An 828,078-nucleotide genomic window follows, 5' to 3' on the forward strand; every position below is an offset into this window, starting at 1 on the left:
TATTTGTCACATTATCAAAAATGTAATATGCAAGATTTGTCAAGCAAGACACTACTATGGTGGGTCAATTAAATCATCAACCTTGTCTGTAACAGGAGTTTCTTTCTACTGAGTCTTATCATACAAAGTCAAAGAAGTAGGCAACCATGTACATTAGAACAGTGTAAAGGGCAATTCTCCAAAAGCCTTATCTGGAAAGGACGGCTGTTAGTATATGTATAGCTGTCAAGCTATCTTTACCTCCTCATATACGAGTCTTAAAGCATTACATCTGAAAGAAACATAATGTAATATTTCCCCACTGCTGACTATTATTCTATTCATTTTTCTCAGGACATCTCTAAAACAGAAGACATTACATTCACAGGGGTTTTAGAGACTTTATTTATGTATAAACAATTTAAACACTTTGCCATAAATTATCTTTGCCTGTCTCTATTCTTTGCTTAGCAGCAAATTAAAATTAATATAAAAACTCAATGAACAATTCATACATGTATATTACAAAAAAGTTCTGTACCAAAGTTCTTATTAGACTTGTTTTTATATATTTTTTAATTTCTCCCCCCCGCCCTCGGTGACCATAATGTGATTGTCTCAGTTTCTCGACCAAACAAACACACTAATAATTTTTTCTTTTTTTAAAATCTGAAACAGTGATTGTGCCTTCTGGCTGATGTATGTACAGGGTGATCTGAATTGGTGCCCATTTGCAATAGTGTTAACACAATGCCCACAGCTCTACTAGAACTGATACCAACAAACTACTGAATCTAAACAGACTACACCCTGTAACTGTGTTATACTGTCCACAATGGAATCTTCAAAGACATACAGAGTATGAAATTTATCAGTAGTGATTTATAGCCACCATTTTGAATTGAACTTTACACTCTGCCCTCTTTGAATAAATTAACTTTAGGCCAGACAAAAGCAGGGTTGGAGTGCAAGTGCAGGTTTATATTCCTTAATATACTTCTTTTGCTATTTCCAGTGCTCTGTTGCTCCTGTTCTCATTTCTTCCAGTTGCTACACACAAATCACCCCAGAAGTCATGTATTAAATGCACCTGTATTTTGCTTTTAAATGAAAAAACCTCTTGAATGTTTATCAAACAAGCAGCCTGAAGAATCTTTCCCCATCAGCTGGTCTAGTGGAGGTGGGTGGCCCTCTTGAATATCTTGAAAGTTTGCTCACGTGTGAATGGAGTGAGGTAATATAAGATGAGGCCTTCTCTTTAAATATTTTTTTTCTGTTTTGATTTATGTTTTCTTTAGACCCAGAACAAGTGGGTAATATTTATGGGGTACTTTTGAATCTGCACGGTTTAAAGTTTTCAGTCTGGCTTTAGTCCACTTCAGGATGTGGTTTTTAATCACTTGGATAGCAGCATTGAACTCAAAAAATGTGAGCTTTCTTGCCACTTACTATCCCAAAGTAGCTCAGCCAAGTGCCCCCCATTGGTCTTCATCTCCTTAGGAGAGGAGATAACAGTTGTAACTACTGGTTCATCCAGACAAGGATGACAGCAGGTTAATTTGTTACCTCTTTCCCATTTCATTCTGTCTTAAGAACTGGATGTTGCTGCTACTGTCTGCCAGCTCTGGGTACTGCTCCACTGGGAGCACATAGTATCCTTCATAACCTTGAACCCTCCCTGTGCTCAAAAGCTGCTGCTTCTCTCCTTCAGTCCACAGGCGGCTACCCTCTTTGCCATCCCGTGCCTTCTGCTGTTCTTTGGCCCAGGCTGACCCCAAGGCTCGCTGCCGAGCTTGGTCCAGCACTCTTGCCTTCTCTTCATCCAGTGTGTCAGGGGTCAGGCCATAGCGTATGTTAAGGAGCAAGGTGGAGTACTGGAATTCAATATTTGTAAACCTTCGAGTCCTTCCATTGATTAGGAGGGTTGGCTGGGATACCGTAACGTTTACTCCGCTGTCCAGCACCTTACGCCCACTGGTCATTGCCAGGGTAACAAGGTCGCCGTCAGATGAGCCAATCTTGACAAAATAATGGGTGTCCTTCCCCTCAATGCTATAGTGCATCTTTTCCAAGTAGTAAGCATTGTTAAGCACTGAGGCGATCTTTCGGCTGTCTTCCGTTGTGACACTTGAAACCCCTGTGGTTACTCTGCCTTCCTTCACGGCAAACATGATCCCCTTGCCAATAATAGGAGTGGTGGTTGCAAACCAGTGACCTGCTTTCTCTCTTATATTGGCATGTAATCTTTTAGATATGACTTGTCCCTCAAGGGCCATGAAAGCTTGGTTGTGCCTCTCTGTCGTCTGCTGGACTCCAGTAATTAACTAGAAAAAAAAAGGAGGGGGAAAAGTTACATTATTGTTGAAGCACAAACAGTAAGGGATTATTTAATTCAGGGATAGTGAATCTGTGGATTCCAGATGCAGCTGGACTACATCGCCTATTGCCCATGCTGTTCAGAACTGATGGGAGTTGAGGTCCAATAGCATCTAGGAAGCCACCTGTGCTATAATTCTCATTGAAAGCCTAATTCACATGAATAATTTCTGTTGCAGATCATTTTACTATGATACTAATCAAATTATACCTAAACCTCACGATTTATGCAAGTGCACAGAGAGCCTGTGCAATACTATTGTAATATGTTCTTGTCAGGGAACTGCCATCAGTGTCCGAGGGAGAGAGCAAGCTCCGAAGGGATCCCAGAGAGCGTCCCGGGAGTGGGAGGGGCAGCCCATCTTCTGGGGGAGAGAATCAGCGTAGCTCCAGTGGAGAAGGGGGGGAGATGGGGGAAATCGGCGAGGCGATCCCATGACTCCTTGCCCGGGTCCAGCGGGGAGAAAAGGGGTCCTCCGCTGCCCACGCCCTCCTTGCACAGAAGGCTTTCGCACAGGGAAAGTAGGCGGAGACTGGGTGTCAAAGAACTTCTTTGCTGGAAGAAGTTTAAGAAACGCCCACTGACGGATTCTGCCGGTGATTGAGACGGTCACAGGCGAGTGGCTGCCCGGACAGGAAAGGTTCACTCAGGCAATCCAGCCAGACGTTGGGACAAGCTTACGCACGAGCAACCCCTAGAACCATTACAGTTCTGCATGGGGCAGACTTTAAATATTATTTTGAAACTTTACCTGGCACAGAAAACAACTGCTCTAACACTTGTAGGGAGCCAGGCATTAAGAACATATAACATCACTACTGCATTTACTTCCTGTTCAGTTCCGGGCTCAATTTAAAGTGCTGGTGTTTAAAGCCCCAAGCAGTTTGGAGCCACACTATTTTAAGGTCTCACTGAACCCATGCAAACATGCCAAAGCCCTAAGATTGAGATACTGCTCAGTCAAGATCTATAAGGGAATTGAGGGAAATTAAAAGTATTACTAGGTCTAGCTGGCTACAGATGCCCAGACTGCCAGGCCAGAAAAAAAGTTAAAGGGAGCCCAGAGTAGGCAGTGGGCCCTGGCAGCTGTCGAAGGTTGCCAGGTGTTGACATCAACCCTGCAGAGACTTACCTGGTGGTAGCACATAGCCACCATGGCTGGAAGCCATTGGTAGCCTTATCCTTTATAAATTTGTCAAACCCATTTTTAAAAGTTATCAAATGAGATTCAAGCTAGTAGTACCCATGCAAAATCTTATGCATTTGTGAACATATTTTACAATGTGGTATCTGAAGTATCTTGTAGAGGAGAGATACCACATCCAATTTTGACATTAACGAAGGCAAAAAAAATAAAATGTTTTTGACTATATTCATGAGAATTATTCAAACTTTTAAAATCCAAAACATAATTTTACTATTTTAATCCAAAATAAAAAGTGCATCTGAGATTATTTTTGGATTTGTATCAATAAATAGTTCAACTAATGTTTGCAGCTAAATTTTAGCAAATAATATGAGGTAATTTTTGAGAGATGATCCCTCTTACATTATGTTTAAGTAAACTGAGAAGCAAAAATTGCAAGTTGCCCACAAATCCAAAACTCTACCAAATAAAATACTAAGGATTTTGGCATTATTTTGATTCAAGCATGCATCTTGACTTTATGCATGACACTTAACCATATATCACAATTTTTAGTGCTTATATAAAAGGTGAGCAGAAAGGGTGTATGATATTACAAAATGAACATATGATAAATTATTGTGGGAGTTTTTTATCCATGTTAATCAAGCAGCATTTCAAAGGTAAATCCAGAAAGGTCTGCATGCTGCATTGATGGTAATAATCTGTGTTGACAGCAAACAAATGTGCAGAGTGTGAAATCCAGCTGATTCAGTTTTCTTCAATTTCATCAGTTTTACTTTACTTTCTCAAGTATGCTTGCTATTGTTAATTTGCAAAATAATGCTAAATGCAACATGAACCAAGGTAAATTTACCATGTGGCGAGAAAGAGCTTTTGCTTACCTGTCCCTTTTCACATGCCTGAGACACTGACAGCTCATACGGAGGTGGAACAAAGTACATTTTTGCTCTTGGGAAGCCAGGTATAATGTTGCTGAGCTGAAAGCCAAACATCACTAACCAGCTTTTCACATCTGAGAATTAAAAGTAAATATATGTGAGACTTGAAGGTGTGCAGTAAACATCTGTAGCAATGAACCTGAACTCCTAATTATAAGGCAGGACAAGAGTTTCAAGATTTCTACCCTACTTCTTTCTTTCTTTTTTACTTTGACATTTGGATAACGAAAATTCCCCAGCAAGTGTAAAGGACAGGTGTTGTGACATTTGCACTAAAAACAGATTACTGAAAGGGAAGCCCTCTTCTAAATTATATTTAACCCACAGGAATCCTAAGAGCCAGTGTGCTGTAGTGATTAGAGTGCTGGACTAAGACCTGGGAGACCATGGTCCACTTAGCTATCAAGTTAAGCCATCTTGTGCCAGTCACTATTTCTCAGCCTAACATACTTTACAGGGCTTTGTGAAGATAAAATGGGGTGAGGTGGGAAACTATATATACCGCCTTGAGCTCTCTATGAGAAAAGGTAGCACATAAATGCTCTCAGTTCTACTACTACTACCAATAAATTTTTAAAGAACTTCTGAGCATACCAAATACTTTATAATATCTAATTTTGAGGTTACACATTGAAATGATTATTCCACAAAATGTTCTCAAGTACCGTGACAAATATTTTACCTCAGCTAGTTTCACGATGATGGGAGGATAATGTCAAAATACAACAGTGTCTATCCACCATCAGATAAACAGATTCCCCTCCACACCTGCAGCCCCTCCATGTTATCCCCCAAAAGAGGGTTGGGGAAACCTCTGGAGCAGATGTTGGGGGCATGAGGGCTGCAAAGTACAGAGGAGTCCTGGTATATGAGTGGAAGTCTACCAGGGTATTGTTGGATGTCATCCACTGCCTGTTTCTCAAAGTCCATGTTTTTAGCAAATCATTTAATCCTAGAAGAAATTATGGCCTCAGCTAAAGTATGTCTGCACTTATCTTTGACTACTAACAACTGTAGAGCAGTTGTTTATGGAAAGCTGAAGGGACTGTCAAAGCAGTGTTGAGCAGCTACTTCACCAGGGGTTCAATAAATGTACAATACGACAGGATAACCTATTCCTTCTCTGTATGTGTGAATAATTATTGTTGCAGCTTCAAGCAAATATTGATAGTTCAACTAGTCTGAAAATGAGCCAAGTTCATAGAAGCCCTAACAGATGTTACATGGCAATAGGCCCATGGTTTCTTAAAAATAAAATAAAAAGCAGCCTCAGAAGCCTCTAACTTTAAACATAGAACAGCGAATAGTAACAGTCCTTAACTCTTCCCCTTCCAACCATTTTTACACTCCACATGCCCCCTTTTCCACTGTTGCTACACTTAGAGCTGGGATTTAACATAACACTTTTAGACCACTAATCAGTCCTCTCCCTTCCCCCCTTTTTGCAGCCTTTATTAAGAGTATATCACAATGTAGAGTTACCCCAAACACCAAGGGGACTTTTAAGAAACAATACATGTCCAATGAAATCCTGAATAACCTAATCATATATACTTCCATTTTCTTGAAATATAATTTACTGTTCCTTGAAGTTTTAACCTCCCCTGAAATTATAGTAGCTGCATTTATGTGGAGGGGGTTCTTAGTCATAAAAAAGGCTGTGACTTTAATTATGGCATACTCCATGTTCTATTCTGAAAGATTTTCTCTTGAATAGCTCTTAATTGCCTTTCTTTTAAGAAATAGTTAGCATCTAGTTCAGCACTGTGTGATTCTACTAAGAGGCAAATTAGTACCAGTGGAGTAGAAGTTACAACTTCCACCCAAGCTCAAGGCATGCAGTTTATATTTACTATCTCCAAATGTTTCTTAATAGTTCTCAGGAGGAAGAATTATTTTAAATTGTAAGGTTTATGCCTGCCCCCCACCCAGCTGGGCTTTAAACTGTAACTCCTACTGGGCTTGATCCTCAATCTTTTTAGGATGATGGCATCATTTTCACTACCAGGACATTATGAGCCAGATACTATAGTTGTTGTTAGGAATGTGGCTTTACTTCTCAGTTCTAGCACTAGTTTATTTAATGGACCTTTGCATGCAACTTTTCTCAAGGCAATGGCTAAAAACTCACTGAATTAAATGGCTGCATGACTGCAGTGTTCCCATCTGTACAATGAAGAAAGCAGTGGCATTGCATCTGTAAATCAAGGTGAGGTCTGCTTGCAAACTGTCATTAGCACAGTGTCTTACAAAGAGATGAACATGAAGCTCTTGTACGGCATTCAGCATTTTAAATTGGCAAGCTTTCTTCATATGCATGACTTCAGTAGTTCTGTTTGTTCTCCCAGTCAGCTTAGAAACTTTGGGAATCAAGGTCACAGCACTTAACTAAAAATATGCTGATTTGTTATCATGTGGGGTGATATCAGCTAATTTCAGAGTACCTTAAGGCCACAGAACTGGATGAAGGACTGCATCCCAATTTGAAAAACATGAAGCCATGAGACCCTTTCTCTGTACTGCTGAGTCCCAAAGTTTTAAACAGAAAATAAACTTCCAATTTTTTCCAAGCAGAAGGATTCTGAAGTCTTATTTGATACTAAATTATTTACCCAAATACAAAATCTATCCTATACACGTTCCACAAATCTAACTTCCACAGATTCCTAAACCACAAATTATTTCTCACCTGTCACATAGTTCTTTAAATCCAGTTCATTGCTGAGAGGGTTGTTGCTCTTGAACATATACAAGTTGAATGGGGCAGGTTCCTTACCAATATTTTTCCACATTGTATAGTCGGGAGAGGTCCAACGTCCAGCCAAAACATCATAATCCCTCTGAGTAAAATGGACCAGTTTTGTTAAGGGATCATACAATCCTCCATGAAATCCAATTACTATCTGGAAGTCAGGATTAGAATCATAGTAGATTTCCCCATATGCCGTGTACTGTAGTTGCTTGATCATGAGGCCATTGATACTGAACACTGCCAGAGGTGTACCTGTGTTATCTGAGGCAACATAGTATTCTTCTCCACTGCTGCTTTCCATTGCAAACAGATGACCTTGCAGATCATAGTAGAGAGAGGTAATTTCTGAATTTGAATGATTATACACATGTGTTATTCTGGTTGGGTTGTGAAGATCAGCATAAAAGTACTGAAGGTGGTGTCCCAAGTTAGTCTTGTAAGAAGCCCGTCTTCCTACTCCATCATAACGGTACTGAATACTCCATCCATTAGCCTTATTGTAAGCTCTTGTTAAGAGCCCTTTGGAATTGTACTCAAATATGTCAGAGCCTCTTTGACACAGAAAGCCATCATCATCGATTTTATACTGCATATCACCTAGGCGTGTAATCCTATCTCTTAGATCATAGCGCAGTGGCATCAATCGTACACTGTTTCCGGGATTCAACAGATGCAAGTTGCCATTTAGATCATAACTATAACGCCAGTTTGGTCTGTCATTGACTGCCACGCTTTGGAGTTGCCCATCTCCATCATAATCATAGGTGTATTTAGTTGTGTTGGCATAAGGCCCAAGCTTCAATTCTCTCTTAGTTACCCTCCCCATGCTGTCATATTGCACTGTCATCCAATACATGAGTGATCGGAACATTTCATACTGAACTTCTTTAATGCGTCCATGTGTATCAAAGTGTTTGCTCAGTGTCATTACAGCTGTAGTGATTATTTGATTTATATCATAATAGATTACCCCAAATTTGCCGAAGTGTTCTACTTTGCCTGAGATTTCATCGTAACGATAAAGGTCAACTGGAAGAGGTATCTCACTTATTATAGGCTTGATGCTAGCAATTCGAAAACTATTATCATGATAGGTATAATCAAACCTCGCATTGACCATACCTTCCTCAGAGAATCTGTAAATCTGTTTGTCAACCAGAGGGCCAATTTTACGATAGCGGATTGTACAAGAAAAGCCTCCACTCTGTAGGTTTACCATCTTGAGAACTCCAGTTGTTTCGTCATATCCAAAAGTCACTGCTGTACTGTCATAAACTATTTCTGACAACTTGGATAATTTCCCATATTTGTAGAAAACCTGCCGACCAGTTCCTAAAAAAGATGTTTTCAAAATCCTCCCATCATCGCTGTAATCAAAAATTACGGAGGCATTACTCTCTGGAGGGTTATAAATATTGCGAATATAGCCGATAGATGTGTGAGTGGACATACTGTGACGAGCAATGCTTGGCATAGTGACAGCATGCAGTCGGTCTGAAGAATCATATTCAAAGATGTACTGCCGCTGACTCTGAAGTAGTAGTACCATAGACTATAAAAAAACATAAAGAATATTAATTATATGTTGTAGGGTCAAGAACGTACCAAATAAGGTTTTAGAATTCCAATCCTGAAACATTAATAAATTTAAAGAAACACTGAAAATTACTTCTATGAATGTGACAGTTCCACCCACAGCCATTAATATATTTTTTAATACATATGCCAAGTAGCTAGTAAAAAAAAGCAATTGTCAGATATAAACTAAAATTGATAACCTAAACTGCATTTAGTCATATTCTGTTCATTTCATGCACTATATTTAAACAGGGGGAAATGCAATTTTTAAAAAAAGTTGCCTCCTTTCTGGATCTTGACATTGTTACTGAAGATATAACAAGGGTGGGATTCAACTAATGAGTCCCATCTGTGGAAGTCCTACACAAGGGTTTCTGCAATGGGGCTTTGCTCCCTCCTCCAAACCAAAATTGGCTCAGGTGGGTGTGCCCCAGGTAAATCCTGAAACAGCACACAGAGGAAGGAGGGCAGATTGTTCTGTCTGGCAAGCTGAAATGCTTGCCTTGATGGAACAATTGCCTTAGCGTGATGTTGAATTCCTCCCCAATTAATTAACAAATGGTGGTGGTTTTATTCAGTCTCTAGACCCACTGAAATCCATGGACCAAATTTAGTTATGTCCATTAATTTCAAGGCGTATGTTCTGTCTAAAACTTACTTGAATACCACCCAATAGTTTTAGTTTCTTTTAAAATTAATGCGTAATTTTAAAAAGCTCACCTAGAAAGGTAAACATGGCATAAACAACTAATCTTCCTAGAGGAGGTTAAGAGATAAACTATGTCTTGCTATTCCACCTGGTTTAGTCAGTGATATTAAGCTTACTGTTTTCTTACCAGAAACTGACATTTAGAAGACCTTTCATAACAAAGGTGCATGTATATGTAGTAGTCTTTCCTGCTTTATGGCAGCACCAAAATGCCAAAAGGTTATCAAAGAATTTCTACTAATTAATATATGTTACAATCCTAAACACACTTACCAAGGAGTAAGCCCCAATGGAGATAAGGAGGAATATTTCTGAGTAAATGCTTATGACTCTGCTGTTAGAAACTCTTTGGCACACACTTTTAACTATTTGTACATCAATGTTTGCAATATATTAGGTGCATGTCTATGTTTAGATATTTCCCACAATAGATGGTATTCCATGTCTGTAATGCTGTTGCTCATGGCAAAAGTTACCTACTTTTTCCAGGTATGTGTAACTCCATACTTTTCCATCAGCAAACATGCGGGAAATAATCCTGCCTTGTTTATCAATATCTGTCCTTTCACTCATGGCACCACGCTGAAGTCCAGCCAGCCGCCCATTGGAGAAATAGGATACATTCACAGCAGCAAGCCCACTGCTGGGTAGCCAGAGAAAAGGGCGTCCCAATTGATCATAAATAATACGCAGTGTAAACTTTCTGTGATCATCATATATTTTCTCTGTACGAATGTTTCTATCGTAATCAATGGAAAGCAAGTTCCTTCCATGGACCTGTTTAAACAAAAGATAATGTTGTTTACTTCAGTAAATAATTTGTCATTTAGAAATTCAGTATAAGAACCATGTAGGAGGAGCATTCAGTAAGTTCACTAGCAAATTTCCAAACAGTTTTACTTAGAACTTTTAGCTCTAAATGTTTTACATGACAATAAAATAATTGCATCTTTTTGTGATTGGATGTTGCTCTTCTTCTCAAACTAGTTACTTTACTTGCAGCAGTTCAATACAGTGGTCTGGAATATTGGACACCCCCTCCGTTGACCCTATAACCAAACAGGTTATCTTACGGTTTTTGTGTGAATCTTTGATTTTGGAGACTCAGGCAGAAGTTGAACAAATAAGAAAGATTTATAATACAGAACTAAGTTGGTAGAACAAAAGGTGTCAGGAAATAAAGTTCTTTCAGGAAACAGTTAACTTATTAATAATTCTACTAAATCTAGTGGATGTTAAGGCTTCTAAACAAGGTAGTTAACACACAGTGTTTTTAAACTCCAGTTGCTTGTTTTGAATTATTACTCTCTAGTTAAATGTTACAGGTTTCTAGACTAGATGATAAATTAGCTTATTTCACTTCATTAACTAAGTTGTTGCAGTGTTACAGCTTAATACTTTGGTTTTTAAACAATGTGTACATTCTGTCAATGTCCCAACCCAACAGTCATACTTCTGAGGTACTTCTAGTAGTATAACAGACCCAGGGATCACTACAGCCTGGTTAACTTGCTTGGGATTCTTTTCTATTTAGAAGATCACTCCCCTCCTGAATGAAGACCCAAGTAGACTGCATCCTCACAACTCTACTTCTGCTCACTCAAACTCTGTCCTCTAGTTAACCCCTGTCTGAATACTCTCACAAGACACTATTCAGTAATATCAGAAATATTAAAAAATGATGCCCAGAGGCATCAGGGGTAAGTGAGCAGGAAAAAGACTACATACTGTATATTTCTTATCCAGCAATGATTTCTCTCCCACCCACCCTTACCTGGCTAGAAAAAGCAGCCCCAAAATTTAACCAGAACTGAACTTCAGAGGATGAACCTTTTGCAAGGCTATAGGATAGCCAGCATCATAGCAGGAACATATGTTCAGGTAAGCAGATCTGAAAATATTAGCATGAGCCCTAAGTGTTATAACAATTTTTACATTTAAGAGTGCTATCTATATAGGTCACAGACTAGTAATTACAGTATTGTGATGTTCATAAATGATATGAGATTCTAGATAGTATAGGATAGGGGTGATCAGAAGGGAAGACTGGATGATTTGCAGTAAATCTACACTCAGCTGTTTCACAACAGCAACAATGACAACAGCAACAACAAAAGGCTTTCCCCACCAAATTTCGATTGCTAAAGTGAAGAAAACCAACCAGAAGTGGACTGAGCTTAGTTTGGGTTCTGGTACCGAAAACAAATTCATAGGGGCAGAATGTGCTCAGAGGCACCCTGTGCTTTAATTCTCTATCTTCTGCACCTGGTCCTGACTAATAGATATTGGGGGTTCTAGAAGAAAAAGTAGATTTGCCATGCCTGCAATCTGGTATATGAGTATGAAAAGATGGTCAGGGAAAATGTGTTTGGGATTGAATATGAGACATACTATAGGATGACACATCTAATAGTAGCATTTCCCCCTTTCACCTCTCAAATTCTAACCGCTTTCCCCAATGACATCTGTTACTTTACATTTATCATGCTTTTAATATAGGCCCCAGTCAGTCAGATGGAGAGCTTCTAAGAGAGATTCTCATTGCCTTGCTCAGCAAGGTGCTCTGTAGCACAAGTATTGGCTAAGCTATAAATTACATTTGACTGCTGCTCCAGGAAAGACAGTAACAGATTGGAAAAAGAGTGGACTATCGCATCTGCACAAGTGTAGTATAAGGCCATGGGCATTCCTGTCCCTGCTGAACATGCATGCTGATGAGCTGACTCACAGCCAGAAAGATGCTGCTGTGTTGCTTAATGACAAGCTAGGGAACCTGAAATCAGCCTGCAACACAGTCAACATTCATTAGCCTGAGCTAGTGCTTCTCACACTAATGTGGGTAAGATTCTATACACAGACAGAAAACAAAACATCAGTGTGGAATCTGAAATGCTTCTGCTGACATTCCTGCAGGGAGCTGTGTGTGTGTAAATGCAGATGCAAATAGGGCAATGAGTGGAACTAGTGTGGACTAGCATAATGGCCTGTCTCCCTTAAATTTACTCACTGCCTTAAACTACTCACTTACAAAACTCTTCTTTATCATGCAGAATTCCCCTTTCAGCTATCCTCTCCCAGCTATCTATGTATATAGATTTCTCCTGTCAATCACAAGCTCCTCCCCTCAGGTTAATGTGTCAAGGAAATTTGAAGATTTTAAACTTCCAGCAGCTATGGAGTTTACATTATCTTGATATTTGAGCCTCTGAGTATTTGCTAGGTTTCTGCATTAACCATACACTCCCCAAACAAGAGAGATATGTAACAGACAGGAAAGATATGTGTGCCCCTCTGATAAGCAACGGTCCATACAAGTAGCAAAGGACATCAAAGACCAATTCCTTCATACACTTAAATTTTGAAATCACAGATGAAGTAAACACATCTATATCATCTTAAGAAATTCCTGACAGCCAGGTCACTCCATATCCATGCACCCTGGTGAGAGAACAGACATCGGTAAGAATTCAGAATGTTGGGATCAATTGACATGTTGTACTTGCTAGAGGGTGAAAGAGGGGAGCGCAAAATATGGTCTGAAGCTCAACATTAAAAAAACGAAGATCATGGCCACTGGTCCCATCAACTACTGGCAAATAGAAGGGGACGAAATGGAGGGAGATTTTAGTTTCTTGGACTCCATGATTACTGCAGATGGTGACAGCAGTCACAAAATTAAAAGATGCCTACTTCTTGGGAGAAAATCCCCCAAAACCTAGACAGCATCTTATAAAGCAGAGACATTACCTTGCCAACAAAGGCCCGTATAGTTAAAGCTATGGTTTTCCCAGTAGTGATGTATGGAACTGAGAGCTGAACCATAAAGAAGGCTGATCACAGAAGAATTGATGCTTTTGAATTATGGTGCTGGAGGAGACTCTTGAGAGTCCCATGGGCTGCAAGAAGATCAAACCTATCCATTCTGAAGGAAATCAGCCCTGAGTGCTCACTGGAAGGACAGATCCTGAAGCTTAGGCTCCAATACTTTGGCCACCTCATGAGAAGAGAAGACTACTTGGAAAAAACCCTAATGTTGGGAAAGATTGAGGGCACAAGGAGAAGGGACGAGATGGTTGGACAGTGTTCCTGAAGCTACCAACATGAGTTTGACCAAACTGCAGGAGGCAGTGGAAGACAGGAGTGGCTGGCGTGCTCTGGTCCATGGGGTGACAAAGAGTCGGACATGACTAAACGACTAAACAACAACAACTTGCCACAGGAATGCTGCTGAAAACAACTTTCTACTTTAAGGAGAAATGTGAGTTTTCAAATAAAAGATAATAACATTTTAGACTGAACGGCAGCAGGCCTGAATTTTAAAGCTTGACAAGGGGATGGACTAGATGATATTTGGGATCACTTCCAACTCTATGATTCTATTGATTTCCTTCAAAACCTTTTCTCACCATACAGTGAGAACTTTCAAGTGCAGTGCTTACCTTTCCTCCTTTTGGAGGAAAGATCACTGGAGACTTCTGGCATTTCAGTAATGTTTGATTAATTTCCAAGTGGAGCACAGGTGGGACAAACAGGATAATGCTTCCCTACCAGGCAGCTAATCCACTGTATGCATCAATTCCCTGGAGAAAGTTATCTGCAACCCAATATGCTTCCACAGCAAACTGATAGCCTTCAGCTTGCTGACTCTTGCTTCTGTCTCTATCTCATTCGGTGTTTCTTTGTTCCAAAACCACACACAAAAGCGGGTAACATCTTCCCCATTTAGAATATTCCAGAGAAATCTCCAACTATTTACCTGCCATTGGCTCCCAATAAATACTGTAATCTGTTTAACAAAAGACTTGGCCCCAGCCCTCTTTCAAGATAAATCTTTTTGTTTTCTGAGAAGCAACCTGGATTAATAAGAACAATGTAAAACATTCTCTTATTTGTTTTTCACAGTCCACAGTTAGGCAACACTTTGTTAGGACCAACCAAAATATTTATTCTGTGGATTTTGTATGCTTCAAGAAATTTAAGGTAGTCAGCTGACCTGGCACCAAATGTTATGGGCCTCAGGTAAGCCAGTTATTCCCATGTGTTTGAATCCTAAGCAGCAAATTGTGAGATCCAATACCTAATCCAATACACACCTTTATGTTACCTCTTTCATGATAACATGTCACAAATCAGGGCCAACCTTTCTGAGATCTCCAGAGCTCTTCATTAGGCAAGATGGTGGACAAAGCAAGGTGGAATGGGATGGGCGGTTATGGTAAGAAAAGTACAATAATTACGGTGGATGTAGCAGCTATAACGCCAGTGTTTAGACTTGCTTCCAAGATGGAGATTGCAGACTGAATAACCTGCCATTTTCCCCTGGAAAACTGCCTTCTGCCCTAGTCATATATTCACCATTCTCATTCCACTGCAAAGCACCCTTTGAATCTTTCTTTTTTTCCTTTCAGTGCATGCTAGCACGAAGAAGCTTTAAGCCCTTGTTTGCTGATATTCCTCCAAGACTTCCCACAGTGCATATAAATGGATGTCCACATGAGGGTAATATACTTGCAATGTACAATAATTACTTGCTCTGATAAAAATCGTTTGATGGAGACTAGACTCATGTCATCTTTATTCTGTTCTCAAATAGTTCACTAATTCCTTATAAAAGGAGGTAACATATAGATCAACTCTCAACTCTACCTGTTTACACCCAAACAAGTAATTCCTTCCCCAGCCTTACAGCAGAACTTTTAAATTGCACAAGTGCTGGAACATGGTGGGAGACGCCATGTCCTGGTCATATGGTTGGCAGAAGCACATGAACCCTCTAGATGTGACTGGAACGATCCTTAAGGTAAGCAGCTTTCAGATTGGCCCTCCAAGCAGAGCCCACAACACAGCAAAGCATTTACAGCAGCTTTCCATGTTGCAGCTGTAATCTTTGCATTGGGTCTTAGTCAATGGTAACTATGCCAAATAGATGCCATATTCCTCTTTTATAGGCAGCTGTCACTTTCTTCAGATTCATATTTTTGAAGGTCACACAATAAACACACAATATGTAAGAAGTTGGTGGTTTAGGGTCTTTCAAAAGTGAGAACAAGGAATTGTAGTAACCTTAAATGTGTCATGTGCAAACAGTGAATGCTGTAATACGAAAGATAAATAACTGCATTCACTGGAGACGGACCAAAGAATCCAGGCCAACCCTGTAATCTAATAAAGCTTCTTAAGCAATTTAATTGTGAATGCACCATTAATAAAGTAGAAGTCTTTAAATTAGATATCTTTTGACAGCAGTGACTACTTAAGAAGTATTCATCGGTTCCTGAGAATCTGTTCTTCAGCTTATATTTTACAGTAGCTTTGATTAAGCAACATTTTCTCTTATCCAAATTTAAACAGCACATCAAACAATATGGAAATAGACCCCCAGCCTTTCTTGAGGACATGAAAGTTATTCTGAATTATTTTCACAGCAAGGGTGAGCTCAATTCCCACCCCAACCCACTCTGTAGGAATTCTGTTACAGAGAAAGCAATTTGAAAATTAATACAACTCTATATTTGTAAGGAAATAATTTTTAATTATCATTCATTTTCTGCATTCTGATTTTTTCCGCTTAATGAAGTAGATCTCTCTTTACCATGGTTTTCATTTCCTCAGTGGATAAGTCGTAAAAATCACTATACACGCAGGATTTTCCAGAAAAGGTTTTGATACTGCCAAGTAGGCTGTTTCCAAAGAAATGAGTAGCTTTTTTACTTTTAAATGAATCTTCGTTTAAGCAACAACAAGAAGTCCTAATTCTTTCAGCGGTCCCCATAAAGAAACCAAATTTGCCTACATTGTGTGTGTGTGTGTGTGTGTGTGTGTGTAATCTTAGGTGGAGACAGAGGGTGCCTACTAATAGTCATCTTCAAAAGAGCACTCTCCCAACTTGTGATTTCTAGCAACTAGTACTCAGAGGCATACTGAGGCAGAACAGAGCCTCCGTGGCTAGTAGCCATTAGTAGTTTTATTCTCCAAGAATACTGTATTTCCCCGTGTATAGGTTTTCCCCCCATAAAAAATAATGTCAAAAATTTGGGGGCATCTTATACACGGATATATCTCTCCCCATTTTCTTAAATAGGAGTTCTCAAAAATAGGGGGTGTCTTATACATGAGGGCGTCTTATAGACAGAAAAATACGGTATGTCTTAAGTTCCTTTAACGCCATCCAAGTTGGTGGCTATCACTCTGTCATGTGGGAGTGATTTCCATAGTTTAACTATGTGTTGCATGAGGAATACTTTAGTCCTCAGTCTTTCAACATCTATTGGATGAGCCCAAGTTTTATAATATGAGAGAGAGAAACTTCTCCCAGTCTGTTCTTTTTTCTCATCATGTCCAGTTTTACACACCTTTATAATGTTGCCCCTTACTTGCCTTTTCTCTGAGCTAAAGAGGTTCAGATGTGACCTTTCTTTCTACAGGAATTGCGCCAGGCCCTTGATAATTTTGGTTGCCATTTTCTGAACCTTTCCCATCTCTACTGTATCCTTTTTGAGGTGCCACAATCAGGCTCTGGCTTTTTTGTGCATTCTCTGAAGCAGAGAGAGTACCTGGCTGGAGACATGGTGAACGTAATACATTTCACACTTTTACTGCCTGCTTGCTTTTATAATCTCACCCTCATCCTACAACCAGACCCTGGGAAGTAGGTGTGACGGAACTGAGTTTATTATATGCCATCATTCCGAAACAGAGTGTTTTGTTACAGTACTAGCTTCCAAAAGGAAGTGCTCAAATGAATGGCTTAATGTTGCCCAGTATTTTGAATCCAGGTGGTCTGGATCACAAAGTTCTACTTAGCTATACCCTGGGACATCGTGGTTAGGCAACCACTACTTCAGTTCACCATCTGGAAGTGTGGAGGGAAACTACAGTACATGATTATTATGAGAATGACTAATCTCTGATGCACCATTCTAATAACGGAATATGTATGGATGTGTCTATGTGCAAGCAAACAAGCTTCATAAACATTACTCAGGAACATAGAGCACCTGCTCCAAAACATCATTTTCTACTGGCAGAGTAAGAAGCACCACAGAGTATAATTGCTGTGTCATATTAATTATATGGAAACCCAAACAAAATGACTAATTCCCACATTCCCACTCTCTCTGGGAACAAGAATAACATTATTATCAGTGGCATGACTTTAAATTATCTAGTAAACTATTTTGCCTTTCTTCTGCCACCTACCCACACACCTGTTCTTCCATGCTTGTGTAAGTCACAAGAGGCAATTCCTACGAGTGCTTACTGACTCTTCCAGAAAACATTTCTCACTTGAAATTAAGTTGTATGCAAAAGAGATCAGTCTTCATGAGGACTCACATAAAACAGACTAGCATTCAATTTCTGGCTGATAACTTATTTTGTCAGTAGGTGCTAATACTTGTCTACACAACAAAATTATAGCACACCTCTCGTTCTGCAAGCTTAATCATGGTTTTCACCTGATTGATTAAAAGTAGAACTTTATGCAGCACAGGCAGAAAGGGGCAGAAACAACTTCTCTAGCCATTTCAAAGAGCATGCTTAGCAGAGGTCTTTTATATAGGTGTGCTAATGGTTCAGCATGATTTCCAGCCCCAGCCCCCTAGTTTTAGACTTGGAAAGCCATTGAATGTTTCATTTCCCCAGGAGTCTTCCTTGTGGCACTATCATAGCCAGTGCCTTTTCACATGGTTGGCAGTCATGGGCAAAAAGAAATAAATAAAAGTTGCATCAGACCAGGATCCACGTTGTCCATTTTTCTATTTCCAACAGGAGTTCAGTCCTCCTCTGTAGCATGGGTGGGGAAATGTACAGACTGAGGGCCAAACCACGTTGGTGGAAACTTATTGAGTGCCACATTCCAGCGGATTTCTGCAAACTTAACTCTATGCATTCTGAGTAAATGCATGCAAGAACCCTAACTGGATGTGATGCTAAAAAATCTGTTAAGACCCCACTTTCAAAAATCAAAAATATATTTGGGAACTGAAACCAATTAACAAGTTTCTGTCCAGGTGCTACAATTACCTGACTTTCTCAAGTTCACCTCCAATCTCCTTAGTAATGCTCTGGGCACTCTTCCAAACTGTCAACAGCAAAGGAAAGGGGGGAAACAACCCCTCTTTAAACACAGAACACAATCAAATGTGTTCACTTGCTTCTGTGTAAAGTATTCTCCATTCCTGATGCTTGAGAAAACAAGACCAAAATATTGATCATCTCATAGTTCCCCTGAGCTTATACACAGAGCTTTCCTTCTTAGTTGTACAATTCAAATACAGGTGGTGACCATTTTAGGTGCGTCCAATTGAAGCGTGATCACTCATGAGGGGGGCCTTTTGGAGCCAGAAGAGTGTGTAATGGGGCATAACAAGGGGAGCATACTTACACTCTGTTGACACTTGCAGGGGCCAGGAACAGAACCTCTGCATGAAATGATTGTCTCCTGTACTGTCCATTTCCACAAAACAATTATTTGATCCCCCCCCCCCATTGGGCATATCAGTCCATTAAGTAGCTGGCAGAAATTGTAAAAACCTTAGAAGTAAGTCCCACTAGGCTCCATTAAAAGGTGTTTAGCACTGTAGCCCAAGACTCTAATCCTATGCACACTTACCTTGGAGTAAGCTCTACTGATACAAGGCTTACTTGTCAGTAGACATGCATAGGGTTGTGCTGTTACTGCTGGCTCAAAATCTGCTATTTTCAGCCAAATCACAGTTGCAAATCACAGACATATTGAGGCATCGCCATTAATCACAAGCCTTCACCATTTGTCTCCATCTGGAGGCCAGCACTTCACCAAGGTGTCGTCTGTGACTGACCTGAGTGTTGTATTTTATGCCTCCTGTCTGCTCCTTTGCTATTTTCTAGTGCAGCTTTTTAATTTCATTCACTATGCAGTTTGAAAAAATGCTGAATTAAAATAAATGAGATGCAAATACATTCAACGCTTTCCCTCTTGTTTTCAAATTGCACTTTCAGTCCACTCAACCTGTTATAATCTCATAGTGATTTTCATTTAAAAGAGCTAAATGGATATGTGATTACTGTTACAGGAACTAACACAAGACAATTAAATGCTGAGGTGTTGATAGATAAAGCTATGTTTTGATTTGCATATACATGGTGCAAAAAAAATAAAAATCTAACTCTGGCAAGAATTCAGCTCCAATACTTGTACATCTAACTTCTGCTAATTACTGCAAGTATTTCTATTAAGGCTTTATTACTCAGAGCCAGGACTATATCCATTTATTTTAGGGTCTTATTATTTGAGAGCCTCCTCAAACTGCAGAGTTGATTTCATGCAAAGAGTATAACACAACCTCTGCAAATATTTGAAGTTGTGTTGTGGTGTGTGGGTGTGGAACATTCATTGTCTTCCCTCCCTGATCAAAGAACTGTACCATGAAAATAAATGAAAACATTATGTATGTGTATGTATATATATATATATATATATATATATATATATATATATATAATCCACAATGGTAAATATGGAATGATGTGACTACAAAACGTTTCAAAAGATAACTGCCGAATGTGACTGTGTTCTGCAGGATTTCAGACTCTGAGCTTTGCAAATGAAATAGCCCAGAATTCCTCAACCTTTTTGTGCCCCCCACCCTGAAATGTTTGGTGGAAAGGATACACAGCATACACAGCCGAAGTAGCATATATGGTTCTCTATCTTGCCAAAAATACAGCAGATCATACCAACAGCCCAGGCACAATAGGATAGGGAATAACATTGCCTAGGGCCCTTTTCTGTTGTAGTGCCCTGTTTTTCAAACTTACTGCCTTGCCTGACACTATCTGTGTTATCTTTTTAGTGTCAGGAATGCTTATTTATTCAGGTAGGCTTTTATGAATGTTTAGTTTATCTGGCTTTTTAAATGCTCTTCTACTGTGATCTTCTTTTGTTGTAAAATGTAAAGGTAAAGGTAACCCTGACCATTAGGTGCAGTTGTGACCGACTCTGGGGTTACGGCGCTCATCTCGCTTTATTGGCCGAGGGAGCCGGCGTACAGCTTCCGGGTCATGTGGCCAGCATGACTAAGCCGCTTCTGGCAAACCAGAGCAGCGCACGGAAACGCCGTTTACCTTCCCACCGGAGCAGTACCTACTTATCTACTTGCACTTTGACATGCTTTCAAACTGCTAGGTTGGCAGGAGCAGGGACCGAGCAACGGGAGTCACCCCGTCACGGGGATTCAAACTGCCAACCTTCTGATCGGCAAGTCCTAGGCTCTGTGGTTTAACCCACAGCGCCACCCGCGTCCCATCCGCCACCCGCGTCTTTTGTTGTACTGGATTATTATTCAATGAGGACCCATCTGCGCTATACATTAAAATCAGTATCATACCGCTTAAAATAGTCATGCCCTTCCCCCGCAAGAATAATAGGAAGTGTTGTTTGCAAAGGGTGCTGAGAGTTGTAAAAAACCCCTATTCCCCTCATAGGGCTACAATTCCCAGAGTTCTCTGGAAAGAGGGGAATAGGGATCTCCTAACAACTTTCAGCACCTTTAGCGAACTACAGTACCCAGGAACCTTTGGGTGAAGCCTTGACTGTTTGAAACTAGTATCATGCCACTTTAATCTATAGTGCAGATAGTGCCTAGGGCTGTATCATTTCAAATTGTTGTAAAGAGATATGGAATGGTGTACACCTGAAAAACAATGCTTGACTGGTTTTCTTTAGAGTGCATTTTACCACACTGAGGAGCAAACCATATGACAACTGCAGGCACCATTCATCAAAGCCAGGTGTGCCCCAGTTAACATTATGGTCAGGAGCTACAATTTAAATTGTCCCTTCTTCCCCTCTTTAGTCCCTTCTTTCTGGGGCTTTATCCCTGCCAGGCTCACTTCTAATACTGTAGCTCAGATTGGGGTGGGGTTGATTTTGGTGAATGGATTGTGGGAAAGATTTGGAAACAGAGGTTGAAGCTTATGTGTACATATAGTTAATTTAGTTCAAATAACCCAGGGATATATCACTTTCACATTTTATATGAAATAAATGATACAGCATATAGGAATTGATAATAGTCCCCATTTCTGAAACAACTTGTTTTATTGTAGGACTGGGTTGAACTTACCCTGAGCTTTCTTCCAAACACAGTAACTTTTCCTTTAATCTGTTCCTTTCTGAGGCGCCACTCTATGGAATTTAAGCCATTCTCCATCGGCAAGGAAATATTGCATCGTCCTATGGTTGGGGTCACAGTCCCGGCTAGCACATGTGGTTCGCTGTGGAAGCTAATACTCATTCCATTGGCATACATCACCCTTAAGGTGCCATTATTGCAGAGCTGGTAGCTGTTCCTCACTTGATCTGAAGCAATAACAGGGGTGGGGGAAAACTTAGCAGCATTAGTCATAAAGAAAACATATTACCTAATTTTCTAGGCTTTCATGGTGCATCTGCAAATCTAAAATGATGTTTCCCAGCAACTGTTGTGTGGTGGGGAAGTGGGAACAGTATTTGAGATGTTAGTTGTTTATGTGAAGAACATCATTATTAAAAATTTGAAGCCAGCAGAGGTGTTTCAGTTAGGATTAGGATTTGTTTCCCACTTGCTTCTTAATTGTAAATCAAAATGTCTATTGATATTTTTTATAGCAAATATCATTTATATTTGTGGCTACATGTATAATCTGAGGAAAAATTATTTTAATTGAAGTGTTGGGTCAGCAAGAAATCAACTCACAAAAAAGAGATGGCTGGAGACTTTTCTTAGAAATAAGCAGGTTTTCCTTTTAAACTGGTTTAAGAGCTCCATTAGTGTATGTATGTGTATATATATATATATATATATATATATATATATATGGCACAATGTTATAGATTAGGTATTGGTCCTTAAGGCATGATGCTCACTCAGAATGAGCTGCCAGACATAATCTTTTGTGAGAATGTCACTCTTCATTCTGTCTTGAATAAATAGTACTAGCCAAACAGACACCTGGCTTTTTACTGACTGACAGAAGTTACAGAAATAAAACCAGGTTTATGACTTAGTTATACTCTCGAGTGGCTGTTGCAACCAGACCTATTCTTTAGAATAATAAAAAAAGAGTTTCTCCAGCAAAGCAATGCTGTGACCAGCTGCTATCGAAGAACCTCTATCCTTCTGTCAGAAAGAAAAGATCTACATAATTAATCATCACAGCACAGAAATAAAGGCATTGCAACACAGGCAAATAGTTCATAAATGTTGGCATTTATATGTCAGAAGGCTATTGTTGTGTGACAATGTTTGTTTTCAGTGACATTATTTCTCAATTTTAAAAAATCAACAAAATTCATTTCACTGCAGTTTTGGTAACAGTGTCATAGCATATGAAATATGGAATTGCTTTTGTAAGGCTCCCATTAACTCCCTTACAAATCCCTGCTGGAGTGGCTATGCTGTAAATTTGTCTTCTGAAGCTGAGGAAATCTAAGCCTTCCTTAACAGAATAAACAAGACTGTTAGTTCTCTTGGCAACTCTCTCCTGACCTCAGACTAGAGGTAAATTGGTCACAGGAAAATAGGTGAGTGAATAAAAATGCTTTAAACTGACCCACGGGAGAGATACCATGGGGAGAGACACCAGCTTGCTTATCTTTACTTGATTTTTTAAAAAAATATTTATAATTTTCACTTATATACATTACAATCATTTAACCATAACTTTAACATTTTCAATTTCGACTCTCTTCTCCCTCTTTCTTCGGTTCTTTACGTTTATTTTCGTCCTTTCCTGCATACTCCAAATTGCCTTAACTTATTCTTTTATTCGTCTATTCTCTCATGTTTACAGTTTGCTTGTTAATACTCAATGAACCCCTTCTAAAGGTAAAGGTACCCCTGCCCGTACGGGCCAGTCTTGACAGACTCTAGGGTTGTGCGCCCATCTCACTCAAAGAGGCCAAGGGCCAGCGCTGTCCGAAGACACTTCCGGGTCACGTGGCCAGCGTGACATCGCTGCTCTGGCGAGCCAGAGCCGCACACGGAAACGCCGTTTACCTTCCCGCTAGTAAGCGGTCCCTATTTATCTACTTGCACCCGCGAGTGCTTTCGAACTGCTAGGTTGGCAGGCGCTGGGACCGAACAGCGGGAGCGCACCCCGCCGCGGGGATTCGAACTGCCGACCTTTCGATCGGCAAGCCCTAGGCACTGAGGCTTTAACCCACAGCGCCACCCGCGTCCCCCAGAACCCCTTCTATTGCTTTCTAAAAAGTTTGTTGTTCTTGATTTCTTAATTCTTCCAGTAAGTATTGCCATTTCTGCATACTCTATTTGTTTCTATATCCAATCTTCTTTCATTGGGACCTCTTCATCATTCTACTTTTGGGCTGTACTTGATTTTTGTGTGCATGGTAATGCACTCACACATCTGTTCGCTGCATCTGTGCAGAGCATGCCCTAGAAACTTTCAAGAGTAGAAGTTCATGATAAGACACACATGCCTCAAGGTAGAATGATTTAATTGCTGCACATGCCTCAAGGAGGAAAATAATGTCCTTTGCCTCATGACTGAGACATAAAAAATGTCCCAGTTGAGAATGAGGCATCTTTAGCGGGAAAGGGTATGTGAGTTGTGATCATCTAAGGTAACATCAATTAGTGACTGGTATTCAGGGAAAAAAACAGCAGCACCCTGTTTAGAAAGCTCTAATGAATTATATATCAGGCCTTGCTGATACACCCAAGGTGTAAAGCTTTATGAACATCATTACATTGGGTCACGCAGGTAAACATGGCTTGTTTGGAACAAAGGTAAATTCTATCAAGGTGGCAGGACAAAGCCCTCTAAACATGTGGCAATTGAAAGGTGCTTTCCATGTCAGGAAAACATGCAGAAGAACCAAATCTTGACTGAGATGAATATAAATTTAGGCAAAAAAAATAGCATTATCAAGGTATAAAAGCACTTTATCTTGATGGTTGCAAAGATATGGTGAGTCACAGAATAAGTCACATGCTAGCTGAAGTAACAGCTGCCAAAAGGGCAGTTTTAAATTATAACAAATAAGTGTCATGTGCCCATGGGGGAGCCAACAACCCAAGTACAAGGGAGGTGGAAGCAAGTGAATTCAAAGGCCATAATATCAGATGTCCGCAAAATTCACTTCCAGAGAAAAGCACAGAAATATGATGACCAATCAGTTCCTGCAACCTTGTTTAGCAAATTCCTTCCCCTGAGGGCAGGATTTATTTCCTAAACAGATGAGGCAGCCATCACAGCTGTTGGAGATCTGTATCTTAGTTCCATCACTGTGAATACTTGGGAAACAAGACCCACTGCCCCATAGGTGCACAGGGCAAAGGAAGAAGCAACTTGATTAAAATAAACAACCACAAACCATGAAAAAAACATCTAATTAATGTAATCCGAGTAAGTAAAAGTTTCCTAACAAACCACAAAAAGACAGGGACTTAATAAAGCTCATTGAAGAGAATCTCCACTAGGAAGGTTTCTTCAATGTGACTGTTGTATCAGTCAAAAGAAAACTGAAGGAAAGAGTTTTCCTCCTCCTTGAGGCATGTACAATAGGTAAGATATTTTTGCTTGAAGGGAGGGACCATGTGCACTAGTTCACAGGTTTCAGCTTTAGAAAGCTCCTGAGATAAGCTCTACACGGGTACCTAACACACATGTACGTCTGCACAGGGAGCATGCAGAAGAATAAATGGCTTTCAAAATAAAAGCATGGTTGTCACCTGGATCCCCAGCATGGATAATCAATGGAAGATACATATTGCATTGAGTGAGAAGTTGCAGATCTGGGTTAGTTGGTCGATCATGATCTTCTGGACCACCGCCTCGCAGACGTGGGGATACAGGGCATAGCCCGTAACTGGTTGTGCTCTTTTATCTCTGGTCGGGGACAGAGGGTGGCACTAGGGAGGGAAATGTCATCGTGCCACTCCTTGGTGTGTGGAGTGCCGCAGGGCGCAATTCTCTCCCCAATGCTTTTTAACATCTTTATGCGCCCCCTTGCCCAGATTATCCGGAGCTTTGGGCTGGGCTGTCACCAATATGCTGATGACACTCAGCTCTATCTGCTGATGGATGGCCACACCAACTCGGCCCCGAACACACTGACCAGATGTTTGGAAGCTGTAGCTGGATGGTTTCGTGGGAGCCGATTGAAACTAAACCCTTCAAAGACAGAGGTCCTATGGCTAGGTCGGGATGGCATGGGGATGAGGGACCAACTCCCTTCTCTTGCGGGGGCCCAATTAGTGCCATTACCTTCCGTTAAGAGTTTGGGTGTAATCCTTGACGCCTCCCTTTCCATGGAGGCGCAAGTTACAGCAACAGCCAAGGCGTCATTTTTCCACCTTCGCCGCATCAAGCAGTTGGTCCCTTACCTTTCCCGCCCCAACCTGGCCACAGTGATCCATACGACGGTCATCTCCAGGCTTGACTACTGTAATTCGCTCTACGCAGGGCTGCCCTTGAAGCTGTCCCAGAAACTCCAGCGGGTACAGAATGCTGCAGCGAGGCTCCTCACGGGGTCTCTGCCATGGGAGCATATTCACCCAGTGCTTTTCAAGCTGCACTGGCTCCCGGTGGAGTACAGGGTCAGATTTAAGGTGCTGCTTTTGACCTTTAAAGCCCTTCGCGGCCTAGGACCCTCGTACCTACGGGACCGCCTCTCCTGGTATGCCCCACGGAGAGTCTCAAGGTCCATAAATAACAACACCCTAGTGGTCCCGGGCCCTAAGGAAGTTAGACTGGCTTCAACCAGAGCCAGGGCCTTTTCAGCTCTGGCTCCGGTCTGGTGGAACGCTCTGCCTCATGAGACCAGGGCCCTGCAGGATCTGATTTCTTTCCGCAGGGCCTGTAAGACAGAGTTGTTCCGCCTGGCCTTTGGCTTGGAGCCAATTTGATTCCCTCCCTCCCTCTCTTTCTTTTTTCTTTTCCTTCTCCTCCTACAATGAGGCTACATTTTAATATTTTAATGTTCCATTATTTTAATGCTGTATTTTACTTTTGTTTTTAAGTTGTAATCATTCATCTTGCTTTTATTATTGCTTGTGAGCCGCTCTGAGCCCGGCTTTGGCTGGGGAGGGCGGGGTATAAATAAAAAATTATTATTATTATTATTATTAGTCCTGTGTCTCCTGGCCTAAGAAGCACAAATGTGTTGAGGTCTGGAAGGAGCTCGTCTTGGAAGGCTCTTCTATCACTCTTGAGGAACGTTTTTAATGTATGGATATAGCTCCTTCTCAAACTTGTCATTAGATCTTATATGGGAAGTATTAAAAAAATGCTGAACAATCTGATTTCCTTTTTTGAACTGGAATGATCCACAGGACATGAAATTATTTTTCTGTGAACAAATGCATTTGCTCAGCGACTGCTTCCTTCCAGTCCTAAGGAAAGGGTGGTAGTGATGTGGACATTCGTTAACTAAGAAGTGATTATTGTTATTGGATAATGATTCTTTTGAGAAGCATTTCTATACCTTGAACAACTGTATAGGACGCCTCCACAGAGGAGAGATTGGTAATTACAGTGACATCATCGTCCCGGTTGGAGTTTTCAATATCAATAGTAATTGACTTTTCCATTTCACGATGAAGGCTGGTTACTACACCAGTAGGGCGAGTCACATTGGTTAGGCGTCCTTCGTGGTCATAACTAAAAGATGCAAGAAAGAAGTCCCACATATTTAACTTTTCAAAAATGAATGGAGCCAATATATACATGTACTTTCTGAAGTTAAAAAATATGAAACAGATGTGAAAGTCTAGAGAATGGAAATAAAAATATCACAGGAGCAAATTATTACAGCAAAGATGAATGGTGTACAATATTTTTTCAGTATCAAAACCAAAGATGCACCAGCATTTTAGAGAAACAATTAACTGTTAGATTCATGTGCCAGGCAAATAGAACCCTAGGACCAGAAAGGAGTATGCTGCATCTAGCAAACCTTTGGGGATGCCTTTTTCCCTATGAATCTTCCTGGAGAATGGTTATTTGGATACTCAGTTTTAATTCCTGATATATTTACAGAGTGCAAGAACATCTTCTCTTTGCCTCTGCTTACTGAGCAACCATTATTTCCATTTTCCCCTCATAAGATAAACTAAAAAAAAATATTGCAGAGAATTTCATTCTTCAAAGTGTGTAGTGACATTATCTGCCTGGAAATGTCTGTGAGAGGGACAGCAGAAATTTCAGATGGGAGAAGGAAGAATAAGCAAAGTCCAAATGTCACTCTTGGAAACGTTAAAATCTAAATTGCAAAAAAGCAATAAAATTTAAAAGCTTTAAATGTAAATAATTTAACATACAAAAATAGTAACATTTTTACCTACATTTCAGAAGAGTCAGCACACAGGTGCATATCAGGGCATTGTATCTCAGGCAAACCACTTCTGTTCATGTGCTTCCTTCTCCTGATATGCACTTGTGCAAGAACTCATCTAAGCTATATCATAGTTTGCCATTGCATCTGAACCAGCAAATTATGTTAGTATCTCACAAAGAACAATTTGCAGTTTTGGTTTGGACAGCAAATACAACCTATAGTTAGTGGTTACATCCACTACATTCCAAATCGTGTCTTGCTATGAAATGCAATAACCAGAGTGTGCTATGTAAGGTGTGAGGTCTGAATTTTATCATGTTTTTCTCACTGTGACTTGGTATTATGTGTGAAATGAGCCAGTGAATAGGACCAATAAGTTGACCACAGATAAAAGTGATCTTTAGGGAAAACTGTGTGTCCTGATTTCCTTGTTTCTGTCGTTATTTTGGTTGGTGTGGAAGTTGCTGACTCCCACCCAGGCCCGTAGCTGGGGTGTGTGTGAGGTGGGCCTCTGCCAGGGTGCAAGCGATGGGGTCGCAAAAAATCGGCTAAAAATATGTCCATAAATATCAATATCCATTATTGCCTCATAAGAAATGGTTTTAAAAAGAGGGTGAATTGAACAGGTGGAAATGGGGGGTTGGGGGATGGAGGAGAGGTGGAAAGAAGAGCTAATTTGTCCGTGGCTAGGGGGCACAATCTGGGCAGTTCTGCCAGGGGCGGAAGATCACCTAGCTACGGTTCTGCTCCCACTGTGGGGGAGCAGCCTCTGGACATTTTCGGGATCTGCTGTGACCAAATGCTGTACATTTTGAAGATCAAGGTACTCTACTGTGGAGGAATCTTTACTCTGCAGTTATTGCAGCTCCAATTGAAATACATAATGCTACACTCAGTGATAAGGTTAGGCAGATCTTTGGCAGTGATAAGGTTAGGCAGATCTTTGGCAACCTCAGAGGCATTTGCTATACTGATGTCAGAGGCTGTGAGGTCGCTAGGTTCAAAAGGAGGGCATGCCAGGGAGAGGAGCAGGGGAAGGCATGGATCCAAAGAATGCATAGCCTCCCCAGTCCCAACACTGCCCCCCTCCCAACTAGCAAGCAAATTACACCAGGAGCTGATGTAATCCAATCTTGCTTATTTCCTCCCCTTTGTGGCAGGACACTGGATAAGGCAGAAAAATCACCTTCAGCCTCTGTCCCCACAGTCCCCTAAGCTTCAGAATTGCAGCCTGTGTGTGTGTGTGTGTGTGTGTGTTTCTTTCGTCTACCTAGCCTTCACAATCCTTGATGGCAGGGATTGTCTTTGTTCCTCCTTTTTTCTGCTCTGTGAGACTTTTTTGGCTGCAGAACAGAATTAAAAATAATAATCTCGAGATGAATTAATAAACAAATATGCAAGCAGAAGGGGTTCAGAAATAAGTAATACCATTTTATCAGGAGGAGAACCTCACAAAAAGAACTACTGAGAAAAAGTGGGTGGTATCTACTCCTGAAGCAATAGAAAACACCAATCATTGTTCGGGGAATAGAGCTATTAATGCCTTCTCTCATGGCATAACTGGATTTAATAAAGCAATTTAAAATTAAGTATATGATAAAAATTACTTCATTTGGCAGAAGAAAAAAGTCATTTGGTGCAAATTGCTTTGATCATTTTTTTAAAAAAACCTCTGGATCAGCAATTTTTGGGGAGGAGCAGAAAATTAATGTTATCTGTTTCTCAAGAGACGGGGGGGGGGGGAGCAAGGGGGAATAGTGATGTGTTAATGAGGCACTAATAACTGAAACTGGCAAATTGTCCCATTGTGTAACTCTTTCTATACTTGTCCAGGAGGAAAGGTAAGCAGCAGACTGAATAGCATATGGGGAATGGCAGCTGCTGTCCTGCTTGTCATCATCTGGAAACGAGTCCTCCTGACTGGGTTGCGTTAGGTGCTCAATAATGTGACTTAATTATTGCACGGACCCAGGCAGTAGGCAGCTATAAATACATTTATTAAGCAATAACTATGATGGAGCAGGACATTTCCTGGGAACTGATGAGCGGCTGGGAGGAGTTAGTATCTCAGAAATGCTGGAGAGTCATTAATCTGAAGAAAATGCCCTGATCTAGGAACATTAGTTAGAGGAAACTGAGGATGGGGAGGAGAATGGGATCACTTTATGGCCTTTCAGCATGTGGTGTTTATTTCTAAATGATGTAATGTATTACTACAAATTAGCCCTATAGTTAAAATAATTGCCAGGCATTCCCATGTCAGATTCTACACCATGTTCATTAATTTAGGAGAAACCGGTTTACATTGGTTTACATGAATGAGACTCTTAATCTCAGGGTTGTGGGTTCGAGGCTCACGTTGGACAAAAGATTCCTGCATTCCAGGGGGTTGTACTAGTTGACCTTCAGGGTCCCTCCCAACTCTAAAATTCTAGGATTCCATGAATCCTGCTACTATTTTTCCTAACGTATTTCAGGTTGCTCAAATTGCTCCTAGTATCTTGGATTGTTTTGGGTGTCCCTTATGCATGGTTATGCCTGACTGCTATTTTTGTTGTTGTAAATCTTACATTTGCCTGTGACAATTCATTCCCTAGTGGGCTTAGCCAGCAACTTGGCATTTAAAATATACAAGGCTCAGCAGAATGTACATGGAGCATTTTAGCCAATATACCCATTAGACTGTTTTCACATCATCCACAGTCACAAAATTCTGAACAATTAGAGTCAATCCTATTCAGTGTTTTCAAAATAGGTGAGTTATTCTATAGGATACAGAAGCACCTGACTCTGCCATTATCTAATGGGAGCTCTCTAAAGTGTGACCCCTCCAAAGTTACACTGCCCAAATCTGCTGTTAGTTATTACCTTAATCATAAATTTTTATTATTCACCAAATGAGCATTTCTTTCTTTTTGTAACCACGGTTAGCTTTAAAAGGTTTATATTTGTATGCCAGCACTAGTGAGCCTAACCCCCCGCAACAAACTGTGCAGTACCAAATCATAGAATCGTACTGTTGGAAGGGATACCAGGGGTTCATCTAGTCCAACCCCCTGCAATGTAGGAATCTCAATACATGACAGATGGCCATCCAAGCTCTGCTTAAAAACCTCCAGTAGTTGACTGTTCATGAAACTGCTTCATGCTATTCTAGATGAAACCTGTTTCAATATCATTGTAAACTGTCTTTCAGACAAGGAATGACAAGGTGGTCACACATCTCCTGGTTCAAAAAATAATAACGTAACTCCATCAGCAAGATCCATGAAACATACATTTACAAGTGGCTATTCTACAAAATGATCAGCAGGTGGCAGTGCTCTCCTACTCCATTGAAAAACTCCATCAAAACCTAAAAAAGAGATAGCTTTAGAAATGGTAGTTAGTTTCCAACTATATCAGCTATGTGACTTTTTATGTCCTTGAATATAGTTGTCTGGTGTACACATTATGGGGATATATACTTTGAAGAGGCCACGTAACGATTAATAATTACCAACAAGTAGCCCTGAATCTTTTAAAAAGTAAGGTTTATTTTTTAGGGTGTGGAGGAGACATGAAACATACTGTATTTTTTGCTCTATAAGACTCACTTTTTCCCTCCTAAAAGGTAAGGGGAAATGTGTGTGCGTCTTATGGAGCGAATGCAGGCTGCGCAGCTATCCCAGAAGCCAGAACAGGAAGAGGGATCGCTGCTTTCACTGCGCAGCGATCCCTCTTGCTGTTCTGGCTTCTGAGATTCAGAATATTTTTTTTCTTGTTTTCCTCCTCCAAAAACTAGGTGCGTCTTGTGGTCTGGTGCGTCTTATAGAGCGAAAAATATGGTACATAGGGTGTCTTTGCATCAGTTTTTTCCCTCTGAAATAGTTGAAATAGTTATATTCATTTTCTGGAGGAGGCACTGATAAAATGAAGAGGAATGTACTTCACCACAGTGTTTGTTTGATATCTGTAGACACATTAGTCCAGTGCATATGTAAAAACCTCTACACACATCACTCCTCTGTTACAGCCACAAGGAGATTCGAAGAATCCACTACCTAGCTGAAACTAACTGTAGTCTGTCATTATGTCTGAACCAGTGAATTTTGGTTTGTTAAAACTAAGGAAGCTTGAAGAATTTGGCTTTTAATTCCAGTGCAAACAGACCTGATCCACAACTCCTGTACTAACTGAAACATAATTATCACACTTCTCTGAATTCTGTAATACAGTTCTTGGCTCTCAAAGCATACCAAAATGCATTATAATGTGCATTTTAGTAAAAGAAAAAAAGTGTAGAAATGCATTTTCATTCTGTGGCAGAACAGCATTTAAACACATATTTAAATACAAATTTTCATGCAGATTTTTTAAATAAAAAAATGCAGACTAATGCAGAAATGAGATAGAATGTATGCAAAATTGATATGGATCATAAACAGTTTAAACTAGCATTTATTGAAACAACCCAGGATAATAAGTCTGGGTTTGACCTTGTCCTATTTCAGTAAGCCACAGTATAAACTAAAGACAGCTTGACCCAGTCTGAAGGTAACAAGAAACGACAATTAGTTTAAACCAGGAAATGGATGCTTCCAATTTATTTGTGGCTGCATCAGAGGAGAAACAAACAGCCAAATATGCAAGCCTGAGGCTCGCCCAGCCTCACTCACGTATTTCTAAACAATAGCTTAGCATTATTATCGCTGAACTGAGCTGCTGTGAGGAACACTGGGCTGACCATACTTAAGTGAAGCAGAAGGCTAGGGTGCTTCCTTGCGCATAGATCTGCTGCTTGTCTAGACTTCCCCTTAAGATGGAAGCTTTCCCCAGCAAGCAGATCTCTTGCAAAAAGAAAAAAAGTTTTGTTTGCTTTTTTATACCAAACGTCCATACAAACATATATAAGCATGAAAAAAGTAGGGGTGGGATTGAATACTAGAGAAAGGTCACTGACGTTAATAAACATGGAGCCACAATTTAAGAAGGATATTGACAAGCTGGAAAATGTGCAGTGGCCACCACAATACTCAAGGCAAGGGTCTGGAAACCAAACCTTATGAGAAATGGCTGAGGGAGTTGAGGATGTTTAGCTTGGGGGGAAAAGGAGACCCGAGAGGAGAGATGATAGCCATCTTTAAGTATCTTAAGGGCTGTCACATGGAAGATGGAGCAAGCTTGTTTTCTCCTGCTCCGGAGGGTAGGACTTGAACCAATGGCTTCAAGTGACAAGAAAGGAGATTCTGACTAAACATCAGGAAGAACTTTCTGACAGTAAGAGCTGTTTGACAGTGGAACAGATTCTCTTGGCAGGTTGGGGACTCTCCTTCCTTGGAGGTTTTTAAGCAGAGGCTGGATGGCCACCTGTCATGGATGCTTTAGTTGAGATTTCTGCATTGCAGGGGGTTGGACTTGATGACTCTCAGGTTCCCTTCCAACTTTACAATTCTACGATTCATTTATGGCATGACTTAGGTTAATTAATTTCAATTGGTAGACTGAGTAGGGTTTGGTTTAACACAACCCAAGAGCCCAGATTCAAGTAACCTGGCACTAGTGGAAGCCAGTGTGAGGGCTCCTTGCTAGCACAATGGCACTTTCTCCCCTCTCCTCCCTCCAAATCTGGTCTGGAGGTTCAGGAGGACCTCAAGAACAGCATGCAGGGGGATTGTCTGGCAAAAAGGAACGCCTGTGCTGATGGAACGATGAGAAGAGTGTGACACTGAATTCTTACCAAGGTAAATATGTTGATACAATAAATAATACAATAAATAATACAATTGTAATTAATCACCAGTGGGAAGCACATTAATCATAGTAATCCTTACATATTGTACCTACAAAATGGAAAAGAAAAACAAATCAGAGTAATGTTAAGGGTGTATGTAAGCTAATAGTAAACATTTAGATCATTCTTTTAAACTCTCAAAATTAAATAAAATTTATTTTAGGGTGCAGTAGAAAAAAAAGGGGGGGGGGGAGAAAACCAAAAACCAGCTTACTAATCATATTGTTCCTAACACAGCATGTGGCTGAAGTGCTTCCTGTACCTTGCCATTCTTGTAGTGAATAATCAAGCTCCATTTATGTATAAACAAATCATTTTGTTGCTTCCTCTCTCTTAATCTTATCACATTGGTTAGTTTGACCATGTAGCCTAATCCCATATACCATTTCTTAATAGATGGTGGATTAATCTTTTTCCATTTACAACTGACAGATAACTGGGTGGCTGTCAATAAGCGCTATCAAAAGCAATCTTATCTTGGAAAATATTTGATTTCCAACAGTGGGGATGGATACTTCCCTGACAAGGACTCTACTTATGAATACTAACCACCCCAGCCTACTGTGTCACATGGCAAGTTGATATGCTTTCTTAGAAGGGTGTGAACTCCATATAAAGGACAAGAGATGCCACATAACTATCAGTAGGCAGCTAAACATTTTACCCTTAATCACCTACATCTGCATATTCATATTTTTCATAATCAGTATTTGCAGAATGTCACTTACTTGAAGAAATTATACAACACTGGCAAAATATATAGCTGAGGATGTTCTTTGGAAGAACATTGGTTAATGACACTGGTTTTCTTGTGCAGACACGCATACACACGCACACGCACCCTATTATCTTATCTGTCATCTGTTTCAGTTAAAGAGGAAATTTTGTCTTTCTCATCTACTAGTTCCTGAAACGAGTGTAATTTTGAGCTCTCTAGAAATTATATAAGTCACACTGAATTTCTTTCAGATACCTTAGGATCCAATTTCCTCAACAATCTGAGGAATGAGCAATCAGCAAAGTCAATCAATGCTTTATCTGCCCAGATAGAGGACGGTCCCAATATCCTGCCCATTTGAACAGCAAGACTTGTCATCTGAGTTCCAAAAGAAACTGCAGTATTGAAATCCCTGGAGAAAGAAAGCTTAGTAGGGTGTAGCCATCATTTATTAGGTTATGAGTTGGGCAGAGCAAGTATGGGAAAAATTATCTGTCGTGGCATGCAGGATCATGAAAGCTGGGTCCTATCCTGGCAGCTGCTATGCATATGCATGCATCCTAAACATCCATAAATTGTAGTTGCATTTTAGGCTGCTGGGTACTGTAGTACAACTGCTTCACCAAAGGACATTCAAAACATTAGCAGTTATCCAAATTCACTTGAATGTCATTACCGTATTCTCTGAGCTGCACTGAAAAGATGTGCACATTTGTAAATAAACAAATAAAATTTAAAGGCAGATATTCTGGGGAAGGGCCAGAGCTCAGTATTAGACTATCTGTCTTGCATGCATAAGGTTTGAAGCTCAATCCAGGTAGGGATGGGAATGTCCTAGCTGCTGCCTGTGAGTATAGGCAATGCTAAGCTAGATGAACTGCTGATCTGACTCTGTATAAGGCAGTTTTATATGTTCCTATGCTTTTCTCTAAAAGAAAGACCACCAGTTAATTCACAGGATGGTTATTCTGCATATAATTCTCTACCCATCTATCCGTACCTGAAAATTATTTCACCCATCTCAAGCCTCCTCCTTTGACCTTGCCAAATTTGGACATTGAAAAGCAGTTTTCAATTACGCAGAAAGGAATTTAGAGAAGATTATGCCAAATAAGAAAATGTGTGCAAAACTAGTGGTCTTTTGAGGCACAGAATACGCTGCCTTGTCCTTGAACCATCACGAAGTCCTACTTGTTTATCACCTAGACACAAAATGAATGTGCAACATTATTTTGAAAAGAGCCTTACTCATAAAAGGTCGTCCATGCTGTCTCATCACTTTTTGTTGCCAAGAGACCACTGCTCCCATGATAAGTCATTAATCCAAGTTCCAAGGTCTGGGTTGACACTACCTTAAGCCCACCATTTGTGCCAACAGCAAGAGTCACTATTTGATTGTCGGGCATTAGAAAATGACGTGGTGCTCCATTGGTATCCCGCCGAATTTTTAGAGAGTTGCCATTGTTATCAATCACCTCCGTCACATCATTATCGGCACTATAGGTGAAATTATATAGATATTCTCCCGTAACAAGGCTGAGGGTATATTGGTGGATACCGTCAATGTTGAAGACATACAGTTCCTGCTCTCCCGGAGATGCAATTTCATATTGGTTGAAAGAGTTAAGAACAGGTTTGTTTTTGCTGACAGCCCTGATACGTATATTTCCAAGATCTGCTATGTAAATAGTGCCATCTGGTGCCACAGCTAAGGAGGATGGGGTATTTAAGATGGCATCAGTGGCATAAGCGTCATCGCCAGCATAGCAATTACAGTTGACATCATTTTTGCAGTCGCAGTCTGAAGCTGCCCCAGCCAAGAGGCAAATCTCGCCATTCGTGGTGACCTGGCGAAGCCGGTTAATTTTTTTCTCATCTGTTTCACTGATGTAAAGAATTCCAGTGTGTGAGATGGCAATGGCACTGGCTGACTCCAGTGCAGAATGAATGGCCAGTTTGCTGAGAGAGTAGTCTATACCAGGAACCTGGCAGTGCATTGGACGGCCAGCAATGATGCTAACCTGATGGTTCTCGGTGATCCGCAAAATGACATTGTTCTCCAGTACATACAGGGAGTTATCCATTGGATTAACAGCAAGGTCAGTTGGCCACTCCAGGCGCACCTACAAGAGGCACAATAAATTAGGACTGGTTTTAGAACAATCTGGACATTTCTTTGAACGCATATAAATTATGTACTGAGATTCCTGCATTCAGGGGGTTGGACTAGATAACCCACAGGGTCCCTTCCAACTCTACAATTCTATTATTCTATGTATGAAATAACAACTAATTGCTCAAATCTTAACTGAGCAACTCAAAGAGCTACGCTGTGTGTAGTTCACTTGGACACATTTCTTTTCTCTATTTAATAAAACTACACACAGTGCCTACACTGAGTAATGATATATGCAGTACATGGGACTAAACGCTTCAAAGATATATAGGAAAAGCAAAGCCAATTAAACACAATATGACCACAGCTCTATTTTTCTATCACTGAGATATGTCATCTGCTGCAGAGAAAACTTGTTTGTTATATCAGTAACTGTATTTCATCATCACAACATTCAAAACCCCTTTTCTCCATCAGATTGGAATACATAGTGTTATCTAGGGAGAACAACTAGGCATTTATCCAAAATAAATAACCATCTGTTTTTATTACAAACAAGAAGTAACACTCTACCTGGGTAACATCCATGCTGGAATCACAGCTTAGTGGCCGAACAGCAGTTAGGTCGTTAGAGCCAAGCAGAGTTGATATGATTCCATTCTGATCAACTTTTCGGATCATTGTAGCATCAACAAAATACATAAGGCCATACTTATCTACTGCAATTCCTACCAGGGTGCAAAGAAAGTAAAAATGAGTTGTCTGACCTCATGGTTTGCTGATAAATTCACCAATTATTGTAGCTGTCCCTCACTTGTAAGTATTTGCTTCTGACTTTTTGAGCTGAAGTACGACGCCATATCAACCATCTCAAAAGCACTGCTCCATTAGAGTGAATGAAATCTTTGGTTCTAAATTCTCAACAAATTAATTTACCAGCTAACATTAACACCACTAGTTTCCTGGTATTATATACAAGTATATAAAGCTGACACTACTTTTCAGTATTTTTTTTGGGCAGAAAATAAACTAATTGAAATAACAGTCCATCTAGTCCGCTTTTTATCTGTACAGTCTTCATCTCTGTTTGTTCTCTATGCTGTAATAAATCTGAGCTTTTGTTGCCCCACCAAAAACTGTACTACTGTAGATATTGTAGCCAATCTCCAGTCATTAGGCAAGGCAACCTCCCCCTGGTGCATTGTGACTCCAGTCACAAGATCTTAGTGAACACATTTTGGCTGGATACCCATGTGCATAGGCATGTGTGTGTATGCCTGAACAAGTACATATGTAAACACTACCTTCTTATCCTTTAAGTGCTTCTTCCTTTCCTTGAGCCACAGAAGCATGTGCACCAAGGCAGTTTTGGTAAGGAAAAATACCACCAGTTATGCCACCTACATCATGTAAGGTAATAGCTTCTGTGTTTGGTGCCACTAAGGTGAATTTAATTAACGCAATGAAAGAAACCTCATGCTGCAGAAAAAGCTAGAGTACTTCATATTGGTTTATTTTAAGAAAAACAATCAAGTTATAAAATTAATGTTTATCATTTTTATATTGAAAAATATCCTAAGTGTTTGAATATCAGATTTTTATGGTTCACTTCAGCTGTGCCTTTCAAATTTATTGAATCAGAATTATTTATTTATATGAGCTACTGAAGCTGGAATTTATACTCTTCCAATAGGTAGACATTTCTTTTATACAGTGTTTGTTTATATTTCTTCTGCTCTACTTTCATTCATTCCCAAAGGGAAGACTAGCTGAAGCGTAGGCACTTAGGCTGCAGTTTTTTTAAGTGCAATATTGACAAGCAAGCAAAGGAAACATTAACCTAAGAACCATTATTCCATACAATCTTTACATTTTTTTTTTTAAAAAAAATCATATTATTAAAATGGAAAATAAAGTCTGGCTTTTGTTTCTTGTGCAGAAACAGAATATAGACCAGACAGTGCCAACCACCTTTGCCCAAAATAACAGACACTTTTGCATCTCCAAAGAGATTTTGCTTCAGACAATCCTGATTGTTTGTACTTCCTTTCCACAATGGAATGTGAAGGTTGTTGTTGTTTTGCAAAGGAACAGGGGCTGCAAGCAAACCCCAAGTAAAGAATTGTCTGTGGGAAACAATTGCCAACCTGCTGTGATTCAACCACAGATTAAAAAATAAGTCAGCAAGCAGTGTTTTAATTACCAGATAATTATATATGATTCAGTCTAGCTTCAGATTATAGTTTGTGCAACCTTTTACATCCCTTACCTCGTGGGCTCATTAAAGTTGCATCCACTGCTTTCCCTCCGTCATCACACCTGGCTTCATCAAAAGGCAGACACTGCTCCCCTGTACCTGCCACTACTTCAGAATTCCCAGCTAGGTCTTTTGCACCAGTAAGGGTTTTGACTTTGTAAATACGGCGGCTGTTGGTGTCTGATACATAGAGCGAGCCCGAAACAGGATCCACAGCTAGGTAGTACTTGTGGGCAGGGTTGTTGCTTTAGAAGAGAAGAAAGAGAAAACACAATGGCTAAACCAGACCCCACAAAGCGTAGTTCTTGTCAGTAATGAACTGGGATATGACAGGGGAAGTCTTGAGCAAGAAATGTAGATAGTATCAGTCCCACCACCCTTCTGTCTGAGGGTGACTCCCACCCTCCACCCCACAACAGTGTAACATTAGGTTTGGCAAAGCCTGCCCTTTTCTCAGTCCCATCCCTTAATTTGGTTATATTAGAGTAGAGTTTGGGTGTGAGAAACTCAGCATCAAATCCCTTCTGTGCCATTTGCTGGCCTGGGGCAAGTCGCTATCTCTGAGCCTGCTCTTACTTCCCAGGTTTGCTGTGAGGACTACATAGGTAATGCCATGGATACCATATTGGAGGAAGGGCTGGATAAAAAAGTGACAAATAAATAAATGAATCTGAACAGGGGCTGCTGGGTAGAAGGTAGCGACATAGCAACTTATGTAATTTAATAAACTCTGGCAAGGTGTCCCATCTCAAATTATGTCTGCAATCCCATGCACACTTTATAGAAAAGAAGTTCTGTTGAATTCAGTGGGATTTACTTCTGAGTAAACTTGCACAGGATTGGGCTAGATGCGTCAGACCCTGGCTCTTAACAGCTACACTCACTAACTGTTAGGAAGTGTCTGCCTTGTATAAGACCAGTTCACCTTGGCTTCTAGTCAATCTTCCTCTGAATATTACATCATTCTATATCTTTTTGACAACTGGAAATTGTTTTATATCTCAATAATTTGGACACTGAAGATATATATGGTTCTCATTAGCTTCCATTTATGGATTGCTTTTTACCACCCATGTGAATCCATCTATTTTACAGAGCATGGCTGTTTCATTTAGGTAGAGAGCTTTGAAAAATAATGTAGCCACAAATGCAAAATATATGGGAAGCCAACGTGAGATGTCTTCTGACAAGAAGCTGTAAATTATTTTTGAAAAAGGTACAGCATCTGTGCCTCCTCGTAAAATCTTTAGCTGTCTTCCCACTGTGCCAAATAATAGAATACACTACAGCCTGCCCTGAAGCTGCATAAAAGACGAATAATCTCATAATTTTTAATTGCAGTCCTTTCCCTTCTCATTCTTCACTCTTCATAGATATGTTTTTTAAAATAAAGAGTTCTGTAACGCTTTATAATAAGATGGTCAGTTTGTGAGGGTTAGAGGTTAACACTACCATTTAGGTATTCCAAAATACTGCCCTCACATTTAAGGTTAGTACTGAAGAAGCAAACAGAAAAGTCTTTCTTATTACTCAGAATAAAAACATTCTAAATCATTCTCCGTCTGGTAAACCATATGCTGTGGACTACTTCCACATTACTTTGAGAAAAGACTGACATACATCCTATCTATCTATCTATCTATCTATCTATCTATCTATCTATCTATCTTCTTGCCTTTTTACTCCACTTTTCTTCTGTCATGGAACCCAAGGTGGTGTACAAGTACCGTATTTTTCGCTCTATAAGATGCACCAGACCACAAGACGCATCTAGTTTTTGGAGGAGGAAAACAAGAAAAAAAATATTCTGAATCTCAGAAGCCAGAACAGCAAGAGGGATCACTGTGCAGTGAAAGCAGCAATCCCTCTTGCTGTTCTGGCTTCTGGGATAGCTGTGCAGTCTGCATTCGCTCCACAAGACGCACACACATTTCCCCTTACTTTTTAGGAGGGAAAAAGTGAGTCTTATAGAGCAAAAAATACGGTAGTTCCCAGATGGTCATCTAGTAATGTACTGACCAGACCAAGGCCTGCTCAGCTGCAGCAAGATGCTGGCCTCATGTGCTTTCAGAACACAACCAGGGCATCCTAAGTATGGTGGAATTGGGTTTTATGCACATTCTCTGCCCTGAAAACAAATGCCTCAAAATGAAGCAAATGCATGTTGACACCATTCCATCACACTTCTGAATGCATGTATGTTTTCACCCTCAATCTGACATAAAATCCTTTGCTGCACTAAGTATGTACTTTGTGACACTGAAACGCTGTCCTGATTTTTTCTTTTCCTTTAAACTCTAAAGACACAGATGGAAAAACAGCTAAGATTCCAAATCTGTGTATTTGTGGCATAAAAACACCAGTATAGTGGCAAAAGTGGTAGCCAGCTTTTAGTTTCTAAACTGTGAACTACTGGATTAACAATGGCTACTCTATAGGAGGGAAGATTTATTTTATGATTTATAAATAAATCATATAGATCTCCCCTCATATAAAATATCCAACAAAATTAGCAGCATATGCTCAGAAGTACATATGAACATGAGAAAACCCCTGCTGGATTAGACCAAAGCCCTGTCTAGTCCTATGGGAAATCTACCAAGACAAATGGAAAGGCAGTAGCTTTCTTTTGCTGTTGTTCCCCATTGATTTGGGGGTACTATATAGCCATCATGACTAGTAGCCATTGATAGCTATACAGTGGTGCCTCGCAAGACGAAAAGAATGCGTTCTGTGAGTCTCTTCGTCTAGCGGTTTTTTTGTCTTGCGAAGCAAGCCCATTAGCGGATTAGCGCTATTAGCGGCTATTAGCGGCTATTAAAGGCTTAAGGGATTAGCGGATTAGCTGCTAAAAGGCTATTAGCAGCTTAGTGCCTTAGAAAAAGGGGGTGGAGAGCGAAAACCCCCCCCCAGGAATCGCAAGATATTTTCGTCTTGCCAAACAAGCCCATAGAGAAATTCGTCCTGCGAAGCACCTCCAAAACGGAAAACCCTTTCGTCTAGCGGGTTTTCCGTCTTGCGAGGCATTCGTCTTGCGGGGCACCACTGTATCATTCCGGAATTTGTCTAATCTTGTTTAAAAGCTATCTGTTGTGGGCTATCATTGCATCTTGTAGAAGTGAATTCCATAGTCAACTATTCACTTTATGAAAAAGTACTTTCCCCTTTTACAATTATTTCACTATTGAGATACCTTGGGGTATTAAAACCCCCAAAATTTTGAGACTGAGCTCTTGGTCATATTGTTATTATAATGGGACTCCTGGAAAAGTCATGAATATATCACGGAGAGGGGGAGGTAAGAGTGTAAAAGTCCTGAACCATGCACTAAAGTGTTGAGTATTTAAAATGCTCCTTTTCTTGTACCTCCTTCACAGGTTATTTGATGGAGAATACAATGGCAACAAAATGGTTCACTGAGGACCACTATGCAACAAACAGAAGTGGAGCGGAAAGATGTTGCTACTGCACTCTAATTTAGAAGCAGGACTTGACTGCAGATTCCTATCTTATAGGTTGCATGCCTTTGTCTTATTTCTGCCCATGTCACTCCGGTGTATCAACAGCCCTCTGGTTATCTCACACCACCCCAACAAGTCTCCAAGAAATCATAGCTAAAGGTTGTAACACACTGCTGCAGAGAAGATGCTGATAATATATCCATCTCTAAGAGGACAACTTATAGGCCTCTGGTCAATTGCTAACATCAACTGATATCGCTAACATCACTATTACTTTCTTTGGTGAGGCACAATTGGATGGTTTTGTTTCCCTTGTCAGAAATAGGATTCAGTGCTAACTGCAGCAGTACAAGCAATAGCTTGTGGCCCCAAGATTAATGTACATCAATAGAATTGGGCTGTAGCAGTCAAGCTTATAATGCCTTAGTTTTGAGGTAAACCTGTTTTTTCTGTGTCTTCATACCATAGAAAGCCCATTATATTATTTGTGCAAGGCTGCAGTGCTAACTGAAACAAGCAACAAGTTCCCCAGATTTGACAGTAAGCTAAGCTAATGTTCTGCTGAAGTTTCCCCCCTATCTTGTGGGGTCAGTGGATGTCTTGAAGTATTACCTTATTTCTAATAAATCTGTTTTGACAGCTGTTCGAGGTGTGGAGCCAGTGAGCCACCTGCAAATTTAGAAATGTCAGCCTCAGCTATTCAAATAGACAACTGGACTAAATGGAGAAGTTCCTGCACAAACATGCCTGGCTAAAAACAGGCAGATGTAATGAGTATTTTAAACAAGATTTCTGCAGATGCCAGCCATGGGTGATATGGGGCAAACTTCTTTAAAAGCCAGTAGAGGCTTTAAAAATCAGCAGGACGAAGACAGAAAGTGAATGATCTCGTTATTTCTCTGCAGTTGGACCTACTGGCCTCTGAAGAGCCACACTCTTGGATTTTTGAGATAAACAAAACCAAACCCCATGAGCAAGGGGTTATGTTGAGACAAGTACAGAAGTAGGCATTCTTGTGGACAGAATAGTTAGGTGGCGTTGCCCAGATTTTTGGAGGATGGCTGTGGATGAAGATATAGATACGACAAAAATCCAATCTTTTGTTAACTGTTTTCAGAGGGAGCACCTGTGACATTGTGAGATTCTTATAGTCCTACCCTATGGTTACCCTGGTAAATAAGTTTTTAGGGCAGGCCACTACAACTGCCATCCTAGCACAATATCATAACATGCAATGTTGCAATAGTATCGCAAGCTGGGCAAGTATGTGTTAATACTGGTCTAAGGACAATAACCATACAGCCAAAGATATTCCTGGCACAGAAGTGGAGCATGTGGGAGAGAGACAGCATAGGGGTCTGGTAGAACTGGGCTCCTAATCTGGATAATCCAGTTTGCCCCTTTGACTGCAAGAGCCCTATTATGAATACTGCTTCTTGGTCATACTGGAATATTGGGAGAATAAAATACTGAGATGCTTCCACTTAGGTACCGGTATTTAGTGCAGCATTGCTATGTTTTGTTAATTCACTTTTTATGGGGTGTGTGCATGATGTTGCCATCCAATCATTGCCATCCTAGTTCTTTTGCCCTTTCTCACAAAACAAAAAGTTTGAAAAATAAGAGAGTGGTACAATCTCCATAGCTGTAAATGACCTTTTTTGCAATTCTATATTTTTAAAATGATGGGGTTCTTATGTGGGTAGGGATGTAGTGGACAGAGGAACCTATTAAGCTTAGCACACACATACTGTACTTTCTGTGTGGGCAGTGCAGCTATTTTATTACCCCCTTTTTAAAAACCAATTTTATAGTCAAAAATTATTTTAATGCTATTAAAAAACACACACATAACAGTGAAATACCACTTAAATGAAAGGGTGTTATAACATTATGATGCTATAAATGCATTTTTTAAAAAAGGAAATGCAAAAACCCTTTTGAGCAGCTGCCATTTTAGCAAGATGGTTAATGGTGTTGATCTTAATCAGTATTATTTTTAAATTATATATTTTGGGTGGGATTCACCTAACAAATACAGTCAGCAGAAGCCCTCTGCAGGGGTTTCCATTTGCGCATTTAGGTTTCTCCCACCTTCTTCCCCACTAAATTTGCTTGGGTTGCTCAGAAAACCTCCCCAAACAGCTTGCAGTGTGAGGGGGCATGGTTCCACCTGACAGGATGATATGTTCACACCGACAAAATGTTCAGCATAGAGTGATGTTGAATTCCATCCTTTGTTAATTATTCTTTTAATGATCAGAACTACACACACCACAAACAGCCACAAATACAACCACAATTTCATCATTCCTCCTTCCCAGTTCAGTATCCTTTAATATAAATATGCTAATATAGGCGGCCCCTCCGGTCTCTTTGGGGCTTCCTCTGCCCTCTATGAAGTCCTCTTTGGGCCCCAAGGAGGGTCTCCTTGTGAGCCGCAAGGATTCTCCAGCTCTCTCTCGCCATTTGCATATACGCATATACGCAGTCTCATGTGAGTCAATCGTGTGTAAGTTGGTGGATATTTCCACCAAATTTGCCACACATCTGCTTTATAGTATTTATACCTCCAGCATTCAGCTTATCATTAGAGTTTTGTAATGCTATAATATAATAAGGTCATTATACTTTAAAGCCACACATTATCAAACTCCTTTCTGGTCACCGCCTTTAATCGTCTTTCTAACCAACTTTGATTTTCATCATTGTGTTGTTACAATACAGCAGCATTTTCATTTAAGTGGTGTTTGACTATTCTTATATATATATCTGATCATTGGCTGAGGCTGATGGGAGTTGTAATATGACAATATCTGGTGGGTACCACATTAGCTACCCCTGACATGCACCAAAAGTATAACTTTTCCATGTTTGGGACAACAGAAGCAAATCTGTGATATTGGTGATGTTAAGCAATGAGCACAGTTGTGTACTTGTGTACTATTGTTATTTGAAACATGTTTCCTTTATTTCCAATACACTATTTTTTTCTTTTATGTCCATTTATTGGGTCAAATGCTTTCCTTTTAACACTTATATTAAGAAGATTCTTTTTTCAAATAGACAGCATTGACTTCACAGGAAACTTAAGAAATATAGCTTCCCCTTATTTTCTACTTTGATATATTAACACACACCTTTTTTTAATGAACAGCTACCACTAAACTTAGTTCTAACCAATACAAATGCATTCCTCTTTGAACACTGGCAAGAACTATGTACTGATTTATTTATTTTTTTACTCTTTAGCATATGGATACCAGTTTTTGTCAGTTACAAGTTGCTACAGCTTGTGTGGCACTCACAACAGCATCTACTCAGACAAAAGAAGGTACTTAAAGAGTAAGCCAGGAAGTGAGGGAAACGACAGGAAGTAACATCATTTTGGCAACAATGTGGATATATTAATAGAGCCCTGGGCTCTCCTAGCATACACATCACACCCTTCAACAACATGAATTCCATCTAATTAATCTAGAAGCTTCATTTTTTCTTTCCGCAGGTTCATGCCACAGTTGGCAACTTGTAATACATATTTTCAGTCATTGTGAAAGAGGAGAGCAATTATATTTATCAAACACAGCAGGAGGCTTACACTATCTCAGACACCAAGTTTGAGTTACAGGGCCAATATATTTATCCTGGTCCAACTGGGTTGATGAGCTAATACCTTGAGTGTTTAGTGTAATGTTTTATTTGTTTTACTTTGCAGTAAATTAACTTTTGAGTACAGGCAGCTCCAAGAATTGCCACTGGTGCCAGCAAGCAGACGCATGAGTGTTTCATGCTTCTACTGTGCTTCTACTGTAATGTCCAAGATGTACATGCACCTAAAGAGTGAGCAGAGAAACTGACCAAGGAATTAACTATTTTGCAAAAGAATTCAAACTCTATTTGAAATAATAACAGATCAACCAACTAATATTGTATTAAAAGGGAGGGAGGAGCTGAATCAAGAAAAAAATTAATGAGTTGGAAATGAGTTTTTGACCCATTTCCAGTTCATTAGTGCCTTCTGAACCCTCTCCAGAATTTACAAAAGCCACTGCTGTAGTTTGCCTCAACCATTTAAGCCAATTACAGACTGCAGGGAGAAGTGCTCATATAAAAGTTAACTTGGGGTTCATTATACTTGCATTCTATTAGACATTCCTAATTGCTGTCAGAACTTATTTGGTTGCTTTTTGACTGCAGTGTATAATTGCTAATGCTTATCATATTCATAACACACAATTAGCATATTAATGTTGCTATATTTGATACATTTAAAACAGAACATTGCAAAAGAAGCACAACAGAAAAAGTAAACACAATGGAACAAACTATAGTAAATAACGATTGTGGTTTTGGTCTTACCTATGTTTAAATTCTTTATTTCTTTATAGGAAGGAAACAGAAAAGAAAGAGGGGGGGAAGGAGAACAGTTAGCTGAAGTAAAGGCTGTAAAGCAAACATAACATTTTATCTTATGCGACAAGAAGACATGGCAAAGGAAACCTCTTTTTAGCTTTAGCCTTAGGTTAATTTAAGGATGAAGCACAACAGTCACAAGATAGTTCCCTGCTGGAATAGCCCCTCAAGGCATTTTTTTTTGTAAGAAACTTTCTGGATCACTGAAAAAACGTCATGTGTAAAAGCGTCCTGTCTTTTATACTGACAGTGAAAAGAGTTGGCAGCTGCCTGTCAGCAGGCTTGATGCAGTGTAGGCCTGACAAAAGTGAAATGTGCTAATATCCTTTCCATTCAAACAATTGAACCACAAGAGTTTTTAAACCCTGAGCCCATCTCTACTTTGCAACTGGCTTTCCTCTTCAGTCCCTAAAATTGTCACTTAAGGCAGGTTTGACTGTCAGTGCAGCTATTCATCTTATGTGCTGTCTAACTGAGCAGAAGTGCTGTTTTATAACAGAGCAAAGCGACACTGAGCTTTGTAAATTCACACAGTATTAATCAGTGTTTATCTCAGCACTATAAGATGAGATTTTATATTAAATTTTAGGGTCAGGATGTATATATATCACACATATATGTGCATACATATACCAATATTAATACCAATACCTATTTATCTTGCAATGTTTGTAAGCCATGCTGTGGGATGCCTGTTTTGCTATATACATGAGAACAAAAGTTGAGCCCTGTCAAATCAATCACTGGGTTAGTGCAGTCCAGAATCCTATTTCTTACAGTAACCAACTAGATACTCCAAAGTAGCCTACAATCAAGACATAACAGCAACAAATTCCAGGAAATGGTATTCAGTGGCATACTGAAACATGACTGTGCTCATTATGTTATCAGGCAGTTATATGTGATCACACTTTCAATCACATTTGCCTCTGCAAAAGTTTCAGCTGCCTTGGTCATACTGCTGCGTTTAAAACAGCTGCACAACCCATAATTTCCTTCTAAAATCCTTTAATTTTTCATGCAACAAATGCTTCATTGTGGGGAGTTTTGCCCTGCTTCTGTTGCACTATAGAGCAAGATTACCTCTCCAGACAGCAGTAATGCAGTAACACCTGGGAAGCACTGCAGAACAACCAACAAAGAGGAACTATATGTGGATGATTCAGTTATAAATCTACCACTAATACACTGTTATTGTGTCAATCACGTGTTGCAGAATACACCTGCCCAAAAACCACCAGTCTGGAGGAACCCTAAATATAACTATCCATCTTGAGTATGGGGGAGGAGCCCATCTGATTCCAGGTGGCCTTAGTAGAAAATGGTGCGGCTAAACTGCTGCTTGAATTCCTGCTGTAATCCTTGGAAGAAGGGATAAGGCAACTTCAAATATACTCTGATCCAGCAGCCTTCCCTAAACTGAGTCATTCATATTTACATACTAAGCTACAGTGGCAGGTAGTGCTGAAAGCAACAATGATATAGGAAAACTAGAAAGAAGGACCAAGTACAAAGGCATTTGTAGCAGTGCAAATAGCAGCAGAATTACCTTAATTCCAAAATGCTAGTGACATTCCTAGAAGGAAAGATGCGCCGAATGTAGTTGAAATCCCCGACAAACAGGCTTCCATCAATTCCTACCGCAAGCGCCACAGGGGCCAGAAGTTTGTTTCCTTCGGCAAGACCATTGCAACTTGGACAGGAAATGCTCCTTCGACGACCGTTTCCCATGATGCTGGAGATTACAGCAGGCTGCTGCGTTAGAAACTGATTCTCCCCACTACCTTTGTGTAGAATACCTAAGAAGAAGAAAAGCCAAATTTATGCTTTATGCATAAATCCACTTTATGCTATGTCCCTTGCTCTCTTGCTTGCAGCTGCCACTAGCAACGGTTTCTTTTCACTTAGCCCTGTTTCAGCTGTTTCACTTTTTGTTCTCCTGTGGCAGGGGTGGGGAACCTATGGATGGTACTGACTACAGCAGACCCACCCATGAGGTAAGGTGAGGCAGCAGACTTCGATGTAGGTCTTTCCTCCCCCTCTTGTTCCTGATGAAGATCTTCACTCACCCCTTCTTCCTTGGCAGGGAGGGCAGCACAATTTTGTGGTTCACTTCAGGGGCCGGTATTTCTTGGGCCAGCCCTGACTACAACTCCCATCATATCTGACCGCTGGCCATGCTAGCTGGGACTGCTAGGAGTTGGAATCAAACACTTTCCATTATTGATATTTAAAGTGTGGTTTATGGTGACCTGCTTCACGTGTTGTGCACAGGGAGGTTTCGCTTGTGTGTGTGAATGAACATTTAAACATGAAACCTGCCACATGTGTCCCAAAGAACTTGATGATCCTTGGGTCCCTTCCAACTCTACAATTTATGAAAGTGATAAAGTGCAAGAAAACCTTTGCTGCTTGAATCCTTGCACAAAGTGACCCCAAGAAGTACTTTTAGGAGAACTATACACCTCACAAATTGTAGGAATAAGAAAATGCATGGTGAGACGTAGAAGGGAAGAGAATATCAATATTATATCCCACTCTTATATGGAGCTTCTGGTGGTCTCCCATTAATGGAGGAATTAGGTTTCCTTTTGCCTTTCACAGTTGCTTAGTTTCATAAATGCTGCAATGGCAAAGACAGTGGATTTGTCTTCTCTTGCCCGCTGGCCACCCAGCAACCTATCTGCTATCACTTCTCATTCCAGGTGTTCTGGGCAAGGTGGTCTTGGATATCAGCTGCATCCAGTGCTGCCTTGCAGCAGCTAATACCGTTCGCAATCTCTAGTGTGGCAGCTGCTGCTTGTGTGGACTTCTAGCCACAAATGTACAGTAATACAAAAAGGCCAAAGGCACTGGCCAAAGGCAGACAGAGAACTCTCAATATATTTCAACTGTTTGCTGCAGTGTGCTATAAAGCAGTCAATGAACACCATATGTAATGCTTATGGTTGGCATACAAATAATCGCTTGTGTGAGTACCACCCATCAGATGTCAGCACAAGCACTCCTTGATATTCTGGAGGCAACATGAGAATAGGGCTTGCACCCAAAGCTTAAACACATATTAAAATTGGTGAACTTACCACTTTTTATATTAAGCACATGATGTTTTTCCAAAGACCAGCCACCTAGATTTGAGGGGTCAAGTTCAAATCCTTGGAGCAGGGCAGTTCTTTTCTCCCATAAAATCAGACTAGGACAGGTCTCATACTCAAATCCCACAGATACTGAAAAATATGTATCAATAATCAGTGATTGTGAATGATTTGTCCTCTACCACAAACTACAGTTCCCAATATATTATCTTTTATTCTGAATTAAATTCAGATAATTGACTGCAGTTGACTGAAAAACTTGATTCACTGATACCCAGGGGAACTATAGATCCTGATAGTTTGGGGGAGGGGTGGGAGCAAATGACTGATTTAATGAGGGAGAAATAGGGGGGAAGTCAGTTATGATGAAAAGGCTAGATTCTATTTTTAATTAACTGGCTGTTCAACACTGACTGTATTCAATATATATGCTCAATGCAGTATGTGATTACGAGAAAAGTGAAAAAGAGTGTTAATACATTAACTGATGCACTAAATATACAGTAGTGAGATTTCTTCATGTGGAGACCTTTAGAAAATATAAATTGCAATTGATCACTCCTACCAAATTGACTTTGCCCTTGCTCCTAATTTAACATGAACCCATTTATTGTTTACTGTAATAGTTATTTATGGAATCTGAAGAAGCCTTCACCCATTATGCGGTATTTGCCACTGCACTTTTACTGAGAAAAAAGCCACAGTCCACACTGGCTTCCTGATATTTCTTGTGGTAAGCACAGTGCATAATATATATTTTTAATGCACACACAAACAGTTTTGTGAGTATATATTAAAACATTGAGTTCCTTACATATACCGGTATATTTTTTACCAGAAAGCTCATGTGTTGTAGTGGATGGAAAGTCAAACTAGGCCTAATAGGAACTGGATGCAATGCATCGTTCAGGAATGAAGCTCAGTTGTGGCCTAATGAAGTTCTCTCTAAACTTCATCTAGCTCACTGTATGAGGAAAACATGTAAACCGTCCTAAGCTCCTCCAAAATACAAATATGATAAATCAATAAATAAGCAAAGTATTATATTCAAACACACAAAGGACACATATGACATCAATTATGCTGTAATGGCTTTTTCCCCCAGATGAAATTTAAGATACTGCTGTTAGCATAACAGCCAATACTTAAAACCTGCAAAATGTGAATCTGATGGCTTACCTACAGCATCTGAGAGCCCATAAACCTTCTGGCCATAAGCATCCGTTTTGTCCCAAATAAAAGTGTAAGCCAAGTTGGGAGATGCTTGAAATGACTTTTGAAAAAGATGTCCTTCCACTGCAACCATCAGATGTACTTTAATTAAGTTCAGAGGCACAAGTGATTGTGTCATGGTGATCTTAAGCAAAGATTTGTATCCAGCAGTACGGGAACTCAGATAGCAGAGTTTTATGTTGGAGCCTGGGACTTCAATTTCTTCATGAAGAACCTGAGTGAGAACGCAAAGCACACTTCAAATATGCACCGGAAGAGGGGTTTTTTAAAAAATTAAAAAGAAAGAAAGATATATCATGTGTTTTATTTCAAGACTGATGACTTTTTGCTGCTGTTTTAATCTGGCTTTCCTGCAATGACCCAAGTTAAAGTAAGATTTCTGGATATCTTTTATAGTTTCTCTTTTTTAAAAAAACACACACTTCTGGTAGATGTGTAAATAGGAAACACATGTTATATTGCTAGTTATATGCAAGAAGGTCACTAGAGACTGTAAGTATTTGAACCTGCAACTTCCTCTGACAATGAGCATTAAACAATATGAATGCCCAAACAGGGGGAAAACACCAACAAAATAATAATAGCAATCAAGGTGATTATAGGGCCCCATATTACTTATGAATCCTTGCTTATCGGAAGAAAAATCAGTTTGTTTTTAGTTAATTATAGCAGTGGGGTCTGCTATAATTATGTCTAGTTTGACTTGTACTTGATCTATAATATCAAGAAAGAAAGCTAAGTGTATTTTTAAAAAGGAGTATACGGGGGGGGGGGATTAACAGATGCAAGCGCAGAATCAGGTACCTATTACTGGAAATGCACATTTGTCAGCAAGGACAGACACAAGTCTGACACATATTTGTTTCATTACTACAATAATTCTATGTACATGAAATACAGTATTTTGCGCACCATAGGACGCACCCGCCCATAGGACGCACCTAGTTTTTTGGGGGGGAAATAAAGAAAAAATATTTTATTTCCCCCCCAGGTGCGGGGCTGGAAGAACCAGGTCTGGGAACAGCGGGAAGGCGTGCTCCGCCTCCCCGCTGTCCCCCGAGCTTGTGGGGCTGGCGATGGGGAGAGGTGCGCTGAGCCAGGGACTGCAGGCAGCTCTGCGCAACCCTTGGAGCCGGTCTCCTGAGGGTTGCGCAGAGCTTCCTGAAGCCTGCATTCGCCCCATAGGACGCACACACATTTTTCCTTCATTTTTGGAGGGGAAAAAGTGCGTCCTATAGGGTGAAAAATATGGTACTCATGCCTGTCTTTATGGATGTGATTAAGACTTTGGCCTCCAGAAGTTTTTACCCAATTTTGTTCAGAAGTGCAATGTCAGAAATGGCCACAAAGAATGTCTAGACAAGTATTTCACTATTTCAAGTCCAAATTAAAGATTTTAATCTGATTTGCACATTATGCAGCAGCAACATTTGCTGCAGTTATATTAGTGTTTGATGAACACCTCATATGCGAAGGGTTGAGCGTCTCCCTATGCCAGTGAGCCCTGGCCAGCCATGCTATACTTGTGCCTGCTATATATTCTGAAGTATTTGGATATGTGTGTCTCCCCCTTCACACTTTCAGCACTATCACCTGCTTGTGGCTGTTTTTACATTCATGCTTGATACCTGAGTCTCTGGAACAATGGGGTTTCGGCCAGGAGCATCACTGAAGAATGTGGAGAGTGGAGATGAAATTATAACTGGATCAGGCCGGATAAAACCACTTAAATCACAGCTAGGAATGGAATTCTCTTCAGTCTTCATTGCAAGTGTATCCATGGCATAGAAGCTGTTCCATGGCAGCCATACTGTCCTCTCTTGGCTCATGAATGGTGCTCGCTCAAAGTGTAGAGTTAGAGATGCTCCACCATTCGCAATCAAGTCAAACCTAGGAAATTTTGAAGTCCACATCAGGAATAATTCTAGAGTGAGACAAGGGAATAGGCTAGCCTTTACCAACTTGGTTCCCCCCCCCCCCCCGGATGCTGGCTGAGATTGGGAGTTGTAGTCCAAAACATCTTGAGGTCACTAGGTTTGGTAAGGCTAGGACAATGAAATGTAGGAGAGTATAGAATAATGAATGATCGAGACCTGCTGGAGGCAATTGCTGTCTTAGGTTATACCCAGATCAACAACAGTTGGCTCACTGGTGGCACATCATATTAACCATCAACCCACACTGCCATATTTATGTGAATCTAATGCACTATTGAATCTAATGCGCACCCTAATTTCCACAACGTAATTTGCCCTAAAAAGGTGCGCATTACATTTGTGTAAATACGGTATATGTACAAGGTGGGGCTGTGGTATAATGCAATATCCTGCAAAAAATGTGTAGTTGCTGGTGTGACTGTAGTGCTGCATATACACTGATTCAAAAAGTTTAGGATGTAGCTGAACCTTTGAACAACAACGGAGTGTGTTAAAAAAAGTAAATTTACATATTTATTTAGAAGTTTTCGTAGCTCATCCTTCCCTTCAAATCACAGCACAGAGTAATTTACAACGCATAAGATCGCAGAGAAGATTAATAGATTCTTGCATCTATCTTCACTTCAAAAGATGTGGGGAAATCCCTGTGCCTGATCTAACATTCTCAGAAGGGGAGTCTGAAGAACACCTGCAAATAGTGGTGATGAGATGAATTCTAAGTCTTTACTGACAAAGTAAAAACTAGCAACTCACTGCCTCCTATGATATTCACCTGAGAACAAGACTTGCTAAAGAAGAATCAGCATGGCTCCTGTAAAAGTAAGTCTTGTCTAACAAAGTTTTCAGAGTGTATTTGAGTGTCAATAAGCATGTGGGTACAGGTGATCCTGTAGACACTGTGCACTTGACCTTTCAACGATCTTTTGATCAAGTTCCTCCCCATAGTCTCTTGACAGTCATATGATAACAGGACAGGTTTTATCCTCTTATGGAACAGTTACTAGCTAAGGGACAAATAGTTCTCATGATGAAGAGATGTAGGAAGTGGGTGCCCCCATGAATCTGTATGGGAACTGGTGCTTTTCAAGTTGTTCATAAATAATGTGAAATTACAGGTGAGCAGTGAGGTGACCGAGTTTGCTGATGACACCAAATTAATCAGGGTGCTAAAAACAGATAGCAATTGTGAGGCTCTTCAAAATTGCATTAAAATGGCAAATGTGGTACAGTGTAAGCAAGTATATATGGTATGACCACACTTGGTATACTGTGTACAATTCTAGTTGCTGCACTGGAAAAAAAGATATTGCAGAGCTGGAAAAGGTGAAAAAGTGCAACCAAAGCTATCAAGGGGCTGGAACAAATCCCCTATAAAGAGAGATCATGTGGACATACTTAATTTAGAAAAAAGGGAGAAAGGGAAAAATTATGTAAAATTATGTATAAATTATGCATGGTGTAGGGAAAGTAGATGAAGATATGGTCTTCCTCTCATAATACTGGAACAAAGGGTCATCCACTGAAGGATTTATTTGAAGCAGCGTTTATATACTGCTAAATCACAAAACATATCAAAGTGGTTTACAACATTAAAAAACCATACAATAAAAGCATTACAAATATTAAAAGCAATTTAAAAACAAATATGCTAAAAACAAGCATCATTGTGAGAGATGTACTCTTAATTTCTTGCATAGGCGTCGCAGAATAAAAAAAAGTTTTCAGCAGGCGTTTGAAAATTGGCATAGAAGGTGCCCGCTGAATGTCTATTGACAGCGTATTCCACAGCACCGAGCCAATGACACTAAAGGCTCAGGCTTTTTATTTTTTACACATTGCATAGTTAAACTTTGGGACTGCAGTGGTGGCTACCAACTTGGATGGCTTTTAAAGAAAGGATCAAACAAATTCTTGGAGGACAAGGGTATCAATTATTAGTAGTAATGAAGGTTATATTATTTTTGTATCAATGGCAGCACACCTCAAAATACCAGCTGCTGGGGATCAAAAATGTGATAGTACTATTGTGTTCATATCCTGCTTGTGGGCTTCCTATGGACATCTGGTTGGTCACTGTGGGAATAGAATGTTGGATTACATCCAGAAAGGTTCTTCTATAGAAGAAATGTGAGACGTGTGTATGTATTTTACTTATTTTCTGTTCACATGTTCTCATGATAGAAGTCATAGATGCAGATATAGCCTAGTAATTACAACAACAACAACATATTTTTGTATACAATACCTTGGTTTACAACCATAATCTGTTCCGGAGGTTTGGTTGTAAACCAAAACAGGTTGTAACCCAAGGCGTGCTTTCGCCAGTGGGGCCTCCCCCCCAAAATTGGTTGTAATAACAAAAGAAAAGGTTTGTAATCCAAAAAAAGGGACACACACTTCAGGGTTTGACGTGGTTGTAATCCAAAATGGTTGTAATCCAAAACGGTTGCAAACCAAGGTACTACTGTACTGCCCTTCATGCAAAGATCAAAGTGGAGTTAATGATACAATATGGATATGTATTGTATGTATAGCCTGAAACAATGTCTGTAATACTAGGACTCCTCTTCCCTTCTGGGAGTTCTAAAAATGACAGTTCAATAAGGTTCTCCACTAAATAATTTTAAGCACCCTCACAAAAATTCCAATGGTTCCATGAGGAAATCATGAAAGTTTTATAATAGTTTAGAAGAGTAGTACAGAGATGGTCTTAAATGAGTATGCAGGATGACATATACAAAATATTATCAGATTCCACGTAAATGTTTTTGTGATTTAATCCTAGCCATCCTTTCATTAGGTTGTGGCAGATGGCAGAGAGCAATGATGGAAATTTGCATGACTGCTCTCTGTGCTGAATCAATTTCAAAATGAAGAAAATGTTTCTCTCCAGAATTTAAAAACACTAAACATTTCCTCTAATGAACCTAGTAAACCTGTGGTTTCCAAAATGAGAGATTGGCTTTCCAAGGGAGGTGAAGACATCTGGTAGAGAAGAGCTAAACCCTCCCAAATACTTGCCATAACTGGAGAGGTCATATTCTCTCCCGTCATTTAATCCAGGAAGCAATACTGTTCTGTACTGCATGCTCTCTCTCGTTTGTATCAGCAAAGCTGAGAAATGGGGAGTGTAAAGCACTAGTTTCAAACAAGATTGGTTCCTTCTTTAACCGCCCCCCCCAAAAAAAAAACCAACAACTGTTAAGGATATGGCTCTGAATTGCTTTTTTAAAATTCTGAGTTCTTTCAGAACAGAGACAAGTAGCTTGCCTAACAGGCTGTTTCTTTTCCCCCATGTATACATAGGAAAGTCCAAATATTCATTTTCTTGATTCAAGGATGCATTCTAATGCAAACTTTGAGAATTTCCACTGTGAACATGGAGCTGCTGTTAACAGCCCTTGAAAAAAAGAATGCACATGGGTTTGTGAAACATGGTAAAGCACTGACTGGGGCGTAACTATCACTATGTTGCTCCTGTGAATAATCCTTGAAAAACAATGCGAATGCATTCATGAGAAACTATAAAACGTTGAATGGCAGGTAGCTTTGAGCAAACCAAATTCTATGAAGCAAAGATACAGATGGAACAATGTAATGTATCAAAGCCCTGAACCACCATGGTTAGTGTGGTATTTGTCCTACATAAAACCTGGAAAGCTTAGTACTGCAGCTGTGCAACAGCAACTTGAAGCCGCCCCCTGACCACAGCTTGGTTTCTGATTAGTTATTCCAATTCAAACTATTTTATATGAGTGCATACTGCTGCAAACAGTCACAATGCCTTTTTCAGAGATGTATTATTTTATTGCCATATCCAATAAATTAGGTAAAGCGTGACATGTTGCATTTTGTTTGTGCTGAAGTTGTGTGAACTTCAAATCAGATGATAAATAGGAAAACAGGACACACTTCTTCACGCAGCAGGAAACTGTCTAAGTATATTCAATTATACTCCTTTGATTGTGTTCTGCCCCCAAGAAACTCTGAAGATAGTGGATTTTCAGAAAGGAAAGGGGAAAATAGGAACTTTTAAGATAACACACTGTTTTATAAAGAACTCCCCACCCCACTCACTGCCCCCCATATGAATGTTATCCTGCCTTGAATTTCAAAATTAAGTATTTCTGGTCTCAGCTGGATATTGCTGTAGCCCACAAATGTTTTCAGAGATACAGTAGAGTTTCTGAGAAAATAAGCTCGACTGCTAACACATTATTTTCAGAAGTCAGCCCTTTCATATTTATTTCAGTTAGTATTCAAATGCCATGTGAAAAATTACTTTATTGTTTTCTTGAAAGCTCTTTAGCCCAGTAGGAATTCCATACATAATACCACATGGTTTCATTAGATAGCACCACCTGTTAATCTGCACAGATACTGCATACTAAACAGGGCAAACACTAAATGAAGCAAGTAGACTTACGTGCCATCCTGGCGAGTAATGGTATAGCCATACTTGGGAAACTTGACAAATGACACATTGACTCCAACGAGTGGAGTTCCATCTGTAGTCACCACTTGACCTCGTATAAGAGATACAAGACTAGGAAAGAAATGCAATTAAATGTCAGTTCTGAAAGATTCTTTGGGAACAAAGAATACTATTCTAGATGTGTTTACTCCTGCACAAATGCACATTCACTCTTGACTCTGATCTCTTCAGTTTCAAGGAACAGACTACAGGAATGTACAGTGGAACCTTGGTTTTTGAACATAATCTGTTCCAGAAGGCTGTTCAACTTCCAAGACGTTTGAAAACTGAAAACTGAAAGCGGAAGCCTCAATTAAATAGGGAAACTCAAAACGGAAGCTGTGTTGGATGTTCGGGTTCTGAAAAATGTTCAAAAACCGGAGCATTTAATTCCAGGTTTTTGGCGTCCAGGAGCCAAAACATTTGAAAATGGTGCCATTCAAAAACTGAACTGACTGTATTTAAATTGAGGCCATGTTGGCTTCAATCACTTAGCTATTCTTTTGGTTCACTTAACATTTCAATGCAGAATAAGAAAGTATTCTGGGTTTATGCCTATATGGAACTAGACACCTCCCTTTCAATGGAGGCGCAGATTGCAGCTACAACAAAGGCGGCATTTTTCCATCTCCGCCAAGCTAAGCAGTTGGCTCCTTACCTCTCTCGCCCTGACCTAGCCACTGTGATCCACGCGACGGTCACCTCCAGACTGGATTATTGTAACTCGCTCTACGTGGGGCTGCCCTTGAGACTGACCCAGAAACTCCAGCGGGTGCAGAATGCTGCAGCGAGACTCCTTACGGGGTCTTCGCTGCGAGATCACATTCACCCGGTGCTATACCAGCTGCACTGGCTCCCGGTGGAGTACAGGATCAGGTTTAAGGTGCTGGTTTTAACCTTTAAAGCCCTATACGGCCTAGGACCCTCGTACCTACGGGACCGCCTCTCCTGGTATGCCCCACAGAGAAACTTACGGTCTTCAAATAAAAACATCTTGAAGGTCCCAGGCCACAGAGAAGTTAGGCTGGCCTCAACTAGAGCCAGGGCTTTTTCGGCCGTGGCTCCGATCTGGTGGAACACTCTGTCACAAGAGACCAGGGCCCTGCGGGACTTAACATCTTTCCGCAGGGCCTGCAAGACAGAACTGTTCCACCAGGCCTTTGGCCAGGGCACAGCCTGACTCCCTCCATTGGCAATCTTCGCAGAGCTCTGGCCCAATGGTTGCCAGTGGCTTGAATTAATTAATTTTATAATGAATGATTTTAAAGTGTTGTTTGTGCTGTTTTACTGTTGTTAGCCGCCCTGAGCCCGGCTTCGGCTGGGGAGGGCGGGATATAAATAAAATTTATTATTATTATTATTATTAGAGTTGAAAGCAACGACAGTGTTAGAAAATCACGAGGAAGCCCCTAGAATGAGATTTTACCTCAAGATGGAAAAGAATATCATTTCTAAAAGCAGCAATCCATGTTAAGCCATTATTAAAACTTGTGTCAGAAGTACTTCCCCGTCTCTATAAAATCATATTTTTGGCCATTACCTGCTGTTGAAGGGATTTTCTCCTGGGATTATATGAGTGCTGTCTTTCCCCACTAAAAGCTTGATTCGATCATAGAATGACTTTACAGTTGGTGAACCAGAGTGACTTTGTTGTATAATGTCTAGAGGGTCACGTGAACCACGGCATAGCAGGCTATTCTGACAAGTCGACTGGAGGCAGCAGTCTGGATCAAGGCAGTCAACGAGGCCATCTGAAAGCAAAAACACACAGGTTGTTGTTGTTGTTGTTGTTGTTGTTCATTCATGGATAGAAGTAGCCCCAATGTTTTTGCTGTCTGCAAGCATTCAGATTGGTTGTAAAAGGTAAAGGTAAAGGTACCCCTGCCCGTTTGGGCCAGTCTTGCCAGACTCTAGGGTTGTGCGCTCATCTCACTCTATAGGCTGGGAGCCAGCGGGTCACGTGGCCAGCGTGACAAGCTGCATCTGGCGAGCCAGCACAGCACACGGAATGCCGTTTACCTTCCCGCTGGTAAGCGGAGGTGCTTTCAAACTGCTAGGTTGGCAGGCGCTGGGACCGAACGACGGGAGCGCACCCCACCGCGGGGATTCGAACCGCTGACCATGCGATCGGCAAGTCCTAGGCGCTGAGGTTTTACCCACAGCACCACCCGCGTCCCCCAGATTGGTTGTAGTGCTCAGTTATTTCCATACAATGAAATTACAAGTATACTGAAAATAATATACGTTGTATATATTAGCTGTACTAACTTATTGCTACCCCCTTGTTTCATATATGGTGTCTGCTGTCTTGGTGTACTAGACAACATTACTGTATTTATGATCAACCAGAAATAGGGAACAGGACAATATGATGTCACCCCCACCCGCTGCCACCCATATATAAAAGGTGATTAGATTGACAGTTGAATCTTAGTCTGATTCTGGCAATGGGACAAAGTCCTCCCCTGCACCTTGGGACAGTAAACCAGCTTAGGGGGCATGGCAGGTAAAGTAGCACACAGAACTTTGTCCACTTTCTACCCCTCAATATTTGATGCATTAGGTGGCTGCCTCATTCTGCCTCTTGATAGGGCGAGCCCTAATCCAAAACTGTTTTGGAAGAACATGTGTGGAGGAAATTCTCAAGGACTGCAAGTAGTGGATGACATGGTGGGTGGCAGCACTTACCTGATCTCAGGTTCGTTGCATTAATGCTGCTTATGGAGAGGTAGAGGAGGAGAAATAAGTGGCTTAGTTTAGACACACTAATGGAGTCAATCTGGTGCTTCAGCTGGTGTGCGTGCACATGCCATTCTCCCCCCTCCCCACCACTGCTTGGTAAGCAGCAGCAACATGACTCACCAGAGGTCAGGTGAATGCTGCTGCCCCAATGCACCATCCACTACTGGCAACCTCATAACTTTGGAAAGTTTTTTCACTCATAAATCTGCTAAAGGCTGAATATTCACACCTTGCAAATGGGATGAGAAATTTATCCAAACTGAATTTTGTTGGCTATCCAGGGAGAGGGCAGAATAATTAATAAACTGTTATCTGTCCCAATACCTTGTGGTGGATTGGGCTATAAGTTCAATAAATAAATAATACTCTGCTTGAGCTTGCGTGGGCTTTATTGTAGACCTTTTCTGTGTTGGTATTATTACCCATGGACAATGCAATCTCTTAGAAAAATTAAAAATGAAACACTTCTTGATTAGTTCTCCTTGTTGTTTGAGCTGTAGATGTTTTTCTTTTAAGGTCAGCAGCCTTTACACGTTAGGATCCCCATTCATCTTGAAGCCTGTTTCTGTCATGGAGCAAGGATGATCCACCCCCATCCTTTGCAGTCCATTTGCCACCCACTTTATATAATCAATGTGAGAAAATAATTGGGTTCCAATAATAATTCAAGACAGTTTTTCCATTAAAGCCTGAACACTTTTTCCTTGATATCCTTCCTAGGCTTGTTGTATTTCTACCACTACAGACTGAAAATTGTCTTCTGCTTTTAGTTTGCTCAGTGCTTTTGTTCAGGCAACTGTGAGAGAAGAGAATCCTATCAATACATTAAAGAATCAAAAAGGCAAGACACAGGATAGAAATTACTCCCTTTCCGCAAATTTATATTTACCTGCTCAAGCTATTGTGTGTGTGTGTGTTTTGCTATGTCTATGGGGGTGAGAATATGTTATGCCTATAATGACCTCATCAAGTTGCATGATTATGGGCTGCAGCGGCTGAACACTTTTGACGACACTATGAACTTTAAATTGGCACACCAATCTCCCAGTGGCCTGTCAGTCATGTGAATAACATCTTCATGCCAGCGAGCCCCCTTGGATATAGTCTGACATTGCAATCTTCAGTAAATTACCCTGTCACTGCCAATCTTACAGTTATCTCGCAAACAATCAAGGAGGCAATCAAACTGTTCTGAAGTACCAGTTCAGGACCTAGGGGGGCTAGAAATGTCTCCATTCAATACCAGTGAGAAACCTGAATATCACTGCTTAGATACTAAATTGAACTATGCACACACCTCTACATAAGAATAATACACTATAGGTTTCATGGTTAGGTCTGTACAAAGAATCCACATAAAAAAAATAAATCTAAAATCTCTGACTGGGCAATACTTTTATTAGGCCAACCAAAAAGTAAAAAAAGAAAAGAAGTAAGCTTTCAAGTTCTTTAGAACTCTATATCAGCCTGGATGTTTTTTTAAAAAAGAGGAGGGCAGGGTGGAGGGAGCTGGTTTAATGTTGAACATAGCACAAGGGTCTTTGCTAGCCCTTTGCTTGGTGCTGAATACAGAGTTTGCAGAGCTGGCAGTGGGGCATTTGGCTGTGCAAAGCACTTTGGAAGCCCTGTGCTCAGCACTCCCCCAGTGCTGAGCATAGGCCTGGCAAAGCTGTTTCTATAGGGATCTGCTGCATGATCAACTGAGAACTCAGTCTTGCAGACAATGCAGCATACTTACTTGAACCCGCTGCCCATCACTTAAATACAGCTTTCTGTAGGGGTTGGCTGCAACTAACCCACACCTGATGTGATGCAAAGTTTGGACAGGTGGGTGTGCTTGGTCTTATAGGCCAGAGTGGGACCCAAGCTGGGTCCAATTTGACCCACAGGCTGGAGTTTCCAAACCTACGACTGCATAGAAATTGGCACTGCTCAACTATGATGCATATTCATGTTTTTGCTTGTTTTATATATGTAGATTAGATGCTTTGGAAACACAAAAGCCCTTTCAATTTCAGCACACTGTCAAATATCTGTTTGAAATTCTGATAATGTAATGTACACGGTGACAGGATACATTACAATAGATGTCCAAAGAAGTTATCAAGTTTACCTGGAGAGAAAACATCCAAAGTGCAAATGCCCATTTCCCATTGACCAATTTCCCATTACTAGGGAAGCACATTCAGGTCTAGCAATAGCAAAAGCAAGTCTTTCTGAAACTCTAATGCTGCAATTCTAAACACACTTACTAGGGGGTTAATCCTATTGAACACAGTGGGATTACAATAGAATAACCAAGCACAAGATTGCTTTGCAAATGGGAGCACAAAGGAAAATGTAATATTGAAGAACTTTAGAAAGTCTACAGTCACACCAATTATTCGAACACTCTCACATTTTTATATATTACACTGTATACATTTGTATTATCACTGTATTGATCCTGGGTAATGAGGCATACAAATGAATATATTTTACTGAAGCAATATTTGCTAGTGAGAGTAGGTAACACTTTTAAGTTTTGCATAATTTTATTTGAAAGGAAAATAAGACTATCTCCAAGCTTAAGAATTATACATTTACTATTCTGCTTAACAGATAAAATACACATTTAGTTTACCTCATTTCCCATTTAAATAAACTTAGGAAACCCTGAAAGCTAACGTTCTAATAAACAAGTTGGAATATTAAAGGGAAGATGTTAAAACCTCAAAACCTAATATGTTATAGATAAAATATAGATCACATAGTCTTACAAACGAAATTCAAATATGATGGTATTCAGCAAACACTGCTATGCCTAACCTTCTATTTTTCTGGGGTTAAAACCTTACCCCAGGCACACATATTATTGTGCAATTTACACATAAGTAGACCTGTAGGGTAGCACTTCTAGGACATTGTTACAAATTGTTACCTGTACAACCACGTCCCGAAAATTTAGCCAGATGTCACTTACCATTTTCCTTCCAGAAACAACACACACACACACACACACACTTTGCCACTGGCGTGCATTTACTACCCCAGCCAATGTTAGAAAGCCCCATCATCCCCCCCCCCATGACAAATGATCAAGGAACGATCAAGAAAGTGTCAACAGGCTGGCAGAAACTGTCTAATGTTGTTTGGGAACCGTTTTTTAATCAATGGCAGTTTCCTTGAAGGTTTTTTAATGGGTTAGAAAAACACCCCCCAAATTCATTAACATTAGTTTATGTTTGTTTTCAGTTGTAATAAAAATAATTCTAGACAGTTTACAATATTTTACAATATTTTCACTTTATATTTTTGTTGTTTGCAACAGAAAATAAAAATCATAGCTAATGAAAAGAACAGAAATGGTGCTGTTTATTCAATATGCAAGAGCAAGCATTCAGCAGAGACAAATTCTGCCTCTTCTGAGTAAGTTTTTTTTTGCCCTAGAGTATTGGGTATTGCCAAGCACACTTCATCCGACACTGGAGACACAAATATTACCTGCAGTTCACACCCTGTCCCCATCCAGCATACATTGGAAATCTCACTGGGGCAGAAAATCACACACAACATTCATGAAGGTTAAGTGCCATTGAAATTATATGATAAATAAATAACTGAAATAATATTAGAAAAAATGATGAAATATAGGCTAACTAATTTTTTCATACAATGTATGCATCTGTATGTGAATGCATGCACACAGTATCTCATGTAACATTCCCTAAACTTTAGGGAAGGCTACATTAATATAAGACTACAATGGAATAAATTAAAAGCAGTAGCTTTCGTTCATCCCCTTTCTAAAAGCTTGTCGTGTCAGGAATTTATATTTTTTATGTCAAAAAGTGGTTTTGTAGGAAGATAATTTGTCAAATTGCAGCAGTAAATAATCCGGAATGGAAGTTGAAATAATGAAGAACCTCTATCTGCTTTATAACACAGCTCAACTCAACTATCCCAAGTGGCTAACTCTACTGAACTCAATGTGAGTGATGATTATACCAGTATATAAATACGGTCCCGTTGTTGCAGCAAATTCATACTTGTCTTTTTATTAAACCAGGGGATTATACAGCATCTCCTCCACCTTGCTTTGCTGCTTCCACAAACTCATGACCTGATCATCAGATTTGTCAATGAAAAGCATTCCTAAGGGAAGCTGGAATGTTCTGGATAAGCAAAAGATACACCAGCTATGACAATTTAATTTACTCTTCCAAAGACTTTAATCAGGAAATAACTAGAGTATTTTTAATCTATTTCCCATCTTAACCACCTGTATTTACAGAGACAATTTGGCAAGTAAGTTGGTTAACAACTGATGATTTTTAGCGCACTGTACTTTAATTGACTAACTAATGGCAGGATGTCTGTATTATCAACCACAGTTTTGTGAGTGGTTGTTAAATTACGTGATTATCACAGTTTTCGGCTGTTATGAGTTTGTGGGTACTGGACACCTATAATCCCTGGATTCAGTGAGTGTTAAACGCTAATTAAGACAGGCTAGCTTCCTCATGAGGTGACTGCCTAGGGGAATGGGTCATTAAGAGGATAAAGGATCAAAGGGACCCAGTGAGAGACAGTAAATCAGTTGGGCCCCTCCATCAACAGATTAAGCCAAAGTGGGTGAAAAAAAGGCAAGGGGTGGGATGCTCGCAGCCTCCAAGCCCCTGCCCCCAACTGGCTAAGTTATCACTGTCCGCCCTTACCCTGATGTGGCTGGAGGTGGACAGTGCCAGCCATAACCTCCCCCAGCCACACTGGAAGATGGTGGCCTCCCTGTACCCACTGCAGCCATGGCAACGGCTGCCCACCCCGAGTCCCCAGTTAGTGGCTATTACCTAGTAAAACATTAAAACTCCTCTTTCGTAGTGTGTTATTAGGCTAATAGCCACATGTCATGAAAAGTATTTTTTTGCTGTTTAAACTTGCTAAATATTTGTGGCTACTGTTCAGCGTATCTAAGAGGACTTTGTATAAATTAGCTGAATGCATACAAACACTTGCATTTCTCTCATTAGTCTCAGTGGCCACTCGAGGAATAATAAATGGATAAGATTACAGATTGTTACAGGATAGCAAGATGGCTGTTGTTTAAGAACATGACCAAGTACAGCGGAGGGGATATTTTGTCCTATAAAGAAGTAAGTATAGCAGGTATTGATGGAGGTACAATACTCATTCAGTCAAAAGAGAACATTGCCTGCTACCTGTAGATGCTCAAGAAACAGAAGCATAGTTGAGGAGGCAACTGACGCCACTGTTTGAGTGACCTGCTTTATGTCTCCTGAATATTGCCACCCTAATAGATGTATTCCCTTTTTCTTTCTTTTTCTTTTCTTTTTGATAACCGGAAGCCTGGAACACAACCCTGGTCCCTGAAAATGATCAGCTGAAACCTCTGGGCCTGCTCAACTGGTTGCAAGTGCCAATTTTTGAAAATGCTAGCACTAGCTCTACTGCACTCATGTCCTCTGTAGCTGCTTTCCCAACTGAGTCATTGCCAGAATCAATAAAGTTAATGTCAGTAACAGTTTTGGGAAGACAAGAAGTGCAAAGGCTTTGTTACAAAGTATAAAAGATATTTTCTTTAAGTTAGAAAAACAAGCAAATGAGGATTTAGTGACTCATGCAAAGAACCATATTTGCTGCAGATGCTGCCTATATTTTATACATTTTTAAAACTGTCAATAACAGATACCAATTGTTTATTATAGTAGCAATTTTAAAGATGCCTTTGAGAACCAGGTCTATTGTATTTGCTCTAGGGAGCCTTTTTATCTCCTGAGGTATTGTGGGTATTTGTATTGAGAACCTTATAAATCTTTTGTCTGACTTGAATTAGAGACCCCTGCTGTGGCAAAGCTTGATGAGGCAAGCTAAATTACATGATTTGCTTTTGTGCTGTGAAATACTTGTATTATCTTAACTATCACAGGCCTGATGAAATATCAAATCACAGGAGTCACTGTTCTATAGAAGCAAAGCTTGTCCAAATAATTATTGCAGAAGGGCAGGATCCACTTTCCCCCTTTCCCTTTCCCATTTCCCCCCTTTCGTTCCAAAATTATTTGTTCTAAGAAACTTAAAAACACACCCTTACATTCCAATATATGAACAGGGCAAACATGTTCAGAAACAGTATTGCTCTAGAAGTGAATTTACCTATGAAGGGAAGAAAACATTAATTTACAGCTACAGGCTTAAGTGAGAAATGGAACCAACCCCTGGTAGATTGTGCAGCATACCATGCAAAAATCCCCTCTAATATTATTTTGTGCAAAAGACACAAATTGGGAAACCTGCTGCTCCAGATTGGGCTTCAGTAGCATATTTTCCTTCATATTGAATAGTATTTTCTATGATGTGCAATATTTTGAAAACCAAAACAAGATTTAATAATAAAAAGGAGGGGTTTCTGTTTGTTTGTTTCAATGGGTATTTATGTGATCAATTATTGATTTTAGATCTTAATCACTGATGGAATGTTTAATTTCATGATATTCCCTCCATTTTTAAAGCTGGTTTGAGACTTTCCAAAAATAGGAGCAAGAGCCTGTAAATTATACATAAATAATGAGATACTCTTTTTAATTTTGTGTGTGTGTGTGTGTGTGTGTGAGCGTGCGCGCATATGCGTAGAGGCAGTAGGAGTGGGAGATAGGCTTAGGGGGGAGAGAGAAAGAGAGAATATGCCATATCCCAAATTCCTGGAGAAAATCCTCTTAGCTATTATACCAGTGTGTTCTGTGATTTTGGGATATCAGGCTGGCAATAGAAGTAAATGGGCAATGCCATATATATAGATGTTTTATGCCTATGGACATTTCACAATGGCATTTTGCATTATACAAAAATTTGTCAAGACTTTCCAAAGTTTAGGTAGATTTTAATAGGTAGAGTTTTCAGTACTGAGAAGGAATATAATTGCAACAAGCTAAAATAGTGATGAGGAATATTTTGAGTTTCTGGCTTAATGCTATATGTACATACTGTTGCACGCCACCCCAATCTCTGAGGGGTCCTAGAATCCGGGAGTTCCTGGTGCTTACCTACAGTTTGTGTTTCCTTTTGGAATGAGGCACAGTGGAGACTGGGGTCTTTAGTTAGACACAATACAAACTGAGCCCATGATGGAGGGGTTCACAGCATTAACACCCCAAAACTCTGTTGCTTCCACCATAACCACAGCCTTGGATTCAAACAGAAATCAACCATTACTCTGACTCTCTCTCCAACCAAAAGCACATGGGATTTTGCAGTTCACAAAACCCCAAGGTTTGCAAGCAATCTAATTGTTGCTATTAACATTGGAAATCCAGAAAAGTCTGTACTTAATAATAACTTTTAGCCTTTTGTTATCTTGTGAATCTTGTTTTGAAATATTTTAATTCTCTGAATTAAGTCATGGTGTTTTAAATGGTTATATGTGCCATTTTGAGAGATTTATAGATTTAATCACAGTACTGTGAGTATTAGATTCGTCATATAATCTTGAATAACTGTTCATAATCCCCACCAAAGATACTTAACAGTTATTTAGACTACTGAGGACTTGATTAGAAGAGGGATTAAATTTTAAAGGATGCTGCATAGAGTAAATTAATGGACTTCAAACATCTTTTTAAAACCAAAAAAGGATTCTGGAATGAAAGCCTTTAACAGGGAGTTGGCCTCAGGAAAACGCTATCTTTTAATTAGACTGCCACCTTTGGAAAATTATTTTATAAAAAGCCTCACCTTTCACATACACACACTTTATATATTAAAAAAAAAATCAATTTAATGAAATCAGAAACAAATATCGTATTTCATAAGACACATATACTGCGCCATTCTTCTCCTGGGCACAGAAATTTATTTTATTTCTATATGAAAAGGTACTTAAATTTTGTTCCACCCCCACAACAGAATACTAGTATGTGACTGAGATTTCACTGGGTCCAGCTGTATTTGTATGATTAATAAGACTAGAAGATATCCATAATTAGGAACACAGAATTCCCCTCCATGGGCAGGACAGCAAAAGCATACCAGAAATAATTATACTTAACTCCTACAGAGATTCCGACCTGAAGATAACCTGCTGAAAGCTTAGAATTCACTCTATAAACATTTAGTAGAATGGCATTTTTTCTTTTAGTTTGACATTTCTACACCTTGGATCTGATTTATGCCACATGTAAGGCTGAACATGACCCTGCCTTTATAAAGACGAGAGACTACTTAAAGGTATGATTCTAACTAATAAACTCTGTATGGCAAACCAAAAGCATCCTTGATTATGTATCTCCTTTGTGAGCAGTTTTTTGCCTTTAAGGCTGTAGCAGCTGGACATAAGAACACAAAGAAGGAAGCACAAAGAGAGAAACCACTGGGCATCCTGCCCCCTCCTGCAAGCCAGCAGACAGAAAATCTAGTAAACAACACTTTAGCTTCTTTAAATGCTTAAAAGTACAACATTATCACTGTTTTCCACTAAAGATAATTGCCAACAGCCATACAATTATGGAGAAATTCTGGTCAAGGGCACCCTGTGGTTTAACCCTATAAAAACATTGAAGGGAGAAGAAGCATGAACATTTGTTAACACAGCAGCAGTGTGGAGTAAGGAAACAGACTACAAGAACAAACGAGTATTGGGTCACAAGTAACTCAAATTCAACAGTTATGGGGATGTCACAGCAGGCAGAGACAAATGGAGAGGTGAAGCTCTATTATGGAAATCGGAAGATATCTGTGAGCTCTCTTATGAAGAACACCCAAAGAATTTAGAAAAAGCAGCTCCAATAGAGATGAAAAATGATATTCGGAGTAGCAGAAAGAATGGCTGGTTTTAACTCTTGGCTCAGTCACAAGTTTCCTCTGTGACATTGGGCAAGTCCTTCAGACATACATTCAAAATACTTTCAGAAGCGGATTATTAAAAGAGCTAGTGGCATGTAGCTGCGGGTATATGTGAAGGTGAGCCTCCAGGATAAATATTTTACATAATCATGAGGCAGCTACTGAGAAGATGCCTGTGTGCTTCTGTTGTAGTAGTTTCTGCAATTTTTCTAGGATTAGAACGTTTCCTCTTCCCATGGCTTCTGAGTACTTGGTCATAATTACTGAAGCTATTTGGCAAACTTACTCAAAGGTGTATCTTGATGTCCTAGAATAGTTTTTCATGTTGGGAATGCTGCATCAGGGTTTTTATTAAAACATTTAGAAATACTTCTTGAGATGATGACAAGACAAGGAGAAATTTATTAGTTGAAAATGCTGAGCAAATATTTAATGTTTAACAGGGCAATTAGTTTTGTTAATTATCAAATGGCACTAGGTACTGTATTGAAGACTTCATGAAAAGTTGATGAATTCTGATCTGATGTCTACTTTTATCAAATTTTTGAAAAGGTTCCTTGGAAAGGAATGTTTCTACAATAACATACGTGGCACTGAGAGATTTAGACATCATTGCATCCACTATTTTTGATCAAATGTCAAGTTAAGTATTCAATATTTCAAATGAAGTAGCAATAAATTATTTCTATTGCAATAAACAATTCAGTTTGTCAGTTTGGGGAAGGGCTAGTTAGAGCTGAAATTATAAATGAAATGATAAATGGATGGAAATGAAATTGACAGGTTCAGGACAGACTATATAGAAAGCCTTTTCTCATGGAAGATATCATTCACACAAAGATTTCATTTTTACATTATCTGGTGATGGCCAAATATTACACAAATCCATGAACAATAGGCATGATAAACCTATTACACATAACGTCTAAGTAAGGCCTCTGTGTCAAGAGGGAACATGGTCCTTGATTATCAGATACTATGAGTAAAGAAAAGGAGATGCCTTTATGACCTGTTTATGACATTTCCAGAGGTAACAAGCTGAATGCCTTAGAACCCAGAGTAATGCAAGAGATGGCATTATGGGCTGAACCACCAAGGCAATTATTCTGTTCTTATTTACATAGCTATTTTGGAGGCAGCCATTCCTGTTTGCAATTCTGGCAAGTACAGTTAGCCCAATAGCTCCGGGGAGATCTATGTCCCCAAGGTTTGTTCCAATACCTTAAAATGTAAGCAAATTATAATGCATTGTATCAGTGCTTTTTGCTTGTCTGGTAGGTTTGAGAAATATATTGACTGATCCTGGGACTGAACCCTCGCCAAAACAACCCTGGGTAAAGGAGCAGGATGAATGCTAACGGGGGGGGGGGGGGGGCTTTGGGAAGGAGGCGGGAAGGCACCCCCCTACCTCCTGTGCACCGTGTGAGGGAACCCGTCATGCTGCCCTAAATCCACTCTGGTGCTAAAATGAAACACTAAATATGGATTAAAATTGTCTGATCAGCAGGACTTTAAAGCACAGCTCAGGGCTCTTGCAAGCCGCCTGCAAAGAGCACTGTGCTGCGCTTTCAGACATCTGATCCGCAGCACTTCAGGAGCCAGGTGTGCAGTGCCTTCAAAACTCCACACACCCCGATCGGCAGGCCTTCAGAAGCCCCTTGTGGGCTTCAGAAGCCTAACCATCTTTTTATCTGCCAACATGTGATGTCCTATATGATTTCAGGTGATTGGCAGCTGGCTTTTCAACTGCATCTCTGAATGCAGAATATAAAGTTTCCTATGTTATCTTTGTCTAAGATTCTGCCTGTCATCTTTGCACTAACAAATATTTACAGTACTATGTAAAGTACCCTACTTAATCAGCTGTGTCTTTGCTTGAATAATGTGTAGTGCAGGCTGCTTTTCTGGACTTAAAGGTCATAAAGGGTGCATACCTGAAGACAGGACCGAGTCCTAAAGTTCTAAACCATACAATTCCCAACTGTAAACTCCGGCAGCAAAAACCTTAGTTTCACCAGAGATGAATGAAGCTCTACATTTTAAAAAGAAGTCTTTAAGGTCACATCATTTCCCCCACAAGAGCTCTTCTTTCTCCATCTCATTTGTTTCGAAGGAAATGTAACAACAACACTTGACAATAGTAGGAGAGGGGGTCTTTCTCTAGTAAAATGACTCATGACGAAGCCGCACATAACCCTCTGTTCTTTAGGGGCTGGGAATTGGAAGACTTTTGCTCACCTCCCTCATTATCCTTGTTATCAGCACAGGAGGTTTCCATAGCAACATTGCATCCAGGCCCTCTCCAGCCGGTCTGGCAGACACACTGCCAGCTGTTCTGACCGAGTGTGCATCTCCCATTGCCATTGCACAAATCAGGGCAGCCATCTGGTTGAAGAAATGAAGAAGATAAGTACAAGAAATACTATTTGCACTAAGATTCTATGCTCAAGGCACATTAAACAATGTTACTGTGCACTCAAAAAGAAAGCTGAAGGCTGTATCAAACATGCTTGCTGGTGTAAGGAACATCTTTTTGCTTAGAGGATAACTATGGGAAGTAGAAGGCAAAAGAGAAATAATGCGTAAAAACACATGTAGTCTTCAGTGTCATAAATGTATCTTTAGGGTTGATTTTAATAGCAAAAAAGAATTAAGCTTCTACTGCAGCTAGATCTTATTCCTATTTTTTTTACTTTTGAATATCTATAATTTTATGACATGTTACTAGCTCTATATAAGCATCCCCCCCAAAGAATCTGAGACTGTGGTTGGATTCCTGCTGCAAGTATTTATAAATTATTAGGGGACAAGTGTAATCTCAATAAAAGGAAATTTAATCCACGTGCATTTTTGCTATATCAGGGTTCTATAACCTAGATTGTGGGCTTGTACAAAACTCTGAAATAGAACCACATTTCAAAATAAATGTGCACTTTATACAAAATATGGTTATGGGTGGGAAAATGAGTGCACTCGTTCTTCTACTTAGTGTCGTATCTTATTACCTGCAAAGCTACCTTAAAATAGCGCAGAGATCATTTAAGGGCTCCAAATTATTGAGGGTGTCTTTCCTTGCTTTCAACTAATTTTAAGTCTTGGATTTCCCTGGATTTTTAATGTACACACTTGGAATTCTGCAGCAGCCAAAGGCTACAACGAAACTACTCAGGAGTAACCATGTCACAGTAAAAATTGCAGCCTCCCTTGTACAAAAACACAAGAAGGTTAAAAACATCTAATAGCTGAAACCCCTTTCACAAATTGGAGGCAAAGTAATTTGTGTTCTGACTGCATAATTTGCTGAGCTGCAACACTAATGGATGTGGAGCGGTGACCCCTGCGGCAATGGAATGTCATGACTTGTGGAGTTGCACTAACGCAGTGAACTGGCCTGGAACTTAGAACCACAGGATCACAGAATGTGCTTGTGATGCAGCAGAAAGTGATTTATGTGCACCAGAACCACCCATCAACAGCTGTGGTCTAGCACAGCCAAGCAAAGCTGTTGCATGAAGAAATTCAGTGGGAAATTAAATCTAAACAATATCTTTAAGCCTTCCTGGGTCACAGCTACAATATATACAAGATTCAGAAATGAGATGATGATTCAGTGCCTACTAAAGAAACATAATCCCATTGAAGCCACAGTTTAACATACTACAAACAAACAGTATTTTGACTCTTTAACCATAAAAATGAATTAAAAATTGAACTAAAGTGAATAGTTACTTGTTCTCTCTTCCATTTCATTGAACACTTTTTAAATGGGTTTGGATATTTATTAATGATCTCGCACTATTTTGACATGTGGAATTACATGGAAGCTAACAATTTCAGTAGGTCCCTATGATCTGTAAAGTGAGTAGTTCTGTTTAAATGTTTCGTTGTTCTGAACATACAAATGTGTACAGACAATTCTGACCACACAGAAAAGCAAAATATTAATGGATAATAGGAAAGCTTTGGCACTCAGTATCCAGAAGGTAAAAAAGTCTCAGAGGAAATAGGACCTGTACTTTTTGATCAATAAAACAAAGACATAGAGAATAGGAATCAGGAACAAGAGTGCTTGAGCAACTTCTTTCAGGAATATATTTTCTCATTCATGCGATGGCATTTGATGCATGAATGTGATACAGATCAAAGGCTCGTAAGCTAACCAAAAGGACATGATCTGATCTATAATGGGAATATCCAAGTCCCTTAATTATTATACAGATCATGCTATTTTATAATCTCTGCCTCAAAAAATAGTCACACTGACATTGGCATAATTACACATAAGTTTTTCAGGAGTGTGACCAAAAATCCAAAAGAATCAGTTTTAATGCCAGAAGCAATAATAAATTTGAATATGGATGGTGCCTCTTGGTTATGACAGCTGCACAATATTGGAGATAACATCACATATCTTGCATCTAAACAATGTGCTTGTTTACTGTGATGAAGTAAAATAAAATAGTTCTTTGATAAAAATCCTTGGGAACGTTCCTAGCAGGAACGTTCAAGCAACAACCCCACACCAAACAAACATCAGGGCATGTTTCGCTATCTTGAAGGGCAGTAAGCACAAGCACTGGTGTTAGAGGACATCCTCTGGGGAATTGCATTTTCTATGCCCTATGCCTGCATAGGGGTGCAAAACAGGGCTGTGGAATAGAAGTCAGAAGTGGCTTTAGAAATGGGACAAAACAAAAAAAATTCCACCCAGTAGTATATTAGTAAAGGTAAAGGGACCCATGACCATTAGGTCCAGTTGCGGATGACTCTGGAGTTGCGGCGCTCATGTCTGCTAGGTTGGCAGGAGCAGGGACGAGCAACGGGAGCTCACCCTGTCGCAGGGATTCGAACTGCTGACCTTCTGATGATAAAGCTATTTTTAGCGATCTCACCCCTTGCTTTTTTCCTGTAAGACCTATTGCAGTTGTTAACAGTTGGCAACAGGTTTACCACACCTATCATCCAATCATCCATTCCCACCACCCTTCTGAGTAATACCCTTCCCCATCCTCTCACTAAATATAAGAGTCTGGTGACTTCTGTTTCAGTGTATCTGAAGAAGTGTGCATGCACACAAAAGCTCATGCAAATAACAAACTTAGTTGCTCTCTAAGGTGCTATTGGAAGGAATTTTTTTATTTTGTTTTGACTATGGCAGACCAACACAGCTACCTACCTGTATTTAGAAATGGGGTTAGAAGATGACAAGAGAAGTTAAGAATTACATTGGGTGGGAAGGGGAAGCTCTTGGGGTGAATGGGGGCAGGCTGGTTGAGTGGAATGAGCACAGGCACAGCCCCTAGTATAAGGTGGGGGAGAGAGACATATTTCTTCCTTCGTACTTCAGCTATGGCATAGTATACCACCTAATTCAAGAGAAGGGTTGAGAGAGCACGAAAAGTTTCATAACAAAGTGCAAGGTGTATACATCTAAACTTGGCTTGCTGAAAAGACAACTACTATGCCCATTTTGGATGTGGGTGGCGCTGTGGATTAAACCACAGAGCCTAGGGCTCGCCAATCAGAAGGTTGGCGGTTCGAATCCCTGCGACAGGGTGAGCTCCCGTTGCTCGGTCCCTGCTCCTGCCAACCTAGCAGTTTGAAAGCACGTCAAAGTGCAAGTAGATAAATAGGTACCGCTCCGGCGGGAAGGTAAATGGCATTTCTGTGTGCTACTCTGGTTCGCCAGAAGCTGCTTAGTCATGCTGGCCACATGACCCAGAAGATGTATGCCAGCTCCCTCAGCCAATAAAGCGAGATGAGCGCTGCAACCCCAGAGTCGTCTGCGACTGGACCTAATGGTCAGGGGTCCCTTTACCTTTACACCCATTTTTACTTTTTCAAAAGAGACAGGGGACAACTTCAAGGTACAATTTGCAACACTCAGCTAGTGCTGACAGGTTCCTCAGAGAAGCAGTACATCAGCCTTAACTATGCCTTCATATAATCTTTTCTATTTGAACAGAAAGTATCTGTACAGTTTTAGGCGGGAGGGAATTGGATACTTCAACTTATTTTAGGTATGGTGTACCTACCGGTACTATTGCTGAACCATTATGTCTAATCTGGACCATTTCTTTTTTGAAGGTAAACTGTTCACTTTCCTTTCACAGCTAGTCCTTGAGCTCTCTGTTGCTACTGCCAACTGTGTGATGTGGGCTTGTTTTTCACAAGCCTGGAGAAGGCAACCTCAATTTATAATGGCCAAGAATCACTACATACTAACAAGCCCTATAAAACTCCTTCTGCTGCTCATAAAGTGTTCTTAGAAAGTACTATTCACCCTGCTCTCAGGCAGAAAAAAAGAAGTGCTTGCATTATACAGGCACAAAAGGAGGCAAGTACTCTGTGCAGTCTAAAATAAATCTTGAAGATGTTTTATTTTACCTCTTCAGCATGTCATGCATGCTGTCTGAACAACCACAATGATACTATATCAAGGGAGGCATCATGCTGCAGGACACCTGATTTGTTTTAAATGTAAAATGAGCATTAATTGTGAATAGATACACTCTGGGTTTTCTTGTTGGAGGGAAATTGGAGAGAGATACACAGATCAGAGTAGCAGAGGGGTTTTCTCCCCCAGTACATCTGAGCAAGATGAAAACATGAACAGTAGGAAGCCAACAAAATCTCTGAAAAAGTTTTCATTGCAGCTGGGAATTAATGGACATGACTTTGCTTTTAGCTTGAAGAAGGAAGGAAGGAAGACTATAACGGACATGGTGTTGCTAGGAAACACTTTACCACCACAGCAAAGTTCATTCCATTTGTGGCCTTCCAAAGACAGATTTTATATTTCATAAACATATAAAAAATCAGAAACAGTTTCCATTAAAATATAATAAATACCTAAAAGCTAGTGCATAGATAGTCCACAATGTGATCTAATTATTTACGTCAACATGGGTTGCTTTGTGCATGTGTCCCTTTTAAAAAGCTGTGTAAATGAAGGATAAATTTAGCTTTCACAAAAAGCTCTAAGTGCAAAGTAGTGGCTACTTAGGATCTTTATAAATGCAAAAAAGCACATTCAAATTATCTCCTCATAAATATTTATTTGGCAGACAACACAAAACTGCTTTGTCAACCATTAGATAGCTAGCTAGCTAGACTGATAGATATATATACATATAGCTTGTCTTAAGAGCCCATTTATACAATACCTAGATGTCTACACAATCATCTATGGAGTAATAATTGTTGTGTGTCCATTATTTTCATGCAATATATTTACATTTCAATCTAAATTACTTGCTCTTAAAAACTTCCTGAATATGCATAAGAGCTGGTGGTGACTGGAGTATCATGAGATGCTTATATTCATCTAACACTTACTAAGGCTCTTTACCAAATTATCTTGAAGAGCAGGAATCAAACTCTGCATGCTAGAATAGTGCTAACATTTTTATAAAACTCCAAATGCTCTCACAAAGAATTCTGTTGCAACACAACAATATGAGTACTATCTATGTAGGTAAATAATGGGCACTCCAATCATTCCTTACAGAAACTCGAGCCAGAGTTTTAAAGTAAACTGGAAACTTAATGCAAGCAGAGTATCCTAAAGATAGGTACACTGCTGTAACCCTATATATATGAAATATGTTAACAAAAGATATTATCAATGGGCCTCTGAAACAGAAGGACATTATACTAGGACAGGTTTCCATTAGCTTCACATAATACACTACTTTAACTATGCTAGCGCAGATGTCTTAGTCTCCAAATTAATATACAGGTATATTTTCATGACAGCTTTTTAGCCTATCAGTTATTTAGAGCAACAGTAGCCCTATCCAGGCCTGTGCAGAGCTTGTCTGAGCCCTGGGGTGGCAGTTTTGTTAGAATAAAGTTAACATTAATGGCATTTCAAAGGTGGAATTGACATCCGGGGGGGATTTCTGAAAGGCGGTACTTTGTCCTGGATCTCTGGCAAGTCAATCGAAAAATAGCAGGTTTTGGCGTTTTTGTAAAAACAAAAAAACTCAACAACTTTTGGGGTGTCCTGGCTTTTACTTTTTGAAATATGGCAACCCTACTATAAACTCAATAAAAAAAGCAGCTGGTTCCTGGCAGGACCTTGGCTGCTTATCCCAGCAAGGTATGTATACCTGGCTCCCCCCACCGTCTGTGGGGGGGCCCTCTCACATGCTCCTTCCATGCAATAGGCAATGTATAAACAGGGGCAGGCTTCTCTAAGTGATGGTTCCCTAAGTGATGACAAAAACCCCTCCCCATATTTCTTATTTTCATGCTGTCGTCCCTCTTGCTTTCCGTTGTGCACTCCCTCAGCTCAGTGCCCTGAACAAGGGAACCGCCCACACCACCCTAAATCCGGTGTTGGTCTCGCTATTCTCAACCTGTGGGTCCCCAGATGTTATTGGACTACAACGCCCATCATCCCTGACCTCTGGCCTTGCTAGCTAAGGGTGATGGGAGTTGTAGTTCAACAACATCTGGGGACCCACAGGTTGAGAAAGGCTGACTAGAGGCAGGCAACAGCTCCCAAAACTGTCCCTTAGATCATATGTTGTGCCGTCCCCACTCCCCAGTGTCCATGCATTGAGCATGGGCATCTGCAAAGGATTGCATCAGCTGCAACTGTCCACACTCAATGCACAGATGTCAGAAGTGGAGTCAGAAGGCGCACCCTGTGCTCCACATATTAATCCTATGTGTGGACAGAATGCATTAATACAAATATTAACTTCATGTGTTGCAGAGATACAACTTGGGAAGCAGCATTCTCTGCATTAAACAGCATAGTTTTCTTCCTTACAATATATAACAGAAAATGTATTTTAAAAAGCTCTCTTTGTTCAACTGCAGTATACACAGTCGAGCAGATAGCTTATCAGAATGGGCAAAGCATAAGTAAATGAGGGCAGAACTCTTGGATGTCTCCAGCAGTGTGCCTCAACATGATCTAGCAAGACCACATATCTGGATAAGAAGTTACCTTTCCTTGACCTTTTGGTTCTCAGCTTGCCTAAATCAATATTAGAGGAGGATTGGGAAAGGCTATTAATTAAGAGAATGAACTTACCTGACTCAGTAAGTTTTGTAAATTTATTGTTTTTGCAATATCAATGCAAAGATAGATGATTAAAGTTCCTTTATATAAGAACAAGAAACAATTAGAAAATCCCCATCCTATACTATATACTATGGATAATGGTATTAAAGTATAAATAAATCACTGTGAACTTGAGAGCATAAAGCAACAAGACCCAAATTAACATGGTTAACATGGTTTCCTAGTATAGGATTCTATGTTCATTTTAAATTTGATTAAACTTCCATATTAAGTCTAGTTTATCAATGGTGGAAATTGTTAAACAGCTTAAGTAAAATGTATGCTAAGCTCTCAAAATGAGTTACCAATTTAACTCACATATTAAACCCTAACTAAACTTTTCAGACTTGGAATATGGAGAATAGAGGGTTATTGGTACATAGGATTTGATGTGGTTTTTGTTTTTGTTTTTAAGTTTACAGTATGTGGTTATTTGTAGTGGGTATTAGAGGTGGACAAATATGTAAGCTTCTGTTTCTTTCCATTTCTCATTTTTCCAATCTTAAATTTGGTTTTTATAGTTCCACATCGGTTTGCAATTTCTTTTTAAAGGCCTCATGAAAATTTCTCAGCATTTAGTACAATTCCTCCCAACAACCACACTTTTGTGAAGCAATTTCCACTGATACAATGCACACACACTTGTATTAATTGAATTAATGACAATATAAGGGGTATAAAAGTGGGCCAACAACATTATAAGTTAAAATGTGGATGATGTCGTTTTGACATTGGAAAACCCACTAGAAAGTGTTCCTGTGGTTTTGGAGGAATTAAAGGAGTTTGGTAACTTAGCAGGTTTTAAACTAAACAAACAAAAGCAACTAGTCAAAATGCTAGTCAAAAATATGGATGCTCAGCTCACGAAAGACTTGGAAAGAATTAGAGGTATGAAGAGTGAAAAGAAAGTAAAATACCTTGGGATGTGGTTAACAGTAAATAACCACAATATCTTTAATGATAATTACTAAAGGGCTTGGAAATAAATTAGAAAAGATTTGCAAATCTGGAGTAGAATATTTTCTGATTTTTTTTTGTCAATTCCTTGAAATCTTTGAAAGGAAAGATTTTTCTTTGTTGTATCGTTTTGGTTCATGATTGTTGATGTGGAATGTTATCAGAAAAGCACGTGCATGTGCAGGCACACACACACGGTTCTTTCTGTGAAAAAAAGAAAAGCATGACTGATTTTTTCCAATAAGGTTGAAAAATCAATAGCTCCTATGGATTGTACCTTGCACATTCCTAATGAACTCAGACCTTGGCATTCTTACAGCTGCATTTCTTCTCTGTAGAATCTATAACAAGTTGAAAAGCAGTCTTTGGTTTTATTTTGAAGGACGGGGAAAATGATCACAAACACAGATTTAAGCAGTACTCGATGAAATTTAGTCCTGCCGGTTGCATTTGTGTCATGTTAAAGGTATTGTTGACAGCTTCATACGAGATTTAGTAAACAGTATTAGTTTTTGAGATCAGATTAAACCACACAGTATTGTTATACAACTATTGTACATGAGTTTACAAAGAAACAGGTTCCCTTTTGAAAAACAAAGATACTATGGGCTCCTGTCAAAAAGTTACTTGGTTCCTTCAGGAGATGAAGTATGATGAATACAGAGTGCCATAAATCTGTCTGCATCTAGGAAGAATTGCACTTCTAGGCCATTGTAACATGAAGTAGACTACTGCAAATACTACATATCACACAGTAAGCAATCTTTAACCGAGAACCCAATGATTTGATAACTTCTGAAAGTTTTAAGGACATGGCAGCATCCTTGTTCTTGATTTCATATGGCAGTGCATTATATCCCAGCACTAATAGCAGCTCAATCCAACAGCTCACATCAATTTAAAGGGCTGGTTCAGACATAATACTAAACCAGGAATGACAAACTTCTCCCTTTTGGCTATGAAGAAGGAATTTAGAAACTAGTAAAAGCATGGCCTCAACTGGGTTCAAAGACTGGTTTAAAACAGAACCATTTCTTTTATGCCTTAATACACTTGTGTATTTGCAGAAACTAAGGCAAGGTATTACCTTTTCCCAAAGTACAAGCTACTTAACAATGCCATTTCAAAATTCCTCCCCCAACCCATTACACACACAGTACCAGAACAAATGTACTGAGATACATGGGTCCTGAGAGACAAATACAACAGCTATCCTAGTCACACAATTCCCAAAGGAGGAATTGTTTGTATATGGGAAAGTGCTCCATTTCCGCCCAGATGGAAAGGCTCTGCTGTAAGACCCCAAAACCAGTCCAGGGGCTATGGCAGATATCTATCAGTTCAGGCAGGGGCATGGTCAAGAGGCAGCAGTTCAGGTAAATCAGTTGTGACTGCCATACAGAGCTAGTAGAAAGATATTGTTCCAACAGTTCCTTCAGCCTGGTACTGAGACTTTCAAACTGGAACTGCTGGAACTACGCCCAGGATGATCCCCAGGCTCCTTGGACTAAGATTCCTAACTCTTCCTGAGCATCGCTAAGGTACGGGGCCTCCAGGTCATCCATTAGTGAGGAATCCTACAGCTAAAGTATGACAGAGAAAGACATAGCCATGCTCCAGGACAGTGAGGGGCAAAACTGTGACAAAAAGTGGTGATGGATCTACATAATTTGAAAAAACGTTGAAATAGAATTTCCAACATTTCTGATATCCTGAAAAATGGTTCCAATACCAGAAGGTCACAGGTAAAATGTATATTGTGAAGCTCATCCTTAGTGTGAACAGTGTGTAAAGCCCTCCTAATCCCTTTCTTTAATCTATACTATATGCAGGGACTACGTGTAGCATGTACTTTCTACTGACTACTACATTTGGGCTCCTTCCTTGTACAAATTCCTTCTATTTGCACACTGACTTGGACTACTTCTATTTGTAAAAACTCATTTTTTTCCACACCACATTAGATGATCAGTAATGTAGTCTTGCTTGTCCAAAGTGCGGCATATCTCCATTAGGGAATGGTTGTTGCGGTACTCATAGCTCATGAACAAAGCAAAGTAGAAAACCTGTTGCCTCCTTCATTCATCATCTTAGTTTCCTTAAGACAACCACAGCCATGGGATAAACTGTCATGCAACCATCTCAGATCAACCTAAAAATACTCCCTTTAAAATAATTAATACATTTTGCTTTATTGGATCCATAGTGAATAACAACTTGCAAAATAAAACATTTGTATCAGGAAGGAGGCCTTGATAGAGTTGACAGAGTTGGGAAGTATATTTGGAGTAATGCCAAACTAACCACCCAAATGAAAGGCGCTTCAGATGTTATGGAATGCAGGCAGACCAGCAAGTAGTATAAGCTAAGGTTATTATTACTTATTTCATTTATTAATCTCTTCCTATGAAGCGGATCAAAGCAATATTATATAACAGTTGCCAAAAAGAGTAATAGTTAAAACAATTACAAACAAAGTATAGATATTGGCTGGGATAAAAATATCCACTTAGAAGGCTTGTTGAACGATGAAAATGTTCAGCAGAGACCAAAAAGACAATAGAAATGATGCCTGCCTGATATATAAAGGGACCCCTGACCGTTAAGTCCAGTTGTGGACGACTCTGGGGTTGTGGCGCTCATCTTACTTTACTGGTCAAGGGAGCTGATGTTTGTCCGCAGACAGTTTTTCTGGGTCATGTGGCCAGCATGACTAAGCCGCTTCTGGCAAACCAGAGCAGCACACAGAAACGCCGTTTACCTTCCCGCTAGAAGAAGGTATGTGCTTTGGACTGCTAGTTTGGCAGGAGCTGGGAACGAGCAACAGGAGCTCACCCCATCGCGTGGATTCAAACCGCCGACCTTCTGATTGGCAAGCCCTAGGCTCTGTGGTTTAGACCACAGCTCCACCCTGATACAGTGGTACCTTGGGTTACAGACGCTTCGGGTTACAGACACTTCAGGTTACAGACTCCACTAACCCAGAAATAGTACCTTGGGTTAAGAACTATGCTTCAGGATGAGAACAGAAATCATGCAGAGGCGGTGCGGCAGCAGTGAGAGGCCCCATTAGCTAAAGTGGTACCTCAGGTTAAGAACAGTTTCAGGATAAGAACTGACCTCCAGAACGAATTAAGTTCTTAGCCCGAGGTACGACTGTATATAGCAAGTCAAAAAGGGTAGTTGTCACCACACTAAAAGCCCCATTCTGAAACTGTGAGGAATGAAGCTCCTGATAAGATGGTATTTGCAGGATGTTCTTTCCTGCAGAACACAGAGACCAATTGGGTATATGAGGGATGAGATTACCTTAATTTATGATTAGGTAAGGTTACATTAATGGTTTTAGTGCCACAGATGAACCCTGAAGAAGGACTTTGCTGGTAGATTGAAGAGTATTGCCATGAGACTGAATTGCATCAGAGCACTGCACTTGCTGCCCATTTACTCCAGGCCCAATTCAAGGTGCTGACTCCAGTGTATAAGACAAGAACTTGAAGTTGTGTCTCTCCCATGATCTGTCAGCCTGTGCCTTAATATTTTTAGGGGAGTTTCTGCTGGTGGTCTTGTCTATAAAAGTTCATTCAGTGGGGATTCAGAGTAGACTTTTCTTTTATATGTTGTGGGGACTTTTTCCTGGTGGCGATACAACTGTCCCTCATACAATTGGTCTTCAGATGTCACATGAAGACATATTTATTCCTCCAAATCTTTGGAGATTACTGAGCTGACTCCCGGTTGTTTCCTGCTGAATTATTTGCTGCTTTTAGTATTCCTTGTGATTTTTGGATATGTATCATAATCTAAATATTGATGGGTGGTTTAACAAACAAACAACATATGGAGGGGCACAGGTTAGCCAACCCTGTTCTAGACTCCTTTGTATAATTTCACCCTGAATTTTACCATGAGGCATTGCAATAGAAAATGGGAAATATAAAGGACATTCATCAGTGGAAAAGAATTTATATAGTATGTATACACATATTTGGATGCACTTTTAACTGGATGCTTAATTAGCAGATTTTCTTAACAGCTTTCTTAAAGCGGTTATGGTCTGTTGTGAAAATCCTTCTTAATCAGGATTTTATGCAACTGTGCAATGACCCAAGAGTCTCTTTCTGGTCAGTGTACAATTCTAGGAATGATATATACTTAACGCATTTAAAGTATTTTTCTCCATATAATTTATAAAGCAGTTTGCTCTTAATCAGAGTTATCTGAAAGCTGTGTTTTCAGCTGCACCATTCCAACCCAATATGCACAAGAGATATCTAATGCTCATATGGAATGTGATCACAAATCATTCTGCTCCCCTCCCCAGTTCTCCCACATAAAAGAGAATGAGACTGTTTCTGGTTGTGTGGAGCACTTTGTGTGCCCAGGCATCTAACTCCTGCAGGTCGTCAACCAGGTATGTTGCTGATGTCCTTTGCACAATAAAGCACACCTACCATCCCTAATAATATTACACTCAGCTCGTATACATTATATACGGTTAGACCCATAGATCAGAGACTACTTTCACTAAGAACAGTATAGTACACAGAACAGAACTGGAAAGAAATGCTGGGGAAATGCAACAGCAAGTATCTGGAGAAAAAAGATCTGGATCCCCCTTCCCTTCACATTTCTGCATTTATTGCATTAAAAATATAATATGTAATAATATGTAAAGAATTAATCTAGGAAACACACAACAACAACAGCAGCCAGATTGCACAAAAATACCTTACACCAGCATGCTGGCATTTGCTACTCGTTTCTCTGAGATTTATAGTGCTTCAGTATATATTACTTCATAATTCTTTTTTTTAAAAAAAACACACCACAGTTACTACTGCCATTTTAGTTAAACTATAGATGCCCTTGATCCAATGCCAACCCACTCTGTATTTTCCCACTGTAATTGATGCATTTCACGCTTTTATTTTATTTTTTCCATCAGTTTCTCAGAGCATGCTCTCTATGGAGCAGGCCATAATCAGAAATGTGGGGATTGGTATTTCAATAAGGAATCAATTAATAATGATTCTAGAGAAACAATAGTAAAATACAATTTAGTTTCTATGATGCCAGTTAAGGAATCAATGGGTCTAACCATTTGCACACTTTGTTTCTTTTCCTTGCTTTTATTATCAATTCCTATCAGAACAAAGAAACCAATGACAAATTTCATTTGTTTTCCCTGTACCTACTAACTTTCTAAAATACAAATATAAACAAGACTGAAGCAAAACAAGAGCTTCAGTCAGAAATCAATGCTGCATCTTGGAAATTCCATTCAGGAAACACAAGACTTGTTACCGTTATGCTACCTGTGAACTGTTACTGTAAGACTTAGAAAACAGATGAGGAGCTGATGAAAAGGTGGAAACAGGCTGGGTTTATGTGCCCAGGAGTGGACTGGAGTGAAGCCCCAGGGCGGAGCCAGTACTGCAGCCTGCCCACAAGTGGCAATTTGAGGGCAAGCTACAATCCCAGCTGGCTGGGATGAAGACCAAACAGGGTTGTGCCAGCCTGGGCCCTCACTGGAGCCAAGGGGATGGGGAGTTCCTGTCCTGCACTGTTGTGTTGCCTGACTACATATGATAAGCAGACCTGTAAGACTTTGAAAATAGATAAGCAGGAAGCACAGCTTATCAAATGCTGTAACCCTAATGCTGTCTCATATTGTGCTTTATTTTTTATTTTAAAAAGGAACAAATAATTATCATGAAATAAACTTTGACGTGGCATGCAAAACCCCCCCAGTAAAAGTGCTATGATACTTTAAAATCAAAGGAATGCAGATTTTTTTTTTAAAAAAAAAAGAAAATTAAACCCTGCTTTCTAACTTTAATGATAAGCAAGCTGCTGCCATAAAGCTTTGTGCTATGATGCTAATTTCTTTATTGGCTCACAGAGGGAATAGGTCTGCAAGAGCAAAAACACACATTCTGCCTTGCTTCATTAAAGGGAAAAGCAAAAGACGTCGGCTTAGTTTATATTCACAATGTGCTGAAAAGTTGATGGCAGCATGCTGAAAGAACCAAGTGCCACTTTCCACCATTCCCAGTGGTAAAAACAAAAGAATGTTCTCTCATCTGTACTGACGTTTCTTTGGTTTTATGAGAATTACAATCATCAATGGCAGTTACTCCTTTTGTATTTGCACAAACTGAATTTGCAAAAATAACATCATTTCTCTCCTTGTGGGAGATTCCAAGCCATTTGAGATCAGTATTTTGATGCTGAACCACTTTTGTGATCAATAAATCACTAGCTTGTAAAGAAAGAGAATTAAGTAAAATGTTATTACTAAACTAGTAAGATACTTATTTTCTCTCCCTCCCCACTTTAATGCAGCTTTCTGGATAAAATATGAGACTATAATTTCTATACTTTTAATTAATTTTATATACAGGCAGCCCCCCGTTTACGAAGGGGTTATGTCCCAAGGCACAGTGCACGTTGGTCGTGTATAACTGAAACCCATTGAAAAAGACTGCAGACACCTGCTCCACCCTGATAGTGACATTTCACTGACATCTTTATGATGTTTCCCAGTCACTTCCGGGTCCACATATTGAACACACTTAAACAGGGGGCTGCCTGTATTCCAATATCCTTCACATATTAAAAAAAATGTATGAATAGCACTTTGGAATGGACCTATCACTATCATGCTAATGGTGTTATCGTTTTCAGTAGGATGGTAAATTGGGACCATGTTCAAGATATTTGGTGGACCTTTTGGAGAAAATTAAAATGTATGCAGCTGAAATTCTAGCTACATATATTATTCACTAACAACTTTGCTATTTAACATATACCTAAAGAAAACATAATCACCTTCTTTGTGGCTTTGACTTAGAACTCATATAAAATTGAACACATATTCTAAAGTTACCAGTGCTTGTATATTTCAAATTTTTGTATTAAGAAATGAATCAATGTTTAATTATATGAAAAAATACCTCTATTAACTCCTGTAATTTGATGAAGAATAACTACCTCAAAATGCCTACATGCTGTCCTTCTTTGCTGTGCATAAATAACATGACTTGTTCTTTGTAAGTTGATTGAGCTACTCTGCACTGGACTGCTAATGCATCAATATAGAATAAAGATATAATGGGATTAGGAGAAAAGCAATAAACCTGCATCTTGAATGGCAGTTTTTCAAAATTATGGTTCCCTGTTACCAATACAGCAAACCTAGTGCCTTTTGATTTACATAGTTTCTTAGAGTACTATGAAAATCTTATAGGATTTAGGATACTATGAGTCTTATAGGATAGGATTGAAACAGGAATGAAAAGAAACAACTTGTTCGTTTGCTTGTTTGAAAACCCAAAGGGGAAAAAATAGTCTTGATGAAAGAAAAACATGTGACATGACAATTGCCATTACAAATTAAACACTGGGATCACATAAAACCTCATCCAAGCTGCTGTGGGGCTGGGGTGGGGAGGACAAGTACAGACGGTCTCTTGCACATCAGCTGCCACTGAGCAGTTCACATCATGAAAAACCAGCTGCATGTCCTGCATCTGGAGCAACCTATTATAGGGAGAATGCTGTAAATCAGTCTGTCTACACATGCAATAGTTGCTTTAATCTGGCAGGGATTTTTGCAACCGCACAATACATTTTTCAGCCACAGTGATTATTGGAATCATTGCTAAATTGCTGGGGACAGCCTAGATCACACATTGTGGCTTTAAATTATAAACAATATGAGATGGGATTCACCTAAAGAATTGCATCAGTGCAATTCTGCCTATCCTCCATACCACAGTCCCAATCCACAACTGCACTCAAGCCCAAATGGCATGGTCAGCGTCACATGTAGTAAGACTCTTACAAGGGCATTATTCATTTTCATCCTACGATTCCTATTAATATATCAGACCACAATGTAAATCTAATTGTAAAATGTCTCTTTTGCTTCTTATCCCACATTAGCAACACTCAGGTATGTACATAAAGAACCTGAGAAGCTCAGTTACATTTTTGGTGTAAAGAGTGATAAGTTATAGGAGAATGTTTTTTCAAATATATTCAGTTAGTAGCAGAAATGATTGAATTATACTGAGATAGGACGCAGGTGGCGCTGTGGGTAAAACCTCAGCGCCTAGGACTTGCCGATCACATGGTCGGTGGTTCGAATCCCCACGGTGGGGTGCGCTCCCGGCGCTCGGTCCCAGCGCCTGCCAACCTAGCAGTTCGAAAGCACCCCCGGGTGCAAGTAGATAAATAGGGACCGCTTACTAGCGGGAAGGTAAACGGTGTTCCGTGTGCTGTGCTGGCTCGCCAGATGCAGCTTGTCACGCTGGCCACATGACCCAGAAGTGTCTGTGGACAGCGCTGGCTCCCGGCCTATAGAGTGAGATGAGCGCACAACCCTAGAGTCTGGCAAGACTGGCCCAAACGGGCAGGGGTACCTTTACCTTTATACTGAGATAGTGACAATACCAGGATCAGCCCTTAACCTTCATGCTAGGTCCTGATGAGGATAAAGTTGATTGAGAATTTGTGTTTACAACTCTACAGCATCTCCATAAAACCATACATGATGCCTGTGGAAATAATGCCACCGTCTAGCCCATCAAATGTCAAATAAATAAACAACTATCTGACGTTTAGAAGACATCTGAAGGCAGCCCTGTTTAGGGAAGTTTTTAATGACTGATGTTTTAATGTATTTTTAATCTTTTGTTGGAAGCAGCCCAGAGTGGGTGGGGAAACCCAGCCAGATGGGTGGGGTATAAATAATAAATTTATAATAATTATTATTATTATTATTATTATTATTATTATTTAACAAAGATTTTTTTGCTGACTTTTATTTTTTAAAATGATAAAGATTCAACTTTGCAAGTTTACTTACAAGTAGTTCTACTGACCTCAGTGAGTGTGCTTCATCTGAGCTCTACAAGAGAATATCACCCAGATCATTTGCAAATTTCTATATACATACAACTTCAATATGCAGCTGGTGTCTGGAAATGCATGATTTCAGTCTCAATAGTTAGCTGAATACTCTGGATTTTTCATTCAAGAATTAAAAGTATGATGCTATATTTTTTTCAATAAAATAATAATGTACAGACCAATTCCGCAAATCATTTTCATGTGTGGCTCTGAGATTTTCTTCTTTTTAAGAAGCTCCCTACTTTTTCTTTGACTTCCAATAGTGAGCGCCCAACTCCCACCAGAGTTTATCTCTACAGTTAAAATATCTCTGTTATTTTGTCTCCAGCAATACCGTGTAATACCTTCACTCACGGAAACTGGTGCTTGACACTACAGGGTATAAAATAACATAGAAAACACATTGTTGGAACATTAACAGTTGGCTAGTGCAGTAAATACACTTCAGGAAAGCAAACTCAGCTCTGTCCTTTTAGCAGTTAGATCAGCAGCTTGATCAATCCTATTTCATTTTTCTTTTCTTTCTGGGGCTTCATAAAAGTTCGAGAATTGATAGAAAAATCAATATAGCCCATGTAGACATAGGAAAGAAATACTCTAAGTCGGGAAGTTATTTACAAATATCTGCAGGATGCAGCTCTTTGAAGTCCTGCATGACACAGCTGAGAGGAACACAGCTGAGAAGTACACTGGTTGCCTTTTAAAGTGGCCCAGAGAAGGAATAAGATTGCATGTTTTGCACATAAATAAATGGAAAGGGAAAAAATGGCAACATTGTGTGGCATTTTCTAGTCATGACTAGAGGCGCGAAGTTAAGTGACAGATTGAAATTGTGTTTTATCTGTTCCTAGATTATACAACAAGCAACTGTTGATTCTCAATAAAGCCTGAATATAATTAATTATGTTTTTACCCTACCAGCAGATAGAAAAAAATTGTCACCCAAGTAGATGCAAGAGACAAAAAATGAAGCACACTTTAAAATTCCACTAAATTATTGATACTTAGGCTGTAATCCTAGACATATTTATTTGAGATTAAGTTCTATTCAACACAATGTGAATTATTTCTGAGTAAACTTGCACAGGAATGTGCTACTAAGACCTATTAGTGCGCAGTTACCAACCAATGGGATCACCACAGCATCAACAGCCTTACTATGCATGGAGGCCAGAGCGGGGGGAGAGGCAGACGATTGCTGCACTAGCGAACAAGAAAATTGTGGTCATTTTGATTCTAAGACACTGTAACGCCATTATTGTTGCTTCCTGCACCCCGGCCCCGGCGACGTCGGACTACCTGGCTGGCAAAGCCACAGTTTCTTTTACTAAACTCAGGTGTGCCTGGAAAGACTGCTTGGCAATTATGGTATTATTTCATTATAATTTTGTTTCAACATAGATTTAGGCAAATGTCATATGTTCTCTCGTACAAAAGAAAATGCAGTATTGATCACATTGGATGAAGACATTTAAATCTCTATTGTAGAAACTTTGTTGATTAAGCAGAAGGTGGCATTTGTATTCTTTATCTAGTCATGTCCTTTTTCTCACTTTCTTATAGATTGGAGTGAAAGGGCTAGAAATAACTACAGAAATATGACACCCTCTCCTCCCCAGCACTTTTTCAGAATTGCTTGCTTTTGTCAGAGGTAGCACATTTCCCCCTTTGTTATCTTCAAATTTTATCCCATCTCTTGCGGAAATTGTTTCTGCTTTCTTAAAGCTATTATTGTAATTACTTTAAGGAAATCAGTAAGAAAAAAAGAAATCTTTGACACAAAGAGTATTCTAATGGGACAAAACTATCCAGCAGTGCTGGAAAGCAACACAATGTTCTACTGGGCATAGATTTGTTGATTACTGACTTAGCTATAACAGTAGATGAAATGCAAGCAATATTCTTGATCGGCTGCAACTCTTTCCCCCTTCCCTAATACTCTCCACCCCTTCTGCTCCCTGGGCCTGGAAAAAGCAGAATGTTTGTATGATGCCTAAAAGGGCAAATGTTTTAAAGTGATCTTATCAAAACAATATCTACTGCTTTACACAGTAAGGTTAGTAGTGAATACCAATAATCACAATCTAATGTACAATATTATTATTTTGTCATTCCAAGGAATAGGGTCCAAAATGAAAGCACTTTTGCCGCAGAAATATCCAGTTGAATAAAATATAATACCAAATATTACATGTATTTGAGTGTGTGCTGTTTTAAAAAATATCATACATGAGAGTAAAGCTCAGTTTAACTCTTCATTGAAAAGTGGAATCAAACACACAGCAGCAGCCCTGAAGAACATTAACAAGACTTCTATGTAAAGTCTTCTACAACTCTGTATTCCAAGAGTCCTCAACCATGGGTGCTTCATAACCCCTTCATTTTTTTAGTGAAAAATCAATGTTTTTAGCCTTATGATTCTTGACGTAATGCACATAAAGCTGCTAAGGGTCACACTGACTCAAACAAATGCTATTTAAAGTAATTAGTTACTTGTCATGTCTACAGATGTTTAGCTCCGAATCTGTACTGTTTATTTCATGTGGGAAAGAAACATAGAAGGTAAAATACCCACCCCACCCTAATATTTTGTATATTTTATAGTAGGCAAATCACCCACTTTCCTTAATATCACCAAAAATGGTATCAGGAGTCAACAGTATCCCACAGGTTTGCAAAACATATTTACAAACCTAACTGGTTTAAATGTGTTCTCTCATTGTTTAAATTTTTATTTGGATCCAGCAAAACTATTTTTTCATCATAGCTATCACATTGCATGAAGCTTATTAATCTGGCTTGGGTTTACTGAGTTCCAAATTTAAGGCGCAATAATTTGCAAGCCAATAGCTCCCACACCTCAGCAAGATACCAGACTTAAGGGCTATTCTTAGTCATGAACCTTTAGGTGGCCCTTTTTCTCTGTTCATAGTAATTTGTTGCTGAGGGATGCCCTCATCACTTCTGGGGCACAATGTCACTTGCCTCCTCGAAAAAATTCAATACCATCATCAGATGTGATGATCAGCTTCAACACTGAAGTACCACTGCGGGACAAATTTGCTGCTCTGTAAGATCTATGGGATATGTTTACCTGCACTCCTGCACAATCATACTTGCCATGTGAAAATAAATGCCATTCACATGAGATGTCCAATGAAGCAGCATATTTATGATTGAAATCTAGGCCCAGTGGAGGTTAACAAAGCAACAATACATTTAATGGGGCTCTGTATATATAAAAATTGGGCAGTGGATGATCTAAGCAAAAACGCAACCTCTGGTTTTCACATGGAAATCATCAAACAAATCACAGAAAATAACAAACAAACCCCAAACTCTCATGGTAAAATTTTAGCATGTAATATGTTCAAGAATTCACTTTGTATTGGCATATTTCTTTTTGTTGTTGCTCAGTTGTAATTTCTGTTCTATGGTTTCATTATAACCTTATCCGATGATTGTAAATCACTTCATAAGTACACCACAGACCTTCATTAACACTGCAGGGAGCTGTTTTTCTCTGTGAGTTAGCAGGTGCAGGAATGGGATAGTGGTTGCAATATGCCATATAGAAAGATCTCTGGGATCTACTTCATTGACATAAGGCCACCACCTACTGTGGCTGTTTAAGTGAAGATCAGTGGCAATGAGCACATTTTTAAAATGGTGCATAAGGTTTTTGCATTACCACTTTTCTAGTTATATTCACTTAACCTCTTAAGATTGAAAACGCATCATTTTCAACATATATATTATTATTACTGCACTGCGTGTTCTTCAGTAGTTCTACAGTACTGTTTTTACCTGTAGTGAGCATCCACGTCTAGAATAGGTGAGAGTTTGTGTCAAAAATTAACTCCTGTATTTCAGAATTCTCCTACCCTTTACACTCGAATTAATCTGGCAGTTGGGGTAATAATACTGGGGATAGTAGGGGCTGGGGCTTTAATTTTGTTGAGAACACTTCTGCAGCTGCATTCTGGACACCAGGACCCCCCCCCCCCCAAGTAAACTACATTCCCTGAGGGAATCTAGGACAGCATTCCTCAAGGTCCTCCTTGCTGTGAAGCCCAGTGTTAGCACCACCACTGTCAAGGAAAGTTTTGGAAACATGGAAGAGGGTGATTTGGGGGGGGGGGGCAGGATATGGAATCACATTTTTTCATCAGCTTGGAAAAATTATGGGGAAGTCTACTTCTATGTACATGAAGCTCCTGGCAGGATTGAAGTAAAAAGAAAAAATGAAGATGCTCAAATTCCTTTGTTGAAAAAAATAGAAAAAATAGAAAAAAATAGAAACCGAAGGATAAAAGTTAATTTTGTAAACATTTTAAGATTCTGTAAGCTCCAATCCTAAAGCATAATAAGGCCACATTATTCTCAGTATATTTTCTATTCACCAATAATAAGGCTACAGTTTTTATACGACTCGTAAGTCCTACAAAGTTTGAGAGGAGTGCTTATGCGTCAATAATAAGGCTACAGTTTTTATACGACTCGTAAGTCCTACAAAGTTTGAGAGGAGTGCTTATGCGTCAATATTTTACACTGGAAAAACAAAGTTCAAATCTGTAGACAATGCTTTGGAAATTATTTGCAGGAAAGACTGTGACAATGTACATTGACAGTACTTCAAAAGTGGCTGTTTTTTCCTCTCACTTGTGATAAACAAGGTAAAATGCTTTCTTCATAGTTTAGCCTTTATAGTTGGAACTATTAACCAGTAGGCATAAAGTGTTATCTAGAACAAATCATATCCGAGCAATCTAAATACATTCATCTTGTTGGGTGCACAGTAACATCAAACTAAGATTGCAGTCCTATACACACTTACCTGAGGGTAAGTCTCACTGAATTAATTCGGACTTACTTCTGAGTAGATATGCATAGGACTGCACTGTAAGACACTTAGGTTACAAAAATACATGAAGACGTTTTTAAGAATAAAGACGTTAACACAAAGTTAGTGGAGTAAGGTAAACCTTTTTGGAACAATTATTAATTAGATACAACATTCATATAAACCGAAATTAGTCTTGAAATTTACCCCATAAATGAAATTTACCCCATAAATGAACCACATTAAAAAGGGATGCTGCTGCTGTTGCTGCTGTAGAAATGCATAACACCAAAACAAAAACAAAAACAGAAAACCAGCCTGCATCTGCTTGGGAATATTGATTCAATGTTTATAAACTGTGTTAGAAGTATGCTATAGCAGTACGCTAGCATCACCTTTAAATATGTGCAGGATATGTATATATATATTTTAAAGGTCATTTCTCTTTCTAATTTAAGTGTGTGTCCCAAAAGGTTTAGCTACCCAAAGAGACTTAAAAAAAAGACACTTAACAAAAATAAAATAAAATTCTGACAAACACATCCAAATAACTTTGGTTTAAAACAAAAACAAGTCACTGGTAATAGGGCTGTCCTTTTAGAGTCTCCAGTTGCCATCATAATTTCAATTATAATTTGTCCTTTTTAAAAATGTTTCATTCACCCACCAAAGAAACGTTAAAAAAAAGAAATATTGAATATCTGCTTGTTTTTAATTCTCCTGGACATTTTGAAAAGAATTCGTTATCCAAATAAATGGCACAGGGGGAAAAAAACAACAGGCACACATTCTTGAGGTTTTTCTTCCAGGTTTACAAATAATGATGTGCTCAGTCTTGTATTACTTTTGTACACAACATAAGTAAATTCTCAGCAGCTATCTGGGTTTTCCATGCACAACATACATCTTGAATGGATAAATTAAGTAACTTAGGTTTAAAATTCAAAATGGTCAAAAACATCTGAAGCGATATATGTTTGTTATTACTTTCCAGGCTGACATATCACAGTGGAGATGCAATTGTGTTAGTCATGGCACTCGGCATGATTCCAAAGCTGTGCTGAGTAGCATGCTGTTTGGAAAGGGTATACCAGCATGCTGTAGCATTGGCTCGGCCCTCCCATGCTGTGTCAGTCTATAGGCAAACACCATGACCACTGTCACAGAACAACGCATGAAAATGCTAGGGAGCTATTTCTGTAACAACGGGAAGCCAGTTCCCCCTCAACTTGACCCCTGCTCTTGATGGGTATTGTGGTGATGTGTTTTGAATGGAATATTTAATAAGCAGGAAGCATCAGGTCAGGAAGTGGAAAAAGAAGGACATTTGTTGAAATACACACACAAACTAAAATTTAGTTGAAAATCTCATCTTGTAGGTAATACCCACATAGAATAAATAGTATATCGTTTAGTGGAAACCTAGTTTACATCAGTACACAATTTAACTTAGTACTGACTTGAAACAGATTTTCCTGCTTGGGGTTTCAGAAATGAAGCTAGTGATGCTTGTTTGTTTATAAAAACTTAAAACCTAAATATTTTTCAATGGAAACTGATGACTGCTACAGTTATAAAACTGCAGTTATAAAATTAATTATTTATAAAATATAAAACAACCCACATCTCAACCAAATCATAAATACAAATGTCAGCATAAAAAACAAAGACCACAATAACACTAAAAATTGGAAGCATAAGAGTCCATAAAGGGACAGCCCTTTGCCATACACAATAGTAACTATGTTTCTACAAGTTATGAAAAGAAAGCAATATGTGCCTGTTTCGGTGGCTGTCGTTTGCCTACCAATGGTGCAGTGCTCCCCATTCCAGCCCTCTCGGCATTCACATTTCCCATCTTTACAAGTTCCATGCTCTGTGCAGCGGGGATGGCAGACACGTTGGTCACAGGCTACCCCCGTCCAGCCCTCTTCACAGCGACATGCTCCGCCAATGCAGACACCATGGGTGCCACAGTCTACAGAGCACACTTCTGGGAGGAGAAAAAAGAGGAATTCGGTTATTGCCAAACATTGTCATGGATACTGGCAGCATCTTGGATTTACGGATTTGCACTATCATCGGCAAGATATACAGACATCTGAGTAAACCAGGCTAGCTTCAAGATTCACCCCAATTAATACCTAAGAAAATGAGTACATTTTTAAATCACCAATTTGTTGGATGTACTCTGAACTGCCACATCTAGATGCCAGGATGCTTCTTCATGACCATGCTACAAAATACAGCCTCCCAAAATGAAATAAATTGGAAGTGTAAGTCTTTTGTATTTTGACCTTATGTATCAGCAATATATGCCAGCTACATTATCATTCAGATACCTTTTGAGGAGTGAGAGTAAGAGTAAGTCAGATAGAATCATGTTAGTTACCAAGGATCATATGGATACGTGAGGAGGGGACAATCAACATTTCCCCTTAAAATATAAAGTGAGAATGGTGGGGCAAGAACTAAATTTCAAAATTACATTGTATTACTCTATTCCTTGAAAAAAATAGAATTAAAAAATATGTGTCATATACTATACCTTCATGTAGCAGACTCATCAGAATCATTAAGAGAGCTTCAATATAGGTGTCTGAACTTACCTTAGAAGTGTAGCAGTCACTGTAACAGTTGAGTTACTGAGCTGAATCACTGAATGAGTAGTCAAGGACCATTGACTATCAAGATTTCAAAAGGCTAAAATAAATTGCACAAATTAAATGTTTTTCTTACCAACGGAGCAGTCTGGTCCCATCCAGTTGGGATCACAGTTACAGAGGCCTGTGTCAGAGAGGTATGTGCCATGCCCACTACACTGGTCTGGGCACTGGGCACGTGGAAGTTCACAATTTAAGCCTCCCCAGCCTGGGCTGCAGAGACACTCTCCATTTACACAGATACCATGGTTGGAGCAGGAAGGATCCAAGCAATCAACTAAACACACACAAAAAAACAAAAACAAAACAAACACTCTGTGAAAAAGGTCAGCGCAAAGAATGTACAGTCTGAATTGACACCATTTGATGGATCTGTGCTCAGCAGGTTCCGCCTTGCTGCAATGAACTAGAGCAAACACGTGCAGTTGTTCTTTAGGCTATCTATTTTGGGAATCTGAAAATATAAAAAGGTCACTCTGCTTGCTCTGGAAGAGATTCCAAAAGCTGAATCTAGCCAGAAAAACAAAGGAAGGGGAGATCATCAAAACAAAGTTGCAGGCAGGGCTAATTTGAAAACACACCATAATATTCCAAACATTGGGATACCTAAGTGGCTTATATTCAGTTCTAATTCTGCAGATGTTCCAACAGCACAAACCTGTACATAGCAATTTCTGTAACTGAGAGTCATTAAGAATCTAATCCTTTGTGTTTTTCTGCAGAATCTCTCAAAATAATTACCCCTCTAATTTACAAAAGCTTTATCCTGTTGAGAAGAGATGGAAAGGCTACAATAGAGATGGAAAGGCTCTCTCTCTTTCTGTTACCTGATTTAAGCTGTCAATCTGAATGCTTAAGTCAGCATAAACCAGGTTGTCAACATCCATATTGATAGACACACATGTTTTTCCCCCAGCTCTGCAAATGACTCCAGTGTACCATACATTCACACCAGCGCTGTTAAGTTCAAGTGGGAGAGGGGCAGATTTGGTGGGAAGAATAGTACTGAACAATCCCACTAAATGTGCTGATCAGGAAAACATCAGATCCCCGATGAACATGCCAAACAAGAGCACAACTTTTGAACAACTTATGACAATTGCCTGTTTCCACACAAGCATCTGTATTTGAAAGTGTGAGCTATTTTATCCCAGCAGCTATTTTACCTGTGATGGGGTTTGGAGTCCCCTTTTCCTTAATTTCTCCTGAGTCCTGCCACTCTGCACTGAGTAGTTCTGCGAGATATAAATGCCACCTTGCCAAGCCCCCATCAGCATTACTGATATGAAAGTTTGCTAAACAGCCAAAACACACATCCTTAAGTTCTGTACTTTGAATCATTCTGTGTGGCTGTTGAACAGTGGTAGTATCGGGGGTGGGTGAGTGGGATGGGATCCAGGAAGGGACACATAAGGGCACAAAATGCATTTCTTGGTGGGGTAAAGCTTTCCCCCCAAAATAAATATTAGCATGGAACTGGAAGGCCTTTCCATCTACACTGCTGAGAGAAGCTGCACCACATTACTCCTTTAACTGCCATTTAACCCCACACATTTCATCATGCTACAGCAGATATGATGGGACTTCAGAGTTTCTTCATTGATTCGTCTGAGGGAACCAATCACTTTTGGCTCCTCTTCTTAAACTTTTTACATTCCAGCTGGATATTACAAGAAATTTGTAATTAAGAACTAGTGCTTGACTTGGCTTCCTTCTACCTTCCAAATTGTTGCATGCACAGAACAGGGCCCGCTCACACAATGGATCCTTTCTCCCTTCTTCCCCAACAAAGCCCTTACTCCCAAAACTGCTCTGCTGGGTTGGGGGGACCACAAGAACAGATTTAGAATGTACAGGGCACTTGCACTACTTTGAATCCCACTCAAAACGTCTAGGAAATTTTAGCATACTTGGGTCTCAAGGATTTCAATACAGTGCCTGCTACTGCTGCTACTGCAGGACATACAAACCCTCTTGGGACTGTGTGACCTGCTGCCACCACCGCCACTGCGGGGCTGTTTGGGTTTTGTCCAGCTCTGGTACCCTCCATCACTCCCACAGGGCCTATCAGGCCATTCTGCACCTCCACTTGCGCCTTTAGCACTCAGAAAATGACAGGTGCCAGTTGCCATGCCAGATCTCTACTCCTCTAGGTCTGCCACGTCCAGCATGAAAGCTAATTAGCATGCCCTTCTGGTCTTGAGTGAGGACTTGACTGCCCTTTAGTTTGATGTTTTTGTCATGTTGCTGCATAATTGGTTCAGTAAGTTGAGACCCAGCTAGGTAGGATTTTAAACAGGTGGTAAGCAGGAGCTCAGAAAATTTTGTATAAAGTCTGGCAACTGATTATGAAAGGGATGAGTTTAGAGGTTGATCAGGTCAAGGTATATATGATTAGTTGTAGAACTGATCAATAGGGGAGGGATAAAGTAAGAATTAATTAAATAGTAAAGGGGAAATCAGCTATGAATTAATTAGCAAGGGAATATAACATATACGGATGCTGAGGGGAAGGTGATGCCTCATAGAAAGATCAGCAACAATGTACAGGGGCAGGGGTAAATCCCAGACAAACAGAGTTCTGAATTAAGAGAGGAAAATGGTAACTTTACCCTAAGTCTCTAATCACACACACATTCCTCACTGCATCCAAATTCTCTGCACTTGAACACATATACAGAACCAGAATTAGAAGGCCACAAGGGAACCATCAAATCAGATCCCTTTCAAGAGAGACAGGAAAAATGAACTGGCTCTCCAAGGGAAGGATAACTCTAAAGATCATTTTGGAGTAACGATGCTTTTCCTGCCTTCGAGTGATTGGAGGATGACAACCCATTTGGTGATGTCCTGTGCCCACACACAAAAACAGAAAACACTGCTACTTCCAAGGAGTATCACGAGTGTACTAACTTATAATTCTGTCAGTTTCTAATCTCTAGCTACATCTTCCCCAAATAATTATCATATTGTTTCTTTAAGCAGGGCCTCAAGAGCCACCTCTGTTTCGCCATGGGCCATGGTGTTTGAAGCATGGTTGATGATGGTGAGAAGGAAAAAAAAATGTGAGAAGGGTGCCAGGGCAGAAACAGACATACTAGCATGCAGAAAGTATCCCAGCCCAGGAGGAAGATACTTTTGCCATGGTGGCTAAAAACAATTCCTTTTAGAATGATTAAGGTTTTAAGCTCTCTTTGTCTTTCATAGAACATGCAAATGCTGAATATTTTCAGTTTAGAGCTACATCCATTCTAAGATAGTAGGAAGGAGGACATTTTCTCAACTGGAACTCACTGGAACTGAGTTCCGGCACCTCTCAGGTGAGCGCCATTGCCATTGTAAGAGAACAAGGAAGGCGTTCATAGTGAGTTCTGGCACCCCTTTTCCAATAAAATAAAATAAAATAAAAATAGCACTGGTCTGAAGTGATCATTTTTCTTTCAATTGTACATCATCCTCTAGATTGCATGAAAGAGCATACTGTACAACTGCATACAAAGAATTAATGAAATGAAATCAAGAGTTTAGACTATATACTATCCACCCAATATAGCAGCTGTCCCATGAAAGAGAGAGAGAAAGAAAGAAAGAAAGAAAGAAAGAAAGAAAGAAAGACTAGAGGCCACAATCGATAAACTGTTGAAGCTAACGGGACTTCATCAGTATAGAACTGCAAGTAATGTGGCTTAAAGGGCTCATGGATCTTCATCATAGATTTATTTAGTATGACTAGTTTAACAATCCATTTTGGCCACTAACAACCATCCCATTTCCTTCCATCTGCTCACAAGCTGGTTTTCATCTTTTCATCATTTATTTTACCTTTTTCAGAAATAAGACAAACTGATCTATAATTCCCGACCCTTGCATTTCTCTCTAGCTTTCCTTCACCTGACTTCCAGGAGCCCTCAAAGATAATTGCTAATAGCTTTGCAATTTCTTCAGCTAATTCCCTCAGCACCCAAACGTATACTTCATCAGACCATGTTGATTTAAATTTATTAAAATATGATCTATTCATTTCCTGCCCCGACCTGTATTTCTTCACTTTCTTGGTTATCTTCATCTGATTAATTTGTCTCTTTCAGTGAAAACTGAAGCAGAGTAGGCACTGGAAAATTATGGTTTTTGTATGTGTCACTAGCTTGCCTTTTACACAGAGATGGCAACCCATGGTTTCTTTTCTTACTTTTAATGTACACAGCCGGGCTCACCAACTATGTCAATAGCCCTTGTTAATTTTAATTTGTTATGTGCCTTTACCACTATGGATTCACACTTGTGCCAGTCTTTAAATCTAAAAACAACAACACACCTTTAGTAGCACCTAAGTTTTGCTAAGAATAAAATACACAAATTCCAACCCTCATTTTCATCATCATCTGGCATTTTGCTTTATGAAAGAAAAAACTTGAGTTCTATGCACACCATACTTTTAAAGCACTTTCCCCACCTGCCCAAAGAAGCATGGGAACAATAGTTTACAGAGCACCTTTAACAAACTACAGTTCCCAGGATTCTTGGGGAGGGGGATGAATGGACATGCTTTAAATGTGTGGTATGTATTCAGCCTTGGTTGTTTAAAACAAAATTCTAAAGGTATTAATTTAGCATAAGGTGAGCCTATGCATGTTTACTCATAAGTAAGACTCACTGCCACTGGGACTTAATTACAGCAGTCATATAAATGTCTTCTCCAAAGATCTATGGGACTCAGTCCTAAATGTGTGTAGGATCGCATCCTTAATCCCACTGAGGTTATCAGGGACATAGTGCCAAAAGGTACCATATCAGGAGGTTCTCTAGCATTGTCAAAGTGCAAGAATACCAGCCAGAGGTTTGCCCCTTTAAGATTAATTTGTTTTATAGATTCCAAAGATGTACACATTTGCTGTGTAGGTAAGAAAATAAAACCATTTGAAAAAATACAATCTAAATAATCAATTACAGGCAGCATCTAGAGCAAATAAACAAGTAGCAGATGAACAAACACAAATGTAAGCAGCAGACCGACCAAGGATTTGCTGAAAAAGAGGTGTTTTCTTCATTGAACAACAGACCACTTGTGAAGACGCAAACAAATCATTTGGGGAAGGGTTGTCTCCTTTGAGTGTCACAACAGAAAAAGGCCCTCTAGGAGCGACTGTGCCTCAGAAGGTGGTGTGATGCACAGAAGGGCATCACCAGTTGATCACAGATTCATATGGAAAAGTGGGGGAGATGGTCCTTTAAATATCATGGTCCAAAGCTGATTTGTATAAGGCTTTAAACATATACCTCCTACTCTGAGTTGTACCTGGAAATAGACTACTAAGTAGTACTATTGATATAGCTGTAAAGTAATACTCGCCAAGAAACCAGCACCAGCCAGAACTCTTGCAGCAGCATTTACAACCAGCTGAGGTTAGACTGTGTTATCATAATCCAGTGTAGATGGAGCTAATTCAAATGTGTAACTATGAGCTGGTTGCTATACTAGCCTAAACTAAGCTAAAGCACTCCCAGACACAGCTGCCTCCTGGAATGCAAAAGGAGAGCTGTTCCCTTTAAATGTGAACAAACTTTGAAAGCAATGGAGAAGGAATTAAAAGCATTCACCTTTCAATTACCTTGAATGAGATGCAAGTAAGTCAGAGAGAAAGTATCAAAGTTGGTTAATGGATACAAGATCCCTTCCAGGTGACCTCTTTATTGATTGTTTGTCCTGATTTGTTCACAGGGAGGCTAGATGATGTTGGGTATTTAGCGAGCATTCATTCGGATTTGTTTGTGAGGAAGTCAGATGATGTTGCATCAAAGCAATTGTTATCCCACACTTTCATTGCATTTCCCCAGTCACTTTCCTTACTGCAAGAAGCCTGATCTTTGGGGGAAGTGGGTTTGCTGCGCAAGACCTGTGAATGAACTAGAATTGCACATCCTGAACACGGTGGTATGTTATTGAATCCCACCTGAAAATAGTGATGGTCTGGAAGCACCCCCCCCCCCCGTCTGCGTCACTTGAACAGAAAAGGCTCACTCCTACTAATCTGCACAGAATTAATTAAGCTAATCACTTTTCCCCATTGTATTAGGCCAGAAGTAGAGAACTTGTAGTCCTCCATATGTTGTTGGACTCTGGTACTCATCAACCCCAGCCAGCATGGCCAATGGTTATGGATGGTGGTTGTTGTAGTCCAGCAACATGTGGGGGGTTACAGGCTCACTGTTCCTGTACTAGGCAAATGTGTGTTACATATTCCTGGCTCCATAGCTAGTTCACATAAAATAGATACAAGGAATGTCTAGCAATAGTGATGTTACTGCTGCTTACTGGGACAGTGTAGGGGTGGGCAGAGCAGTGGTGCAGTTATGACTACAAAGGTACATCAATAGGAAACCTGGATTGGATTCACCAGTGCACCCAACCCGTCCTGAGACATCAACCTCCCCACCCAGTAAACTTCAGTTCATCACATAGCATTATCATGTGCATGACAGTCTAGCTGCAGAGTGATGTCAGCACTAGTTGCTACAGGCTCAGGGGGTGAGAAAGGGCCCTGAGTCACAGCCCATTTCTTTTTTAGAAGGATGTCCAATATTATTCAGAAAGGATTTGTGAATGGAGCCTATCATACTTAGACAGTGCATCTCAAAAGTTGTCTTAACAATATGAGACTTAGAATCTGCAACCCCTTAGAGCTCAGATCATTAGAACTCATTTAGTGATGAAGCCTCCATGGATTGACAAAAGGGGAGAGTGAATGTAATTTATTCCCACAAGGACAAAAAAGAAGGTCAAGGAGTTTCCCCGACAATGTGTTCTGTAAGCTCCTCTAGGGCCAAGAATTACACTTACAAAGTTAAATGCCATTGAAAAATGACTCAACCATGAAAGTGACAAGAAAAACACTGTTAACCTAACCTAATTTGTTAATTTCACTCACTTTCTACCCCAAATTGCATTGAATGAAGCCTGACAAGTTAGCTATTTTCATTTTTGTGTGCAGACTTAATAGAGCAACAGTGTTTATGCAGCAAAATTTGTAGATCACAAATATTGATTTTGGTGCCATGGCCATTTCAGGTAAATTGTTTGAACGATATGACTATGATGAATATCTGAAATAAAAAGCTAGCGGGGGGAAAATGCTGACCTACAGTATCCAATTCCATTTCCTAGCTGGAAAGTAGCATATGAATCAACCTTGATCATTCTTTCCAAAAGCACAAATCAATAGAGAAGATTTTTACCCTTTAATAAAAATTCAGGTATGTTTATGTGTTTTGTTACTGTGTTAATTCCTGAAATGCAACGCAACAAGATTTTAAAACTGTTGAGGAACTGCCTAACTATTCATTATCTACACTACTATAGGGGTGGGGAAGCTGTGTCCCCCCCAGATGTTGTTGGACTCCACCTCCCATCAGTCCTGGCCAGCAAGGTCAATAGTCAGGGGTTATGGGAGTTGTAGTCCAGCAACATCTCAAGGGCCAGAGGTTAATCCTGTACTATTGTATTCAGAAACCTTTGAAGAACTGTGCATAATGTTTGTAAAACGAAAGTGTTTAAAAGAACATGTGCCAATACTATGGAAATCTGTTTTTTCAAATGAGGCGTGCAAAAGGTTATTTTAACCTTTCTCGTCATGTTATTTCACCTTCTATGCTTGTAGTTAAAACACATTGCTTTCTAAAATCGATTTATCTTTCAAATTTCTTATCCTTCCATGCTTTTGATGAAATTATTTGCACCCTTTTTCCTAACACAAAGGAAGGTCAGACTCTAGCAGTTACAAAGAGTTTTTAAAAAGAACAGGATTTCATTAATGTTCAAGTGTTTATGGGAAATGTAAAGGAACTGCAGTACAAAGGTGATCTGCCTGTAGCTGATAGTATTCCTTTCCCGTACTCTGATAACTTGAAGATGAAAACTAGTTTGAGGGAAAGGCAACACAGGTTCTGACTACTATGACTTGTAAAGGACAGTTGAAATGGAATAACAACATGTCACGAGTATGTACATGTATAGACATTAACAGTAATAATTGACTATGGACTATAAACATTAATGTGTTATACAGCATAAACATTTCCTAGGTTTAATTTTGAAAATCTATTATAGCATTTCTTTCAAAGGAAAATGTGCTCATCTTGTAAGTAGTTCTTAAGTAGATGAATGAGCCCTTGTAATTATGTCGGATACAAAAAGCTGCAGTGTACATTCTGAAAGCCAGCATTACTATATGCATGCATGGCTACTGTACATATAATGCCAGGTATTTGTAAGCACTTTATGCAATAATGTAGTGATCATCAATCACTGCCCCTGCCTCTGTCGCTCTCTCTCTCCTCTCTCTCTCTCTCTCTCTCTCTCTCTCTCTCTCACACACACACACACACACACACAGAGAGAGAGAGAGAGAGAGAGAGAGAGAGACATAGAAATAATACACTTTTATTAAAGGCTTAGGTAATATTAATAGCTTTCACTTCAGTAAGCTTTAGATCAGATAGTAGGGGAATTCACACTGCTCACAAGATTTGGTCCAGCCCCCACTTCTGTGCTTTGAACAAGAGCAAAATTCAATCCAAAGTGCTTTGGAAGCTGTCCAATTCAGCTTGGAGTTTGAATCTTGACTTGGAAAATGAAACTCATGCCTTCTGCATCATGAAAAAATTCTTTTGACAGAAATGGATGAAATGTGCAAGCAAAGTAGCCCCCCCCCCACTTCTGAGTGGATAATGCCTGCCAAACTACAGATAAAAATGTTTACAGATTTTTGTGCTGAGCATCTTTAATTCCTCCCACCCCCCCAAAAAAGGATTATATTATTGGCAGAACTGGATGGAAATGGCTTGCATGGTAGCACCTTTGGAAAGATGAACACACATGTTTTGGGCAATGAAAGAGTTAAGCAAGAAACTACAATCAAAAGGTCCAGAGATATTAGTGTTGTGCACCTTTAAAGTGGATTTTAAAGTGGGGGGGGGGGTGAGATAACTAAAAGGCATATGCTTCAATTCTTGTAGTTTTATGGACAGCAATGTTATTATTAAAACGTCATACATTGTAAAGGAAATGTCAGAACAGTGGAGCCAGAGACATATGATTAAAAAAATAACTTGAGCCTTGTGTTCTGCTCAGTTCACACCAAAACTCACAGAAACAAAGTGTAACACTGATTTGACAGGAGAGGATGTGTGGAAACATGACACAGAGACCATGTCCAGCAGTTTTCAATCAAGCACAACCAGCAGAACTAGCAAAGAGCACAGACAAGAGAACAAGGTGATACACATTGTTTCAACATCTCTTCCCCAAAGCGCAGTGCGTAGAGAGCTCTGGTAAAAGCATGCCATCTAATTAGAAGCTTAGATCTATCAGTTATGGGTATCCCCCTCTAACCATGGCATTTTATTTATATGGCAAATCTAACGAGAAATGTTTGAATTTTTGCAAATCCACTATTTGCAACATTTTAAAAACATCTGAACCTCTGAAGCACCACAAAAAGGTCCCCGCTTCACTTTGGAGATATTCTACCAGGACAATTAAGCCCCAAGCCCCAAATCTGTCTGTAGTAATTCCACTTTCATTTTTGATACAAGATTTGTCAGACCCTATTGCACGTCCCTATCAAACAGTTCCTCGGTACATTATCCATGGGGAAACACAATGTGATAAAACTGATGGAGACTAAATGGCCATTAAGGCATTAGCAGCATACATCTGAAGCCCACAACAAAATGTGGAAGCATATTCCATAAGAAGAGTGCTTCTGTGTACACCTCCAACCTACAACAGAGCCTTGTAATTCTGTTCAGGTTATTTATTTATTTTTATGAAACAAAATTTATATACTTCAAGAATAGTAAAATCTCTAAGCAGTTTACAATAAATATTAAAATTATCAATACGTGCACTTAAAAAATAAAAACAGAAAATTAAAATTAATACCAAAAACAAACACGTCAACAGTCATGTTTGGATACATTTGCTCAAACAAACATGCTGAAAAAAGCACAGCAAAGGCACCTGTCTGATATCAGTAGGCAGGGAGCTCCAAAATACAGGTACTGCTACACTGAAAGATTGATATTTTACAACCGCAAAACAAGTAATATGAGACAGATCAAAGTGGTCAAGTGGGCATATTTGGGGCAAGGTTGAGTTTCAGGAGTGGAGGGGATAAGGGATAAGGAACAGGCCTCACACACAAAAATCTTCTCCTACTATGAAATATAGTATTAGAGGGCTGGTAATCCAAACCTTATTATTTTACAGCTATACAGCAAGGGTGGGGCAGAATGCATTTATGGAGATGCAAAATGTATCCATCAACCATAATCCCCAGTTATCAGAGGCTTCAGAAACAGGGCTGGCTTTTCTGTGCAGCAGGGTAAAGCAACTTGGAAAGGAATTGGTGTATGAATTTTGCAGCAAGACTTTTCAATGTGTGTGGCTCTAGCCGTACAAGGGGTGCATGCCATTTGGGCTCTAGATGAGGCAGCAAAATGCCTCGAGCAAGCACTGTTCAGCACGTACATCCCTGTGTTCTTCTGCTCTCAGTTTTCTTTTCAATGGGTTATTTTCACCTGACACATGACAATCTTGTGTCTTAAACTGCTCTCAGCTACAGATTTACTCGATAGCCTTATTCACACATTATTCCAAACTGTGTGGAGTTAATGCATGGAGATGACGCCAGGGCTGCACACAGTGCTCCCACCTGCTGCATCATCTTCCCAAATGGAAAGATCTCAAAGCAGAGTCTAAGTGTATCCTCCTGCACTTAGAAGCCTCCCTGTGATCCGGAACCTACATGTGGCACACATACTGCCACAGCAGGACTCACTTTACCTTAGCAATTAAGGAAGTGCACTAAACAAGGAAGCTGCCTTTGCAAATGACTTTAGAAGAGGTTGAAGCAAATCAGCATGCTTCTACTATTCCTGCAATATGTGCTAATATAAAAGGAAGCTGGAGGTGTTTCAAATTACTTCTTACTTTCCCTTGAAAGGAGTGCTTCCTTTGCCTACAAGTATGTCCTGACACTGAATTCTAAATATGTAGGTAAAAATTTGACATACTCATCCCCCGAGGACAGGTATGCTCAAGAACAGAGAATGGTCCATACTGTCACATGCATTCCTTACATGATAATTTAGTAGGAACATAGCATTGGATGCTGATAGCATATATCTTCTACTGTACATGGAACCAGCTACTTTGCATGCTTCGACTGTAGCACCTTATTTTCTGGCAAAGAGGAGTATGCTTCTGAAAGCAGCAGTATTAAATGAAATCTCTCCATTTATGGCATGCAACACCTTACAAAAATTAACCATATACAAAAATCATTAAAAAGCTTCATTGTTGGCTATATATGGTCATGTTCGATTCCACTTCTCTTCTCTGCCCCCAACTCCTTCTGCAGAAAACTGCAGCTACTTAAATGTTCAATACAAAGTGCTTTTTAGAATTCATTAAATTGCCGTCCTTTCTGTGTACCATCTACTTTCCTTTAATTCAACGTGATTGCATGTAACAATAATAATTTACTCTACATGGGGTCACTAAGTGACATGGATACCTGTAGTCTTTCAAATCTGGTTCCTCTTTTTCTGAATTAATTATGACTGAAGTGTTTGCTTTTATGGGTTTCCAATTATGCCATTTTATATACCGTCTTTTTTATTTGTTTTGTTCTGCATTTTGCACTTTAAAAACGTTCAATAAATATAATCCATATTTCAAAAGAAAGAAAAGATGGATCTGGACTCTTCAACAAAAGAATCACTCAGATTTACCTATGGTATATACTATTCTGCAATTGGTAGAATGATTAGGACTCTAAGTACATGGAAGAAAAGAAGTATAAATAAAAGTTCTACCAGCCAATAACACAGGAGGTACTGAATTCCTGAGATTCTTGTCCAGTACTATTATTCTTATTGTAACCACAGCATTATGGCACATTTCTTTTTGTCCTCTCACCCCCTTTACTCAACAAAAGCTGCAAAAATATAGTTTGTATTGTAGCATTTACCTTCCTCACAGTTTTCGCCTTTGTAGCCAACAGAGCAGACGCAGTTCCCTTCAATGCAAGAACCGTGGCCCCCGCATGAAGGATCAATACATTGGCTTATTGGTACATCACACTCTGGCCCTTTCCAGCCACTGTAGCACAAACAGGCTCCTTTGGTGTATTGTCCATTGCCACTGCACAGAACTGGGCACGCAGCTGGAAAATTGAATTAGAGAAAAAAAGGTAACAGCATGTCATGCATATATATCCACATACTGACTGTGTACAAGGCTATGGGTAAGACTATACACATAAGCAACACACTTCTAATTGTGATTTAATGGAAAATGCAAGTCATGCTGCTCTGATTGATCTTTGAGGACCTATAGATCTATGAGAGATGCAAATAACTTTTACTGAATAACCTTTACTTGATGAAAAGAGACCCCAACTTTGGGGTCTGAATTGCATTTTATTTCAACAGTGGATATAATTTCAATAAATAGGTTCACTTTCTCATTTTGCACAATTTATAATCTGAAATCTATTAATAAATCTCTATATCAAGCAGCATACAACTGTGGATACTGAATATTATAGCACTATCTTTGCATATGAAAGAAAAATAATTTCCATGCATTTTATAGTTACAACTATAAAAGCAATTGCCAAATAAGGTATACAGCATTAAATACAATAGGGCATTAAAACATCCTTAATTAAAAAACACAATAAAATAAACAAGTTTAAAAACCAAGAATAGAGATAGTATTATTAAGGATGAACATTGTTTGACACGGTAGTAACATCTAAACGAAGGGACCTTTCGGACTAGTTGGGCTCTAAGTCAAAATAATAACATGAAAGATACATTATAATAATGTATTATTATAATGAGAGATCCAGGGAGGATGCTGTGGCAATGGCTTTACATGCTGTCCTGACTCATTTGGCGAAGGGAACTATGCGAGACTGTTATTTGTAGACTTTAGTTCTGCATTTAATACTATTCTTCCGCATAGACTGGTGCCCAAACTATTAGACCTGGGACTTCCACCATGTTTGTGCAGGTGGATATTAGATTTTCTATCAAACCATTCCCAACGGGTCAGGAAGGGTTCCCACATTTCTGCGGATCTCATCATGAATACGAGGATGCCGCAGGGGTGCGTGTTGAGCCCGCTTTTATATACACTCTATACAGCTGACTGTGCCCCCTAATACCCCAGTAATAAGATCATTAAGCTTGCAGATGATACAACGGTGGTTGGTTTAATCACGGCTGGAGAGGGGGAGGCGGCCTATAGGAAGGAAGTTGAGCAGTTGGGGGAGTGGTGCAGGAAAAACAACTTACTCCTTAATTTAAAGAAAACAAAAGAAATTATTGTGGACTTTAGGAAATGTAAATTGAATATTCAGCCACTTATTATTGAGGGGAAGTGCGTGGAACAGGTCTTGGAGTTTTGATTTCTGGGAATGGAGTTGAGAGATGACCTAACCTGGGGAGAAAACAGCAAAGACCTGGTGAAGAGAGCACAGCAGAGGTTATATTTTCTGAGAATCCTCCGGAAAAACAATCGCTCAAAGGACCTGTTGATGACACTTTACCATTGTACTGAGGAGAGTATATTAACTTATGGTCTGTGTGTGGTTTGGGAGCTGCACGGTCAGGGAAAAAACAATGCTGTCCAGGGTTGTAAAGACTGCGGAGAGAATAATTGGGTGCACTCTTCCCACCTTGGATCAAATCTATGCTTCCAGGTGTCATAAGAAAGCTGCAGAGATAGTGCAGGATAGTGCGCACCCCGGAAATGATCTCTTTCAGCTTCTGCCTTCTGGAAGAAGGTACAGGGTTATAAAGACTAGGACTAGCCACCTGAGAAACAGTTTCTACCCAAATGCAATTTTGGTTTTAAATGCAGTGTAACAAGTCTCTATGGGAGGATATTGTATTTAAAAATGGGATATCAGAGTTATTAGGGGGCTAACCAGGTTGGGATAGCTGGGATAGCAGGCTTGTTGGGTTTTGAATGTTTTATGTAGATTTTTCAATTTCGTTGTTCTGTATGGGACAATGACAATAAAGATTATCGTATCGTATCATAAATGTCCTTAACACAAATAACTGAAATGTTATAGAAAACTGTTATTACTCCTTTACTTTTTACCCGTTCAAAAGCATGAAGATCTGAGTTTGTGCATATTAACATGAAGGTATACTTATGTTATGGGACGTGGGTGGTGCTGTGGTCTAAACCACAGAGCCTAGGGCTTGCCGATCAGAAGGTTGGCGGGTCGAATCCCTGCGATGGGGTAAGCTCCCGTTGCTCGGTCCCAGCTCCTGCCAACCTAGCAGTTTGAAAGCATGTCAAAGTGCAAGTAGATAAATAGGTACCGCTCCAGCGGGAAGGTAAACGGCGTTTCCGTGCACTGCTCTGGTTCGCCAGAAGCGGCTTAGGCATGCTGGCCACATGACCAGCTGTACGCCGGCTCCCTCGGCCAATAAAGCGAGATGAGCGCCACAACCCAGTCATCCGCCACTGGACGTAACGGTCAGGGGTCCCTTTACCTTTTTATATTTATGTTATATAGTTATGTATATGTTTATAGAAAGGTCATTTTAAAAAAATCAAATAATGACTGTTAGATATTATTATTTTAGGTATTAGCTATTTCTATTAATGTCAAGATGCGTTTTTAAGTGCTGTGTGAGGCTGCTCCAAGAATGCATCTCTCATATCCTGTCTAACCCTCCTCTTTCAGCTCAATCAACAAATGCATGCATAGACATCCTGTCCCATTCTTTGTAACCACCTGGTGTGCTTGATGGGGATCCATCCATGCATAGGAATTATGCTCACAGAAGGAGCGGACTGAACTCATTTGTTTTCAAGGGATTCTAAGAAGAAGATTATTGATAGCCAATTAATTAGCTTACATCATATTTATTTTGAAATGAATGGAATGTAAAATAGATATATGTAAGATTTGTGGCTGATGATGTATATAATGTAATGTGTGTTGTTGTGTATCGGTAAGTAAGTTTATGTTGATTGTTGGATAAAGTTCTTTTTAAAAAAGGAAATACCATGCTGATGTTACACAACACAATACATACAAAACAGTACATACATACATACATACATGTACACAAAGAAAAACTGTAGAGGCTTCACAGTAGAAAGCATTTACTGGCTTCTGATTCATAGTTATGTCACAAACCACATGAATTTTCGTTTCTGACAGTGCCCAATATGTTTTTTTAAAAAAAATATCTATTTAATTAGACCAAAGCAATAAATTGCAGCTTATTTCTCATTATGACGACGTAGAAAATGGTGGAATCCCTGCCCACGTCATGGTCATTATGTTTCCTGAATAACACTCAGGAAAGCTCAGGTTTGTGCTTCGGCAGCTTACTCCCTGTCAGTGCAGTCCATCTGTTATTCATGGCTCAACTATCTGTTCATTTCACTCTCTGTTATGAAAGCAATGGAAAATGTATGTATGTGGGGAAAGTTCCACAAGAACATTCTAACACTTAACATGTGGATCCTCCTTCTTATCACTTGGAACTTTCTCCACTCTAGCACGGTCACTATGAGGAAGGCTCTCCTCATTCATTCATTCAACACTTCTTCCTGTAGGAGCCCAAGGCAATGAAGACCATAACAATATAATCTACACCAGGCGTCAGCAAACTTTTTCAGCAGGGGGCCCGTCCACTGTCCCTCAGACCTTGTGGGGAGGCCGGACTATATTTTGAAGGGGGAAAAAATGAATGAATTCCTATGCCCCACAAATAACCCAGAGATGCATTTTAAATAAAAGCACACATTCTACTCATGTAAAAACACCAGGCATGTAAAACTCATGTAAAAACACTAAGGCCCTCGGGCCTTAGTTTGCCTACCCATGATCTGCACTATAAAACTTTTTTAAAAAAAAACCCTAAAACAAAGCAGTAACAGCTGCTAAAATTTCAGTGGACATCCCTATCTCAAAGGCATTCTGTGTGGCAGCTGCTGTCATGTTTTCAAAAGCTGTCACGTGAAGACTCATCACTGCGGCTTAAACACAGAGCTGTAATATGTAATTCTGAGCTGTGCTGCAGCAAAGAAGGGGGAGCTAATCCTGTGTAGAAAAGGCAAGTCCCAGTGCAGGGCCCTGCAGTCTGCTCCCTCAGCACAAGCACTCACAGGAGCAGGGTGAAGCTTTAAGGACTGGGCTGTATTAGACAGTATGGTGGAAATCCTGTCTTTTATTATTTCAGAAGTAAATGACAATTTAAGACAGAAGTTCATTATTCCACAGACCACTGGGAAGTATGCTGTAGACAGATGTGCAATCAATTTATTACCAGTGCTCTTCAAGCTGACCCTGTGAGAATCCTTCCTCAAGAGGATAATTAATTCTGCATCTGTAATAACTCAAGCCAAAATGTTCTTTTTAGCAGAAATTAAACTGCTGCTGTGATATTGTATATGTTTTCCCCAATGAGAAAGATGGATGGTGGTTCACTAGGGTCTAAGCAGAAAACTACAAACTTACTCCATATCTAATTTTACTCTAACCTGGAAAAAAACTCCAGTTGTTAACAAAATGCTTCACAAACAGGCAATCTATTTTACTTTCCAAGGAATGAGCAGGAAGTGAAGATGTTGGGTTTTCTTATCTGTCAGAATTATATAATCTTATTTAACCCTCCAATCTTGAAACCAGCACAGTCTTCAGAATGTATGTTTTAAAAGAGGGGAATTTCAATATTTTTCCAAACCCATTCCCATCCTCATTCAGGACATTTCCAACAGAAAAAACTGTTTCCAACTCTTTTTTTCTATTTCTGTTCTCACATGAACAGCCTCCCATACTGACAGTTCCTGTCTCCTTAGTTTTACTCAATATGAATTTCAGACAGTGTTTCCTAATCCCAGTTTTCTCTCTTTCACCACCAAATTCTCAGGCTAACTTCCCTTAAGATCTGCATACCTGCTATCTAGGAAAGATAAGACTAACTAAATTGCATGTTTTGTTTGGCACCAGAAAGTATAGATTCCCTGCTGACACTAAGCTTTCAAGGACAAAAATACTCCTTTAGCTCCAAGCAGAGCTGCAGCCAATATGGCTGGTTGTTCAAAGCATTCATGTTGACAATGCATAGCTGAATGTTCAGTTTAGAAGCAGAGAAGTTTCTTGAGTGGGTGGCTGTCCAATTGTTTGAGACCAGGAGACACTGTCTGTTTTCTTGAATCATGCTCGTCTAGCTTCCATCCAAATGAAGCTTAGGTTCAAAATTTGTCATCAAGATCTGGTTGCTGCTACAAAAGCTTTTTCTTCTGAGGGTGGGTTCCATTTACATAATGTTTGGAAATATCAGCTATATAGGTTTGTTATTTTCTGAATTTTGAAATATGATGAAAAAATAGTTTACATTGCTTTTCAATTTTTAAGTAAAAATTGAAAAGACAAATATAAAAATGTATTGTTTTTGTGTGAAGTCACTGTGTGGTAGTACTTCTCTAGTAGTAATTGCATTTTTAACAGACTTCAGACAGGGATAGAGGTTGTTATCCTGTTTTATTGTTAAATGGCCTTTGAAATGTGGTCACATTGGTATTGTAGGTGCACAATACCAATTTTACCACATAAACTGACCTTCTCAGGAGTCGTTGATCACCATAAATAAGGCTGACACCATCTAGCAAAAAAGGATTCCCCATTATGGATGATACTCACTCAGGCATACTTTGGGAAGTTCTCAAACAGAAATGCAACCTTTAATGATATATTTTTATCCTATCTTACAACTTACTTCTTCTTTCATTGTAAATAAAACTATGGGCCACCGATTTGCCATTTGTGGTATAGATAACAGAATACCAGGTAAGGCTTACAAAGCTTTATATTACTTTACATTCAATACTCTTGGTTTTAAAAACTGCAAGAGGAACAGATACAGAGACACAAATGTATGACCATTCTCCTAATGAGAACTGTGGTAATAAATTTAAATTTCTTATTCCAGTGCTATCAAACTACACATTAGCAGGCAAAAAAGGAGAATCATAGAAGGACAAAAAAATCATCAGGTGTGTCAAATTCCTGACATTCAGAAGCCATGTGGGGAAAGCAGCACACGCTGACTTAAGCACTAAAGTATAGATGCTTTAATTAATCCGGGGTGAATTTAATTGCTTTAGTTAAGTGGAAATCGGGTTAAAAATGATGCAGAGCATGCTGGGGTGTGTTAAAAACATGACATATGAGTTGGATGAATCGATAAATTAAAAGTGCACAGATGTTTTAATTAAACCCAGAGAAGTTAACCAAGATCACTAGAGACTTTTAAGCCCATGATTAATTCAATTCATTTTAAATACCTGTAGAGATATGAGGCTGCCTCCATTTTGAGAGTTATAAAAGTTCTCAATCAATAAGCACTTAAGCTGCTTGGGTAAAAAAAGCCTTTAAGAATAACAGAAGGCAGATCACTGGGTTCAAGACTTGCTAGTACTAGCAGCTATGAACAACTGGAAAGGATGAAAAAGAGGAGCGAAGACATAATAATGTAAGATAATGTAATAATGTAAGAGCCTGGTGGATCAGACCAATGGCCCATTCAATCTGGTATCATGTTCTTACAGTGGCCAACCAGATGCCTGTGGGAAACCCACAAGCAGGATCCGAGCACAAGAGCACTCTTCCCTCCTTTGGTTTCCAGCAACTGGTATTCAGAAGCATTACTGCCTCCAACCATGGAGGTGGAACACAGCCAGCAGTACTCACTGATAGCCTTACTCACCAAGATTTTGTCTATTCCTCTTTGAAAATTATTCAAGCTAGTGGCCATCACTGCCTCCTATGGGACTGAGTTCCATAGTTTAACTATGAGCTGCAAGAAGAAGCACTCCCCCCCATCCTGAATCTTCAGTGGATATCCACAAGTTGTAGTGCTATGAAAGAGGAAGGAAAACATTTCTCTGTCCTATTTCTCCATGACATGTATAATTTTATACATGTCTTCTATCATGTCTCCTTTAAACTGACAAATCCCAAATTCTGTAACCTTTTCATATACAGAAAATCTCCCAACCCCTTGATCAATTTGGTTGTCCTTTTCTAACTCTTAAATAACCTTTCTGAGGTGAGGCAACCAGAACTGTACACAAAATCCAAATGCAGTCACAAATTTAGAGAAGTGTGGAACAATTAGATTTGGATACTGACTCAGGAAGGAAACATTTGAGGACTCCTGTACAGTGGGCAGGAGCTCAGAGGGGAAGGATCTGGAAGCGTAGTTGTAACAAAATGGCAAGACACCATTATGGGATTGAAATGGCTACAACTTTATTGATTACAGAGGCAATTTGGTTTTGGCATAGGCACTGGGTATGTATTCTGAATCAGCCAACCCGATTGCTGGCTGATAGCTCAGTCAGGATTGATCCAGGGGTTAAGGATCCCCCTATGATCAGATTGAATTGGGCGATCCCACCAGGTTGTAATTTGGGGTGTTCTATGGCCCATCAGTCCCTGTCTGGAATTTCTAACAGAACCCTACCCCTGGACCCCTTTACCTGCATGCCCTGAATTTTGATCCAAGATCCAGAGGTGGGGCACCCAGCCATCCCCTAGCTTTTGACTAAAAGATCCAATAAAATTCTTCTTTCAACCAAAGTTGTGACAGTTGCTATGAGGAAGGCAGAACCCCAAGACAGGCCCAATTTGTCTGCAGGCAAATTCTGCCCTGGCCCTGAATATGGCAACAGAGTAATTTCATAACAAGGCCATACACATGTTCTGCCTACTTTCCTCCAGACAGAGCCAGAACATACTGGGTAGTTGGGCGGCATGACCAATTCTGGTCTGTGCTGTCTGACCACAGCGCAGCTGACTTTTATGCCTTTGTGATGGACCTGACAGAAGACTGGCTCTGTGAGGTCTGCGACCAAAGCACCGTGCCCCGCCTCCCCCGAGCATGATTGGTCAATTTGGATTTGAAGTTTTTGGCAGCCAATCCTGCCAACCTCCATGGGTGAAACTGACTGTGACGTCAGGAGGCCATGCAAGACTCTCCCCCTCCAGCCGCGCAGGGCTGCACCTGCCACCACCGCGTGGATATGATTAGCAGTGGACAGAAGCGGACAGGGCAGTGGACAGAAAGTCTTGAATGACTTGTGACACAACTATCTGTTGGAGCTCCTCTACCCAAACCAACCTTTCCAAACCTTACAGTCAGTAGAGGAGCCCTTCTTGTTGTCCCACCAACAATGGTTGTGTTATGTGGAGACTCAATGGAAGGCCTTTTCAGCAGTCACATACTGTTGTGGAATTCCCTTCCCCTGGAGACATAGATGACCACATTAATAATGAGCTTCTACGCATAATCAAAATGTACCTTCACACCTAGGCTTATTGTGAAATCGAGATCATGGAATAGTATTATACCGTAGTACTTGAATTGCAGTATTTTTGTTACATTGATTTTATGATACTATTATTTGCTTTACTGTGAAAATGTTATATTATTTTAACCGATGAATTTTACTTGGAATCAAATAAAGCTCCTGGAGAATATATGATTCCATCTGAGTTCTATAAGGAATACATAGAATGGTGGGTGCTTCTCCTGGTTGGCTCATTTAATCATATAACGCATATTGACTGTCTTAAGTTATCTCTGTGCATGTAGGGAACTTTCCTGCTTTCTAGTTGCTGGACATCTTGTATGGACTAGAAGCCTACAGATGGGTGGAGGGTCCATCACATAAGTGTATTGGGCTCAGAAAATCCCATTAGTACTGTGAAGAAATCACATTTTAAAATGTATTTACAGGGACAAGCCGCTTAGCAATCTATGATCCGGCTTTTCAACCCAGCTTTCTTTCTTCTCCTCACCACCAACCCACTCTTTAGGGTCAAGGGAACACCAGAACAGTGTGTCAGGATTGTTCCATCTAGCAAACTTGCACTGACAGAATGATCAAAAGAGTGCAACATTGAACTCCTTCCCATAGCTACCCCACTGTTATTAATTAAATGGGTCCATGCACTGAATATACATACCAAATTTACAAACCCCTATATTGCTAACCATGGGCCTAGCAAAGGGGAGGCGGGGGGGGCAGCTGCCCCCATAAATAAAATAAATTTACGTATTAAGTAAATAAAAAAAAATACTTAACTGGGGTTCTGCCCCCCAACATGAAGCCTGTCCTCCCCAACATAAATCCTGACTATGCCCATGTTGCTAACAATGGTTTAATGCCTCTGTTGATTACATTACTTCTCCTTCTGACCCAGACTTTGTAAATGCTGTGAATGCTCTATGGATAATGAGTAAAAGGAACCTAACGAGATGGTAGATTTGTAGATATTGAGCCTTTCTCGTTTTTTTTTAAAAAAACTGCATTAGAAGTGATCAACAACGATTAAAATTTCATTAGTCTTATTTAAGAAAGGGAAATGTATGCCTGCTACCATTATGACAACTCCTGGATTACTCTCAAGGTAATAGTTTCACAGGAAAGTTCCAAACAGCATGACTGCAATGCACATTTTTGTTATTTGCATATGTGAGAGCCCCTGCTTTGCCTACAAGCTGCTGAGCAACTAAATATTTGGAGAATGCCAACATACTTTCACCAATGTCTAATTAAAGACAATGTCTGTGTTTTCTAATAGTAACATTGTTCGGCCTTCAGTGACAGATGTGGACCAGCAGGAGTTGTCATTTCCAGTAGTTAGTATCTACTTACTTACCCACTAATTTGAAATTTACCTTGTCAAGTTCCTATACAGGAGGTCACAAGAATTCATGTAACATAGGGAGTGGATATGGCGTGAGTACTCAGCTTGTCAGAGGTGGTAATCAAACGGTAAGCATTTAAACATGAAAATGGATGCACTGTGTTTAATGGGCTTAATTATTTTAAACAAAACAAAATGGAAGGCTATTAATGAAATTTACAAAAACAACGACTACAACAACCTACCCTTATATTGATACTTATTGAAATAGGACCATCCTTTGCCAGCAGTCAAAAATAAACGAAGTGAAAGCAGTAAAATGATGAAGCCACATTGGGGGGGTGGGGAATGCTGACAAAAAACTGAGCTTAAGAAAGCAAAACACTTTTATGGACAGAAAGAGGAAGTAATTGTAGCAGGGTGGTGGTAGTACAAAGTAGTTATCTAAAGGTAACAAAAATTCAATTAAAATTATTAAGGTAAACAAATGGTTTTTATGTTTATTCGCTTAAGCTTATCTGCTTAAATGATAGTGTAATTGCCACTAACTGAATATTGCTAGCTGTGTCTCACAGCATAGTCTTAAGCACATGTAGTGGGGTGTAAGTCCCATTGGGTCTTACTTCTGAATAAACATAGGTCTGCATTGTTAATTTATCTGAATGCTATGAATCACATATCTCTGAATCAAATACTGCCCTTTAAGTTAGCTACAATAGCCACAGACCTATTTATATTAATCATTTACGAAAGTAATGCAAGCCTTTAGTTTTCAAGACACGTGCTATGCAATCCTATGCATTTTTACTCAGAAGTAATAGCCGCTGTGTCCAATGGGGCTTACTCCCTAGTAAGTGTGTTTGGAATTCCTGTGGACCCCATAGAGAAAGTGTAACTTATTGAAAATGAGTCCAGGGTTGTTGTTGTTTTGTTTTTTGTTTTTCCTTAAGAGTGATGCAGAAACAAACATGACAACCAACTATGGAAGATACAATTTCTATCTCAGCAGCAGGTGAATATCATGTAACAATATAACTCATGGAAACCCTTTCACAAGACATATGTTTCCTTGATTTTTCCTTGCTGTGGTTACTTCTCCAATCACATATAAAAATTGCTTCTTTACAGCATTTAAACTGGCTAAGTAATTTAAGAGCTGGCTAAAAAGCCTTTAAAAAAATGAAATAAATTTTGCCTTTAGAGACACACAAAGAACACACCTTAAAACATAAATAAATTTCTGAACATAACTTTAAACATAAATAAAATTCAGTTCCAGAGATTAACAGGCATAGCAAATATTCTTTGCAATGTACAGCATGAAGATAACAAGTGTCACTATTATTCCTACTGTTACTACAGCATAAATAAACAACTATGAGTTTTACAAAGTAGCATACTGAGACGATTAATCACTGGGATTACAACATTAGTTTTCTTTTTCACATACTGTATATGACAAAAATCATACCATTCTGAGTTAAAACTCTCTCCCTCTCTCCAGTCACTCTAGTCAACTTAAATAGTCACCTTTTCAACCTAAGCTGTATCCCCAAAATGGGCAGTCATTAGATTTCTTCTGTTAAAAGATGACTTATCAACACTTTACTTCTCAAACTGTTATTGTTGTTTGAAAAAAAAGTTGTCTTACTATTTCCTAACAAGTTTACTTTCTTCTTTACACTGCTTGACGGATGGTGCGAACATTGTCAGGCATATATCCAACAGATTGTAACAAAAGAGGGATTACAAGAAAACTGGGCTCATGTAGCCAGAAGACGTCATCACAATACTAGCCTTCATGCATGACTAACACGTGGAGCGCAAGCACAGTGAAAGGGTTGTGGGGCCACACGTTCAGCACTGCACCCAAATATGTGCTGCTGCTCCTGTCCCTGGGCAATCAGGTTACTAAATCACATGGGAAGACTCCCCACATAGAGAAGGATCATGCCATATATAATGGCATGATCCTAAAAATGTGTAGAACAGAAATCTCATGGTTAGCCTACAATATAAACATTAATAGTATTAATATTAATAGATGCTACTGTATATGCATTAGCAATAATAATAGTAACAACAACAACAACAACTTACCTTTCTTTGTGTGTTATATGCTACATATGTGGACAGCCGAACTCTAGTGTTTGTGCCATTGGAATTAACTGGCAGGAAACATCTTTAGGAACTTCTTAAATATACTTAGTCAGTATAATAGCCCTATGCTTTTAAGTCCTAAATGTTGCAGTAACATAAAAAAGCCTTACACTTGAAAAAGCATCCTACAAAATACTTTCTGCAAAATCATAGGATTAAATGCAACAGGCTTTACACCAGTGTGAGAATAAAAGAGATGCCAGTGCCAATGATCTAAACAAACCCAGACTTTATCAATTGTACAATTTAATGTTAATATTTTCTGGGCGTGAGGTGGAGATGGGAAGATGCATTTGTAGGATTGGGCTGCTACTTACTCTACATTTGATTCTTTTTTTTCTTGTATAGCGTAGCACAGAAATTAAGTCTCGCTTTCAAAAGTCCTACAGGAAAACAGAACTCCAATATGTCTTAGGTAAAATGTTACACAAATCATTTTCACTACAATGACAAATGATTCCTATAGCACAGGATAAAACACATAATGAGGAATATTTGAAGACAAATATAACACTACCTTTAGCACAATCTGCTCCATGGTAGCCAGGAAAACAGTGACAAATTCCAGACACACATTCGCCATTCCCATGACAATTACGTGGACAGTCCTGCACAGAATCTGAAAGACAGGTGCAATTAATGTGTTAGCCCTTTTTAGTCTATGGTGATGTTATTTTTTAATGGTCGCACACAATGTAAGTTCAACAACTGAACTCCATAATCAGAAGTTACCTGAAGAAAGACAAAAATGTTAACACGTCTAAGAAGTATATCTCTTAAGGATTCTTGAATCACAAAGACTGTGTTTAACAGGTTGTTTCTGTAAACTTTTTCCATTTTCTTTTTCTTTGGCAAAGCTGGTGTTTCCGCTACATGGAAAAAACCTATTATATTGCACTTGTAGGCATTAAACAGACCTATTTTCCATATGAGGAAAAGAAGAAGCAGAGAGGTCCCTTCTGTCATATAATGAGTCCAAATTACACAGTCACAGCCAGGGGTCTCTTGCGCTAATGATTAGAACGAGTCATTGTAACTTTGGTAACCGACTGCAATCGTATATTATGAGTCAGAAGGGAGGTTCCTATATAAGATGTGGTTTTTGTTACTGTATGTAGCTTTTGTGTGTGATAATTGCTATATCTTGACAATAGTTTTGCATGCACAAAGCATGCTAATATGGCAATTTTTCAACCTGTTTTCCACAGCTTAACGTATTATACTTATGTTTGAGATACTGGAAGCACAAGCATAATACTGCATCAATCTCAATATAGAAAGTATGTTATTATTGCTGTATTTCATGTGAAAATGTTCTTCATTTGCATAAATGTAGGAAAGCATATGTAAAAGACCTCCATGTTTGAAAGCTTGATTTTACAGCTACTTTTGTTTTTATCCTCCCTATTAATCAATTACTTTCAAAGTTATAACACAATAACCATAATTCTGTCACATGTAAATTATTAGTGCATAAATTTAACAGCGAAAATCTGCAATTTAAAAAGTTATACATTTAGAAAACGCTGAAAGTACAACCCTTCTTTTAACAATGGAATCTTATCATGTCTATTCAGAAAAAAGTCTGAAGGAATTCAATGGGAATTGCAGCTACATACTACATAAGAGTTATTGCTGAGAGTATTTTGTATCTCATCTTAATATGAGGTCATATTTTAGATTACTGCCTCTGGCAATACATTTCACTTTTCCAAAAGCTATTCATTTCAGCCTTTGTGCCATTCCTTGTATTTCTCATATTTAGACTGTGAATGCTGCTGTTTATGCAGCCAAAATAGCAGGGACAAGATTTGCAGAAGTACTGAAAATATTTAGGGGAAAAACCCATAAGGAGGTACTGTTGGGAGACTCCACAGAAACTCCAGAATTTGCTTCCTAGTATTCTGATAGAAAATGTCTGGCCAAAAAAATAGCAATGGAATACAAAATCAGCTACTATATTATCAGTTCAATATTTTGCTGCTGACATAGTATTGTCAGATTTTAAAATTGTATCATAATTTAAATATATGTTATCAGGGTTCCAAATCTGTACAGCAGGCTTCCCAGCTATAAGTACTTTCCTAATTTGAGGCTGGTGTGGGGAGCAGGGTCTGCATCAGAGCAAAAGTATTGAGTCTCCCTGTCCACATGGTTACAACTGTGTGGATCATAACTGAATAGGGCTGAATAAAAGTGCAATGTACTTTATGAACTTATGCTTGTGTGTACAAACACAAATAATTTACATACTTCTGTAAAATATAAAGAGCAAAAAAAGGTACTACTGCTGTTGTTCAGTCTTCTGAAATTATATACCAATTGAAATGACAAAAAGCAAACCATGCAGTAAACCAAAAACCATGTAGTAAGACAAAAAATAAACCATGTAGTAAAAAGGGCATTGCCAATAATAATCATCGGCATTTTTGAACATTATTTACAGTAGTTGATAGGAATTATATAAACTGGCTGTAAACATTTTCTAGTTCTCTCATGCATTGAATAATATTCCTATATATTCAGATCGTCTGTGTATTTAGTATGAGAATATCTGGTTGACATTGGCATTTTTTCTTCTATTTCATCTGGGTTGACATTTCAGACCTCTCAATCTATCTCGATGCTGAAAGTTCTCATAATAGATATGTGTCAAAGAACCTCTGAACTGAATAAAAGACTGTTCTTTTCTTCACATTTCAGGCCAATTACTATCATTGCACCATCAAGACGTCTACCTAACTATTACACCTATTACCTTCGACTTTCTCATAAACTGTACTTCATTTCTAGCAACACTTTCAGACCAAGCTATATAGACGAAAATGTTGCAAGCTACCGAACATGCATTACTAGGATATCTTTGGCATGTTGGGCATCTGTGTCTATTGTGGCAAGGTGTATACTGTATATATCTCAATTATGTGTTTGCATGGGGTGTATGGGGTATTAGCGGAGCAGTAGCACCTTTGGTGTTGGACAAATCATGCTCCCTCTAGGGTAGTTTGTCTATCTTTACTCCCCATCCTGCATTCAGCTCTCACCTGTGGTTTCTAGAAGCTGTCAGCATGTGACAGCGGACCCACCCCAGGACTGGCTTTGACTGGATGGCTAAACCAGGTGAGGGTAGCCAATGGGTCTTAAACCCTCCATGAGTTTGGGACTTTCCCTGCATGCAAATACAAGCTTCAGTGGATTGAGTGGATGAGACCAACAGTGAGTCCAACTGTCAAGAAGCCAGTCACTACATGTGCTGTAGAGGGAAATGAGGGCCAGATGGGGCTCATCAAACTAGGAAGGCAGCCCATCTAAGAGAAGCAAAACCTCAGTTGCAATGCAGCCATACTTATTTGTGAGAAAGTATTCAGGAGGAAACTTAGAGGAAAAATCTGTACCCACTGCCTTGCAGGACATCTTCGGGAGAAGAAAGGGCTAAGGAGTAAACCCTACACAAACTGGAGTGAGGTATCCATGACAGTAGGGTGGTGTCTTATTTGGCTCCTTCTGGAAACTCCTGCAGTGAAGACAAATGCATTGCTCTGCTTTCCTTTGAACCACATCAGCAAGGCTGAGAGGCAGGGTCCTGTTAGCTGGGCAGCCCAGGACCTCTATATGCACTGCCCAGCCTTGCGTCCCAGGGAGGTTATTATGATGCTTACTAAGGCAGTAAAAACAGTGTGGAAGGCAGCAGTTACGAGTTACCAATGCCTGCAGCCACAGCAGTATGCAGCAACTTGGCTTCATCCCCAGAGCTACACTCCATTGTCTCTTGAGACAGACGGATGCCAAGAGAACAAAATGTGTTTGCAGGTACACATATGCATATTCTGTTATCACAGCCTACTTCTTGGCTATTTTCTGTTTCTGGGAAAATTTGAAGTTATACTGTCAGGAAAGCCCAAACAATCTTTCTTGATAGCAATATTTATACAGAGAATTTCCATCTAATTTTGTTGGTTTTTAAAGACTATCCTTAGTGCAAACAGACTGAAGGTCAGATGTTTTCCCTCTGGTCTGCTCCAAAACCACATGCCCCCCAACTTGTATGTGATTGGTTGAAAAGCCCACAAGCCCTGTGGTCAGTAGGGCTGACTGAAAAGGAAGTGACTCCCACTGTCATGCTGGAACCAGAGGAGGAGCCCTGCCTGGCTGCATTAGGCCCCACCCACAGCTTCCTGCCAAACAGCAGGTAAGACGGGCCTTAGTGAAATATATTATTATTATTATTATTATTATTATTATTATTATTATTATTTAAATTTGTATACTGTACTATACCCACAGGTCTCAGGGCAGTTCACAGGATAAAATCACAATATAAATACACAAAATACATGTTCAACATAAAACAAGAACAACCCAATAACCCTCCCACACCCACCATCACACCCCTCAAAAAAGGAAGTTCTATAATTTTTTCTTATCAGACACTGTAAACTATAACACAAAGAAAAAGCATTAATCATTTATTTGGTCATTGTCACATTGTATAATATCTGAGGCAGGTCTGTCTTTCCCCCCTTAGATTCAAGCGTGATTGCTAAATTTGTATTTATTAAAATTATGCAGTCCCTGACTATACTGAGTTCAATAAAGTAAATTTGTTTAAAATTGCACCCTGAGCATCTTTTCCACATCTTACAGCCAACCAAACACAGAGTCCACAGCCAAGGCATACATACCCAAAATAACAGTATTGAAAGATACGACTTCTTTATCCTTTCCATCATTGTAAAAGGCAAGGTGCCAGGACCCCACATCCAAGTACTGAACAAATACAGCTTCATTCTGGACGAGAGTCTGGATGCTCCGGCGCTCTCGTGGAGATTCCACCACACTCCATTTCTCTTTCCCATCCAAACGTTCCATGAAATCATACTATTGGATAGAAGATCAGGGAAAGGCATTTCATTATAAATTTAAATTGGTGGTATTCTTATTCTTATTTCTTGTATCCCACCCATCTGTCTGGGTTGCCCCAGCCATTCTGGGTGGCTTCCAACAGAATGCAGTGGTGCCTCTGGTTGCGGACGGAATCCATTCCAGAGGTCCGGTCAGATCCTGAGGTTTCCGCAACCTGAGGACCGCTTCTGCGCATGCGTGTGGGGCAAAACCCGGTAAAATACTTCTGGGTTTGCCGTGCACACATCCCGAAGTTTACGTAACCAGAGATTCGACTGTATACAAAAACACAATAGAATATCACACATTAAAAACCTCCTGACACAGAGCTGCTTTCAGATGTCTATGGAAAATCATATAATTATTTATTACTTTGACACCTGATAGATGGCATTCCACAGTGCGGATGCCACTACCGAGAAGGCCCTCTGCCTGGTTCCCTGGAACTTCTCTCAATGAGGGAACCACTAGAAGTCCCTCGAAGCTGGACCTCTGTGTCCAAGCTGAAAGATGGGGGTGGAAATGCGCATTCAGATATGTAGGGCCGTATCAGTTAAGAGCTTTAAAGATCCACACTAGCATTTTTAATTGTGCTCAGAAAAGTACTAATACTGTTCAGTATTTCATGCCTTTATTTTCACTGTAATAATGATTAATCTTGGCACCTACTTCTAATGCTATCAGGAATAAATGCATACACAATAAGGAGAAATAGGCAGCTTTATATGGTTATATATTTTTTAAATATCCCAATAACTTTTACAGGCCAGTTTTTTTACAATATAAACTACATACTTTCACTTTTATATTATCATGGATACTCTACTACTATAATTCACTCCCAGAATGCAGAGTAATGTGGAAATGAAGTTATTGGGTGGTATTACTCAGAGCTGATCTATTGAAATTAGTGGGTCTAACAATTCTTTTCATTACAGGTGCACTCTGAGTAATTCTAAGTTGAATTTGTCTAATCCTCTTTTAAACCATCCAAGTTGGTGGGCATTACGAAATCTTGCAGGAGTGAATTCCATAGTTTAACTATGTGCTGTGTGAAGAAGTACTTTATTTTGACTTCCAACATTCAGCTTTCTCGAATGTCTCCCAAGTATTATGGGAGGGAAAGAAAAACCTTTCCTCATCAACTTCCTCCACATCAGCTACAATTATCTACATCAGCTACATCCCCTTCCATCACAGGGGAGTTACTCCATACACCTTGAACATTTTGGTTGCTATTCTCTGAACCTTCTCTAGCTCTACAATATCCTTTTTGAAATGCAGTGACCAGAACTGTATGCAGTATTCCAAGTGCGCTCACAACATAGATTTGCATAACAGCATTATTATATTGGCAGTTTTATTTTTTAACCCTTTCCTAATGGTTAATATTCCTGCATCATCGCTGAGCCATTTCTGTGCTGGTGTGGTGGTATCAACTAGCTTATCCTGCATGGTATCCTGATAAGCTGGGTAGCTGAGAAATAGCATTGCCTCAGGTCAAATTTAGCACTGGACACTAGCCCTCAGCCATTTAGCTCACAAGAGTATTGTAATAAATTAAAAAAATGTCCGGTAGCACCTTCCAGAACAAACTTAGTTGGTCTCTAAGGTGCTACTGGGCAATTTTTAAATTTATTTTGACTGCTACCTACCTGAATCAAGAGTACTGTAAAGCAGCTATATAACCCATTGCAACCCAGTTGGGCACATCAACAGGAATTCTAATGGAGACCAATTGCTTAGGATCTCATTTGAAACACGTCTGTACCAATAGTCCACATCAAATAAAGGTACGTTCATTTGAATAAACTATTAATATGAAACTAATAAAACTAGAAGCAAGCAGAAAGATCTGGTCACCAATAATTGTAGGCTGATGATAACATCCGACCCAAATTGTTTGAGGAATGGAGTATGTCCTAATGAGATGTATAATGCTCTGAACTTAATTGAACAAAACCTGTTCCCTCATCTTGGACATAATTCCACATAGATTGGTACAGACTTCTTTATCATCAATGTGTGAGAACTTTAGAGTATATGGCAGCCTGATAGCCTTTAAAGCCCTTTTATGGATACAGTCTTACGATTAATAATAATAATAATAATAATTTTTATTTATACCTCGCCCTCCCCAGCCAAGGCCGGGCTCAGAGCAGCTTACAACCAATAATAAAAACAAGTTGAATGATTACAACTTAAAAACAAAATTAAAATACAACATTAAAATATTGAAACATTAAAATATTAAAAAGTAGCCTCATCGCAGGAGAAGGAAAAGAAAAAAGAAAGAGAGGGAGGGAGGGAATCAAATTGGCTCCAAGCCAAAGGCCAGGCGGAACAACTCTGTCTTACAGGCCCTGCGGAAAGAAATCAGATCCTGCAGGGCCCTGGTCTCATGAGGCAGAGCGTTCCACCAGGCCGGAGCCAGAGTTGAAAAGGCACTGGCTCTGGTTGAAGCCAATCTAACTTCCTTAGGGCCCGGGACCACTAGGGTGTTGCTATTTATGGACCTTGAGGCTCTCCGTGGGGCATACCGGGAGAGGCGGTCCCGTAGGTACGAGGGTCCTAGGCCGTGAAGGGCAACCAGAGCCGTCTTGGTCCCAAAACCAGGACGGAAACCGGACTGAAATGGATCTAAAGCCGATGTTTCCTCCAGAAACCTACCAAGCTGTTCAGCAACCGCTCTCTCAATTACCTTACCCAGGTATGGAAGATTTGAAATTGGGCGGTAATTGGATAGGTCTAAGGGATCTAATATGTTATACACAAACATATCAAATATTGTAATAGTTCCCAATGAAAATGTGTCTTGTTTCAGGAACATTTATCTCTCTAGCTGCTGATAGAGATAGATGGATGTTTCTGAAAGAAAGATGTATGCACTCAATATTAAGTTACCATAACTATGTGTCCCTTAACACTGGCATGCACAAACCAAATAGATTTCTTATAAAAGGATAAGTCATTTGGAAGATGCTTGCCTTGAATCTTTAATATGCCTCCATTATGAAAACTAACCATTGTATTGCAAAGTGAATTTTGCTAAATGATTCTTAAATCTTTATTTAGAAAAGTATTTGTTTTCCAAAAAAATGAGGGTCACCCTCCTCTAGACTTGTGGAACTGCTTTCAGTAACAAAATGAAAAGGTTCTCAGAGGTTTTCTTCCAGATGCCAAACATGTGCCTGGTGCTTTGCTCATAGAAATAGAGGACCCACTAGTGATCCAAATGTAAATCTGGTAATATTTTTAAGCTTAGTTAGCACTGAAATTATAACTCTAGGTGTATGCTGGACTACTTCAGTCCAGACTGAGTGCTCCTCCACACAAAAATCTATTCACATAAGAAACTGCCTATGCAGAATTTCTGATGGTGGTGATGGTTTATGAAGGAGCATGCAATCATGTGAATTCCCACCTACCGCCTGAAATGAAACAGCGAAATCACAGGTTTATCACTTCAGTTACAACTATGTCTTAGGAGAGCACAGTAGAACTAAAAGGTTGAATCCAACATATACATTGGTATGAAAAATAAAAAGCACAAAGGCTTTTTATCAGCCCCTCAGTCTAGCATCTTTGACAAATGTTATTTAAACCTAGCTGTCAAGAGGAGGTTGGGGAGGAAGGAGAGGTTAAAGACACAGTCATTAGCCTTTTGGAAAATATCCTGATTGGGATAACACCCTTGGAAAAACAAAGTTTATTGCTCTTTGGAAGCTTTGCTCACTGAGGGTCAACACAGAACAGTGTAGCAATAAAAGCTGACATTTCTCACTGGCAACATGCTGCTCTGCTTGGATTGTGTTGGCAGACTCTTCTGCCTCCCCTGCGTCTGATACTGATTCTATCTCAGACAGCAGGCAGGCTCAGCAGTTGGTAGGATCGAAGAGGAACAGCACACTGAGGAGCTAAAATGGTTTGAAGTGGCTGTAGCTGCAGGGACCTGGTCTCATTCCACAACTAGAAGTGCAACACTATTGTTAAACAGATAAGCCATTCGAGCTGACCCACTGAAAATGCCTGTTTAATTTATGTATACAACAGAGCCCTGGGGAAAGGTAACATGCTTGCAGAGTGTCTTGTATATTTTGTTGTCTCTCTTCCATGTTTAGTTGTTCATCAGAGCAGTTTACTCAAACAAAAAGGGAAAACCTCAGCTTTCATGACACTAGTAATAAATTAAATAATACCAGTAATAAATAAAGTTTTGGACCAATCGATACTTGCAAAACTTGACCTGTAATCTTACTTGAGTTACCTCTTAACAACATTACACTGTCATGTGAGCAGTTTGCTGAATACAAAGAAAATTCCTTTAATGTATCCTATGATAACTGGCAATGTTTTGAATTTCTATATGGTTTTTTACAGAGAAGTATTATGAGGATACTACAAAATGGGGGTGGGGAAGAAGGGAAGAGCTGACTTTTTGTCATTTGAGGTGCTGTATGAATTATAGCTAACTAATTAAATCAAAGAATATTTTACTCTTAGAGCAAACCTGCCCCAGACAAAAATCCTAGGTCTGATTCTGCTTTACCACTTGGTCACTTGGCTCATTGCTTTGCATTTTTCAGCTCTATTGATCTGATATAGTGCACTATTATAATGAATTGTTTTTACAAAATGTTCTTGCTGAAAATGTCACATTCTCCCTAAAGCCATGTATAGACAGATAAAAGTGTAAGATGTGGGCCACGTAATGAAAGACAGGGACAGCATTTCTGCTAATCAGGAAGAAACGCTGCAGATTCTACCCACGCAGAATAGAGGTCTTTGAAAATGTTGAGCACTGACCATTCTAGACATCTCAAAAGAACTATATTTCTTAGGAAAGAATGGATCTGTAAACAGAAAGAGCCACCATATAGAAACAAAAATGTTAAGAGTTATTGTAAAGCAGTTATGGAACCTGTGGCCCTTCAGGTGTTCTTGGACTACAGCTCCCGTCATCCTTGAGCATTGCCTATGCTGGCTTAGGCTGATAAGAAGCTAAGTCTAACAATTTAGCCTGGATAGCTCAGTTGGTGCTGATAACCAAAGGCTGCAGTTTCGATCCCCGTATGGGACAGCTGCATATTCCTGCATTGCAGGAGGTTGGACTAGATGATCCTCATGGTCCCCTCAACTCTATGATTCTATCTGATCCCAACATCTGGAGCGCCACAGATCTCCCCACTCCTGTTATAACAAACCCAGCTCCTGTAAACCAATAAAAAGCCCCTTGCTATGCTTTGTGCAGGATTTGTATTTTTTTTAAAAAAAACAACTCTGAATTGTTATAACAATTCAAAGTAAGGCTGGATAGGATGGGTTGACATCCCACTTCTTTTTCAAACTAAAATATAGCCATGCCACTTGCTTTCAGGTGAACATCAGGCTGAACTGTTCTACTTCCTTTTTTCCTCCCACTTCTAAACCATCCAGCTTCCTCACCTCCCACCTCCCCAGCATCAGGCATAGGCTTGTTACAAAGAATTTTTCTCTTCACCAGCCTTTTATTTGCAATCTTGTCTATCCTGCTCCTCACAGAGAAGCTGTTGATATAATAGAAGCAATGCAATCAGATGCAGTGCTTCCTTGGTTTTGAGGTGAAGTTGTCCTTGATGCTCCTATGAAGTGCTGAGTGTTGCATCATGGAATTATTCAGTTTTGCATTTTCCCCACTTCTTGGAATGTATGCCTTCATGCTGCATTTAATGGGTTCTGTTGTTATTTGTGTTTTTGAAGCGCCAAATGCTAATTACAAAAGAATACAGTGAGTGAAGCATATTCAGGCAAGGCAAGTTCCTAAGACGTAGTTTGAACCTTCAAAGAAGAAGCAAAAGAAGTTTCCCCACGGAGATACTGCAAGTCCCATGCAACACCAAAAGTAAAAAAGGAAGAGCATTGTGATCTCTCTTCTTTTGCTGTGTTCTTTGAATCTCTGAAGTGTCTCTAAAGGGTAAGTATTATCTAGAGCTTTCTCTTAGTCAACGGATTCCTTCCCTTTCACTACCTGCCTTTTTCTCCCTTGCTATTTCTACTCCCTGTACTATCATGCAAATGTTCATAGGAAAATTACCTCAGGGCACCTCATACTGTTTCTTCCTATAATGACAAATAAACAATTTTTAACTTTTTAGTGTGGTTACCTTGTAAGAAAGTTTAGCAAAACTTACTATAAAACATCTTTCTCACCAACATATCCTACGGACGTCTCACCAACATATCCCACAGTCTAAAATGCACTGGGAAATGTCAGTTTGGAATTCAGCACAAACTTGCCACCCGGTCCTTAGCAACTCAGCCGCTAATGACACTCAGCTGAATAATATTGTACCTACAGCTTACCACTAAACATTATTATAGGAACTCTCACTCCTCCTGACAGCCCCTTCACATGGGGGGGGGGGAGGCAAAAGGTTTAGCAAATATTTTATAATTTGCCACATGATAGAAACCAAATTGCCTGAGATAGCGCTGCATTCTTTTACGTTAAGCTCACAAGCATTGCAAGCCAGCATTTATGGAATTTTGCTGTCCCTCTGAAACACTACTCCCTATCCACAGAATTGCAAAACATATTCTGAACAAGTATACAGCTCCATCAGTTTGACTGACTAAACTAGGCTCTTGGAATATTTGCTAAACAGTAATACAGAGAAGTTTCAATCTCATTGGAGCTCTCAGACAGGATCTGAGTCTTCATAGTCTCAGGTTAATCATGTACCTAATTTTCTGATTATTGACTTGTTCCCACAAAGGATTCGACTTGCTTTGGCATATCAGCACTCATCAGTGATGAACTGTCAAGTGAAGTTTTATGCTCTTTTCACAGATCACATTTTTAAACTGAAGGAACATGGTGTTTTCAATTTTAACTTTAGGGCAACATCCAATGTCAAATTCAGATTATTTCTATTAATCTAGTGAGATGTAAAGGGGGGGGGGAGCTTTTATTGCTGCTTTCATTTTGATATGGAACAGGCTGACTGTTTGTTTCTAGAATCACATTAAGCAATCGATGGATCCTGCTCAGTTGAGTTACCCTATTGTCAAGCTTTATAGCTGTGCAGAAAGTTAGTGCATAATTTTTGGTTATTGAAATAGGTGAATATTGTTAACTCAAGCCAGGATAAAAGAAGAATTGAAGCTTTTGTCTGGGGAATGCTTGAGCTGTAGGCTCCTGCAGGGAAAAAGCTCACTCAGGAGAAAGCTTAAGCCAAGATTTGTGGATTTAAAAACTTATTCAAGACAACAATAAAGTAAAATCCCAGGATAGAATGTGCCTTATGGATCTGCTGTGTTTGAGCTATGTTAAGGAGATGGAACTGAATTTTCACCTGGTAATTCTCTCTTTAAACTAAGAACATCCAAAATGATGAAAATATAGAAGAGCTGCATCCATACGAATGCTACTACAAATTAACACACAGCAAGGCAACCTAGGACACAGATAATATTCCATATGTTCTGCAGCAGCTCACTCTGACAAGAAATGTTATGGGAAATGCAAAGTTTTTGCAGAAAACAGCAGTTCTGTACGTTCTCTTTCTTCTCCATTCACAGCAAAGTCTAGTAATACAAAACAACTTGGTGGGTTATTGTACTGCTGAATTTCCTCACTCCTACAAGTAGCAGCCAATAAGGTGAAGTGGAGGCAGGGAAACTCACAAAATTCTTTCAGAAACTCTGTATCTCCAGATCTCAGAACATAATCCCACCAAAAAATTAAAATAATCACTAACACTTCCCCCCATGAAACAGCTTCATACAGTACCTGAACATGTGAAGGTGGCAGTCCTCTTCTTATGTATACAGCAAAAAGGGCATCCTTTCCTAACGAGATATTGAATTTCAGGAATTGTGGCTGTGTGATATGGATTTGTGACCGCCAGAATACTCCTTGTGGTACTTCCTGAGTGACCCTCCGTCCGACCTCTGCCTCCCCGCTATCTATGCTGTTGTTTCTAGAGGCCCAAGGTCCTGGAAGACAAGAGCCAATAAAAGCAGATGAAAGTCAGATTCAAATAGCTATATATTTAGCAGTCTCATTTAAGATGAAACTGTGTGGCAATCTTAGACGTCAAAGCAAAACTTAATTGACAAGACTAATTTATCAACCCATTTCTTTAAAAAAAGTAGTGAAAATACACTGCTTTCAATAGAGTTATTTCAGTGTAAGTGTGAGAATCTGCTTCTTAGAAAGCTATAAACTTGCTCCCTGGGGCTTCTGAAATCTTGCATACAGCTTCCTCTCCCATTTTTAATTCCATGATTGCTCTTTACTGATCAAACATAATAAGAGCAGAGAGGCAGCTAAGCACATTAAAAGCTCCTTGCAGCCTTTTCAACATCCTAATGTGAATGGGATATAAAAATAAATCCACATGGGAAAGTAAGGCAGTAATTTCAAAAGGGAAAGGAAGGGGGTAATTTCAATGTAAATTCACTGATTGAGGAATTTTATTCATCATATGTCAAATACCAAGCAAGTTCGTAAACAATCAAACTATTAGAAAAAGAAAAACCCAAGTCCATTAATTTTAGATTTGCTTCTGCTAAATATAAGATTAGAATGAAACCAAATGTATTGTTTTCCAAAGGCTCGTGTTGCTTGAAACTTGACCAGCTGAAAACTAAAATTATCTCCCCAATATAGTTAAAACCCCCTTGCTGATTCTTGACAAACAACTTCTTTCTGGACAAGCTAATTTGGACTGCACATGGGAAAACTGTGAGATTTTGGAAGAAGTTTGGTAGAAAAATATTTTTAAATAAAATAAATAAGAGCATCACCCATTATTTGTCTTTTCAGCAATGCAACATAAGGTAGTTTGGGCTTCATGATTTTGTCTGCATAATTTTGTCGCTTTTAGATTGGATTTTTTTGTTCATTATTGGTGTGTGGTAGTATAACAATGAGGACATAAGAACTGCCTTGCTGGATCATTTCATTTCATGCAGAACCATCTTTGATATGACAACCAGGTGCTCCAAAGCAGCTTACAAACGTGGCACAAAGGCAAGAATAATCCCAATATTTGTCTAATGATTTAAAGAACCTTGACTAAAAGTCACATCTTTCAACAATTAATTCCATAAGTTAGTAGAACAAATATTGTGTATATTGGAGCTTTTGCAATACAATTTAATTCGGTGACTTGGGCAGCTGTATAGCTTGAGGGTACTCTTGCATGCAGTATTGTCAGGTAGTGCCAGTGCCATGGAGCGCTTATTATGATGTTTAGCTAGTTCATCAGCTATGGCATTCCTGGTCACCGCTGGCCACAGATACTCATCTTCTGGTAATCTCCTGTTTGGATTATGAAACTCTGTAACACTTTCAACATGGATTTCCCTTGAATGTGGTTCAAAAGCTACGGTTAGTGCAGAATGTTACTGCCAGATTGTTAAGTAGATCAGCTTATTTTATTTACTTTGATTCTTTGAGATCTGTACTAACTACGTATATGTTACTCGATCCAATTCCAAGTGTTGCTTAAAAAATTGGAGCTCAGGAACACCTCTCCCAATACAGAGTTGCACATGTGTTAAGATTTTCAGAGGCAATGATGAGGGACTGGATAGAAACTTTAACTAAAATAAAATGAAAGTATTTCAAGATTGTGACTCTTATTTTAGTTTCAGCTATCCAGCTGCTTTAAAGTACGTGATAAAATGGAAGCTTTTTTCTACCCTTCTAATGCATATTTATAAGAATATTTATAGTTTATATCACTATATGTTTTTATTTCAGATCGTTAAATCTGATATGTTGACATGATCACAAATATGGTTTAGATAAATTTGCACCCATATAAGAACACACATCTAGGATATAGTTACACCTCTGGAAGTGAATCAGTTTGCCAAAATCTGTCATAATTTTTGCCAAATATTATCTTTGAGAGACAGCACTTTCAACAAGGGCATAACAATGTGGCAGGGAAGTGTGTATAATCCAAGTAAGTACCAAAACATATCCTCTGCATCCATTGTCTTTAAATGTAATTACCACTGCAACAAGTTTTCAATTTTAAATTCCAAATTGCCTGTGCTCTTGAGGCTTACACTTGCATGTAATGAAAAGCCATTTAAACATATTCTGTTGCCAATGTCTTTACATGGTAAGAGAATGCTTTGACTGAACATTGTTAATCTTTGAATAACAGTTTTTAATAAGCTGTGTCTTTTTTGAATTTTCTAGGTTAATGGGTCTTCAACAATATCCGAGGACAAAGAAAAGGCAAAGAGAAACACAAGAGCATGTTGGCTACAAATGGAACAAATGGGATTAATGTAATATCAAGCAACATGCCTATGTGGGTATGCCTGAGCAACTCATCATCCTCAAGAGGTATCAAGTGAAGATTCATAATGGAACAATGATCCTTTCTACAAGCACTGTCTTTCATCTGAGGATCTGTAAGTACCTTGCACACATTGAGGAACCAAGCAACACAACCAGGTATTGGCATCCTCATATTAAAAAGAGAAATACCAACTATCAAGAGCATGACAATGTACTAAGGGTAGCACATCAGTCAGTGGCAGTGATGGATAGAAAGGCTAGAATATAAAAGGTGTAATTTGCATCTATCACTTAAGAACGTAAGAAGTGCCATGTATTTGCAAATTGATGCAGATTTCATCATTCAATTAAGACAACAAAGCTTTTCCTAATATTGTAACTTCCATGCTTGGACTATAGACCCAAGGTTACCCAAGCAATGAGTCAAATAACGAAAACATAACAGCTTTACTATTTGTTCAAAAACAACACAGAATCTTATGTCAATGTAAGAACTAAAAGCTTAAGGCATAATTTAAGGTGCCATACAATTCTGTTGTTTGGAGCGGTATGGGGAGAATATAATCCACTGAGGAAGTTTCCATGGGTTAAAAACATGTCTAGATTTTAACTTTTAAATAAAATAATACCGTTTTGTGGATTGACACACCTCTATTGTGGGTAACAGATCACATTATCTGCTCCTGAACCTGGTAAGAGGACCATGATATATGCACATAATATTCAGCAGTAAGTCAACAAACATCTGTCCTACAGTTTCCCTTTCTCTGCTAAGCTTTGTTGATCTTTGCTTCCAAGATGACAATGGACTCTAGTTGACTTAAGCCAAGGTGATGCTTCCCCACAAAAGCCTAAGTCAACCCTACATGATTGCTTGAAGGGTTGCTGTAAGGTCACAGCCGTGGGCTGGGCTAAGAGAGCAGCAAAACACCACTGCCAAGCCATTGGCAATGCTTTGGAAATTGAGCCCAAGTATGACCCCATGGATACCTTCCGATGGGTAGGACAAGAAGACAGAACTTCTGATTCTTTGTTCTACCAGCTCATTGTGAAACATGAGCTAGCAAAATGAATATTTAACATTGTCTTATAAACCAAACCACTCTACCCTAACTTTTCCCATTTGCAGTGAGGGAGCCCATTGGAGATGCCTGTCGCCACCTTCACCACTCAAGTCACCCACACATGGGTATAGTTTTTGAACAGGGTTTATCCACATGAACCATAGAGTTGGAAGGGACCTTGAGTGTCATCTATTCCAATCCCCTGCAATGCATGAATCCTGCCCACAGATGTCCCTGGGTGGGCTTGAACCACCAACCTGGTTAACAGTCAGATGAACTGACCCATTGCATCACAGAGATTCCAAGTTCTATGCAAGTGAGCCAAACCACATCGCTTGACTGTGCAATTTGATCCCACAAACGTTAAATTGTATATGAATAGGTCCCATTTAAATACTATACCAGTGCAGGGACAGCCTTACACCTATGGACACTGTCACAGTGCAAAGACAGGAAGATGTTTTTAAAAGAACTTGTTTCCTTTTTTTGTCCACTGTATGCCCTTCCATATTATCAATTATTGGCTTGTATGTTTCATTAAGATATGTTTTCTCTTTAATTGAGGCATACTGGCACATTAAAGATGTGATAAGCAAATGGCATTGTAGTAACTGAAAAATGTCCCCTGTACTGAAATGGTGGAGAATACATATATCATGTGCCTTCAGCATACTTGCGTAGTAAGGAGTATTTGCAGAATTAATTAACTTTGTTTTCAATTTCCTTATCTGAATATTTCATAAGCATGAACCAAACTGCAGTGAAGTTAATAAGAAGCTCTCTGAAAAACTTAGCTTTGGGCTCTAGAACAGCTTACTCCTTCTGCAAAAGTAACAGGTGTTTTAAAGTGGAAGGCTACATAGCAGAAGTCGAAGGCTGTGATGGAAAGACCACTGTAGTAGCCTCATACTTGCATATTTCATACTTCTTGTTACTGCAGTGGATAGACTATTTAATACAGATCTTTGAAGATGTACTTTAGGAATAATGGACTAAATTGGTTAGCTACATGAGTTATCCTTTTTTCATGGTGATGTTAAACTAATCAATTTGACATCACATTCAAATGTTATAATTTTATGGAATTGTGCATAATTAGGCAATGTACAACTCAGGAACAAATTTCAAATATTTCAGTCAATTAAAACGAAATACAATTAAAAATAGTAGTGTCTCCTACAAGCATTAGAGGCAAATCAGTTTTGAACAGTTTTGTCTCCTTAGACTTAGTTCAGGGGTCAGCAAGGTTTATCTTGCCTGGGCCGGATTGGCCCTGTGGAGATCCCTCCATGGGCCGGATTGCGCACGTGTGTGAGTGCGCACGCTTGCGATTTCCAGCATCTGTGCATGCGCAAGGGCGATTTTTGGCACCGTGGAAGGAAGTCCCTACGTCGCGCTGTGCCAGTTTAGCACAGCGTGCGAGCGGGCAACTCAGTTTGGGGGTGGCTCGTGGGCCAGTCAAATGACCTCCGCAGGCCGCTTCTGGCCCATGGGCCTTAGGTTGCTGACCCCTGACTTAGTTCATCTAAAACTGAAATGATAAAAAGATGCTGCAAGGTAGGTTATAGAAATGAAGCCCCTACAAGAGTATCTGTAAAATTTAACAAAAGTTACAAAGTACGCCTGCATAAATCTGCTTTAGAAATTATTCTGCACCACATATTTTTATCTGTAGCAAATAAAACTGAATACTGAGTATTTTGTAAGACATCACACTTCATTCCCATTAATTCTATAGGCAGTGCAACTAGCCCAGGGATCATTTGAACTCTTAGAAGGGCTCAGAAGACTTGTATTTCATTGTCTATTAACACAGTTCATGCCATACATGATACAGTTTTGAGCTGTCAATAAATTCTGCTAATAGCACTTGCTTATAGTTCTGCTGAGTCTACATTCTCCTGTAGTAACTACTGATTTACTTCCTAGAACTAAAAAAGTGCCTATCTCTCACCAAAGCTGCAATGTCAACTTACTTGCTCTAAATGAACACTAAACAGTTTTTTAAATGTAGAAGAAAAGAACACATTTCAGATGGTCAAAATACTAAAATAAACATACATGGGGGGAATGTGTGTGTGTGTGTGTGTGTGAGAGAGAGAGAGAGAGAGAGAGAGAGAGAGTTAGAGTTCAGTAGTGTGTGATTAGATAGGCAGAAAGAGTACTAACAGCTCAGACCTAGGCATGAAACAGTAGATGAAACATATGAGGTTTTTTTACGGTGGGGCTAGGCTACATACCGAGACCCTATTAATTCGTGGATCCAGTAAATGTTAAAATCTAAGCAAGGATTCAAATTCCTGGAATAGGGTGTTAATGCTGTGAACCCCTCCATCGTATATATGTGTAAATCTACCATATATCATAAAGGCGCCTGGAACCCCTTGAATTTCACACCACTTGGAGATTGGAATGGTGTATAACACATACATACAACCAGGCTGCAATGTTGCCATTAAATAAACTCATATCCAGTCTGATCTACTTTGTTTCTAAAACTAAAGCACTGCAAATCTTATGTGTGTGTGAGTATATATATATATGCACATACAGAGTAACAAATTTTGCACTAAAGACACTCTTTAAATAACTTGGGTTTTCCAGAGGTCCTAGATAGCTTAAACAAATGTATTTATTTGCAGCATTGATCCATTTTGTTTTCATGGTCTACAGCAGTAGTTTTCAACCAGTGTGCCATGGCACCCTGGAGTGCCTTGAATGATGGTCAGGGTTGCCGCAGGCAACACTGGCCTCTATTTCTCTTTCCTTCCCTCCCTTCCTCTGATGCCTTCTTGTGTCTCTGCCTTCCAAAATCTTGCAGCAGTACTGGCTACAAGCTCCTGAGGTGCCTCTGGGGCTGGCCAGGGGGTGCTGGTTGCCAGGAGCTGAGGCAGCACTGGAATAAGTAAGCAAGTGGGCGAGGGACCCTAGGCCAGCCAGTCCACCAGCCTTTGCTGTTGGGAATGGACAGACAGGTTCCAGGGCCCCGTTGGACAGTGTGAGGAGTCACTTCTCTTTGGGGCGGGGGCGGGGGGGGGAGCTCAGAGGACTCCCAAGGAGAGGGGAGAGGAGAGGAGGTTGAGGAAACACTCCACAAGGGTGTTCGAAAAGGGTGAGAGACTGCCAGCTCGGCAGGTAAGGGGTGACATAACTGGGCTCCTGAGCCCCACAGGGATGCCACAGAAAGAATGCAGTTGTTCAAGGAAGATGTGGACACAAAAAGGTTGAAAAACTCTGGTCTACAGGAATGCTTGCATCCCCCATTTTCACCCACTGTTTGTCAATCTGTTCATTTACTTGTGCATATTTCAGAGGCTAATGCAAACCATTAGTAACATTTTGATATAGCATAAGCTAGAAGAAACCATGGAGAAAATCTAAAAAAAGAAGAAGAGGTGAGCCTTTAGCTAAACTATAATACTCTAGAATAGAATAACAGTCGCAGAATTTAAAAATGCTGCAAGCTGGTGTCTTGGAGTTTGCTTATCTCAGGTCTCATAGCTGCTAAAAATACTTTGCAGTTTTTTCTCTTTTATCACAAGTCTATATGAAAGGAAGTTTTAAATGCTTATTTCTTCTTTTTACCCAGGGAAGTCATTTTGATCTGTAAATCAAATATGTATTTAGCCACCTGTAAATATAAGATTGATCTCCTTTCTCCATTATTTATTTTTAGAGGGGTGTTATTTACCCAGTTCAAATTATTGTTTTGTTATGTGCACTGCAGAGTGGAGCTCAGTACTCCTCAAGCATGCCCGAGTGGGGGAAAAAATCTGAGGCCAAAGGTATCCATTTATATCCCCCCTTCAAAAGGATATTCTGAAAATGACACAGCATGGACAATAGCAGCATAAGCTGCATCTCAGACAGACAAATTGACTCATAACATTATTGAATGTGCCCAGGATAGCACATTTTGTTTCTCAGAACTGAGCTCATATTAACCAATATCAAGGAAGTTTGGAAGATTTAAGACCCAGACACAGTGAAGCTGTGGTGGTGCTGGATTATATTGGGCCACAACTCTACTGAGCATGTATGCATGTGATCAACGAGCCCACCAGCTGATTGACAACCTGTCATTCAACCACTGTTGAGGTCTGCCACAGTGTGAACAGCTTCCAGTGGACCTCATCCAGTCACTAGTAGGGCGTGCTGTGGCCCACCAGCCCTGAAGCTGAGCTTCTGGAAAGCACCACCCTCCAAGGTCCCTTAAGGGGATTCCATGCTGGGTTGGAGTGAGGTGCCCCTCCCATGCTCCTCCCTACTAAGGATCCACTCCAAAGTTGTGAAGATTGCTTTCAGGAAGGAAAAAACCCACAGGACCCAGCCAATCCACCTGTGGTCAAAATCCCCCTCCCCACAAGCCCTGAAGCCAGCGACTAACTGTTGTCCATAGGAAGGCTCTCATCTGCACCACCAAGAACAGCTCTGGCTCTGTCCAGTGTATTTTGACAATCTTTAAGAAACTGTGGCATGTTGAGCAAACACCCCATGGATGAATAAATGTTTGCTCAATATGCCACAGCTTCTTAAAGATTGTCAAAATACACTGGACAGAGTCAGAGCTGTTCTTGGTGGTGCCATGGGTGAGTTCAGCTGCCTTGGTCTTATTTATGCCCACATGTCATTCAGAGAAGATGTGTTGAGCTAAGGTTCATACAATGTTTAGCCAGGCAGACAAGACATCATCCTAAAATGATATATTTCCTTCTCTAGATTTTCCTTCTGTTGACCATCCACAATCAGATGAGCAGGGAGAGTATCTTCTTCCAACCTCCACTTCCATAGACAAACTGGCAGGAAATGGGGTGGAAATGTGCTCCTGACACTGCCTACCCTGTGGGGCAGCTCCTTTTATTGTGCTGCGCTTCTGATGGAACAGTTTCAGGCCCATCCGACTGTTCTTATTTTTGACAGAAACCTATGGGGTAAGCACAGTGCATCTTGACACTGCATGGGAAGGTCACAACCAGAAATCCTTGTCTGGTACCCCACGTAGTTAGTCACCCATGTAGTGACTAAAGGTTTGACAAATCACTATATCATGGGTTCACTTCAACATCATCAGAAAGGTGACAAGTGTGATGTACAGTATCTCAGAGTACAAATGCTAAGGATGAAGGATTATCAAAGCCTTTGGGCTCCTTGACTCCTTCAGGAGGAAGGGTGGGATATAAATTCAATAAAAATATAAACAATAACAATTCACAAACAAGTGATGTAATACCAAATAATTCACATTAATTGTATTTCACATGAGTAATGATAATGGATTTCACATCAATTACAGTGCTTTGAAAGTAGTACACAGAAGTTTATGAAACATCCCAAGTGCTCAGAAATCAAAACCTTTACCAATGTTCAATGCTGCATGAATTCACATTACAGCCTTTTGCTTGTTTGCATCTTAATGTGCCCTAAGGTATAATTTACTTGGTACAGTACTTAATAAGGTTAAGCGTCCCACAACACATTGCGTACCTTGATTAAAACACAGCCTAAGTAAATGACTAAATGCAACAATGCTTTGTGGGATAAACAAGGGTGCTGCAGATATGGAATTTGACATTTTAGCTTTCAATACAAATATCAGAGAAGATGAGGAGGAGCAATACTGTGCAATGTGTTAATTTCTTACTCCACACGTGCTTGCATGTTAGAATGGTCACATGTTCAAAATAATTGGTAAGTTGATTTTTATAATACAGTGGTGCCTCGCAAGACGAAATTAATTCGTTCTGCGAGTTTTTTCATTATGCGAGTTTTTTCGTCTTGCGAAGCACCACTGTGTATTGACGGTTTCCCATAGGAATGCAATGGCGGTTTTAAAAAAAAGGCGCAAGACGTTTCGTTTTGTGAAGCAAGCCCATAGGGAAATCCGTCTTGCGAAGCAACTCAGAAAACGAAAAACTCTTTCGTCTTGCTAGTTTTTCGTCTTCCGAGGCATTCGTCTTGCGGGGCACCACTGTACAGTCTACCATTTGCAATACGAAGCTGTACATAGCAGGTCACACTTCCTAGGTTACTGTGTCTAATAATCTGAGTATATTTAGAAGTCAGGACATCATAGCATAGAAAAATTAGAACTAGAAATAATCCATTTGATTGTTTACCCACTATTCTATCATTTGAATTATTTAGGAGTTATGGATGGAACAACCATGCCTACCTGCACTGTGTGGAAAATCCCCCCTCTCTATCTGGTGCTTATTCTCTTTAGATATTTGTAGATTAGTAGTTTTCAACCATTTTAGACCTGGGACATACATTTAGCTGAAACATGCATTTTGGAAACCACTTCTTAATTTTTAACCACACATCTGAATAGTGATAGTGTTCCAGGTAAAACCCACAGTAGGTCAGGCTGTGACCCTGTAGCATACCCTGATTAATTAGCAGCAGACAAATATTGTGTACTGCTATGTTTATCCTTCCCTCTGTTTCACCACAGTTTTTCTGGCCAAAGCATCCAAGTTTGTAATGACAAATGCCCACTCAACATACTACATTACTTTCAGCTTTTGATCATGCTTTGATCATGCTTTGATAAAATACCAAGTTTATTAGTACAAGAAGAACACCTGGCTGGGGCCACTAGGGGGCGCATTGGAAGATGGCCGACAATACCATCTCTCCGACCCACACGGGGCTGTAAGAGGCTGTAATGGGAGTAGGCAGCCTCCCTTGTTGCCCCAAGGAAATGGGGAACACTGCCCTTGCCTGCTGTGCCCATAAATCACCCCCTAATTCGAAAGAAGGGGGTGAGGGCCCTAGGCAGAATGCCCCTGTGTGGACCTCGGCTCTCCTGGACGCTGTCTCTGATCACGCACTAGCTGCAGCAATTTGGAATAATTAATTACAAAAAAAGCAAATGCACATATTTCAAGTGAAGAAGGGGAGTGAAGTCTGCTAATTTAAGTGACCTCTGCGAAAGAAGATGACGGGTTGGAGAAACAGGAATATTTTACGATGAAGATACATCAAAGGCTGGGTATGTTGACAACGGGACTGAATGGGGGGGACGACCTTTTTTACTTTCCTTCTATGTGATTTACAAGAACCCCTCCTCATTAGAATCGTCGGTTGAACTGACCCAAGCAGGATGATTAAAGTCTGTGTGGAGATAAACTTTAACCAAAAGCATGCTTTATGGAGATCGAGAAGCAATAAGAGCTTTTGGAATGGCGCAGCAATTAATTCGGAGTCGCCATCTTGCCAAAGGATTTATAGCTGAGAGAAGGAACGGACTGGTTTTCAGACTGCATTCCTGGTGAATCTCCTCAGAGGTTTTGAGAAAGGAGGCAGATTGGTGAAGATTAATGAAGCTAAGACTGTTTTGATGTATGGAAGTGATGTTACATGGAAAACGTCTGGATATGGCTACTGGATAAAAAATAATAATATCCACGCAGGATTACAAACTGTCTAACCAGCTTGTGGAGACTATCAGAGGTCACAAAGAGAAAGGAAAAATATATGAAAATAACAACAAGAGATGTGGAAAAACAAGAAGAAATGACTGGATAGTACTGTGAACATCATAAGATTAGATTTGTGGACATTAAAACAGCAGTAAGAAGCAAGAAGTTGATTGGATCCCCTTCAGAACTTGAAATATGGGTACCCCCAACAAAAATTTAAAATTTGGCTGTGTAATTTGGAATTTATGTAATTTGGTTTGATTTGATGTGATTGGTCGGTTAATAAAAAAATATTCTTTTAAAAAAAAAAAGAACACCTGGCCAGTTTTCAACAGCAAAACGTGCACTCACCCCTGCATACAGGGAGACAATGCTTCTTATATAGCCAGCCCTATGCATGTTTACTCAGATGCAAGTCCCACTCTTTTCAGTGAGGTTTTCAGCCTAAGAGGTTCACAATTACTTCCACACTGCAAAAAGGTAGCATAAGACAGAGTTATCTTACTGCTCATATTTCAAGGGCTAACATGTGTCTCTCTCAGTTTGGAAGGCTATCATCTTTTTAAAGTAGTTGCTGGCTTCATCCTGGGCTCTGTCAATTATGAAAGGTCATTCTGCACAACCGAGGAGGCAGGACCTGAAACAGCTGGTGTGTGAAAAGCTTGACAGAGGGCTTCTTAAAAACTGCTGGCCTGGCAATATTAGCCTTAAATTAAGTGAATGAAAAGGAAAAGGCAGACCTTTCAGACTTCTGCTACCATGTCATGTCTTTTTGAAGTTTGTTTTATTATTGCAGAGAATAACATACGGGTTGAAATATAATATTCAAAGGTTTTATTTGGGATGTCACTCAAAAAGATCATTAATTTCTTTATATCTGATGAGATGGCCTCTAGATCACAAAACCTGATGACATAATAAAATTTGTTACTCTTTTTTAAGGTGCCACACAACTCTTTTTGCTGTCCAATTTTTCGCTCTTTTCTAGCTGCTCCTAAATCATCCATTTCTTTCTTTTCTGCTCTAGTCCTGGAGACTGCCAGTACATGATAAATGTGGTAATCTCCCCCCACCCCCGGCAAGATTCCTGTGTCATCAGCATTTGTATTACAGGCAGAAACATTCAACAGGTGAGGACTCTTATGTCTTCATCTCTGTGACAGAAAAGGGTCTGCTTGCTGAGCTTCTGCCTGTTGTGCCACACAAGGGCCTTGACAGAAAGAGCAGCAGCAAGCCCACAGGGGAGTAAATCGGAAACAATCCCCTTCATTGTGATACTGTGTTTGAGGTCTATTCATGCTTAGGATTACCAACTGGCCGTAAGAAGTACTGTATTTTTCGCTCTATAAGACGCACCAGACCACAAGACGCACCTAGTTTTTGGAGGAGGAAAACAAGAAAAAAAATATTCTGAACCTCCGAAGCCAGAACAGCAAGAGGGATAGCTGCGCAGTGAAAGCAGCAATCCCTCTTGCTGTTCTGGCTTCTGTGATAGCTGCGCAGCCTGCATTCGCTCCATAGGACGCACACACATTTCCCCGTACCTTTTAGGAGGGAAAAAGTGAGTATTATAGAGCAAAAAATACGGTATGTCCTACGTAGCTTGGGCTTGTGTTGTTAACAGAAGTTCACTTTTCAGAAATCAGCAAGTTAAAGCTTCTATGGCACTGAGATAAATTTTAGTGCTTGCTAATATCTGCATATCAAGCCACAGCAAAGGGAAAAGAAGGCTGGGGGACGGGAAGGAGTTGACAACTCTATTCATCATGTTAACTACCCTCAGCATAACTGATCAAAAATCTAGAGTTTATATGGTGACCTGAAAGTCCTCAGCATATGTTTTATAAACAAAAATGGTTTGTGCTTTCCTTCAAATATGCAGATTTCTAAAGGAAAATGACCATCCTACCATTTCTCCATATAACCCCTGTTTTTTCTTAGTTTCCCAATGAGGCAAGCATGGAAGCAATCATCTATTTCTTCAGAAGCAATCCCCATGTTGTTTCCCCTCACTCTGGTTATGCCTGGTTTTTGAATCACTTTAAGATTTCTAAGCTATCCACAATATGGGATGTGAAGTTCAGCAGTCCATATTATTGTTGCTCAGAACTGCTAGGGCTATGTATTAAAGCTGACATTGCAGGATAAGGTCCCTTTTAAAACTGTTGCAATTTTGCCAGATATGGCAGTACAAGTGGAATTCATGGAGAAGAACTGCTGTAGTCAAATGATGCAAGTAGCAATACTCCTGGAAGTGGACTATGAATAATGTTTTTAATATACTCAAATGAAATACATTTATTTTAAAGCCTTAACTACAGGTTGTTGTATGTGAAAGACTGGCTGTTCTACAAATAGCAAAAGATGCAGCTGAATCCTCACCTTTACCTCCAGATGGCATTGTTGCTACATCATCAGAGCCTGGCAATCCAGTCCGTATCCCATTGTTAAAGGTGTGTCCATCTGCTGGTTGTAGCTGCCAGTTTAGCCCAAGCATATGCATTGCTGCAAGACACAGAAAGCCGGGAAAAATAAACATACAATGTATACATTACAAAAGTCATGAGGGAAGAGAAAACCATTTTAAAATAAAGCTGCTTCAGGAGGAAAAAAAGCTTTTTTCGGGGCAGGGGTGTAATGCATGGGAGCAATGTATTTTATATTTGTTGAACTGCTTCAGTGTAGTACAATGAAAAATATATAGATAAGACTACATATAATAAAAATAACTGGATAAGAGACAAAAAGTGGTTCATTAACATGCCACTATAAAAAAAGTATAAAGACAAAACATTCCTCAAAATAAAATCATATTATTTTGTTGTGCAAAGACTGCAATAGTGTGCACAATCAGATAGAAGTCAGTTCCACCGAATAAGGGGGACTTACTGCTGAGTAAACATGCCAAGAATACAGTTGAAAGTCTGACAGCTGCCTCTATTTAGAACTGAAATGTGCGTAATACATTTCACAATAAATGCAAAGCCTTTCTTCAGTGTTTTAACATGTGTAGAGTTCATTTTTGGATCTCATTGTGTAGAGGACATTTAAAACTCACTGGGGAAAGCAACTGTTTAATTAACAGTCGCTATTAGCCGTTGATTAATCAGAAAACATTTGCTTTTCTGTCATTGTCTTTACCTTTTTGGAATACACCTAGGAACTGTAAAAAAAAGGGGGGTGGAAAAAGAATAGCCAAGCCTAAAGCTAAACCATAGTTTTTAAAAGGTTGAAAGTAGTATGAGAGAAGCATTGTTTTACAGGTTATACACTCCTTTCTTTTGTGTCTGTGTTGTCTCTGGAGAAACAGACTTCTCAAAAGCACCTATGAACAAAGAGCCAGTTCACATGTTACATTTTATAGGTGCTTAAAGATGTTTACACCTAAAATTGTATAGTATGAAGGCCATGCTACATGTTATGCTAAATGCTTATCATGCTGCTACAGATGTGCTTTTGTCTTTATTCAATTGTAAGTGCAGGGGTGTGTGGGATTGTCATCAAGACTGCAGCACATGGGGGTATCCTTTTACTCTTCCACTGCAATCCAAAAATACCCTCCCACCATGCCTACAAGGGTTAGCACCCAAGGGAGCTCCCCCCCCCCCAACTTCATTTGCAGGGGGGTATCTTTCTGTCTGGATCCCAGCTTGAAAGTGAATAAATAAATGTTTCCTCCTGTATGCTGCAGTACCAAAAGAACCAACCTATATATTTTTTTAAAAACCTCACAGACATGGGCGTGGCAAGGGGAGGGGGTGGGGGAGCAAATCAAGTAAATAAGTAAAAATACTTTACTATCTGACCAATCACATCGTGGGTAGCTCAGTTCCCCCCCCCCAAATGATCCTGGTTACGACCATGCTTAGACATTGCTGCTTGCTACACAAATTGATGTCTAGTTTGGCTCTGAATATGTTCCCCAACACTGCAATTTGTCTGCAGCTCCCTGCCTACTCTCTGTGAAATGGCCCTCAGGTGTGTGTGCCCACCATAAGGAAATAAACATCAACCATATTACCTTAAAATCTCTGAGGAGCAAAACTGTCTCTTTCAAGTGCAATATATTGAAGTCCAATTACAACACATAGTTTGAAAGACACAAGCAGAAGGGGTATTGTTAAGTACTTAGATACTCATAATATTCAGGGGAAAGATCCATGGTACATATTTGCATAAAATTTGCATATGCCAACATGCTCATACCTCCTCAGAAGTACAAGGGGAACAGGACCCTCCAGAAGATCCCAGCTTTTAAAGACCTAGGCACACTGCCATAAGAATAGCTGGTTGAAAGTAATTGATAGGACAGTCATATTTTAAGAGTCCAAAGATTCATACATGGAATATGACTGCTGGCTTGACCGTACTACATCTGCCTGACTTTTGAGCTATCCTTGTGGAATCCTTCCTGAGATTCTAATGCCAGGTTTCGTTTACAAAGGAACAGGTCACAGATTACAGATGCTCCTGCTCCTTATGTCATCAACATGAAGGGTTGCCAGAGAACAGTCTTGCATCTTTCAAGTTCCCACTGCAGAGGGGAGCAAGGCAGCCATGGTATCTCCTGTCCATTCCTTTTCCAGTCCACTCACCTGCCCTTTTCAGCAGGACTCCTGATGTGCCTTACTGCGGGTGAGGGAAGCAGGCAGACAACAGAAGCAGCAAGTGATAGCTGTCTCGTGTCACCAGGCAGTTTAAAAGGATGTATATATTCATGAACCCCCAGCATCCCTAAGGACTATCCATCAACTAACTAACTAACTAACTAACTAACTAACTAACCAACCTTCCTTCCTTCAGGATTTACAGAACTCAGTATTACCCAGGTGCAGCAAATTATGTAGCTTTGTCCCCCATTTCCAACTGCTCAGATCTATCTGAAAAACTTGCCTCATTACAACCAGTGCAATAATTAAATGTGCTTTGAATTATTAATGTGCAAGACCATTTAATGAGTTTGGAGGTATTATTCTTCACAAATATACTTCGTTCCTAGTCTGTATTGAGCACTAAATGGTTTTGCTGAGTTCTGTTCTCTACCTTACAAATGGCCAGTCAGCTGTTGAAGGACTGGAAAGAGGACACAGTGGGTTAATTTTTAAAAACAGTTTCTCTCAGGAGAGTCTGGTTCAAATGTAGCAGGGGTCACAAGTGAAATGAATTTGGTAGGCCTAGTCTCCAATGGTAGTTATGGCTACAGTTCAGAAGGAATGTACAATTCATCACCATTGACAGGACCTACTCAAGAGAGGCCTGGAAATGGAATAGCTGGGTCTTGAGGGTCAGGATAAAGGGCCAACAGAGCAGCTACGTGGTGAAGCAGGCCCAGGCCTGACAACATTATGTTTGAGGCTGCTTAGTGCAATCAGCCATTAAAAATGTATGAGTCTAAAGTGACAAAATCCTCCTGGGTTGATTTCCACGGAAATGTTTGAAGGGGTACATATATTAAGGTAAAAGGTAAAGGACGATGAAGTCCAGTCAAAGGCAACTATGGGGTGAGGCGCTCATATTGCTTCAGGCCGAGGGAGCCGGCGTTTGTCCACAGACAGCTTTAATAATTACCCCACACAAACATCCACATCCATGTGGTGTTTTTCCCTTGGGGGGGGGATACAAAGCAGAATGAGCATAGCTAGATGCAACTCAGATTTTGCTAACAAGCAACACAGTTGTTGAGACATTGAGCAATCACATAGGGAAACAAGAGATCGTATCCTTCACGTACTGAGGTCACAGCAGCTTTGTGGGGCATTGCTAAACTGTTCTCACACAGAAGTGTCTGGTAAAGGATAAAGAACCAATCAATACGTATTAGATGAAATATGTGGAGTGACATCGTCATCTGCTTGTGTAAACACAGTAGCCAGCTACACACTGTGTTTAGAGAGAGGGTTATCAAGAGCTGAAGATTTTTTAAGGATCAGCATTGTCAATATATAGCAGGAGAAGAAAATACCCACTGCTCATCTTAAATGAAAGACAGTTAAGTTTGCAAGGCCAGGTCTTCAATAGATGCTAGGCTCTTTACTTATAATAAAATTTGTTTTATACAACATCATTGGTTCGGACTTTATAACTGTGAATCAGACCCCAGAAGATTAGTACTACAAGTAAATATAAAGAAAGCAAGAAAGGTATGTCACTGTCAAAGGTGTGCAAATGATTTTTTGTTAAACATTGGGACTGGGAAATTAAAACCAAAACCTAAACAATGGGGTCACTTTCTACACATTTTTGCTCTTCACTCGGAGAACTGGCATGTTAACAGGTGATGTCAGCTGATGGGTGAGGTTCAATCCAGTGTGGTGTGGCAGTGCTTTGCAAACACATTCCCTGTGGGTTATATGCTGGTAAAACAGACCCTGCAGAACGCAGGATCAAACCCTTCCCACACATCAGCTGTCAAGCAGAGAGTTTAACTCTGCGGGGTGCTTTTTTGCCAGCATGTTCTCTGAGGGGAATGGGCTGGTGGGCTCCTGTGGGTCAATGGTCACAGGTGGTTGGGATCTCCTACTCATAAGTAACCTGACATAGGGAGGGATTCAATGTAGCACTAAAAAGATTGCTCCCCCAGTGTAAGCAGGCCTGCTTGCCTAATGGAACAATCTGCCCTCTTCTCCCTTTGCTCACAGTTCTAGGTTCTTCTGATCCCTCACAACTGGGGAGGTGAAGGGGTCATGTAAGGGGAGGAGAGGGGGGAAGTTGCCTCGCAGTAGCAGAAGTTCTTGCACAGCCTTCCACTGGCAGGGCTTGTTGGTTGAATCCTGCCCACAAACATGATGTCAGATTATTGACAGGCGAGTGTCCCTGCTGACCTATCAAAGTTCGCCTGTGGAATGAGGGAGATCAAGATCTGACCCATGAGGCCAAAAAGTTTCGCCACCTCTGATTTAACCAGTGAGATCTGTCTTGTAACCGGCCTGTAAATGCAAGTCACATCTGTTCAGATGCTGCTTCTCTAGGCTGCCTTGAAAGCCCAGGTATCTTTAAGCATCAACATGTTCTTTCAGTACATTCAACCTGGACCTCTTGGCTTCTTAACAGCCTTGTGGTGCTTTAACTTATGTTGTGGCATAATATACCTTGCAATGTGAACCCAATTACCAATCATTCCCCAGCACAGATGCCTCAAGTATTGTTTTTAAATCCCAGCAGATCTACAGGATCAAATTACCTAAGGCATTTCCCACAGAAAGCCATTCTGCATGTGCCATTGGCTGTTTTTGCAGGCTTCAGAATGAGTCATAAAAAGGCTGCTTGATGGCCCAGTTCCAAAGCTAAAACCTGGTACCCAATTATTATTTTTTTAAAAAAATTCTAAACATGGTTAACAAATGGCTGAGGACCAGTTTTAGTTATGGGAATGGAAGAGGCACATAATGGTAAGCTTAGGTGTCACAAATGATAGTCTTTACATGTCTTTAGAGGGTATAATTTCATGTAAGTGGCAAAATTAGCTAGGTGTCACTACACAGAGACTCTAGATTAAGCAATCTAATGCCAGGAAGCTGCTAAATCGGTATATCTCAATGATAAAAATGTAGCATTGCAAATGTGTGTTGCTGTATGCTGCAAGCGGCAAAGCATGATTGTTCTCAAATTATATTTTCCAAGATTATGGCTGCAAACCTACACACTCTTGCTTGTAAGTCATTTTTAGCTCAATGGCATCTACTTCTATGTAATAATCATAGTGTGTGCATTTTAGTGTGTGCATTAAATCACACACTGAGTTCATGTCCTGCTGTACATGTTGATGTTTACTATTACTTGCAGTTCTAGAATAAGCCTCTTACTTGCTGCTTGATATACAGGTGGAAGAAGGCAAGAGAATGAGGAATCCTTTTCATTTATCTGTTATCCATCCACAGCTACTTCTGTCAGTAGGTGGGGAAAACAGGGGAACTAATGGCTGTCAGCATGGATATTGATGAAGGATGAATGATAGCAGCCAACAGCCGGGGGTGGGGGTGGGCAGAAAGAAGAGTCCAGGTTCCTTTAAAATGTATGTCTTGCTTCATTTTGGATCCCTGTTTCCAAAAAGGGAATGGGAGTCATCTAATGCTTTTCAGCGTACTTATATGTAGAAGAGGATTTGGGTGAAATAAATACAAAATCGTCTTTCAAAACTGAGTCAGTGATATTTCTTCTCCAGGCCTGCATTGCGTGAATGGAATGGAATGAATTTTCAAAGCAATGCACGACAGATACGCCCACAAATCCCATTAGCTGTAATGGGATTTGTGCGCCTATCGCCCATGCAATGCTTTGAAAATTTACCCCTCCGTGTCCAATTTTAGTCTTTCTGCTTCCAAAATACTTGAAAAGCTTACACACACTTGGAATTACATTACAGTTTTTTTTATAAAATAAAATAAAAATCACAAGATCTGGCTTTAAATTCCCTGAAGCACCACCAGAAAGCATGTTTAAAAAGAACTGGAACAATAGTAACAACCTGTATTATCATTAGTTTTCTATCTTCTATTCTGACAGCAATGAGAACAAACTTCTGTTTTATTCTCTTTTTGTATTTCTTCCCTTCAGTCCTCTTGAAGAAATGTTTTGATTTTGTGCCACTTTGCGAATGCAATTTTTGTCACAAGAATGATAACAGCACTGCATGCTGCATTCAGAATTTGAAATCTTAGGACAAAGGCTGTGCAAGAGAACATATTGCAGCAACACCATTCATCTATTCTCATGACAGACCTTAGATTGTACAGAGAGCAGAAAATTGGCACAAGATTCATCAATTCCTGAAACCAAATATAATGAGCCTGCTTTTGTGGCAACCTTAAGATTCAAAATGCAGTCTCTTTGCCCTATGTCCTCTTTGGCTAGAGGACCTGAATGAAAATAAAGAACAAGAATAATACATTGTATTTTACACCGAAAAGGACACGCATGTCAAAAATAGTCTAAGATCCATTTGCCCATCAGCCCTTTTTACTCTGCATCAATTCCACATGTGTTATCTTCAATATACAACATAATGCCAGTAATTCTAAGATTCTAACACACATTTTTATTTGTATCTCGATGCATCACAGTAAGCCAAAATAAGTAACAACTTATTATTGACAGATCCATTAAAATATGCAAAACACAAAATTTTGGGGAACCAAACAAAAGTGCCTGTAATTACCACTGATCAAGCAAGCATGAATGAATTTGGTCTAAAAAAATAATATTGCAGGTAGACTTAGGACCTTGTTTACATGTATGCAAAACAACTTTGTTGTGTGTGATAAAGCATGTTCTCCTTCATGGAGAGCACGAGTTGCGGTTGGGGATGAGAAGACACCTCACTGTTGCTGGGCAAAAGAGTTTGGCCATCTTTAAGCAGGGGCGGGCTGTTACTGGGGAGATTTATATGTTGCCATTTATTGATTGAAAGCCCTATTTGTTAAATACAATGCACACAGCAACAAACTTCCTCTTTTCGCTGCGTACTTCGGATCACCCACCCTCCCTTCCCTAATTTTAGGCTGTTTGCTTGACCTTGCTATGTCTGTCATGGGGTCATCTGCTTTGGGGCAGGGGCCCGGTAGGAATTTTGTCCATTTGGCTGATTAGTGTGTGCCATTTGGTTTTTGCCTACTGCGTAGCAAATCGTCACAACTTGTAAGGTTGCGGTTAGGCATTGGTCTGGGAATTGGTTGGTGGAGCGATTTGGATTTGGCTGTGCTTGCCCCTCCAAAATGCTGCTGCTGCAAGGGTTTCCGTTAAAGGAACCCCGGGGCTAGGGGCTAGGGCCACGCAAGCCCCTGGGAGCATTCTGGGGAGAGGTGAGGCATGGTTCCCAGTCCCGACTCTTTCCCCAGATGACAACCTTTCTGACTTCGCGGGGGGTGCGAATGTCTGAGCTGTCCCTGTGCGGGGACAGTTAGTGCTACCAATGCCTAAGCAACCACTCACATTGCTGTAATTTGAATAAAGTTGTGGCCAAAATTATGCCAAAAACCTTAAACAAAAATTAAGTGTCAATTGTGTTTTTCTTTGGGGGGTGTCTTGGGGACCTCAACGCACAAATACAGCAGTAAGAATCCAAGAGCCTGGTTGATTCAGACCAAAGATTTATCTAGTCCAGATTTCTGTTCTAACAACGAACAACCAGGTGCCTATGCAAAGCCCACAAGCAGGATATGAATGCAAAAGCACTCTCTAACCCATATTCCCCGCAACTGGCATTCAGAGGCACACTGCCTCTGATACTGGAGGTAATATATATCCATCATGCAAAGAAGCCATTTATAACCAACTACCATTAGGGATGGAAGGATCTGCCAATTTAAGTTCTCTCCACAACTCTGCCGCAATTGGAAATATTTCTTTAATGTGAATTTCTCCCAATAAACACAATTTGCATGCAGTTTTGACTAATGTATACATTTTTGTTAGCAATTTCTCCAAATATAATTCATTTTAAATATATTTTTCACTAATGTAGTCATTTTATGCACATGTTTACCTAATATATGCTTTTTTGGTAAACACTGGTTGGTTGGAAAAGTGAATTTTGTGTGAATTTTTAAGGAGGGCTGTGTTTCATTTCGCATTTGTGTCAGAAAGTGCAAAGTTGATAAATTTGGTTTTAAATGTGAACTGAATCAAATTTCTCCCCTACCATGAATTTGCCTAATTTGTGTCCTGCATTGTTGTGTTTAATTATGTTATTTATGTAACCAACCCTGGGACAGTTTGTATTTTTTAATTAATTTTCTATCCCTCCCTTCACCCAAAGATCATAAGGTGTATAGATCACAGTGTGATGCAGAGTGGGCTACAAGTACAAATAACAAATAAACCACCCCCTTTTACTACATCTTGAGATAGCAAATTTTCTACTTTAACTATGTGCTTTCTACTGGGTCAGTCATAACATTGGGCAAAGTGAGGCAGCTGGTTTTCAGTATCATCAAAGGTTGGTATATTATTTTATTTATTATTTTTACAATTTTATTGTCCTGAAGGGAGAAGAGTTGCTTCCGGGGTTTCCTTCCCCAGGTGCAAAAATAACTTGGCTAGCTTTGAGTACCATGTGCCTAGACTTGAGGGAGCTGGCATTTACGGGGCCTGTTAAGGAACCAAAATATATTGGGCTGGTCCTGGTTATGTGAAGTACTTCCTTTGGTCTATCCTAAATCTCTCTCTATTCAGCTTCACTGGATGCCCCCAGGTTTTAGAATTAGGGGGGGGGGAGAGGAAGAGCGAGAGAGAGAGATGTCTCCCCATCCGCCATAGCTGCTAACTTACAGATTTGAAAATAAGGGACCAGCAGCCTCGAAAATAAGGGATCAGAAGCCAAAATAAGGGATTTTAGACAACCAGCTGAAATGCAAAGTTAAAAGGGACCAGATAATTTGGGAGAGCAGGGAGGAAGGGAGAGGAGCTGCTTCCTTTGAAACCCGGGAAATTTAAGGGACATCATCAATAAGGGACAGCAGCGGGACACGGCGCTGGGATAAGGGAGTTTCCCGCCAAATAAGGGACGGTTGACAGCTTTGCCATCCGCTTTCTCTGCACCATGAAGCAAAAGTCTGTGCCCAGGAGCCTAGCCCCCTCCCCATACCAGCCATCTTGGAAAATAGTGATTCTAGGCCCTTTCCTTCCTTTAGCTAGACAAAATTGTATCTGCAGATAGGGCACGTTTAAAATGCATCTAAAAAGCAGAAGACACAGCTATACTTTTACTTGACAGTTTTCTCTGACTGTTCCCAGCAGGAATGAAATTGGGTAGGAAGCAGGAAAAGTGCAGAATTGTAAAAGAGGTACTTTTTAGGGAAACATTGTAGTAACATTTAAGGCAGTACACCTTTACTAGATGTGCATTTGTGGCCAAGTTGAATTTGGAACCATTGTAGCATATTCAAGATAGGATTAAACATTAGGCTTAAGTATGTGGTAAAACAGGGACCCTGCTGTTGTGTAATTATCTGAGAGTGCCTCTGGGCGAGGAATGAAAACTGTCTGCCATGTGCCAGCTTACTTTAATACAATTCACCGTTCAAAATATGGTGGCTATTGTGTTATTTTAAGAGAGGAGCAGTAGCCAAGTTCCCAGTTGTGGAAAGTTTAAAATAAACGAGAGCTAAAATGATCATGCATGACCTGTCAAAGTTCTTAATTACCAATAAAAGGCAGAGTGCTCATTGCATGCATTAGTTTGGTGCAAGCATATCATTAACTCCTTGCAAACCAAGGTTTGCAAATTAGGAGCCATCACTGGAGCTCTCTCTTTTCTGGGCTGAATGTTATCCTCCATTACCATGCTGGCATGAACCAAGACTGAGAGTCTCAGTAGCATCAATGCAACTGGTTTCTTCATAAATCAGCATTAGAAAGTATTGTGGAAAGTAGGTTTGAAAACAATGGTTACGAAAGAATCTGGCTAGTGTTACCTAAATCATGAATTTTTGAAATGTATTTTTATTGCATTTTCAAAATGTAACAATAAAATATGAACAATAAGCACATATGTTTCTCCACAAAGAACAGCTAATGCAGTCAAAAACAATGCAGACAGATAAGAAAGTACATGAAAAACAGACAAAATCTTTACATCTATCCACAGATTGCAAACAATCTAGGGCAGTTGTCTCATATGGTCCTCACATTGCATATGTGAAATAAATGATTACCAAGTGACATAAAAAGATAATGGGTTCATTTTACCCCGGCTGCTTGGAATTGGCATGCCAGGCTTACTGCCAGAGCAACTGCCCAGACTGAAGCACACTAAAAATCAAGAAACAAACCTATTGCATAACACCAACTTCTAGCTATCTCTAAATTAGCAGCCACCATAAAAAAAAACCTAACATCTCGCTATGACATACTGTAAATGTTGACAAGAATCATTCTAAATCCTCCCACAAGGCCAATAAAGGAGACAATAAAATAGTTGTGCTATATATTAGATCTATTTCTGTAAAAACAGTTGACCAAAAGTTTGGTGTAATATCACAATGCCACCATAAATGCAAGAAGGTTTGTAGCCCCTGTGTTAGAAACTGAGATATGAAAGCTGGGAGCTAAATGGCACCTTAAACCTAGGTTATGAGTGCAACAATGGAATGTCTAGGCGCGCTTTTTTTATAAGAACACAAAGCTGAAAATTAATTATCTGCAGCTAGAATATTATGTTCATTTTTCACTTGGTCTAGTCCTTCCCCTGCCCACCCCCCTAATATTCTTAAGAGGGTCTCTTCTCCAGTCTTCAGAGAATAGCTGGAAGTGGGGTGGCAGAAAAAGGTCCTCCTTTCCTTCCACTCTGCTGTTTTAATCTGAAATCTTAGGCGCAGTACTGCACCCAGAGGTCAGAAACCGCTTGTGCCAATGAAATTCCATGTGGCAAATTCCATGCACCTAGAACAATGGGAGTTTCAAACACTGTGTGGCCCTGCAACCTCTGCAAAATGCAGGGTCAAAGAATTCAAAATATGGGATAGTTTCACTGACCTAAGAAACCACCTGTGCAAGAGCTTTAACAAGTTCTCTCATATTCCCAAAGAGATGGATTATAGTGGTTTCTTAGAGCATATTCAAACACAAGATTACACAATATTTAAAACAGTTTAAAACAGCTCTAGAATCTAAGAGTCTAGGAACACCTTAGAAACATTTGGCCAAACAACATATTATAGAATAGATGAACTAAGGGAAATCAGTTAGCTACTCTGTTTTTTGGGATTCCATTAATCTTGATACCCTTGCAATCTCTCCTTCTTGTAGCCAGTTGCCAGGTTCTTCAAATTATTAATATTTAATATTACAGATCCCATAATATTTTGATGCATAAATCCATGCTAACACTTTCTGGTGTTCTTATGCAACTGTGCATGCTTAGTATTTGATAGGTGGCACAACTGATTTATGAAAGGTCTCCTCAAAATACACCAATACACATTTAGTGATAGACACATATCTGTTTGAAAGCATTATCTTACAAAGAAAAAAACGATGATAGCATGTGCCCAAGATTCAGAATTGTCACATTATGTATTTATCTGTAAATGTATGTCTATCACTAACCTTGGCTTGACAAATTTCTAAGTGATCCAAAATGAAGGTGAATGGAACAAGGATTGCCTAATTGTACAAATACACAGCTCAATGGTTGAAAGACAACTTGCAGACAATCCAGATATACCTTTCTTTTCTGATGCTTATCAACATATCTTCACAGGTGATGCTGATATTACTATACTGATATATTGCTATAGACAGGGGTTGGCAAGGTTTACCTTGCCTGGGCCGGTTCACTCCAGCAGAGATCCCTCCGTGGGCCAGATTGCGCGCGCTCCCATGATTTCCGGCGTTTGCGCAGACGCGGTTTCTGGTGCTGCAGAAGCGAGTCCCTGTGCCTGGCTGCGGCGGTTTAGCGCAGTGCACAGGGACTCGCCAAGCGGGCGGCTCAGTTTGAGGGTGGCTCATGGGCCAGTTAAATGACCCCCATGCGCTGCTTGTGGCCCATGGGCCTTAGGTTGCCTAACCCTGGCTATAGATATAGTTTGCGCATGGAACATGAGTTGGACTGTCAACCACGTATTTAATTAGAAGTAGTTCATACATGCATGGGAAAACTGAACACCATTTAGTTTTCACTACTCTTGCTCACATAGGTAGTGGGGAAAGCTGTATACATGGACCTGAACCAAAATAAGTATCATTGGGACTTTTGGTAGTAGAAAGAAGTAGTATGAGGGCAGCAAAGCTGGTTCCCAAGCTTCTTGAGCACCTCAACAGAAATGAAGATGTTAGACTGAGAATCAAATACAAAAATTAGACTCTGCATACCCACTATTAACTCTGAAGGTTTGATTCCCCCCACCCCATTTTCAAGCATAGAATTACAAACTAGATTCTTGAATAGTTTTAAGAATGAATCACTGCTTCATATTTCAGTACCTGCAAAATCCAGCTACTGAGATTTCAGCTTCTTTCTTTGCAGATTAGCAATACCCTTTAAATGCCTAGACACATTTGTCATAGCCGAAATTTTCCTCCATCTGTTTTAATTCATGAAAAAATGTATTTGATTTTATAGTCTTAACAAAGGAAATCAGTTACTGACTACTATAAGTGGCTGTCCATACTAATCCTGTCACTTATAAGTGAAAATTGCTGCACTGCTACTTTCTTGGAACAAATGGATAGAGAGAAATTGAGGATAGCAGAAGTTCCTCATCTCTGTAAGTATTAGCATCAGGAATACCTTATTCTCAATTTTCCACTGGGTTTTATTACTAATTTTCCACTGTCAATTTTACATTAAAATATTAGTTTAAAATTCTGATTAATTCTTTCTTTTGGGAAGAAAATGGTATTAAAATGGTATTAAATGGTATTTAAATTATTAAAATAGTATTTGTGTAGTAGAAATCCTGTTCCCCCAACAGTTTCCAGAACATTGTTTTCTAAATTTACTCCCATTTAAAAAATAACATTCCATACACACTTTAAGGAGGATGCAGCATGAAGGCTTTTTGCACATAGATTTAATCAAAAACATCTCAATCCTTGTTGTGCATCATGGAACAGAATGCAAAATCACTTAACAGTTGAAGGAGGCAAGGGAGACCACATAGCACAAATGTAACCAGAGCACTCTATCGTCTAGGACAGAGGTCCTCAAACTTTTTAAACAGGGGGCCGGTTCACTGTTCACTGTCCCTCAGTCACTGTCGGGGGCCAGACTATAGTTTGAAAAAAATATGAATGAATTCCTATGCACACTGCACATATTTTATTTGTAGTGCACAAAAATCAGGAAATACAATACAATATTTAAAATGAAGAACAATTTTAATCAACATAAACTTTTAAGTATTTCAATGGGAAATATGGGCCTGCTTTTGGCTAATGAGATGGTCAATATCCGGTTCCATATTTGTCACTGCTAACCAACGCTCAGCAGTAATGCAAATGGTCAGTGCTTATGCCATATTTTCATTCATATGAAGTATATACATACACCCGTACACACACACGCAAACTTATGTATCTGGAGACTGAAAGGAGATGTGATCAGGGATCGACCCCAGCCCTGGGTGGCGGGGTTCCCGGCGGAGGGGGGCTTCTCTCTCCCCCCTCCCCTCCACCTGCCTTCCAACTAACTCCTCTGTCGCTGCTGCTGGCCGAATAGCTCTGCCTGAGGTTGAGAGCTGGCTGCGGTGACAACGCCTCTTCACGCTCGACGAGGGATCCCAGGCTCAGCGCATCAGCGGCGGTTCTACTAATGAAAGGCTCCACGCCGCGATGAGGTAAACACTGATGCGGCCTTTCATTGGTAGAGCCACCGCCGCCGCACTCCCAAGATGCGCTCCCAAGGAGCTTCCTGCAGCCAATCAGAAGCTGTGGAAGCGTTGCCACCTACGCAGGCAATCCCCATGTGGCGAGGCGTCCGCGGCTTCTTTTCAAGGAAATACCTCACCACTTCAAATTTACCTCAGCATGCGGGGACTGACTGAGTGGGTGGCAGGGTTTGTGGGCCGGATTTACGAACCTAGTGGGCCACATCCAGCCTGCAGGCTGTAGTTTGAAGACCCCTGGTCTAGGATTAAGACTGCTTCTCTTTTGAGTTTGCAAAGGTGCAAGAAGGTACATGATAAGGCTATCTGGTTGAAGATTTTCGCATAAAATAAAGAATCACTGTCAGGTTCTTATCCCAAAACACGACAACAGCAGCTCTTCTTTGAGAGTAAGGAAGAAATCTTTATGCCAGCTAATAGCAGTACACGCTCCACAGCAAAGCCCAGAAATCAAGATTTCAAGGTACATAAGCAAGTGAATTTTTTCATAACTTAATGGAAGCTATGAAGATGTCCCAACAGTTAACACCCCTCTCCTACCAAGTTTTCTAAGATGAGGTGGGGCAAACTTACTCACAATACTTTCTTGCCCTACGGATTTGCTGTGTGCACAGACACGTGCACCTCACCCCACCAATGAAGAAAGTGCCTGGTTCTTGGGGGAGGGGGGGAAGATGTCCTGCTCTTCTGTCCCTAGCTCCAGCACCACCTCTTCTGTTCAGCTTTTCCTCTTCCTTTTCCATCTGGAGCTGCCAAACCATGTCAGATCCCAACGGAACCCAAAAGACCCAAGACAATGATTGCATGGTTACAAGCTAACAAGTGAATAATATTACTCACTTGTGATATCATAGACATATTCCTATTGTAGGGTGTGCCAAAGTATCTGTCAGATTTCTCAGATAAACCAAAAAATGTACTTCTGAAATATACTGAGACTCATTTTTGCCCAATAGATCTAGATAGACCCAACACGGTTGCTCACTGCCAAGGAACAGGACTCCTGAAAGATTAAGCTTGTTGTATCACGCCTCCCTATCCCCGTAACTGATCATCCTGGGAGGTTAGAAAGGAAACAAGAGTGTGTGCTGACAGCTTAGCTCAGCTTGAACTCTCATTTTTCACACGGAGCTAATTAAAAACTGAAATTAGTTAAATATGGAAATGACACTTGCAAGCACTTTAGCACAGTATTGGCAAAATCCCTCCAGAGTGATGCAGCATTACCTGCTGCTCTGAAACTCCCCAACTGAATTTCACAGTTAAAAGGCTGAGCAAAGGGAAAGTTATTACTGAGATTTTCAATTCAAAATGTGACTGTAAAATTCTAAATTAAATTTCATGGTTGCCCTTGGAATAAGCTAGGGATGTTCTGTGCAGTCCAATGATATGGTGCTCAAATAATGTCCCTATGTGCATGCTCTGATTATCTCACCTTTAGGCACAGTGCTGGTTTTGCCAAGGTTCTGAAACTCATAATGCTTACACTACTATAGAAATTATGAAAACAGAAAATGTGCCTGGGTGGAAAAGTAGGCTATATAAAGGGTGCATTTTTGAAAGTTAATAGCAAGCACATCTGAAGCTTAGAGCCCAGGAGTTGAAATATATTCTATGCTTCATAATTTTAATATAGGTGTGTGATAATCCATCAACTTCATAACAGATAGGAGAAGGTCTGACAGTGCAATAAATTATGTTGTAGGTAGTATAACAGGGCAGGCAAGGTAACTGAAAGAATGCATCCCTTTCGCCCTGATCAGGAAAAGGCAATCCATGAACAAAAGCAGGCTTCCATATGAATATCAGGAACTGCAAACATTAATCAGACAAACATCCAAATGTGAAAGTCGTCTATCTGTGCTGTATTACTTTCAATGGGATGCACATCCATATCCAAACACAAATGGGAATTTGCATTCTACTGCTCGTCCAAAAACATACCCACTGAAAGTAATAGATGACTTCTGCATAAAGATGCTCATTCAATTTGTAGTTCTTGATATGGATGCAAAATCATGCTCCTGCACATGGATCACCTTTTCTGGATAAGGATACTAGTATTTACATCAATGGTTTAATATGCATAAAATGGACAATGACTGACACCAGCTTTTTGAACACAGTAGCATTCATAATAATTGTGTCTGAGATTATATGACTGGCTTTGATATACAAAAGCAAGGGCAAATTATGATTTCTGCATGCAATTTAAACAAACCTGCCTGCAGAGAAGAAAATTTGGGATGTGAATCAAGAATTTCAGGGTGTCCAGATACTTCCAAAACAACTGAAGTGCTGTGGTTTTATTGTTTTTCCTACATCCTTTCCATTTACCCTTAAGGCAATTCTCTCCCACTGGTCCCCATCACTATTGTGCCAACAAATCCCTATGCTGAAGGACTGGCAAGGGAAGCCACTTCTATGCCACAAATCAATTGGCAGAGAACAGAAAGCACTACAAAAGGTGCCAGAATCACATCTCTGGCACTTATCTGTGTAATCTCTGCATCACACCAGGCTTTGCTAGCCTAGAGTCTCAACATAATATCTGCTTACTTAGCTGGGAAGACAGGAGTGCTGCAGCTGTGGCATCTTATGTTTAATTTTGAATGGGAAAAATTTCAGACTCATGCAAATGAATTTTCCCAACCTTCCAGATCAGGAAAACTCTGGATATCACCTTAGAGGCACCTTCACCTACACTTTGTAATTCAAAAACAGGTGGGAGGCTGGGCACTTCTGTTGTCAGAACTGACATTCAAGGCAGAGGAGGAGGGGGGGGGGAGAAGAGAAGCAGACTACTACATATGGACTGCAAGAAGGACCTAAGTGATAGTGAACCCAGATTCAAGAAGAGCCTTGCTGAGGCAGGAATATTCCACGTTCAAGAGAAGATTTGAGTTATCAAAACTGTGGATATGCTACTTGGATTGCACATTATGACTGCAACTTTAAAGCTTTCAGTAAAGTCTGCCCTATCATTGCATTATCATTTTGTATCTATACATGCAATATTGCAGAGATTTAAAATACTTTACACTGTAGCTAGTAGCAGTGAAACTGTGGTCCTTTGCCGTGAAAGAAAGACATCATGCATGCACATATAAGAGTCTATGCTTATATTTTCCCTGGACTCAGTGGACTAATGCTTTAAATGGTGTGTGATTGCTTAGAGCTTACTTTTTATGAAATATTTTCATGCAGAGATTTTCCACAATATCATCTATAGTTTGAAACAACCTGTCTCATTGCACTAGTTTTCCCAGAGATTCTGCATTGCATGCAAACACATGTGACCTGTCAGCTTTCCCTGTTCATGATACCATCTAATGTGGATGTTATGTGGCAGGTTGTATACCCTTGAAATCATTCCAGGGCATGTATGATTGACAAATACCAACAAAAATGCTGCTGGGGTCTGCAGCTGGCCAGCCATCAAACTGGTGTGGCAGTAAACTTGAGACAAAACAGAACATGTTAACCATAGTTCTTTGCAAAGCTACGGACCTGCCCACTCCAGCTTTTCAGTTCAAATTAGGCAGAGAATCAGGGAGCAAAATTCAAAGCCATTTTGCCCAACTTCTTTGTATATGCAAACCTACCCCTGAGGAGAAATGGTAGATAACACTGTCTTGTCTTTTCAAAAAGAACTATGTTATTTTTCTGGCGTGGCTCTGGTTGTGATTAAAGGGTTGATTTATACCCTTTTTGATAGCTATACCCTCATCTTTGAATGCTGCTAAAGCCTGATCCTGTTGAAATCCCAAGATGGGTGGATTTTCACTTTATTTTTTCTTCTTCATTCTCCCCCAGAAACAGGATCAAACTGAATCACAGAAAATGGAGCGTGCATAAAAAGGATCAAGAAGCTAACGGAAAGTAAGAGGGGTCTGATGAATGGGATTTTGCGTAATATCCGGTCATATACCTTATTTTAGAAATAAAAATAGGCAATTTTCTTTTTAAAAAAAGCCAGCCCTAAGAACAACAAATCGTCATAGGGCAGTATGACACACCTAGACACCTCAAATTTGTACACAATACTTTCAGTTATATTGCTCCTGGGTCAGGAAGTCACCAGCACTCAGCTCATCAGCATTGGTGACCACATGCTTGAGGTGGTAGATGATTTTATCTACCTGGGCTCTGCCATAACCAGCAGCCTCTCAATTGACAATGAGCTGGACAAGTGTATTGGCACACTTGTAGTTTAACACTGAATTATGGGTGTAATGGAGACTTAAAAGATTTGGATTAATAGAGAAGATGCAGGAGGAAAAAGTTAACATAAGGACCCACAAAAGGGAGGAGGGAAGTCCAGGGGAATCTAAGGAATTCTCTTTCTATTTTGGTTGTTTGACATTTGTTTGTAAATTTCAAAATTTGAAAAACTAAATAAATGAGAGAGAGAGAGAGGGAGGGAGGGAGGGAGAGAGAAGCGTATTGGCAAGGCAGCCATGGCAATGGCTCAACTATAAAAAGGGGTATGGGAAAAGGTGATATTAAAGACCAGAACCAAGATGAAGGCCTACCAGGCATGCATGGTGAGCATGCTGCTTTATGACAGTGAGATGTGGGCAACTTATACCCGTCAGGAGCAATGCCTCAATGCCTTCCATAAGCACTGAATCAGGAAGATTTTGGACATCACATGGCAAGACGGTGTCTCAAAGATGTGCCCTCCCAAGCCCACTTTTCTAGCATGTCCACCCTCCTCTCAGGACTGTCTACGCTAGCTTGGTCATGTTCACAGAAAGAAAGATGGCAGGATCCCCAAGGATGTGTTCTACAGGTAGATGATTTCAGGCACCAGGCCCATTAGCAGACCAAATGTGCATTACAAAAATGTCAGCAAATGAGAAATGAAGGCTGGCAACATTAACCCTACCATGTGAGAATCACTTGCCGATGACTGCAGCACCTGGAGACAATGAGTAATGTCATGTATCCACAGCAGTAACCAGAGGAGGAATGTCTGCTGGGAGCACACAGAAAAAGAAACACCATGGTACACCTGCATCATCACAACTAGATATCTTCATATGCCCCAGCTGCAACAAAACATGTCTCTCCTGTATCAGTCTCTACAGCCACAGCAGAAATTGTAACTCTCAAATCATTAGAGTTTGACCTCACCCCTGAAGAGGCACTCTTTTATTGTCTTCCAAGACAGACAGATGTCAACAACAATTTATTGCTCTTGATGACTGCAGGTAAGTCAAATGAGTTATTTCTGTCCAAGGCTCCCCCACCCCATGATTCCACATTGCTAATTACATGATTTTACATAGAATTAAATTATCCCAGAGGCTATTTTCAGAAAACATGATGTTAGTGTGCAACATGGCCAGTGTGGAAAGTTACCATGTGGATATGCCCACAAACACAAATTCTCTACTCTAACACAGCACACATTCTACACTTGCCTTGAAACATACATAACTTCTAAGGAATTTGCTCATTTTCATATTTAATCTCAAAATTGCTACTATTACAGAGTCTTTCTCCAAGTGTTATTTTTACCTATGGCCACACATATGTGAAGCTAGGTAGGATTCATAAGCCATTCCTTTGAAGACCTAAAATCTGCCTTTACAAGACAGATGCCTGTAGGCAAAGATGATTAATACAAGCATGTTATAGATTCCTTTGCGTTTTCATAACTCCTTGTAAGAAATGCAGAATATTTCCTTTAAAAAAGGAAAGTTTAAAGGGAAAATACATCTGCAGTTGAGAAATATCAATTAAAATGGACCAACCAATTTGTGAAAATTGGGTACAAGTTATAGCTAAAAGATCTGCATTTAGACCTAGACTCAAAATGAATATTACAGACATTGATGGATTGGTCTCTGTTAGATGCTAGAGGTTGAAATTTACATCTAAAACAAAGAAGAAATGGCTGGTCCCCATTTTTTGAAATATAAAGTCCAGCTGTTAGGAATCTGCCATCAGCCTGAAATGATAAGTAAGATAGCAGAAGCACACAAGCCAAAATTTGGAAAATATTGCATAAGCCCTCAAAAGCAAAGTCCCTCTTCAGCTGGTAGGGCTGGGCGACATCTGGTTTTCAATATTGTGATATATCAGCAGCTAAATACTGCAATATTCTGATATATCACGATGTCTGGAATTTATCTTGGCTGCTTCTTTCTTCCCCAGGCCATGTATTGCCAGTTCAAATTGTCTGAAACCAGTATCGCAATCTGAGCACTATACTGGTTTCAGACATTTTATCAATATATCACCAAGCACTACTGGATGTAGATCATGCTCTTGAACAGTTAAATTTGTCGTTCTTCCAAGGTACATAAAACACAAGAAAAGCTATGTTGGTCCCCTAAGAAAAATGCCAACAGTTGGGAAATACCTTTATTTGGAGTAACAAAAAGAGTTACTCCACAAAAGTCCACAAGAGTTACTGTCACAAAAGAGTAGGTAAGCACGCTAGGAGTACAGGAGCCATCTCAAGCTGTTTTACTGAGCCCAAGGAATAAGGAGGCACATTGGACAAGTTTTCTAGAAACATGGAAGTTGTTATGAAGTCACCAATTGTATCATCTTCTGGTTCTGTAAAGGTGAGCTGGTTTGGTGTCTTCAGAACAAGACGGACGGACGGACGGAAGGAAGGAAGGAAGGGTGTGTGTGTGTCCAATGGTGAACTGATACCATCAACTGCCAACTGTTCCAACAAAATCATTCAGTGTTACCACCACAAGCAATTTTAACAATGTCAGATAGGGCTGAAACTATTCCTTTACCTTAAGTAAATTCAGGATACTATTAAGTTCTAGAGCTGTAAGGCACAGTCTGAGTGGGACCTAGGAGCAGATGACAGCTGACACATAGAAGCCTGCTGCATCCAGTGAAATATTTACAATTTAAATTGAAAAAGCAAGCCTGAGCCTGCAGCACAGCTATCCTGGGCTTAAAAGGCTAGATATCACAAAATATATTATTTACACAGTTGGAATACAATATATATGCTTCATGAAGTGCAGGTGAAGCTCTACGTGCACAGAGTATACACTGAAACATGAAGACCTCTACCAAGTGCTATTTTTCTAGAAAAAGAGGCTCTGGAACTCAACATGAACAACCTCCCTTGTTCTCTTATAATGGCAATGGCACCTACCTGAGAGGTACCATAACTTAGTTCTAGTGAGTTCTGGTTGAAAAAAAGAGCCCTGTCTCTCTTTTTTTTCATACCAGTGCCAGATTGTTAAATGCCCTCAGTATAAAGAGGACAGACTTTGTTTCTTTAATTTCAAAGTGACTGCCATTTCAGCCATTCTTCTCCTTTACACCAGATATTTTCTCTGCAGCAGGTTGTAAGCGCATTCAGAAACATAGGCGCTAATACTTCAATCTATATGCAGTTTTCTTTCACAAAAATTCCTGACTGATTTCAAAGGGGATGTTGCAGCCAAGAAATGAAGAACCAAGCCTACAGGGTTTGGCTTCACTTTGGGATGAACGGTGCTGGCAATTTTAGGAGGTTGCCAAATAAGCAAACTGCAAGACTGCTACTCCTCTAAGTGACTCCCCAACCTTGTAAATTGTAAGACTGTGAGAAAAAGATATCTTGTGATTGGAGCAAGGGTGACAGCTAGATAACTCATTGGCCTTGGTGATGTTGCCATTGCGTGTGTATGCACTGAGCAATGTGCAAATGTTATCTTGGGTGAGCCAGATTAGCATTGAGTACAGTCATACCTCAGGTTACAGATGCTTCAGGTTGCGTGATTTTGGGTTGTGCACCGCGCCGAACCCAGAAGTACTGGAATAGGTTACTTCTGGGTTTCGGCTCTTGTGCATGTGCAGAAGCGTTGAATCGCAACCCGTGTGTGCACAGACACGGCGCTGCGGGTTGTGAATGCTGTGGGTTGCGAATGTGCTTCCCGCACGGATCACGTTCGCAACCCGAGCGTCCACTCTATTTGATTTTCCTAAGATGTATGATCTTTACACATCTTTTGCTCACACAATGTATAATGGTTCTGAGAATATGCCCAATCATAGGTTCTGTGATTGGTTTCATAGGTTATGTGATTCTGAGGGTCCTGGCACTGGGTAATCAGGACAGACTGGAGATTCTGCTGGTCTGATCTCAGAAGCAGTGTTGAAAACTACCAAACTGCTGATTCTGGGAGACTTAAACATTCATGCTGAGATGGTTGGCTCTGGGGTGGCTCAAGACTTTATGGCTACCATGAGAACCATGGGGCTGTCCCAACATGTCACTGGCCCAATGCATGTCCCAGGTCAGACTATGGGTCTTGTATGGGTGGGATGGGAAGGGACTGGATGGGAAGAGGGTGATCTGAAGGTGGGGGATATAGGACATCTATCCCTTGTCATGGTCAGATCACTTCCCATTGTGCTTTAGATTTTCAGTACTCTGTCCCCCCTGCGGAGGTGGAGGACCTATTGGGATGGTCCGCCCTGAGAGGCTGATGGATCCAATAGGCTTCCAGAAGACTCTGGGGTTTTCTCTGACTGATATGACTTGCCCTCCTATTGAGAGCCTGGTCAATCTGTATCCATATGGCTTGGCCATCAACACAATTGCTCCTGAGTGCCCTCTCCTGCTTTGTGGAACCCAATTGGTTCTGTGGTATACTCCCAAGCCTAGGGCAAAGAAGCAAGCTGGGAGACGGCTTGAACACAAGTGGAGGAAAACTCCAGATGAATACAACCAAACCATGGTGAGTGCACATTTGGAGCTCACTCAGTGACAGTGAACACAACAAAGAAGGCATACTTTAAGCTTCAATTGCATCCTCACTATGCCACCCAGCAGAGCTTTTCCGGGTAGTGCAGAGTGATGCGGAGTGCCTTCTGCCCAGCCATGCCCTATCTGGACAGGGATGGCCTAACTTCTGTGGTATACATTCTGATAACCTCTAAGTTGGATTACTGTAATGTGTTATGTGTAGGGTTGCCTCTGAAGTCGGTTTGGAAACCTCAGCTGGTGCAAAATGCAATAGCCAGGCTGCTCACTAGAGCAAGACAGTTTGAGCATATAACACCAATCCTGGCACAATTGAACTGACTGCTGATTAGTTTCTGGGCCCAATTCAAAGGGCTGCTTTTGGCCTATAAAGTCATATATTGCTCAGGACTTCAGGATCACCTCTCCTCATAAAAACCGACACAGGCCCTGCACTTGTCACATGACTCCTTTCTCTATGGCCCCCATCCCAGAGAGGTTTGGAGGGTGCCAAAAAGAGAACAAGCCTTTTCTGTGATGACTCCGATTGTGGAACGCTCTCCTCAGAGAGGCTTGCCTGGCACCATGCCAGGAAAAAACATTCCTCTTTACCCAGGCTTATGGCTATTAAACAATCTATGTCCTATGAAAGTGTGGGGGAAAGGATTGTTATTATGATGACTATTTTACTAGTAGGCTGTCAGCTGTCAGTATGTTTTTTATTATGATTTTATCATTGATGTTTTGTAATGTGCTTCTAATGCTCTGAGATGGTATATTATTATTATTATTATTATTATTATTATTATTATTATTATTATTATTATTAACAGGTTCTCTGAAACAATACCAAAATATATACATTTTTAAAAGCAAGCCTTGGAATCATAGGGAGTGTGGTTATGGGTGGGTGGAGAGGCATTGTAGAAGCATATATGATAAATACAAGAGAGGGAACAAGAAGGTTGCTGACTGAGTAAATGTAAATAAGAATGCAGCAGGCATGTAACAAAATACTTTAAACACATCCTTTGTAAGGCACCCTTATATATGACGTAGCTGTCACAAACAGTGTCGAATGCTGTAATTGAAAAGATATCTGAACAATTATCAGGCAGACACTGTAACATTACTCTTGGCAGAATGAAAGCACTGATACTGCACATCAAGCTGGTGCAGTGAAAAATAAGATAGGATTACACATAATATTGTCCCAATATTTTTAGTCTTCTTTTTCGCTGAAAGTAATATATTGCAGATGTACTAGCATTAACACATTTGTCTCCATTTCCTGACAATTCTAAAGCTAATGGATTCTGGGATGAAGATGTGACGAAACCAATAAAGAGCACATTTTAAAGACTACATGTGATGTAACACTTTGCTTCTGGGTTTAAAAAACAGTGTGCTTTTTGTCACATGTACAGATATGCTATACTGGAATCCCACACCTATCCCACATAGAAATATCAGTGAAAGGTACAACTCTATGATTCTATGTGAACAATATTGGTTGTCAGCTGGCCGAATGGGAAATTTCAGGCTCACAGAGGTCTATGGCAGACACCCATAATAAGGTTACTGTTATTTCCCTCTCCTACAATTTTTACCCATACACTTGCCATCAGCCTGCCACACTCTAAGTCATGATTCTTTTCACTAGTGTACATGTCATTTACATATAATGCTTCTCCTCCACCCTTCCTATTCCTATTTCTTTTGGGCACGTTGTATCCCTCAATTTCTACATTCCATTCATGAGTTTCATCCCACTAGGTTTCAGTAATACCTATTACATGTTATGTGTCATCCTGTATTAAAAGCCCTGCCCCATAAACTAAGAAGTCCTGAACATTATAACCTCCTATAGGCAAATTGCTGCATCCTCCCACCCTACCTAGATCATTTTGGCTGACCTTTTCTGGATCTTTTGTACCTCTACAATATCCTTTCTGAGGTGGGGGTCACCAGAACTGTACACAGCATTCCATGCAAGTCACACCAAAGGTTTTCACAAAAGCATTAGAATATTGGAAGTTTTCAATCCTTTTCCTAATGATCCCTAACAATGGAATTCACCTTTTTCACAGGTGCTGCACATTGGGTTTGTGTATCACTGAACTATCCACCACAACCACAATATATTTTTTCCTGGTCTGCACCACCAGTATAGACACCAACTGTGCATCTATATGTGAAGTTTATGGCTTTATTTTATTGCCTCAATGTGGATCACTTTATGCTTGCAGCTCTATTGTTCAGTTTTGTAATGTCTCTGGACAAAGAAGTCAAAACTTAATGCTGGTAATCAAAAATGAGTAATATGAAGAGAAAGCAATTGTCTGATCACAGCAAGTCAACTTTAACTTTTGTAATTAATGCATGTTGTACTGTTAATTAAATTGTATCACATCAAATTTAATTCCCTTGCATGAAAATTGGTGCCTCACTATGGACAATTCAGAGAAAATTGTCTTGGCCCACTGCTCAGTATTATCTAAAGCTTTCACTGTGCTTGGCAAGACTTGCGGGGGGGGGGGGGCGTTTTCAGATGTTGTGTTACTTACATGAGCATTATCCTTACAGTGCATTGGAAAATTCTGAATAAAAAACCAAAGCAAAATTCCAGCAATATCTAAGACTTTAGAGACAAAATTCACAAGAAGCAGTTGCAAAGAAGTCTCAGTTCATGCCAGGCAACATATTTACAGAAGATTGGCTTGAAATATATTTGCATTTCTGGCATGGTAAAACATTAATGGTAGGTAATAATTTATTCTGTCTTTCATACCTTCTTAAACTCATAGAAATGGAGAGCAATTAACTGAAGTCAAGCAAGCAGTTGCTCAGAGATGTAGCACAGCATAATGTCTACAGTAGGAGTAAAAGAACCCGTCAAGTTCATCATTTTTCTCATTGTCCCTCTACAACAGTTTAAAATTTACAACCTTGGGCTACTGACGGACACACACACAACTTCTGAATTGGGAACTATGGTGAATGGTTTGTAAATAGGCCAAGATCCAGAAGCCATATTTAAATATGGCATCCAAATCTGGTTTATTTGGAACACATTCACCATAGTTCCCACTGCAGATGTAAAAGGAAGCCATGATTAATTGCATCTTCCTGTTTGTTTTGCAAAAAGTAGCAAAAGATTGGTGTACCCACAGTGTATCCATATCCTGGTTTATTAAGTCAGGATTTGATCATCCAAACGGGCAACTAAATTAACACATCAGTTGTAAAATGACTGCAAATGTGTTTTGTAGAATATGGCTTCAGAAATCACTGCACCATTAAATCAAAACCTTGTCTTGTGTATATCGAAGTGTACCATCCATTTCAGTGACAAATAAGTTCCCCATTAATGTATCCTTTTGATTGCAGGAACACTGTTTAGAGTACCTATCTCTATTATAAAAATCACAGTTTCCTTTTGCCTCCTATTTGCTAGCATTAATCACAAACAGCATGGTTCCATGTTTAATTTCAATCACAGCATCTATTTCTCTCAGGGAAAAAATTAGGTTCTTATTAAAACATTTAACCTCGGTAGTTTGTATTTCTCCTAATAAGGTGAAGGGTTTTTAAGGGGGGGGGGGAGAGAAATAATTATACTAAAAACTTTACAGCACATCACTTGTGAATTTTGCATCATGTTATTTTTAATTAATGCAGCAATGCCTGGAGACTCATGGGCTCTCCAATTTAATAAATGAAAGGAAGTAAATAAAACAAAACAAATAAAGTGTGGTATCAAAATCTCCCTGGCAGAGGTTCTCTGTGCTACTAAGACTTTAAAAGGATAATGTTAAGAGAATATAATTGTCTCTCCACCCGCTCACTTTTGCATTATGACATCAAAGCAATTGTTTTCTCTATATTTGCAACATTTGATTGTAAAATAGGTCTGCAGTGTTTTGAGTTAAATAACAACACAGGGACAGAGGCAAAGGCTGAACACAACCTAATGGTTTAAGAGGTGGTAAAGCTTGGAGAAATCTGGTGAATCAGGCACAGAACCTGAAGGAATCTGGTGAGTGAGGAATACAGCCAAGATGGAATATTTTGCTGCAACTTTTAACAGCAATGGACTACTCCTCCCCTCCAATTTTGTACCAACGGAGTCTTCTACCTCCACTTCCTACCTTCTTTCTTGGTCTAGGAAAGGAGAAGGGAGAAAGTCTTGTGAGTGGGCAGAAGATGGCAGGTCTGACCAGGCAGGAAGACTGCCACCTGTACTCACTAATGCCAGATTCAAGGACTCCCAAAGTGCATAGCCTGGGGCAGTTGTCAATATCTGCCTCCTTCTCTAGGGACAGCCCTGGCTCCAACTAGCTTTTCATTTAAGAGTTAACTAATCAGTTCAAAAATATATCCCACGCTTCCTGTTTTTCCATGTTTCCTAATCTCCATAAACAGATCAAAAAAGAGAAAACAAGCCCAAAGGAAGCAAACTTCAAATGTTGCAATCGGCATTTACACTTAAAAAAATATTTTATGCCAGTTTCTTTGCTGGCCAAAATGAGAATTTATATGATCACCAACAATTATTTTTGACGTTTCCACAGAATGAAGTATATTAAGAATTCAGAGGCCTACATTAAAACTTTAGTGGGCAGCTTTTTCATGCTGTTCATTTCTAAAGTTTTGGCTTTATGTGTAAAATAAGTAAATGGTAACTTTGGTAACTATGGATATATAACAGATAGGTAACGGTAAATAATATTTTTCTTTGAATATGAAACTTATGGAGGGAAGGAAGGCGGTCCGAAGGTTTGAAAAAACCTTTTAGTTTAATATTTTGAAACAGTTAAAGATAAAATGTATGAAATTATGTAAAACCTATAAACATTTTTTTAAAAAAATAAGTAAATGGTAAAACTCTGGAACTGCTGAATTGTGAGGATTTCACAGCGACTCTGGGTTAACACATGGTTAACACCCCTGTGACTATTTAGCTGGGAAAAGACCAGAGGAGGCAGTAAGAATCTTTTATTGGTTAATTGTAAATCCCATTCTTTATATTAGAAGTAATCAATGAAGTATTTTCCATTGATCTGATTTCATCCAAGTTCAATAATGTGTTACTTTTAACACAACATTATTATTATTAAACTAAGAGCACCATTTAAATTTCACTGCAAAACACAGCTAAAATAGAAACAGCAAGAAAATATATCCCAGTATTAATTAACTGTACTCTTCAGTCAATTAACTGCAAATTCAATAATTTGTTTAATGGCATCATATGGCATGTACAGCTCAATTTCTTTTTTCAGTTCAATATCAATCAGCAAAAGATGCTTAAACACACACACACATATTTACATGTCATTATGCTAGTATGGGTTAAGTAGCCTTTCAGGTCACTGCAAATTCAATCAAAAGCTTATTGCTTTCAGTGCATAAGTGGTCTGCAAAGCAATAGATTAATATGAGGCTTGCCCCGAAGAACTTGACTATTTGTGCTTTTGGGTAGATTATTTCCAGGATCCACCCTCTTGTCAACATAGGTATTTTCAAGTGATTTTGACCACCCTTACCCATGTTGATCACAGCAGGGCAAAATATTCCTTCTACAGTTTCTCTAGAGCTATTCAGAGAAATCTCATCACACACTGGGAATGGCATGTAACCTTTCTTGCCACAACAAGGAGAGTAAAACAACATCTAGGGATTAGTAGGAAGTAGGAAATGAGAACTCCTGAATCCTGTGCTGCCTAATGTAAAGAATAACAGTAAAAACTCACAGTCAAGCTGAGAGAACTTCTTGCAAACAGAATTAAAACTCTTGGGGGCTTATAATACTGTAAACGCAACCATAACCACTTTTAGTCCTAGACAAACATGCCAAAGTGACTGTGGCCAAGATCTGCTTGTATTCTTAATAAACCATATTTATGCTATTAAGTGGAATTAATGAGGGAGGCGGGAGGATAATGTTTTAAATAATAATAGAAAGCAAGATGAAACGTTTTCCAGAGACACACTCCAGGTGAGCAGCAGATTTTGTTCTGTGGGTCAGACATGCAACAGAGGGTTACAGAAAATCATGGGACTTTCCTAATACTCTCTCTACACAAGTCAAACTAAATCACAGAAGTAAATTGTAATCTCTGCTGCATGTGTGATTTTTTAAACCAAATTTTATTTTATATATAACAACTCAAGAGAAACACAATAAAAAGGACCAACTGAAGAAGAAAAAAATAAAAACTGCATTTCACTTATTAAAAAAACTTTGTTATTTTACAGGGTCACTGTAAGGACCACTTTCAAAATCTCAACACGCTAAATCCAGATAAGAAGATACATTTCAAGCTAATAATTCCACAAACCAGGTTATGATGCTGGGACTCTATGAAAGGTGGTTTCATTTGCAACATGATCAATAAATACTTGCCATGCAAAATTAAAAGTGTCTTTCTTAAGCTGCCCTTTATCATACCAGGCCTTGAGAGAAACGGCCTACAAGTTTTTTGAATAATTAGTAACCAACATTCAGCCAGCCATAGGGCTAAAAAGGCCTGCACTTGTCATCCTTGATCTGGCCACCCCAGATGTTAAGAAGTGCCAGAATTAGTATGGCTATGGGCTTATGGTCCTTGTCCGTTGTCTTTAATTTCAGTGAAGATTTTGTTCGGAAAAGAAGCTACTGTGGAACAGTCCCATCAAAGAAGGAAATAGGTCCCGTTCTTATTTCTGTACCACCGACAGACAGGGATGCTATTGTAGAGATAGTGGCATAACACTGCGGTAAGACGATCCCACAAACATCTGCTGACTGCTTCAGTTAGTGGAACTGGCACTATTACAAGTGCCACATAATACCCATTCCACATTGGTAAGAACTTAATCTTTTAGTGTGGCACCACAGATACTTTGGAACTCCCTGCCTATTGATATCAAGCAGGTGCCTTCACTGTATTATTTTCTGTACAAGCTAAAAATATTCTTGTTTAGGCAAGCGTATCCAGGTGCTTAGAAATGCTGGTGTCCATTTTAATCTGTTTTAATATTGTAACATTTTGGAGAAAAAGTTCCTAAACCAGTGCAATCCCCTCTCCTGCCCTTATTGAAACTGATTGAGCCTGCTTTATTTTCTTTATTTTATTTTATTTACTGCATTTATAGCCCATCTTTTTCTCCAAGGAGCTAAAGGTAGCATACATGGGTCTCCTTCTCCTCATTTAATCCCGACAACAATCCTGTGAGGTAGGTCAGACTGAGAAGCAGTGACCAGCCAAAGGTCACCCAGAATGCTGGTCTTTGCCCAAACAAGTGTGAGTAGGGATGGGGCAGGGCCAAGGACTTAAGCCTAGCTGTCTGGCTGGATGCAGAGGAGTGGAGTGATGCACCAGCTAGGGAACCCCCAAGAGAACCCCAGGGGAAGAAGGCTCAAGGGTCAGGGGATTGGTGGTGGGACGACAATGCATGGTCAGAGGGAGCAGACTGAGAGGGGGTGGTGTCGGAAGCTGAAGATGTAACAGGATTTTGGTGAGCCAGAAGAGTCTGTGGCAGAGAGCAGTCTAGAATCAGAGACATAAGCGGGGGGGGGGGGAGGCAGAGATCAGTCAGGCTGCTGAAGAAGCTAGTGGGTCTCCTCCTACTGCTGAGACCAGCTCCTTTCCCCCTGGTCTCCCAGGATCAGAAGAGGTATGAAGAGGACAGAGCAGAGACTGACTCATCAACAGAGTCTCAGGTTGCTTGGTAAGGATCTGGGAGTGGAAGAGGCTTAGGCAGCTGTAGGACGCTGGGGATCCTCAGTCCTTGCAGATGCTTCATTGGGGCAAGATCTACTGGGAAGAGTTGCTGTGCTCACTAGGCCTGCTCTCTGGAGCTGTTTGTTTCTTTGAATAAAGAATTAACTTCACTGAAGTTGTGTGAGTTATGACTGACCTGCTTCTAGCACCTGTCCTGACAGTAATGCACATTTCATTTGAATATATTCCATCAACACCCAGGGTGAGATTTGTATCAGGGTAGGTATGGCCCTCTCAGCCACTAGTTCATTGAGACTTACTTTACAAGATGTTCATTACATTGATCAAAAATCACATGATGTTTTTTAAATACCGTATTTTTCGCTCTATAAGACGCACCTGACCACAAGACGCACCTAGTTTTTGGAGGAGGAAAACAAGAAAAAAATATTCTGAATCTCAGAAGCCAGAACAGCAAGAGGGATCACTGCACAGTTAAAGCAGCAATCCCTCTTGCTGTTCTGGCTTCTGTGATAGCTGCGCAGCCTGCATTCACTCCATAAGACGCACACACATTTCCCCATACTTTTTAGGAGGGAAAAAGTGAGTCTTATAGAGCAAAAAATACGGTAGGTGCAGGGCTGTAGAGAGATTATTCTTCTTTAAATAGATTTTATGAGGTAAAATTTTGTTTTTAAAGTAATATTTATAGGAATTCATTTTGTATACATTATATTCACTTGCTGCTAGCGGCTGTAAGAAATATAATGTATATTCAATAGTACTGCAGGTGACTGGAGCAGTTGAACTGTGAGTTAACGTTGCATCAAAACAAGAACTGCTTTGAGAGAAAGGTCCTATATATAGCAGACTGAAATTGTGGGACAATTCATCCTAATATAACAAAATATGCTAAAGTCTAATGCATGGAGAGGTTGAGACCATAGACTAAGTTATCTTGCAAGGTTTAGCTAGGTGACATGCCCTAAGCTTGGGAGAAAGGGTTATATCAAAGCCTTTGTTCTCTCTCTCTTTTCCACCATGTAACCAACCAGTAAGGATGTCAGGATTGGTTGCTCCAAGCATAGACTGTGTGGCTTTATTTGTATTTCTATGCAAATAATTTAGAAACACTTATTAATTTTGAAACTAAGTTGTACTGCCTGTCTTTTCTTGCTACTGTATGGAAAAGCACATTAATCTTATCTTTAGTAAGTTAAAAATAGCTTTTCTTACAAACTCTTCAAATGTGCAGTCTCTTTCTACACTAAGGGGAAGTGGGGAACTCTTGAACTAAGGAGGAGATATTTTAAAGGTCTAACAGCCTCTATTTCCACACTCTACTCTGCCACATGTTTTGTGATTTTAAATCTCACCAAAGAGTTCTTGCCTCAAACCTGGATCTAGGCACCCAGGAAATTACCCTTTTGTTCTTTAGCCAAATTACAAAAAAACTAAAATACCAACAGAAACCTGGTGAGTTTATACCCAGACAGATAATTGGACATTCTGCCTCACCCCACTGGACCAGATTTGTGGCCTGATGCAAGGGGAGATTTCCACTCAAATTTTAAAATATTAGTTGGAAGGAGAACTTGATTGAGCATAAAAGGCTGGTCAAGTTATTCAGCCTTTGGAGACTGTCATTGCGGTCAGGTCATCATGTGAAGCAGCAGCAGAATCTGGAAGTGGGAGCAAAAGGCCAGGGAAAGGAGACTGTGGCTTGCAGAGGCTAGGGAAGCCAGCAAGGAGCCAAGAATTGGAATCACAGGTTGTAGTGGAAAGTCTGTGAAGGAATTAAATTATCACAAGAGTGAGACATCGAGGGAACTTAGCAGCCAAGGGTCAACATCAACTCTGCAGTGACTGAAATAGCAGAGGTTGCTGTGCCCAGATGAAGATTTTAAGGGGTCTGGTTTGAAGACTGAGAGTCTCCAGAGCATGAGGACCAAATAGAAAACTTGGCAGGTGCAGCCCTCAGTGCCAATTGGTTAGGAGTTAACCAGGTTGGGGTGGCTAGGGTACTGAGACTAGTGAAGAACTCTATTCTAACAGCAGCAGAGGAAGGAAAATTATTTCCAGAGGGTGGTGGTTTAAACATCACTGCATACCCAGTTTACAAAAAAAAGACATGATTGGAAGCAACAAAGCTAACATCACGTGTAGATATGATAGTATGGCAACTAAACCAGGAGAAAACCCAGAAAGCCTATAAGGTAAGGAAAAGTAGTCCATTACTAAGAATGTCTCTAATCAGAAATTGTCAGATATAAGTGTGAAAGGTCAAGTGGAATTCAATCTTGCACAGAACAAAGAAAATAGCAAACTATGTATATATGAAGACAAAGGCAGAACAAATCTACAGTAGCGTACAAGGAATGGAAAGGAGATTAAATGGTATATGGCCAAAAAACAACAGCACCCCACAGTCAAGATTTCGCCTCAGTTTTGGAACTCGACAGGCCTGTGTTAGAAAGAAGATGGGGATGGAAGTGTGAGACTATGATTGTTAGCAATTATGATGTTGTGAAGACAGCTCTTCGTGTTTTCAATAAATGGAGTAAGAGTAAACCTGAGAGTCAGCTTAACTTCAGTGGTGACTAAAGCCCCAGAAGCAATTGTAACAAAGGAGTGAGAAAAAACAGAAATGTGTGAAACCATCACCTGCTTTCTGTGAGCCTTTTAAGTGCACACAAGCAGAATGCACATTAATTTACAAATCTGTTGTTTATAAAATGTTAGACACTGGACATACACCATGGTGTAAACAGGGCAATTCAAGCTAAAGAAAAGGAAAGTAACTGTTTCTGTATTTCTGAGAACTAATAGCTGTTTCTTGCACAGCTTCATTGTTTCACTATTATCTGTTAATACAACAGCAGACAAAGTGCAGCTGTGGTCCTCAGCATATTCGGCATTTCTTGTCTGAGCATAATCCCTCAGGTAATGAAAAACCCATTTCTATTTCCACATCCTCACTACTCTTCATAGTGAAGGCCCTTGCAGCCTGTTTCCCATTTATTGAAGCTTATTCCTCATCCAAGCTGTCTGGTTAGTATTAAAGAATTAGCTTTTAAAATGCTGCTTTGCCAATATTTATTTTAGGATTTTTCTGATAAATTCCTGAGATTTAAAACTATCAAGAACCCAAATATTCTAAACCTAAATATCTGATCCACACCAGAGAACTCTAGTGACTTTTAAATACTATTTAGGTTTGTAAAGAAATGGATTACGTATACCATATTTTAAAATCAAGAGTTAACAAGATAAGATTAGGCTCAAAAATTGAAGCTACTATATACTCATGTTAGAGTAAGAATAATCTTCAAGCCTCTGAATATTTACAACAGGCAGGTCCACAAAGGGCTGTCTGCCTTTATAGCTTTCTGAACACTGTTGGAAATGGCTTTATGCTGATTCCTTTAATCATATAATAATGGTTACTACACAAAGAAACTGAGTGCAACAGTACATAATTGTTGCCTTGAACATTCTTAAAGGTTCCGGTTTTATAACTCTTTTAAGATCCTTTTTCTGTTTTCTTCCTCTTTTGTGCACTCACATTACAATTATGCCTTTATATCACTGGTATCTCTTGGCCCTCCAGATGTCGCAGGACTTAAACTTCTATCAACCCCAGCCAGCATGGTCAATCATCAGGAGCGGTCTGAGTTGTAGATCAACAAATCTGGAGAGGTACAGGTTGTCCCTCCCTGCTATGCATGGTAAAATGGATCATTTTCATCTTCTATATTTGATGTTTACTCACCCCACCCCTGCATAGTCCCAAATGTGCACTAGGGCAGTTGAATAGTGACCAATGTAGCATTTGTAAACCTCTTGACAGAATATTTTGTTTTAGCGAATAAATGCCTCCAAAGCAAGAACTTGTACACATAATGCCCACAGGAATTTACACTGAGCTATGGCAACACCCTGATATTGTTTCTTTTCAACCCAATGTTTATCATGTCATTTTGTTGTTTAGTCGTTTAGTTGTGTCCGACTCTTTGTGACCCCATGGACCAGAGCATGCCAGGCACTCCTGTCTTCCACTGCCTCCCGCAGTTTGGTCAAATTCATGCTGGTAGCTTCAAGAACACCATCCAACCATCTTGTCCTCTGTCGTCCCCTTCTCCTTGTGCCCTCCATCTTTCCCAACATCAGGGTCTTTTCCAGGGAGTCTTCTCTTCTCATGAGGTGGCCAAAGTACTGAAGTCTCAGCTTCAGGATCTGTCCTTCCAGTGAGCACTCAGGGCTGATTTCCTTAAGAATGGATAGGTTTGATCTTCTTGCAGTCCATTGGACTCTCAAGAGTTTCCTCCAGCACCATAATTCAAAAGCATCAATTCTTCGGCAATTAGCCTTCTTTATGGTCCAGCTCTTACTTCCATACATCACTCCTGGGAAAACCATAGCTTTAACTATACAGACCTTTGTTGGCAAGGTGATGTCTCTGCTTTTTAAGATTCTCTCTAGGTTTGTCATTGCTTTTCTTAACATGTCATAGAAGTTCCATTTTTAAAGAGGACTTCATACTAATGAACATCATATAATTTGTTATCACCTGGTTACCAATTTTCTTTTCAATTTCCTAGTCTCAAACGCAACATTAACAAAATTATAAACTGGTACTAGTACTTCAGTGACTGTTTCTGTGTTTGCCCTTTATTTCAACATAATCACATTTCCCATAGGGTCTTTATTTACTATGTTTGCGTTGTTTATTGTAATTTATGAAATAAAATAACATTTCTTGTTAGTTCACCAGATGAGAAAGCAAACGATCAATACAATAAAGCACAATTAACTTATTCTTTTTTTCTTGGAGAACTTTGTGGGGGAGGGAATAGAGAAGTATGTTGTGAGAGTGGAGAGAGTTATACTTTATAAATGTATACAAATATGTATGTGAACAATTCGGGGGGAATTAGGTTGAAAGTGATAGAATAGGCTTTAGCCACAACTATGTTAAGTCTAAGAGATGCGGGTGGCGCTGTGGTCTAAACCACTAAGCCTTGGGCTTGCCGATCAAAAGGTCGGTGGTTTCGAACCCCCACAATGGGGTGAGCTCCCATTGCTCGGTCCCAGCTCCTGCCAACCTAGCAGTTCGAAAGCACACCAAAAAAAGTGCAAGTAGGTACCACTCCGGCGGGAAGGTAAACAACGTTTCCGTGTGCTGCTCTGATGTCAGTGCTCCGTTGCACCAGAAGCGGCTTAGTCATGCTGGCCACATGACCCAGAAAATCTGTCTGCGGAGCTGACAAACACTGGCTCCCTCAGCCTGTAAAGTGGGATGGGTGCCACACCCCCAGAGTCGTTCGCAACTGGACTTAACTGTCAGGGGTCCCTTTACCTATGTTAAGTCTGATTGATTTCTGTGGGACTCATTGTGACTAACTTTGGCTGGACTGTGTGGCCTGCAATTTATTCCAAAATTGAGTGTAAAAGTTCTTATTTTTTAAAAAATTATAGCATGGTTTTGAGTGAGGTTAGCTAAAATAATAAAATGAATAAACAAAAAATAATAAACTTTAAATTAGGGGAATCAAAAGAGCACAACTGATTTAGAGAAAGTTAGAACATTAAGAAATGTAGCATTTCATAAAAGATACTGGAGGCTTTTAGTTTCCATAGAAATATCTTGAAGTGCACATACTCAAGACCAAATAGTTTACTTGACATATAACATTTGTGAGGAGCATCTTTTTTTCTTCGCCTCTTGTAGTAAACATAAAGACCAAACATTTCAAAAACCCGCTTTGCTGTAGTTTCCTTCAAGGTTATAAACAATATGTTTCCACTTCAAGTTATATTTAAAGCATAATGTTTTAGCTTATGTCCACGCCAGCGCCTAACTACTTCCTACAACAGAACACATTAGTGCTCAAGTGCAGTACCTATATTAGCAACGGGCCAATTGACCTTTCAGAAAGTCTCTTCTAATCCAAATCAACTTGAGCAAAGCAAATAAATATCAAGTAAATAGAGTATGTGTACCCAGCAGGCAAATGGAAACCTATCTCACCATATTCTGCTTGTGGGGGGGGGGGGATAGTAAGTCAAGAAGTTTCTACTTCCTGTAAGTTTCTTAGAAAAGGCCTACTGGAAAACAGAGATCTTAGCAAAGATGAATTCTCATAGTACAAGAAAACATTCTACCCAGATAAAAGCACTCAAGAAGAAGGAAGAGCAGGGCAAGTGAATTGTGCAGTCTTGAGAAAGTCCCAAGGACCAAACAGAGAGGCATGGTAGGCCACATTTGCCACCCAGGCCTCATGTTCCCCATTAGGCAGAATTAGGTGACTGCCTCAGCTGGCAGAAGCTGCAGTGTTTGTGTGTGTGTGTGTGTGAGAGAGAGAGAGATGACAATTCCTTGACTGCACCCTTCTGTGGAAAAACAAGAGTTGTGTGTGTCATGTAGTCTGTCCTGTACCCTCAAAACTAGCCTGCTGCCTTAAGGTATAGCAGATGACATTATCCTGCTCTAGTTTTGAAATAAAACTGCCAGACTTTTTGCTTCTGTACATGGAACAGTGGGGTATCATCTTACCCACTGCCTCAGACAACACACTGTCTTGGACAGGCCTTTAATAAGCTGTTGGATTCAGCGGAGAACAGGGACCAAAGTCACAATAACTATGGCAGCCAGAGAGGAAAAAAAGACAGGGCACTTACAGAGTCCATAGTTGTGTAGAAGGTGGAATTTCATTGAGTGCAGCTTCTCATGCAATCTATGTTTGCTGGAGCTCCCTCTTAAAGGTGCAGGAGCCTGGGCAAGCTAATGCTCCCTCTCTCTGTGTGAGGGAGGGTCTGGAAGATGAATCCTCATATTACCGTTGTCAAGTTGGGAGTGTCAGGCCCAGAACTATTGTTAGGCAGAGTGAAGCTGCCACATCAGGCAACAGATACTGAGGGGTTGGTTGTATGGTGTTGGGGAGCTGGTGTATTGCATTTAACTTGCCTTCCAACACCTAAGTGAGCCTCCTGCCTTTAGGTGTGGTAAAGGATCTCTGTCCTATACCCAGTTTATAAATATTGAATTGCCATTCTAGTTAGCTTTGGCACGTAGAATTGTAAGGGGCGATCTTGTCCTTTTCTCCAGGCAGCAAAATGTCAGACCCTTTAGTTCCAAGCACTCTACTATAAATGAATATTCCTATCCCAGTAGATTCAATTACATTTAGTAATATTTTCACTTTCCAATATATTTACGTCACCAAAATCAGCTTAGATTCAGCAACAATGCAATAAAATGAATGGGGGGGGGGGACCCTTATAGAAATTAATTCTGAATAATCAGGATGTGAAGTTAATTAGAGCAAACAGGTGTTGTTTTTACTAGCATTATTGTTTAGGCAAAGGCAGAATTTACTGAAGAGATATTTATTCACTTCATCATAGAAAATTGTGCCTAAAATTTGATAGAATTCTATATCTCCTGTCAGTTCCATTCCCACATTCCACCACAAAATGCTACATTGCAGCATTTTTATTACCCTTTCTAATTATTATTTTCACACTCTTTATTTCATACCTACTTTTTACACTTTGTTTGCTTTCTCATCATTTTCTCACTTACTTTCCTGCTCTTTTGTGTATCCTTCCTCAGATTTTGGGGGCATTTATTGTATTACTGAGATGGTATGTTAATTGTTGCTTTAATCCATATGCAGCAAAACAATACTGTAAAACTTAAAGAATGTGATTTATTCTGAAGAAGTTTAATGCCATACATGCTCTGACTTTTAAAATGCAACTTAAAATAGAACACATTCTGCTTAGAAAAATATAGTTAAACCCACAGCTAAAATGGGAAGCACTTTCATTGTTGTTGATAAATTTCTCATTTGCACTTTGTTTATGCTTTGAAGATAAGTATACACTAACCTCTCAGGTAAATTTTAAATGCTATAATATACGGACGGAATAGTTCCACAATGTCTTGACTTTTGTAATTCTAATGTGCCTGAGACACATTATACAAGCCCAGTCTTGAAGGTTCTAAGAAAAAATGTCTTCAGAAGCATAAAGAAGTACTATGGATGCAGAGTGAATTAAGTGGAGAGAGATAAGGCTTAAAATCCTTTGTTACACATAGACACAAACACATGTATACAGAATTCCAGAGGAATATGGGAAAGAATGATGATAATGACAATCCAAAAAAATTTCCTAGACACCTTAACACTGCAAAATAAAAGGTGTGAGTTAACCCTCCCTTAGTGTCAGGTGTGGGGGACAGGGAGTCCAGGTTAGACTGGACAGAGGTGTCCCTCCACCCAGCCTTGCTAGTCTCCATCAGCATCACTCCGCCACCACAGAGATCCCTGTTCTGCCTCCTAAACATGAGAATGGGGTAAAATGCTACTGGCAGGTTTCCCGCAGCCAATGGAAAACTCAAAAATGTAGCTTCCCAAGGGTGGAAGGGGCTAAGCCAATTGAGGAGCCAATACAGCTGGCTCCACCGCCATCACTTGACAATATGAGGCCCAGTTTGTGTTCAATTGCTGTGATCTACCTGCCCCACCTTTCACTCCAGCTTGTGCACCAGTAAGGCTATGGATGGAGTGGTGGCCCTGTTATTCTGTTAAGCTCCTCTGGGCAGCACCTGGGATCTGGATTGTTTTCTTCCTCATTCTTCTTCTGCTAGTGGCAGTGAAATGCAAGTCTTTTGTCAGGAAAAAGGAAATATTTTCCCAACTGAGAATGAGTAACTTGAGATTTCAATCTCCCTGGAATTTCCCTTATTATGCAAAACTGGGTGTTCACAATCAATTTTAACGTGGACCTATTTTAATGTAATGCCACAGTCCTGTGGTGGGATCTCGTAACATGTTTTTACCTCTTCAAAGCAGCTGTGGGTGAGTTTTGATTTTGACAGGAGTAGCGTAAACACATCCATTTTATCTGATTATGAAGCTGCTATTATAGCCACTTGGGGTGGGAGAAAGACACTGGGTAACTAACTCTGCTGTTCCAGACATCAGAAGAGTGAGTGATGTAGATTGGGGAAATACACGTGGGAAGTTTTTTGGGTTGTTTTTTAACTTTCTAAATGCTGCTTTTCAAATAAAATTGGAGACCACAAAACCACTTTAAAGTGTCAGACGATCCAGTTGTGTATGTTCTACATCATATCTGCCTAAGCTCTCAGTTTTAATGTACCAAAATATAACCTGTAATAATGAAAAAGAAAGCCTTAGTCTATTAAAAAATTCAACACACTAAACCAGAGAAAGGACTGCAATTCCCATTTAGGGAGCAAATTGTGAGTTAGTTAAGAGCCCAACAACCCTTCTTTCAGAGAGCAGGAACTTTTAAAAACCTGTGTTTCAGAAGTCTGGGTCTGGGAATGTAGAACTCAAACACAGGGGGCCATGCACAACAAACCAAGTACATTAACAATACTTACACAGTCAAATCACACACAACACTGGATTCATTGCAGCCAATTGCAAATTAATCATCAAGTCAAACACTAGTGTCCTGCAGTATGCTCTATTCTGCAGCCCACTGTGCAACCCCCCTTGGGAAAGAAATGAGAAATTTCGAGGGCTATTGAACACTGACCTTTCAGAGTGAATTGTCACACAAGTTATTTAACACTGAAATTTCTGGTAGGAGTGGACTTCAAGCTCACTCTTCCTGCCGAGTAATGGCCTAGTATCAGTATGCAAGGCTATGATATGATGCAGACAAATCTTATCAAAGGGCCAGGCAATGCAGGCAAAAACATCCTTTGAAGAGATGATCCCTAAAATGGCCCAGGAGGGAGCTAGAAAGAAGCTTACAGTCCTGAAACCAATTGTAAAACTTTTATGCCACCTATAGAGAATTGTATTCCCTGGAAACCAGAGTGTGTCATGTCACTTCAGAACACCAACTGTACTATAATTTAAGTATATTCTTAATTTAAAAAACCCACAAATTATTATTATTAATTGAATGCATTTGTTGCTTTCCACAAAAAAGTCTCAATACAAGATTAAACTAATAATTTAGGGAATCTTGCTCATTCACTAGCTGCATTTGCTATCAGTTCTACCAATTTGGTTCTGCCCTTTTGTGAAGTAGAGATTTGGAGTCTTGGCTAAAGAAGTGTTTGCAAAGGAAGAGCTCCTTCAAATCCTGAATAAATTCCCTAGTGCACTGAAGTAAGATTGAAACCCAACCTACATATATTTTCCACTGTTTTATTAAATCAACTTGCAAAAAAACCCAAAAACAAACAGTACAGAAGGAAAACAGAGGCTTCCCCTGACTGTAGTGAAAGTTTTCATTAACTTTGGCTGTAAAAAGACATCTAGTGTAATCTAAGCAAGAAAAAAGCCACAATTGCATCAGAAGTGTAATCAGAATGAGAGGTATTATGAAGTACTTACTAAGACAATAACCCCCTGTGAATAAAGTTTGCAACAAATTTACAGCTGTGTCCCAAAGTAATGCAGAAGAGGCCACTGGGGAGGAATTCACTCTAATGGATCCGAAGAAGGCATAACAGCAAAATGACGATAGCTAGAAGTAAAGGCTTCCTGTACGCTAAAATTAATATGTGTGGTACAAAGACATTGGGATGAAATTCTGGATAGGCTCTGGGGACTAGTTGCTCAGGGCATTCCTTAAAACTTGCAGGTGCTTTCACAAAGGGCTTTAAAAATACTTCTTTAATATTCCAAGCCCCTTTGGTCACATCATAATGATTTGCAACATTCATGCCCATATGTTAATGTTTTTCACTTGCACAGCCCAATTCTAGGCTTATTCTTTTGGAGGGAAGCGTCCCTCTGACTTCAGTGGAGCTTATCTCCAAGTGAGAATGCATAGGATTGCAGTCTTAATTATGCAATTGCTGTTTTCCAGTACAGAAAAGACCAGGTAGGCCTATAGGAGGAAATCTTAGTTGCAATTTCTGTACAGTATACCAAAGAAGAAGTCACACAACACTGCAACCACTCAAACAAACCAGCTGCTGATTTCCAGATTACAAATCATAGCAACAAAAGTCACAAGTCTTTTAAAAGCCTTTGTTGAAACCAAACACATGTTCTCCCTCAGACATGTGACTGACTTATTTGTTTTTAAAATATATTTCTATGCCGTTCTTCACCAAAACAGTCATAGGACAGCTTGCATCAGAACAAAGTAATACAAAGCATAATACTCAATAAACCAAAACATTAAAACAATTCCAATCAATACATAAATGTCACAATTAGCATCAAAACTTATAAAAAGAACTTAAGCAGCCGCTAAAAGCCTGACAAAATGTGAGTTTTTATATGGATATAAAGCAGGGGCAAAACACTACTCAGTGAGGTCATTCCACAGAAGTGGAGCTACTATCGAAAAAGTTCCCATACAACATAGCTCATTTAACTGAGGGACCACCAGGACAGCCTCCATTACTGATCTTAATGCATGGGTGAGCTAATACAGGATAAAGCGGTTTCTCATGTATTTGTACCCTAGGTCATTAACGGCTTTAGATATCAACATAAGAACCTTGAGATGGACCTGGCAACCAGTGCAGCTGTTTCAGAATAGAGTTGTATGTGACCAGCCCACTGTTCCCACCAACACCCTGGCGACCACATTCTGCACTAGCTGCAATTTCCATATCATATTCAAGGGCAACATCATGTAAAGCACATTTCAGGAGTCAATCCAGGATGTCGGCAGAGCATGGATTATTATGAACTGGAAATTGTAGTTTGTTTGAGTGAAGGAGACTGCGAGTGGAAGCAAATGACAAAACTTGGCTCCAGATCACGGCTTGTTTAGAGATAAACAAAGCACAATTCCTGGTTCAGTTCTCACACAGCTAAGCAAAATATTGTGATTTGGTCTGTCCCCGTCCCCCCCGCTCACTCTAGGAGAGAAGCAAAGCAGGAGCAATCTGCTCATCCATAGCAAACCATTAACCATGGCTTACCATGATGTGTGAACATTTCTGTATCTTAGTAGTGGTGAAAATGGAGAGAAATAGCATATTAAGGATATTGCAAGCCAATTTTAAAAAATATATTTGAGCACTTCAAGTTTCTGATATAAAATTATTGACTTCAGGGAGCAGAAATGTAAAAGATAAAATAGCATAAAATGTTAGGTGGCAAACATATGAAATTAGAAAACTAAAAACCTTAGTGATTGGTGTGTGTGTGTGTGTGTGTGTGTGTGTGAGAGAGAGAGAGAGAGAGAGAGAGAGATGGGATAGGTAAAAAACAATGTGATGAATAAGGTCATCATTTCAGTCTTGCTAGCACTTTCTCTTTGTATCCTAACTGAAAGACAGAGCCAAAAAAATCTTAATTTACTCTTTAATTGGCTCATTCACCTTGACCTTCAACTAAATCCAACTGCAGTCATTGTAGTGCCAGTGCCAAAGGTGGCAGCCAGCCAAAAGTAAGTTCTTTCCAACCATATAGATGTAGTTATCCACTTTTTACAGACTGAGATATTCTTTACTGTTTTAGTGTTTGTATAACCTCTCAAACATTTATAGTTAAACATGTTCCAAGTCATCTCTGGATTGTAATGAATTATAAATCTGAAAGCATTCATATATCAACATATCCAACTAGTATATATCCAATTAATAACTTAATATATCTAATTAATGATACAGGGTTTTGTTTTGGTTTTTTTTATAAATACACATATATCAAAGTTGTTACTCTAAAACTATGTCATTTGCTTTGGGGTTTCTTGCATGTATAATGAAACCTGCAGTTTTCCCCTCAATGCTGTATGACTATTATCTAGCACAAATCGTGTACCAGTACCATGACATCCTTGACATGTGTAGACATATTTTTTTAAAGACATGCTAGAATTTCTGTCTTACTGCTGATGTCACATTAATGTTAGCCTCAATCCTGCAGCAACTGTGTAACTATTGGGCAGTGAAAATATTATGGACAGAAGTAAGGACTATAATGCATAGGAGAGCAGTGCTGGCTAGAGAAATGGCTGATTACGGTACTTCCTAACACCCCTGATTCAGGGGAAAAAATACTCAGGGGATGGAAAGAGTTAAAAGAAATGCATGCAAACACTTTTAAATAACAGGAAGCTATATAAGTGTCTTTACAGAGGAGCAGATAACTAAATATAGGATATATGTAAGTAAAAGCATGAAAACCCTTTGAATACACCCAAATATCATGTAGGCTTGATCAGTAGGAGAGGCAGCAAGCAATTGTGCCTCATACTGATGTCAGCCCAGTCTGCATGTAATGTTTACTAGGATAGTAGTCCTCAAACTTTTCAGACCTGGGACTTATTTTTTCACTCAACCATGATTTGTGTCACATTTATTATTATTTTTACTATATATTTGTTTGATGGTACTGTTGTTGCATCTACCTTAGTCATGGTCCCCATCCCTAGCTGAAGCCCAAAGTGTTAGGCAACATCCTGATACATCTTCCATCACTTTTGGTGATGTGATTTAACTGGCCAACTATGAAACAGCTGAGCCCCACTAGGCATGGAAATATATTACTATGAAAACTTAATAGGTGTTAAAGGTAAAGGTACCCCTGCCCGTATGGGCCAGTCTTGCCAGACTCTAGGGTTGTGCGCTCATCTCACTCTATCGGCCAGGAGCCAGCGCTGTCCGCAGACATTTCCGGGCCACGTGGCCAGCGTGACATGCTGCATCTTGCGAGCCAGCGCAGCACATGGAACGCCGTTTACCTTCCTGCTGGTAAGCGGTCCCTCCGCTGGTAAGCGGAGGTGTTAAGATTGTGCTAATTACGTTCCTGTTAGAATACTGAATATGGTTGACTATGTTGCAAAGCTGGATTGTAGGAAAGTAGCCAAAGACAGCAGTTTCTGTGCCAACTGGGGATGGGGTGTGTGGTCAAATCCCAAGGTACAGTTATGACACCAGTTCTGAAAATCTTATGGTTGATCTTATGAGCTACTATGTTAACGTAACAGATTGTAGGAATTGGAAGTTTTCTTGTTATACTTGCCTTCTTGTGCCAAAATGTAGACCATCATGGGTCAATCTTTTATTTAATCAATTTACAAGAGAGAACTGATGATTTAAGGTCTGAAATAATATAATCTACATTTTCAGTCAAAAGCTGAGAACTAAATGGATTGTATTCTCCCTATTCTGTGCATACAACTAGGGCTGTTATATAAGTGTCTCTTCTTCACCGTCTTTTTCTGTCATTTCCCCTTTATTTCCCCAAGTCCAGGTCTATTTCACATGATGGAAGGCAGCAAAATAGTCCCAGCACTCTAAAATTCATCAGTATGAGTCTCAACATATCAATTTTCAAGTAGAACAACTTTAAATACATTGCAGGCTTTTAGCTTCCCTAGAAAATAATACTTCTATTGTTTCCCAAGGAAACCCTAAGTACCCAAAATTACCACGCTTTTAACATACTGACATGTTGATGGCCTGATGCTTTTCCGAGCTCAGAGTCAGATTGACAGAAGTCAGAGTAGTTTAGAGGAACACTTAAAATATGGCATTTTACATTTGGAAAGAATTACTGCAGCGAAAAAAAATGACAAGGTGACTTTCTAATTCTCAAAGTTTGGCATGGAAGGAGAGAACAAAAATGAATTTAACTGACAAACGCTTTCATCTCTGATCCAGCTACAAAGAGCAAAGATAGGCCAACAATAGGGTTTGTGGTATATGCTTCATATTAACTACTCAGAGCAATGCTGACTGTATTTTTTTCTGGGTTTATCACTTGATCCACTGTTTTAGCGGCACACCTGTTTTAAAAGGACTAAATCCCAATCTCATAGCCTTCACAATGGATTTTGTTATATTTTGGTTTGGGGCTTTCAGAAATATCTGACAAAGTGGTGACAAGTTTTTGACACAATGTGCTGATGCTTAAAGAAACCCAACACAACAACATAATGTACAATATATATGTCACATGATGTTAGAAGGATCACACAGAGAAACCCCTTAAAGGAAACTTACTGCTGAACTGATACACCTGCTTTCTTTCTAATTATGTAAAACTGCCACATCTTAGTCAATTGCATTTGTGCAAAAGTAGGAGGGAGCACAGATGACAAAAATTAATACATGAAAGCTGTTGAAACTGCTCTATAAAAACCAGCTCTTTAAAAATAGTTCTATCTTCAAAACTTTAATACGTTTCCATCTTCTTTTTCCCTGAGATAAAACTTTTTCGTCTTGCTTTTAATTTTATGCTGTTGCTTTTGTTGTCCAGCATTACTGTTTCAGGGAAAAGTGAAAGATGGCACAGAGCTAAATTTCCCAGCCTAAATGCCTCCAGGAAAAAAACCAAAACATTTCTGTTGAACTTCTTTGGGGGTGCATAAACATGCATATGTGTAATAAATATCATATGGAACATAATACATTCCACATACTTTACCATGCACATTATATTTGTACTTTTGTAGTAACTGACTTTACATGTTACCAATATGAGAATAGAAACATGGGTTTTTAATGTAATAATTAAGGGGTGGCCTTTTTTTGTTTGTTTAATCTCTAGCTAGTGTAGTATGATGCCCTGAAATATTCACCTACAATATTCTATTTCCATCTAATATAATAATGACGCCTGTAAATTAAATATCAAATCTTGCTAAGGTCACGGCTTAGAAGCATGTTGCAGACAACTTATTTGAAAAGTTAAACTGTACATTGTATATAAATGAATTTATCTGTATCTATAAAAAGCAGAATTTAAGAAATGCTTAACGGCAATTTAACTCCTGTACTCGTCTTACTGGCAGCCAATTGAAATGTTACTCCACCATATGGAGGCTGATAAATGCTTCCCTATGGTGGCACTTCTTCACAGCTGGGGATAACATTTGCAAGCACTTTTAGCACTTAACCTGTGTGTTCTTCCAATCCTGTGTACAGTTTCTCTGCCAGTATAGTTGCAGCGTGGGATGTTCAGCACTGCCATACAAACTACTTAACTGGTACAGCACATGGTATAAGGCAGGGCTTCCAAACACCCAGCGCTGCCACAGAAGCATTTTAAGTAGTTTCCAGAGGCAGTGTGGCCACAGTTTTAAAGGAATACCTTTTGCAAAGTAACAAACAGCATACATCTTAAATACACAACTGGAAGTAGAATTTTCAAAACAGAACAACACAAATAATGTTAGCCACAATAACACTCAGTAGGATTCAAAATATTTTTCTATTACAGTCATACCTCGGGTTGCGAATGTGATCCGTGCGGGAGGCACATTCGCAACCCGCAGTTTTCGCAGCCTGAAGCGTCTTGTCTGTGCATGACGTCATTCTGTGCTTTTGCACATGCGCGAGCGCTGAAACCCAGAAATAACCCATTCCGGTACTTCCGGGTTCGGCGCAGTTCGCAACCTGAAAACGCGCAACCCGCAGCGTTCGTAACCCGAGGTATGACTGTATACTTCTATACCACTCTTCAGAAAGTCCAGTGCTGTTTCTATGGGTTCCAAAAAGTTTTCCATCTTGACACTTACCAGGCTGACTCCTGACTTTGACTGTTTTAATCCTCGCTCTCCAATGACAATGTTAATAAATGTTCACGGATGTTAAACAATGAATTAGCTTTTGTGCCAGGTACAGAAGATGAGCAATGCAATCCTATACATACTTACTCAGAAGTAAGTTATACTATATGGGATTTTATTAACTAGTAAGTGTATTTAGGATTAGAGTCTAATGTAGAAGAGGGATGGACTGCACAAATACTAGTTTGGTTCCTTTTAAAGGAAATTCACTCTCCACTAACAAATGCCATTATTCATTCATATTTTTCTCCCTTTTATTTGCCACACATGTATCTTGGGCAAAATTAAAGCTTTTTTGCTTGTATTTCTATACATAATCTTCAAACTCCCAGCAAAAAGACCTCTGTCAAAAGCAAAGTGTATAAATATGTGGAGCTTGCAGCATGCACTCTAATTAATGGTTGCATGTTTAATAACTGGGACAGTGGCTTTTATGTAATCAAAGAATGAAGTTTGTAAATGATGTAGGTTTATTTGATTTTTAGCAAACTTATGGCTGTCATTAGAATTATGGTGGAGGTGGAAAAGCCCATTCACTGCCAGATTGTCTTGATACAGTAGACTTAACATCTGAGGACATGTAAAAGATCAATACCAGGACCAGCCAATAGTACACGGAACAAGCTGATTCAGAAACAAAGACAATACGCAATCTAACAATGCAAGAGTATGGAGCAGCTAAATCAGTGCCATAGAGCATGGCACGATGGAATAAGAACAAAAGTTAAAGAGGGGCTTTATGTATGTTGACTTTCAAAGTACCAATTATTGTGCAGAGAACAAAACCTGTAAAAAAGAAATAGTGGCTATACAGTATTCCAATTCACTAGCTATTCTGCCTCCCACCACCACCAGCCTGCCCCATTCAACTCAGGATGTATAAAACTGAGAGAATTAGGTCGTATAAAGAATCCAACACTTATTGTTATCTCAAAACAATACAAACTGGGCATGCTTCAGGGTTTTACAGTGAAGTATTTCGTAGCCCAAACTATTAAAAAAGCTTGGTATATATGCTAACAAATTTAGAAAACAACAGCCCTCATATCTAATTAAAATTAGATTAGATTCTAAAACCTCCAGTGTCTTTAAGCAATGTATTTCTCTCCCCCTACCCCCAAATAATTGAAGAAAGGGATTTTGGATGAGGGGCACGGCAGGGTGGAGTGAAGCAGTTGCACACTTCATGTGAGATTTTTTTGAAATATGGACTTACCTATGAAATAGGCCAGCAGGATGGCGAGCAAGATCGCAGCAGCAATCGCTGATAAAGCAGCACATTTCCAGCTACAGTACTTAGAGGGCTTTTTCAGCTTGAACGCATTTCTGGAAAAAGTATTTCTTGGTAGCAGTCTGGGAGGTGGTGTGTAAACTGTTCCTGAGGTCAAAGGGTATCCAGGGGAAGAACTGCTGAATAGAGGAGTTGTTCCAGAAGATGTCTTGAACAAGAAATGCCTGAAATGCAAACAAATGAAGCACAGTTAACAAATACAGGACAGACGAATAACTCAGCTGTTTTGGAATATGAAGTAAAATAGTGGCACAGCCGTTCAAGTGGGTGGTCATAACTACTCCTTGTGGAGCAAAATCCATAGTTTAACTATGTGCTGAGTGAAGAAGTACTTTCTGTCGACTGTTCTGAACCTTCCAACATTCAGCTTCACTGGATGTAAATGAGTTCTAGTGTTATAAGATAGGGGGGAAAACTAGTCTCTATCCACTTTCTCCATACCATGAACAATTCTATATCCTTCAATCATGTCTTCTCTTATTCACATTTTCTCTAAACTATAAAGCCCCAAATGCTGTAACTTTTTCTCATAGGGGAGAGTCTCCATTCACTAGAACAGCCCAGCTGCTCTTTTCTGAACCATTTCTAGCTGTACAATATCATTTTTGAGGCAAGGCGAAAAGTAGCGTACACCATTGGTTGCAATGAACAGAGTTCTGCTCAGGCCCATTTAAATTAACAAATATGGCTAGTCTAGGCTCATTAATCTGTGCAGAACATAGCTGGATCCAACCCAGGATTCCAGGTGTGGCTGCACCATAGATTTGTATTATGGCATATTAGAATTAGGGGAGAACAGTGAGGTAGCCAGGTTTTCTGGTGGTACCAAATGTTTCAGAGTGGTTAAAACAAAAAGGGATTGCAGAGAGTTCCAAAAAGGATCTCTCCAAACCGGGTGAAATAGCAGCAAAATGCCAAATACAACTCAATGTAAGTAAGTGTAGAGTGATGCACATTGGGATCAAAAGTATTAATTTCACATATATGTTGATGAGGTCTGGATTGGTGGTTACTGCCAGGAATGAAACATTTGAGTTATAGTGGATAACTCAATTAAGATGCCGACCCAAGATCCAGCAGCTGTGAAAAATTCAATGCTAGGAATCATTAGGTAAGGAATTCAAAATAAAACTGCCAATATCATATTGTCATCCAAATATCCAACCACCTCCCGGGCCAGTCTCCTGCTACTAATGTATTTAAAGAATTTTTATTTGTTGGTCTTTATGTTCTTAGCAGTGTGCTTCTCAAATTCTTTTCTAGCATTCCTTATTGTCTATGCTACGGAAATAGCAGTACTCACAGAGAATTAGGTGATAGGAACCTTGGTGATAGGAACCTTTCCAAAAACAAAAACACCAAATAGAAGGCCAACCAGAAAACAGAATATTATTGTGCCATTCAGGAAAAAATCCTAACATTATAACAGAAAAAAATAAAACCACCACCAACAACAATAATAGAAGTAGTTGTGAGATATAAAGAGAGCTTCATGACTGACATATTGTCATTTCACCTTAAGAGACCTAAATAAATTTGCATGTAAAACTGGTAGAATTGATTCTAAATAAGCCTTTGTCAAGGCAACAGTTTCCTGGGCACACTGACTGATTCTAGGAAGAGCCAGAGTTCAGTAATAGACAACGTCCCTAGTTTAATTCCAGTTAAAAGCAGAGGATAGCAGTTATGTGAATAGCCTCTGCCTGAGGCCCCAGTGACCTGTTGCCAGTCACAGGAGACAATACTGAGCAGGGTGGACAATTAGGCTGCCCTGGAATAAGACAGTATCCTAAGTTCCTATGAATGAAGGCCACAGTCACTTCATTCTTTTAAATAACCCCACCCTCATTTTAAAAAGCTGTATATACCGTATTTTTCGCTCCATAAGACACACTTTTTCCTCTTAAAATCTAAGGGGAAATGTCTGTGCGTCTTATGGAGCGAATGTGTGATCCCTGGGTTTGGGGGGGGGGGAACCTGGGCTTCCCCTGCCAGCCCCGACCTGCTCTTTGGGGCTGGCAGAGGGGGAAAGTGCTTCCCCGACCTGCTTTTTGGGTCTGGGGGAAACCCGGGCTTCCCCCGCCAGCCCCAACAAGCTCCTGAGCAGCTCTGGGGTAGCCCGCGAAGCCTCCACAGGGTAGCGGGGAGCCTTCATCCCGCTGCCCTGGGGAGGCTGTGTGCGGCTATCCCTGGCTTTTGCGGGAGGTGGGGAAAGGGACAGAGCGAGGCTCTCTCACTTCCCCCCTCCCGTAAAAGCCCCCAAGAGCCACATATTTTTTTTCTTGAATTCTCCCCCCAAAAAGCCTTATGGTCAGGTGCGCCTTATGGAGCGAAAAATATGGTAGTCCACATAATTGACCTTGCATCACTCTTAAACTTAGCTGACTTTTGCATAATTAATAGCATAATTAATAGAAGACTAAATACAGTAACAGAACAGCTGATTTGGTTGATACAGGTTTAAGAACATGTATTTATTAATTATTGGAATTAAATTAAATACAGTAACATAGCTGTTGATCTAGGTGATACTGATGTGAAAGAAACACTCTTGATATACTAATTAGAACTGGCACTTAAAAGAAAATTGTTTCACACATGATTTTCAAGCATTACCCAGGGGTTGCTGTCAGCATTAGATGCCCGTAAAAGTTGCAGTTATCCTAAAATAGATATTAATAGCCCTGGAGTTTCAACTAGTAACTATTTGATTAAGGTTTGCTTTACTTATTGCTATACTGGGAGGGCAGAGGAAGTGAGAAAACATAATGCTGTAAGATCCATTAGATGATGTGTAGGATCCATAAATGCAATTAGGCTATATACATAATTTCTTCTTCATGTAGATGCCTCAACCCTATTTTAATGACAGCCCTGCTATTAGGTATGGTGACATATCCTGCTTCAGGGACAAAATTTGAAGATACTGTGTTGTCCATTATATCTTGTGTGTATATGTGGATTTCCTAGGTTAAATAAAAACTGTCTCTGCGTTATTTCCACTATTTACCCATCATTCATGGGAACAGGCATACCTGTTGAAGCCACAACAGATGCAAAGCACATGTTTATATTTTCTGACTGTATTCTTAATATGTTTTAACCTGTTCTGGGAGTCATTTTGGTTGATCACATTACATAGTTCAATTGTACTGGAATTTCTAGGGAAATTAGATTTGACTTACAGATACCAAAAGCTCTACTGTTTAACAAATGAATGTGCACTCTCTCTACATGCATGCATGATACTACATAACTTTCATGCAAGGGATACCTTCCACAGAAGGCTATTCACATATAAAACCCCTTAGGAAGAAACAGGAGTCATGCAGAAATGGTGCTTTGCTCCTTAAGACTAGGAGGTGGTTCACACATTCAACTACAGCTCATCAGCTGTACTATAATCAAGTAATGTCCACACATGTGGGAACCAGCTACAGCCTAAAAACATGGAAGGATCTGAATGTACAAGGAGAAAAAGAAAAGAATAGAAAAAAGGCAAATATTTTCACATTGTTTATGAACATTACCAGTCCTTGGAACAACGATATCTGTTCTTTGTTTCCTGAGCATTGAGATTAATCCATTCCTTTTCTTAAAAAAAAGCAGTGTCTGTGGCATATGATACTTAGCACTACAGATAGAAAGGTTGGTTATGGAGGATGTCAGATTAGAAGTCATAATGAAAGACAGGAAAGAAGAGAATCTGTGTAATAGCACACTGGAAAAGAATACTAAGCATGAGTCATGTCTAGAAAGTGAGGAGTGCACACGGGGAGCTAGCAGAACTCTTTGTGCTCCTGACGCTGTAATTTTCTAGGACAGCAGCTTCTTCTTTGTGGAAGGGAGATTGCAGTGATATCTTAAGTATCTCACCAAAAATATAGTTAACAGCTTATTAATCACGCTTCCATCTGTAACAGTCTCTCTAGAAATAAGCAGCAACATACAGCCATTTGCAAGTGGGTTAGAAAATAAATATAAGTTTAGAGGAGAATAGTCATAATCAGAACAAAAGGCTAAAGATCACAACCTTCTTAGGATTACATTGAGGGTTAGGAATGGAAGCAAAGCTACTATTCTTTTTGAATAGTATTGACAGACTCTGATTTCAATAAAGATAAAACCTTTTAAATACACTCCTATTTCTACCATACTGGTATTGCTTTGCTTCCCCTTGCCAGCAGGAGCTTCATAGCACTGAGCTGATGCCTGATACAAAATGCTGACTCCTGGGATAACCATGGTGTGCCATTCATGAACCCACCATCTGAAGTGTGCCTTCCCTCTCTATCTTCCCCAGTCTGTCATCCCCCCCCCCCACCAACTCCCAGGTGGGAGTGGGAAGAAGGCAAATTAGACATCACTTCCAACTTTAGCAGGACTGTCACCTCTCCTACAATGCCCAGTGGGAGAGATCCTGATGACTTTTTTATTGTGATTTTACTCCTGCACTAGGGGTAGCCAACATGGTGCCCTCCATATGTTGTTGGACTATAACTCCCATGATCCTCAGCCAACAAGGCCAATGAACAGAGATGATGGGAGTAATAGTCCAACAACATCTGTAGAGCACCACATTGGTTACCCCTGTCCTACACTGTATTTTAAGAGATTCTCTTAAGAAGATGAAAAGTCAGTAGGGGGTGGACAGATGAGCAAGGTTACCAAGAAGTCCAAAGAAGAAATCTGTAGTCAGAAATCACAAGACCCTCTGATAAAGGAGATGATCAAACTCCCTCAGGTGAGCAGTTCATTATACACAGCGGGATTTCAAAACAACTTTCAAACCTGGATGTCTCTTTTGCCTTTGAAAGATGACCATCTGTCATGGAGAGTTGTGATTCCTGCATGGCAGGGAGTTGGACTAGATGACCCTTGGGGTCCCTTCCAATTCTACAATTCTATGATAAGGGCCTGGTTTTCTCAACACAATAAGCCAAACTATGGCTCACCAGGAATGTGGCAACATGTGGGCTTTTGGAGAGCAGATTGCAAGCATTTTGCTCCTCCTGAGTCCTTTTTTCTTCTATGCCATACTGAGTTGAGCTGAGCATACTGTCCAAAAACTGGGCTTGCGGTTATGCTCTCTCCTTGTGAACCCCAAGAACAAACCTTAACCACAGCTTGGGGTTAGTGAGGAAAGAGCTTAAACCACAAGCTGGGTTTTAGCTCAGTGTGGCAAGGGAGGAAAAAGAACCAGGGGGAACAAAGTGTTTATGAGCATCTCCCCAGAAGCTCATACCAATAAGGTGCTACTGGAAGGATTTTTTTTTATTTTGTTTCGACTATGGCAGACCAACATGGCTACCTACCTGTAACTAGAAGTTTGTGCAGGTCCTGCTAAGTCATAGCATGGATGAGGGTGTCAAGTGAGCCAAGTCAGCAGGGAACAAACTAAACTTCCAAAACAAAAGCACAGTGCCTGGGTAGAAACACTGGTCTGCTTGAAGACATCAATATAAAATCTGAATTAAAAAATGCTACTAATCCTACATCTTTATTGGTCTATGCAATATTCAGATTTAATGGCACAACAGGAGCGGAAGTTAACCTAGAACAAGGGCCTAGAAAATGGGACACACATTCTAAGTCCTTATGACCAACTAAAAAATGTCTATTTAGGGCATTGTCACAGACAGACAGGCACCAAGTGAAACTGATACACTAGCTGCCCATGGATGTAGGCAACAAAAAGTGCACATCTTCATGGGTAAAGATTATACACATGCCTATCTTACACGTGTGTGTGTGTGTGTGTGTGTGTACTGGGAATCCACTACTGGCAATAGATTCCCCAACATATATTTACATTATAAAATATATGATCCTAACTCATAATGCTGTATGCTTTTCCTCCAAGGAAAATGTAAGAAAAATGTCATGTGTGAAGCAGCTTGAATTCAGTAATTAAAGAATGAAACAGAGGATTAGAATTCTATTTCAAGTGTATGTCTCCAGATAGATAAGCATATGCACAGATAAGCTGTAAGTACAAACATATGGAGAGGCATCTCCTTTGTCCACACAAGCATATGCCCATGGTCACAGATAGGCACAACTTGCTGTTTCAGTATGTTTGCTGGCCTACAGCATATAATCAATATTCAAGTAACTGTTCATGGTTTGGTAGCCAAGGAAATTCCATTAGGTAGGGAAACAATGATTTAGAATCAACACATATATATTGTGGCACTTAATACCTACTCGAGCACATTCGGAAGCCTTTCAGGAGCAAACATGTTTCTAGCACAGCTTTATCTAAAACGTGGCACACCAGTCTTCCAACGGTTAATGTTTTTTTTAAAAAATGCTAGTTCCTTAGGCCACAGAGGCAAAGCTTTTTTAAAAAATAAACATAAAAAAATGCAAGTGTTAAGTCAGGCTGTCAAGTGCGGTGCCTTAAGTTCCAGAATAGCTTGTCACTGCCATCTTGGTACTCTTAACACAGACACATTTGGACACGCAGAAACACAGTGCTTGAAAGTTGCCTGACAGGAAAGTAGCATGTTAGACTAAAAGGCAGGTGCCAGTTTTTAGGCAACTCATTCTGTCAAAGCATTAAGCTGAGCCTAAAGGGACATATGTGTGCTGAGAAAATATCTTAAATCAGGTAGAGGAACAATAGAATTGCTGCTGTAGCATCACATGTCTAAATAAGTGGTAACACCTTGCAGGGAACTAGTTCATTTTCTACAGCTGAAATGCTATTTTCCTTGTAACAGGGAAATGCTGACACTTGCACTCCAGTGTCACTTCATAGGTCTATAGGGGAATGGCCTTCACCTAGTCAGAGATCAAAAAGTTTGATTTTGCCTCAAGGAAGGCACATGTACATTGCCACATTGTGGGGTTTGAGAAATCAATGAAGACAGACACTTGCTTTTCCAATTGATAACACAACATAACACATGCTCGTCTTTTTATTATTATATCTATTTATACCTCGCCTTTTCTCTGACATGGATTCAAGACAGCTTACAGATAAAAATAGGAAGAGCTAAAAATAGAATAAATAATTAAGAAACAATTATACATTGATATCTATCTATCATCTATCTATTTATCTATCTATATCAGTGCTTTCCAAACTTTTCATTTTGGTAACACACTTTTTAGACATGCATCATTTCACGTCACAATAATTCAGTTTTACTAGCAAACCGGAGGCGCTCTTCAGTGGTGGAATGTGCCTGTAAGCCACCCGGGGCGGGTGTATGTGTGCCCCCAACCCCCCTGCAGCTGGGGCAACACCAGCCCCAAGCAGCATTGCTCCTCACGCCACCATCCCCGGATCTGAGCTGTGCAAGGCTGCTCGGGCAGAATGGTGTGGGGACGCAACAGCCATGCCCCCAATCGAATTCACATGGTTGCTACATCCCCACACTGGCCTCTCAGAGCAGCCTTGCAAGGCTTGGCTCTGGAGAGGGCAGGGCGAGAAGGGCGGAAGCACTCACCCCTCAACCCCAGCCTGGGATCACACGGCTGCCACATCCCTAGCAGCCTTGAAACTTGGATTGCAGCCTCAGTGTCTGCTTTTGTGCTGATAAAGCACAGTTGTGTGTTTCGTGTTGTTTTACTTGCTGCAAACCTGGAAATAAGTTCTCCTTGTTCTCCTTCTCTTTCTTTCTCTCTCTCTCTATCTGGTGAGGTGCTCCAAGGGTTAAACTAGAGATTGTCCCATTGCCTAGAGAGGCCCAGGACTCCTTGAGAGACTTTTTTTGGGGGGCGGCATTTAAATACTAGACTATTCTGTTCTAGCCACCCTGGAGAGGGGGAAAAAATGGCTTTGGAATCTTCCAGGAGTAGTATTGTTGATGGAGGTTGGTGCATTTGGAGGAGAGGTGAGTAAATAACTGCAAAAAAGGAGGATGATTTGTTGCTGCTTTTCAGAGACTAGGCTAGAGTGGGGGGAATTGGACTTCAAGCGAGGATGCAGATCAGGAATCCCATTTCTTTGCAACCATCAAGTTCAGCCTGGGAGCAAGACATTTGCAAAAAAAAAGCATTAAAAGGGTTCAGAACTGTCAGATCTTTAAATCCATCCCCTGTAGGTGTTTGCTTTTAAATGGCGGTGTTGACCTGCAGGAATCAAGCCCACTGGAGCTGCCATGGTGATCAGCACAGATCACCTGCCTATTTGCTGTGCACAGAAATGTGTGCAGGGCAAGGCTGTGATGCTGAATAAACGGGCTCTCCTGAATAAACAGGCTCTCCGGGCAGGAGCGCCTGTACATCCCTGGCACTGCCCCCTCCTTGTGCGCCAGAACCCACCCAGCACGCACAGACCCCTGACAGGCCACAGCTGAAGGAGGCGCAGCAAGTGGAGCATGTGCTGTGGTGCAGCTGGTGGGGACAGGAAGGCTGGGCAGAAAAGGAGTGTGCTGCCCCGCAACCCAAGAGGCTTCAGTCACTTCAGTGGAGGCAGAATTCTCCTCAGGTAAAAAGACTGGAAATCAGCTGGTCGATCCAGCGTGACACAACACACTTCCACACTGCAGCCGACACACTAATGTGTTCCAACACACAGTTTGGAAATCTCTAATCTATACGATACAGATGGTTACAATAAAAACAGCATGGCACCAGCCCTTCAATAAAAGAAGTCCAAAAGTGTGTTGGAACAAGAAAGTCTTCACCTAATGGTAGAAGGATAATTTCTGTAGAGTTCCTAAGTCTGGGAGCAGCCACCAAGAAGGCCCTCTTCCACTTCCCTAGCAAGTGTGCCTACGAGGGTGACAGGACCAAGAGAAGGGTATTGCTTGGTTTATGTGTGCACTAATATAAATAGGAATATAATGGTCTGAGGACCACAGATGCAGCAACTAACAGTCAACCGTGAGGAAGTACATCACAAAGCTAGCTACTGTTTTATGCTTGCTGTACTACGAATCAAGCTGTCATTTACCTATATACAATTGCCTACTTGACATTTCTAGGGTATATTTAAGATCATGTTAATCTTGTGCCCAGAATTAACCTTTTAGAAAGAACCTAGATGTGATCTTCCTTACAGCACACTTTCTGCTCCTGTAGTGTGATGAAACAGAATGTGGTGAAAGCTCTGGATTGCTGTCAGACATGTACATATGGATGAGTATAATATAAAATGAACTGTCCAGAGAAGTATTTTGGGAGAGAATGCAATGAGCCAGCAGGCATGCATGTGTACCTACACTGAGTAGAAGAACTTTCCCACTGTGTGTTGCAGGCACAAAAATAACATTAAGCTCCAGGCAATTCTCTTTGAGCTTCTACATCTGAAGGAGGAAGATTATTTTTTAAAATGAGCTGTCAGACGCCTTCTGACCTCACAGGGCTTCTTGCCGATAGTTATAATGTCCCAGCATACCACACATTTGTTATTAACAGTATCAATAAAGCTAATATCACGTTGCCCTTCAGTGGAGGGTTGTGGGGTTTGTTTTGTTTGTTTGTTTTGTTTGAATGAGGCGAATATGAAAGCTACTCATGTTAATTAATGAGTTAAGCCTCATAACCTCCCCCGAGAGAAGGGCAAACTCTCAAGCTTGTTTAAATCTCTAGAAGGACATGCCTTTTCCGATTGTCAAAATAATAATAATAATAATAATATCACAATAAATAAGACATTCCACCTCTAAAATATTATTACATTTTAAAGGTTGTCATTAAGGGCCCTCACCAGCCAGTTAATCCAGAAATAATATGATTGCCACCACCTACTCCTCCTCAAAAACAGGGTTCGTAGATAGCCTCAGAATCAGAGTGCAAGCAAAAAAACACATGTATGCAAAATATTTCTATCCTGCTTTCACCAGAAAACAAAGTATTCAGGTATTAAGTCCACTGCTGCAGAAAGTCATTCAAGGGAAAGTGGAGACATACTGGCAAGCCTCATCCCCTCCAGTGTGATAAGAAGAGCTTGCTGGATGAGGCCAAGGGCCCATCTAGTCCCATATCCTGATCTCACAGAGGCAAACCAGATACTTATGGGAAGCCCACAAACAGCATCTGAGCACAACAGCATTCTCTCCAGTGGTTTTCAGGAACTAGTATTTAGAAGTACACCATCTCCAACTGTGGAGGTAGAATGTATCTATCAGGGCCAGTAGCCACGCATAGCCTTATCGTCCATGAATTTGTCTTTTAGAGCTATCTAGCATTGCTTCTTGTGGGAGCGAATTTTACAGTTTAGGTGTTATGTAAAGTACTTTCTTTCATCTGTCCTGAACCTTCCAACATTCACCTTCACTGGATGGCAGTGAGTGCAAGTGTTATAAGACAGGGAGAGAAAATTGTCTCTATCCACTTTCTCCATACCGTGAGTTATTCTATACACTTCTATCATGTCTCCTCTTATTCACATTTTCTTTAAACTAAAAAGTCCCAAATGCTGTAACCTTTCCTCATAGGAGAGTTTATCCATCCCCTTGATCAGTCTGGCTGCCCTTTTCTAAAGCTTTCCCCACTCTGCAATATTATTTTTAAGGTGGAGAGACCAGAACCGTATGCAGCATTCCAAATATGGTTGCACCATATATTTATGAAATCATGATACTTGCCATGTTAATTTTAATTTCTTTCCTAATGATCCCTTGCGTGGAATTTGTCTTTTTCAAAGTGGCTGTACACTGGGTTCCTTAGGGTTCAAAATCATGTGTGAAGGCCCTATGAGTAGAGGAACCTCCTCATTCACAAATTTAGCCTCCAGCCCATGCAGCGCTATAAAAAAAAAGGGCAGGACTTAACAGTGCACTTCCTCCGTTCATTGTGCAATTGTTTTCACATGAGTAAAATGAATAGCCAAATAGGGCTATAGTTGCAATTTTCAAAAACACAAGCCTCCCTCACACCATTGTACACATTGACTAGGGTTATGATTTAAGCATATTTTATTCATTTGTTATCTTGGTAATATTACTCCAAGGAATATTTTCCATCACTATTTTACCCTCACAACAAGCTTGTAATGAAGATTGAGAAAGATGAGAAATATTCACTGGCCCAAATCATTCAGTGAGCTTCATGGCTGAGAGGGAATTAGCCATAGAAGCCATAGAGTCATAGAGCTGGAAGGGACCCAGAGGGCCATATAGTCCAATTCCCTGCAATGCAGGAATCCTGTCTCTGGATGCTCACGAACCACCAACTTTCTGGTTAGCAGCCAGACACACTGACACATTGTGTCATCTTACAATGCAGGCTGCCAGGTTCCGCACCCTCACTGCCCCTTGACTGGACAGAAAGCATAGAGCAACACAGTTTAAACTGGGTCAAATAACGCCACAACTTTACTCACTACAGATGTAAGAGGTTTGACACAAGCGTTGGGCATAACCAATGACTTCTGACCTGCCTGATGGAAGTGAATCAGGGTCAACCCAGCAATGGGGGAGTCCTATGATTTACATCAAATAGGGGGACCCTTGCAGGGATCGTCACCTTGAGCAGTGCTGTGGCCCAAGCCCTCGCCTGGGAGTACGGAAATAGCCACTCCTCCCGGATCCCTTTAACGGGATACCCTATCTTTCCGGGGGGGGGGGGGCAGAGACTACAACTGAGTGCAAGGGGCCAAGGCAAGGAAACTTAAATACCCTGGGAGCGGACCTGAGGGATGCCTATGTGCTCCGTCAGGCCCTCCCTCAAGGAGAACCCTGCCTCCAAGCCTGCCTGTTATTGGTCAATCTGCAGGCAGGCTTGGATCCACTGGTGAGGTCTGCATTAAGCCCCAGCATCCAGAGGCAGAGGCAGATCCACTGCGGGAGGCGGTGCCACTTCAAAGCACTGCTGAACTGGGTAACAGCAAGTGGACTTGTCCAACAGCAACAAAAAGTAGGTTCTTGATAAAAAGTTGTGCTATTATAAGTTCCCTGGAAGTCCAGAAGTATCTGCCTAGTGTCTGAAATTCATTAAATAAAGAAACAAATATTTAAAATTACGCAAAACCCTGGTTACTGACAAAAATGAAAGAAAAATATTCTTGCAGTGCTCAAGAATAGCCCTAATTTCTCTTGCTATTTAAACTTTTTTCTTTCTCTCCAGACTAAAGCATTGCTAATTACAGTAATGCAAACTTAATTCATACCAATATAAATAACACCAGGCAGGCATCAGAACTGGCATTAGGACATCATGCAATCTTTGACAAATATCCTTTCAAAGGAAATCTATAATAGCTTTTGGGCTACCCTAATTTATGAGCCATTATGCCTTTGATTGGCATCTGCAAATGGCCGATGTGTGGTTTCCATAACAAAGGAGCCTAATACATTGAAGGCAATGATGTAAACTTGCACTGTAAAGCATGGAACCATCAACAGAGCTCTCATGAAGAATATTTTAAAGTAATTAAGCCTTTAAACAAAAAACTGTTTCCCTACTCAACATCAAATTATGTTATCTAAGTCTGAATATTTGTTATCAGGCTGCTCATAATTCACCTCAATAAAAATGACTGTTTGAATAGCAATAAATTGACACGACCAGACTAGAAAATGTGGATCTTTTGCAAAAAGGAAGTCAACCAAACAGACAACCAAATAAGAAAACATAAAGTTTCGTACCTAATGGTGAAACAGCAACAGCAACTACTGAAGAAATGAAACACAGCATCTTTGTGACACAGTCACATCACTTTAGTCAAGGATATGACTGCTGTCTTATGATAAGTACCCCACTTGCAAGTAAACACTATCAAAGTTTACAAGAGTTAGCAATTATTTAAGGAACCAAATGCTAAATAGTTATTTTGTGCTACATAGGGAAAACAATGTATTTCATTGCAACACTTAACTCTAAATGTCTGGGGAGAAGTTATACATAAACAATTGCATCATTTCATGCTAAAGGGGGGGGGGGGAGGTGAACAAAACATAATAAGAATAAACTTTCTTTCCTAAGAGGTGTTTAGTATAGATCGCAAAAGTCCCAATATTGAGATTAATAAGCTGCCACATTTCAAGGAAGACCAAGAAAACTGTAAAATTAAAGTGCAGTGCAATGTGAAAAGTCTGTGGCCAACTGGGAGTACAATGTCAATGAAGTAAGCTAAAGTCATAAAGCATGATTTCAGGGGAATGAGTCCCGTTGTTTCTCTGATTTTCCCAATAAAAAATTACAGGTTCTAGTATTTGTAAAAGAAGGAACTAAATTATGGATTAATTTTAAAAGATATAGTTATATTGAGATCAAGTGACAGAACTTAATTTCACAAGAAACTGAGAACACTTAAAAGCTCTGAAAAGGTTAACCATCTCATGATGAACTATAAGAAACTGGGTTATCTGCTTTTACTGTTACTTTAAATATAATTCACTTCTGAGTAAGATTAACTTATGATCATAGCACATCACATGTATGCCTCTACAAATAATCATCCTATGGTTCCAGTATCATGAACAAGAAGAATTCAGCAAATGCCTCCTGGAAAAGGTATATTGTGGATGAAAGAGAGAATATATTTTAAATCTTAGTCCACAGCAGCTCCTACAGGCATATAGACTGTGTCTACAGCCAGTAAGCTAAACCTCAACAATGTTCTGAAATAGCTGGATGCCTCATAACCCTTTGTAATCTAATTTTAGAAATGGTAACACTGAGAAACTTGGAAGGTTCAGTGTGTCAAAATAGGATCAGAATTTTCATCAGTGCAATTCTCAGCAATAAGTGCCAGATCCACTATACTACCCAAGATTAAGCCACAAATTGTAGCTGACTTATTCCCAACAAATTTGGCAGCAAAGAACAAGGCCTGGGCAGCTGGCCAAAACATCCTTATCCCTTACAACCTTCTTGAGTCAAAGAAATATGCTCGGGGGGGTTCTGTAGTTGAGTCTACATTCACTTATTGTGTCTATGGTTGCCGCTGGTTTGTGATAGCTTTCCTTTCACCTTTGGCCTTGATTCTCTACGCCTCACAAACTTTTCATGGACCCTCTGCAATAGGATGACATAAAAATACTAAATTACAGCTATTTAGGAGTTTAGAGTTCTCTTTTCTAAGTCTACTGCAGCAGAGCTAAGTGGGGGGAAATCTTTTACCTTCCAAAAACACAGAGATTGACCATGAAGTCTTAGTTATTTTATTTCACTCCCAATATTAACCTTTTAAAGTATTCAATAGTATTCAATGACATTGCTGTCAGGAGTGAAGGGAATTAACATAAATTCACTGTTAAATCTTACCACAAATATTTTTCAGAACAAGTTTTAGAAGTGTCAAGGCCACCATTAGGGCCTGTCCAGCCACCAGTCTCTAGCCTTTCACTGGCATTCTCTGGGTGAAATCTTGCCAAGGACTCACTACAGTAGTAGACAGGTGCAAAGCCTTACCACCCTAATCTCCCGTCTCATATCTGAATGCCTGATTCATTAGGTCTCATGTCCACCCCTGTAAATATCCCATTTCCTCACTTCAGCTTCTTTTTTGACTCATTTAGACACTATGTGCACATCTACTGAGACAAACGGTGTATGCTGTGTATGCTGTTACCTACTTTGGACCTTTGCAGTAATTGTTGCTGCTTCTGTCATAATGCTTCCTCACTGTTAAGCTTGTTACCCCTGGAACTATGTTACAACACAAAAACGACTTTCACTTATTAAATGAAGGCGTCTATGTTGCATCAGGTACCACATCTCCAACCCCTAACCTATTCAGACCATGATTTCATTCTGCATTGTAACATTTTAATTAGCAAATTCAGGGGGGGGGGGATAGTCATATTGCAAGCACAAGGCTTCACCAGTTCATCCAAATCCATCAGTAGCGATGATGTCTGGGGAGCTAGTGATGTGTACTACTAGGATGGGATGTTAAGAACTAGCAAAAATGTATCTGTGGGGAAGTGGGAACTAAACAGTGCCAAGGAACTTCACCAGAGGAGCAGGTGAGAAAGGGATTGTACAAAGAAAACAATAAATAAAGAGTTATGACTATTCTGGCATTTTGAAGAATCTCAATTTTTCTGCATTCATAAACTGAGGATGAATTTAATAAAGGAAGAAAACATATATAAAATATAATAATAATGGAGGGAATTTACAAACAGTAAATTGTATAATTTTTTCTATGTGTCATCAGTTAACAAGCACAGTACCTTTTAAACATTACTGTCTTCCCCACAGACATCAAACTGACAGTATGTACAAAAGGGATTTAAGTGAGCCTGTACGTTGTATGAAATATAAATTAAAAGTATTGTTCTGTCAGTCTTGAATCTGGGATTGTTTCTCCAGGTCTCCCAAAACACTGTCAGAAGAATAAATCAGTATTCAAATAAAGCAAACAAAGATAAGCTGAGCTGACCAACATTTGTTTTTAAATGAGTTTATATTAGTTTAGAAATTAAATACAGTACTTGGTGAAATTACTTCAGAACACACCTAAACCACTGTCTTTCCATTTAGGCATATTCTTTTGTTTTTGAGTAACACTTTCCTTACTGGCAGTTGTAATTTCTATGGGCACAATTCAGCCAAAGTGAAGCATCTAAGTCCCATTAAGATAGGCACTTACTTGAATGTCTCCCATTGGAATTAATGGGTTCTCAAAATGCTTAATGTCTGACTAGATCATATCTATAATTTTATGAAGCACTTAAGTATAACTTAATAACATTTGATTATAAGTATCCAAATAAAATTGCTGCTTATCAGAAACAATGTATCCAAATATTGGTTAATTATCCCAGAAACCAGACTCATACACTAATCCAGTTCACACATAATGATAAGGCCAAACCATGATTTTGCACTAATGTGAAAACATGCTGCAATCATCCTGAATCCTATGCTGTTATGCTACTCAGGACTAAACCATAATTTGGTAAAGCATTATATCCAAACATGGGGTCATGGTTTGTCTCACTCTTGACAAGCTCTAAGCTGTAACTAAGGTTTGCTCTTGGATTCCTAAATCATGGTTCGTTTGGGGTGACACACCACAAGCCTGGATTCAGACATAATGCTAAGCCATGGTTTAGCCATGGATAGGCTACAGGAGGAGCACAGGGGCCATAATCTTTGCTCCAGAAACATGAGCATTCATGATAAGCCATGGTTTGGCTTAGTGTTATATATGAACTGGATCAATGGCATTCAAAGTCATAATGCCTTCCAGTCAATTTCACCAAATGTCAATCTTTTATTGATAGCCTACCTGGTCTCAAGTGGCACATTGCTATTAAGCACCCAGCTGTCCTGTAACTGAACAGATTCAGGAGTGGTGGCTAGATCATTCGGAGCAGGAGCTGGTGCATGGATCTGGTTCCGTCGATTAGTTAGGGAGTTCCTGTTGAGGGAGTTGGCAGAAGAGTGATGATGGGATAGAGTATGATTGTGAGGTGGTGGAAGAGGTGGTCTCAGAGTTGATTGGCTGTGATGATTTGAAGGGCCTAAAAGGGAAAAAAGAAGTAATAAATAGCTATAAATTTCCCAATATTTTGGGAAACAATCAAACCTAAACGCTTTAACACAAAACTATGTTCACTTACCAAGTAAGTGTTCTTAGAACTACATTCTAAAGGAAACAGATAAACTTAAGCTCTTTTGAAAAGATACCACTTAAGAACAGAAGCAGCTATGTGCATATGAAGAATGTTAAGCAACTGTTTCCTTTTCACATTAGTATCTAATTCTTTCTTTAATCCTGATCCACAAGTCACCAGAAAAGCATGGAAGCCACTTGCCTAACATTTAGTCTCATGCTACTCTAAGTAACAGCTTAAATAGGATATTATGTGAGTCTACCTCACATATTTTACACATTGCCAGAGCTGTTTGGCTCGGACCAGAAGAATATGGCTCCTGTACCACTCTGGCAATGCATTCATCTGACTTTAGATTGCTTCAAACCATTCTGGTCCACAGCATAATTTGAAGGCACACAATATCATAACCTTTCTGAAACTGAGAAGGTTTTCGTCTGTTCAATGCCTTGAAGGAAGGTTGCTAGGGAACACAACATATACCTACTCACCTACAAAATAGAAAAAAAAAGAAAGAGGGGATATAAATGTTCTAAATGAATAAGTAAATAAAATGCTGTACAATATTCCTACTAAAGTAACTGGAGTATTTAAAAGTACATGGTCATCTACATTTTTAAATAATAAAGGCGATTAGATAATTTGTAAAAAAGATACCCTACATTATGTAAGTCTTCAAAATGAATGGAAGACAAAAAAAGCAAATTTAACAGGCAAGTGAAATATTAATAGCATGTTTAATAATTACACTAATTTGTAAATTTCTAGAGAACAATAATTAGTAAAAATAACATTAGCAAAATCGTAATTATACTGATGTATGTTTATTTTGAGAAACGTGAAAATACATTTTGTATTTAATGAATCAAATAATTAAAGAAAATATCAGTGAGGAAAGTGTTGTAGTTAGGAACAAAGGTTTATGGCAATACGTGTTCTAAACAAAAGTTGAGGAATTTAAGTTATCTTTTAAAAATATGAATGCAGCTAACTCACATTTTAAGTGGGAATGGTCGGAATCACTCTCTGCCTGCAGGTTGAGGGCTATTTGTCCTACTTTGGGAAGAAGACAGGGGGCCCTAGGACCCTGCCAGTGCCACAGACCTAGGGCCTCCTTGCCAAGCTGGGAACAGATGCTGACTGAGCGCTGCCTTCCCAAAGCTAGGTAGGGAGTGGTGGTGGGAGTAAATAAATCAAGAGTAGGCTTCCTCTGCTCTCCATTTATTCCTCACCCACCCATGCAAAGTTGTGACCATATATATAAAATAAGCGCAAGTTGCGAGTTACCTGTATATAAACTTTTAAAATATGAACATAACTATAGGCTTCTTCAAAAATGCTGAACAGAAGACCTGTGGTTTAGAAGCACCACAAAACAGATCATATAGTTAACTTTTGGAGTGCACATTCTAGCAATCTATGCGTGGACAAGAGCGAAAAACCGTTCTCACAATCAAACCTAAGAAGTGTTTGCAAAACTGGCTATGGGAGTAGTTAAATTCCTTCTCTCTATGTCAAGAGCCTAAACAAAAATCACCTCTTCAAAGCTATATCCATTTAACCATTTTTCTCCACATCACGATTTCAACAAACATCACCTTTCCAAAACTGCTTTTATCAGTGGGAGCTTCCCTAAAAATGCTACTAGAAGCTTTCAAGAAGTTGTTTTTGTTGGGATTATGGCAAGGAAAGGGTTAAACCTCCCTCCTCAAACCCGCCACAGTCCATGGCTTTTAACATAACACACAGCCTTTGCTGTCACCACCACTTTGTTCCATTCACATATATAATAAGGAGAATGAGCTGCAGAGACAACCATGAGAGAAGCAGGAATGGAAACCTCTATACAAATTATTTACTAAAGGTGCATACCTAAAAAGTGTTAACTGTGAACATGGCAAACAGATTAAAACACATATGTAAGGCAATAATCAGAACCAGGATTGTCTAAAGCTCCTTGCTGAGTGTGGGGAATAGCTCCCTTTCCCCTCTCATCTCTTCTTCAGTCAGTAGAGAGCGTAACTATTTAGTGTGCGCTGCAAAAACAGCTGCTGCAATCTGTTCTGTATTTCACAATATGAGGAACAGTCACCACCAGGGAAGGACCTAGGCTATGCTACAATAAAAGAATTACCGTGGTTCCCTAAATCATTTTCTGGACTTGACCTCTCATTGAGTAAGTAGATGAAGGAGATCAAGGCAAAGAGAGCCAGCGAAATTGGTTTTTATAGTGGGCTTAATCATATAATGTACACAGAAACTTGTCATAGGAAGAGATAATGTATATTTCAAAACTGCAACAATAATGAAAAGTTATATTGTTCCTTAAGATCTCCCCAGTTATCATAGTAAATGGGTATTTCAGTGTTTACTACATGTCCAACCAGAAAAGTCTGTCTTGAAGAATGGAGTTACAAAAATGCTTTCCTAAATATATATATATATAAACCACACACACAGGATAAAAAGGCAAGGGTTGTTGTTTGTTTGTTTTTAAATGGATACATTTTTACTACTCCTACAAATAAGTTGGAAGGAACATAATCAAGTGTCATTTTCCTATATATGTTAATAATTTATTTAAAGTAGGGGAAGCAACCAACACAGACCGTCACTTTTCTAGGAAGATCCCTCAGGTGTATTTGAAGCTCTCTATGCTAGAATAATTCCTCATGTTGGTAGTTCTTCTAGAGCTGGGGTGGGGAACTAGATGAGCAACTAGATCAGTGGGCAACTAGATCCTAGGTTCCCTCACCCTCAGCAGGCCATTTTGACCTGCTATAAAGCAAGGGATGCCTACCTGTTTATCACCTAGCACCACTGTGATGCCAGGTAGCCAATTTTTCCTTTGTAGCGCAGGAAACTGTCCTAGCAAGCAAAATTCAAGCCTAGGCAAGCAAGGCTTGAAGTTACAGCCAATCAGCTCTACTTTCTACAGGTGATCCCAAGCAGCTTGAAGTCTCCAGATTCTATAGACAAATGTTGAATTATCTCCACAGCCCACCAACCACTGGCATTTGGCTTCACAGCCTTACAACAGCAGCTGCCAGTCATTCACACTTGCTCCTCAGGCATGCACAGCTGGCCAACGCCTACCCGGCCTGTGTCCCTGTTGTAAGGCCCCCAAACAGCATTTTGGTCCCCCAGTAGTACAGCAGGTACTAGTCCCTTTCAATTCCCCCTGGATACACTTTATTCAGCAGCAATGGCACTTTCATATAGGAAGTGAGCTTTGGGCATTGCATTTTGGGAGATCCAATATGGCAGCTACCCAGCTTTTTTAAAATCAACCTATCAATCAACAAAAGCTTTCAGTCCCGGCTTTATATCTAGTAAATACATTTGAGTGGGTGAAAGAATGCAAATGCATGCATTGCACATAAATTTAGGAAACTTTTATAACATTTTTCACTTCTAATTAATTCAGCCAATATCCCTGAAATAGCTTCGACACACTGTGCACTAATTATGTATTTTATCCAAACATCCTTACAAAATTGTAGATATAGATCATGGCTCAACAATATAACGACTTGTTTTATATGGGAATAAGATAATGAAATGTGTCTTAGCTTTATTATATTAGAAAGTATAAATGAACAACAGTCATGATCCAGGAAATAACTTTAAACATTTTTGGGGGAGGAAAGACATTAATAACATTTTTAGGGTTTTGTTTGATTGTATTAAAGTAGAAAAATTAGTTACCGATTTGTTTGTACACTACTTCCCAAATATATTCATTACAAGAGCTAGCATTTAATAGTATTCCTCTTTTTATATTCAGTAGGTAGTCTTCCTAGTTTACATTTAAGAAGCTCAAAATTGGCTTAAAATCATTTTTAAAGAACATGGTAGTTACTGAATCAATAAAATGCTAACAAATAATAAGCATTATTATTGTTATGTATTAACAACACAATGCTGTGTTTAACACTGTTTTAATTGTTGTCACCTGCCCTGGGACCTTACGGTGAAAGGCAGGTAAACACCAATGTCACCTTAATAGATCAAATTGATGCCTCCAAGTATGCATTAAATGACACTTTCTACTTATTCTTTAAGTATCTGCCCATGTAATCAGGTTCAAATTGCTGCTGTTACCTTGTTAATTTTTAAGTGGCATTGCTTTTAGTTATGTGTTAGCCACTCTGAGATGCTTTGGCCTTATAAAGCAGGGTGTAGATCTTCAAAACTATAAATAATACGGTTTACATACCACATTATTATGTACCAAAGCAATTATATTTTGGTGTATCTCTAAATAAACTATTCCTGTTTCTTCACACACGCACATTTGCTATAAGACTGCGGTCAATTTCTAATTTAGGTTTTTATTTCAAAACTGGAAATAAAGGTGAAGGGGTAAGAGAAAGCAAATAATCTACCACCACCAGTCACCAGTACTATGTAGAGGCTTCAAATGAAGATTTGAAAATTTACCATCTTACCTAAGGGTAAGCAAGTGGTAACAATTGCATCATCATATGTAACTTTCTTGATCACGGAACTTCAAGGGAGAATTCATTACTCATATAGCCAGGGCTAAGCATGGATTACAACACATATCTTACAATATGTGGTGCTGTGTGGATTCTTCCTGTTGCCTCAGCAGTTGGAAATGTAAAGATGATAAATAACTTGATGGGATAGCAATAATTCTGTTCTCTGAAGAAGTGAGGGAACTGTGTTTTAACAGTGCCGTTATGTGAAGAGATAGATAGATGATAGATAGATAGATAGATAGATAGATAGATAGATAGACAATTAGACAGACAGATACCCCCCCCCCTAAAATTCAGCAGGCACTATGAGATTGGTTTCTTTAAAGAAAAGCATAGATGTGGAATTATGTCTCTTGGTGTGCGTGTGTAAATGAATTTTCCAGTTTCACTCCTTTTAAAATATTTTTTGTAACACAAATGCTTGGAAGCACAAGGAGGAGCAAGTGAGAGCAGGGAACTCATGAGACATCAAATGCTATCTTAATAATGGATAAGAGATCAACTGTACTATGCTATACTGATGTTAGGTGTATTAGTCTTAAAGTAATAGTTTTACAGCAAACAAAAATCAGATGGATAAAACCAGATCTAGTGCTTACAACCCATTTTTAAAAGGCAGCATTTTTGAAAACTGATTTTCTGGCGATGACCCACGTATATATTAATTTTATGTGTGTGAAATAGAACCGAGTATCTGAGTTATATTGAAAACTAGTGGAGCAGGGATGTTGTGTAAAACTGAAGAGAGTAGTATGTCACAAGCCTCCATCCTGAAAGTGGTGCTACACCTCCCCTCTTCACCTTCTTCAAGGATCAGGAAGTTATCTTGAGGCACAGGAAATAGGCAGGGAATTTCAGGGACTCCACAAGTCCTGGTGGAGTGGTCCCCCCCCCACCCCCAGCAGGGATGAGACTAGGATCATCACTCGCAGAATTCTTGCTGAGAAACAAACACTATTCACATCATTTCTGCTAGGGAGAAGGTATTCCAAGGCAACCATACTCTTAACTACTCTGCTATAATGTATGGTTATTTCATTGTTTCAATGAAAGTATATGCGTGGTGTGGGAGAGTCCTAAAAACCAAGGTGGAATTTAGACGCATACAAAAACCACTCTGAAAATGATTTTTTAAAAGTATTTTTAAAAATTCACTGAATTTTCCATGAGGCTCACCATCACCATCTAGTGTCAAATTGTATATTGCCCTTAAAACACACTTAAAATGGTTTATTTGCAGCTGTATAGCTGAGTCCCAAAGGGGGAACTACAACTACCAGCTCACTTTTGATATTTGACTGGATTTAGAATAGGGATTTGCTTTATTTATTTCGTTTAATTATTTAGTTCTAGTTTGGTCTATTCTAAGTGATTAACAATACATAAATACATATATAAAATATCCGGTTAAATAAGAAAAGGCAACTGATTTTAATGCAACACAGCATTATAACTTTAATCTTGGTCACCAAAGCCAACCCAAGTAAAAAACACATTCGTTAAAATCACACTGCTAAGAATTGATGCATCTCTACCACAGAGGGAAGCTTTCCTTCATGTTATTCCAATGTCCCCGATAGTACATGCAAGAGAATCATCTCTACCAGACTGAGAGATTGCAATGGCACTTGGAAGAACTAGTTCAGGTATGTTGGTACAATGCATAAAACTACTGTTCAAGTCAAAAGCCGACACAGTTTTGTTTGAAGATTGCAGGTGGCTTGGTGCTGACCCTGGAAGACTACTTTCAGCAGGTCATCCCAAACAAGAGGTGTGCTATAATTTATTATTTTTGCAAGGGAAACAATAATAAACAGCACCACTATATAGAATGTGTCGTATAGCGGTCCAATCACAAAGTTAGTAAGGCATGATAAATGATTATATAGCCTCTTTCCTAGAATAAGCTGAGGAAAACAGCTGTGGTGTGGAAAGTGGAAGTTATGAACTCCCTAATCTGATGAAGCTGTGTGGAGAACCTGCACAGATCAAATGCCTTCAAACATATAGCGGTGTTAGAGGTTGTCGCCCTCTCTGTTTCCCCATGCATAGGAGGAGTGCAAGGGCCTTTCCTTTCCAAAAAGATGCATAATTTGATCTTCAAGCTTGAAATTGCAAATCAGGAATAGAAGATTAGCTGTGGAGAGTTATTTGAAGTGCATAGGCTGTTTAGAGTCTAGGCATTCACTCTACACCCTGACTAGCAATTCTAGCGCAATGCTTGCAAATGAACACTGGGAATTACAGGTCTACTATCTTATTCCACATGCTGTCCTAGTTATGTTGATAATACTTCATGCCTTTTCAGTTGCCTACAGATCTCTCCTAAAGCCAAACACCATCTCTTGACTATTGTCACTCTTAATTTTCTGCACCATTTTATGCAAGAATACTGACCTACCACTTTCCCGGCATTATCAAATCACTTTGCAAGCTGAGATACTCTGGCATGTGCACTATAGACTCTTGCTAAAACCGCACTACATAGGGATTTCAAAGATAGCCTAGTTAATCTCTCACCTCAAAGCTTCACTTAAAATCCTGCTGAAATCAGGAAAAACATCTGTGAGCACAGTCAAATTGCAGAGCAATCTCTTTTCTGTATCAAAGTTCCATACCAACAGAGCCTCTGAAATGCCACATTGGCTGTAGCTTACTCATACTTACTGACAGAATGTGATGTGAGCTTTAACACCCTTCATTAAATAGCAGCAACTACAATGACCAATACATGGCTCCATTCCTAAAAATAGCTATGGACATAGAGCAAATGTTGAAAAATGAGGCAAAGGTAAGTTACGAAATATGCCGAACGCCAGTATTACTCCCAGCTAATTTGTAATCTTGTTACTTTAAGGCAAAGCATCAAAATTGCTTCAAACGTATACATCCAATTCATCAGTCCAGCTCTGGGAGCTGACAGAACAAAATACCTCGCTCATTCAAAGTAGCTGTGTGTGCCAACAGTATTTAGGCTGCATATGATTTTAGCAATAAAAGTACAATGTAAATTTTCTCTCCGCTATGGTAATTTGAGCAGTTCCAGATACAAAACAGAACTTCTTAAAACATGTAAAGTTTGATCCCAAAAGTAGATGCACTTAAAAACAATAAAAACAGTGATATCCTCCCTTTAACAACCTAAAAATGCTCTTCTACAAAAACCGTTTTGGCTAAAGTTCCAGTCTGTTGACATTTTTCACACAAAAAGATCATTAGCTGAGCACAGCTTGAAAATCTGATTGTTCTCTAGATGGTCCATGAGGGAGCCTGAAAATTGTCACAGTGATGTAAGAATAATTGTGTTAGAAGGTGGCTTCTTTTCCAGCGCATTCTGAAAATGAGCACTGCTGCCAAGCACATGCCATCCAAGATGAAAAATTCTGGAATCAGGTGCACAACTGTTTCCCCCTAGAATGGAACTTGAACTATACATTATGTTTTCATGTAATCAGGCTATCATACAATGGATATAACAGAAACACTATTCTTACGTGGCTTAACAGCGTATCAACTAACTCTGAGGGCCAAACAAGAAAGTTAAATGTGTGAATGCAATAAATATGCTTATATTTTGTAATGTAAATAACAGCCCGGGTAGTGGTGGTGGAGGGGGAACAGTGTTAGGACTGCTCTGTTGCAGTGCAAACGAAAACCACCCCAGCTATTCCATTGATAAAGGGTTTCCTCTTCACATGCATTAAGGTTAAAATGAATGGTTTGCAGTGTTCTGCTGTGTTCCCTCTAGCTTGGCAGCCCTTTCTTTTCAGACATCTCTGAACATATGGCTGATGTGCAGGAGTATCATTTGATGGGACGCTCAGAGTGTGCCCCCTGACAAGGGTATTATGGATTGTGTAGGTCAGTGGCGTAGCGTGGGTTGTCAGCACCCGGGGCAAGGCAAGTAATTTGCGCCCCCTAACCCGTGGATTTTTGCACTCGAGTCTCTTCCACTAGATTAGTTAAAGAAACCCTTACCCCCTAAAAGAATGAGTGAGCCAGGTAGGGGCAGAGAGCTGCGAGTGTGAGCGCGCCCCCCCCAGATGTTGCGCCCGGTGCGGCTGCCCCCCCCTGCACCCCCCACGCTACGCCACTGGTGTAGGTATAATGTGGGAGAAGGCTGACCTATAAACCTGGAATGCAATTGTGTATACTTTTGCTTCTATAAATATATATAATGCTTGGGTAAACAGTAGTCACTCCAGACATAAATCTCTTTTTGGAGGAAGGGCAGGATAGAAATTTAAATAAACAATAAATAATGCTCTGCAGCCCTACCCATCCCATGCACAGCCATGCTTTTTTATTCAGTGAGAATGTGTGCTCATATGCACCTTCACATACTAAAAAATATCAAAATCACTGACTCAGTTTACATGAAAGCTTGTGCACATAGATAATTCAGATTAAAATAATAATTAATGCAAATGGAAGCACACTATGCATGCACCAGCTCCAAAAAATAATAAAATTGTCCATATAGTATTGACTTAATGAAACATGCAGCAGCCAACCCATGGAAAAATAGCAAAATCTGCTCATCCTTACGTTATGTGTCATTTTTATTGTTTTAGCGATTGTAGGGAGTCATCTGGAAGTCATTATTTTATATGGCCTATTAAAGCCATATCTTTTTTCCTCACACAAATTTTCACAAAATGGAATGTTGTACAAGGATTTGAATAAATCAACGCTATCTGAAGTATTTCGCCACCCTCTTGAGAAGAAGAGCCTATTAGTATGAAATAATCTTTTGATTACTCCGAGGATATCTACAATACCATTAAGGTCTACAAAATCCCTGCTGAAAAGTTTGTGAAATTATAAGGTGAATGTTGCTCAATAACATGAAATGGCTCCAATATTTTTCGAGAGGCATTATCATCATCTCCCAGCGCTTGGCTTCATCAAAAATTTAAATTCTTCTTGTTCCAACTTTAGCTATTACACTTGGGGCTTTAGTCATTACAAGCCCTTAGCACAGAGTTTGAACAGGATTTCAGTGCAAGGAAAATATCAATTTATTTATCAGGAGGTCTAAATAATGAATAATAATAATTATTATTTCTTAAATCTGTGTGCCACGCTTCATCCGAAGAGCACAGGGTGGTTCAGAACATAAAATACAAAATAAGAACACAAATAATAATAATAAACAAACAAACCAATAACTCATTTTCCATAAACACATTTAAAATAATCTACAAGCCATTTAGACTTGTCTCTTGTGCAAGGAACCAGCATAGGCAAAGAAATATCTAGCTGCAATTTCAGCTCATCTGAGGAGTTACAGCTCAGTGAAGTCCTATATTCTATAAACTTTACAAGGATCCTGAAGCAAGCTTTTTCTTTTTTGGTCAAAATACGTTGACCAGCCATGTAGTGAAGCATGAAGCTAAAAAGGAAATACTGTCATTGCAAAGCAATCTGATTGCTATCTCTCCCCACCCGGGCAAGTCTTTGGACCTCTTTTGTCAATTTCAAGCAGGCTACTTGGTACACTGAAGTTGTAATGTGAGAAAATATTCAGCACTTTGTAAGTGATGAAACTTACAACCTTTTGAGTGGGGTGGGGGATAGAAATTCAATTTAAAGATACAAGAAACAGAATTCCATGAAGTCCAACCACCTTCTAACACTGAAACTGTCCAAAAACTACTGAGTAAGTTGAAAAGGCAAAATAGCTGCCAACACTGCTGAATCCAAAGGTCAAAGGCAAAATGAATATCATAACTGTGCCAATTTAATGAGATAGAGCACAAGAAATATTGAGATTTTGACACTTAATCCCCCCCAATGCTTCTTAAAAGGAAGACTGTTTGCTGGGATGTAGGGATATTAAACTCTAACAGCAGCAATATTTATGGAAGTTGGAAGCAGCTTATACCTCTAATTATGCATGTATGTAGTTCACTGTAGCACTGGCATGTGGCTGCTCTAGTGGAATAAAGCAATCCATTATAACAATGGGTAGACTACATAATACTACATAAGAGCGTAGGAATAGGAAATGAAGAAGGCAGTCATACTTGATCCAATTACATTCACAAGGGAATGGAGACAGGCAGGCAATAATTACCCAAATTGCAATTTGGCTACAACCTCTGGATTAACATCTGCACTCTTGAAGAAGTGGTAAAAGCCTTTTAATGACCACAAATCTTCAAAATCTTTACATCTCAACTAGAAAAAAGTGTTCTAACGGTTTAAATGTATCAGATAGAGGAAGATAACAATAGTTGATGAGGTTTTTGTGTGTTGGCTGTGCTTTAGTGCTTTGTACTCAAGAGTAAGAAAAGCGGAGTTACATAAGAAATTAAATTTTGTGGTGCTATTATTTAATCATAGCTCAACAGGAAATTACCCACTAAAAAAAGACAAGAATACAAATCATGAGGGACAGAATAATGCGTTATGGTTTCCATTTGGATCTTCCTGAATACACCCTTCCCCAGGGCAGGAATCCCTACCTGAAAAGCACTAGAAACAGTGATTGGGAAAGCTCAGCCAGCAACTCCAACCAGCCAGCAACACTGAGCAGACACACAATGTGATATACAAGGTCAATTGGAGTATGTGCTTTTAAACTAAGGGGCAGGTGAAAATAATCACACCCTCCTGTAGGAAAACATTTTTAGCACCATTCAAGAAGTGACTGTAACCAATACTCCACCTCTAAGATAAATAAAATATGTTATTTTTAATAAATAATACTGATGATACTCATTAAAAACATCAAACTTTGAATAATAATATATAGGCAGAATTGCCAAATCGAGACAGGATTTAATCTAACCAGGGTTCACTAGGGAGCAACCCCAAGACATGTTTTCAGTGCCAGGCTCAGCTCAACAGGTGAAGTAATGATGCCACTTCATGTGAAATTTCAATAGATGATATTATGGGGCACTGGCAGAAGCCTTGTGTCTTCCATAATGTCTAGTTATGCCCAGAATGAAGCCTTGCAAGACAGATGTGTATTGCACAGGTTGGCACACCCAAAAGAGCCTCTGCAGTTGTACAAATTCCACAGGTGCTTATAATCATCACAGATATTCTGACTTGAAGCTGTAGTGCACTGCCAATCACATGAGGCAGTTTTGTACCAAAGATTTGTTTAGTCGTTTAGTCGTGTTCTACTCTTCATGACCCCATGGACCAGAGCACGCCAGTCTTCCACTGCCTCCTGCAGTTTGGTCAGACTCATGTTTGTAGCTTCGAGAACACTGTCCAACCATCTCGTCCTCTGCCGTCCCCTTCTCCTTGTGCCCTCCATCTTCCCAACATCAGGGTCTTTTCCAGGGAGTCTTCTCTTCTCTTGAGGTGGCCAAGTATTGGAGCCTCAGCTTCACGATCTGTCCTTCCAGTGAGCACTCAGGGCTGATTTCCTTCAGAATGGATAGGTTTGATCTTCTTGCAGTCCATGGGACTTTCAAGAGTCTCCTCCAGCACCATAATTCAAAAGCATCAATTATTCGGTGGTCAGCCTTCTTTATGGTCCAAGCTCTCACTTCCATACATCACTACCAGGAAAACCATGGCTTTAACTATACGGACCTTTGTTGGCAAGGTGATGTCTCTGTACCAAAGATACTGGAGGCCTAATGTCCCTACATGCCAATATATATAATTTACCATGAAAACCCATAAGCTGTCTCCTCCCCTGCCCCAGCCATCTCAACTGAAAACATAATTAGAAAAATAAAACAGATTGCTCTCTATAGAGGTTCTCTGTCTGGAGTTGTTGCAGGGTGCAGGTCAAATGGTAAAATGTCAACACACTTGAGGGAAAGTGTGGTGATGTAGATGTATCCGGGAAATCCAATGGTCTGACTAAGGTATAAGGCAGCTTCCTAAGTTGCTCCTGTGTCAGGAAGGAAGAACTAGGTTAATGTCAAAAATCCCCATTTTGAAGGAAAATAATGTTGCTGCCAGCAATTGAGAAAAGGTCATGGGATATAGGATATGAGGGATCTTTGCACAGCAGGGCAAAATACTGATATATACTATTATTAATCTTGAAGGCAAGGGGGGAAAACATATTCCACCATCAAAATCTCTAAACAAGGTAATTCTTAATCTCGTCAGGTACGCAGGTGTGCGAATTTCTGTCTTGAAGCTTTTTTTTAACTAACCTTCCAGTTAAACTACGCTGCAGAGCACAATGAACATTGACATGAATGTTAATTACTACCACTTAGAAACACTGTAGATGTTTGACTAATCTGTGCTATAAAACGAATTGAATATTTACTGCCATACATTTCCCTGAAAAATAAGAGAACAACATGTTGCGGAATGTAACTGCTTTATAAACATCAGAATGTTTTACTCTTTCCACCACACATCCAAAGGATTGTTTTACTTTATATAATATCTCCTCTCATTCATAGTCACCTCTTATCATAAGCAAAGCTAAAAGTAATAATGTTCTACTCTCAGCAGTGCGTTGTTACGAGATAGAAGTTCTCAAAATCATGTTTCACAAGGATTCTGATTACATTATTGTGCAAGTAATTACTATTTATCAGATTTGCCTAAAACATTTAAATGCAATTAAGTGTTTTGAAAACTTAAAATGATTCTTCTGCATTGGTATCGGCAAAGTTATTACAACAGTGGCCACTTGCAGAATGCCAAAGAAAGTGCATAGATAAAAAAGAAGACAAAGGGGGGCACTGGTTTGCTTTAATTTTACATGTTATAATCCATATGTATATATGAAGATTTAGAAATTATTACTGCAATTTAAACAGAAATGCAACATATTTCACCATAGTGGGCAAACCATGACCTGCTCAGGCCCCTGTTCTCCCTTTGTATGGCCCTTTATTTTTCAGCTGGACTTGGAATCAGATAGCACTTCAAATTAATGGCATCTTCAAACAGAGGGCTGTCATCTGTAAATCAGCACACATGGCCATCCTATATGACTGAGGGATCACCCGCACTTTCACCATAAATAGTGAGTAGTGTGTTTCCTCTTCTGAGTGCATATTCCTAAAGAAACAGTCATGCACTCAGAAAAAGATGCTCCCAACAAGTCCCGTTCAGACATTCAAAGCATCTACAGTGAATGTGTATTGGAGAAGGAGAACTAAGATAGCTGCCCAGCTAATGCCCCATGTATTCACTAGACTTTCTGCACACCACATCACCACATATGCAAACTGTGTGCATCTAGGTTGATCTATATGATCAAGTACCTGTTTTTCCACGGCTTCTTACAGCTTTTACAGAACTAGCATGCATATAATTTGTATGCGTGTGGGGATCGTGCAAACAGTCTAATTAATCTATGTGATATGGAGCTGGGGCCTGCCACCATGATCCTGCACTCCATGCACACTGATCATGTGCGTTCTGAACATCAGAAGAGCCATATGACTTTGGTTGGTCATACTGAATTGGTGGATATACTTGACAAGGTTAAATCTTTGGTCCCTGAATGCACCACATACACTGTAGTTGTGGAATTTTTGTTTGTTTGTTTCTGTGTTGTTGGTATCCATCTGTCTTGAGAGACAATGGAATGGGCCTCCAGGGGAGAAGCCAAACTATTGTGTTAGCAGCACCAAAGTGACCTCCATGGGGCACAAGTCTGCCCAATGTGCATGGAGGTCCTGGGCTGCCCAGACAAGATGCCCCTCTTGGCCTTGCTGATGTGGTCCAAAGGAAAGCAGAGCAATATATTTGGTACCAGCTTGACTGCAGGAGTTGCCGCAAGGAGGCGCACAAGGCAGCATTCAACTGCCTTAGGGACTCTGCTCTGGATTTGTGTAAGTTAGCTTTTGTTATCCCAAAGATGTCCTGCAGGGAAGCAGAGGTTTAAGTTCAGAGTTGTCCTACTACATGGGCTACCTCCCAAAATCAATGAGCCCCATCTGCCCCTCATTTCCCTCTGTGGTCAATGCCTTCTTGACCATTGGGCCCACTATTGGTCTCGTCTGCTCAATCTGCTGGAGCCTGTCTTCACATGCAGGGGAAATGCCTAACTCACCATGAGTTTTAACCCATCAGCTACTCTCACCTGGTTTAGCGAGTCAGTTGAAACCATTTCTTGGGGTGTGGCTGCTGTCGCATGCTGACAGCTTCTAGCAGCCACAGGTGAGAACTGAGTGCAGGGTGGGGACCAAAAGTGGACAAACTACCCCAGAAGGAGCATGATGTATCCCCCAATGGAGGTACTACCCCAACCCTAACACCCCATACAAGGCAATTGAAGGTGTGATAAAGATCAATTCTTGAAGTGAGGATGTTCTTCTTTCCCAACTATGTTAGACTGGCCTTACAGAGTACAGAAGACAGGAGTACTACTCTACTTACTCTATTTAAAAATAAATAAAAGATCAACCCTATTCTAATACAGATCCAATTCTAACAAAAGAAAACTAAAAAGAAAAAGACACTTTTCAAATCAAAACATGTGAGCATAAAGAAATGAACAGTTGCTTTCCCTAAGGATCTATCTGAGCATATTGCTGAGTCTTGTATTTCTGTATTAAAACTTTCCCTGAAATTATTAATTGCTTAGACTTTGTGGCTTCAGATCTTTCTTTCAGTGCATCTGAATCAATGGGGAAAATGGCTCTGCCTGAAGGTGCTTCCAGCTCTCATTCAGGAAATAATCATTTTCCTCTAGTTTCTCACAGCTAGAATGGAAAGAGCACTATGGGTGGGGAACTAACAGTCCTAGGCTATGATAAGAGTGACCTTTATACTATTTTTCTGCATGGTTACTTATAACACTTGGAAGCAGCTCTGTGTTACTGCTCTTGAGTCTATACTTTTCCTCAGAGGATATTCCCCAGAGCTATAATGGGAAGATAGCTATGACTCTTCTCCTGCCTTTGGTGTGGGACTCAGAGGCAGAGATGATTTGGAAGAGACAAAGGGACTTTCTAGACATGAAGAAGAATATATCTTGCATTTGTTTGTATATGTGGGCATGCATGCATGCTTCACGCACCTTGAATTCATACTCTTATTTCCCTCACCGCTCCAGAACAGAATAAAAGCAGCACTGGGAGTCCAATTTTTCAAACAAGGCTGTGTTTACTCCGATTACTCTGCAAGTGGTTTACACACGGTGTTAGCCACAATCCATAGCTACAGACAATCCTATATCTATGTTGTTTCTTATTGTGTGTTTCTTCCTAGGGGAAGAACCACTAGGAATTGTGCTTCCTTTCACTCCCCCTGCAAAACATGTTTCCTGGCAAATATCCTCATATTATTCTGTGGAAACTTTCTCAGTGCTGGGCTTTCCACCTTCACCATCAAGCCAATCTGAGGCAGCCTCATTAGAGTGCATACCTCAGAAGCAAAAAACACTGTTCCTTTATCTGAGAACTCATAGTGGGCTAAGAACATGCGTGCACATCTATGCAGGAGTATTTCAGCAATCAATAAGCTTCAGACCATCAATGGATCAACACTTCACGTTACCTTTTTCTGGTATAGACCTTGCTCGTTAGCTTTTGAGCAAAACTGGATGCAGCAAATAGTTGCTGGTGTGTTTACCTTGACAGCCCCCACCCCCATTAAACTAAGGTTTGGACAAGGTGATTGGTGTGAAATGGTGCAGGTAAAGGCCTCTTACACAGCTATTTCTCTGCCCACCCCCCACAGCTATATCTTTTTCCTCCTGTGGAGAAAAGGATTCTGATAGGACTGACAGACAAGGAAGGCAATCAGACCCACTTCCTGTTCCACTCCAGTATTTAGGGTTGTTTTTCATTAAAAAAACCAGACAACCCATCCATCACTGGGGTAAGCAAACAGATTCATGACTCTGTGCTATGTTTGCTTTGGCCATCAGTCTTGCCTGCTGCTCCAACCATGAACTGTCCCAAGCCTTCCTGCCAAACTAACAACAAACCATAGTTATTGAAAGCTATTTCAGTCAATTTCAAACTATGGTTTTAGATTATGGCTTGTTGGCCACAACCAAACATAGTTAATGAACCTCAAAAAGCCAAATAAACAAACCACCATTTAGTGTTCTGTTTGAACCAGGCCTTTGTCTCACCACCCCCAACCCCAACCACTATCCAATATTTCAACATTTTAAAGTCCAGGGTATAGACCCACCCCTTCTCTCCCCCAATAAACACTTATAAATCTGGAAGTGTCACCTCTCAAACATACATGCCACAGTAATATTACTTGTTTAAACATGCTATCCTAAAAGTTACCATTTTGCTTTTGGGGGGGTGCGGGGGGGAATTATATAACCTTCTACAGTGGACTGAGCTGAAAAGATAATGTGATCCTGTAGGACATACAAGGCATTTACTTGAAGAAAAGAATGCTCTGGCTGATGACAGCTTTTCAAAATTGCATATAACGAAGGATAAGTACTAGAAATTGGGTTGAATTACTTTTTAAAATAAAAAAGTCTAATTTGCACATGAGGGAACTGAGATACAGAAGCCAAAACTATTCTTTATAGAACAAGGGAGAAAATCAGCTACAAAGCAAACGAAGCTAAAAAAAATCCACAAAGAATAAAATCCTAGCTCCACATCTGTGTCGGATTCCTAAAGGCATGTGTACAATGGCTTCTATATTTCAATTTGTTTACATGTTTTTATAAAAGCTCTAGGAAACATATCCTCAAAGACTGCCTCACAAAGAAAAGCACAAACATGAATTAGCAAGTGGTGTCTGCGTGCATGTGTGTGTGTGTGTTGGTTATCCACTGAGAGTATGTAAATCCAAAGCTGTACTATTAATTGCAATAAGAATATTAAGCAAGCAAGCAGAGGGTTCGTTTGCAGCTTGCATTTTGTACAAGGAAGCCCATAGTTTCTAGCAGAATTTTTTGTCAAGCTTTGTAGTATATTCTAAAATTAAGTATGGCTTCACACATGTACATGTTCTTTCCTATACACAGAATCAGAATCCCACTGCATATCCCACATATATCTAAGGACTGAATTATGTACATGGACAGCAATTTATAGCTGCATATGGGATTATGCACTTACATAAATAAAACAGTAATGTGGCAACTGGATAGCAAGAGTAATACATGAATATAGTTTGTAGATTCTAGAGAATTGTGATGTTGCTTCTTTTAGTTTTGGAGAGAAAAACCAACCATCACTTTTATAGTGAAGTAGAAGGGAAAAAATAATTAGAAGGTGATTTTTCAAGATTGCTTCACCATCCTACCTGCACTCCTTCATCTGAGACCAAATTTGTTCTATATTCTTGTTTTATTTATTTTAAAAATTATATCCTGCTCTTTGTCAGAAGACCTGAGAGCAGCTTACAACAGCAAAATGTTAGGTCTGCAAGAGTAATGTTCTCCTAAACAAGTTCTGGGACCAGAATAGTACTACATCAATAAGTCTGGCATTACTTTATCTCTGAGAACATACTGCAATGCTATCTTATAATGTGGCTATGGCAAACCACAGCACAGTACCTAAAGTGGAAACATTTATGCATCTAACAGTTCAATCCTATGGATATCTACTCAAAGTCGACTCTAAATGCATTTAGGATTTCAGCCTGAATCATTCACTGTATAACCAGCTACGTTTTTCTTTTTTAAAAAAAACCCTTTTATTTAACCCAATCCTATTCTGATCGGAACTACTATTACTGCAAAACTGGCAGACCACACAAACAATTTTAGAAGTATATGAAAAGAAAGTTCAGTAAGAATCCAGTTATCTGTATCTCTGTTTTGATCCAACAATGAATCAGAGCCTGCCTTTGAAAAATTCAAATCAAAACATAAAAGATAGTGCTCAATTTCAGTTTGAAATACAGGGAGAGGGCAGGCACAATGGGTTCCCTACAGTTATTCCGTTCTACCTCCTATTCCACCAGTGTGCTAACGTATGTGGTGGGTGGTATAAAAAGTCATTCAGAGATTATTCATTTACAATTATTATTCAATGGAAATGTAGAATGTTGAGCCACCAGGGGTGACACCCAATTTAAAAAATCTTAGCCAAGAAATCATGTGTTTTAGTTTATTCATCAATTATTCAAACAATAAAGGTTGCAATTCTATGGACATTTACATGAAAGTAAGCATAACTGTAAGAATATAAGAGCCACCATGCTGGATCAGACCCATAAGCCTGTCTAGTTGCTCATGTCTCCTAGCAACTGGTATCTTTGATACTGAAGATAACATATTGGCATTATGACTAATAGTCATTGATCCTCCATTAATCTGTTTAATCTCTTTTAAAAGTCCTCCAAATTGATAGCGTTCACTACACCTAGTAATAGCAATTTCTATAGTTTTGTTAGGTTTTGTAGACTTATTTCTTTCCAGAATCTTACACCGTTCAATGTCATTGGATGACGCCATGTTTTGACTTGTTGGAATGCTATTGCTCTGGCTCTGCCCATCACGTGAGCCACTCCTGGTTTTAGAACAAGTAACTTGCAGCTCATGAGCATTTAACTTGTGCACATTCAACTTTACATGGTTGGCAAAATAAACAACTAAAATAAAATAAAATGGAGGCAGAAAAAAAGACATTGGCAATCCCACGGACCACTGAACCCAATGTGTTCTGGCTATGCACAATTTTGGCATTATGCACTATCTCTGGAGTATCCCGAGTGTAATTGGAGAGTCGCCTATATTATGAGAGGGAGAAAGCCATATCCCATGCCAGCCATCATTTTATGCACCTCTATCACATCCCCCTTTACTCACTTTCCTCCTAAACTAAAAAGCCCTCAAACATCATAAGCTTTCCTCAAAAAGGAGATGCTCCACCCCATTGATTATATTTGTCTCTTTTTCAGTACGTTTTCTAGTTTGACAAGATTCTTTCTGTATACATGCATTATACAAAATTTTACATTTATAATCCACCATTCACTACTAGGTCCCAGATTGGCTACAAATCAGAATAGCAATCTAAAGCAATATTTAAATATACAACTACAACTGGAATTCCTTTTGAATTCCATTCTGTCACTTGAGGCAAAAAAGGCCTCAGTGGTGCAAGAGAGCTTCAAATATTTATTTATTGTGCTTCAAATAGTTGTTGTTGTTTGAATTTATATACCCCCCCATGCTCAGAGGTCTCAGGGGATATAAATCCACAAAATGCACAATCAAAATAAACAACAACAACCCAATACCCCCCCCAAAAAAACCCCACAATTTATAAGGACATAAGATGTCAATCAAGTCAACAAAGGCCTGGTTAAGAAGGAACGTTTTTGCCTGGTGCCTAAAGGTGTATAATGAAGGTGCAAGGTGAACTTCCACAGACAGGGATCCACTGCAGAAAAGGCCGGTTCTTGTGTTGCCGCCTTCCGAACCTCTTGAAGAGGAGGCACACGAGAAAGGGCCTCAGAAGATGATCTCAGGGTCAGGACTGGTTCATATGGAAAGAGGCAGTCCTTGAGGTATTGCGGTTCTGAGCCATTTAAGGCTTTATATGTCAAAACCAGAGACCAAATTGCAAACATGCGCTGGATTATGGAGAGTTCCAGAAAGACATCTACTTCTGCTTCATTGCCTATGCAAAAGCCTTTGACTGTGTCGACCACAGCAAACTATGGCAAGTTCTTAAAGAAATGGGAGTGCCTGATCTCCCCATCTGTCTCCTGAGAAATCTATATGTGGGACAAGAAGCTACAGTTAGAACTGGATATGGAACAACGGATTGGTTCAAAATTGGGAAAGGAGTACAACAAGGTTGTATATTGTCTCCCTGCTTATTTAACTTATACGCAGAATTCATCATGCGAAAGGCTGGGCTAGATGAATCCCTAGCTGGAATTAAGATCGCCGAAAGAAATATCAACAACCTCAGATATGCAGATGACACAACCTTGATGGTAGAAAGTGAGGAGGAATTAAAGAACCTTTTATTGAGGGTGAAAGAGGAGAGCGCAAAATATGGTCTGAAGCTCAACATCAAAAAACGAAGATCATGGCCACTAGTCCCATCACTTCCTGGCAAATAGAAGGGGAAGAAATAGAGGCAGTGAGAGATTTTACTTTCTTGGGTTCCATGATCACTGCAGATGGTGACAGCAGCCACGAAATTAAAAGACGCCTGCTTCTTGGGAGAAAAGCAATGACAAACCTAGACAGCATCTTAAAAAGTAGAGACATCACCTTGCCGACAAAGGTCCGTATAGTAAAAGCTATGGTTTTCCCAGTAGTGATGTATGGAAGTGAAAGCTGGACCATAAAGAAGGCTGATCGCCAAATAATTGATGCTTTTGAATTATGGTGCTGGAGGAGACTCTTGAGAGTCCCATGGACTGCAAGAAGATCAAACGCATCCATTCTTAAGGAAATTAGCCCTGAGTGCTCACTGGAAGGACAGATCGTGAAGCTGAGGCTCCAGTACTTTGGCCACCTCATGAGAAGAGAAGACTCCCTGGAAAAGACCCTGATGCTGGGAAAGATGGAGGGCAAAGAGGACAAGATGGTTGGACAGTGTTCTCGAAGCTACCAGCATGAGTTTGACCAAACTGCGGGAGGCAGTGGAAGACAGGAGTGCCTGGCGTGCTCTGGTCCATGGGGTCACGAAGAGTCGGACACGACTAAACAACAACAACAACAATGTCAAAACCAGCACTTTGAATTGGGCCCGGAAGCTGGTAGCCAGTGCAGCTGGACCAGGATCAGTGTAATATGTTCAAACCGTCTTGCTCTGGTGAGAAACAATGCAGGAACTTTCACATCATGTCATGTTTCACTCACAGGCATATTTTAAATGATCACATTTAAAATACTGCAGCTCTCTCTGTGTTTTTGAGCAATTTCCATTGTAACTTCTTTACTGCATGTGGCCATTCACAGCTTTTCAGGAAGGGAAGATGAGGGAGATGATTGGATTTGTTTCTGTTTGTTATAACATTTTTTTTCCGGGGGGGGGGGGGGGGAGAGATGTCTTGCTGCCTGAGGTTCTGTGTCATTCACACACAATGATTTTAAGTATTTTGTTTTGTTTCCTGCCCTGAAGAAGTGCAGACTTGTAGTGCTAGTGTAGTTTATTAGAAAGAGGTTCCACAATTGCTGGAGTTTGTATATGGAATTCTGTCTCCATCTGCACCCAATACATCTAAGTCTACCATCACTTCCTTTGGGCTTCTTCTTTCAAAAACACATGATAATCACAGACAGTCAGGAAAATGGTTATAGTGGTACTGGTTCAGGCTTGGCTCCCAAACAAATCGGCTCCCAAACACCGCAAACCTGGAAGTAAGTGTTCCGGTTTGCAAACATTTTTTGGAAGCCGAACGTTCGATGCGGCTTCCAATTGAGTGCAGAAAGCTCCTGCAGCCAATTAGAAGCCACAGCTTGGTTTTCGAACAGTTTTGGGAGTCAAACAGACTCCCAGAACAGATTAAGTTTGAGAACCAAGGTACTACTGTATCTGATAGATAATCAAAAATAGTGGCAACTGTGAATAACACTATTTATTATGTAAACTACAATTGCAATACATCAGGAGAGTAGAAAAGAATAGTGCTATTTTTTCAAACCTTCAGCCTGGGCCAAGATCATACCAACTGAACAAAATGCAACCCGCAAAGGACCGAGTTTGAGTAACAACAACGTGATCTAAAGATGAACAGGTGCAGAACAGCAAATGCCATGCTTACTTCTAGTAAACAATCATAGCTTCAATCTAGCTGAAAAGATTTGTCCAAGAGAAAACAATAGGTATAAAAACTTTGCTTTTAAAGGGCGCACAGCAGGCATCATCTTAGAAAGGTGATTCCCTATTCTCCCTCAACACAGTAGTGAATGCCTCTTTTAAGATATAAAATCTGCAGACGGCAACAACCAAGTACTTATATTTAAAATAATTACTTAAGGGAAACACTTTTTAGCTGACTTTTTAAAATCAGTTAAGCTGGTTAAATATTGCAGACCTATTAGCCAACATTTTAAGTCCATTTTAATTCATTTACATGCCTGAGATGAAAATTTTTAATCCATTCTCCATATTCCAAAAATAATGTGTGTGGTCACCTGCAAGTACGTTTGCATAACATATTAGTTACAGACTTACAAAGAGCCAAGGGGACTTACAAAGAGCCAACTAATGTGTCCCATCAGAACAAGGATTTCCTTTTGTGCAGTGGGACTTCCGCCTCTCTCTCCTCCCTCCCAAGTGCCCTCCACCCTGTCCAAATCTGCTAGAGGATTGGAGGAACACTTAGAACAGAGTCAGGAGGTACATGGGGAAGGAGACGGGTGATGTCCTTTTGCACAAGTGGAAATCCTCAGTACTCCTTTGGATACAACCCAAGTTTCAGGTTTTCTAAAGTGTGGTTCAAGACTCTGCCAGAAATGCAATTCTGAATCTCTAGCATCTGTAGACCTGAATATAGTAGCCTGAAGCAGCCGCAGGCTGTAGTGTTGATGAAAAAAGCAGTGCATGGAGCATAGAAGCGGAGTGGGGATACCAATGATGCTTTTAGATCGAGCAAAGAACACTCCTCTTCTTCATGGTTTTCTTTTTAACAGCCTTGCCATTATGAAAGAGAACAGACATGGCTTCATCTGTCCTTTGTCCCTTGGCCTTAATTCCCTTCCCCCCACCTGCTGCGGCTAGGACTTGTTAATTAGTTTAATAAAAATGATATATAGTACTGCTCAATTGTAAAAAATAAATAAATCTCAAAGTGGTTTACAAAAACCAGGTGAATATGTCCCATAACATGTGGGAGGGCCCGGTGGGCTATCATCAAGGAAGGAAAATGTGGCTGTGTTTTCTTTGGCGACTGCAGAAATAGGTAGGATATTAGATAGGATCTCTAAGATGTGACTCGGCAACCTTAGCACAGAACATCAAATGTAATACCTAAGGAAATTCAAAAGCCATTGTTTTCAGTCTCAAACCACTTCTTTTTTTTTGGGGGGGGGGACTCTGAAAGAAGCAATTAGTATATATTGGTCCCCATGAATTGAGAACAGTTGGAGGAGTGGATTGAGCAAAAAATATCCAGAGAAAGGGTTAAGTAGAACTTCCCCTTACACTTACAAGCTCCTAAGGCTTCTTTTGATTAAACCTAAATGCCACTGGAAAGATACATGCAACTGCATGTCAAATTTAATTTGAGCAACAAGCATAGTACATATTGTTTATATTTTTTATTAATCCCCCCCCCCAAAAAAAAACAACCCTGACATACAATATATGGAAAATAAGTCAGTATGTAGTGTTAAAATAATTATTTCTAAGCTTTAATTAAGATACCATTATAAAAAAGCCAACAACATTCAGCATCAGAAAAAAGAGAGCCTTCAGTAGAAAAACATCCTACTGAATGTTTTCAATACTTTCTAGAAAATAAACACTGCTATCTCCTGAGGGCTCAGTGAGCAGATCTGAGCATGCTTCTTTTTAAAGCAATAACCATCAATATGGCTTCCACTTGTACTAGACATCTGTAATGCTTTGAGCTGCATTTTCTCTGGAGATAACAGTGTTGTCCTGAGAACCAGAGCATGAAGAGGACAGAAAGGCAGAGCTGAAAGGCAGATCTAAGGGGCAGCAGTCTTATCTTTGTACAAAACAGAGCCTTAAGCAATAAAAGGAAAGTTTCATAAATATTTTTTTCTCTACCAATTTTGTCAGTTTCTATGCTTTCCTACTACTGAATTTGATTAGAATCAGTATTTACAAGAATGGCAGGGACCTATAATGACTGAAGAACATTTCTGAGCCCCCCTGAGTTGCCGGATATTCCAGCTGCTAACATTGCTGATAAGAACTAATGATTCCTAATAGTACTAACAACACTGTTTGCACAGTGGGTACTATAATGCTTCTTTTGTTTTGGCATTACTTAAGTAGTCATGTAGATATTTGATAAGTACAAAGATACTATATAAATGAAGCAAGCTTGCAACAACGAATGGCAAATTACCCCACAAGGAGAGACAATGCATTATCCTGCTTCCTTTTCGCAGGACCTAAATTTTACGACACTGCCAAAACTGTAGCCACAATAAAACAATACCGACGTAAACAACTACACAAATGTGTTAAGACAGGAATGAAAATGCATCCATTTGTTTCAGAACATTGCATTTTTTGTGTTTACGGCAGTAGTTAATATTACTAATCTTCACAAGAAATAAAAGAATAAAAGCAAACAATAAGTGTAAAAAAAGAAGAGAAGAAATATACCCTAATTTTGCATGCAACAGTAAAACTGGCACGATACACTGAACACATAAACTAGAATAGCATGTGCCTTGCGGGAGGAGGTGGGAAGGAAAAGGAGATATAACACGCCTTGGAAAGGCTACATCTGTTATTGTTGGGTGGAGCAACAGGGTTTCTGTTTGTGCAACAATGTCAAATGCATGGATTACTAGGCCCTTCAACATTTCCCAGGATGAATTTAATAAGCTAGATATTGGAGAGAAACAAAAAAAGAAGGGAGCACAAGGCAAGCAGTCTGAAGAAGCAATATCCAACCATGTTCTTTTCCAGCATGCTGCTCCCTGGCACTCTTCCGGCCAGGGTAAGGGGCATGTTGTTAAGGAAGAGGAACAGCTAGGTGACACTTGCATGATGTGTGCATGTGAACCATGCCAGCAACACGGGGATCAGTATATGTATGAGCTCAGATGTTACCTCTTCATTCAGCTTTAGTTCCAACACAGCTGCAGTGCCCTTTGCAGTGCTGCAGGGGATGCTGGAAAAGCAACTCTCGGGCTTTCAAACTTCAGGAGGTAGCATAGTTTATGCTGTGGGCATGTTCTACTGGCTTATAAACACTTAGTTTTCTTGTTGATTAGTATACACTAGGATAGCTTCTAGTGTATACTAGAAGCTTATAGTTTTTTATTGCATTTTATGTGGCGCATTTTTATGAAATAAATACAGATTTTAACAATATAAATAAAAACAAACACACACATGTAATCCAGGGCCACTTTTAAACAGAAATTTCACTAAAGCTGGAATATTATAGGGCCAAGAAAGAATTCCCAACCGTGATCCAGACAATCCGAAAAGTTACAAGGGGCATTCCTAAGGATATTTGGGGTCACACCAAACAGCATGGCTTCTTATTTTGGACACAAGGCCAGATAGGATCATATTTCATAACAAATAGTATGTAACAAGAATGGGAACCCCAGAAATGAACTGGAAGCAGAAGCAAAAAACGGAAATTCAGGGAAATACAGAGTATAGTGGTTCAAAATTCAGCTGTACCGTTTCTTCTATTTCTTAAGGAGTTTTAAAGACGTTTTCTGAATTTCTTTACAGAAGGACCAGTAGGACCTGAAACTCATTAGATTAATTCACATCTTTCTCTTGTTATGATTCTGCTGACCTTACAGTGTATGAAATCCACTTCATATGTAAGTTGAACCTAAGGATTTTCATCTATCAACTCAACTGTATGTATTTTGGGCTTTTATTTTATCTTTTTATGTTGTGAACCACCCTGAGAACTGGGGATGAAGAACAGTATACAAATTTTACTACTACTACTATTACTACTAAAGTTACAAATAAAAATATACACAGAGCCTGGATCTGTATGGACTTTGTATTTTCTCAGTATGCTAAACCCAAATGTAACACATGTTAACTGCCTAATATTCTTTTTATGTATCTATTATTATAAAATAATAAATTATTGGTGCAAAATGTCTGCAACCTTTCTGCTTTCCAAATTACAGAAAACACTGTTGCTTGGAGGTGAGCTCTCCAATATTTTAAATATGGGAAGAAATGTGTCATCTCCCACAGCAGGAGATTATTATGCTGATAATTTTTTATTATTATTTCAACAAGCTGGTTGGTTGGTTTTAAAATAGAACCATTTAGCTACTTTGTTTATTTGGACAAGAAATAAATCTAACTATCATAATGGAGGAGGTTAAGGAAAAACTCTCCCCCCCCCCCATGAGAAACTGTTTTATCACTCAATTGTTTTTAAAAAAATAAAGCATAACAGAATGGCTCCTACACAGATCATAAATTATCTACATAGGATTTTCCCATACACACCAATCCTCCCCCCCCCCCATTTCCAGGGCCCATGGAATGCAAGGAGCTTCTCTGCTTAACAGCCAACAATACACACAGAGATTAACTTTAAAAGGCTCAGGTTTCCCCCCCCAAATTGAACTCTCTTCCATTTATTCCACATGAATCCTTCACAGATTAGATTTTTTAAAAAAGTTAAAGCCATTTAGAAAAAAGTAAAAATAACGCCGCTTCAGTGTATTTCCAGCTAAGCAGCATAAACAATAGAAAGTAGTAACAGTAGTATTCAGCTAAGCCAGGACAATGCTTTCCAGGAATAGTGAATAACTCATCTTTAAATTATAATTTTCTGCATTCTATGACTTCCTTCCTATCCATTGCCACAATATTCTTTTATGGAAATAAGATTTATTTATTTGCTGGCAGTAGCATTCCATTACTTTTGTCAAAACTGCTTTCATGTGTTCAGTCATCTCTGCATTCTTATAAACTAACTGGATAAGCAATTAACGTTCACCAGCATTTTAGGCTGGCGTGGGAGGGAAAAAACCCTTCATCCCACTGTTGCTAACATAACCTCTGGAGGCGTACGCTAGTGCAAAATGACTGCATCTCTGTGTCGGGGGAGATAAGAGAAGTGACACAGATTAAAACAAATTGTTGATCCACACCAGAGAGGAGCTCGGCAAACAATAGAAGTAAAAGCATAAATGTCAATTTGGGATGATAAAGGATACAATCTAAATGTAATACGAGAGGCCTCCAGATAAAAGCAAGAAATAGAAATTACACATTACTGAAATAGCACAATGTAATAAGTGCTTGCATGCACAAACATATAGACACACATATGCATGAATATGCACACAGAGAAGTCCACACAACAAGGCTAATTGCTCGGTAACGTAGATTAAAGGCTAGCACAATTATGTCGACAAAACCTTTTAAAAATCTGGTATGTAGATCACAATGCAAAGCCTTGCTTGCACTCTGGGCACATTTGTCATAATTTTCAATGGCTCTCATGTTTCCTGTCCCAATTTTCCACCCCTCTTTCTGCTTCCTCTGCATTAGCATCTCAGAGTAATTGCCCATGGGGGAGATGTCTGCAATACTCATGCATCCTTCCTGACAGAGGAGCATTGCCAAATGCTTGCTATTTCTCCAGTGCAGAAACTCTGAACAACAGCACTTCAACAAGGTCAATCTCGTGTTGTTTTTAATGAATGGGCCTCATCCTGAGTGGGCCTCATCCTTCTTCCTCTATCCCATCCAAAGCACGTCCAGAAATATTAAAGCTGTTTGCCTGACGAGACAATGTTTTAATACTGGTATAAACTCTACTAGGTTTTATGGGGACAAAAAACAAAGAGCAGCCCAATGTGCAGGCTTCAAAATTCTATCTTCTATTATTTAAAAATTACAAAAATAAAGAAAGCAAAGAATTAGAAATGCAAACCATAACACACCACAACACCAAAGTAGAGTTCAGCTCTAAAGGAATAATAAAGTACTGACTCATACAAAAATTCCCTTTATTAATAAAAAATATATGAACTTAACTGAAAGTGCAGAGAGACAGGGCCAATATTCAGTTCCTGGTCCCTCTCCTGTATATGTGAAACAAAGTTAGCACACCCTCCTGGAATAGCTTCATCAGGATCAGCACCCAGCTAGCCATTTCCCCTTCTGTGGAGCTTGTCAGATCTTCCACAAACCAGAGCTAACAAATATAATGCAATCTTTCTAAGGTTTCCTTGGACTCACCTTCTCATATCTCAAAACCAAACCAGCTGTTTGGAGCTCTTCCTTTTTACCAGAGTACACACATTGTTGAATTATAATACTTGCTGTTTGTGAGCTGGTATTATAGATGTTTTAAAAGAGCTTCAAGCAACTGACCTTCCTAACCATTTCCTTCAGTTCTCCCTTAAGATCTGAGCATTTTTAGGAGGATGGATCTTTCTCCATCTCCTAATAACTTGAGATGCACTTTCCCCATTGAATATATGAAACTGAATCCAGAAGGAAGTGACAAATTCACTACTCGTAAAAGCAAGTGTTAAAAGCAAAGTTAGCAATGAGAAAGTCACTTCTGTTGTGTTCATTGAAATATTCAGTGCACTGGGCATATAAGGAGGTACCAGTCCACCAGCTTTCAAGTGACTTTGTAGTGCATTCCTCTGCCATGAAGTAAATTGACTTATTTTGGGTGAAGAGACAAGAAAATTTTAAGTGCTTTGAGGTGACTAAAATGAATGTTAATTAGAGTAGAAGTATACTGGGGGGGGGGGGTTACCTAAACAATTAGCATCAGCAGGAATTGCCCAGCTAATATATATTCTGTTAAAAGGGAAGATGTGAAAACACTTGTAGCATCAGGAAATGAATGTAAGCCTCCAATAAGATTCCACACTCCCTGTTTCACGCTGTAATAAACAACATGGTTATTGCTAACTTAAGCCAAACAAAGGAGTAAGTTACCATCAAATGAATTACTGCGTATCATAAGCACACGCCCCTTGAATGCTGAAGCAGGGAAGCAAAGTACTAGAAATCAGGAAACTGGTGACAGGAACCGTGCTGGATCTGTTCTCAAGGACTGGTGATTTTTGCTGACCCACTGACAAAGCTGTCGTCTGGAACAGTGGGTGTAGGTGACTGACTCATTCATCCAGTCTGAATTTCGTTCAGCATGTCCTTCTGTACCAGCTTGCTGAACAACGTCAAAATAAAGTTTTTAAAAAGTCATCAGTAACTCAAACCAAATCTAAGCACTTCATTTTTACAGATGCACTGTAGATACAACAGGCAAAAGTTCACAACAGAAGAATAAGAACAGACTAGCATGTCCGAAAGCAGATTTGGCAGCAGAGATCCCCACGGAGAGAAGGTCCTGATTGTAGTGTTCATCTGACAAGAGAGCCTCCCTACACTTCTACTCTGTGCTCCAGCAAGAGCTGGCTATGTGGTTTCTTGCACTATGAAAGAATACTGGAAAATTTTGTTGTTGCATATTGTTATAAGCCATGCTTTTGCCAGTGCTTGAAGTATAGTAGTAGAGCTCACTGCTGGAGCACATTCAGTATGCAGTGTTTCAGGGTAGGCTAACTTAAGGTAAAAAGGTAAAGGTACCCCCGCCCGTACGGGCCAGTCTTGACAGACTCTAGGGTTGTGCGCTCATCTCACTCTATAGGCCGAGAGCCAGCGCTGTCCGCAGACACTTCCGGGTCACGTGGCCAGCGTGACAAGCTGCATCTGGCGAGCCAGCGCAGCACACGGAACGCCGTTTACCTTCCCACTGGTAAGCGGTCCCTATTTATCTACTTGCACCCGGAGGTGCTTTCGAACTCCTAGGTTGGCAGGCGCTGGGACTGAACGATGGGAGCGCACCCCGCCGCGGGGATTCGAACCGCCGACCATGCGATCGGCAAGTCCTAGGCGCTGTGGTTTTACCCACAGCGCCACCCGCGTCCCACAGGCTAACTTAGGGTTGCCATATGTCTGGAATTTCCCAGACATACCCAGAATATTGCAGTCGGAAGCAGTGTCCGGGCAGAAATTGGCTAAATGTCCAGGAAAATCTGGATGTACGGCAACCCAGTGTCATTTATTTGCAATTTTTTTTTGTCAGAAAAGTGTCCAGGTTTTCACTGTTTGAAATATGGCAACCCTAGCTAACAATTCTCAAAAGACTCCAGCAGTCCAGCCTAGCCCAGGAAGAGAGAAGCTGCTTCAGAGATATTGGGAAGGCCTGCAAGACTGTTAAGTTTCAGGCCTGCTTTTGACTATTTGCTGAGATCAAAATATTAGGGGACTTTTTTTGAGATAATGGAGAAAAGTAGGGCCAGCCCTATTATTAGAAGGAGCAAGATAGCAGATACCGAGGGGCATGGGGAGAAAGTGATGGTGAAAACAGAATGTGCCATATGTTCTGCCCTGAACTCCCTAGCCTGGTGCCCTTATGTGATATGAAGGAAGTTGCCCATTTGCTGGTTTTTTGTGGGGGTATATTGTTTATGGCATATATATTTTGTAAGTTATCAATAACTATTATAGTCTCAAAAGAGGCTATGTTCACAGATCAGTAGTTCATCAGTGGCAACACCAGGGGGCAAAGGGTAGCACAGAAGGGGGAAAGAATATTTCTAGGTGGCTCAGTAGTGTTCCATATGCTAAGATCTCTGAATGAAAAATAACAGTCTATGTTAATGACAGGAGTCCAACAATGGGAGTGGGAGGGGGGCAAGCTCTTTGTTTGGAGATGCTTGCTGTCCTTGGGTACCACCCGTGTAGTTCATTGCCAGGGTGGGGGTGGGGGTATTTCAATAGGAAACAAGTGAGAAAATGAGTCCCACTACCAGATGATGACAATGATCACCTTTTAAGGAAAGAGGGTGTAGAAATAATTATAAGTGAAATGGAGTGGGGTTGGGGGACACACAGCAGAAATAGAAACTTCTGCCCTACCACACAGTCATAGGAGCAGAAAAGGAGACTCCTGATGAAATCTTTGTATTCTTTAAGGCGACTATGCTGTGAAAGTTGTGGGGAACCCCCACAGCAGGTATTTTTGGGTGCCCAATGGGCTTGGGGAGGGGCGGGAAGAGAAACTGGAAGTCCTGGCCTGCAAGAGGGTGGCCATCACTGAATGTCACCATATATATTTATTATTGGAACACATAATTCTACATTAAATTCCTGGATACCTTAACTGATACTGTCAGGGGTTCAGGAGCAGAGGCACAGGGAAGGGAGGAAATGGAGAGCGAGGGGGAGGAGTCCGAAGGAAATGTCAGCGATGACAGCGGTCCGAGGTCTCTGAGTCTTTCCAGTGAATCGGATGATTCACAGAAAGGGGCTCCCATGATCAGGGCAAGGGGGGTGCCCAGGGGGACACCCCAGGAAGAAGGGGCCAGAGGGGACTCAGAGAGCAGCAGTTGGAAATCCGGACCAGCGTCCACACCAGAGTGCAGTAGGGGGGAGGAGTCCCAGGCATCGGGATCAGGCGGCGCGCTGCCAGCGGGAGAACATGAGGGAGGATTGACCACGCCTCCGTCGGGGAGCGAGGAAACGGTCAAGAGGAAGGTTGAAGGCTGCGCGCGCGCGCGCCAAGTTCAAATGTACAGGATGGCGGCACTGTTGGCAGCCCGGATAGGGAGCCAGGTCCTAAAGCCCGCCGAAGAGAGAGGGAGGAGTCAGGGGGGTCAACGTCTGCGTCGGAAGAGTCCAGGAAGGAAGGAACCCCGGGGGGTAGCAGGACCCAGAGGAGAAAGGAGAGACGGAAGAGGTGGAGTAAGGCTAGAGTCTTAAACTGGTGTACAGGGGGCGGAGATTCAGATGGAGCTTCGCCGGTCTAAACCCTAGACGTAGAGCTGGGGCGCTGAGGCTTGGAAATGGAAACTGTACTTCAATAAAGACTTTTGTACATTACCACTGGCTAGCGTTGGTCCTCTGTGAGCTGGGACCAGGAGCCAGCTCTGACAGATACCTTAACTGTTTTAGTAATTTCTCCAACAGGGAAGACCAGTGTAAATTCTTTACAACAAATCAAAAGGCTAGATAATGTGCATTTTACCCAAGTCTTCTATTTGTCTAATTGGCTAAAACTGCTTTCCTAAATGTCAATCACTGCTTTGTTAAAAAGCAGGAGAATTTCTTATAAAGCAAATGAGAATAGTGTCTGCACATTTTTACTGAGATCTGAGGTTCCATAAAAGTTACTTTTTTGTTTTCTTGAAAGCTGTGGATCTGGGCATTATGATGGGCCAGAGCAGGGACGGGCAATTAACTGCCTCTGTGAGGATGCCCATTAACTGTGTTTTTGCTGGCATAGTCTCTGATTAGTTGTTCTTGGTGTCACCTGTTTTCACACCATTTGGGATTTTCTTTGTTGTGTGTTCCTGGCTTAATATCTATATACGATTGGCCTGTGAGTTAATATAGCATTTTGATAATGCCTTTTATTTCAAGGTTTGTAGATTGCATATTGCAGATTTTAATTTTTTTTTGGTGTGTAATCCTAACACACTATCTATTATGCATACCATTCTTAATTAGTAATCAATAATAAAAAGCACCTCTCAAATGGACAGAGAGAAATTTCTACCTGGGCACTGAAAACTCACCAGATATCTCTGATAACAGAAATGCAAAGAAAGTTATTATTTTATGTAGCACAAATGAGCCACAGTTAACCTATAGAAAGGGGGAAAGGGGTCATCTTATTATCCATTTCAAAAAAGGTGCTATAATGTCCTTTGACAGAGCACAATTCAAAAAACTACCTTCCATTTCTGCACTTTGACATTTTCTGAATTCTAAAAAATGAAGTCATTAATGTTAATGATAGGCTTAAAGCTTTAGTTAAACAAATATTTTTAAAAGGGTAAAACCAGATTGAAAGGAAACTTGCCTGTTTTAGCACTCTGAAGTTTGTAACCTAAATCTCTTATCAGTAATGCATAGTCCATATTTTCAGTATGGAGGACAGAATATTTAAGTTGACAGGGAGGCTGCAGTTTTATACGGAGAAATTGAAAATATTATAAATCAGTGATACTGCTAGAAAATTTTGTAAAAGAATCTTAGAGCTGGAAGGGACCCAAGGGTAATCTAGTCCAACCCCCTGCAATGCAGGAATCTCAACTAAAGCATCCATGACAGATAACCATCCAAACTCTGCTTAAAAACCTCCAAGGAAGGAGAGTCTACAATATCCCAAGGGAGACTGTTCCACACTCAAACAGCTCTTAGTGTCAGAAAGTTTTTACACATGTCTAGTCGGAATCTCCTTTCTTGTAACTTGAAGCCATTGGTTCAAGTCCTACCTTCCAAAGCAGGAGAAAACAAGCATGCTCCCTCCTCCATGTGATAGCCCTTCAGATATTTGAAGATGGCTAATTGCGTGAGAACACAATTTAGACAACCTGGAACCTTAAACCTTTTGATAAAACACTATATGCATATATTGCTGAAAGCACTAAACCGTTATCATCTAAGGGGTAGTTTAATACTGGAACTACAGCTAGATCTGGAACTACTGAATGATTTATACATCATACATACGTTTCTTCTCTGCCTCAGGACAACAGAGAAGAGCAGTGGTAGTTTCTCTAGTAGCAGTAACTATATAGAACTAAAGTACTTTACTGCTGATGTTACCGCTGCAATAAACCACTGATAATAATACATAATGTTTGTGTAGTGCTTTCAAATGTTTGAAGTGCTTCACCAGTATTATCTAGTTGTAATCCTTGAAACAATCCTGTAAGATAAATCAGTATTATCTCCATATAGCAGATGGAGCATCTGAAGCTGAGAGAGTGTGACTTAGAATAATAGGATTGTAGAGTTAGAAGGGACTACAAGGGTCATCTAGTCCAACCCCTGCAATGGAGGAATCTTTTGTCCAATGTGTGGCTCAAACCCACAACCCTGAAATTAATACTGTAGTCTTATGCTCTACCAACTGAGCTATCTCAGGCTACCTAGAAAGCACATGGCAGAGGTGAAACTTCTGGATTTACAGCTCATTCTCATAGACACTGTGCTATACCAACTCTCATACTGCCAGGGCCACCATACAAAGTTTACGTACTACTGTCCGAAAAGGCAGGTAAACCTGTTAGGTAGGTCAGTAAGGAAAGCAGAAGCTGAGAGAAAGTGGGTTGTCTAAAACAATTATGTGAATTCACTGGTCTGAACTGAGAATTTACCAGCTCATTCTCTTAAACATTGTGCTTCACCATTATGAATGGCCAGGTTTGCACAAAATGCTAAAATATTATTTAGCATTACCAGCCTAAACTGAAATAAGCCTGAGTGAAGCCTCAGATTCACCTGGTCTCCCCTGCTTCCCTCTCCTCTCCCTCCTGTGTTCTAGGAGAAGGATTTCACCACCATTTCACAGAATCTCCGTTTGACATTCCATTCCAGTTTAAAACCTACTCTGTCCAATTTTTAAAAATCAAAAATCAAACCATGGCTTATGAATCTGGCTTGTTTAAAAGTACAGAACTTCTTATATGAAGTTCAGTGGTTAGGCAGTAAAACGGTTCAAAACACAGTTCAAGTGTTAAATCACAGGACTGTGGTGTGCAATTGAGTTTTACTTATAAGAATAAGCTTACCCACTGACACCTCTCTGGACATGCTGACAGTTTCTGTGAGAAAGCTTGGGACCTGAATGCATTAGATGTTCACTCCTGCAGCGCTGGCAGGTGTGGGATACGTCAAATAAATTTATTACATTCTGTGTTAATAATGAAAATTATGGAAAAGCTAGATGAAAGTGCTCTACATCCAGCTAATTTGAAGCTACCTTAGGAGACAATAACAAGCTTCTAACAGTTTTTTATTTTTCTAAAAAAAAAATAAAAAATACACTAATTATGCTTAATGTTCCCTGTCGCATTAGCTTTCATGGTAATTATATTTCAAAACTTTTGCAATTAGGGTGCAGTTAATATTGTGGAATATTGCAATTATTTTTCATTGTGACACCTCTATTGAAAACTGGTGGCATAATGATCACATTGTTCAACTAAATCAGAACTGTAGAAATATGGCAAATGAACCAATTACAGATTATTATTTCTAATTACAGATAATGCCATTTTCCATGCCTTTGTCCAAAAGAATTTCTCAAAAAACGCACGTGCCCACAAACGAGCACACACTCTCTCTCTCTCCTGGTCACAATCCAAAGCAGCACATGCACAAGTTCCACATCATACTAATCCCACCCCCCTCTTTAAAAACAGTGACTAAGGGATTTTCCATCAAGTTTGTTTTATGGGAAAGCTGAGTAAAAAAGATGATGTATGTACTAACTGCATGAGAACAAACTGCCTTTTGAACTCAGTAACATTCATTTGCCTTTTTATTTATACTAGTAAGTTAGTATACACTGTTCAGCCTTGCAAGGTAAAATATATAAACCAGTTCAAATAAAAAAATAGAATCACCCATTAATGAACACTAGAAAAGAAGCCTCACTTAAATAGTCATTCGGACCTTTGCGGGGATCTGATAATAAAGTGCCTCCAGACCTTTGCAACCCCATTCTCAAGCTGTGAAAGTGGGGAGGCACTTCAGCACATTTGGGGGTGGACTGAAGAAATCCTTAAGGATTGGGGGACACTTCTGGGAGCAGGGGTTTATATATTTAGCAGTCAAAGATTCCGTAGCAAAAGCTTCCTTTTTGGTTAACCATTTCCCTCTTTATGAAATTATTTTGCCAGTGATGGAAAGGATGAGAGCAACTGTCCTCCATCCTGGGGCCATTTTTGCTCCACAGTGCATTTGAGGAAGTCCCATTTTGTCATAAATCCCATTAAGTAAGATCCGAATATAATTTAGGTCACTCCTTTTATTCAATGACCTCCTGCACTGTATATTCACAAGTCATTTGCTTGCACATGCTTAGTGTAATAGGAGTAACAACCTACCCTTCAACCTGGTTAAACTGGGGTCTGTGCCAATCAGAACATATGCTCCCATGTAACACTGTTCTAATAAATTCCCCAAAATAGCAATGAAACTTGTAGAATAATTGTGTCTTGTCTGCTTTCAAAACTGATGATAAAGCCATCAAATATTTTCCTTACAATGCTGTTTATTTGAAAGACAAATATTCCCCTTTCTCAAGTCACTCACGGCGTCCTTAAATATGATCAGTAGCATTTTAGATATTTAGCTAACTATTTATCTATGTATGCTATTAATATAATTTGACTTTTATAATAACTGTGAAATCATTCAAAAAACCAATCTTAATGAAGCAATTATCAGTTTTAAAATGCAGGTCAAACAGTCTAGGGGGAAAATAAATACCGTGAAGAAACCTAGCCTATATAATATACCAAGACCAAAAAACCCTAAAAACATGCATGTCAAATTAGAGGCCACAAACCCTGGGGACATACTATGCAGCAATACAGAGTAGAAGGAAGGAAGCTCTAAGCCAGGCGTAGGCAACCTAAGGCCCATGGGCCACACGTGGCCCACCGGGGTTGTCTAACCAGCCCACGAGCTGCCCCTGAACCGAGCTGCCCACTCGGCGAGTCCCCGCCGCTGCGCTAAACTGGCGCAGCGCAGCGTGGGGACTTGCTTTTGCGGTGCCACAAATCGTGTCTGTGCAGACTCAGACACCGGAAATCGCAGCCACCCAGACGCCAGAAATCACAGCTGAATGTGCAATCCAGCCCACGGAGGGATCTCCGCTGGAGTGAACCGGCCCAGGCAAGGTAAACCTTGCTGACCCCTGCTCTAAGCAGTGACTTGTGCAGATACCCAATGATGGCAGCTTAATCTTAATCAGGCAATTCTGTTTTGTCTCTGGATTGGGAGTGACTGCATGATCCATTCACATTCAACAGAGGACCTTTCTTATGTTCTGCCGGTCCAGGGAATTTCATTAAGGGGATCCAGGGTGGAGGTGCTTCTGTTTAGATGCCCAGGTGGGGGCTGATGAGCCATCGCCACTCAGGCATAATCTCAGACGCTATAAAATGTAAGAGTGAATGGATTTTTATTTAAACAACGTAGTTTATGAAACACCTCTTATAATTTTAATTATGTTGTCCTCATTCACACTGAATATCTTTAAAAGAAGTTATACTATTTGGATTTAAAACGTATCAGTCTCACAGACAGCTTGTGAAAAATATCTGTTATAGAAAAAACACAATAGGAAAGCTATTCATTTGTAAATTAGTATTTTTACAAACATCTGAATGTTCCATTGCCTTAATTTGCTAACTTAAATATCTACGTATGTGAAAAGGAGAAAAGTGAAACTATGCATTTACTAAGTTTTTGACACTTATTAAAATACAAATATGATGCATCCTCTATGTTCTTTCTTTGATTTCAGAAAGCTCAAAATGCAGCTCTGCTTTTTATTTTTCCAAAGGTTTCATTTAATTCATTGACTCGTTTTTTCCTTCTCTTTCATGTACGTATCTGATGACTTTCTGCAACACTTCTAACAAAGGCATTATCAAATTCTGTTTTCATTCATAAGACATGATGTAGTATTACTGATTTCAAGGAAAGAGACTCAAAGATTCACCTAAGTCTTTGGAAATCAAAGGGTTTCCAAAACAAGAAGGAATTATGGGGTTTCTCCCCCTACTTGGAGCATGGAAGAAAACAATGAGTGCATAACTGGTTGAAATGTCATGCAACATCAGCTATGCAGCTAATGAGATGACTGGTCCTTACCTACTACTATAATATAAATTGTATTATATTATAAAAATAGGCACAGAAGAGACAAGAGGAAGGTGAGGAAATGATGACAGGGATAAATGGGGAAATGATGTATTTTAGTTACATCATTAGATTTAGTCACAAGTAAGGTAACATTTGAGGTGGGATCCAAAGAAAGATGCTTCAAGCCATTCTGTGAGGCAGTAAATGAGAAAGGACATACTGTTTTGAGGATCAAGGAAACCTAGATAAGCAAAGGTCACAGACAGGAAGAGAGATATAACTAAATATATAGCAATGGTGGACTTTTAAAGGAAATGGAAAGAAGCTTGTGATGGATCTGGAAGATGAGAGGAAGCCCGTATAGGAATTTAAGGGGAATATCATGTGGTTAGAGCAACCAGAGGGGAGTAATTCTGGCAGCAAAGGGCTGGGTAGACGAGTGAGTACTAAGGCAAGATAGCAACACCAAGCACAATAAAACTACTAATAGTCAAGGCAAGAGATGACCAGTGTGGGACAGAGTTTTTGCCAAAGTAACAGGTAGGAAAGGGTATGTAATTTTGTGAAGGGAAATGTTACATATTTTTGTGACGGAGTGAAGACTCAAAAAGAAATGAAATCTACACATGAACCTACAGAATCTACATGTGAACGTATATAATAGCCTTGCTGGATCAGACCAAGCTGACCAAATTGGTGACTATTTGCATATAGATTATATCTTTAAAGAACATTTGAAGCTCATATTTCCCCCCTCAAAGAATTCTGGACACTATGGTTTGTTAAGTATTGATGGGAATTGAAACTCTTGTGAGGGGTAAACTGCAATGCCCAGAATTCTTTGAGGGGAGAAATGTGCTTTGAATGTCCTTTAAAGGTATAGTGTGTGCAGAGTCTCACCAATCTTGTGGTACCAAATTCCATAGTTTAACTATGCCTGATCAAAATGAATATGCTTTATTTACTTATCTGAAACATTTATACCCTAACAATAGTTTGAGGCATCTAACAACACTTCTGTTAAAACAATTTAAATCATAAAAATTCAATTAATGGCACTTAAGCAGCATAAAACAGTAAACTATAACAATCTACAAAAAAGGCAGCAGAAAACAAAATACTGAGCACAACTCAGTATAAAACTATCCATAGAGCAAAGCCCCTCCCCACTATTACTATTCAGAATATTTTCTCCATCAAACAGAATTATGCAAAGCATGCACATACTTTGGCTATTAGATTAAACAAAGCTGTAGTTCTAAAGTTGTCTAGCCCTAGCAATGCCATGACACCTCAATTCCAGTATTCCCCTTCCTTTCTTGCCCAGTCACAAGCATCCTCTCCAATATAAAGTACTATGTGATGTTTGCCTCTTGTCTGTCAGGCACCAAAGAGGGGGATCCTTTTGCTTCTCTGGTCCTCATGAAGGGCAAATGCTAAACATCCATTTCCTCTGAAGGGCAGACATTCCACACCTCCCTTTTCTGCCTTTTGATGTGACATTCTTTGTCTTCCCCCAGTTATCATCCTTATCTCACTCTTTCCCTTATGTTAATGCTTATTCCATGCATGTAACTTTAAAGGAGAATTAAAGGTGACCCGCTAATAGTTCTATACCCTTCATGAATCTGAATTTCATGTGTCCATATTTTGGAGAGTTAACACCGTGGTAATTGATTTAAGGAAATGTATCTTAACCTGTTCTCACTCACAAAAATAGTGTGTATGGGTGCCTAGGTGCATGCTTTTAGCTACACAATCTCAACCAGCTATTAAAACCAAATATAGCCAAAGAGCTTTCAAAGTTTCAAGAGGACAGGGGCAAGACAAACTTCTCAGAAGAGAGTTCTGGACCTTTAAAAGAAGATCCCTTCTCTGTTTTCAGATATGGACTTCAGGGATAACTTGAGAACATAAGAGAACCTCACGACGCTGACCTTATTGCATGGAACACAGTCCTTCAGGTATCTTCAGTCTACACGATAAAGGTCTTTAAAGGTAATTACCAATTTGTTGGTATATGATAATTCCTGGAAGCCAAGATACAAGTTTGGGGCCAGTACTCTTTGGTGAGACAACTCCAGTAGAGATTTAAAGTCACAAAATGTGCAGCAAAGTGCGGAAATATAGGTGGCTAGGCCTTTAAAATACATCCTTCCAAATGAGTCCCAAAATTTTCCTCTTCCCCCACCATAGGAAAAGACCACACTTTTGGTAAGTTCAAAATATTGGTTTACTTACCCACTCTTCAAATGTCTTAGTTATGTTCTTTTTCCTCAGAAAAGTTGTACATGCAGTAAACCTTAGCTTGGTTACAAAGTGGTAAAAGCTCCTAGATTATTGGTATAGGAACTCAAGAGTGGCTTGTGAGAGTCATGTAGCTGAGCTGGAACAATTAGCTCAAACGTTTTCACATGCTGAATTTCTCAGGGGGCGGGGGGAAATAGTCTTGATTACTAATTTCCTTCCAAGGGAGGGGAAGTGACATAGCTTACTCTATAGTCTTAACCCTTTAATGCATTAATTAGACATAAGCATGTTGGTTATATGAGTGTGGTTATCCCACACAATTGGACCCAGAAGCAAGTCAGAAGCTACTTTATAGGCAAACAGTTATCTTATAGGCAAATGCACACAGCAACACAAACACTGAACCTCATGGATGTTCCAAAGGTAGATAAGAAATATATTATACAATGGATACCTCCCTCCTTAAAATATGCTTTGGATGCAGCACCTGTGTGTGTGTGTGTGTGTGTTTGAGAATGAGTAACTGATTCAATCATTGCAATATCATGTTATCAAGGTTATTGTACACAACCCAAGGCTGAAATCTGGTTCACATATAATCCAAAACATCCAGTTTACTGGGGGGAAACCCACAGAAATTTAAGCTCCATGTAGAGAATATTCAACCTGGATTTGGGTGTGTGTGGAACACAGTGGAACCACACCCCCAGCTCAGATTTTCTCACCACCAGTTTCACAATATCACCACATGGCTTTGCATATAATGCAGCTGCAGAGGGAAATGTGTATACCAACCCCCAGCTGCCACCTTCCCCTCCTTTTTGCCTCTGTTTAATCCTCATGAAAAATTACCAAAATGTACCCCAATTTTACTGCCTGCAAATGGGATAGTGAAATTGGGGGCCCATTTTGACTTTACCATTCAAAGCATCTTAAAACATATTATTTGTATATCTTTATTTTGAAACAAGAAGTCTTAAAAATTGTAATTTTGCACACAGACAACCCCAGGCATTCAGAATACTTAATAGTCTGAATATCGTTTCCTTGAAATCGAACACATGAAGTGTATTCCAAAATGGGCAATATATTTCCAGACTTGTAGAACTTTAAATCTGGTCCAAGGCACCCTAGTTATTACAGAAATATTAAAACCAAACTTTTGGACATTGAATGGTCAAAATCTGAGATACGAAGTTCACTTCATAATAGAGCCAAGCACAGCTTCACAAGTCACACATGGAACAGAATTCTGTTCCATGGGGCTTCCATTGTATCGTCCCACCCTTGAATTAGGTTCATATTGGGGCAAAATAGACTGCCAGTAGCAGCCAGAAACATATCTATACTTGCTGGACGCAAGCTTTATTAACTTTACGGAAAATGAGCAGGTATTTTTGTTATTGGCTATGCCTTTATACACAAAAGCAGAACATTAGTTCAGAAATAAATTTGAAGGTCCTTTATCACAGCACCTTATTTTCTCCATAGTCCTGAACATTTCTCTCACTTAAGTCTTTGGTGTGTTAATGCAGGTAGGTTGTCTTCCTTCCTGTGATAAATGAACGAATACAACTATCAAACTACTAAAATAAAAACCTAAGACTTTTAACACTTGTTCCAGAGTTGAAACAAAGATGCTTATGGCAAAATGTGACTAAATCCCAAGAGATCATCTCACTGAGGCCTAAAGGGCTTTGAACTCTAAGCGAATCATAGAATCATAGATGTCTGAGCAAGGCACGTCTGATGGAGAAGCAGTGATCATTACAAAAGACGGAAATCTATGGCAACCATCACTTACATTCTAAGAGCAGGGGATTGTTTCTGAACAGTCCTTTAGAATTTCTAAGGATCCGGCTTGAAATTAATATGAAAACCAATCAATTATGCATTAAAATGTGTGAAGAAAACTGAAAGCTAGGTCAGCTTACACTGCAGAATGAAAGAGCCAAGGAAAGAAATAGGTAAACCCATGGAAATAAAATGTGTGCATGTGTATTTCTCTGTGTATGTATTTTTGTGGATCCTTTCTAAGCACTTTGTCTAAGCTAAGTACCATAAATTGCATGCCACAGCATAAATGCAAACAAGTTAGGACTTTAAAGCTCGATTCTGTGAGTCACTGGACTGCTCAGAGAATTGAATGTGAGAATCCCAGGGCTGGTAATAAAAATACCGTACATCAGCTGCCTTAATTAGTTTAACCTAGTCAGAGCCTCAATGGTCACTGTTGCTGTGCAGTGGGGCTTGATGCCATAAATCAGGGATCACCAACATGGCACCTATGGGCACCATATTGTCTGTGAATGACTTCATTGGTCCCTTTGGCAGGGGCCCCAGGTGCTGAGATTTTTCTTATAAGTAGCCCTCCTAGAAAGAAAGTTTTGAAGCAAAATAGGTCAGTAAAATACAGGCAGCAACTGTTTTAGGCGCATTCAATATGTATCATGCCAAACCCGGAAGTGACCTGAAAATGTCACAAAAAGGGGCGGGGCGGAAGCGGAACAGGGTGTTTGCAGACTTTTTCAATAAGCGTTCCGATTATATGCGATTGCATGCAAGTACACAATGACCAGCAATGCAACCCCCACACAAACCTGGAAGTTGCCTGTAAAGGATTTCTAGCAAATGAGCAAGCCTGCCTGCTCCCACCAGTTAGTGTTTACTGGGCAGCACGCAATATAAATACTTGGGGTCCCAAAGTACTAGCTGTTGCCTCACCTCTTTAAAGCACTTTTGCTTCTGTCTTATCTTGCGGGCAGAAATTCAATAAGTTAAACCTATTGGAAATACAATTATGAGAAACGATTCACCATAACTGTCTGCACTGTCTCTAAATTTTTGTTACGCCATGCCCTCCTTGGCAGACATGCTGTGTTATGCTATTTTGTGACCGCACTCTCTCAAAATTCAAAATGTGCCCTCAAGTTCAAAAGGTTACTGACCCCTGCCACAAGCAATGGCATGCACTTATGTTCTCTTGAAAAAGAACCAAATTGTTCTGTTCCCTATGTAAAACATGAACAAAATACTTCCAGACATCAGGCAAGTGCTCTTGAAACTGTCACAAGGTGATGCCAATTTCATGTCATTTCTGTTTTTTAAACACATAGCTAGAATTAGTGGGTAGTGATGAGTTTTCCATGGTATATTTTTAGAGAAGTTAATCACCTGTCTCCTCACTTAATCATTATCTTATAGTAGGCCTATTACATGCATATGTCTTCAAATCAGTACGGCATGAGCATACTGTAGGCTAATTCAAACAACCTGCATTACCAACTCTTTCGTTGACATATCAAATTTGAAATTAACTGTTAAAACAGAAACAGCAAAGAATCTTGCAGCACCTTAATGATATGCCTAAATTTTAATAGATTAGAGTTTATTCCATAATAAACTGGCTAGTTTTTAAGGCGCCACAAAACTTATTTTTGCAGCAGCAGGCTAATACTCCTCATAAAATTTCTAAAACACATAAGGGGGAGAGGCCTTGTCCCTGCTGCCTTAATCGGTACCATAAAGGAAGAAAATGAACTTTGCACTGTCAATCCAATAGTGATTTCAAAGCACTAAATTCAGTTATAATAAGTGTAAGTGCTCAAATGGAACATTTTAATCGTTTTAACAGCACACAACAATTGCATGTGACCCTGTGATTTTTTTCTACATAGCTGGGAGTTAAGCTTTGCCTTGCCAATTAGAAAAAACCCCCCTGATATTCTCTCAAAATAAAGCAGAAATGGAAAGGGCAAGAAAGCACACTGTCATTTTATAATGGACATGGGCTACAAACAATGCAAATCTAACTGACTGACAATGTCATTGGCTCATTTACAATTGAGGATATTGAGATGTGTTTGAAAAGGAACCAGGATCCAGCCCAACTGGAAAAGATTCCCTGCCCTCCTTTACAAAAAGTCTGCAAAGTCAATATGAAGCCATGATGACCATGGCATTTTTGTTGATTCCCACTGCTGAGCCCAGGCATGTGGTGGGTTGACATCTTTTTCAATCTCACTGTCCATCTTGAACCATCATACATCCAAAGGTGTTCATTTGAACAATACCAGGGTGACCAGCAGTCATCCACAACCATCTTGCATTACAGTTTGTCTTCCTTTTGCATCATCTGTGTGGCCTTGTCTTCATGATACATTTCCAAAGGGCAAAAATGGTTTTCCAGTTTGGATGTAAGAGTGGAATATGATTTGCCAAAAACTAGTAACTACTTACTCGGGGAGCACAATGAAAGGGTGGTTTTTATTTAATTAAAAAATCATGACTTGCATGGCTCTGGAAAGTCTATACTGTAACATACAAGTATTCCGCTGACCAAATATAAATCAAAATAATGATTTAAGAAAAACCTGAATCATGCAAGGAAAAAAAAGTAATGTCAGTGGGCTTTTGCACTTCAACCTAATAATGATTTAATTCTACATCTTGGGCATACGTGGCTTTTCTTTTCTTCCTTTGGACAAATTCTTCATGTTGGCAGTACTTCAGGATCTATTGACTTTCCATGAGCCCTGCATCCATCTGGATGGCAGCAGGGGGTCTGTGATGGCAAAGGCCCGGAACTCTTAAGCCAAAATATATTTCCAGGGATTTTATATTTATTTATTTTTTAAAAAAGAATTGACCAGCTCACTCTAGTTTGAAAAGTGCCAGGGGATCTTTAATGCCCTTACAACTGAGCCCACTTTAACACAGAAGAGAAGTTCCTCTAGCGATCTAGCAGCTACAGAAGTCAAGCTGGGATGGATACGCATGCCTAGGTTTCTTATCTACAGCTTAAACCAATGTCCTTCTGGCAAAGAGATGAAGGCGCTACCTACTGAGCTGCCCAAACCCTTTTATTTAGTCTGTTAAAATAACTCAAAGTCAATGTTTTTTTATTGCGCATAAGAAAAGAAAAGCTAAGGATTCAGGATTTTTGTTGTTGCAAATGTATTTGCTACCATGTAAGCTGAAAAATACACAATCCATTTTTCCCCATTTAGTAAGGGGTGATACTCAGCCATCTGCAGGAGACTCCATTCTGTATCTGTGGGATTCCATTTTTAATGATTTGTCATAGGGCTTTAAATTATACTGCTAGAAAATAGAGATACCCATTTCTGTAAACCCAGATTGCAGAAGGTCATAAAACAGAATGTTTTAAGCTCTCTTAGAAGAGTATATGGAAACCACCAAGAGGGATGAAATAAAAACAAAACACAACAAAATAGGGCTCCTTTAGGGCAGTGTTAGTACTGTTAATTTTAAGATTATATAAACTTATACAATGTACTGTTCATAATATACCACTTCGGAAATAATTCAATACTGCTTGCTCCTTCAAAATAATTTGTTTTATTTGTAATTCATTAGAACTTGCATTCATTTCGATACACATAATGGCCACGTTTATAACCATAGTTAATTTTACTGGCATTACCACAGTTACTGTGAATGCAGAGACCACTCCTTCATGCCTCCTACAAGAAATCACTTTGTGCTATAAATGCGGATCATGGTCTACTGCACTCATATAAACTGTGATTGGGGAGCCAAGAACAAACCACAACCCCCAGTTCAAAAGGAAATAAAGCCAGAGATTTTATCTTACTCCTCCTTCACTCTTCCCTTAACATGAAAAGCAGTCTGTGCCTTCAAGGTAAACCATTAACTGTGGTTTACCATGATAGGCAAATGCAGATAGTATTAATGTGAATCAGATGACTGAATATAATTCAAACCAATATAATGTTAATGTGTCAAATGTTTTATTTATTTTTTGTGAATAAAATCATAGGGCTTTAGTGCAAGGCTGGTATTTGCTAAGGTGTGGCATTCAAAATCAAGGTAACAACAAAAGAGAAAGAACTGCTCGACAGTGGAACTGTCTCCGCCCCTCTCTTTCCCTGGAGGTGCTTAAGCAGAAGTTGGATGGCCATCAGCCATGTATGCTTTCATTGAGATTCCTGTATTACAGGGGGTTGGACTAGATGACCCTTGGGTCCCTTCTAACTCTACAATAACTCTATTATTTTTCTCTTTCATCCGTATTATTTGCAACTCAAAGAGAGTCTTTGCTGCAAGTATGAAAAGCATCCTTTTAATTTGTAACTCAACGTATAGAGAGGTATCTCACCCACAAATGGGATTCTAGATTTGAGCATCAGTATCTATTCTTATTTTGTCCAAAACTGCAACTACCAGAATAATGTAATTGCAATAACATGTACAGTTACACCGTTGCATTTATTGCAGTTGGGCTACACAAAAAATTTATGAATGAAATGAAAAAAATGTATTTAAAATCAATGTATTTTAACTGCAAAAAATTGCAATTGAGGACCAAAAATTGCAACTGAGGACCAAACTATTGTTATCTTAACTGCATGATGAGTAATCTAGTCCGGAGATATATATATATATATATATATATATATATATATATATAGGCCACCAGAGCATGTTTCATCAGGACTACACACACCGGGAATAAAATATAACCCATCCCTCCCCTCCCCAGTCAAAAATTCCTATCAAAAATCACTTCATCTGCTATGCTGCAATTAGACTGAAACCAAGGAATAATGAGAAATTCTATATTTTATTAATTTCTACATATTTTTAATTATATTTTTTCTGAAACTTTTTTTTAATAAATACTTGGCATTGTATTTGAAGAAAGTGCATTTTTCTATTTAACTTTAATGCTAGTTTTGAGCAATTAAACATCATTCTGCAGTAAAAAGGTTGAATTCATTTGCTGTATGGTTATGCTAGTTATGATTGATGTCACTTCTGCAAATGATAAACCAATCACCTCAATGATGTAATGTCATTTTAAGAGTGCTAGAATCTAATTTCTCTCAAACTGTAAGCTCTGATGAGTTCTAATAAAGATTTATTGTAGATTAAAGACCTTCATAATATCAACAATGGATTGCTCATTTGATGAGAGATTTGATTATGTATTTTTTTTAAGCATAGGAATTTTCCATGTATATGAAGAATGGTTAGCAGGAAAGGCACAGAGCAGTGTAATCAGATGACTATCTGCTCATCTTTGGAAAGACTCCTAATAAACAGATCTAGGAATTAGTATCTAATTGTGAGGGTTGACATAAACGTAAGTATACATTTAAGTCAAGTAGCATAAATCATTTGTCCAAGTGATACTTTATTAAAGGCAACACAATGAACTTAGTACACTAGTTCAAACTCACACAATTATTTTAAACCTGCACCCAACAGCGCCTCTATTTGTTAAATCAGGACCAAAAAAACAGTAAACATGCTAGATCTCACCTAACATCCTTGAATTTCAAAATGTAAGAATTCTCATCTACAAGAAGTACTAGATACACATTTACCCTGCACCCCTCTTCATAATAATAATGAATCTTGGCTCTAGGATTTTTAAGGGTGGAAATAAAGGGTCCAACATTTTGTTAATTTACAGTAGCATGAACTATTTTGATACTTTGAAAATCAGCCTGCAAACTGCATGCATTCTTACTAATTTATTCAGGCACAATTACTGCATTGCTCTTGTACATCTTGAAAAAAGAAAGACGACCCAATAATACAAATACATTAAATCATCCAAGCTACACCTACAGGTTCCAGGCTGCTACTGAATCAGAAAAGTCACAATCTAACGCCACTGAAAAAAGGAGGTATTTATCTTGCAGTGCTACACATTTCAGGAAAATGTAGCTGAAAAATAACCACTGCATATTTGCATTCAGGACTGATTATTGTTGAATTACCTGATTATCCTACTTTTAAAATGAGAAGCACATAACTAGAGCGTATGACCTATTTCATGCTCCATTCTAAAAAGGAAGGAAGTGTGAAAGTAAAAATGCCAGAAGAAACACAAAGCAGCATGGCGCTTTTAATGATTTTTGAAATACTTTAAAGGTTTGGTTGCAAGACGTGCTATAATACCAGCAGGTGAATGAGCAAAGACCCCCCTTCAGACAGACCCCCCTTCAAACAGACTGGCTTGAACGTTTAGGGCAACGTCAGCCACCTTGAGTCTAATCAAGGAGAAAGGTGGGGTGTAAATAAATGTTTAATAATATTTAAACCTATTTTGCTGTCTATTTGTGTTAGTTAATTTAAGGACTGTGTACTTTCCACTAATTTTGAAGTGGTTTATAATAAAATCAAAATACATAAATATACAAGGAACATGATTTCAGGTGTTTAATTTGAATGCAGTAAATGCTAAATATATAATATCCATATCTATATAACTAAAATTGGAGAAGACAACTACTAGAGAATATTATACAAATTTCTTATCACAACACCTCATAATGGTGAAACTTTAAACTTCCATGTAACCATGCTTAGAATAACAATTTAAGGTGGCAACCTTAATCATGAATGGTGGCTATCTTTTTTCATTAACAAAATATTGACGCTTTTTCATAACACAGCACCATAAAAAACATACTAATCTAAATGAAAACAAAAAGAGAAAAGAGAAAAGAAATGCAAAGTCCTCTCTCAAAGGTAGATCTTAACCCTTCTCTCACACAGAAAGGGGTGGACCTTCCCAGCTCACACTTGCAAGCTTCCCTTTGTTCTCCCACAGATCCCTGCCTCTCACACGGGGGTCCTTCACCAATCATGAATGGCGGACATCTTAAGAGAATTGTGATCTCTTATGCTTCCTTCTCAAGAGAAATGACAGCAGAATCCAACTCAAGTTCATTCCTCCAGTTTTACAGCTCATAAATGCTGAGAATACTGTTCACTGTAATGTATTAAAGCAAAAACTCAAGTAAAAAGTTTTATTTTATTTTATTTTTTATTTTATTTTATTTTATTTATTTTATTATTATTATTTTATTTACTAGTTCTGGATTTACACATCCATTAAGCATTGTGACATATAATAAGCAGACATGTTACACTACTTTAAAATGGTACTATAATAGAAAAATTGGGATAATAAGATTCTTTACTTTTATTTTTAAAAAGGTCAAAGAGTAAAAAAGGTCTAAATTTGAAATGGCAGAGCCTCCAAAGACTTTATACAGAACCTAAAATGATACTGAATATTGGAATGAGTATTGAAACGAAACTAACCTTTAAACGAAGTGAAGAATCACAGTCTACCAGTCTGTTGATTTAGGTTTCCCAAATTTTTGGTGCCTGTGTGTGAAAACCACCTGTACCTGGTTTTTCCAAGTACTCTACAATGCTTTTACAGCATCTGAACTCTGACTTGTGAAAGGATCTTCTGCAAGGACTGAGTTATGCAAATCAGAACCTACTTACTCATGTAAAATGGAACCTACTTTCTCATTTAAAAATACAATCTAAATGTTTTATAAGCCAGAAGTCAATTTCAAAGGGCATCACCATTGCATGAAGACTGGAAAGTTAGGATTAGCTGTTAATACCGATATGAGGATAGTGTGAAACATAACAACAGGGCCAGCTTAACATTTTGCATTTTAAAAGCCAATGTATTATTCTATATAAATGCAAAGCAGTGAAAACCCTATCGGTTATATTTTTCCTACAAACAAGTACAAATCATACATGAAGATTTCCATCAGTTAATAAGGCACATTAATGGTTTCAGTTTCATATAGGTAACTACTAATTCAAAGGAAACACTCCCAAATAAAACTTTGTCAATGAGATATCAAATGAATATTCATCTATCAAGATATAAAACATTAATCTAATAAAGCATTCAAAACCTCCAGTTTTTCGCAGTTACAAATATTTGCCCATTTCTCACAATGTTCATGCTTGAGTCACTGTTTTCATGACAACTAGAAATTGCTCATTTGAGCTAAGAATTTTATAATCAAATGCCACATGTATAGCGTTTCCTTACCACTGCTGGAAGTCTGCTGTGGCCCTGAGCATGCTCTTAGCAGGTATGAATTTGGGGAGAACTCCTCATCAGGGTTGGTATCCATGATTTGATGGGAAGTATTGCTGTCTAGCAAGGGCATCTGGCAGCTAACTGGTGGTGGATTATGGGAACTGGGCAGCTGAGCGGATGGGAGAAGGCTAGACGAGGATGTAGGTGGAATGGGACGACCTGGGAAAGAGGACAGAGGGATCAAAGTTCAGCAATGAATGTAATGAAAGAAACCACAAACAGTAACACTGAAATTGTTTGTTACCACATATGATTACAGCTGGGGCTGAATCAAAATACCCATTGTCAATTGGTATTGACTCTCCCCTTTGCATCATATTCAAGACGGTATGATCAGCTGTGTTGACAAGGCATTCCAAGAAAGGGGATTGGCCTCTCCTGATAATGTCTTCACAGCATCAGCCTGTATCAGGCTATATGAACCGATGCTAGATGAATGAAAATAAAACCTATTTGTAAAACAGCACTGAACACACACACTTAAAACCCCCTCATCACTAATTTTTTTAATATAAGAAAGTTTTAATGCCAATAATTTGTTTTAGAGGGAACAGGCAGTTTTCTATACCCACCAATTGATCTAGCATCAGCATTATGTTTGAGGAGATTCACAGATCCACAATCACAGAATAAAAATCCCACTTGGAAGCATTTTGTAAGCCAGTTATTTTCAGTACCTAAAAGAAAACAGCACTCCTCCCTCTGTTGTTTTCTGCTCTGCTGAACCAGGGTTTCTGAATGTTGTAAAGAAAAATGATATGAACTGGACTCAGAAAACTTGACTGACACATTCAAGTCCGTTTAAAAAACAAAAGCATTATTCGCAAAACAGCTTCACACTGAAGCCTCCATTCACTGAGAGATGGGAGTGAAAGGCAACAGGATTATAAAAATATCCCTCATAAGTACCAGTAATGCACACCTCAGTAAGCCATTGCAGATGTTGCTCCATTTTTGTAAATTCAGGTAATAAATTATTTTGACTCCTGCTGCTGCTGCTGCTACAACTACTACAGCATTACACACAGAATCTACAAAGCATTGCACAATAAAAGAAATACAAAAGCAAAAAAACAAAACCTATTTTAGTTTCATAACATAAATGAGAAATGCATCCTAACTCAGTATCAGCAGCAATGCTAAACTAGCTAACTAGTCCCAGGAAAATCTCTCTTGAATAGCAACCCAAATTCTAACTAGAGTGCTGGTAACATTCTCTCAAGTCACTCAAAGAAAAACTTTGAGGGTTTGTAAAAACCTGCCTGAAACCAGATAACAGCTTTTGAAATTTCACCCTGTATCAGATCAAGCCTGAGCTGGAAAATAATTCCTGGCTTCCCTTCCCACATCTTTGGGAGCTCTCCCTCTTACCATAATCCCCATTCCCAAAAAAACCACTCCCTCTTCCCTTACTTGGCAAGCAGAAGTGGCATGTGTTTTAACATGCAGAGAGGAATGAGTTTTCTCCTACTTCCTTCTGTCCTTCCCTCTTGTTGCCCCCCCCCAGCAGAATAGTAATTGAAGTAACATCTCCCATTAATCCCTTTCAACTACTGCCACTCATCATGCTGTGGGACAAAGAAGGAAGGAATTCTCTTCCTGTGCACCACCATTATGTTTCCTGCCAGCTGTCACTTAATAGGCAAGTAACGGAAATGGGGATGTACTGGATGGGCACTGAAACAAAGGTTATTTGGGAACAGGTATGGCTGGTGGAACACGAGGCATTCCTAGCTCAGAAAAATGATCAGAGTTCTCTCCAATTCACTTGTTGCCAAATTAACCCAATGTGTCTGGAGACAGCTTGCCCATCTCTAGTTTTAATTATCCTGCAAGGTGTACAAGGTGTTGTACAGGTGTTGTGAAGTGGGTTTTGCTGGTTCCAGAAGGGTTTGTGTAACAACCAATAAGAACCTCCTCTGAGTCTGAAAGGGAAGGAAAATGGACGGAAGGCTGCTCTGTTAACCTTAGAAGATTATGTGGAAAGATGGTCTTCAATTATGCAGGGCAGAATCTTTAAAACACTGAACATAATACTACACTGGAATTGGGTCCAGAAATAATTTGATAGCCAATGCAAATGAGCAAAAATAAGTGTAACATGCTCTTTGGAGGGTCTGATCTTTCAGGAGTATTATGGCACCATCAACGAAAGTTAAACTCCCAGGCTTATATATAACAGTCCTAATAAAACTAGCTGTCCTTTTTTGTAGACTCAGGTGGCACCTGTCCCATCTTGGCATGTTTATTTTAAATCTGTGTCAGAGTTTCACACATAAGCACATGAATTTTACTTTGCCAAAGCAAATTGCATTCCAACATAATCATGATTTTGAAATGGATTAATATGTCGTACACACCAGCACATTCCACCCTATACAACCTACCCAGGGCATAGTCTTCATGGTTACATTCCAGAACACAGTGTGTGCCCTCAGTGAAGTGCTTTCATAGCACAATTGCCAAGGCACTTGAGAAAGTCATTCTGTGGGTCTGTTTCCCCTGGAAATTAGTTTAAACACTATCTTACCCACAGGGTATTTATGTAACTTTGTGGCTGTACGTTATTGGCTTTCAAAAATCTGTATATCCACATAATAGAGAATGTATTGAATTGTGGCTGTAAATTGTGCAGAACGAAAATAATGTATATATTGTATTTTGCTGCTGAAAAGATATGGTTGTCAAATTAGAATTAAGTTAAGCCAAAACATTCTTTGGTTTAATCAGAATTGTACATCTACCAGCTCATATTTCTAACTGCTTCTATCTTCCAGATAGAAACCCATCAATGCACAACAGAGAAAAACACCCTTCTATATGCTCCCTTTCCTATATTATTTTTCCAGCTCACCACACCAAGCCACCCATTCAACAGAACTTAGTGCAGGAATACATGTTTTAAGGCCTCAGCATTAAATGCTGACTCAACAGAGTTGCTTGCCTAGGGTCAGGACAATTCTCTGCAATTACAGTTCCTAATGACTGAAATACCTAAATGCCCAAGCTTCTTTCTTGCTTTAGCACTTCAAACATGGAAGGATAGATGGCAGGAGATTCTTTGCATTGCACATATTCATCATCCTTGTCAGGGAAAAAGAAATTAGAGAAGACCTGCTGCTTGACTGATTTTTGGGAGGAGTAAAAATGGTTTGTGTCTGGTGAGATGGAGAAATTGTTCAGGAGTAGCTTAACCATGTGGAAATGTGACCTCTGTATTGCTGCCAAGGTCAGTGAGGCATACAAAGCTCTGCTGCATATATGAATTAGCTACAAATGTTAGAGAAATGGGATTTTACAGTAGTTCTTTTCAACTATGGTTTATACAACTAGTTATAATCATGCAGTAAAATAAAGAAAGGGGGTTATCTGAAATCTAAGGCTTGCAGATATCATCAAAGTTAATGATACTGATTTATCCAATACTAAAGGCTGATTTATATACTGTTGAGAAACGTAAATCTCAAGCAACATGGACATGGGGATTTTGCCCTCCTCCGCTTTCATTCTCAAAACAGACCGTGTGAAATGACAGATTTGAAGAATCACAGATATTTGCATCACTAAAACAATCAACATCAGAGCAGGCTTCTATAGCAGGAATTGTACTTTGGAATACCCCATGGTGCATTATCAGTAGGAGACACTTCCAAGCCACAGCCATAGGGTGGATTGTGCCCCCACCCCGCAGTGCAAGTTGAAACGCAGAAAGAGGCCTGGCTGACAGTGACATTTCTCCGAACTGCTGTGCACCAAAAGTTCTGTAATTTCACAGCAATATGGCCATTCTCATAAAATCATTGTGGCTTCCACTCCCCCCTCCCAAACTTCAGGAGCACTCTTTTTTGGATGTTGGCCCTAACCACAGCTATTGGCTCATAGCAATTAATCAATTGCAACAGCACCTGACTAAATGTATGCCTGCATTTTAGACAATCTAGTAGGTCATGGTGGGTGTGTAAAAACTGTATGTACATTTAAAAAAGCATTACTGCCTTGGGTGAAATGGAAGCAAAAAATTGCAAGCTTCAAAGTTTGCTACAAAAGCAGCCAAACACTTTTTCAGTACCAATAACTCTTTTTCCTAACCTTATCTAAGAGATGTGTTTACTGGTGATAAGAGGACCAAAGTTGATGTCATAAACCCATGACATGTATATCCTTGTGAAATATTACACTGTATGTCAGAGAAAATTAATATACAGATTCAGATTTATTGTGGTTCTCTTTCCAACAAAATGACTCAAGCATCAAGAATTATATTTGACACACCTTGCATGGGAAAAATATCCTGTATATGAGAAATTCTCACACATTCTGACTGTGTTTAAACACCACATGTGAAATATAAGGAAAAACAGGAAGGATTTTAATATTTTGTAATCCACATATGCTCAGCCATATGTGTGTGTTTTCTAGCATGAGCTCAGCTTGACCATATTTAAGAAGAAGTGGTAAAATTCTTTTTTAAAGTGATATGCAGGTCATCATAATTAAATACAATCTTTTTAAATAAATTGTGCAGCCCTAATCATTTGATATATATGAAACATACTGCACATACTGCAAAAGTACAGAACAGATAATACTCATAATACATCTATCCATTCCATCATTTTGAATTTTATCTTTAGCACAATTATTAAAGTATTTATTGTAACCATGATTAGTAAAGATTTCCGTAAAATCACAAAGTCATAAAGTTGTTTCCCAATATTTGTAAATATTTTTCAGTGACGTATTAGTAAATGTTTACAGAACTATGCAAATACCAGAAAGAAACAAAAATAAAACAAAATAAGGTACCATATTTTTTGCTCTATAACTCACTTTTTCCCTCCTAAAAAGTAAGGGGAAATGTGTGAGCGTCTTATGGAGCGAATGCAGGCAGCACAGCCATCCCAGAAGTCAGGACAGCAAGAGGGATTGCTGCTTTCACTGCGTAGCGATCCCTCTTGTTGTTCTGTCTTCTGAGATTCAGAATATTTTTTTCTTGTTTTCCTCCTCCAAAAACTGGGTGCGTCTTATGTCTGGTGCGTCTTATAGAGCGAAAAATACGGTAACTTTTTCACACACACACACAAACCTAGAGCAAAGAAGAGAACAGGCACAGGCCATAAACCAATCCTGTTTTGCTTCAAATTAGTAGCTATTATACTATTGTATAATGTGAGACAAGTTTCATCATCCAAATTGTAGTCAACCTTAGAAATGATATATGATTGCTGCACTGTAAAACGTTGTAGTGAGCTGGCCAAGACTAGAGTTGTGTACCCTATCTCTGAGCTTTTCATGCACACACAAAAAAGGGAGAGTATGAAAAGTTCCCAAACACATTTGTGGAGGAAAAATTAACGCACTTTTCAAGCATTTCATATGAACACTTGAAAAGTCCCATTTAGCAGCCACCACATTCCTCCTTGCCCTGCTTCTTGCTAGTCCCCACCCATAGGAGCCGACTCCTAGGGCCATGGGGGCTTTGGTCCCCGCAAAAATTTTTTTGAGGAGGCCGGCACCTACAAAGTTGATGGGCATTGCCATTCAAAAGGTGTGTGTTCACCGTGTCATGTGATTAGTTATGCCGGGTGGGGCTTACCTGAGCCCCTGCAATATTTAATTCAAGTTGACACCCCAGTCCCCACCCTTCCCAAACAGAAATGCCTTATCTTGAATACAATTTGGGATAAGAAATGGTGAAGAGCACAGCATTATTTCCTCTCAGGATCCATGACAGGGAATGATATGCAATATAAATAAGAAAAAGACAAGAAGAGACGCCATTGGCCTTTTGTGTCAGCTGGAAACCTTTGTTTCCTGTACTATCCCTTTGCCCAAGATAATGAGTGTGGGCACACACATATGAAAATGTGAACTAGCATTTTATATTGTGGAGCACCCTGAGATCTGTGGATGAAGGACAGTATACAATATTATGATTATGCTAAATGCTATCCATTATTCTTTCACAAAGTAAGCCCTTTTTTCTTGGAGAAGGTGTGGTACATTGGCAGCAGGGCTGGCCCAAGACATTTTGCCACCTGAGACAAAAAAAAGCTTGCTGCCACACCTGCTCCTTCTCCATGGGCGTGCATGGCACCATGCTCCCGCTTCCTTCATTTCCACTGAGGGTGTGCCATGCTGCCACCACACACCCCTCTTCCTGCAGGCAAGCCACACAGCTACCATCCCCCCACAGCAGGAGCATGGCTGCAGCGGAGGTGGCAGCTGCAGGGCATGGAGGAGGAGTGACATGGGAGTGTGGCAGGCCCATGACATGGCAGTGAATGACATGCTCCTTGGGCCCAGATCTGCCACCTGAGGTAACCACTTCATCAGCCCCTAGTTCGCAGAAGGAATAAGACAGCGGTAGAAGAAGACTGCCAACTCCAATTTGGCTCAAACCCATCTTGAAAAGGGCTGGACCTCATTTCAATTTGGGCTGCGCTTTACAAGTGGGGGAAGTTTGCATTTCGAATTTCCCCGTTCAATACTTGTCCCATTTCTACAAGCAATTAGAAATATATTGAGAATAGCAAGGGATCAAGCTCACTAATGCATGGAGTGATACTATCATTAAGTACAAGCCCATCTCCTGGCATACCAGTAACTGAAGCTCAAATTACACAATGGTCCCCTATGTTTGACAGCTTTTACTACCTCTGTATCAGTGAGGAGGAAAGAGCCACTAGTAAGAATCAGTCTTGTATCTGCAATCCTGTAGATGGCTTAGCCATTAAGCTTCAAAATGTCTTTGTCACAGAGTGATGACTGTTAAAATTAAGAAATACTTCAGAAGCATGACAATCCATGAACAGTCTTGCTTTGGAGTCTCACAAGGACCATCATGGGAAATCAGTAACCCTGACTTATTGAGAAAAATGAGAGCATAAGAAAAGCCTGGTTATGTGCAGTACACCATGCATACTCTTATTGCTCAGGCATCCAGGAAAGAAAACAACTTCCTCACTCTTGGAGAGCAAATAGAGCAGGATAATATGCAAGTTAGCTTCTGCAGGCCTACATGAGAGTCAATTCCCATGACCACTTCTGATGTGCTAAAATCACCATAAGGTGATGTTTACCCAGTATTTTCACATCACAGGTTTCAAGTGATAGCTCTCTCATGTTATAAAATTAAAGGTTACCATATCTTACAGGTTAATTATGAGTCTTAGAATTTATTTAACCTGTAATTTAATGAAGTTCCAGCTCAGAATTTATCACAGGGGGAAAACAGGGAAAGGCACCTTGTGTAACTGTAACTTGTGTAACTGAGTCATGTATTTGGGGAAGGGGAGCATTTAGATCAGAAAAACAGGGAGAAAGGCTTAAATATCCTCTCCCATTTTGCTGCTGCCCCAATGCAATTAGGGAACAGTTGAAAGTGAGAGTGAAATATCAGGAGATTATATTATAAATGCTTGCGCAACATGTTACTTGACCCTCAGCAATTTGGAGCTAATTGTTTACAAATTTATATCAGCTATTGTATACTTAATATTTACATTACAAAGAGTAGGAGAGAACTCATATTAGAAAAATGTGTATTCTGGCATGAATCCCTCTTCTGCATATTCAGAAGGCAGTTTCAACTGGTGGAAAGAAAAGTAAGAGCCTTCCAACCTTCTTCATCTGAAGCATGTGGACATATTTATGTATACAGTAGTCACAGTCCTTCACTTGCTAGGTAGTTCAGGAGAAGATATGCTTGTGGCAACAATCTGTCCACATATGTGAAAGTCAAGATGGCATCTATATACAGGCTAGTCAAAACAGTATATGCTGTACACTATAGGACAAATAGTAAATGAGTCTAATGAGATTCCCCATTTTGTGCATTTTTTGACCCATTTTGTACAATGAAGATGAAGGCTAATTACTTTCTTCTTCTTCTTCTTTTTTTTTTGCATGTGAAAGGGTTGAAATCCTATTTAAATACATTTGACAAGATATGAAAATTCCTTCCAGCGGAAAAATAGCTGATGTTGTGTCCATATTTTAATAAAGTACATGATCTTAAAACAAAGGTTTCATGCATTTATCCTTATGGTATATGTGACTGGAACAGTCCGTATGTCTAGAAGCATGTGGCCAAATAATTAGGTGATTAATTCAAACTAATATGTAAAATTCAGGTGGTCCTCTGCCCCTCCTTGTCTCTTTAACGTTGTGGAAATGTACTGCAGCAGTTTAAAATAAAAGCCACAAAGGGTGTAATTCTCATGTCAGAAACTCTAGTTGAGTGGCTAGGGGAAAAAATCATTTGCACTTCCTCAAATAACAACATGGGGGATTCATAAAAGTGTGCATCAAATGAAGGCCTCGGCTTACATCCTAACTAAGCTTCTACTTGCAATAGCATTGCGTTACATTTTCCCAATTTTGCCTTTCCCTGATAGTCATTTTCTCCCTCAAATATCTGTTCTGGGACCTTCTGAAGCATCTTGAGAGATGGCAGAAGGGGCTGCAGGTGAAACGGGAGATTGGCAAAAATTAAAAAAATTGCTGTCTGACCCCCATAGTTCAGCAGGCATCTCTGTGAAAGGGGAAAAAACCTGGGTTTGTGGAGAGTCAAGCCAAGACCCAATTTTTCTCCAGCTCAGATCAGAAAGTAAAACATTTTTACAGGCTCTCAGATCTCTCTCAACCTGTTCTTTGTTTGTTTGTTTACAATTTTTAACATACCCATGAAAGACCTTATTAAAATGAATGCAAAATGATATCAATACATGGAACATGCAGCTGTGTGATGGTGGCAGGCTCTGACCACCTCATTTGGACTGTACCTGCAACACAGAGGTCCATAGCCTCTGTCCACATGGTCTGTAGCCTACAAAAATGCTGGATATATATCCTTGAGAGAAAGTCTTCTTACATACAGACTGGCTGCCTTCTCATATAATCCTAAACCAAACCAAGGCTTAGTGTGAACATGCTAGGTTCCAGGAAGGAAGTTTCTGCTGCTTTGCTCCTTCCCAGTAATTTTAGCTCAGCACAGCTTGGCAGCTAAATAAATGTTTGGCTTAGCATGTTGAGGAGAAAGCTTAACTAAAATCTTGGGTTTATATGACATGCTAAGCCAAGCCTTAGAGCTGGACCAGAAAGAAGGCTGATATCTGAAGAATTGATGCTTTTGAATTATGGTGCTGGAGGAGACTCTTGAGAGTCCCATAGACTGCAAGAAGATCAAACCTATCCATTCTGAAGGAAATCAGCCCTGAGTGCTCACTGGAAGGGCAGATCGTGAAGCTGAGGCTCCAATACTTTGGCCACCTCATGACAAGAGAAGACTCCCTGGAAAAGATCCTGATGTTGGGAAAGATGGAGGGCACAAGGAGAAGGGGACGACAGAGGACGAGATGGTGGGACAGTGTTCTTGAAGCTACCAGCATGAGTTTGACCAAACTGCGGAAGGGCAGTGGAAGACAGGAGTGCCTGGCATGCTCTGGTCCATGGGGTCACGAAGAGTTGGACACGACTAAATGACTAAACAATAATGACAACAAGCCAAGCCTTGGTACAAAGAGGATACCAACAACAGGGCATTTTCAGCTGATCTTATAGGAAAAAAGCTGAACTTATAGAAAGATATAAATTCAAGTTACGTATGATGCAAGTCATTTTAACCGCACACTGTGTTCTATCATCAACCAGAGGCAAAGATACAAACTCTCTGACTTCTGAAGTGTGTGCCAAAACCCAAGATCATTTTGCGAGGCAAGCTGCAGTTCTACAGTTCTGTCAGTCATTTGACAGAACTAAAGAATCAATCAGATACCCGCTATTGGACTAATGAGTAGTTTCTCGCGAAATAGTATCAAAAGGCCACAAACTTTTAGTTCTCATTTCTGTGGCACCATATGGAAGTGAGGAAAAATGATTGTGGTGTTCTTTGTTGTGGTGAATTTAAAAATCGCCCACTGAAGATCTCTGACACTACACATTGTGGCACTTCAAGTTAATTGCACCCACTTCGTTGCTAAAATAACATGACGGCTAACCTAGCCACATTTGGATGCATTTTCTTATTTGTACTCATTAGCATAGCAGAAAAATCCTCATTCAGAGCAGTCAGGAAGTATTTATGCATTTCAGAGCAGTCCAATAAATAGAAAAGCCTGAAAGAGGTTGCATCCTGCCTTTCCTAAGAAAATGCAAAGGTAGCAATATAAACAGAAAACCACATTAAAATATTATCTAAGCTCTCATTCTAATGAAAAATGTCAACTTCTCCTTTCACATGAATCAGAAAAAGGGACAAAAAAGCGGGGGGAAGACTCTGGCTCCTATTCAAAGACAGCCTAATTGAAGCATCTATGCTGTCAGCAATATTAATGTAATTTTAAAGAGTGGAAAATATTGTTAAATATGCCAGAATGGTGTAAAATGGATAGTAATGTGGGACACAATAATGCAAATTGAAAGATATATTACAGCACATTCAGTAGGCTCTTTGTCAGGTGGTGGCTGGGAGGCAGGAAGGAGGTTCAGTAACCTCATTGTGAGACAAACTGCTCAGGCAGAGGAGCCAGGCCAGAATCCGGCCACATAAGACTTTATTTCAGGCCACACAGGACTTTCTTTTCTCAAATCGCCAGATTCCAATGGGCAGACGGTTGCACTACAACTGCTGACTATCTTCAAGATGGCACAGCATGACAGATCACAGACATCAGACTGACAGCTAATAGTTTGTTTTGCCTACGCAATGCCCAGAATGAGGCACCTGAACTCTGCGGCTGATTCTGCTACTAAGAAACCACTTTGCAATTAGTCACATTTCAGATAAACACAAAAGTGATTGTCTATTTGGGGACTGCTCAGTATTTGAAAAAAGGAATCAGAATCAGAAAACAGTACATATGTTCAAATTTTATTTTGTACATGTTAAAACAGTACTCCTTCCCTTGTCAGCTTTCCTTAGAAAATCACAATTAAGGGAGCAAAATATTCTGCTCTATAGTTTGCCGTGTCTTCATTTTTATTTTATGACAGAAAGAATTTTCTAATTGTAAATATACTAAATATACTAACACCAAGTTGCCAAGACTGTGGGTGATAGTCAGCTAAGGTTTACTGAAAATGGATCCACTGAAATTAATGAACATGACTAAGTTAAGTCCATTAATTTCAGTACGGCTACTCAAGTTACAGGCTATTGAAAGTAAAACATCGTTAAACACCATCTTATGTTTTACACGGACATTCAGAAGTTGTTTTTAAAATACAGTATATTTTTCTTCATATGATGTCTGCCTGTGTACTCAAGGCCCAGTAAAATTAAACAGCTTGCCTGGGATCCAAAGATTCTGTTGCCTTATTGTACCATGTATAGCAAGGATGGAGAGCCTGGGCTCCAACTCCCATCAGTTCCAGCCAGCATGGCTAACAGTCAGGGATGATGGAAGCTTTAGTACAGCAACATCTGGAGCATTACAAGTTAGATAGTAGCTATTGCATTTTCCTCATCTGAAATCCAAATCTCACAAAAATTATGTTCTGTAAGGGCCAAATTAGCTGCAATGCAGGACATCTGTGAATAGGATCTCCCAGCCACAAGAGTTCCCAATACAAATTACAAATTGTAGTCATTCCAATAAGCTAGGGTTGCCATATTTCACACAGTGAAAATCCGGAAAGAAAAGTTGTTGAGCTTGTTTTGCTTCCCCCCCCCCTTTTTTTTTTGCCCAGAGTTGTTCACAAAAACAAACAACACTGCCGGATTTTCCTGGACATTTATATCAATTTACACCTAGACACTGCTTCCGACTGCAGTGTTCTGGATACGTCAGGAAATATGCCAACCCTACCATAAACTGCCCTAAGCAAAATTAGCAGCTTTGGCTGCTGGTTTCCACCCTGGAGAAAGCATTTGGAAAGAGTTAAACCCCCGCTTCCTGGAGCTACAGTTGTCATCTGAATCTGGGAGTCCATAGCTGTTTTGCTTTTTAAAAATATATATCACAAGGCACCCTATTTACAAAATGTTCATGCCATAGCTAGTTTGCCCCTAAGATAGTTATCATCCCAAAGTGGTTTGTTTTTTTATGGGACAACCATAGGCGCATGTTTGTGAAAACTGAACCTACTGTGTTAGATAAAGTCACATATATCTAACAATAAATATGTATAATTAAATATGAGCTTTCTCACTTGGACTCTCACTTATTTCTTTTAACTTTAACAAATTATTGCTTCTCAGCTATGAAGATATCATTAAGCATATGCCAAGTAATCAGCCTGCAACTGTAATGGTTTCAAGAACGAAAAGAATTTTCTAATCTTATTCAGTGATGTTTTTTCCCAAGACAGCAACAGATTTTGTAAAATGAGGGTTATATCTTCTCATTATAGAATCTAATCTCCCAAAAGACATTCAGCAGCTGCAAAACCTTTACATCTTTTAGTTGTAAATTGTTTATATTATTTATCCTTCTTTAACTAAAAAAGAAAGGGCCATCAGATTTTTTAACAAGATGAGAATATAATGACTTGGGCTTTCAACTTCAGCAAACCCACACTTTAACAAGGTCTATGCTGTTATGATGACTGGAAAACATATCACAGCCATTTATTTCTAGTATTAATCTCTTTTCATCCTAAATGTCAATTATGTAGAATTATTCTCACTCTCATGGCCTTTTTTTAAGACACTATATAGAGCGATCAGTTTGTATAAGGTGAATGAAAATCCGATGTTCAAGATGGCAAGGGTTGATTGAAGATTTTATTTTTTCTCAATAAGAAACAGATGTGTGAACATGCCTTGGCTTCTGCCACCTATCCCTTCACATTTTAAAGTTGCAATCCCATTGAACACAGTGGGATTTACCTTTGAGTAACTATGCACAGAATGGAGTTGTAAATCTCATGAATCTCCCAGCTTCTTTTTTATACATTACTTACATATATATACAGTAAAGTAAAGGTAAAGGTACCCCTGCCCGTACGGGCCAGTCTTGCCAGACTCTAGGGTTGTGCGCTCATCTCACTCTAAAGGCCGGGAGACAGCGCTGTCCGAAGACACTTCCGGGTCACGTGGCCAGCGTGACAAGCTGCATCTGGTGAGCCAGCGCAGCACACGGAACGCCGTTTACCTTCCCGCTGGTAAGCGGTCCCTATTTATCTACTTGCACCCGAGGGTGCTTTCGAACTGCTAGGTTGGCAGGCGCTGGGACCGAATGACGGGAGCGCAACCCGCCGCGGGGATTCAAACCGCTGACCTTTCGATCGGCAAGTCCTAAGTGCTGAGGCTTTAACCCACAGCGCCACCCGCGTCCCTTAAATATATACAGTATCTGCTTTTAAATAATCATTTTTGTTCTCCTGATATTAGTTCACATAATGGAGATTTATGTAGGAAAATCATATCAGATTAAAATAATTTCTGTCAAGGGACATTTTTTGTTGAATGGTAAGTTGCAAAAAGGACATTTGCCCTTTTCAGACAAATTCCAAACACTTTGCCTTGCCAATAATGCCAGTCAAATGTACATTTCATGTGATCAAGTCTGCACTAGTCTGAACTAGTCACAAAGGACACAGCACATATATGCATATTATGTACACATACCCTCATATGGAAGCCGTAAGGAATACTGTAATAATGCATATGCTGGCATGAACTTTACAGAGAAACTACACTACATAGTCTCCAACATTCCTGGAAGTTCTTGCACAGCAGCACCAAGAGCCCTCTGTCCTCACATTTCCTCACCTCAGTAGGTTAGAGAAAATAAGATGGCAGGTGGGCTTTCAGGAGGGTGAAGACTGCAAGGAAGCCTCAAAACCATTACATTCCTTGTGGCATTACCAGGAGCAACATGTTTCCCATAAACATAACATAAAAACAAAAACAACACATGGAGTACATATTATTAGAATGTCAATTACAAAAAGTAACAACAAAGTACATATAGAATAGGCCCGCTGATTAGTCCTCTTCATAGAGATGCATATATTATAGGGGATTGAAATAACTGTGCTGACTTATTGATGTGATCAATAAACAAAGAACACGTGCCTAAAAATCTCTCTCTCTTTGCCTGTCCATTAAAAAGTCTTCTTTGTATTATTGTGATTCACCCTGAAATCATTTTTTCACGAAAGGTGATATATAACTATTTTTTAAAAGATTAGATGTTATTCAAATTAATCCCATTTTTACAGGGACAAGAGAGGGGGTCCACCCATCACTAAAAATAATGTCTTCTCTCTTTTTGTCTTGCTGTGACTGCTGTGATTTACAATAAATAAATAAATTTAAAAAGACCACCGATGATGATGATGATGATGATGAAGAAGAAGAGTTTGGACTTGATATCCCACCTTTCACTCCCTTTAAGGAGTCTCAAAGCGGCTAACAATCTCCTTTCCCTTCCTCCATTACAACAAACACTCTGTGAGGTGAGTGAGGCTGAGAGACTTCAGAGAAGTGTGACTAGCCCAAGGTCACGCAGCAGCTGCATGTGGAGGAGTAGGGAATCGAACCTGGTTCACCAGATTACGAGTCCACCGCTCTTAACCACTACACCACACTGGCTCTCAGTGTGTGCAATGTGCGTGGAATGAGGACACGTGGAGAGGTTATATGGTGGCTGTCTCAGAAAAGCCTTGGCAATCCGACCACCACCCAGCCAACAGTGAAAACTGCAAAATTTGGCACATCCTGAGCTAGTGTTGTAAACTGTCATTTATGAGTGAAACTAGCTGAGTATTGGGGAGCAGGGAATTATGGCATCTGCTATGTTTCAGCTGTTTTAGACTAATTTTAATATAAGTTTAAGCAGATATTTTATATTTGCTATTGATTTATTGCTACTTTAGAATGAACAGCCTACAAATTGAAACATTCTCAAAGCAATCATTTTCCAAGATGAAAGTTTCCATGAAACATACCGTTCTTTCATTATTTTATGCACTGCATGAAGAATCCTTTGAAATCATAGCAATAATTAGTGATTCAAGCAGCTAGAGTTAGGAGTAGGTGGGAAAGATCACACTTTTTGAAAGTAAAATGAGAATATTCAGAGCTGTAACAATTTAGCATTTCTCAAGTTAGACTATGTCAATGTCACAGACAGACTAATTTGAAATCCAACTAAAATACCCAAGACTAGGTGTTAACTCTTTACCATCTTTAAACATCAGCATAAGGCATGCCCTGAATGAAGGTTTTGGGAAATATACTTATTTAAACAATTTCAAAGATATATAACATATACTGAGAGCACCACAGCAGCGCAATTCAGTTCTCTCTCTCTCTCTCTCTCTCTCTCTCTCTCTAGCGTCTTGATCCAGGCTGTTTGCATTCGCCATACGTGACTCCATTTGAATACACACAAAAACAGCTATTATGGAAAGCCTGCACTATTATGTTAAAGAATCTTTTACATATTGGCTTGGATCGTAATTTTCCTTCAATGAAAAGAACAGAGTTCATGGAATACTTTCCCCTTTCTCCTGTAGCTCCCTGAAAATCTGTTCCTGGGAATGTTAGGAAACAATGGGGACTGCAGAGAGGGGAGTGAGTTGGCAGAAAGCAGTGGTATATGTGAGAAGTATGTGGCACTTCTGATTTCTTAATCATGCTTAACATATCAAACTGTGGGTCAGAAATTGGGAACCTATTACCAGTCTGCAGTCTTTTCCTATAAGAGTATTTGTGAATAATGACAGCTGCCACATGTGATATTCCATAAACTGGCTATCATTATTTGTGACTTGCTCCATATACATACGCATTCAGGCGATTTTCTCAATGCCACTTCACACATGGCTTTGGTGTGGTAAGGTGAATAAAGTTGTCTAATGCATGCAGTGAGTACCTGCAGACAGATTATCATGTTTTGACAGGATGCCACCATATGAAGTAGCTTGAAGCTACAGTGCTATATGAACTGGAATTGAGCTCTTAGAAATGCTTAGAGCACAACTGCCTAGAACAGTTTGTTTCGTTTAAAAAGGTTTAAAGTTGAATCATAACAATTAGTATGCTCTTAAAAGCCACTGAAACAAATATTGATTCCACCTCCACCGCTACAAAAATACAAACTATAAGTAGAAGTTTTTAGCTGAGATGCCATACCATCACCTGTTTCTGAATAATAATTACCTCTTTTTAACACCTCATTAATTAGTTAAGTCAATCTAAAATATAAGATTCGTAAATGTAGACTTTAAAAAAATTAAGGACAAAAAATTCTCTCCTCCTTCTCCTCCAGATTCTTGTGAACTTAGCACAAAAGTATTTGTAATTTGTATATAACATATATATCTTTTCATTTTGTTGGTGGACAGCCTTACTAGCTATAAAAGTTGTCATGGGAATATGTAACCAAGGAAAATCTTTGGATTTTGTTTCAGACCTCTCACCATGGCACTGTTTCTGTGAACTTATACAGTTCTGCAAATGGACTCTACAAGTGACAGCAGAGTAATTTACTGTATTTCAGGGGAAGGTAGCTCTTTAAAGTAGCCAGCTTCACACTCCTTGTTCTCTTTTTACACATTTAATCTTAAGCCCCTTTACAACTTTTATAAAAGTGAATTTTTTTTTAATCCACGGTTGAAATATGCTATGTACATATCCAAACTTTGTTTACACAATTAGAAGACACTCAAATGTATATCCCGGTAAATGACAAGGTTCCAGCAGCGAATTAACAAGAACAATTTTCCCATCTCAGGAGCTGTCAAGATGGGACCCGTTGGCCAATTTATCTTACTCTAGCACATCTCTGGTGCTTGTCAATCAATATGTGAAACATTTGGTGCTGATTGCCATTTTTCTATCCACTTCCTTTTGCCTCTCGTACCAGGCAATTTACTGCAAGTCAATCAAGGTTGAAGCAGACCTTGTTTAAATAAAACACTGTTGAGCTCTTTTCACACCAACAATTTCAAAGACAGAATGAGCTGTATCTTTTTACATTTACATTTATACTGCTTTTTCATTTTCTCCCAAAATGCCACGGTCAAACTATAAGCCATAAGGATACCCACACAAAGGCTCAAGCAATAAAAAACAACAACAACAGTCAGTCATTAAAGGTGGATGGAGCACTAGTGTGCACATTTTCACTGTCAAAAATGCAATCAGTCAACAGAGTGGAAGTGCCTAAAAGAGCAGGTTGCGTTTACCTCTATCTTTAACTTCAACTTATTCCGGGACAGAATAAGACAGATGTCATGTCCCATGCTGTCTGACCCAACTAACTCAGGGATCTTATTTCAAGGAGATTTTCCAGAACTAATTCAGTAGGTTCAGTAATATAGTGTACATATTATGCCAGTTTACCAAAATCAATTTCAATTTGATGCCATTTTGTAATTTTTAATAGGCTTCTAAAACTCTTTGTAATAAGTGCTAGTATTGGCTTGCAACCAAAATTTCATCAAATTTGGTTAAAGACTGCAGCCCCAAGAGCCAATGTTATGTTTGTTGCAAGTTGAAATCAGTCATATTGGTTGCCTGATGCTCAAAAGTTAAGGTAAAGTTTCGGATTCAGCGGGTCCCAAAAAGTATTTACTGGCTTTGGGTCTGTTTCTGAGCTCAGTTCAAACCCCCAATATCAAGGGTTTGATATTCAGAACCCTTCACAGCTGGGGCTCAAATTCTGATGGATTGCCTCTCCAACAACTATATACCTGGATGCTGACATCATAATCTGGAGCCCTGCTATGAGGGAAAGTGACTTTTCAGAAGTCATTCCCCTCCCACCTGATTATGGAATACTCTTCCCAGGGAGACCTGGTGTTCCTTTCTTTTTAGCATCAGGCAAACACTATTTTCTCACTATTTAGAATTATGTTGTGGTTTTAACAGTGTTCAGATTTGTGGTGGTTTTTTATGCCTGTGCTCTCTGTTTTAATTAATTTGGCTACATGTTTTTTTTTAATCTGTTCTCTGTTATAAAGTGACCGTTTATATTTTTATTGTGTTTTTATTTGTTGCTTTTTCTGTGTTTTATTATAATGTGATTATTTTTATGTTGTAGGCTACTACTCAGATCTCTTGTACTAAGGCAGCATATAAATAATGCTGAAAGAAGAACATCTCTTCCAAACAGCAAAAAGACAGAAGAGAGAGGCCCAAATGAGTCTTCCAATGTAGAGAGTTCCATGCAGCCACCAAATAGGCCTTCTCCTATGTCCCAGACAGTTGGACTTGTGGTCATAATGAAGCATGGAGGAGAGCTTGCCCATAGATCTGAAATAACTGCAGGTTGGTATAAAAACAAGTTCCTCCCTCAGCTTCCAGCCATGGTACGGCTGGAAAGATAGACATCTCTGCTTCATCCAAAATGATGGCTTGGAGGGTTGCATACTGTATGAAGGGAGAAATGCTTCTGGGCTTGTGCAAATTTCCTTCCATTCTTGGGCATAGCCAGGATTTTGGGGGAGCAGAACCTCAGTTTGCTATGTATTTTTTTTGATGGGGGGGCAGCCGCCCCTCCATGCTCTGTCCCCTGGTTACGCCCATGCTTCCATGCACATTTAAATAACACAATAAACCCCTTTGGGACTCCAGCTTCAAAGTCATGAATATCAGACTACAGTATTTTTAAAATAAAATAATGTTGTGGATATTAAGAGGGGGGAAATGAACTGAAATAATTTTTATTTTAGTAGCTTCATTTACTCTGTTTGATTCAATTTTCACTAACAGACCTGCTAATGTTTTCACCCCATTATTTAAGCTATTTCCCTTTTAACATTGTCTTTTGAAGTCAACAGAAAACAAGTTTAAAAGTGCCTACCTATATGTCTTTATCTCTCTCCTGAATTAAGAGAGAACAGTGCTTCAGATAAAAAGGAAGCCCTCACAGACGCTAGATAATTAATAAGAATAAGAAAATATTATTTTAAAATCAAACAGTTTATGTTATTAGAACTAAGGAGGAGACATGGGGTTTCAAAGAAAAAATAAATATTATTTTTTAATATATCCTGAAGCTCAAAATAGCCATTGTTTGCATTGTTGAAAAATATGTCCGGGAACATTCTTTGTGACTGTTTACTGCTAACCTTGAGGAAATGACTGTAAGTTAAGAGAAGGCAGGCTGCAGAAGGAACGCCTAGAACCACTTCTCCCAGGGGTTCTTCTCTGGAATGGGTGCTTTATTTCTATAGTCACTGGGTATGGGTTTCCTTAAAACCGTATTTTCACTTGTAGTGTGTTCTGGATAGGTTTTAGAGAAATCGTGTTATATGTTTGCTCTAGTTTTTATGTAGTGCAATACTTTGCTTGAACTCTTCTAAGTAAAATAGTTCTTAAGGAAACCTAATGGATGTCTTTATTTCATAAAATGTATGGACTTTACTGTAAAAAACCAACTCAAAAATGGTTTACAAAAAGAATAAAACAATGAAATGATCAGTAAACAAAGTAAGACAACTTAAAACCTTCAAAAATAATTAAAATCAATGATAAGCTAAAAACAACAACAATACAACAGATTAAAACAAATGTCAACATTCTACATGCCTGGATGGGTTTGCCTAAAGAAAAACGTTTTTAGCAGGGGCCAAAATAAGAGTGCTTTGAAGGCACCTGCCAGATATCAATAGGCAGGGCTTTTCAAAGTTTGGGTGCTGCCGCACTGAAAGATAAATTTATTAGAAATGCGGAATGAGCATTATGTGGCTTCTGTGACAGTGTCAGTTCAACCAATTGAAACACTCAAGTGGGTACACGTGGGGTAAGGCGATCTCATAGGTAAACTGGTCCCAAGCTGTTAAGAGCTTTATATAGTAATAGTAACACCTTGAACTTGGCCAGGTAGCAAAACGATAACCTGTGCAGATCTCTGTGCAGAGGTGTTATATGCTGACAGGTTATCACTCTCACCAGCAATCGTGCTGTAGCATTCTTCGCTAGCTGCAGCTTCTGGGTGAAAGACAAGGGAAGCCCCACAGAGTGCATTGCAAAAATGCATTATTGAAATAACTGGTGCATGAACTACTGTGGCTAAGCTTTCCCAGTCCAGGTATGGTTGTAGCTGTTGCATCAGTTGCAGCTGCTACAAGGTGCTTCCAACCACTGAGGCTGCCTAGGCCTCCACTGACAAAGCTGGATCCAGAGGAAATCCCAGACTGTGAGCCTTGTCTCTTGTGTTCTTTTTAAATTTAAAAATTCTGTGCAGTATTTGTTAGACCTACAAATACAGCTTCACGGGAGATTTCACACTGCCTAGTTAACTGAGCAACTTAGGGTTAGCCTAAATAGCAGGGATGTGAAGATTACTCCATAAGAGGCAGATAGCAACATTAACTCCACATTGTGTTGAAACCTTGTGCTGTTGTTAGTCTGTCGAAATAAAAAGCTGTCATGGAGCTAAAGAGATGATGCATGAAATGAATGTAGTTTATCATCTCCTAGAAATATGATGAATTTTTAATTAAGCATATGCAGCTATGAGACAAGAGATAGCCAAAGGAGTAAACAGTGTTTAATACTTGAAAGAAAGAAACACTGGCATGTAAAAATTCTAAATCTGTCACTAGATCTCAGCATTATTTTAAGATCTGATAAAGGTTACTGAACTTCTGTATTTGTAAGCCCAACTGACCATGAATGGGCTAAATACAGGTCATACATTTCAAGCATGATTCAGGCGCTACAATTTGTTAAGCTCCCTTAACAAACTACAGTTCCCAGGATTCCTTGGCAGACATCATGTGTTTTATATGTATGGTATGTCTGCAGTCAGACAGAAAATAATAATAATAATAATAATAATAATAATAATAATACCCCGTCCATCTGGCTGGGTTTCCCCAGCCATTCTGGGCGGCTCCTAGCAGAATATTAAAAACACAATAAAACATCAAACATTAAAAGCTTCCCTGATATAATATTCATAATAAACTAATGTGTGTACATATATCAGATCAGATAAAATATTGTGGAACAATCTAATTATTACATTTTGCTCCTCCTCAAAATCCTGTCCTATTCACTGTTAGCAAAGTTTTAATTACAGTTGCACATATTGGCTGTAGAATATTGTTTCCATTTAGAAATTACTAGGAAGATAAACATATGACAAACAAATAATAAACAAATAAATCATTTGATAGTTGGATAGTAAGCAGTTAATTGGCTTGTGGCAAAAAGTTGGTCTGAAATTTTATTCTCTCTACGGGTTCCCATTGATAGACCAACCTGAGTACATGGGAGTCGACTGAGAATGTTCGGCTAGAAAGAGAGAAAAATATGAGGGGGGGGGCGGATAGAGAGCCGGGGGGGAGCACTTCTCACATACATTTATATCACCTGACAGATGGGTAAAAAGAATACTTAGTTATTACTTTAATTCGCCAAAAGGGAAATAACACAATTCTCTATGAAAAGTCAATCACATATTTTCCCCTGCCCTATAATAAGCCAAAAGGGCCAGCATTCTCCTCTCTCCCTCTCTCTTTCTCTCTCTTTCCTTTGCCAGATTGGTTAAAGCATCAACCTTAATTTTATCCCGAACCTATAATTTTAGACGCTGTTAAGAGAATTGCACTTCCTTGACTCTCCAGAGCCCTAGGGACTAATTGAGAAGATTACCTGGAGGCTCTTGGTTTAAAGGAAAGAAGAGAAACTAGTTTGAAACCATTTGTATACAGAGTGACAGAAATAGGGATGTCTAGGGCATTTGTCTGTCACTGTAGTTCCTTTAAGTTTTAAACGACAGTCAATATACTGTCTTATCATGTGCGAGGGAAAAATAACAGTAATAAGACAGTGGCTTTCAGTCTGAAAGGATAAAATGTCTCTCAGTAAAGATGGCTAACAGATGCCGTTTGTATAATAGATGCCTTGCTTACAGGCACGAAACTGCATTAAGCAGTAACAGCTTTACCATATGAATTAGATAAGAGCAGTAGTACGATTCCCCAATCTAACTTCTGAAAAGTTATGAAGAAGCACAAACCAGTTGAAATTATTTTATATAAACAGTTGACACTACAAAGCCTTTTTTCAGTCTTCTAGTGTGCCTTGCCTATAGCCAAATTTCTAACAAGGTGTCACAACATTAAACAGTGCTTTGATGCTTCATATATTTTGCCAGGGTTCAAGAGGAGGTTCAAGAGGAAAACTGAGTTTTGGAACTGGCATTGCCACCTTGGATCAGAGGAGGAAAGGAAACCCTCCAGCACATCATTAGCAGTGTTTAACTCCCCTAATTTTAGAGACCATTCTAGAGAGATGCTTAACGTAGAGATTAATTGAGCTCTGTCACAGCTATTTTCAGTATTGAGCATCACAAGTTGAGGCAGATGAAGCAAGAAGAGTATGCTTCCAGGAAGGGGTTGAATATGTTCTCTCTCAGACAGTGGCGTAGCGTGGGTTGTCAGCACCTGGGGCAAGGCAAGTAATTTGCGCCCCCTAACCCGTGGATTTTAGCACTCGAGTCTCTTCCGTGCCCCCCCCAGATGTTGCGCCCGGCCCCCCCTGCACCCCCCACGCTACACCACTGCTCTCAGAGAAGCTTCACCTCTGACTTAACTGCAAACAGCTATCACACATATAAGATAACTAGAAATGGTTTCCAAGTTAGCCGGTAGGATTTACGTTTGAGATATTATTATTACCATTACTATTAAAATAATAATAATAAATAGAGCTATATACCTTGTGCAATGCCAATAAATTGAAGGGGGATTTGGATCCTGCAGATCCAGTGCCTCCCACAATCCTTTTCTACATCTGCAGAGCTTTCTGTGGACACGTGGAGCAGGCTTCTCCTCTGCCAGTGGAGCCGTATTTGCACTGCATCCTAAGGCCCCTCAGTCACTCTTTAGTGCTGCAGTCTAAGGCAGATATTAATAAGAAGAAGTACATACAGAAACACTTTCTGCATGCAAAGCATATGCTCTGCCACTGAGCTGTGGCCCTTACCTAAAGCCAAGTTCCAGTGATGTAAATATTCAGAATAACATTCTTAGAGAAGTTAAACTGAAGAGGCCTGTTAACTCTAAAGACAATTATAAACTGCAATTAAAAATTCAAATTACGTTAATAGGCCAAAGAAAAATAACTGTTTGCAGAAATCAGTGGCAATTAGTAGACATAATGTTTTTCAATTACGCTTGAGGGTATTTTTAGCCCTTCATAATTTACTATCATTAAAAAAAACCCCAATAATGAGTTATTAATAAACTTGTGTACAAACACAGAACTGTCTTCTAGGGACCTAATTCATTTAGATTTAAAGTGCTCTCTCTCCTAAACTTAGTCAATGTTTTTATATTAATAAATTGAAGGTAGCTACATGTCTCTCTGTCTCTTTAACACAGATTTCCCTCCTAAGTTTCTTGAAAACGTTTACTCCTTCACTTATGCAGCTTTCATTTCCCGTAGGATTCTAGTCAGCATTCATGCATGCCCTCACAATTCTATTCTTAGACAATGCAGCTTACTGTATAAATTGCACTGCACATGTGATGTGAGCCAGGGGACTTACTTCAACCAACTTAAAATATTTGAGCTTTTGATATTTTTCAGTGGAACAAAATTGATATTAAGCAGGAATGCAGCAACAACAAAAATAGTAATTAAAATGTGTGGAATGTCTAGCAGGTTCTTATTTACCATTCTGAAACTATTCACTTCCACTAATCCTGTAAAATGGGGAAGTCATACATATACATTAATGTGGAACAACACAGCAAGATTAATTCTGTAAACGACTGACATCAAGAGGAATGAGGAGCAGGCAGGTGGGAAATTATTGCAGATGACTACGGAATCTTTCACATGTTACAAAATTGTTAGCTACATTGTGCATAAGCCATATTTACTAAAAGTAGAGAAAGACAGCATCCAAATATTTAGGGTAAGCAAATACAGATGTGTAGTTAAATTGTTCCATAATTACCAAGAGATACTCACAATTTTGGCCTGCACGTACACAACACCCATTTTGCACATACAGTGGTACCTCGGGTTACAAACACCTTGGGTTACAGACTTCACTAACCTGGAAGTAGTACCTTGAGTTAAGAACTTTACCTCAGGATGAGAACAGAAATCGTGTGGCAGCAGCGGCAGCGGAAGGCCACCATTAGCTAAAGTGGTACCTCAGGTTAAGAACGGTTTCAGGTTAAGAACGGACCTCCGGAACGAATTAAGTTCGTAACCAGAGGTACCGCTGTAATGCTCCTAGAATAATCCTCAACAAGACTTGAGCTTGTGCAGTATAGCTCATAGCCCACATAGCCACGAGAAAGAAACTGGAAGAATACATTTTAACTTTTAAACATAAAAAGTGTTCCCTATTAGGAACAAACTTAGGTCTGAGGGACTTGGGTTACTTTAAACTATGGTTTGTTAAGAAGTCAGGATTCAAAAGCCACTGTCTGATCCTGGTTTGCTTGAAAAACCATAGTTAAAATAACCAAGTTTCCTAAGATCACTAGCCAGAGAAGAAGAATGAACCAGAGGCCTGCTTAGACTTCTTTCTGTAGTTCTAAGCCATGGTTTTTAGCATTATGTGCAAAAACGCCCAATGAATCATAATTGATTCTGGGCTTCCATACATCACATTTGTGCCACTAGAGGGTATATCAGGTATACTTTGTGTATCTGTAAATTTTGTAGTTCGTGAAGAATCTCTAACCAAGTATTCTATTCTATGCTGATAAAAACATGTCAGTTCAAAGCAGTCAAATGTATCTACAAGAGCTATATTTGCTGGATTACTGGTATATGTGCTGTTATGTTTTGTTTTGTTTTTAATCGTAATCACCTTAACTGGTGTTGAAGGCTCAGCAGTATTACTAGCCAATATTCCAGATTTCTCTGAAGGTAAACATATAAGACAAAGGAAGAATCAATATAGACATAAACAAAGGCTACAGAGGGATACTAGTGGCTACATGATCTGTTTAACAATGACAGTTCATACAAAGCCAGCTAGCTGTTGTTTGACCTGACTTAAAAAGGCCAAATAATACTTAAATACTTTTCAATATTTACCTGCACAATCTTTATTACCTGCCCCTGTACAGAACCTGTTAGCAAGTCTCCCTCTGCAACGCTATCACAGCAACTACCATAATAATTTATATGCTAAAATGGAGCGGCGTGTTATGATGCATGGCAGATGATTTAATAAAAAAGTGGGGAACTATGGAATAGGCACATAAACATTGTTCTCTAATAGAATTATCCCCTTAAGAGTGCTAGTACATGCCTTATTATTTTGGTTGGGTTTGTTAGGAAATGGGGCGGCATCTCCTATACATGACCACCATGACTAAATGATTTTTTTGTGAATATACCGGCCATATTCTCATGTAGCACCAAATACAGTTTGCTTTATCTGTGCTTTGTTGAACAAGCTAAGATCAGCTTCACAGACCAGCAAAGGAACATAATCTTGTTTTACTAAACAGTGGTTTATTCCAACCCAGCCATGCCAATATGTGGCTGATATCCTGGATGCTTTCATTGTGGTTAGGAAAAAAATGTGTAGGGAGGATATAACATTTCTAGGTGTACAAGTTGTGTCCCACACATTAGTATTTCTAAATGAAAAATAGCCATATATTGCAGGAGTTCAGCCACAGGAGGGAAGAGGGGTGAGTCCCTTGTTTGTGGGGTGCTTGCCTCTCCTGCCTCCTCTCTGGCACTGCCCATAGTTGGGTACTGCTGTCACTCAGGATCTGCAGCAATTTATGCTGGGCTAAAGAGTTCTGAGTGCCAATTCCAGTAGTGAAATTAGCATGATTTATCAATTAAACCAATCTGGGTTGGATAGTAAAGCAGATCCAAAGTTGCTTTACTACACAAATTCACAGCTCAGCCCACATTTACTGAAGTACCATGAAGCTTTAATACTTAAGTATGGTGTGTAGATGGGTAAAACTAAGACAAGCCCCAAATAACTAGTGTAGCCTTTGGTGGCACTGAAATGAGGAAATTTGGTGCCAGATATCAACAACTGTTGATTTGACATTGAATTTTCATATGTTGCTGTGAGCTTGTTTTTATAGCAATCCGACTTGCTTCCACCAACATGATTTAAAAGCTACACCTTGAAGAAGGGCCTGAGAGGAGAGATACTCAAGAGATATTTTCTCCCCCAGGTATAAACCTCTAGCTTAATATACAAACAACAGCTGCAAACCTACAGTATCCACTAAGCACTGCATGAGACAGCCATTCATCATCTAGACTACAGAAACTGCTCAGGCTCTTTATTGCTTTGACCTCATTAAAAGCATGTGAGCCATGCACTGATGTAAATCTGTGTCTCTAAATACTTTCCTCTTTAATTTTTTAATAGTTCGCAGATGAAGGGAAAGGTTAAAGTCAATTAAAAGAGATACAAATACCATTATTATTGCCTGGCAAACCGTTAGTTATTGGATTTGGCTGTGTCACTTCAGAAAGTCATTATTTTTCTTTCTGAATGAATTCATAATTACACTGTTTATTGACTTGCCTCTTCATTTCTTTGGGGTGAGGAAATTAGATATCTTATTTATCTTCTACTCTACTGTTTAGTTTTACTAGAAACCAACCCTTCTTGCAGCAGAGGCTTTTTGCAGTTGAGCAAGGAAAACTGCATTTAAATTCCCTGATACAGCCATTCTTATACAGGTTCAGGATGTTATGATGCACATATGGGGTTCATCACCAAGGGTCCTCCATTAACTAAACTTGAGGAAGAAGATTTTCACACTTTATGTGCAAGGTCCAGTATCATATTTGAAATTATTGGAGAACATGTTCATGCAGTAAATCACTGTGCTTGGGTTGTATGATGGAAGAAAGATCTGATATAGAATGAATAAAATAAAGTAAATGGTAAAAAAATAAAAAATACCCCGCATATAATTGATATGCAACCTCTGTTCATTTCAGAAACTGGTACAAGGAAGGTACAATTAATTAGGATGTGTAGCAGTACTGATTTATGGATTATGTACATACTTAGGGAGTCTGTAGGGGAAACTCCCACAGATCAGGAGTGGCACAATCCTTAATATTGATCTATTAGGATGCAACGCTTCCTTGAAACCATTCTTTATTTTATGCAGGCTGATTCAAATTCTTTGAAAAGGAAAATTCATTTTATATTTTCTACTGAAATAACTGGTAGTTTGTATTTTGAAAGTCTCACCTATCAGATTATTATTTTTAGTTAAATTACTGATATATTCTTAATATGTGTTTGTTCGCGTCTCCGCTCCTCCGCATGCAGCTGCTGGGTGACCTTGGGCCAGTCACACCTCTCTGAAGTCTCTCAGCCTCACTCACCCAGCAGCTGCATGTGGAGGAGCGGAGACGCGAACCCAGTTCCCCAGATTACGAGACTACCGCTCTTAACCACTACACCACACTGGCTCTGATTAACTGCACCTTGTCATGTAATCTCAACCCAAAAAACTGGTTTATCTTAACTGTGCTTTGTTTGGCGTAAACCATGGCTTAAATAAATGTCTGAACAAACTATAGTTAATATTAACCACATCTTAGGGTTCAGATGTAGTGCTAAACTGTGCCTAATCAAGAGCAGAAGAGTCTCAGCATACTGCTGATCCCATGAGGAGTGGAAGAGCGATGGTTTCTCTGTTTTGCTTGTCCTGTTTTCTTTTGTGACTATAGATCAGGGGTAGTCAACCTTTTTCTACCTACCACCCACTAATGCATCTTTCTTGATGGTAAAATTTCCTTACCGCCCTCGATGGAAGGAGGATTCAGCTTGTGCCGTAGAACCCCCTACTGCCCACCTAGAATCCTGAAACACCCACTAGTGGGTGGTAGGGACCAGTTTGACAACCCCTGCTATAGATGTACAAAGTAGTTTTGTAAACAACCAGACAGTGGTATTAGCAAAAGCCACTGGAAAATGCTATCAGATTTAACAAGAAAGTTCATAAACATACTTCTGAAAAAGCAGCACAAAATATCAATTTCATATATAAGGACATATTTCTTTAACAGACTTTCAATAAAGAATCACTATTTTATTCATGCTCATTACATTTACTTTTTTCCTCATTTAGATCTCTATAATAATAAATATAATTACAACCATCTTTAATAACTTTGGTACCTTGAGCTGCAGGTGCTAGTAATGCTGTATCTATTATCATATTTTAAGCCCTCTGAAAAGATTGCATTAATTCCTAAGATAATTTAGAACCCATAATACATTCTGAGTTCTGAATAGATGTTAATCACTGTAGAATGCCTGATTTTCCTGTATACTAATGAAGTCATGCAGTAACTAGTAGCTACTAACTTTCTAAATTCAATATTGCCAGTGAAACAGTTGATTAAAATTTTGCTAGCATAACAATTCCCCAGGAGAAAAGCTGAAAAACTGAAATGAATCACAAACTGTTAGGGTTGTTGCATTCTTTCTAGAGAGATTATTAAGACAATTACAAATGTTTATATTATCCACAACATTGGCTGTCTTGAAAATTAATAGAAGTAATTTCTGCATATTTGTCTTTTGTCATTTCCATCTGGCTAATGTGGGAGCTGTATCAGAGAGAGCAAGTAGCATGTTCCACATTATTAATACAAGGTTGCTTTTTAAAATGTCAAAGGGTACAGGGGGGGGGGGGAATACAGCTCTGATTTATTTTAAGTAACAATTAATCTGGATTCTAGATTAAGGACCAAAATTAAATAAATCCTATGTAGGGAGATGCAAACAAAATTCTTCGGGCATACGAAGAAAACTGCCATGACATGTTTGTGCCAAAACAAAACTGTACAACCACTGTAAAACAGCTGCTCTCAGCACTATTCAGATATTTCTGTAACCCTGAAATCAGGGCTTCTTATGCCCTGTGTATTTTTGCATTCCTCCTAATCTCTTCTGCAACATTTCTTAACTCCCTCAAGATCCTTTGCATGAGAAACTGTCCAAAGCACTTGGCATAGAGTATGGGGAAGTGGTAGAACATAGCTCCCACACAAGGGAGGGAGGTATGGCGCTCATATCCACACAACTGGAATATTACTCTACAGAATAACAACCCTAGATTTGTGCTATCACAGTTGAATGAAAAAATGGCACATCTTATGTTTTTATACGAAAGCTTTGAAATGCAACTGATATTAAATCTCATCTCAGGAATCTTGAAAGGAACAACCAGAATCCAAAGGGAAAATATATAAAATATTGAATATTCCTTATTTAATTATTGATGTCAGTTAACAGTCTGAATCTCATATTCTATCTATTGTGTATAGGTTTACAGTATATTTCGCTCTCACACAGAATGTTATTTGCTAGGCTATAATCTTATGTGCACAAGCCACAATCAACTAGCTGCTCGCTAGCAAGAAGCTAAGCTGCTCTTTGATTTTCAGAAAAGAAACTGCATCTGAAATCTACAGTTTGTCAGCCTACAAGCATCTGGGATCCAGAACCTGCCAAATACCATTCCACAAGTTGTCTTCCTGCAACAGCACTTAATAACTGTGCCCAATCTTTCTATTCCTCAGACATTTATTACTTTTGAAAGCTTAGCTGTATCAGCAGTATAAAGAAGGTGGTGAATAGTCAAACAACTGCTCCTCTCCAAACCACAGAGTTTGGAGATAAGCAAAGTATGTATTCTAATCCTGTTTGGAGAATCTTGGACTCAAAGGTCACTGTCAGCCACTCTAATGCTCATTAAGTGCCAATGCAATCACATTTAGTGGTTTATAACAATCAAAACGATCTGCTACCATGAACAATAATATGTACCTGGAGTGTATTTGAGTTAATGTGTTGCTATTCGATTGCTTTGCCCATCATTTGAAAGGTGAACTGCAAATGAAATGGTGAAAATTCCACCCACTTCAGCAGTATGTGCTGAATGACCCTGTTAGTCATTAGAGGATGAGAAGCTTTCAGGAGATTATACAACCTAGCTATTTACCTTTCTTCCTCCAGAACCCACATCCAACCTTGCTGGCAGCATGCTGTGCATGTCCTGACTGATGAATTCATCTGCAGCACAGAGAGGGACAGTTTGCAAAGTGTACTTAGAATAGTTTCTCAAATTCTGTCTAGGCCCTAAGGGAAGGGGGCAGCTGACAAGTTCTCCTGCTGTTTGAGTTTGCCCTTGACCTCCCTGCAGCTGCAGAACAGAAGGAGGGGAGTGCTGCTGCCTGCATATATTTTCTTTTGTCTGTGGCCAGGTTCTGCAACGGCAGCCAAGCCACAGCTTGTTCCCTTCTTGGCCTCTCTATGGCCCACCCATGGCTGAAGCAGCCACCTCGGGCAGTGGAATCCCATAGGGCGGTGCCTCTGTGGGGGGCTGCACCAGCCCATTCCACCAGGGTTGTGCCACCACTGCCGCACAACCCTGGTAAGTGAGGCTTTGGGAAGGGAGAGCGGCAGTACCTTCCTATTTTGCCCCAGGAAGTGAAACAGGACAGGCTGCCTCTTTCTCTCCACTGTTGTAACTTAATAAAAGCAAACCAAAGGGTTCAATAAGCTCTCACAATATCACCAGTTCATGTGGCAACTCAGATGTCCCATCAGCTGCCACAACCATCCACTCACTCCTCCTTCCTGGCTGCTCTGTTGTGGCAAGGTTTATTGAACCTTACTACTTGGTAAGCTGGTCACTGATATTGGACATAACTACTGTAGTGAAATGGGTTGAATTTCCACAAAGAACCTTTTTCTAGGAAATACTTAGTTTTCTTTTCCCCTGTCTCAAAAGGTAAAAAGGAATTACAAAAGCACACCTTGCTAAAGTTGCACAACCAAGTTTCATTCTGCACAATCCCAGAGTTACTGGATAGTAACTATCTAATACTGATATCAGTCATGAGTGGTAAAAAGGCGAAAGAAACAGTGAACAATTCCTCCTCTACCAAGTGTCACTAGGAAGTGTTACCACAAGGCAGTATCATGACGATGCAGTGGATAGTTGAGAAATTAAAGCATTCCTCACCCCTCACCGAATGATCCTCTCACTGGCATGACAAGGCAACAGAAGTACTGTATATTCAGGCTTCTACTCAGGCTTGATGTTCCTGCACATTTCCTATGCTTATTGGAGCTTCGGACTGCAACAAAAAGTGGATGAACATAGATAGGTCCTATGTTCCCCTACTATTATCTGTCCGCATGCCAGAATTCATAAGGTTTCAGTGAGCACACAATACAGTGCGTGAGTAGAGACTAACGTACAGTGGTACCTCTGGATGCAAGTGGGATCTGTTCTGGAGCTCCAGTCGCATCCTGAGCAGAACACAACCCGTGTCTGTGCGTGTGCGGGTCGCGATTCGCTGCTTCTGCGCATGCACGTGACGTTATTTTGAGTGTCTGCACATGCGCAAGCAGTGAAACCTGGAAGTAGCCCGTTCCGTTACTTCTGGGTCACTACAGAACGCAACCTGAAAACGCTCAACCTGAAGCGACTTTAACCCAAGGTATAACTGTATTCTCTTTAATGACAGGTAATGTTCTTCATTACACAGAGATTCAGGCTATGTACACAGTGTACCTTTAAAGCACATTTGAAACACATTCTATCCCTCAAAGAATTGTGGGCACCATAGTTTACACCTCATAGAACTACAGTTCCCAGCAAACCTTAAGTGCTCAGAAGTCTTTCAGAAGACTGGGTATTTTCACATTTGCATTCCAAAGTTCCTGAACTAAGCCTGCAGTTCTCAGTTTAGGGACTGGTGAACATACCTAGTCTGGGGAAACGTGAGCATTTTAAAAAACTTAATTAATAATTATTATAGAAAGGTTATTTTGTCTTTGGAAGTGGGTTTACAAATACTTGACAATCACAACTCACATTTTGAGCTGATAATTATTCACAAGTGAAAAAAATAGTTCCTTACTGTTTTCAAAACAATTCATGAAGATTCTATACAATTATTTACTAACATAATTCATTATCTTTTGAAGAAGCATTTTCCATATTCCAAAAAAAGGACTGCCAAAAATGTCAAAAGCACACTCAGATGCAGTTGAAATGATTGCTTATTTATCAGCATTTCAAAAATAATAAAGGAATACTTTCTTTTCTACAAAAAAGGCAAAATGCTACCTATCAACACAGCCATATGATCTAATGGCTAAAATAATATGTGGGGATACAGTTAATCTGACAGCAGCTCTGGAAGTTCAGTTAGTATCTGCTCATAATTCAGTTACTTTACTCAAAATTTTTGGAGCCAACTTTGCCTCTTCGGTGTTGTAGTTTTTCCAAACCTTCCGCTAGGTAAGAGTTAAGGAGTGATCTTTTCTTCCCTTGAACAGCATCTGACCTTTTTTTTCAGAGGTACTAGTAGTAAGGAAACAACTGCATTTGTGCTGATGCTAAATGCTAGAAGATTTGCCTAAATGCCTCCTAATAGCACCCCTAAAATTAGCTCGGCTAGTAGTGCATGCCTAATGTGTTGCTTTTGCTATTGTTGTTGCTGAAGTTGTTTTCTGCCCCTCCCCCGCCACACACCAATGACACAGCAAAAAGCACTTGGAATCTATTTTCTATGTATGCACGTCCTTTGCAATATGCAGTGCAGTTCATATTATATAGCACTTGACATGGTGTCATTAAGGTTATAAATCCTAATGTTCTTCTGTTTCATTAAATTAAACATGAAATGTTTAATGTTTTGTTAAATTAAACATGAAGCCGTGACTTTGCCAGGGAAATGCTATGTCCTTCAATCACCTCCCTCTATATGGGCACCTCCTTTGTTCAGAAAACTTAGCTCCATTCAGTCATGTGCCACACTCAGTTGCCATGTTTCAAATTTATAAAGAATGTTCGATGTAGAGTAAAGCTTTGGTATATTATTTTTTCCCATAAGCTACAGCACTTAACACAGTTTATTCGCTTCCTTTGCAGTAACCCAAGGATCCCAAAACACTTTACTGTGTAGGTTTGGGAAATGGTGAACAGCAGTAAATGTTTTAGTTAAATAGAATGGCCTTTTACACCGTGGTCAAAAGTAAAAAATCTGCCTGACTGGGCTTGCAAGAAGCGCCTGAAAGAAACTTCATCAGTTAAAGAACGCTGGCAAAAAGTTATTTGACATTCATTATCTTTTACAGGCAACATATTCCAGCTTTTTAATATGTGGGAACATTTTCCAGCTGTATAGCTGATACAAAGAGACTCAACATGTAATAAATATGCAGATTGTGCTGATTAAAATATCTTGAAATATTATCTCTTCACCATTCCTGATAGGACTTGATAAACACCTTTTACACTGTGACTGCCCTTCAAGTTTGCACTATATTCTCTCTCTCTTTCTACCCGAGGCCCTGTTTATTTTAAGTTTTATAGCCACACACTGAATATTAACTGGTAACGGAAATAATACACAAGCAGTCTGAGGGAGCAATCATAGCCTGATTGCCATTCAGCAAGCCCTAGCTTATAGTTTTCCAGTTTATGTTTGGCAGAAACAATTCTATATGCATTTACAAAAGCAAAATGTCCCCATTGAAGCAAATAGGGTTTCATGAAGCTAAAAATCAAGTCGTTAGATGGTGCTTATTATAATTTAGTTATAAATCACATATAATAACAAAAATGTAGAATTTTAAGATCCTCACTTTCTGGAGTCAAAGGATAGTCTAGGAAAGCTTCTTCAGATAAAGAATAGGTTGATAAAGCACTGAAGAACTATGGTGTCTTTTGTAATCATCATTGTCACCTAAATACTGATTCTAATACAGTGTCTTTGGAGAAGAAACTGGCAAACCATTCCAGTATTTTGCCAAGAAAACTCCATGGACATAAAAGAAAGGAGAAGCTTTGAGAAGAAAGTGAGAGTTTCCAAGGCATGCTCTGGTTCATGCAGTCACGGAGAGTCAAACACGACTAAGACGACTAAACAACAACAAGAACAGGCACCACCCAAGCACAAGAGGAAGTTTGCAGCAGAGTCAACGTAACACAAAGGTTTACAGAAGCACAACATTCAAAAATTATAAATGAATTCCTGCCACATACGGACTAACAGTTAAAAGAAGTGTGATACCTGATGGGGAGGGGAATGGAATGCAGAGGATGGAAAAGCAGATGAAAGAAGAGACACATAAATATAAAAGTGTAGAGAAAACCATCTCATTGTTTGTAAAGGTCATTTCTTTGTTCCTGCGGAGAAACTATTTTTATATATTCCCAGGATTGGAAGTGAGAGCTTCCTGTAGAAATGAATGCAGTAACTCAAAATTTTAATGCCACTAAAATTGGGCACACACAAACACACCACCCAACCCCATGATCCTAAGATAGTCCAGTGGGCATACAAAGTGGGCACTGAATGCAGACTGACTGTTGAAAGATAAATCCAAATGAATTGCCTTGAGATATAGATTATTTTATAGTTTATTTTATTTTAGTTTAGATTTGTTTGTTTTATTTTTATACTACCCGTTCTCCCATGGGATCCCAGGGCAGCAGCTGAGATTGCAATAACTATCCATGACTCAAAGGCCCCCAGAAATAAGTATGGGTGGGATTCATCAGCGGAAACAAGGACTTTGCAAGGACTTCTGCTTGCACATCAGGGCTCCCCTCCCTCCCTCCTTCACCGCCTCTTGAAATTGACTCAGGGCTGTGGGATGGTATCTAGAGTACCCCCATAATAGCATGCAGGGGAGGAGAGTAGGGATCATTCCATCTGGCTAGCTGTAATGTTTATGCTGATAGAACATTTGACATAACTCAATGCTGAATTCCCTGCTATGTCTTTAGTCCACATCTAAACACCCACACAGGGGGTAGAGGCATTAGAGGGAGCAGGTCAGCAATAAGCCACTTGGTGTTAGTGAACTCTTTATTCAAAGAAACCAAAACAGTGCAGGCCTAGGGATCACAGCAACTCTTCCCAGTAGGTCTTGTCCCAACGAAGCAGCCCCAAGGACTGAATGTCCCTGACTTCTGACAGCTCTCTAAGGCTCTTCCCCTGGAAAACCCCTCCCCTAAAATCAACATCAATGCACATTAGAGAAAACTCTTTTAAGTTGTCATCTAACACAGCTATAGAGACAAAGCATCCTCTTCAGGACACTAGACATGTTGCAAGGTAATTGGCACAAATTTCCATATGTGGTGGACATGTGAATTAGTGCAACCATTTGGGGAAAAGATATTTGCAGAAGTAAGCAAAATTACAAACCAGGACGTACAATGCAACCCGTGCCTAGGTATATCAGCACCCAATTTAGGGTGGTGTAGGCGGTTCCTCTGCCCAGGTAACCAAGCCGAGAGGGTGAAAAATAGTGCAGATCTGTAATTGAGAAGATCCATCTGGAAACACCAAATTTTGGTCTCGTACAGGGCACCATATTATGAAAGTTTACCAAAGTCCACCCCAGGGTATACGAACCATTTTAAAAGAAACTCAACTTAAATGATTACACAATGAAGTTCCTTATCACTTTTCTTCTGGTAGTGGCATAATTACTTATAGCAAAAAGCTCTCCGAATCTTTTTCTGTAATTGGGAATTTTACAAACACAACTGCCTGAGACATCACTGCATTGGTACAGCATGTGCCTGCTTACACATACACACACTGTTCAGTTTGCTTCTTTGCCCATCAATGAAGGGTAACACTTTTGGTCCTCTGGCAATTTCAGATGGCCCTTTAAACAAGTTTCTCTGAAAGGGATTCTACTAAACAATAAAACACATTTTGCAGGCATCATTAAGGCAGGAAAATCTATAGCAGCAATGGGTATGCTTTTATCTTCATTATGATGAAGCCACCTAGACATATCTTGTTAGTGACAGCTCTGTACACTTACCCAGACTGTGGAAGATCAGTCCATCTTTGTGGAAGATGCAGAGATGGATAAATTAACCCATTCTCTACCCAGAAACACGGAGTTATATATCCTTCACTTTCATGTACTCACTGATCTATCGAACCAATGCAGATCTAGTATCTGAACTACTCTCCCTGTTTATTTGAATGTGAACACAACTAAAAACACTGTATGGTATCCTGTAAATCAGCAACTGATATTGATGCTTTACAGACTATATAGGTTGTTTCTGCTACATTTACTGTCAACATTCTACTGCAAGCCCACACAAAGTGCCATTTATACCATACTTGATAGCGTATGCTAACAACTGCATTTCTAATGCAAAAATTATCTCTTATGTTTATCTTTGTTTCCCTATCTTTCTTGAATCATCGGAATTCATGCATTTGAGGGCTACTCTAATAATAACAAAATAGGTGCTATTTTGCTGAGGACTGCTGACCTGAAGAATACTCTGGAATCTGTGACTAATTTGTTTGTTCCCAAAGTAGAACCTTCATTCATTTTTGGGGGCACAGCACAGAGCAGATGAAAATAAGGAAAGAAATAGTGAGAAAGAGGAAGTATTGAACAAAAGTACTTAAACCTAATGAAAATAATTTTAAAAATTATTCCGCCACTTGGTGGCTTGTATTTCTATTTTGCTGTTAACTCTTGAAGTAACTGCTACTTCTTTATATGAATATTTATATTAATATCATAGTAGTAGAATTTAAACAACTTACAAGATACTCACTACTTACACAAACTTCTGCCTTGTTGTTTCGTTGCTGCACTCCTATAAGGAAGAGTGTATTTTTGTCTCCCAGTTCCATTTCAAGAAAACAGCTACTGATTGTTCTGAATATAACATTGGTTGGTTTAAACTTTGTGAACTTTCTGACCTTCGTTAGAACTATGAGGCATGGAAGTATCTACTGGTAATATTAAGTCATCATGAGAACGTGCCACTACAAGAAAAACATGTGTAGGAGGTAATCAAAAGATACATATTTCTTTAGATGATTAAGAGTTCCTTGGGTAAATTAAACTCTTGTGGGACTTCACCTTGGTGGGTGGGAGATCTGAAGCAAATTCCAAGATGTTTACTACCAGTGTTAGCAGGAAAATACCACTAATGAATAAATGTGAGCGTAGTTATGTTTGGCAAAGGCTGCATTTTAACTGGAACATCTAACCTCACATACAGTGCTTAATGTTCTCACATATAAAACATGCCTCAACCAGCTTATTTAACAGGCTCACTGGATAAAGATTTGCAGCTGATAAGAAATGAATTCATAGCTTGGAGAGAGGTCAAAAGCAAGGAACTGAGAGCAATGGCACAAACTGAACAATCAGTATAGCTGTGGTCTCTGGGGCTTACTCTCAAGTAAGTGTGGATGGGATTATAGACTAACATGAAGAGCATAAGAAGAATCCTGCCAGATCAGAATATAGGTCAATAAGGTCCAGCATTCTGTTCCTTTAAATGCCAATTGGAAGCCCACAAAAGTAAGACATGAGTGCCATAGCACTCTCCCACTTGTGATTGTTAGTAACTGGTCTCCAGTAGCATACGTTTCTCCAATATTGAAGGTAATATAGCTATCTGGACCAGTAGCAATAGGCAGCCGTATCCTCCAGGAATATGTATAATTCTCTCTTAAAGCCATCCAAGTTGCCAGCTATCATTATCTTGTAGTAGCAAATTCCACAGTTCAACCATACTATTTATTTATTTAGGTACAGTTTTTATCTCTTCTTCATCAAAATATTCCAGGGTAAGTAACAAAACAACTAATAAATCAACACAGTAAAAACAGATAAAATAATAGTAAAACAAAATATATCGACCACAGCAGTGACTATCTACTCATTAATTCCCTGGTGCTGAAAAACTATTTCCACATTTGGAGAAGGCTCTATCACATGTCATTGCTCAAAGTACAGACTAGATAATATACCGAGAAATGTTGATTCAGATTCATTTGGGACATTGTGGGTTAACAGCAGCACCATGAATTCAGACTGTAAGCATAGCAGCAACCAGTGGAGCTCCTTTAAGATTTGTATGATATGTAGCAGTCCCTCTCAATATCTGGAAGCTGCAGTTCAAACCAGTCTAGAATATTTTGAATGACATTCCCACCTAAAGTGCTCTAGAGTAGTCCATATGGAAGGTAAGCACAGCATGGGTCACCACAGCCTGATTAGCACCACAACAGATTTTGCTTCTCTTTGAGGTTTGTAAATAGGGGTTCCAAAGTCAAAGCTTTGGTTCCACACAGAAACCAAACCAAGCCTCGCTTGACTTTTCCCAGCTCAAGGTAAGACAAGACGGGTCCCTGGCTTATTTTTCATGTCTCCAGCCATGTAAGGTGGGAAGGCCTGCCTCCGTCTCCTGGAAGCATCTCAGAGTTGTAGTTTGTAAGGCAACACGCCTGTACTTAGCCAACTGTTTAGTCATGCAAAGGGATACTGAGCAGACCTGGCTTAAAAAGGAGACTGGTTTGATCACTTATACAACCTCTTCCTCTACATCATCCCATTCTACAATTATAAAATCATAGGCTTGGAAGGGATCCAAAGATGACATCCAGACTAACAACCTAATCCTATAACAATGACAAACACTTCAGCCCCCCCCCCCCCCATCCTATAAAATTCAAGAAGTAGCTATATCTCTATGGCACAATTCTACTACAAGGCTCAGAAAACCTATAATTCCCTACTCATTTTATACAATTCTGTACTTACTTTCATAAACTAAAAATACATTTTGATACAGCCATACTGGTTCCTTCCTTATGGAATTATATACTGGAGTATTCCAAATAGGATTATTATGAAAAACAGCACTTTAGCATCAGAGCAATTTAAATTTTAAAAAATCTTCCACATGATAAAATAATGTCAATGTTCCTTGCTTAACCCCCTACCAGCAAAAAAACAACCTATACTGAACCTGATCGTTTTTAACACTTGCCAAATTAAAACATGTGAATTTTGATCAAGTGCAGCTAATCACCCATAATGTCTACGTAACCTTATCGCTTTGCAAATATATCACAATGTAAATACCTGTAATTCACACACATTGCTGTGCTTTTCACTTTTTTCTCTGTGGCATTTTCTACAAATTTCTATAAATTTCAGTGTTCTCATTTCTCAAATAAATGCTTCAGCGCATTTTTATTTTAAATAAATCAATGTCAGCAGCCAAGCACCCAGGAGAAACGATACACTAAGCAACTACTGTACATATCACAGGGTGGGAAATAACAGTGCAAAAATAGCTGTGCAAAATGCGGTCCTTAGAGAAGGATCCAAATTTATATACTGTTCAGGATGTTAAGCTCTGGAAGTTTGGTTTGGGCTAGTATATGGATAATCTGGGTCCCAAATCACCAAAGCTTTAAGACTTGTTTATTTATTTTGCTTCCAAGGCATCAGACTGATCTTTAGTTTTTGTAATGATGGCCAGATTTTTAAAAGATTTTGAGCTTGCACATCTGCTGCTTTTCTCTAATAATGAAATGTCTTGTCCCAGATAATCTCCTTAGGGTCTGATAATCTTTTTGGAAATATCTTTTAGCAGTTTAGCACACCAAACTTTTGCTTCATGACCAGAAACACTCCATTTCCCAATTATATCAGCATCAATTGTCTAATCATTTTGTGCAAAGTTGCAACCCTAAGCACTTTTATCATGGAGTAAATTCCATTGAACTGTGCGGAACTTAATTCTGAAAAAACATGCTTAGGATTGCATGCATTGAAGATAAAGCTTCAAAATGCACTTGGCTCTTTGATGAACATAAGTTAAAGCTAAAATCTTCTACAGGTTATGGCAGTACACAAACTACTCTCCAGTTCTGCACACATCGCTGTTACTCCTTTGGAAGAACTTGGAAAACTATTTCCAATTCCCCACATCAAAAAGAAAACTACTGCTGATCAACATTTCATTTAATTAATCTTCACCTGTGAAGTCTCCTATCATCCTGACAACAATGGGGTTTAAAGCAGTTTTTGGTGTAATTATCATGACTACAAGTCATACTTAAAAAATTGTCAGAGAGATGTTGGGGTTATCATCCACTGGATGTCGAGATTTCCAATGTCACAGAAGCTGGTATGTGACCGTATTAATAAATTCATTCATTCATTCCAATGTTGTTCTTAATTTTGTGATGAACACAATAAAAGCCTGCTGGATCAGGCCAATGGCCCATCTAGTCCAGCATCTGTTTCTCACATGGCCAACCAGATGCCTGTTCTGGTTTACAAGCAAGACCTGAACACAACAACACTCACCCCTCTTGCAATATTCAGCAACTGGTTTTCAGAAGCCATTGAAAGACTAACCCTCCATGAATTTGTCTAATCTTATTTTATAGCCACCCAAGTTGATGATAATCACTGTGTCTCATGGAAGTTCCATAGTTTAACCATGTACTGCATAAAGAAGCATTCCACACGTATTTGTTTGTTTGTTTAATTTGAATACTGCCCTTCATCTGAAGATCACAAAGAGGTTCAGAACAAGTCCTAGCATAGTGAGAAGGAGAACAGATTTTCTCTGTCCACTTTCTCTGTGCCATGCATAATTTTATAAACTTTAATGTCACCTCTTACTCACATTTCCTCTAACCTAAAAAGGCCCAAATGCTGCAACCTTTTCTCACAGGGATGTTGCTCAATCCCTTTGATCATTCTGAACCTTTTCAACTCTACAATATCCTTTTTGAGGTGAGGTGACCAGAACTGCACACAAATGTGGTTGTATCATAGATTCATATAAGAGCATTATGATGTCTGCAGTTTTATTTTCAATTCATTTCCTAATGATCCCTAGCATGGAATTTGCCTTTTGCATAGCTGCCACACACACTGAGTCGACATCTTCACTGAGTTCTCCACTATGACCCAAAGATCTCTTTCCAGATCAGTCACCAGTCACCATCAGTTCAAATTTCGACTGTATATGTTTGTTTTGTCCTGACATGCATTATTTTGCACTTGTTTACATTGAAACTGCATTTGACATTTTACCACCTATTCACTAAACCTTGAGAGGTCCTTTTGGAGCTCTTCATAATCCCTTTTTGTTTTAATAACTCTGAACAACTAGTATCAGAAACTTGGCCATCTCATTGCTCACTTCTAATGCTAGATCATTTATGAACAAGTTAGAAAGAACAAGTCCCAGTACTGATCTGTGGGGGACTCCATTATCTACATTTCTCTACTTTGGGAGCTATCCGTTTATCCCCACTCTCTTATTCCTGCTACTTAACCAACTCTTCTCCTCTTACTCCATGACCACTAAGCTTATGCAGTAGTCTTTGGTGAGGTGCCTTTTTGAAAGCTGTTTAAAACTCCAAATACACTGTGTTAACTGGATCACCTCTATCTATCCTCTTGACACTCGCGAAGAGCTCTAACAGGACATACAGGCTCAGCTTCAGCAAGAAATAACCTATATACTTGGTTATATTATCTTTAACAATACTAACCAGGATTGTATTTCCCAGGGTCCCCCCTGGATTCTTTCTAAAAAATCAGTGTTGCACTGCTACTTTCCCTTTCCTCAGCTATGGAGGCTGATCTGAAGGACAAGTTACGTACAGTCGTAACTCGGGTTGTGATCGCTGCGGGTTGCGCATTTTCGGTTATGGACGTGCCGAAACCTGGAAGTACCGGAACTTCTGGGTTTCGGCACTAAATTGCACTTTGCGCATGTGCAGAAGTGCCGAATCATGTCACGCATGTGCACAGACGCGGCACTGCGGGTGGCGAACGCTGTGGGCTGTGAACGTGCCTCCCGCACGGATCACGTTCGCAACCCACGGTTCCACTGTATTTTTATTACAAGACCAGCAATTCGATATCTGAATGAAATAGGTTTAGATGGCAATGACTATCATAAGTAAGGCCTAGTGCCTTCAAATTATTTGCATGGATTAATAAAGTTACTAGAAATTAGTACAATATTTTCTGACAATTTCATTTGCACAATGGCTTCTGCTAGAGCAACAGGGCTTGCTCCCTCTCTTTCCCCAAAATGGTTTGCTTGGACATTAGGAAATCCCCCAGAACAGTGCGTGGGGAGGAGAGGGGAGATCGTTCCAACTGGCAAGCTGAAAAGTCTGTGCTTTCAGAACAACTGCCATAATGCTACATTGAATTGCTCCCTTTGATTAGAGCTAGTTTGCACTTTATCTTTTCCATGAGTCCACAGTAAATGGCCTCTAAGTGGTTGATTCTTCAATACCACCTTTCTGAGATGTAGAAAACTGAGGGCTGTTCAGGAGGTGAAGCCTAAGAGCTCAGACAATTCAGTGGGGCCTATAGACATTTACTGATTCTCAAGCTAGTTCCTCTTATGGCAGAAGTATTATTACTTGCTTTCTCGTGTGTTCATAGATTTATTGTGTTCATATTGATGAATCTCAGTCAGAGAGAAAGGAATGCAATCATAAGCACACTCACCACAGAGTGAATCACACAGAACTCAGCGGGATTTACTTCCAAGTTAACATGCTTAGGAGTGCACTGTAAGACTGGAAAGCACACAATGGAAAATAGGGTAGATTTAACCTTAAAGTGGAGAGAAAAGGCTGGGAATACAGACTCTACTGAAAATACCTGGTGGGGAATGGTCCTTTAGAAAACAGCCCTGACATTTTCCTTCAGCTGGAAACTTTGAGAAAAAGAGGCAAAATCCCTGAGAGGTGTGGTAATATGCATTATTGCTTAGCTTTCTGGAAAGAGTTTCAGTATTAGCATACTAGTACCATATATTCCTTGAAATGAAGTAACTCCAATATGGAAACTTTCCCAAACCACAAAAGAAACCATGACTGAAACAGTTTAAAGAAGCTGCTATGGTGGTGAAGCTTTTTGAGCCTGAGGGCTGCATTCTGTCATGGGCAACCTTCCCGGGTTTGCATGCCAGTGGTGGTTGAGGCCAGAGGCTAAAGTTGGTTGAACACAGGTGTGGCTATATTTGAGCTATGCAAAAGCCAGAAGTGCCCACACTGCCCACATCTCTCCACCCATGCAAGCAAGAGGCACTCTCATAGTTCAAGGTCACAAACTAGTCAGGTAAAAGCATCCCTTTCTCTAAATACGTACAATGCAACTCTGTAATACACTGCCTGCCTGCTTCCATTACTTCTAATTCTAGCCTCACAACAAGTAGGCCATAACTTACAGAAGCTTATATGCTACTAAAATTAGTCTCTCAGAGGTGCTACTTGACATTAAATAACTGTTATGTGTGTTGCTCAGATGATGCTTTGTCATAACTGAGTAAGAGATGCTATAGCTTAAAGTCACATTCAACTATTATTGTTTAAACTGTGGAAAAGGCAAATATTGGTTTGTTTTGTACCCTATTGCTATATCTTCATATTTTGCCAATCTTCTCCAACTTCCAGGGGGGAAAAGAAGATGAATAGCTGCTGAAATCAGAAATATACACAAAGGAATTAGCAATTACTTAGCCAGAGGATTCTTTTTCCAAATAACTATATTTATTAAGAAAACAAACATCTTTTGCCAAGGACTAAGTCTGGAAAAATGTGCGACAAGTAGAAAGAAATCATGAGAAGAAAGTTGGTAGAATAACAGATTCTGCTGATACCTCTGTTGCACACAAGATAGAATACATGTTGTAACATGCTCTCCAAGGTCAACCTCTTTTGGTTATGTACATAATGCCACACAAGTAGTTCACAAGCAATAATTATTTTATGTCCTGAGGCACTCACAGGCACATCTTTACTACAAATATCTATATTAAGCACAAGCAAAATGTGACTATTATGATATCAAGAGATGCAAACAAGAGGAATACTCTCCTGCGACTCTCCTGCCTGTATGAACATGTGCTGTACATTCAAATCATTGTTCAATGTGAGTCCATTTCATGCCATTCCCCAAGCAATAATTTATATCTATCTCTTCACAAACATTCATATAAAGACGCACATGATGGTAATTTACACACACATGTCATTCCGGGAATGAGGGAGTACAGCATCCTACAAGGAAATCCTTATCTGTTTATGTTGATAGACAAACATACATGCATACATACATACATACATGCATACATCCCTTCGTCTGTGGAGGTCAGAGTGGTGCATATGATCCTTCAAGTTTATTTTCATAAAAGCTGAATAAAAGAGAGTGGTTGGTCCATGGCCACCCATATCTGAGTGAATATTTGAACTTGGGTCTTCCCAATAAAAGGGCCAAACTAGAAGTTAACTAAATTGGTGACTGTTTAACTTTAACAGCAGCTTCATGAGGGGTGAGATTTTTGTTGCATCTAACCCTCCTCCCTGCATTTCCAATCATGATGCCCAAGATATTCAGAAAGGTAAAGGAGACAAGATTGTAACAAATGGTTAAACATTTTCTTTTAAGAAACTGCTGTCACCTGTCTCGTGGAATAAGGCACTGCACAATTTCTTTTTCTTTTTTGGCAGCAATATGCCTATCAGCACAGTAGCTCTCAGTGGCACAGATCTCAAGGTCTATGTCAGCAGTTCTTCTCCAGACAGTGCATTAACCTAAAAACCATTCTGTTGTTTGGTTTGGTACATATCAGCCTCACTTGCTGTCATACTACATTATCCTCTTTCCCACTCCCTGTTTTTCCTTCACCTTGTCACTAAACTATCACTATAGCCATAGCACTGGGATGAGAACTAGGTTTCCTTTTACCCAGGAAAACCTAAAGGTTTTGATGTGCTACACTGTACAATTTGTGAAACAAGTATGTAGGCAAGTAACAAACGCTTTAGCAAACAAACCACAATGGTTCTTCTTTGACCGAAGTATTGAAATCACCAGCACCTCAGTACTATATTAGTGTCGTATTTTCAAGTAAAGCACGGAAGCGGAACATGTGGTCATTAAGATGTTTTTGGACTTTGTCTCTCATCTTCCCTTTGTTATTCAGTGGAGTTCAATGTTGAAAGATTTGAGACGGACAAACATACTTCTTCACAAAGTGCAAAGCTAAACCATTTAATTTGCTCCCACAGTATGTACTTATGACCATCAATGTGGATGGCTTTAAAAGAGTATGAGACAAATCATTGGAGGATAATGCTATCAGTGACCAGTACTAGCCACAATGGCTATGTTCAGAGACAATGGCTATGCCTCTGATACCAGAGGGAAGCACATATGGGAAGAGTGTCATTAGTTCTGTTCTGTGGGTTTCCAACAGGCATTTGAATGGCTCATGTGAGAACAGAATGCTGGACTAGATAGGCCTTTGGCCTGAACCTGAAGGCTCTTCTTATGTTCTTACTGAAACAAGTTCTTGAAGAAGCCTAATATTTCTTATTAAACTCCAAAATCTGACCTCAATTTTTTCTTAAAGAAAAATTTGGTGGAAACCCTAGAAAGGCTACTGGTTTGAAGGAGGAAGCCCTTTGAAATATACACCATATTAAATACAAATAAAAAGCAAGCAAAAATAATGCTTTGGATGATCATAAATTGGATTTATTACTAAGCAATGAAAATTTGGCTTCATTCTTTCTGTTTTTAAGGAATGATAAAAGAGAGCACTTGCTATGTAAGAGGAAAAGCAGATGTTTTATGAGAGATAGCCTGGCTTGAATAATTAATATATTTACGATTATAATCTTAAAAGCAATGAAAATGATTAGTCCTAAGTGGGAGGAAGATAAATGGATGTTGGAAGAGCTTCCCAGCACGAAAGTCCCTTCTAAGGTACTGTGTGCTATCCCTGTGAAAGTGTATTTTGTTTCAGCTGCAAACCACTTAGAAAGATGTCTGTGCTTGAACTGATGGGCAGGGGAACAATAGTTGACAATTGTTTTTCCCATACAGTGTTTGATGAGCTTCATTTTTCACGGTATCTGTGCTACATCTACATTTCTCACAGCTGTAACTAACAACAAGAAAGCAGTAAGGGAGGAACTAAACCGATTTGCCTATTCTCTTAATTAGCTAGATGCGCAATCTCTTACAGAAAATTGCCGGGCACATCACTTCTCTATGCTTTAAACTGACGTTGGCCTATGCATGAAATATTCAACTCAAAGTTATCTGCCTTGGAACTTTTAGAGCTACAGCCAGCCCAGTCACTTGCCTCAATTATGATACATGTTTTACTAGCTTTTCTGCTTTCTGTAGCTATGGAGGCAAGGGATGGAAATTACTCTACCTCAGCCCTGATCTTTGAAACTGAGAAAGTTTTAGTTTGAATGATCACTTTTGCTTAGCAACAAACCTAAGTCCTTAAATTTATTTGCATTATCTACGGTTAGATCTACAACATACAAAATACTACTAAAGAAGAGAGTTCCCCTGAGAATGTGTAATGTGCCTTTGCATCAACACTGACTAAAACCACAGCTAATTTCTATATACTTGGAATTAAGACAAAGAACTTCCAAGTTGGAGAACTGAAGACCAATACTTGCTGTTTGCATGGACAAGCCAACTATCATTTAAAATTCATGCATTTGAAAATCAGGACCAAGGAAGCTTCAGGAGTTTATGCTAAAGTTTAATAAATCAGAATGTGCCAGGGGAGGGTATACTCCGCACAATCCCCTGTTCTCCTGTCATCACAAACTTATTTCTTACTAGCTAATATTCCAGAGTTTGTACTTTGAAGAACAAAACAGAAAACCAACACCCCACAAATTGAAGTACCTTTTCCACAATTGTACCCAATACACTTTAACAAAAACAAAAACATTTTCATCATTCCTCATTTTCATCAGAGTGCAATAACTTTAAAATGTTTTTGCTCGCTGAATTGGGTTATTTTTAACTTACTGAAATGTAGATTTATTACTGAAAGTAACAGAAGTAGTTAAATCTTAAAAAACCAGAATCTTAACAAAAAGACTATCCCAGTTGTTCTTGCTGCAAAACACTTAACACTGCAAAAAAGAATAGTGTGGGGTTTTTTTAAAATGACAATCCCCTCTAAGATAATTGCTGATGCATTTGGGTGAATCTGTATATAGCCTGTTTGTGCAAACCAATTCTTCTAAATAAATTGGACTGCATTACAGGAATTACTTGCCAGAGGTTAAAAAACAAAAACACAAACCTTACCATTTTATTTCTAGCCTGCTAAAAGACAATTACCAAACTTGTAAACTTCTTTAAAAATGCTAGCCATTTATCTTCATCTAGGGCAAATATAACAAGTCACAAAGATGGAATTCCTCAGCTGGCTCCATTGAAAGATGGGTTTATTTTCAGCAGCATTTGGTTCATCAGTTTTTGAACTGCATCTGAAATGTTATGGGGGTGAAGCACTGAGGGAATTCTATTTAGATTTATCTCTATTGGTAAAATAGGGCTTTTGACTTAGATTGTTCTCACAGAGTCATTTTGGTAAAGTTTCCATCTCAGCAAGATAAATGTCAAAAAAAGATAGGGTGACTGACAATTTTATAATTGTGGTAGAATTTTGTTAAAAGAACACAGGCAAAGAACACACTGTTTGTCACTACTACAGCTTTTTACCAGAGTTTGGTCAGTGTGGTTACAGTCAGCCCATTGATATTTGCACCCAACTTTCACGAGAGCATGGCTATGTCGTTATCATCTCAATTAATTACATTCACAGGATCCAAATTACCACTTCAGCATCATTTAAACCTTTGGACTGCAACAGACAAAGAATGGAGTGTGCAACCAAGCATCTACTGAATCTGCTGATATACTTCACTGTGTGTGGAACCTTTTCCATATTTACGACCAAACTTGACATGATCCAAAAGATCCATCAATAGATTGTCCCATCGTTTTTATTTTTGAAACTACTTTTAACTAGAAAAATGACCAATCCTCCTCCCCAGTGCCACATCTTGATCTGAATATGCTCCCCACACATATGGTCGCTATCTATTGTCCATATAAACTTAGCTGATCTGGTGGGAGAACCCAGATGTTCAAGATCTTCCCCATTAACACCAATGGCACAAGCTTCAAGGCTCCCATGGAACTTAAGGTTGGAAATTACAATACACACAACACAGTTATAATACAGCTGCACTGTTTTGTTAGGTGTAAGTACTCATAGCTCTGCAAACCAATTTATTCAGACCAAGAGAACATTGCTGAACGTATAGCTTACTTTCTTTTAATAGAACAGCCATAAAGGCCCAAGTTGTACTATACAATGGTCTTCCTTCTTCTGACACAAGTTTTATTTACTGCACTGCCCACAACACTGGCTTCACAAGGAAATAGCATGTTTTCCAATTACAGCTCTCTTTCCCGCATATAATGAAACTATCTAATTTAAAAGCTACCATCTCAGGGCAAAAACCTCCCATTTATTTATTCATAAATACTATTGATACTTATACTGCCATATGAATAATTGATAGTCACAGAGAAAAAGAGGTGAAAACAAGACACGTTTAAGAGTGCTGACAGGAGTGTTATGCCCCCAATACCTGAGGGAATTTATTCAAAGTTCAAAGCTATTTTGGTCTTGCCACATTTTAAGAACATCAAGAACATCAATTTTAAACATGAAGTAACAGAATATTCACACTATTTGTTAACTACCGTATCTCAGAAAAACTATTCACCTGTGTTCTGTTTCTTTTAAAATAATAATTTAACTTATTTCCCACAGCCTCATAAAAGCATGATGGGGTTTGTGTGTTTGGTGGGGTGGGGGAAAGGTAATCCATAATTAACACACGAGAAAGGAATGTGCTATGGAGAGCAGGGAAGAAGGAAACCCTGGCTCTTCCAGTATAAGTTGAAAGGATTTAAAGGTTGCTCGAGATTCATGTTAGAGTGATTTCATGATACATATCTGTTTACAAGCTAAGAAATCAGACACCTTACATTAATACACTAACTACTGAATATTTGTTAAAAACCACACCATCAAAGGTTTCTGTCACATCACTTTGTGAGAACTTTGCAGGCCCAACGTTTGTTTATCATTCAGCTCAAATCTCATCCTTAATTGCAAATATTTATTATTTAACAACATTCTTCTGGTATCATAAAATAAGCGTATTTTTGGTATAAAACCTATTTGAAAGGTAGATGTAGGCATCCTGTGTGAAAATAACAGTCAAATTGTCAGAAAATAGAAGCCGATTGTTAGGAAACATGTTCAGGTATCATTAGTTGCTGTACGGCACCCCCCTACTTTTCAAGCTAGCCATATAGTTTGAAAAACTACGGGAGAACATGTCGAGCTGATCGGCAGATGCAGCGGGAAAACAGTCTATTAGCAATTACTATAGATGCAAAATCAACACAGTGAAAGGAAGTGCCAGGTGTAATTACCTCTAGATGCTACCAGTATTTTTGGTTTCACTACCAGGGGAAAAAATGAATTGATCAAAACAAACTCATGTAAATCAAAGGTTTGTTTTGTATTCAAACTAATTCAGTGTTTCATTTTTGTTGTTTTGTTTTCCCCTGTAACATACAATAGTTGGTAGTTTACGACAAAATCGCCTTCCTAGTCTTTTGGTTGCTAACAGAATACTGAAAGTGAGACCTGAAAATACGCCCTAATAACATAATCTATAATTTTAATGGTTTGGGGCACCAGTGGCTCTAGCTGAGGTTTGCATTCTTCTTTAAATGTTTCCTGAGTGACTGCATGCATAATTGTGGGCAGACATGAGTGGAAGACGTCAGCAATGGGCAGACAATTAAACAGGCTAATGACATCTTACATTTCCCCCCTTTGCCAGTTGTTTATATATATTGTTTTTTTAAAATCCAAAACAAACAAACAAAAATAGACAGATGTACATCTTGTAATTACTAAGAGAAAATAATGAGTTTAAGGGGTAGCTCAGTTGGTGGAGCATGGGACTCTAATCTCAGGGCTGTGGATCAGAGCCCCACATTGGATGAAAGATTCCTGCATTGCAAGGGGTTGGAGTAGATGATCCTTGTGGTCCCTTCCAACTAGGATTCTGTGATTCTGCTTTTTGTATAAGGAAGAAACTATTTTAGATTTTCAAGCAAATTTCATGCTTCCACAAGTATAATTCCAAAAGACAATTGTTTGTGGAAAAAAATCTGGAAGTGCTCATCACAACATTACTTATGAAAGTTTTTCTTTCTTTCTTAAGAAGTAGAAAAAGAAAAGATGAAACTGGATATCACCTGGTCACCTGGAAGCTGTTCTCATTCACCAGAGGCATTGAGGAGTGTGGCTTCTGACAAGTTTGCATGGAACAAATAGTTCTAACCTGCCTTTCACTATGTTGACATGTTTCAGGGATTGTTCCTATCAGCCTTAAGTTACTAAACTTCCTTTGAACTGTTTTTTGGTGCTCTATCAGAATCTAATCACTAAGCATTTTATTACACCTTGAGGGATTTATTCAAAATCCAACAACTAGGTTTAACCTTCTAGCTTTTTTGACAGCCCATTCACATTTTAGCATGTTGTACATGCTAAAATTGGAGCTGGCGAGCAGCTATCCTAGCACTGAAGGCTAAAGGTAAAGGTAAAGGTACCCCTGCCCGTATGGGCCAGTCTTGACAGACTCTAGGGTTGTGCGCCCATCTCACTCAAAGAGGCCGGGGCCAGCGCTGTCCGGAGACACTTCCAGCTCACGTGGCCAGCGTGACATTGCTGCTCTGGCAAGCCAGAGCCGCACATGGAAACGCCGTTTACCTTCCCGCTAGTAAGCGGTCCCTATTTATCTACTTGCACCCGGGAGTGCTTTCGAACTGCTAGGTTGGCAGGTGCTGGGACTGAACAACGGGAGCGCACTCCGCCGCAGGGATTCGAACCGCCGACCTTTCGATCAGCAAGCCCTAGGTGCTGAGGCTTTTACCCACAGCGCCACCTGCGTCCCGATCAGCACTGAAGGCTACATTCCATTAATATATATACAGTATTATTATTTCAAGAAACAAAAGGAATCAGGATCTCTAAGATTGGCTTTAGTACCTACTATGCTTAGTCTTTGTCAGGCAGTCTTAATATGAACTTTCATTAGTCGGGGAGTTTTCTTTAGCAAACGTGTAGTCTCGGTGGTAGGACTTTGAAACAAAAATTAAAGGTTTTATTGGAGGTTCTTCAGTGTGAATGCTACTGTGCAAAAACAGATTTCACATTTGAAATGCAGGGTCTTACAATAGCATCTTATATATGTCTACCCAGAAGTCCCATTAGAGTTCAATGGAATTTGGTCCAATGTAAGTGGATATAATATTGTATTTAAAAATAATAACAATGGAATATTATACATGTTTACTTGTAAATCCCACTGTATTCAATGGTGCTTACTTATAATTTTATTTAGGATTGGTACACTGCCTGGAAAGCCCTGGTGAACTGACTTATTAAGGAGGAAGTATGCATAGGATTAAGCTGACATTAAAGCTACCTCTGCCCATACGGGCCAGTCTTGACAGACTCTAGGGTTGTGCGCCCATCTCACTCAAAGAGGCCGGGGGCCAGCGCTGTCCGAAGACACTTCCGGGTCACGTAGCCAGCGTGACATCGTTGCTCTGGCGAGCCAGAGCCGCACACGGAAACACCGTTTACCTTCCCGCTAGTAAGCGGTCCCTATTTATCTACTTGCACCCGAGAGTGCTTTCGACCTGCTAGGTTGGCAGGCGCTGGGACCGAACAGCGGGAGCGCACCCCGCCGCTGGGATTCGAACCGCCGACCTTTCGATCGGCAAGCCCTAGGCGCTAAGGCTTTAACCCACAGCGCCACCCGCGTCCCTAAGCTGACATTACCTTAATTTAAAAGCGCAACTCTAACACGCAAAATGTTTGGAGTGTGATAGACCAAGCCAGGTATTATTTGACAGAAAATGCATTGTGAATAATAATAAACACAACCAATTTAACAGTGCAGCTGCATTAATATGAAGATGAGTGTGAGAAACAGTCTGTGGATTTCAAATGCAGATAACTGCATGCAGCACTGCACACAATAATATTGAGGTATCTGTTTCATGCCAAAGCAGTAGTCTGTGCTACGCTCAGTGTGTGACTAAATAATTGTTTGCTGGTGTAGCAGCCTTTACAGACAAAATTCTCTTTTTATACTTGGGCACAAAATACAAGTCACAAGGTGTATGCATGTAAAATGAGTTTGCAGTCCATGAAAGCTTCTGTCTTAATAAATTCATTAGTGTTTAAGGTGCCAGAAGGCCCTTTGTCATTTTTGCTGCAGCATATTTGCTGCTACATCTATGGAAATTGTTAACAAGGGATGGGGTTACTGCTTCTGAGGTGAGCAGTGGGGTAGTGGGCACATGGCATCTGGACACGCAAAAGGGAATGCCTGTGAAAATTCAGAGGACAGATGGGTTTGTGGAGCAAATGTAATCCTATTTAGTAATCTACAGGGTCATGTGGGATGCATGTCCAAGCATATACATAGAACACTGGGCGGACCTTATTTTAATACTGAACTGCATACTTTCTGTGGAATATGACATACAATTCTGCAGTGGAATTAAGGGTGAGCCATAACCACAAAGGTTAGCAAGAAAGAGTGGCAGGCAAACAAACATTATGGGTTAAAAAAAAACCCTGGAGAAAAATATTCCTTACCAAGGATCAAAGCTCACATAAATATAAAACAGGGGGCACAGTGGTTAAAGTAAAAGATACCTGTTTCTGGGGCAGTGTAAAAGTTAACATAAGAATTGCAGTCCTGCCTTGTGAAACCCAGGAAGAAAAAGCTTAGGCTCTACTAGTGCACTCACCTTTAGAACTCATGACTGAAGACAGATTTAAATTCTGGTGGATGAGCTTGTGCTCAACGACAACTATAAATTCACACTGGCTCTAAGCTTACTTTCTGCACCTGTTTATTTTCTGGTAAGAACTGCAAAAGCATCTGAATACAAGAACCTTGTGGGTACACCTGGGCACTGTCAACTCCTTGGCAGCTCATGTGTTTGGAACTCAGATTGCACTTTGGGCTTTGATCATTATTTTGGTTACAGAACAGTAGTGATAGTTGTACCAGAGTAATTTTAGCAGATGTTCTACAATGATAACACTAATAAAGAGGTAGCCAGAAGTGTGGCTAAGAGATTTGGTAAGTCCTTGAGGAACTGCTTGAGTTGATCCCCCTTTGGGCTGTTAATCTGAACTCATTCAAAAAGAAAAATTCAAGCAGTTGTGCAAGGTCTCTGTTATCTGTTTGCGTTTGTTTAAAAACAGCTTACGCACATCACAGCAGGACAAGCCTAAAATAATCTGGATCAAATGTTATTGAAGTGACACTGCCCCTCCAATCTAAATGCAATCCCACCACAGCAGTTCCCAAAATTTATGCATGTTTATGCACGTAGGAAAAACACATCAAACCATTTTTGTTTTCTTTTGTGTACTGGAGTTGCTTTTCAGTGAACTCTATTAAACAATCTAAACTCGAAAATTATTTTGACATTTGTCAAATGGTAATTAAACTACACAGACATAACATTCCACAGATATTAGTTTGTAGGAATCTCCTCTGTCTATTCAAGAGCACGTTTGTCTGCTTATGCATCCTTCCTGATAGTGACCATTACAAATTTTTCTTGTAGATATTTTAAACTGACCTTTTCTGCTCATATGTGGGTCACCTGCTTCTACTAAAAGTGTCCCTATATTAGCAATATGTTACCTTGCTTGAATTGCAGTCGAAAACCCTTCAGCCTTGGTGTGCAGCAATAAATTCAACTGACAGTTGAAATTTGGAACGCTCACTTAATATTGATTCTGAATGTAATAACAAGCGACATGACCTTTTGGAGGGTGTAAAATATGGCTGCCACAACATCTGTGCCACATTTCTTGCTGTTTAGTAATATGCTGTAACAGCATGAAGCTGGCATTAAAGCTAAGCTTTATTATCAAGCAGATCGCTCCATCTCTCTGCCTTCATTAAAAAAAATGCTTTAAGCTTTCAGGGGCTAGTATAGCCTACAATGCACATGCCTTGTTTAAATACCTAATTTACCTGGTAGTTACGAAAGGTAAAAATATTTGGCTGCTTCAGAATTCTGTCAGACAGAATACACTTTAGCAGGCCAATAAGGAGAAGAGTTTATACAAGAGGATCACACCAAATGTTTCATATGTCTACATTATCTCTCCCAATCTTGGAGGATGCTGTCATAGTCTCTCTTCCACTTATAAGGGCCGGGGGGCGGGGATGGAAGGTTAATGGTTCTATTTTCCTAGACGCTAGAGATGCATTCTAATTTAGCGTTACCCCAGGATACCTTGAACTTATTCTGCTATACTGGACTAAGAAATGTTTGCATTAGATTAACTTTCAGTAGCTCTCTTTGAAGTGCTGGTATCTTTTAAAATATACTCCAAGTAACACAACATCAATTTCTGCACTTTTAAAAATCCAATTTAAGCAGGATAAAATTGTCAAAACAGTCTAAGCTCATCCCAACAGCATGGCTCTCAATCACAGAATACACAATATGGGAAACTTGCATTGCATTGCAGAGAGTATTTGAAAAACCTTTTGACTTATTCCTTCCACCATTGTGCATGTACTGAATTGATTAATCCCCTTATCATTACTGCCTTCTTTTGATGAACATTAAAATAAGGCTGCACATTTTATGATTTCATTTTAATTTCACATTTTAATACCAAACCACATAGGCAAATAAATTGTAGCTCTTTAAAATGGTTTATAACTCATCTTTAAACAGAAAATACTGCAATCCTTCATAGTTTACAGTTAAATATAATTTATAAGCAAAAGGCCTGTCAGCAGTTTAAACTAAAGTATAACTTTGGGAACAAGAAAAACACCTTTATTCATTTATCATGTTAATGGCCAGTCTATGGATAGCATTGCTTTTCTGTATACGTAATCTAATCTGATACTATGGTAATCTGTATCAATCTATATCAAAGTTATCAGATGTCCACTTCAATGTACAGTGGTAGCTCTGATTACGAACAATTCGTTCCAGAGGTCCATTCGTAACCTGAAACAGTTCTTAACCTGAGGTACCTCTTTAGCAAATGGGGCCTCCTGCTGCCGCTGCATGATTTCTGTTCTCATCCTGGGGCAAATTTCTTAACCCGAGTTTCTACTTCCGGGTTAGCAGAGTCTGTAACCTGAAGTGTTTGTAACCCGAGGTGTTTGTAACCCGAGGTACCACTGTACTGGGAATTGCAGAGACTGATTCTGATAATTAACTATATCCCCTCTCTCTCTCTCTCTCTCTCACACACACACACACACACACACACGTCTCGATCCTCTATCCAGTCCAGCAAGAGGTATTATCAGAGTTCATGGGTATATTCCAGAGAGGAAAATAAGTCAGCTGAAGAACAAAGCAGGGTCAATAGGGATGTTGCTGGCAAATGGTTATGGAGAGGGGAAAGTACAAAGGGTAGGATAGAAGGCCTTGGGGATTTGCATTAAGCCTCCAAGCCTGAGATTCTTCATTCCTGGTCTACCATGATCAGAAAGCATCATGATTGTAATGAAGAACATATAGTAGTCTATATAAAATAATGTATACAGCTGAGTTAACAGTCACCTCTAACATAAAACCAGCAAAATCCAATGCTGTTCTTTTTGAGATACAAGAGGGTGCATTGTCCTTCCTTCTCCCCCCCCCCCTTTTTTAAAAAAAAACCATATTTTTATTTTCAGGGGGAAATGAGGACACTTCCCATTTTAGTAGTCCCATTGCTTTAGAACCAATCTTGCACTTGCAGTGCAGATGGAGGAAATGTTTGATTCAATTTGCATTTAAAGGCAAACCTACTTAATTTGCAGTTTCAGAAACAATACTAAAGTACACCCATCCTTTGATAGTTGCAGTTCTCTGAATTTTGCAATGCAGTTCTCCAACCAAGTAATGTCTGCAAAAAATATACATATGGGGGTGGAGGTGAGGCCCTGTGGACTATTTGGCCTGTGAGACTCTTTTGAGGAAACCATGGTTACCTGCCTTTCAAATATCATACATGATGTCAAGTGTGGGTCAGCTAAGGGTTCAAAGGAACAAGCTGAAGCTTAAAGTGGACTCCTGAGGTTCCTTTACTGGAGCAAGGCATGCTTCCACTCACACACCAGCTGATGGACAGTAGGATCACACCTTGCTCAAGGTGTGGGGAGCAGCTTGCATTAAATTGGACCTGCTTTTCCTTCCCAGTACTACTCTCTGAAGCAGTCCTGCAGCCACTTTCAATTCCTCAAATCAGAAGCTGAGAGAAGCTTGCAAAGGACTCGTTGGGGTGCAGAAGGGAAAGCTTCAACTCCATGGTGAGGGGATGGCTTGCTTTGGCTATGTGGGCAGCAGCTGGAAAAAGCTGGTCTTTGAAGCGGTCCTGTGCTCTTCAGCTGATGCAAAGAGAGATCCATCTAGCTTGATTTGGGTGTGTGAGAGGGACCCAGCACCGGCTGCGGTCATCATGTGTCTGTGGTGGCAATATATCTGTCTTTAAGAAGGAAAACTACCTTGAAAGTCTGATCAGCTGGGATTTGACTCTCCTAGACTCATACCATGTCCTCACCAGTGCTGATGTGGTGAAAATAATAGGACAACAGTGGAAGATTGTGTAATGGCATGCTTTCATGGACAACAACATGGAAATAAGAACGTTAAGGCTGCAATCCTATACTACTTACCTAGGAGTAAGCCTCACTGAACTTAACAGAACTTACTTCTGAGTAGACATAAGAAGATCCCTGCTGGATCAGACTAATGGGTAATCTAGCACAGCATCCAATTCTCTTAGTGGCCAAACAGATGCCTATACGAAACCCACATGGCTGACACAAGTGCAATGAAATTCTTCTGTTCAGGTTTCCAGTAACTAGTATTTAGAGGCAAGCTGCCGCTGATGCTGGATGTAGGATACAGACATCACTAATAGTGGCATATATGGGGTTACATTCTAACTTGGATTCAGTAAATGCAACCATATACTTTGTATTATTTCTTATCATTTTGGACCTCTTATAATTAATTATTACCATAAAAGGATAGGTAAAAGAAGGAAGAAATGATTTTTTCCAATGGGGCACCAGGTCACTCATGTCTGGTCTTTTTGAAAGCTTCCAGGTTTCACAGAGGCCATCTTGAGATATGACTGTTTAAATTGATTCCAATTTTGCACATCTCCACTGCTTGATAGCTAGTCCCGTGAAGAAAAATGTTACAACCACACAAGGTAAAATAATTAAAGGATCAGAGGCAGTCATGGCACTGAGCTTTGAGAGAAGATTTGCCAACTGTATCTTTCTCAATAATTTAACTGTACAATCTGGCCTTAGAGTACTAAGTGGCATATCCAGAATACACAACTATCAGACAAAAACTTATTCAGAGCCTTAGACAGAGGTGTAATATTCCTCTTACTGAACTATTAAACATTCACCTGCCCTGCTTACTAAGATGCTGATATGAACTTGTTGTTGGAACTCTTTGAGGGTAACAAAAATGCCCATATTTTTTAAAAAACAAAAACAGAAGACACTAAAAACATTCACAAATTGGATGATTTCTACACTCTCAGCTGAGGTAAGATTCAAAACTAATCTGATTATATGTATATTATGAGCCACTAAGCATCTTTCTGCAGCAATTACGAAGCTTTCACACATAAAAGAGGGCATTTTCTTTAGCACTTGGCTAATCCATCAAGTGTTTAGCTTCAAAGGGAAAGTTTGTAAAAAAAGAAAAGAAAGAATGACTGAAGTGGGCTTATAAGGCAGTGATATTTCTTTTTTATTGAGCTACAGAGGATTATTTTCAACTCTTAAACATACTGAAACAACTTTGGAATATAATACAGTTTTTCTTTATTTCAATAGCCTCCCCTTCCCTTTCTTTTTGAACTTCTAGAACTTTGAGCAAAAGAGCAGAACTTTCGGATTTTAAAGACTCTGCTTTGGGAGGTTTGTCAGTATTTCTGACATTGCATGGAGCACTTTAGCTGTTTGGGGAACATTTTAATTGGCAGCAACTTTTGACTGTTCACACAACTTTCAATATATGATGACCTGATCATTATTTTTAAAGAAAACTATCGTTTTGATATACAACTTGTAAGTTAAAGAGAAAACCTTTTGGTAACTGGAAATGTGGGGCAACTAAAGTTAAACTGCTTAACTCTAGCTGAATTGTGCTCATAATTTGTAATAAAATGTAGTCTTTCTCACACACAAATACAGATACACACGCAAAAGCTACCTACTGGCTCTGAAGACTGAACAGTACAAAGTAAATGTAGAATTTATTTATCACGTGTATCTCAACTCTTCCAAGAAATGAATAATTTTCATGGGATTATTCAATTTATCCCCTTTAATCCTGCAAGGCAGGTTGGCTGACAGATGGTAAACTGCTCTAGGCCACAAAGTGATATTAATGGTCATTTGAACTCAGGTGCTCTTTTGCCAGAGACCTACTTCACATGTAATGCTAAGACAAAGCAGGGTTTATTGTGAATGAAGAAATATATGGGGTGCCAGATAGAAGACTGCAGCTGCTTTGCTACATCTCTGCTCCTGCTGCTGTGGGCTAAGCCATGGTTTGGCTTCGTGTTGTGATTGCAGCCAAATTTAACTCCAGACAAGCCATGAAGCATAGCCGTGGTTTGTTCGATGACTTGCCGCTCATGGTTTGTCTGGGGCAGATAAAACAGAAGCCTGGGTTTGGATGTAAGACCAAGCCAAACATGGCTCAGCTTACAGCAGCATGGCAGCAGCAGGCCTGGAGAGGAAAAAAGTGGCCATGGTCTTCTCCCTGGGAACCCATATATGCTTGTCCATGGTTTAGCTTTAGTCTAAACTGAACCAGAGTCTTCACTGATCCTACCTAGGCATTATGATTACTTAATGCATACCACCAACTTTCACACAGCCTTAAAAGGAAGCTCCATTAAATAGGCTAGTCCAGAGCTTTCCAAACTGTGTGTTGTGACACGTTAGTGTGTCGGGGGCAATGTGTAAGTGTGTTGTGCAAACACTGGAAAGGGGTTAGTTTGACCTCCAGTTTGCTAGTAAAACTGAATTACTGTGTCGCAAATGATGCATGTCTAAAAAGTGTGTCACCAACATGAAAGGTATGGAAAGCTCTTCAGCACCATGCTCTAACCAACTGTTTATGTCCCTCCTCTAACTGAAGCGCTTGCTAGGCTTATGTTGGCCAAAGCACATGCCTGGCTCCTCCCATTTTTCTCATATTTTGGAAGTGTGTACCCCTGCATTATTCTATAGTGAAGGGATTCTGCAGCTAGGCTTGATGGTATCATGGACAGGAACACTTAGCAAGAAGGTACCAGGCTCCACCCTCAACAAAGGGTAATGACGGGTGTGGTAACAGGGGCAGTGACACATGCCATGATTTGAAGACTCAAACATCCCTGGGAAACACATTTCTGATGAATATAATGAAAAATATTTATCTATTATAAATATGATGACAATTTTTCTGATAGAACAGAAATGTACCGATGTAGTATTCAAGGGGTCCTGGTCCCTTTCCCTCTTTTTCTCACATCTTTTCATGAAAAAAGTCTGTGAGAATTTCTTCTGTTTCTTTACCATTTAAATGCAGGCAAAGAAGCAGGTTGAACAATAGCCAGTTGTTGCAGATCGTTAGCAAAGAGCTGGGAAAGTTAGAAAATGGGGGGGGGGGGGGGGACTGGCTAACTCTATCAGTTTCAGCTTCCATAGCCTTAACTGCCGGGAGCATTAAGGTGGGAGAGGAAGAAATATGGAGGCTACTGATACTTAAAGGTTGTGAAAATAAGTAACAATCAAAGCCAGACAGTAAAGGAACTAGAGGCACAGAGAAAATTCAACAAGAGGTAGAACAAACAAGGAATTAAGCGGCCTGAAAAAAGGTGAACACCAGGAGTCTCAGTAAGAAATGACCACTTTCTGCGAGGCAAAATTAAAAACTGAGGGAGGAAGGAGCAGGGAGGAACCAAGACGGCAGCTTCCTGTTTGTATTATTTATTTCTTTATGCAAACTTGCAATGTTGCCTATTGAAGGTCAGGCGGCACCAAACCTAAACCCAATCAGGCCGCAGCTTTTACAGGGGCTTTATGTCTGCTTGACACCAGAGAAATGGAGGAGACATTTATTTTCAAACTTTTTAATTTTTTACAATAATGTTGATTATTCTTCCTGTTTTATTGTTATTTTGCCTGCTTCTCATCAATAGGCAAAATGACATAAATGCTAGATTTCTTAACAGCTTGTTGCTCCATTTGTAACTAAGAATTTAAAAGTAAATTCAATTTGTAATTATGGTCTGAATAAACTGTACTTTTAATATACCACATATGATCATTTAATTGCAAACCCAGTTATACAGATTACATTTTATTCCTAAAGTAACAAAGGGACTTTTGATATGTAAAGAAGAAATGTATTGCATATTTTTCAATCCCCCCCCCAAATATATATTTCCCCTTGAATTTCCCCATGCCACACTGCTTCAAAATTTTACATCTCAACTCTCTCCCCCCTTTTCATTGAACAGTAAAGCTTGAATACAATAATTGTGACTTTTCAGTTTACTGTACTTTGGTAATCTTGACTCTCAAGTTTTGTATACTGTCTTGAAGACTTTTAGAAGGTAGACTATATATATGCAGCCTGAGATATAATTTGCTTTCTTTTAAGCTCTGCACAGTGATCTCAGGATAGAAGTCTGTGCAGAAAGAATTCTAAATAGAGAAGAATATCCTAAAGCAGGCTTTAAAGCCTTTTTATTTCAATCTGTCTTTGGTTTAAATTATCCGCTGGATTTGGAAACAGTTATTGCTCTCTTTTTAAATTGTAACATTCATTTATTGGTCTGCATTAGGAATTTCTTTGTGCTGCTGTTTTAGTTTTTAAACATTTTGATATTGGTTTAAAATATTTTTATGCTCCTGACAGTGTGTTGTGCATATAGATAGATGCACAGAAAGATAGATAGAGAGATAGAAGGCTGTATTTGATATTATAACATCTTGTTTTCCTGCAGCGCAGACCTCTATATATTTTATTGCATTCAATGAAATATTCATCCATGTTTGTATTAATAGGGTACATTTAATTAACTACATTCCTGAGATCAAACTATTAACTCTTTTACTATTGCCTCACTTTTATTGTAGCCTGCTTATATAAGCATGCATCCTTAAGTATATAGTAAAAGATAGCAGCCTTTAGCTTAAAATTATCACTGTAAGCCAAAACCTTAATTTGCATGTTCACTCAGATATGCACAAAATATAAAGTTGGTTCCTGTAGGTTGCACGAAGTGAGAAATGTTCACTGTTGACATCAATTCTGTTGGCAAAGAGTTTTCTGCATATTTTAAAATAATACATTTTTCCCCCTTCAAGAGATAACACTTTCTGACTTGTAGCATTGCTAAAATGTGCAGTTCCACCCAGGCCAAAAAATACTGTCTTGAATACGTTTATGTTAAGTTTAAAGGGCGAGAGATCAGTGTGTTTGTGAGGCTATGTGTAGAGGTTATGCTGCTGAGATTACAAATATAAAACTAGCTTCTCTAATATATTTTTTTAGGTGTCAGGTATCCAACATGACTGGCTATAAAAGTGCCAAGATGCTCACCTCAGGCTTTCAATTAATTTATCTCTAAGTGTGTTATCATTCTATTTCTGAACTAAAAAGACCTTACTGGAAGCATTTTCTCAGAGTGCTATGACTTCATCTGCATACCTATTTGCATATGCATATCCATCAGTCATAAGAGAGAGTGCCACACACAGTAGGTATGGTAAAGCACCCCATTGATAGAGAGAATGAACATTTATCTTGAGATCATAAATATGCATTCTGAAAGTTTTCATCCCAGTGTGTGGGTAATAGACTAGATGTGGATAAAACTAGGTAAATTCAATCCTCGCAGGCCCATATGTCCTTCATGACTAAAAGATGCTCAGTTTAGAACGAAAGGCAAAGGTAAATGTAGTCTGCTCTCTAGAGAACACTATGTAAACAATGTTTCTCATGCAGCTAAAAACATTGCCAGATTGTCAAGAAAGAAAATGCAAACAACGAATTCCTCACAGGTATGCAACAAAAAACGGCAAAGCAGCTGAAAACCATCACCACACGATTCCATTGTGTACTTGGAATCAGGGTGAACAGGAAGCTCTGATCAGAAAATTATCCACAATAATGGAAGCACATGAGATAACTTCATTTGTAGAATCACTTAATTTTTCCTACGTTTGGCAACTATGTCTGGAAGGTAACCCTTCCAGTACAAAGAAGAAGAAGCAAGCACTGAGTTATTGAGAGACATTCTTATTAGCATCTATTGAGTTAGTCACCATTGCTAATAAGAAAGCTAGGATTAGTAAATATCAACTGAAGTGTGTATTTCACAGCGCAAAATTGAAAATGAATGTCAGTTGTTGTCTGTCCCTCTGCACATCAGGACACTCTCTTCATGGAAGGAACTTTTTTTATTTACTCAGGTAACTATATGTGAGCGTTTCTGCAAATTTCTGACCCCAGTTAACAGAAAGTTAACCCAGTTCACCGCCTGGTTAACATTCAGCTTCTTTCTTTGTGGCTTCCCCCCTTCTCAAAAACTAAGGGGCTTTTAATAGCTCACAACAGAGACCCCCTTTGTCTCTGGGCCCACATGTTTGGCTCACTAGGTGCTTCTTCTCTCTCTACAAACATTGCTGTAGGCTCATTGCTGTCAGAGCTTCTCCACAGGCTCTACACTAACAGCCAGTGCTGTGAGCAGCATCTTCTTCCATCTTACCTACTATCCTTACTCTCCAATGGTTATAGGAATACATTAAATGTTTCTGGCACCAGGTTCATTAATACATAGAACAAGGATTTTGTATTTGATTCTATAATTATTCTTCTCTTACATTATTTGGTAAGCAAAGATAATATTTTGCTTCCATGTCTGAATAGGTCAGCACACCATTTTAGTTACAGAAAGGCCACTGATTGACCACTCAATGTCAGTTCCATACTGTAGAGCCAGGCACATACACACATACTTTCATAGCGTAGGCACGTATATTAAACATTAAGAATAAGGCAGGAAATGTGCTTATTTTAAGATAAAGGAGTTTAAATTTATCTTCATTTAGAAATTCTACCATGCCACAAAATCTGGTTTCCAAACATCACATGATTAAAAAAAAAAGTATCGTGCACCTGTTGGTAAGACATGAGACAATACTAACACAATAATAGGCATACAGAATTTCACAGAGATATAGGTAAGAGCTAATTAGACCAAAATAAATATTAGGGGGGAAAGCTTGAAGAGAAGCTGTTATAGAAAAAGTGTGCAATGGAAACATCCTCTAAACTGAGGCTATGCTTCCAATGCTACTTTGATTTACCCTTCTTTTCAGAGTCGGAAATTACTAATTACATTGAAATGAACAATTACATAATTGCCTGTTTTGTATTTCTCGGACTGTTAACATTTCTGTGACAGCTTAGCATCTTCAAGCTGCTGAGCAGAGACATTCTTTCCTGACAATCTCAGCTCCACCTCATACAGCACACATTCATATTAGCAACACTGAATGGCCCAGGTAATCAGTACATGTCTAGCAGCTCCAAACACCATGACCAATATAATTGTCAATACACTCTAGGCCAGCTGTTGGAGACTGGTTGCACTCCTGCTGTATATCTAATACTGTGTATTGTATAGACCTGAACAGGGCTAATCTGTCCTCTAACAATGATCTGCACCTACACATATCCATTGAAATAACTGCAGAATCAATACAGGATGCCCAGCTTGCTCAGCCTCAGTTGGTGCATGAACATCCTCTTCCAGACATACTTCCTGAATCTCCAGCTGTGAGCACAGACACGAAGGACTCATCCACATCTCAAATTCATTTTGTGCACTATAGTCCTCTGTGCTTCCATACCTATCTGGTTTGTTCATTGCTCCCACAAACTGTTCTACAAGGAACACACATCTGCATATTTTGTATAACATTGCCCGTTATAATTTACTGCCCGTGGCTTTGCATAAGCAATACCCTACAAACCTCTCACTGTGTACTGCTTCTGGTAGAAAGAAGGGAAATTCATGTGTCGTGTGGGTGGGGGTGCTTTTGGGGTATGTGTTTCATCAAATTGTTATTAGTTGACAGGGGTAGCCTGACTGCTGAGACCCTTCTAAGCCCTAGATCCAGCAAGTGTGAAAATCTAATCAAGAATTCAAATTCCTTGAATAGTCAAACTAGTTTCCTGGTAAGGTAATGGGTCATTAAGGAAACAAAGTGGCTCTGTGCTAGATAGCAAGTCAGTGGGTCTTCCTCCATCAACTGGCTGGTAGTTAGAAAGACAAAGGCGAGAGTTGAGAGATGAGTGATGTGAGCTACAAGCTGGAAGCAGCAGGCTGGGAAAGCAGACTCAGAGCAAGACTTGATTTTCCATTTGAATCCAAGGCTGCAGCTATATGGGAAGAAAGGCCCTCTTGGGGTGTTAATGTTGTGGACCCAGGCTCAAGTTGTATATATGTGTAAATAAACTATATATCATAAAGACACCGCAGTCTTTCCCTCATTCCGAAGGAAACACGAACTTTGAGTAAACGCCTGGAACCCCTGCAATCTTGCACTGCTCAGAGATTGGGATGGCATGCAACAATATTGTTTCTTTTTTATTACTAGACTGTGCTGCACGTTATTGCTGTAAATACCTTAGAAGGAGCACACCCCCCCCATGAGAAGCAAGGAGCCAGATTCCAGCGTGGTCTCTATCTTAGCCAGCCTGCCTTCTCCTTCCTGTCCCTTGCCCATTTGCCACTTGCATGCAGGTGTCTGGGATGCTGGGGAAAACAGAGGCCATGCACACACTGAAACAAGGGTGGCAGCCTAGCTTGGTCTGTCTGAGCAGCTTGAGTATCAGCTCTGGCTCATTTGCTGCCCAGGGGTGCCAACTTGAATAAGATATTGTGGGGCCCCAGATAAGCCCCACCCCTCATAATCAGTCACATAACACAGTGCACGCACACCCTTTGAACGGCAATGTCCATCAACTTTGGGGCGCCCGGCCCCCTCAAATATTTTATTGTGGAGGTCAAAGCCCCCCCAACCCCTAGGAGTTGGCTCCTAATGGGAGGGAAGGAATAGGAGAAAAAGAAATAAGGAAAGCTTTTGCAAGTTGAAGGAGTAGGGAGAGAAAAGCTTTGGGTTTGTTCCTTTGCCAAAGTGTGTGTGGTCTGCAAGCTGGGGAGGGGGTATGTCTTTTCCTCAAACAATCCCTCTCAGTAATGAACAAGTAAGCAAGCACTAAACTTCGTGCCCCAGAACTACTAGTTATCTTACAAACAGACTAAGGAAAATCCATCCTGCAATCGTTACTGACTAACACATCTAACAACTCAGTCTCAAGCACTCCTACTCAGAAGTAAGCCCTATTAAGTGCAAAGGGACTTGTAAATTCACCCAGAAATTAACAGCATCAACAACACGAAAGAAATGAGGTAAGTAGGGTTGGTGTTGTGTGGAGGGGGAGGGGTCAATAGCACAGATGAGAAGTTAAAGAGACAGGGGGAAATGAGAAGACCTCAACACTAAATTAGAAAACCTTTTCATGTTACCATTGGTTAGTGAAAAAATAGATTTTAGATTCAGATAAGCCAACATATTATCCAGTCAGTAGAAACACCATCATCATCATTAGAATTTGTTAGTCACTTTATCTTGCCCAAGACAACCCAAAACAACTTGCAAGTTGCAACCAAACATCATGTCAAGTGATGTACAAGTCAACTTTAGACATGGTTGATTCAGGGCTCATCCACAACAACAAGTATTTCAGCCAACAACCTTCTGTTTGAACATGTAGGAAAAAGGTACAGAACACTGTAACTTTTGCAGATGAAACACTCCCCTTTGCGGTCTGTACAGAAGATGCACTGAGGGCCAAACTTATATGTTTAAGCAAGCATTCTTTTGCTGGTTGTTTTTATTTTGGAGAAAAAGCAGCTGTGTCCTAAAGTGCTGCTTTCTGCAAACCTGTACAAGGCTCCAATCCAGATACTCTCTTTCCCTACTCCGAAGTAATGTGGCCACGTTGGTTGAAGCATGTGAAAATGTCATGTATACTTTGGTCTTGAATCAGCAGATAACTCACTAAGGTTCTGCCCTATAGTTAAAGCAGTTGTACCCATGTATCATACTGAATTACTAGCTTAAATATGGGAAGACTTCAACATATATCACTGTTTTGAAATACTGATCAACCAGGGTTAGCCAAGCTGGATAAAAATCTTAAAATAAAGAACAAGCCCAATAATATTCTGTAATAGGAACAGAAATTAAGATTGGCCAATATTTTATATGAGCCCATGAAGCACTTAAAAAAATAAAGCTTTACTTGCTTTTAAATGCAGGATGATAAATAAGTATACCCTTTTGCTGAAAAAGAATGAGAAATAGCTAGTGGAATTTTGATTGTCTTGAAGTATCACTATAAACTTAATGAACCATCTCTAGTTGAATGTTTCAGAATTGGGTCAAAACTAAAAAGACTGGAGATGGTACTGCAACATATACAAGGAGAGGCTGAAATCCTCAGAAGGATTACTCTGAAATAGTTTCCTGGAGAAGGCAGCTTGCGGCTTCTAAACTGCATTGCAAGAAGGAGACAAAGCACAGCACAGAGAGCATTTCTACTGCATGGAAGTCAATAAAAAGAACTCAACCCAAACTCGTAAAGCACCTTTGTTTTCAGTGGCAGAGGGTTAAGTAATTGCTTAACTCTCCACTGAAATGAATGACACATAAGGGTACTTTGGCTAGATTGTATCCCATAATTCCCTCTGTTTTCAATGTTCAGGCTGTTAGGGCTCTCACATATGCAGCCAAAAAGGACCCCCACCCCCCACATACAGAACTGAAAACCAGGTGGGAGCAGCAATGAAATGGAGCATTGAGGGAATTTGCAGGGGCCCCTTGATTTAACAGGAATGTATATTGTCTTCATAATTGCAAAATAAGTGCACTATTCTACCATTGCTAATCTAGTCACACAAAATTCCACCTCATTACAATTACAGTAAGCAAAGCAGCATGAGCAAGAAATGCAGCAATGGAATCATGGTCCATATGTATGTGAATACAAGGAAATATACTTCCACTTTCCACCTGGTTTTGTCTTTCTTTCATAATTATTTTACTTGGACTTAATACTCTTGTTTATGCATTATAGTTTTACTGAAAAATAAGTATAATATTGTTCCATGTACCTCAATTCCTAAGCAGCAAGAGACTTCAGGAGTTCCAGTTCTTACCCAGGTTTCGGTTTCCTTTGAATGAATGGCTTTATTTACACACACATATACAGTGGTACCTTGGGTTACAAACTTAATTGACTCTTGGAGGTCTGTTCTTAACCCGAAACTGCTCTTCACCTGAGGTACCACTTTAGCTAATGGGGCCTCCTGCCGCCGCCGTGCAATTTCTGTTCTCATCCTGGGGCAAAGTTCACAACCCGAGGTACTATTTCTGGGTTAGCTGAGTTTGTAACCTGAAGTGTTTGTAACCCAAAGCGTTTGTAACCCGAGGTACCACTGTATATAATCTGAGCACAAGATGGTAGGATGCACAGCATTAACACTTGAATAGGTCTTTCTTCCCCAATAGGTTTTTTTTTGGGGGGGGGGGCATGTTCCAAAGCCATAGCTTTGAATTCAGCACAGAGAGCAAGCCTCTGTGTCTTCCCACCTCCAGCACCCTAGACAAATGCTAGCTCTTGCACTATTGTTCTCCTGCCTACAAGATGATGTGAACCTACCTCTCCTGAAAGGGCATCACCAGACAATTGTTGTCATGCCAACACATCTGTACTTGACCAACTCTTTAAATACTGTGCTTACAGGCCTAGCTAGGACCATTAACTAAACAAGAAAACTGGTTTGGCCACTTCAGCAGTCCCTACTACTACAAACTCCCATATTACAGATACAAAATAAGAGACTTGGTTGGGACCCAAATACAACATTCACACCTCCATCTCAATGCTACAACAATATAATCTCTTATATAATTGCACTAACTTTTGTGTCCATTCTTCAGTATTTGGCTGCACAGCAAGTCTTAGGATTAGGCTGGAAACCTCTGAGTGCATATGGATAATCTTAATATTAATATAATATTCCCGATGGCTGATATGCTCAGTATTCAGAATAATACAAAGAGTCTCAGTAGGCTTCTGCCTGGAGATGTACAAAAACAATAACTTCCTTTCCTCTTCCAAGTTCTATTTTCCACCACTTCAAGAACTGAGGAATTTGATAGCCACAGCGATTTACATTGCTCAGCTCAACAGACAATGTGGGAATCAAACTACTGTTCTAAAGAGCAGCAAGCTCCTCAGGCTAGCCTCAAGCATGTTGGGACAATACATCTGTTAATTTATTTCCTGAACATGATGCTGGTTACTACTACATTCACAGCAGAAAACAGGAACCCCAAACCCCACCTGCACATAAACTTAGAAACAAATAATATTTCATTTCTCAAGATGCCAAAGAAACATACAACTAATTTTGCTGCGAATCACCCATATGTATGCCTATTAATGCAATAAATAACAAAAATACCTCCATTATTGCTACTGATGATAGTAACATGAATAAAACTGAAACTAGGTTGTAGTGGCTTATTTTTCAGAAATAGTTTGATATCTGGTGGGGCCACCCCACTGGAAACAGCCATGTATTCTCAATCCTTCTTAACCCATATCTCACTTTACGTAACATAACAATCCCACTTTCCTGTTTAAACCGGTTTCCACTAATTATTTTATCTGCATTTTCAAAAGGTTTGAAATATAATGACTTTTACTTCTAAATAATAATGAATCAAAGTACATATATATTCAAATTTTCAAACAAAACTTGCAAAAAGAATGCTGTCCTCCCATGGCTTCAGGAAGTTTATAGTAACACACTGTTTCTGCTCGCAATCAAATAATACAGGAGTATAGAAATAAAGTACAGCTTGATATAGAATATAGATATAGAAATAAAGTACAGCTTGAACTGTTCTATGACACTTCAAAAGATGGTCCCTATCAGCACTTCATTCATTTCCAGTTTACACATAGAATACTCTAGCATCCTACTCCAAATGCTCATTTTACAAAATGGCTGAAAACTATACTATTCCATTACTACATAGTTGGTTTTTTGTTTTTGTTTTTCAATGTCATGCTAAGATTACTCTTAGGTATATGAATTTTAAAGTACGTCCCAGCAAGTGGGACTTACTTATAAAGAAAAGCTCCTATTATTAAGCTATCTGTCTCTCAAAATCAAGAAAGGAAAAACCAACCCAAGATTCCTCACTATGATGGCCCCTACTCAGAAGTGAAAGCAATCTGCAACAATGGGCATTTGCCACCTTCTCTTGGTAAGATATCTTGGTTTTGGAGTCAGTTGTGTGCTGCTGAGATGGAGGGATATATCAGAGGACAACTGCTTACACATTCTTAGAAACTAGAAGGCTGGTTGTCACTACCATGATATTTAAATCATACTTAGCAAATTGGGAATTACTAATTTGCACTTTGCAACTGACTGTTAAGTAACTTGAATTTCACAGGCCCCTTTATATTTCATGTTACTTAGATACTGAAGCAATAATTGTGATGAATTATGAATGGCTGAGATACAAATGACAAGCACATTCCTTCAAGGTTATTTTAAATACAAACCTCTATTATTCAGCAAAGGGCCATCAACTGTGTTATTTTAAGTTTCTCCCACTTTCAAATAATGTGAATTCAAAATCTAGGAAGGAAACAAATAATACTTCCCAAGGAGATTCTTACATTTTAAAGCTTGAAAAAAGCATAGCCCTGATACAAGGTGGATGAATGCCTTTGTATTTCTTTTTTCAGGCAGAACGATTCTACACGATGAACAGTGTATTTGAAAATAGAATTACTTTTGAATGACAAATAAATATTTTATTTTGAACACACTGAGTTTGAGAAGACAACAAAAGATCCACACAGAAATCTAGAATGGGATGCTAGGAGAAGGTTCTCATGTAAAGAGGCAGAGCAAGTGTAGACAACTAAAACAGACTTGGAGGACTTCCACTCTGATCCTGGAGTTAGCATTTAGCTATCATGCCTAACACTATTTATATTCACAATGAATTTACCTGATCCCATTTTAAAACAGCGTAAAACCATAGTATGTTTTGCTTGCTCTTCTCTCTTGTTCCTTTATGCTGTAGCTCTGACCAAGTAGGTCCAAGAATCTGCATTATTAATTAATGTGATAATTAAGTGCAACTTGTTGTAACTATGTGCATGACAAGAAACACATGGAAGGAAAAAATAAATCCTCATTTTAGTCCTGCTAAAATATAAGTATGAAACACATAATGGATTGTTCTTATGTTCCTCTAGGAAAGGGTCACAGAATAGTTCCAGAGTCAATTTTCAACAGTATTATTTCAATAATCACATTTTTTTCTAAAGGCATAGTTTGAGCTTATTCTCTTTGAGCATAGGGTAAAACTTTGATATACTTCCGTTTCCTTTGCATTCATAATTGTATAACATATTCTCTCTCCAACCATTTCCCCATTTGCAAAAGAATTTTAAAAGGTTAAAATGTTAAAATGATGTCTGTCCATTTGTGCAACAAATATTTGCTTCTGCAATGCCTTCCAATTTCTCTTCACCCCCACCCCATGTGTCCCCCCAAAACCCTGTGAATCAGGTTTTGAGGGTGTGGGGCTCTGCAAGAGACTGCGGGATGAAGAGGAGCCCCCCTTGCAGGAGTGGACATCCACTCACGCCACTTTGATACAGCCTGAACTTTTGATAAAGGACTTATAAAGCAATTCGGGATATCAGATTAACAAATTCAGATAACGAGAAACAATGGCTTGCTCAAAGTAATGGAGGGGACAATTTATGCCAACTCTTCCACAATCTCTATCACAGTATCCCAAACCATTCCTAATACAGGGAGAATCTTGCTGGGGGGGAAAGCCACACATCTACATCACTTTTGTTTGGGGGGGGGGCGTATTTCAAAGTACACAGACTTAAAAGGTAGTTTTAATAAGATTATTCGCTGCCTTTGGGGTGGGGCAAAATGGGAAATTATTAGACTACACATTCACAATTGTGGGTGCAAGTACATCTATATACTAATATTATTCTTGACTTCTGACATAAAAATAATGAGATCTGGTAGCCTAACAGGAGAATCTGGGTCCAAAAAAATCACCCACAATAATGCAAGGCACAGCTATTTCCAAACAAATAAACTGACAAAGAAAAAGGCTCCGATTTTACTAACCTTCAGTAATTGTGGAAGCAACATTAACGAGCTGTACATTTGAATGTGTGGCATAATGCCTGCCTTTTATGTTTTTCTCTCTTTTCAAAGGTGAAAATCATAAGCAAATCCCATCTGAGTAAACTCAGGATTCATCAGGGCAGGAGACTGAACAAACACACACACACACCCCTCCCCATCTCCCCTCCGTTCTTTTTTCTTTGCTTTGCTTTTCATCCTGCAGTTCCTCAGAAATTAGTTGTAGAAGTTTTTCCCTGCTGACAGCCAAGTGCCAAGTGTATCCTATACATGTAATGCACCTGACATTTTAGCATTTCACCAGGTTAATACGTTTTGACAAGCCCTTAAAGATATATATATAATTATTGAAATGTATGTAAAAGAAGCTTTTAAACTTCATTCAATTAATGTTTAATTTAAAATTGTTTTTCCTACAAAACCAGCTTCTCATTGTGCTTTCCTTTACATGGAAATAATTGGCTTCTGAGAGTGGGAAACCTTTCTGGAATCAGTGAGTATATACTGGTTGATGGATGCTCTAAATATTATATTTCTCATGCACAATAGAAATGTTGAAAACTGAGAAGATAAGGTATGATGGACATTTTGTAATTGTCTGTGTTGATTAAATTTTAACTTTCTAATTTCTTTGGGCATTTCCTTTCTTCGTGTTACTGTGCTTGGAAAACAGCACAACATCTTGAACTGATTACACAATGCACTTCTCATGGCATTCTAAAGACTGTGGTGACTTGATCTTTCAGCAATGGTGAATTTAGTCGCCAAGCACACAGAATGCACCCACACCAAATGAGAACAGTGGAAGACCTTTGAGAAGATGCAGGCTGCCAACAGCACCAGATTTACAGCAATGCAGGCGGTTTCCCCACACAAGGAGCCAAACTGAGGGGGTGCAAAATTGAGAAGATCCATTTGGGGGCACCAAATTTTGGCCATAGTACCAGATTACCAAAGTTCTCCCCTGCTGCCAAGTAATTTGGAAGAAATAAACATTTTCAACTGGCTGTTCTGTCAATAATGGGGGATTAAAATTGGCCATAACTTTATTGCTTACAGATATAGTAGCTTCTGGCATAGGCACTGGGTAAGTATCCTAAATCAACCAACCCACCTTCTGATTGGTTACTCCTTTAGCGGTGATCCTGCGTTTAGGGATTATCATTACACAGATTAAATGAGGCGATCCTACCCAGATGCCAGTTGGGTGTTCAATGGCCTGACTGCACCTGTCTGGACCACTGGACAGAACTCTCCAGTACCCAAATGCACAGCCTGCCCCAAGCACAGCCAGAATTCCAGCAGGCTTGGCTCCTCCCTTCAAAAGCCATAATTGGCCAGTTTTTAAAAAATATTTGAGTGGGCAAATATCCCGAGAGCTCTGCGACATAGCTGTCAACTTTTCCCTTTTCTTGCGAGGAATCCTATTCGGAATAAGGGAATTTCCCTTACAAAAAGGGAAACGTTGACAGCTGTGCTCTGCGACCAGCCAAAGTCAATGGGCAACAGACCCCCTCTCCCCCTGGCTCGCCAAGGCCGCAGCAGGCCACAATCGCCACTGTCCCCCAAAGAGGTAAACTGTCCTTAGAAAGAACATGGCAAACACAAAGGTCTGGTACTCCTGGGGAGGGCTATTGCCTTCATTCCCTGCTTGTGGATTTTCCTAGAGGCATCTGGCTGATCACTGTGGGAAACAGCATACTGGCCTAGATGATCCACTGATCTAATGCAGCAGCCTATTCTTTAAGTTATTGAGGTTCCTTCTTAACCCGAAAGGGTTATATCCTGTGCTCAAGGCTGACACAAGGCAACTGTTTTTCTTTTATTGTGTGGAAGTTTGGCTCAGTAAGCCAGGTATGTGTAGCTATTTATCATGTGGATACTGTTTTCTCTTTATCACTATAAATTGGGTTTCTTTGTTGTTGTTTTTTGGATAGCTGGTTGTACAGTGTAGAAATGAGAACAAAACCATTCATATCTATATCGACATAAGCTAGGATTGGAATGCACATTTACTGTTGGCATGTCTGACTATGCAAGCACCTCTGCTTGAACTCATGTAAGGCCCAGCAGTCTCAGTGGTGCTCACATTCATTCATCCAGCCCACCTCTCCTGCTATCAACTCCCCTCCCACAAGGAGACTGGAGGAAGGGGCATCAGGAAGAGAGAGGATGACATTGTACATTTGAAACAAGATTGCAGAAATTGAAGGATTTCAGAGCCTTTGACTTAAATGATTGGACTGCACAATACATTGTCAGGGAAAGCAAAATGCTTCTTATCAAGCTCTAAGAGAAACCTAAATGTTAGCTGATTTTAAAGGATCAATCTGTAAAGATCTGCCATACCAGAAAAAGCTAAAGAAAATTCCTCAAGCCCCAACAAAGGCAAAGTTTTATGATATTTGGCACAGCTGTAAGATATACACTATTATCATTTTTTAAAAAAAAACCCAACAACATTGAGTTAACAAACTGATTTATAAATGCTTTCAAATTGCTATTTGAAATATAACATTTTTCATTAACCATACCAAGCCTCTCAATATTAATGGTATGCTCAATAAAAATAGTAGGCCATTTGTGTTAATTACAAATTAGAATAAGGATGTGATTTTAAAAATAAATCACCATCGTATTCATTAAAATTATTTTTCCAAGAATAATAAAATGTTCCTCAGTAATAATGAGCACAAAGGGTCAAATTACAAAAGAAAGATATTACAAATTCTGACTGCACTTTCCTACTTTTTTGGTAAAATGGGGGGGGGGGGACCGCAGATAACCTCTGAATTCAGACCAATTCAAGTTCTCTGTTGAACTATTTTGCAATCCACACAAGTTTTATTACCATGTAGTCTTGGAAGAATATCATATCTTGTTGGGCACAGAGTTCTGCAGGTTTCACCACCCACCAAGATATGTTTTAGCTGCAATGTGTAAATACAATGTGCAATCTATGCTGTAATGCTCTAAGTGTGATGTCTCCATTCCTTGAGCCCTACTTAGGAGGAGGAATCTAAAACAAACATGTACTCTGGAAGCAGCCTCCTGATGCTTCAGGAAGAGTTGGGGTAGTAGGCCCAGTATAAAGCTGTTGAGTTTGTGTATAGCAGTTGCTCATCCAACACTTCATGTTCCACTCTGTAGTTGTACAGCTTCCCTGCTAATTTAGAAATCTTGTTCCCTGACCTGCTTACTAGACAGCTTCCCAATTTCACTGGTAAGATTAGTACCTAGTCTATACAGTGGTACCTCGGGTTACGAACACTTCAGGTTACAAACACTTTGGGTTATAGACTCTGCTAACCCGAAAGTAGAACCTCGGGTTAAAAACTTTGCCCAGGATGAGAACAGAAATTGCGCAGGAGCAGCAGGAGGCCCCATTAGCTAAAATGGTATCTCTGGTTAAGAACAGTTTCAGGTTAAGAACAGACCTCTGGAACGAATTAAGTTCTTAACCCGAGGTACCACTGTATAGTGGTGGTGATGAAAACTGGGCAGTAGACAAGAGCAGTTCTTGAACAGCTGTTTTTAAAGTGGATAGTACTGGCCTAGGTGGAACCATGGTGCAATTTATTGTAATGTAAATTCATAGGGTAGAAACTATAAGAAACAACAACAAAAATAGTTAGCTAACATGGTGATTGGGGTGGGTGGGAGTTGTCCAAGTTCCTGAATCTGAAAAAAGTTCTCAAAGATTTGCTGGTGTCACCAACAAAAGTATTCAGCTTAAATAAGCTAAATACCCTATCATATGTAATGCAAATTATTATTTGCAATGTGCAGCAAAACCACTATTGCTTCTTAATAATGGTCTTTGTCTCTGCTTTGTTCACCAAAATGAATTATTTTTAGAGTCATCTCTGAATTTTCATTATTTGAAGATAGTTCAGTAATCCACATTAGAAAATAAAAGAAAGATTTCATTATATTTATAAAATATTACAGAAGCACACTTTTCTGAATCAATAGGTGCAGTCAGGATAAAGGTATCCTGAATAAGATCACGGGAAGGAGATGCCAACTGATTATAAAACATGTGCAATAACACCCCTTACTTATATTAGAAGAAGGGTTGACGCCAACCTTGTGCGGTAGGAGAGCAGAAAATATGCCAATATATTTCACACCTCACAACCAATGCTCCCCCTTAGGTTTCAGATGGGTAGACGAGTCTAAAAATCCTGGGACACAAATTTTCATGGCCTTCTAGCGACTATGGTAGCTCATTTACCGAAGTTACGTATTTAGCGTTAACTCTGAAAATGTATACTCCTAGGCGGCTTAGTTTGGTCAGAATCGGATATACAGAATCAAGTACATTGAGAAGAACTCTGGAGTTTTTCACCAAATCAGCTGAGCTCAGTCACACCCCTGAAATCACCAAAGCGGGTGTTTGAAGCTGAGCTGGGTGACCTTTTCTGACAAAGGCTTTACAGTGGTTCTTCGGTTTACGAACAGCCCTGTTAACGAACTAGTTTATGAACTCCGCAAAACCGGAAGTAGTGTTCCGGTTGCGAAGTTTACTTCGGTCTATGAACAGAAGCTGAATTGTGGAAGGCCAGCGGTGGGAGGCCTCATTAGGGAAAGTGCACCTCGGTTTAAGAACGGATTTGGTTTAAGAACAGACTTCAGGAACGGATTAAGTTCGTAAACCAAGTTACCACTGTACATAGGTCGCTTGTTCACTTGCTTGCATCTATATAAACATGCAGCATGTCAGTCAGGAAAGCCAGCAATTTTTCTACAGCTTGCATTGATTCTCAGCTGGGAAAGGATTCAGGAGCTACTTTGGCATGGCATATGGTCCCATATTTCCTGTTCCAAATCTCGGGCACACTCAAATCATGCTGCCCCATCCCCACCTCTCACCCACCCAGGCTGCCATGGCCCACAAGCGTGCCCAGTCTTCATCAGCATGCCACTGCCAGGCTGCCTTGGCTCACCACAAAACAAGCAATTAACATTTCTTCACAAAACAAGCAATTACTCTGTGTAATTCATTACTACAAGATGTGGGATGGTAAACAGTATTTTCAGAGATAATTTCTTCCTTCTCTTTCCTGTGTGCTGAAGGGCCCCTCTTGAATGTCCTGAAGGACTATCCGGCTGGTCACAACTAGAGTCAGAATACTTGGCAAAATGGCCCTTTGTTTTAATACAAAAGGTAGATCTTATTTCTTTATGTGAATCAAGTTATGGGATAAACCACCAGATATTGATAGCAGAATGAAGACAAGTTTTTCCTTAGCACAATATAAACAAATGTTAAATTTTCCTTTGACTGCTATCTTAAAAGTAATTGGCTAGCCTTAATAATAAATAGGTGTTTTGTTTCTTTTACAGACTCCCAGGCATAACCTGCTTCCATGATCCTACAATTAACTGAAAAACCAACATCAAACCAGATCTTTTTCCTGCTCTCATCAAGCATACGACCAGTTATAAGTGCTTTGCTTGATGGAAAGCAATGAGGACAGATCATTATTTAAATGCAGGTTACTTAACCAGCTTGCTATTTCTTTCCCTCTCTCCATACTTGAGTGAGCTTGGCGATTGTACTGTAGCTTTATCTCTCACTAAACCTATCAAACTGACGGTTGCTCTAATTTAACTCCATTACTCCTCTGTCTTAACAACAAGAAGAGAATCATTTCCTGAAGTAAAAAGAGACTCTTGTTCTCCTTCTTTGAGGTTTATTTCAAACAATTTTCTTTATTTTTAATGAGAATGATCCATATGTTTGCTGTTGCAAATTGTGTTCAGTTAATGGGAAGATTTCAAACACTGCAAGGGGGAAAAAGTTACTCCCCACTGCAATCCCTACTGTGCTTTGTGTCATTTTGAATAGCTGCTGTAATGCTAGATTCAATGCCACATATATCAGCACGTTTTATTTCTGAATAGTTACACACACACACACACACACACACACACAGCCATTAATACATCTATCTACGTAGTCAACTGGGCTACCTTGTTTCTCTCCCCACCCCCCTTTCCCACATCCTCCTCTACATCAACTTGTGGGCTCCAAGGGCTTGGTATTTCCCCCCTTTCCATGTTTTGATCAGGTATCCAACAGTGAAGCATTGTACATTAACTGATAAATGGGAGCTGCTGCTGATTCACTTTTAGGCAACAATTATAGGACTTTTCAATTCTGTTGTTGCTGTTCCCCATTAAGTCAAGCCCCGGTTATTAACTGGAAGAAAATGTAATTACTATTCACATTTCTGGTAGCAAATGAATACACATTTTTAAGATGCAAAATGATGAAAGGTTTAATCCTAATTGACAATGTACGTTTAATTAAAAAAAACCTCAGGAAAATACTAATAGCATGGTTGCATAAAAACAAAGACATGAAAGCTTAGGTGTATTCAAATATACACTCTGAACACTGCTAGTGGGACAAATAACAGTAAAAGCTATTTATGGATAATACACCATAATACACTAGCTTTGTAGCACAGCATTGGAAATGGTTATGGAAGACCTGAAATTGCCATGTGTGATCCTTAATTGCAACACTATTTACACTGGAATAAATTGATCATGTTAAAAAAGCCAAGATGTCTGCTTTTTGTGTCTTTTGCTTTGGGTTTGTGCCTTCACTTAAATAAAGCACTGTAGAGTTTATGAAGATTGCACAAAATATTTTTTTCACAAAAATGTGGAAGGCAAAACTCGAAGCAGTAGCGTCCATGTATGACTCACTATAGGGAGTAGCAGTTCTCTGGTATTCTGCCTGCCTCACTTTTAATATGAAATCCTATTGCAATAAACTCTACAGGCCAATGGTACTTATTTGTTTCAATTTTGCTGCAAATAAATTCCATTGGGTGCCCTTTTGTATTATTTGGAAAGGCAGGCAAACGTTTCCTATTACATTTTTCATAATATGCATTGTTTTGTTTCTAAGCAAAACTATCACCTGTAAAGTAACAAGTTAAAACAAAAATGTTTCTCTTCCTTTATTTAAAGTTCATTTTACAACTCTTGTTCCTCAAACTCATTAATTAAACAGACCAAGGTTTATTTTTATGGCTTTCTCCCAAGGGGATAGGTCCTAAATGCAGCTGCACCTGCTATTCCTGTCAAAGAGTCCTATGGGGTCAATCTGTGTACTGTATTTTGTACACAGGACAAAATAGATTATTCTGAGCATCCATATTTTCCATGGATATATCTCCTAGAGTTCAAATGACAAAGAAAGAAATACAAACTAATGGAGGCATTACACTATTTTTATTGTGAGAAATTCAAGTGGGAAATTTAAGCACCCTTTTACATCAAAACCATATTTTTCATTCAAAGCAGACTACTTACTGATCTATTTTAAATAATGTAGTGGGGCATGTGACTTATATTATGAAATGAGATACAGTTTACGTGATGGGATTAAAAGCACCCTCACAAAGCACACGTTTAGGCTACTGAAGCATCTCAAGACTGGATGGGTCTATCTATCATCTATCTATCTATCTATCTATCTATCTATCTATCTATCTATCATCTATCATCTATCTATCTATCTATCTCTATCATCTATCTTAAGGCAAGCGTTTCCCTGTCCAGTCTGGTAAGTAGTTTTGTTTGGAATAACAGTCTTTTGCTAAATACAACGGCAGAAAATAGGGTCTGTGGAGATTAATGAAAAATAATTGTCTGATTGTCTTCAAATAGATGTAGATTGGATGATCTATAGCCAATAAAGCTAAACACCAGCCAATATAAGCCAGATACTTTTCGGTCCAAGCAGTTTTTCCTGGCTGTCCCAAATCTGAGATAGGATGGAGACGTATTAGCTGAACTCAGTTGTACACAGATGGCTGGCAGTTATTACAACAACACCTTTTGCAGCTGCTGAGATCATGGGAATTGCTGTTGACCACTTCTGGCTGTATCTGTATAAAGCTCAGTTCACACAGACCTGCCATTTAAAGAGCTCTCTTGACAAATCCCTGAACTGCTTTTTTGAACTTAACATTTACTGATTCAAGTCACCATGGTTTAATTCAATCCACCTCACTTGAAAAGATTTAGAAGCAAAGATACCAACCGTCCACAAGGGGAGAACTGCGGGACTAGGTTTAGAATTGAAATATAACATTTGTCATTGTTCTATGGAAACCTTTGACCATCTTAAGGTAGACATATTTAGATCAGACCCAAGCTCTTCAAGCTGCATAACCTCAACTCAGCCAGTAACACATGGGGGTATGTGAATCCCCCATCTGAATGAGTGTCAATCAAGACAGCAATTACTGGAAGACCACCACTAATTTAATCACTTAATGATAACAAGCTCTGTTTCCAGTAGGGTAAACTGAAATACTGGGTCTTTCTAGAGTCAACATAAAGGATATTGCTTTTGTTTGGCTTTTTTTCTTTACAGAGAGTCAGGAAAAACATCAACTGAGAATAACAACAATGAAGCACTTCCACTTTAGATCACGTTTGTTTTGGAAAAAAGTCAAATTGTCAGTTTGGCAGATCCATAACCAGGCTTGTCTCAAAGCTCTTCCTTTAAGAGATGGAATCACAATTTCTTGGGAACTCCAAGCAAATCATCTATCCCTGTCAGAAAGTCATCAGTGAACAATAAAGGAAAGTGCCACCACATGTCATTAATGAAAATACTCTAGTCTTCCAGTCAACTTAAGACAAGAGAGTGGCAGAAAGAGCTAACAAGTATAAAGAAATAATCATGTGAAATTGGTAGTAAAGAAAACTGTTGACATTCTGACAACAAAATGGAGCAGAAAAACACCTAGAAAATCAAAATTTCAAATAAATAGATGTCTTTCTAGCCATACTTTTAAGCCCTCTGAAGAACTGCAAAACATTTAAAGGCAATTTGTCTTTCATTTTGATTGTTAGAAATATTTACTGGAAATGCAGTAAAATTATATTTATCCTGGATGACATGAATTTATAGTGACAAGAGAACGTAGCATTTCTCTAAAGACAAATCTGTTATTTAGCTTAGAAAAACATTAGAGAAGCACAATAAGAGAAGTGAAGCAACTTTTGCTGATAAATGATGCCACCTTTGCATCCATAAACAACAGCAAGGCATAGGAATGTACTACCTGTGAAGTGAAAGAGAAAATTGAAGTGTGATTAGGCACTTTCTGTCATGATATCCATAAAAATGGGACTACAAGTTTTTAGCCAAAGTAATCTACAACCTTAGGGAAATGGCTACAACAGAAAACCCAGATTCATCTGATAAAAGTTCACTAAGGTCATATCCAATCAAATCCTTAAAGAATAGCATCCTGTAATTCAGTTAAAACTCTCTCACAATCAAGAATATGTGGAGGTCTAAAAATATGGCACATAGTTTTAAAGAATTATGAATATTAATGACAGGGGGTAAAATTGTCAAATGAGATTAGCACAGGAATCTTCAAAGTTTTGTGCCTGCAGCACAAATTGTGTGGATTAGGCTCTAAATTATGCAGATGGCTATATTAGCAATGGAACTTCCAGGTCAGAATTCACTTACATTGAGGTTGTTCCATCGCTACAACTACTGTAACAGCCTGCCTCATATATTACTGCATTTTGAAACCTATCACCCTGGTGTAGTGAGAATGAACAAAAACAGTTTTCTTCTCACAAAACACTGTTAAAGCTGAGTGCACATTCAGCATGTGGAATGTGTACAGCCCAAGCACATGATAGTCTCAAATATTTCGCCTACACTGAGAAAACCACCATGTTTCTGTTGCATTTATGGCCACCCAGGGCGGCATACAGCATATCTAAAAACATAAAACATCAAGCGTTAAAATTAACTAACAAACATGTTTCTAGTGGCTTGAAAGATGGCTTCCAATAACAGATTCTCCCTTGTCCCCTTCACCACCTAAAGCTAATCACCGTGTGGTACATGGGCACCTCCGTGCTAATGCTCTAAATTCCTGGTGGCTGCTTATCCTTGTGTTGGGATGCTCCACCCTATGTTAGGAAAGTAAGAAAGGTTCCCACTCCCACCTTTGCTGCTGAAAGTCAAAATACTGTTTCACAGGAAATCAAATTGACTGTTCCAACAAATTGAATGAATTAATTTATAGGTCAATGGATCCCTTTTATTAAATACAACAGATTTAAAATACAACTACAAGAAGAGTTAGCATGTCATTTCAAATAAACAAAATATACAACTGGGGTTAATCAGGATGTTTACAAAAGTCTTATTTTGGAATAACACAGTAAATGCAACCCCACCCACTGGGGTTAGCCATCTTTATAATACAAAATATAGAGGCGCAATTAAGATGCTTTCAATTTTTGATCAAAAAGGTCTGAAATATTTCTGTGCACCAGCAGCATGATCCACACACTTTAATGAGGAGCTAATGTTTAGCTGAAATGGTAATATATACAGCTTCTGTGACTTAAAATACTAAGTTCTACAAGTTTGATTTCAAAGAAGTCTCCAACTGTCAAGTATTGACGTCAAGAATAAGTTAAAGCATAACTCATAGGTTTTCTCCTTTCTTTTAAAGAGATATCTTTATTATTATTTCTAGCTTCATATATTATCTAGCAAAATAGAAGATCGATGACTATCCAAACACACTCCCATTCCATTGTGAAGGTGACAACCTGCTCTGAAGACATTCTAAGGCTCATTCCAAAATTACTGTGTATATAAGGACTGCAGAAGCATGAATTCCTCCGAGTGTTTTACATATATTTATTTAGTGAGAAATGGAAGTGATTCATGATTCTACTATCCTTGCATATAATGTAACATCTGAATATAGCTTAGCGGACATGAGTGTTAAATGTCTGGTTCAAACTTCAGCTCAGCTATAAATTCACGAAATTGCTTTAGACAAGCTTCCATTGAATAATACCAGCAGCCCCTATTTCCTAAATCTCCAATAGAGGGATAATAATACTGATATACCAAACAGGTCTATTGTAAGAATTACTGAGATATAAAGTACTTTGAAACTTGAAATGATCCTACTGTGAATAAGAGCCAGCTTTGAAAGTCCCGCCAATTGGACACTGCTGGGAAGGTTTAATTCTTCATCCAGATTGCTATCTGGAAAGAGGGTGAAACTGCAGACGTAGGGGCAGTTTCCACAACGTATTAGTCATATGTGAGCCTCTGGGAATGTCATCACTGTGGCAGCTCAAAAAGGGGCCATACATACATATTTGCACACACAAACTTATCATGTGGACCCCCAGAATCTATCCAAAATAGCATAAATTATATTAAATTATAACTAGTAAGAGTTGGTGCGAGCATGTAACATCTATACATTATTTTAGGGGCGTACACAGAAACCTTCTGAATATATTCCACAAACTTATTTCCTGCTATCTTCCATATGGCTATTGCAATGACTAAATAAACTCACACTTCCATTTGATAGGTTCCTTTGGCAACCATTAACAGCACTTTAGTTTTCTTTCTTTCCGTTTTATAAATGATCATGTTTGAGCTGGTCATATAGGTTCCATCTGTGGCCATTCCAACTGATTTCTTCTGAGAGAAATGTGACATAGCAGATATAGCGAGGCCCCCTGAATTGCTAAGAGAACTGTTATTTGCCTATTCCCTCACAAAGCCATCTTCTGTATCTCCCATTGCAACTGGTCATCATGTAACCTTTTTGCTTTTCTATCATTTCTTTTTTTATTGTAAACTATCAGAAAGGTGACATTAAATTTACCAAATAACCCATATTTCTAAATGATTTATTATAAAAGAGTATAATGACTTTTGGCTAATGCAAAGGAATGGGATATAGACACTTAGGATTATTTCTCTTCTTCTTCTTCAAACAGCTGACACCACTATCTGATTAAAAATGGGGATAAATATGGATTGGGGGAAGCTTTGAAACATTTGCAAAAGACTGAACAGACAAATCTAAAAAAGTACTGATGAGTGCTTTTATATTTCAATACTGTCATATGGAGTGAATTCCTTAGTTGCTTAATAAAGGTGTATCTGCATGTACAATTTATGCTTTGTAAATCATTAAAGCTTGTTCATTACTGAATAAGGACTAGTGTGGTCCCTGAAACATAAGGGATACCGGCAGAGGCGCCAAGGTGCCCCCAAGATTTCAGCGTCTGGAGGAGGCTGAGTGCTCCTCTGGAAGAGCCGGCTACTGAAGTTGAACTGCACTCAGCTCTGCGCTCAGATTCCTCCACCCTGTAAACAATGAGGGGGCCCTTCCCCCTTCCAACAAATATTGAGGGGGCTGAAGACACTTCACGCCTGGGTACTAAGGCTGGGTAGAAAACAGCAGCCAGGAGGCCACTGACTAGCTTTGAGAAACTCCTCCTAACAACAGAGGGACACAGTAAAGGGGTGGTCTCTACAATATATAAAATACTACTCCAAGACACTACAGACCCCCTTATCACAATTAAAAACCAATGGGAGCAGGGCATAGGACATGAATTAAACCACACCCAATGGTCTAGACTATGGTCTAAACCACCATTCAAGTCCATCTCAGCCAAAAGACTAGAAGTCACCCTAAAACATATATAGAGATGGTACCTAACACCACAGATACTAGCACAGGAACTTCATCTAAATGCTGGAGAGGCTGCACCACAATAGGCACATACCTCCACATGTGGTGGCAATATCTCAAAGTCCATTCCTTCTGCATATCAGTGCTGCAGAAAATTTCCAAAATAACAAAACAGATAATAGAAGCAACTCCAGAACAAGGAATTCATAAGTCACTTACTCTTAGCAGCTAGAAATATAATAACTAGCCACTGGAAGGACCTATCACGAATGAACATAGACCACCGGTACGAAAACAAATGGGAAGCCACCCTACTAGAAAAGTTAATCAACAAACTCAAAGTAGCATGGGGTCAAGCTACGGAGAATGCCTTCACCCCAATGTAGTCCCCTTTATTACATACTTAGCACAACAGGACAACGACCATGACCTATCCCCTCCAACAGCATAGAAATCAATATGGCTAAACTGACCCAACAACTTAGCCCATCTCCCTCACACAGATAAGCCACACGGCTATCAACTAAACACAACCAACCAAGCTCAGGAATCCCTAACCTCTCTCAATATTGATAAAAATAAATAAATGCAGAAACAAAGGACCTACCCGTGTGATGCTATCACACCCCCCCCCCCATTAAGACTAGGCAATAGAATGAAAGAACATCCCCCACCTTCTCTTTCCCTCAATTGCAAAGTGTCTATGACAAAAATGTCTCTCACCAAACGTAAACGAACTGTGAAAAAGACTATAAATTAAAAATGGAGACAATAGATGTACCGTTCCCTGCTTAGCTGTTTGCTCTATAACACAACCTCCCAATTTAAAAAAGTGCTTTGCACAATTAAAGCAAAGACATTATTTAGAAGTGATAAAATAAAAGGTTTCAGATTATTGCATATAAGTTAGCCTTTGATTAGTTTTCACTCCAGTTGTGTTATAATTGTTGTATTTTTAATTGGCTAATTAGGGTCCATTGCACAGTGAATATTTGGATACCATTAAAAATAAATAATTCTCTTGTTTCCTAAAAAAAAAAATTGAATCAGATAGCTGAATATGGCCCATTCTTAAATATCAATATTTGACATTGCATATATTTAAATTAATTATAATTTCTGCCATTAAAGGCATGTTTACACAATGCATTATCCTAGGAAAGAAACACTTTAATTAACTTAAATCATTGATTTGTTTACATGATGGAGCTAACTCCATCATATTCTGAAAATTAGGGGAAATGTCTCTGTATAATCAGAGCATGTGCTTCACTCAGGGCTTTTTTTCAGCCAGAACTCACCAGAACTCAGTTCCAGCACCTCTCAGATGGGTACCATTGCCATTATAAGAGAATAAGGGAGGTGTTCTGGAACCTCTTTTTCTAGAAAAATAGCACTGGCTTCACTTACGTTTCATTTCAGAATAAGTGACAATTGAAAAGACCATATCTGTCATAGTCACCCAACTAGGTACTTAGGGGCCTCTTATGAGGATCCTGGCAGGCAGGCAAGCTTACATGGAAGGCGATGGTCTTCAGATACCATGATATCAAGTCATGTAGGGTTTTTAAGGCCAAGACAAGTATGGAAGCAAAATGGTCTCCAGGGTTTCAATACTGATATAGTATGCCCATGGTGGGATGCGGGTGGTGCTGTGGGTTAAACCACAGAGCCTAGGACTTGCCGATCCGGAAGGTCGGCAGTTTGAATCCTTGCAATGTGGTGAGCTCTCGTTGCTCAGTCCCTGCTCCTGGCAACCTAGCAGTTCTAAAGCATGTCAAAGTGCAAGTAGATAAATAGGTACCGCTCTGGCGGGAAAGTAAACGGCATTTCCATGCGCTGCTCTGGTTCGCCAGAAGCGGCTTAGTCAAGCTGGCCACATGACCTGGAAGCTGTACGCTGGCTCCCTTGGCCAATAAAGCGAGATGAGCACCGCAACCCCAGAGTCGGTCACAACTGCACCTAATGGTCAGGGGTCCCTTTACCTTTACCTTATGCCCATGACAAACAATTCCCATTAACAATTTGGCTGTTCCATTTTGAACCAGTTGCTATTACCCTAGTCTAATGCAAAATCTTGATATGTTAAGAAAATAAATGCCAGGGATAAGCAAAGTAACTGATAGGCCACCCACGACACATGTTAGATTAAATATGGAAATGTTGTTCTCCCAGCAGTATGAGAAGATATCCTATTGCCACTATTTGTGAATGAGCTGCTGGGCACACATAACTCTGAATTTTCCATATGCAGTAAACTACTTATTTGTTTTAATGTTTTGGCCCACCTTTACAGATTAATAATTTTGTAAACATGGAGTCCCACCAATGTGTAAGCTTAAACTGGTTGGAGATCCTTTTCATACTGAAGAAAGTCTATGCCTGTCCTGATCTATAAGAAAAATTAAATTAGTAATATAGGAAAAACCTACATTACCCTTTATTTCCAAAAGTTGATTATCATTATTATATTAACATAATATTCCTATCATATTCCAAAACCCATCAGCCCCATAGCTGGAAAAAAGATACAGATCTATAATTAGAAACAGTCATTCAAGCAGAAAAAGTACAATAGGAAAATATGTAAGAATTTGCATACCAGAGTTACTGCAGTAATTATACAGAAAATGAAAGGATCAAAAACAGAACACAGTACACCATCTAAAGATCTAGCCATGTCCCAAATCTGGATTTAAAAGCAGAGGTCTTTTAAATCCAAACTGCAGAGCCATTGAATACATTTGGTACTGTGTTAACCTGTAATTAATAGCAGTAGAATGCATCCTAAGTTATGGGTTTGGGAAAATACCAACCCCTCACCCTGCAATAAATTCTTTCTTCCTTGTGGCTATCGTTATTCCCTATCTGATTGTAGGCTGTAGTATACTATCTATTGGGGCATGTACACATTTTATTAAGCATGTACATTTTTTTACACCTCTTCCTAGGAGGACAAAAGATCAATACTATATACTGAAGATAATATTCAGTACTCTGTCCCACGGCAAAGAAGAAAGTACGAAGAAAACCAAGTATGAGTCTGTCATAATTTAAAAACCCATCCTTAATAATTAAAAGGCTTGGCAATATAATAATGATTGTTGCACCTGTTTTTAATTAGCTGCTAAAACCCCAAAGTCTCTTGGGTAGTTTAACATCACAGTGATTATTCAGTTAAACTCTTCAACGTTGGGAAAAATTTCCCACCATCTCCAGAGTTCCTCAGTTGCTTCTTTCGTCTGGATAGGGCATATGGCTCATCTCTAAGAATAAATTATCTCATTGACTATACAACATAGAAAAGCTTATGTCATTTCACTAACAAAACAAAAAATCTCCCCAATGTATTAATTCATTTTCAAAACTGATATATTTATAAAAATACTTCAGCAAGACAGTCTCATGCCATACAGCAAGACAATACATATTGTTCACATGTAAAAATGAATCAAACAGGAAAACTCAAGTACAACCACATAATCTTGCGTCCTGAAATCAGGCTAAGTCTGAATTTTTAAGGATGGCTGCAGTTTGGTTCACATATTGTTTTTGGCAAGTGTGAATTTGGTAGGTTCACCTTTATATATGAACTGAATCAATTTTCTCCTTCACTCCTACAGACAATTTAGGCCTGGATCCAAGTTTCTGTGTAGAACCTGACATGATGTGAGCCTTTGTCTCCCAGAGATAAGCATCTGCCACTGGCAGTGATTTCACATCCTTGCCAATTATGTTTGCCACTTGCCACATCTAGACTATCCCCACACTCACTCCCACACCAGATCCCGCTGCTGCCCACCTACCCCATGCTTGCTTGTTCACATATTTCTACCATCAGCACTTGCAGGTGGGTGTAATACCAGAGGGAGAGGGATCAGTGAGTGCATATGGGCTATGGCTGTTGATTCTTTATCTTATTTGCCCATCTAATAAGAGAACACTTGGGAGGTGTAGCAGTAGCCAACTTGAATCACAAAGGACCAGTGAATAGTCGTGGTAAAGGATGAGGAGCCACAGCTCCCTAACAGCAATCTGGGGGCCTGGGCTCTGGTACTCCAACCTGATACAATTAAACCTTTGTTTCCTGTTTATTTTTTAATGTTTTATTTAAACTGCCAGGAAATGACATTTTACTCCAACCTCTTTAATCTTAAAACAGTCTGGCATGACACGCTTGAGAAATGGTTTATCTCCAATCACACTGATGTGCTCAAATTATTCCTTTAACAAAATATTAAGAGCTAATCATACAGTGAACCGTAGCCACATGTTTGCTGACACCAGTAATTGTCTGCTTGTAAGAATCACTGCCTGCAGGAAGGTAGAAATTGCACAGCTGAGCCTCACTAAAACAGCACATGGGCTGTAAGATGACACAGGGGAATTTAAGATGCAAGGTAAAATAGGATAGATTTTAGCCTGTATCTCAACTACATATGTCTCCCAAAAGTGATTTATGCCATTTGATCTCTGTTACGAAGTCTCCTTTAAATGAAATACATTTTCATTAAGCTATGCTAGCCTACACAGGTAACTGTAATGTTATTAATGAATATCCATGACTGATAGCTGGGAAAGGAACACAATGCCTCTGAGAATTTTCCCTGTGTTTTAGACTAGGCAAATGCAGCAAATTGATTTCACATGTTACCAGGTAACAGTTCATATGCTAGTAGATAATTACATTAAGTACTCATTCCCTTGAATGAGATGTGCAACGTAGCAGCTATCGTGTGTGTGTGATTAATATCGCCTTTCTTTGCACCACCACCCTCCTAGTTGGGCACTGTGGTTGTAGAGAAATTAACAATCTGGGATCAAATTAAAGAACACAGATATAGATTTGCCACAAAAACCCTGTACTTTTGTTACTTTCTTAAAAGAGCTGCAGATTTTTGAAAAGGGACATAACATGAAGTAAATAATGGCTGCAGTCTTTGAGACATGTCCAATTACTAAGTTGGTGTGACATTCAGAGAAAGTCAGTTGTTCCCCCCACCTTTCCCCAATTATTGGCTGAGTTGCTGTGGTGTCATAAAATCTTCCTGATTATTCTTAACACTACAGTGTTACCTATTTTTGGTGGAAATAGTGTCATGAGCTTTTCCCAAGCATGCAGGCCCTGGGAGGTGGCAGTAGGTACAAGCAATACTTGCAGACCATTACCTGGAGCTTGTTTGCAAGGCTAAATGACAGGGTGTAGAAATTTCTCTATAAACAAACAGGTTTCTAGCTGGACTCTACCCATTATTTTTAAAAGGCACCTACTACTCAACCAATTATCCTATAAAAATAGTACCCCACTGAGTTATCGAAAAAGTCCTTGGGTTTAGAAGGTCTTTGTCTATATTCCATTTAAAAAAACACAGCAGCATAGCACAGTTGGCACAGAAAGAATAATCTAATTGTCTATCCACTCAGAAAACATAATCACTTAACAATTCTACATAGCTCTCCACCTTTCCTGGTAAAAGCCTTGACCTTCTGCTTACAGAAGCCCTTGACAAACCATGCTTCAGTGGTGAATTGGTTTATAATACATTCCCCCCCCCCCCTCACAGAAGCTCAGTGCAGTTATGTGGCGGATAAAATTTCACCAAGTACAGCATTTCCACAAATGCAAGACTTTCAACAGGAAATTCCACCTGTTGAAAGTACCCTAGTTGTGAAGAATCCATAGCCTTAGCCTGGAACTGAGGCAGATCTGTAAACATGTGTCTATGTGCTTACAAACTGGCAGACCTTTCCTATGATAAATGTTTATGCCTCCCTCAGGGAATGGTTGGGGGGGGGAGGTACAAGCTGGGTTTAAAATGGGCCACAATTTTATTGATTACAATGTCAAATAATTTTATGTAGCATTTTTGGCATTATACCAGGGACACACTCAATACAGACAGCACCTCATTCCAAATATATTAATGATATGTGTATTCAGACAAAGCTCAGGTCTGTTTCTATTTTTCCGCTAATTCAGGTGATGAAGCAGAGGTACTACACCAGTGTGCACATTGTTGGACTGGATGGTCAACAAACTGAAGTTTAATTCAGAAAAGATGAAAGTACTATTGATGGGCTGTTTGTCTCCCAGGGTAAATGGTAGTCATTCTATTTGGATGGGGCTGCACTCTCTCTGAACAAATAGGCTTGCAGCTTAGAAGCTTGTCCATCTCTGTCACTGGAGGTGGGGGATTCTTTATGGTACAGAGTGCCTTTTATCAACTTCAGCTACTTCACCAGCTGTGACCATACATGGATGGAGTCAGCCTACCCATGGCCTTGTAAACTTCAGGTTAGGTTGTTATAATATATTGTACATGATAGCAAACAAGATAAATAAGAAAGCTGCCAACCTTTCTTTCTTTCTCCCTCTCTCCTTTTTAAATAAGTTGGCTTTTACAGTAAGACTGCAGTTTAAAGATAAAGGTCAAGGGACCCCTGACCATTAGGTCCAGTCGTGGCCGACTCTGGGGTTGCGGTGCTCATCTCGCTTTATTGGCTGAGGGAGCCGGCGTACAGCTTCCGGGTCATGTGGCCAGCATGACTAAGTTGCTTCTGGCGAACCAGAGCAGCGCACGGAAACACCGTTTACCTTCCCGCCAGATTGGTAACTATTTATCTACTTGCACTTTGACATGCTTTCGAACTGCTAGGTTGGCAGGAGCAGGGATCAAGCAATGGGAGCTCACCCCGTCACAGAGATTCGAACCGCCGACCTTCTGATCAGCAAACCCTAGGCTCTGTGGTTTAACCCACAGCGCCACCCGCGTCCCTAGGACTGCAGTTTACACACACGTAACTTGCCTGATATCAACCACACACTGCTGAAGGTCAGATGGTTGAATTCCTGCAAGTTAAATACAAGCAAGGTGGCAAGCTTAAAATCTCTCTGCCTTACTTGGGGAGGAAGGCCTTCACCACACATTGGGTCTGGGATGCTTTCATGAGATTTTGTGGGAACACAGACTGTCCAACAAGAGCATCCTGGGGCTTCTGGAGCCAACGCATGGAGAAGGTCTTACTCCCCATGCAAGGCAGAGAGCTCTTTTTGCACAAGGAAAATTTGGTGAAAAAATAACTTTTAAGCTTCCTGAGTTGCTTTGGGAGAATGGCAAGGCCTTTCAGTATACTGGCTCTGGAAACCTTGGTAACCTTGTGCAGGGGCAGTTCCAAGTGCTTGAGTATTTACATTTTTGTCTCTATGCAGAAGCCTTGGAACAAATCCCCCTGTGTAAGATGCAATTATAGAATCATAGAGTTGGAAGGTAACCCAAGGGTCATCTGGTCAACCCCCTGCAATGCTGTAATCTCAACTAAAGCATCCATTACAGATGGCGATCCAAACTCTGTTTAAAAACCTCCAAAGAAGGAGACCACAACCTCCTAAGGGAGTCCTTTTCATTGTCAGACACCTCTTACTGATCATACTGTATACAGAGATATTAGCATATGTGACATTGTAGCCTTTTTTTCAGTGATACATAACTTCTCTTTCAGCAATGCATAAATAGACATGAATTCCACACCTCTGAACGCTACGCTCAGTTTTTTTAACCCAAGCAACTTTCTATACATTATAGCAGAAAACCTGAGAAACATCGTAGAGCTATATATTTTAGGGTTTATTTTAAAAACACTTTAATTTAAATAGACAGAAATAGTGTCTTGTTAAGGTGAAAAATTCCCAGTATTTATTTAAGAAAAGAAAAAAAAGGAAAATGATTAGCAGAAGGGTTTATATATGTTCCATATGGCCAATCTAAATTCCACAGTAATTCTGCCAGTGCAAAATTTTCCTCTTCAATTAATAAATAGGTAAACATATGTTTCAACAGATCTGATTCTCAAGGAAATGCTCTTATGATTAGATTTCACATGTGGAAAAAAAAGGAAATAAATCAATTAACAAAATGTTCCTGTTCTTTTGTTTATAAGTGGCCTTTTCTTTTTTTAAGATTCTGGAGCTACTGAATAAGAACATTTGAAAGGTTTCCATCTCTAGCTAACTTCCATTCTCACTGACTTCAGCATATTTGTAATGTAAATTCACAACTTATTAATGTAGAAATTTTATAGAATATTACTAATTTGAATGAGTCTAAATTAACCCAGATAAGTAAAGGCTGTAGCTTAGGAAGACAACAATCTGGACAAACTAATTCAGATTCAGATTCTGCTTCATTTCTTGATATAATCTAAGGTACATTTGGGCTTTTGAATTAATGGCCAACCATGCCAAGAAATGCATTGGGTACATGATTTTACAGGTTTGCAATAATGAGTAGGTATTTCATTCAGATTATTCAAGACCATGGCTTTATGGGCATTAAAATATGCTGCATACTGAGATGTAAACTATACCACTATCCATTAACAGTTGAAAATTAGGCTGCATTGTGTCTATTTGTGCAAAAAGTAACCCTACTCCAGTTGCAGTTGTTCCAATACAACATTTTAAAATTCTTTGTTTTTATTCTCTGGATACAAAAAAAATGAATTTATTTGCAGTAAGAGATGAGAAGCAAATTCAGCAAATTAATCACACTAATCACAGTATCAGAGAAGAACTCAAAGCAGCCCGAAACATTATTTTAGGGTTGGTGCAGCCTGGGGTAGGGGTAGGGGAAGCTTTAGCATCCAGATTCAGACAGAGCATGGAAGTCTTTCTAAAAAAGCTTTGCCATGAGTTGAATAACCATTGCTGCATTAATCAACTGTTGCTGCTTACATGCTACTGTTCACTTCTTGAACACGATAGTAGAATCTCTTCTAACTGAGCATTCCTCTTCATGTTTGCTTAGAGGTATGCCTTACCATGTTGAAATGGCCTTATTCCCAGGTAAGTATGTTAAGAAGTGCTGCCTGAGCTGCTGACTCTTTGAAAAAAGTGCTCATAGCACAGGCAGGCAGGGCCAACGAAACCATGGGAAATGGCCAACAACTCTGCTGGACACCTCTGTGGCAGCCAAGAAGTGAATGAATGCTGGTCATACCACTTGCAGCAGTGGCCTCTAACCCATTCTACCAGGGAGCTGTGCCAGAAAAGAGCTGGGATCTCTCCCTTGCTGCTCACATTACAAGTGCTTGCTGATTTAATAAACAACTTCATTATCAACTCCTATCAATCCAGCAGCTTTCCTAGGCATTAGAAATCAACTAGAAAGTGCTTTTCTTTAAAGCTAAAAAAGAAGCACAATCTCTCTGGAGCACACGAGAGGGTATAGCTTTCTGTTTGTGGTGTAATCTTTTGGGAAATATGTCAAAGTCTTGCAGTGTGTCTGGAGAAGGCAAACACTATGGTTTGATTTTAAAATACCCATTAAAACAATAATTTAAAAGTCATTGTTCTCTCCCTGTGACTCCAAGAATGTAGAAAGGATAAGAAATGCTCTGCCTTGGCAATGTCACAGACTTGATCTCTACAATCAAATGCCTCCAGCAGGAGCACACTAAAATCTAAAGCTAGAAATGATTTTATCATTTAATAAAGGAAATGCACACAAACTTGCAGAGAGGTTTGTTGAAAGAAATATAGTGTCATTTATGGCAAGTAAATAGGATTTTCTCCCCACTGAACTCCTGCTGGGAAGTACACTGAAAAATGAGTTCTAATTTGCTTGAGCCTCAATTCCCACTGCATGTATACAAACTGCATCTGCTTTGGTGCTCAGGTTCTGTTGTAATAGCGACTAATTTTTTTTTGGGGGGGGGGGGTTATGCAGGCTTATTTTATGACAAAGTCTATGCATGATTTAGCAAAATGTGACAATGCAACACATTCATGTTACACAAAAGGTAAAACCAACTTTACTATCTGGCAACAATATATGTACCTAAATATCCCCCTAAATACTATATCATGTTTTAGCTGACTTAATTAACAGTGCCGTCCTATACTTCCCATTTTAAAGTAAGTATCATTGAGTTCAATGGATTCCTTAGTGAAAGGAAGTGGTGGCTGATAGGCAACTTTCTTTATTTGTTTTCTATTAAGATGTGTAAGCTACTTTTTTGCCCCAAAAGAGCCCTCGAGGTGGTATAAAACAATTACACATTAATATATTAACTATTTTGAGCAGTATTAGAACAGGAACAGGTTCATCAAACCCTCATTGAATAGGGTAGCCACTAAACAATATCAAAAGCACATCTATGCAAAGCAGTATTCACCAACAGAATAATGGCTGATATAGAAAGGACCCGCTGAGGCTCCCCAACACACTTGCTGTCATCAGCTTACAATTGTGGCACAGTGCTGAGGGGTGCCCCCATCTGAAAGATTGTCACCCAAAGCTTATGCACAGCTTTCCAAACTGCGTGTTGTGACACATCAGTGTGTAGGTGTGTCGTGAGAACACTCTCCATGCTCCTCCATGCTTGAAAGGGGTTAGTTTAACCCCCCGTTTGCTAGTAAAACTGAATTACTGTGTCGCGAAATGATGTATGTCTAAAAAGTGTGTCACCAACATGAAAAGTTTGGAAAACTCTGCCCTACAGCCATGAACAGTGATGTCTACTAGCAAGCTACTGCACTGCTGTTTATTTCAATGGAGTAATAACAACTTCAGTGATTATTTACTACTAATACATACAGGGTCCACTTACTGAACACAAAACATTCCCTGGAAATTATTTGTTAGGCGAGTGTTCACATAATGAGTCCAAAATTTCCATTATTTCCTATGGAAACATTTATAATTAGGGATTTTTTCCAATCTCCCCACTTTTTCAATGGTTTCTTCCTGAAATGGCTGCAGCCAATCAGCAAAAGAGACACAAAGGAAAAATCTGATTTGTCTGATTTCTCCTTTCTGATTTATCCAATCTCGTCCTCTCATCCCCTCCCTGCATAGTTTCTACCTGGAAATGGCAGCTGCCTACCAGCAAAGAAGAAACAAACAAGGAATTAAGGAAGTGGGCAAATTTGGAGGAAGAGAGGGAGGGAGGGAGGAGAGAGATTGACAATTCTACCCGTGTAAAAAACTAGATCAATGTGATATATATATACTGTATCCTCCCCCTTCTCCCTCTCCCCCACACTGCATATACTTCTTAGATTTAAAACCACAATGCTCACATTCTGTCATTTTTAAAACACTCACAAAGCTAGTCCATAGCTTTTAAATGTTTCATTCTAAGTGGAGTCTAAAGTGTTCATCACTTTCAATACCCTTGCTTTACGGAGCACCAGGGTCTCTGAGTTGCAGTACACTTTCTTTTAACATTGTGCATGCTTGAGACAGCATATATTTTCCTGACATTTTGAGTTTTACCAACTCTGAAACATCTCAACAGCAATGTCAATAATGTGGATCACCAAAAAAAAGAGACTACAAAATCAATAGATGTCAGTCCTATCTATCTTCCTTAGACTGAGCAGTACTCCATTTTCTTTCTGCACAAAATGCTACTTGTTGGTTACAAACAAAGGACAGAAAATGCCTCTTCCCCGTTTTTTCTGGGTCACTGCTATCTTCCAGCCTTTCTGATGCTGCAATGGTCACTTTTAACTTAGAAAATATTCATTTTCTCATAAACCTATGATTTCAGTCATAAGGAAAAATATACTTAGGAACAAATCGCTCAAGAAATCCATCTAAGAAGAGACCTCCCCCCTTCAATATGTAAGTTAACATGTGATATCACTGACAGGTTATTGGGGCACATCAAAGATAACATGGAAGAAGACATATCCACTGTTTGATCACTTTCTGTTTGTCACATTCCACAGAAGAATGAAAGGCTTACTAATTTACAGGACAACCCTATATCACAATTGCATTGTGCTGAAGATACTAGTGGAACCGCTACCTTAACTAATATGTGCTTAGCCTGCAACAAGAGGGGGAAGCACCATTCCCAGCATGCAGTGGTGAGGACACAGAGCACAATACCACACAGACACAGAGGGATCCAATGCATGGTGCCTGCACAAGGCAGCACAGTACCCCTACATGTGAATCCAAATGGCATGGATAGCAAACACACCTCAGGCAGTCTTTCAGCAAGCAATTAAAGACTGAAATAATCCTGACACCCCATTTGATGTCAGCCGCCCTTGACCGGGGAGGGCAGGGTATAAATAAAAAAATTCTTACTTTACTTACTATCCCAACTGTTCATCCACTAGGGTGGCCCTGCTTAGAAGCATCTCTCTGTTCTCTCCCCATCCATCCATCCATCACTCCATATATTGTTGCGGCAGCTACCAGAACCTTTGTGAATCTGAAAAGTCCACTACCAGAAAAAGTAGAGGAGCCCAGTTTGTACCAAATTCACCAACCCTCGCTCAATACCTATTTAGAGCCAATTAAACTCAGAAACAACATGTGGCATATTGGCAGTGTTTAGTGAACAGCATCTGGAACAGACTAGATCCTGCCTGCGGAGATTAAGTCATATCAACAGGACTGCCAACCAGTCATCCCTGCAGGATCCCTGTGTTGGCTGGGAATCCCACAAACAAGCAGGTGGAAACTCCTGGCCATGGTTGCCAGTCATGAATTGACTCTCCTGATTTACAGAGAACTGGGTAGGGGATGGATCATGTACCCGTGGGAAAGTGACCTGTGGAGAGGAAAGGGGGAAAGGGAGAGAGAGAAGTGAGCAATAATCAGAAGCTGGAACAAGAGTCAGAAGCTGGAACAAGAGTCAGAAGCTTAAAAACAGCTACAGCGGAACCAGGGAAGGGCTGTAGCTGTTTGTAAGGGAGTGGTGCCACCTGCGTGCTTTGCTAGTACAAATGGTTCAGCCTCCCATTCAGTAGGGAAGGGTAGTCTGCCCCAGTGGCGTAGCGTGGGTTGTCAGCACCTGGGGCAAGGCAAGTAATTTGTGCCCCCAACCTGTGGATTTTAGCACTCAAGTGCGAGCGCCCCCCCCCAGATGTTGCGCCCGTTGCGGCCGGCCCCCCCTGCACCCCCCACGCTACGCCACTGGTCTGCCCTGACTGTGACCATAAGTCCCAATCTCCCATTGAAAGTTACAGTGAAACCCTATGTGCGCAGAGGCTGTTAATTCTTCTCCATGCATCCAGGGTGTGGTCTTGCAAGACAAAAAGTGTTTGGTCAGCAATAATAGGAAGCAATGGTTGGAGTGTCTGGCCTTTACCAACAGAGGGCTTACCTGCACAGAATGCCTCCCCTGTGTGTGAGGCACTGCTCCCCACTAGGGTGGAGGGAAGAGTGCTGCAGCAATACAATTCAGGCAAGACACAGTATTCTCAAATTGTAAAGAAGAAGAGAGACACAGAAAACAGTTGCAGAAATTATATATTACAGAATGTGTCCCTTGACCTTTCAAGTGTGGGATACTCTGTCCTGTCATCCCTAGCTGTTGGAGCACATCAGAGGATAGTTTTTGGTTTTGCTTTGTACTTGGGAGCCCTGAGGCACAGTGCTTGTTAGGGTTCCAGGATGAGAAATGTATGCAGTATTACCATGTTCCTGTGTGCACCCAGAAGTAAAATGTTGTGCAAACCGATGCCTGTTTTTTCCTGGTTCACATCACCAGAGTCATCCCTTGTGGGCTGTGGATGCAATATAAGGCTAGTGAGATATAGTTCCATGCAGCACTTCCAATCATTTGAGTTGCTTTGGTGGTGTGCTGTGATTTGGTTTTGAATTTTCCTATATCACATGCTCTGTCATGGGATGGCTGCAGGGTGCTTATTTTTACACCCCTTCCCCTTTACCATTGAAATGGCTTTTCAATATAGGATTGAGTCATTGGGATTAACTTAAATAAAGCAATGTTTAAGTATGAGAGTCCTTACTACTTAAAGAGTGCTACTTTTGCCAAAATACTGTTTTTTTAAAAACCCACCAAAGGGACCTTATTTTGTTATGTGGTCATTGATGGACAGCCAAGTGCTCTTTGGAGACTTTCCTAGCAATCCATTCTGGTCTCAAAGGAGCCACCAATCTATGTTTCTCGGCAATACTTTAACAGTTTGACATTTACACGGTGACCATGGCTAACCATCTAGAGACTACTTCTGCAAGGTGATGTCGACTGCCTAGAGTGCAGACTAATGTGTACTACAAGTCAACCCCTGTAATAAACTGTGAACTTTTCAACAGGGCTTAAAAATACACTTGTCAGATAATAGAAAAACACAAAATTTGCCACACAGGTGTTAAAGATCATTCCCCCACCCCACCCTTTCTAAGATGCATTAGAGAAACTATTATCTCCCAGTACCAAGGAATAAACTGTGTTTTTAAAGTAGCACCCACTATAGTGATAGTGGAGAGGGTACCACTTGGGAGAAGACACAAAGAATGTTGTACGTCTTATTGACAACAATCCTAAGCTCATGACACCATCAGGGCTTATAAACAGTGTGACTCATGACAGTCTCAAGTGTCAGTGACGCCCTGTGCAACACAAAAAATGGGTGCCCCCCACCTGTCACGCTCCATTCTAAATAACAGCTGTGCAACCTTGCACCTTCTGCAACCAAATCTCCTAGTCCCGTTCAGCAAATCAAACCCTATTGCTATATAAAGAAGAACAAGACAAAAATCGTTCTCACTCATCTATTGCCTTATCAAAGCATCAGAAAATTCATAATAGACTTGAATGCATAAGTGATCTTCTGTTCTAATTTCATGCAGAGCAACTGGAAAGATGTTTCAAAGTAAAACAGAAATGATAATACACATAATGGGCAAGGCTATATTTCAAAGAGATTTTTGATAATTCATGTCTTCAAGGTTTACTCAGTTTAGGCCAAGTCAAAGAGACATCTGATATAATCTTTAAATTTATGCAAAGTAACACATCATTTGAAATGATAAAAAAACAGGATTGACTCAAATGTCATTAATATTCAATATTCTACCCTATACATAAATATGTGTCAGACTTATTTCATACCATTTTGGGGCAGAAAAATTGCTACTAGTAGAAATCCAGTTAGCTATATAAATAATATAGTCAATATGAGATCTAGGGTTTCTTTAAGTGCTTTGTTTATAGCTAACTGACTTTGAGCAACTAATTATAAAACCCACGTAAAATGGTTTTGAAAAACATTTCCACCCACCTGGTTATTTCAATATTGTCAATACCTATTACAAATGTGAAGAATCATAACCCATTATTATCCAAGTGTGGTGTCCATTTTTCCCAGTACAGGGAAGATTCAGTAAAAGGGATCATATATATTCAGTGCTTTTTTTCTGGGAGGACTCAGGGGTATGCATACCCCTAAACATTTTGTGAATCTTTGTACTTTTGTCCATTTACTGTATTTATTTTTCCCGATCTTAACTATAAAATTGTGATTTTCTTGAGTCAAAATGAGAGTGCCCCTAAACATTTGGGGGGGGGAACACTGTATTTTTTTTTTTTTTTAAAAAAAACATTTTAAAAGGGGGGAAAACCACACAAATATTTGTGGTGAGGCACAGCCACTCTCCTAAAACTTGCATCACTACAGTTTACTTGCTGCTATGCTCTCCAGCCTTAGTCCCCTCCAGGGAAGCTGAAGAGATGTAGATGTTGGAAGACAGCTTCATGGGTTTGTTCTACAGCTCCAGCCACTACTGGGGAAAATGATTTACATGGTGTCAAAAATCCATGTTATGACTTCAAACTCAGTTTTGAATCCAGATTCTCATAGGTCCAAACATGAAACCCTCAAGGTGGTGTGTGCACGGTTCCTAGGTGATTTCCCATCAAAGCACAGACCAGATCCAGATCTGCTTAGCTTCAGTGAAGTCATAGCCTAATGTACTTTTAGGACATTCCACTATGTTGAAAGTGGTTCTCAATCGTTTTGAGGTGGGATGTTTGAATATTATTACATTTCATGTACATTTTATGTTTTCAAATATAACAGATAAAGCAGATATAAATTATTCCTTTTATTGTAGCTTCCTTAGGTACTTAGAAGAGGAGAAAGTCTTCAAAGCCACACAGAAGTTCTTCATTAAAGCGTTGGTAGTCAGAGCAAAGTTAAAACACACTTTTGGTTCTAAAAAAATCTTAAATATTAAGGTTAGAATTGTTAACCTGGTTGCTCTGAGAAGAAAAGTGAGATGATATAAGTACATGGATGTTAATTAAATTACCTTACTAAAGGACTTCAGAGTAGTGATAACTCATGGGTCAGCCGTCTTTTAGGATAAATGTTCCAAAAATAAATTACATGGAAAACAGGTAATGAGTTAAGGCACAGATCTGTCTCCGTTTCATTCAAGCTGTACAAAATCCTCGTAAGGCGGTGAGCAGAAAGGAAAAATAACTTTTCACATTAGACTTCATTCAGATATGGGGTTTACTGCTTTATTTTACTGGTTACAATGCTAGCACATTCTGACCCAATTTTTAATGTTCCTTTTACACTGCAGTACCTGTTGCAATATGCAACTGTTCCTTTTTCATCAATATGCTGCCATGTCACAAAATATTTAAACAGTGGGAAAGAATTATGTGTTCATAATCTGCCCCAAATTTTGCCACATGAGCAGCAGTGGTGCGATCATGAAAATCACAGGAAAATTACAGCTCAAAAGTCCCACAATTCTCTGAGTTAATGGGGTTGAAATTGTATTTCACAGAAATGATTGCTAAAAATCCACTAGATTTCCAGAAGTTGCCTTTACATCATGTGAAATATCACATATTATACAAAAAATATTAAGATGTAAGGAAGATCAGAAAGACGGAATAAAGTGGTGTCTGAATGACACCTTAGGTGAACACAATTCAATTCAATTGTAGTTACCTAGGTCATATATTATTATTGAACAGCTAGAGTTTCTCAAATGAAATATGTGAATTATGCAAAATGTTATCTGCCATAGGTGCCAACTTCCTGGGGGCCTGGGGGCCCAAGCACCCACAAATTTCAGTGCCAGGGCCATGCATGCTGCATGGCATCCACAGTCCTGGGCAAGCTGGCACTCCTGCTATCCACCACAAATATGTCATATAAACATGGCAGGTAGCCAAAGGTCCAGCCTGAAGTCACATGAGACCACCACCTTGCTGAAGTTAAGCAGAGCTAGATATGGTCAGTGTGTGGATGGATGACCACCAGGGAATCAAATGCATTAACTGATTAATATATCACTTAATGTTAGACTATGCCTTTCAGCTTGAGCTTATGTGGATAAGGAAATAATAAAAAATCTAAAAGAGCTGGGGAAAAGGGAATAGGACCACAGAGGCCAAGATCTTTAAAGTGAGTCTTCATAACTTAGAGGCTGTAGGAATCCCATTTGTACATATATAGTTAATTTATGGAAGTTGCTGTGTGATCACAATAAGTAGCTCCTTCTTGCAACTGCATGGCTCTGGTCATAAACCTGTATATTGGGCGGAACATCACCAGAGCGTCTATGTATGTACAGTTGTACACCTATAGGCTCTCCACACCAGTATGAACCCTGTATAAGGGTGGGGCTGTCAGAGGTGGTCTCCACATATTGGCTATACTTATAGATGAGTTTCTTGCAGCAGTCGTTTTACAATGACTTAAGGAGCTGGATAATGTAGCCATAAAAGCGGGATATAAAATAAGTAAATAAATAACCCCGTAAAAGAATGATTTGATTGGCAAGGACATTTTTTTTTAAACCTGGAAAGGACAGCACATAGCAGCACAGAAACAAACAGCCAGGGTGCCTTAGTCCTACAAAGACTTATTCCAAGTCTTTGGACATAGACATAGGTTCCAGCCTGAACCACAGAGAACTAGTAGGCTTCTTATTGACCGCAATACAATTAGCAATAGCTCAACAATGGAAAAACAGACTGAGATACCCCTGAACACATGGAAAAATAATATCTGGGATACAACAATGTCAGAGCGTCTTACCAGACAAAGGAGGGCAATTAAAGGCATAATGAATAGAGAAATGTGGACCCGTTTCTTTAACTATGTTAAAGGCCAAAATCAAGACCTTGTTATACCAACCACTCAATATTCTCAGTGGAGGGGTTACATTAATATGTTTATATGTTGAATGTGTAAGTTCACATCTGGAGTCAATGGATAAAACAAACACCATTAGATGTACTGCTGGATAAGTATTAAATGGTTCTTGTAATTTAAACAAATAAACAATTGGGGGAGGAAAGTGAAGAAGAACAGCCAAGGCAATGAGAAGAACAAAGCACAGACTAGAATAAAACAAGATATAAGATTGGATCTTGGAAATACTAGCAGGGTAGAGTCCATGTTAATGTGCTTGTTTGCGGAGAAAAAGGAGGGAGATGGAAGTTACTTTCAAGGTTTAATATTTCTGAAACAGGGAAGGTCTCCAGTAGTGAAAGACTGAATCAACTGATAGCAGGTCAGTCCTACTTAGGCCACTTTATTCCCCTAGTTCAAAGAGACATGAGGAACCAAGAAGAGCCCAACGAAAACTAAAAGACAAACTAGCAAGCATTCACATGTGAAACAGATGTGGAAAACCTAGTCTACTATAAACCCATCTTTATGGTACAAAGTAACCATTTAATGGGCAAGGCTAGACTTCATCAATTTAGTATTCATCATTGTTAACAATGATTAATTCATTTGCTGTTCCGCGGTCATTACAGTAACACCCCAGATATTCTACAATTATTTTAGTCATTAGTGTGAGCCATTATTTCAAAGCATTAAGACAGTTTTAGTGAGAAAGCTCTTTCACTAAAGCTTTAATCTCCCCCCCCCCCACAACGTTTTGCTACCTTATCTGTAACTTTCTCTAATGTATGCCTTTCAGTGCTCACTGGTATGATGTTTCCAAGTCTTCTGATGTCCTTTCCTTACATCAACGATTATAAAACAGGGAAAATAATGATATCTGATGCTTCCCTAAAGGTTTGCCATGAATTTCTCAGTGTCTTAAAGTTTGAAAAGGATAATATACTAGGCTTCTTCATGCCTTCTGGATACCATAGAAAATGCAATATTGTAAATTGAAAGTCAGGTGCACAAGCTTTAAGGACTTCAGGAAATAATCAAGGATACACTATTGTGTGTGTAGCCCAATCTTAGTTATGCTTACCTAGACACAAGTCCCACTGTGTTCAATGGAGCTTGTTTCCAAGTGCACAGGGTTGTAGTCTTGGGTTGAAATCCAATACTTTTCCAGGACTAAGCCCCATTGACCTCAATAGGGCTTATTTCTGAGTAGACATATAGATAATTATGCTGCATTTTGTCATCCTAAACAATTTACTTGCAAGTAACTTCCATTAATCTATCTGGGATCACTTCCAAGAAAATAAAATTGTGATGCCTGTCTATGATCCTATGCTGAGTTAAATCATTTATGTGACTCTATTATTACTACTACCACTAGTAGTAGTAGTAGTGAGCCAGTGTGTTGTCAGAGTGTTGGACTATTCTCAGCCTAACCTACCTTACAGGGTTGTTCTGAGGATAAAATGAGGAGGAGGAGTATTGTTCCACCTTGAGCTCATTGGAAGAAAGGTAGGATATAAACATAAAATATATACTATTTATCTATCCATATATGTTTTACTGCTACTACGACTACCACTTTATATACCACTTACATGTCAAAATGGCTTCTAAGTGGTTTACAAATATAAAACCAATTATAAAATATCCACACAAAATTAAAATACACATTAAAACATTTACATTGAAACATTCAATGTATCCATAACTAAAATATACAATAAACCAAGTCTGTTAAAAAGCATGTCAAGTGAAAGAGTTAAAATAATTAAACAATTAGGTCAGAAAGTTCAACTGCAGGGGAACGCTTGTCAAAACAGGTATGTTTCCTAGAGGCAGCAGAACGCCAATATCAACTAGGCCCCTCATATTTCAGTCATAGCAAAACTAGCCAGACTCCAATTGCTGATCTAATGCCCTTACCAGACAGCAAAGTTGGTGATACGCCATAGTCTTAGACAGTTCCAAAGGCAATGTTACCTGTGTTCTTGTTACTAGAGGAACTCCACAATTTTCAGACTTGGGAACTTCTTACCCATAGGGCCTCTGACACAAGCAGCAACATCCACCCAAAGGAAAACACTCTGAAATCATATTCATTTCAATTGCTGAGCTGTATTAATGCTTGACTTCCCTATTATTATTATTATTATTATTATTTATTAAATTTGTATACTGCCCTTAATCCGAAGATCACAGGGCCTATTACAACACAAAAATACACAATGAGAACAGAAGATACATAATAAAACAAAACAAAAAACCAATAATCCCTCTCTGACAAAAAACAACAACAAACATTTAAAAGGCCATAGAATTTTAATCAGCCCAAGGCCTAGTCAGAGAGCAACATTTTCGCCTGGCATCTAAAGATATGTAATGAATGTGCTAGGCAAACCTCCCTAAAAGCACTTAATATGCTGAATGATGCTTAAAGAACCATAAGGATCACAGCGCATATTATTGATATTATTTTCATTATTGTTCTAATTAGCATTACATATATTACACAAAACCAAGATAAGAGAACAAATTTCCATGGATAAATATGACAACTGTCACTGAGTTCCACAGGAGAAACACTCCACAGCCCAAACTTTCTTTTAAATGTGTTCTCTACATGTAGTCACCACAAAAGCACTTCTGTTCTATACCACATGTGTCATTGGCTATTTCTGAAAATAATGCTTTAAAAAATAGAATGAAATCAGCCAGCGTTAATACTATGGAATAAGTCGGCACTAAGAGATGGTGTTTATTTTGTCACAGCTTGTGTTAAAAACTGCCACCTATGTAAAAAGTGCCATACAAAATGCTGTTTTTAAAAATCTGCCGTCATTGAATTTCATAAAACATGAACACTTATTTTCATGGTTTCAAATTCTCCAGGACATGGTACAATGCACCCGAGATAAGTTTATATAAATCTGACACAATGTTGTATTTTGCCAGAAGCTGCATCTTGCAAGATGCAATCTGTTTTATTTCAGAAACAAAGTTTGCAAATTTGGTGGTTCGAATATGAGTGTTCTGAAGAAACAAATTCTATAACAAAGAATAAATCTGTCTTGGGGGTTTCTATCACACACAGTTGTCAGTTTTCTTTCTGCTAGTAACTAATCTGCAATTAATTCCCACCCCCCAAAATATCTTTGATTCTTACATATTATATTTTTATATACTAAGTACACATATTTCATAATGTAGTTTACAACATGCGCTGATAGATGATTCATGGGCAAAACAGCATGTTGTAAGAAAATTAATTGTTCAATCTGAAACTGGCATCTGTAGAAATCAGTGCACATACCTGCAGGATGTAAATACACTTTTGCTTACCTATTATATAAATATATAACCTGTATGAAGTCAATATGAATAAATATTTGAAACCTTGAGTGAAGGAGCCGGGTTGACTAAACTAATTACTGGGTTACCTTCAGTGGAATTGCAACAGGGTGAACAGTGTCTGGTTTATTTAAATGAAATTTTCTATGACGATAGAAATAGTTGGGTGTGAAAATTGCCAAGATTATGTGTTTTAGTAGCTATTTTAAGTTTAATGACAGAAATTTTAGAGATCTAAATTCATAACCATACAGTCACAGTAGGCTAAAATACATCTGTCATTTCTTTTGGAAATATAAACTATACTGTGAATCCCTTCTTAGAACCTCTTAAAAGGTTTTATAGATGCCACTCTGAAATTAAAAATCAAAGACTTGAAACTTATCATGACCACTGTTTTGTTCATAGAGCAAGGCTTTCCCAGCTTGTTGTCATAGACCCCCTCCCCCAAAAAGAAGCTGATTGGGAGGGTCAAGGGAACCTTAGGATGGTGTTGGGTATGGTGCAGGGGCATACTGAAGATGAGTCCACAATGAAAGTGAAAGTGCCTTCCTGCTTCTTGCACTAGGCTTCTTTGGATGAAAGCAAATTATAATTCAGTTTGTAAGCTTATTTATCACAGAAAATTAATAAATAAAGGACATGAAAATATTTCAGTACTTCTAGAGCACCACAGACATATGAGAAACAGGAGTGATGTAGACATCTGTCCCAGATGTCTTTATTCAACAAGTTATTTCTCATGCCTCCTTACCCAGGTTCCATCACAAATAGGAATGGAGAAATTTTTGATTCCCCCTTTCAGTTTCCTGAATGAACAATATCAGAAAGAAACTTTGTAGGAATCATAACAGGTCTGTTCTAGAGATAACCCCACAAAACATAGTGCTCTCAATGTGATGCAATTAGTAATACACAAGGGGATGTCATGCGCAGAGTCCCCAAGGTAAGGATCCTGTATTAAAAGAGATGCCTACAGTGAAGAATAGAAAGGGAAAGTATTAGACTTAGTTTGCATATCTTGCTACCCACCAAGCTAGCCCACCAGCCATGTTGCAACTGCCAGGTATTTGACAACTTCCTCTTTTCTTCCTGGGAAAAAGAGAGGGGGCTTAAAGATTTCCTGAAAAGTTTCAGCACGCTGGATCAGAGCTTCTTCAGACTTACAATAAGACAATGACCATCTGCATCTTGTCCCTACTAATCTGCATTTGTAGGTTGGCCTTTGTACAGAAGTACAGTGCCAACATATTGAAGTTGGAAGCTGATCTGCCCCTTTTGCTTATAGGTAGCAGCCCCGAGCACAATTCCCTACCACAGTGATTACCTAACTAGTGTCTGTATATAATCTACTTTCAGACAATGAGAATAATCACACCAACTTCAGCAAGAGTAGAATGTGTCACACACTGTTGTGGTCTATAATGTTGTATACTGGAACTTCCACTGTCAAGTATTTATGAACAGTGCCAGAGCGTAAAACTAACAATGAAGTTGGTCATTCTAAGTGTGGCTTAGTATCAGACTAAGATTTACAAGATTCACATTCAAATAACCACTTAGCCCTGAAACTCACTGGGTAAACCTTTGACTAGTTACTCGCCAGATTTATCTACCTCATGAGGTTGTTGTGAAGATAAAAGGAAGAGAAGCCTTTTACACAGATTCTTTGTTGGAAGAAAAGCAGGGTATAAATGTAGTAAAGGTAAAAAATAAAATAAACATACAAGCTATCAGCATGTGTGTAAATTTATAAGTTCCTTGAGGAAAAGATATATCCCTAATTCAACAGAACTTGAAATTTAAATATCAATAGTACAGAATAAAATAAGAGTAGGTAAGAGAATGGACAAGAGAGACAGCAAGGGTAAGAAAGATGATTATGAAGTACAACGGTGCCATTTCGGCTGTGGAACTGAAAAAATGGTAAACTATACTTAACTCAGTTCTTCAGTTTCTGAGTAAATGAATTGCAAAACAGAAGCTTTCTGTGTACCACCAGCAGAACACAGAATGTATGAGCAAATATAGTGAGGCACACATTCGGGTTTGGTCAGGGAGATAACTGATTTAGATTCCTGATCAGTGATTCCATGAAGCTCAATGAGTAATCTTTGAGCCACACTGGTGATATTATAAAAATAAATGAAGTAAGAATAATTAATTTTAAAAAAACCATTGCACATTTCTGCAAATTATATTACAGTGGAACCTCAGTTTCCGAACATAATCCATTCCGGAAGACCATTCAAGTTCCAAAATAGTCAAAAACTGAAAACACAATGCAAAACGGAAAAATTAATAGGAAAAACTCAATACGAAAGCTGCCTCGGAAGTTCAACTTCTGAGGCGCATTCGAAAACGGAAGCATTTACTTCCGGGTTTATGGCGTTTGAGTTCTGAATCATTCGTCAACGGAGATATTCCAAAACTGAGGTTCCACAGTAGTAATATATATACATAGGTAACTGGGAGTAAAACCCACTGAACTTAGTGGTATTTACTTCTCAGTAGATCTGGGACGCAGGTGGCACTGTGGTCTAAACCGGTGAGCCTAGGGCTTGCCAATCGGAAGGTGGGCAGTTTGAATACCCACGGCGGGGTGAGCTCCTGTTGTTCGGTCCCAGCTCCTGCCAACCTAGCAGTTCAAAAGCACGTCAAAGTGCAAGTAGATAAATAGGTAAGGTAAACGGAGTTTCCGTGCTCTGCTCTGGTTTCGCCAGAAGCGGCTTAATAATGTTGGCCACATGACCCGGAAAAACTGTCTGCGGAGAAACGTCACCTCCCTCGGCCAGTAAAGCGAGATGAGTGCCGCAACCCCAGAGTTGTTTGCGACTGGACTTAACTGTCAGGGGTACTTTACCTTTTACCTTTTGAGATCTGTGTCAGATTGCAATTTGAGAATGTACAATAATGATTAGCATGCACACTGCAACTGTATAATGTTTTAAGCAAATCACATGCATTTAGGTATCATCATAAATTAATCCAGAATTGTTATCCTTGCACTGCAGATGTAGGGCTATGACTAAGATAGCAGCATGCCTGAGATCTAGTTAATTTATGGCTGAGAAAGATTTGAGCAAGTGACTCCTTAGTTTGCAGTATGTTAAACAAGCTCTCATTGCACATCATGCCCAGTGGCTTTAAAACCAGGCTTAATCAATCTTAACCTTTTAATTGGCTTTTACAGTGCTTTATTGTCACATTTTAACTGGCTTTCACAATATTTTCAAGAATTCATATATTGTTAAAAACCAATTAAAAGATTACTGTAAAACATTCAAAGCAGTTTTAACTTGTGTAACCATTTTCAAAAAGTGGTAGTCATCAACACAAACAACAGCACAATAGAAAGCTTTCCCCTAGCTACAAGCAAGAGCTCATCTAGAAAAAAGGCTATGTATGTCTAGAACACAGGCAGTTCTATGCCATTTAAAATACAGAATAAAAGAAAAGTAGATTAAATGTTCTGTGCATTCCACTAATAGTTTTGAGCATATGTTTTAAAAATGAATATATACTCAAAACTATTAGTGGAATGCACAGAATGTTTAAAGCAACCTTACTCACAAAAATAAAATGGAATACACTTTGTTAAAAACATTGCTTCCATTAAATAAGCACACCTATTTCAATAATAGTTTGGGAATCCATACAAAATGGGGCTAAAATGTTTTTCTACTTAAGAGTGAAATCACCTTCAATCTGACCTGGCTTGGTAAGATGGTCACATAACCGTATCTTATTGGCTTTATAATGACATGGTATCATTAACTGCCAACTTAATTGCTGATTGGTAGGTATCACTTCAGGAAGGAGCCTGTTAAATTACAACTTGCAGGTTAGGAAAAGAAGCAGGTACCAATAGGTGATAAAAAGCACACAAGAATGTCATGTAAGAATGGTTTGGGGAAAATATTCACCCTCACAAAAACTTATTTCTACCCCAAATATTTCAGTGAAGCTCTTGTGCATCCCTCCCAAAACTGCTTTGCACAATTGTGGGGTCCTCTAGAACTGGGATGGGGCACTGCTACAGGGGAGTCAGGGCAATTAACAAAAATGGTCTCTTCTGCCCTTCCACCAGTGGGATCCTCTGCTGGATCAAACACCTTCCATTAATATAAGGAGTCCTTCCATTCATGGAAGATACATGTAGGATCTAATCTTTTATCCACAGAGAAACAAGGGTTTTGCTTTTACAATAGCCTCATGTGTTGTTGAAACATACTGCAGTCATTGTAGGGATGTGTCCTCAGATAGATGACAAAGTCTGTGCCATCTGTCTATTCACAGAACCAAAATGCATGATTTGGTCATAATTCTTTCAACAAATTGCTAGTACTGCAATGATGATATTACTGCCAATTCCCACATCTGTGTCATTTTATGTACTATACTGTTACTTCAGTATACAATGCCCAACTTCTGAATTACTACATTAAGATTATATATGTAGACATGATTCTCATCCCATATTGAAGCATAATAAATAAAAAGATTATATTTGAATGTGTTAGAATGCATTTTATAAGCATGTGCTTTAACTGAGGTAAATAATCACACACACACAAATAAAATCTGTAACAAAATATTCAGTTTGCTTATCATTATTATTGTTGTCAGAGCAATAGGATTACTCAATTTTGTACAGCGAATGATGCGATTCTTTTTAGATGTAACCATGTGCAAACTATACCAGTAACAGCATTTGTCCTTTCTACTAGAACAAGTTCCTGGCAAGTAATAAAATGGACCAAAGCAAACACAGTGTTTCAAATTGAAAGCAAAGGTTTCAAGAGGAAATTATTCCTAGCATGAATTAAGCAACTGTGGTTATTGGGTGCAGATACTGAGTCACATTATGAATGTTGCGATATAATGGCTGATCATGAGTTATCATAGTATTTATGTCTAACAGCCTGTAAGAAAGGCAAAGGAAACTAGCCTTCAGGGAATATTAAGACACCATGGTGTTATTATTACAAATTCACCTGAAGTGGTCAGGAACTGACCACTTGCAGACTGTGCAAATGTTGAGAAAAAGTAGTTTCAGACTGTAGTGAAAATGTATGTTTGAACATTCATTTGTGCTATTAACTCCCTGCATGTTAGGGTGAAGGGTAGTTTATAATTTGTATTCCTCGTATGCTACCTTTCCAAACAAATGATTTTCTTCCTGAATTTGGAAATGCTACAGTACACTACTGTTCCCTTGTCAATAAAACTTGGTAGCTGAATGAGGTGGGGTGGGTGAATGACAAAGCACCTTTTCTTAGCATTTTAACTGACTGTTAGGTAAAGGTAAAGGGACCCCTTACCATTAGGTCCAGTCGTGATCGACTCTGTGGTTGCGGCGCTCATCTCGCTTTATTGGCCGAGGGAGCTGGCGTACAGCTTCCGGGTCATGTGGCCAGCATGACTAAGCCGCTTCTGGCAAACCAGAGCAGCCACGGAAACGTCGTTTACCTTCCCGCCGGAGCGGTACCTATTTATCTACTTGCACTTTGACGTGCTTTCGAACTGCTAGCTTGGCAGGAGCAGGGACTGAGCAACGGGAGCTCATCCCGTCACAGGAATTTGAACTGCCGACCTTCTGATTGGGAAGTCCTAGGCTCTGTGGTTAACCCACAGCACCACCCGCGTGCCTTAACTGACTGTTAGATGTGCTCAAATTAACCATTGCTGGGAAACGATAGCAGAAAAGGACTACTGCCTCATGTCCTTTTTCTGAGCATTTGGCTGGCCATCTAGCAGGGCTACATTTTTTGTTGTTATGAGAGCCTGTCACTCATGGCTACAATATGCTTTGCATGCACAAGGTTTCAAGTTTCATGTTTGACATGTTAGGAAAGTTAGCTAAGAACAATTTGAGACCAGTTCTGGTCACTTGTGTGGAAGAAATAACAAGATCATATAATGAGATATTAGCACTTTGGTTAGTACCCCTAGGAAGAGTAGCTTCCCCAAAAGACACACAAAGGAAAATAAGCAATCACATGTTTACCATATATCTAGTTTTCCTTGTTAGCTTACAAAAATTATGGCTACATATGTGTGGAATATATAGCATGTCACTGAATCTTAATCTGGATAATATCTACAGCTAGAGTCTTCAACTGGAAGCATACTTCTCAAGCATCCTTCATTGTTATGAGCACCCCTCCATCTTTTTCAAATATTAGTAAATAAACTGGCATAAAAACAGACTTGGCTAGCAACAAAGGGTTAGCTGACAGTCCTTAGATGACCAGCTGGGGAATGTGTGGATGTGCTGTATGTGCGGGACACACTCACAAATAATTTCATTTGGAAGAATCATGTTGCAGCTGCATATGGGTCTTGAAGTTTAGGCAGCACCTTTACAAGTCAGCACAACTGAATATACTGCAGTGTGCATCATTCCCATTCAGAGAAGTTTATTTATGTAAATTATATCAAATGTATATTGGCTGGGCATGAGAGCCCACTGTCAGGATAATATATTGTTGTGAGGGTGGTTTTTTGGGAGTAGGCTATATGCCTGAGTCCCTTCTAATTCCCAGATCCAGTGAGGATTTGATAGTTGGAATAGCCAGACCGCCTTCTTAGTAATGGACCTAAGTATGGGTCACTAGCAGGGCCATCTTAAGCATATGCGGCGCCAGGGTGCAAATATCCACCTGGCGTCATCCCCCCAGGTTGCCCAGAGTTGTCAACCTTTTTTTAGGGAGCTGACGCCACGCTTATCTCTGCTCAGGAAAAGAAAACAAGAAACATAAGGAGCCTGACGCAACAAACCAGCCCGAGGCGTCTGCGTCAACGACTGAGTGAAGCCAGGCGTCTCGTGGTGTAAGCAGCGTGTGCTGGGCAGGCCTCTCCATGGCCCTATGCCAATCCCAGGCGTGCAGGAGGGTGGAGCTGGCCGGCCGCCTCAGTGCCTCGCTGGCTCGCCCACCCCTGAGAGCCCGGCGCCCCGCACCCCTGGTGCCTATGGTTAAGATGGCCTTGGTCATTAGGGTAACAAAGGAATTGGCTCTACACCAGAGGACAAATGGGTGCCCCTCCCTCAAAGTTAGGAGAAAATTGAGAGTTTTGGGGAGTTTGAACTGGGCTAAAGTCAGCAGACAGGCAGAGGCCTGAGATAGAAACAGCTCTCTGTAAATGGAAGGAGCCCTTCCAGGGTCCAAGTCACAGTAATTAATAAACAGTGTTCACATGTATAAAACTTGGTTCTTCTATGTCAGCAGCAACACACAAGCAGCAACTATAAAATGAAAGGTCTCCTCCACACACACGTATGCTGTAAGTAAAAGCCATGTTTTTATACATGTGAGTTCATTCTGCACTGAGGATTTGTTTTCCAAAATATAGCATAAGAAGCAGCCTAAGTTAGTCAAAACCAAAGGACAGTATAAAACTACATCGCTGCACACAGAGAACAACTTATATGAGTGCAACAGAACTTCACCTTCCTCTCCTTCCCTTGCATGCACCCCAAATCTGCTCTGGAGATCCCTTAACCCACTGGAGCAGATTTGAGGATTGTATGAGAGGCACCAAGGAGGAGAGGGAGAGAAAGTTCCATTGCATTCATAGAAGTTGTTCCATGTAATGATTTAGTGAGTTAAAAGCCTATACGCCAACATTTTTGTTACTGAGGTAATCAATTTAAAATATTATTTACTTTAAGGACTATTTTCAATATGCTTTTGGAATATTTGTCACAGATTTTGATATATTTGAACTAAATATTTTTGTGTAGAATTTTCAGAAAAGATTATTGCATAGGACAAGATGCTGACCAGATCCTCCTGGTAGCTTTCCTAAGAATCCATCATGGATGTATAATCAAATTTCTCATGTGCATCCTTTTAGAACAACCCCCCCAAGGGGGGTATATTATGTGGAAGCGGTCCTAGTGGAAGTAGTGGAGCATTTGCACCAAACAAACTTTGTATTTTAATGGTCAAAGGGCAGGTATCAGATTCTGTAACCACATTTTCTAAGAAGATAAAATGCATCTGACCTTCCATATTTTCAACACTAGGTCCTGTACCTCTCACACTTTCAGTACTGCATCTTGACAATGAGCTCTCCATCCGATACATAAACCAATATTTTTAAAAGAAGAAACTAATTCTAAGCAGTAACATTGACCAGCAAACAAGAAGCATACAGACAAATAAAAGTAAAAACATCATATAAATTTGGCTAGACTAATCAAAGCTGGAAACACACAGCTAGCAAGGCTGCGAATTGAGTTATAGGAAATACAGGGTGAAGGAAGATGAAAACCTTACGTATTAGAGAGTTCTTTGTTTCAGCCAGCTGCTGCCAGCCTGTCTGTCTGTCTTTCAAAGTCTCAGAAAGTTGTGTATGAAAATCTAAATAAAATAAAATACATAAGTTTTAGAACCAGTTCTTCATCAGCCTTCATTGTCAGACAAGCATTTTTAGATGGCATGTTCAGCAGTCAAGATTTTGAGAATTGTTCACCTTCGCCACCCACCACACATCAACAAAACATTTTGTGCAACTACATCTAATATCCCAAAAACATGCTCATAGAATTACTAGGTGTAATGTATATTAGTCCCCATGGACTATACCATTCATGAACAAATTTTCAATGTGAATATTATCTGTTTATATTAAGTCATGGATTTTGCCTTGAGTTACTTTACTTACAAATATTAATAAAGAATCAACATCATCTGGATTATTTTTGCAGAATGCAAATTAGACAGGAAACCAAGTAACTGAGAATAAACAGAATAAGCCTAATAACTTGTTTCCAATTTATATCACTCTATATTAGTTACAAAGGTAATTTCTCTGACTTTTTAGAAATCATTATGATAGCATATTAAGAAGCATTTTGCAATGGAAGACATATATAAAAAAATCAAACAGGTCCTTTTCAGATTAACTAAAACATTTTTCAATGCATCTATGCATAACAACACTAAACTCATTTTTAAAAATTAGTATAACCAAGCCTTTTTTGTGCCACTACTCACTGGTATGGAGTACTTCCCTTTTTCTTAATAAAAAACCCCACTATTATTTGGCATTTATAAGGGGCCTAAGATGGTTCCGGGTATGGTACAAAGATGGTTAAAAACAAGAAGACCCCTAGCTGATGGCTTACCATTTAATAGACACAAAAGGGAAAGAATAAGGAGAGAAGAGAAAGGCAGGTAAACTCAAGTAGAACAATTTTGCTGGGGTGGGGCTGACCTGGCTCCAAACCAGGGGTCAATCACCCCCTGTGCACACATCCACTATCGTGAATCAGTTGAGGAAATGAAAGTTGCAGCACCTCTAGAATCAATTTTAAAAATTATCTGTGATACATTTGATGATAAGCTGTGCACAATGCAGAGCATTTCCATGGAAAAATGATGGGATGAGGTGGAAATTCACTAATATCAAAACACAGTCAGTTATTATTATTTAAAAAATAGACCAGGTGTCAGGACTGGTCGTTGTCCTCTTCCGATCACCACACAAAAGCTTCTTGTTCTTTTATAACTTTTTATTGCGTATTAACAAACCATCTTATAAACGGTTTTTATCTTTAACTATTATGCCTCAGAGTTACTTATTTCAGATACCTTCTGAGCTCTGCTTCTCCGTGACCAGCCACTCTCAAAATGGTGAATGCGCAGTTCCTTTCGCTTTCCCGCTCTTTTTTCTAACCTCCTCACTAGAGCTGGCTTGTATCTCCCCTCCTCCGAATCTGAATTAGTACTTAACCCTTGCCTTTCCTGTGAACATCCTGTCCTTCCCTGTTGTTCCTGTTGCTCTCTTCTATTAGATTCACTGCTCTCCTCCCCACCTTGGGGAAATCTTTCTCCCTCTGGGAAACTGGAAACCTCTAACTCTAACTCTTCCCTGACGCCAGGGTAGCCAATGGGATACCCATCAGCTGTTTCAGGCTATGGCTCCCTGTAGATCCAGGCAGCATGCCCAATGGCCAGGAATGATAGGAGTTGTAGTCCACAACATCTGGAAGACAACATGTTGGCTGTCCTGACACACATTTGTATTCCCATGTTACAGTTGAAGGAATTATATTTTGCAAAAATGACATACCCATGATACACTATATACTAAACACATGACCTGCCATTTAAAAGATCTCTGACATCTAGTTTCCTCTAATAATGAACTTGGGTGGCTGAATGTCCATTGGTTTCAAAGTGAAATGAGTTCAGCCGAAAGGTTGTAGTTTCTATATATTCAGGGAGGATACCCTGGCAGATGGAGGACATTTGTCTAAAAGATGAAATATAAATATTTTAATAAATAAATCATAAATAAAATATAAGTTTGTAAATTAAAAGTAACAAAAAAAGCCCCCCCCCCCCCAAATAAGGACATTATGAATGTTGTTGTAGCAGTTGTGGGGAGAAGGAGAGGACAGGGGAGCAGGGATAAGGCAGAGTGAAGAAGTTGGCCTGCTGAAAGCCCTAAAAGCTTTATTCTGGAGAGGAGGATTAGGGTTGAGGAAGAATGCTCCAAAAAGCCTGAACAGCACAGCATAGCTTCTGTTAATGGCAGTCTGGAATCTGAGCAAGATCACTCCTTTTAGAAGCCGAGGATACACTGCAACACTTGGTTGCAAGTCCCACTTGTCTAATGTGATGGACCTTGGGACATTTCATAACAAATCAGTGATAATTTGTTACCAAATTAACCACATTACAATCAGTTGGATTTCTTAAGCCGATTTCACATAAAAATGTTATCCCATTCAATAGGTGTCTAAAAGCTAGACCCATGTGTGATTTCAAAAGCAGGCTGCTAAGAGCTCTTATTCTACTGTACACAAAGAGAAGTTTGCTGTCTGTAAAAACTGATATCAAAGGTATGAGTGTTTCAAACCATGTCATTTTCAGGTGCTCTTGTCCAGGTCTAATCAGCTGAGCTTTATGTCTGATGAGTAACTCTTGATTTTAAAGCACCAGAAAATATTGCAGATTTTCAAGGGCCCTTCATTGCAAGCAAAAAGCTAGGAATAATACTAAGAAATATGTAGTCAAGTCAAAACTACTTACAAATGCAGAACTCAGGATTTTACTGAATGCTATCTACTAAAAATAGTTGATTTTATCACAACTAACCATGTAATAATTCAAAGAGCATTTTCTCATTTTAAGGTTGCCAGTGATCACCCAACATTAAATGAAGAGGAATATATCTTGTTATAGCTGGCATCATAGAAAGGAAATGAACTCCAAATATGTATAATACTAGCTAATGAGGTCAAGCTCAGTTTTGGACACTCCTGGTATTCCAGCAGCTTCCAAGGATGTTGCTTTGTCACACAGGACATTAGGCTGGGTGATGTCAGGTTTTCAACATTGTGATGTATCACCAGCTAAACATCATGATCTGGCGATACACCTTGAGGTTGAAACAACAAACTGCATTGGCTCCAGCACCGTGAGGTGAAACTGCCACCGTTCTCACCGAAGGAGCTGAGGAGGTTCACCCCAGCACCTCATGGGACCGGAGACGATGTGGTTGGTTCCCAGCACTGGGCACTGGGGGTGGAGGGAGTCCCTCTGTCTCCAGCACTCAGCCCTCTTCCTTGTGCTGCTCAGCTGAGGAGAGTGAAGGCTGAGGAAGATACAGGGTTTAGGAAGCCTTATCGCAATGACTGCGCTTTCCCCTCACCCCAATCCTGTCATTCTGCTTCAGCATTAGCATTATTGTCCTCCATGGAATCCCATGACTCCACCCAACCACACGACCCTCTCATCTCACAAGGCAACAGAAGCGCTCCTGCTGTCACCTTGCCTTCTCCTCTTGTTCTCCCTCCCTCCTTCCCTCCCTTTCTCTCCAGCCCTGAGCTCAGCCTGCCTTGTACGGTGAGTCATTGGGATGGCGCCAAAGGTGCAGGACTAGAAAAGTAAAGTTAAGAGCAGTTTCCTGGTTCATTTGAATACTATGTAGCGAGAACAGAGGGGCAGGGGAGGAAAGGTGAGCCCATCAAAGGCGAGTGTTCCCCAGGTAGCAGAGAGGGGAAAGTGCCTCGTATATTTGTTTGGTTTCTCTCTCACACACACTGTTGTATGAAGGAGAGGCATGCAAAATGGGCTGCTTCTGGGTTGGGCTATAAATAAAAGCACTTTCTACGTTCATGAGCATGCACTTTTGGCGCGCTAATTACATATGTACAATCGCCCAAAAGGCTTTAGCTCTGTTCCTGACTTCAGCTGTTTCCCAATAAGATAGAAACCTGTCAGTGAAAGTTGATACTCAAGCTAGTGGTTGCAAGGTGTGCTTAATAGCATAACCGCCAGCTGCAGTAGAGGTCCCAATCATCCAACTATACATAAATACAGAAAGTGCTACAGAACAAAAAACACCTACCTCAAAATTGGTAATATGATGGAAAATGAGTCTCCCTTCCCTGTGAGCTACTTTTTGTATTTACTGCATAACAATTTGAACTTTATGCATATGCATGTTTATACATGGACCCACTATTTCAGTTCAAAAACAAATCTGTACCACTGATATTTCTAAGATCTATAGGGTGTGGCCGCTATCACATGCTGGCAGCTTCAAGGAGCCACAGGTGAGAGTTGAGTGCAAGGTAGGGACCAAAGGTAGACAAACTACCGCAGAAGGATCAAGATATATCCCCCAGCAGAGATACTACCCCTCCTCAACACACCATACCTGCACCACATCTGCAACAGCTGAATTGTTTAGTGAGGCAGCATCAACACTTTGGAACTCCCTGCCTACTGATATCAGGCAGGTGCCTTCCCAGAATTCCTTTTGGTGCTATTTAGATAAGCCTACCTTACTTTCACATTAGATGTCCTCCCACAAGCAGCTCATCCACACAATATGCTTTGCAATGAGTCAGGAACAGAAGCAGAACCATAGTCTAATCATAACAAGCCATCACCTTTAATCTTCCTTCCTCCCACAATCCACTAAATGACCTAATTTTAAATTACTGCTCTTTGGAACCAACAGTATTTAGGGAGTAGAATTATTTGTCTCTTGCCCCAGTACTATGTGATGGTCACTTATTTCAATCACAAATGGGTTTTGAAATAAAATCCTGAAAGGTCTGCCACAAACAAACAAAAATAGTATTGCTGGTTAATTTCCAAGGACTCTGTGTTCAGTATTTGGAATATATATATATAAAACAATTTCAAAAATTGGAGAGTTAATTTCTCTGAACACTCATACATGTAAGGATCTAAATATTTAGGGCACTGAATTTAAAAGTGTAAAATAAATATTTTTATAGCTGCAATATGCCAGATTTACGGTTTACATAAAACTTTACTCCTGATCCTAGCAGCACTCCTTTTGGTACCATAAAATTAAGGATTACACAATATACTGTACATGAATCGTTAGAATGAAAATGTAATGCATGCCTATAATTCTTGCATTTCTTAACTATGTAGTGAATGGCAAAGTATTTCCTCTTTTAAACATAGATCACTGGAGCCAGATTTGATTCTTAAACATTAGTGTGTGCATTCTGCAAAACCCGAACCCTTGCATTCTAGTGACAGGAAATGTTATATGGTTGGTGAAACATGCTGTGTATAGAACCACAGAACTGTAGAATTATAAGGTACCCAAAAGGTCATCTAGTCCTGCAACGCAGGAATCACAGCTAAATAATCTCGGTCAGATGGCCATCTCCAGCGAAGGAGAGTCCACCACCTTCTGAGGTAGTCTGTTCCACTGCTGAATGGCTCTTTGAATCAGAACGTTCATAGCAGAAGAATACATTTGTCAAATGTTCCACGATGCTTTGTATCTACTCAAAAGGTCTTTGGGCCTTAACACAAAATGCAATGCCCTCCATACTTAAGACCCTGCACCCTCCCCCCACAGAGTTGCCAAGGTGCTAAGCTGCTCTTAGTACGTAAAATGGTAGTACCAGAACAAATTAGTAGTGTCTGGAACAAAATTTGTGACTGAGTCACAAGGCGAAATACAGAATCCAGGATAAGAAACACTAGATTTCAAGCTGACCTGGAGAACCGCAGAGCCTCAGGGCTCATTCCACCCATTCCACCAAGAATGGCACAAGTGCAACTGAAGGCTTAAGCAGCCTGGAAGCGAAACAGTCTGCTCATCTACTTGGACCGTATCCTGCCCAAACTTGCCTGGATTCTCCTGAAGAAAAGGCTGCTCAAGAGCAATGCTCTTAGTTATGCACTTCTTTGGTGGCATACAATGCCTGTAGGAGCTGAGAATCGTAGAGTTAGAAGGTACCCTGAGAATCATCTAGTCCAACCCCCTGCAATGTAGGAATACGTAGTTGTTCCATACAGAGATTGAACCTGCAACCTTGGCGTTATCAGCACAACACACTGACCAACTTATTTAATTTCAAAACAGCTTCCGTACTGGTTTGGGGACTGAAATAGCCTTGTGCAAGGTGAGAGAAACAGTGACCTGTTGTTTCTCCAACACCTCTCAGTAACTTTTAATAGTGTTGTGCACCACCCCAATCGCCAAGCATTATGAGATTCCAAGGGTTCCAGGCACTTACACAGGGTTCAATTTCCTCAGAATGAGGGCCAGCGGAGATTGTGCTGTCTTTAGGATATATTACTTATTTACATGTATATACAATCTGATCCTACAATGGAGGGTCTCACAGCATTAACACCTCAAGAGGGGCTTGCTTCTCCCACAGTAACAGCCTTTGATTCAAACAGGGATCAGGCATGGCTCTGCCTCTACCATCTGCCCAGCCTGCAGCCTGCAGCTCTAGCTCACATAACTCAACTCTTTGTCTCTCTAACTAACAGACAGTTGAGGGAGGAAAAACCCACTCATTTGTCCTCTGGCACTGAGCCACTTTCTTTGTTACTTTAATGACCCATACATAGACGGCAACTACCTCACCAGGAAGCGAGCCTGGCTATTCCAGGAATTGAATCTGTGCTACATCCAGGAATTAGAGGCAGCTCAGGCATGCAGCCTGCCTGCCCCTCAAAGTCACAATACCATGGTTTCCTTCTACATTGCCTCCTGCGGTTCCAGAAAATAGTACCAGAAGACCACTATTCTACACCAGGACACTTGTGCAATTGGATTCCTCAGGGTTACATTTTGGAAACTTTATCTGAGCAGCCACAATGACTAACACAAACTGCTATAGATTGGCACTGTGCTTTGTGTGTGTGTCAACCTGTTCCCTCATGCCGATCCCTCAAAGCAGCCCAACCTTATTATCCCCAGAGAGGGAAACACATTTCTTCTCTCTGTGCCTTCACACGTGCAGTTTTCATCAGGGAAGTGACATGGGAGAAAAGGTTAAGCTGTAGTTTGGTCCTGAGCATCTGGACAGTACATTTTTCTTCCTGTTTTGTGGGCAAATTGTCAAATAGTAGCAATGTCCAGTACGCAGGTGGAAAGAAAAGTCTTTGTAGGCCACTACCAGTGGGATGTGGGTGGTGCTGTGGATTAAACCACAAAGACTAGGGCTTGCCGATCAGAAGGTCGGCTGTTCGAATACCCGCAACGGGTTGAGATCCCATTGCTCGGTCCCTGCTCCTGCCAACCTAGCAGTTCGAAAGCACGATGTGCAAGTAGATAAATAGGTGCCGCTCCGGCAGGAAGGTAAACGGCATTTCCGTGCGCTGCTCTGGTTCGCCAGAAGCAGCTTAGTCATGCTGGCTCCCTCGGCCAGTAAAGCGAGATGAGCGCAGCAACCCCAGAGTCATCCGCGACTGGACCTAATGGTCGGGGTCCCTTTACCTTTACCTTTACAAATGGACCTCATATTTTCTGCCCTCCTTTCTGAATAGTTTTAATAATAATGATGCCCAGTAAAATCTTGCATATTTTCTTAATATACAAACTATACTCCTGCAATCTATATACAGTGGTACCTCGGGTTAAGAACTTAATTCATTCTGGAGGTCTGTTCTTAACCTGAAACTGTTCTTAACCTGAGGTACCACTTTAGCTAACGGGGCCTCCTACTGCCGCCGCACTGCGGCGGCACGATTTCTGTTCTCATCCTGAAGCAAAATTCTTAACCTGAGGTACTATTTCTGGGTTAGCGGAGTCTGTAACCTGAAGCGTCTGTAACCTGAGGTACCACTGTAACAGTATACAGTTTTGTGTTGTAATTATTTTGTATATTTGTTCAGCAGCTGCATTTACAACACAAGGGAGAGAGATTTAATTGACCTTGGTTCCGTTTGCCCTTTATAACTTGTATGTGTTTAGTGAAAACAGTAGTTTCCTTTTGTCCTTATCACTGACTACCTTGGGAGAATAGTTTCTAACAATTACAAAGCTTACAGATGAGGACAACAAACTGCTTCCCCATGGTGGCAGAAGCATCCATCTTTTTGATGTGAAACATCTAAAACAAGTTTCTCAAAACTAATTTTCTACTGTGTGTTTTCCAAGGCTCCAGTAATTCTTAACAAAGGTTTTGTTGCTGATACCCAAAGGAATGAAAAATGTAAATGTTGGAACACTTTTTTTTAATGTCATCTTTTGGGATACCTCTATGTGACTACTGCCTTTGACACACACAGGGAGTGAGACCTAATTGCATTTAGGGTTCTCTCTAGCAGCTACACTCAAAATCAAACATTCTCATGAGGACTATTGTTCTAAATAATCTACTTATTAAGCTTTTATTCAGATTCTACACCATCTTTTTTTAAAAAAAAAATATACTAATTTCAATTGATGGATTTTGCAGTTTTCAGGAAGGATAGGGTACACTATGACCTGCAATCTCTAAACTATTCTTTAAGAGGAGGGCATTTTGTAAGCAAAGCCTTAAGGATGAACAATTTAATCTCCTACCCATCAGGTTTCACATTTATTTTATGTAATATGCTTCATCAATGAACCTTCACAAATTCATGCTTATGTTATATTCCTGCTCATCAACACATTGCAGGTCTTTTTTTTTTCAATGGGTAGTCTCTGCTATCTTGGCATCTTTCCAATCATCTCTGAAATGCTCATTTCCCCCTCACTCTTCAATTCCAACAGCCTTTAATTCCATTGCTGCCACACTCAACTTCATAGTACATGAACCACTCCATGGCATTTTCTTATAAAAAACCAACATGCTAGAATAACTACACTGGCTGTGCAGATGCGCTGATGAAACCAATTTAAAGGTCCCACATGTGCTTCAGAACAGCCCCAACTTCACCACTCCCTATCTTAGCTCCATCCAGGTAAGCTGCAGTGATGTTGTTGTCAGGAGGTAAATGCAACTCTGCTGCACCATACAAACTGCTACTGTAGAATGTGTGTTCCCAGGGATTACAGACATCATAGCTGCAAGGAGGACAGTGTAATCAAAGGGTAAAAAAAAAGTAATCTGTTGTTTATTAAATATTGAGACTGTACTTTTAGAATCTAAAAGTAACCTATATTAGTTATCTTCAGAATAATATTATGCTTACTTTTTCTCTTCAATATTATTTCTGGAAACCAGTTATCAAACTCCTTCTAATCCCAAAAGCAGACAAAGCAGGATTTGAGAAATTCCTCATTGGGCTTAGATCAGGAAAAGTCAGGTTCAAACCCCAACACTGGCAAAAAAATAAAAAATAGCTTACTCGGCGGCTATACATCGACGTTGAGCCTTAAATACCTTACACAGCTATTATAACCGTGCCATTTTTCTCGCACACACACAAACGAATTGAATGAATCAGAATTTTTGAAATATAGAACCAAATTCATCTGTATTATAAAGGTACTGAAATATAAAATTCTGGTTAATGCACAGTTTGGTACAAACCCTTTTTGTCTTACTCTGCTTCATTAAGTATGTGTCTCTCCCCACATCAAATCCATTAACTAAAAATGATCTCATACTAATTCTACTCTAAATGAAAACTATCTCCACATGCAGACAGAGGCTATGGAGAAATAAAAACAACCTTTGAAAGTAACAAGACAGAAACAAAAACTCAAAGACAATAGAATATGAGCTGTTATGCCCCCCTCTGCTGCAGAAAGCCTGCTTCTTCATCTGATCTGATTATACAGTAAAAGAAAGGATTTGTCGTTTCTCTCTCACACACACACACCTATCATCTTTAAGTGATAGAATTACCTATTCTGTTGTGTTTTACACTATTATGTCCATTTTTACATTTTCTTTCTGATGAGTTGTTTGATCTTTTCTTGTCCTTGAAGCCAGAGAAGTAGTTATTGACTGTTCTTCTTGCCTGAACTGCATTCACCAAGCCAATTAAACTAAAAACAGCTTAGCTTTTCATATTTATATGATGCATTGTTAAAACGACTTGCAAATACCATCTTTCTGAAACACAGAATCCGGAATTATCTGTTCCTTTATATGCTAACCATAGAACCCCCACTTTTTTAAATTACAAATTTCTGTGTTTTAAGGCTCATTGTAGAACAGTCAATTTAATTATGATACACCCTACTGTAATGTGTTGCTCAGGCATTAACTTATGCATTTGTTAGCTCATTATAACTCATTTGACACTTGTAAAAAAAACACCCTTATTTGTTCTCTTCCCAGGTTCCAATTCAGAAGTGTACATATTACAACATTACAAGTGAAGACTCTTGATCTATGTTTGCATCACTTCAAAACTGGAGCACTGACATTATTTTTAGCCACATGGACATCCATACTTCTCTAAATTGTTGGTGCTTATTATCCACATTAATATTTTATACAATATATTTTGAAGTGTATTGCTGGCAAGGCTCTATAGCACGAAGCAATTTGTCACACACAACAGTAAAATGTAACAGTATAAAAAAATGGAGAGAAATAAAAAAGATTTGAACATTTTGTGATTGCACATGTAGCTCCTAGGCATAAGCAAACACATTATGTATTTTTGCATTTATATTTCTATCTATATATCTATCAGCATGCACAGTATTACTTAATGCATCACAGGAACTGATACCCATATAAAAAGGGACTCAAACATTTATCTTTGTATTAACCTCAGTGTAAAGTACAGTGTTATCTCAGTTCTTGAATGTCACTGTTGATAAACGTTTTGTAACCCGAACGCCGAAAACCCAGAGTAAAGCGGAAGTAAATGCTTCCGTTTTCGAACGTGCCTCGGAAGTCAAACTGCTTCTGCTGCGTATTTTTCAATTTTCTCAATTGAATTTGCAGAGAGCCCTTTGTGCCTTGATTTTTGGACGTTTCAGAACTCGAACAGTCTTCTGGAATGAATGAATGTTTGAGAACCAAGGTACCACTGTATACTTATTAGTGGCAGCAATGTGAGGATATAGGACACACTTTCTGTGTATCTCCAAAACATATCCCTCTGCTATGAGAACACAAACATCTTAGTGGCATATACTATTCTAGATAAGTAGTTACAACTGCTCATAAAATACAAAGGAATAGTATCTCATACATTGTTTTCAAAGGTGATGTTTTCTCTTTTCAATTAGTAAGAAAGTACGTTTAGTTTTAAAATGTCTCCCTTCCATTTTCTGTACTTCATTATCAACAATCAGAAGTCAGGATGGGGGAGAAATTTGATTAAGGACACTTTTAAAGAAAAACCTGCCAAATTCATACTTTCCAAAACAAGGTATGAATCGAAGCACACTATCCTTTGAAATTTGCACTTCTCTGAATTCTCCAATGCATTTTTTTCAGCCAGGTAATGTGCACAAAAGTGTATTTTATTAGTATCAAACATGCATAATAATACATGTATTAGTGAATATAACATACAAAAATGTATTACAGTGGTGGAAACTGTTTTGCAAAAATGTGTATATTAGGCAAAAAACCAAATCCAATGTCTGTTTTTTAGGAGAAATTCACACTAAAATGCTAACAGATTTTCATGAGGATTAAAAATAATAATCACAAATTGCTGCAGAAATGTGGAGAACTGAGAAACTGAAAAAAACTAAAATTGACATATATATCCATCCTTGGTCAGAAGTCACAGACTCCAGAATTAAAAGAGTTCCTGTTATCACTTGAGTTGTAAAACCCAGGCATTAAACAATTCCAGATACGATACAGAGAAGCATACATAAAGCATCTGTGCATGTACTATTTTTTTAGGTATTTTAATTGAATTTTAGCCATAAAACCGAAATAACAAAATAGGAATTCATGAGACAAACACATAAAAACCAAACCAGATCAAAGCAGGCACTGGGATGTTACATCCACAAGGGAAAATAATAAAGCCAGTTTTCCAAATATTTGCAGTAAGATACAATCGGGTAAGTGGATAATACTATCGAAAGAAGTGGGAACTGTGGCACACATGCAGGTGCTACATATGGATACTTTGTGGACATTTCCTGGCAGCATGTACAGTATGTACATGCAAAGGGGCATCAAATGAGTTACATGATGTTATCATGGTGACTGGTGCCTTGCATGCATGGTTAATATGGAGGTGGGACTGCGAATACACTGAATTGTTGGTTGGCCACCGTTTTATTGGAAACTGTTGCACAATCTTTTTTTCCTGTGGTTATCAATGTGCTTCTGACTGCTATACGAACATGTGATATGCTATGCTGGTCTAAGCTCTGATAGCAGCAGGCTTCTTAACTTAACCACAGCAATATCCTAATATTACAGATACAAATACTGTCATGTTTTAATTGGATAATAAGTGTATATGAGGTGGCATCCATACCACTACTAGGGTATGTCTTACATACATTCTGACCATTTCCTATTCTCAACTTACCATTCAAGAAAATACCGTTGCAAATAATAGTCAGAAGAGAGCTTTTCCTGAAAACATTTTGCCAAGAGCAAGACATGATCTTATGCCTACCAAGATCAATATCTTAATTGTCAGGTTAATAGGGAGGATTAAAATTGGTGATGCATAAGGCAGAGATAGCAATAGGCTGCACTGGAGCTTTGTTTTGGTCTCCTTTTTCTGTAAGAAAATAGAGGAAGAAAAATATACCCGAACACAGGGGTTGAATTAACATTCTAGTGAAAAATTGGATACGTATAGCTTCAACCATGAGCTTCTTAGCAATAACAGAGATACATGATCACTAATACGATCACAGCACATATTGGTGACTTTTATCTATATGTTGAGTAAAGCATGAGATATGCAAATTAACCCAAAAGAGTAATTTTACAATGTATGATTCTGTCCTATGCAGTAATGAAATAGCTCCAGCATCCTGGCTCCCACTCTAAGACTGATTATTCATGGAGGCTTTATTCCAAAAGTCACTACACGGTTTAAACACAGACCAGGCCACAGGTTACAAGCCTCAGCAATTCAGAAACAGGACTCGAATGCATATGACTAGGCTAAAGCGAATACACCCCAGGCTTCCCTTTTGAAGAGTGGGGCAGGCACAGTCATTTGCACAGTTTTCATCTCAAGCAATATGACTGGGCAAGTAAGTGGGCACTCCTGTGAGTGGGCTGGGTCTCTTTATGCCAATGTATCTGATAGAGATGGGGCCTGAGTCAGCCAAGTCAACACACTGTTAAGACTCTAGCTTATGTGCTTCCCCAGCTGCCGGAACAACCTCTTGCTCCAGGGAAAGAGCTGGGAATGACTCTGTTGGATCTCCCTCCTCCACTGGGGTGTCAGGTTGTGGCAGGGCAGGGATATCATCTGAGGACCCACTCGGCTCCTCCTCATCTACAGTCTCAGTAGTCTCATTCCTATCCTCCTCCCCTTCTGGCCAATCTTGCAAAGATGTCTCCACACGCAGGCTGGCCAAAATAAAAAAGTCAACCCACCACAGAAGACAGAGAAGGCTATCTAACCAAAGCTTTTCAATAATTCTTGGCAGCAGCAAACCTTTCAAGAACACTATTAAGTGGCCAAGGTATCAGTGAGGACTTCAGAATCCTTATTATTGTAGCATTATAATTTGATTGAGTAAGGACAGCTAAAATTGACAAATGCTTCAGTGTCTTCAGTGGCCTCCTATTATTAACCTTAGAATGAAGCCACCAGAATACACATAGGCACCTCAGATCAAGGAAGCCAGCCAGTGACTGACCTGGCACCGGAGCAGGCTAGTATTTGAGTGCATTAACCTTGTGCAACCTTCACAATCATATAGCACTCAGAAATATAAAGCAGCATGCCCAAGGAAGACAGGCCTGTTAAAATGAACACTGCATTTTCCATCTGAAATGATGGAAGCTATCCATTTTCTATGAATAGGTCCAGCTCTGTCCCTGTGGAACTTACAGATGGAGCATTTAGAGCAAGAGGTATCAGTAGGCACTGAAGTGGAAATCATCTGCCAAATATTATTCTGCTTTCTCCTTTGTGAGTGGAGGAATAAAACCAGAGTTAGCAATTTCTTGATCAGATTGTTATAGCTTTAATTGAAAAGATAATGTCAGTGAAAAGAGCATTCTGGCAGACCCAGCATAAATGTTGAGGCATTCACAGAAAATTGGAGAATCTGTTCCCCAGTCAAAAGATTCAGGTCTATTCATACGTCAACTGCTATATACAATTTTGTTTTAAAAGACAGAAGAGAAAAACAAAATAAATGAAAGTGACCCACAGGAGTAAGTGAAAGCCAGCAATTACTAGTCCCTTGCTGAGAGATTGCAAGTTGAGCGAAACATAAAATGAAGTTGTGATTTCCAGGGACTTGGGGTCAAGCTATCAAATATCCACAGGCTCTCTTCTGCTATCTCTGTTAGGAAAGGAAGACATTTTGTAACTTAGTACCCAGCCCTTGTGTACAAGAGATCAGTCACAAGAGACCCAATGCCAGCTCAAGAGGATGATGTTTTACATTTTGCCAAAACATTATCGGTGACAAAGAACCAGCACACTGAATTGGCAAGTACATCATACCGTAACCCTATAGATCTAAAGAGACTGCACATGTCCCAGTTAAATGTAAGGGGCTTCTCTAGAGACTGGGCTGGGGAGAAATGATCCAGCCTAACTTTGCAAACTAGCTGGCTAACATAAGTGGTTTGCCTTGGATGCAATTACTGATACAAAGGTGAGATGTTTAGGGCTTGATAACTCTTCTCAGGGGCATATCTAGGGGTTGGTAAAACCAGTTCTCTCCAAGGGTACAGACGGGGGGGGGCAGGGGGCATAAAAATTGCTCTGACTTTGGAAAGAGTTAGTTGTGTGGGGCGAGAGGCACACGAGGCAGATTGCCTGGATGAGAATCGCCTCAGAAGAAATTGAGATTGGGGGTGGGTGGAGTGACACGATGGCTGGTATCGCTGCTGCCTTCTTCACAACCACTACTGATGGAAGTTTTTAAATTTTCCCAACTTTTGTGTGAGCACACGGCCCTCAAAATTCCCCCTTCCTGGGGGACATGGCTAGGTCCTGCCTTCCTCCCTCCATGCTGGGTGAGAGAACAGCCTAGGGAGTGGCTTTTCCTCTCCATGTGCCCAGCTGGGTGGGGAGAGAGGACCATGGAGGCAGATGTGGTGGCCCTAGCAGCTGCTTGCTCCTTGTGTGGGACTCAGTGGGCTGCTGGCTATCGTGGTAAAGTGACCCCCCCCCCCAGGAGGGGTGCCTATACAGCTCCTTATCAAGGGAGCAAGGGATTCTAGGTACACCTCTGCCTCTGCATTATTCAGGTCATGTATTAGTTTGGAAAAGTTCAGAGTTTGGTTGAGCTGCTGCTTAATAAACTTGTGGCATAGATAAAATCCAGATATTGCACTGCATGGAAAGCTCTGGGATTTTGGCTCCTGCAGTACCCTACATTCCCGGAAAAAAAATGTTCCTGAGGGTTGGAAGTCAGTGGACTCCTTCTATCACTGGAGAGCACCTTTGGATCCAAACATAGTTTCCTGTCTTTCTTCTGGGGAAACTTGAATCATTTCAAAAGTAATTAAGGAAGCTTTTAATGTTTGATGTTTTATCATCTTTTTAATATTCTGTTGGAAGCTGCCCAGAGTGGCTGGGGGAACCCAACCAGATGGGCGGGGTAAATAGTAGTAGTAATAATAATAATAATAATAATAATAGTTTGGGGGTGACAGAAGTATGCAAACAACCTGTAACATCACCTCATTCATTATCACTAATTGGTTTGTCATAATCACAATAATAAACTCTTTATAATTTTGCCATTAGTGACAATTCTAGTGGGGGAAAGTTCATTACAAAAAAGGTTCAGGTAGATTTATTTTTAAACCAAATACTAACAACCTTTTCAGAAATCATAAACCTCAACTACAAATAATTTATAGTGTTCCTAATTTTTATCTTTTATAAGTAGTTCAATGAAAATACGGAATTGAATGGCACTTTGCTACTGATTCTGTTGCAATTTTAAAGATGACTACATATCTTAAAAGCTATTACCCAAAATGGAAATGAAAAATAGGAATTCTGTTACATTATTTCAAATGTTAAACATGAACAAAGAAAACAAATAAACCCATCCTTTACTATAGGCTGCAATATCAATGATTTCTGCAAACATTTCATAAAATTCTCATCCGTATTTCATCTCCTTTAAGTATTAACACCTGAAGTGATTTGTGACAGGTCTATGTACTTGAACTGTTATTCTAATGTTAGCCTGCTTTCCTGTGAACCTTGATTTCAGCTTCAAGCTATCGCTCTATAGTGTTTTGTCAATCACAGTTTATCAAATGCATTCTGCTGAGGCAGCTGCCAAGACAAGGCTTGGCACTGACAAGCCATCTTTGCTCCTGTTTATTCCATCCTTAAGTCACCAACTCTCATTTTATCTCTCAGAATAAGAAATGTTCTGGCTAGTCAGACGGGATGTGGAAAGTTACTCTTTAAGCAGGCAAGACAAGCCACTCGGCTGGCAGGACTTTTGATCAAGGGAAGTTGGAGTACCAATAAATTCACAGCAGTCCATTCATGTTTGCTTTTTCCTTATCGTTGAGTGCTATTCTGAAAATACTACTGGCATGCAGTGAATAGAAGTGATTGAGTAAGAAGATACAGTACAGCCTGTCAACTTATCCTGAAATAGCCTACAGTGGATGGAATAAAAGCTGTTCCAGCCCATGGCTATAGAGTTCTGTTGTGGAGAAACACTTGAGGGCACATTTCAGCTGGCAGTTAAGCACACCTGATATTTAAAGCAGTTCTGGTAAACCATGCAGAACAAACCTGAGTCACCTCCTATCCCTGAACTTCCAAAATCCCCAGTTTCTGTCTCACAGCAATCCATTATGCTATGTTATGTTTTCTTTATATACCACTTTTTTTTTAGCCCAAAGTCTATCAAAGCAGTGAACATATTAATAGAAAAGAAATATGCAATTAGGATACAATTAATCAATCAAACCAGCAAAACAGAAGAATAATTTAATAATTATAATTATACCCTGCCCATTTGGCTGGGTTTCCCCAGCCACTCTGGGCAGCTCCCAACAGAATAGTAAAAACACGATAAAACATCAAACATTAAAAACTGCCACCAATGCCCACCAATCACACCAGGTATGTTTTTGTGAGCAGCATACATGCTCTCACCACATGCAGCTCTCACATACATGCTCTCACCACATGCAGCTCCACAGCATCCCACCTTTCACATGGAAGCCATATTACTTCACATCCTCTCAAGGTCTGGCTGTTTCAATCAACCATGGGATTTGCTCTTGATCTTGTCACACTTGGAGCGATCCCATGAGGGTTAGCCTGTCAGTGACAACCCACCATCAGTGGTGCCTCAAAATAAAAAGGCTTCCCCTTTGGAAACCAGCTACCACTGTGCCATAGTTCTTGCTCCTCATGAGCCAGGCTAGCTGGCCAAACCTCTTGGCTTCTCCAATAAGCTTCTGTTCTACAGGTACAGTGGAAAGCGGGTGTGGATGCTAAGGTAGGTATTCATCGTCTAGTCAGCAATGGTCCTGCTGCTGCTACCTGCCTCCTCCTGCCTTACTCAGAATTTTTTAAAAAGTATCTTAAGAAAGGAAACTCTTGTCCCCCCAACCCAGAAATTGAGACTTGTAAACATAATTTTACCTTCCTGTAACAATAAAAACATGACACCATATTTTAGCATGATATCCAAACAAGGTTAGAAAGAAGAAACCTGTATCTTCACAATTGATTCCATATATGAAACATATGTGAAGGAAATATATTTAAGGAAGGCCCCAGGCAGCTACCTTAAATTGAGTTAGGCCACTGGTCTAGGTAGCTCAGTATTATCTACTAACTGGCAGCTTTTTCCCAAAGTTTCAGAAAGGAATTTCTCCCAGTCTTACTCAAAGATGTCAGGGACACGACTGATAATACCCGCATTTGAGAACATGGTCTGCAAACTGCTTATGCAATTAGTTAAATATTCCAAGGTTTGTTTGTTTTTGTGGGGGGGGGGTACACATAAGGCATCATACAGCATTTGTAGGATAATTTTTGCTGTATATACTATAGTTGTGTATTGTCTATGAAGTCAAAACATTTTAAAATAAAGTAATTCTATGACAAATATTTAGACAGTGCTTTAATGAAGCCTAGCGATAACAGGAAATGACTCTGCTTATATAACTGCTTTCATTATGCACAACGCAACAGAACAAATAACTGATATCATGATTTGTACTTTGGAATCCAACCCAACAGCACCCTTATTAAGACGCAAAATGAAGCAGTTGCCTTGATGAACACATTGTAGAAAGGGTTCCAGGTTTTGGGTTCTAGTATCTATCTCTGCAAAACCCTTATTTCATTTATGACATATACCAACAACTTCTGTAAATGTCCCTCTAAATGTTTTCAAAACAATGAACAGTGGATCTTTGCAGCAGAATAAGAACACATTTTTCTAAGGGCCAAGAACACATTCAGCACCCTAATTAGGAAAGCATAACTGAAAATCCAGCACCTACTTTGGGTCCTGGGACCCATGTATCCATGAATGCTTAGTATATCTATGTCTTGTGGTGATACTAGCTTTATGCTCCATAGAAATCCACCCTTTCCAACAGGTCTCTTTCAGCTGCCAGTTTCTCTATAAGCTAGTTTCACAGGGGAATAACATTTTCCACTGCAGATTCTGATAGGTTTCAAAAGAGCACATCTGGTCGTCTAAAGGGAACAACTATTATTAGACAGATATGATTAATCCTCTTTGGGTTTCTTTACTGTGGGGACAGTAGTATATTATTATTTTTGCTTTTATATGTGGGATTCGGAACAACAAACAACAACTCACATAAACCTACATTGCCATCTTATTTAATGACATGCAGAATCCATAGAACATCAGAGATTGGAACTATACTGTCATTGAGCTTTCATTTGAATGGGATGTGCAACTTTTCACGAACTGAAAGGATCTGGCATTAGTGGGAACAAATAACATAGCACTGCGAACTTTCTGGAAGATGGCAGTGTACATGGCAGGGCAATCTGTGACCCTCCAGCGTAGGTTTTGCTACACTACAGCTCTCACCATCCTGACCATGAGCCATGCTGTTGTGGCTTGAAGTCCAATAAAATCTGAAGCAGCAAATGTTTCCCACTACTGCTATATGACATCGCCCACAATAGAATAAATGCTGAACTGTTTTCACTGTGAGAGATGCACTAGGTATGTAAAGGCTTATTGTATCTCACAGCCATTTGAAGCAAAGTGCTGAAAGCCTCCTCCTTCCCCAGTATATTATAATATGGGAATTGGTAGAATATACACCTGGAAGTTGCAATTTATATGCTACACCAGTGTGTGAACCACTGCGAAGCAGTTCTGCTGCGGCAATGCAAGAAAACCATGCTGAGGTGCTTCACCACAGCTCCAGCATTCTAGAAAGTGAGGTAATTCTGGAATAGGAAGCAGGAGACCATGGATGGGCTTCTACCACACGGCCCAGAACTCTTATTCACATTATACTTGTAATGCAGGAAGGAACAATTCTGTAGTGGTTCCCATGTCACTGGTACAATATAAGAACCCATTTCAAGATTGCTTTCAAAATGGCTGCTTAATTAGTTTCTTGCATTTTCTGTATCTGTATTTTGTTTTTTTTAAAAAAACAGACCTTGACTTTCATGTTCCTTTAGTTAAATGCCTCTCTTCTGTTCTCTTTACTATATTGATAATATAGCATTCATGGAAGTTGCACATTCCAAACAAACGTATTTTCTTATAATTATTTTTATTCATAGTTCTGTGTGATAAAAATGATTTTATTTTGAAAATGTAATTATAAATATTCCATGAATTCAACAGAGCAATCCTATGCATTTTTACTTAGAGATATGTCTCATTTTGATCAATGGAACTTACTTCCATGTAAGTGTGCCTTCCAGGTAAGACTACAGCCTTGGAATTTGTTTTTTAAATGTCTTTACTGAAACACCAAGCTCAGTGCTAAGTATCTCATTTGTAAAATGCATGTTTCAAAGTATAATATACATAATAGAGTATAAAGGGTATAGAGTTCAAAGAATAAGAAACATGATAGACTGGTCTAGGGTAGATATGGGGTGGGGAAACCTTTAAGCCTTAGGATGCATTCCCTAATGATCAACCTTCAGGGGGTGGGGAGCAAATTCAGTGGTAAGCAGGTCCAAAGGTGAAAGGGGACTGAGCAACTGAAGTGGGCTACAGTAGGCTACTTTCCACACAAAATCCAGTGATTTCTACATATATACACATTTAAACAAGTAAGTTAAATTATCGCATCCAAGGATACATTCCAGCCACACAAAAGAACTTAAAGAGGGTGTGGAGCAGACCAGTCAGGGGTGTGGTCAGGGGGGTGGGCAGACAGAGAGGCCTGGGGCTGCAATTTACATTTTACAATTGGGCTTGAAGTTACCCACCAGGGGTAAACAGTAACCACTGGAAGAAGAGAAACACACAGTAGCAAAATTATTAAATCTGAAAACAATGAACCAAAAAACAGAAGGAGAATTTAAAGCTCATGCTCAATAAAGTTAATATTAATGTTTCCAAGCTTGTTCTATCTTTGCAAGCACTGTTATTATTGTTATTATTAGTAGTATTAGTATTATCAATGAAATTGTTTCTAGAATTTGATTAATAATCTATAGCCCTCTGGGGTATAGTACTGGGAGTAAAACTTGCATGTCTGCGTGGTACCAATATAGCTCATTCAACTGACCTAGAAATAGAATTATATAATTTAATATCCATGAAGGATGTTGAAATAAAAGCAATGCAAACAAAGCAAAGAGAAGTGACAAGATTCATTTTTTGTCTGGCTTTTGAAAGGCCTAGGCACTGTACTGGGGAGAAACAGTTATTTATTTCTAATCTGTTTTCTTTTGTTTGTTTCTTTGCTTGACAGAATCACTCTATTTGTTGTTATTTCCTTAGTGCTGTTCTGTTAGTACAAATGGGATGAAACACAAGAACATATTTCAGTAGAATACATATATTTTTCCTTAAAAAAAAACATTTTTGAGAATGGCCAATCACCAGGGACATCAGGGTTTCCTTGAAAAATGTTCATGGCTTCCTCAGTTAAATGATCAGTAATGGTGGACCAGGTAACCTGAAAAGCAAACAAATTGCAAGAAAGTGCTGGTTGTTTTTTAGGGAACACTCTTTGTTCACAAATGGAAATAGTGATGCACAATAGGCCTTTTGAGCATTTCACATGAACTAAGTATCAACATCAGCTTGATTTTTTACATATGGAAAGTCCTTGGTTTCAACCACTGTCATGATTGCTATATATTACTTCCAGTATCAGGGGAGTTATGCCTCTGAATGCCAGTTGCTGTGGTACACAAGCAAGGAGAGTGCTACTGCGCTCATGTCCTGCTTGGAGGGCTTTGCAGAGGCATTCAGTTAGCCACTGTGGGAACAAAATGTTGGAGTAGATCTGATACCGCCATGGCGCTTTCTACTTCTTACTGACCGAGGAGAACGTCCAATCAAACTTACAAGTAAACATGCACAAGACTGGGCTGCAGATGGAAAGGTATCCCTGAAGGTAGTTTGAAAATCACTACAATAAAGGACGCCTGAGGGTCATTCTTAATCAGCTGTAAAGTAAGAGTTTCTTGGCCTTGGGGTACCCTCTTGAGTATGTACATAAAACAGAGTTTTCTTCCTCCTAAACCTATAGCAATAAACAACAGTAGAGTGTGCTAACATGGGGTCCTTTCAAGGCTGTCTTTGTAGCATGGAAGCCACTGTTGCACATTTAGATTATGAAAAATAAAACATTACCTTGCTTTTTCTAGTGAAAGGAAGGACATTTCACTCATGAGCAAGGAAAGAAAATAGCTTTCTATTGTGAGACGAGCTCATATTTTTAAAGGGAGTTATAGGGAGATATAAGGAGATTCAATATTTAAGGGAAGCATTCCAGAAAGATCATGTGATTATTGGTGCAGAATGTAATGAAGCAGCAAGTTTAAAAACAAAACGGATACTTCAGTGATAACTTTGTTACAATGTAGAATAATAATTGACAAAAGCAACCAAAAAAGCATACAACTATGCAAATAATTATTGTTGGTTGCTGTGAAGTTAAATGCTGCCAAACATATTAATGAAGTGCTTTGATATCTTGAGTTTCTACAGTATGTTATGGTATGCTATGATTTATTTCTATACTTCCTTTTGACTTTTCCCCAAGGCAGCTCATAAAGGTTAACAGAAATACAAAATTCAACCAACACAATGCAACTTTGTATTGTACAGAGCTTCTTTTGTGAAATCTGAGACTCCTATGTGGAAGGTTTGCAATAATAATACTTATAAAAGCAAGGAAAGGATCAAATTTCAGCAATCATGTTAAACACAGGGCTATTTAAAAGTGACAACTGTGCTAATTCACTTCTGCAAGTGAGACTCACTACTTTCGGGATACGGTACATATTCTTCTCCTCTAAAAGCCACAGTGCCCCAGATCAAAGAACACTCGGCATCAGCATGAGAACTGAGTCTTCAGAATGATTTCTGGTCCCCAAACCAATTTCATCTAATAATTAACTGATCCCCAACATGAAAAGGTGGAAGAATTCCACAGGGAGTCAGGAGAGATCAAAGCTTGTGCTGTGTGTTTCCCTCCGCCTCTCCCTCTTTTCCGGACAGCCATCCATCTGACTTCAGTGCGAGAACAGTCACACACATTTAGCCACTAGAGACTGACATCAAACAGACTCTAAAATAACTTTCCATGATTCCAACTTTTGCTGGAGAAAATGTTGGTGGGAAGGGAAGAGGCAAGGCAAAGAAGATAGAAAACAAGAAAACAGCAGCGATTTGGGAAAAGAGATCTGGGAGTAAAAGTTTGTGATTATGTGGTGTTTCACTTAATGTATTCTACCCTATATAAATCATTGCTTGCTTTGAATGCTGAGACTGAATGTACAAAAACCTTAACGTGATAAGCATTTTTTAAAAAATAAAAAAATATGGTATTCACACTTGACCCTATCATAACCCTCAGTTTGTACTAGTTTTCAGCCTCAGATGGTAATATGACTCCCACAGAACATTAGAAATCATAGCAATTACAGAAGTACATTGCCATATATTGCAGAATGGTTTCCTCGAACAATTGAGCAAACTGATCCAACATGAGGGATTTAAAACTAGGGGGCATAGCCCTAGGAAAGGTTTTAAATCAGGGTTTCAAATAAGAAAGGCATGGCTTCCAGGCAAGCTTCAGTCCCAGTATCTCTATTTTTTACGTATGTTATTTTGGGAGTTTTACTAAATTCGCTGTGATGTGCTCCCCTTGGCTAAGATTACCTCCTACTTATTATCATTGTCCCCTAAGGTACTGTGGATCCTAGCACAGGCAAATGTTGAGCAGTTAGTACACCCACAGCTTAAAATTTTGATGAGGTTCAAGTGTTTAGTGCAATCTAACAGCAAATAGAAGAAACAATATGTGGTGCTATAATAGATTCAGTTTTAAAATAATAATTGAAATACATTATTGTTCTCACATTTCCCTCTTTACTTGTCATTCCACCCCAGTATTCCATCTATCTATGCACAATTTGCCATCAGAGTTTGAAGTCTGTGTGTAGTACGAGATGACATGTTTGTGGCAAACGCCACCACTATCAGAAACAAAGGAAACAGGAAAAAATAGAGAAAAGGGTCTGCCTCAATTTCAGAGTGCATCAGTTTGTGACACACTTTCATTCTGATTGTTATTCCTGCATGTACATGTCATATGTGCTTTAAAGTCTTAAACGCTTAATTAGATCATACTGAACTCAATAGAGGAGATGTGGATTCAAGGACATAATCCGTCCCTTGTACTGTTGTAAAATATTTTAAGAGTGTGACATTAGGCTGCAATTTATGTCTGGCAGTGATGAAGGTTTAACCTAATAGCATACATAAATGCATTTTTACTCTCATATTAACAAAAGCTTATTGTCAGTGCTTTTAAAAATCATTGGTGTTCTTACTGCACAAGGCACATGTGCCATTCACATTCCAAGTGTATACTCACATATAGAGGCACTGACTTGGGCCCCAGAATGGAAGATGGCAGGAAGCCCAAGTACGTGCTCCATGGGAAGCAGGCTTCAGGCACCAGGCCCATTGGCAGACCAACTCTGCATTAGAGAGATGGCTGCAAGCAGGGCTGGTAACATTAACTCAGCTGTGCCCAGAGACAATCAGTCCGGGTTGTGTATCCACAGCAGTGATCAGAGAATAGATGACTGCTAGAGGGAGCCCAGAAAGAGTGAAGAAAGTCATGGTGCATCTGTAAGAGCAAAACCAGTTTTTGAAGAAGCTTAGTTCACGAACAACTTGGAACTCGAACGTCACAAACCCGGAAGTAGGTGTTCCGGTTTGCGAACTTTGCCCTGGAAGCAAAATGTTCCTGTAGTCAATCAGAACCCGCACCTTGGTTTCTGAACGTTGAACAGACTTCTGGAATGCATTCTGTTTGATAACCAAGGTATGGCTGTACCTTTATCTGCCCCAGCTGCAACAGAACATGTCTCTCCCATATTGGTCTCTACAGCCACAGCAGGTGCTGTAACTCTCCAACTGTTTGACTTTACCCCTGACGGCACATTCTTCCACTGTCTCCTAAGACTGGCGGATGCCAACCAATGTTTTAGGGTGAAACCTTCCAAAGAGAGCTTCCAACATACATCTTCACACTATAAAATCAATACCTTTGGGGGGGCTATTGAGCACATTTGGAACTTTGATAAAGTGCTGTGGGTCAAAAAACGGTTGCCTGGGGTGTGTATGTGACATAGCACAAAATGGCTACTGCATCTAAAAGAACAGAAAAAGAGACAGGGCCACAAAATGGTATCTTCTGCATCTCCCCTGTCACTGGGAGAAAAGGCACCTACACCAGAAGTAGAAACAAAGAACGCTCACTCACACTTCCTATTTTCATACTTCTGTATAATGCATGAAGCCACTTTTAATACCAGAGTTTAACTTTGGTTATAAATCAGGCTGAATGTATTTTTGTAACAGAAATGTATGTGCAGAAAAAGTTACTAGCTACAGTGATAAGTAATAATGATAATAGCAACTGTAATAGAAACAACCAAGAAATTAATGTGCCAAAGACAGATGCAGGAATTCACAGGAAATCAGCTATTACCGTACCAGTTTAATTTGTTTGGTTATTATGCTTTACACGGCTTCATTTTTATTTAAAACATACAGGAAGTTTTTAATGTAATTTCTGAAGCTCACTGTGGTGCACTTTTCCCTGAACATTTATGATGTTCCCACAAGTCTACATCCAAAAAACTATTATAAGATTAAATGGAACCAGGTGGGAAATTTAAGATAGTAACGATATTGCAGGGAGCAAAGACAATATGTAAATATCACTGCAGTTTCTCTGACATTAAATTAAACTAGGAAGGAAAATGAAATCAGCAGCAGTATGAGATACTGAATTAATTTTCCTTCAAATATTAAAAGTAATGAATCTTCTGCTCATTTTTGGATTGTTAAAGCTACCTTAATACTAAATAGGTTACTTTTACTGTGTTACTTAATTCATTTTAATACTGTAATGCTCCTCTGATCATCAAACAATGACATAATCAAATGACGATAATGCAGAGAAATGCTACTGGAAATGGTATATGCAAAAGGAAGTTGTGGATTTAGATCCTGAAGCTGAATCTTTATGAGAAGCTCAGGTTTCACTGCAGTTTCCAGTTAAGGTGTATTGCTTGCAGCTGTCTAAGCGACAAAGTTGACAACAGGGGGACTGAATTAGAAAGGCACATTCATCTTTTCTTATGGGCCGAGAGGAAAGAGGGAAATTGTACGTAGGTCATCTCATCCTTCCTGAATAATTGGGTAGTCTTACGTGACTAGGCAAAGGACTAAACACCTTAGAACCGAATTACCTTAAGAACCATCTGATTCCTTATGCTCCACCTTAATCACTGAAATCCTCTGATGGGCACTTCTGATGGTTCCCCGAGACTGGAAGACAGGCCGCAGCAGATTGAACATACAGGGATAGGCCTGACTCTCCTTCCATAAAGTTAGCCTCAGCACGGGGCTTTAAAGATCCCTTAGAATAACTGCCCTGGGTTCTGCAGCCATTATGTTAGAAATCACTGTCTTAAACAAAAAGGTGATGACAATTGAAATAATGTGGTAGACTAACTAGAGGGTTGGTCACCTAACAAACCAAATCCCTCCCAACACCATTGTCTCATCCATGCACCAAAACTACACAGCTGTACCTGACTAGCTTTTCCTGGGCATGAAACAGCATTTCTCTTAAACTGGGCCTAAAAGAGGAAAAAATATTAAAGATAATATGTGGCACAACTAATTATTCTAAACTATTTTTGTGTACTAAAACTAATAAAAAGTGAAGAATATTATAAACCTATCCTAAATTAACTGTAGCATTCTTCTCTTCTCTTTTCTGCTATTACAAATAGTATCTCAATTAATCTGTTTCCCTCAAGCCTGTACAGATTCCCCCAAAATGTGTTGTTAACTTATAAGAGTTAGAAATAACAAATGCCTGACACCTTATTGGACTGCAGAAATCCTTCCGAATGGGTACAGACTTTCATTAATCATGTACACTTGAGCAGCAAGCAGTTCAGCAACTGCTGAGTATGCTGGATTTGAGATTTCTAACAACTCGGCCCACTGTCTGCGGTCACTCTGCAGGAAGGAAACCCAGCAATCTACCACAGAGAAGTAATGTAGAACCAACCTTGACTGAAAGGATAGGCTACAACTGTAATTAGGGAACCTTGTTTTTGTGACTAGTGAAATTAGCACCCGTTTATATATGTCATACACATGAACCCTTGTTGACATCTTGAGGATAGGGAAATGTATCTGCTAATCAAAACATGTAATTATGTCCTATGAAGCTGAAGTAACACACTGAGCCCTTGAATATTGTGGTGTTAATGAACAGGGAAATTCATTTATCCAATCACCTCAAGCCGTCCTTTCATGCTGTTTCCCTGATCTCCATACCAACAGAGATTAGGAGAAAGCTAAAGCTGTTGTATATCAACAGAAGGACAGTGAATGTACTCTCAAATATCATTCATTAAATACCCATCTATTAAGATAGAGGCTATTTTCTTCTGACAAATAAGATAAAATAATGAATGAATTAATGAGATGCAGGGTATATAAAATATAGCATGCTAAGTCATCTCCCATTAGGATTGCTAGTGGCATCAAGTCATATTTAGGCAGTTAACAACTAACTGCCTAACAATATACTAACTGTTATAGAGTGCAAATTAAGAAGTTACTTCTGCATTTCTTTACTTCATCTATTCTTCTTTTTTAAAGGAAATAAATGGGTTGGAGCTAAAGTGACTAGGTTCGATAGAGAAAGTACAGCTGTACCCTGAAATAACATGTGCCATGGCAATTTGACTTAGCTGATAAATCATGAAACACTGAACCCACTAGATGGATAAGAAGCTTGGCTCAGGATGGAAGTACTATTAAAATGCATGTCAAGGCCCATTACATCAGCTATTGTAATTAGTGAATAAGGATACACAGGTGGTGGTTGGGCTACTTAATAGCACCAAATAATGGCTGTGCATTTCTGTTCTACACTTTCTGTCACTGTGTCTGATCAGTGACAACATGGGCAACAACATTCTGAGCACAAGTTCTGCCATTTCTTTTTGTCTGTCATGCCTTTAGAACATCCACTAAAAAGTAGGAAAGTCACAACTGACAGGACACTTTTTAGTGTTACTCCTCTTCTGACAACCATTCTTATGGAAATCTTTTATGTGAGTGCTTTTTTCAAAAATGCCTTAGCTAGAAACAAGACTGAAAACAAAGGCAAACCATTTAAATGCTGATGTACAACAGGGTCAAAACATGTCTGCAGTGTATTAGGCTTGTACGGAAAGAATAGCAACTCCTTAGCATGCCCTACACTGAGAGAAGCAGACTAGAAATGCATTTCTTTAAATGCAAGTTTTCCTCAATCACACAGAAAGAAGGAGATAGGGGTTTCCATTTAAAGAACTAAAAGCACCATGTGTGTGCTGAACTACCACTTCACTTCCCAGGTAATTTCCCCACCACTTCTGGAATCTTAAATGCAGTTTCTCTTTATTTTAAAATTACTTCCCCCACCCCCGGCTTTAATCATGTTTGGCCCCATTCTGCAGTTATGTACACCTATGTCAGCACACATCTAGTGACTTCATTTTAGAGAGACAATTCTGCCACACCAGTGTCTAATTTGAACACTGCTCAAGTGTTTAACACATTTCGACACATATCAAGTAGAATCAATATGGATACACCATTCAACATTTGAGACAGCATGCATCATTCAGAGAAAGCAGAGTAAGCATTCAGAGTAAGCATAAAGGACTGTTTTCCAAATACAAGAAAATTTCAAAGCTTTCTAAAGACAACAAGCAAGAGAGCTGCATCCTATGACCTGAGTTTTGGTGGTTTATTTCAGATCAGTATGTGAAACTTCAGCCCCTTCCTCCAAAATACCCTCTGCATCACAGTATCACTGATTTCAAAGTTGTGCTCCTCCTGGTTAGCAGCACAGTCCCAACTCGTCACAGAACCTGTGTGAAGTCCCATGCACCCACCCAACCACAATCTTCTTTTTTGGTGTCTCCTTTTGCCAGCATTCTTCCTTTCTTGGCACACCCTCTCCCTTCTTTCAGTCCACAGCTGCTTCTGTCCTCTCTCTCTTTCCTTGCATTAACAGCCTGCAGTTCCTATGCCCTTAAAGATAGATGTGTCAAATACAGTGGTACCTTGTTAGTCGAATGCCTTGGCTCCTGAACAAATCGGCTCCCAAACGCCACAAACCTGGGATTGTGTGTTCTGGTTTGTGACTATCTTTTGGACGCCGAACATCCAAAGTGGCTTCCACGGCTTCTGATTGAGTGCAGAAAGCTCCTGTAGCCAATAGGAAGCCGTGCCTTGGTTTTCAAAATGTTTCGGGAGTCAAGCGGACTCCTGGAACAGATTAAGTTTGAGAACCATGGTACCACTGTATAAGATTCAAATAGTAATCAGGTAAAATAGTAAAATGCCTAGACAGCATTTTAAAAAGTAGAGACATCACCTTGCCAACAAAGGTCCGTATAGTAAAAGCTATGGTTTTCCCAGTAGTGATGTATGAAAGTGAGAGCTGGACCATAAAGAAGGCTGATTGCCAAAGAATTGACGCTTTTGAATTATGGTGCTGGAGGAGACTCTTGAGAGTCCCATGGACTGCAAGAAGATCAAACGCATCCATTCTTAAGGAAATCAGCCCTGAGTGCTCACTGGAAGGACAGATCGTGAAGCTGAGGCTCCAATATTTTGGCCACCTCATGAGAAGAGAAGACTCACTAGAAAAGACCCTGATGTTGGGAAAGATGGAGGGCACAAGGAGAAGGGGACGACAGAGGGCAAGATGGTTAGACAGTGTTCTCGAAGCTACAAACATGAATCTGACCAAACTGTGGGTGGCAGTGGAAGACAGGAGTGCCTGGCGTGCTCTGGTCCATGGGGTCACGAAGAGTCGGACACAACTGAATGACTAAACAACAACAACAACAGTAATCAGGAGCCGCCAATGTGGCTCACCATGTGTAGGCGAAATCCATCCCCTATAAGGAATAACAGTGTAGGTCTCTGAAAATTTAGTTTGTAAAGGAGGCAAGTATACTGTCAGTGAAACAGAGAAACTTAGTATATATTTAAATAATAATGGGTATTGTTTCTTACTTTTAGGTATCTAGGGATGTGATCCTGTCCCAAATAAATGTATTTTGGTATATTTATAGCTTCACCTACTAACCAAAGTTCTTGAGGCAGCACACAATGGGAGACATTCGCTTAACAAGTCTAATCAGTGGAAGCCCTGCACAAGGTCTTCCACGTGTACAAGTGGGGTTTCCCCCCTTCCACCACATCCCCTGTACTAGGAGGTGAGGAGAATCTGCAGAACAGGTGCAGAGGGGGGAGAGGGGGGTTGCTCCTTCTGGCAACCTGGAAAAACTGCAACTTAGCACATCAGTGAATTCCTCCCGTTACATTTAAACCAATAAAATAGACAATAGTACAAGTCAGATCAGGGAAGGTGCCACTAGTGCAAGGGAAAACCAGCATGGCTAACAAACAGAGTCAAAAATGCAATTAGAGGGAAGATAACTTTCTTCAGAAAGTGGAAGTCTTGTCCAAATGAAGAGAACAAAAAAGAGCAAAGATGCAAAGGGAAACTAAAAAATAAATTATGGAATCTGGCTCCACAAACTTGGATGCCCTTTAAAAAAGGAATAGAGCAGGACAATTTAATGGCTACCAGCCATGAAGCCTATATGTTCTGTCTCCACTGAAAGAGACCTCAGAGTCACAAGTGAGAATAGTGCTGTTGCACTCAGGGTTTGTTTATGGGCTTCCTACAGGCATCTGGTGGCTACAGTAAGAACAGGCTGATGGACCTTTGGCCTGATCCAGCATGGTTCTTCTTATGTTCTAGTTACTACAGCAGGACAAATGTATATATAAATTTGCCCCCAGTCCTGAGATGTTCTAGCTGCCAGTCTGGTCAATAAGTGACTGCTGAAGCAACCAGACATTTGTTCCTCATAAGCCAGGGCTTCTGCTACTTATGCCCTTCTGGTTCTGGTGGCAAATGTATCTGAGATCCTGGGGGAGCAAAGGTGTCAGAAGCCTCCCTCCTGGTCCTCAGATATTCCAACTGCAGTGAGGAAGGAGTTCGGGGAAGATAATCATTGAAAAGAAGGCAAGGAGGCACTAGTCACAGTTGTCATATTTTAACAGTGAAGAAAGCATGAATTCCAGTATGCAGCCTCCTAACAATTTTTAAACTTATTTTAAAAGAAGTAGCAAAAATGAAATAGTACTGCTGTTGCGGGAGCGTTCCTCCACGAAAGCTCAGCTTCATGCAGCAACACCTGCTGGGCTTAGAGAATGAATGAGCAGCAGGAATTTTATTCGAGTGAGAGGAAGTGAATGAGAGAGGACATGACACATTTTTTGGTGAGTGGGTCAAAGTACAAGAGGAATATTTAAGCACACCCATACACCACATTTACTTCAAGCATTCATGCCATGAAAATGAAATAGTCTCAGGAGTGCTTCTCATGAAATCGTTTCCTTTGTAAGACAAGGGTCAGAAAGATCAAAGAATTAGAGACACATCCATTTCTTTGACAACTTTTTACAAATATATGTTTAAGAATGTATAAATCTACTTGAATATTTTTTAATTAAAAACATGGTGCAGTTGGTGAAGGAATACTTTTCAAACAGATAATGGGGAAGAGTGAGTAGGAAACAGAGAAAGAGATGGCCTTCCACACTGTCACAAACCCTATCAGAAATCTAGTTAGTTTACAAATTTGTACTACAATTGAACTAGAAGTTTCAGAAAACACTACAAGCCAGTACTTGAGAAGTCCAGACAGAACAAAGGAAACAGAGGAATCTAATGGTTTAGCATATGGAATAAGGAAATGAATAAATACAGTGGTACCTCGGGTTATAGATGCTTCAGGTTACAGACACTTCAGGTTACAGACTCCGCTAACCCAGAAATAGTACCTCAGGTTAAGAACTTTGCTTCACAACAGAAATTGTGTGGCGGCCACGCGGCGGCAGCAGGAGGTCCCATTAGCTAAAGTGGTACCTCAGGTCAAGAGCAGTTTCAGGTTAAGAATGGACCTCTGGAACGAATTAAGTTCTTAACCCGAGGTACCACTGTACTGTCAATAAAAAGGCCGGTGCAGAATAAAAATTATGAGTGTAACCTATGGCCATCTACTTAATGGGGCATTTAAGCTTGACACACATTTCGTAAATGTATCTTAAAATTTTCCCAAACCAAATGAACATTTCACTAGCCATGTTCAAAGAGTAAACCTGATTATGGGTGGACTATATCTGTGTAGGGAGTCAGGTGCGCACCCACACCATACCTACTCTCAGTGTCCACCGCACACTGTCCTCCCGTCCTTCGAGTGTCTAATACAAATACCTGAACTGTATTCAGCTAAATGCAGATAGATATCTCATCAAGAACAAGAACTCTGATAATAGTAGGTTTCTGATAGTACAGAAAATTGTAAAAATATTCAGCTGCCCCCTTCATACTTTCATGCTAAATATGTAACAGCCAGGGTGGTGGTGAGGGAGAGGGGCAGTGCACAAGGGACACTAGGAATGGCACATGCACCCAACCACATCTAGTCTACCCATGAGCAGGCTGAATGCCTATCCAGGGCTACTGTCTTCATAGAAACTGTTCTCTTTTTCAACATTTGTGAACTTTCTAACCATACAAACATCATGGCAAGTAAGCCAGAGAGATGTGGCAGGTGGTACTATTGTACCATCCTATCTTCACATTTATCTTTTAGCTTCAGTGGAGAATAATATAATTGGCACATACACACACACACACACACACACACACACACTCTTTTGGATCTTTTAACCCTTTAGCTTATTTTGACTTTTTTTAGTACAATAGTGATTATTGAGCTATGCATGCCAAATTCACAAAAAACTCAATTCATATCATTAGCTGTCACTAATTATTGTAAACATGAGTAAGTCCAAATAATAATTAAGGGGGGGGGGGATATTGTACAGAAATGACTAAGCATCCTGTTAACCTATGTTTAATTATTGAAGCAAACAGTTAGCAAGAGGACTGCTGCATAAATCTGTTTGCACATGGATTCATACGCGTGTATTATAATTACTCACAGCTGTTGGACTTTTAAAACCATATTAGGATTCTAATTGAAAAACTTTCACACTGACATACATCTATCTGCCAATAGCAAGTGCAGGCTTTAAATCAAAAGCTTTGAATTTCCATTACAGATCTTCTATGTTATGATTCAATCAAACATGAACTTGAGAACTTCTTGATTAGACAAAACTGAGTATATTTTCACAAAATAACCAACAGGATTGGGGACAATACCTCATAACACAAAAATATGAGCAGAAGGATTTTCTTAATGGAGGTGCTTATTAGGTAGGAATGTTTATTGCTTACACACAGTTTTCCTGAACTCATAAGCAGATTCCAAGTACATGTTTACAAATAACACATATTACACACACACAAACACACACACAATCATAAAACATATATCCCAATAAACTAATGTGGCTTTCACTTGGAGTACATTTGTGGTTGAGGTCTAATAATTGTTATAACCCACAAAACCTAAATATCACACTTGACATATCAAGTAGATTGCAGAAGAACAAGAATATATATCTGTTTTTTTCTCACCGTTTGAAAATCTGGTAATGTGGTTTGTAGTATACAAAAGTTCATGCCATTAAAATAACATGGTCTTAAAGGTAAAGGTAAAGGGACCCCTGACCGTTAGGTTGTCACGGACGACTCTGGGGTTGCGGCGCTCATCTTGCTTTATTGGCCGAGGGAGCCGGCGTACAGCTTCCGGGTCATGTAGCCAGCATGACTAAGCCGCTTCTGTCGAACCAGAGCAGCGCACGGAAATGCCGTTTACCTTCCCGCCGGAGCGGTACGTAAGCTGGGGAGGCATTAGCTAAGCTTTGGGAAGGAGGTGGGAGGACTCAGGCACCCTGCCAGTCCTCTCACATCTCCTTTCTAAAACCCAGCACCTCACTTACCTGGCTTGGGGAAAGCAGTGTGAGGGCTGTGGCAGGGGCATCAAATGTTGTGGAAGGCCACCCAAAAAGGCCTAGAGGGCTAAAGATTATATTAGAATGTGAAGGATTAGTGCTGTGTGTCTTTGGCCAGGTTCTCTACAAGGCTTGTCTCTGCTAGTTATATTTACAATTAATCTTAACTGAATTGACTGAATTAATAGAAAGCATACAAAGTCTAAGCTTGCACAATGTATTACAAATCTTTTCTTGGTTGGCAATATGGAAGAAACAAGATATAGCAAGCTGTGAAATTTTGGGAGATTGCAGCATGTGTTCAGGAGTGTTAGAAAGCATACAAAGTGTTATAACCAGTCTGAGAACATTGCATAAACAAAATTGACTACATATGAGAAAGAAAGGCGTGTGTGCAAAATAAGCCTAAAATGCATGCAATAATAGAACTATACTCCCCAACTGTTGCTATTTAAGATGAATCATCTCACTTTCATTTTCTGTGTCTGGTTTTGCACAAAAACAAATCTTTTAGTGAAAGAAAGGAAGCACTTGGAGTTTAAGAACATTTGCATATATATAGTGCCTTACCCCATCACCTTTTCCTGCTTATTGCCACCAGTTAGATAATTGATCCTCTTCCTAGATCCATATACTAAAGCACAGACAGCTGGCAAACACAGCTATGTGAAGGGATGCTTCTCTGAAGTATCAATGTTGAGACACTTGCCAGGCAATATGACTATAATTAAATGCCCATCCCTTTAAATATGTTAGGTCTCTGCATATCATTAGATACCACCTTTGTTAGGTACTTTGAATTTTAGAACTTATGCTCAAACAGGGCCAGTCTGGCACCTGAGGCAAACCACAGATTGGTTTGTGTTACCCACCAGAGAAGAAAGGGAGAGTCAAGAACTACATCAGGAAAAATGAGGGAGATAAAGATAAACAATGGGAAGATGTGGTTTGGATTTTAGAAATCTATATTGCATTTGTTCAATGGATAATGTATATAGCTAGCATAGTTTCCACACAAATCCCAAAAATGAGTTCATAAATCTATGTCCTGATGGGGTTTGCTACTGGTAAAAACATCTAATTTAATACACTGCAGCCTTTCTTCCTTTATGTTTTGTCCACATCCTCAATTGCCACCAATTACTGTAGCTTCGCAAAAATACACACACAAGCACATAAAGAGGTCTGCCAAACAAATCCCTCTAGCGCCAGTGTCACAGCTATACTTCAGACAAACCAACAGGGCATCTGTAAACTTTACTGCATCTACCTTCTCCCAGAGGACTGAAAATGTCACTTTAACAACTGTAGTCCCTTCTGAGTTAACTGTAGGTCTGTATACCCCACTCTGATCTCTAAATCAACTTGTCTGTTTGGCAGACAGTTCTGCCTACCACATTCACAGCTGCCAAATAATTCCAATGCAATGTTAATATTTAAATCTTCCTTCTGAATATTTTATTATCTATATTCATAATTTCTAACTCCACAAAAGTATCAAATTATTATGTGCGCATTCACAAAGCTCTTATAAATGACAAGATACTTGCATAACATGTTGCCTTAATTTGTTACTACTTATGAAGGCAAAGTCACAGCTGTTAATTATTATCATGTTTCTCCCCACTAGATTTGTTAAGTTTTGTGCAAATGATCAAAGCAAAGCTATTCATAAATGTCATCGTAATGTATATTTAAACATGCCTGTTTGAAATTTGCTATATTCCAAATTTGTGATATAGAAATCCCTGAGAATGTTACATTTTAAGTCTACTTTCAGTCATTGTTATGCTCATCCTGTTGCATCTGAAGTCTTTGGTTCAGCAGGGACATCTCGATTCAGAATGAAATTTGCTATTACCTGTAAAGCATGAACAATGTGTTTCTGGGTCAGTGCCATACACAGAACCATTCTCTAGAGCAGATATCTGCAGGGAAGCTTCTTGGCAAGCAGTGAACTCATAATCAGAATGCAGGACTACAGAGATTCCGGCCAAAGCAGCAGAACTCCCCTTTCTAAAAATAACAAACACATCTGACTACAAGAGCCAAGTACCTGGTATGCAGTGGGAATAACAGACAGAATAGGAGACACAGTTCACTTCTTTTGTTGAAGTGGTGGCTTTTACTGCCAAAGATTAAGATTAGTACTTCCTAGACCTACTTCTATGCATGTGGCTTCTAAGGGCAGCTGATAAACGGCAAAACATAGGAAGGCCTACCCCAATATTTTCCACATTTGCCTACCTAAACAGTAGGATTGATATATCTGTCTCAGACAAAAGATACATGTACATCATGCAAATGACCTTTGTTATCATGTGAAGATGAATTGGCTGTGATAACCAGCATAAAGGAATCTGATGAGGAATGCAAAGCAATTGAAACAACAATCTAGAAGGTCAAAAGCAGGGGGCAGCAACCTTTTTCAGCCGTGGACCGGTCCACTGTCCCTCAGACCATGTGGTGGAAATTTTTTTTTGAAAAAATCTTTTGAAAAAAATTATGAACAAATTTCCTTGCCATACAAATAACCCAGAGATGCATTTTAAATAAAAGGACACATTCTACTCATGTAAAAACATGTTGATTACTGGACCGTCTGTGGGCTGGAATTAGAAGGTGACTGGGCTGGATCTGGCCCCCAGGCCTTAGTCTGCCTACCCCTGGTCAAAAGTATGAAGAAAGAAATCTGGGCATGTATAATTCTTCCATGATTTTTTCAGAAAATTTTCAGATTAGAAAAAACAACAACCAATCCTTGCAAGACACTTTGAGAAACTAAGGGCACTATGATTAAAAACTAGCTTGATTAATGAGTCCTTAGGGCTGCTTCTGATATGGAGAGCCAAGTACAAACTCTGCATGTTGGTACTGCATGAGACACAGAGATATACCGTAAGTGCACACATTTATAATTTTTGACTTCTTTCACATACAGGGTACCTAACCATATTTTATTGCACTTGTCCAATTCTATGAGATTACACCAGATAAAAAATAGTCCCATAATCATATCATGTGGAATAAATTCCAGTATAGCTAGAATACATGAAACAGATAAATAACACCACATATAACATATAAATAACACCACTGAGCAGTCCCATTTTGGTGCAGTACCCTAAAATGAAAATAAGGGGAAGTTATCATTCCACCCCACCCATCTACTCCAAACTTTTCATTGTTACAGACAGGGATGACTGCAGGTTGGCTGACTTCCTATGTGAGGGACAATATATATTACATCTGAAGCTATGAAATTTGATCTCTTATATAAAATTGTGTTGTTTAAGAAATATAGCTATTCTCTCTATTATTATTATTGTACTAGCTCACATTCAAAACAATTATTCCAATTAAAATTGCCAGTTCTGAAGAAATATTTATTTCAAATACTACCCATGTTTCTATAAAATTAAGGCTTTCTCAGAATCATCTATTTTAAGTACTCCTCTATCCTCTATCATTTTTGCTTGGGGTTTTTGAAATACAAGTAACAAAACAAAGATGGACCAATTTACAGGTCCATGGTTCACAAATGTCTGCAGTAGTTTTAAAAGAAACAACAAAAAAACAAATAAAAGAAAACACAGGAAAAACAAAGTGATGAAAAACCAAGCCAAATGGGCTTCTATCTAGTATTTGAAATGGTACATATACAGAAAAGAATGACTGTGAGGCTGTTTCTTTCTCCCTAGGGAGGAGCTGTCATTTCCATCACTGGAAATGGTACTTTAAGCAACTGTCATGTCTGTAGGGTTCCCCCCCCCCCCTTCTTATTTTTAACATACTGTACTTTAGGACACAAGCTGTTATTCTGAGCGCTGAAAATAAAAATGCATTATTTTGTTAACATTTTGTCTTTCATTTTATTGTTCTAATTCAAATGTTCTCTCCCAATCATCACACTTTATAATTGAAACTTCAACAAAAATATAACAATTATTTATTTCCTAATTTCACTCAGTTTGCTTGCATTAAAAAAGATAAATTAGCACTGTTGTAAAACAAATTGCACCCTAATGCAACCTTGTTAGGTTCAGTCTATAAAGTACCCTTTAAACGTATGTGGCTGTCAGCAACAATGGCTCATGAATATGCAGATCTTTCACTTTTAATAAATTTTCCTTGGAGATCTCATAACGTAAAATTAACTTCTTCGGATAAACGAAAGGTACTGTTTCATTCAATCCTAGAGAGAAAGCAACTTTTTGCTGTTCTGCTTTGAAAAACCTTATTATGATTTGGCTAGCAGGTAAAAAAAGATAAAATATGCTGGAATTAGCAACAGAAACAATTTTTCAAAACCATGAAAAAAAACTAATCAAATACAAAACAATGGTAGACAAAATCTCAAACACGTAACACAGACATTCATTGATCCTTCACAATGTAAGTGTTGAACAAGTTTTTTATGCTTTATTTTAAAAATCTTATCTAATTTTTGCAAACATCAACCAGCTCAATAATACAAGTTCTTTGAATAATATTAACAGAAAGATATAAACACTTTGAAAGCATCTGGGATGCTTGAAATTGTTTTTAGTCTCTTCAATATTTGAGGGGACTGCCCCCTCCTCCCCGGTTGATGGGCACTGCCATTCAAATTGTGTGTGCGTGCCACATCATAGGAATATGTGGATGGAGTTTACCTCCCCCCCAATATTTTATCTCTCTCTCTCTCTCTCTCTCTCTCTCTCTCTCTCTCTTGTGATTCCTTCAACCATGTGAAATTAGACTGAGGGCATAAGGTGGCCCACACCTGTTATACACAGTATCAAACAACAAAGGAAAATAAAATGTAGGCTTTACTCTTACAGGACACTTCTGCCTGAGACAATTTTAACCTCCCCACCCACTCTGTACTTCCCTTGCCACAAACTGCTCCAGTTGGAAACATTCTAGAACCATGGGTGGAAAAAGAGGGAAACAGCAAAAAGCACTGTATATCCCACCTCCTTCTTCCAGCAGGGGTCTCCTCTGACTCTCATTCCCTTCAGAGATTGAAAGAAGTCCTGTTTGCAGAAGCACAAGTCTGGATCTAGCCCATTAAAACATTTAATGCTTAAATAACAATGCAAAAATGGTTATATACTGACCAACAAATACAGTGTTTGTGGATATATAGAGGGGGGGAAAGCAACCTAGGTGGGAATGTTCACTCTAAATACAATCCAATTTAGCACAATATTTTACTTTTTACTTCTCCCTGCACTTTTAATGCCACATAAGCACAAATAAGCTAAATAAGGCTTATGGAAATTTGTGTCAATGATATCTGCAATTCAGAAAAAAAGAAAGAATTGTAGTTGTATTTTGCAGTACACTATAGAATTGCCTTTTAATAGTAGATTTAGTTCATCTAATCCATTCTTAATCTAATTAATACAGTGTAAAGCATGATGGTAACACTTCTAAAAATAGATGGCATCTTATGAAAAGCAAGCAAGTGATCGGTGCACAAAAGTAATGACAACCTTTTTAAAAATAATAATTAAGGTTGTGTTTTGATTGGACATTTAGGATTTTGAGCATTTTTAAAATTTCTGTTATTTTTTGATGTGTAGTGATTAACACCTGAAAGCAAGTAAGATATTCTAAAACATTTCAGAGCTATTACCGTATTTTTCGCCCTATAAGACGCACTTTTTCCCCTCCAAAAATGAAGGGGAAATCTGGGTGCGTCTTATGGGGCGAATGCAGGCATCGCGGACCTCTCCGCCAGCAGCGGGAGCGCTCCCGCTGCTGGCGGAGGGGTGCCTGCATGCCGAAGCCTGCGCGCGCTGAGCTCAGCGCGCCCAGGCTTCGCGGACCTCTCCGCTAGCAGCGGGAACGCTCCCGCTGCTGGCGGAGAGGTGCCTGCATGCCGAAGCCTGCGCGCGCTGAGCTCAGCGCGCCCAGGCTTCGCGGACCTCTCCGCTAGGAGCGGGAACGCTCCCGCTGCTGGCGGAGAGGTGCCTGCATGCCGAAGCCTGCGCGCGCTGAGCTCAGCGCGCCCAGGCTTCGCGGACCTCTCCGCTAGCAGCGGGAGCGCTCCCGCTGCTGGCGGAGAGGTGCCTGCATGCCGAAGCCTGCGCGCGCTGAGCTCAGCGCGCCCAGGCTTCGCGGACCTCTCCGCTAGCAGCGGGAGCGCTCCCGCTGCTGGCGGAGAGGTGCCTGCATGCCGAAGCCTGCGCGCGCTGAGCTCAGCGCGCCCAGGCTTCGCGGACCTCTCCGCTAGCAGCGGGAACGCTCCCGCTGCTGGCGGAGAGGTGCCTGCATGCCGAAGCCTGCGCGCGCTGAGCTCAGCGCGCCCAGGCTTCGCGGACCTCTCCGCTAGCAGCGGGAACGCTCCCGCTGCTGGCGGAGAGGTGCCTGCATGCCGAAGCCTGCGCGCGCTGAGCTCAGCGCGCCCAGGCTTCGCGGACCTCTCCGCTAGCAGCGGGAACGCTCCCGCTGCTGGCGGAGAGGTGCCTGCATGCCGAAGCCTGCGCGCGCTGAGCTCAGCGCGCCCAGGCTTCGCGGACCTCTCCGCTAGCAGCGGGAACGCTCCCGCTGCTGGCGGAGAGGTGCCTGCATGCCGAAGCCTCCGCGCGCTGAGCTCAGCGCGCCCAGGCTTCGCGGACCTCTCCGCTAGCAGCGGGAGCCAGCACTGGGCTCCCACGGCTTGCAGAGAGCTGCCTGTTTGGGGGCTGGGGTCGGGGGAAGCTCGGGCTTCCCCAACCCCGCGCCTGGGGGGGAAATAATTTTTTTCCTTTATTTCCCCCCCAAAAAACTAGGTGCGTCTTATGGGACGGTGCGTCCTATAGGGCGAAAAATACGGTAAATCTGTTTGAAAAATAAATTAAAATTATTATTTTTTATTTTTTTCAAACTACTTCACTAAGCAAAAATATAATATGCTAAATATTATTTTGTTAATGACACCTTCTCTTGCAAAAATAAACCTTCAAACCCTCAGTGAGTTAGGGAGTTCCCACGCATGCAAAACGGGCTCTGGAGGATTGAGTGAATGAGACCAATAGTAGTCCCAAAGTCAAGAAGGTAGTTTCTACATGTGCTGTGGAGGGAAATAAGGAACAAAGGGGCTCATCAACCTGGGAAGGTAGCCGATCTAGAAGAAGGGAAACTCTGATCCTAAACTCCACTGTCTTGTGAGATATCTTTGGACTAAGGAGCAAATTCTACAGAAATCCCAAGTGGAGTTCCTAAGACAGTTAAGACTGTGCCTCGTACATCTCCTTCTGGCAATTCCTGCAGCCAAGCTGGTGCCAAATGTATTGCTCTGCTTTCCTTTGGACCACAACAGTGAAGCCAAGAGGTGGGTCTTGTCATCTGGTCAGCCCAGGACCTGCATACACACTGCCTCAGCTGGTGCCCTGGGGAGGTCACTTTGGTGCTGCTAATGTAGTGGTTACCCTGGAGGTAAACTCCAATGTCTCTTAAGACAGATGCCAACACACAACACACATTACCATTCTGAAAAATCGAGCTTTTAGCTTCCCTCTTCTTCAAAGGATGAGGCATGCATTTGTAAATTTGATATGCGAAACGCTAAAGAATTGGAAAGTAGGAAGCAGGTAAAAGGAAGGCTAAACTCATTAAGGCCTTCATTTCTGAATATTTCTAAGTCCAGATGTCAACAGCTGACTCAAGCTTTTCACATTTGTGGGTTAACAATTTCGGGAAAAGAATACAGTCACTTTTTTTCCAGTAAACAAGTGTTTGAAATCTTCCACATTCATTATAATGATGTGTGAAACAGCCTCATGGTGATAAACCCCTTTCTACTAGTGACAAAGCTGTCTTCCTTTCCTCACCTAAAGGTTTATTTTGCCTATGATGCCAGAAAATTAAGTGTGAGGCACATTGTCAGGGTCCACACAAGAGATTTCAAGGCCTTAAGTTAGCATACTCTATGGAAAAAAACCTACATTATTATATCTACATTACTTAGTAGCGGATGTAATATTTGTTTGTTTTATATGAAGACAACGCGAGGGTGGGGGTAGAGCAGATCAGTAAAAATAATACAGCACATAAACAAACAAAAATTTGAAAACATATAGTTAGAAACATTTTCATTCTTCATCATTTCAGCTGAATTAATCGTTCTATTGGGCCACCCAGAAGTTTGCTTGATGAACCTAGGGCAAAACCACCAAGGGAGACACCCTACTGTCAGAAAGAAATGAAGCGTGCCCCTGCCCTTTGCTTTCAAAATCAATTAAAGGTACTTACGCTCTCAGGTTTCATAAAAGATAATTATTTCACAAACTGAAATGTCACAGGTCATGTAGAAAAAAAAGTCAATGTGTAACAATTCCTCATATGTTTAATACTAAGCAGAAACATGTATCAACTATGTCCTACTCTTCACTCCTCATTGCACAAATCAATTGTACACTGACTACTCATTTTAACAGGCTGTAGAGAAAACGTGGCTTTGTTAAAAACCATGCTGGGTTTCCTCCATAGCTTCATATCTACACAAGCCCAAAAGGTAACCTAATACTTGAATGCGTGCTGTGCTTCATTATAAATCCCCTGCCCTGGGGGCAAAAAAAATAAAGAATCAAAAGTGTCCCAATTCCCAGTAGAACATAAAGAGTATGACGACTTCAGCATAGCATGATATTGTAGCATTCATTGCAGGCAGTGTGTAGGCCATACTTTTGTTTGAAGTAACTGTAATGTTTACCATTCAGAGGACAGGCAGATTTATGAAATTATTAGATGGGTGAAAAGGCATGCACCTTATGCTAACACAATCATCTCCACTATTAGTCTGCAATGTGTGGACAAGACAGGAATCAAGGTGTGTGTGGCTGCTCTGGCTCAAATGATTTGTCTTTACTTCATGGATACAGAAATATCTGAAGGGGAGGGGCACACAGAAGATAGCTTAAAAGGAAAGGAATTATCTATCACATTTTATAAAATGTGGAACTGATTTCTGTTGTCTCGCTATCAGAGAGAAATCTGTTTTTAAGCAGAGTGGACGGCATACAGAGTTTTCTTCCACTAGCCTTCCCTTTGATAACTTTCAAGATGATTTGTCGCACTCCTTGTAAGAATTATTGGGAATGCCACACTTTCTTTCAGAATGCACATCATTTCCCCTCCATTGTTTAAACTTTAAACTACCACAAAATTCTTGATGTTTCACCTTCCTCAACTCTCAATGCAGTTTAATTCTGCATTACCCCATAGTGTGTCCATTTGAAAACAGATGTAAGAGGTCCAATGTGATTGGCCAGGTGTGTAGACTATGCAGAAAAAACAAGTAACTAGTCTCCATTCATTCTAGAATAAAATGTAATGTGTGCACAGCCTCCCCTCTCTCTGTGTATTTACATCTATTAAAAAATAAAAATGCCCATGTGCTTAGTAGTAATGAAGACACTCAGCTCTAAGGCTGAGCTTTCACTGTGTTCATTGTGAAAGTGTGCAGTTGTCGTCAAACTGTGAGCAGAAGATCTGGGTGAGAGGGTAAACAACTATTTTGTTGTATATTATCTACACACATTTTATTGTTATTATCATCATCTTCATCATCTAAATATCACAATCACCTAAACCTAAGCTTGTAGTTCAGGACTCACCAACATGGCCTGCATGGACAAGTAGTGCCCAGAGCCTTCCTTGGCACCCAGATTCCCCTCCCACCACCAGTCAGCTTTGCCAAAAGAACAGACTGCAGTGTGTACTTGGTTGCAGTGCCTGTGAAAGTTTTTCCAGCTTGCAAATGTGGCCATGGGCCAAAAACGGATGGAGATCCCTGCTTTGTGAGTTACAATACAAATTGATTAAAAATGTCAATTAAATACACAAGCCAACCACAGTAACCAAAGGATTCCAAGCACACAAGCTAACTATATGTCCCCTCTGTCTAGGCCTTAATATTTAATTTTAAAGTTTTAAGGATTATTAATTTATTGAAAATTTATCCGGGTCATATTTTTCAATGAATTTTAAGTGTGTATAATTTCTCTAGATTGTGCCCTATGTTTTTCATGAGGCAAATGATTATGTCATAGCCTTTACAATTAATAGTGAAGCTGTCAGAGTGATCTGTGACATTCTAGGAAATTTTGGCCTCCCATTTACCAAGCTACTTCACATTTACATTAAAGTGACTGTCTGTTAGCATTTGCTTGCCAGAATGTGCTTTAATCTGTCACCTTCTTCAGCACGTGTGATGTTCCAGCAGCCTGACAATATTTCCATCTTAATAATCTAGAGTGCTATTTTTCTGATGCAACATATAACACATATCTGATATGTGATATAGCATAAAAGTGAAGGATATAAACTTGTTTTCGGACTTTGAGTAAATATAGTCCTCAACAGTTCCTGTTTGCTTATTTGTTTATGGAATATGATCTAGCAAATTAGGCCTACAGTTTTCATTACAAATACAATGTAAATGAAAATATTTTGTCTCAATAATCTACTCCTGCATATATACTTGACATTATGGTTATCTTCCTCCTTTTGTGTGACATTTTAGTGTATTTTTGGTTTCTGTGGAAGCCGCCCAGAGTGGCTGGGGAAACGCAGCCAGATGGGTGGGGTACAAGTAATAAATTATTATTATTATTATTATTATTATTATTATTATTATTATTATTTCTGTATACATATGGAGAACTGAAAACAGCTCCAAAAGGCTTGAATCAGTTTAAACAATGAAGATTAAGATCTCTTTGATTGCAATGAGCACACTGCAAAATACTGTATTTCTTGTATCAGTAAAGACAGCATTTTAGTTAGACAATAAACTTCAGAGTTGAAATTTTCATTCACAGAGTGAGGGCATGTGGTTCTTCTCCATTTTAAAGAGGAATCCCTCCTTTGGGCAATGGGAAAGTGGAACAAACAGTTTCAGGAAACACTAGCCAAGTCATAAAAGGTATGCTTTGATATTTTTTTTTGCAAATTTGCTGGCTCCTGCAAGTCACAAAGCAACAAGCCTTAGTCCATTAGTATGACAGGTAGTGTTCTTACTAACAACTGCTTTTTACTCCCCCTGACAAATGTGCTCTGTGCCATGGTTGACGTTTGTGTAGTAATCAGGACTGATGGATAGGGACGCCAATGCTGCCGAAAGTGCCCCCCGATTTAATGTGAGCGATTTGTCAAATGTGTTGCGATTGCATTGCTGTCAGGCACAGCCAGGAAAGCACTTTGTCATCTTTCCACCAAGCAAGGTCACTTTGGCAGGGGATAGAAGGTCCCACCAATGAAATTTTCATGTTTATTGGTGATGTGCATGGCCTACTTTCAAAACTTGTTTATTTTCTATTAAATAGCCATTTCAAGTCTCCTCTGAGAAACTTCTTTTGTTAGAAACATCCATAAGAAGGTTTTTGCTTTTTAAGATAAAAGGCCATTGGAATAAATATACATTTGGAACATTCAAATGTAAGGAAGTGCACATTACCATTTCCACTGAAAGAAGGTGGTTTACATGAGATGTAAGAACTCTGCTTATAACCTGATTCATAAAAAGTGCTGGGAACACTCAAAATGTTATGAATCCTAAACATAAGTGATAAGTGAGAAGAAAAAATACATCAGTCAAGGCATTGGATACAAATGGCCAATAATTATTCTATATTTTAAACAGGGAATAGAAGAGTCATAACATTCAACAAATACACTCTATCAAATTCCACCATTTCAATTAACAGTTAAAGTTATACTTCGGGCAAATTAGCAAATGTGAAAAAAATATTTTAGTTCCTAGAAAGCTCCAGGAGGTATTACCACGGGAAAATTGAACAATATTTTCACCTGGCTGGTAGCCTTATTTGACAACATCCCAGTACAGCTCTAGTTTTGAATAATCATGCACTGCTATCAATGAAAATAGGAGAACTATATGTACATCCAATTGACAGGATCATAGTGAAGGTCAATAACTTGTTTTCATCTGCAGCACCTGATCCAGCAAGGGATACATGCATGGAAGACTGCTTTTGCATCCTTCTGTTGCTATCCTTATGCAGACTGGGATATTACTCTGCATTACATATACTGTATTATCAAGGGCTGGTCCTGCGTCTACTGAAGCAGCATCACTTACTGAGGGAAGGAGAATCAAGCCATTAATGACCCAAAGCAAAGGTGCAGGGCTATACTTAAACTAAAGCCTCTAATTTTGTCAAAGTACCTTAAGGATTCCGTTCATTTGTCATGTGCCATACTTTCTCCATTTCATCCTCCTTACCAGAGGCTATGGCATGGAAGAAGCAATAACATTTCAGTGCGCTTAATTGCTGCACTTACAGAATTGGGAACTTGAAAACTTGTTACGTGAGCTGCCATGTCTTTATGCACAATTATTTTACATCAGACTTCCAAATGAGCAATTGTTAATGGGGACTTATAAGACAGACTCACCAATCTCGTTAGAACAGGGATGGGGGTGTTGTCGAATGGCAATTCCCATCATCCTTGATCCTTGGCCATGTTGCTTGGGGCTGATGGAAATTGTAGTCCAACAACCACTGAAGGGTCGCAGGTGCCCCATTTCTGCTTTAGAATTCAGTAGCTAACAGCATGAGCAGGGAACCCTCAGTTCAAATCTTGAGTCAGAATTGAGATCAGTGGGTTGCCTTAGATAACTCCCCTTTATTGGCATCCTTATTCTAAAAATTATCAACATAATGCATATGTGAACTGTTTTGAGTATTCAGGGAAAATCCTTATATAAATCCTAAATATTATTCATCAACATGGAAGCTATAGGAATTAAACTTCTTAAAGACAATCACCTAGACATATTAAGCAAACAGCCACTTTCCTTGATATATGCTGAAGTGGGGCAGAGATATGCAGCCACAGCTTTGACTCCCCCTCGCCCCGCACTCTAGCACCTGGTAGACCAGGCAAGTTCCCATTTAAAACTAGTTTACTGAGGCCACAGTGGCCCATGCATTGGTAACCTCATGACTTTATTACTGTAATGTATTTTATGTGGGGTTGCCCTTGTATCTGGTCTGGAAGCGGCAACTATGCAGTATGCAGCAACCAGACTGCTCATGGGAGCAGGTTACTGGCAAACGTTATCCCTCTGCTGAGAGAGCCGTACTGATTGCAATATGCTACCAGGTCAAGTTCAAGGTTATTGTATGAATTTTAGCCCTTAATAACTTGGGACCAAAGTACGTTAAGGAGCCCCTAATTCTTTATGTTCTACCTTCATCACTGAGATCCTCTGATGTGGCACTTCTGGTTGTTCCAAAGCCCTGGAAGCCTTTGCTGGGGACCAAGCCTTTAGTGTGGTAGGCTCTGCATTGTGGAACTTCCTGGCAGAAGATATTTATAACATAGACACTCACGAAAAAGTACTCAAGGCAGTGAACAATGTCAGATTCAAACATTAAAAACACTACAATTTCAAAACTATAAGAAGTAATAAAATATTTGAGTACATTTCTCTACCCACTAAAGCATTCATTCAGAGAGGAAAAAATGTCCAACAGAAACAAAAAAATGTCAGACAAATGCAGATCTATGCCCAATTGCAATAGGATTTGCATGTAAGAGTGGGAAAGGCTGAACTATCAGCATGGAATATATAGAATGCCTTTACTATTTACTGCAGTGAAGGATATTAAAGGCAACCTAAGACACAATGCAATGAACAGTATTTGTCAGCAAATGTTATATGCTATCCTATTAATTGAGATAAACTGTAAGAATGTGGTTTTAAGAAATGTTATCACCTTAAACTAGACTGATTTATAATCTACCCACACACTGAGATCAAGGACATTGTTTCAACCCTGCTTATCAAATATTCAAGATTCATATCCCTGCTCTTATAGATTCCTTCTAAAGCTGCTCAGTGCACAGGAAATGATAAATTGAACTACCATGTACTTCAGAGATTCTCTGGCAAAATGCTTTATAGTATTCACTAAATATTAGAAAGAACTTCCAAAATTGTTTAATGGGCTCAGACCTCATTGAATGAGTAGATTCCCTTTATCTGTATAGCATGATTTTTTTTAAAAAAAAAATTAGTAGCATCCATTCCTAAAAAAAAAGAAACACTTTATTGAAAGACCTAAAATCAAGATCTTATTCCAAATCACACTGAAGAGTGTGCTGTGTGCTTCAGAAGTAAATGGATATAGAACATAATTCAATACATATGAAAGTGCAAAACGGGGCAGGGGGAGAAATGAGTTAAATTATGTTGAATTAGTAATTGCACTGAGCACAGATTTGTCATAATACATTAGATAGGAAAGGGTGTAATTGCCCACCCATGTACCTGTGGGAGTCAAGCAGTTACCTATTCCCACAAATACTAATAGCAGTTTTGCCAGTTAATTCCTTAGATGCCGTGGTGTAGCAGTCAAAGACACGAAAACCAAATACTATAGCAAACCTATTTTACTGATGCTGGCAGCTTCTTGGGCAGAAAATAGTTAACCCAACACAGCAACGTGAAAGGTAGGAATTCCACAGGGAGCCTAAAGAAAGAGATGTTTTCATCTCATTATGTCTACCTTCGTAATTATAAAAAACTCATCAACCTCTAGATGAATACCACATATAATCATTTTTCCCTGCATATTTTCTGAAGCAGGAAGCCTAACAAGATATAAATGCTACAAGACTAATTTAGGTTATTTGCACTTCTCATATCAAGTAGAGCCAGAATGATATATATAAAAGAAACAGAAGAAAGCTAAAAATATGTTCTTAAATGCTTGGTTCATAAGCAAATAAATAAGAGCTCTCTTCTGGAAGAACCGGTAAATATATTTAGATCCCACTTTTCCCCCTCAGAGAATAAGAGGGCTTCACTATAGCCTAAAAAAATATCAATCCTAGAAGTATCCACTTCCAACTCAAATATCATCAAAGCTTAAAGAACACTGGCTCCACATAAAGAAATATGTGCAGTTACCCCATCTCTTATATAGTTATCAGAGGGTTTGAAATGGGGGAGCTGATAAATTCATTTCATATGCACAGCAGCCTATACCCACCCTTCTCTTTCACAGTCTAGTCTGTCATTCCATTTCTTCCTTCAGTGGACCATGCAATGAAGCTGCAAAAGTCAATGTTATCAGACTGTCCAATAGAATACCATCTTGACTTTTCCATCATCATGTAATGTGATGATGGACTCTCTACCTTACTTAGCAAACTGTGGAATGAAGGTAATTCAAATGTCACAAGTTAATCCCAGCTTTATATACACTTTGCTTACCCCAGTAGATGCAGAACAGGGGTAGTGGGAATCCAAGGAAATTTACTGAACCGTTCTTAAAAAAGACAAGTCAATAACATCCCCATTCCTGGTCCAATGTGGAAATGAATTATTTGTAGTCAGTCCTCTAACTCACACACAAACAGAGTTGGCATTTCTGGGTGTGCCTGGATATACACAAAGTCGTCAATTTCCCAAGATATGAAAAACTTTGTTTTCAGAATACCTCTGTTGAGATACAAAACTTGATCAGTCAATTCTGAATGTATGGAGGGGTGGAAGCAGGACTGATTAATGCATAAATTTCAGGGCTGCAGCTCCGCTGCAATCTTAATTTACCCTTTTATGTGTACAGTATGCCCTTTGGTTGCAACCAGAGTTACATTACCAATATTCACCATTTCTGCCATACTGTTTTTACATTGCTCTGAAGAAACATATAAAGACAAATGGCATATACAGATGTTTGCCTGAACATGCAAAGGGCTAAACCATGTAAAGGGGCATGGATATGCTTGTCTGTCATGTGGGCTGCTGACTGAAGAGGTTCTTATGCATATTCTGTTGGACTTACAAACCTCCCTGCAAACAGTAGTCCTGACTAATAAGGATTCCCAATTATGGAGAAGCTTGAGGATATCAAAAACTCTGATTTTGGCTTCAACATCAGAGCAAACCACTCTTTGATGGAAGGCCCACACCACATCTTGTTTCAGCTGCAGTGAGGTAGGCTGCAAAAGAAGGCTGTAGTGGATGCTGTTTTGCCAACCATCCAGAACTCAGCATGGTATGCATTCAGCAAAGTGATAAGTAGGATGCAGCTTGAAGAAAGGGCTAACTACAGCTTGTATTGAATAGGGTTCCTTGATGCCATCTGCTCTCCTGAGCTTTGTGTACAAGAATTTGGGACAGAATAGTCGTAATTTGTTAAGCGCTGCAAAGGTCAGATGAATAATAGTTAAATATCACAAATGCCACATACAAAGGAGGATTATGACATTAAAGAGCTACAATCATGTTGACAGAAAACATACATTTACTCACTCCTCAAAGGGCACAATCTGTGGCTGTTACGCAGCTTTAGTTTTCCAGGGAAGTTAAACTAAAAAACCCCAGAAAATTTCTTTGCCCCACCCCCAGCAGAAATAATGAGAACTCGTGTGACTTTTCTTTACAACCATAGGAAGACATCAGCTTCAAAATGTCCAGATTTTGTTCCAGTTTCCAACCTTTCTTCATTACAAGAAGAGTAATGCCAAAAATGACATTCCTCCTTAGCTTCCATAGTCATCCATATGCATTACAGTTGGCAAAATTTAGAACTATTGCTCTATCTACCCATATTAATTACCCAAACCCTAGTTGCTTTTAAAATAACAAAGCCTCCTCCCCCCCTTGAGTATTCAGGAGAGCTGAAGATCGCCATGGAAATAAAAAAATGGTGCCAGAATTTTTTTTGGCACTGATTTACTATACGTCTCCGGAGAGATATGCACAGGGGAGAAGATGGAGGCAATGTTAAAAAGCAGACGTCTTCCCTACAACCCTCCTTTTAAAAATCATTCTATTTTTACTAACACTACATCACAAAGAAAATAAACACTAATATACTGTGAAAGCATGTTTTTTCTAACGAAGCTGGAATTTCAATCAGTTGTTCCAAGGTGAAAATCAGATTAATTAGGGTCTTGGCATATGAAATTAATTTATTAACTCAGTTTCATTCATTCATTTATATTTTTTTGTAATTTTGACAAATTGTGAAACTCATCATAAGGCCAATGATAATGGCACAGCCCTCTAACTAGACTGAAAAAAAATGCTATTTGCTATATGTAGCACCATTTCCTTACTGTCATGACCACCCTTTTTTCTCCAGATGTTGTTTGACTCCAGCTCCCAACAACTGCAGCCAGCAATGCTGATCGCCACATTTCCCATCCACGTATTAACACCTGTAAGCTACATGGAGGTTGTGCTGATCCCTCTGCTAGTGCCAAATAGCAGTGGCAGACCTTGGGGTCTCAAATTTTAGTAGCACCCTGTGCGACATCCAAATTCTGTGGATGCCCCACCCTCACCTCTCACCTTCCATTCTATATCAAAGTTCTAGCACCCCTGAGGCTCTGCATCCCTTGCAATTGAACCAGTTGCACTCCCCTGAATCCACCTCTCTCAATAGCTCAAGTGACAGATGGGCAATTGCCAGGATCAGCATGGATGTAACAATCTAAAAAGGGGATTGATCAGAAATTGTTGCACAACCTCCTGCTTCCTATGCTTCGTGCTAAATCACACGACCAACACTGTGTGAAGTTGCTAGCTAAATGACGCCTTATAAGAAAGTGTTTATTTGGCTATACACTGCTTAAGCATATACACAACACATGAGATGAAATGTATTTTATACCACTGGAAACTACATTTCCCATGATGCACTGTGAATATACATGAATTGTGCTTTTGTCAAGGAGATGTATTAATTGAGGCAGCAATGGTTCGAGAAATGCTGGAATCCACAAGAGGGGAAAGTAGTTGAAAAAGTGCTCATGTTGTGCTTGCTAAATTCCCACAGACATCTGATTGGCCACTGTGAGAAAAGGATGCTGGACTAGATGGGCCACTGGCCTAATCCAGCAGGCTATTGTGATGTTCTCATTCTCATTCTGCAACACAATATTCACATTAAGTATGTTTTTGCTAAAGACTTCCCTCCCATATTCCCTATCCTCAAAAATAAGTTTTATGAGGAGTAAAGCCGTGTGTGTGTGTGTGTGTGTATATATATATATATATATATATATATATATTTCAACAGCTTAACATCCACACTGCTGGTTTGATCCTACAGCCTCAAGCAGCTGTTGTTCTTGAACAGGGATAAATATGCTCTAAACCATTTTTATACAGGAAAAGGAAGATACTCAATAGCTATGATGCTTAGGATTGCATATAGGCCTTTTCTCTTTTGAACAAGGCCATGGCTCTCCAATACTAAATGAATTCACAATGTCTCTAAGAATACCAATACCACTAGAGAGGTCAAAAAGGATTCTGAGGCTGTGCACACTAATGAGGATACTTCAAGAGATATTATGAGGAGCACTAAAAGGATAGAAATGAAACTGTATTGTAAAAGCAGAAATCCAGATACTCTCATAAGAAATAAGTATGTATTATTGTTTCATTCAAATAGTATATTCAGAGACTGCATTGTGGATAACAGAAATGACCATGATAATCAATATTATTCACACATAGCAATATATATTTTAGTATCATAACTTGATGTCAGGAAGGAAATCTAAAATGTGTCCACACCCTAGGTCCAACAATACATTATATAGTAATCACAATGTTTGAACTTGTTCTTCTACAAACAGCCAGATCGGTTGCTTGATTTGGAATGGGAATCTGGCATAGGGGTTGGGGCAATTAAACCTTTGTGCCCCACTGTAGTTCAGCATGGGGGAGGAAACTCCTATTAATTTCAGTGGGAGCCTTTCTGTGATACAAGTAGGAGGTATGCCTGCAGCACTGATCAGGACTTCAGGGGCAACCAAAGGATTAAAGTCCCCAAATTCCTCTCCCTACCAGAGTCACAATCTGGACCTTTGCCTGAAATCTATTGAAGAACAATCCTTGAATCTTTATTGAAAAACAACATGATTAATTTGAAATGTAGCAACCTGGAGCAAGGCTTAGATGTTGAATGGATCTTGTGGAGAAGAATATATGAAGAAGGCAGTCCTCAAGTGTTCAAAAATATTCAAATTGCTCTGTTACATACATGTACATATGGGTCAGATAGTCAATATCTTTGTGGAGTAGAATATATTTTGGATTTATTGAGAAAGATATGTCTTGAAGGTTAGAAGAGTGAAAGCTTGCAGTCCTTGTGTTTCTGGTTCAAGGAAAGAGCAACAAGACATGTTCAGGTGAAATGGGGAGTGGTAGCATGCAAGACCTGCCCCAAACATTTCCAGGTGTGCAGCCTCATCTGTAGACTTCTGCACAAAGGTCTGAAGAGGGTTTCTAAGCATGTTCCAATTAGACAGTGCTCCCAATCACGGGAAGATTTGTAAGCGTGTTTAGGAGAACATTCTTGGAAACCTCCTTTAGACCTTTGAATTAATTTAATGAAGGTTTGAATATGAGACAATGGTACTTAGTACATTGTGGGCAGGGCTTGTGTCTGTGCCACAATGTTTTCTTATATGAAGGTCAATACTAAAATCTGCTTACTGTGTTGTGGCACCAGGAGGACATCTAACTCTTCCCAGTCCCAGAATAAACCAATGAGTGGCCAACAGTATCCCTGTTCTAAAATCACAGAAACTCTGATCCAGACAGAATTTGACAATTAGAGCCTCTCAAAACACTGCAAATCTTCTCATGATCCATCAACAAAGGTTAGCAGAAGTTGTGCCCCATCTGCCCTGTCTCTGCACTGGAGGAAAAGTGGTGCCAGAATTGATGGATATTTCCAGCAAGATCTCACCAAAAACACAAGTTCTTGAGAGTGTGAGATCTTGTGTGATATTGCTGTGATCTCACTCAAAATTCGTATAAATGCCTGCAGCACTTCTCCACCAGCAGGGGTAGCACAGGAGACAGTAGCAGGGCAGCACTTCCCATTTCACCTCAAGCAGCGAAATGGGATGGGCTGCCCCAGTCAGGAAAGTTTTTCTTTAACAGCCTTGCCACTGCTTATTTTAGGCCTGATAAAACAGCTTCCTCTCTTAGAGTAACATTGACCACAGCTATTCCCACTTTTCTAAACCAATAAGGACTATTGTTGAGAATGCATGAAGTAAGCCTCCAAGAATCCTGTCCATATCCTTGAGCTCCATGAATTGAAAAGTATCTACAAGAATTGGGCATGCAGGTATCAAAGCTACAGAAACTGAATCTGCAGCTTTGTTGCCACAAAGAGTTCTGGAAGTGAGACTGGACTAAGGGGGAAGAAATACCATTGTAAACTGAATACAGTATAGTCTCTTTGGTTGTCCAGTGTACACCACTGAACTACAATCATATACTTTTTCAGTTACGTACAGTAAAAACAGCTCTGACTAAGCAGGCTTTCTCACTGTCTTAGTAAATAAGCCATATGATAATTTGTAGACACAATTCTTCATTTATATTCATACTGGGGGGATTTTTCTCAGAACTACATATCCTATATTTTAGAATAATTTAATTGTAAATAATATATTGAAACACTGAAAGAAGAAAATTGCAAGGGTTCAGAAAGCATTCAATTATTATTCTAGCACACAGGGAATGTCTATCTTTCTGTCTTAAAAAAAACCCCTCACCTCTGTAATGAACTTAAATCTATATCTAGTGATGTCAATGGTAAGTTATAGAAGACACCAGTGGAAGCAGCTTTCTATTCTGCCCTTTAATTTTCTGGGCAATTATTAATGTAAAAGAGCCAGCCGTCTTCAAGTTCTAAAACTGGAGAACCATTCCCTAATATTACATATTGATAACAAAATATTAAATTATTTTTAAGCTGTCAGCTTATTGGACATCACACAATTTCTAGATTTACAGTGGTACCTCGAGTTACAGATGCTTCAGGTTACAGACTCCGCTAACCAAGAAATAGTACCTCGGGTTAAGAACTTTGCTTCAGGATGAGAACAGAAATTGTGCCACGGCAGCGCAGTGGCAACTGGAGGCCCCATTAGCTAAAGTGGTGTCTCAGGTTAAGAACAGTTTCAGGTTAAGAACGGACCTCCGGGATGAATTAAGTTCTTAACCAGAAGAGATGTCAGTAGCATACAATACAATCATTTGCTTTTCTATTTAGTTAAGAGTTTAAAATAATAATTTTACATGCTCTATGAACTCCATACATTCCAACACTGGAATAAGATCCTTGTGCTGTGTTTTAATAGGAAGGGCAACGTATCACTTCTTTTTATCACATGAAAATCTTGTACTGATTTGATAGCGATAGAGGATTTATTAAAGCAATTAATAATTATGTGTTTATCTGTTTTCAAATAAAATCAGAACTTTTCATGTAAAAACAGAAACACATCAAACACGTATATAAAAACAAGGGGATATACGAAATCCATGCTGCCTGCTAGAAACAAGTTATTACAGGCACAATCAGGCGACATCGCAGCCACAGAACTTCCATAATCAGCTTGCTAGTGCATTCTGCCGAATCAGTTCCACTGTGTGCCTCCTCTAGTATGAGTGAGAGCAACCATCAATAAGCCTTGGCTTACTGTGACGTCTGAACAGGAGCTCGTGGCTTGTTTCTTTCCAAACAAACTACAATATGAAGCTAAGGTTTGTTCTTGGCTTCCCAACTGTGGTTTGTTTAGGGAAAATAAACCACAAGTGCTGGCTTGGATGTCATGGTAAATCCAGATTCGTGGTCTGTTGTTTTTGCTCATGAAAGGAGAGAAGCACAGTGAGAGTTATTTGGCAGCATGCAGGAGCATGTTGCTCACTCATCCAGTTATAGCTTGTACACAGTTATCCATTGTTCTATATTTTAATAAAACATTTTCAAGTTCAAATAACTGCATAACCATTGTCTTCCAATTTCAAATATAGGGAGGGACCATGTCCTTAAAAAAATGACTTCTACAGGTTTATAAGGAATCATTTTGCCAAATGTTATTTTAACTTTATAGTTTCATTCAAGGAGCTTGTCTATCTATATGTATTCGAAGAAAATTGTGCAGTCAACCCTAAAGCTTTGAAGGATAACCCTCCAATTTATTATCTCGTTTAAATAATAAGTTAATAAATGAATTTGCTTAATGATAAATAATGCTACTTCAGTTGCTACCGCACCATCATACCTACAGCTCCTTGATAAAATCATGCTGTTCAACCAGTTTCAGAAACGTATATGTATTCTACTCAACACTAGCAACATATCCCATTTGTCTTGAGATGACCATTCATATATTCTGTTATTAACTGAAATACTTATTCTGGACTTCTCTGTATTGTACTGAACTCCCATTACTGAGCAGCAGTTCTGTCAATTATAAATAGAATTAATATGTTTTACTGAAGTCACGTCTTTCTTATTAATTTCCTAAAGCATTCTGCAAAATTATGTGTAACTAGCATTTATGCTGCCAGGCAACAGTATTGATGCCAAAAATTAAGCAATCCTCCACCCCCAATTAGTGGGTAATTCAAGGTAACAAAACAAAAAAAAAGTTTTATTTCTTACTCTGATAGGTTCACTGTCTGGATTACAGTTGTTGAAAACAAAGTGGGTACCAGCGCATTAAGGAGGCAACCAAGTATAGCAGCTGGCTTCATGCACAGCATGAGTCATATCATAACAGCAGGATATGCCAGAAACATTAAGAAACATGCTGCAGAAGATCCTAACTGGAACTTGTGGGCACAAGAACAACAAGAGTAAATGATACAAAGGATGACAATAATTTAGCAGGATAGCATTTGTTCAGAAGGCAAGATTCTACTTCTGTCTTTAATAATAAATTAAGAGTTTAAGCTAGAATAATTTTGTTAGTTTCATAAGTGACTGAAACCTGAATTCAATGTTGTGTGCAAATAATCTAATCTATAATAATCAAAAGCTTGAACATCTTGATTTTTTTATGTTACATACAGATACTGCATGTAACGTATCCATTTTGAGCTTGTTTGAACTCTCCATTAAATTAATTGCATCTCCTCCCTGGTTCTTCTTCATGTATGATTAGAAGTACAGGCAGAGCTCATCTTACGTTGATTTTACATATGCAATTACGGCTTTATGCAGATTGCAGAAAATATAAAAAATAAAAAGTGGTGGTAGAGTGGGGTGGGGCATGACCCAGAAAGGCCACCTGAGATCTCGCGGGAGCCTTCATGCAACTTTCCCGGAGCCTGCAGAGCGAGGGCGGGCGGGGGACGGACTTAAAACCTCTTTCCGCTCCAAGTTTCCCTGCTGCTGAAACACCTTGGAAGGTTGCACGAGACCTTTGGGGAAGCTCATGCGAGATCTCATGAGAGATCTGTCCCCATCATCTAGTGATCAGAAGATTCCGAACAAAGATGTTCCATTTAGCCATCAGCGTTTACTCTCCCTGCCTCCTTTTTCTTCTACCTACCTACCTACCTGCTTCCTACAATCCCTGGAACTGTTTTCTACATGGAAAGTAGCAAATTTAAAATTGTATGAATGAGTTTCTCTCAATATAATTTCTTCTCTTCTTGGCTATCTCTTTTCCCAGTCTTTACTGAGCACATTTTCTGACTGATTATGCTCTTTACTCTATAAACCTATACTCTTCCTCATCTTATTTCACACAGATCCCCTCCCTTTATTTTTGAAGTGTGAGTGAAAGAAGAAAAAAGTATGACTGAGAGGCTATCTGGATGTTAATAATAGGAGAAAGTTTAATATCTTGTGTTAGTGTATATTATTAACCCTTGAAGTGGGACTTGTGTATACCCTTTGCTTGTGCTTTCAGTGTGAGTCACCACTTTCAACATTATTGATAGTTACAAATATAGTAGTGCAACTTATGCTTCCTGTATTTGGCACAAATCATCAAAAGCCAATGACAATGTAAGAAAGGTGGGTTTCAGGAAACGATACCATTCTTTTTCTCTAAATTTATACACACAGAAAATAAAATAGAAAAAGTTGAGGTCTTCATACTTTATAAGAATTGTATCTTAAGTATAATTACACCTATTTCTGTCCTAAGGTCATCTCTTTTGAATAATAGAACCATGTCACTATCCATTAAAACTTCCAGTTTTCAAAGACATGTAAAACATGTTGAAAATATGATCTGCATTCAGTCTAAACAGTTACGAACACTGATGAATTCGGCTCTGCCCATCACTGTCCTAAGAACATAAGAAGTTGGGCTACCTAGCTCAGTATTATAAACATGAATCAGCCGTGGCTTACCAGGGTTTCAGATGTGTGACTTTTCACAATTCTACTAGTAGATGCTGGGAATTGAATTTGGGACCTTTTGCATGCAAGACATGGGTTCTACCTTCCCAATCTGTAGACAATAAAAATAAGGATCAACTTGGAAAAGTAAAGAATTGGTGTGTTCACCCATCACTTTCTTGTGCTGGAAATGCAAGCTTCACTGACTATATAGTTTCAACACAGAGCAAATAAATGCTGGTTAACAATTATTAGTTTAGAAGTGGTGATAGTTCAGGGGTTTAAAAGAGCTTACTCAAGTTTGCTATGTAGTATTTTATCTAACTGTATATTGTGCATTTTCTTCTAGGTAAAATGTGGAGCTATTTCCTTCCATGAGAACAGCTGGAGATCATGTGCTGGATGTATCAATCACTAGACATTTAAACACTAATCTTATGCTACTTCCTTCTTTCTTTCGCTCGATAATTTTATTGCTTTGGCACACTATTTCCTTTAACCACAGATGAGTGCTCAGCTGGCCTTACAATTTACGATGTAATGCATGAGACCCCCAAACTTTTGCCTAATATCAGATTTCAGAAAAAGTATGAGCTTTATCCACGGTAATTTTTTTTTAAAAAACCCAACAACCTAGCACAGGGCATGTTCATTAAGTCAAGTAATTCTTCATGGGGTGGGCACTGAATTGCTTTGAGAAATACTAGTTATCTAAAACCAACAAGTTTATTATTTTTACAATTTCTACACCAGGGGTAAGGTAGTCAACCTTTTTATACCTACCACCCACTAATGCATCTTTCTTGATGGTAAAAGTTCCTTACCCCCCCCCCACCAGTGCTTGATGGAAGGAGGATTCAGCTTGTGCCGTAGAACCCCCTACCACCCACCTAGAATCCTGAAACGCCCACTAGTGGGCGGTAGGGACCAGGTTGACAACCCCTGGTCTACACAGTTTGATAAACATGCACATAGCATCAAGTATGACCTCTTCCAAATCTACACTGGGACCCTTTTCTTATAACTGATCTAACAATGACAGCTTGAAACTATCAATCATGAAACTCTTAACATTAAAAGGAGGACTTTGTGGACATCTAGCCCACAGCTGTCGAGCAAACCACACAAAATTCACAACAGTATTATATGCATCTCCATATAGTTGCAACAATCCACATTCAACCCAAACAAACAAAGGAGCCATGACTGTTGTCTTCAATTTATCAATTACCGGTACTTTCTTGAAAGAAGGATCTGAGAACACTACTGAAAACAACAATACAAAACTTGGCAACAGCTTGATGACACTTTGATAAATATCATACTACAATACCTGTAAAATATACTAAGCAACCAAATACACAATTTAACTTCTCTGGTTCTTATGAATTTAAAACTGTTTTGGAACAGGGTGGGTTCCAGTACAATCTAAATGAATAATAATAATATAATGGTCTTGACTGAAGTAGTGTTTCAGTACTGTTCTTGGCATAATGACAGTAATTTAAAACACTTCTAAGCTGCAGCCTATTTTGTAAAGTGTTGACATACCAACTTATTCATTTCTATTCTGTTTACAAAGTATAGATAAGTTAGGAAAGCATGAGGTTTCTTTCTGGAGGTGCTTGAAGAAAGTCTCTTGGCATTAAAAAATAATAAAAAGAAAGCTAATGAAACCACACAGAGTGATAAGGGACTCAGAGTTACAAGTATTAAAAGAGATGAATTGCATTAACCCCTGCCCTCCCCCATTATATTCACTGCCCACTGGAAACAACAACAGAATTACTAAAATCCCACACTCTCTAATGGGATGGTAATAGGATTCAGAGGCCATTAGGGTAAAGGCAATCCATATTTTACAGTTTAATAAGCTCCTGCTGAAGATGTTGCATCCTTCTTCAGAAGTCCAACAATTACCAATTTAATGTTAACTAATCCTCATCCATAGTCAAGATAGCAAACCTAACCTGAGCTTTCTGAGTCTGCTTTTCATAGTGTATGCACAGGGGGGGAATGGGATGAAATAATTTATTATTTGCTGTGACATTGCTTATTACTGTCATTTCAGGGTACTTTGACTAAGAAAGATAGCATGGTTTCTGCAGATGATTCTTACCACTACTACTACTACTACTATTATAATTTTAAGACAAATGCTATCATGTTTTTTGCCTAATGTTTAATCTTTTTTAAACTTTTTCATTTTTATATGACATTAAAAGCAAAGTGTAAAACCAGAATAAAATAATACAGAAAGAAACAAAAAGCAGAAAATAAATACATATAATTGATGGCTTATATCCAGACTTCTCACCTGCCCTTCATCTATTTGTGTTGCTGCTGCATAGTGGGACTGAGGAAGCAGAAGTAGGTGGTGAAGTCAGTACAGCACAAATGTACTGGCAGGAGCTTTCGACTGGTTCCACCCTCACTGCTATTTCACCCTGTCCCTGTTTTCTCCGTAGGCAGCAGCAACGCATACAGAGAGAAGGCGAATGGTACAGCTCCACTACACCTTCTGAAACTGATCGGCGCTAGCAAGTCCCATTAATTCCAGTGGATCTACTCTAAACATGCCCAAGTACAGATGCAACCCTGTATGTTGTGGTTTCCTGGCTGCAGCATAAAGCAAGAAAGGCCATCCATGTTTTCCCTTCCCAGATTAATATTTCAATTCATAAGATAGTTTTGTCATTATCATAAGGTCCTGACTCCTAACTCTCATGGTCCTCAGAACTCTTTGCTCTCAAATTAGTTCAATAATATATAATGTCATGTTCAAATATTGCAGTGAATTGTTCATTGAAAGGATCCTATGGAAATTAGGAGCAGAAACACTGGCATCCTTGATATGTGCGTTCCATCAACAAAATAGTCTTCCAAACACAGCTGCTTGAACGGCTTAGCTCCTGAACAAATCGGCTCTTGAACACCACAAACATGGTTTGCAAACATTTTTTGGAAACCGAACTTCTGACGCGGCTTCCACTTGACTGCAGGAAGCTCCTGCAGCCAATTGGAAGCCACGCCTTGGTTTTCAAACGGCTCTGGGAGTCTAACGGACTCCCAGAACAGATTAAGTTCAACAGCCAAGGTACCACTGTACGTAATAAAATGTGACACGAAACAAGACCATTCAGCTGTTTGTGAGCCATATTTGGCAAATTTGCTGTAAACTTTTCTCAGCATGGTTAGATAAGCATATATTGTTAAAAACAGATAACTTAAAATGCTTAACGTAAGGTAATTTGTTAACGGAAAAGATATATGAAAATGAAAAAACCAAGGCCGCCCACAGTGAAATGTCATGGCTGCCAAACTTGACATCAAGGACACCAGGAGCTGAGAAAGAAAACTGCACATATATATCCTTCATATTGCTTAAATGATCATCTCATTACCTTTTTACATTGCTCTATTAATTTTTTAAAAGGCATGCAACTCCCTCTATTTCCTCAAGAGATGACATACTGCAATTATAGGACTTTTGTAGATTAATTGATGTAGATGCTACTGCTAAAATGGCCTGCGTCGTTGATTTAGATATTGGCAGGTTTAACAGAAGTGTATTCTATTGATTATCTGTTTACAGAACAATAAGGGTCATATCATGTAAAGTGCTAATCACAACTCTTCCAACATTAGTGAGTTCTTGCCACTTTATTCCACTGAGCAGTAAATGCAGCATTTTCTGTCTGTAATAGCCAGTTTCAAAGATACTGCTAATATAGTTGAGGACTAAGAATTGAACCCATTACATTTTTATTTTAGGAAGGACTTTGGGAAATAGAAGGTGGCGACTACAATTATAACGCAACTTTTAACTAAGAAGAGCTATCAACCAGTTTTAATTACTTGTTGATTTAAAAGATATTGTCTTTAATATATATCTACTTAATTTTTTCCAGGTTCACCATGTTTGGCACCATTCTATTTGGGATACAACAGATTTATATCATACCTACTTGCCTTGGTTCTGATGACACAATGCTATTCTCGATGTCCAACAACACAAGAATCTGGATTGTAGAGCTAAGAAAGAATGATGCCTTCCCTGCACTACTCGGGATATCACTACAGAAATTCTGAATCTGATTATTTTTCTAAATGTGTGCTTTGCTGTCTCAAAAGCATGTCCATGAAATGAGGTTTTACCATGTTATTCTACAAAACTATTTTCTCAACATGTCAAGCGAGTTGAGCAAACTCACCCCCATTTATTACACAAGGATATGGCAAACTCCAGGTCAAAACCCTGCTCAGCCATGGAAGCCCTTTGTTAAGTCAGCTCAACCTATCACAAAGGGCTGTTGTAGCATAAAATAGATAATGATACAATTGCATGCCCACTGTGCCCATGAAATAAAGCAAATAAGAAATCAATTCAGTAGTGACATTTCCTACATACTCTATGGGTAGGTTTTCTAAATACTAAAAAGATCTTTCTCAACTTCTGTTATCCCAACAATTTAACCCAATTAATTCTAAAAGCCAACTAAGAAGAAAAGTGTAAAAAAATAACAAGATACTGAACTATAAATTATAAGAATCTATGTTTCTGTAAAATTTTGTCTACAAATATGAACATTTATCAGGCACATCCCTAAAACAAATAGATTAAATTTATTTCTGTAACATGAACAGATGCTATTCTATTTCAGTATAGTCATTCTTAACTTAATTTTTTAAAATAATTACAGTATATTTATTGTCTCTAAGATGAAGAGAACTAGTCTATGGACTCTCCAGGCCTCACTGAAAAAGCAGAAAAACTGCCCATTCCTTACATTCTACTGACCTCTAGAGACTGTGTGATTATATAAATATATATAGATATAGATATGCACACATTTGTGTATAATCATAAATGCTAGAGCAAAAGGATCTAAGCATACATTTACACACTATAAATGTGTGTAAATACACTATAAATACACACACATTTTATTGTTTCCTAAATACACTTAGGCAAGCCAACACTTATTCTTTTCTATACTGGCAGCAATGTGAGACTATTATGGGAAGCATGTGAGTTCAGCATATCTTACATTTTCCAAAGTGGGAGCTAAGCATTATATTGTTGAATTGTTTAGAAAGTTATTTGACTTTACTCACAATTCAAATTATGTTTCACACTACTAAGAATTAAAGTATTCTTATATTGTATTAAATACCGTTACAAAGTATGAAATATTCTCTGAATAAAATGAATGCATGTGTGATATATAACAAGTGGGTGTCAGTGCTTTTTGGACATGGCTTTTTGGACATACTAGTTTCTGTGCTGATGCTTTGATGGCATCTGCGGAAAGACCCTCCCAGTGTGATATCAGTTATTGACCTAAGAAAAACGGTAAGATACGTCAAGTAAGAGATTCGATGGCATGTCCATAAGAAAATCTCACCAAAGTGAAGTTTGATACCCATAAATATTTGGGAATGTAGGTCAGATTATATTTCTACCCTTGTACTAAACAACAGACTATATTTCTACCCCTGTGTTCCCACATACATATGGTATGTCTTTATATATGACAAATTATATAGATGGAATTTTTCGATTAAAATGCATTACAGATCATTTCTGTTGATGCGAATGATATGAGTGCAAATTCTGAACACTAGCAAGTCTCATCAACAAATTTCCACTGCAATGCTCTGCAATCTTACCAATGCATTGTTCAGCACTGATAAAAACACCAGTACAACATGAGAAAACAAAAATCATTCATAGGATTTTTCGCGGTTAAAATAACAGGTGCAGATATTGTATAAGGCTGACATCCATTAGTTCTGGGTTTCATAATACTTCACTTTGCATCAGGTTGTTACAGCATTTTACATCATACTGAGCACTGTAATGCATGATGTAAATTTTACATGTCCTATAAAAAGCAGTGAGATGCAAAGAGAAGTTTTAGTGAGAGTAGTACAAATTGAAAATATTAATTGAATCTTAAAACCCTTAAACAACACCACATTTGGATGTCCAAACCCTTCGCAAACACACAGACATTCCTCAGATTATCAAGCTTTTCAATAAAAGCTTTAAAAGCTTATATCAAACTTTTAAGGAGAAAAAATCCTTGAAGAGTTGCTTTATATATCTTCACTTTTAAAAGCCATTGTGTTCAGTGTGTGTGATATGAGCAGCATTCTTCTGAAGGCATTATATGACAATATAAAATATAAGCACCAGACCTGTATACATGCACACATTAAAAATCATACAGCACAATCTATGGGGAACCCCCACTTGTAGGAGTGGGTACAGAGCAGTATGTACATAGATTCCAATTCATCTATGCCACATATAAAATTTACACTCAGAACTGTGCATTAACATGAATGACAGAAAGTAACAGCTATATTACAGATATATAATTCCTGATATTTTATTTTTTATATAACAGGTCAAAATGTAACTATTTCGAGGCCTTGATTTTATTCCCTTTATTTTATGAGAACATTAAGTATGCAAATAAAAAAATTAAAATTCAGGATTTCATGTCAATAATTGAAAAAAAATTCTAACTTTTACCCTAATTTAATTAAATGTCGGGCAGAAGAGAATAACATTATGATTTTGAAGTAACAAAAATGATCTGAAAGTGAAGCACATGAAAGTACTTTCTATTCCAATACAAGAAATCTGTTTGCCACATTCTTCTATAGTGTTTGAAGTTACCAAAAGGGAATCTCTATATGTTTGTATAACAAACTGAACTTCTACTTCAGCCTAAACACTAAATATCCTTACTGTCCATACACAAGTTGAATCATTAACAGCTAAAAAAATAAAACTAGGCTCCTATGCATATGAAGATCCAGAGTTATTAGAAAGGTCTCGTAGAGCTAATATAAAAACCTATATGCTAAACAATCTTAATGTTTGTAATAAACATATCTACAATGTGCACACATTAAAATAAGACTTACGAAATAATTTCAATATTAATTTTAAATCTAGTATAATAGAATAACAAAGGTCTGAGTATATATGCACAATCAAGAAGATGGTATGTGTGATTCAACAACTTATTAAGCCAAGTACTTGAATCCAATAAGTTTTTGGAAGCTGTTAGCTACACAGAGCCAGGAATCACAAAGTGTGGCTTAGAAAAGCAACTTATTGTTATATTGCAAGTATTCTGCAACTGTTCTATATTTAAAATAATTCCTCACTATTTTAAACCTGATGGTTTGGTGATCATTGCCAAAAATAAATATTCCCACAGATAGAGGTCAGTGGTTGCCTGAAATTGCATCAGTAAGTGGCTGTATAGCAAAACTCTCTGGGTTTGCTTTGTCATGTTATTACTGATTACTAGTACAAGAAGGAGTTGCACCATAGGGCAATACACAAATTTCCTCTCTGTCTACTTGCATTACTCTTTTTTCACTACAAAATCCAGCTTTTGTGTTTCTTACTCCACTGACAATATTATAGTGTGATTTTTAATACTCATGGATATGGATCTTTTCCAATCAGCAATTTACGCTTTCTGATTCTTTTACAGATTACTCTGTTAAGCACCGACTATTCACCAGGAAGACAACTGTCAGTGCATTTCATTTCTATTAATTTAAGGGCTGCAGGTTTTTAATTTCTTAATATTTTACTTGGCATTGGCAACCAGTGCACATTTTTATAATGAATCTGGGCATTATTCTTTTAAGAGTGCGCCATTTCAGCTCTTCCCCTTAGAAAATTTGCATGTTAAAGGGCTTTAGTATTCAGTGATGAAATGTTCTGCATAGTAATGTACAGTAAACTGATTTTACAATTTAAAATAGCAGACGTGCTATGTGCCTAGCAGAACTGTGATAATTCCAGTAAGTGTGGCTGCAGTTTTAATAACACCCTATAGAATGGTATGAAAATGTAATGATCTCACATTACTCTTCAATCAGCAGCCTGCATACGCAGTATCAGCAATGTTTAAGATTTTTTCTTGAGCTTTTATATTCCCATTGCACTGCTCTCTCTTCCTTTCTCCCCCAACAAATAAAATGATGTTTCCTTTGCTCTACAGCAGCATCTACTGGATTATCTGTAAAATGCTTCAATTCATATTAATCACACTGTTAATGTTTAGAAGAAGCAAGTTAGCATCTGCCAAAAAGGGTGGGGGAGGAGAGAGCTATGAATGAACTGAAATTTGGTTTGGAAACAGAGGCTTTACTATTGCCATTTGGCTTAAAGTACCAGTGTTAGAAGTATTAGTCTTCCACATTTGTCTTTTGAGTGGTATGGAATATGCATTACTTATTGCAGGTTAGCTTTTGTTTTATTAACTATCATTACAGTATAAAATATTTTAAAAGACTTGGTTATGCATAACAGAATCTCAGATTCTTTGAATTTCTTCCACAATTGATATTCAAAATCATACCCAATATTATTTAGCTGTGTTTCATCTGACACAAGGATACACAGAAGCAAAATTGAACTGGCTTTTATCATATTAGCTTTTAAAAAAATTTAAAACAGGTACTGCTGCATCGCATACCTTCCAGAGGTTTAAACTGCAATAAGCTACATACAACTTTTAACATTTGGCAATGAATTTGATTTTTCATGTTCTACCAGTTCTATGTTGCACTTCTTCATTTGTTTGTTTTAAATGGCAGGTTTCATACAAAAAGCTACCATGCAATGGGAGTGAACACCTACATTTCTATACAGTGATGAGGAACCATACTCCCTGGGGGTTCAATTCTATTAACAGAGGCACTGTGGCTCACTTTTACATGTCTTGCAAAGTAAAATGTATTTTAAAGTATATGAGAACAGAAGGCAGTCATAGATTTTGTTTACAATATTATTTTTCATTATTCTTGTTTCCATACTATTGTCTACATTCAAATTATCTTTATATCATGGAAAAGCACTACCGTAAGTTTTTGTATATTCTATTGCAATAATAAGATGATACCAATCTTAACAATACCTCAACTGAATTTAAATGTTCCTCCTTTTAGTTAAGGAGTTAAATATATCTAGACCTTAGGGGAAAGGAGGGGCAGAAAAAGAATGCATCAACTGCAGATAGAATAATACAGTAGTCTATCAAGTTGGGAGTAGTCTTACACTAAAAACTATTTTACACACAAACAAACACACTGCAAAATACAGATAATGACTTTAAGCAAGGACTTCCAAACTGCTAAACACCCTGGCAGCTGTGAACTTTAAAAAGCAATTAAACAGCATGCGACTGTTAAATTTAATTGTGATATTACTTTCAGCCCTTCTATCCTACCTATGCTCTTCCTTTAAAAAAAATTAAGGGCCTAACTATGAAAACCAGGGCTGTTGTATGGTACATAATTGCATTTCCCATTCACCAATCCAAAGTTCAGACCTTCTGACTGATAATTAGCCTCTTTCTGTGTAGATGTTATACAGGAAGTCCTTTATTATAATCCAGGTGCACTTGTAGGCAGCACTTTCAGAGTTAACTCCATTTGACAGCTGACATTAAACTACTATTCTAATGTGGTGATTGCTTACTAAATCTGGATACTATTTAGGTAGTTTGGTAACCCGTTTCACAGAAGATGATTCTTGGTGTCTGTTTATTACATGCTTTGTGTCTACAGCATGCAATGGACTGCATAACACTTTGGAAGGGCTCTCCTCATTTAACAGCGATGCTGGACAAACATAGCATTGCTACCATCTAGCCTCAACTGACCAAGCACAGTTAGACGAAATCCCTACCGGAAAGCACTAAAGATTAATTGTGCTACAAACGGCAGAATGCCTTCTACCTGCAAGGTTGCAAGCTGAGGAACTGGAATTGCACCTTGAGATTTCCTGAAGCACTGAATTTAACCTTCTGCCCAAGTCCTGCCTTTCACTAGAGCAGCATTTGTGTTCTGTCCACACTGAATATATAAAAAAAGCAAAGAAAAGCATTCCTTGCAAATGCAGCTGCCACACAAGCCCATTTGCAATTGAATCCGTATCACGCTCCAATTCATCAACATTACTACAGGTACTTAACATCACAAACAAAAGAAAGCCCGCACAAGATCCTTGCCATCTGCCACTAAAGATGCCTTCCTTGGGTGCGAAATGATTAAAATCTACAGCTTGGATTAAGCGACTCCACCAAACCCTCCGATGCAGGCAGTCACTTCTTACCTGCCTCGGTGGAAGCCTTCCTTCCCTTGTTAGCAGTATGAAGCATCTCTAGCCTTCCCAGTCCTTGGCACCGATCGCAGATTGCACGGCTAAGTCCCTTTTTCCGAGAAAATTCTTATCGAAAGTGATTAGTTTTTGTTGTCCTTTTTAAGTCCCTCCTGCGGGAAGGAGCAGGGGAGCAATGTGACGCCACCTATTAATCTTTTGCAAGAGTGAAAAGGCAGAAAAGGAGCGCTCGATCAAACTGAGCTTCACACATGACTAAAACTCGCCCGAGAGGCTGCTAGCTCTGGCTTAAAGCACCACTAGGCGTGAGTGTAAGAACAGAGAAGAGGGGAGAGTCAATGGAATGTGACAACGTATGTGCATCAAAGACAAGAAAAAGAGAGAGAACAATGGGGGAGAGAAAGAGAGAGGCAGAGCAGAGCAGAATAAGCTGGAAAGCAAGACGGAGGAGTTTTAAGGAGAGCGCTTGCAGAATAAGGCAAAGGCGTCTAGCATCTTCTGTTTACCTCTCACTGAGCATGACATCCTGCCTCCCTCATATTCAGCAGCACATTCTTCTGTCTCTTAGGTTTGAAAACGGAGCCAGAGTCACCATGTGTGCTGCTCTCACCTCACTGTCATTTCCCTGTGCCCGGGAAGCATGCACAACAACAATTCATCCTGGAATACATTTACATACAATTTTAGTTCACGTATTCATTTGAACTGCCTCGCCACCTCCCTCTAAAAGTGAACTGCTAATTTCTACCTCAATTTACAATGGAGTTTAACTGGCAGATGGAACTCTACTTATAACTACTGACAAACTGCCACTGGTAAACAAAAGCCTGAACAAATGCTTAATGCTACTAATTGAATTTGCACTGTAAAAAGAAGGGGTGGGGGGAGAGAAAACCATTATCACTGCTGAATCTGTGCTTCAAAAGGAAAGTATGATAGACGTTCCCCTCTGTTCACACTGTTATTTTTACACTGAAATAAAGTGGTGGTGGTGGGGGGGAGTTGTGATCAAGAACTAACAATATGCCAAATTAGCCAACCATTAGATTGGTTTTAGAAATAAGAGATATGAATGAGAATTTAATCTGAGAACGGTATTTAGAATTTCAGCTTTGAACCATAAACTGCATCCCCAAATATATTGAATTTATATTTGACGTTCAGCACATTCCTATACCTATTGCTCAGACTGATATGTTTTGTTTACCAACATTTTTTTAAAAATGTTCATTGAGTTTTCAAAAATCACCACATACAAACAAGACAAACAATAAAGAAACAAAGATCGACTGTGTCAAGCACGTTATTGCAGGTGGAATCAAATAAACAGAAGGTTCAGTACACTTTGCAGACATAATAAGGAAACATTCTGTGAATGGAAATGTTGAAACTAAGAGTCATATATTGATAAGGAAGCCTTGCTTCATAGAGACCTGTCTTGTTGGGGGCCTATGCAGCACACTATTTTTTATTTACAAAACATATAAATGGTACCCACACAGCACCAAAATGGTTTCATTTCACAATCCTTCTTAGAACTCTCCTCCTTTGGGTGAAATGCTCAGAGAAGTCTATGTCCCACACCTTCTCAAGCCATCCATCCCTAGAGGGACCCAATGCAGACTGCCAAAGTTTGGCTATTTCAAGTCTGATTGCAGCCAACAGCAGAGCAAGCAGCTCCTTGTGGACAAGAGGGAGATTTATTTACTAAAATTAAGATCACATATAAGTCTAATCTACACTAGTCAGTCATAACATTAAAAACGTGTTATAAAAATGTGACACCAGAGGGTGCTGTAGAGCAGAGATCCATCGTCAATGGGAAATTGCATTGAGAGCTATATTACGTGGGATATTTAAAAAGCTTTTTTTCAGATCAGTGTAGATCTAGGAATAGAAAGCAACATCTGGTAGCCCACATTTTCTATCTGCATACCAAGCTGGAGTTACAGGAAAGGTTGTTGAACCAAAAAATAGCACAACTCACACATGCATATTCATTTCCCCCCCCCCACACACACACCAAGGATGTAAAAACAGCCCTGTTGGGTCAAACCAAAGACCTATCTTTTGTTTTCAGATGAGATGACCACAACTTTACACAGTATTCCACACATGGTTGTACCATAGATTTGTACAAATGACATTATGTTGTCAACTTAATTTTCAATTACCGCCAGCATGGCAGTCACCTGTTTCACAGCTGAAAAGCACATCTACATTGTGCTACCCCAAGATCCTGTTCCTGATCAGACGCAGCCACTTTACAGCACATGACTGCATATGTGAAAGTAAGGTTTTTTGCCCTCAAGTGCATCACTTTACACTATCCTACACTGAACTGCACCTGCCTTTTTACTGCTTTTTACTGTATTTTAATTGCCCTGGAAATTTGGTATCATCAGCAAATTTGGCTACTTCACTGATCACCCCTAACCACAGAGGGGAGAGGGGGGGAGAGTAAGCCCTACCCTACATAATCCATCACAAGACATGGTGCGTACACACAATTTGAATGGTCATGCCCATCAACTTTGCGGTGGCTTATTGGGAGGTGAGCCAAAGGGACCTCGGCCCCTAGGAATTGGCTCCTATGACAGGTGCCAATACTCTGATTGACTGAGAGTACTGCCCAGAGTGGCTGGGGCAACCCAATCAGACAGGCGGGTTCAAGTAGTAAATTACTATTATTTCTACTCTCTGCTTCCTGGTTTTTTAACGAGTTACTGGACCACAAGAGAACCTTTGTACTTATTCTATGAATGTGATGCTTACTCAGGAGTCTTTGGTAAGGAACCACACCAAAAGCACTAAGGTTTGCACCAAGCACACATCCATGGGTGGTTTTCAACTAAGTTTTATTCAGAGTAGACCCACAGAAATTAATGAACATGATTAAGTCAGGTCCATTAATGCCAGTAGGTCTACACTTGTGTAAAACTTAGTTGAATACCACTCCTACTCTCAGGACTAACTCTCCTGGCTTCCTTTCCTGGTTGTTCCTTGTCACAGTTGTCTTCTATTTTAGCCACATTACAAACCAAACTTCTTGTGATGGCAAGCAAGAACACCACCATTTGCTCTTCCAATGCAAGGTATATCTTTTCAATTCCTGGGCACTCAGTTTAATTTTCTGTCATCAGAAAAGTCTTTTCCTGAAGGTTTATCACTGTAGCACTTCTCTAAATCAATAATGAGTTGTCATTTATCATAAATATGTCAATTCCAAAATGGACATTGGGAGCTTTCAAATGAACTATGTTCCCAAACTAATCCTCAAATTCACTTGGCCTAAATAAAAGATAGATGCACAGACAAAACTCTGTAGGTAACCTGTGCCAAGGAGGTTCTACCGTCTTCTCATATTTAAAACTACGTATAACTTTAGATTGTTCCATCAATATCGGAAGGCTTGCTGAAACCTACCAATCTAGCATGACTATTATTTCAACAGGGATGCGGGTGGCGCTGTGGTCTAAACCACTAAGCCTCTTGGGCTTGCTGATTGGAACGTTGGCAGTTCGAATCTGCGCAACGGGGTGAGTTCCCATTGCTCTATCCCAGCTTCTGCCAACCTAGCAGTTCGAAAGCACACCAGTGCAAATAGATAAATAGGTACCACTGCGACGGGAAGGTAAATGGTGCTTCCGTGTGCTCTGGCACTTGTCACAGTGTCCCATTGCACCAAAAGTGGTTTAGTCATGCTGGCCACATGACTTAGAAAGCGGACTATGGAGAAACGCTGGCTCCCTCAGCCTGAAAACCAAGATGAGCGCCACACCCCATAGTCACCTTTGACTGGACTGGTCTTTACCTTTACCTTTTACCTTTACTATTTCAACAGTATAAAAATTTACTTGGACAAGTAAATTATCTCTGTGAGGAAAGAGAATATGAACTGCCCAAAAGAGACTTTGTGCTTAGAGTTACATGAATATATACAAGTTATTTTTCTTCTTAAAATGTGCTTGGAGTTAAATTTTCTCCACCATCATTACTGAGCCATGCAAAAGTCATCCCACAGCACATTAGAATAACTATTACAGAGCAAAATTTAGTAATAATGACATTTTCCATGGAAATGTAAATAATTGGTTTCAAGCCCAAGCCTCATGTAAGTTTCCCTAGCTCTAGGGAAACAACTAATCAAAGGTTTCTCTCACCATCACCTTAGAAAAGGCAATTATAAGGCAAGTTTAACACTTAAGAGAAAGACCTCCTGCTTCCTTCTCTTACAAACTAGGCCCTCTCATTTCTTTAGCTTTTCTATAGTCTGAAGCTGTGATACCAAATGCCCAAAATTTAGGAGATTAGGGGTATCAAACATGTAATTTTCCAAGAGTGCAGGGAAATGTACTAGTGGTAAGACAGCACAAATTTCTGTTAGTTACTCAACCTCAGTGCTGACCAATGAACTAGATTTGTGGGCAAAATGTACTTTTGCAATGCCCAACAGCATAATATCTGATTATTATTATTCAAGTGGAGTAGTGACTGCATGTGACAGTGTAAGAAGTGGCATTTATTCACAGCAATAGATAGATATTGAGCCCTGGCTGCATACTTGAAAGCCAAATTTAACTGTCTGACTACGCAAAGTACATGGCCCCAGGTAAATGCCGTGAAGTACAGATTCAGTGATTTAAACTTAATTCTCCCCCTGCAGATGGGAAATCCCAGAATCCCCAGCTAGTTCTTTAAAACTTAGTGAATCATCCTGTAATAGGCACTAAGACCACAATAACGTAGGTTTCACATTATTTTTTCATTTATCTTTCAGTCAAGGTTCTTAACAGCTTGCACAGTATATTTTTTAACTGGAGAGGAGATGAGGGCAGAAAAGAAATGCCACTTAATCTGAATACTGACTCATTTGAGGAATGCAGAAATCTTATGCCTGCATCCAAAACAAAGGTGCCAAGGGCTTGCATTTTATTCAAAAGTGTATGTGGCTGTATCTAATTGTGACATAAGGCTCTTTGATCCAACAGAGGACACATTCTCCCTTTGTTCTGAAGCCCCCTATACCACTTCGCATACTGTTCCAAAGCATCTACCAACTCTCTGTAGCATATGTGGGAGGGTGTTGCAGAAGGGAGGAGGAATCAACAAAAATGGCTTTCTGCTCTCACTATTTTGAATTGTAAGCCATCACTGAATCAGAGAGCCTTGGGTTAAACAGAGGAACATAACTGGATACAAAGCTTTTGTAAAAAAGAATAAATTTAAAAATATTACTTAATTGACTATTCAATCCTCTATACAGGTAATTAAACCAAGAAAGGACAGTGAATGACTTTGAGCCAGCCGGCTTCTCAGTTAACCTATCTTACAGAATTGTTGTGCGAATAAAATGGGAGTGGGGAAACCCTGTATGCCACCTTGAACAACTTGAAGGAAAGGTGGGATATAAATGTAAGATGAAAGGAAGGATGGACAAGCAAGTGGCCAGGTTTCCGCACAATGATAAGTCACAATACAAAAGCATGTTTAATTTTTCCAAAGTTTGTTTTTGCTTTCCAGGTGCCCTTGTCTCAAGAGCCTTTGTAGGTTGGTGAGCATCTGGGATGAAATTGCCAAACTGTGGTTAAGAAAGGGTTCTGGATTCCAACCGTTAGACCAAATCAAGGTTCATAGGTCAACAACAAACCAAGGCTTCAAACTGTGGTATACTGGCAGTAAACAAGCCATAGTAAAACCATAGAATAATAAATAAACCATGGTTTACTGTTATCTGTAAAGCTTGCCATTGATGGATGGCACAGGTGCTGCAAAAGCTTCCTCTCCTGCTTTCAGTAAACAAACAAACAAACAAACAAACAAACAAACAACAACAACACAAATGCAAGATTCTGCATAAGAAGCCAATGTGATAAAAGTGTTATTTGTTGTAGAACCTTTGGCCCAAAGACTTATATATGTATGTGTCTAACACATGTAATGTAAATGACAGGCTAGTAGTACTAGTATTTAAAATGTCATGAAACAGAGTTAGGGAGCAATCCAAACCCAAGGATCTATTGGAATAAGGAGAGTGGATCTTCAGCTGAGGCTGGGCTCAGCCAGGACCATGGGAGCTGAAGTCCCTCACGCCAGCTTAGTTGGAGATACCTCAATGTAAGTCCTCCACCCCAGCTCAGCCAGAGCTCAGCTGGCTAAGCTGAAGCCAGATCAGCCATGACCAGTGTCAGTTCCCTCAAAAGGGTGTTGCGGGGCAGTGGCAGGGATGTGGTGGAGACAGAATGGAAAGGGGTGAGACCTACCCATATTCCAAACTCTTAAACAGCTCAGCAGCATGATCGCAGGGCCAGCCTACCCATGAGGCAAAGTGAGACACTTGTCTTAGGCGGCAGGATCCACTGAGGCAGCAAATCCCGACGCATATCTTTATTCCCTTCTCCTTGTTCCTGATGCAGACCTTCACTTACCCCTTCTTCCCTGGAATGGAGGGTGGTGCCATTTTGTGGTTTGCCTCAGGCCCCAAAATGTCTTTGGGCTGGCACTGAATGATCTAGCAATTCAACAGAATTCACACTGGCAGAAACTCCTGGATGGAGTTAGGAAAAGAGATAAGTTACAATTGCATAATTTACACAAGTGTAAATTACACAGGCTTCCCATAGTTTGGATTGTTGTTAGTACATTACAGAAAAAAGGTGGCTACAGATGGCAGTAGGAACAGAATCTTTACTCTGAATTTTCTTTAAGTATAAGGTAGACTCTCCCATTCTACGTATCCTTTAATGGGAGAACTACGTGTTAAGAGAGAAAAAACATGTTCCCCAACTCCAGGCATTCCTTATAAGGATATATCAAGCAACAGCAGCATTTGAATGGCGAGATGGAAGAAATGCTTAAGCAACTACACAATGATTCTTCCCTGAGATTCCCATTGGCCTTTTTAATTGTTATTTGCCCAGCAAGTCTCCTAAACTTGAAGCAAGCCCAGCTGAAGTAGAAATGGAACGTTTAGAGAGTTAAATCAGGCATAAAGGTAAAGGTAAAGGTACCCCTGCCTGTACAGACCAGTCGTGTCGGACTCTGGGGTTGCGTGCTCATCTCGCTCTAGAGGCCGTGAGCCGGCGCCGTCCGAAGACACTTCCGGGTCACGTGGCCAGCGTGACAAGCTGCATCTGGCGAGCCAGCACCAGCGCAGCACACGGAAACGCCGTTTACCTTCCCGCTATAAAGCGGTCCCTATTTATCTACTTGCACTTAAGAATGCTTTCGAACTGCTAGGTGGGCAGGAGCTGGGACCGAACGACAGGAACTCACCCTGCCGCGGGGATTCGAACCGCCGACCATACGATCGGCAAGTCCTAGGCACTGAGGTTTTACCCACAGCGCCACCCGCGTCTCGTTAAACATTCTTCCACATCTCCCCCAATTCCCAATTATACCTTCTAACTGTCCCCTTTGCCTCTGCTTTAGGTTACCTTGGCAAACATGAGGTTCAATTAGATAATTCTGTCAAATAGTCACAGTTTAATAACAGTACTATGTACCTCAGGAACCTACACATTTGGTTAAAAACTTACATAGCGTAGCTATGAAATATGCTAGATAAGACTGAATCATAACTTTTTAATCATGGGGTTTCTCATAAATGTCTATAGAAAGTAACCCATCATTCCAAAAACTGGCTATATAGAGCAGAGCAAGAACAACATTAAATCAAAAAAATGTTGTATTTCTTCAAATATTTACTTCCCCCTGTGGAATCGCTAGATTAAGCTCCAGCAAAAGCTGATGACTGAGTATATACTGTCTCTTCCACTCAGTTGCATACAGGCATCGGCAAACTATTTGGTAGTTATTATGAATGTTTTCCAACACTGTAAATTCAGAAGCATCAGAGCAGAAGCTTTATAGTAAACACAGTTTCTGACGTATTCATAAGCAAAGAAATTCAGTATTACAGATTTTTAAAAAAGATTTTTTTAAAAAATACACACACACAACAACCAGCAAGCCAGTTTGCCGCAGCTGTTGCCATTTTCCAGTATAGTCCCACCTATGGCAATCACAGAAGCAATTCAGCAAGCTTATCAACAAGCTCTTTTCATAATAATCTGACTGTTATTTGTGAAATCTGGGATAAACTGCAATTCTGGATGACAAATAACTAACACCTTTTGGAAACTAGGAGACAGAGAGAGTGAGATGAACTTCACAATGTAATATGCTACAACATCTATACCTATCTGTGAGAGAGGTACCTATATATCTATATCCAGAAACTCTGTTGCAAGAATCACTGAAAGATGCGGTACTGCCTGTTCTACTGACAAGTAGAAACACATCAGCTGAGCAATACCACTGGATACAGCAAAGCACATTCAATATACATTATTTCCCTCAGATAATTCTGGACACTGAACTGAAGTCAACCAACCATGCCCTGGGCCCCCCTAACCTCTCTCAGCGCCAATGAAAACTAATAAATGAACAGAAAGAGAACCTACCCACGTGACAGTGACATAAAAACACTGGATACAGATTATGTAAAAGGACAAAAGTTTACTAACTCCCCTCTCTCCCACTCTCTCTTTCCCTATATCTTTTCTTCCCCAACCTTATACTGGCTATAGCATTGGTGTCTCACAACAAATATAACTGTTTGGTAGAAAAGATTCTATGAACGGAAAACAGATACACTTTATGTACTTTTGCAATTCAAGAAAATCTTCAATGAAAACAATTAAACAAGAAAATAATTAGCCCACAGAGAGTTACAATTCCAAGCAACCCTTAGCAAACTACAGTGCCTAGAATTCTTTGAGGGGGGAAATGTGCTTCAAATGTACTTTAGAAGTATAGTGCATACACCAAAAGTGCTTGTCTTAATGTAAGGCATGGCATGGATTACATTTAAGGGCCCTAGTCTGGAAAAACACAAATAAATATTCTATCTTCAAAAATAGTTGAAATAATCTAAAAAAATCAAACTGTACACTTGAAATGCAAGCCTAGTTTGATCACTATTTTCATAAATGTGCACCTGTATGTTTCTAACTTGTTACTTCTTTCCTCACCATAAAGCACACTGACAATACATTTATCCACGCGCCCAAGCTTGCTCCCTTCTGGTCCTGAAATAGTGCCTATTCTTTTAAGAGCCGCTTCTGTGAAGTATCTTTTTACTTGTCCCCAGATCTGCTCCCTGACAAGTGATGACTGAGAGGGGAGAAAAGGACAGTGAAAAGAACACAAGCCTGGTTTACTTTTTGCAAGTGCTATACTTACACAAAATTATCTAGGGGACTATAAAGGTAAAACCAATATATGCATCTCAATAGTGGTGACATCTGCACTATCAGGTTTTAAACACTTCTGTGGGAACAAAATTATAGCACAGAGCAAATTGGGATTTCCGTTATGTTACATTGCCTCTCCTCCTATCTAGTCAATCGTCACTCCTGGTAGGATTAGAATTCCTGGAGTCAAGTTTAAAATTATATTCATAGTGTTAAAAAAAAAAACAGCAAAAGGAATTGCATGCTGTCAACCAATGTGACCACTACTAGTTTACTTACAGATGCTTTAAAATCAATGTATTCCATTGCCCTTCATCTTTTTATTCAATTGTATTACCCTATTGCTGTTTCTCATTCACTGCATCTTACTGGATTTAAAAGCTTTCTGAAGAATTAATGAGCAAAGATATCATTCAGTAAGGTCATGGTGAAGGAATCTGATAAACCATGCAAGGCAAAATTAAAATAAAATTAAAATAAAAACACTTTCCATTTTGTCTTTATCTAGCACCCACAGAATTACTTTCCTATCACAAAGGTTATTTATTTATTAAATTTTCAGGGAGCAGTTAAACGTACATGTTGCAGTGCTCACCAAAATGAGAGCTTATTAGGTTTATTTAGAAAGTAAAATCATTTTGATAAAGGACAATATGAAAGTGCTACCTCAATGGTTCTATCGCCTGTGAATAGAGTCCACAAGATAATGTGTAAGACATTATGAGGGGAAGAGAGTTTGAGCAATTAGTATCATCTCAGAGGACTAGTTTGCACTTTGCACAACTTGTGAGCAGCAGCACAATATTCATGTAGCAGTGTGTTAATGAGCTAACCTTCAGTGTAGGGGCAAATCTGCCCTTACAGTTTTCATTTACATACTTAGCAAATTGCTATAAGCTAGGCATTTCCAGATTGTGATCCACTAAACTGAGTGCTGCTTACGAGACATATACAGTGGTTTACATCTATGTTTTGCTATTATATGTAGCTTGACAAATGTCCGGTTTATTGCTTCCTGCAGAACAGTCTGGCAGACAACATTTGGCTTTGTAGGCTACAAGTACCACAGGCCTCGTATGGACTATACTACATTCCAGTTCACTGAAATAACACAAATATTCACAGTTCAAATGATAATATTAGTCCTGTTCGGATATTACTCATGTGTAAAGGCAACACCAGACAGCTACAATGCCAGCACTGCAAAGGCATGGTTACCACCTGTTCTGGATGTGGTGACCCTCAATTTCTGGGACTAGGACAAGGGCTTTTCCCACTTCAAATTGAGTTTTCTTTCTTTCTTTTTCTTGGAGTTCCTGCTTTGTGGGTTAGAAATGTGTGAGGTCACTCCTTGATGAGAGGAGTTCCACTCATCCTTGAGTTCCACTCATCCTTGAGTTAGAATATTGGGTGGGAGAGAGCAACCAGGGTGAGAGCCAGATTACTGTCTCTAGGGCAATATATCTCTGTGATTGATGAGTGACAATTTGCTTTGATCTTTTGTATGGTTTTCTCTTTTTTGGTATGGTTTTTGAATTATAGTGCTGGAGGAAACTCTTGAGAGTCCCATGGACTGCAAGAAGATCAAACGTATCCATTCTTAAGGAAATCAGCCCTGAGTGCTCACTGGAAGGACAGATCGTGAAGCTGAGGCTCCAATACTTTGGCCACCTCATGAGAAGAGAAGACTCTCTGGAAAAGACCCTGATGTTGGGAAAGATGGAGGGCACAAGGAGAAGGGGACGATAGAGCACGAGATGGCTGAACAGTGTTCTCGAAGCTACAAACATGTGTATGACCAAACTGTGGGAGACAGTGGAAGACAGGAGTGCCTGGCGTGCTCTGGTCCATGGGGTCACGAAGAGTCGGACACGACTAAATGACTAAACAACAACATGGTTTTCTCAGTGCGTGGTCTAATTGTCCCCTTGCGTTTTTGCAATACATTTTATAGGAATGTGGATGGAATTATTGGTTATAGTGGTTTGGTGAAAGGGAGAGATATTGGGGGGATTGAATGGATGATGCACTTATATGTAATGGTAGAGGTGTTAGAGTAGAATGGGATTGGAGATGGTGTTTGAGTACATGTTAGTGGGGTGAATACTGCATGTTGTGAGTCTGGATGCTCTTTGGCAAGAGGGGAAATGGAGAGGGAAGGGATCTCTGGTTCTTAAGATGTTTTGGAAATGTGCTATGTTTTTGCTTGGGCGGGATTTTATTGTTTTATCTGGTATAGTCTTTTAGTTTCATTGTTTATGTCTTTGTGTGTGTTTGGTTATTTTTTGTGAATTATTTTTTATAACATTTATAGATTAGAGACTGGTTTGGTATTAAGCAGTATAAATATATTAAATAATAACACAAATACAAAGGCAATGCATCTTTATCGCCACAGTTGTGCAGCTTATTCTGGCTTAGCATGTGTTCAGGACAAAGACTGACAGTGAAAAGCCTACTGTACTTCTCGGAACATTTAGAACCCCAAAAACACCAGAAACACACATCATGGTCTGATTTTTAAAGCTCTGTGTCTGAGCACACTTCATTTTGCTCCAGAGCTTTGCCTCTCAAAAAACCATGCTTTACAGTTCCTTTGGAGCAAATGTCAATCCACAGAAAACCCAAAATGACATTTGCGCCAACTGAACACTAAAGAATGGGTTTTCGCAGGGAAAGCTCCAGAGCAAAACAAAAACAAAAATGCTCAGACACAGAGCTTTTAAGCGTGGACCTGTGCCTGGAAAGAGCAAGGCAACAGGTAAGCGTGGGTAAGCCTTATGGCAGCAACATGGAATCCATAGAGAGATGCTTGTTTGGCTCAAGGGGCCCAAGCAGTGATTATAATGCACATAACTGTGGAAATGTTCAGGAAGGCAGGAGAGGATATATTGTTTGATTATATCCTTCCCAACTTGTGTTAACAAGTTCTACAATTTAGCTGAGTGACATTCCCCTTTTTACACCTCTACAGTGAATAATATCTTTGCCAGGCTTGTTTAAGCCTCTAAAATAAGTTTCCTGGTAATTCCCCTTTATTCCCTCATAAAAGATTAGACATGACACAGTCTTGTACAAAAGTATAAAGGAGTTTACTCACACACATTCTGTTCACAAATGGATCCCAGAAGGCAGGCTTAGGTTACAAAATATATACACCTGGAATCTATTCCATAAGGAGATAGCTCCTTTGTCCTCTCTTGGCTGGAGGACGTTGCTTCTTCGAGGAATGGAGTCAGAGAGAGAGATGGCTGCCTCCCCTGTGCTATTTTGTTACCTGAATAGGTGAGGTAACACCCACCTCTGGTCACATGTAGTGGAAGTTGTCCCAGCCCAGGAGGAAACAGGAAGTTCCGACTGGCTGGTCCAGACATCTCCTTTTTATGTCCACTCTAGGAGTGTTGTATCTGACTGCTCTGTGTTTCACACCCCACAATAACTGCCTCAGCACATGGTTCAGCCACAGATATAGAAAATCTCCATTTTATAGGGCCATATGGAAAATCACTTTCATATGAAAAAGATTCACAGTATGGGGTAGATGCAGTCTTACTAACTGAACTTGTCATCATCATATGAAATAAAGCTGCAAGAATATTGTCTTGTACAATACATTCCTACATCAAGTGAGACACATGGGGATAAAGTAGCATGCAAGGGATCAGAAAGAGTTTTAGAATCCTGTAGGCAACCAAATGCCTAGAAAATAAACAAACGCTTCCTATTTTGTGTGTGAATACTTCTGAATTGGCAGCAGTTATTATGAATTGATCCCCTTAAACATAGTAGCATGGAAAAAGCTATGCCTCCACCCAGTGATTTGCAAGCAATGCACAATGTGCAGTGCCTTCCACCTGGAATGCTTTCATCCAGGTTCCACACTACTTTCTCCCACATGAACCTGCTGAACAATTAAGATATTCGTAAGTGCAGAACCTGATATTTGTCCATATTGAAATGTATTTTGTTAGTTTTAAAGAACTGGAACAAAACTAACAAAATGAATTTCAATAGGAACCAATGTCAGGTTCCACACTTAGGCAGGAAGAACCAGCTACACAACTATAAGATAGGGAACACCTTTACCGGGATCTAGGGATCTTGGGATCTTAGGAGACTACACCCTTAACATGAGTCAACAGTGTGATGCAGCAGGGAAAAAAGCTAATGTTATTCTAGGCTGCATTAACAGAAGTATAGTGTCCTGATCAAGGGAAGTAATAAGGTAAAGGGACCCCTGAGCATTAGTTCCAGTCGCGGACGACTCTGGAGTTGCGGCTCTCACCTCGCTTTATTGGCCGAGGGAGCCGGCGTACAGCTTCCGGGTCATGTGGCCAGCATGACTAAGCCGCTTCTGGCGAACCAGAGCAGCGCACGGAAACGCCGTTTACCTTCCCGCTGGAGCAGTACCTATTTATCTACTTGCACTTTGATGTGCTTTTGAACTGTAGGTTTGCAGGAGCAGAGACCAAACAATGGGAGCTGACCCCATTGTGGGGATTCAAACCACCGACCTTCTGATCAGGCAAGCCCTAGGTTCTATTCTGCCTTGGTCAGGCTACACCTCAAATACTGTGTCCAGTTCTGTGTGCCAAAATTTAAGAAGAATATTGGCAAGCTGGCAGATGTGCAGAGGAAGGCAACCAAGATGATCAAGGGTCTGGAAACCAAGCTGTATAAGGAATTGTTTAGGGAATTGAGCATGGTTAGTTTGACAAAGAAGATACTGAGAGGAGATATGATAGCCTCCTTCAAATACTTAAAAGGGCTGTCACGTGGAGGATGGAGCAAGCTTGTTTTCTCCTTCTCTGCAGGCTATTATTCCTATAATTGAAATATTAATAATTGTAATCTGAGCAATATTAGCTATTCACTTGTATTAATTATGCTAGTCATGGAACTTTTGCTTTTAAAGTTTCTCAGTTCCGCAATAGTAATTATTCTATTTCATAGAACAATTTCTTTAACGGCAGAAGAGATTACTAATATTTCAGTATAGTAGATTATGGCAGAATCAGGCACTTCTTCCTTTCTTTCAGAATTGTGTATATTTTAACATTTGAACTCATTTAACATTAAATATTTGCTTCGTGATTTGCAGTAGAGGAAAATGCCTTTTCCCCTTTTAACTAAATTACAAAAGATGTAAATGTGGTCTCACTTGTAGACAAATCAGCTACTCTTAACAATGAGGTGTAAATTGGTGTCTAGTTAATTCTATTCACAGTAGGGGGAGAAAGTATAGAATCATCAGCTTCTTAATTTTAGCAGTGGAACCTCAGGTACTTCATAAGAATTAACACTTTCCTTTGATTCTAAAACCATTGCTGATACTTTGTATTGCATCTACAATGCAATTCAGGTAGATTACCCATGCAAATAAACATGTATCATGAATATGCACGTGTATTTTTTTATAATTTACATTTTTTAAAGTGAATTTGCAATGAGTTAACTTCATTTTCAAGAAGGAAGAAAAATAAAGAGGTATCTATGGATCTATAAGAGTTGGAAGAGAGCCTGAGGATCATCAGGCCCAACCAGCTACAGTGCAGGAATATGCAGCTGTCCCTTATGGGGACTGAACCTGCAACATTGGCATTGTCAGCACTACGCTCTAACCGCCTGAGCTATCCAGCTATAATGAAAGACCAATTTCTGCCATAATAACTATAACCATAGTTAATATAGTCTACATCAGGCCATGATCAAGACAAGAATGTAGGTGAGCTGATTGACCCTGAATCCTGACCACACTAAGGGTACAAGACTTGTCTTATTGGTTTGTCAGCTGCAAGGTGGAAGATGCCAGATACTACTGAACATAAAAAACTGCTGCTCTGTTGAAAACCTGTGCCATCCATTACCACTGTAACATGCTAATGTGGGGTGGGTACAATCCCATCCAGAGAGGAGGCAATGAGCTAGGAAACAAGCAACATTATTTATGACAATATGTAAGCATTCTTCTACAGCAGCTTGGCCAAGCACAACATGGAGCAGTGGCCTTGATTGCCTAGACAACGGACAGCCACCCACCCACAGATTGCTACAACACAGAATAAAACAGTGCAGGGTGATGCAATCACTATGGTGATGTGCACTACTTTCCACCGTAGCATAGGATTAAAAAATCTTGTGAGACTCAGGTTCAAAACCTTAGCCATGTGTGGCCATCTTAAAAAGCCTTGAGTGCAGTTGATCATAGAGGAAAGATCTCTGGTGCTCCCACATTATTAGGAGAGGATGTAAAATAAGCAAAGTATTTGAAGAACTTGTGTTTCTTTTTGCTGTGGTCATTATAGTGGGTTGCATGGAGACACAATCAGCCTCCAATTATCCTTATATGTCTCATGGTGGCTCTTACAGCTGCTGCTGCAGCCACGACACTTCTAGGCAGTCTGAAATACCTCACTTCTCTACCTCTATCTCTGCCCAACTCCAGATATGCAGGCAGGGGGGCAAAGTAAGATCAAAGTGGTCTGGCTTGGCTGCAACAGTGGCCCACAAAAAGACCAAACTGAATGGGTGCAGCCTTACAACAGATACATCACAAACCTGACACAATATAGGTACATCACTTCTCAGCTCATGTCACTTTATTTTTATTAGGGCACAGTAACTCAGAGTATATCAGTGTCAGCCTTCTCTGTCATTTCTCTTATATAACAAGTTTAAACAAGTCCATTTCTGTCTAGAAGGATCGAGTGCTGTCACCATCAAAAAGTGTGTCCACTGTTTTTAAAGTTTGCTCTAATGTTGTCCACCAGCCTACAAAATGGCCAAGGAAGATCACATAATAGAAAGGAAGGAGAATGATGCAGTTAACTTAACTCTGCCAGTCTGTGTCTGTTTCACTTACTTTGAAATAATATACAGTGGTACCTCAGGTTAAGTACTTAATTCGGTCCGGAGGTCTGTTCTTAACCTGAAACTTTTCTTAACCTGAAGTACCACCTTAGCTAATGGGGCCTCCTGCTGCTGCCGCACCGCCGGAGCACGATTTCTGTTCTCATCCTGAAGTAAAGTTCTTAACCTGAAGCACTATTTCTGGGTTAGTGGAGTCTGTAACCTGAAGCGTATGTAACCTGAAGCGTATGTAACCTGAGGTACCACTGTACAGACTATATACTTTGTGTGTGTATATATATTTCTGGGGGACAGACTATATGAGACCTTCACTATATGGGTGGGAGTGCAACTGATAGTTTCTAAGACCTACCCAAGCTTTGCTGCAAAGCTGTTCTCAGAACTGCATGTCATATGATGAAGGCACAAATTATATGTTATTGGTGAGGAAGATACAGAGAGGTCATGGCTCTCTGATGTATATAAGTTCCATTGTACTCTGAAGCTGAACATGATTTTGAGATCCAGCAGCAGCATCTGTAGCATACTGAACAAAGTATGCAGGAAGACTCCAAGGGTGACCCTGTTCTAAGGCTGGGCTGCAAGAGAGAAGGAATAGTCTTTGATGTAAAGCAGGACTGACAGTGTCTGAACTGAGAAAACGCTCAAGAATGGAGAGGGGCAAAGCAGAAAACTCCTTAGGATTGTGGTTGCTGATGATGCAGAAGGAATACCCAAGCAGCACAGCAGATCAGACAGATGCCAAAGGACTAAAACCAGGGGCATTCTCCTTGTGGCAATGGTGTCCAGACAGTCACGACTATGATCAAACTACTACCTACATGCCTGAATAAAAAGGCGTCATTTTTAGTCTTATTCTGTAAGTGAAGGGTACGGCATTAATCCTGTTCATGCGTAAGGACGTATATTAACATATTCTGAGTAAGCACAGCAGACTATTAACAATTATACGTGATTCAAACACCAATACATCAATTTAAAACTACCTGAAAGATCTGCACTGTTGTCAGTTTTTTTCATTTAGAATAGTTTAATTAAAAACAGCTATACAGTAGTTAGTCTGAGTTAACATTACATTCATAAAGCACTACAGCAAAATTGATTTAAAAATATAGTGACGCAAAACCTCTAGTTAATCAAAGTAGGAGATGAAAACCAATTAAATCAACCAACCTGTGAAAAATTAACTATCCTACTAAATAAAAAAAGTTATCTGATTGGTTAGGATTTAGCTTGACTTAATTAAAAAAACAACAACACTAGAAATGTGTATAAACTTGAGAGAAAGGAACTACTAGGCTCAGAAAGCTATCAGGAAAACCACAAAAAGAATATTAACAATACAACCCTGTGTAAGTTTTCTTTGGAAAGTCCACTTTCTTCAATGGGACTTATTCTCTAGTAAGTGTGTTTCGGGTTACAGGCTAAATCAATCAAGGTGATTTAGCAGAATAAGGTCCAATGCAGAATAGCCTATGCTAGGATCAAGATAAAAAGCCTGCCAGATAAGTATTTAAATGGGGGCCAGTGATAAGAAATTTGCTTACAATAGCAAACTGAACCGACAATTGAATAGGACCGACCTGCAATGAACAGCCTCTCACTAGCACCAACAAACCAGTCAGTCCATTATGCAGCAGCTAGAATATAATATATTATCCATTATAACCATTCAGAAAATTCTTCCAAATCAGTTTATATAATAACTGGTTCAAAAGCTCCCTGTTTTATTTTTGCATAATAAATCAGATCAAGAACTGTTTTCAGGATATTAGAATGTAGTAGTCACCTCTCCCCTTCATGGAGAAAGCCTTTATTCATGTGGTCTGTTTAAGGCAGTGGAGGCAGGTGGACTTCAGGACTGGAACAAATGGGAATGGGGACTAGCAACGAATAAGGAGGTGCACTGGTCTTTCTAGTTTATATGGCAGAGGTTTTCTGAGGTTTCCCGCGTCCACAGAGGACATCATCTCTCCTGAAGCAGGCCCCATCATTAAAAGTGCCTAAGAAACAGCTTATAACAGAAAAAAGTGGAATCCCGGCCCTGGTCCTTGTCATGAAGGGGAAAGAAGCAGGTTGCGATTCTGACTCAAATTCAGATGGATCTGTGACTGTGCTCACTGCTTTACATCTATCTCACTCTCAATCTTACCAATATCAATTTAGTGTTGAAACAACAACAGGGATCATACCTAAGTATAAAGGTAAAGATAAAGGGACCCCTGACTGTTAGATCCAGTTGCGGATGACTCTGGGGTTGTGGCACTCATCTCGCTTTATTGGCAAAGGGAGCCGGTGTACAACTTCCGGATCCTGTGGCCAGCAAGACTAAGCCGCTTCAGACGAACCAGAGCAGTGCACGGAAACGCCATTTACCTTCCCGCCGGAGCGGTACCTATTTATCTACTTGCACTTTGACGTGCTTTTGAACTGCTAGGTTGGCAGGAACAGGGACTGAGCAACGGGAGCTCACCCCGTCACAGGGATTTGAACTGCCAACCTTCTGATCGGCAAGCCCAAGGCTCTGTTGTTTAACCCTTTACCTAACTATACTTACTATGAAAATAAATTTAACTTCTCTAATATATTTTAATCTGTTTTATACTGTGCAAACATGAAGCAAACACTCATACACCTTTGAGACCAAAGCAATACTAAATAGATCAAAGCATACATGGATGCCAACAATAATTATGTAGTCTGCTTTCTTTACAGAGGCAATGAGTCAGTGTAACTTTGTCCTGCTTGAAACTCATTTATGATTCCGAGCAGCAAAGTAATAGTTACCTCATATGAAGAGTGAAAATAAGATAAAATATCAAGTGACAATAAAACACAAACTTTGGTTTGTGCTGACAGAGGCACACCTAGGCTCTCTTTCACCCTTGGCAAGGAACTGTATCAGTACACACTGTATCTGTGCGCATCTTGAGTGCACAGATGGGCAGGTGAGCTCCTAGCCACTCCAAGCAGAGTGAATAGGCACCATTTCTGTGCCCCCCTGGCCTGTGCCCTTGGTAGGGGCCAACCTAAGCAACCCCTAGACGCATCCCTGTGTGCTGATATGTGACAGATGTTGCTGACTCCTATACTGACAATTTCTCAGGCAAAGGGAAGTAAGCATGGAAGCAAAGTATTAAGTGGATAACTATTCCATATGTTGTCCAGCAGCTAAAATGATAATGAGAAGATTATAACATATAGACAAAGTACTCTTCTTGAAACACAAATATGTTATTAAATAGCTACCAAATATTAATACAGAAAAATGAAACTATACACTATCATAGCTATCAAAATATTTCAAATTGAAAATATATTGCTCTGTTTTTATTATCTGATTTGTATTCCTCACTATTTTTATCCGCAGCTCACTCACAGAACAAGTATGTGAAAGTTATTTGCAGAAACATTTTGTCACAATTAGACCAAGGCTTTTCTTCCACATCCCTTCACTATATCAATGGTCAATAAAATTTGAAGACACTATGCCTGCTAACCAGTCTGGAATTGGTTTAAAGTAGAAATTCACCCACACATTATTTTTCAGAATATTCTACATTGATGTTGAAATATTCTGAAAAATAATGTTGGTCAGCAAGGAACTGGATGTGCCATCCATGCTAAAAATATTCACATGCACAAAGGGTTAAAATGTCAGAAAGAAATCTAGACTAGAATTATTCCAGCAGACATAACGGTTTTTCCATAGCTGGGAAGCTTTCACACATGCAATTCCATCATTATACCCTGAAATGGTGTAGGAGGTCCATACCACATAATTTTTCCTCAATATGTTGTTTGGCCCATAGGCCCAATTTGAATATTATAGCATATAGTATAACTGTGCTCATTCATGTAGTTTTCCACACACCTGATAAATGCCATGACAATATACTTAAGTTACAAACATAGTGGCTGGATATCCAATTTAAACATTAAGAGAACCATGTGGAACAACAGATAAGCAAGCAGCCTTAATCAGCTAGACATCATACCTTAGTTTGTGCATCTTCATGGAGCAATGTAAAATAAATAATACTTTTTGTGTCTTTTTTACATGTACTTATTATGTATTTTGGGTTTGCAAAATGTCACCCACCTTGAGATGACTGATAGCCTTCCCCTCCATTAATCTGTCTAAACCTCCTTTAAAGCTATCTAAGTTGGCTTCCTGTGGGAGTCAGTTCCATAACCTAGCTATGCACTGTGTGAAGTATTTTGTTTCATCTGTCCTGAACCTTCCAACATTCAGCTTCATTGGATGTTCATAAGTTCCAGTCTTAAGAGGAAGAAAAGCTTTCTGGCATAATTTTATAAACTTCTATCATGTCACTTGTTACTCATCTTTTCTCTACACTAAAAAGTCCCCAAACCAAGCTGCAAACTTTTGAGGAGTTGCTCTACCTCCATCATTTTGGTTGCTGTTTTCTGAACCTTTTCCAACTCTACATGATATAATAGCACCCGATCTCCAATGACATGCCAGGTTCCCTTGGAGACAGGAGCATTACGTCATGGTAAGCCAAGTCTCATGTATTTCCACTCATGTTAAGCAAGGAATGCAGTGAGAAATATTTAACGGTAGGCGCTTGCATGCAGATTGTTCAAAGAAAGCCATGGTCTAAACATGGCCACCCAGTTGCATTGAAGCCATCAGTATTAAAACAAAAGTTTCAGGTAGTTAAAATTGAAATCGGCCTTGAACATATCTCATTCTATTGCCTTTGTATTAACCTGAGATGAAAACTATGGTCTGGACACTGGATAGACAGAGTTGCTAATTCACAGCAAGGACCTCAAATGGTGGTCCGAAGCACATGTAACACACTTTGGGATTCACTCCATTGTCATTATTCTCATTTACTTGTATACCAATGCTCAAGGCAGCTTTCAACATCAAAAAAATTGTGTAATTCACTCAAACACTTACAAAATTTCAATAGTTATATACAATAACTATTGAAAACATTTCAATAAATATAGAATAAAATTAAGCAATTCTTGCATAATAAGGTCTAACAATACAAAAAGATATTTCCAATAGCCCTAAAATTAGGATGACTATAAGTTTATAATACTGTTCCTATATACATGTTCCTGTTTTTCTGTTTCTGTTCATTGTTTTTCTGTTTTTAAAAATATACTGCAAACAGGTTTCGAAATATTAATTGGCTTCATAAATATTTAATTAAAACCTCTGAATTAAAAAACAAAAAAACCAAACCACTAGCATCTCAAATCATGTGAAATGTTAAACAACTAAATTTACTGCAATCCTATTCATACCCATCAGAGTAATCCCCAATGCCCTAAATGGGCCCTACTTCTGAATACACATATAGATTTGCATTGGAAAAGAAAGCCATGACAGGATCACAATATACCGGTAACTGTCACTACCCCCAAACAGGTGTAATTTAACACGGAGGTGGAATAATAATAAGCTATTTGCATAAATTATCAAATTATTGTATGCTTATCAGTGCTTTTACTGACAGATCTTATCCCTGCATGGTGAAAAGGCTCAACAACAACTTTCATAGTGACAAATAGGCAGGTGAGAGTTGTAGTTCCCCAAACATGTCAGATTTTAGCCAGACAAATATATACAAATATTCTGTATGGAAAATTTTTAAAAATCATCTTTTAATTGTGTTTTTAGTTGAGAAAAATGTAATTTACTATTTTACAGTAACTTTCACTCCTTAGCATACTGTAGGAGCTGTCTACAATATTTAACAATATTAATTTTTAAGAGTTAGTGTTATGGAATCTCTATTTTTTTAAAAGGAACCTTTGAAATGCTACATACATTTACAAACATCTTCTCAGTGTTCAAGTGCTGTATGCTTCTGACACAGAAACTCAGAAATGCCTAGTGGGGTACTTGAAAAATTTCTATTAATAACTAATGAAATGCAGTGATTTATTGCATGGATTTTATATAGGGCTCTTCTTGCTTTGAGATGAAAACTGAAGCAGCTCTGTGAATGAGCAAGCAGAGGATGCTCCCTGAAGGTTTGCAGCGGTGTGGGTGACACTTTTCTTGTCTCCCCAAAGGTGAAGTGTGTCATATCCTCAGCTCTTGCAATCTTTACCAGCCTGGAAAGCTACAGGCTATTCCCAGAGCAGGCTATCTCACATTCACACATGCTTCTTATGTGGTTCGATTTCTTCCTTCTCCCATCCGTATTTTTTCCTTGTGTATAAAGAAAATAAAGGACTGAAGACAGAATGGATGCAGCAAAACCTAAGTAAGAATAGAGCTGAGATAATACTGTTGTATCCCTAGCTTACAATATTATGTAACATAGAGTTTCTCAACTTGGATTTTAGCACAAACTGCTGGTTGTCACAGTAAGTTCTTAGTGTAACAACTGAGCCAACCAATTTAGGGAGCTTCAACTTTGTCTAAATAATAAATCCTACATTGAACAAGACTGAGAGTGGGACAAGGCAAGTCTTGTGAAAACTCCAACCATCACATGCATTCCTGTTTCATTTATTGTATTTTTCCGTTTAGAATCAAGAGAAATGATTGATCAAAGATTAAACTAAAAAGAAGCTCATTTCTGTCTATTGTTAGTAGAGATAAATGCTAAGCTGGTACTAGTATATTCCACTGAACAATGGAAAATTTATCTTTCTTTATTCTGTTTTCATTGTCTTTTTTCTACTGAAAGGAAAGGGGAAACGAAAGTTGTAGAATTCTCACTAAAAATGTGTAGCACAGCTTGAGTATATCGTTTCAAAAGGGCATGCAGTAGCACACAAAAAAATGTGTTGCTACATTTATTGCAAACTAAAAAGAAGACTATAGTGTGGAGTTTCCAACACTAATACTTAGATGTTTAAAGACCTGTGCTCTGGAATGTTCTAGAGAAGTCACATTCTGCAACTTCAAAACCCTTCTTGCTAAGTCCTAGTACAAGAAGACTGCTTTCAGTAATTCAATTTAATGGGGAATTCATTCTGTACATGCTCAGAAGCAGTTTTCCCCTCCACTGATTTATGAGCTTTCGGGCTAAATTCTGTCCAGAAAAACAGGTTCTGCAGCTGAAGTCCAGCACAAATCTTAGGAGCTGGTGGGCAGTATAGATCAGAGGATGAGTGCTGTGCAGTTAACTTAAGCAACCAGTTAAGTAAATAACTTGTCAGATTGTTTCAACAGCTAAAAATATTTTTTCCTAATGCATTTGACTGAAAAGGAAAAATGTTAGGTAGATGATAATTTAGCAGATGTCTAGTTTTGCTTCATCAGCCTGAAACAGGCAATTTTTGGCAACTCTTCCTCCTCCAATACAATGTTACAACCTGTGAATTCCTCATGGATGTGCCTCTCACAAGCTTCCATTTTCACTCTTGCAAAAACAACTGAAATTGCTCTTGAAACACACACACACACACACACACACACACACACACAGAGAGAGTGAAGATCTGAAAGAAATAAAATGTAGTCTCAGAAAGTGATAGCTGTTTATATGATTTTTATTTCATTGTTCTAAAAAAGAACACATTTCAGGCAACAATGGACATTTCAATATTATTTACCTCGAAGGCAGAAATGTGAAACATTTTTAGAAATACAGTGTTTGCCAGTGAAGGGGGTATAAGCTCCAAGGAAAAGAAAAGCACCTTAAGACAAACATGTCTGGAAACAGTTAAATGCAATGCAGCCATCAGCAAATAACATATATATCAACAAGTGCAAAATTGTGTCTTCACATATATTGCATTCTGGACATCAGCTATACTTACACAAACCTGGGAGTAAATAAAAAAATTAAAGGAGGTGGACAGTATAAAATGTACAATATGGTTATGCCAGACAATATAGTGGCAATTCTTTGCATTTTTAATTTTTGAAAATGTAAGCATGTGAAACCCAAATTAAAAAAGGCAGTTCTTGCTCCACTGCTTCAAGAATGTCACATTTGTTATTAAATAATTATGGGATGTATAGAGCATAAAGCAATGCCTTAATGTAACTTTGCCATCATGATGTCAGTCATGCATCTTTAAATCAAATGACTGAAAATATATTAGGCCAGCTGGTCATGTGCAGGAACACATTTTTAGAAATGTAAGGTGTTTAGCCACATAGACAATTTCAGCTGTATGATATACGGTAATTTTATCTTTGGAAACTGCAACCATAATTGCATTCATAATGCAATGATCCATTTGAGAAAGGAATGTAGATGGTTAAGTAAATACAAATTAGTGATCATTTGTTTGTTTTGGAAAAGACAGGTGAAACAATAGATGCATCACCATTGTTTACAAATTTTCTGGGCACAATTCAAGCTTCTTATTTTGACTGATAAATAGCCTGCTTCTAAAACTATTGAAAGTTTTGGTGGCAAGCTTCATTTGAGTCCTTTGTCATTTGAACCTTTCACTTCTCACTGCACCCTCTGGGAGTGTTGTTTTCCCCTCACTGTTAATCTGATCTCCTTTATGTGTAATTTCTAGGGCATACTGCCCTCTCCTCTTAAAACGGACCTGCTTAGATCATACAACATTTGTTTTGCCCCTCCCCCAACCAGTTTGACTAGGACTATGCTTAGCAAAGCAAAGACACATAGGAGACATTCCAGTAATTTCTCTTAACCTAAAAAAAACACCCCTACCTCCAGTGACTTGCCTAAATCTAATTTTTTTTCTTGGGGCAGCGTAAGTTCTATTTAGGCTTTTCTTTGGCAGCATATACACTCATCATGTACCACAAGTCATTGCGCAGCTAGGCCATCTTAAGCCCATTGAATCTGAAATTATAACAATAATATAATATAATATAATAATGTTATGCATTGTAATGTAATGTAATGCAATACATACTTCTTAGTTTTATCTTACAGAATATGATTCCCATCCCAGAGCTTCGGTTAGAGCATGACATATGATAGCATAAAATTAATGGGGCTTTTTATTTCAGATAAACAAACATGCCTGCACTTTGCTTTGTTGTATATAACATTTGTTGAATACTAAACATCCTTAATCCTTAATGACATCTGTGTGGTGCAGTATTTACTAGGGGGGTGGGTGAATGTTCTTGCATTCTCATTGAGATGTCAATTACAAGAAAAGGGCAAAAATATTGCCTGAGGGTGTTGAGTTCTAAATTAGGACACTCATACTGACAGAGGGATTAGCTCACTCTTTGAGAAAGAGAAGAAAGATGCAGTGCTGAGGCATACTTAAAGCCAGCAAACGGATCCTGCTTCCATAGTTAAGGGTGCCTTTCCATAGGTACCCTCCATTAAATATGAAATGTTCCTGTCATAGCATTTTTTGCTTTGACACAAATAAGGTGAGTTTAAAAGCAATGCAAATGTAAGCACAAAGGTATGAAAAGAAGTCTTCGATTTCTGAAGAACATCAGCTCAAAAAGATCCCCCCTCCCAATCCCTCTCAGTTTCTGTGTAATCTGCACAATGAAAAGTTAGACTCGATATACATATTCTTATACTGAAATCATGATCAAAGTGCAGCTTGTTTCTTTGTGTAGATATTCATTGAGGAGGGAGTGAGAAGCACACATAAGAAACACTGAAATGGAATTCAGGTCAAGGTAAAAGCACTTGACACCTGATAACTTAGATGAATAGAGCCTGTTTAGAATTAACAACTCCACCCTTTTACTAATCCTGTGTAAAACAGATTTTAGCATTGTTTTACCAGCCTTTAATATCTTATTTCTTCCTTTCAAGCAGGAGTACATTTCTGCTCTGAATTGCTGCTTTACCCTTTAAGACTTGCTGTGTTGATGCTGCTTGCTGCTGAAACAACTACAATCCATTTTTCTCTTAAATCTCCTACATTTTCCTTGTAAAATCTCAATAAGTATTTGAAGGTTTTTGTAAGAAATGAAATTCACTATTAATTTAATTGTTGAAGACTGGCTATATAACAGATGCAACAACAATATTCTTCAAAACTTTTTAAAAATTAATCTTAAATCAAAAATATAACCTAGCTTTTGAATAACTTGAAATCAGTGTTGTACTCATAATTTATTATTACATTCTTTCTCATTTTGTATAGCAACAATAAATGTGAAGTTAAACTCATTATTATTTGTTATCACTTTCTTTATAAAATGCTACCAATATGTGATGCTTTATTTATCCCCCATTGATCAAAATGTCTGAACAGTATCAAAATTAGGAATTTATTGGGACAGGGAGTTCCACAGTCTGGGTGCCATTACAACCAAGGCCCTTCTTCCTGGTTCCCAATAATGGCTCTTTAGCCAATAGTGAGACACACAGAGGGCCCATCCAGCCATACACATAGGGTGAGGACAGGTCTATATGGGGAGAGTTGATCTTGAAGGACTGGTAATAAAGCTTTTATAATGTTTACACCAGCCCCAAGATAACAACCTGAAGATATTTCACTTTTCCCATTTTAAGTTTTTTTTTTCAGTTTGTCTCTTTATAAGCACTTTATGTTTTTGAGTTTAATTCAGCTTCTTCTAATTTATTTAATTAATTGCAATTTCTGGCATTTCACAGGAAAATAAAAGTTGGACCATTTAAAGTTACTGTACCTTAACAAATGCACCTAAAGTGTCACTATTTCTGCATGCACGAAAGCTTAAAGCTTCAAAACTCCCATGAGCAATCTTCTAACACTAATTAGATATTTGCTAATTAGTGTCTGATGTGTGAAATGAAAAACATTTTGAAACTGAAGCAGGTCTAGAAAGATAGTTACTGTATACTAGTACACCTTTTTTCTGTGTTATCGTATTTCATAAATATGAATAAGATCACATGATACTACCCATTCTATAAAATTATCTCTCTGAACAAAGCCTTTTGTATAATATAATAAGGATGTGTCAATATTTTGCATTTAGAAGCACTCAATGGAGGCAAGTGTTTTCTCTCAATGTTAAAGAGATGTCACATTTCACACATCACTTTTATGCTGCATTAACTGGTGCCACTTTTAAACTTGGCTCATCTTTGATGCTTCTGAAATGAAGAATGCAAAACAATAGAAATAATCCTTTTCACTTCTCAACTATCTTATTCAGTTCATGTTGCTCACAGATGACAGAGCGCTGCCATTTTATGCAGTTACAGCAAACAACTTTGAAAAGTCAGCTTTGGAAAGCTATTAAATACAACCAGTGAACATAACTGATTTAGAAAATCTATGTTGTAGCTATAAGGAACAGAATGCAAATAACTCATTCTTGTACTACGCAAATCCGCCCATTGTAACTGAAATAATTTTGATACTGTTTTGTGACTACACACAAAAGTATGAATGAAAGTTAGCTGCAGTAGTGGCACATAGTTACCCACCAATATCAAAGCACCCCAAGAACCATTACAGGCTTATTTTCAGTTAGGTAAATGATTTTGTTGACTGATTTATTCTTACCAGTGTTATTTATCCAGCTATATGTGCCTCATTTTGTTTTAAATAGTGTAACACTTTCTCTTTTATGGCACAATGTCATATAAATAATTTTGTTTCTGAGCCTTTACCCCCTCTGACTTGTTAATTAGAATTTGAGTTTCATTGGTGATTTTTAATTATAAACCCTTTTTTATCTAAACAAAAGTGGCACAAGGAATTTGTCAGAAGGCTGATTTTATACTGTTATCAATGAATAACGCACAACATATTTTTAGAAGTTATTAAAAGTACTTAATGAGACTGGATTCAGCTACTTCACACATCATAAATGTGAAGGGCTACGGACCCAATGCTATTTACACACTAGTTTAAATGCTTGTACAGAAGAATATTCACTTTTTTCAGAAAATGACATTTAGGCTTGTTTCATTTACTGGTGCCATAAAAGAGCTGTAGCCAGGTCACACTCTATGAATGTTTTTAAATAAGGATCAAATTTTGTACTCTGTTGGAGAATCCTAGACAGCCACAGTGTGTGGGGGAAAGTAATGGGCATGTAGCTGTCAATTATTTACTGCAGTTGATCACCCAACTGAAGAAGCAAGGAAGTTTTAAATGGGAAACTGACTTGCCCTTTTCTCCATGTGCTCATCTGTAGTTTAAAAACAACAACACTTCTTTCTGGCCTGCATTATGGCAGTCTTGGATTACATCATTGGTATTATCTGCTGTATTGCACCAATGGTTGGCCAGTTGTTTGGGAATTTGTTAACCAATTGAAATGTATTGCACCAGAATATCACTGCCAAATCTGCAAAATCCTTTGATATACGGGTTCCTCCAATGTATTTTACATAGCCAATATGTTTCCTATGTAACTACAACAGCTGTGCTTCCTTCAGAAAATATATTAGGGTTATAGATGTTATATGCCCAACTGGAGTTTGGGGATGCTGCTGAGTGTCTTGAATGACGTGTGAAGGAGACATTGGAATAGAAAGCTAGAAGAAAGGTTTGGACTGGAATTCCGAATTTTGTCCTCCCCCCTTTTAAATAGCAACAATCATGCTTGGAAGCCAAACAGCGAAGCTTTGGAAGCTGAGGATGTGTTGGGCTGTATCCAATCTTTTCTTTCTGCTTGCACAACAGGCTTCCACTTGTGCAATAGAACTTCCCCCTCCTTTCCAAACCCTTAGGCACCCACATTTTCCTGAGGGTTTGGGGCCCCCTTGGGGCATATTTGGGGGGTAGACAGATAGGAGTTGATAGAGAAGTCCCATTGTGTGAGTGAAATGCCACTCATGCAGCATGGGATACCAACCATCATTTGGTAAGCCAAACAAGGTGTCAATGTACCTGTAGGAAGAATCAAAGTTCCTGAAGGAAAAGGTTGTGAAGGAAGGAGAACTGGATAGATATTAACAAGGGACCTGACAAAGTAACAGGTGGTTCTGGCAACAGGAAGCTTCAATTGAAAGAGAAGGGAACCATGAAGTTCAGAAAACCTGGGGGTGGGGAGGAGGAGTGGGAAATTGAAGGAAAACTCACAACTGCCCTGAGAACAGGAAAGGGATATTTGGGAAACTGGGAGAATAAAGTTATGGCAGGGACATGTCTTCATATAATCAATGGATCTGATAAGAAGTATCCTGAAATCCTGGCCTACCTGGCAACAAGCCAGTATGTCAAGTCTCCAGTCCAGTGCCAATCCACATGTCCAAACAGAGGCAAAGTCCTGCAGAGATCCTGGAGCATCCAAATTGAGGTCCATCAACATAAGCAGTGAGCAGACACAGGACCTCAGCTCTGCTGCCCTTTTACACCTTTGCATGCTGATTTCAGCATCTGGGCTTGATGAGGCATGTGACCCTCACCTGTTCCAAGCCTACTCCAGTCAAGGAATCACACATCTCCTCCCAAAGCTAGCAAGTCCCACCTGGTCAGCCAGTGAGCTGGGCTGTGGGCCCTTGCCTGCCTCAGCCTCCTGGAGCACCCTGCTCACTGCTCCCTATGCCTCAGAGCCCGCCGTGTTTGTGGATACACAGGCCCCTCTGGCTCTGGTGATGGGTCCTGCTGCTCTGCTTCCTGTGCACTGACCCCCATCCCCTCATCCCCTTCTGTCACCCTGTACTTCCCACACCAACCTATCCTTCCACATGCCCAGCTTTCCCTGGTGTGCCCCAATCCCAGCTGCACCCTCCTCCCCATTGTCCTGCCAACTCATGACAAGGAGTTGGGGTAGGAGCAGAACAGTAATGAAAAAAGAAAAGCAGTTCTCCTGTGTACGTTCCCCCCCCCCCCAAAAAAGAGATGATGTCTCTTAAAAATACACTGGAAATGAAAATGGTGATTGCCTCCCAATCAGGTTGTAAAGGACTGTTATCATGTACCTACTTTCTTCTGATTTTTGTGTTTGTAATATCTCACTGTAATTAAAAATATTAAAGCATGTCATATGAAAAAGGGAAAAAAGTTTCAATAAAATATAGTACTAGAAAACTCACATGCTATCATAATTTTAAGGAAAATGCCATGCTCTCCTCTTACTTGGAAGGAAAGGCAGCATAAGGAATCAAGATAACAGTTGCAGACCCTTCATCAATCCAGCCATATTGAGAGGCACGGCTTATCTGCAGTATCATGGATGATTTTGTCTCCTTAGTTTAAAAATAGCTTAATTCACGAGACAGGAAGTCTGGGGCTTTGAGCAGTTTTAGAGGCACTTCCATGTAATTTTAACTGATATTTTGATCTTAATGGATTTATATTCATTACATGAACAGCATTAACCCCAACCCTCAGTCACCATAGGCAAGAAGATTAAAAATAAGAAATAACCTACACAAAACCACACCTATAATTTTCCTTATTATCTCCGATGCTATGCAATAAATTTCATCACAATATATTATCTCCACTGGGCTCTATTTGAAAGAGATCCCAGTCCTGTGGAGCCAGCTTCCATTTCTCTGTATTTCTTAACTAAAATTTAAAAAATAATACTGTGGCTTTGATATGACATTGAAGATCTACTCACTATTGCTCATGAAGAGGAAAGGCTGAAAGTCTAGTTTTGATTCTAACTAAACAATTTCAAACAATGTTTCTATCACTGCAATCTACAATGCCTGCCATTTTTTATTTTATTTTTTGTAATTGTATGTTTATGTACTTAAATTCATCTACCAATAGCCAACTCTGTTATATTTGTGATGGAGAAACCTCCTTCTGGATACGTATCAGTGGCTAATTAAAAAAGCAGACTTGTCATCTTCCTGGACAAAGCAAATAAACTTCCAGAGTTCATTTTGGCTGTGCTTACATAAAATTGGTAAGTTGAAAACTGAAGCCGACGCTTCTGTTCTCCTTATTGCAGCTGCCCCAGTTGAGGAGAGAGGAAGTGCACAGGGCCAATTTTTATGTATTTTTAATGTATTTTTGTGTATTTTTATGGTAGTGTTGTGTATGAACTGGGCCATAGGACTGATCTAGACAAGTGTACCACTGCATAATAAGCTCTGATAAAAACAGGATTTGTAAGCACACACAGAGTCCTTCTGCTTCCCTCCCTTCTGGTGTGAGGAAACAAATCAGGACCTTTTCAATTAAGTATAGTTACTCGTTCTGTTCAGATTGGGAAATTATGGTTAACAGCATCAGAGCAAGACAAGTTATTATGCTAACTTCAAACCATGACTTAATATCTTGGCTTGTTCTGAAGTTGTAAAGCATAGTTTTCCAATTATAATTTAACAAAAATCTGTAATTATTTCTTATACTATTGTATGCAGGCAATGACCATTTTACACTTGTTCAGCACACATGCGATCATGCATGCGCACATCTTGCAACCCAGAAGTGGCCAGAAAAGGGGCTGGAACAGGGCAGACTTACACTGATAGTTATTGCTTTCCTCTCCCATTTACCTTTAAGAATGAATGCCACACTGAGAAAGACAAACTTCAAAACTACCTTTCTCTCTGCATGGTCCAAATCTGAAACTGACAATAATCTCTGGTTCCCTTGCCTCATTGACCAAGAGCCCCAAAGATTTCACCTCCCAAAGTCCTTTTGGGAGAAACATACATGCGTGTGAAAGAGAGAAACAGGAAAATAAACAAATCCTATACCTGTCAATGCTTTTCTAATTTACAAATAAAATACCTATTTGGTTTTAAAACATTCTAATCTAAAGTTGTCCAAGTGTGAGCAGAATGAATTTCAGATCATGCAACATAACTTCACCTATCCTGAACCCCATGGAGACACCATGGTAGGGCTGGTGAGAGGGAAGGAAGAATTGGAAGCCAGTATGGTACCTGATCCCAGGGAGCGGCCAACTGGATTCTTAGGAGGAAGTCTCATTTCAGTATCATCAGATATGCCTAGCATTAACTGTGTCAATGGCTGGACAACAGCTTTGCTTATGCCTAATCAAGAACTGTAAAGCTCCATTTTAACTGTTTATCTGCAAAACCTGATCTGTGTTTGGGCATTGTCATGAATTCCAGAATAGTTTCTGGAAATATTCAAGACAAAAGTGAATGAGATCCAGAACAGAGGAGCTGCAGTTACATAAAGCTACTTGGTTAAAGCCTGCACAAGCTTAAGTTCCTATGATTCTTGTTCAGTATAACATTTCTGAGCAAGTTCAAAAACACCTTCAAGGTTCAGAATAATTATGGTTTCCAAAAACTCCAGTTCTAATTATATATTTTTAAAGAATCATAGAATCATAGAGTTGGAAGAGACCACAAGGGCCATCGAGTCCAACCCCCTGCCAAGCAGGAAACACCATCAGAGCACTCCTGACATATGGTTGTCAAGCCTCTGCTTAAAGACCTCCAAAGAAGGAGACTCTACCACACTCCTTGGCAGCAAATTCCACTGTCGAACAGCTCTTACTGTCAGGAAGTTCTTCCTAATGTTTAGGTGGAGTCTTCTTTCTTGTAGTTTGGATATAAGAAATTTGAACATAAGAAATTATGTTTCTGAACATACTTAGAAGCATTTTTTATTTCAGCACTTCAGAACGCTTCTGATAGTGAATTATGCTCCCTTCTGCTCCTATTTCTGTTATTCTACCTCCATGTAAGCAAAGGTGATTTAAATTTGCCCCACCTCTTCCACTCACCTTTGCCTGTAACACAAAGGATGATCAGGTTTTAGCAAGTGGGTTTTTGCATGTCTTCTTTCAAGTTTTTACAAGTACTCAATGGAAATATTCACAAGAACAAGATTGTTTTTTAAGCCAAACAGAGGGATGTTTTTGGATCCCTAATCAGCCATCAGGTGGAATTAATCAATTAAAACGTTAATAAGAAATTTAAAATGCATACTAATTCATTAGGAAATTAATTACTAGAAGAAACTCTTTTTGTTTGAATTTGCTTGAGCAAGGCAATGGAGAAAGATGAAAAAAATGTATATCCCAGTTATATGAGGTCTGAATGCACACTTCTCCCATTTGTATTGTAAAAAATGCTCACATACATCAACTTTGAAAAACATGAATTACATGAAAACTAAAGAGCATTTTGATTGTCTCAAAAACTAGTCAGTTAAACTCACAAATCTAATTCTGTACAAATATTTCTGGCTTGACATGACTGAGGAAGAATAGCCAATATGACTTCCTATTTTTAAAATAGTGGCAGCTTTTTCTTTCTTCACAGAAGTAAAACTTTCCTTAAAGTTTTCCTTTAAAAACAGGGGACATTTATTGATGTATTGCAATGTATACATTTAATGAGGTATTTATCAGATTAATTAGTTCAAAAGCAGCCTAAGAATTATTTGGCTAAAATGCATTTTTTTATTCAACAGACTAGACAACAAGGTAATAAAAAAACAGAATGTAACCTTTACAATTCAATTTATTGAAAAGAACATACTGTGTTATAATAATAGGCATCTGTTTGTTATTTTGTGTAACTTGAAAACAAGCTATTGCACTCCATGTAAAACTTTTCTAGTTTTTCTTAAAGACCAAAACCACATAAATTGTCTTCTTTGGAAATGCAGTATGTGAGTGCTACGAGTAAATGAAGGTTAACTGTTCTACTGACAACAGGGAGGACTACTTATCCATTTGTAAAATCTCTGTGGTACAGTGATGTGACCTGTGGCAATAGGTTAGACCTAATATTGTTTAGAAGACCAAGCTATTGCTCTATCGGTCTGGACATTCCTTTTCCTTCCAGAATGTTTTTCTCCTCCCTTTCCATTAGCTGCCACACCTGATATGTTCACTGTTCAGAAGCCACATCTGGCTTGGCAGCTGAGCGATTGGAGTACTTTAGTGAAAATGTGCATTGAAATCACCTCTTTCAGAAGAGATCTCTCTAATAACAGTATCCATAAGTAATAGGCTTCAGGAAGAAAGAAAGAAACATAAACACTATTGATACTAGCTTGTTCAGTTTCCATTTGACAGAGTACATAGGAACTGAAATCACACTACTGTATGCTTTAAAAATCAGGACCCCCCCAAAAAAACACACACACTCACAGCTGTAACTTTGGTAATGGATACAAACATTTCTTCTTGTTTTTTTAACTAAAGTAGTGCTCTGAAATTTCTGATTCTCCAGAGTGACTAACTTCTAAAAGTTTCCCTCTATATGTCTGTACAGTACAAATTGCCCTACAGCTGAACACAGACTCCACCAAACAATATTTAGTGGACTGCACAAGTGTCTTTGTCAAATGACAAGGTTACCTTTCTTTCCCCTTGTTCTTCATGGCTATACAGATGACTGCATGAGAGTTTCCGTAACAGTATAATGCCAGACAGGCATTACTGGTAGGTGAGTGTAGTTTTGTTTACTGTGTGCTCTAAAATGTTTCTAGATAACAGCTCTGTTTGTCAATGACGCAGCGGGGAGCAAATGAAAATGTTTATTCAGACCCTTCAGCAAAAAAAGAAGCGCATTAATCCACTCACTGGTAAGATAACACAGCAGAATGTCCTCTGTTAGGAGGCAAAAACTATAGGATTACTTGCCCATTATGGAAAATTCTTTGCTTGCCACACTTTGTGACACACTGATTCCAACGAGTTCTATTGCAATCATATAGACTGCAGTAGGTGGAGCCTGATGTCAACAGTGGGCATGCTAAATAAGGGATGCTAAATCCTTACCATCACTGTAGCTCATTGCCCCAAAGCCTTTCTCTCCTAGTCAGTTTTTCCATCAGTCACACTCCAAGAGTGGAAGTTATCCCAGCTGGGATAAAAGAGTAGCTGAGGGGAGGAAAGTAATGTTTGGAGAAGGATTTAATATGCTTCACATGTGCATCCTTCTGTTATTAAAATTGCACCTTTACCCTCCACCGTTTCTACAGTTAAATACACAGGTCTGCGACTGTCACACCTGCAAATGATTATGTCGTAGTTGGCAGTTTGCCCTAGGACCAGGATGGTCTGAACTCAGACCCAATCAGAAATGAAGCTCACTGGGTGACTTAAGACCAGACAGTAATTTTCATTCTAACTTACAGTACAGAGTTGCTTTGCAGGTAGGTAGGAAAATAACCACATGTGCCATCTTAAACTCCTTGGATTAAAGATGGGTCAAATAATAATGTATGTTGGCTCTTAGACATCAAACTAACTTTTATACAAAAGGTTTCAATTTAACCTAAAACTACAAGAAAGAACAGTAGGCACTGCTGCTGTTAGTAAGTGAAGTCTAAGGCGACAGATGTTGACAATATTTTTTTTCCAGTTTTAAAGCATCATCAAAGTGGAATGTATTACACGTAAACATTTGTTTTGATCTTTTATTTAATTGGAGATAAAAATCTCTCAAAATTTCTGCCCCGCTACTTGCATATGGAGATTTCCTAGAGCAAAAGCTGTGCAGTTTTTTACAAGAATCTGAAATAAAGTCCACTGACAAATAACAAAGAATATTACTCATTCACACATTAGTTTGGTTGAAGTTTGGTTTAAAAATATATCTAATAGAATGGGAAGAGAGGGCTGTTCCTTCAGACTTGGCTCTTTTCCATGCACTTTCCCAAAGAAATTTTTAAGTGTCAAAAATACATATCTTGTGCTCATTATTAAATGCTAAATACCACAGTGTTTTGAGCTGCCTTGTGGCCATTGTAAAGAAAACAGGTGTTCTGATAGATTATAAAGTGTGAGTCAGATGATGTGCAGAACAGAATTTCAATGAACCTGCTAGCACAGAAGTCTGACTAGCCTTTTTAACATGATGCTAAAACACTGGAAGTAGTCTTTAAGAGACAAGTAACACAACTCAAAATCCTCACTGATATACACGAAATGGAAAGATATAGGAAGTCATTGAGGCAATCACGGTTAAAACAATCAGACATGGATTATGGCATGGGAAGTAGAAACAGAAGTTTGCTTTCTAAAAAGAGACTAGATGACAAATTAAGCTAAGTCAGTGTGAAATGGGGAGGGAGGGAGGGAGAGAGAGAGAGAGAGAGAGAGAGAAGAGCAAAAGGTTAGTGGGAGAGAATTGCAAAAGTGTGTGTGGGGGGGTGTTATTGATGACTGCTAATTCTAAAGTCACAATAGTATCCTGCAGTTTAATACATCCCTCCTCTTAATGTATTTTGATCCTCCATGATAACTGTGTAGGACATATCTCACTAGTAATTTTAGCAATATACAAGAAAGAGACACTTGCAACGTGTTACAATTGCTCCACCTCACCCCACAACCCTCAGCAAGCCGGTGATCATGCCCAACATATGAAGTGGGATCAGAGGAACCAAAGAGTAGGGATGGAGTGTAGGAACAGAGTGTGACCAAAAATACCACCAAAGTTGTATAGGTACTTAAAACACATAAATACAAAATGTAACCTAAATGCATCCTGACTACACTTTATACAACATACAGTAACAGGAAAAGCCGAACTAAAAAAAGAAGAAGGAGGAGGAATAGGGCTTACTTTGAGGTAGTTGTGATATTTCAGATTGATAATATATATTGAAGAAATAATATATATTAAAGAAAAAACAAAAATCTGAATTTAAGAGGGTTCTGATTTTAATTAACCATATCATTATACAACATTAGCCTATATTAATCTATCACTAAAATACTGTCATGGACTGGCTGGATACAGAGGAGTGGTGGGAGGCACCAGTTAGGGAACCCCGGGGGAAGAAGGCTCAGAGCCAGGTGAATGGTGGTGAGACAACCATGTGTAATCAGAGAAGAAGGAGAAAACAGGGAAGAGGAGGTGTTGGAAGCTGAAGGGGCAACAGGGTTTAGTGAGCAGGAAGAGGCTGGGGCAGAGAGCAGTACAGGCTCAGGGACAGACAAAGAGACTGGAGAGGACGGGGCCAAGAGGCAGCTACGAGGCAGGCTGATGAGTCTCCCCCTCTTGCTCCTCTCTCTCCTGGTCCTCCTAGAACACACAGATAAATGAAAACGGCAGGAAAAGATTGGTTGTGTGTAGACACAGTCTACCACTGCTTAGGAAAAACCCTGGAGAGATGACTTAAGCAGTTGTGGGAAGGTGGGGACCTTCAGTCCTTACAACTTCCTCATTGGGGCAAAACCTACTGGGAAGAGTTGTTGGGATTACTAGGCCTGCACAGTTTTGGTTGAGTTAACTCACTGACACCATATTTTTATTGCTGATCTAAGCTTGAATCCAGGTCCTGACAAATACCTACTTTAAATTTCTTCCATTTTCATGACTTCTTACCCTCATTCATGACTTCACCCAACTCTGATTACTTTTATTAGAATAACTAGTTGCACATTTAATCAAAGGTTATTGTCTATCTATGACTTCTTGTGAAGCATACAAGCAGAATGTCAACATTATAATTCTTCAAACATTGATGGTGTAGTTTGATTAACTTGTTATGCATCCTAGAGCTCCTTCCTACACACTCTAAGACATATGTTGTTTATTTCTTAAACTTTAAAATGTATAGATTTTTTTAAACTTAGATTTCAGTTACATGTTTTGAAAATCAGCACGCATTTGAGTTCCTGACCATGACTCAAATATCCTCTTTAGGCATGAAAACGGTATTTAACATGTTTTTAGGTCACTTATAGGACAGAACACTTTCTAGGCAGCATATAAAAATAGAGCAAATACCACAAGCACACACACGGGCAGAGCAATCTAAATGCCCCTTAACCTCCAGTGGGCCACCAAATTTTTGGGCAGGTGGGCCACTGTCAGGATCTTTACCTCTAGAGCCAGCAGAAAGCCATTAAATGGAATGTTGTGAGGACAGGGAGAGGCTGAGTGAGTCTGGGATCCAGTAGTTCCCAAGCTGGTCTCACTGCCATCACATGATAACATCGAATCCAGCCTGGAGCCAGTGCAGTTGTCCTTCCCCTGTTCAACTGCAGTCTCCATGAGCGGCAAGCCTGCACATTTAGCAGTGGCCCTGCCAAGCTGCAAAGTCCTGTAAAAGGGGGTGAGGAGTTTGAACTGCACCTTTAGGCTGCAATCCTAACTACAATAGGGCTTACCCCAAAGCAGGCATGGTTAGGGTTGCTATGTAAAAGTCAGAAACAGCACTACTATTTGAGCCCAGAAACAAATTGGTAATCAGTGCCAATGATAAAATATCAGAAAATATGCAACATGCATTGTGTCCCAGTTAATTCTTTGGTGCCCACATTTTGAAACAATTGAAGTTTCTGGATGTTTTTCAAAGGTAGTCCCATGTGGATGACATTACACTAATCCAAGATGTATGTTACTAAGGCATGAATAGCCATGGCTAGACTGTTTTCTCCAGGAAAGGCCACATATGGTGAACAAATCAAAATCTGCCAAAGCCACCTCTACTACTTTGGCATCCAGTTGCAGTGGCAGATCCAGAAGCACCCCCCCCCCCCAGCTACAAACCTGTTTCTTAAGGTGGAGTACAATTCCATCCAAAACATGAAACCCACCTAAAACCAGATAAAAACATCCCCAACCAACAGCACTTCTGGCTTATTAGGATTAAGTTTCACTTTGATCACATTCAGTCTAATACTGCCCCTAAACACCAGCTCAGGGCCTTCTATCATCTCCATAGGATCAGATGAAAAATAAAGTTTGTTTAGTATCATTCGTTTTTTTGTAACACTTTAGACTAAATTGAAACCAGTAGTTTCATGTAGATGCATAGGAGACAAGATGAAATTTTGTAGAACTCAGTAAGTCAAAAGCCAGGGTGTTGAGCAACAATCTCCAAGCATGACCCTCTGGACCCTACTCTCCACCAACGCACTGTTGCTGATTAATTTATAACTAACAATCTGATATTTTGAAATGGTTTTCCTTAAGATTAGCATGGGTATGTCGTTGGGCCTTTTGTAGAAATAGCCTGATCTGTCAATAGGTATTCCTGGCATAAGCTGCCTCACGTAATCCATTTTGGATCCCACTGGGCCAATGTTGATTACAGTTTACATGCATAGTTCTGGGCTTATAGAGCCCATTCTCACATTCCACTAAAGGTATAGGCATTAGAAGCAGGACCAGCTGGCAGACATTAACTGGCACAGGGCAAGTGGTTGCAATCCTGCTCCCCCTTGAGATTTTGTGACGGCATGAAGCATAAGATCATAGCTACGGATGAAACTGTAATGACTTTTCTTGCACAGTAACAGTTTGTATGATACAAAGGAATAGGAATGCTAGACTTTTTGTTCTTGTTATTCAAATTTGTAACACTTTGGGATGGAACTCTGGCAGACATCAAGACAGATATATACGATCCTTTGCAACATCTGTGGCTGTCATGGGGCTACTGCTGGTGCTGCAAACCTTGTTCTGACGCCATGACTCTCTGCTGCCTACACCTGGTATCACACATCACCTTTATCATCCTAGCCAACCCTCTGTGGCCATTTCTGGTACCTGTGTGTTCCACCCCTAGTTGGGCCTGCAATTTAGATATTTCCAGATCTTAGAACTATAGGGAGAAAAATGCTGTTTTCCCCTGCTCCCAAACAATTGGTGGATTATGATAGTGGGGCTGCTCCAGTTCCTACAGTCCTTTGACTTCTGATCAGCTGTTTGTTGGATGTTGAAAGAAGATGCATAAATGAAAGAAGAAGCTCAAGTCAACTGGCAGTCAAATCATCTCACTTTTGGATACAGAACAACTTTATATATTGAGTGATCAATGAAAAATCCTGTTGTCACTGGAATTATTATAAGCTTACTTTCTGACAGCTAAATTGTTTTTAGCACACTTCTTATTTTTCATACCAATTAAGCACAGGATGTTAATCCAAATGGTAAAAAACCCAACCCATTTCATACAGGCCCACTTAACATATGGCCTAGAGCCAGATAAAGAGCGTTATGAAAAAGTGAATGAGGCGCTCAAATAAGCATTCTTGTATCCAATTTTTGTGAGGTGATGCAACAAGTCTGTCTCAAAGTCGGCAGGGCCCCTGTGTCACTGTCACTGTCCCTGGCCTCTGTGCCACTTTCACCTGCCCAAGATAAGCTTTGAGACTATTGTGCAACCCTATAAATAATCCCTCAAGAGTTACTAGCCTGCAAAAATAAAATAAAACCCCCCTCACCCTACTAATCTGCTGGGGGCTGCCAGAGGAAGGATGGAGAGCTTGCTACATTTTTATGCTGGTGCAGAGGAGGTGGTTTTCCTCCCTCCGACTTAGTTTTTATGTTGGCTGCAGAGGGTTGACTAAGTGCTCTTTCCCTCCTTCAGTGGAAAACCCACCTGCATGGAATTCTTTGTCACCTGTGGCTATCATTAATTACAAGGCTTCCCCTGGAATAGGGAAAAGTGGAGACCGGAAGAGTGGTGGAGACAGTTGTGGGAGGAAAACGACATTTTAAAATGTGTGGATGAAAGCACACGTGGAAAGCCCATTCAGGAATTCTAAACATCTCACGCTCTGTGAGGGCAAATGGGAGGGTAATTGCCCATCCCTAAGATAAACAATGATTTAATTTAAAACAAAACAAAAAAATTCAAATAATGTGAAGTCTGATCCAATGGAAGCAAAGATTCATATATCTCCTTACTAGTCAAGAGAGGTATAGTTAAGCCACATTTTATATAACGTTGTTTATAAGCACTGCTAATCACTTGCCTACAGAGAACAGGTAGGAGGCTGAGATTATTTGCCAAAGAAATGTCAGTGAGTGAAATCTAAGTGCCTGAATTTTCTAATGGAGAACAATAACCTCTTCTAATTATTCTGTGGAAGGTATTGCTCTCTTGCTGCATATATCCACAAAGCTAAGACTGAATGTTAACTCTTTAGAAGTCTGAAATGTGTTGAAATGTCAAGAGCAAATGGAATGCCCTATGCTCTTTAAAATATCAGAACATTTGAAGTTAGCTCTGTAATTAAGTTTACATTGTTCAGACAAAACTGTTTTCTGGAATAACATCTCTTTTCTAAAACATAATAATCCTTAACTCTTAAACAATTAATCAAATGGGGAGGAAATGCAAGCTACATAGTGAAAGCCTTTGCAGATGACCAGCAAAAGAACACACCTACAAATTAATTATTTCAACAATGTGCTCTATAGAAATAACTAAAAATGCCTAATTATCCAAATCTGGGGCTTTTTAGTTAAGTGGGGCAAAGGCCAAGTAATGGGTGACATGATGTGGACTTACGTTTTTCTTCTTGTCCCATAAAATAGGAACCTAGGGTCATATAGTGAAGTTGAATATTGGACGATTCAAGACAGACAAAGTACTTTTTCAGTGGAATTCACTGCCACACAATGTAGTGATGCTCACTAACTTGGAGAGCTTAAAAAGGGGGTTAGACAAGTGATCTTAATTGTGACTAATCATGATGACTATAATTTCAGCCAGTATCAGATATGATATGCCTCTAAATACCAGTTGCTTGGGAATTGGGTAACACTCAACACTGTTGAGTCATGCTTGTGACTTCCCACAGAAATCAGGTTGGCTACTTTGAGAACAGGATGCTATGCATTTGGTCTGACCCAACACAACTCTTCTTATGTTCTTAACTCCAGAGACCAAAGCTCATGTTTTTTAGTTCAAATCTATGCATGTTTACTCAGGGAGTTCAGTGGGGCTTTCTATCATGGAAGCGGATGAAGGGTTGCAGCCTAATACTTGTAACAATTTATATAGAGAATGCAAGAAATGCCATGTGCAAAAATTATGTAATATACCCTGCATAATCTCTCCAAATTATTGTTTCGCAAGTACTGTTCCAGAATCACAAATGATCTTCCCCATATCCCTAGTCTACACAAAAGATAACCAAAGAAACCTCATCAATTAGTGATGCGCTGCTTCAACATATTTTGTAAATTTAATAAATACTTCATGAAGCAACAGGGTGACGTGAAGGCCTCCAACAGAGATTCCATGTCGCTACATAAGGTTTTAACAGAGCAGCTGTTGAAAGTTACAGCTTCCTTAGAATTTGCTCGGCTGCATCAGCCTTGTGTTAAGGGAGCAAAAAAAGTTAAAAGGTAATAAGAGCTAGGACAGCCTCCATTATTTTTTCAGTCTTTCCATAAAAGATGCACCCCAGGTACACTAATGCAAACTTACAGCCAATTACACAGTAAAGCAGTCACACTGCTTATCTTGTGGGTTGATTTATTCCTCTGTTGTGCAAGTTTCATGCTGATGTAACTCTGCTGAAGTCAACATATTCACGTGGAATAAAATTGGTGTAGCTCTGTCGCAAAAGTCCCTGAAGTTAAATAGCAGAACTTGTCTTTTTCAGCAGCCAATAAATACTAAAATGCAAAGCAAAAATGGCTGTGTATAAAAAGTACATGGCAGGGGTGCACATGAAACTTGCCATCCACCTTATGACTGTCTTTCATGTTCAACAGCATCAATTCATTTCACTTCAGTGTGAAGGCTTATTCTACACAACCACCAGCAAAAACCTCTATGGGGCATGGGAGTATCTTGTCTGCACTCCACTCAAGTGACACATCCCTTCCAAAAATATATTAGATAGTGATGCATGCCAAGGTTGTTTATCCAGTTCATGCTCATCTTTATCACATCTTTTACAAACTGCCTAGGAGTTTACATTTACTTTCTCATATATGGAGCAATGCGCTGCACATGTCTACTACAGTATTGTCTGTTTCCATGTGCGGGAAAATGCAGGTACACAGGAGGAACCCGTATTGAGTCTTTAATCAGACAGCAAGCCAAAATTTAGAATAAAATAAAATGCATTTGTTACAGAAGACAAAGATAAATATTAATGTTGTTACAGATGCAAAACGATGATTATACCAGCAATAATTGAACTTTTTCCAGAAAACATAAATTACGTAAGTAGGTTCACATTAAAATACAAACTGAACCGAATTTCTCATCCCCACCCAAGGGAGGGTTTTTTATAGAACAAAAGTGGGAGAAAGGTCTATACACCAGCATCTCATGGGAATCTTAGTTTCCTACCCAGGGTGATGAGTGCAGGATTATGTAGTGCACAAAAAGAGCTGCTTGTGTGTCTGGTGGTGAGCTCTAAATCTTAAGTAATGCTAATGAGTGCTAATGTGACTACGGGTGCTGGTAGTGCCTCAGTCATAAAGGTTTCTTTGTCAAACCAGATAAAATCATGATGTGTCTTGGGTGGCTTAATTAGGTTAAAAGGAAGAGAAGAATGCATTTGCATTTTCTGGAGGACTGATATGCTACACTTAACTGGCAATAATGCCCTATTGTGGATTACTCTGGGTAGTGGTCAGCAAGCTCATGCTGCAAGTATCTTACTTACGGTATACACCTACGTTTTTGTTTTGAATACTTTTCTAGGCAAACTGCATATTCCTTAATTAGGTATTTAAAACAACAGCATGACTCATCTACATGGTACCATGCGTTTCAACACAAAATTGTAACACATGCATAGAGTATACTTACACAAATAATCATTTATGTCCCAAACCCAAGAAATCAGAAACGAAATTAGCTACTCTTCTGCTCATGATGGTCTAATAGCTATAGCACTGCCATATACAGCTGTCCTGCAATTATTCTTCTCATTTTGAGTGTTATTCCCACATATTTTATTTTGGATCCAGACAAGCACCAGGAGAAGGTGGTGAGCAGAGTATAACTTTTAGGTCAATTTAGTTCCTTGAAGATAGGGAGTAGAAAATGGGTCTTGATTAAGTGTGGAGTAGACAATGAGTGTCAAATTAGTGGGGAATTAACTCCCTTTGGAAGATTCCTTCCTTCCTGTTGAAGCTTCCTTTTACAAACTTTTTTTAAATAAAAAAATAAAAACTAACTAGCTTTTACCTGATATTATACTAAACTGAAAGTACTTTTTAAAGTGCATGTTATCCTGTAGTTTTACTCTGTAACTTGCACTTTAGCTTGAATAAAGTAGACTAGTTTTTAACTGGTTTTCAACTGAATTGAAAGGTAAAACTTTCAAATGAGTCTTTTTCACCTTAAAAAAAATCTCTCTTAACCTTTCTATCCTTGAAAAACCAAAGTCTACATTGCACCTATTTTAAAAGCTAAGCTCACTTTTTTTGTAATATAAGCTGACTCTCCCACTAGCTTGTTCTGTATTGTGTGGAACTTTATTACTAGGATTTTCCTTTTTTCTCTGCTCCAAAATTGGGATTCAGTCTAGCTGTTTATTGTGTTTATCTGTTCACTGTGGCCCCTCAATCTTCCCTATTCCATAGAGCAGGGGTAGGCAACCTAAGGCCCGGGGGCCGGATGCAGCCCAATCGCCTTCTCAAGCCAGCCCATGGATGGTCCGGGAATCAGCATGTTTTTACATGAGTAGAATGAGTGTTTTTATTTAAAATGCATCTCTGGATTATTTGTTCATTTCCCCCACCCAAAAAATAATAGTCCGGCCCACCACATGGTCTGAGGAATAGTGGACCGGCCCACAGCTGAAAAAGGTTGCTGACCCCTGCCATAGGGAAATGTGGAATGAACGTTTTCATCATTCTTTCATACTTCTTGTTTTCACTCTACTTGTCCACAGGGTGTTAGGGGAGGGGTAGTACCATAGGTGGAGGACATACCATGCTCCTTCTGAGGTAGTTTCTTTACTTTTGGTCTCCACCCTGCACTCAGCTGTCACCTGTGACTCCTTAAAGCTGTCAGCATGCGACAGCGGCCACACCCCCAGGAAACAACTTTGACTGGTCATCTAATCCAGGTGAGGACAGTCAATTCGTCTCAAACCCTCAGTGAGGGACTTCCCCAGCATGCAAAGATTGGTCTTGTCCATTAAATCTGCCAGAGCTTTTCTTTGGTCTAACAGTCAATAAGGTGGTTAATGCATGTGCTGTAGAGGAAAGTGAGGGGCAGATGGGGTTCATCAACCTGGGAAGGTAACCCATCTACAAGGAAAACTCTGAGCTAAACCTCTGCTATCTTGCAGCTATACTCATTCATGAGAAAGGTTTTGGGAGTAAAACCTGAGGAAAAAATCTGTACCCACTGCATTCCAGGACATCTTTGGGAGAAGAAAAAGTTAAGGAGGAAACCCTACACAAATCATGAGTGGAGCTCCTAAGGCATTTGGATGGTGTTTTGTACGCCTCCTTCCTGCAGCCAAACTGGTGCCAGATGTATGGCTGTGCCTTCCTTTACGCCACATCAGCAAGGCAGAGAGTGGGGCCTTGTCATTTGGGTAGGCCAGAACCTCCATACACACAGCTCAGGCTTGTGCCCTGGAGAGGTCACTTCGTTGTTGCTAATGCAGCAAACAATGTGGGAGGCAGCAGTTACAAGTTACCAGTCTGCAGCCACAGCAGGCGCTATGATTCCCCAGTGGTTTGCTTTCACCACTGGAGACACATTCCATTGTCTCTGAAGACAGACAGATACCAACATGGCCTGGACTCTTCCGGAACCATGGCTACACAGCAGGCAAACCATTTTCAACTTTCGTCCTGAGTTTGCAGTTGGGATGGTGGAAGAGATCAATGACCTCAGCCCAATTATGCAGCTTTGGAGTTGGGAGGAAGGAAAGCCGCTTATCATATTTGCCAGAGACTGGTAACATACTAAACAAGCTAAGTCTATTGTTGAAGCCTGGATAGTTTTAGTGGCCACCAGTTTGAAGACTGGAAAGAAATACAACATTGCAGCAACTTGCTACTTAATCACGGATAGCAACGGTATAATCTCACTCCTTACTCAAGTTAGAAAGAAGATCTTAAAATTCAAACATAGCATCATGCATTGTCTACAAGGGCAACATCCCCCTTACACTGTCAATCTTTTAAGTAACTGGCTTACTTCAAATAATAGGCTCTATTCGTTCCTACAAGGACTATTATTATCATTCCCACAATGCCGTAAGTGTGAATGGCACTTTACCGAGAGATTAGTCATTTTATAAGTTTTCCTTAGAAATGCAACTACAATAATGAACCAAACATAGCTATTAAGCTTTATAAATGTCTCTGTCATTTCTAGAAACCACAGATTTTATCCACATAATTTGACTTAATAGAAAATATGAAAAATCATTTTAAATGCACAAATACTTCAGCCTTTCTTCTATATGTGCATATGACCTTTCAAGCATTTGTTACAGAAGTATAAGTGGTCAATGTATTCCAGAACTAATTTCGGCATTAAGGGGGGGGGGGGAATCCGATATAAATATATTCTAGAAAAGAGGAAAATTATAGTACAGCCCTGATAAATGACTTAAATTATAAAAATCATAAACTGCTATTGAAACTAATTCAAACATACTATATACATGAATTAATTCACTTTCAAAAACACTAGTGGAGATTTTATAGTTTAAATTGCTAATGAATTTTTCTAAGTGTAAGAAATTTCAAAATATTTGTTTTGGAAGCATTGGCATTGTGTATAATGTATATGATGATATACATACTGAAAGGATATTTAAAACTATAGACTGTGTGCCAGTCTTGTAAAATTAATGCTATGTGTGTCACCACTGATTCCCAGAAGGGCCAAGATATTATCTAGGATGAGAAAGGGCAGGTTAGACTATCAGATAACTGAAGACCTCATCATGCTAATATTTCTTCATAACTGCATTCTATGACTGATAGTGCAGACACCCAACAATCTCATGTTGCCATTCTTGATTACAGCGGTTCTGTAAAGCCACAGGATTCAAGTATCTCAGCTTCAGGTTGCAATCTTGTATTAACTTATCTGGCAATATGTCTCACTGAGAGGAGCTCACTTTTGACAGATATATATATAGGACTGTGCTGTAATTTTTAAGTTTAATTAAAGATACTTAGTACCAGTTTGCATTTGACCCTACCACGTTGAACAAGAAAAGTAGAACCAAATACTTCAGTTGAGAGACTATTTTTAATGATTTCTGGTTGTTTCTATACAAGACTGCTTCATCAGTGCTCAGGCCCTGCTCTTCAGCAGTCTGATGGAAGAGGAATTAAAACGCCTCTGCGGCAGTTTCCTTGCATGCTTTTGTGTTTATTTCTTTATGTATATTATTTAAACCACTGTCTTATATTCCACCAAGATTAATTTTCAAAATTTGCTTAACAAAGCTAGCAACCACTTAAAAACTCAAAACTATCTTTAAAATCAGCATTAAAATTCCCTGACCATCATTCTTTCTGGCAGAAGGATGATTCAGGCTCATGAACTTCCATGAAGCTTGTTTTGCCTTAGAATTGAGTAAATGGCTCACTTTAGCTTCTCTGGTCTGTCTCCTTAAGGAATTCTACCTGTACAATCATATACATGTATATGAGGAAATAAGTCTCATTATGGTTGTTGTTATTATTATTTAAATTTCCTACCCATCCTCCAAAAGGAGAAATGACGTAATGTGTGGCTTTCTTCTGAGAGGAAGGGACACCTGCTCTTCACTATGCTGGGATAGCTCAGTTGGTAAAGCATGATACTCTTAATCTCAGTCATGGGTTAAAGCACCACGTTGGACAAAAGACTCCTGCATTGCAGGGGGTTGAACTAGATTACCGTATTTTTCGCTCTATAAGGCGCCCCCCCCTAAAAAGGGGAAATGTGTGTGCGTCTTATGGAGCGAATGCAGGCTGCGCAGCTATCGCTGAAGTCAAAAGATCAAGAGGGATTGGTGCGCACAGATCCCTCTTGCTCTTCTGGCTTTAGCGAAAGCCATGCAAAGCCCCTTGAGTGCAGCCGGAACACTCCTGCCTCTTTGCTCAAGAGGCTTTACGTTGCTTTCTTGTTTCTTGTTTCCCTCCTCTAAAAACTAGGTGCGTCTTATAGAGCGAAAAATACGGTACCCATGTGGTCCCGCCCAACTCTACAATTCTAGGATTCTAACTGATAAAACACCAGTAAAACATATTTAAAACAATTAAAACCATTTAAGACATGTAAAATAATCACCTACTCTCAAAGCTGATCATTTCAAGTTTGACAGGAACAGTATGTTTCTGCCATCCAATGCTAGGATAAATGAAAATGTTTGAAATTGCCTCCTGAAAGTTAATAATGAGAGAGACAAAGCCGCCTCATCAGGGAGGAGATTCCACAAATGAGGAACCACTACTGAGCAGGACTTGTCATGGGTCGGTACTAACCAGGCATCATCCAGGTGGCAGCAACAGGGGCTCTCTTGCAAATTGTAGGGCCTGACATGGTTGATCTTGGGAAAGGCATTCCTTTACCTACTTGGATCCCAAGCCATTTAGGAATCCATATGCCAGTACTAATACCTTGGATTGAGCCTGGTAACTTACTGGCAGCCAATGCAGTGTTTTCAGACTGGTGAAACATGGTGCCATCAGGCTTCCCCACTTACCAACCTAGTACACTGGTTGCAGCCTCCAGACTATCTTCAAAAGTGGTCCTTGAATGCATAGCATGTTACAGTTGTTCAGGTAGGATGTGACTAAAGCTTGAGACATGGTTAGCCAAGTCTAGGAACGATCATAGCTGGTGAAGCAGCCAAGGGAAGGGAGTTCCACAAAATTGGGCCCACTATACTGAGCACATGGCTATTTGTGAATATTCCCTTTGGAGTCACTCCTTCACGGTTGCCACCCTCTGAATGGTGATCCTCTGCCCATGGCTAGCTCCTTTTTAATGTCTCCCAATACAGCTAGCTATCAATCACTGGGAGCTAGGACCTGATGTTTCCACTCCTCACTCAAACATGCCTTTACAATTCTATCTCCCTCCTCTAGCACAGCTCTTTCGCTTTCTCTCACGAAGTCCAGGCATCAATGACTGCTTCTCAGAAGAATGGCACATATTCCTTGCTATTGCATCTCCTCTGTTTGGACTAAGTCTAATAGGTGTGCTACATGCTGCTGCTCTTTCTGAGGCTTATGTTCAGGTCTTACTCCCATATAAGTGTGCATAGGATGATAAATAGTCTGTGTTCAGTCCTCATCTCCCAACAGACCACTGTGTGAAACCTATTTTTCCCAGCTTAAGAAAAGTTGCCAGTGAAGGCATAGGTAATTTTTTTTAAAAAAGGATCTAATTGTATGTTTCATCAAGTTAAATCTATAAAAAGGTGAATATCCTTGTGGACATTTTGAGACTGAAGCAGGTATTATTGATAGAAAATAACTTTGATATTCAGAAGGGCAGACCACTTGATAATATAGCAGTCTCTTCTGACCCAAAAACTGCTTAATTGAAAGCAGAGATTGACTTTTCAATTCGTTGGTTTTTACCAGTTTGAATATACCCTAAGGTTAACCCCTCCCTTTTCTTCCTTTCTTTTTCACAAAACTTGCCATAACATCTTCAGGAGTTTTGAGCTTTATTTACTTTATTCCACATTTTAAAAACCCCCAAACACTTACAAAGGAATGTAATGCTCCTTAAAAGTCTGTTGCATGAATTGCCTGACCCCAGAACTAAAGGCTCATCAGAACAGCCTCACTTCCTGCAGCACTTTTATAATAGACAATAGAACAAAACCTAACAAATGACCAGAAGAAACCTTAATAGGCTCACAAGTTCATAGTAAAAGGGAATATGGCTAAAGGCTATAGAATGATCTTGTTCCCTATAACGTTGCAGACTTATAGAAAACACTTCAAATAAGATAATATGAGGCTTCAAAGAGGATTAGAAAATTTGTTATTACATTTATAACATGAATGGATAAAGTCCAAGTAAGAATACAATATCACTGATTAGGAACTTTATTAAGGGAAATGGCAAAAACATTACACATTTCACCCTGGAAGATACACAAAAGCACACACAATGCCTGTCCTACTAAATGACCTAAAATTATTGAATCTAAATATTAAAGAGATGTGAGTGCTGGAGAAAAGAACTTATTTGGCCAGTTGTGAACCACAGACATTGTCTTTCTTATCTGCTATAGAGCACAGAGTAAAGCTGTTTGATAACGAGGCAAGAGTGGGGAACTGGATCCAGCCAGTGGACCAGGTCCTTAACTCCCCATCTGCTACAGTCAAAATTTGGCAGGTGAGTGGGGCTGTCCACCTGTCAATCACCCAGCACAATGGCATCAGGTAATGTGGTATTTTAAGCATTGATAATCCGCTGATTGTTGAGACTTCAAGACACCATGTTATACTGCCAGGTGAGTGGCATATGGATGTAGCTTGGCCAAAATGGCCTGGCAGGCCAAATGGGAAGCCTGGGAGACCTCATTAGTCCCAAGAGCCAGAGGTTCTCCACATGACAAGTCTATGTCTACTCACAGCACAGAACTGGAAAGGACCTGAACATCTACACGTCATTCAATGGAGACAGAATGTATGGACAATTGCCTTATCTGAACAACTGACAAAAAGGATGCATGCCTTGAACAATATATCTGATGTGGACAATTTTATCAAAATATGATACCCCTTTATAAAATATTTGAACAAGCACTCTGATGACTGGCACTAATGAAGGCTTATGACAAAATCTGATACAGTACATTAAACTTCTGTTCCAGCAAGTGAAATTGGGGGAAGCTTAATGCTTTGTTCATATTTTTCTGGGGAAAAAAATTATTTAAAAAGAAAGACAAGTCTATATGCACAACACTTTATCATAACTACGTATGTCAAACTACCACAAGTATATACAACCACTAAGACACATTTCACAAATTTAGTAAGCATTTTTTACATATAACAATCATATTGAAGTTACATGTTTCAAACACAAGGCTTCCACAAAAGTGAAGCAACAGCCAACTGTCCTTTATTTATGATTAACACAAGACATTTCTCTTTTATTTTCTTATTTTCACCCATACTGTTTAAACTGTACACAAACACAGAACTCTACTTTAATTAAAATATGACACAGCAAAAAATTGCACCTGGCACATATTCAATTCAATTCAATTTTCAATTCAAATTGTAATACAAAATATACAACAAAATCCAGTTCACTGGCTAACCGAGCTGCAGGTAGTTTGGTTAACTACAACCACGTTTACTATCAAACTGATTTCAACTTCCTGCTGATGGCAACAAAACCGCAATACAATTTTGTATTTTTAGTATTTTATTTATTTGTTTCTTCTTCTATAACTAAAATAACAGCTAATCACAAACTGTAGCCATTTCCAAAAAGAAACATGTCATTTGAAGTGATGCATATTATCATATAATACCTGCAGATTATGTTTTATGTAGTACCAAAGTTGTGTCACTTGAATAAAATTTTAACTTTTATTTCAATAGTTTCACTAATGCCAGCCCACTGAGCCAGTGCTTTATCTTTCTGTTTTCTAGAATAAAAGTAAAAGGTAAAGGGACCCCTGACCATTAGGTCCAGTCGTGACCGACTCTGGGGTTGCAGCGCTCATCTCGCTTTATTGGTCGAGGGTGTCAGCATACAGCTTCCAGGTCATGTGGCCAGCATGACTAAGCCACTTCTGGCGAACCAGAGCAGCGCACGGAAACGCCGTTTACCTTCCTGCCGGAGCGGTACCTATTTATCTACTTGTGCTTGATGTGCTTTCAAACTGCTAGGTTGGCAGGAGCAGGGACCGAGTAATGGGAGCTCACCCCGTTGTGGGGATTCAAACCGCCGACCTTCTGATCAGCAAGTCCTAGGCTCTGTGGTTTAACCCACAGCGCCACCTGTGTCCCATTTTCCAGAATACTGCACAGCAATAGTAATTTTGTGGGTTTTATGGTCAGGGGCAGCAAGGCCACAAAGATATATAGATATATATAGATATATATATATATATTGTGTGTGTGTGTGTGTGTGTGTGTATAACACAGGGGGGGAAAGGCATGAAGCTTCATCACTCACAAATGACGTCAAGGTCCTATTGTCCAAAGAGAGGGAAATAACTAAGCCAGCCCCACCATGTGCAGTGCTCCACATGCTTCACTTTCTTAAAGATCAAGAGCTCTCTGGGGGCTCATGCCATAAGGACACAGAGACCATGTGTGCAGAAAAGTATCATACATACATGCAGAGGGTTTTCTGGAACCCTGTCAATAAATCTCCCCCTGCTCCTTCTTCTTAAAGGTTAAAATAATTCAGTATCTTCCTGAGTTTGTATCTGATTGAACTGGGGCAGGAGGCACATTTGCTCTTTCAGCTTCATTTCATTAAAAAAAAAAAGTGAATTCAAGAGAATGCATTATTTTTAAACTGCTAATGGAAAATGTAAATAGATAAAATCTTAACATAATTCATATAGAAAACAGTGGTTGAATTTGAATATTAATTTCCTACCATGGAATCCTAGCCATGTCTACTCAGGAGTACTATTGGATTCAATGGATCTTATTTCTAGTTAACTACTGTTAGGACTGCAGCCTTACTCATAAAAAATGAGCAAGATATAAGTGAAGCTAAAATAATCAAACTGGTTATTTTAGACACAGAAATTTAGAGGTTTACTTTTTATTCTCCCTTCTTATGCATAGCCATAATTGACTGAGTACCATCAAATAGTCCTACATTAAAGAAACTTCTTGTATGATACAATAACAAATGAAAACGGTGTCAACAAATCACTTGCCTGATTACCAACTCTTATTTACAATAAAAACTATTCACTAAAAATAGGCACAAAAATTAACTTCCACTCAGAAGCAAACTTCAGTTTAAATTGCAGCAATTACATCTTTAGCTCTCCTATTTATGTAGTGCACTGATACTTGCTCACTTGAAAAGGTGGTATGTACACGTTAAATATGAAGCATAGACTATGTCACTGGTTTCTGCAAATGATCTGTTACTTATTCAGATCAGTTAAAAAAACACCACAGCAACTCCCCCCCCCCCAAGCCACTTCTGCAAAGGAGGAATAACAGCAATTTGCACTTTTACAATGGAGTTATGAAATGTTGGTCTGTCACATGTCTGTGCTTATCAGGGTTAATTCTAGTTAACTATCCTTTACCTTGTCAGCTCCTAAATTGTAGAGATTGCTTAAATTTTCATATCAGCTTTGTAAGAAGTGCAGCTGAGTATTGATCTTGGAGGAGGAATATCAGTTTACTGAAGGCAGCTTAATTGCTTTTTGAAGGCCATTGCATTGCTGTAGGGAATAAGCTGGTTTTCTTAAACTGTCCTCTACTACATTTCTATTGGGAAACATAGCTCAATTGCTGAGTACATGCTTTGCATCCAGACAGTTCCAGCCTCAATCCCTGACACCTGGCAAAGACCCATATCCGAAACCAGGGAGAGCCACTGCTCAGCAGTGGACAATACAGAGTCACGTGGAACAATGATCTGACTTTGCCCAAGGCAGCTTCTGATACCTTTACATAAAGCATAGCAATTCACTAGGTGACGGCAATGTTTGATGCTACCATGCCTTTCTATTTTTAATCATGCAATATGATACTATTGTACAACATTATCGTGACATTATTATATCCTGCTTTAACAAACACCTTGATTAAACATCTTGGTTTAACCTCTGTGTATATATTTAATTAAACCCCCCACTTCACCTCTGTATTTTTTACATCATGAAAACACTGCACAATTTAAATGTTCTGTTCTGTTGACACATCTTATTTACATGGCAGCTAATAAATCTCTTCTCTCAATGCCCCTGCATATATTATGAACTCGCTCAACTATTAGTGCCAACATTTCAGAGATGATGGCACTAAATATTTTCCTCTAGGCATAATATCATCAGACACATCATGGGTTTCAATGTATCCCTAAAAAGGCAGCTTCTGAGATAAAAAGACTCCATTTGTTTGCTTAAATCAAAAGTATTAGTGGATTAACTAAACTTTGAAGTAAAATGGCGTGTAGTGGTAAACAAAGCAGATCTGCACTCAAGAGAACCACATGACTACACCTGCACAGTCGGTAGCAATGTTCATGTGTTTTATGCACAGTTGCTTTCTTCCACCTCTTCTGTGCTGCAAGCCAACCTATTTTTAGAGCAGGTGGAGTTGGAGAGTGCTGTTCAAGAAGAAATCAAAGGTCCCACTAGGCATCTGCCACGTTTGTTTGCTGTAGTAGAAACACCACATTATGGCACTTAAAGACTAACCACTACATTGTTGTATGAGTCTGGATCCAGATACTTAGGTGATTTGGTGATTTAAGCGAACTTTGACCAATGAAACCTTATGCTAAAATATATGTGCTAGACTTTACTGTGCCATTCACATCTCCAAACCCCAGCCAGGCATTCTTAAAATGTATTTTTTATATTTGTTTGTTACAACTCTAGTGTGGGACACACATTTCTATGCATTTCTGAAACCAAATTTCCCTGGTTCAGGAGTGAGCAATACAATGATGGTAGGTGAATTACTGTAGTCTTGTGTCTGGGAAGCTCTATCCTCCACAGCCCTGGCAGTACTGGGCCTGAGGACAGGTTGCTGTCAGGCTGTCAGAGCTAGCCCAGATACATTTAATCAAAGACACAGGCATAGCACATGAGGAACTTTGAGAAATTAAGTCTAGATAGCAGAATGCCCTCATTAGGCACCTGGGAGGGAGAAACTGATATGAGTATAGAGCTGTTCCAGAAAAAAAACAGGTTTTATTGCTAAAGTTAAAAAAGGCACACTGTAAGGCAAATTACTGAAGGCTTGTCCCAGAAGAGAGAGGAAGGGAGAAAAAGATATGGATAAAGAGAAAGATGAGGTGGCTACAAGCCAAGAGTAGGCATGCTGTGATGCTTCAATGTAAGTGGGGAAAGGGGAAGGGAAAGTGGTATAAACTGGAAAGTGGATAGAAAGAGAGAAGAAATAATAGGAATGGAAGAAGAGCGAGAGATTTTAATCATGTTTAACATGTTACCTAGTTGCCATAGGCAACTAGGAATTTCATCCAGGTGAGTGAGTGGGAAGGATGGAAGAGGAAGGTCATCATTGATCTAGGAGTCCAACAACTTTGCTTTCGAAAAACAAAAAAGCACAGTGGAAACTGAAAGGGAGATTTAAGGTGAACAAAAGGTAGAGGTTGCCTGTAATTTTCTGAATAGAGGGATACTCTTGGTTGGTCTGTTTTGGTACTAACGGGAAGGTTATGTAAGTGCTTAGGGCTCTCAGTAGTAACCGATAAGCAATTGGGTGTTGCCTTGATTGGTTTAGAAAACTGGGGACTTCTTAGGCAAGGCTTCAAGGCGAAAATGCTCATTTGCCCTTATCACCAAAAAGTGGGAACTAGTCCTTCAAACAGACGATAACTTGGTTCAGACAATGCAGACAACATAGCAATTATGAGCAAAGGTGGTAGCATAGGGACAAAATGTAGATGAGCTGGTATTCTATGGTAACTTTTTAAAAAAGAAACAAACTCCTGAAACTACATAGCACCAAGCAGCTGATGGGTGCTGAGAAACATAGCTTTGAAGTCTGTTTGAAAACGGTTTCAACACAGACTGCTTGCAAACTTCAAAGTGATGGCAGCCACACCTTTACCAGTCTCACACCTGATGACAGGGAGGGTGCAGCTATATGTAGTTTTGGGGAAATGGCCTCACAGGCCAAATTGGAAATCCTTGCCAGCCTGGGCTCCTTCAGGAAGAAAAGTGGGGTATAAATTGAATAAACAATCAAACAAACAAACACTAATTAAGGTCGCTGGAACAAAGTTTTCTGACACCAGCATTAGGTCCTCAACATGATACACAGGACAAGAAGTCGCTGTAATGGCCATGAGAATTAATAGGACAGATGTGTATGACCTTATCTGAGCAGAAAATTTAAAATAAATTTGTTAACTGCTTAAGTTAAAAGTAATTTGGTAGTCCAAAGCTTTGTTTCCATTACAAGACAGATATTTTATGAGCATTTTAGAAACGAAGACTAATAATTTACATATATAATCCAACACAGAATATGATTTGAAACATAATCTCCATTAAATGTGAGTACACTGGACTTTACACACTACAGCATTTAGTTGTACTTGCACTCTCTCTTATGGGACTTCCTGCTGTATCCAGGATTGCTACCCAAGTGTCCTGGTGTTTACAGTTAGACAAGGGAAAAGATATAAAGTGAAGAGGAAAGAGGATTTTAGCAAAGTTGTCAAGTTTTATATATGTCTACCATAATAGCTTATGCTAGCTTGGCTGTTGCTTTCCATTTAAATCAGATTGGTAGAGGAAATTTACCCCCCTCACCCCTTATATTTATTATTTCCACTAAACAGATTTAAATACAGACTTAGAAAAGAAAAAAGGGGATCAACATTTAAGTATTATAGATTTTTTCAAATGTAAACAGCTCTGATGACTTAGTTATCAAAGCACTGAAAAGAAAAACAAATCCATGTGCCATATACTGCTTTTCTATAATTTACATTAGGGTAAACTTTAAAAAACCAGTTTAATAGTACAATAAATAATGAGAATACTATTTGGTTGAGTATGTACAAAGATTAAATTATCTATCATTAAATACTAGTAAGTAAAGCACATATTCTTGCACTAGATGTGCTTATCTATTAGATACAGAACAAATGTAAAGGAAGAATCAGAGAATTGAATACCACCCTAAGGACAATCCTGCTTCTGGTAATAGCTTAGAGATACAAAATGAGCTCATTCATATGAATATAGTGCTTGCACCAATTGTAGTATAAGAAGTAGTGAGTGATTCAACATCAGTACCATTCTAAGAATGCTTTCCAGATAATCCATCCAAATTTTATCTCAAGTAAATTGAATTCTGTCAGTCGAATTTACTTAGGAAAAAAATATATATCGATAGAATTCTACTTAAGAGAAATATCTACTGTTGATAACACTGGAACATTCACATTTTAAATATAAATTGTGGGAAAGTGTGGGGAGGATGGCATGGGCAAGTCTGTTACAAGCTGGGCCTAAATGTCAATGGAATTCAGGGTTTAGTTCAGTTCTGGGATCAGAAGACAAACTCTCAGTTTGCCTTTACAAGTCACCCAATTATAAATTTTATAATTACCTTTAAGACAGTCCCCTTCCCAATTATCACGAGAAAAACAAACTAGCTTTATGTGATCTGGATGATAACTACTCTTTAACTTTGTGAAATAATTTGAAGGCTTTTTACCATGTTCAAGAACACAAGCAACTTGCCTGATCTATCCATCTCCCCATCGGTTACCCACCTACACATGAAGAGTTTTATGCAACTAAGGCATACATTAGGGACTTACTGGACCATCCCTCATGGATTTTTTTAGTTTTAAAATTATTTTTGACTAAGTGTAAGGCCCTTTCTTTCTACAAAAGCCTTTCCCCTCCTTTTAAATGTCTTTCTCAAAAAATGCATCAACATTCTGTAGGTTATTAATAAATAAGGTAAGTGCCTTAAGTGAGAATCTTAATTTAAATTCACTATCTACTCTGAGACTATAATGTTCAATTAATTAAGAAGAGAAATATATATACGCTGAAAAAGATATATACTGTTACTCATTTATTCCTTGAAAATACATCTAGTTTAACACTAAAGTAAAATTTCAGAAGGCTAAGAATGTATTTTGGACAAAGATCTATAATGGCCTCATTCACACAATATGGTAAGTCAACCTGTGGCTTACTGGGATGGCACTCTGCTTCTTCCTGGTCCTTTTGCTCCTGTACTGCACTGAGCTAAGCCAAGGTTTGGCATACTGTGTCATCTGAAATAGGTTAAGCTCAATCATCACTAACCATGAGCTGTAAACTATATGCTTCCAATGTTTGTGATTGTGTATCTCATAGGAAGCTGCATTCCATGTGCAGGAAATAAAGCTGAACCATGTTCTATAAAACTTGTCATATTTTGTGTCGTTTCTTCAGTCTAATATTTTCTAAACTGGCTGGCAACAGGTATCCAAGAGGAATATTTCCCAGTCCTACCTGAAGAACTCAGGGAAATAACCTGGGAGCTTTACATGCAATATATGTGATCTACTATAACGCTACAACTCCATCTCAGGTTTTAATTCCACAGACATACTCACAGTATTTGTGTTTCTTATAGTAAGCACTTTTACAGTTATCATAATTTTTCAACTGAAAATATGCAGAAATGTGTGTTTTATTTATCTGTTCTCTGTATTTTCTGCAGGAATTTGCTTCATGACTTGCTTTATTTAGAACACATTCTATTTCCAAAATTTATTTGAATTTTAAAGATGATTCCAATGTTAAAAGAGCTAGAAAGAGTCTTTAGTAGTTTTTTCAGTCAGAACTGAAAGTGAAGGATACTTTATTCAGGGTCAGCTACCTATCTACATCTTTAAGGAAAACCTTTCCTGTTTAAAACATCTCCCTTTTACTCTCAGGAGCTTTCAACATTATGGCAAGTCAGCAGAAAGTGGATCTGGCAGAGATTTGTGCATCTAGTTTTCATGCTTCAAGTATAATATCCAGGAAAGGCATTCTCACATTTTATCACATGAGGAGATACACACATTCTTACCTCAGATTGAAACCCAACATGAGACCCGCTTTCCTTCTTTTAACATACTGTATAACCAAAGCCCTTCTTAAAGTAAGAACTTCATCCTACATTTTATAAAGTAGATTTAGCAAATGTCAGTGTTTGTATTATGGTTGGATTAAATAAGATACCTAAAAACTAAAATCATGGTGTCCAAATATCACATTTAAAAACCATATTAGAAAAAAGTCACCTTGTTACCATGCAATACCAACCCCCTCCATTACACCAAGCTTGCAAACGCTTTGTTACAAACACTTTATTACAGTTATTGTAGATTGTGTGTTGCAGGTACTGCTGAGCTCATGTATGAAAATATTAAACAGCAACCCTCCAAAATATTCCCAAGTTTTTCCAAAGCATTCACTTTCCTGTATACCATGTGTGTGTGTGTCCAGAACTGCTATCAAAGTGCTCTATCATGAAAAGAAGAAACAATGTGAATTTGAAAATCCAGCTTGATTGGTTCTTGCACACTGTGGGTTCCAAGACACAGATGTCACTTTTTGGCGCTAGATATATACCACATCGGGCAGCATTTGCAGTTCTAATTATAGTTGTTTAGATGGGAACCAATCGAGAGATCATCATATATAACTATTGTGCTCACTGCTATACTGTAAAAAAATCCCCTCACAACAGGTGGTTAGCTGATATAATCAGTATGCAGTAGATGTGCCCTTTAAATGGCTCAGCCTTGCTAGGTTAGAGGAACTTGAATGTATATTTTCATTTTGCAGTGGTCAGAAATTATGGCTGGGCTTATCCCTCCCTTGTGTTGTCTTTGGCATCAGACATTCGACACCAGCATGATAGGAACAACCCCCTGCCCTCCATCTTAGTCCATAGCTCAGGAGGAAAAATGGAGGCTCATCCGTGTTGCACTCAGCTTCAAGATTATCACTGGAGGGACAGATATTTGCAGAAGGGACATTTGCCAAGGCAACCATGGTGAGAAAATTTGTGGAAACTTGGTAATTTGTATGAATGTGGCTTTGTGTGCACTTCATAATTATGAAGTTTTATACTGGAGAACATGAGCCAAGTCTGAGTCAATGTCATATAAACAGAAAATTAAAGGTTGCTTCATGCTGACAAACGTCCCTGTTCTCTTGCACTGCCCTGATAGAGATTACAGTATTTCATCTACCCATCGACTTGCTGCCTAACTGCTGAGGTCAAGGATTCTCTTGCAAGAGCTTCCTCTATCTTAATTCTCAAAGGATACAGAGAAATAGGTCATCCATAGCAGTACACTGCAATATGCTAATTCAGTATGCTAAATTCTGTCAGTTGTATCAAATGTTGCAGGCAATGTAATGCCTTCGAATAATTAATTGCTGATGTTAATACATATATTAATCTAGCTCGGTATATGTTTTGAATACATGCAGGACTTGTATTGTAATTTTGTCAAAGGAACACTGTCTTCCTCTAAAATTCTATCACTAGGGCTGAATCAGAAGGGTTATGGTCTGCTTGCCTACTGGTCACCTATTCTTCCAAGAACATCCAGTTTTCTAGCTCAATTAGTTTTACCTGAATCAATACGACACTAACCAATATTTCCAGTAGCTGGATGTTACTTTTAAGCTGCATAAAAAGGAAATACAGCTGCATTGGTCCATAAGAGCCAATATTAAAATCCACAACTGGGCTATACGCATATTAAGATCCACCCAAAATATCACAAAATAGGAAGTCTTAAAAGTTTCCCAGAACTCTTCATCAGGCTAAATGGTACACAAAGAAGGATGAGATGGATGAGGAATAAAAAACAAAAGTATAAATATTAGGTTGGATATTGTAGTCATGAGGTCTGCATTTAAATGCATTCTTAAGATGGAGATTGCAAACAATAAACTAGTCCCTGTTAGGTGCTGCAGTTATCAGGTCACCCACAGAATTATGGGATAAGGAAACAATGGCGTCTCCATTTTTTGAAAATATAAAGTCCAGCTGTTACTGAGATCTGTCTCACACTTTAAGCAAAACACATGGGTTCCTCATTCTATCACTTTCTAGTCTTCTGTCATTCCTGTCATTCACATTTTTAGCTAGTCTCTTTTGCTTTCGTATACCACAGTCAAAGTGTCTTGTTTATTTTATGCCTTATATTCAGTTTTGAGTATATGAAATAATTTTATTTAACAAGGAAGTATTGCTGCTATAGTCTAAAAGTACAGATACGCTTATTGCTCACATAGCTTTAATGCAGACACATGCAAAGGAGGAAGTAATTTCATGCACCGGACAGAAGATATATTAATTAAGATAAGCTTATAAATGTCAGCTGTGGTTCTGTTTCCTAACCTTTTCCCTCTCACCTCCCTAGTAATCTCAAATAGGGAGAATTATAATTAACCCCAGCATATGCTCATTGAGCTTTTAACCCAAGAACATGTGCAACACACTTTGTTCCCCAGTTTAGAAAGGCGCTGGAAACAACTTATAAGATCTATGTTCATATTATTTGCAGTGGATCTAATTTCAAACACAACTACATTAATCACCATTTTAAATGGTAACCTTTTAGCTTGTCACTGTGGAATTTATGATGAAACATGAATGAAGACAGTGCAAAATGTTGACAAGATATCTAGGACACATGTTGACTGATCTATCCCCATCCTCATTATTGCCAGTTCTCACAGGGCAATTTCTACAATGGGATAAAAGGCTGTAAGCAATGATATTTAATGAGAGAGGCATGGTTGGGAGATTTACAGTGCTTAAACCCTGCCCACCAGGGAATCAAACAACAACAACCACCTCTCTGAAGAACATGTTCTTCAGTTCTGCTGGAGATACAGAAGAACATAGAGACCATAATAAGAAAGGAGTAGAAATGTCTGGCTGCAGGGGGGAAAGCACAGTATAAAGGGCTGAGCTGATATAGGAGGCTTCAGAACAATGGGGCACGTCTTTTACCAAGTAAATCTTAACAAAGCTATCATTTATTTTCCTATCACATTATAATGGTTCTGACTGCCATTTGATGGCTGAAAATATCAAACCAATATATTCTTCCCAAATTAATAAAATGCAGATGCTAGACATCAAACCTGGTGTCACACTTATGTGAAAGGTTGCACTTTCCAGGACCCTGTAGCCCATGTCACAACAAGGACTTCAGAGTGTCAAGGAATGGACAAGGAATCGTGTAGTCCCCAAGAGTAGCATCAAATTGTCAGGCTAATAAACCTTCAGATATCTTTCCTTAAAAAAATCGTATCAAATCCCCACTTGTTATTTCAAGAAAATGTATCTTTCCTAATATTTTGAAGCTATGGAAATGTAAAGTAGCCTTTTTATTACTTCATGTTAACAAATTTCCTTTCAAGCAGTTCTACCAATTTAAAAATACAGCACATAAGTGCATTGTGAGCACAGAATTTAAAGCATCTCAGTTCTATATACTTATTTTAAATTATTATAAATTGACCTATACCCAAAAATACTTTTCAGGGTGGGACACAAATATAAAACGCAAGCAGCGATACAATAAAATTAAGAGGAATAAAAGCATTCAACTAACTAAAAACACCACCATCTAAAATACATGAGCAAATAAACAGGTTTTAATCTGGTGCGAGATATAATACAGTAGTTTAAGTTCCAGGAGTACCACAATCAGGAGGGTATTTCACAGTTGTGGCACCATCATAGATAAGGCCTCCTTTTTTTGTAGATACCTGTGATATACTTCTCCTAAACATGGAATTTGGACAAGGGTTGTCTCCGATATCCTTCAGATATTTGGGTCTAAATTATTTGGGACCCAAATTATTTGGATCCAATTATTACTGTGATACTAAGCATTAGTCTAAAGAATGGTTAAATCTGAGAGAGTTTGCATATCTCATTTATAAAGGGTCTTTCAAACACTTATTGTGGTTTATTGTGAATGTGCAGCATGTTCATGCATGCTGACTAATCACTACAAAACAGGGTAGCACAGCTCTAACCCAACACCACCAATTAAATCATTCAAATAACTGATGTCCCATTTATATATATATATATATATATATATATATATATATATATATATATATACACTGTAAAAGTACCTGTTTCTTCAGGCTGGAGGTAAGGAATAAAGCTTAAGCTTCTTCAATCCCCTCTCTCACTAGTCCTCAAGGTAAGCACTGGCAAAAGTGGCAGAAATCCACTGACTTGAAAGTCATATGGAGCTGCTCTGAAGTCTTGAGGCGAATGCAGGTGAATGAGTAGGGTTGTAATCAGACTTAGGGTATTTTCCTCAGTCCAACATAATGTTTAGACTTAGGTTTGTCAGTTGAAATACCTGTTTCTTATTTAGCCATATGTTGTGTTCCTCTTCAAGTTAATAAGGAATGCTGTTCTTTTTCCCCGGCTCTCCCTTTGCCTTGGACACTGTTCCCAGTGCACAGAAACAAGAGGTTGTAGGCCTATAGAGGGCAGCTGTGGGCACTGATAATCAGCAGAGTTCCCTGTGGTGAAGACTACAATTCCCATGATGCTTCTGTTAAAGCCAAAGCTATCTCTTGGCATTTTAGGCCAAGCAGGAAGTTAAGCAGTAGGAGGTGTAGCAGCAAGGCATATAAATAATCTCCCTCTAGTTTAAATAGGCTTTGGCTGCCTGCTCTGTCATGGTTGTCATTGTTAATGTTCTGAGACACGGTCCACACGTAATATATAATTTTCTTCCAGTGTTACAATGAACACACTGACATGATCAAATTTCGCTTAATAAATCAGGATATGCATGAGCTCTTACTTTGCTACTCCATGTGAGTGGAGAAGCAAACCACAATGCTGCAGTTACGTATAGCTTCCTGTTAGGTGTGACTCAGGAAACTATGGTTAATGGTTTCTAAACAAGCTAAGATATGAAACCATGATTTAAAGTTGGTTTTCACTTCCTGGGTGTTTGCAGGCCATTATCCACAGTTCCTGGTTTGCACAAAATGGTTGACTGCAGCTTCCTAGCTTGTTTTCCCACTCAAATGTAGTATCTGCATATGATGCTCTGTGGGAGCCCAAAATTTGGCACTCCGAAATGGATTGTCTAAATTATGTCTTCTCAATTTTGCACCTCCTCGACTTGGCACCCTGTGTGAGGGATCCACCCATACCGCCCTAAATATGGCACTAAGAGTTTGTGTGTACTCTGACATATTAAACAAGGATTTGATCATGTGAACTAAGTCATCATGTTATTTGTGTTATAGCTCTTCAGGTAGAAACCCTCTCTCCCCCCTTATGCTCAATTTTCTGTTCCCCACTCCCCCTGCTCAATTTTCCTACAACCTACACCCTAGGGACAAATGTTTGTTACTTGCTTCATTTAAAATTCCACTGTTTTCTAGATCCAGGGTTAAAGAGACATTTGTTATACAATTATACCCCTATAACTTATTTCTTTTGGTTATTCTATGACCCAAACACCCATTCCTGATAAAATGGAGAAAGTGAGAAACAGCATGGTGGGAGCTAAAAAAGCTTACTGTTGATTGTGTGGATCTGTGGATTGTGTGGATTGTGTGGATCTGTGATCACAACATTGTATATTGGATATGGATGCAAGCTACACAAACACCATGGGGCCAACACCTCAGCCTGAACACATGGGCTGAGGCCATATTACATATTACATGGCTTTGTTGAAGGGGTATGACATGGGAAGGCCTGAAGCCTTGTCTGACCTCATGCAATTCAGTAGTGAGCCTGCCAGATGCCCCGATCATTCAGCTAGGTGAAAATAATCTGGTAAACTAGAAAGGCATCAACCTCACATTCGCAGCAGCACTGGACCTCGAGGCATTGTACACAATGCACCCAGTAATGACAATTCTGTGGTCAGAACTGCTGGAACATGAGTCAATGAACAGGGTGATGCAGCACATGTTGGCACTCAGGACCAGATCATTTGGCACCCTGGCATCAGATTTGACAATGAGGCTCTATACAGACCCAATTTGGTGCGTTTTTGTCAGCTGGCAATGAGGTTTCGTTACTTGATGTGTGCAGTGGCATTAGGGATTGGGGTTGCAGATGTGAATAGTTTGGGGTCGACTCAAGTGATGGATAAGGCATTAGGTTGGATCCTGAGTCTAGGTGGACAGAGAGTTGTGAGCACCCCACCACGGTCCAAGGAATCAGGGTATCCGTTAAAGGGATCCAAGGGGAGGTACTTTTGTCTGGCTGCCCAGACGGGGGTTGATGGGCCATAGTACAACCAAAATGGTGTTCCTTTTGAGGGTTTAAAATGCAGCAGTTACTCAGTCACTGTGGGGAATCCAGGTGTCTTCTGCCAAGGGTATATTTTTATGAAAATGGTGAGCTTCCTCAGTGTTCAAAGTGCAATACATTGACACTGGGAAATTATACTACCACCACCATTGTGGTAGAGAAAGTTCTGTAAAATGTGGTTACACAAGCAGCTGGGTACCTATTGGATGGTGCCTGTAAAATCTGTGGCAACAAACACCAAGTACTTCCTTGGAGTAAAGTGCATGCAACTCTACTGAGAGACTGAGGAGTTAATAATTGTAGGAGGGCCATCTGTCTCCCAGAGATATTGATAAGATGGTTGACTGTTCTTAGAGGCCCTATATCTTAATTACATTTTATATTAAAATAATTTAGTGTTATTTTAGTAATCAACAGTGTTTGTTCAAACAGGAAACTTGAGGGCAACTCTACTACATCACTAGTCATATTATACAAGCATGACAGCACTTCTGTAGGGATTTAAAAAATACTGTGAATACCTGGAGCACTACTTCCCCCCTCCTCCAGCAATGTTCCATCATTTCCAGAACTCTCTCTATTTTATAAGATGTTTTATTTTGTTCTTCTTTGCAATCTCTCAGCAATCCTCCACAACACAGAGAAAGACTACCCTCTATCTATTATGTCTGGAGAACTATATATCACACTATTACAGGTCTATCCTTCAAGGCTAAAATGAGGTTGGGGCATGCTCTGACCAATTTCTGGGATAATATAGATTAAATTCTATGCTAGTCCCTTTCATTTCCAATTGACATCAACTATTGTTGCTATTCCATTAAATACTCAACTCATTCTTAAAGCTGCTCTAACCACAATGCTGAATGTGAAAGGGTGACATAAATAGAAAAGAGAGCCTGTCATTGATTTCTTCTCTTCCTTTTAGCTTTGTTGTAAGATCATCCTGGGGAAAAATTATTTGGGTAGACATGGAGCAGGACTGGTACCACAGATGGAAAACCTTTGTTATTTTATTCTATTAATATTTACAAAATTACATGCCCCCTAATTGAATACAAGTTTGTAACTCAATCAAGGGCTTGTGCTAACATCATAAATATTGACAGAACAGTTCACACGCTTAATGAATGGTGGAAAATTCTGGGAGAATAGTGCCCACCTAAGGATAATAGTACTTTTGTGTGCGTTGCCCTATCTTCTAATGAAAACAAGGATTATTGTAGGACACACCCCGAAAAGAAAAAAAAGGATAAGCAGAAAGATCAAATCAGCATTTAAAATAAATGGGGGGGGGGTAGAGATGAGAACGGTAGGAAGGAAGGAGAATGCCTTTAAATTGATGCTGACAGAGGAAGATTACAGTTTGTGTGATGTCAGGTTTCAGATTACTATGCTCCATTTATAATTAAGGCTACTGTGAAAGCCTTTTTGACTGTAATCAAATCATAAGCAGCTGAAAGGAGTAATACCTTACAGAGAACAGCCGTTATCCACTAAACATATCTTACAATCTTGCACTGGCAAACATATCCACATTTGGAACATTAATGAAAAGTGGCATGCAGGAGCATTTACAGTGTCAAACTGTAACCTCTACTGTGCACTATCAATTCAGTTTAGCACCCTGCAGAAGGTACTCTGGGCCTGGAAGGATTGATCCATAAGGGAATATTGAATATTAAGGAGGAAAAAGAACTATATGGACTAGCAAATTATTATTATTTCTATAATTTCACTTTGAAAGCCACATATGCATACTTATATTTCTGTTGATGATTTTAATCATGACATTTTAAGGATTTTTTTGCTTTCTATGCTGTGTTGGGTGTGGCTTGCAATAAAAGATTGCAACATAGAAATATGAGATACAGTACATATTTAAAAAGACTTATATTTTATTATCTGCTATTTGGAAAGTAATTTGGGTTAATACTAATGCTAAATATTATAATTTCTATAGGAGTTGAGACTATATTTACTCATAAACATTCCTTGTTTAAAGAGAAAAGCAAATTATGGTTATACAGCTCTTTATATAATCTTCAAATGGCCATAAAGGAATCAAGAGATTCTCCTCCTTAAATCTTGGACTCAGAACTTATTAACGTGACCTGTGTGCTCAGCCAACTGCTTATTTAACTTGATTTTAGAAATGCATTAGCTAAAGAGATGAATGAAATTTAATCCTAGCTTTATACTTCTTATTAAGATAATATGTGGCTCTGTTACAAGTGTGTACTACTTGTACAAGCATTTAGTAAGTACGATAAGGTTAGCACAGAAAGATTGTATGCTGTAACTATTATGTAACACAAACCAACCATTGCTTATTAAAATACTGTCACTTAGACCTCTTTCGTGCTAGAAACTTTTGTTTTAATTAGTGCAGGGTAATAGGATCTAATTCAGCAGAGCTCAGCCACTCTACTCCCCATTCCCTGTAAGATCTTTATGACCTCAAGTAGATTCCTTGAATTGAAATCCCATTCACACTATTGTTATACTTACACATTAAGCAGGGTAGTGTAAGTGAAATATTAGATTCTCCTGCTATAATATTTTAATTAGTATCTGAATTCTATTATTTATGATGTTGATATAAAATACATCTGTTTATACAGACACTGTGTTGTAACCCCAGGATAAAATAAAATATGTGACATGTGTTTGTCACTCAGGCAAGTAGGGAAAAAAACAAACACTTTTACAGAAGGCTGAATGGTGTATCTCAAACAATAATTTACACTGCAAAGGTTAAACTATCAAATGAATTGCCTGGTTAAGATTTGCAAGCACCACAGTGATTAAGCATTTCCCTCCACTACATTTTGTTTTAAGAAGTTTACATGTGTAAACAAAAACAATTCTACATCAGACAGGAAAGGGGGACTTGTATAGATTCATCCTCATGACACTAGTGTTATGGGTGAATGCAGCCACTAATATCATTTTTGCACTGCAATATCCATTCAGAAGGGTCAAGTGTGAAACAAGGACACAAGACAATAATTTTCAAAATCAGTTGGTTCTGTACATATGCGCAAGGTCAGTTTCGGAAGGTAAGATTGGTTTTGGTTTTTGCTCAGTTCATGGCATTTGATTTATAGAGTCCCATAAGTTTCCATCTAATCACCCATTTTTTTAAAAAAAAAAAAATCTATATAAAAAGGCTTGTTGAAATAACCTGGGAATTTGGAGTTAGGTGTCACAGGGCAACTATTTCTCCTTGTCACCTTGATCAGGTGAGGCTGTAGAAATGCTGAACCACTGTCAGGACTTGGTGATGAACTACATGAGGATCAATAAACTGGAGCTGAACCCTGACAAGGCAGAGTAGGTGCTTCCCAGGGCTAGGAACTGGGTGTGCAAATAGTACTGGTGGGTTTGCATTCCCACCAAAGGAATAAGCATACAACTCCAACACTGTAATTATAGATCCAAGTAGCCTTAGATCACCTTTTGCCAATTTTGGCTGGCTTGTCTGCTATAGCCTTTCCTGGACAAAAATAACCTGGCTATGGTGATTCAACCTTCCAGTTGGATAAATGCAATGCATTGCACATGTGGCTGCTGGTTTGGAAGATGCAATTAGCACAGAATTCTGACTGGTTAGTCTAGATAGAATCATATTACATCTATTCTGAAGGAATTACACTGTTTTTATTTGTTTCCAAACTCAGTTAAAAATGCTTGTGTTTACCTTTAAAGGTAAACTCAATTGCTAAGGACCCAAATATGTATTGAAGCACCTTTTTGCATATATCAAGCTGCCTGTACATTAAGGTCTCGAATGAGACCCTTATTTGGGTTCTGTCTATAAGAGAGGTGCTTTGTGTATTTACCCATGTAAGGTAGAGGTAAAGGGACCCCTGACCGTTAGGTCTAGTCGCTGACGACTCTGGGGTTGCGGCGCTCATCTCACTTTACTGGCCGAGGGAGCCGGCGTTTGTCCGCAGACAGCTTCTGGGTCATGTGGCCAGCATGACTAAGCCGCTTCAGGCGAACCAGAGCAGTGCACGGAAACGCCGTTTACCTTCCCGCCAGAGCAGTACCTATTTATCTACTTGTACTTTGACGTGTTTTCAAACTGTTAGGATGGCAGGAGCTGGGACCAAACAATGGGAGCTCACCCTGTCGCAGGGATTCAAACCGCCAACATTCCAATTGACAAGCGCGAGGCTCAGTGGTTTGGAGGGGACTATCTTAGCAGGGGAATCCTGGCTTTGGAATACCCTCCAAAAGGAAGTAGGACTGGCACTAACATAGCATTCTTGTTGGGGCCAAGTTAAGTACCGTAGTTTTTATTTATTTGCCCAGCCTTTTAAAATCACAAAAAAAGTATAAAAGGAAATTAAATTTCCCATGTCCTTTATATTTTTACTGAAATGTATTTATATTTTTGAATAGTAAAATATATTCATTTAAGGAAAATACAGTTTTTACAGTTGTAATAGAAATCATGGTTGCACCATTTCTATTCCCCTTACCACGTCTAAGCCACATATACGAGTGAAGAAAGCCAAGTCAACTAACCTAGGATGTAATTGACAATTGTAAAAAATTTACATTTATCTCACTCAGCATGGAGAATCAAAAAGGCTATCTTGAAACTCCATTCCCAGAAACACTATTTCAGGAAGGCTATCAGCATTTAAGAATGAAGCATAACATTGGCAGATAAACTGATCTTAAGGGACTAGTAAAACAAATGGGATGGCAAATTAATCCTGCAAAGGAATTCCACCTATTGTTTAAAATGCTGAAATTTTAAAAACCATGTCTCCAACTTTTAAAGGGCTTAAAGTTATCATTCTTTTGCCTCTTGAGGACATTTTCCCATTTGTGTATTATTATTTTTCTTGAATCCATTAAAAGGGTAATTATTTGCAAAAACTACTGATTAAGCTTGTGTTTGTCACAGCCAGATTCACTGAGTACATTATTTTTATATTTTGAAAAAAGATTCCTGTGAATTATTCTTTTTATATTTTTTTCAGTAGGCAGGTGGAAGTAGGCGTGAGTGGGAGGGTAAATGTTCAGGTGAACAGATGCCATAACTTTATTGAGAGGTTGTAAGGAAATGGCGCACAGTGACATACTGAAGGCTGACATGAAGTATTGCAGCTGAAACATTGTGACAGGGAAACATGAAAGTCGAACTTCCTGAGCTCTCGTAAGACTAACAGGAGAGTGAGAGAAAAAAGCAGGAAAGTTAATGGGATTTCCTTTTCAAATATAGGATCTCCAGTGCAGTAACCATAACAATATGAAGTGGTACCTTGGGTTACAGACACTTCAGGTTACAGACGCTTCAGATTACAGACTCCGCTAACCCAGAAATAGTACCTCGGGTTAAGAACTTTGCTTCAGGATGAGAACAGAAATCACGCCGTGGCGGCGCAGCGGCAGCAGGAGGCCCCATTAGCTAAAGTGGTGCTTCAGGTTAAGAACAGTTTCAGGTTAAGAACGGACCTCCAGAACGAATTAAGTTATTAACCCGAGGTACCGCTGTAATATTTATAGTGGAGTATGAGGGTGAGTACGTAAAATGCCTTCACAAGGTTGAGACTATTGGTTAGTTTAGCTCAGTACTGTCTGCTCAGGTTGGTAGCAACTCTCCCGTGTTTTAGACAGGAGGTGTTTTTTGGGAGGGGTTTCCTATTCCCAGCCCTACCTGGATATGTCAGGCATTGAACATGCAACCTACTGCACGCCAAGCATGCATTATCGCTAAGCTATGACCCATCTCCATTATGGTCTTGTAGTTGAACACACTTAATAATATCCTATAATTGTAGAGTTGGAAGGGACCATTAGGATCATCTAGTCCAAGCCCCTGCAGTGCAGGAATCTTTTCCCCAACGTGGGGTTCAAACCCATAGCCCTGAGATTAAGAGTCTCATGTTATACCAGCTGAGCTCTTGCCTAGGTTCTAGGAATCTTGGTAGATAAAAGTTTGAGGTATACTAAACAGCCTTAGGATGAGTATCTGTCCAATTCATGCAGTTTCGTGAATATTTTTTTGAAGAACATAGACATTTCACCATTTACTACTAAGCTGTTATGAATCTGGAATAGGATAAAGCCTGAAATTCAGTATTTTCATAGGCAATAAAATCCACCAATACTGCAATTGAAATTCCATAATATGCATATAAGTGAATGTGAAATTACTCAAGGCAAGACAATGTATGCCGCATTGGAAGATATCAATTTCACACACACCAACACAGATCATATTGTTTCTATAAAATAACAAATACAATCATGGGAAAAAGAAAGTGCACCCTCTTTGAATTCTGTGGTTTTACATATCAGGACATAATAGCAATCATTTGTTCCTTAGCAGGTCTTAAAATTAGGTAAATACGACCTCAGGTGAACAATAACACATGATATGTTATACTGTGTCATGGTTTATTTAACAGAAATAAAGCCAAGATGCAGAAATCATGGATGAAAAACTATTTTGAAAAGAAAGACTTTAGCTTGAAATCTCTGAAACACATTTTGGTCATTCTAATTGCTTCTGGAGGAGGTTCTCTGTTTAGAGTGAATGGCTTGGCCATAATACTGGCAGTGTGGACTATACTGGCTTCTATGTAGTGGGTCTATGTGCTGCCATTTGCACCCTTAGTATTCAGTTGCAATTTAAACATTCTCAAAAGCAGTTTCACTTTAGCAAATATTTTCTGTACCCTTTATATGCACAATTATTTCAAGAGACAATCACACACTCTTAAATCACCCCCAAGTTTCAGTTTAATAACAGGATGAGTAGCACAAAACAGTCTGGCAGAAGACCAGCGCATGAATATCATGCATACCACTTGCGTAGGAGCTAAGTTGTTCTCTACACCTAATATATGGAATCACATGTGAGGATAATGCATTCACTTGATAAATACACCACTGGAGGATAGCAAGCAAAATCTATTGTTGGCAATCACCCAAAATTATAAACCTACTCATGCTGCCCTGTTCTCTGCATTTATAGTTGACTAGCATATTAATCTATACCTAGTCTCAACAGAAAAAACTATTCAATTCATCCACTTTTAGGTTAATGTAAGGAAGCGTCAATATAAACCTATTAAATATTAAAATCTAAATACTATTTAGATATATATTATAGAGTGTTTGGGGAGGAATGTATGTGTAGCATGGCACACTCTGAATATGACAATTCACACAAGCAAGCAAGGTCGCCATAGGAAGCATTTATTCTTTGTTTTTTTCACAGTCAAATCATTAATTGATAAAGACATAGAACTTTGGACTTCACAACCTGTGAAAGGGTAGGAATTCTATTAAGAGGGTTTACCATCATTCATGGTTCTTGTTGGTTTCCTACAAGAAGAAAAAGTCTTTATCAGTCTTCGCGGGGCTTTTTTGAGCTGGAACGTGGCGGAACACAGTTCCAGCACCTCTCACCTCGTCCCTGTGGCTCACAAGTAGACCCTCCCCAGAACATGAAGTGGACATCCTCCTCCATGGGCTCCAGAGAAGGTCTCCTTGTGAGCTGGAGGCACAGAAGGGTTCTTCAGTCTCCCGGCTAACAGCTAATGCACAGTAAGAAGCCCGGTGCATCAGCTCTGCAAGCTGCCCTGTCTCTCCTGCTTGTGCCAAAGAGGTAAGGCTGTTCCATGGACTGTCAGAGCTGAGCCACAGGGAAGAAGCCTCCCTGTACGTCAGCTCTGCAAGCCACCCTCTTTGGGCTCTGGGGTGGATCTCCTCTTTGAGCCACTAGGACTCTCCAGGGTGCTCCCCATTATATGCAATTTTGCATATGCCCGCAGGGGCCCAAAACGGAACCTCTGCACAAATGAGGAGTTACCTCTACTACTAGTACAAAGGTCTGTTTGTGATGAGTTCCTGCACCATTTTTTCTAGAAAAAAAGCACTGTGTCTTTGAAAAGTGAATGTGCCTGGCAGGTGTCCTTTGGCAGAACGTCCTTCAAAGTAGACATCGGCAATGAGAAAGCCCTGTTTCTTTTAGCCAAATGCCTAACATCAGAAAGGCAGTGTTTTGCCCAATGAATTTAGAAATGCAGATAACAAACAGAAAGAGGCAAGCCTTCAGTTACCTTAGACCCAGGCCATTTAAAGCAAAACCATAAATGTATATGTGGTAGACAACCTAAAAAGACAATACTACAGTAAAAATAAAAATGTAAATACATCAGTGAACACCATTCCCTGATCTTTCTGACTGATCCCTCTTTAAGCTTTTGGGAATAGGCCTGAATCAGAAATGTGGATCCTGTGGCCCTCCAAATCTTATTAGACTACCAATCCAACATCCTGACCACTGGCCACACTGGCTGGGGCCAATGAAAACTGGGAGTCCAACAACAGTTGAAGGAGCTCTGGTTCTGCATTCTTTGTCTAAATGGAGTCATGGTATCTTAACCAGTTTCATTTCAAATTCTGTAAAGCACAACTTTTCTAGCATTATATCTTTGTTATAATTATTTCTGCCTTCCTGATATTAATTTATGTTGACATTAGTATCCTGTCATATGGCACAGCAGTGCTCTTAGTTCCTTTGGCATGGCAATCTTCTGTTGCAAAGGGCTCTGCCTTTTCCAAGGACATTTTATGGACTTGCAGGTGGGTGCTACAATGCCCAACTGGGATGGTGGGAAGCTGCCATATGCTTGGTAGCAAACAAACAAGAAACACACAGTTCAAACGTAATGAAAAGGTTGGCACACGGTGAACAGTATGCAAAAATGCCTGACACAAACAGAATGTTTCCAGTTGAAAACCTCTCCCACCATTGTGTATGTTTCAAGCTCCTAACATAGAACTTGACAAATTGAGTGATGCAATTCCTAGGCTGATTAATTGCTACAGTGGCATCTCGGGTTTCAAATGGTTCAGGTTACATACACTTCAGGTTACAGACTCTGCTAACCCAGAAATATTACCTCGGGTTAAGAACTTTGCTTCAGGATGAGAACAGAAATCGTGCTCCAGCGGCACGGCAGCAGCAGGAGGCCCCATTAGCTAAAGTGGTGCCTCAGGTTAAGAACAGTTTCAGGTTAAGAACAGACCTCCGGAATGAATTAAGTACTTAACCCGAGGTACCACTGTATTTACATTTGTTTCTTCTTTAGAAGAGCACAGGTGGTGCCACACAGGAAGCCCAAGTCCTTGCAGATACAACCGTACCTTGGAAGTCCAATGGAATGCATTCCGGAAGTCTGTTCGACTTCCAAAATGTTTGGAAACCACGGAAGGCCTGTTGGACGTTCAGCTTCCAAAAATAGTTTGCAAACCGGAACACTGACTTCCAGGTTTGCTACATTCGGGAGCCAAAACGTTCAAGAACTAAGCTGTTCGGAAACCAAGGTACGACTATACAGAGAAAATGTCATATGGTACTTGCAAGTGTTTAAGTTCCGCAGATCAAAGTGGTTCAGTAGGCATGTAGGGGGCAAGGCAATCCCTCAGCTAAACAAGTTCCAAGCTGTTAAGGGCTGCATATACTTGGAGACCTTGGATGTGGGCCAGTGACAAATGGGCCGCTAGTGCAGAACTTTGAGCAGAGGTGTACTATGCTAGCAGAATCTCATTTGGGTCAGCAACCAAACTGCAACATTCTGTAGTAACTGCAGACACCAGACAAATTGCACGGAAAGCCCCACATAGATTGCTCTGCAGTAATGCAGTCTTGAAGTTACCAATGCCTGAATTACTGCGGTCAAGCTATCAAGCTCCAGGAATGGCTACCACTGCCACATCTGATGAGACTCTGGGAAGGTGCTCCTAGCCACAGGGGTTAGCTGGGCCTAGTAAACAGGTCCATTTTTCAGATATAGGAACCACTCATCCACAGCACTTGCTGGAATTCAAACTTACTTTATTCACTCTAATCTAGCTCACCACTGTATCCAGGTCCTGGTCCAGGCCTGCATAGCCTCCTTAGTGAGATGGCATTGAGAAATAGAGCTAAGTGTCTCAAATCGCCTAACAATATGAAAAGCTAAGAAGAAACATAGGTCTTTCCTTTGCTCAGGTGTTTGTCTATCTGAAGCATAAGAAATTATTGAATTTCAAGGTGATGTTCAAGACAGAATGTGATGGTACAGGGGAAGGGCTGTAACTCAGTGGTTGAGCATCTGCTTTCTATGCATGAGGTCTCGGGTTCAATCACCAGCATCTCCAGGTAGTGCTGAGAACGGTTTCCTTGTCTGAAATCGTGGAATTTTGAAAGGTGGCTGTATTTTGGTTCTCATATTGTTTCAGAAAGTATGAATTTGGTAGATTCAGCTTTCAATAAGAACTAAATCGAATTTGTCCCTCATCCCTAGTCATGACATGCATGTTCCTGACTGGGGTGGTGGTGGTACAGAGTTACATAAGAGAATGACACATTTCCTGTTTTTTTTTACTAGATTTGGAATGTTTGTTTGTGTTCCTGAAACTAAAAGGACATGAATAGAACTGCCCAAGATTGACCTCTAAGTAAAGGACACTTTCATGAGCCACGCTGAGGACTGCTTCTCACAATACAACAACCAAAAGGAGTCCACATGAAACTGTTCCATACACCTTGTGGCTTTTGTTCTTCACTGGCAAATATCCTTTTCCGTGGCTTTTCATAGCATGCAGCCAAATTAAGAGGTCAGGACTAATCTATATGACAAACCAGTATATACAAAATGGCTTGCTGCAAGGAGCTCTTGCCACCCAGAGGCAGTTTCAGGCTGGCACTGCATATGGTGTCTGCATTACAAAATGTACCCCTTTCTTAAAATGGTATTTTTTATTGTATTCTTAAAAGTAAATAATGTAGAGTGAGTAAATAAGATAAAAACATAGATCCAAAGATTGCTAGAAAATACTCAAAGAAAGAAAAAAGAATGAACAACAAAGATGAAACCTTAAGAATTGCTTAAGCTCATGTTTTTTTAAGTTCTAAGGTGTATTAAACTGAATCTGAATTCTATCCAATACACATCCATATTATGTGAGGAAGTACAAAAACTGATTTAAACATCATCTGTGAAAATAGCCTCTAAGTTTTGTCTTGGTACAGGGCAGATGACTGACTTTTCCCCATTAGCTGGACTGGGATTCTGCAAGTGGTCAGCACTCCTGTGGGTTACTGAGGGCAATTATGTACTTCTGCCTACAAGTCAAAGATTAAATGGTGGAAGAGTTATGAGCATTTCCAACCACCACACTTCTTAATTATTTACTTTCTTTTCTTAAACCTGAGCTCTGAAGGGAAAATATTTGCTCCTTTTTCTCTTCCTGCAAGCCCCTCTAAAACCATTTATTATTAAAGATCTTCTGGGGAAAGATGAGGACAAAAAAGACTCCTATCTAGAAAGCAAACAAACAAACTTTTTTGCTTACCTTATTTTGCTTGCTCTATCATGTGTTGAATTACTGAATAATATCAAGTGAGATCTAGACATTTGGATGATATAATGTGGTGGAACAATGTTTTGCTTGCAGCAATTATTTGTGAGTTTAGGCATCTGCAACACGTTCAGGATTTGTGTGAGATAAGACTCTGAAATAACTTTAACATTGCCCTCCTCTGTCTATTGTGAATAAAAAGATGGATTCAGTTGGAGAATAAAGTATTACACAAGTGACTTCAGCAAATCAGCGACACAGGCAGCAAGGAGACTGATGTACAGAGAAACAAATACATAAATAAGTTCTCTAACATCTCAGTAATCAATCAGAACAATTATGTTTCTAACAACTCATTCCCACAACAGTTTTGGGGTTTTTTTTCGTAATTAAGCAGGTCTCTTCCCTCTCCCCCCCTCTGGCCTCACATATACTTTTCATTAGGGTGGCAGTACTCACATCTCATTTACTGTATGGACATCATTAGAGTGAGCAGCACAGAAAGATTATTAGCGCTGCATCTGAACTCTGCAAATGTCAAGCCAAATGGGAATGGTGGATAGTGATACGAAACCTATTCCAGTTATCATATGTTAATGAAAAGAAACAATTCAGTTTTCAAGAGGAAGAATGCATGCGGTAGATTTATGAAGAGCCAGCATATATACACTTTTCTGTATTCCCCTCCTCATTAAAATATGTAGATACTACCATTAGACAGTCAGTATACAAGCTTACACCACAAGCCTTCAGAGTGAAGCTAAGAACAGTGCAATTTGCAAGTTAGGACAACCACAAAAGTGGCCCTTGCTTCTATCTCTTAATAAAAATAAATAATTTACCATCACAGCTGATCAGACCAATTAGACATTAGTCACCAATTATGCTAGTGCAATGGCAATGAAGTTGATTGTTCTACACTAGTCTAAGGTGGCTCCTTGCATCATTGCTTTACCAGTGCCTCATCAGCAAAAGTAAAGTGTGTCAGCATAATTTCTTATGTTTTTTCTAAGAAACCCTCTCCCAACTGATTTGTCAGAATCCAGACATCCAATTGTTTTTCAAAAAATGTTTAATGCTATATTACCTCAGTCACATTTGATATTTCTCAGAGGTTTTGTATGTTTATATATATGAATTTAATTGACAGTTTCACATTTAATATTTTGCAAATGCATCACAAATAAGATATCCAGATATGAGCACATGACCTCTATAAAATTTTAATTAATGAAGTTTTCCTACTAGGCCGTGTGTGTGTGTGTGTGTGTGTGAAATAAATAAAACACAAATACTAATAAAAGTGTTATAATCTGTTACACCATTGTATTCAATGTTTACATACTTGTGCCTGTACACACAATGGCCTGGAATCAACAAACTCATTCCACTAGTGTAAGACACACTAGCACCATGGGGCCCCTCCTCTCTCCCTATGCCTCTTGTGCCTCCTCCAAATCCACTTTGGAGAGTCGGGAAAACTCCCAGATAGCATACAAGGGAAGGAGACCCTCTTGACCCTCTCTAGTTGCAGGGAACTGCTTTCCTATAGCTGTATGTGTATGCACAACCTAATGCAATTGTACAATACCAGTCTGTGTATCAAAATGTGTCTACATGTGTATGAAATATATATCTTGGCCATTTATAGGACTGAGAGCAGCATTATATTGCAGGACCACCTTCTTTCATATATTTCCCCCTTAATGCTCTGGTTTTCATCTGAGGTACTGCTCCAGCTCCTCAGCAGGACAGACCTGAGGATTAGGGATTTTTTTCTGCAGTGGAAAACACTCTGTGGAACACCCTGCCAATGAAGATTCTTCAGGTACTGATGCTTAATGTTTTATATAAGTTTTAAAAGAAATAAATCAATTTAAAAATGCAGTGCACGTTCAGACATGCATCAGCACCGGCTACATGAGCAAGATGCTGCTACTGAACATGGATCTTCCTTGCTAGATTAGGGCAAACATTAATATAGGTCTAGTAAATGCTATTAGTGCTCTAATATGCAGATATATTCATGCAAGCAATAAAATGTAGAAATAAATTAAAATAGTTTAAAATTAAAATATCACACCTCTATCTGATGCACAGTCCAGGTTGGAACCCTTGTTTATGACAACTACTGAAACTAAGACCACCCAAAACTGCAAAGTTTGGAAACTGAACAAGTGAGAGGACTTGAGTGGATTTTAAGATGGAACTTGTGGAGAATTTTAGAATTCAGTTTTTGTCCTCCAAGTATCCTATCTGCACCATCACACACTTAACTTCTTCAGCACATACCAATTATCCAATATGTCCACAGCTAACTGAATATCATATTAGTGGCCTGTCTTAAAAGAAGAGATTTTGAGCTTCAACTCTCACCTGTTTTGATCTCTAGGCAGCTGCCAAAGTCTCATTTTCAACGTTATGATGCTCCTGCCTAGCCCTAAGTGTCAAGGCTTTGCCCTGAAAGATACACATGGTTCATTCTTCATTGTTGTGAGCACCACAAAAACATCACCTATCTGCCCTATGACAGCTCTCAGCTCTTCCTTTCGACTTCAGGCAACTGTCCCTTCACAATTATTTTGTGAGTATCTGAGATTAGGGCCATCTTAGAATTTCAAATGTGTAGGTGAGTCAAAAAATATCTTCTGTTTTACAAACTATTTCCCTTTTATTCCTCCACCTGCATTCCAATAAAATAATAGACTTTCTGACTAAGTGGTTTTCATGCTTTGAAACTTCCCTCAAACAATACTTACTTCAAGAAAATTGAATAAGGCATATGACAGAGAAGAGAGAATGTGCTGCAGACTTATTCAGTGGATACTGGGGAATTAGACTGGTTCTCTCCAGTGACCCTAGTCCATAGCCTAACCTATTATTTAGGCTACCTCTGGTTTTAGGAATATGTTTCCCCAACCCCTAGGAAGGCTGTGTTGCATATATAGGGGGAGGAGAGGAGGAAAAGTCCCATTCCAGAAGTGGGAATCCTTTCACTGATGGGACATGCAATTGCATACCATCCTATGGATTTTACTTACCAATTTTCTCATTGACACTGCTGTTGTGGCAAGGTTTAACTGCTGAAAGCTGTAAGGCATTAGGGGTGTTCTCAGCCCAGGGTTTCTCATAGCCAGGAACCTCAAGAATCCAATCAAAAGCCAGACTAAGCTCAAGAGTGCCAACTATGCTACACTTCAACTCCTGTCACTTAGTTGAGATCTCCATCAGTGGATCTCAAGGCCTGGCCCTGCATATCTCCACCCTGAGGAGCAACTTTTTTCAACAGAAAATGCCCTTTGCGCCTTCCCCTTTTGGACTCTGATACCTGAGCACCTGCATTAGACTACATTATGTAACTCTGCCCCCTTTGACTTTCGACTAGCGCCTCTGGAACTGGACCTGAATGTATCTTTAACAGGGTTTCTCACATCTGTCTCCCCCACAAATAAAACTGATGACCCCTGGAGCTCAACCTCTTGGTGGTATGATACCAGATGGGTTTTGACACAGTACGTACAGTTGGCATCATAAATAACCCCTTCTGCCTTCCTTGTGTACCTCCAAGCTTCTTTTTTAAAAAATGCAAGAATGTTCATAGTGTATCATTTTTCAATATTTGCATTTTTTTGTTGTTGTTGCCATATCAAGCAATGCTATCTTGGTCTATAATTATATTTGGACCAAAAAATAAGTATTTTTAAAAAATCAATACCATTTATGTATTTAAGATCTGCACAACTGATTTGTGTGTTTGTGATCACTGCTCATTTCGTTTTGTGAAGCTGCCTATTACTGGTTTATTAAAGCCTCATTATAGTATTAAGCCTGAATGTCAATCTTGGTTCCAGTCCAGGCTCTGCCTACTCTATTTAGTAATTACCAACATAAATAATATCGAATTGGAGTGAATTTGGGTCTTGCTGATCAATAGAAAATTTACTCTAGACATCCTGGCACTTTGTCACTATTCCCCAAAGAAGCATTATTAATACAAACTTGCCAAGCTGAAAAGAAATATGTGCGCATAGTCAGAACAGTAAGTTGGCCACTAATTCAGTTTCTCCACAAAGCAGTATTATACCACACCGCAGGGGAAAAAATTGCTCACTTGATAGGCAGTGCAGTATTGTTTGCACACTCTTATATAGCAGAGTTTTTAATCCTACCAGATAAAAGCCTAGGCAGCCAATAAGGGCCACATTAGGCATGACATAGAAGACCCATCATTTGATCATCTAAAACTGTTTCTGTTGCTGAAAGAATCTACTGCATGGTGGAAAACTGGCCACGGGGTTAACTTTTTCCTCATGCACCATTATTGACATAAACCCCTCCCATGCTAACAGTATACACAGCAGATGGAGGTACAATAGAGGTATCTTTTTTCCTTCTCCACTGCTAATAGAGAGGTTACTTTGGGAGGTAGCCTCTCCTTCCCCAGAACTATGGGTCATATCTGAGGGCACTGTGGTTGCTTTAATGAAAGAAAAAGATTGAGATAGATCTAACTTTACAGATTTTACACCTAGTCTGACCCTAAGAATGCAATGAATGCAAAACATCCTGTAAATACTATCATTTACCGGATACCGAATATATATATATTCGTTTACTATGGTAAATTTACGTTTTAGACATATATTTAAGTGGACTATAGGGTGCACTTAAGTAGAAAGATAAGCAATCAGCATCCCTGTCCAAATACCATTCACCAAATATTGATATTGATGAGAAGCAGCTGTGTCAATGGAACTTCTCTGTGTCATACATTTAAAGTATTCTTATACTACTTTAACAGCCATTGCTTCCATCAAAGAATCCTGGGAACTGTAGTTTGTTAAGGGTGTTGGGATATGTCAGTCTGTGAGGTCGGCAGCCTTAAGGCTGCTTTAAATGAATGGTATGAATGTGACTGATTCATAAAAGGCTATTTTAGAATGAGGGGGAATCAATTTTTCTCATAGTTTTGTCCAGCAAACAAGCTGCTAACCAGCAGTGGTGTAGCGTGGGCTGCCAGTGCCCAGTGCCGTGCAGAGGGGACGTGGGAGGGAGGGAAACAGATGGAGTATGCATGCACATCCAGCTGCCTAAGGGTGTCACCCAGGAGATCACAGAGATACGAAAAGAAGAGTCATTCCATTATCTGGAAAGGTCACTTCCTGGTTCGCATGGAGAAGCTGTTTTCAGTGGAGCCCATGTGTGCCAAAGCTTGCACATTTTTAATATTATTTTTATCTAGCTTAGAACAAAAAAAATACAAGCAGTTCCTATGTTTATTTTACTGGCTGAGGCATTGTAGTAATGCATCACTTTCTGAACACTGATTTATAACATTAATAATCATTTGGGAAAATACCTTAGTTTAGAAAAAGCTTATCATAATTAAAATGTAATTAAAAATCCAACTTTTAAAAAGCCCCTCTCTTCACACTGTTAGTCATGACACCGACACCACTTTGCCATTAAAATATATCTTTAAAGGTATCTATCAAAAGTGTTTATTAAAATCTAATTACATAGATGATAAGTGTGCATTTCTCATGTAGCACTTGAAATAATCCCCAGTTGATTGGGTCTCTTTTTCCCATCAGGCTAATTTTATTCTTAAAAAAACATTTTTATTTAATCTGTTGTAGAGGGTTTAACACACTCCATAGGATATCTAAAAGATCTAAAAGAACAATTTAATTAGAAGAGTGTTTGATGCTCAAATGCAGATCGCAAATGCATTTTCTTTTCATTTTCACTACAGGAAATGGCCCAATGGAATTTTTATTTATACGAGATCTGCAGTTGGAAGGAGGGTTGAACATTTCTCAAATGAAAGGGGTAAATCAGCATATGGAGCACAAGTAGTTGATTAATTGCTGCATATTCATCTCCGTGCTATACTCCTTGGCTCCAATCAAGAGATATTATGTACATAAAACAACATCTGTCAATGCCTGATTGTCCAACAGGTGGTCAGCAGTATCACTTTTGATAGCACCAGTCACCTCTTTGGAATGAATGGGGATAGTGAATCTACCACCACCATCTTTGTCACAAAGTTGTTGGCATCAATCATCAGCTCAGTGGCTCCCAGTCTGGGATCAGTAACTATACAAGCAGCTCCAAGGTCCAGATATTGGGCATCATACGTGTCACACCTTTTGTATATATGACTTCCAAACCATCTGGAAATGTAATTATGAAAGCCCATATCATTGTAGACATTCCCTGATATGGATGAGGACAGCTGGATGGGGGTGGTAGACTCAGATTTATAAATGGAAGCTAAGCATCTCATGCAAAGAAAGAACAGATTATTTCTCATTTTGATTTACAGTTAGAATCCCCAAATATCAACAGGGTAGTATTCATTTATTTACTTTAGTTATGTCCACTGATTATAATCAGTCTTCTAAACTAATTAATAGTACCACCCATATTATGTACTCTGCAAGGTCTTCTGTTGCAGTGATGCAGCTGCCCATTCCCTGGGTTCACTATGGCACATAGGAAGTAGAATGATGGATCAACCCTCAAACAAATTTGGTTGAAGTAGGATATGTGCAGAATATTTGCTCATCTTAAAACCAAAGTATAATTGTCAGGAGTTTTAACAGATGGTGGACAAAAGAAGAAATAGCTAGTGCATTATATGTAGCGTTAAACAAGTGTAAACTGATTATTCTGCTCGTTAATACCAAGAAGTTAGTGTAGTTCAAAATGATTTATCTGTTGAAATGAAACAACCTAATTTATGTAGCTTTCTAAACAAAACTTATACTCATTTCTGAAATTTAAAAAACCTAATATCTTGAAGTTTTTGTTTCTTATGTATATGCCAATGGATTTTAGGACAGAAAAGGAATATATATGACTCAGGTCATAGAAACAGCAGCAACTCTGAAAACCCTTGGATAAATGTAATGGAAAACAGGAAGACAACAGAGAAGTTTAAAAATGTAATTTATGAATATAACAATTTACTGAAGGAAGAGATGAACGACCTTGTAAAAATCTCTCGTTATTGCTAGACATTGTGCTGGATAAATGTTCTTCTAGCCTTTCCAAGTGATAAAAGTATTTCTCATTCCCTTGAAATTTATTAATATTAGAATTGTCTCCAGAGATTCAATAATTTTGCAAAGTCTATCCTGTCAAGGCGGGTTTCTTTGTGTGTGTTTTTTTGCTTTGTTAGGCCAGAAGACAGACATTTTTGGAAGCTACTGCAAAAGCCACTTACTTCATGAGCATAACTGATAAATTCTAAAAATTACTAACAATGGGTAAAGGGTTTTCCTGTTGTTGATGGTTCTGAACAATAAAATTTACTGTACTTGAAACACAAAACAGGAATATAAAATTAACCAGAATAATGCATGTTGGTTTCAACAAAAAATTACCTGCAAATTTTATTAGAATCTGTATTCAATTTCAAATGGCGACTTAAACTATGGGTACCATTCACTGTGTTCTGGGGATTCTCCTAATCCCCCAGAGTCATTTTTTTCTGGCGCTGCAGGTGGAGTAGAGGGGGAAGGAGCCCTGTTATGCTAGTGGGAGCCCTTGTTGGCTTGTATCTAACACTAGTCCTACTCAAAGTAGAGCAACTGAAGTTAATGGACATACACATGGAAGTCATACACATGGAACAGGATTTATGAAACTGGGTTCTACTGCATTTTCTTTTCCCCTACACTCACTTTCATCCCTAAGGGTCTTCCCTAGCTAACAGGACCAGTGGTCAGGAATGATGGGAGTTGTAGTCCCAAAATATCTGGTGGGCTGAGTTTGCCTATGCCTGGTCTAAGGGGTGACTATAGAATAGAATTCAAACATTTAAATCAGCAGCAAAAAATAATGGGGGCATTTTATGTGACCAGAAGTGTCACATAGATTAGGGCTGCCATACGTCTGGATCTTCCCGGACATTACTGGGATTTCAAAGGGATTTTGGCATTTTTGTAAAATAAAAGGAAATCCTGGGCTTAAGCACTTTTTGATCATGTTTGAGCTATATAAATTAGACACCGTACATCAACAAGGGCCTATAAAGTGGTAGTATTCAAATATGTTCAGTATGCACATTAATAAAGCCTTGTAGTAACACTGAACATCTGTTACTGCTTTCCCTATTTCTTCATTGATAGAAAGAGATGACCATTTGGAAATCTGTACACAGCTGAAAGTGTGTGTGCCAATATGCCCTAAAACTAAATTTTAATAATGGTGGTAGATAATTGCTGCAGGCCAACAGAAAGGGCTTGCATAGCAGTTTATTTGACAGGACCTCAGAAGTGTCCTTGAAAGTTTATTCAAGTCCTGTAGGTCAACAATAAAAGAGTTCAATCAGCAATTCTGCCAAGGTTTTTCTCTGACCCAGATGATATGCCTTTGATGTTTCTGTTACTTTGAAATTTTAACTCAGTACAATTCTACCTTCAAATATTTCCCATTGCTTGAAAAGGGGTTTCAAAATAAAACCAGTTTGTGCTTTAAAAAAAATCAACGTTAATTAAGATTTGGACAATATAGTTGCAAGAAACAAAACAAATGAGCAGGAAAGTGTATAAAAACTGGGTCACAAAATGAAAGTATGACTGAGGAGGGAACTGCCACCCAAACCTTCATTTCCCTGTGTGATGGTAACTGGCCTCACATTCCACACCCCTTGGCCCAATACTCCCCTGCACTTCTTTCTCTCAGCTCTAAGTACTGTCTCAACTTTTCCCTCCTTTGTCTTTGATTTTTGTGGGCACCATCACTTTCTGGTCCAACTTTCACCCCCTTGACCCCTCCTACTTCTACACATTCAACCTTAGCTCCCTGCTGATTGTCCTTGCTTGTGAGTGTTTATTTTACAGCCTCCCTTCCCTTTGGACCTCTTGAGCAAAAACTTGCTGTTATTGATGGAAAGATCTGTGTGGGTAGTATGAAAAGACTGGACTAATGACCAAATGTCACACTCGTTCCTTTTAAATTTGCCTATACACACAAGAGGTCTGTCTCACAGATGAAAGGTTACAGGTTCGTCTATATTTCCCTCCATCTCAAACAGTAACCTCTCCATGTAGCAAATACTAGTGAAGACTGGTAAACACTTGTAGACACTTTAATATTCTTTCTTGTAGGCAGCGGCTCCTATCAAGAAATGAAAAAGTAATACTGGAAGAGGCCCTCCCATTGTGGGCAGTATGTTTCTGACTGTGGAAACAAATTTGCCCCTGTATTAAGGAATATAAACTGGCAGTGAGAAGTCTGGGGTTGGTTTGCATGAGGTATTAAAACTATATTAATGAACCCCCAAAATTAGCATAACAAATTGCAAATAGTAATCCAGTCTGGGTATCAACCACACACCAGCAATAAATTGTCCCATGTAACTATCTAATATATTTATATTTTAAAGTGGCAGAACTTTTTCTTCAATTTCATTAGTAGTTTCCTTGGTCAAGGTGAATAATAATATACATTTCTCCACCCCTTTTCCTGTAATGAAATGGGCTTCAGTTTAAACTTTCATCTGCACAGTACTTCAAAATGCATAATTATGATATAGTATTAAAATAGATAGGCTTAAGCTATTCATCATCAAGTGATCCAACTAAAAATATCAACAATAATTAGTCATTCAACTTAATTAATTTCCCATACATGTAAGCATTTATATCCCTCACTTAAACAAGGTGAAAATAAAATAAGAGGCCCGGATTTCTCTGTGTAGATATGTTCCCTGTGTCTAAAAGAGGTATTTTAAAAATATACGTATCTTTGTTACAACTGTACTGCTAGCAAAAGGCCTGAGCTCCAAAGCTGACTCTGAATAACCAGGATGATTAGATTTGAATGTGACAATTTACTGAAATCTGTGAGCAAAGACATCTTCGCATCAGAGTCGATTGATTCCCATGCTGAATTAACCAAGAATAGGAAAGTTTTAAAAACTATTGGATGAGATTATTTTCATAACTGAACTTGAACCTACAGCACTAGGAAGGATAAAGTCAAACCATCCAACAAAAGAAACATTAGTTCCTTTGAGCTCCAGTGCCAGCACTTTAATGTTGTTTTCTAGCTATCTCCTTTGTGTAGCTAATATTATGATCACAGATGAGATTTTATACACCTCAAGCCTACACGTCCTTGAGTTTGTGCTGAAGAATGTAGCATGGCCTTGTACAGTTAATCAAAACGGAGCTTGCAAATTGAATATTAAAGTCCATGTTGAAATGGAACAGACAAGGATAAGCATCTGAGAAAGGTGTAAAAAGACACTCAAATCTCTAGGGGTACAAATTCTTCACCCACATAACCTCTGAGGTCATTTCTCACCCACACAGATTCTGTATCCAGCAAGGACATGAAGAATGTGCCCATTCACACGTTCTGTCATTTTTTACTCAGTCCTTTATCAATGTGTCCATCTTCAATGCAGTCATTCCTATCCTCGTATGTACGGCACTCCCCATTGCTTCAACTGCTGAAAGTCTGCTAAAGGAAAATTATTCTGCCATTTAAAACCTTGTTTCTTTAGATTTACATAACCTCAATATTCAGTTTGGAGAGTGACATTTCTAAGAAACTGAGGGCAATCCAACTTTTTAAACATGCAAATTGTATCTGGTGCAAAAATCTGAGGATTAAATGTATTTTGCCATGTCTGTTCCAGTATGAACCTTTGTATCTAAAATATGCCACAGCATAGGATAGAGTTGCAGAAACATTTACTGCATACTAACTGAAAATTAACCTTTTGACACTGACCAGTAGAAAATCAGTTTTTTTGTGTGTGGAGAGTCTGGATGTTGGGTGACCCATGCTCATGATTACAGTATCTGAAATTCTGAATGGCTAGAGAAATAGGCAGGGATAGAGCAATATATTTTCTTTGGGAGAGGCTCTCCATGTTAATCAGTGCTCATCAATTAATATTTTTAAATTGAAAAAAGTAGACACTTCTTCATTTTACTGATGCCTCCATTCCTGACTGGAGAAAGATTTGCAAAAGGTTTTTCTTTTTCTTTTCTGTTTTGAAAAATCTTTATTATCTATCTGCCACCACAAAAATCGTTGGCTCCAAGTATGTTATAGGATCATGTTTACTACATGAAGTTACTTAGAGCTACTAGTACATGATACATGGTTTCAATTGCAGCTTTGATATGACTAGACAGCTTGGTGCCAGAGATGAACGATTGAAACAAGTAAAATGGGTTTCTTCTTCCTGGTTCAGTTATCTAAGCCTCCGCTTTTTACCCAATCCACACTTAAAACCATAGAATCTACAGATTGATGTTTTAGAAAATTGGCATAGTGATCCATGCTAAAAATAATTCCCACAGCCTACTTGTAATATTGGAAGTAATATTGATATTATTCTTGTTTAGCGAGTTAAGATTTTTAGATTTATGTCATTATAGTTCCAGAGCGTGCAGGAATTAAATTGAAACAGAGACCAACACATCAGGAATGCCCTAAAGCTTTTGCATGTTTACAAGCAGTTTAAGTACTCAAATAAGTACTTTTCAAAATAGGAGAATTCAACATGTGTAAAAAGGTAAAGGTAAAGGGACCCCTGACCATTAGGTCCGGTCGCAGATGACTCTGGGGTTGCGGCGCTCATCTCATTTTACTGGCCGAGGGAGCCAGCGTACAGCTTCCGGGTCATGTGGCCAGCATGACTAAGTCGCTTCTGGAAAACTGTAGTGTTTAATGAACAGTAAAACATGTATTTTACACATGTGTGTTTGTTATGATGCAATCTGCTTTCCTGAGACAATATCAAAAATTAGCAAGCATCAGTTTGTTGTAGGAATGCACTGGCTTGCTTTTATTGTTTTAATTTATATTGTTGATTTTACTATGTGCTTATTATAATTTTACATGCTCTTAGTACTTCAACAGTCCAATGGGCTAAGAATGTAAAACATGATTTCTTGAGCTGAATAATAAAATTGATTAGTTTCAGGCTCTTTCTTTGAACTCCTAACAGGTTTTATACAGTTGTTGCACTATATGCATCTTCATGACTATGAATGGAACAAATTATATACTGTACCTAATAGTTCACCCATCCATTTTCATCATTGCAAAAGTGATGGTTAGGGCCAGTCAGCACTGGAAAAGGGAGTGACCTATGTAGAGATTTCCCCTAATAGTTCAGAATGGATAAAGTTCTTTCAGGCTGCAGCACAGCACCCCTCAAATGGTTTGTTCTCCTTGGTCTGACAACAAATGTTTCAACATCAACCATCAGTCTCTGTGCGACAACCAGAAATTCTCACCTTCGCTGAGTGACTTTCTACATCTCTGTTTGTTTGTCTGCCTGCCTGCCTGCCTGCCTTCTTCCCATTCCTGCAGCTTCCTTGTACAGTGGTACCTTGGGTTACATACGCTTCAGGTTGCACACTCCACTAACCCAGAAATAGTGCTTCAGGTTAAGAACTTTGCTTCAGGATGAGAACAGAAATCGTGCTCTGGCGGCGCGGTGGCAGCAGCAGGCCCCATTAGCTAAAGTGGTGCTTCAGGTTAAGAACAGTTTCAGGTTAAAGTATGGACCTCCGGAACGAATTAAGTACTTAAACCGAGGTACCACTGTATATCAGTTGCTCCCTTTCATTCCTGTTCCAGACATTACTTGTAACAGAAACCAACTTTCATTCTAAATCAATTCTCTGTTTTTAAAGTTTTCGTTTATCTCTGGATAAAACACCTGTTGATTTCAACCTTCCTATACTAGAAAGAAAGAAAGAAAGAAAGAAAGTAAGAAAGAAAGGTGGCACTTAAAACTAGTTGCTAAATGAACTAAATCCTTAGTTTAATTTCAAGAAGAAATTTTCAAATTAAGATGAAATGGACTCACCACTATCCTAAAACAAGAGAATAAAATAACAAAGAAACATGCCACTTTGTTCTATGTGAAAGAGAATACTTAATCACGTATCAGCAAAGAATTAAAACACCACAGCACATGAAAGTGTTCTCATTCTTATTTTACTGGACAAATTAATTGCCAGCAATGGTAAAACTACAAAGCTCTTTAAAATTGTTTCCTAAATATAATAAACAGGACCTAGCACATCTAGATAAATAGGGACCGCTTACCAGCGGGAAGGTAAACGGCGTTCCGTGTGCTGCGCTGGCTCGCCAGATGCGGCTTGTCACGCTGGCCACGTGACCCGGAAGTGTCTGCGGACAGCGCTGGCTCCCGGCCTATAGAGTGAGATGAGCACACAACCCTAGAGTCTGTCAAGACTGGCCCGTACGGGCAGGGGTACCGGTACCTTTACCTTTACCTTAGCACATCTAAATTGCAGCTTCTAAGATCACCACGCAAATGACGGTGGTTGAGGGGCTTCAGCTCAGCTTCTTTATTTAAAATTAAATTGCATCCATCTTTAATGAGTTCACCAGAAAAAGCTCCTATTCTTTTCTTGGTGCCACAGGACAAAATTATTTACATGTAATCATATTGCTCTCTTCTTCCTCTTAATGTAGAGGATTTAACTATTATATGTATTTTGGCGTCAGATCTAACCTGCAAAATGGGCGCGGCCTATCTGACGTCCCTATGGCAAGCACATTAATAAATCAATTAATCAAGAATTCTTTGGTTCAACTAATAATTTGCTGCTATTCTTAAAATTAGGATGATGATTTTAATGTTTGCTCTACTGCCAGGTGAGTAGATAAGGGTTCCTGCAGTGTAGCTTGTAGCATTTTGTAATTTTTCTCTAAACAGAGGTCTAGGAGTACAAGCAAAGCAATTGTGTTTATCACAAAAATCAAAACAAGAATAATCTTGGGTGTTTTTTCTTTCATGGCACATATTTGATATTAAAATATAACAGCACAGCTGACTGCAATTGTTATAATAATAACCACTTAAGTGATAACTGGGACAAGAGCAAAATACAGAAATATAAAAATCATCACAGCAAATTTTGTATGCACATCACTCCCCACCCCGTCTCAAATGAAACCACGGACTGATTTTGGCCATGTTTCTAGGTCAGATTACCCCATTTTCTGCTTTGAAGCATAGGAACAGTTCTGTGAAACACACATGCTTGACTTTGTAATTCAGTTTCTAATTGCCCCTGCTTGCACTGGGAATTCATAGGGGAAGATGTTAAGCACCTCAGTTTATGAAGTGAAATTAACACAAGCCTTTTTTTAACATTTGTGTTTATATGGAGACTTGAACTCTGGCTGCACAAAAGCTGTGAAACCACTTTATTTGCTAATATAACTTATGTAATTGTCATTTTTACACGGCCATGCATTGCTTCCTAAGCTGTTTGAGAAGGCTGACAGTAACAACTACTACAACATTCCTAATCAAATTTCCTTGAAAGAAAAAGCTGAACTAAGCACATTTGTTTTCCTATATATAGCTCCTCTTACCTATATAACATAAGAAGATAAAGTGGAGGTGGGTGCATTAAAATTACCTATTTTATTTCTATTAAGTAAATATTATGGTATGCTTCACAATAAAAAGAAATGATATCATGCACAAAGTCTTCGTGGAAACAGGCAGAAGTTTCTAGGTTTCCCATTTCCCTTTGTGGCTTAGCAGCATTAAACAACAACAACAAAACAGTGGTACAGATGCTCAGCAGAGAACACAAATCTTATTTACAGTATATGTGCATGCAGTGACGCATTATCACAACATAGCCCAGAAAGACACAGGGTCATTGTGCTCCATATAAGCAGCAATTCATTTCAATTACTTTGGCTGCTAATGGGAGCTGGTGTCCCTGAAACAGATGTTACCAGCTGATAGGCAGAGACTAGAAATGACATTTTTTCCTCCTAGTCATTCATATTTCTACATTCCGTATGTAGTAATAATTACTCAGATACAGCTGCTACTTGCAGGTAATCTGCAGAGTCTACTCTGGATGCAAGTTTCTGTAAATTAGGCACGAAATGAGCACTGGATGTTGGTCATAACCAACAATATAGAATCTTGTTACCACTGATACTCATTTATTTTGTGCCCTCTGCCTTTAGGCATTTAAGTATTCTGTTCAACTCTATCCCCCACCACACCTCAAAAAAGTTCCCACCCCCACAAAGATATGGTTTCTAAAATAAAAACACAAATAATACACCTAGGGGATTAACTATATGTTAAAGGCAAATACATGTCCCCATGTATTAGGTTGGTACAAGTGCTTAACCATTTCCCCACAAATTTCCTTTTTATCCAACGGGATTCTAAACATGTTTGCAAGGGTAAAAGATGTGTTTACAAACATTAAGAACAAGAGTCCAGCTAGATCGAAGGTCCCTCTAAGATTCTGCTTACCACAGTAGACAGACATGGCTAGCAGGGCATGAATGCCTGCCCTTCTACAACTGCTATTTACAGGTACATTGACCACAAACCTGGAAATTTAATTTAGCCATCATGGTGAATAGTCACTAGCACATCTCATGGCTGTGAATCCCACCAATTGATTATATGTTGTGTGTATATGCCCCCCCCCCCCCGTCTGTCCTGGATCTATTGCCTATCAATTAAATTGGGTGAAATACAAGTGCCACTCTGGGGAAACTCCATGGGGGAAAGATTGTTAGAGAGCATTTCAAGTAGGAGCATCAAGGGTTGAGCACTACCTTTCCCCAGTGCTCCTCCCCTTGAGTAGAGCAACCCTAACCATGGCTGGGCAGCAGTGGAGTGTGTTGGGGCAGCATAGCCACCATATTTGCAGCTCATGCCAGTCACGGCAAAGCCCTGATCTGTGCCATGCCACCCTAGACTTGGGTCTGCTGCTAATTAGTGACAGCAGTAGGAGCAGCTCATCCCTCCTCAACCCTAGGACACCATATTTTTGAGCATTTGAGCAAAGTAAAACAATGTTCTAGCAACTGGCTGACAAGGTAATAAATGGTTTAGATTCATAGGGAACTGGGTGTTTGTGGTTAACATGTTGAATGGATATGGTGCAAACCTAACCAAATCTCTGGTCATTCATATTCACAACAGATACAATACTAGTGACTTTCCTCACATGTCTGTTGACAGGATGGACACTATCAGGATAGCAGAACACAAAATACTATAGACCTCATTATGGTTCTGTAGCATGGCAGACCTGCCTGAGGTAACGATAGGGCTAAGGAACTTTCCAAATTAAGAGTTGTTTTCTACTGCTATAACACAGTTGCTGTGGAAGATACCAGATGATGGGTCAAATGGGGGAGAACTGAAACAGTGTTTCTTGAGGTAGTGCTTTGGTTGCAGGAAAATTGCTGGTTTCCATAATCAAAGTGCAATGTATGATCAATAAATGTGGTCTCCCACTCCCTCCCAAAAATGGTTCACTGCAAAGTTGTGTGCTCCCCCCAGCAAGATTATGTCAGTGCCATGAACATTTATTATCTACGGTACATTTCCTGCTATTTCTTCTTCTTTTAATGGCAAATGCATTTTTTCCTATTAATAATTTTATTTGGCAAGTAGGAAAAACCCTCAAAAATAGAAGAACAACCATTACCAATTAATGGAGTTATTGTTTATAAAGCTTGCTAATGTGAACCACAAAGGATATCTAAAATAGCCACCTATTGCCACCATTCCCTCACCAAGCTGTTACAACTTAAATAACATTTTCCAAATAAAAATAAATTATGTCTGTCAGTACTGTTCTATTGGTGTCTGCATGGATTACAAAATATATAAAGTCATTCCAAAGGCATCAAGAGAGAATGTCCGCTTGGCCTTTCAGGAAATGGGAAATCACAGTCCTGGGTATGTTTGCAGACCTGAAAGCTGCGTGTTGGGAAGGGGTGATAATATGGAAAGGGTTCATGTTAGCATGTTATGTTGTTTCCAAGATAATTATTGAAAATATATGTTGCCCTCCCCAGAAACAGCAAATATATCCTTTTGCCATATAAATGGTCCTTCTATCTGCACTCCTCTTCTACAGCACACACATAAACTATTTTTTCTTAATACTGAGAGTGAGCAGGAAATTACTCTAAGTCACACCTGTCTTTTTGCAGGAAGCAGCAGTGGCTCAGAGGTGTGGGCATGTGCAGGCAATGGCGTCCTCCTGTGGCAGCACTGAGCTCATTGGTTTGGTAACAGGGAAGTTGCAGGGGGCAAAATTGATGGGGCAAGGATGAAGGAGCTTTGGGAGAGCAGTGGTAGCCCTGCACATGCAACTACACACAGAAGGTGCACTGCCAACCTAAGCTCTCATCTTCGCTGGTAATGCCTGGCACTGCACTGGCTGCCTATGTACTGTTGAGCAGCGTGCTGTTACTATTGATTTTGATTCAAGGTAACAGTAAAGGCTTACAAAATCCTAAATGGCCCTGGGATAAATATCTACAAGAGTGCTTTCTCCTTTACAGCCAAACTGGTCCTTAAGATTGGCTAAGGGATCTAGTCTTCGGTTCCCATCAGGATTGGAAAGGTTGGGGTACAGAGATGGGCCTTCTTTGTGGCAAGCACCCAATTCTGAAATAGTCTCTCCCCTAGGGAGTCTACATATGCCAATTGAATATATTTTTGCTTACTTATATTTTGATAATGAGGTGTTTAACCCTCAGCAGCCATGTTTGAATCAGTGTTTTAACAAATTGTTACTATTTCTTTTTAGTATATGCTTTTATTATTTGAGCTGTGATGTTCCTACGATTGTTGTACATTGCCCTCAGCTCCTTTACAGGAAGGGCAATTAATAAATACTTTAAATATACAAACTTTTTTTTAAAAAAATGATGTTTTTCTTTAGGAAAGTTTAAGTATGATCTGAAAGGTGACCAATTAAATTACAAAGGGGGTGGGCTAAACAGGGGGTAATATGAAACAGTATAGAAAGGGGAATTGGGACAATACTATATGTCATTATTACCAGTGTGTGCATTATCTTGTACACAACAGAGACGTAATTTAATTTCAGTGTAGTCATTTATGAGAAAATTAGACTTGTTGATGGGTAAGCACCATTTAAAAATTAACTGAATCAGAAAGAAGCAAATGCTCTTACTTGCTAAGAGCAGCACCAATAATTATTCAATGAATTTGGAAATTTAACTCCAGCAGTGAAGTATATGAGACTCCTGCTGACACTGGTCATCTGAGAAATAATGATTTATAGCTACTCAGTGCATGCTTACTTATGTGAATACATTTTTCCACTAAGGAATCAAAACAAAATAAGTGCCCTATCCATTTGAATGGTTCTTTCAAAGAGATGGAAAAGTAAATTGAATGCTAATGAGTGGATTTAGCACAGATGATTTACTCAGCAACTCTGAAGTATAAAACCTGCAAAAGTAACAACACCGTCAAGTTAACATTTATATATATCCAGGTTATGGATATGTATGCTACTTTGAGCAAAAAGGAAAGAGCAAAATTGGAAGCATATTTTTGTACTATACAAACTGCAAAATTTTTATTGTATGTGTATGTTTTTGATACCTGCAGCAGAATATGAAGCATTATCTGCAGGCACTGCTAAGTTATATATTTACTCTGTTGTAATTTCACTCATACACAGAAGTTACTTCTGATCTACCTAAGCCATGACTACTCCATATACGATATTTTGCAATTTAATTTTGATAACTGCCTCTTTCAGGAATAATATTTCCAAAACAACCCTCTGGTGCTTTGTGGCTTGCAGACAGAGGTCTGTGTGTTTGCACTGACTGATACCATGTCATAGTTTTCTCTATCCATTTCACCAAAATTGAATGGAGAAGGGGGCTCTTTTTCTTTCTTTTAGGCAGTGCTATTTTTCTAGAAAAAGAGGTGCCATTCTCTTAGAGTGGCAGTAGCGCCTACCTGAGAGCTGCCGGAACTGAGTTCCTGTGAGTTCCCCCTACAAAAAAGCCCTGCTTTTAGGTAGGAAGTCCTGTTGTTTGGTATAGAGCAGTATCATAATTGCACTAATGAATAATAATGAATAATAGAAATAATTACTTTGTCTTTCAGCAGTTAACTTTCAAAAAAGAAATGTGGGAATTCAGACGCATGAAAACATATGATTGGCATCTACTTCTTCATAGCAGAACATAGTATTTAAATGTCAGTGTCAAGAGAGAGTTGAAATTATTGCAGTCACTTATTGTAAAGCAGTATTGTAATTAGACTTCCTTTGTTTCTTGTATTTTTTTCTCTTTGGAACTGATGCTCCAGAATGTGTGGTGCTAGCCAGTGTAAAAATGCATTTTTTGTCACTGCTAGAAACTAATTAAATTGCAACACATGCAGATTCTTAGTATTATTTTCTACAAATCTACAACTTTTTCTCTTATATTTTTAAATCAAACTAGAAGAATAAATGAGACATTTGAAAACAATTTTAGAAAATGCATATCATAGGGTATAAATATATATGTAGAAGAGTTAACAACGAAAGAATGTACAGTAATGCCAGATGCTGCCACCAGTTGTTGTTGACTATATTTCTTTTTTTAAAAAATGTAAATTTTAGCATACCCTATCTGTATGATGTGCTTTCACAACAATCAAATTTCTTGCATGGATCCAGCTGTGAAATTACAACCGAAAGACATCTGTCCTTTCATCTTTTATTCTGGGATTTCTGAAAGGACAAGCTATTTATGTGTCTGGTGGGGGTTTTAGCTCATGAAGATAATATTTTAGTGAATCAATCATCTATCTGCTTAAATAGCCTAATGCCTAGCTATAAAGTTTCAGAATACAGAGCTGAAAATAATTCTTCAGCTCTGCTCAAACAAAGCTCCATGACACACTGTTGCTCTACTTGCTTCCAAAACTCAGAAAAACCCAAATGGTAAAAAAAAAATAAAAAAAAAATTGTCCACTAGCACCTTATAGACCAACTAAGTTTTTTCTGGTATAAGCTTTCATGTGCATGCACACTTCTTCAGATAAGGTGCTACTGGACATTTATTTATTTATTATTTTTACTTTGACTGTGTCAGACCAACATGGCTACCTACCTGAATCTAAAAACCCCAAGAGTTTGTGTTTAGGCAGAAAAAAAAAGAAAAGAAATACACCTTTCAAATCAAACAAATTAAAAAAAATATTTGAAAATAATAATTGGGTGAACCCACTGATGATATCTGCTGGCATCCTATGTGCGATGTGTCCTTTCTGATCAATCTCTGTAAGAGTAAGAGAAAATGCACTCAGAATATGGACCCTAGGATTGTTCTTCTTACCATCTCCTCTACAGACTATCTTCTCTCCTCTCTCTTCTGCAGATGCTCAGGACTTCACCCAGAAAGACTTTATAACTTGCCTAATGAATGTAGTGTGCCTTATAATCACTCAGTACTGGAGAATTCTAAATGCTGGTTTAAACAAGTGTGGGACTTTATTTTAAGGGAAAACTAACAAACCTTGAAACTGAAGAAACAACATAAAAACCAGACAAGGTTTATAAAATCTATATCTCCTTTATCTCCATGAACATGGCTACAGACTGTCAGTAACTCATTGGGACATATGGAAATATACACTTCTTTGAACAAGAAGTATTTGTGTGTATTTAAATTGGATTGGAACTGTGCTTGAGGAGCAACTGTGCTTGATGGGAAGGAATTTTCCCTTTCGATAAAGTTTATTTTGAAAACAATAAACCTTTTTAAAAACCAATAAAATTACATCAATAAAACAAATACAAAATTCATCATAGAGCATTAGACCAGATTAGTACAGCAATATAGCTGGATCACTTCTCAGGTAAAACCTGGGTGAACAGGTTAAAAGCAAGTGTTCAAATGCCAATACTTATGGAAGCAAATTCCAGAGGGCAAGTGTCCTTATTTCACATAGTGTGTCTGTCTGTCTATCTGTCTATCTATCTATCTATCTATCTATCTATCTATCTATCTCTATGTCTGTGTATCTGTGTGTGTGTAATAATTTATACAGTGGTACCTCGGGTTACATACGCTTCAGGTTGCATACGCTTCAGGTTACAGACTCCGTTAACCCAGAAATATTACCTCAGGTTAAGAACTTTGCTTCAGGATGAGAACAGAAATCGGGCTCTGGCGGTGTGGCAGCAGCAGGAGGCCCCATTAGCTAAAGTGGTGCTTCAGGTTAAGAACAGTTTCAGGTTAAGTAGGGAACTCCGGAACAAATTAAGTACTTAACCTGAGGTACCACTATATTGGGATTATAATAAAAATGGCAAAAAATATTGGGAACAAAAAGAAACCTCAGACTAAAATGATGGTTTATAAGGGGAACTGTTACTCTTAAGTAAAATACGGTAATATGAACCACTCCAGTAAAACAATGAAAGAAAAGGATAAATATATTTAAGCTATAGTGGGAGCCACTTAGGAGTTTTCTTAAAAACTGCACAAGCTGGCAAGGTATAGTGAAATCCTTTCTCTTTACTATTAATTTGGAGGATTGTCTATGTCTTCAAACATTTGAATTCTGTACTTGGACCTATGCTTTAAATTATTATATGATTGGGTATTTGTGTTGTTCATTCATCTATAATGGTAAGCAGAAAAACTCTTACAAATTATAGGAAACTGACATGTTTCGATATTGAATTTAGAGAAATGAAATTATTTTTCTTATTATATGTACAGAAATGATTTGGATAATTAAATATTCTTAATATAATTACTTAAATTCATCATCAATTATAAAAATGTAAGCAAATACTTTTTCCGTTTGATTTTTTCAAAGCCCTAATATACAAATTGTTACCCAACAATGTTTGCACATAATCTCATGTAGTAGGATCTGCTGTTCTATGGAATAAGTTCCTCTCAGAACACTAACTCTGCTGTGTATGCCAATTCTCCACTTCAATTTTTGCCTGACGTGTATATGAACTAGAAAATGCAAGGAATGTTTGTTACTTAGCTTCCTCAATTAAAACCTTCCCTCTCATCCATATAGTGACGAAAATGTGTTAAATATCACAGTCAGCTAAGAAGCACTCATACACTATTCCTAATTTCATTTTCTACAGCAAAGCCAAACAAGTGCCACTTTGTTCCATCTTATCAAAACAGATGAAAAGGGAAAAAATATTGCAGTGCTAAGCACAAAAGGAAGGTGTTCAAACCACCGGGGTCAAAATGGCCTGGCATACATAGCGAGGACTTACAGTAAGAATTTTGGAATGACATTGCAAAAGTATTATAAGAGTTAAAGAACTGCAGCGGAAGGTAACAGGAAGGACACAAATATATTTAGTTAGCAAAGTATTGATGTCATTGAGGTACAAACTGAAATGGGCTATGACTATACTATTTTGCTCTGGGAATCACAAACAGAAAAGCAGTTCAGCTTAAGCCCTGCTGATGAAACTACAGGAAGAAACACAAGCATTTAACTGTAAATGATCCATGCAATCTTTCATGCCTGCTTATTCAAAGATAGCATTTATCTTGATGTTCATAACTAATAAAGACTAAAGCAGTGGGAGGGTAAGTTTTAACGTTTGGGGGTGGCGATGGCAGGAATAGTGCAGAGATTTCTCGCAGTGCTTCATTTTCTACCAAGCTAACCATAGCTGACTTTCTTTCTGCCTCGCATTGCACTGTGGCAGGCATAGTGAACTTCCAGACCACAAGTCAAATTAGGTTCAGCAGGGTTCCTAATTTGGCTTAGGAAGCAATTTTCTCAAGCCACCCGCACCTCAGGAGATTAAAGTGTGGTCCCAATATTGCTTGACAAGTGGGGCTTGCTGGCAGTGAATCTCACTAGCATCAACTACACTAAGATTTTCCTTTGGCAACTCCTAATGCAGAATGTGGGGGTTGCCATCTGCACTGATAATCAGATTGGTGTTGAAAGGGATTTGCTTTCAGCATAGGTAACTAATTGGTGCTGACAGCGAGCCTTTTTCTTTAAAGTTATCATGTCAATGTGGCCTTCAGGAGGTGGGAAAGGTTGGGCTCTGACCTGCCAGCCAGAAAAAGATTCCTCACCCCTGCACTATGGTATCCATCTAAAACAGGGCAGGTCAATCTAAGATAGAAGTATGGCTTCCAGGTTCATAATTATAAAAAGAGCAGGAGAAAACAAACTTGCTCCATCTTCCATGTGACAGCCCTTTAGATATTTGAAGATGGCTATCATAGGTTCTCTCAGCCTCCTCTTATCCAGGCTAAACGTCAGTTGTAAGCTGTCTTGAGAATCTTTCAGTTGAAAGATGGCTATAATATTTCAAAATGGAAAATATGTGTTGGAATAAGATTACAGAGGCAGAGCTCACTTTGTTGGACACATAGCAAAATGAAATGAGAATTTGTGCAAAAGGGTGTGTGTGATGGTGAGAATGAACTTAAATAATATACAGTGGTACCTCGGGTTACAGACATTTCAGGTTACAGACTCCACTAACCCAGAAATAGTACCTCGGGTTAAGAACTTTGCTTCAGGATGACAACAGAAACTGGGCGGCGGTGGTGCGGTGGCAGCGGGAGCCCCATTAATTAAAGTGGCACCTCAGGTTAAGAACAGTTTCAGGTTAAGAACGGACCTCCAGAACGAATTAAGTTCTTAACCAGAGGTACCACTGTACTAAAAACCAAAGATACTGATACCCATTCAGAGCACATTCTCAATAGCAATTGGTTTTGTTTCTGGATTGCTTGTATTTGACACTCTTCTTGACTTTGGCTAATTGATATTTTAACTACGTATGCAGTTTGTAAATATAGTATAAACAAAACTGCCAAGTTGAATGCTTTACCAACATAAAGGAGACTGCATAGGGAAGGACAGTGATTAAAATCAGAATGAGTTATCCCATAGCATTTTGAGATAGCGTACTTTAATGCTAGATACATCAATTCCTCGATGTCCACTGTGCTAATCTGCATGAACACCTTAACTGATGGCTTGTTAGCAGCTCATTAGCAGCACTGAAAACCTCATGATAAACAATGAACACAAACCAGGTAAATGGACAATGTTTTCAGTGATAACCTATATCCTAAACATTCAAACACTGCAGGTTAGAAAGGGGAAAAAAAGATTATGTGAAGTTGAACAGAGGGTATAGGAGAAAATTTAGGGATTCATCTTTATATAAAAGCCCTGAGATCACAGGGTATTGTATTTAAAACATTTGTATGAAATGTAATTATATATATATAATTGAAAATATTTCTGATAGCCATTATATTGGTCTGTGTTAAAATTCAATCAGATTTCCTTCCCACATAAATGATCTAAAAAATACCTCAGACACGTTGGCATTTTTACTATCTGTATGCAAAGTGTATTAGTATGAATTTCAACATACCACATAAGAGGCGTTAGCAGCATCATAACACACTGAAAACCTATTTGTGTTTTCTGGTAAGGGAGTATTGAGCTACTGAATGTTGTCTTTACTTATCTTTGGAAGAAAGCTTTATTATAAGCTCATTTCAGTTGAACAAATCTCTCCAGACTCCCTGCTGAGCAGGGCATTTAAACTTTAAAGCTGAAAGTCATTCATTTTTCTTTGCTGACAGTGAAAACCTTAACTGTAGAGGCTTCATGATGTACACGGAAGCTTTTAGACTTTTCATGTGTGGAAAGCATTAAAGTATTTAGCTGCTTACTATATTTTTCTTCAATGAATGGACATCAAAGGCAGACACTTTCACTGGTCGCTTTGCTGGACTGTTTCTTAGCCAAGTGGCCTTAATCTCAGTCCATTTAGAGTACCCTTTATACAGAAAGTAAGGTGCAAAAATGTTTGCTACATCATGATGCAGTTCATTTTGATATATTACTATTATTGAAGTGAAGACACAGTTATGATGCTTATAGAGGACATTTTGGACTAGAGAATGTAGCTGTATGTATGTGACTTCCAATTAAAATGTTATAACTAACATAAATATGGAAAATATAGACAAATCAACTTCTGCAAGTATCTTTTCTGAACCCCCTAAGTACTTTTTTTAAAGGAACTCACTAATAAAAATCTTCAAAAACTTGAATGTAAATTGCTAAAAAGTCTCTGAGGGGACACTTCTGAATATATATAAACTCATGAACAATCAGCTTTAACTTATCTCATTGATAAAAAAATCATCTCTCATACTGATCTAATGCCTTTCATAGGGGCTTAGATCATGATGAGAGCTTCACTATGGAAAGGAAAATAAACCTTGGCACTCCTTTTTCAAATGAGTTTTGTTTTAATATAATAATAATTTATTATTTATACCCCACCCATCTAGCTGGGCTTCCTCAGCCACTCTGGGCGGTTCCCAACATAATATTAAAAACACAATGCAGCATTAACATTTAAAACTTCCCTAAACAGGGCTGCCTTCAGATGTCTTTTAAAAGTAAGACAGTTGCTTATTTCCTTGACATCTAATGGGAGGGCGTTCTACTGAGGCACCACTACCAAGAAGGCTGTCTGCCTGGTTCCCTGTAACTTCACTTCTTGCAGTGAGGGAACCACCAGAAGGCCTTTGGTGCTGGACCACCAGAAGGCTGAACGGTGGGGGTGGAGATGCTCCTTCAGGTATACAGGGCCGAGGCCGTTTAGGGCTTTAAAGGTCAGCACCAATACTTTGAATTGTGCTCGGAAAAGTACTGGGAGCCAATGTTGGTCTTTTAGGACAGGTGTTATATGGTTTCGGCGGCCACTCTCAGTCACCAGTCTAGCTGCTGCATTCTGGATTAACTGCAGTTTCTGAGTCACCTTCAAAGGTAGCCCCACGTAGAGCACATTGCAGTAGTCCAAGCGGGAGATAACTAGAGCATGCACCACTCTGGCAAGACAGTCTGCAGGCAGGTAGGGACTCAGCTTGTGTACCAGATGGAGCTGGACACAGCTGGACACAGAATTGACCTGCACCTCCATGGATAGCTGTGAGTCCAAAATGACTCCCAGGCTGCGCACCTGGTCCTTCAGGGCACAGTTGCCCCATTCAGGACCAGGGAGTCTGCCACACCAGCCCACCCCCTGTCCCCCAGGAACAGTACTTCTGTCTTGTCAGGATTCAACCTCAATTCATTCATTCATTATTTCATATTTAAATGGTTCGGTGCTATAGTCTAAGAATAAGTTAATTGAAATACAATAATTGCAATTGTGGTTGATGTGTTTCTGAAGAAAATCTGTGTTAATTTGTGACTCATACACATAAAGGCTGAGCAACTGCCATGCTGAAGAGGTTGGGGAAACACTTCTGAAACTGAAGCCAATATGGACGAAGGATTTAAGAAGGAACATGTTCAGAAGAGGGCAAGCAAGATGAACAAGAGTCTAAAAACCAAGCCATATGAAGAACGGTTGAAGGAGCTGAGTATGTTTATCCTGGAGGAGGCTAGAGGAGATATAATAGCCATCTTCAAATACCTAAAGGGCTGTACCATAGAAGATGAAGCAAGCTTGTTTTCTCCTGCTCTAGGGGGTAGGACTCAAACCAATAGCTTCAAATGACAAGAAAGGAGATTCTGACTCAACATCAGGAAGAACTTTCTGGCAGTTAGAACTGTTCAACAGTGGAACAAACTCTGTTGCGAGGTTGTGGATTCTCCTTCCTTGGAGGTTTTAAAGCAGAGGTTGGGTGGCCTTCTGTCATGTATGTTTCAGTTAAGATTCCTGCATTGCAAGGGGTGGGACTAGATGACACTTTGGGATCCCTTCAAACTCTCTGATTCTATGAAGAACTGAGCTTTTGTGGAAGCCACAAAAAATGGTTCACACACTTATACACAGTTGCACATCAGTCCAATCACCAAACGGTGCGAGATTCCAAGAGTTCCAGGCACAAACCCAGGGTATGGGTATCTTTATGATATATGGTTTATTTACACATATATACAACCTGAGCCTACCTCAGAGGGGTTCACAGCAACAGCACCCCAAAAGGTTCTTGTTTCCCCCCTAGCCATAGCCTGGAATTCAAACAGAAATTAAACATTATCTCAAATGCTGGACACTGTCTCCAGCTTGCTGCTTTTCACTCCTAGGTCACCTCACTCCTAAACTCTCAACTCTGGTTTAGTTCCTTCTCAATGTGGGTTATTTGCTGTCTCCCACAGAGCCCTTTCCTTTGTTCTTCTTACATACTAGCCAGGAAGCTAGCCTGGCTATTCAAAAAATCAGATTAGATTTTTAGACTTGCCAGACCCCAGGATTAGAGGAGTCTGGCACCCAGCTTAACACCCTAATCTCACAAAGGTATATAAATTTGTCCAGTTTTGTTTCTGTGCTCATGGAAGTCCCTTTCCTTTAGCAGAGGCTTCTGTGAACAGGAAGGGGAAGAAGGTAATTTCCCCACCCCCACTCCAAATTCTCATTTTTATCCATATCACATACTGTCGTGTATAATCCCCCAACCCTCTTGAGTGGCTTTGGAGGGTGAAGAGGTGCCTACAGAGGGAAGGGGAAACCAGAAAAAGTAATCTCTCTCCTTTGCCTCCTCTGGGTCCAAGTGACTTCTGTGAGCATAGGGAGGCAATCGGATACAACTCAGTGTGAGCTATATATTCAGCTATTTCAGAAGAATTATTCATATTCAATGTAATTTTCATAATGAAAATGTCTGCTGCTCCAACAATTAGTTTATTTTGTTTACAGATTCTTGCGGGAAAAGGAAGTGACAACCATTTTAGTATTTTTAAATCTATTTATAAATATACTCAGATACACTGAAAGCAACAACAATAGCAACAACAACAACAACAGCGGGTTGTATCTGTAGCAATAGCCTGCATACACTGGACCAGGATTTACAAGTATTTTATAAGCAAGAACATTGTGATTGTATTTACTTTTATCTTACCCAGAGTAACATTATCTCTTGCAACTGTGCAGAAACAACAGTATCATAGAAATCTGTTTTCAGGAATTGCCAGAGCTGCAATATGAACAAAACAACAACAAACCTATGGTTACATGGAACATACTCAATAAACACACAAACATAATCAGCTGTACTTTTGAACAAATAAGGTATACTATTCATTGTATCAATTTGTAGATTTCAACAGAAGTCTGATAAAGTTCAACAAAAAACAACAACAGAAGACCCAGTGGATCAGTTCATGCATAAGGTCCATACATGTACAGTATAAGTATCTATTCCACCTGTCTGTTCAAAAGTACAGCCGGTTACGTTTTGTGTGTTTACAGAGCTGTAATATGAGGCATCTTTCCCTGTGCCTTGCTCACAGTTCCACATGCTAACTGCTAAAGAGAGCCTCATGATCTTCTCCTTAGAGTGTAAACCCCACTATAAACCCCTCCTTCAACAACTATACCTCCACTTCTGTCAAAAGCAAGAACAAATTTCCTAACCAAAACTGAAAAGTCCTTGGCTTTTCAAATGACTATAAATTGCATGGCTAAGTGCATATGGCCACAGGGCTGTCACAGTTACTTTTCTTGACAATTCATCATAGCATACTAATTCTGTAATATCATTACTGCATCTCTTCTCACTGTACTGATCCAGGCAGTTAATTTAATCAACTAATAATAGATTCAGAAATGGATGCAAGGGGCCCTAGCACTTCAAATTATATTACTGGAGATGCACAGCAGTGAAAGCAACATATTCACTTCTTACCATTAAATGTAACCTCCAGAAGTTATATATTCCTAGTGAGATGGGATTTTATCTCTTTAAAAACACCAACAACCTCAGAACACAATTACAGAGTTTTAAAGATAGTTTTTCCTCCCAGCAGTAATAAAACCAGATCAGAAAACTTCTCACCAAGCAAATTTCTAATTTCAAACGAATACTAACAATGCAATTCTAAATATGTTTGCTAATTTCAACAATACAGTACTTACTCCCATGTAATGGAACATAAACTTGCCTTCTGAAATAGGTTTCTTGATCATTTCACAAAATAGGCTGTAAATAATCTTACGGTACTTGCAAAGAAAAATGATGGTGTAGGGAAAAATACAGCTCTCTAGTGGAACCCTCTAGTGTTCAAACATCAACAATTAATATTATTAAATTTTAATATTTTCTCCAAAAACATTTTTCCTAGAGATACTCAACCTTAAACACATGATTCCCCTTGAACCAAACTATCTATCTCCATCTATAACAGTGTATTTTGTACGTTATACAATATTTCTTTCCTGATAGCCATGCCCTTATTTCTCGATAGGAAGGTCTTTGAATTGTCAATGTATATATGTACAGTATATATTAATTGAAGGACATAGGTACATCATGACATCCAATTCTTACTCTAGCATTACATACATCAAATTAGAAGAAGCATGCCAAACTCTACCCCATAGTTGTGTGGGTCTTGGTCTTACTATGAAATCTCAATCCTTCCATGTCGTTTTTGCATTCCTAGGATACTAGAGCAGCTTGGATACATGGAATCATAGGGAAGCACCACCACCACCATGTTCTGGCTCTTCAGTTGAGAGATTAGACCAAACTCACAGAGGATGGCTAAACAAAACTCCCATGAGGTGATTTTAATACATTTTAGTATTTTAACTTTTGTATGTTTTAAAGTATGGTTGTGAATTTTTCTTTCATTGTGTATAAATTTCATGAAATAAATAAATGTTCAGATGCTGCGTATGTTTGTGGAAGCAATCAGGGGATGCCCATCACCTTGCTACCTTGCTATTTTGCTGTGAGTTTCAAAAGAATCTCATTGTCAGAACCAAAGTGGAAGCATGTGGACCGAGCTCTGATTCATCAAGTGAATATTTATGGCTTTTCCTTGTGGTGAAGCCAAATTAAGTCTTCCATGTATAGGGTTATTCTAGCAATCAATAGTTTAATAAGCAAGTATTTTTCCTATCTAAAATTTTAAAGAACGGAAAGCGGAACTGTACACCAATTATATGAATTAGCTACCTACACAGATGCCTGATGAGTACAGGATGGTTTTTGCAGTAGGTGTACTTGTTGGAGAACAAATTAGTGTTTCACTGATGCACTTATAATCCTGTTATCATATCCACAACTGAAAGATGATTAACATACATTCCTCAGAGAACTTATCTGGAAATAATTTTAGATCTATTTTATGCAGAACTATGGAAGCTGCCAGTCAATTAGATCTTCAAGCACACTGAATTCCACTGAGAAAAACTATAGCTAACTATAAACTGCTCATTTAAATTCATTTAGGAGTGGCTATGTACAGGTTTGTTGCTGCGTTTGAGTAATGATGTATCAGATATTTAGCACCTTCTCAAGGATTTCAATTGTGTAGGAGGAAAGAAGGAAAAATGTCAAATTCATGCTGAAAGACTGGCAAATTTTATGTCCATATCTCAGAACAAAACAAGTAAAATTACTGAACATATGGCTGATTGAATTTAATAGACCCTTTCCAAAATTATTCTGACTACCACATTTTTAAAAAATTACATTTTAAAAAAATGTTCACCATTGGACCATCTGTCTCTGCAAATGGAAAGAAGCTGAAGACTTCTGATTGCTATTTTCCTAATCAAGATTGTCTAATATATTTCTAATATGTTGATTAACCAGATCTGACACTGTATACTGGAGTTATTTAGAAGTATGTTCAAATAACTGGCCACATACATCTTTAAATTCCATATCATTCACTCTACTAAAATAGTAGCATAGAAATAGGGAGTGATTCCTGGTTTTTTAAAGAATATAAATAATCTTAGCAGCGTTGTTTTACTTTTCTTAAAAATGGCAAAATGGAATGTATGTATCTCAAATATACTTCAGGGAGTGCATGAAATTTGGAGATTGTTCACAGACACAATGAAACAACAATTGCTCATTTGATCAAAAGTGCAGAGATAGTTGTGTATATGGTAATCAGGTCACATAGAAGCACAACAGGTACTTAATAGGAGGCAAGCCATCAAATATTCATTGGGACTGAATATTTCTTTCCTGGGTCAAGAAGACTCAAGCTTGGAACAGCTCAGACTAGGAGCTTTTTCATGTATGTATGTATATATGTATGCATGTAATTTGCACCCCACACCTTTCTCCAAAGAAACCCAGGGTAGTAAACATATTGAAACAAAAACAATACAACTAAAGCTTCCAAAATCAGATAAAAATACAGGAGCTAGAACCTCCATCGCTTCCTGACTCTCAGCCTGGCTTTCTCACCAGGTTTGCTCGCACCTCTGAAGGAGGATCTGGAAGCTGGCCAGGGACCCAAGCAGCTGATTTGAGGTCCTCTAGTCCTGAGGCAGGAACATCCAGACCTAATGGCTCTTCAGTCACTGGCAGTGTGAAGATCTGCTTGGAGGTTCACTCTGCCTACTCCTTAGGTTTGAGGTCTGGGTAGGGTGGAATCCTAGCATTGAAGTATATGAGGAGGGAAGCTTTGACAGTTTCCTTTCCAATTGCATACACATACTCCATTTACAATGATGGAAGCAGCATTTTTTTTTAACAACATTCCTGGAACAATAGTATGGGCCGCATTCAACTAAACAATTGTGCTAGCAGGAGTCAGCTCACTACACACAGACAAATCAAAATACACTAAGCATTGAACTGCTAATATACCCATAAGCAGGTACAAGTACTTTGTATGTCATCAATGTGTGCTCTATGATCTTGCTCTTATTAGCTAAAACACACTTTTCAAGTACGTTATGGCTTCACTTGAAATAATTGCAACTGAAATGAACCCATTAAATGTTATCGATCTCTCATGATGATCATGATACACTACTATCAAGAGTGACTTCCTGAACTTCATTTTGAATGATATTATAAATGAAATGTATATTGTTAAAATGTGTACAGGCCATGCCAATACTTAAGGCATTTAATGTTCTCTTTATACATTTTAAGAAGCAACAGCAACAAACCTGTCAATTCTATAACCCTCCTTCTTAGAGGCATTAATGTCAATGAAACTAACAATATCATAGAATCATACATCTGGATGGAACCAAAGCCCATCTTGTCAACCGTCCCCAAAGTCAGTCAGTCAGTCAGTCAGTCAGTCAGTCAATTTTACACCTGTAATCTCTTCACTTTGAATATAAGAGGCAGAACAAAGTTCATCTAACAAATATTTCAAAAATGACATATTTTGCAAGAAACTCAGTTTTACACTTGTCTTTTAGCTGTGAAAGTTCCTGATGCCTCAGAAAGAGAAAGAGAAGGGGGGAAAGAACATATTTGCAGTGCACAAATCTTATCTGAATGCATGAATACAATATGTGATTCTAAGTAAAATCAGTAGGAACTAACTGCTTAATTCTGTTCTTTATTTTCACTGGATTGGATTCAGAGTTCAATGACTAGTGTTGCTCATGGAATGGAGTGCTCTTGGATCTTGACCCCTTCCTCCTCATGTAGGTTTTCCAGGTATCTAATGGCTGACAGAGCATGCATGTGAAGTACCATGGGGTTTGTTGTGAGAAGTCAGTATTGGTACCCCCCCCCCAAAAAACCACCCCTTTTACTCAAATATAATGGGCCCTTCAGAGGCTCCTTCCATCTGTGGAAAGGCTCCAACCTACTAATTACAACTGGATTCAGATGCACCCATCTTTTTCTGGATTAAGTCATCATTCCTAACCCTACTTACCTAGGAGTGAACCCCACTGAATTACAGACATAGTTAGGATTGCAACCTAAAGTCATTAGTAACTTTAGCTAAAGTGGGTAAGAAAAGGTAAGATAAAAGGTAAATCCAAAATATTCAATGACTAACAGAAATACCACTGGTAATATTTTGAAAAATTCTGGAACCAATACCCAATACAGTTTTCCTCCATGCTTGTAACTAAACACCAACAAGTGAAAATTTGTTTTACTGCTATAATGTACTAGACAATTTTTTGCATTGTTCTTTATCCCAAACTTAGGCCATTTTCATAAAAAGTATTCTTTTGTAAGCATTTTTTTTAAAAAAAATGGTCTAGTGGCAATTTCTAATGTATTTGGGATTCTTTATGCCACAGAAAGCAAAACCTAAAGTGAATTACAACTTACAAAAAGGCTCACTTCTACTTTTTATATTCTTTTGCAACATTCAGAAGTAACACATTAGAAACTGCAATCCTATGCACACTAAAATTGACTGAAACCAGTGGGCTTTACCTCTGAGTACACAATCCATAAAATGGGCTATAAGTAGCACATGGGTGACCTTAGAATTTCTTGTAAAAATGTGCTTAGGTTTCAACTGTTAAGTACAATGTGCTACAGTAACTTGATATACAGAAGTGTCTTTCAGGATTCCCCCCCACCCCTGCAATCCATTGTTACTAAATAGTTTTCCTCATTGTATAAGCAAAACAAATGTTGAAAGGTACACGCTTGTGAAATTTAAGCATATAATGTTGCTCTATGTATTTAGCCGAAACCTGGCAGTTGGCTGCAAACCAACTTTTTGTCTTTCCTGCTTTTGTTGGCAGACTTTGCAGAATTTTCTATTATACGTACTTTGAAATTCATGGCTGGCATGAACCTCTGTGTGTCATATTTTTAAATGAAATTTGGGCAAGAAAGTTAATTCTTATTAAACACACACTAAGCTGGTTGTGTTGCTAACAACGGAATACAAAATACATTTGGCTGCAGTACTAAACTTATTTTCTCTGAAGAAGTCTCATTGACATTGTTGGGCTTACTCTGGAATAAATGAGACATGAATCGTAGCCTTTTCTTAATATTATATACAAACAATGCTATTAATTAAGAGTAAAATTCTGGAAGCACTCTACAAAATCAGAAAACATACATAAGCTGGTTGGTAATTGACAATGGGGTGTGTGTCAAAAAGATCTTGTGAGAAGCTTCTGTACCTGCATTTTGGAATCAGAAGAACTTGTTCCAACAGAGCCCTCACCCCTTTTAAAAGGCACTTACAAATGTCAGAAAAATCAACACCATTTTCAGTGGCCATTTTTTGCTCAAGCCTACATACCTGAGCTGAATGTTCTTCATGGGGAACCATCAGTTCAGTGCAGTGGTACCTCAGGTTAAGTACTTAATACGTTCCGAAGGTCTGTACTTAACCTGAAACTGTTCTTAACCTGAAGCACCACTTTAGCTAATGGGGCCTCCTGCTGCTGCCACACCGCCGGAGCCCGATTTCTGTTCTCACCCTGAAGCAAAGTTCTTAACCCGAGGTACTATTTCTGGGTTAGCGGAGTCTGTAACCTGAAGCATATATAACCCAAGGTACCACTGTACTAGAGATAACCAATGACTCACACTCAAGGTATAGACTGCTAAATGAAATAATTTCCTTTGGACTCCATGCATATGTAACAGGTTCTGTTAAGATATGACTTTGCTTCTGAATTCAACCATTTAGTCTGCCTTGGGCTCTCATGCTCCCTTTCCACAACACAACCATAAAACCCTTTCCCCACTAGTTAGCTGTCTTACATGAAATGAGAATAAAAGGGGTGGGAGACAGTTTGTGCAAAGCTTGTTACCTATCTTATTTCAGATAGTGAAAGAAGAAGCATTTTTTTGCCACAGCGTTTCCCCCCCCCTTTTTTACAGAACATTATAATTAAAGGACTATGTCAGATAACTGGTCCATTATATATCCAATATTCTGACTCAAATCAACTACTTTTCCTTCCTGGATACAATTAGTTGCCAAAGCTGCCATAATGGTCTCAATGCAGGGTAGAATTAAATAATCTAACTGGAATCTGAATTTCTCTGTTGTCAATAAATATATGTGTATATATGCATCCTATTATATGTGGGAAATAATTCAATTTCAATACAGTCATTTCTAGCAGCCAGTCAAATATGATGTAGAAAATAAGCTAAGGAAGTGACATGTTTATTAGGCTTTAACAACAGCAAAGAATATAGTGATTTACTGTTTTAAAATAGAAATGTATTTATAATCAATATTGTTTCAAAACAAATTGTTTCTGGAGCATTAACAAAAATGTCTGCAATACAGAAACAACACATTAATTAATTATTCTCTTTTAGTCAATGCCACTATAAATGAAACACCTTTATAGTTGTGTCACAGAATAACTGGCATGCTTAATGGGAGGTGGGGAAATTCTTGTAAATACATACACTCCAAACAAATTTCAGCATTGCTAATGATATTTCAAAGAATAAACTACAAAGTCACCAAGGGAAAAAGGCAAGAAAAAGTGCAAAAACAATCAAATCCAAAAGCTACAGAGGGAGGGAAGTAAAACTGTTGATGCTAACAGAAAAGGCCAAGGGCCAACTTCCACAAACACAACACAACACAACAAAACAAAACTTAGCAACATCACCACCAAAACAAATAAAATTATTTTCCTTTAATGACTAAGCAATTTAGTAAGCTTTGGTGGTTTACTCGAGTATACTGCACCAGATGCATTAAGTGCTACCCCCGTTTGGCAGGCTACGAGCGTGGGAAACAACTGTAAACAGTGAGGTTCAAATAGTGTGGAAAAAGTACAGGGAAGAACTCAGTGCTTCACACTTCTGATCATTCCATCACTATATCTCTGCTCCCCTTTCACGCTGTTCTGGAACTTCTCCCAAAGCCCCCAGAACCACTTTCAGGGGTGCGGGGGAGGGGAAATACCGCTCCTCTGGCAGGAAAATGTACCGTCAGTGTGAAACGTACCCACAGTTTTTGAAGTATTTATTTAAGATAAGTACAATGAACATTCAAATATCAGCAATTAGTGATAACACCATCTTTTAGTATGCTAAGTAAGTTAATATCTGTACTGCAACTGGAATCCATTGCTTCCACTGAATCCCAAATGAATAGAATCAAACTTCATTTTTAGTTCAAACTGAGGTACAGTCATACCTTGGGATAAATGTGCTTCAAGTTAAGTATTTTCGGGTTGTGCTCTGCAGTGACCCGGAAGTAACGGAGCGCGTTACTTCTGGGTTTTGGCGCGTGCGCATGTACAGAGGGTCAAAATGACATCATGCGCATGTGCGGAAGCTGCAAAACGTGACCCACACTCACAGATTCGGGTTGGAATTGCTTCAGGATGCGAACAGGGCTCCGGAACGGATCCCGTTTGCATCCCAAGGTACCACTGTATTGTATTTCACACTGAAGTATCCCCCTTCTAAATTCCTAAATTTTTGTATGGACTAGAGCCTGCTTCACCAGATCCACAGAAAGCTAATGCAATAATAAAAAATTGTTAGTCTTTAAGATGCTGCAAAATGCTTTCTTACTTTTACTGTTATCAAACGTGGCTCTCTCTCTCTGGAGATGGTTATTAACAAAATATTTACTGAAGGTACAGCAGCAAATGAACAACTTTTATTAGAATTGCATCAGTAACATACCTGTCTACCTAAAACCACCTATTTCTTAAATATTTGGTTAGCCATACAATTAAAATGAGCCTATAATTAAATCTGGGTCATAACTCAGTACCTAAGGCTGCCCAACCATACTTTTCCGTGTATAAGACTAGGTTTTTTCCTTAAAAATTATGCTAAAAAGTGGGGGTCATCTTACACATGGGTAGTGCATTGGGTGGACGTTTGATTGGTTTCTGCTGCAGCTGTCAGTGACTATTGTGTGCGTTATTGGTTGCTGCATCAATGGGTGGTGTTGATTGGCCATCGCTGCAGCATTTGGACAAGCAATTGGCAGCTTCTGCCGGCGAGGGGACATACGGGAGGCGGATTTTGCGACATGTGCGGGGGGGCAATTTTCGGCATTCCTCCCTAAAGAAAGCTCAACAATTTTTTGCCATCTCCCCCCATTTCCTGAAATTTCAGTCCCCCAAAATAGGGGGTGTCTTATACACGGAAAAGTACGATAGTTACATATATCAAGCATCAAACAGCAAAGCATGTGGTTGTATCATTGCCCTCTATAGATATTTGATATACTAGTCAACAATCAGTCATGCAGAGAATATATAGCACAGGAGCTTGTAAGTCCTGTGCATCTTTTGTTTTGGGTGTAAGGTTGTTCACCCATCCCCCCTCTTCTGGAAACCCTTCTTCTACATCCAGTACGGATCTCTCTCACCCACAGGACTCTATGGCTGGCTTGGGGAAAGTGTACTGAATTAAGCTAATAAGAAAATGAACAGGTTTCAGTTAATATTAAACGTTATAAGTTATCAACTTGAAGCATCTGTTTCTAAATTAACAGTAATCAGAAAATCGATTCCTATCTGCATCACTTGTATATTACCTTCCGCCCTATACACGTGTTGAGAAGTCAAATGTTGTATCAGCCAGAGTGGTTACACTTGTTAGAGATCGGATTCCAATAATGGTTTCTTAATGCATCTATATACAGCTATATCTATATCTATATCTATATCTATATCTATATCTATATCTATATCTATATCTATATCTGTTCTTTCTCTCTCTCTCTCTCTCACACACATGCACACATGGCACTACCATATGTATGTTGTTGTAATGGAGGAGGCATGACTTGTGCTTAGGCACAAATAGTATCTTCTGTGGATTAAAGTGTAATGTGGGAAAGAATGGCATTCTCCAGTAAACTTTGATAAATTTTGATAAAACTGCATTTCTGAATAGCATAAAAGAGAGTTATATAATTCTAGCTACTTTGCTTGGAATCACACACTGTGCATCAAGATTTGAGTGACATGAAAAGACAACATTTGTCCTCCAAACAAACTCACTGCAATAGCATGATTATCCTCTGATCTTAGCACTTAGCTTTCTTCTTCTTATTTTCATGGCACTCATATTGTTGTGCAATTTATATCACTTTCTGCTCAGTGACAAAATAATTTTAAACCACAGGAGGAATCTCAAAAAGTATATTTCTCTTTGAACTCAGGCAACAGAAAAGGTGTATAAAGTGAATATTTATACCTTGTTATGCCATTGGTTTACAACAAATGTATGGGTATTCTTTGTCTTTAGCTCTGCATCTATATTAATTTCAAAGTCACTACTAACTTTTTCAGCTATTCCCTAATGCACATTTGTACATCTTCATAATACCTTCAGAATAATTTATAATATATTATAGCTCTTAAAAAAAATAATCATCATCCTTTTGATCTAAAAACCCTTATATTTCATCTTTAATACATTCTTTTGAAAAAGACTTTCTGGAGGATTTGCCACGTATGTTTTATTCCTCTAAGGCATCAGCAACATAGAACTTTACAAAGGAACGCTTCATCCCATGTACATAATGCTTTGAAAAGTTGGTGTTTTGTCAAGTGACAATCTTCTCATGGAGAGAAATTAAATATTATTGAAAACACCTAAGTCTAAGGAGCATTTTTAAACATTATTTCAAAAACTTGTTGTCCAGCAGTTTCCAGAGGGAGAGTTGTCTGTTGCTCACAGTTGTATTTGTTTTTCGGATTAGTTTTATTGAGTCAACTGTGTTCCAGTACAGTGTTTGAAAGAATATGAAATATATCCATTCCATTATGATTTGTATTTCTGCAACTGTAAATTGTAGGCTCTTAGCCAAAAGATGAGAGATACAAGAAATCACCCCCCCCCCAAAAAAAATGTTCTGTTTTCAAAACTGCATGACTGAATAATCAGGCTTACATCAAACACCACTGAGAAGACTAAATGGGTATTTTGGAACTAAGAAAATATTTCCTACAAATATTCAAATCTGCATGTAAAAGAATTGGCATGTAGAATCACTCTTTCTGCAATGAAAAGACAAGGAAATAAGATAGGTTACCTTAATGATGGTAACCAATATTTCTGCTGGAAAAGAAGCTTTCAACGCCTTGATTAAAAATTATAGAAGGCAAACAAGTTAGAGTTAAGTCTAACACATCTATTTCGAGTACATGACATGGTGTCTAGGTATTTTATTAGCTTTAACTATGTTGTTTGTGAAAGATACCCAGGAGGACTGTGGCAGGGAAGCACCATGAAAAATATAGTGTCACACCACAGTGCTGATTATTCACTGCATATTTTCCCACAGGGATAGAGTCTTAAGTCTCGATTAAAGCTGATAGCTAGGTTTTAGACAATAACTTTCTAACTTTTCACACAGGTTTCTTCTTAAAGTTTTTCTCTCTTTGTTTTTCAGCCACTGAAAGCAATACCAGAACATCTAAATCAGTTAAAGTTAGTAGCCATTGTAGTTATCTAAATTTTAATAAAATATGCAATATCAGAAACTGCAGAAACACCCACTTGAGAAAGTGTGAGAAAATTACAACTTTTATGGCTGTTCCCTGCAAAAAAAAAAAAAAAGTTTAATTAAGGAGAGATTAAAATTAAAGTAGAATTATTTTAAGCATCTCAGTCATGTTCACATTTAGACTATCTATGCACCAGAGGCAGGTGCTAAACAGTTTTTATCCATATTGTGAAAGATGCATGGCAATTGTGTGCTCTAAACCCCTACTGAATAATATTAGTTTTACTTAGCCTTATTACAGCTGTTTCCATTCCATCTGGGAAACAGAAGGGAGGAGCTCAGTCTCCTCCTATCAATGCCACAGAAGTCAAAGTATGGAGAGAATTGTCACTGCTGTTACATCCAAGCAGGCAAAGGGAATCTCTGTTTAATATATGTCAGCTCGTAATCTGATGATACTATCTAACACACAAATAAATCAAGGAAATGTGAAAGTTTAAACTTGTCCCTTTGTTATTCAGTGAGGCTGACAATAAAAATCAATCTATCTTTCAGTCAATCAAAAAATGTGGACTCCTGAAGGTCTGTTACTCTGCAGGCTGCACAAATGCACACACTAAGTATTCCTCTCGGAATAAGATTTGATGCAAAGGGAATGTCATTTCCTTGCAGCTTCTTTAGGAAGCTACAAAACTTATTGCTTCGTGGGCAGAAAAGGTTATCTAGTTTTGGGTAACTATAGGAACTGTAACTGATGGTGGCAGTACTCAGATGAAATTAACACTGCTGAATGAGGTGTAAAAAGAGACATATGCTCCTTTCCTTTTACACCTTGCTGTACCAACCAAAACACTTTTAGCTAAGGTTCAGAGGGACACCTGGAGTGGCATCCAAAGCAGTGTGGAACCACCACTGTGCACATAGTGAACATAGTTATTTTCTAGACTATGGCATGCTCTCAATATGAATTTTTGAAGGTCTTTGGTGGACATTTGTTGGATATCTTTGAAGGACATTGGTATGCTGCTACAACAAATAGCCATTCTCCCGCGTAAGATGAAAAGTATCATAGGCTCTCCTTTTAACAATGGAATGCTAACAAAAACTATTAAACAATAATTTCTCCTGAAGGTTCTTCTGTTCTTTCTGTTTGCTAAAGGACACTCACTTTGGAATATGTAGATATATTCAAATGTAGTGCTCTAACTCATAAATCAATGCAGATGGAGACAGACAGATAAATAATTATAAATACACAAAAGATTACATAAGGGAAAATAATCTCTTTTATTTGCAAAAGTAGAAGAAGGTGGTAACATCTGATAATGAATTTAAAATTAGCAATTAAAAATGAATCAGGTGGGGGGGGAGCTATTCAATTCTAAAGTAATGTATTGTAAGAAAAGGAACTAGCTGATACCATTGAAGATGAGAATTTAAGATTGCATTTGTAGGTACTAGAAAAGACGTTCTGTTGAACCCAGTGGGGCTTATTGCCAAGAAAACTTTCATAAAATTAAGTAAAACAAGAGATAACGACACAATAAGTAGGCACAGTACACATACTGTGTACCTTTCAATGCTGTGGCCCAATTTGAGATATTATATGTTGCATAGGAAACCATGAGCATAGGCACATAGGAGTATGTGGATCTAAAAAGTGGAGCTGCATGCTTGACTCTATAAAACAAGTAAACTCTGCTACCCAGCTGTTTGGGTGGGTGAGCTACCGGTAATTTCCATCAGAATTCCCTTTCCATACAGTAAGGAACCTGAGGCCTGGGGGCCAAATGCAGCCCCCCTGAGCTATTTATTAATAAAGTGCTTTGATATATATATATTTACAAATAATGTTAACGAAATAAATACCCCAACCAGGGCAAAAACACCCTAGAGTGGAGACAGACTGGAGTGTGGAATGCCTCCCTCCTCAAGTTCTAGTTTGTCTCCAGTCTGTTGAGTGTTTTAACCCTGGTTGGAATTTGACCTCAAACTGTGCTAATGCCTGTTGCTTGGATGGATGAAGAATGGAGAGATGGACTTGTGTGTTGGAAACCTCTGGCTTTTATGTGGCTGGAATATAGTTTACAACGCAAATAAAAGCATCACATTTATTCATCGGCTCATGTTTGGCTCTGGCCCTACGCACACTGTCACTGGAAGGTTGTCCATGATGCAAAATGGTCCTCAGGCTGAAAGGGGGGCATGATAAAGGGTGGAAAGAATCAGGTCAGACAGTCCTTCACACAGTACATAATTAAACTGTGGAATTATCTGTCACAAGATATGTGAAGGCCAACAACTTGAACAACATTAAAAGGGACTTAGATAATTTCATGAAGGATAAGGCTATCAATGGTCACTAGTCATTGTATTCTTGATACAAGTACAAAATGAATAAAATATGTATTCTCCTACCAAAGTCTCTATATTTCTTTTTTAACCATTTGGCTAAATTTGTCTTAATATTTACATTAGTACTATAGAATAATTCTGCCTTCTGGCCTGTACCGCACACCTCTATAACTCTTAAATGTCCAGAAGCAGACCTGATTTCCCTCTGCTGTTTTCTTGCCGCAGAAAAATCTCTCCTGTAAGAACTGGGGGCAGGTAGAGGTCTTTAGATGTTCAGTAAAGAGTCCCTGATATCTGCCTGTTATTATATCTCTGCGTTATGTCTTACTTCAGCATGTTGATGGGGAAGCATAGCACAAGAATTCCAATGGTTGGTGGTAGCTGGAATAAGCTAACTTCTAAGTAAAACACCAGGATCTAAATAATGAAATAATGGTTTATTTGAGGGGTGAAATGCCTATATAAAGCAATGGTTTATGATGTACCCACGTTTGTCACAACAGGCAATTAGCAAGTTGTATTTTAATCATCTCAGAGAAACTATAAAAAATACGAGTTTTATGCAGTATCTCAATCTGCTAATAACTGCCTAGGTTTCTTTCATTTACAGAAATATAATTTTAAAACTGTAGCTCAGCCTGTCCTTTTGTTACATCCAAATGCTGACTATTAAATTTAGAAATAATTGGAGTGAATTCCATTTGTCAGGAGAAACACTTGTAAAAATCTGTAAAGGTTTTGCCTCCACAACGCCCTATATATAATTAATTCAGATCTGACACATCTCTAAGGTTACCTCCTGAGGAAAAGGTAACCTTTCAATCATGAAAGTTAATCCAATGTTAAGAAAAATCCCTTCACCATCAGTGGGGAACACTCAACTGCTACCTTTCAAGATTTTTGAAAGTGATTCATGCCTCCAGCAAACAAAAGATGTTCATATATTGTTTATTTCCTATAGTCATGCTGCTATACCACATGGCAATATGCCTACACACAAGCTGGATTCTCGGATTCAACAGGGAACATATGCCAAACAAAAATAAGTTTAGATGAGGGCACCCTCCTGCATGTTCCTGTCAGGCCTTTGTTAGCAGTGAAAAACTCTTTCTGTCTGCCTATTCAGTGTCTTCTTTACACGCCTTGCCTCTGTGGGGAAAAACCACGGTCCCCCCCCCCAACTTTAAGTATGACTAACACACTTTGTGCAAAATCTATTTCCTTTAAAATAGTAAAAACATGTGGTAGGAGGCTGGCGGAAGCTGACCCATCTTCCTTCAGCACTCTGCATTCCTCAACAAATCTGCTTGAGAATTGTGGTCACTGCTGAATGTGGTGGGCTGTGGCAAGGGGGTCTAGGTGGAAGGAGGTTGGCTGAAAATGGGCGCAGCGGCAATTTCCATGAGTGGGATCCAACCCCTAGTGTCCTTTTTTACCTGTCTTGCACGACACAAGACAAAGCTAGCCTGCATGCACCAGCTGAAAGCCCAGGGAGGCAGTTCCTGGAAAACAAACAACTTTCCAATCACTTATCTTCATGCTAATAAGTCTATGCCTGCCTTCTACTTAGTGGGACAGTCTAATAATAATAATAATAATAATAATAATAATAATAATATATTTATACCCCGCCCATCTGGCTGGGTTTCCTCAGCCACTCTGGGCGACTCCCAACAGAATATTAAAAACACGATAAAGACAGAATATTAAAATATTATAAATAATATTAGAAAGAGGAAGCTGGCACTGCTACTTTATAATTCACTCTGAAAATCTCAAAGCTGCTGGGTCCTGCTACACAATAATTCCTTGCAGCCAAGGACAAATACCTGTCACTATTGTGAGGCCTCGACATCCATTAGTTCCTCAGTTACTGTGGATTCATAGTGGCAGTAGAAAGCCCTTCTGTCCACAGAGCATTTTGCGCACAGTAGAGGAGGGAAAGTTCATCTTTGTGTGTTACCTCTTTCTCATGTCTGCCCAATGACATTTACTCTGTCAAAACGAGGTGAAAACAAGACGATTGTTCCATTGTTTTACCTTTGCATTTTTGCTCCACTGTGAAATGTGTAATTATGAATGTGCTGGAGATGGTTGTGAGCATGTAAGGGATTAAGATGGCTGAAACAGATCATGATACAGTGGTACCTCGGGTTACATACGCTTCAGATTACAGACTCCGCTAACCCAGAAATAGTACCTCAGGTTAAGAACTTTGCTTCAGGATGAGAACAGAAATTGTGCCCCAGTGGCGCGGCAGTAGCAGGAGGCCCTATTAGCTAAAGTGGTGCTTCAGGTTAAGAACGGTTTCAGGTTAAGTACGGACCTCCAGAACGAATTAAGTACTTAACCCGAGGTACCACTGTATATGTGTGTTGTAGGGGGGTTAGAAAGTGTGTGATATTGTGTGCATGAGCATATGGGGATTGTTACTGACAGTGTGTGAGGGTGGTGAGGGGGCTAGAACTCTAATGAATACATGAATGTCGTACAAAGAATGACACCTGCGGCTAAAATATTTCCGGGGGGGGGGGGGGGGAGGGAAGCTTATGTGAAAACCACACATGAATGATTCAGAACATAACAACAGTTATATACATATAAATATGCATTTAATGGTGCATGATATTTAAAAGTTATAAATGTATCTGTTAAAATGCATATATGTATTTATCACCTTTTGACATTTAAAAATTATGATACAAATATAAGCATAACAAAATACAATACAATGGTGCAGGTGCCATTGTGGCATTGTCAGGTGATATTTTTGTCACATGAAACTGGGGTGCATAATTGTTTAACATACTATTTACACAACTATCTTACATGCTCAATGTTTTAAAGATTATTTTATATTTTTATTTTACTCAGTTTGATTCATTGTATTTCTGAACAATGAATTGTGTAAACCCTTTACCTGTATGAAACCTGGACTGTGTGTCAAGTCCTTTAGCCACCTCCGCTAGATAAATTCCCTCACTCCCCAACTATTTTCTCTCAGATGTGCCCTTAGGGCTTTGACAGAAAAACAATTTAGAGCCACTTAAGTGACAGAGCTTGATACCATACTTAATGACCTTGTAAATGTGCCACTAGAGAACACATAAAGTTGATACAAATGCATGCATGACTCCATGCAAGTTCTCTTTGCATCTGGGGACAGTTTCCTTAATACCTGTTTATTCTGCTGTGTGTGTGTGTGTGTGTGTGTGTGTGTGTGAATTTATAAAGTTCTTAATAAAACAACCCCTAAGTGGTGTACATAGAACAATTTAAAACATTTATCAATCTACAAATAGTTTCAACAAAAGTTAGAGATACACAGATATATCTCCAATATTTGTACAAGTTTAGACACGGTTACAAATTATATATATATACACACTGTATATGCACGTGTACATATAAAAGAAGGCATCCAAAACAACACAGTGAGGGTGCTTGCCTATTGCTAAGAGGAGGGGTTACAGGGAATAACCAAACTTCTCAGAGATGTAAAGTATTCATATGGTACCTGCTAGAATATTTGCTCAGACTGAAATGCTTGAATAGGCATGTGACAGGCAACGTGATCCCTACTTGAGCTTAGACTGGTAGCAAATCAGAAGCCAGTGTAAATATTTGAGCAGAGATGTGATATGCTGGCAAGATCTTATTCCTGTCAGCAATCGTGTTGCAGCATTCAGCAAGTTTGCTCAGCTTTTGGACAAACTGCAAGGGAAGCCCCATGAAGCAATAATTCAGTCTTGATATTAGAAGTTGCTGGAATATAGTGGTCAAGCTATCTTAGTTCAGGAACAGCCACAGCTGGCACAACAGCTGAAGTTGGTGGACAGCACTTCTATCACAGAGGACCCATTGGCTTCTGGTGACAGACCTGGATCCAAAAGCACTCCCCCTCCCCCAGGCTGTGTGTTTGCTAAACTGCAGTAGCGTCTGGAATGTACACCAAAATTGATGCAGTATCTTGGCAACTGCCTGCCACATGCCCAACAAGACACATTCTGACACTTTGATTTAATAAAAAAACACAGGTAGCAAACCAAGGACCAATAGTGGTAAGTACAGTTGTACCTTGGAAGTCGAACGGAATCCGTTCTGGAAGTCCATTCGACTTTCAAAACATTCAGAAAACCAAAGTGCATAGATTCCCTATCTTTGAATGTCTAAAAATATGTATAGCCTCCCAGAACCAGAGAGCAGACCAAAGTGCAGCTTCTGATTGGGTGCAGGAAGCTCCTGCAGCCAATTGAAAGCCGCGGAAATCCTGTCGGACGTTCAGCTTCCAAAAATAGTTTGCAAACCAGAACAGTCACTTCTGGGTTTGTGGCGCTGAGGAGGCAAAACGTTCGAGAACTAAGCTGTTTGAAAACCAAGGTACGACTGTAAATCCCACAATGCCAGTTGGAGGATAAGAAATATAAAATAAAATTATCCTTGATTTATATGCAGTCAGAAGCACTGTGCTGGCTTTCTGGTGGTTGCTGTTGCTTTGTGGGAGGATGAGGGAGAGGGACAAGGTGGGAGGAATGTTGGCCCAGTGCAAACGCAGAAGCAGAGTCAATCTGGTGGTCAGTCATGCTGGACACCCCTTCAACTCTCGTTAAACAATAGTGCCCCACTAGCATAGTCATTCTGCCCATCCAAATAAACTGTGAATAGGATTGAGATCACGCCGATTCTAATAAATTGGTTATTATGCCATGTACTGCTGCTCTTTGATGTGTGTGTATATATATAAGAATGAATCAACATAGCTGCCTGCATTTTAAACTTTCCTTTGCAGCATTGATATTGGCTCTCCTTGGTGTTGTGACTATGAGAGCTGCCATATCAGCTCCTTCACTTCAAAATTCACCACTACACCACTGAACACCAGGTGCTGGGAACAAACCTCAGGGGATGTCTGACACATATGCTGACCCTGAACTTCCATAAACATTAGACACTCAGTCCTGGGCTAAATGGATGCTAGCATGAAGCAAACTACCGTGTTTTTCCATGTATAGGATGCCCCCATGCATAAGACGCCCCCATTTTGGGGGACTCCAAATTAAGAAAACACCCCTCACCACTATGAGCCCCAATTTTAAACCTTATTTTTTGGTTAAAAAACCCTCTAGTCTTATACATGGGAAAATACGGTAATTCTTGTCTGCTCTCCAGTTCTGGGAGGCTATACATTTTTAGATATTCAAAGATGGGGAATCTATGTATGTGTGAAGTACTATATACTTCAAATTTAACACGTTCTTTTGTAATAAAATTTAAATGGAATTTCAGGAACATGTTAACTGTATTTTTTCTGCTTCTTTGTTACTAATCAATGAACATAAGAGACAACCAGTCTGTCCTGAATTTTACTTCATTGTTCTACTTGTAAAATGATGTTCAGTTATTATGTGTCTGAAAGGGAAAAGTACAATTTCAAACTTAAGCGTATTATTTGAAAATGAACTGCCAGAATCCAATATAGAAATATACTTGTGACCTTTTAAAAATATTTATTTGTGAATTTTACCATTTTTAATTTAATCTAATTAAAAATGCCTCTATTAAGAAGTAAAAAAATGTTTTTGCTAAGAATCATCTACTTGATCAAAGTGTTAACCTATTCACAGTACTTACCACCAGGAAAACCTTTTCGTATTAAACTGAGTATACCCTAGAATACTTACTACATCTTTATATTATTGCATCTGCATCTAACCATTTAATTGCATTCGGTTTCGGTTTTCCAATGGGACCACATTATTCCTCACACACATCCAAGTCACTAGAAACCGGTACTACGTATAGCCCTTCCTAATGTATTCAGATTTTTAAATGACTTATATTTGTGAAATTCAACACCAGATATTCAGTTGTCCTTATGTCACTGAAAGCCCAATGCTAAAATACAACGAATAAGCAACCCAAAGCATAATTCCTATGGAGTTCAGTGGGATTTCTTCCCAGCTAAGTGTGCAAAAACCTACAGTGCAGATTCCAATAAAGGAAAATATTGTTGAAACAATTCTGAATGTTCAGAAACAATTATTGCCTGAAATTTCATCAACTATAAAAGTTTTGTTTTCACAACAGTATCTTGTCCTTAATTTAATAATGCAATAACATATTTGTTGCATACTCACTGTTTGTATTCCACCCTTCCCCTTGGAACAATATGGCCTACAGTACATGCCATCCTCCCATTTTATTTTCATAACAAATCTGTGAAGTAGGTTTGGCTGTGTGACCTATGACTTGCCCATTGAGAGTAACAGCTGCAGAATGATTTGAAGCTGGATCCCCTAGTCTGAGTCCAATACTCTAGCCACTACATCACACTACACTGAACTGACTCAATATGCTGGTAAATTATTTGTTGCAGGTTAGTTTTGCTTAACTTTTAACCATTTTTAGGGATGCCATGTCTACTCAAACTCAGGTCACGAAATTCATATATATATATATATATAGAGAGAGAGAGAGAGAGAGAGAGTGGCAGACTGAATCAAAACCTCTAAAACATGCAGATAAGAGCCTGTGCCCTTAACACTCATTCCTACTGAGACGGAAACCCTGAGAAGGCAATAACCCTGATATTTCAGATCAGATATTGAAACATGGCAAACACCTTTGGCAGCACTGTATAACATTATAAAGGCAGCAGAAATAAGCACAATTAGCTTGTCAGAAATGTACTGCTCTGCCAAGGTGCTGGAGAGCCTTGCTCCCTTTGCCACACTCTTCTTCTTCTGCCCCAGGTAAGTTCTGAGCTCTTAAGAGGGAAAGGAAAGAGGGACCAGATGTCAGAGGAGGCAGAGGCAGGGACCCAAAGTGTGGTTGAGCATGGCCTACTTAAAGGTAAACCAATTAGAAGCACTCACTGTTAACAAGTGTCTCTTCTTGATGAGGTGCTACATCCCTAGTTGTCTGGAGCACAATGGGGTTTCCAAATATAAAATTCAATTCGAGATATCCTCTATTTTTCATACATTTTTCCATCAAAGCAAGAGCAGGGAACATTTGGCCACTGCCAGTTTGGATAATTGAGCACACTGAAAATACTGTAAAAAACCCACTCAAGGAAAGACTACAATATCCTTCTTTGAACTTTCAGGAGTCCCCTGTGTAATAAATATGAAAATTAATAATGGTTCTACTCCTCTGGCTGAGTTCAGAATTAGGCCTGACAAACAAAAACAAAACAAAACAGGTTTATTCCTAGAAGAATTCAAATCCCACTGCACTGCTGAACACCTGTCCAAACTCCTGCAAGTCCTTTTAACTCCTGCTCACAACCTCACAACCCTTGCTGATAAGTCCTTGTAGCTTTTCCTGACTCCCATTTACAAGGCCTAGCGGCAATGGCAACAACAAGAGCAGTGATGCACATGCCTTGCTGGAGACCTCTCTTGCTCCCTGATAGAATGGTGCTACAGCTGAGACCCCACCCCTGGTGATGCTATCATGGCCCTATTCAAGGAACTAGGGAGAGGGCAACAACCTAGTTGTTGCCAGCAAGTTACCTGGGAAGGTGAGAGAGAAAAAGGGGTTATTTATTTATTTGTACTTATAGCCTGCCCTTCACCAAATGGTCCTAGGGTAGGTTACAAAAATATCACAATTATAAACAAGTGAAATTTACACTGAAATCCCAAATAAAATTGAAAAACAACCAATGACAAAATGACAAAACAGGAGTGTATAAAGCAGCAACACAGATCAATGCAGGAGGAAGGAAGCATCTATTCAACCAAAGGCCTAGGGTAGGATGTGCATCTTGACCGACCATTGAGAAAGCATACAATGATGGCACAAGGGAGGTTATTCCACAACCTGGGACCAGTACAGATAAGGCCTTTGCTTGCATTGCCAAAGACCTCACATGGATTTAATGCTTTCCTCAGGCAGAAAAACTTTACAGAATCCCCCCCTTCAATTGGACCCCATAAGACTTACATGTAGGTCTGCAAAGGCAATAGTCTAGGCTTGGCAAATATTGTAAAGAGGGAAATCTAAAGATTAATTAGTCAAAAGAACAAGGCTATAGTCTTTGGAAAGGAACATCAGAAACATCAACAATAAATTAAAAAGTCATTGATTTATTATTGTAATGAATTCAGATAACTAGGAATTCATTTTAAGGATACACTTTCTTGGAAGACTCATTTTGAATATAATGTAGCTTTCGTAATCTAGAGATTCAACAATCTTGTTAACATTTTATCATACAAATTCTAGCTTTTCTTGGCACTGCTTTAAAACTGTTTTGAAACTAGAATTCAGATTGTAAAACTGGAAAAGTGTTCCCCAACCTTGTGATAGATGAATGGTTTTAGGTTTCCAGGTGGCTGTATAATAAATAAAATTGTAGAGATTTTTATTTGGTTACTCTTATGTCTCTGAAACTCTGGAAAGCCGTTGTGGTTATCCATTTTTCTGACATTTATATATATATATATATAATATAAATTTAAAAACATTACTTCAGTTAATCAACACATTTTTCAAAGCTAGTAATACTTCAGTGTTCATAGAATTCTACTTTTAAATGGAATTCAATCTTAAGAAGCTCTAAAAGTGAAGAGGCATCCTGTAAGCCTAGAATGTGAATTAGAATTAGCACCAGTGTTGAAAATATTCATGTTAGAGTGATTTATTGCAATTAAGCTTCCACTAAGCTACTTGCAAATGTACAGGAAAGTGCCAAAATTGATTTAATACCAAAAGAAAATTGACAGTTTATTATTTTGAAGTGGAATGATATAATCTGTGATTAGCATTCAGTATCAAAATGCCAGGGTTTTTTTTTTATAGAGCTTTTAAGTGTGTTTAATATAGCAGCTGAACCATAGCAGTAAAAAACCCTAAGAATTAGAAATAGATTCAGTGAAATCTATTCATCACAATGACAGTTCACATGGGCAGGTGCCCATGTATAAAATTCATTTGAAAAACAACAACAACTGAGCCCATGTGCCTTGCAAATTTGCACTGTGTGTGTCTGCTTTTTCCTACAGTATAGACTCTTGTTATACCTTTTCAAAAGGTGCATACCTAACAAGTTATTGATTTGGATCTGAAGGACACAGTGTTTATTATGTAGGAAGCCATTGCTGGGCACAAGCGTGAGAAATTAATGATAGCTTTGTAAGTGTCCATGCAGTGGTACTGAACCAGTGGGGCACCTGTCAATCTGTATGATAATATAGCTCCAAACTTTATAAAAATCGGTGATGTGAAAAAACATTGATTTTCTTGTGGTAAACAAGATTTTTCAAAGAGGAAAGCAAGATGTTTAAAACGTTAATACCTCTGCTTGTGCAATTGTAATTTAACATGTGTCTAAACAGTTTCATGCTATGCATAACACACAAGAAACCTTTATTTTCCGAAAGACTTTTAAAAAGAAAACAAGGGCTAACCACCTTTTGTGTTTTTCAAATAAAAAAATCTCCTACATATTTACCCAAATATGACTTCAATCCAATGCTAGCCTTATACACTTTAGTGGCCTGAGACAGTCATATGTACACAGTCCAGTTCTGAAATGCTTTTTTAAAAACGTAGTTTACACTTTTTGTATCCAAATATGTTTGCTTTTATCCAAAACCTCTATATGAGGGCTAGAATGTGACTTTTGGGAAAGTTGAGACCTGTCATAAATTCCTAGGAAGATATAATAGCTGCAAAAGCAAACAACAACAACAACAACAAAACTTACTCCTGTAAAACAAACAAATTCACTAAAATAGATGCACTACGGGTCTGCCAGTTGCTCACCTATGACTGAGATTATTGCAGCAACATGTTTATTTCACAAGGAAAGTGGGCAAATAAAAACTTTTATAATATATTATAGAGCAAATACCTGATCCTAAATATGCACCTATAGATGTAAATTATGAAATTTATGGGAGAAATAGGCCTACCGTTTTCCTCATCTGATTTATTGTCATTGTCAGAGTCAGTCAGGGTAAGGGCAGAATTTTCACGGCTTGACAGACCGGAACTGCGCCTGGATTTAATCCCTCTACCCCACAGCCGTATGGCGTGCTCTGGAGACATTCCTCCCTCTGTATCTGAGTCAGCGTCAGACCCAGTGCTGAGGGAATAGCCTTGGTGAAGTATCCCTATGTCCGAACAGTAGCCGCTTCGGTGGGGAGAAGGTTCACAGATTCCTAGTTCAGCAAGGGTGAAGTTAGTTCCTACGGAAAAAATAGGAAGGGAAAAACATAATTAAAACCTGAGACCACTTTTAAATTTAAATGTAAATTTATTGGAATATTAAAGTAACAGACCTTTTTTTACCTTTCCATTTATGTAGAACATGTATAGAACTAGGTGTGCAGATATTGGCAAGGCTGTTCAGGCAGAACAATATGGCAACATGTATATAAAAAAAAGTGTTCTCAGGAGTTGCAGGGTCCACAAATAGTTCAGTAAAAACAGCTGGATACCTAAATGGTAACGTGTCACTTTCGCTATCACGTGTATGCAATGTTTTTCTCTTTTGTGGATGTTTAAAAAACCACTGACTCCTATGAATTATGTAAGAACAGGGGTCAGCAAACTTTTTCAGCATGGGGCTGGTCCACTGTCCCTCAGACCTTGTGGGGGCCCGGACTATATTTTGAAGGGAGAAAAAAGAGAACGAATTCCTATGCCCCACAAATAACCCAGAGATGCATTTTAAATAAAAGCACACATTCTACTCATGTAAAAACACCAGACAGGCCCCACAAATAACCCAGAGATGCATTTTAAATAAAAGGACACATTCCCGGATTGTCCGTGGGCCGGATTTAGAAGGCAATTGGGCCAGATCCAGCCCCTGGGCCTTAGTTTGCCTACCCTTGTGTAAGAAGATGGCAGCCAATACTAATTAATAAAAGGGAATTGCAAAGCCTTGCACACATGTTATTCAAGAAATTGACAGCTCCAGACTTAATACCAATAGTGGATAGACATAATTTATTAGTGATAAGAAAATACCTACCCAGATAATATTGAAATGTAGCACAGCAAGCAACAATAACTATCCCGAAATAAAAGTATGTTCAGTATGTATGCTGAATATGTACAGCTGATATGACTTATTTTCAATTGCCATTATTCAAATAACTAGTTATTCAAATAACTAATAAACACTATAATTAAAACAACACTTAAACCAGAAAACTGAACTCTGTTACTACTTTTATTTCTATATTATTAGGTCTGCCAATACAGAGAAAAGAATTCTTTTTCATGCTAACACAAACTTTCCATCATTAAAATCATTTTACTTGTCTGATAGAATGATATTAGCTCGCCTCCCCCTGCCCTCTGTTTTGGGGTTTCCCTTGACCCCCCTAGGAATGATGGGGGCATTGGGGGTGCCTGGGGATAAGAGAGGAGAAATGATATTGCTCATCTTTGAAACACTTTGTTCTCCATGGAGTGTGCAGAAAAGCACTGCAAATAAGGTTTGAAGACACAGAATGGAAATTATTATTATTTATTTAGACAATGATCAGTGTTTGAAACTCAGTATGTTAGCCAAATGTTGTTCATGAGACTTAGCATTACATTAAATGATTCTTTGTTTAAATTTTCAAGAAACCAAAACAAGTGTTTCTATACTGTGCCCAACATATTCAATGGTTATAACCTAAAGAGTTCCTTAGGCCCACACAAGTAAAATGAGGCAGTGCAGTGTATGCCTAAGCTAAATCACAAATTGCAAACTATATCATAAAGTTCTCTTAGTAGCAAACATAGTTTACCCTGTGGCCTTTGGCAAGGGTAGCTTATTAAGAAAAAACAAGTCGAAACTCTGATTGAGCTCATGTACGTAGTTTTATGGTTCTCTGGATCATTGCCCACATCTAGCAACTTTTATCAGTTTCCTAAAATGGAGAAGGGAAACCTGGAAAGTGTATTATAGTTGGGACAACTTATAAGCATTAGCTTACTTTTCAACAGTCTTCACCTGGTGGACTCCAGATATTTTGAGCTCCAGCCCCAGCAGCCCCTAGTGGAAGTCCAAAACATCTGAAGGTGAGCGATGGGTGCTCTATAACACAATCATAATTGTATACCTAGAATAGTTTGAAGTACCCCAAGAACCATAAATGAAGCTTGCTTGATCTTTTGGCATAAATATTTTATTGATTTTCAGTAAACTTAGTGGTTGTTGTTGTCTAGTCGTTCAGTCGTGTCCGACTCTTCGTGACCCCATGGACCAGAGCACGCCAGGCACTCCTGTCTTCCACTGCCACCCGCAGTTTGGTCAGGTTCATGTTTGTAGCTTCGAGAACACTGTCTAACCATCTCGTCCTCTGTCGTCCCCTTCTCCTTGTGCCCTCCATCTTTCCCAGCATCAAGGTCTTTTCCAAGGAGTCTTCTCTTCTCATGAGGTGGCCAAAGTATTGGAGCCTCAGCTTCACGATCTGTCCTTCCAGTGAGCACTCAGGGCTGATTTCCTTAAGAATGGATGCGTTTGATCTTCTTGCAGTCCATGGGACTCTCAAGAGTCTCCTCCAGCACCATAATTCAAAAGCGTCAATTCTTCGGCGATCAGCCTTCTTTATGGTCCAGCTCTCACTTCCATACATCACTTCCATACATTACTACTTAGTGGTATTCAGTCGCAACTCATTTTTGCAGGATTGTACATGTTATACATAATGCACATGTATTTGTTTTCTTAGTTTTTATTTTAAAAAGATATATAGATATATCTATAAAAGCATGTATGTAAGTGATATGCCTATGCCTTTATTTACTGATCAACCTATATGCTGATGGGAGGAGACTGCTATTCTCGCTGTCTATATAAATGAAGATACCATGAGTAAGTTCCAGCTCAAATGAAGTGCTTTTAAGTTTTGTTGATTTCAAAGGTAGACTTAGGCTGCAATCCTAGTATATCCCACCTCTTGCTCCTAAACCACGAGTTGCTTAAGACCTGCAGAAATTAACCCCAGGATATGGAAACACTGCTAGTAAGCTCTCTGCTCCATACCTTCCTCCTACGTCTCTTTAAAAGTTTGGAGCATGAATGAGCAGTTAAGTATGTGGGTGAGACAGCAAAATAGTCAGCTCCACGGCTCTGATTAAAGATAAAGAAAGGTGGTTGCCTGAAAATAATAATTCACACTCAGTATGAATACTAAAGTTAGTTTCAGTAACTCACAAACAAACTGTAGCATACTTCAATATGACAATGGTATGGGTTCGGTTCTGGATATGAACAGGTAAAAGCTTCTCCAGGCAAAAATGAAGACATAAAAAAAAAAAAACCCTGTCCATTTTATGCCACGTCCTAGTTGGCAAAGACAAAGAGAGGGGAAAGCTACTGACCAATCAGATAAGATGTTGGGTTTCTCGTTTTGCAGATACATATGGACGGGATACTTAACACAGTGTATAGCTCAAAGGTATAATTTTTAAGATATGTCCTTGAGGAAATGTATCCTCCCTTCCCGCTACTCAATCCAGAAAAACTACCACCTTGTGTACATATGCAAGTTGTATCCAGTCTCTTTAAGTTCATATGGGAGTTACCTTGCTATTATGGAAAGACATTATTCATGGGAGATACAGTACAGTGATTCTTAAGGAGAAAAAGGTTCATGCTCCTACACCATGGAAGCTTGTAACCAGAACAGTTCTTTACACCAGGGATCGGCAAAATATGGCCCCTGGGCCAGATCAGGTCCACCAGGGTTCTAAATCTGGCCATTTAAGAACCTGCCGCGAAGCTGAGACTCCCGGCGATGGCAACTTGTAGGCTTCACGCATTTTGTGTATGCATGCATATTTCTATCTACATCTTTGGTTTATCTTTTAAAAAAATATTTATGCTAAGAAACTTAAATAGGAAATATGGCTACAGTACAAGCACAAAATACAAGCACAGATTTTTATTCACATATTTATATTTTGAAATAAGTGTTCATGCATGCACAAACGCATTCATCTTTTAAAGTAAACAATGGAAAATGAGAGTACTGTACATGAAGAATTTGAAAATTATAAACTCAGCAAGCAAAGCAAAATCATAACAACTTGTTCACCAATATCCATGGAAAATGTATCTGTAAAAGTGGTTTATTTATTAAAAATTGAAGGGGATAATGAAGCTACAATGGAGAAAGAAGTCTACTATTAAGTGATCCTGAAATGAGCAGAGAATATCAAAACATCTAAAATGTATTCTTCTTTGTTGGCAACAAAAGCAAACATGAACATAATCAAATTCTGAATACATTAAATAAGCTGTTTTATAAATGCAGTAATATATTTTAATGATAAGCTGTAGAATTTAATATCCTTTAAATGCCCAGATGTTTACACTCTAATTAGCATTTGGTTTTGACGTAAAATAGTGTAACACTTGATGCCTGAAATGAACTTAATGACTCCTCTTGTTATTTTGTATGTCATCACTGGAACTATAATGAATGGGACAAAGAAATAAAGAACTTGCTTTTTCAGGCACTTCGGCTTTTTGAAAATTAAATGCCTGGCAAAATGCACATGGCTCCTGAGATAAGAAGCTAACTATTCTAATAAACTGAAATATGCATCAAAACTGTAACGCTGCCATTTGACCTAAACCAATAGTTCTTCTATACCAGTGTTCAGTGTAATAATGAGTAACGTGTCCAGAAAGATCAAGGTGGCTTACATCAAGAAGCATAAAATGCCCAATGCTAATTCTACATTTCAAATAAGTTATGCATATAATATCTGTAGTACTTGTTGAAAAGTAAACTATTTCTTTAAACTTACAAATTGCTTTATTCATAAGTTATACAATAAAACATTATACACTTGGACAACACTTTTTGGATTGCCTTGTTGGGCAAACCAAAACTGTAGTTGCAAGAGCACCACTCCCACCCTGTTCCTCTCCTAGCAAGCCCTCACCAGCAAGGAGAGTATGCAGGCTTAGGTGCTGCAGCTTTAAGGTACCCTGAGTACCTTTCCATAGACTTTTCCTGGCTTTTCTAAGATGGGCATGAGCTGGGTGGCTTCTGTTGCCAGTGGTACCCCAGACCCTCAAGCTTTCCAGATCAGGTTGTTTCTTTTTTAATCTAATCATCATCATCTGCAAGAGAAGGTAAAACTAACTAGAACTGATAATTGTTTGATGAAATTATTTACAAGAAATTGTAAATGAAACAAACTATCTAAATAAAAACTGACCAGAAATACTTTTTAGCAGTCTATTATTAAAAATGCAGTGACATTAGCACCAGCATAAATGGAAGCTGTAGAAGAATGCTTAACTAATGATAAATGTGTTTTGATGTATTTTAACTATTGTTCTTATTAGTTTGTAATTTATAATGTCTATAAATGTTGTAAGCCACCTTGAATCTCAACCTAGAATAAGGTGGGGTATATATGCATTAAACAAACAAACAAACATACAAATGGGAACTCATATGTTTTCTAAATGGGAGAGGGTGTGCAATCCTGAAAGTGTTTATTGAAAGTAACATCTACTATATTCAACAGAGATTGTTTCAAGGAAAGTGTGCATAGTATTTTCAACCTTATATTTTAAAATGGTGCAGAGGGAAGGCTTAGCCATTTCTCCTCACCAGAGTCCCAATCTAACTGAGTCCTCACATAGCTGCTTTGAATGGGAAAAAGATAAAACATTCAGTCACATATCTGCTGCTCTTTAGCTAATTATCCTTAAGATGTTCCTGTAAAATGTACAGCTTTTCCTTCTAATATGAATGCATGACAGGCTACTGAAGGAATGAAAAAAGTCATAATTTTGTTTTCTTTTACTAATAAAATCCCCCACCCCACCAAAAACTGTTCACCACTGAAAACAGTGTGGCTTTCTCTCTCTCTCTCTCTCTCTCTCTCTCTCTCTCTCTCTAACAATAAGCAATATTATAACACAATCGTTTTACTATCACAGTAAATAAAACAAATTACAATTAAGATCTCAATATTTCAACATTTTATTCCAAAGAAAGCTAATGTTCATGAAATGAATTTAGCTTAATTATTCATTGCACATATGACTTAACCAATTCTGTGGCTCACAAACTCTTTCACGACTACATGATCCATATTTCTCTAAATGCAAATTACCAAAATTTTATTTTGTTTTATTTATTAAATTTGCTAGTCACTTTATGTTGCCCAGGGCAACTCAAAGCAACTTACAACTGAACAAAAAGACAATAAACCCCACATAGGTATGTTAAAAACAAAATAAAAAATACATTAAAAATATCCCACCCTCTTCTAAAAGGCCATAGATAGTTAAAGGCAAAAGGCACCTAAAGATATATAACGATGGTGCCCAGCAAGCATTTCACAAAAGAGGAGACACCTGTTCTCATTGCCACCTTCTGGATCTCTTGTAAAGGGGGCAAACAAAGAAGGGCTTCAGATGATCATCATAGGGTCCAAGGCGGTTCATAAATGCAAAAACTATATCTATTTTACCAGAAGAAGCCTTTTGGCAGGGACCAAAAGATTCAAAGAAAAGACAAACCAGATGGAATGTTATATTAACAAGAAAGGAACAGGATATGCAAATAATAAAGACAAGGCTGTGGGTGGGATAGGAACAATGAATGAAAATATTTCCCACTGCATGAGGCTTGGCCTTCTCAGAGACTATGGATGAGATTCAAATATCAGTTTAAATTCATGGAAGGGGTTTCCACTAGTCTACTGAAAGGGTTTTAATTTGTTTTCTTTGAACAGCTAGTCCTATATCCCAGCTGTTTTTGAAATGGCCTTCTGGCAAATCATGTTGTGATTGGTACTAGAGCCCTTTAAAATAACACTAGGTGTGGAAGCAGGTCCCTTGTGGTTGGGGTAATGTTTAAATAATTTGACTTCCTGAGTATGGAGTGACTGCTGATAATGGGTAAACAGTACCCATTCTGATTAGATGCCAGTTCTTTGGTCAACACTCTGGCAGTCAATCCTCACCCACCCAGCCATGAGGGAATCATTCATGGGAAGGTGGTTTCCATGTGGCTGACTGGTAATTAATGAGTCACATTGGGTCATTTTAAAACAAACAAACATACGCAATAATCTGAAGTGCCCCAAGGCTTCTAGAACTATTTGCACATTTATGCTGGATTTGGACTATGAAGACCAGGATTTAAATCCATTCCAAATCATGCAACTTACTCAGAGTTCATTGGGTAACCTGTCTCACAGCAATACTACAAAATAAAAAGGGGTGACCCAGTTTACATACTGCCTCAAGCTGGTTTGATAGAACTGGTGATACATAAATACTCAACAAAGATGATTAATTTTTAGTAGTGGAGGTCAGATTGTCTTTCCTATTTTATCCCTCTAAATCACTTTTCAATTAAGCATTGCACATATTAGGGCAATTCATAGATAGCAGTTTCCCAAAATTGTTTTTTATAACAATTACTGGCAAAGGTGACAGGAAATAATTCAATGGGAGCATTCATTAAGACAATCTGATTTGACAAGGCTTGTTGAATTAGTACAAAACAGATCACTGCACTGAACCAACTGAATGAAGTAAAGGTTTCTGTCTATGTGATTTTCAGTCTTCAGAGCTAGAAATGTAGAATGCAGTTACATCAAACAACTTGTTTACACTCTGCTTTATAACTTGCCAGTTCAAAAAGGAAAAAAATATTCTATAGATTAGCATGACCCCAGTTACAGGTAAAGAGTTCTCTTCCTTTAATAGCTGTTAGATCTTTGCTTAGAAGGACTCTCTGTACTAAACAAATAGTGTTAAGAAGGCAGGGACATCACAGCAAAACACCCACATAGAAATTCAACAAAGCTCACAAAGTATGTGAAAGAGGTTCCATGCACCCATGTAGCCATGGCTTATTTATTTTAGCAGACTCACACATAAACAAAGAGAAAAGCTAACCAAGTTTAAAAGCATGCTTTGTTATGAGGAAAGGGGTTATGGGAGTAATACAAGTGAAGTGTGGGTGGGTGGAAACTCTTAGTGCTGGTTTTAGAAAACAGAGCCAATCCTGTAGAGCAGCCTTTCCCAACTTGGTGCCCTCCAGATGTTAATAGACCGCAATTTCCATCAACCTCCAACCAGCACAGCTAGCTGAGGGCTGATGGGACTCACAGTCCAATAATGTCTGGAGGGCACCAACTTGGTGACAGCTCCTACAGAGCAAGATACTAGAGTCTGACATCACTATATAGCAAATATTTCTGTGTATTTGACTGGTGTCAACTTACGCATTTCTAAAATAAAAAACACATTTTATTGTTCACTCAAAGGTTCTGGAAAAATATTTCATAAAACCCAGTAGTTTAATGATGATGATGATGATGATGATAATAATAATAATAATAATAATAATAATAATAATAATAATAATAGACATATGACTTTTTATGTAAAGAAGAAGACGAAGAGCAGAGAGACAGAACAGAGAAAAGCCTCTGGTTTAGCAGATTAAAAATGCCAGACCATGAAAATGCCAGACCATTGTTTCACAAAGCTTATTCCAAAATCAGTGGGAATGGAGCATTAATGGGATCTGATAACTATAACTATGAATAAAATAAGCACAGATATCAGAGTCTCAATCATATACTATTATATCAAAATAAGCAGAAAGAACAGCACATTACCCTGCTATACTGTTCACTTCTTTTTTTGAATCAGGAACACTTTTTTAATGTGGTGTGCTATATTTTATTCCCCCCCTCCCCTGTTATTTAGACCTTGTGAAATAATTCCTTGCTTTCATGGTCAATTTCTATTGTAGTGATATAAAATGGAGCACTTGGCACCAACTCAGCCAATTAACCATGAGCTCGAACATTCATTCCTACAGATAGTGTATCTGTTTTAACATAAGATTCATTTATTTGTTTGCCTTATCTGCCAATGACTGGCATCTGCAAATTTAATATACAGACAGGAGCACTGACAAGTATACTGACCCTTTCCTTAAACAAAATCTGCACAGTACAATGTGCTATTGTCACAAGTAAACAAATGCTGATGCAGGTCAGCATTACTAGATGATTACCAACTTCCATATTGCTTGTAAAGGGAGCTGAATGTGATTCTCTGCATTTATGTACTAATCTTATATACTTCCTTACTCTAATCCACGAGTCACTATGCACATAAAAAAATAAAAATGTGTTGCTGGACCAGCATGCTATTACCAATAGATACCAGCTAGATGCCTCTTGTAGCTTACAAGCAGTTCATGAAGTGAGAGCCTTCTTCTGTTGTTTCTCCCCAGTATCTGGTACCCAGAAATATACAGTGGTACCTTGGGTTACAGACATTTCAGGTTACAGACGCTTCAGGTTACAGACTCCGCTAACCCAGAAATAGTACCTCGGGTTAAGAACTTTGCTTCAGGATGAGAACAGAAATCCCGCAGCGGTGGCGCGGTGGCAGCTAGAGACCCCATTAGCTCAGGTTAAGTTTCAGGTTTCAGGTTAAGAATGGACCTCCAGAATGAATTAAGTTCTTAACCCGAGGTACCACTGTATACTGTTCTCACAGTTGCCAACCAGATCCCTGGCAGCCTTTAAGCAGGATCTGACTGCACCAGCATTCTCCCTGCTTATGATTCCCAGCAACTGGTATAGTGGTACCTCGGGTTAAGTACTTAATTCGTTCCGGAGGTCCGTTCTTAACCTGAAACTGTTCTTAACCTGATGCACCACTTTAGCTAATGGGGCCTCCTGCTGCCGCCGTGCCGCCGGAGCACGATTTCGGTTCTCATCCTGAAGCAAAGTTCTTAACCTGAGGTCCTTTTTCCGGGTTAGTGGAGTCTGTAACCTGAAGCATATGTAACCCGAGGTACCACTGTATTGAGAGGCATACTGCATCTGACAGTGGAGGTAGAAACTAGCCTTTATCATTGTGACTAGTCATTATTGATAGCGTTATCCTCCATGAATTTGTCTAATCCTCTTTCAAAGCCATTCAAATGATGGCCATTGTTATATCTTGTGGAAGTAAATTCCATTGGGAAACTTCTCTTTCACTTTTTCCACGCCATGCATAAGTTTATAAACCTCTATCACGTTGTCTTCCTTTATCCCATCTCTTCCCTAAACTTAAAAGCCCAAAATGTTGTAGCCTCCTCATAGAGGAGGAAATGTTACAATTTATAATTTGCTACCTCATCTACTGGATGGGGTGGGGGTAGCAGTTAATTTGGAAAAGATGTCAGTGTGTATGTGGGATTGGAAATTATTGTGAGATATAATTATTTGTGAGTTGTTCTCATGATTACTAATGAATGTCCCTACCATAAATCATTGATTACTCCATTTCCTGAAATAATTCTATGTGGGGAACTTGAGACTCAGAATCTAATGGATACATTTTTGGACTGTGATCTGGGACAGAAACCTTTTCAAATCCCTTCTAATCAAATCCCTTGCATGGGAATGTCTATTCAGTATTTCCTCCATCCCTATAAACTATCAGTGACCTAGCTAGAACCCTAATGGCATTAAATCTATTAATGGCAAGATCAAAGTTATTGTGTATCATACAGTTTGGGTTTCAGAATCTCACACAGGAGACAACACAATTAAATATCCATGATCCAAAACATGATGATTACAAAGACTCTCATACATTTCAGAATCCTTCTGTTTATGATGACAAATAATTTGTACTTATTTGAGTGTCTGTATTTATTTGAGTGTCAGTGGGACTATTTAATTTTAAACTATGGTATTCCTTCTTCTAACAGTTCATAGATTAGCCTGTCCATATGATTAAATGAGACCTGGGCTGCTGAGAAGACACTTAAATATTAGAAAACAGATAGAATGGATCTGAACTGCTAGCTTATGATTTAAGTTGCACCATCATAGTACAATCACAAGCCCAATTTGAAAGCAAAATAATTTTAGTAATCCATTGCAATCCCATGCATATTTAACTGGAGGCAAGCCCCACCGAACACTGTGGGACTTGCTTCAGAATAAGCATATTTAGGATAGCATTGCTAATCTCACCTTCTGTTATGAATGTCTCAGTTAGGATCATTTTCTGTCTAACAGCTAAATATGCAGCTAGGGCAGGCTCTATGGGAAGCATTTTGGAACAGTTATCTCCTCGAAAGACCAAGGGTGGAAGTGTTTCTTTTTTCATAGGATGCCAGGAATGTCTCTCAAAGGAGCCTGAGATTTCTTCCTATTTGATGTCCTAATTTTCATAGAATTAGTAAGAGCCTGGTGGCCTCTGCAAACTTAAATATTCTGTGTTGGAGTACACACTGTGGTAATTTTTATCTACATTGTTAAGTTTCGTCTAGCTTCTGTTTGAATGTGGATTTAACTGCTTTTGTAAGTTTTCTATGGTACAATTATTTCAAAATGCCTGGCATTAATAATCCTTTTTTATATTGCTAATAGAAATATTCTGCTTCAGAACCTCAAAAACAGAAAGTTTATATATTTTTCTTTTTTGCATTGCATGCACTGATGAACTAGCCTGCTCAGCAAGCATTTAACAGATTAGACACTTGAACATGGTTTCAGGCAATGCTCTCTCATGTTTCTGCGTATTGCCTGATAAACACTTCAAAGTAAACCGCTCATAAATATGAAATGAAAAGCCGAGAAGTCGTTATGCACAGCTTTGAGATACAAATCTCTTTATTCCCCTCTGAAGTAGGGTTTGATTGACATAATGAGTCATAGATCCTGTCCAGGGACTCACTGCCTTATCCCCCTTTCCTCAGGAGACAGGGAGACTTTAAAGAAATGTACTTCAGAACTTTGTGACAGACAGCTATATAAAAAAGTTGAACTCTACATACAGTGCTTATTATGTTGCATTCATAACCAATTTTGGATGACTCTGACATATGCCAGCGATTGATAGCAGATCCATGCAGGGGCAATAATCAATGGCTCCTTTTACTCTCTAAACACATTGATTTCAAAAGGCCATATATGCTTAGAACAGCATCTTCAAAGGACTATCATAGTAGGATTTAGAAACTAACCATATAACTGTGGCCACTGCATGTTAATAACGTGCAGGCAAATTTATGCAATGACCAGGAAATGGTGTTGTGCCCTTGCCCCTGCCCCCTTGATGCCAACACAGTAGAATCCTATGCACTGCAATGCAGTTATGACATGGAGTCCCCTTCATGTGACCAATGAATGAAGGGGGGGGGGCCTTATTGGGTTAATTTAGGGATTTTATTATGATTGTCTTTTGAAGCTGCAATATTAAGTAATCTGTCGTGGAACAATTTGTGTTTATTACAGCAGCATCTAAGAAATGTATTATCCATAAGAAATTGTACTTCCAGAAAAAAACATTTTCCGGGATTCCTCTCTAACCAATGTAACAGAAATTTCGGCCACTTACCATTTCACCCTGATTATACATTGTCACATATCCTTAGCTACATGCAGATATCTATGTGGCACTGTCTTTGTTTAGTTTTAGGTGCCAGTTAAAAACCTTATCTCTTCATGCAGGGCTTTGGTTGGGAGGGTCACAAGTAGATGAGATTGGTGGTGATACACAGTATCGGTATTATATGCTGAAATTTTTAATTTATTTTTTGGTAGTTCAGTGGTTTCTACAGTACCACTGCTGATAATATAGCAAAGATATTTGTTTTCACATGTAACATGATCACTTTGCAAATGAAGATAATATTTAGGGCTGAGACCAAAACTCAGAGGGAGGGATTTTTAACCTGTTTTAATCAAGCTTTAAAGAAAAACAAAACTGTTTGTACATTAAATTTATTGGTTGCTTTTTTTACCAAAACAACTAAGCAACTTGGAGTATAAAACAAGGAAAGAAAGAAACAGATACATTAAAACTGAAAATAAACTTAAAGGTAATTCTGTTTTGTTTTTCTTTGTTTTCTTTCTGAAAGTGAAAAAATTCCCACAATATTTATTTTCTGTTAGTAAAAATACAAAAATTATAAAAGCAATTAACAATTTGCTGCCCTTTCATGAAACCCAAGATTAGGCAGCTGTTTCACTGTGGCTAATGATAGGGCTGGCTTGTTGAAAAAGGAGCTACTACTGGCACCAGTGGCAACTTACCTCCTGGGTAGAATGTCAGCTTTGGCAGACTAAGGTGCGATTTTGTTGGGACCATGGAAGGTGGAAAGAGTTAAACACCATGTACTGTGTTCTCAAACATGAAAAATTATATGCAGTCATGCATTTCACGGACCATCTAGTTTTCCCCTTAAAATGTTTACAAATGAAATATATTGCATTAAAGAACACTTTGATAATGTAAGTCAACATTCCTATACACACTTATTTGGAAGAATCCTGACATAATTCTCCCCCAGAACTGCTGCCTAATGAGATCCAATTTAAATAACCCTAGCCCTACACAAATAACACTTCCATGTTAGGTAAAAGCATGCAAACCACATTACTGTACTGATAATTGCATGTACAATTTCAAATACATATATGCATAGTGGAAGAGGCTTAAAAAATTGCTGATATACAAGAAATGAACACATTTGTTTCCCATACAAAAGTGCTATAGTGTAGGAAGTTGACTCTTTAAAGTTGTCCTTGGAAATTTGAAAATCATGATGGTTAAACGTTATGCAGATTGTATCATTATTACTTAGCAACTTCACTAGCATTAGCTTTTGTTTGTGAAATGTAATAATAATGTAGGAATGGGGGAAAATTAAAATTACTTATCTAAATGAAATTAAAAAATAAAATGTGAATAAGAAATACAGTGGTACCTCGGGTTACATACGCTTCAGGTTACACACGCTTCAGGTTACAGACTCAGCTAATCCAGAAATATTACCTTGGGTTAAGAACTTTGGTTCAGGATGAGAACAGAAATTGTGCAGCGGTGGCGCAGCGGCAGCAGGAGCGGCACCCATTAGCTAAAGTGGTGCTTCAGGTTAAGAAAAGTTTCAGGTTAAGAACAGACCTCCAGAACGAATTTTGTTCTTAACCCGAGGTACCACTGTATATGGAAATTATCTGATATATCGCACCATCATAGTCATGTTGCTTGGAAGAAACTCCAGTTGGCTTCCATTGGATTCACTTTCAACTAAGCACTTTTAGAATTGCAGCTTGAGTGTATTTTGCTGGGTGTATTTTCCCCCTAGAGGAAAATGGAAAGTTTGCAGAATTCTATAATCTGCATTTATTATAGTGGGCTTTTGTATTTGTAACACAGAAAAACTCAGTTTAGTAAACACACTAACACACGAGGTGTGTTGAAATATAAAAGTTTTCGTATTGCTGATATCTATTTCCAGATATATTAGTACCAGAAGTAATTGATTTTAGATGCTCTGGTTTTTACAAAATTAGTAATATAACAGCACAGACATACACATTTGCAAATAACAATGTGCTATTTACATTTACAGGACAGCCTCTGCTGGTATGCCCCACGGAGGACCTTAGGGTCTACAAATAACAACACCCTGAAGATCCCCAGGGAGATTAAACTGGCCTCGACCAGAGCCAGGGCCTTTTCAGTCGTGGCCCTAGCCTGGTGGAACGCTCTCTCACAAGAAACCAGGGTTTTGCGAGATTTGACATCTTTTCGCAGGGCCTACAAGATGGAGCTGTACCACCAGGCCTTTGGCCAGGGTTCGGCCTGACTCATTTTCTCTTTGTATAAGAACAAACATGAAGGAGGTTTCCCAGCCCATTCACAGGTCCTTATAATATTGGTGGAAATAGTTGGTCCTGGTATTAACTGCTTTCAATTTTAATCTGAGAATTGCCATTTGTCCAGTCTAATCTTAATTTCAATTTATTTGAATTAATTTTAGGGTGCATTTTAATTGTTTGATTGCTTGTTTTTATGTATATTGTATTATTTATATGTTAGCCATTCTGAGCCCAGCTTCGGCAGGGGAGGGTGGGATACAAATAAAATTATTTATTATTATTATTTCTTGTACCCAATTTGTTTTAAAGAATTTTAGATAGACCTTTTTTGCCCTTATGCAGAGTCACTCAGGTTCTAAATTAACAGCAATTTTAAAGTTAAACAATTGCTAAAGAATTCAATCTTCTGACTAACTCCAGATCTCCAAATGACAGTTTTGAATTCTGTGTAAAATGTCAGGTGGATTCACACAAAAATCAAAACAAGTTGATGGTGGGGAAAATATCTTCACCTCAAAGGGTTGTATATTAGACGGCTTATCATGACCGCACCATTACCAACACAGACATACAGAAAGACAAGCAAAACTCAGAAAATTAAAACATTTCCTTCTGAAGTTATTTTAATTTGACTGTGTTATGCCAAAAATCCATCCTGCTTACTGTGATATTTAATGCATTAGATAAAACACTTTGATAAAAGAGGATCGCAATAGCATCGTCTCTTCTAAGCTGATCCAAAAAGAACAGCTGTCACTCACATCCTTGGCTCCAAAGGTCTCTGGAGTGCACTGAAAGCAAGCTGTCTCCAGGATAAGGGCTCCTCAGAGACTTGCAGTCTCTGCATGGCCTCCAGCAGAAAAGCAATGCTTTGCTCACTCAATAGATTAGCCCTTTGACTTCGTTCTTTCACTGGCTAATATAAATATATGGCTTAAGTGAATGATTAACACTCTCCCTACAGAAATTCAATTAAATACTTGGAACCTCAAGTAAAAATATCCAAGGAGGTTCCAAAACATTAATGTAATTAATTATCAATTATTAAAACTGTCTGTGAAAGACAGGCCTGGCAAAAGCCATTGTCTTCTACTTAACCTTTTCCTTCAGCTTTTTCAGGAGCTACTTTCCCGTTTTATTGGATTTTGTCTCTCAGAACTTTTGTATAAGACACAGCTGAAAGGATGATCTTCCTTCAGCACTTGTACAGCCACATCATCTCTGTGGATCGATATTGCAACTGACCCTTCTTCATAACACTGGCTTACACCACGGCAAAGCTCTGCTTGTAGTTAGTACCCTTAACAATCATTGTGCACCACCTCTTCTACAAATGTCATTAACCTCAATAGTACTCAAACACTCTCCTTCTCCCATTTGCTTGGGGGGGGGGGGGGGAAGAGCAAGTTCCAAAGATTAAAACAATCTGCCACTAAAAAATATTTGCCATTATACTTTAAGAAGCAGCTGTGCCACATTCTCTGATTGATACTGTTTGTTAGTACAGATTCAAATATGAATTAGATCACACACAGTGGCGTAGCGTGGGGGGTGCAAGGGGGGCCGGCCGCACCGGGCGCAACATCTGGGGGGTAGGGTTAGGGGGCGCAAATCCACGGGTTAGGGGGTGCAAATTACTTGCCTTGCCCCGGGTGCTGACAACCCACGCTACGCCACTGATCACACAGGCTAGCTCTAAACACATCCAAGAAGCGTTTCAGTTTAAAGCGTTGTAAATTTAAACAGGGAAAACAAGTAGAGAAAAACAGGACTTCACATAGCCATCTGGTGGCACAATGTTATATCGCACATACAGCACATAAAAATCACTTTTTCTTTACCAGTCTAGCTATGTCCTCAGTCTAAAAGCCAGACAAACACAAGGTCTAGTCTCACAACAACAGCACAGCCTGATTTCCCTCCATTACACTCCCTGCAAACTACAGCATAGTCAGGGTGGGGAAATGCTTCTATAAACCTTCATTAACAATTACTGCTAAGATGACCCCCGAGTCCTGTGTGTGACAGACAGGACTGATCTGAGATTTTTTTCATGTGAAGGATGAAATGGCAGCCTCCTATTCCACAAACAGAAAGTGACTGCACTGGTGGTCAAATCTTACTTCAACACTGGGGATGGGAAAGCATCTACAACTAAAAGGAAGGGCTAACTTAGGAGGTACATGGAACTCTCCAATGCCTTGCCCCTGTTCCCAGCATTAGTTAGCCGTACAGACTCCTTAGAACTGGGAGGCTCTAAACCAAAATAATTTGATAGCAGTTGTAAAATGACAAGAAGTCCAAATGCAAATCTGCACCCAAGTCTCATATTGAACTTCCTTCATTGTGGGAAACAGGAGTTTCCCCAAAATCTATTAGAAAACATAGCTGGACTACCAGAGATTTTGTATGGCCATTGTATAATAACTGTTGAAGATGATAAGGCAATTGCAGAGTATCATAAATGCTACTTTAATATAACTAATATACTGGTAACAAAACTGAAGGACATTGAGAATATTACTTGGTACAAATTGGCTAAGATAACAGGTAACATTTATACAAGGATGGGATCTGCTGAACAATTCTGGTTCTCTAGTAAGTTCAAGGTGTTGGTACTAACATATAAGACAATCTGTAGTACAGGACCATGTTTATTGAGACACTGCCTTATCTCTTATACACCCAATAGAGCTCTGTAGTCTGTGGGGAGTTTCCTGTCAGTTCCAAAGATCTCAGAGGCCAACTCCACAGTGACTCAGAGCAGGGCTTTTAGTGTGGCTGCCTCTGTTCCATGGAATAGCATTCCTGTCAAGCTATGCCAGGCACTCACTATCTGCACTTTCCAGAAACAAACTGAATACATTTTTGTCCCACCTGGCTTTCCCAGCTGCATAAATGGATCTTTACCACAAATGTCTACTTGTTAGGGTTTTATCCTTGTTTTAAATGTATTTGTCATTTTTGTGTTTTTCACTGTTTTTAATTCTCTTATGTGTGAATCGCCTTGAGACGGCAGTTCAGAAACTGACCAATAAATCAATGGTAATAATAATAATCAGAAATGCTTGCATGCTAAAACAATCCTAGAAGTAATTCTAAAGACAAGAGGCCAGAGATGCTGTTTTTAGTGCTTCACGAGCTGGCAAAAAATTACTATGGAGGAAAAAAAATGGGTTAAATACATGGATAAACTTGATAAGTCAGGAATTTTGTAAAAGGAAAACCATGACATACAGCCATCAATAAACATGAGGATAAAAGCGGCAGCTTTGATGCTGTGTACTTTGACTTTCTAAAAGCTTTTGACAGGGGTCTTTCCCAAGGCTAAGCAATCATGACATAAAAGGAACGTCCTTTTGTGGGCATATCTTGTTGCTTTTGAGAACCTCTCTTACATTACTATACCACTGTTTAGTCATGGTATTATTCTGAATCTCTTTGGGTCTTTTTAGTTTGTTATTATTATTCAACACAAACAAGTCTGTTGCCAGTGCTTTAAAAATATTCATTAATTGTTCTTTTAAATTTCAAACTTGTGCTGTAATTTTAAACAGATATTGGAAGTAAGTTTACATGCACAAGGCTTATAGCATACAGTAGTCTAACATGCTGGTTATAAACTGCACATTACATTCAACCTATTAAGAATAACATGCTGATAAGGTTTCTAATGTGCTATTATTTCCAACCCACATTTATCAGACTGATTTAGAAAATATAAGCATTGGCAAAACTATCCCTGCAGAGGTTTATTTGGAAAATGAAGGCTGGTTTATTACATTCCAAGTACAATAAACATCACTACTATTTTAGAACAACATGGAAGATTTTCTTTAGTTACAAAAGTACGTGCAACGTCTCTTTTTTCAGATCACAGAGTCTTTTTTTTTTTTTACAGATCAATTATATTCAATGTGAGACATTGGTAATGCAAGTCTCTGTTTAGTTTTGTAGATGGTTTATTGTTTTAGCACTTGTTATGTGCTGCATTGGGCTCCTTTCATAGGAAGGGTATGATATAAATTTAATATATAAGTTAAATAAAGAAATAAATGTCAAGAATTTATAAGCAGGGTGGAAGTGGAAAGGTCTTCCAATGGCTAGATTCCACACAACTCAGATACTCATTTGGACGGAAGAATCACATGGGATGAGACAACCATATGGAAAGTAACTGTATCAATCCTCCTTAGGGCTGATGACACTGACAGGGTTGTTTACTTCCCACATGATCCATCTGCTGTAGTGTAAGATCCAGTTACCTCAAAATGGCTCCGATAACAAATTACTATACAAACAGTACCATGAACAGTGGGTAGAGTAGCTCATATAGCCAGTCATATTATTCTCATAGAGAGGAAATGCATCACTGTTATGCTCTGGTCCAATCACAGCACTAAACTAGAATGTGAGAGAGCACAGAAATTGAAACTACCCTGCCAACTGTTTGCACACACTGAAAGCTGAGAATGACAGGTTCAAAGAGAAAAGGACAGGTGACAATATAAAATGTTGTGTTTAATATTTTATCAGAAATTGCTGCCTTAAAAATGCTCTGGGAACATCTGTGTTCAGATAAGTAACTTGCAAATGCAGCATCTATTGGTATGTAACATCTGACATTTCCATAAAGATTATTACCTCACTAGGGCTTCTGGAACACATTTCTGATGCCAGAAGGAAAATTTGCTACTCTCAAATCTCAGACCAATTTCCAGTCCATTAAAATTTCCTAAAATTAATTTAAAATGCTTCTTAGTTGGAAAGACCATATTTAACACCTGCGTTTAGAAGAAGCAATATATCCTGGCATCCCCTGATGAGGATAAATACTGTTGGTGGTGGAAACAACAGTACATGCAGATATCCTTCTCTGAATGCAGCCGCCAATAGCCATTTTATTCAAGGCAATGCTTTGATGCAGCTTTTGAATCTGCCTTGGCAAATTGTTTAACCAAAGAACATGGCCATCAAAAGCTTCCTGTTCTTGGACACGATTAAGAGCATCATAATTCTTTGCAGAATTGTGCAGAAATCTACTTGAATCAGTTGCTCTGATCAAATCTCTTATTTTGTGGAAGAGGGAAAAAATGTCAGTTTTAAATGACCTTGATCTGTGTTTCATTTTAGAGTTTTAAAAAAACAATAGTGAGCTGGTTTACATGGCTAAGTACAGATGTGTGAGTGTGAGGGTTCCTGGAGAGGTGATCCCAGCCACTGTGCTCCTTTCTCCTGGTACTCCTGCTGCTATACTGTTGGGAGCCCAAGGCCTTTTTCAGCCAGCGCTTCACAGTTTTCACTTTGCTTTCTGTCAACCCATTACACTGGGCTATTTAAGATGTTACATGAATCAAATCATAGTCCTTAGTAAATTTACTAAATTCTCATGCTGAACACTGAAGACCATTATCACTCCTGGGAATCTGAGGCATCCCATATCTGGAAAAAATAGACCTCAAGTGAATTATTACCTATTGAACTATGGTATCCTCAGGTGTGGCTATCTTAAGTAAGAATCTATGACCAATAAGTAGTCACATCCAAGACATGCAAATGAAACTATTCCCACCTTGTACCAAGGTCCTAAAGTCTCTTGCTCAATAACCATAGGTTTCTTTCTGTTGTCTAGGCTGATATAATTGGCATGTGGGACATTTTTATCTATAGTCTCATTCTTTTGTGGCTACTAGAACCCTTTCTGGCTCTTCTCATGCATTTCTCTATCCCAAGATGCCCTTCATGCGTTTTCATAAGCATTTCTGCCTATAAGTGCTTTGGGTGCCACAATCATATTTGTGAGCTCAGTTGTATGATAATTATATGGTCTTGGCATTCTGTGTCCTGACACGCCTGTAGAGATGGCCATTTTGACCATTGAAGGGTATCACCATTGGCTTCTCTCAGTTCAGTCCATGCTCTTGTAGGCACTGGCAACTTTTATAATTTTATAATTGATGTTTTCTGTCTCACCCTCTGTCTTGCTCCTTTTTTCCACTATGCTCTGGACAATGCATCAGCCACTACTAAATCTTGTCCAGGTGTGAACTCCAAGGAAATATCATAGAATTGCACCTGAAAAAATAACCTCTGCATCCACAAGGCCCTTTTTTGCAATAACGACTTGAGGTTTGTAATCTGCTTAAGCTAAAATTAGTCTCCCTCTAAATACAAGAGGCAATGCCTCTTTTTCTATTTGTATGTAGTTGCATTTGGAGCTGGTGAGATCCCTTGAAGTGTTTCTCATATTATTCCATCAGTGCAGCTCCTACTGGGCCATGTTTGCATCCCCTGTTCATCTTTTTGTAAAAGTGCTATCAGATTGAGTAAAAATATTGCAATGTTGGGTATAAATTAAGCCTAGAAAATTCTGTACCCTTTCTTTGTCTTGGGGAGGGGGCATAACTGTGATGGCTCTCCTGCCTCCAGATCAATCAGAAGTCCTTGATCTGTTAATATTTCTCCCAGAAAGTTTATTTCCTTTAATCTGAATATGCATTTTCACAGTTTATTTTCACCGCTGTGGCCTAAGCTCTTTCTAAAACTTGCTATAGATGTGCATCACGTTATGCTTTAGTACTACCCCAAATAAGAAAGTCATTTTATGTGCTTCTTTTGGTGAGGTGTTAATTCAGAGATGTTTGTACGTTGCAGCCTAGTATCTCTGTTATTTCCTTGTTTCTTTACATTCTCTTCCCCCAGGGGCTGGTTCTTCTATGAAAACCTACTCTTGTTGCATCTAAGATTCCTGGGGCTTCTGTCTCCACTAATTGTATTAATGGAAACATTTGCAGTTTTTCTCTTTGAGACTTGCATTCTAGCCTCTCTTGCAGCAGCAATTGGTGCAGTCTTGATTGCCCTTTCTAGAGTCAGATCACATTCTTCCAGGAGTCTTTTTTTGCAGTTTGCAGTCTCTAACTCCCAACACTATCTGATCTCTAATTAATGACTCTGTTAGGGTCCCAAAGTTGCATGTCTGACTCATCAGTTTCAGGTCAGTAAGGAATTCTTTTACTGATTCCCCTTCATGCTGCACTCTGAGGCAAAACTTTTATCTTTCATAAGTCTCATTGCTCTTGGGCATGCAATATTTTTCAGCTTTAGAGCTACTGAAAAACTAGCCTGTTCCTCCTGGCTTAACTTGCATGGCATGGAAAAAACCTACCACCTTGTGCCCTGCTATATGCAAAAATATTGCGACCTTTTGCGGATATTATTTTTCATGCTTTTCTGTAGCTTCCATGTAGATGGTCAAGTCTTGCATAAGTCTTTTCCAGGAATTCGCTTCATTGCCAGTGAGTTTCAACTCCCTTGGAGCCTTGAGCCATTCCATCTTTTATACAGGCCATTCTTGTTTTGCATGTGGGTTCTGTTCTGGATGCCTACATACATAAGCCTGCTCTGCTCCATCCCTGCCCCATTCCACCCCTTTTCATGATGTTTTGGGGTTTGGCACCATGTGTGTGTGCGCACAATCAGACACCACTTGTACACGCCTGAATTGGCCATTGCCTGTACAGTGTTCTCTGTTTAAATGATGAGCAGGTCCATTTCCCCCCTGCACTCTCCCCCCCCCCCAACTCTCCAACTAGAGTTGAAGCTCTGGAGCCAGCTGGGGGTTGGAGAATGCATGGAAAAGTGGTGGTGGCTGTGCTACCACACGTCAGCTGATAGGCAGGGAGGTTGAGCAGCCTCAACAAAGCCCCGCTGTGCCTCTGGTCTCTTTGGGGCTTTCTCTGCCCTCACCGAAGTCCTCTTTGGGCTCCGGAGAGAGTCTCCTTGCAAGTCATGGAGACTCTCCAGTTCTCTCCCGCCATGTCTTGGTTTGAATCCATTCATTTATTTATTTCCCAGCACTGTCCTATACATTGGCATGCACCAGTCAACCACACATAAGGTGGGGTGTGTGTGTGTGTGTGTGTGTGTGTGTGTGTGCCTGTATTTTGACCTGGAGTGAAAGAAGCAGCTAGCAGGCTTTCAGAATTAGAGTGCTATACCACACAGTAAGAGGGTGCAATAACCTCAAGATCAGGGCAAAAATTTTCAGCAGGGGGCAGGTCCACTGTTCCTCAGACCTTGGGGGGGGGGGGGGCAGACGGCAGCGGTTGCGGCGGCGGGACCATAAGCAGTCCACGAAAGGGCTCCAGAGAGGGGCTGCTTTAAATGGTGTCCACTTGAGTGATCACGCTGCTGACGCTGGCACCAATCAAAGCTCAACCCCCTTCCTCCGCAGAGCGGGGAGAAGCCAGGAGGAGGGAGGGAGGTGGCGCTGCCACAGCATGTGGGGGGGGGGGGAATAACACAGCCCGAACGATCAGAATCAGATCCACGTGGTGATTCCCAGACCGTCCACAGGCCAGATCCAGAAGGCAATTGGGTCAGATCCAGCCCGCAGGCCTTAGTTTGCCGACCCACGCTCAAGATAGTATGGTGTAATAATGCAGATATATGCATTCCTCAACCCATTCTTCACCTTACTGTTCTTCAGAGTAGTGTTTTTGTACTGTTAAAATATTAACTTGCTTCTTGACGAATCACTGTATTTATGAAAGCTGTGATCTGACAGGTACGGTATACATAAAGCAAAATGAAATTACATATTGTATATATGCAGTACTTAAATGTCATTACAATCTGTTTGGTTTTTTGTCTAAACTAAACCAGTAATCTGTCTAAATGGCTATTTTACTTTTGACATGCACCAATTCATCCTTATATTTATTTTGTGTCCAGTCATGAAATTTTATTCAGAATGGAATGTGAGAGAACTTCAGGATTGGGCTCTGGGGATTCAGAACATGAATAAGTTGATGGGCTGTGGGGAAAGTCAGTATTTTAAAGAAGTCTCTTCCAATTCTCCTGTCATAGCCTTCACCAGTCACTGAGCTTTACTTTCCAAAATTCCTAACATAAAATGTATTTTTTTCTTTCATAGGTCGACATTCTTCAACTTTACACAGATTCAGTCTTCCAAGTACAAGGGCAGGAAGAGGAAAAATCAAACTTTGTGGATGTCACTTAAAATGCTTTAGAGGAACCCTCCATAACTTTGCGCCTTCCAAATGTTTTAGAGCACAACTCCCATCATCCCTCACCATGGCCATGCTAGCTGGGCTGATGACAGTTATAGAGTGAAACTTGAGGAAGGCTGCTCTAGAAGGTCTTAACCAAAGCAAATTTCAGGGGAGTGAAATTGGTGAAGGGCAGGTTAGAAATATTATTATTTGTTTGTTTATATGCAACTTATAAACCACTTAGAAGCCAACTTCTGTGTTACTGCAAGTCTATAACCATCAGGGCATGGCAAAACACAGCCCTAAATGGGCAGTGGTCCAAAGTTTTTTAAGGGCTTAGTATGTAAGCAGCAGAACTTTAAAACTGGTTCGGTGGCTAATAGGCAGCCAACACAGCTCCTTCAGCGCCAACATGATATGTGCCCAATAAGGAGCACCACTCAACAGCTGTGCTGCAGCATTCTGTACCAGCTTTAGCCTCTGGACAAACTGTACAAATAGATAAATAAATAAATAATCCAAATTAGCAGAACAGGTAGGGTCTACTTTGCATCCCCAATAAGAGAAGTTAGAATGCCCAATGAAGGTTATAATCAACCGATCTATGTCTCAACTCTATAAAGTTTTCAGAGGAAGAGGCAAGCCTTCCATAATTTGCTTTGCAACACATGGGAAAACATCCTGCAATCTGATTGTGCAAGTTGTACTTCAGCAACAGCCAGAAGACTTCTGTGAAAATCAATATCATCTTTCTTTAGTTGAAAGAGAAGATACAACAAATCTTGTAGACATCTGTGTGAAGGGTTTTAGTGCTCACGAGTGAATTATATCAAGTGCATATTTTGAGAGGACAATCAGGTTTACATTACATGATTATTTACTTATTAAAATGACTGAGCGATTATGGAAATCTGTTTTGACAAGTATTGCCCTGATTTATTGCTGTAGACTATCATGAAATTATTTAAGATGATGCTCATCTTATTTTAAGGTAGGTTTAGGTGTCTCAGCACAGATTAAAGCACTGATTAATTAAACATTTCCACCATGTAACTAGCAACATTTGTTTTGCTAGTTATACTAAAGGAAGGAATATGTTTTAGTCAGCATTCAATATTAAATATGAAGATGGTAAGTGACATTGCTGCAACATTACATTGCTTATGAAAGTAAGCATCACGTCCTTCCATTGGAGACTCTGAACAGTAAATTTTGTCTGAAGAATAATAGAATGTTAGAGTAGGAAGGGACCACAAGGATAATCTCATCCAACCCCATGCAATGTAGGAATATTTTGTCCAAAGCAGGGCTAAAACCCACAACCCTGAGATTAAGGATCTCATGCTTTACTGACTAAACTATCCCAGCAGAGGAATAACTCTGATTTTGTGGTCAAGGAGAATGTTTTGGAAGCAATGCTAACTGTACTGTCATGGGCACAGCACTGCTAAACCTAAACATCGAGGGGCCAAATGTTAACAAATAGTTTTTATCCAATAGTGGCTTTGTGCTAGTGGAACCACTTCTACTAGTGCAAGACAGAGAATTGTATTTTGCCAATGCAGCCAAAAGTGGGTGGTGAACTCTCTGGAACAATATGAGGCATGGCACAAAAGGCTGCAATTGATAGTGGATATAGGCAGTGGTGGAGCAACATGCTGCAGCCCCAGGAGCGGAGAACAGGTGGCGGCGTGGCGCATCGCCCACGGGGGCATGGCGAGCGATGCAGGGGCATGGCGCACATCCGATGTTGTGCGGCGTGTGTCCCGGGAGGGCGCAGTGTTCGGCGTGTGTCCAGGGGGGGGGGGGATGCTGCAATGACACCTTTCCCCAACTGGTGCCCGGGGAGGTGCACTCCTCCCCTTTGCCAATGGGTATTGGTGAAAATGGGCTGCATTTGATAGGTTTTTGGGGGTTTTTTGCCCAAGAGGCCTTTCATTTTTCTTCATTTGTCTGCTGTTTTACTGGATGATGTTTCTCCTTCATTGTTGTTTACACTGTCACACACAGCATTTTTAGTTATTCAATGTAAGCTTGCTTGGGGGAATTAATAGTGGAAAGGACATTAAATAGCAATTATATAGGGATCTGGTTCTTAGGGTATTTTATATTAAGTTAGGACACCATACATGGGAAGGTAACAGCTGCTTTTTCCTCTCCTCTCCTTATGTCTTTGATTATTATATTATTCATTATAGAATAAACAACAAAAGCCTGAAATTACAGACAGGAATGGAAGAAAATGTGAAAATGGTAAAAGAATGTAACAAATTGGAACAGTGCTGAATTTAACGGGTATTATAATATAGGGAATTGTTGCAACAAAATTTGTGCCTTCTTTTTAAAAGTTTTGTGTGCGAAATGTGGGAAACTGGATTCTGTGGCACACCTACAGTTACAAACATTTGAAGTTATTAGGTGGTATATTTGAAATGATTAAAAATAATTGAGGGCACACATCATAGCAAAAGAGCTGCTGAAGAATAAATTGATACGCCTTAAAAGGAAAATCTTTTAAAAGTTAATATAAGGTACAAAAAACCAACAAAATAAAAACCCACATGAGATAATCTATTTGGGTAGAAATAATCTTTGCCCTTCCAACAGCCCAGAAGAGCAATGATTAACTCCAGTTGTGGAATGAGAAATGCTAAACAAAACAAAACAAAAAACAAAACCCAAACCCAAAAACAGACTGCCTAATGATCTCAGACTATTAAGCTACACACCAGGCAACAAAATAATTACCTGCAACTCATCTCTTTAGATAATATGAAAAGTAATATTTAATCGTAAGATTATGGGACTTCAGTACAAGGGTAAAAACTATTTACCAAACATGCAGTAGCCATGGGTTATGACAAGAAATCAGCAGGTAGATACTTGCATGTTGGAGATAACTGCAATGCAATGCTAGTATCCTCCCCATAATTTAACACCATCTCAACATTGATACTGCACACAAAAAAATAACAATGGATCGACTTCTCATTGCCCCAAGATAAGTTTGGTATATTTCAATGTCTAAAGAAGATTTTGACTATCTTCATAACATGAGACAGCAACTGCTCCTTTGTAAACATGGTACTGCACCATGTGGACCCTCCAAGTGTCCCAATTTTCCAAGGAACAGTCCCAGATTTACAGAAGCTGTCCCAATTTCTGATTTGATCCTGGAATGTCCTTAGGATGTCCCTATTTTTATCAGAGAAATATTGGAGTGTATGGAGTTATCTGAACTCCTAGTCATCTGAAGGCAGCCCTGTATAGGGAAGTTTCTAATGTTTTATTATGTTATATATTTTGGAAGATGGCCAGAGTGGCTGGGGCAACCCAGTCAGATGGCCAGGGTATAAATAGTAAAATAATAATAATAATTTTATTGTTTATACCATGTCCATCTGGCTGGGTTGCCCCACCCACTCTGGTTTCCAGCATGCACACACACACACACACGAATAGAATAGAATAGAAGGACCTTATTTTCATTGGAGAAATGTTGGAGAATATGGCCATGGCTTGCACTATTTCTCAGTGACCTAGAGCCACAGCACATATGTCCAAGCAGCAGCAACGAGCATAGGTTCTGTAGGATTAATAGATAGCAGATCCATTGTTTGCCTCAGCATTTCTTGAAAAGTATGGGTTCCATAAAAAATCTTTTCCTACAATGTCCTAGGAAGTGAGTGAAGAAAGAAATAAGCTGAAGAGGTGCCTTTATTCTTCCTGCTGTTGTGTCCTGGATCATAGGGAGAGCAGAAGCAGAGACTGAGCCCAGCAGGGAAAGAGCTATAGAAGAGAAATGCATTCCAATAATGACCCAGACCTCCTAGAGTTGCTTTCAGCTAGGGAGCAAAGCACAAGGGCCCCTCCCCACTCTGGATTTCACCCTATGATGCAACTACTGAAATTTTCTTTCCTTCCTCTGTGTTGCTTGTGGTTTTAGAAATCTGAACTTCACAGTCTAGGTGTCAGCAAGGTGAGCTTTCCAATAACTGGATTCGCCCTGACAGTTGCAGTATTATTTTTAATCTTACAATCCCCATTAACAGGAAAGTACTTCAGGAACTTTTCATATGGTTAGTAGGGGCCAAAGAGATGTTCTATATTTCAAAGTATGGCATATCTGAAAAATGTGCATGCTCAATCTTTTCTTCAAAACTTTCAAGAAACATGACTCTTCGCTAAACCTAGGTGGCATCCAGTGATTTTGCTCCATGAATAGAAGCTTTTAGATTTAATGCCACCAAATTGTTCACTAATGTTGCAGTTAAGAAATTCTTTCCCAATTTTTAACACGAATATAACCTCCTTTAGTTTAATTATTATTTTTTTGAAAATTATTAAAGGAATTTTCATTTTAGACCGGATGAAAGAACAATTAAACGGGACCCAAGTCCCTTCAACACGTCAAATGAAATCATGGTAAAAAACAGGGACTCAAGTGGGATATTCTTGATATTCTTACAATAGAAATGCAATTTTGGTGGAAAACTTTATATTACTACTCCTACTACTATTTAAAGCTCTCACCCAGGCTTCACTATAAAATCTGGGGTGGGGTGGGGAGTATTCCATTTATATGCTGCCCTTTATCAGAAGATTCTAGGGTGGTGTACAACATTAAAAACACATTACAGAACATCAATGATAAAACATAAAAAGTTAAAACAGTAATAAAAATAAGTTAAAACAGTTTACAAACAAAAGAACAGGGTGGGTCCTAAAATCATATATATCAAGTGTCAAAGGCCAGGGTAAAGGAGACATGTCTTCAGCGTATGATGGAAGCTATACAATGGAAGTCCCAGACTCACCTCTGTGCATAGGGATTTACACATCTTAGGTGCTACTACAGAGAAGGCCCTTGCTGAGGCTGCCACCCCAAAATTTATGGTGGTGGTGGAACTACCAAGAGGGCCTCCTTTGCCAATTTTAACACCCAAAGTGTCTATAAGGGAAGAGGCGGCATTTCAAATAATTGGGACTGAAGTCTCTTAGGGCTTCAAACACTAGTGTGCATGCTTTGAATGAAATGAATTGGCAAGCAGTGCTGCCATTTTAAAACAGGGGTTATGTGAATTCAAAACAGAACCTAGCCACCAAAATCTCCAGGTTGCATCCTGGAGTACCCCCCAAGCTATGGCTCTTGCCATCCAAAGAAATGCAACCCCATCTAGAACAGGCAATATAAACATCTAAAGTGTGGATAGCATGTTCACTCATAAATATCTATGTTCATGGATCACCTTTCCCCCCCACTCACCCTATAAAAAGAAAGGCCTCTTCATGTTAACTTACCTAGCAAAAGAACCTCACAAGTAACTTTATCAGCCTAGCTCATTCTTGACAGACTGCCAACCGAATAACATCCATTATTGTATTTCCCAGGCCTCAACAGGAAGTACATCACAAACCCTTTTGCCTCATTTTGTCAAATATTCACAAACCAAATTATTTTATAACAGAACAACATAGTTACATATATATGCATCCCGTTTTGCTGTGTGAGGTGAAACAGGAAGTTCTACTCCACCCTGCTGCATCCCTTACTAGGCAACAGCACTTCTCTGCCAGCAGCAGAGATGGCAGAGCAAGAGGGGTTCCAGCAGGGGCTCTGCCGCCTGAGGCAAATGGTTTATGCTACCTCATGGATGGGCCATCCTTAATGGTTCTCACCAGAGGATTTTAGATTACAACTCATATTAGCCCCAGTCAGAACAGCCATGGTGGCTAAGAGTGATAGAAACTGGAGTATAAAATCTATGGTGGGCACCAGGGTTGGTGAAAGCTGATCTAAGTTGATTTCAGTATATTGCACTGGCAAGCAGACAAGAATATTTTGTATCACAATATTCTGAGTATTGAGTCTAGAACATAACACACAAAGACAGCTTCCCACCACAACCCAAGGCTACTAGCCATGCTGTATTACTGCTAAGCTTTATATAAACTCCATTGCACCCCATAGTAAGTAGAATATTCATTGCTTGCCAACAACCTATGTTTATATCATGCTCTGGAGGTGAAGCATGTTACTTTTCATACTGTTATACTGTTTTCACAAGTAATAGAATCTAAAATATAAAAAATAGAGTAAGAGGCTCAAAATAAAATGCTGCACTGTATCTTGGTTGTGTGCGTTCAAAAGCAAATTAGGTCCAAGACAGGAATCCATGTTTTAACATATGTTTTCGTGTACAAAATATATTTTGTATTACTATTATTTACATTCAAAACCAAACTGCATGTGTTTTATAACAGCTTTTGATATGAGTTTTTAATTTTACATTGAAGGAGGACTGAAAGGGCAATTTAGGCAATTTAACCTTTGTTGGAATCTGAGAGGTACAGGGAGTTATGGCTGGGAACCCAATTTATCCAAACTAGCCTCAGATCCATCTCTGACTTGCAGCAGTGATAATGGACTACACTGTATTGGGTTACACTGCTGTAAGCTATTATTTTTCAACACATTTCTCCAACCTGTAATAGGAACATGACAGTGAGCTACACTGCAGGGATGCTGTATGCTACTTAACACAACCTGCAATGTGGGCATAAAAGGACATTGAATAAATTTGCCTTTAAGTGATTCTATTGCAAAGGAAGAGACTCCCTTGGAAGGTGGTGGACTCTCCTTCATTGAAGGTTTAGAAGCAGAGTTTGGACAGCTATCTGTCATGGATGCTTTTGTTAAGATTAGATGGCGGTCGGGACCTCTTCCAATTCTATGATTCTGTATCTATCAACACACACACACACACACTCCTTCAAACATGCTTTCATGACAACTTACATAAAAATATGAGTGAAAAAACCACAACTAAGTAGGACTGAGACTGCCATTTATTACCCCTCCATGGGTAAATTTATTTCTCTTGGCACTACCTCCCTCTAAACATTGTTTAAATATTTGTTTGGCATTACCTCATTATTTAAATTAAATGGGTTTTTAAAAATATTGTACTAAGATTAATTTAAACACTGTCTCAGACTTAGGTCTAGTAGACTGAATCCTAACATCTCAATGTGCTTCAATAGGGGATTGAAAAAAACAAACTGGCAAGTTGTAATTTTTTAAAAAAAGAATAGTAATAGCCTTCCTCCATGCCCAAGATCCTTTTATAATGTCTATTCATAAGTAAATTCAATTCAGTGAAGGCCCTTTCTAATATTAATTGAAAGCTTTCTGTTTGCACATTCAGCCCATTTTATTGCTTTCTTGCTTAGTGCAGCTGGAGGATTACAGATGCCCCTTAATTGGTCAACCTTTGTGCTGTTTATGTATGTGTACTAATGTACTGCTTGCTGTCCACTGTAAGAAAATGGTGCTATGTCATTATAATGGCAAAAAATAATTATAAAAGGAAATAAAACATAACTTTAACGGGGATTCATGAAATGAAGGTATAGATACAACAACCCCTTCTTCTTGTAAACAGTGTTTGTTTTGGGCCTTTTAATAACTTTTTTAAGGTTTTAGAAATTTTTTTCCAGGTTTTTTTCCACTGTTCAGCTTATTGCCATTGATATTAGTTATGTAAATATATTTTGATTTTTTTTACTCATGTTTTAATATTGTAATTAAATAATTTGCCTGACCTTTTTCATAATTTTGTTATTGCTAAAAACTGCGAGAAACAATTTAAATTTTATTTTCATGTTTCATAAAAATGGCTTTGCACAAATGGTTTGTAATATAGCTTTATAATATTTATATTCATAAAATACTCATAATCATAATGCCCTGAGGAGAACTCAGTTCAGAATATATTCGAATTAATATTTTCTTCTTCTGCATCAAGATTTCCCCTTTTCCTTCTCCTCACCCCCCTACAACTGGCTCCTTCTTGGTTTTTTCCTGTTAGAAGGAGCCAGATCAACATATAACATGCTTCAGTGCCAGGTTCAGGGCTTATCAATATAACATGGTGTATGCACCATAAGGCAAGATTAATGTTGTAGAAGCCATGTTCTCTGGTGCAAAGTGATATAGCGTGTTCTCCTTCAGGGAGAGCACGTGTTGCGGTGGGGTCTACTGAGCCACCCCTCTGTTACCAGGCAAGGTCTCTAAAGATGGCCTGGGGCAGTGATTGGTTCACTGGGTTGCTGGGGTAAAAGGTATGTTGCAATTTTGGTGGGAGGGGTAAAAAGGTTTAAATACTCTGCACGCAGCCTTGTACTTTCTCTTTTGCTGCGTGCAATGGATCACCCGCCCACCCGCCCTAGAGTAAGGGGTTGTTGCGTTGACCTTGCTATTGCCTGTCATGGGGTCGTCTGCCTTTGAGCAGGGGCCTGGTAGGAATTTTTCCACCTGGCAAATTGGCTGGCTGGGTGGTTTTTGCCTACTACGTAGCAAATCGTCACAACTTGTAAGGTTGTGGTTAGGCATTGGTTATAAATCTGGTGGAGGAGGGGTCAGGATAGGCTGTGCCTGCCCCTCCATGGTTGCTGCGGAAAGGGAATTCCGTTGGAGGAGGGGTCAGGATAGGCTGTGCCTGCCCCTCCATGGTTGCTGCGGGAAGGGAATTCCGTTAAAGGAATCCTGGGCTTGCCATCTTTTCGTCCAATCCCTGGAATGGGACTAGGGCCGGCAAGCCTTCGGGGAGCAGGCGGGTGAGAGTTGAGGGTCTGTGTCTCAGCTCCAATTCCTCCCCGACTTGCTTTCCCCCGCACTGTCTTTCGGTGGTGCCCGGAAGTCAGTTCTGTCCCCAGGCGGGGGGACAGATAGTCTTAACCAATGCCTAAACAACCACTCACGGTTTGTATTTGAATAAAGTTGTGGCCAAAATCATGCCAAAAATCTTAAACAAAAATTACGTGTCTGTTGTGAGTTATTTGGGGGGTGGATTGGGGACCTCGACACGCAACATTTAAACTTGTGTTGGAGTGCTAAAAGAAGAGCCAATGTAGTACAATGGATAAATTATTTACCATTTAGCATTAGCAGATACATGACATATCAGTGCAATATAAGTAATCTAAGCAATAAAGGTATATTTATAAACAATCTTAGCTACAGAGCATACCTTTTCCATTCTTCGTGATTTTGGAAGAAAGATCCCTGTTGTCTTTGATTGGACCCATGCAGTTAAAGTTCTCTGTGACTTTGAAAATATATCCTACTGTGTCAATGAACGTTTCACTAGCACTTGTGTGAAACATTTGGTTTTTCTAAACCCTATTTGAAAGAAATCGTTTGACTTTCAATAAGGTTTACTGTATCTTTCTCACTTGTATAGAAATGTTGGCCTCTAGCAATAGTAAACCACATATTACTCATACTTCTTAATCCCTCAAAAATCAAGATTTTAATTCGCTTTAATGCCCTTTCTTTTAATTAGAATGTTGCTAAATCTCTAGGCAGTCTTACTAACCACTTTAACCTCCTTTTAATTTGTCGTCTAGAAAATTATAACTCTTCATTAACTTTGGGAGACAGAGCATTAAAATTGTGATATATCATTCCCCATTTTATTAACAATCTACTTAATGAATTCAGTGCTTGAAGCAGATCGTGGTGATAATATATGCATTTACAATGTTTTTTTTAACAAGAATTTGGCAAGAAAGCTAATATGAGAGCACACATTTAATTGCATGCATAAGAGTACACGTGCACAGACTCAGACAGAGAATCAAATGCAGTTTGGAGAAATTCGATTTAAGAAATTATGGAAATCAGAGAACAAAACACAAATCCGTGCTTTGATTAACTTTGCCAGAGATTCACTATCGCTATCTCAGAAACATCAGAATTTCATTTATAACATTGAATCATGGCTGACAAATAACAAACACTATTCTTATGCAGTCAAACGTTTGATGATTATAGTGATCCTAACCTCTTTCTCAGTTTGGCAGTGTATCATTTGGAACATATGTCAGGACATGGGTTAGGTTCAGTCAGTGAACCTCTGAAATAGTGTCAAGTAACAATCAATATTTTTTAAAGCATCAACTTTATTAGAAAACCAACCAAGATACATTGATAAAGTACAATTGGTACTTAACTGAAGGGTAGATTTAGGAGGGGTTTTTGGGCTATTGGGTTGGGCTTAGGCTTCACCATGAGGATGAGGCAGGAGGAAAAAAATTATTCAGAGACATGATTGGCTCCTGATCAGGAAAATAACAGAAAACTCACCTCCTGGTAAAGGGAGGAGGGACACTTCATGAACGACTGTGAACGAATCTAAAGAATCTAAACATTCTAACACAAACCTATAAACCATTGCAGTCTCCACTAGGGTGTGGTCCCGATAGCCCAGCTATTCAGGTAAGTACCAACAGTACTATTTCAGGAGCATAGCATATCCAACTAGGATGATTCCAAGCCACACTGGAGATTACTAAGGCAGAAGGACCTGCTGCAGGACCATATGGCCAAAAGCGACCTCCACTAAGGCATTTTATGATGCCTTGTGAATGTAGTCAGGGATACTAAAGTAGCTGCCTGACAGATATCAATCAAAGAAAGCTGCTGAAGTGGCTGCTGCCCTAGCAGAATAAACTGTAATAGAAGGTCTAGGGGGGTAGCTTCAACTCCATATGTCACCACAATGATAAGCTTATTAGATGTGAGGTGTGCACTCAAGGTATACATAACCAAGACTAAAGAATGTAGATTTACTAGCTCAGTCAAAGTATATACAGTCAGACACAGACAACAGAGAGCAGAGTGAATGAGTGGGCCCTGGGACAGCATGTCCTGGTGAAGCAGAATGGGCCAAGGGGGTGTCAGCATCGCCCTAGAGCCAGTGTCACCAACTGGACTCGTCCACCTCAGCCCCGACTGGGCTAGGCGAGCTGGATGGCACTTCCAGAGACCACTTTCCTCTGTAGAACAGGTCCAAGTGCCGTGGACTCACAACTCAGAGCTGTGAGCACCGCAAACCACTTCTCCAAGTTTACAGTCGTTGTGCAGCAGAATACAGCAGAGCAATAATACTCGGACGACAGTGCTGAAGAATATCTTCTTTTATTCTCTAACAGCTACTGTTCTATACACTATATACAAATGGAGATTCTCAGTCCTTTTCTAAGACACTGACTTGCTGACTCACTCACTCACTGGCTGACTCTCTCTCTCTGAGTCTCTCTCTCACACACAGTGAGTCACACTATCTGAGTCTGGAGTGGAACATGCAGATATAAGAACACGCCTCCTCCTCTCCTCAGAGTCAGGAGACTGATGAGGTGATTCTTGAGTATGGGAGGGGTGAAATCTCCTCATCCTCCCCCATTTCATCCGACCATTCCAAGAATCTTTAACATAACTGCAATTTACACACACACTCCAAAAAGTTGTTCTCTGCTTACAACCTTGGTTAACATATCTGCAGTACCTCTCTCCCCCTTTATCTAAGACACTTTAACAATACCATTAAACAGTCACTGTAACCACTCTGTGTCCATTAGGAAGGAGTTAAAACATAAACCTCAATTTGCAGTTTACGCAAAATACACATTGTGAATACTCAAATGAATAAGCAGCTTCTAGAAAAATCTTCATACACGTTTCTTCCTCTCTGATACAAATTTACATTACCAATTAGGCAGATTTGAACAAACCACTTTCAGTATTCAAACACATTTGCTCTTTTAATCCTGATCCTTTGAACCTATTACACATAAACCACTTTAGGTCAGGTAAGGAAATAAATAAAGCGTTTTGTGCTATTACTCTCAGCACACTTCATGCTTGGTTTAGAAACCACACCAGAGTTGCATGTGACCGCGGCCTTGGCGAACTCTTCAGAAAACCTTTTCGGTGGTACACCCTTGGTTGTTCTCTCGGATCTGCGCAAAACTCTCTGATCCTCTTGTTCTGGTGCTTCCTCCTCTTTGGGAGAATGGGGAGCTAAAGTATATGAAGCTGCTAAGTCTGCATCTGCGTCAGACTCTCCTGAGGCTTTTGGGCTCTGATAATCTGTGCCACCATCCAAATTTACATCGGCATCAGGATTATCAATTACATCAGAACTTGCCTCCCTCTTAACTGTCTTTGCCCCTTTTGCACCATCATCACAAATGGGATGGCACTGAAAAACGCCAACTCTGTCCCATTGTGGATTGTCCTCAATACTCCTGGTCAGCCTGATGGTTTTCGTGTCTGTGATCAGAACACGATAAGACCCTTTCTCATATCCTAGGAAAACACCATGTTCTCCACGCTTGCTCAGTTTGTCACCCTACGAGGTGTGCACCCAAACCTCGGATCCAAAAATTTTAAAATGCTTTACACATGGCTTCCTTCCGTGAAGCATCTCATATGGGGTGAAATTTACTGCGGATTGGTACCTCCTGTTATACACGTGACAGAAAAATGAAAGAGCTTCGGCCCAATAGGGATTGGGCAACCCCGAATCGTGTAACAGTGTTCTGATTCCTTGCTGCAGGGTCTGGTTTACTCTCTCACATAAACCATTCTGCCAGGGTGATCTGGGCGTGGCAGTCCTATGCTCAATGCCCTGTTCAGAAAGAAAACTCTCAAACTCCTCTGAACAAAACTCACCTCCCCTGTCACTGAAAAGACAACGTACGTTCTCATTATGTACATTTCTGAGCCATTTACAAAACTGTCGAAACTTGGTAAAGGCTTCAGACTTTTTCTGCAGCATATAGACCCAAACATATCTGGAATAGGCATCTATCAAAACCATGAAAAACCTTGAATTGCCTCTAGAAGGCGCTAGAGGCCCCACTAAGTCAGCATGAATGACTTCATATGGTTTCTTGGCCTCTCTCCCAGACTCTGTACCTTTGGGAGCTTGCTTTGCCTTACTCTCCGCACAAGAAACGCATTTCATGTGGTAGGGACATTCTTTCAACTTCATACCCTGGACCATATCAGGCATTTTTGCCACAGCCTGGAAATTCAAATGAGCAAAAACACGGTGGTAAAAATGAATACATTGGTCATGCAACTTCTCATTCTTATCAACAGATAAATTGCAACACACTTTCTTAGTTGTTTCTGCAGTACCTGTACCTGAAACAAAAGGCAATTGGTACAAACCATTAACACATTTTGCATACAGAATGAGCTTGCCATCTCGACGAATTTCACAGCGAGATTTAGCAAACACCACCTTAAACCCTTGACGATCAAGCTGGGAAACACTCAACAAATTGTCCTCAATATCAGGTGCATACAGGACATTCTTAATTGTTGCATTCAGGCTCTTTAAGAACACAGTTCCCTTAGCCACACTCGTGAGAACAGTCCCATCTGCTTGATTAATTTCTTTCTCTTGCTTCTCAAGCTGAACAAAGAGATCCTTATCTTTGGCTACGTGGTTCGTGCAGCCAGAGTCGACCACGAAGAAACTCCGCCCACGTTGATTGCAGCAGCGAGAGATCAAAGCCTTTGAAGTAGCAGGTGCTTGGGGGTTTCGTCCTCCTCCCCCTCTGCCTCTGAAGTTTCCCTTCTTCTTTGAAGTTTTCTTGCTGCACTGAAAACTCAAATGGCCTTGTGCTCCACACGAAAAGCACCGCTTCAACTTTAGTGCTTTAACAGCAGCAGTTTCACTTTCACTTTCCCCTGCTGGAGACTTAGGCACATTTTCAAGCACATTTTTAGCAGCACCATTTCCCCGGCTTTCTCTAACAGCCTGTCTGCGATCCCACTCATTCAGGAGCACGCTAGACACATAATCTTCTGTTAGCCGGTCAGAAGGCATTGTAGAAATCTGGGCAGCTACTCCATCGTAAGAGTCATCTAGGCTATTTATCATGAGCATTGCAAACACAGCCTCTGAAATAGCCAGGTCTCGCTGAACAAGGTCTTGTCTGAGACGCTTTAACTGAGATAGATGGCTAGGCAAATCACCATCTTTTTCCAAATGCAGCCTGCACAGTTTCTTGAAGAAAATCACGCTGGAACCAGCATTCTGCCTCAAATGCATATCTCTCAGCTTATGCCAAACAGCTCGTGCAGTTTCTTCACCCTCCAAGTTTACCAGCAAGTGGTCTGAAACACTCAAAACAATTGTCCCTCGGGCTCTCATGTGTGCAGCATGCCACTCAGGCCATTCATCATCATCCTTATCGGGAGGGTCATCTTCTATCGTGTGAAATAGCTTTTCCCTCTGTAAAAGCGCTTTCATCTTCACTTGCCATACTGCATAGCTTTCAGGCGTCAGGAGAGGAAAAGACAGAGCCATCTGGCCAGAATGTGCACAGGCCATGTCTGCTATTACTTAGAGCAAGTCACTTCCCTCGTGCAACACAGATAAAGCCTTGACTCCTTCAGCCACTCTCTCTCCCACTCAGAGCGCAATTAACAGGCAAACAGGGATGCTATCTTCTTTCTTTGGCAGTCAGCAACATACCTCCATAAATCAAGCAGCGGCAACAGCAACAGCGGCAGCTTGAACACTCTGCTCCAAAACAGCTCTGCTTCTGGGCACCACAAATCAGTCCAGCATGCAGCCTCCGTTCCGCCGTCCGGCAATCAGCAACAGAAACCTCTGGCAACTGGGACGACTGGGATGACTGGTACAACTGGAACACCGCCTGGTCAGACGACTGGAACAACGACTGGGCCCATAACCGATGTCAGCATCGCCCTAGAGCCAGTGTCACCAACTGGACTCGTCCACCTCAGCCCCGACTGGGCTAGGCGAGCTGGATGGCACTTCCAGAGACCACTTTCCTCTGTAGAACAGGTCCAAGTGCCGTGGACTCACAACTCAGAGCTGTGAGCACCGCAAACCACTTCTCCAAGTTTACAGTCGTTGTGCAGCAGAATACAGCAGAGCAATAATACTCGGACGACAGTGCTGAAGAATATCTTCTTTTATTCTCTAACAGCTACTGTTCTATACACTATATACAAATGGAGATTCTCAGTCCTTTTCTAAGACACTGACTTGCTGACTCACTCACTCACTGGCTGACTCTCTCTCTCTCAGTCTCTCTCTCACACACAGTGAGTCACACTATCTGAGTCTGGAGTGGAACATGCAGATATAAGAACACGCCTCCTCCTCTCCTCAGAGTCAGGAGACTGATGAGGTGATTCTTGAGTATGGGAGGGGTGAAATCTCCTCAGGGGGTGCTGTTGCCAGAGCTAGAATCTCTGACATCCATGGTCTGTGTAGCCAGAAGGGGGTGATCAGCATACCTGGGGCTTCTGTTCCTGTATCTTGCACAGCATTTGTTGGAGAATGGATGTGCGTGGAAATACATAATGTAGATCAGGAGGCCAAGAGAATATGAAGGCATCCCAACCTTCTGTTTGAGGCTCCTGGAACCTGTAAAAATACCTAGGAAGTTGGTGATTTCCCCAACTAGCAAAGAGATCCTCTTTGCAGAGTACCATGTGAAACTGAAGCAGGCACAAAAATGGGGAGTGCAGAGTCCATTCTCCGGGATCCAGCCTGAAGCAACTTAGCCAATCTGTCTGTACATTGAACACTCTTGAGATGTGCTCTGTTGGCAAGCTGAGAAGATGTTCTGTCCACTGGAACAGCAGAAAAATCTCTGCCTGTAAGTCTCAACTCCTGGTGCCACTGTTTTTGATATACGCACACAGTGAGCAGAAAATCAGTGAGCAGAAAAATACGCTTGATCCTCAAGTGTGGAGTGAAATGCAAAACTGCTTGTCCATTGCAGTGAGTCATCCATCCCTGTAGGCTGGTGTCTGTGGTTATTACTGTGTGCAGTGGATCACAGGATAGAGTCCCTTTCTGCAGGTTGAAGTCCACCATGAAGCACTCTGGGAGGAGGAATAGGTGCCCTACAGGCATGTCTATCCCCCTGATAAGTCAGCAATTGTGGGGTGGTGGTGGGTTGGTCTTCGTCCAATAACAAAGCCAAGTCTCTGTAAGGCTGATAGAGTTGATTCCAACCGCTGTTGTGCCAGAATGACAGACCGCACTCTCAGGAACAGGTCGTCTAGGTATGGCTAAATATGGTCGCTGTGGAGGCGGAGGTGTGCCACCAAGATCGCCATAATTTTTGTGAATACTCTGGATGCTGATACAAGGCTGGATGGAAGCAAGTTGTACTGGAAATGAAGCTTTCCCAGTGCAAATCTGAGATATTTCCTGTAGGAAGGGTGAAGGGTGAATGAGAATGTGAAGGTACATGTCCTGAAGATCTATAGATTTTTCATAACCGCTTTTGTTTAAGGGTTTCTTCAGCTGATGAGAAGAATTCCATTCAGAACTTCTTGTAGATTACCTAGCAGTTCAGGAACCTGAGGTCTAGGACCTCCACTTGCTGAGGTAATTTTTGAGAAACACAAAAGAAAATTGAACAGAATCGCTCATCTGCTGGGAATGAATCAATAGTTGCTATGTCTAGAAGCTGGTGTACACACTGTCACATGATCCTTGGAGATTGGGACAAAATGGAGGCATGGCTGAGCCAAAAGTTCTGTTTTGTATCCATACATTAAAGAGTTCAGAATCTAGAGATCAATACTTATTTTCTGCCAATAACTGGAGAATTGAAGACAAGTGAATTATTGAATAACCCACAGTAGGATACTGCCAGGGGTAGACAAACCCTGCACAACTTTTTCAGGGATTGTCTACCCATGGCAGGATCCTGCTGTGGGTTAGTCAATAATTCAACCCATATGATAAATGCCCTTGAGAAAATGGAGGCAACACAAGCTTATCTAAATGAAAAGCAGCAGCCTCATGAAGTCTGCACAAGGCAAAGTCTATTCATCTCTCCATGGTGTCCTTTAGTTCAGAGTCACCTTTTTTAGGAAGGAGATTTCTAGAAACTAAAATGGTGACTGGTTTGTCCACTGAGAAGGATTTTAAAGAGGACATAAACATTTATTTGCAATCTGGCCATTTTTTTTTAAACTGAAGGGAGGTTGGAATTAGTTTGGAAGAGGACTGTGGCTCTGGAGCACTGAAGTTTCCTTAGAAGGAGCAGGGGGACTTTTTGGGTAGGGAGAGTTTAAATCTAGAGCAGTCAGGGATCTGCAAAGTCGCGGCATATAATACAGATCCTGAAAAATATGATGGGGCTCCTCCTCCTCAGAGATCTCACCATTGCTCCATTCCACCTTCTCCATCTCAGGGATGGAGCCTTCCCCATGAGATTGCATAACCAGTGGGTCAAAGGCTTCCCTTGCTGTGTCACTCTGGATTAGTTGAGCCAGGAAGCATACCATCAGCACCATCAGCAAGGGGGGTGGAGGTCTGGGAAGAGAGGGTTCTCTGCTGTGGTTGCTTCTGCTTCCCAGATTGAGAAGCAGAGATCTCAGAGGCAATAGACATAATTAAGGCCTCCTTCAGTTGACTAATTAACTGAGAAGTCAGCTGCAAACCCCGTGATGTATTGTGGTAGGTGGGATGGAAGGCCACCACATTTCTCTCTGTACCTATATTGGAGAAACAGGCAGGAACAAAAAGCTGATTGGTAACCAGTCACATCCCAGAGGAGTCTTTTCCTCCTGCCTCATCATGAAGGCGGAGCCTAAACCCAACCTGATGATCCAGTGACACCTCCTAAAAAATAAATATGCTTATGCTAAAGTTTAGAAAGCACATTAGTTAACTCCTATTCTGCACAATTAAATTAACTTTTAAAACAAATGAAGTGATTCAAAAACAAAAACAAAAAAATGTTAGGCAAGATTTCTATAAATGTGAACTCATTGAATAGCTCTTCCCTGGCTTTTATCATAGAATACTGGGGCCAGATGGGGCAATACTCATATCCTACCACCACTTGCCAGCCATGGCATTGATGTGAACACAAGCATGCTGGCCCTCCTTGCCCAGTTGCTGCACTGCCCTCACTTCTGCACATCCACTTGGGACGGAATATGCAAATGCTGCCTATACATGCAATGTCCAACATGTGTAGGTGATAATCTTGCAGTTGGTTTCCCAGCCCCAGGAAATCAACTGCATGGTTTTAGCCAATGTGAATTAACTAGTAAGGTGTTGCTGCCAAACAAGCTGGGGGGGGGGGGGGAGAGACCACTCCTCTCCATTTGATGGCCAGATTTGGGGTGTGTCAATATCGTCCAAACCAACAGCAACTTTCACTTGCAGCAATATATATATTGTTTTCTTGACACAGTATTTCAACAGAAAGCCACCTACAGGACAGAATGCTTTCTGAGTCCTGCAGCAAGCAAGCACTTTGCCAGGGCTGATAATTGCTTCTGTACCTCTTTTGAGATGCCTGCAGCTGTAATAGGTAGCAAACAGGAAGAGCTGCTAAATTCATTCCTAAATTCTCCAGGACTAGGGGGCAGCCAATGGACTTGCTGAACTGGCAACCAGCCAATTTAACCTTGCTAAAAGACCCAACAATGAAATTTTAAATTGTGAGCAGCTACTTATTTGGTTGCATTCTTGGCATCATGGAATATTTGAGGGAAATCATTCTACACGCTAATTGATCAGCGTGTCAACTCTATACTGAAAATTACTTCTATGTAAAATGTATGCTTTCTCCAAGGATTCAATAGCTTTTAATAAGACGTGAAGTCCTCCTTTGCATGTCACATTTGTGCCTTCTCCAGGGACGAACTAACTAAGTAGTGTTTTCTTCCAGGCAACTCTTATGGAAGAATTACATTTTGTTGATTTGTTTCAGTAATTGTGTGTACTGTAATTGTATGTAGACTATCACTCTCTGCTCCAAAATATATTATTTACTTACTTTAAATAAACAGCTATCCAACTACAAAATGAAAGTGTAAAATATTAATCAGAAATCAAATTTAAAATAAAAAGTGGGCATTGTTTCCTGCATCTTAGTATAAGCATCTCCCTGTTTGTGTGGGGGCTGTGTTCTGGGTCATTATGCATGTCAGCAGAGCACACATAAGCACACTCCACCCCATTCCACTCTCTTCAGGGTTTGAAAACGGCATGTGCATTTGTGGCTGCTCACACATCGTACCCACACAATCCGACTGGCTGGGAGGCATGGTTTAGCCATTTTAAAACGGCCGCAGGCCCACAAGCTCTTCACAGTTTGGATAACTGAAGTACCCTGCTGTTGCAGAACCCTTGTTATGGCAACAAAACTCTTATCTGCTTGATTATATTATTGCTCCAGTTGCAGTTAAATATCATCTTAATTATGTGGGCTCATCTTTAGGGGCTTGAGCCTTAAGGGCAAAAATATTGGGTGAGATCCATTTATTTCCCTTTTCCAGTCCCAGGATTCCACACTAGAAAACTTGTAGGGTTTTTTTTTGGAAAGTGTGAGAGTTTTGAATTGAGTTTTGAATTAAGAATCTCTGGAAGAAAGCCAAAGAGCTCTGGGAATGTAGGATAGATGGGGAATTATAGAAATAACCAATAGTAACCCCCCTCCCCTCCACCTTATGCTAATTAGTGGTAGCGGGAACAAGAAACAATAAATTTAGACGCCCCCCCTGACAATTTGGAGGGCTAGAATATCCCTTATGAAAAGAGAAGGGAATTTAAAACTAAAACTATATTTTGAAAATGCTAGATGAAGTGATGGTGTGATCGAGCAACACAAATAAAAACTGTTGCCTCACAGGGCAACACTTTTAAAATTTTAAGTAATAACGTCCCATCAGACTATATCAATAATAATGTCCCAGATGTGTGTGTGTGTGTGTGTGTACACGCACATACACACACACTCGTGTCTTCTACATAATAAAAAATTTGGTCTTATTAACAAGCCCCTTTTCAGCTTTGCATTTATTAAACAGAAATTGTAATCTGTTAATAAAAATGATAGAAATGGTATTAGTTAACAACAAAGCCTCTCCTCCTCAAGGAGGGGAGGAGTTGTGAGCGGGAGCGTTTCCCGCGTTGGCAGGGGGCGTTCCACCCCCTGCCCAGCTGCTCCTGCTACTGCGCCACACCCCCAAGTGGTCAGCCAATTGGCTGGAGGCTTGGGGGCGGGGTTTAGCTGCTCAAACGCGGCCACAGCAGCGTTTCCCAGCCATTGTGCTGCTGCTTCTCGTCAGATCTATACCATGTCCATGTGTCTTTCTTATCCTCAAGCGGGTGGCAGGTCATCGAATCACAGCTGAATGTTTCACCAAACGAAATGCAAAATGATTCAGTCAGTAGCACCTTAGAGACCAACTAATAGTTGCAAAATGGTTATTTTCTGCATCCATCCCTATGAGATGCTACCATTTAACACCAGTTTCATGGGCAAAAAAAATGCAGCTTTCCACATACTGTGACCCAAATTTTTAAAAGCACCTTTTGGTTTTGAGTAGAGGTCTCTCTACCAACTATTACCTGAGGATACATGGAAACTGTTGGAAGCCATAATCCAAGTATTATCCCCAAAAAGTACGAGGAAGAAATAAAACTACTAATATTCATGAATGTTGTTTGGTAACAGCATTATACCATAAGGAAATCTGCAATAATTCATAACAGCATCTTGAAATAAAACAGTTTTATGCATCCCTCTCAAACTGTTTAGTGCTCAGATCTCATCAGATGGCTGAGTAAGCATTACTCTTTGGGACAGTAAATCTCAGTTTCCAATATGGTCTGCATTCAGAGATATGTATTTTAGCATTCATTCTAAAACACTTACAGCTAAGTATTTGTAAAGAATGGGAAGCTATATATTTAAATGTCTGAATGCCATTTGCTTTGTCAACTCCACTAATCTAAGTTTGTTCTAGAGATGAGTCAAATGGGTCTTCAGGCAGTCCTGCATCAATATTATGGTATATTCAACCACTTAGGACAAAACAATTACAGCTGTTTATTTTTTGTTTATTTGAACCTTGCACAAAATGGGTTTCTGTGGTTTTTTTAAAAAGACAGAATTCACAGCAATCTTGGCAAGCTATGCTAATGTGCAATTTCAGGAAGATATGGAAGAAAGAGTGACACTGGGACAGCAGGAAACACATTTTTACAGGCTCCTTTGAGTCACATAACATTTTTCCTAGGCAGGCGTAGGGAAATCTATGTATGTAATTGCATGTCACAAGCATGTGAGTATCTATTTTTTTCTGCAGCAAAGCAGATTCTAAATAACCATAATTGTTGCAATATATACAAACACACATACTTTTATGTAAGGGCTGGTATCTCGGGTTAGAGGAAACCAAGTCAGAAAAGTTTTGTCAGCATCCCTAATTACACACACACACACACAAGATGCTATTCTTTTAAGGATTATTCACATGAAAATGTAATTCCTCTGTACTACACAAGTACAACATATGGTAGTAGTCAATGTCTACTAGTGTAGGGTTGCCATATCTTGAAGAGCAAAAAAAGAGGATAACCCAAGCTGGGCAAAGAGGCGTGTGGGCATGCGGGGCTGCTACGCCTATGTACATCTTTCCCTGGCTTGGACTGGCAGTGACCACAGCATGCAGAACACCCAGACACCTCTTTCCCTGGCTCAGGCTGGCAGTGGCAGCAGCGTGCAGAGCAGCCCACCCCGTCCAAGCCTCCAACTCCCCCCCAAGCCCCAGACATTTCCTTTAAAATGTAAAAATCTGCCTGGATGGGCATTTTGCCCCGCCCCCAAAGAAGAGATGTCTGGGTTTCCCCAGACTTATGGCAACCCTGTACTAGTGGCTTGAGCCCATAGATGAGGAGTTGCAAACTTCAGGCTTGAAGGCCACACACAGGTCCTTTGGACTCTCCTCAGGCCACAGACTCTCATTTTTAAACCATTTTATTTCATGGTGTTCTGATGAGTGCTGGGCAGCTAATTCCTTGCGATTCTTCTGACATAGCCACTATTTACATTTCCCACAATATCCCAGTGATGCTATTAGTGGAATGATGCCACTTGTGTTTCCCACAGTGCCTCCTTTTGTGTGTTGCTCAAAATGATCTATTTTAAGTTTGATTGTTGTGTCCCCCACATTATTTAATTTCTATAGGAAGATGCTGCAACAGAACAGACAAAGATGTGTGGATGTCCTTGGTATTTAAGTTCATTGAAGGACTTGATATAAGTTTAAGACCTGCAGCTTAATCTATGCAAGTCAGACATGTCTTTCATTAGTCTATCATTATCTTTAATAGGATATGTGCATGCTTTTTGTTGCTACATATCCTTTAAGAATCAGGTTTACCTCTCCTAGACCTGACACTGGTAGGGGTACATGAGGGCTACTATTTAAATCCTCATTTTCAAGTCCCCGATAAAGCTTGTTTGAATTTGTGTTATTACTTTCAATTGGGTGCTTTATGAATGCATGTTCCTCTTTAATTTATGTAGCTATCACTCCATAGTGGAAAATGGAAAGAATGAAAGTTTATAGTTGTGTCAGAAGGTTAAACTATCGCAAGGGAGCACTTTTTAAAAAAAAAAAACAGTAGATATGTCATGACAGACTGAAGTGCATATCACTAATGCCACTGAACTAAATTAGAAAAACAACTGGGGAATTTTATTTTTATTTTTAAAAATATTAAAAAATAGAGGGAAGATCCACACAGCAATACTATACAGATACTGTGCTATGCTTCACTGAAATTAGACCTCCTTGTAAAAGAAAGTACAATAAATATGTGCACTGTACACTTATCAACACATATGACAAATTAGAAAAGACTTTATCAAATCATTAAATAATTCCTTGTTGGCTGCACATATTAAAATTTTAAAGCATATACTATTTGTCCTCATAATTCCTGGAGAAGATGGATTACTAGATTGGCTTTGGTTACAACGTGCAAAAAGAGAGTGCTCAGTAATAACTTACTTATGTGACAGCTAAGAGATGGGGCTTTTGATCATGTAACATTCTAACTGTAGTTTGCAATAATTGTGTGTCAGTCATCACACCTTTTCCAAGTTGTTCCAGATCTTCAAGAGAAAAAATTATGATGACAACACTGATAATTAGTCATATCCTATGTCTACCTAGAGTCATACAGAATATTATACAGACTCCCTGCTTTTACCTTGCAAAGTACAAAAACACTGCAGCGACTCTCTGCTTTAAATTAATGCAATTAAGATATATCTCAAGTAAAGCATCCAGATATAAATCCTCCCAATACTATTATAAAATTATGGCCCTTTAAAAAAAAGGCCTCTATCTTGTTTGTTTTGGACCAGACCATGTTGGGTCCTCAGAAAAAGCACAATTTTTAATTTATTGTGGCATAAAAATTTTCTGCAGCTCTGCAGTGTTTACCTAATACAGTGGTACCTTGGGTTACATACGCTTCAGGTTACAGACTCCGCTAATCCAGAAATAGTGCTTCAGGTTAAGAACTTTGCTTCAGGATAAGAACAGAAATCATGCTCCGGCGGCGCGGCGGCAGCACGAGGCACCATTAGCTAAAGTGGTTCAGGTTAAGAACAGTTTCAGGTTAAGAACGGACCTTCGGAACGAATTAAGTACTTAACCCGAGATACCACTGTACATATTATTATATCAACAAGGTATTAACCTGTTCAATGGCATCCACACAAAGCAATGAAGTCCATCTAGTGTTACCTTGCTCAATGGCACCCACAGGAGTGGGGTCAGATCTACAATGAAACTATTGAAAAAGGTCTAATTATCATGACTTCTATAGATATCTGTCCATTGCAACTAATGCCCATTCTATTCCTGTGACCTCTGAGCCACAACAAGGCACTAGTTGCTAACAAGACGTTATTCCAAGATAGATTTATGCTGTTATGAATTGGGGAAGAAAGATAGTCAACAAAAACCTTACTTTTACTTCCCTTATGATATTATTATAGTCTATGGGCAGCCACATTGCAAGCTCTTGGCCTGTGTGGATAAAGGGGGACTGCATGAACAACCAATATTGGGTGGACCAGCAAATCAGACAAATGCCCCCATTTAATAGAACGAGCCTCATGTCTAGAGAGTGGCCTGATAAATCCATTTCAGTGTTTCCAGTAAATAAATCTTGTGACCTCATTTAAACTCCAAGTTATTCTGTTGAAATCTAATTCTGCATCCTGAGGCAAATCGGTGCAGTTGGCACAAATCAGCAGTTGCCAGCTTGACATATGTGATTCTGCAGTACTCCAGTGTACTTAGAATTCAGAATACTTTGCTAGCAATAAAATGCACTTTATAAAAGGAAAAAAAATGTTCACAAGATGTACTGTAACTTTCCTGAAAACTGTGTTTCCTTTCCATCAAATTATACATAGGACAGACCTATATTTATGTACCGCTAGTAACCGCCTGTATACTTGATCCACCAACAAACAAGAGAACAATAGAGTAACAGGTTTTTTTTCTGGCAGTGCATACAGTTACCCTTAAAATACACTCATACAAGGCTAATTTACTACACATATTGTTTACTTCAAAGTGGGAATAAACAGTCAAGGAAATGTAAATTAGTAGTTACAGAAATAGTAAGTAGGCCAAAATATGGAAAGAAAAATAATACCAGGGGAAAATACTTGTATTTGGGAAACTCATGTACACAACAACTAACAAAGATGGTAACCATTTTATACCAAAAGAAAGCTGAAGCAATTTCATGAAAGAAGAAGAAAGTTGGGAAGAGGTTTTAAAATCAGTGATCTAGAAACAAAGAACCCTATTGCAGTTTTGAAGCTATGCAAACACAGGATAATTTATACACTTCATGAGCAACAGTTCTTCAGCTGAAGCATAGTTACAACTTAAACATCACAAGGACCATTGACAAGAAGTGTGTACGCTGTTGTGCCTGAATGTGACGAATCCAGATTCAGATGCTGATTCAGCAGTAAAGCTCACTGGGGTCCTTAGATAAGTCTCTATTCTACAGTTTAAGCTGCCTAGCTCACTGGAAGAATGGCAGGGAATATATCTACTGCACAGAGATATTGTGATTTAACGTTCATAGTGCCAAAGAAATTTTAACAATTTTGAAAGAAACAACAAATACCTCACAGGGAATTCTATCACTAAGAGCTATTAGCTCCAATCCAAACCAAGCACATGCATACAGTAATTTAAAACATGTTTAGAGGGCATCAGGTGCTTTTAGCTTTGTACAGTAGGATAAAATTAAAGCTATGTTGAACAAATACTCTTCCATGAGACGGAGCCATATATGCTTGTGGATCAATTTTGCTGGGAAGACAATCTTTTGAGAAAAGTATTGCCTAGGATTCATTCTGGGCTAGGAAAAGCAACAGAAATAACTTCATTGACATCAATCTTACAAAGGGATTATAGGACTTAATATCATTCAATATGACAACTGGACATTTGAAAAGTGTGCTGGTTTTCCCCACCCACCATTTATGCCTGCCTTAGGAATGCAACTATCTCTTAATAGCCAGACTATCTGGAACTTTTCATATCACAAGTCTGGGCTATGTTTTTCTGTATTTGAATTATTCACACACTGAAAAGGGTAAGACACAGAAGCATAATAAATTGTCACTTAAAGTAACATAGAAAGAAACGTACGCAAAGTAAAAACAACATGTAAAGATACTTCTCTCAATCATTTTTGTTATAATGGAAAAAAGTTATCAAAGGAAGTTTACACATTCATGTGAAGAATTTATGTCAACCTAAAATTTAACGTGGGGTTTTGATTCTGTGTGAGGCACTAACAAACTACTAATGAACTTGAAAATAATTAGATGGGTCTTCTCCCTCCATTTTTAAATTAAATTAAATGTAAGGCTTATGCAGTGACAAAATGGTGTCAGAGAAAAGTGTACATTCTCCACATTTCAATTCTCTTCAGTAAGAAATATGGGATAAATTCCAAGTACCTCATAGGTAATGATTACCAAATGTTAATCACAATGTTTTACTTATCAGTAATGCTAGTCCCACAAAAAAATAAGTAGTGAAAATGTCTCTATTATACCTGTAATGAACCTTAGTGACATAACACAAGGGTATAATATGTGGGCCTCTCCAGAAATATGACAACATGACAGCTGGTTAATACTAATAATTATTAATACCTCTATGTTAAAAGGAGGAATCTAGAAAGGCTTTCTGAATATGACAAAGCTAACATATTCACCACTTCACTTCACAATGAAAACTGAATTTTGTACTTGCATGTCAAATCACAACTGAACACATCTTCCAATACAAATGCAGAGTAACTGCATGGACACTTAAATATAGTGCTGTAATGGTATCGTTGAAGTAAAAAAAAAAAAGTGTCTTAGAACATACCTTGTCTTGGAAACTCATCAGACTCTCTGTGAACTAGGTCAGTAACTCGATTTCCATAGTGCATTCTGGTGTCATGATCATAAGCCTTCAGAGTCTCACTTGAACTATAGGACTTCTGAGTAGGCACTCTACAGTCCTCACTGTCCAGTGATGAACTTGTGTAGCGACATTCCTTTCCACACCTGCCTCTTGTCAAAGAGCGGTGCCTTCGATCTTTTATATCCATAATTCTGGGAGAAAAGGAAACTTTTTCCCACTGATGTAAAACTTTAAGGCAGAGACTGGTTACTTTTCCACCTACAAGAAATAAAAATAATGCTTAAGTATAAAGTGATGACTTAAATATATATTTGTTTGTGTGTGCGCGCATCTGTGTGTATGTGTAAAGTCACATTTTCTCACTTTCTTAGAAAACTAAAGTGAAAAAGACACAACAGCCAACAAAGCATTTCAATTGCTTTAAAAAACCTATATGGGTAATTGATCCTAATGGAAACAAATGAAAGAAATTCGATTTAACTGCATGAGTTATATTTTATTAAAACTATGTTTTTATTGAAGAGTTTAAAAATTGATGATAAAACAAACTGCTGTAATCTTTTCATTTATGCATGCACACTGATAACAACATGACAGTCCTTTTGACACTCTGATATTAGCTCATGCTCTGCAACAACACACAGAAAAACAGATTGGAAACAGCTTTAATTACTTCCTTTTATAGCTGCAGGAGGGTCTGAAATGTAGAGCATCATATGAAGTGTGCAGATTAGAATGAAGCACACAGTGAAGTTTAAAGAACGAACCATTAAGATTCACATGCTATACAAGCAAGTTTCAGAAAAACCACAAACGTTTCCTTAGTATTCCTTCATAATTTCCCTTTTTCATCATACTTTTTTTCTTCAACTGGCTTTCTCACCCACCATAAAGCTCCACTGGTGTTGGGCAGTTTAGGATTGCTCCCTTAGTCTAGTTATGATTACAGCCTAAGCATTTTTGAACTCTCTTACTACATCAAGGGCTAATAACCTTTTGGACCAGCAGGTGCATTACAAATCGTTAGAAAGTGCTGTAGGTGTCAGTTACAAAATGGCTCTCATGGGAGCAGGCCATAACACAAAATGTGTACCATGGAGGGACAGGCATAATTTATCATAGCTGCTGTGGATGGCATGGAATCACACGAAAACAGAGGGCCATCTTTGCTGCTCCCTACTCCCTCTAACCACATGCTTGTTGTGGGAAGTCACCTACGTGTCCTGATTGTGCAGATCATGCACACAATGATGCTGTTGGTAAACAGGAGATGTTTCCATGTACCAGGGAAAATATACAATGTGGCCACACCACATTTTCTGTCCCCCTCTCTCACACACACATACACACACACACAGAGCACATGCACACATATAGACCACAGACACACATGCTTCTCTCACACACAATCACATACTTCGCATATGCATCCCTCAATCTCTCACACAGACTGTACACACAGGACATACACCCTTCCCTTTCTTACAGATCACACGTACATGTATGCTTCCTCCTCCCTCCCCCTCTCACACACTGAGAGACATCTCACTCTCTTTCTCTCTGCCCAAGTGCATATCTCTCAATAATACACACATAGCAAGAGCATACTTGAGCACACACATTCAGAAAGCCCCTCCATGGGTGAAGGAAGTGCCTGCCATTGGAAATAAATAAAAAGGAGAGCCATGAAATGTGTGCCCATGGGCGCTGGGTTGGCAATCTCTGTACTATATCATCCCAAATCTCTTGTATTAATACTCATGCAACCTCTGAATCTTTATGGGCCTGACAGACATAACTTGTTTTAAAATTTATATCCCGCCCATATGGCTGGGTTTCCCCAGCCACTCTGGGTGGTTTACAGCATATATAAAACCACAACAAATCAAACATTAAAAAAACAAAATATGCTACACAAGCAACAAACAAACCAAGTAATCAATAGAAATCAACAACAACAACAACAACAACAACACTAAACAGTTTACAGTTGTACCCAAATTAAAATGACCAACAACTTCAACTAAACATTTAACCAACACCAACTCGACAAAAACCCCCTCAGAGGAATCAAAATTAGAAACATTTTAAAATATTTTAGTCAGTTGTCACACACCAAGAGTTGTTCCAGCAATGTCTCATTGGCCTCCCAGGAGCCTCTTTTAGCTGTTCAGGGTGAGTCTGGGCCCCGACCCCTAGACCAGGTAGAAATGTGTTTTGCAGCATTCATGGCAACAGCAACATCCCTGGATTTACATAACTAATATATGTAAGATAAGCCAACAGATGGCTTCTAGCTTAGCTATAGAAAAAGTGTGGCCAACACCCTGAAACCAGTATTCCTCTGATTGCCAGGATTAAGAGCAGGCTACATGAACCATGAAGCATTTGATGTTCTTTCCCCCCCCTTCAGAGTATCACTCTGAAAAGAAGCAATTTTAGGTAACCAGGAGAACCAGATGTTTGAAGACACCCACATGTATATTACAACCTGTGAATTCTTAAAATCATAACAAGTTTATTTTTTTAAAATGTGAGAATCCATGAGACAAGGTAAAAAACCAGAACAATAGAAAACCAAATACCTATCGTTTTCTGGAAAAAAAACACCCAAAACCAATATAAGATACTTACTTAAAAGCCTGCAGTGTTACAATTGTAAAAACCATCAGCCTGCATATATTAGGCAAATTTATATACATGTGCATAACTTTAAGCACACGGGTAGCATACTTTTAGTATTCAGTATGTGTTTCTAATATTGGAAGTTTTGCTTCAGGCCTGGAAGTCTAAATATCACAGAAAGGTATACGCATGGGGGAAGCTTTTTGCTTAGAGGGCATGGGGAGTACCTAGGTCACCACCCTCAGATGATGATGATGATGATGATTAATTAAATTTGTGTACCCCCCTTCATCTAAAGATCACAAGGCAGTTCACAACTTAAATATATAAAAATGAAAAAACAAACACACTTAAAACATCATAGAATGTTAATCAGCTAAAGGCCTTGGATCACTTGTAGGTGGAAAGCTGGAACTGATAAATACTATATGACATCATATTCATAGGTATCAACTAGTCCAGCCCAAGGTTTTTTGCTGCATAGATGATTTAAAGTTTTGCCACCACACTTCTTTGGTGAGCAACATAACAATAGAACATTGAACCCATCCAGCATCTTCTATAAAATTTTAGAAAGTAGCCTTGACATGTTCACCCGCTTTTGTGTCAAAAAAAACTCTTGGTTGACATTCTGTCAGAAAGAGAGAGGAGGAATGGAAGGAGATTACTGAATCTGTTGGTGGAGAGGGTCTGGGTTGTCCCCTAGGAGACCACATTCTCCACATGCTGCCGTATGCTTCAAGAGAGGAGGGAGAGTTGAACAAACCAGCTGTCACCCTGCCACTGGAGATGAAGGATGCCCTGGCAACTGGGAAAATGCAAGACCCTGAGTCAGATAGTAAGTTGGCCAGGCAAACTTAGGCCCCATCTCCAAGGGTGCATCATCAAATGCAGCTGTACAAGCCAACACAGCCTACTTGGGATGTTCGCTTGCTTGCCCACTCCCATTGCTTGGGAAGAGAACCAAGAGAATGACTGTGCCTACCACACCCTTGAAAAGGGTGTAAGGTTGCGACAATGCCTTAGATTGTGCCTAGCCATGTATCTTAGAGCCCTGCTTCTGAGCTACTAATTTTGCAACCTGTATTCTAATTATGTTTAAACCATGTGCTAACCTTTAGAATCAAGTCCTCAGGAATACTTGAGCCGAGAGTCCAAGTTCTGAAAGCAGACTTCCTGACCAGGCACTTGCTCTGCATTTCACCCTCAGTGCAGCCTGGGAATGCATGATTCACCTTTTCTGGCATTTTGGCAGTCTTCAAGAGTATTCCTGAATATGGCCACTTACTCCAAAACAGCTTGACTTTCTCTTGGCTCTTCCACCTGGATACCAATCTCCACATGTTATTATCCAGTAAAAACCTTACTGGGGACATGAATCTCTCTATTTGAATTTAATCTACCAATAAAGACTGCTTCTCCCTTCCTATATTCTGCTCAGTAAACTTCATCTTTCTCTTTTCCCTCCTCTTTTCCCTCCTCATTCTGCCTTCTCTCCTTTCCATTTAGGCACTACAGTGGTACCTCGGGTTAAGAACTTAATTCGTTCTGGAGGTCTGTTCTTAACCTGAAACTGTTCTTAACCTGAAGCACCACTTTAGCTAATGGGGCCTCCTGCTGCCACTGTGCCGCTGGAGCACGATTTCTGTTCTCATCCTGAAGCAAAGTTCTTAACCCGAGGTACTATTTCTGGGTTAGCAGAGTCTGTAACCTGAAGCGTATGTAACCTGAAGCGTATGTAACCCGAGGTACCACTGTACAGCACAGCCTATACTAGTGAATACACAGAGACAATAAAAGTATTCCTGTTTCACATTCATGTCCATGTCAAGTAGTTTGAAATGAGTTACAAAGCAAAAATGGATACATAGAATAGCGAGTTAAGACTGAGAATGAATTACAGCATAAATGAAATAAAACAAATGGCGAAAGAGTAGTATAAATGACTTCAGGTGACTTGGAATCAGTAGTTAAACTGCAGGTTTAACATGAGTTCTGAATGGTAGTTGCTTTTCTCTGTGCATTTGTTAGCTACAAGGTTCCTCTGGCTTTTTGATTTTTATCATGCTACACAGAAAATATGTCCTGTGCACTAGAATCACATTTATTACAATTTTTTTAGTGGTTACGTAAAAAAAGAAATCAGTCATTATGATCAAAGTTCTTAGTCTTTGTTAAATTATAAATACTTTCCTCTTGCATAAAAAGAACAATTATCTACTGCTACAGTGTTGTTAAGGTAGATAAAATAATTTATCATTGCATAATTAACACAATATTGTTAAGCATGCTTTAACAATTTTGTATAATGGATTCATATCACTAGAGAATACTTTCGATTAAGCAACAACTTTAGAAACAATTTTTGACCATGACTGTCTAAATTGATTGTCTAAACTGACTTCTAAAAATCAGATATGTATAAATGACTTTTTTTTATTAAAAAAACAAACCAACCCCCCCCCCACACAATCTTTTCAGTTGCAGGTACATAGATCTAATCTACATTTTTTTACTCAAGTTCTCTGACTCTCATCCTCTGACATCCAGTACGTAGCTGTTGGAAGCACATATATTCCCCAGTATGTTATACTGCTTCGAGTGAAGACAGCACAGCACATTCCCTCTACAGTATATACCAATGTTTTTAATATTTTGTTTCACACATAATTGTGGCATTGTTAAATCACCCTGCTAGCAGGTAGAGCTGCCATCAGGATCATGAGTGATTGACAATTGTGTGGAGGATTATTTAGATGAACATATAATTTCATATGGGCGCTGCTGCAATTTCCACAATGGAAGATGCCGCTCAAAGATGCTGCCACCATTAAGCAAGCCATGACAAACTTGGATAAAAAGGCAACACCATTTCTGCTATGCCCATATCTGATGGACATAAAGAAAATGACATTTCAGCTATAAAGAACTTCATGGTTAAGGATAGGAGAGAAGGGAGAAGGACAGTGAGATCAGAAGAAGGCAGCATTAATGAGAAAGGAAAAGGGGAAAGGCCAGTTCAGGAGATACAAACTGTTAGTAATTTCATTCTCTCATTGCTGTTGGATCTCGTGATTCACTGTTTACATTCCATTGTGATAGGAGTGTGGGAACGGAACTCAGACACTGTACTTCCGTTCTGTGTGCTTTTGTATTTTTTCTTTTTTCTCTGCTTTCGGACAGAAAGGACATGTGTGAAGTTGCTGCTCACACTAGCTATGTTTGTTGTTTTGATTTGCTGTAAATAAAGAAGCTTTCACGATGCCAAATGCCTCCACAGCCTCGCTTCTTGCTGGTACTCTGCTACTGCATTAGCGTGCCCACAGCTCCACTGGATGTGGGTCGCTGGACACTTGCGTATGCGAAAGGGCACACATGGCAGATACGTGTATGCAGCAGCATGCTTATTTCTAGTTATGCTATAGAGCAGATATTGGACTACAGTGCCCATCATCCTATGCTGTCTTGGATCAAGAGAAATGTAGTTCAGCAATATATAGAGGATACCATCCCTGGTATAGAATGTCCCACTGGGTGTTGAGGAGACATGCTTCTTAGCTTCAAAAATCAGATTGTCCCTTAAGCAGTAGGAACTGCTGCACCAAAAATTAAAACAACAACAACAGCAAAGGTCTGGCTGTGCTGTGCACAAAATTGATTGTATGCACATATTTAATTTTCATACTACATTACATCTTTAGATTCCAGTTACTCTCAGAGATTCATGTTGAGAACAACTTTGATAATATGCTTCAAAAACAACACATTTGTGTGGAACGCTTTTTCTCTCTCCCCAAAATATGTATACATGACATGATGGCATCACATTGTGAATTTCTCCGCCCACACTTACATTATTGACTGATGCTGGTATGAGTAAAAAATCTTATGACACTATGATGTCATGCCATATGATGGCTGCTAGTACACATTATGAGGGAGAGGAAGGGATCTCAATATGGGGACGTTTCTTTTGGCAGCATTCCTGTGTCCTGTGACAGCTCAAAAATAATAATAATAGAACTGAGCTGGACAACTTCCCAGACTGCATCTCAATACATACAATTTGCAGCCAGATCCAACACATTTGTATCCATTGGGTTCAATGACACTAATTCTCATGTTTGTGTGCATATAATGGAAGCTTTAATTGTTCTGAGGCTGTAGCAAAGACAGACAAGTCCAGCCCTAGTCTTTGAGTCAAACTACATTTTATATTCAAGGTGTTGTTTGCCCTTCTGTCTATTTTTTAAATGGGTGATCTGAATTAGGACCACAGTGGGGGTGGAGAGTGATAGAAATCCTTTCCTTCTTGCGGTGGTCTTAACAACCACCCCCACTCCAAAAGCTGCCCCCCATGAGAAAAGCTGCTCTTGGCACTGATAGCTTTCCTTTCAGGGCAACTCCCAGCTTCAGGGAGCAATTTTTGTGATTTATATGTATGAGGGGAAAGAGTTTTAACATACATACACACTGACTTGGTCCTGATCAGGATTACCCTATCTATATTTTAAACAAAGATGCAAGTACAAGCCATGTATATGCATTACGTTTGGCCAATTCTCTTTGTTTTCCTTTTACTTGCTAAATCATATACTGTAAGCAAGTTCCCCTATCTTGGCAGCAGTAGCACAAAGCTTTTCCTCCAAACATCTGAAAAAAATAGGAAAAGAAAGAAAGAAATGGGGGGGGGGGGGGAGTCTCTCCAGCAGTATGAATTCTCTGCTCTTGAAATGGACACACGATGGAAGTTTTTTTAGGCTGGGGAATCTTAGACCAGGGAAGCTAAATTAGTTGTGTGAATTGCATATGTTGATTGAAACCTGACAGCAAAATTGTCAACTGGAGTCTTCTTGCAGTCTTTTAATTGATTCATTTATCACAATACCTTTTCTGTTTATTTTCTTTGTGATACACCATGGAGCATATAAGGGGAATTGTTGGAGATAATTTACACATTTCCAGAACTTTCTCCAAAAATAATTTCAAAGGTTAGTTTAAAAGCCCTAGATTTCAGTAGAAGAAAGACTGAAGTTGTTTCTTATACAACTAAATGGAGCTTTGTTCCGCCTACCTTTGAGCATAAAAGTTTCCTTTAGTGTACATAAACCATTAACTTAGTTACCATGAATTCCCAGTGCTTTATGCACACAAAACTTTGTCAGAAATAACACAACTTCCTACTGTGAACCTTTGTCCTAACATTTCAAAGCGGGCAGCAAAAACTCTAAAAAAGCAAAAGGTAAAAACACACACAAAGAAATGGACAACTGAAACCTTTAATGAATAAGGAATTGAATTCCAAAAGGGGAAAATTCCATACCTTTATTTACTATTTTATATCCTGCTACTGAATTCTTTTATGAACTTCAGCTAATCATCAGTATATTACATTTAATACAATCATTTTTTTCAAATTAGTAAATGGTAAAATTGAAACTATTATGAATTCAGTAAAAAAACACACCAATTACTGACCCCCCCCCGGTCCACCCACAGAATGCAGAAATACATTGCCTTATTTACAGCCTACCTTATTTACAGCCTACCATCCCAATAAAGATACCTATGCATAAAAGACTACTTAAAGCCTAGTGCTCCAAGCCAGGACTAAGAAACACTTATCCAATGTCCCCCCCCCCCCCCCCCCGTTCCTGGAAGCAGTAGTTTAATCACCGCAGAACAGTGTCTCCAAATATCTATCTCCTAGGAGGATACTATGTTGATGGTATCAAAAGCAGATGATAGAATGTACAGAAGCAGCAGGGTCAAACTCCCACTTGTCTATCTCCAAATGAAGGTCATCAATCAGGGCAACCAAATCACTCCCAAAAGCAGCTCTGAACACAGAAATTGTTTGGAAATGGTTTAGAGCAAGACCTCTCCTCAGGTGGCAGTTAGGCACTGGAATATGTGTGGTGTGTTGGAGGGCAGCTTGTGGCCATCACCTCCCCCTCCTTTTGGGTATTCCATTAAAGGGATCCGGCAGTCGTGGATCCTGTCCGATGCCCTGCTGGTGGCACAACCCCCGATGACATCAGGGGAAGCTTCCAGTTGTATTTGCATCAACAAGCTCCTCCCACTGGTTGTTAACCCTCAAAAATGACTTCCTGCTGGACAGGGTTGAGTCAAGTATAGTTTGTTTGATCCAATGCCTAAGCCAATACCACTCACATGCTGTAACCAATAAAGTTGTGGCCTTATTTAACCCACTGATCTAAAATGCATGTGTCCTCGTGTCTTATTTTATCTCTAAGTGGGTGGCGGGTCCTCGACTCACAGTTACCACAATTTTGTGGGGGGCGGGGGCGGAGAGTAGTGATGAGATGCATGATTTTGTAGTTCAGAGGCAATATGCTTTCATTGTATTTCTATGAAAATTCTCATCAAGATGGAATGTTTGCCTTACTGAACAATTCTTTCATTTCTTGCCAATTTCCATCTATAATAATCTGTTCTTCTTCCCCTTTATGTTTAATATATTCTATGTTATCTTACAGCATATTTCACCAGTCAAGTATAGTTAACCAATTTTTTTGTTAAGATGCTGTATGTGTTGGTAAAGAACATTTATCTTAGCTCTATAGATGATCTCTTAAATTAATTCATTGAAATTGCATTCAAATATTTAATATAATATTCTGACCTTTTAATTGCATTAAAAATGTTAATTAACCTATGGTTCCATGCTTAAGAATTTCTCCTTAGTAATTGTTTCCCACTCTAGTTTCAATTGAATACTTTAATTGCTGGTGAATATATGAATAGTCAAGGGTCCAGCTTTATGAGGGTAAGTATATATACAGTATTTATGTATATTTTAAATATTTTACTTTAAACTGCTCTGATAAAAAAATGCCATTGAATTTGAACAAACAAGATAACTACAAAATAAATGTTGCTCTAGTATTAAAAACTTACACTGTCCATTTCACTTATCAACAAAAATATGTATACAGTGATACCTAGCTAAGTCATATTTAGAGAAGACATATTGAAGCCAATTGTCAAAATCATTTCATTTGGTCTGTTCTGAGTATGACTAACATTGGATATTACTCATAGTATTTTTACTTTTTTTTTTTAAAAAAAAAGGAATTCTATGCATACGGGAAGGTTTATTAAAATAGAAACTATCCTTCAACATGGCCCAGATACATTCAGCAAAATCAATATATGTCTCAATATCCCTACAAAACCCACACAGATAAACACTAAACCAGGAAGAAAGGCCTAAACAGAGGTATGGTGTAATATATGTTGATAAAGGTCAGGGCAACAATCAATCAATCAATCAATCAATCAATCAATCAAGGTATCTGAATATGCAAAAATTAGAAGAACAATATTATTTTAAAGGTAAAGGTACCCCTGACTGTTAGGTCCAGTTGCGGACAACTCTGGGGTTGCGTGCTCATCTTGCTCTATAGGCTGAGGGAGCCGGTGTTTGTCCGCAGACAGCTTCCGGGTCATGTGGCCAGCATGACTAAGCCATGTCTGGCGAACCAGAGCAGCACACCGAAATGCCATTTACTTTCCCGCCGGAGCGGTACCTATTTATCTACTTGCACTTGATGTGCTTTCGAACTGCTAGGTGGGCAGGAGCTGGGACCGAACAATGGGAGCTCACCCCGTTGTGGGGATTCGAACTGCCGACCTTCCGATCGGCAAGTCCTAGGCTCTGTGGTTAAGACCACAGCGCCACCTGTGCCCCATATTCTTTTAGAAGCACTCTAATCAATCATCTAGAGAATGTTACAAGGAGGACCTACAACAAAATGCTCAGTGCTTCTGTTCATGGTTCTAGCCAGTAGACCATGGTGTCTTCAAAGATACTCCATTCCATTTACTTTATTTACTTATTTAAATTTATATACCACTTGATGGGGGGGGGGAGAGATACCACCCCAAATACTCAAAGTGGTTTGTTGGCTCTCGTACACAAGCTTAACATGACTCAACACTGCAATGCAGCAGCAAAAAAAGCTAATGGTATTCTAGGCTGCATCAACAGATGCAAGATCAATAGAAATAACAGTACCACTCTATTCTGCCAGGGTCACATCTGGAGTACTATGTCTACTTCTGGGTGCCACAGTTTAAGAAGGATATTGACAAGCTGTAACGTGTGCAAGAAGGGTGATCAAGATGGTGATCAAGATGATAAAGGGTCTGGAAACCAAGCCTGATAAAGAACGATTGAAATAGGTGGGGATATTTGGCCTGGGTAAGAGGAGACTGAGCTGAGATAAGATAGCCATCTTCAAATATCTGAAGGGCTGTCACATGGAAGATGAAGCAAGCTTGTTTCCTCTGGCTCCAGAGGGTAGGATCTGAACCAATGGCTTCAAGTTACAAGAAATGAGATTCCGACTAAACATCAGGAAGAACTTTCTGATGGTAAGAGCTGCTTGACACTGGGATGGACCTCAGAGGGTGGTGGCAGTATCTGCAAATCCTGGAGAGTTGTATACAGCTATTAACCAAATGGAAAACAGGAAAGTCAGTGGACCTGGTAGGATACCTGCCAAAGTCTTCAAAGTGGACAGAATTGAACTTACACAACTTCATCAAAAAAATCTGGGAGAGAAGAGATCCCAGCAGACTTTAGGGATGCCAAAATTATCAACCTTTTTTTAAAAAAGGTGATACAACGGATTGCAGAAACTATCGAGGGATTTCTTTATTAGGTGTGGTTGGCAAAATTATTGCAAGGATCTTAGCAAACCATCTCCTAACTATATCCAAGGCTACCCTTCCTGAATCCCAAAATGGTTTTTGGCCTTCTAGGGGGACAGTGAACATGATTTTCACTGCTCAACAACAGTGAAAAATACAGAGAGCAAAACCAACCCCTGTATATGGCATTTATTGACCTGACTAAGGCCTTTGATGGGGTGTGGTTGGTGCTGTGGGTTAAACCACAGAGCCTAGGACTTGCTGATCAGAAGGTCCGGCGGTTCGAATCCCCGCTATGGGGTGAGCTCCCATTGCTTGGTCCCTGCTCCTGCCAACCTAGCAGTTCGAAAGCAACACAGTGCAAGTAGATAAATAGGTACCGCTGCAGCGGGAAGGTAAACGGCGTTTCCGTGTGCTGCTCTGGTTCGCCAGAAGTGGCTTAGTCATGCTGGCCAGATGACCCGGAAGCTGTACGCCAGCTCTCTTGGCTAATAAAGCGAAATGAGTGCCACAACCACAGAGTCGGTCACGACTGGACCTAATGGTCAGGGGTCCCTTTACCTTTATCTTTTGAGGCCTTTGACACAAGAAATCGGCTGCCCAGGTAAATCTTTGAACATCCTTCTGCTCCTCTATGATAACATGACAGCAACAACTGCAGATAACAATGACTCTCAAAGTGAACCATTCACAGTGGGATCAGGTGTTAAACAGGGTTGTGTTATCGCCCCAACTCTGTTTATTATTTTCATTGCCATTATCCTACACATTGTCAAAGGGAAACTCCCCACCAGGGTAGAAATCATATATTGAACAGATGGAAAACTCTTTAATTTGAATAGGCTAAAAGAAAAGAGTCAGGCTACCCTAACTTCTATAATAAAGCTTCAATATACTGATGACAATGTAATGTGCACACACTCAGAGGATGACCGCCAAACCATCCTAAATATCTTTGCAGAAGCTTACAGAAAGCTTTGACGGGATGAGCTCCCGTTGTTTGGTCCCTGCTCCTGCCCACCTAGCAGTTCAAAAGCACGTCAAAGTGCAAGTAGATAAATAGGTACTGCTCCGGCGGGAAGGTAAACAGTGTTTCTGTGTGCTGCTCTGGTTCACCAGAAGCGGCTTAGTCATGCTGGCCACATGACCTGGGAGCTGTATGCCGGCTCCCTCAGACAATAAAGCGAGATGAGCGCCACAACCCCAGAGTCGTCCACAACTGGAATTAACGGTCAGGGGTACCTTTACCTTTACAGAAAGCTCAACATCCCAAAAATCAAAGTGCTGCACCACAAGGATTGACATTGATGATGAAATCCAGCATTGCCTGAGCTCTGCAAATGCAGCTTTTTCCCGACTGAAGTCAGAGCGTTTGAGGACCAGAATATTCATTTGGGAACATTTTGTGAAACCAAACATTTTGGGAAACCAAAATGCTTGTTTACAAAGCTATTGTTCTACCAACTTTACTGTATGCTTGTGAAACCTGGACCACTTATAAACACCATCTCCAACTCCATCAATGCTGTTTCTGAAAATTTTTACATATCACTTGGGAAGACAGATGAACTAATGCCAGTGAACTGGGCAAAGCAAAGTTATCCAGTGTCGAAGCAATGTTTCTTCAACATCAACTTCGTTGGACTGGTCATGTTATTTGGATGCCTGAATAAAGCAGCTACTCTATTCTGAACTTAAAAATGAAAAGCATAATGCTGGTGGTCAACAAAAGAGGTTTAAAGACTCTTTCAAGGCAAATCATAAAAAGTAGTATAAACACCAACAACTGGGAAACACTGGCCTGCGATGGCTCCAATTGAAGAACAGCATTTTCCAAAGGTATCATGGACTTTGAAGATGCTTGAACTTGAGACGAAAGGGAGAAATGTGCTAAGAGAAAGGTACATTTGGCAAACCCTCACCATGATCAACTCCCACCTGGAAATCTATGTCCCCACTGTGGAAGGACGTGTGGATCCAGAATTTGCCTCCACAGTCACTTACAGACTCAGTGTTAAGACAGTGTTCATGAAAGACAATCTTACTTGAGTACGAGTGATCATGAACTCTCATTCCTTGGAGCTTTTTAAGCAGAGATTGGATAGCCATTTGTCAGGGATTTCTTAGTTGAGAATATTATATTTCTGCATTGCAGGGGGTTGGACTAGATAACCCTTGGAGTACCCTCCGACTCTACAATCCTATGATTCTATAATTCAGTTCATTACGAAGACAAGATATCAACCTACCACATTCACTGCCACACCTGCAGTTGCAAAGGAGAAGCAGAGCTGTATGTTAGGGTTGACATATTTTAAGAAGTAAAAACCAGGAAGACCCCAAAGTTGCTTTTTAAAAACAAAAACGCCAAAAACCTGCAATTTTTCTATTGACTTGCCTAAGAAAGTGCCTCTCAGTGGTTTCATGTGGGATAATATTGAATCTTGTGGAGCTTCACACTGAAGGCTCCATGTGTCTGAACAACACTCTCCAAGCACCACTCTCTGAAAATGACCACCTAAGTAGGACTGGAAACACTGCAAAATGATGCTGCCCACCCATAGCTCAAATAGCAGCAGGATATCTGGGTTGGTGATATTGAAAGCTGTTTAGAGACCAAGGAGAATTAACAGGGACACTCTCCCTCTGTCCCTCTCCTGACAGGGCAACCAAAATAGTTTCCATGCCAAAACTCAACCTAAAACATGATTGAAATCGGATTACTCCAATGGATCCTAGATCTGGCCTGTGACCAGAATTCAAGAACTTTGCCCAAGAAGGGGAAATGAGAGGTTGGTGATCAAAGGCAGATCTGACGAAAAGGCAGGAACGACTGCCAGACAGGCTGCAATTTAACAACCCCTGGGACCAGGCCCAAGTGTACCCATTAGCTGGTTGGGCCCACTGCCAGGGGAACGCCGAAACAAGGACAGCCGGGTGATCCAGGCTGCCATTGATCAGATCACTTGCATGGTCTGTGGCCTGGCCGTAACATCGCCCACTCAGGAAGGTGAGTGAACTTCTGTGAGGATTAGATTGTTCAGAATTTTAAGATTACGAAAATTCACGTAAATCAAAACATAGCTACATAGACAATAATGCTATATTTGCTAAGAATAAATGCTGCGGGGTTCATAGTGTTGAAGTCAATGAATTCACATGTATAATCATGATATGTGGGACTTTTACCATAGTAATAGCATGAAATGCAAGAAAATAAGTATTTGCTGTTATTTATTGAAGGATCAGAAGTATAACAGGGACTGGAAAAGTAGGAAGCAAAGCTAAAAATCTGACATATTCACATTGGTTTAACAGGAAGCATTTACAAATAAAAAAACACAATTAATTAATCACATCCTTCCATCGGTAACTTTCACTAAAATCAGGAATAACTATGGTACTTTCATCACACTGTAGAAACCCCTTCCTATGGACTTGTTTTTAAAACAACTTTCAGAAAATATTTATAGTTGCCTTATGGGTTGACTTCTACCACTTTACCTGGAAAGGGTTTTCATGAGAGTCATTTTGTCCTATAACATCAGGTCATTATTTTTCAGCTTGCACATCTCCCAATAAATCACACAAGGTTGATAGTGACTAGCAGTGATCCCAGTGCAAGAAAGGCCACCTTTTCCATGCTTCATTTAGGCAAACTCTCCACTGATGTGACAGGGGGTTTGATGGGAAAATAAATAAGGCCCAAACCCGGCAATTATTTAACTGCCATTCAACATGAGGACTGAAGGATCACAATCTCAGTAACCAAGCCCTCAGTAACTAAGCCTATGGACTGCTGCATGTTCATGCAGCTACCTTTCCCCCCCATATTAGCTGACTTAAGTGAAAACAAAACAAAAATAAGCAAGGGTGTGAAATTAAGACCTGAATTTGTATCCAACTCATTGTATGGGATGTTATATTCTGCAATTTTAAGTCAAACAAAAAAAAGTATTTAATTTTATCATTTTCTCTGGGAGCTGCAATACTGGAATAATAAAAATGCTGCATATTTAAGCATTTGTCATTTTTCCAAAGTATATCATTATATTATTCTGTCTATTCATATTACTAAATTAGGTTGCAAAGGAAAAACTTATATGACAAACTGGAAGTCAGTTAGCTTGCAATGGACCTGAGCTGTATTATGAAGTGAATCCCCACCCCCCACCTAACATAGCCAACAACTTACTTGCCAAGAATATGAAGTGATTCTTTTTTCCCCCCTCCAGATGGTACACATAGTGACCATTGGGACATAAGACTATATACACTGAGTATTTATGTAACAATTCATCTCATGCTCTGTATACAGTTGAAAAAGTTCATTAAAACAAATAGAAACTGTTCAGGAAATATTTGTTAATGGGGAACGTGCTAGAACAATAGCAAAAATCTGTTTCAGTTGAGAGTTAGATCTAAAAATTAGGTGTATCTCAAAAGCAAGAAATTTGGTAGGTCAGCTAATAGGTCTTAAACTAAAAATGGAACCTTTGGTCCCTGAATGCCGGAAGAGGGCACCTCTGAACCCACCATGGCTGCACCATGTGGCAACGGCCGCCCACCCAGAGCCCCAGATGAGTGCCTATTATGATAAATTCTGCAGTTTTAGTTTTTAATATGGGGTGTACAGTGCTACCTCCGGTTATGAACTTAATTCGTACCGAAGGTCCATTCTTAACCCGAAACCGTTCTTAACATGAGGTGCGCTTTCACTTATGGGGCCTCCCGCTGCTGCCGTGCCGCTGGCACATGACTTCTGCTTGCATTCTGGGGCAAAGTTCGCAATCAGGAGCATCTACTTGCAGGGTAGCGGAGCTCGTTACCCAAAGCGTTCGTAAGGAAGACGGTACGTAATCTGAGGTTCCACTGTATTACATTTTACTTTCCTTCAAGGCAACTGCAGTCACCATCTTCAATACAAGGATTTAAAGATTAACTGGGTTATGTATCAGCTCTTATAATATGTCCTAACTAGAAAAAACATGTTATCTAGTCCCATTTTCATCAGAATGAAATCACACATTAACAAAATATCAGACAAAGTAACAATACATTCAACTGCTGGTTATAAGTACAGTGGTGCCCCGCAAGATGAATGCCTCGCAAGACGGAAAACCCGCTAGATGAAAGGGTTTTCCGTTTTTCAATGCGCTTCACAGGACGAATTTCCCTATGGGCTTGCTTCGCAAGACGAAAATGTCTTGCGAGTTTTGAGATTTTTTTCCGCTCCCCCCTTTTTCTAAGCCGCTAAACCGCTAATAGCCTTTTAGCAGCTAATCCGCTAATCCCTTAAGCCTTTAATAGCCGCTAATAGCCGCTAAACCGCTAATAGCGCTAATCCGCTAAGCCGCTAATAGGGTTGCTTCGCAAGACGAAAAAACGGCTAGACGAAGAGACTCGTGGAACGAATTAATTTCGTCTTGCGGGGCACCACTGTAAGTTGTGTTTACTTATAGTGTATCAAATCATGATTTTTTATTCTCTTGCTGTTGAAGACATGTCCCTCCACCCAGCTGTGGTGATCAGTGCTCACAGAGTGGCTTATTAGTTAACTTCTCTTCCCAGGGAACTCTGGGAATTCTACCTATGTAAGGGCAATAAGGACCTGCCAAGAACTCTCAGCACACTTAAGAAACTACACTTCCCCAGCATTCTTTGAGGAAAGCCATGACTCTTTAAAGTGGTGTGATACTGCTTCAAAGGTACAGTGCACATGGGGTCTAGGTCTAGAGATTACTTGTGTCATTTTCCTGAGTATAAGTGTAAATGTAAAAAATTATTAGAACAATTAATTTATTATATTTACACCTCATATAGTGTGCCATTTTACAAGGATGCACATTGCATGCAATAACTACTGTATGCACGATCATGATCACCTGCTTTAAATCAATAAAAATACAGAAGTAAAGAAAGCATATCTAACCAAGTTAAGTACATTATTATTAAAGGAGACTTAGTATTGCAGGTTTGCAAAATATAAAATTTGCAAGTTGAAAGCTGCCAGGGAAGGTTTGTAGCCATAACTAAGACTCTAAAAAATGATGACAACCACTTATTAAAAGCATTCAGGTGCTTCACCAATTTTGAAAGAGTACTTTCTCATAGCATTTGTTAATAATGAATCTTTTCAGGCAAATATCAAAGAGTGTATGGTTCACATATTTTGAACTGAATTAACACGTACTTTTAGTATTTATGAAAACTAATGCCTAATTATTTCTAAAGTGTCTATCTAGGGAAAATATTTTATTAAAAAAGTAAAAAAAATTATGTATTTTTTTTTTGGAACTGAATGGGATTATTTGGGCAGTCAGACAAAACAGCACTTGAGTACTAATTGCTTCACAGACTTTATTAGACACATTTTATTGTTTATCTATTTGTGCAGAATTTAACTGCACACAACATTAAGATGGTTGAAGTGGTTATTTTCAACCCATGTGCTCACTCTTAAATCTGTTAAATCCGATTTCCTTACTAATATGCAATTTTAAACCACATTTCCCCCTCAAAATTGTATTTCTCAACTTGTGATTTTTAAAAATGAAAATTGGTATATAAATACTCAAAATAAATAACAATGATAGCTTTTTAAAACAAAAACTGAGCAACAACATTCTGGAAGTGCAAAAGCTGAAGAAAAACTAGACACTTGTATTAACACAGAAGGACAATGACTCCTTTTCACCCCAAAATACCCAAGATTATTACGTTTTTAAATTAGGTGACACAGCAAATACTGTAAGGTGGCCTTCATTGTTAGTAATGCATTCAAAATTTTCAAGGCTGAGGGAACGCTTATAATGTTCTTTATAATGTTTAACCAGAATCTCTGTTGTAAATTGAGCCCATTGATTCGGGTCTGTCTACACTCTAGAACAGCACTGCTGATCACTAGTCAATACACTGAAACAGCCTCCATCCAGCATGGATTAGTGCAATGAACCAAAACACAGTGCATAGAGTATAGTTTGGAAGTACATGAATGATGCAGTTTTACTGTCTGGCTTTGAGGACTTAGATCTAAAACCACTAGGGTGTTATTTGAAGAAGAAAAAAGTTGTATAATTAACAACACCACAGAATGCAAGTAATTGCAGCCAACTTTCGCAGTAAAATGATTATTGGGTTGGATCCACAGAAGAATAAGCAGAATTCTGCTTGTGCAACACAATTTTTATAGCTCTTCTCCATATTACAGCCCTGTATCCACACAAACTCTTTCCAAAGGTCAAGGGACAGGCTTTCTTAAGAGTGTCAACTCAATCATTGCCCCTTTCCACTTTAGTGTGTCCAACTGTGCTGCTTCCTGATGCTATTCTATAATACTGCACTTGTTTTCTATAAAACAATTCTTTAAAGTAATACACTTTCAAAAAACACATACACAGGAACATGCACTCACAACTAAAAATTGTATTTTGAAGTGAAGTTGTGGTGGGAAATCCTATTCTTTCAAATAGATTCAGCACCATTGTACTCTGTAAGAATATTAATTTCACATTCCTTATTGCTCATTTAACATGCAGTACTGCATAATAATCAGTTATATGCACAGAGTAAAATATTTTCATTATATAACTTAGCAAGGGGTTTAGAATTAACAGAGAAAAGAAAATGTAAGTAGATAATAATAATGGAGTTTATGTCAGCAGAGAAATTGCATCGTAATTAATAGTTCAGTTTTGGTGTGTTGACTAATTTCTAATTAAAAACATCATTCTTACATTATTTTTAAGGACAAAATGCTTTTTAAAAAGTAGGGATGTTAAAGAATGTGGTGTGTGTGTGTGTGTGTGTGTGTGTGACATTTATCTTTTAAATACTTAAATTATGTTTCTATAGAAATATGTTTAAAATAAGGTAAAAATGTTAAAAAATATAAGGTTGTGAGTTTTTAAAAACTTGTAAGTATTGTAGGCTTGGAGCTGCTCATAAAGTTGTATTTTCTATGCTTCCAGCAAATGATTAAAGTAGTGTTAACACCAAATCACCTTTCTGTATTTTAATAATAGACTTATATGCTCCTCAGGTGTAATATTGAATTTTCTCCAATTTCGTATTCAACATATAACATTACCCTAATATCCAGCACTGTGTATTTAAAAATGAGAGACCATTTCACAATATTTGCACTATATTTGCTACAGTAGAAAAAGGGAGGGAGAATATAATCTTTAAATCAAAGTGTCAAATGAAGAGTCACTCAATTTATCAAAAAGAAAACACAACATTTTTTTTAACACACAAACATGAATATGTATCTAAAAATCTACCAAATGAATATTTATAGAAAAGAAGACATCAAAATCTATAGCCCCAATTTAAAAAAAATATTTCTGGGATCAGCAGAGTAACTCCTTTATATTTATATTTTTGCTGCTAAAAAAGCAAGACAAGGATAAAAGCAAAACAACTTTCCTTTTCAAATTAATAAAAAAATATATTAACCATGGTTGCCAGTAATGTAATGTCACCATGAAGTCCACTAAAAAGTTTAGATAATAGAGCATGACTTAATTATAAATATAATAAAATTACTGTGCTCCTGAAATACTTTCAATTTGGGGTTATAGGTTTTGATGTGGTGTTTAATATGAGAATGCCATTTGGTTTCCCTTATTAGAAATCCTCTTGAGTAGCACTGCTTGAGTCTGTTTAAAAGAAAACATATTTAGCGAAGAGTTTTTAAGAGCCTGAGTAATTTCCATAATTGTGACAATTGGCAAAATTTGATTTTCATGTTTCAAGACAAACAATCATTGGATTATTATCTGCAGTCTAAGCACTGGAGCCTAACCTCCTAATTAGGATGAAAAACTCTGTCAGTTGCAAGCCTAGTAAGTCACAACAAGTCAATATTTTTAATAAGGATTAATTTAAGAAACTCTACAAGGTTGTATTGGAAGCTATTCTGGCATGTCTATTGATTAACATTTGGTATTACAGCCCATAAAGGATTTATTATATAAAGTAACAATGTAAGTGTACAGTTTCCACTTATTAGCAAAATTGCTTAAACATATCATATTTTAGAAAACTATAAATTAGCGCACAACATCAAAAGACAACAGATACAGAATAATTGTTCACTGCAGCATTGATTTTCAATAGAGTAATACCGTGCAAGTTTGCAGATTGTGCTTCTCGCAAAGCAACCTGCATTAGAAACTTTCATCTGCATTTGCAATCTCTCTCAATTACTTCTCTACATGTTGTCATGCAGCGTAACAAACCTCCTGGTGCTTAGACAAGGCAGAGGTTTACGTGCAGCCATGTAGGGGATGACTAATTTCATAATTACATCAAATATGCTAATTACTGGATACAAAGAAGACTGTACAGCTAGATGTGACGAAGTATTTCCACAGCAAGAAGAGCAAGGAGTCCGAGGCTTAGCATTACTGTGCTTGATTTCCAGAATGGGAATGTGCAATATTCTGGGCACCCTCTGGAATTATATACCTATCTGTAACAATTCTTCAGGCACAGAAACATTCATTCAAACCAGCATGAAGTTCACATATAAATAGTTTATCTGACTTAAAGGTTTGGGCTGGAACTGACTTACATCTACAAGAACCAAAACCTTTTAAAAAGAGAGGGACTATTTCAAGTAAATTAACTATTTATACCTCTCTGATTAAAAAAAGGAATCATAGCCATTGTAAAAAAGTAAATCAAAATTCAAATGCAGTTTTTCCCCTGGAAATTTCAGAGATCTAAGCACAAGGCTATTAACTGATGCTAGGTGGCAGTAGCAGGCAATTGAAGCTACACACTCTCCAATGCTGTTCAAAAACAAGCAGCGTGTTCACAAAAAATTATGTTAACAACATACACTAAGACCCTGTATTTACAGCGGTTTGAAACTCTTGAGCACTACATTACCTAAACAGATACCTTGAGATAACATTTCCTGCTTGTGAAAGCATACACTGGGAGGAAAAAAAACTGTATTAACTAAATTTATATTATGATAAGCATAATATATCTGCTGGAAGAACTATAATGGAAGTGGCAATCATTTATATATATTTTTGGCAATGTGGAACATGATTCTTCTCCCTTTTCTTCAAAACTAGCACTAGTTCAGAATTTCATTTTCCTCACCTATGTCTCTTTGGCAGGTATCCACAAATTTTTGGTGGGCATGCTGGTTTCCAGAAGCTGCCCTGACCTTCTGCTGCGTTTCTGAAACAAAGCATAGGTCACAGGCAATTCCTTTACTTCCCTCTTCAGCTCCAAGCTTGGAGAGGTTGAAGGAAATGACCAATAGGCATAGAAACAATGTACTTTTGGTTCCCCTCTCCAGCTTGAAGCGGAACAAAAGCAGAGGGGTGTCATATTATTTTGCCTCTGTACCTGCTGGGTGCTTTGAAGTCAGAGTGCCTGGCAGACAGAGACAACCGCACATGCTTCAGCCTACCCCTCTCCAGCTTGAATATGAAAGAGGGTGGAAGAAATGTGCTCTACCTTCTTGAATCTCTGAGCTTGAGGAATGCCTGAAAATTGCATAGACAGGTATACTTGCTTTCTCCTTCCCACTCTAACCTGGAATCCTGAAAAAGTGGTTTCTTTGGTCCTGGTCTTTCATGTCGCCACAGCAGAAGAAAATATATAAAAGAAGCATGGTTTAAGAGAGAAGAATGTGGGTGGGGAATAGGCTGATATCCTCCTTCCTATTCTGCACTTTAAATCTCTCACTCCCACTCTCACATTGCTTTGTGATGATTTGAAAATGACATGGTCCTTATAAATGGGTCTGCTACCATGACAAAATTCTGTTTTGCAGCTCAGTTCTTTTGTCACTGAGAAAAACAAACAAGTATTAATTGTCTCTGCAAAGAAGGAACTTATCTGGACTTGCTACACTTGGTTGGATAAAAGTGTTTCACTGTTGCTAACACACAATATGCCCAGTTTAAGCAAAATTATGTTTAGAGTTTGTAATTTAAGACTATTTTAAAAAACAACCCTGCTAGATTGGGCCAAAGAGCCCATCAAGTCCAGTTTCTATCCAGATGCCTATTGGAAGTCCACAAACAGGACGTGAGCACAACAGCACTCTTCCCACTTGTGATTCCCAGAAACTGATATTCAGAGACATATTGCCTTCAACAGTAGAGGCAGAACGTAGTCATCACCACTAGTGGTCAATGATAACCTTATCCTCCATGAACTTTTGTCTGTCCTGAATTTTCCAGCATTCAGCTTCATTGAATGGCCCCAAGTTTTAGTATAAGGAGAGACTGTGAAACATTCTGCATATAAGAGGCTCGATGCACAGGACTTTTCAGGGGCACAGTACTTTCTCCTACTTCTTGATTTATATGACAATATCTCGTTCCTAATACAGTGGTACCTCGGGTTACATACGCTTCAGGTTACATATGCTTCAAGTTACAGACTCCACTAACCCAGAAATAGTACCTCGGGTTCAGAACTTTGCTTCAGGATGAGAACAGAAATTGTGCTCCGGTGGCGCGGCAGCAGCGGGAGGCCCAATTAGCTAACGTGGTGCTTCAGGTTAAGAACAGTTTCAGGTTAAGAACGGACCTCTGGAACAAATTAAGTACGGTACTTAACCCGAGGTACCACTGTAGCCTCAGGAAAACAATAGTGAATGTAAGACTGGGGGAGAGTTCCACTATCATGCACATATAACCTACCTCTCTTCTCCAACTCAGTTTTTATTTGGGTGGAAGGGGAAAAATAGAATTAAGCTGCTTAATCATTCATATTTTTACATCTCTAAAATGCAAGTTATAAAATTATATTCACCCCTGCCTTTCAGGGCAGAAATGTGCATGTCTATAACCCATCCCAATCCCAACTTTTTGTGCAACAAATATGCACTGCAGAATCCGGATGAGTGTGTAGTCTGATTGGGACATGCGTTCTGCACATATTCCTCCATCACCATTGCAATCAAAATGTCCTAATCCTTCAATGGGCAGCTTTAAATAAAATATTTTGCACCCGCACAACTAGCCATACCATTTGTAAAGCAGATTTAGAACAGTTGATATAATATTTAACTGCACCACTTTTTAGTAGTTCAGTTTGAAACAGAGCCACATCTCCTCCCCATTTCTGCATACAAGGCATTCACTAAGATAAAAACATATTGTGTTAATGATTTCATGTGGAACATATTTATTTTCCTTGTAAAACAGACATAATAGAAGAGACTTGTGAAGTTGTGGTAATCTACACAGAAAGTTCATCACACTTCTCTCCTTAGATTTTACTAATGATGCAGACACATTTGCTGAATTACTATAAAAGCTACTGAACTATAAAAAAAGGAAACAGTGATATGTATGCCTCCAAAGTATAAAACTGTAGGTATCATAGCCAATTTCTTCATTAGTAAGAGACACTCTCACATGCATCCATCCTGTGTATTCTCAGATATCAACACCTTGTCTTATCCTGCCTCAGTATCTGGCTCATCAAATTATTCTATCTAACTGATCTTTCAGTTTAGGAAACCTTCCCCCACCAATTATTTAAGTGTAGTTATTTCTTGTTGTTTTTTAAAAATAATAATACTGTAAACCATTATTCTTCATTCTGCTGTCCATACCTCCTGCTATTAGTAGCCTTTCATTTAAGCACTGTCCCAGGGAGAGCAACTGCTATGAGGTAACTTGGTATACTTGTTTGTATAACATTATTCTTGTTTATAAAACCCAATAAAAAACCCCCAAACAAGCGAATTGCAGCAAGTTGTGGGAAAGGAAAAGAACTAAGATAACATTAAGAAGATCTTTTTGGCTAGAAACCTGTGTTTCTAACATACCGGAAAGGAGGAGGTTACAGTAATCATACCACAACAATGTTCCTTTTGGTCAGCAAGGTTCTTTGCTCTCCTTGCTTAGTGTACAGATGTTTTAAGAAAAAGCTGATAAACTGTTTTTCATAATTCCACATATTCCTTCAAGACTCACAAATTATATAAACTGTTTTCAGTACTTTTGCTGCCTTTTTGAACTTGCGTTGTAATTACAGCTGTTTAAATAGAGAAACATAACCTACCTTTTCCTCCTGACAAGTATATTTTACATTGCACACATGCATTGAATTTTAGCAACAAATCACAGATTACTAATGACTGAAAAGTAAGATGCTACCCAGTAACTGCCAAAATATAAGCCACCCTGATAATTACAGTACTTTCCTGCCAATATTAAGCCACAGTCCGTCTGCAGTGCTAAGATCGTAACATCCCCATACCTTACAGCTATCCTAATAGGAGCATTTACAGTGTAAAAAACAGTAATCTTGAGAAGATCTGAAATGAAATGAAGAGTGGACTTCTTGAGAACACCCTGCCCCCTGCATCATAAGCATCCACTTTGGGCGACTGAGGAGGGACAAATGTGTTCACAGCATGGCTCCCTGTGAGGGCACATCCACACTTCCCTTTGTCCCATGATTTCCAGACATGGGTCCAAGAGATTTTTCTTTTGTCCTGCTGCTTTCCCCAGGAAAACCTGCTGTCTACTGCTGAATCAGAACAAACAGTGATCTGCAGAAAACCCGATTGACATCTGTTTTGATTCAGTAGTAAATAGTACGTTTTCCCAGGGGAAACGGCAGGGCGAAAGGAAAACCTCTTGGACCTGTGCCTAGAAGTCATGGGACAAATTGAAGTGTGGAAGAACCCTTAATGGGGACAGAAAGATTCTTGCCAATGTCGTGAACTGGTTACATGGTACTGCAATGTCCTCACGTTGGCTACTTGATTCCCAGTTGACAAGGATACACAACCAGCGAGAAGAACATGGAGTTTGTAGAGTATGGCTCTGAAACAACAAGATTTTGCAAGGTCCAGAGGCAGAAGAGTGATATGAAACCTCTGCCCTTCTCACTGCATCATGTATTAATATCATTTTTACCTTCAACTGTGAAGAATGCATAGTCCTTTCTTAAAAATGATAACTATATTTTTACACCAGACTGACTGACACCCTGTTACTGACTGACTTGACTGACACCAGAAGCAGCACGTTTAATTTTTAGGGACAATATATCTAAAGACAAAATTTATATTGGATTCACTTGCAATGTATACAGGGGTGTATCTAGAAATCTTCTCTTGCTGCAGCCCAATAAATTATACAGGGACCTACTGTAATTCCTATGCATAGTGTGTGCTTCTACAACACACCTTGTATTTCACACCCATACTGCATACTGATGCAATACACCTGTGCATTTGCCTTGTTTGTGTGTACATGCTTCGTTGCTTAGAATCACATTCCATGACATTTAGAATCCTACATAGTGGCAGAAAATCCTCAGAACTGGGAATTTGATAGCACTAATGCAGAACAGCAGAATTCAAGCTTCACGCAAGAAGCAACATGAACTCTAACAAAATTTTATTTGTAGTGAGTATGTCAGATTGGTTTCTCTCTCTTTTTGCATTCCCACCCTTACCAGAACATTGACAACTTCACATGACTTGTCAGGAAAGATACCCCCATCTTGAAAACACTGATGAAGACTCTGTGGAGAGCATCAGTAAAAAATGCTCCCTCTCTTTCACAACTGGATGTGAGACAAGTGGGAACAGTTTTAACTGGGGGTCTCTCTTCTCTCTATTTGTTGAGCCTTGATAGGACTGTTTTCTCCTTGTCTCTTTTCTGAGTCACCAAGCAGAATCTGGCAGTGATGGCAGCTGACAGCCTCGGCCCTCCAGATGTTTTTGGCCTACAACTCCCATGATCCCTAGTTAGCAGGACCAGTGGTCAGGGATGATGGGAATTGTAGTCTCAAAACATCTGGAGGGCCGAGGTTGAGGAAGCCTGGCCTAGAAAATAACCCTGGTTTATCTAGTGGTTAAGCTGTGTTGCTGCTATTAGCATTACCCGTGCTAGGGATGGGGTAGAAATTTGATTCAGTTTGCATTTAAAGAAAAATTTATCAAATTCACACTGTATAATACAATATGATAAATTTGCACTTTTGTGATGCAGTTATTCAAACAATGTTTACAAAAATGCATGTAATTAGGGAGAAAATGTGGAGAAAAATATGATAGTGAAAATGGCATACAAAACTGTACCATATTAGAGAAAATTGCCTCCAAAATTTGTATATTAAGCAAATCTGCAATAAAAAATGTGCTTATTTTTTAAATACATACTAACATTATGACAGGATTTTTTTTTTTAATGCTGGTGACTTGTGGGAAATTGAACTTAAGCTTGTGTAAATAAGTATCTAGAGGAATAAAACTGACAGGTCATTCCATCCCTTCTTTTGGTTATCATCTGTTGGTCATGCTGTCAAGGCAACCCCACAGTGGCATTTGTATGTGAGTTTTGCCATTAGGCTTATGGAATTTGCAAAAAAAGGAAAAGAAAGTTAGTAGCAATGCCAGTATTGATGTGGCTCCCTCCATATATGTGGTTTGGTGTGACCAAGGAGAGAGAAGACTTTAACAAGCTTCCCTATGAAGGGGAGCAGTTGTTGGTTGATCAGATGATAAAAACAGTTTAAAGAATGGAATGTTTGACAGCAGGAGGCATGATGGAGGCAAACACTAATTAATCAAACCTCCACCTGCTTCCCAAATATTCTTTCCTTTTCTGTGCACTCTTACTTGAGAGCATGTCCCTCTGAAGTAAGTGGAGCTGAAGAGCAGCTGGCAGGGAACAGGAAAAGACAAAAGTAAGCCACTTTCTTTGCAAGAAAGACCCTTCCCTTGAAAACAGGAATGGAAAAGTTATCTTGGTCTTATCACCAATGAAGAGTTAAATTCGCTGCCTCCAACAGCATAGTCCTAGGCATGTAGAAGTAACTCAAAGTATTCACTAGGTCTTCCTCCCTAGAAAGGGTATTTTCTTCTTCAGAAAGGGGACTGATTGTAATTAAAAATGGTGAAATGAAGAAGTAGAGGAGGAGATTATAACTCTGCATTATCAAGGCAACATTCCTTTATCCACCCTGAATTCAAATCAAAGGGATTCCAAACAAGCTTACAGCCCCAGCTACCTCATTGATCATATGCCACTAGTCTTTGTAGCACACAACACTGAATTGCTTTTCCCTGAGGGAAACTGTGTCTCCAGGTGTGCTAATAATAAAATTAATAGCTTAGAGAAACTGCTTGCTGCTGCTGCTGCAGCAGCAGCGGCGGCAGAGTGAGCTGATCGATTCCAGTGTTTAACTGTCCTAATTCCATAGTGTATATACCCTCCTCAGCTACTGGTGAGTTACATGCAGTCTCACAGCTAATCAATATTTCCCTGATTTCAAACAAAGCAGCAGGTTCAGGATTAGAAGTCTTTCTGAATAAAAGATGTATGGTAAAACTGTCAAAACTCTTTCGCTATCATCTTAACATGAGAACAAGAAATTGAAGTCTGAACCACAAAGACAGCAGATGACATTATGCTTCATGTACACTGATTAAGCTGCTATTACGAAACAATTGCTGGTTGATCTGCACTTTACATTAATAGTACCTTAACAGTGCAATCCTATGGATTTTAAGTTGGAAGTAAGTCCATCAGGCCAGGCTTTCGCACATACCTGTTCCAAACGCACAACCAAAGGCTGATCTATAGCCACACATTGCCATAACAGTATAGAAACCATTTTTCTGAACTGCAGCCCCAGGATACTTTGGTAACGTCCAGATGGAGGAAAAATGTGCGTAGGGCAATTGACATAATTCCCTGCACCCCAACTTGAGTGTCACTCTCTGTCCTAGGAATAGTGATTTGGGTACTAGATAGCACCATGAGCAAAAACCTTCCATGCAGTTGTGATTAATTATTATCTGGGCCTCAGTCTGGAGGGAATAAAGATATTAGGTGAATTCCAGTGCTGGGACCCTGCTTGGAGAACAGCTTTTGATTCAGCAGAGGCAACACCAATGTTTAAAAAAGGAAGGTAATTTTCATCAACCAACCTCCTCTCACCCTATGAAACTTTCCATGGCTTTGTGAAGAGCAGCCAAATCCCCTGGAACAGATTTTAGAGAAGGGGCTCTAGGAGGAAGCAGCAATTGACACTCTCACCTCCCCTTCTCTTATATTAGTGGGCATTTCTGCTGGATCAAGATTTCAACCATGAAACTTGTATTATATAATACTAGCTAAGGGGAATAATAACATTTCTGAATGTGAATAATAACCAGGATGAAACAAGCAAACTGTGCATTTTCTTCCCAAAGTTAAGGGAAAGAAATTTAGCTGATATGTAATGAACATCACCATTAGTAGAATATAGTATAATAATATTCCAGCAAGTCAAATTTCTACATTGCAGTTTTACTATGTGAAGCAGTTGCCATATGGACTGTTCTAAACCCGTACAAACCATCAGTTGTAGTGGATGTGGACAGGATTAGTGCCATTATGATGATTAAAACACAAAAGTCACAGTCAGGCAAAAGCCTTATTCAGACCAATGAAAAATGTCATGAAACAGTGATCAAGCATTTGTGTTATCTAGAACTTTTCATTGGACGGAATGCTAGACAAGGTGGGCATAAGACAGGGAAATAAGCTTGCTTGATGTTGAATCCATGGACGGACTGGATTTCCACCCTCTTTCCTCATGGACAAAAGGCTTCCTTTGCTTCTTTGTGTGTATTAGAATGTTAGCATGCTTCAACAATGTCAGCATCATTGAAAACAAAGCACTCTGCAGCACTCCATGCTGAATCTAGGGTTGCCAGTTTTTTGGAGAGGTGTAGAAACTAGAAGTTTATGGTGCAGCAGAATTCCACCGCCCCCCCTTATTGTGCAATGTTCACATTGTGTAATCACCCTTGCTGCTTCCCGGATTAGTCTCGCAAGCGATTCCACCCAATTAGGGAATCTCCCATAGCCTATGCTTCTCCACATTTGATCATTTAATAATGCTATGAAGACAAGTCAGTTTCGCCTATTTGGTGATGTCACTGGGCGCAGATGATTCCAAACTAAATTAATAGTGCAAGTGAGTAGAAACTAAATTAATTTTCATAAAGGGGCCAAGATTGTATGCAAAAACATTTTTGGTGCTGCCAAAAATGGTAGTAAAAACTGCAATTTTCAGCTGAGCAATAATAATAATAATAATAATAATAATAATAATTTATTTATACCCCGCCCATCTGGCTGGGTTTCCCCAGCCACTCTGGGCAGCTTCCAAAAGAATATTAAAATACTGTGATACATCAAACATTAAAAGCTTCCCTAAACAGGGCTGCCTTCAGATGTCTTCTAAAAGTCTGGTAGTTGTTGTTCTCTTTGACATCTGGTGGGAGGGCGTTCCACAGGGAGGGCGCCACTACCGAGAAGGCCCTCTGCCTGGTTCCCTGTAACTTGGCTTCTCGCAGTGAGGGAACTGCCAGAAGGCCCTCAGTGCTGGACCTCAGTGTCCGGGTAGAACGATGGGGGTGGAGACGCTCCTTCAGGTATACTGGACCAAGGCCATTTAGGGCTTTAAAGGTCAGCACCAACACTTTGAATTGTGCTCGGAAACGTACTGGGAGCCAATGTAGGTATTTCAAGACCGGTGTTATATGGTCTCGGCGGCCGCTCCCAGTCATCAGTCTGGCTGCTGCGTTCTGGATTAGTTGTAGTTTCCGGGTCACCTTCAAAGGTAGCCCCACGTAGAGCGCATTGCAGTAGTCCAAGCGGGAGATAACCAGAGCATGCACCACTCTGGCGAGGCAGTCCGCAGGGAGATAGGGTCTCAGCCTGCATACCAGATGGAGCTGGTACACAGCTGCCCTGGACACGGATTTAACCTGTGCCTCCATGGACAGCTGTGAGTCCAAAATGACTCCCAGGCTGCGCACCTGGTCCTTCAGGGGCACAGTTACCCCATTCAGGACCAGGGAATCCTCCACACCTGCCCGCCTCCTGTCCCCCAGAAACAGTATTTCTGTCTTGTCAGGATTCATTCTCAATCTGTTAGCTGCCATCCATCCCCCAACTGCCTCCAGGCACTCACACAGGACCGTCACCGCCTTCACTGGTTCTGATTTGAAAGAGAGGTAGAGCTGGGTATCATCCGCATACTGATGAACACCCAGCCCAAACCCCCTGATGATCTCTCCCAGCGGCTGCATGCAGATGTTGAAAAGCATGCCTCTTTCAGTGGGTCTGGGAAGGCTCCCTCATGGAGGGAAGCATTCACCACCCCACGAAGCCCATCACCCAGCCCTTCCCGGCTAGCTTTTATAAGCCAGGATGGGCAAGGATCAAGGAGACAGGTGGTTGGTTTCACTCGTCCAAGCAGCCTGTCCACATCCTCGGAGGTAACAGATTGGAATTGATCCCACGCAATTTGACTAGACAGGACTCTAACACTCTCCCGCCCCGGCCCTGCTCCCACGGTGGCGTCTACCTCTTCCCGAATCTGAGCAACTTTATCTGCAAAAAACTTTGCAAAATCATTGCAGGAGATCATGTGGCCCGTACTGGGTTCCGCTAAATTGCGGACCACCTGAAAAGGTCTCCTGCTGCTGTTTTCAGCAGATGCAATAGAGGCGGTGAAGTAAGTCTTCTTCGCCGTCACTACCGCCACTTGGTAGGCTCGACATTGAGCTCTAACCTGTGTCCGGTCAGCTTCAGAATGGGTTATCCGCCACCGGCGCTTTAGCCGTCTCAACAATTGTTTCATTGCCCTCAGATTCGTGGAAAACCACGGGGCTGTCCAGGCTCCATGCAATCGGAGAGGGCGCTTCGGAGCCAAACAGTCAATAGCCCTGGTTAACTCCACATTCCAGCGGGCCACCAGGGAATCAGCTGATATTAGGATGAAAGAAGTAAAAGCATATTGAGGCCACTGACAAACCTAACCATGTGAAATGTCTCTGTGTTGGTCTGAATATGAACAGCCTTATGGCTGTTCTTACAAGTCGTTACCAGATGAGTATAGATTTTACAAAATATGCTTTGAAGACAATTGGTTCCTCTTCTTGTTTTGTTTACTAAAGAGCAACCACAAGATACTGAACTGCTCAGTGCTAATTTAGACACCCCAAACACCCTCTTCAGGCATTAGTTGCAGTGAAAGAGTGAAAGCATGATGACAGTGATGAGGGTGGTACATAGAGCTCCATCCCAAAGTTATGCAGTTCCTTCCACCCCACAGTTGCCATATTGGAACATAATCTGTGACACAGGGTGCCCGCTGTATACATGGAAGCTGGCATGCCCAGGCGCAGTGAGCCTGCCGCCCATGTTGCCAAGTGCACAGGAATATAATAACCACAGAATGAAATTCTTGGAATCAAAACAGGCCACAACATTTATTTATTGCAGATGCAAGTGGAATTTTGGCTCAGGCATCGAATATCCTAATCAATCAACCTACCTGCTGGCTGATCACTACTGGGGGTCAGACCTGGGGTAGTATTTCCCTATGACATGCATCAAATAGAGAACCTGTCAGTACTGCCACCTTGGGGATACTATGGCCCTCAGCCCCCATTCTGGGCTTACGGACAGATGCACCTCCCCTATGATTCCTTTAATGGGATACCTTGTTTCCTTGGAGAGGGAAGGCAGAGGCTTACAACTCCACCCCAACCCGTCCATGACTATGGATCCTAACCAGGACCTTATCCACCAAAGTTGTGACAATTGAGGTTGGCAAAAAATTTAGTCATTCTGTCTAAAACAACACTGCAAAATCACTAGATTTCTTAAGGTACTGTAAACCGGATAACAGATTTGTTGTACAACATGAATCCAAAACTATGCTGATGTGCTGTACTACAATGAGTTCACAAACACACTTGTTCTTTTATAGACATGGTAGCTGAAAAAAGCCGCTTGCCTTCTATTAAATTAGGTTGCATACAGAGAAGAACATGAAACAGAGTATGCTTTTAATGTGTTTTGTTCTCACAAACGTTAGGTATAACAAAAGGTACATTGAAAGAAAGCAGACATTACTACTACTTTCCTTTACAAAAGGAAACCCCTACTATGCCTTATTTAGAGTGCAACCCTATGTTCTTGGGGAACAGTTGGGATAAAACACCAAAATGAAAACATAGATACTGCCAGAGGCTGGTAACTTTTGACTTGGTAGGGTTGCAATTTTTACCCTTACCATTTTCATCTCAGCAGGACTGGTACAGCACTTTTTAAGGAACCTGTGTCATTACACATGTGCAGAGTGCTATAATAATTGATAATAACAATATTTTTTTATTTATACCCCACCCATCTGGCTGGGTTTCCCCAGCCACTCTGGGTGGCTCCCTACCGAGTTGCTACTGTCTCCTCACTGAAAAACATCAATCAATCTCTGCAAATCTATGGACAGGGAACAGGGAGAGGGCCCAAGTCAGCTTTTCAGACAATATCAACTCCATGGTAACTCTTATTTAGAAATTAAGCTGTACTGCATGACATACATTTTGTCATTCATGTATTGTTTACACCTACACATCAGCTGCCAAAAACTAAACATGCACACACAAAACGTTTAAAATGGGAGGAAGACTTCCTTCCATTTACAGTTAGTTTTTAGTATCTAAAACACACACACCCTCCATGAACAAAGTATTCTAATTAACAGACATAAATGATTTCATTTGAGCTATGGCACATTACAACATAGCAGAAAATATTTGCAATGCATGGCTTAGTGCAGAAAATGTGAGGTAATACTCTTAGTTCAAATGTGTAATCATAATCAGCCGCTTAAAAACAAGATTTGGAAGAATATCTTCCAGGTTTGGGGAAGGACATGGAATCGGTCAGTGTGATATCCAAACAGGCACAGAACCCAAACTTTTCATTTTAGAAATTCACTGAAACAAGCTCATGCAAAAGTAAGATACAAATAACAGCAACAGCATTTTCCTCCATTCATCTGCATTCAATATATTCCGAACTTAAGCTAGATGTACGCAACTTTTCTGGAAATACTCTAGAAAATACTGTGGAATTGCACTTTGCTCATCGTCCACCCAGCTGCCGCAGCTTTAAATGAGTCAATGCAAGGAAATGGTTACTCAAAGCCTGTTGCAGTACATACACAAGCCACCTGCCATTTCTCCCAATCTAGTTCACAAAAAATAAGTGCAAAATAATTAGGAAAAATAATTACTTATTGTAGAAAGAGACTTAGGGCTAATCCACAAGTATCCTTCCTCTGATCTTTCCAGGCATGACCTGCGATTTCAAGCTCTGTATCCGAGCACTATTTTCTGTTGTTGTTCCCACAAAAACCCACTCTTTAAAGCTCACTTGGAACAAATGTCAATCCACAGAAAACCCATATCTACATTTGCTCCAATTCAGCTATTAAAAGAGTTTTTGCGGGGAAAGCTCAGCACAAAAAATAAAAAAGCTCAGACACAGAGAGTTAAAGTGCAGACCTATGACTGGAAAGAGCAGAACAAAAAGTGTGGATAAGATGTCACACTGTGTTTACTGTTGCTCTTTCTTTATTAAACTACTATATATTTGAATCACGCTTATCCCTGTAAGCGGAAATGGAACGTAAGTGAATTAGAAAGAAATTTAGATACTTACAGTATTGGTTGGAGCTGGGATATTCCTAACATTGGAGTGCAACACTTCCAGAAAAGAATCCATCTAAAAAAAACCCCCACTTAGATTCATCTCCCAAAGTGACAAAAGAATAAAAATACTGTTATTCTTGAAGCATTACTGGATGGAACTGTACCATAATGAGCTTCACTGACTTTGCCCACAAATACTCTTGCAAACCCTGTATTAAAAAAAGTCTTCACTTGTGATTTCATTGTTTGCCATTGATGAAAAAGTAGGATAGGGAAAATCTATTTTTTATTTAACTGAGGATCAGTTTTAATGCCCATGAAAGCAAGGGAATAACTGCTCTGGTTTGATTCTTGAATAGCAATGGTGGTATTGTGATTCTCTACACAGCTGTTATAGCCAAACCTGCAGTAATCCGGTTGCTCCACAGCTGAGCAAAAGCTGAAGGTCAAATTCTGAACTCTTCAGCTGAGTCAAATCCTACCACAATCAATGCAGTACTGTTGAATGAAGGACTTCAGAAGGAGAGGAACATACATTGACACATATACTCAAGTATTGTTAGCCTGATACAGTAATTTTCACATGAGAAAATAACATTTTAACTTACAAAACAAGTATGACAATTCAACAATACTGAAAAGGTATATGAGCCTCTCTTTTTTTGCAGTACATATCTTCCCCTTATTCCCTTAAATATATTTAGCATTTACAAAGGTTTTTGATAGTTCAAAGTATTATTTGGGTGTCATCCAACACTATATGAGCAGAATTACTCCCCCCCCATACAGAATTACTCTTCTGCCATATACCCCCCCGGCTATATGGAATAGAGTTGGGTGGCATTTGGGGAACTACACAGGATAGGACAAGACAGGACAGGAGAGCAGAGGAACAGCAAGTCCTGTTGCACAAGCAGAGTTCCAATGCACAACTAGGCACAACTAGGTATCACTGTTACCTTACTAAACTTAAAACATAATTAATATCTGTATATAGCCGAACAGTGGACAGAGGTCTACTGGCCTGCCCAACACCATTGAGTAAATTGATGAATTGACGTGAGATTTGAACTTCAGGTAACAGATCCTAGTCACTAAACCACACATTACAAACTCTTCTTTATATAGCAAAATGAACTCAATGTGCCAACTTGAAACTGAAACAAAATTTGATAACTATACAAAAAATAGCAATTTCTTTAAAATTTTCACTGCATTTGTAATAAAAAGTGGCATAGTCACTTGCAATTTCCATCAGTAAAACACAGCTTGAGTTGAGCTAGAAAGACGCATATCACTGTATGTAGCAGAAAAAAGGAATATGGTTCAGACAGTGTCCATTCATTCTCCCCAAACAAGTCGACATTGGGAAAGGGAAGTGTTAACAGGAGATAAATACTAAATAAGAAACAAAAAAATAGAATAAGTAAAACACAAAAAGACATTATATTCCTTTCCCTTTCAAAGCAACTTAAAATATTGGTTAATGCTATTTATTAATGAAGGAAATAGAAGAAAAAAAGAAAAATTTAGGTAAACTTAGGTAAAACCTAACATTATTCAATAAAATATTTTTTTAACATTCACAGCATTGCTCTGAACCTGCCATGCTAGTAAATGCAGACAATAAAAACATACTTTGAATTTTGCAGATCTGAAAGTGATGTCTGGAAATAGTGGATTTAGGCGAGTGCCTTTTCTGAAAGGTGTTAGTAACCTTTTAGAATTCTTTAAGAGTGCCGCTAAACATATGGGTAAGGGTGATCCAGTAGACCTCTGGCCTACAGTCCAAATAAGGCCCATGAAGTCATTTTCTATCAGTGACATCCACTTGACATCCACCTGATGTCATATACTCCAAAGGAACAATCAGAAGTGGGTTAGAAATATTGTAAGTAAATAATCCGAGTATATAAATAAAACTTTAGGGCTCTACAGCCATCCAATGTACCATTTCCCTCTGCTCCAAGGTGAAGTGTTCAAATAAACATTGCTACCATTCACAATGAAGACAGAAGTGCCTGGCGTGCTCTGGTCCATGGGGTCATGAAGAGTCGGACACGACTAAACGACTAAACAACAACAAACCATTCACAACATCAGTAACTGATGATAACAAAATCATCCTAGCATTAAGTTTGTGGTTGTCTGTAGTAGCACAGGAAACCATTGTTATGACTGAAACCTAAATGAATAAAATCAAGTTGCTTGGTAAGTTCTAATTCAACAGTTTCACATTAGAGTACAGTGGCACCCCGGGTTAAGAACATAATTTGTTCTGGAGGTCTGTTCTTCACCTGAAACTGTTCTTAACCTGAAGCACCACTTTAGCTAATGGGGCCTCCTGCTGCCGCTGCACTGCCGCTGCACGATTTCTGTTCTCATCCTGAAGCAAAGTTCTTGACCTGAGGTAATATTTCTGGGTTAGCAGAGTCTGTAACCTGAAGCGTATGTAACCTGAGGTACCACTGTACTTCATTAGAATTGTTTCGTGGAAGAATATCAGCTGTCTGGTCAACAGCACTCTGCCCTGGGAGGATCAAATTCCCACTGCTCTCTGAATTTTGCCATTTCTGATGTCAGGTTTGTGTCTGGTTATGCTTTTGCATAAAGACTGATGCGTTTGCCTTATGAAGAAAGCAGAAGAGCACTGCAGGTGATGACAGCATATGCCACATTGTAAGACGAGCAGGTGAATAGGATCTTATGTTATGGCTGACATTATTAGGTCCTGTATCAGTGTCACCAGAAAGCAGAAGGGGGGGGGGGAGAGAGTTGGCATATGGGATTGTGGCAATGTCTGGTCCCTGTGTTACTGCTGCCTGTTACTGCTGCTGAGTAGCTGTTTTTGATTAGGCCTCTTAACAAGGACAGACCTATGAGCCAAGGTAAGTGAGAGGGAAGTATCATTGGATATAGACTGTAAAAAGTAAAGGATGGATTGCATGCAGTGGTTACATAAATGGAAGGCAGCTTGTACTTTTCCTTTTCCTGGTACCCCCTGTAGAGAGTCAGTGGGCTGCCCTGAACAGTATGGGCTGGGCTGTACAGTACAGGGCTGTGTAGTAGGATGGGGTAGTGGAGCGAATCTTGCACCAACAGAGCTCCCTTCTCTTTATGTAACCAGTGGATATAGCACAGGCCCCCTTCTACTGAAACAAAGTGCCTCATATTCTTGAAAAAACTATGACCAACCTGTGTTACATGTAATGCTTGGACATAGTGATAAATGTATATATGGTGCATCTTAATGTTTAAAATAGCTTTTCATGGGAAATGACTGATTACCAAACTACCCCCCTCAGCCTCAGACACACTTTCTTTACCAGACTGGACACAAAAAGGACACCGTTTAGCAGTGAAGACATTTCTATACCTCACTTAAAAGGCACGAAGGTAACAGATTAGGCTACAAGTGATATTTAGTCAGAATTTAATTAGATAAATTGGAATTTGGCCATAGTGCTAGACTGAAATATTTTGCTCCTATAAACTGTGGCATGGGAGCTTTTAATGGCCACAAGTGGCCAAGGTAGTTTTAAATTTCATATGACAGGCAGCTAATGAGATTTCTAGCACTTGTTACTTGCACTGAGACTGACAAAAACCTTTCCTGAAACCTTTCTCCCCTTTTATATATATATAGATATGGCACACCTGTCCCATAACTGTGTAGCTAAATAGATATAAATTGTATGTATATGGCTACTATTGTATAATATTGTACTGTACAGGAAGGAAGGAAGGAATAAATCCACATCAAAAATACATTACAGCTTCCTTCTTGGTGGAAAATTGTGCAACCTTTGCAAGAAGTGAGTCCATTTCATTTCCGCATTTGTTATCTTCCAACTGGAAGAGATCAAATAAGAATGTACACTTTGGTGACTCTCTTCTGTTTTTTGTGGTTTCTCCAGTAATGGGACACTGAAGAAAAAGCCCTCAAATATTAAAAAAAAATATCTTTGGGAGGTGTTTTTTATCCTACTCCCTGAAACCTCTGAAAATCACTGCGCTGAGTGGCAGCCAGGTTTGTTTGTTTTTTCTTAAGCCAAGGATGCTCTTGCTAATTGTGATATATCTTAATGTAGCATCATTCCCATTGAACTGTTCTCAAAGTAGGAAGGTTTCACTTGGGAGGAGGGTTAAGATTCTATTGTAAACAATCATTCAGCAGATGATTAGGGAAAAGAAGAGTTGGGTTCCCCCGCAAGGTCTCTTATAAGGAGGGAGCAACAGAGAAAAGATTAGAAAAAACTAAAAAAAAATACTTATGGGCTATTTAAAAGCTGGGAAAGACTTCAATCAGAAGCCCTGGAGAGCTGCTGCCGGTCAGTGTGGAATCCATGGCTGTGTGCATTCCATACATTTAAAACACAACTTCCCCCAAAGAATCTTGGGAGTTTATCCCTCACAGAAGTACCAGTACCCTTAACAACCACAGTTCCCAGGATTATTTGGGGGAAGTCATGTGCTTTAAATGTATGGTGTGTAAACAGTGTAAATACAGTAGTGAGCTAGCTGGACCAATGGTCTGATTCATTGTAAAACAATTTCCTATGTTCCTAATGTTTTATTTTAAAATGTTTTATTATTTTATGGAAGCTGCTTTGGGGGTCCTTCAGGATAAAACCAGGGTATCCAAATCAACTAAATGAATGAATAACACATTATAAAAAAAATTCTTCCAGTAGCACCTTAGAGACCAACAATGTTTGTTATTGGTATGAGCTTTCATGTGCATGCACACTTCTTCTACTGTTCAGGCATCCATTATTTAGCAGATGAACAGAACTTTCAGATCACAGCTGTGCTTGTGGTTCTGTGGCTCAATGTGTACGCATATTTGTGTATCACAAAACGAGGTGCAATTATTATTGGAGAAACACTGGGCAAAATGAGCAGTTATTTCTTAGGCAATCATGCTGAAATTTTTATTGTTGTGAGCACTGGTTTTGCTGCTAATTTGAAAGAGTGAGGAAACAATATTTTTCTAATATTTATGTATACTTTTATTAAAGTGGGATGTGCCTAAAACTGACAGTGTGAAAGGAATAAACTATTTTCAGGATGGAGTCAGCTACATCTTATACTAATTTCTTTTTATGTACTAGTCATTTTGACCTCTCTTGCTATCTTCTCTGCAAACATACACCCTTCACCATCAAGTTTTTAAACGTATTTAGTACATTGATATCCTGTCTTAACCCAAGGTAGTTCCCAAATGGGTTCTTATCCTAGGCATTGATCAGACTGAGACCTCCTTAGTTTCAGCAAGTTGACTGTGCCATGCACCTTCAAACCACACCCTTTGTAAATAAGAAAGGACAAAGTTGGTGCAATCAGGCACTTCCTTATTTTCCTTCTAACTCTGTCTCTTGCCTATTTTGTGCCAAGCTGAAGACCTCCTGTTATTTATCTGTGTGTCACAGTGTATTTCCTTTTATGCAAATGTGTCTTGAACTGTTTCCTATTTTCATTTTTTTTTAAAAAGCCTAGTTAAATAACAAGAAAAGATGTGATTTCTTAATGCCTCATCCCATTTTGTTCTTCTATTCCTTTCTGTTTTTTTAATACCACTTTCCCACTGGGAAAGTATAGAGTGTTAACACAGAAAACAGAGTTAAACCAGAATGTCCTGTAGAGATTCACTATCACAAAGTCTAATGCTGCTTTATTGATCCCTTCCATACTGTCTCCCACAATTGTGTTAAGCCTGTGGCAAGTACAATCTCTGTACAACCAGATCAGGAGATACAAGTTAGCATCTAAGATGAATACTGCCTGGAAAAACAGGATGAAAAGATTCCCCCCCACCCCCAGAAGTGGAGTACGTTGGTATCTTTGTTATATACACCGTAAATATAGAGAAGAACTACAAAGCTGAGAATCATGTTGATTTTAATAGTTACCTTTTAGTCTCAAAGACTGGAAGAGTAGGTATTATGCTTGAATCAGTTTCAGGAAAGACTTCACAGTTCTTTTGTTTGTGGACAGGCACATTTTCCCTTTAAAGAGAGGATAATCTTTTTGTGCTGTAGAGATGTTTCCTAAATGAACAGTAAGTTTGCAGATTGTTTAATGCTGGAGCCAGTTGATGATGGGCACAAAGAAAGTTGTATAAGTTTCACAAGATATATTTCAGTGTCAGTCTTGAGTAGATTACAGGGTGCAGAATATAAACACTGCAGCATGCAATATCCTCTTTACCAAATTGATTCTTCTTTCTTAATTTCTTATAACAACAAAGCTTCTCAGTGTTCTTTCTTTGCAAACACCTCACATAGGTAGATGTAAAACGTGGTTGAGCCACCTTGATTGGAGAAATCTAGGGAGGCCAAACTGCATACCGTCAGGTGAAAAGCTCCAGATTTGTAGGACAAACTAGGGCACTGCTTGATTGGGAATGATGCATTGGCCTACTTATCAGGCCAGCTGGACCATACAGCAGAAAAACCAGGAGAAAATTTTGTCTCCTGCAAGAGATTAAACAGCAGGAGAAAAGCAGATACTGGGGGAGGAGCAGAATTCTTCTGGCCAAGGCTCCCAAGAATGTGGGGAAGATGCTGAGGACTAAAGGTGTGGTTGATACTATTCCTTTTAGACTGCACTCTAGAGAGAAGAGTGCCCTGACATGCATTACAGGGAAAGGTGTGATACAACAGTATGTAGGAATGACTATGTAAATAAATGTTGAAGTGTATTTACTCGGTACTAAAGGGCTCTTGAGTAGAACCACTGGCTGAGGAGGTGGTGGTGAGGTGACTGTCTAAAATCCTAATTCAGTGAGGCTGCCTTAATGCAAAGGGGGATGTATCACTGCCATTGCTGGGAGTAACTATCAGAGTGTGATGTAGCACGTAATCCCCTAATAAAAACTGTGAACTGAATATCCCATGGATTGTGAGTGCTTGTGCAACAGAAGAAAAAGAAGGCTAGAGGAATGGGCACTGGGATATTAGATGTGCCGCTGTCCATGGAAGCCCAACAAATACCACCATAGCTTTTTTCTACACGGATGGATTAATTGTAAATTTATTCTTTGTTGACTCCCTAAGGATTCATTAGTATGGACACAGCTAATGTACCATGACCTGAACCCTATACAGATGTAGCTGTGGCCTCTAGAAACAATTTCCATAATCAAGGCAACTGAAAAACATGCCATTGTAATTGCAGAAATCCCTCTACAGCCAGGCACTTTGTTTTATTTTTATAAGACAAAAGTTAAGAGTCTCAGCCTTTTTTATTTCATGGAGATATTTCACTTGTCCTGCTTGCCTCTCTGTTACCCTGTATTCTGCAACCAAAGAGGAAACTGGGAACATACCCTGAGCATGACACCATGGAATTCCGAGAGAAATTAATATGTGCAAGACTGTTTCGTATAACTTGGTTGCTAACTCAGCATGCTAGCCACTGTATCAACTGGTTCCCTAGAGACATAAAGACATTATCATAAATATATAGGCAATAATATTATCATTCTCCCTGAAATTGTTGACCTTCAGGCTTAGACCACTGTTATCTATTAAGCAATAAAGGGTATGGTGTTTTGCGCATGTGTATGCCATTTCCTAGATGAAGATATGTTAATAAAACACTGAGTAGCATACAATGTAGTGTTAAGAAGATTGTTTCATCAGCACAAGCATTTCTTTTCTGGGAGTTTTCTGAGGGGAGGTCATTGCACTAATGGAACTTCTTGTACTGGTTCCTGCTAGTGCAACTATTTACCTGAATCTGATCCACTGAAACATATTGTTCTGTTGTAGACCCAGCCCCCTAATTTAAAAAATCTGGTGGGAGAACTATTCCTCTCCTGACAATCATTGGGAGTTTGAATTTGCCAGCCTGTGAAACTGACCAATCAACATGCACGGTAAACATAGTGCCATGGGGAGGGCAGGGCTCAGGGGAAACCCACCAGGGTTTTTGCCTGCCTCATAGCAATCATTACAACATTGGCAGATAAGGCATTGGGTGGGATCCATAATAAGGAATAGGGGAGGGGGGGAGGCCGTATAGCATTGACTTCCCCTTCTTGGTTGTCTCTTAAAGGGTTCTTAGGGAAGGTGTTTGTGTCTTAAACCAAGAGTGGGGACTGAGGGCCATAACATGTGGTGATTCTGAGGGGCTGTTCCTACTTGATGTATGTTATGGGGCAATCCTATCTCAGAATCAACCCCAGGACTAGGAGTCAGCAGACGTGCTGACTGATTGGGAAATCACCCAATGCCTAAGCCAAAACACACCTGTAAACGTGGCCTATTTTTGTCCAAGAAAGTTGTACTGTGTCTCTGTGAACATAGCTGCAAGGCACCCAGGTGGTGGGCACACTGTGCCTGTGGACACAATATTACTGAATCATAGAGAATGTGTGATAACTGATATTTATTTTAATAAACAACTATTTAACCAATGAAACAATTACATTTGTTTGGTGACATAAAAACCAAACTATCTGGAAGAAAGAAATGCTTTATGTTCTGGGAAAAGAGATTCACACTTTTCAATTTTTACAGCTATGGATATTAAATATTGCCTTTCAGCACTTGAGCAAATATTTGCGAAGAAATTATGTTCTGATAACACTGTTGTGCAGTTTTAAGCCAATATATTTATTAGAACATTAAAATGATTTTGAAGCCAAGTTAAGTCACAAAACATTTTCACGCTTTGGCACTGTCACCAACAAAAACTCTGAAAATCTTGTACAGTAATTCACAACTCTTTGTTCATGAGATTTAAAAAGAAAATACTGCCATGTACAAACTAACAGAAAGCCAATAGAAGGTATTCATGACTTCCTAACAAGCATACCATGGGTGGACAGAGCTAATTTAACGCTGTCCTGCTGATTCACTTTAGCTGTCCATCTACTTAGATTGAATGTAATTAGTTGGTATCAAAAATGACACAGCTTGAGCTATGGGTAAAATTTATGGGCATAAAAAGAGAAGCTCAATCAGCATGGGACACCCTCATTTCCATTCACAAAACATTAAGCTCAGTATTTTGCCCTAAATTAACTATCTGCTAATTAATACCTTATCTAAAAGATATCCTTTTCTTAAACTAGGAGTGAAAAATAATTCTCCTCAGTGTACTGTAACATAAATTCATTTAAAAATTATTCCCTAGAAGTTATGTCACAACTTATTTTGAACTAAATCTATAACAGAACACTCAACCAGAAAGAATTATACAGGAAAGTCCAATTTTGCGCATGTTCAAAGAACGTGTGACCATGCACAGATGGGCCATTTTTGGATCTAGAAGAGGGCGTGATGGGGGTGTAATGGGGTGGGCAGTGCATGATCCACAAATGCGTGCAATGACCCGGAATGCAACCTCCCCACAAATTTGGGATTGCCTTTATTAAAGTTCCATTAGTGGATGGTCTTAACTTCCTAAATATAAAAGTAGACACAGAGTAATGTATGCTTTAGCTTCCAGCACTGTAATCCAGGGGTCAGCAAATTTTCTCAGGAGGGGGCCGGTCCACTGTCCCTCAGACCTTGTGGGGGGCTGAACTATATTTTGAGAAAAATAATAATGAACGAATTCCTATGCCCCACAAATAACCCAGAGATATATTTTAAATAAAAGCACACATTCTACTCATGTAAAAACACGCTGATTCCCGGACTGACCACGGGCCGGATATAGAAAGCGATTGGGATGGATCTGGGCCCCGGGCCTTAGTTTGCCTACCCATGCTGAAATCACACACAGACACAAAGGCCCAGCTTTAGCCCTGCCTGGGCTTTTACCACCACTGGGCCCTCACATGGATTGCTGCTAGTGCCCACTTCCACTTAGGATCTCAGACAGCCGTGTTGTAGTGCCACTCACCTCCTCTCCTGTCCACTAGACCCTTATCCAGTAGCACTGGCAAGTTTATGACGGGATGGGTACCATGTTATGTTTCCAAAAATGCAATTTGACACCAGGCATTGACTTTCGGGAGACAGAACATGGCAGCTATCTGGCATTGATTAACTGCAGTGCTTTCACTGGCCCAAATTGTAGCAGGTCCCAGCAACATTGCCAAACAGGTACCCAGACCAGTGGCACTATTCTAAAGCCTACCCCATGCACAATGGTTTAGATTATCAAATTAATGCCATGCATTAATGGAAATGTTAAACATACTCTCACGCTGGAGTATTTTTATTTAAGCATAGACCCTATAAATAAATCATATTTACTTCACAGTTCTCATGTAACAAACCTCTAGCTTAGTTTCCATCCAGTGCATCTACTTAATCATAAAGCCTTATGCAAGACTCACAGGACTGTAATGATCAATAGCCTCACTCTTCAGAAACTCCAAAACTGTTTTTAACAATAGTTGGTGGCATTCAGCTAAGTTTTACACAGAGTAGACCCACTGACTTTGTTGAGACTTTATATGGAGAGGCATCCAAACTAGAAAGAACAGGTGGACAGACAAACTACGTTCATTCAGAGTGTGTGTTTGTGTATTGACTCACTGGCCCCTCTTCATCAGGAAAGGCCATAAAAGGGATTCCCATAAAACTGAGCCTTGTCTGAATAACATGTTTGCCCTGAATTTTGAGGTGCTCCTATTTACATACTGGTTTGTCCTTAAGCCCTGCTTTCTATGGTTTTATGGTTCTGCCTTCTAGTTTGCTCTTCAGTCCTGCCTTCTGGTTTCAGCCCTGACACCTGTCTTTCTAAAGCAGCTCCTTGTACTCCATGGTTATTGTTTCCAAGGGTGCCCTGCAGCTGGGGAAGGATAACGTTTTGGGGCAGAGGAGGATGCAGTGGGGCCTAAGAAGCACTACTCTGTAAACAGAAACATGCAGATACCTCCCCAGTGTTCAGATCTATCTATATCTGTAACATGTCTACATTTCTATGAAATGTAAGCGGCAACACAATTGTAATTATTTCATGAAATTGTATTCTTTCCATGGTTTGCAATAATCTTCTGGCAGCCTGAAATTCAAATCTATTTCTTTACCAAATTGTTTTCCTGCATTGGGTGTGAACAGTAGTTTGCTATAATAAGATTGCTCATGAGTGTCAGGCTGCTGCCATTGATCTTTTTTATCATAGAAAAAAGAACAGTGAAACATTTGTTCTCGGGGTGAAATGCACATATAAAGAATAGCACAGTCTTTGAGGAAAGGTATACAAAAGAGGAAGCAGATGAAAATTCTGGACGCATCAAGAACAATTGTGCACCCTTAATATTCACAACACCAAAGCTTCAGAAATCCAAAATTAAGCTTCCCAATCTATTGCTGAATCATGTACATGAGGGTTTTTTTAAAGTGCATTGCTTAAATAGTGTCTGCATTTTTGCTTTAAGACTTTTTAATCTCTTTTTTTCTCCTCATAGTTTGTTAATAATGCAGTATGTCCAAATGGGATAAATTGGATATGTCAAAACTGGCCAGTTCCCATCTGATTTGTACATAGAAATACCACAATGACTTGCACAGCCCACACTGCACTGCACAACTTAATGTATCCCATTGTAACGAGTTCAGTTTCAGGGAAAGTATTTCCTTAAACAGGGACTGGCTTTGAAAAAGAGGTCTACAACATCCTCAAACATAGTTCCACCTTGATAGTTATAAGTGACTTTTTAAATAAATAAAAAAGTGATGCATTTTATGAATATCTACCCATTCACCACACAACATTCCCCATGAAGGGGCTGAGCACTCACATTTTTTTTTTGTGCCAGGGTCATGCACGCCAAGGGGATGCGGCCAGGCAGGGCATGAGAATGTTGCCTTAGCAGCATCCTTGGGTAGTGCTGCCCAGTTGAGAGGAGGGGTGGCAACACTGCTGCAACTCTCCCCCTTCTCTCTGCCTCCCATATCAGACCTGACCCAGAAGCAGAGCTGCGGCTGGGAGCAGCCCAATACAGCAGAGAGACGCCGTAGCAGCAACACAGCTGCCACTGCCTCTCCTCCTACCCTCCGCCCAGTGCAGGGGAGGGGTGCCACAGCGGCAAAGCTGCTGCCATGGCTTTCCACCCAAGCAGAGTTGAGGCTAAGTGTGAGTGTCCCTCTTGTATGTAGCCTAGTGCAGGAGAGGGGTGGCAACGTTGCTGCCACTACCACCTCTCCTCCACTCCATCCCCAGGTCAGACCTGAACCTAGAGCAGAGCTGCCACTGGGAACGAGGAGCCAGACTCCAATGAGGGAGCCTGCGGCGGGGAATGTCCCCTCTAAAAAATGTGCCCGGGCATGTGCCGTCAGCACATGCCATGGGTGTGCTGATGTCAGATGCATGTGCACATGGTGTGCATGGCCCTGGGCACCCATGGTCCTGGGGCCAAGTCAGTGGACCTTTGTACAGCTGCCAGCATCTGGAAGGTGTAATGCACCTTTGTCCCTGAATTCAAGTCTATGTTGTTCCTCTTCCCATTCTCTTCTGGTGAATTGCAAACAAAAACAAAACAGAGTAACTGTAAAAGCACAGGACAGTGACTCAGTGGCTCATATCAACCCAGAGTAAAAAGGCTTTCTCACTTTTCTGGCTATTATATTATATAAATAATTATACTAAATGTTCATACAGCTTTGTTTCTTGATGAATGTCAGTGACTTGTCTCTATCTTTTCCACATTCTGATGTTGTAGTAAAGCAGAAAATGGGATAGTTTGTATGCTATAAGTGAAGAGTAAAAATCATAGGCTGTTAAACTGTAAAACAGCATTGGCTGCTGTGCTCATCAATAAACAAGCCACCCTCATTTTATTTTTATTTGTTCCACCTGTGAACCATGTGTTCCCTCTATTTGTTTGCTGAACTAGGCCCTTTCAAACCAGAATGTAAGAGGAATAACAGTAGTATCAAGGACATTTCATTTTTTGCTGCATGAAGTAAACAGATCCACAGCCCATTATTATTTAACATTTTTCTACTGTAGCAGATTGGAGAATTACCGCAGCATCAATAGCACAAGGATCTGCAAAACAGTTCCATTAACACAGAATGCTGGAGTATTATGAGTCATCATACTTGCCTGAATACAAATTATGACATTATACATATATAGCAAGAATGTAAGATGATGACTTATAAAGGTTTTTACCATAAAGATTGTGATCTGGGTGTATGATGAAAAGTTACAATGAGTTACGCAGATCACTGCATGCAAGAATGAAACATCTCCCTTCTGTCTTTGCATTGCCTTAGTTTGCTGTGATGATAATCTCGTTTTCCTTGTTAGCAGCCAGCACAGCATTAATTACTCTGCTCAGTTGTCTATTCTGTCTACATGCTGCTCTTGAGCTAAAACTGTGATTTATAAGGGCTCACCCATACTGTAGTAATTTACAGTACATAGTAAGCTTCCTGCATGCACCTCCATTAATTCTTCATTCTTCCTATTGTGTTCTCCTCCAAATCACTGCTTTCCCACATATTGCCCTCACTCAACCTTGATTTTCAAGTACCAGGGATACTCCAAAAAGGAGAAAAAAAATATGATTGAGGGAGGGGAAAGTGTGGGAAGGTAGTGATTTGGAGGAGAACGTCAGAAGGACAACAAAGAAATAATGGAGGTACAGGAAGTTTACTATCCCTATTAGACAACAGTATATGAACCTTGAGTTACACCAAGAAAGACATAGTTCTTGAACAGGAAGTACATAGGGTTCAGAGCACTGATCCAATCCAGAAATTTGCCTGGTCTTCATGTAAGGCTAAATCCTGAAACAAGCCAGATTCTTAAACTATGAGTTGAATTTGCCTTTTTTTCAACAAACCATACTGAACATTAGCTGCAGTTTGGAAACGCTAACCCATTGACAAAACCGGCAAAATATATCCATTCTCTTTCCCCCCTCAGTTCCCTAATGTTCTAGTTTTAGGTTGCAATAAACAAATCTAAACCTTGATCACACTCATTTGAAGCTATCAGTGACATGCTAATCAAATTTCAGTAAGATTAAATTTGCTCTCTTGTTTCTTCAGTTTTAATTGTCACTAAAACAGAAGGTTAAATACCCTGGGAGGAATTCAATGTAGCATTTCTGCTTGCCTGATGGAACCATCTGCCCTGCCCTCTCCACACTTTCCCCTAGAGCAGTGGGAGGAAAAGAACAAAAGCCCTATTATGCTAATAAAATTCCTTGCACAGGCTTCTACTGGTGGGGCCTGTCACAGCCAAAAATTGACCGCTGTTTCTTTAATGCTAATAGAACTAAGTCAGCATGAGTCAGCAGTCTACAATGACTCAAGCAACCTTTCACCTAATTGTACCTGTATATATAGAGTGGTCAATGTTAGTGTTGGGTGTGGGTTGGTTGGAGAAAGCGGGTAGTGTTGATGTGTCCTCTGTAAGGACACTCTTCTTGTGGACTCTTTTATGCCAACAAGGGTCCGAGGACCAGGCTGAGGAGACAAAAGAAGTCAGGACCTTTGCTTTTTTCAAACACTGACAGGGCCAGTTAGTTTAATTCATCCCTGTATATATTAAAAGTTAAAAGTTAACCTTTCCCCAAGTACAAGCCTTTTGTATTTCAATGAGCAAAAGTCTTAATTTTTGAAGCCCATAAACCTGAAAGAGTTAACAGTGACAAATTGAAGTCCAGTTAAACCATTTACTGTACAAAGAAATTGAGAATTTCTTTCAGTCCCAGGGGTATGCAAACGAAGAAACAGAAGAAATAATGTGTACAAGAGCAAGCAAGAAGATCCAATTAAACTGAAAGGGGGGGAAAATCCACATGTAAAAAGGAAACGACAACAACAAAATGAAACCGAATCACCTACAGAACAATTTTAGCTAATTTGGTCAGTAAAGTCCAACCCAAACAAAATAGTTTGACTGATTTTTTCCCAAAAGCTTCTGGCTTGAATTTAGTAGCTTGTAATGCAGGAGACAGTCTCATTACTAAAGGTAGCGTCTGATACTGCCTTTCAGGCAGCCTTGTCTAAGAAAGCATAGCCAAGTTTCCAATGCAGGGCAAGAAATTCCCACCCCCCATTGCATCTTGTCAGTCTTAGGATGTTTGAAATCACAGAGTAATACAGCTGTGGACATCAAGGTCACATGCAAAAGTTGGTGGGTGGGGCATCCACAAGCCAGTGGCATACATAAACATATACATAACTCCTGACCTTCAAAGTGTCTTCCTGTTGGTGTGAAGTAGGGCTGACCACATCTTCATCCTAGCTGGGAGAGGTTGCTCACATCTCAACATGCCAAATAATTATTTAGTGGGTTTAGATGAGTGCGATTTAAATGAGAAGAAGGCACAGAGGGATAGCTCTCCCTGTGCACCCTAGCTTAATCATGCCCCCTTCATGTTATCTTGCTGGGATTTACTCCCCTCCAGAAAGCAAAATTTGGTAGTGAATGGGGGGATGACTTATGTGGCGGAAAGTGGATTGGACACCTGAGGGACACTGCAACTAAGGCATGTTAAGGGCTATAGTTGGCCTTTGAGCAACAGATCATGCAGTCTTATAGAATCCCTAGGACCTGGCACACTAGACCCCTTATGACAGCCTCTCATTCATTACAGGAGTTGTTTTTGTTTTATTTTAAAGTTTATCCTTTGGATTTGAGACCTTACAGGGTATGGATAATGGACTAGGCCAAACCCTTTTCACATCCCAATGTATTAGATATCTGACACAGTGAGAGGGATCCTGCATTTTCAGGCTGTAAGGAGGGTGTAATGCAACTTGGGGGAAGTATGCTCTGTATTCCATAAAAAGCAGGTCTCTGATACAGCAAGGTGAAAGTAAAAATACAAATAAAAACCTGACTAGATCAGACTACATCTACACACACACACACACACACACACACACACACACACACATTAACCTTCTCCTCTCTGGAATGGGAACCTTGACTCCTGGGATGCAGAGTGCAAATTTAGTTCATGGCTAAAGGGAAATCGATATATTATTTAAATGAGAATGATCTGTGCATATGCTTCATTTGCTGTATGTAGCAATTATTTCTTGAATAGAAAGAATGAAATAACATGTTTTCTCTTAGCATCTCTGGATACCATACTACTGTTAGCTGTAAAAAACACACTAATAGAACAATTATTATACCTTTCAGTAAGGGATATGGTAGAAGGAACATTTGGTGTTTTGGAGATAACAGCCTGCAACATGGTGCAAATAACTTTAAAAAACTGACTTAATGTAGATTTTTATAGAAAATAGTAAACATTTTGTGATATTTCTTTTTGGACACATTAATTGCTTTTTCACACACAAGAAGAACAAAAGAAGCAGCATGCTATATTTATTCAATGAAAGCTGAGCCACAGGGGTTATAGTACATTCTTCCCTCAACACCAGCCAAATTATCTCAGTGCCCAACATTTAAGAGGCTGCAATAATACTCCATCATTTGAGAATGCTAGTAGGGCTTATGCATCATTTTAACAGCATGATATAGCAGATTGCGATCATCTTCATGTTATAGGAAACTCAAAACAAATGGCTAGCTTAGTGAATCATTTTCATAAATTACTATTTCCCCCCACAGAACTCTTTAAAAATGACAACAACGAAGTATTCAAGATGCATATTAACTTAAGTAATTAAAAGAAAAGCAGAAAGTCGTGTTCTACCTGGAAGACGTATGCTTTATTCCATTTTCAGTTAGATTTGAGCAGGACTGAAAAACACTTCATGGAAAACAGTCTTTCATGATTCCCGCCCCCCTTTCAGATTGACCCCAGAATCATTTATTTATAGTTGAGAGATCGATCAGAGATTTCTCCAGATACCTATGGTGATGGTGAGAAATATTTTGCTACCCATCTCCATAAGCTACTCATACAATAAGATCCATCTGTCTCGAGAGACAATGGAAGTGTGTGTAAAGATGGGGTAAAGTCAAACCACAGAGAGTTACAGTGCCTGCTGTGGGTGTAGAAACATACAGTAGAGGCATATTTTATTGCAGCAGGGGTAGATGAATGTGTCCGGTTATTTCTCCTCTGTTCAATGCTGTGGAATTACAACCTGTCTATCTCCAGGTGCTGTGGTCATCTGCAAGAGATTCCCACACAGCAGGGTTAATGTTGCCAGCCTTCATGTCACACTTGCAAGCATCTTTATAACACAGAGTTGGTCTACCAACAGGTCTGGTGCCTGAAGCCAGCTCCATGTAAAGCACATCCTTGGGGCTCCTGCCATCTTCCGTGACCAGCCAGAGTAGACATCACAGAGATAAAAAAGCAAACATACTGGGAATGTGGGCTTGGAAAAGCACAATTTTGTTGTAGACTCTGTCCTGCCATGTGATGTCCAAAATCTTCCTGACACAGCGCATATGGAAGGCATTGAGGTGTTACTCCTGTAAGTTGCCCATGACTCATTTCCGTAGAGCAGCATGCTCAACACACATGCCTGGTAGACCTTCATCTGAGTAATGGACGTCAGCATCACATTCTCCCATACCTTCCAGGATTCCTTCCTGTCCTGGGGCTCTCCCACATGCCTGAGAGTTGATGGGGTTCTTCAACTCATCAAAGGAGCGAGGGACACCCAGCTTTTCCAATACAGGCAGAGAGCTGGATACTGTCAGTTGCTGTTTTGAAGATCATGTTCTGCCATGAATATAGTTATTGATAGTCTGCCAGTCACTTCATCTGCTTGCTGTGGTCTGTGATGGTTTCTCCAGACAAGGGTTTCAGTAGTACAGTTTTCCTGACTGTTGGTCCAAAGGTTTTCTTCATGCTTTCATCCATTTTGCAAGTATTGCCACTATCAGCAGCAAGCTGAATGCTCTGACACAGCTTTAGCCAGTAGCCATTGGCACATTGTCTGGAAATCCAATAGGCATTGCTTCTTGCCATTCTCAGTGCAGAACACACCTTCTTGCTCCACAGTGCCATCTGGTGTCACAGTGTTATAATGCATATACAACACATATAAAATGGTTTTTCTTTACCAATCTAGCTGAGTCCAGAGAGAAATGTTCACAAACTTCAGGTACAACAATTCTGGCAGTGCTGACCTGAGGCTGCACTTTCTGCTTTTCGCTATAGGTCATGAACACAGTTCAGTGCCAATTGCCTGGTGATAATCAAGTCCAGCTGGTGCCAATGGCCTGACCCTGGCTGTCTCCAGAACACTTGCCATTTTGCCTTGGTAGAAAAGAATGTGTTTGTGAAGCAGAGACTTTGATATGAGCACAGCAGAAACAGCCTTTATCTGTTCTCGTTCATGCTGCCAAATACCAAAGTGGCCTATGCAGTTGTTCCATGTGTGATGATCATCCCCAATCCTGGCATTGAAATATCTATGGCATTGAGAGCCAGTGTGGTGTAGTGGTTAAGAGCGGTAGTCTCGTAATCTGGGGAACCGGGTTCGCGTCTCCGCTCCTCCACATGCAGCTGCTGGGTGACCTTGGGCCAGTCACACATCTTTGAAGTCTCTCAGCCCCACTCACCTCACAGAGTGTTTGTTGTGGGGGAGGAAGGGAAAGGAGAATGTTAGCCGCTTTGAGACTCCTTAAAGGGAGTGAAAGGCGGGATATCAAATCCAAACTCCTCCTCCTCCTCCTCTTCTTCTTCTTCTTCTTCTTCTTCTTCTTCTATTTTATTACTATTACTATTGTTATTTATTGAATTTGTATACTGCCCTATACTCACAGGTCTCAGGGCGATCTTCCAGCAGGAATAGGTGTTTGCAGACTTGGACAGCCTTCTCCAGTTCCTCGTGGAACTGGTCCTTGATTTGTATATCAGATCACATAGTGCACATAGTGGAGATAAAGTGTTCTGAGCCCTTGGTTGACAGTGCTATTGCTGACAGAAAGGAGCTCAACAATGCGAAGCCTGCAACAAGAATATGTGGTTCTTCTGAATGCTTTTCTTGCCAAAAGAAGGTTCTTCTCTAGGAGGCTATCATTCGAAGTGAGTCTGGTCTCTTGTGAACCAGCGGCATCAATGTTGAGTGTTTTATGCTCAGGGTCAGTCATGGCCATTTTCCATGAGTTGGTGACCAGTAGCTACCTATCTCCAAAAGCTACTTGTATAATAACCCTTATTGGAATTAAGCATTGCCGGCAAATAACCATGTTGTATAGTATATTTAAAATGAATACAAACACAATCAGCAATGCAGAGAAGCTGGATCCAATAAAGTTGCTGCACAATGTACAAGCTGCATATACTGTATAATAAGCAAATATGCACAATAGCAACTGCCATAAGCAATATTCTACCCAGTCCCAACTCCAAGAAATGGAAAATCCATATCTTTATGAGGATTGCATTGATAAGATGTTTAAATTGTATGTGAACAGATGCTGGAATCAAAATTATGGTCATAAGTAGAGCTCTGGCTTTCAATTCACATAGACACATTTCAAAGCCAGGCACCACTTGGACCAATAAGCACACAGATCTACAAGAAGTCTCTCATACTTACAACCTCAAATGATTCACAGATCTAACATTACAAACCACTTTTCCATCAGGAAACTATTTGAATATCTATGTTGTGTTACTAGTGGTTTATATATGTTGCTTTTCAACCAAAGACCCTTAATGCAGTATACCCAAAAGTATTTTAAATTTTAAAAAAATCATAGTAACAGTTTAGCATAAAACCTGCTAGCAAGTAAGGCATGCAATTAAGCTTTTCTCATTCAGAAAGTTTTTAGGTCCTGCTCACTGTGTCAGAACCAATGTTCTCAGCCCTCATCCTAAAGGGCAGGGCTCATTCTGAGCTTTAATGTTGAGCTCAATTCCAATTCTGAGCTCTAATTCAGTTCACTTTGGGTAGGAGCAGGCAGAATGTATAGCAGGATCTTTTGCAGGACCCCCCCCCCGAAATTAGAGGAAGGGTTTCAGCACAGCACTAGTTACCATTTCTCTTGAGCCCAATTCCTGTGTTTTGTGGAGCAGGATGGCAGCCTGTTTTCACACTATTCACCTCTATTGTACTTTCATTTGTAGTTGATGTTCGAAAGTTTACTTTAATTAAACTGTGCATCGTCAACAAATGATAGTATGGTATTATACCCAGTAGAAATGAAATGTTTTCCTATTACATGTTTTACTGTTGAGATACTGCACTTGCTGTTGAAAGCTATGAAAAGGAATTTGGGTTTACTTTAAAATGCATCATGAATGATACAGGAGCCTTGAGAGAGTACACATTTCGGTGCTGTGCCAACTCCAAAGACTTGAGTTGCCACAGCATTCCAAGTGAGTGTAGATAGGGTGGTACCAAGGGGTGGGTGATGTTGGCTGACTGGGACACTTAAATCTGTGAATGGGAACTATAGATGTTAGTGGATTTAGGAGTGTAAGTAGGTTTGAATGGTGTGGAAGAGTGTATGTGCAGGGCTATTGTTTGTATGTCAAGGAGAGAACCACTGTAATCAATAGCCCTTCTCTGTCCAGCACCTGAAACTCTCCCAGTTTGGAGTGGGGCTGGAGAGTCTGCATCTGTTTCACTAGAAAGACAGATCAGGGATTCTGTTGCTGTACCATCTACCAGGGGTGCCGTCTAAAATAAAATATGGGGGGGGGGGAGGTAAGACCCGCTCTGCATAATTGATCACATGCAGCACACACACCATATGAATGGCAAAGCCAAACAACTTTGGGGGCACTGCTCTCTCAAATATTTTATTGGGGGGTGAAGGGACCTCAGCCCCTAGGAGTTGTCTCCTATGCCATCCTGCTGCTCATCAGTATCCCTGACTGAGCTGGCTGAGGCAGTCTTGGATGTGGCACTGGAGAAGCCAAGGACTATTTTTCTTGGTTATTTTCAACATTCATAGCTGAGGCTCTTTGCTTGATTACCTCTATGGCAATCACGGGTCTGACTACTTGGAAATAAGTCTCACTGAGTTCAATGAGCTTTACTCTTGGAAATGTGGCTACAGGATTCCAGTCAAAGTCCCTCAACAAATGTTCTGTTACTTCTTTAATAAAGGGAATGGTTTTGGTAAGAGAATCTTAGTAAAACTGGACACAACTGAATGGTGACTGATGATGAATATAAAGATGGTGAATTCATTTATTTACTAATGAGTAAGCTCAGATACTTCATTTCCTTTAGAAGATTAAGTTATTTGAATACAAAATGTTACCGTATGTTCTTCCCAGCGATCTAATCTCATAAGCAGGATGTCTTTTTCAAAAGCCATTTTAATAAGAAGGGAATGGAAAAAAAACACATCGCATTTTCATATTTTAAAAATATGTAACTGAGCATAAATGGCCTCATTACTTAGGTTTTTCTTACATTGCACACAGACATGTGTCTAATAAATAATGTTTGGGGGTCTGACGAGGCTGTAAAGAGACAAAAAATAGATACTGGCCCTTAACACAATGAATAATGATCCTACCATATACACATGAAGCTAAATTATCCTGCTTAGTATTTGGCCAATTATTTTTCATAAGCCTTCTGAGAGTCAGCATATAGGCACTTTAAAGTAAATAAATAAATATTTGGAACACTGAAAGCCACCTTTTACTACATTAGATCATTGGTCAATCTAGCTCAATATTGCTGGCACTGACTGGCAGAAGTTCTCTAGTGTTTCAGGCTGGTGTCTTTCCAGCACTATCAGAAACACTGGGGATTGAACCTGGGACCCTTTGCATACAAAGCATGTGCTCTATCAGTAAGTTACAACCTTTATTGGTCTTATGATGTTGAATGGCAAAACAACAACAATGAATGCCTCACTTTCAGAGTACGATGCAGAATTCAGAACTCAATATTTAGATTTCAGTCTTTCAAAATTTAAAATCAAATATCTGACAAATTTATAGGCAGAACTTTAATATCTGCTCCTATACAACTTGCTTTCCCCCCACAGTTGGTCTTCCACAGCTACTACAGCAAAACAGAGTATAAAAGTGCTAGAGTTTAATAGGTATGGGGCTACTGCTCTAGAGTCATGCAAGTCTGTACAGTGGACGCTCGGGTTGCGAACGTGATCCGTGTAGTATGTACATTCACAATCCGCAGCGTCCGCAACCCACAGCAGCGCGTCTGTGCACTCGCAGGTCGCAATTTGGCGTGTCTGCGCATGCTCACAGCACGATTTAGCGCTTCTGCACATGTGTGACCGCCAAAACCCAGAAGTAACCCATTCCGGTACTTCCGGGTTTCGGTGGTCCGCAACCCCCCCCAAAAAAACCACAACCTGAAGAGTCTGTAACCCAAGGTATGACTGTATCTGCATAAATGAAACTTCCATGGTGACTGATCTTCCAATTCAAAATTTTCAAAACTATCTCAGTGAGTTCAACCCTTTGGAAAAGTTTGGCAGTTGCAGCAAAGGCTAGAAATATAATTTCAGTATCTAATAGGTAGCATATCAGGAAGTTCCTAATTTGATGCAATGAAACATCTACACACACACACACTAACTACAGTGCTCAAAATGACGTGGGATGGAGCAGGATGCCATCCTACTTCTTCCAAGTGAACCTCAAACCATTGTACTTCTTTTCAATTGAAGTAAAACTATTCTGGGCTGCTAAACGGAACAGGCTTGCATCAGCATTGTGAGAAAGCTTCTAGAAAGCTTCTAGAGCTTCCTACAACAATTGAAACAAGAGTGTCAATACCTTAGAGAAGACTGAAGCCGCCTTTCCAAATTTCTGCTTCTTGGAAAATAGCCGCTTGCTGCCTCTCCTAGCTCAACACATCCTGTGACTCAAGCTTGTGCCTTGAGTACAGTATTCTGTGCTGGTTCTTTGAGATTGTCTTCCTTTAGCAATGAAGGAAGTCCAAACATGTTTTCAACATTTGTTGAAAATGTTTTTTTTCTGCCCAAATATATCAATTTTCTTTCTCAACGGCCAGCTGCCTGAATAGACGTTGTTTTGAGGTGAGCAAAACATGCAAGGTGGGAGGGTGGGACATCCATTGTCAAGTGCACTGCTGGAAGCAAGCACAACTGGTTTAAATGCGTTCAAGACAGACTTGAGTGAAGCCAGGCTTAAGTCAGGTCCACATCACAAGTGCTGTCCCTTAGCTTGGCTGCAATTGGCCTATTTAAAAAAAGTCCTGATAATCCTTGCAACTAATGACAATGCCAGCTGGTTAGGTGGAAGCTTTCCGCCCCCCCCCCCGCCCTTGGCTCCTCCAGCTGGGCTGCAACTGCTGCCACTACCAGCACAGTAAGCGATTTTTATGCCATGAGCAAGGGTAGGCGACATCTTTCCTCCCATTTTTCTGTCATTTACTGACCAACAATATTTTCCTATTTATGCAATGTATTTACCAGTGGACCAAATAATAAAAACAGCATTAAAAATCAGGCTACACATAAAAGCAACTCAAACATTAAATGACTCATTAATAATATCTGATTAATCAGATTAAATAACATTAGCTAAAAATCTCTTGTAAGCTTTTAGCTAATTATTACTGAGAAACTATGGGCTCTCTAAGGTGGTAAACTCTATGTCTTGGCTGAATCAGTTCAGGCCACAGGTGGTGGGGGGGCTCAAATGGAACAGCATTCCTCTGTATCCCTACCACCGAGCTGGAATGCTACAGAGCAAGCACAGGTTTACCACTGTAATGAAAATTGGGCTTCTTTCATCATAAAAAGGCCATGCTGCTCTCAGAGAAACAGATGCCTCCCCAATTCATAGGACATCATTATTACAATTGAAATGGTTTCTGTTACCCATACTTAACGGGCTGCCTTAGGCTTCCCATATATATATAATATATATTTCTGGTCTGTTAGTGAAAAGTGGCTGGATCTGCAATCCTTTTATTTTCCCAAAACGCAGAACTCAAGTGTTGTTCTGCGACATTGTGGGAGTTTAAATGGTTGGCTAAACCCAGCTGCCCAGCACTGCTTGCAGTTCTTACAGCCACTGAAGGGAGATAAGCCTGTTGTGGCTCACTGATAGGAGGAGGGCCCAACAGAGACCCAGGGCACCCTGAAAACCTGGCATTGATCTCCACCTCCTATTCTCACCCTCAGTCAAAACCAACGCCACATAATTTATGGACACAGATAAATCACCATGATTTGGGGGAAATAAACAGCGAATTCAACAGAGAAGACATACTTGAATGGAAGTCATATGAGGGAACATGGGAATCCATTTTTAAAAATATTCTGTTGTTAAACGGCAGCGTTCCCTCTGTTCCACGTCTTAACATATAAAAAGCTGATTACATAATGCCAAAACCCCCACATACTCTGATTCTAAAAGACGTTTTATTTCCAAACATCATTCCCCAGGGCTCAGTAAAATGTTTCATATAGATGATCCCAATTAAATCAGAGGTTTGGTTTTTCCTAAAGCCAGCCTTGCAAGTTTTAAATAAGAAGCCATATGTTCCCAGCAATTTGGTGTACCTACAGTTATGCCTTTACTAAGGTATTGCCTTATATTTCCTTCTGCAGTATTCTCATTGTTATATAGTCAGAGAACTATTCATCTAGAATATATAAAGAGAGAACATATGGCTATCAAGGTCACTCCCTTAGCTGAAAGTCTTGCAATGAAAAGGAATTCTAGCTTCATGCAGAGAGCTTAGAGAAATGACCTTCTATACTTTTCTGCTAGTGTTTTGTCATCATGGATCCCCTATATTATTGCATTTTATCTATTATCAATTTGGATATGATTGTTTCATAGGATGCTATTGATAGGCAAAGCGTGTTCTCACTAAGGGAGAGCACGTGTTGCGGCTGGGACCTGACAAGCACCCTGTAATTGCCAGGCAGAATTGAAGGAAGGGGCCTGGCGTGGATTGGTTGTGTTGTTGCTGGGGCAAATTGCATGTTGCCAATTTGGGGGTGGGATCAGAGCATATTTAAGTCTGGCCCACAGCAAGCTTTCTCTTTCGCTGTGGGCATCGGATCGCCCGCCCGCCCCCCCTTATTTGGGGCTGGCGCCTTGACCTTGCTATGCCTGTCTAGGGGTCGTTCGCTTTGATGCGAGGGCCTGGTAGGAATTTTTCCATTTGGCTGATTAGTGTGTGCCATCTGGTTTTGGCCTACTGCGTAGCAAATCGTCACAACTTGTAAGGTTGGCGGTTAGGCATTGGTTTAAATTGGTTGGTGGAGGGGTATGGATTGGCTGTGCCTGCCCCTCCAAAGCTGCTGCTGCACGGGAATTCCGGTAAAGGAATTCAGGGGCTTACCATCCTTTCGTCCAAACCCCTGGAATCGGGTTTGGGCCGCGTATGCCCCTAGGAGCATGCGGGGAGAAGTTGAGGATCTGTGTCGCAGCTCCAGTTATCCCTGATCTTGTTCCTCCACACTGTCTTCCGCTGGAATCTGGAAGTCAGTGCTGTCCCCAAAGGCGGGGGGGGGGGGGGGGACACAGCTAGTCTTAACCAATGCCTAAGCAACCACTCACAATTTGTATATTGAATAAAGTTGTGGCCAAAATTATGCCAAAAACCTTAAACAAAAATTAATGTGTGATGTGTGAGTTATTTGGGCTTGGGGTGTTTGGGGGATCTCAGCACGCAATACTGATTGGATCCAGGGATCGTGTTGCTCACTTGATACCCTAAAGAAATCTAGAAATTAATCAAGTTCAAACTCTAAGCATCAATGTTGTACAGTATTTTATCTTTTGCTTTTTAAAAATTGTCTATACTATTGTATATGTGTGGATATAGTTTTAACCACTTTTTGCTTTCTTGTAAACAAATGATTGCTTGTACACTGAAATTCACAGATGGGTTAATCCCAGAGATTTCAGGTGCCTGTAGCTAGGATTCCTCCCCTCTGCTTGATCATAAAATTCCTTTGTGGTAAATGGAAACCTTGATGCAGTCTGCACTTCATATTTGCAGTTCCCCACAGATTCTGTATAATATCACTAATGCTGTCATAAACCTTCAGAAAATAATGTTTTATTTTTGATATATTCATACGTATTCAGTTAATATTTGGCTGTTTCATTGATACTTTGGCTGGGTTCAGATCCAGATGATCAGAAACCTCTGCTTCCTGTTTTAAACTAATCAGAGTGCTTTGTTAAACTATCATGTGAGAGCAAAACTAGAACAACAACAAGAACAACAACAATACTTCATCCTGGTATGTTCCCAATAACCACAATCTAATATATATGGAGGATTCTATTTATGTCCTGTCAATGTCACTTTTGCATATAATTTCATTCCATGCTCACATTGCAGAGCAATTCAGACCCCTAATCTGCTATACCGGAGGAGATTTGCATAAGGCAGAGATTTCCTCCTGCCCAGTGCTAAACAGCTTTGCCAGCCTCCATTTTGCAGGAACCTCTGCTGTCATTAGGGGACCCAGTTGTCAAGGAATGCTTCAATGTACCTGCTCAAACAGCAGGCAGCAGTAAATTACTGCCAGCGAGATCCCCACCTGCAGCATTTCAAGGGCAGGGGAGGGCAGAGCTGGCACAGGATCTGATGTATCCACTGGATTTTGTGATGCCCCTAACACAATCACATTAAATGTGTATTTTGGTATGTCTCAGCTACTGAGAACTGTACCAAACCATTTGGAGAAGTACAAAATTCAGTGGATACTAAGTTCTCATCAACACATCAGTCTGAAAGGTGTGGATAAGGGCATCTTAAGATGTTGTTAAAGTGTGTGGCTGTGTTTTTGCTTTTCTGGGCTTTTATTGCTTCATCTGGTACTGTAGTATTTAAGTTTAGAAGTTAATTACAATTCTGAAATATATAAATGAAACTAAATTTAGAAGCATGGGAATTTGATGTAAAAACTTTGAAAAAGATAAATATTATGTTCACTATTGGCTCTTGATAACCCTTTAAAAAAACTATATACTTAAACTGTTTCATGAACTCAGGGGAGTTTTCAAGTTCTGTATGGAAAGCTTCTGGAAGCCAAATTTTGACAAGGTTTTGCATGCATGACTTCCAGCATCTTGTTAGAGTGTCCATTAAGCTGAACATTTACGAAAAAGCCTTTGCTTTTTCTTTGCAATAGACACAGTACTGTAATTTTAAAAACAAAATATTATGTACCAAAATCATGATGGAACTTTCAAATGATGCAAATGTCTTGCCTTAGCCTTAAATTTTATTTTCACAACTTGAAATAATTTTGCATACCTTACACATTGCTAGCAATGTATACCTGTGTTCTTTTGGTTTCATTCATTCCTGATGATCATTAAGTTAGATTTAAAAATAAATAAACCTGAACACTCACATTTTATAATACACACAATTATCTGGTTTTTAATTTAATTAATGACAGGTACAGTGATACCTGAAATGTATTTTCAGAATGAGTTTTATTGTGATTGAAAACCAATTAACTATAAGAAATGCAGCACAGTAAGATGGTGCCTAATTACATAGCTTGTGCTTTCATTTAGTTTATTGTCCAATTTTGTTGAACTTTTGTTTTGATATCAAGCAATTGAAGCAACAAGCACCATTTACACATGGAGATTAATGGGTAGCAGTAACACAGGAGAATGTATTGCATTTTTATCTGTCTCCCACTGCTTATTTCTAGAAAGTAATATTGCCAGCGGCTTGATCCAGAACAAGGCTTATAGCAGAAAAGGACTTGGAACACAGAAGGCCAAATCATAATAACGTCTTTCTGCCAAAATATTTATATTTTGACTTTTAAATTAATGATAATGATACTTTTTCCTTCACACTAATTCATGTTACTTAGAGTAAGGATTGCATCCATTTTCTTGGCATATTATTATTTTCCTAAAGATCTTTGCATCAAGTTCTGTGATGAAAACAAGATGACACCTACATTAAAACCAATCTCTTTAAGACTCTAATCACAATGTTTAAAAATGTGCTTTACATTAAGCAAAAAGAAACATTCCTGTGGGAGAATTAAAAGGTCTACAGTTCCATTACCAGATTACCAACTGGTGAATTCAGCTTTACTTAGGTTAAAGTCCTTAATGAAAACTATGCAGAACATCAAGATGTTTACAGCAGTTCAAACTGTGATTGATAAAATATGCTCAAGAGATAAAAGCTTCTGACTTGGTTTTACTAAATTTAGTACTTTAAGAAGCACCATAATGATTTATTTTCTTAAACGGTGATCCATTAGCTGCTAATGTATTTAGTTTTTTATGCACACAACAGATAAATAATTATTGGAGCAAGCCAAAAGCTAAATAGCCGTGGCTTCAAAGTAATCAATAATATTAAAGCATATTCACATCCACTTGGGCCATGAATTCTCTTGCTCAGAGTGTATCACTATGTTTAAATGCTCTAGTTCATAACAAGTAAAATAATATATTATTACAATTCATTCCCCTATATTTTGTGTAATTCTAAAGCAGATGTGGCCAAAAGGGTGGCCTCCAGATATTGTTCGACAACAATTGCCATCACCACTGGAAATGTTGACTGGGCCTCATGTGAGTTGCAGTCCAATAACATCTGGAGAAAACCCTATTGGTTACCCCTGGTCCAGAGAATCTGACCTAGTTTTCTATTAGACACTGACATAAGGGTCTACAAGTGGTAGCTTGAATTTATGCAATGTGTCCAGTAGCCGTCTGTTTTGTTTTGTTTTAATTTTTGACAAACAGTTGTCCCTGAATTAGATGGAAGACCATTTTTCAAATCAAGGGGGAATGGAAAGCAGCTCATTGTGCAGCATGAGAAGAAAGGGCAAGGAACCTGTTTAAAAAACACTGTTAATACTGATTTCTTGCTGGGTATAAGCTAAACCTTAATTACATCAGAAGGGAATCTCTTCTTTCCATCTCAATCCAAGGAGGCTGAATTGATGTCTTGCATTGGTAATGGACTAGATGAGTGCAAATAAATTGGAGTTTAATACAGAAAAGACAGAGGTGCTCCTAGTGAAGAGAATGGCAGAGTAAGAAATAAAGGTTTACCTGTTTTGAATGGAGCAGCATTGTCCTTCAAGGCACAGATCCACAGTGTTCCTGGATCTGGTTCTGAGCCTGAGTATCCAGATGTTGGCAGTGGTTAGGTGCACTTCTATACGGCTGAGATTAATTGTGTTGATTCTATGAAATGTTAGATCTTGCTATGATAGGACCAGCTGGCAAGGAGGGTAATGCCATGGACCTGGCTGACCAGCAGTGGTGTCACAGCTCTGCACTGGAATAGTGCTGGACAGGATGGCAGTGAGGTCAGAACAGTCTAGGCATACAGGCATAGGCAATCTGCTGCTCCCATCAGTGTGCCTAAACACCCTGACCTTGCTGCTGCTCTGCCCCACACAGTCCCAGGAGCTCCTTGGCTATGATTACATGTGTCTTAGTTATTTTTCAGGTGAATTACTCTAGTCGGACATGCTCTATTCGGAACTGCTTTTGAAAAGTGTTTAGAAATTTCAGATAATCCACAATGCTGTGAACCTGTGGCTACTCTGCTAACCAAGGTCAATTTTGGGGAATATATGTGACTACAATTGCTTTACTAGCTGCTAGATCATTTCTAGGCACAACTGAAACCCACATAAATTGGAACCAGATTATAAAGGCTCCCTTTATTGGCAAGAGGTATATTAATATACAGGCAGGATGACATTGAAGATCATCCTGCCTGTGTATTAATATACTTCTTACCAATGGTAGGTGATGATTCTTGGAGAGGACTTTGGCCTATTGAGCCGATTTTCTCGCTGTAGGCCACTAGCAGAGGATTTTAGTCATCTGCTGTTTTGCTATTCTATTTTTAGCTGCTTATTCATAATTTTGATAATTGTTTTATTATATTGTTGTTTATTACTGTTAGATGCAGTTAGTTTACTGCATAACTGCAAAAATGGAGTAAATGGTAAAATAATAGGAGCACGCTGGTCAGGCACCAATATAAAAGGTTCAGTTTCATCAGTAACATATATTTTTCCACCAGAATATGAGCTTGGAGACTTAGAAGTATAGCTTTCCTAGCTGGGAAATACTACCTAAAATATAACATCACTGCTTAGCATATCTATCTGAGAATGAACTTTTTGTCACTGGCATCCAGCAATTAAACCACATTAATATGAGTTAATGCAATCTCACAGTCTCGTTAAAATAATTATTCATTAGCAGGTATTTTAGAAGCTTGCATAAGAAGTAGCCCTCCACTTGTATAAGTCTATTTCTTTTTGTCTGTCTAATTATTCCTTGTAGGTTCATCATGTTAATTTCAAGGTTACATTTTAATGGTTTTATAAATGGCACTTCCATTGCATGAAAATAAATGGACTGTACCAAGTTCCTCATCCAGGTGATAATATGTTGTCTCCTAGTTAAAGGGTTCACAAATTACTATCTTCAAAGTACATTCATAATCGTTACTTCAAAACCATGTTTGTAGAAACAATTGAGTTTGTATGCAATCTATTTAAGTTTGATAAACTGCATATTAATAGCTTTAACAATCTGTCACAGGTAGTCATTTTCATTCAAATTAGCAGTAGACTAATTTTGAGTGATTAATCTAGAAAACTCATTTTTGTCTACCACTTTTAACTTTTCTTCTTTATTTTCCTTCATCTATTTTTAAAATTCACCTGATGATGTCCTTTAAAGCATGCATAAGAGATGTTGTTGTTCTGAACCCCATATTAATTAGAATGGGTTTACCTCTAGATACTGCAACGAGGAAGAAACACATTTCATCGTTGGTGTTTTCTAATTATAAAATACCCTTTATCAAAAACTGGTATACAAAGAAATTAAAACTTACAGAAATGCGTTCAGATTAAGAAGTATAAAACCTTCAACCAGTTAAAAAATCTTTACCTAAATCTAATACAATCATTATGAATATGTATACATTTTCTGCCATTTCATTAAGGAAAAATAGAGATCAAAATAAAACATTTCTTCAGCATCTAAACCGAATTACTGGTTTATGACATCTTTAAAAATCTTTCTAGGGTACAGGTCAACAGTAAAGTCAATAGGGCATACAGAGCCTTAACCTCATGGAAACTGAAAGCTACATCCTGACTGAAAATGAAAAACATAATAGTTTTAAGCCAGAAAATAAATATATCCCAATTCCCCAAGGAGCCCTCAAGAAAATAAACTTAAAAATATAAGACAGAAAGGCAGATAAAAAATACATTGTGAGATGTTTCTTTTAGAGGATATTTATTTATTTACTGCTTTCTTAACAGAAAGCCTTTAAGTGATTTGCAAAAAACATGTAAAGAAATGCAATAAATATGCTCAGAATCACAGATTTGACAGAATAGTGCTGTAGACAATTTTTATAGGAAATATTCGTCTATTCTTGGACGCTACCAGAAGAAAAGTGATCAAAAAAAGGGGCCAAACAACTGCGAGATTACCAAAGGAGTGCAAGATGAAATTCAGAGCTAGCAAAGGAAACAGTACACAGGAGATACATGAACACAGCAGTGAGCTGTTTAATAATGGAGGAAGCAGAATTATCCACAGATTTTAGGTGAGAAACTAGAAGACTAGAATGGGAAAGAATTACATAAACTAGGTTGATATATGAATAAAGACTGAACAAACCTAACTTATTTTTTAGAAAGGGGTGATACAGAAAATAGGCATCTTTCATGCATGAATGACAAATACTGATTTTTTTTTTTTTAATCCTTCCAATAGCACCTTAGAGACCAACTAAGTTTGTTATTGGTATGAGCTTTCGTGTACATGCACACTTCTTCAGATACACTTCTTCGGGTATCTGAAGAAGTGTGCATGCACACAAAAGCTCATACCAATAACAAACTTAGTTGGTCTCTAAAGTGCTACTGGAAGGATTTTTTTTGTTTGTTTGTTTCGACTATGGCAGACCAACATGGCTAACTACCTGTAACAAATCCTGAAAAAGAGTGTGACATGCATTAAAAAGGCATGAAAAAAAATTAGGCAGCCTTACTTCAGAGCCTGAGGGCCGTTTCACTAAAGATGTATTTTCCCTACATTGATATAATCTCTTTATATTGCTTACCAGAAAAATAGTGAAGTACTGTAAAAATACTATTGTAAATATAAAACAACTGGGTAGCTGCTATATCCAGCCAAAGCCCAAATGATTTACTGTTGTGTTGCACATGCTTTCCCCTTATTATATATGTTAGCAGATGAAGTATACAACAGAGACTGCAAACTACATATGGAATGTTGTGGAAAGGTATTCTGGATTGATATCCAAGATTACGGCAGCAATAAGTACCGTATTTTTTGCTCTATAAGACTCACTTTTCCCCTCCTAAAAAGTAAAGGGAAATTTGTGTGCGTCTTATGGAGCGAATGCAGGCTGCACAGCTATCCCAGAAGCCAGAACAGCAAGAGGGCTTGCTGCTTTTACTGCACAGCGATCCCTCTTGCTGTTCCGGCTTCTGAGATTCAGAATTTCCCCCCCTAGTTTTCCTCCTCCAAAAACTAGGTGCGTCTTGTGGTCTGGTGCGTCTTATAGAGCGAAAAATACGGTACCTATTGGAAAATCTCCACAGCTTGATCAAGTGCTGACTAAACTGGTTTTTTTATCATGTATTATTATTAGTTATTTACAAAGATATTGGAACCACTGTAGGACTACATATTTAAAAATAACATATCTCCACAGCTACATGCTGCCTGCACAACCTTAGAACACAGACCTGTAAGGCAAGTATACGGTGTAACTTCACAACTTTATTAACAAGTGCTTAAAGCTATGTAGTAATGAGCAACAAATAACATCAGGCTTGGAATAAAGAACATCTCAATATTTTTATCTGTCGTCTTGGGCAACTATGGGTCAAATGCAATCTCCTGATCTCATAGTCAAATCACCTGAAGAAGAGTAAGGAAGTCTGTTTCCCCACCCTCAGCAGGGTGGTTCCTTCAGGTCCTAAGAACTTCAGACAAAATAACCCCTCAAGCAGGACAGCAATGTGAGGTTGTTAACCCAAGTGTGTCTCCACTGCTTACTTTAGTTCCCTGCCCACTCTAAATGTCAAGTTGTAGCAGCAAGCTAAAATCAACTAGAAGTCAATTATCCACCTGCACCCCAATCTGAACAGTGTTGACCAGGCAAAAACAAAGACAACAGCAGGTCAATCAAAGGTGCCCTCCCAATCCTAAAGGCAACTCACTAATTCTGTACTGTTCACTGTGTGTGGCAAGGAGGATGGTGCTTCTTGAGAGTGGTGCCTCCTCTATAAAGGGATTGATCTATTGGCTATTGAAGTGGCATGAGTTTTCCTGCCTCTCCCTCTCACTGGAGGGAAGCCCCATGAGACTTCTTCTGCTTCAATTAATAATGAATATTACCAAGACATGAAATACTATGACAATATATAATTAGCTAACTATTAAGCAGCCATTAATCTCTTAGAAGTCATTGCTCCAGATTTAGCTGATTACCAGGTTGGACCAGTACTCTTTGGAGAAAGAGGATGAAATTAACAGATTGGTATATTTCAAGGCACTAGTCCATGGGTAGGCAAACTAAGGCCCGGGGGCCGGATCCGGCCCAATCAGCTTCTAAATCGGGCTCGCAGACGGTCCGGGAATCAGCGTGTTTTTACATGAGTAGAATGTGTCCTTTTATTCAAAATGCATCTCTGGGTTATTTGTGGGGCACAGGAATTTGTTCACCCCCCCAATATAGTCCAGCCCCCCACAAGGTCTGAGGGACAGTGGACCGGCCCCCTGCTGAAAAAGTTTGCTGAACCTAGTATACTTCCATCAGTACAGTGTGGACCATTAGGTTGATTTGTACTCATAAACATGGAAAAAATACTGGATTTCAGAAAGAAATAATTTCTGGAATGGATGATAGCCATCTGTCTGTCTGGTATTGAAATGTAGAGATATAGGCTTGTGTGATGCCACGTGAACTACTGACAGCAGTACACAGGCTCCCCAAATTGTCCTTTTAGGGTGTGTCTCTATTTACTAACAAAGGTATAGTGCCTTAGAGCTACTTGCCAGTGGCAGCAAAGACTGGATCCAAGCCCTTGGTTTTTATTTCACCTTTAATTAAAATTGTGGTGTTGTCAATTGAATTGAACGGATTAACTGAATTCACACTTTCAATTACATAATTAATTTTTAAATGGTTTATATGCACCCTGTGACAGAATATACAGCAAAGTATTTATCTGTAGATTTTGACAGACAGGAAATCCAAAATAATTCTAAGAACAAAATGCACTTTGAACAGGGAGCTTATATCAGTCTAAAAGCTAAATGCATTTTCAGAAAGGATTACATTTTCTTTGGCAATTTATTTTATTGACAAAGCATATTTCATCAGATATTGCATTGCATTTTGTAGACAAATGCATGTTGTCAAACATCCTATTTCCTTTGTTGGATGAAAAAGGTTTGTTTTTCACATTCTTTTCTCGTCTGGTGAATACACTCAATGCTATAAAACAGTAAGTTATGTGGAAGAAATGTTTCATTATAATTTTGTTAGACTGCTATATAGATACAGGGTAGCAGACAGAACGCAGACTTATGATATGTTTGGAGAAAATTAACTTTAAGCACTTTATGGATATAATGTGATTTGAATACAGTGGTTGTGATTTATTTTCCTCTACTTTTATTTTGAAAAGCAGGTACACTGGACAGATACTCTCAGCTTTCCCCCAATGAATTTTCAAAGGCTAGGATAAGCCATCAACGGGTAATGTTCTCAAGAATGTGCCTGCAGTGAAATAGGGAATCAAAGGACTGTGGAGGGTAAATTCTAGTATTCTAAATTCTAGTATTCACACCCAACAATCCCAGTTCACTACAACATGCAGCGTACACAACCAGCAAAAAAACGTATTGAAACATTTAAGGTTAATTACATTTCTGAGTGTGTGAACTTCCTAAAAAAGCACTAAATACAAAAGAGAATCCAAGTCCATAAAAAATGTTGGTATATGGACCATTTGCTATCTTGCACTCTCTGGAAACATTCCCTACAATTATTTAAGAAAGAAGGTTTAGATTTATTCATATGGATAAAAAACTTTCACATTCTTTTTTTATTTACAAAATAGAAAAATAAAGAGAAAAGTAGTTAACAAAAATATTGCTTGATTGCTCTACACTGCTCAAATATCATTTAGAAACACACAAAGAATAATCTTAAATGTGTATCTCTATGTTATATGCTTCCTTGATAGTTTTATAAGTGATAAAAAATATGTTGCACACAAATACTTTGCAACCCATGCAGTTGAGTCTTATCTGAGAAATTGAATAGTGATAATATCTGAGGCCATCATGATTTCAGATGTAAGCTAGCAAGATCATGTCAACAATCATGTGCCGGTCTTGAAGCTCAGTCATTTTGCCAAGCCTCAACACACATAAATGTGATGGAAGAAGTGGTTGTTCTATGGTATACGACTAGCATTTCCTTTTAATTTATAGCTCAACTCCTTGCCTCCTTTTGAGATTTTTCACCTTGTCTCCTTTTGAGATTTTTCAACTTTGCTTAAAAGGCTCTACAAAAAATAGCAATTTGGGGTCATTCCAATAAACATTTTGAACAAACCATTGCAAGCGAGGGATAATTTTTCATGTAAAGGCATTTCCTTTCCAAAAAGAAATGAATAATCCAGAAATTTACTCTACATATAAATAATTTACCAGGGTTTTTAAAAAATCCCACCTGATTATATAACAAACCAAAACAAGAAATAACATATGAATACAATCTAAGAGAACAAAACCCCCCATCAGATTACAACTTTGAAAGGTATCATCACACTGCACTACCTTAATGCATTTCTAATTTCAGTTAGCGATAGCTGAACTCCCCTTGGCTCACTTCAATTTCCACTTGCTTCTTGCCATCATTCTTTGTGAGAACTTGAAAAAAATTGACGAGATTTCACAAGATTGCAAAAGCAAGAGGAATGAATGTTCCTTCTCCTTGGATCATCATGAATCACAAATCTGCCCTTCTCTTCTTCCAGTTATGGTGATAGGCAGTATCACTAACATTGAGTTAAATGTTTTGTTCATGGTACCTGTAAGCACATGTACAGCATAGTACTACCTGTCACTTACCCATCAAGGGCCAAAATGTTACCTTGAGCAGCAGAAGGGGTAGAGATAAAGGTGGTGGTGGGCCCTTCATGATCTAAGCAGAGTGTCCACTTCATTCTAAGAAGTGAATCCAACTAAGAAGTGCAGATTCAGAGCCCCGTGTCCTGAAGGAAGCCCTTTGCAGTCGAAGCAACTCTATATGAGGCACCCACAGGTTCCACCCCTTGCCCAACCTCAAACTTAACAAAGCCTTTACCCATCTCTTGTGAAAGCACAAACGGATGCTTTGCCCCTTTGTGTTTGGCACCTGGACTACATGACCATTTCCAGCTGAAGAGCTGTGGAATCTTGGATTCAGGCTCCGCATCCCAAAAAGGTAGTCAGAGCTGGCAGAGGTCAATCTGTAAGGCAGCCAAGGATATATAGCTGTGTATGCCCAGCAGTCACTGCTAAGTAAGTTTGCTGGCATAGGCACATAATGGCCACAGCACATGCAGGGAGGGCCACAAGAATGTACACAGGAGACTGGTATTGAGTTGAATTAGGCCACAACCTTATTGATTACAGGAAATAGTAGATTTGGCTAAGGCACTGGGCATGTATCCAGCATCAGGCAGCCTGCCTGCTACCTGATAGGTTGAGGAGTCACCACTAATATGGATTGGGTGCTGTGACCCCTTACAGGCTGCCAATGGGCAAGGTGTGTTGCCCCATCCGTCCCTCTGTGGACTCCTGGACAGAGTCACCTCTTTTGGACCCCTCCCTCCAATGGGGTCCAGGATAAGCCCAATGCCTCATCCTCCAGTTATGATGGTTGCTATGAGGTAGGCGAAAACCTGAAAGCCAACTTACTTGCAGGAGAAAATTCCTCCCTGGCCCTGAATATGGAGATTAAGTAAACCATAGCAAGGTCCACACCACACACCTCTTCCACTATTGTGTATGTTCCTAACAGACTGGGTGGTTCAATGGATAATCCGGCAATAAAGAGCCAAGGGGGAGGCTTAAATAGGCGTCCAAGCCCCTGCCTCTGATTGGCATACCAGAGAGACCACTGAGGCTGGATGTGGGTGGCGCCAGGTAACCTTCCCCTCCCCTGCCATGTTTGAAGATGGCGACCTCCATGGACCTACCGTGCCCAAGCCATGTGGCAAACATCATCCACCCTGAGCCCCAGGTAAGCAGTTATTTTCCAGATTCTTTTTTATTGGTGAAGCATTTAAATGGAAAAGTAGTAAACCAAGTGATATAGGAAATTCTAGAGGAGTAGCCATGTTAGTCTGCAGCAAAAAAACCCAAAGTAACACAAAGTCTTAGTCCTTCAAAGTTTATGCATTAGTAAAATTTGTTATTCTTTAAGATGTCAAAAGACTCTTGAGTGAAAGAACTGTACGGGGTTTAAGCCTCTTTATATTTATCTGTCTTCAGAGTTGATTATGTTACAGCTGTAGGGTGGATAAAGTATCATTAGTTACCAAGCAATCTATGAAATCCAAACAAATGTCTGAAATAAATCAGAAACAGTAATGATTACTGTTCCATTTGTGTCATATAGTTAAATGCACAATAATTCATTGATGAGACTAGAAATGTTTGCTAACCAGTACAGGGTAACGAGAGGCATATGCATTACCAACAGTACTTATGGCCATGTTTTCTGGCCTCATTATCACTGTAAGATTTCTTAGTAAACAATTAGTAGTTAGCCAATTCAGAGAAACTGTTATTATTATTTTGAAGCAGCTACATACTTTGGATTTAATGACTAAGAGAACATAAACTGATGCATCTGTTACTAAGGAGACAGAGTGGAAAACAGGTAAACCATATTCCATATTCTAAGCTAAGAAAAATTATTTGATTTTGGGTTAACTATTTATTTTATACATAAACTGTCTATTACAGCTTTTTTTCAATAATCCTGTCGTCTACAATATTTATTTACAGCCTAGGGCACTACAGCTAAAATGTGTAAGTGCATTAGCCACAGCACTGAGAATACATTCAAGTTAGAAGAGGACAACCACGTTTCATTATCATATGGAGTTCTCTTCCCCCAAAGTCACACAGGGAAACAAACTTCCACTTCACATTAAGGTGAGGAGTCTGAAGTGGCTGTGAGTGACTGACAAGGAAAACGTCTAGGTATCAAAATGTGCATCATTTTGCACTTACATTAAATTAGGGTTGCCATATCTCCGGAATTTCTGAGACATAGCTGGTATTCAGCCTTCGTAAACAGCATCTGGGCAAAAATTGCTGAAATGCCTGGGAATATCCGGACGTATGGTCTTAAGCATATGCAGTGCCAGGGTGCAAGGATCCTCCTGGCGCCCCCACCGGGTTGCCCAATGCCAGGCTCGCAGGAGGGTGGAGCTGGCTGGCAGCCTCAGCATCTTGCTGGCTTGGTCACCCCTGAACGTGCGGCACAGAGCCGCCTGCAGCAGAAGAGCCCATTGCAGCGCTCTGACCAGAAGGCGGGCTCCTCTCTGGACTCAACTTTTGGGCCCGAGACTCTCAGCCTGGTGCCCCATGCCCCTAGTGCCTGCAGACGGCCCTGCAGATGGCAACCAATGTCAGAAGTCTAGATTTCAGCAAATTTAATTAAAAGTAGCTCAAAAACATTTTTTCTTAGCTTTCAATAGCTTCTGAGCTATTGGGCAGAACTTTTCAATCTCTTTTAAACAAAATGTCCAACTTGGTAAAGGGATTATCAGTGCCAGTGTGACAATGCCACTTGATCTGCTGAACTAGGAAACTTCACAGAACAGGAAGCTGAGATGTCTTCTTACAAATGTGAATACTGATTATGCCAGCAGATGCAAATGACCAACTCAGCAAAATTTGTGGCCACTGTGCACAGGCTTGCCAGTAATTTTACCTTTGATGACACAGACATATACACAGGTCATAAGAAGAGGTTCATAGTTTTGTCTCACTTAACACAAAAATAGTATGGATACGTTTATTTGTATACTATTATTAGCTATAGTTTACTTGCAATCTAGCAAAAGCCTATGTAAGTAAATAACATACAAATTATAAAGGGTTGAATATAGTCTTATTCCACCAATGAACTCGAGGCCTCCTTCCATTCACTGGATTGGAATCCAGCGGTAGCTTCTCACTGGAAGGAAGAGGGGAAGTAATTTTTCCCACTCTCTCCTTTCCCCTACACTACTTCCCCCAACATTTCCAAGAGGTGTACAGGGGATTACAGGAAGAACCAGTGAAAATTGCCTCTGCAGTCCCTTCCTTCAGTGTCAATAGAACTCTGCAAATCTGGATCTAACACATTAAATATTAAAAATAATAATGGGAATTATTTTACTGAGCTACCATCGTTTCAATAATGTTTATAATGCTAGGTATTGCTACATGCACTTTAATCTCTGAGCGATGAGAAATTTCAGGAGTGCCAACTCATCCCTTGGGTTTATTTCCACATATTGTGGAATTGTAGAGTTGGCAGGGACCCCAAGGACCATCTAGTCCAACCCCTAGGCTGAGCATAATAAAGAAAAGCTTGCAGAATTAAGGCTGTGTACACGCCATAAATTTAAAGCACATTTAAAGCAAAATTTGCCCAAAGAATCCTGGGATCTATCATTTGGACACCACAGAGCTACAATTCCCAGCAATCTTAACAAACTACTGTTCCCAGGCAGCTTCTTTTTTTGGGGGGGGGGGGGTAAAATGCACTTTCAATATCATGTTCCCTATTATGTTTCAAGAATTCAGCAATTCAAGCCTCTGAGATTCTTCCAAGTCCAGTTCAAGGCAAGACAGTCTCCTTTTCCCCTGGTCTAACTATTCTTTTACTTAGCAGCGACACTGTCTTCAACCAGGGGTTGGGAGAGATGGCTGCCTATTTCATCACACCTTCTGAAGCTCCAGCTAGTGGTTTCTGAGACAGTCTCCTTACTTGACAGACTTGGCTGTTTTATGTTGCTTTCACAGGAGAGAGAGGGGGTGACTTCATGAAAAGCTTTCTTATGTAAACCCCACCAGCAGCATTGGCTCCTGCTGCTCCTCAAATCAGTGTTCCTGATTATTATGTCCAGCTAGCAATCTCTCACTTCTGCTTGTGCACATGGAACATGCCCTCCATCCAGCATATTCGGCACAATCCTTTAGTTATACATACAATTCATGATTCATGAAAGCCATAGGGGTGCACAACTCTCTCTGCCTCTCAAAAGTGTTTGTTTAACTGCACTAACACTCACTATGTTCACACATAATACTAAGCAAAACCATGCTTTAGCAAAAATAGACAAATAGGCAGGTTTGTGGAGCAAACATCATGGCTACAGTGTTCCTCCCCCAGTCCTGCTGCTGCCTTGTTACCTGGGCCTAAGCCATGGTTTGTTGTAGATTTATGTCTGAAGCTGTGCTTCAGGCAAACCCAGCGGCGTAGCTAGCCACTCGGGTGCCTGGTGCGGGGTGTGTGTGTCCTGCACCCGGGGGAGAGCCCCTCCACCATGTGGAGCCTCTCTGCTGCCTCCCCCTCAGTTGTATGGCGGCTGTGGGAGAGGCAGTAGGCAGACGCAAGTTCCATGCTGCCGTTTCAAGCAGTGTGGAACCTGCAGGCACCTATGACACCACGTCACTCCTGAAAAGTTTCATGAGCCCATTTAAAAAAAAAAATCATTTTGTCACACCCCTCCCCCCCAGTGATGACACTGAGGCGACCCACACACCCCCTTCCTCCGCCACTGGGCAAACCACAAACTGTAACCAAGGCTTATTTTTGTTTACCTCTTGTGGTTTGTCTGTCAGTAATATCATAGAAGGAGTGTCTCCAGTTACCCCACCCTTTGCCCTTGGACCAGCAACTCAGTGTTCAGAATGTTGCTTGTTTTACTGTAACACATGTTATGATCAGCTCCAGGAAATCTCGTAAGATCTGGGCAAATGGTACACAAATAAAGGAAAACAAGCTTTCATAAATATTCACAAGCATGATCTACAATTTAGGTTCAATTTTCTACCTCATGACATTTATTTATTTTCTTAGTTACTCACTCATCCACTGTATACACATAGGCCACTGAATAACACCTGTTCTCTGGGCAACTCACAAGACATAACAGAATAAAATACAAAACAAACAAGAGGCAAAAAGCACTCAGTCCCAAATGCTTCATTGTTCAGTGCAAATACTAAGATTCATATTTTCTTCATTTGGGCAAGAACATCAATTTTTTAAAGGAGACGTCTTGATTTTTATTTTTTTACAATGCTTATTAACCATGGTAACATCATATGGTATTCAGTTTCCCTACCCAGTTTCCTTCTCCATGATAACATCCTACCCTTGTCAATCTAAGTTTCCCCTCAGCAGCACAACCTTTCCCAACTTCTAAACCAACAAATAGGTCACAATATCTCCATCCCAATACTACCCTCTCTTCCACCCACAACTTCCCCACAAAAGACAGTGATACATATATTCCCACCCCAGACCATCCTCTTTCCCACCCACAACTTCTTGCCAAATGAACATTGAGAACTCTCCTCCCCCTATTTCCCCTTCTCTCTCTCTCCTGAATGAAAGAAAGAAAGAAAGAAAGAAAGAAAGAAAGAAAGAAAGAAAGAAAGCCTTTCTCAGTGCTAGGGAGAAAGGGGAGAGTGGAGCCCCCTGGCAGGTCATGGCAGCATCTCTCCCTTTGGTCCTTTGAGAAGACCCATTTGGGCTCTGAGGTAGATTGGACTCTTGTACGGGCCAGCTTCCAAGTACTGGCTCAGCCTCCAAGCCTCTACCACCATCCAGTGGTTCAGACTGTCATCACAGAGTGAGTTGCCTTCAGTTTTGTTTTATCTAATTGTTTTATCTAATTCCCTCATTTTAAAGAAAGTTCCTCCTCTGAAATAAAATATTACTGTGCTGGGCCTTCTACATAATTTCCAACTCACATATATGATGAACCTAGTAGTGCTGTGGTTGCTCTCAAGCAGTAAGGCAACATTTAAATATCAAACCAATTCCTGAGCACAGTTCAATACAATCAAAGGTTGCAGTCTTTGTTGTTGGATCCATAACTAACTTCTAAAGCATAATCATTTACTATATTATTATTATTATTTCTTATTTGTCCTGACTGGGATGTACTTTTATCAAGTAGAGATCAAAATTAGTATTCTGAAATAGTAATTAGCACAGATGGAAGATGCACCTACACGATCTTCTACATTTTAAGTGAGTTTTAGCATGTACAGTGAATTTGTAAAATGATCAGCTACAGAGGTTATGCTATCTTTATCTTCTTGAGGTGTTACCAAGCCAGTCAAGTTGGTTTAGTGGACACACTAACACAGAATGTTAATGTAAGTAATTAGATAGAATGTCAGAGCATATGTACTACAATATAATTAAATAATGCAGTGTCTTTCAAACATTTTAGCTACTAGTTGTTAATTTTTGCAGTGCAAACATTTCATTTTTAAATGGAAATTCACAATGTTATCAATATACAAACTGACTGGATAAAGTTACTTGACTGTTTTAGTATTATTTAATGGCAGCAGCCAAAATAATAGCAACAGCATCAGTTTGCGCAAAGAAGTTCCAGACTGATACAAGGACATTCTTTGAGGGTGAACAAATTCAAGAATGTAAATCCAAGCAGGCACGGCTAAGAAATAAATCCCCCCCCCCCAAACAGTTTGATCAGGTTCAAATGAACTGCCATGGAAAATGCTAGATACTAGAAAATGCTGTTGGTGGCGTTTTTTTTTTTGTTTTTTTTTGGTTTTTTAAAAGTAGTTTCTGTAGATGACTTGAAAGATAATTTGCAAAAGCTCATGAAGAAGCAATATGAGGCAGTACCAGGTTAAAGCTACACACAGAACAGCACACAATCCACTTACCAGAATGGTGGATTTCCAACACCCCCCCAATAGGTCTCTCAGAGATTGTCCAACCAGTACAAAGCGACAAAGAGTCCAGACTTCTTAGCCAATGAACAGCAACACGTAGCTGCCAAAGAGAAGGGTGGTATATAAGAAACAGAGAACAGTAGGGTATCTGCTTATCTGTATATATCTACAGTGGTACCTCGGGTTAAGAATTTAATTCGTTCTGGAGGGCCGTTCTTAACCTGAAACTGTTCTTAACCTGAGGTACCACTTTAGCTAATGGGGCCTCCCGCACGATTTCTGTTCTCATCCTGAAGCAAAGTTCTTAACCCGAGGTACTATTTCTGCGTTAGTGGAGTCTGTAACCTGAAGCATCCGTAACCCGAGGTACCACTGTACCTGTAAATCTCAAGAGGAAACTTGTATGATGACATCTAATAATTTCTCTCCCTATCTGCTGCACATCTACCTTTAAACTGAATATGATGCTACCTTGGGGTGTGTGTGTGTGTGTGTGTGTGTGTGTGTGTGAATGAAGGTATGTGCACAGCTACATCAAGGGAATATTTTCTGTGTAGCTGGCTGAGTGTGTCATGAAGGTGAAAAATAATGCAGGACCTAACAAGTAGAAAGAGACTACGATATGATTCTAAGGAACAGGCAGTGCTGGGATGGAAACTCTCTAGACCAGGAAAAAGTTACATGTCATAAGTCATATGACGTGTCATTACTACATAGTGAGAAAGTGAGAATACAAAGATTGGATTTCTTTTTCTTTTTCTACTTGTTGGAATACAGTGGTTCTCACTTCCAAATAAAAGTGGTTATCTGTTGGGTGCTTGCATAGATTAACAGATTATCTGAGAATCAATAATGAATTATTTTGCTTGCCAAAATCAAAGAACAAAACAAACAAAGAAATTCACTTGTTCACATTACCATGGATGGCAGCAAGCAGTTACAGAAAGCATACCTTTAACAGGTGATTTGTTTTTGTTTTAAAAAAGAGACCATCAGATAAAATTATTTCCCCTTAATGTTGATCTATTTTCCTTTAATATTGATCTGGTTTCCTTCATATTTCTATATGAAATTAACAGACTTTGTTGGCATTTACAGTAGAACGTACTAATACTGGTGAAGTGATTAAACTTACTATCACTAGAAAGGAACAGACACTATAATATTTTAGATCTCTTATTGTTCCTAAAACAGCAAACAGTTAAATACACAGCACAGAATACACAGTGGCACTACATTGAAAAAAATAAAAAACTACATGAAGCCACAGAAACGAGCAGTTCTTACACACAACTCCTCAAGGATATTCAGAAATGCCATAAATTGTGTTTTCATTTCAAATTGGATTGAAAATAAAAGTAAGCAATGTATGAAAATGAATCTTTGCTATTGGGATGATGGAAGTACAAACTAACACTAGAATAAAATGCACATGTAAGTAGTTACACAATTAAGACAACTGTTTGACCTAATACTCATTACATAGTACTACATGCTGTAAGTATTCCTTCAGTTCCTTTATGTATTTAAAGTTATGTTTTACTGCAGTACATCTAAGCCAGGAAGGAATTGCCTAGTCTCAGAAGAGTGAGAGAGTGAGACCACCATTTAATGGCAAGTAAATTGTTACTCACTGGAAGTTAAACGTAAAGAAGTAGCTTTTCCACACCCATTGCTCCAGTGCTTAGCTACTTGTTGAGCGTGCTTTTGGTTTGGAAAACGAGATTTGAAGATATGTTATAGGGTATTTTCACTCAAGGGCTTCTAATACATAGTGAAAATAAGCTTCACTATGTGATGAAGTTCTCCTAATGCATGGCTCAACACATGAAATATCTAATTGGTGAAATTTAAAGCATAGCAGAATTTAAAAGCAGCCACCCACTGCACCTGTTAATGCAAACCCAAACTACCTTTGTAGGTCAAGGTGGTCAGATCCCCCTAACATTTTTGTTCACCTTTTTACCTATTTGTTCACACCTGCACATTGGCTAAGAATGGTCCAGCTTCCCAGAATAAAGAACACTAGCAGCAGTAGAGAACAATCTTATTGGTACAAATAAGAATGTCAGTCTGGAGAGAATGATGTCCAGTAGTAGCCCTGCCTTTTGCCTGCTCAGAGTCTTCCCTTCCCGAGCGATCGTGAGGTCTCAGCTGCAGTTTCTAGCACCTTTGTACCAGCATTCCTTATATTGAGGCACATACAGCCAATATGCTGTGGGTGCTAATATGGAATCTTTAGTACAGTTGGTACGTATGCATAGTACGAGGATATTTTAGTGTCTTGCACATGTTAACAAACAGAGGAAAAATAAATAAATAAATAAATAGTCCAATGTTGAGATTGTTCTGTTTCCTGATCCCTACTTTACAAATGGCAAGGTGGCTCTCCATTCAATAGAAAAGATAAAAACGGAATCCAGCTGCTCACTGCAGGAGGTAGCATGTAAATATTCCGTAATATAATTTGTTACATCAACACACAGAGGGCTTGATTCTTTTTAATTATAGCCACTTTACACCGCTGCAGTACCATCATCTTTGTCGCAGTTACTCCAGATTCATAGCAGCATAGCTGAGGGGAATTAAGCCTAAAATATCCTAATAAAATTTGTCATCTACTGTTAACTGCATTAATGGCAGATATAATCATATGTTAGTATTGTATTACAAGATAACAATATCACTGCAGATTAAAATGGAAAACAGAGAGCTATTCAGTTGTACATAATTTAAGCAATCATTTAAAAAAATCAATTAACAGGTTGGAGTGTTCTCCAAGCTCAATTTCTTTTTAATTAAAATAATAAATTCATATGTCTAATTTTTAAAAAGCATTATTGGAGGAAGGGAAAGTGTTAATTGGCGGACTTCTTTGTTCAGTTTAACAAATACAACATGAATACAAAATGTAGCTCTAGTAAGCTCAGACCCTGAATCCAATTAAACCCTAAAGATATCCCCTTCATTCCCAAATCCTAGAGGGCAGAATGATTAAAATGGGACTGTTCTTTTCACATCTAAGTTTTGGGAGTAAAGTTCCATAAGATTACAAACTGCCTCTGGGTGATTCAAATCCAAATGTACTCTTTTTCACATTTTTGCCACTGTTCTCAATCTTGTTGCACTTTGATGTGGTTGATGAAAGTGTTGCAGTGCAGAGGGGCCAAGGAGGAAGCATTGCCTAGTTGCTTAGTAACAGAAAGATATTATCTCCCCCACCCAAATGGGTAGGCAATGTAGCTTTATTTTCTTGGCTACAATGTCATCTTGCTCAGTACAGGAAACCTAATTAGGTGGGACCATGCAGTGTTAGAAGACAATGGCACTGGAAGAGAAGCAGCAAGAGAGAACACAGCAGCTTCTCTTTGCCCTTGCACAATGGCCAAACACGTTCATCCTTGTTCACAACCTTCTCTCAAAAATATGATCAAAAGAGTTGGTCTTTATATCCTTATATCTCTTTTTAACTATATATATATATCTGATGCTGGGGTGGAAAATGACCACAGGGCTTGAAACTGTGCACTGAGAACTGTGAGTGGAACGTAACGCCACATATTGTGGTATTGCTTTATCTTCTCAACTTCTTGTCATTACACTCATGAAATCCATACTCGGTAGAATCTTTTTAAAAACATTTAATTTCTTCCATAATACATTAGTTAAACACTTGAGATTCCTACTTTGGCACAGTTATTATTTTCAAGTTGAATCCATCTGTTGGTCCCATCACACAGCTATAATTATAAGCCTAAAGTTGTCTCTCTCACAATGATGTATTATCCTAGGACAACATACATATTCTATAAAGTTTAAAATACAAATGTGCATAATTCTTGAATTTAAAGGTAAAGGTACCCTTGCCCGTATGGGCCAGTCTTGACAGACTCTAGGGTTGTGCGCTCATCTCACTCTATAGGCCGGGAGCCAGCGCTGTCCGCAGACACTTCCGGGTCACGTGGCCAGCGTGACAAGCTGCATCTGGCGAGCCAGCGCAGCACACGGAAACGCCGTTTACCTTCCCGCTAGTAAGCGGTCCCTATTTATCTACTTGCACCCGGGGGTGCTTTTGAACTGCTAGGTTGGCAGGCGCTGGGACCGAGCGACGGGAGCGCACCCCACTGCGGGGATTCGATCTGCCGACCTATAAATCTACAATTTGTTAACAACAACAAAATAAACATTAGGGTTGGAACTATATAAAAGTAAACATTATTCTTCCTGGTTTGTTGTAGTTGCTGAGTTAATACATGAACATCAGTGGCTCTGTCTATTTGAATGCCATTAATAGGTCCATTATTACCAAAAGTTCAGACTTCTCATATGCACAGAAAACAAATATATGTATGTGTGTGTGTTGATACTTTGTCTTCATGTTGAATGGCTGTGATATTTTGAAATGTTTGTATTTTGTTGGCATTCTTTATGTTAAAATGTTTACCATAAAGCCTAGAAGCTCATCACATGAGGTGGCTCAAAATTAATTAAAAATAATGTGGTTATACCAGGGCAAAAACCGCAACATATATTCATTAAACAACAGCCTCAATTATTCTTCAGTATTTGTAATGCACGGAATATAGATTTCAAGTGTAACCACAACAAGGAATGGGGAAGGTACAATTATGCTTCCAAGTGGAGGTGAGAGATTAGCTGTTCCATTCACAGTTCTCAGTCTTGAGCTCTTTAATGCAGAGCGTCAAGCCCTCCATCATGGCTTCAGGAGTAAAGAATTTTCCTATGTGTATTTCGTAAAAAATGTTTTACTGTAAAATAAATTCTCTCTCTCTCTCTCTCTCTTTCTCTTTGTGTGTGTGTAAAATGGGTTTTTAATGGGGTTTTTTCATACCCAAATCAGCTTCAGTCAGGGCAACTGCTAGCCAAGCCTCCCTTGCCTGGAGAAAGTCAGTGGTGGCAGCTGCCCTGTCAGGCATTCCATGGCCAGGCAGCAGCTGGAGCACCATGCTTGGCAATAGTCACCTACGGACAGTAGCCAGGCCACATGGGGAGAGGCTTATGTAGGATCTCCCTCAAGTCTCGTGAGAATTTGCCCCAGGACTTTATGAAGAACAAGATTTGGGGCAGCTGTTGCTTGGCTGGATGCCTCAGTCACCAGTCTGTGCAACTGGATGCTGGCCATGGAGTACTTGGTCATGCAGCAGCTGCCATTGTCTACCTATTCAGTGTTACAGTGTCTAGGCAGGAAGAAGCCAATAATGGAGCAGGGACATTTACTGAGGCAGAGAGGCCTCAGGCTTTGGCTGGCCCTTCAAGTAGGGAGTTCTACTAAACAAGGCATAGGCAAACTCAGCCCTCCAGATGTTTTAGGACTACAACTCCCATCATCCCTAGCTAACAGGACCTGCTGCTCTTTTCCCTTTGGATGCTTTTCCCCCAGGCATGCCCAATGGGTCCAGGTAGGGGATAGCAGAAACAGCTCTGGAGCTGCTCCCATTGTGGGCAATTCATCTCTTCCCTAACACATCTCTTATAGTTACCTTAATCAATTAACCTGTTTATTTGTGTTATTTGCTTCAGGTGAGTAAATGGTTCCACACGGACACACTCATTTACAGCATTAAACAATTAAGCAATTGTGATTAGTGCAACAGCCACAGAGGGCAAGATGCTAAGAATGTAAGAGCCTGCTGAATCAGGTCAAAAGTCTACCTAGCCCTCTGTCCTGGCTTCACAGTGGCCACCCAGATGTCTGTGCGAAGCCTGCAAGCAGGACATGAGTGCAATAGCATTCTGCCATCTTATGATTCCCAGCAACTGGTATTCAGAGGCATACTGCCTCTGACAGTGGAGGTAAAACATAGCGTTCTCCTGTAGGAGTGCTGCATGGGGAAAGTACTTTATTTTCTCTGTCCTGAATTTTCCAACATTCAACTTTATTAGATGTCCATGAGTTCTAGTGTTGAGTTCTGTTTCTTCATGGCATGCATAATTTGCTGGAAGGAAGACCACTCCCTGCTGCAAGGCCCATTTCCACCTGGCCTAGGAGGTGGGACCCTCACCTTGAACAGCTAAAAGAGGCTCCTGGGAGACCGGAGGAACATTGCTGGAACAACTCTTGGGTTGGGGCAACTGGCTAAAATGTTTTAAAATGTTCTAATTTTGGTTCCTCTGTTTTGTTTTTGTCACGTTTGTTCTGGTTAAATGTTTAGTTTGGGTTGGCGGTATTTTAATTTGGGTATAAGTGTAAACTGTTATTATTGCTACTGTTGTTATTGTTGTTGTTATTATTGTTATTGGTTTCTATTGATTTATTAGTTAGTTGCTTGTATAGGATTTTTTTTTAAATGTTTGATGTTTTGTTGTGTTTTTATATAAGTCACAAGCTGCCCAGAGTGGCTGAAAAAAACCAGCCAGATGGGTGGAATATAAATTTAAAAATAAAATTATTATTATTTGATAATTTTCTATCATGTCACCTCTTGTTCGCATTTCCTCTAAACTAAAAAGTCCTGAAAGACATAAACTTTTCTCACTTTGTTCATTTTGGTTGCCCTTTCCTGAACCTTTTCCCAGCTGTATAAAACCCTTTTGAGGTGTGATCAGAACTGTATGCTATTCTAAATGCAGTCACACCATTGGTTTATATAACAGCATTATTATATGAACGATTTTATTTTTAAATCGCTTTCCTAATTATCCCTAGCATGGAATTTGCCTTTTTCACAGCTGCTGCACACTGGGTCAACATCTTCATTGAGCTATTTGCGATGACCCCAAGGTTTTGTACATAGTTAGTAACTGCCAGTTCAAACCCTGTGAGTATGTATATGAAATTAAGATTTTTTTGGTCTGCCATGCATCACTTTACACTTGTTTACAATGAATTATGTTTGCCATTTTACCACTCATTCAGTCAGTTTGGAGAGGTCCTTCACACAATCTTGTTTTGTTTTAATGAACAATTTTGTATAATCAACAAATTTGGTCACCTCGTGGTTTACTCCTAACTCTAGATCATTTATGAACAAGTTAAAAAACAGGTCCCAAGACCGATCCCTGGAGGACTTCACTTCCCAAGTCTCTCCATTCAGAAAACTGTCCATTTATTCCTACTCTCTGCTTCCTGCTGCTGACCAAAATATGCCCATTATATGGGCATTTTTACGATGAATTGACATTCCAAGTAATATGCCAATTTCCAATGTATTCTTTCAAAAAATAAATAACATTTTACATTCTACAATGTAAGAGTTGTGTTAAAAAGTAACTGATGCTAAAACAGGGGATTAAGCCCCATTGAGTTCAAATGGGAAAGTGAGTACAACATAGGATTACATCCTAATTGGCATGATGTTATGATTCCATGAAAGGAAATTCTTTATGGGGGGGGGAGGATGATCCATGACATTTTTCTTGAAATTTAGAACTACTTCTGCTCAAATCTAATAGAATACAGGTGATAATCTATCCAAATTTAGCATGACTTAAGGATAGAGGCTAACATTCTCCTCCATTACCTCTATTTTCAGTATATTTTTGCAGCCTTTTGCAGCATCATATAGTTTTTCCTGCCTACCTACTGACACTTAAAATCACTGAAACTGTGTACACTAGTTTAAGACATTAGAATGAATTATTCTACTCTTTTAAAGGCAGGGTTCATTAGCTTGTAATGAAGCAATGTTTTTTAAATATGTACCCTCCCCCCTTCATTTGACTGCACCAGCTATAAATACTAATTTACTGCAGACACTTTTCATAATGGCAACGGAAATAGCAGGTGTTAGTGTATATGGCTGAAGAATAGGTGAAATGATCAGAAGCTATTCATTTGGTGTGTGAGTTTCAGACGTCCTCATGGAAAAAGGATGCTTCTGCTTCAAAAATACCTGGTTTCCCCAGAACTCAGTATGTGATTTGCTGATATAGGAGAGAAAAGCCATATTTTCCCTACAATTCTTTCCTGAGTTTCCCATTTTAATCTGAGTACTGCTTGGAATGGGGTCATACATATTGAATAGTGTCTGTGATATCCCTAATGAGATGACAGTTTTTCATAGGCTGTACTGTAAAATAGTCACTGCTTCCAGTTTCACAGGCCTGTTTTTGCTGTCTCCGCATTCAAGATTAATGTTCACTCTGGATAACTTCCAACTCAGTACTAGTTGTTTTGCACTGTTGTTTGGATCCTAGTTTACAACAATGCAAGGTATCTAGTGTAGAGTTGAATGTGCTGGGTCAGAACCAGACTCAATCAATTGCAGAATAGACCTTTCCGTGGGATTTATGTTAATAATCTGTATCCAACCCAGTGTTTCACACTTCAAGAGACAGAGAAATGGATTATTTATGCATAGTTTATGCTCTGAAAGCCATCAGGTAGCATTGCTTGTTAGGATCATTGCCAACTTGCTATTGCATAGGATGCGGTGCTATTTTTCCTCATTGATGTATGGAAAACATCTTGTTCTCTTTCCCCCTTATTTTAAAATCAGCAATACTTGTTCATAAACCTGTTGCTATGTTTGAAACAGCTATTCATAGCTGCAAATCTACAAGTTTTGCTCTAGGAAATAAATATAACTGATACATTGAATCCTTAGGAAAAAGCGCTAAAATAGGCTGCTGCACTCTCTCACACTTCCCATAATAAGAAGCCCACTCCTCAATGTGCTCGTGCAAAATGAGTACTTGTAACAGGTTAGTTGCCCTTGCCAGTAAAATAGCGGGGTAGGTTTAGGTCCTTAGGGAACATTCTGAACAGGAGCTGGTAGTGGCTCTTTCCCCTCCCTATGTAGCCTCAATGTGCTGAGAAATACTCTTATACTTCTTGTTCCCTTTGGCAATACAGTGCTACCTCGGGTTAAGTACTTAATTCGTTCTGGAGGTCCATTCTTAACCTGAAACTGTTCTTAAACGGAAGCACCACTTTAGCTAATGGGGCCTCCTGCTGCCGCCGCGCCGCCGGAACCCGATTTCTGTTCTCATCATGAAGCAAAGTTCTTAACCTGAGGTAATATTTCTGGGTTAGCGGAGTCTGTAACCTGAAGCGTATGTAACCTGAAGCATATGTAACCCGAGGTACCACTGTATGTAGGAACTTTGCAGCAGTTCATAAACAGGCAGAAAGGGCAACTGTGCTGTGTGCTTGGGTCCTTCATATAAACAATGACTTTAAAGAAGGTTATTTCCTTAAACTCTTTTCATTTACAATACCCACAGTCTACAAGTCACTGCTGAAGTCCACTTTTATGTTTCTGTCATACTGCTTAAAATGCAAGTGTCAGGACTTATGTATAGTAGCTAAAATCACTCATGCTTCACAGTCCTAATTTGTGTAATTTCAGAAGCCTTTAATTCAATTAAAACCTTGTAAAACTAAGCAGAACTAAGCAGGTTTTGACTTTATTCTCCATTTTGAAGAAGTATTTTCTGCTTTTATACTCTATTTTTAAGCAACTCATTTCAATTTTATTATAGTTCACTGTCTACAGAGAATAATAAAGACTTATTTTAATTACTTTCACTTGTAAGAGCTGGCTGATAGATATTCCATCACAGTTATGATCCCCTTGGATGAAAAAAGAGCTAAATGCTAACCCAAACAGATTTTTAAAATGATAATTACTTGGTAAACAAGGGAATTGTAGCCAAATAATTATCTATGAGGTCTGATTAAATTAATCTGAAAGAAATTAAAATAAAATTGTTATCTGATTTACCTCTGTCTGCTATAGAATCACTGAGCATATCATTATCCAAGGTTAAATATCAAAATATCATTAAATTGCATTATTTTCAAAAGGTCTTTTACTCAAAGGAGGCAGAGCCCTCAACATATTTCTAACTCATGAGCTGAAGTATAAAGATGCAATGCTAGCTTATACAGTACATGCCATACTGAGCATAGTAATGTTTCACTATGTGAAATGGCCCATCCAAGGCAATAAAACAGGAGGTCATATGAGGAAGGTCACAATAGGCAGATTATTTTTAATCTGCTTTAAAAATATCATCAGGACTTTGTTTTGAGGTCTAGGGAAAGACTACAAGCTGGCTGAATGATAAACCCAGGTGTTATTTATCAATTTTTTTTGGGGGGGGGCTTTTTTTGCACATTTGTATTGCTTTATTTTTTAAAACAATTTTAATTCAAGATTTTATTGATTTACAAAAGACATGCACTGTCTTTTTTTTCAGGTTGTTGAGTCTTTTACATTTGAAGTGAGACATCAGTGTTATATACAGAATAAGGCTGGGGAAGAAGAAGTAGGGAGAGGAGAGGGGTTGGGGAGGGGTGGTAATACTTAGTGTATATGTGAGGTTTTTATGTCAGCTTCACTTGCTAGAAAAGCTAACCAACAGACTGAAACTGATATGGGGAAAAATAAAAGAGGACGACTTCACCCTGGGAGGAGACATTTTTGACCTTCTCTTTGTATTCAGGGTACATATACTCACCTACATATGTGACCACTTCATGCATCTGATGAACTAGCCATGGCCCAAGAAATTGTATGCCACAATAAATTTGTAAGCCTTTAAGAAAAGGGACGCGGGTGGCGCTGTGGGTAAAAGCCTCAGTGCCTAGGGCTTGCCGTTCGAAAGGTGGGTGGTTCGAATCCCCGCGGCGGGGTGCGCTCCTGTTGTTCGGTCCCAGTGCCTGCCAACCTAGCAGTTCGAAAGCACCCCCGGGGGGCAAGTAGATAAATAGGGACCGCTTACTAGCGGGAAGGTAAACGGCGTTCCGTGTGCGGCTCTGGCTCACCAGAGCAGCGATGTCACGCTGGCCACGTGACCCGGAAGTGTCTGCGGACAACGCTGGCCCCTGGCCTTTTTGAGTGAGATGGGTGCACAACCCTAGAGTCTGTCAAGACTGGCCCGTACGGGCAGGGGTACCTTTACCTTTTTAAGATGCCACAACTCATTATGTGCAATTCTGAGTTGCACTACTGCAAACATTCTGTCTGAACAAGCATTGCAGCTTGCAGATAGAACATTTCCCCCTCTCCTTCCCCTGTATGCTGTTCTCCTGATCCTCCCAGAAACAATTTCAGTCGGCGCAAGTGTGGGGGGGAAAGCCCCACTGCACAAATGGAAATCCTTGCATAGGACTTTTGTCTACTGGGCATGAATCACAGCCACTGTTTTTGGCTCCAACACAAAACACTGTTACCTGTATTTTAAAATTTTATTTTAAAAATTTCAAAAGAACTTGGACTGACATTGATTAACCTTTAAAATGGAACTATTTAATCAAAGGGAGAAAATGTTTAATGGGTTTTAGATGAACTAATAAATCACAAGATTTTTCATGGAAGAAACAAATGTTTAAAATTAATTTATCATATCCTTGGTTTGTAGTGGTGCCAACTGGAAGGAAAGAGATCAGATACGCAGAATACTAATATGGTGGCATTTGCACACCTATTTTTGCAATAAGTAGGCAATGCATCTCCCCTCCCTTTTCTGATAATATTTAGTAAAATACAACAGCTCTTCTCTCAAATGCTATTACTACTGTTACCACTATTGTAATAATATCAACCAACAATATGGGGTGAAATCCTGTACTTGAGATATGTCAACTAAAGGATTGATAGGGTAGAACTGCTCAATGATAGTGCAATATTATGCCAGCGTATTTGTTCTGCCAGCACATCTGCACCAGAGAAGCAGCCAAAACAGGGTGGAGATACAGGTGGAACATTGGTTGAATAGAAGAGGAACAGTCTTGCCACTCACTTCCCAAGGTAACTTGTTCTAGACTAGGGGTCCCAATTGGGGTAGACATGCATAGGGATACCCATGTACATGTGTGACTATGTGGTGCTGTCTGTTGGTTTCTATTTCCCTCACTGAGCAGCAACTGCAGTCACAAGACATTGTTTTGCATTCCACAGTCCAAGTTACTGTTGGATTCCCACGGGAATGGGAGACTGGAAGTGACGTACACTGGTTTCCTATTTTTCACTGTTCTCTCGGTTTCTTTGTTAGAGAGACTGTTGCTTCTCTGCTCTCACAGAGGCAAGATGCATGTTTGTCTTCTCTCAGCATAGAGTGGAAATAAAGTTAAGAATGTGGCACATACTGTTTATCCCTCTGCTTGGGCTCAAGATGAGACGAGCCTGTATCAGCTTCAGATGGGCTGAAGCTGGTCAAAATCTCACATGAATTGGTGTGTATTTGTGTGTGAACAGTTTGTGTGAGAATGTACAAGGGGAAATTGATCCCGTGTCTGCTGAGATTCCAGGGGACTTGTAGTCATTGTTGTCTGTACTACAGTTGCTCATGGAGTGTGGAGGGGAGCTGCGGTAGGGCAGGGCAGCGCAGCACAGCACAGCACAGCACAGGGCGCTGTTCCAGACATGTACCAACATCAGGTAAATGCATTGACATCTTATAAGTGTAAGTAACATTAAGAGTGTTGCTGTAACAGGTGATTTTGCCACAAACACTGAGATGTGTTGTTGGCTCCTAATGTGTTTTTCCAGGTGAGATTTCTCTCCTCTTTAATGAAGTCTTTAACATTGTAATCTTGACTGAGGACCTTCCACAGGAAGCAGTCATGTGCATACAGTTATCTTACTGCACTCAGAACAAACATGATGTAAAATAACATTATAAAGCAAACATAAGGAGAAAAACTCAATGATGCTAGTGCCCCAAATAGACTTGTACAAAAATATATATCATATTCACGCAACCTGCTTTCCTTCCTTGACAGGGAAATCAATTCAGCAGTTAACAGAATTGCAGTGGACGTAATATATTTTTTCTCCAAAGCACACAGCTCTGCATGAGAAAGGAGCTTTTGGCAAATGATCTGCGCGCACACACAGTGTGCAGGAATTTCCCAGCGCTGAAATGAAAGTGGAAGGTGCTGCTAATGGATGGCAATGTACACATCAAAGCCCTGCAGAGTTTTAGATTGGAGCCCTTTGACTTCAGAGAGGTTACTGGAACAGTTTTACATGACACTTTTATATTTCACCTAGAGAAATGAAGGTGAGAGGAATCATCTATGATGGGATAAAGAAATCTGAAATAAAGAATTGTGCTGAAAACTAACTGGTACAGTCCAATACCATACATGTTTACTCAGAAGAAAGACACTCAGAGCTGATTTACTACCTGGTAAGCATTCTTAGGAGCAGAGATTTAATATGTAAACATCAAGCCTGAAGGAAATATATACTGTAGCACTCTATCATTGGTCTACCCCTGCTTAATTATTTTATTGTGTTAATGAGATTAGAAAACAACTGAAGACTAAAAGAACAGGCCCATGAATTAGAAATCAATGCTCAAAATTAGCATTGAGAAATTGGGATTGTTCAGAAGACATTTATAACAGTAATAAGTGGTATATAGCAAAAAGAAATGTTTTTATTTACCATCTTAATAATGCAAGAACAGGTACAAATTGAACATATATCAGCAAAGTGGTAATGCTGACAGAAAAAAAGTATGTTGGATTGTAGAAGGTAAAGGTAAAGGTAAAGGGCCCCTGGATGGTTAAGTCTAGTCAAAGGCGACTTTGGGGTGTGGTGCTCATCTCCGCTTCCAGGCTGAGGGAGCTGGCATTTGTCCACAGACAGCTTTCTGGATCATGCAACCAGCATGACTAAACTGCTTCTGGCACAACGGCACACTGTGACGGAAACCAGAGTGCAAGAAAATGCTGTTTACCTTCCTGCCACAGCAGTACCTACTTGTCTACTTGCACTGGTGTGCTTTTGAACTGCTAGGTTGGCAGAAGCTGGGACAGAGCAATGGGAGCTCACCCCATCACACGGATTTGAACCATTGACCTTCCAATTGTCGACCCCAAGAGCCTCGGTGGTTTAGACCATAGCACGTGTAGCACATAAACAGCACTCTCTGTTTGTATGTATGTATGTATGTATGTATGTATTGTATTTTTCCGTCTATAAGACGCCCCCAAGAATAAGACGCCCCGTATTTTTGGGGGCTCTGATTTAAGAAAATGGGGGAAGATCTATCCTTGTTTAAGATGCCCCCAAATTTTGGACATCATTTTTTTGGGGAAAAACCCTAGTCTTATACATGGAAAAATACGGTATGTATGTGAGTGTAAGAGTGGGAGTGTTTTATGCTTGCATATCTGGTGTGCCTATGTGTGTTTTATGTGTGGTGAATGTGCATATGTGATGAGTATAGGGGTGTGTGGGTATGCACACACGTTTGCAATAGCTACACCTACTGCTGGCATGTGAACTTTGGAGGGGTGAGATGCCAAAAAAGGTTAGCTACCCCCTCTGCCATGATAATTTGTTTTTTCACCAGCAAGAGGTAATGGTTTCATACTAGTTGGTTATAATGCACTTTATTTTTATATAAACACATGGATCTCTGCTTAGCTTTGGTGAGTAAAAATTAATATGAATTTGTAAAAAAATATAATCCTCAGTAATTTATTGAAAGACTCCATTAAGACATAATGTATTTTATGGGTACATTTATAAGAAGTTTTAGAGAAAGCAAAGCATATTTTTATACATTAATGTGCATTCTTCTAGTCTACCAGATAATATTTTGGAACAACAATATATGTGCTGAGAATAAATTGAAATAGTTTTAAAAGCAACCATTGAACAGAAATACTTGCATCATTTTGAGAAAACGCCTTAATATCTCAAAGAATAAAAATAAATATTAAACACGAGCACTAGCATCATTTTGAGAAAATACTTAACCATAAACAATTTGATCCCACCCACACATGTTAATTTAAGACAATGCTGCACTCTGTATTTACTAAGTGCTATCTCAGCCAAGGAACTTAGTACATTTTAAAAAATCTACAAAAGGAAAGTGTGAAGGGAACAAATACCACTGACATAACTGGAACAGAAATTCTATATAAATGAAAGAGAATGTTAATACTGAGTTTTAGAGAGTATGAAGCCAAGACAAAAGGCTTCCCACCTTTATTCCCGCATGCCAAGTTAGTCCAAGTCCTACAGGAACTTGCAGTTTTATATACCCATGCACTTCCATCTCACCCTCTTGGGCTTCACATATTCATTAGGGAGCTGGCACTGGAGAAGTAGCGGGTGTTGAAACAGTAATGACAGATAGTATTATTGATTGTTGGTTTGTAAGCCAGGCATGTCCATATATATGTTTACTAAAATGTACAAATCACAATAGGAGAGGGAAATCCCATGCACAAACAAAACAAAACAAAACAAAACAAAACAAAACAAAACAATCTATAACATAAAATCGAGCATGAGAAGACAATTGCTATATCTTCCATGGAAGCAGGCATTTCCTTAAACTAAAGAATTCTCATACAGACTTGCAAAATGAACAAGAAAGAAGGAATGAAGAGTCAATGCCATTGTTTCATTTGCTCCCCAATTACTAACAATCCAACAGAAATACAACTAATGTATGTCTGCCTAAACATACATTTACAAAATCCACACCTTGGCATTAACAGGAGGGAGTCCATAGATGTTTCTTTTATAGTGGGTTTCCTATCCCTTGTACCTCGTAGACTGGGAAGATCACCACCCACATAGCACATAGGCTTGTATCGTGCTTTTCCCTTAATATGTTGTATACTACTTGGAAACTATTTTGCATCTGTAGTCTGCAAGTAAATAAATAAAATTGGTACATGAATGTGAATCAGAATACACATCACTCTGAGATTAAGGAAATGTACTGATGTTTAGTCTAATGCAACCTCAGCCATCCTTTCTACTGTCTACCTAAACAGTTCAAGAAAATAGAATTGAGATAGAGAGCTATAGGCTGAACTATAGACTTAACTACCAGTTTGGTCAGACAAGCTCATGGACCTCACAGCTCTGTGCACACATATGCATGAACATGTATCTTAAATGTGTACAGTCTCAGGTTAAGAACTTAATTCATTCTGGAGGTCCGTTCTTAACCTGAAACTGTTCTTAACCTGAGGTACCACTTTAGCTAACGGAGCCTCCCGCTGTCTCCATACCACTGCCGTGTGATTTCTGTTCTCATCCTGAAGCAAAGTTCTCAACCCGAGGTACTATTTCTGGGTTAGCAGAGTCTGTAACCTGAAGCATCTGTAACCTGAAGCGTCTGTAACCCGAGGTACCACTGTATTAACAGGAAAGCTAATATTCGGAAATTACTATACTTGTGATCTTTAATGGATATGATTGCATACTATAGACAGGATTGACCTAGTTATGAATATTTTGTTTGCTCTGGGGAATTTAGTGATGACCAATGAAAACAAATTGACATTTTACTTCATTGCACAGCTAGAACAATACCATAACATGGTTGCAAATGTAATATTAATCTATATTTTTAAAGAAATGGTTTAAGAGTAACAATAATAGCTTTTGTGGTTGGGAAAGCTCTTACAAAAATACCCAGCGCAAAAAGGCTTAATAAAACATTACACAGGCCACTCACCCACATTGCCTGGACCATATGTTTAGTTACTCTTATAAAAATAGAAAAAGAGAAGTCTGAAGGCAGAGACCTTATACTCTTTATAAATATGGAAAGGCTAGGCAGACTCTTAAGGATCCAGCTTAGCTACAGAGCTACAGGGAGAGAGAATGAACAAGGAAGGAGAAAACTCACATGCAAAGTAATAGGTTTCCCAATTTTGCAAGAGCTGAAAGAGTGAGGGAGGTCAAGGAAATACTGGAGTTAGCAGAGCAGCTTGCCCAGTGGAGCAGAGTCACAGCAATCACTGTTGCTTACTGGATGATGAGAGCAAGATACAAGGCAGCAGCAAAGTCAGCACTGCACAGCATACCAGCAGAAGCACAGGACTTCTGCTGCCACCTCTTCCCTTCCCCAGTAAGTGGCAGAAATGCCTGGGAGTTAGAAAGGTGTTAAGTAAAGATGCTAATACCTGCCTGACACCAAATTGTGCTTTGGAGGTTTTCACTGTAATGATATGTGGAGAACTACTGATACTCCTGACAGCTTTGACAAGGCTTTTCATTTTGGATCATCCTTCACCTAGGGTGACTTCCTCTTTTGCCCAGCAATCAGCTCCCATGTTTTCTGTGAATCCAACAAATCTGGTCAAAAATGGGGTGGGGCGTGGGGAATCCTATGAAGAAAAGTCACTGAGGAGTGCCTCCACAAAGGAATTCTATCTAATTCCAAAGAAAATAACAAACACAGTTCAACGACAAGGGAAAGAAAATTGGAGGCAATGAAAGGATTTAGTTAAAGTTAAAAAGCGGGAAACCAGTTCCTTTATTATTCACAGGGGTATGTTGTGTGGAAATAGATAGCATGGAGCAGTCTTTTGCAGTGGTTCCAGAAATCTGAAACACTTCTGCATGCAATGTACACCCAGTAATACAAAAATTGTACCAGTGAAATGTAACTTAAATTTTAAAATGCTTTATCATAAAGGTCCTAGCTGCACATGGGAGCCATTACATAACAACAAGAAAAAGGTTTTCTGGGACAGCCTGCCACCATATCAGCTAAATTTATTATTGTTTTTTATCATTATAATTTATTAAATTTCCATACCGCCTCTCACCCACGCACCACAAAGCGTGTTCTCTTTCATAGAGAGCATGTGTTAATGGCTAACCTGATCCAAAACACTCACCCACCTCACTCACACACGAAAACAAAGATCACCACAGCCAATCACAAACAATCACACCCTAGGCCAACACCAACCTCTCTCACCACCAAAGGAACACAAGTGAACAACACAAGCAATGCTGACACCAAACTCTACATACATTAAGCATAATAGAAACAACACCACCCGACCCCACCCCCATCCATCTTCCCTCCCTCCACCCCCCTTTCTTTTTTCTTTTCTTTTTCTTTCTTTTTCTTTTTCTTCTCCCCCTAATGCCTCAACAAATGAAACGGATTTGTAAAAATGTTACATGGGAAAAAATACGAGGCATTACACTTACTTCTGTAAAACAAGAAAATCCTTAATAAAATATTTTTTAAAAAATAAAATAGAGAGCATGTGTTGTGGTGGGGTCTGACAGGCCACCCCTCTGTTGCTGGGCGGGTTAGTATGGATGGCCATCCACAGTGATTGGGCGGTTGGGTGGGTTACTGGGCAAATTTTGGTGTTGCCATTTAGGGGGATGGACCAAAGGTTATAAAATCAAGTCACGCAGCATTGACTGGTCTCTTTTGCTGCATGCATCGGATCACACGCCCACACTCCCTAATCTAGAGCTATTGCATTGACCTTGCTATGCCTGTCATGGGGTCGTCTGCTTTTGGGCAGGGGCCTGATAGGAATTTTGTCCATTTGGTTGATTGGCTGATGCTTTTTGGTTTTTGCCTACTGTGTAGCAAATCGTCACAACTTGTAAGGTTGCGGTTAGGAATTGGTTGGTGGAGGGGTAAGGATTGGCGGTGCCTGCCCCTCCAATGCTGCTGCAGAAAGGGAATTCCGTTAAAGGAATCCAGGGGCTTGCCATTCTTTCGTCCGTACCCCTGAACGGGGCTTAGGGCCATGCAAGCCCCTGGGAGCATGAGGGCGGGGGGATGAGGGTCTGGTGCCCGGCTCCATGCTCTCCCCAATATTGTTTTCCCTTACTTGCTTTCGCTGGAATCCAGAAGTCAGTTCTGTCCCTGGGCGTGGGGACAGATAGTCATAACTACTGCCTAAGCAACCACTCACATTTATGTATTTTAATAAAGTTGTGGCCAAAATTATGCTAAAAACCTTAAACAAAAATTATGTGTGAATTGTGAATTGTTTAGGGGTGGCTTGGGGGACCTCGACATGCAAGACAGTTTACAATATGAAAACACACAGCATAGTAACAAGCAAAAGCAATATCCCCCACACCAATTTAAATGGTCATAGCTGGTTTAATTAGCCAAAGGCCTGGGAAAAGACGAATGTTTTTTCCTGGAGCCTCAATATATGTAATAAAGGCACCTGGTGAGGGCTTAAGCAAAGTTACAGCAGCATCTCTACCTGCCAGTTCTTATTTTAGTAAGGTGCTCTTACACCCGTTGAAACGGGATGAGCTTGAAGTACTTCAAAAAACACAAAGTGCACACATGGGTGGCTCAAATCAGGATGTGTTTGCCAGTTGGCATCCATCCATCCATTCACAACAGATATTAATGGCCAAATTATACACTCACTTGTATAAGATATGGCAATGGATTCCAGAGAGCAATAATTAGGCAATTTACAACCTACCGCTTGTGACTGGCATTGCTTGGTTAAGTGATGGCTTGCGCCGTAGGGGATTTCTCTGTCTTACTGCAATGATGCCCTCGTTGCTCAGAGCAAAGCCAGATTATGAACATATTCCTGTGGCACATATAAACTCCCAGTTCAATTGAGTTTCTTGGTAACACCTCTTTCTGCCCAAAGTACCACCGCTATGGGCTTCCTTGTCAGCCATTGGGTGGAGTGACCTGTTTCAATTGGTTTGTTGAGTGAGGAACAGATTAGAGCAGGAATTGAATTTTGAGCAGTGATGAATATCTAGGACCGGGGTGGTGGTGGTGAGGGGAGAGAGACTAACTGAAACCACATTTTGGCACATGTGCAGAGTGTCATTTTACATTCTATTTCCTAGAAGAATTTCTGACAAAAAATATGTTCAATTTATAATGCATCCTAATACACTGAGCTAAGCAAATCCATAATCTGAACCAAATAATTAAAAACTTAGTATTCAATATTGGGGGGGGGGGGGGACATAGCTGAGCTGCTTAAAATTCAACAAGTTTTGTTTTTTGTTTTTTGTTTTAAATGCTGGCTATGAACCAAACTATGCTACTCGTGTAAAAACCCATTTATTTTTAGAATAATTTCAGGCAAATTTATCAATATGAGCTTGGCTGAACTATGGTATTATGTTATGATCCTATTAAGTTATTAATCCAGAAGTTGTAAGAATCACTCAAGCAATAGCTCCTTCCTAAAAGCCTTCACATATGCTTTAAAATTCCTATTAAGAATTATCATGTGATGATATAAGTATACAAGAAATAATTGATGTCAATATATGTACCCAACAGTGCCTTAAAAATAAAAGGTCTGTTTTATATAGTAACATCATCTCTGGGTTTGCATATTTAAATCTGGAATACTATTTGAAGTGACATCTCATGAAGGGAAAGAATGCAAAGATGTAATTATAATGTTAACACACTGTAAACTAATAAATGCATAGTAGTTTTATATGTGCATTGCAAATAAGGAGACAGGCACTACCAGGCATGTTTGTAAGAGTGTAGCTGAAAATACTTCACCTCCAGAGCTGAAGTATTTTAATCTTAAGCATTTTAAACATATATTTTTTCCATTATACTGGAACACACTAGTACAAACACTACCAAAACATATTCACTGTTGTTTAGTAAAGCCATATAAATTTAAAATGATTGCATGTCAGTGAGTAAGTACACAGCTGGAAATACTATTGGATTTATCTATTCTGCTGCAGCACTTGCATTTCTCCAGTGGCAGTTCAGTGTTAAATCTGATTTAAGAGGTAGTGTACTTCTAAGTATCCCACTGGAACTGGAGTTAAAGAGACAAGGAGGACAGCTCCAGGTTTCAGAGTAACTACATTTATCTCCTCCAACAGAAACAGATGGCTAGAGTACACTTACTTAACTTCTTCCTGACTACCTTACCCTTTTGCCAGTGGGGTAGGATGACCATCCCAACATGGCATGCTTGAGTGAAGGAAACAAGACACATGTCAGAAATATTTTGGAACCATTTGCAACATGTGGATGAAACAGTAAAAATGTATTTATGCTAACTGTAGAAACGGGAAAAGAGTTGCTAAAGGAAAAAATTTCCATGCGCTCATCCCTTTTACTTACACATGATTTTTAGCGGGTCAGCTTGCAGATGTCCCATTTCATACAGGTGGGATCACCTTTAAGGAGGCTGTTGTGTTGATTTGACTTGACGTTAATTTAATAGCCACATGTGTTTACTAGAAATGTGTTGGGGCATGTGTCATTTCTTGGACATCTAATAAATTTGTTTGAAAAGATCTTCTCATAGGTTGTGCTCATTTCTTGTGTTTTGAACATATTTTACAATATAATCCTAGCCATGTTTACATAGAAATAAGTTACACTGAATTCAGTGAGGCTTGTGCCCAGGTAAATGGGGTTAGGATTACAGCCTTAGTCTGAAGCAGTTGTAACAAGGCATCTTTGAACTGGGTTATTTGATTACCATGAGTTGGTGGCAGTCTTTGCTAGCAGATTAGGCCTTGAATATTTTTGGACCAAATGTTTATTGTCATTTCGTGGAGGGCTTGAAAAACGGTGAAGCTTTTCCTGGTGTCCCTGAATGGACACCCCGCCCCACCTAATTATAATACCTACTGATTTGATCTTTAAAATTAGGCAAGCAGAAGCTTGAGAGGAATAGCATTTCAACAAAACAAGCCTGAAAATGCCCTAAAAGAAACTGATAAAGAAGCAATGTTCTTTGAGCCAATATTACCTATCTGATATGAAAATTATGGTTATATAAAGCCACTCCTAGAACCTTTGGCACTAATAAGAGTTATAAATATACTCTCTTGTTGATGAGTGTCACAGTGAAAGCCTTCATGTGTCTACTCAGAAGTAAACCCATTGATTTCAATGGAACTTCTAACAATAAAAACCATGATGTTTTGTACACAAGAATTAGTAAATTCGCTCCACTTAACAGTGGGGAGGAGTTGTGGTGGACCATGTGGCCACCAACTCCCCTCCGGGGGTGTGGGACAGAGTCCCGTATTACCCGGAGGCTCCCTGCCATGGCTGGGTCCCATTTAAACAAAGGCACGAGTCGATGAGCTTTCTCTCGCTCGCTTCACCCTTATCTTTGGAATTAGAACAAAAGTGCTAAATTTATTTAACTGTTTTACTTAGACCTGTTCACTAACTAGATAAAATCAAGACTGAGCTTTTCTAGCACTCACTGCCTGAATTCATGACATGCATGTGCCTCAGAAATCTTAGGAGATGAATTAAACCATTTGAACAGCTTTAAAATAGTTTCAGATAGGATAGACTAAGATGGAACTGAAGACTCCGCAAATATTTCCAGTTCTAATACATTTCTACTGGGCACATGCGTCATTATATGCTTGTGCGAAATTGAAATATTTCTCAATTAGTTACGGCTTTACTCCATATACTTATAAGCGGCGTATATGGTTCTGCAAGAAACTACTTTTTTATCATACTAATTTACATGAACAGTAAATGAACAAGAAATATGTTATGTCTGAAAAATGGACTTATGCTTTTTATGTTCTCAGTTAATATTTAATGATGGAAGTTTTAGATGCATGTTGAGACTGCACATCTTGCTGCAAGGAGGAAAGTTGTAGATGTGGAAAAACAGAAGTATGACTCACTCACACTTTCTTTTCACTGCTTCTTGTAAAATGTGAAGTAGTACAGTGGTACCTTCAGTTTCGGAGGTCCGGTCGGATCCTGAGGTTTCCGCAACCTGAGGACCGCTTCTGCGCATGTGCAGAAGCACTCTACCACTTCTGTGCATGTGCGCAGGGCGAAACCTGGTTAAATACTTCCAGGCTTCCGACACATGCATCCCAAATGTTCCCAGAAAATAAGGTCTCTGAATTCATTGGTTTCACTAGTATATTTTCCTTGCTGTATGCTAACTATATACCTAGTGCCACGGTAACTAAGAAAGCCCCCTCCAGTCAGAATCTGCTGTCACCTAAGATCAGTCTAGGAGGTGTTTCTGCATATCCCACTTACTTCTGAGATACAGTTGGCTAGAATGCACAGGACTGCCTTCACTCTTAGCATGCAGTGTTGAAAGCCTTGCCCCAGGGGTGTTAGTTTGGCTCCTGATTTATCACTGTTCCTCCATCAATTGAAGACTTTGCTTTTACAGCATGTTTTTCATCTTACTAGTGCTCTAATATTTATAGAGATTCCTTATTCGTATATTTATTAGTTATTATTTGTCTGCTGCTTTTTGTTTTTACTGCTTTTTTAAAAAAACAAATGAGGATGTCATCAAAACAGGAAAGGGAAATACAATTTTTAATTAAATGCCTAAAACCCTTTTATTGGTTAAAAGTATCAACAGTCTAAGCTCATTTCAGAAACCAGAACAAAGTCCTCAAATATGCAGTTATTTATATGATGATCTGTAATGTCTATTTTGTGTGATAAATCAGCCTCATATAACCAACATACTTAACTCTAATTAATACATGAAGGGGTACAGCACTTTTTTCTGGGGGTACTCAAAGTATGCAGTACTGGCACACACCCCCATGTTAAAAATGTGGCACTTACTGTAACTACTTCATGGTGAGTACCGACACCTTTTTTCTTAAAAAAACAAACAAACCATGGGTTAAGACCATAGAGTAAGCTGTCCTGCCAGGCTTAGCTAGGTCACACACCCTCATCATAAGAGGAGGGGTAACCAAACTCTTTGTTCTCTCATTTCCAGCATGTGAATCCTATCAGTAAGGAGGTCTAAGCTAAAAGCTCCAAGTTTAAATCACATGGTTTAAGCAAGCCATCTTTGTGTTTCTATACAAATAATTTAGAAACATTTCACATTTTGGAACCTAAGTTATACTGCCTGCCTTTTCTTACTGCTGCTGTATAGAAAAGCACATGAATTTGCCTTTTTGAAGAATTTGTAAGTAAACCATTTTTAATGGTCTTTTTGTATGCTGCTTTTGAAAAAATTAGAAGCGGATATTTTAAAAGGTCTAATAGCCTATAATTTTCACACTTTACTTTGTTGCATATTTTGTGATTTTAAATCTCTGCTGGGACGCTGTCACCAAGAAGTAATTACCCCAAACCTGGATCTTGGCATCCTGGGAATTTTACCAGGTCTGTTTTTCCTTTTAATTAAATACAAAAAACCCCAAAATATTTCATTACACACTAGCAATTACAGGTATGTTTACTGATCAGTATGTTTGCATATTAGACAAATTGAAATGTTATATTTTTAGGAGTACACCTAATAATGCAATACTTGATGTGCTCCTCCTACCTCTTACTGAAGTCAGCGGAAGGTATGTCTAAGTAAGTAAGGCTCAAATTGGGCTGGGGGGGGGGAGAGGAATCATTTCCTTTTTATTTCTCAAGAAAAAAATTGCTAACCACTTAAATTCATTTGCCTTCTGAACTACCAGATTAACTGAATTGCTTTACAAGTTAATTCTGTAAGGCAGTATTTTATGTTCAATCCATTTTCACATTTCAGTTCACACATTTTTATAAAGAATGACAGACTATGGCACATGCAAATATGGAAGACTCCCTAGAGCACTATATGTCCAAAAACCACTGAACACATTATGTTCATCCATACATGTAATGTTTTCATTTGTGACAAAAACACTGATAACATCTTTCATTTATTAAACTGAATATAAAACTATGTGAATTATCAACAATACCAATCAACACAATACTGCAAATAACAATTGTGACAGGATTCTAATGAGTGTAGGTCAAGAAACAGTTTACAATTGCAGCAGCTGTGCCTTGTAGGCAGGATTTACTCTCAAGAAAGTACATGGAATGCTTGATTTTTGCTGTTGTGAAATATTAACGGACATAATGGCTGACATTCTTATATTACCTTCTATGCATGTATCCATTATATTCTGTTTATTTAAGTATATAATATTGTTTCATTTATACAGCAGCTTTTATAGAACAATAAAAAACACAAGATTCTACTTGTCCTTCTGCATAACATTATCTTTAGTATTGCATTCAAATCATACATCTTGGAAACATGCAATCAAACTACAGGTTTACCATACCTATCACCCAAACAATCACCCATTCCCACCACCCTTCTGTGTAATACCCCTCCCCACCCTCTCACTATATATAAGGGTCTGGTGACTTCTGTTTCAGTGGATCTGAAGAAGTGTGCATGCACACAAAAGCTCATACCAATAACAAACTTAGTTGGTCTCTAAGGTGCTACTGGAAGGAATTTTTAAATTTTGTTTCGACTATGGCAGACCAGCATGGCTACCTACCTGTAAATCAAACTACTGTTCATATTTTATGAATGTATTCCATGCAGAGCAAGCTTGAGTGGCAAAGCATTTGAAAAATAGATATGACTACTACATGTGTGCTGTATCCCCCCCAAATGTGTGTCATAACCTAATTCTTGTGAGAATGTGTAGGAAGATACTACCAATGCTTGTTTTCCTCCTCTTTATGGGAATAAATTTGGTAAACTGTTATCAACCAGTTTGCTACCGAAATCTCCACAGTTTGGTTAAGCCTATTTGCTGTTATTAAACACGATGGGAAAGCTTCTCTATTAAGCAGCATGCTGGATCAGGCCAAGAGCCCATCTAGTCCACCATGCTGTTCTCATAGTAGTTGAGCACAAGGACCTGAATCCCCTCCTGTGGTTTCTAGTTACAGTACTCGTATTCAGAAGCACACTGCTTCCAGCTGTGGAGGAATAGCATAGGTATCATGGCTAGTAGCCATTGCCCTTCTTTACTAATCTGCTTTTAAAGCCATCCAAGTTGATGGTCATCACTACCAACCTTCATGGTTTACCTACTGTTTATTAAGATGGCCTACTTTCTAATTTCCAGCATATCAATAAGTATTTTTGAAGGGTTTTCTTTACATTCTGGAAGACTGTATAGGGACACTTTTGCTAATGGGACAGTCCAGCTGGCAGAAGAGAGTGGAATGTGATTTTCTCCTATTTCTTTTTCAGCCTCTTCTTAGTCTGCTCCAGAGAGTTGCTCTCTCCCCTTGCATAGGAAGTGGTGTGGGAGGGTTACAGGGAAAGGAGTACTGGCAAAAGTCACTTCTCTGCTTTCCTCCAGTGAGAGCCTTTTCCAGGACTACCTTGCATGTATGGAAGGAGCATGTATGAATCCATCACAGTCTATTTCCTTTCCAACATTATGTAGTTTAAAACAGTTGCCAAGGAAGTTTACTTGTTACATAAGCCTAATTCATGTTTCATGAAAAAGTGTGGCTGGGTAGACAAATCAGGAAAAAAAAATAAGCCTGTGATGTTCAGTTTTGCTACTCACAGTCTTTGCCTTCTTAAGCTTCCTAATGGGGAAAATTGCCTTTGGAGGAGGTATTAGCATTGGTGGAATTCCACCCCATCCACCTATCCTTGCACATACACGACAATATCAGAGGGAAAGCAAAATAAAGAAAATGGCAAAATGCAGCATAATCCATATGGAAATGTGATGAAAAATTAATATGTAGAGTGAGCGCTACATTAACAAGCAACTCATCAAACCAAGTATTTTCCTGTCTGATAAACCTAAAGAGCAGAAACAGTGTGGGTCTGTTTTCCTCTTGTTGTTGCTACCCTACTAAAGAAGAAGAACACTGAAAATACTTTATTTCTCACTGCTGTCATCACTCATCCTAATGAGGACAAGAAAGGTTATCCCTACCAGGAGCAGAGTGCTTTCATGTACTCCAAAACCCACCTACTCACTTCTTAATGAGAATGTAAGACTTGCAGGGATTGTGATCCTGCTAGGTTCCTCTTGAAACGCATCAGCTGCCTATTCAACAAATAAGACCTGAAATGGTTTTCTGGGATCCTTCTGCCTGACTACTATGCCAACCTCACTAAGCATCAGGCATGTCAGTTAGATTTATGCTTTGAGAAGCCTCGTTGGTTCCTTTTGACTTTACAAACATATTCTGGCACACATATACATACTGACAATTGCAGGTTATGATTCCTTAAAAAAAAAGAAAGAAAGAAACCCGAGAGAGCCTTTTGAAAAATATTGGTTATCAGTTGAAGAAATGATATTTTTAATAGATTTCTTCTTCTTTTTCACTTTTATCACAAGTTACCAAATTAAGGTGATAGTAGATCTAGTTTCAAGTGGATATAATTACTGCTAAAGTTCAAAGGTGATCTTGTAGCAGGTGTTTTCAGTCCTTCCCTCATCAATCTGATAAAGTGTAAAAATATTATTGGAGTAGACGTACAATAATCTTTACTGGAAAGTAAAGTAACGAGAATGTAACACAGCTGGTTGAATTATGTGCTGCTCCATATTAAGAAAATTTAGGTAGAGATGTGGGAGTTTTGTGGCTACAATGAAAAACAACCAGTGATGCTGAGAGAGAACAGTAAATATGAGTGGCTGCAATGACAAATCCTATTCAGCACATTTCTCTAACCAATAAGCCATATTCTCATTTGTGCCAACAGCTCACATCCATTCCATCTTGCCTTTTCCTGTGAAACTTACGTATTACAGAAGAACTGTGCTCCTTATGCTGTCCAGAATAAGTAACATTTTCTGCAACTGGCATCTTGTCCACTCTTCCCTGTCACTGGAAAAGAACTGCCATCATGCTTTGAACTAGCAAGGTGGAAACTCTTTAACAACTGTGGTAGAGCAGGGGCTCCAATTTGACTGGGAACTTGTTCTGCAGCTTCCATTCTTAACATTAGAAATGTGCAAAATAAGATTACTTTATTTCTGCAGCTGTTTCCTCCACATGGTTTTGAAAACTCAATGGAAAGTCTGAGTATCTTGTGTTTTGGTTTCTGAACCCCTCCCCCACTCATGTAGTCTTGTGTTGTACCCTGTGAGGACCTTTATTTAGTCACTTTGCATTTTATTTGGGGGTGCTTCCCTCATAAGCAGTCCAATAGCTGCGTCAGAAGAGAATGCTGTGTATTTGTCAGTTGCCTGTGCTTTTCAGCTTGTGCATCCTCTTCACATTTTAATTATCTTCTTGGGTGGTAACATTCTGGGCCTCCTTAAGGGCAATGCACTTATTTTACAAAACTGTACAGGCTCTGTACTGGTAACAGTGGCCTGGGTTGGTTACTATTTGGTCTAATATTCATCCCAGGCATGTTTGGTGGGAAGCAGGTAACCCTAGGTTCCCTAATAGGATTCATAGAAAGGTTAATAAGAAGGTTAAAACCATCCTGTCCAGTGGCCAGGGAGAAATCATTCCTCTTAGTTTCTTTATGTATAGGGTCAACTGTATCATACTGATATTGTACAACTTTCAGATTTGGGCAATTTATTTTTGTCAGATCTGCAGCAGAGTCTGCTAGAGGTCATCTGCATGTGGTGAAGGGAAGGTGGCTAAGTTGAGGCTTGTCATCCTCTATGGGCTGATCGGTATGGGAAAGTTCCAGGTAGTTAAGGTTTAGTAAGCATCCTTAAGCACAAGGATAAATGATGTAGTGCTGAGACCTGCTTTCAGGGCTGTGGGACTCACTGGTAGGGTAAGGAGCACCTTTGAGGCCATCTGTGACACCCTCTGTAACTAAGGCCCCAGACGGAGGTGAAGCAGTAATGCCTCTCAACTCACCTGAAAGGGTGGGGCTCAAGGTCAGGGGTAGATAAATGGTGGAGCTGGCTAACCCACAGTTTGCCATACGCAGTTAGTCTCTCACACAATGGTTCCCTACTGCATAACTGTTGCCAAATTAATAAAAGTGCCACTGTTCTGCCAACCTTGTGTTTTGCCTCCTGATTGCCCTGGGTTCTTGGTGAAGCCTGGTTCATGTTTTCTTAGTAATTAATCTGTATTATTTAAAAACAAACTTATTTGTTAAATCTTATAGTTGTTGTAAAGCTTGAAATTTGAAACAGATTAAAGTATTAAGATCTAGTGATTTTCTTTATGCTTTACTGTAATCTAAAATCTAGGGAGAGCACTCAATAGTCAATGGTCATCTAATCATATCCTTATTATCGGTAGTAGCTGCTTCTTATGACTGAGGATATATATACACTCCTTACCAATGCTCATGCATTTTTCCTTTTTTTAAAAATAGACATGTTTTCTCAGAAGTAATGTCATGAAGTTCAATAAAGCTTACTCCTAGGTAAGTGACATAGGATTTGATGCTTTGTTTGTTGTTAATTGTCTGCACATCACATGAAAATTCATGCAACACTTTATAACATAGAAAATTGCGGACACAAACCATATTAGGCCCTTGAGGTTTTACAGACCTTTGTTTCAAGTATGGATGGCAAAGATTTTATTCCTGTTGCTGAACCTGGAAACAACATTACTGCTTCTTTGTAATGAGTGGTTAACAACTTGTACCCTCCTGTGGCAGCATCTACTAACGGAAAGGGATACACTTTTTGTAGATTCCTCCCACCCTGTCACCAGTGGCGGAGCTTCATGCGATGGCACCCCACTGGGATCGCACTGCTGGGGACAGTGCACTCCCCCCCCCCGCACTCCTCTTCCTCCACCAGTGCCTGTCACCCAGCTTCTCCTGAAAATCAGTTCCAGAGATCTGGGAATCTGGTTGAAGATAGCATTAGAAAAAAAAACTTCTGCTACATCAAAAGTCCTTCCTGTGAGTGCAAGAAATCCACCCAATGTTTAATCTCTCATTATGTTTTCACCATAGGGTAAGGGAAAATATATTTCTCTTCTTCCCCCTATTCACCAATAAATGGCTGTAGGAATAAATCGTTGTTCTGAAGTGCTGTCAGGGTGGCATCTTCCTTGCCACCTATATTTTGATGTTCACAGTTAAGCCAGAGAAGTCAGGTTCTGGATTCCTGTACCTAGTGCTTTTTTCCTAGAAAAACAGGTGCTGGTACTCACCATGAAGTTGTTACAGTAAGTGTCACACTTTGTTTTTTTATTTAAAGGTGCTGATACTGCGTACCCTTGAGTACCCCCTGAAAAAAGCACTGCCTGTACCTTAAAAAAAAAAATTATTGGCAAGCTATCAGTATAAACATCTTAAAAAAGCAACTCTGCTTTCCCTAAGAGATCATGATTGTAACATATGACAATTAATGAGCTGAAAGGAGCAAAAATCTTAATATAGTATTATTGAATGAATACCAGTTTCATCACACCAAATAGATGTGATGAAAGTCTAACGATGTCTAACAATGCCAAATTTAGGTTTGAGATTAACGTTGTTCAGAAATGAGAGGGCTGGGGGACTGATATCATAATCATAGGAAAACTTGACTAGCATAACTAATATATGTAATGTCAGGTTATTGTGGTCTGATTCAGGTCTGATTTATAGTCAAGCTAGTTTTTCTCAGCAATGCCTTCTTGGCAAAGCTGAATTTTCATTTTTAAAACCATTTTCACAGATTCCCAAACTGTTTCATTTTCTCCCTTGGACGAAAGAAGCAAACAAAATTTAAAGATACCCTAAATGAATACTCAAGGAAAGCTTGATAAAGAGTGAAGAGTTTAAATAAAATTTGTTGACACTACAATACTGTAAAAAAAATGGGGCCCAGTTTTTATATGGATGCTTTTTCCTCTTTAATAGATACAAATTTCATGAAACCAAAGCACAAAGCCAAACTCAAATGGTTGTCTCACACTATTCTTTTTTGTAATAGTCTAATTCAATTGGTCACATCAGGGGAATCCTGCATTCATAAATGTCTGTGTTTAGGCAAAGAGGCTGAATGCTACCTTTGTGATTGATAGTGTTTGTTTTGTGTTCTACTCTTCAATAACTCTTCACTTTAAGCAGTGTGTTGCCTCAAACAGGAGTGGGTGTAAGGATACTCAGCGTAATGGAATGGGCCAGGTTTAATTCCCTTAATCGCTTGGTCAGGGCAACAGAATTAACCATCCACACATCTGTTCACTTCAGAATGCACATGTCTAGTTCTCTCTATTATATAACAAATGAGCACAGGGCCATTATGCTGTTCCTTGCCTGCCTTTTCCTAGAGTACTGAATCAATTCACAAAGCCCCAAAAGGCAACTACAGACTGACTGTGACTTGACACTGGGTTGATTCTGGACTAAAATTACTGCAATTACATTGTAATTCTACTTTTAAATCAGTAGTTGGAAGGATATATATTCAGCCAATATTATATCCATGGTGCCCAATTAGGAAAGCTGGGATTTTAGTAGGAGCAATTTCAGAAAGCACAATTTGTGACATCAAAGGTTGTGGTGAATTTTTAAAAGGGTTGGGGAGAAAACATATTAAGGCATTTGCTTTAAATTAACAGACTATTAAATATTAGTGATAGATATAGATGATAGATAGATAGATAGATAGATAGATAGATAGATAGATAGATGATAGATACTGGAAGTACAATCCCAAATGGACAATAGCAAATGCTATTTAAATCAGTGGAACAGAATCAAAGAAATGATATTTAGGATTGGGGTGTTTGATTTGGCTGAGCTTTTCATGCCAGAGCCAGCAAATTTCAACTTCAAGCATGAGCCATTTCTGAGATCATTGTTAATGACTCCAGCCACATCAAGCAACATAAAAGTAATTCAGCAAGCTAAAATGAAGCGGAATGTATACCAGAGTGATTTTGTTGAGGAACAATTTACAACACAGATTGGCTGCCCCTGCTTGCTAGGCTATACTAGTGCTTTCCACATAAAGTGTGGCTGGAGGAATTTCATCTAAGCATGTGTAAAAATAGCTAGCTCTTAACTTTTTAAGGACAAAGCATACATTTTAAGGTGCAAAACAGTAGTTTTAACAGTAATGTATCTGTGGCAATTATGATGGCTATATAAAGCATAGAGTGGAACTTAGGGCCTTTCTGAACTTACCATTTATGAGCCAGTGCTTTGAAGTGTGAATTAGTAGCTGATTGTCTGTACCTTTGGTCACAAGCTGATGCTATTAGTGTTTTTAGAGAGTCTGTGCGGAGTTTTCCTCTCCACGCTAGTGGTGGGTTGTTCTTGAATTGATAAAAGTTATGTGGTGGAGTCACACCCCTTACACAATCTCATGTGCCTCCAGCTAGTAAATGTCAAGAGTTATGACAGGGATAGCCCTTTTGTGGATTTTAAAAAAATCTAATTAAGGTTGGTTCCAACCTTTAGTTCAGAATGTCCACCTCAATGAGGAAGGAAGTCTTATGTGGCTTTCTTTTGAAGGGAAGGAACACATGTTCTTCATTATGGTAGGATAGCTCAGCTCATGGGTTTGGGCAAAACGCTACAATTCTATGATTCTATGTGGCTTGTTTGGGGTTAATAAGCTTGGGGGTGGGGAGAAATTTCCTATAACAGCTTGCTTCTCCTCCAAGTATTCCTTCTCATCTTCATAGTGGTCTCCCACCCTTGAGCACTGTGTTCTTGGCCAGACAGGTACCAAACTGGGGATGAACAAGAACCTTTTGGGAGTACGCTGATTTTCGGGTGCTCCCCCCCCCTCACCACTTCACACTGCTCTGATTTCTATTGGCTTAGTGTGGGATATAGCTTAATTTGGCTCTTTGGTTTATTTGGCATTTAGTTCAGGCATGTAAGAGGTTTAGATAGTGGTTAGCATCCTGAGGTGTGTTGGGTAGAGGGCATAGCTGCCTCCTATTGTTGATTGTCTAGTGGGGGATGTTTGGTTTGGTACTCTCAGGGCCTTTCAGGTGTCCCCTGCTGAATACTGCGCACTGTGATCTTGGGGTTTCCTTTATGGGAAGATGGTTTTGCCACCCTCCACAGCAGTTTGGGTTAGGGAGCTGCTCTGGGGTGGCTTGGCACAATATTTTTCTGCCTGTTGGCATAGCTAATGGTCTGCCCATACTTCTTTTTACTGTTGTCAAAGTTTTCCTTGTTATATTCTAATAAACATATTGTCTTTAACCATGTTATTGCATCAAGTCTTCACTACAGGCATAGAATGCCAAGTATTCTGGACTTTTAATCTCATGGGAATATTAGAAGCTATTTATCTCCCTGAGCTATGGTGAACCTGCTTATTGTGATGAAATTTTATCTGCAGCTAATGATTGCTGCTATGGGCTGTACTTTGACTCAGTACGATCATCTAAATCTGTCATGCATCTCCTCTGAACTGAGCTCACAAAGAGCACATAGTCATGGGGGAATTTTGCACCCTAATGATGCTTCTCTCCATGCAGTCAGGTCCCCCCAAAGATGTATCTGCAAAGTAGATAGTCAGAAAAACAATGTGTGCTATCCACAGGTGTGATTGAGTGGACAGCAGGTTGTAGGATTGTAATTCTGATATCTGACCCTTTCCTGTTACAATATCTCAAGAAATAGTGCATTGCCCTATGTCCTATGTCCCTTTAGGAGTGTTGAAAATACATTTAAAAATCTGCCCACTGTCATCCTCAAATTTTGACAAAATTAACAAAACGTTTAAACTGTTCAGCAGAAATATATTTTAAAATGAAACATCAGTGTCTCATCTGCTTTAGACATATCTACTAATCATGTACATTTGATGTTTGGCATAAAATACTTGACATGAATTTAAATAAATAACACACTGGAGTTATTTAAAGTTATCACTTAAGAGAAGAATCTGTGGTATTTAAAAAAGCTGTGCTACGATTCCATAGACATTATAACATGACAAGGCAACATTATTTCTTCTAAAGTCCAACATATTTTGTAAAACAGTATGCAATCTTATGTATCAACATATAATATTAATATATTTAATTATAATTAAGGCTTATTGAAACCATACTGTCTTGAAGCCTTTTTCCCTTTTTTCCTAAGTCTAGTAATACATAGTTCAGTAAGAGAGATAAAGTATGTGGTTGCAGTTGGAACAGTGCTAGTACACAAAGGACATCATCATGTCCGTTTCTCTTTTACTGAAGAAGAACAGGATATTTTAATGCCACCATCATCACAGAAGTGTCTGTGGAGGGGATATATATTAATTGTAAATGTATTATATTGTAACTGTATTGTAACTTTTGAATAAATATTTTCTTTAAATGTCAATTTAGTAACACAAAGAAGATGTGCAAGTTAAAGTTTTATAATTTAATAATTTAATAAAACAACAACCCAAATAAAATAAAATAAAGTTAACAATAAATACTAAGTACTAGCAGTTCGAAAGCACATCAAAGTGCAAGTAGATAAATAGGGACCGCTCCGGCGGGAAGGTAAACGGCGTTTCCGTGCACTGCTCTGGTTCGCCAGAAGCGGCTTAGTCATGCTGGCCACATGACCCGGAAGCTGTCTGCGGACAAACACCAGCTCCCTCGGCCAGTAAAGCGAGATGAGCGCCGCAACCCCAGAGTCGGCCACAACTGGACCTAATGGTCAGGGGTCCCTTTACCTTTACCTTACTCATCTGTCCTACGAGGCCTTTGATACTCATTGATCATATTGGGAGTCAGAAACGAATTTACTTTTATCTGAACATGATACACACTACGCGCATTTCCCACATTCCTCCGTAATCAGAAGCCTAAAGCAACTCTTTTTAAAAATAAAAAAATGAAAACTTTTTTGGATTTGCCACAGACTATGAAGGAACAACAACTTTTGGGTAACCAAACTGTGAATAACCAACTATAACTGCAGCAAAGACAGACAAGAAAAAGCGGGTATAATTCAGAACCATCCAGACTGACACAGAAAGCAAATGGGCAACAAGGTGACAAGCGATTCCAGTTTCAAGGCAGCAGCAACTCATAAAGAGTCAGTAGGCTGCAGCACTTGGACAGCTCCAAGTGTAATAACTGCAGAAATGTTGCTTCAGCAAAAAGGCAGAACTAGAGTCAAAGTTATCAGCATAATATTGATAAATAAATCTTCATATTTTTCTTTTTCTTATTGCCTCATTCCAAGAAAAAGCTACTTTCCATAATTTCCCCCAAATAATTTCCCATAATTTTTTTCGGTGGCCTCCATTCCATCCTTCCCCAGAAATGATGCTATTTTCTGGGTTCTGTGTGAAGGATGCAAAATCCAGGCTACCAACATAGTTACTGATGCTACCACTTGCAGTATCAGGGGATGGGAAGTCATAGGAGTAGCCCCACTTCTGAGAATCTCTTTGAGAAATTGTTTCCCCAAATTCTCTGACCGTAAATAGGGTGGACAATTTTGAGGTGCCATTTGCTAACAATTCTAGATAGAACTTACAGGACCCCTTGTTAATCCTGCTCAGTTTCAAAATATATAACTGCATAAGCACTACCTCTTAAGCTGAACATGTGAAAGATTTAAAGAAGTGGTGTTCTGGTGTAGTTAAACAGTAATTGATACCTTCAATATATGTATGTTGTTCACACAGTTCAGTCTTAAAGAAAGTAATCAATCTTACGTGGTTGATGGGCTAATCCAACAGAGCAGTCTGGATAATTGCTTAATGATCTGTACTACCACTCCAAGTTCAGTGGCTTACAACCTGTAATTCTTCTCAGAGTTATTCATGGGTTTCCACCTTAGGGTCTCTTTGGTGGATTTGGATGCTATGGGTCATCTCATTTTGCAAAAACTCTAAGTGGCACACATAGCTCTCCCTCTCCTCATTTAATCCCCACAACAACCCTATGAGATAGGTTAGGCTGAGAGCCAGTGATTGTCCCAAAGTCACCCAGTGAGCTCCATGAGCATGTGGTCTCCCAGGTCCTAGTCCAACACTCTGACTACTACACCACACTGCGTTTCTCCAAGTCAAGTTAGCTAGTAGAGGATGGTGTGGGTAACATGGCTGTCTTAAACTGCATCTTTAAATAATGTGGATTAGATTCAAATTCTATGGTATTATAGTGCCGAGGGATATGCCAAACCTTCCTTATACCCAGTTCTACCTAAATTATTATTTTTTATTGGAAAACAAAGTATTGACAGCTGTTTGAACTAACTTTTGCATATGCTAGTCAGAAAGAGAAAGACAGAAAGAGAAATTTAGATGTAGCTGGATGTGCATCTTAGATAACCCTTGACAACTGCATATAATGGATGCAAAGAAGAGCAGTGAAACTGACAAGTTTCCCCTTCACCTCTTCATTTATTCCACAGAAGCCTCCTCACAATAGAGTTGAAATTGACAACAGATTTGAAATGCATGAGTAGCACTGAAAATGTAAATTATAAAATGAGCAAGCTGCAATATTGAAATGCCAATAAGCAAGTATCAGCCAGCCACTTTAATGTGCATTCATTTACAAACTGCTAATTTAGGATTTTAAAAAATGTAGGAAAATGTTCCGAAAAATGAGGATTGCTTAGACACTTTCTCTGTTTAAAGTTTAAAATGTACTCCAATTCAAGTCCTTCACTGTGTGCCCACAAAGAAATATTTCTATAAGTGTGTGTCATTTCTTTCCCCCCACAAGGATTACAATTCATGTAATATATGCTCTAATGTTGGACACTAAACAATGCAGTGAAAAGGCTAGAGACATGATTTAATGGAAAAGTCTGGCATATGGACGATACCATTTATTAATATGCACAGAGAGGCTTATATTTATATATCATATGTCAAAAGTTGGTTGAAAATGCTCTTTATAACTACAAAATACCACTGTGCTCTCATCTTCCTCAAGTACAGCAGTTATGAACCATATACATCTTGCATATATTCTGCATTCATCTAATGAACAAGTGACAAATTTGTTGCTAATTTCACTGGTTCCAAAAGATCTTTCCCATCATCATGATAATCTAGCCAACTGATCATAACAAATTGGATCTTAGGAAGAGTTGAAGTTGTTAGTCGTGGTTTGTTACTAGGTTATTAGACACTTTAGAGCCCAGTATTGTTGCAGTATTTTTGTCAGTATCTTATTTTCAATGAAATTAGTTTTTTAAAAATTATCACATCTATATAAAGGTTTCCTAAAACTCAATTTCCTCCAGACTGCTTTTCCTTGTCCTTCAGAAGAGCAGCAGATGTTAAAACAGTGCTCACTAAATACATGAGAGACATATGTTCAATTGCATTATTTGTAACAACCATGAAATATATCTGACATAAGGCATTCAATATAGTCATCAGAGTAAAGTAGTAGAAATATTTCTTTAAAAAAAAGGTTTATTGAATTTCAGATAATGAAATTCACACCCCCTCTGGTTTGAATATTACATTCAATGTATCTGTTTCCTTTCCCTTTTCTAAACCTTTAATACCTTTGAATCAACATAAGAAATAGCTACTCTATGGAGAGATATTTTAAAGCTTGTATGCTATGTCATTAGCTTGGCATTTTAAAACCAATCCACCAATAGAGATCCATGTGTGTAACCAGGTTTCCACATGGGCATCACTTGCTAGATGATGAAATATCCAGTATGCACACAGTATATGAGTTTTCAAAAGATGTGTTGGCATAAATTGAAAGCATGTTGGGATGCACTGAAGTGTGGATGTGTCTATGTATGCTTCATTGCTTTCAGTGGAATGCAGAACCCTATCCACATGCTGGCATAGTTAGTTACAGGTAAATAATACTTCTATTTCCTTTAAGTACAGCTGGTTTAGAATATTGTATATTGCTGTAAGTGGGCTTCCATTTTTCTAAAGACCTCTGCCAATGTCCTTGTAAAACTAAGACCACAGAGTCCATATTTCTGATTAAATGTGCCTTACATTGCACTTTATAAAACACAATCAACTCAGTCCATCAGGAGATATTGTTTAGGAAAACTTCCTAAAATAAAAACATCTTTGTGCTGGAAGGGAACTAAATTATTGCCCAAATAAAGCCCAAAATGGGCATGACGAAAGACCATGTTTCTACATCTAAAGGTGCAGGTGAGGACTTACTAAAGACTATTACAGTCCACCAGGTTCAATTTCTGATATTAATACTGTTGTTCTGTTGGTGCAGACAATTATCTGAAGCCTTCCTAATGTCTGATTCTATCCAATTTATTTTCTTTCAGTAAAGAAGATAGCATGCACAACTGCCAGTTAAACTGTTGCACATCCTAAGGAAAGATGGGGAAAAACAGAAGCTGAATACACATCATAATACACAGTTGTACCTTGGGTTACAACACTTCAGGTTACAGACTCCGCTAACCCCGAAGTAGTACCTCGTGTTAAGAACTTTGCTTCAGGATGAGAACAGAAATTGTGCTCCGGCGGTGCGGCAGACAGCAGGGGGCCCCATTAGCTTAAGTGGTGCCTCAGGTTAAGAACAGTTTCAGGTTAAGAACGGACCTCCAGAACAAATTAAATTCTTAACCCGAGGTACCACTGTACACATCAATATGACAGTTAAGTCCAGTCGTGAACGACTCTGGGGTTGCTGTGCTCATCTCTCTTTACTGGCCAAGGGAGCAGATGTTTGTCCGCAGACAGTTTTTCCAGGTCATGTGGCCAGCATGACTAAGTCGCTTCTGGCGAAACCAGAGCAGTGCATGGAAATGCCGTTTACCTTCCCGCCGGAGCAGTACCTATTTATCTACTTGCACTTTGACTTGCTTTTGAACTGCTATGTTGGCAGAAGCTGGGACAGAGCAATGGGAGCTCACCCCATCACGGGGATTCGAACCGCCGACCTTACGATCGGCCAGCCCTAGGCTCAGTGGTTTAACCCACAGCGCCACCTATGCACTGCATAGGGTTCCCATATTTCAAGAAGTACAAATCTGGACCATGGTTGCTCCAAAGTTGTTGGGCGATTGGCAGTGGTGAATAATGAGGTGGTGAGCAGGCTTCTGAAATCACTGTCTAGGAGGCAATAAGTAAGTGACAGCTGCATAGCACTTCAGCTTCCGCCAGGGAACAGATGAAATCCTGAACATTTACTATTAAATTGAAAATTCCTCCCGGCCGCCAATTTAGCCCCGCCCCGACATTACTGGAATTTTTTGGTTTATATGGTGACCCTAGCACTGTACTGCTTTTAGTGGCTAAGTGCTAGAAAGCGCTTTCTCACAGTCAACACATAAATACTATAGTATCTTCATGGCAAGAGCTGAACAGGGACATATATGGTGATTTGGAAGGAGAGAATCCTTGCAAAGCCTGGCAGACCAAGCACTATTAGATCTGTGAAATGCAGGGACATCCACACAGAATAAAATATTTCTTTACATCAGTACTGACCATTTCAGCCATAGAAAACTGAATGCTAGAGTCACATAGACATTCTGGCTCTTGGACCAACAGGCTGGGCAGACATATGACATCACACAAAGCTGCATCCTATGAAAGCACAATACAAATTCTAATCATCACAGAGGTTTCTCATGCCAAATCATAATGAAATTTTGGAGGTGATAGTTTCTGAGGTAGATAGCAGAAAACCCAATCTGTCAACCATACAGGATAGACATTGCCAGCAAACGTAAGCACAATGTGGCTAATGTGTTCTCCATGTAGTACCTAGACCAGACTTCAAATTTGTAACAAACTGCTGTTCTGCCATTCCAAATAATTTAAGATTTCTGCCACATTCCAAAGGTGAGAAAAAATTGCAGGTCATGAAGGAAAACATTTACCCATTAGTAAGCCTCTTCTGATCTGTTCACTTTACCAGTTAGTAAGCTTCACTGATTTCAGTGGGACCTCTTCCTGATTAGACATATATATGATTTTATCAGAAAAAGCATTAACAATTTAAAAATCAAGTCTTTAAACTTGCCCATTCCTGACTGCCGAGTGACACCATAGTAAAAGGTATTTCATGCTAACCATCACTCATAATAATTAGGGAAGGCAATTCTAAGCTACTATGACTGTTCAGTCAACATGTGTTTAATGTGTGTTCCTATTTCACCCACCACACAGAGAGGTATCAGGTTTTCCTCAAAACACAAAACAATTGTTGGAGTTTTCATCTCACATTAGCTAAAAAGGGCTTTATGATTGTAAATAAGACCAGCCCTGTCATTTATAACAACCACAACAAGGTAATTAGGTAGTAAAGAAAACCATGAGAGAGAGAGAGGAATAAACATTTTTCAAACTTCTGGTTCAGAAAGTGGTTTCTGACCAGTCTTCATTGGAATACCATTCTTAGCATTTTACATAAACTTGTTCTTTATTGACAGAAGCTGTCAGTGACAGTCACTAAAAATCCACTGAAGTTATTCCCCATACATAAAAATATTATGAAATCAATAATTTAAAATATTTAGTAACAAAATTTGTATTACCCTACAAACAGCAACATAACCAGGCTTGATGTGAAAAAGTCTTTTCAGGCACAGTCTGCAATTGGGGGGCGAAATTCACAGACTAAAGACATAAGCTAATTTAGCGCCAATAAAGTCAAATGGACTAAGTGAACCTATTATTTTATATCACACACACACATACACTGATTCCAGACATGTGGCTCCTACTGCTACCTAATTGTTGCTCTTCTATTGCAAGTGACTTTCCACACCGTTGGGAATATTTAGCTTTTTCTACCTGTTGCATCCAGTTGTGTCCCTCTACTCACAGAAGGCACTTTGATCCAGTAGATCAAAGGGTCATAAAATGGCAGCCACTGCTAAGAGTGATGAGATGTATAGGTTTACTTTCCAGTAAGTCACTGACAATGTCAAAACCTTGCCCTTTAAAAAAGATGGAAGAGACAGCTCCATCTACAGATTCTTTTCTACTGAAAAACACTGAACTAATAATTGTATGATGATGTCATGTGGATGTGCTAGAAAGAGTGAGTGAATGAAGCATGGCAATTCCACACTAAACGCCTAGTGAAAAAACATGCATGCATACACAGAGATCTGGATTTACATCCTAACTATAATTTTCTCTCTTTAACTGATATTAAAATCTAGTTTATTTCATGCAAGTTTAAAATTAATTAATTTTAATTAAATTAAACAGAAACAGTTCTGGTGTGTTTGACGGAAACCCCAGTATCCTGACATTAATCGAGTCAGAGCTTTCTGGGCCATATCCAATGATGAGCACCAACTTACACAATGATTTCTGCTTGTACCATGCAACATCCCCTTCTTGTCCCTTCCCTCCTGCCCCCATGCATCCCTCAGAATCTGCCCCAGAGGGCTTCTCATGGAAAAATCCGCATGGAAAGCTGTTGTGGAAAGGATATGCCATCCTATGGGATTAAGATCAGATTCAAGTCAATCAGGTCAGAGTATCACAAGCCGCGGGATCACATTCATCCAGTGCTTTACCAGCTGTACTGGTTCCCAGTGGAGTACAAGGTCAGGTTTAAGGTGCTGGTTTTGACCTTTAAAGCCCTATGCGGCCTAGGACCCCCGTACCTATGGGACCGCCTCTCCTGGTAATAATAATAATAATAATAAATTTTATTTATATCCCGCCCTCCCCAGCCGAAGCCGGGCTCAGGGCGGCTAACAACAATTAAATACTCAAACAATCAAATAATCAAACATTCTAAAAACATTCCATTATAAAAATTAATTAAAGTCAAATTAATGGCAACCGTTGAGCAAAATTCTGTGCAGGTTGCCAGAGGAGGGAGTCAGGCTGGGACCTGACCAAAGGCCTGGTGGAACAACTCTGTCTTGCAGGCTCTGCGGAAAGATGTCAGGTCCCGCAGGGCCCTAGTCTCTTGTGACAGAGCGTTCCACCAGATTGGAGCCGCAGCCGAGAAAGCCCTGGCTCTAGTTGAGGCCAGCCTAACCTCTCTGAGGCCTGGGACCTTCAGGATGTTTTTATTTGACGAGCGTAGGTTTCTCTGTGGGGCATACCAGGAGAGGCGGTCCCGTAGGTACGAGGGTCCTAGGCCATATAGGGCTTTAAAGGTTAAAACCAGCACCTTAAACCTGATCCTGTACTCCACCGGCAGCCAGTGCAGCTGGTATAGCACCGGATGAATGTGATCTCGCAGTGAAGACCCTGTAAGGAGTCTCGCTGTGGCATTCTGCACCCTCTGGAGTTTCTGGGTCAGTCTCAAGGGCAGCCCCACGTAGAGCGAGTTACAATAATCCAGTCTGGAGGTGACCGTCGCATGGATCACAGTGGCTAGGTCAGGGCGAGAGAGGTAAGGAGCCAACTGCTTAGCTTGGCGGAGATGAAAAAATGCCGCCTTTGTTATAGCTGCAATCTGCGCCTCCATGGAGAGGGAGGTGTCGAAGATTACACCCAAACTCTTAACGGACGGTGCTGGCACTAATTGCACCCCCGCTAGAGATGGGAGTTGCCCCCTCAATCCCATATCGTCCCGTCCCAGCCAGAGGACCTCTGTCTTCGAAGGATTTAACTTCAACCGGCTCCCACGTAACCATCCAGCCACAGCTTCCAAGCATCTGGTCAGTGTGTCTGGGGCCGAGTCAGGGTGGCCATCCATCAACAGATAGAGTTGGGTGTCATCAGCATACTGATGGCAGCCCAGCCCAAAACTCCGGACAAGCTGGGCGAGGGGGCGCATAAAGATGTTAAAAAGCATCGGGGAGAGTATCGCACCCTGAGGCACTCCACACACCAAGGAGTGGCGGGATGACAATTCCCCCCCAAGCACCACCCTCTGTCCCCGACCGGAGAGAAACGAGCGCAGCCATTGAAGGACTGTGCCCTGGATCCCCACGTCGGCAAGGCGGTGGTCCAGGAGTTCGTGATCGACCATGTCGAAGGCTGCTGACAGGTCTAGAAGAATCAGCAGCCCCGACCCGCCTTGATCCAGCTGCCTGCGGAGATCATCTGTTAGGGCGACCAGAGCCGTCTCGGTCCCATGACCAGCGCGGAAGCCGGACTGGAATGGATCCAGAGCCGATATGCCCCGTGGAGGACCTTAAGGTCCATAAAAAACAACACTTTGGAAGTCCCGAGCCCCAAGGAGGTTAGATTGGCCTCAACCTGGGCCAGGGCCTTTTCAGTTCTGGCCCCGGCCTGGTGGAATGCTCTGTCACAAGAGACTAGGGCCCTGCAGGATTTTACATCTTAGCGCAGGGCCTGCAAGACTGAGCTGTTCCGCTTGGCCTTTGGGCTGGACTCAGTCTAACTCCCCCTGTCATTTTGTTTTTTTTGATGGAACCCTTACATGGGATTTTGTATATAAATTTCCCCTCAGCTCTTTTTGCTGGCCCATGTAGGACCAGCATGGATTTGACGTTTTCTCCCCTTATGGCTTTGATCTATAAAGTAAAGGTAAAGGTACCCCTGCCCGTACGGGCCAGTCTTGACAGACTCTAGGGTTGTGCGCCCATCTCACTCAAAGAGGCCGGGGGCCAGCGCTGTCTGAAGACACTTCCGGGTCACGTGGCCAGCGTGACATCGCTGCTCTGGCGAGCCAGAGCCGCACACGGAAACGCCGTTTACCTTCCCGCTAGTACGCGGTCCCTATTTATCTACTTGCACCCGAGAGTGCTTTCGAACTGCTAGGTTGGCAGGTGCTGGGACCGAACAATGGGAGCGCACCCCGCTGCGGGGATTTGAACCGCCGACCTTTCGATCGGCAAGCCCTAGACACTGAGGCTTTAACCCACAGCGCCACCCGCGTCCCACTATAGGCTACCACTAAAACGAGGCTGCATTTAAGCTGCATTTTAAACTGTATCATAACTTAAATTTTAATCAACTGCTTGTTTAGGGTTTTTTGTTTTGCCTTTTAAAATGTTTTTACTGTATTTATATTCGGTGTTAGCTGCCCTGAGCCCGATCTTGGCTGGGGAAGGCGGGGTATAAATAAAAAAGTATTATTATTATTATTCATATAAAATACTCCTGGTTCCTAATCCTACAATATTTCTTTCCTTCCTTCCCCCGCCTCCCTATTCCCACTTATAGAACAGCCACTGGAACCTTGTGGAAATCATTCTGAACACTCTAAAAAGGGATAATAGCTTACATAATAAATTATCAGTGTTCTCCTATCCAGAGACTAATCAAGTTTACACATGATTAGTTTTAACAACATTTCAACTAAGGCCAAAGACTGTTGACTTGTAAACAAGCAACTCTTGGCCTTGAAGGTAATATGGAATGCCTAATGGGGAAATTAAAACAGAACAGAGATTCATAAATTTATGTTCAATTTCAGTTCCTTGGAACAAATGAAATACATTTATAATGATCAAAAGCCATTTTTGAGTTATCTACCAAACATCACCGTTATTTCTTTTTATCTCCCATGACTAGCATTTTCCACTACAGAGGAGGTGCTTCTTGAGTAGAAAACTATGATCTCAAATAGCTGCTCATGAAGGATTTCTTAAGTACAGGTGGTGCACTGAACTAAACTCAAAATGTGGTAATGGGAGAAGCAGGTGGATCAGAAAATAAGGCTGACACGCCTGACAGTGTGATGGATAGAAGGCAACTCCTGGAAGATGCATGCAAGGGTCAGGGTTTCACAGGGCAAGAACAAGGACAAGAAGATGTGAAAGCTGAAGTCAGCCAAAGAATTTGAGGAACAGGGAGGAAGAATACAATTAAGAAACTAAACGCTGGATAATTGCGTAGCTATTTGGTTGCTTTTGTAACTCAATTTCATGGGTTAGAAATCTCAGAAACTGTAAATATTCTGCCTTTCTGCAATTTGCAAGCATGTACTATTGCACCTACTACAGAATCATAGTCTGATTTAATTACTAAAAGCAAAAAAAGTTGTTAAAGATTGTTCAGTAGTCAGAAAGGAACTGAACATATTTTCCCAATTTAATTAGACATCAGACCACGGCCTTCTGATGACTGTACACCTGTCCTCTCTCCTCCAAGTGTAAATTCCATTACCACATGATTCTCACTCCTGTTTACCCTCAATTTTCTATGGTAGCCATTTCCTAAGCAGTGTAGTACATTAATTGAATTATATTTATGCAAACTCCTTATTTAGATATTTTATTCATTTTATTTTGGTCTAGAGATTTGGATTTGTGTGCTGAAGTCAAAAGACAGTGGTGGTATGTTCAGCCTGTCCCCCCCTCTCCCCACCTATGCATATGAAGGAGAGAGTAACTCCTTGCCATTCAGTTTTAAATTATTAAATTATCAATGGATTTTTCAGCATCCCTTGTCTTCCTCCTACCAAGCGTAATTTATTTTGAAGTACAGTGGTACCTCGGGTTACATACGCCTCAGGTTACAGACTCCGCTAACCCAGAAATAGTACCTCAGGTTAAGAACTTTGCTTCAGGATGAGAACAGAAATCGTGCTCCGGTGGGAGGCCCCATTGGCTAAAGTGGTGCACCAGGTTAAGAACAGTTTCAGGTTAAGAACGGATGTCCAGAACGAATTAAGTACTTAACCCGAGGTACCACTGTAGTTGCAGTGTAAATTTTGATACAGATAAGAGATGTTAATCAGAGAAACAAGAATACTTGTAATATTATATTAAAAGTGGCTTGCAGGTTTCACAAAAAGCTCATTATTTATAAAGAAATAAGGGGCTTCAGTATTATTCATAAAAAAATAAGGGCTTTGGCCATGAATAAGCAAAAATCTACCTAGGACTTTGTCAAACTTTGTTGCTAATCAAAAGTCTTTCAGGTTTTTAGTCTATTAGGCTCTCTCTATCTCTTTTTAAGAAAGAAAATGATAAAGGGAGAAAAGTGGTCAGGCTGAGATTTTATTGTCAAAGATGTTTCCCTTTTGATCTTACATCAGGGTAGCAGGGCTTAGAAGGAAGAATAGTGTATAATATTTTGAATGTAGAATGATCAATCTGCCTGTGCATGCTATGTGGTTAAAATTCAGTGCAGCAACTTTAGCCTGTTTAAAAGTAGCCTGACTGCATTATGATTAACTGTATGGGGAAAAGTTACCTTTATTATTAAACTTATTTATGTAAAATCAGAAATAGGATTCCTTTTCTTTTTATTGCAAGGACTTCAGCTTGGGAGGAGACAATCAGCCCTCCTGCAGATACCTTTTTATTTAGACTCCACCTGCTTGAGCACCTTGCCTAGGATAAAGTCCAAAAATGTTGTAAAAATAGCATGAAAATATGCTGCAGGTGTCTCTTTTATTGATGTTTTTAAAATTTTGATATTTTTTAAAAATGTATGCTATACCATCCTTTACACAGGATGACAATTATAAAAAAATAATATGCAAGGGTGTTGAGCAGCCAGTAAGTACTGGCACCAACCGTTTCCTATGTGCCATCAAATATGTTGTAGAGCTGCTTGATCATAAATATACATTCTGAGGAGACCTAATCATGCAACCATGATCTTCAAAATCATGCATTTTCACTTGAGCGGAGGATAAAAATAATCAAAGCTACAAGGAGAATCATATGCAAAGTCATTCTGGGGGTAGACGAAGAGTTGGGTGAGTTCTTCTGGACTAGTGGCGCTTAAAACAATGCATGTTTAGCAAGAATTAATATAAGCCCAGAAATTATTTATATATATATATATATATATATATATATATGTATATATGTGTGTGTGTGTAAACATGGTGCATTTTGCAACAGGGATATTGCAGTAGTTCTTTAGTCACCCTCAATATACAGCATATGCAGGTGCTTGTGAAAATGAAGCTTTTCTTGTTCAAAAATGTGCTTTTAGCAACAGGAAAAAGAATGAGTTGCTAGTTTCTCCCTTAGTGATAAGAAAACAACTTCAGTCTGCAACTCATCACAGTTGCTCTCACTGCTAACTGTTGACTAAAGTGGTGTTGTTGCTCCAGGGAATAGTTATAGTGTTAAATACATAAAATAAGGTTAAGAGAAAACATAGGAAAGACGAAGTTAGTTTTCTTTCTAGCAGATACCTAAAGCTGAGTTGCACACTTTACTTGTGCTGAAAGGCCTTTCTTTATGCCATTAGTTTGCATATCTGAGTTGCACACTGAGAGCCAGTGTGGTGTAGTGGTTAAGAGCGGTAGTCTCGTAATCTGGGAAACCGGGTTCGCGTCTCCGCTCCTCCACATGCAGCTGCTGGGTGACCTTGGGCCAGTCACACTTCTTTGAAGTCTCTCAGCCCCACTCACCTCACAGAGTGTTTGTTGTGGGGGAGGAGGGGAAAGGAGAATGTTAGCCGCTTTGAGACTCCTGAAGGGGAGTGAAAGGCGGGATATCAAATCCAAACTCTTCTTCTTCTTCTTCTTTCACATGTGCACTGCATTGTAGCCTGCTTATTTAAGAGTGAGTACCACTGAACTCAAGTGGATCTTCTTGAGCAAGCATAGCTATGACTCCACCAGGTGGAATTCAACATTGTGCCAATATGATTGTCCTGTTAGCACAAGCATTTCTGCTTGCCAGACAAAATGATATTGCCTCTTCCCAGTTCCCATGTTTTCTGAGGGTTCTCCTGACCATCCCCCCAAACAGATCTGGGGAAGGGTGTGGGGTGTGAGAAGAGGGAGGGAGTCCCATTGCACTAGTGGGACTCATTGTGCTGGCTTTCTCTAGGAAACAACTTAGTTGATTTCAGCTTGATGTAGTCTTGTGTTACAATGGCTTAATTTTTAAGAAAGGTACTTTAAATACACGGAACTGAAGATGTCTACAGTTTCTCAAGCATTATGCAATCAGCCCTTACACAGTGCTGGGTCATATACATGCTTACCAGAAGTCTCAGTATGTTCAACAGGGCTTATACTCAAGTTACTGTGTTCTTTATTGGGTTAAGGAAGTTGAAGTCCAGCAACATCTGGAGGTCCACAACTTCCGTTTTCTTCCTCTAGTCTAGATCATGTCTGTGGAACCTTTGGCCCTCCAGATGGTGACAAATGATAACTCTCATCCACCAGAAGTCTGAAGTGAAACAATCCAGACTAATTTCTACCACTTTGTCTGTTTGCAGAGAAAACCTTAGTGCAGGCACAGCTGTTCAAGCTCTGTCCTACGTTGTTCATGAATGGCCACATTCAATATAGCATTCCTCTATTTTTCCTTTGCTAGCCAAGGAGACTTCTATTAAGAGGCTTAAAAACCCATGCCACAAGTGCATATGACATACCTTATTTTCTGAATCTACATTCATAGCTGCAATGAATTGGACGTTATCATCTGAAATTACTCTCACATTTTGAACTTTAGGTGTCCTGAATGGTCCAAGATGGCTTTCTCTATTTAGCATAGGGAGTTATCTGAGATAGAAAAATGTAAACTCCCTTGGCTAGACACATGAATCCTCTCCACATGCTTCCCGCCACACACTTCATCCTACATATCTCTAACACTAGCATTCAAACTTCCTGTGTCTGTCAACTCATGAAAGTGTCATACTGATCACAATTTATATTTTATTTTTTAAAAGGTTCATTCCACTTGGTAATGTGATAACAAACATTCAGGTATGAAGTGTCCTTAATACCAGATGTGGAAGCACACTGTGATGTTAAAGTTCACATTTTACTCACTAAGGTTAAATCTAAAGCATATGTTTTAGTAACCTTTATATTAAGTTCATCTTATGCAAAAATGCATGTTGTGTTCATGCTGCATAATTTTAAAAGTGGTGGGAAGAGGATTGTGGGATCCAGGAGGTATTTTACTGAGGCTACAGATTGGTAGGAGCAGGCACAGTGTCACTGTTTTTGATAAGAAATTTCAGGGATGAAATAATGCTGAGCCAAAATTTTCAGTATGAATGTTTATCTCAAAATCACTCCTATATTGCCCTCATTTCACCCCTAACCTCTGCCCCATTTGGCAGCCTGGCCCAGCATGTGACAACATCTAAACTAGTGCTCAAATAATTTCTGAACAGGTATTTTTGAGACGGTCAAAACTTAAATTTATTAGGTGGTGGTGTAGATTAATTCATGTCATTAGTTAGTGCCCTATTGTTGTTACAAAGTGGAAGCATAGGTAAGACTAGCTTTGTTCTTTGTCTGAGTTAAGAATATAAGAAAAAAGCATGCTGGATCACTTCAGCTTCCTGTTTTCACAGTGGCCAGATGCATTTCACAGATGCTTATGGGAAATCCACAAGCAGGACCTGAATGGAACAGTGCTTTCCTCTCTTGTGATTCCTCAGTGTTTGGTATGTTGTTTGTATGCCAATCCCTTTCTTGCTTACTAGTTTTGTTAGTAACCCTTTACTTTTGGGAAGCGGTAGAAGCTCATAATATTCACTTTGCAAAACCAGGAACTAGTCTGTTTTTAAAGAGAAAAATGTAAGGAATATATACAGTTCAGTCAGTATGGAATTAGTATTCCAGGTCATGCTATTCTGTTTCCCACAAGATGCCTTAAGGCTACAGGAACATACAAGATTTTCTCTCTCTCTCTCACCCACCACCTATTTGACAGATCAGTGTAGACATTACACAAACTACATGTTTTTTGAAACATGGTCTGATTGTTCAAGCTTTGTTCAAGAAGTTCCCAGACTATTTTTTTAAAAAATGAAAAATTGGCCAACATCAGTTTTAAACAGAACGAATGAAGAAGTCTATGTTCAAAAGCTTTATCCATTTAAAATCTGGGTCCATTTTATGGCTAGCGTTTAATCTATTATATTCTAAGGTAAAAAAAGAAAAGAAAAGAAAAAAGAAACCTACAATATCCTAGTAATTCAAGTGCAATAGTAGAATTCCAAGAACTATAGTGCAGACAAGATAAATACATACTGAATGTAATTTATACCCCCATGTATCCTTTTGATGCATGTGAGATATTTTCTTTTCCTCCTCCCTCACCCTCACACCCTCACTCTCTCACTCTCACTCTCTCACTCACTCTCTCTCACACAGTGTGTCTCTGTCTCTTGCCTCTTTCTCTCTCACACAATTCTTGTTGATAAAACTTCTTGTGACTTTCAAGCACTTAAGCCAGTCTAATTAGACTGAAATTTGCGTCCCACCTTCCTTCTGCAGCACAACTCAAGGATAGGGTTGCCATATTTCAAAAAGTGAACATCCGGACACAAAAGTTTTTGAGCTTTTCTTAGTTTTGCCCAAAGCTGTTGAGCTTTTTATACAATTTTTTTTAAAAAAAAAGAAAAAAGTTTTTGAGCTCTGACACTGCTTCAGACTGCAGTATTCCGGCTATGTCCGGGAAATTCAGGACATATAGCAACCTTACTCAAGGAGGAGTGCATGTGGTTCCCAGTTGATCAGCACTGAGCCAGGCACTAACCAGACTTAGTTTTCCTTAGCTTCAGCAAAGTGATGGCTTCCTGTGCCTTTAGACTAAACCTAGTCTAATTTTTTTTTTTAAAAAAATGCTATACACACACACACAATAAAAATTATGTTTCTTTCATTGTTAAAAAGCAAATACATTATTTACTCTTAAACAAATGAACTTCATATATCTTAATTTAGTTGCCCTAAATAATGTATGTTTTATGAAACTGAGACTAAAAGAAAGGGCAAATAAACTTAAAATTAATTATTGAAATCTCTAACTCTGTCAGAGGGGACAATTTCAACCTAATTTTCAATTCAGATTTCTAGACTCTCTTTTGACACTACACATAAAAGAGAGAGTCTTCTTTTCTCCCCTGTAATTAGATAAGTGCTGCATCATTCTGCTACAATAGTAGCAACATTACACTTAAGAGTTGGGCATATTTCAAATTTGCAAACGATTCCTGGGAAAGTCTGCAACATATGCACACCCAGTATATACAAGATTCTTTTAACATGAATTTTGCAAGATGATAGAACAATATTAGTTCAGATCAAAATGTGGGCCATCTACTAGTACGTATTTCTTAAAAGAAAAGTGAGTTATAATTTACATGTTTGCATCAGGGCCAGTCTGCTCATGAGGCGGGATAGCAGCCACCTTGGGCAGCAGAAGCCCAAAGGCAGTGTCCCCGTGGACACCCAGCTCACCCCACCACTGGACAAGAAGCTATGTTGGCAGCAGTGCCAGCTTCCAGTGAGATTCCACTGAGAGCTGCCATTGTTGCAGGCACCACCACACAAACCAGGCAGGGGAGGAGATGGCCTGGCCTGGCAGATTGTTCCCACTTCACCTCAAGTAGTGAAACAGGATGCACCACTGCTGAAATGTAGCATATTTCACAATGTCTTTAATAAATTTAAACAAACATCCTTCACCACATGGGCATCATACCTGCTAATGGAGGGATCCTATACAGTTTGACCAAGTCATATTTTCATTTCCACCTTTAGTGTGAACACAGGCAGCTGTATCCTGAATGAGCAGAGGAGAAGGCCTTCAATTCAATGTTCATCCACTTGGTGTTCTCCAGATGTTTGGGGTTACAACTCCCATCAGACCTAGCTGGTGTGATGACACCATGTTCCAAATTCACTAATAACCACTCTCAAATAGCACTGGGGGGGAAGCACCCTACAGCAGAACCGTCAGGAGGCTGAACTATGGGCACTCAATACTACTATCTGAAACCAACCCTGCAGGTAGGAGCAGAATTATGATTAACACAGTGCTTCTAATTCCAATCCACAGAGTTGATCCAGGAGGATACCATTGTCAATGGTATCAAAAACTGCTGACAGGTCAAGGAGAAGCAACACGTTTGCACTCTTCCATACCTCAATACCCAATAAAGATAGTTTATCAAGGCAACAAATACTAATTCAGTCCCCCAAGCTGGCCTGTAGTCAGACTGCAATAAGTCCAGATAATTTGGTTTTTTCAGGAGTGTCTGGAGCTGAGCTGCCTAGAGTTCAACAGGGAAAAAGGTGTCAAAGATCTCTGGGTCCAGGGGTAGGGCTTTTCAGGAGCAACAAACATGCTATTGCCTCTTTAAGAGAAAGCAGGCACGAACTTCAAGCAAAAGCGTGTTAACTACAATCTAATCAACTTCCCCTAGTGAGTTTGAGTAGGCTGGGATGGGCATATGTTACTAAAATACCTTTTTCAGAAACTGATGCCACCAGACAACACAGTACATGAAAAATCTTTACTGAATCTATCATAATAACGGTGTCCAAGTAGTCATGGAGATGAATGACCTTATCTCAAAGTGCCTTATAAGCTTGTCACAGCAGATATCTGAGTATGGTTGCACTTAAGACATGTGCCAGAGAGATTTCACCTTTCTTTCCTTCCCCCAGCTTCAGATGGTCCACCAACATTGTGGAGAAGAATTTGGGGGCATACAGAGGTCTGCGGGGGAGGGGAATGAAGGCAAAGTCCTGCTCTGCTCACACGTGAATAGCATTGGCCATGCCCCAATATAACTTGCAAACAAGGTAAACAGCTAATAGTCAACTCACATTTTAATAACATGGAGTGCTGTTGATTTCCTATATAGAGTATAATGTACTGACCTCTCAATGATGGCAGTAGTTGCTAGATGTTTTCTCCCCCCCCCCCCAGCACAATCCAGCTGATCACATACAACATTTACCATACCTTTAATATATGTTCATAATTATTATTAAAAACAAAATATAACTGAATGCATTTTGAAAACATCATGGCTTCTAACTTGGCATCCTCCCCACCCGTTCAAATGTTGCTCGCAACTCACTGTCACTGCATGCAGACCTTTTAAAAAGGATTTTATACCATGTAAATGACTGATGCCTTTCTGACAGAAATTATTAATTCTGCATCAGATGACAGGGTGACGAGAGAAATACAGCCAGCCACCTGCAGCTGGTATAATCTGTATACGTATCTAAATGGCCCTTTCCTTATTAAGTATTCTAGAATATATTAGTGTATCTCCTGCAACAGAACTTTTAGTATGCCTTTAATGTTACGCTTATGAAATGTGGGTTGTATTTCACCTTCACTCTCGTATACTGGCTATATAGTTTTGCTAGAATAAACCAACATTTCACTTTAGAATCAACTCCAGTTATGTGTTACATATGAATTCTGGGAAATGTGGTTTGCTTTAGCCAAAATTAATTTAAACAAACCAGAATCAAACTCTGATTTGATATTCTCACTTGTTAACTTCATTTGGTTTGGACAAACCATAGTCTGCTGGGTCCATATGTAGCACAGAACTGTTGTTTGTTCTATAGTTGAAGACTTCAACCTCCTTTTTCATTTGGGGAAAAAAAATAGCGGGTGAGTGTGAGAGTAAATGTTTTATCAATCAATTGATCAGGCCATAGTCAGACTGTTCAGTATGCCACTTAGCTCATTTCAGGCAATAAACTAACCATAGTTTAGCTAATTGCAAATGAGTTGTGGTGAGCCTTGAGCTTGTATACTTCCCCTCTAACTGTAAAAAGAGAGTGAAACATTCCGCTTTCATTTTAGAACAAACAACAGTTGCAACTTTGGTATGCAGATCTATGGTTTCTTCTAACCCAAGGAAATGTTGTAAGCCACCCAGAGTGGCTGGAGAAACCCAGTCAAATGCTATAAATATCATTATCATCATCATTTGTTAAATGAACAAAGCAGGAGCTGCTTTGATCCTGGTTTGTTAAATCAGCTTTGGTTAAAACAGATCCCATTGAAGAACTATGGTTTGTTTCCAGGTGAAAGTAGAAGCTCTCACTCTCTTCCTATTGCACACAAACACAGAAAGGAGGACAGCAGTGTGGAAGCATGGGGTTCACCATGATTCATTTGCAGTCATCTAAAGTTCAGATTCTAAAATATTGATTATCTGAAGTAGGTTATATATTTCTCCTATTTACTAGTTAACTAAAGTTCTGCAGATATAAATTCTGTTGCATTCTTAACTCTGGAGATAAAAGCAAGTGTGTTGTCTCCCATTGCCAAATGTAGCTGAGAACTCGCTTCATAAGGCAATGTTTGCTATATGTAATAATCACCAAGAGTTATTTCCTAGCTCTTCGAAGTAAAGTGGAACTTATAACTGCATGCTGTATTTGCTGTTGAGATGTCAAATTGTATCCCCTTTTGGGGATGATTACTACATTATTAATGTCATTCGATAAAACTTAAAGGAACCAATTTATTACTTTAACATATAGATTGCCTTCTTCTGTGAAAAAGAATCTATAGATAACAATATAAGAGATTTTATATGAAGAAATCAATACACTGTTTATCCAAAAAGTCTGTTTTCTAATATTGAGGAAGTCAGGAAAGAGAATTTACAAAAACAAAAACAACCATATCTGAACATTAGTGACACTGGGAATTCCCAACAAAGACCAAAAATACTATACAAAGATCAGCTAATAGAAGAGGCTACAATTTAATATTAAGAAATGCCTCTAGTGGATTAAATGAGACCAATGTTGCAGCTACACTTTCATTTTAAAGAATGCTGTTTTGAAACCCCATGTAACGAAGAACTGCAAGAGTAAACACACAATGTGCCACAAGACTAGAGACCACTGGTGCACAAAGACAGTCTTTTATATGACTGAAACAGCTTGATACATGCACAAAGTCATTTAGTACCTTACCTCCTACACATACTGTTTTTAGGTCTACTATATGTGAATTGTTCTGCACAGTTAGAAATCAAAACAAATGATGCGTTGATGTTAATTGCCGTGGAAACATAACAATGTGAACAAAAGATCCCCCCAAAACTTGATTCCCCCTGTGCATTGTGTCCTAAGTAAGAATGATGTATTTTTCTATACATGTATACCAGAACAAGTATTTTACAAGAGGCACTCATAGTTAGACTGAAAAATTGCATTTCATCTCAATTCATGAAATGATCTCATTAGTTTTACAGCAAACACTTGTCATATTCTGTAAATGTGCTGTTGGTTAACTTGTAAACTACCCCAAAGCACTTGAATTAAAAAGTTGTCTATTAATTTATAAAATAAATTATGTATTATTTTACTTTTTCTCTTTGCATTACACAAGCAGGGGGGTGGGGGGGGTGGGAGCTTTTTTCCAAAAAGAATTTGACAGCTATATTTACACAGTAAATGTTAAATTGTAAATGTTCACTACCACAATCCTTACACTTGAATAAATCTTGACTTCTGGGTAAAATTATTGTTAAGAAGGTTATTTATTATTATTCTATACTTGTGTTACATTATCACATTCACCTCTAGCAGTTACTATATATATATCCATTACTTTTCAAAGGTCAATGGGAACTGGCTGGTAATACTGCGTTCTAGTGACTCTCCATTTAATTTGCAAAAAAGGGCTTGAACGAACTGACAGAGGAATCCTGAACTGATTTACTTAGAAGTATATCACACTGATTTCAAGGCTGAGATTCTAAACACACTCACTAACTTGGAACAGAGCACAGTTATATCAATGAGACTGAATTTTAAGAAATGTGCTGAGGATTAGGATATAGGTCATTCTCTCTTAGTTTAGCCTCCATCACTCTAAAAACGGGGGTGGGGGGAGAAACCTTATTACAATGTCAGCTCAGACACCTCCAGTCTTTTCCAAATACAACATGAGTCCTAAGACGACAGACAAATCTGACTGTCAGCCGCCTCAGATCAATACTCCTGGAGCAGTAGTAATTCTCTCTCTGACCCAACAACTGCAGGCACCTTTTGTCTGCCTTCCTATGTAGCTATTTGACTTCTGGAGGAGGGTACAGAGATTTAAAGCATAGGTCATTCTGCAAGGGGGATCATTTGTGACAGTATTCTCATCCAACTATTCTTCCCTTCACAACATATAAAAGATGAAAGTTGTGCTTCTTGCAAATAAAACTAGCATCCATCTCTTACCTTGCAACATTTGTCTTTTTGTCTTTTTTTTGGTAATAACAAGATTCTAATTCCATAAAGTTGAGCAAAACAAATATTTGCAGTTAAATTCCATTATATTTTTAGTCTCTTTAGAAGTTCACTCTTTTAAAACAACTAGTCCAGTATATGCATTTAGGAAAATACATCACCCTGATTTAGGACACAAGTGGTTCATTTTGGGAGTCAACCATTTGTTTCACATGCCACTATTGTCCTCTTCTATTTATATAAGTTCATATCACACTCAAGTTACTTTAATGAACTAAAAAGACAATCTTATTAATTTTAGTATAGAAGTTATGACAGAGGGTTTTTTAAATAAAAAATAGTGATCCAACTATATAACAGTTCTGAGTCATATGAGCAAAATGAAGTCATGGTGGGTTTTTGTGTTTTAAACTGTGAAGTGTGAACATCTGTATTTCATGCATTGCTTTTTTAACCTAAGAAATAATATACTGATTTGCATATTCACTTACTTCTATTTGATTTAGTACCCAACAAATATTGGGTACTAAATCAAATAGAAACAACTATAGTGTTTGTGCAACAATGTCATTTCTGGCACCAAGAAATGCCAAGAAACCAAAAAGTCATCTGACAAATGCCTGAAATGACTAGATTTTATTCCCTGATCATAACCAGTACACACAGGTGGGGATAGCACGCCTAGAAATGGGTGGATGGGTGGAGTTTGCTGTGCTATAGACACAGAAGAATCCAACCCAAAATATCTTTGTAATAACAAACTCTGTAAACCAAACATCTTGATTCAAAATACCAAAACAGTCCAACTGAATGCCAAACAAATACATTCATGTGACCCTAATAAGAACAGTGACCAGGCACACAATCCACAGGGAAGTTCTCTTCTGCAAGTCCAACTGAAAGGAACAGGACTTATGTGAGAAAATGTTAGCACTATTCTGCAACTCCCATTTATTTCAATATGGCATTCACAATAAACACTTCCCAGTAGATTATGCCCCAAATCACTTGACAAAGAACACTGAAAGAATGCATAATTTAAAGTAATGCATATTCATAGGATAAAACATATGGTCACAAACCAGCCCAAACTAAGTATTTTAGTTTAGTTTAGTTTAATGAGAGAGATTTAAGCATGAGATTCTCATTGAAATCAATGGGGAGAAAGTGCTTATTTTTATTGGATTTTGCACATTGTTAAATAATAGTTGAGAAGGAAAGCAATATTTAAAACTTGAATTACTTTGAATATCATACTTATATAAGTGAATGCTTTTTATTTTTGGCATTTTGCCAAAGCCCGCTTGAAAGACATCTATGACCCTTGTCAGTGGTAGGAAAACTGACATTGTTTGATAGCAATAGTAAGGACATCTTTTGAAAGACTCAAAACTAAAACATGTCAGTCTTATTTGGTTTCGCATCCTTTCAGTTAATATGAAATTATCATTAATTAATATGAACAAAGTGTAAAGAGAATAATACACAACTAATATCCCAAGTTAATGTTAAATGATAAAGTTTGGGCAGGTGATTTGTGATGCTAGTCTCCCCCCCCCCCCCAAAAAAAAAGAATTATATGATTTAAATTAATTTAATAATTAACTGTTTACTATCCTGACTATCTCTTCTGAAATTCATGACCTTTAGAAAAGTTTTATATAAGGTCATATTTTAATGTAACACTATAGTGACTCCTGGAGTTTCATTTATGGAAGACCTTCATTTTTAAACTCATGCAGTTGAACATGGCAAAGTATAATTTATATAGTATTATTTCAACAGAGTGTCTCTAAAACCTGAAGCTGTATTTAGACTTATTTTTTACATGCAGCATTGGCATCAAATATGTTTTACAGTGCAACTTGAATGTTTCTATAGCCACTGCTGACTGGCTTGCATATCTTCCCTTCCATAAAGAACTAATAAATAATAAAGAACTAATACAATTATGAACTTTGTTAAAAAACAGAACTGATAAATATAGTTAGTCCATATCTTATGCATTGGTTCTAAACATATGTTATGACTGTTTGTCCTAAAATTTAAAGCTATGCTTGACAGGAAGACCTTAAAAGGAGATATAATTCAAAGGTATCAAAAGCCTGCCACCTTACAGCTCCATTTGCTTTCATCAGGTTTGCTAACCTAAATATCACTACACCAATTGGCACGATGATAATAAATCAAGCTGCTACACAGTGTAAAGTCTACCAGGAGTGATATCAGCAAATACTAGACACTGGACTTAGATATGAGTAGTACAAAACTAGCAATCTCCCTCTCCCACCACATTTTGGAATGCATATTAAGTGGAATTTAGCAACAGCTCAAGCACTGGACAGTATGTGATGCACTAAAGCACGTCCACGTTTATGGTCTTTGCAAGCAACATGAGCAGTGTTTGTCCTTTATTGCCTCCTGGAAATCTGCAGCAGTAATGCATAGCAACATTTATAAAATAAAATAAAAATGACACATAGAATACAAATGCTTTCTTGCTCTTAGTTCTGACTATTCCAGCCAACGTGCCCCTTTGCAAAGCAGTTTCTGGGTCAAACGCCACCTCTCTCATCTATCGCGTTACCCAAAAACTGGAATAAAATTGCACTTGGCATGTGTGTGGGGGGGGGGGTGTGCAAAAAAAAAGGAACCTTGAAGACCAAATAAATAAATAACATAACGTTCAATAGAAACCACCCACTAATAATAAACAGCCCACAAACCAACAACATGGAAACTCCACTGAAGCACAACAAATGTCAACAGCCAAAGATGACAATTAATGGGCAGAGAAAGCAGCAGCAGCAGCAGCACTTCTAGAGCAGGGACCAGAGAGCGAGTCCTCCTGGAACTCGGGCAACTAATGACCTCTCTCCAAGTGCTGAATCCAAGGAGACAAACCCCTCGCCGGCGAAAAAGCAGCCGAAGTTGTCGCGTGCAATTACGGGAGGCAAAGGGGGGGGGGAGGGAGGGGAAGACCGAAAGAAAGCGGGGGGGGGGTAGGGGGGAGAGAAAGAGAAAGAGCGAGCGGGCTGCAGTTTGAGGCGCCGATGCAGAGCTAGGAGAACCCCTTAAGCATGCAGACAACTACACGACAGAAGTGAAGAGCGTTTACCAGCGGCGGCGGCGGCGGCAGCAGCAGGTTGAGCAGCCGGAGCTCCTCACACCATCTCCGTGAGGTAACTTCGCCAGCAGAGCCCTGGCGGATTCCTTCACTGAGGGAGGGGAGGCCCCTCCTGAGGGGAAAAAAGGCGCGATATCCCGAGCGGCCAAAGCGTCTCTCCTGTCGCCGGGCTCGTGCCTCCACCGGCGCCGGGGAGAGCCGAGGGAGGAAGGCTGCCTGCCTTGCCTGCCTGCCTGCCTTGCCTGCCTGCGAGCTTAGCCACCCAAGCAGCTCAGTGGCAGCTGCTCTCTGAATCCAGCCTAGCGGCGGGCGGCACAACCACCAGGTTGCACGAGCTCCTGAATGGGGGGCGCGAGCCAATCCCCGGGCTCAGTGGCGCGCGCGCAGGGGTACCGTGCACAGGCGCGCCCGGCCGCCGGCTGCCTGCAAACAGCGAGAGCAGCAGCAGCAGCAGCTTTAAAGCCAGAGCGGCAGCCGCGGCGGCGGCGGCGAACAGCGGCCGCTGGGTTGGTGTTTTATTTTTTTTGCTCTGTGCACGGCTGGGGAGGTTATGCAGGGTGCGAGACGCGAAGGAGGCATTTGTTTTCCCTCGCGGCTGCTCAGGCAGTTAAAGGGGAATCTCAGATATATATATATATATTTCCCCCTCTCTCTCGCGCGCGCGCCAGGCGCTTTCCTGCTGCTGAGAAGGTCCCGCATAGGCGAGCGTTGGCGAGGCGGGGAGGCGTTTGCCAGCGAAGGTAGCAGGCGGTTGGGGGTCGGATGTCAAGTTCCCAGCAAGTGCTTGGGGCTCAGGACCAAGGTCCCTGACAGCATTGGAGGGGAAAGGGTGGAGTTTCCCTCAGCATCTCCATGGCGGTGGGGCAGGTAAGATGGCTCTCTCGTGTGCTGTTAGGCGTGCTGCCTCCCACCTCCCAAAAAAGCCCTCTTTAATAATTGCACCGAAGGAGTCAATGGACATTTCATTTGCACGTTGCTATGGGGAATAGGGAATGGCACTAGGGAAAAGCTGAACAGGGAAGAATTTACTGGCAGGCTGAGGGCCTCAGTAAAAGTAAAATCTATGGTGCACTTGAAGGATCCTGGATTTTTAAAGTAAGGATCACATATGCTTTGTCAAAAACACACCTCTTGTTTATCCGCCTTCCTCATCTCTTTACCCTCTGATAGCTGAGCAATATATTTTTAGGACCCACCCTATTCTTCATTTTGTTTTACCTGATTTTAATCTTTTCTTCTTATAGTGCTGTAACCCACCTTAGGCCCTGTGGTGAAAGCCAGGTAAGAAATCAAATAGAGAAATAAATACGCCTTTTTTTAAAAAAAGGATCCAGCAAGGCCTGTATGTACAAAACTCCAGGCCCAGAACATAAAGACTCCAAGATTTGCCTCATTTCTCCACACAAATTTCAAAAATATCCCACTTTCTGCTGAATATCACAGTGATGAGAAAATCTAAACTGGGCACGTGATTTCTATATACAGTTCTTATCTCACACCCCCATGCCTAATTGTGCTTTAAAGACACTGCACTTTTCACCAACATTTCTTTCTCCCCCTCCCATCATTCATAAGAATTGTGTGTACCTACCAATAACATTTAAAGAACTTTTAAATAGGCTTACTATATTGTTGTATTATTTTTCAGCAGAAAAGTAAAGGATCGTGATGGAAATACTTTCCGTGATGGATACTTTCTGCACTTTGCTCAGGATATACTTGGTACTCACAGGGAAGAATTGAATATTACAACCTTTTATTTCTGTGATCAATAGAATTAGAGGGAGGCAATGACTACCTACTCCAACAGCCCAAATGTTGAACCATAAGTAAGGATGACTCCTGGGAATACTGTCATTTCTCCCAAAATATTTCATGGGACATGGGTGGTGCTGTGGTCTAAACCACAGAGCCTAGGGCTTGCCAATCAGAAGGTTGGCGGTTCGAATCCCCGCGACGGGGTGAGCTCCCGTTGCTCGGTCCCTGCTCCTGCGAACCTAGCAGTTTGAAAGCACGTCAAAATACAAGTAGATAAATAGCTACAGCTCCTGCAGAAAGGTAAACGGCGTTTCCACACACTGCTCTGGTTCGCCAGAAGCGGCTTAGTCATGCTGGCCACATGACCTGGAAGTTGTATGCCAGCTCCCTCAGCCAGTAAAGTGAGATGAGTGCCACAACCCTAGAGTTGTCCACGCATGACTGGACCTAACCGTCAGGGGTCTCTTTGCCTTTGCCTTTACCATATGCACACATCTCCCAGGAACATAGCATAGTTTCTTGAATGCAAGCAAATGAATGATGAGTTTAAATTTTAAGAAAATGTAGTACCGGTAAGCCTGAGATAGTTTCAAGAAGAAAAATAGATAGTTCCATAGATCTACCAACCTCCAGCTTGGCAAGTAGAAGCTAGTGAACTAACTCTGCCACTTTTTAAAAATTTTATTGTGAAAGAACTTGGCCAGGACTGAAAGACAAGCCTTCAGCCTCTCGCCAAAGAACCAATACAGTCATCTGTAAGAGAGCTCTGTAAGGGCAGCTTAATTAAAACGGAATAGAGCTTTTACAACCACATCAGAAAATTATTTGAAGGCTGGATAGCACACAGTTGTACACAAAAGAAGTCCAAAATGCTTCAGTAATACATTTTGATTGAAGTGTCAAGTGAAGAATAACATCTTTCCCACTCCTTTGTATGAAAGAGACTTCCAGGGAAATGCCTTTTTGTCCATACTTCATCATATAACTGGAAAACTTTGAAGGACATTACCTGACAACCAGTTTCTTCTTATTGGTGTCAGTGGCCTTAAGCTAAAGTATGAAAAAAAAATATTGACTTTCTAAACTTAAAACCACTTGTAGAACACTATGGATGTGCTATAGACATATTTGTATGTTGTAGATCACCCTGTGATCTTTGGATTAAAGGCAGTATACAAATTGTAATAGTAGTAGTAGTAGTAGTAGTAATATAGTATTCATATTCACAGGACTGGCCCTATCATTTGCCAAAGTGAGGCAACTGTCTCCAGTGGCAGAATGCTGGGGAGTGGCAGCAGTAGCCCCTGGCTGATCCTGCGGAGCTCCTTAGGCATTCCTCTCTGTTGCCACATGGGCTGTCCTGGTGCCCCTAAGATCGTCTGCAGCCTCAGGTTTGGTGAAGGATGCTATCTGATCGCCAGCATCAAAGTAAGATTCAACTTCCAGTCTAGTCAGTTTCTGCATGTGGAGTGGGTGGGTGCCATCTTGTCCTTCACATCAGGCAGCAAATTTTCTGGGCCTGGGCCTGCTTATTTAGGTGTTGAAGTCATGAAGGGGCAACAATAGTAGAAAAGCTCTGCCCATGTTGCTTGGTTTATGCCAACTTTCCTGTGTTTCCTGTGTAACGTCTGCATTTGGAAACTTTTTCTACTCCTGTTAAGCCTTACAGCATTCTCTGAATAAACAGGAAGCCTCCACAGATACAAAATGTCCCTTGCTTCAGACAGAAGTTATACAAGGACATGGGGAATCCAGAGGGAGCCATGTGATGACAGGGATAGGCCCCTACAGCCCTTTTCTATATGTTGCCGTTTCATGGCTGTGACACCAGAGGAGGGTTAGTGTAGGGATCACATGAAACTGATGTCAAAGGCAAATTAATAATATGATGAACACTTAAATTAGAAGTGGGGACTGTTGCAAAAGATTAATGCAAACCTGCATGCCATGAACTTGATAAATTATGTGTGATGAGTGTTCATCAGTCAAGACCTCTGTGTGAAAGAACCAACCTCTGCTGTATGAAAATAAAATCCCTTTCCCTCAAATAATGGAGTTTTCCCTTTAATGTCTTCAGATGAATTAGTGTAGCGTTAGAGCAACCCACACAATCTAGATCCCATTGTGCTTTGCAGCAGAAAGCAGACACACAGCCAGAGATGCTTGCAGAGCGAAAGCCCCAACTCTAAAGGGCCCAGGTCCCCCAATAAAGGCCCCCAATATATTATTGTACAATTATTTATTGTACAATAATATATTGGGGGCCTTTATTGGGGCCCAGACATTCTGACCAAAGAATTCTGAACAATAAATATTTTTTAAAAATAATAAAAATGAATAAAGAAATGCAGAACACACCCAATGGCTCCATAGCTGCACCATACTTTTGAAATGAGAGAGTAAGAGAAAGAAAATATTTATGTGCAAAATGGGTGGGAAGTTTTCTGAGTTCTGCTTTTAGAACCAGCTACATTCCACTCTATTATAAGATAGGTGCTACCTCACTCTTCAACACACAAACACATCACAAGAGGAGAGAGGGAGAAGGTGGAGGGAGAGAGAGAAAAGTCTAGAAGAGGTGTGTGCATCGGGGGTGGGGGTGGAGCGAGCAGAGGAAATCCCAGCACCTCAACATTCCAAACAAGAAGAGAAAAGAGATTTACAATCTTTGGCTACTTCTGCAAAGTGTGTGTGTGTGTGTGTGTGTGTGTACACACACCGTAATGCTTCTCAGGAGCTATAATATTTTGTAAGAATTCCTTTTGTTCACTTTTTTTCGTAGACTTAGATAATAAACAACACATAAACTATTAGAGGTAAAAGTATGCATGAACAATACAATATTTTGCAAATGAGATTGATAATGGAAAATATAAGCCATGGAGCACTTCCACCTCAGTGTAAAATGATATATATAGCTATAAACTGAAGCACAAATTTGTTAAAGAAAAAAAAGATGACCTCGTGGTAATTTTTTGATATTCTTTTAACCCATTCATTATTTAGCTAGACTCTTTTGACAGAATGACCTTTGGTCAGAATGTCTGGGGTGTTAGGGGAGGTGTAGTACCTCTGTTGGGGGGACATGCAATGCTTCTGCATAGTTCATCCACCATTGGTCCCCACCCTGCACTTAGCTCTCACCTCTGGCTCCTAGAAGCAGTCAGCAGGTGACAGTGGCCACATCCCTGGGAATGGCTCTGACTGGCTGACTAAACCAGGTGAGGGTAGCCAATGGGAGTCAAACTCTTGGTGAGTTTGGGACTTCCCTTGGATGCAAAGACAGGTTCTGGCAGATTGAGCGTATGAGATTAATTGTGGGTCAAACAGTTAGTAAGGCAGATTGATGCAAAAAATATTGCTCTGATTTCCTTTGGAACATATCAGCAAGGCTGAAGGGGGGGGGGTCCTGTTGTATGGGCAACACAAGACCTCCATACACACTGCCCAGGCTTGTGCCCCAGGAAGGTCACTTCAGTGCTACTGATACAGCAGCTTGACTTTACCCCCAGAGGCATACTCTATTGTCTCTTGAGACAGATGGATGCCAGCATCATGCATACATATCTCCAAATAATTTACAGCCACTATGGAGAATGCATGTGTGGGCATTAAATGATGTGCTTCTTAATGCTGTCTCCCCCCCCCCCCCCCGAAAAAGCACACAACTGTTAAATAACACATTGGAAGATAAATCAGTTAGCATGAGAAGAAATGTTGAATTGTTCTACATGCAAGAGTCATTTGAACTAACACATTTGCTGGTTAGCTATTATTCAGACTTAGATCTTCCCTACAGTAGTGCAGCAGAAGATCAGATGCTTTTATTCATTCATCATTTAAAAGTTTTTTTCATACTGTGAAAGAAAGACCCCATTCCCATGAGGTTTATGCTAGTCATAGAGCACTAGTATCCTTGTTTCTGGTGATGCCTTTCCAGATCTGTGCTAGCAGATCTGTGAGTACCATCATTAGGCTATGCAAAAATTACAGTTACTGTGACTATGAACAAAATCTGTTTAATGTTAATAGACTGCCTTAGAATCTGGAACAAGCTAGGACTTGACAATGCCCTGTGTATTAAAGTCCTTGGGAACTAACTACAAGCACTCACCTTTGGGAGGTGTTCTCTCTAATGATCTAGCAATGTGCATGATGTGCATTTTGTAGTATGGTATTCTCTCATTCTTGTATTCCATGGTAGCTACACATTCATTTCAATAGCACTTGCTTTATAAGAATATTTTTTAAAGCCTGAAATGGTGGAATCACTGGAAGTTTAACAATATGCAATCACAATATGAATACACATTATTATATAATTTAGCTTTCTATTTTTCTTTAGATTGTGGCTTAGATCCATAAATCTTTTCTGCTCCATCTTCCCTCTGCAATCCCTTGCTTATCTGCAAAAGAGAGGTTTTTGGGAAGGGGCTGGCAAAGACACTGGTACATACAGCCTTTGAAGGGACGCAGGTGGCACTGTGGTCTAAACCACTAAGCCTTGGGCTTGCCGATCGGAAGGTCAGCAGTTTGAATCCCCATGATGGGGTGAGCTCCCGTTGCTCTGTCCCAGCTCCTGCCAACCTAGCAGGTCAAAAGCACGTCAAAGTGCAAGTAGATAAATAGGTACCGCTCCGGCGGGAAGGTAAATTGCGTTTCCGTGCACTGCTCTGGTTTCACCAGAAGCAGCCTAGTCATGCTGGCCACATGGCCCAGAAAAACTGTCGGCAGGCAAATGTCGGCTCCCTTGGCCAGTAAAGCGAGATGAGCGCCACAACCCCAGAGTCGTTCACAACTGGACTTTACCTTTAAATGTTGCTAACTTGCTATTACAGAAAACATACTGAAAATAGATAGATATAAATATAGATTTTGCTTGCTTGAGAAGTAGATGTTTTTCAGTGTGGATTAATATTTTCACAAGCAATCATAGCATCTGTTATGATTACTGATTACTTCATTCTTCATATATGGGCATTTGGAGATTCCCTGAACAATGCTCAGCATTATTTCACTACACACATGATAAGAGTTAAATTTGGTAATAAATGGTACATAAAGATATTCGCTTTGTTATGCCACAATGATTCACATCCTGTTTTATTCTATTTATCAACTTTTAAAATATTCAACATTACTTGAAAAAATATAATAGGGGCAGTTTATTTGAAAGCAAAATTGTTGTTCCTGTTACCATTATTAGCAAGGAAAATAAAAACAAGGCACTGACTATTATTATTTATGCTCTAGTAACATCAAAAGCCTTCCTTCGGTATGCGACTTCAATGTGCTGGAGACTGTACAAAACACATCGGATATCATGGCAGTTCTGTGAGAGGTTTACAAAGTTCAATACTTTTCAAATACTTTTGTAATGAAAAGCAGAATCATACAACTAAGCATTGTGCTTAACATTTTGCACTGGAAAACAGTAGATGTTTGATTTCTACTTTATTCTGCAGTGAAAACTCCGCAAGGTGCTTATTATTTATTATTTTTGTGAATCAGTGCCAGTTCACATAACCATCAAACATGTGGCAGCCACTTAGCCACTTAAAAACATTTGTACATCTCTTAACTACCTGTTCACAGGTAGAGTTGGATTCTTAAAAAGAAAGTAAGTTCCCACAAAGCTAGCAGAAGGTCTGATATCCTCCCATGTGTCCAACTTAGGTTTCTCATAGGGTTTGTTGTAACTCTTTAATTTTCCTTTTCCAATGACCATTGGCTGGGCACAAGCATTGTAGCACTTTAACAATACTTGTAAGAGAGAACTGTGCATGCCTCCTTAATGGTAAAGTATAGTGCATTTCCTTTTCTAAAACCAAATATGCTGTTCCTCTCTTGTCAGTGACCTAAATAAATTGATTCATTCAGTCCTTATGCTGTTCCTACACATACAGTCTGTGTTGCAGACTAAGTAATATGTGCAGGTTGGATTGTGCACCATTCTTTGTCTGCAGTGACCAGGAACACAATCAAGCTATACCTGTTGAGTAGCAAACTAATACACGCAGAAATTTGAAGCTGGAAAGAGTCTGCAGGCTATGTAAATCAGTCCTTATAACAATAACTGTTACACCTCTGGAGCAAGATATAGCTCATGCTAATTATTTTATGAAAATAAATGCAAAAAAGAAAATGACCCTGCCTCATAAATGTCAATGAGAGAGTAAATTATATGCTTCAAGTTTCCAATATAAAGAACCAGAACTTTAAAGTATTGTTAACATTGGAGGTTTGGACAAGAGGTGGTTAATGGGACCCAAATCACTGCAGATGTTCTTTAATGGTCTTAGGTTGTCAAACATCTTGTTTTGTGAGAGAGATTATTAGGGAGAGAGATTATTAGGGAGATAGTGCTAGGAATGAGTGTATGGGGAGTTGGGGGGAATAGTACCTCTGGTGGAGGACACAGGGTAGTTTGTTCAATCAACTTTCACCTGTGGCTCCTTGAAGCTGTCAGGCTGCAACAGCGGCCACACCTCAGGAATGGTTTCGACTGTCAAGCTAAACCAAGTGAACCAATGAGTCTCAAACCCTCAGTGAGTTAGGGACTTCCCTTACATGCAAAGACAGACTTCAGTGGATTGAGCAGATGAGACCAAGAGTGATCCAACGGTCTGCATGTTCTGTAGAGGGAAGGGAGGGGCAGATGGGGCTTGTCAACCTGGGAAGGCTAGGAGAAGAAAAACTCTGGTCCTAAACCTCCACTGCTGTGTGGGATATCTTTGGGAGAAGAAAAGGCTAATCCGGAGAAGAGTCCCTAAAATGTTTGATGGTACCTCATATGCCTCCTTCTGGCAACTCCTGCAGCTAAGCTGGTGCCAAACCTTTGTCTCTGCTTTCCTTTCAACCACATCATTGAAGTCTAGAGTGGGGCTTGCCATCTGGGCAGCCCAGGCCTTCAATACACATTGTTCAGGTTTGCACCCCAGCGAGGTCACTTGAGTGCTGCTATCACAGGTTTGACTTTCCACTGGCACACTCCACTGTCTCTCAAGACTGGCAGATGCCAACAACAAAAGTGCTAGGAACTATCGAAATGGGTTTTTTCCTGTCTCTTTCCCTACCCCACAGCTGATGAGTTCCAGGTGCCTTTGTGTTAAAAAGAGCAAAATACTGTAGTTTTTAACTGGGAGTAAGACAGAGGAAGAAAAGAGGCACCATTAGAGAGCTGAATTCAGTCTTTGTAAGCAAATAGCATTTGAGGGTATACCACGCCCCTCTCTGGAGTAGTGAATTTGGAATGTTTAAGCTGCACCTTTGTTTATATTCAACCTGTAAATTTGTAAATAGACTCAGAGCTGTCAAAAATGCCATTCAACCTCCAGTTACCTCCTTCTGAAGAAAACCAAACCCACGAAACTGTTTGGAGAAGTGGTGGGCCGTAACTGTATTGTACTTTGGAGGAATCATGTATTATATTCCATTGCTGACAATATGATAATTATAGCACCCAGGACTGTGCTGCAAGGAGTCGTGTGTGCATGTGAATGCATGCATAGACATACATGCAGTTTATATGAAAATAATTATGTGACCATTTTCAAGAAGGTGGAGTTATTTTTTTAAAAAAGAACTAGGTATAAAGGCCTGTAATAATACTTCTCTCTAATGAAATACTTACTGAACACTTAATGAATATCACCATCACCATTAGTTACCAAAATTACTATAATGTTAGCAATGAAAGATGAAAAGAGAGCACACAGACTGATCCACAACAGATTTGTGTCTATTTGATTAAAAATGTTACATTTCAGAGAGTAAAATCAAATGAAACTAACATAAGAGTCAGGAGTGCATATACTAACTCGACTTGATTGATAGGCTTCGCATTTCTCTTGCTTTTATATCTCACACTTCTTGTTTCATAAGCTCTGCCAAATTACTGCAGCACAATTACTTTTACTTATTTTTTAATGCTCTTGGAATAATTCTTTTATATTCTTTGATATCTTCAAACAATAGTAAGCTATATTCAGGCTCATGTCATAGAGATATCTTTTTTTAAATAACTTGATTAAGTTAACTAAGTATCTTCATCTGCAGTAGTTCAACAGGAAATTAACATTTTGATCACTGCTTCCAAGTAAGCACATGCAAATGTTTGCTGGTCTTTTGTATTGGTCCTTTTGTTTTATCCTGATTTTAAAACAAAGTTGAGCTGCCATGGGATTCATCGTTTATGCCAACAAAGGGTTGCATTTGGTATCATGCACTTGAATAAGGAATAGTTCTGTTTAAGAGGAAGGTGAAAGCTCTGTTGGATCCAATCGCCAGGCCCTGTTTTCTTATCTCTGTATACAAAGCAGCTATAGGAGGACATCTATCAAGACCAGAGGAGGGCCATTGGTAGTCCACCCAGTCTCCGACACTTTTATATTTATTTAATTTATAATATTTATAGGTTGCCTTTATGAGTAAAACTCACTCAAGGTGGATTGCACTATAACAGATGAACATGTAATTTTCAATAATAGTAAAACAAAACATAATACAAAACCTCACAATATTAACAAAAGCTTCAGTAACTACACATCTATGGAATAGGAGCAGAACGTACAGTCCTGTTGACTAGGTTAAGATAAAGCGTGTTCTCCTTCATGGAGAGCACGTGTTGCGGTGGGGTCTAACAGGACATCCCCTATTGGTTACTGGCCGGGACCGTTTGTTTGGCCATGACTGTGATTGGGCCAATTTGGGTTGTTGGGGAGATTCTGATGTGACCATTTAGAGGGATGGCCTGAAGGTTATATATTCTTGGCACACAGTTTTTTCAGTCTCTTTTGCTGCGTGCATCGGATCGCCCTACTACCCTCCCTAATTTAGGGCTGTTTGGTTTTTGCCTACTGCGTAGCAAATCATCACAACTTGTAAGGTTGTGGTTAGGTATTGGTTAAAAATTGGTTGGTGGAGGGGTAAGGGTTGGCTGCCCCTCCAATGCTGCTGCTGCAAGGGAATTCTGTTAAAGGAATCCAGGGGTTTGCCATACTTTTGTCCATATCCCTGGCAAGGGGCTAGGGCTGTGCAAGCCCCTGGGAGCATGAGGGGAGGGGTGACGGTACGCTGCCCAGTCCCATTCTCTCCCCAATATTGTTTTCCCTTACTGGCTTTCTTTGGAATCCGAAAGTCAGTTCTGTTCCAGGGCAGGGACAGATAGTCATAACCAATGCCTAAGCAACCACTCACATTATGTATTTTAATAAAGTTGTGGCCAAAATGGTGCCAAAAACCTTAAACAAAAATTTCTGTGTGAATTGTGATTTATTTAGGGGGTGGCTTGGGGACCTCGACACGCAAAAGGCTAAGATTCACAAGGAGACATTCAATGTCACACTAAGGTGATAATTCTGTCAGGGCAAGTGTTCAGCTTGCCAGATGGAACGTTTCCCCCCTTCTTTCCCATGCACAGTTTCAGGGGTTCCCCTGCCCTGCCTCCCCCCGATCTAATTGCAGGCGGTGTGGAGATGCTTGGGGGAGGACAGATGGAAAGCTCCACTGGGTAAGTGGAAGCTGTACATCGGTGCGGATGTTGCATACTATTGCTCCTTACTGTGTTTGAAAAGGCTCTGAGATCTGAGCACATACAATTCGCAGAAACTAGTTCACCAGCCCCACTAAGCCAACAAAGCATTCATATGCAGAAGGGTTCATGACTGGTTATCACCTATGATCATTTTTTTAAAAATTATCCTATACATGTCTACATAGTAGACACTGAGTTCAACGGGGCTTTAGATAAGTGCATATAGGATCATATGAAGACGAAAGCATTTAGTATAACTTTAAAAAGGAAAGGAAAAAGAAATCAGGAGTCTAAACATAGTCAAAAGCAGTGCTTAGCATATTATAAAGTGGTGCTTTTTACAAAGGCATGCAGCAGTCCATCACAGATGTTGCTATATTAGAAAGCCTTTTGAAAGGGGAGCATTTTTCAGTCTGCCACAAATTATGCTTTTAAAAACGCAGGAGGATATGCTTTGCCATTTAACTTAGGGTTACAAAACAATGTGGTAGCTCGTGTAGCATGACTGGATGAAAGCATATTTATTCATTTATTCCCACTGTGGGCATAAACTGGATGAATGCTTACAATAGAAGCTACGATATCCATTAGTACTTTGACCAAACCACCTTAAGTTATATTCTGTCACACTTTCTCAATTTAAAGCTGAAATGTCCCCATATCTTAGCGATGCACAATAGATTTTAAAAAGATAAAATATTTACAGTAGATCATGTATAATATCAGTTGCTACTCAGCTCTGAGGGGAAAAACATTCACATGCTATTCATTTGTGTGGGTCATTATGAGGTATCTGCCTTCCTCTTAAGAGCTGGAAGAAGAAACGGGCATCCTCAAGAGAAAAGGCATGTATAGAGCTGGTCCCAGAGATTCCCGTGTTTTCATCACAGCAGTTCCCACTGCTAAAGAGAAAGAAGCCACTTTTCACATGATATACAGCAGCTTTTGCAGTGAAATCACCAAGCAAAGCTCTGCCCCTTTGTGAATTTCTCTCTTAGATGCTCAAGTCTTTTCCCGACAATAATCCTTTGTATTCAATAGAAATCGCAACAATTTCCTTAATTTCCCGATAACTCTCAGTGTGTGTGTGTTTTTATTTTTATTTTACTGCTACAGCTGTGCCAACAAATATACGAACAGAAATTGCACTAGAATGTTTGGCTCCTCCTTAAGAAACACATAATTATGATTTTATGTAATACACCTCCAGGCTACAGAATACATCTATAGGATTTCTCTCTGTATGGACGAGATGTGCTATCCTCCGTGTTTTAGCAGTTCAGTGAACTAAGCTGATACAAATGAGGCTTGAAATGTTAAATGAAACTAGCATTATCAAAGGTTCTCATATCAAATAATTTTATTTCTGTAGAATTCGATTGAGATTAAGAACTCATGTGATGACTAAAACACCCAGTAGTTAAATCAAATAGTCTAGCAATATATCTGCAGGGGAGCCTGAAAATAAATGAAATATTCTGTATGTCTTACTGCTTGTAAGCAAGGCTTCAGAGGCATGCAATGTAACACAGGCCTGTGTGGTTTAGGGCCTACAGTGGGCCTAAACTTCATCTTCCATAAACTGAAAGGATCCTTCTGTCTAAGGAAGACTTTGATCTGGAAGAGGGATTGTGCTAGTGGAAGGGGAAGGGAACCTGACTGCCAGCCATCCAGAAGTGTGGGACTCTGAGGGCTGGAAGGGATGCATGTGGAAATCAGTAAATATGCTTCCCTGTTTTGCTCATGGGAGTGAATTTGGATTCAATCTAGTATGTGTGTGGATGAATGGATGGATAGACAGACAGACAGACAGACAGACAGATGACATAATGAAATCAAAGCAAATTATGGAGTCTTGAAGGCAGCCACTAAATTTGTCAGCCACTAAATAATGCAAATAACGGACAACCACTTTCTCCTTAGCTCCGTTAAAAACTCAGTCAAGCTAAATAAGGTACCACAATTTATAGTACTTCCTGATATATATTTTACAGAATATTTAGATTGAAGATGGTTTGAAATAATGGGGGGAAAGTGTTCACATGCTTCCCAAACTCACAAAAGGGGAAAGTGTCTCACTCCTAGCTTTTAAAATTGCTCATGTATTTCAGTAGTGCCATAATATATTCTGAAGTGACCAGAGTGACCAATTAAATTGTGCTGAATTCTTTCAGGCCAGCTTTAATGGACATACAGAGGAGACTTTAAGAATACTTTGGGATAAAGTCCAGATGCTTTAATCAAATAAACTACTCAGTTTAAGCATAGGTGGGCCTATTTCTGTATTTCATTTTAAGGTCCCTGCTGCCTGTAATATTTTGGCGGCAATCCAGTCCCCATTTGCTGTTAAAAACGGCTTCTGAACATCTTTTCACAAGCCACACATAATTTGGTAACCACCTAAACCATCACTGAGTTTAAGGATCATATTCTGAGAAACTTCACAGTCATGCCAAGCTCCTATCATATATATCTGATCTATATATTGTTGGCATACAGGCACAATGAATCAGTAATTTCAACATTAGCTATATGTAGAACTTCAATCTATAACAGCCATTGCTGTTATAGATTATACAGTTTTCCGCAGATACCATTTTGAGGCTGGACCAGCGTTCTACCATAAGCTTTCTTCCAAAAGATGGGTTCATATAATGGGGTACTAACTATTCACAAGCCTATATTTTCCTTCAGGGATCTCTTTCAGGCTGAGTTTCAGCACACACTGAGTAGTATGTGAACAGCATTATGTCAGGACCGTTGATTTCATGACAGAAGTGAGTCATGAAAAATCACCGACCAAATGATGTTTCTTAACCACAAATATATGTATTATAATATTTATTATGGGAAACAAAGTATAACCAGAGTCCCAGTATTACTGAACTCTCTACAGTGTTCAAATCAAACAGGGAATGGAGGGTGCAATGGCTTGTGAGAGAGTTCATTTGTATTCAGCCTATTCTTTTTGGTCCATCTCTCTCAGAGGTTGTTACAGAGGCATTCGCAGTAAGTTCATGCTGTGAGCAGCCCAAGAGTTTTCATTGGTTGCCTTTTCTGTGCTCCCAAACTCTCATCTATACATGTTGGGATCAGAAATACCCCATAGCTCTTAGATCTGCAGGAGAAGTTTGCCTCTTTTATATACAGAACCCCTAGCTATGCAAAAGGTGTAGGATTAGGATGGGCATAGCAGCATATACATGATGAATTGTTAATCCGCCTTCACTCAAATACTAAGAAAACAAACAACACTCACATAGCTCTCAGCTACCTTATTAGACTGAAATAAAATCTGACTTGTAGATTATTGGCTGCAGGAAGATGTATGGCAGGACACAAGTCTTACTTAACTAGTCTTATAGTCAAGAGCAATTCTTACTCATTCTTTGATGTCTTTGCAAAGTATATTCCTATTCTCTATAGGAAGGAACTGTACAAGAGAATGGTGCATCAAGCTGGTCTCAGCTAGAGTCCAGAAACACATTAAAGCATCTTTTACAGTGCACACCTGCTGGAGGTAGTTTTATTTTGGATTTGGCTCTTAATTCACTACTAAAACAGTTACTGGATTCCAGCTTAGAAGAAAATGGTGATAATAAGATATTACATATGCTTAGCATTTAATACTGCAGTTCACCCTCACTCCTGCAATTTAGCAGATGCTTTTTACAAAACCATTCACACACAAATAAGCAAAAACCCTAAGAGATGGGATGTGTAAGAATCTCATAGCAAATTGCAGGATGATGACTTATTAACCTGGTCTTTATACAGATCCCTGAAGAGGTTCAGAAAGAGATCTTTTCTCATTATGTTGTTTTGTATCTGAAACTGGGAGTGAATATCAGAACTCTTCCACTCAGATTTTATCTCAAGTGGTTTGCTAGTTTATCTGTCATACACAAATTGCCCTTAAACAAAACCACTTTGGCTGGTGTGTCAAAAAATCTTGTTCAGAATATGCAAGGGACATATAACCCTTTTGACAGGAACATAGGAAGCTACCTTATATACAGGCAGACTGTCAGTCCATCCAGCTCAGTATGGACTAGGAGCAGCTTTCAAAGGTTTTGAAATGTGGTCTCTTAAACCTCTACCTAGAGTTGCCAGGGATTGAATTTAAGATATTTTGCATGCTTTCTACCATTAAGCCATTACCCCTCTCCTTATAGACACTCATATTACTAGATTTGTTTCTGCTTATTTATTATTCCTTAGTGCTGGATCTGCTACAATTTCTAGTGGAAGTGAACAATGCTGATTTAAAGAGATTATTGTTATCCCTCTTATTGCTATCCAGAAGGAGTTATGGGGTATTGTTCTTTATGATCTTGGAAGTTGTCTTTATGGAGAGATGTTTTCAGAGCACTGAAGTGAAATAACATCAGTATGTCGTAGTTTATATCAACTACATGAGAAGCAGTATAAATTCTTGATCAGTGGAGATAATGCTTAACTGGTGACAGCTAGCAAGCTTAATCCAGACAGGATTGAACAGATGGTGTTGAGGGTATTTGGAATCTAGAAGTGTGGACTGTGTATAAATGGGATTTTCTCTTCTAAAGAGAAAGGAGAGATATTTTAGATGGTCTCCTTGATGTAGCATTTCCTCCCAAATGGTCAGATGGTACCTGTGGCATGGAACATATTTAACTAGCTTTGTTTATTCTAGGAGTGGAGCTTGGCACACATAATCAGTGATTTGGAAACTGAAGGACAAACTATTAAACTGGTGAGATTTGACCCAAAGTGACTGGCATCATCACTCCCCTGACTTTTTGTGTTCTTTTATTGGTTCTTTTTTAAAGGGGGGTGGCAGACAGAGAGAGACAGGAGAGAAGCCACCAGATGTAAAGAACATTTTCTTCAATAGTTGCAAGGAAGAAGCTTGCAGTGGCTTTTTCACACCTGCACTGCAAACTGGATCTGCAAAACCCCCATTTTATACAGCTATTAAGAAGATAGGAGTCCTGCCTCTTTGCATTATTTGCATAATAGCCCACCTACCTGATGAGAATGGCTTTAGATTTGACATGGGGGGGGGGCACACACACAAGTGCTTTGTGGTTCTTGTTCTTCTACATCATTCTCTATTTTTTTCAAAACGCCAAATTGCAGCAGCATTTCTGTCGCCTGTGAGATGCATCTGCCTTCCTGTAAAAGACAGCCTTTCCATCCTCTAGGATGGATGGGAAGATACAAATTTCTATTTCAGGTGAAAAATGGAGATGTAAAGGAAAGCACAAGATGCTTGCCCTTTCTGTTCCACCTGCATCAGTACTGTCTGAAGGAATTCAAAGGTTTTCAACCTTTTTGGGTCCACAAATCCCTTGACCAACTACATTCTTTCTGCAGCATCCCTGTGGGGCTCAGGAGCCCAGTTATGTCACCCTTTGCCTGCAGAGCTGGCAGCCCCTCACCTATTTTTGAACACTCTGCCTTGTGGAGTGTTCCCTTAGCCTCCTCTCTTCTCCCCTCTCCTTGGGAGTCCTCTGGGCAACTGCAGCTGCTGCCCCCGGCCTATGAGCTGCCCCCTTGCCCCCAAAAGGGGTGCATCCTCACACTGCCCCACAGGGCCTGGGAAGCACCCCCTGGCCAGCCCCAGAGGAACCATTCACCTGGAGAGCTTATAGCCACGTCTGCTGCTATGAACAACTGTGCAAGCTTTCGGAGGAGCAAGAGGGCATCAGAGGAGGGAGGGACGCAAAGAGGGACAGAGACCAGTGTTTCCTGTGGCACCCCGACCATCATTCATGGCACCCAAGGGTGCCACGGCACACTGATTGAAAACCACTGAAGTAATTAATTGAGCTGTGGTCTTAATATACAATGAGATACATTTAGGCTAAATATTCACAATAAAAACATTCATAGCTGCATGGATAGTACAGCAATAGAATATGCCCAGAGAGGATGTAATAAAACCCAAAAAACCCACCCTCCTTCCTTGGAGACTTTAAGAAAAAGGTAGGGCTGACATCTTTTAAAGATGCCTTTCGCATAGAACATCCAGTTGTACAGCAGATGATTTAACAGATGATCCACTGTGCCCTTTAAAATTCTATGGATGTGAGATGAGGAGAACCATACATAAAATAGTTCAGAAAATACCAAGTAAACATTGGACTATTAAAGTAGTGCTCTCTTTGATGTGGGGAGAAATCCTAAGCATAACTACCTTTCACCCAGAATAACAAGCTACGTGTAGTTTTCAACCTCCAGCTGAATCACCAGTCTCAACATAAAGTAGCGGTCCTGATTTCCACTTAATGCAAATGAAGTTGGGGGGGAAATGCTAAAGGAACATTTTCCAGGTAGAATATAGCTTTTCTCTGAAATGATCATAGATGCATTAATCATTTTATATAGAACTAGAATCTAGTTAATAGATCATAAACGATGTGGGCAAAATGCAGAGAACTGATATTTTATTTATTCTGAGTGTAGAATAAGGAAAGTAGAGTAAGGAAAAAATGAGCTTATTATACCAACATGGAACCAACACTGGCTGCTTACAGAGTTTCAAAAGAAAGGGGGAAACCCTATTCCTGCATCCTAAGAGCAGGATAGTAAGCGATGAACATGAGGAAATGCAGTTACATTTACTTGAAATTGGTTATAGTTGCAGATGAAGATTAAGCACAGGTTTCCTAAAACCTATGGGTTTTCTTGTGGAATTTAAATAAAATTTTAGAGAAGTCATAATGTAGGTTTTCAGAGAGGGAGATCCAGGCATAAGAGCAGCAAAGACAGTGACTGAGATTGCAGTCCTTTCTCTTTTCTTTTCTTTTCTACCTGAATATAGCAGATCCAAGTTTTATTACAAGGCCAAAGAGAAGAAACACTACTGCTGTAGGACAAGACATGGGACATCTGCGGTCAAAATTTCTCATAGTCCTTCCCCCACCAAAGGACGACTTCTTCCTCCCACCCTTCCCTTCTTCTCCAACATCTGGCAGGGCAACTGTGGTCAAAGGAAGATTGACAGAAGTGTAAACAGCTGCCTTCTGACAGAAGCCATGTTAAGCGTTGCTTTCCTAAAGCACAGTAGCCCCACCGGACAAACCTTCCTGTGTGGCTATTTGTCTCCAAGCTAAGAGGCATCCTTCCCAGTTTTCTTCAGGGTGTTCAGTAAGGTGTCAACACTGTGCTCTGAGTCTATATTCACCTTCTCGTTGGGCAGGTCAATTTCAAACTGAACACCTCCTAGCTTGTTGAGAACACAGCTGACGGCATTTGAGCACCCTTCACGGCTCATGTCTACAAAGAATTCATGTTTTGGCATGGCTGCTGTGGCTGCTGCTCCTCTTCTTCCTCCAGAGCATGGGTCGGCAAACTAAGGCCCGTGGGCCAGATCAGGCTCAATTGCCTTCCAAATCCGGCCCTCAGACAGTCAGGGAATCGCCGTGTGGATCACCAGCAGGTGGATCACCAGTGCGCATGTTCTTTCCCTCTCCCTCACACGACGGCAGCAGTGGCGGCGGCAGTGCCTCCTCTCTCCCTCCTCCTGGCTTCTCCCTGCCCTGCCTAGAGGAGGAAGGGGACTGCGCTTTGTTGGTGCCAGCTCCTCTCCAGAGCCCTTTTGCATGCCGCTCATCATCCCTCCATTGCCGGCAGCCCCTGCCGCTCGCAAGACACAGGAGCTGCGGTTTGCTGAGCGCCCCCTCAAGCGGCCGCCATTTAAAGCAGCCCCTCTCCGGAGCCTTTTCAAGCGCCGATCATCGTCCCTCGTTCATTTCCCCCCTCTTCAAAATATAGTCCTGCCTCCCACAGGATCTGAGGGACAGTGGACCAGCCCCCTGCTGAAAAAGTTTAAGGACCCTGCTCCAAAGCCTTCCTGGCTGCTGCTCAGTGGAATGACGCAGCTCCCTTCGCAGCCTCCGCAAAAAAAAGAGCCTTGTTTCTTCTTGAAAGAAACTCTGCTCCCAGGCTTCATGGGTGGAGAAACTTGAGTCCAGAGGCCAAATGTAGTCCTTCCTGAAAAGCATTTTTCTGACAGATGCATGTCATTGAACTGTGATAATGTATTTAGCTTTCCTGGTAGACAGGTGTGTGTGTGTGCGTGCACATGTGTGTGCATGTCTGGAATGCAACATACTGCACAGAGTTATATCCATTGCTCTGATGACCTTTGCCTTTGTTCCCATACATAACCAGCATGTGGCTCCCTGAAGACTGCCCATGAGGAAAAAGTTTCCCATCCCTACTCAATAAGGTTGATGGAGCTCCCTCCCTCAGGTATTCCTTGAATGTAGAGTAGTTTATAAATTCTGAAATAAAGTAAAAACGAAATTGCATTCTAATTTTCATACAATTGAGGCCTTGTGTTTTAGGTCTGTTTTCTTGTTGGTCCCTTCTCCTCTGGTTTTGTGTTAGCATTACAAATAGTCACTGTTCCTATTGCAAGAAAAGAAATTATGAAGCTTGGCAACATCATTAGTGCCAGATTGATTCCTTCTTGTCCTTTGATCCCCACATTCAAAGATAAAGATAAAGGCAATGCTGCATGCCTCAGAGTAACTGCAGAGAGAAAGGCTTTGAAGAAGAGAAGTAGTTCAGGGTAGACATGTTGAATATGAGACAGACATGGGATAGCTAAGTGGCTGAAGAAAATGCACACCTGGATATAAGGTGCTTTCTACAACTTTCCCATTGTGCCACTGTTTTCCAACAAGTCACTTTTTCGTTGTCTATGCTTGTTTTCCTCTGCATAGTGTATAGCTCAGAACATTCCTGATGAATAATCAGAATCCCCATTCCACTGTCCTTTGGGCTCATCTGGGGAAATTGGCAGCTTCTAAGGCCGGCAGCTCAAGGCTGCAAGGTCCAGGGGCAAGATGCGGACCACCTCTGAGGCTAATTTGCCTCCTCAGCTTGGAGATTTGGTTCAACATTTAAGAAAGTGGCCCTATTTTCATTCCATCTGCCTATGTCTTTATTTCAGGCCTTGGTCACAAGTAACTTCATCTAGGTCTGTTCGTAATGTCTGGGAAAGGCATGTGTTTGTTTTGAAACTAATGGGCAGGAATTATCCTATCAATAATAGAATAGAATAAAATCCAATTACAGCCCTTCTTATCAGATTATAATCAGCATGCCACATATTCTAAAAGTTGATGAAAAGAATCATACTTAATTTACTAAATTGCAAAATCTATCCTTGTAAAGAAAATCCTGATTCACTTAAGATAGCAGGAACCAGAATATTATTGTGAATTAGCAATGTGTCCAACACTGGGTTGGTTGAGATATTTGTGCATAGAAAGCCTGTATACTTCAGAGATCCCTTGGTCAGGTGAGGCGGCACAATGTGTGTCTGTATGCTCTGCAGACCACAGCAACCATTCATTCATTCACATGTGGAAAGTAAAGGAAGTATTGGGGAACACCACAGATGGGATTAAACCTTTATAAATTTACAGTTGCATTTTCTTTTTCCTGTATAGCTTAATCTAAGCCACTGGGAACTGCCAGCCATTATCTCCAGAACATCACCCTTTCTTCTGCAGGGGCCTGTCTGCGATTTCATTTCTTAGTAACCCTGTACCTATATACCTGTACCTAAATAAGCCCCAGTGAATACAGCGTGGGTTGTTTGTGAGTAGACATATTTAGGATTTGTTATGGTATTTATATTTCCCATCAATTGTGTTTTTTGAGCTAGATTTGATAAAGGACTGGATCAGATAATATTTCTACCCTCTTCCAATCTAGAACCTCCCAACTCATCTGGAATGTAATCAAGACAAAATCACTTAAAACATTAGGTTTTGCACATAGGCTATATTCAGCCATGGTACCTACTGCATAACTGGGGTTGGTTAAGCTGGCACTAGGCAGGCAGGCAGGCTGGGAAAGCATGTTTACAGTTCTTTCCCCATGATGGGCCAGACTGAGGGGGAAGTATTATCTGATCCAGCCCAAACATGTTCTTGTTTACAAATGCAGCATTCTCATATTAGAACTTGGGTACTATTTCTTACAGATTAAAATTAGCTACTGGTCAGCTGCAAGTGTCAATTCATTTAACCTTGCAAATAACTAATGGTGTTGCTAACCTAAAGGAAACATCATCTGAATGGTAAAAATAATAATAATGGTAATTTTTTAATGACCATGCAAACTGGAAACCTTTCTTGGCTTATATTCTATACATTGTGGTTGCTTTTGTCTACTCAGTTTTGGACAGACCTTTTCTTGAATACAGAATGAGAAGCCTGTTCTGGTCTTAGAAGGGTGGCACAGCCACCCAGTCAATGTCTAGTTACGAGCTAGGGCAGTAAGTGTGGCAACTGGCAAGACCTATTTGAGATGAAATATAGGCAAATCAGGTAACAAATGCCAAACTTGATCCCTGGCTCCTGCTTGAAATAACACATGTTTGACCAGAAAGATCACTGAAGAAGAAAACTGATCTTCAATTATAAATGTTAAAATGCATCAATATACCATTTAAGCCTTTTCTCAATGGCCTTTATTTTAAAATAAGAATTCTTTTAAAACAAATTAGCTGTGACATTTTCTTCATAGGCTTTGTTATACTCAAATATACTTTCTCACACATTAGCATAATTTTGAAATTACTCACTTACTATATTATTAAACTATATTGTCTAATCATTGAGAACAATCTATTTTGTGCCCCATTTATGTGATCTAGAACACACAGAACATATTCTGACTCATAGAGAACAGAAAGGTCCCTTTGGGTTGCTCTCCACACATTTTGAGAACTACTTGCTGAGAGGTGGGGGGGGGGGAGCCTGAATAGTGATACCGTGTGGCTGGTATAAGGACTTGTTTGTATATGCTGATTTATGTCTTATGTAGTTATATCCAACCTCACCGATACCACCAACAGTATGACATAAATATTGTAGTGGTGAATTCTACAATGAATAGACATTCTGAAATATAATCAGCATTAACAAAATTAATGTGTTATACCTTAATTTCTATTGATCCTTTTCATCAACATGTTTTGAAACTGAAAACATCCCCAACAGAAAGCAACCACATTCTCTGGGGAAACTGATCTTAAGTGTGGTTAATACACCCGCCTGTTATGATGATACATAATTAGGCATTATCAAAATGGTCAGAAATAAAAGGTTTCAGAACAGTTATGAAACCTCATAGCAGCAACAGGACAGGCTTGTTGGTTTTAACAAATCTGGCTTCAACAAATGTTTCACCAAGACCCCAGCAGTTCAGTGCCATGTATGTGTTTTCAAAGTAAGCCATGTTAAGTTCTGTGAGACAAACAAGTGTATGTAGGATTGTAGCTCATGTCTAGTATTCCATCATTCCTGATTCCAGGATAATCAGACAACATTCTGAATTCTTGAGGTTTATACACAACTTCTTTTGAATTCTATGCTGCCTGTTAAGTGGTAGGTACTGATGGGAAATGGTTATTGCCTTATCCGTGGTTTGCCCTTATTTTACTCTTCCCTGCTATGTGTTTATTTTCTGCATTTCTCTTTATCAACTAACTCATTGTTTAACCTTACATATAAGTGTTCACTTTACTTTCAAATTTTGATGTGCATTTATGATCTGATAATGACATGCATGTGGGTGCGTGCACACACACACACACACACACACACACACACACACAGTAAGGAACACTTTTTATTCCTGTGCAGTCAGTGTGAAGGAGATGCATTATTTTGGCCTGAAGGACGTGGCTAGATGTTGCCCATCCCTTAAGAAACCTCTAATGATTGTGGGGTAAGCCAGACACAGCATTCATACAGTAAAAATGTAAGAACAGCAATCCTGGGCAAATGAAGTGGAGGGGGCGGGGGGGAACAAAATATTAACAACAGATAAGCATAAAAGGAGGATTGAAAGACCCAAGGGAAGACATTTAAATGCATTAGTCAACTACATAAAAACAAATAACAAGAAATTATTTAAGTTTATCAGAAGCAAGAAGTCATTAGGTTTCTTTGACTATCAGGAAGTGTAGTGAGCAATTAAAGAAGATGAGAACATTGTGTAGCATTAAGTGACTTCACCACAATGATTGCTGGATGACTGTCTTAGCTCAGAACTAAGAGTTATGGTTCTCATGCTTTTTAGTACCAGAATGTACTTTCGATTAATTTATGATAAATCTAAATAGAACTGAAGATGAAATAAGACACAATCTGTAGTGAAATTTGGGTTCTAAAACAGATGAAATCAGAGCAAGAAAACAACAAGAGCAATTCCTAGCTGCAATTTTAAAAAAAATAATGCAATAAAATATGGAACTACTTTTAACAACAGCAGCAACAACAATTATTTACTATTTATACCCCACCCATCTGGCTGGGTTTCCCCAGCCACTCTGTGCAGCTCCCAATCGAATATTAAAAACACAATAAGGCATTAAACATTAAAAACTTCCCTAAACAGGGCTGCCTTCAGATGTCTTTTAGAAGTAGGATAGTTGCTTATTTCCTTGACATCTGATGGGAGGGTGTTCCACAGGGCAGGTGCCACTGCCTGGTTCCCTGTAACCTCACTTCTCACAGTGAGGGAACCACCAGAAGGCCCGCAGCACTGGATCTCAGTGTCTGGGCTGAATGATGGGGCTGGAGACACTACTTCAGGTATACAGGACTGATGCTGTTTAGGACTTTAAAGGTAAGCAGCAACACTTTGAATTGTGCTCAGAAACATACTGGGAGCCAATGCAAGTCTCTCAGGACTGGTGTTATACGGTCCCGGTGGCCACTCCCATTCACCAGTCTAGCTGCCGCATTCTGGATTAATTGCAGTTTCTGAGTTACTTTCAAAGGTAGCCCCACGTAGAGCGCATTACAGTAGTCCAAGCAGGAGATAACTAGAGCATGCACCACTCTGACGAGACAGTCTGCAGGCAGGTAGAGTCTCAGCCTGCGTACCAGATGAAGCAGGTAGACAGCTGCCCTGGACACAGAATTGACCTGCGCCTCCTTCAGGGCAGTTGCCCCATTCAGGACCAGAGAGTCCTCCACACCAACCTGCTCTCTGTCCCCAAAGAACAGTACTCCCGCCTTGTCAGGATTCAACCTCAATCTGTTAGCTGCCATCCATCCTCCAACCGCCTCCAGGCACTCACACAGGACCTTCACTGCCCTCACTGGTTCCGACTTAAAAGAGAGGTAGAGCTGGGTATCATCCACATATTGATTAACACCTCGCCCAAACTCCCTGATGATCTCTCCCAGCGGCTTCATGTAGATGTTAAAAAGCATGGGGGAGAGAACAGAACCCTGAGGCACCCCACAAGTGAGAGCCCAGGGGTCTGAACACTCCTTCCCCAACACCACTTTCTGGAGACAGCCCAGGAAAAAGGAGTGGAACCACTGTGTAACAATGCCCCCAGCTCCCAGCCCCTCTAGACAGTCCAGAAGGATGTTATGGTCAAAGGTATCAAAAGCCACTGAGAGATCCAGCAGAACTAGGAAACAGCTCTCACCTTTGTCCCTAGCCCGCTGGAGATCATCGACCAGCACGACCAAGTCAGTTTCAGTCCCAAGGTGAGGCCTGAATCCCGATTGGAAGGGATCCAAATGGTCTGCATCCTCCAGGCGCACTTGGAGTTGTTCAGCAACCACCCGCTCAATCACCTTGCCCAAGAATGGAAGATTTGAGACTGGCTATAGATCAATCTGATTTACCCTACTTTTGCTTAATTTAATTGTAACAATAATTGAAGAGACACCAAAACACTGACATATAATCTAAATTTACACTGTTGTATGATATGCCACATGGCTTTTTGGATCATTGCCTTCTAGAAATGGATGATGTACCACACACCTGCAAACACTAAATAAGGGATTCTCGCCAAATGCCTAATACATATTTGTGTAAACCACAAGAGTTATCTATCGTACATCAAATGAGAAATTCATGTTACTTTCATATGCATTTAGTGCATAATGCCAGTAGAATGTCAAGAGACCATTAATATAAGCCACATTATCATTAATCATAAAACAAAATACAAGGATAATAACCATTTGGGGGAAAAGTGTATACTCCTGCCAGACAGAAATTGCTTTTCACCAGTCACAAAGCACTTAGTTGACCAAGTTACTTAATTGGCATTGCATTCATCATAAGAAAACACTTAATTTGATATGCTTGCTAAGTAATATTTACTGATCTCATGTATTCCGGTGAAAGACATTGTGCTATATATAGGTCATCCCAGCACAAAATGGGCAAATGACATAAACACAAAGTTGGCTTTTGATACCCCATAATCTTTTGGGGTGTTTAAAGCTAGGGGCATGATTCAGTCCAAGTTAAGACCCTCGTGCCTTTGGTCTGAATGGGAGAGAATATGCTTAGCTTTCTCATTGAAAAAAATGGATGCTTAACTTTGAATTGTCTGTCAGGTTTGGATACTTGGTACTGTGAAAATCAAGGGTTACAGTCCTAATGTGTCCATCCATGAGGAGAATGGAATGAATCCATGAGGAGAATGCCAAAATCATTTTTTAATTTTTAATTGTATTTAATAGGATTTATACACTGCTTATTCATCAAGACCTCTAAGTGGTTAACAAAAAATTTAAAATGTATGTTGCAAATACCAATAACATTAAATGTTAAAAGTAAGTTGATCTAAACATTTTCAAAATATAAATAAAATCAGCAGGTAAAAACCGCCACGACGTTGTAAAATGAAATCACATGTTAAAGTACAGGTCAAGTATACATATTTGGGTAGGCTTGACTAAACAGAAATATTTAGCAGGTGCAGAAAACAATACAGTGAAGGCAGAGAGTTATAGAGTGTAGGCGCTGCTACAATGAAAGGCTGATTCTTTGCAACTGCAGAATGAACATTATGTGGCACTTGCAAAAGTTCTGCAGATTGAATTGATCCAATGGGAACATATAGAGGAAGGTGATACTTTAAGTAAACTGTTCCCAAACTGTTAAGTCTTTTATATGCTAATAGCAACACCTTGAATTTGGTTCAGTAACAAGTCAGCAGATAGTGCAGGTCTCTGATCAGGGGTGTAATATCCTGATAGCATCTCACTCCCGTCAGCAACTGTGTTGAACACTCTGTACTAGCTGTAGTTCCTGGACCAAAATCAAGGGAAGTCCTACATTGCAGTTATCTAATCTTGAAGTCACAAATGTCTGGACTACAGTGGTATCTCGGGTTAATTCGTTCCGGAGGTCCGTTCTTAGCCTGAAACTATTCTTAACCTAAAGCACCACTTTAGCTAATGGGGCCTCCTGCTGCTGCCGCACCGCCAAAGCACAATTTCTGTTCTCATCATGAAGCAAAGTTCTTAACCTGAAGCACTATTTCTGGGTTAGCGGAGTCTGTAACCTGAAGCATATGTAACCTGAAGTGTATGTAACCTGAGGTACCACTGTACTGTGGTCAGGTTATCCCAGTCCAGGAATTTCTGCAGCTGTTGTACCAGTGAAAGCTGATGAAAGGTGCTCCTAACCACCGAGGATACTAGAGCCTCCAGTGACAAAGTGGGATGCAGAAGTACCTCCACACTTGGTACCTGCTCTGGGGAGTAAAGCTGCACACAGGACAGAGAATTGGCCAATTTTTAAACCATGGGGACCACTCACCCTCAGCACCTCTGTCTTGGTGAGGGCTTCTCCTTCCTCTTTTCCCTCATGCAGCCTCCACACAGCCTCCCAATCTGCTGTGGAAGCCTAGTGGACTTCCCAGGGCACATTTGGCCAGCCAGGGTCTGCAGGGGGAAGGAGAGGCAGGATAAGTTCCATTGCATAACTCTGGTTGAACAATGTTTCACCAAACATGTGAGTTTCATGTTAAGTTTTTTTTAAAAAAATTAAAAAATAAATCTTACATTCCTAAGAAATTTATGGAGTTTTATGGCTGTGTTCACAATTTGCTTTTTGTGAAAAACAATTTCAGACTCAATAGTCACTGAAGCATTTGTAAAGTGTACTTGCTTAATTTCAAGTGGCATATATCATCAAAAGGGGAGAGTGCACATCTGCAATCCTATGCAGTTTGCAAGGGTAAGTTTAAAAATAATGTGATAACTTGAACTAAACAAAAGAACTGTTGCAAAATGTTTAATTTGAGTTGCTTCAAGATACAAATGTGAAAAGTGGACGTTATTCTAATATAGCCAATTTATGAAAGTCAGGTTGAGATGTGGAATCTATATATCCATTTTAGCAATACCACTGAATTCTAATTATGGATGCAAAGAACGTACATCTCCCTCACCACATTTCAAATATCTTGATTGTTTAATCAGTACTCCTGATTTCTAAGGCGAGGTGGTTGATGACTACCAAAATGTGACACTTTGGACATCATCCAGATGGAATGCCAGTTTTCATTTGAGGTTAAAGAGGTAAAGCTGAACAAGAGAGGGTTTTCCAGTATTCTGAACTAGAGCTGGTTTGATATCAAATGACAAATAAAACCTGGCAGCTTGGTTTGCACATAATATTAAACAGGAACTTTACTGAATTGTCGTTTGTGCAATGAAGTGATTAGCATTCATTCTGATTATAGCTTCATTGTACATTTCCATTATTGACATTTTATGCTTTGGATTCTGTTATTGCCTTCTTCCCCGGTCAAGGTGTGGTGTGTATTATTTTTACACACACACACTCTCTCTATTGTAAAGTGTTGCCATTGTGTAAGATACCTGGCATTCATATTACTCTGAATGCAGGCTTCAAGGTTTTTGCTTCCTCAAATGCAACACAGGATGAACAATAGAATCACAGAGTTGGAAGGGACTCCAAGGGTCATCTAGTCCAACTTCCTAAAATGTAGAAATCTCAACTAAAGCATCCATGACAGATAATGATAATAGTAATAGTAATAATAATAATTTATTTGTACCCCACCCATCTGGCTTGGTTTCCCCAGCCACTCTGGGCAGCTTCCAACAAACATTAAAAATAAATTAAAATGTGACACATTAAAAACTTCCCTAAACAGGGCTGCCTTCAGATGTCTTCTAAATGTCAGGTAGTTGTTTATCTTTGTGACATCCGATGGGATGGCGTTCCACAGGGCAGGCACCACTACCGAGAAGGCCCTCTGCCTGATTCCCTGTAGCTGGCCATCTAACCTCTGCTTAAATACCTCCAAGCCACTGAAGCCATTGGTTTAGGTCCTACCCTCCAGAGCAGGATAAAACAAGCTTGCTTCATCTTCTATGTGACAACTCTTTAGATATTTGCAGATGACTACAGTGGTACCTTGGGTTACAAACGCTTCGGGTTACAAACGCTTCAGGTTACAGACTCCGCTAACCAGGAAGTAGTACCTTGGGTTAAGAACTTTGCTTCAGGATGAGAACAGAAATCGTGCTCCTGCGGCACGGCGGCAGCAGGAGGCCCCATTAGCTAAAGTGGTACCTCAGGTTAAGAACAGTTTCAGGTTAAGAATGGATCTCCGGAACGAATTAAGTTCTAAACCAGAGGTACCACTGTACTAAGAGCACTAGATCCTTTTCCCATATGCTACTGGCAAGCCAGGTGTCTCCCCTCTTATATTTGTGCAGTTGGTTATTCCTGCCTAAGTGTAGAGCCTTGCATTTGTTCCTATTGAAATTCATGTTGTTAGTTTTGGTACAGTTCTCCATTCTGAAAATCATTCTCGTCTGCTCTTCCACTTCCATTCTCCCCTTCTGACTATGAGATGCGAAAGTGGGTAGAAGGGACCTGTCAGATGCATATTTTATCAGTTTACCATACTGAAAAAGGCCAATAGTGATAAATTGCACAGCTGAGAACTAAAATGTATATGCACGGATGGACCTACAAACAATTGTCCTGATTATGAGAGGCTGGAGTCATGGGAATTGATTTGAAACATTTATGCTACTTTGCTCTCATTATCTGAACAAAAGTGTCTAATACAAGGTAGTTTAGGCAGCAGTGATAATCCAGATAAAGAGCAGTGGGGCTAAATACAGTGGTGGGTCACCACCACATCTGTCACTCTGTCACTCACACAGGCCAGGGAGAGAGGCAGTAGGAAGCAGGCAGATCACTACATCATCCTGAAACTGGCAGAGGTAGTAGGCCTAATGCTAGCGTATGACAGCAGTGGGATTAGCTTGGGATCCAGTGGAATTGTTTGGGTGCTTTCTGTAAGCTGCTGCTACAAGGGATCCCACCAGGGGCACTTCCAGACACCTGCCTCTTTTTTTCTTTAGTCACACACTTCACATAAAAAATGTTCCATAGTTGGTGACATGCCTTTGTCTGCTAAAATTCCAGCCCATAATATTTATGTATTGGAATGCTATTCTTGCTCTCTGCTGTAGGTGGTGATGTCATTTATAGACAATAGCTGCATTTTGTTGGTTTGTTCAAACATTCTCCCAGTGAGAAGAGTTGTGGCAGCTGATGGAAATAGTGGAGGTGGGTTACATTCATGTATGACACATGGGAAAGAACATGCCAAATAGTGCATGGTGCTCGGATTCCAAACAGAAATGACTGACATGTTTATACAGTTGTGTACACACACACACACACACACACATATACACATACACCTCTCTATAATCTATCCATCTATCTATCGGGACAAATTTGATGGAATCATTAGCCCTTTTCATGACAATGGGTAGAGGTGCTGAACTGGATCAGGACAGTGGTGCGGTGGGAATCCCACCATAGTATGAATTGAGCCTCTCCTCCCAATGCCATTTGTCCCACCCAGGAGGAAAACTTCCATTAGCACCCCAGGACAAACAGCAGGCATGGTACTGGAATTGGAATTCCATGGTTTGGAATTGCATGGTAAATAGGTTAAAGCCTCCTTCTCCCACATCAGTTCATCCCTCCTGCATCCATTAATTAGCCAATGGCTATTTAAGTGATTCTCCTTCGTGGATCACTGCCTTGTCATGGCGAAGGGGCTTGAACAACTCAGAGAAGCTATGAGCTATGCCGTGCAGGGCTACCCAAGATGGACATATGGAAGTATCAACAACCTCAGATATGCAGATGACACAACCTTGGTGGCAGAAAGTGAGGAGGAATTAAAGAACCTTTTAATGAAGGTGAAAGAGGAGAGCACAAAATATGGTCTGAAGCTCAACATCAAAAAAACAAAGATCATGGCCACTGGTCCCATCACCTCCTGGCAAATAGAAGGGGAAGAAATGGAGGCATTGAGAGATTTTACTGTCTTGGGTTCCATGATCACTGCAGATGGTGACAGCAGTCACGAAATTAAAAGACGCCTGCTTCTTGGGAAAAAAGCAATGACAAACCTAGACAGCATCTTAAAAAGCAGAGACATCACCTTACCAACAAAGGTCTGTATAGTTACAGCTATGGTTTTCCCAGTAGTGATGTATGGAAGTGAGAGCTGGACCATAAAGAAGGCTGATCGCCGAAGAATTGATGCTTTTGAATTATGGTGCTGGAGGAGACTCTTGAGAGTCCCATGGACTGCAAGAAGAACAAACCTATCCATTCTTAAGGAGATCAGCCCTGAGTGCTCACGGGAAGGACAGATCCTGAAGCTGAGGCTCCAATACTTTGGCCGTATCATGAGAAGAGAAGACTCCCTGGAAAAGACCCTGAGGCTGGGAAAGATTGAGGGCACTAGGAGAAGGGGACGACAGAGGATGAGATGGTTGGACAGTCTTCTTGAAGCTACCAACATGAGTTTGACCAAACTGCGGGAGGCAATGGAAGATAGGCGTGCCTGGTGTGCTCTGGTCTATGGTGTCATGAAGAGTTGGACACTACTAAATGACTAAACAACAACAACAAACAAACTACCTCTAGTTTAGCCAGTCTTCATCCATTCTTCATTAGAGCTTAGATTTTTAGAATCTTCCCTGTGGCTTCTTCCTCTTTCGCTGCTCTATAGAGCATTGCAATATATATAATGCAGATAAATCCTACCTTTGTTTTTAATATAGTACTTGAAAAAAATTCTTTAGAAAGAAACCTTGCTTCATTAATTTTTAAAGAATCAGTTAGTAATACTTCATAATTCTGGGTTTCCTAGAGAAGAGCTCCCCCACCTCCCCAAATATGCTATTTATATTATTTAGCATTTCTTATTCTGCAATGCCCTATGCCACATCATTGTTCCTGGAATGTATGCATGAGATTGGATGGTGATTAATAAATCAGGGCATCATTTTTCCTGGCCTTAATCACATTCTACTACTTCCCACATTGTTCATGCATCTAAGCCTATGAGACTATGGCAACAAATGTTTCCATTTATTCTTGAATAAAAGCAACCTTGACACTTTTGTCAGAGCTTCTCATAAAAACACAAAACAAACCCCTGCACTATATACAGAACTGCTGGTAAACAGATCACTGACTGAACAACAGGGAGCTGGAACAGTCAAAATTCTTGACAGTCTAGAAAAGCTACCTGTATAATTTAACATTACACCATGAGCAACACTGGCAGTGAATAACCAGGCCAATGAAGCAGGAGAGGAGAGATTTTAGAAAGCGCAAACTAGAGAATTAAATCCCTGCCCTGCTGCCTTTTATATTTATATTTTTTAAATCTTTGATGAGTACACTTAACTAGGCGAAATCTTAGCTTTTTGCATTAGCATGAAAACCAGCAAATATATGACTGGTGATATTTGTTCTTGAATAATAATTCCTCTCCCTTCACCTCATTGGTGTGAACTGATATGGGCCCAGTAGCTGAACTTATTCCCAAACAGAGTGTGTCAAAGAAATAATGGTCTTTATATATTTAATTTACTTAAACTTCAATCTTATACCTTTAAAGGAACTGTCTGGAGTGGGAAAGAACTTTAAACCCAATTCCAATCAAAACCCAAATAAAATGTTACTGTAATGTTTCTGGTTATTAAGCATAGCATAACTATACTGCCATTGCTCCCTGAATGGACCACAGTAGCAGGGCCAGCCTAGCCATGAAAGGGGGTGAAGCAGCTGCTTTGAGGGGCAGGCACCCCACCCACCCTGCTGTTTCCATCAATGGCAAAGTACCGCTGGCAGCCTTTTCTGGTAAGCAGGCGGCAGAGGCAGCAGGGTGCTCACTGCCTCTTTGGCTTCCCAGGTGAGGGAGGCCACCCCTGTACAGTATATAGAAGTAGAATGGCACTGATAAGATACAGGGCTGGAGAAATAAAGATATTAGAATAGTATGCATATGGTGGCCTATCTCCCACTTCATTCTAAGTCAGAAGTTGTCCTCCAGGTCTCTCTCTTTGGCACTTTAGAGTTTCCCTCCATGTTGCCTTCCTAAGCCATACCCCTCACTATCCTTGTTGCGTACTGTCCTTGAGTGTTTTTGTCTGACTGGAGTGTGCCTTAGAACTCTGATAATTACTCTTGCTTGCCTGGGTGGAGAGGTGTGTGTGACTTTGTGTAAAAATTAGTCCATAGCACAAAGGTAAAGTCTACTTTTGCCTTTGGCTCCACCAACCACTGACTTCTGAGTGAGTAGTAACACCTGACAACATATTTTTGAACATTAAGCATAGCCTGCAATCACCAGTGTCTCAAGAGAAAAGTATCAAAAGTCCACAGGAAGATCTAACAGCAGCCAACAATGGGCTATAATTTCCTTAATTGTTCTCTAGATGAAGATCATCGCTCGTGTTGGAGTATCATGGCATGAAAGCCAAATGGAGACAGGTCTAAATAACTCATACTTTCCCAATGAATTATTGCTTATAGGTTTAGCACGTGTTCGTAGAAAGAGAGGGAAAGGAATGGAAAATTGGCTGGGGAATCTGTGCCAAGGTATGACTTTTTGAGCAGGGGCTGAACTACTATAGATTCTGTAGAGGTATAATGATCATTCCAGCAGTGATCATTGTACATCTAGGGGCCCAGCTTTTCCCAGCAGGTTTGCTATGATAGTAATGAATCCAGCTCATGGCTACTGAATGCAACTCCCTGGTCTAACTCCAGTGTCTCACCTAGGAAAAGCATCTTCTAAGGTGGAAATGCTGGGATACCACTCACAGGCCAGTATGTCTTTAAAGCTACCCTAGACAGATAGATTTAATACAGAAAGAGCCAGTAGCGTCATTCAAAACCGCATCATAGTTGATAGACATTTAACATTATAAATAAATACCATTTTTTAAAATTAAATTTGTATATCACCCTTCATCCAAAGATCTCAGGGTGGTTTAATTATTTCATAACCATGTTTGATGTTTTTAGTTAATCACTCCCTGTATAGACTCAGAATTAAATTATATGCTGGGAAACATAGGCCAGCTTGGAAAATACTTTTTTGTGAGTTGGCAAATGTTCAAAATTAACACCAGAAAAGATTTAGCAGTAGGAATCTGTGAAGCCTTCTCTATTATTTACATGACTATTTCAGTTTTGCCAAAATTGTCTGTTTTGGATACCCACCGACCAAACAGAGCGGTGCAGGGACACCCCCAATCTGCCCTGTGGCCTTGATCTCTGGCCCCTGGATCACAGTCATTTGCTCTGGGCCAAGCCGGGGGCCATCCACCCCACTCTGGATCTCTTCCTGAAATAATCTGAGGGTAGGGCTAAGGGGTTTTATGAGGTTTTTCAAACCCCCAAATCCCTTTTTAAAGGTTGGGGGGTCATGGCACCACACCGGATTTGATCCTCCCATTTAACGACTATTGAGTGGGAGGATCCATCCTGCATGGTGCTGGCCGCTGCTCCTCCATGAGCTGATTCCCTGCGTGCAAGTGAAGCCACCCACAAAGAAGAAGCCACCACTGCACAGGTTCAGATCCTCATCTGCGCAAAAGGATTTCCAATCCTGCGTTGTGCTGTTTCTCTGTTTCCTGCAGGAACACTCATAAGCAGTAACATGAAAGACTAGGGGGAGGAAAGAGATAATTTGGGGGGAACAGGCTGAGATTGTTATTTTACTGTTAGGGCCGTAACTGTACATAGTCTTTCGTAGAGGATGCATAGCACAGAGCCCTACTAAATCTGAGATATTTTGGTATAAATACTGGAGTGGCGGCAGCTTTCAAAAGATGCCTTTGAAGGAGTTACACCTGGCTCCTATGCCTGCCCAAATATTACTTGGGTGTAGTTAAGAAAAAGCCACACAATGCAAAATTTTCTGTTTTCTATTCCCTAAGTGCACATTTGATATTTCTTTTGTAATTTATGTTCATAATATAAATTTTATTTTCATGCTTCTAATATCAGTGGGGTTGCTTTACACAACTGCAGCTGACTTTCTGCTTGTAGAAGACATCTCTGGATCCAAACCTCTGATTATTAAAAGCAATAATCATATTAATAAGAAAGGTACCAGACTTTAAATTGCATGTTGTATATCTGATTGAAAATCTGTTCCTTGCTGTACCATATTACTGTAAACACCAATTATCAGTTTTCATCCATACGTAAGTAGAAGATTTCTCTGTGTAAAGTTGTTGAGTTAAGTGAATTATTCACTCAATTTACAAACACAACAATTTGTACTGATGACTCATCACAGAAAGGGGTGAGGGATCTGCAGTATTTAACAGGCCTCTAAAGTGTCACTGTAAAATTAGTTTATATGATCTCAGGCATTTGGGCAGAAAAAGCGCTTCATTTTTCTCAATTAAAAGTGTACATTGATTGTAACTTCATTTAAGGTTAAATTAAATTCATGTATGGTTCCTTTAAGCAAAGAAAGATTGCATTGATTGGTTGCGCCTGCTTTAATTCTCTGGTTGAGAATGTTCTTTAGTGGATTTATTTACAGAGTAGAAAGAATGAGATGCTGTCAACAAATGAAAAATAAAAGCTTACATTTCTTGGGAAGAAGACATCCATCTTTTTCTATTTGTGAGTACTGATGAGCAGGGTTTAAGGAGGGCTAATGTCTCCCATTCATCTTAATTAAAGAGTTAATTGCTCGTGTATCCTGATTTGGTTAGCTGATCTTGATAGCATGAAAAGTCCTTGCTTCTATGTATCTTATTGACCGGTATAATGACATCATTGCTAAGTCTCAGGATTTATACATTTTTCACCCTATCCTCATAACTTTAATAGCCTCCTACATGAGAAAACTTTCAAGAGCAAAGGAGTTCTTTAGTATGGCACAGAATACAGAAAGGTCTGTTCAGGAAGCTGTTAAATGTCTCAGTTCGGCTGTCATTGAAGTATTACTTCAAAGTCTAGAGTCTGGAAGATAAGTAAAAAGTAATTTTAAAGACCAATTTCGTCAAATGTATATATGGAAATAGAATGAAACATCTAAAAACGCAATATCAAACATAAGCAATTGATCTGTTTTTATTCAGTTTTCCCCAATTGTAGTCGTAGTCAAGTAAGCACTACTGCTAAAGACCGTCACCCAGAGTTGACAGCATGCTCTGTGGATTAGAGGGCAAATTGGTTTAGTCACATGTCTAGCCACACAAAAGAAAGAGGCTCTGATCTGGTGAAAGACCAGTTAACTAACAAGGATGGCTGTGAGGTTTTTTTATATATATATGCAAAGTCTTTCAACTTTCAAACTACAATTCCCCATGTAAGCTTTCTTAACAATTCTTTATAAATACTTGAATAGAGCTTTCATCAAAGAGGACAAAGTGGATGGTGAAATTCTTTTGGAATGTGGTCTCCACAACAAAAATTAAAGGTAAATATCTAAATTAAATAAAGGTTTATGCTATAGTGTTAATTATTTTTGTGTTTATAATGGTGAGCAATGCATCTTTGCAGACTGGGGCAAAAGGATTGGGGTAGGGAAGTTGCGGGTGGCGCTGTGGTCTAAACCACAGAGCCTAAGGCTTGCCGATCAGAAGGTCAGTGGTTCGAATCCTCGCGATGGGGTGAGCTCCCATTGCTCGGTCCCAGCTCCTGCCAACCTAGCAGTTTGAAAGCACGTCAAAGTACAAGTAGATAAATAGCTACCACTCCAGCGGAAAGGTAAACGGCGTTTCTGTGCACTGCTCTGGTTCGCCAGAAGCGACTTAGTCATGCTGGCCACATGACCCGGAAACTGTACACCAGCTCCCTTGGCCAATAAAGTGAGATGAGCGCCGCAACCCCAGAGTCATCCGCAACTGGACTTAATGGTCAGGTGTCCCTTTACCTAGGGAAGTTGCCACCAGCAAGGTGTGTATTTCCAAGAAATGTGCCACATGCATAGTGTTGCTTTTGGCCTTTGTGTTGAACGAATTGTCCCACTGCAAAGGAACCAAGACCTATATGTTCTTTCATGTCAAAGAAGATATTTGATGGCATTTCAACAACTGAAAATATATCATGTTTTTCTCTTCTTTCAGCCATGTAATAGAAAGGTAGGTAACTGAGACCAGAACTGCTATAAGTAATTAAGAGGTATCCCTCTGGCCATCCTGAATAGTAATCCCCAAGACTGCGTTCACACCAGAGTTGAGTTGTGTATTTCCTTCTCAACCAAGCAGGTCCAACCAACTGTCCGAAAATGTGCTTTTGCTGTCCTTCACACTTTTGGTTGACTATCCACTCCATGAATAGCAAATAAGTTTTCTTGTTAGTAAACACATATGTGCTGTGTTGTACAAGGAAGGGGGCTTACTTGCACATAGATTCACTACTACATGGGTAGCTAATGAAGTGCCCATCAGACTCCGATCTGCCCTAGCCTTCATGGAGAATGGTCAGCATTGACAGGAAATGTAGTCCAACAATGTCTAGAGGGCATAATGTGGGTAATCTAGCCTCTTACTAGTAACACAACAGTGAAGTATCTGCTCACAAATAGATGCTGTCCAGAGTAGATGCTGAAATATCTCTTTTGAAGTGGCATTATAAACCATCAGCTTCAAAATGTGGAATGTTCCAAAATGTAGTGCTATGTTTTGCTTGTTTTTCTGCTTTTTTATACTTATATTGTAGTTTTTATGTTTGTAAACAGCTTAGAGGCTGTCTTGGTATTAAGCTGTACATAAATACATAAAAATACAATACATTTCATTGTTAAGATTCATACAAAATTAATTCTTCACCAGTGGCTCTATTCATGAACAAGTATTATATGTTATAATATTTATAATATAGGATGAGGTGCAAACGGAATTCGATTCTTCCTAGAACAGAAATTGTGAGGAAAAGGCTTGTGCAGGACAAGAATCAGGACTAATCTCAGACATCATCTTAAAGGTAAGTATGTTCTTTGGAACTCATCCCTTAACACAGGAGAAAATACTTTCGCCTCCCAGCATTCATTTTAGCCATTTTGTTAATATCCTGCCAATTTAGCTCCTGAATTAATTTTAAACTGTTTATTTTATCAGCTCTCTGTGCACTTTGGTAGCAGTAGCTGTTAGTGAAAATCCCCAATGTCTGAAAGTAATAGTGCTGAATGTTTAATAAACTTTAAATGTTGCTGCATCCCCTCCATTTCTTTGTTGAAGGTTATATTGCTGGCCCTATAAAATATGCATAGAAACCAACACCAAAGGGACAAACAAACTGTGTTAGAACATCAGACAGTGGCCTCAGAGCAATGACTATCACTTCTGAAACTTATTTAAAACTTTTAGAACAGGGATGGATAACCTGTGACTCTCCAGGTACTACTGAACTACAGATCTTATCATCCTTGACCACTGGCTGTGGCTGATGGGAGCTGGAGTCCGACAGCATCTGTAGGGCCACAGGTCTATCATCCCTGTTTGAGTAGATCATGATTCATGTCAGCAATGGAGACTTAAATCTTGGTATCTTGCCCCTTCAGGAGAGAGGGACACTGGTTTAACTAAGCACTGCAATTTTTAAGTTATGTTTTTTCAGCAGAACAACACTGGCAAGTGTAGAATCATGCTGCTGGCACACCAGAAGCACTTGCCATGGCTGCCAGGCTTTGCGGCTGCTTAGGGAAGGGAAGGCTGGCATCTGGCCTCATGTGTGCACATGCAAGATGCACTGTTCCCATCTGGATAGGTGGATGTTGGGTAATTGATGCCTTCCCCTTGACCCTCCTGCAGCTTTTATGGCACACCCCACTCCTCTTTATTCACCACAGGCACTGAATTATTGCCTTTTGGGGCTGAGTAGGAAGTGGGTGGCACTGTGGGTTAAACCACAGAGCCTAGGACTTGCCGATCAGAAGGTTGGCGGTTCGAATCCCCATGACGGGGTGAGCTCCCATTGCTCGGTCCCTGCTCCTGCCAACCTAGCAGTTTGAAAGCACGTCAAAGTGCAAGTAGATAAATAGGTACCACTCTGGCGGGAAGGTAAACGGCGTTTCTGTGCGCTGCTCTGGTTCGCCAGAAGCGACTTAGTCATGATAGCCACATGACCCGGAAGCTGTACGCCAGCTCCCTTGGCCAATAAAGTGAGATGAGCGCCGCAACCCCAGAGTCTGTCACGACTGGACCAAATGGTCAGGGGTCCCTTTACCTTTATCTAAGAAGCTTTTGCCTGCCATCTGACTGGCCCTGTGGACTGGGGTTTTTTACCTTTTTTTTTTTTTGGGTGTTGGTTGCTTTCTAAGAAGGCAATTGGCAGACAGATATGGAAAACTATCAGGGAATTAAGGTTTGGACACCCTGAGGTGAAAGGTGTAGACCCAAGATTTGTGTTCAGGGCTGTGGGACCTGCTAGCTGGGAAAGGACACCACTGAGGCCAACATGCAACACCCTCTTGGAGTTGTGGGATCCTGGGAAGAAGTGAAGCAGAGGCCTCCCTATTCACCTGAAAGCATGGGGCTTAAAAGAAGGGGCAGCTGAAATGCTGTCTCTTCCCCTTGCCAGGGTTGGCTCTATGTGCAGTTAGTATTCCATATCTTGGTTCCTTCCTGCTAATCCGTTATGTTAAATTAATAAACGTGGCCCAGTTCACCCAACCTTTGTTTCTTTCCTCCTTATGATGTCGCAAATAAATACACAATGCTATTTAAATCAGAATAAATGTAACCGCGCACGATACTTAATGAATATATGAGTGCTGCCACCAAAACAGCAAATCTTAAGCATGAAAGAGGATAAAGGAAGAGATGAAAAGTAGTACTTCAAAGACTAGGAGAGATCTAATGTACAATTAGCATCTAAAATATACCAAAGATAGGGAACAAAAATACAAGTAATAATAATACCCAGGACAGCAACAAGGAGTGTGTTCCTAGTTTATGCTCCAATTAACTGTTATCCAACTGTTCAAACCTGACATTCAGAGGCACAAGTACAAGCAATTAGTGATCAGAGAAGGGCAGTTATTATTATAACCTTACAATGAGACAAACATTCTTTAATCTCTTGTGCAGACACTTCCCTCTATTTTTTGTTAGAAAAATTCTGCGCTATATGTACAATCACTGGGCAGTTTGGGTTCTTCTCCATTCCACTCTTCTAAAATAGTCCATGCTGAGCAGTTTTTTCAATCCTGCTATACCTTCCCCAAGACAGATTTGCTGAAACACACCCCAGTCCAGATGTGTGCACAGAAACAAACCTCATGCATGGATTGCTGCCTTTTGGATCTCTCGCCACAAGTCCTAAGTGCACAGAGCATGCTATGTGGGGAAATCATCCCACACCCAGCCCTTGCTTCTGTTCTGATGCTGTGGTTGAAAGCTCATGTGTGCAAAAACACTAGGTACACCTCAAAGAGCACATCCGTCTCTTCCAAGTCAATCACATCAAACCTATACTGAGCTATAATCACAATAAAAATCTACATTTCTGATAGCTGGAAGAGAACATTCTATGTGGACATTTCCCCCTAAATAGAAAATAGAACAAATGAAAAGGAAGGCAAATAAAACTTGTAATACTGTACCTAATTTACACACATTCTACTATGGGTTATTTGTCCTCCCTTCACAAATGTGATAAATGTCATATTTTACCAGCATGAATTATATATAGCCATAGTGAAAGATATGATTCTAAAAATACATAGAGAAAGACTTGAGTTATTTTAATGATATATTAGGATAGGACCACCTGACGATGAAACATCGTCTTCCAGGGAAGATAAATGGAGATATCACTACTTTAGAACAATTACATTTTTGTGTGTGGAATGGATGAAATTCTCGATGGGCCAGCTGGTATATTATTAAAAGAAGAATATACAACTATTTTCAGGTGTTTAGTATAAATTAATTATAATACATTCATACTTTACACAAGCTGGTGAGCAAAAACATAATGAGACACATGGAATTCTATGCACTGTTTCTGCTGCATGCTTAGGCACTTACAGTGCTAAAAGATTTTGCTGTCCATTCCTCCTCCCCTTTTTATCAATATCATGAATGTAATGGGTGAAATATACACATTGAAAATTAGTTTCCCAAAGAAAAACATATGTGAAATATAGAATCATAGAGTTAGACGTGACCTCGAGGGTCCAGCCCCCTGCAATGCAGGAATCTCAACTAAAGCATCCAAGAGAGATGACCCTCCAACCTCTGCTTAAAAATCTCCAATGATGGAGAATCCACCGCCTCCCAAGGCAGTCCGTTCCATTGACAAAACTATTCATATTTGAAACCCAGTTGCTTTTACTGTCTTGTTTTATGCAGCTCTGTTCAAGTGGCATGGTTGGCCCATACCATGAAACACCTAGGAATACCATAAGCATTTGACATTTTGCACGCAAATAAAAGAATGTAGATTTAACCAAGAGTAGCCAAATACTTACTAAAACATTAGTATATTATGTATCGTGTGCAGCATTGGTTGCCTTGCTGCATGTTAAGTTTATCATCATGATGGAAGTGTTGAATAATGCTTCCAATAACATTTTTTTATTTGTGGGAGGTTTAGCCCTCCTTTTCCCTCCTAACACTGCTAAAGGCAAAAAGCAAGCAAACAGCAACATGGCATAGCAGCCTGATTGACAGCAGATGTACAATTCCACCCTAGGTTGTATAAATTGGACACCCCCACCCCCACCCAACACTGTTCTCTATAATATTTTCACCTGATCATGCAAAGAAGGCCTATAGTTGTTTGATAATTATCCTCTCATATTCAAATACCCTGTCATATACCAGTTTGGAACAGATGGTTCGCTAGCTTTAAGGTGATTTGCAGGCTCAATTACCAATTTTGCATAAGTAGCATATAGATATCAGTGGTTATGTTTTATGCATCTAGGCTGCAGAAAGGATGACTTTAAGAAAGGGTATTTTGAATTAACTTCATCTAATAAGCTGTGCTAAAGGTAATTATGCAACACAGTCCAAGCAAGTATGCAATGGCGTTAATAAAATAGGTGTGTGCCTGAATAAATCCTAAGGAAACTTGAAGTGTTCCAGTCCTTCAGAATGAGTGTTCATCCTTCAGAAAGGGTTCTGATTAAGGCACATTAAATTACTGCAAAGTGATTCATTCCAACCCCAAGCTGTTTTGTAGCCTTTTGGTTTCTGACTTCTTCCTTCGTGACAGTAAATTGATTCTAGCCCCCACCCCTTACCAAAGATTCAGCTGCAAATGGATTAATAGCCTTCAATTGTAAGTAAGTATGATGGAGTCCTCCCTCCTCCTCACTAAGGTCTTTGCTGGTCAAAGACAACCAGCATATCAATTAAACTCACCTGTTAATTAAAGGCTTGTTTGGAAATGTCTTGCTAGTTGGATGCAAGAGAAAGTATAAAAGGTGTCTGAATGCTAAGGCTTTGAATGTTAATTACTTACTCCCAAGTTTTTTCCTGGTCCCCCTGGTTTTTGTCAGGCAGCGTTAAAGAACTGGAAGAGAAAAAAAAGAAACAAAATTAATTTGCAGTTTCTGCTGAGGGGAAAAAACAACAACAGGAGAACAAATCAACAAGGCTTCCAAGCTGTTCTCTCTGTTCTCTTGTTTAGATTTATTCTGTATTCATTTATTTATAAGAAAACACTGGCATACTGCAAACAGAAAGCAGTATTCTACTGGAGCACAAACAAATGCACCAACCACTCCTAAACATATTTCATTCATATATATATATATATATATATATATATATGCAAATATATTGTCCTAGAACTATGAATGAGGTGCTCTGTCTATAATAATTTAGGGTATGACACATTAACAAGGTGTTTTATTATTAAAAATTGTAGTAGTATAAACACTTAAGAATATAGTGAAATGAGTGATTGGTGATAGTGGTTGGTGACTTAGTGGGATATATTGAAGTGATTAGATAGATAATGTGCTTGTGTGTCTTGGCAGATGTGTGTCAGATGTGGGAGTGGAATGCAATGAGTAATATTTATTTATTTTATTTATATTTGTCCTTCTTGCAAAACATCAGAATGATGTACAATAACATTGAAAACCTCAACCTAAAAACCTCAAAATGTCCTGCAAGCTGCTTGCAGCTAGTGACCATGTGTTCCAGAGGCTCCCCCCCTGAACTGGGTGCAGCCGAACAACTTTGCTGGCTAACTCCTCGTGTCGTAATACTTAAAAGGTCAACACTGCAAAATAAATGTCAAATGCTGCCCAGAGTACCACTGCAATATGCTGTCCTAGATATAGAGACCTATGTTTACTTGCTGGATCATCACCTTGTCGTGGTGAGTGGGCTTGCATGTTCCTATGACCCTTGTGAGCAAAGCCATTGGTAGTCTCCTACCCCCAACAGGGTCACCCAAGGCGGTAAGTTCAAAGGGGAGGAGCTAGACTAAGAATGATCCAAAAAGTCCTCAATAGTAGAACAGGTGGAAGATAACAAGCAGTGTGTTACAACGGCTGTGAAGGCAGATGAAGGCTGCAGCAGATATGAATCTATTGGTTGTCATGCCATCGGAATAAAGCCTTACTGTGAAGACTGTGTATTGGTCAACATGCACTGCTCTACACACAAAACAAATTCACACAGGCGTCTTCCAAAAACCTATCCCAAACCCAAACCCAAAGTCCCCACTGTGGAAGGACATGTGGATCCAGAATCGGCCTCCACAGGCACTTACAGACTCACTTTTAAAATCGTGTTTATGGAAGACAATCTTACTTGGCTACGAGCGACCGCCAAAGAAGAAGAAGATAGCTAGGGGTGGTCATATCTTTCAGTGTTGCACTGTTTTCCAAACATCTGATACCTGGAGAAAAGTGTCACAGTCCCCAGGTTTAAAATTGAAGTTACTTTTCACTATTACTTTTAAAAAGATTTGCTAATATCAGCTGCACCAGCTCCCAGAAGAACAGGCAAGACTGACTTTTCAACAGCAATTTAGACCATTTAATCACACAATCCTGCATCATGTACTCCTTTTACCCTACATAGATCCTGCATCAGGGGGCAGGGATGAGTTCTGCTTTTTAGGCAACAGTTGCCTTGATATTCCACAGTTTGTCATTATATCAGAGAATCACGGTGTCCTTATTCCTACCTTCATTCTTCAGGATGGTGTCACTTTCCATATGGTCTGATCCAACTTGGGCAGTCTTCTCTGTCATGGCACCCAGAAAGGAAAATCTCCTTCCCCTATGAAATAAACAAACAATGTTTGATATTTTTTATTTTATATATACTGTTTTTTAAAGTGTGTTGATAATATTGGTATTTTCTTATTAATATTTTATATTATTTTATGTAAACTACTTTAGGTCTGTTTTAAACATAAATCTTGTTAAATAAAATAAATAAATAAATAAAATAGAAAAACAGTGCTATACAGGGCCTCCTTATTCTGAGCGATATAGGATAGATGCATCCAACATGGCAACATTTCAAGCTTCTTAGACTAGCAGATATCACCATGTTAAAGACTCAAAGGGTCAGGTCCATAGCACCACAGAACTGAAAGTACACATCCACATCATCATCATCATCATCATCATCATCATCATCTTAGGGTCAAATTATATGCTACACAGGAGAAACATGATTTATGGGTTTTTTAGTATCTGAAAAATGGCATCAGAACCTGTGATCAGGAGTGAGAAAGCAGCTAGTAAGACTGCATACGCACTACTCCTTTAAAGCACATTCAAAGCACATTTTTCTCTTTCAAAGAATTCTGGGCACTGTAGTGGGTTAAGTGTTGCTGGAAATAGAAACTCTGTGAGGGGTAAACTCCAGTGCCCAGAATTCTTTGAGGGTGTGTGCTTTGAATGTGTTTTAGAGGTATAGTGTGTGTGCACAGCCATTTGTCCAATTAAAATTCTCCTCAGTGGCCATTTCAACCAATGGGACAAAGGATCATCAATATCCCTAGTGTAAGAAAAACAGCTTTGTAAAGAGAGCAGACAAACAACAGCTGTGCAAATGCTCATGTAGACTCTTCCCCTACCATTCTTCCAAGCAAACTGTTCAGTAAAAAACAAATGGGTGATTTTTGTCACACTTCTCATGTAACATTTTATTTGGACCTTATATACAAATTCAGACACACGTAAGTACAACACTGACCCAATTAGAGGACAATGAAGAGAACTTCAACCATTTGTGTGCTAAACTGATAATGGAAAGTAAGATGACACTGGCATAAAATGGAGCGAAGAATGAGGGAAACCACTAAGGTTTTCTTTAACATGCAATTAAAATGTGTTTATTCTAAAAAGCATCAAGGTAAGAAATATGTAATCTCAGTTAGGGTGGTGAAGGGGGCTGGAGAAAGAGGTAGGAGTAGCTTAATGAATATTTTCTTATCCCAACCCAAATACTTTATCTACTCTCAAAGTCTGCAACATTTTCATAGATTGTCAGCTTTTGTCACCCTACTGACTTCATGAAAGACAAATGACTGGAAAGACTGTTATAATAAGAAGTAGCATCCACACAGTCCTGAAAAATCTAAAAACAATAAACAGTTTTCACTGTGACAGGAAGAATAGTGTATAATGGGTGGTCCAACAAAATTAATGTAACCAGGATCCAATGACTTAGAGAAATCTGAAATGAGAATTTTTTTTAATGCCACAGTATCCATACATCATTTTATTAAACTGTTCACTTAAAATATATTTATATGTTTCATGGAAAGAAAAATCAACTATTGTCTTGCCAAAAGGTGTAATACTCTATAGAGAATTTTGAGATACATCTTTATTTTTCTTTTGAGACTTTCATTAAGAAAAAGGTGGAAATGTATGCATTCCGAAATACCGTATTTTTCGCCCTATAGGACGCACCGTCCCATAAGGCGCACCTAGTTTTTTGGGGGGGAAATAAAGGGGGAAAAAATTATTTCCCCCCCAGGTGCAGGGCTGGGGCGGGGGAAGCCCGAGCTTCCCCCGACCCCAGCCCCCAGAACAGGCAACTCTCCGCAAGCCATGGGAGCCCGGCGCCAGGCTCCCACGGCTTGCGGAGATCTGCGCGAAGCCTGGAGAGCGAGAGGGGTTGGTGCGCACCGACCCCTCTCGCTCTCCAGGTTTCAGCGAAAGCCTGCATTCGCCCCATAGGACGCACACACATTTCCCCTTCATTTTTGGAGGGGGAAAAGTGTGTCCTATGGGGCGAAAAATACGGTATATTTCATGCTAAAATATGCATTTCAATGCTTTGGGATAGGTTTTCTGAACTGAGCCCTCTGTCACAACATTCAGAAAAGTCCAAAGTCCAAATAATAATTACGTTCCGATCCAAAGGTGCAGATCATGTCAATTCACATCAGAACTCACAGAAATCTATTTCCTGTAGCAACCTTACTGTGAGGTTCTTGGAAGTATCCAATTTCTCTGCTCCTTTGCAAATACTTTACTAATACACATGCATGGCTTCAAATGTCCTCCTTTGATGTAGGCAATCCTTAATTAAAGCAACCAAGATTCTTATTCATACTTTTTTTAAAAGCCATTTTTCTTCTTATCAGCATTCAAGCTGGTTTCCAATATTTTCTATACATTATGGTCAGTTTGTACGTCATGCTGAAATTTGTACTTTTCTGCTGAAAAGCCATCAATTCCTTCAAGTTCTCAGTAGTTGTGAAGCTGAATCTCATATAAAGATGCTAAATAACATTAAGCTTCCATATGATACTTTATCGAAGTGTACAAGCTAGACGGTGTGCAATGGATAAGAAGAAGCTATAAAGCTTTTCATTCCAAGTTATCTAGCTTTGCTTTTAAACAAACAATTGTTATTTACTTAAGCTGGGTAGAAAGTACTCATAACGAATCCCCCCCCCCCCCCTGAGATACCATATAGGAAAGCAACATAAAACACTAAATATTAGTTCACATTTAATAATAATTTAATGGCAGCCCGATTTGAAATCTCTCAACTATGTGGCTGTGGGACAATTGTCCCATATAGGAAGCACTAATGAGAAAGTGCTGTTGTGAGAACTGGGGGTCTTCAGATACACATTATTCACAATACTGCTCTGATACATGTAAACCTTATGGTTGCACAGATAATGGTTGCTATATGTTTGCAACTATTTGGGATTCTCGTGAGTACCAATATCACTCTGAACAGACCAGATGTAGCATGGTCTTTATGTACACACGAGTGAAATGTAGGGCAATATTCTTGAAGTAACGGAAATAATTACCAAAGATGGAACTCTTTTTTGTTTCCTGTCAAGACTGAAAAATACCGTTTGCTGACAATTCTCAATGAATAATGTAGAACAGGAAGGTAATAGTCTTGGACTGTAGGAAGAACACTAGTCGGATTTATATTTCATTTCATTTTTAAAGCAATATTGTGACTTTAGGCAGTGGTGGTCAGTGATGGAGTTCCCTGCCAAAGTGGAGCTGATGGTGAATGCAGTCAGCAGCACCATGTTAAAAACCATGCAAGGCTGGTTGCTGACCAGATATCCAAGCCTCTTGATGCTCACACACCAGGCAACTGTCCAGGCAGGAACCATTTGTATCCATGCTGACAGTGGCACCTCCTGATTTGATTACATCCTTTCAACATATGAAGATGTAGGCGGAAGTTCGTCTTCTCCCTTGAAACCACTGCACAGTGAACTACCTTAAAAGCTGTAATTGACTTTAGGGTACAAGTCTACGTACCTGGAGAGTAGGCCCCATTTAATTTATTGGGCATTAACTCTGAGTAAACATGAAGGGATCTTTTGAATCTAGATTGGAGCTGGGGTGGAGAAACCTATACACACATGCTAGACTGTGTTCCTTAACCTATTATCTGATGAATTTGGCATCACCAAATTTTAAAAAACATACTAAGAAGATATGGATATACTAGAAGCGATAATCTTTTAATAACTTAAAGGCCATGGTGTACAAGGCTATTTGAAAAGTGAACATTGGTTTAAGCAAATCTTCGCTTCCCTCAGCCCCAGTGAAGTTGATGCAAAATGTATACTTGGAGTGCAGCCTTGACATTAAGACTGAACATGACAAGTGGCTGGCTGGCTGAATGCTCTCTACTGCAAGATGACCAGATCCAATTATTTTCTGATCCCCTTACATGACTTGGAAAATGCAAAGAAGCAAAAATGCAACAGAGAAAATAGCTTTAAGAAATCTGACTGGGACTCTGTGTAGATAATGCATTTCTCTGTCCCTCAGTTCTACAAGACAATCGCTTATGACAACCCCATGAGCTTGATGTTTGAATTACTCTTTTATCCCCAGGGTGTGCATAGACTTCCAAGAACTTGTACATAAACTATTTATCATGGCCCTCCTTTGGTGGGGGAGGCAGTGTTGTTGTAAATGAATCCAGTGGACATAGTAAGTTTTAAAAATAAATGTGATAAAATGCAAATCAATAACAGAAAAGGGAAACCTGGATGGAATCTTGATCAACTCTGACATTTATGGCATTAACAAATGCTGCCTGAGCAGAATAAAAATGCCAGCCTGATGGCTGGAAGGCAAGTAGTTTTAAACTTCAAGTGGCAAAGTGACTTCTATATGAATACCTTAGAATACCAAGGTCATTTTACTGAAGCAAGGTGGTAAGATACTGCAAAAAACAAAACAAAAAAATTGCAGTCTGCTCACAGTTGCTCCCCAGGAAGATGTACTTTAACATTCTGAACTGCTGCAGGTTTTATTGTACTTTCCTGAAATAAACAGTTTAAGTTGCTAACCTTAGCTCACCCACTAAATGGGAGGTTGGTAAGTGTGTGTGTATGTTTAGTTTTTTGTTTTTATATAAATAAAAGCTGAAAGATGGGAATAAGAAGTTTAAACTTTTGCACCTTATAATTTCTTACATCTTGATACTTTATAAGATCTTACCAATAGTTTAGAAATGCAAGACTGAAAGGTAAAAATCTTGTCTTGTACAATAAAGTCCCATAAAAAGCACTGAAATTTCAAGAAAGCAGGAAATAACCTGAGAGTAGAAATATGATATTTCCAAGATTCAGTAACCAAGGAAGAAAATAGGCTATTGATCCATTTAAGTAAGCATGCCTTGTTGCAATGGATCAAAGCACCTCTCCATCCAATATTATATTATCCTACAGATGTACTGCAGCAGAAGAGTGAGCCTTGTGATCCAGTAGCAAGACCAAGATGACATACGTACAGGACACTTTCCAGTCAAAGGGTTTTGTGAGTGATGGAGACACAAGCTTCTATAATCCACATGAGAACTGTGCTGGCCCTCATGGTGATTGTTAGTCCAGATGGACTTGCAAGATGAGCATCTGTGGCCTTCCAAATGTACAAAAGCAGCATAAAGTAGCTTCCAAAACCTTTGTTGCTTAATGCCTACCTCCTAAAGACACTTTCCTTATCATTTTTCGTTCGGCAACAGTAAAAAGGAACAATGTCTGGATGCATTCCTAGGAAGAATGAAGAGAAATCCAAAAGGAAGATGATAAGCCATTAAGAAAGCCAAAGAGAAGGGGGCTCTGTGCCAGGTGACAAATGGGAGGGGCTGCTCCCTCAACTCAGTTAGAAGATAAAGGCAGAGTTTGAATTAGAGTTTTAGATCAGATTGTGTGTGTGATGTGACCTAGGGAAATAGGTTAAAGCAGAGTTTCCAACCTTTTTGGGTCCACAAATCCCTTGACCAACTACATTCTTTCTGTGGCACCCCTGTGGGGCTCAGGAGCCCAGCTAAGTCACTCCTTGCCAGCAGAGCCAGCAGCCCCTCACCCCTTTTTGAACACCCTCCTTTGTGGAGTGTTTCCTCAGCACCCTCTCTTCTCCCTTGTCATTGTGAGTCCTCTTGGCAGCTGCAGCAGCCACCCCTTGTCTATGAGCTGCCCTCATGTCCCAAAGATAGGTGTCTCCTCACACTGCTCCACTGGCCTGGGAAGCACCCCCTGGCCAGCCCCAGAAGCACCATTCGCCTGGGGAGCTTGTATCCAGGGCTGCTGCAACAAACAGTTGTGCAAGCCTGTGGGAGGCAGAGAGGGCATCAGATGAAAGAAGGGAAAGGAAGGGGGACAGAGACCAGTGTTGCCTGAGGCACCGCTGACCATCATTCAAGGCACCCTAGGGTGCCACTGCACACTGGTTGAAAAACACCGGGTTACAGGTGAGTCAAGGCAGCAAGCTAAGGAGAGGGTCAGAGCATGATGGTTGATTTCTGTTTGGATCCAAGGCTACACTTATAGGAGAAACACCCTTTCTGGGTGTTAATGCTGTGAACACTTCATCATAGGCTCAGGTTGTATATATGTATAAATAAACCACATATCATAAAGACACCACAGTCTCCATTATGCCTCATTTCCCAAAAGTAAACACAAACCTTGGATAAGCACCTGGTACCCCTGGAATCTCGCACTATTCGGAAATTGGGGTTGCAGGCAACACTATTAAATCTGCTCTTTCTGAGTAGTAAAACTATGTTGCTGTTTTTTAAGAGGAGCATGTGCCTAATGAGAAGAAGAATAATGACTCAAATCAGAAAACACAGCAATTTCACTGAGCTGTAAGAGAGTTGAAAATCAGAAGCCGAAATTATCCTTACAGTAATCACAAAGTTAAAATCCTAACTGCCTCAATTTGTGCATAAAAATTACACATTTTAAATATCCAAAAGCTCATTGGGAATTTTATACTCTGTTTATGGTAAAGGGAAAGAAATGTGAAAGTAAAGTAATCATGTAAATTGAATGATAATAAGAAAACTTTTATATTTTTAGACTAGCTACAAATGAATAATTTAAAACATATTGAGCAAAATATTTTATTAACATAAAGTTAATGGTATATGTTTACAGGATCTGATTTTCAAAACTTTGCACTAATACATTATCATAATCAGCTTGTGTTGTGTGTGCTCTGCCATTTTATGTATACGTTTTTTGAATATATTCCATGCACTCACTGGCACAGACACTTAGTTTAAATCTTACTCATGAATAAGCATTAGTCCCTCTTTAAGCATACTTTTGATAGCCTCTCTGAGTCTAAAATAAGATTATATGTACTTTATAAAGTAGGTATTCTGGAACGACAGCAAATGGAACTATAAACACCTTCAAAATAGGGATGCAATGATAACCTGCCAGGTTTAATTTATGACATGGATATTGTAGACAAGAATCCCAGACCTCCCCTATTAACTTAACTCCCCTATGCAACTTAACTTCCACCAGAAAAACTAAACCCTTGAGCATAATGATTTTTTAAAATCAGATATAGAAAAAGCTCAGAGATTGGTATACAAATGCTTAAAATAAATGTGATGACATTAACAAGGTTCCCCTTACCATCACTACCATCACCTCTTCTGTGAGGGCAGAGAATTCCCTTACTATGAAGGTGACATTAAGTAGGGATTGAAATTACTTGTCAATTTCACATCTACAATGGAGTTCTTTCAACTCAGCATTATCAGCTTCACTGCTGTTCTCTACAGCAAAGATAATGCTCAAAATTTTACTTAATTGGGGAAACTATATGCAAAGCATGTAAAAAGCAGTGATGAACCTGGGAGAAACTTTGTAGAGAGACATGCAACAGCTTGCATGTAGGCCTCCATTTTGTTTTCTATTTCCTATATATTTAAACAGGCTGAGTATTTCTGTTCGCTTCATTCTGATTAAACTAAGATTGCTATAGTAAGGGTGAAGGAAATTGGCCATTCACCTATCACTGTGTGCATGTAGTTCTGTATCACTGAATATGTGTATGCCTGTTGAAGTACTCTCGGTATCACTATTTAAGGGTAGCACCATAATGAGAAAAATACCATTTGCAGACAAGGCTACAGAAACCAATTTGGCATGTTAAATTATTCCTATCAAATAGCTTGATACTTTGATAATGTTCTGGATAATATACTGGCAAAAGTGTTTGAGAACACATTAAATTAAAAATTTGAATTGATGATTTGTCAAAATAAAACATGAAAAGGTTAAGACAGTGAATATGTAGTCTCATGAGTTTTTTAGCAGTACCTCAGTGATTAAGTAATCACCCAGTAAACATTTGAGGCCTCCCCAAAATGTTCAAATGCTTTATTTAAAGAAGAAACAAAGCAGGGACATTTTTGTATATGAAGTCATTTGACAAACTTCAAAGATTCCTTACAAGTGAATAATTTGTGACAGAAATGTTTTTTCTCCTAGGGTTTCCCCCACCAGTTAATACTTTATATGCTTTCCCTGTTGTACTACAACTTTTGTAAGGCAAGAAGGAACCTATTAAAAAAATGCAATGGAAATTAAAATAAACAATTTTTTTCTTCTTACAAGTTTGGACAGTGTAACAATTGTACAACTATTTTACTCATATCAGAATTGAAACTTTGGATCTTTATAGTACAATCCTACACATGTCTACTCAGAAAAGCTACACTTATTTTAATAGGGCTTGCTCCCAGGTAAGTGGTTCAGGATTTTAACCTTATAAAGCAATCCTATACATGCGTTCTCAAAAGTAAGTCCTATTTTGTTCAATAAGACATACTCCCAAGCAACAGACTATAGGTTCACAGCTTTGGTGTTTTACAATGGGGTTGCGTGGAAAAATACAGTATGTTCATTCCTGCATTGCTGTGCGTTGGACGAGGTGATCCTCAGGATCCCTTTCATCTCTACAAGAGCCCCATATATGCAACTGAATACAATAAAGCATAGGAAGTGCAAACTAGTTTGTCTTATAGAAGCTATAATTCTAAGATCGCTTAACAGAGCAGAAATGAGATTCCTGCATTGCAGGAAGCTAGGCTTAGATGACGCTTGGGTCCCTTCTAACTCTAATATTCTATGACTCTGTGAACATCTTTCTGAGTAAACATGCATAGAATTGCACATATTGCTGCAATCATACACACTTACCTAGAAGTCTTATTGAACTTAAATCTGAGTAGACATTAACAGAATTGCACAATCTCTGAGCAGTGAGAGATTTCAGGTTTCATGTTTCTTTCAGGATGAGGGACAGCAGAGACTGTGGTATGTTTGTGATACATTGGTTATTTAAACATATATACAACCTAAGCCTACGATGGAGGGATCTACAGCATTAGCACTCCCAACGGGTCATACTTATCTCATAGCTGTATAGCCTTGTATTCCAATAGAATTCAGGCATGGTGCTGTCTCCCAGCTGCCCAGCTGCCAGCTTACACACATACAACTCTCCCATCTACCCTTTGTCTTTCTGACTACCAGTGAGTTGAGTCCCACCCATTTGCCATCTGGCACAGAGTTACTTCCATTGTTACCTTAATGGCCCATACTTAGAGGGCCATTACCTCACCAGGAAACTAGTCTGGCTATGCCAGGAATTGAATCCATTCACCAGCGATGATTTCTACCATTTGGTACAACCAGGATGTCCTATAAAAAAACACAGTTGAAGTAGTGTATTCCTATAAGCATTAAATTCATTGCTTTTAAAAAATAGAACTTGTAATCAAACTAAGTAAAGTTGGTCATTTTTTAATTGGCAGGGCCAATTACCAAATTAGCTAGTCAAGGTATGCCAGTGCCAGGTATGGGAACAAGTGCTTTTTGTTCAGATTTCTTCATGTCACTGATCTTTACAGCAGCAATTTTCGCCCTCCCTTCCCCACAGGTGGGAAGGGCTTGCGGCACCGAGCGGGCTTACCTGGGCGGGTGCCACCCACCTGCTTCGGCTGGCCTTTGACCCACCCTCGGCCAGGGAGAACAATGGACAGTCGGCTGGTGGTGGGGCTAAGGCCAAAGAAAAGACGCTGACCCCCTTGTCCCAGATTTCTTCATGTCACTGATCCTTACAGCAGCAAAAGGAAAGCCCTCCCAATGAACTGCCATTTGGAGTTCAGCTCCAACTTCCATTTTCTGCTGCTTTGGCACTGCTGTGGATAAGAATGGGCTCTTAAGGGGAAAACTCTTTAATTGATATGATAATCTTGTTGTCCAGCAATTCTCTCCTACCAAGGAGCTTTTTGTTTTCTAATTAAATGCACCTCTTAAATGCAGGACTTCCCTGAATGTCGTGAACACCATCTAGAATAAATGAAAACTTCATGTAAATCAGGCATATAAAGAATACTAGCGAGAAAAAGTTGCATGCTTAAGCCATCCCTTATTGGCTACCCTATTTAATCCAAATTTGGGGAACATAAAATTGCCCTTTAGAGAAAGAAAATTGACCTTTAAACAGTTTAATGAATGACCAGGTTCCACCTCTCACAACTGGAGAGCCATACAGATCAACATTCCCAGCCGGAGTAAAGATATTTATAAGCAATCTGTAGCAGCCGGAAGGCTTGATGGGAGAGTAGGAGGAAAGTCCTTCATGCCAGGCTGGCAAGAAACTGGTTGTTAATAAGTGATGCAAAGACTTAGCAGGATAACATTAAATATGATAAAAGGTGGTTGAGAATATCAACATGTCTTAGAAGCCAGGCACTTAAACAGAGAAAATGCTATATTTTTGTCTTCTAGAAGAATACCTGGCAGAAAGTCAGCAGTTGTTGAAAGAGTAGTTAATCTAATTTTTGGCTAAGTTAATCGTCAGCTCATAAAATACAGTTTCTGAGTTTACATGGAGCCAATTTCTATGAATCAGATGGAAAGGTTTATGGGAGGTGGAGCACTCATTATGGTTCACCATGGGAGGTGCTCCTACAACTCACCAGACACTGTTTTGCAGCCAGAGAGAGCTCTCTGCTGTTTAATGTAAGGAGACACAGAAGCAAGATGCCCAGCTCTCTGTTGCTCCCGTGCTGTGGATGTTTTCTGCTGAATAGCCCTAAAGAAAACCTTTCATATGTATTTTTGGAAGTAGAGTTACTAACAGTCGCAGAATGACTGTAATCAACATCATGCTGACTGGGAAGTGTGGGAGGAGATTAACGGACCCTGAGAAAGTGGCCTTGAAAGAGTTGAGGTAGTCTAAAGTAAGTGGAAGTTTTAGATGGACACTTGGAAGGTATTTGGCATTATAAATGTCACTAAAAAGTAAAAATGTTCTGTGAAACGTCTACTTCTCCTGACCAGTTTTTGGATGTACGACACAGTTAACAGATATTATTTAAATATGATCTGGAGACCCAGTTATCATAAAAACCCAGGAGAACAGCACCTTTGTATTTGTGGTGCCTTCACAGTAGAATAATTTTGTCATTATGTTTTGGGTGCCAGAGTTTGTGGGTGTAAGTCACTGAAAACAACAGATCTGGTAAACGTTAGAAATTAATAAATGCTCAGAGTCTTAATCTGGGTGCCACGTGTTGGATTTAGCAGTGTTAAAATGCAGGCTAAACCAGTCTATTTTGACCAGGAAATTGCCTGTAGAGAACAGTCATCATGTATTACAAAAGAAGGCAATGGGCAATTAACAAAATAATTATTCTGTGCTCTCCTCCTCCTATGATGGGATGGTGAGGAGAGCCAAAGACTAGGTTTAGGATTTCAAGGTGGATGGTGTAAGTGAGGGAAATCTTGTTGGGCTCTGTTAAAGGAAGCAGACAGGAAAGGGGTCAGAGCAATATGGGTCTGAACCTGTGTTATGTGGCAGGCAGAGAGCAGGAGACAGAGAAACGGCTGATTTCAGTTTTGGATCCAACATGGCAGCTGGGAACCTCTCCACAGTAGGCTCAGGTTGCATATATATGTGTGTAAATAAAACCATATATCATAAAGACACCACAGTCTCCACTGTGCCACAATTCCAAAGAAAACCACAACACTGGGTAAGTACCTGGACCTCCCTGGAGATTGGGGGTGGTGTGTAACATTATTATTCCCTCCATTTGCAAAGTTCATGGGTGATTGCTGATCCCTGTATAATGAAAACAGCACCATCTCTACACAAGTAAGAGGTGTCAGAGGTTGTGGGGCAAACCTGAAGGTTTGCAGAACTAAAACAATTTTTGGGAGGGTGAACCAGAGCAGCACACGGAAATGCCGTTTACTTTCCTGCCGGAGTGGTATCTATTTATCTACTTGCACTTTGATATGCTTTCAAACTGCTAGGTTGGCTCACCCCGTCACAGGGATTTGAACCGCCGACCTTCTGATCAGCAAGCCCTAGGCTCAGTGGTTTACACCACAGCACCACCTGCGTCCCAATTAAAGCTGTACCAGTACTTAATTCCCAGTAAAAATATCTCTGAGAATTTTTGTTTCCCATAACTTAGGTCTCTGAAGCCCTCGTAAGGTAATGTATTTAGGGTTCTTTTCATTGGCAGCTTCCTGTTGGTGAGGCTTTGGGGCTTAGTGAAGGCACCAGAAATGGCCCTCCACACCCTGCTGGTGCTGCTGCAGAAAATGGCAGAGGAAACCCACAATATGTTGAACCTGGTTTATGAGCTTAGGTAAAGCTCAACGGGATTTTGGCATGGGTCATAATAATAAATTTCCCCTTGAACCCTCCTTTCTGGAATTCAGCAGCATCACTTGAAATACTTGCCAGGGTGAATAGGAAATTACAAAAAATTCAGTCAGAACTGTGAGATATATTTATGTGTCATGCTGTGATTAAGAATGAAACAAAACTAAATCAAATTCCAAGCTGTAATTCAAAAAGCCTTCCCATGTAGAAACTCTGCGTATGTAGCATAGTAACTGTTGTTTTAATTTAAAACATTAGTTGGTTTATATTTTTTGTTTACTTTTTTAAAAGTAGGTTTTAGTGCATTTATTACATTTGTAGTAACAGAAGCTTCCATCTGTTGTAGTTTATTTACACACACACACACACACACACACACACCAAGCACAGTGCTGCTGCATCAGAACTGTGATGTTTGTTCTGCACAAAGGTCAACCAGATGCCTACAGAAAGTCCCAAAAGGGAGGGGGGCAGCAGCATGGAGGTGGTGGGTTGTCCCAGATTTTGGTTAGAAATAGTTGGAGGGTATGCTGGTTTAAACCTATGTACAAATTGCTGGCCACTGTCACAATGTCTTGTGATTTGAGTATTCTCTAGTTTAACTATGCAGTGGTTTGTTTTTTTTTGGGGGGGGGGATATTCCTTTTGTCTCCCTTGCATCTCCTGCTGTCCAGTTTCTTTAGATAACCCTGGGTAGCCTTATGAAAAATAATTTTCCCTCTAAAATGACTGCCTCTTTAATGCAGCCTCCCCATTGATACTTCTTTTTATTCAAGAAACAGGGCAGAATATCTGTAAGAATGAACAGATTCAAATTAGTGACTATATGGTTTATAAAATGTAAAATTGTGAGCATAATGAAAGAAATTAACACTGTCATCTTGGATCAACATAGAACTTAATAAAATAGGAGGGCCAATAAATTGAAATGAAACACTGTGATTAAAGCTGGTTGGATTAATCACTGAAAAATAATATTTATCAAATATTTAATCCTATTTAGTATTCAGCAATTCCTTACCAGACTGATTTATCTGAATTTGTTCATAATTGTGAGACATTTTAGGATAATAAATTTCAGCCTCCAAGTATAATTTCAAGTATTCATTTCACACTTTGTTACTCAGTGGCTGCTGTAGCTGGTCACCAGAAATCCTCTGCCAAAAAGACATATTTCAAACTAAGCAACGCATCTCATATATGGAAATGCTTGCTTCATACAGCTTTTGTGCTTGCCTGAAATGCAGTTGTTCTTCTGGCAAAATCACAGTTATGTGTAGCGGCAATCAGAGCGAAGAACTGAACTGAATCAAAAGGTAATTTGCAATTTGAATTAATTGCCCTCACATGCTGCATTTAGAGTATTTAAAACAACTCCAGTTGGAATACGGATACATTATACAAATACAGTACAAAAGTGGTAGCACTAGCAACAGAAATGTAGTGCTCTGATTCATTGTACTCTGTTGCATTTGTTCCATGACTTTTATAGTCAATTCATTCTTTCATGATGCATTTTTCACAGTATACTATTGAAGACCTCAGACAAAATCCAGCACTCAAAACAACCCAAGCATGATGACCTTTCCTATTATTGCAACAGCTAGTTCCTGATCCATAATAATGTCCAAATTCATTAGGAATATGTGTCAAGAAGAATAATTTACATCCTGTGGCCATTCAAAAAAAAAGTTACTTGGTAAAGAAAGACATAAATAAACCTCAATCTAAATTCTCTTCTGGAGAAATGGCAATAATATAAACTTTAAGTACACATCTCAAAATTTGCTCAAGCCTAAAACTTATTTTTTTAATGTGCACATAGTCAACACACACACACAAAAGAAGAGGGTTGCATTACCAACATTATTATTATTTTCTTGCTGGGAGCAACTAGAGCAGAATGAAAGCCAGAACAAAAGTGTGAAATAATAACAGAATGAAGCTGGAGGACTTTGTTCATCCATACTAGGAATAGGCCCTTTGAAAACCTTGTTTATAAACATATTCTATCTTTCTGAGAAGTCCCGAAACATATTCTAGAAGAGCTCATGGGCTGATAACAGAAAATCCACCTTTTATATATCATAAGAATGAGGACCAAGAACTAGGCTCCTAAAAACTCCAGAGTTGCTACATTTACTCATTGTGCTAAATCCAGCTGCCGTCCCATAACATATGGACCACTTGTATTTTTCATGGCCCGAGTCATATATATTTCATACCCTATGTGAAAAAGATTCATGCATATGGTTAACAAATTTCAAAAGAAGATGCACCATAAGAATTGTTTTTTGTATAGAAAAGGCCCTTCCTTGATTGCTTACATGACAATTCCTTTTTCATACTTTAACAATTATAATATATTAACTAAAATAAATATGAATGAATATACATATTCATCATAGAAGTTAAGTTTAGCTGAGGAGCTCAGCCTTAGTGCCATTCTAAGTACAGTGGTACCTTGGGTTAAGTACTTAATTCATTCCAGAGGTCCGTACTTAACCTGAAACTGTTCTTAACCTGAAGCACCACTTTAGCTAATGGGGCCTCCTGCTGCTGCTGCGCCGCCAGAGCACGATTTCTGTTCTCATCCTGAAGCAAAGTTCTTAACCCGAGGTACTATTTCTGGGTTAGCGGAGTCTGTAGCCTGAAGCGTATGTAACCTGAAGCATATGTAACCCGAGGTACCACTGTATACAGAAAAATCCATTTGGTCTGGAAAGATGAACTAAGTAAGGCTTACAGAACCAGGGCAAGGTGATAAGTTTTGAGAACCTTCAAAGGAATGACTCTTGAGGATTGCCAACACACCCTGGAAGAAGACTTGTGAGCCACAGTATGGGGGAAAATTGGTTATATTTATCCAAAATATAATAATGAAAGAGGATCTGAAAGTCAACCAATTAAATAACAAGCCAAACAAAATGTACTCTGAGCAGAAAATTGCCTTAATGAAAGAGGGATAAACTACTTTCCCAGTCCTGGGCATGGTTATAGCTGCAATCTGTGGCCCCAGAGCAAAGGATGGGCATGAGTGAATATTGCTTGAATTAACCCTGAATAACAAGATTAGTACTCCATGGATCCTCCAAGTAAGGTAAAAGGTAAGGTAAAGGACCACTGGACGACTAAGTCCAGTCAAAGGTGATTTTTCAGGCTGAGGAAGCTGGCGTTTGTCCACAGACAGCTTTCTGGGTCATGTAGCCAACATGACTAAATTGCTACTGGCGCACGGAGGATCATGACGAGTGCCAAAGTGCACGGAAACACCGTTGACCTGATAAATATATATTTTTAGCCATCTCACCCCTTGCTTTTTCCTGTAGGACCAATTGCAGTTGTTAACAGTCGTCAACAGGTTTACCACACCTATCAACCAATCACCCATTTCCACCACTCTTCTGAGTAATACCCCTTTCCACCCTCTCACTATATATAAGGGCCTGGTGACTTCTGTTTCAGTGTATCTGAAGAAGTGTGCAAGCACATGAAAGCTCATACCAATAACTAACTTGGTTGGTCTCTAAGGTGCTACTGGAAGGAAATTTGTTTTATTTTGTTTTGATTACCTTCCTGCTGCAGCAGTACCTATTTATCTACTTGCACTGGTATGCTTTCACACTGCTAGGTTGACAGAAGCTGGAACAGAGCAACCGGCTCACCCTGTCATGCAGATTTGAAGTGCTGACCTTCCGATTGACAAGTGCAAGAGGCTCAGCGGTTTAGACCACAGTGCCACCCGTGTCCAAGATCCTCCAGATGGAAACGTTGAATTAGTACTGTATTACTTTGCCACTGTAGCTCTATTTTTTACTCATAATGAAAGAGCATTGTCTAGGTATTTATGTTGATGTGGAAGTCCTAATATAAAGTGGGATACATATTTTTTTAAAAATAATGCAATCCATATTTCTTAGCTATTAGGCAGAATCTGTTGTCAGGTTTGGCAATACATACATTAATGCCCTATTAGAAACAGGATTTGATCCTTTCTGTTTAGAAAGTATCATACAAATCAAGATGTGTGGTAAAAATAGGCTTTTAAAGCATTTTGAACTTTCCTGGTATGTTTTTAAAAGGAGGAGATAATCCTCTTTTCAGCAATTGTATTTTATTCTGTTGGGGGCTGATGGCTGTAAAACATGGTACCACCCTTTAAACTTTTCCATATAACTTGATTAGACAGCAGTAATCTCTAATGCTTTCATGTGCAAATTTAGGAATGACCCGGAACAAACGAGTTTCCTTCATCACCATAGCAACCAGGACTATGGAAGAATGCCACTCACCAGGCAATGCAAGTCAAATTTCATCCCTTTGATGTTAATTAACAAATTGCTTTCAGAAAAAGTCAATGTATTTTTCCTCTTTAAATGTTTGTGATAAAATTTTAATACCCTTGAAAATGAGGAGGCAGATACTGTATAGCAGTTGCAGACAGGTAAAGTGTGGGCTGCTACTTTCACAAGCGGTTTCCCACACAGTGCTGTTAATACAACTATAAACTATGCCAGGGAGAGCATTAGCAGGCTGCCCACATTTCAGAGCCTGGAGCACATAGCTGGTGCCTTACCCTGATCAGAAGACTCCCTACTCACAAACGCCCTGAGGTACTGCCTCACTCTTAATAGGGCAGGATTCATTTCCAAGCTTTGTAGCTCAAAAACATGAAAGAAATATTTGCAAAAAATTAAGAAACATTTTTCAGCATTAAAAAACAAACAAACACAGAATTAAGGGAATAAAAATTAAAGCGGTGGGGAAGATCAAACATTTTATTTCTTCCTAGGTTTTAACCTCAGTTCCTGGCCTAATACACACCCATACATTGAATTAAATTTGGTAGGTAAGATATATAGTTTCCTTTACATAGCCTAATTGTAACAGATCTCAACAAATGCCCAATGTACATTTTGAGAGAGCTGCAATCCCTACTGGAACTAAACCTGCCTGGGGCTACCTGACTGGCAGCAACAGGGCCTTGTCAGTGGTAGTTCCCCATTTGTGGTGTGCTGTCCCTGGTGAGGGGCATCTGTCTTCCTTTTTATTGGCTTTCATGAGACATTTAAAAGCATTCATATTCACCCAGTTATTTGATGGCTGATTAGACATTCTTCCTGGCAACCCTGTAATCACAGGTTGAGAATGTGTCAAACACTTTTTAAAACTATGCTTTAAACTGTTTTTAGTTGTTATCAGTGGCGTAGCGTGGGTTGTCAGCACCCGGGGCAAGGCAAGTAATTTGTGCCCCCTAACCCGGGGCAAGGCAAGTAATTTGCGCCCCCCCCCGCTGCACTGTCCCTCCCCCAGATAGTCCCTCGCTCTCTCTCCGCACCGCACCGCACACCTGGCACCCTCCCCTCCACAGTGGGCGGCGACCCGGTGGCTCGGATCGGATTCGCACAGCCAGCACTGCAGTGACAGAGAGTGAGTGAGCCAGGTAGGGGCAGAGAGCTGCGAGTGCGAGCGCGCCCCTCCCCCGATGTTGCGCCTGGTGCGGCCAGCCCCCCCCTGCACCCCCACGCTACGCCACTGGTTGTTATGTTCTCATTGTTTTATCATTGCTGTATCTGCTACCCTGGGCTCCTTTGGGAGGAAGAGCAGAATATAAATCAAATAAATAAACCTGTAGGGTAATGACTAGGAAAGGCTGGGTGTGATTAGCTGGACTGTGGATGAGAAAACATGTAAGCATCAGTTAGACTAGTGGTATGAAATAAAAGTAAGCACACATGAATTTGACTTCATCTCTATAAACAACTGCATTTCAACCATGCTTTTATCATAACAAATACTATCATGTGCTATTAAGAACGTATAAGCAAGTCTGGTCTCCCGGATGCAGGTAAGCACTTTCACCTAACACACACATAATGGACATGTTTGGACAATCATACTTCAGCTTAATATAAATGAGGCTTTTGCCCAAACAGTCCTTTCTCTCCTCCCATCGCTCAAATCATGATTAAACTAAACAGTCTCTGATTAACCTGTTTTGTCCAAATGAGAAAACCATTGTTACCAGGTTCGGGAGAGGTCAGATCTTAAAACAAATTCATATTTTGTTCTATGATCCAGGCATGATCTGAACCTATACTTCTTGGTTCAGACAGAATTGTAAACCATGGCTTACTGGAAACTCCTCTGTTTAACTGCTGTGGGCCACAAACACAATGGAAATGGGGTCTGCATGCATGGCAAAGTTTCACGTATATATTGGCCTATTATTTTGAGATATGATTGTCTGAACTGAGCCAATAACTAGGGACAGGAAGAAAGAGAAAGCACTGAAAGCAAACCTTTCAAAAATAGCCATAAATCAAAGCCAGTAACTGAATGCAAAAACAATTGTTTTTAACAGTACTATAGCAGCAAGGAGCCTATCCTTTTATCCTTCTGGTTTGTGATCAAAGTATATTCCCAGCATGTAGAAACTTTTAAAAAGCTATTGTTGTGATAATAATGTAATAGAATAGCTTCTGTTCTCTTTTTACCTCTAGGATTGATTTTGCAGCAAAAAGTCTGAAACTGTTGTGATGGCTGACCAAACTGGGCTTGTGTACACATTATACCTTTACTGCACACTTGAAATGCATTCTTTCCCTCAAAGAATTCTGGGAACTGTAGTTTACGTCTCACAGAGTTGCAATTCCCAGCAACCCTTAACAAACTACAATGCCCAGAATTATTTGTCGGGGGCAGGAATGTGCTTCAAATATACTTTAAATTTTTAAACGCGTATGCCGGGTGGGTGTCTCCTGCAGAAGAGATGTTAGTACCTAGGTGTTACAAGTCTATAGAAACACTCTGGATAAAACCTTCAAGTTTTTCATGCTGTTTCTTTGGAAACATCAGAAACAAATGGTGCATGAGAGCCTGTGTAATGTAGAAATTTGTTTATGTGTAGGTGGATACCTGACACCTAGTTTTTTTCAAAGCAAGCAGCAGATGGTGTGTATGAAAATATGTATATATACTCCTGTTACTGCATCAGGTACAAGAGTGTGGTTGTGTAGAGAGAGAAATCAGTTGCTGCCGCCTTGCTTTTTACCGTCTGGCCACTGCAGTTGTGTTGCTTTAATTCTTGCCACTGCCAAATTTCAGTGCACTTATCGGCATGAAAAGTCATCTAATGCCACCTAAGTTGGGGAAACATTCTCCCACACATGTGTTAAGAATATTTCCAACTTAAATTTTCATTGCCCAGGCAGGTACATTCTGTGGCCTGAAATATGTAACAGAGACAAGATACCAGATGTTGGGTGGAAATCAGGCCAAATCTTTACTGACTACCAGCAGGTATGTGGGGTTGGCATGGCAATAGGGCAAGGATCATATTCTCATTCCATTCAGCCCTTGCTGATGGAATGGCACTCCAATGGAGTTGGAAAGCACCCAAATCACTTCCATGAGAGTCAATCGTGAGAGTCATGATGCAAGTGAAGCATTGGAAGTCCCACTGGGTGACTGGGGTGAGAGATTCCAGCCAGGCCGAGGACTTAACCTGATCTTAGGACATGCCATACCTGATCCTCTGCCCAGGCCCCTTATGGCAGGGGACTTTATTATGATGATCCTGCCCAATGCCATTTCTGCCACAAGGGAGGACCATACCATGGTTCAACTCCTACTAATGCGCAGCCAACCCAGAAGGCCTGAGCAAAGATCCTTAAGCTTTGCCACTTTCTGATAGGTGCACTTCATCCAGGTTAAAAATGTCCATGCACTTAAATCTGATCAAGGGGTGATGGATCTCAAGGTTTTATTGGCTTGCCATTGTGATGTGAACATATGAGAGCTCTGGAGGTGAAATAGTTAAACAGGTTACCCAATCAGAACCCAGGGGGGTGGAGTCAGGGGGACTATAAAACCGGCTCTGGGAGGGGCGAAGGGAGGTTAATTGGGAGTTGGGTGGTTGGTTGGAGTGGGAGTGAATTGGGATAGAGTCTGTGGGTAGGTTGAGTTAGTGTAGTGAAATAAGCTGAGTCAGGAACAGTTAGGAGCTAGGAAGACAAGTAAATATCTGAGAGGTGGTTTAGTGAGTGAGAGCAGGTAGCGGAAGTTATAGGTCTGGATAGGCACCCCATGATTGTAATTGACCGATACCGTTTATGAAACCACACGCTTGTTAAACTGCAATAAATAAAAGAAGTTTATGTTCCAACTTAACCCTGACTGGACTTAGTATTCTACCAGGTAGGGCCTGGGTGGTAGCAGCGAGAAATAAAGTGGTGGCACAGGGATCAATAGACGGTGAAACGTCCGGGGACCCTGTGTGATCGCCACAGCCATCGAGCCACATCCACATTGTGGGGTTGAGAGCTCCCCTCCAGTGACAGTGCTGCAGCTATGACAACCAAGCAATGCACACGCATGGCTGACCATTTGCCAGGCAGACAAGGTCCCTCTTGTTAGCCAGCTCTAGGTTGACACCATTTTGGAAGCACGGGTCATTCTTTTGCAGATGGATGACAAGCAAATTAGGAGGGCTTCTGTGTTGGAGCTAATTCTAGAACAGGGGCACAGCCTGGAGCATCTCACCCCCCCTTGGAGATCCAGTAAATGTGTGCCCATGGCAAGAGGTTGAGTTGCTGTGACCAAAGCACTGAACTCACATGCTACTCTGCCCAGTACACAATACTGTGCTCAACAATCCATACACATTTCCAGCCTAAAACAGTCAAAGATTACTGGCACTGGGATTTTCCTAAGAAGGACAGAAATAGCTGTTATATGCTCTGGAACGCCAGTGGCCTATAGGGTACTGTGCCTTGTGGAGGCCCCAGTGCGCTGCCCAAGTAGCTGCCCCAATAGGGAAGGAGTGCATGCCATACTCTTTGGGGGCAGACCAAGGGTGTGTAGGCTGTTCCTGAGTGCCGCCATTACCTGATGTCTAGTGAGCAATCCTGACGAATGAACAGCTGGCCCTCATCACTAGGCCATACTCTCATGTAGCCTTGAATGCCCTGTACTGGATAGAGACCATGAGCAGGAAATGATCTAAGGAAGACTGAGGCGTCTCTGCCCTTTTGGTCCGTTTTTGACTGACATATGAAAATGAACACCCCTGAGTCCCTAGTGTTGCATAAGGCAAACCTAACCTGACCTGTGCCCGAGCAAGGGGTCAAAGAACTCACCCAGTGGCGTAGCATGGGTTGTCAGCACCCGGGGCAAGGCAAGTAATTTGTGCCCCCTAACCCGTGGATTTGCGCCCCTTAACCCTAACCCCCAGATGTTGTCAGTGTTTGTAAAAAGCAAAAAAAAGGAGGAAAGGGTTCTGACCTCCCTTTGTCTCCTCGTCGGCACAAAAAGAGTCCACGAGAATATCCTTGCAGAGTTTTATTATCAAAAGTCTTTGTGCAAAACACGACTGAATAACTATACACACCAGCACTAACCAACCCAAACACCAGCCACAGCCCAAACTAACATTTCTCCCTCATATATACAATTTGCTGCAGACCGCTGAGTCATGCTGACCCATCTTTATTCGCATTAAAGAAACAGCGGCCATTTTAGCCGTGACACCCCTTCTGTTTCTTAAATGCGAAAAACCCCAACAGAAACAATACATACATACATTATATACATAAACCCAGTTTTGTCATCAATTCATTATGACATGTTGCTGGCAAAGGCTTGGTAAACAAATCAGCAATATTATCTTGTGATTGACAATACTTCAGTTTGATTACCCCATTTTGTACACAATCTCTAACATTCGCATGGCGGATAGCAATATGTTTTGATGCAGATTTCATTATTTCCGAGCCCGCTAATGCAATGCACGATTGGCTATCTTCATACACTTGGATAGGCAAGTCTACTTTACAATCTAGATCTTTTAGTATTTGTATAAACCACAAGATTTCGTTGCATGCTAGCGATAGGCTCCCATATTCTGCCTCACAGGATGAGGTCGCAACAAATCCTTGCTTCTTTGACCTCCATCCAATTATGGAATTGGCAAACATCATAACCATTCCACTTGTAGATTTTCTAGTAGCTACACAGCTTCCCCAGTCCGCATCAACAAATACTTCTAGTTTTTTGTCTTGTGTACTAGATATCTTTAAACATACATTTAATGTCCCCTTTAGATATCTGATAAGCCTTTTCAAAGCACACCAATCAGCAGTACTGGGTTTAGATACACGTTGGCTCAGAACATTTGTAGCACATGCAATGTCTGGCCTTGACCACTGGCTTAAATACAACAGTGATCCTATTTTTGAGTGATACAACTCAGGCTGATTAAACTCATCATCACACACTGTCTTTGGGAAATCTGGTGTCATGGGAGTCTGAACTGGCTTGCAGTTTTCCATGCCAAACTGCTCTATCAAATGAAGAATTTTCTCTTTCTGGCTCAATAGGAAGCTTCCATCAGCTTCCTGCCTTACTTCTACTCCCAAGTAATTGCTTACAGGCCCTAAGGCTTTAAGCTTAAACCTCTTTTCCAGTTGGCTTGTGAGCTTCTGGATCTCATCTGTGGAACTCCCTGCCACAAGCAAATCATCAACAAAGACTAAGAGCATTAGATATTTGTTGCCTGTCCCCTTGGTGTACAGGCATGGATCAGCCACACTCCTTTTAAAGCCAAGTTTTACAAGAGCTTCATTTAAACACTGGTTCCAACACCTTCCACTTTGTTTGAGACCATAAACAGCTTTTTTCAAACGCCAGACTGCACCATTCCCCTCTTCAAACCCAGGGGGTTGTCTCATTAACACTTCATGGTCTAAATTTGCATGCAGATATGCAGCATCAACATCAAAATGGTGCACTGCTAGTTGTCTTACAGCAGCAATGGAAAGCATTAAACGAAAAGTTTCACTCTTTACAGTGGGAGAAAACACTTCATCATAACTCTCCCCTTTAATCTGAGTGAACCCTCTGGCTACTAATCTGGCTCGAAAACGTGGTTCCCCAGATGCAAGGGTTTTCCTTTTGTAAACCCACTTGCATGACACCACCCTGCCACTAGGTGGCGGCATTATGACCTCAAACACTTTGTTACGTTTAAAAGAGTCCATTTCTTCTTTCATAGCTTGTTCCCACAAAGCACGTTCCCCAGGGGGTAAGTCTAAGACTTCATTATAACTTTGTGGTTCCACACAACTCACATTGCATACTCTCACTCCTCCTAGGGTCAAACGTTGAGGAGGTACACCTTTGTTTGAACGCTGGGAGCGTCTAGGCACAACTACTTCTTCTTCCCCCCTTATCTCTGGCTCTTCTTCCTCTTCCTCTAGAGAAGAAGTATTATCTATTGCCACATCTTTTGGGGAAATCTGTGCCTCCTCCTCACCCTGCTCCTGTGTTGCCAGTGGCTGAGAAGAAGACTCTTCTCTTACTTGCAGGGGCAGTAGACAATCTGGGTTGGCATGGATCGCAGTCCATCTATCCTGGTCAGCAAAGTCTGCGCTTCGTGACAGAACCACGCGTCCTGGGCGTAAATTGAAACGCCACCCTTTGCCATAGGACTGATATCCCACAAACCGCAGTTTCTGCGCTCTAGCGCCCCCTTTCTGGCGCTGAGCTTTGGGGATATTTACATGTGCCCAAGCACCCCAGTTATGGAGCATTTTCCACTCTGGTTCTTTCCCAAACAACACACGATATGGTATATCTTTTATAGAGCTAGACCAGGTTCTATTAATCAAAAAGTTCGCTGTGAGAAAAGCCTCGCCCCACAGCCTATGGTTGTGACCCAATCCTGCATCCACTAGCAGGCAGTCCTTTACTGACTGTATTACAGCCCCACGTCTTTCACACAGACCATTTTCAGCAGGGCTATAAGGGTTAGTCAAGCGATGAGTGATCCCCTTACGTCGCAACCATGTCCCAAATTGTTTGTTCAGAAATTCTCCGCCCCTATCTGTTTGCAACTGCACAACAGGCCGAGCGAAGAGCTTTTCAGCTTGGGCAACCCATTCTCTGAATGTGGGGAAACACTCAGATTTCTGCTTTAACAAAAACAACCAACTAAAACGTGATTTATCATCTATTACCAGAAAAGCATATCTGGCGCCCCCTTCAGTCTTCTGTGGGAAAGGGCCTATCACGTCACAATGGACAAGTTCTAAAACTTCTTTAGATACTCTGTCACTTTTAGAAGCCACAGGCTTCCTCTTAGATTTGGCCATTTTACATACATTGCAATCTAGGAAACAGTTACAGCTATTTACTTTTAGGTTCTTGCACACCTTTTGCATCTCTGAAAGCACACGGAAATTGGCGTGACCCAGTTTTCTGTGCAGTTCATGTACACACCCCTTATGAACTGGCAAATTATCCTGAACCACCTGGGCTGCTTTAACAGGCTTTTCCTGCATTACATATAACCCATTTTCCAACTTTGCATGGCCACATACCTGAGTTCCATTCTTTATCAGACAGCCATCCTGCGTGAACTTAACACTATACCCTGCATTAATCAAACAGCTTACAGACAGTAAACAATAGTCCAAACTGCTGACAAACAGAGTCTCTGGTAGAGTAGTGTTCAAGCACTGCAGGAAACATGTTCCCTGGCCAACAATCTTGCTTCTACGACCATCAGCAAGATAGATTGAGTCTTTTCCATCAGCTGGCTTCTCCAGGGTCTTAAAGTCCTCCCGTCTGTTGCAGATAATCCTGCTGCTCCCAGAGTCCAGCAACCATGTTCCTCGAGGTATCTTTCTCTCCTCCCGAGAAAACGCAGACACAAACTGAGCAGAACGTGTGTTCTTCTTCCCTGAAGAGAACCCCTTCTGCTTACGTTTCTGCATCGATTGCTGTCTCTGCTCCACGTCGTCTCCTGGAAGTCTTGCCCTGCATTGACGTTGGAGATGCCCGGGTTGGTTGCATCTATAGCACCTCCTCACCGCCATGGCCAAGTCCAAACCTTGGCGTTGCTCCATTGGCAGATTCTGCTGTTGGCCCCCTTTGCTGTAACTCCTCCGCTCTTGGAGTTCAGCCTGTCTATCTGACCTTCTTTCTGCTTCTTCAGTCAATCTGCCAACCACATACTCAAGGGTCAGATCTCGGGGGCGCATACTCTCCATGCTGTTAATCACGGGCAACCAGCTTTCAGGCAAACTTGAAAGGATAATGTAGGTTTGGTCAGTCTCATCATAACGCTTACCTCTCTGCTGTAGTTGAAGAAACAGAGATTTCAGCATTTGAAGATGAGTTGCCAAACTCTCACCTTCCTTCATAATAGTCCTGAACAGCCTTCTGGTCAGAGAAATTATAGTTCCAGCAGTTTCTCTGACATGCATTGCCCTTAATAAATTCCAGCACTCAAACGCTGTGCTGGCATTTGCTACATGCAATAACTGAGAGTTGCTCAAACACAGCATAATTTGGGCACGGGCCCTTTCATCTAGCCGTTTTTTCTCAGCAGTGTCCCGTCTCAAAACCTCAGTTTCAACACAGTCCCATAGTCCATCTCTCCTTAACAACTGCTGCATTTTAATTGACCAACTCAGCCAGTTGCTTTCTGAGAGAAGTTCAAAAGGGATGCCTCCCCCAATATTTACAACTTGGGAAGACTGGAAATCTGCCATCTCTGCTGGTGCTTGCTGAGCCCCTTCTGTGGGGTCTCCAGCAATCTCTCTTGACTCTCTCTTTAGAGTCCGACTGGATGGTCCTGGCTGGCACTCACCGGCTTCTAGCTGCTGCCTCTGTTGACCCTCAGGTCCCGCCTGGCTCCGCAACTGGTGTAGCCGCTCTGTGAGTCGCCTACTGTGGTCCTCTAGCAGTTCAAACTGTTCCAGTAGCCGACGCTGAGTGCTTTCTTGATCCTCAGATCCTAGCCGCTCCGGCGTCGCTGCAGACAGTTACAGCTTGCCACCAACTGCTCCAACGCACAGCGACTGGCTCCATACACCACCAGGACTCACCAGCTCCCTGCTGAGATGCTGTCAGTCGTTTTGCACTCTGCACATGCTCAGAAACACTGGGCCCATAACCTGTCAGTGTTTGTAAAAAGCAAAAAAAAGGAGGAAAGGGTTCTGACCTCCCTTTGTCTCCTCGTCGGCACAAAAAGAGTCCACGAGAATATCCTTGCAGAGTTTTATTATCAAAAGTCTTTGTGCAAAACACGACTGAATAACTATACACACCAGCACTAACCAACCCAAACACCAGCCACAGCCCAAACTAACATTTCTCCCTCATATATACAATTTGCTGCAGACCGCTGAGTCATGCTGACCCATCTTTATTCGCATTAAAGAAACAGCGGCCATTTTAGCCGTGACAGATGTTGCACCCGGTGCGGCCGGCACCCCCTGCACCCCCACTACGCCACTGAACCCACCCACTCTTAAAGCCCCCCCCTCTCTCCTGAGATCCCACAGGATGTGAAAGAGAAGCCCCCCCCCCATGAGGCCATTTATAGCCTCCACCTACTCCTCCCTTCTACTGGCAATTGCCAGGTTATTCTTGAGAGGAAGTGGCTTCTTGCCCAGCTTCCTCTCCTTCTGCAATAGCACTTCCAGCCAGATCCCTTCAGGACCACTCTGCTGACTGGTCTGTTCTCCTTCCCCTGATCTCTCAGATTGCCCTGCTTTCCTTCCTAACCCCTTGGTCAGTTTGCTTTCTGTTCAGCTGCTCAGGTGGTGACCTGAGTGTTGTCAACCAGAGAGCTGTCAGAGAAATTGGGAGAGAGTGTCATTTCTTCAGCTTTCTCCTTCAGCTCTATGCACTTCTCAAGCGGAAAATGGCACCTGCCCTAACCAACTCATGATTAAGGGGCAGTGTGGGGAGTGCCAGAGGTTTTGCAGGTGCCAGTGAGAAGTCTGAAAGCGTGACATTGCACACCTGTGGTCTACTTTGGTGACCCCATGTTTAAACTTACTGCAGCTTGGTCCAAATCAGACATAAGTAGAGTTAGATGAAATTAGGAAGCTGATTATTCCAACCCATTATTCGTAGCCAAATCACAGGAGGAGCATAGAAACTGGACTTAAAATGGCTTAATAATAGGCCGAGTAGTTCTTGGAAATGTTGTATATAGTGTTGATTGTTTCTATTTAAATAGCAGAGCCTTTCAAAACTCATGTCACCAAATGTAGTGGATCTGGGATTTTTGCATAGTAGCATGTCCTAACAGAGATAAAGCAAACTTGGAACTCCACCATAGTATTTGATCTGAGTGAATATCTGATGTGCTGTGCTGTACAGTCAGAATGAACCCCTTGTGATATCTGTATCTGGCTTAATCTCTGATATATATTTGGTTATTTTGATTAATTTGGTATTCTGAACTTTTTTGTCAAAAAGGAATGTCCTGAAAAAGAACTAATAAAATACCTTTGATTCTTCAGTGTATTCTGAAGAGAAATGGATAAGAACTCAAGAAGTGGCCTGCTGGCAGGGCTGGCCCACCTATGAAGCTAGGTGGGGCAACTGCCTCAGGTGGAAAGGTCCACCAGGTCAGCAGATCCCAGTGTTGATCTTTTCCTCCCCATTGTTCCTGATGTAGACCTTCCCCGACTCTTACTCTCTGGCTGGGAGCCTCCCCCCCCCCCCTATTTTGAAGTCTGTCTCAGGTGCCAAAATGTCTTGAGCCAGCCCTGCCTGCTGGATCTGTCCAAATGTCCATCTAGTCCATAATTGTGTCCTCACAGTGGCCAACAAGTTGCCTATAGGAAACCCACAAATCTTTTTGCAATGGAATAAAAAGGAGATGAAAAGCCACATCTTCAATTCATCTGGGGTAAAAGCAGCTTCAGTGGGTGGGTGGGGAATATAATTTTGGTGATGGTAAATCATATGAGGGACAAGACTTAAGAAGCTTTATCCCCTTCCCCCTCAAATGACACACTCAGAGGTTCTGCATCCTGTAAAAGAAAAGGGAAAGCCTAGAAAAAGAATAGAGGACTATATATAATGTGTATGTATTTTAGCTCCGAGTTCACAAATATCTTGGAAAAAGAATTGTGTGCTGATATATTTGACATTTTAATGCAGACAACATTTTGTGAAGGAGTTTCAGGAAGCATAAATTCATTAAGTACATGGTTACATTTTGTCACATTTTGAATAGCTGTTACGTAGGGCTCTCCCCAGAATTCAATACTGGTGGTGGGTTTTACTCTGAACAAACTGGGTGCATCTGTTGATTCAGGAAATGCACCTTTGATGACTTGACTGTTATTCAGTCAAGGGGAATGTTATCTTTATTAAACATGTTCAAATACAATAATATTGATTTTAAAATCAAGTAAGTATGACAGTTACGCAAAATATTAATTAATTTAAAGTTTCAGTTAATCACTGAGGCTTGTTTTTCAAGATGAGGAGTATATTCAAGGTAGCTGTACATTTAAAAGACCACAAAGCAAGCTGAACTAGTGGTAGGTCCAAACAAATTATGTGAGGAAATTGCCACCACATAAGGGAACAACGTTTCAGGATTTGTAAAAATGCAAGTTATTAAAAATCTTTAAAATATTTTCTTCTAATTTGGAAAACCAGGGTGGGCATACGTATGTAGTAGTGTTATCATAAATAATATAATAAGTATTTATCTGCCATGCCTTTGGTTAGCAAGACACTCATGCTCACCAAAAGAACTATTAAAAAGTAATTGTGTAAGCACTTTTTAGTACTTTGTTAAAAACTGCAGGTTGCAGTGGAACCTTAAAAAGATGCTGTTTGAACATAATCATTGTGATTAATAGATCCATAATTCACTCTGACCTTGCATTCAGTATGTTACCATAAGCCCTATTTAAAATCTACTGCTTAATTCATCAGGTATCAATTTGTTATCATCTGCAGAAGCACAGCTCAAAATTAACTTCATTAGGCTGTTACATCTAACAGAACATACAGATATTTCTATAAATATTCTGTAGGATTCAGGATTCTTCAACCATCTCCAGTCTGGTTAACATCTTGAGCATTTACGCTCTGACTATGTGCTCTGATTTACAGTTCTATGAGAAACTAGACCAGGCTGTCAGAAGGGTCCCAGCCTGAGAAACCTATTCCCGCTGGGAGATTACAGTGCCAGAGTTGGAGATGATAACCAAACATGGAACAACCACATAGGACACTTTGGTACTGGCAGCATGAATGGGACTGCACAAAGGCTGCTTCAGTTGTGCTCGTATCACAGTCCCTGCATCACAAACACATTCTTCTCTACCAAGGCAAAATGACAAGTGTTCTAGAGACACCCAAGGTCAGGCCACTGGCACCAGCTGGACTTGATTATCACCAGGTGATTGGCACTGAGTTGTGTTCATGTCACACAGAGCTGTCACAGTGCTGACTATGACACGGATCACTCCCCAGTAGCAAGCAAGATCCTTCTCCAGCCTAAGAGGGCCTATAGCACACAGCAGAAAGTGTGGCCTTGAATCAACACTTCCAGAACAGTCATACCTGACCTTTGTGAGTGCTTCCTTGATTCTGTCGAACAAGCATTACTGAACTGCCCTAGAGACAGCAACAAAGTAAGGTAGAACCACATGAAAGAGGCAACCTACAACACAGCTATTTTGACAAAAGCAGCAGATCACCAACTGGTTTGAGGGCGGCATTAAGGATATGAAGCCGTAATATAGACAGTCATTTACCCTCGCTAGATTCAACATACTGCCATCCGCCCTGTTGCAGGTAGATACGCGGGTAAACTGTACACGGAATGAGTTTGCCCTTGTGGCGCGATAGAAGTGGAAACCATCTCTCATGTCCGCTACGATGCTGTTTTTACAGGGATATACGCTCGGTTTTTATCACCCCTGTTATACAGAAAATTCCAAGTGGGCCCGAACCTCAATGTTGAAAATCTCTGATAGAGGACAAGGATCCAGAGATCATGTTAAGGTGGCCAAATTTTGCACGGTTGCCATAAAACTTAGGGAACAAGCTGTGCTATTGTAAAGACTAAGCCCTTAGAAGCAAATTATAGATAATATTGTAGAGATTAAGACTAAAACCATACTTTAACTGCTGCCATAAATGTATTGTTTATTGTTGTATTGATTGTTAATTTAAATTTAATTTCACTGTGTTTCTTAATTGTTTAGTACAGTATGTGAGTCTGGTCTGGGACCGTAATAAATTCAGTTCAAAGGATATGAAGCCTGTTATTGCTGCAAAGCATGAGGCTCTTGTGAACCACAAGCATGTATGCTGCAAAAAGATGCTTTCTGCATTGCAAGGAGCAATGTCCAGTGGATTGTCAGACAATGTGCTGATGGCTACTGGCTAAAGCTGTGTCAGTGCATTCAACTAGCTGCTGACGCTGGCAATACTCTCAAAATGGATGAAGGCATGAAGAAAGCCTTTGGACCAACCGTCAGGAAAACTACACCACTGAAAACATTGTCTGGAGAAACCATCACAGACTGCAAGCAGATGAAGCGATGAGCAGAATACTACCAAGAACTGTACTCACAGTAAAACATGGTCTTCAACACAGCAACTGACAGCATCCAGACTCTGCCTGTCTTGGAAGGGCTGGATGTCTCTCACTCCCTTGCAGAGCTGAATAATGCCATCAATTCTCAGGCATGTGGGAAAGCCCCAGGATAGGATGGAATTTCAACAGAAGTGCTGAAAGTTGGCCTCAACTCCTCCTCAGCCTTCTCTTGCAGTGTTGGAAAACAGGATCTGTCCCACAAGACATGGGTGACTCCAGCATTGTGACCCTCTACAAGAACAAAGGTGACCACCATGACTGTAACAACTACTGTGAAACCTCCCTGCTGAGTACTGTGGGGAAAGCCTTGGGTCACGTAGTTTCTCAACAGATCACATTCACTTGCTGACACGATCTATCCTAAGTCACAATGCAACTTTGGGGCTCAGAGGTTAAAAGTTGACATGATTTTCTCACTGTGCCAGCTGCAGGAGAAATGCCAAGAGCAGAGAAGCCCCCTTGTACATCACCTTCATAGACCTGATGGAAGTGTTTGACTCCCATACTTATCAAAAGATGCTCTGAGAAGACTCCGAGAAGGTTAATGCCCATGTAATATTTTACCCAATCCAGGCATTACACAGAGTAAGGGGTTTAAATTGAGCAGCGGGAGACATGATTCAGAATTATGAGCCTTACAAATGCCATGAACATGCATGCCCATACAGCACAACATACAATTGTGTGGTTAGCCAATGTGCCAACACATGCTTAGGTCATT

The 828,078-nt window shown here is 39.6% G+C and overlaps 1 protein-coding gene and 3 long non-coding RNA genes across 27 annotated transcripts; 3 read left to right on the plus strand and 1 right to left on the minus strand.

Annotated features, from left to right (window-relative positions):
• Positions 1–360: 360 nt before the first annotated feature.
• On the minus strand, positions 361–753,500 carry TENM2 (teneurin transmembrane protein 2). 24 transcript variants are annotated; one of them, XM_083430659.1, is made up of 34 exons: positions 753,084–753,500; positions 694,829–694,937; positions 618,162–618,458; positions 568,346–568,621; positions 373,062–373,145; positions 260,529–260,585; positions 259,801–260,010; positions 209,656–209,890; positions 193,440–193,678; positions 145,323–145,445; positions 131,918–132,123; positions 123,927–124,122; positions 119,762–119,863; positions 107,356–107,550; positions 95,400–95,600; positions 94,441–94,653; positions 71,101–71,247; positions 58,826–59,036; positions 57,238–57,357; positions 52,503–52,764; positions 50,821–51,088; positions 49,630–49,773; positions 48,096–48,345; positions 46,493–46,513; positions 42,746–42,802; positions 38,685–38,917; positions 36,989–37,143; positions 35,548–36,422; positions 26,957–27,132; positions 21,591–21,826; positions 9,964–10,260; positions 7,134–8,748; positions 4,388–4,518; positions 361–2,303 (listed from the first exon to the last, which is right to left on the minus strand). In XM_083430659.1, the coding sequence occupies exons 3-34, from the start codon at positions 618,385–618,387 to the stop codon at positions 1,542–1,544; spliced, it is 8,523 nt and encodes a 2,840-aa protein (XP_083286785.1). In that variant the 5' UTR covers positions 618,388–618,458; positions 694,829–694,937; positions 753,084–753,500; the 3' UTR covers positions 361–1,541. The 24 variants fall into 24 exon arrangements, with proteins under 24 accessions (XP_083286785.1, XP_083286786.1, XP_083286763.1 ...); XM_083430660.1 differs by lacking the exon at positions 694,829–694,937; XM_083430637.1 differs by lacking the exon at positions 753,084–753,500 and having other exon boundaries at positions 94,468–94,653.
• On the plus strand, positions 13,132–15,038 carry LOC310673110. Its single transcript, XR_014508862.1, has 2 exons — positions 13,132–14,502; positions 14,892–15,038. It is a non-coding gene; the product is annotated as an uncharacterized lncRNA (long non-coding RNA).
• LOC310673115 lies at positions 171,866–174,402 on the plus strand. Its single transcript, XR_014508867.1, has 2 exons — positions 171,866–172,017; positions 174,240–174,402. It is a non-coding gene; the product is annotated as an uncharacterized lncRNA (long non-coding RNA).
• A 72,544-nt stretch (positions 753,501–826,044) lies between the features above and the next one.
• On the plus strand, positions 826,045–827,009 carry LOC310673102. Its single transcript, XR_014508853.1, has 2 exons — positions 826,045–826,386; positions 826,963–827,009. It is a non-coding gene; the product is annotated as an uncharacterized lncRNA (long non-coding RNA).
• Positions 827,010–828,078: the final 1,069 nt, after the last annotated feature.

Source organism: Podarcis tiliguerta (genome assembly GCF_965153285.1).
Source record: "Podarcis tiliguerta genome assembly, chromosome: 2".
In the NCBI taxonomy this organism is placed as follows: Eukaryota; Metazoa; Chordata; class Lepidosauria; order Squamata; family Lacertidae; genus Podarcis; species Podarcis tiliguerta.

What these genes read in the sequence shown, in the direction of transcription:
- TENM2 (XM_083430660.1), bottom strand. Translation starts at nt 618,387, where the DNA reads ATGGATATAAAAGATCGAAGGCACCGCTCTTTGACAAGAGGCAGGTGT. An exon ending in AACAAAGAACTCTCTAATAC is followed by an intron (nt 260,586 to 373,061) that starts GTAAGGTTTTCA and finishes TACAACATTCAG; the next exon opens with AAACCCTGGTTCAGCAGAGC. An exon ending in AATAAAGAATTTAAACATAG is followed by an intron (nt 42,803 to 46,492) that starts GTAAGACCAAAA and finishes CTAAATTTGCAG; the next exon opens with GTGGCTCACTGGCTCCACAC.